This window comes from Pristiophorus japonicus, chromosome 11 (genome assembly GCF_044704955.1).
Source record: "Pristiophorus japonicus isolate sPriJap1 chromosome 11, sPriJap1.hap1, whole genome shotgun sequence".
In the NCBI taxonomy this organism is placed as follows: Eukaryota; Metazoa; Chordata; class Chondrichthyes; family Pristiophoridae; genus Pristiophorus; species Pristiophorus japonicus.
In genome coordinates, this window is record NC_091987.1 from 55,738,054 (window position 1) to 56,891,486 (window position 1,153,433).

At 45.2% G+C, this 1,153,433-nt stretch overlaps 2 protein-coding genes and 1 pseudogene across 8 annotated transcripts; 2 read left to right on the forward strand and 1 right to left on the reverse strand.

Annotated features, from left to right (window-relative positions):
- Positions 1-110,631: 110,631 nt before the first annotated feature.
- On the forward strand, positions 110,632-864,679 carry epha6 (eph receptor A6). Of its 3 annotated transcripts, XM_070893391.1 has the most exons (20): positions 110,647-111,292; positions 403,933-404,088; positions 505,203-505,538; positions 689,266-689,390; positions 692,613-692,775; positions 703,158-703,163; positions 719,547-719,655; positions 727,727-727,743; positions 742,421-742,441; positions 747,864-747,876; positions 750,580-750,584; positions 761,774-761,899; positions 791,465-791,650; positions 813,830-813,891; positions 821,960-822,169; positions 841,861-842,010; positions 851,392-851,568; positions 856,267-856,280; positions 862,251-862,400; positions 863,990-864,679. In XM_070893391.1, exons 1-20 carry the CDS (start codon positions 110,647-110,649, stop codon positions 864,102-864,104), a joined length of 2,787 nt encoding a protein of 928 aa, XP_070749492.1. In that variant the 3' UTR covers positions 864,105-864,679. The 3 variants fall into 3 exon arrangements, with proteins under 3 accessions (XP_070749493.1, XP_070749492.1, XP_070749491.1); XM_070893390.1 differs by lacking the exons at positions 703,158-703,163; positions 727,727-727,743; positions 742,421-742,441; ... (1 more) ...; positions 750,580-750,584; positions 856,267-856,280 and adding exons at positions 695,226-695,251; positions 752,007-752,077 and having other exon boundaries at positions 692,613-692,755; positions 791,465-791,674; positions 851,392-851,585; XM_070893392.1 differs by lacking the exons at positions 703,158-703,163; positions 727,727-727,743; positions 742,421-742,441; ... (1 more) ...; positions 750,580-750,584; positions 856,267-856,280 and adding an exon at positions 752,007-752,077 and having other exon boundaries at positions 110,632-111,292; positions 851,392-851,585.
- Positions 250,608-250,918, reverse strand: LOC139276028 (histone H4-like; annotated as a pseudogene).
- A 186,583-nt stretch (positions 864,680-1,051,262) lies between the features above and the next one.
- Positions 1,051,263-1,117,012, forward strand: arl6 (ARF like GTPase 6). Of its 5 annotated transcripts, none has more exons than XM_070892910.1 (8): positions 1,051,263-1,051,607; positions 1,059,894-1,060,035; positions 1,069,135-1,069,196; positions 1,072,478-1,072,546; positions 1,085,666-1,085,760; positions 1,088,064-1,088,193; positions 1,093,658-1,093,713; positions 1,115,902-1,117,012. In XM_070892910.1, exons 2-8 carry the CDS (start codon positions 1,059,913-1,059,915, stop codon positions 1,115,925-1,115,927), a joined length of 561 nt encoding a protein of 186 aa, XP_070749011.1. In that variant the 5' UTR covers positions 1,051,263-1,051,607; positions 1,059,894-1,059,912; the 3' UTR covers positions 1,115,928-1,117,012. The 5 variants fall into 5 exon arrangements, with proteins under 5 accessions (XP_070749011.1, XP_070749014.1, XP_070749016.1 ...); XM_070892911.1 differs by lacking the exon at positions 1,051,263-1,051,607 and adding an exon at positions 1,053,710-1,053,799; XM_070892912.1 differs by lacking the exon at positions 1,051,263-1,051,607 and adding an exon at positions 1,053,717-1,053,795.
- The last annotated feature ends 36,421 nt before the right edge of the window (positions 1,117,013-1,153,433 follow it).

Sequence of the window (1,153,433 nt, forward strand, 5' to 3'; positions counted from 1 at the left end):
TGTTGGTCCTCTCACCACCTGCTTCAGACCCAGTCTGGGAGCTATGTCTGTCAGGACTCGACTTGTTTTGTCTGTAGTGGTGCTATTAAGCCATTCTTGGTGATGGACATTGAAGTCTCCCACCTGGAGTACAATCTGTGCCCTTGCTACTCTCAGTGCTTCTTCCAAAAGTTGTTTGATATGGAGGAGTACTGATTTATCAGATGAGGGGGTGCGGTAGGTGGTAATCAGCAGGAGGTTTCCTTGACCTGAAGCTATGAGACTTATTACTACTATCAGCAAGGGCAGACATCGATGATGAGGTCCAACACCACCTCCAGTGTGCCAGTGCAGCCTTCGGTTGCATGAGGACGAGTGTATTTGAAGACCAAGACCTCAAATCTGGCACCAAGCTTATGGTCTACAAGGCAATATTGATACCTGCCCTCCTTTATGAATCAGAGACATGTACTATATACAGCAGACACCTCAAAGTACTGGAGAAGTACCACCAGCACTGCCTCCGCAAAATCCTGCAAATCGACTGGGAGGATAGACGCACCAACATCCGTGTCCTCGCCCAGGCCAACATCCCCAGCATTGAAGCGCTGGCCACACTTGACCAGCTCTGTTGGGTGGGCCACATCATCCGCATGGCCTACATGAGACTACCTAAGCAAGTGCTCTACTCGGAACTTCTACACGGAAAGCGAGCTCCAGGTGGGCAGAGGAAACACTTCAAGTACACCCTAAAAGCCTCCTCGATAAAGTGCAACATCCCCATCGGCACCTGGGAGTCCCTGGCCAAAGACCGCCCAAAATAGAGGAAGAGCATCTGGGAGGGCGCAGTGCATCTCGAGTCTCATCACCGAGAGCATGCAGAAACCAAGCGCAGACAGCGGAAGGAGCGTGCGGTAAACCAGGCTCCCTACCCACCCTTTCCTTCAACCACTGTCTGCCCTACCTGTTACAGAGACTGTAATTCCTGCATTGGACTGCACAGCCACCTCACTTTGAGTGGAAGCAAGTCTTCCTCGATTTCGAGGGACTACCTTTGATGACCAGTGTTGAGAACTTCAAGTTACTCCCTCTCGACTGCATACTACTGTGCCGCCAGCTCTGGTGGGTCTGTCCTGCTGGTGGGACAGGAAATACCCAGGGATGGTGATGGAGGAATCTGGGACATTGACAGGAAGATATGATTCTGTGAGTATGACTATGTCAGGCTGTTGTTTGGGGCTGGAGACTCGGTGTTGATAAACTAAACCTTATATACATGTTATGTTACAGGTGTTTGTGCAGATTTAGTATTACTAATCGAGTCAGTGCAGTGTTGTGCATTTTATTATGTTTTTCATAGAATCATAGAAATTCACAGCACAGAAGGAGGCCATTTCTGCCCATTGTGTATGTGTCGACCAACAGAGCTATCCAGTCTAATCCCACTTTCCAGCTCTTGGTCCGTAGCCTTGTAGGTATGGCACTTCAAGTGCACATCCAAGTACTTTTTAAATATGGTAAGGGATTTTACCTCTACCACCCTTTCAGGCAATGATTTCTAGACCCCCACTACCCTCTGGGTGAAAATTTTCCCCATAAATCCCCTCCTACAAATTACTTTTAATATATGCCCCATGGTTGTTGACCCCTCTGCTAAGGGAAATAGATCCTTCCTATTCACTCTAACTAGGCCCCTCAAAGTTCTATACACCTCAATAAGGTCTCCCCATCAGCCTCCTCTGTTCCAAAGAAAACAAACCCAGCCTATCCAATCTTTCCTCATAGCTAATGTTCTCCAGTCCAGGTAACATCCTTGTAAATCTCCTCTGTACCCTCTCTAGTGCAATCACATCTTTCCTGTAATGTAGTGACCAGAACTGCACGCAGTACTCTAGCTGTAGTCTAACTAGCACTTTCTGTACTCTAGGGTTTCTGCAGTATTGAGCCCTCGATATCTGTGCAAAACCTCCCTTTTTTTTCTTTATCCTACCCTGTATGCCCCTTGACATTCAAAGGGCTTTAGATTTGTTAGTCCCACACTTACTGCCCCTAGTGTTTTATACAGTTCAAGCATAACCCCCCTGCTCTTGTATTCTATGCCTCGGCTAATAAAGGCAAGTATTCTGTATGCCTTCTTAACCAACTTATCTTCCTGGCCTGCTACCTTCAGGGATCTGTGGACCTGCACTCCAAGGTCCCTTTGTTCCTCTACACTTTTCAGTGTCGTACCATTTAATGTGTATTCCCTTGCCTTGTTAGCCCTCCCCAAATGCATTACCTCACACTTCTCCAGATTGAATTCCATTTGCAGGGCAGACCTCATTGAGGTGTATAAAATTATGAGGTGCCTAGATATAGTGGATAGAAAGGACCTATTTCCCTTAGCAGAGGGATCAACAACCAAGGGGCATAAATTAAAGTAATTGGTAAAAGGTTTAGAGGGGATTTGAGGGGAAATTTCTTCATGCAGAGGGTTATGGGGGTCTTGAACCCACTGCCTGAAATAGTGGTAGAGGCAGAAACCCTCACCATATTTAAAAAGCACTCGGATGTGCACCTGAAGTGCCGTAACCTGCAGGGTTACGCACCTAGAGCTGGAAAGTGGGATTAGGCTGGATAGCCTCTTGTTGGCCGACATGGACACGATGGACCGAAATGGCCTCTTTCCGTGCTGTAAAGTACTATGATTTGCCACAGTTCTGCCCACCTGACCAATTCATTGATACCTTCCTGTAGTCCACAGCTTTCTCCTTCAATATCGACCACACAACCAATTTTTGTATCATCTGCAAACGTCTTAATCATACCCCCTACATTCAAGTCTAAATCATTGATGTATACGAGAAAAAGCAAGGGACCCACTACTGAGCCCTGCAGAATCCCACTGGAGCAGCCTTCCAGTCACACAAACACCCATCAACCATTACCCTTTGCTTCCTGACTCAGCCAGTTTTGGATCCAATTTGCCACTTTACCTTGGATCCCATGGGCTTTTACTTTCGTGACCAGTCTGCCATGCGGGACCTTATCAAAAGCCTTGCTAAAATCCATATATACTGCATCAAATGCATTACCCTCATCGACCCTCCATGTTACCACCTCAAAAAATTCAATCAAGTTAGTCAGACACAACCTTCCCTTAACAAATCCATGCTGATGATTGTCCTTCATTAACCCGTGTCTTTCTAAATGAATATTTATCTGACACTCAATGTTTTCCAGTAATTTTCCCACCACCGAGGTTAGGCTGACTGGCCTGTAATTACTCGGTCGATCCCTTTCTTTTTTAAACAAAGGTTAAACATCAGCTGTCCTCCAGTCCTCTGGCATCACACCTGTAGCCATAGAAGATTGGAAAATGATGGTCAGAGCCTCTGCTATTTTCTCTTTTGCTTCTCTTACAGCCTGGATTGTGGATTTATCCACTTTCAAAGCTGCTTAAACCCCTTCATAAGAACATGAGAACATAAGAAATAGGAGCAGGAGTAGGCCCTGCGATCCTTCCGTTCTCACTGTTTATTTCACTAATATTTCACACTGCTCCTCCCCAATTGCGATGTCTGCATCACCCCTCTCTTTTCCGAAAACAGACGCAAAGTATTCATTAAGAACCGTACCCACGTATTCCGCCTCCACACACCGATTACCTTTATGGTCTCGAATAGGCCCTACTCTTTCTCTAGTTATCCTCTTGCTCTTAATGCATTTATAAAACATCTTTGGGCTTTCCTTGATTTTACTTGCCAAAATGTTTTCATGCTCTCTCTTTGCGTTCCTAATTTCCTTTTTAATTTCACCCCTGCACTTTCTGTACTCCTCTAAGGTTTCTGCAGTATTGAGCCCTTGGTATCTGTGCAAATCCTCTGTTTTTTTTCTTTATCCTACCCTGTATCTCCCTTGGCATCCCAAGGGCTCTAGATTTGTTACTCCCATGCTTTTTGTACCCAAGAAAGTATGTGAAAGTCCTATAATCAAGTAAAATCTGCTTTATTGACATTTTTGCTACTGTTGGCTTTTTGCTTTAATAAATCTGATAAGCAATTTGTAGCCTAAGTTGTCCTTTGATACATGTATTCTTCCACTATATGAAGACTAAAAGAACACAAGGGTTTGTGTTAATTCAGTAACTGGAGCTGAGATGTTAAATGCCCATCAGCGGCTCCCCCCCCCCAGATGTACTTCAAAGATCTCATAGCACTATTTGAAGAGGAGCAGGGGAGTTCACTTGGTGCCCTGGCCAATTCCACCAATATCACTGAAACAGATATACTGGTCATTTTTCTCTTTGCTTTTTGTGAGACCTTGGCTGCATGCAAATTGTCGGCTGCATTTGCCTACATTACAGTAGTGACTGCATTTATAAAGTACTTAATTGTCAAATGAGCACTTTGGGGTAGCCAGAGAATGCGGAAGGCACTATATAAATGCAAGTCCTTTTTCTGTTAAGATAGGTTAGTGAAGGGAATAGATAGATGGTTGGATGAAGACAAGCATGGAGTAGTGCATGTTGTGAAAGATAATATAGTGAATGGTAGTGCTAAGCTCATAATAAAGTAATGCAACTGAGTACTGTAGACATTGAGTAAGTGTGACCTTAGCTCCTTTATTCAAACTCCAGAGTGTTGGTACAGCATTGGAGGCCTGCTTGTATACTGTATTCCCAAGGGATGCTGGGATCCCTTGGGACTCGAACAGGTAAGCCCTCTGGTGACAGTATGATACAGGTTGCCTGGGTTGCATATATAACACCACTCCCTCTCAAAGTCAATAGTACACTTATTTACAGGATCTGTGGCTTTTTGCTCCCTTGTCGATCATCTCAGTGCAAATGCAGGTGTGGGTGAGTTGGTTGGTTGTTCACTGGGCTGCTCCCTTCTTTGGCTATGACGGTGCCAGCAAGCCATTTGGGACCATGTCCATAGTTGAGTATAAATACAGGGTCATTGACTTCAATATCGCGTGACATGTTTGCGTGATCATGGTACACGCTTTGATGATGCCGTCTGCCCTCAACGTGATCATGGAGATCAGGGTAGACAAGAGAGAGCCTTGTTTTGAGCACCCTTTTCATGAGCAGCTCGGCTGGGGGAATCCCGGTGAGCGAGTGGGGTCTGGTGCGGTAGCTGAGCAGGATTCGGGACAGGCGGGTCTGCAGGGAGCCTTCCCACACATGTTTCAAGTTTTGCTTGATGGTTTGGACTGCCCGTTCTGCCTGGCCGTTGGATGTGGGCTTGAACAGGGAAGATGTGACGTGCTTGATCCCATTGTGGGTCATGAATTCCTTGAATTTAACGCTGGTGAAGCATGGCCCATTGCAGCTGACAAGGACATCAGGCAGCCGTGCGTGGCAAACATGACTCGTAGGCTTTTGATGGTGGCAGTGGACGTGCTTACAGACATTATTACACATTCAATCCATTTTGAATAAGTATCCACAACAACCAAAAACATTTTGCCAAGAAACGGGCCCGTAAAGTCAACGTGGATCCTAGACCATGGTTTAGAGGGCCATGACCACAAACTTAGCGGTGCCTCTCTGGGTGCATTGCTCAGTTGAGAGCAAGTGTTGCATTGGCGCACGCGTGACTCTGAATCTGAGTCGATGCCGGGCCATCACACACGGGATCTGGTTATATAGCTTTCATCATTACTATGTCTGGGTGGATACTGTGTAGGTCGCGTATGAACGTTTCCCTGCCTTTCTTGGGCGAAACCACGCGATTCCCCCACAAAAGACAGTCCACCTGTATGAACATTTTGTCTTTGCGCCGCTGGAACGGCTTGATCTCTTCATGCATCTCCGCTGGGACGCTGGACCAGCTCCCATGGAGAACACAATTTTTTACAAGGGACAGCAAAGGATCCTGGCTGGTCCAGGTCCTGATCTGGCGGGCCGTAATGGGTGACTTTTCATTTTTGAATGCATCCATCACCAAGAGCAAGTCTGCAGGCTGTGCCATTTCCACCCCGGTGGTGGGCAATGGTAGCCGACTGAGAGCATCAGCGCAATTCTCTGTGCCTGGTCTGTGGTGGATTACTTAGTTGTATGCAGATAGCATAAGCGCCCATCTTCGGATGTGGGCAGAGGCATTGGTATTAATCCCTTTGCTCGCTGAGAATAGCGATATGAGCGGCCAAACAGATACTGGTGCATTTTTTTTTCACCCCGTAAATGCATGCCAGAGCTTCTTTTCAATCGTGCTGCAGGCCCCTTTCGGCCTTGGACAAACTCCTGGATGCATAGGCGACCGGTTGCAATGTTCCCGATTCGTTAGCTTGTTGTAACACACACCTGACCCCCTATGAAAACACATCGCAAGCTAGCACTAAACGTTTACATGGGTCATACAGAACAAGCAGTTTGTTGGAACATAACTGATTTCTGGCTTTTTCAAAAGCAGTCTCTTGTGATTTCCCCCATACCCAGTCATCTCCCTTGAGTAGCAGCATATGTAGGGGTTCTAGCAAGGTGCTTAACCTGGGTAGGAAATTCCCAAAATAGTTGAGGAGTCCCAGGAACGACTGCAGCTCCATCACATTCTGTGGTCTCGGCGCGTTCTTGATGGCCTCCGTCTTGGCGTCGGTGGGTCTGATGTCGTCTGCCGTGATTCTTCTCCCTAAGAACTCGATGTCTGGTGCCAGGAAAACACACTTCGATCGTTTCAACCTGAGTCCCACGCGGTCTAGCCGACTTAGAACCTCTTCCAGGTTCTTCAAGTGTTCGTTGGTGTCCCGACCTGTGACCAGTATGTCGTCCTGGAAAATCACGGTGCGCGGAACCGACTTTAGCAGGCTCTCCATGTTCCTTTGGAAAATTGCCGTGGCCGATCGAATCCCAAATGGGCATCTATTGTAGGTGAACAGATTTTTGTGCGTGTTGATGCAGGTGAGGCCTTTCGAAGATTCTGCCAGCTCCTGTGTCATGTAGGCAGTGGTCAGGTCCAACTTGGTGAACGTCTTTCCTCCAGCCAGAGTCACAAATAGGTCGTCTGCCTTGAGTAGTGGGTACTGGTTCTGTAGCGAAAAACGGTTAATCGTTACTTTTTAGTCCCCACTAATTCTGACAGTGCCATCACCTTTGAGAACTGGAACAATCAGACTGGCCCACTCGTTGAACTCCACCGGCGCGATGATGCCTTCTCGCTGCAGCCTGCCCAGCTTAATTTCCACTTTCTGTCGCATCATATATGGCACTGTCCGTGCCTTGTGGTGGATGGGTCGTGTACCGAGAACCAAGTAGATCTGCACCTTTGCCCCCAAGAAACTTCCGATGCCTGGCTCAAACAACGACGGGAACTTGCTCAAAACCTGGGCACATGAGGCGTCGATGACAGACGAAAGCACTCGGATATCATCCCAGTTCCAGCGGATTTTTCCCAGCCAGCTTCTGCCGAACAGTGTGGGGCCATCTCCTGGTACAGTCCATAGTGAGAGTTCATGCACTGCTCCATCATAGGAGACTTTTACTGCTACGCTGCCAATAACAGGGATCAGTTCTTTAATGTAAGTTCTTAGCTTGGTATGAATGGGGCTAAGCTTGGGCCTGTGTGCCTTGTTGCACCACAGCCTGTCGAAGGCCTTTTTGCTCATGATAGACTGTTTCGCACCCATGTCCAGTTCCATGGATACTGGAATTCCGTCCAGTTCGACTTTTAGCATGATGGGCGGACATTTTGTGGTGAAGGTGTGTATCCCGTACACTTCTGCCTCCTCGGTTCGAATCTCTAGTTCAGCCTGATCCGTCATGGATCAATCCTCCTCTGCAACGTGGTGGTTTGCAGGGTTTGCAGCTCGTCTGCACATTCGCTGGAGGTGCCCCATTGTTCTACAGCCTTTGCACGCATAGTGTTTGAAGTGGCATTGATGGGCTCGATGATCACCTCTGCAGCACCAACAAGGTATTAACTGCCTCGCATTAACGCTTGATGGCGGACTCTGGGTCATCTGAGGTCGTGCAGCTGCCGGCGTGTACATTCAGCCATCTGCATTCCTGCCTGAAAACAACGTTACTTTGTACACAGTACTTGCCTAAACCTCTATGCTGCGAAATTTGTTTGGTGTTATCGCTGGTGGACATAAATGCCTGGGCTAGCGTTATGGCTTTGCTCAGATTCGGTGTTTCAACAGTCAATAGTTTATGAAGGATAACCTCATGGCCAATGCCAAGCACAAAAAGTATCTTAGCATTTGCTCAAGGAATCCATCGAATTCGCAATGTCCTGCAAGGTGCCTTAGTTCTGCGATGTAGCTCTTCATTTCCTGGTCTTCAGACCGTTGACACGTGTAGAATCGATACCTTGCCATCAAAACGCTTTCCTTCAGATTTAGGTGCTCCCGGACCAGTGTACACAGTACGATTTGGTTGTTGGTTTCACCGGAGCAAAAAGATTCTTCATGAGGCCATAGGTTGTTGCCCCACAAACAGTTAGGAGGATCACCCTTCGTTTGGCAGCGTTCTCGTCCCCTTCCAGCTCGTTGGCCACGAAGTATTGGTCGAGTCGCTCCACGAAGGCCTCCCAATCGTCCCCTTCTGAGAATTTCTCCAGGATAGCAACTGTTCTTTGTATTTGCGATTGTTCATTATCTCATTGCCAGTTGTTAAGCTCATAATAAAGTAATGCAACTGAGTACTGTAGACAATGAGTAAGTGTGACCTTAGTTCCTTTATTCAAATTCCAGAGTGCTGGTACAGCATGGGAGGCCTGCTTATATACCGTGCTCCCAAAGGATGCTGGGATCCCTTGGGACTCCAGCAGGTGGGCCCTCTGGTGGCGGTGTGATACAAGTTGCTTAGGGTTGCATACATAACAGGTAGTATATCCTAAATGGTTTAAAATAAAAGTATTGAGAATGCTTAAGGTTCAACATTTCTCTTAATTTTACAATTGATAGAGATCTTCCATGGCAATGCTCATGCTTGTTCTGGGTCTGGAGTGTGATTGCGAAGCTTAGCATGTTCTCATACTGAGTACGTCGTAGGAGGCCTGGATGTAGAGCATAGCAGAGGGGGAAAGGGAGCAGAGCAACTGGGAAATGGGGTAAGGAGTTGGTTTGGGGAGTACAGCACTGCAGGCTAGAATGAGGCTACAAAGTGGAGCACAGTGGGATGGGCATGGAGGGAAACCAGGTACAGAATTTTAATATTAAAGCTGCTGGATCTTGCAAAGTAAGGCTTACCTAATTACTAGTACTGGGGGATGGTGATGGCAGGTGGTGTTAAGAATGTTTTTGTGGGCCTAATGTCTAATGAGAGAATTGGAATGTGTCTTTGAAGCACCAGAATGCTTTTTGTGACAATACCGGCCTTTCATATAGAGGCACAATTTCCTGTTTGTAAGCCCTGCTTTACCTGTCCAATGCTGTTAGATTGAAGAGGGAGAGACTTGGCCTTATGTACTTGAATCAGAAAGTTGTGCATTCAAGGCCTGCTGTGGGATTTGAGCACTTAATCTAGGCTGACATTTTGACAAGGCAGCAGTCCTTTAGTACTCCACTACAGACATTAAACGGAGGCCCTGTCTGCCTGTTCAAGATGGGCGGAAAAGATTCTGCCGTATTTTTTCAAAGATGTGCTTGGAGTTCTCTATCATCTGTCCTGGAAAACATTTATCCTTCAACCATAAGTCAATAAAACAGATTAACAGGCCATTTAAAATAAAAACACAAAATACTGGAAACACTCAACAGGTAGCAACCGTGGAGGGAGAAACAGAGTTAACGATTCAGGTCGATAACCAGTTAGTCACTTAACTCATGCTATTTGGTGGGGTCTGCGATGTGCAAATTGGCTGCCATATTTGCCTACAAAGCACTAGTGTTGGCTCTTCAAAAACTGATCATTTTGAGATGTCCCGAGGATATAAAAGATGCTATACAAATGTAAGTTCAATTTTCTCTGAATAAGCCTATGATTTACAAACACATTTGGCCAAAATTTACTCTAGCCGGTGAACAAATACACCTGTCGTTTATTAGATTTGCACTTGCCCATTTATTTTCTGTGACCTTTTGCACTGGAAGTTGCTCTAAGTTAGAGATCCAAATGGCATGGCGCCCTCGACAGGGCATCTGGGACCCGTCTGAATAGTGCAAGCAGCTGTGTGTCTCCATAACTAATCAGATGGAAGTACTGTTAATGAGCAGCGCAGAGAGTCTGAACCAGAAAGTAAGTGAGAATAGTGAATTCAATGTCGCATCAGGTACAAAAAGTGAAATTAAGAGGGGAAGAAAGATTGCATTAAGAGAGAGGAAAAACATTTTTAAAATATATATATTTTTTTTCTTTTAAATCTCAAAGTAAAATCTGAAGAAATGAGACTCCACAATTTTCGTGCTAGAGAGGTTGTATCACAGTAATTAAGACTTATTATGTTGTTAAAAAGGGTACTTAGACTGGAATGGGCAAGTCCTAACTTTCTGTGTTGAGTTTAGTCCCTATCTACGGCATCAGTACAGGAACTTTACGCTGTTTAATATATTTGAATGAGGAGGCAGACAGTGCAATGCAATTTTCACGCAGCTTATGGAGGAGCAGTACATCTTGGACAGGAACTTCCGGATTTTCGTGTTTAACTGCACTTGCCTCAAGTTACTGTCTGATTTGCTATATAAAAACCGGCGAGCACTGTTCTGTTACTTTTACATAAATTCTGGTGCATTCTAGAGTTATCGTCCACTAGTGTGTTATGCACAGAGTGGCACTGGTGCATTCTAGAAGTCTGATTTTTTTTTTTATTGAGCCTCTTTATTTAAGAGCCCTGGATAATTGAGCAAAGCTGAAGTCCCAGACTTTTCCTGCTTTTGCCTTCTTTCAAGGTGCTGTGCTTTCACTTCTAAAATTCTGTACCCTACTACAGTCCTATTCCCCATCCCCTTTCCTCCCAACACTTTGCTTCTTTGTCCTCCCCAGCTGTGCTGTGTTAACAACACCCTTGTCCAGTACTGTGTTGTCTCCCTCGCCACTGTGTTGTACTTTCTACTGCCGCCTTCTATCTTCTACATTCAATGTGCAATGCTCCCTGGCCTCCTCTGTGGTCCATTCCCCAGATTGAAATGCGGTTATCCAACAACAGAACTGTTCTCTAGGCCCAGACTACACACACAGAGGATCTGCGAGCATATAGGAAGGTGTGTTATTTGTTTCTCCCCCCACTCCCAATTTTCCAAACTATGACATAGTTTAGACTCCCAAGGGAAACATCTGACATCCTGGGAATTTGTACTGTGTACAAGTTACTGGAGTTCAAAGTTCATACTTTGCATTATTTTGACTTTTTTTTGTCCAAACCATGGAAAGACTGCATTTCCATAGGGTTGTTGATGGTGGATTTTTAATTGACAGTACAAACTATGAAGCTTTAAAATGTGCCATTGATGCTTATGACTTAATGCCAGAAGCATACAAGCAAAAGTGTAAGAAATTGAGGAAAACTCCAAATAATACCTAAAGAAAATTGGTCGTTGAGTTGGAAGATATTTGGAAGTTATGGCTCGAATGAGAAAACACAAGATGATAACAATCAGTTAACTAACTAATGATTTCTGGACATGGTTCCACATGATCTAAGAAACTAACTAGGAATGTAAGACACTGAAGCAGTTAGATAAATAAGTAGGTCATTATGTGAGCTCGGCTCCAAGAGCCAGGAATTGTGCTACAGAATAAGAGCCCATGAAGTGATACCAGTGATCTCTGGTGCTCCAAAAGTAACAAAGTGGGGTAGTGTGCAAGCAATTACTGATCCAGTAACTTACTGGGGCCAAGTACCAATCAGGAAGTTCAAACCTGTCATAAGGTACGAGTGTTGAGATGTGCAATGGCATCCAATGCAAGGAAGATTGTAGCATCCCTTCACCCTGTCTCAGCAAGCTAATGACTCATTAAAGGATTATGTGATACTGGCCATACCCAAATATTGGCATGACTACAGGTGATCAGAAACACCAACTTCTTGGAGAGTACAACAGCCTGCATTTGTGATGTCAATGGGTCAGTTGATGTACCACTGTTCAGGGTTAGACCAGAATTCCTTCATTCCTTCCCAAAATAATACTCTTTAAATGTAATTCATTGGTGCAAAGTGCTATTGGACATCCTGAAGGTATGATAAGGCACCTTGTAAATACAAATGTGCTCTTTTTTTAAAAGCTGCCGTCTGAGGTTCTGTTGGTGAATGCTCAATAATGGGAATGTGTTACAAATTTCAGGTTTGCACTAGGTATTCTCTTGAAATTAGTGTCACATGTCACTCTTGTAAGCAGACCCCGCATACCCTACAATCTCCCCAAAACTTAGCGAACCAATAGCATTACAATAAGAGGCCTCATTTCAAAACTTCTTGAAACATTACAGAATGTTATGACTCATTTAATCAAAAAGGAGAAAGCTCTGGTGAGCGCGTGGAGCTGAGCAAAGGCTGCAGAGCACAGCTGCTCCAAAATAACAGCAACACCAGCCACAGTGGTGAACTCAGTTCACATGGCACCTGAGACAGTTAGCAATTCCTAGGGGGAGGAGACTCCTGATGACATGCCATGCAAAAAAATGCAAAGGATCTGAGAATCCCTGTGATATCCTAAGAGTTAAGCGGGGAACCTGGGTGGTTTAGACCACTGTGTTTCAGAGATTCAGCAGACTGAGCCGATATTCGAGGGTGTGAGCGCTCAGGCCACCAGGCTTTCAGGTACACCGAACTAGAACCAAAAGGATAGTAGAGTTAAGAGGATGGACTTTTGGTTTGATGTTGCAAATCCAAACAGGTTGAGGGACAGGAGAGTTCTGACAGATCAGCACTACCTCAGGTGTAATCAAAAGATTTACTCGAGGTAGCCCATGATGTATATCTTGCTGAAAACCAGGGGTCAAGCATACAAAAGGCAGGTTTCTAGACCAATGTCAATATGTGGGTAAACCAGGAGACCAAACAAAGCTCTATTACATCTCCAACCCATTATTAGCACACCTTTTAAAAGTGGAGTGGGCTTAGATTTTGTAGTTCCCATTTGTAATATGAACCATTTAGGGAAACTGTACTCATTCCATGGTAAACTGAACATCTAAGTATACAGTTGTGGTAGCTCTCTACTCCAGGGACATTAACATTATGGCCATTGCTAGAAATGTTCACTCAAATCGGGTTCCCAGAAGATTTTGTACTCCAATTACTTCACTTGTTTGTTTCTTGTGCTGAGAATGATGTAATCAACTTCTGGATACTGCTGGCAGCAATTTATACCTTGCCTCTCAACTTGTAAATTGAGAATAAATGACATGGGGATTTTATTCCATTGCACATTGTGCCATAAATATTCAAGTAACCTAATAATTTCTCTCTTTCTCTGCATATTTATGCTTGCACTGAGTTTATTACATTATGATTACCATAGATCCATACATCTGAGTAAAATGGATTAATGTCTTACTGTATTTTTATGGTGCACAGTTTAACATTTAAGACATGTACTATCAACATAGAGTAAATTTTAACCCCATTGATTGAAGGTATGAAAATAAAATGTTAGAGGGTTCCTTTATCCCACAAATCTTGTAACTCAGGAAAGAAATATAAGGAAGCAGTTTTAGGCTTGAGGGACATTTTAAAATTGGGGAATACCATTTCAAAAAATTTGGACTTCATTAGAATTTGCTTGCAAAATCAGTTCATTTAAGGTAAGGTTGTCACATGCACTTAGTTTTAGTTCATTGTTTTTAATCTAGGTGCAGCAGGGCTGACTGTCCTTACATACAGGCCACCATATGAGCTTTTAGTGAGTCCTCGACTGAATCGACACCATCACACACTTGCACAGATGTGTGATTCATGCACGTATACATGCTTTAAGGTTGTATTTGATGGAAAAAGGAAGGAACCTGCTGTCCACTCGTTTCAACTGCAATCACTGTGTGGAAATCTCAGCTTCTCGCTTGGAGTGTACCCTTTCTTTCAACTGCTTGCAGGAACATCCAGCCTAATGTCTATTTTGGGGCGGGGTGGGCAATGAGAAGGGACAGACAGGAAAAAGTAACACAGCCAATTTGCATCCTTTGCTGTGTAGGTGGTCAGGATATGGCAAAATAGGCCTTCAACCATGACATCAACTTCAATTCTGAGTTGATTGGAAATAAATTTAGCTGAACAAAGCTGAATTATTTAACTGTGGGTAATGATTAATTAGGGATGTTACTGAGCCATTTAGTATTCACTAACATAATGAGAGTGCTGGCATATTTTAGTTGGTTCTACAACCATTTCAATAATAAATTCTGGCATACTTGCACAATAAGAGCCTTTGTCATCCTGTTATCTCCCTAAGCTGAAGGCTACTTAACAACCTTATTGAATGTATGAAATGTCAAGGTGAAGGAAATTCTGTACATAAGACCTAGACCTATCAGTTGTAAGTAATTACTCATAGAGCACCTCTGCTCTTTTATAGTTACTCTTTCTCCAGTATAAAATGCCTTTATTTTCTTCCCATACTGGCCTTGTCTGATCACACACCTGGGTGCAGCTTGGTATTTAGAATGACTGCGCTCTGGGATTTTGGTGCTGCTCCTCAGGGCCATTAAGATCTGGGGCAGTTCCATGTGGAGATCACCCTACTCCGCCAATGAGTTTTCTGGATACGGATCTTGTAGCGGGGAGGGAAATCCTGTGGCCCTCCAGTTGTGGTGCCGTGTATTGTTCCACTGTGCCACCTGTTGTTTTGCTATTTTTTTTAAATGTGAAACCTGAAAAATATTTTCACTTGCATTATTCCTCTGTGGGGCTTAGTACAACAAATTAAATTAAGCAGAGACTGGAATAGATGCACTGATGTAAGATTATAGGATCCCTGTGAGTATCAGCGGTAATATATTTGGCCTTGTTAAAGAGTGACCGCATGTTGGGCGTTTTTCTTTTTTGTATTCTATCTTTCAAAAAAAATTGCTTTAAACACAAATTGTTGATGCTGAGCAAAACACTTCAAGTTCTTGCTTTACTCCATTATTTTTGCTTCAGTCCATATGTCAGTAAATCATCATCAGCATCATAGGTAGCCCCTCGAATCGAGGATGACTTACTTCCACGTAAAAAAGTTCACAGGTGTTTCAATGAAGGACCTAAAATTCCAGGTCCGAACTAAATCTTGACAGGTGGAAGATGCCTGTGCTGGGATTTTTTTAACGTGTGGTGACCGTTGCACACCAGCCACCACACGGGCTTGACAGAGCTCGGGCTTGGCCCAGTAGCAAGGATTGACCAAGACGACTGGAGACCAGCTCTGCTGCACGGACATAGTGTGCACACATATTGTAGTGTGGGCTGGCTCGTGCTGCCCCTGGGCCCTCGCCTCTTGGCCCCGAACTCATGCCTCTCCTGGGCCCCGATCATGTACCTCTACAATCTCTCGCCGCTCCTTTGCCCGAACCTTGCCGCTCCTGCTGTTCTTGCACACGCTCCAATCACCGACCTGGACCTTGATGACGTTCCTTTTCATTGCTGTTGCTCTCCTGCTCCAGCACGTGCTGCTCCCAGGAGTGGTATGCCTCCACGCTGCTCCTTCCGCTCCCCGGCCTGCTCCGATGGTGCTCGCAGACTGCTGGGCCAGGCCGCCATGCTGCTCCTTCCACTCCCCGGCCTGCTCCGATGGAGCTCCATGGAGAAGCCTTAGGAATTTACTTTCCCCCAATTTGCTCCCCTTCTCTGTCCTGCTTTTTTGCAGAGACTGAGTTGGGCTGGGGTCCATGCTTATAGGTTCCAGCAACCCCCAAATGGCCAATCTTAAATGGTGAGTGCCATGCTATTTGATTATTGGGGAGTGAAAAACATCATTAGGTTTCAGCCTTGGCTCAGTAGTAGTACTCTCACCTGAGTCAGAAGGTTGTGAGTTCAGGCTCTGTGCTGAGACTTGAACACATAATCTATATTGGCAAGTTCATGCAGCACTGCACTGTCAGCAGTGCCACCCGTCAGATGAAATGTTAAACTGTGGCCTTGCCTGCTATCTCGGGTAAATGTATAAGATCCCATGCCACTATTTCGAAGAAGAACAAGGAGTTTTCCCAAATGTCTTGGCCAATATTTAACTTTCAATCAACACCACTAAAGCAGATTATCTGGTCATTATCTCATTACTGTTTCTGCGACCTTGCTGTGTGCAAATTGACTGCCTAGTTTCCGACATTAGAATACTGATTACATTTTTAAAAATTCATTGGCTATAAAGTGATCTGAGGTCACGAAAGATGCTATATAAATACAAGGTTTTTTCTTTCAGTTGTCTTCTATTATCCACATACTGCTCGCTTTTTAGCAGGGGTCACTGCAGTGATTGACCAAGAATGGAAATTCTGGTTGATTTCACGCCCTTCTCTTTCTTTCAATCCCCTCCCTCAACAGTTCATGGCCCTTACTGCTTACCTGGCTGAAATTGGCTAACTCCGCTATGGAACACACAAATTTCCTTCATCCACACACCGCCCCCTCCCTGCCAGCTCACATTACAAATTTAGCAGATTGCCAAACCAATGAAAATGAGATCCAAACTCTTGATTGTCCATGCCTCTGCTGATCATTCAGGAGTGACATTGATGGCAGTCATGAATACGATGGGCTAAACATTTGTCTAAAATGCCAGCCAGCGCTCTACTGCCACCTGGTGTTGGTTCCAGCAGCAGGCGCCATTTTTGAGTTGCCGGTAAACTCAATCGGCGCGGCGCGTACATTTAAATTATGGAGGTCATGACATCAGTGTGCAATGCTCAATTGATGCCCAATCCCCTCATTTGGTTTAGGCCATTGCAGTTACCAGTTGGAGAAAGCATCGAGCGGTAAAGCTGGTGTGCAGCAGCAGGAAGTTGGCTCCAGCGATGATATTTAAAGGGATCATCACCAATCACTTGCACCTGACAGGGCTTTGCAGTTTGAGTGGCTGTGTGCTACTTCCTGAAACTGCAAGAGTATTCATTAATTGTTTAAAGGTTATTAGATATCAGGGAGTGTTCTGGAAAGTAAAAAAAACTCCCTCATTATTTTTGAAATGCTCCAAACAACCCAGTTAAGGTCTTCCAACAGCAGTTCTCCTATCTCCAATTAACAAGGAGCAGTGTATTTGGAGGCTTGGCTTCACCAAGGACGTGGTCACAGAACTCTGCCGCCACCTGCAATCAGACCACCAGCTTCAGTAAAAGCTTTTACCAATATATAAAACGGAAAAGAGTGACTAAAGTAAATGTTGGTCCCTTAGAAGATGAGAAGGGGGATTTAATAATGGGAAATGTGGAAATGGCTGAGACCTTAAACAATTATTTTGCTTCGGTCTTCACAGTGGAAGACACAAAAACCATGCCAAAAATTGCTGGTCACAGGAATGTGGGAAGGGAGGACCTTGAGACAGTCACTATCACTAAGGGGATAGTGCTGGACAGGCTAATGGGACTCGAGGTAGACAAGTCCCCTGGTCCTGATGAAATGCATCCCAGGGTAGTAAAAGAAATTGCGGAAGTTATAGCAGATGCATTCGTTATAATCGATCAAAATTCTCTGGACTCTGGGGAGGTACCAGCGGATTGGAAAGCAGCTAATGTAACGCCTCTGTTTAAAAAAGGGGGCAGACAAAAGGCAGGTAACTATAGGCTGGTTAGTTTAACATCTGTAGTGGGGAAAATGCTTGAAGCTATCATTAAGGAAGGAATAGCGGGACATCTAGATAGGAATAGTGCAATCAAGCAGACGCAACATGGATTCATGAAGGGGAAATCATGTTTAACTAATTTACTGGAATTCTTTGAGGATATAACGAGCATGGTGGATAGAGGTGTACCGGTGGATGTAGTGTATTTAGATTTCTAAAAGGCATTCGATAAGGTGCCACACAAAAGGTTACTGCAGAAGATAAAGGTACGCGGAGTCAGAGGAAATGTATTAGCATGGATAGAGAATTGGCTGGCTAACAGAAAGCAGAGAGTCGGGATAAATGGGTCCTTTTCGGGTTGGAAATCGGTGGTTAGTGGTGTGCCACAGGGATCGGTGCTGGGATCAACTGTTTACAATATACATAGATGACCTGGAAGAGGGGACAGAGTGTAGTGTAACAAAATTTGCAGATGACACAAAGATTAGTGGGAAAGCAGGTTGTGTAGAGGACACAGAGAGGCTGCAAAGAGATTTAGATAGGTTAAGCGAATGGGCTAAGGTTTGGCAGATGGAATACAATGTCGGAAAATGTGAGGTCATCCACCTTGGGGAAAAAAATACAGCAAAAGGGAATATTATTTGAATGGGGAGAAATTACAACATGCTGCGGTGCAGAGGGACCTGGGGGTCCTTGTGCATGAAACTCTTTTTGGAGTTCACCTGCAAAAACATAAAACATTAAACGGTGCCACCCGACCTGGGTGACACTCCAGACATTTACAAGGCCCTTTTCCCCCCCCCCCCCTTTTTTTTTTTTTTTTTTTGGGCACTAAAATCACAATTTTCCCCAGTGCCCCCTATAAAAGGGAAGGGGGACACTAAAAGCACCGGCAATTAAAACAAATTAAACTTAAAAAAAAAAACGTAAAATCAAATTAAAATTTGGTTGCCGGGCGTGATGATGCACTCCAGTCCCTCCGGTGCCCACCTCTCGCGGAAGGCCGCGAGCGTACCGGTGGACACCGCGTGCTCCATCTCCAAGGACACCCTGGACCGGATGTAAGAGCGGAAGAGAGGCAGGCAGTCAGGTTGAACGACCCCCTCGACCGCCCGCTGCCTGGACCGGCTGATGGCACCCTTGGCCGTGCCCAGGAGCAGTCCTACGAGGAGGCCTTCGGACCTACCCGCTCCCCTCCGCACAGGGTGCCCAAAGATCAGGAGAGTGGGACTGAAGTGCAGCCAGAATTTCAGGAGCAGCCCCTTCAAATAATGGAACAGGGGCTGCAACCTCGTGCACTCAATAAAAACATGGAACATGGACTCCTCCAGACCGCAGAAATTGCAGGCGGCCTGGGAGTCCGTGAACCGGCTTAAAAATTTGTTGCACAGCACTGCTCCGTGCACCACCCTCCAGGCCAAGTCCCCGATGAATAGTGGGAGGACCCCTGCGTAGAGTGCCCTCCATCGGGGACCCCCGCCTCCTCCGGACGGCAAGATGGTACGCCATGGCGTGTCCGGACGGCCGGCGAGGATGGCAAAGTTGAGGGTGTGCAGGAGCAGCCCGTACAGGAAACCCCTCCGCGCGGAACTGAAAGGCGCGGAGGGGATTTCCCCGAGGCGGCTCAAGTTGTGAGGCGCCGGCCCCCGAGGGAGGTTCCGGGGTTTGGCGCCGATGAGGAATTCCGTCCGGACGGGGGTCAGTTCGGACGGGATCTCCCCACGTGCTTGAGCCTCCTCGATGCACCTAACGGAGTCAGGGCCCAGAGCTGTTTTTAGCGACTCGATGGCATCGGCCGCGTGGCGGACGTTGGCAGAATTTAGGCGCCGCGCCAGCGTGTCTGGCGCCATCCAGCCCGCTCCTCCGCCATCGAGCAGGTCCCTGACCCTGGTCACCTCAGCAGCCACAGCCCTCTCTTCCGACCGCCACATAAAACCTCGGCCGTGGAGGTACGGATTCCCGAGCAGCGGTTCCTGCAGGACGGCCGCCACTCCAGCCGGCGGAGAGCTGCGCTTGGTGGAGACTTTGTTCCAGACCCTGATGAGATCCCTGTAAAAGACAGGCAGCTCCCGGAGGGCGGTCCTGGCACCCCCCAAGTTCACAAACAGGAGCTGCGTGTCATAATTGAGGTCGCGCTGCTGGCGGAAGAAATACCTCGCCAGAGCGCACCACCTAGGAGGGGGCTCGACGTAAAGGTATCTCTGCAGGGTCTGAAGACGGAAAGTCGCGAACTGGGCACTGACGCACACCAACGACTGACCGCCCTCCTCAAGCGGGAGACTCAAGACCGCAGCAGAGACCCAGTGCTTCCTGTTGTTCCAGAAGAAGTCCACCAGCTTCTTCTGTATCTTGGCGACAAACGCAGGGGGAGGGGTCAAAGTGACCAGCCGGTACCACAGCATTGCGGCCACCAGCTGGTTTATGACTAGCGCTCGACCCCTGTAGGACAGCACTCGGAGCAGTCCTGTCCAGCGCCCTAGGCGAGCGGCGACCTTGGCCTCCAGCTCCTGCCAGTTCGCTGGCCAGGCTCCCTCGTCGGGGCTAAGGTAGACTCCCAGATAGAGGAGATGGGTCGTGCTCCAGGCAAAAGGCCTGAGCTCCTCCGGCAGGGAGTCCACCCGCCACTGACCCACCAGGAGTCCGGAACATTTCTCCCAGTTGATCCTGGCGGAGGACGCGGCCGAGTAAATCTCCTGGCACTCACGCATCCTCCGCAGGTCAGCGGGATCCTCTATCGCGAAGAGCACGTCATCGGCGTAAGCCGAGAGGACGACCTCCACGCCCGGCCCTTGCAGAGCCAGTCCCGTCAACCTCGTCCGCAAGAGGCGCAGGAAAGGCTCCACGCAAACGGCGTATAACTGGCCGGACATGGGGCATCCCTGGCGCACCCCTCTCCTAAAGCGAAGGGGCGCCGTCAAGGACCCGTTGACCTTAATCAGACACTCCGCGGCGGCGTACAAAAGTCGGATCCGGGCGACGAAATGCGTCCCGAACCCGAAAGCGCGCAGAGTTCCGAGCAGATAGTCGTGATCCACCCTGTCGAACGCCTTCTCTTGGTCGAGGGATAGGAAGGCGACCGACAGACCAGCCTCCTGGGAACAATGGATGAGGTCCCGGACCAGATGGATGTTATCGTGGATTGTCCGGCCCGGGACCGTGTAGGACTGGTCGGGGTGGATCATGTGGTCCAGCACGGCACCAAGGCGAGCAGACATCGCCCTGGTGAAGATTTTGTAGTCCGTGCTGAGGAGGGAGACCGGGCGCCAGTTCTTAAGGAGGCGGAGATCGCCCTTCTTAGGCAGCAGGACGATGACTGCCCTGCGCCAAGAGAGGGGCATCTCCCCGGTCGCCAGACTTTCCCCCAGGACCCGCGCGTAGTCGCTCCCCAGAACGTCCCAGAACGCCCTGTGGAACTCCACGGTCAGCCCGTCCAGCCCCGGGGATTTTCCCCTCGAGAGCCGGGCGAGGGCACCGGTCAGCTCCGCCAGGCTTAGCGAAGCTTCCAGATTTTCGGCGCCCTCCGGGCTGACCTTCGGCAGGTCCTCCCACAAAACTCTACGCGCTTCCTCGCTGGACGGATCCGGAGAGAACAGAGCCCCGTAATATTCACTGGCCCTGTTGTTGACGCCCTCCGGATCCGAGACGAGAGAGCCGTCGTCGGCCAGCAGCGTCAAGAGCTGCTTACGGACACTCTGCCTTTTTTCCAGCGAGTAGAAGAAGGGGGAGCCGCGGTCCAGATCCCGCAGGAACCGGATCCGCGACCTCACGAACGCGCCTCGGGACCCGACGAGCTGCAGGTCCTTCAGCGCGGCCTTCTTCGCTTCGTACACCGTCCGCAGGGCCGGGTCCTGGACGACTTGACCGAGACGGGCTTCCAGGTCGAGCACCTCTTTTTCTAGGCGCCCGACTCTGGCCGCCCGCCTCTTGGTCGACCCCCTCGCGTACTCTTGACAGAAGACACGGACATGAGCCTTGCCCACGTCCCACCATAGCCTCAAGGAGGGGAAGCCCCCCTGCTTCCTTCTCCAGTCGGACCAGAATCGACGGAACGAGTCCTGGAACCGCACGTCCTCCAGCAGCCGGTTGTTAAAGTGCCAGTACGCGGATCCCGTCCTCGCGCGGAGCGAAGCGAGCTCCGCCCACACCAGGTGGTGGTCCGAACACGGCACCGGCCGCATGGAGGCCGCCGGGACGCAGGAAACGTACGCCCGAGACACGTAAAGGCGGTCGACTCTAGACCATCCTACTCCAGGCCTCACCCAAGTAAAGGCGCTGGAGTCGGGGTGGAGATTTCGCCAGACGTCCACCAAGTCGAAGGACCCGACCAGGTCCCTCAACTTCTCCATCGCCGTCATGCACTGCGGGGCACCGGAGCGGTCCCTCGCCTCGAGGGTGCAGTTAAAATCCCCCCCGAGGACAATGCAGTCGCCGACGTCGACGGAGCCAAGAAGAGCGGACACCTCTTCAAAGAAGCGCGTCTGCTGCGGGCCGGGCTGAGGGGCGTACACGTTCACGAGATGGAGCGGCACGTCCCCCAGGCGAACCGTTACGTGCAGCAAGCGGCCTGGCACGGGCTCCTCGACCCCCAAGATCTCCGGCTGAAAATGCGGGCCCAGCAAGATGGCCACCCCACTAGAAATGGCGGTGAGGTGGCTCATGCGGACCTCTCCTTGCCATTCCAGGAGCCACGTGGCTTTGTCTCCCGGAACGGTGTGGGTTTCTTGCAGGAAGCACACCGCATATTTCCCCTCCCGCAGGAGCGAAAAATTGTCAAATCTACGGCGTGCCCCTCTGCCGCCGTTGATGTTGAGGCTGACTATGGTTATCTTCATGGCAAAAGCATAGTGCAACCTCTACCTTAGCCTATTGTGGGGGAGGGAGTGGAGTCGTTTGTTGACCTCCACTCCATCAGCAGCCCAGCGAGGAACTTTTTGAGCCGGCGCAGCTCAAGGCCTTGAGCCTTTGATAAGGGCCCGCCCGCGGCCATGGTTTTAGCGGCGGCGCGGACGGACGTGACGAGCAGCCCCGGCTCGGACCATCTTTCCAGGGCCAGACGGGCTTGGTCGCGGCGACCCCGGCACTGGACCAAAAAGTCCCGGAGTTCCTCTGCGGGATTGAGGAGGGTCTCAGTGGCGGCCGCGAGCAGATCCACCGCCTCACTGGCGATGGACTCGAGATCTTCACCCGCGTCCTCCACCGAGTCCCCGTCCCCCTCCGGGAGGTCGCCGCTAGCAGCCGGCCCGTCGACCACACGAGGTACGGCAAACGGCCCGGCCGCTCCATTTGGCCCTGGCTCTGCCCCGATCCCACCCCCAGGATCGTCGGCAGAGGAGTCCCCACTGGGCTCTTTTAAAATTGGTGCTGGGTCGGGAAGCGACAGCGGAAGGGGTTCCCCCTCCGCCCCAGGAACCGGGGAACAGGGAGAGACCTGGTCAAAGTAATGTTCCAGGTCCTCCAATTCCCCCAGCTCCACAGTAGGGGGCGAGGGTTGTTGTTCTTCTCCCTCCCCGCCGCCACCCCCCAGCCCAGCATGTACGGATTCCATAAAATTGGCATTTTCAGAGTCGAGCAAATCCCGGGGGAAGTTGGGTATTGGCTGGGCGGGCTCAGGTTCGGCCTTTTCGGCCCCGCCCGCCTCAGTCCCCGGGACGCTCGACCCGGTGGCTACGCATTCCTCCGCTGGCCCCACGCCCCCCACGACAGGCAGATCTTCCACGCCATCTCCAGGAGGCAGCGGCTGGGCAGCCTCGACTGCCTCACCCTCCCCGGGGACAGACTCCTCGCGCCTGCAGCGCAATTTGGGGACGCTGGTGGGGGACGCGGGACACGCGGCGGGCACCGCCTCCTCCGCGGAGGGATGTTGTTCCCCCTCCGCCTCATTGGGGCGGTGCCTCTTTTTGTTCCTGGGGGTGCGCGAAGGCAGGGAGACCTCTATGTCTGCCGAGGCCTCCCGCTCCGCCCCCCCCTTTTCCTTTTCTTGCCCGTGCCCGGGCCCCTCCGCGGTATTGGTCAAGGGCTAAGGCACGGGCTCAGGGCACCCCGCGCTCGCCGGTGACGGGGTTGGGCTGAGCGCGGTGGTCAAATTTTCCGGCGCACTGAGGGGACCCGCCTCTTGATGTTTTGCCTTCTTCCGCGCCTTCTTTCCGGTCGGACGCTCTCCCTCACCCCCGCCGGAGGCCCTGAAAACAAAGGCCTCCGACGATGCCCGCGCACCTACGGCTCCCGGCACGCGGACGCAACTAGGGGGAGGGGTGGCGGCGGCGCCAGCCTTGGCCGCCTTCGGTGGTTTGGCGGCCTTGGAGGCGGGGCAGTTCTTGCGAACGTGCCCCACCTCTCTGCAGGCATGGCACCGCACGCCGTCCGACGTCCAGAAGACGCGGTAGGCAGTCCCCTCGTGCACCACATTAAAGTGCCCTTCTGTCATGTCCTCCCGCGCCAGCCGGACAAAGAGCTGGCGGCGGAAGGAGAACACGTGGCGCAGGCTGTTCTCCCTGAGGCCGAGCGGTATGGGGTTGATCCCCGACCTTACCTCCCCCAGTTGGTGTTGGTGAGGGAGGAGGAGCTCAGCGGAAACAAAGGGCGGGACGTTTGACACGATGACCCTCTGCGCGGTGGCCTCGAGAGGGTCCACCGGCAGGAACGTCCCGCCCACCGTGAGCCCCTTTTCGAGGGCCAGGGACACCGCCCGCTCCGACCCCAGGAAGAAAACAGCCTTCCCAGACATCTTGGAGGCCGCGACAATGGCCGAGGGGCTGACTACCCTAGCCATCGCCCGCACGCACTCCTCAATGCTCATTGTGGGGTGAGTGTAGCTCTTGACCCCGTGTTTTTTGGTGATTAATCTGAAAGGTGGCAGGGCAGCGGGTGGCGCAGGAGGTGCCGTGGAAGCGGTTGCCACCTGCGCATACGTCTTCGCTGGCCCTGCCACCGGCGTGGATGGGGTCGCCATCACGGGGTCCCTTTAAGGGCTACACCCACACCAAAGTCACAGGCCTTAATGGTCTTAATTGGCCTCGTTTGATTAGACTGAGCAGAGGAGCCCTTAATGAGGTACCTCTCCCCTAGTTGGCAATTGGGGAGGGGCCTTGCTCCCTCTGCTCAGTTGTCTCAATTGTTTGTTGTTTTTTAATTGATTTGGGAGGAAAAGGGCTCTCAGAGAGAGAGGGGAGAATCAGAGTAACAGGGAAAGAGAGAGGGGGGTGGGAAGGGGGGGGGAACTGCGAGGGCAGGTCTCCCCTCGCAGCTGTGGGTGGGTGCACTCCCCAGATGGCAAAACACACAAGCACAGTCTTTGGGTTGGTCTTCAGGTGGGGGGAGAAGATGTCTTCACCTGGGGTAGCTAGAGCCACCAGGCACACACTCCTAACGATATTAATTGGGTAAATGAGAAAAATCTTCAGCCTGGTAGCTCCAGCTATCCCAGGCTAGGCAAATGTGGGGGGGTGGGGGGGGTTCCAATTGTGGGGGGGGCCTAGTTGTAAGCACGGCCCCCACGCACACTTCCACACACACACACACCCCTCGCGATGTTCCGGCCCTCAGTGGTCTTCTTTCCTCCCCCCACCGATACAACAAAGTCTGTTTGGGAAATGCACCCACACCCACCTGTAGAAAGTGTAGAGTCTCCCTCCTTCCACACTGGATGTTGTTGGTTTTTGCCCCTCTCTCCAACTCCTTGCAGAAATGGTAAAGTTGTTAAAAAGTTTTCTGTTCTCCTCCTCTCCCTCTGGGTAAAAGTTGAAGGTGAAGCCCCTTCCTTCCTTCTCTTCCTGGCTGGTCTCAGGGCTCTCCAGGCAGGAGCAAAAGTTGCTAGCTGCTCTCCTCACTGCTCACAGCTCCTACTGTGCAGGACACGCCTCCACTGCTCCACAATTGGTCCTTGTGCATGAAACTCTTTTGAGTTTACCTGCGAAAACATAAAACATTAAACGGTGAAAATCTTTGTTTAATTAAGCAATTACAAGGACTGGGATACGAACCCACGAGCGTAAAAACCCATTGGATCACCAGCCCAACGCCTTGACCACTCGGCCATCCTGGTCCCTCCTTGTGCATGAATCCCAAAAAGTTAGTTTGCAGGTGCAGCAGGTAATCAGGAAGGCGAATGGAATGTTGGCCTTCATTGCGAGAGGGATGGAGTACAAAAGCAGGGAGGTCCTGCTGCAACGTTATAGGGTATTGGTGAGGCCGCACCTGGAGTACTGCGTGCAGTTTTGGTCACCTATCTTAAGGAAGGATATACTAGCTTTGGAGGGGGTACAGAGACGATTCACGAGACTGTTTCCAGAGATGGGGGGTTACCTTATGATGATAGATTGAGCAGACTGGGTCTTTACTTGTTGGAGTTCAGAAGGATGAGGGGTGATCTTATCGAAACATTTAAAATAATGAAAGGGATAGACAAGATAGAGGCAGAGAGGTTGTTTCCACTGGTCGGGGAGACTAGAACTCGGGGGCACAGCCTCAAAATACGGGGGAGCCAATTTAAAACCGAGTTGAGAAGGAATTTCTTCTCCCAGAGGGTTGTGAATCTGTGGAATTCTCTGCCCAAGGAAGCAGTTGAGGCTAGCTCATTGAATGTATTCAAGTCACAGATAGATAGATTTTTAACCAATAAGGGAATTAAGGGTTATGGGGAGCGGGCAGGTAAGTGGAGCTGAGTCCACGGCCAGATCAGCCATGATCTTGTTGAATGGCGGAGCAGGCTCGAGGGGCTAGATGGCCTACTCCTGTTCCTAATTCTTATGTTCTTATGTTCAGACCAGGGTGACCAGTGGCAGTCAAGGTCACCGTGGCCCTCAATTTCTTCACCAGAAGATCCTTCTAGTCTGCAACAGGGGAAATATACAACATCTCAGAATTTGCCATCCATCGCTGGGGGGGGGGGGGCCTGTCACTGAGTCTCTCTACACCAGGCAAAGGGACTACGTTGGGTTCCCTCTTTCCAGAGAGAAACAGGACGAGCGGGCATGTGGCTTTGCCAGGATCACCGATTTCTCCATGGTGCAGGGCACCATTGACTGCGCACACGTGGCTTTGCGGGTGCTGCATAACAATCCTGAGATCTTCCGTAACCGCAAAGACTCCCATTCAGTTAATGTGCAGTTGGTGTGCGACCATGCATAGTGAATCCTCAATGTCAATGTCCACTATCCTGGCAGCAGCCACGATGCCTTCATTCTGTGTCAGACTGATGTGCCAGCTCTCTTCCAGCCACCACATCCAGCTCGAAGGTGGCTGCTTGGAGACGAGGACTATCTTCTCTCCACCTACCTCATGACTCCCCTTCGCATCCCCAACACTCATGCCCTGCATTCATAGAATGAGAGCCATGTTGTCACCAGGAACATCATTGAGCAGACAATTGGCCTACTGAAGCAATGGTTCCGCTGCCTTGACTGCTCTGGAGAAGCCCTCCAGTATACTCTGGAGCGGGTGTCCCATCTCGTGGTGGTCTGCTGCATGCTCGACAATTTGGCCGCCATGCGGTCATAGCCCTTGCCACCAAGGACTGTGGGACCACCTCGGGAGGAGGCAGGCAGACAGACAGACAATCTGTCTTCCGGACAGGCTGCCCGTGACCGGCTCATCAGACTTCGATTCGCATGATTCAAACCCCAGATTCCTGTTGCTCACGACATCCCCATCATATCATTCCAGTCTCGTGGTATATCGCAGCATTCTTCTAGGTGCAGTGCTGAAATAAGAGACACCACAAAAGATTCCAAACACAATTAATAAATTTATCTGTAATCATATCACATATTTACATTAATACTATTAACTAATCACCCTTGTGCATTCCCTTAGCATCTGCCTTTCATGTGACCGTTCCTGATCTAGTGCTCCCCCAGTGGCTTCAGCATGACGGGCAGAAGGCTGCTGAGTATTCGTGCAGGACAACCTGAACTAGTAGTGGACCTAGAAAGGTCGGTTGTAGATTGCACCACCTCGATATGGGCAGCAGCAGTCTGGGCGGGCGGGCTGTCGAACAGGCAGCAACAAGGGACTTGGCGGAGTGGCAGCGGTGGGAGTAGGAATGTTGTCATCTTGAGACAGGACAGCAGGTTCCTACTCACTGACCCACTGCCACTACCCCGGGGCGGCACCTCAGCATTCCTAGCAATCTGTTAGAGCACAAATTGCTGGCCTGCTGCGACATCCTGAAAGCCCTCATCGATGGTGGTAAACCTAGTCACGATGGTAGCAGTCAGAGATTGGTAGCTTCAAGCTGAGATTGCACGACAGCAGTCTGAGCTTGGGAGGCTTCAAGCTGCGACTGCATGACCATGCTGAGATGGCATGAGAGCAGTCAGTGCTTGGATGTCACCAAGCTGAGACAGCATGAGAGTGGTCTGAGCTTCTGCTGTAGCAGTAAGACATTGGGTTGCTTCCACCTGTGCTGCAGAGGAAGCTATGACATCACCCATCATACGTGCCATCATGTCTGGATCACCACGGTCTCTCTAGGCGTCCAACATAATTTTCAGACTTGAAATCCTGAGTTCCATGTTCTGTGCAGAGCTCTGTGCAATGTTGAGGCGGACTCCTTCACGCTCCTTGACATTGCCGAGAGGCTCTCGGGCACCCTTGCCATGACACCTATTATTTCTGTGTGCATGCCCTCCTTCTGAAAGCCTCCCCATCGAGGTCATTATCTGAGTCCTGTGCGGCTCTGCCCTCTGCCCCCTGAGCTGCCCTTTTCCCCCTGGCATTGCTACAGCTCACTCGGACTCGCAACCTCACCCTGTGCAAATCCCAGTACTACACTAGCCTCCAAAGAACGCATACTGCCAGTATCTGAGCTGCTGTCTGCGAGTGAAAGGTGCAATGACGTGGTGTCTTCCTCCTGCTCTTCTCCTCCCTTGCTCCTGGGGACTCTGTGCCAGTTTGGCCTACAAGAGAAAGAGAAGTGTTCAGTGAGTTCAGTGGAATATGTTTGGGTGATGTGCCTGCCATTGTTGAATAGCTGTCATTGTGCAAGGTGTGAGATGTGGATGCTGAGTGTTGATCGGTAGAGATTGTTGGTGGATGAGTGCTGAGAGTATGGTGCATTGAGCAGTGTGTGAAGCTTGTGTTACAGATGGTGGTATGTGGAATTTGTTGAAGCATTCACTCACCCTGACCACCCACGTGAGCTCATTAAATTTCTTCCTGCACAGGGTGTGGGTCCTGGGGACCAGAGTGTTGCCTATCAGGTGGTCCACAAAATCCCTCCATATAGTCCAGGGTATTGGTGGTGAGGATGTCTTGCCAGCTTGCGGGTATAGGAGCGCCCGCCTCCTTTCCACCGCTTCATCTGAGAACCTACAGGCTTTCTCCCTCCGATTCCAGTCTGCCATGGCTGCAATTGATCTCTTAATGTTGGTTGCTTTGTTCTTGGGACAGCTGCAGATCCAACAAGCCTGACAATGAGGTACTGCAGCATCAATGACCCATTTAAGTGTCAGTTGTGGCTCAATGGGTAGCACTCTTAGCTCTGAGTCAGAAGGTTGTGGGTTCAAGTCCCATTTCAGGGACTTGAGCACAAAAACCTAGGCTTACACCCCATTGCAGTGCAGAGAGAGTGCTGCACTATGGAAGGTGCTGTCTTTCGGATGAGATGTTAAACCAAGGCCCCGTCTGCTCCCACAAGTGGACATAAAAGATCCCATGGCACTATTTCAAAGAAGAGCAGGGGAGTTATCCCCGGTGACCTGGCCAATATTTATCCATCAATCAGCACAACAAAAACAGATTATTTTGTCATTATCACATTGCTGTGTGTGGGAGCTTGCTTGTGTGCAATTTGGCTGCCATGCTTCCTACATTACACCAGTGACTACACTCCAAAACTACTTCATTGGCTGTAAAGCACTTTGAGATGTCCGGTGGTCGTGAAAGGCACTATATAAATCCAAGTTTTTTTTCTTTTTAAGCAGTGGAAAAAGCCTGTGGCAATCATGAATTGCAATTAGACTACCCCCGATATTGGTTCAGCTGTAACGACAATGAACTTGAGTTTTAAGATTAAAATCATGACTAAAATCATGTTAATGAGGATTGAGCACAAATTTTGTGTGCTGCCTTCAGGTGGTGGAGCTTAACCTTGTTTAAAACACTGCCCATTTCTTGGCTGTAACGAATTTCGAGCCCCTTAAGATATCTGCATGCTGCACTGTCTACCTCCAATTGAAAAAGAGAGCATAAATGCTGGGCTTATCTGAGAAAAGAAATTAAGCACTTTTACAAAACTTTTAGGGTATTAAATCTATAACTGGACATGTGAACTCAACATTGATCAAAAGCACATCAAAGCTAGCGTTTTTCATGTATTTATATTCACACACATGTTTATTAAAAGCATTTTCTCACTGCTTTAAAAATAAATCTTTGGTTTAAATGATAGTTTTGTACAGTTCACGACACAAACGTTTTCCCAACTGTACGATGATGGTAAGAGATATAGAAACCTGTTGTTGATTGGTATCCTGCTCCATTTGCATATCAAACTCTTTGAATCTTTTGTAGTCATTGTCACATTAGTTATATCCGAGCAAATGTAGTCTTGGTGCTTTCCATATTGTTGTCAGATCTGGAGCCAACTCAATATCATAAAATAATTGCACAATTTGTCTCCATTTTATCTTGTGATGGTCAGAGTTAGAGCTATAAGTTCGCCTCCTTTGCACCTCCCGTTAGCGCCTCCGGGGGGAGAGGGGTGGGGATAACTGGCCGCTACCGGCTTTGCAACCGGGCACGGCAAAAGTACTGACGCCCGTGAACTTCCCGGTGAGATTTGCGGTGGCAGCAAACCCTAGCGTCACGATCTCCTGTGCCCAGAGATCGTGACATCATCATGTTGTGCATCGTCCCGGTACCTCCCCAGACCCGAACTTTGGTTCCGCACCCTGCGGCATTGCCGGGCGACAACACGGACAGCTGCAGGAAAGGTTGTTGGGGAAGCCGGGCACTTGGAGTGCGCTATTCAAAGGGGATGTTGGTATGTGGGGGGAAAAAAAGTCCTAATGCCCAAGATCCATTTTTGATTTTTTTTTTCAGCTGCGATCGATCAGCCCTGCATTCTGTTAGTGCTTGGGGCTGATCGGGCCGGATCACGGCAGCTGTCGGAGACTAGGTACCTCATTCTAATGCAGAGCTTGCAGCAATGGCCCTTCCCATTAAGGGAGGGACGGAGCCTCCATTCCCAGCAGCGTTCCACTCGAGATTGTGCAGTGGTCTGCCGCTACCGCCTCTCTTTCCGGCTTTAGTGCAACAAGGGAAGTGTCAGCGCTTGATTTAGTGATCCACTTCCTTCCTGGAGCGCGAAACCGGAAGTTCACGTTGAAGTCCCACATGTAGTGCCTGCTAATACTTTTGCGCTACCACAAAAGTTACCGCCCAAACGGGGCGCTACGCAGTTTCTCCCCCTTAATCTTTCATGTTTTGAAATGAGGCTTTCCAACCAGTCAAAAATGGCTTCCAATTCACTAGCCTAATTCATAATTCTGTATCCGAATGCTAAAAGTCTACTGTAAACTTCAGTACCTTATTTTCCCCCTTCTTTTCCCACTCTGGGATTTGTAAGTTTGTGCTTTTTTAAAAAGGGAAGGGTTACCAACTCCAAGGTATTAAAAACATCAATGCTGCTTTGTGTTCAGTCTGCCCTTCACAAGATGCATTCTTGGGTGGAATATTTGGTTCAAATGCCAGAACGATTATTTTATGTATACTTTTGTGTCTCCTGTGTGTTACTAAGAATAAAAAAAAATTAACTAAGTATAAAAGTAAATAAATCTCTGTCCCGAGCCTATACTTGTATTAGGCCCATCGTAAATCAAGTCTTGGGTTTCTGCATGCATGGTCTCATAGCCTACTCATGTATAGAGTTCCAGGCCTGTGGAGGCACAGTGCCTTCTCCGTCAGTATCCCAATAAACGGAGTTCTAGATTTACCTTATTTCTCAGGAATATCTGCCTAAGGAGCTGATCATAACCCATTTACCTCAGAATTTACACTTGTGTAATAAAAATACATTCTATTATCAATAGCCAGCAATCTGAGCCTTGGTGAGAAATGTCATGGCAGCTGAGGTTTTTTTGGGCAGAATGTGATTGCTTAGTTGTTTATGTGGGATGTGATTAATTGTAATGTGTTACAGTTTTTCTGTGTGAAGTATAATTGGTGAGATAACGAGCAGAAAAATATCCAATTTGGAAAAAAAATACAGACATGAGATGCATAACCAATCAGAAAACAGAAACTCTATATTAGACAGCCATAATCAATGACCTATTAAAATTTTTGCATATAGTGCGTAGTTCCTTCACAGACTCGTTCACCTCGTGATTTTCAACCACATTGTTTCCATTATGACTACATTTTTCAACGGTACCTGCCACGCCTCTTATCTCGTTTATATTCAAAGACTTTTAGAATCTTCTTAAAATTCTAACTTCTCACATGCTGGCTTTGCTCAGGTGACCAATTCCCTTCTCCTCCTCTTGCACCCCCCTCCCCCCTTCAGCTCCAAGATCCCTGAATTCCAGGCCCCAATCCCATGAGCCGAAGCTGCTAATGCTAGCCTCCCTTCTCCCACCCTAGCCCAACCATTGATCATTCGTTCACTACCAGTGGCACACAACTTCCACCCAAACCAAACTATTTTGTCCTTACCCCAGTGCCATGTTTAGAATACTGCATTCAGAATTGGTTCCCTCATATATTGAGTGATTTTGACGTGATGGAAAGGTTCAGAGAAGGGCCACAAGAATTATTCCCAGTTTGAAAAACTTTGGTTACTCAGTGAGGCTTAAAATGCCGTGCCTATTCACTTAAGAAATGCATAAACAATCAGGCAGTTTGACAGAGTTATATAAAATAGTTGAAGGACTAGATTATGTTCCTATTGATAGATTATTTCAATTTGAAAGATTGGGGAGGACCAGAGGTCATGTATATAAGTTGTGTAAAGTTAGGGATAGTTTAGATGTTAGGCAGTTCTTCATTTCCCAGAGGAGAATAAAGCAATTTGCCAGCTGGTGCTGACTCTCTGCAGGTGTTCAAGAGCTGGACCAGTTCCTGGCTGGAGCAGAGATCACATCTTATAAAAGTAGCTGAAATACTTGGTATTTCATAATCATGGTCCTCGTGGTCTCCTGGGCTAGTTTTGGATTGCCAAAGGGGGTCGAAGAGGAATTTTCAAGATTTGTTTTCCCTAATTGACTTTTGGATTTTATCTATTTTACCTCTCCCTGGAGATTACTTGGCTGCTGATGGGTAGGGGTTGCCGAACCATGTCGCTTCAGGCATCACGACTGCATGCGAGAACCAGTGGGTGAGGTGTATTTGGACTGTCAAAAGGCTTTTGACAAGGTCCCACACAAGGTGTGCAAAATTAAAGCACATGGTATTGGGGTAATGTATTGACATGGATAGAGAACTGGTTGGCAGACAGGAAGCAAAGAGCAGAGGGTCGGGATAAACGGGTCCTTTTCAGAATGGCAGGCGGTGACTAGTGGGGTGCCGCAGGGCTCAGTGCCAGGACCCCAGCTATTTACACTATACGTCAATGATTTGGATGAAGGAATTGAGAGTAATATCTCCAAGTTTACAGATGACACTAAGCTGGGTGGTGGTGTGAGCTGTGAGGAGGATGCTAAGAGGCTGCAGGGTGACTTGGACAGGTTAGGTGAGTGGGCAGATGCAGTATAATGTGGATAAATGTGAGGTTATCCACTTTGGTGGCAAAAACATGGAGGCAGATTATTATCTGAATGGCGGCAGATTAGGAAAAGGGGAGTTACAACGAGACCTGGGTGTCATGGTACATCAGTCATTGAAGGTTGGCATGCAGGTGCAGCAGGCGGTGAAGAAGGCAAATGGCATGTTGTCCTCCTTGGTTGGTGATTTGAGTATAGGAGCAGGGAGGTCTTGCTGCAGCTGTACAGGGCCTTAGTGAGGCCTCACCTGGAATATTGTGTTCAGTTTTGGTCTCCTAATCTGAGGAAGGACGTTCTTGCTATTGAGGGAGTGCAGCGAAGGTTCACCAGACTTATGCCTGGTATGGCAGCACTGACATATGAGGAGAGACTGGATTGACTGGGCCTGTATTCACTGGAGTTTTGAAGAATGAGAGGGGTATCTCATAGAAACATATAAAATTCTGACGGGACTAGACAGGTTAGATGCAGGAAGAATGTTCCCGATGTTGCGGGAGCCCAGAACCAGGGGTCACAGTCTAAGGATAAGGGGTAAGCCATTTAGGACTGAAATGAGGTGAAACTTCTTCACTCAGAGTTGTTAACCTGTGGAATTCTCTTCCGCAGAGAGTTGTTGATGCCAGTTTGTTAGATATATTCAAGAGGGAGTTGGATATGGCCCTTACGGCTAAAAGGATCAAGAGGTATGGAGAGAAGGCAGGAGAGGGGTACTGAGGTGAATGATCAGCCATGATCCTATTGAATGGTGGTGCAGGCTTGAATGGTCTAATGGCCTACTCCTGCACCTATTTTCTATGTTTCTATGGTTCCTTGACATATTGGTCGAGAAAACCATCCCTTATACACTCCAGGAAATCCTCCTCCACAATATTGCTACGAGTTTGGTTAGCTCAATCAATATGCAGATTAAAGTCACCCATGATAACTGCTGTACCCTTATTGCACATGTCCCTAATTTCCCATGTGATGCCATCCCCAACCTCCCTATTACTGATTGGTGGTGTGTACACAACTCCCACTAATGTTTTCTGCCTTTTGATGTTTCGCAGCTCTAACCGTATAGATTCCACATCATCCATGGTAATGTCCTTCCTTACTATTGCGTTAATCTCCTCTTTAACCAGTAACGCTACCCCACCTCCTTTTCCTTCCTGAATATTGAATACCCCTGGATGTTGAGTTCCCAGCCTTGGTTATCTTGGAGCCATGTCTCCATAATCCCAATTACATCATATCTGTTAACCGCTATCTGCACAGTCAATTCATCCACCTTATTATGAATGCTCCTCGCATTGAGACTCAGAGCCTTCAAGCTTGTTTTTTTAACACTCTTTGTCCTTTTAGAATTATGTATGTAATGTGGCCCTTTTTGATTTTTGCCCTTGAATTCTCTGCCCTCCACTTTTGCTTTTCTCCTTCCTACCTTTTGCTTCTGACCACTTTTTACTTCCCTCTGCCTCCCTGCATAGATTCCCATCCCCCTGCCTTTTTAGGTTAAACCCTCTCCAACAGCACTAGCAAATATTCCACCTGGGACATCGGTTCCGATCCTGCCCAGATGTAGACCGACCGGTTTGTACTGGTCCTACCTCCCCCAGAAATGGTTCCAATGCCCCAGGAATTTGAATCCCTCCCTTCTGCACCATTCCTCAAGCCACATATTCATCTGAACTATCCTGCAATTCCTACTCTGACTAGTACGTGGCACTGGTAGCAATCCTGAGATTACTACCTTTGAGGTCCTCCCTTTTAATTTAACTCCTAGCTTCCTAAGTTCAGCTTGTAGGCTGTCATCCTGCTTTTTGACTATATTGCTGGTACCTATATATAGCACCACAGCTGGCTGTTCACCTTCCCCCTCCAGAATGCCCTGCACCCGCTCCGATACATTCTTGACCCTTGCACCAGGGAGGCAACATACCATCTTGGAGTCTCGTTTGCAGCCGCAGAAACGCCTATCTATTCCCCTTACAATAGAATCCCCTATCACTATAGCTTTCCCACTCTTTTTCCTGCCCTCCTGTGCAGCAGAGCCACCCCTGATGCCATGGACTTGGCTGCTGCTGCCTGATGAGTCATTTCCCCAACAGTACCCAAGGTGGAGTAATTGTTTTGGAGGGAGATGACTGCAGATGACCCCTGCACTACCTTCCTTCCACTGCTCTGCCTGATGGTCACCCATTCCCTATCTGCCTGTGTAACCTTTACCTGCGGTGTGACCAACTCACGAAACGTGCTATTCACGACATCCTCAGCATCGCGGATGCTCCAGAGTGAATCCATGCGCAGCTCAAGTGCCGCAATGCGGTCTGTCAGGAGCTGCAGCTGGATACACTTCCTGCACATGTAGTTGTCAGGGACACTGGAAGTGTCCCTGACTTCCTACATAGCACAGGAGAAGCATGACACTGATCTGGGCTCTCCTGCCATGACTTAACCCTTAAAATAACCTAATTGGTAACAATGCCAAAGGTTAACGACTGATCAGAAAAGAAAAAGATTAAATACTCACCAATCTACCAGCCAATTACTTATCCTCTTGGCTGTGACGTCACATTTATTTTTACTTCTTTGTTTACCTGGATAGACTGCAAGAGCTGGGGTGGTTCTCCTTGGAGCAGAAATGGCGATGTGTAGATTTGATAGAGGTGTTTAAAATCATGAAGGGTTTAGGTAGAGTAAATGAGGAGAAACTGTTTCCAATGGTTGAGGTCGACAACCAGAAGGTACAGATTTAAGGTGATTGGCAAAAGAACCAGAGGCGATATGACAAAAATCTTTTTTTATGCAATGAGTGGTTAGGATTTGGAATGCATTTCCTGATAGGATGGTGGACACAGATTCAACAGTAGTTTTCAAAAGGGAACTGGATAAATACTTGAAGGAGAAAAACTTGCAGGGATTTGGGGAAAGAGCGGGGAGTGAAACTACATGTATTGGTCTTTGAGCCGGCGCAGACTCAGTAGGCTGAATGGCCTCCTTGTGTGCTGTACTATTTTATGATTCTATGTGTATAGTAAAAACAAATCAGAGAATGCCTGTCCCTTTGTGTTGTTATAGATCTTTAAATCCTGCACAACACAAGTTCTCACCTCTTTCCCCACCCCACTTTCACTCCCTCTGACTGAGGCATTTCTAATATCTGGATATTTTCATGAGGCTGCCCTGTAAATCATGGCTGGGTCTGTGCTGATTAGGCATTCAAGAAAATCTGCATTTGTTTCGAATTTTCTATCCTTCGAAGTGCTATATTTATTGACCTACTATTAAAAGGTTCAATTGTAAATCTGAAGATTAATTCCCAAATGCAGGATAGAAGTTTTATAACCAGATCCTCATATTTCAGGATACTGTTTTAAAATAGGCCATTGTGTATTTGGTGTATCGCTTGAAGGAAAATTTTTCTGAGCAGACACGTTGGTAAAAATTTTATAATCAAAATATCCAGGAAGATCCTATTAGTAGTTGGCAAGATTCTTATTTGACAGATAAGGTAACCTTATGATCCCTTACTTTTTGTCTCCTCAATAATGATGTCTTAATAATTTATCTATTAGTCCCTTTTGTGTGTGTGTGTCCTTTCCATTTCTGGGGAGAGCGTGCAAAGCTGTCAAAATGGTATCATCCAGATTAACATTGTACAGTAGAAGACTATTTCACTTCATTGAGATCTAGATGAAATGTTTCTCCAATTCCCATATGAATAGAGGCTATAGCTATGACTGGCAATGCTCGGTTTGCTTTAACGGGCAGCTTTCAGCAAACATATTTTATTTGATCAGTGTTTGAAAGAGCCACGTGAGACTTCAAGGAGTGCTGTGAGAAACCATGGGAAAAATTAACAGCAAGTTTTACAGAACATATCAAACATCACTCAAAGAAACAGCATTTTTATGAAGACATTCAAGAGGTTGATATGTATCTCAAGTGAATTGCGTAAGCCACCAGGGCCTTAAATGACAACAACTGCAGACGATTCCTTATGGGCAATGCAGAGACCTGTAGCCTTACAGTGACAAAGATACAAATATTGTAACTGAAAGGTGGTGAATTGGATTTGAATTAATTTAGATGAGGATTGGCCCACTTTGTCTGAAACAAAATATGCTGCTGAATCCCACACACAGGTAATACCAGAACATGCGGCAGATATGGATACTTGCAGCCATTTTCACCAATATAAATGTCTCTTATAAATAATTCTGACAGCAAGAAAATTGTGAAATTGTTAAGTTTAGGTGGTTAGAGAATCTTCTGGATTTCATGACTTTACTTTCAGTCTGGATTTCTGCTGTAAGATTGAGAGTGATGCTCCTGAATTTCATACATTTGAATTAACCTACACCTTTATTGAAGGGCAGCAAACAGGCATAGTTTATTGTAGGTGTAAACAGCAGCAGTTTATTGACCTGTTTAATGCTTTGAGAGTGAGAATGCATTTAGGATTCAAGAACTGAGTGTCTTAGTAATGCACAGGAGGTTAACAAGGTCATTATATCTGCTGTGAACTAATTTAAAATGATGCTTTCACTTTGAAATGCCTTGTGGCAGGTTCCCATTACAGCACTGCTACCAATGGCAGCCCAGCTTCAGTACAAGCAAGCAAATGAGGTCATGCTGCTGCCAATGGAGGTGCCGAGACCCACCCAAAGAGGTGATCTAACATAATGCAGCAGGTCCACAGGCCCCAAATTTAAATGCTGAGGCCAATGGTGGCAGGTACAATTGTATTTTGTCCGACCGACTGAGTGCTCACTCAGCCTACCTACACAGACCAGCGATGCAGATTTCCCTTTCCTAGGCTATACATATATTCTCAATCTTATTGGAGGATATGGCAGCCAGAAATAAAACTGATTTTCAAATGACTGAATGAATATGGATAATATTGTCCAAAAAAAATTGTTTGATTGCTCCTACTGGTGCTGTGGAACAGCCATATTGTCAATGTGTTGGATTCTATAGCATCAACAACCAAAGGCAGTTACAGGAACCCGTCTGTCTGAAATGGTTTAGTAATAGAGAAGGAGCATAACTGGAGTAGCAGCTTTTGACAAGATTTAAGATGAGGCATTATAGTTTACTAATGGTTATCCACAGTTTCCTTTTAGATTTCGGCATATAACAAAAAATTTAGTCTGGGGTGGTGTGGAGGTGACATTTTCCTCTGGTTATCTTCCAGAGAGATTTAGTATTATATTGCATTTAACTGTTGCTTCCCAGGAAGTGTATATTTCCATGTACTGAGGGCAATGGGTACATTACAAACAATTGACACTTAAGGAGGTGGCCTTGGAAATAGTGGATGCATTGACAGTCATTTTCCAACATTCCATTGACTCTGGATCAGTTCCTATCGAGTGGAGGGTAGCCAATGTAACCCCACTTTTTAAAAAAGGAGGGAGAGAGAAAGCAGGGAATTATAGACCGGTCAGCCTGACCTCAGTAGTGGTAAAATGATGGAATCAATTATTAAGGATGTCATAGCAGCGCATTTGGAAAATGGTGACATGATAGGTCCAAGTCAGCATGGATTTGTGAAAGGGAGATCATGCTTGACAAATCTTCTGGAATTTTTTTGAGGATGTTTCCAGTAAAGTGGACAAAGGAGAACCAGTTGATGTGGTATATTTGGACTTTCAGAAGGCTTTCGACAAGGTCCCACACAGGAGATTAATGTGCAAAGTTAAAGCACATGGGATTGGGGGTAGTGTGCTGACGTGGATTGAGAACTATACTGACGTGGATTGAGAACTGGTTGTCAGACAGGAAGCAAAGAGTAGGAGTAAATGGGTACTTTTCAGAATGGCAGGCAGTGACTAGTGGGGTACCGCAAGGTTCTGTGCTGGGGCCCCAGCTGTTTATATTGTACGTTAATGATTTAGACGAGGGGATTAAATGTAGTATCTCCAAATTTGTGGATGACACTAAGTTGGGTGGCAGTGTGAGCTGCGAGGAGGATGCTATGAGGCTGCAGAGTGACTTGGATAGGTCAGGTGAGTGGACAAATGCGTGGCAGATGAAGTATAATGTGGATAAATGTGAGGTTATCCACTTTGGTGGTAAAAACAGAGAGACAGACTATTATCTGAATGGTGACAGATTAGGAAGGGGGAAGGTGCAGCGAGACCTGGGTGTCATGGTACATCAGTCATTGAAGGTTGGCATGCAGGTACAGCAGGCGGTTAAGAAAGCAAATGGCATGTTGGCCTTCATAGCGAGGGGATTTGAGTACAGGGGCAGGGAGGTGTTGCTACAGTTGTATAGGGCCGTGGTGAGGCCACATCTGGAGTATTGTGTACAGTTTTGGTCTCCTAACTTGAGGAAGGACGTTCTTGCTATTGAGGGATTGCAGCGAAGATTCACCAGACTGATTCCCGGGATGGTGGGACTGACCTATCAAGAAAGACTGGATCAACTGGGCTTGTATTCACTGGAGTTCAGAAGAGTGAGAGGGGACCTCATAGAAACGTTTAAAATTCTGACGGGTTTGGACAGGTTGGATGCAGGAAGAATGTTCCCAATGTTGGGGAAGTCCAGAACCAGGGGTCACAGTCTAAGGATAAGGGGTAAGCCATTTAGGACCGAGATGAGGAGAAACTTCTTCATCCAGAGAGTGGTGAACCTGTGGAATTCTCTACCACAGAAAGTAGTTGAGGCCAATTCACTAAATATATTCAAAAGGGAGTTAGATGAAGTCCTTACTACTCGGGGGATCAAGGGGTATGGCGAGAAAACAGGAAGGGGGTACTGAAGTTTCATGTTCAGCCATGAACTCATTGAATGGCGGTGCAGGCTAGAAGGGCTGAATGGCCTGCTCCTGCACCTATTTTCTATGTTTCTATGTTTTAGAGTTATTTCAAATGAGCATGAAAATTCCATAAATAAGGGAAGAAATGATCATAAATTATATTGTCGGGCAATTGATATGGTTAATATCTATGTAAAGAAATTATCAAAATGAAAACCAGAAACTAATGCTGCAATTTTTTTCCTTTCTGAAATGTCATTATTTGATCTTGGAATAACAAATACGATGGTTAGAAAAACTCCCACTAATATAAATATTGTGGTTTAAAACAAAATGGTTCTAAGTATTCTTGGAAACAAATCTAAATTATTAGTGACAGCTGAATTTAAAATGCATTTTAATGAGATGTGACTACAGAATAGAAAATTAAATGTCTGGAAATAAGCAATTATCTTGACATGCAGTTTTATAGAAAACTTTTTTAAAAATACATGTATTTTACAGGAAAATAGTCATAAGTTTAACCTCAAAGCAATTTTATTGTCAGCCAATAATTCTGTAGTTGAATATGTAAATTACTGTAATTGACTAAATATTAAAAGTCAAGGCTCATTTAGCTAAATAGCAATGTACTTCTGTGTAAAGGAATGAAACAGATACCAATTTGTCAAAAGCGGTTACAAAAACATTTTCTTGTCATTTGTGTAGTTAACAATCGCTTAACATCACATTTAAGATGAACTGGGATAAACTGATACTGCAATACAATACTCAGGTATACAACTTTAGAAAGGCAATTTGAAGGCAACAAGAGAAAAGCTTAAAACAGATTGAGGTGTGGGGGAGGGGGGATGCGGTGTTAACATACAAGAAAGCTTTAGTTGAGAACAATAGGAATACCTTTAAGGAAGTATTAGGCATGCAGAGAAAGTAAACGCAGATAACCAAGCGTGACACAAAGTGAATTAATAAGAGTGCAAAGTGAAATAAAGAAAACAACCCTTTAAAGCCTTTAGGGGAAAGGTGAGGCAAACCACTCAAGAATACCGGAATCTTCAACAAAAGCTATCAAAAAGACAAAGGGGGAACTTGAAATAAGCAAAGCTGTAGCAACCAAACACAACAGTAATACATTCTTCCAGTATTGTAATAGCAAGAGAGTTATCAAAGAAGAACTGAGAGCTCTTAAGAATGCAAATAGAGTTGAAGCTGAGGATGAATTAAAATAGTGAACATACTAATTGATTATTTTCTGGATGTATTTACTAGAGAAGACACTAGCAGCTTGTCACCCATTGTGGGAAGTTCTTTCTTAAATTGATGAGTACCAAAGTGAAAATAATCTAGTAAATGGCAGAAGATGCAGATCCTGCCTGACATAAGAACATAAGAAATAGGAGCAGAAGTAGGCCACGTGGCCCCTCGAGCCTGCTCCGCTATTTAATAAGATCTTGGCTGATCTGATCATGGAATCAGCTCCACTTCCCTGCCCACTCTCCATAATTCCCTTTATTCCCTTTATCGTTCAAAAATCTGTCGATCTCCATCTTAAACATATTCAATGACCCAGCCTCCACAGCTCACTGGGGCAGAGAATTCCACAGATTTCCAACCCTCTGAGAGAAGAAATTCCTCCTCATCTCAGTTTTAAATGGGTGGCCCCTTACTCTGAGACTATGGGGTAGACTTTCCACAAGGCCCTCACCGCCCGATTGCCACCCAGAAAATGCCACTAAGCTTCATCAGTTAACATCGGCGAAAGTTTCCACTAATTAGGTAATTAAAACCGCCCGGCAAGAAAATGGTTCTTACACCAAGATTCTTGATGGCTTCTGGGCGGTTACAGTCGAAAGTAGCGAGAACGAGCATTTCTTAAAATTCTTGGGAAAATTTAATCCGAGGCTACGATTGGGCCTAGGGAGGGGGGAAACTCAAAATATATTTTTTCACTTACTAAACAAAAAATAAACAGTTATAAAACATTCGCAAGGCACTCATTAATGTAATTGCCGTTTTAGAATTTTTAAAATAATTATAAAAAACTTTAAATTGCCTTTCTTTTCGGGGTACTCACCTATCGCCCTGTTTCAGGCAGCTTTTCATGGGCAGTTTGCTCGGAGGTGTGTATGGGTCCTCTTTTGAGGTCAAACTTAGATCATGGCAGTTTTCTCAGCAGTGCACATGGGCGATTTGCCACCCGGCGGTCTTTTCAAAATGTAGGCGGAATTCTTTTTTAAAAAAAAAAATAGAGGAAACTTTCGGCGGGTGGTTTTTCGTCAAAAAACAGCTGTACCGTCGAGAAAACCGCTGAAAATGAAGGTGAAAGTTTAGCCCTATGAGTGGAAATATCCTCTCTGCTTCCACCTTGTCGAGCCCCCTCATTGGGCCCAAGTTTCCACACGATAAAAAACGGGCGCCCCTCCGAGCTGGGCGCCCGTTTTTCGCGCCTAAAACGGCGCCTTAAAAAAAAAATTGCGATTCTGGAGCGTTCTGCAGCTCCTTGTCTGCCTGGCGCGGTGCCCAGGGGGGCGGAGCCTACACTCGCGCCGATTTTGTAAGTGGGAGGGGGCGGGTACTATTTAAATTAGTTTTTTTCCTGCCGGCAACGTGTTGGAGCGTTCGCGCACACTCAGTGTGATAAAAACATTGGCACTCGGCCATTTTTGTAGTTCTTTGTAGCTGTTTAATTTTTGAACATTTTTTTAATAAAAGCACATTGCCATCAGCACATCAGCACTTGCAGCCTTCTCACTGTCTCCTTCCCCCCTCCCCCCAGCGGGAAGAACGGACGCCTTTCCCCCCCCCCCCCCCCCCCCGGCGGGAAAGAACGGGTGCCTCCTACCCCCCCCGCGGGAAGAATGGGCGCCTCCTCCCTCCCCCCCGCGGGAAAGAACGGGCACCTCCTTCCCCCCCCCCCCCCCCCCCGCGGGAAAGAACGGGCGCCCTCTCTCCCCCCCGCGGGAAAGAACGGGCGCCTCCTCCCGCCCCCCCCCGCGGGAAGAACGGGCGCCTCAGGCTGACTGCAGCATTCTCTGTGCCTGAAGCACTTTCACACAGGTAGGAAGATGGTTTATTTAATCTTTTCTTTGCTTATAAATGTTTATTCAGGTTGGATTTATTTGTATAATATTTGTAGAAGTACAAATAAGGATTTATTGTAGAATTTAATGACTTCCCTTCGCCCCCCTCCCCCACCACCTCGTTCTGGGCGCCTAATTTGTAACCTGCGCCTGATTTTTTAATGTGTAGAACAGGTTTTTTCAGATCTACAAAAATCTTCACTTGCTCCATTCTAACTTAGTTTGGAGTACGTTTTCACTGTGGAAACTTTGAAATCAGGCGTCAGTGGCCAGACACGCCCCCTTTTGAAGAAAAAATTCTGTTCCAAAGTAAAACTGTTCTACCTGACTAGAACTGCAGAAAAAAAAATGTGGAGAATTGCGATTTCTAAGATAGTCCGTTCTCCACCAGTTGTTCCTAAAAATCAGGCGCAAATCATGTGGAAACTTCGGCCCATTTATCTTATATGTTTCCATAAGATCACTTCTCATCCTTCTGAACTCCAATGTGTATAGGCCCAACCTACTCAACCTATCCTCATAAGTCAACCCCTTCATCTCTGGAATCAACCAAGTGAACCTTCTCTGAATAGCCTCCAATATATCCTTCCTTAAATACGGAGACCAAAACTGTACGCAGTATTCCAGATGTGTCCTCACCAATATCCTGTACAGTTGTAGCAGGACTTCACTGCTTTTATACTCTATCCCCCCTTGCAATAAAGGCCACCATTCCTTTTGCCTTCCTGATTACTTGTTATAGCTGCATACTAACTTTTTGTGTTTCATGCACAAGGAACCCCAGGTCCCGCTGCACTGCAGCACTTTGTAATTTTTCTCCATTTAAATTATAATTTGCTATTTCTATTTTTTTTTCTGCCAAAGTGGATAACCTCACATTTTCCTACATTATACTCCATCTGCCAAATTTTTGCCCACTCACTTAGCCTGTCTATATCCCTTTGTAAATTTTTTTGTATCCCCCTCACAATTTGCTTTCCCACCCATCTTTGTATCAAGAGCAAACTTGGCTACATTACACTCAGTCCCTTCATCCAAGTCATGAATATAGATTGTAAATAGTTGAGGACCCAGCATCAATCCCTATGGCACTGCACTAGTCACTGTTTGCCAACCGAAAAATGACCCATTTATCCCGACTCTCTGTTTTCTGTTAGTTAGCCAATCCTCTATCCATGCTAATATATTACCCCTAACCCCGTGAACTTTTATCTTGTGCAGTTACATTTGCGGTTTTCCAATCCACTGGGACTGCCCCAGAATCCAGGGAATTTTGGTAGATTACAACCAATGCATCCACTATCTCTACACCCACTTCTTTTAAGACCCTAGGATGCAAGCCATCAGGTCCAGGGGACTTGTCCACCTTTAGTTCCATTATTTTACCAAGTACTACTTCATTAGTGATAGTGATTGTATTAAGTTCCTCCCTCCCTATAGCTGCTTGCTTATCCATTGGGATGTTTTAGTGTCATCTACAGTGAAGACCGATACAAAATATTTGTTCAACGTCTCTGCCATTTCCCTGTTCTCCATTATTAATTCCCCAGTCTCATCCTCCAGGGGACCAACATTTACTTTAGCCACTCTTTTCCTTTTTATGTACCTGTAGAAACTCTTACTATCTGTTTTATATTTTGTGCTAGTTTACTTTCATCATCTAGCTTCCCTCTCTATCATTTTTTTTAGTCGTTCTTTGCTGGCTTTTAAAAGTTTCCCAATCCTCTGGCCACCCAGTAGTCTTGGCCACATTGTATGCCCTTGTTTTCAATTTGGTACCATCCCTTATTTCCTTAATTAGCCACGGATGGTTATCCCTTCTCTTACAATCTTTCGTTCTCATTGGGATATATTTTTGTTGCGAGTTATGAAATATCTCCTTAAATGTCTGCCACTGCTCATCCACGGTCCCATACTTGAATCTATTTTCCCAGTCCACTTTAGCCAACTCTGACATAATCCTTTCCACTTCTTGAGGCAGGAGCATTCGAAGCAGACAGTGAAAGCGTTCTGATATAGACTACTTAGACTTCCAGAAAACCTTTTTGATAAAGTTCTGCATGAAAGGCTGCTTCACAGGTTTAAAGGCAGTGGATATTCAAGGTAAAACATGGGCATTGGATAAAGAATTACTTGAAAGAAAGGAAGTACAAATACAAGTTGGTGGACGGGTATCTGACTTGAAACACTGAATGCTGCATATGTTGGTGTGGGGCCATTATTGTTCCCAATCTACGTAAATTATCTGGATTCTGCAACTCAATGTAAATTGGTAAAATTTCTTTTTAATTCGTACCTGGGATGTGGCCATCGCGGGCAAGGCCAGCATTTATTGCCCATCCCTAATTGCCTTTGAGAAGGTAGTGGTGAGCCACCTTGAACCGCTGCAGTCCGTGTGGTGAAGCTCTCACGATGGGTAACAAGCTGCCAGTGTCTTCTCTAGTTAATACATCCAGGAAATAATCATTTAGTATGTTCACTATTTTAGTTCATCCTCAGCTTCAACCCTATTTGCATTCTTAAGAGCTCTCAGTTCTTCTTTGATAACTCTCTTGCTGTTACAATACTGGAAGAATAGAAACATAGAAACATAGAAAATAGATACAGGAGTAGGCCATCCTGCCTTTCGAGCCTTCACCACCATTCAATAAGATCATGACTGATCATTTATTACTGTATTACTAATGTATTACTGTTGTGTTTGGTTGTTACAGCAATGCTTATTTCAAGTTCCTCCTTTGTCCTTTTGACAGCTTTTATTGAAGATTCCAGTATTCTTGAGTGCTTTGCCTCACAGTGCTGTTAGGGAAGAAGTTCCAGGATTTTGACTCGGTGATGATGAAGTCAGGATGATGTGTAACTTGGAGGGGAACATGTCATTCTTATGCGCCTGCTGCCCTTGTCTTTTTAGGTGGTAGAAGTCGCAGGTTTGGGAGGTACTATCGAAGAAGATTTGGCGAGTTGCTGCAGTGCATGGTAGATGGTACACACTGCAGCCGCAGTTTGCCGGTGGTGGAGAGAGTGAATGTTTAAGGTGATGGATGGGGTGCCAATCAAGCGGGCTGCTTTGTCCTGGATAGTGTTGAGCTTCTTGAGTGTTGTTGGAGCTGCTCTCATCCATCACACTCGTGCCTTGGAGATGGTGGAAAGGCTTTGGGGAGTCAGGAGGTGAGACGCTTGCTGCAGAATACCCAGCCTCTGACCTGCTCTTGTTGCCACAGTATTTATGTGGCTAGTCCAGTTAAATTTCTGGTCAACGGTGACCCCTAGGATGTTGTTGGTGGGGGATTTGGTGATGGTAATGCCATTGAATGTCAAGGGGCTGTGGTTAGACTCTTGTTTATTGGAGATAGTCATTGCCTGGCACTTGTGTGGTGCAAATGTTACTTGCCACTTATCAGCCCAAGCCTGGATGTCGTCCAGGTCTTGCTGCAAGCGGGCATGGACTGCTTTATCTGAGGAGCTGCGAATGGCACTGAACACTGTACAGTCATCAGTGAACATCCCCACTTCTGACCTTATGTTGGAGGGAAGGTCATTGCTAAAGCAGCTGAAGATGGTTGGGCCTAAGACGCTGTGCAGTGAAGACCTATCCCTTGTGTCAGAGGACAGAATCATAAGGAACGGTTAGAAAATTTGGACTTTCTTCCTTAAAAGGAAATATATATTTGGGTCTTTATCATGCAAAATGTAAGATAATGGTCCCAGAAACAGTTAGCATCAACAAAGACAAGTAATACAAGAGCTAAGGTAAATCTCTATAGAAGATAGCAGAAAATAATCAGGATCAAAGCAGTGCATCTTTTTAGCTTTACGTCAAGTGGTTGGTTGTTTCTTGCTCGTGTTAAATCTCATACGGTGGATGAACAAAGATCACTACAAGCCAGTGAGCAGAAAACTGCATTATTGATCAATACAGGTAGGGTGACTGGCCAGAAAAAATGGTATAACCTGCCTCCCACAATAGCATTCATATAGCTGTCAGAGAGCAGTATTGTCTCTGGAGGCGCAGGTCCTTGCACTATCAGACAGAGACTGCCTTATTTATTTTGCAGTTCCAATGCCAAAGTTGGCTTGCAGTTGGGTCCAGGATGGTAAATTAGAGCATCACATTTTGTATGTGTTGCTATTTACAAAACTGGGTTACACAATTAAAATTTTTTTAAACATTTTTTTGTTAAAGATTGGTTGAAGGAATTTAATACGTGGAGAGGCACAAAATATATCTTTCCTTTCAATTGTGGGGATATAGTAATATCCCAATTTCTATACTTCGGTCTTAAAATTCACAATTCATACATTGAAACATAATTGAAATAAAAATAATAGGTTCCTTTTGTGTTATCATTTAAAGCATCAATTCAGTAATTGTCAAGTCAGCTGACATTGTATCCAAGATTGAATTGGTCGGCTTGGAGTGTCCGTATGATTACCACCCAGATAATTGCTTAATCTGGGCAGAATAAAATCAAATAGCGAAAACGATTACGGAACTTTAAGCGTGAGTTGCGCCCAAAACTACTTTATGCTCAAATATCTGGGCTCTTTTATGCTAGTTCAACAGACACTTTGCCTGAAGCAGTCTCCGCCCACAAAACTGGTCATGCCCCCAGATGGGAAAGGTGAGTTTCGAATGGTTTGCTCATTTGGGGGGTTCATCACATTGAGCCCAGATCCTCAGGCACCCATGGTGACATGAATCCAGCATTAATTGCCTGACCAGCAGTCAATTGAAGCCACTGACGAGATCTGCCCTGCTGCTGCAATAATTAATTTAAAAAGTAAGATCAAGAGCATTAAATCAGCCAACTGTTCAGAGCGATTTAAATCGCTTGCAGTGTAAAAATGTTAAAGGACGGAGAGAAAAGTGTCGCTTATCTTGTAGTTCAGTGTCACTCTGAAGGGGAATTCTTTTTGTATTGCCTTTTATACTATCTCATCCTAGCGCCTTGAACCCCCATTGGCACTGCTCCAGGTATGCATCAATTATGTTATATTCTGCTTGAGTGCGCTGATTAATGGGAGATTTTACTGTTGGGCTCATGCTAATGAGTTAGCGCAGAAATTTCTGGGTAACTTCACCTTGGCGAGACTAGCGCCACGTCCAGTGTATTTTGGCCACATTTTGCCAATTGCGCCCTTAGTGGAAACTCCAAGCCATCATGTTACTGTTTGCATTTCTCTGCTGTGATGGACGGAAAATACATTTCTTTCAAGCATTCAGCAAATTTCTGCCAGTCGAAAAAAAACTTTTTTTGATTTGGCTCTTTCCTCCAAAATGGTGATTGGCACATGAGCAGATGAGAAAGAAAGGCAAGTTCTTAATTATTTTTAACCAAACAAAGGTAGAAATGAAGTGAAAATAAAGTCAATGCAAATGGAAAATGGTAAAAAATTGAGAAGGGAGAGCGGATGGGAATGGGGAAAATAAAATGATTAGCAGAAGTACAGGATTCACTTACTTGAAATTACATTTTATTTTAGTATAGCATTAATTTCAAAATAAAGGTACTCCTGGCATTTGTGTAGCTTTCATTGTTGTAATATTAAAAGAAAAACTCCAAATCTAAATGTGAAAATGGAAACTATTCAGATGGAGTGCCCCCAAACATGAACTTATCTTTTACCATTCTTGTGTTGTAGGAATTAATGTGTGTTTTTATTAGTATAATAGAAGTGTTTATCTAAACTGGAAACTTTTCAAAGCTTTCTAAACAACCGGCTCTCCTTGAAAGTAACTATTCAAATCAGAACTGATCTTAATATACATGTTTATTTCACACAAAATGGATGTTATGCTTTTGCTAACAGACAGTAGCATTACACTATCAAACAGATTTAATAACTATTAAATAGTAACAAACAGCAGATTTGCAATAATATGCAAAACAGAATATAGAACATGGCGCTAGAATTTCCCCAGCCTAACGCACATTTTAACGTGAGTGTTTTCACGTTACAAGTACTTTTTTGTTCTTAATATGAAGTGCACAAAATTCCCCAAAGTTTCAGAATGGCGTTTTTAACACATCACCGAAAAGCAGATCGCCAATGTGCAATGCAAAAAAAAACCCACACCGCTGAAGTTTGGCCATTCGGCGAAACCGTTCGCGGATGAAAAAGAACGCATGAGGAAAGCAAGCGCTGCAGCCTCAAACGTTAGTAAGTAGGAAGACCTGCAAAAAAGTAAGTTCAAGTTTTTAGTTTTTAATTCGTTTGCAGCGATTACTTAGTTAAGGGTCTTGTAAATGTTTTGTGATTTTTTTTCTTTTTTTTTGCAATTTATTTTCTTGTGTTTTCTCCCCTCCCAAGGCCTGTGTTTTTTGCATTGATCGGCCTTGGGCTAAAGTTGGTGAGATCGCCGTTTTTAACGCGAATCGTCGGGCAATGCCGTTTTTTAACGACAGGCATATTTGGTGAACAAATTTACCCCCTTAAAAAATGGTATTTTTATTATTTTGTTAGCACGAATGTACCCTCCAAGAATCACTCGTCACTCAGAGTCAGTCCATACATCAAAACAGTTTATTACGCCGGCGGGGAGATGAAGCAACTGGTGGGTCCAGGTACACCTCTTCGCCGAACAAAGGGTTTCATAGATTTTGATATGGTTTACTACAGTTACATCAGCCCATTTCGGCCGGACACTATCCAATTATAGATTACATATAGATTCAAATAAACCAATAGACGTAGCCTCTAACCATTATGTGATTGCGTGATTGTCTTGTGTTACTAAGGGTTATTCATAGTCTTGTGGCGTGGTCTGGGCCCCCCCCCCCCTTATCTTACAGTCCTTGGGTGCTGTCTTTGGGCATTCTCCTTATCTTAGTCCTGTTACAGAGTCGTATTGTTCTAACATGAACCAGGACGTCTCGTCTGCAGCCTATTAACCCATTGATTAGGGACATCTGCAGAGCTCGTGTATCCCTGCGTGAGAAAACAGCAGTTATCAGTAACTAAGAATGCAATCTCTTTCTGCTGGCTGAAGTCCCTTGGGGCTTAGCTAAACCACAAGTAGCCATCTTTGTACATTTTACACATGCATTTAATACTACAATTACATATGTTACAGATGCCATTGCTTTATTGGAAAATCTCTCCCTCTAACAATTTCTTCACAAAAATAATATTTATCAAATAACAACAGACTGGGGAGTTCCTAGCCCATTATATAAAGTCACAAAACCTCGTTATACAACTAGACCTGGTAAAGTCCCTGAACAAAAACTTAGGGCTAGACTTTCCACTGATGATCGCGGGCTATCGCTCATCTATCGCCCATTTTAGCTTAAAAGTAGAAAGTTGGGCTGGAATATCGCCCACTGATCGCCAGCCCAACTTTCGGCACATCGCTGGGCTGATCGCTCACGAGAAGATCGCTGGAGAAAAGCTGATCCCCCACTAGCACTACTCAGCAGAACTCGGCACTACGGATGCCATTTTGAATGTTGGAGGAACTGAAAAGGCTGTTTCAACGTGGAGCTTATGAGGAGATAATTTGTGAGTGATTTTAAGGGCCTATTGACTCTTGGCAATCTTCTAATCACATTTAAGTATTGAGGACAAATCTAAGGGCATTTAGAGCGATGTATAGTGATGGGGTCTGTAATTTCTCTACTGGTATTGGTCAATAATCACATGCTGCAGACAGAAGAAGGGAGGAGGTATATTGAAGAGCATTATGTGCCCAATCAAAGAGATGGCAGACTGGCGGAGGAGGAGACCTTACACCCGCCGAAATTATAGAGAAAAGCAATCATACCTGAACTTGTCCAATAGTATGTGCCATAGGAGGCTGCGCTTCCAAAAGGAGGTCATCGCTGAGATATGCCAGCTCATCAAGGGAGCTCTGCAGCCTACCAGCACCATCAGGACCACACTGCCTGTTGAGGTAAAGGTTACCGCGGCACTTTCCTGCTATACATCAGGCTCCTTTCAGGCCTCAGCTGGCGATATTTGTGGTATCTCTCAGCACGCCACACATTGCTCCATTTGACAGGTGACTAAAGCCCTTTACGCTCGCAGGATGTAAGCTCCCTATGACCAGGAAGGCACAGGCCAGGAGGGCTTTGGGTTTCTCGCGAATATCAAACTTCCGGGTGCAGGGAGCAATAGACTGTATGCACATCACCCTGAGAGCACCTTTACAAGATGCGGTGGTGTTTTCGTAACCAAAAGGGATTCCACTCCCTGAATGTGCAGCTCGTTGTCAACCACAACCAAATAATCATGGCAGTAAATGCTAATTTTTCAGTCAGCATCCATGATGCGCACATCTTGCGTGAGAGCACTGTTTCTGACCTGTTTAAGAGTCAGCCACAAGGTCACGGTTGGATGGTTGGGGATAAAGGATATGGCCTTGCCAGCTGGCTCATGACCCCACTGTGTAATCCCCAGATGGAAGCCGAGAAGCGCTACAATGAAAGCCATATAGCTACACGCAATATCATCGAAAAGCCACTGGAGTGCTGAAGCTGTGCTTCAGATGCCTGGACCACTCAGGAGGCAACCTACAATACCACCCTGACCAGGTCGCTGAGTTTATTGTGGTTGCTGCATGTTGCATAACCCTGCTATAAGGAGAGGACAACAATTGCCAGATGGGGCTGCCGGTCCACCTCAGGAGAGAGGGCAAGAGGAAGACGAGGACGATGACGAGGACCTCGGGGAGGACAATCAGTCTGGCGATGAACCCATGCCCCCCTCCGCAAGACTGGAAAAGCCGTGTGGGAGTTACGCAAATGCCAAACTCTTGCGTTAGCAGCTCATAAATGAACGCTTTGCATGAACTTACATTGGTGACAGTTACAGTTATGGAAAGGCAACAGTTGCAGTTGTGTTACATTTCATCCTGGCCTGGCCCGGCCATTGTTTTCCAACAATTGTTTTCATGTTTTACCTTATTATTATAAGACACTGCACAACAATTGTAAAATGCAATAAAATATGTTAATAATTTAAAAATTTCACAATTTTTTTACTGTAAGAATAACCCCCACCCCCAACAGTCACGCAACAATAAATTTAAAATACAATAACAACAATAACAGTAACAGCCCCCTCCCTACCTGCGGCCACGCTTCCCTCCAGATCCTAATATACCCCTCCTGTATCTTAGCCGCCCATTGTAATCGGGTAATGGGACCACGATGACTTGCAGCAGGGGACCTCGAGGCCTGCTGCTGTGGGGGTGGTGACGGTGGCAGAATCCTCTCGGGGTGGAGAAGACATTTCGGAAGAAACATCTTCCGAGTCAGAAGGAAGTTCTTCTTCCTGATTCGCATCTGTGCTGGCGGTTGGTGGGATGGTACCTTAGAGTGCAGTGCCGTCTCCCGACACTATCACATTCCACAAGGCATAGATGGCAGCGGTCTTCTGGCCCATTGCCACAATCATGCGCTCCATACCCTCCGATATGCGAGCGGACATTGTGGCAATATTCGTGGTCAACCCACCAAATGCCTGGAGGAGCTCTCGATTTAGGTCGATGCTCTCCCTGTACAGAGCAACCATGTCCTCGTTCGGACCTGCCCATTGCAGCATGTGCCAACCTCGCTGACTCAACCTCCATGGGGTCGGCGTTGATACTATTGGATGACTTGGTCGCCTGCTGCAAGCCGCTTGAGCCCGCTATTACTTCTGTTGAAGACAACAATGTGGCCGTAGGTACAACAGTCAATGGGATGCAAGGGGCATCCTCCTCGGTGACTTCTATCTCCTCCTCTGTCTCCGTGGTCTCCTTGGCACCCGTGGTGATGATCACCTGTAAGGGGACAGGGACAGGTATGGCCTCCCTTTGCGCCTGTTGAGTTGGGAGACCTGCAAAACACAATTGAGCTTATTAGAACAGAAGGGTACACGTGATTCTTGTGCTGCGCTGGCATACGTAGGAGGAGCAGCACTACTACAATAAATGTGACTGAGAGATGGTACATATTAATGCATCATATGATGGGACATCTATGTGGAATTCACTGTCCCGGAGAGCTGTGGAGGCTGGATCAGTGACTATATTTGAGGTGGAGATAGACAGACTTCTGAATGATAAGGGAGTAAAGGGTTATGGAGAACGGGCAGGGAAGTGGAGCTGAGCCCGACATCAGATCAGCCATGATCTTATTAAATGGCGGAGCAGGCTCGAGGGGCCAGGTGGCCTGCTCCTGCTGCTATTTCTTATGTTCTTGTGTTGTTATCTGAGAGTAGCACAGAAGCTGCATGCATAACATGACATAATTTGGATATTATAATGAAATGCCGTTACATTACTTTGAATTAACACTGCTTTACACATTATTCACGAGATGCAAGGGAGGGATCTGCACCACCATGGGTGGTGGCCGAGCGACTGTGGGTGTCCACAAGTGCTGCTGCATGCTCCTCGAGGTCGCTGAGCAGCTGCAGTTGAGCAGGGCCTCCTCCGGTACACCTCTGCTTGGAACGATTCTTAGATATCTTCCTCTGCAAACGTGACAAGACATAGCATAAGACAATTGACTAGGTACTATCATGGAAAGACAACAGTTTCCAACGTTATATGCTAATACAGTTTGTATCCACAATTGATGCATGGTTATAACATCTACGTTCAGATAAAATATTTCATAAGATCGTGTTTAGGATGTAATGCTTGACACAAAACAGCTCGATTACAATCTCCATGAAGGCCCCCAGAGGGGGTGGGGAGGTAATCAGGACCGCTCAGGAATGACAGGAGCTAATGTCCAAAAGTGTCCCAGGGCAGACAGTGAGCCAGGTCAGCTCTCCCCAGTCCAGGCTGGCTTGCTGTGTAAGTGACAGCAGCCGGAGAGACTCTCACAGTCTGGGTAAAGTTGACCGGACCCCTCATTGCTCAGTCGTGCCCTATCCACCAACGTAACCCAAAAGGAGACGGTGCCAAAATTAGACTTAAAAAGGGTGCAGGTTCCGAGCCCTGCCCAGATCTTAGCAGGGAATATATACAAGAATAACCAGCTTAATTTCAATCTGGGAGATTTACATATTATGTGGATCATTACAATTTAAAATATATTTAATACTTACTTATGCCGAAGCAACTAGGCTGTTCCAGTGCTTGCTGCACTGGTACGGCCCCTTCGCCTTGTGGGACGCCGACGAGACCACGTCGGCGATCTCTCCCCAAATTTTCCGATAGGTCTGGAGTGGAGGTTTCCCATGCCCACCCCGGGTTAATTGGGTCCACCACGAGTGCACCTCCTGGACGAAGGCCTCGTTGGCCTCGTCGGAGAAGGGTTTGGCCCTCCTCCTCCCCTCCACATCCTGGCCACTCTCTGCCGACTCTTGCTGTTGCTCCAGTTTGGACATTATTCATTATTATTTTTGCTGAACACTGCTATTTTTATCTGTATCTCTCTCAAATCTCCCTCTCTCTCTCTCTCTCTCCCTTTGCCTTCTGCGCATGCTCAGATGATCATGCTCAGATGACCCCTGATCTCCCGAATTGTGGGAAACTTTCTTTGCTAACAAAGAATAAACGCATACGCAGAAAAGCCATTGCTAGAGACGCTTTGCCTTCCACATTGCTGAGGCCCATTCCACATCGGCGAGCTATCTCCATCCAAAAAAAGCCGAAAGTAGCGATCAGAAAAATGGGCGATCTTCCAGCGATCTTGAAAGCTGAAACATCGTCCATTTTTGGGCGATAGGCAGCTAAGTGGAAAGTCGAATGTACAATCTTCTTGCATTCTCTTGAGTTCATCTGATTTTAACCCTGTTGATGCCAATGTTTTTTTTAAATCAATGTAATGCACCATAGACAATATTTACGTTACAGTAGTATCAAGCACGAACAACAAATGCTTTATTTGGCACTTGTATAGATTATGAGGGTCTAGTCGTTTACCTGCACCTGTGTTCAAGCTTGATTTTGTTGTATCAGCTGTACTGTAAGAAGCAATGATTTTATAATGCAGTGATCTTGGATAATGAAAACAATGCTCTGACAAATTGCGGACCCTTGGAACCTTTGAAATAATTATTTTAAACATTTTAAACTCCTGTTTCCTGTTATACAAACATTTCTTCACAGATCAGGGTGGCATTTTTTCTAGTTTTCAGAAGGCATGACAAGTCAAAGGTGGCGGGAAAATTCAATTGTCACAAGAGTTAATTATCTTGGGATGTCATGTTGTTTTGACATTGATTTTTCGGAACTGAAATATTGAAGCTATGTAGTTGATTGGAAGCACTGCACTGAGGAAGGCAAATATGGGCACCTAAAGTGTCCAGCACTTCAAAAGCCATTTCTGTTAACCCAGCAATCACAATACAGTGATGTATTGGATTAGTAGTGAATGGAAGGAACAATGGGGCTAAAATTCCGGCCTCGCTGGGCCCGTACAGAATACGTACGGACCTGGGAAGGTCCTGCAAAAGCCGGTTTTCGGCGAGCAATGTGCATGTGCTGAAAACCGGCTTTTCCGATCTGTCAAGTTTTGGCTTGACAGATTGAACACATCCCTGCAGCCAGGACATTCGCGAAGGCGAGATTGGGCTATTTGCCCAACTCTTCCCCAGCGAATGTCCTTAAAACTCTTGCGCCTGGTAAAAGCAGGCGCATAGCCTACTTCTACCAGCGTAAGAGTTTTAAACCACATAAAAATAAAAAATTAAACTCATTTTTATGTTTTAAAAACCCTGTCCACTAAGGTAAGTTTATTTTAAACCCCATTAAAATACATTAAACAAAAATCCAAAAAATATTTTTTTTTCTAAAACATTTAATGAACTTTAATTTCAATTAAATTTAATTGAGGTGTGTTTTTTTTAATGTTTTTTAGTGTGTTTGTTTTTTCATTAATAGTAATAAGAACTCGTAGATACGAAGTTCTCATTGTTATTAATGAGAATACTGTACCTGATTGGTTGTGCAGTCACACGTGACTGCACCTTCTGCGCCCGAACCTCGAGGACGGGAGCGTGCTTCGAAGCGCGGGAAGAGAAGGCTTCCCCACCGCTGGGACCACCAAGTAATTTCGTTAAAAATTCTCTGATCGGAGACATAGGCCAAAGGAAGCCTCTGACCCGAATTTCAGGAATTATGTCAGCAAGGTTCCTTCTTAGTGAAAAGTCACAATGAAGACAACCTAATACAATCCTGATGTATTGGGACATAATCAAAGTTAGTATTAATTGAACTATATATGTGAGACTCCATATCGATAGGTTATTTGCAATGGATTATGTCTGAGCCCGGTACTATCTAAAATGATTGAACTTGAACATGAAATATTTTACAAAATAAGTAAGCAAAACTAATCCCAATCCCATTGGAAATAACTCCTGTAAATTAAAACTAATTCTCTGAGAAGAAACAACTTGCATTCATACAACATTTATGGCATTTTCAAAATATCCTGAAGCATTTGACAAATAATAAATAGTTCTTTTGAAATGCAGTTGCTGTTACATAGGCAAGGTTACAACCAGTTTTTGCACAGCGAGATTCCATAATCAATAGCTATGATCGCTTAGTCTGTGTGGTGATGGTGGTTGAGGGAACAATATTGGCGAGGACAACAGGTGAAGACCCTGCTTTTCTTCAGATAATATCATATAATCTTTTATGTCCACTGGGACAAGCAGATGTTTAACATTTCATAAGAACACAAGAAATAGGAGCAGGAGTAGGCCATATGGACCCTCGAGCCTGCTCTGGCATTTAATACGATTGTGGCTGATCCGATCATGGACTCCAGTCCACTTCCCTGCCCGCTCCCCATACTAACTTTGATTATCTTGTGCAGTAACCTTTTATGTGGCACCTTGTCAAAATGCCTTCTGGAAATCCAAATACACCACATCCACTGGTTCCCCTTTATCCACCCTGTTCGTTACGTCAAAGAATTCCAGCAAATCTGTCAAATATGACTTCCCCTTCATAAATCCATGCTGACTCTGCCTGACTGAATTATGCTTTTCCAAATGTCCTGCTACTGCTTCTTTAATAATGGACTCCAACATTTTCCCAACCACAGATGTTAGGCTAACTGGTCTATAGTTTCCTGCTTTTTGTCTGCCTCCTTTTCTAAATAGGGACATTACATTTGCAGTTTTTCTATCTGCTGGGACCTCCCCAGAATCCATGGAATTTTGGTAAATTACAACCAATGCATCCACTATCATCTGAATGATAGCATCTTCAACAATACAGAACTCCCTCAGGGTTAGTCTCATAATACAGAACTCCCTTCCTCAGGGTCAGGCTTAAGTGTTGGTGTGGAATTTGAACCTTCATCCTTCTGCTTGGTGAGAGTGCTACTAACTGAACTAAACTAACACATGGGCAGCAGTGCAAATATGCATTTTACACCCAGCCCGATTTCTTTTTTCTTTCTTTTCAATGGGAAAGAGAAGGGGGCAGGTTGTAAAGCTGGCTGCCAGTTGGCTGTTGCTCATTTTGTGCTAACACCCAAGACCAATTTTGCCCTCAAGATTTCAAGTATCCATTATCACGGAATCATAGGAATTGCTGTTCAGCTCATCAAGCTTGTTCCAGTTTTTCAACTGGTCCAACTACTCCAATCTAATCTTCCTGCATGATTTTCAAATAATTATTCAATTCCCTTTTAAATTATATAGTGTCTGCCTAAATAGCTATTTGTGGATTTGCTGTAAACATTCTAATAACCCTCTTAAGATCCCCTTCATTCTTCTAATAATCCTGAGTCTCTGCCGCTTGCTACTAATTCACCAAACACCCGATTTACCAACCACTGGAAATGTTTTTTTTTACCATTTGCCCCCTCAGGTTTTCAATATATTGAAAAGCTTTATTAGATTGGACTTAACAGAAAAGAAAAGGGTGGGAGGGACAGCAGCTTTTCAAGCTTCTCTTCATATTAATCTAGCAAAAAGCAAGTTTAGGGATAATGGGTTGAATGGCCCCTTTTGCTGTAAACTTCTATGGTTCTTAACTATCCTCTTTTATTCCTGATATAATTCATGAATCTTAACTATCATTTTCATGACTCTTCTTTCTGATTTGCACACAGTTCGCCAGTGTCCTGCACAAATTAAACATAACTTCCTTGCTTTCCTGTTTCGTGTCCGATAAAACCTAGAATCCTATTTATTTTTATACCTGCACTTTCACTTTTTAAAATCTATTTATCTGCATCTTTAGATTTCTCTGTCCCTCACTCTGTTCAAAGTTTTACCATTTAGGATATACTCTTTACTGCTCTTCTCCCCAAAATGTACTGCTTCAGATTTCTCCATTTAAATTTTCTCCCAACTTTGATCCATTATTTGACCTGCCATTTTTTTCAATCAGTTTCCAGTCCAACAATTTTATCTTGGATTCATTTTCTTGTGTGAACCTAATTTACTTATGGTAACTATTTCCCAAGTTGTTCTATTATTCCCTTCCTCCCTTCTCTGTCTCTCGCGTTTCTTCCCATCAAAATGCCTTTTCACAGCTCGACCTCTTGGACTCCTGTTTGCTATCAATTTTCCTCGATCCCTCATCATCATCATAGGCGGTCCCTCGAACAAGAATGACTTGCTTCCACACCAAAAGGAATGAGTTTGCAGGTGCTTCAATAAAGGACCAGATATTCCAGTCCTAAACTCCAGGGGTGGAAGATGCCTGTGCATGGAATTTTTTTAACGTGTGGTGACTGTTGCACATTAGCCACCACATGTGCTTGACAGAGCTAGGCCTTTATCCGGTGGCAAGGATTAACCAGGGCGACTGGAGACCTGCTATGCTGCACAGACCTAGTGCGCATATATATCGCAGTGTGGGCTGGCCTGTGCTGCCCCTGGGCCCTCAGCTGTTCTGGGCCCCGTACCCTCATTTGCCGCTCCTCCGCCACAAAACATTCACCGCCACTCTGCATCAAACATGTGCCGCACCTCTGCCACAATCACTCGCCGAATCTTAGCCACGGTCCCTCACCGCTCCTCCGTCCCAATCATCCGCTGCATTTCTGCCTCACTATCTCACCGTTCATCTGCTGTACCTGGGCCCCGCCGATGTCCCTGCCCACGCTCCAAACGGTGACCTGGGTTTTGATGACGTTATCTAGTCGCCCTCTTTGAAGCCGTCGCACACTTATAGAAACATAGAAACATAGAAAATAGGTGCAGGAGTAGGCCATTCGGCCCTTCGAGCCTGCACCACCATTCAATGAGTTCATGACTGATCATTTCCTCAGTACCCATTTCCTGCTTTCTCTCCATACCCCTTGATCCCCTTAGCCGTAAGAACATAATAAGAACATAAGAATTAGGAACAGGAGTAGGCCATCTAGCCCCTCGAGCCTGCTCCGCCATTCAACAAGATCATGGCCGATCTGACCGTGGACTCAGCTCCACTTACCCGCCCGCTCCCCATAACTCTTAATTCCCTATTGGTTAAAAATCTATCTATCTGTGATTTGAATACATTTAATGAGCTAGCCTCAACTGCTTCCTTGGGCAGAGAATTCCACAGATTCACAACACTCTGGGAGAAGAAATTTCCTCTCAACTCGGTTTTAAATTGGCTCCCCCGTATTTTGAGGCTGTGTCCCCTAGTTCTAGTCTCCCTGACCAGTGGAAATAACCTCTCTGCCTCTATCTTGTCTATCCCTTTCATTATTTTAAATGTTTCTATAAGATCACCCCTCATCCTTCTGAACTCCAACGAGTAAAGACCCAGTCTACTCAATCTATCATAAGGTAACCCCCTCATCTCCGGAAACAGCCTAGTGAATCGTCTCTGTACCCCCTCCAAAGCTAGTATATCCTTCCTTAAGTAAGGTGACCAAAACTGCACGCAGTACTCCAGGTGCGGCCTCACCAATACCCTGTACAGTTGCAGCAGGACCTCCCTGCTTTTGTACTCCATCCCTCTCGCAATGAAGGCCAACATTCCATTCGCCTTCCTGATTACCTGCTGCACCTGCAAACTAACTTTTTGGGATTCATGCACAAGGACCCCCAGGTCCCTCTGCACCGCAGCATGTTGTAATTTCGCCCCATTCAAATAATATTCCCTTTTACTGTATTTTTTTCCAAGGTGGATGACCTCACACTTTCCGACATTGTATTCCATCTGCCAAACCTTAGCCCATTCACTTAACCTATCTAAATTTCTTTGCAGCCTCTCTGTGTCCTCTACACAACCCGCTTTCCCACTAATCTTAGTGTCATCTGCAAATTTTGTTACACTACACTCTGTCCTCTCTTCCAGGTCATCTATGTATATTGTAAACAATTGTGGTCCCAGCACCGATCCCTGTGGCACACCACTGACCACCAATTTCCAACCTGAAAAGGACCCATTTATCCCGACTTTCTGCTTTCTGTTAGCCAGCCAATTCTCTATCCATGCTAATACATTTCCTCTGACTCTGCGTACCTTTATCTTCTGCAGTAACCTTTTGTGTGGCACCTTATCGAATGCCTTTTGGAAATCTTAAATATACCACATCCATCGGTACATCTCTATCCACCACGCTCATTATATCCTCAAAGAATTCCAGTAAATTAGTTACACATGATTTCCCCTTCATGAATCCATGTTGCATCTGCTTGATTGCACTATTCCTATCTAGATGTCCCGCTATTTCTTCCTTAATGATAGCTTCAAGCATTTTCCCCATTACAGATGTTAAACTAACCGGCCTATAGTTACCTGCCTTTTGTCTGCCCCCTTTTTTAAATAGAGGCGTTACATTAGCTGCTTTCCAATCCGATGGTACCTCCCCAGAGTCCAGAGAATTTGGTAGATTATAACGAATGCATCTGCTATAACTTCCGCCATCTCTTTTAATACCCTGGGATGCATTTCATCAGGACCAGAGGACTTGTCCACCTTGAGTCCCATTAGCCTGTCCACCACTACCCCCCTCGTGATAGTGATTGTCTCAAGGTCCTCCCTTCCCACATTCCCGTGGCCAGCAATTTTTGACATGGTTTTTGTGTCTTCCATTGTGAAGACCGAAGCAAAATAATTGTTTAAGGTCTCAGCCATTTCCACATTTCCCATTATTAAATCCCCTTTCTCATCTTCTAAGGGACCAACATTTATTTTAATCACTCTTTTCCGTTTTATATATCGGTAAAAGCTTTTACTATCTGTTTTTATGCTTTGCGCAAGTTTACTTTCGTAATCTATCTTTCCTTTCTTTATTGCTTTCTTAGTCATTCTTTGCTGTCGTTTAAAATTTTCCCAATCTTCTAGTTTCCCACTAACCTCGGCCACCTTATACGCATTGGTTTTTAATTTGACACTCGTTTATTTCCTTGGCTGGTTATCCTTTCTCTTACCGCCCTTTTTCACTGGAATATATTTTTGTTGAGCACTATGAACGAGCTCCTTAAAAGTCCTCCACTGTTCCTCAATTGTGCCACCGTTTAGTCTGTGTTTCCAGTCTACTTTAGCCAATTCTGCCCTCATCCCACTGTAGTCGCCTTTGTTTAAGCATAGTACGCTCGTTTGAGACACTACTTCCTCACCCTCAATCTGTATTACAAATTCAACCATACTGTGATCACTCATTCCGAGAGGATCTTTTACTGGGAGATCGTTTATTATTCCTGTCTCATTACACAGGACCAGATCTAAGATCGCTTGCTCCCTTGTAGGTTCTGTAACATACTGTTCTAAGAAACAATCCCGTATGCATTCTATGAATTCCTCCTCAAGGCTAACCCGTGCGATTTGATTTGACCAATCGATATGTCGGTTAAAATCCCCCATGATTACTGCCGTTCCTTTTTCACATGCCTCCATTATTCCCTTGATTATTGTCCGCCCCACCGTGAAGTTATTATTTGGGGGCCTATAAACTACGCCCACCAGTGACTTTTTCCCCTTACTATCTCTAATCTTCACCCACAATGATTCAACATTTTGTTCATTAGAGCCAATATCGTCTCTCACAACGGCCCTGATATCATCCTTTATTAACTTGGAGCGGCTCGTTGAAGTGGTATGCTGCAGCTCTTATACTTCCGATCTGCGGTCGTGTCCTCTTGCAGGTTGGGGTGGCCCATGATGTTCCAGGACCCGCGCTCCAGCTCTTAATCGCCCAACCAGCGGTGGGACCCCATCTCCTCATTGGCCGACTCATTCACTGTGCAGCTGCAAACTAAGTGAGAAAGACCACAAACAACTGAATTTCCCATGCACACCAAAGCTACTGTTACCTTTTAATTTTTTGAATATCATTCATGTAATGTAATTAGTGTAACAAATTAATAAATGAGGTGCATGATGAGACAAGTCTAAATCATTCATGAGTTGTAATCCTTTTATTACTCAGTAGTTTAATTTTCATTAAACCATTGAATTTTATGTCACCTCCATATATTGATGATTTTAAATCCTTTGGCATAAATTAAGATACTTGGCAGCCAAAATTGAGCCCTGCCCCAAACGGGGTGCACCTACTGTGTTTGCAAGTTTTTCTCCGCCCCAGTCGATGGGGCAGAGATACCGGAGAAATTCACATCTTTGGAATACTTTCCCACGCCAAAAAAAGAATACAATCGGCTGCGAGACAGAAGTTCCCTTGCAGCGGGTTCGCTGCGCTGATGATGTCAGCGCAACATGGACTGGTCGCATCGCGCTGATGCGTCGCAGCATCTCTCCCCTTCAGTTGAAGGGGAGGGCCGCTGCTAACTCGGTGTCCCAGACACCCTTTCGCTCCTGAGGAAGGACAATTTACAAAATGGTGGCCCCCCCCCCCCACCCACGGAGAGTCAGCAGCCATTCCGCGCCGACGCATTCCGGCAGTCAGAGGCCTTATCAAAAGGGGAAATTTGAGCCCCAAAACCTCTCAAAAATTAGTTTAGGTTATTTTTAGTCCCTTTAAAAAGTTTAAATTTATTTTTCAAAATATTTAATTTTTGCTTTAAATGTTTAATTAAATATTTTTAACTCGCCAAGGTTTCTTCAGCAACACCTCCCAAACCCGTGACCTCTACCACCTCATCATAGGCAGTCCCTCGAAATCGAGGAAAACTTGCTTCCACACTAAAAGTGAATTCTCAGGTGACTGAACAGTCCAATACGGGAATTACAGCCTCTGCCACAGGTGGGACAGACAGTGGTTGAAGGAAAGGGTGGGTGGGGAGTCTGGTTTGCCACACACTCCTTGCGCTGCATGCTCTCGGCAACGAGACTCGAGGTTCCTCAGCGCCCTCCCAGATGCTCTTCCTCTACTTAGGGCAATCTTTGGCAAGTGACTCCCAGGTGTGGGTGGGGATATTGCATTTTATCAAGGCGGCTTTGAGGGTGTCCTTGAAATGTTTCCTCTGCTCACCTGGGGCTCGCTTGCCATGTAGGAGTTCCGAGTAGAGCGCTTGCTTTGGAAGTCTTGTGTCGGGCATGCGAACAATGTGGCCTGCCCAACGGAGCTGGTGAGTGTGACCAGTGGGAACCTGTTCAACCTTAATGGCCTCCAGGCCAGATCTAAGCCCGTCCCATCCTTTGTTGTCAAGCTACAGTACATGGGGACATTTGCGTCTGCGCACATTCAGAGGCTGAACTCCAACCAAGTCATAGTCAACATCGTCACTGAGGCATACGAAAGCATGGGCCTTACACTAAACATCCGTACGACAAAGGTCCTCCACCATACCCCGCCGCACAGCACTGCCCCCCAATCACCAAGATCCACAGTGCGGCCCTGGACAAGGACCATTTTCCATACCTCAGGAGCCTATTATCTCTACCACCTAGAAGGACAAGGGCAGCAGGTGCATGGGAACACCACTACCTTCATGTTCCCCTCCAAGTCACACACCATCCTGACTTGGAAGTATATCGCCATTCCTTCATCGTCGCTGGGTCAAAATCATGGAGCTCCCTCCATAACAGTACTGTGGGAGCACCTTCACCACACGGAATGCAGTGGTTCAAGAAGGCGGCTCACCACCATCTTCTCTTGGGCAATTAAGGTTGGGCAATAAATGCTGGCCTTGCCTGCGATGCCCACATCCTGTGAATGAATAAAAAGATTTAAAAAATTTAAAAACTTCATGTATTTTTATTGAACTGGTGTGTAATTGTGTTTTTTTGGGATTCCTATTCATGCTTATGGAAATTCCGTACGTAAATGGAATCCCCATAAGCATAATGGGGATCCCCTTTTAGATTAGTTGGGCTGGCCCACGTGATCCCAGGGGCGCCTGCAAACTGCAGGCGTCCCTGGGATACATGGGTCTTTACGCAGGCATACAGGTAGAGGCCCAGGAACGCAACCTCCTGGATCATCAAATAGGTTTGTACTTTTCTTGTGGTTCGGAGGCATTAGCCCACGGGAAGCCTCTGACCGCAAATTCAGGCCCATTGTCCAATGTGAATTATAGCACTGAGGATCCTCCTAACTATACCTTTCAGCAAGTTTTAGCGGCCAAAGGAACATTGATTCTGCTCAAAGATTCGTATGGTCTAACTGTCCAATTATTGAATTTGCAGCCATATATCAGGGTAATTAGAAATGTTTTCCGATTATGCTTTTTACATTTTCTTTTGAGTCCTGATTAATTATTCATAGCTGAGAACCAGGTTTGCCTAAAAAGCCTGACGAATGTTTGAAGCTTCATTGGGCATCTTCTCTACTCTATGAATATATGTTAAATAAAATGAATATGATCTGAAACAGCTCAACCTACTGAAAAAGATTATCTAGCAAATAAGCACTTTTTGAAACATTTTCATAACAAATGTTTGGAGCGATAGTGTGATAAACATTTTGGAAAGAGTAGAATAAAGAGATCTCTCAACTATAAATGCCCAGCAACATTTGGAAAACTGGTTTTATACTCAAATGCATTAGTGAACTAGAAATCAAGCATTTGATGTTACAAATCTCAGTAGGTATGTTATATTCAACTAACTTACTGCTGAAATTCAGCTTTATTCCTTTGCCAGAGGTAAATCTATCCACAGTGTGAGACTTGCAGAAAAAACTTCATGAATGTATATTTCTTTAAATATTCTCAAATCACAACAGGGAACAACATGGTATTACTTCACATCATTCTCAAATGGAAATTTATCAAACTACCAAGAACCATTAGTAAAGGAGGTTAAAGATACCTGGAAATGATGGGGAGCATAGTATAGAACAAGGCCTAGGAGCACAGAGCCGATTGAATGGAGCAGAGGGGTGGGAGTGACTCAAATGGAAGGTATGCCCAGGAGCGTGCTGAATAAATCTGTGACCACTTGTGCAAACATTGAGAATACTGGCTGGAGAACGAAAGACACAAATTGGAGTTCGGCTGGAGACATGCCATTATGCATATTCCTATTTTTTTTTAAAATAGGATTTTGTTTCCCTCAGATATTTACCACGTGCTGTGAAGACTATTTTGCCCTTCAGCTGTGCAGCAAATACTGCACTTAAATAGATAATACTGCTTCCGTTTGTATAGTGCTTTACACATTGAAACATCAAGTGCTTCATACAATTAGTTACTTTGGAGTGCATTTACTGTTTGCATGCAGGCATGTTATTTAAAACATCTATATAGTGCCTTGGGTAAAATATTGCAACATTACTCACATTATTTGAATTAGTATACCAGCAACATTGACAATTTTGCAAGAGTATTAAAGCTACAAAACAAAATTATGTTGGAATGTTACAATTATACAGAAAGATGTAAACATTTTCAATCATTTTCTTGGCTCTTTGAAGCCACCTAGAATTATAGAATGGTTACAGCACAGAAGGAGGCCCGTCGAGCCCGTGCCGGCCTTCTACAAGAGCATGTCAGCTGCTCCCACTCCCTCACCCTTTCCCAGAAGCCCTGTAATATTTTTTCTTGTGATACTTAACCAATTCCCTTTTGAAAGCCAGTATTGAATCTGACTCCACCACCCTTTCAGGCAGTGCATTCCAGATCCGAGTCACTCGCTGCGTAAAACAGTTTTTCTTCTTGTCACTTTTGCTTCTTCTGTCAATCACGTTAAATCTGTGTCCTCTGGTTCTCAACCCTTCCGCCAATGGGAACAGTTTCTCTCTCTCTCTCTCCTCTGTCCAGACCCCTCATGATTTTGAACACTAAAGAGAACAACCCCAGCTTCTCCAGTCTATCCATGTAACTGAAGTCCATCATCCCTTGACCCATTCTTGTAAATCTTTTCTGCATCCTCTCGAAGGCCTTCACATTCCCCTTTACATCCTTCCTTAAGTGCGGTGCCCAGAATTGGACACTACTCCAATTGAGGCCGAACCAGTGTTTTTATAAAGGTACATCATAACTTTCTTGCTTTTGTACTCTTCGCCTCTGTTTATGAAGCCCAGGATCCCATGTGCTTTTTTTTAACCACTTTCCCAACCTGCCTTGCCACCTTCAACGATTTGTGCACGTCTACCTCCAGGTCTCTCTGTTCATGCTCACGCTTTAGAATTGTACCCTTTAGTTTGTATTGCCTTTCCTCATTCTTCCTACCAAAATGTATCATTTTGCACTTTTCTGCACTAAATTTCATCTGTCACCTGTCTGCCCATTCCACCAGCCTGTCTGTCTGTCTTGAAGTCTCTCACTATCCTCCTCACTGTTCACTATACTTCCAAGATTTGTGTCATCTGTAAATTTTGAAATTGTACCCTGTACTGTGATCTGAGTACCGACCCCTGGGGAACACCACTTTATACCTTCCTCCAGTCTGAAAAACCATCGTTTACCACTAACATAGGAAAATTGATGGACAGGTAAAGACCTTTTGGTCCATCAAGCCTGACCCACACAATTACGATACCTTGTATCACAACATATACACTCCACTCCACCTGAAACCATATGATCTCCTGGGAGAGGCAAAAAAAACAGATTTAAAAAACCCAGGCCAATTTGGGGGGGGAAAAAAATCGGGAAATTCCTCTCCAACCCATCGAGGAACTAGTCCAAGAGATCACTCTGGCCATTAAATTCCCTGCAGTACCTACCTTCTGTAAGAGGTGATCTCTGCCACAGCCAGAAACAAATTCAACTTTCGGTTGAAGGAATTTAGTGAGTCTGCATCCACCACATGAGAGGACAGCTTGTTCCAGAGGCCTACTATTCTCTGTGAAAAGAACCACATCCTGAAATCTAACCTAGATCTAGCCTTATACAACTTACATTTGTGCCCCCTGGTCCTGCCTAACTTATTTAATTGAAATAAACAGTCAGCTGGAACACTGTCTATTCCCTTCATTATCTTCTAAAACTCAATCATATACCACCCTAAGTCTACGCTGCTCTAAGGTAAAGAGACCCAACTCTTTTAACCTATCTTGATAACTTAGATGTTTTTGACCTGGAATTAGTCTAGTGGCCCTGTTCTGCACCCTTTCCAGAGCCTCAATATCACCCACCATGTGAGGAGACCAAAACTGGACACAGTATTCCAAGTGAGGCCTGACTAGGGTCTTGTACAAGGACAAAACGGTACGCCTCGTCTCATACTCAGTTGTCCTGTGGATACACCCCAACACCCTATTTGCTCCAGCTATCGCTGCACGGCATTGCTCGTGTACCTTTAAGGATGTATGCATTAGAATGCCCAAATCTCTTTCTATCTCCACCATCTTTAATGCCATTCCCTGGAGGGTGTATGAATGTTGAGCATTTGCCCTGCCCACATGCATAACACTGTACTTATCTAAGTTATACATAATTTTCCAGTCATGAGCCCTATTGTGTCTGTAAGCACTCTAGTAATGACTCCACGAGGTAAGGTATTGCATTTGAACTGTTGTGACCTTAGTCCATTTATTGCAGCTCCTGAATGAGGGTACGGTAAGGTGAGCTCCCTTTTATACTTGGTTACCTGCAGTGTGCAGGTGACCTCTAGGTCTCCACCAGTTGCACCCTCTGGTGGTACAGGCATAGTGTATACAGTGTGAAGATACATTCAATAGTCTTATGTAACTGTACATTAAGTGTACAGGGTATATACATACACAACAAGCCCAGTCTCCCAACAAATTAAGATCTGCCTGAATCAGACGAGCCTATTCTACAGTTCTAGCGCTTGCACGGATCTTGGTTATCATCTGTATATTTGCAAATTGTGCCGCCAACCACTGAATCTAGATCATAAAAAAACAACGGTCCCAATACTGATCCCTGCGGGACACCATTGGTGACCCCTCATCCACCAACTTTATAACTTCTTCAAAAAATACAATTAGATTTGAGACATAACACCTTTTTTTATGAAGCCATTTTGGGTGTCCCTAATATGTCCCTTCCTATCCAAGTATTCATATATTGCATCCCTTATGATTCTTTCAAGCATCTTACCTATTACTGATGTTAAACTGATGGACCTATAGTTACCCGGGTCTGCCTTGTCACCATTTTTAAAAATGGAGACTACATTAGCCTCCTTGCAATCTGTAGGAACTATTCCAGAGTGCAGTGAGCTATTAAAAATACAGGCCAGGGGCTCGCACAGCATATGTCCCATCTCCCGGAGGACCCTTGGGCGGATATCTATCTATTTTTAAGTTCTTAATTCATTCTAAAACAATATGCTTATCTATGTTAATGTTACTGATAAAACTAGTATTATTAACTTCTAATATCCGAGCATCATCATCAAGGATGAATACTGAAGCAAAGTACTCATTTAATATTTCCGCCATACTCAGTGAGTCATTTGTAACCTGTCCTTGAACACCCTTCAGTGATCCAATACAGTCTTTGATAGTTCTCTGACTCTTCGCGTAACTAAAAAAGCTCTTCCCATTACTGTCACAGTTGTCTACAATCCTTTTTCCCATTTGCCTATTTGCTGATCTAATAGCAGCCTTAGTTTTCTTTAGTTGTTCCTTGTATTCAATCCTATTTATTTGAATGTTCATTTTCTTTAATTTATAAAATAATTTCTGTTTACATCTTTGTTTTTGTACATACCCAGTCAGTCACCTTGGCTTTTTCTTACCACATTTCCTTCTTTTGATTTTGGGTACATGTTTGTCTTCCACATTTTTAATCTTATTCTTAGAAACTTTCCATTTATATTCAACATCGGTTGCTTCACCACCGAGTAGGGTTAGGCAATTTACTTGTTCCAAATCATCTGCCATTTTGGGGAAGTTTGCTTTTCTGAAATCCGGTACAAGTTGCAGATTCTAAGTACCTTTAGTTCTACTAGCCAATTGGAACTGTATAATGTTGTGATCACTGTTGCCCAGATGTTCCCCCACATGGAGTCCTGATACGAGATCAGGCTCACTACTAAACACTAGATCCAATATATGATTTTCCCTAGTTATTTCATTAACATGTTGAGCCAGGAAATGTTGACAGTCCCAGTGACAGGGACTATGGTTCTCGTATTGGACTGTTCAGCCACCTCAGGACCCATTTTTCGAGTGGAAGCAAGTCTTCCTCGATTCTGAGGGACTGCCTATGATGATGAGTCAGGAAACAGTCTTGTATATTTTCAATACATTTTTCAGCTGCACTTCCCAGCACCACAGCAAGTAAACCATCGTGCCACTGAATGCCAGGAAAACTAAAGTCATCCACCAAACAAAGGTAGCATTTTATATTAAAAGCATTCGTGATCTGTTTCCATCATAAGTCATCACGTTCAAGAGTCTGACCCGGGGGAGCCTATAAGAATTACCAATAATTAATCCCTGCCTGTGAGCTTGGTCTACTTTAACCACTACTCTGTTTCCCTGTCACTTAGCCAATTTCGTATCCATGCTGCCACCGTCTCTTTTATTCCATGGTCTTCAATTTTGCTGGCAAGCCTATTATGTGGCACTTTATCAAACGCCTTTGGAAGTCCATGCACACTTGCACCATCTACTGTTCCCCAGCCAAAGAAGACAGCCTCTCAATCTTCACTGATGGTACTGTATAACTGGCTGCAAACAGGTGCACGAGGGCAGCTCAGTATGAAATGCTCTCTGACTTTTTTCTATCTAGTCCTGTGGGGAATTATATAGCATTTGTTCAGCACCTCCACCTGATGGCTTGGCTAACTTCAACAAAATGCTGTTTGGATGAACTATATTGATTTTTGATGTTTATTATAGTGGCAGTATTGACTCAAATAACAATAATTAAAAATCCAAGGTCCAAACACCCTAATATTTATGAATTCAAAAGCAGCAGAAATATCAGAAAGGTAAAATATTAAACATTTTTTTACAAGCAAAAAAGCCTCAAAAATCATTTGTCGATGAGACAGTCCTCCAGCATTGACCTCATTGGATGTTATTAGGTCAGCTAGTGGTTGGCAGTGTTACTACAGCCCCATCCTGACCCCATTGTGCCTTCAGTCAATAAAGGTCCAAATTATTGTTTTTAAGTTCCCAGTCTTTGAAATCTAGGCAATTTTCCTGCTGGGTCTGTGACCCCCAACCCCACCACCTTCAACCCCTGGTAAGGTCCAGTTGGGTCAGTGAACATAGTCTCTGTCTGTCTCTTTTTCTCGCACTCTCCGTCTCTCTTACAGTCTCAGTCTCTCTCTCTCTCTCTCTCTCCGTCTCTCTCTCTCTCTCTCCGTCTCTCGCTCCGTCTCTCTCCGTCTCTCGCTCCGTCTCTCTCTCTCTCGCTCCGTCTCTCTCTCTCTCCCTCTCTCTCTCTCTCTCTCTCTCTCTCTCGCGCGCGCTCCGTCTCTCTCTCTCTCTCTCTCTCGCTCCGTCTCTCTCTCTCTCTCGCTCCGTCTCTCTCTCGATCTCTCTCCGTCTCTCTCTCTCCGTCGCTTCTCTCGCTCCCTCTCTCTCGCTCGCTCCCTCTCGCTCCCTCTCTCTCGCTCCCTCTCTCTCACTCTCTCGCTCTGTCTGTGTGTGTGTGTCTCTCTGTCTCTCTCTCTCTCCATTCCCCTCTCTGTCTCTGTGTCTGTCTCGCTCCGTCTCTCTTTCTCCATCCCCCTCTGTCTCTCTCTGTCTGTGTGTCTCTCTCTGTCTCTGTCTCTCTCCCCATCTCTCTCTCTCTCGCTCTCCCCCCATCTCTCTCTCTCTCTCTCTTCCTCCTCTCTCCCCCGTCTCTCTCTCTCTCGCTCCCCGTCTCTCTCTCGCTCCCCGTCTCTCTCTCTCTCCCCCTCCGTCTCTCTCTCTCTCCCCCTCCGTCTCTCTCTCTCTCCCCCTCCGTCTCTCTCTCTCTCCCCCTCCCTCTCCCTCTCTCCCCCTCCCTCTCCCTCTCTCTGTCTCCCTCTCCCTCTCTCTGTCTCCCTCTCCCTCTCTCTGTCTCCCTCTCCCTCTCTCTGTCTCCCACTCCCTCTCTCTGTCTCCCTCTCCCTCTCTCTGTCTCCCCCTCCCTCTCTCTGTCTCCCCCTCCCTCTCTCTGTCTCCCCCTCCCGCTCGCTGTCCGCCTGCCTCCCGCTCGCTGTCTGTCTGTCTGTCTGCCTGTCTGCCTCTCTCTCTCTCTCTCTCCACTCTCTCTCCCTCTCTCATCCACCCTCTCTCATCCACTCTCTCTGTCCACTCTCTCTCTGGCCAGAAGTTTCCCACAAAATAACGGGTGGGTTTTAGAATGTGGGGGCAGTTAAATTATTAAAAATGGAATTCCTGACCTGATTCTGCCTCCACCCCACCTCCAGCCTGTCTCTGCCTCCAAACTGCCCACTTCTGGTTTTGCCGGAAGTGAGACGGCGGGGGGGAGGGGGAGGGAGAGGAGACCAACCCGCTCCCAGGGGGTGGTACCTCAATTTGAATATTGTAATTCCATTTTGAATTTAACTGCTTGTGGACAGGTTTCACAGACGGCAGTTAAACAGAGGCAGGAACTGCTACATCCAGGAGGTAAGTGGCTTTATACCATTAAACCACGTTTAAACCTGCCAGTCCAAACATGGACAAAAGAGCTGAATTCTAGAGTTGATGTGGCTGGAGTCATACCTAGCACAAAGGAAGATGGTTGCAATTGTTGGAGGCCAATCATCTCAGCCCCAGGACATAGCTGCAGGAGTTCCTTAGGGCAGTGTCCTAGGCCCAACCATTTTCAGATGCTTCATCAATGACCTTCCCTCCATCATAAGGTCAGGTGGAGATGTTCGCCGATGATTGCACAGTTTTTAGTTCCATTTGCAACTCAGCAGATAAAGAAACAGTCCATGTCCACATTCAAGCTTGGGCTGACAAGTGGCAAGTAACATTCGTGCCACACAAGTGCCAGACAATGACTATCTCCAACAATAGAGTCTAACCACTACTCTTGACATTCAACGGCATTACCATCACTAAATCCCCCACCATCAACATCCTAGGGGATCACCATTGACCAGAAGCTTAACTGGACCAGCCCCATAACTACTGTTGCTATGAAAGCGGATCAGAGGCTAGATATTCTGTGGCGAGTGTCTCACCTCCTGACTCCCCAAAACCTTTCCATCATCTACAAGGCACAAGTCAGGAGTGTGATAGAATACTCTCCACTTTCGGCCCGGGATTGCAGCGGGCCAAGGCGTTCGGGCCCTCGGCGGCATCCAGACCTCTCCCCGGCGGCATCAAGACCTCTCCCCAGCGGCGTCCAGGCGTTCGGGCTCCCTTCGGAGATGACTGGGCCTCTACTTCCCCGCAGTGCTCCAGGTGTGGTCTAGCCAGGGATTTGTGCAGCTGCAGAGGGCTGGCAGCGCCCATGGAACAGTTTTAAGCAGCACGAATGTTACTTGCCACTTGTCAGCCCAAGGGAGGTAGCTTACTACTGACTTTCATTTTAAACTTCTAATCAACTTGGGAAACTTTTAAAACTTCTGAAGAAACTTTTAAACAACGTGGAGGAACTTTCAAGAATTATTTTCTTTTAAAAATATTTTATTAAGCAATTGAATACTGTACCCCAATCTAACTAGAAAATAGTTTGGTGTGATTTAGTAGCATCATTTACAGTCATTTGAAACCGGGTTACTCACGACGACATCCAGCGAGTAGGTGTGCCTCTGACCAGGCGACCGGGACATCACCACCCCCCACCCGCCCCCGCGGCGGGCTCTCATCCCTCCAGCGGCGGGCTTTCATCCCTCTCCTCGTCGATGGCTGAACCTCTCCTTCCCCACTGGTGACCTGGCCTCTTCTACTGATGAGCATCATGGCTATGACTCTTCGATCCATCCACTCCTTGCTGACCTCCCACTCGGAACTCCAGCGGACAATTAACCTTCCTAATGCCTGCCCCCAACCAAGCCTCGAGCCACCTACCATCAAGGTCACTACTTGGCACCGAACTTGCGGCCAACATCGCGCCATAGGCAATTAGGCTCATGCAGCAGTGCCAGGTCTCCAGTCGTCTTGGATCCTCTTGCCACTGGACGAAGACCTTGTTCAGCTAAACCCGTGTGGTGGCCGGTGTGCAACAACCACCCCACTTTAAAAGAACTCACGCACAGGCATCTTCCACTTCGTTAACATGAAGTTTGGGACCTGGAACGTCAGGACCCTCATGGACAACTCCCAACAGCGACAGGCCGGAACGTCGCACCGCCATAGTTGCCCATGAACTTAAACGCTTTGACATCAACATCGCCGCCCTAAGCGAGACCTGGCGGGCAGGGGAAGGCCAGCTCAAGGAACAAGGTGGAGGTTACACCTTTTTCTGGAAAGGAAAACCAGAGGAAGAACGCCGCCTTCATGGAGTCGGCGTCACCATCAAAAATAAGCTGGTCGACCACCTCAAAGACTCCCGCTGCGGGGTTAACGAACACCTCATGACTCTCCGACTCACCCTATCCCGGAACCAATGCGCCACAGTCATCAGTGCGTATGCCCCAATACTCGATGCAACGGATGAGACCAAAGAGGGTTTGTATTCCAACCTCGAAACATCCCTGTCCCGCGTTCCCGCGGGCAACAAATTGATCCTCCTCGGTGACTTCAACGCCAGGGTCAGCAAAGGCACAGCCCTCTGGGGAGGCGTAATTGACAGAGAGGGGGTAGGGAAAGGCAACTCCAGCGATACCCTACTCCTGACAAAATGTCTAGAGCATGAACTCCTCATCACCAACACCCTGTTCTGCCAGGACATATACAAGGCATCGTGGCAACACCCTCACTCCAAACACTGGCACCTGCTCAACTATGTCATCGTCTGAGCCAAGGATCGCAAGGATGTGCGCATCACCCGCGCCATGACAGGAGCTGACGACTGCTGGATGGACCACCGTCTAATCAGATCCATCATCATTAACATAGCCCCAAAGCGGCTGGGACAGTCGAAGCAGTGCTGCAAAAAAGTCAATGCCGGGGCACTTAAAAACCCAGCTAAGAGAGCCCTTTACAGTCAGCGCCTCACAGCTAACCCGGCGTGCCTTGATGATGCTGAATGTCCACAGCGCTTGGTCTGCCCTCCAGGCCTCCATAACCAGTGCTTGCGAAGAGACACTTGGTCACTCAACCAGAAAACACCAGGACTGGTTTGATGAGAATGATCAGGAGATCCAAGAACTAATAGATCGTAAGCGCAGAGCATTTCTGAGCATTAAACAACAACCCAACTCGGGAGCAGCAAAGCAACATTACAGGCGGCTCCAGGCTGAGGTCCAACAAAAAACCCGGGACCTAAAAAAACAAGTGGTGGATGGAGAAAGCACAGGAGACAGCAACAACTGGCCGACAGCCATGATGTGCGAGGATTCTTCATCGCAGTCAAGGCCACCTACGGTCCAAACTCCCAAGGCCCCACCCCACTGCTGGCCAAGAACAGAGAAACACTCATCAAGGACACTGAGGCAGTCAGGGCCCGCTGGAAGGAGCACTTCGAAGATGATCTCAATCGAGAATCTGCCTTTGACTCGAGTGTTCTCGACTCCATCCCGCAGCATGCGACCCGCCACCACCTCAGTGAGACCCCAACACTGCACGAGGTAGGCAAAGCCATAAGACAGCTAAAAAACAACAAGGCTATGGGAGCGGATGGAATCCCTGCTGAGGCACTAAAGTATGGCGGAGAGGCACTGTTGGCGCAGATACATGACCTCATCTCTCATCTGGAGGGAGGAGAGCATGTCGGGAGATCGCAGAGATGCAGTGATCGTGACCATCTTTAAAAAAGGGGACGTCTGACTGCGGCAAATACAGGAGAATCTTCCTGCTATCAGCCACTGGGAAAGCTGTCGTTAGAGTCCTCCTCAACTGTCTTCTCCCTGTGGCCGAGGAGCTCCTCCCGGAGTCACAGTGCGGTTTTCGTCCCCTACGGGGCACAACGGACATGATCTTTGCAGGGCGACAGCTGCAGGAAAATGCAGGGAGCAGCGCCAGTCCTTATACATGGCCTTTTTCAACCTTACAAAGGCCTTTGACACTGTCAACCGCGAGGGTCTTTGGAGCGTCCTCCTCCATTTCGGATGCCCCCAATGTTTGTCAATATCCTTCACCTGCTCCACGACGACATGCAGGCCGTGATCCTTACCAACGGATACATTACAGACCCAATCTACGTCCAGACCAGGGTCAAACAGGGCTGCGTCATCGCTCCAACCCTCTTCTCAATCTTCTTTGCTGCCATGCTCCACCTCACAGTCAACAAGCTCCCTGCTGGAGTGGAACTAAACTACAGAACCAGTGGGAAGCTATTTAACCTTCGCCATCTCCAGGCCAGGTCCAAGATCACCCCAACCTCTGACGTTGAGCTACAGTACGCGGATGATGCCTGTGTTTGCGCACGTTCTGAGGCTGAACTCCAGGATATAGTCGACGCATTTACTGAGGTGTACAAAATCATGGGCCTTACGCTAAACATCCGTAAGACAAAGGACTTCCACCAGCTTGTCCTCGCCGCACAGCACAGCCCCCTAGTCATCAAGATCCACGGCGTGGCCCTCGACAACGTGGACCATTTCCCATACCTCGGAAGCCTTTTATCAAGAAAAGCAGACATTGATAAGGAGATTCAACATCGTGTCCAGTGCGCCAGTGCAGCCTTCGGCTGCCTGAGGAAAAGAGTGTTCGAAGACCAGGCCCTCAAATCTACCACTACGCTCATGGTCTACCGGGCTGTAGTAATACCTGCCCTCCTGTATGGCTCAGAGGCATGAACCATGTACAGTAGACACCTCAAGTCGCTGGAGATATATCACCAATGATGTCTCCGCAAGATCCTACAAATCCCCTGGGAGGATAGGCACACCAACATCAGCCCCTCATCCAGGCTAACATCCCCAGCATTGAAGCACTGACCACACTCGATCAGCTCCGCTGGGCAGCACACATAGTTCACATGCCAGACACGAGACTCCCAAAGCAAGTGCTCTATGCAGAGCACCTTCACGGCAAATGAGCCAAAGGTGAGCAGTGGAAACGTTACAAGGTCACTCTCAAAGCCTCCCTGATAAAGTGCGACATCCCCACTGACACCTGGGATTCCCTGGCCAAAGACCGCCCTCAGCGGAGAAAGTACATCAGGGAAGGCGCTGAGCACTTCGAGTCTCAATGCTGGGAGCGTGCAAAAATCAAGCGCAGGTAGCGTAAAGAGCGTCCGGCAAACCAGTCCCACCCACCCCTTCCCTCAACGACTATCTGCCCCACCTGTGACAGGATCTGTGGCTCTCGTATTGGACTGTTCAGCCACCAAAGAACTCACTTCAGGAGTGGAAACAAGTCTTCCTCGATTCCGAGGGACTGCCGATGATGATGATGACTTGTCTGGATGAGTGCAGCTCCAACAATATTCAAGAAGCTCGACACCATCCATGCCAAAGCAGTCGACTTGATTGGCACCCCATCCACCACCTTAAACATTCACTCCCTCCGGCGCACCATGGCTGTCATGTGTACCATCTACAAGATGCACGACAGCAACTTGCCAAGGTTTCTATGACAGCTCCTCCCAATCCCTCGACCTCTACCACCTAGAAGGACAAGATCAGCAGATGTATGGGAACACCATCACCTGCAAATTCCCCTCCATGTCACACACTATCTTGACGTGGAAATATATCACCGTTCCTTCACCGTCGATGGTCAAAATCCTGGAACTCCCTTTCTAACAGCACTGTGGGCGCACCTTCATCACAAGGACTGCAGCGGTTCAAGAAGACGGCTCACCACCACCTTCTTGAGGGTAATTAAGTTTGGACAATAAACATTGGCCTTGCCAGTGACGCCTACATCCCATGAACAAATAAAAAAATAAAAACAGCTTTTACTAGTCAGATCAAACTAATGACCAGCTCTTACCAAGCTTCTAAGAAATATTCTTGTACATTTCACATCGTGCAATGAATTCTACCTTTGAACTGTTACCAAAAATAACTCAATGTGGCAATGCTTTTCTCATCCTGCGTTACATTTGATATGTTGCTCTAATTCCTCCCCCGATGTCTGATGCACAAGTCACCGCATCTGACGGCTCATTTATGTAAACTTATGTCGACAGCTTCGAAAGTCATAGTTGATGATTTCTAAGTAATTTGGGCATCAACAATGTGACAATTTACATCCCTGCTGTACAATTCAAATGTCTTGGGGCTACAAATAGAAGTGGTTTGTTACAATGAAGTCATGAATTTGTTTTAAATGCAAATGCTTCTAATTTAATTTGCTACTCAAGTGTAAATGTTGCTTTAGTAACATTTTTACATAGCAAGGTGACTTCTTTAATTGATTTGTGCTGTATTATTATGAAAGCCACTCCTCTTATCTACCGTTTAACAAAATTAATCACTTTTTAAAAATTGTGTGTGATGTGAAGGAAAATTCATAACAGCACAAAAATACCTCCATCAATGTTATAGCACAATATTAAACATGTAGAGCAAATGATTCTCGCTCAACTATGTGTAGCCTCTCAATATGTTAATATCCACCAAAAGGAAACTGCAGCAGCCGTATCCATCAAGAGAACTCTAGAAGCAGCACACACATCTACCATTTTGCTGCTTTAATTAAAACCCGAACCAGCGAAAAATCTGAAACATTATGGTCATTCAATTTTACCACTACGGCCAAGTGGAAAATAGCTTTATTACTACTGCTGACGAGGAAAAGCACCGCCTGTATCTCCCGAATAAAAATGGTATTCTATTAGCTCTCTCCATTTCATATAATTTAAAATGGCAAGGAAAAATGTCATCTCCGCAAAGCACTAATCAATTCTCTAGGTCATTTCATTCTTGAGATTTTTTTTATTACTGGTAGGTTGTTTTGCATTCTGTTCCCTTCATGTCTAATGTGGTAAAGTAAGTATTTGTGGGCCATTTTGGATTATGAGATCAGTTGTTTAATAGTTAATGTGTATGCATAGAAATAGCCATTCGGATGCCTGCTGCATAGTTCAATTACCTTGGGGCTCCAGTATAACTGGTACTAGGGCTATGCAAACTTCTACGAATCAAGAGGTAATAGTGATTGTGACAAGGTAAGTGATGTGATCTGCTCCCAGGTGTATGGCAATGTCATTCTGTAATGAGCAGTCCAGGGTTATCCTTTCTCCAATTTTCCCTTTCTCTGCGGGGAGCTACCTGTCTTCCATTGTATGCCTCCCTTGATGTTACATCTCAGATTGGCAAGTCACTGCGTGGAGAATTGCAGGTGTGCACATACATTTTAGCATAGAATATTGAAGAAACTGTGCATTGGGTCATTGCACCATCTCTTGGAAGATTTCATTTGTTTTACTATGATGCATTGCTTGGCTTTTAGTAGTTTTCCTTCACCTACCCACTTCCCTAATGAAAATATGTTGTTCATTTATAGGTCCACCTTCATGGGAAGGGGAAAGTTAGTTAAAATGTATCTGGATTGAAGAGCATGCACATAAATATATAGTATATATTATCTGTGTGCATATGTATTAATTTTAAATGGTGAATTTAGTGTTCATCAAGGTCAAAGATAGCAGTGCTCGGGAGTGAAACATTTTATCCTGATTTTTATCACCTGTGAGGATCCAGCTTTGCCAGGTCAGGTATGTTAATGCAACAGGGAGCAGAGCTCATTTTTACTGTATCTCAACAAAGTGCCTTAGCCACAGAAGCCCATATTTTACTACCAATCTGTGCCCCTTTTAAGGTACAAAAACATGTCCTTTTGCTGCTGAATTGCTCCTTACTTTGCTAAGGCAGAGTGGTAAACATGAAAGAACTGCATATGCACAGACTTGTTCAAAATTCACAAACCCAACTTTAAAGCAACTATGCATGCATAAATATTACATAATTACCAGATCGATGCATTTGTGACTCTTATTCCTTGAAGGCAAGGCAGGATCCATGCAGGCCAGCAGTGGCAAAAGAGCATTAATGACCTGTGCAGACAGTCAAAGCCAAGATGATCCATTTATCTTAGCTCGCATTTTGCCACTCTCCAACATTTCTTTCTGACATGCCCTTCCCCAAATATGCATAACATCTCTAGTTTTCTGGACACCCTTTCTCTTCCTCACATACTGAACTTGCACAATCTTCTCATGATGACTACCCTAAAATTGACATTCTAAGCCAACAAAAATGCAAAGTGCGTACTTTGTGTTGTCCTGATGGAAAGTTTAAAGTCTGTCTAACCTAAACCAATACTAAACACTATTGTTATATTATGAACAATAGCGTATTGTGTAATATAGTGCTTGTGTCTCGCCTTTCAAGTCTACCACTTTGGGAATTATTTATCATGTTGCACCTTCCAATGCAATATCTATATGTATGTACAAATGATTTAATTTGTGTGATACACATAGTGGGGCCGAAATTCAGCCTCCCAATAAGGCCTGTTACCACCGGAAAGCAGCGGCCACACGGTGGTGTACAATGGCCACCGATTTATAGTCGAATGGCCGCTGCTCGCAAAATTCTCCCCGTTGGTTTTTCCGGTGGTCCTCCTCACTTCTGCCCGGATGCTGTCGAACTCTTCTAAGTGCATCATCAAAGCACGCACCGCCGATGTCCCACCCCACAAGCAAAATTCACCTTAGAAAATCTTCCGGCCACCGCTTGGTTCCCCCAACGGTTTTTTCTGTTCGTACACTGTGTTTGCATTGTGTGTAAAATGGCGGTGCGGCCTCCATTAAAGGGAGGGCGCACTACCATGGCCGCCATCTTATTTTCTTTTGTCGGCTGACTGCCAGGTTGGCCCGACAATTATGCCCCGGGATTAGCCGGGCCGCCAATAGGCAGCCTGGCACCTCCTCTTGGGTGCCAGGCTGCTGACCCGGCCGAAACCCTCCCTGGTGGCCCAGTGGACCTAACTTAAAAAAGCTGTAGAGCTCGCAGCGCCTCGCCCCTCTAACTGAAGGTGAGAGACGTGTTGACGCACCGTCGCGATGATGTCACCAGCCCAGCGCTAATGACTGATAGGGCGGATGCTCCACCCACCCCCACTTCAGCCCCTTTTATGACAGACATTCTGCTCCATCTCCCACTTCCGCTCCCATTATGACCGACTTCCGTCCCGCTTGAAAAAAACCCGACAAAGTGCTGAATTTCGCAAGATGGGCTGCCGCATCCATTGCAGTGGCCAAAACACAAGAAAAACAGTAGGTGCAACATGTTTCTGGTGAGGGTGAATTTCGGCCCCAGTAAGTCAAGTGTGAAGCCTCATTAAACTTGCAGTTGCATAAAATTGTAGAAAACTAGAATTCATTTTATTGAATGCAAAATCTTTGTCGAGTGTAAATTATGATCATCGAAAATGGTACTGCATCAAGATTCAGTGACAAATTCATTCTCAGCAGTTTTGTTTGTAGTGGCACTCAGTGCCATTTTTGTCATCACTTTCTAAAATCACTCAGTAATGCTAATTGCACAAAGCTGGAGGTTTTCATCCTATTATATTCTTCACTCTGCTGTCGGCTACAGGTCAGCGGACTTGCTGATTGTGGAAAGGAGCGGACATTGAGGAGGATGGGTATATTTTATACAGTATTCCTTGCCTGTACCTAGTAAAAACAGGCATACAGCTGCAGGCTCAGGGGCGAGAGTCTTCGCACCTATCTGGTGCCTCCAGCGTTTACTTTTGGTGCAGACGAATTCGCCCGCAGGAATCCTCCGGCCGTAATTTCCATCTCATTGTCTTCAGACCCAGCCACAAACTCCATTCCCTAGCCACCAATTCCATCCCTCTCCCTAGCATCTGTCTGAGGCTGAACCAGACTGTTTGCAATGCTAGTGTCATATTTGACCCTGAAATGAGCTGCTCGACTCCACCCTTGGCTCAGCTTATCTGCTGCTGAAACCCTCATCCTTGCATTTTTTACCTCTAGACTTGACCATTCCAACGCAATCCTGGCAGGCCTCCCACGTTCTACCCTCCACCAACTTGAAGTTATCTAAAATGCTGCTGCCCGTGTCCTAACTCGCACCAAGTCCCATTCACCCATCACCCCAGTGCTCTCTGATCTACATTGGTTCCAGTTAAACAACACCTTGTTTTCAAATCCCTCCATGTCTTCACTCTCTCTCTAATCTCCTCCAGTCCCACAACCCCCCGAGATCTCTGCACTTGTCAATTCTGGCCTCTTGAGCTCTCTGATTTTAATTGCTCAACGTGATCGTGCCTTCAACTGCCAAGGCCCTAAGCTCTGGAATTCTCTCCCTAAACCTCTTCACCTCTTTTTCCTCTTTTAAGATGTGGTGTTAAATTTTGTTTGTTTTACTACATTAAAGGTGCTTTATAAACACAAGTTGCTATTGTTATCAGCCACATTTGTGACCTTGAGTGAGCATGCCTAATTGAGAGCCATTTTGTGTTGTGGTCTGCATCAATTGGGAAGCGATGCAAGGCTATCAAAACTTACTTCACGTATGTGGGACCCTTTTAATCAGCAAACCAGGGCAACTTGCATCACAATACTCTAAGCGAGAGAGCCATGGCTCCAGTGCTTAAAAATATATATATATATATATATATATGTGCTATTATCTCACAGCTTTCCAAAAATAAAAGATATAAAATTGAGAAATAAACAATCTGCTGTTTTAATAAACTTGCCTGGATGTAATCTCTTAACAACATGAATCTAGCTGGTTGCAGCCTTCAGTATTCCCTATATATCATGGTCAATAATCTGTTCAAAAAGCCATATATATTCATTTAATTTCTCCTATGGCAGCCATAATAGAAACATAGAAAGCTTGCAATTTTATTCAGAATAAGGGAAGACATTGCAATGTTCACTAAACTAAAAACTCCACTGATGACCCTTAAGATCTTGAATTTGGAACTAATGAGCATCAAAATTGCACTTATGTTACAACATCTATCTTTTTTCAAATTTCGTTTATCCAGAAAATATTCAAATAAAAAAATGTTGGTTCTTTAACCGTATAATTTTGAAACAATGTGCAAGTATTGAAAATGCACAGAATATTCTTTTGCTATCGTATGTTAAAATTAGGTACCTATTTGAAAATACATTACTCAATGAAAAGTAACAATTAAAAATTGATATTGTTAAATGCAGTTTATTTCTCAGTGATAATATTGTAGCCGTTAAAAGTCAATGTTTTGGAAACTATATTTAAATATGGGTTTTTTTTCTGTCATTTTTAAGAATATCGATTTTGCTCAGATTGAATGCACAATCGAGGCAGAGAGTGATGAGATTATTAGTGTTAATGTGTCAATGAACTGCAATATATTTTACCGTGGATTGATTTTTTCTGATTAACTGGTTCTAACTCTTTCATTTATAAGTCAGATTTGACATTGGAAGGAAAGCTTTTTTTAAAAAGTACTATCTACTGGAAATATCAAGAACCCTTAGGCACAGAATATTGTCAGCTGGAGGCAATCCTAGACACTTCTTTTATGTCTTGACAGTGCTGTCTCAATCATCCCTTCAGCATGGAACCCTAATTGCATCAGCCGAAACATACCACAAACTTACAGAAATGCTTCTATGTGTCGGGCTCTGGACACATACCAACGAGCACTTCTTTCCATGGTCACTTCAGGAGTGCAATTAGTTTTGGCCTATAAAGTTCTTGGCACAAGCTAAGCTTCATCAACTAAATGTAGGCAGGATTTGATGTAAACCAATAACCTACCTAGCAATATTCTTTCCCCTCCCTCGCCAACAAAAAAAATAGTGTGATAGCTTTCCTTTCTATATAAATCTGCATCCTTTTCTAGTTGCCTTCAGTAACATCAGTGATTCAAATTTTCTTCAATATTTAGTTAGTTTTGACCCCTAAATTCGGATGCTCCATACTCTTAAAGTAATTTCAAATTCAAGTTTTGGGACTTTAAGCATTGCACTGTTAGGAATTAGGAGAAAATACAGAAAAATCAGTTTAAGCTGCAAGTTAACAAGAAGTCAATTAACTCTCAAGGCCATTTACTTCATGCAGTTCTTGGTTAAAAACTTCACATTTTAATTGATATATACAGCCACAGAGACTGTTATCCCATTGAATGGAAAATTGAAATGTCATCATTGATATATTTGTTTTCATTCAGCTACACTTTTTTAAAAAAAGGGTTTCTGAGCTCAAACGTATGCCAAAGCATCGATTGATGCAGTCACACAGGACTACACAAGATAGTTTACCAGCAAGTGTGGTGGACAGTCTGAATAGATGTGCATTGAAGCACTGCTACTGACAACTGTGTGAGAAAAATTAAAGTCAAAGGAAGAAATGTTCATGAATACAATCAATGCATAATTATTATTTTTTTATTGTGAATTTATTTTTTATTAAAATATTAGTGGTTGTGTTTATTCTCGCAAAGCCTTGAGCCCTGGTATATACTGAGTTTGCTGATTGCAGCTAGCACAGCAGATGGGTGCCATAATTGGCCTCAGTGAAGAGAGAAAAATCAGTCTTGAGCTCTATCCAGTGACCTCTACTGCTGAAAAGTTCAAGTGCGATTTGTTCAATAACATCACAACAAGAGCACAGCAGTGAGTGAGGCCGCCTTCTGGTGCCATCAAACAAAACTCTCAGTCCTCACCGTAGAGAAGAGCACAGGCAGAGATTGGGTTCAGGGGAGCAGAGCACAGTGATTGGGTGGAATCAATTCAGAGCATAATGGGAGCTGCCAGGAAGTAGAGCAGGGTGGGGGAACCTGGAATTTAAAATTATTGGACCTCAAGGTGCAGCAGCTTATTAACTAATAACAGTGGGAGAAAGGGAAACTCTGATAGCAGGTACTGAGAACATTTTCCATAAAGCCACCATGTCTGGACTGGCCCCATTCCCATAAGTGGTTTGGACACATTTCCATATGTAGGTTGACCATTGTACCCATTTGGCTGCTCAATTACCTCATCAGTTGTGGAGAGTAGGGGAACTCATGATATAGAGGGCCCAAATTTCCCTGGGAGTTGCTCTGTTTTTTTTTTTTTTGGAGCAACTTGATTTTTCTGGAGTATCTATTTTAGTTGCAATTCTGGCCATTTAATTTGCGCCAGTGTAAGTGAGTTAGGTTTTTTTTTTTAGTTTAGTTTTTTTTTCAAAAGGGGGCATAACCAGCCACTCACGCCTGTTTTGGCCATTTAAGCGAGCTTAGCCAGCTAAAAGTTACTCCAAACTAACTTAGGCCAGCGTAAGTGGGTATTCTTGTACGTTCAGAAAAACCTTCCGGTGACTTAGGAAATCAGCACAGGTGGGGCGGGGGGGAGGGACCTTGCAAAGCACTAAACACCTTCATAACATTAATAAAGCATAAATACGTTTAAAGCACCAAGCACTAAACAAAGCAGTACATTTGCACGAAGCACTAAACAAAGCACAAAAAGTAATAAGCAATTAACTAACAAATAAAAAATAGAATGAACCCTGCACCTAAAGCACCAAGACCAAAATAATAAGCAATCAATCAATCAGTAAATAACAAATAAAAATAGAAGTTCTACCTTAGGGAACGCAGCGGGCTGCCGATGAGGTAGGGCTAGAGACGGCATACTTCGGGTCCCTCCCACACAGCCTGCAAGTGCGCACTCACAGATTCGGCCTGCCAGGAGCTACTGCACATGCGCGCAGACTCTAGCGCGCATGTGCAGAAGTCCCGGCACTCTTTTCAGCGCTGGGACCCAGCTCCGCCCCCAATCCACTGGGCCACGCTACGCCACCACTCAGAGGCTGGGGAGCAGCCAGAATCGGGAGGAAGATTTTCGGTGCACTTCGGGTGAGGGTGCCAGAAAAAGGGGTTGGGGAAATTTAAGCCCAGAGTAACTCCGGATATGGGTTGACTACATATGATCTGTTCAATAACCTTAGATCCTTTTGTAATTGATATGGATGATCTGCTCATGAATCATGAGCTTGAGGAAAGGAAGATCTAGGCACAGCAGAGTTATTAGGGTGGAGGAGGCAGCAGCAGCATTCGGGACAGCCCCATATACATTTCTGTTAACGAAAATAAGTTGGGGTCATTTTCAACTTCTGGCGTGAAAAATTTGGTAAGAGGCCAACTGCCTGATTTGCCTTTCCATGACTTCAATACAATACCCACAGTCTTCTACCCCTGTGTAAGTTGAAAATGCCTTTGTTCGGAATGTTGTATTGAGTTTTGAGTACTGCACATTAGAAAAGATACACTTGTCTTGGAAAAAGTCCAGCGACAATTTCTCAGGATGAGATTTGAACTTAACTATGATGAGAGACTGGGTAAACTTCAGTTATACTTCCTGGGAATATGGGGATAGAGTTTCTGCTTTGGATGCAATCTGCACAGTTCAAGTTTCTGCTAAAATCTATTTGCATAATCACAAACATAAAATCTTCAATGAATCAGTGCAATTAGTTAGCATAATTGAACATAATTTTTTTTCTTCCCATTAAAATGTATTCCTTGATGTATTTAGAAGTGGTAGACCATGAGCTTGGTGGCAGTTTTGAGGGCCTGCTCTTCAAACACTCTTTTCCTCAGGCGGCCGAAGGCTGCACTGGCGCACTGGAGGCGGTGTTGGATCTTGCTGTCAATGCCTGTTCTTGTTGATAGGAGGCTCCCGAGATATGGGAAGTGGTCCACGGTGACCAGGGCCGCGCCGTGGATCTTGATGACTGTGAGGCAGTGTTGTGCGGTGGAGGACCTTTGTCTTATGGATGTTCAGCGTAAGGCCCATGCTCTCGTATGCCTCAGCAAATATGTCGACTATGTCCTGGAGTGCAGCCTGTGTATGTGCGTAGATGCAGGCGTCATCCGTGCACTGTGGCTTGACAACCGAGGTTGGGGCAGTCTTGGAATTGGCCTGGAGATGACGAAGGTTGAAGAGATTCCCACTGGTTCTGTAGTTTAGTTCCACTCCAGCGGGGAGCTTGTTGACTGTGAGGTGGAGCATGGCGGCGAGAAAGATTGAGAAGAGGGTTGCGGCGATGACGCAGCCCTGTTTGACCCCGGTCCGGACGTGGATTGGATCTGTGATGGATCCGCTGGTAAGGATCATGGCCTGCATGTGGTCGTGGAGCAGGCGGAGGAGCTCCTTCACGGCAAATGAGCCAAAAGTGGGCAGCGGAAACGCTACAAGGACACCCTTAAAGCCTCCCTGATAAAGTGCGACATCCCCACTGACACCTGGGAGTCCCTGGCCCAAGACCGCCCTAAGTGGAGGAAGTGCAACCGGGAGGGTGTTGAGTACCTCGCGTCTCAACGCCGAAAGCATGCAGAAATCAAGTGCAGACAGTGGAAAGAACGTGCGGCAAACCAGTCCCACCCACCCCTTCCCTCAGTGACTATCTGTCCCACCTGTGACAGAGTCTGTGGCTCTTGTATTGGACTGTTCAGCCACCAAAGAACTCACATCAGGAGTGGAAGCAAGTCTTCCTCGATTCCGAGGTACTGCCTATGATGATAGAAGTGGTAATTCCATCAACCTCTCTGATTATCAGCTCAGCTTGAGCCCAGTATGGCCATCACAAAATCAGAAGATACTTACAAATGAAGAAGGCCATTGTGCCCATAATAATCCAAAACCACCATACACTCGTCCACCTCCCCCCACCCCCCAAAAAAAAAATCCTGCGTGGCTGCATCTCATTGTTTCTTAAATGCAGCCAGGATTTTTGAAGAACCTCTTGATATCAATGCTAAAGTTACTATTTGCTCGTTTGAACCTGTGGCTCCTTTATCCTACTCCACAGTTTAATTAAAGTAATACTGCAGATTAACCTTTTCTATACCATTTACTATTTTTTTCTATAAGATCACCTGTCAGATATCTCTCTTCCAGGCTGAAAAGTCCAACTCCTGGTAGTCTTTCCTCATAACTCATAACCCTGACACTATGGATCATCCTTGTGGCTCTTTTCTACACTGCCTCCGAAGCTTAAATGTTTCTCATTGATCAGAACTAAACTCAGTACTCCAGGTGTGGTCTGCCCAGAACACTGTACATTTTGGTTTTGATTTCCTCTGACTTGTATGCTACTGTTTTGGACATGTAGTTCAACAGTCTTTTGTGCATCCCCGATTCTCATCGCTCCACCTTTGGCGGCCTTGCCTTTAGCTGCCTAGTCCTTAAGCTCTGAACTCCCCTCTCTAAGCCTCTCTGCCTCTCTACCTTTCTCTTTTTAAAAGATGCTCCTTAAAACATATCTCTTTGGCTTAGCTTTTGGTCACCTTTCTTCATGTCTCGTTATGTGGCTTGGTGTCAAATGTTGTTTGATAAAGCTCCTGTGAAGTGCCTTGGGACATTTAACTACATTTAAGGCACTTTACAAATGAAGTTGTTATTGATTGCTCTCTGAATTGGTTAGACATGTTGAATTTATTAAGACTCCTTGGTCTGTTAAACTTCATATTTAACTATTAGCATTATTCATTAATTATGTATTTTTCCAATTTTTCCTCCTTGTGTGCAATACTTTACACTTGTTTACATTAAATTTCGTCTGCCATTGTTCTGATCACTCACGTTTTGTTTAGCTCATTGTATAGTTTCTCCTTTGATCAGCTTCCTTCAATTTCACTGCCCCTTCCAAGTTTGGTATCATCTGCAAATTTGCATTGAGTTTCTGAATTCAAATCATTGATATAAGTTAGGAACTGTATTGGTCCCAACACTGAATGCAGGGGGACAACACTTATTGCTCCCCACCCCACCACACATTACCCTACTAACCACTACCCATTGTTTTCTACCTTTCTTATCCATATCAAAGCAGTGGCGTGAACTCCCTAAAGCCTGGCGTTTAATTAGTAATCTTCTGTGTGGAACTTTTCATAAATCCAAGTATACAATCTCGTACGGTTTACCACAGTTAATTTAGTTAGTCATTTCTTTCAAAGAAATCAAGGAGATTGGTTGGGTAGAATCTTCTCCGTCTAAAGCCATGGTAACTGGTCTGTACAGATCATCCGGAAGTTTATTCTTGATAATTAATTCCATTATTTTATATTGAATTGAAATAAGACTAATAGATCTGCAGTTGCCGGTATTTGTTTTGCTTGTCACGTCTCCTTCCTGCTTTCAAAAACCTTCGACAGATTATTCAATTGTTTTTTTTGGTTCTCCTTCTGACTTGCTGTTTCTTTCTATTTATCCAATCTGTATGTGCTCGGGGAGACCTTTCTGATGCGAAGGCTGCTATATAATTGCGAGTAGTTTAAAATAATGAAAAGAACAGATGAGGAATGACAGGTGAAGTTATGGTGGTGGAAAAGAAGCAGCTCAGGAAATTCCCTGCCAAAGCTTGTGATAAGGTAGTTGTGTAGCATCACCTTTTGTCAGCCCCATCATAAGATATCCAATCAATACGGTAATGAGTAAATGAATGGGTGCACCTAACTGAGCAATGCACAAGTCACAGAGTCATTTGCGTTTCATATTTGATATGACATTTGGATAAATCTATGCCACAGGGTCTTAATGTGCTTTTAGTTTACCATATAACAGTCATTGTTTTTTTCCCTTAGTTTAAATTGTAATAGTAAAGCTGGGTTTACAAAGCAGGTTGATGAAATTTGCTGATTCAGTTAAAGTGCCAACAGTCTATTTTGACAGTTGCAGAGATTGAATAATTACATAGAATTATGTCGAATATACAGCACAGAAACAGGCCATTCAACCCAACCAGTCAATGCCGGCGTTTATGCTTCACTCGAGCCTCCTTCTGTCTTTCCCCATCTAACTCTATCAGCATAACCCTCTATTCCCTTCTACCCTCATATGCTTATCTAGCCTCCCCTTAAATGCATCTATGCTATTCGCCTCAGACACTCCGTGATAGCGAGTTCCACATTCTCACCACTCTCTGAGTAAAGAAGTTTCTTCTGAAATTCCTATTTGATTTATTGGTGACTGTCTTGTATTGATGGCCTCTAGTTTTGCTCTTCCCCATAAGTTGAAACACTCTCCTTGTCTACTCGATCAAAACCTTTCATAATTTTAAAGACCTCTATTAGGTAGTGTGAAATGCAAGTTTCCACTAACAGGAGAGCTATCTGTATTGTTTCTCAGATCCATTCTTTTGTTTAAAATTCATTATTTTCTTTGCACTCTCTTTAAAAAGAAAAAGGGCAGGTTATTTATTTTTTACTTAATTTTTTGTAAATTGGTAATTCAATTTTTGTCGGGCTATTCATGTTTTAGAATCCTCGAGAAGAAAACTACTGTGGCTGTGGCCCAGAGAAATATCTTTTTGTTCGACTGAGACATTCGTTTATTTTTGATATTGCGACTTGGAATAGAGATAGCTCAGGGTTGATTGGCGGAGTCAAGAAGATAGAATTTTTGTCAGCACAGCATCCGTGAATGAATGTGCTGTGTGTGTAATTTTGTACATTGTATGCAGCAATTGCCATGGAAATCATATCGAATAAGTTTATAGACCCAGATTCTGGTATAAAATTAAAATTTCCCATGGGGGTAAACAGAACACATTCATTTTAAAGACTTGGAATGAGAAATTATGATTCAATGTGAATGAATTTCTTGTTGGAGTTGAATGAAGACTTTAAAAAAAAAAATTAAACCTTTTTTTTTGCTATTTTATGTTTCTATGTGCTTTCTCTTGTTATTGTTTGTATGATAAATGCCCTTTGTTCCCATCAGAGAAACAAACAGTAGGGGTGAATGTGGCCGTGAAGCAAAGATAGCTGGACATCTGAGCAGGTAGCTAAATAGGATCAGAAGTAATAATAAAAACACAAAATGCTGGAAATCTCAGCGGGTCACGTAGCATCTGTGGAGAGAAACATAAGTAACAATGTTCTGCTTCAGTGCTTTGAATTATTTTTAAATATTCAGGAGTACATTAATTTTAGCTGTGAATAAGGATATTGGGAAATCTAACAAGGATTAAATGCAAAGCATCTTACTACAGATATATCAAAGTGTGCTTTGTAATTAAGGACAGGCTACAAATCAGACCAGGTTTCAATCTCTGTTTTTCAAGTGTAAATCATTTTCACATTGAGAAGTGTTTGCTTTTTAATCTTTGACACTCCATAGCTTTGATCCACAGTTAAACATCTTATAAAATGTCAAGGTCTAAATCCAATGAGAATTATAGATGAGGGTAAATTAAGTATTTGTGATTTTGTTTTAAAATAGTAATGAGATTACATTTCTCATCTAAATTAAATTTAAAATAAAACTATAATCTAGATGCAGCAGCTGTTGATTGTGTTAGCAAAAATCAAGCCTTGTGAACAAGGCAGGATAAGTAAAATATTTAAATCTTAAAGTATGCATTTTGATTTTCAAGAAGTCAAGAAGCAGTCACCACCATATGTAGTAGTTGCAATTTCTGAATCACTTTTTTCCTTTGTAATGAGTGGCTTTGAAATTACATCTATCTTTGAAAAGAATCAATCTTTCTCCTGGCTGATTGCTTTTAAAATATTGATATATCCCCTTCATGCTGCACTGCATTTCCGGCACTGCCTGGCTATCGCAGACTTTGGACAGATATCAGACCACAGAAACAATGTCAAAACTTAAACATATCAGGATCATATAAGACTGTGCCCTAAATTTATTTAACCATTACAAAGGTTACATGTTGCCATTTTTCATCTGATAAAATAGAGAGTGAGAACAAGGCTGTATTGCGAGTGAAAGTATCAAATGTTTCCCATGATGACATGTCTCACCAGGTGGTTACAATGTTCATTCCACCTTTTGATTGTGGATTTGGGTCCCTAAGCTATTGGACTTTCAGATCTGCATAGTATGTACTTTGGATATGTTTCCCTATACCACTTGATGGGCTACCTCACCTCAAAAGTATCAGGAAAACCTACAAAAAATCTAAAAACTAGATTTTAGATCTGGCTGCAACAAACAGAATTCCTACTGGCAATATATGTAACGTTCAATGCATGCGGAGTCAACGGTTTTACTGCATTGCCGATAGATAATAGTGGCTTTCTGAGCAGAAGGAACCTTAAGATGGAGAATGCCAACGTAATCTACAGAGTTAGTTCGGTGGATAAATAGGCCATTGAAAATATGTGCTTTGAGGCAGAAAGTGCAATCCCAGCACAAATGCCAGGACTTTTCTGCATTTAGTCAGCTAAATATTTTTGCACTGAACCTTAACAGGACTATGACCTGATTTTACTGAGAACTTGTACTAATGTAATAGCGCATTTAGGCGTAGGGGCCCTTGAATGGCACTAAAGAAAGAGGAAATTACGGAGTAAGTGACTTACGTCATTAATGCTGCCACTCAATGGCCCGGATTTTGGGTTAATCATAATGGTGCGACTATCAAGCTCACCGTTATTATGGAGTCAATCAGACAGCAACATCCACACATGCGCAGTAAAATATGGAAATCAAGAAGTTGCTGTCAGATTTAGCCAACTCCTCCACAAGCTTCGCCATACCGGTACTTTGCCGCTAGACTCGGCACTGAAATATATGTAAGGGTGTAAAATTACTGTACTTACCGACTAAACACGCCTGAAAAAGGTAGGGCTTGTCAAGTCAAGTGTAAGTGAATTTTTAACAGCTTGATAAGTCTTAATTATTGCCAAACAACATCTGGCACTGAAAATTAACATTTACAAGTGTGGAATCTCAATCCTTCAGATTTTAATTATTGTTGGTGATCTTTAAAAAATATATATATTTTAAACATTTCTTTCTGTCTCTTGTCTCTCTCTCTCTCTCCCATCTTTATGTCTCTGTCTTTATTTCACTTTCTGTACATGATTTTACATTGAATTAAGTATTCTAACTTGCACTTCTTGGTTTAGACTCTGTGTGTCGCAGTGAGGATTCTTCAATCTAATTGGTTGAAGAGACACAGGTCCCAAATCCCCTGTAGAGGGTGCTGGGTTGTTTCAGACACCTGATGACTAAATTGCCACTCAAATAGTCCGTGGGCAGCTGTAACTGTAATGAATGGTGAGCGCCGTTTGTTCGCCTCTGAGCCAGTATGTCCCTGGAACTTTTGTACCACTCAGTCATTGCCCTCTCTGAAAAGAGTTAGGTAATTTTCACACCTCCAAACCCAATAAAATTAATGGCGATTGTGATTTTCCTGTATTTAAGACCATTTTCACACTGCTACCACATAGACATAAAAATAATGGTACAGGTTGAGCGTCCGAAATCCGGAATTCCAAAATTCAGAATGTTCCGGAATCCAGACAGCAGGTTGATCTGTGGCGGGGTCGTTCGGAACCTGGAAAATGTTCCAGGATCTGGACACCTTGGCAAACCGGTTACCGCCGCAAGCCGGGCCCAGGGAAAATCCCCAAAACAAAAACTCACAGAACACTCAAGAATCAAAAAACAAAAACTCCAACCCACCTCTTTCTGCAGGTCTTCACACCCACAGGCACCTCTACCCCTGGGTCTTCACACCCACAGGCACCTCTACCCTGGGTCTTCACACCCACAGGCACCTCTACCCCCCCTGGGTCTTCACACCCACAGGCACCTCTACCCTGGGTCTTCACACCACAGGCACCTCTGCCCCTGGGTCTTCACACCCACAGGCACCTCTACCCTGGGTCTTCACACCACAGGCACCTCTGCCCCTGGGTCTTCACACCCACAGGCACCTATACCCTGGGTCTTCACACCCACAGGCACCTCTGCCCCTGGGTCTTCACACCCACAGGCACCTCTACCTCTGGTCTTCACACCCACAGGCACCTCTACCCCTGGGTCTTCACACCCACAGGCACCTCTGCCCCTGGGTCTTCACACCCACAGGCACCTCTGCTCCTGGTCTTCACACCTACAGGCACCTCTACCCTGGGTCTTCACACCCACAGGCACCTCTATCCCTGGGTCTTCACACCCACAGGCACCTCTGCCCTGGGTCTTCACACCCACAGGCACCTCTACCCCTGGGTCTTCACACCCACAGGCACCTCTGCCCCTGGGATTTCACACCCACAGACACCTCTGCCCCTGCGTCTTCACACCCACAGGCACCTCTACCCTGGGTCTTCACACCCACAGGCACCTCTACCCTGGGTCTTCACACCCACAGGCACCTCTATCCCTGGGTCTTCACACCCACAGGCACCTCTATCCCTGGGTCTTCACACCCACAGGCACCTCTGCCCCTGGGTCCTCACACCCACAGGCACCTCTACCCTGGGTCTTCACACCCACAGGCACCTCTGCCCCTCGGTCTTCACACCCACAGGCACCACTGCCCCTGGGTCTTCACACCCACAGGCACCACTGCCCCTGGGTCTTCACACCCACAGGCACCACTGCCCCTGGGTCTGCAACGCAGGTCCCCCCCGGGCGTCTTCCCACGGCACGCGCCAAAACCGCAAAGCAGGGCGACAGCGACACCCCCAGCCTTGCATGCCAGAAAGACGTTCCGAAATCTGGAAATACCCGAACCTCGGCTCGGGCGTTTCCGGATTCGGGATGTCAGAAAGACGTTCTGAAATCTGGAAATATCCGGAATCCGTCATGGCCTCTGTCCCGAGGTTTCCGGATTTCAGATGCTCCACTTGTACTGATGACTTGGCAGTAACGTGATTTGTTGCTGCACAGAACTGTTTCCTTTAAACATGTTTGTTTAGTTCCCTCTATTTCCCTTTTTTGTTCTTTTTGAGGTGTTTTGAAACATGTACAAGTAAAATTACCCTGGCTGCAGTAATCTTTTAACTATTTGCTTTTTTTTTTAGTTTCATACTTTATTATTTGCAGAACAGTATAAACTGATAGGCCAACTTCTAACTGAGCCGGTGCACACAGACCTAAATGGGGATGAACAGATAATAATGGTATGTAAGGCTAATGTGAAAAATGTACAATTAAAAACAAGAGGAATCAACTGGATCGATTCATGCACTGGACAGGGGGAAAGGATAAATACAATAATTCTCTTTGTTCTTTTAAAAGTTGTTTGTTTAATCTTGGAATATATATATAGTGACCATGCGAAGACCAACAGAGAACATGTAGGTTTGCAATAATATTTTCGTGACCTCAGTATGGTGTTGCCCCCAGAGAAACCCTCACCATGGAGGGTGGTCTAGCCAATCACCAGAAAGCTGGGGAAGGTTTGGAGGTCAAGTGGTTGACCAGCTGAAACAGTCTGCATTAGTCACGAATGGAAGTCAGACTGAAAGGCCAGCATTTTACCGGCACTGAGAGGGCGGGATTGGAGGCTGGTCAGCTGTCAAATGTGAAATGATTGACAGCAGGTCAGGAGCTCGCTGTCAACCCATCTCCACGCTGGTCTCCCAAGTGTCAGGTCTGTCAGTGCTGAACAGACCTGAAACCAAGCGGTGAAGGAGGCAATTTAGATTATTAAAAGGTTGTAAGAAGGCACTTAAACACCATTTTGCCCTGTACTTACCATTTTTCCAGACCATTTTTCCAGCTTTTTCACGAGCTTCATTGGCTCTGGGATAACGTCAGGTAAGTAGGTCAGGTGTTCCATAAGTATCCATTTTTCTGAATAGCTGACAGCTGTAAATATGGTATAAAAGCTTCCATTTCCCAGCTGTTCACTTTCCAATCTCAGAAACTGGAACCTTCAGGATTTGGAAGACACTTTTGAGCTTTATACACTTTGGAAGTGTTTGGCGTAAACTCTCTATCCACTGTCAACTCCTTGGAACAACCTCTCTCCCCATTGAGCGATCCCTTCTGTCATCTCAGCTTCACCTGCCATCTATTCCATCAGCGTCTGTACCCTTGAAAAAATCTCACCATGGTGGGGTTCTGAGGACCAAGATCAGCTCCAACACCAACAACACCAACCGTTCCTGCAATCACCCGATGCTGCACAGGACACAGGGCATCAGCACCCGACCACATTGCTGCCTGGGACGCCAGGGATGGCCTCACCATGGCCAGATTTACTTCACTTGATGCTGTACATCGTGGCTGCCACATGATGCCCCAGGTTGGCACCAACACCATAAAACAGTCCTACAATGCCCAACCCATTACCTTCACACTCATCACCATTGTGGGGGGTACCGTTATGTCTCACCATTCACTGCAACTCAGTAAGCCACTTCCAAAGGTGCACACAAATCTGTCCAAAAATGCCAAATGTTGAAAATAAAAGTTTCAATGTCTGACAACACGTTAACAGAAATTTTACATGAACATTGACGATAACACCCTTTCCTTGTGTGCTGTTAGTTGATTGGACGAGGATGAGGGCAAGTGTGAGGCGTGGCTAGGGAGATGGAGAAGTGATAATGTAAAAAAAGATTGATGGGTGGAGGTGGAAAGTAAGCTGGTGTGAGTAAAGATGTGGAGGTGTAGTGTACGGAAGGCAGAGTGATGGGGATGTAATGAGTGGCAAAGCAGGATGAGGTTGAGTGTGGCCTTGCAGTAACATTTCGTGATCTACTGAGATCATTGAAAGATTTGCGTCACTGCAGCCTGGTCCTCCTGACGACATTCCTGCTTGTGTCCTCCTGTGCAATGTGCAACCAGGCTGTATTGGTCTCCTGGGGAGGTTTCTTCTGCCAATGGAAGGGAAGAGGACCTCCCTGCGTGCTGTGACTCCCTCCATAAGTATCTGGAGGGAGTGATGGAAGAGACACGGTGCAGCCGTGCACCTTTTGTGTAGTGCTTGTCAGTGATTGCAGCAGCTCAGTGCTGTAGAACACTGACAGCACAACAGTGAAAATCAATTTGGACATGGTCCCTTGAAGGAAACCGGCTGATGAAGCGTCATTAAATTATGTCATCAGATCCACTTCCTTTAAATTGACCAGGCCTTGCTGGGTGGGCTTAGCAAGCCCCATCAAGGTAACATCACTTGTAGAGAGCAGGATGGAGCAGGTAACAGGCCGGGATCTTGCTTCAGACCGTGGCTGCCCCGAACTCGCCTTGGTAGGCGAAATCACGGCCATTGGGTGAGCACTCTCTCTTTAAGTTTAGTGCTGATCAATTTCAGCAAAATTAGTCAGAAAAGTGTATTTAGCTTGCTAATTAATGGGTAAAGTGTGTTTTGTTGGTTAACATGGAGCCTTGAAATAAATTGATATTTACTGAAAAACGTATTTGGTTCTGTTACATATTATGTGTAATTTTAATTAGCTTGTTAGTTTACAACTGGCCTTGTCCCACGAGAGTTTGTATCAATCCACCATTCAGAATGGGGAGAAACGTACGAGTTTGTGTTCAAAGTTACAGTATGCAGCTGACATAACGCGATTCATTGGTACAACCCCTGCGTCATGCTATCATGTGACTAGATATTGGGGAGTAAAGGTAAATTCTTGATTATCAGGGACACAGGCTCTATCCATGGGAGAAACCGACAGTGCCTAACCCAAGAACACACTTAGCGCAGACAAAAAATTTGTAAGTAAAAACTTCATAGGTTGCTGCTTCACAATAAACAGCTGAAATTGAAGTGCAAAATTTCAATAAAAGAAAGACTTGGATTTATATAGTGCCTTTCATGACCATCGGATGTCTCAAAGCACTTTACAGCCAATGAAGTACTTTTGGAGTGTAGTCACGCATTTCCTACATTACAACAGTGACTACACTTCAAAAGTACTTCATTGGCTGTAAAGAGCTTTGAGACATCCAGTGGTCGTGAAAGGCGTTGTATAAATCCAAGTGTTTAAAGGGCTGGATTTTCGGCTTTGCCGTTTTCGGGGCAGGAAAGGTACCGCCCGGGTAACGTTTGTGCTTTGTGGAAGAATTTTTGCCATCTGGGCCCTGTGCCAGGGGGGCAGCGCAAAAGGAGGCATTGTACGACTTTCGCGGTACAAAAATGGGAACCTGGCCAATTAAAGTGCGGGGCCGGGAGCGCTCCGAGAGAGGCCTTGGGAGGGAAGGCCCCCCCCCCCAAAAAAAATCACATAAACATTCCAAAACATTGGCCACACCACCACAACACAAATCGCGACAAAAAAATAAAAGAACAAACACTGGAACTTACCTTTTTTTGCAGTTTATCTACCTCACCGTCGCCAGTAGGGCTGGACCACTCTGTTTTCTCTGACTGTCATCGTGGGGTGCACTTCAGGGCGTACAGGTCGGGTGCGAGTCCAAATTACTGCCGCTGTCGCAATGAGAGGCGATGCACACCTGGCACAACTCTCCCCGGCAGTGTGTCTAACTGCCACCACCGCAAAATCCGACCAGACGCAAAAGACCTCACTGCACCCTTTCTCGCCGTGGGTGAAAACTGGGCAAAACTTGGAGTGCAAAGGACCCGAAAATCCAGCCCTTTCTTGCAATGTTGGGAACATGGCAGCCAATTTACTCTCAAGCAAGCTCCCACAAACCACAATGTGATAATGACCAGATAATCTGTTTTTTTTGTTATGTTGATTGAGAGATAAGTATTGACCAGGACATCGGGGATAACTCCCCTGCTCTTCTTAGAAATAATGCTATGGGATCTTTGACATCCACTTGAGAGAGCAGACAGCTCATTTGAATGACGGCACCTCCGACAGTGCAGTGCTCCCTCAGCACTGCACTGGAGTGTCAACCTAGATTTTTTTGTGCTCAAGTCCCTGGAATGGGATTTGAACCCACAACCTTCTGACTCAGGCAAGAGTGCTCCGCACTGATCCACAGCTGACACTTAATAAAACCATTAGCACTTTCCAGTACAGGAAAGATAGAGCTTTGTTTTCAGAAGATGCAGGTCAATAAAGGGTCAAATGTATGCAGAGTAATCTTTTTTTACAATGGAGTTTTGGATATTGTTACAAACTTCAAGCATTTTGCTGCATATCAGTAATATTTTCAGGATATTTGACTCTAGTCAGAAGCTTTTCATTACACAGTAATTAATAGATTGGGTTGAATTATAGATGTGTGCAATCCTGAGCTGATTTGTGTTGCTCGTTTTGATAGAAATCGAAAACCAACAAAGTACCATTCCACATACATATCTGCAATATATTAAATTAGAACTCAGTATTTGGGATAACTCACTTTTCCCATGTTTTTATCTTTTAAAAATGCCAGCATCATGTCATGGTCATTAGAGGGCACAGACGAGATGTTCTCACTAATACTAAAAGTAAAACCAAAAAATGATGGTGTGAAATTGGAGCTGTAGTCATCATAATGCACATCTGATGCTGGAGGTGCAAATTGCAAGAAAATAATCAGCACATTTTGACATGAAATATGTACTTTACATGAATTTAATTTTGGCAAACTAAAAGGGAACCAAGTATCCTATACATATAAAAGATTAATTACCTCCGGGTTTAGTCAGATATTAATGTATTTTAATTACAGTTTGTTACTTGTAATTGCTGTTAAAATGTTTTGCAGCACTGCTTGTTAATAAGAGTAATGCATAGCGAATTATGCTATTCTTGAATTCTACAGTAGAAGTGGTTGCAGTTATAGTAAACATTTCATATATAACAGTTAATTCGAGTTATATCCAGTGATGAGGGTCATTATTTTTTTGAGTATCACAAGTTGCAGATCAGGATGCAGTTCACCAGTATACTGTTGGCTAACTTAATGGTAGGGTTTTCTGGCCCTCTAATACTGAAAACAGATCTTTCAATGACACAGAAAACTGAAGAATTTCCTATATAATAAACCAGCAGCCTTTTTGTATGTCTCAGTAAAAATGTAAGACTGCTTGATTGACTAACAACAAAACGAAGCCAAACATTTGAGTCAGATTATTAATTGCAATCTATGGGTTGGACTTCCCACTTCACATCACCCAAAACAGCCTGCTATCGCCCATTTTGAATAAAAAGTAGAAATTCAGGCTGGAACATCGCCGTAAAAGTAGATGCTTTTCCCGGCCTTCCTCACAGAACTGGGCACTACGGACACCATTTGAATTTCGGAGGAAGGAAGGAGGCAGCTAAAAAACTCGAGCTTCTATATTGTGAGTTATTTAAGGGTCTTTTACAGCTAAATTGACTCACATTTATACTTGTATTTAATTATACTAATATTAGCTTAGTAGATTAGGTATTTTTTTTACTAAAGAGTGCATTTATAGCAAGTGAAAATAATATTATTGATAGTGATTCGGCCTATGGCTTCTCTGCCATTACTCGTAAGTGCTCACATGTTGGTTTCTGAAAGGATCAATCGAAGAGGTGGCAGAATAATGCGGAGACAGAGGAGGCGAGCGTACAGCCAATGAAGGTACAAGGAAAAGCAATCTTACCTCAACTTGTCTGAAAACGCGTGTCTTAGGAGGCTGCGCTTCCGGAAGGAGGTCATCAATGAGATATGCCAGCTCATGAAAGGGGATCTGCAGCCTTTCAGCACCATCAGAACCACACTGCCCATTGAGGTGAAGGTTACTGCGGCACTATCCTTCTGTGCATCTAGATCCTTTCAGGCTTCAGCTGGCGACATCGGTGGTATCTCTCAGCACGCCACACACTGCTGCTTTTGGCAGGTGACTGAAGCCCTTTTCGCTCACAGGATGGACTTTATAAACTGCCCAATGATCAGGGAGGCAGATCCACTTCCAGAAAGAGGTGAGGTAGAAGAGGCAGACGGTGAGGAGGAGGCGGTTGGTGAGGACCTCGGGGAGGACAATCAGCCTGGCGATGAAGCCATGGCCCCACAGCCTCCCCCCAGAAGACCAGAGATATCCTATGGGATTTACGCGGCTGCAAAGCTGTTGCGTCAGCAGCTCATAAACAAACGGTTTGCATGAACTTACATTGGGGACAGTTACAGTTATGGTTAAACAAAAGTTGCATTTGCATTGAGTTACGTTTTAACCTTGCCTGCACTGCCCTGCCCTGGCCATTGTTGACATTTGCATTAATGCTTAAGTTAACTAAACGTATGTTATTATAAGACAATGCATAATAATTGTTAAATTCAATTAAAAAAATGATTTTAACAAAGAATTTTTAATTTTTTTTTAATCAATACCCACCCACCCCACACCCCCCACCAACTATAAACAAACATTAACAGTAACAGAAATTAACATTAACAGTAAAAGAATTAAACAGTAACAGAATAAGATAATATAGCAAAAACACCCCCCCCCCTCCCTACCTGGACCTGCGGCCACATTACCCTCCAGATTCTTTTCCCCCCCGTGTCTTAGCACCACCCGCCCGTTTTGGTCCCCGGAGACCAAGACGAAGCTGGCGTGCAGCGGGCAACGGAAAGATTTCCTGTCGTGGTGGGGGTGTTGGAGTGGAAGATGAAGTTAGCAGTTCGTCTTCCCAGTCAAGAGGAAGTGGTTTCTCTACTCGCTTGAGTGCTCGGGGTGATACCCTGACCCAAAACGACAGCACATACTGAAGGGCATTGGTTGTGGTGGTCTGTTCACGCATCCCCTCCAGGGTCTGCCGTGCTACCTCCAGTAGCTCGACTTGCACAGCAGACCCCTGTGAAAAGTCACGCGCAAACTGAGTAAACCCCTGGAGAAGCTCGCGACCTATCGCGACCGTCTCTGAACACATGGAGATTAACCCCTCCAACTGATCATCCGTGGGAGGCGATTGCTGACCTCGCTGACCCGGCCTCCGTGGGGCCAGATAATGCGCCTTGGCATTGCCGGCTGCACACTGTTTGGTCTCGGTGCCTCTTCCATCTCAGTTGAGATGACCGCAGGTTCATCTCCCGCCATAATTGGCTGCTGCTGCTCCTCCTCCTCCTCAGGCTCAGTGATGGTGGTGGTGTCGCACTCCTCCTCCTCTTCCTCCTCCTCCTCCTCCTCCTCCTCCTCCTCCTGTTCCTCCTTACCAGGTGCAGGTGCAGGTACCATCTCGACGAGCGTCTCAGGTTGACCTTAAAAGCACATTTGAGCTTATTACAGACCTTATTAGAACATAACGGTACACATTAATGAGAGACGTTACATATCAAAACATAGATTTCACTACCCCAGAAAACTGTAGCGGCTGCATCCCCTGCTTTTATTGCTTCTTATGCCCAAAGGCTGCATGCATGCATGACATGACATGACATCATTCGTATATTGCATATTGCATTATAATTACAGGACGTTACATTACTTTTTAATACTGTTTGGCACATTACTCGCGATGCATAGCTGGGCTCTGCCAGACCACAGGTGGTGGCCGAACAGCTTTCATGGCCCACCAGCACGGCTGCACGCTCCTCGGGGTCCGTCAGCAGCTGTACCTGAGCAGAGCCCCCTCCGGTGCGCCTCTGCTCTGCGCAGTTGTTAGATATGTTCTTCTGCAAACGAGAAAAGAGCAAAGCATAAACTAATTGACTAGGTAGTATCATGGAAACACAAGAATTTAAAATGTTACGTGCAAATAGAATTATGCACAGTTGCTTAGGAGCTACAGCTTGACACAATATGCATCTCTCTATACTGCAGCAGCCAGAGAGACTTCCATCCCATCAACACTCCCAGCATGGGTTCACACATGGCTGACACATCGACCATCACTGGAACATTGCCTTTTTTTTGGGGCGATAGCCAGCAAAGTGGAATGACTAGCCCAAAATCTTTTAAGAATTCTACAAAGTCTAGAATTGTCGACTCAAACCAGAACCCAGTTTATTTCTCCTCTCTTTCCCCCACCCCTGGGATATCTCTCAGTCCCAATGCATCAAATCCAGCATCTGCCAATGGTACAATGTCCCCCAGCCTAGATGCCATGATTTCTCTGTCCCAGTGATGATGTCACTTACCCACCTCCCTACTCCCATTGCTAGCTGGCATTGAATCTATGATCACAAGTTCTCTCTCTTGTCTTGCCTTGATCTAATGTAACATTTTAAGCCCTTGAAGAGGTACAGTGAAAAAATAATTTTTGGCACCATGATGCTATATCTACCAAAGTACCAATACACCTGTGCCTAGAAATGTCAGTCAGTCTGCACTCCATGGCAGTAAGAGAGCAATGATAACATAATTATATATAAAATAACTTGGGATAAAGGTGGACATCGAGAAGGAAAAAGGGACATTTCAGGGGAGGAGAGGCTGAAGGTATTAAAAGATAGGGGTTTTAGGAGGTTTGTGAAAACAGGGAGAGATGTAGCATTCCAGAGAGCAGGGGCCCAGTGACAAAAATGGCTTTGAAAGAAACAAAATGGGGAACGGGGAACAGGCAGCAGTCTGAAGTCAGGATTGGAGGGTGCTGACTGGAAAATATGGCAGAGAAGATTACTCAATCAGTATGAACCAAGGCTGTGGAAGGATTTAAAAAGTAGTATAAGGGCCTTTTGAAATGAACTGGGCAGGGCACAAGGTGTCAGTGGAGCTTTGGAAGGGTGAGAGAAATGGGTGTGTGGGATAATATTTGGGCTGCGGAGTTCTGGAGTAGGTGACGTGTGAAGAATGCAGATGGGAAATCCGGCTCGGGGAACGTTTGAGAAATCAATCCTTGGCAATGAAAAAATATGATTCAAGACTTTGGTAACTGAGGAGTGAAGAGATAGAAGTCTGAGGTCAAAGTATAAGCTGAAGTTGGAAAAATGCAGTTGCAGTGACAGAGTAGATGTTGGGTAAAATGCTTAGCTGATGATTGAACAGAACATTGAGACTATACAGCTAGGGAGATTAATAGAATGAGGACTGGAGGTGACAGGAGTTGAAATGGATAGTTGTGGTTTTGTTGAAATTCTTAAACTCGGATGTAAGATACTTATGCTTGTAATATATTATTTAATACTAACCTATGGATCATGTAAAATTATGTGCCATTCTATTTTTATGAACAGCCTTAATGAGAAGTCTGACAAGTTGTCAGATTGCATAGTTAAAGGGAAAAAGAGAATTCTTCTTCCAGGACCATATTTCTTCTAATAGTCGGGAAGCTGAAACATATGCAAAATACTTGGCCCGATTTTAACTCGGCACAGCTTTCGGTTCGGCACCAAGTGAGTGGTTTTATGAGTTAGACACTCGCCTGCTATTCCAGGAAAGAGGTCCAGGGTATTTTAATGTTCAAGCCTCATTTAAATCCCATCGATGGACTTCCCACTCATTCCGTGCAGGAAGCATCGGAAAATCATATGTCCCAGAGTTCTCCCACCAAGATCAAGTAAGTGGGAGGATCAGCTGCTGTGGCTTTCCCAGGGGGATCTCGTGGGGGAGAAGTCTGTGGTGGAGAGGCCTAAGCTTATCTTGTGGGCTTGGGGGTGCACTCCTGATATTGATATCCGCAATGCATATATAATAAAAGTGCCCTGTTAGCTTTGAGTGGGTCTCCTGTTGCCTGCTCACTTCAGGTTAAAATTGAGTTCGAGTGGCTACAATGTAGGTAAATAATCTTGTTGATTTTTAACTGTCCACCAAGGCAGGGAGGGTTAAAATCAGCCCATAATTTTCAAAAGACCGATGTAAAGTATTGTCAAGAAATTCATTAATTCAGCCATGTAAATCCAACTTTTTCATGGAGTGAATAAATTTGAAACTGTGGTCCTGCTTGTTTACTTGTGGCTATTCCAGATTAGATTGTTCCAAGATTTAATTAATCGAAGGGTACTTAATAGAATTGCTGTAAAAGGATAGGTTTGAAACCAGTAGCTGTTTCGAAGTATATTTAGGGGCCTCAAGTTACTCTGTTGGTTCTGTATCATTCCCTGGCCAAGGTAAACCGAGTTCTGCAAATATCTGAACGTAGGTAAAATTTCAATGTTAACGAGCTAACTTGCTCTCTGGTAATACAAGCATTGCCACTGTACTATATTTGCATTAGAATTAGAACTAGTTGGTTTATTAACAAAGGTTTAACAATCAAACTACACATTACAAGTTCATCCAGCAGGCTCACAACTGCATACCTCATCGTGGATGACTTGGACTCAATTGACTGTGGTTTTATTGAGTCTTGTAAACATCATGTAACTGGCTAAGCCACTCACAATGCTCTACAACTCTTTTAAATTATAACTTTAGGCCAAGTGTCCCCTTTGGTAAGGGCACTAAGACCCACAGATTAAGAAATAAACTTTAAGGAAACCTTAACAAATCAAATTAAAATTCTGTTCCCTGCTGTAATGATGCACTCCAGTCCCTCCAGTGCCCACTGCAGAAGGCCACGAGCGTACCGGTGAACACCGCATGCTCCATCTCCAGGGACACCGTGGCACGAATGTAACCACGGAAGAGAGGCAGGCAGTCAGGCTGAATGACCCACTCGACCGCCCTTGGCCAGGCCCAGGAGCAGTCCTATGAGGAGGCCCTCCGACCTGCCCGCTCCCGTCCACACCAGGTACCCAAAGATCAGGAGTGTGGGACTGAAGTGCAACCAGAAATTGAGGATCAGCCCCTTCAAATAATGGAAGAGGGGCTGCAACCTCATGCATTGTATAAAAACGTGGACTCCAGACTGCAGAAAATGCCTGGGAGTCCATGAACCGACTTAATAATTTATTACACAGGACTGCCCAGTGCAACATAGAAACATAGAAAAATAGGTGCAGGAGTAGGCCATTCGGCCCTTTGAGCCTGCACCACCATTCAATAAGATCATGGCTGATCATTCACCTCAGTACCCCTTTCCTGCTTTCTCTCCATTCCCCTTGATCCCTTTAGCCATAAGGGCCATATCCAACCACCTCTTGAATATATCTAATGAACTGGCATCAAGAATTCTCTGCGGAAGAGAATTCCACAGGTTAACGACTCTCTGAGTGAAGAAGTTTCTCTTCATCTCAGTCCTTAGATTGTGACCCCTGGTTCTGGACACTCCCAACATCGGGAACATTCTTCCTGCATCTAACCTGTCCAGTCCTGTCAGAATTTTATATGTTTCTATGAGGTCCCCTCTCATTCTTCTAAACTCCAGTGAATACAGGCCCAGTCGATCCAGTCTCTCCTCATACATCAGTCCTGCCATCCCGGGAATCAGTCTGATGAACCTTCGCTGCCCTCCCTCAATAGCAAGAATGTCCTTCCTCAGATTAGGAGACCAAAACTGAACACACTATTCCAGGTGAGGCCTCACCAAGGCCCTGTGCAACTGCAGTAAGACCTCCCTGCTCCTTTTCTCAAATCCCCTAGCTATGAAGGCCAACATGTCATTTGCTGCCTTCACCGCCTGCTGTACCTGTATGCCAACCTTCAATGTACCATGACACCCAGGTCTCATTGCACCTCCCCTTTTCCTAATCTGCCACCATTCAGATAATTGCCTTCGTGTTTTTGCCACCAAAATGGATAACCTCACATTTATCCACATTATACTGCATTTGCCCACTCACCTAACCTGTTCAAGTCAACCTGCAGCCTCTTAGCATTCTCCTCACAGCTCACACCGCCACCCAGTTTCGTGTCATCTGCAAACTTGGAGATATTACTCTCAATTCCTTCATCTAAATTATTGATGTATATTGTAAATAGCTGGGGTCCCAGCACTGAGCCCTGCGGCACCCCACTAGTCACTGCCTGCCATTGTGAAAAGGACCCGTTTATCCCGACTCTCTGCTTCCTGTCTGCCAACCAGTTCTCTATCCACGTCAATACATTACCCCCAATAACATGTGCTTTAATTTTGCACACCAATCTCTTGTGTGGGACTTTGTCAAAAGTCTTTGGAAAGTCCAAATACATCACATCCACTGGTTCTCCCTTGTCCATTCTACTAGTTACATCCTCAAAAAATTCTAGAAGATTTGTCAAGCATGATTTCCCTTTCATAAATCCATGCTAACTTGGACTGATCCTGTCACTGCTTTCCAAATGTGCTGCTATTTCATCTTTAATAACTGATTCCAACATTTTCCCCACTACTGATGTCAGGCTAACCGGTCTATAATTCCCCATTTTCTCTCCCTCCTTTTTTAAAAACACCCTCCAGGCCACGTTCCCACTAGATAGAGAGCCCTCCATTGGGGACCCCCTCCTCCTCTGGACGGCAAGATGGTGTGCCATGGCAGACAAGGTTGGAAAAATGGAGGGTGTGCAAGAGCAGCCCGAACAGAAATCCCCTTTGTGCAGAGCTGAATGGTCCAGAAGGGATTTCCCGGAGGCTGCTCAAGTTGTGAGGTGTCGGCTCCCGAGGGAGGTTTCGGGACTTGGTGCCAATGAGGAATTCCGTCCGGAAGGGGGTCAGTTCAGACAGGATCGCCCCACGTGCTTGAGCCTCCTTGACACACCTGGTGGTGTCAGGGCCCAGTGCCACTTTTAGTAACTCGATGGCTTTGGCCGCGAGCCGGACATCGGCCCAGGACAAGTAATGCACCAGCTCCTTTGGCACCATCCAAACCATTCCTCCGCCATAGAGTAGGTCCCTGACTCTGGTCACCTTGCCAAACACAGCCCTCTCCTCAGCCTGCTACCCAAAACTGCAGCCATGGAGGTAGGGATTCCTGAGCATTGGCTCCTGAGGGACAGCCGCCACTCTTGACGGGGGAGAACTACGGCTGCAGGCGACCTTGTTCCAAACCTTGATGAGTTTCTGGTAAAAGACAGGCAACCCCTGCATGGAGATCCGGATTCCTCCCAGCTTTACAAACAGCAGCTGCATGTCAAAGTTGAGGCAGTACTGCTGGCAAAAGAAATATGCCGCCAGCGACATGATCTAGGAGGATGCTTGACGTACAGGTATAACTGCAGGGTCTGAAGACGGAAAGTCGCAGCTTGGGTGCACACGCACACCAGCGCCTGACCGCCCCCATAAGCAGGAGACTCAAACCGCAGCAGAGACCCAATGCTTCCTTTTGTCCCAGAAGAAGTCGTTGAGCCTCTTCTGTATCTTGGTGACAAACACAGGGGGAGGGATCAAAGTAACCAACCGGTACCAACTGGTTTATGCCCAGCGCTCGAGCCCTGTCGGACAGCACTCGGAGCAGTCCTGTTCAGTGCTCTCGGCGAGTGGTGAATTTGGCCTTTAGCTCTTGCCAGTTCGCCGGCCAGGCTTCCTCGGCAGGGCTAAGGTAAACTCCCAGGTAGAGGAGATGAGTGGTACTCCAGGCAAAAGGCCTGAACTCCTCCGGCAGGAAGTCCAGCCGCCACTGACCCACCAGGAGGCAACAGCTCTACAACTATTTTGGTACAAACTTTAAATCAAGTGCCCCCTTATTAAAGGGGCACTAGAACCGACAAATTAACAAATAAAACTTTCGAAACAATAAATTGTCAAATTAAAATTTGGTTGCCGGGGGTGATGATGCACTCCAGTCCTTCCGGTGCCCACTTCTCGTGGAAGGCCGCGAGCGTACCGGTGGACATCGCGTGCTCCATTTCGAGGGAAACCCGGGCGTGAACGTAGCTGCAGAAGAGAAACAGGCATTCGGGCTGAACAAACCCCTCGACTGCCCTCTGCCTGGACCTGTGGACCTGTTAATGGCCACCTTGGCTAGGCGTAGGAGCAGTCCCACGAGGAGGCCCTCCAACCTGCCCGCTCCCCTCCGCACTGGATGCCCAAAGATCAGGAGAGTGGGACTGAAGTGCAGCCAAAAATCGAGGAGCAGCCCCTTTAAATGAACAAATCTACAAACCTGTGAGCATATTCACAGGTGTATACAGTACAGCCGCCAGTTACACTACACAATCAATATAAAAGCTGAGAATGTTTAATAAAAGCACAATATGTGTGGTATAATTGTCCAGTTAATAAAATCCAGTATTACAAAAAAGTGTGTGATGAGCAATCTTGCATCTGCACAAATTGAGCTCCTGTTGTTTTTGTTACATTTTTTGTAAACCTTTCCCATTATAAATTCCTGTGTCCACATTTATAATGAATTTTGCTATGTAAACTCAATCACAATTTTTGTATAATTGGGTGGTTGTGCTAGATGTCTTTACTTTGTAATATTTATTTTAGATATATTACATTTGAACACCTTTTCTATTCTAAGGTTACAATGTAAGAATTGCCTAGTTTCGGTTCTTGTGCTGTCCACTCGTGCTCCTGGGTCTGCCCCGCCTCTTTACACAGCGTCCTGTCCCATGTGGTTTGTTCTTTGTCACCACAGTTTATCTGCTTGTCCCTCTTATCACCACCCCCTCCCACCCTCCCATCCTTCCTCAGCTCCCCAGCTCCACTCTGGACAGGCTTACCATATTGGTGTCACTGTTGCAGCAGTGCAGCCGCTTCCTCTGGTTTATCTAATGTGAACGGCAAGCATGCCTTTTTTAAAGTATGTAACGCTCTTCAACTCCACATTTAAGGATGGTATATATTGTTGTACAGATTGCAGTCACATTATAAGCCAGTTACACCATTGAGAATCACCAATTCACTAAATATATTCAAAAAGGAGTTAGATGAGGTCCTTACTGCTAGGGGGATCAAGGGGTATGGCGAGAAAGCAGGAATGGGGTACTGAAGTTGAATGTTCAGCCATGAACTCATTGAATGGCGGTGCAGGCTAGAAGGGCCGAATGGCCTACTCCTGCACCTATTTTCTATGTTTCTATGTTTCTATGTTTCAAAAACATATTGCATGAAGCAAAATCGTATACAACACTATTATCACAACTAAGACAAATATATTCCAAGAAGTGGAGTTGCTTTGGTCTTAAACTGAGATTTGTTGATTACCCAAACTTATCTGGTTACCAGTACTTTTTCATTACATTGCAAGTAAGAGACCGTACTTCAAGGATATAATTGCCCGGAATTTGTGGTCCTGATTACGGCAAACTGCCAGCGTTTTCTGTCATTTCGCTTTTGAAACTGACCGCAACGTCAGGATTTAGCACATGCATAGCCTAATGCGGAAATCCTGAAGGTGTGGTCTGTCATTCACTGCTGCTGCACAGATTGCGCTGTGCCCCATCGCACCCCCGCCCACCTTACCCCCCCCCCCCCCACACAGAGCCAACAATCAGTGCAATCTGTCAAATCATGGAAACCGCCGAAAACTTCTACTCTTCCGCCGTAATTACACTGTTAAATACACCATTAAACATTCGACCCTTTTCGATTAGGTGTAACTGGGGTTTTAAGAGCATGTTGACTGCTAAACAAAGGTTATGGCCCTGAAAACCTAACTTTCATTTTGTACAGTGTCAAATTTATCCATTTTAATAAAAAGTTTACATTTTTAACAAACTTTTAAATATATATATTTTTTTAAAGTTTGTTCATCTTTATTTCAGGTTTGCTTTTTCACCATGAGAGCTCCAGGCTTGTTTTGCCCTCTCTAACATTTTTTAAAAGTTAGAATTTTAGGAGCTTACACACTTCCTCATTTGCTGTCTGTGAGAATTCAACGTTTTGATTGGTTGCTTAGATACCTTGTTGACGTCGCAGCAGCTCTTCGCTGGGAACCCCCATTAACTTCCATTGAATTCAATTATGCATTGGAAAACTCAAAATTCTCACCACAGAGATCAGAAGATCTTTGTGCAAAGCCTACTTCACGGTCCAGTGGCAAACGCCTTTGCTTCGCCGCTGACCGCAAATTTCGGGCCATTAGTTTTGTGTGAGTAGTGTTAAATATTTAATATCTGTTTAAAAAATTAGTAAGTGTTCTTAATTATTTTCCAAATAAAATGTTGTTTCATGGAAGACAATGGCCCTGAAATTGCGGTCGGTGGCGTAGCTCCTGCTGGGAACCCTCCTTCGAGAAGTTGCGGTCAGACACTGCGGAGATGTGCACAGCATAGTGGCCCACGAATCCCAGGGGCGTTCGCGTATCTGGGGTCACATGAGGCGGTGTTCCAAGCAGTAAACAGAAGGTCTCTCATTCACCCCCAGTCTCTCATTCACCCCCTGTCTCGCATTCACCCACTGTCTCTCACTCAGTCTGGATTTACATTCTTAGAACTGGAAATTAATTTGGGGGAAAATTCTCAATAGATCAGAAGCAATCACATTACACTGCAGCCTGCTTAACTACTTTATTCAAGCAGAGACGTACATTTGGATGATCAACAGAACTTTTGGGAGTTTGCTAATCCCTCAGGCAGGCTCAGTGTAAAGGGCAAACATATTTATAGTAACAAACAAAAAAGCATCAGATGAAGATTTTTTATCATGCTGGGTGTCCCCTTATGCTGTGCAAACAGGCTCCTGCGCCTGTTTGCACCAGCCATAAAATGTTCATGTATAATTGGAGGACAGTTGCTGGGTAATTAGCCCAACTCTGTGCCAGCAGTGAGGTTAATACAGTCAGAATGGACGATCTCTCAAGTCGGAACTTGACTGATCGCAAGTTCGGGATTTAGTGCATGTGCGGGATTTAGCGCATGTGCAAACGCATGCAGAAATCCCAAGCTTGATGCCCATTTCAAAGACGGTATGACGGCATACTCTGAGAGTATGCCGTTATACTGACCGCAGGTTCTGCCCCTATGTATTTTTCCTTTAGATTTTGATAGTGAACTACAGTTCAACTGAATCCAGAGTTGCTCAGTTTCTTAATTTGATTTTCCTTTTTTGTTTTGCAGTGGGATGCTATCCCAGAAATGGACGAACACAACAGACCCATCCACACGTACCAGGTCTGCAGTGTGATGGAACCAAATCAAAACAACTGGCTGAGGACTAACTGGATTTCCCGTGAGGCAGCTCAGAAAGTGTATGTTGAATTAAAGTTCACCCTGAGGGACTGCAACAGCATTCCCTGGGTTCTGGGAACCTGCAAAGAAACATTCAATCTATATTACATGGAATCAAATGAGTCTCACGAAGTTAAATTCAAACAAAATCTATATACTAAAATTGATACAATTGCAGCTGATGAGAGTTTTACTCAGATGGACCTAGGAGATCGTATACTTAAATTGAACACTGAAATCCGTGAGGTTGGGCCAATAACCAAAAAGGGATTTTACCTTGCCTTTCAGGATATTGGAGCTTGCATTGCTCTTGTCTCTGTGCGTGTGTATTATAAAAAATGCCCATTTACTTTCCGCAACTTGGCAGTGTTTCCTGACACAATCCCCAGAGTTGATTCTTCGTCCCTTGTGGAAGTTCGAGGTTCCTGTGTAAAGAATGCAGAGGAGAAAGATACACCGAAACTTTACTGTGGTGCAGATGGAGACTGGTTGGTTCCTTTGGGAAGATGTGTCTGCAGCATTGGCTATGAGGAAGTTAATGGAGCCTGCCATGGTAAGTGAATGAAACATGTGCTGAGAAGTTTTGAGACCGGACAAGCTAATCTTTCTTTAGAGAACCTTTGACTACAGCTGTGGGGGGGTGGGGGTGGGGGAGCGGGGAGAGCAAGGAATAGACAGCACATCACATCGTTGAAAAAAACCACAGCATCAAATCTAGTCTCATGGTCTGACATAGGTTTTCACAAAAAAATAACATGTAGCTAACCAGTTTCTCTACTTTTGTGCAATCCAAAAATAAACTTCTGTGAGACAATCCTAACGGGAATTATAACACTGCTGCAAAACAGAAAAAAGTGCGTGGGTCACAGTTCCCAATGTAGCACAACTCCTGAAGCTCTTAACAAAAGCTATTTCAAAAGCAGTAGTCATTGTTTCCGGTCTAAACCATTAATAAATGTGATCATTCTGTTTTATATGAATGTCGGTGATCTGCCTAATGTTTTTTAGACACTGAATGTCAACATCATGCCTTACTAGCTGGTGTTTATTCGTTAGTTTTAAAATTCTTGTTTCATTTAGAAACATAGTAATTTTAAAAACATAGTAAACAGATTTGTACTTTATAGGAAACAAAATACATATTTTAGCAAATTTGCTTCTGCAGCATGCAATATCCTGCTGGGTTCCGGATTCTTGACTTGTTTTAAATAAGACTGGCTGAATACAAATTTTTAACTTGAAAACCTGCCACAATGAGCTCTGCAATGTTCAAGGTTGGAGTGCATATTCCCACATGACTCTTGTGGTTTGGAGGGAGCTGATGGGCAGGCATGTTAACGTGCTGTATTTATCACAGAGGTCGGTTTTCAAAAGGGTACTGGCAGAGACCTGGGAACAGGTTGCCTGTCTATTCTCTTGGCCACAGATCTCACAAAGCATGTGGCCATCATTAGAAAGGTGAAGAAAAACAATTCACACAGTCAAAGAAAAAGTTCACATCACACAGCCAAATAGAGACAGAAAACAACACCAATTACTACATAGTAAGATTTGTATATGATGAGTCACCATGGTGAAGTTATGAGTTCTCCTTTCACATGTTAATTGGTTGGGTCACAAATATAAAGGACCCACTGCATAAAGAAGCTAATACACCAGGTTCTTGACAACTGCTACTTAAAATCATGATTAAATGGTCACTTTCATGCACCGGTGTATTTAGTGGTAATGTGTTCAGACTCCTAACATATTGGGACAAAAATTCCGGCCTCACTGGGTCCGCATGAAGTGCGCACGGACCCGGCAAGGCCCCTGCAAAAGCCAGTTTTCGGGGCGCGATGCATATGCGCTGAAAACCGGCTTTTCCAATCTGTCAAGATTTGGCTATCAGTTTCTTAAACAATAAGGGATTATGGGGAGTGGGCGGGGAAGTGGAGCTGAGTCCATGATCAGATCAGCCATGATCTTATTGAATGGTGGAGCAGGCTCGAGGGGCCGTATGGTCTACTCCTGTTCATATTTCTTAAGTTCTTATCCTCCTTATCACCAGAAGAAGGACATTCGCGCGGGTGAGATTGGGCTATTTGTCCAACTCATACCCAGAAAATGTCCTTCAAACTCTTACACCTGGTGAAAGCATATTTCACCCACCCACCTGACCTGCATGACTTTTGACTGACTGAGCACTTTCAGCCCGTGTTTCCTTGCCTACTCCAAATGGTGCACATTAAATCCACTGGACATTCTCAGACCCCCGTGTTCCCATACCCCATTCACTACAGCTACTCCCGCATCAAGCCCTCTCCCATTCCTTTCCAGGGCATGGCCCTCCCTTCCAGTTGTAAGACTGGTCTTTCAGAGAGTCTGCCAGGACTTTGTAAACCCCACCCCCGCTCTACTCGTGTATTGATGGACACACGCTCCATCAGAGAAACTACTTTTACTGGATTTTTTTTCTCTAAATCAAATCGAGATAAAGCATGAAGGGGGTTATTTTGGTGAAAGGGTGAAAATGGACATGACATGGGTGATTTGTAAAAAGACACACCTGTTTCAAAGTCTGGTGTGCAAGAATGCTCGTCTTGGCCCCACAAAGTACTCCAACTCATGCATTGCCCGCTCCGGGATCACCTCACCCCCAGATCTGGACTGTTGGCCAGCTTGCATAGGAACTGGCCGATTTCTCCCCATCGCAAACATTGTGCTATGTCCGAGCGCAGTTTTGCTGCACATAGACTCTCATTTGCATGAATCCAGCGAGCTAGATTCATGCAAATGAGAGTCCATCATCGAAATGCCTCCTCTCACCAACACCAATTTAAAATTGACCCTAAGATTTCAAGATGCTTGAACAAATGGACTGTAAATGTTTGACAAAAATAAATTGATTTATCCATCTGCAGTAAGGACAAGGATATTAATTCATGTTTTCCCAAGAACCAATCCAAAAAAAATCTTGCTTCATCTCTGTGGAGATCTTTCAAATTCTTTCAGTGGAGATGGGACTTTCTCGTCCACTTCCATATCCCAGTATTCCTCAGCAACAACGTAATCTCTGACTTGTGAGCAACATCACATGAGATCTGCTAATATTTGCAGAAGAGTCTGTTGCTATATTTTGTAAGTTTGTTTTTGCGCTGCAGCAAACATCGTTTATTCCATGCAATTGAATATGACAAAGAAATGAGAGTGGACCAGGAAATGACATAGCATTCTAATGTCAGCTTGAGTGATGACATAATGGTTGTGGCTCTACAGGGTCCTACGTTGATGCATGGTTGTTTATTTTTGTGTAGTAGTGTTCTTGCTGAAACTCCCATTTGAATGGAATCGGGCATCTATAAACAAGCTTTATCTTCACTAAGTGGAAGTCCTGGTGGGCAATCTGGATGCTGCATAGTTTTAATGGTTGCAAAAAATTGTCATGTGGATTATTCTGATGAGCAAAATGTAAGAATTCTTCATTTTAATTAGCAGCAGTCACCAGCCTTCAGAACACCTGTAGGAGCAGGATAAAGCAAGAGTCAGTTACATCATTTGCATATAGTACCACAATCTTTTTCAGTTGAGTCACTCTAATTAATTAGCTTTCACATGGAAAAAGCGCATAGCCTTAAGGTTACTGTCTTGAACATGATAAGCTTGAATTTTTGGCACAGCGCTTTTTGTGATTGAAATGTTTCTTCAGTTCTGCAGGAAACAGCCACAGCTTAACTTGTTAAGCAATATGCACACTGAAAACTCACAATGAAAAGAATTCACCAGAATAAGACCATATAATGATTTGGGTATCCGGAATACTTCAAAAATAAATTGCTCTATCTTTAACAATTTTGTAATTTATCTTTATGAAAGTTTAAAATGCTGATTTGTGGCTTACTATTGCCACACATATAGTGATATGTGGTGCTTCCTCATCAATCTTTCTAAACTTAGTGTAGCATCTCCCAGCCACTGAGAAGCACTAAAAGTGCATTGTAATGTAGCTATCAATCTCAGACTGCAGTTTGGGTCAGCCAGGTAGAATCATCTTGACACCGCTCAGCATCTACTTTGCTGGGCCTTTAACTGTAGAGTTTAGGAGAGAGCCATCCACATGCCTGACAGTAAACATGAGCAGAGTACGCTCCCTGTTCTCTAAACATTTAAATTATAGCCCAACTGACCACTGAAGACTTGATAAATCATGATTGACACCGCACTGGATTTGCTCACCACGCAGTGTCAAATCAAAGCGGTGTGAGACTATCACCTCTGGGAGTGTCACTCCTCTTCACTCCAGAGTCAGGTCAGAGCCTGACAGATGTTAAACTTTAGCATCTGTGCAAAAACTTTGTGTAAATGTACCCCCAGAGAAAAGCAACTTTTTGTTTGTTTAATCAGATAGCTACATGTTTTTTTTAGAAGAAATGAGGATAAAGCCAGTGTTGATGTAATATTCTAGTATTTATTTAAGGCAGGAAAAATACATCAAATATTAATCTTTTAGGGCATGCAGCATTGCCTCACTAGATAATACCAGGAATGGGAAAGTATGGTTAAGAGGAGAGACTTGAGGTAGTGGAAGTATTCCCGTCGGAACAAAGAAGATGAAGAGGACTTTTAAAAATATGAATGGGTTTGTTGGGGTGAATTGGGAAAGATTATTTCTACTAGATGGGGGCAGGAGTCTTGGTGACGATTTTAAATGTGAAATCTCAGTACTAACAGTTTAAGGGGAGAGCTTGGGAGAAATTTCAAATGCAGAGAATTGTTGGAGCATGAAATGCTTTGCATGGTCGAGGCAGAGACTATTTCATGTTTTAAGGGAGAATTGGATAAACATTTTTGAAACTGGAAGATGCAGGCTATTGGGAAAAAGCTGTGCAATGGGATTAGCAAAGATCCAGCATAGACTTGATGGGCCAGATGATTTCCTTATATGCAATATACAGCTATGATTATGATAATACATATCCTGTCCAACAATGAATATGCTAATTTCCAGTGTTATCACAGCTAATGGCTTATATATATAATGGGTTGTAAATGGCTTATATATATATATATAATGGGCTGTAAATGGCGGCCTCTCTGGGTATGTACGATGTGCGTACGCACCCGTAGAGATCCCGAAAGTGCCAGATTTTAGCTGTGCAATGCGCATGCGCCTAAAACCAGCATTTGTGATCTGCCAAAATGTCTTTTGACAGATCGCACGCATCCCTTGGAGAAGTGGCTTCGCAAGTGGAGATTTGGGCTATTTGCCCAACTCTTGCCCAGCTAATGTCCTTCAAACTCTTATGCCTGGTAAAAGCAGACGTAAGGCTTGCTTTTACCAGCATAAGACTTGTAATAGATAGAAAAAAAAAGGTTATTACTTATTTTTATATTAAAAACCCTGTCTATGAAGACAAGTTTATTTTTAACACTATAAAAACATTTTCTTTTAAATTTCAAAAAATAATTTTTTCTCTAAAATATTTAATTTAATGCAATTTCTATTAATTTTTTAAAAAGTGAAGTGTTTTTTAAAATTTATGTTGGTGTTTTATTTTATTTTATGGGTATTCTCATTGATAGCAATGGGAGTTCGGAGGTCGGAGCTCCCATTACTCTGAATGAGAATACGACATTGTGATTGGTGGTCCAGGCCCGCGTGATCCCAGGATACGCATACGCTCCTGGAAGACATATTCCTGTATGTTGGACTGCGCAGCTAGGCTTCGGAACGCAATTCTATGTTCCTCCGGGACAACCAGGTATTTTCATTAAAAAAATTTTGGTTGGAGGCGTCCGCCCGCAGGAAGCCTCTGACCACAATTTTCGGGTCAATGTATTTTTATTAATACTATGCTCCAAATATATATTAAGTCGCGCACAAACTTATTTTGTGATTATCTGCTCTTAGAAACAAATCATGCTCATAATACCAGTGTACAATGTCATATGCATTCTGGTGCTGTGAAGATCTATTCCCACTTTTTCATGGTCCCTTACTGAATTCAACACACCCTTCTCATGACGGAAAAAACCTCAAGTCTTCTGCAGTCAAGTATATCTCATGCAATGTTAGCACTTATCCCATGTTGATTGCCCTTTTTGATGACCAGATATAGACCATAATACTGAAGCAGCAGGCTGTAGCATAGGCCCTTATCTCAGCAGCAAAGTCTTTTTTCATTTTGCCGTGTTGTGTAGCCTGGATACAACTTTCTACTTTGTTCTGGGATTTGCACCTAATTCATTTTCCGTTTGATGGAAAAGCTGCTTTTGGTGAGTATGTGGAAGCCTCCCATAAACAAAAATCTAAATATAAAATCTAAAGGATAAGGATACTGTAAGTATGGTGAAAATGAGTTGGCCTACATGTCAACTTTTGTACTAGATTGCGTCTCACTCAAATGTCTTCAAACATGTAGGGGCCGAAATTGCCCTCCGCCCAAAATGGGGCGCACCTACTGACTTTTAAGTATTCCATTGTGGGGGACAATCCGCCGATTCTCAGCACTTTGTTTCTTGTGTCCAGTCGGAGCGTTGTTGGTGTCGGGAGAGGGGCGGAACAGCTGTCGCTCCAAGTCATCAGTGCCATGCTGACACCCAAGAGGGGCTGCCAGGCTGCCTGTTGGTGGCCCAGCCGAACCCGTGGGCATTATTGTCAGCCCAACCTGGGAGTCGGCCAACAATAAAAAATAAGATGGAGTCGCCAGCAATGCGACCTCCCCTTTAAGGGCAGTTGCGCCGCCCAGCCACCAGACAGCTCCCCACCGGGAAAGCTGTCAGTGGCACTGACTGGCAGTGGCACAGTTCTGTGAGGGGGTCGAACAGGGTTTGGCGCATGCCTGACGCGGCGGGAACATGGGTGGAGCATTGTCGGTTGGGTCGGCCCATCCATCTGCCCCCCCCCCCCGGAAGGTAAGGCTTGTTCCCGCCTCTTGGAGGTGGTAATGGAGCTTATGGAGGCGATCAATTTCAGCCCCATAATTTTTTACCTAGATGGTAACATGGTAGCATTAGTTTCAGCTAGAGAACTGCAGCCTTTGTTGTAGATTGGCCCTGTTTGAGAACAGGTTCCTTGGACTTATCCGGTGTTTTTCCTCCAGGGCGATCTGGCACCTTCACTTGAGTCAGGAGATTGAATGACATTCTATTGCCTCATCAATCAATGAGTATTGTAGGTTTCATAACGTAGATGCATGCAGAATGCTGTGTTTTTATATTCAACAAACTCTAGAAATCCCAGCAGTTATTTGTGTCATGGAAAGAAGACCTTGGGTAACTTGGTGTCAGAGCAGAAAATAGCAGAGTGGTTCTCAATTGCATCTTTTACCTGGTACACAGTCCAGAAGTTCAGTTAAGGCCTCTTTTGCTTAGTCCATCACTACATCTTGGGCTTCTCTTACTCAGGTTTACATTGACCATGTTTGTAAAAACAACCATGTAAAATACCCCTCAGTTGAAAGAACATAAGAATTAGGAGCAGGAATAAGCTATTCGGCCCCTCGAGCATGCTCCGCCATTCAATATCATGGCTGATCTCTAACTCAACCCCACTTTTCTGCACTATCCCCAAATCTCTTGATTCCCTTAATATCCAAAGATCTATCGATCTCTGTCTTGAATATACTCAACGACTGAGCCTCCATAGCCGTCTGGGTTAGAGAATTCCAAAGGTTCACCACCTTCTGAGTGAAGACATTTCTTCTCATCTCAGTTCTAAATAGCCATTCCCTTAATCTGAGACTGTGACCCCTGGTTCTAGACTCCTCAGCCAGGGGAAACATTCACCTTGTATCTACCCTGTCAAGCTCTGTAAGAATTTTATATGTTTCAATGAGATCACCTCTCATTTTTCTAAACTCTAGAGAATGTAGGCCTAGTCTGCTCAATCTCTCCTCACAGGACAATCCCTCCCCATCCCAGAAATCAGTCTGGTGAACCTTCGTTGCACTTTATGCCAAGTATATCCTTCCCTTGGTAAGAAGACCAAAACTGTACACAGTATTCGAGGTGTGCTCTCACCAGGGCTCTATATAATTGCAGTAAGATATCTTTACTCTTATACTCAAATCCTTTTGTAATAAAGGCCCACATACCATTTGCTTCCTTCATTGCTTGCTGTACCTGAATGTTATCAGACATTATTGCTTAAATGTGGCCAACGCCCAGAACAAAGATTTTGACAGATTGATTTTATCCACGTAGGTTCGGGCATGTGAAAATGCTTGAATGTTGAAGAAAACAGTATTACTTAATTCATCAGGTCTTCATTACTCAAATTATAGCCTCCCTCACACAGCATGATCCCTCCCAAATCATCCCTCAGACCCTGTTATTTTATGGTTGGGCAATTTTGTGGGAAATCCTCTTTAAGATAATGTGGATCAAAAAGAGCGAGGAGAATGTTATATGAGTGAATGGTTCCGGTCATGTGAGGGGAAAAAATGTGATTCACTTGAACAATTCAAGATTCAACAAGTCCCTGCAGTGTTGGGGTGTTTTCTCTGAGTGGATTCACTCATCAAACTGGTCCTTATATAATGACCATTATCTGTGGGCACTCATTATGACCTGATAATATTTTGCTTAGATAAGTTCCTTACATCTGTGTAGATATACCTGTACCATAATTCATAAGATTCTCCTCCAGCATTGAGAAGGCAGACTTTCCTGGCAATATTTCAATATTATTTGTTAGATCCTTGCTAAATTATAAATTATACAAAAAAAATACCGTTGAGGCAACTCTACAAACCACCATGAATGAGGTTATACTATTGCAGCCTTAAAAAAGAAAACACAGTAAACCAGGTCATTTATAAACTAAATAAAACCAATTCCAATCATTGTATTGAAATACTATGGTTACAAACACAATTTGGTTTCAGTGTATACAGGGAAGCCAATTTGAGTCAACTGAACTGGAAAGAAATGGTGTGAACAGATGAGCATTTAGGAAGGTGTTTAAATAAACTGGATTCAAATCACATCTTGGTGAGTTTACAACCACTGCAGGCCTATATCAGGTAGTCAGAGATATTTTATGTGCTTTGCATAAAGTTACACTGCAGAGTTTGCCACCTTAACACTAAAATTCACTTTAGAGTTGTATAAAATCTAAAACCTAAAAATTAGGCTGTTATGAAAATGTTAAGCATATTTACACTATATGAAATTACTTTATCCATTATTATAATGCAGGCATTAACCTACACAGTTTAATTTTATTACAAGATTGGTAGATAGCAGGATAAATACCAAGACTGCTCTTGGGGACAAATTGAGCCCATTGTGTAATACCAAATGTGAAGACTAAACCAGATTTGAAAGGTATATATGTTACTTTTAGGTTTAAAATGTGTTTGTCATGCTAGTACTATGCTTGCAGTGTTTGTAATTTTCATGACATTTTGTGGAGATCAAACCCCCTGCCAACAAACATACATATACACATCTGTGTTGCCAAACAGCAGAGCCTGTGCATTTGACATTTGATTCTAAGACTAGCTGAACTGGGACAAATTTGATTTTGTCTCCATTCCACCCAAAGTACTTTGCTGAATTCTAAGCAGACTACAGGCTCAACTCAGATTGAAATGAATACTGCCACATGCATATTTGCTGCATATGGAGTTCAGGTAGAGGTCAGCCATGATCTAATAGAATTGCAGAAAAGGCTCGAGGGACTGAATGGCATACTCCTGTTCCTATGACATAAAATGTCACATATAGCATTATAGTTTCTGAAAATGTGGGAATTTGTTTCAACAAAAAATATGACTGCTGCAAATAAAACTGGAATCATGTGTGAATTATTAGTCTATAAATATTTCATGGAAATGCAAAAATTAATTACAAATGGTGAATAATGACTTGCAAAATGGTATGGAGAAATTAGCTTTGGCAAAAATGGAATAAGTTGTTCATGGTTTGGTTTACTTTTTCCTTTACTGTGGTTCTTACTTTTAAAAGAAATTTTTTAAAACACCCATAAAATGCCAGCTACAGATATCGGCCAAATTGTCCTTAACATGCTAATATTTTAATTACAAGGTTGCTAGTGCTGATGTACCACCGGAACATTTCCTGCTATCTAATCACATCTATTCATACAATCAGTATAGGACCCTGATTTACATATTAAAGAAAGAAAGACTTGCATTGATATAGTGCTTTTCACAATGTCAGGATGTCCTAAAGCTCTTTAAAACCAATGAAGAACTTTTGAAGTGTAGGCACTGTTGTAATGTAGGAAACCTGGCAGTCAATTTGTGCACAGCAAGGCCCCACAAACAACAATGTGATATGACCAGATAATCAGTTTTTTGGTGATCTTGGTTGAGGAATAAATATTGGTCAAGGCACCAGGGAGAACTCCGAAATAGTACCATAGGATCTTTTACGTCCACCTGAGAGGGCAGACGGGGCCTTGGTTTAACGTCCCATCCAAAAGATGACAGAAGGGAGAGGCAATATAGACTTAATGGCGCCGTTCTAAAGAGTGTGCAGGGACAGAGGAACCCGGGGGTTCATGTGCATAGATCTTTGAAGGTGGCAGGACATATTGAGAGAGTAGTTAGCAAAGCATATGCGATCTTGGGCTTCATAAATAGAGGTATTGAGTACAAAAGCAGATAAGTTAAGCTGAACTTTTATAAAGCTCTGGTTAGGCCACTAGAATATTGCATCCAGTTCTGGTCACCACACTTTAGGAAGGATGTGAAGATCCTTGAGAGGGTTCAGAGGAGATTTACCAGAATGGTTCCAGGGATGATGGATTTTAGCTACATGTTTAGGTTGGAGAAGCTGGGGTTGTTCTCGTTGGAGCAAAGGAGGTTGAAGGGAGTTTTGATAGAGGTGTACAAGATTATGACGGGTTTGGATAAGGTAGACAAAGACTAGCTGTTCACATTAGTTGATGGTACAAGGAATAGGGGACACAGATTTAAGGATGTGAGGAAGAAATTTTTTATGCAGTGAGCGGTAATGAAGGTGGTGGAAGGGGAGACGATCAATGATTTCAAACGGAATTGGATAAGCACTTGAGGGAAATAAACTTGCAGGGCTACGGAGATAGACTGACTAGATTGCTGTACAGAGAGCTGGCATGGACTCGATGGGCTGAATGGTCTCCTGTGCCGTTATGACTCTCTGACTCCAACAGTACAGCACTCCCTCAGTACTGCACTGGAGAGTCAGCCGAGATTTCTGTGCCCAAGCCTTTTGAGTGGGACTTGAAAAAACAACCTTCTGACTCAGGCGAGAGTGCTACCAACTGAGCAACAGCTGACATAGAGGCAAGACATTTAAGATGCCTTGGCCCTGGTAGGCTGACTGATCACTGATTTAAAGACTTGCCTGAAAATTGTATCAGATTGGCTTTGGGCATCAAGGGAGTGGTTGGGGTACACCCGCCCTGCCACTAACCCCCTCCCCCCCCCCCCAGCACCTCTGGATTTTGCAACTGGCCACCCATTTTTCAAGGGAGAAATGGATAGCTGACAGGTGTCTTGTATTGTTTATAGTGAGCTTGTCAGCAATATCAACTGCTTTTCAATGTCTGGAATTTATGGAGCAAGGGTTTACCTGTGGTAAACAGAACAAGTATGTAGTGAGAGTATAAAAGAACATAGAAAATAGGTGCAGGAGTAGGCCCTTCGAGCCTGCACCACCATTCAATAAGATCATGGCTGATCATTCCCTCAGTACCCCTTTCCTGCTTTCTCTCCATACCCCTTGATCCCTTTAACCGCAAGGGCCATATCTAACTCCCTCTAACATCATCATAGGCAGTCCCTCAAAATCGAGGAAGACTTGCTTCCACTCTAAAAATGAGTTCTTAGGTGCCTGTACAGTCCAATACGGGAATTACAGACCCTGTCACAGGTGGGGCAGACAGTGTTGAAGGAAAAGGTGGGTGGGGAGTCTGGTTTTCCACACGCTTCTTCCGCTGTCTGCGCTTGTTTTCTGCATGCTCTCGGCGACGAGACTCGAGGTACTCAACGCCCTCCCGGATGCTCTTCCTCCACTTAGGGTGGCCTTGGGCCAGGGATTCCGAGGTGCCAGTGAGGATGTTGCACTTTATCAAAGAGGACCGGGGTCAAGCAGAGCTGCGCCATCGCGCCAACGCTCTTCTCGATCTTCCTTGCTGCAATGCTCCATCTCACTCTTAACAAGCTCCCTGCTGGAGTGGAACTAAACTATAGAACCAATGGGAACCTATTCAACCTTCATCGCCTCCAAGCCAGATCCAAGGCTGTCCCATAAAAGACCAAGAAAGAGAGGTCTCACATCAACCATTTTAGATTGTTTTTTGTGACTGGTTCAAGGCACTTATACCAACCACATTCGTTATAAATACAGTGGTCTCAGGAATTGATGAATTTACTCTGAGTTTTACAATTTATTATGAAGAAACCTAGTTCTCATGAAGTAAGGATCACAGTAAAGTATAAAGGATGCTTCTCTTCTCCTGGGACCAGGGATGTGTTTTGCGAGACTGCTGTGATGATATGGCAAAAGATGAGGCAATCTGACACCAAGCAACAATGATCACTGTGAAGAGGAAGTAAGCATTCTTAAGTGAAATCCTATATTGTGAAAGATTTTATAACACTACAAACTGTAGCTTAGCTGATATTGTCATGGCCTTGAATTGGATTTAGTGAAGGATATAACATTACATGGAAAGTATGGAAAGACATTACACCTTCATGGCATACTACGAACAGTCTGAAATGAGGAGACTAGTATCATCGGAGGAGGGTGTATGTAGCCTGAGGCCGGAAATTCTGTGCACTGTTTTCCCTGCAGTTTTGACAGTAAAAAGATTTTATAGGAAATAATTGGCTTTAATACATTAAGGGCTAGAATTTCACCAGACTGTCATTATTTTTGTGAACAATAAGAAATACTTCGCCATTTTTTAAGGGTATAAGTTTGGCCAAAAAATACCCCCGTCGTTAAAAAAATGGCGTTGCTGGAGGAATCGTGTTGGAAAACGCCGTCCTTTCCAACTTTACCTCGAGGCCGATATCGCAAAAAATACAGGGGAAAAAGAACCCCCCAAATAGTTTCCAAAATAAAAAATAAAAATTGAGAAAATATTCACAGAAGCATTAACAACAGAATTGCTGAAAATTCTTTGAAAAATTCAACTTACCTTTTTTGTAGGTCTTTTTACTAACCGACATTCTTGAAGCTGCAATGCCAGGTTTTTCAAAACAGTGTTTTGCGAAGCGAGTACGGTGGTGCCAAATGGCCAAACTTAGGCGGTACGTTTTTTTTAGGTATGGCATTACTGAAAATGGTGATATTTTGACAACACCATCCTTAAGGTTTGTGGAATTTTAAGTAGTTTATTTTTAGGACACGAACTTTGTTTTAACACCAAGAAATCGCATTAAAACACCCATTATGGTGGCGAAATTCTAGCCGTAAGGATGTTTTGCTGAAAAAAATCATGATTATAGGATATTTTGAATCTTGTACAATGTGGTTTATTTGGTTACAGTACAAAATATTTCATTAAATCTGGCTGTTGCATTTTCAATAAACAAGGCCTTTATTAAGAACATAAGAAATAGGAGCAGGAGTAGGCTATTTGGCCCCTTGAGCTGCTCCACCAATCAATAAGATCATGGCTGATCTGATCCTGGCCTCAACTCCACTTCCCCGTCCGCTCCCCATAAGCCTTGACTCCCTTATCTTTTATACTGTAACCAAATAAAGTACATTGTATTTATTTGGGGCTATTGATATGGCACAAGGACTGCAGCAGTTCAAGAAGGCAGCTCACCGCCATCTTCTCAAGGGCAATTAGGGATGGGCAATAAAATGCTGCCTTGCCAGCAATATTGCAGGATTCACAACATTCTGGGACCCCCTACTCAATGGACATGTGTCTGGAATTTAAAAGGGAACTGTGTTAGACTTTTGGAGGAGAAATGTGGACAGAAATATCTCACCATTAGGTGCCTTTGGACTAAACTAGGGCCTTTTTGATTGAGTTTGGACATTTTAAATTGTATGCTGGGTCTGCATAGGGAAATGGGATCCTTATAGGGCTGCTAACCCGCCTGGGAAGCAGGACCCAGGGAGACATTAGCAGTCGAACAAAAGCCCATTTACCAGGGACCCAGATACATACATATTTTAATAGTTTTTAAAATGGCTATACAGCAAAACCCTGGCATCAGCAAAACACACAATGGACAGTATCAAGACTTGATTACATTCTAACAGCACCATTCGAAAACCCCATCAACACCTTTGGGAATCTTGTATCATGCTTAATGCTCAATCAGCCCACCAAAATTCTCACAAAGGGATCACATTAGAGTTGATCAGCCTGCCAAAATCGCACAAAAGCAGTCATCAAAAATCAATTGTGCACCCGAGTTTTGGCGCGAATGTTTAAGCAGCCTCTCAGGTATAACTGGGGGCCTTGCTGGAAGCTTGGGTGGTAACCTTTGGCCTGAGGAAACACTTTTGAAGAAACGTACCCGAGAACACTCTGGAAAAGCACTTGGACTCTGGGCTCTTTGACTTTGGCTTTGAAACATCTAACTTGCTACATGAGGTTACAGCAACGCAACAAGAAGAAGCTAACAAGAAGCCTCGGAGTCACTGAAAAACCAACAATCATCCAGCGCTGACTCAAGGAAAAAACTTATTTACCATCAAAACGTCGACCAGTGCTAATACTGAAGACACCGCAACCAGCCAAAGAATCCACAAGATTGAGGAGAGAGAAAGCAGTGTGCAACTGGTCTAAACTGTGGAGAAATCCTTTGGTGAGCATAGTCCCTGCAATTTCAGAACCTAACTTAGTTAGTGTAGTGGTGGGAGGTGTTTTTTTTTCACTGCATAACCTTTGTATCCATTGCGTATATGTTTTCCCCCTTTTTCTGTACATTTTGTTATATGCTATTAAGTTAATTAGTGTGGTGTGCTATTTTCTAAATAAAATATTTGTTCTTGCACCAAACAGTTGTCTGTCTACATCTATCACATCCCCTAAATAATTCCAAGCCCTAGAACTAGGGAGTAGGACAATTCGAACCGTCAAGGTCAGAAAAGGCTGACAAACCCACCACCCCCTACAATATCCACATCCCAGGAATGAATAAAAAAAACATTTGTGCCGGTGGTGGAGGGAGTGAATGCTTAAGCTCGTGGGTGGGATGCCAATCAAATAGGCTGCTTTGTCCTGGATGCTGTCGAGCTTCTTGAATGTTGTTGGAGCTGCATTCATCCAGGCAAGTGGAGAGCATTCCATCACTTGTGCCTTGTCGATGGTGCAAAGGCTTTGAGAGTCTTTATGTGGCTGGTCCAGTAAAGTTTCTGGTCAATGATGATCTCCAGGCCCCAGGATGCTGATGGTGGGAATTCAACAATGGTAATGCCATTGAATGTCAAGGAGCAGTGATTAGGATTCTCTCTTGATGGTGATGGTTAGTGCCTGGCACTTGTGTGGCGCGAATGTTACTTGCCACTTATCAGTCCAAGCCTGGATGTTATCCAGGTCTTGCTGCATCTGGGCATGGACTGCTTCATTTTCTGAGAAATAGCAAATGGAACTGAACACGGTGCAATCATCAGGGAACATTTGCACTAGAGGGAAGGTAATTGATGAAGCAACAAAGATATTTGGGCTTTGGACACTGCCCTGAGGAACTCTTGCAGTGAACTCCTGAGACTGAGATGATTGACCTCCAACAACTGCAACTATCTTCCTTTGTGCTAGCTATGACTCCAGCTAATGGAGAGTTTTCCCCCTGATCCCCACTGACTTAAATTTTACTGGGATTTCCTTCTGCCACATTTGATCAAATGCAGCCTTGATGTTAAGAGCAGTCACTCTCCCCTCATCTCTGGAACTCAGCTCTTTTGTCCATGTTTAGACCAATGCTGTAATGAAGCCTGGGGCTAAGTGGTCCTGGCAGAACCCAAACTGTCCATTGGTGAGGTGAGCAAGTTATTGGTGCGTAAGTGTCACTTGATAGCACTGTCGACGACACCTTCCATCACTTTGCAGATGATTAAGAGAAGGCTGATGGGGCAGTAATTGGCCGGATTGAATTTGTCCTACTTTTTTGGACAAGACATACCTGGGCAATTTCCACTTTGTTGGGTAGATGCCAATGTTGTAGCTGTAGTGGAACAGCTTGGCTAGATGCATGGCTAGTTCTGGAGCACAGCTGGGATGTTGTCGGGGCCCACAGCCTTTGCTGTACCCAGTGCGCTCAGCCATTTCTTGATATCACATGAAGGGAATCTAATTGGCTGAAGACTGGCTTCTGTGATGGTGGAGACCTCAGGACGAGACTGAAATGGATCATCCACTCGGCATTTCTGTCCCAAGCTGGTTGCAAACGTTTCATCCTTGTCTTTTACACTCACTTGCTGGGCTCCCCCATTATTGAGGATGGGGATGTTCATGGAGCCTCCTCCCCGTCCCATCAGTTGTTCAATTGTCCACCACCATTCATTACTGGATGTGGCAGAACTGCAGAACTTTGATCATCCGTTGGTTGTAGGATCGCTTAGCTCTGTCTATAGCATGCTGCTTCTGCTGCCGAGGCATGAGGTTACAGATTGTGTAATACAATTTTGCTTATGGTCCACAGCACCTCATGGATGCCCAGTTTTGAGCTACTAGATCAGTTCTGAATCTAGCCCCTTGAGCATGATAGTAGTGCCACACGACACGATATAGGGTGTCCTCAGTTTGAAGTCAAGACTTCGTCTTGACAAGGACTGTGCAGTGGTCACTCCAACCAATACTGTCATGAACAGATGAAGCTGCAAAATGTAGATTGGTGAGGATAAGTTCAAGTAGGTTTTCCCTCGTGTTGTTTCTCTCTCCATCTCTCGCAAGTCCAGTCTGGCAGCTATGTCCTTTAGGACTCGGCCAACTTGGTTAGTAGTGAAGTCCCCCACCAGAGTACATTCTGTACCCTGCTACCCTATGTTCTTCTTCCAAGTGGTGTACAACATGGAGGAATATGGATTCATCAGCTGTGGGAGAGCGGTAGGTGGTAATCAACAAGAGGTTTCATTGCCCATGTTTGTCCTAATGCTATGAGACTTCATGGGGTCCAGAGTCAACATTGAGGACTCCCAGGGCCACTTCCCCCAAACTGTGAAACACTGTGCCGCCACCCCTGGTGGATTGTCCTGCCGGTAGGACATGACATACCCAGGCTGATGTTGGAGGAGCCTGGACGGTTGGAGGCATCCTTACTGCAGCAGGCTGAATGATACATCAAGCTCTATGCTTTAAAATGTAGAAATTAACTTCATGACAAATAACACTCAGTCAAAAGATTGTGAGTTCGAGCTGCATTCCAGAGATGTGATCACAGCATCTAGGCTGCCATTTCAGTGCAGTGCTGAGGGACGTGCTGTCTTTCAGATGAGAGGTTAAACCAAAGCTTTGTATGCCCTTTCAGGCGGATGTAAAAAATCCTATAGTACTAGTCGAGAACAGATTATCTAGTCATTTATCTTAATGTGTTTTGTGGAACCTTGCTGTGTGCAGATTGTGGCATTTCCCTACAGGGACTGCAATTCATTAGCTGTGAAGTGCCTGAAAATGTCTGAGGTAATGAAAGGTACTATATAAATGCAAGTTTGTTTGTTATTTATAATGCTGTTTCCTGAACTATTAGGGATAATTTATAAGGATCAACCATTTACTCTGAAATGTTGGTGTCATTAGAAGAGGAGAAAGAGAGTGAATTTTTAAGATTTTTACAGGTATAGAGAATCTGGAGTTTTTCTGTCAAGCACAAAATTAGAAGACTAGGATATACAGTTTAAATGTTAAGTGCTAAAAGAAAGTAGGAATTATCGTCATTTTTTTAAGAGTAAAAGTTTGAGCGCACTTTGTAAATACATTACCAGCAGGGGTGATAGAACAGGAAGCTGTGGTGGGCTTTAATAAAGGATTGGATGAATTGTTGGTAGAAAGGGGGATATAGGGCTACTCCTTCCATATTCTGGTAAGGAAACTGGTGAATGGTTTGAAAGACTAGGCTGGATGGAACAATGGCCCCAAGTTTCCACAAGTTTCCGAGCTGGGCGCCCGTTTTTCACGCCGAAAACGGCGTCGGAAAAAAAACGCGCAATTCTGGAGCGCCCTGCAGCTCCATGTCTGCTTGGCGTGGCGCCCAGGGGGGCGGAGCCTACCACTCGCGCCGATTTTGTAAGTGGGAGGGGGCGGGTACCATTTAAATTAGTTTTTTTCCTGCCGGCAACCCTGCGCGTGCCCGTTGGAGCGTTCGCGCATGCTCAGTGTGAAGGAAACATTGGCACTCGGCCATTTTTGTAGTTCTTTGTACTGTTAAATTTTTGAACATTTTTTAATAAAAGCACATTGCCCTTCCATGATCAGCACAGAGGCTTCTTGCAGCAGTGAGAAGGCTGCAGGAAGCCTCAAAGTTGAGGCAGCCGTTTCCTGACGGCCTCCCCCCCCCCGCCGTTGGGAAATGGCTGCTGAACTTGTGAGGCTTCCTGCAGCCTTCTCACTGTCTCCTCCCCCTCCGCCCGCCGTCTGGAACAGCTTCCTCCCCCTCCGCTGCGTTCGGTCGGTTGGTCGGTCGGGCCCGCACTCCCTCCCTCCACCTCCCCCCAGCCCGCCGTCGGGAACGGCTGCCTCCTTCCCCCCCCCCCCCCCAACGGGAACGAACGGCTGCCTCAACTTGTGAGGCTTCCTGCAGCCTTCTCCCTGCCTGAAAGGCCTGCCTGAAGCACTTTCACACAGGTAGGAAGATGGTTTATTTAATCTTTTCTTTGCTTATAAATTTTTATTCAGGTTGGATTTATTTGTATAATATTTGTATAAGTATAAATAAGGATTTATTATAGAATTTAATGACTTCCCTTCCCCCCACCTCCCCCCCACCTCGTTCTGGACGCCTAATTTGTAACCTGCGCCTGATTTTTTAATGTGTAGACAAGGTTTTTTCAGTTCTACAAAAATCTTCACTTGCTCCATTCTAAGTTAGTTTGGAGCACGTTTTCACTGTGGAAACTTTGAAATCAGGCGTCAGTGGCCGGACACGCCCCCTTTTGAAGAAAAAATTCTGTTCCAAAGTGAAACTGTTCTACCTGACTAGACCTGCAGAAAAAAAAATGTGGAGAATTGCGATTTCTAAGATAGTCCGTTCTCCACCAGTTGCTCCTAAAAATCAGGCGCAAATCATGTGGAAACTTGGGCCCTATATCTTATCCTGCTTGTGAATTATTAGTCCACTTTGGCAAACTGCATCCCTTTAATAGCCGCTGCCTTTCCAGATTTTTGTGCTGACGGGCCAAACTCTCTGGGCAAGCTGTTGGTTTGCCAATAACCCATTCAAATTAGGGAAAAGGTGTCCCACCACAAACCTCAGCATTTCTCACTCCCTGAGGTGCAGTGTAGTGTGCCTGCATCATGAACCAGCTCAAACCCAATTTTGCTATTCTTGCAAAGTTGCACTTTTTTCTCTGAGCAACACTGCAGAACACCACCTCCCAGTATAAGATTAATAGTATACAGTGGCAATTAAAACAAAACAGTTTTGCAAGCATACCTGATATAACACGCAACTGAGTTTTTGATCTAGTCTCTCAATGAGCACTATAATGTTCGCATTGCTGTGAAAAGTAATGCCTTTCCATTCTCTGTGTAATGTTATATCCCTCATTGAATGCACTATAAGGACATGACAACATTGGCCTAGTTGTCTCAGATACTGTGTAGTAATGTAATAAAATCTATCAAATATATAGGATTTTATTCGGGAGCCAACAAAATCATTGGTGTAACAGAATTATTGAAGGTTTTTTGTAATGTGAAAATATCAATCCTCATGGAAATTGAAACATTATTTGTGAAGATATTTATCATATCTCGCTGCTGGCTATAATGCATCATTTAAGTATTCTTTTGCTTTGAAACATTTTCTTAATAGTATATTTTTATTATTTAAAACATATCATTTTCATAAGAGTAATTGTGACTTATTAAAGCTTTCAACGTGTTAACATCTTGAGTTCCCACTGACCTGGCAACACATTTTGCATTTTATAACTGATTCTGCTTTGACAATACAAGGCAGTGCAGGGACCTCGAACACTGTGCATCCCTGAGGCTACCAAATAAGCATGAGCTCCTTATGATAGGCACAATTAATGCTACATCAAGCTCTGTTTTAACCATGCCAAAATTAACATAACGAGAAATAAAATCTCTTACACCCCGATTTTAACCTGGGCCGGAGAGACTGATTTGCCGGCATGAGGACTGGACCATTTGAACTCACTGGAAGGCTGGCGGGTGGAAATGTGAAATTGTGTGGCAGCTGGCTGCCAAGAGCCCAAGGTTATCATATAAGGTCGAGAGAAGCACTCCAGCATCTCCCGGTCCACAAAGAATCCTTAAGATTCAATGTCTTTTAGCTTCTCGGCTGTCTTCTGGGCCTGCTCCTACATGGCACTAGGTTTCCCTGATGAAGCCGGCACTGGGAATTGAATGTACGATTGCGTGTTAAAATCTCATTGGGGTCTGAATGACATCAGATCCCGACTTTTGCCCCTGCATGAGGCCCCTGCATGCCTGAGGCAAGTTGGCCTAAACATGTCTGTAAAACTAGTGCGTGGCGTGATGTGGATCCGGTGAGTAGGACATTGCTCTGGTTTTAACCTGTAATTGTCAGGTGAAGGGAGATTAAAATCAGCCCTTTAGAGTTATTTTGTCAGTATTAGAACAAGGATTATTTTATGTTCCCTTACATATTGCCCAGACAAATTTATGTCAGATGGATAATGTCAAATGATATAACTAAGTTTCTTGAATAAAATTATAAAAGTTAATGCTACACTATTAAGATTAAACAGTTTTTGAATTTTTATCATTGGCTAGCCATTCAAGGAAGAAAGCAAGAATGCTACAACATAGTGTTATAGCTTAACGCATTTAAAGTTCAGCAACAGTAACTTTTTTTCCTGAAATAAAATACCATACTGTAATGTTACTTTTTTTCAAGAATTGTAACTACTTCTATAAGGTATAGTGGGAATGATTGACTGCAACTTGCCTTTGAACCAGTTGTCACAATCTCTGCTTGTCAGGTTATTGCAGATAATCAATTTTAACCTGCAACCATGACTGATTTATTTTCCAACTTTAAAAGATAAATGATCGTCATGTCATTACATCGATCACGGCTTTCCACCCCTTGAGTAATGTGAGGGTTTTTTTCCGCATGCGCAAAATTGCAAAATTTTTTTCGATGCGCACTATGAATAATCCATCATGAACCTTGTGAGAAATGATATAACAGCACTAAACACCAAGGGAAATAGAACTTCCTATTCAGTGTCTTCTGATGGTGAGATAGGAACAGTATTGAATATAGAAAATTTTGAAAAGACACAAGCATTCAAACACCCATAAATAAAACTTCACTATTATAAGACTGGGGGCTTATGGATAAAATTATGCCCATTTATCTGTGGAGTTGTGTTAGACTAATGGCAGGAGGAAGGAAGACTTCGCTCCCTAATAGCTGAAATAAGATCAATCCACATACAAAATGGGCATTGTCTACACCAGAGACTGTCATAAGAACATAAGAAATAGGAGCAGGATTGGGCTATACGGCCACTCGAGCCTGCTCCGCCATTTAATACGATCATGGCTGATTCGATCATGGACTCGAGTCCACTTCCCTGCCCACTCTCCATAACTCCTTATTCCCTTATCGGTTAAGAAACTGTCTATCTCTGTCTTAAATTTATTCAGTGACCCAGTTTCCACAGTCCTCTGAGGCAGCGAAGTCCACAGATTTACAACCCTCTGAGAGAAGAAATTCCTCCTCATCTCAGTTTTAAATGGGCGGCTCCCTATTCTAAGATTATGTACCCTACTTCTAGTCTCCCCTATCAGTGGAAACTTCAGGCCCAATTTTGGCCATGACTTGCTCCAAATTTTTTGGAGTAAGCTGGTTTTTCTGGCATATGTTTAAAAAAAACGCCATTTTCCCCAATAAACTTGCTCCAGAGTAACTCAGTTAGGTCTGATTTTTTTTTTTAGTTGAGTTTTTTTTTCAAAAGGGTGCGTTCCCAGCCACTTCCGCCAGTTTTGGCCATTTATGCCACTTTGGCCAGTTAAAACTTTCTCCAAATCAACTTAGGTCAGCATATATGGCCAGCTCTGAAAAATATTGTGGGCAGTTAAGAATTCGGCACAGGTTAGTACATTTAAAGCACCAAGGCTTACAAAGCACTAAACAAAGCACAAAAATAAGCATTCAATAACAAATAAAAAAATAGAAGGAAGCTGAGGACCTGCACCAAGCTTTACAAAGCACGAAACAAATCACAAAAAGTAATAAGCAATCAATAAATAACAAATAAAAAAATAGAAGTCCTATCTTTATGCCAGAAACAAGTTTTTTTTAATGTTCCCCCCCCCCTATCAAAACACTTCCCCCCGCTGTCTCCCCTGCCCCCCCCCCCCCCGATCAAAACTCCACTAAACAAAGCACAACCATCAATAAATAAAAAATAAAACTCAAGTCCTACCTCGGCCCGGGAAGTCAGCGGGCCGGCCGGCCTGTGCGGGAGGCCACTCGGCCGGGGATAGGGGCTGCAAGCATTGGGATCTGCTCACAGCCTGCAGGACATGCTGGGAGGGAGAGGAGCATGCGTGCAGTGTTTTCTGCGCTGGGCTGTTGCTCCGCCTCCCACTGCACTATGTACGCCACGCTGGGACACCGGCAGAGTAGGCAGGATGGGACCACTTTTTTTCGGCGCCATTTCCAGTGCGCAAAGTTGCGCATTTAGGGTATGTGCGCTGAAAAAAGGAGTTGGGGAAAATTGGGCCCATCCTCTGCATTCACCTTGTCAAGCCCCCTCATAAGCTTATACGTTTTGATAAGATCATCTCTCATTCTTCTGAATTCCAATGAGTAGAGGCCCAACCTACTCAACCTTTCCTCATAAGTCAACCCCCTCACCTCCGGAATCAACCTTGTGAACCTTCTCTGAACTGCGTTCAAAGTAAGTATATCCTTAAATATGGAAACCAAAACTGTACGCAGTATTTTAGGTGTGGCCTCACCAGTACCCTGTATAACTGTAGCAAGATTTCCCTGCTTTTATACTCCATCCCCTTTGCAATAAAGGACAATATTCCATTGGCCTTCCTGATCACTTGCTCTACCTGCATACTAACCTTTTGTGTTTCATGCACCAGGACCCCCAGATCCCGCTGTACTGCAACACTTTGCAATTTTTCTCCATTTAAATAATAACTTCCGCTTTGATTTTTTTCTGCCAAAGTTCATAACCTTACAACTTTCCAACATTATACTCCATCTGCCAAATTTTTGCCCATTCACTTAGTCTGTCTTATGTCCTTTTGCATATTTTTTGTGTCCTCCTCACACATTGCTTTTCCTCCCATCTTTGTACCGTCGGCAAACTTGGCTACATTACAATCGGTCCCTTCATCCAAGTCATTAATATAGATTGTAAATAGTTGGGATTGCAGCACTGATCTCTGCGGCACCCCACTAGTTACTGATTGCCAAACCGAGAATGAACCATTTATCCCGATTCTCTGTTTTCTGTTAGTTAGCCAATCCTCTATCCATGCTAATATATTACCCCCAACCCCATGAACTTTTATCTTGTGCAGTAACCTTTTATGTGGCATCTTGTCAAATGCCTTCTGGAAGTCCAAATATACCACATCCACAGGTTCCCCTTTATCCACCCTGTTCGTTACATTCTCAAAGAATTCCAGCAAATTTGTCAAACATGACTTCCCCTTCATAAATCCATGCTGACTCTGCCTGACTGAATTTTGCTTTTCCAAATGTCCTGCTACTGCTTCTTTAATAATGGACTCCAGCATTTTCCCAACCACAGATGTTAGGCTAACTGGTCTATAGTTTCCTGCTTTTTGTCTGCCTCCTTTTTTAAGTAGGGCCGTTACATTTGCAGTTTTCCAATCTGCTGGGACCTCCCCAGAATCCAGGGAATGTTCGTGAATGACAACCAATGCACCCACTATCCCTGCCACTACCTGTCCATAATTCAGCACTAGTGCCAAATTAACAGTCTCAGTCAGAGAGGTCATAGGATAGCTGGTATGTAAAATGTAAAACTCTATTATGATTGAAGTTTTAGGCCAGTAATGTGTCTAATTGTTGTTAGAAATCATTTCAAGAACATGTTTTAATGGTACTGTCTTCAACATAAGGTTGGAGCATTGGACCACAATTCAATTTATTGAAACATGCAGTGACTGATACTAAATAATGTACATTATTTTTAAGCTGAAGTAATTATCTGTTAACTACCATTGATCATGCATCAATAAAGTGATTTTACAATTGCATTCAAAGCCCTTCATATATTGCATCAACCTGGCTTAAAAATAAGTGTTGCCATTATAAACATCAGTTGGGGATATGTAACTGCACAAGCTGATTGCAAGAAGGTGTTTATGACTTTCCTGATAGTTCAGTGAGTAGTATGGCATTGAGATGTGCAGATCAGAAAGACGTAAATTGGCTCCATAAAGAATGAATTGATCTCAGCCAGGCTATTGTCAGGGACAGTACAGTTGGTCTCAGGTAGGCAAAAGTTAGCTATAGTTCCTGCTGCTGTTAACTTTGGAACAATTCTTCCTGTTAGTGCATGTTTGTGGACATCAGATAGACTACCAATAAATTGATGGTAGTTGTTACTTCTGCATGCCTGTTTACTGTGTGATGTCTGTAACACTGTTATGCAACCCTGAATGTACCCTTATCAGTTGATGTGGTGTATTTGGACTTTCAGAAGGCTTTCGACAAGGTCCCACACAAGAGATTAATGTGCAAAGTTAAAGCACATGGGATTGGGGGTAATGTGCTGACGTGGATTGAGAACTGGTTGGCAGACAGGAAGCAAAGAGTAGGAGTAAATGGGTACTTTTCAGAATGACAGGCAGTGTCTAGTGGGGTACCGCAAGGTTCTGTGCTGGGGCCCCAGCTGTTTACACTGTACATTAATGATTTAGACAAGGGGATTAAATGTCGTATCTCCAAATTTGCGGATGACACTAAGTTGGCAGTGTGAGCTGTGAGGAGGATGCTATGAGGCTGCTGAGTGAATTGGATAGGTTAGGTGAGTGGGAAAATGCATGGCAGATGAAGTATAATGTGGATAAATGTGAGGTTATCCACTTTGGTGGTAAAAACAGAGAGACAGACTATTATCTGAATGGTGACAGATTAGGAAAAGGGGAGGTGCAATGCAACGAGACCTGGGTGTCATGGTATATCAGTCATTGAAGGTTGGCATGCAGGTACAGCAGGCGGTTAAGAAAGCAAATGGCATGTTGGCCTTCATAGTCTTGGGGGCCTTGGTGAGGCCACACCTGGAGTATTGTGTACAGTTTTTGTCTCCTAACTTGAGGAAGGACATTCTTGCTATTGAGGGAGTGCAGCGAAGGTTCACCAGGCTGATTCCCGGGATGGCGGGACTGACATATCAAGAAAGACTGGATCAATTGGATTGTATTCACTGGAGTTCAGAAGAATGAGAGGGGATCTCATAGAAACATTTAAAATTCTGACGGGTTTAGATAGGTTAGATGCAGGAAGAATGTTCCCAATGTTGGGGAAGTCCAGAACCAGGGGTCACAGTCTAAGGATAAGGGGTAAGCCATTTAGGACCGAGATGAGGAGAAACTTCTTCACCCAGAGAGTGGTGAACCTGTGGAATTCTCTACCACAGAAAGTTGTTGAGGCCAATTCACTAAATATATTCAAAAAGGAGTTAGATGTTGTCCTTACTACTAGCGGGATCAAGGGGTATGGCGAGAAAGCAGGAATGGGGTACTGAAGTTGCATGTTCAGCCATGAACTCATTGAATGGCGGTGCAGGCTCGAAGGGCCGAATGGCCTACTCCTGCACCTAGTTTCTATGTATGTATGTATCTTACACAGTACACACCTTATCTGTGCACCAGAGGGTGCTGCTGCTGGAGACCTAAGGGTTACCTGCACACTGCAGGTAACCCAGTATAAAAAGGATTTCACAGCTTGGTGTCCTCACTCGAGGAGCTGCAAATAAATGACTACAGGTCTACACAGTTTCCCTCGTAGAGTCATTACTAAAGGTGTCTAGGCAAAAGTTAGCTATAGTTCCTGCTGCTGTTAACTATCGAACAATTCTTTCTGTTAGTGCATGTTTATGGACATCAGATAGACTACCAATAAATTGATGGTAGAATTTCTATATGCCTCATGCTCACACACTTGCCATTTAAATTTTCATTACCCCTATTAGTAGTAAATAAGCACAATACTCTGCATGCAGGTTCTTTGCACAGGATTGGTTTTGCACGTACAGTAAAAAGCCACTTTTGATTCTCTGGCCGCGAATTTGCCGGTGCTCAGTGGACCCAATTGGCGGAGGGTCAGCTGTTAAATTTTAAATGATTGACAGCGGGTTCCGACTACCTGCAAACGCACATACCTCCATATCCCGATGCCGAGTTTGCAAGCGCTGAGCGTACCTGACAGGCAGTGGCAGGGACCCAATTCGAATCATCAGTGACTTGTTTACAGCCACTTAAAGCTTTTTCCGCCAGCTTTTTGAATTTGACAGGTCACCCAACAGTTTCGAGCTGTACCTGACTTCGTCTGTGAAGTTGAGGCAGGAAGTCACTTGCCATTGAATTGACCGCTACCTATGGCAAGTCAAAGCTCCCAATTGATTAAGAAATGTTCCCTTAACTACTAGTTTCTCTAAACTGCATTTCCACTACAGATTCAGAATGCTGCAAGTCTTTACACAAGTCTCCATCCAGTCTGATCTCATTACCTCTCCTACCATTGGCAGATCACTTCTATCATCTCTACTTCACCTGCCATCTATTCCATCAGGATGGGTGTACTTTATAGTCTCACCTTGGTCCTCAGAATCTGACCACGATCAACCCCAACACCAGCATCACCAGGCACACCAGCAGCACCAACAACAACACCAACCTTCTCCGCAATCACTTGATGCTGCACAGGACAGAGGGCATCAGCACCCGACCGCATTGCTGCCCTAGATGCCAGGGATGGATTCACTATGGTTACATTTCCTTCACTTGACATTGCACACCCTGACTGCACATGATGCGCCAGGTTAGCATCACCTCACGCCAACACCATAAAGCATCCCTGAGTGAGATAAAGTGAGATGGGGAAGTGATAACGTAGATAGAGAGGGATGGGTGGGGGTGCAAGATAAGTTGGTGTGAGTAAGGATATGCAGGAGTAGGGTAGGGAAGACCGAGTGATGGGATGTGATGAGAGGCACAGCAGTATGAGGTTGAGTGTGGCTTTGTAGTAACGTTTTGTGATCTACTGAGATCATAGAAAGGTTTGCACCATTGCAGCCAGGTCCTCCTGATGATATCCGTGCTTGTGCCCCGCTATGCAATCTGCACCAGGCTGCATTGCTCTCCTATGGTGGTCTCTTCTGTGTGTTGGAAGGGAAGAGAACCTCCCTGCATGCTGTGACTCCCTCCATAAACATCTGGAGGGAATCATGGGAGAGCCTGGGTGCAGCCATGTCAGAGTTTGCAGCACCTTAATGCTGTAGAACACTGACAGCACAAATATCAAAGTAAATTTGCGCATGGTCAGGATGGAGACAGGAGCGAGGCAGGGATCCGCCACCGACATTGCCCGCCACGGACACGTCGAGGTCGGGCAAATCGCGGCCTCTGATTCCATTTGTAATGTGATCGGGACTTGTTGAAGGATAGGTTCTTACACATTGCATTCACTGCTCTGCTCGTTGTGTTGTATTCTAATTACAAATGCAGGAAAATGTGGATTTAATTATCAATGACAAAATCAGTGTGCTAGGCCACAGAATCCAGGGTGTACATCTACCGTGTATGATCTCGCTGTTGCAGGAAAATCTGGGCTACTGTCTGCAAATATGTTTGGTAGCATCTTGTTTGGTATGATCAATTAGGTTTTGCTGGCTGGTGATCATGCTGTACCACGTGTAGAGCATGACACACTGATTGGGGGGCTTCGGCAGCCAACACCTGCATGATTTTTTAAAAAGAAACATTGCTGTAGTGGCAGCAAGAATTCGTCTCTGACTCCACAGTATCCCATTCACCTCCCCCCCCCCCCCACCCCGCCCAATTCCACAGTATCCCATTCACCTCCCCCCCCCCCACCCAATTCCACAGTATCCTGTTCACCTCCCCCCCCCCACCCAATTCCACAGTCTCCTGCTCACCTCCCCCCCCCCCGCCCAATTCCACAGTATCCTGCTCACCTCCCCCCCCCCCCACCCAATTCCACAGTATCCTGCTCACCTCCCCCCCCCCCGCCCACCCAATTCCACAGTATCCCATTCACCTCCCCCCCCCCCCCCCCACCCAATTCCACAGTATCCCATTCACCTCCCCCCCCCCACCCAATTCCACAGTATCCTGCTCACCTCCCCCCCCCCGCCCACCCAATTCCACAGTATCCCATTCACCTCCCCCCCCCCCCACCCAATTCCACAGTATCCCATTCACCTCCCCCCCCCCCCCCACCCAATTCCACAGTATCCCATTCACCTCCCCTCCCCCCCCGCCCAATTCCACAGTATCCTGCTCACCTCCCCCCCCCCCCCGCCCAATTCCACAGTATCCTGCTCACCTCCCCCCCCCCCGCCCAATTCCACAGTATCCTGCTCACCTCCCCCCCCCCCCCGCCCAATTCCACAGTATCCTGCTCACCTCCCCCCCCCCCCCCCGCCCACCCAATTCCACAGTATCCTGTTCACCTCCCCCCCCCGCCCAATTCCACAGTATCCTGTTCACCTCCCCCCCCCCCCGCCCACCCAATTCCACAGTATCCCATTCACCTCCCCCCCCCCGCCCAATTCCACAGTATCCTGCTCACCTCCCCCCCCCCCCCGCCCAATTCCACAGTATCCTGTTCACCTCCCCCCCCCCCCCCGCCCAATTCCACAGTATCCTGCTCACCTCCCCCCCCCACCCAATTCCACAGTATCCTGCTCACCTCCCCCCCCCCCCCCGCCCAATTTCACAGTATCCTGCTCACCTCCCCCCCCCCCCGCCCAATTCCACAGTATCCTGTTCACCTCCCCCCCCACGACCAATTCCACAGTATCCTGCTCACCTCCCCCCCCCCCCGCCCAATTCCACAGTATCCTGCTCACCTCCCCCCCCCCCCCCCGCCCAATTCCACAGTATCCTGCTCACCTCCCCCCCCCCCCCCCGCCCAATTCCACAGTATCCTGCTCACCTCCCCCCCCCCCCCACCCAATTCCACAGTATCCTGTTCACCTCCCCCCCCCCCCCACCCAATTCCACAGTATCCTGTTCACCTCCCCCCCGCCCTGCCCAATTCCACAGTATCCTGTTCACCTCCCCCCCGCCCTGCCCAATTCCACAGTATCCTGTTCACCTCCCCCCCCCCCCACCCAATTCCACAGTATCCTGTTCACCTCCCCCCCGCCCTGCCCAATTCCACAGTATCCTGTTCACCTCCCCCCCCCACCGACTCCACATATCCTGTTCCCCTCCCACCCCCACAATTCCATAGTATCCTGTTCATCTCCCCCCCCACCGACTCCACATTTCCTGTTCACCTCCCCCCCCCCCCCCAATTCCACAGTATCCTGCTCACCTCCCACCCCGCCGACTCCACAGTATCCTGTTCACATCTCCCCCCACTCCCCCCCCCCCCCCGACTCCACAGTATTCTGCTCACCTCCCACCCCCCTGACTCCACAGTATCCGGTTCACCTTCTCTCCCCCCCCCCCCCATCCCCCAGACTCCACAGTATTCTGTTCACCTCCCCCCCCCCCACCCAATTCCACAGTATCCTGTTCACCTCCCCCCCCCCCCCCCGACTCCACATATCCTGTTCCCCTCCCCCCCCCCCCCCACAATTCCATAGTATCCTGTTCATCTCCCCCCCCACCGACTCCACATATCCTGTTCCCCTCCCCCCCCACAATTCCATAGTATCCTGTTCCCCTCCCCCTCCCTCAATTCCACAGTATCCTGTTCACCTCCCCCCCCCCCACAATTCCACAGTATCCTGTTCACCACCCCTTCCCCCCTCCACCCCTCTGTTCACCTTCCCCCCCGCCCCCGACTCCACAGTATCCTGTTCACCTCCCCCCCCCGACTCCACATATCCTGTCCACCTTCCCACCCCCTCCCCAATTCCATAGTATCCTGTTCACCTCCCCTTCCTCCCTTCCCCCCTCCACCCCTCTGTTCACCTCCCCCACCCCCCAATTCCACAGTATCCTGCTCACCTCCCACCCCCCCCGACTCCACAGTATCCTGTTCACCTCTTTCCCCCCCCCCCCCCCCTGACTCCACAGTATCCTGCTCACCTCCCACCCCCCTGACTCCACAGTATCCGGTTCACCTTCTCTCCCCCCCCCCCCCCCATCCCCCAGACTCCACAGTATTCTGTTCACCTCCCCCCCCCCCCCCCCGACTCCACAGTATCCTGTTCACCTCCCTCACCTACCGGGACTCAAATAGACGCGCTGTCTATGGAATGCGTCAGGTGCCAGCAGATCTCCCAGTTAGTATTAATGAGACTCGAGGCCCAATTTTGGGCCGGCCTTGGGCCTCCTGGATCAGCTGCATGATGCTTGCACATCCTCGCCTTCCCGCTCGGAAATGGGCGACAATGGATTTCTCTCACTCAGTTTGCTCCCTACACATGTCCCAAACAGCACGTGCATCTGTGACTAATTCTGCAAATCAGCAAGCCCAGAAAAATTGGGTGTTATTAAAAATTTTAAGTTTGAATCTTTTCTTATTGCTGAAGATTTCCTTTTCTAATAAGCAGAGGAGGATGCCCTGAAATGTTTTACAATTCAACAATGTCACATCACAGTCCGCGAGTGTTTTATTATCACCATTTATAGAAATCTTTAACACAGTGCAGGAAGGCAAAATCTGTATTACCAAAGTTTATTTTATGGTGGATATGGCACTTGCTATTGTGAGTTTGTTTGCTGCTGAGATAACAGAACTAACATGGAGTTTTCAGAGCAAGCTGCTGCAGATTTGCCAATTAATGAGCCTTTCGAAAATGCCATTTAACTCAAATGGTGCATCTTAGGTGATTTTGCTTTTCTCTTTCAATGTAAAGAGTTACATTTTGCATGACATCTGTCTATGGTGCTTAAGTGAGTTTGTTCAAAAGAGAAACAGAGGAAGGACTTTCTATTTGAAACAGCCACCAAACCAGTGAACACTCTACTAATAGCAACAGGTAACTGTTGTCAATTAGCTACCAAAGTTATTTTCTATCACATTAGTTCAAATGACAAGAATCGCTTTGAAATAAATCTAGCTAGCCAAAATTTTTGTTGATGGGTTTAACCAGATTGGTTCAATTAGTTTCCAATTAGGTACTCCATTACATTCACAAATGTTTTAAAACATTTCCCCATGACATTGCTTGTAAATATTTACGTAGACTGCATTTGCTTTGAATCCAAAATATGAGTTTGAGGCAAATAAAATCTTTTAAATATTTGTCACTATTAGTGTCTGGAACAAGAAGGCTTATTTAATTATCTTACCGTTTCTTGATAAAAAGGGATTTGGTGCCTAATCCCAGATGATCTCATTAAAATCAACTCTCATCTGTCGGCCCTTTCAGCACTCCTTAAAAGCATTCTGATTACTGAGACAATTCAGGAAAAGCACAAATGCCTTAGTTTCAAAGGTATAAATGGTTTCAAATCAATAGAACAGTCTCTTTCACCATTTGTTGTCAGAAAGCTACTTTAAAATAATTAAATATAGCCCTATGAAGTAACAAGAGAAATTGTTAAAAGCAGAGTAAACAAAATCATTTGTACTCTTTTGAGAAAGCTCTGGTGAAAATGGAAGCTTTTTCAAAAGTTAGGTGGTGTGTTTCTTCATTTAGACTGATTGCTTCTAAGATGTTTGAGAGTTTCACAATTACAAAGAGAATGAACTTGCCTCCAGCTATATTCCAACTCTTGTATACTGTATTTATTAGCCAAGTAGCAACAGCATTTATAAAGCAACGCCATCGGGGAGCGAGCTGTGCTTACATTGCCTTCTCATATTGCTGTAGAATTGGGAGAGTGGAGTGACACACCTCTGTGCATACAAATTGAAATATCGTTATATTTAGTGGCATGTGAGATTTTTCCTGATTGAGGAAAGCTGCTGGGACTTTAAGAATTGTGTCAGAGCAGAGGAGATAAATGTTTTATAAGACAATACTGGCCTGAATTTTCCTCTGTTTACCAGCTGATTTTCAGGTGAGATTCAGATGGGTGGAGCGTTGTTATTCCCAGCCATTTTAGTGGCTACACATGTCCAGTTGGCAGCAGAAGCACTCATCGTTTTTTGGATGAGCACATTTAAATTAATTAACATTTAAACTACCATGCATCTATTTTGACAAAGTCTCCTTATCATGGAAGAAGACACCCAGAGATGTAGCAACAGACTGCAGAGGAAATTCATGTTAATCTCAAAGAGGAGGTCTTCGCTTGACTTCCACTTCATTAACTGTACATAACTATATCTTCTTCTTTCCCTTTGCAAAAATGTTGTGATCTACAGAACTTTCTCTGTGCTTGACAACTCATAAAGGTCCCAGTCATGTAAAATCAAAAAAACAACTTCCACACCTTTCTACAAACGAAGTTAACACATACAATTTTAATGTCACCCATAACTATAACAGTCTGTGTAAGTGACTGGTGCTTCTTAACACTACTAGTGTGTGACATTATGAGCCTGAATCCTAATCTAGTGCTGTTCCGAGGTGCATGAGTTATCAAACTGCTGTGCATTAATATGAGCTTTACAGGATTAAGGTGGTTCTCAGACAAGTCCTGAGGTCGACGTGTTGCAGGCCACACATCTCGCACTGCTGCCTGGGAGACATGACCCTGCCTCATTTTCAACCAAACTGGCAGGACTTAGTGCTTTGTCTTGGATAGAAGCATTCATCAGGGCTCCTTCTTGCCATGCCATTAGTAAAGGGCACTGGCTCAGCATGGTCACGTAACTGCAGTGAATGATTGCAGTTAGATCAGTGAAATCTTTCTCCAATCTAGCATCAGAGGCCTCTACACATCATTCTGAGCATCCATGGAGAAAGAAGCAATGGCTGTCTTGCAGCCATTGTTAGGAGCCCTTTGCTGCGTACTATCCCTGAACCTGCCACACATTCCAAGATTGATTGAAGTGTTGCTGGAGTCCGATACTCAAGCCACTATCTGCACCATACAGTCTGATATGACTAGCAATGCTTGATGCTGAGTGAACAGCTTTCTTTTAAATGCAAGGCATATGAGCTGCAACATTGCCCTCCCTCCAGCAAGCAATGCCTTCCTCCTTCTGCCATCACCAGCAGTGCCTGCTTACTTGTACTCTGTGCTTCCCCCATTGCAGTCTCCTCTTCCTCAACATCTAACTCTTACCATGGAGGATGTCACTAGGCTCAGCAAGGTTACAGACCGAGAGCTGGAAAGTGGGATTAGGCTGGATAGACTCTTGTTGGCCAGCACAGACACGATGGGCCGAAATGGCCTCCTTCCGTGCTGTAGTCGTCTATGATTCTATGAAGTGGAGTTGATATAAAAGTTCAGCCATGAATTTATTGCTTGAGGGACCGTATGGACTATTACTGCTCTTATGTCTTATGTTCTTAATACCTGTATTGTGTGAGTGTATATAAGGAGTTTTCTGTTATAACGCTGTCATCGTAGCCACACTTGTGATTAGTCAGTGAGTTCTATTGGACAACACTAAGCTACACTTCTGGCAGAAATTGTGCTGCTGCAGAAAGTCCAGCATATAAGGTGTAAAGATGCTATTTCCCTCTTATGTGAGCTGAGTGAAATTCATGACAAGGACATTTAGACCTTGTAAATTTAAAAAATGAATTTCATAGAATTAATGTGAATAGTGACGTAATTGCATTGCTGCACCCCCTTTGTGCTGGTTGATGCAGGTGCCGAGAGTTAAGACCCATGCTGCCTAAGAAATAGTAAATCCCTTTGGCACTTCATTGACATCACCAATGCACCATGCATAATGGCAAACTTAAAACTGTGCAATCCCAAATCAAACCAAGTATTAGCTCCTCGTTCAATCTATGTTATCCATTCATGATACTGCATGACTAGAACAGTGTGCAGTATTAAAATCTCCAACTTAACATGTATGTCTTCAAAAGACATGTGCAACTTGTTGTGTATTCATTGTGTCAGTCTATCTCATTCAGAATTCTTGATCAGTTCAGACCTGGACATATATCAATCTCTTGACATTTTATTTAATTCCCTTGAGCCCAAATATCACCAATCAAAAGTGCCCACAAAAAGTTTGGGCATGGGCTGCACATGATTTAAATCTGAATTTCCTATTATCACTTACGGATAGGCGAGATCTCCTGCTGGCAACATAAAATTGGAAAATTGCCCTGAAATCTGCTGCAGCACAAAAGGAGGTCATTGCACCTGTCCCATTAGCAGACTGAGCAGGAATAGTCTGAACTGTTAAAAATGGTACAGCCTCCAGAATACAATGGTGGGAGTCAATGGAATCCACTCAGAAACACTCCCAAGCAGAGTGGTCTTGTGACAGTGCCAATAATCACAGAAGGATATAATACCCACCTGGTTGAATCTAATTGATAACTTGTATCTATTTACTATGCAGCTGTAGTAAGATATGGGTTGTGTAGTTGCATACTGAAAAGTGCAACTAATTGAATCATTTAATAAATGCTATATATGTCATGCTGCGCTGGATATAGCAAAAAGGATCAAATAGTTGACAATGCATAACTAGAGCTGGTGGCTCACCACGTGAGCAAAAGAAATAAGTACTACAGATGAATTTTACTAAAGGAATCATTACAAACAGAAGAATACTCTATGCATTATAAAACAGCACAAATTGAAAGTGTTAATCAACATAGGGATAGTGCAATAAAAAGCATATATGAGTCAATGTTTGGCAATTTATTATTATTCCCCTGTAAAACTTCCTGTTTTCGTCTGGGCAAAGAAATTTGTCTTATCCAGAAAGGCAGCAGCTGCTATTGTGAAAGGCTCACAAGATAAATACAAATGAGGAAGCCATTTATTCTGTCTAAGTTCATTCATTCAAAAGGAACAATGTAGAGTCCTCTTATCACCGGATCCAACTCGATCTTGAATGACTCCAGAAGATTTTTATTTCCAATCCCAAGTTTTGATTGCTTTGTGCAAAAAAATTTGTCCTTCACTAGTTTGAACCTGTGACTCCTTGTCCTGCTATCATGTTTTACCATGGATTAGTGCTCAGATTTGTTTTTGTTAGATCATTGAATACCTATATGCTTCAATAAGATGCCCATTAGTCACCTTCATTCAAGTCTAAGAGATCCATTTTTATAGTTACTTCACAGCTCAAACTTGACACCAAGGAAGAGCCTCGTGTCTCTCAGAAATTTACAGAGGCCATTTCGGCCCATCGTGTCCGCACCGGTCAACAAAGAACCACACGGCCCTCGGTCAGCAGCCCTGAAGGTTACATTTAAACCTATGAACAATGAACAATGGCAGACAGGTAAAGAGCATCCGGCCCAACCAGTCCGCCCCACACAACTGCGATATCCCATGTATCGAAACATTTTACACTCCACCCCGCCTGGAGCCATGTGATCTCCTGGGAGAGGCAAAAAAACAGATAAAAACCCAGGCCAATTGGGGGAAAAAAATCTTCTCTCTCCTGTATTCCGGCTGAATTAATTTAAAGTTGCAAGATTGCGAGATCTTTCTGCTAATCACCGGGCATACAACGTAACTCATTTTATCTGCCATATTTTGCCTTCTAATGCAGTATGTGCAGCCATATATGTGCATCCAGGATTGGACTTTTCTCCCATCAGTGATTCCACAACAACTGATGCTCATCCATCGACCTGATGGATTTCCCTTGTGTCCTGTGGACTATCGCTAAACAAAGTATTGAAAGTGGGGTCTAACCAGTGGAGTATACATTACCATTCTAATTATATGCTGAGCGAATTAGAAAAATAACCTCATTTGATTTGGAACTTGCATTCCACCAACTGATGCACTGTTGCTTTGCATGGATGGCACTGTTTAAGATAATATAAATCCTACAATTTCTTGCTACATTTATGAAATTGCAGCATCAGTAATCACAGCACCATCTTGACATTACATCCTTGTATGGGAGATAATGAGTTTGTACTGCTCTCCTGACATCCTATGGTGATGAAGCCTGCATTGACCACCATAGATTTGTAATTTGCAAATCTTGCCACATTTTATAGTTTGCCCTTTTTGAAATATACTATTTAAAAAAAAGACTGTAGTAAGGGATTAATGTGGCAAATCTAGGCAATATAGTTAGCACATTTTAATTAAATATGAATAAACATCTATAACTTGTATGCTATTAATGTGCTATGGATGTCATGATTTAAGTCTGCAACTATTTAAATGTGAGGAAAGTGCTTTAATACCATCCACCATTTAAAATGTTTGTCTGCATCTCTTTGTTCTTCCATATTAATATTAAGAGTTTATTAAAAATTTACGATGCAGTGCAACTTTTTAAGTGAGCTGAAGAATGTTGTTTTCTCAGTCCACTGCTTCTTTTACCTATTTAAATCAGATTCTACCATCCACAACAGCCTTTGAAATTATTACATTGGGATGTTCATTGTTCAGCAACATATATTTGACAGCTTTCGCAGTCACAGTAATGGATTATGATAAGTAAAATGAAAATTGTACCAAGTGGCAACGCATCTAAGACAGTCGCAGACTGCACTCAAAGTGTTTAGTCTTTGAGGAATTCTTACTTCAAAGACATGCCGATCAAAGCTAAGAGAAATTCCCACATGATACAGTGAAAGAGATGTTTTAAAATGCTCCTGTAGACAATAATGTTAAGTGCTCAGCATTTTGGAATCAGTTTCTAGTAGCACAGAGAGAATTTATGTCTGATAGCAAAAGTTTATAATTTTCACATTCACTCAACTGTGAATAATCACCTTTATAACAAGCATTTGGATTTTAGAGTGGCATTTCAGAAGACATTTTCATATTTAGATTTAAATGTTCATCCAAATAAAATAAGTAAAAAAAAGGCAATACAATACATAGGGCTATGAAGTTAGCTTATTGTCAAAATTGTGCTTTCACTCCATTTTGCTGTGACACAATATGGGTGATATCCAAATTAATTTTTAGTATTACATGTAGGAGGGAGAGGAGGTACTTTCTCATTGGATTAATTTATTTCAGGGTATTTATCTGGCAGAATCATTGTTGCAAAATATTCCATGATAGAAATGTTTTTAATTTTATCTTGTAACCACAGTTGAAACCTCCCTCCCAAGTTATGCGTTTCACCATTTCCCTTGCCTAAGCTGCCAAATCAGCAGTGTGGCTTTCATCCTCAGTCCTACCTTTTCTTCATTTGTGTCCATCATCCTTTTCCACCCCTGACACCTTTAAATTCCTTTGACATTTGCTTCCCTCCTAAGTTCCATAGTGGCTTCCTTGTCAAGGTCTCCTCCTAGTTCGGCTCTGTCTGCCTGTGCACTGAATGGCAGTGAATAGTTTTAAGCATATCATAGGCAGTAAGTTTCCCTTTATTTCAAGGTTAAATTCAATGTGCAGACTAATAAAGCGTGTACAAACTGCATTTTCTGAAAGGAAGCTAACATTGGCAAGTAAGTAATGCAATGTAAATAATGGGATTCTAGTCTTGTTTCTGACTATAGTTAGCTATTTCTGAATGCTGTGTTATGCCATACCTTGGGAACCTCGTTTCAACAAGGGCAGACATTGACGACGAGATTCAACACCGCTTCCAGTGCGCCAGTGCAGCCTTCGGCCGCCTGAGGAAAAGAGTGTTCAAAGATCAGGCCCTCAAATCTGCCACCAAGCTCATGGTTTACAGGGCTGTAATAATACCCGCCCTTCTGTATGGCTCAGAGACGTGGACCATGTACAGTAGACACCTCAAGTCGCTGGAGAAATACCACCAACGATATCTCCGCAAGATCCTGCAAATCCCCTGGGAGGACAGACACACCAACTTTAGCATCCTCGACCAGGCCAACACCCCCAGCATTGAAGCACTGACCACACTCGATCAGCTCCGCTGGGCAGGCCACATCGTTCGCATGCCTGACACAAGACTCCCAAAGCAAGCGCTCTACTCGGAACTCCTTCACGGCAAATGAGCCAAAGGTGGGCAGAGGAAACGTTTCCAGGACACCCCCAAAGCTTCCTTGATAAAGTGCAACATCCCCACCGACACCTGGGAGTCCCTGGCCAAAGACTGCCCTAAGTGGAGGAAGTGCATCCGGGAGGGCGCTGAGCACCTCGAGTCTCGAGTATTGAACTGTTCAGCCACCTAAGGACTCATTTTTAGAGTGGAAGCAAGTCTTCCTCGATTCCGAGGGACTGCCTATGATGATGATGTTGTGCCATTCTATCTAATCAGAATCATGGTCGAGAATTACTTTAGCCATTTTTGATGGTTCAAAGTTGGCAGTAAACTATGTAAAACCATTTTGTGTTATCTCAAAGTTCATGAGCTGTCTGGAAAAAAGTACCTTTTTCTCTTTCATTTCTCCTGAGATTGAGATGACACTCTACTTTCAGTATGTAGTGGTCAGTTTATTTATAATCCTCCGACAACATAGATTTGCATATCAAAGCTTGAAATCATTAAGCAACCCTTTCTGGTTCCATCTGCTGTTCTGCCTCTGGTGAGACCAGTAACAGGAAATAAAGCAGTGTTATGGAGATTGCTACAGAGCTACTGTACACTTAACTCCCTCTAGTATTACACTGAAGACATTTCAATTTTCTGAAGATGTGCATATAAATGAAAGTACAGATCAGCCATCAAAAGAGTAGATAGTAGGGTTGTAGAAATAAAACCACAGTAGCTGTCAAAAACGAGCATGGCATTGAAATTTCTGCGAGGAAAATCATGATGTTTTGTTTCAGCTGGATAACCAATTCCATTTATACAACACATCTGCAATGGTCTGTGCAGAAAAAAGTAATGTAACAGAAGAAAATGAAGGTTTACCAAATTCAGAGAAAGCAATAATAACTCTGGAGCTTTAATATCTTTAAAGGGAAACATGAGCATAGCAGCAAGTATAATACTGTATCCATGGCAATCAGGAGCGGTGCTATGCTTTTCAAAAGTGTATCAGATGAATCTTGGTAGTTTAGTTCCAAACAAAGCTCAACTGAAACTGTTTTATAAAGTAAAGACTGGCTCCATTAACACAAAGGTATCATTACTAAATGCATTATGATAAGTATTTCATGCCAAATTTTAATTTGATGTTAGCTTGACAGCTTCCCCTGACACACAAAATCTACAGCCTTGACTCCAGACACACTCTACCTTGCCAACAGTCAATTCAACACCCTTGCACTCCAGGGCCTAACCCGTCTTCAGACCTGACATCCTAAGGCTCGATATCAAGGGGATTACGTGGGCATAGTGGTTATATCACTGTACCAGTCATCCAGAGGCCTGAACTAAATATATGGAGACACGAGTTCAAATCCCACCACGGCAGTAAGGGAATTTAAATTCAATTAATTACATAACTTTGGAATTAAAATAAAAAGTTATCATCAGCAATGGAGGTTCACTATTATCCTTTAGGGAAGGAAATCTGCAGTTCTTATGCAGTCTGGCCTATATATGACTCCAGGCCCAGAGCAATGTGGTTGACTCTTAACTGCCCTCTGAAATGGCCTCGCAAGACACTCAGTTGTACCAAACCGCTGACAAAGTCAGCACTGTGGGATAACGTCACCAAAGGACTGCAGTGGTTCAAGAAGACGGCTCACCCCCACCTTCTCTAGTGTAATTAGGGATGGGCAATAAATGCCGGCCTTGCCAGTGACTCTCACATCCTGTGAATGAATATTTTTTTAAAAATGCATACGCAGCACACTGACATTGTGTACACGCCAATGACTTCAGCCCTCCAATTCTGGCACGAGCCGCTCAGCGTTTTCACACTTGACGGTGCCGAAACTGGCTGCTCTGTCTATACACTGGCTCTGCCCCACACCAAAGCCATTGTTTTTGGTCTCCACCACAGACTCCTTACCCTAGCCACTGACTCCATCCTTCTCCCCAACTCCTGTCCGAGGCTGAACCAGATTATTCGCAACCTTGGTGTCATATTTGACCCTGAAATTAACCTTCAACCACATATCCGCATCATAACTAAGACCACCTATTTCCAACTTCATAACATCGCCTGTCTCCGTCCTTGCCTCAGCTCATCTGCTGCTGAAACTCTCATCCATGCCTTTGTTGCCTCTAGACTTGACTATTCCAAAGCACTCCTGGCTGGCCTCTCACATTCTACCCTACGTAAACTTGAGGTGATCAAAAACTCGCTGCCCGTGTCCTAACTCGCATGAGGTCCCGCTCACCCATGACCCCTGTGCTCGCTGACCTACATTGGCTTCAGGTTAAGCAATGCCTCGATTTCAAAATTCTCATCCTTATTTTCAAATTCCTCCATAGCCTCGCCCCTCCCTATCTCGGTAATCTCCTCCAGCCTCAAGACCCCCTGAGATGCCTGCGCTCTACTAATTCTGCCCTCTTGAGCATCCCTGATTATAATCGTTCAACCATTGGTGGCTGTGCTTTCTGTGCCTAGGCCCCAAGCTCTGAAACTCCCTGCCTAAACCTATGTGCTTCTCTCTACCTCTCTTTCCTCCTTCACAATGTTCCTTAAAACCTACCTCTTTGACCAAGCTTTTGGTCACCTGTGCTAAATTCTACTTATGCGGCTCGATGTCAAATTCTTTCTTATAATACGCCTATTAAGCGCCTTGGGACGTTTCACTATGTTAAAGGTTCTATATAAATACAAGTTGTTGTTGCTATTGTTAAAGGTTGCTCTGGCTCCTGGCTCTGGGCGTTGTGCTTCCTGGATCTGGCTTCAAACTGACCTTTGCTGTATTCACAGAGCCTGGGTCTGCTCCTGCCCCTCACAATTTGAGCTGAGATTGAAATCTCCTGCTCAGGCAATACTTAAATGGATCCACAGGGATCAAGGGTTCACTACCCTGCCCTGGGAAATCAGTGCAGGTGAGAAATAAAACTAGGAAAGAAAAAATAAAATACAGATGGAATTAGATCACAAACTGCAAAAACAAATAAGGGAAAGCTAGAGACACATCTGAACCGGCAGTTGTGAGATCAGATTCACTCTTATTACAGCCTCTCAGCTTCAGAGTTTAGGGCTTTGCATCTGCTTTTTCAATTTATTACCCTAATGGGTGGTAAAGTTCACCATAGTGCCCAAGATACTAAGGAGTGGGAAAACAATCAGTCAGGGTTTCTTCTGCTTAAAGATGACAACAAAAGAGAGTGTGTGAAAACCAATGTAAACTAAAGGTAAAAAGAAATACAGTAGAATGAGGAGGAGAGAATAGGAAGAAGGAGAAACGTGCAAAGCTGAGATAGCATTTTCTTCCCAAAAAGCAAAAAAACACTGCAGATGCTGGAAATCTAAAATCAATGAATAAAATGCTGGAAACCCTCAGCAGGTCAGTCTGCATGTGCGGAGAGAACAGGCAAGTTCATGTTTCAGGTGTACACCCCAGTTCTGATGATAGGTGAAATGTTAACTTGTCTGTTCTCTCCACAGATGCTGCCTGACCTGCTAAGTGAATGCAGAATTTTGTGTTTTTGTTTAATGTTTTTTTTCAAAATGTTTTCCACCTTTCTCTCCTGAGCAGTTGATTCATGCTGGAGTTTGGTTTCACTGGTATTGGAACCTCTGGCCATTCCAAACTCAGAGTGATCTGAGACACACATCCAAGATGAGGTCATTACAGACCAGAGATTGTACCTAGGACCTTACACACTCCGAGAACTACATGTAACATTTTAAAAACAATTTTACATTTACAATCATTTTAAAGAGCCTGTTTATTAGTGTAACATTGGTAAACACAAAAAAAAAGGTACACCTGGGCTCCTATGGCGACTTATCCGGTGCGTAGTTAAACCATACCGACGGGAAAGTTTGTAAATTGAAACCTTGCCTTATGCTAAATCAGCTAATCTCAACCAGGGTGTTGGTAGTGACAATGCAATTAGCTTAATGCCTTCGGATCAGGAAGGAGAAATAACAGCCAGAGTATCATTTGGGATCATTATCCAGCTACTCCTGCTGGCAGTATGCATGTGTGAACATTAGTTGAGGGCAGGATCAAGTTAAGCTGTCATGCCATCCCTTCCTCATGCAGTTGAATAGCCTGCAGACACTCATTGCCGACGCTCACAGATGAATAATGCCCAACTGGAAAGGAGTAAAAGGAAGAAAAGCAGCAAGAAAAAGTAACTATTCCTGACATCTGGTTGTCAGAATTGTAACATTAGGAGATTTTTCAACATCACAGCATGTTAACTGAAATCTTTAGACAAAAAATTGCCAGGAAGTTATTAGAGTTCCTATGAGCTGCTGGTAGTTTAATGGTTAAAATAGTTGTTACAGACTTTATAAATAAATTATACGTGCCCACAGTCTTGTTTCTTTCATTGTTGCGTAATATCGGTCATCGTGCCTCAGCCAAGAATCTAATTTTAGGGAAATATCATGATTGTTCCACCTCAAAATATGAATTTTATACACTTTAAAATGTTTTTTTCCTTCCCCTTTTAAGATTTCCAGAAGGGCGGGGGTTGGGGGGGGGGGGGAGGTGCGGCAGTGGGGGGCTTCTATGATGGCCCAGCTAGTTATGGCTGTAAGAAGTTGAGCTGCAGTAGTTGGGGAAAATAACAGGTTCAATCCCTAGTGTGTGATGATGCGTTGTTGATAACAGTTAGAACTGTGACATAAGAACATAAGAAATAGGAGCAGGAGTAGGCCGTTTGGCCCCTTGAACCTGCTCCGCTATTCAATAAGATCATGGCTGATCTGATCATGGCCTCAACTCCACTTCCCTGCCCATTCCCCATAACCCTTGACTCACTTATCATTTAAAAATCTGTCTTTCTCCACCTTAACTATATTCAATGACAAGAGTGTTACAATTGGATCCATGCTCCTAAGTTATGGGGTGGGGCAGGGGGAGGGATGATGAGAATTACCCAGGCTTTCTGCTCATGATTGCTATCCGACAATAACAACTTGCATTTATATACCCACTTTAACATAGAAAATGTCGTTTGGTGCTTCACAAGTAAAACCGATACCAAGCTAAAGGAGAGATTACAAGTTACGTTAAAAAGATGTTTTTTTAAAGCAGGGTCTTAAAGGAAGCGGGGGAGATGGAAAAGAGACCTCCTTAAGGAGGGAATTTCAGAGGTGGATAATGGAGGAGAGAAATTGGAAGCGGATGGTGTGCTCAACCTGGTCACAAGCATGAGACCTTGGTGGCTGAAGGCACCACCACCTACGGTGACACATAGGGAGCGGGACTACCTTGAGTTGGAGTTAGAAGAACAGCGATTTTGTTGGAGGGAAATTGGAGGGATGGAGGAGGTTACAGAAATAGGAAGGACCAAGGCACTGGATATATTTGAATACCAGGATGAGAACTTTGAATCTGAGGCATCGATAAACGGGTAGATCAACAATGATGGGTGAATGTGACTTGGGATAGGATAGGACAGGATAAGCAGAGGAAAATCTAGCCCATTGACTCTGGAGGTGGCAGCAGCTTGAATGAGGGTTTCAGCGGCAGATGGGCTGGACTGGGGGTGGACTAAATTATGTTTTAGAGGTTTTGGTATTGGCATCCGGGAGGGCGCTGAGCACCTCGCGTCTCATCGCCGAGAGCATGTAGAAATCAAGCGCAGGCAGCGGAAAGAGCATGCGGAAAACCTGTCCCACCCACCCTTTCCCTCAACGACTATCTGTCCCACCTGTGACAGAGACTGTGGTTCTCATATTGGACTTCAGCCACCTAAGGTCTAATTTTTAGAATGGAAGCAAGTCTTCCTCGATTTCAAGGGACTACTTATGATGATGATGATTGGGAAGGATATGGGTTCTGAAATTCAGTTCAGGGTCAAACAGGATGCTAACGTTGCAGACAGTCTAATTCGGGATGAGATGGCAGCTGGGAAAGGGAATAGAATCAGTAGTGAGGATATGAGGCTTGTGACAGGGGCCAAAGTTTCAATATTCTCAATGTTTAACTGAAGGAAGTTACACTTCATCTAAACTTAGATATCAAACAAGACGTGTGAGAGCACAGAGGCGATGGAGAGGTAGAGCTGGGTATTGTCAGTGTACAAAAAGTGGAAGGTGATGTTGTCAAGGGGCAGAATCTAGGTGAGGAAACGGAGAGGGGCAAGGATGAATCCTTAAGGGACTCCTGCAGTGAAGGTGCTGAGGTAGCAAAAGAAGCAATTGATGGAGATGCTCTGATTACAATTGGATAGGTAAGAGTTGAACCATGGGCAGTCCCATGGAGGTAGACAACAGAGGAATGAAGTTGGAGGCGGATGGTGTGCTCAAACTTGTCAAGAGTCGTCAAGCGGATGAGGAGACATATGCAATCGGTCATAATTGCAGTGAATTTAATTTATGAGTCTGGTTAGGACTGTTTTTGTGTTCTGCAAAGCATGAAACCTGAATGAATGGATTTGAACAGAGAATTGCAGGAGAGGTGGGCTCAGATTTGGGAATCAACAACATCTTCAAGGACCTTGAAGAGGAAAGGGAGGTTGGGAGTGGGGCAGTGGTTATTGAGGACAGAGAGGTGAAGGGTGGATTTTTTGAGGAGCGGGGTGATGACAGCAGTTTTGAAAGCTGGAGGGACAGTGCCCAAGGAGAGAAGATCGAGAGACCTATGATAGGAATGTGCATCTTAATCTCATGTGAGGACAAAATTATGGCTTCCACTTTGTGCTTCATCACAGGAATGCAGGTGAAATCTGTAATTCAGCACTGTAGGGATCACAACATGGCTCCACATTAGATATTAGTGTTCCAAAGTAATGTCAATATCCCAACAGTGGATAGTCAAGGGGCTATAGGGGGGGAAGAACTTAACACAATCACAATCACTAAGGAGGTGGTACTCTGTAAGATAATGGGACTAAAGGCAGATAATCCCCTGGATCTGATGGCTTGCATCCTAGGGTCTTAAGAGAAGTAGCGGCAGGGATTGTGGATGCATTGGTTGTAATTTACTAAAATTCCCTGGATTCTGGGGAGGTCCCAGCAGATTGGAAAACTGCAAATGTAATGCCCTATTTAAAAAAGGAGGCAGACAAAAAGCATGAAACTATAGACCAGTTAGCCTAATATCTGTGTTTGGGAAAATGTTGGAGTCCATTATTAAAGAAACAGCAACAGGACATTTGGAAAAGCAAAATTTGGTCAGGCAGAGTAATCATGGATTTATGAAGGGGAAGTCATGTTTGACAAATTTGCTGGAATTCTTTGAGAATGTAACGAACAGGGTGAATAAAGGGGAACCAGTGGATGTAGTGTATTTGGACGTCCAGAAGGCATTTGACAAGGTGCCACATAAAAGGTTACTGCACAAGATAAAAGTTCACGGGGTTGGAGGTAATATATTAGCATGGATAGAGGATTGGCTAACTAACAAAAAACAGAGTCAAGATAAATGGTTCATTCTCTGGTTGGCAACCAGTAACTAGTGGGGTGCCGCAGGGATCAGTGCTGGGACCCCAACTATTTACAATCTATATTACCGACTTGGAAGAAAGGACTGAGTGTAACGTAGCCAAGTTTGCTGACGATACAAAGATGGGAGGAAAAGCAATGTGTGAGGAGGACACAAAAAATCTGCAAAAGAACATAGACAGGCTAAATGAGTGGGAAAAAATTTGGCAGATGGAGTATAATGATGGAAAGTGTGAGGTCATGCAGTTTGGCAGAAAGAAATCAAAGAGCAAGTTATTATTTAAATGGAGAAAGATTGCAAAGTGCTGCAGTACAGTGGGACCTGGGGGTACTTGTGCATGAAACACAAAAGGATAGTATGCAGGTACAGCAAGTGATCAGGAAGGCCAATGGAATCTTGGCCTTTATTGCAAAGGAGATGGAGTATAAAAGCAGGGAAGTCTTGCGACAGCTATACAGGGTATTGGTGAGGCCACACCTAGAATACCGTGTGCAGTTTTGGTTTCCATATTTATGCAAGGATATACTTGCTTTGGAGGCAGTTCAGAGAAGGTTCACTAGGTTGATTCCGGGGATGAGGGGGTTGACTTGTGAGGAAAGGTTGAGTAGGTTGGGCCTCTACTCATTGGAATTCAGAAGAATGAGAGGTGATCTTATCGAAACGTATAAGATTATGAGGGGGCTTGACAAGGTGGCTGCAGAGAGGATGTTTCCACTGATAGAAGAGACTAGAACTAGGGGGCGTGATCTTAGAATAAGGGGCCGCCCATTTAAAACTGAGATGAGGAGAAATTTCTTCTGAGGGTTGTAAATCTATGAAATTCACTGCCTTAGAGAGCTGTGGAAGTTGGGACATTGAATAAATTTAAGACAGAAATAGACAGTTTCTTAAACGATAAGGGGATAAGGGGTTATGGGGAGCGGGCAGGGAAGTAGAGCTGAGTCCATGTTCAGATCAGCCATGATCTTATTGAATGGCGGAGCAGGCTCGAGGGGGCCGTATGACCTACTCCTGTTCCTATTTCTTATGTTCTTATGTCACTGAATCCTGTTTCCCTGAGTGTAACACATTTCTACTTTTGGTATGCAGAAACCAGCACTTGGGTCAGGTGCCAAATATACTTCCTTGTACCTTGGAATAAATTATGGACAGTTTTATATTGTGGGCTGTCATCTAAGAAAAGCAATTGGATAAAGCTGATCAAACTTAATTTATCAGTTGAGGCTAAATTCAGAACCCAGGGTCCAGAGGTGAAAGGACATTGCACTAACCTATTGCACCACCTAGTGTCCACATTGCCTATTTTTTCCATCTATGTTGTAATTGCATTTGAAATGATCATATGCATATCATGTGATAATTATGGATTCACCCATCTTGATTCATCCATCTCGAGGTGTCCAAACACCACCATCACCAATCCCGCCCCCGATTTGTATATTTTCATTGTTTCTAAGAATAATCCCATTGAACATTTCCCACTACTTTCTCCGGCTGTTTATTCAACATGTTGATCACTCTCTATGTACAGAAGAATTTCTTTATCAATCCTAAAAGTACCCTTCTATAGCCTGAATCTGTGTCCTCTAGTTCTGCTTCTGTAGTTTAGTTTAATGTTAATGTTTTCTATACCCTGTAAAATCAGATAAAACTCGATTAGATCACCTCCCAGATGCTTCTTTTTCAGACTGAAAAACCCGAGTTCCTCCAGTCTTTTACCATAACTCATAACTGGGGATCAGCCGCACTATCTCCAGTGTTTGAATGTCTCTCGTGTTTCTTGGTGAGCAGAACTAGATGCAGTTTTCAAGGTTTGGCTTCACTTAAGCATTCAAGTTTGAACATTTCCTCTTCTAACTTGATAGTCCACTATTTTAGCTGTATAGTACAACATCCTATTAGCCTTGTTGATTGCTGCTCTGCATTGATGGACATGATTAGTGTTAAGTTGTTAAGTCTACAAAGATTCCTAGGTGTCTCTCAGCTCCTTCCTCAGATCTTTCAAATTAATTCATGGTGTCTGCATGTAGTCCATTTTTTTTCTTGCTATGTTGCAGCAATTTTGTCTGCATTAAATTCAATCTGCCATTGTTCTGCTGATTTGCTTATCTTGTCCAACTCTAAAGTGTCAGCTGTGGCTCAGTGGGTAGCATACTCGCCTGAGTCAGAAGGTTGTGGGTTTAAGTCCCACTCCAGGAACTTGAGCACATAAATCTAGGTTGACACTCCAGTGCAGTGCTGCACTGTCGGAGCTGCTGTCTTTTGGATAAGACATTAAACAGAGGCCCCATCTACTCTCAGGTGGACGTAAAAGATCCCATGACACTATTTCGAAGAAGAGCAGAAGAGTTATCCCCAGTGTGCTGGCAAATATTTATCCCACAATCAACATAACAAAAACAGATTATCTAGTCATTATCACATTGCTGATTGTGGGAGCTTGCTGTGCGCAAATTGGCTGCCACGTTTCCCACATTACAACAGTAACTACACTCCAAAAATACTTTATTAGTTGTAAAGTGCTTTGAGACGTCCGGTGGACGTGAAAGGCACTATATAAATGTGTCTTTTTCAACTCACTCTGCAATTTCTGTGCGACCTCATCCAATCCCACAGCCTGTCCTAGTTAGGTATCTTTTGCAAATTTGATCACTTTGCATTACTGTTCTGAATCCAGGTTTATATCAATTAGAAACAGTAGTGGTTCCAGTCCTGACCCCTGAGGTACCCCACTCATACTTTCAGCCATTGTGACATAACTCCTCTAATGAGTACTCATTGGCTGGGAATTTTCTTAGAGTTGTTCCCTCTCTGCCACCATAACTTTGCTGGAAACGCTGCAGAAACTCTGTTAACACCTGAAAATGGGTTTCCACCCGTACCTCTGATGAAGTTACGGTGACAGAATTCGCAACCATTGCTCCCTATTCAACCAGTTTCTTATGCATTCCTCAGGTTTACCTTGAATCTCCACAGCTTTGAATTAATTAATAGCTTTTCAAGTGGAACTTTGGCAAAAATATTTTGAAACTCACAGGGCTAACGACAGCCCACTTGGGTTATCATTTCCTCAAAGACTGGGAGGTTGGTCAGACAGGATCTTCCCTTTCTGAAACCACGTTGACTTCGTTTACTACATTGTGTTGTACAAATGGCACTCAAGTTTACTCCTGCTAATTGATTTGTATTATTTTACATAGAAATGGAAGTAATGAGTCTGTAGTTGACTGTCAGTTTTGCAACCTTTTCAAATAGAGGTACTATTTTTTCCTTCAGTTTTGTTGCTTAACTTACGACTACAACCAAAATATTACTTATTCAAAAATAGATGTCACTTGATTGTCAATACATTGGTATTTGGATTAAACATTCATGTCAATTTTACAAAGTTTTAAAGGAAGTAGGTGAGCACATTGCAGAAGCCCTAACTATAATCTTCCAATGTTCTCTCGATTCAGGAACTGTTCCTTTAGATTGGAATATTGCTTATGTCACTCTGTTATTTAAGAATGGTGAAAGAGGGAAACCAGGGAACTTTAGACCAGTTAACCTAACATCTGTTTTTGGAAACACCTCAAAAATTTTCAGTTGATCAGATTCCATGTGAAAGGTAGGTCATGCCTGACAAACCTCATGGAATTTTTTGAAGAGCTGACTGAAGTAGTGGACAGGGGAATGACTGTGGATGTTATTAATATGGACTTCCAGAAGGCATTTGATAAAGCCCCACATAAGAGATTGTTAACTAAGGTGGAAGTCCACGGAATTGAGGGCAAATTATTGACCATGTTAGGAAATTGGCTGAGTGGCAGAAGACAGAGAATAGGGATAATGGGCAGGTACTCAAATTGGCACGATGTGACAAGTGCTGATCTGCAGGGATTTGCATTCAACTATTGACAGTGTTTATTAATGACTTAGATGATCGCATAGAAAGTCATGTAATCCAAATTTGACGATGAGACAAAGATAGTGTAGGCAGTGTAGATGAAAGCATAACATTACAAAGGGATATTGATAGATTAATTGATTGGGCAAAACTGTGGCAAATGGATTTCAGTGTAAACAAATGTGAGTTCATCCACTTTGGACCCAAAAAGAATAGAACAGGGTGGGGCCTAAATTACCCCCCGCCCCAAACTGGATGGATAATTTGATTTAAATGAATATTCTCCGCCCGAATCCATGGGGCGGAGAATAGAGGGAAATTGCCCTCTCTTTGTGTTTTCATTCATTGTGATGGTGTTTGGGGCAGCTGAGGGGTGGAAGTGCATCAGAAGCAGGGCGGAAGATGGGCGGTGTCATTAGTGCCAAGCTGATGTCTTCAGTGTGACGTGAACGTGCCAATTCGCATTGACGCATAGCAACGTCCCTCCTTTCAGTTAAAGGGGAGGGCCGCTGCAAGCGTCCAGTTGGCCACCAGGGAGGGCTTCGGCCTGGGCCAGTGGCCCGGCACCCAAGAGGGGGTACAGGACTGTCTTTTGGTGGCCCGGCCGAACCCGTGGCCACCATTGTCGGACCTATTTCAGAGTTGGCCCGACAATTAAATAAAATGCCGGTCACGGCGGTGCGCCCACCCCTTTAAGGATGGATGTTCCGCCCAGCCACTGATAGCTTGCCACCGGAAAAAGCTGTCGGGGGCACCGACTGGCGACTGCTCCGCTTCTGTCGGACCATCTCATATCGGAGTTGCCAGAGACTGCTCTGGTTGTGCGCTGAACGCTGCGTGAGTCTACAGTTTAAATCAAGGACTTTCATGTCAGTTAACTCTTTGATAGCCAGGTCGCAAGGGCACTGTATGCACATCGAATGGACTTTAAAGTTCCCAATGAGCAAGGACAGCCAGATTGAGAGGGCTATAGGCTCTGAGCACTTTGCTTGAATGGGGAAGGAAAGGTTTGAGTGAAGCCTCGTGACTCAATGCCACCATGCTGGCTATTCCCCCACTTACTCTGCAAATGAGACACAAGACAGCAATGTTTAAGGTCAAATCAATATTTTATGAAAAATGTAACAGTATCACCCCCCCCCCCCAACAAAGCCCACAATAATTCAACGGATACACACTTATGGACATAAAACTGCATCATGCAATGAACAACATGAAGATAAAAAGAAAGACTGCATCCTGCAGCACACAATATGAAACATCAGTTAACACTGCATTCTGTAGTGCACTACTTTGTTGCGATGCCCTAATGTTTATAGGTCATGTTTTTACTCCCCCTTCCCTTCAACCCTTTCACATACCTGCTGCTCCTCCTCAATGTGGCATCATGGTGTGCAGCAAGGATGCTAGAGGGCTGCTGTCTTGGGGGGTTCAGACAATAGAGACGGCGTTTGAGGACGCACTGGACCAGTTCCTGACCTGGAAGGTTAGGCTTCCGACTGGTGCACCTCTTCCTCAGCGTTACCAGTCACAGGTGGTTCGGGTGTGAGCTGTCGTTGGTGCATGGTTTGCGAGCAAGTGGTGGGAGCCGGAATGCTGTCATCCCGAGGAATGCTAGCATCTCTCATTTCCCTGGAGCTACTCTGTTGCCGACGGGGCTGGGCTTTAGCAACTGGAGCACGACGTAAAGCATCAACTTGCTGACCTGCTTCGGCACCGTTACTTTCCCATGGGACAGTGGGAAACGCAGAGAGTATGGAGGCAGACATGGACTGCATCACTTGCCCAAGCTGGAGCAGAGCTTGTGCCTGTGATGTGCCCGAGTATGCTATGTGATCAAGGGCACACGTCATACTCTCTGGAACTCCACTGTTGCTGCTCGAGGCCACCAGCCTTTGTGTGTGGGCAATGAGGGTCTCGCTGGACTCAAGGCTCACGGGGACAATCTGTAGCCCTACCTCTGTAACAGTCGTAGTGAGCTGATCGATTCTCGTGGGGATCCGTCTCAATGCATCAATGAGCTCATGGTGCATCGCTGTGCTTTCCCTGGACATTGCCAACATGTCCAGTTCTATGTCTGCCTGTCTGTTAGTAGACCGACTTTGCCGACTCACCCTCCTGAGAACTGGCCTGCGGGATTCCACCCCAGCACTGCGTTGCTGCACGCCACTGGGGCCAAGAGCCTCCGAGTCGTCAAACCCCGGGAACTCATTCCCGATGGGACATCTGGTGGGCTGCGATGCTCCGTCAGAGCCGTATCATCCATTTCCTCATCCTCTAAACAATGATCTAATGTGGACGCATGCTGCACCTGTGGCTGGTCATCTGGAAGTAGAAAGCAACAGATGAGTGGTTAGCAGCAGGGGAAGGGGCAGGGGACATGAGGAAGGCTCATTAGAAGGTCTGCCGCTACTCCATTATATCTCTCAATGCAGTGTTTTGTGTCACGTGATCCATTTACATACCTCACCATCCGAAGGGGGCTCAGCACCAACCCCGGCAACTGTCCGACCTGGGACTCCAATATGGGCTGAGACCTTCTCCTCCACATCAATCAGAGGAAGTGTTTGAGGTGGACCCCCGCCTGTCCGCAGTTGCTCCCTCCGGTGGTGGGAGTGCTTCAACTGAAAATATAAAAGTGGGAAGTGTTAAAAAAGGGTGCACCTGCTGTTGTGGCAGAGACCACCAAAGTAGTTTAGGCCACACTATGTGAATGTTCTGAAGGCCTCCATTTAATGCGCTTCGATCTTGCATGTGCTTCGTCAGTATGTATTCAAAGGTCATGGGCATCTAACATGAGGTCTGTAAGAGATCTTTCTGAAAGAGATAGGAGCAGTTGCCGTGCATTGCGGTGGATGATGCTAATTATGTACATAGATCATTCAACGTCAATAGAGTGCCAAAGTAAGCCTTTCTTTCTGTTATGCATTGTGAGAGGCACCCTGCAGAGTGTTGAGAGAGACAAAAGGCATGAGAAAAATCAGATAGTGTGTGAGATTTGTCTTTGAAGTTATGGAGGCTTGCATAGATGAAAATGTTGATAAACTTTTTTCGGCATTGTGTACCAGTCCTGGGCACAGTGTCTGCAACAGAGACCTCTCGTGCTATGCCCCTCCATAGATGCTTGAACACTGGAGGCAGTGGTCTGGATCCCTCTGGAAGATGGAGTGCAGCCCACTTCCTCTCCACCGTGCCCACCGACATTTCACTGGCCTCATGGGTGAAGCGCCTGGCACACTGCCTTCCCTTCTCCTCCATCTTAGCTGGAGTGGGCCGGTTTAAATGCGCACGCGCGCAAGAAGTTGCCGCGCCCTACATTAGCGTCTGTGATCAGAAAAAAAGTCAGGAGCAGAAAAAAAATTCAAAGCACATTAATTTCCTGTCATAAATCTGCTTCATGGTTTACTCTGAACTATATGCTCTGACAGCAGGTGTATCTCTGTCTATCATGGGGAAGATAAGTATATTGTGGGTACTCCATACAATTTCCATGATGTAATCCTGCAATACATTAGTTTATTGTTATCCCAAAGTTTCAGCTCTAGCGTACAGAGTCTGTCGTTTAACGCCAATGATCCTCCGTAGCATTTTGTTGGCGAAAATTCCTTATGAGGTCGCAAATGTTTTCCCAGCGCAAACTTTTGCACTATGCCACGAATTGGGCCCGGAAATCCTAAAACCCCCAAATCCAGCACTACAAGTACCTCTGGCTATGCTCTGCAATAGGCAGTTATAGCAATAAAGATTAGAATCACAGAAATTTATGGCACAGAAGTTGGCCATTCATCCCATCATGCCTATGCCTGCAGAAAAAGAGCTATCCAGCCTACTCCTACTTTATAGCTCTTGGCCCACAGCCCTGTAGTTTCAGCTGCATATCCAAGTACTTCTTAAATGCGGTGAGGGTTTCTGCCTCCACCACCCTTTCAGGCAGTGAGTTCCAGACTTGTTTTGTTCCAGTATTGTTGATATCTGTGTGTTGGAGGCTAGGTCAATCCTGTTTTTATGATTGGCAGTGTTTAGACACACTGGCACAAGGGTTAATATTATGCATATATTATTGATTAGCCAGAGTTATTTATTGCTTTACTGTGGGAGGCAGGGAAAAAGCTTTGGGATAACAAACTAATGTATTGCAGGGTTACACAATTGAAATTGTATGGAGTATCCACAATACACTTCTCTTCCCCATGATAGGCAGAGATACACCTGCTGTCAGAGCATATAGTTCAGAGTAAAACCATGAAGCAGATTTATGACAGGAAATTCATGTACACATGAACAATAATGAACAGATAAACAGAATATAGTGCTTGACATACTTTAAACTCCGCTGCAATCAAAATATGAGTTCTTTAAGCTGAGACTTTTGATGATTAAGTGGAGAATGTCTGTATCCATAATGTCGTCTTGATGTGGAAGATGAAAGGTTAAAATGAGTGAACTAAGCATCCTAGCATTGGTTCTCAGATATACACATCCAATGTTTGAAGTGCAAGTCAGCTTCTTTGAAGAAGCCCCCACTTGCTTTTCAATCAGCCCATAATTATATTAATTAGTTCTGACACCATAGTAGAAAGGGATGTGGACAACCACTCCAGTGCAGTGTGAGGAATCTTTACTCTGTCAAACCTGAAAAAAGCCCTTTGAAATTTCCATTTTTCAGGACATCCCTTTAACGATTGTGGCCAGTGACACTGCTACACTTGCCCCAATATCATTTAACAAACTAGCTCGGCAATCTTGACTTAGGAATAAAAACAGAAAATGTTGGAAGTAATCAATAGATCAGACAGCATCTGTGGCGAGGGAAACAGAATTAACGCTTCAGGTCGATGACCCTTGATGCGAGAGGATGGAAGGCAAAAGAGATTAAGGGAAAAAAGGGATGATGGTGAAAGGCAAAAGGAGATGGTAATGGGGCAAGTTAAGAAACAAATGAGTCTAGATGAGGTGTAAATAGAAATGGCAGAATCATCAACAGCTGCCATGGGGGGCGGGGGGTGGAAGAGCCAGGGATTATGGTCTGAAATTGTTGAACTTGATGTTGAGTCCAGAAGGCTGTAAAATGCCTAAAGGAAAGATAAGGTGGTGTTCCTCGAGCTTACGTTGAGCTTCGTTGGAACAGTGTAAGAGGCCGAAGACGGAGAGATACAAATATATCGTTGTTTCACCTAGGAGGATTGTTTGGGACCCTGGACAGTGAAAAGGGAGGCGGTAAAAGGGCAGGTGCAATGATTTACTTGCACTTCTTTAATTTAGTATACTGCTCACGATGCGGTCTCCTCTATATTGGGGAGACCAAATGCAAATTGGGTGACTACTTTGCACCAATACCATCTCCTTTTGCCTTGCGCCATCATCCCTTTTGTCTCTTCATCTCTTCTGTCTTCCATCCTATCACAGACATTCTCTTTTGTTCTTTCCTCCCCGCTCCCCTTTCCCTGCCCCTACACTTGATTAAAAATCTGTTACATCTCTAACTTTTCAAATTCTAATGAAGGGCCATTGACCTGAAACGTTAACTCTGTTTCTCTCTCCACAGATGCTGCCTGACCTGCTGAGTATTTACAGCATTTTCTGTTTTTATTTCATTTTCCAGCACCACAGTATTTTGCACTTGACTTAGTAACTTTTGTTTATAGCCAATACATAAGCAGAGGCATTTCCCCTCCCCACCCCGGGCTAGCAGCTATTCCCCAGACAATGCCATACCTTTCTTTACCATCGATCTCTGCGATAAAGAAGAGCTCTTCAGAGTGCAGCTCCAAAAGGTTACTTAAAACGCATTGGCTTAGCTAAAAGCTCCTGTAAAATTATATCATACAGGAATATTTTAAGGTATGATTCAAAACAAAGCCTCTCGAAAATCACAGTACCCTGGCATGACCTATGTATTGATTAAATTTATATTAACGTTATCTGACATATCACACTTTGTACATGTGTGTGGAGAGAAGACACATTAAATTGGAATTTACGTGAGTGGTGCCTCCCAGAACAGCCTCTTCAGCAATGCCTTTCTATGATCCTCAACTCACACCCCCCCCCTCCCCCCCCTCCCCCTCCACACCCGGTCTGCGCTATTTGTGCATTCTACGGAGCATCTCACAGCAATTAACTCATCCACTACGAGATCTGTTTCTTGCTTGCTTTCTTCTAACAAACGTAATTTTTCAAATCTTTTTTCCTTGGTAAGTATGCCATTTCTGATCACCTCAGACAGTGCTTTTAGTGTGCAGTTACCTGTTGGGTGTTAGAAATATGGCAAGTTTAAGCCAATTTCTGGTCACTTTCATAATCAGGATCGACTGTAAATCAATCTGGTGGATATATTGTGTTTAATTAGAGTTTAAGATGGAATATAATACATTAGTTATATAGCAAAACATACAACCGTAAACAGATAGTTAATACCCATCCCGATTGGACAAATGGCTGGTACACGTGAGCAGTTTTCTGGCTTGCAGTCTCTTTCTCTGTCTAGAACTTCCTTCAGTGAAGCATAGGATCACTCGAAAAGTGTTCGACCAGCTCAACTTCTGTTTCGCCCTCCCCTCACACCGTCTATGCTAAACAGATCTCTAAGTGCTACTTTAATTCTCTTTTTAGGGGTAGGCCTGACATGGGATATTTGCAAAACTTTTTGACCTATAGAGGTTTCCCTAAAAACTTAATATCCAATAAGGCTTCTAGTTCTTTGTCTCGATTCTTGTTTCAAGAACCCACCTTAATGATGTATTACGATTTTGGCCACATGTCACTCTGCTTATACTAACCCAGAGTTTCTTCCTGTGGAAATCTCTCTCGACCCCATTCTCTCCTTTGATCCCATGAAGCCAAATCAGAAAACGGCCGTTACTGTTATGTATGTAACTATGTAATACTTGCCACCAGACTGTTGGAGTCCTAATGGTCACCTGCACACATGTGCAGGGCCAGTATAAAAGGTTGGCTGCCATGTTGTTTAGGCACTCTGGAGTTGTAATAAAGAAGACTTTTGTCACACTAAGTTTAGCTCACAGTACTCAGCCTCGTGGAGTTCTTCTATATACAACAATTGGCGACAAGTAACAGAATACGAACCTTCACACAACCATGGCTGCCGTTGGAATGTTAGAGAGATTTGTAGAGGGTGGTGATTGGGAAGCCTTTGTCGAGCGTCTCGACCAGTACTTTGTGGCCAATGAGCTGGAAGGAGACACTAACGTGGCCAAGTGCAGGGCGGTTCTCCTCATCATCTTTGGGTCTAAAATATAAGGCCTCATCAAGAATCTGCTCGCACTGACAAAACCAATGGCGAATGAATATACAGAGTTGTGCACCCTGGTTCGGGACCACCTCAAGCCGAAGGAGAGTTCCTCATGGCCAGATATCGTTTTTACATGCAACATCCCTCCGGGGGCCAGGACATGGTGGATTATGTCGCCGACCTGAGACGCCTCGCAGAACCTTGCGGTTTTGGAGCTGCGTTGGGGCAAATGCCGCGGGATTTTTTTCGTGTTGGGCATCAGCCACGAGGTCATTCTTTGAAAGCTGCTGGCTGCTGAAACCCTAGACCTGAGCAGGGCCATCACGATTGCCCAGCCATGCATGGCCACAGATGATAACACCAAACAGATATCTTCTCAACATCGAAGCTCACCGGCAAGTACTGTGCATAAAATGACGTCGCTAGCAGGCCGAACTGCATATGGCAGGGCCCATACGTCTGCGGCTGCAAGACCTGCGATGACTCAGAGTCCGCCATCGGGAGTGAATGTGAATCCATTAGCACTGTGTTGGCGCTGCGGGGATAATCATCTAACCCATCAATGTCGATTCAAGCACTACGTGTGCAAAGGCTGCACAATGATGGGGCACCTCCAGCGAATGTGCAAATGTGCTGTGACATACCACATGGCAGAGGATGATCGATCCAGCGTGGATCACGCAGCACAGGCAACTCAACCCGAGGAAGAAGTGTATGGGGTACATACTTTCACCACCAAGAGCCCTCCTGTAATGCTGAAAGTCAAATTAAATGGAGGTCCAGTATCCATGGAGTTGGACACGGGGGCGAGTCAGTCAATAATGAACCAGAAGGCTTTCGAGAAACAGTGTGGCAATAAAGCACAAAGGCCCAAACTGAGCCCGATTATTGCAAAGCTGCGTACCTACACCAAAGAGCTCATACCAGTCATTGGAAGTACGGCAGTGAAGGTATCGTATGATGGAGCTGTGCATGACCTATCATTGTGGATTGTTGCAGGCAATGGCCCAAAGCTGTTCGGCAGAAGCTGGCTAGAAAAGATTAGATGGAATTGGAACGACATCAAAGTACTATCTTCAGTGGATGATGCCTCATGTATTCAAGTGCTGAGCAAGTTTCTCACACTATTCGAACCAGGCATCGGCAACTTCACAGGCGCTAAGGTACAGATCCATCTAGGCCCCGATGCACGGCCCGTCCATCACAAGGCTCGGGTGGTTCCATACATGATGAGGAAGAAAGTCGAGATCGAACTGGACAGACTCCAATGCAAAGGAATCATATCGGCAGTCGAGTTCAACGAGTGGGCCAGTCCAATTGTTCCGGTGTTGAAAAGCAATGGCACGGTCAGAATCTGCGGAGACTACAAGGTAACGATTAACTGAGTCTCACTACAGGACCAGTACCCGCTGTCCAAGGCGGATGACCTATTCGCAGCGTTAGAGGGGGAAAAGTCGTTCACCAAGTTGGACCTAACCTCTGCCTACATGACGCAGGAGCTGGCTGAATCTTCAAAAAGACTGACGTGCATCAGCACACACAAAGGGCTGTTTATATACCATAGGTGCCCTTCTGGGATTCGCTTGGCTGCAGCCATTTTCCAGAGAAACATGGAGAGTTTGCTGAAATCTGTTCCGCGCACCATTGTGTTTCAAGACGACATCCTGATCACTGGTCGTGACACCATCGAACATCTACACAACCTGGAAGAGGTTCTAAGTCGCTTAGACAGAGTGGGACTCAGACTGAAATGCTCCAAATGTGTTTTCCTGACGCCAGAAGTCAAATTTTTGGGGAGAAAGATTGCAGCAGATGGCATCAGGCCCACAGACTCAAAGACAGAGGCCATCAAGAATGCACCCAGACCACAGAATGTGACAGAGCTGCATTTGTTTCTGGGACTCCTCAACTATTTTGGTAACTCTCTTCCCAGGTTGAGCACGTTGTTAGAGCTTTGCACATGTTGCTACGTAAGGGTGACGACTGGGTTTGGGGCAAATCTCAAGACACAGCCTTTGAGAAGGCCAGGAACCTGCTATGTTCAAATAAGTTACTTGTACACCATGACCCATGTGAACGTTTAGTGCTAGCTTGTGAATCCTCATCGTACGGGGTCGGCTGTGTGTTACAGCAAGCCAATGTATCGGGCAACCTCCAACCGGTTGCATACGCGTCTAGAAGTCTGTCTAAGGCTGAGAGAGCCCATAGTATGGTCGAGAAAGAGGCGTTAGCATGTGTATATGTGGTTAAGAAAATGCACCAACACCTATTTGGACGTCGGTTGGAGCTTGAAATCGACCATAAGCCGCTCATTTAGCTGTTTTCAGAGAGCAAAGATGGGCACTAATATTATCCGCTTATGGCTATGTTATCCGCCACAGACCAGGCACTGAAAACTGTGCCGATGCTCTTAGCCGGCTACCATTACCCACCACTGGGGTTGAAATGGCGCAGCCCGCAGACTTGCTACTGCTAATGGATGCTTTTGAGAGCGAGGGGTCACTCATCACAGCTCACCAGATCAGGACCTGGACCAGCCAGGATCCTGTGCTATCATTAGTAAAGAGTTGCATCCTAAATGGGAACTGGTCGGCTGTTCCCGGGGAAATGCAAGATGAAATTAAGCCATTTCACCGACGCAAAGCTGAAATGTCTATCCAGTCGGATTGTCTCTTAAGGGGTAATCGCATGGTTTTGCCAAAAAAAAGCAGGGAAACATTTATCGGTGTCCTACACAGTACGCATCCAGGCATTGTCATGATGAAGGCAATTGCCAGGTCGCATGTTTGGTGGCCTGGCATTGACTCGGACTTGGAGTCATACGTGCATCAGTGCAACACTTGCTCACAACTGAGCAATGCACCAAGGGAGGCTCCACTGAGTCTGTGGTCATGACCCTCCAAACCGTGGTACAGGATCCACGTAGAGTTTGCCGGCCCCTTTCTAGGAAAGATGTTTTTAGTAGTTGTGGACGCTTACTCCAAATGCATAATCATGTCATCCAGCACGTCCACAGCCACCATTGAAAGCCACCGGGCCATGTTCGCCACCCATGGCTTGCCCGACGTCCTTGTCAGCGACAATGGACCGTGTTTCACCAGCTTGGAATTCAACGAGTTTATGTCCTGCAATGGCATCAAGCATGTCAGGTCTGCTCCGTTTAAGCCCACGTCTAACGGTCAAGTGGAGCGGGCAGTCCAAACAATCAAGCAGAGCATGAAACGCATGACGGATGGCTCTCTGCAGACCCGCTTGTCTCGCATTCTGCTCAGTTACCGGATGCGACCCCACTCGCTCACCGGCAGAATTGTTAATGAAGAGAGCCCTCAAAACCAGGCACCCCCTAGTCCACCCAGATTTTAATGATCACGTGGAAACCCGGCGACACCGGCAGAACATGTACCACGATCGCACGGCTGTTTCATGTAACATTGATGTTAACGACCCTGTGTTTGTCCTGAATTAAGGTCATGGTCCCAAGTGGATTGCTGGCACTGTTTTGGCCAAGGAAGGGAATAGGATGTTTATAATCAAACTGTTAAATGGGCAAACGTGCAGAAAGCATTTGGATCAGACCAAATTGTGATTTACTGACAACCAGGGGTGACTTGAAGAGGACATCACCATCGACGATCCATGACACACCCAACCTGCAATCGACCTCGTTGTCAATCATGAGGATGAACCCACCGTTCCTGACAGTCCTGTCAGACCAGCCGAGGTGCAGTGCAGCAATGGTCCGGCCAACTCATACATGCCAGGGTTTGAACTTAGATGATCAACCAGGGAGTGAAGGGCTTTGGATCGCCTCAACTTGTAAATAATTTGTACCGGAGACTTTGGGGGGCGGGGGGGGGGGGGGGGCGTGGGGGAGTGATGTTACGTATGTAACTGTGTCATACTTGCCACCAGAGGGCACGACTGTTGGAGTCCTAATGGTCACCTGCACACATGTGCAGGGCCAGTATAGGCACTCTGGAGTTGTAATAAAGAAGACTAAGGTCACACTATGTTTAGCTCATAGTACTCAGCTTCGTGGAGTTCTTCTGTACACAACAGTTATCTCTTTTACGACGTAGCAACATGTTTACGTTAACTCTCTCAACTTCCATTTATTATCTTCGCCAGCAGTTTTGTTAAGAAACTTCAAACCCTACCTTTCGCATTATACATAACATACATAAACAAGGTTCATGTCTTAACTTAAAAACAACAGATAATCGTTTAGCAATAGGGAGATTGTATATAGTACAAAGAACTATACCCTCCATTTCTATAGACTTTTGATTCGAATAGACTTTCTGTCTGCAGTTCAAAACAACGATTTAAGCACAGCATTTGTATCAGTTTTATACATTCATACTAGTTATATACATTTTTAGGCATTCCTGATTTCTAACATGGGGTCATTTCTACTTGTGGGGATGCAGACTGATAGTGGTAAATTAAGTCCTGGGGGAACTAAAAGTGGAGCAGAATTGCCCTGGCAATAACTGTACCTAATTACCACCACAAAACTATCTGAGGAACCTAGACACCTATTCTCTATCGAACAGAAGATCAAGGCCTTAGAAATAGGTTATGCTTCTCAAACTAAAATCTTATTTCAAAAAAATTCTGGCAATGGAAAATTTGGAATTGTATTTCTAAAGACCAGAGCAGTTTTATGAATAGGGGGAGAGTGAGCGAGTACTGATGCATCAAATTAAGAAAGAAAAAATAAAATACAGCAATAACCATCAAAGGGAATATTCATAGGGACTTAGACTGAACCATATTATTTTATGAAAAATTGCATACTTTTTGAGATTGATCCTGTGGAGATGGGGGTCAAACTTCCACAATTGCAGATTCAAATAAAAACTTAATGGAAAAGAATGAAAATGCCTGGGCCACGAAGGATCTTCAATGTATTAGCCCCTTGGCTTTGATAGATTTTTACTGTTTCTTCTTCCTTCCTCCTCATTGAAAGTCATTGACACCTTGCTGGGGTATAGATCCACAGTTGCCACTCATACCTACCACCTTGTACCTCACTAAAGGGATTGATGTTCACTTGTGAGTCACTACAGAGTGACAGCAAGCTATCCTCACCCTCTCCTAATATCGCTCACAAGATAAACTCATTGGACTATTAGAGAGTCACTTTTGTCGATTTTTTTTAATAACCTTGATTTTACGGTGTTCAATGAAACACAAATAGGATAAACTTATCGAGACACTCATTATGATTTTGGTACAAGTTTATTGAAAGCCCAGTTAGCAGCATATGTATCAGGGAACGGTGGCATAGTGGTTATGTTAATGGACTAGTAATCCAGAGGCTTGCTCTAATAATCCGGAGACGTGAGTTCAAATCCCACCACAGCAGCTGTGGAATTTAAATTCAGTTACTTAAATAAATCTGGAATAAAATGCGAGCATTAGTAAAGGTGACCATGAAACTACCAGATTGTCATAAAAACTCACTGGTTCATTAATGTCCTTTAGGAAAGGAAAATGTGCCCTTACCTGGTCTGGCCTATTTGTGCTCCAGATCAAGCCGCACCTCGAGCCAAGCTGTTTCAGTACAGCTACAACACTGGCATCTACCCGACAATGTGGAGAACAGCTCAGGTATGCCATGTCCAAAAGAAACAGGACAAATTCAATCCGACCAATTACCGCCCCATCAGTCTACTCTCGGTCATCAGCAAAGTGATAGAAAGTATCATCAACAGTGCTATCAAGCGGCACTTACTTACTTAACGATGCTCAGTTTGGGTTCTGCCAGGACCACTCGGCTCCAGACCTCATTACAGCCTTAGTCCAAACATGGTCAAAAGAGCTGAATTCCAGAGGTGAGGTGAGAGTGACATCAAGGCAGCATTTGACTAACTGTGTTTAAAATTGAAGACAATGGAAATTAGGTGGAAAACTCTCCACTGGCTGGAGTCATACCTAGCACAAAGGAAGGTGGTTGTTAGAGATCTATCATCTCATCCCCAGGACATAGCTGCAGGAGTTCCTCAGGGCAGTGTCCGAGGCCAACCATCTTCAGCTTCCCTCAATCATTGGCAGAAAAATTTAAAGAGCAAGTTATTATTTACATGGAGAAAGATTGCAAAGTGCCGTAGTACAGCAGGACCTGGGGGTACTTGTGCATGAAACACAAAAGAATAGCATGCAGGTATAGCAAGTGATCCGGAAGGCCAATGGTATCTTGGCCTTTATTGCAAAGGGGACAGAGTATAAAAGCAGGGAATCAATTATTGAAGATTAAATAGCAGCGCATTTGGAAAGCAGTGACAGGATCGGTCCAGGTCAGCATGGATTTATGAAAGGGAAATCATGCTTAACAAATCTTCTAGAGTTTTTTGAGGATGTAACTAGTCGAGTGGACAAGGGAGAACCAGTGGATGTGGTGCATTTAGACTTTCAACAGGCCCCACACAAGATATTAATGTGCAAAATTAAAGCACATTGTATTGGGGGTAATGTACTGACGTGAATAGAGAACTGGTTGGCAGACAGGAAGCAGAGAGCAGGCATAAACGGGTCCTTTTCGGAATGGCAGGCAGTGACTAGTGGGGTACCGCAAGGTTCAGTGTTGGAACCCCAGCTATTTACAATATACATTAATGATTTGGACGAAAGAATTAAATGTAATATCTCCAAGTTTGCAGATGATGCTAAGCTGGGTGGTAGTGTGAGCTGTGAGGAGGACGCTAAGAGGCAGCAGGGTGACTTGGACAGGTTAGGTGAGTGGACAAATGCATGGCAGATGCGGTATAATGTAGATAAATGTGAGGTTATCCACTTTGGTGGTAAAAACAGGAAGGCAGATTATTATTTGAACGGTGACAGATTAGTAAAAGGGGAGGTGCAACGAGACCTGGGTGTCATGGTACATCAGTCATTGAAAGTTGGAATACAGGTACAGCAGGCGGTGAAGACGGCAAATGGCATGTTGGCCTTCATAGTGAGAGGATTTGAGTATAGGAGCAGGGAGGTCTTACTATGGTTGTACAGGCCTTGGTGAGGCCACACCTTGAATATTGTGTACAGTTTTGGTCTCCTAATCTGAGGAAGGACATTCTTGCTATTGAGGGAGTGCAGCGAAGTTTCACTAGACTGATTCCCGGGATGGCAGGACTGACATATGAAGAAAGACTGGATTGACTAGGCTTATATTCAATGGAATTTAGAAGAATGAGAGGGGATCTCATAGAAACATATAAAATTCTGATGGGATTGGACAGGTTAGATGCAGGAAGAATGTTTCCGATGTTGAGGGAAGTCCAGAATCAGGGGTCACAGTCTAAGGATAAGGGGTAAGCCATTTAGGACCGAGATGAGGAGAAACGTCTTCACTCAGAGTTGTGAGCATGTGGAATTCCCTACCACAGAAAATTGTTGAGGTCAGTTCATTAGATCTACTCAAAAGGGAGTTAGATGTGGCCCTTACGGCTAAAGGGATCAAGGGGTATGGAGAGAAAGCAGGAATGGGGTACTGAAGTGCATAATTAGCCATGATCATATTGAATAGTGGTGCAGGCTCGAAGGGCCGAATGGCCTACTCCTGCACCTATTTTCTATGTTTCTATGTCTTGTTACAGCTATATAAGGTATTGGTGAGGCCACACCTGGAATACTGCGTGCAATTTTGATTTCCATATTTACGAAAGGATATACTTGCTTTGGAGGCAGTTCAAAGAAGGTTCACTAGGTTGATTCCGGGGATGAGGGGGTTGACTTATGAGGAAAGGTTGAGTAGGTTGAGCCTTTACTCATTGGAATTCAGAAGAATGAGCGGTGATCTTATTGAAACGTATAAGCTTATGAGGAGGCTTGACAAGGTGGATGCAGAGAGGATGTTTCCACTGATGGGGGAGACTAGAACTAGAGGGCATGATCTTAGAATAAGGGGTCACCCATTTAAAACAGAGATGAGGAGAAATTTCTTCTCTGAGGGTTGTAAATCTGTGGAATTCGCTGCCTCAGAGAGCTGTGGAAGTTGGGACATTGAATAAATTTAAGACAGAAATAAACAGTTTCTTAAATGATAAGGGGATAAGGGGTTATGGGGAGCGGGCGGGGAAGTGGAACTGAGTCCATGATCAGATCAGCCATGATCTTATTGAATGGCAGAGCAGGCTCGAGGGGTAGTATGGCTTACTCGTGTTCATATTTCTTATGTTCTTATAAGGGCAGAAGTGGGGATGTTCGCTGATGACTGCACAGTGTTCAGTTCCACTTGCACTCCTCAGGCAATGAAACAGTCAATGCCTGCATGCAGCAAGACCTGGATGACATTGAGACTTGAGCTGATAAGTGGCAAGTAACATTCGCAGCACACAAGTACCAGGCAATGACTATCTCCAATAAGCGAGAGTCTAACCGCCACCCGTTGACATTCAACGGCATTACCATCGCTGAATTCCCCCACCATCAATATCTTGGGGTCACCATTGATCAGAAACTTAACTGGACCAGCCACATAAATACTATGGCTACAAGAACAGGTCAGAGGCTGGGTATTCTGTGGCGAGTGTCTCACCTCCTGTCACCCCAAAGCCTTTCCATCATCTACAAGGCACAAGTCAGAAATGTCATGGAATAATCTCCACCTGCCTGGATGAGCGCAGTTCCAACAACACTCAAGAAGCTTAGCACCATCCAGGACAAAGCAGCCCGCTTGATTGGCACCCCATCCACCACATTAAATATTCACATTCTCCACCAGGAATGCACCGTGTACAGTCTGCTGTGTGTACCATTTACAAGATGCACTGCAGCAACTCACAAAGGCTTCTTGGACAGCACCTCCCAAACCCACGACCTCCAACACCTAGAAGAACTAGGGCTGCAGGCACTATCACCATCACCTCCAAACTCCTGTCCAAGTCACACACTGTCCTGACTTAGAAATATATCACTATTCCTTCATCATCGCTGGGTCAAAATCCTGGAACTCCCTCTCTAACAGCACTGTTGGGATTACCTTCACCACACAGACTCCAGCGGATCAAGAAGGTGGCTCACCACCACCTTCTCGAGGGCAATTAGGGATGGGCAATAAATGCTGGCCTTGCCAGTGATGCCCATATCTCAGGAACAATTTTTTTTTAAAGTCTGTTGATAGCATACGCTTCTTATCCTATTCTGCCATTACTGCATACTTAACTTCCTCTTTCTAAGCTTCTATGCAATAATTACCCAAGTCTCATTCTTCCCCATGTGACTGACTACAGCTCATGAGTCTACACAATTCCCAATTTGCGTAGCCATGGTAAGTGGTGCTGATCTTTGACACTACCCACCTGAGGCCTCTGAAAATTGTGCCTTTCACCCAACGCTCCCTCCTATGGCCACTCTTCAGCCTATCTGAATGAAGTTGCATTTCCACACTCCCTCCTGCCACCTCTTGGCACTCCCGCTCACTCCCCACCTCTTGCCCGAAGCACTGATGGCCTTCTCCCTACTATCAGTTTACTCCACTCAGAAAAGCCTCAAGACCACATTCCCATTTGCACCTGAGAAACTCTTTTAATTGATTTAAAATGCTTATTCCACTTTTACTATCTGAACTCTGTAAGTGCTTTAAAGAGTTTAAAGCCAGTGAAGCAATGGATTTAGCAATGGGAATTCCTCTCTTTCTGTGTTATGAAGAGAGGATCAGGAAATGAAAGTGGCTAGATTAGTCAAACTTAGAGTGAGGCAACACCGATGACATTTGTTTCCAACATGTTGATATCCACTCATCAGTTCTTAAAGACCTAGATGATCTTACGTGGACGTTATGGTTCATCAGTGCTTCAGAAGGCTGGGCTTTCCCCATGAGGCTATTGGGAGTTATGCCAGCTGTGAACTAAAAATCTATAGTGCACTTGAAGGAAAGGAACAGCATTGTCTCTAATAGTTAAAGCAACAACTGCATTGAATTATTTCTAAACACTGGATCTTTCCAGGTAGTGTTAGGTGTCATTTGACACACCAATCAGGCAGCAGCTCACTATAGGTGCTCAGCCTTGGCTCAGTGGCAGTACTTTTGCTTCTGAGTCAAAAGGTCATAAGTTCAAGCTCCACTCCAGGACTTGGAACATTTATTCTAGGCTGACACTTCAGTGCAGGACTGAGAGAATGCAGCATTGTCAGAAGTGTAATCTTTTGGATAAGACATTGGGCTCAATTCTCCCCAATTATCTGCGCCATTTGTTTGGCGTAAATTAAAATATCCAAGTTTCCCCAAAGTTTCTGGGCCAGCGTAACTCAGTTAGTTATGATTTTTTTAGGTTAGTATTTTTTTGCGTCTGCGTCAATTTTTCACATTTAAGCAAGTTTGGCCAACTTACATTTTTCCGAGAACGGCGTATGTGACCACTCCCAAAAAACCTTCTGGGCACTTAAGAAAAATCAGCGCGTATTAAAAAATTGGCGCAGAAAGACGCCATTGTTTTTAGGCGAAGTTTTGGAGGGCGTTAAGAAGACAAAGAATATGCATCATGCAGCTTAATTTTTTCAAAGTCAAAAGGGAGAAAATGGAAGTCTAATGCACTTCTTTAATTTTTGTTTTTTATTTCAAAGTATCACGCCACCACCGAACGTCTCCTCACCGGACTCGAGGGTCGGAGCATCGGCTGGCAGAATTGATCAATCGCCTGGACATGGGCTCGGGGCTCGGTTGCAAAAGAAGCCCGGGGCCGGGGGGGGTGGGGAGAAGCAGAACTGAAGGGATGAGAACCCTTATACATACAACAGCCTGAAAAGAAGCTCGTGGGCGGGGGGGGTGCTGGGGGGGCTGGTGGTGGATGCTGAGCGCCTGTGTCCAGCCGAGAGCGATTCTACCAGCCAACCCTTGAGCCTGGTGAGGAGACGATCGTACTTTGAAAAAATTCTGCAGTTGAAGAATTGCATTAGACTTTGTTGCCCCAAATGTCTTCATTTAATGCCAAGCTTCCCGTTCTAAGCAAGCCTATTGCGCATGCGTAGACCAAGGTATGATCCATACTAGGGCATTAACCTTGGGGGGAGAGAGAGAGGAAAGAAGATTTGAGTCCTTTGTCCTGCTGTTTTGAGATTCTTGCAAAGCTACAATTTAATTATGGGGGCAATACTGACAATGCCATACCTCTTGCAAGTCTTCTGCATGATGGTGCTGCAGAGGAGACGATTGATTAGACATCATCGCATAAGGAACCTCAGAGCACGTAGGAAGATGGGCAGAAGGTCTTACCCACATCGGGTATATTGAGACAGGCATTCATACCGGCACTTGAGTGATGCAGGCTGTGTGAGAAGGCTGCATTTCCACAAAGAAGTTGTAATGGAGATCTGTGAGTTAGTAAAAGCAGACCTGCACTCTAGAAACAAATGGAGGACTGCTTTGTCAGTTGAATTAAAGGTTACAGCTGCACTTTCATTTTGTGCATCTAGATCATTCCAGGCCAGAACTGGGGATGTGTGCGCCATTTCTCAACATGCAACACAGATCAGCATTCGGCAGGTGACTGCTGCACTATATGCCAGAGGAATAACGACATAACGTTCCCATGACCACCCAGGCAATGCATGACAGGCTGTGGGCTTCTCCAGGATTGCTGGCTTCCCAATGGTACAGAGCTGCATTGATTGTTCCCACATCGCCTTGCGAGCACCTTTGGAGGATTCCGAGATGTACAGGAACAGAAAAGGCTTCCATTCTGTGAATGTGCAGCTTGTCTGTGATTATATGCATTATATCATGTCAGTTGATGCAAGATACCCTGGGAGCACTCATGATGCATTCATCTTATGCGAGAGCGCTATATCTGCCATGTTTGAGCAGCAGCCAGAAGGGCAGAGCTGGCTACTGGGAGACAAAGGGTACGGCCTTGCCATCTGGCTTATGACGCCCCTACGTGTAACCTGGACGGAAGCTGACCAGGAATACAACATGTCGCACATTGCGACGTGCAACATAATAGAGAGGACCATTTTCAGCTTGAAGCAGTGTTTCCAATGCCTGGACCATTCCGGAGGCTACCTGCAACTCTCCCCTGAAATTGTCGGCCAGTTCACTGTTGTGTGCTGCATGCTGCATAACTTAGCCATCATGAGGCAGCAGCAGCTAGTAGTAGAAGATCCACCTGAGGTGAGAATGGCTGATGATGAGGAGTAAGGTGCATATGACGAGGAGGAGGAGGAGGAGAAAGGCATGCAACTACCTGAACCGGAGCACGACGATGGAGGAGGGTAGGCCGTCGTGTCCCTTTAACCATTCCTCGAGCCTTGCGCCAGCAGCTCATCCATGAACGCTTTGCTGCCTGAAGGCTCAGCGGCAACTATTAAAATTGGACCATGTTTACTGTTTGGAACTGTTCCGTAATATTGTGTTGTGTTTATGGAACAAATAATGAAAATGGTTCTTCTTTAGTTCAAAAAGTTGTGTTAATAATGGAATAAAAATGTAAATGATTCAGTTATAAGTTAAAATATATTTTATTCAAAAGTTTAACACTTGTTTGTACTTAACTTAACTTTAATAAAAATATTCTTGTATCAAACTTTAAAGATTTTAGTTACGATCACTTACAAACTTTTAAACTTGTAAATTTACAAAAAACTTTTAATTTGAGAACAGTTACAACAGTAACAACAACAACAACAGCAGCAAACGAAGGCTGCAGCAATCCCTTCTCCACCTTATTCGAAGACCGCCCGCTGCGCTTGGTCTCGGTGACTCAACCCCGCCCACAGGCGATGCCGCAGCATTTCTAGGGTTGGTTCCAAGCTTATTCTTTCGAGCATCTCGCATAATGCGCAATTCTTGATAGGCGTGGGCAGGTGGTAAAGTGGAAGGCCCGGCTTGGGCCTCTTCAGAGGCTGGTCTGGGGATTGGAGTGGGAGTGGCAGTTGATTCTGCCAATGGCCGCGGCGTCTGGGCGTGTTCCCTATTGCAGCAGCTAACTCCGACATTCCCTCCCTCATGTGCCCTGACAGTGTATCAGCTACCTGCGACATTCCCTCTTTCATGTATTTGGACTTCTAGAAGGCATTTGACAAGGTGTCACATAAAAGGTTACTGCACAAGATAAAAGTTCATGGGGTTGGGGGTAATATATTAGCATGGATAGAGGATTGGCTAAATAACAGAGAACAGAGAGTCGAGATAAATGGTTCATTCTCTGGTTGGCAACCAGTAACTAGTGGGGTGCCGCAAGGATCAGTTCTGGGACCCCAACTATTTACAATATATATTAACGACTTGGAAGAAGGGACTGAGTGTAACGTAGCCAAGTTTGATGACGAAATAAAGATGGGAGGAAAAGCAATGTGTGAGGAGGAAACAAAAAATCTGCAAAAGGACATAGACAGGCTAAGTGAGTGGGCAAAAATTTGGCAGATGGAGTATAATGTTGGAAAGTGTGAGGTCATGCACTTTGGCAGAAAGAAATCAAAGAGCAAGTTATTATTTAAATGGAGAAAGATTGCAAAGTTCTGCAGTACAGCGGGATCTGGGGGTACTTGTGCATGAAACACAAAAGGATAGTATGCAGGTACAGCAAGTGATCAGGAAGGCCAATGGAATCTTGGCCTTTATTGCAAAGGGGATGGAGCATAAAAACAGGGAAGTCTTGCTGCAGCTACATAAGGTATTGGTGAGGCCACACCTGGAATACTGCGTGCAGTTTTGGTTTCCATATTTACAAAAGGGTATACTTGCTTTGGAGGCAGTTCAGAGAAGGTTCACTAGGTGGATTCCGGGGATGAGGGGGTTGACTTGTGAGGAAAGGTTGAGTAGGTTGGGCCTCTACTCATTGGAATTCAGAAGAATGAGAGGTGATCTTATCGAAACATATAAGATTATGAGGGGGCTTGACAAGGTGGATGCAGAGAGGATGTTTCCACTGATGGGGGAGACTAGAATTAGAGGGCATGATCTTAGAATAAGGGGCCGCCCATTTAAAACAGAGATGAGGAGAAATTTCTTCTCTCAGATGGTTGTAAATCTGTGGAATTCGCTGCCTCAGAGAGCTGTGGAAGCTGGGACATTGAATAAATTTAAGACAGAATTAAACGATAAGGGGATAAGAGGTTATGGGGAGCGGGCGGGGAAGTGGAACTGAGTCCATGATCAGATCAGCCATGATCTTATTGAATGGCGGTGCAGGCTCGAGGGGCCGTATGGCCTCCTCCTGTTCCTATTTATTCTGTTCTTATGTTCACCGACAGTGTATCAGCTGCCTGCAACATTCCCTCTCGTGCTTGGACAGTGTTCCCATTTCTTGAGAGTGCTGTTACTTCTCCCGACAGTCCCGATACCTCATCACCCACCCATTGATGGTGTCCAGGAGTGATCACGTAAGGTCAATGCTCTCCGCACTCATTGCCATCATCTGAACCACATCTGTTAAGTCCTGCATCTGAGGAGAGCACTGTCGAGTTCTCCTTGCCCCCTTCACCCTGGGTGTGCCTTGCTGCATCCTACTAGAACCCCCAGCCTCGGTCTGTGTGAAACCATGGAATGTCCCAACACTCGTACCACTCAAAAAGGGGCTGGCACCTCAATAGGTGGCACCTGCACATCCTCCAGAGTGAGTACAAGAGTGGGGCCTTCATCCTCCCCCTCCCCCTCACCCCCATGCTCTTGGTCTGGAAGGTGGTATTGGAAGATGTTCTCCTCTTCACGCTCGTCTGTGTCTGAATCTTTTTTTGCATTGGCTTCAGCCTCGTCAGGGTTGGCCTCAAGTTCTGGAAAATATAACAGAACAGACAAATCATTAACAGCAGAGAAAGGGGCAGGGTGGGTGGCATGAGTAGGCTCATTTGAAGGACCACGATGAAGGATAGCTCATTGCATCAATTAAAGCGTAGCTGATGGAGATATCCCCATGAACCGAGGCATGGCTAGCCCTGCGAAGTAGTTAACTTTTAGCAAAGCCAGACTGTGGAATTTGCAGGACTTACCCTCTCCCTCGAGTGTGGGCCCAGCTTGTGCAGTGGTGGTTGCGTTTCTCTCGGCAGGACTCATCAAAGCAGCGACCCACTCTTCCATGGGTGCCAGTGGGTGCAGATTTGCCGGGCCTCCTCCTGTTCGAGTTCTTTCCCTTTTGTTGTGTGCCACCTTCCTCTGCAAAAATGAAAATCTAACTTTTTAGAGAGGGTGTCTTTCTGCTGGGTGGGACATATACAAATGGTCACATTTACAATTGCAATTCCAGTGAATAAATGAAAATATTACTTACACTAACTACTTGACCAAGATCCTGCCACTTCTTTTTGCACTGGCCTCCAGACCTCGGGGTGGTCACCATTGCACAGTAATCTTCTGCAAGTTGGTTCCAGCGTTTCTTCAATTCTTTTCGTGAAACCTTTATGTGACCTCTGCTAGTGTCCAGCTTGTGCATTCTGGCCTCAATTACAGTAACTCGTGCCTCCACTTCCTCTTGTGAGAAATTCTTGGTCCTTGAGCCACGTTGCACATTGCACCTCCGATTTTTCCACTGAGAATTAAAGTTCTCACACAGCACCCCAAGTTCTCACACACAGCTGACTCTTTAAAAATGGCCTAATGCAGACCGGGAGGTGTACTGGGCATGCGCGCCCATAGCAGTCATGTAAAAAATGTATTTTTTTCCGCGCATGCGCAAAATGGGGGTATAATTTTTTCAGCGCAGACATTAGGCCACGCCCCCGAAGCTAAAGGACAGACTGCGCAGTGCTAATTTTAAAAATTTGAACGGGGAAAATTGCAAGTCATTTGTTTGGAGTAGTCGGGGCCAGAAAAAATGGGCGTAACTTTTGAAATATGCCAAAAAATGGCATTGAGGAAAATTGAGCCCCTTAAACCGAGATCCCTTCTGCCCTCTCAGGTGGATGGAAATGGTCCCATGGCATTATTCAAAGACTAGCAGGGGAATTATCCCAGTGCCCAGGCCAATATTTATTCCTCAACTAATACCAGTCAAACACATTAGCTGGTTATTCATCGCATTGTTGTTTGTGGCACCTTGCTGTGCCCACAGCAACAATGATTGCACACAAAATGTAATTCATTATCTGGAATCCAGAGGATATGAATGATGCTTTGTAAAGGAAATCCTCTTAATTTTATGAGCCAAATAAGGTTTCACTTAATTAATGTGCAACTGGTGTGCAATGAAACTCACTTTATACTGTATGTTAATGCCCGTTACTCTGAAAACTGTATTTATTTTTTCATCATGTGGTAATACTCCATTTCATACCTTGTGACTCAAAACCATTTATCTAAATTGATTGGAGATGAGAGATATCCCCTGCATCCATGGCTTAGGATTCCAGTATGGCATCCACAGATGGAGCAAGAGAACAAATATAATAAGGCCCCATGGGATGAAAAGAACTGTGAAAGTGCAGATTATTGGCATTCTCAAGTCTCAATTTAAGTGCCTGGATAAATCTGGTGGAGCCATGCAGTGAAATACAGCATGAGGCAGCAGAATCAGTGTCCTACATAATACAGTTATGCAGAAAGGGAGGCGATTTCCTGAAGCTGAAAGGGAGACTGATGATGGTGAAGGCCACATCAAAGAGAACATTGCACAGGAAGCATAAGAGTGTAGCCAGAGAAAGGAGGCAGCAACTTATAGCTGAGTGGTTTAGTAAATAAAAGTTGAGAAATCAAATTAAGCTTTTCTCCTCAGAATATTCCTTCCCCCCCGCCCCCCCCCAGATTCATCAAAAGACCTGCATCACAAAGCTTTCTCTACTTTGCCTCCATAATACACTTCTTCAGATGTGACATTAAACCCAGGCCCTGTCTAGCCTCCGAGGTTGACATAAAAGATCCCATCGCACTATTGAAAGAGGAACAGGTAGTTTCCATTAGTGGCCTGGTCAACAATTATTCCTCAATCAATATTAGCAAAAACAGAGTATCTGGTCATTTATCCTATTGTCCTTTATGGGACCTTGCACAAACTGCCATTGTGCAAGTTCATTATGTTGCAAACTTCCACAGAAATGAATTCTGAAGTCTATATGCTCAAATAACTTTTACTTTCTAAATTAAAATTCACCAATTGGTTCAAATAATTTCATGCATTCTAACTGCAACAATTTATTAGCTCTATGTTTTCCCTTTGTGCCAGCTACCTTACCTATTGTAGTTCCTAATCTACTTATGTGAGGTGCTCCCTGTGTGATGTGAGTTGAGAGGTAGGTGGTTGGGAAATGTTGACTTTGATGCCAAAAGTTAGCATATGACAAAATGGGGAGCATTTTGACTTTGGCTGATGCTGTAAAATGGACGGTATCGATTCAGCCAGCTGTTGTACATCTCCCAATTTTCACTTTTGTTGACTGCCATGGAAATGAAAATCAGGAGTCAAAGTCAAAATTACCCCCATTGTTTCATTTGCAAACCTTTCGGGTCAAAGTCAACATTTCACATATAACTCCATGTGCAGACTGAAGCCCATGAAGTTTTATGCTGTTTAACTGCATAGAGCATGTAGTAATGATTTTTTTTTCCATGTGGTTAAAACCATGCTCCTGTTCAACTCTAGAACAAGGCATCATCTTTGTACAGCTAATTAATGACACAAGTTGCTTGGAGTAACTGCATCCAATATAATTTTTGAATTCAACATAGGCATTAAAAATAAAATTGGGGGAATCTTTTACACGGGGGTTGCACTTGTTCCTTGCCATATTTAGTATAGATATCTGCTGGCCATTAATCCAGATATAGCAGTCATCTCTAAAATAAGAGATTTCTACTCGCTTGATGCTCACTGTCCCTTGTGATTTTCTTGATAGGTTTTGCAAAACAATAAAATTCTCGTGTGGTTTGCCAAACTAGAAAATAACTATTGGTAGTTAAAGTCAATGTGCTTTCTATTAGACACCAAAGGGAGATGTTTTCAGGTGACTTTCTTGGGCTGCAGTTTTTGCTTCTAATGTCCTTGTGCCTAGTTTCACCTCCAAAGTCAGGGGCCGGAATTGATGGCCTTACTGCCCACTGCCGCCGAGATCTGCTGACATTCCTCCTCGGGTTCCGCCCTGTGCGAGTTTACACTTGGGCTGGAGCGGGTGGGAGGGGCGAACCGCTGGGAAGCGCCCGCTGATGTCAGCGGGCGGCCAAGTGGCGCAAGTGACCTCCCGCCCGCCGAGATGCCAGAATGGTGCAGGTGGGAGTCAGCGCCAGGACGGGGAAGGACCGCTGCATGGAGGCTGCTCTATCCCCGACGGTAGGTATGAAGATCTGCAAGAAAAGGTTAGTCAACATCTTTAAACATTTTTCTTTACAGCGACTTACCTGCATGGGGGGTCTCCTGAAGGTGTTACGATGTTTTTTTTTAATGATTTTTATTTCCAGCTGTTCGACCCTCCCTGGGCTCGACTCCATTCTCGGTGGCACTTGGGCGGCAAGCGCCTTCGGCGCCGAGAATGAGAGCTCCTGCCTGCTGCCGCTCAGATTGACGGCGTATGTCCTTCTTTTGCCAACGGGTGCCCTTTCAAAGGACTTTTTGCCGAAACTCCCGCCCAAAGTACCATCAGGTATCTCGGCGGCCATTGGCAATCCTTTGGGCGGCCCTTGACCTTCACCAATTTCGGCCCCTATATGATTTGTACTGTACATTTCAGGAACTTGACTGCATACACAAGTCTGCAATAACTCCTGAAAGCAGAGACAATTCATGAAGGACATTACAAATTATGCCTAAATCATGGATAAATTTGAGATGCCAGTCTTTTTCACAATTCATGGTATGTAGCTCTGTCTCTGCTTTCTCTCCGTGTCTTCAAAAACAACAAGGAAATAAGTATGAAGTGCTTCAAAGTTATTCCACAGTACACACTGCTTTTCATGAACTTAAAACTCACCCGCTTCCTAATATACATTCAATTTTATTTAGTTAACAATCCAGGTCATTAAGCACATTCACACAATTCCATTTGGTTGGGTTGCGAATATCTGTATTGATTGTACACAGTTTATCTACAGATATCTGAAAATAACTTGAAACAATTCACTGCATCAGTAACATCTCTAACTGATAAATCAGTCCTACAATTGAGACAATCTTACATTTATGGTTTCTGGATGTTTTAGTTTCAAGATACTGACCAATTTCTGGGGCCGAAATTGCCCCTCTCCTTAAGGCCTATTACCATCATTCCACGAAAAGGCAGCGGCCACACTGTGGAGTGAAGTGGCCGCCGCCTTTTCGTGGAATGGCCGCTGATAGCCCAATTGCCCTTCCGAGGTTTCCCGGCGGTGCTCCGATCCCTCCCCACTGTTCCGCTGCTGCCAATCTGTGTTAAGTGCATCATCACCATGCATACTGCTGATCTACCCCACCCCCCCCCCCCCCCCCCCCCTAATGGCGACATTTCCGTCTGAAATCTCACACCGCCCACTGGTGCCAACGCATGTTTTTTCCTGGTGTTCCAGTGCAGCTGTGGCCTTCTGCAATGGCTGTGCGGCTTCCCTTAAAGGGGAGGCTGCACTACCGCCATGTTTATTTTGTCCGCCGACTGCCATGTCGGCCCAACAATTATGCCCCTGGGTTCAGCCGGGCTGCCAACAGGTAGCTTGGCACCCCCTCTTGGGCCTTGCCGAAACCCTCCCTGGTGGCTCAGTGGGCCGAATTTTTAAAATCGCGGAGGTGCTCCCCTTTAAGTGAAGGGGAGAGCCATGGTGACGCAGCGCCGTGATTACATCATCGCGGCGGTCACTCCGTACCGCCCCCAACTTCCACCCCTCAGGTGTTGCCACCACCGCGTGTCTGCCCCTCTCGTGTAGTCACCGCCCCCGTTAAGAGCGACTTCCGGATCCGAATTTTTAAAAAAACAATAAAGAGCGGAATTTCGCTCAAGAGGCGACCTCAACCACAGCTGCAGTAAAAACCATAGAAATGGGATAAGTGTGCCCCGTTTTACGCTGGGGGCAATTTTGGCCCCTGTATTTTTTGACCAAATATTGCACAAGCACGATCACTGGCAAATGCCACTAAATTGCTCTTCTAATATGTGACTTCATAACTGAAGCACTCAAAAAAGCTCTCTGTGATGGTTTCTGTTTCAGCTTAGGGATTTTCAATAGGTCAGAGAACGTGTAATTGGGGTCATTTGTTTTGTCAGTGAGACAAGTAAGATATATCACTAGTGCAGCATGTAGATTGATCAATTTTAATTGGGTCTGAAAATCCACAACACTTCCACCACATTCCGACCATAACGCAGGATAGCGTGCACCAGAATGACCGCAAATTAGGCTGGAACCTGCTGACTCAGGGATTATGCAGGACCTTGTAAGAACCAGAGATTACACCTGTCTCGTACCAGACCAGTAGCATAAGAGGTTGTCTGGCTGAGGGCCGGGATTCCAAATGACAAAGGTTCATGTGTATCCGTCCCCTTAAGCACCTTGACATCTCCTTGGCAGACATAGTGTCCACTTCCCTAATGGAAGTGGGGGAAGTCTGTTTATTTTTTTATCTTCATAATATCAGCTCCCTTAAACAGGGTCAGAAAATTGTCTTTCTGAAAAGGATGTGCCACCATCCCTGACGCAGCAAGCAGTACTCAAAGTATGCAGCTCTGTCGGTGGAGGACTCCCGAGATGCACTTGTCGTGGTGCAGCTGCCTGCCATACATATGTAAAGGAAGCGCATCTCCATCTAGTCCTATGAACTTCAGTAGCAGAGGTTTCAGGCAATGCATGACAGCACTTATGTCAACATCCCCCACCACCACCGGTGGATTTTTAGCTCCTTTAACGTGAGCTGCTTTAACCTGGCTGCAGATTTTTGTATGTATTGCCTCCGTGGTGTGGTCATTGATTTCTGTTGCACTATAACACAAGTGTTAATCTATTTCAAAGATTTAGTCCCTTTATTCACGCAGTTAAATTAACCCTGGATTGTCCAAACATTGGAAATCGTTCTTTGCCAGATGGTGATCAGTGCAGAAAATCTTTGTTATCGAATCTAGTTCAGATGTATGCATTTTGTCCATAACTTCTTCCATAATTTCTCATTCACTTTCCTGCTATCTTGACTGCTGTTTTGTGGACCAATGTATTTTGTGTTCCAATATCATCTTTCTCAAAGATCATTATTGAGCATTTCTAGTTTTTCCATTGTAGGTTATGTGAAATTGTTAGCACTCATTTGACACTGAAGCCTGGGTTTTCTGATATGACTGCAGTTGAGACCTGAATGGTCAGAAGCAGGATTTAGACAGTCAAATGGAAGTGTGAAACAAAAACAGTAAATAGTAGATGAAGTACATTTGGTGAAAAGAACAATGAAGGGAAGTAGACCACATGGCAAGAATCTCAAGAGTCCAGGATCAGACAGATTTTAAAGATGAGAGTTCGGGTAAAAAAAAAAGCCAATAAGAATATTAGGTTTTATATTTCGGATCATTGAATATAAAAGGAAAGTGTTATGTATGTAATAACTCGATAGACTGAATACCGTACACTAACACAGGTACAATCCTGGCTCTGCTTTATTAGGGCCCAAAGAGATTGCATTACATGATGGCTTGTCTTTTATACCTGGGCCACACACAAGAGCGTTCAGCCCAATGATCTCTGACAGTGGCGCCACCTGATGGCTAGTAACCCCAAGCATACATACATGATGGAAGGAAATTATGAATTTGTACATCATTGATTAGGTTACAGAGTGCAATCTGAGCAACTCCTCATAAGGAGGATATTAGAGCCATGGAATGGAAACATAGAAACATAGAAAATAGGTGCAGGAGTAGGCCATTCGGCCCTTCAAGCCTGCACCACCATTCAATGAGTTCATGGCTGAACATGCAACTTCAGTACCCCATTCCTGCTTTCTCGCCATACCCCTTGATCCCCCTAGTAGTAAGGACTACACCTAACTCCTTTTTGAATATATTGAGTGAATTGGCCTCAACAACTTTCTGTGATGGAGAATTCCACAGGTTCACCACTCTCTGGGTGAAGAAGTTTCTCCTCATCTCGGTCCTAAATGGCTTATCCCTTATCCTTAGACTGTGACCCCTGGTTCTGGACTTCCCCAACATTGGGAACATTCTTCCTGCATCTAACCTGTCTAAACCTGTCGGAATTTTAAACGTTTCTATGAGATCCCCTCTCATTCTTCTGAACTCCAGTGAATACAAGCCCAGTTGATCCAGTCTTTCTTGATATGTCAGTCCCGCCATCCCGGGAATCAGTCTGGTGAACCTTCGCTGCACTCCCTCAATAGCAAGAATGTCCTTCCTCAAGTTAGGAGACCAAAACTGTGCACAATACTCCAGGTGTGGCCTCACCAAGGCCCTGTACAACTGTAGTAACACCTCCCTGCCCCTGTACTCAAATCCCCTCGCTATGAAGGCCAACATGCCATTTGCTTTCTTAACCGCCTGCTATACCTGCATGCTAACCTTCAATGACTGATGTACCATGACACCCAGGTCTCATTGCACCTCCCCTTTTCCTAATCTGTCACCATTCAGATAATAGTCTGCCTCTCTGTTTTTACCACCAAAGTGGATAACCTCACATTTATCCACATTATACTTCATCTGCCATGCGTTTGCCCACTCACCTAACCTATCCAACTCACTCTGCAGCCTCATGTCATCCTCCTCGCAGCTCACACTGCCACCCAACTTAGTGTCAAATGATGAAGATTAACTAGAAGAATGAAGAGAGAAGTTAGAAGAAATATATTTCACATATGGAGTTATTAGAAGATTAATAATATATTATAAATAGAAACTTAAATTTTAAGTGGCTAAGTATTTGAAAAGGAAGAATATAAAAGTGCTTGGAGAAAGGACAGAGAATGGGATTAGAATAGATAGCTTCAGTTGAAGAACTAGCAATGACACAGGTGTAGTTTGCAAAATGGCCTCCATTTGGACTGTAATCTTGTGTAATTTCAATGAAACACTGTAGGAGTCGCATCATTTTTTCTTCTTACAGCAGTTTTGCCAAGGCTGAATATCTCTCTTTAATTTACACACCGGCAGTCCAAACATTTGGTCAGTTGTCAATATATTCTACAGCTTCATTATCATCACTAATTTTCTTTTATGGTTGAAATTAAACATAGTTTGCTGCTTTTGTATCAGTTTGAATAGTATGTGCAGACTGTGTTGCCACACAATGACAGCCAAAGGACCATGTTTATGGCCAATGAGACACACTAACCTGACTGGAGCTGTCATTTTAAAATTTTAATATAGTAACAATGCATTGATGTACATAATTAAGGGCCTTAATGGGCTAAAGGGATCAAGGGGTATGGAGAGAAAGCCGGAAAGGGGTACTGAGGTGAATGATCAGCCATGATCATATTGAATGGTGGTGCAGGCTCGAAGGGCCGAATGGCCTACTCCTGCACCTATTTTCTATGTTTCTATGTTAATAGAGTCAAGGGTGGGACATGAGAGAATTAAAAGGGCAGTTTGGACTGATTTTTTTAAAAGCACTGATATGGCAAAAGCATTCCTGAGCATATTGGGCCCAGTACATCACTGTTTTGGAGACCATCATTGTCTTCTCAGGACTAACTGAGAATCCAAAGTTGCTGCTGACATAATCTACTTTTCAGTGATTTTCTGAAGGTCTTTCTCTATATTCATATGTCATGTCATTAGTGGATTTTGGGTTGTTTGATACTTGCCTACGCATTTTGAGCTGTGTACAATATATACTAATTGAGAATGTCAATATTCCAAGGCCTTAAATTTACAATCCATAAGGTTCCAATCCTGAATATGGCGATAGATTTTCCTTATGTTGAATGTGATTTTTGAAATGTTTTTTTATTGGCTTTTTTTTTGGAGATGCGACATTATTCACCATGTATTAATTGTCTTCCCGTGTGATCTACAACACCACACCGACACTCCCCCCCCCCCCCCCCCACAACCCCTTTCCTTACTTTGGTACATCTACAGATGAAGAAATATAAATGTAACTTTTCCATAATCTTATTGATGAAGATATATCAGTAGGTTGGAGAAAATGATTCCTTACAAGAGTTTCAGAATGTTGTCCTTGGGCTACATATAAATATATTCATTTTACCCTCAAGGTAATCATTCTTCATATTTTGCACGATATTCTAGGGAATAACTATCTTGCAGTTCTAAAAGAAAATGCTGCTCTCTCAATTTCAAATATGTATTCCTTGTTTTCAATTGTGATAAGATTGAAAGTTGCAAATGTCCTACGCAATTATGCACCTTTTGAAAATCATCCACTCAGGAACACACTGGATCATAATATAAGTTTGATATGCTGCCCATAACTACCATAAGATAAATCATTTAAAAAAAAATCAGATAATTGCAGATTATGAAGATTTACAATGATAGAAACATAGAGAATAGGTGCAGGAGTAGGCCATTCGGCCCTTCTAGCCTGCACCACCATTCAATGAGTTCATGGCTAAACATGCAACTTCAGTACCCCATTCCTGCTTTCTCACCATACTCCTTGATTCCCCTAGTAGTAAGGACTTCATCTAACTCCTTTTTGAATATATTTAGTGAATTGGCCTCAACAACTTTCTGTGGTAGAGAATTCCACAGGTTCACCACTCTCTGGGTGAAGAAATTCCTCCTCATCTCGGTCCTAAATGGCTTCCCCCTTATCCTTAGACTGTGTCCCCTGGTTCTGGACTTCCCCAACATTGGGAACATTCTTCCTGCATCTAACCTGTCTAAACCCGTCAGAATTTTAAACGTTTCTATGAGGTCCCCTCTCATTCTTCTGAACTCCAGTGAATACAAGCCCAGTTGATCCAGTCTGATGCACTGGAATGTAATATAAAATATAAAGTACAAAGGGGGCGAAATTGGGTAACTTTTAAAAAACTAGCAGCAGGCGCTAATCATTTCAAACTTTAAAAAAATTTTGTGTTTCTGCTCCAAGAAGGAAGTGGAGAGCTAAATGAGGCGCTCCACCTCCATCCTGGACCGCAATCGGCAGCAGGCGGGGCGGTGAATTGAGCAGCGCTGCACACTAATTCACTAATGTACTTTAGGGAAGGAAATCTGCCGTCCTTACCTGGTCTGGCCTATATGTGACTCCAGACCCACAGTGAAGTGGTTGACTCTTCACTGCCCTCTGAAATGGCCCAGCAAGCCACTCAGTTGTACCAAACCACTACAACAATGTCAGCACCGTGGGAATACCTTCACCACACGGATTGCAACAATTCAAGTAGGCTACTCACCACCACCTTCTCCAGGGCAATTTGGGATGGGCAATAAATTCTAGCCTTGCCAGCAACGCTCACATCCCGTGAACCAATCAATTAAAATAAACACTGGGCCGTGCAGTGCTGCCGCATTGAAAGTTTCCTTTCCTCCCTTAAAGGGAAGTGCCATCACTGCAGGCTCTGCAAGGAAAAAAACTTAACTTCTCAACGATGGCAGCCACAATGCCACACAATCAGCCCGGCACTCAAGCAGAGTGTTGGGCTGATCGATCGTGGGCAGGAACCCGCAGATAAAGCTGCAAGAGAGAAGGTAAGTTTTTTTTAATAGCTCAGCCACGTCACCTGATGGATGCCTCCTGCAGCTGTTGGTGCTTTTGTCCGGCGCTACAGCAGGGGACGGAACACAGTTGCGGGTCCAGGGTGATCCGCACGGCGATAATGTCACGATCTCCGGGCGAAGGAGGTCAGGGCGCAACGCCATACTGCCGCCGCAAATCCGCCACCAAATATGGTGCGATTTGATGATCTCGACCCGCCCGGTCATATTTGCGCCCCATTAATACTAATGGGAGGAGCAAAAGAACCCAATTTCAACAACACCAACAACAACTTGTATTTATATAGTGCCTTCGACGTAGTGAAACATCCCCAAGGCGCTTCACAGGAGTGTTATATGCTAAAAAGTTGACTCCGAGCCTCATAAATAGAAATTAGCCCAGGTAACCAAAAGTTTGGCCAAAGAGGTATGTTTTGAGGAGCGTCTTGCAGGAGGAAAGAGAATAAAAGAGGCGGAGAAGTTTAGGCAGGGAATTCCAGAGCTTGGGGCCGAGGCAACAATGTTCTTTACTGAAAATTTCGCTCCAAAGTGCATTTTACTCAATTCATTTCTGTTACTTAAAAAAAATATATTATCTGTTTTTAACATGAATAAAGTTACGTGTAATAATTTTCTACTGGAACAAAATAAGTACAATATGCAATACAATTTCTTGGCAAATCACATACACAAGTATCCCCCCAAGAAAGGAACTGAAGTAACTCCAACCTCAAGCAATAATGGATTTTCTTTGAGCTGAGCAAAATACTAAAAGAAATATTAATTTGATACATGTAACATATATTTAGTTAAGGTTATATACTTCATATAGAATATTGCAAAAACATTCACATTTCTAAATAAACAAACAATAGTCACATGTAATTTGCCATAAGCAAATTCACCTTCTGCCAGTTCCTACAATATGCCTTTCTCCTCAACCTATAATAAACTTGCCAAGTTCTTCATGCAAGAGGTTTGCTTTCCAACAAATGCCATCTTATTTATTGTTGGGGATTGTGAATTATATTGTTAGCTTCTTATTGATTTGTTCTTTACTGAAAATGCACAGTCATTTTGCAGTGTTGGAAGACAAAGGCACACAGACATGAAGCTTAACAGATATCAGTCAAAAATGGTTTGTCTGGATAGAAGACATTTACTCCAGGGTTAATTCAGGGGAAAGTATAGAACGGGACTGGGAAGTGAGGTTCTAAGAGGTCAACAGCATTATGAAACTGAACATAATAAAGAGGGAAGACTAGATTGAGCCAGATTTGTTTGGCTGATTGTGGTGTCCGAGTTAGGCATTGAAGGGAGACTGCATCTATTACAGTATTGATTTAGTCAGGAACTGAAGGAAAGGGGATCAAGAATTTCTCATTTATTAGAATGGTTTGCTTGGTCACAAGGAGGACACATAATCCAATCTGATCATCAGTAGTGGAAAGTCAGTCAAAAGTGTAGCCAAACTTTCACTAGAACGTAGGTGAGGGGTATAAAAACTTAGCTTCAGTTATTCCAAAAAATGACAATTGTTTACAGATGAAAATAAAAAGTGCCATATAGCTCCACTGACACACTTGTGAACATTGATAGATTACCAGTTGCACGAGATGGAAATCTCCATCTAATGTTGGGCTCATTAAACGGTTCTATGCTATTTTTGTAATAGGTTTCCGATCCAAAAATCATCTTTATCAAGAACAGGTATTCATAAAATGTATGAGACCCAATTTACACTTGCGCGTGTAAGGGAACATTTGTTTCCTTGGCATAAAGCAAATGGAAAATAGGTTAAGTTCTGTGACACCGGGCCTTTGTCCAATTTGTATTGCTCAGATACTTCCAGAGGAAGTAGAATTAGAGCAAGTGCAGGCACACTAATACAATACTGATGAGAAGGGGGTGACATCATAGTGTCTCTCTCCTCATTTTCTTGGGTCTCAGTTTGTTGAAAGACAGTGTGTAGGGGCACCCACTGATAGTGGTAGGTCTTATGCTTTCTACCAGCCTGCTCAGCTGAGAGGATCTGAAAAGGGCTTGGGTACAAATTTTTGGAGTTAACTGGAAGGTAAGTTTCATTGGGCCAGTAGAATAGATATCGGTGGAGAAGTCAGAAGGTCCTGAGCTAAATTCTATTTCCACTGCTACTGGCCTCTCAGGCCTACAGTAGCAGTTTTCTTCCTTCCTCTGCCAAGAGGTGTTCCTGCGTTGGGGGTATATCAGGCCTATGGTAATAGCCAGAACCCAGGAATATAGATGGGTGCAAGTCAGGGAGGGAGCACTTTGAATGCACTCCACCTGACCATCACCCAAATGCAGCAAAAGGGGAGGAAAATTGGCCCCACTATGTTGCTGCCATCACCTTAACTCCAAAAGAATAATGTCTCCCTATAGTGCCCTCCTCTGACTTGAAATTTACAACGTGAAGCAGTGTGAAGAGTGGATTGTTCCTCCATCAAATGGTTTTAACTCAAATTTCTTTGTCTGACCACAGTTTTATCTACTTGCCACAAGCAAAAGTTTCTCTAGATAAATTATCCCTTAAATTTGACCTTTTAAATGAATTAGTTATTTTTTAGAAGAGAGAAAATGTTGCATTTAAAAATATCAGCAATATTCTTTCCACTGAATGCAAAACATTTTCGGGGGATTTAATAAGGGGAAATGTGGAAATGGCTGAGACCTCAAACAATTATTTTGCTTCGGTCTTCACAGTGGAAGACACAAAAACCATGCCAAAAATTGCTGGTCACAGGAATGTGGGAAGGGAGGACCTTGAGACAATCACTATCACTAGGGAGGTAGTGCTGGACAGGCTAATGGGACTCAAGGTAGACAAGTCCCCTGGTCCTGATGAAATGCATTCCAGGGTATTAAAAGAGATGGCGGAAGTTATAGCAGATGCATTCGTTACAATCTATCAAAATTCTCTGGACTCTGGGGAGGTACCATCGGATTGGAAAGCAGCTAATGTAACATCCCTGTTTAAAAAAGGGGGCAGACAAAAGGCAGGTAACTATAGGCCGGTTAGTTTAACATCTGTAGTGGGGAAAATGCTTGAAGCTATCATTAAGGAAGAAATAGCGGGACATCTAGATAGGAATAGTGCAATCAAGCAGACGCAACATGGATTCATGAAGGGGAAATCTGTGGTTAGTGGTGTGCCACAGGGATCGGTGCTGGAACCACAACTGTTTATACATAGATGACCTGGAAGAGAGAACAGAGTGTAGTGTAACAAAATTTGCAGATGACACAAAGATTAGTGGGAAAGCGGATTGTGTAGAGGACACAGAGAGGCTGCAAAGAGATTTAGATAGGTTAATGGGCTAAGGTTTGGCAGATGGAATACAAAGTCGGAAAATGTGAGGTCATCCACCTTGGGAAAAAAAAACAGTAAAAGGGAATATTATTTGAATGGGGAGAAATTACAACATGCTGCAGTGCAGAGGGATCTGGAGGTCCTTGTGCATGAATCCCAAAAAGTTAGTTTGCAGGTGCAGCAGGTAATCAGGAAGGCGAATGGAATGTTGGCCTTCATTGCGAGAGGGATGGAGTACAAAAGCAGGGAGGTCCTGCTGCAACTACAGGGTATTGGTGAGGCCGCACCTGGAGTACTGCGTGCAGTTTTGGTCACCTTACTTAAGGAAGGATATACTAGCTTTGGAGGTGGTACAGAGACGATTCACTAGGATGATTCCGGAGATGAGGGGGTTACCTTATGATGATAGATTGAGTAGACTGGGTCTTTACTCGTTGGAGTTCAGAAGGATGAGGGGTGATCTTATAGAAACATTTAAAATAATGAAAGGGATAGACAAGATAGAGGCAGAGAGGTTGTTTCCACTGGTCGGGGAGACTAGAACTAAGGGACACAGCCTCAAAATATAGGGGAGCCAATTTAAAACCGAGTTGAGAAGGAATTTCTTCTCCCAGAGGTTTGTGAATCTGTGGAATTCTCTGCCCAGGGAAGCAGTTGAGGCTAGCTCATTGAATGTATTCAAATCACAGATAGATAGATTTTTAACCAATAAGGGAATTAAGGGTTACGGGGAGCGGGCGGGTAAGTGGAGCTGAGTCCACGGCCAGATCAGCCATGATCTTATTGAATGGCGGAGCAGGCTCGAGGGGCTAGATGACCTACTCCTGTTCCTAATTCTTATGTTCTTATGTTATGTTCTTACTATTCTCACAATTTTGTGAGGCTGCATGTGCCGCATGAAGCTTTGCAAATGGAGTTGGTGATGAAATTGGCTGTCCAGGCTAGATTTTTGGAGGCTGTATTGGTGACCAACACAAGCCGCGGTAAAGCTTCCAAAATTATGTAATTGAGTCCCATATTGTTTTAGTAGCTTCCTCGCCATAGTGCTGATTACCAATATGAAATGATGCAGCAATACTTGGATGGCCTAGCCTATAGAAGTTGGCTCCTTAAATGAAGCATCACTTTTTAATTGTTGGTTGGAAAGTTGGATTTTTGTTGCATGTTATATTGCTTTATCTACATTTTCACTGGTCCCTTGATTTTTGCTGATTTTTATGATTTGCAAGACTCTTATTGTGAACTCTATTTCTCACGGCTGCCTTGCTTCAAGCTGCCATTTTGCAACTAAAGTGGCCAGAAATTTTCTAATGTTTTTAGATTTTGAGAAATAAGAGCAGTTTTGAGGGCATGAGAAAGGCAGATGTGATTCTGCCTCACATTAAACTTGCATTTATTGGCCCAGACACTACTTCCTGGGCATATTAGAGGAAAATTGACTTTGGTACCTTTCTGTAGGAGACTGCCACATATTTATGCAATTTTCTGCAGGGTGATTTGCAGACAACTTGTACAACAGGAATTGTTATGCCATCAAATTCTTCTGAGCTGTCAACAGTGATGTATGCCAAATTAATTAGTTGACTGTCCACAGATGCATCAAAAAGGTGCCAGAGATCTAGTTTGCAAAGGACTACCATGCTCATCACTTTCCTTGTGGAAAGTATCGGTTTGACAGGACATAGAACCTTTCCGAGGTGGCAAGGTTGCCAAAAGTACTAAGTATAGTAGATGATACCATGTACCATATAGCCCATTGAGCCTGGCTGCAACCTCCTGATAGACAAAGTGCCCTTGAGGCCTCAACAGTCCCTCCTGTAATATAGTTCCATCTAGTGGACTACTGCTGCACCTAGTGGACGACTGTGGTAACACAGCCATTGCTGTAAATACAATAAAGGCATCAGGTGACAGGTCACCTGACAAATTCCTTTGTTAAGAGCCATCATGTAAAATCTGTGTGTTGTGAAGTTGTAGAGAATATACCACACCTCCCATTATCAATTCTGCCCCCCTAAATAGCCTGGGAAAAGACAGACAAATCTTTAAAAAAAAACATCTTATACCATTATAATGGCTGAAAAAATATTTGCCCCCATACTGCAGCCACATACCTTTAAGTGGGAACATCACATTAAATTAGAGCTGGCCACCAGATTTTTAAAAATTATTTATTCGTTCATAGGATGTGGATGTCGCTGGCAAAATTAGCATTTATTGCCCATCCCTAATTGCAAGGTGGTGGTGAGCTGTCTTCTTGAACCATTGTTCTTTTAACAGTTTGGTACAACTAAGTGACTTGCTAGGCCGTTTCAGAGGACAGTTAAGAGTCAACCACATTGCTGTGAGTCTGGAGTCTCATATATGCCAGACCAGACAAGGATGGCAGATTTCCTTCCCTAAAGGACATTAGTGAACCAAATGGGATTTTACAACAATCTGGTAGTTTCATGGTCACCATTAGTGGTACTAGCTTTACATTCCAGATTTATTTAATGAACTGAATTTAAATTACCCTGCTGCCATGATGAGATTTGAACTCATGTCTCCGGATCTTTAGTCTAGGCCACTGGATTACTAGTCCAATAACATAACCGCTATGCTATGTTTCACCATCTTCCATTTGACTAAATGCTGGCACAAAACCAAAGCTGTGCTGGAAGCTTATGGTAATTATTCAAATAACTGGATACCCCAAAATTGTGGCCAAACAGCTCTCTGCATTCTAGACCAGCTTTGTACTGGCAGCCAGCCTTTTATGGCACAGATTTTGCTAAGGTCAGAAATCAGGACACAGGTGTCACCAAAGACAGTCTCGCAAAGATGCAGTACAGATTGAATGCGTTATCAACCCCCCCATACATCTGTCCCAGCAACATGTCTTAACCCAAATTTAATACGTACCAGTGTGTATCTTTTTGTTTCCTATCATTGAGGCCACCTAGTAAACATAAAAACATAGAAAATAGATGCAGGAGTAGGCTATTTGGCCCTTCGAGCCTGCACCGCCATTCAATGAGTTCATGGCTGAACATGCAACTTCAGTACCTCATTCCTGCTTTCTCACTATACCCCTTGATCCCCCTAGTAGTAAGGACTACATCTAACTCATTTTTGAATATATTTAGTGAATTGGCCTCAACAACTTTCTGTGGTAGAGAATTCCACAGGTTCACCACTCTCTGGGTGAAGAAGTTTCTCCTCATCTCGGTCCTAAATGGCTTACCCCTTATCCTTAGACTGTGACCCCTGGTTCTGGACTTCCCCAACATTGGGAACATTCTTCCTGCATCTAACCTGTCTAAACCCGTCAGAATTTTAAACGTTTCTATGAGATCCCCTCTCATTCTTCTGAACTCCAATGAATACAAGCCCAGTTGATCCAGTCTTTCTTGATATGTCAGTCCCGCCATCCCGGGAATCAGTCTGGTGAACCTTCGCTGCACTCCCTCAATAGCAAGAATGTCCTTCCTCAGGTTAGGAGACCAAAACTGTACACACTACTCCAGGTGTGGCCTCACCAAGGCCCTGTACAACTGTAGTAACACCTCCCTGCCCCTGTACTCAAATCCCCTCGCTATGAAGGCCAACATGCCATTTGCTTTCTTAACCGCCTGCTGTACCTGCATGCCAACCTTCAATGACTGATGTACCATGACACCCAGGTCTCGTTGCACCTCCCCTTTTCCTAATCTGTCACCATTCAGATAATACTCTGTCTCTCAGTTTTTACCACCAAAGTGGATAACCTCACATTTATCCACATTATACTTCATCTGCCATGCATTTGCCCACTCACCTAACCTATCCAAGTCACTCTGCAGCCTCCTAGCATCCACCTCGCAGCTCACACTACCACCCAACTTAGTGTCGTTTGCAAATTTGGAGATACTACATTTAATCCCCTCATCTAAATCATTAATGTACAATGTAAACAGCTGAGGCCCCAGCACAGAACCTTGCGGTACCCCACTAGTCACTGCCTGCCATTCTGAAAAGTACCCATTTACTCCTACTCTTTGCTTCCTGTCTGCCAACCAGTTCTCAATCCATGTCAGCACACTACCCACAATCCCATGTGCTTTAACTTTGCACATTAATCTCTTGTGTGGGACCTTGTCGAAAGCCTTCTGAAAGTCCAAATGCACCACATCAACTGGTTATCCTTTGTCCACGCTACTGGAAACATCCTCAAAAAATTCCAGAAGATTTGTCAAGAATGATTTCCTTTTCACAAATCCATGCTGACTTGGACCTATCATGTCACCTCTTTCCAAATGCGCAGCTATGACATCCTTAATAATTGATTCCATCATTTTACCACTACCCATGTCAGGCTGACCGGCCGATAATTCTCTATTTTCACTCTCCCTCCTTTTTTAAAAAGTGGGGTTACATTGGCTACCCTCCACTCGATAGGAACTGATCCAGAGTCAATGGAATGTTGGAAAATGACTGTCAATGCATCCGCTATTTCCAAGGCCACCTCCTTAAGTACTCTGGGATGCAGACCATCAGGCCCTGGGGATTTATCGGCCTTCAATCCCATCAATTTCCCCAACACAATTTCCCGACTAATAAGGATTTCTCTCAGTTCCTCCTTCTTACTAGACCCTCTGACCCCTTTTATATCCGTAAGGTTGTTTGTGTCCTCCTTAGTGAATACCGAACCAAAGTACTTGTTCAATTGGTCTGCCATTTCTTTGTTCCCCGTTATGACTTCCCCTGATTCTGTTTGCAGGGGACCTACGTTTCATTCACCAATCTATCCTAGCCAATTCATGCCTCATACCTTCAAAGTTGCCCTTCTTTAAGTTCTGGGCCATGGTCTCTGAATTAACTGTTTCATTCTCCATCCTAATGTAGAATTCCACCATATTATGGTCACTCTTCCCCAAGGGGCCTTGCACAACGAGATTGCTAATTAATCTTCTCTCATTACACAACACCCAGTCTAAGATGGCCTCCCCCATAGTTGGTTCCTCGAAATATTGGTCTAGAAAACCATTCCTTATGCACTCCAGGAAATCCTCCTCCACCGTATTGCTTCTAGTTTGGTTAGCCCAATCTATATGCATATTAAAGTCACCCATGATAACTGCTGCACCTTTATTGCATGCACCCCTAATTTCCTGTTTGATGCCCTCCCCAACATCACTACTTGGTCTGTACACAACTCCCACTGACGTTTTTTGCCTTTTGGTGTTCTGCAGCTTTACCCATATAAATTCCACATCATGCAAGCTAATGTCCTTCCTAACTATTGCATTGATCTCTTCTTTAAACAGCAATGCTACCCCACCTCCTTTTCCTTTTATTCTATCCTTCCTGAATGTTGAATACCCTTGGATGTTGAGTTCCCAGCCCTGATCATCCTGGAGCCTTGTCTCTGTAATCCCAATCACATCATATCTGTTAATATCTATTTGCACAGTTAATTCATCCACCTTATTACGGATACTCCTTGCATTAAGACACAAAACTTTCAGGCTTGTTTTTTTTAACACCCTTTGTCGTTTTAGAATTATGGTGTAGTGTGGCCCTTTTTGTTTCTTGCCTTTGTTTACTTGGCCTTCCACTATTGCTTTTTAACTTTCTACCATCTGTTTCTGACTCCATATTACTTCGGCCTGTCTTGCTGCATAGATTCCCATCCCCCTGCCATATTAGTTTAAACACTCCAGAACTGCATTAGCAAATGTTACCCCTAGGACATCAGTTCCAGTCCTGCCCAAGTGCAGACCGTCGCTTTTGTACAGGTCCCACTTCCCCCAGAACTGGTTCCAATATCCCAGGAATTTGAATCCCTTCCTCTTGCACCACTGCTCAAGCCACCTATTTATTCTAACTATCCTGCTCCCTCTACTCTGATTAGCATGTGGCACTGGTAGCAATCCAGAGATTACCAGCTTTGAGGTCCTACTGTTTAATTTAACTCCGAGCTCCCTAAATTCAGCTTGTAGGACCTCTTCCCGCTTCTTACCTATATCGTTGGTATCTACATGTACCATGACAACTGGCTGTTCACCCTCCCTCTCCAGAATGCTCTGCAGCCGCTCCGAGACATCCTTGACCCTTGCACCAGGGAGGCAACATACCATCCTGGAGTCTCTGTTGCGGCCGCAGAAACTCCTATCTATTCCCCTTACAATAGAGTCCCCTATCACTCTTTTTCCTGTCTTTCTGTGCAGCAGAGCCACCCATGGTGCCATGAACCTGGCTGCAGGTACCTTCCGCTGGTAAGTCATCTCCCCCAACAGTATCCAAAACGGTATATCTGTTTTGGAAGGAGATGACCGCAGGGGACTCCTGCACTACCTTCCTGCTCTTGCCTTGTCTCTTGGTCACCCATTCACTATCTGTCCTAACCCTTACCTGCAGTGTGACCAACTCACTAAATGTGCTATCCACAACATTCTCAGCATGTTCTCCTCTTTGATGTGGACTATATTTTATGTCATGTTTAAATGGCTTTTCTAACTCTGCACACATCTCCATTCTCTTTTGGCATTGGAATTATGTTCCTTGCAACCTTTTGGTTGTTAAACAAACCTTGCCACAAATTGAACATGACACAAGGTAATAAAACGAGCACCATTTTTTTGTTTACTTTACCCCAATGAATTGCCCATTAAATAACTCCTAAAGTAAAAGCAAAGCTTTTATATTACAGGTAGTCATTTTTTTAAATTTTATTTTTTTAATTTTATTTTTGTTTGAATATTTTGGGCTTATTAATATGAAATTGTCCAGATATAATTTAACACAGGTTGGATGCAGAGTAAAGTTGCCTCTGATATGTCTCAACAATAGACCTTGGGGCCGAAATTCCCTCTGCCCCATTTGGGGCGGCTAATTCGAATTCTCTGGTGAATTACTGCCCGAATCGACGGGGCGGGGAATAGAGGGAAATTGCCCTCTTTTCTTTTCAAAAATCATCAGGGCGGTGTTTGGGGTGGCAGGGGGGCGGAAGTGAGTCGGGAGCATGGTGGAAGGCAGGCAGTGTCATCAGTGCTATGTTGAGCATGTCAGTTCCACGCTAATGAGGTCAGCACGACGTGGACGCGCCACGCCGCGCTAACGCTTAGCAACATCCCTCCCCTTCACTTAAAAGGGAGGGATGCTGCGAGGTCAATTTTTAGCGTCCACTGGGCCACCAGGGAGGGCTTCAATAGGGCTGAACCTGTGGCCGCCATTGTCAGGCTGACTGCAGAGTCAGCCGATAATTAAAATAAAATGGCGGCCATGGCGGTATGCACTTAAGGGCAGACATGCTGCCCAGCCACTGGCAGCTTCCCGCTGCGCGAAGCTGTTGGGGGCACCGACAAGCAGTCAATCGACTATTTGAGGGCAATGTCGTTTTGTGGCGGGGACCAGGCGGTGCGTGCTCTAATGACATAATTATCGCCGTTCACACAGGAGCAGAACGGATACCTTCTCCGCCTCAAAAAAATCACAAGCGCAATGTCCTGATTGTCAGAGAGTCTGCCCCGACTGGGCAGAAACTCATTTCCACGGTAACTGCTCTTAAAAAAAAAAAAAGGGGGCAATTTCGGCCCCTTGATTTTAACTACAGTAGACCACCTCTTTGATCAAGGTACTACCGTGAATTTTTTCAGCTCCAACACCAAGGGTCCAAAATTCCAATGTGTCCACTCTGCACATGTGCAATGTAGTGGAACCCACAGCTTCCCAAAGCGAAGGTCACTGGCATGGCCTTAAGTTGTGAGGGTGAGGCCATTAGTATTATCAGGTAGGTGCATCACTCATTTATGGATGAATTAATAATGTGCACCCGACTGAGGCCTGGAATATTGAGTGGTTCTGATGCAGTTGATATGACTTGGGAATGGCCTAAAAGAAAGAGTATGGCCCCAATTCTGCAGCATCTAAAGGAGCTACCAGGTCATTTCCACAAGGTAATCCATCCTCTCCACAATTGATTACCTGCTTCCTTAGGGAGCTTTTTCTAGATCCATAATGGAACCTATGCCTGCACTTAGCAGATAAAGGTTCTGTTGGGCCTACTATAGAGGACATGTTCCAGGGAAGTCTGGGAATTACTCCAGTCATACACTCCTGATATAAGAGGCGAGAGCCTTGATACATCCGCAAACTGGAACGTCAACAGGGCTGGGACCAATATCCTCGTGGAGGAGTGTGGGGGGCATTGCTAGTGCTGTTGGAGAGGGTTTAAACTAGCTTGGCAGGGCATGGGAATTTGAGCGTAGATTTAGTAGGGAGAGAAGCAAAGCTGGAAATGGAAGGCAGTACATTAGTAAGTGAGTTTGGAAAGCAGAGGAAGCAAAGGCTAGAAAATAGACTACGAAGGAGTTTGGCAGTGCTTAATGGTATGTACTTCATTGTAAGGAGTCTAGTGAACAAGGCAGATGAGCTGAAGGTAGAGATAGACACATGGAGGTATGATATTATAGCTATTACTGAAACATGGCTTAAAGAAGGGCAGGAATGTCAGCTCAACATTCCTGGTTGCAGGATTTTCAGATGAGATAGAGAGGGGGATAAAAATGGAGGGGGGTTACAATGTTGGTTAAGGAAACAATTACAGGTGTGAGTAGAGATAATGGGCCCAAGTTTCCGCCCCCTTTCTAGAATAAAAAGGGCGCCGAAAAGTTACTTTTTTGTTCTCCGAACTCCTCAGGAAGTCTTCGCCCTCGGCATAGCACAGCACAAGGGGTGGGAGGCGGAGCCAGGTCCCGGCGCTGAAAACAGTGCCGAGACCTCTGCACATGCACACTAGAGTGTGCGCACGTGCAGTAGCTCCTCGCAGCCCAAATCTCTGCGACGCTGCATGGGAGAGGCCCAAAGCATGCCGCCCCTAGCCCTGGCCGAATGGACTCCCCGGGCATTGAAGATGTGCTGAGTTATTGAGACTCGGGCTTCCTAGAAACATCCACGCCCAGCATTTTAACAACTCTATCTAGAAATAACATCAGCTCAGAATTTTCAATTTACGGAGAATATATATTCAAGAACTTTGTGCTAGTGTTTCACTGTTGCTGGGATAATCCGATTAACTGGGAGCCCAGAAAGCAATGTCTGCCTGAGATGTCTGGGAGGGAAACCACTGGGTTCATTGACAGACCGACTGACAAATCACCCGATGGGAAGTAAGTTGGAGGGAGAGCCCACTCACTTGCTGTGGTCGGGAGTTACACAAGCCCAGGTTCGGAGTCAGTCTGTGCTCTGTTCGGAAGATGGGTGCTCAGGCACGGACGACTCTGAGCTGGACTCGGGATCCACGTCTTTGAACATTCTCTGACAACCACAGATTTCGGCAAAGTAAGGAGATGACGCTTCAAGACCGCATCCGCGGGGAGCGTGCCGAGACTGGGGGAGAAACACCCTGCTTTTATTCCAGACTGGTTGGAATTCTAAAAGTGGAATCTTGCAATCTGGAAGCACCAAATTAATAAACACCTAAATTAATAAGCGTCTAGGTACAAAATACGCCCATTCCAGTGCGTGCTCCAGTCAGCAAGGTGGGACTTCTAATTTTTATTACTTGATTTAATGTTCATTTATTGTTATTTAAAAATTATGATGGTTTCTATGCATCTCTAGGTTAAAAGTGAAGTGTTTAATGCTTTGTAAAATCCCCTAACTTCCATCTAACTTCCCTTCCCCCCTATCTCTTGCTGCCTGCCCCTAATTTATAAAGTGTAAGCAAGGTTTTTCTGAGTGTACAAAAATCTACACTTACTCCATTCTAAGTTAGTTTGGAGTAAGTTTTCGCTGCCTAAACTTGCAAAACAGGTGTAAGTGGCTTATAATGCCCCCTTTTGGAAAAAAAATCTGTTCTAAAATGAAACTATTCTAACTAACTAGAATTGGAGCAAACCAAATGCCGAGAATTGCGATTTCTAAGATACTCCATACTAAGCTAGTTGCTCCAAAAAAATAGGAGCAACTCTTGTCGAAACTTGAGCCCAATATGTTAGAAGGATCATCAAGTGAGGCCATATGGGTTGAACTGAAGAACAAAAAAGGAACAATCACATTGCTGGGAGTGTATTATAGACCCCTAAATAGTCAGAGGGAGATAGAAGAGCAAATATGCAGGTAAATTGCTGAGAAGTGCAAAAAAAACTAGGACAGTAATAGTAGGGGATTTCAACTAGCCGAGTATTAACTGGGATAGAATTAGTGTGAAAGGAATAGAAGGCACAACATTCTCCAAATGCATTCAGGAGAATTTGTAGCCAATCCATAAGAAGCCCAACAAGAGAGGGGGCAGTTCTGGACTAAGTTTTAGGGAATGAAGCTGGGCAGATGGAAGGGGTATCAGTGGGAGACCATTTTGGTGGTAGTGATCATAATTCAGTTAGATTTAGGGTAGTTATGGAAAAGGACAGATAGACCAGGTATAAAAGTTCTTCATTGGGAAAAGGCCAATTTTACTAAGCTGAGATGTGATTTACCAAAAGTGGACTGGAGAAAGCTACTTGAAGGTAAGTCAGTGTCAGAGCAGTGGGAGGTATTCAAGGAGGAGATAGTAAGGGACCAGAGCAAGTATGTTCCCACAAAGAAAAAGGGTGGGACTCCAAAATAAAGAGCCCCCTGGATGTCAAGGTGCACACACGGTAGGATAAGTCAAAAAAGGAAGCCTATGTTAGATAACGAGAGCTAAATAATGCAGAAAGCCTAGAGGAGTATAGACAGCGCAGGGGTGAAATTAAAAAGGAAATTAAGAAAGCAAAGAGAAGGCATGTAAAACAAATTGGCAAGCAAAATCAAGGAAAACCCAAAGATGTTTTTTAAATACATAAAGAACAAGAGAATAGCTAAGGAAAGAGTAGGGCTTATTAGAGACCAAGAAGGTAACATATGTGTGGAGGCGGAAGACATGGGTATGGTCCTTAAGGAATACTTTGTGTCTGACTTCACTGAAGAGATGAAGAATGCAGATAATGCGGGGTATTTTCACAGAAAAAAATGGGGGTGTTGGAGGTGGGGTGCGGGGGAGGAAGTGAAAGTTGGAAAAATCTAAAGCCCGGCCCCAACCTGCCCACTTTCACCTTTTACTCAGACGGGACAGGGGGCTGGCAGCCAACCCGCTGTCAGGAAGTGGGTTGGCAAGTTCAATAGAATAATGAGGCCTGAAGCCTCTACTTGAACCTGCAGGTAGCTGGAGATCCCAACCCCCCAAGTCCCCCATCAGAAGCCCGCAACCTCTGGGACTGGACCCCTGCACCCCCCCCCACCCCCCCGGAACAGGTATTGTACCCATCCTGGGGATCTATCTCACCCCACTGGATCAGGGATCAGACCCCTCTCTTGGAGCGCCCCCCCCCCCCACCACGGGCCTAGACTCCCCCGGGCATGGAACGCCCCCCCGCCCCGACCCCACTCCTACACCTCACCTGTACCCAGCACATATCTATTGTTGCGGTGTCCAGCGTTCCCTGACTGACTAGAAGCCAGCCTGCCAGACTGACATCCAGGTAGGACGTTAAAACTCCACAGCATGCGAGGAAACCTAGTCGGTTCTACTGGGTCCCCGCACCATGAGGATGGGAAATAAGAAAATCCTGGCCATTGTAGTTAAGGAGGAGGAGTGTAAAATATTTGATGGAATAAGCATAGAGAGGGAAGAAGAGTTTTAACATCTTTGAAAGTACATAAATTGCCAGGCCTGGATATATCCCAGGCTGTTAAGAGAGGCAAGGAAGGAAATAGCAGTGGTTCTGACCATCTGAAGGTAGCAGGGCAGGTAAATAAGGTGGTTAAGAAGACATACTTTCCTTTATTAGCTGAGGCATAGAATATAAGAGCAAGGAGGTTATCCTAGAACTGTATAAAACACCTGTTAGGCCAAAGCTAGAACACTGCGTACAGTCAACACATTACAGGAAAGATGTGATTACAATGGAGAGGGTACAGAGGCGATATACGAGGATGTTGCCTGGACTGGAGAATTTTAAATATGAGGAAAGATTGGATAGGCTGGGTTTGTTTTCTTTGGAACAAAGGAGGCTGAGGGGAGACTCAATTGAGATGTATTAAATTATGAGGGGCCTAGATAGCGTGGATATGAAGCACCTATTTCCCTTAGCAGAAAGGTTAATAACCAGGGAGCATAGAGTTAAAGTAATTGGTAGAAGGATTAGAAGAGAGTTGAGGAGAATGTTTTTCACCCAGCGGGTCTGGAATGCACTGCCTGAAAGCCTCTTCACATTTAAAATGTACTTGGATATGCTGTAACCGGTAAGGCTACGGATGAAGAGCTGGAAAGTCGGGTTAGGCTGTATAGCTCTTTTTCGACCGACCTAGAAACAATGGGCCAAAAGGCCCCCTTCTGTGCCGTACATTCCTATGATTCCATGGAATTTCTTCTACTGGGAAAATCCTGGTGGAACCGAATACCACCCCATTTTCTGCTCCTCCCCAGCCCACCTGCAGCAACACCTGATATCGGATCTGCAAGGGCACCAATGGTTCTCACCAGTTCACTGAGATTGCCATTTTGTGTCAAATGATGGGCAGTTGTAAATTGTATATCAAGTCTAAACAACTGCATTGAGACTATCCAAATTATTTCAGTTAAGTAATTTACAACCAGGAAAGAAGAGAATTTTATGCCATTAACCCGAGATGGATTCAAGTCTCTACATGAAACGAGATTATTCTAAGTCAATATATCACTGTCGCCTAGGTCAATAATGTGTTATTCTTCAGAAGAACCGATTGCTTAGGGTTCCTAATATAGTTCTTATCAGCAGTTAAATAATTTAGTGCAAGTCTGTGGGGGAGGGGGTTGTTTAGAGAGAGAGATTGTTTATTTACTTCTATCGAATCATGAGATTATATATAAAGAGGTTGAGCATTTTCTTCTTCGAGCATAACATAAGAAATAGGAGCAGGAATAGGCCATTTGGCCCCTCGAGCCTGCTCTGCCATTCAATAAGATCATGTCTGATCTGATCTTGGGCTCAATTCCACTTCCCTGCCCGCTCCCCATGACCCTTTACTCCCTTATCGCTAAAAAATCTGTCCATCTCCGCCTTAAATATATTCAATGACCCAGCCTCCACAGCTCTCTGGGGCAGAGAATTCCACAGATTTACAACCCTCTGAGAGAAGAAATTACTCCTCATCTCAGTTTTAAAAGGACGGCCCCTTATTCTGAAACTATGCCCCCTAGTTCTAGATTCCCCCATGAGTGGAAACGTGCTCTTTGCATCTACCTTGTCTAGCCCCTTCAGTATCTTATTGGGGCCGAAATTCACCATCCCCGAGGAGTTTGGGCAGTCAACCAAAAAAATAAATCGGCTACTGCGGTCGGGTACATTTCCCTTCCCGAGCCATATTCAGCTCGGGGAGGATTTTAGCAGTGTTCACTTCCGGGGTGAAGCCGCTGTAAAGGAAGGTTTCCAGCAGTGAGCTCTGCAGCGTGTGGGCCGCTGGAAAGGGACTACCACAACAAAATTCACCAAGGAAAAGGTAGGACTTTTCCCAGCAGTGCCCCGGCGAGGTTTTCGATGCGGTGCTCAAACGCGACATCGCTGGGGTCCCTTGGTAGGTAAAAAGTTTTATGACTTATTATTTGTATTTCACTTTCCAGCATGCATCTGCAGCATTTATCTTTTGATACAGTTTTATTAATTTAGTGTTTTTATTTCATTTTCCATGGTCCACAGTATTTATCTCGTGATACAGTTTTATTAATTATTAGTGTTTTTATTTAATTTTCCATGGTCTGCAGTATTCATCTCTTGATATAGTTTTATTAATTGTTTTGGTTCTATTAAACCTGCTGAGTGCTGCTCAGAGGTTTGCACATACCCCTGTACTTTGTACAACTTTCAGGTCTGACTCTTTAGTGGGCTGCAGAGACCTGCTTGGCAGGATAAGGGATGTCCCCTGTGGCTGTTCACTCCTCTGCAGAACCCCAGGGCAGTGCCAGAGCATGCATATAATGATGCTCATTGTGCCACCAGGTGCATCATCGAGCAGTGCATAGGCATCCTTAAGCAGAGGTTCCAGTGCCTGGACCGCTCTGGTGACACCTTGCAGTAGACTTCTCAACGGATCTCTATAAAATCGTCATGGTCTGCTGCACAACCTGGCCATCATAAGGGGACAGCCACTGGAGGTTGAGCCCAGCAGTACCAACTGAGGAGGAGGAGGAGGAGGAGGCGCAGGAGAAGGAGAATCTCGATCACCCCAGAGCTAGGAGGCATCGACTCATCGCCACCCTGGAAGGGCCGGGTGCAGACTGGCCAGCACCCTCCTGGGAGGGTGCATCCTCACATATATGGAGCTGCCTGACACCTCGCCTGCAATCTCCCTCCATGCATTATGTACTGGCGGTCTGCCAGGTCTCCCCACGTCAGGAAACAGTATTCTTCTTCTGTCCTCCACACCATCCATCAATGTCTCCAGCTCCATATCAGTGAACCTGTTGGCTCTCCTTGCACCTCTTACACCAGCCATCCTTCCAACCTCCTTCACCCCTCAGGGCCTTGCTGCAAACCCTGGCCTTTTGAGCAGCTGGCTCATTAGACACCCTTATCTGCATGCTGAATTTCTCATGGTGATAACGCTCAAATTATGATTGCCACACCACTGAAAAATCTACGTTGGAAATGTTCCTTAGCGCTGGAACCCATTCGTTCACTTTGGGAGCTGAATATGGGGTGGCCCAGCCATGAAAAAACTTTGGCGCTAATGGCCACAAAAAGTTGGGGGAGCACCGAGGTGTTTCAATAAGGGCCCTAGGTGTTTCAATAAGATCACCTCTCATTCTTCTAAACTCCAATGTGTAGAGGCCCAACCTACTCAACCTTTCTTCATAAGTCAACCCCTTCATCTCAGGAATCAACCTAGTGAAGGATATACTTGCATTGGAAACTGTTCAGAGAAGGTTCACTAGATTGATTCCGGAGATGAAGATAGGTTGAGTAGGTTGGGCCTATACACATTGGAGTTCAGAAGAATGAGAGGTGATCTTATTGAAACATATAAGATAATGAAGGGGGCTCGACAAGGATGCTTGGAGGACATTTCCACTCATAGGAGAAACTAATCCTAGGGGACATAATATCAGAATAAGGAGCTGCCCATTTAAAACTGAGATGAGGAGGAACTTCTTCTATCAGAGGGTTGAAAATCTATGTAATTCTCTGCACCAGAGAGCCGTGGAGGTTGGTTCATTGAATTTATTTAAGGCTTAGATAGACAGATTTTTGAGCAATAAGGAAATAAAGGGTTATGGGGAACGGGCAGGGAAGTGGAGCTGAGTTCATGATCAGATTAGCCATGATCTAATTAAATGGCGGAGCAGGCTCGAGGGGCCAGGTGGCCTACTCCTGCGCTTATTTCTTAGGTTCTTATGTTCTTATGAACCTTCTCTGAACTGCCTCCAATGTAAGTCATCATCATCTACTGTGAAGATGGATACAACATATTTGTTCAAAGCCTCTACCATTTCCCTATTTTCCATTATTAATTCCCCAGTCTCATTCTCTAAGGGATCAACGTTTACTTTAGTTACTCTCTTCCTTTTTATATACTTGTAGAAATTCTACTATCTGTTTTTATATTTCGTGCTAGTTTACTTTCATAATCCATCTTCCCTTTCTTTATTATTTTTTTAGTCGTCCTTTGCTGGTTTTTAAAAGTTTCCCAATGCACCGGCCTCCCACTAGTCTTGGCCACTTTGTATGCCCTTGTTTTCAATTTGATTCCATCCCTCATTTCCTTAGTTAGTCATGGATGGTTATCTCTTCTCTTAGTCTTTCCTTCTCATTGGGATATATTTTTGTTGAGAGTTATCTCCATAAATGTCTACCACTGCTTATCAACCAGCTTACACATTAATCTATTTTCCTAGTCCACTTTAGCCAACTTTGCCTTCATACCTATGTAATCTCTTTTATTTAAGATCAGGACACTGGTTTGAGATCCAGCTTTTTCACCCTCCAACTGAATTAGGAATTCAACCATGCTATGATCACTCTTTCCAAGAGGATCCTTTACTAAGAGATCATCTATTAATCCTGTCTCATTGCATCTTACCAGATCTAAGATAGCCTGCTCCCTGGTTGGTTCTGTAATGTACTGTTCGAGGATACCATCCCGGATATACTCTTCCTCAAGGCTACCTTGGCCAATTTGATTTGTCCAAATCAATGTGAAGATTAAAGTTAGCCATAATTATTGCCGTTCCTTTCTTACAAGCCTCCATTAGTTCTTGATTTCTGCTCAGTGCAACAGCGTGGCTACTGTTTGGGGGCCTGTAGACTACTCCCATCAGTGACTTCTTATCTCCATCCAAACTGATTCTACATCTTGATCTTCTGAACCAATATCATACCACACTACTGCACTGATCTCATCCTTTATTAACAGAGCTACCCCACCTCCTTTTCCTTCCTGGCTATCCTTCCGAATTGTCAAATATCCCTGAATATTCAGTTCCCAGACTTGATCACCTTGCAACCACGTCTCTGTAATGGCTATCAGATCATACCCATTTATATCTGTGCTGCTATCTTGTTACGAATGCCGCATGCATTCAGATAAAAAGCTTTTAAGTTTGTTTTTTTAACCTTTTTTCCCTGCTTTGACCCCACTTTCTGATACACTCTTATTTTTATACATTCTGTCCCTTCCTGTTACACTCTGGTTATCATTTCCCCCACCGCTACCCTGCTCTATTGCCTTCTCCTTGCTCTTTGACATTTTTAATTGGTTGAGCCAATTATGTGAAACAAATTAGAGTGAGTTCAAAAGAATTGAGCTCTGTAAGTAAATTTGCTTCTGATGTGCACACAAATCTCATGTTTGGCCTTTATGTTAACTTTTCAAAAAATATTTTCCTACTGTCAATCTTCAGCCAATTGATAGAGGTCCTGAAATCTAACCCGAGGTGAAATTCCTGGCAATTTCCCTTCTTTCTATCAACCTGACACTTCTATCTCTGCTCAGTGCTGTGGGAATAGATTAAGAACTGTAATTGTCCATCAGGAAAATCCTAAATGTCAGTCAAGGAGGAACAAAAAGAGATATTAAGCAAAATGCAACCTTGCCAGAAAAAATAATGGGCCAGATTTTGTATTAGAAATAACCGTTATTAAGGAATATATCAGATCACATCTTCTGGTTTCTGCACATGCGCAGTTAAACAATCGGGAAGTTGCTATCCAATTTGCCTGTTCCTCCACAAGCCTCACTACACTGGTACCTCGGTGACATGCTCAGCGTTTAATCACATGAAGGGCATGAAGTTGCAATACTTACCAGATACCAACTAAACATGTGAGGAGAAGTTAGAGCGTGTCTAGTCAAGTGTAAGTAACTTTTCAATGGTGTGATAAGTCTTAATTAATGGAGAGCAACCTCTCTGACACTTAAAATTTACTTTTACAAGTGTGGAGACTCTTCCTTCAGATTTTAATTATTGTTGGAGATTTTTTTTAAATTGAAAATTAAAATATTTTTCTTTGTCTCTTTTATCTCTCTTTCTAAATCCCAACTCTTTCTTTTGTTTTCTGTATATAATTAGGCATTGAATTAAATATTCTAACTTACATTTCCTGGTTTAGACTCTGCGTGTCTCAGTAAGGATTCTTCAATCTGATTGGTTGAAGAGATATGCAGTTGCTTGTTCAGTTCACACAGGTCCCAGATCCCATGTGTAGTATATGTACGCACTCTAATAACAACTCCACGAGGTAAGGATATTGTACTTGAACTGTAGTGACCTTAGTCCGTTTATTGCAGCTCCTTGAGCGAGGACACAATGAGGCGAGCTAACTTTTATACTTGGTTACTTGCAGTGTGCAAGTGACCCTTGTGTCTCCACCAGTAGCACCCTCTGGTGGTACAGGTATGGTGTATACAGTGTGAAGGTACATTCAGTGGTCTCGTGTTACAGTACATACATTAACATACATAACAACACTCCCCGCCCCCCCCCTCCCCAAGTCTTGTGCCACAGGCTTTTGCACTGTGTTCTCTGGCCCTCGACTTGAGTGCCCAAAGCCCTTGCACTTTGTCTTTGCTTGGGAATGGCTCTTTCCCTGTGGACCCACAAGTCCTTATTGCTATGACATTGGGAAGTGGTCAGCAGTGGACGGTTGGAGGCTGTAGTGAGGGTTGTGTGGGTTTTGGGTGTGATCCATGGGTGTCCATTGCTACATACATCCATTTCAATCCCCCTCCCCCCTCCATACATAGACCATGTATGTGGCTCAGTACCTGCATTGGCATACATGTAGAGTGAGTAAGGGATCAGATTGGTTATGTCATTGTTTTTGACTTCAGCAGTGGTGGAGCAGGTACATGTTATAGGTAAGGTACATGCATTATATTGTCTGGGTGGGTGAGGACGTTTAATGGTTGGCAGAGCCACAGGGCGGTGTGGCCTCCCTGTCCTCCATTGAGGGCTGCAGGGTCACCCTGCTGCCCTTCATTGGTAGTGGAAGTCTGGTCATCCCAGATCCCGCTGGGAAAGCTGGAGGGTACTGGCCTCTTGCTCCTGGTGCTGGCCCTGGTGGCCAGGGGGGTAGGGCAGATCTGGGGCAGGTTGCCAGTGGTGATGGCTGTGCCAGCCATTGATCGCTAACCCTGCAGTGGGTATGCTCCCATTGTGTGTGTGTATCTGTACCCTCCCTGGGGCACCACATTGGTCCCGGAGGCGCAGGCTACATGATCAGGTAGCCCGCTGAACCTGGGTGTTTCCCACGGGAGGTTGCCTTTGGCATTGTCGCCATACCTGTCCGGTATCATTTTTCATTTTATCATTAGCATTCATGATACATTGGCTCCGACCACAACCTGCCGACTTGACATTGTTATTTGTCTTTACACTTTCACATTTGTCCATTACAACACTTTCCTGTGTACTATCTGTATCTCTGTGCAAGATTACATTTGGATACCTGCCTTTGTTAGTTATATTTGTCTCATTAGCATTACCAGCATCTCTGTTCAACACTACGAATTTGTCACTTACATCACTTTTTTGAGTACTATCAGCATTTCCGTGCAAGGTTACATTTGGATATGTGCCTTTGTTAGTTACATTTGTCTCATTAGCATTACCGGCATCACTGTTCAACAGTACATTTATATAGTTGCATTCATTAATTATATCTTTATCATTAGTGTCACCGGCATCACTGTACCAAGAGTGGAACTGTCCCTTTAATTGTTTTGGGTTGCCAGTCTCCTTTAAGAGGGCCTTACAATCTTTACCCCAATCCGGTTCGCTGCTCGGCATCAGTTGTTGCTCCCTCAACGCTGCCTCTTGTGGTCTGGTCGCGGCCATCTTGATTTCAGGTGCTTCACCTCGTGGTGCGGGCACCATCTTCTTTTTCTCCATGAGGTAGGCTGCGGTGATCCTTTTCTCCCCAGGTTCTGCCACGGAAGCCGGGAATCTACCTTCTGCACCAACCTTCTTCCCTTGGAGTCCTGCCACTGGAGCCTGGAAGGTGAGGTCTGGTCGTTCAGGTTGGATCATCTCGCCATTGAGTTGTGCAGTTTGTGTCATCGCCACGCAGTCGAGCTGGACGGTAGGATTTCCAGGTGCTATGATGGATCTAAGTTTGGGGCTGCATAGGATGTCGATCACTGGGGCCTGGAGGCTTTCCCCGCTCCAAGAGATTTGGATTTGCTTCATCCATCTTCTTCACAACAGCATTGGACCATCACCAGCAACGATCCACAAAGGATGTTTGTGCATCGCGCCGCCATGGGACACCTGGACATCCACGCTGCCAACAACTGGGATGGTGTCTTTTGTGTAAGTGAGCAGCTTCGCCTGGATTGGGAACATTTTGAGTTGTTTGGCAGGACTGTCCCAGAGTTTCTCGAAGGCCGTCTGATTTATCAGCGATTGGCTCGCCACTCTGTCGACCTCAATCGAGACTGGAACACCGTTGATTTCTACTTTGATTTTCCATGGGGAACTCTCAGCGGAGCAGGTATACACTCCGTACACCTCTTGCAGGGGCTGAGCTGCTTCGTTTTCTTCAGCGTTGGAGCCCGGGTGATCAGCTAACTCATCAGCAACTTGTTGAGTAAAATTTCTTCTGCACATTCGCTGGAGATGACCTTTAGTGTTACAGCCTTTGCAAGTATAGTCTTTGTATTGGCACTGGTGGGCCCTGTGGTTTCCTCCACAGCACCAGCACGGGGCTAGCCGGTTGACCCCATGTGGTGGACTCAGGTTTGCAGGACTAGGGGCAGCAGCCTTGCCTCTGAAAGGTGCCATTCGGTTCACTGTACTTGTTGGGTTAGAGGCCTGCGAGCGAGTCATCATCCTCTGGAGTCGCAGACTGAAATCATGAATGCCTGGCTCACTTTGATTGTCTTCTACAGGGTGACCGTAGTGTCCGCAGAGAGCAGCTTGTGGAGGAGACCCTTGTGGCCGATTCCAGTAACGAAGATGTCCCTTAGTGCTTCGGTGAGGTGGTCGCCAAAATCACATGGTGCAGCCAATCTTCTCAGATCTGCAGCATATTTAGCAATTTCTTGGCCTTCGGGCCATCGGTGGGTGTAGAACCGGTGTCTGGCTGTGAGGATGCTCTCTTTAGGTTTGAGTTGTTCTTGTATTATAGTTACGAGCTCTGCATAAGTCTTGGTTGTCGTCTTTGCTGGGGCTAGCATGTCCCTGATGAGGCCATGGACAGTGGGCCCACAACTGCTGAGCAGGATGGCTCTGCGCTTATCAGCCAGTGAGGTCGGTGTGTCTCCAGCCAGGTCGTTCGCAATGAAAAAGTGTTCGAGCCTTTCCACAAAGGCATCCCAATCTTCCCCATCAGCGAATTGTTGGAAGTTGAATATGTTAGACATGTTGTGCGTGGAAATTCGTAACCTCATCGCCAGTTGTATATACAAGCACTCTCATAACGACTTCACGAGGTAAGGGTATTGTACTTGAACTGTAGTGACCTTAGTCCATTTATTGGAGCTGCTTGAGTGAGGACACAATGTGGTGAACTCCCTTTTATACTTGGATACCTGCAGTGGTGGTACAGGTATGGTGTATACAGTGTGAAGGTACATTCAGTGGTCTAGTGTTACAGTACATACACTAACATACATAACACCATGCAGAGGACACCGTGCTGTATCAGACTCCGATGACATAAATTGCTGCGCAAAAGCCCATGAAAAGTCTGTGGGCAGTTGTAAGCATATTGAATTGCAAGGGCCATTCGTTCACCACTGATCACAAAATCCAGGAAAATAATACATATAGTAGCCGGATTTGATTACAATTCAATCTAAAGAATTTTATTTCTACTTTTTTGACATTCGGTTATATCTCTTAGCTCGAACATGTGATTTTGTGTGCCTCTACCAAAAGTGACAAAAATGTAATTGTTTTGAAATGTAACTAATAACCTTTTATAGTTACTTGGGAAGCTGTAACGGGATGTGTAGAAATCAATGAGAATAATTGAAATTGAAACAATTGTAATCTGATGCTTACCAATTTGATGCTAAGGGTTTAACAATAAAGTCAGACATAATATTTTTGATATTGACGGCTATTCATTTTTTCTCTCTAAATTTCACCCCACGTCAATTAAATAAACAATTGCCAATCAATTCTAATTGATTTTACCTGTCTGTGGTATTCAATTGTAGCATTTTCTCTTTGCAGATGTCATCTGGTTTATAATGATTCAATTCTAACAGGGAACAGAAAATCTAGTAGTGACATTAATATAGATACAAACAACTGTTCTAAATTTAGATGTATATTTGCAGGAGACTGTAGAAAAGTGATTGGAATTTGTCACAAGCAAGGGAAGGAAAACTGAATTGATTTGATACTTGTCCTATGTGTGTGCCTGGATCTTGAGCTGCTTTTTTAACATTAACTCAGTATATATAAAGTGAGATTGGTTTCTTGTGATGAAATTCTTTAGTGTTATCTGGTATTTGATTTTCAAAAATCACTCTAGGTTACCCAGACAGGGTCGCTGATTTATAAAAACAAGGGCAAAACACCTTTAAGTGGCAGTGTCATGAAACTCTTACAAAAATATTCAAATTAAGGAAAGGGAATTGTACTTAGTGTGATGATTTTTTTACAAGGTACTCGGGAGGCATGATGGTCTAATTCCACAAATTACAAGGCAACAAAAATGATACAGCAGTGGTCCAAACACCCTGCCTGGAGTGAACTCTAGATTTGCTAACGGGAGGTGCAAAGTACCCAAATTTTCCCTCCCAAGATGTTTGAATATCATTTAAGATCTGAGAAGATAATGTGGCCAACAATGTCTTGACAGTGACAGGCTGAATGTTCACATTCTAGTCTTGGTAGTATTATTTAAAGGTTTCAAGCAACTTGAAATGCCATGGTGGGTAAGGAGTAAATCCTTTTAAAGTTATCAACCCAGTTATACCAGAATGCTATACTGACACTCCTATAAAAAGAGTTTCAGTAGCCTCTCTCTTGGTGTGCAGATTGATAAGGGATTCTGGTAGACTTGAGCAATTCTCAAAATGATATCCCCAAAATAGGATATGAATTTGAAAGCATTCAGAACCCTGGTATCCTCACTTTTGTTTAAGTCTTGGGATGCAAAATTGAGATTCTGATGGCTGTTCACAGCCATGTGGGTGATTAGTAGTCGCTGATCAACTCGACCTCATTTGGGATAATTATCTGTTTCCTTCTTAAATTATATCTAAGTGATATCTGATTAATTTTCAAACTGAGTAAATCATAGTAACACTTTTCTCTCCTACTGCACATAAAATTTAAGACACAGTAAAGGTTAATTCCATTCTGTTCCTTTGACTGCAGACCTGTTAGAACCGTGGGAATGTAATGTATGCAATTCAACAAGCAATAGTTGAATAATACAGATTGTAATGCTTAGTGTTTGTGATTCAGGGAAAATGGGAGTTTAGAGAAAGATAACCAATGGGATACCTATATTTAGCTCCATTACAGTTCCCTCAGGTGCTAGATGGATTACAGCTTTAACAAGGTTGAATAGCTGCAATATGGAAATCCAAGGAGTATCAAATTAACAATGAAATCACTAGGTGTATGTGCAACTACTTGGTATAACTACCAAGTGGAACCTTTAAGGAAGAGGTAAGAACATGGTTGAATGGACAAATATCCAACAGATATTTTATATGGGTGCTGACCTCGAGCAACACAGTTCAAGTGCTGGAGCCGCATTATGGGGAAAGGATCCGATTGATATTTTCTTGTTGCTCAGCGCATGCCTTCTGTGAAAGCCCCACTGCATTATCTTGTACTACGTGCAATGGGTTCACCTCAGCACTCAATAATACTGACTGCCTGCGCCTCACGTGCACTATGGTGTCAAACATTAAATTATTGGCCATTCAAAGGGCTAGTTTCAAAAGGGTTCGTTTAAACAAGTTCTGTAAACCACCACATGGAAAGTTCCAGAAAGTATTACTTTTTTCAGCAAAGTATATTGAGTTAGCCTGCTCAGAATGATGAAATATTTTTGGGTGAAGAAAAGGATAATTTGGACAATTCAGAAAGCAAAGACATTGGGCGACTACTGAGGTTTAAATTATATTGCAACTGATATGTTCTATATAAATGAGAGCAACGCTCTGCAAAGTGAAGGAGAGGAACACTTAATAATTAAGTATACTGTATTCGCTGTTCACGATGCAGTCTCCTTAACATTGGGGAGATGAAACACAGAACCGTTTACGAAGTCAGCTAGCATGCAGGCCAGGAAATGAAGTTGAGCGGTCAGCAGTTTAGTGGGAATGGGGTCAAGGGAGCAGGAGGTGTGTCTTTTTGACAAGATGAACTTATGAGGGAGAGAAACTAGAGAGAGAGAGAGACATGAGTTCAGGGATATGGCAAGGGAAAGCTGGGGGTGGGTTTAGATTGGTGGTAAGGGGAAGAGAGGGAAAGCAGGAGAGGCAGTTGAATAGATAGTCTCAATCATATTGACGAAGAAATCCATGAGCCTCTTGCAATTGTTGGATGTGGAGTGGGCAGAGGAGAAGGGTAGTGATCTTTGCTCTCCATGATAATCCTAAAGCAGTGGGCAGTTATGACAGAGGACAGTGAGACCCCACAGTGCTCGATGTGGTCAAGCCAAATCTGGTGATGGATGACTATGTTGGTGCCAGATACGCTCCAAGTCTGTATTCCTTGCTCTTGAAGTGAAGATGAGGGATCATACTAGGAGGAATGATGATCATGGGAGAGAGAAAAAAGTTTTGCTGGGGACAAGGGCATCAAAGGTGGAAGTGAAGGAGCGGTTGAGTAAATTGACAATTACAGAAATATTGTGGCAAATGGAAGGTGGTTGGGAGTTTGAAAGTGCAGTTTTCCAGTTTTTTTTTTATAGCTCCTCTCTCTATTCCCTGCCAATGTTTAATAAGCTTAAGGTTAATGAATGCAAACAATTAAATCTAAAAGATACAAAAAAGCTGTATTAATTTACAAACTGTTTTCAATGCCTGTTTCAACGTAATGAGAATTCTCTGCTGCAGAGGATCATAGTGCACTAATTAGGTTCTTCTATTAGTTGCTTTTCAAATTAAATGGTAACTAATCATCAGGTTCTTTAATGAGATTTATAAAGTACAAACATCTGATTTCAGAATAGAAGGATGTGACTACCATTTTTTCCATACTTGACCTTCCTTTTGCTTAGTTAGCATAGCTAGACAAAATAATATTATCGGTGTACAAAAACATGATTGCAAGTAACAGGTGAGCAAGAGATAAGCCAAAGAGTTACAGAGCATATTGTAAAATTGGACTAATTAAGCTAGATGGAGAAGTAAAATAAGTCATTCTCAACAGCTTGGTAGCAGGCAGAGAGATAGCAATGTGCTTAATCAAGTAAGGTGAGCAGCAGGGAACATTCATGAAGGATTTCATGTTCCAGAAGTAAGTGGACACATCAGGGACAATGGTAATGGAGGGTTGAAAGCTCAAACAATTTAAGAGGTAGCGAGTGATTGATTCCTAACAGGGACCACTTTGCTAATCTGCAGACCTGATTTTCCATGACATTGGTCATGAGATGCTGCTAACACTGAGCTCAGGCACTTCCTTTGGAAAAAAATGATTTAAATGGACACATCCCAATGTCCATTAGAAATTCATTGTTGAGGAAAGTTGCTGTAGATTATCGTGTGCTGTAATAGTCCAGCTCCTGCCTTGGAAACAGGCCAGATTGTCAAGGCTGAAATAAACTGCAGCAAATTACTGCATTTTTTATTCTTAAATATCTTTGACCTGTTGAAATATGACTTTGGAAGTGACATGACTGTGTTCTAGATGCAAATTTATATGAATGCCTGGCTGAATTATTTTGAAATGCATCAATGCGGTACTTGTGTGTGATGTTATCATGACAGCCTCAGAGAGCTGTGCAAGCTGGGACATTGAATAAATTTAAAACAGAAATAGACAGTTTCTTAAACGATAAGGGGTTATGGGGAGCGGGTGGGAAAGTGGAGCTGAGTCCATGATCAGATCGTCCATGATCAGATCAGCCATGATCTTATTGAATGGCGGAGCAGGCTCAAGGGGCTGTATGGCCTACTCCTGTTCCTATTTCTTATGTTCTTATAAAATTTATGCTAGCCTCCTCTGCCACTTTAATTATGTTGTACCCTTTTGGCATGTTAATTAGTTTACCAGAAATGTTTACTAATCTAGAGTTGAGAACACTTCAGGTTCTAGTGATCACCATATAAGTTGATTTGATATTCTTGACCTTAATAATACAAATGTGCAAGACATTCGCTTTGGGGACTATAGCCTGGATTTTACGAACCTCAGCTGCCCGTGGCAGGCAATGTCGATGGTGGGTCCCTGCCTCGCTGTTGGCTCCAGATGCTTATGGAAGGAGTCACAGCACGCAAGGAGGTTCTCTTCCCTTCCAATTGGCGGAAGAGACTTCCCCAGGACACCAATGCAGCCTGGTTGCATATTGCACAGGAGGACACAAGCAGGGATGTGGTCAAGAGGACCTGGCTGCAGTGATGCATGACTTTCAATGATCTCAGTAGATCATGAAATGTTACTGCAAAGCCACACTCAACCTCATCATGTTGTGCCACTCATCACATCCCATCACTCTGCCTTCTCTACCCTGCTCCTGCACATCCTTACGCACACCAACCTACCTTGCACCTCCACCCATCCCACTCTATCTACATTATCACTTCCCCATCTCACCAGCCACCCTCACACTCACCTTCATCCTAGTCCAAATCATACCGACTAACAACACACAAGGGTAGGCACTTGTGTGTTTTAGCCAATGTTTATGTGAAATTTCTGTTAATGTGCTGTCAAACATTGAAACCTTTATTTTCAACACTTTGCGGTCCTGGACAGATTTTTGTGCACCTTTGTAAGTGGCTTAGTGAGTTGCAGTGAATGGTGAGACATAACAATATCCCCTGCAATGGTGATGAGTGTGAAAGGAATGGCTTGGTGATTGTAGGGATGCTTTATGGGTTTGCTGTGCGGTAGTGTCAACCTGGCACATCATGTGGCAGCCTGGGTGCACAGCATCAAGTGAAGTAAATCTGGCCATGGTGAGGCCATCCCTGGCATCCCGAGCAGCAATGTGGTCAATTGCTGATGCCCTGTGTCCTGTGCAGCATCAAGTGATTGTGGAGATGGTAGGTGTTGTTGGTGCTGCTGTTGTGCCTGGTGATGCTGGTGCTTGGGCTAATTGTGGTTGGATTCTGAGGACCCAGGTGAGAGCGTATAAAGTGCACCGATGCTGATGGAACAGATGGCAGGTGAAGTAGAGATGACAGAAGTGATCTGTCAATGGTCGGAGAGGTAATGAGGTCAAACTGGACGGAGACTTGTGTAAAGACTTGCAACATTCTGAATCTGTAGTGGAAATGCAGTTTAGAGAAGCTAGTGGCCAAGAGAACATTTCTCAATCAGCTGAGAGCTTTGACTTGACATTTGAAGCTGTCAATTCATCAGCTGAAACAATGGCAAGTAACCTCTCACCTCAGCTTCACTGATGAGGTCTAGGCACAGCGGGAAACCGGTGGGCGACCTGTCAAATTCAAAAAGCTGGGGAAACAGCATTGTTAAGTGGCTGTAAACAAGCCACTAATAATTTCAATTGCCTCCGCTGCTGCTACATGTCGGGTCTGCTCAGCGCTGGCAGACCCGACATTTGGTAAAGGCACATGGCAGTCGGTTGACAGTGGGGTCCCGACCCATTGTTAAAAAACACCTTCCCACTTGATCCGCCACAGATCGCACCTGCTGACACCCCCCCCCGGCGATAAAATTCTGCCCCCTCCTATGTGTTGGGCATCAAGGAGAAGTAAATAGAATGTTTCTTTGAACAATTACTTGAGGAAAGCGAGAAAGAAAATATCTATCTGAGTAAATGACAAAAATATTAAGACCTAGATTACATTGGATCAGTAGGGAAGTGGAGAATAATTTCTGAGCCAAAAAGAATTATTTCAAATACAGGACAGTTGGATGAAATGGAAGTCCTACAAATGCAACCCACATGAATATTTGAAGCAGTAGCAAAGAAATTACAATGATGATTGATATCTGAAAAATTAATTATACAAAGCAGACAGAATGTTAAGTAGCAGCTAGGTTCTTTTATGGGATACGTTAGATAGAAAGATCATGGAAGATAAGGAAATGGATGATGTCTTCAGAAAATCGAGTCAAACTATAATCTATAATACATGTAGAACATATGAACAGAATAAGAGCAGGAGTAGGCTATATGGTCCTTCGAGCCTGATTCGCCATTCAGTAAAATCTTGGCTGATCTGATCTTGGCTCAACTCCACTTTTCTGCCCGCTTCCCCTAACCTTTGACTCCTGATATTTCAAGAATCTGTCTGTCTAATATATTCAATGACCCAGCCTCCACAGCTCTCTGGGGTAGAGAATTCCAAAGATCCACGACCCTCTGAAAGCAGAAATTCCTCCTCATCTCCATCTTAAATGAGTGACCCCCTTATTCTGAAACTATGCCTGTTTGTTCTAGATTCCCCCACGAGGGGAACCATCCTCTCTGTATCTACCCTGTCAAACCCTCTCAGAATCTTAAATACTTAACCTATTTATATCCCTTTCCAGAGTTTTTGGGTTGGAAATTCGGTCTGTTGTCACCTCTGTTCAGGGGCGGTAATGGCGGCGGAATTAATTTCTGGGTGGACGGCCAGCTTCCAGCGCCCCGTCGGTACATTCAGTGTCAGTTTTGCGGGGGTGTGGAGCAGTACCGCCCGGGAGAGACGAGCCAGTGTGCAACGCCCCCGGTTGCAACAATGTTCTGAAATTTGTTTTCTCGGGGACTCGTAGCGCACCCTAGTGCGACCGCCTGGGAAAGCGGGCAGTCCGAGCTGCTCCGGCCTTGGTGAGGGAAGGAATGAATACTTGAGGTAAGTGTGATTGATTTTTTTTTTTGCAATTTATGTTTATGTGGGGTGAGCAAGGTATTGGGAATGCTTTTGATGTTTTTTTTGCCAATTTTTTTTCTCAGAGAAGCCTCTCTTAGGGTGCTCCGAGGCTAGTTCTTTTGCTCAGCCGGCCTAGCGCCCTAAGAGAGGTGTGGAAAGCCTCCCTGAGTGCTCCGCTCTACACTCGGGACCCAGCTGATGAATTTTGTGGCTGCAGACGCAAACCCCATTTCCTGGCGCAAAATTTACTGCCCTGTCGCTATTAGCGCCCTAATTCGCCTCCAACTGAATTTCCTCCCTTTGTCTCCTCTTCACAATTTGCTTTCCCACCTATCTTTGTATCGTCAGCAAAGTTGGCTACAAGGCACTTGTTCCTTCATCCAAGTCATTAAAATAGATCTCCCACATTGGTGACTGGCCTCCCCTCCCCGCCTCCTTCAGCGACGACTGGAGCTCTCCTTCCCCACTGGTGACCTGGGCTCTTTTCCACTCCAACATGTGGTGAGTTCCATGGCTGTGACCCCCCTGCCCTCCCACCCTGAACTCCGGTGGCCCACTGACCCTCCCAATGCCTGCCCCCAATCAGGGCCTCGGATCACCTACCACCAAGGGCGCTACCCAGCGCTGAGCCTGCGGCCAATAGCTCGCCATAGGCAACTAGGCCCATACAGCAGTGCCTGGTCTCCAGTCGTCTTGGACCCCCTTTCCACTGGACCAAGACCTCACTCAGCTAAGCCCGTGTGGTAGCCGGTGTGCAACGACCACCCCACTTTAAAAGAACTCACGCACAGGCATCTTCCACTCTGTTAACATGAAGTTCGGGACCTGGAACGTCAGGACACTCATGCACAACCCCAATAACGACAGGCCGGAACGCCGCACCGCCATCGTTGCCTGGGAACTTAGAGGCTTTAATATCGACATCGCCGCCCTAAGTGAGACCCGGCGGGCAGGGAAGGCCAGCTCAAGGAACAAAGTGGAGGTTGCACCTTCTTTTGGAAAGGGAAACCAGAGGAAGAACGCCGCCTTCACGGAGTCGGCTTCGCCATCTAAAATGAGTTGGTCGACCGCCTCAAAGACTCCCCCTGCGGGATTAACGAACGCCTCATGACTCTTCGATTCACCCGATCCCGGAACCAGTGCACCACAGTCATCAGTGCTTACGCCCCGACACTCGATGCAGCTGATGAGGCTAAAGAGGGTTTTTACTCCAACTTCGAAAAATCCCTGTCCTGCGTCCCGCGGGCGACAAATGATCTTTCTTGGTGACTTCAACGCCAGGGTTGACAAGGACACAGACGTCTGGGGGGGGCATGATTGGCAGATAGGGGGTAGGGAAAGCCAACTCTAATGATACCCTACTCCTGACAAAATATCTAGAGCACGAACTTGTCATCACCAACACCTTGTTCCGCCAGTGGGACAAATACAAGGCATCGTGGCAGCACCCTCGCTCCAAACACTGGCACCTGCTCGACTATTTCATCGTCCGAGCCAGGGATTGCAAGGATGTGTGCATCACCCGAGCCATGACAGGAACCGATGACTGCTGGACGGACCACCGCCTAATCCGATCCATCATCGACATCAACATAGCCCCAAAGCAGAGGGGACAGCAGAAGCAGTGTCGCAAAAAAGTCAATGCCGGAGCACTTAAGGACCCAGCTAAGAGAGCCCTATACAGCCAGCGCCTCACAGCTAACATGGCGTGACTTGACGACTCCGAGCCGCAGAATGCCCACAGCGTTTGGTCTGCCCTCCAGGCCTCCATAACCAGTGCCTGCAAAGAGACACTCGGTTATCAACTAGGAAACACCAGGACTGGTCTGATGAGAATGATCAGGAGATCTAAGAGCTAATCGATCGCAAGCGCAGGGCATTTCTGAGTCTTAAACAACAACACAATGCGGGAGCAGTAAAGCAGCATTACAGACTGCTCAAGGCTGAAGTCCAACAAAAAACCCGGAACCTAAAGAACAAGTGGTGGATGGAGAAAGCACAGGAGATACAGCAGCTGGCTGACAACCATGATGTGTGAGGATTCTTCACCACAGTCAAGGCCACCTTCGGGCCAAACACCCAAGGCCCCACCCCATTGCTGGCCAAGAATGGGGAAACACTCATCGAGGATACCGAGGCAGTCAGGGCCCGCTGGAAGGAGCACTGCAAAGATCTCCTCAATCGAGACTCTGCCTTTGACTCGAGTGTTCTCGACTCCATCCTGCAGCATGCAACCCGCCACCACCTCAGTGAGACCCCAACACTGCACGAGGTAGAAAAGGCCATAAGACAGCTAAAAAACAACAAGGCTATGGGAGCGGATGGAATCCCTGCTGAGGCACTGAAGTATGGCAGAGAGGCACTGCTGGTGCGAATATACAACCTCATCTGGAGGGAGGAGAGCATGCCGGGGGATCGCAGAGATGCCTGGAAGGGGAGGTGCAACGAGACCTGGGTGTCATGGTACATCAGTCATTGAAAGTTGGCATGCAGATACAGCAGACGGTGAAAAAGGCAAATGGTATGTTGGCCTTCATAGCTAGGGGATTTGAGTATAGGAGCAGGGCGGTCTTACTGCAGTTGTACAGGGCCTTGGTGAGACCTCACCTGGAATATTGTGTTCAGTTTTGGTCTCCTAATCTGAGGAAGGATGTTCTTGCTATTGAGGGAGTGCAGCGAAGGTTTATCAAACTGATTCCTGGGATGGCTGGACTGATATATGAGGAGATACTGGATCGACTGGGCCTTTATTCACTGGAGTTTAAAAGGATAAGAGGGGATCTCATACAAACATATAAAATTCTGACGGGACCGGACAGGTTAGATGCAGGAAGAATGTTCCCGATGTTGGGGAAGTCCAGAACCAGGGGACACAGTCTAAGGATAAGGGGTAAACCATTTAGGACTGAGATGAGGAGAAACTTCTTCACTCAGAGAGTTGTTAACCTGTGGAATTCCCTACAGCAGAGAGTTGTTGATGCCAGTTCAGTGGATATATTCAAGAGGGAGTTAGATATGGCCCTTACGGCTAAAGGGATCAAGGGGTATGGAGAGAAAGCAGGAAAGGGGTACTGAGATGGATAATCAGCCATGATCTTATTAAATGGCGGTGCAGGCTCGAAGGGCCAAATGGCCTACTCCTGCACCTATTTTCTATGTTTCTATGCAGTAATCGTGGCCATCTTTAAAGGGGACAAGTCTGACTGTGGCAACTACAGAGGAATCTCCCTGCTATTAGCCACTGGGAAAGTCGTCGCCAGAGTCCTCCTCAACCATCTTCTTCCCGTGGCCGAGGAGCTCTTCCCGGAGTCACAGTGCGGATTTCATCCCATATGGGGTACAATGGACATAATTTTTGCAGCGTGACGGCTACAGGAAAAATGAAGGGAACAGCGCCAGCCCTTATACATGGCCTTCTTCGACCTTACAAAGGCCTTTGACACTGTCAACCGCGAGGGTCTATGGAGCGTCCTCCTCCGTTTCGGATGCCCCCAAAAGTTCGTCACCATCCTCTGCCTGCTCCACGATGACATGCAGGCCATGATCCTTACCAGTGGATCCATCACAGACGCAATCCACGTCCGGACCGGGGTCAAACAGGGCTGCGTCATCGCCCCAACCCTCTTCTCAATCTTCCTCGCTGCCATGCTCCACCTCACAGTCAACAAGTTCCCCACTGGAGTGGAACTAAACTACAGAACCAGTGGGAACCTGTTCAAGCTGCGCCGTCTCCAGCTCAGATCCAAGACCACCCCAACCTCTGTCGTCGAGCTACAGTAGCCGGATGACGCCTGCGTCTGCGCACATACAGAGGCTGCACTCCAGGACATAGTCGACGTATTTACCGAGGTGTACGAAAGCATGGGCCTTATGCTAAACATCCGTAACACAAAGCTCCTCCACCAGTCATTCCTCACCACACATCACTGCCTCCCAGTCATCAAGATCCACGGCACTTCTTGGGAGCCTCCTATCAACTGGAGCAGGCATCAACGGCGAGATCCAACACCGCCTCCAGTGCGCCAGTGCAGCCTTCGGCCGCCTGAGGAAAAGAGTGTTTGAAGACCAGGCCCTCAAAATTGCCACCAAGCTCATGGTCTACAGGGCTGCAGTAATACCTGCCCTCCTGTATGGCTCAGAGATATGGACCATGTACAGTAGACACCTCAAGTTGCTGGAGAAATACCACCAACGATGTCTCCGCAAGATCCTACAAATCCCCTGGGAGGACAGGCGCACCAACATTAGCATCCTCATTCAGGCCAACATCCCCAGCATTGAAGCACTGACCACACTTGATCAGTTCTGCTGGGCAGGCCACATAGTCCGCATGCCAGACACGAGACTCCCAAAGCAAGTGCTCTATTCGGAGATCCCTCACGGCAAACAAGCCAAAGGTGGGCAGCGGAAACGCTACAAGGACACCCTCAAAGCCTCCCTGATAAAGTGCGACATCCTCACTGACACCTGGGAGTCCCTGGCCCAAGACCGCCCTAAGTGGAGGAAGTGCATCCAAGAGGGCGCTGAGCAACTCGAGTCTCAACGCCGAAAGCATGCAGAAATCAAGTGCAGACAGTGGAAAGAGCGTGCGGCAAACCAGTCCCACCCACCCCTTCCCTCAGTGACTATCTGTCCCACCTGTGACAGAGTCTGTGGCTCTCGTATTGGATTGTTCAGCCACCAAAGAACTCATTTCAGGAGTGGAAGCAAGTGTTCCTCGATTCCGAGGGACTGCCTATGATGATGAAATAGTTAAGGCCCCAGCACAAAAGTCAGTAATGCATGTGTTATGCAAAGTTCAAATAATTAAGTGCCACCTGCACCCGATGAAATACAATCTGTAATCCTCAATAAAATACATGAGGAAATAGATGAGGCACTATGTAATATTTTCATGAGCTCCATAAAATATGAACTGTGCCTAAAACTGGAGAGAAGCCCATGCAGAGTCACTAAAAAACAAATTAAGCAAACTGATGTATGGTTCCTTGATTTAGCTCTTATATCAGTAGTAGGGAACATGTCAAGGCTATTTAATAGGACATTATCATTATTCATCTAAAAAGTAAAGCAGTTTTAAGGAAAATCAGCATTCTCTCACAAACAGCAGATCAGGCCTCACTAATCTGATGGATTCTGTTCAGGATATAACTAAACTGGTGGGCATATCAAACCGATATAATTTGATCAGATTTTTCAGATAACATTTGAAAGGGTTTAAGGAGTTTTAAAGAAGTTGCATAGAATTAATAGCTAGGCAATTGAAAATTGGCTCGGCAATAATAAGCCAAAGGTGATGACAAATGGAGAAGGCTTTGTCTGAGAGCCAGTCACTTCTGAGGTTTCACAAAGGTTTATTCTGGGTCCCCAACTGCTTCATAATGATATGAAAAATCCAAAATGCTGATGACAGTCATTTATGTAAGTGGATTGCCATTGCAGAGAGATTTATAAGCATCTAACAGAATCTAGACAAACTAAGCAGATGAATTGAGAAATGGCAGATAGAATTTAATGTTGAACAAAAGTAAGATTTTACAGATTGGTATGGAAAACAAGAAACACAAAGCCCTGAAAATACATAGATCATTATTTTTACTTTCTGAATATAATTGAAGCACGTGGATTGGAAATAATAGCTATGACCCAACTAAACAAAGATGGACAAATAAAACTATTATTTCCTCTGTTAAAGCATTAACCAAAATTTTGTAAAAGGCCACTTTGAATCATAGAGCCTGAGTTTGGTTGACTTACCACCAGCTGCCGCCGAGTTTTCTTGGCGGTCTCCATGTTTTCTGGGTGCTCTTCCCTCCAAGCGAGTTTGGTCATGCCCTCACGCCGATGGTGAGAGAAGACCGCTGGGGACCATCCGCTAGTGTGCAACGCTGACAAAAGTCCTCCCGCCCGCTCACTCCCCACTTTGGTCTGGGCGGTCCTCCGCTCCAGCAGCAGACAACACCGCCGCGTGGAGGCAGCTCTTATCTGAACGGTAAGTGTTATGTTCAGAATAACTCCACAAGACTGTATATTATAACCTCAAACTGTTGTGACCTTGGTCTCTTTAATGTAACTTCAGAGTGAGGAAGCAGCATGGTGGACTGCCTTTTATACCTGCTTGCCCAGGGTATGCAGGTGACCCTTGGGTCTCCCACAGGTGCGCCCCCTGGTGGCAAGTCTTACACATTGGTAATGTTTACATACAGAACATAATTTCCCCCCCCAAAACCTTAGATACAAGTTATTTACAAGTTGAGGCAATCCGGGGCTCTGTTCCTGGGTTGATCGCTTGAGTTGAAGTCCTGGCATGGGTGAGTCAGTCAGATCATTGCTGCACTGCGGTGTGGCTGGTCTGATCGGACTGTCGGGCATGGTGGGTTCATCCTCGTGGTTGACCGTGAGATTGATTGCTGGTTGGGTGTGTGTGGGTGGTCACTGATGGTAATGTCCTCTTCAAACTGTTCTTAGTTGTCAGTGAACCACAGTTTGGTCTGATCCAAGTGCTTTCTGCACGTTTGTCCATTCAAAAGTTTGACAACAAACACTCTATTCCCCTCCTTGGCCAACACAGTGCCAGCAATCCATTTGGGACCATAACCATAATTAAGAACAAACACAGGGTCATTAACCTCAATGTCACACAATATAGCCGCGCGATCGTGGTACACGTTAATCCCGGTGACGCCGGGTTTCTACATGATCATTGAGTTCCGGGTGGACTAAGGAGAGCCTGGTTTTGAGTGCTCTCTTCATTAGCAATTCTGCAAGGGGAACCCTGGTAAGTGAGTGGAGTCGCGTCCGGTAGCTGAGCAGTATCCGAGATAACCGGGTCTGCAGGGAACCGTCCGTAATGCGTTTCAAGCTCTGCTTGATGGTTTGGACTGCCCGTTCCGCTTGGCCATTGGATGCGGGCTTAAACGGCGCAGACCTGACATGTTTGATGCCATTGCGGGTCATGAACTCGTTGAATTCTGAGCTGGTGAAACATGGTCCTTGTCACTAACAAGGACGTCAGACAAACCATGGGTGACGAACATGGCCCAGAGGCTTTCAATGGTAGCAGTGGACATACATGACGACATTATTATACATTCAATCCATTTAGAATAAACGTCCACTGCTACTAGGAACATCTTTCCTAGAAAGAGGCCAGCAAAATCTACGTGGACGCTGGACCACGGTTTGGAGGGCCATGACCACATGACCAGTGGAACTTCCCTTGGTACATTGCTCCACTGTGAGCAAGTGTTACATTGGTGTGCACATGACTCCAATTCCATGTCATTGCCGGGCCACCAAACGTGCGACCTGGCGATAGCCTTCATCATGACTATGCCTGGGTGGGTACTGTGTAGGTCACGTATAAATGTTTCCCTGCCTTTTTTTGGCAAAACTACATGATTCCCCCATAGGAGACAGTCCGGATGGATGGACATTTCATCCTTGCATCAGTGGAATGGCTTAATTTCGTGTTGCATTTCCCCCAGAACCGCCGACCAGCTCCCATTGAGGACGCAGTTTTTTACTAGTGATAACACAGGATCCTGGCTAGTCCAGGTCCCAATCTGGCAAGCCATGATGGGTGACCCCTTGCTCTCAAAAGCATCCATTACAAGGAGCAAGTCTGCGGGTTGCGCCATTTCCACCCCGGTGGTGGGCAACGGTAGCTGACTGAGGGCATCAGCACAGTTCTTAGTGCTTGGTCTGTGGCGAATTACATAGTCATACACAGATAACATTAGTGCTCATCTTTAGATGCGGGATGAAGCATTGGTGTTAATACCTTTGCTTTCTGAGAACAGCAAAATGAGCAGCTTGTGGTCGGTTTCGAACTCGAACCGGAGTCCAAAGAGGTATTTGTACAGTTTCTTAACCCCGTATACGCATGCTAATGCTTCTTTCTCAACCATACTGTAGGCTATTTCAGCCTTAGATAAGCTTCTGGATGCATATGCAACAGGTTGCAGTTTGCCTGACACATTGGCTTGCTGTAACACACAATCGACCCTGTACGAAGATGCATCACCAGCTAGTACTAAATGTTTACACGGGTCATACAATACAAGTAACTTGTTAGAATATAGCAGGTTTCTGGCCTTGTTCAAGGCTGTCTCTTGAGATTTACACCAAACCCAGTTGTCACCCTTGCGTAGCAATAAATGCAAAGGTTCCGGCAAAGTGCTCAACCCCGGTAGAAAGTTACCAAAATAGTTGAGGAGCCCCAGGAACGAACGCAGCTCCATCACATTCTGTGGTCTGGGTGCATTCTTGATGGCCTCCGTCTTGGAGTCCGTGGGTCTGATGCCGTCCGCCGCAATCTTTCTCCCCAGAAATTCGACCTCTGGCGCCAGGAAAAAACACTTGGAGCATTTCAGCCTGAGTCCCACTCTGTTCAGTCGCCTTAGCACGTCTTCCAGGATGAGCAAGTGTTCGGTGGTGTTGTGGCCAGCGATCAAGATGTCGTCTTGAAACAGCACTGTACGCGGAACCGATTTCAGCAGACTCTCCATGTTCCTCTGGAAGATGGCCGCAGCCGAGCGAATCCCAAAGGGGCATCTGTGGTATATGAACAGTCCTCTGTGCGTGTTGATGCACGTCAATTTTCTTGAAGGTTCAGCCAGCTCCTGTGTCATGTAAGCAGAGGTTAGGTCCAACTTGGTGAACGACTTACCCCTGCTAGCGTTGCGAACAGGTCATCCGCTTCGGGTCCTGTAATGAGACTTGGTCGATCGTTACCTTGTAGTCCCCGCAGATTCTGACCGTCCCATCGCTTTTCAACACTGGAACAATTGGACTGGCCCACTTGTTGAACTTGACTGGAGGTATGATCCCCTCTCGTGGAAGTCTGTCCAGCTCAATCTCGACTTTCTGTCGCATCATATATGGAACCGCTTGGGCCTTGTGATGAACGGGTCGTGCATCAGGGATGAAATGGATCTGCATTTTGGCACCTGTGAAGTTGTCAATGCCTGGCTCGAATAACTACAGGAATTTGTTTAGCACTTGGGCACACAAGGCATCATCCACTGCTTTGATGGCGTCCCAGTTCCATCGGATCTTTCCTAGCCAGCTTCTGCCGAAAAGTGTTGGGCCATCGCCTGATACAATCCACAGTGGTAAATCATGCACAGCTCCATCATATGATAACTTCCCTGCCGCACTGCCAATGACTGGTATGAGCTCTTTGGTGTAAGTGCACAGCTTGGTGTAGATTGGGCTTTGTTTTGGCCTTTGTGCCTTGTTGCCCCGCAGTTTCTCAAAAGCCTTCTGGCTCATAATTGACTGGCTCGCCCCTGTGTCCAATTCCATGGAAACTGGAATGCCGTTTAATTTGACTTTTAACATTATCGGAGAGCTTTTGGTGGTGAAGGTGTGTATCCCATACACTTCCTCTTCCTCGGGTTGAGTTGTCTCTCTTACTCGTTCAGCGTGACCCGCGCCAGATCAGTCATCTTTTGCCGACTCTGCCACGTGGAGTCGCAGCATGTCCGCACATTCGCTGGAGGTGACCCATTGTTCCACAGCACTTGCACACGTAGTGCTTGAATCGACATTGATGGGCTCGATGATTACCCCTGCAGCGCCAACATGGTGCTAATGGATTCGCATTCACGCCCACGGCCGACTCTGTGTCATCCTAGGTCTGGCCTCTGCAGGTGTGTAGGCCCTGCCATGTACAGTTCTGCCTGCTGAAGCCATTATTTTATGCACAGTACTTGCCGGTGAGCTTCGATGCTGCAATGATATCTGTTTAGTGTTATCATTCGTGGACATGAAAGCCTGGGCTATCGTGATGGCCTTACTCAGATCTAGGGATTGGGCAGTCAGCAGTTTGCAAAGAATGACCTTGTGGCCGATTCCAAGCATGAAAAAGTCCCGCAACACCTCCCCCAACAACCCAGCAAATATGCATGGTCCCGCCAGGTGTCTTAGGTCGACGACATAGCTCGCCACGTCCTGGCCCTCGGAGCAATGGTGCGTATAAAAGCGATACCTGGCCATCAAAATGTTCTCCTTCGGCTTGAGGCATTCCCGAACCAGTGTGCACAACTCTTCATATGTCTTCTCCATTGGTTCCATCGATGCTAGCAGATTTTTGATGAGGCCATATATCATGGACCTGCAAATGGTGAGGAGAATTGCCCTGCGCTTGACCGCGGTTTCTTCCTTATCCAGCTTGTTGGCCATGAAGTACTGGTCAAGATGCCCAATGGAGGCTTCCCAATCATAGAAACATAGAAAATAGGTGCAGGAGTAAGCCATTCGGCCCTTCGAGCCTGCACCACCATTCAGTGAGTTCATGGCTGAACATGCAACTTCAGTACCCCATTCCTGCTTTCTCGCCATACCTCTTGATCCCCCTAGTAGTAAGGACTACATCTAACTCCTTTTTGAATATATTTAGTGAATTGGCCTCAACAACTTTCTATGGTAGAGAATTCCACAGGTTCACCACTCTCTGGGTGAAGAAGTTTCTCCTCATCTCGGTCCTAAATGGCTTACCCCTTATCCTTAGACTGTGACCGCTGGTTCTGGACTTCCCCAACATTGGGAACATTCTTCGTGCATCAAACCTGTCTAAACCTGTCAGAATTTTAAATGTTTCTATGAGATCCCCTCTCATTCTTCTGAACTCCAGTGAATACAAGCCCAGTAGATCCAGTCTTTCTTGATATGTCAGTCCCGCCATCCCGCGAATCACCTCAACAAATCTCTCAAGAATACCAATGGCAGCCATAACCACGTGAAAGTGTGTGATCTGTTACTCGTCGCCAATTGTTATGTTCAGAATAACTCCACAAGACTGTATATTGTAAGCTCAAACTGTTGTGACCTTGGTCTCTTTAATGTAACTCCAGAGTGAGGAAGTTGCATGGTAGACTGCCTTTTATACCTGCTTGCCCAGGGTATGCAGGTGACCCTTGAGTCTCCCACAAGTGCACCCCTGGTGGCAAGTCTTACACATTGGTAATGTTTACATACATAACAGTAAGTATGACGACCTGCAAGAAAAGGTTAGTGCACTTGTTTTCTTCATTTCATTTGCAGCGATTTTCGTGGATAGGGTCCTCTGAAGGATTTGTAGTAGTTTTTTTTCATGTGTTGAAAATGTTTTATTTTTCCCGCTCCCGTTTCCCTGGGCCCGACTCTATCCTCGGCGTTACTTTGCCGAGGATTGCATTTGTCGCCCAGAAGGTGACCTACCGCCCGCCGCTGCCCAGAATCGGCATGTAAGGCCCATTTTTACTACCGGGTGGTTTTTTCCATCAAATCTCCACCCAAAGTACCATCAGGACCTTAAGGGTGCTTTCGATGCTACATAGGCGGAACTTAGGTTTGACCAAACTCGGGCCCATAGATTCTAACAGCACAGAAGGAGGCCTGTCGTGCCTATGCCAGCTCTTTGAAAGAGCTGTCCAATTCAGTCCCGCACTCCAGCTTTTCCCAATAACCCTGCAAATTAATCCTCTTCAAGTACATGTACAATTGACTTTTGAAAGTTCCTATGAAATCTGATCCCACTACCCTCTCAGATAGTGTGTTCCAGATCTCAACTATCCTCTTAAATTTATCCTCATTTCACATCTAGTTCTTTTGCCAATTATTTTAAATCTATGACCTCTGGTTACCGACCCACTTGCCAGAGGAAACAGCTTTTTCCTACTTGCTCTATCAAAACCCCTCATTATTTTGAATACCTCTATTAGGTCTCCCCTTAACGTTCTCTGCTCTCAGAAGAACAATCAACCTTTCTCCAATTCACATTTAGTAAGTATTCAAAATTATTTCACCTTGAGGAAACCAACAGTAGCTCCATATGTATCGATAATTGCCACAACTGTTGCCTCTGGGTCAGAAGGTTCAAGTACTACTCATGTAGCACATAATCTAAGCTAATACGATCTTGGCTGTAAAACACTTTGGGACACTTTGCAAAAGGCGTTATAAAATGCAAGGCTTCCTTTTTTTTCCAGTGAAGTACTAAGGGTGTGCTACATTATCAAGGTGTTGTTGTTTGGGTCAGGCTCTAAATGGAGGCCCATCTGCATGTTGTTGTGGTTCAGGTGAATATTAAAGATCTTATGGCAATATTTGAATAAGAGCAGAGAGTTCTCCACAGGGTTCTGATGAATGGTTCATCAGAAATGGATTAACTGCTCATTCACCTCATTGCTAATTGTAAAAGTTCTGTGTGTGCAAAATGGCTACCGTGTCTGCCGACATTAAAATGGTCATCTCAACCATCTTCTCGCTATGGCTGAAGAGCTCCTCCGAGTCACAGTGCGGATTCTGTCCAGTAAGGGGTTCAACGGACATGATCTTCACCGCGCAGGGAACGGCACCAACCCTTGTACATGGCCTTCTTTGACCTCCCAAAGGCCTTTGACACTATCAACTGTGAGGTGCTATGGAGCATTCTCCTCCATTTCGGCAGCCTCCAAAAGTACATCACCATCCTCCGCTTGCTCCACGACGACATGTAAGCCGTGATCCTGACCAACGGATCCACCACAGACCCGATCCACGTCCGGACCGGGGTCAAGTAGGGCTGCGTCATCGCGCCAACCCTCTTCTCGATCTTCCTCGCTGCAATGCTCCATCTCATTCTCAACAAGCTCCCCGCTGGAGTGGAACTAAACTATAGAACCAGTGAGAACCTGTTCAACCTTCGTCGCCTCCAGGCTAGATCCAAGGTCGTCCCATCCTCTATCATCAAACTACAGTACGTGGACGACGCTTGCGGCTGCGCACGATCAGAGCCGAACTCCAAGCCATCGTCAACTTCTTCACCGAGGCGTACGAAAGCATGGGCCTTACACTAAACATCCGTAAGACAAAGGTCCTCCACCAACCTGACCCTGTCACACAGCACTGCCCCCACCCCCCCCAGTCATCAAAATCCACGGCGCGGTCTTGGACAACGTGGACCACTTTTCATACCTCGGGAGCCTACTATCAGCAAGGGCAGACATCGATGACAAGGTCCAACACTGCCTCCAGTGGGCCAGCGCAGCCTTCGGCCATCTGAAGACCAGGACTTCAAATCTGGCACTAAGCCTATGGGCTGCAGGGCAGTAGCGATACCCGCCTTCCGCCAGATCCTGCAAATCTACTGGGAGGTTAGACGCACCAACATCAGTGTTCTCGCTCAGGCCAACATCCCCAGCATCGAAGCACTGACCACACTCTACCAGCTCCGTTGGGTGAGCCACAACGTCCGCATGCCCGACACGAGACCCGCAAAGCAAGTGCTCTTCTCAGAACTCCTTCACAGCAAGCGAGCCCCAGGTGGGCAGAGGAAACGTTTCAAGTACACCCTCAAAGTCTCCTTGATAAAATGCAACATCCCCACCGGCACCTTGGGATCCCTGGCCCAAGCCAGCCCAAAGTGGAGGAAGAGTACCCGGGAGGGCATTGAGCACCTCGAGTCTCAGCGCCAAGAACATGCAGAAATCAAGCGCAGACAGCGGAAGGAGCGTGTGGCAAACCAGACTCCCCACACACCCTTTCCTTCAACCACTGTCTCTCCCACCTGTGACAGAGACTGTAATTCCCGTACTGGACTATTCAGTCACCTGAGAATTTACTTTTAGAGTGGAAGCAAGTCTTCCTCGATTTCGAGGGACTGCATATGATGATGATGGTCACTGCACTTTAACTGTGTCCAGTTTTGGTCTTATTGAATAGTGGGTGAGATAGAGGCCCTGGAAATGGTTCAAAGGTGGACCATGAGAATGATCACTATTTTAACAGCCGTTAGTTATCACAATCGGCTTAGCCAGCTGGATGTTTTCACTATGGCAAAACTTAGATTTTAATGTGATTTAATTGAAGCAGTTAAATAATGAAGGGACTTGACTGTGTTTGTGCGGACAGACTATTTGAACTAGATAGGTTAGGAAAAACGATGGGTCGTTGCATGTAAGCTGTGTAAGCCTGGAACTAGGTTCGATATCAGGAGGTTTTTCTTTAAGCAGAGTGTTATTGATACTTGGAACGATTTGCCCAGTTGTGTGGCGAGTGTGAATTTCCTGCAACAGTCCAAAAAGGGGGCTAGACAAGTTTCTTGCTGTGGCTAATAAATATCTCTGTGTACAAAAGGTAAGAGGGATATTCGGTATGAGCCTCATGGTCATTGTGATCTCCTGAACTCACATTAATCGCTTTAGGAGGTTGGACAGGAATTTCCAAGATTTATTTTCTCTGAATTGACAAAGGATATTTTTTTTAATCTGTTTTGTCCTCACCCAGGAGATTACATGCGTACTGCTTGGAGGGAATGCTAGAGGTCATGAGGCTTAGTTGCGTCATGATGGTTTGGGACAGGCTCGATGGTCCAGCCGGTCTTTTCCTGTCCATCTTTCTGTACATTCGTAAGCTGAAAGTAATTAATTGAAGTGCTTTGAGACATTGCTGAGAAATGTGATAACTTATTATTTATGACTAAAAGAGTTGTCAGTGATTTATCAGTTTGAATGTCATTCTGCAACCAAGCCTAATTTTTCAAAGGACAGTTGTATTCTTCCCATGAATAGGCATCTGAAAATTAAATGGCAAAGAAGTTAACATTTATTCTGCGATATATACTGTACTTTGGAGCATGTTTTTCCACATAATTTCACTTCCGCTTTTTCTACCAGACATTAGGAAAGTTTTATATGATAATTCAACCTTTACAGTCCTTCACCCATGCTCACTGAGCTGAAGGATGACCATATTGAAAAGGATGCCGTTTTCTGCTTTGCACCAAGTAATGAGCATTGCTTGATAAGATGTAGCTCTGGTAATATGCAAAGAACAGTTCCTTCTAAATTACCCCAACAATGCAGCTCACCTTAATCGCAGATGAGCACCTCCACTGGACCAGTGTGACATTTCTATTTCGCAAAAATCTATCTTTGCAACTTCTCAAGAAAAGATTGCTCAATTAATGCCATATTTGAAGCAGTTTGGAGTTGTGGATTTATTGCTTGCCTACTGGGAATGATGAGATTGACACTGCCAGCACTTAATGCATTGTCAGAGGAGGAGACATTTTTTGCAGTTGGCATGGTTGATTTGAATTCCGTTTTACAGTAGGTGAGTGAGTTTCCACTTATCTACTATGTAAATGTAGCAGCATAAAAAGGTATAGTGCCTGTGTCAAACAAATCATTTTGCCTTTGTAGGATTTTTGATATAAGCAATATACTGTTTTAAGCAATCATTAATCGAAGATAGCTCCAGGGCTGGCAGCTCCTTACTGATCACCTTTCCTTTGCAGCTCTGTCTGTTGCCTTCCTTTTCCCTTTTCCTCAACAGTGGGTGCATTTTAGCCCAAACTTCAATTTCAAACTACAAATTTAATGCTACCTGTACAGAGCACATTGGGGGCTGAAATTCGGTCACTAACGCCAGCTGATAACACCCAGTGCGAAATTTGATTCTGATTTCTCAAAGGCATAAAGAATTGGCACCCCGCCGACTACCGCCATGGAAATCGGCAAATTCACTTTTGCCGCCTCACTTACTGACTCGCAGCCATCACACCACAAAAAGTTGCGGCATTTAAACGGAGTTGCAGCCGGAGCAAAGAGGTCGCGGTCAGTGCAGCATTTGGTCCTTGCACAGTGCGTAGGTGTTGACGTGCTGAGTCTGCTGGCTACTCAGCTTGACTACGAGGATTTCCCAAACGTTGGTGGGCTTCAGGTCGTTGACATTGGCAACTTGTAACTTGCTGTTACCTCTGCAATTCAGTGGAGTCAGTGATGGCACACCGTGTCGTCCAGCGCTGAAGACTTTAAAAATCAAAAGTTAATTTATTTAACAGAAAACCATATTAGAAACATAGAAACATAGAAAATAGGTGCAGGAGTAGGCCATTCGGCCCTTCGAGCCTGCACCGCCATTCAATGAGTTCATGGCTGAACCCCATCAGTACCCCATTCCTGCTTTCTCGCCATACCCCTTGATCCCTGAGTAGTAAGGACTACATCTAACTTCTTTTTGAATATATTTAGTGAATTGGCTTCAACAATTTTCTGTGGTAGAGAATTCCACAGGTTCACCACTCTCTGGGTGAAGAAGTTTCTCCTCATCTCGGTCCTAAATGGCTTACCCCTTATCCTTAGGCTGTGACCCCTGGTTCTGGACTTCCCCAACATTGGGAACATTCTTCGTGCATCTAACCTGTCTAAACCTGTCGGAATTTTAAACGTTTCTATGAGATCCCCTCTTATTCATCTGAACTCCAGTGAATACAAACACAATTGATCCAGTCTTTCTTGATATGTCAGTCCCGCCATCCTGGGAGTCAGTCTGGTGAACCTTCACTGCACTCCCTCAATAGCAAGAATGTCCTTCCTCAAGTTAGGAGACCAAAACTGTACACAATACTCCAGGTGTGGCCTCACCAAGGCCCTGTACAACTGTAGTAACACCTCCCTGCCCCGTACTCAAATTCCCTTGCTATGAAGGCCAACATGCCATTTGCTTTCTTAACCGCCTGCTGTACCTGCATGCCAACCTTCAATGACTGATGTACCATGACACCCAGGTCTAATTGCACCTCCCCTTTTCCTAACCTGTCACCATTCAGATAATAGTCTGTCTCTCTGTTTTTACCACCAAAGTGGATAACCTCACATTTATCCACATTATACTTCATCTGCCATGCATTTGCCCACTCACCTAACCTATCGAAGTCACTCTGCAGCCTCATAGCATCCTCCTCGCAGCTCACACTGCTTCCCAACTTAGTGTCATCTGCAAATTTGGAGATACTACATTTAATCCCCTCGTCTAAATCATGTACAATGTAAACAGCTGGGGCCCCAGCATAGAACCTTGCGGTACCCCACTAGTCACTGCCTGCCATTCTGAAAAGTACCCATTTACTCCTACTCTTTGCTTCCTGTCTGCCAACCAGTTCTCAATCCATGTCAGCACACTACCCCCAATCCCATGTGCTTTAACTTTGCACATTAATCTCTTGTGTGGGACCTTGTCGAAAGCCTTCTGAAAGTCCAAATACACCACATCAACTGGTTCTCCCTTGTCCACTCTACTGGAAACATCCTCAAAAAATTCCAGAAGATTTATCAAGCATGATTTCCCTTTCACAAATCCATGCTGACTTGGACCTATCATGTCACCTCTTTCCAAATGCGCTGCTATGACATCCTTAATAATTGATTCCATCATTTTACCCACTACCGATGTCAGGCTGACCGGTCTATAATTCCCTGTTTTCTCTCTCCCTCCTTTTTTAAAAAGTGGGGTTACATTGGCTACCCTCCACTCCATAGGAACTGATCCAGAGTCTATGGAATGTTGGAAAATGACTGTTAATGCATCCGCTATTTCCAAGGTCACCTCCTTAAGTACTCTGGGATGCAGATCATCAGGCCCTGGGAATTTATCGGCCTTCAATCCCATCAATTTCCCCAACACAATTTCCCGACTAATAAGGATTTCCCTCAGTTCCTCCTTCTTACTCGACCCTCTGACCCCTTTGATATCCGGAAGGTTGTTTGTGTCCTCTTTAGTGAATACCGAACCAAAGTACTTGTTCAATTGGTCTGCCATTTCTTTGTTCCCCGTTATGACTTGCCCTGATTCTGACTGCAGGGGACCTACATTTGTCTTTACTAACCTTTTTCTCTTTACATATCGATAGAAGTTTTTGCAGTCCATTTTAATGTTCCCTGCAAGCTTCCTCTCGTATTCTATTTTCCCTGCCCTAATCAAACCCTTTGTCCTCCTCTGCTGGATTCTAAATTTCTCCCAGTCCCTGGGTTCACTGCTATTTCTGGCCAATTTGTATGCCACTTCCTTGGCTTTAATACTATCCCTGATTTACCTTGATAGCCACGGTTGAGCCACCTACCCTTTTTTATTTTTACGCCAGACAGGGATGTACAATTGTTGTAGTTCATCCATGCGGTCTCTAAATGTCTGCCATTGCCCATCCACTGTCTACCCCTTAAACATCATTCGCCAATCTATCCTAGCCAATTCACGCCTCATACCTTCAAAGTTACCCTTTTTTAAGTTCTGGACCATGGTCTCTGAATTAACTGTTTCATTCTCCATCCTAATGTAGAATTGCACCATATTATGGTCACTCTTCCCCAAAGGGCCTTGCACAACGAGATTACTAATTAATCCTCTCTCATTATACAACACCCAGTCTAAGATGGCCTCCCCCCCCTTGTTGGTTCCTCGACAAATTGGTCTGGAAAACCATCCCTTATGCACTCCAGGAGATCCTCCTCCACCGTATTGCTTCCAGTTTGGTTAGCCCAATCTATATGCATATTAAAGTTACCCATGATAACTGCTGTACCTTTCTTGTATGCACCCCTAATTTCCTGTTTGATGCCCTCCTCAACATCACTACTACTGTTTGGAGGTCTGTACACAACTCCCACTAGCGTTTTCTGCCCTTTGGTTTTCCGTAGCTCCACCCATACCGATTCCACATCATCCAAGCTAATGTCCCTCCTTACAATTGCATTAATTTCCTCTTTAACCAGCAACACCACCCTGCCTCTTTTTCCTTTCTGTCTATCCTTCCTAAATGTTGAATACTCTTGGATGTTGAGTTCCCAGCCTTGGTCACCCTGGCGCCATGTCTCCGTGATGCCAACCACATCGTATCCGTTAACTGCTATCTGCACAGTTAATTCGTCCACCTTATTCCGAATACTCCTCGCATTGAGGCACAGAGCCTTCAGGCTTGCCTTTTTAACACATTTAGACCCTTTAGAATAACACGACATAGCACTACAATCCTCAGCAAATAATCAAACCCGCAGGACCCCTTCAAACATTCCCAGGGACATCTAAGTGCAATGATTTACACGAGATCATTTTCCAACAAAGTAGCCATCTCTGGCAACTATCAAACAATTGTTTGCTGGTTCATTAAAGTGAAACTATTTGCATGAGTTCAGAATTAAATAAGATTTAACAAGGCCAGCATCTGTGTTCACCATCCCCCAGTTGTTGAATGGGTTTTGCTGAGTGCTTTCCCACCTCTTCCCTTCTCCCCACTACCCTCCCCCCCCCCACCCCCGCACCCCCCACGCCTATTGCTCCTCCTCAATGGGGTCTCAAGCCTGCAAGAAGGCCAGTAGTCAGCTGCTCACTTTGAACTGCTGCCACACATGATGGCCTAGCAGAACGTACCCGACCAGCTTGGGCCCTGGAAGGCCCGGCTGCGGACTGCATCACCTCAGCTTGGGCGGCAACACTCTGGTGTGGATGGGTTTCAGAGAGCGGCAGGTGCAAAGGTGGAATGATATCCTCCTGAGAGAGGACATCAGGTTCCAATAGGCCCAACATGGTGCTACTACCCCTGGGGCAGAGCCTATACATCTGGAGAAATCTGGGTGAGCACGGATTGCTGCCCTGCTTCGGCAACATTGGGTCTCCGTTGAACTGATGGGGCCCCAGACATGATGGCAGCAGTCAGTGCATCCATGACATTAATTTGCCTCTGCATTAACACAGACTGTGACTGCAGCACATCACAGAACTGAATGATGCCACCATGCACTGATGACATTGCATTATGCAGGCCTCCAATAACGTTGGCCTGGTGCTCAATGGCTACTGCAATGTTAGCCATAGCCCATGCCACCATGTCTGAGACCCCATGGTCACTTGTTGCATCCAACATCCGTTGGTCTCTACCAAGGATGGGCTCAGTGGGCTGCTGAGAGGCAGGTGCAAACCTTGAGGTGGATTCCTCCATCCTCACAACTAGAGCACCGAGACTCTCGGGCACCCTTGCCAGTGCACCCAGCAGACCGCGGTGCAACCGCAATGTATGTCTTGCGACAACCCGTAATTCAGCCTCATCAACAAAGTGCTGGCTGCTGAGCATCACCCTGGCGCGCACTCTCCCTCCGGGGAGCTGGCCCTCATACTTTCCCTCCCCCATGGTGTTGCTGCAGGCCACAGGGTCCCGGAGCATCACCCACCTCCACCTCCCCGACCACGCCTTCCTCCCAAAAGCTGCTGGCCCCGCTCTCTGAAGTTGCTGTTTCCTGTCTGACGTCCATAGAAGTGTCCTCCTCCTCCTCTTCCTCCTGTGCAATATCTCCCACAGTAGAAGGCTGACGTCCAGGCTCTGGTCCATCTGATTGATCATCTGAAAGCACTAAGCCAGGCAAGTGTGGTTACCTGCAGGGGAGAGGGCCAGGACTGGGAAAGGCATTTGGAAATGCCAGTCTCATGGAAAGAGCTAAAGGATTGTGGTTTCAAGGCTAAATGGCCTGCTAAATGTTGCAAGGGAACTCGACACACTGTCACTGTCCCAAGGGGATTCGGCCTCGCCCACTGCCATCCCACCAAATTGAGGGCCCATCAGGACCGGGATGCGTTCCTCCAACTCAATAAGGGGATGGAGGTCAGGGACCCCGCCTCCAGTCCTCATCTGCTCCCTTCGCTTGTGGGCGAGCTTGGCCTGCAAGATTAAAGAGCACGTCAGAGCTAGTGTACTTCTATCGGTGCCTTACATGGCAGAGTACATGTTACTGAATGAGAGTCTTCACAGGTTGAGGAAACTTAGACTAGCTGTGTGTCTTTGGTTTGCCAATGCTTGAATGAGGGGCCCAGGATCTAACAGTAACGGTGAGGCTACTGTCTTCCACACGCATATGAAGAGTGAGGAGGTAACAAGATGAGGGGTGGGTGTGAAAACGGATGAGGAAGGTTACCAGCGTTTGCAGGCCCTTGGAGTGAGTGAGGCTGCAAATGCGAACGTTGCATCTTGCCTCACCCACATAGAGCATGGGGCCCGACACATTCACATTGTGGACACACTGCACATTGAGCTGATGGCATAGTAAGGTTAATGTTAAAGAGACTCACCCTCCGCAGCCATGTTATGTCGTTCCACTTCTTGTGGCATTCAGTGGCTGTCCTGTGCACTGTGTCCCTTGCTGACACTCTTGCAGCCACTTCCCTCCATAGGCCTCGAATGACCTGTGGCAGTGGCCTCTGCCCAGCCTCTGTCCTCAGTAGTTCCCGACGCCCCTCCACGACATGAAGGAGTGCATCGATGGCAGTGTCCGAGAAGCGGTGAGCGCGCTGGCGTGCTGCTGCTGCATCTGCCATCTTCACCTTCTGACTGGGTGTAGGAAGTGAATATAACCACGAGGCGGTGAGGCGCCCAATTACCACCTCAGTTGAATGCAGGTGGCACAGCTGCAAATGCTGCTCAATGCATTGGCTGAAAGTGACAAATCATTAACTGAAAAACGTGACAAACGGGGCAATTTTGTAAAAATGCTGCTGTTGCCGCTCCACTTAACGGCCCACTTACTGCCATTTACGGCCTCCAGAGCAGCATGCAAGGCCTGGATTTAACGCTGCAATCCACTTTACAGGCGGCAAAACTGAATTTTGCGGTTCCAGGCGGCAAATAGCACCTGGCATTAAAATCTGCACTCAGTCGGTGTCACCGCCTCAAAATCGACGATACCAAATTTCAACCCCAGTGTCTATTTCCCAACCATTCTTATTCTGTCTTTTTACTGTGCTCATTTCAATGGCTGAAACACTGCTCACATTTAACTTCCCAATTTCTTGGATTCCTCTGCCATCAAGACTGGACTACTCTGTAAGACTTGGATGCCGTGACTTTGCTCTGCTACTCCGCCATTTCAAGTTTTACCTTAACCTGTTCTAGCTGACAGTGCCCACTCCCACCTGCTGCTATTGCCTGCTGAGCTTCAGGAATGTAATGAACTATTTGTTTTTCAGCTTTACTCTGCTGCTCTGTTGGGTACTGCAAATAAATCCACTTTCTCTGCTGGCTTTGTGACTTTATAATAATCTCCACTTTCACAGCTGCTTTCTACAGAGACAGCATTCTTTGTTGGATTGCCTCCATTGTAGTACCTGGTCTGCTCCTGCATCCTGTTGTCTGTGCCTTGTTTTTCTCATGCTACACTGAGCTAGCTCTGATCTGTTGCTGCTGGTTCACATCCAGCTCTGGATTCCGTTCCATTGCTGCTGAATGAACATTGCTTTGCTGCTTTCCACTTGCTGCCTCTAACTGCTGACGGCACTCATGCTTCAAAACTCCTGTGTCATCTTTTGCTTGACTGGGTTAGGATGACTCCTCAAGTTCCAACCACTGCTCCCAATATTCTGTGCTCCTCACCTCCCTATAGCTGTTCCTCAGACCAGCTTCACTGATCTTGTGGATTTTCATTTCACCATTCCCTGGTTTCCTGGGCTTCACTACTCTCGGTCCTTGTGTTTCAATCCCATTGCTCCTCACTCCTCACTGGCATATCTGCTGCCATACATTACTAATACCCAGGCCTCTACTCATTTCTGCTGAAGCCCAAGATCAACCTCTGCTGACTCATGGTTGCCTCGTTAGCTCATGTTTGCCTCGCCATGTCTCCTCGGCTCTCTATTTTCCACTTGTAATGTATACACCTGTGAGTAAGCTCACAGGTTTGTACATCTGTTGAGTTGGGAGTGGCTTAGCCAGACATGTGGTGTTCACACGACTCAATAAAACCCCAGCCAGTTGGGTTCGGGGGATCCACGATGAGGCAGGTGGTTGTGAGCCTGGTGGATGAATTGTAATTTCTGTTGTGATTGTTAAACCTTTGCTAATAAACCAACTAGTTCTTCATAGCAATGTGTTGCTATGAATTCTTAAGCAAAGAACCCATGAAGCAGATTCATTACACCACTGTTCAACCTCCAGCAATGTGTGCACTGATATTCCACTCTCAAGTAGCTGCTGGATTCCTTTGCTCCCCACAACTATCTCCGAACCTGGACATTGGATCATTGATCTGCCTATTTCCACCTCCGTAACATCGCCCGTCTCGGCCCTTGCCTCAGCTTATCTGCTGCTGAAGCCCTCTTCCATGCCTCTGTTATCTCTAGACTTGACTATTCCAACGCACACCTAGCTGGCCTCCCACATTCTACCCTACGTAAACGAGAGGTGATCCAAAACTCGGCTTTAACACAAAGGTAGGTAGAAATTTGGAACCCCTCCCCCCACCACCACCACCATCAAAGGTAGATTCTAGGACAGTTAGAGCTTTCAGGACTGAGAGAGATATATTTTTGTTAGGTAAGAGTATTAATGGCTATGGATCAAAGACAGGAAAAAGTAGTTGAGGTGCAGATCAGCCATGAATGGCATAGCAGACCTGAGGAGCTGAATGGCCTACTCCAGTTTCTCTTGTTCCTATGATCCTATTTGATCTGAAGTTGAACTTCTGATCTCCACACACTTTCCATCACAAAGACTGCCTACTTCCTCCTTGATAAAATTACACATCTCTGCCCCTGCCTCAGCACATCTGCTACCAAAACTCTGATCCATGCCTTCTTCACCTTAAGACTCGACTTTCTAATGCTCTTCTTCACCCACCATAAACTTCATCCAAAACTATGCTGCCCGTATCCTATCCTGCAGAGTCCTGCTCACCTTCACCCCTGTGCTTACATAAGAACATAAGAAATAGGAACAGGAGTAGGCCATAAGGCCCCTCGAGCCTGCTCCACCATTCAATAAGATCATGGCTGATCTGATCATGGACTCAGCTCCACTTCCCTGCCCGCTCCCCATAACCCCTTACCCCCTTATCGTTTAAGAAACTATCTATTTCTATCTTAAATTTATTCAAAGTCCCAGCTTCCACAGCTCATTGACCTGTAATGGCTCCAGGTCCCCCATCAATTTGAAATTATGATCCTCGTAGCCCTTCAAGGTCTCGCCCCTCCCAATCTCTGTAATCGTCTCCAGGCCGTCAATCCTCTAAGAATGCTGCGTTCCTCTAACTCTTGTCTCTTTTGCATCGCAATATCTCTTTTCTCAACCACATACATTCAGCAGCCTCAGCCCAAAACTCTGGAATTCCCTCCCTAAACCTCTCCACATCCCTCTCCTCTGTAAAACCCATCTCTTTGACTAAGCTTTTGTCACCCATCCCAATATCTCCTCCTTTCGCTTAGTGTTGATTAAAGGCGCTTGAAATGAAAGTTGTTGATATTGTATTTAGATGGCTTGCAAATACCACAGCCATTTCTGTGTGCAGGGTATTCCTCTGCACAAGATTACCACCACCCACCACTGAGTCAGGTGTGTCTTCTTTCTCTCAGCAGACTGAGCATTCTGACTTGAGGCAAAGAAGCTGCAGATATACAGTAAATTAAAGAAAAGTGAACTGACAAATCTACTAAATCAGAAGGCCGAAGAGACCAAGAAACTGGCCCTAAAAAGCAAAATTTAGAGTATAGAAGTAATGGGCAGATGAAACAAAAAAAACGCATTCTGTTTAAACTTTAATTAAAAGATTAATTAGTTCTCAACTAATAGAACTCCAATTAAGATATTTTATTGCAGTTGACCTATGATCTCTGATATAAACTTCTGTGTTTTTGTTGTAAGCGGGACTGTAATTAATCTAACAAGTGATTTCTCTGAATAAGCTGTTGTTCACAAATCAATTAGTGGCATTAATAATTTTCATTATTGGAAAGGCTAATTTGTTTTAACATGTGGTTGTTCCTTGGTTGAATGTTAATACCTGTAGTGGCAAGCTGTAAGGAACTGAAACTACTGAGGACTTTAAGTTAGCCATAGTGGAAATCTACTCTTTGCATTCCAAAACATTGTGCTTGGCTAGTGGGTGATGGTTTTATTTTATTTCAGTTGAGCAATACCAAAAGAAACCTTTTGATAAAACATACCCAGTATGGTTAATTTTCTTGTAACAGTAATGTTCTGGAAAATGAGGGCTCTGATTGGTTACATGCTTATGATTGGCCAGTACATAGAAATATATGGGCTCAAGTTTTGGCCTGAGTTGCTCCTATTTTTTTGGAGCAACTGGTTTAGACTGGAGCATCTTAGAAATTGCAATTCTCGGCATTTAGTTTGCTCCAGTTCCAGTGAGTTAGAATAGTTCCATTTTAGAACAGATTTTTTTTTCAAAAGGGGGCGTGTTCAGCCACTTAGGCCTGTTTTGCAAGTTTAGGCAGCAAAAACTTATTCCAAACTAACTTAGAATGGAGTAAGTGTAGATTTTTGTATGCTCAGAAAAACCTTGCCTACACTTAGAAATCGGGCGTAGGGAACAAGAGATGGGGAGTGGGGTTGGGGGTGGGGAGGAGAGGGAAGATTACAAACAGTAAACACTTCACTTTTACAAATAAAGAGCCATTATCAAAATAAATGATAAATAAATCAATAAATCAACCAATAAATCAATTAAAAAAATAATTAAAAAATCAATAAATAAAAAATTAAGTTTCTACTCACCGACTGCAGCACCAGAAGTCCTCCAACAGCGGCTGGGATGGGCCTCCCCCAGTGTCTCTCTCTCTCTGTCAGTGTCTCTATCTCTGTCTCTGTCAGTGTCTCTCTCTCTGTCTCTGTCAGTGTCGCTCTGTGTTTCTGAGAGCGAGGGGGGGGAGGAGGGGGGAGGGAGAGAAGGGGAAGGAAAAGGAGAGAGGAGGGGAAGAAGGGAGGTAGAGGGGGGGAAGAGGAGGGGGAGGGAGAGAAGAGGAGGGGGAGGGAGAGAAGAGGAGGGGGGGAGGGAAGAGGAGAAGGGAGGGGGGAGAGGAGAGGAGAAGGGAGGTGGAGGGGGAGGGAGGGAAGAGGAGAGGGGAGGGAGGGGGGAGAGGAGAGGAGGAGGGGGTGGAGGAGAGGGGGGGTGAGCTGGAGCGGGATCTGAACGGGAGGGAGGGGAACGGGAGCTGAAGCTGAGATTTTTCTTATCCCGTTCCTTCAACCACTCAACCCATACAGAGTATTTCCTTGGCGCTTCAGGGCATAAACCACATCCATGGCAGTGACCGTCTTGCGTTTGGCATGTTCGGTGTAGGTAACAGAGTCCCTGATGATGTTCTCCAAGAAAACCTTCAGGACTCCGTGAGTTTCCTCAAAGATGAGTCCCAAGATGCGTTTCACAACCCTCGACGAGCCAGGCGATGGATGGCGGGTTTGGTAATCCCCTGAATATTGTCTCAGAGAACTTTACGGTGACGCTTCGCACCACCTTTACCCAGACCTTTTCCACCTTTACCTCGTCCAGACATATTCAAAGTAGGAACTGGAGTTTGCTATGAAGCTGAACAGGAGGGAGGCCTGAGTCCGATCTTCACCGCCCTGGGAGCCCATTCGGCCAAGGGTAGGGGCAGCGTGCTTCGGGCCTCTCCCACGCAGCCTCGGGAGCCTGGAGCTACTGCACATGCGCGCAAACTCTAGCGTGCATGCGCAGAGGTCCCGGCACTGTTTTCAGCGCCGGGACCTGGCTCCGCCCCCGACCCCTTGTGCTGCACCATGCCGCGCACGAAGACGTCCTGAGGAGACCGGAGAATCACAAGGTGAGTTCTCAGCGCCTTTTTCTTCCAGAAAGTCAGCGCACCTTATCGAGATATGCCATTTTTTCAGAGGGCGGAAACTTGAGCCCGATAGAAACATAGAAAATAGCTGCAGGAGTAGGCCATTCGGCCCTTTGAGCCTGCACCACCGTTCAATAAGATCATGGCTGATCATCATCTCAGTACCCCTTTCCTGCTTTCTCTCCATACCCCTTGATCCCTTTAGCCATAAGGGCCATATCTAACTCCCACTTGAATATATCCAATGAACTGGCATCAACAACTCTTTGCGGTAGAGAACTCCACAAGTTAACAACTCTCTGAGTGGAGAAGTTTCTCCTCATCTCGGTCCTAAATGGCTTACCTCTCATCCTTAGACTGTGTCCCCTGGTCCTGGACTTCCCCAACATCGGGAACATTCTTCCTGCATCTAACCTGTCCAGTCCAGTCAGAATTTGTATGTTTCTTTGAGATCCCCTCTTATCCTTCTAAACTTCAGTGAATACAGGCGCAGTCGATCCAGTGTCTCCTCATATGTCAGTCCTGCCATCCCTGGAATCAGTCTGGTGAACCTTCGCTGCACTCCCTCAATAGCAAGAACGTCCTTCCTCAGATTAGGAGACCAAAACTTAACACAATATTCCAGGTGAGACCTCACCAAGGCCCTGTACAACTGCAGTAAGACCTCCTTGCTCCAATACTCAAACCCCCTAGCTATGAAGGCCAACATGCCATTTGCCTTCTTCACCGCCTGCTGTACCTGCATGCCAACTTTCAATGACTGATGAACCATGACACCCAGGTCTCACTGCACCTCCCCTTTTCCTAATCTGCCGCCATTCAGAAAATATTCTGCCTTCATGTTTTTGCCCCCAAAGTGGATAACCTCACATTTATCCACATTATACTGCATCTGCCATGCATTTGCCTACTCATCTAACCTGTCCAAGTCACCCTGCAGCCACTTAGCGTCCCCTTCACAGCTCACACCGCCACTCAGCTTAATGTCATCTCAAACTTGGAGATATTACACTCAATTCCTTCATCTAAATCATTGATGTATATTGTAAATAGCTGGGGTCCCAGCACTGAGCCCTGCGGCACCCCATTAGTCACTGCCTGCCATTCTGAAAAGGACCAATAACAAGAAGTAAGTCTAGTCTTCAAAGTATGACTCTACCATTTACGCTGCTGGGTTCTACCTAAAAACAATCCAAGTTTCTATCTGTAGCTATTAAAATGTCATTTATTTTTGTTATTATGATGCAATTTTTCAGATTTTAGGTCATGCTGATTGTGTTTCAAGATTAATGGCTGTTCGGTTAAAACATTAATGTTCATAATGAAATTTGAATTTAATGTACTCTGTACCCTCCCCCCATTGCTGTTTGTGGGAGCTTGCTCTGCACAAATTGGTTGCTGCATTGCCTACATTACAATAGTGACTACACTTCAAAAATAATTCATTGCTTGTAAAGTGCTTTGGGACATCATGAGGATGTGAAAGGTGCTATATAAATGCAAGTCTTTCTTTATTGTTCTACAATAGCACAATAGAATCGTCAGAAAATGTTTCTCTGTCAACATCTACCCCATTTATTTCCTTAGGATGTGATTTTATGTATGGTAATAATTAAATTGTGCTGATTCAGTACTCATATTGCTGCTCAAAATCAAAGACTCCCAGCATTCCATTAACCTGGAAATGCTGACTATTCATTTTGTATAAGAACATCACATTGTCAGAGCTGAGTAATATAATACATTCTCTGTTGTAAGATTGCTGGAGTATAAATCCTGACACTTTTGTGTTGCATCTTATGTTCTGTTGACACTTTTATATAGAGGTGCCTTTTCTAATCTACAAATTGTTTGGTTCACAATGACTGCAGAATTATAATGAAATGGATTTACTTCTATTAACCCAATGATAGATTAGTTGCAGTACTGCCAAGAATCATGACTTTCGCAAAGAAACCACAGATTAAGTTGTTCCTATAAATCAGCAGTTTTTTATTTAAATATGTGGGATACAATTAGAGTGAAGATGCCCATCAACAAGGTCTCTGGTAACTAGCATAATATCATCATCCTTTAAAGCATCATTTATGATTCATTGCACTGAATTTCCTGGGGGTGGGGGCGAAGTCCCTCTCAGCATATCTGGGTAGGCAGGTATGTCTGATCTAATGACGTACTTCCACTATCCAAATGCCAGGTTCCTCTGAAGGACAGGGCCGTGGGAACTCGTAACTTCCCTACCACCAGTCCTTATGACAATGCCCTGTAAGGAATGAGTGAGGGCTCTGCCCCAACATGCCAGCCTGCAAAATTTGTTGCAAGTTTGGACTTTCGAATTTCTCCAGCTACTTTGCTGAAAGGTACAAGGGCCTAGAAATTCGATAAGGCCCGAAAACGGGTGGTGATACCGCAGGGCGTGATTTGCTCGCACTGTTTAGAAAGTGAAGGCAGTACCTTAATTTGGTGCTGCTTGCTGATTTGAATGATTTTAGTGCACAGCCCAGCGATGAACGCGCTGCTTCAGGCTGTGCACTCAGCAAATGGCTCAATGTCACATCGCTACATTCTCTTAAAGCAAGGCTGTCATTTTTGAAGGCAGTTTCAGCCCTTAAAGGTGAACTGCCTTCTGAAAAATAATGTAAAATCTTTCCAAACTATGCAGTCTTCGGCTTTTAAAGCTGAACTGCCTTCTGCATGTGAAAAAAATAGAAGTGTTTCAGCAGTAACACAAATTGCTCAACTGGCCAGGAAAAGGATACCCAAAGTCTCGTACGCAGCACTCCAGCTTTGTGCAGGGGGTCAACACTGGAAGAGAGATCCTCTACCTGTACCTAGGATTGGAAATTTTGCTTTGTGATGGCTTTTATTTCAGCATTGTGGCCAGGAGGATGCTGTGATGGTCAGTAACAGAGGGGAGGTGAGGTGTGGGACAAATGTGGAAAGGGGAATTGGGGTTGCGGTCACTGGTACCGTAGGCAGATGATTCGATCCCGGATACCCCGGCCAGAAAGGAGCTTGTCTGGGTTGCATCCTTCCTTCTGCTTCCTCCTCTTCTGCTTCCTCATTCCTCCATGAGCAGCTTTTCCCCTTTGCTGCCTCTGCTTCATCTCCAGCCCAAGAGGGACTGCAACTAGAGCCCCCAGGATTGGGAGCAAGTAGCATTCTCAGAGGACTTTCTTTAACATCCAAAGCCATACAAGCATCCAGCAGCACTTCCTGCATTCCCTGCACACTAACAACTTTTTAAATGTATTGCACCAAACCACCACTCAAATAAAATGTAAAAAAAACTCCAAAAGCCCCCATTTTTTTCAACAAAACCGTCCTTAACAACCAGTGCAACATGATCAAGTTTCGCGGCCATGGATTTTCAAGGCCCAGAATCTGCCATTGGTCAAATTAGTTTGTTTAATTGATTAGAGGTGGATTCCTATGAACCACAACTGGTTTGTTCCATTGTGAAGAATAATATACTCAACATAGACATGCAAAGTGTTTGTGTCTTCCTGGATATTTGCCATTGTGCTTGTGACATTTGCTCCCTATTCATTGATATACTTGTGAAGTAAATTGAGTTTATCTGGGTTCTTCTACCACAACAAGATAACACAAGTGTTAGTGTTCACGCATTTGGGATTAACAGCTGTAAATTTGAAGCAGGATTTATTTTGAAATTTGGTCTTTAACCAGAATAAGAGAACCAATAATTCGCTGTGGATGGACTTACGCAGAACTTTGCAAAAGGATGAAATGGGCTAAATTCAGAAGCCATTCTTCTGAAGGGTAATTATCCCATTCCAGACCTTCTGCTTTGCACAAAAGTAATGAAGTACTTTTTGTATTTGTTGATTACTGTACTTCATGTTACTAATTATTTTTATATAGAGATATTAGTTGCTTCTTTAAATCTCTGGTTACATGAGTAATGTCTACCAATTTGAAGAGGATTTAGTAGGGTGATGTGAATCTGTGCTAAATGTAATAGACATATTACTGCAAGCAGAACAATTGTTGTCTCCTGTAGTATGAATATCTGAGTACACAATAGTGAAAAGCTTTAGTTTCTGGACAAGATGCTATCTTAGAAACCATATTACATCTTTGAAAGAGAAGATAACTTTAAAAAAAAAATCAGAATTGTGACACTTATCCTGATGTAAATGTTTACAATTTTTTAAAATTGTTGACAAACACAATAATGAAAAATTAATTGAGAGTCATTTATTTTAGTATTATGTGCACTTATTACAATATTTTTCTCCCTCTGTTATAGAATCATAGAATCATATAGCACAGTAAGAGGTCATTCGGCCCACTGTACCTGTGCTGGCCCTTCGAAAGAGCAGTCAAGATTAGTCCCACGCCCCGATCTTTCCCATAGCCCTGCACATTTTTCCTTTTCAAGTATTTAACCAATTCCCTTTGGAAAGTCATTATTGAAACTGCTTCCACACCCTTTGAGGCAGTGCATTACAAATCATAACAACTCACTGTGTTTAAGAAAAAATCTCTTTATCTCATTACTTTAAATCTGAGTCCTCTGGTTACCAACCCTCCTGTCACTGGAAAGAGTTTCTCCTTATTTATTGTATCAAAACCCCTCCAAATTTTGAACATCTCCATTAAATCTCCCCTTGACCTTCTCTATGCTAAAGAGAACAATTTCAGCTTCTCTACTAGCGTCATATAAGTCCCACAACCCTGGTATCATTCTAGCAAACATCCTCTGTACCCTCTCTAAAGCCTTGACATCCTTCTCAAAGTGTGGTGCCTGGAACTGGACATAATACTCCAGCTGAGGCCTAACCAGTGTTTTATAAAGGTTTAGCATAACTTCCTCTTGATTTTGTACTCTCTGCCTCTATTTATAAAATCAATGATCATATATACTTTTTTAACAGCCTTCTCAACTTGTCCTGTCACCTCCAAAGATTAGTGTACATAAGCCCTCAGGTCTCTCTGTTCCTGCACCCCCTTTCAAATTGTACCATTTAGTTCATGCTACCTCTCCTCATTCCTCCTACCAAAATGCATCACTTCACACTTCGAAGAGCTTTCTCTCCCTGAGTGACTTGTGGTTTGCATATTGTTTCATAGTGTACACAAGATGAGGTATGGTTTTATGTCAGGTTAATCTGTTGTACCGTATAGACAGCTCACCACCTCATTGGTCTACTTCTCCCATATCCCTAGTTTCAAATTAAAGTTTTTTACCCTTTATTTTGTATCTACTGGTTGATCCACCATGACCATGGTTATAACGTCAAGGTCAAGTATAGTCTTCAAGTGAAGTAGAATTGGATCAGAGCACGCAGATGTAATTCACTCTCCATTTTAAAGTCACACATTCTGTCCTTATTCTTATATCGTATTTTGATTTGATATTTGTTGTTAAATGGAAAAACTTGTGGAAATTTGGGAAACAGAAGTAGAGTTGTTTGGAGAACAGTTGGTCAATTTTAATAGCTAGCAGGCAGTAGGTGAGGTAACTGCTCTTCTAGCTCAATGACATTGGCGGGAGGTCTAATAGATTTGGGTGCTCAAGCCTAATGTATATGCAAGAGATAAGATGCCAGCATCGATTCATCATCACAGGCAGTCCCTCGAAATCGAGGAAGACTTGCTTCCACTCTAAAGGTCAGTTCTCAGGTGACTGAACAGTCCAATACGGGAATTACAGTCTCTGTCACAGGTGGGACAGACAGTGGTTGCAGGAAAGGGTGGGTGGGACTGGTTTGCTGCACGCTCCTTCCGCTGCCTGTGTTGGTTTCTGCTTGCTCTTGGCGACGAAATTCGAGGTGCTCAGTGCCCTCCAGGATGCACTTCCTCCAATTAGGACGGTCTTTGGCCAGGGACTCCCAGGTGTCAGTGGGGATGTTGTCTTTTATCAAGGAGGCTTTGAGGGTGTCCTTGAAACATTTCCTCTGCCCACCTGGGGCTCGCTTGCCATGTAGGAGTTCCGAGTTGAGCGTTTGCTTTGGGAGTCTTGTGTCAGGCATGTGAACAATGTGGCCCGCCCAATGGAGCTGATCGAGTGTGGCCAGTGCTTCGATGCTGGGGATGTTGGCCTGATCGAGGACGCTAAAGTTGGTGCGTCTGTCCACCCAGGGGATTTGCAGGATCTTGCGGAGACATTGTTGGTGATAATTCTCCCGTGATTTGAGGTATCTACTGTAGATGGTCCACGTCTCTGAGCCATACAGGAGGGCGGGTATCACCACAACCCTGTAGACCATGAAATTAGTGGCAGATTTGAGGGCCTGATCTTTGAACACTCTCTTCCTCAGGCAGCCGAAAGCTGCGCTGGCGGTGTTGAATCTCGCTGTCAATGTCTGCCCTTGCTGATAATAGGCTCCCAAGGTATGGAAAGTGGTCCACGTTGTCCAGGGCCGCGCCATGGATTTGATGACTGGGGGACAGTGCTGTGTAGCGGGGTTAGGTTGGTGAAGGACATTTGTCTTATGGATGTTTAGTGTAAGACCCATGCTTTCATATGCCTCAGTGAAGATGTTGCTGCTTATAAGTGGCTTGCTGTGATTAAACTTCAAAAGTACTTAATTGGCTGTAAAGCACTTTGGAACGACCTGAGGTCTATTTTCTATTTTTCTTTGCTGACTACCTATATCGAGGACTGCTTGAAAATCAGAACGGGCAGACCTCTACTGTTCAATTGGTAGTTTTTCTTAATTTTTGTCCGCTAGTGCCGCATTTGCTCGTGTAAACACAAGACTAGCGAGATGATAATCAGTCCCCAGAAGTATCGCTTCAGTGCGGGCAGACAAGGTGGAAATGTAAAGCAGCATCACCAAAAGCAGGCAGATGTAATTATAGAGCTGTGGACTTTGCAAAGGCAGTGTCCATTCTAAATGTGGATATACGCATTTTATACTTACCTAATTGCTACATTCTAGCCCCACCCCTTGAAAAAAGGACAAATTACTTTATTCAAGCAATAGTATTCCTATTTCATTAGTGTTGTCTTCCAGGTACACATTAAAAATTGTACCACCCTGACCACTTAGAATATATTACACGATGAACATTAAACAATGGCAACGTTCCAAATGCCAAATTTCACTTGTCACACCTTGCCTGCTCTTTAAAAACATTGCAAATTGCTGGAATAACAGGGTGTAAACAGCATTATTCCGAAGTGTTGCCCCACCTTTTCTTCAGTTCATACTGTAGAATTTTCAGTTTGTACTTTGCAGGATGAAATTAAATCCTTCTATCAGAACTCTGATTGACTTTTTTCTCATCATCAAGACTGAACTGTGGTCACCCTATTCCTGACAAAAAGGAAAAAAATTAGTATTCATCAAAGGATTCCTATGTAGTATCTTCCTTTTACTTGCTAAAACATTGTCCAGACTTCTTGTGTATTTACCAACTATTTGGTGCACCATGAATTCCATTGGACTACTTGGGTCTATTTTCTTTTTTCACTTTTATTAGCAAGAAGCATTCAGTCACCTACTGAGAACATAAGAACATAAGAATTAGGAACAGGAGTAGGCCATCTAGCCCCTCGAGCCTGCTCCGCCACTCAACAAGATCATGGCTGATCTGGCTGTGGACTCAGCTCCACTTACCCACCTGTTCCCCATAACCCTTAATTCCCTTATTGGTTAAAAATCTATCTATCTGTGATTTGAATACATTCAATGAGCTAGCCTCAACTGCTTCCCTGGGCAGAGAATTCCACAGATTCACAACCCTCTGGGAGAAGAAATTCCTTCTCAACTCGGTTTTAAATTGGCTCCCCCGTATTTTGAGGCTGTGCCCCCTAGTTCGAGTCTCCCCGACCAGTGGAAACAACCTCTCTGCCTCTATCTTGTCTATCCCTTTCATTATTTTAAATGTTTTTATAAGATCACCCCTCATCCTTCTGAACTCCAACGAGTAAAGACCCAGTCTACTCAATCTATCATCATAAGGTAACCCCCTCATCTCCGGGATCATCCTAGTGAATCGTCTCTGTACCCCCTCCAAAGCTAGTATATCCTTCCTTAAGTAAGGTGACCAAAACTGCACGCAGTACTCCAGGTGCAGCCTCACCAATGTAGAGTTGCAGCAGGACCTCCCTGCTTTTGTACTCCATCCCTCTCGCAATGAAGGCCAATATTCCATTCGCCTTCCTGATTACCTGCTGCACCTGCAAACTAACTTTTTGGGATTCATGCACAAGGACCCCCAGATCCCTCTGCACCACAGCATGTTGTAATTTCTCCTCATTCAAATAATATTCCCTTTTATTGTTTTTTTCCCCAAGGTGGATGACCTCGCATTTTCCGACATTGTATTCCATCTGCCAAACCTTAGCCCATTCGCTTAACCTATCTAAATGTCTTTGCAGCCTCTCTGTGTCCTCTACACAACCCGCTTTCCCACTAATCTTTGTGTCATCTGCACATTTTGTTACATTACCCTCTGTCCTTGTACTTGTATGGTGGCTGCTTTTATTTTACTGTCATTCTATTTTTTCTCACATTGTCGCTTCTTGTTTGCATTCCCTTGAGCACTTGCATAATTTCTCAGAGATCATTTAAGTTCACATGGTGTCTTGATCAACATTTTTCTCTCAACCAACTCCACCAAAACGGAGTTGCTTTTGTCGTGACCTTTTTCACAAATTGTTTTCTGTGTGTGCCTGCATGACAATAGTGACTGCATTTCAAAAGTCATTAATTGGCTATGAAGTAGTTTGAAATATTCTGAGGACACAATGAGGTGCTGTATAAATGCAAATTCTTTTGTATATCATCTCTGGAATACATTCTTTTGATTCTGATGTTGCAACTGAAGTTTAACTTAGAAAGGTTCAAGCTTGAGTTTAGGATCTTTATCCATTACAGTCACCTTCCACTGGAAAGGTGCTGGTGTTTCTGGGCAATATATGGGAAATAAGAGTCACTAATATGCTGGCCTACTTCCCTAATGACATAAGTCAACATTTCAACAGCATCAGTCCTGTTAGTTTTAACTCCCAGAACAATACGGGTTGAATGTACATTGCTGAGCATTGTGTTGACTTTGTTATTTTGACCATGAATTTATCATTCTGAAGCTCTTGCTTTATATTAATTACAATTTATGTCCTGATAAAATAAATGACTCTTTATTGCAAACACACATATTGCCTGTTAATTAAACATGGGACTGTAGTGAGATGATGTAGTTAATCGTCGTGCAATGCTGCGCAACGCTCCGGATGGAACATTTAGCCCTTACACGTCATTTAATGCCCGCCCCAGGAAACGCCTGAAAAAAACAGGCGTTCCCAGGGTGCAGCAGAGGGTATTGGCAGTGTATTTAAACGGAGGCTGGAGGATCAGACATTGCAGTTGTCATTGACTGCTGCAGTAGCGCACAGCACGCTGTGTGAAGATCCAAATTGCAAACAGCACTTTTATGTGCCATTACAGTTTCCTTACAAGGTCATTGATAGATTTGAATGGGGGCATTATTAGGTCGCCAACGTATCATGCCGGTTGCTATTGGCAGGTGACTTCAAGATGGAAGAAAGGCTCTTGGCCATGTTGGTCCACAGATGAGGAGAGGTCGAAGACATCTGGGGAGGAGGTCTTCCCCCCATGGGTTTACAGGGACCATCGCTCATACCTCCAGCTCTCTTGGATGCAGTGCATTAGAAGGTTGCGCTTCCGAAAGAAGTGCTGACAGAGATATGCCAGCTCCTACAGGCAGATTTACAGCCTACCAGCACCAACAGGACTGCACTGCCCGTTATAGTGAAGGTGATTGTGGTGATGGCCTTCTATGTCTCCGGCTCTTTCCAGGCAGGGGACATATGCAGCATCTCTCAACACGCTGCACATCGCTGCATTCGCCAGGTTATGAAGGCTCTGTATGCCTGCAGAATGGACTTCATAATGTTCCCTATGAGCAGGACAGCCAGAATGAGAGGGCTTTAGGGTTTGGCAGAATTACAGACTTCCCGAGAGCCATTGACTGTACTCACGTGGCCTTGCGGGCACCAATACTCAACGCAGAGGTATTCAGAGACCGAAAGGGATACCACTCCCTACACATGCAGCTGGTGTGTGATCACACACAGTGCATCTGGCAGTGAATGCCTGCTTTCATCTTGCGTGAGAGCAGTGTCTCACGAATGTTGCAGCGACATAGGCAAGGGCCCGGCTGGCTGATCGGGGACAAAGGATACGGCCTGGCCACCTGGTTTATGACACCCCTCCGCAACCCCACCACAGAAGCCGAGCAGCACTACAATGACAGTCATGCAACCACCCGCAACATCATCGAACAGCCAATTGGGGTGCTGAAGCAATGCTTACGATGCTTGGCCCGCTCTGGAGGTGCCTTCAATTCTCCCCTCAACAGGTCTCCAAATTCATTGTGGTGTGCTGCATGCTACACAACTTAGCCAGCATTGACCGTGGGGATTCCAGCCCAACCTCAGGAGGAGGAGGATGACGATGAGGAGCCGGGCGAGGCACTGATTGCAGTGTCACCCCATCCACAGGGGAGGCAGTGTGGAGACGCTGCTGCAGAAAGAGCTGCACATCGCCAGCTCATAATGGACTGCTTTGCTTGAATGGGGCAGGTGGGAATGCAGCTAAGACACAGCTCTGTGCCACTATAAAGGCTCATCTACACTGAATTCTGCAATGGCAAAGGTCAAAGTAATATTTTTATTAAAACTAGTAAGAAACAATAATCTCAACAAAACCAAACGATACAATGAACAAACAAAACCAAACTAAACAATAAACTGTGTTGTGCATCAAGTCATTGAACAACAAGTACATTTTTCAAACACAACTATTTAAAGGTCTCCTCATTTTTGAGCTATGCATCTGCACAGGTTGTGCCACCCCTTAACGAGACTTTCCCTGACATTTCCCCCCCCCCTTGTGCTCATCCCCCTCCCACGGCTGCTCCTCCTCAATGAGGCCTCAGTGCCTACAGCAAGGCTGCTTAAGGGCTGCGGTGTTAGGTGGGCAGACAGTACAGACGTCTTATGACGATGCCCTGGACCAGCTCTTGGCCTGGAAGGCCTGGCTGCGGACTGCTGCACCTCATCATTGGCAGAAGCAGTCACTGGTGGCTGGGGTGTGTACTGTGCCTGGTGCATGGTTGGTGAGTCAATGGTGGGAGCTGGAATGCTGTTGTCCTGAGGAAAGATGGCACCTTCCAGTTCCTGGGAGCTACTGACACTCCGACGGGGCGGGGCCTGTTCATCCTGTGCATGATGTGTCTCCACAACTTGCTGGCCTGCTTCAGCACCATCCCTTCCATGTTGGACAGCGGGGAACACAAAGAGGATGGGAGCAGTCATCGACCACAACACATCACCAAGCTGCAGCGTAGCTTGTGCCTGCGCTGCGATCGATGCAGCAACTTAATCAAGGGCACACATCACACAATGTGGAACACCACTGTCGCTGCTGAAGGCCACCTGCCTCTGTGAGTGGGCAATGATAGCCTCGCTGGAGTCCTGAGTTGCACCGACAATCCATAACGCTGCCTCCGCAACAGTTGCAGAAAGCTAGTCGATGCTCTCTTGAGATCCAACCCAATGCAGCCGTGAGCTCACGATGCATTCTTGTGTTCTCCAAGGCCATTTCCACCAAGTCCAGTTCCATGTCTGTTTGTTGTTGAGCAGACCTACTTTGCAACTCACCCTCCGGAGAGCTGGCCTACGAGATTCCCCTCTCACTGCGCGTTGCTGTAGGCAACGGGCCAGGAACCTCCGATGATTCGAAACCCGCAAAATTGTCCTCGTCCCCAAATGTGGTGTCTTGCATCGGGACAACTGGTGGGCTTGGCGGCTCAGCCATCTGAGTTTCCTCACCAGCCTCGTCATCTCCGCCATGGCCAGATGTCGATGCATCACGGGAAGGTTGTCACGATTGTGGCTGTTCTTCTGCAAGCACAAAAAAACATACGTGTGGTTAGTAGCAGGGGAGGGGGCAGGGTGACAGGAGGAAGGTGTACATTTACATTTGCACATGTACATTTGAAGGCCTGCCGCCACTTCATTATATATCTCAATGCAGTCATATCAGTGGCACAATCCATTTACAAACCCTCACTACTCGAAGGGGGCTCAGCATCGTCTGGTGCTCCAATGAGTACCGACACCCGTTCCTTGCTATGTCAATGGAAGAATTTGAAGTGGCCCCCATCTGGGCACAGTTGCTCCCTCCTGTTGTGGAGTGCTTCTCCAAAGAGAAAAATAGGAGGGGTTTAGAAAGGATTCATCGTCTGTTGTGTCACATATACCTACCATATTTCAATAGGTGAGACTGTGTCGATGTTCTCATGAATTCACTTCAATCTGTGTGGATGTTACATGAGCTTTGTGAGCGATTGTTAGGAGGTGAGAGGGATGTAGCATAGGGCTGCAGCTGATCTTTATGAAACCCATAACAGCATTGGGAGTGGACTGCGAGGGAGGTTCTCAATGATTAGGGACCAAAAATGTATGTGCATCTTTCATTACGAGGCAATGGGTAGAGAAGTCATCCTTCATCCTTCTTATGGATTGTGAAACCCACCCCATAGACTGCAAGACTTTGAGACTGGCCACATGCATGAAAGACTTCACAAAGTCTCTGAGATTCATGTTGGAAGGATATGAGGCATACATAAGTGTGAATGGTACTCACCCTGACAATTCCAGTAAGGTCGTTGAACTTTTTTCTGCATTGTGTCCCAGTTCTGGGAACAGTGTCTGTTGCAGAGACCTCCTGGACAATTTCTTTCCATACTTGCTTGAAGATTCCTAGCCAGATGGAGTGAGGACCACCTCCTCTCCATAGCGTGCACTAAGGCCTCAGAAGCCTCATTCGAAAAGTGCCTGGCACGCTGCCTTCCCTCCTGCTGCTCCATCTCTGCAAAAGTGGCAAAAGTGGGGCGGATCATGCGCGCAGGAAGCTGTCGGGTCCTGAATTAGCGTTTGTGACCGGGAAAATAAAAACAATGCGCATGCGCCGCGAGCTTTGGCTGGGGTGCACCAAGTCCATTATGTAACGCCTGATTTAACGCCAACGCTTATGCATCTTAACTTTTTGCTGAATCTTTCGGTCGATGGCGCAAACTTTTTTCAGGCGATATCTTTACCGCCCCGCCACGATTACCACCCCGAAAATCCAGCCCCTAGGTATTAGTTCTCTTCTCCCTAGAATACTTATCAAGCACATATGATATATGTTCATGGGCACGTTATATACCGTTTGTAAAGAAAATGGACACTATATATGGGAAATCCATGCTTTATGCTCCAGTTATATTAACAATGCTGGTACAGTGCCAGCTCCATTTGTGCAGCAATTGAAATAGGGAGCGCTGAGATATTCTACCTACACTCACTGTTATGATTGCAATGGCCAAGAAATTGCATTCACAGAGTGTGCTTTATCAGCATTGTGGATTGTCATTGAACTTATTAAAAGAATCTTATAGCTCTTTTCATTCAAAATAAAGTTGAATAACAGTACAAGGACCAGCACAATAGTTTTTTTTTTAAAACAGGGTGAACAAAAGAGGGTGATGTGCTGCTGCAGTTGGTACAGAAAGGTCCTTCGAGTAAAGGTCATACCAACACCGGCAGCTTAATACTGTACTCTGAGGTAGTGTAAGAAAAATAATAGTGTGGTATGACCTCAGAGAGTACAGTATGACATTTTAGGATTTGCAACTATCCAAATACTGGCTACTTTGTGTACAGTGCCACACAATATGCCAACCATGATACACCAGTGATAGCTTTCCCTGCTAATGTTTGTGATGTCAAGGGGCTGTGCTGATTAATGTGATGTTTGCAACAGCATAGAACAATCAAAACCATGACACAGATGTTAAACACTAAGCTAACGTTATCAAAACCTCTGAAATGCAAAGCATGCCAACTCCCATTGGGTTCTTCTCAGTAATTGCAAAGATCATCATCATCATAGGCAGTCCCTCGGAATCGAGGAAGACTTGCTTCCACTCCTAAAGTGAGTCTTTTGGTGGCTGGATAGTCCAACACGGGAGGCACAGACTCGGTCACAGGTAGGACAGATAGTCGTTGAGGGAACGGGGGGTGGTGGCACTGATTTACCACACGCTCCTTCCGCTGCCTGCGCCTGACCTCTTCATGCTCGCAGCGTTGAGATTCGAAGAGCTCAAAGCCCTCCCCGATGCACTTTCTCCACCTAGGGCGGTCTTCGGCCAGGGAGTCCCAGGTGTCAGTGGTGATGTCGCACTTTACCAGGGAGGCTTTGAGAGGTCCCTGTAACGTTTCCGCTGCCCACCTTTGACTCGTTTGCCGTGAAGGAGCTCCGCATAGAGCAATTGCTTAGGGAGCCTCGTGTCTGGCATGCGAACTATGTGGCCTGCCCAGTGAAGTTGATCGAGTATGGTCGATGTTTCAATTCTGGGGATGTTATCCTGGGCGAGTACACTGATGTTGGTGCACCTGTCCTCCCAGGGGATTTGCAGGATCTTGCAGACACATCGTTGGTGATATATCTCCAGCGACTTGAGGTGTCTTCTGTACATCGTCCATGCCTCTGATCAATACAGGAGGGCGGGTATTACTACAGCCCTGTCGACCATGAGCTTGGTGGTAGATTTGAGGGCCTGGTCTTCGAACACTCTTTTCCTCAGGCGGCCAAAGGCTGCACTGGTGCACTGGAGGGGATGTTGAATTTCTGCATCAATGTCTGCCTTTGTTGATGAAAGGCCCCCGAGGTATGGGAAGTGGTCCACGTTGTCGAGAGCCGTGCTGTGAATCTTGATGACTGGGGGGGGCAGTGTTGTGCGGCGAGGACAGGCTGATGGAGGAACTTTGTCTTACGGATGTTAAGTATAAGGCCTATGCTTTCATAATCCTCGGTGAATACATCGACTATATCCTGGAGTTCAGCCTCAGAATGTGCGCAGACGCAGGCGTCGTCCACATACTGCAGCTCAGCGACAGAGGTTAGGGTGATCTTGGACCTGGCCTGGAGGTGGCCAAGTCCAAGGTTAAACAGCTTCCCACTGGTTCTGTAGTTTAGTTCCACTCCAGCAGGGAGCTTGTTGACTGTGGTTGTTGACATGAGCATGGCAGCGAGGCAGATTGAGAAGAGAGTTGGAGCGATGACGCAGCCCTGTTTGACTCCGGTCCAGACATGGATTGGGTCTGTAATGGAACTGCTGGTAAGAATCACGGCCTGCATGTCATTGTGAAGCAGGCGAAGGATGTTGACAAATATTTGGGGGCATCCAAAACGGAGGAGGATGCTCCATATGCCCTCATGGTTGACAGTGTCAAAGGCCTTTGTAAGATCGAAGAAGGCCATGTATAAAGGCTGGCGCTGCTCCCTGCATTTTTTCTGCAGCTCTCGCGCTGCAAAGATCATGCCCTTTGTGCCCCGTAGGGGATGAAATCCGCACTGTGATTCCAGAAGGAGCTCCTCAGCCACAGGGAGAAGACGGTTGAGGAGAACTCTAGCGATAACTTTCCTAGTGGCTGATAGCAGAGAGATTCACCTGTAGTTGCCGCAGTTGAATTTGTCCCCCTTTTTAAAGGTGGTCACGATCACTGCATCTCTGAGATCTCCCGGCATGCTCTCCTCCCTCCAAATTAGAGAGATGAGGTCATGTATCCGCGGCAACAGCGCCTCTCCGCCATACTTTAGCGCTTCAGCAGGAATTCCATCCGCACCCATAACCTTGTTATTCTTGAGCTGTTTTATGGCTTTGCCTACCTCATGCAGTGTTGGGGTTTCACTGAGGTGGTAGCGGGTCACATGCTGCGGGATGCAGTTGAGAACACTCGAGTCAAAGGCAGAGTCTCGATTGAAGAGATCTTCAAAGTGCTCCTTCCAGTGGGCCCTGACAGCCTCAGTGTCCTTGATGAGTGTTTCCCTGTTCTTGGTCAGTGGTGGGGTGGGGCCTTGGGAGTTTGGACCTAGGTGGCCTTGACTGCAATGAAGAATCCTCAGACATCATGGCTTTTGGCCAGTTGTTGTATCTCCTGTGCTTTCTCCATCCACCACCTGTTCTTTAGGTCCCAGGTTTTTTGTTGGACCTCAGCCTTGAGCCATCTGTAATGTTGCTTCACAGCTTCCGAGTTGGGTTGTAGCTTGAGGCTCAGAAATGCTCTGCGCTTACGATCTATTAGTTCTTGAATCTCCTGATCATTTTGATCAGACCAATCCTGATGATTTCTGGTTGAGTAAACAAATGTCTCTTCACAGGCACTGGTTATGGAGACCTGGAGGGCAGACCAAGCGCTATGGGCATTCAGCATCTCAGGGTCATCAAGGCACGCCAGATTAGCTGTGAGGCGCTGGCTGTCTAGGGCTCTCTTAGCTAGGTCTTTAAGTGCCCCGGCATTGACTTTTTTGCGGCATTGCATCTGTTGTCCCTTTTGCTTTGGGGCTATGTTAATGTCGATGATGGGTCGGATTAGGCGGTGGTCCGTCCAACAGTCGTCAGCTCCTGTCATGGCGCAGGTGATGTGCACATCCTTGCTATCCCTGGCTTGGACGATGACATAGTCGAGCAGGTGCCAGTGTTTGGAGCGAGGGTGTTGCCACGATGCCTTGTATATGTGTCTCTGGCAGAACAGGGTGTTGGCGATGAGGAGTTTGTGTTCTAGACATTTTGTCTGGAGTAGGGTACCACTGGAGTTGGCTTTCCCTACCCCCTCTCTGGCAATCACGCCTCCCCAGAGGACTGTGTCTTTTCCGACCCTGGCATTAAAGTCACCTCGAAGGATCAATTTGTCGTCGTGGAGACGTGGGACAGAGATGTCTTGAGGTTGGAATGAAACCCTCTTTAGCCTCATCCGTTGCATCGAGTGTTGGGGCATACGCATTGTGGCGCATTGGTTCTGGGATAGGGCAAGGCGAAGAGTCATGAGGCGTTCGTTAACCCCGCAGATGGAATCTTTGAGGCAGTCGACCAGTTCATTTTTGACGACGAAGCCGACTCCATGAAGGTCGCGTTCTTCCTCTGGTTTTCCTTTCCAGAAAAAAGTGTAACCTCCACCATGTTCCTTGAGCTGGCCTTCCCCTGCCTGCCAGGTCTCGCTTAGGGCAGCGATGTCAATGTCAAAACATCGAAGTTCCCGGGCAACTATGGCAGTGCGGCGTTCCGGCCTGTTGCTATTGGAGTTGTCCATGAGGGTCCTGACATTCCACGTCCCGAACGTCATGTTAACAGAGTGGAAGATGCCTGTGCACGAGTTCTTTTAACGTGGGGTGGCCGCTGCACACCGGCAACCACATGGGCTTAGCTGAGCAAGGTTTTGCTCCAGTGGCAAGGGGGTCCAAGACAACTGGAGATCAAGCACTACTGTATGAGCCTAATTGCCTACGGTGAGGTGTTGGCCTCAAGCTCGGCGCCGAGTAGCACCATCGATGGTAGATGGCCTGAGGCTTGGTTGGGGGGCAGGCATTGGGAAGGTCAGCTGTCCGCAGGGGTTCCGAGGGAAGTTTTGCAAAGTTTCTTCCAAGGTTAAAAATTTCCCAAAGGTTTCCAAGTTGTTTTAAAAGTTTAAGAGTTTAAAAGTATTTCCGAATTATTGAAAAGTTACACAGCTTGATCGAAGGTTTAATAAATAGATCAAATTGATAAAGTTGACAAAAGTCTAAAATGTAAATCAAGTTGTTTAAAAGTTGGAAAAAAAAAGAAAAAATGTTCTCCAAGTTGATAAAAAATGTAAGAGTTTTCCCGAATTATTTAAGAAGTTTAATAGTTGATTAAAAGTTTAAAAAATTGAGTCCCTTCAGCCGGTTCGACGCCGGCCCCGGAGTCCCTTCGGCCGGCCCCGGACAGAATGTTTCACAGTTGCCGCAGGAGGTCCAGCCGGGAGGCCCAAGTCGCGAGACTGCAGTACAGGGCACAGGCTAGAATCTCACCACACCTGCTCTGTCCCCTGCTCCAGGGCTGGGTCTGTGCTCCGCTCCGGGCTGTGTCAGTCCTCCGCTCCCGAGCGGGGTCTGTCCTCCACTCAAACCCACAAACTTCTGACTCAGAGAGAAGCAGGTCAGCGCGGGGTCCCTTCGGCCCAGGATAGAAGCGGGCCGGTGCGGGGTTGTTTCAGCCCGGGATAGAAGCAGGCCGGTGCGGGTCCTTTTGGCTAATAATCTGATCCCACTCTGGGCCCATATTGCAAAGATGGTTGGTATTTGTACAACTCACTATCATTAAAAATATTATGGAAGACACTGCTGCAGAAACTAGTTAAAAAAAGAAACTCCGTGATTTAACAAATCCCAATTGACTCATGTATTTCACTACCTTATATTTAATTATGCTTGACTATCTACTCAATGAATGATATTCTGTAATGCATTATGTGGTCCAGCAACATAGGATTGGGCTAATAGTAGTGAGGGCCAAGGTGGACCAGAAATGTTAAGATTGACTATCATATTTGCAAACTTGCCCATGAAAAATGTAATAGGGCATTGGATCCTAATCAGTTTATTCAGCAAATGTTTCCAACCTTTATGTGCATCATCATCATGGGCAGTCCCTCGAAATCGAGGAAGACTTGCTTCCACTCTAAAAATGAGTTCTTAGGTGCCTGAACAATCCAATATAGGAACCACAGTTTCTGTCACAGGTGGGACAGACAGTCGTTGAAGGAAAGGGTGGGTGGGACAGGTTTGCTGCAAACTCCTTCCACTGCCTGCGTCTGTTTTCTGCATGCTTTCGGCGATGAGACTCGAGGTGCTCGGCACCCTTTCAGATGCACCTCCTCCACCTAGGGCGGAATTTGGCCAGGGACTCCCAGGTGTCGGTAGGGATGTTGCATTTTATCAAGGAGGCTATGAGGGTGTCCTTGAAACATTTCCTCTGCCCACCTGGGGCTCATTTGCCGTGTAGAAGTTCCGAGTAGAGCGCTTGCTTTGGGAGTCTTGTGTCAGGCATACGAACAATGTGACCCGCCCAACGGAGCTGGTCGAGTGTGGTCAGTGCTTCACTGCTGGGGATGTTGGCTTGGCCTGATCGCGGACGCTAATGTTGGTACATCTGTCCTCCCAGGGGATTTGCAGGATCTTTATGTACATGTGATGTGATGACATCATTCACACTATGAAAACATTGCATTGCTGTAATTCCTCATTTTATTGTACATGAAACAAGGTAAGACCAACACTACCTGATCACAAGTGGTGCAGCTGGCTTGTGGCTAATTAGTGCAACTGTTTAAAACATTCAAACTGTAACATTTCTCTTTGTTTCCGAGCACCAGTGGAGAGGAAAAACTGGAGGCAGTCATCCCTGGATTGCTCTTGCATGCATCCCAGCGGCAGGTCCAGATCTGTATTGGTAGAGGCCAGGATGAAAGTTTGATCCTCTTCATGGCAAATGGTGCATAGAAACATAGAAAATAGGTGCAGGAGTAGGCCATTCGGCCCTTCTAGCCTGCACCACCATTCAATGAGTTCATGGCTGAACATGCAACTTCAGTACCCCATTCCTGTTTTCTCGCCATACCCCTTGATCCCCCTAGTAGTAAGGACTTCATCTAACTCCTTTTTGAATATATTTAGTGAATTGGCCTCAACTACTTTCTGTGGTAGAGAATGCCACAGGTTCACCACTCTCTGGGTGAAGAAGTTTCTCCTCATCTCGGTCCTAAATTGCTTACCCCTTATCCTTAGACTGTGACCCCTGGTTCTGGACTTCCCCAACATTGGGAACATTCTTCCTGCATCTGATCTGTCTGAACCCATCAGAATTTTAAACGTTTCCATTAGGTCCCCTCTCATTCTTCTGAACTCCAGTGAATACAAGCCCAGTTGATCCAGTCTTTCTTGATAGGTAAGTCCCGCCATCCCAGGAATCAGTCTGGTGAACCTTCGCTGCACTCCCTCAATAGCAAGAATGTCCTTCCTCAAGTTATGAGACCAAAACTGCACACAATACTCCAGGTGTGGCCTCACCAAGGCCCTGTACAACTGCAGCAACACCTCCCTTCCCCGTACTCAAATCCCCTCGCTATGAAGGCCAACATGCCTTTTGCTTTCTTAACCGCCTGCTATACCTGCATGCCAACCTTCAATGACTGATGTACCATGACACCCAGGTCTCGTTGCACCTCCCCTTTTCCTAATCTGTCACCATTCAGATAATAGTCTGTCTCTCTGTTTTTACCACCAAAGTGGATAAACTCACATTTATCCACATTATACTTCATCTGCCATGCATTTGCCCACTCACCAAACCTATCCAAGTCACTCTGAAGCCTTATAGCATCCTCCTCGCAGCTCACACTGCCACCCAACTTAGTGTCATCCGCAAATTTGGAGATACTACATTTAATCCCTTCGTCTAAATCATTAATGTACAATGTAAACAGCTGGAGCCCCAGCAAAGAACCACTAGTCACTGCCTGCCATTCTGAAAAGTACCCATTTACTCCTACTCTTTGCTTCCTGTCTGACAACCAGTTCTCAATCCATGTCAGCACACTACCCCCAATCCCATGTGCTTTAACTTTGCACATTAATCTCTTGTGTGGGACCTTGTCGAAAGCCTTCTGAAAGTCCAAATATACCACTTCAACTGGTTCTCCCTTGTCCACTCTACTGGAAACATCCTCAAAAAATTCCAGAAGATTTGTCAAGCTTGATTTCCCTTTCACAAATCCATGCTGACATGGACCTATCATGTCACCTCTTTCCAAATGCGCTGCTATGATATCCTTAATAATTGATTCCATCATTTTACCCACTACTGAGTTCAGGCTGACCGGTCTATAATTCCCTGTTTTCTCTCTCCCTCCTTTTTTAAAAAGTGGGGTTACATTGGCTACCCTCCACTCGTTAGGAACTGATCCAGAGTCAATGGAATGTTGGAAAATGACTGTCAATGCATCTGCTATTTCCAAGGCCACCTCCTTAAGTACTCTGGGATGCAGTCCATCAGGCCCTGGGGATTTATCGACCTTCAATCCCATCAATTTCCCCAACACAATTTCCCGACTAATAAGGATTTCCCTCAGTTCCTCCTCCTTACTAGACCCTCTGACCCCTTTTATATCTGGAAGGTTGTTTGTGTCCTCCTTAGTGAATACCGAACCAAAGTACTTGTTCAATTGGTCTGCCATTTCTTTGTTCCCCGTTATGACTTCCCCTGATTCTGACTGCAGGAGACCTATGTTTGTCTTTACTAACCTTTTTCTCTTTACATATCTATAGAAACTTTTGCAATCCGTCTTAATGTTCCCTGCAAGCTTCTTCTCGTACTCCATTTTCCCTGCCCTAATCAAACCCTTTGTCCTCCTCTGCTGAGTTCTAAATTTCTCCCAGTCCCTGGGTTCGCTGCTATTTCTGGCCAATTTGTATGCCACTTCCTTGGCTTTAATACTATCCCTGATTTCCCTTGATAGCTACGGTTGAGCCACCTTCCCTTTTTTATTTTTACGCCAGACAGGAATGTACAATTGTTGTAGTTCATCCATGCGGTCTCTAAATGTCTGCCATTGCCCATCCACAGTCAACCCCTTAAGTATCATTCGCCAATCTATCCTAGCCAATTCACGCCTCATACCTTCAAAGTTACCCTTCTTTAAGTTCTGGACCATGGTCTCTGAATTAACTGTTTCATTCTCCATCCTAATGCAGAATTCCACCATATTATGGTCACTCTTCCCCAAGGAGCCTCGCACAACGAGATTGCTAATTAATCCTCTCTCATTACACAACACCCAGTCTAAGATGGCCTCCCCCCTAGTTGGTTCCTCGACATATTGGTCGAGAAAACCATCCCTTATGCACTCCAGGAAATCCTCCTCCACCGTATTGCTTCCAGTTTGGCTAGCCCAATCTATGTGCATATTAAAGTCACCCATTATAACTGCTGCACCTTTATTGCATGCACCCCTAATTTCCTGTTTGATACCCTCCCCAACATCAGTGCTACTGTTTGGAGGTCTGTACACAACTCCCACTAACGATTTTTTCCCTTTGGTGTTCTGCAGCTCTACCCATATAGATTCCACATCATCCAAGCTAATGTCTTTCCTAACTATTGCATTAATCTCCTCTTTAACCAGCAATGCTACCCCACCTCCTTTTCCTTTTATTCTATCCTTCCTGAATGTTGAATACCCCTGGATGTTGAGTTCCCAGCCCTGATCATCCTGGAGCCACGTCTCTGTAATCCCAATCACATCATACTTGTTAACATCTATTTGCACAGTTAATTCATCCACCTTATTACAGATACTCCTTGAATTAAGACACAAAGCCTTCAGGCTTGTTTTTTTTAACACCCTTTGTCCTTTTAGAATTTTGCTGTACAGTGGCCCTTTTTGTTCTTTGCCTTGGGTTTCTCTGCCCTCCATTTTTCCTCATCTCCTTTCTGTCTTTTGCTTTTGTCTCCTTTTTGTTTCCCTCTGTCTCCCTGCATTGGTTCCCATCCCCCTGCCATATTAGTTTAACTCCTCCCCAACAGCACTAGCAAACACTCCCCCTTGGACATTGGTTCCGGTCCTGCCCAGGTGCAGACCGTCCGGTTTGTGCTGGTCCCACCTCCCCCAGAACCGGTTCTAATGCTCCAGGAATTTGAATCCCTCCCTGCTGCACCACTGCTCAAGCCACGTATTCATCTGCGCTATCCTGCGATTCCTACTCTGACTAGCACGTGGCACTGGTAGCAATCCCGAGATGACTACTTTTGAGGTCCTACTTTTTAATTTAGCTCCTAGCTCCTTAAATTCATTTCGTAGGACCTCATCCCTTTTTTTACCTATGTCGTTGGTACCAATGTGCACCACGACAACTGGCTATTCTCCCTCCCTTTTTAGAATGTCCTGCACCCGCTCCGAGACATCCTTGACCTTTGCACCAGGGAGGCAACATACCATCCTGGAGTCTCGGTTGCGGCCGCAGAAACGCCTATCTATTCCCCTTACAATTGAATCCCCTATCACTATCGGTCTCCCACTCTTTTTCCTGCCCTCCTGTGCAACAGAGCCAGCCACGGTGCCATGAACTTGGCTGCTGCTGCCCTCCCCTGATGAGTCATCCCCCTCAACAGTACTCAAAGCAGTGTATCTGTTTTGCAGGGGGATGACCACAGGGGACCCCTGCACTACCTTCCTTGCACTACTCTTCCTGCTGGTCTTCCATTCCCTAGCTGGCTGTGGACCCTTCACCTGCGGTACGACCAACTCGCTACACGTGCTACTCACGTCATTCTCAGCATCGTGGATGCTCCAGAGTGAATCCACCCTCAGCTCCAATTCTGCAACGCGGTCCATCAGGAGCTGGAGGCGGATACACTTCCCGCACACTTAGTCGTCAGGGACTGCATGCTGTGGTTAGATCAGCAAAAGAGAAGGGGAATACTTAACACAAAATAATTTTTTTTTAATTCTAAATTTTGATAATGTGAATTTTAAGAGACAGTAACATTTTCAAAATCAAAGTGGCGAAATTGCCCTGCACCCCGATTTGGGGCAGTAACTTTCTGGGGCCGTGACTTTTCACGCCCGGTGCAGAGGTCCTGGCCCTGCCGCAGAATTGTCCTTACCGCCCCTCAAAGACAGCGCAGTGCAAGCTCACATGCTCTACTTTCTTTGGGGCGGTAACCGGGGAGCTGAAGGAAGCGCTGTGCTGTCGGTACTCTCTCTGTGGCTTGGCAGCACGGCTGCCCTTAAAGGGGAGGTGGCGCAGCCGCCGCTGCCACGTTAGTTTTTTTTGTCGGCCGACTGCCAGGTCAGGCCGACAATTATGCCCACAGGTTCGGCCAGGCAGCCAACAGGCAGCCTGGCGCCCCCTCTTAGTTGGCAGGCTGCTGGCTCGGCCGAAAGCCTTCCTGGTAGCCCAGTGTTTGCCACTGAAGTGACTGCAGAGTTCGCAGCGGCCCTCCCCTTTAACTGAAGGGGAGAGACGTTGTGACGCGTCAGCGTGACATGGCACGTCCGCGCCGTGCTGACATTAACAGCGTGGCGCTGATGACTGGTTGGGGCGGGGGACCCACTGTAAAGGCACTTCCTCCCCACAACTTCCGCCTCGAGCCAAAAAAAATGTTGAAGTTTACAGCAGGGCTCAATTTCGGCCCCTTTACAATTTTCTATTCTTTCATTTGGCCTCCCTTCATATACAGCAGAACAACTAAGATCAGGAATTCAGTGTAAGGTGGATTGCGAGGCAAATTCACATTCTACTACTCCATGGCATGGTGTTAGTATTCAAGTGTTACTTTATTAGCTGTGATCTAGCTGTATTGTTAATATTTAATATTTAAATCAGCAAATCACAATAAATATTTATGAAACGGTGACAATCTCAATTAAGGTTTTCATAGTGCTATTCATTTTTCATTAATCTTGAAGAGGAATGTATTGTCAGAATATTTTAACTTGTTCTATATTTAAATACGTTAATCTGAAAACATGATTGTGCTCTATATTGTTGTAATCGTTAATTTTATCAGTATTTTAGTTAGTTTCCTCTACATTTCATTAGAAGTTTACCAATAAATGGTAAGATATTTCTTTGTAGCATTGTTATAGTACTCTTATTTGCATTGTCTGTTTCTCCCTATCCACAACCTATATGAATCAGTGTCTGACTTGTGAACATACCTTAGTATTGTGCTCCATAAATGTCTAAATATCAGTTTGGATAGAATTTGGTCCACAACACATATTTACCATTCGTTTTTACATGTTTCAAAAAAACATAGTTGAAAATCTATCTACAGGTTGGACCTCTTTGGTCCGGGACTCTCTGGTCCGGAAACATCTGTAGGTCAGCATTAGTTGGCCCTGAGGGAGAGGAGGGTTTATATTTTTAAAAAAGAGCACCAAACCAATGTTAACCACTGCTGGGAGCAGCTGTCAGTCAGTGAGTGTGTGCGGCGATTGACTGGAGCGGCTGTCAGTCAGTGAGTGTGTATGCAGGTGCTGAGGGAAACGCCCACAGATTGCCAGCACGCGCACACACACACAGGAGCCTGCTGTCGACAGGTAAACCTAGGCTAGGCATAACCTCCCTTGGTCCGCAAAATTCTCTATTTCAGCACTGGTCAGGTCCCGCGAGTGCCGGACCACAGAGGTCCAACCTGTATAATATATCCAGAATCTTTAGTCCAATCCACTTGACTTCCTATTGTCAACAGTTTTGTTGCACTTTTTCTGTCAACGTTTTCCAATTACAAATTCCTATGGCCACATTTATAATAGAAACGCTTCTGTAAACTTGTCACTCTGATTGTACAATCTGTCCATCAGGTTCTCCATGAATGATGCCCTCTGGGGAGAGGGTAACCTTTCTTATAGCCACCTCATGCAGCTGCATGCCCACTTAGCTATCCCTGAAACAGCTGTGGTAGCTCTCATTGATCTGCCTGTAAAATCAGTTTTGTATCCCCACTTTGGGTTTCGCTTCACTTCATTTACACCGAATCTGAAATGTGTGAAATTGATTTTGAAGCTTGATAAAGCTGAAATAGATATTCATCCCTATATCCCTATATCCATGGACTCACCTTTTAAGTACACACATCCCTTTAATGTGGATTTGGTAGCCAGAAACTCCACTTGTTTTGTTGGGCTGGCTGCCTACACAAGGGAAAAGCTGTGCTCGCAGCAATACATAATTCTTCAAAGAGCTGGAAAACAAATTTTGGAGCAGTCGGTGCACATATGCACTGGGGAAGAAAACCATTTCAGTAGTTCAGCTGACTAAATAGTACTGATGCATCTTGGGAAGTTAGGTTCGCTGCACATACTCAGATTGCACAACTCGCTGGTAAAACTAGGCAAAACTATGCCCACAGACTTTTGGGAAAGGCTTTCAAGTAAAAACAAATTAAGGCATTAAAAGGCAATTCATTAGATAAATTTAATCACATTATTGTGAAATATATAATTAATTGATTTTTAAATGTTGTTTAAAACCAAATTTTGGACAATAAGAATTTCAGTGACTGAGAAAAAATGTTTGCTAATTTGTGGGAAAATATAATAGCATTAACCAGTGGTGTGAGAGTGAATGGTTACAAGTTACAGGTAGGCTTATTTAGTTTTGGAATTCCTATCAAAGTGCCACATAGAGGTGTTTATAGATAAGAGTTACAAGTAAATATTAACATTTTAACATTAGAATTCTCACAGAAAAAATTACATAACAGGTTACAATAGTGTGCATGTCATAATCAAGATTTTTAATAAGATAATGATTATGACAACTATCAACTTCCAAAACTTTTTTGCCATGGAATTTTATTTGAATTTATATCATTAACAGAACATAAGTGCTAAAAAAGCTAGAATGTGTTTTTTTAATTGTTGTATTTGCACCATCATGACAAGAAATTGACTAAAGTATTTACTTTCTCTTGAAAGGAAATGTTAGAAAGTGATGACTTTGAACATTAAAGAAAAGAAACAGTGGCAATCCTTCTTGTCTGCCCCGAGAAAAGAGCAAATTAGTGGTCATGTCTCTGAGCTGCTTGAGTGCGCTGCAACTGCATGATGATGTATGTGTCAGCACCACTTATCAGTAAAGTAGCATTAGAATGAGCCACAGACGGGATCAGTTCCAGTCACTGCATATATGCTGCCAACTTAAGCTATTTAGCTTGGCCTTCAGCTGATCGAAAACATCAAAATTCCTTTACAAAATTGGCTGTGTATCATTCTGTTCAATTGACACCAACAGTGTGGTAATAGAAGGTCGCTTAGGTGCCAGAAACCACAATTACTTTCAAGTGAGTTGAAGCACTCAAGAAACCATTTCTTCCTGCTACAAAATAAGGATGGCATGCAATAGAAATACACTTGCAAATCAGGTGAGTATTTCTTATTGAATTGAATAGGAAAAGAAAAAGATATTTCCTTGGGAAAAATGGCCACAAGGATAATGTTGAAGAAAGCTGAAAAAATGCAATGCTTTATCGAGAAAACCATGTCTGGGCCACTGATCATTTTTAAACAACAATCTCTTTTGCAGGCCATTTCATTTTGATTCAAAACAATCTAAATAAAAAGAGAATTCCTGAGGCCCCACCCCTGACGTGGAATTGGGCCTACCGCCCGTCAAAGGAAGCAGAGCGCTGTCTCCAGGGTTCTGCTTCCTTTGGAGGTGATCCCGGAGCAGTAATGCGGCGCTGAATCCAGCGGTATGCAGATGCTCCGTGTAGCACTGACGCATTACAACACCCCTCCCCTTCTATTAAAGGACATTCTGCGCGGCCCTTTGGCAGCCACCAAGGACCTCCAGGGCAGCGTGAGACCAGCCTTGCAGCCCAGCATCCAAGATGGAGTTCCAGGCTGCACGATGGTGGCCCGGTCCATACCTGGACCGCCATCATTGAGCTGACCGGAGAGTCAGCCGACGAATAAAGATGCCTCCCCTGTAAACAGCGCCCCGAGAGCGGATGTCCGCCAGCTTCGCGATCCGCGGGGAAATTTCCCCTGCAGGGCGTTAAGAGGTCGGCGCGGGGTGGTGAGGGGGTCATCGGCGGTTGCGCGGTGGCCTGGTGCGCTAACCGCAGGGCGCAGCGCTGCCAAGGCAGCACCCCAAACCACCGGGGCAATTTCCCGGGAGACGATAGCGCCCATTCCCCTGGGTGAAAACTGCCTTGTGCCCTGTTACCATCTCCGGAGGTGCAAACGGGTCATAAAAAAGGGGAAATTTCACCCCCATGGACTTTCAAAAGGTGTTTGATAAATTACCACATATTAGGCTTGTTGGCAACATTGAAAATAAAAGGGGCAGTGGCAGCATGGATACAATATTGGCTATGGGATTGAAAACAGAGTTGTGGTGTATGGCTGTTTTTCAGATTGAAGGGAGATATACCATGGTATTTCAAAAAATACAGTACTAGGACCACTGCTGTTTTTGAAATACATTAATGAATTGGACTTGTGGGTACAGGGCATCATTTTGAAATTTGCAGATGACACAAAACATGGATCTCGTCCTCACCAATCTATCTTTCACAGATGCGTCTATCCATAACATTGGTAGCAGTGACTACCACACAGTCCTTGTGGAGACGAAGTCTTGACTTCACACTGAGGACACCCTCCATCGTGTTGTGTGGCACTACCACCGTGCTAAATGGGATAGATTCAGACAGACCTAGCAGCTCAAAATTGGGCATCCATGAGGCGCTGTGGGCCATCATCAGCGGCAGAATTGTATTCCACCACAATTTGTAACCTCATGGGCTGGCATTTCCCTCATTCTATCATTACCATCAAGCCAGGGGATCAACCCTGGTTCAATGAAGAGTGTGGAAGAGCATGCCAGAAGCAGCACCAGGCATACTTAAAATGAGTTGCGAACCTGGGGATGCTGCAACACAGGACTACATGCATGCTAAGCAGCAGAAGCAGCAGGCTACAGACAGATTCCACAACCAACGGATCAGATAAAAGCTCTGCAGTCCTGCCACATCCAGTCATGAATGGTGATGAACCATTAAACAACTAACGGGAGTAGGAGTTGCCATGAACATCCCCATCCTCAATGATGGAGGAACCCAACACAAGAGGGCAAAAGACAAGGCAGAACAGTTTGCAACCACCTTCAAACAGAAGTGTCAAGTGGATGGTCCATATCGGCCTACTCCAGAAGTCCCCACCATCACAGAAGCCAGTCTTCAGCTAATTCGAAACACTCCACATGACATCAAGAAATGGCTGACCGCACTGTGTACAGCAAATGCTCTCGGCCCTGACAACATACTGGCTGTCATGCTGAAGACTTGTGCTCCAGAAGTAGCCTTGCCTCTAGCCAAGCTGTTCCAGTACAGCTACAACACTGGCATCTACCCGACAATGTGGAAAACTGCCCAGGTATGTCCTGTCCACAAAAAGCAGGACATATCCAATTCAACCAATTATCGCCCCATCAGCCTATTCTCAATGATCAAAGTGATGGAAGGTGTCGTCGACAGTGCTATTAAGTGCCACACACTCACCAATAACCTGCTCAGTTTTGGTTCTGCCAGGACCACTCTGCTCCAACTCTCATTACAGCCTTGGTCCAAACATGGACAAAAGAGCTGAATTCAAGACATGAGGTGAGAGTGACTGCTCTTGATATCAAGGCAGCATTTGACCAACAATGTCATCAATGAGCCCTAGTAAAATTGAAGTCAATGGTAATCAGGGAGAAAACTCTCCACTGGCTGAAGTCATACCTAGCACAAAGGAAGATGGTTGTGGTTGTTGGAGGCCAATTATCACAGCCCCAGAATATCGCTGCAGGAGTTCGTCAGGGCAGTGTCCTCGGCCCAATTATCTTCAGCTGCTTCATCAATGACTTTCCCTCCATCATAAAATCAGATGTGGGGGTGTTTGCTGATGATTGCATAGTATTCAGTTCCATCCGCAACTCCTCAAATAATGAAGCAGTCCATGCCCGAATGCAGCAAGACCTGGATGACATTCAGGCTTGGGCTGATAAGTGACGAGTATCATTTTCGCCATACAAATGCCAGGCAATGACCATCTCCAACAAGAGAAAGTCATACTCCGCCCCATGACATTACCATTGCCGAAACCCCCAGCATCAACATTCTGGGCATCGCCATTGACCAAAACCTTAATTGGACCAGCCACATAAATACTGTGGCTACAAGAGCAGGTCAGAGACTGGGTATTCTGCGGTGAGTGTCACACCTCCTGACTCCCCAAAGCTTTCCACCATCCACAAGGCACAAGTCAGAAGTGTGATGGAATACTTTCCACTTGCCTAGCTGAGTGCAGCTCCAATAACACTCAAGAAGCTCAAAACCATCCAGGATAAAGCAGCCTGCTTGATCGGTCTACCACTTAAAACGTTCACTCCCTCAACCACTGGCACACTGTGATTGCAGTATATGCTATCTACAAGATGCACTGCAGCAACTCGTCAAGGTTTTTTCGACAGCAGCTCCCAAACCCGTACCATCTAGAAGGACAAGGGCAGCAGACATATTGGAACACCATCACCTCCAAATTCCACTCCAAGTCACACACCATCCTGACTTGGAAATATATCATCATTCCTTCATTGTTGCTGGGTCAAATTCCTGGAACTCCCTCCCTAACAGCACTGTGGGAGCACCTTCACAACATGGTCTGCAGCGGTTCAAGCAGATGGCTCACCACCACCTTCTCAAGGGCAATTAAGACTGGGCAATAAATGTTGGCCTTGCCGGCGATGCTCACATCCTAGGAATACATTTTTTAAATAGTGTAGTAAATACTGACGAAGATAGTGATAGACTTCAAGAGGACATAGATAGGCTGGTGGAATGGATGGCCACGTGGCAGAGGAGAGTGGATACATTTCGGTAGGAAGAATGAGGAGACAGACAATACAAGCACATTTGTGAAACTTTAAAGGGGGTGCAAGAACAGAGAGACCTGGGGGTGCTTGTGCATAAATCTTTGAAGATGGCAGATCATGTTAACAATGCCGTTAATGAAGCATATGGGATCCTGGGCTTTAAAAATAGAGGCATAGAGTGCAAAAACCTATATAAACACTAGTTAACAGAGTTAATGGAAAGTAGACAGAGCTCAATATCCAAGATTATCTCTTTCAGAAAAATGTCACAGCGACTTTATTTTGTTGTACTATTAAATTGAAAAGGGAGAACCAGTGGATGTGGTGTATTTGGACTTTCAGAAGGCCTTCGACAAGGTCCCACACAAGAGATTAATGTGCAAAGTTAAAGCACATTGGGGGTAGTGTGCTGACGTGGATTGAGAACTGGTTGTCTGACAGGAAGCAAAGAGTAGGAGTAAATGGGTACTTTTCAGAATGGCAGGCAGTGACTAGTGGGGTACCGCAGGGTTCTGTGCTGGGGCCCCAGCTGTTTACATTGTACATTAATGATTTAGACGAGGGGATTAAATGTAGTATCTCCAAATTTGCGGATGACACTAAGTTGGGTGGCAGTGTGAGCTGCGAGGAGGATGCTATGAGGCTGCAGAGTGACTTCGATAGGTTAGGTGAGTGGGCAAATGCATGGCAGATGAAGATGATTATAATGTGGATAAATGTGAGGTTATCCACTTTGGTGGTAAAAACAGAGAGACAGACTATTATCTGAATGGTGACAGATTAGGAAAAGGGGAGGTGCAACGAGACCTGGGTGTCATGGTACATCAGTCATTGAAGGTTGGCATGCAGGTATAGCAGGCGGTTAAGAAAGCAAATGGCATGTTGGCCTTCATAGCGAGGGGATTTGAGTACAGGGGCAGGGAGGTGTTGCTACAGTTGTACAGGGCCTTGGTGAGGCCACACCTGGAGTATTGTGTATTGGTCTCCTAACTTGAGGAAGGACATTCTTGCTATTGAGTGAGTGCAGCGAAGGTTCACCGGACTGATTCCTGGGATGGCGGGACTGACATATCAAGAAAGATTGGATCAACTGGGCTTGTATTCACTGGAGTTCAGAAGAATGAGAGGAGATCTCATAGAAACGTTTAAAATTCTTATGGATTTAGACAGGTTAGATGCAGGAAGAATGTTCCCAATGTTGGGGAAGTCCAGAACCAGGGGTCACAGTCTATGGATAAGGGGTAAGCCATTTAGGACCGAGATGAGGAGAAACTTCTTCACCCAGAGAGTGGTGAACCTGTGGAATTCTCTACCACAGGAAGTTGTTGAGGTCAATTCACCAAATATATTCAAAAAGGAGTTGGATGTAGATCTTACTACTAGGAGAATCAAGGGGTATGGCGAGAAAGCAGGAATGGGGTACTGAAGTTGCATGTTCAGCCATGAACTCATTGAATGGCGGTGCAGGCTCGAAGGGCCGAATGGCCTACTCCTGCACCTATTTTCTTTGTTTCTATGTTTCTCTGTTTCTAAATGATGAGGATATAGAGTTACTGGAAGTTTATATAGGTACCTGTGGCCTGAAATTTCAATGGTGCTACTCTTGCTCTTTGTAGGAGTGAGGAGTTTGAAAGCTTAGAAGATTCCCAAATTTTACTTACAGGTTACTGTAACATAAGCTAAGAAGCAGTAAGTGCATATACATGCCCTGTGATGGATCTGCAAGAAAGGATGGCAGAAGGTAAGTTCTTTGGGATGGAGACCTAGAAAGAGGGTAGACGTTGAGTGTGTGGAGTGCAGCAGAGGGTTGCCATGGCAACATTATAAGGGCACAGTTACTAATCTGGTACCAGCAAGTTGCTGTCGACCATGGCATCTGCCATAATAATAGCTGGGTGTGTGCCCACCCATCAGCTGCATGATCTTGTCCTTAATAGGGGTTTGAAGGTAAGACTGCTCCGCTGGTGGCCTGTCTTTGTTGGACATTTTGTGCCAACTTCTCCTGCACAGAAATAAGTAAATGAGGGCAAGGCTGACAGTTAAAGAGCGTACATGTGTAAGGGTAGACACCTATTTTTCTTGGAACAAGGCACAGGAAGAGGCCACTAACAAACTGTTTTCAAGTAAAAACTTTTGGACTACCTGGGAGGGAAAAAGACACCAGCCTGAGGCAAGTGGTAACTCATCACCTATTAAAAGCAATCTCTGTGATCAAGGACTAAAACTTGGTTATGCATACAGACAAAGACATTGATACGATCTATCAGAGGAGCCCCGGACTTGATTAGCCACAGGGGGTAAAATAGTTCATCTCAGAGAGTACAGGTCTGCAAGAAATCAGGACTACAAAGGACTTAACGAAATGCACATTTTTGAATAACAGGGCATTAAGGATAAGGAGTAATCTTTTGCACTGTTGACTCCATGTGCAAATTAGTAGCCATTGAAACTCATCACCACAGCCAGTTAAACAAATCACCACGTTGATCCAGATGCATTAAACGGACCCCGGCCCAGCAGGAAATTTATTCATACTATGGATATAAATATATGAACACAGAAACACAAGAACAGGAAGGAACAGAAGCCGGAGGAAGAACAACGAAGAAAGACAAACAGAGAGACAGAAGGACATAAAAGGAACAGCACTGCAGGGAACGGCCAGAAGAAAAACCAACTGGTCACGGAACCAATGACCACAAACCTACAATAGCTACAGCCAGGAAAGGTTGATTGTATGTTTTCAGTCGATTTCTCTCAGAAGTCTAGACCTGTAGCTTTAGTCGGTTTTTGTTGCACAATAAAACTGACACTGGTTAAGCCTAAATTTTGTGCCACGTGTTGTCTTTTCCCACTATAAGTTCCGAGGTCTAAGAATCAGAGTAGAGTGAAAAACAAACACCCTACATGGGAGAAGTGAAGTAAAAGATGAGGGGTGTGAGGGGGTTACAATAGAGGAAGGTGTTTTGAGATTGTGCACAGTACAGGATAAGGAGGTAGAGGCACATTTAACCAGAGTGCAGTACAAAAGATTATTTATTTAAGTTTTGCTTCAGAAAATGGAGAGTGTGGTTGTGCCAGGGTGGGCAAGAATGCGAAGGCAAGCATGGTGAGTGTGTTACATTGCGAGGCCTGGTCAAGTCATTGAACTTCTTTTGGCTCTGTTTTGCAGTCCTGTGAATAAAGCAGTCAGCAGTTAATGCCAGTGCCCCCTCCTTCCAGAACTGACATTCCTGGTTGTGGTTTGCTGGATTGTAGACCCAGAACTCTGTGCCTCCAACATCCATAAGGCCATCCAGGAGGGCTTGGGAGGTCTTAATCAGATAAATTGTGGGTCCTTCTCTTGGCTGTTGCTCTGCCCTGTTGCTCTCTGAGCACAGATGGCATTTGACTGATGATAATGCTTCCAAAATATGATCATGATATTTATGAAGAATGTATTGATGTCATTTGAGAGAGAAATGAAAGAAAGAAATGGTGTTTTTGATTTATTTGTTTGTCTCCCAAGGTGGTGTTGATGAGAACAGGATGAACAGAGCTTTTAAAATGCTACACATAAATTTCCTGTAGGCTCAGCTGCTTACATAAAACCCATTCTACATGGGTTTTATGCCATTATAGATATCCAAATGAGTGTACTCAGGAAACTTCCATGTATTCAATGGCGGATATAACACCATGTTGAATGAAAGGTGCAGCTGCAGTGTAAATCCTATCAAGGAAATTCTGTGCCATTATTTAGAATTGCAGCAAAGCTGAATGCATGATTCCAATTCAACTGAACTGAATGTTGCATTCCTACCTGTTTCTGGTCTATAGTTTGTATAATCATCCCACAAGGCCTTGCGTGAGATAACTCTTCTTCACATATACAATGTTAGTGCATGCAAAGAGGAGATAGTTCATGCAAGGTTTTGACAGAAGATTTGAAGTCCATATGAGACATTGATAAAGTTGGTTGTACAAAATACGATTGATTAGCAGCTGTGAATTTGTTTTTCAATATTTTAGCAAAACCACAAACTATTGATATAAGTTGATCAATCATAGATTAATCATCTTAACAGAACTAATGTAAGCAAACATCCAATAATTATTGAATGGTTCATCAATCATTTTTATTAGATACATAGACAAAATATCTGGTGTTCTTTCTCTTGCTTTGATATTTGAAATGTATGAAGTATTAAGGATTTGTAAGTAAAATGGTAGTTGAATAGGTTTTGCTAATAGATTAAATTTCACATTGGCAAGCATCCAAAAGTGCATTTCAATAAAGTGATATATACAAGAGGCTCAAAAAGTAACTACAGATATTTCATACTTCTTTTAAAAGTTTGTGTTCTAGTTAAAATGAGAATAGACAGAGTTCTGCCTCCTGAAAAAGGGAAGATATCTTATGCTTAGCAGTTCCAGAAATTTGCATCATGTAATTTGAACAATATGCGCACCTAAAAATGGTCTGATAATATTTCCTATGGAACTAAAACTGGTGGTAGATGGTAGTTGTGAGCAAGCAATCATGCAGTAATTAGTTTCTTCGGCTGAAAGGTACAAATGAATCATTGGAGACATCACTGACATACCTTCAAAATTTCAAAGAGTATGACAGTGCAGGCATCAAATTTGTCACTTTTGTGATAATAGGGCCTCCGACCTGCAAAAAATCTACAAACTTACCTGATTGTTTAGAAGATTTGGACACTTGCGTTCCTGGGCTTCTACGAGTAGCCCTTGCGTATGTATGGAACTCCCATAAGTATGACTGGGGATCACATAAAAAATACCCCAACACTATCAAATAAATAAATAAATAAATAATGTATTTAAAATGAATTAAAATAGCATTTAATTAAATATTTACAACAAAACTAATTTCTTGAAAAAAGTAATTTACATGTTTTAACAGGGCTAAAAATAAACTTATCTTATTGCATCGGGTTTTTACTGTATAAATTATCTAAAAATTTTATTTTTCTGTTTAATTTTACTCTTACGCTGGTAAAAGCAGGCCTTCACAGGCATTTGCTGGACAGAAACGAGGCTAACTCTTTGCCCGCAGATTGCAAGTTCTGGACTTCAGCGCATGCGCAGCACATGACTAAACCTGAAACTTGCGCGGCCCTTACGGGCACGTGCGCACCTCATACGCAGCCCTAGGAGCCGCAAATGACAACCCATTAATATTATTACAGGAAAATATTTGTACCGACTTCCTGATTAGCACAAGAAATTATTTTTGCATCATTTCATCACTTATAACAACATTACTTTTTCCAGGTCGTGTAAATTTTTTCATTACTGAAAATCAGTTGCAAAGTGCAAGTGATTCTTTAATCAGAAATCGGGTTTCTGCATTGTGAAAAAACCCTCGACTGCTACTAAAAATGACACAGAGAATTTAACCAGTTCAAGGGTTACTGGAAGCTTCTAAGAACACCGGGATATATACTCTGATAAGAATATTTATTAAGGTCACCAAACAAATCCTGAACACTTCAATTTAACTGATTGTCAGAACTGTCTGGATTCACAACCCAGTTTATACCTAGGACTGAATGATGCCCAAATTTGGTACACCGAACTGCCTTATATCAGCCAATTTGGATTATATTCGCACTTTTAAACATGTCAATTATATCACTCCTCATTCAAAGATACTCCAACCTTCAAAGATTCTCCAACAAAATGGTCGATCATGACACCCATAGTCAAATATAACAACAACTTGCATTCATGCAATTTATACAACAACAACTTGCCTTTAACATAGCAAACATCGCAAAATACTCTACAGAGGAGAAATTATATATTGGAAAACGCATGCTAGTTTAACTGCAGGCCTGAATAAGGCCCACATGGTGTCGAACCTGCCAGTGAAAGCTGGCAGAAGCCAGGTTCCTGGTTTCACGAGGTCCATGTAAGTTCATTTTCTAAAGTTTTTATAGGTTTCTTATCCGCCAAGGATATCTTGAGCCTCATGTGCGATCCTGATCGTGAACCTTACTGATTCCCCCTTTGTAACTTACCTGGTTGGGCATTGTTTCTGTGAGTCCCCAGTGACGGCCTAAACCTCACTGAATTTCAACTCCTGCCAGCCGGCGGAGACGTCATTCCTGCCTGGTTCAGGTGGGAGTGGGTGTCGGGGTATTCACATGAGGCCTGGGAGTTAAAACCGGGGCTTTAGTTTCTTCTCTAGTATCTGGGTGAATATGCTACAGGGAGTGGGGCAGATGTACAAGGGACCAGATTAAGAGAACCAAAAAGTATGTGCTAGGTTGTAGGAAATAAAGGGGAGAAATTGCTTAGCGTCCAGATTGGCCCGGTAACTTTTGTGGTAGCGCAAAAGAATCGCCAGGCGCTACACGAGGGACTCTGACACGAACTTACGATTTAGTGCTCCAGGAAAGAAGTGGAACGCTAAATCAAGTGCTACCACTTCCCTTGGAACTCTAAAACTGGCAAGAGGGGCGGTAGCAGTGCGGCACTGCCCAATGTCGAGGGCAGCACTGCCGGGAACAGAGGCTCCTTCCCTCCCTTAAATGGAAGGGCCATCGCTGCAGGTTCTGCATTGAAACACGATCCATTGTCGCCGACAACTGCCACAATCCACGACGATCAACCCCAAGCACTCTAATAGCTGATCAATCATGGCCAAAGAAAATGGTGCAAAATTTACCTAAGGGATTCAAAAACAATTTTTACTGATGCAAGCGGCTTTACCTTTAAATACCGCTCCCAAGTGGCTGACCTCCTTAACAACGCCTCCTGCAGCTGCCAGTGTTGGCGCCAGGCGATACAGCAGGAGACGGAACCGAAGTTCAGGGCACGACCGGGGCGAATGCGCAGACATCATGATCTCCAGGTCACAGTAGATCGTGGCACTAATGGTTACCGACACCGCAAACCTCCATTGGAATTTTGCGGGCGTCGGCACTCTCGCTGCGCCCGGTCGCAGAGCCGGTAGCGCCCCATTATCGCCCCCTGGAGGTGCTCACGAGGGATGCAAAGGAGGCCAATTTCTAGCCCAATATGTGTATTCAGAATTAGGCTACAAATGCCACTTGTATAAGAGAATGAGATTCATCAAATATTTTTGGCATTCATTGATCTCTTTTCTTCATTCATTTATTTCTCTTTGCAAAGGAAATATGTGAAATTCAAATATCTTAAGCTGAACATTGCAAAACATAATAGAAATAATAGCCTATGGCATGTTTTTAGTTAATTGATATACAACATGATAGACCGTTTCTCTGCAGAGCGAACCTTTCTGGTATGTGTAACAGCGTGTTTCTACACATAACATTTTCCAGGTGTAGTTATATTGTTAAACCTTCTTCATCCTATGGGTTAAAAAAGTAGGCCTTATCTCACATATTAAACATCTGCATTTGTAGATTAAGTTCAAATGTCACAGCTCAGTAGTTACTTCACAAGCCACCTACTAATATTATGGTAAGCCTTGTGCTTTAATCAACTTGATCCACTTTTCCAACATAACACAATGTGGAACATTCATTATAACCAGTGAAGCAATGGTTGAAGCCTGCTTGAAATCATAATGTCAGCAGCACAAAAAAAAGCCATTATAATAGAAGCGAAAAATAGGATCAGAAAAATTTACAGCAGTAGTACCAAACTCAGATAGGAGCACTTACTGATCTGGAAAATGGACGAATGCATAAAACATAAAGAAAAGCCTCGGAGTAAGTTACATGCTCCTAATATTTTATACTCCCTTTATATTTTTTGTACCAAACAGAAATATTTGTGAATCTTCCAGTGTTTCTTCTGATGAGTCAGGAAATATACTGTATTTGATGATAGGATTATTAGAACAAACAGACTCCATACCATTGGTATTGATTCCATCCTCATCCCTGGTCATTGACTGAGTCTGAACCAGACCTTTCACAATCTTGCTGGCTGTTTTGACCCTGAGCTCAGTTTCCAACCCTGTATCTGTCCATCACAAAGAATGACGACTTCCACTTCCATAAAATTGACGGCCTCCATCCCTTCTCATCCCATCTGATGCTGAAATCTTCCTCCATACGTGTGTCACCTTCAGACTCCACTATTCCAAAGCTATTCCGGCTGGCCTCCCTTCCTCCGCCTTTCATAAGCTTCATCTCATCCAAAACTCTGGCCGATATCCTATCCCACACCAGATCCCATTCACCTTTGACTCACTTTCCACACTAAAGTCTCCAATTTATAACTCTCACCCTCATATTTAAATGCCTCATGATCTCATCCCTCCCTATCTCTGTAACCTCTTCCAGCCCTACAACTCTAACCTATCTCTCCATTCATCTGGCTCTGACCTTTTGTACATCCACCCCTCCCTTTACCTTACCACATTACTATTGATGGGAGCCCTGACTTCAGTAGTGCCAATGTAAGGTAAGTGAAGTGATTTTCTGTTTGCAGAGGTACATAAAAAGGATGCAATTTCACATAGGGAGTTACACAGGCAGCAGTATAAACACTGCCAGTCATCAGACATCAATTGTTTCGCTGGACATTTGGAAAAGCAAAATTCGGTCAGGCAGAGTCTGAAGGGGATTTATGAAGGGGAAATCATGTTTGACAAATTTGCTAGAATTCTTTGAGGATGCAACAAACAGGGTGGATAAAGGGGAACCAGTGGATGTGGTGTATTTGTACTTCCAGAAGGCATTTGACAAGGTGCCACATAAAAGGTTACTGCACAAGATAAAAGTTCACGGGGTTGGGGGTAATATATTAGCATGGATAGAGGATTGGCTAACTTACAGAAAACAGAGAGTAGGGATAAATGGTTCATTCTCGGGTTGGCAATCAATAACCAGTGGGGTGCCGCAGGGATTTACAATCTATATTAATGACTTGGAGGAAGGGACTTAGTGTAACATAGCCAAGTTTGCTGACGATACAAAGATATGAGGAAAAGCAATGTGTGAGGCGGACACACAAAATCTGCAAAAGGACATAGACAGGCTAAGTGAGTGGGAAAAAATTTGACAGATGGAGTATAATGTTGGAAAGTGTGAGGTCATGCACTTTGGCAGAAAAAAATCAAAGAGCAAGTTATTATTTAAATGGAGAAAGATTGCAAAGTGCTGCAGTACAGCGGGACCTGGGGGTACTTGTGCATGAAACAAAAGGATAGTATGCAGGTACAGCAAGTGATAAGGAAGGCCAATGGAATCTTGGCCTTTATTGCAAAGGGGATGGAGTATAAAATCAGGGAAGTTTTGCTACAGTTGTACAGGGTATTGGTGAGGCCAAACCTGGAATACTGCATGCAGTTTTGGTTTCCATATTTACGAAAGGCTATACTTGCTTTGGAGGCAGTTCAGAGAAGGTTCACAAGGTTGATTCCAGAGATGAGGGGTTTGACTTATGAGGAAAGGTTGAGTAGGTTGGCCTCTACTCATTGGAATTCAGACGACTGAGAGGTGATCTTATCGAAACGTATAAGATTATGAGGGGGCTTGACAAGGTGGATGCAGAGAGGATGTTTCTACTGATGTGGGAGACTAGAACTAGAGGGCATATTCTTAGAATAAGGGGCTGCCCATTTAAAACTGAGATGTGGAGAAATTTCTTCTCTCAGAGGTGTGTGGATCTGTGGAATTCGCTGCCTCAGAGAGCTGTGGAAACTGGGACATTGAATAAATTTAAGACAGAAATAGACAGTTTCTTAAACAATAAGGGAATAAAGGGTTATGAAGAACAGAAAGGGAAGTGGACCTGAGTCCATGATCGAATCAGCCATGATCGTATTAAATGGTGGAGCAGGCTCAAGGGGCCGTATGGCCTTCTCCTACTCCTATTTCTTATGTTCTTATCATTGCTGTAGAATCAATATAAATAGGATATATTCTATTGCACTAGAGCCAAGGGTTTTAATTTTTGCAACATAATTAATGCTGCTACAAAGTAAAGTACTTATGACATTGAGGCAGTGAAATATAAGGAACCAACCGATTGCTACAGCTGTATCTGGCACAGAAAATAATACCTGAGTTGATTCTACACTGGGAGTAATCAGTGTGAACTGGACACCTTTACCTAATTCAACATCATGGGTTTATCTCCTGAGTTTAGTTTAAGTTTGAGGTACTCTGTATAATTCCGATATTAGTTTTACAATTCAACTTACACTTTTAGTATTTTAGTGCTTCTAGTTTTCCAAATTTTCTCCACTTAGGCTATATACTAGGAGCAGTGGAACAACTGCACACAATTGGTCAAATAAACATGCTTACAACTTTACATTTCTGGGTGTGATATTAGGAGAAGGACCGTTAAAGGTAACAGTGTGAAAACTGCATAGCTAGTCTGCATGGACAGATTGTAAATTACCTTAATAAAACTTAAATGATCTTATTGTTTAGAAATATATTTATTGGCTTTTCTCAATTAAAAGGAGGGGTGGTCATAATATTGGTTAAAGAAACAATTACAGCAGTGAGAAGGATCATCAAATGAGGCTTTATGGGTTGAACTGAAGAACAAAAAAGTGGCAGACACACAGCTGGGAGAGTACTATAGACCCCCAAACAATCAGGGGGGTAGAAGAGCAAATATGTAGGCAAATTGATGAGAAGTACAAAAACAATAGGGCAGTAATAGTGGGGAATTTCAACTACCCTAATATTAACTGGGATAGAATCGGTGTAAAAGTTATAGAGGGCACAAAATTCTTAAAATGCATACAGGAGAACTTCTTTTAGCCAGTACATGGCAAAGCCAATAAGAGAGGGGGTGGACTGGATTCAGTTTTAGGGAATAAAGCTGGGCAGGTGGAAAGGGTATCAGTGGAAGACTATTTTGGTACAAGTGATCATAATTTAGATAGATTTATCACTGTTATAGAAAAGGACAAAGATAGATCAGGAGTAAAAGTTCTCAATTGGGGGCAGGCCAATTTTACTATGCTGAGATGTGATTTACCAAAAGTGGACTGGTGATCCAAAATTCGGCTGCCCGTGTCCTAACTCGCACCAAGTCTCACTTCTCCATCACACATTAGGCGTTCAGTGACCTCAGTCTTTATTAAGACACTCCAGAGTGAGGAGCAGGCCTGAGGGGCCGGCTTATATACAGTGCTCCCAAGGGATGCTGAGATCCCCTGCGACTTCAGGGGATGCACTCCCTGGTGGCAGAACATGAGAGTGCATGCTTTACAGATACACAACATCACTCACCCCCAAAGTCAAAGTGAAAACTATTTACAAGGTGAGGCGGTCGGGAGCCTTTCTTTCCCTGGTGGACCGCCTCGGTACAAATGTCTGTTCTGATGTGTTGGCTGGCCCTTGCTGGGCTGGCGTGTTGTTGGCCCTGCAGGGCTGCTGTGTGAGCCTGGTCTTGCTGAGCTGTTGGCCGTGATGGCTTCGATTTCCTGGTCCGGGGTGGTGTCGTTGATCGTTTGGGTGTGTGTTGTGGGCTCGAAAAAGGTGGTGTCTGCTGTAGGTTGTTCAGGGCAGTCTGTGAACCGCAACCTTGTTTGGTCCAGGTGCTTTCTGCAAATTTGTCCATTGTCTAGTTTGACTACAAACACCCTACTCCCTTCTTTAGCTATCACCGTGCCAGCGATCCGCTTGGGACCATGTCCATAGTTTAGCACATACACAGGGTCATTCAGATCAATTTCCCTTGACCACAGTGGCATGACCATCATTTACATTTTGTTGCTGCTGCCTGCTCTCTACCTGATCATGCAGGTTGGGGTGAACCAGCGAGAGTCTGGTTTTAAGTGTCCTTTTCATGAGTAGCTCAGCCGGGGACACCCCTGTGAGCGAGTGGGGTCTCGTGCGGTAGCTAAGCAGTACTCGGGACAGGCGGGTTTGGAGTGAGCCTTCTGTGACTCGTTTAAGGCTCTGTTTGATTGTTTGTACTGCCCACTCTGCCTGACCATTGGAGGCTGGTTTAAACGGGGCCGAGGTGACATGTTTGATTCCATTGCAAGTCATGAATTCTTTAAATTCGGCACTGGTGAAACATGGCCTGTTGTCACTGACCAGTATGTCAGGCAGGCCTGGGTGGCAAACATGACCCTCAGGCTTTCAATGGTGACGGTGGCAGTGCTTGCCGACATTATTTCACATTCAATCCATTTTGAAAAAGCATCCACCACCACCTGGAACATTTTACCGAGAAATGGGCCTGCATAGTCGACATGGATCCTTGACCATGGTTTGGAGGGCCAGGACCACAAACTTAGTGGTGTCTCTCTGGGCACGTTGCTCAACTGAGTACACACGCTGCATTGCCGAACACAGAACTTTTAAGTCAGAGTCGATACCGGGCCACTACACGTGGAATCTGGCTATCACTTTCATCATTACTATACCCGGGTGTGTGCTGTGGAGATCCGAGATGAACGTCTCCCTGTCCTTTTTGGGTTGCACTACGTGGTTACCCCACAACAGGCAGTCTGCCTGAATGGACAGCTCATCCTTTCGCTGCTGGAACGGCTTGATTAGCTCTTGCATTTCAACGGGGATGCTGGTCCAGCTCCCATGAAGTGCACAGTTTTTTACTAGGGATAGCAGAGGATCTTGGCTGGTCCAAGTCCTAATCTGGCAGGCCGTGACAGGTGATTTATCATTTTCGAATGCTTCCATGACCATCAACAAGTCTGCGGGCTGCGCCACCATCAACAAGTTTGCAGGCTGCGCCATTTCCACCCCCGTGGTGGGCAATGGTAGCCGACTGAGAGCATCCGCACAGTTCTCGGTGCCTGGTCTGTGGCGGATGGTATAGTTATATGCTGATCGCGCGAGTGCCCAACTTTGTATGCGGGCTGAGGCATTAGTACTTATCCCCTTGTTTTCAGCGAACAGAGATATGAGGGGCTTGTGATCAGTTTCCAGTTCAAATTTGAGGCCAAAGAGGTACTGATGCATTTTCTTTACCCCGAACACACAGGCTAATGCCTCTTTCTCAATCATTCTGTCGGCCCTCTCGGCCTTAGAAAAGCTCCTGGAGACATAGGCGACAGGTTGCAACTTCCCCGCAACGTTAGCTTGTTGTAATACATACCCGACTCCATACGACGACGCATCACATGCTAGCACAAGTCTTTTACACGGGTTATTAGCAGCTTGTTGGAGCATAAAATGTTTCTGGCTTTCTCAAAAGCAAATACTTGTTTTTTTCCCCATACCCAGTTCTCACCTTTACGCAATAACACATGTAGGGGCTCTAAGAGGGTGCTTAACCCCGGTAGGAAGTTAACAACATTTTTGAGGAGACCCAAGAATGACCGCAGCTCCGTGATGTTCTGTGGCCTGGGCGCATTCCTGATAGCCTCTGTCTTGGCGTCTGTGGGCCGAATGCCGTCCGCTGCGATCTTTCTCCCCAAAAACTCCACTTCTGTTGCCATGAAGACGCATTTCGACCTCTTCAGCCGCAGCCCTCCGCGATCCAGTCGCTGGAGGACCTCCTCCAGGTTTTGTAGATGCTCGGCAGTGTCCCGACCCGTGACCAATATGTTGTCCTGAAAAACTACCGTGCGTGGTACCGACTTGAGTAGGCTCTCCATGTTTCTCTGGAAGATCGCTGCAGCCGACCGAATTCCAAACGAGCATCTGTTGTAGATGAACAGTCCCTTGTGCGTGTTGATGCAGGTGAGGCCCTTCAAAGACTCCTCCAGCTCCTGCGTCATGTAGGCTGAAGTCAGGTCGAGCTTGGTGAACGTCTTGTCTCCTGCCAGCGTTGTAAATAGGTCGCCTGTCTTAGGTAGCGGGTATTGGTCCTGTAGCGAGAAACGATTAATAGTTACTTTATAATCGCCGCAAATCCTGACCGTGCTATCACTTTTGAGTACTGGAACAATCGGGCTGGCCCACTCGCTGAATTCCACCGGGGAGATGATGCCCTCGCGTTACAGCCTGTCCAGCTCGATTTCCACTCTCTCCCTCATCATGTGAGGTACCGCTTGTGCATTGTGGTGAATGGGTCGTGCCTTTGGGACCAAGTGGATCCGAACCTTCACCCTGGAAAAGTTTCCAATGCTTGGCTCAAAAAGGGAAGGAAATTTGTTAAGAACTGGGTACATGAGGCCTCATCGACATGTGATAGCGCTCGGATGTCATCCCAGTTCCAGCGGATTTTGCCCAGCCAACTCCTTCCAAGTAGTGTGGGGCCATCGCCTGGGACAATCCAGAGTGGCAGTTCGTGCACTGTGCCCTCGTAGGTGACCTTGACCATGGCGCTGCCCAGCACAGTGATGAGCTCTTTGGTGTACGTTCTCAGTTTCATGTGGATGGGGCTCAGGGCTGGTCTGAGTGCCTTGTTGCACCACAGTCTCTCAAACATCTTTTTACTCATGATGGATTGGCTAGCGCCAGTGTCCAGTTCCATGGCTACGGGTAAGCCATTAAATTTTACATTTAGCATTATAAGTGGACATTTCGTTGAAAATGTGTGCACCCAGTGTACTTCAGCATCTGCTTCCTCTCTCTCAGGCTCGAAATTGCTTTGATCCACCATGGACCGATCTTCCTCTGCCATGTGGTGGTTAGCAGGTTTTGCAGAGCTTGCAGCTCGTCTGCAAGCTCATTGGAGGTGCCCCATTGTTCCACAGTTCTTACAAACATATCCTTTGAAGCCCCATGAATAGGCTGAATGGAAGCCTCCACAACGCCAACAAGGTGTGAATTGCCTTGCATTCATCCTTTGTTGCGGACTCTGAGTCATCTGGGTCACCTGAGGCCTGCTGGCAGTTGCAGACTCGTGGGTTTTGCCCTGTACATTTCTGCTCGCAAACACAGTTCCAGCTAATTTATGAACATTGGTAGCACTTGTGTGCTGAGAGATTTGTTTGGTGTTATCACTGGTGGACATAAATGCCTGTGCTATCGCAATTGCCTTACTGAGGGTTGGTGTCTCTACAGTCAAAAGTTTTCGTAGGATGGTGTCGTGGCCAATGCCCAGTACAAAAAAGTCTCTGAGCATTTGCTCCAGGTAGCCATCAAACTCACATTGTCCTGCAAGTCGCCTTAGCTCGGTGACGTAGCTCGCCACTTCCTGACCTTCAGATCGCTGGCACGTGTAGAACCGATACCTCGCCATCAGCATGCTCTCCCTCGGGTTAAGATGCTCCCGAACCAGTGTACACAGCTCCTCATATGACTTATCTGTGGGTTTCACCGGAGCCAGAAGATTCTTCATGAGGCTGTAGGTCGGTGTCCCGCAGTCCGTGAGGAGGACCGCTCTCCCTTTTGCAGCGCTTCCTTCTCCGTCCAGCTCGTTGGCTACTGGTCTAGCCGTTCGACATAGGCTTCCCAGTCCTCACCCTCCGAGAACTTCTCCAGGATGCCCACAATTTGCTGCATCTTTGCGTTGGATTTGTATACTCGTCGCCAGTTATTGTGTTCCTAACACCGATGAGACTGCACACAGGGAGGTTAAAGTAACAGTAACCTCAGTCTTTATTAAGATACTCCAGAGTGAGGATCAGGCCTTAGGGGCCGGCTTATATACAGTGCTCCCAAGAGATGCTGAGATCCCTTTGGACTTCAGGGGATGCACTCCCTGGTGGCGGAACATGGGAGTGCATGCTTTACAGATACACAACAAAAAGGATTCGAGGGGAGTTGAGGAGAACGTTTTTCACCCAGAGGATGGTGGGGAAATGGAACTCACTGCCTGAAATGGTGGAAGAGGCAAAAACTTCATTGCATTTAAAAAGTACTTGGATATGCACTTGAAATGCCATAACCTACAAGGCATTGGACCAAAAACTGGAAATGGGATTCGGCTGGAGAGCACTTTTACGGCCGGCACAGACATGTTGGGGCGAATGACTTCCTTCTGTGCCATAAATTTCCATGATTCTAACATGCACTCCCCGATGTGTAAGACTTGTTATTTAAAGTGCATTTTATTGAAAGTATCTGAGGACTAAAATAGCATTTCTGCAAAGGGATAGACAAGATAGAGGCAGAGAGGTTGTTTCCACTGGTCGGGGAGACTAGAACTAGGGGGCACAGCCTCAAAATACGGGGGAGCCAATTTAATACCGAGTTGAGAAGGAATTTCTTCTCCCAGAGGGTTGTGAATCTGTGGAATTCTCTGCCCAAGGAAGCAGTTGAGGCTAGCTCATTGAATGTATTCAAGTCACAGATAGATAGATTTTTAACCAATAAGGGAATTAAGGGTTACGGGGAGAGGGCGGGTAAGTGGAGCTGAGTCCACGGCCAGATCAGCCATGATCTTATTGAATGGCGGAGCAGGCTCGAGGGGCTAGATGGCCTACTCCTGTTCCTAATTCTTATGTTCTTATGTTCTTATAAATACAATTAATAAAAGATATTTGCTCTATAATGCTTATTGCAAATTTACATAGAATCCTATTTAATGTTTGTAAAAGTAAAGACACTTAGTTTGAAAATTCTACGGGTATCTCCATACATTGATACAAATGAAGAACCAGATAAATCTGTGAACGCCATAAATATGCAGTGTCGATAAAATCTTCCTCTTACTGAAGGAGTACATGAAATACTGTGTGTGACATTCTTCTCTGTTCAGCAATTCAGATAACACCACCTTCAGTTCTCCTGTCTCAAGAGTGCTTAAAGTAGGTTGTTTTTAACTCTGAATAAGATATGTGCAAAATAGGCTGGTGTTATCATGCACCATAATAAACAAGAAGGTTAGCACTAAACCCTGGATAATGTGTCCCCAGCCAGTGTTTTGCCGCTGCCTCACATTCAGTCTGTACCTTTTTATAATTTGCACTTATTTATCTGGAGACTTACGATGAGCACATTTTGCCTGAGAATCAGCACTTATTGTTCAAAAAAACAGGTGCGATATACCAGATTTAATTTAAGATCAACTATTAAAGCCCAGGGGATCATAAACTGGCTTCATGGAACATGATGCAGAAATCTGCTTTCTTTAGTTACTGAGGTGCCAGATTTTCCTGTGCAGAATAGGCTGTGCATATGTCATCATATATATATCCTAGTTTCAAATTCAGAACTCTGCACTGATTTTATTAATCTAATATGTTGATATTAACAGGCCTAACATGTCTTTGTTTATTTTGCTTTAATCTAATGTATCCCACTCTTAAAACTAAACACCACTCCAGAGAGTAAATGAAGCAATCCAAGGTTTTTGACAGAAACCATACCTGAAGGGTCTTGGGTTGGAGAAGCAGGGATGTCATTGCTTTAATGTCCAAGGGGGAATGTTTGCAAGTGCTGTTGGGGAGGGGTTAAACTAATATGGCAGGGGGATGGGAACCTATGCAGGGAGACAGAGGGAAGTAGAATGGGGGCAGAAGCAAAAGATAGAAAGAAGAAAAGTAAAAGTGGAGGGCAGAGAAACCCAAGGCAAAAACCAAAAAGGTCCACATTACAGCAAAATTCTAAAGGGACAAAGTGTGTTAAAAAGACAAGCCTGAAGGCTCTGTGCCTCAATGCGAGGAGTATTCATAATAAGGTGGACGAATTAACTGTGCAGGCAGCAATTAACGAATATGATATAATTGACATCACGGAGAATTGGCTCCAGGGTGACCAAGGCTGGGAACTCAACATCCAGGGGCATTCAACATTCAGGAAGGATAGACAGAAAGGAAAAGGAGGTGGGGTAGTGTTGCTGGTTAAAGAGGAAATTAATGCAATAGTAAGGAAAGACATTAGCTCGGAGGATGTGGAATCTGTATGTGTGTGGCTGCGGAATACCAAAGAGCAGAAAACGCTAGTGGGAGTTGTGTACAGACCACCAAACATTAGTAGTGAGGTTGGGGACAGCATCAAACAAGAAATTAGGGATACATGCAATAAAGGTACAGCAGTTATCATGGGCGACTTTAATCTACATATAGATTGGGCTAACCAAACTGGTAGCAATACTATCGAGGAGGATTTCCTGGAATGTATTAGGGATGGTTTTCTAGACCAATATGTCGAGGAACCAACTAGAGGGCTGGCCATCCCAGACTGGGTGATGTGTAATGAGAGAGGACTAATTAGCAATCTTGTTCTGCGAGGCCCTTTGGGGAAGAATGACCATAATATGGTAGAATTCTTCATTAAGATGGAGAGTGACACAGTTAATTCAGAGACTAGGGTCCTGAACTTAAGGAAAGGTAACTTCGATAGTATAAGACGTGAATTGGCTAGAATAGACTGGCGAATGATACTTAAAGGGTTGACGGTGGATAGGCAATAGCAAACATTTAAAGATCACATGGATGAGCTTCAACAATTGTATATCCCTGTCTAGAGTAAAAATAAAACGGGGAAGGTGGCTCAACCATTGCCAACAAGGGAAATTAAGGATAGTGTTAAATCCAAGGAAGAGGCATATAAATTGGCCTGAAAAAGCAGCTAACCTGAGGACTGTGAGAAATTTAGAATTCAGCAGAGGAGCACAAAGGGTTTAATTAGGAGGGGGAAATAGAGTATGAGAGGAAGCTTGCTGGGAACATAAAAACTGACTGCAAAAGCTTCTATAGATATGTGAAGAGAAAAAGATTAGTGAAGACGAATGTCGGTCCCTTGCAGTCAGAATCATGTGAATTTATAATGGGGAACAAAGAAATAGCAGACCAGTTGAATAAATACTTTGGTTCTGTCTTCACTAAAGAAGACACAAATAACCTTCCGGAAATACTAGGGGACTGAGGGTCGAGTGAGAAGGAGGAACTGAAGGAAATCCTTATTAGTCGGGAAATTGTGTTTGGGAAATTGATGGGATTGAAGGCCGATAAATCCCCAGGGCCTGATAGTCTGCATCCCAGAGTACTTAAGGATGTGGCCCTAGAAATAGTGGATGCATTGGTGATCATTTTCCAACAGTCTATCGACTCTGGATCAGTTCCTATGGACTGGAAGGTAGCTAATGTAACACCCCTTTTTATAAAAGGAGGGAGAGAGAAAATGGGTAATTATAGACTGGTTAGCCTGACATCAGTGATGGGGAAAATGTTGGAATCAATTATTAAAGATGAAATAGCAGTGCATTTGGAAAGCAGTGACACGATCAGTCCAAGTCAGCATAGATTTATGAAAGGGAAATCATGCTTGACAAATCTTCTAGAATTTTTTGAGGATGTAACTATTAGAGTGGACAAGGGAGAACCAGTGGATGTGATGTATTTGGATTTTCAAAAGGCTTTTGACAAGGTCCCGCACAAGAGATTGGTGTGCAAAATCAAAGCACATGGTATTGGGGGTATGGTACTGACGTGGATAGAGAACTGGTTGGCAGACAGGAAGCAGAGAGTTGGGATAAACGGGCCCTTTTCAGAATGGCAGGCAGTAACTAGCGGGGTGCCGCAGGGCTCAGTGCTGGGACCCAAGCTATTTACAATATACACCAATAATTTAGAATTGAGTGTGATATCTCCAAGTTTGCAGATGACACTAAGCTGGGTGGCGGTATGAGCTGTGAGGAGGATGCTAAGAGGCTGCAGGGTGACTTGGACAGGTTAGGTGAGTGGGCAAATACATGGCAGATGCAGTATAATGTGGATAAATGTGAGGTTATCCACTTTGGTGGCAAAAACACGAAGGCAGAATATTATCTGAATGGCGGCAGATTAGGAAAAGGGGAGTTGCAACGAGACCTGGGTGTCATGGTACATTAGTCATTGAAAGTTGGCATGCAGGTGCAGCAGGCAGTGAAGAAGGCAAATGGTATGTTGGCCTTCATAGCTAGGGATTTGTGTATAGGAGCAGGGAGCTCATACTGCAGTTGTACAGGGCCTTGGTGAGGCCTCACCTGGAATATTGGGTTCAGTTTTGGTCTCCTAATCTAAGGAAGGACGTTCTTGGTATTGAGGGAGTGCAGCGAAGGTTCACCAGATTGATTCCCGGGATGGCAGAACTGACATATGAGGAGAGACTGGATCAACTGGGCCTGCATTCACTGGAGTTTAGAAGAATGAGAGGGGATCTCATAGAAACATATAAAATTCTGACGGGACTTGACAGGTTAGATGCAGGAAGAATGTTCCCGATGTTGGGGAAGTCCAGAACCAGGGGACACAGTCTAAGGATACGGCGTAAGCCATTTAAGACCGAGATGAGGAGAAACTTCTTCACTCCGAGAGTTGTTAACCTGTGGAATTCTCTACTGCAGAGAGTTGTTGATGCCAGTTCGTTGGATATATTCAAGACGGAGTTAGATATGGCCCTTACGGCTAAAGGGATCAAGGGGTATGGAGAGAAAGCAGGAATGGGGTACTAAGGTGAATGATCAGCCATGATCTTATTGAATGGTGGTGCAGGCTCGAAAGACCGAATGGCCTACTCCTGCACCTATTTTCTATGTTTCTAACTCTTACTTGAGCTCCCTTGCAGCATGGCTCCCTCAATTTATTCTCATATGTTTAGTGTGTTTTCATTCATAAATTATACTTCTAAATCTTAAACTGATCTTGAAAGCTATGTATTGTCCGACTGCAAAACTTTTTATACATTAAGTATAGACTAAAATATATACTTTCAAATCATCTGTGTTTAAACCCAATTTATTGGCATGAATATCTCATCCTTGTAAAGGTATATCATGAAGTGATTTGTGCAGTTTCGACTGAAGATCATAGTGCGAATGGATCCACATCACTGAACTATTCAGAATTCAGCATGAACTGGGGGAAGAAACATCCACATGCACTGATGTAGTAGTGAATGTTTTTCTGAGGTAGGGGTTAAGGTACCAATTTGGAACAGAGTAGAAGGAACTTTATTGCTTATTTTGCCCATTTTATGCCTAACCTAGGATTATTTCATGCGAGCAATTCTGCATCAAAGGATGAAAAATGTTTGCTTCCCTAATACTGACATCCGTTACCTTGAGCAGTTAAATTCAAAATGCAAACTTAATTTTCAAGATTCTGTGTAGGTCTCCTCGAAATTCCAATTTCAGGCCTTAAAATAGTAATAGTGAGTTTTTGCTTGTCTAATACTGACATTCGTTAGCTTGATGAACACACTAGTAAATCCTTAAATTCCAACAACAACTTGCATTTATATAGCCTCTTTAACATAGTAGAACATCCCAAGGTGCTTCACAATTGCATATCAAATAAAATTTGACACTGAGCCACGTAAGGGGATATTAAGGCAGATGAGATGTAGGGGCTGAAATTGGGGTAGTTTGCACCTACCGTTAGTACCCCCGGAGGGCGCTAATGGGGATGGCAAATGAGTTTTCATCCAGGCGCGGTGAGAACAGCGCCTCCTGCTAAATTGGACAGGGGCTTTGCAGTGGCAGTAACACGTAGCACCCCGCTCAGCTATGCCCGGCAATGATAACATCATCGCCATACGCAGCACCCCGTTACTGCCCTGGAAGCTAAATTCACTCGCCTTGCGCTGATAATAACAGATCCCGCTGTCATGTTTCAGTCTGGAATTGGCTGGAGGAGTGCTATTTAAAGGCACCATCTTCGGGAAAATGTTTAGTCAGCCAATAATGGTTGGTGCTTACTTCCATATAGGCAGACAGGTGTTTTGACAGCTTTCAGCGATTTTCAGTTGAAGGAGTGTTCTGGCTGTTAAGCATTCCTGACTTTCACTGAGGGAAGTTTTGAAAGTTCAACGTTTATATTGTTCCATGGTGTCTGTGTTGGCACTTGACCTCCTGTTTCGCTGTCATCGTCGGAGACAACTTAGGCAGAGACAAAAAGCAAAATGTGGCCAGGGGGAGGAAGGTCAACAGGAGGCCTTACCTGCCCAGGATATTCCAGCAGCAGTTCTCCTACAGCAATTTCACTGAGGAACAGTATGTTTGAAGACTGCGCTTCAGCAAGGACTTGGCCACAGAGCTCTGCCACCTTCTGCAACCAGACCTCAAGCCTCAGACAAGGGTACAGAAGGCTCTCAGTGGCAGTCAAGGTCACCATCACGCTCAATTTCTATGCCAGCGGATCCTTCTAGTGTGCAACAGTAGACATCTCCAGTATCTCCCAGTTTGCCATCCATTGCTGCATCCGCGAGGTCACAGATGCCCTGTACAGAAGGAAAATGTACATTTCCTTCCCATGACCAGAGAGAAGCAGCTGGAGCATGCATGTGGCTTTGCCAGGATAGTGGGTTTCCCCATGTGCACAGTGCCATTGACTACCCCATGTCGCTTTGCATGCACCCCATCATAATCCTAAGGTATTCCGTAATCACAAAGACTACCTTTCACTGAATGTGCAGTTGGTGTGTGAATATACATGCCAAACCTTCACTGTCAATGCCCGTTATCCTGGCAGCAGCCATGATGCATTCATCCTGCACCAGACCCGTGTACCAGCTTTCTTCCAGCCACCACATCAAGCTCACGGCTGGCTGCTCGGAGAGAAGGGCTATCCGCTCTCCACCTGGCTCATGACTCCCCTCCGTAACCCCAGCACTCCTGCCCAGCACTGATATAATGAGAGCCATGCTGCCACCAGGAACCTCATTGAGCAGACCATCGGAGTGCCTGTTGGTGAGAGATGCAATGACGTGGTGCTTGGGTCCTCCTCCTCTTCTCCATCCTCACTATCATGGGGGGTGTGGGGGTCAGGCACAGGCTGGCCATCTGCTTGCTGATTATCTGAAAGCATAAATGGCACAAGACTCGGGTTAAATGAGAGCGGGGGGCAGGAATGGAGTAAGGAAGTCGGACTATCAGGAGCTGGAAAGTGATAAAGCCTTCTAGTGTGAGGGGGAAGTGGGATGAAAAAAGGAGAGGGGTGAAGATACCGTTGTTGCCCCAGCGGGGTCGACGTCGCTGACGGCTGCGGCACCCACCACCTGCGAGCCAATGAGCTGCAGCACTCACTTCTCCAGGTCGGACAACTCCTGCAGCTGAGGTTTACCCCCACTCCCATCTTCTGTTGCTCCTTCCAATTATGTGCCATCTTGGTCTGCAAAATAAACAAATTTGTGTGAGCAAGAGTCCAGCAGCGCATGTGGGAGAAATGCCTGCCGTCATTGAATAACAGTGAATGTAGGTAAGATGAGGATGTGAGTGTGAGCAGCTGCATGTGTTTGGTGGGGAAGTGGTGGTTTGCACAGTGTGCACAGACAGAAGTTCAGAGGCTGGTATGTAGGAGGTGTGGAAGCATGTACTGACCTTGACCATCCGACTGAAATCATTGAACTTCTTCCAGCACTGTGTGAGGGTTTGATCCACTACAGTGCTGGCCGACACCATCTCTGACACTCCCCTCCACATGACCCCGAAGACCTGGGGCAATAGCTGCCTTCCAGTTGTCGGGAAGAGCGCATCCTTCCTTCTCTCAACTGCCCCCACCTCGCCTCCAATGCCACATCATTAAAACGCAGTGCCCTCTCCCTTCCAGCTGTATTTGCATCAACCATACTAGAAACTTCTTCCATTTGCTCTCGGCTCTCCCTCAAAAATGCAGCACTGGTGAAAATTAACAGTTGCAGCTTGATATAACCTCCCCTTTAAGAGCTGGAATGAGCCAGTGTGAAGGATTGAAGGATGATTGCTGAATACAAGTCACCTGAAATTGGGTAGCACTCTACTGTTAGCACCCCTGCATGATGAAAAATTTAAAATCAAGGCATTGCTTAATGTAGGTCAGCAAGCACAGGGGTGATGGATGAATGGGACTTGGTGCGAGTTAAGACATGGGCAGAGGTTTGAATGACCTCAAGTTTATGGAAGCTGGAAGATGGAAGGCCGGCCAGGAATGCGTTGAAATCTAGAGGTTGAAGTCTAGTGGTAATAAAGGCATGAATGAGAGTTTCGGCAGCAGATGAGCTGAGGCAGGGGCGGAGTTGGGCGATGTTAAAGGTGGAAATAGGCTGACTTAGTGATGGTGCAGATATGTGGTCTAAAGCTCAACTTGGGGTCAAATATGACACCAAGGTTGCGAACAATTCGGCTCAGCCTCAGACAGTTACCAGGAAGAGGGGTGGAGTTGATGGCTGGGGAACAGTTTTTGTGGTGGGGACAATTGAGCTTAATTAGGAGGCTTTCATGTGGAACTTCATCAAATTACTTTTGAAAATCTTAAATGCAGTGCGTCGTAGGGTTTACCATAATCAACATGAGTTGTCACTTCTTCAAGGGACCTGCCCTTTTGTTGGAGACAGAGTAGCTTCCCTCCGAGCTGAAAGCTTTGAGTACATTTTTTTTCGGTCTAGAAGGGCATTTTAATAGCTGTCGCCAGCGACGGAGCGATGGTGATGTCACAATGCATGAGTGTCGCCACGCTCTCTCCCTTCCGTTAAAGAGGAGAGAATCCAACACTTTTTATCCGGCCACTGGGCCACCAGGGAGGATTTTGGCCAGGCTAGCGGCCTGGCACCCAAGAGGGGGTGCCAGGCTGCCTGTTGGCAGCCCAGCCGAACCTGGGGGCAATATTTTGCCGGCCGATCGGGAAGTTAAGCTATGCGGCTGGGCTGCACACACTCAGAAAAAGCTGCTGGGTGCGCCACGCGGCAGGGCACCAATTTTTCTCCCTAAATATGGGTCGGAGTCTTCTGCAGGTGAGGGAGAGCGGCGGTGCGCATTTTGATGACGCGCTTGCAGCGGTCATCAGCAGCTGGGTGAAAGTGGGAACAAGCCGAAAAATCCCCGACCTGAATTTGGGTCGGAGCGGCCATTAAACTGCAACACGGCGGCTAACTCGATTCCACTGCATGGCCGCCGCAAAACGGCAGAAACGGGCCTTATACGACACTGAATTTTGGCCCCTTTATCAGTTCACCTGTCAGTCTTCTATTTTCTAGAGAAAATAGTCCCAGCCTTTTCAGTAATTCCTGATAATTGTATCCTCTCAGTTCCGGTATCATCCTTGTTAATCTTTTTTGCACTTTCTCCAGTACTTCTATATATTTTTGTAATATGGAGACCAGAACTATGCACAGCACTCTTAAGTGTGGTCCAACCAAGGATCTGTTAAACATAACTTCTCTGCTTTATTAACTTATATTACATTTAAAATAAAAACTGTTTAGCCATGATTTGAATGTTATAGAAAATGTAACATCTGAAGTTTGACATATTGGTGCAGCTCATGGTAAGTCAGATGTTACATTTTATTTTAAGGACAGAAGTGTTATATTACATAATGCCAATGCAAATTATGCTTTGAACTACCTTTCTAACTTTTGCAAAAGACAGTTAAAATTAATTTAGTTCTACCTTTGCAACCTGTCATTTGTTTATTCTGAATGCTATTGATTGGGGATCGATTACAAAAGGAACTTTTGATGAAGCTTAAGGCCACAAAGTCTAACTAGTGTTAACATAGTCTAAGATCTTTCCAAGTTTACTTATACATTTATGGAATTATGGATAATGTAATGTTTCAGTTTCATGGTGATACACAGAAGTACACAGCTTTTTGAAATTGTTTTGCATCTGTCAAAGTGTGACATCTGCTTGTGCAAACATACCAATTTTAATATACTCATAGCAAGTCACAGAATGTTCTGTTTTATAAGGCAGAAAATCATACCATGAAAAATAGAGTCGATTATTTTACTGCTAAAGTAAAAATGTTACCACAATTGATAAATAATCATAAGGTGAGTTAATTCAAAGGTTAATTGTTATTCTGATTGGACATCAGAACCCTGGTTTTGTTTGTGGAAGGTTAACTAAGAGCCTCCAGACATTATTGCTTCTGCTATTTGTTGTCCTTGGAAGTTATACATGACTGATTTTGTTTATTTATACTCTTATGAAATTTTTAAAGTCATATTTAATAAGACGGTTTATGATGGCCACCTGTAGTATAACTGACAGAAACTGTGCACATAAAGGTTTTTCTACTGCCACAGCTCCAGAGGAATCTCCCTGCTATCAGCCACTGGGAAAGTCATCGCTAGAGTCCTCCTCAACCATCTTCTCCCTGTGGCTGAGGAGCTCCTCCCGGAGTCATAGTGCGGATTTTGTCTCCTACGGGGCACAACGGACTTGACTTTTGCAGTGTGAGAGCTTGCAAGAAAAATGCAGGGAGCAGCACCAGCCCTTATACATGGCCTTCTTCGACCTTACAAAGGCCTTTGACACTGTCAACCACGAGGGTCTATGGAGCGTCCTCCTCTGTTTTGGATGCCCCCAAAAGTTCGTCAACATCCTCCACCTGCTCCACGATGACATGCAGGCCATGATCCTTACCAACGGATCCAATACAGACGCAATCCACGTCTGGACCGGGGTCAAACAAGGCTGCATCATCACCCCAACCCTCTTCTCAATCTTTCTCACTTCCATGCTCCACCTCACAGTTATCAAGCTCCCCGCTGGAGTGGAACTAAACTACAGAACCTTTGCTGTCTCCAGGCCAGGTCCAAGACCACCCCAACCTCTATCGTCGAGCTACAGTATGCGGATGACGCCTGCGTCTGCGCACATACTAGGCTGAACTCCAAGTCATAGTAACCTTATTTACTGAGGCGTACGCAAGCATGGGCCTTACGCTAAACATCCGTAAGACAAATGTCCTCCACCAACCTGTCCCCGCCGCACAGCACTGCCCCTCATTCATCAAGATCCACGGCGCGGTCCTGGACAACGTGGACCATTTCACAAACCTCGGGAGCCTCTTATCAACAAGAGCAGACATTGACAACGAGATTCAACGCTGCCTCCAGTGCGCCAGTGCGGCCTTCGGCCGCCTGAGGAAAAGAGTGTTTGAAGACTAGGTCCTCAAATCTGGCACCAAGTTCATGGTCTACAAGGCTGTAGTAATACCCGCCCTCCTGTACGGCTCAGAAACATGGACCATGTACAGTAGACACCTCAAGGCGTTGGAGAAATACCACTAATGATGTCTCCGCAAGATCCTACAAGTCCCCATGGAGGACAGATGCACCAACGTTAGCGTCCTCGACCAGGCCAACATCCCCAGCATTGAAACACTTGACCACACTTGATCAGCTCCGCTGGGCAGGCCACATTGTTTGCATGCCAGACACAAGACTCCCAAAGCAAACGCTCCACTCGGAACTCCTTCACAGCAAACGAGCCAAAGGTGGGCAGAGGAAACGTTACAAGGACACCCTCAAAGCCTCCCTGATAACGCGCAACATCCCCACTGACTGCTGGGAGTCCCTGGCCAAAGACCGCCTTAAGTGGAAGAAGTGCATCCGGGAGGGCGCTGAGCACCTCGAGTCTCATCGCCGAGAGCATGCAGAAATCAAGCGCAGGCAGCGGAAAGAGCGTGCGGCAAACCAATCCCACCCACCCTTTCCCTCAAAGACTATCTGTCCCACCTGTGACAGGGACTGTGGTTCTCGTGTTGGACTGTTCAGCCACCTAAGGACTCATTTTTAGAGTGGAAGCAAGTCTTCCTCGATTCCTAGAGACTGCCTATGATGATGATGATGAACTGACAGAAACACTGCACGTAAAGCTTTTTCTAATATAGATATAGAAAGCATGAAAAACGAAAACAAACTCTAGATTAAAAAAGCCTGTGAAACATCAATTTTATAATTGGATCAGCACAATTTTATTTATTAGGTAAAATGTTAAGAGTCAATGTTCCTTTTGCCAATTGATCTCATGTAAATCAACAGAATTCTGAATAAACAAATGATAGAAGTTAGAACAACCGTTCAAAGTAAATGACAGATCAGTGTGATCCAAGAAGTATTTTGTTTAAATTAAAGTAAATTGGTGCCAGTGAAATGGTTAACATTTGTATTAGAATGTGGGTTTTCTCTGAGGGGGTGGGAATTATTTGAAGGTATTGAAATAGGTGAGACTTTACAATGTTGCTTGTTGCCATGTTGATGTGTTAATGTCAGAGCAATTATTCCACTCAACTGAAGCTGAAAGTCAACATGTGGATTCATTAATATTCAAGCAGATTCTGTATATTCACCATAGGGATTTTGAATCTATTTATAGATAAAACATGTATTCCTTTCTAATATTTTAGACCAGCAACATATTTTAAGACAAAAGTAAAATACTGCGGATGCTGGAATCTGAAATAAAAACAGAAAATGCTGGAAATCTCAGCAGGTCAAGCAGCATCTGTGGAGAGACCCTTCGTCAGAACAATGGCAGTTCTGACGAAGGGTCATCGACCCGAAACGTTAACTCGGCTTCTCTCCACAGATCCTGCCTACCCTGCTAAGATTTATAGCATTTTCTGTTTTATAACATATCTTAAGAAATGTTTAATAAGAACTGTTAGTTCCATATTAGAATCCCAAAGAAAATGTGCCACCTGTTTATAAATGATAATCTATACTTTGATGCTGTGCGCTGTTTCAATAAGCTTGGAATGTTTTTACTCCCTTTGGATGTATACAAATTCTTAATAGGCCCAATAAGCAGAAAGGTGCAATGTAAAGTGAAATGTAGCAAGTGCAGGTTCTCACAAGGATTTATTTAACATAGATCACTTTTCATCAGGAATCATAAAGATACTTGTGATGTATCTCAGAGCATTATTGTGAACATTAAGGTACAGTAAAAGATAGAATTTTAGAAATGACATTTAACCTTGTAGAAAAATGATCATTTATATTTCACTGTCCTGCACTATTTTGTTTTACATATCACATAACAGCTCATTACTCACCTGCCTTAATTTCTTCTTATGTGGCTCGGTGTCAAACTTTTTGTCTCATAATACTCCTGTGAAGCGCCTTGGGACAGTTTACTACGTTAAAGGCATTATATAAATACAAGTTGTTGTTGTTGTAGGGAAATCCCATTTGTGAATGTTTAACTACACTATCAATTCTCCTTTTGATGTCTCATTGGACTCGTGTGATCTTAATGATCATATTGCCTTTTGAGTGACTATGCCACGACTTTTCCATTCTGATAATACAGGTGAGACTCTTCGGTCTGGAGTTGAACTGTGACTACATCAAAAGGGTATATTAAAATAAATATCAAATGCTGCTTGCCTGGACTGAGGTACTCATTAAAAATACTGCTACTCAAAAAGAAAACAACAGCTTGCTTTTACCTCGTGCTTTCACATCCTCTGGATGCTCCCCAACACTTCACAGCCAATGCATTACTTTTGAAGTGTAGTTACTATTATAATGTAGGCAAATGTGGCAGCCAATTTGTGCACAGCAAGGTCCCACAAACTGCAAATTAGGTAAATCACCACTTAATCAGTTTTGTAGTGTAGGTTGAGGAATAGATGTTGGCAAGCACATAGGGACAACTACTTTACTCTTCTTCACACAGTGCCATGGGAAATCTTCCATTTGAACAAGCAGATGGAACCTCAAGTTTAATGTCTCCACTGAAAGGCAGCACTTCTGACAATAAACACACCATCCACTGAAGCGTCAGCCTAGATTACTTGCTCCAGTACAGCCTACTGACGCAGAAGTGAGAGGACCAACTTGCAGCATGCAATAATGCACTAAAAAACTAAAAAGTGATTACTGTAGCCATGGAAGCAACAGTTCATTTCATCAGAAAAACAGTTAGTATCAGTATATTATTTCCATTCTTCAATACCTTCACAATAATTACCTTGACAACACTAATTGATTTCCAGATGTACGACAAATGTTTTCACTGTATAAAGTTCTTGAAATGATGAAGCATTTTCAATCTCAGAACAATTCACAGTTTGGTATTGTAAAGTTATGGTGTTGCACTTTATTTGATGACTACAAAAGCTTTTTTATCAAACTTTGTCACATTTGGTTGCTTGTTGTCTTAACGAGCAGTGAAAAATGAATAATTTTATGGGAGGGTAGATATGCATAGATCCAAAAGTTGCTGCCGAGATGTGTTAACTTTGCAAAAACGGCATCTCACCATTAAAATGTGTGAAGTTGCTGTACTTGTGTGGTAGATACAAACTAAAATCACCATTGAAAGTTAAGTCTTATCCATTTCTGTTTAAATACACCTTTAATGCTATGATAACTGTTAATTACAGTCAGTCAACCTCACTGGCACTGAAAATTTGCTATCACAAGTGTGGTGTCGCATTCCTTCAGGTTTTAATTATTGGAGATTATAGAAGTGTAACATTAAAAATTACTTTACCTTTCTGACGTTTTTTTCCTCTCTCTCTTAATCCAGAATTTCTTTCTTTATTTCTTTATCTGTTTTTTTTCTCTCTGTACAAGATTTGACGTTGAATTCACTGACATTCTCACTTGCATTTCCTTCTGAGTCCATCTGCCATTAATTTCATCACAACAACAACAGTTTGCACTTATATAGCGCCTTTATGTTTATCATAGTAACATGTTCCAAGGCACTTCACAGGAGCATTATCAAACAAAATTTTACACTCAGCCACATAGGATGATATTAGGGGAGGTGACCAAGAGGTAGTTTTTAAGGAGCACCTTAAAGGAGGAAAAAGACTTGGAGCTGGATTTTCGCCAACTTTGCAACCGGGTTTTCACCACGATTTGATCCTATGCGGCGAAAACCCGGTCGGCGGGATCCTCGCGTACCTCTTTGTGGCGCCGCTTCCAAGTACCGCTGGAGAGAGGTGCACCGACGTGCAACGATGCAGATTGCATTGGTGTCGCACTTTCGGCACTCTCTCAACCCTTCATCATCATCATCATCATCATAGGCAGTTCCTCCAAATCGAAGAGGACTTGCTTTCACTCAGGTGGCTGTATAGTCCAATGCAGGAATTACAGTCTCTGTAACAGGTGGGGCAAACAGTGGTTGAAGGATAGGGTGGGTGGGTAGTCTGGTTTGCCGCACGCTCCTTCCGCTGTCTGCACTTGGTTTCTGCGTGCTCTCGGCGACGAGACTCGAGGTGCTCAGCGCCCTCCCGGATGCTCTTCCTCCACTTTGGGCAGTCTTGGGCCAGGCATTCCCAGGTACCGGTGGGGATGTTACACTTTATCAAGGAGGCTTTGAGGGTGTCCTTGAAGCATTTCCTCTTATGCCACGCCCAGAATACAGACAGGGTCAAACCTGTCAGTGCAGCCCTGCCAGCAGCAGTAAGTATGAAGACCTGCAAAAAAGTAAGTTAAAGTTTTTATTTTTTAATTATTTTTCAGCGATTTAGTAGGTTTAGTGAATGTTTTTTTGCAATTTGTTTTTTCCCCCCTCCCAAGGCCTCCCTCGTAGCGCTACCGGCCCTGGACTAAAGTTGCTGAAACTCACAGTTTGCGCCACGAATCCGCGTGCAATACCAATTTTACTGCAGGCATAAAGGCTGAAAGTTAGGCCTAAAAATGGTCGTGCAGCGAAAACCAAAAATCTAGCCCTTGAATTTGCATTTTATATAGCACCTTTTCTGACCACCGGATGTCCCAAAACACTTTACAGCCAATGACGTACTTTTTGAAGTGTAGTCACTGTTGTAATATAGGAAACGCGGCAGCCAATTTGCACACAGCAAGTTCCCACAAACAGCAACGTGATGATAACCAGATAATCTGTTTTTAGTGATGTTGATTGAGGGATAAATATTGGCCAGGACACTGAGGATAACTCCCTTGCTCTTTTTCAAAATAGTGCCATCTTTTCCGTCCACCTTAGAATGCAGAGAGGGCCTCGGCTTAATGTCTCATCTGAGAGACAGCGCTGCCAGCAGTGCAGTGCTCCCTTAGTACTGCACTGGAGTGTCTCCATAGATTTTTGTGCTCAAGTCCCTGGAGTGGGAGTTGAACCCACAACTTTCTGACTCAGAGGCAAGTGCACTGCCCACTGAGCCATGGAAAGAGAGGTGGAGGCCTTTAGGGAGGGAATTGCAGAGCTTAAGACCTAGACAGCGGAAGGCACGGCTGCCAATAGTAGAGCGATTAAAATTGGGACTGCGGAAGAGGCCAGAATTAGAGGAAAGCAGATATCTCAGCGGGTTCTTCAATCTGATTGGTTAAAGAGATACACAGTTGCTTGCTCTGTTCACTGAGATCCCGGATGCCCGATTTCCCTCACTGCGATTTTATCACACTTTCAGCAACTTGCCATGCAAAAATTTGAAAAACCTCAATGGGCAAGTCCAAACTAAGAGCAGATTTTGCTAGATGTCCTGCCACAGTAAAATACGGGTGATTTATTTTTCCAGCAACTAGTTTCAGTTTAAATTTGGAGAAAACAAAACTGTGGGTAATCAAATGATAGTAACTGAACCTGAGTCAAAATACCAGAGGAAAGCAGGATAACTTTTGAATTACAGCTGAATCAACGAAAACTAGTTTAATGGGCAGTTTCTCCACAACACCGCACTACAATAACTTCACTGCAGTTCAGTATTTATTTTCGGTTGTGTTTCACACTCAGAATATATTTGTGTTGCACAATGAATACACAGAACTCAATGAGTGTCTGATTAGAACCCTAAATGGAGGCCTGTGATGTAAAATTAATTGCATCAGTCCCCACTGTAGCAGATTCCACAGTTCATTTTGAATCTGCTCTGCTGCCACCTGCTCCCTGCTGCTCCGTCAAGCACCCTCAGCACAGTGTGGGAATGCTGATGAAGGCAAAGGTCAGGCAGTCCACTTCAATTTACAGAGCCCCTAAATACTTCAGACAGGCTGTATCCAGAATCCGTTTACCTGTTAATGCATGGCACGGGGGAGAATTGGAGACAAAAATTTAAATTCAGTCAAACATATATAAGATAGAGCATTGATGTGGAGGACATGTAGCCAGAGTCTCTCCCAACTCACATTTTATCATCACTGATTGAATTAACACACAATATTGTTGTTCCTCTATTCAGCTTTTAGCACAATAAGTAATTGTGCATGGTTTCACTCTGCGTGCTATACTTTGATAGACACTGGGAGGCAATCTACAATGCATATTTTCATCTACTGGTAAATTGGAAGGAAGAAATAGCTCCTGGGCAGGCAGGTAACTGCGATTGAAAATTACCCATTTAACTGAAGGGGTTTCTGAAACCGACATGTAATTGCATTTTCTATTAGGTTTACTAATATTAAAATTCATTCCAAGGGGCACCTCCAAGCATCTATTATATAATCCAAACACATTGTACATTGCCACGTCACCCAAAAAATGTTCTCAGTTCAGGCTGTTAAAATGTACAATTTACACCTAATAATGAACAGGTACATCATGCTTGTGCCCAGAACTGGAGATAGCACAATATGATAAAGATAGAACTTGTTTCACAGTAAACATTTGATCTAAATCAATATTTGAAAGTTAGCTCTAAAAGTATTTTGTTTCACATGTAGGAAATTAGAGGCCTATATTAATCATATCAGATTATTCTCATATTGTGATAATCACACAAAATGATGGTTCTGATAGCAAGAGATCTACGTGATAGGCAGGCAACGGATCACAAAGACTGGAAAAAATTGATTTAGAAAATTTAGAGAATTAATGAAATCTGCAATAATGTAAATAGTGCGACACAAATAAATATTTATTTCCTGACATTTTAAATAATTGTGGTCTTGTTATGGTAAAATAAGTATTTTGCTGTAATAAAAACAGAAAATGCTGGAAATAATCAGCAGGTCAGGCAGTCTCTGTGGAGAGAGAAACTGAGTGAGCATTTCAAGTTGATGACCTTTCAGAACTGATGTTTCTCTCTCCACAGATGCTGCCTGGCCTGCTGAGTATTTCCAGCATTTTCTGTTTTTATTTCAGGTTTCCAGGATCTGCAGTATTTTACTTTTGTATAAGTATTTTGCTAAATATGATATGATGCTTGGCTAGGGATTAAATGCTTGAAAATACTTTCAACTAAATGACAGTGTTGAAAAAGTAATTTCTACCTAACAAGGAGTGATGTGTTAATTAAAAGAGTAACAAGCATTTCCTAATTCAGACTTTAAAAAGTGATTAACACATTAATTAGTCATCTCCTTTTTAGTGTTTTTTTTCTGGCACTCACTTGTTTTTACATTTTTATTGATATTTAACCCGCATGAGCATAGAGCACTCAAATCATCATAGGCAGTCCCTCGAGTCGAGGATGACTTGCTTCCACGCCAAAAAGTTCAAAGGTGTTTCAATGAAGAATCTAATATTCCAGGTCCCGAACTCAATTTTGAAGGGTGGAAGATGCCTGTGCGTGGATTTTTTTAATGTGTGGTGACCGTTGCACACCAGCCACCACACGAGCTTGACAGAGCTAGGTCTTGGTCCAGTGGCAAGGGTTATCCAAGACGACTGGAGACCAGCTCTGCTGCACGGACCTAGTGCGCACACATATCGCAGTGTGGGCTGGCCCGTGCTACCCCTGCTTCTTCTGGGCCCTGAACTCATGTCTCTCCTTGGCCCTGATCACATTGTTCTACAATCTCACATCGCTCCTTCGCCCCGACCTCGCCGCTCCTGCTGTACATGCCCATGCTCCAATCAGCAATCTGGATCTTGGTGACATCCAATCCAGTTGCCCTCTTCGCTGCCGTTGCTCTCCTGCTCCAGCATGTGCTGCTCCCTGGAGTGGTATGCCGCTCCCTGGCCTGACCCTTTCACCAATGGGAACAGTTTCTCTCTATCTACTCTGTCTAGACGCCATCTAATTTTGACCACCTCTATCAAATCTCCTTTCAATCTTCTCTGCTCTACGGAGAACATTCAAATATAGTTGTTTTGAATACCAGAAATGATTTCACATCTAAATTTTTTTATAATCCAGAGAAATGTGTCGAGAAGAAATAGATGTGGAAGAAAACCTGTTTAATGCTGTTCAAAGAAACAATAAATGATGGAATAAATGGTGAATAGGTTAAATGGTGAACTATTGTAGATTGATAGATGGAAGAATAAATAAACAAATATACAGTTGGAAAGATGGATGAGCAGATAGATGTGTACCAGCGCTGCCTTCGGTTGCCTGAGGAAGAGAGTGTTTGAAGACCAGGACCTTAAACCCGGTACCAAGCTCATGGTCTACAGAACAGTGGTGATACCCGCCCTCCTATATGTGTCAGAGACATGGACTATATACAGCAGGCATTGGAGAAGTACCACCAATGCTGCCTCCACAAGATCCTGCAAATTCACTGGCAGAATAGGCACACCAATGTCAGTGTCCTCGCTCAGTCCAACACCCCCAGTATCGAAGCATTAACCACACTCGATCAGCTCCGCTGGACGGGCCACATCGTCTGCATGCCTGACACAAGACTCCCAAAACAAGCGCTCTACTCAGAGTTCCGACACAGCAAGTGAGCCCCGGGTGGGCAGAGGAAACACTTCAAGGACACCCTCAAAGCCTCCTTGTAAAAGTGTAACATCCCCACCAAAACCTGTGAATCCCTGGCCCAAGAGCATCCAAAGTGGAGGAAAAGCATCCGGGAAGGCACTGAACACCTCGAGTCTCTTTGTCGAGAGCAACCTGAAGCCAAGCGTAGACAGCGGAAGGAGCATGCGGCAACCGAGGCTCCCCACCCACCTGTTCCTTCAACCATTGTCTGCCCCACCTGTAGGACAAAGACTGTAGGTCCCACATCGAACTCTTGAGACACCTGAGAGCTCATTTTTAGTGTGGAAGCAAGTCATCCTCGACTTCGAGGGACTGCCTATAATGATGATGGTTTTCCTATAGTATCTCATTCTTTTACACTAAATAAACTAACATAACTCATATGAATAAAATATAAATTTAGTGCAGATATTCTAACATTAAAATAAATGGGCCAAAATTTGTTAACACCCAAAACTGCGTCCGATTCCGGTGGCTCGCAGCGACAATGTGCCAGAACGGAGAGGCCCGAGGACCACCCTAAATTAGTTCTCATCATCACAATTCAGGCCCCCGATGCTCACCTGTTGGGGCTTAACCAGTTTTGGCCAATGCTGAGGCACACAGCTAAGTCCAGGGGGTGGGAGTGGTGGTGTTTGAGAGTGGGTGAGAACGAGTCGGCAGCGGCCCACAGTTATTTTGTGCAGCAAGAGGGCAGCAGGTGATTCTCTGGCTAGATGTGGAATAGTAAGAATGGAACCAAAATTAGTGCAAAAAACTTGCTGTTATGTATGTTATCTGAGTTTTACTTGCCATCGGAGGGCGCGACTGTCTGTGTCCTAATGGTCACTGGCAGACACATGCAAGCCGTGTATATAATGTTGGCAGCCAAGTTGAATCCTCACTTTGGGAATAAATAAACTGGAGTAAGGTCATGCCTGAACTAGCTCACCGTACTTAGCCTCGTGGAGTTATTCGATACTTAACACTTGCCTTATTTGATTCTTAACACTTGCCTTATTTGATTCTAAACTTCAGTATGGATCTGCACCTAACCCTTTCTGATATTCCGTAGACAGAAATGGCAAATTGCATTTTTGTAGCTGTGAACTGATTAATCGGGGAGGAACTTCATCTCAGTAATGTAACCTCTGAAACAGATGATTACTTAAGTGTGGAGTAATTAACTTTTGCTTACAGATTTGATTTGGATTGCAAAATTAAATAATCAGACCTTTACCTACATTGATTAGAGACAAACAATTGGTTTATCTCATCAAAAGATATTTTAACAAAAAATGCTGTTATTCAAAAAATCCAAAGTATTAATTATTCTACAACTGTAAGATTGAATTGACTGTTAATGTAGCTGAAAGACAGGAAAATTTGTGCTTGAATGCTTTTCCGTTAAAATTTATTGAAGCATTCAGCCTGCCAGAGACTAAAATTTTGATTCACTGATAGCAGAAGTATTCATTTCATCCTGTTTGAAGCACAACTCCTCCTGTGCATTGTCAAAATGTCAATGCTTACAGTTATGAAGAGGACCATGATCCAGATTATGGGTGTCTCAAGCCAGAATGTTGCATAGTGATGAACAACCTGAATATGGAAAATACAATAATGACATATTAAAAATGGATGCTCCTTCAGGTTTGTTCTTTTTTTAATGTTAAAATTCAGAAGAAGAGCCATTTTGATTTTAACTCAGTGAGGATGTAGGAAGGAAGATCATATAGAATGATGCATTTGAAGTTTAGAAGGAACCAAAGAGGAATGCTCAGAGCACAGTACAGGTTGAACCTCCCTTATCCAATGTGGTGTATGTAGCACACAAATCACTGACTCCACACGGTCTGGTGTTAATCTAACTGCTGTGACCTTCATCCTTTATTGAACAGCCTCAGAGTGCCTCTCAGGTGTGGTGGTCAGCCTTTTATATTGCCTGTTGCAGGTACTTCCAGGTTTCCCACCACAGCGCCCTCTGTGGTGTACCATTGTGCTTATATTACATTTAAGGTACCAGGACGATACACATATCAATACATAACATCACACTTTCCCCCCCCCCCCCCACCCCCACCAGGACGCAGGACGACAATACACACATCAATACATAACATCACACTTGTCCAACGGAAGGCAGGTAGGCATAGACAGTGCGTTAGTATGGTACATGTTATCTGGTACATTAACTCGTTATTGACTGGTAACGGATCCCTGATTTCCTTGTTAGCCCTTATCATTAATTGTACTTCATATCCATTATTTTACACAAATACAGTGGCCATTCAGCATTAAAATATTAATTCTTATTATAAATCCGCTATCTCACATTAACATAGCTCATTTTAGACTCGCTCTGCCTTACAGAAGTCCTTTGTGGGGACCACCACATGGTAAGGCCCTTTTAAGACTCCGGGGTGCATTTCCTTTTTAAGGCCCCATCTTTGATGCAGGAGGATTCCACGAGGCTTCTCCTTGGGCGCCACCATCTTTGCTGCTCTGCTGCTCTGGACACGAGGCCACCGCCATCTTGCTCTCCGCCGCTCCGAATGCCCTCCGCCGCTGCAGCCTCCGCTCCCCTCCGCTGCCACCTGACTTGCCGCCTCCCCCGCGGTCTCCGTAGCGGCCTCCCCTGCGGCCGCCGTGGCCGCCGACCTCCAGCTGCTGCCGCCGCTCGACTCTCCCTCTGCGTGGACCCCTCCGATCCGCCGGCCATCCTGGATCCCTCGCACCACACCCGCAGCGCCCCACCAGCTCACCCCCCGACCCACCGCCCCCCCCCCCCCCCCCCCACTAGGCCCACCTCTGCAGGGCTGCTTGCCTGTGGGGGCTGAGGCTGCGGGATCTGGGTGTGAGGTCTGGGGCTTGCTCTGCTTGCCTGTGGGTGGATTGAGGCTGCAGCTCCAGCTTGGCCGGCGCTGCTCTCTGGGGACCCGGGGCACGGCAGCACCCTGGGGAGCAGCAGCCTGTGGAGTGGTGAAGTCTTCCCAGCTCCCACGGACCGTCCCCATCCACCTCCGGCCGAGGAGTGTCGGCCCATCGCCTGCAACGACCCACAAAGGTAAACCGTGCGTCTCCTCCCCGTGGGATACCTGCACCATCGCTCTGCCGAGAACAGGTATTAGTTCCCTGGTGTAGGTACGCAGCTTCGCCGTGACCGGGACCAGCTTGGGTCGTGCAGCTGGGTTAATCCACAGTTTATCAAAAGTTCTCCGACTCATCAACGACGGACCCGAGCCCGTGTCCACTTCCATACTCACAGGGACTCTGTTGATTTTTACTTCACTTATCACTGGGGGCGAATCATCAGTACACGTGTACAGTCCCAACACCTCATCATCTTCTGCCTGCTCCTCGCTGAACAGTGGATCATCCCCCATCTCCTCAGCCACATGGTGAGTCTGATTTCTTTTACACATACGCTGAAGGTGGCCTTTAACGTGGCAGGTATTGCACGTGTACTCTGCAAACCTGCACCGGTGAGCCCCATGGCTCCCTCCACAGCGCCAGCAACGTGCTGCTTGATTGGCCCCCCTCAGCGAACTCTGAGCTCCAGGATCCCGAGGTCCGTGCTCTCTGCCCCGGGCAGAGCCACGTTCTGCAGTTTTGTCCATGGTGGCCGCTATCCTGTGGACAGTGCCTGCCAGGTTCGAGACTGTGTGGATTATTTGCTTGGTGCTGCAAGTCGAGGTCATACGTGCCCGGCTGATGGTGATGGCCTTTGTCAGAGTGACTGTGGGTTCCGTGGCCAGCAGCTTGTGAAGGAGGTCCTCGTGGCCAATCCCCATAATGAAAACGTCCCGCAAAGCCTCGTCAAGGTGTGCGCCAAAATCACACGGCGCTGCGAGTCTCCTGAGGTCCGCAGCATATTTGGTGATATCCTGGCCCTCGGGTCTGCAGTGATGGTAAAATTTGTATCTGGCCGTGAGGATGCTCTCCTTCGGTTTCAACTGGTCACGAATGAGTTCAGTCAGCTCCTCATGTGACTTGTCCCTGGCGCTCCCAGGTGCCAGCAAATTCCTGACGAGACAGTAAACCTCATCTCCACAACTGGAGAGCAATATCACCTTACGCTTATCTCTCATTGCGTATGTGTTCTCCGTCAGGTCATTTGCTGTGAAGTAGTACTCGAGCCTTTCTGTAAAGGCCTCCCAATCATTGCCCACGGTAAAATCCTTTAGTGAGCCCAGAATAGCAGTGGTTGCGTGGAGTTCGTCCGCTTCCTTGTCGCCAATGTGGTGTATGTAGCACACAAATCACTGACTCCACACGATCTGGTGTTAATCTAACTGCTGTGACCTTTGTCCTTTATTGAACAGCCTCAGAGTGCCTCTCAGGTGTGGTGGTCAGCCTTTTATATTGCCTGTTGCAGGTACTTCCAGGTTTCCCACCACAGTGCCCTCTGTGGTGTACCATTGTGCTTATATTACATTTAAGGTACCAGGACGATACACACATCAGTACATAACATCCAGAACCACCCCTCATTCAGAACCATTCCCGGCCACTGGGTGGCGCATGCGCATAATTCCGACATGAACAAATTGAAGTCTTTCCTCGCTGCCGACTCCCGCAATCGCTGGTCTGACCCTGCGATTCCCCCCCCCCCCCATGATCTCTCTGCGCACTCCCAGCCCCAGGCAAGCCAGCCCCGATATCCCCTTGCTCAGCACCTGTACCATCCAATTTAACGTGATCACCCCTCATCCGGAAAAGTCCCTTATCCAGAACAGGCCAGGTCCTGAGCGTTCCAGATACGGGAGGTTCAACTTGTCGTATTAATTAAATAAAGATGAAGTTTAGAGCAGAGGAAGGGAGTCTCAGAGGCTGAGGATCCAAGTCTGGTAGCTCACCTGAGTGGGAGGAGGCAGGATTTTGAAGCAGAATCCAAATTCGCCAGGTTACCACTGAATTTAAGATCTTGTGGTAAATTTTCTTATACCTGGCAGAAACTTCAGGAGCATGTGTTCATGGACAACAACTGGAATCCTGCACTTTATACCTACTTTAGGCTCTGTAGAAGTCATGCCTGCTATGAGCAAGCATGAGTTCCATGCTGGGACTTCCCAAAGCCTCAAATATTTCAGCGACTAAAGTTAATCGATTCCAGAATTGATCTTTGAGGAAATGTAAAAAATTCTTAGCTTTGGCCCATTGAGGGCTTGTGCCTTCCCCAATTGAAGCAGCGAATTACCTTTATAATGTCCTTGCACTTCTTCAGGGTAGGCACCTCTCTCTACATGATATTAAAATAACCCTGTCCCCAGGATTTGGGACAGGACCATCATCCTTTCCATTGAGTGACCAAGTGTCCTGCTCCGCTGCACTTCCAGCATTGGAGCAGGGACCACAGAATTTTGGACCATTCTTCTATCTGGTCCAAGAGTACAAGAGGGATGTTAGAGAGTCTACTCAGATGTAAAAGCAATAGTTTAGCCTTTGGCAGACTTTAGCTTTAGAGAGAACTGAAAGGAAAAAAAGTATTTGACCGGAAAGAGAAAAACAAGGCTTTTGGAGCTATTAGCATTGGAGGAGATGTGCAAGCTTCATTTGAGGTCATGATTGTTCTGTGCCTGTAACAGTTTTGAGGCCATATCTGTAGTGGGTGTGATAAATGTTAAAGATACCATGGCACATTTGAAAGAGAAGGGCGTTCTCCTGCTGTTTTAGCCAATAACCTTCCGTCAATCAGTATTCACTGAAAACTGATGAACAGGTCATTTGTCAAATGGCTGTTTGTGGGATCGACTATGTCCTCGATGACAAAGGTTGGAGTGGTCTTGGACCTGGCCTAGAGGTGGTCGACGTATTTACCGAGGCGTAAGAAAGCATGGGCCTTACGCTGAACATTAGTAAGCCAAAGGTCCTACACCAGCCTGTCCTCGTCGCACAGCACTGCACAGCCCCACAAACATCAAGATCCACAGCGTGGCCCTGAACAACGTGGACCACTTTCCCGATCTCGGGAGCCTCCTATCAACAAGAGCAGGCATTGATGATGAGATCCAACACTGCCTCCAGTGCACCAATGCAGCCTTTGGCCGCCTGAGGAAAAGAGTGTTTGAAGACCACTCCCTCAAAACTGTCACCAAGCTCATGGTCTACAGGGCCATAGTAATACCCGCCCTCCTGTATGGCTCAGAGATGTGGACCATGTACAATAGACACCTCAAGTCGCTGGAGAAATACCACCAGCGATGTCCCGCAAGATCCTACAAATCCCCTGGGAGGACAGACGCACAAACATTAGCGTCCTTGTCCGGCCACCATCCCCAGCATTGAAGCACTGACCACACTTGATTAGCTCCACTGGGCAGGCCACATAGTTCGCATGCCAGACACGAGACTCCCAAAGCAAGCGCTCTACTCAGAACTCGTCCACGGCAAACTAGCCAAAGGTGGGCAGAGGAAACGTTACAAGGACACCCTCAAAGCCTCCCTGATAAAGTGTGACATCCCCACTGACAACTGGGAGTCCTTGGCCATAGACTGCCCTAAGTGGAGGAAGTGCATTTGGGAGGGCGCTGAGCTCCTCGAGTATCGTTGCTGAGAGCATGCAGAAATCAAGCGCAGGCAGCGGAAGGAGCGTGCGGCAAACCAGGCTCCCTGCCCACCCTTTCCCTCAACGACTATCTGTCCCACCTGTGACAGAAACTATGGTTCTCGTATTGGACTGTACAGCCACCTAATAACGCATGCTAAGAGTGGAAGCAAGTCTTCCTCGATCCCGAGGGACTGCCTATGATGATGGTTTGTGGGATGTGGCAATGCCTATAGAGCAACAGTGACCACTTCAGAGGTATTCACTGATGAAGAGGCTTGAAAGTGATAAGCCATTATATAAATGAAGGTATGTAAAAAAAAATTAATTGTCCCATTGAAGAGCATTGATTTAGATCAAGATATACTGGGGGTGAGATTCAGTTATGGCAGCTGCTCATTTTGCATCCTGTCTGATTTTTATTCCCATTGAAGTCAATCATAAGAAAAATCGGGCGGGGTATATAACAGGTGGCCAATAATTCCCATCCGTTTATGCATCACTAGCTGAAGTTGAATTTCAACCCCACTCTTTCAGCCATTGCACCATGCAGGGACTGCAGGTTATGTGAGCTGAGAGTGTGAGATCTGAAGGAAGTTCAATGTAGAGTGGATGCTGAGTGAAGGAGGTCATTGATATGGAGTTGGAGAGAGGAGAAAACCACAACAAACTCCTGAGTTAATGGAGTGAGAGTCAGAGAGTGAGCCATTACAACATAGAGATAGAAATTTGAGAAGAAACTAGATAGCCATGAATATAGTTTTGGTGGTAGGCCATATGATCGTAACCAGTTTAGAAATACCAGACTCCAAGTGTCTTGAAGAAATTCAAGACATTGACAAATGAATCATTAAAATATTTAAGAGCAGAGTTTCAGAAAAGCATAACATAGGCCACAAGATCATTGGAAGAACAGTCATGTCAAGAGTCAGACTGGCGATTCTGGGCTAAAACAAAACTTTCAAGGTGGTGGATAATTTCCAAGTTCTGAACAGCTTCAATAACCTTAGAAGGTTGAGATGTTACTCACGGTCAGTCATAAATTTACTTCTAAATTCCAATAAATTAAAAAGACCTAAAATTGACATTTAGATAATTGAAAAATTAATGTTACTATTTTCATTTATATTGGTCCAGATATTTTTCCCTCAAACTATACAAAATGCTCTTTTTCATTTTCAGTGTAATTAATGAATTTCCATTCTGAGATCAGTCTGAAGCCAAAGCTGAGGTCAGTGACTGATTGGAAATTAGAACGCATGGCATGTCATCTTTGAAGAGCAAGGTTAATTTGCTCCCTTGGTACAATTCTTCCACATCAGATGCTTAGATTAATGACTCTTTAATTTCCGTTCTATAATTTTATGATTGATGCAGATTGTCCTGAAACGGAGTGTAGCAAGGATACTATTTCTGCATAAATAGGTTGCAGATAATTCACGTAAAATTCAGTGTTAGACCCATGGCGCTTCTCCTCCCTTAACTCCATATAATTGAAAATGTGATGACATTTCCTGCCAATTAGGTCATTTTGTGCAAAATCATGAAAAATTGGCTTAGCAGAACAGCTTTTCTTTTCCTGGTAATTTTGGAAGTCCCTAAATTTAAATATAACAGTTATCAAAGCAAATATTTTTAAAATTAAAAGCAAAAGAATTCTAGAAATAACAACTATTTTATTTTTTTTAAATGGATTTACTGAGTAGCTTGATACTGGTCAAGCTAAAGAGACTGATGAGAAGATTTAACATTAACACATAAAAGATACATCTTTGAGCACTGAAGATAACTGTTTACATAAAAGAAAACCGCTAGTAGCAAGAAGGATTGGAGATACATGTTGGTGGTTCATGAGATCAATTTAGAAAGACTTGTTCAGAAAACTAGAGAACAGTTGGGGATTTATAAGACTATTGGGCTTCCATTTGGGAAGCAGTTAAGAAGGGAGATTTGACTAGCAAGGAAGAAAAAAGGATTAGATCGAGAGTTGAAGACAAAAAGATTGAAACAAATCTGGCATAATGTCAGAATATGGAAAGACACTTACTAATATTCCTCTAATTTGGATAATACTTATTTACAAAAGGAAAGAAAGTGACAAATCTATGTGAGTTGGAAAGTAAAAGGAGTATGAGATGGGATTGTTATATTCCAATTCAAGAGCAATAGTTGAGGTTTGTAAAAGATAGACCTGGGGGTCCTTGTGCATGAAACACAAAAAGTTAGTATGCAGGTACAGCAAGTAATCAGGAAGGCAAATGGAATTTTGGCCTTTATTGCAAGGGGGAGAGTATAAAAGCAGAGAAGTCCTGCTACAACTGTACAGGGGATTGGTGAGGCCACACCTAGAGTACTGCGTACAGTTTTGGTCTCCATATTTAAGGAAGGATATGCTTGCATTGGAGGCTGTTCAGAGAAGGTTCACTAGGTTGATTCCGGAGATGAGGGGGTTGACTTATGAGGATAGGTTGAGAAGGTTGGACCTATACACATTGAAATTCAGAAGAATGAGAGGTGATCTTATTGAAACATCTAAGATAATGAGGGGGCTCGACAAGGTGGATGCAGACAGGATATTTCCACTCATAGGGGAAACTAAAACGAGGGGACATGGGGCTAGATTTTCCACTTTTGTGCTTATCGCCCAAAAATGGGCTTATTTCCGGTGTGGGCGGTAAAAAAGGGTTTTCAGTTCGCCGGCTTCTCGTCCATTCTCAAAGCACCTTGCATCCATTTTTTAAAATGGGCGTTACCGCCATCGATATGAAATGGGCGATAGCGTTAAATCTCACTGACCTTCTGCCATAAAGTGTCGCCGTCCTTAGCAGCAGCATGGCAACGCTCAATTCCCGCGATTCAGGAGGTCAAGGGTCATCATGACATGCGTAGAAGAGGAAACAGAGAGAGAGGGAGCTGAGAGGGACTGAAGGCGTGTGTGGCTGTGGTGTGTGCTTGTTTGGCTGTTATGGGAGGCACGAGGGAGATTCACCAGTAGCAAAAAGCCTACTAAGCACCAAGAACATAGTTGGCACCGCGTTTTTGTCCAACAAATAAGATATAACATGGAAGGGATGGAGGAGGCCCTGGAGCTGGTAGCCAGGAACACTGGTGGCAGAGGGCTCCCAGTGGTCCCAGAGTGCGGCATGCACCCCCCCCCCCCCCCAAGGTGCTGTACCCCCATTGCCAACCACACATGAGAGCTAGCAGCAACATCTTGCTTCTGGCTCAGAGCACGTTCCCACCTCGAGACCGTCCTCTCCCGTATCCGTCCAAGCAGCGTTTCAGCCGTCATCCTCCGAGCCCCCCCCCCAATGAAGCATCTCTTGAGAAGCTCCTCGGCCAGGCGGCTTGGAGTCAGGAGGGGAAGGGGAAGGGGTAGAGGTGGGGAGGAGAAGCTGGGGGGAAGGGTTGGTTTGTACAGAAATACTGATGGTTTCAGACAAATGTTCGGTTTAAATGTTTTTATTTAACAAAACCTTGTTGCGCATTGGCTCAGATAACTGCACCATTACATGCTGGTGATTCCTTAACATCAAAGGGCATAATGACACTTAACTTCAACTTACACTTTACCTGTCACTAAGGTGATACTCACCATTGATGTATCACCTGCACACCCAGCAGTGTATCAGCCTTATAAATAACACCAACGTTCTTTCAGGCAAAACAATCATTGATGAGCTCCTGACATAAGGCTCTTGCAGCTATCATACCACCACGGGCCCTTTCATGTGGTCTTCAGGGGGGCAGGGGCTTGGCTTTAGCATCAGCCTGATTGGGCCGATGTCAGCATCCGCCTCCTCCTCCTCCTCTTCCTCTCTCTTCTGAGGTGGACTGTCAGACTCATCAGACAATTCTTGTCCCCTCCTGATAGCCAAGTTGTGCAGCATGGAGCACACTACCACGAATTGAGCTACCTGCTCAGGGTGGTATTGGAGGTCACCTCCTGAGTGGTCCAAGCATCTAAAGCACTGCTTCAGCACTCCAATGGTTGCTCTGTGGCTCTCGTTGTATCGCCTCTCAGCCTCGGTGTGGGTGTCACGCAGGGGGGGTCATCAGCCAGGTGGCGAGGCCATATCCTTTGTCACCAAGCATCCAGCATTGACCTTGTGGCTGATTGTTAAACAAGTCAGTTACAGTGCTCTCACGCAAGATGTGAGCATCGTGGATGCTGTCCGGAAATTGAGCATTCACTGCCAGTATAATTTGCTGGTGGTCGACAATGAGTTGGACATTCAGGCAGTGGAATCCTTTGTGGTTCCTGACAACCTCTGCATCCTGAAAAAGTGCCTGCATCGCGATGTGCGTACAGTCTCTTGCTCCCTGCACCTTGGGGAAGTTTGCAATTCTGGAAAATCCTAGAGCCGTCTCACTCTGTGCCTCCCTGGTCATAGGGAAACTGATCAAGTCCTTCCTGCATGCGTACAGGGCTTCAGTGACCAATCTAATGCAGCAATGTGAGGCATGCTGAGAAAGTCCGCAAATGTCGCCAGCTGTGGCCTGAAAAGAACCGAAGGCGTAGAACAACGGTGCCGCGGTGACTTTGGCCTTGACGGACAGTGCAGTACTGATGTTGCTGGCAGGCTGCAGATCTGTTCTTATCAGCTGGCATACCTCAGTGATAACCTCTTTGTGGAAGCGCAGTCTCCGAAGGCAGGCGTTGTCGGGCAAGTCGAGGTAAGAATGCTTCTCCCTGTACTTGCGGGGGGTGTAACGTCTGGTCCTACTCATCAGTCTGGCACGGCTTACATTGGGCGCATAATGCTGTGGAGCGTACCTTCGGCGATCTCTGCATGTAATTGGTCATCAAGAGAGGGCAGTAGCTCTCTGTTTTCCACAAACACTGAATGTCCCAACGAAGACACCTATTCAATTCCAATCAGTCACCGTATGGTGAAGATGTTTGTACAGATGTTCACATCAACTCCAAAGACCTCCAGAGTACATCCGAACTCCCCCAAGGTTGAAGCACAGCAGCTTTTCAAAGGATGCGACATGTGATGTAGGGCATGGCGTCCATAACGCTGTGATTAGTTCCAGTTAGTTCCACTTTTTCTGGGCGTTTTTTTGGGCGAGTGATATTGTGGGTGTTATGTGTGCGAGGTGGTGAAAGTGACGCTGGGCGATCTCATTGTCGCTAGTTTTGTTAAATATGCTCGTTACGACAAAAAAATATGGGCGGGCGGTATTATTGAATCTCGGCGTTAAATCAGTGCGGAAGTTAATGCTGGGCGATATTATAGGTGTTAATTTCACCCATTCTGATGATTCCGCCCAAAAAAAGTGGACGGGGGGTATTATTTTTTCCCGGCGTTACGCACATGGAGAAAGGAACGCTTGGTGATAAGTTTCCGAAAAATGCCCGTCAGTTTCCATTTTGTGCATAAATGGGTGCTACCTGGATGTTCTGTGTCATTTCAGTGGTAAAGTGGACGTTAAGCATGCAAAAAAAGTGGAGGTTCCAGCCCATTAGATTAAGGGGCCGCCCATTTAAAACTGAGATGAGGAGAAATTTCTCTGAGAGGGTTGTAAATCTATAGAATTCTCTGCCCCAGAGAGCTGTGGAGGCTGGGTCAGTGAATATATTTAAGGCGGAGATACAGATTTTTGAGCGATAAGGGTAGTAAAGGGTTATGGGGAGAGGGCAGGGAAGTGGAGCTGAGTCCATGATCAGATCAGCCATGATCTTATTGAATGGCGGAGCAGGCTCGAGGGGCCAAATGGCCTACTCCTGCTCCTATTTCTTACGTTCTTGTGTTCTTATGTTCTTATATTTGTCATTTCAATGAATTGAACTGGCACAAACATGTTTCCTTATATATTGTTTACAACAACAACAACTTGTATTTATATAGCACCTTTAATGTAGTAAAACGTCCCAAAGCGCTTCACAGAAGTATTATGAGACAAAAGATTTGACACCAAGCCACATAAGGAGAAATTAGGGCAGGTGACCCAAAGCTTGGTCAAAGAGGTAGGTTTTAAGGACTGTCTTAAAGGAGGAAAGAGAGGCGGAGAGGTTTAGGCTGGGAAATCCAGAGCTTAGGGCCTTGCCACCAATGGTTGAGCGATTATAATCAGGGATGTTTAAGAAGGCAGAATTAGAGGAGCGCAGATGTCTCAGGGGTTGCCGGGGGTGGGGTGGGGGGCTTATGGGGCTGGAGGAGATTACAGAGATCGAGAGAGGCAAAGCCATGGAAGGATTTGAAGACAAGGATGAGAATTTTGAAATCGAGGCATTGCTTAACCGGAAGCCAATGTAGGTTAGTGAGCATATAGGGGTGATGGGTGAGCGGGACTTGGTGCGAGTTAGGACATGGGCATCCGAGTTTTGGATGACCTCAAGTTTACGTAGGGTAGAATATGGGAGGCCGACTTGAGTGTATTGGAATAATCAAGTCTAGAGATAATAAAGGTATGAGTGAGGGTTTCAGCAGCGGATGAGCTGAGGCAAGGGTGGAGATGGGTGATGTTACAGAGGTGCAAGTAGTTATACCACGGATATGTGGTCGAAAGCTCATTTCAAGGTCAAATATGACACCAAGGTTGCAAACAGTATGATTCAGCCTCAGACAGTTGGATAGAGTCGGTGGCTAGGGAACGGGGACCGAAAACAATGCCATCGGTTTTCCCAATATTGAATTGGAGAAAATTTCTGCTCATCCAGTACTGGATGTCGGACAAGCAGTCTAGCAATTTAGAGATCGTGGAAGGGTCCAGAGAAATGGTAGTGAGGTAGAGCTGGATGTCATCAGCCTTCATGTGGAAACTGACGCTGTGTTTTCGGATGATGTCGCCAAGGGGCAACATGTAGATGAGAAATAGATTGGGGGGGGGGGGCTGTAGTGTCCCTGCACCTTACTACAAAACCACACGAGGCATTGATATATCAGACACGGTCACTCTGTGGCCTTCACCTTTATTGTCAGGACCAAGGAGTGCTGACCCTGGGTGGGACCTCCCCTTTTATGCCTGGAAATCCAGGTGAGGAGTGTCTCCCGCAAGTTCACCCCCTGTGGTCAGGGTGTGCATTTCTAGGGTACAGGTACAGTGTACATGAGTTACAGTTACATGATTGTCATTGCAAGATGGTTAAATACATGACATCACCTCCCCGTTTAAGTCTTTTTGTTTCAGAGGTTAAGCCTGTCAGGTGGTCGACAGGAACGCCGCAGTTGTGGCTCTGGTGGCTGAGCCTCGGCACGCATCTATGTCACTTGAGGTGATTCCGGCCTGTCCGGGCTGGCCGCAGGGACTGTACATGCTGAGGACTGTCTTTGTTGCTCGTCCGCTGGCACTGGTGTGGGTGCCATCTCATCATGCTCTTCTTCAGGTTCCACCGTGTCTATGCTGAACCTTTTCTTTACTTGGTCCAAGTGTTTGCGTCATATCTGCCCATTGTTTAGTTGGACCACCATGACTCTCTTTCCTTCTTTGCCAATTACGGTGCCCTCAAGCCACTTGGGTCCCAGAGCATGGTTAAGAACAAATACCGGGTCATCAATTTCTATACACCACCCCCTTGAGTTTCGATCACGGAGCTCGGTTTGGGACTGGCGCTTGCCCTCAACAATGTCTGCCAGGGCTGGGTGAATGAGGGACAGCTGCGTCTTGAGCGTGCATTTCATGAGGAGTTCCGCTAGCCTGTTTTATGACTTGGACCGCCCGTTCCACCTGGCCATTGGAAGCCGGCTTGAATGGCGCTGTCCGGACGTGCTTGATACCATTGCCCGACATAAACTCTTGGAATTCATGGCTGGTGAAACACGGGCCATTGTCGCTGACCAGGATGTCCGGCAAACCATGGGTCGTGAAAACCATACCCAGATTCTCCACGGTGATGGATGTCATGCACGAGTTCAATATGATGCACTCGATCCACTTCGAGTATGCATCGATAACGATCAGGAACATTTTCCCCATGAACGGGCCTGCATAGTCCATGTGAATACGTGACCATGGTCTGGTGGGCCAGGGCCACAGGCTGAGTGGGGCCTCCCTGGGGGCATTGCCCAGCTGGGCACACGTCGTGCACCTGCGAACCCAGTGTTCCAGGTCTGAGTCAATCCCTGGCCACCATACATGTGACCGGGCAATGTGACCGGGCAATGGCCTTCATTAGCACAATGCCAGGATGCTTGCTGTGGAGTTCCCTGATGAACGCTTCCCTTCCTTTCTGGGGCATGACTACCCGGCTGCCCCATAGCAGGCAGTCGGCTTGGATGGAGAGCTCATCCATCCGTCTCTGAAACGGTCTGACTTCCTCGGGGCATACCCTGTGTGCAGGCGCCCAATCCCCAGTCAGGACACATTTCTTTATCATGGATAGGCGGGGGTCCCTGTTGGTCCAGAGTTTGATCTGGCGGGCTGTGATGGGAGAGCCCGCAGTGTCAAAAGTTTCAACGGCCATGACCATCTCGGCACTCTGCTCCGATGCACCCTCGGTGGTGGCCAGTGGAAGCTTGCTGAGCGCGTCAGTGCAATTTTCGGTGCCTGGTCGGTGACGTATGGTGTAGTCATATGCAGCCAGTGTGAGGGCCCAGTGCTGTATGCGAGCTGACGCATTAGCGTTGACAGCCTTGCTGTCGGACAACAGGGATGTTAACGGCTTGTGGTTCGTCTCTAGCTCGAACTGTCTACCAAAAAGGTACTGGTGCATCTTTTTCACATCGTAAACACACGCGAGTGCTTCCTTCTCGACCATGCCGTATCCACGCTCTGCCTGGGAGAGTGACCTGGAGGCGTAAGCCACCGGTTGGAGTCGGCCGTCATCGTTAACCTGCTGCAACACACACCCAACCCTGTAGGATGACGCATCGCATGTTAAGACCAGTTTTTTACAGGGGTCATACAAAGTCAACAGTTTGTTGGAACACAGCAGGTTCCTCGCCTTATTGAAAGCCCGTTCTTGACAGTCCCCCCAAAACCATTCACAACCTTTACGCAGGAGCATGTGTAACGGCTCCAGCAATGTGCTTAAGTTCAGCAGAAGGTTCCCAAAATAGTTCAAAAGTCCCAGGAATGATCGCAACTCCGACGTGTTGCCGGGCCTGGGTGCCCCAGGATTGCCTCCATTTTTGATTCACTGGGCTGGATCCCATCTGCGGCAACCCTCCTGCCCAAAAACCCGATCTCTGGGGCCAAAAACACACACTTGGCCTTTTTCAGCCGCAAGCCTACCCGATTCATTCGGCGTAGCACCTCCTCCAGGTTGTGGAGGTGTTCTTCGGTGTCTCGACCCGTTATAAGAATGCTGTTTTGGAATACGATCATTCCAGGAATGGATTTGAGCAAGCTTTCCATGTTTCTCTGAAAGATAGCTGCTGCCGAACGAATGCCAAACGGACACCTGTTGTAGACAAATAATCCCTTGTGCGTCGTGATGGTGGTCAGAAGCTTGGATTCTTCCGCCAGTTCCTGAGTCATGTAGGCCGAAGTGAGGTCCAACTTCGTGAACAGCTTGCCACCTGCCAGCGTGGCAAAGTGGTCCTCCGCTCTCGGAAGCGGGTATTGGTCTTGCAGCGATACTCGTTTGATGGTGGCTTTGTAGTCGCCACAAGTCCTAACCGAGCCATCTGCTTTTGAGGACGGGAACGATGGGACTTGCCTAGTCGCTGAATTCAACGGCCGAATTATGCCCTCTCTGAGCAGCCTGTCCAGTTCACATTCAATTTTCTCATGCATCATGTACGGCACTGCACTGGCTTTGTGGTGCACTGGTCTGGCGTCCGGAGTGATACCTATCACTACTTTAGTGCCCTTGAACGTTCCGACACCAGGTTGAAACAGTGACCCGAATTTTTGCAGGACCTGTGAGCATGAACTTCGCTCCACGGATGAAATGCGTGCACATCCCTCCCATTTCCAATTCATCTCGGCTAGCCAACACCTCCCCAAAAGCGCGGGGCCATTTCCCAGAATGATCCAGAGTGGCAGCCGGTTCTGTAATCCATTATGTGTTACCACCAAGTTTGCACTGCCCAGCACTGGGATGATCTCTTTGGTGTACGTCCATAGCTGCGTCTCAATGTGTTCCAGTTTGGGCCTGCTAGTTCTGCGTGACCATAATCTCTCAAATTGTTGGGCGCTCATGAGTGACTGGCTAGCTCCCGTATTCAGCACCATGTGCACCGGTGATGCCATTCAGTGAGACTTTCATCATCATGGGTGGCATTTTAGTGTATGAGCTGTGAACGTCAGCCACATGAACCCGCTGAACTTCAGCATCTATGGCTTTACCTCAGGTCTCATCCTGCATTGCAGACCCCTCGTTTGGTTTCTCTGTCTCACAGATTAGCCTCGCTACTGCCTTTTTGCACATCCTGGCCCAGTGTCCACTGACATTATAAATCCTACAGGTATATTGCTGGAACCTGCAGCTTTTCACAGTATGTCTACCCCTGCACCTCCAGCATGAGCTGAGATTGAGATTGCTGTTAACAAAAGGACTATTACCAGGCATTCCACTCTGATTGCCCATTTGGCTGTTTCTAAGTACTCTGATGGTGGGTGTTATTGGTCCCATCGCGGGACGCATTGTTCCTCAAGATGGCGTGAATTGCTGATCCCCTTTCCATTGTCCTTGTTGCGGGCCCACCCTAGAGCCTGTTGCTGCCTGGGCGGTTTCGAAATGCCCTTGCCTGCCTGCGGGGTCCCGAGCCACGTTCATCATGTTAACTCCCTGATCCATCGCCATGTTTGGACCAGGGCTGCGTGCGTAAATTAGCTTGGTCTCCTCTTCCCCTGCCATAAAGGTCTGAGCCATCAACGCCGCCCCTTCTAAAGTCAAGTCCTTAGTCTTTATGAGTTTCCTGAAAATGCTGGTGTGTTTAATGCCCTCGATGAAAAAGTCCCTTAACATCTCCCCCCTGCAGGCATCGGAGAACTTACATAGACTGGCCAAGCGCCGCAGTTCCGCCACGAAGTCCGAGACGTTTTGTCCCTCCCGATGCTGGTGAGAGTAGAACTGGTGCCGGGCCATGTGTACGCTACTTGCCGGCTTGAGGTGCTCACTGATCAGCTGGCTGAGCTCTTCAAAGGACTTGTCCGCCAGCTTTTGGGGTGCGAGCAGGTCTTTCATCAGCGCATACGTCTGTGGTCAGTAGCTGTCTCTTCCAGCCAGTCCTTTGTGACAAAGCTCTGCTGGAGTCTTTCCACGAAGTCGTCCCAGTCCTCACCCACACAATAACGTTCCTCTGTGCCACCGGTGGCCACCCTCGTGGTTCGGTGATTACCGTTTCTCATCGCCAAATGTAGTGTCGCTGCACCTTACTGCAAACCCACACGAGGCATAGATATATCAGACACGGTCACTCTGTGACCTTCACCTTTATTGTCAGGACCAAGGAGTGCTGACCTTGGGTGGAACCTCCCCTTTTATACCTGGAAACTCAGGTGAGGAGTGGCTCCCGCAAGTTCACCCCCTGTGATCAGGGTGTGCATTTCTAGGGTACAGGTACAGTGTACATGAGTTACAGTTACATGACTATGTCATTGCAAGATGGTTAAATACATGACAGGGGCCAAGGATAGAACCTTGGGAGACACCAGAGGTAATGATGCGGGAGTGGGAAGAGAAGCCATTGCAAGTGATTCTCTGGCTACAATTTGATAGATAAGAATGGAACTAGCCAAGTGCAATCCCATCTAGCTAGACATAAGACCATAAGAAATAATAGCAGGAGTATGCCATATGGTCCCTTGAGCCTGCACCACTATTCAATAAGATCATGGCTGATCTGATCTTGGCCTCAACTCCACTTTCCTGCCTGTTACCCATAAACCTTGACTCCCCTATATTTCAAGACGATGGGGTAGAGGCGTTGGAAAAGGATAGAGTGGTCAACCAAGAAGGACGAGGAGCGATAGTTCGCCTTTGTCACAGTCACAAAGGATGTCATTGAAGATATGGAAAAGTTAGAGATATGTGATACGCCTTGATTTCAACGCGGTGTGGATAAGACTATCGGAACTGCATGAAGTAACTGCAGCTAAGAGAGGAAAGTTTACTTTATTAAGTATTAATAAAATAGAGACAATAAAAGGTTGTGATGGAAAGAGAGGCAGCTTGGAGGTTACATAACTTCATCATCATCATAGGCAGTCCCTCGGAATCGAGGAAGACTTGCTTCCACTCTAAAAATTAGTTCTTAGGTGACTGAACAGTCCAATACAAGAACAACAGTCCCTGTCACAGGTGGGACAGACAAGTCATTGAGGGAAAGGGTGGGTGGGACTGGTTTGCCGCACGCTCTTTCCGCTGCCTGCTCTTGGGTTCTGCATGCTCTAGGCGATGAGACTCAAGGTGCTCAGTGCCCTCCCGGATGCACTTCCATCACTTAGGGCGGTCTTTGGCCAGGGACTCCCAGGTGTCAGTGGGGATGGTACATAACATAAGAACTTAAGAAATAGGAGCAGGAGTGGCCATTCAGCCCTTTGAACCTGCTCCGCCATTCAATGAGATCATAGCTGATCTTCTACCTCAACTCCACTTTCCTGCACTATCCGCATATCCCTTGATTTCCTTAACATACAAAAATCTGTCGATCTCTGTATTGAATATACTCAACGACTGAGCCTCCACAGCCTTCTGGGGTAGAGAATTCCAAAGATTCACCAGCCTCTGAGTGAAGAAGTTTCACCTTATCTTAGTCCTAACTGGCCAACCCCTTATTCTGAGACTGTGATCCCTGGTTTTAGACTGAGGGCCGAAGAGCTATTTGCAGGGGAGCTCCCTAGGGAGCTGCTACCCCGACGGCCGCCTATACACACAAACACACACACACATACGCCCTAATAGACCCCAATAGGAGGTATTAAAGACTTAAATCCCCACTCTAACTCCAACCCCGTGAATCCCAAAAGTTCGGGCTTATCTCAGGCCTCCCGCCACACCACATTCGGCGTCTCCCTCCTGCAGCGACTCGACGCGACTTGGGCCTCCCGGCTGGACCTCCTGCAGCGGCTGGACAACTCGACGCGACCTGGACTACCAGGCTGGACCTCCTACGGCGACTGGGTGGCTGGACCTGGCTATCAGGCCTCCACCTCCCCGCCCCCCATCTGGACCTCTCCTTCCCCACTGATGGCCTGGTCTCTCCTCCTTCAGCACGTGGTGAGTACAATGGCTGTGACCCCCCTGCCCCCCCCATTCTGAACCCCAGTGCACCGCTGGCCCCCCCAATGCCTGCCCCCAACCAAACCTTGGATCACCTACTATCAAGGGCGCCACCCAGCGCCGAGCCTGCAGCCAACACCTCGCCGTAGGCAACTAGACCCATATAGCAGTGCCTGGTCTCCAGTTGTCCTGGACCCCCTTGCCACTGGACCAAGACCTCGCTCAGCTAAGCCTGTGTGGTAGCCGGTGTGTAACGATCACCCCACGTTAAAAGAAATCACGCACAGGCATCTTCCACTCCTCTAACATGAAGTTCGGGACCTGGAACGTCAGGACCCGCCACAGTTGCCTGGGAACTTCGACGTTTTGATATCGACATCGCAGCCCTAAGTGAGACCCGGCGGGCAGGGGAAGGCCAGCTCAAGGAACAAGGTGGAGGTTACACCTTCTTCTGGAAGAGGAAACCAGAGGCAGAATGCCGCCTCCACGGAGTCGGCTTCGCCATCAAAAACGAGCTGGTCGACCGCCTCAAAGACTCCACCTGCGGGGCTAACGAACGCCTCATGTCGCTTCGATTCACCCTATCCCGGAACCAGTGCGCCACATTCATCAGTGCGTACGCCCCGACACTCGATGCAACTGATGAGGCCAAAGTGTATTTTTACACCAACCTCAAAATCTCTGACCTGCGTCCCCGCAGGCGACAAACTGATCCTCCTCGGTGACTTCAACGCCAGGGTCGGCAGGGACACAGACCTCTGGGGAGACGTGATTGGCAGAGAGGGGGTAGGGAAAGCCAACTCCAGCGGTACCCTACTCATGACAAAATGTCTAGATCATGAACTTGTCATCACCAACACCTTGTTCCGCCAGAGAGACAAATACAAGGCATTGTGGCAACACCCTCGCTCCAAACCCTGGCACCTGCTCGACTATGTCATCGTCCGAGCCAGGGATTGCAAGGATTTGCGCATCACCCATGCCATGACAGGAGCTGACGACTGCTGGACGGATCACCACCTAATCCGATCCATCATCGACATCAACATAGCCCCAAAGCGAAGGGGGCAGCAGAAGCAGTGTCGCAAAAAAGTCAATGCCGGGGCACTTAAGGACCCAGCTAAGAGAGTCCTTTACAGTCAATGCCGCACAGCTAACCTGGCGTGCTTTGATGACCCAGAGATGCAGAATGCCCAAAGCGCTTGGTCTGCCCTCCAGGCCTCCATAACCAGTGTCTGCAAGAAGACGCTCGGTCACTCAACCAGGAAACAACAGGTCTGGTTTGATGAGAATGATCAGGAGATTCAAGAACTAATAGACTGCAAGCGCAGAGCATTTCTGAGCATTAAACAGCAACCCAACTCGGGAGCGGCAAAGCAGCATTACAGATGGCTCAAGGCTGAGGTCCAACAAAAAATCCGGGACCTAAAGAACAGGTGGATGGTGGATGGAGAAAGCACAGGAGATACAGCAGCTGGCCGACAACCATGATCTGCGAGGATTCTTCACCGCAGTCAAGGCCACTTACGGACCAAACTCCCAAGGCCCCACCCCACTCCTGGCCAAGAACGGGGAAACATTCATCAAGGACTCCGAGGCTGTCAGGGCCCGCTAGAAGGAACACTTCGAAGATATTCTCAATCGAGAATCTGCCTTTGACTCGAGTGTTCTCGACTCCATCCTGCAGCATGCTACCCACCACCACCTCAGTGAGACCCCAACACTGCACGAGGTAGAAAAGGCCATAAGACAGCTAAAAAAAACAACAAGGCTATGGGAGCGGATGGAATCCCTGCTGAGGCACTGAAGTATGGCGGAGAGGCACTACTGGCGCGAATACATGACCTCATCTCTCTCATCTGGAGGGAGGAGAGCATGCCGGGAGATCTTAGAGATGCAGTGATCGTGACCATCTTTAAAAAAGGGGACAAGTCCGACTGCAGCAACTACAGAGAAATCTCCCTGCTATCAACTACTGGGAAAGTCGGCGCTAGAGTCCTCCTCAACCGACTTCTCCCCGTGGTAGAGGAGCTCCTCCTCCGCACTGAGGATTTCGTCCCCTCCGGGGCACAATGGATGTGATTTTTGCAGCGCGACAGCTGCAGGAAAAATGCAGGGAACAACGCCAGCCCTTATACATGGCCTTCTTCGACCTTACAAAGGCCTTCGACACTGTCAACCGCGAGGGTCTATGGAGCGTCCTCCTCCGTTTCAGATGGCCCCAAAAGTACGTCACCATCCTCCACTTGCTCCAGAACGACATGCAGGCTGTGATCCTTACCAATGGATCCATCACAGACCCAATTCACGTCCGGACCGGGGTCAAGCAGGGCTGCGTCATTGCCCCAACCCTCTTCTCAATCTTCCTCGCTGCCATGCTCCACCTCACAGTCAACAAGCTCCCCGCTGGAGTGGAATTAAACTACAGAACCAGTGGGAAGCTGTTCAACCTTTGCCGTCTCCAGGCCAGGTCCAAGACAACTCCAACCTCTGTCATCGAGCTACAGTACGTGGACGACGCCTGCGTCTGTGCACACACAGAGGCTGAACTCCAGGACATAGTCGACGTATTTACCAAGGCATATGAAAGCATGGGCCTTACGCTAAACATTAGTGAGACAAAGGTCCCCCACCAGCCTGTCCTCGCCGCACAGCACTGCCCCCCAAACATCAAGATCCACGACAACGTGGACCATTTCCCCTGTCTCGGGAGCCTCCTATCAACAGGAGCAGGCATTGATGACGAGATCCAACACCGGCTCCAGTGCACCAGTGCAGCCTTCGGCCACCTGAGGAAAAGAGTGTTTGAAGACCAGTCCCTCAAAACTGTCACCAAGCTCATGGTCTACAAGGCCATAGTAATACCCGCCCTCCTGTATGTCTCAGAGACGTGGACCATGTACAGTAGACACCTCAAGTTGCTGGAGAAATACCATCAGCGATCTCTCCACAAAATCCTGCATATCCCCTGGGAGGACAGATGCACAAACATTAGTGTCCTCATCCAGGCCAACATCCCCAGCATTGAAACACTGGCCACACTTGATCAGCTCCGTTGGGCGGGCCACATGGTTCGCATACCGGACACAGGACTCCCAAAGCAGGCGATCTACTCGGATCTCATCCACGGCACATGATCCAAAGGTGGGCAGAGGAAACATTACAAGGACACCCTCAAAGCCTCCCTGATAAAATGCGACATCCCCACTGAGACACCTGGGAGTCCCTGGCCATAGACCTCCCTTAGTGGAGAATGTGCATTCGGGACGGCGCTGAGCTCCTTGAGTATCGTCGCCGAGAGCATGCAGAAATCAAGCGCAGGCAGCGGAAGGAGTGTGCCACAAACCAGGCTTCCTGCCCACCCTTTCCCTCAACGACTATCTGTCTGACCTGTGACAGAGACTGTGGTTCTCGTATTGGACTGTACAGTCACCCAAGAACTCATGCTAAGAGTGGAAGCAAGTCGTCCTCGATCCCGAGGGACTGCCTATGATGATGATGATGACTCCCCAGCCAGAGGAAACATCGTGCATCTACCCTGTCAAGCCCTGTATGAATTTTGTATGTTTCAATGAGATCACCTCTCATTCTTCTAAACACTAGAGAATATAGGCCTAGTCTACTCAATCGCTCCTCACTGGACAATCTACCCATCTCAGGAATCAGCCTGGTGAATCTTCATTGAACTCCCTCTATGGCAATTATATCTTTCCTTAGGTAAGGAGACCAAAACTGTACACAATACTCCAGGTGTGGTCTCACCTGGATATAATTGCAGTAAGATGTCTTTACTCTTATTCTCAAATCCTCTTGTAACCTGATTAGAGATGAGAAGATCAGAGTAGTGTAAAGCAAGAGCTATGACCATTGATAGAACTGTAAACAGCACAAATTCACTGCTGTTAGTGGGTTGCATAATATGGATGGTTATACTACTGAGAACCAGATTAACAACTGGCGCAGAAAAATTCGATGAAAGTCTCCTTCAGGTCAGTGGAGTAGTACAACAGATTGGTTTACGTCTGTGACGCCTGATATGTGAATTCCTTGCCAGCTGTGCTATTTCAACAAAAAAGGGAAGGAAGGAATATCAGGGAATCAACCTGGGCCCTTCTTGCACACTCCTAGTTAATAATAGACCTGACTTCTTTCTCAGTTGAGAGCAGTGTATAATGCAGGAACCAAAAAATGGGAAAATGAAAAAAAGTAACATTTCTAATATCTGCTACCCTTCTTTTCACATGCACAAACCTAGATTGAGGTTTTGACCAAATTATAGCACAGGCAAAAGCATTTCTGCTTGTAGAGTTACCCTCATTTTCAGAACTGTATGAAAGAAATTAAACTCAAAAAGAATGTAATTAAAATATTGTTAGTCCCAACAGGTAAAATTACATTATGGAATAAATCCATGACAAATTGGACTTAGTTATTCTTGTATGAATAGTAGTCATCATCATAGGCAATTCCTCGAAATCTACTTCCACTTTAAAAGTGAGTTCTCAGGTGACTGTACAGTCCAATATGGGAATTACAGTCACTGTCACAGGTGGTGGGACAGACAATCGTTGAAGGAAAGGGTGGGTGGGGAGTCTGGTTTGCCGCACACTCCTTCCGCTGCCTGCGTTTGTTTTCTGCATGTTCTTGGCGATGAGACTCAAGGTGCTTAGCACCCTCCCGGATGCTCTTCCTCCACTTCGGGCGGTCTTCCCAGGTGTCACTAGGGATGTTGCACTTTATCAAGGAGGCATTGAGGGTGTCCTTGAAACATTTCCTCTGTCCACCTGGGGATCGCTTGCCTGGGAGGATAGACGCACCAACGTCAGTGTTCTCGATCAGGCCAACATCCCCAGCATCGAAGCACTGACCGCACTCGACCAGCTCCGTTGGGCCGGCCATATTGTCCGCATGCCCGGCAAAAGAAGTCACCAATGAGAAGGTTAAGAGTACTAAGTTGCAATTTTTATCCCAATCAGAAAACATTTGACAAGGGTCCACATTAGTGATTAATGGCTAAATTAAGGAGTCATGGAATAGGAGGTAATGGGTATATGATCCCGGACTGCAAACAAAGGGTAGTCGTGGATGGAATGTGCCTAATTTCATAGGATGATTTAGGATCGCTCAGCTATGTTGATGGACTATTCTAGAAATTTCTGTTCAAAAGTTTTTCCAAGTGTCAGCCTTGATTCAGTGGTAGCACTCTTGTCTGAGTGAGAAGGTTGTGGCTTTGAGTCCCACTCCAAACCTTGAGCATGCAATCACAGCTGTCACTTCAGTGCAGTACTGAAGGAGTGCTGCATTGTTGGAGATGCCATCTTTCAGAAGAGATGTTCAACCGAGTCCCATTTGCCCTCTGAAGCGAATGTAAAAGATCCCATAGCACTATTCAAAAAAGAGCAGGGGAATTCCCCAGTATCTTGGCCAATATTAACCCCTCAACCTATATCACCTTAAAAAAAACAAATTATCTGATCATTGTACTTTCTTGTGCACAAATTAGCTTCCACGTTTCTTACATTAAAACAGTGATCCGACTTCAATTGACTAAAGCATTTTGGGACCACCTGAGGTCATAAAAAGCCACGATATAAATATTTGTTTTCTTTTTTGCAAAATTATTTAAAGAAAATCTAGAGGAGAAAGTTAAAAATCTTTATTCAAGTAAAGTTTATATTGAATGTTCATTTTTTAAAAATAAAATGTTTTTTTGTCTGTATGTATCTTTTAAATAGAGATGATATATGGACTCAATTTTGGCCATGACTTGCTCCAATTTTTTTGGAGTAAGTTGGTTTTTCTGGCGTAAGTTAAAAAAATGCCACTTTCCCCAATCAACTTGCTCCAGAGTAACTCAGTTAGAGAGCAAAACAAAGATTGGGGCTCTCAAATGGGAAAAAGGCAAACCTGAAATAAAGATGAAAAAAAAGTAAAAGTTAATTTTTTTTTAAAGTTTCCTACAAGTTTCATTTTTTATTAAAATGGATAAATTTGGCACTCCACAAAATTAAAATTAGTTTTTCAGGGCCAAACCCAAGTTACATCTAATCCAAAAGGACCTAACTTTTAATGGAGTATTTAGCAGCAGGATTACCACGGAAGAGCCAAACTTTTCATCAGTTTCCCTGATTTGACAGATTACACTGATTGCTGGTTCTGGGAGTGGGGCACAGCCTGTGGAGGAGTAGTGAATGACAGACCACAACTTCAGGATTTGTGTGTTAGGCTGCGCATGCACTAAATCCTGAAGTTCTGCTCAGTTTCTAAGGGGTAATGACAGTGAAAGCTGCCAGTTCGCTGTCATTAGGACTGCAAACTCCAGACCAATACAGCTGTCAAAGGGTGTCACTTCTCATTTAAGGTGTGTATTTTTTCAAATAAAAAGAAACAAGTTGAATTTTGAAAGTTAAGCATCTTTCTCTGCTGAGCTGAATGAATATTCATAGTGCTAGTTGTAAATCTCATCCTTGCAAATGAGTGGAAAATCTTCATTTTTGAGAGGATAAATCCTGAATTTTAACAGTACTCTTCATTGAGATAGATTTTTTATATGATTGACAGCAAATTAGTCACTTTCCTTAAAACTCAGAGATCTGAAGACACCCTCCAGTACTGCCAGTCTCCATGTTACCTTGCATGTATTCACTGAGGCATATGAAAGCATGAGCCTTACGCTTAACATCTGTAAGACAGAGGTCCTCCACCAGCCTGTCCCCGCCGCATAGCACTGCCCTCCAATCAAGATTCACAGCGCGGCCCTCGACAACGTGGACCATTTCCCATATCTCGGGAGCCTCTTATCAATAAAGGCAGACATTGATGCGGAGATTCACCATCACCTCCAATGCGCCAGCGCAGCCTTCGGCCATCTGAGGGGTAGGAGTGTTTGAAGACCAGGCCCTCAAATCTACCACCAAGCTCATGGTCTACAGGGCTGTAGTAATACCCACCCTCCTGTATGGATCTGAGGCATGAATGATGTATAGAAGGCACCTCAAGTCGCTGGAGATATATCACCAACGATGTCGCCGCAAGATCCTGCAAATCCCCTGGGAGGACAGGCGCACCAACAACAGTGTCCTCATCCAGGCTAACATCCCCAGTATTGAAGCACTGATCACACTCGATCAGCTTCGCTGGGCAGGCCACATAGTTCACATTCCAGATACGAGACTCCCTAAGCAAATGCTTTATGCGGAGCTCCTTCATGGCCAAGGGTGTGCAGCAGAAACATTATAAGAACACCCTCAAAGCCTCCCTGGTAAAGTGCGACATTACCACTGACACCTGGGAGACCCTGGCCGAAGACCGCCCGAGGTGAAGAAAGTACATCCAGGAGGGCGTTGAGCTCTTCGAGCCCCAACGCAAAGAGCATGAAGAGGTCAAGCGCAGGCAGGGGAAGGAGCGCGTGGCAAACCAGCCCCAACCACTCCTTCCCTCGATAAATGTCTGTCCCACCTGTAACATGGTCTATGACTCTCGTATTGGACTGTTCAGCCATCAAAGAACTCACTTTGGGAGTGGAAGCAAGTTTTCCTCGATTTCGAGGGACTGCCTATGATGCTGATGATACCTTGCAAGTGAGCCAATTCACACTCTTCTCCCTGTTGGTAGTGCTGCTAAACCCCAGGGACTCCCACTGTTGAGAAAAAAATCCTGGAGTCCCCATTCTGGAGAAATCTGCCGAACCTTGGACGGTACAGAGGCAGCATGAAGAGATTAGGCTGAAAGGCCTAATGTGGTCAGGAATCTTCTTCATCCTCCCCCAGTCGGGAATTTGGCTGTCTGTCACTTGACCTCCCCGCCACATGTAAGTGATGGCAGGGACATGGGAACTGGGATGGCGGAGAGGTGGGTCCTGAGAACCTAGCTGATTTCTCTTACTGCTGCTGCCACTGCCAACCCATGGAACCCATAGGAGAAGTCATTGCTGGAGGGAGAGGGCCGAGTAATAGACACTGCGCCCTGTTATTCAAGCATCTTACTTGAACCATGGGTCCCTCCGCTCATAGAGAGTGTAATGCAGCCAAGTTTGCTGATGATACAAAGGTGGGTGGGAAAGCAAGTTGTGAGGAGGACGCAAATAATCTGCAAACGGATATAGACAGGCTAAGTGATTGGGCCAACATTTGACTGATGGAATATAATGTGGGAAAGTGTGAGGTTATCCACTTTGGCAGGAAAAATAAAAAAGCAAATTATTATTTAAACGGAGAGAGATTACAAAATGCTGCACTACAGGTGGCCCTGGAGGTCCTTGTGCATGGAACACAAAAAGTTAGTATGCAGGTACAGCAAGTAATCAGGAAAGCAAATGGAATGTTGGCCTTTATTGCAAGGGGGATAGAATATAAAAGCAGAGAAGTCCTGCTACAACTGTAAAGGGTATTGGTGAGGCCACACCTAGAATACTGCTTACAGTTTGAGTCTCCTTATTTAAGAAGGGATATACTTGCATTGGAGGCAGTTCAGAGAAGATTAACTAGGTTGACTCCTGGGATGAAGGGGTTGACTTATGAAGAAAGGTTGAGCAGGTTGGGCCTATACTCATTAGAGTTTAGAAGAATGAACGGTGTTGAAACATAAGATACTGAGGGGGCTCAACAAGGTAGATGCAGAGAGGATGTTTCCACTCGTGAGAGAATCTAGAACGAGGGGGCACAGTTTAAGAATAAGAGGTCGCCCATTTAGAACTGAGATGAGGAGAAATTTTTTCTCTCAGGGGTCGTAAACCTGTGGAATTCTCTGCCCCAGAGAGCTGTGGAGGCTGGGACATTCAATATATTAAAGGTGGAGATAGACAGATTTTTGAACGATAAGTGAGTGAAGGGTTATGGGGAGCGGGCAGGGAAGTAGGACTGAGTCCATGATCAGATCAGCCATGATCTTATTAAATGACGGAGCAGGCTCGAGGGGCCAAATGGCATACTCCTGCTCCTATTTCTTATGTTCTTATATTTTGAGAAGTTGTAAAAAAAAAAAGTATTTGGGGCATTTCTGCCTTATTTGAACCAGGCTTCTCCTCCTCAAAGCGCCACAACAGGTGTCCTGGCCGCTGTGGCAGGCTCACTCTGTGTGGCAGCGATCCTGCTGGGAACCTGCCCTATGTAATTACTGGGTTCTAACCCAGTAAAATGGGATAGTGCCAGTGTGGCAGGTGGAAGTCCTACCCCAACCATCTTCCAGCAGCAAACTCGTCCCAGAGGAATATTCAGCTCCTCTATATTTGAAGGGATAGAAGTAGATTATTAATCCTTTCTAAACTAATAGGTTAGGTTTTTTAAAACTATTTTTCTGCATTTGTTATATTCATAATATTAGGGGAATGAAAAATTAGATTTGTTTTTTGTTCCTTCCTGTCAGCTAATGGAAGAAAATATTGTTTGAATGCCATTTTTGTTTTGCATTCATTATTTTCATTTAAGTAAATTCTTTAATCGTATTTTGCTTCTTTTGGTTCATTAAGTTGTAAAAAGACTAGCTAGATTTTCTGCCTGTTGCCTACGAATGGGAAAAATGGATTTGTCAATGCTTTTAAATCAGTTTCATCTGTTTTAATTGCCATTTATTCAATTTACTTAAAATGCAGCGGAAAGATTTGCTCTTGCATTCTTTCTCGGGTGTAATTTGCATTTTTATTGATCTTCTGACATACTATTTATCGCATTGACCTTCAGTTACAAGTGGTTTTCACACATTCTCTTTACCAGTAATAGTTCTGTATGGTTCTCATTTTTCAGCCTACAGGATTCAAGGCTAAATTGCATATTACTTGTTTCCTACCTTTTGTCTTGTGTTAGATTACGAATCAGTTATTTCTAAAACGCATCATCTTAAATTCTCAATGTGGCACCCTAAACTGTGGAATTTAGTCCATAATGAACTTGATATGTTTACTGACCTCAGTCAGGCCTTGTAATTCTTTATTACTCTATATATTACTGTGCAGAATAAATGTGCCCTTTTATAATCTGTGGGGCCCGAAATTTCTGGACATACCGCCCGCATACCGCCCAAAAATGCAATTTTCGTCAAAACACACCTATGTACCATCGACAAACCGCCTGGCGGAAAATTCATCAGAGATGGTATGCATACCGCCCACCCATGCACACCACCAACATACCGCCTAAATGTGCAAAATTCGTGACTTACCACCGACATACCACCGGAGCTGCATACCGTCCTGGAGAAGGTGCTTTTAAGTTGATCTTAAGTGGGTGGTATGTATATAAAGCTGACAGGTTTGTTTAATCTTGATAGTTCTCCACAGTTTAATGTATTTTTAAATGGATGGTAGTAAGGCAATAATATAATGTTCTACTAAAGCCTTATTTACTCCTTTATTAATTAACTATAATAAAAATTTTAGCGTCTCTCACACCCCAGTCTCTCTCATCCGCCCCAGTCTCTTCTCCCCGCCACCCCCATCCCACAGCGATCTTTCTCCCACCCACAGTAATCTCTCCTCCCCCTCACAGCGATCTCCACCCCTCCCACAGCAATCTCCCCCCCCCCCGACAGCGATCGCTCCTCCCCCTCTCACAGCGATCTCAGCCCCCCCCCAACAGCGATCTCTCTCCCCCCCGACAGTGATCTCTCCCCCCCTCTCACAGCGATCTCCCCCCCACAGCGATCTCTCTTCACCCCCCCCCCACAGCGATCTCTCCTCACACCCCCCTCACAGCGATCTCTCTTCCCCGCCCCACAGTGATCTCTCCTCCCCCCCCACAGTGATCTCTCCTCTCCCCCCCACAGTGATCTCTCCTCCCCCCCCACCACAGTGATCTCTCCTCCCACCCCACAGTGATCTCTCCTCCCCCCCCCACAGTGATCTCTCTTCCCCTCCCCCCACAGTGATCTCTCCTCCTCCCCGACCCACAGTGATCTCTCCGCCCCCACAGTGATCTCTCCTCCCTCCCTCCCCACAGTGATCTCTCCTGCCCCCGCCCCACAGTGATCTCTCCTTCCCCCCCCCCCACAGTGATCTCTCCTCCCCCTGCCCCACAGCGAACTCTACAACCCCTACCCAAAGCGATCTCCCTCCTCCCCCCCCGCACAGTGATCTCTCCCCCCCCACAGTGATCTCTCCTCCCCCCCCCCCCACAGTGATCTCTCCTCCTATCACCCCCCCTCACAGCGATCTCTCCTCCCCTCCCCTCCCACAGTGATCTCTCTTCCCCCACAGCGATCTCTCCTCCCCCCACAGCGATTTCTCCTCCCCCCACAGCGATTTCTCCTCCCCCTCCCTCACAGTGATCTCTTCCTCCCCCATAGCGATCTCTACACCGCTCCCCCCCACAGCGATCGCTCTTCTCCCCCCCCACAGTGATCTCTCCTCCCCTCCCCCCACAGCAATCTCTTCCCCCCCCCCAGAGCGATTTCTCCTCCCCCCCCCCTCACAGCGATCTCTTCCCCCCCCCCCCATAGCGATCTCTACACACCCCCCACAGCGATCTCTCCTCCCCCCTCCCCACACAGCGATCTCTCCTGCCCCCCACAGCAATCTCTTCCCCCCCATAGCGATCTCTACACCCCCCCCACAGCGATCTCTCCTCCCCCCCCCCACAGCGATCTCTCCCCCCTCCACAGCGATCTCTCCTCCCTCCCCCCACAGCGATTTCTCCCCCCCCCCCACAGTGATCTCTCCTCCTACCACCCACAGCGATCTCTTCCCCCCTCCCTCCCACAGTGATTTCTCCCTCCCCTCACAGCGATCTCTTCCCCCCACCCCCCACCCTCACAGCGATCTCTCCTCCCCCCACAGCGATTTCTCCCTCTCCCCCCTCACAGCGATCTCTCCTCCACCCCCTCACAGTGATTTCTCCCCAGCCCCACCCCCACAGCGATCTCTCCCCCATCCCCACAGCGATTTGCCCCCCCCCACAGTGATTTCTTTCCCCCCCCCCACAGTGATCTCTCCCTCATCCCCCCCACAGTGATCTCTCCTCCTACCACCCCCCCTCACAGCGATCTCTCCTCCCCCCCCACAGCGATCTCTTCCCCCCCCCATAGCGATCTCTACACCCCCTCCCCACAGCGATCTCTCTTCTTCCCCCCCCTCACAGCGATCTCTTCCACCCCCATAGCGATCTCTCTTCTCCCCCCCCTCACAGCGATCTCTTACCCCCCCATAGCGATCTCTACACACCCCCCCCTCACAGCGATCTCTCCTCCCCCCCCACAGCGATCTCTTCCCCCCCCATAGCGATCTCTACACCCCCTCCCCACAGCGATCTCTCTTCTTCCCCCCCCTCACAGCGATCTCTTACCCCCCCATAGCGATCTCTACACACCCCCCCCTCACAGCGATCTCTCCTCCCCCCCCACAGCGATCTCTTCCCCCCCCATAGCGATCTCTACACCCCCTCCCCACAGCGATCTCTCTTCTTCCCCCCCCTCACAGCGATCTCTTCCCCCCCCCCATAGCGATCTCTACACCCCCTCCCCACAGCGATCTCTCTTCTTCCCCCCCACAGCGATCTCTCTTCTCCCCCCCCACAGCGATCTCTCTTCTCCCCCCCCACAGTGATCTCTTTCCCCCCCCCCCCCAGCGATCTCTCTGCCCCCCCCTCTCCCCCCCCCTCCCCCCCTCAATCTCTTCCCCCCCCCCCCCACACAGTGCTCTCAGGCCGGCAGTCTCTCCGGCCTCTCGTCGGTGCCTCTCGGGGGGCGGAGCTTCGCAGCAGCATGCGCGTGCGCACAACTCGGGAGCCGAAGATTCCAGAATGAAAAGTCCTCTCCGCCGCACATCGCCGGCTGCATTCCGTACAGCTTACCGCTGAGAAAAGTGCGATCAAATTCCCTCCCACTCAGTCCCAGCGGTATCTGGCGGTAAAAAATGACGTCGAAAAACGGGCGGGACCATGTGTTTGACCAATTTTGGCCCCATGGAATTTAGAACTGTTCAACAACCTCGATCAAATAGTCAGTTTAATGGTGCTCATTCATAACTAAATCTTATGTGTAATGGTTGAATATGGTCAATTCAAAGTATTCTCCAACTCCTGATGTCAATATTTTTTTTAATTAAATAGATGACCCGCCAATTTTGGGGGTTTGCTGGAATCTGATGGTATGGAGGATGGGTGGAAGGGTCTAGCAGCTTTGTGGGGGGGGGGGGGGCAGTAAAATCGAACCCCAAACTGCCCTTGTCTTCATTCAGACTATAAGTCACCACTCCTTCACCGCTTCCCTATGCATCAGCCTTTTCCTCCAACCTGTCTGTAACCTTTTTTGCACTTGAGGTAACCCCCCACGCCCTCTGCCCTCCAACTGCTTTCCCTGTCATTGGTTAGTTCCTGTCTTTATGGGATACGATTATATGAACCTCGGTGGGTCTGTGGCGGGCGACGTCTGTGGCGGATCCCGACCCTGCTGCTGTCTCCATCCCGGCCTCTGAAATAAATTTACCGTGATTGGGCTTGCTATGCCTGCCAAGCACGTTTTCCGGCCAATTAGAGGAAGAGGCTCTGGTGATGTCATTTGATAAAGGGACCATAGCAAACTTTCTTTTGACGTTTGTGCTGTCAGTGTTCTACAGCATTGAGGTACTGCAAAGACTGACTAGCACTGCACAGAGGTGCAGGGCTGCATCCAGGCTCTCCCATGACTCCATACGCTTACTGGCTTCTGTGATGGTGGGGACCTTAGGAGGAGGCCGATATGAATCATCCACTTGGCACTTCTGTCCTTTGCACTTGTGTGCTGGGCTCCGCCATCATTGAAGATGGGAATATTCATGGAACCTCCTCCTCCAGTTAGTTGCTTAATGGTCCAACACCATTCACGACTGTATGTGCCAGGACTGCAGAGCTTTGATCTGATCCGTTGATTGTGGGATTGCTTAGCTCTGTCTAAAGCATGCTGCTTCCGCTGTTTAGCATGCATGTAGACCTGTGTTGCAGCTTCCCCAGGTTGGCACCTCATTTTTAGGTATGCTTGGTGCTGCTCCTGGCATGCTCTTCTACACTCTTCATTGAACCAGGGTTAGTCCCCTCCCTGGCTTGATGGTAATGGTAGAGTGAGGGATATGCCAGGACATAAGGTTACAGATTGTGGTGAAGGAATACAATTCTGCTGCTGCTGATGGCCCGCAGTGCCTCAGGGATGCCCAGTTTTGAGCTGCTAGATCTGTTCTGAATCTATTCCATTTAGCACGGTGGTAGTGCCACACGACATGATGGAGGGTGTCCTCAGTATGAAGATGGGACTTCGTCTCCACAATGACCGTGTGGTGATCACTGCTACCAATGCTGTCATGGACAGATGCATCTGCGACAGGTAGATTGGTAAGGATGAGGTCGTAGGTTTTTCTCTTGTGTTGGTTCTCTCATGACCTGCCGCAGGCCCAGCCGGGCAGCGATGTCCTTCAGAACTCGGCCAGCTTGTTCAGTAGTGCTGCTGGTGATGCTGGTGTTGGGATGATTGTTGTGGGATTCAGAGGACCAAGGTGAGAGAGTTTCAAGGACAATCATGCTGTTGGAATAGATGGCAGGTGAAGTAGAGATGACAGAAGCGATCTGTCAATGGTGGGGAGGTAATGAGCTCAGACTGGACGGAGACTTGTGTTAAGACTTGTAGCATCCTGAATCTGTAGTTGAAATGCAGTTTAGAGAAGCTAGTCGTTAAGGGAACATTTCTCAATCAGCTGTCAATTCATCAGCTGATTCAATGGCTTCACAGACTAGGTCTAAGCATAAAGGGAAACCGGTGGGTGACCTGTCAAATCCAAAAAGCTGGGAAAAATATCCATTGATACTGGCTGTAAATAAGCCACGAATTATTTTAATTGGGTCCCCCGTCGCTGCATGTTGGGTCTGTTCAGCGCTGATAGACCCGACATTTGGTAATGGTCCGTGCTGGCAGGTTCACAACCCACTGGGGGACAAAACACTTCCCACCCGCCCCACCACCCATCGCGCCCGCTGATCCCCTGCAAAATCCAGCCTTATGTTCCTGCTTCAAAGGCCTGGATTTTGCGGGAAAAATAAGGCCATCAGTGATCATCCTTACTAAAGTGTAAATCGCACAGAAACTTCCTGCGACTGCATGTGCGCAGGTAAACATGTAAATCAGGAAATTGCTGTCCGAGTTCCCCTGTTCCTCCAGAAGCTAGATGTCCACTAAACATGCCAGAAAAAATGAGGACTTGTCCATTCTAGTGTAAGTACATTTTTGATGATGTGCTAAGTCTTAATTACTGCCAAGCAACCTCTCTGGCATTGAACATTAACTTTTACATGTGTGGAGTTTCATTCCCGAAGATTTTAATTATTGTTGGAGATTTTCAAAATTAAAACATTTAATTTTTTAACATTTATCTCTTAATCCCATCTTTCGTTCCCTCTCTTTATTTTACTCTCTCTACTTGATTTGGCATTGCATTAAATATTCTAGCTTGCACATTCTGGTTCAGACTCTGCGCTGCTCATTCATGATTCTTCAATCTGATTGGTTAAGGAGGTGCACAGTTACTTGCCCTGTTCACGCAGATCCCAGATCCCCTATAGAGGGCGCTGTGCTGAAATGGCTTTCTAATTACAGAAAGTTCCAGTGCAAAACCCATCGAAAGTCTATGGGCAAGTGTTTTTTTAATTCATTCATGGGATGTGGGCGTTGCTGGCAAGTCCAGCCTTTATTGCACACCCCAAATTGCCCTTGAGAAGGTAGTGCTGAGCCGCTATTTCAGAGGGCAGTTAAGGGTCAACCACGTTGCTGTGGGCCTGAAGTCACATTTAGGCCAGATCAGGCAAGTGTAATGGTGCCTTTCACCACTGATTGCATAATCCTGCCCACATCATTTAAGTGTAGAATTAATGGCTAGAAAACCACAGGCAATTTACTTGCAACACTGAAGTGGCAAATTAGTCTGAACTTAAATAAACATTTAAATGAGGTTTTATTATAGTAATGTTAAAATAGTAAGAATGGAAGAAAGAGAGAATGGCAAAAGACAAGACTATAATAATGTGTTTTTAAACTTTTATTTAAAATTGTTTTTTTTCATTCATTTTTTGGATTTGGGTGCCAATGGCAACTTTGCCATTTACTGCCCATCTATAGTTGCCCTTGAGAAGATGGTGATGGACCTTCTTCGTGAACTAACATATTCTGCTAACAAAACACTGCTGCGCCTGTATAGCACCATAAACTAGAAATTATTATTTGCAATATTAGTATATGAAAACTTAATATATGCTTTTAACATTCTTCTGTCCAGTGTTTTAACAGACTCATTAGTCCCTTTATTTTTATGGGCCAATGCCTCCATTAAAATAAAATCCAAAGGAATGTCATAGGAAAACACTAAATCTTGCTTGCTATACAGATATTGCAAACAATCATTTCTAAGCTCTTAATTTTCCTTTCCTGCAAACCTGCTGGGATCAGCAATTTTGTTGTTGTTTTGTTGCTATACAGTATGGAAATGGCATCACAGCAAGGAAAATAGAAAGGAACTTTAAACTGAGACTTGGCAGGGGGTGAAGTTGTATTCTAAATGTGTTGACAACATATACTTATATACTTTTAAATCTTGCTGAGAGAGATAATAGGGGAAGATCCCTGAGATTCTACAGTAATTGTTCAATTGAACTTTCATGGGCCAGATTTTTTCGTAACCACACTTTGAAATTATGATTGACACTCTGAGGAGGGTACTCTCACCGAACATTGATGGGCTTAATGCTCCAATGAGTAGTGCTTGCATTTTAGCTGAACATAATAACTTCTAAATAGATATTGCCACGCTTGAAAAAAGCCATGTTACCTCAGGGGTACCTGCCAAGTTAAAGAGGAACTAGCCGGGAAAAATTTTATTTTCAGCATTTAATTTTAAAAGTTAGAGGTGGCAATTTAGAAAATATTGCAGCTAAAAATTGTTAATGCCTATTGAGGTTCATCAGGGAGTGACTATGCAAATTCAGGACTAACACGTTAAAAATGGTAGCAGGAATGCCCCCATCTCAAAGCTAATCACTTTTCTTCTCATTTTGCTGCCTGGATAGTTCCAGGAAAAATGTGCAGTGGTCATTGGGCAAGGTTCAGGACTGATTCACTTCTTCAGCTTCCCAGGGAGATAGAGACACTATGGTGTTATTTTGTGATGTAAAATATATACTTGATAGATTGATCGCAACTGGCAAGTAGGTAGGAACAATTTATCTTATTCCTCGGGTCACAGTTTTTACTGAGAATAACCCAGGTTTGATCAGATTAATGCAGTAAAATAACATTTACTCACTAATAACCTGTATAAATGCCCGTATCACCTGCAACAACGGAGGTATACCTCTTCTGGTAGTATACTCCCCTGGAACATTTTGAATTTTCACATTATAATGAATAAGTTTTGGTTATTTTAAGCACTTTTTATATCACAATTATTTTTTTTAACTTATTAGAAAAATGGCATATTTGGATTTTCGACAGACCAACCAAACCATCACTTCCTCCAAAATTACCTCAACAAGCCCATTTCCTTTTACTTCATAGATACGTTCCCTCCCTCCCAGTTCATGAAGGTGCTCTCCCCTTTTAACTCCTTATAGTTTAAAAGGCACTCACTCCCTCCTACGCTCTCCCTCTCCAAAACTACTAAGTATTCAGTTCAAACTAATGCTTATCTCTCCCTTACTCCTGCCCCTCCCCTAGCAAATCTGTCACTCTTCGGCCCCTCCCCTAATTCATGCTAGCACTTTTCTCCCTCCCCTCTCAACTGAATCTTCCTGTTACCACCCCCCCCGCCGCCCCCCCCCCCCCACTCCAACAACCAAACAGATACTCACACAAGTGTGCATCCAAATCAAAATATTAAGTAATCATCCTGAAAACATTGACTCCCTGCTGAGATATGGTCTCTGGGGTGCTGGGGGCCTCTTGGTAATTCGCTCAAAGGGGCTGTAATTCATGTGTGAGACTTGACGATGAGTGTCGGCAAGTTATTTAACTGCCAAGGGTACCATAGGTGAGCTCGATTCTGTCCTCACCCAATTCCTTCATGCATACACTTGCAACAGGGCTTATTGGATATCAATCAGAAGTAGGAGCCCTGGTGGAACTTTCCTTTCCCAACCCAATGCTGCTGATTTCTAGCTGTTCAGCTGCTGCTCCAGTTGAGATAAGCTAACTCGGCATAGACTGGGGATCAAACAACAGTCCTCCCTGATCTATATGGCTTGGCTACTCATTGGATTAATTCATTGATTCATTAGGTGATTACTTCTGCATTTTTTACCAAAAATGCAAACATTTGCTATACTTGTGCATCTTTACTTTTGTGGGAATATATGAACATTATGACGGAAATGCAGTAAAAAGTGTAATACTGACTGGAGAAGCCTGATTGTGCTTTGGTAGGGGTGAAAAAGAAAGATGAAATCAGAGAGGAACATTTCCTCTGTGTATTATTTTTAATGAAGCTGTAAATGGGTTCTTTATACATGTGCTTCTGATTTAGCAAACAGAGGAAATCTTTCTTCCAGGTGCATTCATAGTGTAGCCAGGTAGGCAAGCAAAAGGAACAAGTTTTGGTCATATACCTTCAAGCAAACCTTCAGAAGCTCTTAAAAAATCAATTTCCAAATTGTTTTATTTTGGAAGTTCTCCTTAAATACACGTCAATAAAATATAGTCACAATAGCTAGTACTGTCGTCCCAGTGGTAATATGGGTACAAGTACAATTTGGTCGTTCAAACAATGTGATATACAAATTAACAAAGGAAGAACAGTTATAATTTGTGTTTGTATAATCTGTTCACAAATCTCTTTATAATAACTATTTTGGTGTAAAATGATACAAAACAGGATACAAATGCTATTACAAGCCCTATTTATGTCGATTATTAGAAAATGACGACTGTTGTATCAAATTGGTTTGACTGGATAGTGCACAAATTTAGGCATTTTCAAGTTTGTGTAATTTTAGAATCCATTGGCATTTGCTGGGCTAATCAGAAATTATTCATTAAACTATGTAAATTACACATCCTAATTTGTCATAAAATTATGTTGTCCTGAATTAATTTGATAAATTGATCACAATATCACTTTATGACATGATTTCCTTAGTCAACATCGAACTGTACATCTGAGAATGCTTTTTGCTAAATTATTTTATAATTGGATTTAAAGAGACAACTACCAAAGCAAATCGAAACAAAAATACCTCATTTTAAAAATTCTAACCCTGTATATATCTTGTATATTAAATAACCTTTCCCTCCCCTCCCCGCCCCCCTCCCCCCCCACCCCACCCACACAAGCTGCATATTCTCCAAGTAGCTTTCTTTTCTGTTACCTATCCTAAACAAGGACATTTCTCAAGTTCTCTCTTGAAAGAAAAAAAGATGATGAAGTCTACTGAATCAACACTAAAGTCAGAATTGCCATGACAAAAAGGTTACAGAGGCAAGGCCAAAGTTATGGTCAAGCTTTTAACATCACCTTAACCTTGTCTGCCAGGTCCAGTGGTTTCAATTTAACATCTCATCTGAAGGACAAATCATTACAGCTGCAAAAGACAAAAGATTTCCCCCATGTTGACAGTTCCAGCTGTAGGTCAGGTTAACCTCTTCAATTGGTTATTTTTATTCTCTTATTTTTCATTTCCCTTTTATATGGAGTGATTTGAGATATTTTAAGAGGTGTGATGAGATGCTATATAAATGCAAGTCTTTTATTTTGAAAGGAACAATGTACTAAAATTAAATAAAATCAAGTTATAATTCACCCTCATCCATCCAGACTAGATTTATTTTAAAGCATGATTTTGCTGCAGTGCAGATGGTCTCCATATCTCACAGAATCATAGAAATTTACAGCACAGAAGGAGGCCATTGTGTCTATGTTGGAAAAAATAATGTTTTAATATTAAAAAAAATTGAATTTTTATCATAATGTAAACATTTGACATTATCCAAATGTAAAATTAGCTTTTCAAGGCCAGAGAGGTTGTCAAGCAGTAATTGCGACTTAGTGCCCCATTAAAAATCCAGTTACACCTCATTGAACAAGACTTAACTTTTTCAGATGTTTTTAACAGCGAGATAAGAACGTCAAAGCCAAAGTTCTCGTCAGATCAATGATTTCAAAAAGATTGTCGTCTGTGAGGTCTTCAACAGCGCGCCCCGTGGAGGAGCAGGGGAATCACTGGCAGCAACTTCTGGATTTCCACGTTTAACTGTGCATGTGCAGAGACCAGAAGTTGTTGTCAGTTTTACAAGGTAATGACGGCGACGCTGATGGTTTTGCCGTCATTGTTAAATCTGGGCCATGAAGTCGTGAGCATTTTTTGTATGTTGTTCTAGATTTTCTCCCTTTTCCCTCCATATCTAACCCACTGTAACGGACCTCTGCCAGTGGCACTTAATAACCAGCTGTTAAGAAAGTGTGTGAATGTGGCCAAATGACTCATTTGCTGCCTTTTCCTCCTGTGTCCCCTTGTGAAGAAGCAAGTGGCCGCCACCTTTCATCCCCAACAATAATCTGGATAAGATTGGGAAATTACGTAGTAAGTAGTTGTCGGTGTGAACCAATGTACTGACACCTTCTGACACAGATCATTGGCATTCTATTGAGCTGCATTATCATAACACGTCCACACCCAAAACAAACTGACAGCAAATATAACAGCCCTATTTAAAAAAGGAGGCAGACAGAAAGCAGGAAACTATAGACCAGTTAGCCTAACATCTGTGGTTGGGAAAATGCTGGAGTCCATTATTAAGGAAGCAGTAGCGAGACATTTGAAAAAGCATGATTCAATCAAGCAGAGTCAGCATGGTTTTATTGAAGGGAAATCACATTTGACAAATTTGCTGGTGTTCTTTGAGGATGTAACGAGTAGGGTGGTTAAGGGGGAACCAGTGGATGTGGTGTATTTAGATTTCCAAAAGGTATTTAATAAGCTGCCACATAAAAGGTTACTGCACAAAATAAAAGTTCACGGGGTTGCGATAATATATTAGCATGGATAGAGGATTGGCTAACTAACAGAAAACAGAGAGTCAGGATAAATGGGTCATTTTCCAGTTGGCAAACAGTGATGAGTGGGGTGCTGCAGGGATCGGTGCTGGGTCCTCAACTATTTACAAACTATATTAATGAATTGGATGAAGGCACAGAGTGCAATGTAGCCAAGTTTGCTGATGATACAAAGATGGATGGGAAAGCAAATTGTGAGGAGGACACAAGAAATCTGCAAAGGCATATAGACAGCAGAGTGAGTGGGCAAACATTTGGCAGATGGAGTATAATGTGGGAAAATGTGAGGTTATCCACTTTGGCAGAAATAATAGAAAAGCAAATTATAATTTAAATGGAGAAAAATTGCAAAGTGCTGCAGTACAGAGGGACCTGAGGGTCCTTATGCATGAAACCCAAAAAGGTAGTATGCAGGTACAGCATGTGATCAGGAAGGCAAATGGAATGTTGGCCTTTATTGCAAGGGGGATGGAATATAAATGCAGAGAAATCCTGCTGCAACTGTATAGGGTATTGGTGAGGCCACACCTGGAATACTGCATGCAGTTTTGGTCTACGTATTTAAGTCGTCGCTAGAGTCCTCCTCAATCGTCTTCTCCCCGTGGCCGAGGAGCTCCTCCCGGAATCGCAGTGCGGATTTCGTCCCCTCGGGGCACAACGGACATGATTTTTGCAGCGCAACAGCTGCAGGAAAAATGCAGGGAGCAACGCCAGCCCTTATACATGGCCTTCTTCGACCTTACAAAGGCCTTTGACACTGTCAACCGCGAGTGTCTATGGAGCAACCTCCTTCGTTTCAGATGCCCCCAAAAGTACGTCACCATACTCCGCCTGCTCTACAACGACAGGCTAGCCATGATCCTTACCAATGGATCCATCACAGACCCAATTCATGTCCGGACTGGGGTCAAGCAGGGCTGTGTCATCGGCCCAACCCTCTTCTCAATCTTCCTCGCTGCCATGCTCCACCTTACAATTGATAAGCTCCCCGCTCGAGTGGAGCTAAACTACAGAGCCAGTAGGAAGCTGTTCAACCTTCGCCGTCTCCAGGCCAGGTCCAAGACCACTCCAACCTCTGTCGTCGAGCTACAGTACGCGGACGACCCCTGTGTCTGTGCACACACACAGGACATAGTCGACGTATTTACCGAGACATATGAAAGCATAGGCCTTCCGTTAAACATTAGTAATGGTCCTACACCAGCCTGTCCTCGCCGCACAGCACAGCTTCCCAAACGTCAAGATCCGTGGCGTGGCCCTGGACAACGTGGACTACTTTCCCGATCTCGGGAGCCTCCTATCAACAAGAGCAGGTATTGATGATGAGATCCAACACCGCCTCCAGTGCGCCAATGCAGCCTTCGGCCGCCTAAGGAAAAGAGTGTTTGAACACCAGTCCCTCAAAACTGTCACCAAGCTCATGGTCTACAGGGCCATAGTAATACCCGCCCTCCTGTATGGCTCAGAGATGTGGACCATGTACAGTAGACACCTCAAGTCGCTGGAGAAATACCACCAGTGATCTCTCCACAAGATCCTGCAAATCCCCTGGGAGGACAGACGCACAAACATTAGTGTCCTCATCCCCAGCATTGAAGTACTGATCACACTTGATCAGCTCCATTGGGCAGGCCACATAGTTCGCATGCCAGACACGAGACTCTCAAAGCAAGTGCTCTACTTGGAACTCATCCATGGCAAACGAGCCAAAGGCGGGCAGAGGAAATGTTACAAGGACACCCTCAAAGCCTCCCTGATAAAGTGCGACACCTGGGAGTCCTTGGCCATAGAGTGCCCTAAGTGGAGGAAGTGCATTCGGGAGGGTGCTGAGCTCCTCGAGTATCATCGCCGCGAGCATGCAGAAATCAAGTGCAGGCAGCGGAAGGAGCGTGAGGCAAACCAGGCTCCCTGCCCACCCTTTCCCTCAACGATTTTCTGTCCCACCTGTGACAGAAACTGTGGTTCTCGTATTGGACTGTACAGCCACCTAAGAACTCACGCTAAGAGTGGAAGCAAGTCTTCCTCGATCCCGAGGGATTGCCTATGATGATGATGATGATTTAAGGAAGGATATACTTGCATTGGAGGCTGTCCAGAGAAGGTTCACTAGGTTGAATCCGGAGATGAGGGGGTTGACTTATGAAGATAGGTTGAGTACATTGGGACTATATTCTTTGGAGTTCAGAAGAATGAGAGGTGATCTTATCGAAACATATAAGATAATGAGGGGGCTCGACAAAGTGGATGCAGAGAGGATATTTCCAGTCATAGGGGAAATTAAAACTAGTCTCAGAATAACGGGCCACCCATTTAAAACTAAGATGAGCAGGAATTTCTTCTCTGAGTGTTGTAAATTCTCTGTGTAATTCTCTGCCCCAGAGAGCTGTGGAGGTTGGGTCATTGAATATATTTAAGGTGGAGATAGACAGATTTTTGAGCGATAAGGGAATAAAGGATTATGGGGAGTGGACAGGGAAGTGGAACTGTGTCCATGATCAGATCAGCCATGATCTTATTAAATGATGGAGCAGGCTCGAGGGGCCAAATGTCCTACTCCTGCTCCTATTTCTTATGTTCTTATGTTCTCATATAGATCTGTATTTTTTATAGTTGGATTCATTAATATAATTGCAATTTGAAAAGCCAAAATATCTACATTGTGTTATTGTTCACAAATTTATGTGTGTCTGTCAGGTGATCTTTGAGAAAAACAGCTTAATTTAACCTGGTATTTATGGCAGTGACACCCACTTTGAGTTAAGTTGACAGAAGAATTTTTTTGCTCATTGACAAATCTCTTTTACATTGCTATAAAATGCAGTAACTTCCATGTTATCAAAATGGGAGTTCTTGGAGATTTGTAAAAAAGGAAAACATTCATTGGGTAATAGATTGGTTTAGACATAAATGGCAGGTTGTTACAGCACACACAACCCTACTCAGGCATTTCACAGGAATATTATGTATGACCTGCAAAGCTGATGAGGTGATTATAATATTGCACGGTGGTGGAATCCAAGGAGATTTGAGTGTGAAATCAAATTTGTAAAACCTAATAAAATTCTTCCTTAAACCTTTTGTGTATTGAAACCCTCTGGTATTTCCACAAAGCACATGTTTTCTATTCTATAGTATTTGCACTGATACTTTTCTGTAAATACCTTATTGATGATCTAAAAAAATGGAATTGATGTTAAAGCAAAGGTGGCCCTGTGTCAAGTGCATTAGGAGACCAGATTTGCTTAGAAAGGGAAATAAGACTGTGAAGGTAAAGGAGTAATGTTATCTTGCATGAGACTTCACCATGTTTTGCACAAAGACCAGTGCACACATGATTTATGATAACATGGGGCAAGTTTTAACCACTGTCTGCCCCATTTATATTTGAAAATGGGGCAGTCAGCAGCTGAATTTTTTTTCTAAAATTGTCTGACGCTTAGCTGCCCAAGGAATGTGACATTAGTTAAATCACAATTGGAATGTTGCATGCAGTTCTGAGCACCCCATTATTGGAAGAGTATTAGACCTATGGAAAAGATACAGCAAAGATTCACTGAATAATACAAGGAATGAGATAATAGTTATGAGGAAAAGTTTAAAAAATTGGGGGCCGGAAATTAAACGGGGCGGATAATTTGAACTCGCTAAAAATTTAGCGCATGTACAGATGGGGCAGAGAATAGAGAGGTATTGATGACTTTTATTTTCCCGGCACTCTCGGGCACTGTTGAAGGCGGGAGTGGGGTGGAAGAGAATCAGGAGAAGGCAGGAGGTGTCATTTAGCACTGCGCTGAGCACGTTAGCAACGCGTAGCAACTTCCCTCCCCTTCAGTTAAAGGGGAGGGATGCTGTGCGGCCTAGTGAGGCCCCTGCGGTGCCCACTGGGCCACCGGGGATGGGTTCGGCGGCCCGGCGCCCATGAAGGGGTGCCGGGCTTCCTGTTGGCGACCCGGCCGCACCGCAACCGCCATTGTCAGCCGACTACAGAGTCTGTCGACAATTTTTTTTAAATGGCGGCAGTGTGCCTTCCTCTTTAAGGGTGGTCCCACTGCCCAGCCAGTGGCAGCTTCCCACCTCGTGAAACTGTCAGTGGCACCGACCGGTGGCCACAGCACTCCTGTGGGGCAATTTCCCCCGTGGGGTGGAAAAGGGGTCGCCGTCAGGCGGTAAGGAGTCGTCGAGTGGCCAACAAGGGATCAGAGCGCCGGTCGGGGCAGAAAGTCAGGGTGCAACAGAAGCCTGTTTCCGCCGCCCCCCAGCCCGGGGCAATTGCAAATGGGTCACACCCTCCGCCTGCCCCTGGTTGGTAAGGCCTCACTGCCCCGTGAGAGGCAGTAAGGAGCCTTAAAAAGGGGCGCATATTTGGCTCCTGGGACTTTTTTTTTCTCCAGAACACTGAAGGTTAAAAAGGAATCGAATTAAGGTTTGCAAGTGTATGTTCGGTTTTGAGAAAATAAATCGTGAAAGATTGCTTCCCCTAGTTAGCAAACTGGTAACAAAGAGCATATACTGAGGATTATCACTAGAGTAAAGGGAGAAGTTAAAATAACTTCGACTACAAGTGATGATTGAGGCAGAGACTGTAACCTTGTGTAAAGGAGAATTAGATAAGCATTTTAAAGAATGACTGACACAGTACCCAGAGGATATAAATTTAAGATCATCACCAAAAGAAAAAAGGATGAGGTTATGCACAATTGTGTTTTATGCAGAAGGATGTCAGGACACGGAATACCCTTCTGGAATCACAGCCTGAAGCAGAATACGTAACAGCTTTTAAAAGGGAAGTACATAAATATTTCAAAAAGTAATAAAATAAATTTGGAAAGGTCAAACTGGCACAGGCGTGGTGGGCTGAATAACCTCCTTTTGCTGTAACATTTTATGATTCTATTCTAAATTGAAAGAGCAGGGAGATTACAGCAGAAAAGATAGTTAGCACTTGAAGAGCTGGCACCAGCCTTGGAATATTGGGTAGAATTGCTTTCATGCTCTTAATGTCTATGGGCCTGAACTTGGTGGAAGCCAAGTTCTGCCCAAGTGCCGCCCAAAGGACCGGCGAGATACCTGACGGTACTTTGGGCGGGAGTGTCGTGAAAAAGTCCTTTAAAGACTGCCCGGCGGCAAAAAAATGACTTAGGCCGTGAATCTGGGCGTCAGCGGGCTGGAGCTCCCAATCTCGGTAGCAAATGCGATCCTCGCCAAAGTGCCTCCGAGGATTGACTCGGGCCCAGGGAGAGGGGAGCACAAAAAAAATTAAAAGTTTCACCCAAAAAAAAACCTTTGGAACACCTTCAGGGGACCCCATACACATAAGTCGCTTAAAAAAAAAAATAATTAAGAGAAGTTCACTAACCTTTTTTTGCAGGTCTTCTTACTTACCGTGGGGTTAGACTTACCTTCATCCCCCGTTGCCACCGACTCCCGCCTGGAGGAATCTGCCAGCTCGGTGGGGAAGAGGCCACTTATGCGACTTGTGCGCCAGCAGTACTCCCTTACCGCCGGCAGGAGACCTCCATGAAAATGGCACCAAGGGGAGACCGCCCAAAATACTCGTCGGCAACGGCAGCAGTGGGCGGTAAGGCCACGAAGTTAGGACCCTTTGATCTTTAAAGGCTCTTTCTCAACCTTGTATATCATTATAGTGGAGAAGGGTAACAAAACAGAGAAAAGTAAGGGATCACAGAATATCATGTCAAATATAACATGGATTGAATGTAGATTAATGCCTTATTCCTAGCCAGCAATGTGCGGTAACTCCCATTCTCTATTGAATTATGAGAAAGATTTAATTTCCTACATCAGCCAGTTTGAGCTTTCTGGGCGAAAGTATACCAATTTTGAATTACAGACTATGTTATCATGTAGACTCATGCCCAGCTGAGCTGAGTTTAGACTAACCAAATTTATTTTATTCAGCATATTTCTAAGCTTCAGAGAAAGGTGACTTTCATCCCATCAGACAGGGCAAGATTCAAACTCAAACCTATTGAGCCTTATTCCTTTGGCGTAACACTCCTTAATTTTGTTTTAAAAATGTAATCTAGTTTAATATTTCTAATTCCTAAAAATAAGTAAACCTCTGTAGGGCTGATTTACAAAATTGCGCTCCTGGCGGGGACTCTTGGCTGTCAAGAGCTCATATCAGGAATCCAGATGCATGCACAGCATGATTTTCCACCAATTCATCTCAAAATGAATAGGAAGGAATTAATGGGGAGCAGGTGTCTGGATCCTGATGTGAACTCCCAGTGGGTGGAGTCCTCACCATGGCTACAATTTCATAAAATTGGCCCTTGTTTGTCTATCTTGCTCTGTTTGATCAAACATCTCACCCGTTTCCCTGATGTTCACAACTCTGCTCAAAGACAAGTCCAAGAAAAAAGAAACATTTTAACTCAGTGTCCCATTCAGCCTCACCTTGATATTTTTGACGTTTGTCGTACTTTTCAGTGTTTGTCCCGATGTGCTATTTCAGTTCTCAGAGAATTAAGATAATTATACTATGACAATTGTTTGGCATACTTGGGTGCTTATATTCTGTGTTACTCAGATACCACCATATCAGGAGATAAAAACATGCTCTCCCTGAATCACATTATCTAACTGCATAATTGAGTTCATGCTTTCAAACTGTTCTCCACACATACAAACTGGATGATATTAGTGTTTGCAGGAATCAAGAAAGCCAGGTACTCTATTAATCAATGGATTACTCACTTGGAAAATGAGAGTTAATTCTAAATTGTATGTTTTGACAATGTGCTGACAGAAATTTCGGCTTTTAAATGTTCAATTAGTGTTTCACTCTGAAGTCAGTAGGTGCTCATAGACCTGCCTGTGGAAATAAGATTTTCTGTGTCAAATAATATTTCTTTGAATGCTTATATCTTTTAATGTTTTACAATGGATAATTATATAGTACTAGTCAATCTCCCGTGGTGATGCATGCAATAAGCTGGAGAATATGGTCTCACTCTAACCTCTCTCTGCCACTACTTTCAATCTCTCCTTTTGTCTTTCTTTCTCTTCCTGGTTGCTTCTCTCCCCTATCTGTTTGCATCTATCTGTCTTTTCATTCCTTTTTTCTTTCCCTTTCGATAGGAAATGATGGGTGGCACAGTGTGGTGTGACAGGGAAAGAAAATTACTAATGTTTGTAAGCTGCATTTGGGGTGGAATTTGTGGGGGAAATGTGGACCTCCTATCGCGACCCCTGCTCTTCCCTTTTGTACTACCCACTCAACACCCCATATCCTCCCCGCCCACACACACACACACTCACACAGAGCCACTCTGCTTTAAAAACAACACACTCAATATATATTTGACCTCAGTACACCTTTTTAAAAGTTTATCCTTTTGTTTTGACACAGTGTCAGCTCTGGCTCAGTGGGAAACACTTTCGCCTCTGAGTCAGAAGGGTGTGGGTTCAAGTCCCATTCCAGAGACTTGAGTACAAAAATCTAGGCTGACACTCTAGTGCAGTACTGAGGGAGCACTGCACTGTGGGAGGTGCTGTCTTTCAGATCAGATGTTAAACCGAGGCCATGTCTACTCTCTCAGGCAGACGTAAAAGATCTCATGGCACTATTTTGAAGAAGAACAGGGGAGTTATCCCCAGTGTCCTGGCCAATATTTATCCCTCAACCAACATTACTAAAAACAGATGATCTGGTCATTTACACATTGCTGTTTGTGGGAGTTTGCTGTGCGCAAATTGCCTGCCGTGTTTCCTACATTACAACAACTTTTCTCTGTTTTGTTACCCTTCTCCACTATAATGATATACAAGGTTGAGTATGAGCCTTTAAATTACTTCAGTGGCTGTAAAGTGCTTTGGGTCATCCAGTGACCGTGAAAGGCACTATATAAATGCAAGTCATTCTTTTTCTTTTTTTTTCTTTATTCAACATTATTTAAAGAAAAGCTACTGTAGAAAGTGATAGGTGGTTAAGAAAAATATATCATCAATAGATAAGAACAGTATTGATGTAACCCAGGAAATTAGGTACACTGCATATGCACAATCCAAATTTAGCTCACGGTGTACCGGCTCTGGGCAAAATTATCAAGTCTAAACTTTTGGAAGAGGCTAAGGACTTCAAGTAAAAACTTAAAAAACACAAAAAGACAATTTGATGGATAAATTTACTTCAGTTATTGTGAAATATGTATTTTTTTTATTTTGTTTAACTCATTTTTTCTGAGAATAGAAATTTCAGTTACTGAAAAAAAGATAGATGAAATAAATGTCATAAACATTTTAAGCTATTTGCATATATTCGTCTGATTTTCCTAGCAGTTCACTGTGCTGGGCACTTCCCTGCATATGCAAATTATCCCATTTGTAACATGGGTTGACATCTGAGCCTATCCACTAAGATGCACTTTGAGTCCACTCCACCAGTCTTCCAATGTGGAGCAGCCCTACAGTAACTTCAGGGAATTGTACTCTCATTGAAGAAGCAATACATTTCCGCAATTGACAACATTTTAATGACCAACAAATGACCCAGTCTTCATTGGGCAATGAAGGCCACAAGTGGAGAAATATTCAGTGATTGGTAGAGCGATCCAGCCTTTGTACATTTAATTTTAAAAAGTTCTTAATTCCTCAAATGTCATGTTTAGCATATGTGTAATTGAAGAATATTATTAACATATCAGAAATGAAATAATTTACCAATAATCTACTGATATCTATGTTAGACACTAAGATTAGTGGGAAAGCGGGTTGTGTAGAGGACACAGAGAGGCTGCAAAGAGATTTAGATAGGTTAAGCGAATGGGCGAAGGTTTGGCAGATGGAATACAATGTCGGAAAGTGTGAGGTCATCCACCTTGGGAGAAAAAAAACAGTAAAAGGGAATATTATTTGAATAGGGAGAAATTAAAACATGCTGAGATACAGAGGGACCTGGGGGTCCTTGTGCATGAAACTCTTTTTGAGTTTATCTGTATCCTTGTGCATGAATCCCAAAAAGTTAGTTTGCAGGTGCAGCAGGTAATCAGGAAGGCGAATGGAATGTTGGCCTTCATTGCGAGAGGGATGGATTACAAAAGCAGGGAGGTCCTGCTGCAACTGTACAGAGTATTGGTGAGGCCGCACCTGGAGTACTGCGTGCAGTTTTGGTCACCTTACTTAAGGAAGGATATACTGGCTTTGGAGGGGGTACAGAGACGATTCACTAGGCTGATTCCGGAGATGAGGGGGTTACCTTATGATGATAGATTGAGTAGACTGGGTCTTTACTCGTTGGAGTTCAGCAGGATGAGGGGTGATCTTATAGAAACATTTAAAATCATGAAAGGGATAGACAAGATAGAGGCAGAAAGGTTGTTTCCACTGGTAGGGGAGGCTAGAACTAGGAGGCACAGCCTCAAAATACGGGGGAGCCAATTTAAAACCGAGTTGAGAAGGAATTTCTTCTCCCAGAGGGTTATGAATCTATGGAATTCTCTGTCCAAGGAAGCAGTTGAGGATAGCTCATTGAATGTATTCAAGTCACAGATAGATAGATTTTTAACCAATAAGGGAATTAAGGGTTACGGGGAGAGGGCGGGTAAGTGGAGCTGAGTCCACGGCCAGATCAGCCATGATCTTATTGAATGGCGGAGCAGGCTCGAGGGGCTAGATGGCCTACTCCTGTTCCTAATTCTTATGTTCTTATAACATAGTTGCTTCGTCATTAATATTCATGTAAACCATGTCATATTTTAATTCAGTTGCCAAATGAAAATATGCATAAATATAAGACGCAGCGAGCCTTTCAAATATGCGAACAATTGTAACATTTAGAGTTTAATAAAATATTTCTCATACAAGTAGAGATAAATATCTGGTTATCTGCTTATATTCTTTATTATTAGCATTCTGGGGTGATCCCAGCAGATTGGAAAACCGCAAATGTAACGCCCCTATTTAAAAAAGGAAGCAGACAAAAAGCAGGAAACTATAGACCAGTTAGCCTAACATCTGTGGTTGGGAAAATGTTGGAGTCCATTATTAAGGAAGCAGTAGCGGGATATTTGGAAAAGCATGATTCAATCAAGCAGACTCAGCATGGTTTTATGAAAGGAAAATCATGATTGACAAATTTGGTGGAGTTCTTTGAGGATGTAACGAACAGGGTGGATAAGGGGAAACCAGTGGATGTGATGTATTTGTATTTCCAGAACGCATTTGACAAGGTGCCACATAAGACGTTACTGCACAAGAAAAAAGCTCAGGGGGTTGGGGGTAATATATTAGCATGGATAGAGGATTGGCTAACTAACAGAAAACAGAGAGTCGGGATAAATGGGTCATTTTCCGGTTGACAGTGACGAGTGGGGTGCCGCAGAGATCGGTGCTGGGGCCTCAACTATTTACAATCTATATTAATGACTTGGATGAAGGGACCGAGTGTAATGTAACCAAGTTTGCTGATGATACAAAGATGGGTGGGAAAGCAAATTTTGAGGAGGACACAAAAAATCTGCAAAGGGATATAGACAGGCTAAGTGAGTGGGCAAACATTTGGCAGATGGAGTATAATGTGGGAAAATGTGAGGTTATCCACTTTGGCAGAAATAATAGAAAAGCAAATTATAATTTAAATGGAGAAAAATTGCAAAGTGCTGCAGTACAGAGACACCTAGGGGTCCTTGTGCATGAAACCCAAAAAGTTAGTATGCAGGTACAGCAAGTAATCAGGAAGGCGAATTTAATGTTGGCCTTTATTGCAACGGGGATAGAGTATAAAAGCTGAGAGGTCCTGCTACAATTGTACAGAGTATTGGTGAGGCCACATCTAAAGTACTGCGTACAGTTTTGGTCTCCATATTTAAGGAAGGATATACTTGCATTGGAGGCTGTGCAGAGATGATTCACTAGGTTGATTCCGGAGATGAAGGGGTTGACGTATGAAGATAGGTTGCGTAGGTTTGGCTTATACTGATTGAAGTTCAGAAGAATGAGAGATGATCTTATTGAAACTTATAAGATAATGAGGGGGCTCGACAAGGTGGATGCAGAGAGGATATTTCCACTCATAGGGGAAACTAAAACTAGATGACATAGTCTCAGAATAAGGGGCCGCCCATTTAAAACTGAGATGAGGAGAAATTTTTTCACTCAGAGGATTGTAAATCTGTGGAATTCTCTGCCCCAGAGAGCTGTGGAGGCTGGGTCATTGAATATATTTAAGGCAGAGATAGACAGGTTTTTGAGCGATAAGGGAATATGGGGAGCGGGCGGGGAAGTGGAGCTGAGTCCATGATCAGATCAGCCATGATCTTGTTGAATGGCGGAGCAGGCTCGAGGGGCTGCATGGCCTACTCCTGCTCCTATTTCTTATGTTCTTATGTTCTTAACCCGATTTTAAATAACTGAAAACAACATTAAAAAAACTGTACAGAACCATTTGCTAGTTGGTGTACAGTAGTCAGTTTCTTAGTAAATTAAAAAAATATATGTTCAAAAGCTTTTAAAACGTGCCTATTGTGTCCTTGTGCCCAAAAGAACCAACTTAATTTTAAGAGCCTCCTCGAAGATCCATAAACGGGCGCAATTTGCGGAAACTCGCATTGGTGATTAATTCAATCTGGGGAGTGGCCAGTTTTGTGTGCGGGTCTGGCTTCTAGTGCAATGTTTTTTAAACTAAAGCATAATGTGATTGAAACTCTATTTTTGCTGGAATTAATTTGCGCTTGAAATTAACTTTTGGGGTGGTTTGATTTTGGCAGAATTGCACTGAAAAAAACTGCACAGACCAGTGGAAACTCCAGACAGTTGACTCTTTCATTGAGATCTTATTCCATGGGCACCAGTTAGTCTTTGGTATGTAATCCAATTGGCCCTTAATTGTCTGAGCCTTGATGGTGAGTGCAAATAGTGTATCTAACTATAGAGGACATTACAGTCCAGCCTGATTATGTCCTCACTCATTGTCCACACCCACACTTCCAGTACAGCTTGCTATATAGAAATCAGGAGCAAGAAGTTTGGTTCATTTCCCAACCCCACTGTTGTTGATACAGAAATATTTTAAAGAAAAAGCAAACAATGGAAAGTGATCATAACAATGTTTTTCTTAATTAATTAATATTCATTACTTTGATACAGGTTGAACCTCTTTGGTCTGGGATTCTCTGTTCCGGAAACATCCGTGGTTCGGCATTCGTGGTGGAACTGCCGCTTTCCTGGGCCTGGGCTTGGAGCTCACTGTTAAGCGCTCCTGTGACACTCAGTATCTCACTCTGCGTCCTCATTGTAGAATTGTGGGACTTGATGGCACAGTGAAGGGGCGTCAGACCTGAAACAGACAGAGAAATGATCAATCACCAACATTCCCTGCCTCCCCTCCCTCACTCAGCAATCACCAGCACTGACCTTCCATGGTTTGGAATATTCTCTATTTCAGTGCCAGACCAGAGAGGTCCAATTTATAGTAGTTTGTAAAAAAACAGACAAATGACAAAATGCTTTTCAGCATTCATTTAAATTGTAACATAGAGTAAAATTGTTACACTTCGGTAATTGGCAAGTTGAACTATTTGTAAAATTGGTTTGTTATCAGAGGGCTATCTATTTCTCTGTGCATGTTGTACTCATCAAGATGCTGGAGGCTAGTGCTGGAGAATGGAACGTTTTCTTTTTTGGACACCCATTGTTAACATTACGTACTCCTAGATTAGACACAGCACAGTAAAATGCAGAATAAAGCTCCCTCTACAACAATCTACCTCAGAAGTGACTGGAGGCACAAATGACCCGAATTTTAGGCCCAACACTGACCGGTTGGGTTTCCATATTGGGGCAGAAATCGCAGCCTCCCGGGCCCGTACGAAGTTTCTACGGACCCGGGAAGCCATTGGAAAAGCCGGTTTTCAGCGCGCAATGCGCATGCGCTGAAAACCGGCTTTTCCTATCTGTTAAGCTGGAGCTTGACAGATCTTCCATATCTCCACATCCAGGACATTTACATGGGCAAGACTGCGTTATTTACCCATATCTTGCCCAAAAGATGTTCTGAAAATTCTTGCACCTGATAAAAGCAGGCGCATAGCCTACTTTTACAGGTGTAAGAGTTTTAAAACATACAAAAATATAACAAAATAAAATTTAACAAACACATTTTATTGTTAAAAACCCCTGCCCACTATGGTAAGTTTATTTAAAACCATAATTTTAAAAACTTTTTTAAAAATCGGATAAATATTTTTTTAATAAGACATTAATAACTTTACATTAATCTTAAATATGTAGTGTGTATTTTCTATTTTTTATTCGTGTTTTGGTGTTTGGGGGCTGTTTCTCAATCATAATAATGGGAACTCCTACTTACAGAGTTTCCATTATTATGAATGAGAAAATACTGTACCTTGATTGGCTGCCCAGAGCCAAGTGACTCCAACTCCAGCTTATGGAAGTCCCGCCGTGCATGCACTGTGACGCTCAGGGAGTGAAGGCCTCGGGACTGGGATCTCAAGTGGGCGCAGCAGGAACAGGTAAGTGCGCATTTTTTTTCTTTTTTTCAGTCGTTTGCCCGCGGGAAGACCTCGACCGGGATTTCTAGGCCACTGTTTCTAATTAATTCTATGTAATAGCACCACTCGGTGTCGAATAAGAGGTATTTTTGTGCTGCGGACCCAGGAGTATTAGGAAATGAATTGAGACAGCCCAAACTAATTTCTGATATCTATTCTACTTGCATATTATGTAACTAAATACTAAAGGGAATAAGCATATTGTAACAGTTACACTCCAGGGGCTCCTCTTATACTTTGTTTTATCTAGAAAGAATGTTCGAGAGAGACTGAAATAAAAGCAGCCTTTTCATTACCACACCAACTTGAATGTTTATTGGACAAAGCAGTTAACGAGAAGGGCTAACATTATGAAGTCCATGAAGAAAACAACTTTGTTCAATCATCGTATAATCATAGTTCTGTTGGTAAAACTCCATCATCAGGCCAACCATTCACTGACATAACACAGGATAATACAGGAGAATGTGCTGTAGCATTGCATATATCTTCGACTGTGATGGGAAGTAAATTCAGCTGCTCAGTAAACAATTTCATGCTAGTAAAATCTTCGGTAATAAGTGAACCTGATGCAGGTAGGTGGAAAAATAGGCATTGGCATTCAATTTTTGTTGGTTTAAGCTTGATGCCAGACTGGTAAGCTGATGATTGAATAGCCTATATTTAAATTCTAATCAAGGCTATAACTAGTATTCTTCAGTTTTTCGATAATATGAAAATTAAAGCCTTATGATCAGTATACAGAAGAAAATGATATCCAAATAGGTATTTGTGAAATTTCTTCACAACTTTGATATTTCACATTAAGTTTAAAATGATAAAACAAGTACATAACTTCCTTCCGCTGAATAACTCGGAAGGTGTCATACTAGTAATGGTATGAGGTGTCATACAGTGTGCTGAAAATTCCGGCCTCGCAGGGTCCGTACAAAGTACCCAGCGAGGCCTCGCAAAAGCCGGTTTTTGGGGCGAGATGCGCATGCGCTGAAAACTGGCTTTTCCGATCTGTCAAAATTTCTCTTGACAGATCCTCCGTACCCCCTGGAGAAGGACATTCACGTGTGAGAGATTGGGCTATTTGCCCAATTCATACCCAGCGAATGATCTTTAAAATTTTATGCCTGATAAAAGCAGGCGTATAGCTTACTTTTGCCAGCATAAGAGTTTTAAAACGTATAAAAATTAAATGTAATCATACATTTTATTTTAAAAACCCTGTCCATTAAAGTAAGTTTATTTTTAACCCTATTAAAACATATTAAAAAAAATCCCCAAAATATATATTTTTCTAAAACATTTAATTTCATTTAATTTCTATGAATTTTAAATATGTGAGGTGTTTTTTAATTATGCTGTGTTTCTTGTTTTAGGAGGATTTTCTCATTGATAGTAATGGGATCTCGCACAAATGGAGATCTCATTTTTATCAATGAGAATATTAACTAGTGTTTGGTGGTCCAGCCCATGTGACTCCAGCATTTCTGTACGTACGGGGAAGTTATCTCCCTCTATGCTACGCATCGAATGAAGGCCTCCGACCGTAATCAAAGGTGCCTCCGTGACCACCAGGTATTTTCGCAAAATGTTTTCGGGTCGGAAGCGTTCATCCGAAGGAAGTCTCCAACCACAATTTTCTCCCCAATATTTCAACAAAAATACAGCTCAATTCGAATCTGTATGATCCAAGAATTACATGCTGGTCAAGCTGGTACAGCAAGAATGAAAGAATTAACTGCAATGAACATGTGGTGGGCTTCCCTAGATAGCAACATCGAAGATGCTGTTCACTAATGTCAAGCCTGTCAGATCAACTGACCTGTAAATAGTGTGGAAACTAGTACTTGGCAATGGCCAATGAAACCATGGCAGCACGTTCATGTTGATTTTACCATCTGAAGACATGGAAATTTTGTGTTGATGGTTATTGTCCCTTTGGAATTCTGAGGGAGAAAAGTGATGTGTATTGTACTTGCATATTGTGTAACTTAATACTTCAGGCCTCCCACCATCAGCCCCCCATTCCCCCGCCTCTGCCCTTGCCCACCCTGATGGGCGTAAACATCTTCTTCTTAGGCAGTCTCCCGGAGTCGAGGATAACTTGCTTCCACACTAAAATGAATTCTAAGGTGACTAATGTGACCAATGCAGGATCCACAGTCTCTGTCACAGGTGGGGCAGACAGTAATTGGAGGGACGGGTGGGTGGGGTGCTTGATTTTTCATACGCTCCTTCCGCTTTTAGTGCTTGGCTTCAGTATGTTCCTGGCGAAGAGACTCAAAGTGTTCGGTGCCTTCCCGGATGCTCCTCCTCCTCCACTTTAAGCGGTCTTGGGGCAGGGAGTCCCAAGAATCGGTGGGGATGTTGCATTTTTTCAAGGAGGCTTTCAGGATGTCCTTGAAGTGCTTTCTCTGCCCTCCTGGGGCTCACCTGCCGTGGCTCAGCGTAGAGTACTTGTTGCGGGAGTCTAGCACCGGCCATGCAGACAATGTTGCCCGCCCACCGGAGCTGATTGAGTGTTGTCAATGCTTTGATGCTGGGGATGTTGGTCTGAGAGAGAACGCTAACATTGATACGCCTATCCTGCCAATACATTTGCAGGATTTTGTGGAGGCAGCATTGGTGGTATTTCTCCAGTGTTTTCAGGTACCAATGTACATAGTCCATTTATCTGAAGCATATAGGAGGGCGGGTGTCACTACTGCTCTGTAGACCGTGAGCGGTGCCGGATTTGAGATCCTGGTCTTTGAATTCCAAAGGCTGCACTGGCACACTGAGGTGGTGTTGATTTCGTCATCGCTGTCTGCCCTTGCTGATAGTAGGCTCCCAAGGTATAGGCAGTGGTCCACATTGTCCAAAGTCTCGTCATGAATCTTGATAACCGGGTAGCAGTACTATGTGGTGGGGGCAGGATGGTAGAGGACTTTTGTCTTACTGATGTTTAATGTGAGGCCCAGACTCTCATATGCTTCAGTAGAGGTGCCAACGATGCCTTGGAGTTTGGGTTCCGAGTGTGCACAAACACAAGCGTCATATGTTGAGGAACCAACTAGAGGGCTGGCCATCCTAGACTGGGTGATGTGTAATCAGAAAGGACTAATTAGCAATCTTGTTGTGCGAGGCCCCTTGGGGAAGAGTGGCCATAATATGGTAGAATTCCTTATTAAGATGGAGAGTGACACAGTTAATTCAGAGACTAGGGTCCTGAACTTACGGACAGGTAACTTCGATGGTATGAGAAGTGAATTGGCTAGGATAGACTGCCAAATGATACTTAGAGGGTTGACGGTGGATAGGCAATGGCAAACATTTAAAGATCACACGGATGAACTTCAACAATTGTACATCCCTGTCGAGAGTAAAAATAAAACGGGGAAGGTAGCTCAACCGTGGCTAACAAGGGAAATTAAGGATAGTGTTAAATCCAAGGAAGAGGCATATAAATTGGCCAGAAAAAGCAGCAAACCTGAGGACTGGGAGAAATTTAGAATTCAGCAGAGAAGGACAAAGGGTTTAATTAGGAGGGGGAAAATAGAGTATGAGAGGAAACTTGCCAGAAACATAAAAACTGACTGCAAAAGCTTCTGTAGATATGTGAAGAGAAAAAGATTAGTGAAGACAAACGTAGGTCCCTTGCAGTCAGCTTCAGTTGAATTTATAATGGGGAACAAAGAAATGGCTGACCAGTTGAACAAATACTTTGGTTCTGTTTTCACGAAGGAAGGCACAAATAACCTTCCGGAAGTACTAGGGGACCAATGGTTTAGTGAGGAGGAGGAACTGAAGGATATCCTTATTAGGCGAGAAATTGTGTTAGGGAAATTGATGGGATTGAAGGCCGATAAATCTCCGGGGCCTGAAATTCTGCATCCCAGAGTACATAAGGAAGTGGCCCGAGAAATAGTGTATGCATTGGTGATTATTTTCCAACAGTCTATCGACTCTGAATCAGTTCCTATGGACTGATCCAGAGCTAATGTAGCACCACTTTTTAAAAATGAGGGAGAGAGAAAACGGGTAATTATAGACCAGTTAGCCTGACATCAGTAGTGGGGAAAATGTTGGAATCAGTTATTAAAGATGAAATAGCAGCGCATTTGGAAAGCAGTGACAGGATCGGTCCAAGTCAACATGGATTTATGAAAGAGAAATAGTGCTTGACAAATCTTCTGGAATTTTTTGAGGATGTAACGAGTAGAGTGGACAAGGAAGAACCAGTGGATATGGTGTATTTGGACTTTCAAAAGGCTTTTGACAAGGTCCCATACAAGAGATTGGTGTGCAAAATTAAAGCACATGGTATTGGGGGTAATGTACTGATGTGGATAGAGAACTGGTTGGCAGACAGGAAGCAGAGAGTCAGGATAATTGGCTCCTTTTCAGAATAGTAGGCAATGACTAATGGGGTGCCGTAGGCTTAAGTGCTGGGACCACAGCTATTTACAATATACATTGATTTAGATGAAGGAATTGAGTGTAATATCTCCAAGTTTGCAGATGACACTAAACTGGGTGGCGTTGTGAGCTGCGAGGAGGATGCTAAGAGGTTGCAGGTTGACTTGGACAGGTTAGGTGAGTGAGCAAATGCATGGCAGATACAGTATAATGTGGATAAATGTGAGGTTATCTACTTTGGGGGCAAAAACACAAAGGCAGAATATTATCTGAATGGCGGCAGATTAGGAAAAGGGGAGGTGCAACGAGACCTGGGTGTCATGGTACATCAGTCATTGAAAGTTGGCATGCAGGTACAGCAGGCGTTGAAGAAGGCAAATGGTATGTTGGCCTTCCTAGCTAGGGGTTTTGAATATAGGAGCAGGGGGGGGAGGTCTTACTGCAGTTGTACAGGGCCTTGGTGAGGCCTCACCTGGAATATTGTGTTCAGTTTTGGTCTCCTAATCTGAGGAAGGACATTCTTGCTATTGAAGCAGTACAGTGAAGGTTCACCAGACTGATTCCGGGGATGGCTGGTATGACATATGAGGAGAGACTGGATGGACTGGGCCTTTATTCACTGGAGTTTAGAAGGATGAGAGGGGATCCTCATAGAAACATATAAGATTCTGATGGGACGGGACAGGTTAGATGCAGGAAGAATGTTCCCGATGTTGGGGAAATCCAGAACCAGGGGACACAGTCTAAGGATAAGGGGTAAGCCATTAGGACTGAGATGAGGAGAAACCTCTTCATTCAGAGAGTGGTGAACCTGTGGTATTCCCTGTTGATGTCAGTTTGTTGGATATATTCAAGAGGGAGTTAGATGTGGCCCTTATGGCTAAAGGGATCAAGGGGTATGGAGAGAAAGCAGGAAAGGGGTACTGAGGTGAACAATCAGCCATGATCTTATTGAATGGTGGTGCAGGCTCGAAGGGCCGAATGGCCTACTCCTGCACCTATTTTCTACGTTTCTATTTGCATATTGTAATTCAATGACAGAGGTTGGAAGAACTTTGGATCTGAACTGGAGGCGTCGGAGGTTGAACAACTTCCTGCTTGTCCGAAAGATTAACTGCCCTCCAGCGGGGAACTTTTTAAAGGTGAGATGAAGCATTGCAGCGAAGAAGATTGAGAAGAGCGTTGGTGCAATGACACAGCCTTGCTTGACCCTGGTCTGCACTTGTATTGGGTCTGTGATGGATCTATTTGTAAGAATGACGGCTTGCATGTCATCGTGAAGAAGGCAGGGGATGGTGACGAATTTTTGAGGACAGCCGAATTTGAGCAGGACACTCCATAATCCGTCATGGCTGACTGAGTCAAAGACCTTTGTAAAGTCAAAGAAAGCCATGTACAGAGGTTGATGCTGCTCCCTACATTTTTCTTGGATTTGTCGCGCTGTGCAGATCATGTCTGTTGTGCCACTTAGTGGGCGGAATCTGCATTGCGACTATGGGAGGAGCTCTTTAACCACAGAGAGGAGACAGTTGAGGAGGATTCTTGTGATGATTTTCCCTGCGGCAGACAGCAGGGAAACTCCTCTGTAATTACCGCAATCAGACTTGTCCCCTTTCTTGAAGATGGTCACGATTACAGCATTTCTGAGATTCCCTGGCATGCTCTCCTCCTTCCAGCTAAGAGAGTGAGGTCATGGATTCGCACCAAGAGTCCTTCTCCATCATGCTTTAGTACTTTGGCAGGGATTCCATCTGCTCCTGAGGCCTTGTTGTTTTTCAGTTGTCGGATGGCCTTTTCATGCCGGGCTGGGATTGTGCTGAGGTGGTGATGGGTAGCATGCTGTGGGATGAAGTCAAGGACACTCACGTCAAAGACAGGGGGCTGGAACCTCAACTTTTTTTGCATGCTTAACGCCCACTTAACGCCCATTTTACCGCTGAAGTGATGTATAACGCCCATATATCGCCCATTTTGGCACAAAATGGAAACTGACGGGTATTTTTAGGAAACTTATTGCCGAGCATTACTTTCCCCATGGGCTTAACGGCAGGAAAAAATATTACCACCCGCCCACTTTTTTTGGGCGGAATCATGAGAATGGGCGAAACAACGTCCAAAGCATCGCCCAGTGTTACTTTCCTCACGGAATTAATGCCGAGATTCAATAATACCACCCGTCCATTTTTTTTGTCGTAAAGAGCACATTTGGCGAAACTAATGGCCAGGAGATCGCCCAGTGTCACTTTCACCACCTCGCCCACATATCGCCCACAATATCGCTCGCCCAAAAAACCACCCAGAAAAAGTGGAACTGTTCTGAACTAAAGCCAGCGGTGTGGCTGCCATTTTTTAAATCACAGATCGCTTCTTTCAAAAGGCTACTTCAACTTTGCATTGACTCTGGAGTTCTTCTCGGGTGAAGTGAACATCTCAACAGACATATTTTCAGACTCTGGACTATTGGGGGTTTATTCTAGGTGTATGTTAGTGAGGGAATTATTGCTTCTGATCAATCGCTATTATACTTTCATTGCAATGGGGCCAGCCATTTCTCAGCCTGCATCGATTAATACGCAGATGCTGCAGAGTGCAGATGGCTCAATGTGTGATCACATCATTATGTCCCCAATTTAAGACGTGCAAGAATGAGGAGGAGGGCCAGACCATACACACCCCGCATGTACAAGGAAAAGAGGTCTTACCTCGACGTGTCCGTGCACACCTGCCTTCGGAGACTGCGCTTCCACAAGGTGGTGATCAATGAAATATGTGAGCTCATCAGGCCACATATGCAGCCTGCCATCAGGACATCAGTGTCGGTCGAGGACAAGGTCACCGTGGCATTGTCTTTCTACACGTCCGGTTCCTTTCGGGCCTCCGCAGTCGAGATTTGCCCTCTGTCTCACCATGTAACCCACTGCTGCATTAGACAGGTCACGGAGGCCCTGTACACGAGAAGGATGGACTTTATCAACTTCCTCATGACCACGGAGGCTCAGACTGTCAGGGCTGGAGGATTCTACCGCATTGCTAAGTTCCCCAGGGTGCAGGGAGCAATACAGTGCACTCACATTGCCTTGCGGCCACCTTCTCAGAATCCGGAGAGTTTTCGTAACACAAAAGGATTTCACTCCCTGAAGGTCCAACTAGTTGTCGACCACAACCAGATCATACTGGCAGTGAATGCCAAATGTCCGGGCACCTTCGATGAGGCTCACATCCTAGGTGAGAGCGCTGTCTCTAACATCTTTAAGAGTCAGCCACATGAACAATGCTGGATGCTTGGTGATAACCGATATGACCTAGCCACCTGGCTGATAACCCCCCTGCGTGACACCCACACCGAGGCCGAGAAGCGATACAACCAGAGTCACAGAGACACACGCAATGTGGTTCAGAAAACAATAACTGTGCTTAAGCAGTGCTTCAGATGTCTTGACCACTCAGGAAGGGAGCTACAATACAACCCTGAGCAAGTAGATAAATTCGTGGTCGTGTGCTCAATGCTGCACAACCTGGCTATCAGGAGGGGCCAAGAATTGCCAGAAGGCACTGATGCGCCACCTCAGGCGAGAGAGGAAGAGGACGATGAGGGGCTGGATGCTGACCTGGGGCCAGACAATCAGGCTGGTTATGCAACATAGAAACATAGAAACATAGAAAATAGGTGCAGGAGTAGGCCATTCGGCCCTTCGAGCCTGCACCGCCATTCAATGAGTTCATGGCTGAACATGCAACTTCAGTACCCCATTCAAGCTTTCTTGCCATACCCCTTGATCCCCCTAGTAGTAAGGACTACATCTAACTCCTTTTTGAGTACACTTAGTGAACTGGCCTCAACAACTCTCCGTGGCAGAGAACTTCACAGGCTCACCACTCCCTGGGTGAAGAAGCCCCTCCCATCTCGGCCCCAAATGGCCCACCCCCCATCCTCAGACTATGACCCCTGGCTCTGGACTTCCCCAACATTAATAAGAACATAAGAACATAAGAATTAGGAACAGGAGTAGGCCATCTAGCCCCTCGAGCCTATTCCGCCACCCAACAAGATCACGGCTGATCTGGCCTTGGACTCAGCTCCATTTACCCGCCCGCTCCCCTTAACCCTTAATTCCCTTATTGGTTAAAAATCTATCTATCTGTGATTTGAATATATTCAATGAGCTAGCCTCAACTGTTTCCTTGGGCAGAGAATTCCACAGATTCACAACCTTCTGTGAGAAGAAATTCCTTCTCAACTCCGTTTTAAATTGGCTCCCCTGTATTTTGAGGCTGTGCCCCCTAGTTCTAGTCTCCCCGACCAGTGGAAACAACCTCTCTGCCTCTATCCTGTCTATCCCCTTCATTATTTTAAATGTTTCTATAAGATCACCCCTCATCCTTCTGAACTCCAACGAGTAAAGACCCAGTCTACTCAATCTATCATCATAAGGTAACCCCCTCATCTCCGGAATCAGCCTAGTGAATCGTCTCTGTACCCCCTCCAAAGCTAGTATATCCTTCCTTAAGTAAGGTGACCAAAACTGCACGCAGTACTCCAGGTGTGGCCTCACCAATACCCTGTACAGTTGCAGCAGGACCTCCCTACTTTTGTACTCCATCCCTCTCGCAATGAAGGCCAACATTCCATTCACCTTCCTGATTACCTGCTGCACCTGCAAACTAACTTTTTGGGATTCATGCACAAGGACCCCCAGGTCTCTCTGCACCACAGCATGTTGTAATTTCTCCCCATTCAAATAATATTCCCTTTTACTGTTTTTTTTCCCAAGGTGGATGACCTCACATTTTCCGACATTGTATTCCATCTGCCAAACCTTAGCCCATTCGCTTAACCTATCTAAATCTCTTTGCAGCCTCTCTGTGTCCTCTACACAACCCGCTTTCCCACTAATCTTTGTGTCATCTGCAAATTTTGTTACACTACACTCTGTCCCCTTTTCCAGGTCATCTATGTATATTGTAAACAGTTGTGGTCCCAGCACTGATCCCTGTGGCACACCACTAACCACTGATTTCCAACCCGAAAAGGACCCATTTATCCCGACTCTCTGCTTTCTGTTCGCCAGCCAATTCTCGATCCATGCTAATACATTTCCTCTGATTCCGCGTACCTTTATCTTCTGCAGTAACCTTTTGTGTGGCACCTTATCGAATGCCTTTTGGAAATTTAAATACACCACATCCATCGGTACACCTCTATCCACCATGTTCGTTATATCTTCAAAGAATTCCAGTAAATTAGTTAAACATGATTTCCCCTTCATGAATCCATGTTGCGTCTGCTTGATTGCACTATTCCTATCTAGATGTCCCGCTATTTCTTCCTTAATGATAATAAAGGTCTGTTGTGTGTCACTGAGCAATCTATAAATTTTCACTGGCTTTGTGTTCTGTATTGCTCCTATCTAGCAATTTTGTGAGTTTTGGTTGTTCAGCACTGAGTGTGTTATGTAAAATCTATAAACCTATTGGCGACATTTCAGGAATTTATAGACCTTTAAAGACTTAATAACTGTGGTGGGTTGTTTATTTCAACACAGAACTTTGTCTCCTTGCAGTAAAAAGGTTACAGGAAATCTTCTCTATTGAATGTACTCTTCATCACTAACACACAGGTAGGCTCCTTTCGGGCATAGGTTGGCACCTTTCGTGCAGTAAAACATCCTAAGGCACTTCGCAGGAGCATTATCAACCATGCCCATGACCCACTACAGACCGCAGGAAAGGGCCCGTTGTGGCTGCATAGCTGCAAGATTCTTACGTGAGGAGCTGATATCGGAACAATTTGCCTGAAAGAACGTTGATGTGAGTGACATCACTGCCACACTGCTATGTGTGCAACTCAGACCTCAATGGTGCCCATCACCTTGGTGCCAGTTGAAGTTTACGTTGATTGAAGTTAAGTTGTATTTAACCCTTTCATGTTAGGGAATCACCAGTGTGTAACGGTCCAGCTATCTGAGACAATGCGCAACAAGGTTATGTTCAATAAAAAAAATGTTATACCAACATTGGTCTGAAATCATAAGTATCACGGTCAATAACACCCAACCCCCGCCCACACCCCACTTTTTCCACCATTGACATCCATCAAATGTTCAACATGTCCAGCAACACAGAATACAAATGCAAAGCAGGAGGGTGGTCCCCTCTCTCCATACATTACAACAAATTGCATACACCCAGATGGAGATATAACACAGCCATCACCTGCGGACATGCACCTCACTTTCCTTCCCCCTTCCCCTTCTTCTCCCCACCTCATCACCTTCCCCTCCTTGCTCCACGGCACCAGGCCGAGGAGCTCCTCAGACGATGCCTCATTGGGGGGATGAAGGCAGATGTAGTGGCTGCACGGGTACGGGAGCCGGGTTACCAAGCGGGTAACATTCTCTGATGCAGAAACAGGATCTTGGTCCTTGCTCTCATCTGTCGTTCGCAATAGTGGTGCGGAATCTAGGGCTGGAGTGCCGCACTCTGGGACCACCTGTGCCAACAGTGTTCCTGGCTATCGCATCCAGGGCCTCTGCCATCCGCGGAATGTACTCAGTCATGGTGGCCAGCCGTCGGGATATGCCCCCCAATGCTTCGATGAGCTGGTCACAAATGTCTACAGTCCTCCTGGATAACTACCATCTCTCCGCTCTCGTGGTGCTCGTGGAACAGATTTGCCACATCCACGAAGCCTCCGCGGGGTCAGCGCCATCCTGGGGACAAATGGGGTTCCCTGTGGCGAGGTACTTAGGGCCAGTAACTCCAGAGTGGAGGCGGGAATGATCGGAGGACCACTAGATGGCCTTGGGGTGGGATGGCTTCTGGAGCGTGGCGATGCAGTTTCCTTGAAGTCCGTGCTCTCATCCATGGAGAACAGACCCAGCGGATTGGCGGACGAGAAATGGAGCTCCCCAGCACCAGATGAAGGATCGTCCACCGACTCCTGCCCCGCGCCCCCACCTTCTGGCCTTGTAGTCTTGCTTTGGGACACGCTGCTGGTTGAGCTGCAAAACACAAATTAGATTATTAGAGGAGAAGGGGGTGCTTGGGTCACAAGGTGAGTCCAGCGCTACACACAGCATATGCACGACAAAAGCACCACCGCTTTCAAAATCATCACAGACATCACATTTCATGACCATCAACACATTGTGCATTGCAGTGATTTTATTAGGCCAGCATTATTTCTATGACAATTTTAGAAATCATCTATCATGTATGATTGTTCGGATATGAGTGGGTATAGCATCTATTGATTTACATTATGCAATAGTGTAAGCTTTACTCACGTGGCATCACTTCAAGGTCTGCAGATGTGTCCATGGCTGTCCAGGTGTGCTTCCCCACGAGTGCGAGCACCTGCTCCTCCATCTCAGTGATGTCGCTGGGGACTGGTGGCCCTCCACCCGTTCGCCTCTGCACGGACCTCATCGTCGAGAGCTTCTTCTGTAAAAGGTGCAGGACGACATGGCATGAGGTCATTGCGTGATATCATTGTTCGGTACTGTCACAGAGACTGATACAACACATCACCGACAGATGTAAACATAGTTATCATGAAAATTATCTTCTTTACCTAAAGACGTGCACCGTGACGGCAGGCTTTGAGTAAAACATTCCTGGTAAAAGTGAAAGACCTCACATCTGCTGATAGTTATTCATGACTGTTACAGATCAAATTATATTAATACATAAGTACATGTAAATCAATGCAATACTTACTCTTGCGGATCCCACAAGGTCGTTCCATCGTTTGCGGCATTGGTTGACCAATGGCTGCTGGTGTTGGAGCTGATCACGGTGGGATTCTGAGGATCAAGGTGACAGGGTGTAAATTGTTCCCATGCTGATGGAGTACATAGCAGTTGCAGTTGCAATAACAGAAGCACTCTGTCAAAGGTGAGAGAGGTTGCTGCAATGAGGTGAGCCTGGCTGGAGAGTTTGCAGCCTGCATAAAGTTCAATCTGAGTTCCAAAGGGAGAAACCAAGGGGCTAAAATTGCCCTCCGCCCCAAACAGGGCCCACCTCCCGTTATATAAGATTTGTCGCCGCTCCAGTCCATGGGTCGGAGAATCTGGCAATTTTCAGGTCTGTGTTGATTTTATTCGGTTGCTGTCGTCAGTGGAGCGGGAGTGCCGGTGGGTCGGAACGGACGTCACTTCGAGTTATCAGTGCTGTTAAAGGGGAGGGCCACTGTGAACTCTGCAGCCACTTTAGTTGCAAACACTGGGCCACCAGGGAGGGTTTCGGCTGGGCTAGCAGCCTCGTATCCAAGAGGGAGTTCCGGGCTGCTTGTTGGTGGCCTGACCGAATCCGAGGCCACCATTATCGTACCGACCTGGTAATCGATGGCAATTAAAATAAAATGATAGCCGCGGCAGTGTGCCCTCCCCTCTAAGGGCGGATGTTCGCCCAACCACAAGATGCTTCCCGCCGAGGAAAACTGTCGGGGGCACCGGGCAGTGGCCGATGTGCTACCGCGGGGCAATTTCCTGCAGGGCAATTTCCCATGCGGGTTGGAAAGGGGGTCACCACCGGTCGGTAAGAGGTCGGCACGTGCCCGACAAGGCGGGAAGATGACCGGGATGGTCCCGTACACCGTTCCAAAAATAAAAGAGGGCAATTTACAAAATGTTGGCCCTTCTGTGCCGACTGAGCGATGAGTGCTTTCCGCACCATTGCCGTCTCCTTCAGGTGGTAACGGCTCTTAGAAAAGGGGCAATTTCTGCCCCCAAGAGTCTCTGGGTTTGAGTTGTAAAGTGAGAGCTTTTATGCTAGTTTTTAAGCTGTCCGTAATCAGTTGCTTCGATGGCCACGCAACCTAGAGTGAAAGACGTGGGCGACCTGTTAAAGTTAAAAGATAATTAAAATATCAATATAAAGGGCTTCTAAACAAGCCAATAATTGCTTCAATTGCCTTCTCCGCCACTGCCACTCGGGTCTGCTCAGCCCAGGCAGACCCGATATTGGGTAAGTGCGCGAGTTGGGTTCCCGACCCGCTGTCAATCATTGTCAGTTTCACTTCTGACCCATCGCCAATCCCGTCCGCTGAACACTGGCAAAATCGAGGCCCTTGTTAAACTGAACAGTTGAATTTCCACAGGACATCTCCATGAAAATATTACAATTTGTATTGTGGTTTTATGCCTAAAGAAAACTGTGATGAATCAAAGAACAGCTCAGTAAAAAGGAATGCAATTAATGTACAGAACTTATCTATTTGCATACATACTTTCTTTTCTGTTAGGACAGAAGAGAATATAGTCTTCTTTATAAATCTTCCCTCTGGGACCATTAAATGAAGGGGTGATAGCATGATATTCATTATCTTAGTTGCCGACAAATAAGAGCTCCTTAATTCATCATCATCATAGGCAGTCCCTCGAAATCAAGGACGACTTGCTTCCACTCTAGCACGAGTTCTTAGGTGGCTGTACAGTCCAATACGAGAACCACAGTCTCTGTCACAGGTGGGATAAACAGTCGTCGAGGGAAGGGGTGGGTGGGACTGGTTTGCCGCACGCTCTTTCCGCTGCCTGCGCTTGATTTCTGCATGCTCTCGGTGATGAGACTCGAAGTGCTCAGCACCCTCCCGGATGCACTTTCTCCACGTAGGGCGTCTTTGGCCAGGGACTCCCAGATGTCAGTGGGAATGTTGCACTTTATCAAGGAGGCTTTGAGGGTGTCCTTGCAATGTTTCCGCTGCCCACCTTTGGCTCGTTTGCCGTGAAGGAGCTCCGAGTAGAGCGCTTGCTTTGGGAGTCTCGTGTCTGGCATGCGGACTATGTGGCCTGCCCAGCGGAACTGATCAAGTGTGGTCAGTGCTTCAATGCTGGGGATGTTGGCCTGGACGAGGACACGAACGTTGGTGCATCTGTCCTCCCAGGGGATTTGTAGGATTTTGCGGAGGCATCGTTGGTGGTATTTCTCCAACGACTTGAGGTGTCTAGTGTACAGGATCCATCTTTCTGAGCCATACAGGAGGGCGGGTATTACTACAGCCCTGTAGACCATGAGCTTGGTGGCAGTTTTGAGGGCCTGGTCTTCAAACACTCTTTTCCTCAGGCGGCCGAAGGCTGCACTGGCGCACTGAAGGCGATGTTGGATCTTGTCGTCAATGCCTGCGCTTGTTAATAGGAGGCTCCCGAGATAAGGGAAGTGGTCTTGATGACATGCAGGCCGTGATCCTTACTAACAGATTCATCACAGACCCAATCCACGTCTGGACCAGGGTCAAGCAGGGCGGTGCCATCGCCCCAACCCTCTTCTCAATCTTCCTCGATGCCATGCTCCACCTCACAGTTGACAAGCTCCCCGCTGGAGTGGAACTAAACTACAGAACCAGTGGGAACCTGTTCAACCTTCGCCATCTCCAGGCCAAGTCCAAGACCACCCCAACCTCTGTCGTCGAGCTACAGTAGCCAGATGACGCCTGCGTCTGCGCACGTACAGAGGCTGCACTCCAGGACATAGTCGACGTATTTACTGAGGTGTACGAAAGCATGGGCCTTACGCTAAACATCCGTAAGACAAAGGTCCTCCACCAGCCTGTCCTCACCACACAGCACTGTCCCCAGTCATCAATATCCACGGCGCGGCACTGGACAAATTGGACCACTTCCCTTAATTACACTGAGAAAGAAAAAGCAGTGACAACAGCATGCTGTCCACCAGTCAGTTTCCTGGTGCAAAACAAACTTGCATAACTTTGCAACTCATTGGTAGTACATCAGGTTTACTTGTCATATAAAAATCTGCATCTATTTAAGTATCTTCCATTTATATAGGGAAGAATAGGTAACACGGCATGGGTTACAAAATTGTAAGTTAATCAGAGTATAGCTGGCATACACCATTTGTTAGCAGTGTTTCTGTAGACCTCTGAAATATTTTCAGAATGTTCTGTATTCCCATACATCTGCAAATTCAGACTTCCCACTTCAATACTATTATTGATGCCATTTATAAATGAATAGGGGCCAGGGCTAATATCAAGGAACATTGCTGTAATTTACCTCTAACTTCTGTTTCCTATTACCTGACCAAACCTTGTCTAATTTACAGCTTTGTCATTGAGCTTTCGTTCCTGGGATGGGAGTGGTGTCCTGTGAAGAGAGATTGGGGATGAAATTACCCCTTTTGTGCACCCCGTTAGTGCCTCCAGAGGGCAAGGCAATTTTCGCCCAGCGGAGGGCGGCGCTACTGCCTCCCGGGAAATAGCCGCGGAGGTTTGGGAGGCGCTGTCCTGGCCAGCGCGTCATGCACGCCGACCCCCCCCTGCCTCACACTGACCCCTTAACACCCCGCGGGGGAAATTGCTCCATGGGCCGCAGGGCTGGCGCGGGCGGATGTCAACGCCAGCTTCAGGGGTCGTGAAATTGTCCAACTTCCACTCTCGGGGCGCTGTTTAAAGGGGAGGCCTGCAGCGGCCCGGGCTGCCATCTTTGTTGGTCAGCCGACTCTTGGGTCACCCCGACCATTGCGGCCCAAGTGTGGACTGACCGGGCAGCCATCGTGCAGCCCAGCACTCCGTCTTGGGTGCTGGGCTACTGGCCCGGTCTCACGCTGCCCTGATGGTCCAGTGGTGACCACCAAAGGATCATGCAGCTGTGCACAGCGGCCTTCCCCTTTCATAGAAGGGGAGGGGCAATGGAGGATGTCAGCGCTTTGCGAAGCATCCACGTAGCACTGGACTCAGCATTGTGCCACCGCCCAGGGAGCGCCCCACAAAGGGAGTGGGACGACAGCGCTCCATTTCCCTTCAGGGGCATAAAACCCAATTCCGTGTCGGGGGCAGGACTTCCGGGCTCGCTGATCAAAGACCGGGCCCCGGAAGGTTACTGCCCCCAATTAGGGCGAAAAGCAATTTTGCCCCCATTGAGACTATACTCTCTGGAGTTTAGAAGAATGAGAGGCGATCTCATTGAAACATATAATATTCTGAGTTGGATTGACAGGGTAGATGCTGAGAGGTTGTTCCCCTGGCTGGAGAGTCTAGAACTAGGGGGCACAGTCTCAGGATAAGAGGTCGGCGATTTAAGACTGTGATGAGGAGGAATTTCTTCACTCAGAAGGTTGTGAATCTTTAAAATTCTCTAACCCAAAAGGCTGTGGATGCTGAATTGTTGAGACTATGTCAAGACTGAGATAGATTTTTGGACTCTTGGGCAATCAAGGGATATGGGGTTAGTGCAGGAAAGTGGAGTTGAGATCGAAGATTAGCCATGATCTTATTGAATGGCGGAGCAGGCTCGAGGGTCCATATGGCCTACTTCTGCTCCTAATTCTTATGTTCTTACCAGACATGAAACACACATACAACACATACAAAGTATTAACATACAAGCTTTGACCTACAGGAAAAGATCCTCTGATCCATCCAGCCTGCCCCACACAATAGTGATACCTGTGTATCACAATATATATGCTCCCCACCTCAACCAAAAATCGTGTGATCTCCTGGGAGAGGCGAAAAAGCAGATAAAATCTGGGGAAAAAAACATGGGGAATTCCTGTCTAACCCCCCTTAAGCGATCAAAGCTAGTCCAGGTGATCACTCTGGCACTGAATTCCCTGCATTACCTAACTTTTGTAAGAGGTGATCTCCGCCCCAGTCAGAAATAGGTCCAGCTCTCGCTTGAAATAATTCAGCGAATCAGCATCCACTACGTAAGATGGCAGCCTGTTCCAGAGGTCAGCTATTCTGTTGGAAAAGAACGACCTCCTGACATCTAACCTAGATCTGGCCTTGTATAACTTAAATTGTGGCCCTGGTCCTCCCTAACCTATTTAATTGCAACAAATTGTCGACTTGAACACTATCTATTCCCATCATCATCTTATAAACCTTGACCAGATCACTCCCAAGTCTATGCTGCTTTAATGTGTAGCCTATCTTGATAAATGCACAAAAACAAGAACCCAATGAGCCTATCTACCACCAACCCGAAGGGAAATGGACACATATACAGCACTAGATTACCAGAAAACACATTGTCAGGTACAGTAAATAACAAAACAGTTTAAAAAAAAATTTAAACAATAACACCTAACTTGTTGCATGCTACTCCAGCCACAATCCATGCACAGTGATACCAGGAACATGCATGTGCAAAGCCATTGTTTTGAAGCTAAAATAACCCAATTCCACGAAAGCTTCACATTTGGATTTGTTTTGCTTTTATCCCTAGTATAAAATACTAAATACACAAAAAAATGCATGGAATGTGTTCCAATCCAATTGGTTGTGCTGAAAAGAAGTATAAAGTTTACAGATTGTGTTGTGTTGACTGATGCCAACATCTGGTTCCGCTTCTGTTCAATTGACATTCTATGAAATATTGGGCATTTCTAATTAAGTCTAATGTTGCAGATCACCAAGTTAATTATTTGTTATTTCATCAATTTCGTAATCTTACAATGAAAATTTACCTTGAAGGAAAATGCCTTGCTTGGAAAAGCAATGAATTAATGCCAGAATCTGAAATTACTGCTATGACAAGACTTTTAGCGACAATAAATAAGTTAGTGGAAAAAACATCTGTAAAATTCAGGTAAACGTCTCCACTTTGTGCTGGCTGTAACTATATTGGCCCGGATTTTGCAGGGCCAATAATGGCATATGCACAAAATGGCCCCGCAAGATCTGGGTTTCCACATGCATGAAAACCCGGAACTTGCGATCTGTCAGGGTGCACCTTCACAGGTCATCCGCATGTACCCCAAAAACAATTTCACTGGCACAGAGTTGAGCTATTTGCCAAACTACTGCCCAGCAAATGCCCACAAACGGATTAAAATAAATATTAAATTAAAATTTTAAAAATGATTATAACATACAGAAACATTTAAAATTAGTTTATGTAAATTTTGGCCCGGATTAAAATGTTTAAAATTATTTTTCAAATAATTAAATTTTATATTAAATGCTTAACTAGAGAGACATTGAATTAATTTTGAACATGGGAACATTATTTTTATTTCAGTTATGTTATTTATTTATTATTTAGGGATTTTTTTCATCAGTTTATGGGAATTCTGTTCGTAATTGCAATCCTCATCTGTTTATGAGGAATCCCCCTTTCTAATTGGTTGACGTGGCCCACATGATTCCAGGGATCTGTGGGTCTTTACACACGTGTGTGCTTGCAGGCCCAGGATCCGAAGTCCGGGAGCTAGCAGGTATGTTCATATTGTTTTCTGGGTCACAGGCGTACTCCGGAGGTATGCCTCTGACTGCAAATCTTGGCCCTCTGTGCTTACACAATAGAATATCTTGGTGCAATCAGTGCAACTTCTGTTTGTGTATTGGGACAAAAGTAAATAAAATGCACCTGTATGCTGACCCACTTTGGTGGGCTATTCATATACATTTGCAAAGTCTGCCTGACCAGGGCGCAGTTCTAAACTTGCAGCCTGCAAATGCCTAACTGCCTCACTTAAAGTGTCTGTTTGATTTTTAAAATAGCTTCCTTAAAAGACTCAGATTATAGAAATTTGACAATAGCAATGTGCTGGATGTCTCCGGAATGAACAGACATTGCTAATGATGGATCATTATTTGGCCTATTCCACTCCTCTGCCTATGGATGGCAAACCCAGCATGGGACTGTTATGCGAAGCTATTCCCTTTCAGGCAACCTTCTGCTCACAACACACATTACAATCACTTCTGTCCAAGTCATTTTTGTGGGAAAATGGCCACAGAATCCCCAACCATGACATGTGCATGATAGTGTACAATCTCCAAGGCTTTCATTTTCAGCACTAGGTCTTACCAATGATTAAAAACTTCCTTTTCGGTTCAAGGGCCTGAGCTTGATTCCGCTTAGACAAATGGATCCTCGCTAGTAAAATGTCTCGAGCAAAATTATTCTAGTTAACGTGCTGTAACAGCACAGTATAGAACTAAGATCACATTCTATTCTTATCAAGCTCATTCAGCAATTTCATTTAGAATGCATAGTAACATGGGAAATCGGTGAATGTAAATAAAATGCAGTAAAGGATTACTATCTGAAGATATGTTTTGAGGTAGATTTCAAGGCAGTTTGAGGGAGATTTGCATAGCATTTAGTCTGTCGTACTTAATAGTGCTTGATGCTGTCACTGAGTGCAAAATGAAAAATAGCCTCTTCTGCAGCCCTGTCATTACTCCATGACAGGTACTCATAAAGAAAAATAATTTCATTGTCATGCTGGAAATTACTTCAAACATAACAAATACGCTCTAAAAAATACTGTTGAATTAAATTATAGCTGAAACAAACCAAAGCAAAAATAAAAACAGGGAAGCTTCAGCTTTGCAACAATTTATTTTTCCAGTAGGAGACTGACATTCTTGCCTTCCTTAATTTTAGTAAAACAATTATATGAATATAAAATGTGATCCTGTTTTGTACTCCTGCAATTTGTTTTGCTAAAATTAACACAGGGAGGAATTTCACCCCCTGAGATTCCACACATAATGTACAAACACATTACTCTAATTTTGGAGCAGGTTTGTGTAGATTTGATGATCTGTCATTAATTAGCACAGTAAGGTGTTTAACTCAAATTTTAAAAATACATATTATTGTTAATCATTAGGATTTCCATCTTTTTTATAAAATTATGTTGATCTGAATATAAATTGCTCTTTCCCAATGGTTTCAAATCATGGGGTTACCTGGCATTCAAATTCACTTTGTGGTATGTTTTCCCAGTCTCAGCTGAACCATTAGGTAAATAATTTGTGATACAGGAAATTTTAAATTCATCCTTTTGTCTTTTTAAAAACGTTTCTTCTGTTGGCTAATGAGTGATTTAAGTAGCCATCGTGAAGAACTTCTTTTCTTGGGCTGTGCCATCCTTCTGGATAATGGTTGAAACCCAGAGCTCAGCAATGTTATGAGGGGAATGTATTTTAAAATAGTATGTGAAATAAAATCATACTAATATTTTGATCTAAATGGTTTCAATTAACATCTATAATGTCCATTATTATGTATAGAGACCCATGGCAATTTAATGTGTATCAAAATCTATCTTTACCTTATTTTAAAAATGTTACATTTGCACACAATTGTGGCTGCACCACTTAACATCCAGAGGGTAACGTTTCCACGTTGGGTATAATCAGGAAACGGGCCGCAAATTGCACTGTTCTTCTGAAGTGAAGTTACGGTTCATGTTTCTGCCCAAATTCCTTTGCGTAATCAAATACATGAAATCTTCCGTGAACCAGCGCAATCAGTAAGCGTAATGGAGCATAATTGTTTATTTATTTTCTTTGCATTGGTAACCTGGTGCACTTTTACGAATACGGCTAAAAATTGTTTTACCACAAAAAATAAGCATTTTTAACAAGTGTCTAGTCCTCCACCTTTGAGTAACCTTAAATCACTGAAAATTACTTTTAAATAGAAGCTACACTGAACCATTTCCTAGTTTCAGTGGTCAGTTTTTTAGTAAATGAAATATTTTTTAATAGGTAAAAACTTTTAATACTTGCCTACGAGTGCCTGTGTGCCTTAAAAAATGAATGCAATTTGAAGAGCCTCCTCAAATGGCTGCAATCGGCAGAAACTCGTCATCCCCATTAATTCTATCGGGTTGTGCGGCCAGTTTTGTGGGCTGGGTTGGCTTCGGGCAAATTCATTTTTAATCCAACGTTAAAGATTGCAGAAACTCAATTTATGCTTGACGTAAATTACGTTTAAAATTCACCGATTTTTTGCGCTGCATTGGACGATTTCCCCCGGATTGCATTGATAATTCTCGCACAAACCAGCAGAAACTCTAGATCCAGGTTTCACATTTTGTCAATTTAATTTTATATCAACTTTTTCTCATTATAACTTCCTACACTTATAATTATTATAGATTTTGCCGGTGTAAACACATCACACTGATTGATTGCAGGATCTCACCACCAGGTGCCCCGAATAGCTCAACATTTTCATCCACTAATATTTTCTCAGTAACTGAAATTTCTAATTGTTCCAAGTAAGAGTTTGCACAAAATAAAAAATGACACATTTCACATTAATGTGATTACATTTATATATTAAATTGTTTTTTGTACCTTTAAATACTTTAATTAAAGTTTTTACTCAAAACCCTAAGCCTTTCCGAAGCCTTTTTTTTTCTTCAGAGCTGCAACTGTCAGCTGAATTTAGATTGCACAGTATGAGCTTGTGTTGGCTACCTAATTTCCCAGGACATATCAGTCCTGTTCGGTCAGCTCCACTGGTTTTATTTGGAGGTTCTCGAACTTTCTGCACCGTAGTTTTTCTTCAAACAATTTTGAAAAACAAGAGAATAAATTTCAAAAGCTTTAGAGGTAAAATTTATATTGAGTTTTTTAAAAGAGGATCTGTTTGTCTCTCTCTCTCCCTCTCTCTCTCTCTCACAATCAGCAATCGGATTACTTTTGTGGGCTATTTGCCAAACTACTGCCCAGCAAATGCCCACAAACGGATTAAAATAAATATTAAATTAAAATTTTAAAAATGATTATAACATACAGAAACATTTAAAATTAGTTTATGTAAATTTTGGCCCGGATTAAAATGTTTAAAATTATTTTTCAAATAATTAAATTTTATATTAAATGCTTAACTAGAGAGACATTGAATTAATTTTGAACATGGGAACATTATTTTTATTTCAGTTATGTTATGTTATTTATTTATTTAGGGATTTTTTCCATCACTTTATGGGGATACTGTTCGCAATTGCAATTCTCATCTGTTTATGAGGAATTCCCCTTTCTAATTGGTTGATGTGGCCCACATGATTCCAGGGACGCTTCCAAACCGCCTGCATCCCTGGGATCTGTGGGTTTTACACACGTGTGTGCTTGCAGGCCCAGGATCCAAAGCCCGGGAGCTAGCAGGTATGTTCATATTGTTTTCTGGGTCGGAGGCGTACTCCGGAGGTATGCCTCTGACTGAAAATCTTGGCCCTCTGTGCTTACACAATAGAATATCTTGGTACAATCAGTGCAACTTCTGTTTGTGTATTGGGACAAAAGTAAATAAAATGCACCTGTATGCTGACCCACTTTGGTGGGCTATTCACATACATTTGCAAAGTCTGCCTGACCAGGGCGCGGTTCTAAACTTGCAGCCTGCAAATGCCTAACTGCCTCACTTAAAGTGTCTGTTTGATTTTTAAAATAGCTTCCTTAAAAGACTCAGATTATAGAAATTTGACAATAGCAAGGTGCTGGATGTCTCCTGAATGAACAGACATTGCTAATGATGGATCATTATTTGGCCTATTCCACTCCTCTGCCTATGGATGACAAACCCAGCATGGGACTGTTATGGGAAGCTATTCCCTTTCAGGCAACCTTCTGCTCACAACACACATTATAATCACTTCTGTCCGAGTCATTTTTGTGGGAAAATGGCCACAGAATCCCCAACCATGACATGTGCATGATAGTGTACAATCTCCAAGGCTTTCATTTTCATCACTAGGTCTTACAATTGATTAAAAACTTCCTTTTCGGTTAAAGGGTCTGAGCTTGATTCCGCTTAGACAAATGGATCCTCGCTAGTAAAATGTCTCGAGCAAAATTATTCTAGTTAACGTGCTGTAACAGCACAGTATAGAACTAAGATCACATTCTATTCTTATCAAGCTCATTCAGCAATTTCATTTAGAATGCACAAGTAACATGGGAAATTGGTGAATGTAAATAATATGCAGTAAAGGATTACTATCTGAAGATATGTTTTGAGGTTGATTTCAAGGCAGTTTGAGGGAGATTTGCATAGCATTTAGTCTGTCGTACTTAATAGTGCTTGATGCTGTCACTGAGTGCAAAATGAAAAATAGCCTCTTCTGCAGCCCTGTCATTACTCCATGACAGGTACTCATAAAGAAAAATAATTTCATTGTCATGCTGGAAATTACTTCAAACATAACAAATACGCTCTAAAAAATACTGTTGAATTAAATTATAGCTGAAACAAACCAAAGCAAAAATAAAAACAGGGAAGCTTCAGCTTTGCAACAATTTATTTTTCCAGTAGGAGACTGACATTCTTGCCTTCCTTAATTTTAGTAAAACAATTATATGAATATAAAATGTGATCCTGTTTTGTACTCCTACAATTTGTTTTGCTAAAATTAACACAGGGAGGAATTTCACCCCCTGAGATTCCACACATAATGTACAAACACATTACTCTAATTTTGGAGCAGGTTTGTGTAGATTTGATGATCTGTCATTAATTAGCACAGTAAGGTGTTTAACTCAAATTCTTAAAAATACATATTATTGTTAATCATTAGGATTTCCATCTTTTTTATAAAATTATGTTGATCTGAATATAAATTGCTCTTTCCCAATGGTTTCAAATCATGGGGTTACCTGGCATTCAAATTTACTTTGTGGTATGTTTTCCCAGTCTCAGCTGAACCATTAGGTAAATAATTTGTGATACAGGAAATTTTAAATTCATCCTTTTGTCTTTTTAAAAACATTTCTTCTGTTGGCTAATGAGTGATTTAAGTAGCCATCGTGAAGAACTTCTTTTCTTGGGCTGTGCCATCCTTCTGGATAATGGTTGAAGCCCAGAGCTCAGCAATGTTATGAGGGGAATGTATTTTAAAATATTATGTGAAATAAAATCATGCTAATATTTTGATCTTCTAAATGGTTTCAATTAACATAGAGTCCCATGGCAATTTAATGTGTATCAAAATCTATCTTTATCTTATTTTAAAAATGTTACATTTGCACACAATTGTGGCTGCACCACTTAACATCCAGAGGGTAACGTTTCCACGTTGGGTATAATCAGGAAACGGGCCGCAAATTGCACTGTTCTTCTGAAGTGAAGTTACGGTTCATGTTTCTGCCCAAATTCCTTTGCGTAATCAAATACATGAAATCTTCCGTGAACCAGCGCAATCAGTCAGCGTAATGGAACATAATTGTTTATTTATTTTCTTTGCATTGGTAACCTGGTGCACTTTTACAAATTCAGCTAAAAATTGTTTCATCACAAAAAATAAGCATTTTTAACAAGTGTCTAGTCCTCCACCTGTGAGTAACCTTAAATCACTGAAAATGACTTTTAAATAGAAGCTACACTGAACCATTTCCTAGTTTCAGTGGTCAGTTTTTTAGTAAATGAAATATTTTTTAATAGGTAAAAACTTTTAATACTTGCCTACGAGTGCCTGTGTGCCTTAAAAAATGAATGCAATTTGAAGAGCCTCCTCAAATGGCTGCAATCGGCAGAAACTCGTCATCCCCATTAATTCTATCGGGTTGTGCGGCCAGTTTTGTGGGCTGGGTTGGCTTCGGGCAAATTCATTTTTAATCCAACGTTAAAGATTGCAGAAACTCAATTTATGCTTGACGTAAATTACATTTAAAATTCACCGATTTTTTGCGCTGCATTGGACGATTTCCCCCGGATTGCATTGATAATTCTCGCACAAACCAGCAGAAACTCTAGACCCAGGTTTCCCATTTTGTCAATTTTATTTTATATCAACTTTTTCTCATTATAACTTCCTACACTTATAATTATTATAGATTTTGCCGGTGTAAACACATCACACTGATTGATTGCAGGATCTCACCACCAGGTGCCCCGAATAGCTCAACATTTTCATCCACTAATATTTTCTCAGTAACTGAAATTTCTAATTGTTCCAAATAAGAGTCTGCACAAAATAAAAAATGACACATTTCACACTAATGTGATTACATTTATATATTAAATTGTTTTTTGTACCTTTAAATACTTTAATTAAAGTTTTTACTCAAAACCCTAAGCCTTTCCGAAGCCTTTTTTTTTCTCCAGAGCTGCAACTGTCAGCTGAATTTAGATTGCACAGTATGAGCTTGTGTTGGCTACCTAATTTCCCAGGACATATCAGTCCTGTTCGGTCAGCTCCACTGGTTTTATTTGGAGGTTCTCGAACTTTCTGCAACGTAGTTTTTCTTCAAACAATTTTGAAAAACAAGAGGATAAATTTCAAAAGCTTTAGAGGTAAAATTTATATTGAGTTTTTTAAAAGAGGATCTGTTTGTGTCTCTCTCTCTCTCTCTCACACAATCAGCAATCGGATTACACACCTGTTGTTACCTTTGTGTTTTCTAAACATTAGAAAGATTTAATTAGGTAAGTGACAGCAGAGAAAGGTTGAGAGGGAAGGATACAGGAGTTCCGTGCCTTGTTCAAAGGGGAACAGTTTGGGGTAATAATGAGAGAGATGGGGTAATAGGAAGGGATCACAATGGAATGCATGAATAGCTGGGGGAAAGGATAGAGTGGGAGCCACTGAGGGCCCCAACCCATATGCATCATCATCATCATAGGCAGTCCCTCGAAACGAGAATGACTTGCTTCCACTCCAAAAAGGGATGAGCTCACAGGTGTTTCAATGAAGGACCTAATATTCCAGGTCAGAACTACATCTTGAAGGGTGGAAGATGCCTGTGCATGTATTTTTTTTAATGTCTGGTGGTCGTTGTACAACAGCCACCACAAACCAGGACGTCTGGAGACCAGCTCTGCTGCACGGACCTAGTGCACACACATATCTCAGTGTGGGCTGGACCTTGCTGCCTCTGGGCCCTCACCTCTTCTGGGCCCCAAAGTCACGCCTCTCCTGGGCCCCTCTCCAAGACCATCAGCAGGCTGGGGCCATTAGAGGGAGCAACGTGTGGTGGCATGCCACTGCAGGGAGCAGCGCGTGCTGCTGCAGGTGGGTGACAGCCATAAGCAGCGTGCAGCCATTAGTCACCATATCACACAACACCTCTCACTCAAGGGAGGTCTTACTGCAGTTGTACAGGGCCTTGGTGAGGCCACACCTTGAATAGTGTGTACAGTTTTGGTCTCCTACTCTGAGGAAGGACATTCTTGCTACTGAGGGAGTGCAGCGAACTGATTCCCGGGATGGCAGGACTGACATATGAAGAAAGACTGGATCGACTAGGCTTATATTCACTGGAATTTGGAAGAATGAGGGGATCTCATAGAAACATGTAAAATTCTGATGGGATTGGACAGGTTAGATGCAGGAAGAATGTTCCGATGTTGGGGAAATCCAGAACCAGGGGTCACAGTCTAAGGATAAGGGGTAAGCCATTTAGGACCGAGATGAGAAACTTCTTCATTCAGAGAATTGTGAACCTGTGGAATTCTCTACCACAGAAAGTTGCTGAGGCCAGTTCATTAGATATATTCAAAAGGGAGTTAGATGTGGCCCTTATGGCTAAAGGGATCAAGGGGTATGGAGAGAAAGCAGGAATGGGGTACTGAAGTTGCATGATCAGCCATGATCATATTGAATGGTGGTGCAGGCTTGAAGGGCCGAATGGCCTCCTCCTGCACCTACTTTCTATGTTTCTAAAAGGGAAAAAAAAAGAGAAGCAAATAGAAGAATTGAGGAGTTAAAAACAAAAGAGAGATAGACAGAGAATGAAACAACAATGCAAAGAGAGAAAATGCAGGTACTGTGTGTACTGCGATTGGAGATCAGTTAGCAATATATTAAACATCTTGCAGCTAGCATGCACCATTTGTCACATTTAATTCCTGTAAAATTACACTTTTTCCATTACATTTGCACAGTCACAGTTTCACTATCAAACATTGTTGATTGGCTCAAAGCAAAATACCAGCAAATTTAAATGGAAGAGGTAGGCTGCAAAGAAATAAAATGTGAGGGAAGTGACTATAAAACAGTTATGAGAAACTACTAAGTACTTATGGGAACAACCGATCTTGAATGACCCATCAGGCAAATCTACCTATAAAAGAAAGGAGGCAGCTCAACCAATTGAATCACTTAAAAGAAAGTTAACAATTACAGCTGGTATTTGCATAATATAACAGCAACAACATGCATTTATATAGCACTTTTAAAGTAGTAAAGCGTCCCAAGGTGATTCACAGAAGTGTTATCAAACAAAATTTTATACTGAGCCACAGAAGGAGATATTAGGACAGGTGACGAAAAGAGGTAGGATTTAAGGAGCCAGTAAGTACCCAGTATGCTTCAGTAGGATTCTTGGAGTTGCAGTAGAAGACTACATACTCTCATTCTGTGAGGATTTATGACTTTTTCTATAACTTGGATTAAAATCGAAGATTGAATTCTCAAAGCTTTATATTAGACAAGTTTCATGTTTAAAATATTAACAACTGCTCCTTTTCTCAAATGTTACCTCACAGACTTTGTGGCAGTACCTGTGATTGATAGCATCCGTGGTTTAATTTGATTATGTTTAGAATATATTTTTCTCAATGGAGAAGTAAAAAAATATTCGTTTTTTGTTCTCCAAATGATTTAAATCTAGCTGAAAGGTGAACTTGAACTATTGGATTCCCGCTGATTGACTGCTGTCCATGTAAACCATGACAAGACCCTCCTCTTCATTTTTGCTCCAAATTGAATTTTAAAAGGCCAGGAAATTGGTCTCATGCTGAAAACCAGCATGAAGTGTCTGAAGATGGAGGCCCAAGGTTCACTTGAAATTGGGCCTTGGGCCACATCTACATAATACCGACGAGCTGTGGATGCCAGTCGAGCATCCCAATCCAGCTTGCTAATCAGGGCCTTCTCAAAATTGGTCAGCCAGAGCTGGCCCAGAGGTAGATCCTGGGGAAGCAGGTGAGCAGGAAGAGGATGAGTGTGGGATAGCAACAGCAGTCTTGCTGTTCAGTCAAGAGGACCTCTCTGCTCTTGTTGACTCCACATTAAAGTGAAAAGCAAAACTTATCTATTGTTCCACAGCCATCAGTGATGCCTTTAAGCACCGCTGGTTAGGCCGTGATACAGCCAGAAAATCCGAATAGAGCCTGCGCTGTCAGCCTGCGCACCTCTGAGTGAGAATTGCGAGACTGCACTTGGAAATTGGTCCCCCATCCCGATATGAATTTTGTACCCAAAAATCGGAGGGGGATGGGGATCAATGTCTCCCCCATCTTATCAGAAAGACAGTGAACCCTGTATAGCTTAAACAAAGCTGTTTTGAATGTCAGAACGGTAGCATAGTGGTAATGTTACTGAACTAGTAATCCAGAGGCCTGGACCAATGATCCAGAGATGTGAGTTCAAATCCCACCATGGTAGCTGGGGAATTTAAATTCAATGAATTAAATAAATCTAGAATAAAAAGCAAGTACCAGTAATGTGACCATGAAACTATTGGATTGTCATTAAAAACCCATCTGGTTCACCAATGCCCTTTAGGGAAGGAAATTTGCCATCCTTACCTGGTCTGGCCTATACGTGACTCCAGATCCACAGCAATGTGGTTGAATCTGAAATGGTCTAGCAGGTCATTCAGCTGTAACAAAACAGCTATGAGAAACAATAAGAAGAATAAAACTGGATGGACAACCTGGCATCAAACGGCATCGGCTACGGACTTGTGCCAAAATTGGGAGAGCTGTCCCACAGATGAGTCGAACAACAGCCTAACAGAATCATACCTTTCAGCTAATGTCCCAGATTCCTCCATCACCGTACCTGGGTATGTCCTGTCCCATCGGCAGATTAGAGCAACCAGGGGTGGTGGCACAGTGGTATACTGTTGGGAGGGAGTGGTCCTGGGAATCCTCAACATTGGCTCCGGACCCCATGAAGTCTCATGGCTTCAGGTCAAGCATGGGCAAGGAAACCACCTGCTGATTACCACCTACCGCCCTCCCTCAGCTGATGAATCATTATTCCTCCATGTTGAACACCACTTGGAAGAAGCACTGAGGGTATCAAGGGCACAGAATGTGCTCTACGTGGGGGAATTCAATGTGCATCACCAAGAATGGCTCGGTCGCACCACTACTGGCCAAGTGCTGAAGGACATAGCTGTCAGACTGGGCCTGCAACAGGTGGTGAGAGAACCAGTATGAGGGGAAAACCTACTTGACCTCGTCTTCCACAGTCGACCTGTCGGAGATGCATCTTTCCATGGCAGCACAGGTAGCAGTGATCACAGCACAGTCATTGTGGAGAAGAAGCCCCATCTTCACATTGAGGGCACCCTCCATCGTGTTGTGGGGCACTGCCACTGTGCTAAATGAGATAGATTCAGAACAGATCTAGCAGCTCAAAACTGGGCATCCATGAGGCACTGTGGGCCATCAGCAGCAGCAGAATTGTATTCCACCACAATCTGAACCCTTTGGCCTGGCATATCCCTCGCTCTACCATCATCATCATAGGCGATCCCTCGAAAGAGGATGACTTGCTTCCACACCGAAAGGGATGAGTTCATAGATATTTCAATGAAGCACCTAATATTCAAGGTTCCGAATTCCAGGGGTGGAAGATGCCTGTGCGTGGATTTTTTTAACGTGTGATGACTGTTGTACATCAGCCACCACATGGGCTTGACAGAGCTAAGCCTTTATCCAGTGGCAAGGGTTAATCAGGATGATTGAAGACCTGCTCTGCTGCACGGACCGAGTGCGCACACAAATTGCCATGTGGGCTGGCCCGTGCTGCCCCTGGGCCCTGGGCTATTCTGGGCCTCGTACCCTCATTTTCCGCACCTCCACTATGACCTTCCAGCTGTACCTGGGCCCCGCCGATGTTCCAGCCCACGCTCTAACCGGCGACCTGGGCCTTGATGACGTCACCCAGTCGCCCACCTCAAAGTCGTCGCACACTTGGGACGACTCGCGCTGGAAGCTGTAGTGGCATGCTCCACCTTTTTATACTCCCGACCTGCGGTGGTGTCCTCTCGCAGGTCGGAGGGGCCCAGAGCTCCAGCTCTTTATACTCCCGACCTGCGGTGGTGTCCTCTCACAGGTTGGAGCAGCCCACGATGCTGCAGGGGCCCAGAGCTCCAGCTCTTTATACTCCCAACCACTTGCTCTACCATTACCATCAAGTCAGGGGACCAACCCTGGTTCAATTAGGAGTATAGAAGAGCATGCCAGGAGCAGTACCAGGTGTACCTAAATACGAGATGCCAACTTGGGAAAGCTAGAACACAAAACTTACATGCATGCTAAACAACGGAAGCAGCAAGCTATAGATAGGGCTGAGCGATCCCACAATCAATGGATCAGATCAAAGCTCTGAAGTCCTGCCACATCCAGTCGTGAATGGTGGTGGACCATTAAACAACTAACAGGAGGAGGAGGCTCCATGAACATCCCCGTCCTCAATGATAGAGGAGTCCAGCACATGAGTGCAAAAGACAAGGAAGCATTTGCATCTTCAGCCAGAAGTGCCAAGTGGATGATTCATATCGGCCTCCTCCTTAGGGCCCACCATTTCAGAAGTCAGCCAATTCGATTCACGCCACGTGATATCAAGAAAGGACTGAGTGCACGGGATACAGCAAAGGCTATGGGCCCTGACAACGTCCCGGCTGTCGTGCTGAAGACTTGTGCTCCAGAACTAGCCACACCTGTAGCCAAGCTGTTCCAGTACAGTTACAACACTGTCATCTATCCAACAATGTGGAAAACTGCCCAGGGTATGTCCTGTCCACAAAAAAAGCATGACATAGCGACATCCGGCCAATTACCGCCCCATCAGCCTACTCTCAACCATTAACAAAGTGATGGAAGGTGTCATCGACAATGCTATCTAACGGCTCTTACTTATCAATAACTTGCTCACTAATGCCCAGCTTGGAATCCGCCAGGACCACTCGGCTCCAGACCTCATTACAGCCTTCATCCAAACATGGACAAAAGAGATGAATTTCAGAGGTAAGGTGAGAGTGAGTGCTGTTGACATCAAGGCAGCATTTGACCGATGTGGCATCAAGGAATGGTTGGCATCAAAGTAAAACTGAAGTCAGTGGGAATCAAGGGGAAAACTCTCCACTGGCTGGTGTCATATCTAGCACAAAGGAAGATGGTTGTGGTGGTTGGAGTTCAATCATCACAGCCCCAGGACATCACTGCAGGCGTTCCTCAGGGCAGTTTCCTAGGCCCAACCATCTCTCACTTGCCTGGATGAGCGCAGTTCCAACAAGACTCAAAAAGCTCGACACCATCCATGTCAAAGCAGCCCGCTTGATTGGCACCCCATCCATCACCTTCAACATTCACTCCCTCCACCACCGACGTACCATTGTTGCAGTGTGTGCCATCTACAAGATGCACTACAGCAACTCACCAAGGCTTCTTTGGCAGCACCTCCCAAACTCATGATCTCTACCACCTAGAAGGACAAGGGCAACAGGCGCAAAGGAATACCACCACCTCCACGTTCCCCTCCAAGTTACACACCATCCTGACTTGAAAATATATTGCCGTTCTTTCATCGTCGTTGGGTCAAATTCCTGGAACTCCCTCCCTAACAGCACTGTGGGAGTACCTTCACCACACGGACTGCAGCGGTTCAAGAAGGCAGCTCACTAACCATATTCTCGAGGGCAATTAGGGATGGGCAATAACTGTTGGCCTTGCCAGTGACGCCCACATCCCATTAACTAATTTTAAAGAAGAATGTTTTATTCGGTTATTTTTGGTTTTTGATTTGTTGAAGATTGATGAGCTGATTTTCCTCTCTGGGTTCTCACTTGGGCCAGAAAGTGAAGTATATCTGACATATGATTCACCTGCAAGGAGAGGTGCCTAGGTACATTCCTGGCATAGGCCCATCCCTGGCAGCATCTTGTGCTGGAATAGGAGGAGAGGTGGAAACAGGAATGTATCTGCTGGCTTGAGAATATGAAGGGCTTCTGGCTTCCTATGTCTAAAGATTGTTGGAAGGTGGATTCTTCAATACATTTGAAGTACTTTCTCTTTAACCATCTTTGAGCTCCCCCAAGATGTCTAGTCCATCAGGGTCCCAGCATAAGACCATTGCCATATTTCTTCAGGTGTCACATTGTTGGGGCAGTCAAAGAGAAAAACGAGGCAGGATGCAGGAATGCCCCCTCCTTTTCTATTTACATAGTTATGTTGGACCTGCACACATTATAGGAGCAGAGCCAGTTATGTCAGGTTTTGGTACTCCCCAAAAATCCCAGAGCAGCATTGTGGGAATGCAATGGGTCTCTGCTCCCATTTCCTCTTCCCTGTGCCTGGGACTGAGCATTCTCCAAATAGTAAAGAGGAAAATCCCCCTTTTATGTATTGTCAAACACACTAATAGTACACAGAGTATTTAAATGCAACAAGCTAAAGGCAAGAACTGGCTGCTATGGTGGATGGGTATGACAGGGGTTCCTGATGGCCCAAACGGGGCTAAGTGCAGTTAGTATGCCGTTAGTTTATTTTAAGGGTGCCTGATCCAATTTCCCCCAACCTATACTGCCAGACTAGCAACTCACCCAGTACTACCACCACTGCCCTTCTCTCCACAATGTTTACAGGCCCCTATCTCTAGTATCTCCTTCACAAGCCTCTAGATCATTCAGTGTTCCCACATTAGCCTTCCCTCATTCTAGGATGTCCCGCTCCCCATTTTCCCAGATCCTGCATACCTCCTCCTTCCCAATACTCCAGGATCCCGGACCTGCTCAATGCTCCCATTATCCCTCTCTGGTGCTTCTAGACATCAGGGGCTAACTCATTGCCCTCTGATCCCAGGATCCTGAGATCCAAACCCAGTACTTCCAGATCCTAGGTTCCATTCCTAGTACTCCTAGTTCCTAAAGTGTTGGAGCAGTTCCATGAAGGGCATTAATACTACTTGGGTGAGAGATTCACATTCGCTGCAACAGTAGTGGCATACAAACCAACTAGTATAATTATTAAAACCAACTGTTGGGTTTGTGCCATTGTCTCTGCAGTTCAAGTTAATTGACGTATGATTATTTACCGTTAACATTTGTGTATTTTGTAACTCTGTTAGCTTGCAGGCCTGGGTTCTACAAAGCTTTTGCTGGAAACATCAAGTGCTCCAAATGTCCTCCACACAGCTTCATCCACGAAGATGCCTCAGAAGTGTGTATATGTGAGAGAAATTACTTCAGGGCAGAAAAAGACCCACCCACCATGGCTTGTACCAGTAAGTAATTACAGCTATTTGATTCTGTCTTCTAGCGCTACATGTCTGACTTATTAAAGTGGTTCAAGAATTTTTTTTGGTACATCACAAAAATCAAGCTGACTTGTCATAGAATTCACAACAGGAACAGGCCAATACCTGAACGAGTATCAGAATATTCTGTGTAGAAAGAGGCTTGTGGGTGTGGCTTAAGCATATAGCAATATAGCATCATCATCATCATCATAGGCGGTCTCTCGTATCAAGGATGACTTGCTTCCACACCAAAAAGGGATGAGTTCACAAGTGTTTCAATGAAGGACCTAATATTCCAGGTCCTGAACTACATGTTGAAAGGTGGAAGATGCCTGTGCGTGGATTTTTTTAACGTGTGGTGGCCGTTGCACACCAGCCACCAAACGGGCTTGACACGGTCTTAGTCCAGTGGCAAGGATTAACCAAGACGACTGGAGACCTGCTCTGCTGCACGGACCTAGTGCGCACACATATTGCAGTGTGGGCTGGACCGTGCTGCCCCTGGGCCCCTGGCCCCGAACTCACGTCCCTCCTGGGCCCCGATCTCATCCCTCTGCTCCTGCTGTAACTGTCCATGCTCCAATCACCGACCTGGATGACATCCAATCCAGTCGCCCTCTTCGCTGCTGTCGCACTATTATTATTAAAAGTATAATTTATTTAATAGTTTGTTTTCTATATTTTTACATAAATGTTGTGCTCATCAAAATAAGGGATGCAGTACTGTGGGATGGAAAATGTTTCCTTTTAGCACATGGTACCAATCTCAGAAGAGCATCCTCTTCTTGTGAGATACATTTTCCACAGTGGCCATCTTTATAATCTCTTCAAGTGTGTAAATTTAGTACTACTAACTGTCAGATTGTCAGCCGTTTTGAATTATGAACTTGCAAAAGCCAGGTACGAAGTGGACCTTGGCGTACACATATTACTTGGCGGGGGAGGGGGGGGGGATGGAGGGGAGGGGTTGATGCACGGGGTGAGGGGGGTAGGAGGGGGGTGGAGGTGAAGGGGGGAGTTGGGGGGGTGGAGGAGAAGGGATGGTGAGGGGGGTGGGGGTGGGGTGGAGGGAGTGGGGTGGAGGGGTGGGGGGGTGTGGAGGCAGGGTTGGGGGGGAGGGGTGGCGGGGAGGAGAGGGGGTGTGGCCTTACATCCAATAGTTTGCTTTCATCCCAATCAGTTTGAACCAGAATAAACTGAGGTCTCAGAGCACGAAGAAATATCCTGTGACCCATTTCTTACTCAATCTCCCTTTCACAGATGTTTCTTGATTTAAAAATAAATCTATATTTATCACAAAATATGTTAACATCACAACTAGAGCTACTTATCTTCTTCACTGCTACCATATCTTCCCTAAACAGACACTTATTGAACAGTACATGTATTTATTTATGTACAAGACATCAAAGAGACAAACAGTTTTGCTTTCATGATATCAGACAACAGTGAGCTTGCTGAATATTAAATACTAACATGTATTCATACCAACTCTATGATCCACTGGCACAAAATGTAATATTTGAGGCTGAGATAGTTCCAATAATTTAAAGCTCATCCCTCACTGAGGAAATTTTCAAAATGGCAACCAGTTGTGAGAATGTGGCCTCAGCAGAGACACGCACAGAATCTCACTCAGAAAACATAGAACAGTGTCATAATAAGAGCAAGTTATACAGGTGTATTTGGAACTGTTCTCCTGCGAATAGGGGTGTAAACAACATTTTGGGTACAGTACAGAAATTTTTACTCAGTATCTAACCCATGCAGTGCCTCATTTGGAATTTTTGGATGCTGACAGAAGATTCCCAAATTGGAAAAGAGTTTGATTTTCCAACACTAAAATCCCCTGCTTCAATCAATATGAAAAATGAATCACACTCTCCTCAGAAATATAACATTTGTAACACCAGCCAGTCACTTCTAGAGAAGAGTGAAAGGAAAATTTCACATGTTGCAATGGAAAATGTTAACAAAACCATCAACGTTTGAAAATGATTTATTTAAAAATAATGGGCCCGAGTTTGGTGAAACCTAAGTTCCACCCAAGTACCGTCCAAAGGACCGCTGAGATCCTGACGGTACTTTGGGCTGAATTTTCGTGAAAAAATTTGGGAAAGACCGCCCGGCGGCAAAAATGAGCCCTGCACACCGATTCTGGCAGTAGGTCCCATTCTGGGTGGCAAATACGATCTTCGGCAAAGAGTGGGGAACAGATAAAATAAAACATTTTAAAAACAATTTAAAAAAAAAACACCAGACATCTTCAGGGGACCCCATCCACCTAAATCCCTGCAAAAGAAATAAAGAAAAGTGCACTAACCTTTTTTTGCAGATCTTCATACTTACCATTCAGGTAAGACCTGCTTCCACGCGGCAGTCTCTTCTGCTGCTGGAGCGGAGGGCCTCCCAGACCAAACTGGGGAGTGAGCGGGCGAGAAGACTCTTGTGGGTGTTGCACACATGTGGGTGCATGCCAGCGGACGCTCCCCAGTGGTTTCTCTCACTGCCGGCGTGAGGGCCTGACAAAACTCACTCGGAGTGGTGAGCACCCAAAAAATATGGAGACCACCGAGAAACTGGGCGACAGCCGTCAGTGAGTCAACCAAACTCGGGCCCAATGTTCTTTACATTAACAGTATGAAATTTTCAGCATATTATGCTGTTCCTTTTATTATTATTAGTTGCCCCCTAGAAGCGTTGTTCAAGAATTTTATTTTAATGGAATTAATTAGGCCTTGCTAGCTGACATCTATGACTTGGCCGTCTCATAATAGAGCCAGAGAAGTTTGTAGCACATAAGAATGCCATTCAGCCCATTGTATAAGTGCCTGATTTTTGCTAGAACACAAAAAATGGAGCCCCAGGTGTGTGCAGTGGCTAATTCAATTCAATTCAATTCAATCATTTCAATTTTGAAGTGTTTATGGTTGCTTGATCGTACTCAGTTAATCTTTAAGTTACAACTTTTTTTTTAGAGTGGAATTAATTTAATTTAATTTTCAGTTTTTGTTCTGGAACTATAAAACTGCCATTTGCATTTGTTCTGGAATAAATAACAAGCTGATGCACGTTCCATCTTTACAAGGCAAATTAGAAACTTCTGGAAACAGCGGTGACCAACACCTGGTTTGCTGCTGGAGTTACAGCAGGAAACCAACAGAACCCCTGAGGAATTTCAACCTCAGTGTATCAAGACATGAAAGGAAAATTTTAAAACTAATTCTTTGTAGTTTATTTTAGTAAAACAAAGACTACCAGGTTTGTAGTTAAATTCATTATTCTGTCCATATTTAGAATACCCTATACTGATGTTCACAAAGTCTCAATGTGAAAGAGCTGTAAAGTACCCATTATATAGGCCATCCTTGCAGCAACAACAACAACTTGAATTTATATAGTGCCTTTAACATAGTAAAACATTCCAAGGTGCTTCGCAGGAGTGATATCAAACAAAATTTGACACCAAGCCACATAAGGGGATATTGGGCCGAAAATTGCGGTCAGAGGTTTCCTTCGTACGAATGTCTCTGACCTGAAAAAAATCTACAAAACTACTTGTTGGTCCCAGAGAAACATAGGATTCTGGTCTGAGGCCTTCATTCGCTGCTCAGCGTATGGGGATCTGTCTTCCATGTACGACTGCATCTGTTGGAATCACATGGGCCTGGACCACCAATCACTATCTAGGATTTTCATTGATAAAAATGGGAACTCAGTTTGTACAGACCTCCCATTACTTTCAATGAGAATAACCCCCTCAAACAAGAAACACAGCACAATATTTTTTTTTTAACCTCACACATTTAAAAAGTATTGAAATTAAATGTAATTAAATGTTTTAGAAAAAAAAACATTTTTGGAATTATTTTAATGTGTTTTAATAGGGTTAAAAATAAAAAGGTTTTTAATACAAAAATGAATGATTAGATTTAATTTTTCTATGTTTTAAAAGTGTTATGTTGGTAAAAGTGAGCTATTAGCTGGCGTAAAAGTTTGAAGGACATTCGCTGGGCAAATAGCCCAACCTCTGCCCCATGAGCGTCCTTCCTGCGGTGATGCGTGGAAGAAATTTTGACAGATTGGAAAAGCCAGATTTTGGCGCATGCGCATCGTGCTCTGAGAACCAGCATTTGCGAGGCCTTGCCGGGTCCGTGCGCACGTTGTACAGACCCAGCGAGGCCGGAATTCTCGGCCCATTAAGATTGGGGTCACAGAGCGTCTTGAAGGAGGAGAGAGAGGTGAAGAGGTTTACGGAGGGATCTCCAGAGCAGCCTAAGGGCTGTAACATTTTTTGTCTAAAATTAGTATTATCTACTCTTGTATAGTCACCGGTATTTGGTATCCAATTATAGCCACAAATTAGAGTGAATGTTCTCACTAATGTACACAGAGTCAATATTCTTTTGTTATTAAATATATGTGAACTATTACTTCCAGCTACTTGTAGCTGCACCACTGAGGAACATGCCAGGATCAGGCTATGTAGATGTACCACAGCATGTAATGCCCATGGCAATCATATTATGTTGTTTCTTTCAACTGCAAAATAGGTCATCATGAATATTAATTTATTAACGTCAACTTTTGGATTTTTTTTCTGAACATTAGTTGTTATTCAAGCCTTTAATTACATGTAGCTTTTCACCTATCTCTCATTGTGAGCTCTTTATTTAACGTGGGACGTTTTAATACAATGATGTAATTAGACACTTTGATGCAAGTCCAATTGATTTTGGAAATTGACTTAAATGCCATACTTATCTTAGACGATCAAGTATTGGCTATTCATTGACAACCTATCACTAAATTGGATTGACATCATAGAAACATAGAAAATAGGTGCAGGAGTAGGCCATTCGGCCCTTCGAGCCTGCACCACCATTCAATAAGATCATGGCTGATCATTCACCTCAGTACCCCTTTCCTGCTTTCGCTCCATATCCCTTAATCCCTTTAGCTGTAAGGGCCATATCTAACTCCCTCTTGAATATATCCAATGAACTGGCATCAACAACTCTCTGCGGTAGAGAATTCCACAGGTCAACAACTCTCTGAGTGAAGAAGTTTCTCCTCATCTCAGTCCTAAATGGTTTACCCCTTATCCTTAGACTGTGTCCCCTGGTTCTGGACTTCCCCAACATCGGGAACATTCATCCTGCATCTAACCTGTCCAGTCTCGTCAGAATTTTATATGTTTCTATGAGATCCCCTCATCCTTCTAAACTTCAGTGAATACAGGCCCAGACGATCCAGTCTCTCCTCATATGTCAGTCCTGCCATCCAGGGAATCAGTCTGGTGAGCCTTCTCTGCACTCCCTCAATAGCAAGAACATCCTTCCTCAGATTAGGAGACCAAAACTGAACACAATATTCCAGGTGAGGCCTCACCAAGACCCTGTACAACTGCAGTAAGACCTCCCTGCTCCTATACTCAAATCCCCTAGCTATGAAGGCCAACATACCATTTGCCTTCTTCACCGCCTGCTGTACCTGCATGCCAACTTTCAACTGATGTACCATGACACCCAGGTCTCGTTGCATCTCCCCTTTTCCTAATCTGCTGCCATTCAGATAATATTCTGCCTTCGCGTTTTTGCCACCAAAGTGGATAACCTCACATTTATCCACATTATACTGCATCTGCCATGCATTTGCCCACTCACCTAACCTGTCCAAGTCACCCTGCAGCCTCTTATCATCCTCCTCACAGCTCACACAGCCACCCAGCTTAGTGTCATCTGCAAACTTGGAGATATTACACTCAATTCCTTCATCTAAATCATTGATGTATATTGTAAATAGCTGGCATCTCAGCACTGAGCCCTGCGGCACCCCACTAGTGTCTGCCTGCCATTCTGAAAAGGACCCGTTTATCCCGACTCTCTGCTTACTGTCTGCCAACCAGTTCTCTATCCACGTCAGTACATTACTCCCAATACCTTGTGCTTTAATTTTACACACCGATCTCTTGTGTGGGACCTTGTCAAAAGTCTTTTGAAAGTCCAAATACGCCACATCAACGGGTTCTCTCTTGTCCACTCTACTAATTACATCCTCAAAAAATTCCAGAAGATTTGTCAAGCATGATTTCCCTTTCATAAATCCATGCTGACTTGGACCGATCCTGTAACTGCTTTCCAAATGCGCTGCTATTTCATCTTTAATAATTGATTCCAACATTTTCCCCACTACTGATGTCAGGCTAACCAGTCTATAATTCCCCGTTTTCTCTCTCCCTCTTTTCTTAAAAAGTCGTGTTACATTAGCTACCCTCCAGTCCATAGGATCTGATCCAGAGTCGATAGACTGCTGGAAAATGATTACCAATGCATCCGCTATTTCTAGGGCCACTTCCTTAAGTATGCTGGGATGCAGACTATCAGGCCCTGGGGATTTATCGGCCTTCAGTCCAATCAATTTCCCTACCACAATTTCCCGCCTAATAAGGATCACTAGACCCTCGGTCCCCTAGTATTTCCAGAAGGTTATTTGTATCTTCCTTTGTGAAGACAGAACCAAAGTATTTGTTCAACTAGTCTGCCATTTCTTTGTTCCCCATTATAAATTCACCTGAATCTGACTGCAAGGGACCTATGTTTATCTTCACTAATCTTTTTCTCTTCACATATCTATCGAAGCTTTTGCAGTCAATTTTTATGTTCCCAGCAAGCTTCCTCTCATACTCTATTTTCCCCCTCCTAAGTAAACCTTTTGTCCTCCTCTGCTGAATTCTAAATTTCTCCCAGTCCTCAGGTTTGCTGCTTTTTCTGGCCAATTTATATGCCTCTTCCTTGGATTTAACACTATCCTTAATTTCCCTTGTTAGCCACTGTTGAGCCACCTTCCCCGTTTTATTTTTACTCCAGACAGGGATGTACAATTGTTGAAGTTCATCCATGTGATCTTTAAATGTTTATCATTGCCTATCCACCATCAACCCTTTAAATATCATTCACCAGTCTATTCTAGCCAAATCATGTCTCATACCATAGAATTTACCTTTCCTTCAGTTCAGGACCCTAGTCTCTGAATTAGCTGTGTCACTCTCCATCTTAATAAAGAATTCTACCATATTATGGTCACTCTTCCCCAAGGGACCGCGCACAACAAGATTGCGAATTAGTGCTTTCTCATTACACATCACCCAGTCTCGGATGGCCAGCCCTCGGGTTGGTTCCACGACATATTGGTCGAGAAAACCATCCCTAATACACTCCAGGAAATCCTCGTCCACCGTATTGCTATCCGTTTGGTTAGCCCAATTTATATGTAGATTAAAGTCGCCCATGATAACTGCTGTACCTATATTGCACGCATCCCTAATTTCTTGTTTGATGCTGTCCCCAACCTCACTACTACTGTTTGGTGATCTGTATACAACTCCCACTAGCGTTTTCTGCCCTTTGGTATTCCGCAGCTCCACTCATACAGATTCCACATCATCCAAGCTAATGTCCTTCCTTACTATTGCGTTAATTTCCTCTTTAACCAGCAACGCTACCTCACCTCCTTTTCCTTTCTGTCTATCCTTCCTGAATGTTGAATACTCCTGGATGTTGAGTTCCCAGCCTTGGTCACCCTGGAGCCATGTATCCGTGATGCCAATTATATAATATTCGTTAATTGCTGCCTGCATAGTTAATTCGTCCACCTTACTACGAATACTCCTCGCATTGAGGCACAGAGCCTTCAGGCTTGTCTTTTTAACACACTTTGCCCCTTTAGAATTTTGCTGTAATGTGGCCCTTTTTGATTTTTGCCTTGGGTTTCTCTGCCCTCCACTTTTACTTTTCTATCTATTTTTTGCTTTTGCCCCCATTCTACTTCCCTCTGTCTCCCTGCATAGGTTCCCATCCCCCTGCCATATTAGTTTAACCCCTCCCCAACAGCACTAGCAAACACTCCCCCTAGGACATTGGTTCCGGTCCTGCCCAGGTGAAGACCGTCATAACCTAATAGATCAATTTAAGACTGGAAAGATTTTTACGTGGGCAAAAAAAATGAGTTAAAAACATGTCTTCAATTTGATATGAACAGAACACTTGCATGATGAAGTCAATTTTCCTTGTGAAATATTAATTGTATGCAAATATTAATATGCTTGTGTGAATAATGCCCAGCCTGTTACATAAAACCAATAGATTTACGACAGCCCATCAGGTGATGTTTATTATTAACGATGGTGGTACTGCATATGGAAAAAAAGATGATTCTGTTGCCACTAATAAATCATGTCTCAGCTTTCCTGCTCTTCTGAGTTGAAACTGCTAGGCCTTTGTAAGAGTATCCCAGTATTGGGCTGATAAACACTGTAGCTCTGCATAGACATTTATCCTATTTGGAAACAAACAAAAAAGATTGGCTATTCTGCAGTACTGAAATAATCTTACCTTAATGGGCTTCAAAAATGAATAAATTAACTGAAGATTTAATTAAGATACAGTCTAGGACTATTGAATGTTACTTAATTTCCATTAGTTCAGTGAACTCCGAATTCGTTATTTAACTTTAAATCATGGTCTTTTATCTCAGTTGTTCTGTTGTTCTCTATTAATATGGACTATGAAGCTACTTCCAAGATCTTCAAGCCACTCAAAAGTGCATGAGTTGTTTAAATCTCTATTTCTAAATGGTATCTGACCATTTCAACACTCAACATCAGCAGTGTCTCTAGTCCTGAATGATTTAGATTTGCCAGCTTTCTTTTCCTGTGTCAAACAATCCGTCTCCACTGTATGAGCTATAACAAAGCAATCAGGATATATTCATAAAAGCTTACTAGTGCACATAATTCTCTACTGTCACAAAATTAGAATTAATCGACTCGCATTGTTCCAGATTCTAAATCTTGGTAAATGATTCACTGCATGTCATTACAGCTTAAAATTTGCATGAAATCACAGTTTAGCTGGAATAATTTAACAGCAATTAAAAAGCTATTTAATCATTCATCATGCAAATCAGCATGAGGGCCCCCTCGAGTAAGTCTGCCTGATCTTGAGCAGCTTACAGATATGGAAAAGCGGATGAAGTGAGACCCTTTCCAGAATTATTCCTCTGACTGACTGCATTGCTCTGAATCATAGAAGAAGGGAATCATTTCATGTAATGCACACAAAAGAGGGACTGCATTTCAACTAGTGTTACATCCATATTACTGACAGCTGCATAATTGGCTCTTAGGCAACACACCGCATGCTGTAAACATATCAAACAGTACTTTAAAACTTCAATTTTGTTCCAAGCACACAACATGTAACTATATACAAGCTCTACTGGCTGATGAATGTTAATTTTTAATTAATCTAATTTAAAATAGGTTTATTATTTTTCATGTTACAGACTCAGATCTCCGTTTTTTTAATTCATTTGATTTATAATTGATTTCACTGCACAGTAATTACATTCAAGATACTTTGTACATCAGGTACTGCTAAATGTGTCACATGTGTCAATTAACATTTTTGCTTTTCCCAGGTGTGGAATAACCCTGTAAGCAGTGAAACTGGCTGCCTCTTCCATAGAGTAAATCACATTATTAGAATTACTGTAGCCACACAGAAGAGCTTTACTTATAATTCAACCATGTGCTCCAACAAATTATAGGAATATACACAGTTGGTATTCCTTCTCGTATGCACACCCGGTGTCCTGGCCAATGTTAATCCTTCAATCAACATAACGAAAACAGATTGTCTGGTCATTATCACATTGCTGTTTGTGGGAGCTTGCTGTGTGCAAAATTGGCTGCTGCGTTTCCCACATTACAACAGTGACTACACTCCAAAGAAAAAGTACTTCATTGGCTGCAAAGCGCTTTGAGTCGTCCGGTGGTCATGAAAGGCGCTATATAAATGCAAGTCCTTCTTTCTTATTAATGCACATCATTTGAGAATTCTTGCTTGTGCAGGGAAATTCATTATCTTTGCTAATATTCCAGCTTTTTAACAATTAATTTACACACATGCTTTAGTTGTATGCTAAATTTGAAAAATATTCAACAGATTAATGGACTCAATTTTCCCCAATTATCTGTGCCGCTTTTCTGGCATGCACCGTTTTTTGGAGTAAATTAAAATCTCCAAGTTTCCCCAACGTTTCTGTGCTAGTGTAATTCACTTAGATAGGATTTTTTTAGGCTCCGATTTTTTTACCTCATTAGGGGTGTAACCTGCCACCCACGCCAATTCTGAAAGCAAGTTTGGCCAGCTCCAATTTACTTCAGTTTTTCTTAGGACGGCGTATGTGACCACTCTGCAAAAACCGTCCGGGCAGTTAAGAAAATCGGCGCAGGTAAGAGAATCAGCACAGCAGAAGCAGTTCCACTATGGGGGGGGGAGAGGTCGGAGGTGGAGGGGGGAGAGGAGAGAGGCAGGGAGACCTTTCAGCCAGGGTTAGGAGCGGCACCTGGCACCGGGAGGGGGGGAGGCCTCTCGGCCAGGGTTAGGAATGGCACCAGGAGGAGGGAGGCCTTTCGGCCAGGGTAAGCCGCGTCACCTGGCACCGGGGGGAGAGAGGGTGGGGGGGAATAGACTTTTGGCATAAACTCTTTAATAATTTCATGCTGGTAACTTGCTGCAATGTGTAAGTTGCTATGAACTGGCCAGAATGTATTGTATGTTTCACTTTCCAGCCTCAGCCTGCAGTGTGTCCCTTGTTATTCTGACAACTCAATCTTTTTGGCGCAGATCTTAGGCTCCACTCCTAAAGCTAAAACAAATCCAGGAGTCTATGTTCTTCACCTGAATACAGGGGTGGCATGCTGCACAGAGAAAACTGACCTCTTTTTGACCGATATGAATGTCAGAACATGGGCCAGTAACACACACAAACCCATGCAGCGCCAAAATCAACAATTCAAACGGGGGAAGTTGGATGATTTTTCTGGGCGTACCTGGGCCCCAAAAATTGGGGACAACTCTTCAAGTACATCAAAAAACGGCTTTGGGGGAAATTGAGCCCAATAATTGTAGGCTCAAGCAAGCTAACGAACTGTGAGTATTTGGTGTAAGGAGTTTCCAGTGTAAGATTTGTGCTCAATTGGATTACAAAGTCTCATGAATCCACCGGCCCTATTATAGCTTTGTAATTTCCATCCAAGGAAACTATTATAATTCATATATGTCCTTCCAGCTGGCTGTTCTGATTGGTTCCTTCTGTTGTTGCCATATTTGATTTCCATGTGGGTTTGTGTGTGTTACTGGCCCATGTTCTGACATTCATATCGGTCAAAAAGAGGTCAGTTTTCTCTGTGCAGCATGCCACCCCTGTATTCAGGTGAAGAACATAGACTCCTGGATTTGTTTTAGGAAAACTAAATTAGCAGCTGAGGTCTATTCAATGGATAGAAGACACTTGGATTTCCTGTAGGTTTGTAATGAAAGGCTATAAGGCTGTTCAAGAAGATTAAGACGCATTGGGGTCGAAATTCAATTTCTACCATTACCAATGGCGGGAGGCGGCTAACGGATGGCAAAGGCCTACCTTCGACGGTAAGCAGCGTCCACGCCTGCACAGAAATTCAGCAGGCTGTTTGGCAGAGGCGCCAAGAGCTAACGATGCGCCGGCTAACTCCACTCGCGTGGTGACATCATCCTCCATGGCGCCTCTATCACAATATTTAGTTTGAATGTCAGCCTTCCCAGCCGGCGTTCATACAGGCTAAAAAAAGTGGTGAGTAAACAGCGGAACTTGGGCAGAATCGCCCAGAGAGAAAGGTACATTTTTTTCTTGATTTATTTCTTCATTTTTTTTATTATTTGTAACAGTGGGGAAGATTGTGTGTGTGGATCGGAGAAGTTTGTGTGTGTAGGTCGGAGAAGTTTGTGTGTGTGGGTCGGAGAAGTTTGTGTGTGTGGGTCGGAGAAGTTTGTGTGTGGGTCGGAGAAGTTTGTGTGTGTGGGTCGGAGAAGTTTGTGTGTGTGGGTCGGAGAAGTTTGTGTGTGTGGGTCGGAGAAGTTTGTGTGTGGGTCGGAGAAGTTTGTGTGTGTGGGTCGGAGAAGTTTGTGTGTGTGGGTCGGAGAAGTTTGTGTGTGTGGGTCGGAGAAGTTTGTGTGTGTGGGTCGGAGAAGTTTGTGTGTGGGTCGGAGAAGTTTGTGTGTGTGGGTCGGAGAAGTTTGTGTGTGTAGGTCGGAGAAGTTTGTGTGTGGGTCGGAGAAGTTTGTGTGTGTGGGTCGGAGAAGTTTGTGTGTGTGGGTCGGAGAAGTTTGTGTGTGTGGGTCGGAGAAGTTTGTGTGTGTGGGTCGGAGAAGTTTGTGTGTGGGTCGGAGAAGTCTTTGTGTGTGGGTCGGAGAAGTCTGTGTGTGTGGGTCGGAGAAGTTTGTGTGTGGGTCGGAGAAGTTTGTGTGTGGGTCGGAGAAGTCTGTGTGTGTGGGTCGGAGAAGTTTGTGTGGATCGGAGAAGTTTGAGTGTGTGGGTCGGAGAAGTTTGTGTGTGTGGGTCGGAGAAGTTTGTGTGTGTGGGTCGGAGAAGTTTGTGTGTGTGGGTCGGAGAAGTTTGTGTGTGTGGGTCGGAGAAGTTTGTGTGTGTGGGTCGGAGAAGTTTGTGTGTGTGGGTCGGAGAAGTTTGTGTGTGTGGGTCGGAGAAGTTTGTGTGTGGGTCGGAGAAGTTTGTGTGTGGTCGGAGAAGTTTGTGTGTGGGTCGGAGAAGTTTGTGTGTGGGTCGGAGAAGTTTGTGTGTGGGTCAGAGAAGTTTGTGTGTGGGTCGGAGAAGTTTGTGTGTGGGTCGGAGAAGTCTGTGTGTGTGGGTCGGAGAAGTCTGTGTGTGTGGGTCGGAGAAGTTTGTGTGTGGGTCGGAGAAGTTTGTGTGTGTGGGTCGGAGAAGTTTGTGTGTGTGGGTCGGAGAAGTTTGTGTGTGGGTCGGAGAAGTTTGTGTGTGGGTCGGAGAAGTTTGTGTGTGGGTCGGAGAAGTTTGTGTGTGTGGGTCGGAGAAGTTTGTGTGTGTGGGTCGGAGAAGTTTGTGTGTGTGGGTCGGAGAAGTTTGTGTGTGTGGGTCGGAGAAGTTTGTGTGTGTGGGTCGGAGAAGTTTGTGTGTGTGGGTCGGAGAAGTTTGTGTGTGGGTCGGAGAAGTTTGTGTGTGGTCGGAGAAGTTTGTGTGTGGGTCGGAGAAGTTTGTGTGTGGGTCGGAGAAGTTTGTGTGTGGGTCAGAGAAGTTTGTGTGTGGGTCGGAGAAGTTTGTGTGTGGGTCGGAGAAGTCTGTGTGTGTGGGTCGGAGAAGTCTGTGTGTGTGGGTCGGAGAAGTCTGTGTGTGTGGGTCGGAGAAGTTTGTGTGTGTGGGTCGGAGAAGTTTGTGTGTGTGGGTCGGAGAAGTTTGTGTGTGTGGGTCGGAGAAGTCTGTGTGTGTGGGTCGGAGAAGTCTGTGTGTGTGGGTCGGAGAAGTTTGTGTGTGTGGGTCGGAGAATTTTGTGTGTGTGGGTCGGAGAAGTTTGTGTGTGTGGGTCGGAGAAGTTTGTGTGTGGGTCGGAGAAGTTTGTGTGTGGTCGGAGAAGTTTGTGTGTGGGTCGGAGAAGTTTGTGTGTGGGTCGGAGAAGTTTGTGTGTGGGTCGGAGAAGTCTGTGTGTGTGGGTCGGAGAAGTCTGTGTGTGTGGGTCGGAGAAGTCTGTGTGTGTGGGTCGGAGAAGTTTGTGTGTGGGTCGGAGAAGTTTGTGTGTGGGTCGGAGAAGTTTGTGTGTGGGTCGGAGAAGTCTGTGTGTGTGGGTCGGAGAAGTCTGTGTGTGTGGGTCGGAGAAGTTTGTGTGTGGGTCGGAGAAGTCTGTGTGTGTGGGTCGGAGAAGTTTGTGTGTGTGGGTCAGAGAAGTCTGTGTGTGTGGGTCGGAGAAGTTTGTGTGTGGGTCGGAGAAGTCTGTGTGTGTGGGTCGGAGAAGTCTGTGTGTGTGGGTCGGAGAAGTTTGTGTGTGGGTCGGAGAAGTTTGTGTGTGTGGGTCGGAGAAGTTTGTGTGTGGGTCGGAGAAGTCTGTATGTGTGGGTCGGAGAAGTTTGTGTGTGTGGGTCGGAGAAGTTTGTGTGTGTGGGTCGGAGAAGTTTGTGTGTGGGTCGGAGAAGTCTGTATGTGTGGGTCGGAGAAGTCTGTGTGTGTGGGTCGGAGAAGTTTGTGTGTGGGTCGGAGAAGTTTGTGTGTGGGTCGGAGAAGTCTGTGTGTGTGGGTCGGAGAAGTTTGTGTGGATCGGAGAAGTTTGAGGTTTTTTTTCCTTTCTTCCCTTTTCTTCACGTTTTTCAGCTAGCATGGCGGCAGCCTCCCGATGTGAAATTCAGTAGCCCTGCTGAGCTCCCGCCCTAGGATGAGTGTGCAATGCCAATTTTTAGTGCTGCTCTCTCATCTTTGGGCGTAAAAACTGAATTTGGCAGTTTGAGCCTGCACCTAAAGCCTGGCGGAAAATCAGCACTCGGGTGGTGACACCGCCTCAAAAACGGCGGTACCGAATTTCGACCCCACAGAATTGACTGCAGTTTATCTATCTGAATTGAAACCTGCCCTGGCAATAGAAAGAAAAGGGCAATTCATTGTTCTGTGGGGGCAGTGACTAATGCAACAATGGCTGACCATGAGAGAGAGCATGCACCAAGGTTTTTGGATGCTGCATTGGCAGTCTTGGAGGAAGAAGTGGAAAGTCTCCTTTTTTTATTTACACTATTTGTGAACAATAATGGAGAGAATTTTGTAGATAATATGATGAAATTTACTAATGACAGGAAGCTGAATGACTTTCTGACCATTGTAAAGGAAACTGAAGGTAATGAAAAGGATCTACACCAATTAAGTGAATGAGTGGATCAGTAGCTGATGGATTTTAACCTGGATCAAAGTAAGGGAATACACACCAATGAAGAAAACAAGAAACATGCTATACAATTAAGGAATGTCCATTCTTAAAGATGGAAAAGGATTTAGAAGTGATTTTTAAGTATAAAGCTAGTGCCAATAAAGATGATCAACTAATGGACTATATTCCCAAAGTATTTGATTGTGATCGATTATTGTATTCCTTTACAACATAGTGGTTAAATTACATTTGTAATTTGCTGTACAGTTTGGAGCCTCTTTCAAAAAGACAATTCATTTGATAGAGTTCCAAGCAGAATGTTGAAAAAGAATTTGAGACCTGGGATTCTACCCTTTGAAGAATAGCTCAAATAATTTAATTTGCTTTCACTGCAGAAAAGACAATAGACAAGGGATGTAATTTAAGCTTTTGCAATGATAGGATGGAATAAATTAAAGATTAAAAGCAAGCTGTTCTAGTTAACTGTGAAGGTAGAACTAAAGGAATAGAGTAAATTTAACAAGCCTCAAGTAAGATGAGATTTAAAAATGTTTACCCACAGTATAAGACAGTTAATACTAAATTGATTACCTACTTAATGCAGGCTGGATAAATATATAAATTGAATCTGATATATCTTGCATGTTTGGAAGTGTTAATCACTTGCTTGGTGCCTTGCCTAAAATGTTTTTAATAAAACCACCTCTGTGACTCCCAGCTTTCTAGTTTTAAAATTATACCACATTCGCTGTAAATGCTAATAGTCACAAAAACAAGGACATTTGGAACTAATTATGAATTATGTTTCAAATGTGAATACAACAAAGAGAAAAAGGTAAAATATTTTAAATGCAGTTGAATAAATAATATAATTGAATCTTTTCTAAAAAGTACTGAAAATGTAGGAGATTGTGAAAGATAAAAATTACGGGGGTTAAATTGGATAACTGGATTGGGCGCAGGGATTGTGATGCGCAATTAACCCGCACCCATTGATTGCAATTGCAACATTGTGCTTCCATGATTGCTGCATGCAGCCAGCACTCCCCATGCTGTTCATTGGCTACACAAATCAGCATGAGGCCCAATATCATGACTGCCTAGCATTAGTTAGAGCTAGCCTGCACCTCATAAAAGGGAGGTGCGTTGTGGCTGCTGGTGGTGCTGAGATCATTCTGAATATTGGGCTATGGAAGAATCAACAATGGATGACCATGGGAGAGAGCGTGCACCAAGGTTTTCAGATGCTGCATTGTAGGTCTTGGAGGAAGAGGTGGAAAGAAGGAGAGATGTACTGTATCCTCGGGGGCCGGAGGCCCTCCAGACACATGCTCTGAAGGCAGTGGGAAGAGATAGTGGCAGAGGTTAATGCCAGTAGTGTAGTCCCAAGGTCCTGGATGTAGATTAGGAAGATGCTTAATGATCTCACATTAGTTGCTAATGTCAGGAGTGGATCTTCAAATGCCATATCCTACCAACTGCACCACTAGCCTGTTGCAAGCCTCACACCCACAACTTACAGCTCGCGCACACTGGCAGCTATTCAACTGTGACAGTCACACATCACCCAAACATATTGCATGACACTCATTGACATTCATCTTTCTTGCAGAAGAAGGTGGCGCACAACAGAAGGTAGCTGGAATAACAGAATGAGGAGAGGAGCGGCGCGCCTGCATGTTTCAACCCCCAAGGAGGGCGCAGTGCTGGCCTTTATGGATGTGTTTATTTGTAACAACTAAAGCTCTGATTGGGTCCCCTTGAGCACAAGAATTGATTGCTGATTGGTTCCCTTGGAGGATAAGACACACCCAGCAGTTTCTCTGGAATGTGTAATTAGAACTGCCCTGCCTACGTAATAAGTGACTTTGCAAAGTGGTGATTCAAGCCATTCTGACTGCCGACTCCAGACAGAACAGAGCTTACCTGGATCAGACAGGGATCACTCTCACAATTAACACCTTCTCCCACCCCCCCAAACAAGTTCCTGTCCCCACCCCCCAAGTGCCTGACCTTCCCTCCACCCCAGCCCAAGTTTCTGACATTCTCCCCCCCCACCCCACCCCCCCCGCCAAGTGCCTGATATTCTCCCCCGCCCAAGTACCTGAAATTCCTCCCCTCCTTCCCACTGCACACGGCCCAGGTTCCTGACCTTCCCCCCCCCTTCCAACCTACCCCCCACCCCCCCGGGTTCCTGACCTTCTCCCCCACCCAAGTTCCTCCCCCATGGATTCATGACCTCCCCCAATAAGTTTCTGACCTTATCTTGCCCCAGCCCCCAGCCCCGCGCCATAGATGTGGATAACGGAATGTTAACAGGTTTATTGGATAGGAAGTGAATAGTAACAGTGTTGTGACTTCCAGATTTTGTCCACTCCAATGATGTCACTTGCCACACATGCACCAAGCTTTCCGAGAAATCAACTGGCTGTCGGGGGAGGAGAGGGAGAACATGGAGCAGGTGTAAAGGTGGTGGGGTTGGAAGAACGTGATCCGTCTTACCATCTGGATCATATTCATACTCTCAAACCCCTCCCCCCACCCTTTTAGAACTGAATCATGTACTTCCCCCATCCCCACTGTGCTCTCCATGCTCTTTTCCCCCACCACCACCGAGTTCCTGACCTCCTCTCCCTGTTCCCTCTCTCTCTCACTCTCACCTCTGATTTTCTCTCTCAGAATGCTGCGAAACTGTTTGTGCAGATAATCACAGCGATATTCCAGGCAAAAGTCCTGGGGATAACCCAACAGCCCCAGAAGCAGCTCCAGCACTAAGCATCAGTGAGCTCCACGCAGATCATGGTTCAGCCCCACTCTCGCCTTTCTTATACGTCACACTGCCCATACACGACCGGATTGAGTGTGCACGCGCAAAAAGGGGACAGAGCCCACGGCGCGCAGGCGCAGAAGGACACAAAACTGTTTGTGCACATAATCACTCCAGGAATTTATAGAAAGGGGAATTGCTGAGAGTCCTTCTCCCCTTTCTCCTTCTTCTAAAACTTGTCCTGCTCTGTGTGGCCTCTGATCATTCTCCCAGTCATGCTCAATGCCAAGAGGAAGCCCTACTAGACCACCCATGTCTGGAAGCAACTAGTTTGTGTGCACAAGGGCGATGTAAAGCATATGGATGTTAGGTATGAATCCTGATTGATCGAGATTGTTGGTAGGTGAGTGATGGGGTGTGGTGAATTGAGCAGTGTCTGAGGCTACTGGGGTGCAGTTGGTAGCATACGGCATTTGAAGATGCATTCACTGACCTTGACAAACCACTCCCGTCATACTATTGAAACTTTAAACAAGTATGGAAAAGCACCTAAAACACTAAAACATGTAGGGGCCAAAATTGCCCCCCCCCCCCCCCCGACTAAGAGTAGGCACACTTACTGTTTTTGAAGATTTTCCTCCGCCCCCAGTCCAAGGGGTGGAGAATCGAGAGATATTCAGGTGTTAGATTTTTTTTGTGGGTCGAGGCAGTGTTTGGTTTCGGCTGCAGGGCGAAAGTGCCCTTGGATCAGATTGTCCGTCGCTCCGAGTCATCAGCGATATGCTGACGCGTCACAACGTCCCTCCCTTTCAGTTAATGGGGAGGGCCGCTGCGAACCCTGCACTGAGTTTAGTTTGTCCCACTGGGCCACCAGGGAGGGTTTCGGCCGGGCCGAACCCATAGCCATTATTGTCGGGTCGACCTCGGAGTCCCACAGGGGAAACCTGTCAGTGGCAACGAACGGCGGCGGCGATGCTCCCGCGGGGCAATTTCCCGCGCGGGTTGGAAAGGGGTCGCCGTCGGTCAGAAAGGGGTTGGCGCATGTCCAACGGGACGGCAGCACGGTTGGCGCAGAAACCCGTTCCCGCCGTCCCCGACCCGGGGGCAATTTCAGATGGGTCAGCCCATCCGTCTGCCTCAGATCGGAAAGGCCTATCCGCTCTAAGAGGCGGTAATGGGCCTTAAGGAGGGGGGCAATTTCGTCCCCGTAGAATTGAAGCAATAGCCAGATGAAATAATCCAGAAACTATCCTGTAAGTAGTTGATGATCTCTTTAAATTGTGCTGGTATGAGGTCCTTTCACGCCATTTAAAGTTGTGTTCAACTGTGGGAGGTTAAGAGGTAGGCTGGAGAGTGGACCTCCAAAATGGCGGTGCTGGTGTCAAATCAGCATTATATACTGATGGACATCATGACCTGCCTGCTCTGTGTACTGCCCGCAGTTATTAGGTGTCCGCGCGCTATCCCCTTTACGAAGATGGCGTCCGGCATATTTCTCGCTGGAAGTGTGCACACGTGTCACCAACGTCATTTTTGTAGTTGGGCACTACAGAACCTAATTTCGCCCCCCCCGTATATAAAAAGATGGATGGCCCATTCAAGGCAATTAAAATTACTGAGTATTATTGAGCATATGTTTGTGCAACTAATTTGAATGTGTAATCACCATTTTGCCTTTTCAGTAAACTGGCAAATTCCAGTGCAATTTTCCATTGCTTGAATTCAAATCAGCAGCTGTTGATGTAACGTATGGAATAGAAAAGTAGACAGAGGTTCTAACTGTTCAACTGAGAGCTACCTGTAAGATTGATCTAGGGAACAGCAGCTTTCCTACAGACAGCACCTACTATGTTGCTATCATCATCTGTATACCTGGAATCGGATTAAGCGGTGGTCTGTCCAACATCAACATAGCCCCAAAGCAGAGGGGGCAGCAGAAGCAATGCCACAAAAATGTCAATGTCGGAGCACTTAAAGACCCAGCTGAAAGAGCCCTATACAGTCAGTGCCTCACAGCTAACCTGGCGTGCCTTGATGACCCCGAGACGCAGAATGCCCACAGCACTTGGTCTGCCCTCCAGGCCTCCATAACCAGTGCCTGCAAAGAGACGCTCGGTCACTCAACCAGGAAACACAAGGATTGGTTTGATCAGAATGATTAGGAGATCCAAGAGCTAATAGATCGCAAGTGCCAGGGCATTTCTGAGCCTTAAACAACAACCCAACTCCGGAGTAGCAAAGCAGCATTACAAACGGTTCAAGGCTGAGGTCCAACAAAAAACCCGGGACCTAAAGAACAGGTGGTGGATGGAGAAAGCACAGGAGATACAGCAGCTGGCCGACAGCCATGATGTGTGAGGATTCTTCATCGCAGTCAAGGCCAACTATGGTCCAAACACTGAAGGCCCCACCCCACTGCTGGCCAAGAACGGGGAAACACTCATCAAGGAAACCAAGATAGTCAGGAGCACTTCAAAGATCTCCTCAACTGAGACTCTGCCTTTGACTCGAGTGTTCACGACTCCATCCCGCAGCATGCTACTCGCCACCACCTCAGTAAAACCACAACACTGCACGTGGTAGAAAAAGCCATAAGACAGCTTAAGAACAACAAGGCTACGGGAGCGGATGGAATCCCTGCTGAGGCACTGAAGTATGGCGGAGAGGCACTACTGGCACGAATACATGACCTCATCTCTCTCATCTGGAGGGAGGACAGCATGCCAGGTGATCTCAGAGATGCAGTGATCGTGACCATCTTTAAAAAGGGGACAAGTCCGACTGCGGCAACTACAGAGGAATCTCCCTGTTATCAGCCACTGGGAAAGTCGTCGCTAGAGTCCTCCTCAACCGTCTTCTCCCCGTGGCTCAGGAGCTCCTCCCGGAGTCTCAGTGCGGATTTCGTCCCCTATCGGGCACAACGGACATGATTTTTGCAGTGTGACAGCTGCAGGAAAAATGCAGGGAACAGCGGCAGCCCTTATACATGGCCTTCTTCGACCTTACAAAGGCCTTTGACACTGTCAACCGCAAGGGTTTATGGAGCGTCCTCCTCCGTTTCGGACGCCCCCAAAAGTTCATCGCCATCCTCTGCCTGCTCCACGACGACATGCAGGCCGTGATCCTTACCAACTGATCCATTACAGACCCAATCCATGTCCGGACCGGGGTCAAACAGGGCTGCATCATCGCCCCAACCCTCTTCTCAATCTTCCTCGCTGCCATGCTCCACCTCACAGTCAACAAGCTCCCCGCTGGAGTGCAACTAAACGACAGAACCAGTGGGAACCTGTTCAACCTTTGCCATCTTCAGGCCAGGTCCAAGACACCCCAACCTCTGTCATCGAGCTAAAGTACGCGGACGACACCTGCGTCTGCGCACATACAGAGGCTGAACTCCAGGACATAGTCAAGGGAATTTACTGAGGCGTACGAAAGCATGGGTCTTACGCTAAACATCAATAAGACAAAGGTCCTCCACCAGCCTGTCCTTGCCGCACAGCACTGCCCCCCAGTCATCAAGATCCACAGCGCAGCCCTGGACAACGTGGACCATTTCTCCATACCTCGGGAGACTGTTATCAACAAGAGCAGACATTGACGACGATAGTTACCACCGCCTCCAGTGCACCATTGCAGCCTTCGGCTACCTGAGGAAAAGAGTGATTGAAGACCAGGCCCTCAAAACTGCCACTAAGCAGATGGTCTACAAGGCTGTAGTAATACCCGCCCTCCTGTATGGATCAGAGGCATGGACGATGTACTGAAGACACATCAAGTCGCTGGAGATATATCACCAACGATGTCTCCGCAAGATCCTGCAAATCCCCTGGGAGGACAGATGCACCAACATCAGTGTTCTTGCCCAGGTTAACATCCCCAGCATTGAAGCACTAACTACTCGTGATCAGCTCCATTGGGCAGGCCACTTAGTTCGCATGCCAGACACGAGACTCCCTAAGCAATTGCTCTATGCGGAGCTCCTTCATGGCAAATGAGCCAAAGGTGGGCAGCGGAAACGTTACAAGGACACCTTCAAAGTCTCCTTGGTAAAGTGCGACATCTGGCACCTGGGAGACCCTGGCCGAAGACCGCCCTCGGTGGAGAAAGTACATCGGGGAGGGCATTGAGCTCCTCGAATCTCAACGCTACAAGCGCCCAAGAGGTCAGGTCCGGCAGCGGAAGGAGCGTGTGGTAAATCAGTGCCACCCCCCTTTCCCCCGCCGATATCTGTCCCACCTGTGACAGGGTCTGTGGCTTTCGTGTTGGACTGTTCAGCCACCAAAGAACTCAGTTTAGGAGTGGAAGCAAGTCTTCCTCGATTTCGAGCGACTGCCTATGATGATGATGGTGACACTTGATCAGCTCCACTGGGCAGGCCACATCGTTCGCATGTCAGACACAAGACTCCCAAAGCAAGCGTTCTACTCGGAATTCCTTCATGGCAAACAAGCCAAAGGTGAGCAGAGGAAACGTTACAGGGACACCCTGAAAGCCTTCCAGAAAAAGGCAACATCCCCACTGACACTTCGGAGTCCCTGACCAAAGACCACCCTAAATGGAGGAAATGCATCCGGGAGGGCGTCGAGCACCTTGAGTCTCATCACTGAGAGCATGCAGAAATCAAGCGCAGGCAGCGGAAAGAGCAGCAAACCTGTCCCACCCACCCTTTCCCTCAACGACTATCTGTCCCACCTGTGACAAGGACTGTGGTTCTCATATTGGACTGTTCAGCCACCAAAGAACTCAGTTTAGGAGTGGAAGCAAGTCTTCCTCGATTCCGAGGGACTGCCTATGATGATACCTTTTAGCAGTTAACCAGCATGGATATTGTCAGTAACATTTAAAAATGATAGCAACACTGTTTACATTTTTACCTATGGAAAATATTCTTCAGATTTTTAACACAGACTTTTTTTTATCAAAGATTCAGTTAATTATAATTTCATTTGATGGACTATACTTAAATGCTAACAGAAAAATCTATGTAAAAGCTATTGGATAGGCAGAAAACCCATCAAGGGGTTTCTATTATGTTCTAGCCTGTGAAAGTAAAGCTTGAAAACTGTGTTACCTCAATCAAAAATTGAATTACTGCTTTCAATCTTCTCTCACTGGTCTTATATTATAGGAGCTAGTTTGAAACGTAAGAGCAAAGACGTACCAGCAAATCCAAGTTGCAATTCTCTTTCTGCATTTCCCTCAGGCAAAGCAAAGCAATGCTCCATTACTGAATACTTACATGCATGCATAGGCGTCAGCCTTGGCTCAGTAGTGTCATTCTCCCCTCTCCCCTCTGAGTCAGAAGCCTATGGGTTCACGCTCCAGTCCAAAGACGTGAACACATAATCTTGGCCGACACTTCAGTACAGAACTGAGGGAGTGCTGCATTGTCGGAGATGCCAGCTTTTGGATGAAATGCTAAACCGTGGTCCCGTCTAACCTCTCAGGTGGATGTAAAAGATCCCATGGCACTATTTAAATAATTGCATGGGAGTTCTCTTGGTATCTTGGCCAACATTTATCCCTCAACCAGCATCTGGAAAAACAGATTAACTGGTCATTTATCTCATTGCTGATTGTGGGGCCTTGCTGTGCACAAATTGACTGTCATGATTCCCTACATTCCAACCGTGACTACACATCATAAATACTTCATCAGCTGTAAAGCAGTTTGAGACGTCCTGAGGTTGTGAAACGTGCTAGTTCTTCTTTCTATACACATCTTAACACTAGACTTCAAATGCTGCTTAATTTTAATGTTGGGAAAGAGCCAACAGGATTGTTGGTTCTCTGCTAATGGTAAAAAAGCTAAAAATGACTTGTACAATGCTCCCAAGTATATGAACTACCCATGCATGCATTTTATATTCGGCTAAATTATTGTCACCTAATCTCTGTCTGTGTCACTTCTTTTTTTCCCTTGTTGATGGGTGGTGACACACAATGGTGCAGGACTGATAAAATAATTGGTGTATATTTACATCTCTTAAGGTATTGCACATGTCATGGCCTAGTGTAACCATCAGGTGAAGTGGGGTTAGAAGGCGGGAATAATTGGACCAGGGCAGCAGTTGTAAGTCTGTCCCATTTTAAACACCTACCTTCTGTCTTTACTTTTCCATAATACATTGATTTTGTATTATTACTTATAGTTAAATACCAAAATTTATTGCAATTTGGGAAGCAGAGAAGTCGAGTTTGATAGAGCATGGGGGTTTCTCTACCATACAGGTTGAAGGGCCAGCATATGCAAAACTGCAGCACTATGGCCCCAAGTTTCCACATGATTTGCTCCTGATTTTTAGGAGCAACTGGTGTAGAACGGAGTATCTTAGAAATCGGAATTCTCCACATTTAGTTTCCTCCAGTTCTAGTCAGGTAGAACAGTTTCACTTTGGAACAGAATTCTTTTTTCAAAAAGGGGCGTGTCTGGCCACTGACGCCTGATTTCAAAGTTTCGTGAGTGAAAACGTACTCCAAACTAACTTAGAATGGAGTAAGTGAAGATTCTTGTATGCTTGAAAAAACCTTGTCTACACTTTAAAAAATCAGGCTCAGGTTACAAATTAGGCGTAGAGAACGGGGAGGGGGGGGAAGGGAAGTCATTAAATTCTACAATCAATCCTTAGTTATACTTATACAAATATTATACAAATAAATCCAACCTGAATAAAAATTTATAAGTAAAGAAAAGATTAAATAAACCATGTTCCTACCTGTGTGAAAGTGCTTCAGGCAGGCCTTTCAGGCAGGCCTTTCAGGCAGCGGTGTGGCGTCAGTGTCTCGACGGCAGCGGCAGCAAGCAGCCTTCGAGCTGAGCTGCAGTGCTTGAGGCAGGCCTTTCATGTTGGAGACAGGCAGGGGTGTGGCGTCAGTGTCTCGTCTCCACGGCAGCGGCAGGCAGCAAGCAGCCTTCGAGCTGAGCTGCTGTGCTTGAGGCATGCCTTCATTCCCCGCGAAGATGCAGCACCCGGACGGACTTGAGGCCATTCGGCCATGGGATTGCAGCGGCGTCAGTGGCTGGCCGGGAGCCGAAAAATGAACACAGAACACACGCAGCTGCAGATTTAAAATTCTTTAGGCCGTTCAGCCACGCTTATGGGGCGGCGTCAGTGGCTCGAAGGCAGCCGAAGAATCAGGAGCGGACGTGAGGCCATTCGGCCATGGGATTGCAGCGGCGTCAGTGGCTGGTCGGGAGCCGAAGAAAGAACAGCAGCAGCCTTCGAGCTGTGAGGGGGACTGACTGAGGCCATTTGGACAGGGAGAGGCAGCCACATCGACATCTTTATATTTAAATTTGCAGAATGGGTGCTGCATTGTCAACACCACATATTATGCAATGGTTTGCTTCCTCATGCAAGAAATTCTTTGTTCTTGGTGGACGTTGATCCATTGCAAAGTTGAATTGGCACTTTTATTTCTCCAAACACACAGTCCTTAATTTGCAGGCATCGGTTCTGCAAGTTTAGCAGTGAAAAGCTGAACTCACTGATTTCAGCATGTGATTTATTCAGCAGTGCTGCTAAAAGCACTCCCTCACACACAGAAATATCAAGAAAATTAAAATACAAGCCTTTGCAGGGGTCCAAGAAACAAATCTTCACTTTTTCTGCAGTACTTTTAAAAATAGCCGAGTGCCAATGTTTACTTCAGACTGTGCGTGCGCGAACGCTCCCTCCTACTTACAAAATCGGTGTGAGTGGTAGGCTCCGCCCCCTGTGTGCCGCGCCAAGCAGACATCGAGCTCCAAGGAGCTCGAGAATACCGCACTTTTTTTTTCGGCGCGAAAAACAGGCGCACAGCCTTTTTCGCCGCGTGTGGAAACTTGGGGCCTATAATACTTTCACTGGTGGAAGAGTCTAATTACAATGCAACAAATTTACAGAGACAACTTCCATTATAAATGTCATTATGAGAATTTATAACAAGGAAAGATGAACACTGGAAGTAAAGTTTTATCAACAGGAAATGCACACAGACTTGAGATTTTTAATATGTTACTAATTGACCTCCTGTGGCCTTGCTTATAGGTTGAGATTACATAGGATTACCTAGGTTACACGGAACAGAAACAAGCCATTCGACCCAACCAGTTTATGTTCCACACGAACCTCCTCCCGTCTTTCCTCATCTAAATCTATCAACATAACCCTCTATTCCCTTCTCCCTCATATGCTTATCTAGCCTCCCCTTAAATGCATCTATACTATTCACTTCAACCACTCACTGTGGTAGCGAGTTCCACATTCTCACCACTCTCTGGGTAAAGAAGTTTCTTCTGAATTCCCTATTAGATTTATCGGTGACTATCTTATATTGATAGCCTCTAGTTATGCTCTTCACCACAAGTGGAAACATTTTCTCTCTATCCACTTTATCAAAACATTTCATAATTTTAAAGACCTCTATTAGGTCACCCCTCAGCCTATTTTCAAGAGAAAAGAGACCCAGCCTATTCATCTTTTCCTGATATAAATACCATCACATATCTGGTATCATCCTTGTAAATCTTCTCTGTACCCTCTCCAGTGCCTCTGTACTCCTTTTATAATAGAGCAACCAGAACTGTATGCAGTACTTCTAAGTGTGGTCTAACGAAGGTTAGATACAGGTTTAGCATAACTTCCCTACTTTTCAATTCTATCCCTCTAGAAATAAACCCTAGTGCTTGATTTGCTTTTTTTTATGGCCTTGCTAACCTGTGTCGCAAGTGATTTGTGTATTTGTACTCCAAGATCCTTTTGTTCCTCTACCCCACCTAGACTCGCACCTTCCAAGTAATAAGTGACCTCTATTCTTCCTATCAAAATGTAATACCCCACATTTATCTGTGTTGACCTTCAGTTGCCAATTATATGCACATTCTGCAAGTTTATTAATATCCTCCTGTAATTTGTTGCCATCCTCCTCAGTATTGAATATTCCCCTAATTTGGTGTCATCTGCAAATTTAGAAATTGGGTTTTTGATTCCAAAGTCTAAATTGTTAATATAAATTGTAAACAACAGTAGTCCCAGCACTGATCCTTGTGGGACACCACTACCAACCTTCTGCCACTTTTACCCCTACTCTCTGCTTTCTGTCTTGAAGCCAGCCAGCAAACCATTCTGCTACTTGTCCCCTGACTCCGTATTCTCTTGACCTTGTTCATCAGTCTATTATGGGGTACCTTATCGAAGGCCTTTTGAAAATCTAGATAAATTACATCTATTGCATTGCCATTGTCTAATCTCCCTGTTACCTTTTCCAAAATTTCAATGTGGTTGCGAAACAAGACTTTCCCTTTTGAAATTCATGCTGACTATTCATGACTATATTTTTGGTATCTAGATGTTCTTCTATTTTCTCCTTCAGTAGGGATTCCATTATTTTTCCTACCATCGATGTTAATCTGACTGGTCTATAATTCCCTGGACAAGTTCTATCCCCCTTCTTAAGTATAGGTATTGCGTTAGCTATCTGCCAGTCCTCTAGTACTACACCCTTTTCGAACAAATTATTAAATAAATGTAGTGATGCCTCTGCTATCTCTTCCCTAGATTCTTTGCGTGGATACAATCCATCCAGATCAAGGTGTTTTATCCACTGAGTTCAATTAGTTTATTTAATATATCCCCTCTTTTTATTTTAAGTGCATATGAAGTGTGGTTTTCAGGTGAAGCGGGGTTAGAGGTTAGGGATAATTGGATCAATTTGCTCAAATATAATTCAGTCCCCATTTTAAAGTCATATATTCAGTCCAGATTGAATGGATAGTTCAAAGGAGAAGAGATGGGGCCTATTCAGTGTGAGGTGGAAATGCAGTATTGTGCAGATGGTGCACAGTGGGGAAATAGTGGAAATGGTGCTTATCGAGGAGGGGGAGATATATGCGAAATTCTCAGTTGAAGAAATAGGGCTCAGTTGGGGGTCACTGATTAGGGAAATTATGCTTATTCGGGAAGGGGACAGATGTGTTGAATTGTGCTTGATTGAAGATGGCTAGATGTGGAGCATTTTTCTCCATACTGGGAGGGGGGTGGGTATTTAAGTCTGGGGATTGTGGTCAATGAGAGACTGTGGATGACCTTGCAAATGATTTGCTGGGCGGAGTTAAAGGAGGAACCAGCAGGGAGAGAATGCAGGCCAGATCTAAAGCAGTTCAGGCAGAATCATGAAGAGTAACAGAGAAGTAGCCTATCTACAGTGCAGCAGAAGTGAGACATCTACATTGTATAAAAAAAACACATTTGTCGCCGGGTTAAGACTGCAGGAGTGTGGGAATGCATTCCAGGAGTTTGAATAATTAGATTGTTTGGAATTGGGATTATTTTCCATTAATTTTAATCCTTAAAACTTTTAATAGTCAGGGATGACTGCACAATGGCTGAAAACATCAGAGGCTTACAGGTTGAGGAGCCAGACAACTCAAAAGGCGAGTGAAACCTGACAACATTTTAATATTAAAGATGAGTTAAATATTAAATTATGATAAACTTTGTTTGTCTAAAATTAAGTGAAACATATAAGAAAATATAGGGGGAGGAATTTGATTCAAGATCATAATGGTAGGCAAGTCGGTGGAGAAATTGCTCCACATGTCACTCTGGGCCAGTCTGAGGCCCAAGCCAACTTTGGCTTTGGATCTCATTTGAATGGAAGTATTAAATTGCAGGTCCAAAATAGGCATCCTGAAGCAGCTCGATGTCGGGGCCTGAGCAGTTGCAAAACGATGGTCGTGAGTTTAATTTCACCCCCATAGTGTTAAAAATGTCACTGAGCATATTAATCCTTACCCTGTGGAAGCTTAGCTAAAACAAATTTGGCATACAGGTACAGCAGGCGGTGAAGAAGGCAACTGGTATGTTGGCTGGCCTTCATAGCTAGGGGATTTGAGTATAGGAGCAGATATGTCTTACTGCAGTTGTACAGGGCCTTGGTGAGGCCTCACCTGGAATATTGTGTTCAGTTTTGGTCTCCTAATCTGAGGAAGAATGTTCTTGCTATTGAGGGAGTGCAGCTAAGGTTCACCAGACTGAATCCCCGAATAGCAGGACTGACATATGAGGAGAGACTGGATCAACTGGGCCTTTATACATTGGAGTTTAGAAGGATGAGAGGAGATCTCATAGAAACATATAAGATTCTGACGGGACGGGACAGGTTAGATGCAGGTAGAATGTTCCCGATGATGGGGAAGTCCAGAACCAGGGGACACAGTCTTAGGATAAGGGGTAGGCCATTTAGGAATGAGATGAGGAGAAACTTCTTCACTCAGAGAGTTGTTAACCTGTGGAATCCCCTGCCGCAGAGAGTTGTTGATGCCAGTTCATTGGATATATTCAAGAGGGAGTTACGGCTAAAGGGATCAAGGGGTATGGAGACAAAGCAGGAAAGGGGTACTGAGGGAATGATCAGCCATGATCTTATTGAATGGTGCTGCAGGCTCGAAGGGCCGAATGGCCTACTCCTGCACCTATTTTCTATGTTTCTATGTGTCTGAAACAAAATAATCCAGATGGTGGCTGAGCTGGCATAGACAGTTCGGGAAGCTGCTGCATAGTCACCAGCGATTACGCAAGCAGTATGGCAAGTTTACTTAGGTGAATGTCATTATAAATGTGGAAATAAGAATTTATAATGGGAAAAAGCTGACACTAAAATATGACAACAGGACAGAAGCGTGTACAAATGTATGGTTTTTACATATGCTCTTAATTATAGATACATAAAAATAGGAGATGAAAATTTAGATACCAATTATTGCTATACTGTTGATTTAATAGAACAAGTAAAATTAGTGAGTGGGTAGCAAATTGGTACCATTTATTACCATTTATTACCGACTGGCTTATAGAAAGGTAGGATTTAATCAGAAGCAGAAATGATCCTAAATGTCATGCTATTCATAGAAGAATGTCTTGCAGGACAGTATTATTTATATTCCAGCAGAGACCCACAAAACATTGGCGGTCAAATGAGTATCTTTATGAGTATCTCGACTTGTTTAGACTGTTGTCATCTTCTTCGTCGATAGAATCAACACTGATGTCCTCCCTCCCTCACTCCTCCCCCCTCACTCCTCCCCCCTCTCTCACTCTCTCTCGCACGCTCCCTTTCTCTCCTCTCCATCCCCTGCCTCCCACTCTCCCTTCCCCTCTCCCTCCCTCTCTCTCCCTTCCTCTCTTCCTCCCTCTCTTTCCCTCCCACTCCCCTCTTCCTCCCTCTCTCTCCCTTCCTCCCTCTCCCTCCTTCTCTCTCTTTCTCACTCCCCCTTCCCCTCCCACCATCCCACTCCCTCACCTCCCACTATCCCACTCCGCCCGCCCCTCTCCCTCCCCCTCCCACCCTTCCTCTCCTCCCCTCCCTCTCCTCCCCACCCTCTCCTTCCCACCCTCTCCTTCCCACCCTCTCCTTCCCACCCTCTCCTTCCCACCTCTCTCTCCCTCCCACCCTCACCCTCCCTCTCTTTCCCTTCCTCCCACCCTTTCCCTCACTTTCCTCATTCCAACTCTCTCCCTCACTCGTCCCTCACTCTCTCCCACCCCCTCCCTCCCTCCCCCTCTCCCCTCACCCCCTCCCCTCACCCCCTCCCCTCACCCCCTCCCTCACCCCCTCCCTCCCCTTCCCCACTCCCTTCCCTCCCTCTCTCCCCTCCCTTCCCCTCTCCCCTCCCTCACCATCCCTCACCCCCTCCCTCATCCCCTCCCTCCCCTTCCCCACTCCCTTCCCTCCCTCTCTCACCTCCCTCCCCCTCTCCCCTCCGTCACCCACTTCCTTCCCTCCCCCTCTCCCCTGTTTCTCTCTCTCCCCCCTCCCTCTCTCCCCTCCCTCCCTCTCTCTCCCCTCCCTTCCTCTCTCCCTCCCCTCTCCTCCCCCTCTCCTCTCCTCCCTCCCTCTCTCCCCCTCACTCTCCCTCCCTCTCTCCCCCACCCTCCCTCCCTCCCTCTCTCCCCCCTCTCCCTTTCACCATTTCCTTTGCTCCCACTCTTTCTCTCCCTCTTGACCTCTCCCATCCCCTCTCTCCCTCCCTCTCCCTTCCACTCTCACCCTCCCACCCTTTCCCTCCCTCCCCTCAATCCAACCCTCTCTCCCACCTCACTCCCTCACTCACACTCCCTCCCTCCCTCTCACTCCCTCCCTCTCACTTCCTCCCTCTTCCTCTATCCCACTCTCTCCCTCCCACCCCCTCCCTCTCCCTCTCCTCTCCCTCCCTTCTCTCCCACCCTCCCACCCTCTCTCCATCCCTCCATCCCCGCCTCAATCCCTCAATCCCTCCCTCAAACCCTCGCTCCCTTGCTCCTTCCCTCACTCCCTCCATCCATCCTTTTCTCCCTCTCTCCCTCCCTCGCTCTCGCCCATTCTCCCTCCCTCTCTGCACCCACGTCCTTCCCTCCCTCCCTCCCTGCCTCTCTCTCTCCCTCCCACACTCCCTTCCCTCCCTCTCTCCCCTCCCTCACCCTCTCCTCTCCCTCACCCACTCTCTTCCCTCCCCCTCTCCCCTCTTTCCCGCTCTCCCCCTCCCTCACTCCCCTCATTCCAACCCCCTCCCTCCCCCTCTCCCCTCCCTCACCCCTCCCTCCCCTCCACCACTCCCTTCCCTTCCTCTCTTCCCTCCATCACCATCTCCCTTCCCTCCCCTTCTCCCCTCTTTCCCACTCTCCCCTCTTTCCCGCTCTCCTCCCTCCCTCTCCCCTCTCTCTCCCCCTCGCCCCACCACTCCCCCACCTCTACCCCCTCTTCCCCACCTCAACCCCCTCTTCCCTTCCCTCCCTCTCTCTCCCTCGCTCCCCCCCAGTCCCTCTCCCTCCATCTCTCCCCTCCTTCTCTCCCCCTCCCTCCCCCTCTCCTCCACTCCCTCCCTCTCCCTTCCACCATTTCCCTTGCTCCCACTCTTTCTCTCCCTCCCGCCCTCTCCTACCCCCTCTCTCCCTCCCTCTCCCTTCCACTCTCTCTCTCCCACCCTTTTGCTCCCTCCCCTCATTCCAACCCTCTCCCTCCCTCTCACTCCCTCCCTCTCACTCCCTCCCTCTCACTCCCTCCCTCTCACTCCCTCCCTCTCACTCCCTCCCTCTCACTCCCTCCCTTTCATTCCCTCACTCTCACTCCCTCCCTCTCACTCCCTCCCACTCCCTCTCACTTCCTCCCTCTCACTTCCTCCCTCTCCCTCTGTCCCACTCTCTCCCTCTCACCACCTCCCTCCCTCTCTTTCTCCCCTCTCCCCCACCCTCCCTCCATCCCTCCCTCGCTCCCTTGCTCCCTCACCCCCTCCCTCCCTCCCTCACTCACTCCATCCATCCCTTCCTCCCTCTCTCCCTCCCTCGCTCTCGCCCACTCTCTCCCTCCCTCTCTGCACCCACGTCCCTCTCTCCCTTCCTCCCTGCCTCTCTCCCTCCCTCCCTCTCTCCTTCTCTCTCTCTCCCTCTCTCCCTCCCTCTCACTCTCCCTCTCTCCCTCCTTCCCTCCCTTCCTCTCTGCACTCACATCCATTCTCCCTCACCCTCTTGCAATTGAGCTCCACCTAGTGGGCCACTCCTCCATCTAGTGGATTACTGTGGTAATGCTGCAGATAATAAAAGGGCCATGTGATATATACACATGACATATTGAAGCCATCTTGTGTAGTGTGTTGTTAGTGATGTTGTAAAGAATATCTCTTGGTGACATAGGATGGAATTTCTGGATTCCCTAGCTGAAATTTTTGTTGGTCGATGTTACTGCCAAACATCAGAGAGACTTTGAGAGGTTCTTTGCTTTGCAGCACAGCTAAAATTCCAAGGTAAATTTCAAGCACACTTGGTTGAACTGTCAGAGTCCAGATGGCCACGGTTATAGGAATAATAGCACACGTGGATGAGTTCCATTATGACAGAGACTTTCGGAGCATATGTGGAGCGGCTAGAAATGCTTTTCACCGCAAATAGTATCATCCGAGTCCCCGACAATGAAAACCATAACCTGGTGGTTTTAGGAAGAAAACAGACTATTTTCTTGACTGAAGCAGGCGCCGAGGTGTATGAAACCCTGAAAAATTTGCTTTTTTCCCATCAAGCCAAAGGCCATGCCACTGATGGAGATTCTAACAGCACTACAGTCCTGAGCCTCTCAGAATTGTTGATAGTTATTGTTTTGGAACACAAAATCAATTAACTGATGAGAGTATCAGTGAGTACATTGTAGCTTTAAAAAAAACTATCCATTCACTGTCATTCCTGAAACCATCAGGACCGAGCATTGCGTGACTGCTTTGTTTATGGGAGGAAAAATGAAGCAATCAGAAGAAACATAGAAACATAGAAAATAGGTGCAGGAGTAGGCCATTCGGCCCTTCGAGCTTGCACCACCATTCAATAAGATCATGGCTGATCATTCACCTCAGTACCCCTTTCCTGCTTTCTCTCCATACCCCTTGATCCCTTTAGGGGCAAGGGCCATATCTAACTCCTTCTTGAATATATCCAATGAACTGGCATCAACAACTCTCTGCGGCAGGGAAGTCCACAGGGTAACATCTCTCTGAGTGAAGAAGTTTCTCCTCATCTCAGTCCTAAATGGCCTACTCCTTATCCTAAGAATGTGTCCCCTGGTTCTGGACTTCCCCATCATCGGGAACATTCTTCCCGCATCTAACCTATCCAGTCCTGTCAGAATGAGATCCCCTCTCATCCTTCTAAACTCGTATACAGGCCCAGTTGATCCAATCTCTCCTCATATGTCAGTCCCGTCATCCCGGGAATCAGTCTGGTGAACCTTCGCTGCACTCCCTCAATAGCAAGAATGTCCTTCCTCAGATTAGGAGACCAAAACTGAGCACAATATTCCAGGTGAGGCCTCACCAAGGCCCTGTACAACTGCAGTACGACCTCCCTGCTCCTATACTCAAATCTCCTAGCTATGAAGGCCAACATACCATTTGCCCTTCACCGCCTGCTGTACCTGCATGCCAACTTTCAATGACTGATGAACCATGACACCCAGGTCTCGTTGCACCTCCCCCTTTCCTAATCTGCCACCATTCAGATAATATTCTGCCTTCGTATTTTTGCCACCAAAGTGGATAACCTCACATTTATCCACATTATACTGCATCTGCCATGCATTTGCCCACTCACCTAACCTGTGCAAGTCACCCTGCAGCCTTTTAGTGTCCTCCTCACAGCTCACACCGCCACCCAGCTTAGTGTCATCTGCAGACTTGGAGATATTACACTCAATTCTTTCATCTAAATCATCGATGTATATTGTAAAGAGCTGGGATCCCAGCACTGAGCCCTGCGGTACTCCACTAGTCACTGCCTGCCATTCTGACTCTCTGCTTCCTGTCTGCCAACCAGTTCTCTATCCACTTCAGTAAATTACCCCCAATACCATGTGCTTTGACTTTGCACACCAATCTATTGTGTGGGATCTTGTAAAAAGCCTTTTGAAAGTCCAAATACACCACATCCACTGGTTCTCCCTTGACCACTCTGAGTTACATCCTCAAAAAATTCTAGAAGATTTGTCAAGCATGATTTCCCTTTCATAAATCCATGCTGACTTGGACTGATCCTGTCACTGCTTTCCAAATGCACTGCTATTTCATTTTTAAAATTGATTCCAACATTTTCCCCACTACTGATGTCAGGCTAACCGATCTATAATTACCCATTTTCTCTCTCCCTCCTTTTCTAAACAGTGGTGTTACATTAGCTTCCCTCCAGTCCATAGGAACTGATCCGCTCTCGACCAACTGTTGGAAAATGATCACCAATGCATCCACGATTTCTAGGGCCACTTCCTTAAGTACTCTGGAATGCAGACTATCAGGCCCCGGGGAGTTTTCGGCCTTCAATCCCATCAATTTCCCTAACACGTTTTCCCGCCTAATAAGGATATCCTTCAGTTCCTCCTTCACACTAGACCCTCGGTCCCCTAGTATTTCAGGAAGGTTATTTGTGTCTTCCTTCGTGAAAACAGAACCCAAGTATTTGTTTAACTGGTCCGCCATTTCTTTGTTCCCCATTATAAATTCACCTGAATCAGACTGCAAGGGACCTACGTTTGGTTTCACTAATCTTTTCTCTTCACATATCTATAGAAGCTTTAGCAGTCAGTTTTTATGTTCCCAGCAAGCTTCCTCTCATACTCTATTTTCCCCCTCCTAAGTAAACCCTTTGTCCTCCTCTGCTGGATTACAAAATTCTCCCAGTCCTCAGGTTGATGCTTTTTCTGGCCAATTTATATGCCTCTTCCTTGGATTTAACACTATTCTTAATTTTCCTTGTTAGCCATGGTTGAGCCACCTTCCCAGTTTTATTTTTACTCCAGACAGGGCTGTGCAAGTGTTGAAGTTCATCCATGTGAACTTTAAATGTTTGCTATTGCCTATCCACCGTCAACCCTTTAAGTATCACTTTCCAGTCTATTCTAGCCAAGTCATGTCTCATACCATCGAAGTTACCTTTCCCCAAGTTCAGGACCCTAGTCTCTGAATTAGCTGTGTCACTCTCCATCTTAATAAAGAATTCTACCATATTATGGTCACTCTTCCCCAAGAGGCCTCGCACAACAAGATTGTTAATTAGTCCTTTCTCATTACACATCATCCAGTCTAGGATGGCCAGCCCTCTCGTTGGTTCCTCAACATATTTGCCTAGTAAACCATCCCTAATACACTCCAGGAAATCCTCCTCCAACGCATTGCTACCAGTTTGGTTAACCCAGTCAATATGTAGATTAAAGTCGCTCATGATAACTTCTGTACGCATCCCTAATTTCTTGTTTGATGCTGTCCCCATCTTCATTCCTTCTGTTTGGTGGTCTGTACACAACTCCCACTAGCGTTTTCTGCCCTTTGGTATTCCACAGCTCCACCCATACAGATTCCACATCATCCAAGCTAATGTCCTTCCTTACTATTGCATTAATTTCCTCTTTAACTAGCAACACCACCCCACCTCCTTTTCCTTTCTGTCTAGCCTTCCTAAATGTTGAAAACCCCTGAATGTTGAGTTCCCAGCCTTGGTCACTCTGAAGCCATGTCTCTGTGATGCCAATTACATCATATCCGTTAACTGCTATCTGCGCAATTAATTCGTTCACCTTATTCCGAATACTCCTCGCATTGAGGTACAGAGCCTTCAGGTTTGTCTTCTTAACACCCTTTGCCCCTTTAGGATTTTGCTGTAATGTGGCCCTTTTTGCTTTTTGCCTTGGGTTTCTCTGCCGTCCACTTTTACTTTTCTTCTTTCTATCTTTTGCTGTTGTTGACAACCCCTAACTTGATTTTGATTTAGCTTGTTAGACAGCTATGTCGATGGATATGGCTGACCAATACTCCCGTGAATTTCATGCCATTTCCAGTCGTCAGACAACCGAGGAGAATCGCCTGCAGGTTAAAAGTATAAGGCAGTTAGGCCCCAAGGCCGCAGCAACTGACCAAGGTAACATTAAATTGAAGTTGTGCTATCAGTGCCTGGGACAACACATTGCTGAAAGCTGTCCATATGTGAAGGCAGAGTGTTTCTACTGCAAGAAAACTAGGCATCTTGCGAAGGCATGCCAACTGAAGAGTAAACCAATGTTCAATGCTAGAAGTGGAAATCGGCAGACACTACATAGCATTGAAGAGAAGCAACAGGATGAGGAGGTTCTGGAGATATATGTCACCAGGATCATGAGGGTATTGAAGAACGACTTGCGATGTATTGTCATCCAAGTTGACGTTGCAGAAACCAGGATACCCATGGAAATCGACACTGGTGCATCCGTGAGTGTCGTACTGAAATTGCAATATCTCAACAAGTTGAGCGATTTTCCACTGGAGAAATCGAAGGCAGAGCTGCGAGGCTACTTAGGAGAGCAAATTCCTGTTGTAGGATGTATCACTGTACCGGTGAAATACAAGGATCAGTTTCGGAGCTTGCCTCTCATAGTAGTGGCAGGAGACAAGCCTGCCTTGATAGTTAGAAATTGGTTGGGATCACTGAAGCTGGATTGGAATGAGATTTTTCGTGTAAAAATGAAATTTGCATTGAAAGATGACGCCATCAAGCAGTATCCAAAGGTGTTCTGCGAAACGGGCAGTCCGATCCAAGGCTTCAAGGCAAGTGTCAGAGGGCAGAAGGACGCAAGACCAGTTTACTGCAAGCCACGTCCTATACCATTCGCACTCAAGGAGAAAGTCGAGCAAGAACTCAAAAGACTAGAAACTGAGAACATTATCTCTAAGGTAGACCTAAATAATTGGGCTGCACCCATTGTTGTTGTACCTAAGCCAGATAGTAATGCTGATGCTATGTCCAGGTTGTCATTTCCATCACAAGTTACACCCAATAAGGAAGAAATGTTCTATTATTCATACATTGATAAACTGCCAATCACAGCTGAAGAGATTGGTAGAACAACCAAACGTGACTCAGTTATGTCAAAGGTGTATGATTACAAAGGAAATGGCTGGCCAAACCAGGTATCAGAAGAAGATATTCATCCATACTTCGTTTGCAGGAATGAATTGTCAGTGGATAAAGATTGTATCATGTGGGGTGCAAGACTAGTTATTCCAAATAAGTTCAGGTCCAAATTGTTAGAAGATCTTCATGACCAGCACCTGGGAATGTGTTTGACCAAGAGTTTTACATATAGTTACTTACGGTGGCCAGGTATAAATAAAAATATTGAGTACATCATTAGTCAGTGTACAACATGTCGATCGGTAAGCAAGAAACCGCCATCAGTACCATTACAGCCATGAAAATGGCCCAGATTTTGCTGAGCTAGAAGGACAACAATTGTTCATTGTGATTGATAGTCATTCGAAGTGGGTAGAGATGTTTCCGATGCTGAAAATAACAGCAAGTAAAACAATAGACAATTTGCAAACATTTCTTCATATGGTCTCCCAGAAGAAATTGTTTCTGATAATAGGCCGCAATTTTGTTTAGAAGAATTTGCACAGTTCATAAGCAGAAATGGTGTGAAACATACTAAGGTTCCACCGTACCACCCTGCTTCAAATGGTGCAGCAGAGCATACAGCACAAATTATAAAACGTGCCCTCATCAAGCAAATACTTGATCCAAATTCAAGGAAACAACAGTTATCGTTGGAGCACAAATAAGCAAATTTTCTAATTACTTATTGTAATACTCATCATACAACAGCAGAGATGGTTCTCAAATGATAGCCATGAACCAGATTCTCATTGTTAAAGCCAAACTTGGCACAATCAAGGCAGAAAGGGAATCATGATAGAGGTAGAGTAAGAGAGAGGTGTAAAATTGCATTAGAAGGTTAAAGTGAAGAACCATCAACATAACTGGTTAAAGTGGTTCCAGGAAGAATAGTGAAGATATATGGCCCTCGCATATATTTGATCTAGATGTTTGATGATGGAACGGTTAGGTTTGTTCACATAGATCATATTTTACTGCAGATGTGGAAGGAGTTGACAGTTGCAATGATTCGATTATTTCTGATGAGTCAGAAAATCTTGTTACAAGTCGAGTATCAGCAGCAAATCAGAAACAAGTCCAAGAGAAAGTCAAAATTTAAGTCTGAGTCCGAGTCAGGCAGACAAACAGTTTGAAATTGTGGAGTCAAAATGTAGATCAAGGATTGCCCTTGGAGAAAAATTCTCCTCAAGCTCATCCTAGAATGAGGCTAATTTTGACAACCCAGTTTGGAAAGTTCTTTTCAAGAGTGAAGGTATCCTCTTTGAAACAGAAAATAGTGGTTAAATTTGATTTGTAAATATGGCAACATAAGTCCATATCTTTTGTTCTGTATAGCCATGCAAGTTATGTATAATTATATTGTTATGATTACCTCTTCATTAAGGAGGGATTACTGCTCCACTTAGTGGACAACTGTGGCAATGCAACTACTGCTGCAGATAATAAAAGGGTCATGTGATATAGTCACTTGATGTATTGAAGCCATCTTGTGTAGTGTGTTATTAGTGATGCCGTAAAGAATATATCACACCTCTCTCCCCCTCCCTTCCTTCCTCTTCCCCTTTCTCACTCTCCCTCCCTCTTTGCGCCTCTCTGCCCCTCCATTGCTTCCTCCCTCTTGTACCCTCCCCCTCCCTCCCTATCTCTCACCCTCTCTCTCGCCCTCCCTCGCCCTCCTTCCCCCTCCTTCCCCCTCTCTCCCCTTCCTTCCCCCTCCAGCCCCTTCCCTCCCCCTCCCTCTCTCACCCTCCCCCTCCATCCCTCCCTCCATCCCTCCCTCTCTCCATCCCTCTCCATCCCTCTCTCAATCCCTCTCTCCATCCCTCTTTCCCCCCTGCTCCCTCTCCCCTTCCCTCTCTCTCCCCCCTCTCTCGCTTCCCCTCCCTCTCTCTCTCACTCTCTCCAGCTCCCTTCCCATTCCTCCCTCTCTCTCACCCTCCCTCTCTCTCTTTTGCCCTCTATCCCTCTCTTGCCCTCTCTCCCACTTCCTACCTCTCGCACCCCTCACTCCCTCTCTCTCCCCCTCCCTCTCTCTCTCTCCCCCCTCCCTCCCTTTCTACTCCCTCCCTCCCCCTCTCTCCCCTCCCTCCCCTCTCTCCCCTCCCTCCCTCTCTCTCCACTCCCTCCCTCTTTCTCCTCCCTCCCTCCCTCTTTCTCTCTCTCACCCACTGCTCCCGCCACGCGCTGCTCTCGGCTCCGCAGCAACGGCCGGGAGGATCTGCCCCCGCCACATTCACTGCCGCTTCCTTATCATGCTTAGTGATACAAATTGTTTTATTAAAGCTTTAATGAAAGCAAAGGTTAAAAATTGGAAAATATATATTATTTGGTCATATTCTACCAAAAGCTTTCATGTTTGTTTTCCAAATTACTTCCATAACAGCTTATAAATAAATAAATATTTATTCTGAGAGTTAAGATCAATAAAATTCAAAGGTACTTCAAATTGGGAATAATACATTGAATATACGTCATTGTTAAAGGATACATAATGGCTCAGAAATTCCGGCCTCCCATGTCTGTACCGAATGTGCACGCGCTGAAAACCGGCTTTTCTGATCTGTCAAGCTGGTGCTCAGCAAATGTCCTGAAAACTCTTGCAACTGATAAAAGCAGGCACATAGCCTACTTTTGCAGGCATAGGAGTTTTAAAATACAAAAAACATGATAAAATAAAATTTTTAAAACACATTTTATTGTTAAAAACCCTCCCCCCATGGTAAGTTTATTTTAAACCATAATTTTAAAAACTTTTTTTTTAAATCGGAAAAATATATGTTTTTTATATTACATAAATAACTTTAATTTAAATTAAAGAAATATGTGATGTATTTTTTCTATTTTTTATTAGAGTTTTATGTGTTTTGGGGGGAGGGTCTCATTCATAATAATGGGAACTCCAACTTATGGAATTCCTATTATTATGAATGAGAAAATTGGCTGCCAGAGCCACGTGACTGCAGCTCCAGCCCTGCACATGTCGTGACGTGCACGCGCTCCGACGCGCAGCCAGTGGAGGCCTCAGGACTGGGAACTCACGTGGACGCAGCAGGATAAGGTAGGTGTACATCTTTTTTAACATCTTTAACCCGATCACCTGCAGGAAGCAGCCGACCAGGATTTTGGGCCAATGCCATATAAATTCAAATTTTCAACTCATTCTTCCATTTCAAATGCATCCCCCAACTACTGCAGTCTCCTTTAGCCAGTTGTGGGTGAAAGCATTGCAACAGCTGTGGTGCTGTCAGTTGTCTCTCTCCCTCTCCCTGAATGGAAGGTGTTGGTGCTATGCTGCATTGACACCAGTGACCCAGGAAAGCACCTATTGGCAGCTTAAATATGGGCATTTTTAGGGACAGGAGTAAATAAGCAAAAAGTTAATTAATACATTTGTAAATTCATCCATAAATTATTAAAGCATTTCAGGAACAAGACTAAATAATCTGAAAGTTAATTAATACATTTAGAGATTCATCCATAAATTAGTTGCTTAATTTGTTTATTAATTAATACATGTTTACATGAATTCAAAATGCTTTTTTAATTTTGAGATGCAATTATGAATTTGTAAATCAAATCAGAAATTAATTATAATTTCCTAATACATTTCCTAATATTAAAAAAAATCCCAATATATTCATGCATTTATAAATAATGAATAAATTTAAAGAAGCAAGCTGTAGAGGAAGGTACTGTAATGCAATATAAAACATGCCTTCACTTGTGTGCATTACCATTTTTTTCCTTGGCAGTTTTTCTCTACCATATTTCTTCTTGCCTTCTTTTTCCAAAGGCACTGACCGCTTGCTTGGATATGATTCCAGGGTGCTCATCACCCTCCTGTACCTTGCCCAAGTGGTCTTTGTTCTTGTGTCAGTGTTGTTCGGCTGCTCGATACCAGAGCTATCGGAGCTAAGCTTGCTTCCGTCCTGAACCAGTGGTACTAACGCACACGTTGAGAGACATTGTTGGATGCTGATCAGGAGCAGCAACTTCATCAGATTTTGTTTTGTTTCTTTCTTCCATAACCCAATTGTAGCTCTCCTACTATGTGCCAGCCAAAATCAATTAATTTATTACCTGCAGAGGATTGAACCTGGGATCTTCCTGGTCAATTTGGCTTATTTACTGACTGGAGCCATTGGGAGAACCCATGCCATTATTTGAATAGACTGTCGGAAATTCACCTGGAATTTAGATGTCCTAGGAAAGGCAATTGGTTGTGTTTCTGTGTAGACAGATGTATGTTCCCATGTACATAGACCACGATTAGTTCTCTGCCTGTCTATCAAAAAAATTAAATTTTGTGCAGCAAATAATCAAAACACAGTAAAATGATTGAATCTCTCTCTTTTGCTGTTTTTATTATTACAATAAAAATAGGGATGAAACTGTATTTTCTTCATAGCTGCAAATACTTGGCTCATTGTTTACACTCTTGCATCTGATTGTAGGTTCAAGTCCCACTCCAGAGATATGAGCACATAACCTGGGTTGGCACTTTAATGCAGTCTTCTTCTTCTTAAGCAGTCCCTCGGAGTCGAGGATGACTTGCTTCCACACTAAAATAAGTTCTCAGGTGACTGATGAGTCCAATGTGGGACCTGCAGCCTCTGTCACAGGTGGGGCAAATGGTGGTTGAAGTGAAGGGTGGGTGGGGTGCCTGGGTTGTCGTGCGCTCCTTCCGCTCTCTACGTTTGGCTTCCACTTGCTCCCAGCGAAGAGTCTCGAGGTGTTCGGTGCCTTCCCGGATGCTTCTCCACTTTGAGCGGTCTTGGGCCAGGGATTCCCAGGTGTCGGTGGAGATGTTGCACTTTTTCAAGGAGACTTTGAGGGTGTCCTTGAAGCATTTCCTCTGTCCACCTGGAGCTCCATTGCCATGTCGGAGCTCCGAGTAGAGCGCTTATTTTGGGAGTCTCTTAATCGGGCATACGGACGATGTGGCCTGTCCATCAGAGCTGATCAAACGTGGTCAATGTTTCGATGCTGGGGATATTGGCCTGAGCGAGAACACTGATGTTGGTGCGTCTATCCTGCCAATGGATTTGCAGGATCTTGCAGAGGCAGCGTTGGTGGTACTTCTCCAGTGCTTTGAGGTGCCTGCTGTTGTTGTTGTGTCCTTAGATGCTCTAACAATGACTCCACGAGGCAGTGTGTTGTACTTGAACTGTAGTGACGTTAGTCCTTTATTAGTTAACTCCAGAGTGAGGATCACACCTGGTGGCCTGCCTTTTATACTAGGCCAGCACAACTGTACAGGTAACCTACGAGTCTCCCATTGCTGTGCCCTATGGTGGCACACCTTGATATAGTACCAACAGTGGCCTTGTAAGATACATGACATTACTCCTCCTTGAACCCTCAGTGCAAATCGCCTCTGCATTAACTATGCTCTGGGTTTAGCTCTATATAGGTTCTGTCTGGTAGACCTCTGGCTGGCCGGCTCGACCTTGGGTGGGTAGTTGGTGCAGTAGCGTGCTGGCGGTTGCTGCTTGTGTGTGTTTCTGACCACTCCATTCTCCCCCCTTCCCATGTTGGTGTGGCGGAGGCTCCTGGCATTCGTGTACCTACAAGTTCAAGTGAGTGGGTTTTGCATTTCTCTCTTTTTTTGTTTGTGGTTGTGGTGCGACAAGATGTGGTGACCGGGTGCGTAAGGACGGCTAGTTCCCGAGCTGCTGGGTGGTGTCCCTGCAGTCCTGCGGCGGTTCAGTGCCTGGTGCTGGCAGTGGGAAGCCGGTTGGGTCGCGTAGCCTGCTCTCGGGGCTGTTGCCATGGTCCCTAGCGGCAGGCAGGTTCACAGATGTCTGCGATCCCCCCCGTCCTTTCTTTACGCCCTGGGTCCCAGCTGCTCCCTGAGGAGCTGTCGTCCAGCAGTGCACAGGGAATTGCTGACTCGCTGGCCTGAGTGTCGCTTGGTTCGTGATCCTGGCTGGTGCTTGTTTCCTCTGGGGAAACATTGGCGGGTGACCCTACATCTAGGGTAATGGTCTTGGTGCAGTCTGCTCCTTCAGGCTTGTGGTCGTTGGGGTCCTCGGCTGCCTGAGAGATGGAGCCGACCCGGGGTATGGTCTCACGACCGTTGCCGATGCCCTACTTGCCTTGCACTCGTGTGTGTTGGCTGCTTGTGGCCACACTTCGTGGTGCCTGACTCTGGTCCCCGAGACGCAGGCTACAGCATTGGGTAACCTGCTGGACCTGTGTGCACCCGATGGGTGTCTGCCCGCTGCATTAGCTGCGTACAGTGGGAACCTGCATCGCACAGCTTTTCCTTGCTTATGCTGGACACTCAAGGGGCCTGAACACGATCGTGTGATTTTTCCTCGCTGGTTGTATATGCACAGTTCAAATCATCAATTACACATTGTACATAATCGCGCGACTTTTCCTTGCTGATTGCATGTATACAATTCTGATCATCATTTACTCATTTTACATGGTCAGTTACACATTTGGTTACATGTTTGGTGCCACGTGTTGCTCCTTCAGCGCTGCATCTCGTTGTCTGGTCACGGCCATCTTTGTCTGCAGTGCATCGCCTCGTGATTCGGGCGCCATATTTTCTTCGTCCACGATGTCGACCGCAGTGATCCTCTTCTCCCCGGGTTCCGCCTCCACAGTTGGGAAGTCACTGCTGGATCTGATTTTCTCCCTCCTGAGTCCTGCCACTGGAGCCTGGAAGGTGCATTCGGGTCATCTCAGCCAAGAACTCATTGAATGGCGGTGCAGGCTTGAAGGGCCAAATGGCCTACTCCTGGCACCTATTTTCTATGTTTCTATGTCTCAGCTGGATCATGTCCATGCAGTCATGCTGAGCAGTCTGTGTCTCAGGTGCCGTGCTGGTCAGCTCATCCGTGCCGGGTCAACTCTCAGGTGAGGGCTTGCTTTGTCTCTGAGCGCAGAGGGCTTCGATTGCTGGAGGGATGAGGTCTTCCCACTTCCACTGGATCTTGTCCATCCACCTTCTGCCGAGCAGCGCTGGTCCTTCACCTGCAACAATCCAGAGGTAACTTGTGTGCCACTCCATCATGGAGTACTTTTACATTCACACTAACAACGACTGGGATGTTCATTGGTGTAGGTGCACAGCTTTGCCTGAACCGGGGCAACTTGGGTCATTCAGCCGGATTGTCCCATAGCCTCTCAAAGGCTCCTTGATTTATCACTGACTGGCTCGCCCCCGTGTCCACTTCCATGATGACTGGAGCGCAATTTATCTCGACTTCCATCCTTAATGGGGAACACTCGGTAATGCAGGTAAACATGCTATATACCTCATCGTGGGGCTGGGCTTCCTCTCTCAGCCTATCGTTTCATAATCCGCGCTGGATTTATGGCCATCTGCAGACTCTTCATCAACAAAGTGAGTCCTGTTTCCCTTACACATTCGCTGGAGGTGGCCCTTTGTGCTGCAGCCGTTGCAAACATAGTCTTTAAAACGGCACTGGTGAGCCCTGTGATTCCCTCTGCAACACCAGCATGGTGCTACTCGATTAGCTCCCCTCGGTGGACTCATTAAGGGACTCGGGGAGCCTGTTCCCTCTCCCCTGAGAGGGTGCGCTCTCTACAGTCCAGCTCCTGAACGACGCCACTCGGTGCACAGTACCTGCCCGGTTTGAGTTCTGAGGGTAAGGTATCTGCCTAGAGCCGCAGGTCGAGGTCATGAATGACTAGCTCACAGAGATGGCCTTCTGCAGTGTGACTGGTATCCGCCGACAGTAGCTTGTGAAGAAGGCCCTCATGGCCAATTCCAATGACAAAAATGTCCCGCAGCGCTTCGTTGAGGTGGGTGCCGAACTCGTACAGTGCCGCCAGCCTCCTGAGGTCTGCGGCGTATTTCGCGATTTCCTGGCCTTCGGGCTGTCAGTGTCTATAGAACCGGTGTCTGGCTGTGAGGATGCTCTCCTTGGGCTTGAGTTGCTCCTGGATCAGGGTTACGAGCTCCTTGTACGACTTGGTCGTTGTCTTCGCTGGTGCCAGCAAGTCCCTGGCGAGGCCATAGAAGTTGGGCCCACAACTGGTCAGTAGGATAGCGCAGTGTTTATCAGCCAGCACGGCCGGTTCATCTCCTGCCAGGTCGTTTGCTGTAAAAAAGTGTTCTAGCCTCTCCACAAAGACGTCCCAATCATCACCATCGGCGAGCTGCTGCAACATACCAAGGGTAGCCATTTTCGCATGAAAGTTCATATTCTCGTTGCCAGTTGTTGTGTCCTTGAATGATCTCACAATGACTCCACAAGGCAGTGTGTTGTACTTGAACTGTAGTGACCTTAGTCCTTTATTAGTTAACTCCAGAGTGAGGATCACACCTGGTGGCCTGCCTTTTATACTAGGCCAGGCACACCTATACAGGTAACCTACAAGTCTCCCACTGCTATGCCCTCTGGTGGCACATCTTGATATAGTACCAACAGTGGCCATGACAGTCATACATTACAGTTGTACTGTTGGCAGTACTATATTTTAGATGAGACATTAAACAGAGAACTCTGTCTACCCTCTCAGCTGGATGTAAAAGATTCCTCAGCGCTAGCTTAGAAGAGAAGGGGAGTTTTCCTGACTACCTGAACAATATCTATCCCTCAAGCAGTGCTGCTAAAAAAAACAGATTATCTAGTTGTTTATCTAAAAGCTGTTTGTGGGATCTGTGGGCAGATTAGCTGACACATTTCCCTACAATACAACAATGATTACATTGTTCATTATTTTTCATTAGCCGAGAACCACTTTATGATATTCGAGGGATCTGAAAGGTGCTATATACAAATGTATAATATATCCAGATGCGTGAATTATGGCGAATCAACTTCTCTAGCCTTTAAAAATGGGGATGAGATACTAACAGTTGCTGATGAATGCAGCTTTGCTTAAGTGGATATACACAAAACATAACTGAAGTGGCAAGTCCCCTTTCAGTTTTTCCAAAATTGCAATTAATGAATACAACTTGGATTTTAAAATGATTGACTGAACAACACAAAGAGAATTGTCATAAATGAACATTTTAATTCTCATGTGGTGTCTAGAGAATTTGCTTTGGGATCAATCCTCGGGATCATCAACCTGGATGAAAGGATTACTCTAAGATCGTTGATGCACAAATTGTGTAGGGTGGTTAATTGAGTCAGGGTAATGGAGGTTATCCAAAGGAACGTAAAGGCTTGGCACTTGAACAGGTTATTGGGAAATGGCAATTGAATGTATGCAGAAAAGTTTACAGTAATGCAAATTGGATTGGACACATAAGCACACACAGAATAGATTCTCAGAAAAGTACTTGTTTCGATTATGACAATTAGCTCCATCTAGGTATAGTATTGAGGGTTATTGAGATAACTATGATGTACATGAGCAAATACTACATGGGATAGGATGATTCCCATGCTAATGGGGCAAGAGACCAGGGGGCCCAAATTGCCCTCGGTAAGAAATTGGGGAAGGCACTTCGATTAAAGCGGAAATTTACAGCCCGGCGGGATTTGAAGGGAAGAGCCAGAAAATTTGTCTCTTTACCTCTGACACCGCCTCCCAGCGTTATAGAGTGCTGTTGGAGGTGATATCGGACCGGGGCGGTGTCCATCACCGCGCGGCAGTGATGATGTCAGCACGACGCGGACGTACAATGTCCCTCCCCTTCACTTAAAGGGTAGGGGCGCTACGAGGCCCAGTGAGGACTCGGTGGAGCCCACTGGGCCACCGGGGAGGGTTCGGCCAGGCCAGTGGACGCCACTGTCGTGCCGATTCAGGAGTCGGCCGACATTTGAAACAAAATGGCAGCTGCGGCGGTGTGCCCTCCCCTTCAAGGGCAGCCGCACTGCCCAGCCACTGGCAGCTTCCCGCCATGCAAAGCTGTCGGGGGCACTGACCACCGGCGGTCATGCTCCTGTGGGGCAATTTTCCCCACGGGGCGGAAAAGGGGTCGCCATCAGTCGGTAAGGGGTCGGTGCGTGGCCGACAAGGGATCGGGGTGCCGAGTGAGGCGGAAAGACGGGGCACAGCGGAAACCCATTTCCGCTGCCCCCGACCCGTGGGCAATTGCGGATGGGTCAGCCCCGCCAGCTGCCCCGGTCCTTACCGAACCATTACAGCCTCTTAGAGGCACTAGCGGGCCTTAAAGAAGGGGGCAATTCCCCCCCCTCCAGCCCCAGCTCCCACCCCCGCATTCTATCGTGGTAAGAGATCAGAGCTGAAGTGTGGAATTGTGAGGATGAATAAGTACCATGGAATTTTGCCTTGTTGCCATTGGGGTTCGAGGAATCTTTATGAAGCCTTTTCCCTCAGGAGACTAAGAGCCCAGATGTATTGTCACTTCTACAACAGTACAAAGTAGTTTGTGTCAATGCAAAAGTGCAACTCAGGACACTGCCAAATGTATTAAAGTTAAGAGGTGTGAGATCCCAATCCATCATATGATAGATTGTGTATGGTTTGTGGAGACTTCCTGGACAGACTATTTATAATTCCAAATTTTATTATGTGTTTTTATGATTAGAAAGTCAAGGTAGCCCTGAAAAAGTTAAAATAAGACAAGCATGTCAGAGTGAAAGAGAACTTTTCATTCATGTTCAAAAACAAAGGTGAGTCGATTCCTAAACAAGAGGAGCTTCGCAGGATATAGACTTGAGGGCCGATTTTAAGTCCCAGGGAGTTTTGGGTAAGTGGTGGAAGGGGCAGCAGGCCAAGTATATAAGGCACTCGCAGGTTGAGATTTCAGGCCTGGTGTATTTTAATTCCCTCAACTGCATGCCACCAGTCAGCTGCCTGTCCGCAATGGGTAGAAAGCAAATGGCTGATGAGTGGGATAAAAAATGTGTATGGCTGGAGGCCACGGGTTGGCGCAAAAGGAAGACTCACCGGCAAGAGTCACAGGGAGGGAGTTGCGGGAGGAAAGGTGAGGGGGCGGGGGGGGATCCAGAGCAGGCAAGGCGGCAACTTTCCTTGTGGGGCCTGAAGGAGCCTGGCAAGAGTCAGGAACTGTTTCCATAATGTGGAAAGAAACAACTAAGCAAAATCTGGTCTTCAACCGCGGGTAGACAAGATTACAGGTGTAATTCACAAAATACACACAGTACAGCATGCATGCTACTAATGCAAAGCAACACGTAAGCTGATTGAAATTGAATCTTTGCATTTGTCCCTTGTCAGATGTATTTTTGAATAAGCATAGGGCAGCAGTGAGTTCAGATAATGGGAGTAATTGCTGATGTAACACAGGAAAAACAATTATCTTTAATACAACGGATTGTATAGAGCGATCATTATTACATGTAAAAGTCTGTTTAAGATTTTGTTGTATTTGGCAAAGTGATCATCTCGTTGGTACTAGCTCTGAGCTGGGTCTTTTAAGTATTTGGAAACTACAAAATTATCTACTTTTCTGTCCCCCACTTAATTTGAGTTTAATTTTTGTTGGGTTGTGACACATTCACAATCCCATTTCCAACACCTGTGCTGGCTCTCTGCAAGAGCATTTCAGCTAGCCCCACACCCTCGCCCTTTCCCCGTAACCCTGCAAATGATTTTCCTTCAGGTACTTATCCAATTCCCTTTAGAAAGCCACAATTGAATTTGCCTCCACCATCCTTTCAGGCAGTGCATTCTAGATCCTAACCACTGGCTGCATAAAAAAGTTTTACCTCATGTCACCTGTGGTTCTTCTGCCAATCAGCTTAAATCTGTGTTCTCTGATTTTCGACTCTTCTGCCAATGGGAACAGTTTCTCTCTATCTGCTCTGTCCAGACCCCTCATGATTTTGAACACCTCTATTAAATCTCCTCTCAACCTTCTCCGCTCTAATGAGAACGACCCCAACTTCTCCACTCTATCCTCATAACTGAAGTCCCTCATCCCTGGAATCATTCTTGTAAATCTTTTCTGTACCATCTCTAAGGCCTTCACATCCTTCCTAAAGTGCGGTGCCCAGAATTGGACACAATACTCCAGTTGAGGCCGAACCAGTGTTTTATAAAGGTTCATCATAACGTCCTTGCTTTTGTACTCTATGCCCCTATTTATGAAGACGAGGATCCCGTATGCTTTTTTAACCGCCTTTCTCAATCTGCCCTGCCACCTTCACGATTTGTGCACATACACCCCCAGGTCTCTCTGTTCCTGCACCCCCTTTTAGGGTTGTACCCTTTAGTTTATATTGCTTCTCCTTGTTCTTCCTACCAAAATGTATCGCTTCACACTTTTCTGCATTAAATTTCATCTGCCACGTGTCCGCCCATTCCACCAGCCCGTCTATGGGCCCGAACTCGGTCGAAGCCAAGGCCCACCCAAGTGCCGCCCAAAGCACCGCTGCAAGAACGGGTGCTACTTTGCCTGGAAGGTTTCTTTAAAAGAGGTGGCAGTTCAGCCCGGCGGCCAAACAACGGCTTACACCATCAATCTGGGCGGCTGGGAGCTCTCAATCTCGGCGACAGATGAGCTTGCCGCCCAAGTGCCGTCGAGGATGGAGTCGGGCCCAGTGTAAGAATAAAAGTGTTTATTAATTGATTCTGTGTATGTATAAATGTTAAAAATGTAGATTATATGGGAAGGCCTGTCTGTGTTGAAACAAAAGGAATCAAAATGAAAGCCCCCACAGATGCCACACGGCTTTTGTCCTTTGTCTTAATTGGAAAGACATTTTAGCATAATCTAATCAAGAGGTGGGTGGGCCCGTCCAAACAGGCACATATGCGAGGAGAGCCAATAAGAAACTGCCCTGGAACCAAGGTCCAATCGTGAGGCTTTCTGAGGAACCATTTTACGCCGTCAATCTGGGCAGCAATAGCCGGGAACGCTCAATCTCAGTGGCAAATGAGCTTGTCACCCAAGTGCCGCCAAGGATGGAGTCGGGCCCAGGGAGACAAATAAAAATCATAGCAAAAAAAACACCACAACACCTTCAGGGGACCCCATCCAGGTAAGTCGCTGTAAAAAAAAATGTTTTAAATATGTTCACTTTTTTTTCCATTATTCGTACTTACCATCAGGGTTAGAACAGCCTCCATGCAGCGATCCTTCCCCCTGCTGGCGCCGACTCCCACCCGCACCAATCTGGCAGCTCGGCAGGCGGGAGGCCACTTACACTACTTGGCCGCCAGGAGGCGTCAGCGGGGGGTTTCCGGCGGTACTCCCCTCCCACCCACTCCAGCCCAAGTGGAAAATGGCAAAGAGGGGAGACCGGCAGCAAAACTTGGCAGCAGCAAAATTTAGCGGTAAGGCCACTGATATCGGGGCCTATGTCTTCTTGAAGTCTATCACTATCCTCCGCACTGTTCATTGTACTTCCAAGTTTTGTGTCATCTGCAAATTTTGAAATTGTGTCCTGTACTCCCAAATCTAAGTCATTAATATATATCAAAAAAAGCAGTTGTGCTAGTACTGAACCCTGGGGAATATCACTGAATACATTCCTCTAGTCCGAAAAACAACCGTTCACCACTACTCTCTCTTCCCTGTCACTTACCCAATTTTGTACACATGTTGCACTGTCCCTTTTATTCCATGGGCTTCAACTTTGCTGGCAAGCCTATTATGTGGCACTTTATCACTTTTGGTAGTCCATGTAAACCACATCAACCGCTCTCTGTTACCTCATGAAAAAACTCAATCAAGTTAGTTAAACACAATTTGCCTTTAACAAATCTGTGCTGGCTTTTCTTAATTAATCCATACTTGTCCAAGTGATTGTTAATTTTGTCCCGGATTATTATTTCTAAAAGCTTCCCCACTACCAAGGTTAAACTGACTGGCCTGTAGTTGCTGAGCTTAATCTTACACCCTCTTTTGAACAAGGGTATAACATTTGCAATTCTCCAGTCTGCTAGCACCAGCCCCGTATGCCAGGAGGACTGGAAGATTATGGCTAATACCTCCGCAATTTCCACCTTTACTTCCCTCAGCATCCCTGGATGCATCCGATCCGATCCCAGTGACTTATCTACTTTAAGTACAGCCAGCCTTTCCAGTACCTCTCTATCAATTTTTATCCCATCCAGTATCTCACCTGCCTCCTATTTCATTATGACTTGGGCAGTATCTTCTTCCTTTGTAAAGACAGATGCAAAGTACTAATTTAAAACTATAGCCATGCCCTCTGCATGCGTAGGTCTCCATTTTGGTCCCTAATCATCCCCACCCCTCCTCTTACTACCCGTTTACTATTTATATGCCTATAGAGGACTTTTGGATTCCCTTTTATGTTAGCTGCCAATCTATTCTCATACTCTCTGTTTGCCCATCTTATTTCCTTTTTCACTTCCCCTCTGAACATACTATATTCAGCCTGGTTCTCACTTGTATTTTCAACCTGACATCTGTCATACGCCCCCTTTGGCTGCTTCATCTTATTCTCTTTCTCTTTCATCATCTGCCAAGTTCGGTCCACAGCATATTCAATATTCCCTGATTGGGTAGTGTCTGATAGTCAGAAAAAACACCAAACTCTGGAAAATTGTCTAAAATACTCATAAAAGATAAATTATATAAGACTGGGAATAATATTTGATCCTTGAGTCCCATTTCAGTATAAATCTAACTCGACTGATATTTAACCTTAAGTTCTCTCAGGAGCTCGATGCAACTGAGCCATGCAATTAAGTGCTTCATTTTAGAAGAGCATTCGGCCTTAGGAGAGAAAAAGAGTGTCAGGACTTGTCCGTGCTGCAAAAATACATATTTCATTCCAACTAATCAGGGATTGTAGATCAATATTGACAGCTAAGATCCATGGCCTCCTGACTAAAGAACGTTGAACCAAGCTCCAATCTCACTGTTCCCATTGTTCAAGTGATCATGGCACTATTCAGAGATGAAAGTTCGCCTGGTGTTGTGTCCAACGTTCTTCCCTCAATCAATACCACCAATAAACAGATCAACTTTCACCTTATTGTTGTTTGTGGGACATTGCTGGTGCAGAATTGGTGCCATGTTTTGTTGTTACAGTGGGGCCATGATTATAGGACTCATCTCACAGTGGGCTTGGATCTTAGTCATCTTCATAAGGATGACATAATGTTTTGAAGTATTGATGAGAGGTCATAGCCAAGTATCCTTGCCAGGATCTGTAGGCAGAGCGGTGTGAGTACCAGTGGGTAGAGGCTAGTGGTCACCTATGATGTTCAGTCTGGCATCTCTGTGGTGGCCCTCCTCTTCCTCCTCAAACAAGGGGAAGACAATAGAGACCCCATTGGTTCCTGAGGCCCAATCGCCAACCTTTAAATGCAAGACCAGGAATCTCCTTGGAGGTTCTCCCTTTTGGCCACCGTAAGTTTGGCGGAAGTCCTCGGTAGACACTTATTTTAAAAAGCTGAAAAAACTTCAATGTACTTTAACAAAAAAAGAAAAGCTCTAAATTATACTGATATATTTTTACAGATGGTAAATTCTTTGAAGCAGGGATCCAGTGTCTGGTGTCAACACACCATTTTCTTCTATTGCCCATCTGGGTATGCCTTAAAATGTCAGTAAAACAAAGGAAAATCTAGCTCTACATATTTTAAATCTATTGACTTTCTCTTGTCAAGTAAATCCTTCATTTCAGCAAAAAAACTAAAACTCAAGATTTGCCACCTGTGAAGCCTTATTGATGACTTCTTTTAATACTATGAGGCCAGTAATATGATTGGAAGCCCAAGTGCTGCTGAGAACTATTCCATGCTCGCACACTTCACATGCCACAGACATGGCTCAAACAAGGCCAGGAATGGTCTCTTAATATTTCTGGTTACCAAGTATTCAGGAACAAGAGGAGCGGTGTGGCAGTATTGATTTAAGGATGATGTTACAGTTCTAAATAGAAGTGTTATACTAGATGGTTCTAGGACTGAATTTATTTGGCTTGAGTTAAGGAATAGAGGGGGAGCTGTTACATTATTGGGAGTTTTATTTTGTAGAGCTCCAAACAGCGAGGAGGAGATAAATGAGAACATTTGTTGGCCAGTTTGAAAGGTATGTAATAAAAATAGAGTAGTATGAGGAGACTTAAATTACCGTAATATAGACTGGGGAAACAAAGTGCTAAGGATAGGGGGGTAGGGAAGGAGAGGAATTTCTGATATGTGTGCAGGAGAACTTTTTTGATCAATATGTCTCCAGTCCAATAGTTCTGGGAAATGAAGTAGGGCGAGTGGTGTTATAGTAGGAGATTATCGAGCTAACAGTGACCACAACATCATTTGGTTTACAGTAATTATTGAAAGAGACTAGAAATTATCAAAGATAAAAATGCTCACTGGGGAAAGCTATTTTCAGTAGTTTAAGAAAGGACCTAGCACAGGTAAATTGAAAAAGATGATTGCAGGGTAAAGCAGTAATGGAGCAATGCCATGTATTCAGGGAAGAGGTAGTTCAGGCACAAACTAGGCATATTCCTTTGAAGGGAAAAGGGAGAGCATTCAAAGCTAATGCATCCTGGATGACCAAGGAAATATAACATTAAATAAAACAGAAAAATGAGGCTTATAACAAATGTCAGGAACAAGATTCAGTAAATCATAAAGTACAGGAGGGAATTGAAAAAGTTAGTAGGCATAGAGAGGTTATGAGAAAAGATTAGCAGACAACAATACATTGAATCCTAAAACATTTTATAAACGTATAAATTATTAGAGGATGATGGAACTCCTCCTGGTTGGACATTCTGTACCCATTACAAAGGATGATCAGTTTAACCAGATTTAACTTACATTTTGTATAACTGAACAAAAATACAACGTAGCACTATAGCTACTAATATGATTTCCAAGGTTACAAAAAAAGTGTTTGTAAGATTATCATCCTCTCCTCGCTCCTACATAATCTCAGTAACTGTAAAAACTTTGAAATTCAAAAATTTGAAATCATTATTCTTGTCAGGAATGGACTATTATTAAGATTGATCCGCACAGGCTGAAGAATGTCCAACCAGGAGGAGTTCCATCATGCCTTTCCCCATGCCAGCTGTTCAGTTAGAGCTATCTATTGTTTTGCCGTTTCCTTGTATGTTTCTTTATTCTTCATTTTCAGATACTTATCTAATCCTCTTTTACACAAAGCAAGATCACACAGTACGTCTTTCAGCTCTTCCTACTTCCCTTGAGCCTCGCTCTTTTATGCTCAGCTGGCTAGGGCAAGTCTGTCTGGACTCATGTTCTTTCTTATTTTCCTCTTTAGGTATGAGGTAATAATCACAATAAAAGTGTTTCCATACATAGTTACAGATTTTCAAGATGTCTTGTGTTGGTGATAAGATCATACAAAAAAATTCACCTGAAGAAATACCATGATCTAGTCACACTTTGTATCATAGAGTTTTGTTGATGAAGAATGTAAAGAAACTCTGCATATCTGGAGATGAAGGACTATACCTGGTTGATTTTGTAAGTCAGTTTGAATGCAATGTTAAAAGAAATGTGTAATCCACAGCCTTATCAATTATCCCACTTTCAGTGAGAGATTCACAGACAAGATCACAGTCTCCTGCCCTTCCACTCCAGGATCACAATCTCATTCAAATTATGTACTGTGCAGAAAAATCCTGTCACAGAAAATACTTTGTCTCTGCTGCTATATGAGATGTAAGTTTAATTTTGGGCATGCATTCCATGTCCATGGCACTTGCAACACAGTTAGAATTCAGATGAACCTGGAGACTAGTGGGAACCAATATTGTGCCTGCCCTCATTTACAATTTTGCACAAGCTTAGATAAAACAAGATTGCTGCCTCTGCAAAATTGGAGATAAAAATAGCTGCAGCACAAAGTGGCCTACAGGCTCGATTTATCTCAAATCATGTTGCAGGTGCATCTGAAATCAGACAGGTGCTATTGAATGCAACGTGGATGTAAAATATATGTGGCAGTAATGGAAACCCTGGCACAAGGAGAAGAAAATGGTGCAATAAACAAAAAGCAAGGATGTGGGAAATAAGGATTGAGATTCCAGAAAATACAAAAAATGACTTGCAATTTGTGAACTGTCCTCTGAAACTTAAACAACTGGTTGTTCACTGTCTTTATGAAGGAGGAGCAGGCAGGCTAACATCTAATGAAAAAGATAAATACAGATGAGGAAGGCCAGTCTATTTCATATTTCCATGGAAGCCGATAGTCGATTTATGAAAACATTTAGGGGCTGAAATTGCCCACTGCCTGGAATGAGGCGCACCTACTGCTTTTTGCTGTTCATTACTGCCGCAATGGATGTGGCAGGCATTGGAGGGAAACTCAGCATTGCTGCTGAAAACAGGAGTGGTGCAGTATTGGTGACGGGAATGCAGCGGTGTGGCTGATTGGGCCGCAAATTTCAGCTGTTGCCGATTTACTCAAAATGAGCCAGCTGCTCCCTGGCCTTCTTAAAGGGCAGGTTTTTCAGCTAGGCCCTGAGCGTTGAGTTTGTCTCCGTTGCTTGCGAAGGTATGGCTAATGCCAGAGGTTTAAGGAGGGCCAGCCGCTTCTCTGATGTGTAACTCGAGACCCTGATCGAAGCTGTGGAGGGAAGGAGGTGCGTTCTGTACCCCGACACAGGCAGACCGACTCGCACCGTGTTTGCGAATGCCTGGAGAGAAATCACTGTGGAGGTGTCGGGGACCTCCATTCATGACCGCACCCTCACCCATTGCCGCAAAAGGCTGAACGACATCATTCGACTGATGAAAGTGAGTACATGTTCGCCCAACTCCTCACCTTCCATCTGCGAGCCTCGCCTTCACCTCTTATTTCCCACCTTCACTATATAGTCACTGAAGCACTATTTAATTGGTGAGGCATCTATATCTATGTGTGCATACTCGCAATGGAGGCTCCCTTTCATGTGAGAGTTACACCTGTATGTAATGGACCCACACTTGCACTAATTGCCGAGGTCTGATGATATTGCTACTCAGCAATCCTTGCTTGCAACCATTTGGAGCAGCAGAGGACTGGTGGGGGCGAGGCCGATATCCAGCAGCTGACTGATATTGAAGAGAGGATGCAACGGCTAGTGGGCCCACATGTTGCCTTCCCTGTGGCCGCCGGTCGTGTGGATCCCACTGGGAGCAGCATTGGTAAGTGAAAATCTTCCTTTAAAGCCATCTCTCCCTGAAAATCCAAGCGCCTACCAGGCAATTGCTTATGATTGTGTGCAAGTTGCTTGCTGCATGGTGTAGTGCCCTACCTCACCCTCACAGGAACCCTTGTGCCATTTATGATTGCAGATGAGACCCCGAGTGTGAGTCACAGCGAGACCAAGACCCTTGAGGCGACTGGAAGCCAAAATCAGGAGGAGACCCTTAAGCCCATTCCAGATATTGCTGGCTTGTCCGATGAGGGCGAGGAAGAGAGGGATAATGCTGCCAGCACCCCGTCACTGCTTCCTACACTTCCATGTGCCAGCTCAGATATTGGGAGTACGTGGTTGTGACAGTTAGAATTAGCAGGGGTTCTACACTGGGTGATGCACCAGGGCCTCATGGGCTGCAGCATGGTCAAGGGCAAAGGCAACCTTGGGTGCCATGTCTCTGGGGGGGGGGGGGGGGGCGGCGGGGCGAGTACACATGCGGGTTCTGCTGCAGAGGACTCAGATGAGCCCATCGATATTGGGGCTTATGAAAGAAGGGTGGAGGCATGCATTCCCAGATGTTGGGGGCAGTGGCAAGGTGCCCGAGAGCCTGTCGCAAGTGGTCAGGATCATGGAGGAGTCTGCCTGCCGCATTGTCGACAGCTCTGCACACACCATGGAGCCGATCATTGCCAGTGTGCAGACGATGGTGGACTCCCTGAGAGACCGTGTGGATCCAGCTGTGACGCTGCATGTCATGGGCGATGTGGCAGCTGCCATTACAGCACAGGCGCAAGGGAACCAACGTCTGAGTGCTGCTTTGGATCGGATGGCCGCAATCCTGGAAGCTCGGAATGCTCTCATGCACTCTGAGCAATAGGCCACGGAGCGACAGCGGCTGCTGTCATCCCTGGTGGCATCGAGACTGTGTCTGCTCTCATGCAGTCTCAGCTGGATGCCACGCGAGATCTGACTGTTGCCATCGTGGCTGAGTCTACCACAGTCCACAGGGGACCTTCCGGTGTCGCATCACCCCACCGACCTGTGCTCCAGCAGATTGGTGAGGATGGTGAGGTGCTGGCCTGGAGGAGTGGCGCAGGCTCCTACTCCTGCACCTATTTTCTATGTTTCTATAGCAGGAATGGGGTACTGAAGTTGCATGTTCAGCCATGAACTCATTGAATGGCGATGCAGGCTAGAAGGGCCGAATGGCCTACTCCTGCATCTATTTTCTATGTTTCTAGGCTCCTCGGACCAGGATCCTGATGTGGTCTCTCAGGATCACAGCAGTCCTGAGCTGAGACCTGTCATTCCGCCATTGCTGCCAACCATGGAATCGCTCCAGCCAAATCCAACTGAAGGTGCTGAGGAAGATGTGGCCCAGTCTGCAGTCGGTCCTTCCAGGGCCAGAGCTGGTCAAGGGCATCCTAAAAGGACATTTGTAGCTTATACATTTGAAACACAGCAGCCTTCCCAGAGCCATGATGCAGCCACAGAGGAGACACTGCGGCATAGTTCCAGAATAGGTAGTCGTAAGAGGGGTTATGAGGAAATACACAAGGGTGAGAAATGATAATGTGTATGTTTTGCGCATCAATTATTTGTGGTGTCATAAATCTTTATTTTGTGTTTCAATATCTGTGCAGGTCTCATTTCACTTTGGGGAATGCTGCGTGAAAGGGCTCATTGGTTTGGCCATAGAGATGCACAGATGAAGGATAAAGTGCGCATGAACTCAGCGGAAATGAGCAGCAATGAGACGGTTTAGGACTTCCCTTACAGGGTCTGGATGGTGCCGCCGCTACTTACGTGGCCGCCAACCCACATCCTAGTCCTCCTCCTGCGCCTCTTCCTCCTGCGCATCGTGCTCCTATGTCTCCTCCTCCTGATCCTCCTCCTCAGGTAGTGCTACTGCCTCGTCCTCCAATGGATGTGCCCTCATGTTTGCCAGGTTGTGAAGCATGCAGGGATAGGGAGACCCGCTCAAGCGAGTACTGCAGCACTCCTCCTGAGCGATCCAGGCAATGGAACCTCTGTTTAAGGATTCCGATGGTCTGCTCAATGATGCACCTGGTGGCTGAATGAGAATCATTGTACGCATGCTGCGCAGCAGTCCTGGGGTGGCGAAGGGGAGTCAGCAGCCAAGTGCAGAGTGGGTAGCCCTTGTCTCCAAGGAACCAGCTCCATTCTTGGTTTGGCCCAGCACAGACGCTTGGCACACTGGTCTGCTGCAGGATAAAAGCATCATGGCTGCTGCCAGGATACCGGGCATCAACTGCCATGATTTTGCGGTGGGGGTTGCGCACGAACTGGACATTGAGGGAGTGGAATCCCTTGCAGTTACGGAAGATCTCGGGATTGTTCTGTGGCGCCCTCAATGCGACGTGGGTGCAGTCTATGGTGCGCTGAACCCTGGGGAAGCCCACAATCCTCACAAATCCAGTCTGCTGCTCCAACTGTCTCTCCCTGCTCATCGGAAAGGATATGTAGTCCTTCCTCCTCTTATACAGAGCATCTGTCACCTGATGGATAGAGTTATGTGCAGCAGATTGTGAGATGTTCGAGATGTCAGCTGTTGCAGCTTGAAAAGATCCGGTTGTATAGAAATTGAGGGCGATGGTGACCTTTGATGCGATGGTTAGAGCTGTCCTCAACCTTGTTTGAGGCTGCAGGTCTGGCTGCAGGAGATTGCACAGCTCCGTCACGATGTCCTCTGGGATTGCAGTCGTTAACGACATATCTGCAGGAGTGGGGCGGAAGTGGGGAGTGCGGGGCGGATCTCCACACTGCAGCAAAATCCCATGAGGGCAATGCCACAAACATCGGCCAATCCGCTGCGACTTGGCAGTCATTCCGCACTGCCCTGTGGCCGCCATTTTCAGGCGGCCAGAGGCCTTATCCAAAGGGGATAATAAACCCTAAAATTGCCTTGCACCAGTTTTCACCCATGTCCACTTGTCCTGCATTTGTGATTTAACTTGTGCCAGTATTCAGGATTAACCTTTTCTATTACACTTAGTATCTTGTATACCACGATAAGACTGTCATTCATCTCTTTTCAAAGATGAAGAGTTCATGATTTTCTAATTAGCACAATGACTCAATCTACTGACACTAGGGCCGCGATTTCGCCTACCGAGGCGGGCTCAGTGAGGCCGAGGTAGGTGGTGAGCTGCGACCCAACTCCTGGCTCCATGCCAGCTTCCCTCATGACTTTCCCCTGATAGGGCTTGTTAAGCCCACCCTGTGAGATTCCTGGCCAATTAAAAACAAGCAGGCTCGATGATGGCATTTGATGACATGTCATCAGCTGGTTTCCTTAAAGGGACTATGTCCACATTAATTTTGACAATTGGTGCTGTCAGTGTTCTACAACATTGAGGCACTGCAAACACCAACGAGTACTGTACAAAGGTGCACAGCTGCGTACAGGCTCTCCCATGGCTCTCTCCATGTGCTTACTGAGGGGTTCACAGCACACAGGGAGGTTTTCTTCCCTTCCAATGGGTGGAAGTGACCTCCTCAGGACACCAATGCAGCCTGGTTGCACGTTGCACATGAGGGCACAAGCAGGGATGACGTCTCGAGGACCTGGCTGCAGTGGCGAAAACCTTTCAATGATCTCAGTAGATCACAAAATCTTATTACAAAGCCACACTCAACCTCATCCTGCTATGCAACTCATCATGTCCCCATCACTCTGCCTTCTCTACCCCTGTACATCCTTACTTACACCAACTTATCTTGCACAGCCACTCATCCCTCTTTTTATATCTACATTATCACTTCCCCATCTCATGAGCCATACCTCACACTCACCTTCATCCTTGTCCAATCATACCAACTAACAACACACAAAGGTGCTTTAGCAAATGTGCATGTAGAGTTTTTGCTAATGTGTTATCAAATGTTAAAATCTTTCTTTTGAACACTCTGCCTTCTTGGACAGATTTGTGTTCACCTTTGGAAGTGGTTTAGTGAGTTGCAGTGAATGGTGAGACATAACGGTACCCCCCCCCCCCACAATGCTGATGAGTGTGAAAGGAATGGCTCGGACATTGTAGGGGTGGTGCTAGTGTGGGGTGGTGCCAACGTGGCGCATCATGTGGCAGCCATGATGTACAGCATTAAGAGAAGTAAATCTGGCCATGGTGAGAGCATCCCTGGCCTTCCAGGCAGCAATGTGGTCGGGTGCTGATGCCCTGTATCCTCTGCAGCATCAGGTGATTGCGGAGAATGTTGGTGTTGGTGATGCCGGTGTTGGGGCTGATTGTGATGGGATTCTGAGGACCAAGGTGAGATCTTTTTCAACGGCATCGATGCTGCTGGAATAGATGGCAGCTGAAGTTGAGATGACAGAAACGATCTGTCAATGGTGAGAGAGGTTGCTCCAAGGAAGTGACACTGGATAGAGAGTTCCATGCAGACACTTCCAACCTGCATAAAGCTGAAAAGTGTAATCCAAATCCTGAAGGCTCCAGCTTCTAACATTGGAAAGTGAACAGCTGTGAAATGGTAGCTTTTATACCACTTTTTCAGCTGACACCTATTCAGAGGAATGGAGAGTCATTGAAAACGTGAATTACTTACCTGTGGTGATCCCTGAACAATGTGAAACTCGTCAAAAAGCTGGAAAAATGGTAAGTACCTGATAAAATGCTGTTTAAGTACCTTTTAACAAGCTCTTAATTATTTCAGTTGTTTCGCCCGTCGCTTGGTGTCGGGTCTGCAAAAGCACAGAAAGACCCGGCATGTGGAAAACTGACACTGAGGCGGGTTCACAGTGGGATCTCGACCCGCTGTTAATCTTTTATATTTTGACAGCGGACCCGCCTCTGAATCTACCCTCTGATCTCTGGCAAAATCCCCAGAATGAATACATCTTTTATATTCAGAATGCAGCAAAAGTGGACTAAGTTTTTGGTTTCCTTTCACAATAGCGTTAAGAAGAACTAGATTTAAAGTAACACCACTTCAATTGCGAGCAAGGAGGCTGGTGTTCGCCTGGTTAAATTACTGCCACAAATTAGAACACTGAACCCACCAGACTCTACAAACATGGACACAAAATAATTTGGAATATGAAAACACCATCAAAAGGATTGAGTTTGTTTATTCACTAAATTCATGCTGTTTACCAAATTGTCTGATTTTGTTGTGTTAATTGGGTTTAGTTTGCACAATGAACAAGGCATAATACAGCTGTGCTAGCTCAGCTAAATGGAACAACAGCTCACGTAAAATTAAGTTTCGCACATAGCATGTTCCCATCTGCATTCCCCATTTTCATAAACTATGAACTGACACAAAAACTGTACTTTAAACATTTTATGCGATAATCCTTCAGGAAACCTTCACCTGCATTGCCCTAAAGCAACTAAAGCAACGTGGCTAACTAAAGAAATAAAGAATGGTATCCAATTAAAAACAAGGGCATAAAATGTGGCCAAAACTAGTGGGAGGACAGAAGATTGGGAAGCATTTAAAAGCCAACAAAGAATGACTAAAAAAATGATTAAGAAAGGGAAGGTAGACTGTGAAAGTAAACTTGCATGAAATATAAAAACAGATAGCAAGAGTTTCTATAGGTATATAAAAAGGGAAAGAGTGGCTAGAGTAAATGCTGGTCCCTTGAATGACGAGACCGGGAATTAGTAATGGGGAACATGGAGATGGCAGAAACTCTGAACAAATATTTTGTATCAGCCTTTACTGTAGAGGACACTAATACTATTCCAGCAGTGGATAGTCAAGGGGCTATAGAGGGGTGAGGAACTTAACACAATCATAATCACTAAGGAGGTGGTACTTAGTAAGAAAATAGGATTAAAGGCAGATAAATCCTAGGGTCTTAAGAGAAGTAGCAGCAGGGACAGTGGATGCATTGGTTGTAATTTACCAAAATTCCCTGGATTCTGGGGAGGTCCCAGCAGATTGGAAAATTGAAAATGTAACACCCCTATTTAAAAAAAGAGGCAGACAAAAAGCAGGAAAATATAGACCAGTTAGCCTAACATCTGTGGTTGGGAAGATGTTGAAGTCCATTATTAAAGAAGCAGTAGCAGGACATTTGGAAAAGCAAAATTCGGTCAGGCAGAGTCAGCATGGATTTATGAAGGGGAAGTCATGTTTGACAAATTTGCTAGAATTCTTTGAGGATGTAACGAACAGGGTGGATAAAGGGGAACCAGTGGATATAGTGTATTTGGACTTCCAGAAGGCATTTGACAAGGTGTCACATAAAAGGTTACTGCACCAGATAAAAGATCACGGGGTTGGGGTAATATATTAGCATGGATAGAGGATTGGCTAATGAACAGGAAACAGAGAGCAGGGATAATTGGTTCATTCTCAGGTTGGCAATCAGTAACTATTGGGGTGCCGCAGGGATCAGTGCTGGGACCCCAACTATTTACAATCTATATTAACGACTTGGAGGAATGGACTGAGTGTAACGTAGCCAAGTTTGCCGACGATACAAAGATGGGAGGGAAAGCAATGGGTGAGGAGGACACACAAAATCAGCAAAAGGACATAGACAGGCTAAGTGAGTGGGCAACAATTTGGCGGATGGAGTATCATGTTGGAAAGTGTGAGGTCATGCACTTTGGCAGAAAAAAAAATCAAAGAGCAAGTTATAATTTAAATGGAGAAAGATTGCAAAGTGCTGCAGTACAGCGGGACCTGGGGGTACTTGTGCATGAAACACAAAAGGTTAGTATGCAGGTACAGCAAGTGATCAGGAAGGCCAATGGAATCTTGGCCTTTATTGCAAAGGGAATGGAGTATAAAAGCAGGGAAGTCTTGCTACAGCTGTACAGGGTATTGGTGAGGCCACACCTGGAATACTGCGTACAGTTTTAGTTTCCATATTTATGAAAGGATATACTTGCTTTGGAGGCAGTTCGGAGAAGGTTCACAAGGTTGATTCCAGAGATGAGGGGGTTGACTTATGAGGAAAAGTTGAGTAGGTTGGTCCTCTACTCATTGGAATTCAGAAGAATGAGAGGTGTTCTTATCAAAATGTATAAGATTATGAGGGAGCTTGACAAGGTGGATGCAGAGAGGATGTTTCTGCTGATAGGGGAGACTAGAACTAGAGAGCATAATCTTAGAATAAGGGGCTGCCCATTTAAAACTGAGATGAGGAGAAATTTCTTCTCTCAGAGGATTGTGGATCTGTAGAATTCGCTGCCTCAGAGAGCTGTGAAAGCTGGGACATTGAATAAATTTAAGATAGAAATAGACAGTTTCTTGAACGATAAGAGAATAAGGGGTGATGGAGAACGGGCATTTTAGTGGACCTGAGTCCATGATCAGATCAGCCATAATCGTATTGAATGGCGGAGCAGGCTCGAGGGACCATATGGCCTTCTCCTGCTCCTATTTCTTATGTTCTTATGTTACCACACAATGCTTCGAAGCACATGTAATCAGGAAATCCCAGACTGAAGCCAAAAGCATTTCCGCATGGTCAGAGACTAGATATGAACACAAAAGATAAAGCTCCATCTCTACAATAGGTGAGAATTCTAAGTTTTGGCAAATTAGGTTTTTATAAATGAAACTATTTAGAGCTGGTAAGAATTTATATTTTTTAACTAATTCATGGAATGTATACAAGATGGTTTTCTAGATCAGTATATTGAGGAACAACTAGGGAACAGGATATTTTAGATCTAGTATGGTGCAATGAGAAAGGGTTAATTAATAACCTTGTAGTAAAGGGGCCTTTAGGGAAGAGTGACCATAATATGATATAGTTTTATATTAAGTTTGAAAGTGATTTAATTCAATCCGAAACTAGGGTCTTAAATCTAAACAAAGCAAACTATATAGGTATGAGGTGCGAGTTAGCTAAAGTAGATTGGGAAACTACAGTCAAAGGTATGATGGTACACAAGCAATGACTAGCATTTAAAGAATTAATATATAATTTACAACAAATATACATTCCTTTCAAGCACGAGACCCCACAGGAAAAGTGGTTCAACTATGACTAACAAGAGAAGTTAAGAACATAAGAACTCAGAGCAGGAGTAGGTCATTTGGCCCCTCGAGCCTGCTCCGCCATTTAATAAGATCATGGCTGAACTGATCATGGACTCAGCTCCACTTCCCTGCCCACTCCCCATAGCCCCTTATTCCCTGATCACTCAAAAATCTGTCTATCTCCACCTTAAATATATTCAATGACCCAACCTCCACAGCTCTCTGGGGCAGAGAATTCCATAGATTTACAACCCTCTGAGGGAAGAAATTTCTCCTCATTTCAATTTTAAATGAGCAGCCCCTTATTCTGAGACAATGCTCCCCAGTTTTAGTTTACCCTATGAGCGGAAATATCCTCTCTGTATCCACCTTGTCAAGCCCCATCATTATCTTATATGTTTCAATAAGATCAACTTTCATTCTTTTGAACTCCAATAAGTATAGGCCCAACCTACTCAACCTATCTTCATAAGTTAACCCCCTCATCTCCGGAATCAACCTAGTGAACCTTCTCTGAACAGCCTCCAATGCAAGAACCTGTACATCCTTCCTTAAATACAGAGATCAAAACTGTATGCAGTACGCTAGGTGTGGCCTCACCAATAACCTGTTCAGTTGTAGCAGGACTTCTCTGCTTTTATACTTTATCCCCCTTGCAATAAAGGCCAACATTCCATGTTCCTTCCTGATTACTTGCTGTAACTGCATGTTAACTTTTTGTGTTTCATGCATAAGGACACCCAGTTCCCTCTGTACTGCAACACTTTGCAATTTTTCTCCATTTCAATTATAATTTGCTTTTCTAGTTTTTTTCTGCCAAAGTGGATAACCTCACATTTTCCCACATTATACTCCATCTGCCAAATCTTTGCCCACTCACTTAGCCTATCTATATCACTTTGCAGATTTTTAAAGATAGTATTAGTTCAAAGAAAAAGGTTTATAATGTTGCCAAAAAAGAGCAGTAAGCCTGAGGATTGGGAGGATTTTAGAATTCAACAATGGAGGACCCAGAAATTGATAAAGAAAGGGAAAATAGAATCTGAGAGTAAACTAGCAAGATACATAAAAACAAACTGAAAAAGGTTCTATAGCTATGTAAAAAGGAAAAGATTAGCAAAAGGAAATGTGGGTCCTTACAGGCTGAAGCAAGATAAACTATAATAGGGAAAAACGAAATGGCAGAGAAATTAAACAAATACTTTGGGCTAGATTTTACACTTTTGTGCAGATCGCCCAAAAATGGGCATTATTTCCGGCATGAGCGATAAAAATGGGTTTTCAGATCGTCGGCTTGTCAACCATTCTCAAAGCCCCTAGTCTCCATTTTTGAAATTGGGCATTACCATGAATGATATGAAATGGACGTTAGCGTTAAATCTCTGACCTTCTGCCATAAAGTGTCACCATCCTTAGCAACGGCACAGCAACGCTCAACTCCCATGATTCAGGAGGTCAAGGGTCATCATGACATGCACAGAAGAGGAGACAGAGAGAGAGAGGGAGCAGAGAGGGACTGAAAGCATGTGTGGCTGTGGTGTGCGTTTGTTTGGCTGTTGTGGGAGGCATGAGGGAGATTCACCAGCAGCAAAAAGCCTACTAAGCACCAAGAACATAGTTGGCACTGAGTTTCTGTCCATCAAATAAAATATAACATGGAAGGGATGGAGGAGGCCCTGGAGCTGTTAGCCAGGAAAACTGGTGGAAGAGGGCTCCCAGTGGTCCCGGAGCACAGCACTGCACCCCAAGGTGCTGCACCCCCATTGCCAACGACATATGAGAGCTAAGAGAACATCTTCCTTCTGGCTCGGAGCACGTTCCCACCTCGGGACCGTCCTCTCCTGTATCCATCCAAGCAGCGGTTTGGCCATCATCCCCCCCCTCCCCCCCCCCCCCCCCCGAATGAAGCATCGCCTGAGGAGCTCCTCAGCCAGGCAGCTTGGAGTGAAGAGGGGAAGGGGTAGAGGTGGGGAGAAGGGGCGGGGGTGGGGGAGGTAGGGAAGGGTTGTTTTTTACAGAAATACTTATGATTTCAGACAGATGTTCGGTTTAAATGTTTTTTATTTAACAAAACCTTGTTGCGCATTGGCTCAGATAACTGCACCGTTACACGCTGGTTATTCCTTAACATCAAAGGGTATAATGACACTTAACTTCAATCAACTTAAATTTTAACTGTCACCAAGGTGATGCCCACCATTGATGTATCACCTGCACACCCAGCAGTGTGTCAGCCTTGTAAATACCATCAATGTTCTTGCAGGCAAAGCGCTCATTGATGAGCTCCTGACGTAAGGCTCTTGCAGCTATCATGCCACCACAGGTCCTTTCATGCGGTCTACAGGGGGGTGGGGGCATGGCTTCAGCATCAGCCTGATTGTGTGGGCCAATGTCAGCGTCCAACTCCTCATCTCCCTCTTACTCTCTCTGGTGAAGTGGACTGTCAGACTCATCAGGCAATTCTTGTCCCCTCCTGATAGCCAAGTTATGCAGCATGCAACACACCACCACGAATTCAGCTACCTGCTCAGGATGGTATTGGAGCACCATCCTGAGTGGTCCAGGCATCTAAAGCGCTGCTTAAGCACTCCAATGGTTTTCTCCACGATAATGCGAGTGGCTCTGTGGCTCTTGTCGTATCGCTTCTCGGCTTCGGAGTGGGTATCATGTAGCGGGGTCATCAGTGTAATGATTCAAGAGTCTTGTTACTGTAAACTGCGTCAGGTGTAAACCTGATCCATCTTTATTCGTGCCCAAATTACCCGCGTAACATAGTACCCGCGCTTATATACACCAGTGACCGCACACACGCACATACAGCCTGATGACCTCCGACAGCAGTGCCCTCTGGTGTCTGGTGACCCCAGGCATCAATACATAACAACATATCCCTTTCAAGATCTTAATATCAGTCTTTTTACAAATTAAGATGGTCTGGGACTTTCCGCTCATGAGTTGATCGTCTACGTTCAACTTTAGTTCTAAGCGAGCATTTTGAGTCAGTTGTGACTGAAGGTCTGGTGGGAGTGGTAATGACCACATCAGAGACTGAAGGTCCAGGTACAGGAATCACAGCAGAGTCTTCTGATGAATGTACATTGGTTGATTGGTCACTGACTGCATCTTCCTCAAACGGTTCCAGTTCTTCCGTGTGCCGCAGTTTTACCTGGTCAACATGTTTCCTGCATGTTTGCCCATTCTTGAGCACGACAATAAACACTCTGTAACCCTTCTTGGAAGTAACAATACCGGCGATCTACTTTGGACCTTGACCATAGTTCAGTACATAAACAGGATCATTAACAGAAATATCACGTGACACACAACACAATCATGATACCATTGCTGACTTTGACGTCTGTTTTCAACACGATCATTCAAATCAAGATGAACAAGAGAAAGCTTGGTCTTAGATTTCTCTTCATCGGTAGTTCAGCAGGGGAAACCCCAGTAAGCCTATGAGGTTGTGTCCTGTAACTGAGCAATATACATGACAAACAAGTCTGAGTTACACTGAGTTCATACTTTGCTTGAGCGTTTGAACAGCACGCTCTGCTTGACCATTAGAAGCAGGTTTGAATGGAGCTGACCTCATGTCTAATACCATTGAGCTTCATAAACTTCTGAAACTCAAGACTTGTGAAACAAGATCCGTTGTCGCTCAGAACAATGCCAGGTAAGCTTTGAGTAGCAAACATGACACGAAGGCTCTCAATAGTAGCTGTAGATGTACTGGATGACATAATGATACACTCTATCCACTTTGAATATGCATCCACCACAACAAAAAACATTTTTCCCAGGAAAGGACCTGCCAAATCAATGTGGATCCTCGACCATGGTTTAGATGGCCACGACCAAAGACTCAGCGCAGATTCCGCTGGTACTTTACTAACTGCATGTAAGTATTGCACTGATGCACACATGATTCCAGATCAGAGTCAATTCCAGGCCACCATACATGAGACGTAGCAATGACTTTCATCATGACAATACCGGGATGAGTGCTATGTAGTTCACGTACAAATTTTTCTCTACCTTTCTTTGGCATGATGACACGATTACCCCACATTAAACAATCTGACTATATGAACAGCTCATCTTTGCAACGGTTGTAAGGTTTGGTCTCATCACACATCTCCATAGGTATTGCAGACCAATCACCACTGAGGACACAACGTTTCACAACCGATAAGATAGGGTCATGGCTGGTCCAGATCCTAACTTGTTGAGCAGTGACAGGAGTTCCTTCACGCTCAAAAGCATCCATTATTAACAATAGATCTGCGGGTTGAGGCGTCTTCATATCAGGTGTGGGCAGTGGCAGATGACTCAGTGCATCAGCACAATCCTCAGTACCGGGTCTAGGATGAATAACGTATTCACAGGCAGACAATGTCAATGCCCAGCTCTGAATATGGGATGATGCATTGTTATTAATGCCTTTGTTTCCAGAAAACAATGAAATGAGTGACTTGTGATCCATTTCGAGTTCAAAACGAAGACCAAACAGGTACTGATGCATCTTTTTTACCCCATACACGCAGGCCAAAGCTTCTTTTTCTACCATGCTGTAAGCTCTTTCCGCTTTTGATAAACTTCTCGAAGCATACGCAACAGGTTGTAGCTTACCCGACTCATTGGCTTGTTGGAGTACACAGACAACCCCATATGATGAAGCATCACAGGCCAATTCAAGACGCTTACACAGATCATAATAAACAAGCAACTTGTTCGAACATAGCAAATTCTTAGCTTTCTCAAAGGCTCTATCTTGAGACACACGCCAGACCCAATTGTCGTCTTTTCTGAGCAGCATGTGCAGTGGCTCTAATAAAGTGCTCAATCCTGTAAGAAATTATCAAAGTAGTTGAGTAGCCCAAGGAACAAACGCATCTCCGTCACATTCTGAGGCCTGGGTGCATTTTTGATGGCCTTGGTTTTCGAATCAGTAAGCTTGATGCCACCTGCAGAAATCTTTCTCCCCAGGAATTCAACTTCAGGTGCCATGAAGACACACTTCGAGCATTTCAGCCTGAGAAGATGTAAAGCTGTAATAGCAGCGCATTTGGAAAGCAGTGACTGGATCGGTCCAAGTCAGCATGGATTTATGAAAGGGAAATCATGCTTGACAAATCTTCTAGAACTTTTTGAGGATGTCTAGTAGAGTGGACAAGGGAGAACCAGTGGGTGCGGCGTATTTGGACTTTCAAAAGGCTTTTGACAAGGTCCCACACAAGCGATTAGTGTGCAAAATTAAAGCACATGGTATTGGGGGTAATGTACTGACGTGGATAGAGAACTGGTTGGCAAACAAAAAGCAAAGAGTAGAAATAAACGGGTCCTTTTCAGAATGGCAGGCAGTGACTAATGGGGTACCGCAAGGTTCAGTGCTGGGACTCCAGCTATTTACAATATATGTTAATGATTTAGATGAAGGAATTGAAAATGCAATGTCTCCAAGTTTGCACTAAGCTGGGTGGCAGTGTGAGCTGTGAGGAGGATGCTAAGAGGCTGCAGGGTGACTTGGACAGGTTAGGTGATTGGGCAAATGCATGGCAGATGCAATATAATGTAGATAAATGTGAGGTTATCCACTTTGGTGGCAAAAACAGGAAGGCAGAATATTATCTGAATGGTGACAGATTAGGAAAAGGGGAGGTGCAACGAGACCTGGGTGTCATGGTACATCAATCATTAAAAGTTGGCATGCAGGTACAGCAGGTGGTGAAGAAGGCAAATGGTATGTTGGCCTTCATAGTGAGAGGATTTGAGCAGGGAGGTCTTACTGCAGTTATACAGGGCTTTGGTGAGGCCACACCTTGAATATTGTGTGCAGTTTTGGTCTCCTAATCTGAGGAAAGACATTCTTGCTATTGAGGGAGTGCAGCGAAGGTTCACCAGACTGATTCCCAGGATGGCAGGATTGACATATGAAGAAAGACTAGATCGACTAGGCTTATATTCACTGGAATTTAGAAGAATGAGAGGGGACCTCATAGAGACTTATAATATTCTGACGAGATTGTACAGGTTAGGTGCAGGAAGAATGTTCCCGATTTTGGGGAAGTCCAGAACCAGGGCTCACAGTCTAAGGATAAGGGGTAAGCCATTTAGGACCAAGATGAGGAGAAACTTCTTCACTCAGAGAATTGTGAACCTGTGGAATTCTCTACCACAGAAAGTTGTTGAGGCCAGTTCGTTAGATATATTCAAAAGGGAGTTAGATGTGACCCTTACGGCTAAGGGGATCAAGGGGTCTGGAGAGAAAGCAGGAATGGGGTACTGAAGTTGCATGATCAGCCATGATCATATTGAATGGTGGTGCAGGCTCCAAGGGCCGAATGACCTACTCCTGCACCTATTTTCTATGTTTGTTCAAACGATATAAGACTTTTTCAAGATTGTTCAGATGTTCAGCAGTGCCGTGACCTATGACCAAAATGTCATCTTGAAACATGCCAGTTCTAGGAACGGACTTCAGTAGAATCTCCATATTCCTCTGAAATATGGCTGCAGCCGAATGAATTCCAAAAGGACACCTGTTGTAGACAAACAGTCCTTTATCGGTGTTGATGCTGGTGAGTTTCTTCGAAGTGCCGACAGCTCCTGTGTCATATAGGCCAACGTCAGATCCAGTTTAGTGAACGACTTTCCACCAGCTAGTATGGCGAACAGGTCATCAGCCTTCGGTAATGGATACTGATCCTGTTTCGAAAATCGGTTAATCATAACCTTGCAGTCTCCACAAATCCTGACAGTGCCATCACTCTTCAACACAGGAACAATAGGACTGGCCCACTCATTAAACTTGACCGGTGATATGACCCCTTCACGTTGGAGTTTGTCAAGCTCAATTTCAACCTTCTCCCTCATCATGTAAGGAACAGACCGAGCTTTATGATAGACAGGACTTGCATCAGAATCCAGGTAAATCTGCACCTTGGCTCCAGTAAATTTACCAATGCCCGATTCAAACAAAGAAGGAAACTTCTTCAACACTTGAGCACACGATATGTCATCCACCGAGGACAAAGCTTTGACATCATTCCAGTTCAGCTTGATTTTCTCGAGCCAATTCCTGACGAACAGCGTTGGACCATTACCTGGGACGATCCATAATGGTAGATCTTGAATCACACCATCATATGACACCTTGACAACTGCACTGCCAATCACCGGTATGAGTTCCTTAGTGTAAGTACGCAACTTAGCATTGACTGGACTAAGCTTAGGCTGCACAGCCTCAGTGTCCCACAGCTTGTCAAATGTCCTTTGGCTCATTATCGACTGACTCGCATCCATGTCTAGCTCCATTGATACAGGCACGCCATTCAGTTTCACATTAACAATTATCATCTGGCTCTTTACCAGGAACAAATACAGACCATACACTTCCTCCTTGGGTTGTGTATCCGGGCCAGCACTGGACTGGTCATCATCAACAATGTAATGAGCAGCAGCACAATTGCTCAGTTGTGGGCACATTTTTTGAAGATGCCCCACTTTCGAACAGCCATTACAGGAGTATTGTTTAAACCGACACTGATGAGGCCGATGATTGCCCCCAAAATGCCAACAGGGTGAAATCAGATTCGTACCAGCTGGTGGACTCTGAGCAGCTATAGATTTCACATACACAGTCGAGTAGGCCCTGCCATAAGCAGCTCTGCCAGAAAACGACACAATCTTGTTTACATTACCTGCCTTGGAACTCTGACTCTTCGATGATATCTGCCTCAAATTATCATCAGTTGTCATGCATGCCTGGGCAGTCGCGATGGCCTTTTTCAAATCCAGTTTCTCTTCGGCCAATAACTTCAGAAGAACCGCATCGTGGTTGATGCCTATTACGAAGAAATCTCTCAACATGTCCTCCAACACTTTCCGGAACTTACACGGCTCAGCAAGATGTAGGTTGGCGACGAATCCTGACACATCCTGGCCCCCAGCACAAACATGCGTATAGAAGCAATAGCGTGAGATGATGGATCTTTTGGCTTAAGATAGTCACACACCAAAACACATAAATCCTCGTACTCTTTGTCCGTTGGATGTAAAGACGAGAGAAGGTTCTTCATGAGGCCGTAAACTTTCTGACCACAGACGGGGAAGGAAAACCGCCCTGCGCTGAACTGCGTCCGCCTCTCCCTCCATTTTGTTGGCCAGAAAATATTGATCCAGGCGGTCAATGAAATCCGCCCAATCCTCGCCATCCACGAATTCGTGAAGAATTCCAATGTACATACGAAGGTTCTTAATTTACCTAGTTGCCAAATGTAATGACTCAAGAGTCTTGTTACTGTAAACTACATCAGGTGTAACCTGATCCATCTTTATTCGCGCCCAAAGTCCTGCGTGACATAGTACTCGCACTAATATAAAACTGTGAGCGCGCACATGCACATATAGCCCGGTGACTTCCGACAGTAGCGCCCTCTGGTGACCCCAGGCAACAATACATAACAATCAGCCAGGTGGCACGACCATATCCTTTGTCACCAAGCACCTAGCATTGACCTTGTGGCTGATTGTTAAACAACTCAGATACGCTGCTCTCACGCAGGATGTGAGCATCATGGATGCTGCCCGGAAATTTAGCATTTGCTGGTGGTCGACAATGAGTTGCACATTCAGGGAGTGGAATCCCTTGAGATTCCTGAAAACTTCTGCAACCTGAAAAGGTGCCCGCATCGCGATGTGCATACAGTCTATTGCTCCCTGCACCTTGGGGAAGTTAGCAATTCAGTAGAATGCTAAAGCCTTCTCAGTCTGAGCCTCCCTGGTCATAGGAAAGCTGATAAAGTCCATCCTGCGTGTGTACAGGGCTTCAGTGACCTGTCTAATGCAGAAATGTGTGGCATGCTGAGACAGATCGCAAATGTGGCCAGCTGAGGTCTGAAAAGAACCCGATGTGTAGAACGACAGTGCCGTGGTGACTTTGAACTTGATGAACAATGCAGTACTGATGGTGCTGGCAGGCTGCAGATTGCCCCTTATGAGCTGGCATACCTCAGTGATAACCTCTTTGTGGAAGCGCAGTCTCCGAAGGCAACTGGTGTCGGGCAAGTTGAGGTAAGACTGCTTCTCCCTGTACTTGCGGGGGGTGTAACATCTGGTCCTCCTCATCAGTCTGGCATGTCTTACATTGGGCACATAATGCTGTGGAGCGTACCTTCTGCCATCTCGAGTCTGAAGCATGTAATTGGTCATCAAGAGAGGGTGAGAAAGGACAGGCCATCTGTTTTCCACCGATTGCTCACAAAGAATGAATGTTCCGATGAAGACACCTATTAAATTCCAATCGTTCACAGTATGATAAAGATGTTTGTTCAGATGTTCATGTCACCTCCAAAGACCTCCAGAGTACATCCGAACTTCCCCAAGGTTGAGGCAGAGCAGCCTTTTAAATGATGCGACATGTGATTTAGAACATGGCGTCCATACCGTTGTGATTTTTTCAGAAGAGTTCCACTTTTTATGGGCGTTTTTTTGGGCAAGTGATATTCTTGGCGAGATGTGTGTGAGGTGGTGAAAGTGAGGCTGGGCGATCTCCTGGCCGTTAGTTTTGGCAAATGTGATCTTTACGACAAAATGAAGTGGGCGGTCGGTATTATTGAATCTCAGCGTTAATTACGTGTGGAAAGTAATGCTGGCCGATATTATGGGCATTGGTTTCGCCCATTCTAATGAATCTGCCCCCAAAAAATGGGCGGGTGGTATTATTTCCCGGCGTTGCACACATGGGGAAAGTAACACTTGCCGATAAGTGTCCGAAAAATGGGCGGCAGTTTCCATTTTGTAGCCAAATGGGCGCTATCTGGGCTTTATACGTCATTTTAGTGTTAAAATGGACATTAAGTGGGCGTTACGCATGCAAAAAATGTGGAAAATCTAGCCCCAAGTGTCTGTCTTCACGGAAGAAGACACAAAAAACCTCCTGGTAATAAAGGAGAACCAAGGGTCTAGCAAGAATGAGGAACTAAAAGAAATGAGTATTAGTAAAAAAATAGAACTGGAGAAATTAATGTGACTGAAAGCTGAAAAATCCCCTGGTCCTGATTGCCTATATCTTAGGGTTTTGAAAGAGGTGGCTACAGAGATAATGGATGCATTGGTTGTCATCTTCCAAAATTCCATAGATTCTAGAATGGTTCCCAGCAGATTGGAAGGTAGCAAATGTAACCCTACTATTTAAAAAAAGAGGGAGACAATGGGGAACTACAGACCAGCTAGCCTGATATCAGTAGTAGGGAAAATGCTAGAATCTATAATTAAGGATGTGGTAACATAGAAACATAGAAAATAGGTGCAGAAGTAGGCCATTTGGCCCTTCGAGCCTGCATCACCATTCAATAAGATCATGGCTGATCATTCACCTCAGTACCCCTTTCCTGCTTTCTCTCCATACCTCTTGATCCCTTTAGCCATAAGGGCCATATCTAACTCCCTCTTGAATATAACCGATGAACAGGGCACTTAGAAAATAATAATAGGATTGGGCAGAGTCAACACGGAAATCATGTTTGATAAATCAGAGTTTTTTGAGGTTGTAACTAACAGAATAGATAAGGGAAAACCAGTGGATGTTGTGTATTTGGATTTTCAGAAAGCATTCGATAAGGTGCCACACAAGAGGTTATTGAATGAAATTAGGGCTCATGGAATCGAGGGTAATATACTAGCATCGATTGAGGATTGGTTAATGGACAGAAAACAGAGAGTAGGAATAAACGGTTCATTTTCGGGCTGGCAGGCTGTAACTAGTAGGGTACTGCAAGGATCAGTGCTTGGGTATCAGCTATTCACAATCTATATGAATGATTTGAATGAGGGGACCAAATGTAATATATCCAAGTTTGCTGATGATACAAGGCTAGGTGAGGAGGATGCAAAGAGGCTTCAAGGGGATACAGACAGGCTAAGTGAATGGGTAAGGACATGGCAAATGGAATATAATGTGGAACAATGTGAAGTTATCCACTTTGGTCGGAAAAATAGAAAAACAGAGTATTTTTTAAACGGTGGGAGAGTGAGAAATGTTGGTATTCAGAAGGACCTGGGTGTCCTTGTACACAAATCACTGAAAGTTAAGATGCAGGTACAGAAAGCAATTAAGAAAGCAAATGGTATGTTGGTTTTTATTACAAATTACGGAGCCGAAATCTGCGACCCCCCCTACCAAAAAAAAAATCGGACTTTCTGCGCATATGCAAATTTTTTTTCATTTTATTTTTTGCAATTTTTTTTCTTCTTCCCGAGCTTCTAGTCAGCTGGCAGGGAGCGCCCATGCATGGACAGTACACCCAGAGCTGAATCAGCGATTTTAAGATTTGATTCATGATGGAAAGAGATGGTAGCAGGCAGCGAGCCAGAAAGTTCAGCAATGAGGCAAACAAGGCCCTTGTCAGTGCAGTTGAAAGGAGATGGGCAGAAGTGAACAGGACGGGTGCAAGTAGACTCCTCCCAGCGGTTTTTCAAGAAATTCGGGCCAGCATTGCTGAGGAGGTCTCCTGTGTCGACGCCATCCGAAGGACCGCAAGAGGTTTAATGACTATTGCAGGGTCATTAGAGTAAGTAATATTTTTATTGATGCACTTCTTCATTACTTAAATTATAAATCTGACACACTATTTGTTCTCATGCTGTAGGCTTAGTGTTGCATCCTATTTGCCATGAATAATCTTTACACATCGGTGCCTCAGGGAGATTGCTTTCTGAGATCTTAAACGATGTTTCTGCACTTCGATGTCTTCCTCATGAACCACTTGCAACTTCCAGGGCCATTGAACAGAGGACCGTATTAAATGCACACAGTATGGTATAAGTGCTTTGTTGGCTATCTGTGTGTGCCATAAGAGCAGATGGGCCCTCTGGTAACCATTCCCATTGTCTTCTTTGCAGGGAAAGACGTCCCACAACCACCGGGAGCAGCAGCGGACAGGCGGCGGTTCCCCGAGACTCATGCCTCTGATAGACCTGGAGGAGCAAGTGGCCGGTCTGATCGGTGCTTCAGGGAGGGCAACTGCCCATGGGGGTGCTGAGCCCCCATTCTATAGCGAGGGTAAGTCCTGCAAAATTCCCGAGCTGCGTTGGGGCAATGTGATGTGTCTGTGGACTTGGGTTGGGGCAATGTGATGTTGTGTCTGTGGACGAGGATTGGGGCAATGTGATGTAGTGTCTCTGGACTACATATAATGGCGTAGCGGCGGTCCTTCAAATGAGCCTGTGCTATGTGACCTTACTCATGTCACCCTGCTCTAACCGCTCGTCTGTTGTTTTCTATTTCCAGATGAGGAGTCGCATGTGCCAAATCCTTCAATGGAAGCCTCCACCTCAGGCCATCATGTGGGGGGGGGGGGAGGAGGAGGAGGACGAGGACGAGGAACTTGAAGGAGAGGAGTGGATGGAGCAGCCTACTCTGGTGTGGGGTGGGGTGGGGGGGGGGGGCAATGCACTCGACACCTCTTATACCACCAGTCAAAACCTCGTCCGAGGATGAAACATTCCCGGGCTTTCAGCCATCTGAGGCCCCGAGTACAAGTGGCGTGCAGCAACGCACTACTGGGGTTGAATCCCGTATTGCCGTCTCTCCGGAGGGTGAATTGGCAATGCCGGTCTGCTGACAGACAGGCAGACGCACACCTGGACATGGTGGGATTGTCCAGGGAGAACGTCCAGCTCACACGACAGCTCCTAGAGGTATTGGGTAGGATTCCCACAAGCATTGCGGCACTATCCGCGAACATGATGGAGCTCGGGTCGCAGATTGTCGGTGGGAGCCGCGAAACCTCCGAAGCTGTCAATGTCCACGTGCAATTGATGCCCTCCATCTTTGACACTACAGTCCCCAGTGTCACACCCAGACCCACATCACCTGTGAGTGGCGAGGCCGAGCAAGAGGCTCGCCACTCAGAAGTTGGGCCTTCTATAGGGGATCCACACATGGCGTCTCCGTTGTCTCTCCTCCTAATACAGCAGGACTTTGGCCGCCTTGCTGCTCAAACTCTTGGTGCCACCTTGGGTAGGGTCATGATGCGAGGGTGGGGTGGGGGGGGTGGAGGAGGGGCTGGAGGTAAAAGACGTTCGGTGCAGGGGTTGTTGTTTTGTTATTTTATAAAAGTTTAACATTTTACAAATTCCGTTCAAGTTCAAATTTTACTTAAGTTTCAAAATTATATTTAACAAGTTTACAATGTTTATTAAATTATTTTGTTCACCTTAATCATTCCTGTGTAGTGTCTTTTATATAGAATAAGAGTGGGAATAGTCAACATGGTGGGATAGAGTGGCCAGGCAACAGTCAAACAGTTCACTCTTCAGGCAAAGTGTTGAATTATGAGCTACTGTCGTAAGGCTTTTAGAACATAAGAACCTAAGAAATAGGAACAGGAGTAGGACATACGGCCCCTCGAGCCTGCTCCGCCATTCAATAAGATCATGGCTGATCTGATCATGGACTCAGTTCCACTTCCCCGCCTGCTCCCCATAACCCCCTTATCTCCTTATCGTTCAAGAAATCTTTGTTCGATGGTGAAAGCTCTACGAGGCCTCCCCTGTGGTGGTGGTGGTGGGTTCCTCACCAGGCTCCTCCTCCTTGTCCTCGTCCTTATCCTCATCCTCTTCCTCTTCCTCCTCTTCCTCCTCCCCTCTCTCCTGAGGTGGTCCTGCAGTCCCCCTTGGCAAATCCTGACCCCTCATGATGATTAAGTTGTGTAGCATGCAGCACACCACAATAAACTCAGAGACCTGCAGGCTGCCTCCAGAGTGGTCCAGGCATCAGAAGCACTGCTTGAGCACTTCAATTGTCACTGACGATGTTGCATGTGGCTACATGGCTCTCATTATAGTGATGCTCGGCAATTTGTCTGAGAGTTCTGGAGGGGTGGTCATGAGCCAGGTGGCGAAGCCATAACCTATGTCATCCAGCTCTGGCCTTTGTGGTTGACACTCGAACAGGCATGAGACAGTGCTCTCACACAGGATGAAAGCATCATGGATGCTCCCTGGATATTGGGTATTGACTGCCATGATGTGCTGTGTATGGTCCCAGATGATGTGTACGTTCATGGCGTTAAATCCCTTTCGGTTTCAGTAAACCTCTAGATTGGGTAAAGGTGTTCGCAGGGAGATGGGCATACAGTCAATGGCACCCTGAACCTTAGGGAAGCCAGCAATTAGTCCAAAACCTACAGCCCTCTCATTTTGTGCCTCCTTGGTCATTGGGAAGTTTATGGTCCATCCTGCGTGCGTACAGTGTAGTAGTCACCTGGCAAATGCAGCAATGCGTAGCGTGCTGCGAGATGGAGCATATGCCCCCTGCTGATGCTTGAAAGGAGCCAGTAGCATAGAAGGCAAGTGCCGCAGTCACCTTCATCTCAAGGGGCAGTGCAGTCCTGTTGCCACTAGTAGGCTGTAGGTCTGCCTTTATGAGCTGGCATATCTCTGTGACTACCTCTTTTTTGGAAGCGCAGCCTTCTAATGCAATGTGCCTCAGACAGCTGCATGTATGAGTGCTATTCCCTGTAAGCTCGTGGGGGTAAGGCCTTCTCCCCACCTCTTCGATTACGCTCAAAATGTTCATCAATAAGCCTTCTTGCAGCTCGACTCTGTATAAATACAGCAGCCAGGAATAATGGCTGACGTAGTATAGCCACCATTTTTTTAAATGTCCTTAAATATCCTTTAAAACGAACTATAAACTGACATAAAACTTCAGTGTAAAACACAGCCACCTTCTTCAAATCCTTTTATGCTCTCAACTTCTACTCCATTTTAAAGATGGCGCCATTAGTGCCGGGTGCACCCTGGGTTCCACTGTTTTTTATAGGTTTCCCGGGCGGACGCTAAATCGGGCAATATCGTCGAATTTTCTGCCAATTGACGTCATTCAAATGGTGAAAATATCGGGAGGGCGCTAAGATTTAGCACAGGTGCAAAACCACTGCCGAAAATTCCACCCAGGTGTAAAATGTTGTGCGACTCATTTAGCACCAAAAAAAGTAGTTTTTGCGATTCTCCCAGGCGACAAAACAGTCACAAACCTGGCGAAAATCTGGCCCAAAATGTCTTACTGCAATTATATAGGGCCCTGATGAAACCACACCTTACCTAAGGAAGGATATACTTGCCATAGAGAGAGTGCAACAAAGGTTCCCCAGACTGATTCCTGGAATGGGGGGATTGTCCTATGAGGAGTGATTGAGTAGAGAAGGCCGATATTCTCTCGAGTTTAGAAGAATGAGAGGTGATTTCATTGAAACATATTACATTCTTACAGGACTTGAAAAGGTAGATGCAGGGGGAATGGTTCCCCTGGCTGGGGAGTCCAGAACCAGGGGTCACAGTCTCAGAATAAGAGATAGGCCATTTACGACTGAGAATAGGAGAAATTTCTTCACTTGGGGTGGTGAATCTTTGGAATTCTCTACCCCAGAGGACTGTGGAGGCTCAGTCATTGAGTATATTCACAACAGAGATCAATAGATTTTTGGATATTAAGGGAATCAAGGGACATGGGTATGGTGCAGGAAAACGGTGTTGAGGTAAAAGATCAGCCATGATCTCATTGAATGGCGGAGCAGGCTCGAGGGGTCGAATGGCTGACGCCTGCTCCTAATTCTTATGGGCTAGATTTTCCACTTTTTTTGCATGTATAACGCCCACTTAACGTCCATTTTAACTCTGAAATGGCTTATAACGACCAGATATCACCCATTTAGCCACAAATGGAAACTGATGCCCATTTTTTGGACAATTATCGCCGAGCGTTACTTTCCCTATGTGTGTAACACCGGGAAAAAATAATACCGCCCGCCCACTTTTTTTGGGCAGAATCATCAGAATGGGCTAAACCAATGCCCATAATATCGGCCAGCGTTACTTTCCACATGTAATTAACGTCAAGATTCAATAATACCGACCGCCCACTTCATTTTGTCATAAAGATCACATTTGCCAAAACTAACGGCCAGGAGATCGCCCAGCCTCACTTTCACCACCTCGCACACATCTCGCCAAGAATATCGCTCACCCAAAAAAATGCCCATAAAAAGTGGAACTCTTCTGAACGAATCACAGCGGTATGGACGCCATGTTCTAAATCACATGTCGCATCATTTAAAAGGCTGCTCTGCCTCAACCTCGGTGGAGTTCGGATGTACTCTAGAGGTCTTTGGAAGTGTTGTGAACATCTGAACAAACATCTTTATCATACTGTGAACGATTGGAATTTAATAGGTGTCTTTGTCAGGATATTCCTTCTTTGTGAGCAATCGGTGGAAAACAGATAGCTATTGGAATGGGGTCTGTCCTTTCTCACCCTCTCTTGATGACCAATTACATGCTGCAGACTCGAGATGGCAGAAGGTATGCTCCACAGCATTATGTGCCGAAAGTAAGACATGCCAGACTGATGGGGAGGACCAGACGTTACACCCCCCGTAAGTACAGGGAGAAGTAGTCTTACTTCCACTTGCCCGATACCAGCTGCCTTCAGAGACTGCGCTTCCACAAAGAGGTTATCTCTGAGGTATGCCAGCTCATAAAGGGAGATCTGCAGCCTGCCAGCACCATCAGTACTGCACTATCCGTCGAGGTCAAAGACACCGTGGCACTGTCGTTCTACGTGTCGTGTTCTTTTCAGGCCTCAGCTGGCCACATTTGCGGTCTGTCTCAGCATGCCACACATTGCTGCATTAGACAGGTCACTGAAGCCCTGTATGCATGCAGGATAGACTTTATCAGCTTCCCTATGACCAGGGAGGCTCAGACTGAGAGGGCTTTAGGATTCTACAGAATTGCTAACTTCCCCAAGGTGCAGGGAGCAATAGATTGTACGCACATTGTGATGCAGGATGCAGAGGTTTTCAGGAACCGCAAGGGATTCCACTCTCTGAATGTGCAACTCGTTGTCGGCCACCAGCAAATTATTATGGCAGTGAATGCTAAATTTCCAGGCAGCATCCATGATGCTCACATTCTCCATGAGAGCACTGTAACTGACTTGTTTAACAATCAGCCACAAGGTCAATGCTGGATGCTTGATGACAAAGGATATGGCTTCGCCACCTGGCTGATGACACCCACATTGAAGCTGAGAAGCAATACAATGAGAGCCACAGAGCCACTCGCAATATCATGGAGAAAACCATTGGAGTGCTTAAGCAGCGCTTTAGATGCCTGGACCACTCGGGAGGCGAGCTCCAATACCACCCTGAGCAGTTAGCTCAATTCATGGTGGTGTACTCCATGCTGCACAACTTGGCTATCAGAAGGGGACAAGAGTTGCCAGAAGGGTCTGATAGTCCACCTCAGCAGAGAGAGGAAGAGGAGGGCAAGGAAGTGGATGCTGACATCGGCCCAGTCAATCAGGCTGATGCTGAAGCCATGCCCCCATCCCACTGTAGAGCGCATGAAAGGGCCTGTGGTGGCATGATAGCTGCAAGACTCTTACGTCAGGTGCTCGTCAATGAGCGCTTTGCCTGAAAGAACGTTGGTGGTATTTACAAGGCTGACACACTGCTGGGTGTGCAGGTGATACATCAATGGTGGGCATCACCTTGGTGACAGTTAAAGTTTAAGTTGATTGATGTTAAGTGTAATTATACCCTTTGATGTTAAGGAATTACCAGCGTGTAATGGTGCAGCTATCTGAGCCAATGCGCAACAAGGTTTTGTTTAATAAAAAACATTTAAACCGAGCGTTTGTCTGAAATCATAAGTATTTCTGCAAAAAACAACCCTTCTCTCACCCGTTCCCCCCGCCCCCCCGCTTCTCCTCCACACCTCTACCCCTTCCCCTTCCCCTCCTGACTCCAGGCCAATTGGCAGGGAGGGGATGACGGCCGAACCGCTGCTTAGACGGATACGGGAGAGGATGGTCCCAAGGTGGGAACGTGCTCCAAGCCAGAAACAAGATGTTGCTCCTGGCTGTCGTGTCATTGACAATGGGTGTGTGGCACCTTGGGGTGCTGTGCCGCCTCCGGGACCACTGGGAGCCCTCTGCCACCAGTGTTCCTGGCTAACAACTCCAGGGCCTCCCCTATCCCTTCCAAGTTAGGTATTATTTGTTGGACAAAAACTCGGTGACAACTATGTTCTTGGTGCTTAGTAGGCTTTTTGCTGCTAGGAAATCTCCCTCGAGCCTCCCACAACAGCCAGACTAGCACACACCACACCCACACACGCTTTCAGTCCCTCTCAGCTCTCTCCTCTCTGTCTCCTCTTCTGTGCATGTCATGATGACGCTTGACCTCCTGAATTGCAGGAATCGAGCATTGCCATGCCATTGTTAAGGTCGGTGACACTTTACGGCAGAAGGTCAGAGATTTAACGCTAACGCCCCTTTCATATCGCTCGAGGTAATGCCCAATTTCTAAAATGGAGACTCGGGGCTTTAAGAATAGGTGACAAGCCGGCGATCTGAAAACCCATTTTTACCGCCCACGCTGGAAATAACGCCCATTTTTGGGCAATCTGCCCAAAAATGTAAAATCTAGCCCTGTGTTCTTATGATCTTAACTGGGCTGTGTTTCAGAAAGATCTAGTGATGTAAAGGACTAGTGTACGTGTAATTGTTTTACGCTCCTGCTAATAACAGATGGTCTGCTTTTATATCCCAAAAGACAAGCTTTGTTTCAAAATCATTTCATTTTCAATTAGTGCAATTACTTTCCAACCAAAGTTGATTTCCTATACAATTGCTCAAGGATAAAATACATCCACAATAACATTTGGGTTACCATTCTGCAATATCACATTGTTTCCTTAGGATCATGTTTTTTTGTGTATTAGCAAACATGCTCTTGTGTGCCAGCATTCTAAATATTGAAAATGAACGATCACTTTTATTCTTAAAGTTCTCCTTTATCTATTGCAATTAGAAATCAGACTTGCTTCTTTTGCTCTGTTCTTCAAAGCAGCTGTTAATGTCCATTCTTTACCAGACTATTAATTTTCTCCTCAAGTAGACATATGGTGGTATCCTGCAGAAACTTAACACTTTGTGTTAGCTGGATAAGTACATCGGTTTGAAATGCACCATGCAGGGATGATAGAAGAACGCAACAGTTTTCCAAGTTATTTTTATATCCCTTCATCAGACTACTCTCCTTTGGTTTTTTTAAATGTATTTTTTTATAGTAAACATAAGCCTTCGCTTGTGATGAATTGGTAACTCAATGTTTGTTGTAAAATGGAATTTCAGAATTAACTATCTGTTTTCCACTGAATCAATCTGTTTTCTACAATCATTTTAAACGAACAAACAGATGAGAATCATGGACAGGAGAAGACCAGCTGGTCCATCAAGCCCACCTCACAGAATCATGGTGCCGTAAGCATCATGATTCACAACAGCCCCCACCCACCACCAGCCATGTAATTTCCTGCGAGAAGCAAAAAAGATTAAAAAAACACAAGAGGGCCGAAATTCACTTGAGCAAGAAAGCTGGCACACCTATGAGTGTTTACCAGCTTTTACCGCAGGTATTAATGAAGCGACTGTATGAGCGATTTTCAGGACTTTGATATTTTATCAAAGGACCAACGAAAGAAAGTTGGTTATATTGGGGGCGGGAGATCGACAGGAAGGTGCTGAATTTGGGTCGGGACCAGGATTCTGCTGCTGTCAATCAGCAGTGGAGTGGTGGTGATGTCACAGCGCGTGTACGTCACCACGCTCTCTCGCCTCTGTTAAAGGAGAGAGAATCTGTCAGTTTTCATCTTCGACCACTGAGCCACCAGGGAGGGCTTTGGCTGGGCCAGCGACCTGGCACCCAAGAGGCGGCCTGGCCGAACCCGTGGATACTATCTTGCCGGCCGATCGGGAAGTCGGCCAGCAAAAATTTATACTTGCCGGCCGCGGCAGTGGGCCCTCCCCTTGAAGGGCCGCCACGCTGCCGGGCCACACACACTCCGGATAAGGTGCACCGACAGAAAAAACTGTCGGGCACCGTGCGGCGGGGCAGCGATTTTTTTTACCTTAATTTCGGTCGGTGCATTTCTCACGTGAGGGAAAGTGGCTGTGTGCGTTCTGATGACTGACTTGTGATGGTCATCAGCATCGGGGCGGAATCGGGTCCAGGCCAAAAAATCCCCAAGCTGAATTTGGGTCGGGTCGGCCAGTTGACCACAAAGCAGCGGCCACGCGATTCCGATGCATGACCGCCACAAACGGGCAGTAACGGGTGTGACTGAGACCCTGAATTTTGGCCTCAAGGTCAATTTTAAAAAAAAGAATTGGACAATTCCTCTCTAATCCCCTTTGGTGATCAAAACTATTCCAGGAGGCCCCATTGATCATGATTTATATTACTTAGTATTCAACCTGCCTTTTGTTTGATGTGATCCCCACCTCAGCCATGAACTCATCCGGCTCTCTTTTGAAGGTACGCAATTAATCAGAACTCACCACATGAGCTGCCAACTTGTTCCATAGGTCCACTCGCCTTTGAAAAGAAGAACCTCCTGACATCTAACCTAGTTCTGCCCTGGTGTAACTTATATGCATGAACTCTGGTCCTCCATATATGATGTGACTGTTGAATTAAACATACTACATTTCACTGATTCTGATCGATACAGGCTTCAGAGATATAACACTGTAATACTATTTATCTACCCTCTTACAAAACTTGGTAAAGATGTCAGTAACTTTGTTCTTCCTGTGATGGAATGAGATCAGTCTAGTTTTAAGTTTTCCTTAATGCTTTCATATGATCATTTAGCTAGTCCCACATTGTAGTTATTTAACCTAGTCTCTGTTGATTCTTTTAGAAGAGGAAAGTTGTCTGTCTTGTTAGCTAGTTGTTTGGGAACAGCGCACGTTAACTGACAGCAAGAATTCTCTCCTGGTTGTGAAACCTTTTGATTGTCTCAGTAATTGTTGAAGTATAACCCACCAGATTTTGCATCCTTTGTAGAACAATGGGATATGTGTAATTTTGTAGTTTTCTATTAGGTGCTTCAACTGCAATATTTATAATGCAAATCAAGTGTTAGAAAATACAAAACTCACACATGATAGATATAGTCGTTTAAATAGACAGTTGAGAAAGAGATGGAACCATTAACTGTAATAGCTGTGTCACTCAGCATTCTCCTACGAGATGCACTCTTGTCCATTGCAGCAGGTGTGGCAATCTGCTTTACTGAGACAGTTTTTAGAGGTAGCCTTTGCTGCTTTGAATGACAGCTCCATAACGAGACACCACCCAGGCTAAAAAATTAAAGGTACAGCTGCTGGCCATTGCTTGAGTTCACCCAGTTCGGGCAAAAGTACAAATGGAATGATCGAATGTTACAACACAAAAAGAGGCCATTTGACCCATCACACCTGTGCCAGCTTGATGAAAGTTCAATTCCCTTGCATTTTCCCATTTCCTTTTTCCAATATTTATTAACCTTTGTTAAAGCTTTTATGGATTTTACTTCCACCACTGTTTCAAATAGGGCATTTCATGTCCTGACAATCCTCTGATTAATAAAAATTCTCCTGTCCTCTTCTTTGATCTCTTGTTGATGATCTTAAATTGATGCTCTCAAAATTTATTGCCTCACTGACCAAAGTAAATACTTGTTCACAATTCACCGTAATATGGAATATTTCTGGGTGGAATTACAGTAGCGCAAAGGTAAAACTTTAAAATGCTGGTGTTTTTAGTATCAGAAATGGTTTTAAAATATCAGTGAGAATTAAGAACTATATTTTTATTTTAGCCGGGCACCCAATTTTGCTTCTGTGTAATTACTTCCTCTTAATAAACATAAATTTGTAATTTCAGTCTGAGCTACATGTTCTGTCAGCGTGCTGTTTTCCCATCTATTGGAGAAAACAGATGGGTACAGTAGGCAACCTATACCATTTTCAGTGAATAACCCTGTTGTGTATGGAGAAAGAGTCAGACTGAACACTGTGAGCTCAAAGTAAAGTGTGACCTTAGTCTTTTATTGCAGATCTCCAGAGTGCCTCTCCAACCTGTGAAGACTCCTTAAATAGTTGTGCTCCCAGGGGATGAGCCCTCTGGTGGCTATACAGAGTAAATACAAGGCCACACTATAACAACACTCCACCACCCTCTCCCTCTGCAAGGTCAATAGTGTAACTATTTACAATGTGAGTCAATCTGGGGCCCTTCTTGCCCTGATTGATCGTCTCGGTGTGAAAGCTGGTGTTGTTGAATCATTTGCTGGGCCCTCGCTGGGCTGCTGTGCAGCTGGCCTTGCTGGGCTGCCTGGTGTATTGGGCCCTGCAGGGCTGCTGTGGATGATGGGTTCTGCTTCGTGGTCAACCGTGGTGCCGGTTGCCACTGATGTGTATGTTGAGGGATCAAAAAAGGTAGGGTCCAAGGTGGGTTGCTCAGGATGGTCCGTGAATCTGAGTTTGATTTGGTCCAAGTGTTTCCGGTGGATGAGTCTATTTGAAAGTTTGACCCGAAACACCCTGCTTCCCTCTTTGGCCACGACAGTGCCGGGAAGTCACTTGGGACCTTGTCCATAATTTAAAACAAATACAGGATCATTGATTTCAATCTCGCGTGACACATTTGTGCTATCATGGTATGCACTTTGTTGAAGCCGCCTGCTCTCTACCTGTTCATGTAGATCAGGGTGAACTAACAAGAGCCTTATCTTAAGTGCTCTTTTCATGAGCAGTTCAGCAGGTGGGATCCCAGTGAGTGAGTGGGGTCTCATGCGGTAGCTAAGCAGGACTCAGGATAGGCGAGTCTGCAGTGAGCCTTCAGTTACCCTCTTCAAGCCTTGCTTGATGGTTTGCACTGCTCTCTCTGTCTGACCATTGGACGCTGGTTTAAACGGGGCAGATGTGACATGTTTGATCCCGTTATGGGTCATGAATTCTTTGAACTCAGCATTGGTAAAACATGGCCTGTTGTCGCTCACCAGGACATCGGGTAAGCCGTGTGTGGCAAACATGGCCCGCAGGCTTTCAGTAGTGGCAGCGGACATGCTAGCCAACATTGCCTCACATTCAATCCACTTGGAGTACACGTCTACAACCACAAGGAACATTTTACCCAAGAGCGGGCCTGCATAGTCGACGTGTACCCTAGACCACGGTTTGGAGGGCCAAGACCATAAACTTAGCGGCACCTCCCTGGGTACATTGCTTAACTGCGAGCATGTATTACATCTGTGAATGCAGGACTCTAAATCCGCATCGATACCGGGCCACCACACGTGGGATCTGCCGATCGCTTTCATCATTACGATGCCTGGGTGAGTACTGTGGAGGTCATTGGTGAAAGTGTCTCTGCCCTTCTTGGGGACCACTACTCGATTGCCCCACAGAAGGCAGTCTGCCTGTATAGACATTTCATCTTTGCACCGCTGGAACAGCTTTATCTCTTCCTGCATTTCCGCTGGGACACTGGACCAGCTCCCGTGAAGCACACACCTTTTGACTGGAGATAATAAGGGGTCCTGGCTTGTCCAGGTTTTGATCTGCCAGGCAGTGACGGGTGATTGCTCACTCTCAAATGCTTCCATAACCATGGCTAAATCTGCGGGCTGCGCCATTTCCACCCCCGTGGTGGGCAATGGCAGCCTACTGAGAGCATCGGTGCAGTTTTCTGTGCCTGGCCTGTGGCGGATGGCATAGTTGTATGCGGACAACGTGAGCGCCCATCTCTGGATGCAGGTCGATGCATTGGTATTTATCCTTTTACTCTTGGAAAACAGAGATATAAGTGGCTTATGGTCAATTTCCAATTCGCATTTTAGCCCAAACAGGTATTGATGCATTATCTTTACCCCATAGACACACGCTAACACTTCTTTTTCAATCATGCTGTAGGCTCTCTCAGCCTTAGACAGACTCCTGGATGCATAAGCAACCAGTTGCAGTTTCCCGAAATCATTAGCTTGTTGCAATACACACCCAACGCCATATGACGACGCATCACATGCTAGCACCAAACGCTTACACGGATCATACAACACAAGCAATTTATTTGAGCATAACAATTTTCTCGCTTTTACAAAGGCATTTTCTTGGCTTTTATCCCAAACGCATTCGCCTCCTTTTCGTAGTAAGACATGTAGTGGTTCTAGCAGTGTGCTGAGACCCGGTAAGAAGTTACCAAAGTAGTTCAAGAGTCCCAGAAATGACCGCAGCTCCGTCACGTTCTGTGGCCTCGGTGCGTTCTCGATTGCCTCCATCTTCGCGTTGGTGGGCCTGATGCCATCCACCGCAAACCTCCTTCCCAAGAACTCCACTTCAGGCACCAGGAAAACGTACTTCATGCATTTTAACCTGAGCCCCACGCGGTTGAGTCGACTAAGAACCTCCTCCGGGTTCTGCAGGTGCTTGACCTTGTTCCGACCTGTGACCAAAATGTTGTCCTGGAAGACCACGGTGTGCAGGACCGACTTCAGTAAACTTTCCATGGCAGACCAATCACCTTTGAGGATGCAACTCTTCATCACTGATAAAATTGGGTCCTAGCTGGTCCAGGTCTAAACTTGTTGAGCCGTGACAGGGGTTCCTCCACTCTCAAAAGCATCCATAACTAACAATTGGTCCACTGGTTGTGGCGTTTCCACCTCAGGTGTGGACAATGGCAGACTGCTCAAAGCATCAGCACAATTCTCGGTGCCAGGTCTATGGCGAATGCCATAATCATAAGCGGATAATGTCAGCGCCCACTTCTAGATGCAGGATGAAGCATTGGTATTGATAACTTTGTTTTCAGAGAACAGTGAAATGAGCGACTTGTGATCTGTCTCCAGTTCAAACTGAAGACCAAACAGGTACTGATGCATCTTTTTAACCCCATATACACAGGCTAATGCTTCTTTCTCTACCATGCTGTAGGCTCTTTCCGCTTTAGACTAACTTTTTGAAGCATACGCGACTGGTTGAAGTTTACCCGACTCATTAGCTTGATGGAGTACGCAACCATTTCCACACGATGAAGCATCACAGGCCAATACTAAACATTTACATGGGTCATAATGTACCAGCAGCTTGTTAGAGCAAAGCAGATTGGTGGCTTTCTCAAAAGCTCTATCTTTAGACGTACCCCACACCCAGTTGTCGCCTTTTCTTAGCAGCATGTGCAATGGTTCTAATAAGGTGCTCAATTTAGGTAGGAAGTTACCGAATGCAGCTCCGTCCCATTCTGCGGCTTGGGTGCATTCTTGATGGCCTTGATTTTTGCGTCTGCGGGCCTGATGCCGTCAGCAGCAATTTTCCTCCCCAGGAATTCGACCTCAGGTGTCATGAAGAGGCACTTCGAGCATTTCAGTCTGAGTCCCACTTTGTCCAGACAACGTAGAAACTCATCCAGGTTGTTCAGATGTTCTTCGGAGTCATGACCTGTGATCAGGATGTCAGCTTGGAACACGACGGTTCTGGGAACAGACTTCAGTGGACTCTCCATGTTCCTCTGAAATATTGCTGCAGCCGAGTGAATTGCAAAAGGGCACCTGTGTGTTAATGCACATAAGTCTCTTCAATATCTCGACCAGCTCCTGTGTCATGTAGGCCGATGTCAATTCCAGTTTGGTGAATGACTTCCCCCCAGCTAGCATTGCAAACAAGTCATCAGCCTTCGGTAATGGGTACTGATCCTGTTTTGAAACCCTGTTGATTGTAGCCTTGTAGTCTCCACAGATTCTGACTGTGCCATCACTTTTCAGCACAGGAACAATGGGGCTGGCCCATTCATTAAATTTAACCGGTAATATGATCCCTTCACACTGGAGTCTGTCCAGTTCGATTTCGACCTTCTCCCTCATCATATACGGAACTGCCCGAGCTTTACGATGGACAGGTCTTGCATCCGAGTCCACATGGATCTGCACCTTGGCTCCCGTGAAGTTGCCGATGCCTGGTTCAAAAAACAAGGGGAACTTGCTCAGTACTTGGGCACATGTATCTTTCTCTGACGACAACACCTTGATGTCGTTCCAATCGCATCCGATTTTTTCAAGCCAGTTCCTGCCGAACAGCGTTGGGCCATTGCCTGGGACAATCCATAGCGGTAACTCGTGAACCGCACCGTCATACGACACTTTAATTGTGGCACTGCCAATCACCGTTATGAGTTCTTTGGTGTATGTGCGCAACTTGGCATTGACTGAGCTCAGCCTGGGCCTCACAGCCTTAGTATCCCACAGCTTGTCGAATGCCCTCTGTCTCATTATCAATTAACTCGCCCCTGTGTCCAGTTCCATCGATACCAGCACCCCATTAAATTTTACATTGATCATTATCAGTTTGCTCTTAGTTAGGAATGAGTACAGTCCATACACTTCCTCCTCTGGTATCTCGGATTGCATATCTGGATCCGCGCTAGTCTGACCATCATCCTCCACATGGTGTGTTGCAGCACGCTTGCTCATCTGCGGACACTTGAGCTGGAGATGCCCCACTCTAAACAGCCTTTGCAACTATATTGCTTAAATCGGCACTGCTGGTGCCGGTAATTTCTCCCACAACGCCAACATGGAGAAATTGGATGCATTCCCACTGGTGGACTTTGGGCAGCCACAGGTTTCGCGTATGCAGTCGGGTAGGCCCTACCATGTGCCGCTCTGCCAAATGCTGAATCAATTATATTTACAGTACTTGCTGAGTTTCGATTTTTCACTGATATCTGCTTTAGACTTCTATCCTTCGTCATGCATGACTGAGCGATCATGATGGCCCTGTTCAAGTCCAACGTCTCCACCGCCAGTAGTTTTCGCAGGATCACCTTGTGGTTGATGCCGATTACAAAGAAGTCCCGCAGTATGTCTGCCAACTCAGCCCTGAACTTACACAGTCCTGCTTCATGTCTCAGATCGGCAATGAATTCCGCCACATTCTGGCCCTCTGAGCGAACGTGCGTGTAAAATTTGTATCTCGAGATGATGATGACTTCATCTGGCTTAAGTTGGTCTTGTACCAGTGTACACAATTCTTCATATGTCTTCTCTGATGGACTCATAGGCAGGGGTAGATTCATTATCAGACCATAACTTTTTGGACCGCAAACCATGAGGAACACCACCCGGCGCCGATCTACGTTGCCGACCTCCTCCATTTTGTTGGCCACGAAGAACTGGTTCAACTGGCTCACAAAGTCTGCCCAATCTTCTTCTTCCACAAATGGCTCCAACAATCCAATTGTGCATATTTTTGCATGCAAAGGTTCCTGTTGCCTCATCACCAAATGTTGTGTATGCAATAACTGTTAGACTGAGTACTGTTTAACTCCAAGAGGTATGACCCTGGCTCTGCTTTATTAAGGCCCAAAGTGACTGATATACAAAATGGCTGGCCTTTTATATTTGGGCTGCACACCCGTGCAAGCAGTTCAGTGGCCTCCAACAGTGACGCCATCTAATGGCTAGTGATCCCAAAAGTACATACATGACAATAGAGATGTTAAAAATGAAAGCCAGACAAAAATGAAGAGTATATAGAAAAGCTACAACAAGATAAATTAGAAAGACTATGAAAGAAAATTAACAAAAAATATAAAAGGCTTTCGATAGAAACATTAGTAGCAAGAGGATAGTCAGGGTAAGGTTGTAAGCATTAAGAGATGAAGAAGGCAAGCTTGTCATGCAGAGTGGAGGAAAGTCACAAATATGTAAAAACTTTGCCTCACTTTTCACACAGGGATAATAAAGCAATTGAAGTGTAGGATAGTTTACCAGGTATTACCAAAAATTAGGATTTATAGTTATGAAGACAGACATTAGAAGTTAAGATTATTTTCACCAGAGCGGATAAGATTGAGGTGAGACCTGTCAAGGTCTTCAATAGGATAAAAGGATGAGTAGTGATGAATATTTTCTATTGGTCAGTGAGGTAGTTATGTGAGTTCACAAATTTATGATAACCAGAAAAAGAATTGAGAGATGTTGACATTTATAATTCAAGCTCCAGTCCTCAGACTGAAAAGTAAGCCATTGGCCGGAATTTTACCGGCACTGAGAGGGTGGGATTGGAGGCTGTGAAATTTAAAATGATGGTCAGCGGGCCGGGACCCCTCTGTCAATCCACCTCCAAGCTCATCTTCCAGGTGTCTGTCAGCGCTGAACAGACCCGACACCGAGTGGCGGGGGAGACAATTTAATTATTCAGTGCTTGTTAACAGGCACTTAAACACCATTTTGAGCTGTAATTACCATTTTTACAGCTTTTTCACGAGATTCAAGGCATTCGAGGATCATGTCATGTCAGTAGGTTGGATATTCCATCACTATCCATTTATCGGCATAAAAGCTACCATTTCACAGCTGTTCACTTTCCAATCTCAGAAGCTGGATTTGAAAGACACATTTGAGCTTTATGCAGGTTGGAAGTGTTTGGAGTAAATTCTCTATCCACTGTCACCTCCTTGGAACAACCTCTCTCACCATTGACAGGTCACTTCACCTGCCATCTTTTCCATCAGCATCGGTGCCCTTGAGAAAAATCTCACCTTGGTCCTCACAATCCCACCACGATCAGCCCCAACACCAGCAGCACCAGGCACACCAGCAGCACCAACAACAACACCAACCTTCTCCGCAATCACCTGATGCTGCACAGGACTGAGGGCATCAGCACTCGACCACATCACTGCCCGGAATGCCAGGGATGGCCGCACCATGGTCAGATTTACTTCACTTGACACTGTACACCCTGGTTGTGCCAGGTTGGCACAACCCCACACCAACCTCATAAAGCATCCCTACAATGCCAAAGACATTCCTTTCACACTCATCACCATTGCAGGGGTATCCTTATATCTCACCATTCACTACAGCTCACTAAGCCTCTTCCAAAGGTTCACACAAATCTGCCCAAGAAGGCAAAGTGCTGAAAATAAAGATTTTGATATTTGACAGCACACTAACAGAAACTTTACATGAACATTGCATAAAAGACCCAAATGCCTACCTTTGTGTGTTGTTAGTTGGTATGATTGGACTAGGATGAGGGTGAGTGTGAGGGGTGGCTTGTAAGATAGGGAAGTGATAATATAGATAGAGTGAGAGGGATGGGTGGATGTACAAGATAAGTTGGTGTAAGGATGTTGCAGGATTAGGATAGGGAAGGCAGAGTGATGGGGAGGTGATGAGTGACACACCAGGATGAGGTTGAGTGTGGCTTTGCAGTACCATTTCGTGATCTACTGAGATCATTGAAAGGCTTGTGCCACTGCAGCCAGGTCCTCCTGATGACATTCCTGCTTGTGCCCTCCTGTGCAATGTACAACCAGGCTGCCTTGGTCTCCTGGGGAGATCTCTTCTGCTCATTGGAAGGGAAGAGAACCTCCCTCCATAAGCATCTGGAGTGAGTCATGGGAGAGCCTGGGTGCAGCCGTGCACTTTTGTGCAGTGCTTGTCAGTGTTTGCAGCACCTCAATGCCATAGAACATTGACAGCACAACTGTCAAACTCAATGTTGACATGGTCCCTTTAAGGAAACCAGCTGATGATGAGTCATCAAATGATGTCATCAGACCCACTTCCTTTTAATTGGCTGGGAACCTCCCTGAGTGAGCTTAACAAGCCCTATCACCAGAAAAGCACTTGTACAGAGTGAAATGGAGCCGGCAGTAGGTTGGAAACGTGTTACGGATGACATCTGCCTTGTTCCCACCTCGGTAGGCAGAATCGCAGCCCATGAGTGGGATGCACCTTACAAGCATTTTGGATATTAAATAATTATGTACATTTTTTTCTTTTTTTGCAGCATTTTAATTTTGTTAATGTTTGTCAAGTAATATTTTTAGCCGTATGCACTAAATTTAGTGAAAAATGAAAATAGCCAAACTACATCCACAGATAAATGTGTTCATGCAGTGGTCGTACTTGTCTACCTGCATTGGGAAGAGAAAATATTTATTTATTTATTCGCTTGTAGGAATGGCCAAGAAAAACTTTATGTTCCAGGAACAAATCAAAAAACTCTGCTCCTGAGCACAACAGTTACAAACTTTCACCACATTTCTGACATATTGGGCTCAATTTTGGCCAGGAGCTGATCCGTTTTTTTTTGGAGTAACCTTTTTCTGGTAACTTAAAAATCCCCAGTTTCCCCAATCAATTTGCACCAACTCACTTAATTAAGTTTTTTTTAGGTCAGTTTTTTTTCTCAAAAGGGGGCGTTACCAGCTACCTACACCAGTTCTGCCCATTTAGGCAACTTTGGCCAGCTAATAGTTACTGCATTTCTACTTAGGCCAGCGATTGTGGCCACTTGAGAAAACCCCTGCGGAGAGTTAAAGAAATCGGCGCAGGTAGGTACATCGGAGGCCATTCGGCCTGGGATAGGGGCGGGAAGTGGAGAGGACCTGCACGTAAACCAACCAAGCCTTACCCTTAGCAATGTTTGCAAACTAAAACTACTAACAATTCTATAAGAAATAAAAAATTGAAGTCCTACCTTCATCTTCAAACTGCAATTCACCTTTCTGCACTCAGCCCAGGAAGGCAGCGGGACGGTGCGGGAGGCCACTCGGCCTGGGGTAGGGGCGGGCAGGAGAACTGAGAGTGCTCCTGCCTGCCGGTGATTTCTATCAGTTCTCCTGCCCGCCCCTAGCCCAACAAAGGAGGCAGAATTTATGAGATAGAGAATTTTACCTAAAGGAGCCCAGCAACACAGATTAAATGAGAGGGAATGATTTCAATTCAGCGCCAATGAGATGGCAAAATAGCGGCAGTGTAAGGAAAAACAGCTCAAGGCTGTTGAGAGGGAGGAAGAACATCGCCACACTCTCAAACTGACAGAGAGACCTACATCAGTATGTTGACAAATTGGGACTGTTGTTGCAGACTCGTAGTGCTACTGCACATGCGTGGACATCACGAATCACCACTGCGCATGTGCAGACATCCCGGCACATTTTCCAACGCAGAATGATTGGCCGTGTTGCACGACTGCAGTGAAGAGGCCAGACAGCGGCCAAAGTTCTAACATTTTTTTCCGGTGCATCTGGGAACGTACATAAGCGGCACAATTCCGGTAAGTGCGCCGAAAAACGGGCTCGGCCAAAATTGAACCCATCATGAGCAATGCCAGTGGAGACGAACTAGTATAAATACATGGATACAATGTAAACATATAACAAAAATAATTAAAGGAAGAAATTAAGTACCTGATGCCTGCATTTTAGGAAGGGGAAGAAACACTGGGAAACTGGCTGTGTAAAGACCTCTGCATCTATGGTTGCTTACCCCATTTCCTAACAGCAAAGGATCACGCAAAACTGGAAGCTGAATATCTCATTTTCACATCTGCCCTCTCCTCTTGCAAAATTGGGATTTATATTCTAGTACAGAAAGGAGTTACTGAGTGAAGTAGTCCAACAGTCTGCAAAGATTGGATGCAGTGTGTAAACAGTACAATAAATGAAAGAGGTGATGGAGGAACACGCAAACTACTTTTAAAATGGTGAGATGCTTTCTTTTTGTTATCAGTGGGCAGCAACCTACCCCAGGATAATTGGTAACTAAAATGCCTCAGTACTGCACCAAGGAAATAGCGACAAGAACAGGCAAAGGAATAGATTCTGACTTGTTAGATCCTTGCCAATGGTAGCACAGTCATAAAAAGAGGCATATCGGCTGTTGAGCTCTCTGTGTATCAGGCTCGCTCCTTCCCTCAGCAATGGGTGGAGCACTCTACCATTTGTACTGGAGAGAAAGAAAGTAGAAACCCTGCTAATGAGACTATTTACAACTATGGAGCCCAATTTTATCTTCATCTAACATCCACATAGAGTAGAATTACTGGTCAGCGATCAGAAATGCAAATTTCGGCTGATTCTCTAAGTGTGGTGTCCCTATGACCCATCCAGCCAAGATTAGCTAACTCAGCACGTGGATTAAACCTGGGACTTTCCTAATTTGCATTGCTCAGATATTCACTGATACTATCATAAGTTTTTGAGCAAAAAGGATCCGGCAACTGTTGTCTTTATACATTCCTCTTTTATTGAACATTTCTAAATTTCTCAGATCATTAAACCATAAGGCACTCAATTGGTAAAGCACTGTGCAACACATCTGGATGAGATACGGTTTGTCAGTGCAGTTTTCCAAATGAAATCTATGAGCTCTTGCCATGTTTATCTGCCAGATGTCTTCAGTTAAAATATAAGTTCAACTTGCGGCACGGTTGCTACACGGCTAATTGCCCACTGAAGCTTGTACAAAGCTGCCATGCTTTATGTTGTAGTAAATGTTGTCATGTACACTGCATTTGCCAGAATAGATATATAATCAGTCCACATGAGCTAGTGGTCATCTGATAATGCATAACATAGGGATAGAATCAAATAATATTACCACCCTGAAATAGGCCATTTATCCTATCTAATCTTAAACAGTGTTTTCTTCATATGAGCCATTTAGTCTCAATCCACTCCCTTGCTTGCTCCCCATGTTCTTCAATGTTGCTCTTTATCATGCATCTATCTACTTCCCTTTTACAAGAATTTATGAACTCTGCTTCAACAATGGATTGTGGTTAAGTGAACCATTCTCAGTGCAAAGCAATTTTCTCAAACCTTTGCTTTCATTCCTTTTGTGATTATTATAAATTTATGCCCACTTTACTGTCTTGGTGACTACTGGAAACAAAATCACAATTTGCACTATTGTAATGCATCATAATTTTGAAAACCTGTATCAGCTCACCTTTAACCTTCACAGTTCTAGTGCAAAAAGGCCACAAGATCTCAAGCCTCTCCTCCTAAGTCTAATCTCTCATCCCTTGTAACAACCTAATCAATCTGTGCTGCACCTTTTTGAATTCTCTTATATCTGTCCTTATAATCAGGTGCCTAAAAATGTGGACAGTACTCTAGCTGTGGCCTTACTAAAACCTGTACAAGTTCAGAACCACGTCTTGATTTTTATTCTATCTTTCTAGATATAAAACTGTTTTCATTTTTAATGGACTTACCTCACTTGTGCTGCCATCTTTAATGAGCTGTGAATCCACACACAAAGGTCTCTCTGCTCCAACTCTGTTTAAAAGCTTACCTTTTAAAGTGTATTTTATCTAATGTATTGCTTTTTGATATGCACAAATTTAACTTATGGTGCATAGTATAAATGCCTAAATCTGGACAAAACACTTTACCTGACATACACCAATATTGACTTTTATAATTAATGTCTGTTCACTAATATTTGTTAGGGAATGCAAACCTGGCAACAACATACGATTTCTGTTTAGGGCCATTGTTCTCATTTCTTTCCCTTGATTTGGGGACTCTTTCCATCATTGGGTTGAAATCCAAATTAAATATAAAACTTTAAGGGCTGGATTTTAGGCTTTACTGTTTTCAGGGTGAAAACGGAGGCGGGGCGGGAAAGATACCAGCCAGAAATAGTCTGCGCTTTGGTAAGGAATTTTCACCATCTGGGCCCTGCGTCAGGTGGTGCAGTGTGAGAGAAGGCGTTGTACACTTTTCGAGACACAAAAATGTTAACCAGGCCATGTGCGCTCTGATAGAGGCCTGGGGGGGTGGGGAAATCATTCAAAAAACCCCACAAAAACATTCCCAAAACATTTCCCACGCCACCACAACACAAATCGCTGCAAACATTAAAAGAACAAACACTCGCACTTACCTTTAGAGTACTCTACCTTCCTCACCAGCGCCGGCATGGCTGGACCGCACTGATTTCCCAGGCGGTCATTTCGGGCGGACGGATCGGGCAAGTGGCCAAACTACTGCCAGTGTCGCAACGAGAGGCGCTGTACACCCGACGCAGCTCTTCCCAGCGGTGCTGCTGAGCGGCACCGCAAAAACAGACCGGAGGATCGCGAAGGGGCGCAGGAGATCTGGACGCCCCCGTTCACGCCGCTCCGGGGTAAAACCCGGAGCTCAAAGTACTGGAAAATCCAGCCCTAAATGTATTCTTTTATAGTTACATCATAAGCTGTTCATTCCACAGCTTCTCCATGATTTGAGGGAGTGAATTCCAGAGCTTAGGGTCTAGACAGCTGAAGGCATGGCCGTTAATGTTGGGGCAAATAAATTGGGGACGCACAAGATGCCAGAATTGGAAGAATGCTGTGTTCTCGGTGGGTTGTAAAGCTGAAGGAGGTTACATAGATAGAGAGGGGCGGGACCATGAAAGGATTTGAACACAAAGATGAGAATGATAAAATGTAGGGCAGCAAGCACAGGGGTAACGGGTGAACGGGACCTGGTGCGAGTTAGGATATGGACAGCAGAGTTTTGAATCAGCTGAGGGTGGCAGCTGAAAGGCTGGCCAGGAGAGCATTGGAATAGTTGAGTCTGGGTGTAACGAAAGCATGGATAAGGGTTTCAGCAGCAGATGAAAACAGCAAGCATCATATTGTGCATGAGGTCAGAAAACAGCAAGTGTTTTGTAGTCTCCAAATAAATTAAAACCTTCTAAATTTCCTTACAAACTAAGTGAAGAAGTAAAATAACCTGGGTGAGTGTAAAGGGTGTAATTTGTGAACCAAGGATGAGACTTAGCCACTCCTCATCTAGATACATGAAATGTGAGAGAAAAAAACTAATAAACATCACCAGTAGAATGAGAGCATAATGTGCTGAATTTCCATTGCTCTTCAGCTGTATTCATAAAGTTAAGAAAATGTGAGCGTGTCTTCACAGACAAACATAAGAAATAGGAGCAAGAGTAGTCTATTTGGCCCCTCGAGCCTGCTCTGCCATTCAATTCGATCATGGCTGTTCTGATCTTGGCCTCAACTCCACATCCCCGCCCGCTCCCCATAAGCTTTGACTCCCTTATCGTTCAGAAATCTGTCTATCTCCGCCTTAAATATATTCAATGACCTGGCTCCACAGCTCTCTGGGATAGAGAATTCCAAAGATTCACAACCCTCTGAGAAAATAAATTCTTCCTCATTTTTGTTTTAAATGGCGACGCCTTATTCTGAAACTATGCCCCCTAGTTCTAGATACCTCCATGAGGGGAAACATCCTCTCTGCTTCTACCTGTCAAGCCCCCTCAGAATCTTATACATTTCAATAAGATCACCTCTCAGTCTTCTAAACTCCAACGAGAAAAGGCCCAACCTGCTCAACCTTTCTTCATATGACAACCCTTTCATCGCAGGAATCTACCTCGTGAACCTTCTCTGAACGGCCTCCAATGCAAGTACATCCCTCCTTAACTAAGGAGACGAAAACTGTACGCAGTACTCCAGGTGCGGTCTCTCCAATGCCCTGTACAGTTGTAGCAGGACTTCCCTACTTTTATACTCCATCCCCCTTGCAATAAAGGCCAACATTCCATTTGCCTTTCTGATTATTTGCTGTACCTGCACACTAACTTTTTGTGTTTCGTGTACAAGGACCTCCAGATCCCTCTGTACTGCAACATTTTGTAATCTCCCTATTTAAATAATAATTTGCTTTTTTATTTTATAAACCTGCCTGCCTGAACTGCTTTCTGAGCTTCAATCTTGACGATGCTGGTACAAAGGAAATCATAGTTGTCTTAGTTGCAGGGCAATCCAGATGGCCTAAAGATACATTTACAGACTCACTTCCATTCCAGTGAAGGATTTTGTGACTAGCTGCTACTTTGTTCACTTGCAAGAAAGAAATCCTGCATTTTCTGTGTGTTTGCAGGAGAAAGCCATTATTCTTGTACATATTTCAGTTTAAAACAATAGTAGGATACGCAAAGATTGCCATTTCTAACCGAGGAAATGAAAGGGAAAATAAATCAGAAAATAATAATAATTAAATATCAATGTAGATCAATACCGTGGAAATACCCAAATGATGCATTGTAATGCATTGTTACCAAATTTGTTGATATCCATCAACCCTGCTGAGAAAGGGCCCTTCGAACTTCACTTCAGCTGCTTTATTTAAAAACAAATGCAGGCGAGAATTTACTTCCTCCTTTGGTCTGCATGTGTGTCTTATAATTTTTTTCTTGGTGGGATTGGAGACACTATTGTTGATTGAATGTGCACAAAGCATTATTAACTTTTACTTAAATAACAACAGAAAATGCTGGAAATACTCAGCAGGTCAGGAGGTAGCATCCCTGGATAGAGAAAGAGTTAACGTTTCAGGTTGATGACCTTTCGTCAGAACTGAAACGTTAACTCTGCTTCTCTCTCCACAGATGCTGCCTGACCTACTGACAATTTCCAGCATTTTCTGTTTTTATTTCAGATTTCCAGCATTCGCAGTAATTTGCTTTTGTAATAAGTTTAACTTTGTGTGATTTGCTATTTTCTGTGGCACAGTATTATGCACAAAAGACACAGGTTTGCAGTACATATTAAATCATTTGATCAAAAACCCTACATCAGTACAGCATGATATTAATTAGGATCCATGGTAAAGGTTCCAAGGAGCAGTGTTGCTGTACCTTGACCTTTTATATCAAAGTAGTTAAAAATAAAGATATATTTTTAGCATCAATTAGTCCTATTTGAAGGAATGTTTTATTCTCTTGACTAATGTCCATGGGGAGCTGAACTCAAACTGCACAAGCTCCTTCCATTTTGGGATCATTAACATAAGGCAGGGGGTGGGGGGGTGCGGGTTGCTTCATTCTGGACTGGAATTAAACTGATCTCCGAACCGTAAAGGAAGAATGTTTTTTGTAAAAGAAATAAGCCACCACTCCCCTAAGTTATGAATTGTGTTTGTTACTTTTAATTTGTCTAACTGTTGAATCTTAATATATTTTGTTTTTTATGCCAGTTTTTATTGACTTGGACAGTGGTGCAGACCTGCCATATTTCTACCTAATGTCTGAGATACACACATCAGGACAGACACTGCAAACCAGTCCTTGCAGGCCCTTTGTGACTGCTTTTCACATCTGTGTTTTGAAGCCACAAAAAAAAAATCATGCATTAAAAGAGTTTTGACATTAGTAGGTATTCTTGTAAAAAAATGTAGGATTGGTGATGTAACCTGAAGATGTGGTCAAGCATGTAACATAGTGCCAGGACTCTTTTGGCACTTCAATATTGCAACCTCAGTGTTATTTACAGGTACAAGATGACTTGGTACTCTCCAACTCTAGATATTGTACAGCCACAATTCTAAAGCATTCTGAAAGCACACAGATCTTGGGTTGATTGAACTTAGTGAAATTAACTTGAAACTGACAAAGAGATGGAGTAGCTTTAGCATTTACTGTTTTACTTTTTCTACTCTCAGGACCTCCTTCTACCCCTCGAAATGTAATTTTCAACATTAATGACTCATCACTAATCCTTGAGTGGAGTCCACCAGACGACCCAGGGGGACGGAAAGATCTGACCTACAATGTCATCTGTAAGATGTGTGGCTTAGGCCCGAAGAGGTGCTCGCTCTGTGGAGGGGGGATGCGTTTTTTACCTCGCAACACAGGTCTGACAAATACCTCAGTGACTGTCGTTGACTTTCTTGCCCACATGAACTACACATTTGAGATTGAGTCAGTGAATGGAGTCTCCAGCGAGAGCATGGTTCCCAGGCAGTTTGCTATTCTAACCATCATCACTAATCAAGCTGGTAAGTGTTCTTCTTTTGTGCCTCTCCCCTTGTAGCATTAGTTCCCAGACTGCTCACTTTGCAATGCTGTGGATGCAGGTTTTAGTCTCAGCAAACTACACTACCTAACAGAAGTAACTGGGAATGGGGTTCACTAGGTCTTAGATGTTGCTCAAGCCTGATGGCTTCTCCCTCAAAGAGAAAAATTGAGACTATGTACTAACCATTGAACTGAAAAATACTCATCATGTGGTCCAATTGCACAACCCATGAATAACTGAGTTGTAATGTAATATCGAAATTGATTATTGTGATGTAACCACTACAAATGTTTCACGTGGTATAGCTGTATCCCATTCCAAGCAGGGGAGCTGGATCTAATTTTAAAATCAAAATATTTGCAGACACTAATTGTAACCATCTCGGTCACTTCATTAAAAATGGTTATAATTCTAAACTTAGATTATTCCTAAGCAGTAAATTCAGGATATTTCTGAATTCTATTTATAGATACAATCAGATTGTAAACAAAGGGATTGATTTGAGCAAGGAGTTAACCTATCCTATCATTTTTAGTGCATTGTGCTAACCTGTTTCTCCCCAGGATCTAAAAGTTCCATACCATTTATCAGGGAGATTGTATTTCTAATATCAAGTTACCTTGCCTATTAACATATGGTAATCACTCAATTGGAGCAGTATTTCAGCACAGTTTTAAGTCTAACGTCGCATTCACAGCTTTCCCGGGCTTCCTGAATCTCACCATTGAAAGCAAGGGACACAACGGCAAATGAGGCAGCTGATTATAACTTATGGAAATACTGTAATAAATGCTCAGTACTCACAGCTGTTTTCTTACCTATTAATGGGAAAGGGTTTGCTCACAGTACTTTTGCTGAGAATTTACTTTATACACTTTGGATGTTTTCTGAATCACATCAGGACGGGTGGTGCTTTGGCTGCCTTAGATTGGACCTCAGATCAGGAGCAATATGACCAACACCAGCAGGATCCTGCTATTGAGAGGCCTGCAGCTGGACAGAGGAAGAGGGAGCAGCAGACAGTGGCAGCAGAGAGGAGAGCACCAGAGGAATGCAACACACGGGAGGCACTACCTGTGACACAGGGTGTATAGGCAGAGGCTGAGTTTCCTTGACATGTCAGAACAGCAATGCTTCAGAAGGCTCAGGGTGTCATGTCAGATAGTGGCAGGCACCTGCAGCATCCTAGAAGAAGACCTGCTCCCTGCTGGACCTGGTGGCTACGCATTACCAGTGGCTGCCAAAGTGACCACCGCCCTCAACTTATTTGCTTGTGGATCCTTCCAGGGATCAGCTGGAGACATATCCAGGATCTCCCATAAATTAATAATGGTTGACCGATGGCTTGTTTACCAGGGCCGGCAATTATGTGAACTTCACCTGGAAGGGCGCTCAGGTTTGTGACTCTGGCTGGCTTCGCATAGGTGCAGAGTGTCATCGACTGCAACCACGAGGCAATCCACGTACCCCAGACCAATTAGGAATGTTCATCAACTGTGAGGGCTTCCATTCCATCAATACATAGCTGGTACGAAATCACAGAAAGTTATTACTGAAGGTGTGCACAAGATTCGAGGGGAGCTGCCATGATGCTTTTGTCCTGTGGCAGTACAAGCTCCCCTGACCTCTTTGGATCTGCAAGCACACTTACGGGGTGGGTACAAGGAGGCAAGGGATACGAGCTTCAAACTTGGCTGATGACACCCATCAGAAACAGCATCAATGAAGCCCAGCAGTGCCACAATGAATGCCGTGTGACCACCAGATGTGTAATCGAACAAGTTATCGGCATGCTGAAGATGTGCTTCAGGTGCCTGGACAGATCTGGAGCTGTCCTTCAGTCCTCACCAGCCAGGGTCTCCAGAATAACCGATCAGCCATGATCTTATTGAATGACAGAGCCAAATGGCCTACTCTTGCTCCTATTTCTTATGTTTTTATGTAATACCTGTGGTGTGCTGTGCTCTGCACACACTGCACAATAGCAAGGTTTGGACCTGCAGGGGGTCAAGGCGCAGATCACCTGCGAATGATTCAGGGGAGGAAGGTGATGAGGACAATGCTGCACCAGCTGCTCACATTGCAGCCCACGATAGCCTTATTAATGTAAGGTTCACTTACATTGCACCAGTGGACCAATGCCAGAACCACATGCAACGGTCATTCTTTCTGCCTCCCAATGCCACTGCCACAAAGGAGTCCTGCAAACACCCAACCACCCTTTGCACATCCCCCCCCCGACCCCCACCCCGATTGGTCCCCGTCAATTCATGTCTTCCCATTCATCATCAAGCAAGTTAAAAGGCAACTTACCGCCCAGCAACCAAGAATGGACAAGACGAGAAAGTGATGCAAACTGATAAAATTTATGTGATTTTACTAAAGACCAGAAAAATAAAATGTTCTCATACACCTATGTGCATATTTTTGAGCAACTAAGAAGCCTTTACTCTTCCATTTCCTACTGCTGCTATATGCTGCAACCCCTGTGACCTCAGCAGAGCTAGAGGCAGGGTGCTCAAATCCCAGCTCTGACTGCTGTGATGCTCTTGGCTGACGACCTCAGGATTTTGGAGCCTGTGCAGGCCCCACCAAAGGCTGCTTTGTGCAGGGGCAGACTCGGCGGAGGGGGAAGGGGAGTCAATGGGTGAGAAGTAGAAGCTCTTTGAATGGAGTCCCCACTTCCATAACACCTTTTGCCATTACCCCTCTCATGAACCAACTGCACTTCACTGCTACCACTCTGCCGGAGAGCACTTTGATGCAGATCAGTGTGGTGCTATAAGGTCATGGCTAAGTATCTTATCCTATTTAAGGCAACTGACATGTTGACATCCAGAGTGTGTAGGGCAGTGTGTAAATCACTTGACTCAATCAAATGAGTCCATGAGCCTGCATGGACTCATTTGATAGCCGCATTCAATGTTCCACGGAGTTGGCGACTATATCCATAAAAGAAGACATCATGGCAATGCCCCTGCAACATCAACCCACTCATGCTTGAGGCAGACTACTCCATTCTCTCTGCACTAGTGGTCAGCATGCGTGGAAGGCCTGTCAGTACATTGCACATTCTCTGCTGCTCCTCAGTGCTGCTGCTTTTCGTCGATGGACCCTGGGTTAAAGCATCTGTGACCAGCTGAGCAGAGCGTGGAGAGAGTTGCGACCTCCAATGCAGACTCTCCACAGATGTTCCTGTGACCACCATCCGTCTCTTGTGAAGCATGAGTCATCAGATTAAATCACCTGTCTAACCGGTCACACCAAAGTGCGAGTGTCTGAGCTGGAGCCTTGGGACAGTGCACCCTCAGAAGGAATGAGCTCCTCTGAGGATTCGTCGTCCAGGAGGTCCATGGACCCCTGCTGCACGCTTGAAGGCCCAGGTGGAGAGAAAGTATATGGGGCCAGAATTTGCAGCCGGAGGCATACCTCCGGAGTACGCCTCCAACTCGAAATAAAAATCCAAATCTAACTGCTGGCTCTCGGGCTTCAGGGACTTTGGGTCCTGGGTCTACAGGTGTATACCTGTGCAAAGTACTGTGATCTAACCAAGGTCCAATACAAGTGTAAGATAACATCTCTGCTTTTCAATTTTGTCCCTCTAGAAATGAACCCCAGTGCTTGTTTACTTAAAAAAGATAGCTTTATAACCTATGTCGATACTTTTAGTGTATCTGTACCCTGAGATCCCTTTGCCATTCTATCCCATTTAAAGTCTTATTATCCAAACAGTATGTGGCCTCCTTATTCTTCCGACAAAAACTGCATCATCTCACACTTGTCTATATTGAAATTCATTTGCCAATTACATGCCCATTCTGCAAGTTTATTAATGTCTTCAAGTATTTTGTCATATTCATTCTCAGTACTAACTCTATATACCCCTCCAATGTGGTGTCTGCCGCAAATTTTGAAAAATTGCACTGTTGATTCGCAAGTCCAAATCATGAATGTAAATTGTGAACAACAGTGGTCACAGCACCAATCCCCGTGGAACAGCGCTTCCCAGCTTTTGCCAGTCTGGGTAGCTACCCTTAACCTCTACTCTCGGTTTTCTACTTTGTTGCCAGCTTGCCTTCCACCCTTTGTAACTGCAACAAAGGCAAACTATCCCTCCTTGTCCTCCTTGACTTGTTTGCAGCCTTTGACACGATTGACCACTCTATCCTTCTACAATGCCTCTCCACCGTCATCCAACTGGGTGGCACTGCACTTGCCTGGGTCCATTCTTATCTGTTTAATCATAGCTAGACAATCACCTGTAACGGCTTCTCTTCCCGCCCCCTCATCGTTACCTCTGGTGTCCCCCAAGGATCTATCCTTGGCCCCCTCCTATTTCTCATCTACATGTTGCCACTTGGCAACATCATCCGGAAACACAGCATCAGTTTCCACATGTATGCTGAAGACACCCAGCTCTACCTCATTACCACTTCTCTCGACCTCTCCACGGTCTCTAAATTGTCAGACTGCTTGTCCAACATCCAGTTCTGGATGAGCAGAAATTTTCTCCAATTGAATATTTGGAAGACTGAAGCCATTGTTTTCGGTCCCCGCCACAAACTCCGTTCCCTAGCCATCGACTCCATCTCTCTCTCCAACTTCTGTCTGAGGCTGAACTAGACCTTGGTGTAATACTTAACCCTGAAATGAGCTTTCGACCGCATATTTCCACCTCCGTAACATCGCCCGTCTCTGCCCTTGCCTCAGCTCATCCGTTGCTGAAGCCCTCATCCATGCCTTTGTTACCTCCAGACTTTACTATTCCAATGCACTCCTGGCTGGTCTCCCACATTCTACCCTACATAAACTAGAGGTGATCCAAAACTCGGCTGCCCGTGTCCTAACTTGCACTAAGTCCCACTAACCCGTCACCCCTGTGCTCGCTGACCTACATTGGTTTCCGGTTAAGCAACACCTCGATTTCAAAATTCTCATCCTTATTTTCAAATCCCTCCATGGCCTCACCCCTCCCTTTCTCTGTAATCTCCTCCAGCCCCACAAACCCCTCCCCCCACCCCCCGAGATGTCTGTGCTCCTCTAATTCTGCCCTCATGAGCATCTCTGATTATAATCGCTCAACCATTGGTGGCCCTGCTTTCTGTTGTCTAGGCCCCAAGCTCTGGAACTCTGTGCCTAAACAGTGTCAGCTGTGGCTCAGTGGGTAGCACACTCACCTCTGAGTCAGAAGTTGTGGGTTCAAATCCCATTCCAGGAGTTTAAGTACATAAATCTAGGCGATACTCCAGGGGAGTGCTGCACTATTGGAGGTGCCATCTTTTGGATGAGATGTTAAACCGAGGTCCTGTCTGCCCTCTCAGGTGGACGTAAAAGATCCCATGGCACTATTTTGAAGAAGAGCAGGGGAGTTATCCCCGGTGTCCAGGCCAATATTTATCCTTCAATCAACATAACAAAAAAACAGATTATCTGGATATTATCACATTGCTGTTTGTGGGAGTTTGTTATGCACATTACAACAGTGACTCCAAAAAAAGTACTTCTTTGGCTGTAAAGCACTTTGAGACGTCCGGTGGTTGTGAAAGGTGCTATATAAATGCAAGTCTTTCTTTTTTAAACCTCTCTGCCTCTCTACCCCCTTTTCCTTCTTCAAGATGCTCCTTAAAACGTATCTCTTTGACCAAGTCACTTGCACTAATTTCTATTTATGCGTCTCGGTGCCAAATTTTTATCGGATGATACTCCTGTGAAGCGCCTTGAACGTAGTGAAACATCCCAAAGCGCTATATAAATACAAGTTGTTGTTGTTGAAGCTCAGTTATCAATTACTGACTGGCTTTCCTTTAAATTTGTAATATTTGTGTTTGATGTGCGGATTGTGATGGATAAATATATACTATGCATTATATATATAATATTTAATATAAATCTAATGTATGAATTAATCTGATTTCTCATCCGTATTGAATAGAGTCCAGGATGTTGCTGCTGAAAATGACTTTATTGAGTGATTCTATTGCAATATGCTATTCCTTTACTGAGGGTTTTTAACCAAATAGATATTGATTCTCATTACTCCATTGCTGAAATAGGCAGTTACATAAATTAATCATTCTGAAATACAAGGAAGAAAGCAACAGGCAACAGATACTGACAACTGTTTCTTTTATTTTTGAAACATCTTTATTTCATTTTCAGATTATGCACAATGCCAATTGATTGTAATGTTGTTCAAAGTAACTAATTCTACACAATTAGTGTTTTTTAATGTTTGCTGATGATATCTCGGCTGTTTAACTGGGAGATATGAATGCGACATTCATTTCTTGAAATGTTGGTTGTCTCCTTGCTTTTCTCTGCAATATTTATTTGTAAGTCAAATGAGATGAGCAATCACATTGAATAAAAATTACGAGAAAATGTTCTGTCCTTGAGAATCGGAAAGTCTGTCAGCTATGTGACTACTGAAAAAACACCTTCATTGAATATACAGCAGAGAATTATTGACAATTCAAATTATTTTATTCTGAAAAATATCAATAATTGTAGCCTTGCTGTGGCCCATGAACTCAACTGTTTCTTGATGTCATGTGGAATAAATCAAATTTGCTGAGAACCGGAATCTGTGATGTGGGGACCAGGAGAAGGCCGAGAAGCCCCATGCTCTCGGCACTTCTGGCTGAGAACTGTTGCAAAAGCTTTAGCCTTGTCTTTTGTACTCACATGCTGGGCTCCACCATTGTTGAAGGTGGGGATGTTCATTGATCCTCCTCCTCCATTAGTTGCTTAATTGTCCACCACAACTTACAACTGGATATGGCAGGTTTGCAGAGCTTTGACCTGATCTGTTGATTGTAGGATTGCTTTGATCTGTCTATAGCATGCTGCTTTTGCTGGTTAGTACACATGTAGTCCTCCTGTGTTGTAGCTTCACCAGGTTGGCACCTCATTTTCAGGAATGTCTGGTATGGCTCCCGGCATGCTCTTCTATACTCCTCATTGAACCAGAGTTGGTCACCTGGTTTGATAGTGATGGAGGAGTGAGGGATATTTTGGGCCATAAGGTTACAGATTGTGGGGTACAATTCTGCTTCTGCTGCTGATGGCCCATAGTTTCTCATGGATACCCAGTTTTGAGCTGCTGGATTTGTTCCTAATCTATCCAGTTTCAAATGAAATGACGAGGGTGTCCGCAAAATGAAAGCGGGACTTGGTCGCTACGAAGACAGTGCGGCGGTTACTCCTACCAATGATGTCACCTATTGTTAGTTTTCGAGGTTGTCATGTATAATTTAGGGTACACATCCTTTCACTGTCCTTTTTTCTCAAAATGTGCTACTTTATGTTCTTCCATTTGGACTGCACCTGCCACCTATTGGACCACTCCACCAACATGCACATGTTCTCCTGCCTTCTTCCTCACAAATGCTATGCCCTCTAATTTGCTATTATTAGAAATGTTCAATATTACTGCTCTTATACCATGTTCAAATTATATATATATATAGAAGACAAAGTGGGTCACAGCACAGATCACTGGGGCACATCACGACCCACACCTCACCAATCCTAAAAACATCCATTTACCCTTACCTTTTAGTTTCTGTCTAATAGCCGTGCTTTATCCAAGCAGCTAGATTGCATTTAGTACTATGGGGTAATTCTGCTACTCGCTGCTCCCAACAGAGAAATAGAGCTCACCCTCGGGACCTGGCCTGTGCCGAATAAGGGATTCCACCGAGGGCACCACTGTCACTTTGGGCCCGCCCGGGGCACTGATCTACCCCCCCCCAACCCCCATCTCTCGGGCCGACCTCGCTTTATATGGCAAAATCCCTTATTCGGCACAGGCCAGGTCCCAAGGGTGCCAATTAAGGGAGGTTCAACCTGTACAATATCCTGTGAGCCAAGCGAGCACAGAATCACCCCTGAGCCTTAATTTTGAAATCAGTCTCTTATGTAACCTTTTATCAAACACCTTCTGAAAACTGATGCATATACAACATCCACCACATTCCCTTTACTTATACACTCTGATTTTCTTTAAAAAGTCAATCAAGTTTCTTCTAGGAATCACCAAGATCCTAACATATTGAGGATGGTATTTGAGTTGGTCTATTGGTACAATAAAATTTCAAGAGTTGTGTGTGGAATTGCTACACGTATGACTTATTTGCAAATTAACTCTGATGCTCACTGCCATTTCACATTCACAGCAAAGCAAGAAGTCTGACAACTAACTTATTTGCCTCGTAATCAACTTGTCAATAAATGTAAATAGAACAATTTATCTTAGTTTAATTACAGTTCAGTGGGAAAGTAATTAAAAAGTTCAAACCATAGGAAATTCTTACCAATATATGTCACAGAAGATCACAAGATACTTACTGATAAAGACGGCTACCTGGCCCATCTTAATTAATTCATACAGAACAATGCTACATTTCCTCCCACTGCTGCATCTAGTTATTTCTGAAATGGTTGCAAGGTTTGTCCTAGTTTGAATCCGTGTCCCCTGTCCTCTCAATGTTTATTCCAAAGGGGTATTCTGGATTAACCTAGTCCATACCATTTATTATCTGTTATATCTTTATAAGATTGCCTCTCAGATGTCGTATTTCCAGGATGAAACACCCAAGTTTCTCCAGTTTTACCTCACAATTTAGGCCCCTGAAACTGAGAATCAGTCTCCTGACTCTTCACTGCGTGTGCATTGCTTCCAGTACTTTACTGTCTCCTTTGCGAATCAGGACCAGAACTGGACACTGCACACAAGGTGCGATCAGAACAAAGCACTGTACAATTTGATTGCCACTTATTCTAAAATGAAAACTACCAGTTAGTTTTATTTACACATGAGTTATAGGTTTGCTTATTCTATGTATAATCTGCATAAGACTCGATTTGAATGCTTCTTCAATTTCAGTGACAACGATGTTGTTTACTGACAAGTGCTAGAAGACTAGGCTCCAAAAATATCAGTATGTTAAGTGACCATTTCTATTGCTGCAACACATTTTTATTTCCTTTTGTGGAATAATGGATATTTTATTTTCAACTTTATCCTAATAAAGTGCCTTAGCCTCAACTTCAGAAAATCACCACTCACGAGACTTCTGTAGTTTTTTCCATTTTAATTTCCCACTAAACTTCCTTGTGACCTCTCTGAGTGAGATTGTCATAGTTGTGGAAAGTTAGGCCAGTTTTCTGCTGTGGGCTCCACTGGGAATTAGCCTGAGACTGCCCAGATTTATTTCACACAACCAACAGAGAGAGGAGACTCTTTGGGCTGGATTTTTGGCTGATTTCCGTCCCATTTAGGGCCTCGGCGGGGCGCAAAAATGATTTTCTGGGGCGTGAAACGAGGCGCGTAAGATTTTGCACCCGAGCAGAACTTTCGCCAATGGTTTTGCAGTGGCGCTAAAACGTACCGCCCCGCCGCTGTTTTGACCGTTTGGATGACGTAAATCATCGTGCATCGCTGCTCTAGCTCCCCAGGCGGAACTTTCGAGCAGTTGGCCCGATTTAGCGTCCGCCCGAGAACCCGCCCAGGAAAACTAGATGGACCCAGGGTGCACCAGGCACTAACGGCGCCACGTTGAAAACGGAGGAGAAAGTCACAGTTGTGAGTAATTAAAGGATTGGGAGAAGAGCGCTGAGTTACTGCATACTTCTGATTGTAAAATTTATATGAGTTTCTAGTTTGTTTTATAAAGGACATTTCAGGACATTTTAAAAGATGGGGGCCATGCTAGGTCGAAAGCCAATAATCCTGTCTGGTATATTCATACGGCTTCAAGCTGGAAGAAGGCTTATTGTTGATCATTTGCAACGTAATCGAAGAGGTCGCAGATGTTTGGGGAGGAGGCCTTAGCCCCCACGAGTTTACAAGGAACATCGCTCATACCTCTAGCTCTCTGAGGCACTGTGCGTTAGAAGGCAACGCTCCCAAAAAAAGGTGGTCACAGAGATATGCCAGCTCATACAGGCAGATCTACAGCCTACCATCGGCAACAGGACTGCACTACCTGTCAAGGTGAAGGTGACTGTGGCACTTGCCTTCTATGCCTCCGGCTCCTTTCAGGCATCAGCGGGGGACATAAGCTCTATCTCGCAGCATGCTACACATGGCCGCCTTTGCCAGGTGACTAATGCAATGTAAGCATGAAGAATGGATTTCATAAACTTCTCAATAACCAGGGAGACCCAAAATGAGAGGGCTGTAGGATGATTTGGATGATTTGCTGACTTCCCCAAGGTTCATCATCATAGGCAGTCCCACAAACGAGGATGAATTGCCTCCACATAAGTTCACAGATGTTTTAATGAAGGACCCAATGTTCCAGTCCTGAACTCTAACTGAGGTGGTGGTAGATGCCTATGTGTGGATTTTTTTCATGCATGGTGACCGTTAAACACCAGCCACCACATGGGCTTGACAGAGCTAGGCCTTTATCCAGTGGCAAGAGTTAACCAGGACGACTGGAGACCTGCTCTGCTGCACGGACCTAGTGCACACACAAAATCGCAGTGTGGGCTGTCCCGTGCTGCCCCTGGGCCCTCGACTCTTTTGGGCCCTGGGCACTCATTTGCCACACCTCCACCACGATTTCTCGCCGCTCCTTCGCCACAAACACACTCACCGCACCTCCGTCACGATCTCCCGCCGCACCTACGCATCAAACATTCGCCGAACCTCTGTCACAATCACCCACCAAATCTCAGGCACGATCCCTCATCACTCCTCCAAGTCTGCCACGACCTTCCCGCTCCTCCGCTGTACCAGGGCCCTGCCAATGCTCATGCCCATGCTCCAAACGGCAACCTGGGTCCTGATGACCTCACCCAGTTGTCCACCTCAAAGCCATCGCACATTTGTGTCAGCTCGCTCTGAAAGCTGCAGTGGTATGCTCCAGCTCTTTTTGTAGCCCCAACCTGCGGAGATGTTCTCTCGCAGGTCAGGGTGGCCCACGATGTCCCAAGGTTCAGGATGCCCTTGAATGTACACACATCACCCAGCGAACACCTTTAGAGAATACAGAGATTTTCCGAAACGGAAAGGGATTCCATTCCATGAATGTACAGATTGTCTGCGGCCATACTCAGCGCATCAAGGCAGTCAATGCCTAATATCCAGGGAGCATCCCTGATGCTTTAATCTTGTGTGACAGCAGTATCTCACGCATGTTCCAGCGTTAACCACAAGGCAAGAGCTGGAAGCTGGGGGATAAAGGTTACGGCCTCGCCACTTGCCTCATGAACCCCTCCGGAAACCTCAGACAGAAGCCAAGCATCGCTGTAATGAGAGCCATGCAGCCACACGCAACATTGTTGAACAGACAATTGGAGTGCTCAAGCAGCAATTCCGATGCCTGGACCACTCTGGAGGCTGCCTGCAGTACTCCCCTCAGCAGGTCACTGAGTTCATTGTGGTGTGCTGCATGCTACACAACTTAACCATCATGAGGGAACGGGAATTGCAGGACCACCTCAGGAGAAAGGGGAAGGAGGAGGAGGAAGACGAGGATGAGGAGCCAGGTGAGGATTCTATGCCACTACCACCACCAGAACCACAGGGGAGGCATGTGGAAATTTCGCCGCTGCAAAAGCCTTATGTCGGCAGCTCATAACTGAACGCTTTTCTTGAAGAGTGAATGGCACGTTTTACTATTGCCTGCCAATCTAGCCCACCTTGTTGACTACTCCCCTCTTATTCTGCAAATGAGACACTACGCAGGAATGGTTAAGGTGAACAAAAAAATGTATTAAACATTGTAACATTGTAAACTTTATCACTTTCATTGTGAAACTTTAATAAAATAAAATAATTAGCTGCATCCAGCAGTGTGATTGTTCAACATTATCAACAACATAATCTGTACCATAATACTATATCCATCATCAACACATAATGCAGCAACATAATATCCTGCCCCACTATTTTTTCTCACCGGCTTTTGCCCCCCTTCCCCTTATCACCTTCCCTTGCCTGCTGCTCCTACTCAAAGTGGCACCAAGATGGTGTGCAGCAAGGCTGCCAGAGCGCTGCTGTTTTTTGGGGAGAGACAATGGAGGCACCGTTTGGGGATGCACTAGAACAGCTCGTGGCATGGAAGGCTCAGCTTCTGACTGGCTAGCCTCTTCATTGGCATTGCCAGTTCCGGGTGGTTTGGGTTAGGGTGCGACAGTGGTGATCGCAGAGAGTATGGCGGGAGGTATGGACTGCATCACCTGCCCAAGCTGAAGCAGAGCTTGTGCCTGTGATGTGCCATATTCTGTAAGGGCTCGCGCCACACTCTCTGGGACTCCACTGTCACTGCTGGAGGCCACCAGCCTCGTGTGGGCATTGATGGCCTCGCAGGTATCATGGCTCGCACTGACAATCTGCGACCCTACCTCTGTAATGGTCTCAATCAGACTGTCTCTGCTTGTGGGAATCCTACCCAAGACATCAAGGAGCTGACGGCTGACCTGGATGCTTTCCCTGGACATTCCCACCATGTCCAGTTCCACGTCTGCCTGTCTGTCAGCAGACTGACTTTGCTGACTCACCCTTTGGAGAGATGGCCTGCGGGATTCAACCCCAGAACTGTGTTGCTGCATGCCACTGGTCCCAGGAGCCGCGGAGTTGTCAAACCCCGAGTAAGTCACGTCGTCCTCAGAGAAGCTGGGTGCCGGTGGTAGAACAGGGGTAGATTGATGCTGTGCCGGAGTCAGCTCATTGGTATCCGCCTCTTCCTCCTCCTCCAGACAATGGCCTGATGTGGAGTGGTCCCTTGAGGGATGCTGCCCCTGTGGCTGGTCATCTGGAAGTAGAAAGCAACAGACGAGTGGTTAGCAGCAGGGGAGGGGAAAGGGTGACATGAGGAAGTTTGCATACCACAGGTTTATTTGAAGGACTGCCGCTACTCCATTATATCTAGTCCAGAGGCACAGTAGGACATTGCCTAACCTAGTCCAGAGACACTGCAGGATATTGCCCCAACCTATCCCAGGGAGTGTGCAGGACTCACCCTCAGTATCCGAGTGGGGGTCAGCGCCCCCAGTCGAAGCTGCCCGACCAGTGACACCGATGAGGCCTACCATTCTCTCCTCGATGTTGGTGAGTGGCAGGGTCTGAGACGGAACGTCGCCTGTCCGCACCTGCTCACAGCAATTATGAGACTTCTTGGCCTGCAAAGGTGAAAATGAGAATGATTACAAGAGGGTCCATCTGCTCTTGTGGCACAGATAGCCACCAAAGCACTTACACCAGACTGTCTGAATGTATACAGTCCTCTATTTAATGGCCTTGGAAGTTGCACGTGGTTCATCAGGAGGACATCGAAGTGGGAGACATCTTATGAGATCTCAGAAAGCAATCTTAATAATGTGTAAAGATCATTCATGGCAAATAGGGTGCTGAACTAAGCCTACCTATGTGTCATGCATTTCAGGAGGCAACCCACAGAGTGCTGAGAGGCACCAACAGCATGAGAACAAATAGTGAGTCAGATTTATAATTGAAGTAATAAAGGAGTGCATGAATTAAAATTGTATTCACTTTGACAATCCTTGTCAGATCATTAAACTTCTTTCAGCACTGTGTGCCAGTCCTGACCACAGTGTCTGAGACAGAGACCTGCTCAGCGATTTCCCTCCAAATACTTTTAAATATGGATGGCAGTGTTCTAGATCCACTCCGAAGATGCAACTCCTACCATCTTGATTCCACAGCCCCCACTAGAGCTTCATTAGCCTCGTGGCTGAATCGCCTGGTACACTGTCTGGAATCGTCTTTCTCCATGATCAAAATCCAAATGTAAAATGCCTGATTCAGCCCTGGTTGTACTGCGCATCTATGCGGCCACAACCTGCATTAGCGTTTGCAATTGGAGACCAAACCAGAAGCGCGGGAAGGAAAAAAAAGATTGCGCATGCGCAGAACTGCAGATTTTTTTCAGCGCCGGAACTTTCGGCTCCGGCACACAAATTATGTGGTGCAATGCCAGAGTTAACACTAATGCTCATCGTAAACTTTCATTTGGCAAAAGTTATTTGCTCTGGTGCTAACGCTAACCTGGCGTTAATTTTTGGCTCCGCCGCGAATTGCGCCCAAAAACGGGCGAAAACACAAAATGCAGAAAATCCAGTCCTTTATGCTGAATTTAAAATCAAGTCGCAAAAGTAAAAGATCAATATACAAATTCACAATCTTTTCAAATGACACATTTTATTGAATAGCTGCTGTTGACGGATCATGAGCTCCCTTCTTATATGTTACACAGACTCACAGACTTTCCCTGATGATTTTCTTTTAAGTTTTCACATGCATCTTTAAGTGAACATACATCAAAAAAGTTTGGAGTTATTAATTTTAGGTAAGTAAATACAAGAATTTCAGTAAGTATATTAGACAAGCACTGGCACATCCATAATGTTAGCCCAAGTATATTTAGTTAAAATTCACACTTGCTTTTCTACTAGTGTTAAACCTCCATTATACCAGCACTGCTAAAAACATTTGCTCTTTGGCACAGATAGAAAATGTAAATTGAAGTCCTACATTGTTAGAGCACATTAGTTTTAATGATTTCATTTACAGGAAAAATTAAAAATAATGAAGAGGTATCACAGAGCGGGGGTGCAGGAAAAAATAAAAAGGAATAGCAATACTCCCTTAATGGTTCAATTGGTAAAGGCACTGCAAGTTGGAACAGCACTATACAGATCACAAAGATCTCGGGTTCGATCAGTCTGTACTAAGTCCACTGATCTTGACCAGGGGAGCATTGAGTGCTACGGTTGACTTTAATGTCCTCAGCTTTTGATCAGGGAAGAATCCTGCGGATATTGCCATCCAGTGAATCTCGCATGGTGAACTAACCTGACAATATTCACCACTGTTTAGATTCATACTTGAAAACTGAACGGCCATTTGGGTGAGATTTCGGAGGGGGCTATTGTCTGTGGAACTGTACCAAAGTATGAATCAGTGTCTTTACGAAAGGGGAACAAAAAATTGAAGGGGAAAAGTACAAAAAAAAGGATAAAGAATTAATAGATCAACTTGAATTTTTAAATATAAATGAGCTTTGCAAACAGAACTGACTACAACCAGTGCAATTCCTGAAAAGAACAAAGCTCTACTATCTATAGCAGTAGATTAGAGAAGAAAGTTCCTTAACCGTGAGTAATTTCTGGCACATAATAAATATAACAAAAAGTTTCAGTGATAACTTTGTTTTATGAATCTGTTATGTTTGAAACCATTCACATAAACATTGGCTCTAACCTTCCATAATTGAAATGATAAGGAATGATGTTTATAACATCTTTGCCACCTCGGTTGTTTATAACACTTTCTCCTTCAGCTTTCTGGTAACCAATCTCATTATGAACTAAAATAATTTTCAAAATTAATAAGGAAACAGTTGTAGTTGTGCTCTTTTAATTGGATTATATCTATACTGTAACTAACTAAATGAAAATTATACAAGGCTCCCATCAGAAACGTCCACTGAAATGAGATTTGCAGTTCGAAGTGTGATGAGTTTGTCAGTAGGTTGTCTCAAACTGGAAGACCTTCTGCTGCTAACCTTTTTAGTCCAACAATGGGGAATTACTTTTAATCATAACCACCAACAAGTTGTGAATACCTGCTCTTAGTTACCCCAGCATTTGCATTGTTGGATGCCGTGGGGAATATGGAAATCCCACAGCTCTGGTTTTATGAGTACTTGAATGTCTGAAATGACTTTGTAGGTAGTGCGAATTTTGAATATAATCTCTTAAAGGTTAATGAACAAGATCTAACTGGTCATACGTTGCATTAGACAGAAAATGACAGCAAATGGCATTCTCAACATGTGCTTCAGATATTAATTACATGTGATGGGAAATTACTGGAGTTGTTATGAGTTTGAACATGTTTTTCCATTTGTAATATGATATAGCGTGTAATTATGATGCTTTTTATTGATGATTATTTTTCTTGTTATAATGGTCTAAACAGCGTTTATTTATAAAAGAAAATTACCCACTATGATAACTAAAATGTTCATAACACAATGCAATGACAAATAGAGTAATTAACTAAAAGATATTTTGTGGAATTACATCTGACGGGTTCTTCAAGAATATGATTAAAGTATTGTTACACTAATATTTATGCTTAGAAGGACAACATGACCATAGGAAACTTGTAATCAGGTTATTTGCAAACCAGATACTCAAGTCCCAATTTTAACCTAGAACAGCAATGGCTTCCCCGCTAAGGCCACTGTTACAATTGCAGTCAGAGCCCAAAGCAGTCATTGAACCCCGATCTGCATATTAAATGAAAGACCCAGCTTCAGGCTGTTGACCTTGCTACCTCCTCAGAAGAGCATGTTAAAATTGAAGACTGACAGATCCATGCAGACTTCAGAAAGTAAATTACACGTCCGATTTTAACTGCCGTTTGTTTTCCACCATGTGGGTAGGCTTAAAATCACCCCTTTAACATCTGAAAATTCCCCATGGTTTCTCATATTTACATGAGATAGTCATTCTATGTTCAAATGAAAAGAAAACCATGAATGCTAGAAGTGTGAAGTAAAATCAGAAAATGCTGGAAATACACAGCAGGTCAATCTGCATCTGGAGAAAGGTGAACGTTTCATCTATTGATTCGATGTGGCTAAAAATGATAAGGCCACAATTAATCCCAATCTCTGTTTGATCTTAGAACATAACATAAGAACATAAGAATTAGGAACAGGAGTAGGCCATCTAGCCCCTCGAGCCTGCTCCCACACTCAACAAGATCATGGCTGATCTGGCCGTGGACTCAGCTCCACTTACCTGCCCGCTCCTCATAACCCTTATCTCCCTTATTGGTTAAAAATCTATCTATCTGTGATTTGAATACATTCAATGAGCTAGCCTCAACTGCTTCGCTGGGCAGAGAATTCCACAGATTCACAACCTCTGGGAGAAGTAATTCCTTCTCAACTCGGTTTTAAATTGGCTCCCCCGTATTTTGAGGCTGTGCCCCCTAGTTCTAGTCTCCCCGACCAGTGGAAACAACCTCTCTGCCTCTATCTTGTCTATCCCTTTCATTATTTTAAATGTTTATATAAGATCACCCCTCATCCTTCCGAACTCCAACGAATAAAGACCCAGTCTACTCAATCTATCATCATAAGGTAACCCCCTCATCTCCGGAATCAGCCTAGTGAATTTCTCTGTACCCCCTCCAAAGCTAGTATATCCTTCCTTAAGTAAGATGACCAAAACTGCACACAGTACTCCAGGTGCGGCCTCACCAATACCTTGTACAGTTGCAGCAGGACCTCCCTGCTTTTGTACTCCATCCCTCTCGCAATGAAGGCCAACATTCCATTCGCCTTCCTGATTACCTGCTGCACCTGCAAATTAACTTTTTGGGATTCATGCACAAGGACCCCCAGGTCCCTCTGCACCACAGCATGTTGTAATTTCTCCCCATTCAAATAATATTCCCTTTTACTGTTCTTTTTTCCAGGGTGGATGACCTCACATTTTCCGACATTGTATTCCATCTGCCAAACCTTAGCCCATTCGATTAACCTATCTAAATCTCTTTGCAGCCTCTCTGTGTCCTCTACACAACCTGCTTTCCCACTAATCTTTGTGTCATCTGCAAATTTTGTTACACTACACTCTGTCCCCTTTTCCAGGTCATCTATGTATATTGTAAACAGTTGATCCCAGCACCGATTCCTGTGGCACACCGCTAACCACCGATTTCCAACCCGAAAAGGACCTATTTATCCCGACTCTTTGCTTTCTGTTAGCCAGCCAATTCTCTATCCATGCTAATACATTTCCTCTGACTCCGCGTACCTTTATCTTCTGCAGTAACCTTTTATGTGACACCTTATCGAATGCCTTTTGGAAATCTAAATACACCACATCCATCGGTACACCTCTATCCACCATGCTTGTTATATCCTCAAAGAATTCCAGTAAATTAGTTAAACATGATTTCCCCTTCATGAATCCATGTTGCGTCTGCTTGATTGCACTATTCCTATCTAGATGTCCCGCTATTTCTTCCTTAATGATAGCTTCAAGCATTTTCCCAACTACAGATGTTAAACTAACCGGCCTATAGTTACTTGCCTTTTGTCTGCCCCCTTTTTTAAACAGAGGCGTTACATTAGCTGCTTTCCAATCCGATGGTACCTCCCCAGAGTCCAGAGAATTTTGGTAGATTATAACGAATGCATCTGCTATAACTTCCGCCATCTCTTTTAATACCCTGGGATGCATTTCATCAGGACCAGGGGACTTGTCTACCTTGAGTCCCATTAGCCTGTCCAGCACTACCTCCCTAGTGATAGTGATTGACTCAAGGTCCTCCCTTCCACATTCCCGTGACCAGCAATTTTTGGCATGGTTTTTGTGTCTTCCACTGTGAAGACCGAAGCAAAATAATTGTTTAAGGTCTCAGTCATTTCCACATTTCCCATTATTAAATCCCCCTTCTCATCTTCTAAGGGACCAACATTTACTTTAGTCACTCTTTTCCATTTTATATATCGGTAAAAGCTTTTACTATCTGTTTTTATGTTTTGCAAGAAGGTGGGGTGTGCCTTCTCCATGAACTGCTGTAGAACTTGTGGCAATTGTGCTCCCACAATAGTGATCAGCAGAGAATTCCATAATATTAACTCAAAAATGATGAAGGAATGGTGATGTGGTCTTGGAGGTGCTGCTATTCCCCTGACATTGATGCTCTTGCCTTTCTTGGTGGTAGAGGTTGCAGGGGTGGGAGGTGCTGTTGAAATAACCGTGATGAGTTGCTACAGTAAACCCTGTAGTTCGCACATACTGAAGTCATAGTGGACTGATGGTGGAGGGGGAAAATATTGAGGCCAATGTCAAGAGTGCTGATCAGTCAATCTGTTCTGTCCTGGCTGGCCTTGAACGTTTGTGTGCTGTTGCAACTGCATCCATTTAGGTGAGTGGTGTGAATTCCAGTACACTCTTGACTTGAGCCTTGTAGATGATAGATAGGCTTTGAGGAGTCAAGAAATGAACCACTTACCACAGAGTACCTAGATTCTGCACTGTACTTGTAACCACTGGCTGGTCCAGTTATGTTTCTGCTCAATGGTGACCCCCAATGACAACTTGTTTCTCACTTAGAATAACAATATACATGAATCAAAACAAAAATGTATTTTTGTCAAGGACATATCAAAGTGATAGCTGAATTTGCAAAAGTATGTGTGTGTGCTAAGAAGTTATTTGGTCCCTGGTCTAGAATGATTATACAGTGATGGCCCTGAACATACTTCATAAATAGATCGATATATGTTTTGACAGAAAAAAATACTGATATATAAAAATATCACATTTGTGTGTGGCATGATTTTGTTTTTCTCTAAAGTTTGTATCATAATTTAGGAATGTTCTAGTTTACCAGAGCTCCAGTATTCCTTCCCTTAAGTCTTTGACTGCTGCTTAGGGCGAGTGTGAAGAACATAGTTGGTCAAAGGCACTTCAGGAAGACATTAATCATAACAAGTCAATCAGAAACAAATTGTGTTTGTGGATGTCATGACTTTCTTGTAAGCCATTAGGGGCAATGTACAAGGAGAAGGATACACTGAATTATAACCCTATTCTGCTAATGTTTGCTACAGGCTTCCTGAAGCAATTATCCCAGTAAACTATGGTTGATTTATGTTGTTTGCATTTTCAAGTATTTGCATGCTTCTTCTTTTAATACCAATTGATTCAAGGCCAAAAAATAAAACCTGCAGCTGAACATATTTGAGTTCATTGTAATGAATGTGACTTGAAATATAAGCTACAGCTAAATGATTATTAATAGGAAAGAATAGATTTATGTTGTAATGTGTAGTAACTTTTTAAAAACATTATTTTAATCTCTGGACATGGCAATTGTTTGTTACCAACTTAGGTACTGAATTTTCTCATTAGATTTATAAAGAAGCAATTGTTTACTCTGCATGTTATTTATATTTAGTGATGTCCTCTAAATTTTAGCAGCTAAACAATGTTGAACACTTTATTCACTGACAACTTGCTACCCAAATCAAGTTCAGCATTATATGTTGTCAGAAACTATGGTCTAGAAATTCGATTGTGGCCAGAATGGCCTTGGCTCCATGGGAAAGATACCTGCTGCTTTCTCTCAGGATGACAGCATGCCTGCTACCCTGCTAGCCACTCTGCCAGTGCCCTTTTTAGTGCCACACAGCCAACTCGTGCTGAGACACTGCAGTCTACAGCCAAGCCTGCAAGGCCCAGAGCTGCTTGAGGTCGCCCACCACGGCCATCTGAAATGTACTCAGTGGGAGCTCAGCAGCCTTCCACTTCCCAAGCTGTAGCCACAGGGGATACACTTCATAGGAGCACTAGGGTCGGAAAATGAGCACACAAGACAGTCCTTTGGAGAAGTCCATTCCAATATGGCAGGGATTGCAGGACGGGCAAGCGCTGCCCGCCATATTGGCCATTTATGTGCCTGTTTTACGCCTTTAAAACTGTTGGCGCCAACAAATTTCTCGGCCTATGTACCTTAAGGTTGAACATCCTGGAGAAGATTTCCTCGGTGTAGGACTTTTCTAGGAATAGCAAAATCTTAAATGTTTTCTTTATTGAAGGCTTTGCTACATTTGGTGCAGAGTGGAAATTACCCACTGTCAATGGAAAGGAAAATAAGATCACAAGAAATACCTACAATAAAATTAAGTCTCTAAGTTCTGCTGATGTTCATTTAGACCTGTCCAGGATTATGATGGAATCAGAAATCACAATTGAATTACAGCCTTGTAACTCACTACTGACTAATGTTAATATGTTGATGAATAATTGGATAAATCTGTGGAAATACAAATTTCTTTATTGGAATTATTCACTGGAAGTGAAATACAATTACCTGGTTTATGGGGTTTTTGTGGTTAAAATGCCTTCTGGTCCTCAAACTATTAATAGAAAAAAATGCAGTAAACCTTAGTTTAAGCTGTCACTTTTGAGAATGATCACTGACAGCTGGTAAAGCCTCAACACTGCTTATTAGTACGGTTTCCATTAAAACCCCATTGCAGAGAGACAGTGGCAAAGGGGCCTGCTAAAACGAAGAAATCGTTATTTAGCTAAGAATAACTTTGTACTGCCTTAGACAACAGTTGTTATCTCATGCTTTAATTGACCGATCATCAATTCTCCAATACAATGCAGGCAGAGCTCCTTATTAATATTTGATTCTATCACTTTAATGTCAGAAAATGTGCACAAATTGGTATTTTAGGTCAGAGCTTGAACCAAGTAGAATGTTGGATCACCTTGGGGGCGCAATTGCACCTTTTTATAGTCCCGTTAGTGCCTCCAGGGGGACAATGGCATTTTCAGCCAGGGAAATTGCACCAGATGTTTGGGGAGCGCTGTCGCGACAACACCGCGCCCTGCAGTTAACGCCCCGGACCAGTGCGCGACTGTCAAAGAAGTTGGCACCTTGCACGCCAACCCGTTTCTGCCCCACATGGGGAAACTGTCCCATGGGCTGCAAGACTGGTGTGGGCAGATGTTTAAAGGGGAGGACTTTAGCACCCCGGGCCACCATCTTTATTTGTCGGCCGACTCTTGGGTCGGCCTGACAATGATGGCCCTAGCAGCAACTGGGCCACCATCATGCAGCCCGGCACTCCATTTTTGGTGCCAGGCTGCTGGCCCAGTCGAACGCGTCCCTGGTGGCCCAGTGGCGGCCACCAAAGAGCCATGCAGAGTGCACAGCGACCCTCCCTTTAATGGAAGGGGAGGGGCAATGTAGTGCATCAGCGCTATCTGGAGCATCCACGTAGCGCTGGCCTGCTCGACTCAGCGCTGCGCTACTGCCCCGGGAATGCCCCTCAAAGGAAGCTGAGCACCGGAGACAGTGTGCCGCTTCCTTTGAGGGGCGTACGACCCAATTTCACATTGGGGGCGGGACTTCCGGGCCAGGCACAGGAAGTCCCAGCCCCTGATTGTTACCACCCCCAATTGGGGCGAGGGCCAATTTCGCGCACCCCCCCTTGTGTCCACCGTGCTCTTGCATGTTGATATGCATTTGCTAGGAACCATGTTGGTATCAGGTTAAAAGGAAGTGGAGTTGTTTCTTCCCAAAATACCAAATATCATTTGTGAGATTTGCACTTGGACTCAGTAGAAAATCACAGATTGGTGTCCAAGTGCATATGTGATAGGGGTATTACCTTTGCATTTTACTGACCGCTTCCATAAGTGAGTTTTCACTCCTTATAAATTAGAGTTTTTCATTGTGCACACAATGTAGAAAGCTACTTAATAAACAATGCATTCTAGATACCAGTAGACATGCTGTTTTATTCGAGGAGCTATACAAAAACCGAGGATAATAGTCCACATTACTTCCATGTCCTATGGCCAGGGATCCAGTTGCATTCCACAAGCTAGTAGAATTGGGAGCAGCAAAATATTCGATTTAACCCATGGCTAAATCATTTTTAAGAACATAGAATAAGGAGCAGGAGTAGGCCATACAATCCCTTAAGCCTGCTCCACCATTCAATAAGATCATGGCTGATCTTCAACCTCAACTCCACTTTCCTGCCTGATTCCCATATCCCTTGATTCCCCTCGAGTCCAAAAATCTATCCAGCTCAGCCTTAAATATAATCAAGAACTCAGCATCCACAACCCTTTGGGCGAGAGAATTCCAAACATTTACAACACTCTGAATGATGAAATTCCTCCTCATCTCCATCTTAAATGTCTGGCCCATTATCCTGAGAATGTGACCCCTAGTTCTAGACTCGCGAATTCTATTTTATATATTTTTATCATTTTTTTGGTCATGCTTTGCTGGTTTCTAAAGCTCTCCTAAACCTCAGGATTACTACTATTCTTCACAACATTGTAAGCCTCTTCTTTTAATCTGATGCTATCCTTAACTTAGGAACATAGAAACAAGAGTAGGCCATTGAGCTCCTCGAGCCTGTTCCGCCATTCAATGCAATCATGGCTGATCTGCGACCATATACCCGCCTTTGGCCCATATCCTTTAATACCTTTAGTTAACAAAAATCTATCAATCTCAGATTTAAAATTAACAATTGATCGAGCATCAATTGACGTTTGCAGAAGAGAGTTCCAAATTTCTACCACTCATTGTGTGTAAAAGTGTTTCCTAATTCACTCCTGAAAAGTCTGGCTCTAAGTTTTAGACTACGCCCCCCAGTCCTAGACTCCCAACCAGCGGAAATAGTTTCTTTCTATCTGTTGTGTTCCTCACACAGATGAGACTGCACACAGAGAGGTTAAAGTAACAGTGACCTCAGTCTTTAATAAGACACTCCAGAGTGAGGAACAGGCCTTAGGGGCCGGCTTATATACAGTGCTCCCAAGGGATGCTGGGATCCTTTGGGACTTCAGGGGATGAGCTCCCTGGTGGCGGAACATGGGAGTGCATGCTTTACAGATACACAACATCACTCCCCTGCAAAGTCAAAGTGAAAACTATTTACAAGGTGAGGCGGTCGGGAGCTGTTCTTTCCCTGGTGGACCGCCTCAGTACAAATGTCTGTTCTGGTGTGTTGGCTGTGCCCTCGCTGGGCTGGCGTGTTGTTCGCCCTGCAGGGCTGCTGGGTGAGCCTGGCCTTGCTGGGCTGTTGGGCGTGATGGGTTCGATTTCCTGGTCCGGAGTGGTGTCGTTGATCCTTTGGGTGTGTGTTGTGGGCTCGAAAAAGGTGGTGTCTGCTGTGGGTTGTTCAGGGCAGTCTATGAACCGCAACCTTGTTTGATCCAGTTGCTTTCTGCAAATTTGTCCATTGTCTAGTTTGACTACAAACACCCTATTCCCTTCTTTAGCTATCACCGTGCCCGCGAACCACTTGGGACCATGTCCATAGTTTAGCACATACCCACAGAGTCATTCAGATCAATTTCCCCATGACACAGTGGCGCGACCATCGTTTACATTTTGTTGCTGCTGCCTGCTCTCTACCTGATCATGCAGGTTGGGGTGAACCAGCGAGATTCTGGTTTTAAGTGTCCTTTTCATGAATAGCTCAGCTGGGGGCACCCCTGTGAGCGAGTGGGGTCTCGTGCGGTAGCTGAGCAGTACTTGGGACAGGCGGGTTTGGAGTGAGCCTTCTGTGACTCGTTTAAGGCTCTGTTTGATTGATTGTACTGCCCGCTCTGCCTGCCCATTGGAGGCTGGTTTAAACGGGGCCGAGGTGACATGTGTGATCCTATTGCGGGTCATGAATTCTTTAAATTCAGCACTGGTGAAACATGGCCCATTGTCATGGACCAGTATGTCAGGCAGACCTTGAGTGGCAAACATGGCCCTCAGGCTTTCAATGGTGGTGGTGGCGGTGCTTCCCGACATTATTTCACGTTCAATCCATTTTGGAAAAAGCATCCACCACCACCAGGAATATTTTACCGAGCAACGGGCCCGCATAGTCGACATGGATCCTCGACCATGGTCTGGAGGGCCAGGACCACAAACTTAGTGGTGCCTCTCTGGGCACGTTGCTCAACTGAGCACACACGCTGCATTGCCATACACAGGACTCTAAGTCAGAGTCGATACCGGTCCACCACACGTGGGATCTGGCTATCGCTTTCATCATTACTATACCCAGGTGTGTGCTGTGGAGATCCGAGATGAACGTCTCCCTGCCCTTTTTGGGCAGCACTACGCGGTTGCCCCACAACAGGCAGTCTGCCTGAATGGACAGCTCGTCCTTTCGCCACTGGAATGGCTTGATTAGCTCTTGCATTTCAACGGGGATGCTGGCCCAGCTCCCATGCAGTACACAATTTTTTACTAGGTACAGCAGAGGATCTTGGCTGGTCTAAGTCCTAATCTGGCAGGCCGTGACTGGTGACTTATCATTTTCCAACACTTTCATCACCATCAACATGTCTGCGGGCTGCACCACCATCAACAAGTTTGCAGGCTGCACCATTTCCACCCCCGTGGTGTGTCATGTATCTTACATTATTATATATAACTGTATCCTAACATGCTATACATGACTGTAATAAGATATGACCTGTAACCACCAGCATACCTTACCACCAGGGGTGCACTTGCAAGAGACAGGTATATAAGGGCAGGTCTCAGGCAAGTGCAGCATTCCAGAGCTGTGAAATAAAGGTGCAGGTCCAGAGTGACCTTGACTTCACTACATGCCTCGTGTGAATCTGGACTGAGGGGACAGGACTTTACAGTGGCGACGAGTTACGGGATTACAGAATCCACAGAATGGCGAACAATGGATCAGATGAAAAGTACAATGCGGGAGACAATTGGGAGGACTTTATAGAAAGGCTCCAGCAAAGCTTTGTAACCAAAGACTGGTTAGGCGACGATAAGGCAGACAAGAGAAGAGCCCATCTCTTGACCAGCTGTGGCTCGAAAACATACGCTTTAATGAAGGATCTGTTGGCACCCGAGAAACCAGCAAGCAAGTCGTTTGAAGAATTGAGCACACTGGTAAGAGACCACCTGAAGCTAGCGAGCAGCCTACACATGGCCAGACACAGGTTCTACAACTACAGACGCTGTGTGGGCCAGAGCATACCCGACTTCGTGGTGAAAATTCGGAGGTTGGCTAGTTTATGTGAGTTCTCCGATGAACTGAGGAGAGAAATGGTGAGAGACTTTTTCAGTGAAGGAATAGGCCACGCAGGCATATTCCGAAAGCTCACAGAGACCAAGAACCTGACCTTAGAGGCAAGACAGACCAAAACTCACAAGGGTCGACACCACACTAAGGACCTATACCAAAGAAATCGTACCAGTCCTCGGCAGCGCCATGCTCTCTGTCACACACAAAGGGACAGTGAACCGACTTTCCCTGTGGATTGTCCCCGGAGATCCCCCAGCACTGCTGGGGAGAAGCTAGCTGGCAAAACTAAACTGGAAATGGGATGATGTCCATGCCATGTCATTAGAGGAACGGACCGCCTGCTCAACAGTTATAAAGCGATTTGAACATCTCTTTCAGCCAGGTGTGGGCACTTTCAAAGGGGTCAAAGTCAAAATCGACATCACACAGGATGCTAGACCGGTCCATCACAAGGCCAGAGCTGTACCCTATGTGATGAGGGAAAAGATTGAACATGAACGAGACAGGCTTCTGCAGGAAGGCATTATATCACCTGTGGAATTTAGCGACTGGGCAAGTTCCATCGTCCCAGTCATGAAGCCTGATGGATCCGTACGAATCTGTGGGGACTACAAATCTACCATAAACAGAGTCTCCCTACAGGACCAGTACCTGCTGCCCAGAGCGGAGGACTTATTTGCCACATTGGCTGGAGGTAAACTTTTCTCAAAATTCGACCTCACATCTGCGTATATGACGCAAGAATTGACCGAGGAATCCAAGCTACGCACCACCATCAACACACATCGAGGCCTTTTCATGTACAATCGATGCCCATTCGGCATCAGGTCGGCAGCTGCCATATTCCAGCGCAACATGGAGAATCTGCTCGAGTCCATCCCGGGGACGGTTTTATTTCAAGACAACATACTTATCACGGGCAGGGACACTGACTCCCATCTCCGTAATTTGGAGGAAGTACTAAAGCGGTTGGATCGGGTAGGCCTACGAGTCAAGAAATCCAAGTGCCTGTTTCTCGCACCCGAGGTTGAATTTTTGGGCAGAAGGATTGCCGCTGATGGAATCCGCCCAACAGAGTCCAAAACAGAAGCAATTCGCCTGGCACCCAGGCCCCGGAATGTCTCAGAACTGTGCGCCTTTCTCGGGCTACTCAGTTACTTTGGGAACTTTATGCAGAACTTAAGCACGCTGCTGGAGCCTCTCCACGTGCTACTCAGGAAGGGGTGCGATTGGTTTTGGGGGGACGCCCAGGAACGTGCCATCAATAAGGCCCGCAACCTTCTGTGTTCCAACAGTGTTTTGCCTTTCTTTGACCCAGGTAAAAAGCTAGTTCTCACTTGCGATGTGTCAGCGTATGGGGTCGGGTGCGTTTTGCAACATGTCAATAGTGCGGGCAAATTACAACCCATAGCTTATGCCTCCAGGTCACATTCGCGGGCGGAGCGCGGGTACGGAATGGTAGAGAAGGAGGCGCTCGCGTGCGGGTACGGTGTCAAAAAGATGCACCAATACCTTTTCGGGGCCAAGTTCGCGTTAGAAACCGACCACAAGCCCCTCACGTCCCTCCTATCCGAGAGCAAGCCAATAAACGGCAATGCCTTGGCGCGAATTCAACGGTGGGCACTCATGCTGGCGTCCTACGACTGCACAATAAGGCACAGACCAGGCACAGATAACTGTGCCGACGCGCTCAGCAGGCTACCCCTGGCGACCACGGAAGGGTCTGACGAACAGGACTGTGAGATAGTCATGGCAATCAATGCCTTTGAGTCCACAGGTTCGCCCATGACGACTCGCCAAATCAGAGCCTGGACGGCCAGCGACTCCACGTTATCCTTAGTAAAAAGATGTGTCCTAACCGGTGACTGGGCAGAGGCTCGCGATGCCTGCCCCGAGGAATTAAAACCCTTTCACAGGCGCATGCATGAGCTATCACTACAAGCAGACTGCCTGATGTGGGGCAGCCGAGTAGTCATGCCTCTGCGAGGCAGAGAGGCATTTGTCCGGGAGCTCCACCGTGAGCACCCGGGGATCGTTCTCATGAAGGCCATAGCCAGATCCCACGTCTGGTGGCCTGGTATTGACGCAGACTTGGAGATCTGCGTCCGAAGGTGCACCATTTGTGCCCAACTCAGCAATGCCCCCAGGGAGGCTCCACTGAGCCCCTGGCCCTGGCCTACCAAACCGTGGTCACGGGTGCACGTAGACTATGCGGGCCCATTCATGGGAAAAATATTCCTCGTAGTTGTAGATGCATTTTCAAAGTGGATCGAATGCACCATTTTAAACTCGAGCACAGCCTCCACCACTGTGGAGAACTCGCAAATATGTTTGCAACGCACGGAATCCCTGACATATTGGTCAGTGACAATGGTCCGTGCTTCACTAGCGCAGAATTCCAAGACTTTATAATTGACCACGGCATAAATCACGTCAAGATGGCACCATTCAAGCCGGCCTCCAACGGCCAGGCGGAGAGAGCAGTGCAAATCATTAAACAAGGCATGCTTAAAATCCAAGGTCCCACACTGCAGGGTCGCCTGTCGCGACTGCTGCTGGCATACAGATCTCGTCCACACTCATTGACTGGGATCCCCCCCGCGCAACTGTTGATGAAAAGGACTTTAAAAACAAGGCTCTCATTAATTCTCCCAGACATGCACGAAATCGTTGAGGCAAAGCGCCATAAGCTGACTGAGTACCATCACAGAAATTCGAGGGGGAGATGGAATGAGATAGGGGACAAAGTGTTTGTACTAAACTATGGCAGGGGTCCCAAATGGCTTGCAGGGACAGTAACGGGCAAGGAAGGAAACAGGCTACTGATAATACAAATGGACAATAGCAAAACATGCCGGAGGCATGTCGACCAAGTCAAAAGCAGATTTACCAACAACACTGCGGAACCAGAGGCAGACTACAATGTGGAACTCGCATCACACCTGGTGGACAGACAGTGGGAACAACCTGAGGAAAGGGCAATCCCAACAGACAGCCCAGGCGAGTCAACAACAATCACACCAATCGAGACAGACAGCCCAGGGGTGAGATACCAGCAACCACATCCAAAGAAAAACAGACACCAAGGCAAACAACTGAACCACAACTGAGACGCTCCACACGAGAGCGTAGACCATCTGAGAGACCTATAAAGACAATAAGACCTTGGGGGAGGGTGATGTCATGTATCTTACATTATTATATATAACTGTATCCTAACATGCTATACATGACTGTAATAAGATATGACCTGTAACCACCAGCATACCTTACCACCAGGGGTGCACTTGCAAGAGACAGGTATATAAGGTCTCAGGCAAGTGCAGCATTCCAGAGCTGTGAAATAAAGGTGCAGGTCCAGAGTGACCTTGACTTCACTACATGCCTCGTGTGAATCTGTACTGAGGGGACAGGACTTTACAGTGACAGGTGACTTATCATTTTCCAACGCTTTCATCACCATCAACAAGTCTGTGGGCTGCACCACCATCAACAAGTTTGCAGGCTGCACCATTTCCACCCCCGTGGTGGCAAGGGTAGCCGACTGAGAGCATCCGCACAGTTCTCAGTGCCTGGCCTGTGGCGGATGGTATAGTTATATGCTGATAGAGCGAGTGCCCACCTTTGTATGCGGGCTGAGGCATTGGTATTTATCCCCTTGTTTTCAGCGAACAGGGAATGTGAGGGTCTTGTGATCGGTTTCCAGCTCAAATTTGAGACCAAACACATACTGATACATTTTCTTTACCCCGAACACACACGCTAATGCCTCTTTCTCAATCATGCTGTCGGCTCTCTTGGCCTTAGACAAGCTCCTGGAAGCATAGGCGACAGGTTGCAACTTCCCTGCAACATTAGCTTGTTGTAATACACACCCGTCTCCGTTCGATGACACGTCACATGCTAGCACAAGTCTTTTACACGGGTTATACAATACAACAGGTTGTTGGAGCATAAAATGTTTCTGGCTTTCGCAAAAGCAATTACTTGGTTTTTTTTCTCCATAGCCAGTTCTCACCTTTACACAATAACACATGTAGGGGCTCTAAGAGGGTGCTTAACCCCGGTAGGAAGTTACCAAAATAGTTGAGGAGTCCCAGGAATGACCACAGCTGTGTGACGTTCTGTGTCCTGGGCGCGTTCCTGTGAGCCTGTCTTGGAGTCTGTTGGCCGAATGCCATTCGTCGCGATCTTTCTCCCCAAAAACTCCACTTCTGTTACCATGAAGACACATTTCGACCTCTTCAGCCGCAGCCCTATGCGATCCAGTCGCTGAAGGACCTCCTCCAGATTTTGTAGGTGCTCGACGGTGTCCCGACTCGTGACCAATATGTCATTCTGAAAAACCACCGTGCATGGTACCGACTTGAGTAGGCTCTTCATGTTTCTCTGGAAGATCGCTGCAGCCGACCGAATTCCAAACGGGCATCTGTTGTAGATGAACAGTCCCTTGTGCGTGTTGATGCAGGTGAGGCCCTTCGAAGACGCCTCCAGCTTCTGCATCATGTAGGCTGAAGTCAGGGCGAGCTTGGTGAACGTCTTGCCTCCTGCCAGCGTCGCAGATAGGTCGTCTGCCTTAGGTAGCGGTTATTGGTCCTGTAGCGAGAAACGATTAATAGTTACTTTATAATCGCCACAAATCCTGACCGTGCCATCACTTTTGAGTACTGGAACAATCGGGCTGGCCCACTCGCTGAATTCCACTGGGGAGATGATGCCCTCGCGATGCAACCTGTCCAGCTCGATTTCCACTCTCTCCCTCATCATGTGAGGTACCGCTCGCACCTTGTGGCAAATGGGTCATGCCTCTGGGACCAAGTGGATCCGAACCTTCGCCCCGGAAAAGTTTCCAATGCCTGGCTCAAAAAGGGAAAGAAATTTGTTAAGAACCTGGGTATATGAGGCCTCATCGACATGTGATAGCGCTCGGATGTCATCCCAGTTCCAGCGGATTTTGCCCAGCCAGCTCCTTCCAAGCAGTGTGGGGCCATCGCCCGGGACAATCCAGAGTGGCAGTTCGTGCACCGTGCCCTCGTAGGTGACCTTGACCATGGCACTGCCCAGGACAGTGATAAGCTCTTTGCTGTATGTTCTCAGTTTCGTGTGAATGGGGCTCAGGCCTGGTCTGAGTGCCTTGTTTCACCACAGTTTCTCAAATATCTTTTTACTCATGATGGATTGGCTAGCGCCAGTGTCCAGTTCCATGGCTACGGGTAAGCCATTCAATTTTACGTTGAGCATTATAGGTGGACATTTCGTTGAAAATGTGTGCACCCCATGTACTTTAGCATCTACCTCCTCTCTCTGAGGCTCGAAATTGCTTTGATCAACCATGGACCGATCTTCCTCTGCCACATGGTGGTTAGCAGGTTTTGCAGAGCTTGCAGCTTGTCTGCAAGCTCGTTGGAGGTGCCCCATTGTTCCACAGCTCTTGCAAACATACCCTATGAAGCGGCATGAATAGGCTGAATGGAAGCCTCCACAATGCCAACAAGGTGTGAATTGTCTTGCATTCATCCTTTGTTGGGGACTCTGAGTCATCTGGATCACCTGAGGCCTGCTGGCAGTTGCAGAGTAGTGGGTTCTGCCCTGTACATTTCTGCTCACAAACACAGTTCCAGTTAATTTATGAACATTGCTAGCACTTATGTGCTGAGAGATTTGTTTGGTGTTATCACTGGTGGACATAAACGCCTGTGCTATCGCAATGGCCTTACTGAGGGTCTTGTGGCCAATGCCCAGTACAAAAAGTCTCTGAGCATTTGCTCCAGGTAGCCATTAAACTCACATTGTCCTGCAAGTTGCCTTAGCTCGGCAACGTAGCTCGCCACTTCCTGACCTTCAGATAGCTGGCCCGTGTAGAACCGATACCTTGCCATCAGCACGTTCTCCCTCGGGTTAAGATGCTCCTGAACCAGTGTACACAGCTCCTCATACGACTTATCTGTGGGTTTCAACGGAGCCAGAAGATTCTTCATGAGGCTGTAGGTCAGTGCCCCGCAGACCGTGAGGAGGACCACTCTCCTTTTTGCAGCGCTTCCTTCTCCGTCCAGCTCGTTGGCTACAAAGAACTGGTCTAGCCTTTCGACATAGGCTTCCCAGTCCTCACCCTCCGAGAATTTCTCCAGGATGCCCACAGTTTTCTGCATCTTTGCATTGGATTCGTATACTCGTCGCCAGTTGTTGTGTTCCTAACATAGATGAGACTGCACACAGGGAGGTTAAAGTAATAGTGACCTCAGTCTTTAATAAGACACTCCAGAGGAACAGGCCTTAGGGGCTGGTTTATATAGAGTGCTCCCAAGGGATGCTGGGATCCCTTGGTACTTCAGGGGATGAGCTCCCTGGTGGCGGAACATGAGAGTGCATGCTTTACAGATACACAACACTATCTACCCTATCTATTCCCCTTAATATATTGAAAATTGATCAGATCACCCCTTAACCTTCTAAATTCTAGGGGATACAACCCTAATTTGTATAATCTCTCCTCGTAATTTAACCCTTGGCGTCCGGGTATCATTCTGATCAATGTATGCAGCACTTCCTCCAAGACTAATATGTTCTTCCTAAGGTGTGGTGTCCAGAACTGCTCACAGTACTCCAGGTGTGGTCTAACCAAGGTTTTGTATAGCTGCAGCATAACTTCTACCCACTTGTATTCTCGGCCTCTAGACATAAAGGCCAGTATTCCATTATCCTTTTTGATTATTTTCTGTACCTGTTCATGACATTTCAATGATCTATGTACTTGGACCCCCCAATTCTCTCTGGACCTCCATTGTTTTCAGCTTTTCACTATTTAGAAAGTACCCTGTTCTATCCTTTTTAGTTTTAAAGTGGATGACCTCACAGTTGCCTAAATTGAAATCCACTTGCCACAGTTTTGCCCATTCACTTAATCTTTTGCTATCCTTTGTAATTTTATGCTTTCATCTACACTGCCTATCTTTGCGTCATCGGCAAATTTGGATATATGACTTTCTATGCCATCATCGAAGTCATTAATAAATACTGTGAGTAGTTGAGACCCCAACATAGATCCCTACAGGACATCACTAGTCACATCTTGGCAATTAAAGTACATACCCATTATCCCTACTGCCTGTCTCAGCCAATTTCCTAACCAGATCAATAATTTGTCTTCAATTCCATGGGCATCTACCTTAGTTAACAGTCTTTTATCTGAGACTTTATCAAATGCCTTCTGGAGTGACATGCACAATTTTCTAATCTAAAAGAATGGTTCCTGAATTGACAGAACTTTGGAAGATTATAGTTAGGGCATCTGCAATGTGCTCACCTACTTCCTTTAAACCCCTGGTATGGAAACCATCTGGTTTTGGGGATCTGTCACTCTTTAGTGCCAATATTTTCTTCATTATTTTTATTTTACTTACATTAATTTTATTGATTCCCTGTTCCTGATTCAATATTAGTTTCCTTGGGATTTCTGGCACGCTATCGTCTTCTTCTACTGTAAATACTGACACAAAGTAATTATTCAACATGTTCACCTTTTCCTTATTATCGTTGACAATATCACCCTTTCAGTTTTTAAGGGGCCAACATTGCTCCTGACTATCCTCTTTTACCTAATGTAATTGTAAAACCTCTTCAGTTAGCCACGGATTAATCACTTTTTCTGTGGAGATTTTATTTCTCAATGGAATGTATATTCGTTGAGAATTTTGGAATATTTCTTTAAATGTTTGCCACTTCTCATCTATCATTATCCCTTTTAATCTAATTTCCCAATCTACCTTAGCCAACACGCCCTTCATAACTATGTGATTGGCTTTATTAAAGATTAAGGGGCCGAAATTGCCCCTTTCTTGCACCTGTTAGCGCCACCAGTAGGCACTAACGGGGCGTAATTGACTTTTTGCCCACGGGCGGGCAGCAGTGGTGCCTGAGGTGAAATTGCCTCTGAGATTTTGGGGGCGATTTGGAGTTTGTGCCGCGCCAACCCTTTGCACTTCACGGGGTGTGGCCATCTACCCGGGGCCCCCCTTAAAGGGGTAGTCGTGTGTGCCCCAGGCTGCCATTTTTTTTTAATCGGACGACTTTTCCGTCTCAACTGGGCTACCATTGTGCAGCCCAGCACTCCCCTTTGTGCACTGGGCCACTGGCCCATTCAAGATTGTCCCTGGTGGCACAGTGGTGGCCACCAAAGGGCCATGTAGAGTCTGCAGCGGCTCTCCCCTTTAAATGTTGAGGCATGTCAGTGCTATGCGGAGCAGCTGCGTAGTGCTGACCTGTTCAGCGCGGTGCTGACGCCTCGGGAATGCCCCTCCAACGAGGTGGAGCGCCTGAGACAACGCTCCGCCTCGTTTGAGGGGTGCAAAGAGAAATTGCACGCCAGGGTGGGAGTTCCGTCCCGGGCATTAACTGACCCGGGCCCGGGTGGTTACCGCCCCTGAACTGGCCACGGGGCAATTTTGGCCCCTAATACTCTAGTTTCGTATTTAAGTATGTCACTGTCAAACTCAATGTGAGATTCTATCGTATTGTGAGCACTCTTCCCAGAGGATCCTTTAATGTGTGATTACTCATTAACTCTGTCTCATTACACAATACAAAATTTAAAATAGCCTGTTCCCTGTATTCCCACGACATATCATTCTAGTAAACTGTCTCGAATGCATTCCATGAACCCGTCGTCCAGATACCTTTGCTAATTTGATTTGCCCAAGCTGTATGAAGATTAAAGACCCCCATGATTATTACATTACCTTTGTTGCAAGCTCCTTTTATTTCTTGATTAACACTCTGTCCAACAGTATATCTACTGTTAGGGAGCCTTTAAACTATTCCCACCACTGTTTTCTGCCCCATGTTATTTCTTATCTCCACCCATATTAATTCTACTTCCTGATCTTCTGAGCCAAGATCCTTTCTCCCTACTGCCCTCGTGTCATCCTTTATTATGAGAGTTATCCCCCTCCCCTCCTTTTCCCCTCTGCTGGTCTTTTTGAAACATCAAGTACCCTGGAATATTTAGTTTCCAGCCTTGGTCACCTTGCAACCACATCTCTATAATGACTAATAGATCAAACCCATTTATCTCTCTTTGTGATATCAATTCATCTATCGTGTTATGACTGCTTCATGCATTCAGACAGCCTTTAATTTGAACTTTTTACCATTATTCCATGCTTTCACCTTATTCGCTGATACACTATTACCCTTAAACTCTCTGTCCCTTCCTGTCACACTCTGCTTATCTTTACCCAAATCGCTACACTGCTCTATTGCCTTGATTTTTCTCTTTAGATTTCTAAACTTCTCCTCACCTGACTCCTCCACTCCGCCCCTTTTTAAATTGAAAGCCCCATCTATAGCCCTAGTTACATGATTTCCCAGGACACTGACCGCAGCTCGGATTAAGTAGAGCCTGTCCCAATGGAACAACTTCCTCTTTCGCCAGCACTTGTGGCAGTGCTCCCACATCACTCTTTGAGCCATGCATTTAACTTTCTGATTTGCTTGTCCCTATCCTAATTTGTACACGGCTCAGGTAGAAATCCAGAGATTATTATCTCTGGGGTTCTGCTAAGTAATTTAGACCTAGCTCCTCAAACTCCTCAGCAGAACCTCAATCTTAGTTCTATCTATGTCGTTTGTTCCTACGTGGACTATGCCAACTGGATCCTCCACCTCCCACTCTGACTTCTTCTCCAGCTTTAAGGAGATGTTCTTAACCCTGGCACTGGGCAGGCAACACAGCCTTCAGAACTCCCAGTCACAGTTGCAGAGAACAGTATCTATATCCCCCAGACTATACTATCCCCTACTACTACCACATTCCACTTTACTCCCTCCACTTGAATGGTCCCCTGTATCACGGTGCCGTGGTCAGTCTGCCCATTCCCCCCTGTAGTCTTTGTTCTCATCCATACAAGCAGACACATAGCACAGATGTGGTTGCTCGGGATCTCTCTGTTCTCCACAAACTCCCACATGCTGCAGTTGCGACACACCATCTGCCCTGCCATCTCTATCTAACCTTATTTTATTTATTTAATTAGGTAAAGTTTTTATTCAATCGATTATTTTAATTTTTATTATTTAGTTAATCTAATTGAATTTATTAATTTAATGAAGTAATAGCAGCTATATTTTCCCAGCTCTTAATTTAACCCGCTACCCTAACTTAGAGAGCAAAAAACGCTGTAATACTCATCAGCCAATCACATACCTGCTGTCCTGGGATGTCACTCCTTGGTTTTGTTTTATTTCACTGAATATACTCTGCCTTCACTCATCCCAGTGAGTTTGGGCATCGGAAAGTGTTCCTTATTTACCTGCCTCCACTCCGATCCCTGATCAGGTCTGCTCTGCCTTCACTCCTCCCAGTCAACGTGGGTTATAGTTTCCCCTGCGGAGCAGTAAGAGGTCAGCGTGGGGCGATGAGGGATAGCCGTGCTCGACGATGAGGTAATCGCTGGTTGCGCGGCGGCCCGGTGCGCTAACAGCGGGGTACGGCGCTGCTGGGAGACGGTAGTGCCCCCTCCTCGGGTGAAAATTGTCTTGCATCCCGTTAGTGCCCCCCCCCCACCGGACGTGCTAACGGGACTATAAAAAGGGTCAATTTCGTCCCCTAAATCTGTTGGTGTTAAAAAAGACATGCATTAAAGAGCGCCTTTCATGACTTCAGAATGTCGCACATGCTTTACAACCTATTGTATGCAATAAAGGTACAAACTGAGTACTGTTTAACTGATCACGGTACATCCTTGGCTCTGCTTTATTACGGCCCAAAGTGCCTGACTCACAAAATGGCAGGCCTTTTATACCAGAGCAGCACCATCTGGTGGCTACAAACAGCATGTACATACATGACACAACCAATTAAGTCCTTTTAAAGTGTAATCACTGTTGAACTGTAGGAAACACGGCAGCCGATATCTGAACATCAATGTTCCCACAAACAACAATGTGACAATGACCAGATAATCTGTTTCAGTGATGTTGGTTGAGGGACAAATCTTACTGTTTAAATGGTACCGATCTTTCAGAGCAAACCACCTTGGCTGGGGATATTTTTCCTTTCATCCTTGAATTGCCTGCATAGGCATTACTGAACAAAATAGAGTGTACTTGTAACTGAAATGGTTAATATAAAGCTTTGTACTTAAGCCTTATTAAATATTTCCACAAACCCAGATTACAAATATTCACATTTTATATTTCTCATATTTCAAAAATGATATACCTAAGGGATATTTATATAGACCCGTTGTTTCTTCAATTCATTGTTCTCCCCCTTTTATTTTTTAAGTTAGATGCCTGATTCGCTGGACTCCAACGTGAAATGTTGAGACTCAGCTTCCTGTATTTAATTTACGGAAACCAATGTGACATATATTCCACAGGTCTGTGATGCTGTCAATTCCTCAAGTCCTATACCGCAGGAGTGCAGCTGATAAGCTTGAACTGTATAAAACACTGGTTAGGCCGCAGCAGGAGTACTGTGTACAGTTCTGGTCACAACATTACAGGAAAGATGTGATTGCACTGGAAAGGATACAGAAGAGATTTACAAGAATGTTGCCTGAACGAGAGAATTTTGGCTATGATGAAAGATTGGAATAGAGGAGGCTAAGGGGAGACCTGATTGAACATAAGAACATAAGAATTAGGAACAGGAGTAGGCCATCTAGTCCCTCGAGCCTGCTCCGCCATTCAAAAAGATCATGGCTGATCTGGCCGTGGACTCAGCTCCACTTACCCGCCCGCTCCCCATAACCCTTAATTCCCTTATTGGTTAAAAATCTATCTATCTGTGATTTGAATACATTCAATGAGCTAGCCTCAACTGCTTCCTTGGGCAGAGAATTCCACAGATTCACAACCCTCTGGGAGAAGAAATTCCTTCTCAACTGGGTTTTAAATTGGCTCCACCGTATTTTGAGGCTGTGCCCCCTAGTTCTAGTCTCCCCAACCAGTGGAAACAACCTCTCTGCCTCTATCTTGTCTATCCCTTTCATTATTTTAAATGTTTCTATAAGATCACCCCTCATCCTCTGAACTCCAACGAGTAAAGACCCAGTCTACTCAATCTACCATCATAATGTAACCCCCTCATCTCCGGAATCAGCCAAGTGAATCATCTCTGTACCCCCTCCAAGGCTAGTATATCCTTCCTTAAGTAAGGTGACCAAAACTGCATGCAGTACTTCAGGTGCGGCCTCACCAATACCCTGTACAGTTGCAGAAGGACCTCCCTGCTTTTGTACTCCATCCCTCTCGCAATGAAGGCCAACATTCCATTTGCCTTCCTGATTACCTGCTGCACCTGCAAACTAACTTTTTGGGATTCATGCACAAGGACCCCCAGGTCCCTCTGCACCGCAGCATGTTGTAATTTCTCCCCATTCAAATAATATTTCCTTTTACTGTTTTTTTTTCCAAGGTGGATGACCTCACATTTTCCGACATTGTATTCCATCTGCCAAACCTTAGCCCATTCACTTAACCTATCTAAATCTCTTTGCAGCCTCTCTGTGTCCTCTACACAACCCGCTTTCCCACTAATCTTTGTGTCATCTGCAAATTTTGTTACACTATACTCTATCCCCTCTTCCAGGTCATCTATGTATATTGTAAACAGTTGTGGTCCCAGCACCGATCCCTGTAGCACACTACTAACCACCGATTTCCAACCCGAAAAGGACCCATTTATCCCGACTTTCTGCTTTCTGTTAGCCAGCCAATTCTCTATCCATGCTAATACATTTCCTCTGACTCCGCATACCTTTATCTTCTGCAGTAACCTTTTGTGTGGCACCTTATCGAATGCCTTTTGGAAATCTAAATACAGCACATCTATCGGTACACCTCTATCCACCATGCTCGTTATATCCTCAAAGAATTCCAGTAAATTAGTTAAACATGATTTCCCCTTCATGAATCCATGTTGCGTCTGTTTGATTGCACTATTCCTATCTAGATGTCCCGCTATTTCTTCCTTAATGATAGCTTCAAGCATTTTCCCCACTACAGATGTTAGACTAACCGACCTATAGTTACCTGCCTTTTGTCTGCCCCCTTTTTTAAACAGAGGCGTTACATTAGCTGCTTTCCAATCCGCTGGTACCTCCCCAGAGTCCAAAGAATTTTGGTAGATTATAACAAATGCATCTGCTATAACTTCCGCCATCTCTTTTTATACCCTGGGATGCATTTCATCAGAATCAGGGGACTTGTCTACCTTGAGTCCCATTAGCCTGTCCAGCACTACCCCCCTAGTGATAGTGATTGTCTCAAGATCCTCCCTTCCCACATTCCCGTGACCAGCAATTTTTGACATGGTTTTTGTGTCTTCCACTGTGAAGACCGAAGCAAAATAATTGTTTCAGGTCTCAGCCATTTCCACATTTCCCATTATTAAATCTCCATTCTCATCTTCTAAGGGACCAACATTTACTTTAGTCACTTTCTTCCATTTTATATATCGGTAAAAGCTTTCACTATCTGTTTTTATGTTTTGCGCAAGTTTACTTTCGTAATCTATCTTTCCTTTATTGCTTTCTTAATAATTCTTTGCTGTCGTTTAAAATTTTCCCAATCTTTTAGTTTCCCACTAACCTTGGCCACCTTATAAGCATTGGTTTTTAATTTGATACTCTCCTTTATTTCCTTGGTTATCCACGGCTGGTTATCCCTTCTCTTACCGCCCTTTTTCATTGGAATATATTTTTGTTGAGCACTATGAAAGAGCTCCTTAAAAGTCCTCCACTGTTCCTCAATTGTACCACCGTTTAGTCTGTGTTCCCAATCTACTTTAGCCAACTCTGTCCTCATCCCACTGTACGTTCGTTTGAGACACTACTTCCTCACCCTCAATCTGTATTATAAATTCAACCATACTGTGATCACTCATTCCGAGAGGATCTTTTTCTAGGAGGTTTATAAAATTATGAGGGGCCTGGATAGAGTGGATACGAAGGACCTATTTCCCTTGGCAGAGGGGTCAACAACCAGGGGCATAGATTTAAAGTAATTAGTGGGAGGTTTAGAGGAGATATGATGGGAAATTTCTTCACCCGGGGGGTCTGGAACTCACTGCCTGAAAGGAAGGTAGAGGCAGGAACGCTCACCACATTTAAAAGATACTTGGAAGTGCACTTAAAGTGCCGTAACCTACAAGGGTATGGACCAAGAGCTGGAAAATGGGATCAGGCCGGATAGCTCTTGGTTGGCCGGCGCGGACTCGATAAGCCAAAATGGCCTCCTTCTGTGCTGTAAATTACTATGATTCTATGTTTGTATGACAGAAGGAGGCTCATGCTTCACCTCAGTTGCACTCCTATAATAGAAAAGCACTTCAATTGTAGCTTCTAATTCCACTACACGAGCACATCATGTGATACTGACCATTTTGGAGGTCTTTGATCACACTGAAATATTTGTAATCCGTTTTGAGCAGTCAATATTCAGTCAGAGTACAAGCATTTTGTCAGATAAAAGTGTATCCGTTTATTGTAGGGACCAGCATACCAGGATTTTCTTTGATGGTGAGTAAAGTCACACTTTACATTTTCTCTATTCAAGAAAATAATCAAGGTTCCAGCACATCATGATATCTGCATCCAAGTTTGAACAAAACATGAATTTATCATAGTTTCTAAGAACAGGAGTAGGCCATACGGCCCCTCGAGCCTGCTCCGTCATTCAATAAGATCATGGCTGATCTGATCATGGACTCAGTTCCACTTCCCTGTCTGCTCCCCATAATCTCTTATCGCCTTATCGTTTAAGAAATTGTTTCTATCTTAAATTTATTCAATGTTCCCACTTCCATAGCTCTCTGAGGCAGCAAATTCCACAGACTTACAACCTTCTGAGAGAAGAAATTTCTCCTCATCTCTGTTTTAAATGGGCAGCCCTTATTCTAAGATCATGCCCTCTAGTTCTAGTATCCCCCATCAGTGGAAACATCCTCTCTGCATCCACCTTGTCAAGCCCCCTCATAATCTTATACGTTTTGATAAGATCACCTCTCATTCTTCTGAATACCAATGAGTAGAGGCCCAACCTACTCAACCTTTCCTCATAAGTCAACCCCCTCATCCTTGGAATCAACCTAGTGAACCTTCTCTGAACTGCCTCCAAAGCAAGTATATCCTTTCGTAAATATGGAAACCAAAACTGCATGCAGTATTCCAGGGGTGTGGCCTCACCAATACCCTGTATAACTGTAGCAAGATTTCCCTGCTTTTATACTCCACTCCCTTTGCAATAAAGGCCAAGATCTTTTATTATCTTTTATTATTTGTTATTTAAATCCAATCAAAAGTTTCTTTTTTTAATCACCAGCATTCTAGTTTGAAACAGCTTTCACTTTAGATTCCTATACTTTATGTTCTTCATTGAAGTTCATTAGTCTTTGGGCAGATTTCCTGCCATATAAACCCAATAATTTGGACCAAATTGGTAATGACAACAGGTTCCTCTATATGAGATTTGCTCTTGCGCATTTACATATATACATATATTTTAAAAAGGAGGCAGACAAAAAGCAGGAATCTATAGACCAGTTAGCCTAACATCTGTCATTGGGAAAATGCTGGTCCATTATTATGGAAGCAGTAACGGGACATTTGGAAAAGCATGATTCAATCAAGCAGAGCCAGCATGGTTTTATAAAAGGGAAATCATGTTTGACAAATTTGCTGGAGTTCTTTGAGGATGTAACAAGCAGGGTGGATAAAGGGGAACCAGTGGATGTGGTATATTTGGATTTCCAGAAGGCATTTGATAAGGTGCCACATAAGAGGTTACTGCACAAGATAAAAGCTCACGGGGTTGGGGGTAATATATTACCATGGATAGAGAATTGGTTAACTAACAGAAAATAGAGAGTCGGGATAAATGGGTCATTTCCGGTTGGCAAACAGTGACGAGTGGGGTGCCACAGGGATCGGTGCTGTGTCCTCAACTATTTACAATCTATTAATGACTTGGATGAAGTGACCTAGTGTAGAGTAGCCAAGTTTACTGATGATACAAAGATGGGTGGGAAAGCAAATTGTGAGGAGGATACAAAACATCTGCAAAGGGATATAGACAGGCTGAGTGAGTGCGCAAAAATTTGGCAGATGGAGTATAATATGGGAAAATGTGAGGTGATCCACTTTGGCAGAAATAATAGAAAAGCAAGTTATAATTTAAATGCAGAAAAATTGCAAAATGTTGCAGTACAGAGAGACCTGGGAGTTCTTGCACATGAAACACAAAAAGTTAGTATGCAGGTACAGCAAGTAATCAGGAAGGCAAATGGAATGTTGGCCTTTATTGCAAGGGGAATGGAATATAAAAGCAGAGAAGTCCTGCTACAACTGTACAGGGTATTGGTGAGGCCACACCTGGAGTACTGCGTACAGTTTTGGTCTCCATATTTAAGGAAGGATATACTTGCATTGAAGGCTGTTCAGAGAAGGATCACTAGGTTGATTCCGGAGATGAGGAGGTTGACTTATGAGGATAGATTGAGTAGATTGGGCCTATACACATTGGAGTTCAGAAGAATGAGAGGTGATCTTATTGAAACATAAGATAATGAGAGGGCTCGACAAGGTGGGTGCAGAGAGGATATTTCCACTCATAGGGGAAACTAAAACTAGGGGACATAGTCTTAGAATAAGGGGCTACCCATTTAAAACTGAGATGAGGAGAAATTTCTTCTCTGAGAGGGTTGTAAATCTATGGAATTCTCTGCCCCACAGAGCTGTGGAGGTGTGTCATTGAATATATTTAAGGCGGAAATAGACAGATTTTTGAGCGATAAGGGAGTAAAGGGTTATGGGGAGTGGGCAGGGAAGTGGAGCTGAGTCCATGATCAGATCAGCCATGATCTTATTGAATGGCAGGCTCGAGGGGCCTAATGGCTTACTCCTGCTCCTATTTCTTATGTTCTTACGTTCTTATACAAACAAGGCCACATCTTATATAGTAAATTCTGGGAAGTTGATTCTGCCTGATTTGAGCTTTTGAAAGTTCTGACTGGATTATAGGCAACAGAAGAATTTGATAGCTCTCATGAAAATATAAACAGTATGAAGAGTATCAGATGGCTTGCTGAAGTCTTTTTTTGTAAACATATGTGGTAATGTCTTAAAAATCAATTACATTTTCTGCAGAACTGCTTCTGCAATTAACAGAGTATACCACAGAAGAACATCTGAGAGGTGAACATTTTAATTATTTGTCATTCCTAATCAATAGTTTAAGTAGTAACTTATCACACAATGGATTTCACCTGTCAGGATATTTTCAGCAGAATACACAATGTTTCTCTTACAATTTGGCAGAAATAACACGATAATAACAAAATATCCCAAATTTTTGTATTGCTAACTCAAAATTTATTTTTACTCAATGGGCTGTATTTTGCGGCTCTGAGGGGGTGTACGTGGTACACATGCACCCGTAAGGGCCGCGCAAGTTCCAGGTTTAAGCATGCACTGCACATGTGCTAAAGCCCAGAACTTACGATCTGTGAAGAATTCTCTTGACAGATCACAAGGAAAAGGGCCTCCACGGGTAGAGAGTTGGGCTATTTGCCCAACCTCTGTCCAGCGAATGCCTGTGAAATTCTTACGTCTGCTTTTACCAGTGTAAGTGTTTAAAAATACATTAAAAATAAAATGTTATCAATGATTTATACATTTAAAACCATGTGCAATAAGGTAAGTTAATTTTTAGCGCCGTTAAAACATAAATTTATTTTTCAAAAAATTATTATTTAAAAAAAATATTTCATTAAATGCCATTTTAATGAATTTGAAATATGTAATTTTTTTTTATTTATTTGATGTCTAGAGGTATTTTTTGGTGTATTCCCATTCATACGTATGGGCTTTCGTACATACGGAATCCCCATAAACATGAATGGGAATTCCCTTTGATTGGTCCGATCGGCAGAGAGGCCCAGGAGCACAAGTCTCGGTGGAGCCCAAGGCAGAAGGTAAGTGCTTAGATTTTTTGCTGATCAGAAGCCGCAAATTCAGCCCCAAAAATATTTCTCCCATCCCCATCAGGCAGCAAATTTCCTGAGTGCATTCGGGACAGTTTTCTACAAAAAAAAATGTTCTTGACCAACAGTGATGAGTAATGAGCCTGAATTAGTCAATAATCTAAAAGTAAGGGACCACCTCGCTAACAGTGACCATAACATGATAGGATTCAGTATTAGGTTTGAGAGGGAGAATGGTGAGTCATGAACCAAGTTTTAAACTTAGATAAGGCAGAACTAGTAACAGATAAAATTATGGATGAACAATGAGAGGTGCTCAAAAAAGTATTTGGTAAACTAAAATTAAATCAAGGGGAAGAACTAACTAGATTCATTATAAGGAAACAAAAATGGCCATGGTCAAGTAATGAAATTAAAGATAGATAAATCTCTAGGACCTGATGGTTTACACCCCAGCATATTAAAAGAAGTAGATGAAGAAATTGATGATGCGTTAGGCATGATCTTCCAAAACTCTTACCAATTCAGAAATTGTCCCCTTGGATTGGAAAACTATCAATGTCACTCCATTATGTAAGAAGGGTCAGAGAGATAAACTAGGAAATTATAGGCCTATTAGTCAGTTGTGAGGAAGTTAATGGAATCTGTTATTAGAAACAGAGTGACTGAGCATTTGAACAAATATGAGCTGATCAGAGATAGCCAGAATGGATTTGTAAATAGTAAATTATGTCTAACAAACCTAGTTGCATTTTTTGAGGAGGTAACAAATGTGTTAGATAAGGGAGTGTCTATGGATGTCATTTATATATAGACTTCCAGAAGGCATTCAACAAGGTCCCCTGCACACCGCCCCCCATCATAGGCAGTCCCTCAAAGCGAGGATGAAACGACAGTTCCACATGAGAGATAGTTAACAAAAATGTGAGCTCATGGAATAGGAGGCAACCTATTGGCTTGGATAGGGAATTGGTTAGGAGATCAGAGACAGGGAGTAGGGTAATGGGTATGTACTTAAATTGGAAAGATGTGACTAGTGGTGTCCCCCAGGGATCGGTACCCGGGCCTCAGATTTTCACTATATTTATAAATGACTTGGATGAAGGAATAGAGAGCCATATATTTAAGTTTGCTGACGACACTAAGTTAGGTGAGACAGTAAATGGTGTAGATGGGAGCAGAAAGTTGGAAGGGGACAGTGATATATTAAGTGAGCTGGCAAAACTGTGGCAGATGGAGTTCAATGTAGGAAAATGTGAGGTCATCTACTTTGAACCTAAGAAACATAGATCAGTGTATTTAGTGAATGGTGAGAAGCTAGGAACTGTGGATGAGCAGAGAGATTTAGGGGTCCAGGAACAGAAATCACTAAAAGCGAGTGGACAGCTAGAAAAACATAATTTAAAAGGCTAATGGAATGTTAGCCTTTATCTCAAGAAGGCTGGAATACAAAGTGGTGGATATTATGTTACAGCTGCACAGAGCTCTGGTTATACCCCATCTAGGGTGAGATTCAGTTCTCGGCACTGCACATCAGGAATGATATAATGGCCTTGGAGGGGTGCAGCGCAGATTCAGCAAAATGATACTTGGGCTAAAAGGGTTCAATGATGAGGACAGGTTGCATAGACTAGCCTTGTATTCCTCTGAATGTAGAAGATTAAGGGGTGATCTGATTGAGGAGTTTAAGATGATCAAATGAGTTGCTAGGCTACATAGAGAGAAATTATTTTGTTTGGTGGGGAATTCCAGAACAAGGGGGCATAACTTTTAAAATTAAAGTTCGGCAGTTTTGGAATGATGTCAGAAAGCACTTCTTCACACAAAGGGTGATGGAAATCTACATCTCTCTTCCCCCCATCCCACCCACCCCCTAAAAAACTGTTGTTGAGGCTAGGTCAATTGGAAATTTCAAAACTGAGATTGGTAGATTTTTGTTAGGCAAAGAGCTAGTAAGGGTTACAGAACCAAGGCATGTAGGTAAGTGTTAAGATACAGATTGATATTAGGTTTGAGAGGGAGAACGGAGAGGGAGATATGACCAAATTGAATGGTGGGACAGGCTCGAGAGGCTGAATGGCCTGCTCCTGTTCCTATGTTCATTGTAGGCCAAACAATATCCTGAATCAAGATAAGTCAGCAGATTTCATCTGGGCTGTTGGAAAAAAACCCTGAAATTAATAACTCACAACAATGATCCACTAATGTTACTATGAAATCAGCTACACCAACATCCAATCTTCATTATAAATTAACCTCAATGGCCTATTTTTCCAGAGTTTTATGGCCATTACGTTTAATCTGTTGGAACTTTTGCAACCTTATATGGCTACGTAGTTTAACTATGAAGAGGAAGTTGCTGAGGATGGCAGATGGAGCTTCCCTGGTGTGGCAGAATGGAATCTGGCCAACTGTTAATGATGTAAACCAAGTTATTGAGAGAAACAACACATTAACAAATGGGGAGGGCAAATGTAAACGTCCCACTTGTTTGTTCTGCTAAATCTCGCAATTGCATGTGTACTGTTACCATCATATTATTATATGTCACATTATAGACACAGTGACATATATATTAATGGAGGTGGACAGCATGCAATTCTGTGTGTAGGATAGAGATAAACATCCATACTTGGATTGGGTAGAGGCCAAGAGGAGCACCTTCTGACAAACCTAGGTAGCATTGATAGAGCGTACCCTTTAGAATCCAGAAGACCTTTGTTTAAGGTACCTGGGACTTGTGAGGTCTCTATTTCCCCTAAGGACTCTGGCTATTGAGGATGGGAATGAATGGCTCTATTGATTTCCTTTTCTCCTTTGCCTTAGATACCACTGCCTCAAAATGGCTCCAGATGAACAAATGATTTATGAAAGTAGCTTTTTTTTAAAAGTGAGACAAGTACTAGTCATTCAAAATGTTATAACTTTGCCAGTATGTTACTGCTTCTGATAGGGTTGAATGTTCAATGCTGTCTCTCCTGGCCCAGATCCCAGCATGGCAGCATCTCTGGGTGCTACTGGCTCTGTGAGTTTCTTCCTCTAGTACAACTTGTACAGAGTCTTCTATTGTGTATAGAGTTAGTTAAAGAATTGAAGAATGTTTCCATTATCTCCACACCAACATTAGATGAACACATGTCTAGGGTTACATGTAAATACACTGGTTGTGATAAGATCATACTTAATTTAGAAACAGCACAAGAATTAAATCATACTATCTAACTCTCCAGAAGGCTTGGATAAATGCATACTGTGGTGTTGTATTGAGCCATACAGGCCCTGAAAATGCTGCGTTTCAATTCTTGGTCTATGCTGAGTTTGCAGGTTTTAGCTAGGGCAAGGAGTAGAGATGTTTCAATTGGCTTCAGGGTGTTTGGCTAGGAAGGGAAAAATGGTCAGAATTTGCACTTTTAAACATCACCCAGTGACTCCTGCTGAAAGTGCATGTATTTTGCTGAAATGGAAGTCAGGTTTGGGATCTGCTGTGGTGACTTTCCCAACCACCCCATGACACACTCACTGTTGAGACTAATACAATGGCTACTGAAGCAGGATACTGGAGGGCTGCTGCTACCAGTGAAATCACAGTAACCAGGATGAGTCACCACTTTTAGGATGGTGGGCAGCAAAGAGAGAAATTTGAATAAAAAACTTTCTACATAATTGCTCACAGTATTATTTTATGAATGTAATCAAGCAGATAACAGAAGTTTTTCTAAAGAAAATCTACGGCTAATTTGCCAATACGAGTTTTGGAACACCAAACATGATTTAATGTTTAATGTTGCTGTATTCTTTTTTACATTCACTAAAGTCAGGGCACTCTTAACTCTCCTTTATTTTGTACTCACCATCTCACATCTATAAATCTTCTGGGATCATGCATTATTGCAAGGACACAGTCAATTACAGAGATGATTATGCTGATCGCTGCAAGATCGTTCTTAATCCTACTTTTATTTTCACATTTGTTGTCCAATCTAAAAATGCCAGTCGCATTATGAGGCCTCAATTTTTGACGGGGGAATTTTAATCAAAGATGACAAATTGAGGCTGCCAGCGGCTACTACCTCTGTCCGCCACAGCTGCCATCACTGTACACCTCACCATCACCACAGGTCTGTCACGGCAGAATTTAAATTAAGTGTGACAAATTAAGCAGGAAGTTAATTACTAGCTCGAGAAAATTAAAATGATGTTGATTGGAAAAGGCATTCAACAGCTAATTTTTTTTCAAAAGAAAAAAAAACCTCTGACATCCTGAAAGGAAAAGGACAGCACCAGCATAAACTGGTCAGCTGAAGCAATGGCCCTGACTGTGTGAAGGTGACTTTCCTCTGAGAGCATTTGCTGAATGGAAAAGTCTAATTGAAAGATGCATTTGGTCCTTGTTACCAGACTGTGGTTTATTGCAGAAAATACATATATCTCTATCATTGCTGACTACATATTAAACACTTTGTCAGCTTCTCTTCCAGACATAGCTCATGAATGAACAATGGCATTTTAAGTGAATGTGACCTTAAATACCAAGAGTAGCCATAAATCACATGCACCTCTAACAAGTGCCTCATTTATTTTCTTTTGAGTCCATCACAAATAGATGTATATAAAGCTTCCATAGTTTTCCTAAATTTATTGAGCAAGATTTTTTCCCCTTTTGGTCCCTCACTCGCTGATTTAAAGTTTGTAATAATATTTGCAGTAATATTTCAGACATAACGTAGGGCTGTTTTTACATAATACGAGCGCTGCACTATTTTTGCTGTGCTAATGTCCCCCAGTGATTACAGAAAGATAAATTATTTACCATTTTCACAGAGGAATTAATGTACTTGAGTTTTAAGATGTAGTAATAAATCATTATTATGTGCAGGAGTACACCAGAGATGTAAACTGAGCAGGCATTGATTGTATACTCTGCCCATCACAATGACAATTGAGTAATAGTTTTAGTACTACCACATATCATTGTGTCATTTAATGATCATTGGGCCCATTTAAATTATTCTTTGATTAATTACATGCATCCCTGATTTTTTTGAATATTATACTTGTACATTACTGTACATTGGAATATGTTTGCATTGGAAAAGATTGTCTTTTTTTCCCTTGAATCTGTATAAGATTTGTTTCTAGCCTGTGTGTGGATTTTTTTAACGTGTGGTGACCGTTGTACACCAGCCACCATATGGGCTTGACAGAGCTAAGCCTTTATCAAGTGGCAAGGATTAACGAGGACAACTGGAGACCTGCTCTGCTGTACAGACCTCTTCTAGGCCTCGTACCTTAATTTGCCGCACCTCCGCCACGATCTCTCGCCGCTCCTCCGCCACAAACATTCGCCGCACCTCCGCCGCGATCTCACACTGCTCCTCCGCCACGATCTCTCGCCGCTCCTCCACCACAAAAACATTCACCACACCTCCGCCACGATCATTCACCGCTCCCACACTACAATCTCTCGCCGCTCCTCCGCCACGATCTCTCGCCGCTCATCTGCCCCGACCTTCCCGTTCCTCCACTGTGCCTGGGCCCTGCCAATGTTCCTGCTCAAGCTCCAAACGGCGACCTGGGTTTTGATAACCACCCAGTCGCCCATCTCAAAATTGTCGCACACTTGGAGCAGCTCACGCTGAAAGTTGTAGTGGTATACTCCAGCTCTTTTATAGACCGACCTGCGGAGGTGTTCTCTCCGATTTATATTGGAATAACAAATCTCAGAATACAAACCCCTATGAAACAGTCATTTGCATCGGCACAATCTGACACAGTTAAATCCATCCGCTAGAGACAGTAATAACAATATAGTAATAGTGACAATTTTGAATAATTCATACAAAAAGCAAAATCCCTTCAGACCAACTAGTTAGACAGTAGTCTTTGCTGTGTATAGTAATGAAGAACACAAGAACACATTACTAGCTCAGGAAAATTAGAATTATGTGATGAAGCTGAACTCTAAACCAAATACAACTAGGAAGACATAAAAGAGGACATAGCCTGTCAAGACAACATATGTTGGCTAGATTCAAAAGTTAAATCCTTGCTTATATACAATGAAGTTTTTTCTCAACTACCCTACATTAATAACATTTTGCACACTGGTCCAGTTCAGATCAGTTGATTGTTCAATCTTTATGTCTTATTGTAAAATCCAATTTTGCTTTTTTATTTTGTAGCCATACTGCTATATTTAGAGGATATAAAGTTGTGTGTGAATGTGCAATGTAAAACACAAGGGACGCGATTTTCAGCAGCGCCTTCAAGCACTTAAGGTCCTCCGAGGTGGTCAAGATGGGGTCTTGTTTAAGCAGTTTAGCCTGCGTTTAGAGGAAGTGCAATGAAGGTTCACCATACTGATTCCTGGGATGGGGGGATTGTCCTATGAGAAGAGATTGAAGAGACTCAGCCTATATTCCCTGGAATTTAGAAAACATATAAAATCCTTAAATGGCTTGACAGGTTAGATGCTGGGAGGATGTTTCCCCTGGTTGGGGAGTCCAGAACTAGGGGCCGCGATTTCGCGAGTCCAGTGCAGCCGGAGTTCGTGGCATGTGAGAAACGTGTTCCTGGCTCCAGCCCGCCCTTTCACAGCAATTTTCCGATGATGGGACTTGTTAAGCCCATCCTGCGGGGTTCCCAGCCAATTAACAGGAAGCCAGTCTCATGGCGTCATTTGATGACGCGTCATCAGCCAATTTCCTTAAAGGGACCATGTGCACATTGCTTTGACAGTTCTTCTGTCAGTGTTCTGGAACATTGAGGTGCTGCAAATACTGACAAGCATCGCACAAAGGCTGCACCCAGGCTCTCCCATCACTCCCTCCAGATGCTTATGGAAGGAGTCACAGTATGCAGGGAGCTTCTTTTCTCTTCCCATGGGCAGAAGAGACCTCCCCAGGACACCAATGCAGCCTGGTTGCACATGGCACAGGAGGGCACAAGCAGGGATGTTAATGCAGATAGAAAGAGAGTGATGGGTGGAGGTGCAAGGTAAGTTGGTGTGAGTAAGGATGTTGTCAGGAGGACCTGGCTGTAGTGGCGCAAACCTTTCAATTATCATCCTGCTGTGCCACTCATCACATCCCCATCACTCTACATTCCCTATCCTACTCCTGCACATCCTTACTCACACCAACTTACCTTGCACCTCCACCTATCCCTCTATCTACATTATCACTTTCCCATCTCACTAGTCACCCCTCACACTCACCCTCATCCTCGTCCAATAATGCTAACTAACAACGCACAAGATTGACACTTGGGTCCTTTAGCCAATGTTCATGTAAAGTTTATGTTGATGGGTTGTCAAACATTGAAATCTTTATTTTCAGCACTTTGACAGATTTGTGGGCACTTTTGAAAGTGGCTTAGTGAGTTGTAGTGAATGCTGAGACATAAGGGTACCCTGCACAATGGTGATGAGTGTGAAAGGAATGGCTTGGGCATTTCAGGAAGCTTTATGTTGCTGTTGTGGGGTGGTACCAACCTGGCGCATCATATAGCAGCAGGGTGTACAGCGTCAAGTGAAGTAAATGTGGCCATGGTGAGACCATTCCTGGCCTCCTAGGCAGAATATGGTCAGTTGCTGATGCCCTATGACCTGTGCAGCATCACGTGATTGCAGAGAAGGTTGGTACTGTTGGTGGCGATGTTGGTATGCCTGGTGATTTTGGTGTTGGGGCTGATCATGGTGGGATTCTGAGGACCATGGTGATATTTTTGCTGCTGGAATAGATGGCAAGTGATATTGAGATGACAGAAGTGATCTGTTAATGGTGAGAGAGGTTGCTCCAAGGAGTAAATAAGAGAGTTCACTGCAAATACTTCCAAACTGCATACAGGTCAAAAGTCTCTTCCAAATCCTGAAGGCTACAGCTTCTGACATTGGAAAGTGAACAGTTGTGAAATGGTAGCTTTTATATTACTTCTGCAGCAATCAACTAGGCAAAGTAATGGAGAGCCACTGAGAACCCGACTCCACTTACTTGGCATGTTCTCCAAGAGATGGCAAACCCATCAAAAGGTTAGTAAAATTGTAAGTGCCTGCTTTTAATCATCTTGAGTAGCATTCAACAACTCCTAACTATCATAATTAACTAGCCCACAGCTTGGTGTCAGGTCTGTGCAGTCTTAACCCAGTATCTAGTAAGCATCAGTCAATAGTGCTAAATGTTCAATAATATAGCACCAAATTTCTGTTTGCACGCAGAGAGACCATGAGGCTGAAATTCACTTGAGCAAGAAAGCTGGCGCACCTATGCGTTTTTATCTGCTTTTACAGCAGGGATCCATGATGCGGCCGTAATGATCGATTTTCAGGACTTTGACATTTTTTCAGTCCCAACGGAAGTCGGTCATAGTGGGGGTGGGAAATCAACAACAAGGCAGGCTGAGGGGCTGAATTCCGGTCGGGACCGGGACTCCGCCGCTGTCAATCAGCAGTGGAGTAGGGGTGATGTCACAGCGTGTGTGCGTCACCACGCCCTCTTCCCTCCGTTAAAGGAGAGCGAATCACTCATATTAAATCTTCGGTCACTGGGCCACCAGAGAAGGTTTCAACTGGGCCAGCAGCCTGGAACCCAAGAGGGTGTACCAGGCTGCCCGTTGGTGGCCCGGCCGAGTCCATGGGCACTATCTTGCTGGCTGATCAGGAAGTTGGCTGGCAAATATAAATACATGGCAGCCATGGCAGTGGGCCCTCCCCTTGAAGGGCTGCCGCGCAGCCGGACTGCACACACTCCAGATAAGGTGCACCGACAGAAAAAATTGTGCGGTGGGGCAGCGATTTTTTTTTACCTGAATTTCGGTCGGTTCATTTTTCAAGTGAGCGAAAGTGGCGGTGTGCGTTCTGATGACACGCTTGCAATGGTCATCAGCATCGGGGAGGTATCGGGTCCAGGCCGAAAAATCCCCGACCTGTATTTGGGTAGGGTCGGCCAGTTGACCACAAAGTGGCAAATGGGCAGCAACGGCTCTTTCTGAGACCCTGTATTTCGGTCCCCATGTAGATAGGATGGTGTAAAAAATGGAACATTCACATTGGTGCAGTAAGCATTCTAAGGATTTTTTTGGCTGGGGGAAGGGCAAGGGTTATGGAACAACTTTGCAGTGAATTATATAATTTTACATTATGCTTGTTTTGTATATGATGTGTGGGTACCTGTTGCTGATTTAAGCTGCTAAACATGGAAGGATTTTTCATTCCAGTAAAACCATTATTCACCTAAACAAGCACAAAAATCATCCAAAAATATAAATGTAAAAATAAAGAAAGCTGTTCTTGATAGAAGATGTTCCATACAGTATAATAATGATAGAGTCAGGGCTGAAGAAAAGGTTCACACTCTATTGTCCTAGAAAACAGGGTTTTCTGTCCTTCCTATGCTAAACCAGATTGCTGATTACTATTGAATTATGAGAGAAAGAATCAGACAGTATTTCAGGTTGATATTTATTTGAAATTGAGGTCATTTCAATCTGATTCACACTTCACAAGAGGTGGCACTTAGTGGTATAAGGCTTGGCAGAAGACAAAAGATACAAAAAATTGTAGCTTTGTATACTTTCTCCTTTTCAGACTGTTGGTTTTATAAAATAACCCAGACTGCAGGCTTTATCCTTGACCTTGAACCTAGAAGGTACATTGATATTTTTAAAATCGTGCCCTGAGAGAAACACATGTTGGCTTAAAATTTAGGGGCCAAAATTCAACCTCCCGATAAGACCCGTTACCGCGGGAAACCAATTTTTGGTCGAATGGCCGCCGCCCACGAAATTCTCCTTGCTGGTTTTTCCGGCGGTCCCCACTCCTGTCCCACGGCTGCTGAACCTTCCTAAGTGCGTCATCAAAGCGCGCACATCCGACCTCCTGCCCCGCAAGCAAAATTCACCTGAACAAATCTTGCGGCCGTCGCACGGTACCCCCGACAGTTTTTTCTGACGATGCACTGTGCTTGCAGTGTGTGCAAAGCGGTGGTGCGGCCACCATTAAAGGGAAAAGCACACTACCGCGGCCGCCATCTTATTTTTTCTATCGGCCGGCTGCCCCTTGGGTGCCAGGCCATTGGCCGAACCGAAACCCTCCCTGGTTGCCACATGGACCTTACTAAAATAATCGCAGGGCTCGCAGTGGCTCTCCCCTTTCGGTGAAGGGGAGAGATGTGGTGCCGCGCCAGCGTGATGACGTTATCAGCGCTACGCTGATGACTGACAGCAGCAGAGACTCCATCCCGCTCCTTTAATGATCGATCTTCTGTTCTCCACCCCTCTTCCGCCCCCATTATGACGAACACTCTGCTCCCGCCCCTCTTCCGCCCCTATTATGACCGACTTCCACCCTGCTCAAAAAAAAAAGATAAAGAGATGAATTTCGCGCAAGAGGCCACCGCATCCCCCACGGTGGTGAAAACACAGGAAAAACGGTAGATGCGCCCCATTTCCGGCAGGTGTGAATGTCAGCTCCTTAGTGTCAAGTGTATAGCAAAGGAATAACTGCTGTGGTATGTCACTCATGCTATCCCCAAACTTTGTTCAAACCTAGGGAAGGAGGACTTTACACTGAGTGTCTCTTGCTGTCAGTGTGCCTGAACCCCTGAGTTTTATATTCCCTTTCCCTAATAAATAAATCGGCCCACTTTCCGCTTCTACAAGTTTTGTTTCTTGTCGCAGAATGGCGGGTTGCCAGCTCAGAGTGCAACTATAAATTATTTGATTCTCATGCAAGATTTCTCTGTTTACTTCTTCTGTGCCACAAAGAAAGTACTGATTCTTCTCAGAACTATCAGGTATCTTTTAACTAGATGAGTGGGTAAACCCTCCATATGCTATTATTTTCCTGATAGTTTCACTTGGTGTGTTAATGGGTCTTTGCCCTGCATTTATAGTCATCTTTAAGACTCCTACACTACCACTGAGTTTTCATCTAATTGCTAGTAAATGGTTACTTAAACATTTCAAGACAATAAATGCATTTCTGTTGGGAATCATAAATGTTTCTAACATACATCAGAATAATGGGTAGTTTTTCTAATCAACATTTCTTTTATGAAAGCAGAGATACAAAGTCTGTGCAAACGTTAGTTCAGGTCACTCAGTGACTCTAGACTTATTTTATCTGGCCTAGCTAATTCTCACAAATTTGTATCCTTTACTCAGCTAGCAAATTTCTTAAATCAGTGAATACATATCATTATAAATAAATCATCATCATCATCATCATAGGCAGTCTTTCGGAATCGAGGAAGACTTGCTTCCATTCCTGAAGTGAGTTCTTTGGTGGCTGAACAGTCCAATACGAGAGCCACAGACTCTGTCACAGGTGGGACAGATAGTCGTTGAGGGGAGGGGTGGTTGGGACTGGTTTGCCGCACGCACTTTCCGCTGCCTGCGCTTGATTTCTGCACACTCTCAGTGTTGAGACTCGAGTTGCTCAGCGCCCTCTCGGATGCACTTCCTTCAACTTAGGGCGGTCTTAGGCCAAGGACTCCCAGGTGTCAGTGGGGATGTTGCACTTTATCAGAGAGGCTTTGAGGGTGTCCTTGTAGCATTTCCGCTGCCCACCTTTGGCTCATTTGCCATGAAGGAGCTCCGAGTAGAGCACTTGCTTTGGGAGTCTCGTGTCTGGCATGCGGACTATGTGGCCTGCCCAGCGGAGCTGATCGAGTGTGGTCAGTGCTTCAATGCTGGAGATGTTAGCCTGAATGAGGACACTGATGTTGGTGCACCTGTCTTCCCAGGGGATTTGTAGGATCTTACAGAGACATCGTTGGTGATATTTCTCCAGCAACTTGAGGTGTCTACTGTACATGGTCCATGTCTCTGAGCCATATAGGAGGGCAGGTATTACTACAACCCTGTAGACCATGAGCTTGGTGGCAGTTTTGAGGGCCTGCTCTTCAACCACTCTTTTCCTCAGGCGGCCGAAGGCCCCACTGGAGGCGGTGTTGGATCTCGTCGTTGATGCCTGTTCTTGTTGATAGGAGGCTCCCGAGACATGGGAAGTGGTCCACGGTGTCCAGGGCAGCGCCGTGAATCTTGATGACTGGGGGTCAGTGCTGTGCGGCGAGGAGAACCTTTGTCTTATGGATGTTTAGCGTAAGGCCCATGCTTTTGTATGCCTCAGTAAATACGTTGACTACATCCTGGAGTTCAGCCTCCATATGTGCGCAGACGCAGGCGTCGTCCGCGTATTGTAGCTCAACGATAGAGATTGGGGTGATCTTGGATCTGGCCTGGAGATGGCGAAGGTTGAACAAGTTCTCACTGGTTCTGTCGTTTAGTTCCACTCCAGCGGGGAGCTTGTTGACTGTGAGGTGGAGCATGGCAGCAAGGAAGATTGAGAAGAGGGTTGGGGCGATGACATAGCCCTGTTTGACCCCGGTCCGGACATGGATTGGGTCTGTGGTGGATGATTATGATATAAGCAAAGTTCATTCCTAATCTTGGTCATTTCTCCAATAATGTAATTGTTATGTATGAATAAAGAGTCAGACCAGATACTGTGAGCTCTAAGTAAAGTGTGACCTTAGTCTTTTATTACAGGTCTCCAGAGTGCCTCTCCAGCCTGTGAGGCCTCCTTAAGTACAAGTGCTCCCAAGGGATAGTGGGATCCCTCGGGACTCCAGGGGATGAGCCCTCTGGTGGTTAAACAAGGTATTTACAGGTTTACATATATAACAACACTGCCCCCGCCAAAGTCAATAGTGTAACTATTTACAAGGTGAGTCGATCTGGGGCCTTTCTTTCCCTGGTTAATCATCTCGGTGCAAATGCTGGTTTTGGTGAGTCGTTTGTTGGGCCGTCGCTGGGCTGCCTGGTGTGGTGAGTCCTGCTGGACTGCTGTGGGTGATGGGTTCTGCTTCATGGTCAACCGCTGTGTCGGTTGCCACTGCTGTGTGTGTTGGGGGGGGGTCAAAAAAGGTGGGGTCTAATGTGGGTTACTTTGGGTAGTCCGTGAATCTGAGTTTGGTTTGGTCCAAGTGTTTCCTGTCGATAAGTCCGTTTGAAATTTTGACCCGAAATACCCTACTCCCCTCTTTGGCCAAGACAGTGCTGGGAAGCCACTTGGGACCTTGTCCATAGTTCAACACAAATACAGGATCATTAATTTCAATTTCACATGACACATTTGTGCTATCATGATATGTACTTTGTTGAAGCCACCTGCTTGCTACCTGTTCGTGTAGATCAGGGTGGACTAACGAGAGCCTTGTCTTAAGTGCCCTTTTCATGAGCAGTTCAGCAGGTGGAATCCCAGTGAGCGAGTGGGGTCTCGTGCGGTAACTAAGCAGGACTCGGGATAGGCGAGACTGCAGTGAGCCTTCAGTTATCCTCTTCAACCTCTGCTTGATTGTTTGCACTGTTCTCTCTGTCTGACCATTGGATGCTGGTTTGAACGGGGCAGATGTAACATGTTTGATCCCATTGCAGGTCATGAACTCTTTGAAATCAGCACTGGTGAAACACGGCCCGTTGTCGGTCACAAGGACATCAGGCAGGCCGTGCGTGGCAAACATGGCCCGCAGGCTTTCAGTGGTGGCAGCGGACGTGCTTGCCGACATTATCTCACATTCAATCCATTTGGAGTACGCATCTACGAACACTAGGAACATTTTACCCAAGAACGGGCCTGCATAGTCAACATGGACTTTAGACCACGATTTGGAGGGCCAAGACCATAAACTTAGTGGCGCCTCCCTGGGTGCATTGCTTAACTGTGAACATGTGTTACATTTGTGCACGCAGGACTCTAAGTCTGCATCGATACCGGGCCACCACACGTGTGATCTGGCTATCGCTTTCATCATTATAATGCCTGGGTGTGTACTGTTGATATCACTGATGAAAGTGTCCCTGCCATTTTTTGGGTACCACTACCCGATTACCCCACAGAAGGCAGTCTGCCTGTATAGACATTTCATCTTTGCGCGCTGGTATGGCTTTATTTCTTCCTGCATTTCCAATGGGACACTGGACCAGCTCCCGTGAAGCACACAGTTTTTTTTACTAAGGACAGTAAGGGGTCCTGGCTCGTCCAGGTTCTAATCTGTCGGGCGGTAACGTGTGATTGCTCACTCTCAAATGCTTCCATTACCATGACTAAATCTGCGGACTGTGCCATTTCCACCCCCGTGGTGGGCAATGGCAGCCTACTGAGAGCATCGGCGCAGTTTTCTGTGCCTGACCTGTGGCGGATGGCGTAGTTGTATGTGGACAACGTGAGCGCCCACCTCTGGATGCGGGCCGATGCATTCGTATTCATCCCCTTACTTTCAGAAAAGTGGGCTATCAGTGGCTTACGGTGAGTTTCTAATTAAAATTTGAGCCCAAACAGATATTGATGCATTTTCTTTACCCCATAAACACACGCTAATGTTTCTTTTTCAATCATGCTGCAGGCCCTCTCAGCCTTAGACAGACTTCTGGATGCATAAGCAACCGGTTGCAATTTCCCCGATTCATTAGCTTGGTGCAATACACACCCGACACCATATGATGACGCATCACATGCTAGGAACAAACGCTTACATGGATCATACAACACAAGCAATTTGTTTGAGCATAACAGTTTTCTAGCTTTTACAAAGACATTTTCTTGGCTTTTACCCCATACCCATTTGTCTCCTTTACGCAGCAAGGCGTGCAGTGGTTCTAACAGTGTGCTGAGACCTGGTAAGAAGTTACCAAAGTAGTTCAGGAGTCCTACAAACGACCGCAGCTCTGTCACGTTCTGTGGCCTCGGTGCGTTCTCGATTGCCTCTGTCTTCAAATCGGTGGGCCTGATGCTGTCCACCGCAATTCTTCTCCCCAGGAACTCCACTTCAAGTGCCAGGAAAACACACTTCGAGCATTTTAACCTGAGCCCCATGCGGTTGAGCCGACTACGAACCTTCTCCAGGTTCTGCAGATGCTCGACTGTGTCCTGACCTGTAACCAAGATGTCATCCTGGAAGACTATGGTGCGCGGGACCGACTTCAGTAAGCTTTCCATGTTTCTCTGGAAAATTGAAGCGGCTGATCGAATCCCAAACGGGCATCTGTTGTAAATGAAGAGACCTTTGTGCGTGTTGATGCAGGTGAGGCCCTTCGATGATTCCTCCACCTCCTGCGTCATGTAGGCCGAGGTCAAGTCCAGCTTCGTGAATGTCTTTCCTCCCGCCAGCGTCGCAAAAAAGGTCGTCTGCCTTTGATAATGCATATTGATCCTGCAGGGAGAAACGATTGATAGTTACTTTGTAATCACCAAATATCCTGATGATGCCATCTCCCTTGAGGACTGGAACAATCGGACTGGACCACTTGTTGAATTCAGTCGGTGAAATGATGCCGTCTCATTGCAGCCTGTCCAGCTCGATCTCCACCCTCTCTCTCATCATGTGCGGTACCACTCTCGCCTTGTGATGGATGGGTCGCGCCCCCAGAATTAGGTGGATCTGCACTTTTGCTCCTTGGAACTTCCCAATGCCTGGTTCGAACTGTGAGGGGAACTTGTTTAACACCTGGGCACACGAAGTGTCATTGACGGACGAGAGCGCTCGGACGTCGTCCCAGTTCCAGCGTATCTTCCCCAGCCAGCTCCTGCCGAGCAGCATAGGGCCATCGCCCAGTACCACCCAGAGTGGTAGCTTGTGCACCGCTCCATCATAGGAGACCTTTACGGTAGCACTGCCGATTACAGGAATCAGTTCTTTTGTGTATGTTCTAAGTTTAGTGCGAATGGAAATCAGGACTGGCCTTGAGGCCTTGCTGCACCACAATTTATCAAAAGTCTTTTTGCTCATAATGGACTGGCTCGCGCCCATGTCCAGCTCCATTGATACCGGGAGTCCATTTAATTCAACCTTCAGCATTATCGGGGGACACTTTGTGGTAAATGTGTGCACGCCATATACCTCTGCCTCCTCTGCCTGAGGCTCTGGTTCGCCGTGATCCGCCGTGGATCTGTCCTCCTCTGCAACATGGTGGTTTGCAGGATTAGCAGGGTTTGCAGCTCGCCTGCACATACGTTGGAGTTGTCCCATTGTTCCACAGCCCTTGCAAACGTATCCTTTGAAGCAGCATGAATGGAAATGATGATCACCCCTGCAGCGCCAACAAGGTGTTAATGGCCTCGCACTCATCACCATTGATGATGGACGGTGGACTTTGAGACATCTGCGGACATGCAGCTGCAGGCATGTGAGGTCTGTCCTGTATGTTGCAATTCGAGAATAACATTACTTTGTTCACAGTACTTGTAGCAGCACTCGTGTGCTGAGAGATTTGCTTGGTATTGTCACTGGTGGCAATGAACACCTGGGCTATCGCTGTGGCTTTAGTCAATGTTGGGGTCCCTACAGTCAAAAGTTTGCGAAGTATCACTTCAAGGCCAATACCAAGTACAATGAAGTCCCTGAGTGTATACTCCAAATATGCTTCAAATTCGCAATGTCCTGCAAGGCGTCTTAGCTCGGTGACATAGCTCGCCACTTCCTGGCTTTCAGACCTTTCAGGTTCAGATGCTCCCGGACTAGTGTGCACAAATCATCATACGATTTCTCTGTGGATTTCGCTGGAGCAAGCAGATTTTTCATGAGGCCATAAGTTGGTGCCCTGCAAACGGTGAGGAGAATCGCCCTTTGTTTGGCAGCGTTCACTTCTCCTTCCAGCTTGTTGGCCATGAAGTATTGGTCGAGTCGCTCCACAAAGGTTTCCCAATCATCTCCCTCTGAAAATTTCTCCAGGATGCCCATTGTTCTCTGCATCGTTGCGGTGGGGTTCGTTATCTGTATCTCGTCGCCAGTTGTTATGTATGAATAAAGAGTCTGACCAGATACTGTGAGCTCAAAGTAAAGTGTGACCTTAGTATTTTGTTACAGGTCTCCAGAATGCCTCTCCAGCCTGTGAGGCCTCCTTAAGTACAAGTGCTCCCAAGGGATTGTAAGATCCCTTGGGACTCCGGGGGATGAGCCCTCTGGTGGTTACACAAGGTATTTACAGGTTTACATATATAACAGTAATAATAAAAGTAACAAATGTTTTATTACAGTTCTGAGCTCACATGCAGCCAACCCCTATTGGAAAATCATGGCATGCTGCCCCGGATTTTCCTACCATTACTTTCAATAGTCAGGAAAAAAGATTTTCTGATGTGCACTGTCTACATGCAAGGCCCTACCAGGGGTACAGTGACACAACAGAGTGGTGCCTTGATAATAGAAGAGGTGGGTTTCACTCTTGCTATCCCCCAAAAGCAGAAACATCCGATCACAGCCTCATAAAATTGCAAAGTCTCCTCCCAAATAAGAAATCCGCAGTGATCACGGTGTTTAGTCATCCAAGCGATTTACCTCGGGGTATGATTGGAACTTGTAGATCTAAAAGTTGATTACTTCACACAGCAATTGAAGAGGTTCTTCATATTTCAAAAGGCCAGACATGTATTTATGTGCACTTGTCAAGGTCCACTCTTGAGAGGTGTTAATTGGATATTAATATCATATATTCTTTTCTTTCCAATCTGGTTATGATGACTGAATTGATTTAGCAGTGCATCATGTTTATGGGTTCCAGATTCCACACTTTTCAAGATCTGGTATTATTTCTCGGGAAAATGTCCTGACTATATACAATTAATTACGTATTTTATGTTGAGTCACAGAATTGAGAGCAGAAAACCTAGTTGCCATCCCTATTATTTTATTCTCGTCTAAAACTCTTGTAAATTATCTCGAGGGAATGTAAAAAGTGATGAGGAAGCATTATATCTTAAAGGGACAATTATTCATTTTCTCCATTGGTATGCAATCCTTTACGTAAAGCCTAACTTAATTGAAAGGATAAGGAATACTATACCTCAGAGTGAATAATGTAACTCTCTATCTTGCTGCTGTAATAGTCAGCCTGAGAAACATTTGGGCTGGATTTTCGGTTCTGCTCATTTCGGGGCGGTAATGGCGGCGGGGCGGTAAAGTTTGCGCTCAGGAACAGTTTGCACCTCAGTCAGCAAAATTCATCAGCTGGGCCCTGAGTGTGGGGTGGAGCACTAAGGGAGGCATTAAACACCTCTCTTAGGGCGCTGGGCCGGCTGAGCAACTGAAAATCTCGAGCTAAACAGCCGGCCTCGGAGCACTGTAAGAGAGGCCTATGGTGGGGAGGGGAACTGAAAAAACCCACCAAAAACATTCCCAATAAATAACTCAGGCAACCACAAAATAAATCGCAAAAATATGATAAAAAACAATCGCACTTACCTGAGGTCGAAATTACTTACCCTCACTGCAGCTGGTAGAGCTCGGACCGCCCGCTTTCACAGGCGGTCCCAGCATGGTGCTCTACTGAGTGCTACAGATTGGGCGTCCGCCAAGAATCAAGCCAGTGTCACAACCAGGGACTCACCTCTTCCGGGCGGTAATGCTCCGCGCCCCGTCAAAACCAGCACCGAAAGTCCCAGCGGGGCGCTGGAAGCTGGCTTACCGCCGCCATTGCCGCCCTTCTGGGGCACTAACAAGGGTCGAAAATCCAGCCCTTGTATTTTAAGAAAGTTATGGGTGAATTTTACATCCCAAAACAGCTGGGTTGTTGTCGGGTCTAATGTTAAAATTTTAAAATCTTGTACAATTAGTATCAGACATATTCCAGGGAATGGCAATTTTGGAATTTACTAATTTGGGTAAGTGCCACAATCTGTCTCAGGTAGGGACAATTTTGTCCATTTTTAATGTACCACAGAATAATATGAACAAAACATGTCCTAGAATTGCACTTCCTCAATACAGTATAGCTTCTCATGTATTCTATGGAAATACTTTGCAGGGAAAACTCTTTCTGGTTCTTGCCAACTTTCTCTCTCCGAAAAGTCTTAATTCTTTGCTGGGGTACATAGATCAGTATCGGAACAATCCTGTAAGTTAAATTTAATGTACTTAACAACTACTACTTGGGGTAAACTTTAATAATACCATTGTAGATTGGCAAGATTTCTACTTAGCTGTTAGAGTGAAACAAAACATTATGGGCTCAATTTTCCCCAAAGCTGTTTTTTGGCGTACATGAAGAGATGTGCCCTTTTTTGGTGGGCCCAAGTACGGCAAAAAAAAAATCATCCAAGTTTCCCCATTTGAATTCTTTATTTTGGTGCCGCCTAGCCTGTCGTTTAGTTTTTGGGGTGGAGCCTAGATCTGCACCAAAATGATTGGGTTGCCACAGTAACCAGGGACACAATGCGGGCTGAGGCTGGAAAGTGAAACATACAGCTAGCTCACAGCAACCTGCACAAGCACATTAAACATTGCAACAACTTACTCCATTAAATGATTAAAGTTTCCCCCCCCCCCCATTGCCAGTCACGGTCCTCGCTCCCATCCCTGGCCGAATGGCCTCCCGGTCCCAGTTCCCGCTCCCATCCCTGGCCGAATGGCCTCCCAGTCCCGGTTCCCGCTCCTATCCCTGGCCGAATGACCTCCCCCCTCCTGGGCCCCGCACCTAACTATACTCGAAAGGCTCCCCCCACCCGCCTCTATCCCAGTCTCTCTTACCTCTTCTGCTGCTGTTGTCCGGGCATCTGCTGTACTGATTTTCTTACCTGCATCGATTTTCTTAACTCACCGGAAGGTTTTTCTACAGAAGCCACATATGCCGGCCTAAGAGGAATTGGAGTAAATCGGAGCTGGCCAAACTTGCCTAAATGGCCAGAATTGGTGGCAGTTACGCCCCCATGACTCAAAAAAAAACGTCCCTAAAAAAATCATAACTAACTGAGTTACGCTGGCGCACATTGATTGGGGGAACTTGTATTTTTTAACAGGCCAAAAAAAGCGGCACACGCCAAAGAAATGCCGCAAATCATTGGGGAAAATTGAGTCCATAATTACTCTGGGTAATCCTGACCCTGTGAACACATGTAGCATCTTGGCTATCTTGAGACACAGCAGGATTATTGAAATCTGAATCCAAGTTAAGTGCCTAAATGGTAAAATAGGATTAAGTTCTCCTTACAGATCAATATATGGCAAGAGAAAGAAAATCCATTCAGTGGTACAGATGATGACCGAGGTGAATAATTCTTCTCCTGTCATATTTGTTGTGAATGAATATTATAAAGCTGAAGGACTGTCCATCATACTGCTAAAGACATTATGCACCAAGTGGTAAAAATTGAGTTTTATAGATCTGGAGTGAAAAAATGATCAGTATAATGAACTGCCAGCATGAAAGCTGTGGGATAATCCCGTAAGATTTATAAATAATGTAAAATGAACCATGTCATCTAATATGGTGTACAAGCAAATCTGTTCTGTACTACATGTGGGTTGGGGGGTAAAGTGTCTTGTATGACTAGGCATAATAGTGACACAATATCATTCCCTTGGGAGGAATACAGAGTTATATTACAAAGCCACATCTTTAATAGTCACCAGCAGATTAGTAGACTACAAATTAAAACATACAGAGCACATTGAGTATTTTTGCATGATGAATAAAAAGTGTCCTTGGAGATTTTCACTGGCAAAGCCAGTTAAATGAATAATATATTATCAGCTAAGTTTTGTGTAACCCATGTCACATAATAAAATGGAATTTGAACATTGGAATAAACTACGTTTTTTTATTAGCAATTTGTTGAAAGAGTTGTAACATATATATACTATTGTTGGGATTTTTTGAAGGATTTTAATCCGTGTCATGATATAATGTGAAGGCAATAGTGGCAAATTTCCGTGCAATTTTCACATTCAATTCTTTCTTGCAGATTTATGCCAGAGTTTGGTACTGAATTTTAGCTCCATATATTTTGTAAGATTCAGGTTGGTCACTGATAGATATTCTATACCCAAGTCTCTGATTTGTCCATACCCAACTATTTGCGCATCTCCAGATACTTTTTTTTGTGCCTTATACAAAAGTGAGCTCCAATAAGTCAGTCTGCGCCTCCCATGAGATGAAAAGTGACTTTATGCACAAGATAATCGGGGATAACATGCGCTTGGAGAATACTAAACTTATTTCTTGTTTCTGGGTTTATACACAGATAGTCATTCACAGAAACAAGCAGTAATAATCATTTGATGCAATCAGTCCAAATAACATGGCAGCTTTGAACCAGTTCATGCAGAGGTTCAGCTTTCCAAATCAGTCAATTCAATTCCTTTGATTGGCTTTCTTTGTATATTTTTAAAACAAAATATAGATCAATGCCTCTTGAATAGGAAATAGCCACCGGACCCTTTACAGTCTTCCTTAGCATTATGCAGATCTAGCTATGGAGCTTCATCTTTCCTCTGCATCCTGTGTTGCAGCAAGATCAAAACCGTACCTAACCAGTGCATCAAATGTTTAATCTTTATCCCATATAACTTTTTGAAATACAATCTCATCTTTGAGAAGCCACTCTGAAAGAAAGGTACTTTACTCAAGCAATGAACAACCTAGTCCACAACACCAATGCAAAAGCATATCGATGGACAGCTGTGGTGTTGGACAAATGCTTTCTACATCAGAGCTAACCTGATTAGATTATGTTCAGGCACAGGTATCTGTTAGTAATCAATTTTATTTTTGTGTACTTTATACAGAGCTAAAAGAATAGAAGACTTTCTCTAGCGTATATTTTCAGAAGCCATTCGAAAGATGCTATTGTTTATAAAAGGTACTATTTAAGCATGAATTACAGTGTAGAGAGGAAACCCATAAACTATGCAAAAAAATACCCCATTTTTGTCACAGTACTTAACTCTCAGACAACCTATGGCACCATCTGATCAAAGCAGAATAAACTGTGTATAGCACAAAGAACTTACAAACATATGATGAAAAATGACCCCGACATACATGCATACATGACATAATTTTCCCACTTTTTCTTAATAGCGAGTGAAGAAAAGCAAGAAAACAGGTGGGACTATCCCAACATTCATGCCACTAGTAACATCCCTCTTGGTAACTATAGGGGACTATCATTTGGTAGAGGGTTTGCACTAGGAACATGGATGTTGGGATAGTCTGATCTCCATCACACACTCTGCCTTTTTCTTACTCTTCACTAAGAAAACAACAATCAAATTCTACCACCAGAGGGCCTGTGAAGAAGCAACTAAGCCTGAAAAAAAGGGAAAATTAAAAAGGCAGAGAAAACAGGATGAGAAAGAGGGTAGGGAAGAGGAATATATTAATGTCACTTGGCCATTTGCTGCGGCGCATTGAAGATGCGGCTTGTCACATTTAACTATATTTATTCTTTTACCACAAGGTGATGCCTCAGCTATATGACTCATGTTGGAAAAATTACCATTTAGGATTTAGGCCAGTGGCTTCACACTCTTCCTTTGGAGAATGGTGTGAAGTAGTGGAATGATTCACAGGCTGATTGACAGTCTGCAGGCCATGATGTGAATGCTCCTTCCATGACCATAACCATTATTTTACACCAGCTGACAGAGTGGTCAGTCCTATCAGGCAGATGGGTTTGATGGGCTTGCATGACTCATACAATAAGGGTGAGGGCCACCCACATACACCAGATGTGAGCATCTCGCTGGATAACAACCCTAATTTCACAAGCTGAGGATTTGAACCGAATATTTAGTACTTACCCAGTTTTTCCAATTAAATTGCAGATACAATGCAAATTAATTCCAACGTTTATAGAGCTGACCTGTAGCCTGTAGACCAACAAATAACATCTTGTGTTACTATGACCGTGGTGCATTAATACAATCGACCACTGCAGCCTTTGACACAATCGACCACACCATACTCTTCCAACATCTCTATTCCTATCCAGTTTGATGAACCTGTCCTCACTTGGTTCCTGACTTACCTATTCAATTATAACCAGAGTATCTCTAGCAATGGCTTCTCTTCCCATTTGCTTACTTTTAGCTCTGGACTTCCACCTCCTCCCACCCTCTCCTAATATCTGTCCTTTGTCCCATTACTTTTCTCATCTACAAACTGCCCATTAGCAACCTCATCCACAGAAACAAGGTCAGCATCCACGTGAATGTTAATGACACCCAGCTCTACCACTCTACCACCTCTCTTGACACTTCCACCATCTCTGCGCTATCAGAATACTGACATCCAGTCTTGGAAGTGCCACAATTATCTCTAGCTGAGGAGGAGGAACTGAGGGAAATCCTTATTAGCCGGGAAATTGTGTTGGGGAAATTGATGGGATTGAAGGCCGATAAATCCCCAGGGCCTGATGGACTGCATCCCAGAGTACTTAAGGAGGTGGCCTTGGAAATAGCGGATGCATTGACAGTCATTTTCCAACATTCCATTGACTCTGGATCAGTTCCTATGGAGTGGAGGGTAGCCAATGTAACCCCACTTTTTAAAAAAGGAGGGAGAGAGAAAATGGAATTATAGACCGGTCAGCCTGATATCGGTAGTGGGTAAAATGATGGAATCAATTATTAAGGATGTCATAGCAGTGCATTTGGAAAGAGGTGACATGATAGGTCCAAGTCAGCATGGATTTGTGAAAGGGAAATCATGCTTGACAAATCTTCTGGAATTTTTTGAGGATGTTTCCAGTAGAGTGGACAAAGGAGAACCAGTTGATGTGGTATATTTGGACTTTCAGAAGGCGTTCGACAAGGTCCCACACAAGAGATTGATGTGCAAAGTTAGAGCACATGGGATTGGGGGTAGTGTGCTGACATGGATTGAGAACTGGTTGTCAGACAGGAAGCAAAGAGTAGGAGTAAATGGGTACTTTTCAGAATGGCAGGCAGTGACTAGTGGGGTACCTCAAGGTTCTGTGCTGGGGCCCCAGCTGTTTACATTGTACATTAATGATTTAGATGAGGGGATTAAATGTAGTATCTCCAAATTTGGGGATGACACTAAGTTGGGTGGCAGTGTGAGCTGCGAGGAGGATGCTGTGAGGCTGCAGAGCGACTTGGATAGGTTAGGTGAGTGGGCAAATGCATGGCAGATGAAGTATAATGTGGATAAATGTGAGGTTATCCACTTTGGTGGTAAAAACAGAGAGACAGACTATTATCTGAATGGTGACAGATTAGGAAAAGGGGAGGTGCAAAGAGACCTGGGTGTCGTGGTACATCAGTCATTGAAGGTTGGCATGCAGGTGCAGCAGGCGGTTAAGAAAGCAAATGGCATGTTGGCCTTCATAGCAAGGGGATTTGAGTACAGGGGCAGGGAGGTGTTGCTACAGTTGTATAGGGCATTGGTGAGGCCACACCTGGAGTATTGTGTACAGTTTTGGTCTCCTAACCTGAGGAAGGACATTCTTGCTATTGAGGGAGTGCAGCGAAGGTTCACCAGACTGATTCCCGGGATGGCAGGACTGACCTATCAAGAAAGACTGGATCAACTTGGCTTGTATTCACTGGAGTTCAGAAGAATGAGAAACATTTAAAATTCTGACGGGGTTAGACAGGTTAGATGCAGGAAGAATGTTCCCAATGTTGGGGAAGTCCAGAACCAGAGGTCACAGTCTAAGGATAAGGGGTAAGCCATTTAGGACCGAGATGCGGAGGAACTTCTTCACCCAGAGAGTGGTGAACCTGTGGAATTCTCTACCACAGAAAGTTGTTGAGGCCAATTCACTAAATATATTCAAAAAGGAGTTAGATGAGGTCCTTACTACTAGGGGGATCAAGGGGTATGGCGAGAAAGCAGGAATGGGGTACTGAAGTTGAATGTTCAGCCATGAACTCATTGAATGGCGGCGCAGGCTAGAAGGGCCGAATGGCCTACTCCTGCACCTATTTTCTATGTTTCTATGTTTCTAAGACCAACGCCTTAGTTTTCTGTTCCTGGCATAAATTCTATACCTTTACCACCAACTCCATCTTTTGAAAGATTGAGTAGACTAGGCCTATATTCCTTGGAGTTTAGAAGAATGAGAGGTGATCTAATTAAAACATATACAATTATTAAGGGGCTTGAAAGGGTTAATGCTGAGAAAATGTTTCCCCCGAGCTGGGGAATCTAGAGCACGGGGTCACAGACTAAGAATAAGGGTCAGCCATTTAGAACTGAGATGAGGAGAAATTTCTTCACTCAAAGGGTTGTGAATCTTTGGAATTCTCTACCCCCCGGGGAGCTGTGGATGCTCAGTCATTGAGTATATTCAAGACAGAGGTTGATAAGTGTTTGGGTACGAAGGGAATTAAGGGACATGGGGATAGTGCAGGAAGGTGTTGTTGAGGTAGAAGATCAGCCATGATTTTGTTGAATGGTGGAGCAGGCTCGAAGGGCCAAATGCCTTCTTTCTGCTCTTCTTATGTTCTTATCTACTCGCTGGCCAGTGTCTCGGGCTGCTCTAGACTGTTCACACCCTTAGTGTCCTATTCAAACCTAAGTTAAGCTTTCAACCCTAAATCCTTTCCATTATAAAGATTTTCTACTTCTACCTACATAGCATCACACTCCTCCATCGCATGTCAGTCAATCTTCCAATGAAACCCTCATCCATGCCTTTGTCACTCACAGAAACATTTTGTAATGCTCTCCTAGCTGATCTACCATCTTACACCCTTTGTTAACTTCAGATAATTCAAAACTCTGCTGCCCATATCCTACCTCGCACCTATTAATCCTGTCGTCCCTGAACTACATTGGCTCCCAGTCCCCCTATTGTGTCCTTAGATGCTCTAACAGTGACTCCACGAGGCAGTGTGTTGTACTTGAACTGTAGTGACCTGAGTCCTTTATTAGTTAACTCCAGAGTGAGGATCACACCTGGTGGCCTGCCTTTTGTACTAGGCCAGGCACACCTGTACAGGTAACCTACGAGTCTCCCACTGCTGTGCCTCTGATGGCACACCTTGAGATAGTACCAACAGTAGCCATGTAGAATACATGACACCCCCAACACCTCCAATTTAAAATTCTCATCCTTGAGTTTAAATTCCTTCATGGCCTCATCTCCTCTCATGTTTGTAACTTCCTTCAGTCCCTTACCTCTTGTGAATCTCCCCTCCCTTTACCCCACCGTTGGTGACAGTACTTTCAGCCATCAAGACTGCACATTTTGGATTACCCTCCCTAAATCCCTGCAATCCCTCTCATTCTTTAAAGCCCTCATTAAAACCCACCTCCCTGATCAAGCTTTGATCACTCATCCAAATACTTTGGCTCAGCATCCATTTTTTTCCTTGTATCACTATGAAGTTCATTGAGACATTTTTCTACATTAAAGACACTCTATAAATGTAAATAGTTGTTGCAAGATGGAGGTTTCTATAAGTCAGCTTTAGTAAAGTCAAATACCCATTTTAAAGCTGTTAGCTTTTCAAATTCATTACCTTAATCCAGTTGCCCCATGCTAAAATCTAATCCCTGTGAAACTTTATTTTGTAAAATTATGGTGAGTCCACTATTGTCGTTCCACTGTAGTAGATTCAAACAAATGTTACTTTGTTTTCCATTGCTAAATTGAATAAATGACAAAGGATTAAAATATCGACCGACCTTGTGCCTATCACAAGAATATGTAGCAATCTATATTAATTTGTTTTATTGTTTTACTTTCTGGCATTTTACTTCAGTCTCAAAGTGTGTCCCTTTAAAAAAAAAAGAATCAATTGGCAATTATATTTCTCAAGCAGTCTTCCAATTGATATTGGTAAACCTGCCAGTTACCATAAGTAGTAATACTGCCACAGCTCCCTTTATCTTAATGGAAAGGAAATTATGGGGTGTTTAAGATTTTTAAAGAGTTTCTTTATGTTTATTCAGTAGAGCAGTCAAAGCAAAGTTTATCGACTGAACCGAGTTGAAATGAAATTTAAACTCAATGAAATTGCCTTTTTTCCCATCAATTATTCTGCACACCATTAATCTCATTGGTCAACATTTAGCCAATGACCGATTAAATTTGTCTCCATAAAGGCACATGGTGATGGGGTTCACCGCAGCAGAGGTTTTGGCAGGATGGCGGTTAGAATTACTTAGAAACTACAACAATTATGTTAAAAATTACATTTCCGAGACCACACATCTCTCTAACTATGTATAGAAAGATTACTCATTAGAACAGATATATCATTTATGGATCAAATAATTAATGGTATTGAGCTGTATTTCGATTTGTGCCAGACCTTCTAGGAGCAACTACCAATGGAGAACGGGCAGGTAGTAGGCCGACTAGGCCACCCACTCACTTGTCCTTGCCAGCCGGAGACCTAGGCCTTATTTCCACTCCACTGGCAATCTGCAGGCACCAAACAGACGTTGTGGGATCTTGGAGGGCAGGAGTTTGGCCGGTTGCTTTGCTGAGTGGGCCAACAGTCAGATCTTGGGGGGGGGGCAGGGGGGAGGCGATTGATTCCGTCTTCTCCATAAGGGTCCATGGGGTATGCCAGAGCAATTCAGACAGCTCATTATAATATTTAACCAAGGGAACGAGACTGGTTGAAATTGTTCCGCCCCAGAGCCAGACTCGCCACGTGATGAACTCGCCCAGCAAAACATGGTGCAAACAGTCAAGTCGGATCCTACAGCAGCAGTATTTAAATGGCTCATTCCCTCCATACAGGTTAATTGCTGGTTTGTCCTCTTAATTTGCTGTCTAACCTCTGCCATTTTCTGGCTATATTCTGCATTCCACAAGTTAATTCTGACTTCTGGGAACCAATCTGGGCTGCTGCATGATGGATTTTGTCTGCTTTGGAAACAGTGTATTCCAGTCATGGGTGGTCTGTTAGGTCTGTCTTTGGGGCTGGAAGATGAGGGGGAGAGTGAAGAAGCAAGGAGTGAGCAGGAGCAACTGGGAGAAGGAGGAGGAAGAAGGCACTGAGCAGGAAGCTATACCCACAGCTGGTCTTCAGGGAGCACTTCTGATACCTCAACTTCAGTGTGGAGCAATGTGTGAGGTGCCTGCACTTCACCAAGGAGGCTGTCACTGAGCTACACAACCTGCTACAGCCACACCAGAAGTCTTAAAACAAAGGAATGGACAGCACTGCCTGTAGCTGTCAAGATCACCATAGCCCTTAATTTTTATGCCTTGGGGTCATTACAGGTTGCAGCAGCTTGTACTGCTGGATCAGGCAGGTGACTGAGGCTCTCTACACCAGGAGGAGCACATACATCATATTCTCCATGGACTGCACAAAGCAGGACTTGAGAACTTGAGGCTTTACCAGCATTACATGCTTCCCCAGGGTCCAAGGTGCCATAGACTGCACCCACATTGCCCTGCATGCTCACCATGACAAGCCTGTCATATTTGTCAATAGAAAGGAACACCACTCCCCAAATGTGAAGCTTGGTTGTGACCACAGGCAGCAGATCAGGCTAGTCTGTGCCCAGTTTCCTGGCAGCAGTAAGGATTCATTCATCCTGTGCTGGTCCTCTACGCTGCCTACAATCCAATGTGGCTGTCAGGTCACAAGCTGGCTATTTAGCAACAAATTATATCCTCTCCAACATGGCTCATGATTCCTGTTAGGAACCTGGGCACTAAAGGAGAGCATGCCCACAATGAGAACCATGTCCCCACCAGAAATATCATTGAGCAGACTATTGGCGTGCTCAACCAACACTTCTTCTACCTGGACCATTCAGATGGAGCTCTGCAGTACAGCCCTCACCAAGTTTCCAGATTTGTGGTCGTGTGCTGTAAGCTGCCTTACTTTGCGATACTGAGTGCCAAGCCCTTCCCACCACCTAGGGAGAAAGACATGGAGGAGGTGGAGGAAGAGCAGAAGCAGCATTGACCCTCCAGTGTCCTGAGCTGCCAGAGCAGCTTATTCAAGAACACTTCACCCAAACCATCCCTCCCATTCCCAGTAAACCAACAGTCCTGCAATTCTTAGCACCACCATCGTTAGATTGCCTTTCTTTATTCCAGCTTCATGGGTCTTGGCCTCAACTGACTACAACTATGAACATCAACACTAAATCTAGAAGACAGAGGGGCCAAAATTCAGCTCCCAAAAAGGCCACTTACCGCCAGAAAGCGGCGGCCAGGCGGTGGAGTCGAGCGGCTGCCGACTTCCGATCCAATGGCCGCCGCCAGCGAAATTTAGCTCGGGGATTTTTCTGGCGATCCCCACTTCCACCCCGCTGCTGCCGACTGTCCTAAGTGTGTCATCAAAGGATGCACCGCCGATCTCCTGCACCTCCATTACACCTCCTGCGAAATTTAGCTCCAAAAGTCTTTAATCCGCCACGCGACAGCTTTTTCTGTCAGTGCACCTTGCTTTCAGTCTGTGAGCCATGGCAGCACGGCAGCCCTTCAAGGGAAGAGCGCACTACCGCAGCCGCCATGTTTTCTTTTGCCGGCCGACTGCCAGGTCGGCCCGACAGTTATACTCCCGGGTTTGGCCGGGCCGCCATCAGGCAGCCGGGCACCCCCACTTGGGTGCCAGGCTGCTGGCCCGGCCAAAACCCTCCCTGGTGGCCCAGTGGACCGAAGTTTCAAAATGCCGAAGGCTCTCCCCTTTAAATGAAGGGGAGAGTGTGGTGACGCGTACACACATCATGACGTCATCTTCGCTCTGCTGCTGACTGACAGTGGCAGAGACTCCACCCCGCCTCCACTTCTGCCCCTCTAGAGTACTTATTAGCCCACTTCCGCCCCCATTATGACCGACTTCCGGTCCGCTTAAAAAAAAAACCGACAAAGCTGAATTTATCGAAAGAGGCGACCTCATCCGACATGGCGGAAAAAACACGACAGGAGCGGAAGGTGCGACCCGTTTCGGGCGGGTAAATTTCAGACCCAGAAACTTTACTTCAACAACTCACTTCAGATTTCAAAATAGTTAACTGGAATAATTAAGAATGACCTTTGTGCAAACAAGTGCCTGTCATGTATGTGCTCTATTACCTCTCATTGTGCTCCTACTACTGCCCCAGTGACTATAGCTTGGTCGATGAAATTATCCAATAATTTCAATTAAGCAACATAAATAATTTAGCAAATGACAATTTTTCTGCTAAAAATGAATTATCCATCGGGTGAGTTGAATTTAACAGCTTTCAATTAAGAGAAGTGGACTGTATATCATATCTAACCCTACTATATATGATCTGAGAGTGCTTAATGCCAAAACTGGATATCAAAAATGGAAAAAAAATTCAATTCCCCGGCGCTGACATTCAGCACCTTGAAGATCTCAAGTTTAACCATAAATGTACTTTTTTTAAAGTCACATTGCCCTCAGTAAAGAGGCCTACATATAGCACAAAAAAGAAAAATAACTTAACACATAAGTTTGTTTTTATCATTCTTTTTAGTTTTAATGTCCTTAAAATTATAGCAATCTATGGTTTTCTAGAAACAATAACATGGAAGTAATTCCAGCGATTATATAAGGCTCAATTCCATTCTTAAAACAGTACATCATACTGCTCAGTTAAAGAAGAACCGCCTGTCAAACCTAAGTGTTAACACCTTTACATTCCATTTTTTTTGTGAACTATGGAATTTCTGTAAATAATATATGGCTCAAGTTTCACAAATCAATAGGCTGAACTTTCATTGATATTGCATTTTTTAGATTAGTTTTGTTCCTTTTAAAAAAAAATGTAGAGTCGCCAAAATGCTGCTTTGAACGCTGGCCTCCTTTTATTTGCTGCATGGAGGAGACATTGATTTTAGGTTTTGACATTTCTTATGTATTCATTGCTCAAATGTCAGGTTTGTTTTTTAGTAAGATCAAGGTAAAGGTGACTGTTACAAGCTTTCATGGATACCGCAAGTCTTGATATGTTTGGCCTCAGCATGCTGATACTCGTCCTTGTATGTTTTCCCGCTAATGTGGTTGGCAGTGATGAACACAAATCCTGGCTGGGTATCCAATCTAATGTGAATTTGGTCAGTCCAATCAAAACGGGCAAAAACCAAGCCTGAACTTTATTGAATGGTAGGATCCACATTTTTCTGGGCTGAAATCTTGTTGTCTTTGAAAAAGGCAGTAATACCATACTAACACAATCAGATTGAGATGTGTGCAACCATATTTAAACAAGAGATTTTGTTGTTGGAATTCAGGCAGGGTAGAGTAAGCACTACAATTTTATTCTACCTTTTTATAGTCTGAAATATATTCAACAGTACTTAAGTTTTTTCTTTAGGAACATAGGAACAGGAGTAAGCCCTTCAAGCCTGTTCCGCCATTCAATTAAATCATGGCTGATCTGTACCCCAACTCCATTTACCCACCTTCTCATCATTTCAAAACCGTAACTTTGCCACCTACAAGGACATGTGCAGTCGGCTTATGGGAACACCATCACCTGCAAGTTCCTCTCCAAGTCACAGACCATCCTGACTTGGAAAATCTATCACTGTTCCTTCATCATCGCTGGGTCACAATCCTGGGTCTAGACTTTCCACTTCACGTCGCCCATCTAAGGCCCATCTATCGTCCAAAAGGACCTCTATCGCCCATTTTGAGGAAAAACTGGAAACTAGGCCAGAAATAACGCCGGAAAAATAGGCCCCCAAGTTTCGTCTCACTTCGCTGAACTGATCGCCAAGCTGATCGCTCACACAAGGCCCATCCCAACTTTCGACACATCGCCGGCACAAGGCCTAGGCTGATGTAAGGCCGAAAACATCACTGAGAAATAGTTGCTTTGACCGGGCCTTACAGAAGGGAATGGGCACTACGGGTGCCATTTTGAAGATCGGAGGAAGGGGGGAGACAGCCAAAAAGACATGTTAGATGGTTGTGAGTGATTTATGTGTCCTGCATAGTTAGATCTGCTCAGATTTTTAAATATTCTTAATAGCATTTCAGCAATGGATTAGACATTTTTTATGGAATACATTATAAAGTAGTTTATAGATTGAAAATAATTACTGATAGTGATGGGGTCTCTGCTTTCTGTGCCATTACTCGTAACTGCTCACAAGCTGGTTTCTGAAAGGATCAATCGAAGAGGTGACAGAGAAATGCGGAGACAGAGACAGAGGAGAGAGGAGGCGAACGTACAGCCAAGAAAGGTACAAAGAAATGCAATCTTACCTCAACTTGACAGAAAACGTGTGTCTAAAGAGGCTATGCTTCCGGAAGGAGGTCATCGATGAGATCTGCCAGCTCATCAAGGGGGATCTTCAACCTTCCAGCACCATCAGAACCGCACTGTCCATTGAGGTTAAGGTTACGCTTCGCTTCGCTTCGCTTCGGGATCTTTTCAGGATTCAGCTAGCGACATCTGTCATATCTCTCAGCACACTACACACTGCTGCATTCGACAGGTGACTGAAGCTCTTTACGCTCACAGGATGGACTTTATAAGCTTCCCTATGACCAGGGAGGCACAGATTTCTACAGAATATCAAAATTCCCCAAAGTGCAGGGAGCAATAGACTGCACGCACATTGCCCTGAAAGCCCCCTTAAAGAACAGGGAGGTGTTTCATAACAGAAAGGGGTTCCACTCCCTAAATGTGCAGCTTGTGGTCGACCACAAGCAAATAATCATGTCAGTAAATGTTACATTTCCTGGAAGCATCCATGATGCGCATATCCTGCATGAGAGTGCTATCCCTGACCTGTTTGTCAATCAGCCAGAAGGTCACGGTTGGATGCTGGGGGATAAGGGATATGGCCTTGCCAGTTGGCTGATGACCCCTCTGCGTAATCCCGTCACTGAAGCAGAGAAACGTTACAATGAAAGCCACATAGCGACACGCAACATCGTTGAAAAGACAATTGGAGTCCGAAAGCAGCGCTTCAGATGCCTGGACCCTTCTGATGGCAGCCGACAGTACCACGCTGACCAGATTGCTGAGTTTATTGTGGTGTCTTGCATGCTGCATAACCTAGCTATACGGAGAGGACAAGTAATCGGGCTGCAGGTCCACCTCCAGAAGGAGGGGAGACGGAAGAGCCAGCCGGCGAGGAGGAAGAGGCGGAAGAGGAGGCTGGTGAGGACCTAGGGCAGGCCAATCAGCCTGGCGACATGGCCATGGCCCCCCCACCCCTCGAAGACCAGTACTCCGTGGCAGTTACGCGGCTGCTAAGCTGTTGCGTCAGCAGCTCATTTACAAACGCTTTTCATGACCTTTCATTGTGGACAGTCACATTTACATTTATAGTTGAGCAAGAGTTGCATTTGCGTAGAGTTACGTTTCTGCCTTGTCTGCAATGGCCTTGCATTTTCATTTATACTTCAGTTATGTAAACTTTTGTAACAGTAATACAATGCTCAAGTAATGCAGAACAATTGTTAAAATGCTTTCCTAAACATTGCTATGAGAGAAGGCACAACACTTGTTAAATTCAATAAAAAAATTTATTTAACAAAACGAAGTATTAAATCTCAACACCCTCTCTGCCGCCCCCCACCCTCGCCACCCAACGTACCCTCCCCCCAGGCAAACAGCAGTGAATGAACGAAATTTTAAACAATTAACAATTTATTAGAAAAACCAATCCACCTGCCTACCTGCGGCCACATTTCTCTCCAGCTCCTTTCCCACCACATGTTTTAACACCACTCGCCCGTTTTGGTCTACGCAGACCAGGACGAAGCCTGCACCACCATTCAATAAGATCAGTAAGATCATGGCTGATCATTCACCTCAGAACCCCTTTCCTGCTTTCTCTCCATACCCTTGATCCCTTTAGCCATAAGGGCCATATCTAACCCACTCTTGAGTATATCCAATGAACTGGCATCAACAACTCTCTGCGGTAGAGAATTCCACAGGTTAACAACTCTCTGAGTGAAGAAGTTTATCCTCATCGCAGTCCTAAATGGCTCATCTCTTATCCTTAGACTGTGTCCCCTGGTTCTGGACTTCCCCAACATCGGGAACATTCTTCCTACATTTAACCTGTCCAGTCCCGTCAGAATTTTATATGTTTCGATGAGATCCCCTCTCATCCTTCTAAACACCAGTGAATACAGGCCCAGTCGATCCAGTCTCTCTTCATATGTCAGTCCTGCCATCCTGGGAATCAGTCTGGTGAACCTTCGCTGCACTCCCTCAATAGCAAGAACATCCTTCCTCAGATTAGGAGACCAAAACTGAACACAATATTCCAGGTGAGGCCTCACCAAGGCGCTGTACAACTGCAGTAAGACCTCACTGCTCCTATACTCAAATCCCCTAGCTATGAAGGCCAACATACCATTTGCCTTCTTCACCGCCTGCTGTGCCTGTATGCCAACTTTCAATGACTGATGTACCATGACACCCAGGTCTCGGTGCACCTCCCCTTTTCCTAATCTGCCACCATTCAGATAATATTCTGCCTTCGTGTTTTTGCCACCAAAGTAGATAACCTCACATTTATCCACATTATACTGCATTTGCCATGCGTGTGCTCACTCACCTAGCCTTCCAAGTCACCCTGCAACCTTTTAGCATCCTCCTCACAGCTCACACCGCCACCCAGCTTAGTGTCATCTGCAAACTTGGAGATATTGCACTCAATTTCCTCATCTAAATCATTAATATATATTGTAAATAGCTGGGGTCCCAGCACTGAGCCCTGCGGCACCCCACTAGTCACTGCCTGCCATTTTGAAAAGGACCCGTTTATCCCGACTCTCTGCTTCCTGTCTGCCAACCAGTTCTCTATCCACGTCAGTACATTACCCCCAATACCATGTGCTTTAATTTTGCACACCAATCTCTTGTGTGGGACCTTGTCAAAAGCCTTTTGAAAGTCCAAATACACCACATCCACTGGTTCTCCCCTGTCCACTCTACCAGTTACATCCTCAAAAAATTCTAGAAGATTTGTCAAGCATGATTTCCCTTTCATAAATCCATGCTGACTTGGACCGATCCTGTCACTGCTTTCCAAATGCGCTGCTATTTCATCTTTAATAATTGATTCTAACATTTTCCCCACTACTGATGTCAGGCTAACCGATCTATAATTACCCATTTTCTCTCGGCCTCCTTTTTTAAACAGTGGTGTTACATTAGCTACCCTCCAGTCCATAGGAACTGATCCAGAGTCGATAGACTGCTGGAAAATGATCACCAATGCATCCACTATTTCTAGGGCCACTTCCTTAAATACTCTGGGATGCAGACTATCAGGCCCCGGGGATTTATCGGCCTTCAATCACATCAATTTCCCGAACACAATTTCCCGACTAATAAGGATATCCTTCAGTTCCTCCTTCTCACTAGACCCTCGGTCCCCTAGTACTTCCAGAAGTTTATTCGTGTCTTCCTTCGTGAAGACAGAACCAAAGTATTTGTTCAACTGGTTTGCCATTTCTTTGTTCCCCATTATAAATTCACCTGATTCTGACTGCAAGGGACCTATGTTTGCCTTCACTAATCTTTTTCTCTTCACATACCTATAGAAGCTTTTGCAGTCAGTTTTTATGTTCCCAGCAAGCTTCCTCTCATACTCTATTTCCCTCCTCCTAATTAAACCCTTTGTCCTCCTCTGCTGGATTCAAAATTTCTCCCAGTCCTCAGGTTTTCTGCTTTTTCTGACCAATTTATATACCTCTTCCTTGGATTTCACACTATCCTTAATTTCCCTTGTTAACAACGGTTGAACCACCTTCCCCGTTTTATTTTTACTCCAGACCGGGATGTACAGTTGTTGAAGTTCATCCATGTGATCTTTAAATGTTTGCCATTGCCTATCCACCGTCAACCCTTTAAGTATCATTCACCAGTCTATTCTAGCCAATTCGCGTCTCATACCACCGAAGTTACCTGTTCTTAAGTTCAGGACCCTAGTCTCTGAATTAACTGTGTCACTCTCCATCTTAATGAAGAATTCTACCATATTATGGTCACTCTTCCCCAAGGGGCTTCGCACAACAAGATTGCTAATTAGTCCTTTCTCATTACACATCACCCAGTCTAGGATGGCCAGCCCTCTAGTTGGTTCCTCGACATATTGGTCTCGAAAACCATTCCTAATACACTCCAGGAAATCCTCCTCCACCGCATTGCTACCAGTTTGGTTAGCCCAGTTAACATGTAGATTAAAGTCGCCCATGATTACTGCTGTACCTTTATTGCACGCATCCCTGATTTCTTGTTTGATGCTGTCCACAACCTCACTTCTACTGTTTGGTGGTCTGTACACAACTCCCACTCGTGTTTTCTGCCCTTTGGTATTCCGCAGCTCTACCCATACAGATTCCACATCCTCCAAGCTAATGTCCTTCCTTACTATTGCATTTATTTCCTCTTTAATCAGCAACGCTACCCCAACTCCTATTCCTTTCTGTCTATCCTTCCTGAATGTTGAATAACCCTGGATGTTGAGTTCTCAGCTTTGGTCACCCTGGAGCCATGTCTCCATGATGCCAATTATATCATATTCATTAATTGCTGCCTGCGCAGTTAATTTGTCCACCTTATTGTGAATACTCCCCGCATTGAGGCACAGAGCCTTCAGGCTTGTCTTTTTAACATAATTTACCCCTTTAGAATTTTGCTGTAATGTGGCCCTTTTTGCTTTTTGCCTTGGGTTTCTCTCCCCTCCACTTTTACTTTTCTTCTTTCTATCTTTTGCTTCTGTTCCTGTTCTACTTCCCTCTGTCTCCCTGCATAGGTTCCCATCCCCCTGCCATATTAGTTTATCCCCTCCCCAACAGCACTAGCAAACACTCCCCATTGGACATTGGTTCCGGTCCTGCCCAGGTGCAGACCGTCCGGTTTGTACTGGTCCCAACTCCCCCAGAACTGGTTCTAATGTCCCAGGAATTTGAATCCCTCCCTTTTGCACCACTTCCTGCTGTGGTGAAGGTGACGGAGTGGTAGGTGAAGCGTGAGGCTCGTCTTCCGAGTCAGGAGGAACTGTATCCTCCGTGCTCGCCTGAGTGCTCGGGGTCGCACTTTGAGCCGACACGACACCTTGGGGTGCAGCGCCGTGTCCAGCCAGCAACTCATGCCGAAGGGCATTGGTTGCGGCGGTCTGCTCCCGAATCCCCTCCAAGGTCTGCCGTGCTAACTCCGTTTGCACGGAAGACCAGTTGGAGAAGTTCATGTTAAACTGGCTCCCGTTCTTGGAGAACTCATCGAATCCCTGGATAAGACCGCGACCGTCTCCCTTCACAGGGAAATCAAGCACTCTGTCTGCCTGTCCGAGGTAGGCGATTGCTCACCTCGCTGACCCGACCTCCGTGGGGTCATCGTGTGCAATATTTCGCACCTTGGCGTCAACAGCTGCACACCACTTGGTCCCGGTGCCTCATCGCTCTCAATAGAGATGACAGCAGGTTCATCCCCCACCCCCCCCACATCAGAATCCTCCTCGAGCTGGAGCTCCAGCTCCTCATCATCCTCCAGCTCCAGCTCTTGCTCCTCATACTCCATCTCATAAGCAGGTGCCTCCTGCTCCACCGATTTTGAAGGTGACGGTGCTGGTGCTGGTGCCGCCTGCACCTCTACCAGTGTATCAGGTTGCCCTTAAAAACACACATGATGACAGTTTTACATAGCTCATTAGGACATAATGATGAACATTACCAAGAGACGTTACATATCAATACTTTTCACTAGCCCCAGAAAGCTGTAACTGCTGCAATCCCTGCTTCATATGCCTTACTTCTTATGCATGCATTAACTGACATGACATCATTAGTACATCATATTTTGCATTTTAATTACAGGACATTAGATCGGTTACATACTTAAGTTATTAATACTGTTTTTAATGCAGTGCGAAAAAATTATAAATGACAACTTACTCACGAGATGCATGGCTGGGTTCAGCCAGACCACGGGTGGTGGCCGAACGGCTTTCACGGTCAACCAGCACAACTGCAGGCTCTTTGATGTTAGTCCGCCTTTACTCCGCATTATTGATAGATATCTTTGTCTGCAAACGAAAAAAGAGCATGGCATGCCAAATGTTGTTATTTAACACAATAATGAATGTCCAGTTTGAATTAAATGCAGGAGATTCACTGGTCTATTTAAAATTTGCGTGCAAAAGTAAAATAACATATTTAATTCTTAAATTATTATTTGCAATTTACTATTAACATGGTTCAACTAAAACATTCAAGATCGAAATGCAACACAGAGGATTCATTGCTCTATTAAAAATTTGCATGCATCAGTAAAATATAAAATATAAACAGTAAAGCACAACACATAAAATATAAAATGCAACTTATTCTTGCTGATGCCACTAAGCTATTCCAGCGTTTTCTGCACTGGTCACCACCCCTCGCCTCATGGGATGCCGAGGACACCACCGCAGCGATCTCCGTCCATATTCTTATAAACACGGGGTGGGGGCTTGCCGTATACACCCATCGTTAAATCAGACCATTGGGAATGGACCACGCTCACCAGGGCCTCATTGGCCTCCTCACTAAAAGCCTTGGCCCTTTTCCTTTCAGAATCTTCGGTCATTTTATATATTATATTAGATAAATATATTAGACAATAATTATTTTCCTGTTCTGCTCTGCTCTGCTCTGCAAAAACACAATCTCATACACTCTTGCTACAGTTTTCCTCCTCTCTTGAATCTCCTCTCACTCTCTCTCCAACCCATCCCTCTGCCTTCTGCCTTCTGAGCATGTGTGGTGACTCCTGACCTCCCGAAACGCGGTAAAACCAGTCGTCCAAAAAAAAAATCTCACACATGCGCACAAGGCCGTTGCTAGGGAAGCTTTTTGATTTCCTCTTTCGGTGGGCGAACGTGACTTCGCCGAAAATGAGATCGCCCATTCCACATCACCGGCCTAAGGCCGAGTGGAAAACCGCAAAAACAAATGGGCCTTGTACCAGCGATCATCAAGGCTGAGACGTCCCACATTGCTGGAACAAGGCCCATTTTTGGGGGGCTTTGGCCACCTGGTGGAAAGTCTAGCCCCTGGAACTCCCTCCCTAACAGCACTGTGGGAGTACCTTCACCAGACAGATTGCAGCGGTTCAGGAAGGCGGCTCACCACCACCTTTTCAAGCGCAATTAGTGATGGGCAATAAATGCTGGCCTTGCCTGTGAAGCCTACATTCCATTAACGAATAAAATAATACTTTGATATCCTTGCAGCATTCCCTTTTTGCACGTCTTATTACTTTCTCTAATTATGTTTAATTGTGCTGAACCCTCTTATGCAGACCTTGATTACAGAAGGAAAGAAAAGCTTTTTTAAGCAGCAGAATGTTTACTAAGATGCCTGTACTTGTGTGATGCAGGGTTTCTTTAAACATAAAACTGGTGTTAAAAGTATTTTAGTTTAGATACCGGCAGGTGCATGAGGTGTAAATTGAGCAACAATGGCATTTCTGACAGCAGCAGGAACTTTCATTGTTCTCACCAGTATTTCTCACATGAGCAGGGTCACAAGCAGAACAGTCAAAACCATACACGTTCCTTCCAAATGTCACTACTCTGCTACCCTCCTGCATGGAAATGCCTAAGAGCATCCAGGAACACCTTTGAATTTTAAGTCAACAATTGCTTGTTCTGGTTAATTTTGGAATATGTTGCTACTTCATAGGTGCTGTGGTTTCAATACAGGAAAAGGTATCTGTTGATTTATCACCACAGTAACTTAAATCAGACGTTTGGGATTACAGAGACAGATGGCATCATTTCTTCACTCTGAGAAGTCATCACTTTTAAATTAATTCAATTATTACCAGCAACTTTAGTAAACAGTTTCATCAAGATTTCACTGAGAAATTCTTAATACTTGAGACCATTCTTAGACATAAAGGGGGGGGGCGAAGTTGCATATCACCCCTTTTGGGGGCGGGACATCCTGCGCCCCGTGACCAGATGCAATGTTGGGCGCTCCACTTCCTCTCAGGGATGGCTCCAGGGCGCTAAGCGTGTACAAGTCGCAGCGCTACATGAAGATACGTTAAAGGGGAGGGCACGCTGCGAGCTCGGCATGGGTTTCAGGGACCTCCACTAGGCTACCGGGGGATGCGGCGTGCCGTGGCGGCAGCCCGGCACTGAAGCGGAGTGCCAAATTGCACCATCACGGCACAGACCCCGCGAAAAGTCACACGGAGGACTGACTGGTAAATCGGCGCACAACACAAAATGGCGCCTCGCACCTTCCCTTTAAATTTCGTCCTGCGAGCGAATGCGGCACGGTTCGCGACCCACAAGGCCGACACTGACATCACGGCCTGGTGTGCTCCGGGTGGGAGCGGGCCTCGACCGGTTTTGCAGCTCCGCTAACTCCCACGCAATTTGGCGAGAAATGGTTTGCACCCCGTTAATCTAGTTTAGGCAGTTTTTACTCAGTCCCTGGTACAATCATAGAAATTTACAACATGAAAGGAAGTCATTTTAGCCCATCGTGTCTGAGCCGGCCGACAAAGAGCTATCCAGCCTAATCCCACTTTCCAGCTCTTGGTATGTAGCCTTGTAGGTTACGGCACTTCAAGTGCATATCCAAGTATTTTTGGTAAAGGTTTCTGCCTCTACCACGCTTTCAGGCAGTGAGTTCCAGACCCCACAATCCTCTGGGTGAAATAATTTCCCCTCAAATCCCCTCTAAACCTCCAACCAATTATTTTAAATCTATGCCCCCTAGTTGTTGACCCCTCTGCGAAGGGAAATAGGTCCTTCCTATCCACTCTATCTCGGCCTCTCATACTTTTATACACCTCAATAAGGTCTCCCCTCAGCCTCCTCTGTTCCAAAGAAAACAATCGCAGCATATCAAATCTTTCCTCATAACTAAAATTCTCCAGTCCAGGCAACATCCTCGTATATCCATTGTACCCTCTCTAGTGCAATCACATCTTTCCTGTAATGCGGTGACCAGAACTGCACATAGTACTCCAGCTGCAGCAGTACTCCAACTGTTTTATACAGTTCCAGCATAATCTCCTTGCTCTTGTATTCTATGCCTCGGCTAATAAAGGCAAGTATTCCGTATGCCTTCTTAACCACCTTATCTACCTGTCCTGCTATCTTCAGGGATTTGTGGACGTGCACTCCAAGCTCCCTCTGTTCCTCTACACTGCTCAGTGTCCTACCATTTATTGTGTATTCCCTTGCTTTGTTAGCCCTCCCCAGTGGCATTACCTCACACTTCCCCAGATTGAATTCCATTTGCCACTGGTCTGCCCACCTGACCAGTTCATTGATTTATTCCTGCAGTTTAAAACTTTCTTCTTCATTATCGACTACATCGCTAATTTTTGTATCATCTGTAAACTTCTTAATCATATCCCTTACATTCAAGTCTAAATCATTGACATATACCACAAAAAGCAAGGGACCTAGAACTGAGCCCTGCGGAACCCCACTTGAAACAGCCTTTCAGTCACAAAAATGCCCATCGACCATTACCCTTTGCTTTCTACCTCTGAGCCAATTTTGGATCCAACTTGCCATACTTTCGTGACCGGTCTGCCATATGGGACATTATCAAAAGCCTTGCTAAAATCCATATACACTACATCAAATGCACTACCCTCATCGACCCTCTTTGTTACCTCCTCAAATAATTCAGTCAAGTTAGTGAGACATGACCTTCCCTTAACCCTATCATCATCATCATCATAGGCAGTCCCTCGAAGTGAGGATGACTTGCTACCACGCCAAAAAGGGATGAGTTCACAGATGTTTCAATGAAGGACCTAATATTCCAGATCCCGAACTACATTATGAAGGGTGGAAGATGCCTGTGTATTTGGATTTTTTTAACATGTGGTGGCCGTTGCACACCAGCCACCACACGGGCTTGACAGAACTAGGTCTTGGTCCAGAGGCAAGGATTACCCAAGACTAACTGGAGACCAGCTCTGCTGCACAGACCGAGCACGCACACATATCGCAGTGTGGGCTGACCCATGCTGCCCCTGGGCCATCCTGGGCCCCGATCACTTCCCTCTGCGGACTCTTGCTGTTCCTTCGCCCTTCCTGCTGTGCCTGCCCACACTGCAATCAGCGACCTGGCTTCGTAGCCATCGCCCTCCTGCAGCAGCACGCGCTGCTCCCTGCAGTGGTATGCCGCCACATGCTGCTCCCTTCAATAGCCCTGGATTGCTAATGGTCTTGCAGGCCGGGACCGCGCCAATTTCTGGGCCAGGCCGCAGATCCATGCTGACTGTCCTTGATTAATCCATGTCCTTCTAAATGAAGATTTATCCTGTCCCTCAGAATTTTTTCCAATAATTTTCCCACCACCAAGGTTAAGCTGACTGGCCTGTAATTACTCAGTCTATCCCTTTCTCCCTTTTTAAACAAAGGTACAACATTAGAAGTCCTCCAGTCCTCTGGCACCACATCTGTAGCCAGAGTGGATTGGTAAATGATGGTCAGAGCCTCTGCTATTTTTTCTTTTGCTTCTCTTAACCGCCTGGGATATATTTCATCTGGGCCTGGGGATTTATCCACTTTCAAAGCTGCGAAACATCCTTAATACTTCCTCTCCCACTATGTTTATTGCATCTAATATTTCCCACTCCTCCTCCCTGATTGCAGTGTCTGCACTGCTCCTCTCTTTGTGAAAACAGATGCATAGTCTATATTAAGAACAAACCCACATCTTCCGACTCCACACACAGATTACCATAAAAGGTTACTGCACAAGATAAAAGTTCACGGGGTTGAGGGTAATATATTAGCATGGATAGATGATTGGCTAACTAACAGAGAACAGAGTCGGGATAAATGGTTCATTCTCTGGTTGGCAACCAGTAACTAGTGGGGTGCCGCAGGGACCCCAACTATTTACAATCTATATTAACGACTTGGAAGAAGGGACCGAGTGTAACGTAGACAAGTTTGCTGATGATACAAAGATGGGAGGAAAAGCAATGTGTGAGGAGGACACAGAAAATCTGCAAAAGGACATAGACAGGCTAAGTGAATGGGCAAAAATTTGGTAAATGTAGTATAATGTTGGAAAGTGTGGCAGAAAAAAAAATCAAAGAGCAAGTTATTTTTTAGATGAGAAAGATTGCAAAGTGCCACAGTACAGCGGGACCTGGGGATATTTGTGCATGAAACACAAAAGGATAGTATGCAGGTACAGCATGTGATCAGAAAGGCCAATGGTATCGTGGCCTTTATTGTAAAGGGTTGGAGTATAAAAGCAGGGAACTCTTGCTACAGCTCTATAAGGTATTGGTGAGGCCACACCTGGAATACTGCATGTAGTTTTGGTTTCCATATTTACGAAAGGATATACTTGCTTTGGAGGCAGTGCAGAGAAGGTTCACTAGGTTGATTCCGGGGATGAGAGGGTTGACTTATGAGGAAGGGTTGAGTAGGTTGAGCCACTACTCATTGGAATTCAGAAGAATGAGAGGTGATCTTATCAAAACTTATAAGATTATGAGGGGGCTTGAAAAGGTGGATGCAGAGAGGATGTTTCCACTGATGGGGGATACTAGAACTAGAGGGCATGATCTTAGAATAAGGGGCCGCCCATTTAAAACAGAGATGAGAAGTAATTTCTTCTCTCAGAGGGTTGTAAATCTGTGGAATCCGCTGCCTCAGAGAGCTGTGGAAGCTGGGACATGGAATAAATTTAAGACCGAAATAGACAGTTTCTTAAATGATAAGGGGACAAGGGGTTATGGGGAGCGGGTGGGAAAGTGGAGCTGAGTCCATGATCAGATCAGCCATGATCTTATTGAATGGTGGAGCAGGCTCGAGGGGCCGTATGGCCTACTCCTGTTCCTATTTCTTATGTTCTTATGTTCCTTATGGTCTCTAATAGGCCCTACTCTTTCTTTAGTTATCCTCTTGCTCTTAATGTATTTATAAAACATCTTTGGGTTTTCCTTGATTTTACTTGCCAACATTTTTCATGCTCTCTCATTGCTTTCCTAATTTCCTTTTAATTTCACCCCTGCACTTTCTGTACTCCTCCAGAGTTTCTGAAGTATTGAGCCCTCGGTATCTGTCAATAGGCCTCCCTTTTTTTCTTTATCCTACCCTGTATGCCCCTTGACATCCAGGGGGTTCTAGATTTGTTAATCCCATTCCTTTTCTTTAAGGAAACATACTTGCTCCGAATCCTCACAATCTCCCCCTTGAATGCCTCCCACTGCTCTGACATGGATTTACCTTCAAGTAGTTTTTTCTAGACCACTTTGGCTAAATCACATCTCAGCTTAAAATTGGCTTTTCTCCAATTGAGAACTTTTATTCCTGGCACTGGCTAAAAAATTTCTCCTGAATGCATTTTAGGTAGACATAAACCTACATCCAAAGAGCACCCATAATTCAGCACAAATTGGCAACTTAATTTAGGCCACAGTTGGCTGCTATAGGAAAAGGATAATTCATAATGGGAGACTTGTAGTGTTGAAACTAAGATGCGTTGCTGTGACAGAATAGTGGCAGCTTTACTCTGCATTTAGCAATGGGACCTGCCCAATGTTGTCACTGGGGCCCAAAGTGGGAAAAAAGCATTCTTGTTCTAAGATCACCCATTTTAATAACCATATAAGTTCACCTCAAACAACTTTAAAAAAATAATTGCAATATAATAAATTACTGTACTAAATATGAAGGCCTACCAAAGATTGAAATTGGGTGTTGCAATTTTACCCGAGGCTGTGCCTAGTCACAATGGTATTTCGGGTTTGGGGGATGCTGGTGGTAAAGGTGGGTGAGCTTTACCATTGGTGCGGAAGATCAAATTATGCTCCATCCATTTCATTTATTCTCCTTTTTTAATCCCTAGTCAAAAATGTTATTTTGAATAACAATCAGTGCCCCAACTTTGTGAAATTGCTGCAGCAGTGAAACTGGATCATGTGCTGTCTGTTTGCTGCAGGAAAACCAGCCGCTCCGGTTGTTCTCACAATTTCTGAATCATAGAGTAAATAGGAATGATGGTCTTTATGAAGCACTGTTCTTTTAGCTTTTCCTTAATCTAATTATATGAACCTAACTAAAGTCAGCAGTATAATCAATTCGATACCAGAGTTTTTTTTCCTCCATTGTCCTTATTACCTTGGACATCAAATTGAGGAAAAATGTAGCTTATCATTATTTTGCTCTCTCCCAACACATGTAACATGACAGGCAGTCAACCTGCTCCCAGATGGTTGCTGATTCTCATTTTTAATCTGCTGCCAGGGGTTATACAAGAGCCTACAAATTTAACTCATTCTTTTTCCATAATTGTCTTTTGGGAAATGTCTGGCCTCCAGTCTGTGCTTCACCTGAGAATGCAACTCACTTCAAGAACTTACGATGGGCTCTGGTAACATTCTGGTTAATTTTTTCCATGTCCTTTATGCAGTATTTTAAAGCAGTTGTTGACCCATTTAAAAACAAACAGCCTAGCAATTGTGTTAAAATAGCACACACAGGTATTTCATACAAATTTATTAACCAGAGGAAATGAAACCAATATACAGAGATTTATTTTCTACCACTGTATGCTATATGACATAATGGATTTGTATACCAGTGCACTGCAACCTCAGGACATTGATAATTGGTTTTTAATCTGCCAGAGTTCATCAGTGTTGCAGTGCAAGTACACATACTTAACCTCTCCCTAAACTCTAACATTCATATTATTAAATCCCAGTAACCACTAAAATGACCCAAAGTGTAGCACAATCAACATTTTTTTTAACAAAATAACCGTGGGGCTGGCCTTTCATGACTGGATCTGTGTCAGTTGTGGCTCAATTGATAGCACTCTCGCCTCTGAGTCAGAAGGTTATAGGTTCAAGTATAACTCTAGAGATGTGAGCACAAAAATATAGGCTGCCACTCTAGTTCAGTATTGAGGGAGTGCTGCACTGTCAGAGATGCCGTCTTTCGGATGAGACATTAAACCAAGGCCCCGTCTGCCCCCTCATGTGGATGTAAAGGATCCCATGCCAGTATTTCAAAGAAGTGAAGGAAGTTCTCCCTGATGTCCTGGCCAATATTTATCCCTCAATCAACATCACTAAAACAGATTATCTGGTCATTATCACATTGCTGTTTGTGGGAGCTTGCTGTAAGTGATTACACTTCAAAACATACTTCATTGGCTGTAAAACACTTGGAGACATCCTGAGGTCATGAAAGGAACTATATAAATGCAAGCTTTTTCTTTTTTCCAAACACAGTCAATGCATCTCCAGCAGTCACTTCTGTTATGTCCTTGGATGCTCTGATAATGATTCCACGAGGCAATGTGTTGTACTTGAACTGTAGTGACCTTCGTCCTTTATTTGTTAACTCCAGAGTGTGGATCACAACTGATGTCCTGCCTTTTATACTAGGCCAGGCACACCTGTACAGGTAACCTATAAGTCTTCCACTGCTGTGCCCTCTGGTGGTACACCTTGTAATAGTACAAACAGTAACCATGTAGGATAAATGACATCACTCTCCCCCAAGCCTTTAGTGCAAATCGCCTCTGCATTGACTGTGCTCTGGGCTTAGCTCTATCTGGTTGATCCTTGGTGGGTCGTTTCAATCATGGGTGAGTGGTTGGTATTTCATTGGCAGTAGAGTGCTGGTGGTTGCTGTTTGTGTGTGTCCCTGACCACTCCATTCTCCTCCCCGCCCCCCATATATGTTATGCCGGAGGCTCATTTCATTCATATACATTCAAGTCCAGAAAAACAAGTTTGCATTACATTTGTGGTTCAGTTATGAAACAAGTACATTGGACTGGTGAGATACATTATTGATGCATGCTGGGGATCGGTAACTGGTGCGTAAGGACAACTAGTTCCAGAACTGCTGGATGGTGTCCAGGCAGTCTGGTGGCGGCACGGTGCACAGTGCTGGCAGTGGGAACCCAGTTGGCTCAAGTTGCCTGCTCTTGGGGTTGTTGCCGTTGCTCCTAGCATCGGGCTGGTTCACAGATGCCTGTGACCTCCCTGTCCTTTCTTTGCACCCTGGGTCGTTGCTGCTCCCTGAGGAGCTGTCGTCTAGCAGTGCACAGGGAACTGCTGACTCGCTAGCCTGGGCGTTGTTTGGTTTGGGATCCTGGCTGGTCCCGGTCCCCTTTGGGAGGACTGTTGCGGGTGACCCTTTGTTTCTGGGTATGGCCTTGGTGGCGATGGGAGTCTTGTGGCTGCGCCTTAGCACAGTTTGCTCTTTCAGGCTCGTGGCAGTTGGTGCCATCGGGTACTTGAGAGTTGGAGCCGATCAGGGCAGGGTATGAATACCAGTGCCGTTGCCCTCCTGAGATCACTTGCTCTGCAACTCGTGTGTATTGGCTGCTTGTGGCCACACTCCATGGTGCGTAACTCTGGTCCCAGGGACGCAGGCTACAGCGTTGGGTAGCTCACTGAACCTGTGTGCTCCCGATGGGTGTTTGCCCGCTGCATTGGCTGTGTGTAGTTGAAATCCTACATTGCACAACGTTTGATTAAATAAATTGTGAATACCCTGTAGCTCCGATCTCGATCGCGCGACTTTTCCTTGCTTGTTGCATATACGCAACGCTGATCATCAATTACACATTTTACATGATCGCAATCGCGCTACTTTTCCTTGCTTATTGCACAACTCTGTTCACAAGTTACATATTTTATTTCCAACTCACAATTGCCATTACATTGCTCGAATGTGTGGAATTGTCCCTTTAAGTGTGGTGGGTTGCAGGCCTCCTTTAAGAGAGCCTTGCTTTCTTTACCCCAATCCTCTTCTCCATTTGGTGCCACGTGTTGCTCCATCAGCGCTGCACCTCTTGGTCTGGCTGCCGCCATCTTTTTCCAGCGCATCACCTCGTGGTTCGGGCGCCATCTTTCCTCCATCCACGATGTCAACTGCGGTGACCCTCTTCTCCCTGGGTTCTGCCTCCGAAGCTGGGAAGTCGCCTCTGGATCTGATTTTCTTTCTCCGGAGTCCTGCCACTGGAGCCTGGAAGGTGCACTCGGGTCGTCCCAGCTGGATCTTCTCCACGCTGTCGTGCTGGGCAGTCTGTGCCTCGGGTGCTGTGCTGGTCTGCTCTCTGATGCCGGATCCAACCTCGGGTGAGGGCCTGCTTTACCTCTGAGTGCAGAGGATGTCGATCGCTGGAGGCGTGAAGTCTTCTCACTTCCAATGGATCTTCTCCATCCACCTTCTTCCGAGTAATGTTGGTCCATCACCTGCAACAATCCACAGAGGTAACTTGAGCACCGCGCCATCATGGAGTACCTTTACATCCGCACTACCAACGACTGGAATGAGTTCATCGGTGTAGGTGCGCAGCTTTACCTGAACCGGGACCAACTTGGGTTGTTCGGCTTGATTGTCCCATAGCCTCTCAAAGGCTTCTTGATTTATCACTGACTGGCTCGCCCCTGTGTCCACTTCCATGAAGACTGGAACGCCATCTTTCTCGACTTCCATCCTCAATGGGGAACACTCGGTGGTGCAGGTAAACATGCTATATGCCAAATCGTGGGGCTGAGCTGCCTCTCTGCCTATTGTTTCATAATCCGCGCTGGATTCATGGCCATCTGCAGACTCTTCATCGACACAGTGAGTCATATTTCTCTTACACCTTCGCTGAGGTGGCCCTTTGTGCTGCAGCCTTTGCATACATAGTCTTTAAAACGGCACTGGTGAGCCCTGTGATTCCCTCCGCAACGCCAACATGGAGCTACTCGATTAGCCCCTCTCGGCAGACTCTGAGTTAAGGGACTCGGGGGCCTGTTCTCTCTCCTCTGAGAAGGTTAGCGTTCTACAGTCCAGCCTCTAAAAGGTACCATTTGGTGCACAGTACCTGTCGGGTTTGAGTCGTGAGGGTGAGTCATCTGCCTAGAGCCGCAGGTCGAGGTCATGAATGACTGGCTCACAGAGATGGCCTTCTACAGTGTGACTGTGGTATCCGCCGACAGTAGCTTATGAAGAAGGCCCTCATGGCCGATTCCAAAGAAAAAAATGTCCTGCAGCGCTTCGGTGAGGTTTTTGTCGAAATCACATGTTGCTGCCAGCCTTCTGAGGTCTGCGGCGTATTTCGCGATTTCCTGGCCTTCGGGCTGTCGGTGGGTGTAGAACCGATGTCTGGCTTTAGGATGCTTTCCTTGGGCTTGAGTTGCTCATTGATCAGTGTTACGAGCTCCTCGTACGTCTTGGTCATTGTCTTTGCTGGTGCCAGCAAGTCCCTGACGAGGCCATAGACGGTGGGCCCACAACTGGTTAGCAGGATAGCTCTGCGCTTGCCAGCCAGTGTGGCCGGGTTGTCTCCTGCCAGGTCATTTGCTGTGAAGAAATGGTCGAGCCTCTTCACAAAGGCGTCCCAATCATCACCATCAGCGAACTGCTGCAATGTACCAAGGGTAGCCATTTTCACGTGAAAGTCCGTAATCTCGTCGCCAATTGTTATGTCCTTGGATGCTCTGATAATGACTCCACAAAGCAATGTGTTGTACTTGAACTGTAGTGACCTTAGTCCTTTATTGATAACTCCTGAGTGAAGATCACACCTGGTGGCCTGCCTTTTATACCCGGCCAGGCACACCTGTCCAGGTAACCTACAAGTCGCCCACTGCTGTGCCCTCTGGTGGCACACCTTGTGATAGTACAAACAGTAGCCATGTCGGATACATGACAACTTATTTTTCCATCTCCGCACCCTCCCCTCCAGAATCCCACAGTGATCTATCGTTGGTCCCCATCCACTTCCTTATCTATGTGCTGCTCCTCAGTGAGATTATTTAGAGGCATGGCGTCAGCTTCCAAATGATGACTTTCAGCCCGTCTCTCCACGACTTCACTCGATCCCACAATCACCTCTTCTGTCAAACTGCCTGTCTGATATCAAATTCTGGATAAGTAAAAAACTTCCTCCAACTGAGCACAAGGAAAACCAACACCACAGATTTTGGCCCCCACCATAAACTTTGTTTCTTTATCACTGACACTGCCCCTTCCTGCTCATGCTAAACCTTGGTATTCTGCTCGACCCACAACTGACCTTCAAATTCCACAACCTATCCATCACCTAGACTGCTTGCTTCCATCTCTGCAACATCTTTCACCACCAATCCACCACACCCCTACTGCCGCTGAAACCATTGGCCATGGCTTTGTTACCTCGAGACTCCATTTCTCCAATATCCTCCTTGCCAGCTTCCCATTCTTTACCCTCCAGAATCTCCACCTTGTTGAAACCCACAGCTTTCCACATTCTGCCCTGTATTAAGTCAGGCTGTCCATCACCCCTGACCTAGAAAATCTACATTGGCATTAAATTTGAAATCCTTGTCCTTGTAGTCAAATCCCTCCATGGCCTCACCCCACGTTATCTTTGTAGCCTTATGTACCCATTAGCACCATTTGGACCTCCAACTCTGGAATGTTGTGAATCTACTCAATCCCCTCCCTTCTCCTCGCCATTCATGAACGTGTCCAACATTGTTGCTGTTTGTTGCACACTGCACAAAGAGGCAATGTCATGGAGGCCACCGAGGAGGAATCCTTTCAGATGCTGCAAGATTAGCAAGAGCAGCTGGAGCAGTACGAAGTAGAAATGGAAGAGAACCCTTTGTCAACTGCAAGAGAAATTCATGAGTCTTTTATTCAGCAGACTTGCTCAAAACTTACAAATGTGGCCACTGCATTAGCCTTGGAACATAGGAATTGATAGATTTTTAGAAAAAAGACCAAGGTCCATCTAGTTTGTCTTCGACCATCCTGGTAGTTGCATGATGCAACAATAAAGAATTTGTTGACTATTCATGCCACTCAATCTCTATCAATTAGTCAAAATAGATCTAGACATGAGGCAAGGAAAACTCCCGGTGGTGGAAAGCTTTGGAAACCATGGGCTGGATTTTTGGATTTCCTGGTTTTGGACAAAAACGTAGCAATATGTGAAAATTACCATTTTCGTTGCGTTACCAATTTAAGGCCTAACTTTCGGCACTTGGTGCATCGCAAAGGGAGGTATTGCAGTGTTATTCGGGCCGCAAAAACGTGATCCTCACCTACTTTAGTGCGGGGCCAGGAGCTCTGCGAGAGAGGCCTTGGGAGAGGGGAAAAAAATTCAAAAAAACATACAAAAAACATTACCAACACCCTTGCCTAACAAATTGCTGCAAAAAAATAAAAAATAAAAACTTTAACTTACCTTTTTTTCAAGTTTTACAACTTACCACTCCTGTCAGGGCTGTACAGCTAGGTTTTATCTGGCGGTCTTCAGGGCGCGGCATACGGGTTGGACGGTAACACAATCCGAGTCTTTACACGTCTGGCGCAGCTCTCCAAGCACTGCCGCAAACAAGGAGCCGAGGATCGCGACCGGGTTTTCGCCGCGGAGGGTCAAAACGCGGCGAAAAACTACCCGAAAATCCAGCTGCCTATGTCCAAAGTTACCTGTTCCTTCCAAGCATGTTACCTTACCATACGTCATGTCACAAATTACTCGTAATGTAACCGAAAAAATTATTTTCTGAAGGATATATATCTAATTTGCATTCACTTTATCTGCTCCCACCATATCCCTAGTGAGCCAGTTCTCCTGAAGCTACTAGATTACATCTTCTCCTACAATGCCTTCCCTTTTTACATGACTCATAAATCTGCATTCATAACACCTGATTAAACCTGTTCTCAAACCTTGACAAGATAACCCTCGGATTGAACAACTTTAACGCAACTATATTTTAATCCCCAGTACATCTCTCTCTCGCTCTCCCTCCCTCTTTCTCTACTGTTCTCTGCCATAAAGCTTCCTCTTGGTGACTGTGTTCGAACGGTGACCTCTTAACCCTATCTCATGCTTTCTCTGGGGGCCAACTCAGTAGCAGGAGTACATGAGATGGCTGTCTGCTTTGTGCCAATAAAAGCCTCTTGGCATTGAGGTGGCCCTCGCTGCATAATAGCTGAGTCCTGACATGGACGTTGTGCAATGCCTTTTGGCATTAGGATATGAATAGAAGGGAGCTTGCAGGAAGGTCAGGATGTATTGGTGTCCTGAAAGACACTAGCATTATGTGTGCCTATTTCATCCGTTGCCCAACAAGATCAGTGAAGCACTGCCACAAGGTTCTCTAACTAATTCCAAACCTCTTAAAGCCAGAAGAGATAGCCTGCTCCACTCTGGCATCACACAAGTTCCCACCCGAATCCCATGGGCTAGCTCCCAATGAGAAGCATACCTTACCTGGAGGTTGCTCCTGCTATTATAAATAAGCTAATTCCAGAAACTTGCCTGGCATCGGTGGTCTGAATATCAGGCAAGTATGACTTGCACATCAGAGAGAGAAAAAGAGAAAAACATACTGATCACAAGAGATTGAGTTCTGCATTCAGATCCTTACCTAAGTGTATACTAATTGTTAACTAGCTTCTTGGTTAATCCCGAGCCAAGCCCAAACAAAAAAACTGGCTTTAGTTTGGGTTCGATGTCTCGGGCATTGTCCAGCATTTTCTTCCAATAGTGTTATGACTGCCTGTGTGGAGCCTGATGTCACTGGGTACAAGATAGAGAATGTTCCATTCTTAACTGCTGTCATTCCTCACCATGATAAGAACACAAATATGAAAGTAGTAGCATGATAGTCTTAAATTGCACTGTTAAAAAGTAATTTAGTCAGGGGAAAAATGATTATTTCAGTAATTCTGTCTTACGGGAATCTAAATGAGCATAATTGGTACTTAATTGGCAAACAAATGTCTAAACGGAGACAAGTTACTCATCTAGGTTATTGGATAAATAACAAAGAATAATGCATTTTCAAAGCTACATGACCATATTGAATGAACACAGACAACTATGTTTTTGTTGGCAGAGAGATTATGCATCAGGAAACTGTGCCCATGTTGCACATTGATCTTGGTTGGATTCCCAGTTCTCCTGCTGCAGTCAGTATAAATGCTGCACTGTAGACTCAAAGCAAAGCAGACAAGACAAAATTGCACCTGATGTAATGCCCTGACACTAATTTCTTAAAATAAAATGAGCTTTTAATGAGTATTAAAGAATTAAAAAAATCAAACTCACTTATTTCATAATTCCATGTTATTAAAAATCATATATGTTATTATAAACAAAAGATACTATTAATAGCAAATCCATTAAAAAAGGCAGTTTAACATTTCAGATGGAGATGCTCCATCAGAACTGAGAAAGGAAGATGGGTGAGCCTGTATCTGATATATTTTCCTCTGTTTGGTATCTTTTGATAAAAAAGTAAACATTGGTATAAACAGGGAATATCCCTTTCTACTGATGACTACTTTTTCATCAAAAATAGCAAACAAAGAAAAATACACCCCAAACATGTTATGGGTTGCTTCATAAATGTACCGCAAATAATTAGCTTCACCAGACTAGGACCTGTCCAAGTCCCCCAATGTCTCAAATTTAAAATTCCCATCTCATGTTTAAATCCCTTCATGGCCTTGCCCCTCTCTATTTTTGTAACCTCTTCCAGCCCTACAACCCTCCCGGCAAGCGCTGCTGGTTGCCATGTATGATCTTCAGTTTAGAATGTAGGCAGGTGGCCTGCTTCCAGAACCTTGCCCATGCTACACTTAACCAGCGGCAAGAGGCAGAAAACACACAGTGATATATTTCCCCCCCCTGGAGAAGTCCAGGCATCTGTCCAGCACATCACCAGAGTGCTCAGGAAGTCAGTAGAGTGGATTATTGAGTTTGGATCACACCACATCATGGTGCTCCTATGATTTTTTTTTCTAAAGCAAAAATGTATCAGTTTGTTGAGATCAATAACAATGGAAAATAATCTTCTATTTAATATTAATTTGTTTATTTTTAGAAGATTTAAAATCTGGTTTCTGAACACATTTTGAGTGTCGTCTTGAAGCATTTGCATGTGAAAATTGAAAGTTAGTGCATCAAAAGTGACTGCTTCATTTTCATCTGTCCCATTACCAACTGGGGAGGAGCTATCTTGTGTGCAAGTCCAGCGTCCGCTAAATGTAAACACTATTTGCTGATTTACGAATTTAATTTTCACTGAACATATGATTGATAATTAAAGGTTTCATCACTTGTTCAATCATGTCAGGTTACTATTACAAAAGCAAAATACTACAGATGCTGAAAGATAAACAGAAAATGCTGGAAAATCTCAGTGGGTCAGGCAGCATCTGTGGAGAGAAAAACATAGTTAACGTTTCGGGTCAATGATCCTTCATCAGAACTGGCGAATGTTTGAAAAGAACACATTCTTAAGAAGCATTGAAAGGGGGAGGGGAAGAAAGAACAAAAGGGAAGGTCTGTGATAGGGTGGAAGGCAAGAGAGATTAGAGAGACAAAAGGGAAGATGGTAATGACAGAAGTTAGAAAAAGGTTAATCTAGATCGGGTGTGAATGGCGGAATAATGACCAGCTGTCATTAGAGACAAGGAGAAAAAGCACAAATGGGGGTGGGGGGGGGGGGGAAAGGAGCCAAAAATGGGCAGAGGTTATGCTCTAAAATTGTTGAACTCGATGTTGACTCCAGAAGGCTGCAAAGTGCCTAAATGAAAGATGAGATGCTGTTCCTTGAGCTTGCGTTGAGCTTCATTGGAACAGTGCAGGAGACTGAAGATGGAGATCAACGCACTTTCACGGGATGATGCCGTGGGAAAGGGAGGTGGTGCTAGGGGTGACTGCGGAATGGACTAGGGTGTCGCGGAGGAAGCGGTCCCTTCGGAATGCTGGGGGCGGGGGGGTGGGAAGATGTGATTGGTGATGGGATCATGCTGGAGGTGGCGGAGGATGATCTGTTGAACGTGAAGGCTGGTGGGGTGAAAGGTGAGGACAAGGGGAACCCTGTCGTGGTTCTGAGAGGGAGGGGGAAGGGTGAGAGCAGAGATGCAGGAAATAGGAGGAACAAGGCCGAGAGCCATGTTAACCATGGCGGAGGGGAATCCTTGGTTGAGGAAAATGGAAGACATGTCAGAGACACTCGTGTGAAAGGTGGCATCGTCAGAGCAGATGCGACGGAGATAGAGAAACTGGGAGAATGGAATAGAGTCCTTACAGGATGCGGGGTGGGAGGAAGTGTAGTCCAGGTAGCTGTGGGAATCAGTGGGCTTAGGCTGGATACTGGTCGAAAGCCTATCCCCAGAAATGGAGACAGAGAAGTTGAGGAAGGGAAGGGAAGAGTCGGAGATGGACCATATGAAGGTGAGGGAAGGGTGGAAATTGGATGCAAAATGAATGAAATCTTCTAGTTCATGGCGAGAGCAGGAAACGGTACCGATGTCAGGTTACTATCTTCTTTAAAAAGCAAAGTACTGCAGATACTGCAAATCTGAAACACATCTATTGTCTTTAGATGCTTTTAGATTTTATTCTGTTACTTTTCATTGCTTCCTTTTGGTGTCGCCAACTGAAAGCTGGGACACGTTATGTGAAGAATGCAGATTGTGGTTGATCAGAATAATTGGCTCAATGATAGTTCTGTACAATTCTTAAGAGTGTTCAGTTATTGAGTTCCTTAGCTTTATCCTCTTATTTTAACAGAGATCGTACGTACTAGTTTTCAGTTAATGGAAAAGTCTGCCCTATTGTATAATTAGCATATTAAATTAGCCTAAATTAGCATAAACTATTAATATGTTATTCCTAAAGAGGTGACAATTTTTATGCTCTTTAAATTTCATAAAGACTTGTATGTGAGCTGGTAATGAAAATGCGTAAAAGATTATGGGGGAGAAATTCACGGAGCAAAAGACTTCTCACCCAGGGCCGCTACCAACTCCCGTGAAATTTCGTAGAGTTAGCGGAGGCATTAACCCGTAGCGCCCCACTCCTGCCATAGCGCCATGGGCCGCTGCGTCGGCGATGACAGCATCATCACCGTGCGCAGCGACCTGTTTTCGCCCCGGAGCGAAAATTCGGTAATGCCCCATGAGGCTGCCATGCGTGATGTCTGTACCAGCCTCACGGGTGGTGAACTGGGCTTCACTCCGCTCATGGGGCGAAAATTAAATGGGAGGGCTGGCGCCAACATTTTTGAAAAATGGCTGACTTCCAGGTTGCGGCCTTGCCCTCTTGAATTCTCGGGATCCGTGCCGCGATGTTGCAGCCCAGCACTCTGCTTCTGTGCCGGGCTGCTGCCACAGCACTCCACTCTCCATTGGTGTAATGGTGGCCCCTTCTCCCCGATGCAGAGTCCGCAACGTCCCCTCCCCTTTAACGGAAGGGTTGGGCCCAGTGCTCCCGCTGGAAAATTCCTGCGGTTGGCACCCCAGTCCCATCCCTGAGAGGAAGTGGAGCACGCGACAATTTAGCTGCCGGGCGGAACTTCCCTGCCTGGCGCAGGAAGTCCCAGCTCACAGCTGGTACCAATGCGACAGTACCAAATTTTGCCTCCTATATCAATAATGGCTTGGGCAATGGCAACCTTTCTTTGCTTTACCTGTACTTTTCCCTGATGCATTTAGAGTGGGACAGTTAACTGTGCATTAATTTTATACATTATTGTTACCAAGTTTCAATGGAGTGCAGGACACAGATCTAATGTCAGCAAAAACAGTTCATCGAAACACAAGAGCAGGTTATTAACTTAGTCTGGACACAATTCTGCAACAAACAAATGTTATCCCTTTTTTCGTTTCACCAATTTTCTTTCTTGCACCTGCTCTTCCGAAGGTATTGGCAATTTGCTAAATTATGTTCCATGGGGACAGGGCATTTCCATTACATAGCCCAAGTGGTCGCTCTGCATTTGTGAACCTGAAGAATGTGTCAGCTTGCTCAGTTGGTTGCATTCTTGCCTTTGAGTCACAAGGTTGTCGGTTCAAGCCCAGTACAGAGTTGAGGGCATAATCGAGGCTGACACTGCACTGCAGTACTGTGAGAATGCTGCATTTTCAGAGGTGCTGTTTTATGGATGAGAAGCCTGCTAAGGAAGAAGAGCAGGGAGTCGTCCTGCAGCTGCCCAACATTCTTCCCTCAGCCAACACCACCAAAAACAGATTACCTTGTCAATCATTCATTTGTTTTTTTGAGACTTTAGTATGCATAAATACGCAACTATATTTGCATACTTAACAACAGCACTTTAAAAGTAATCCATTGATTTTAAAGCACTTTGGGGCATCTTTGCTGTATAAGAACATAAGTTTATAAGAAATAGGAGCAGGAGTAGGCCATACGGCCCCTCGAGCCTGCTCCGCCATTCAATAAGATCATGGCTGATCTGGTCATGGACTCAGCTCTCCTTCCCTGCCCGCTCCCCATAACCCCTTATCCCCTTATCGTTTAAGAAACTGTCTATTTCTGTCTTAAATGTATTCAATGTCCCAGCTTCCACAGCTCTCTGAGGCAGCAAATTCCATGGATTTTAAATGGGTGGCCTCTTATTCTAAGATCATGCCCTCTAATTCTAGTCTCCCCCATCAGTGGAGACATCCTCTCTGCATCCACCTTGTCAAGCCCTTGCATAATCTTATACGTTTCGATAAGATCACCTCTCAATCTTCTGGATTCCATATATAGCTGTAGCAAGACTTCCCTGCGTTTATACTCCATCCCCTTAGCAATAAAGGTCAAGATTCCATTGGCCTTCCTGATCACATGTTGCACCTACATACTAACCTTTTGTGTTTCATGCACAAGTACCCCCCGGTCCTGCTGTACTGTGGCACTTTGCAATCTTTCTTCATTTAAATAATAACTTGCTCTTTGATTTTTTTCTGCCAAAGTGCATGACCTCACACTTTTCAACATTATACTCCATCTGCCAAATTTTTGCCCACTCACTTAGCCTGTCTATGTCCTTTTGCAGATTTTTTGTGTCCTCCTCACACACTGCTTTTCCTCCCATCTTTGTATTGTCAGCAAACTTGGCTACGTTACACTCAGTCCCTTCTTCCAAGTTGTTAATATAGATGATAAATACTGATCCCAGCACTGATCCCTGCGGCACCCCACTAGTTACTGGTTTCCAACCAATTAATGAATCATTTATCCCGACTCTCTGTTCTCTGTTAGTTAGTCAATCCTCTATCGATGCTAATATATTACCCCCAACCCCGTGAACTTTTATCTTGTGCAGTAACCTTTTATGTGGCACCTTGCCAAATGTCTTCTGGAAGTCCAAATACACCACATCCACTGGTTCCCCTTTATCCACCCTGTTCGTTACATCCTCAAAGAATTCCAGCAAATTTTTCAAACATGACTTCCCCTTCATAAATCCATGCTGACTCTGCCTGACCGAATTTTGCTTTTCCAAATGTCCTGCTACTACTACTTTAATAATGGACTCCAACATTTTCCTAACCACAGATGTTAGGCTAACTGGTCTATAGTTTCCTGTTTTTTGTCTGCCTCCTTTTTTAAATAGGGGTGTTACATTCGCAGTTTTCCAATCTGCTGGGACCTCCCCAGAATCCAGGGAATTTTGGTAAATTACAACCAATGCATCCACAATCCCTGCTGCTCCTTCTCAAAACTCTAGGATGCAAGCCATCAGGTCCAGGGGATTTATCTGCCTTTAGTCCCATTATCTTACTGAGTACCACCTCCTTAGTGATTGTGATTGTGTTAAGTTCCTCCCCCGCTATCGCTCCTAGACTATCCACTGTCGGAATATTGTTAGTGTCCTCTACCGTAAAGACTGATACAAAATATTTGTTCAGAGTTTCTACCATCTCCATGTTCCCCATTACTAATTTCCTGGTCTCGTCCTCTAAGGGACCAACATTTACTTTAGCCACCCGTTTCCTTTTTATATACTTATAGAAACTCTTGCCATCTTTTTTGATATTTTGTGCTAGTTTACTTTCATAGTCTATCTTCCCTTTCTTAATCATATTTTTAGTCGTTCCTGGCTGGCTTTTAAAAGCTTCCCAGTCTTCTGTCCTCCCACTAGTTTTAGCCAATTTGTATGCCCTTGTTTTTAATTGGATACCGTCCTTTATTTCTTTAGTTAGCCATGGATGACTATCTTTTCTCTTACATCCTTTCCTCTTCAATGGAATATATTTTTCTTGAGAGTTGTGAAATATCTCCTTAAATGTACACCACTGTTAATCAACCGTCCTACACTTTAATCTATTTTCCCAGTCCACTTTACCCAACTCTGCCCTCATACCTTCATAAATTAAAGTTATTTCTTCTAGCCAGTGTTAAACAGCAGGCTATTCAACCTCAAGGGAAAATTACCCAAACCGGACTAAATCTTATTTTGACACATACACATTTTCTATAGAGGTCAATGATTTATATAGAATATACAGCACAGAAATATAAGAACATAAAAAATAGGAGAAGGAGTAGGCCATTCGGCCCCTCAAGCCTGCTCCGCCATTCAATAACATCATGGCTGATCTTCTACAGCAACTCCATTTTCCTGCACTATCCGCATATACCTTGATTCCCTTATTATCCAAAAATGTATTGATCTCTATAACAGGCCATTTGGCCCAACCAGTCCATGCTGGCATTTATGCTCCACTCCAGCCTCCTCCCATCATTCCAAATCTAACTTTATCAGCATATCCCTCTATTCCCTTCTCCCTCATATGCTTATCTAGCCTCACCTTATATGCGTCTATATTATTCGCCTCAACCACTCCCTGTGGTAGCGAGTTCCACATTCTCACCACTCTCTGGGTAAAGAAGTTTTGTCTGAATTCCCTATTTGATTTCTCGGTGACTATCTTATATTGATGGCCTCTAGTTTTGCTCTTCCCCACAAGTGGAAACACATTCCTCTGTGTCTACTGTATCAAAACTTTTCAAAATTTTCCAGACCTCTATTAAGTCACCCCTCAGTCTTCTCTTTTCAAGAGAAAAGAGACCTAGTCCTTTCCTGATAGGTATAACATCACATTTCTGGTATCATTCTTGTAAATCTTTTTTGCACCCACACCAGTGCATCTATATCCTTTTTATAATATGGTGACAAGAACTGTACACAGTATAGGTACTTCAAGTGTGTTCTAACCAAGCTTCAATACAAGTTTAGCATAACTTCTCTACTTTTCTATTCTATCCCTCTAGAAATAAACCCTAGTGCTTGGTTTGCTTTTTTACGGCCTTATTAACCTGCAACGCTATTTTTAGTGATTTGTGTATTTGTACTCCAATATCCCTTTGCTCTTCTACCCCATTTAGATTCTTATTTTCTAAGTAAAATGTGACCTCCTTATTTTTCTTATCAAAATGTAATACCACACACTTATCTGTGTTGAAATTCATTTGCCACGTATCTGCCCATTCTGCAAGTTTATTCATTTATTCTTGTAATTTGTTGCAGTCCTCTTCATTATTGACGCTTCCCCCCCCCGCCCCCCCGTCCATCCCCCAATTTGGTGTCTTCCACAAATGTCAACATTTTTTATTCTAAAGTCTGAATCATTTATATAAATTGTGAACAACAGTAGTCCCAGCACTGATCCTTGTGGGACATGATATTCAAGCGCACAAACCCTGGCCAGTTTTAGCACTTCTGTGGGAGCTAAGATCAGTTAACAGAACAGATTGGTGTTTTTAAGCCTGAGACCTTATGACCAGCAGCTGAGTCATGTTCTCAGCCTCAGTCTCAGACCCAGACCTTAGAGCTGAAGGAAAATTGTACGCAACTAGGGCCAGCGTGAACTCAGTGAGATTATGAAATGTATGAAACCCTAAAGCACCTTTTTTGACCACATGGCTTTTCTTAGATTGTTCTTTCCCAATTACCAATCAGAGCTTACCAGTGAGAACATAAGAACATGTGAAATTGGAGCAGGAGTAGGCCATTTGGCCCCTCAAGCCTGCTCCGCCATTTAATAAGATCATGGCTGATCTGATCATGGACTCAGCTCCACTTTCCTCCCCACTCCCCATAACCCCTTTTTCCCTTATCACTCAAAAATCTGTCTATCTCCACCTTAAATATATTCAATGACCCAGCCTCCACAGCTCTCTGGGGCAGAGAATTCCATAGATTTACAACCCTCTGAGAAAAGAAATTCCTCCTCATCTCAGTTTTAAATGGGTGGCCCCTTATACTGAGACTATGTCCCCTAGTTTTAGTTTCCCCTATGAGTGGAAATCTCCTTTCTGCATCTACCTTGTTAAGCCCCCTCGTTATTTTATATGTTTTGATAAGATCACCTCTCATTCTTCTGAACTCCAATGAGTATAGGCCCAACCTACTCAACCTATCTTCATAAGTCAAACCCCTCATCTCCGGAACCAAACTGGTGAACCTTGTCTGAACAGCCTTCAATGAAACTATATCCTTCCTTAAATACGGAGACCAAAACTGTACGCAGTACTCTAGGTTTGGCCTCACCAATACCCTGTATAGTTGTAGCAGGACTTCTCTGCTTTTATACTCTAACCCCCTTGCAATAAAGGCCAACATTCCATTTGCCTTCCTGATTACTTGCTGTACCTGCATACGAACTGTTTGTGTTTCATGCACAAGGACCCCCAGGTCCCTCTGTACTGCAGCACTTGCAATTTTTCTCCATTTAAATTATAATTTGCTTTTCTATTTTTTTTCTGCCAAAGTGAATAACCTCACATTTTCCCATATTATACTCCATCTCTCAAATTTTTGCCCACTCATTTAGCCTGTCTATATCCCTTTGCAGATCTTTTGTGTCCCCCTCACAATTTGCTTTCTCACCCATCTTTGTATCATAAGCAAACTTGGCTACATTACACTCGGTCACGTCATCCAAGTCATTAATATAGATTATAAATAGTTGAGGCCCCAGCACCGATCCCTGCGGTACCTCACTAGTTACTGTTTGCCAACGGAAAATTACCCATTTATCCCGACTCTCTGTTTTCTGTTAGTTAGTCAATCCTCTATCCATGCTAATATATTACCCCCAACCCCATGAACTTTTATTTTATGCAGTAACCTTTTATGTGGCACCTTATCGAATGCCTTCTGGAAATCCAAATACACCACATCCACTGGTTCCCTTTTATCCACCCTGCTCGTTACATCCTCAAAGAACTTCAGAAAATTTGTCAATCATGATTTCCCTTTCATAAAACCATGCTGACTCTTCTTGATTGAATTATGCTTTGCCAAATGTCCTGCTACTTACTGCTTCCTTAATAATGAACTCCAGCATTTTCCTAATGACAGATGTTAGGCTAACTGGTCTATAGTTTCCTGCTTTTTATCTGCCTCCTTTTTTAAATAGGGGCATTACATTTGCGGTTTTCCAATCCGTTGGGACCGCCCAGGGAATTTTGGCAGATTACAACCAATGCATCCACAATCCCTGCAGCCACATCTTTTAAGACCCTAGGATGTAAGCCATAATGGTCCAGGGGATGTCTGCCTTTAGTCCCATTATTTTACCAAGTACTATTTCTTTAGTGATAGTGATTGTATTAAGTTCCTCCCTCCCTACAGCCCCTTGATTTCCACTATTGGAATGTTGGGATGTCTTCTACCATGAAGAATGATACAAAATATTTGTTCAAAGTTTCTGGCATTTCCTTGTTCCCCATTATTAATTCCCCAGTCCCATCCTCTAGGGGACCAACATTTACTTTAGCCACTCTTTTCCTTTTTATGTACGTGTAGAAATTCTTAGGGCTCAAGTTTCCACATGATTTGCGCCTGATTTTTAGGAGCAACTGGTGGAGAACGGACTATCTTAGAAATCGCAATTCTCCACATTTTTTTTTCTGCAGTTCTAGTCAGGTAGAACAGTTCTACTTTGGAACAGAATTTTTTCTTCAAAAGGGGGCGTGTCCGGCCACTGACGCCTGATTTGAAAGTTTCCACAGTGAAAACGTACTCCAAACTAAAGTAGACTGGAGCAAGTGAAGATTTTTGTAGAACTGAAAAAACCTGTTCTACACATTAAAAAATCAGGCGCAGGTTACAAATTAGGCGTCCAGAACGAGGTGGGGGGGAGGGGGAAGGGAAGTCATTAAATTCTATAATAAATCCTTATTTATACTTATACAAATATTATGCAAATAAATCCAACCTGAATAAACATTTATAAGCAAAAAAAAGATTAAATAAACCATCTTCCTACCTGTGTGAAAGTGCTTCAGGCAGGCCTTTCGGGACCGAAGGCTGAACGGGCCGGCCCAAGACTTCGGGCAAGACCCGTCCCCAGCACCAGATTTACAGGTAGGTGGCGTTGGGTTGGGTCGGGTCAGGAGGGGAGGTTCGGTTCGGGTCGGGGGGGGAAGAGAGAGAGAGAAGGGGGGGAGAGAGGGGGGTGGGGGAGAGAGGGAGGAGGGAGGGAGGGAGGGAGAGAGAGAGAGGGAGGGGGGGGCGGAGAGAGAGAGAGAGAGAGAGAGGGAGGGGGGGAGGGAGGGAGGGGGGGCGGAGAGAGAGAGAGAGAGAGAGAGGGAGAGGGAGGGGGGGAGGTCAGGTCGGATCCAGTCAGGGAGCGGGAGTCGGGTCGGGTCGGGGGGCGGGAGCGTGGGTCGGGTCGGGTCCAGTCGGGGAGTCAGGGAGCGGGAACAGGAGCGCGGGTCGAGTCGGGTCAGTCGGTGGGGGGGGGGGGGGGTGGCGCGGGTGTCGGGTCTGGTCCGGAGGCGAGGGGGGGCGGGGAGCAGCAGGTGTCGTCAGGTCTGGTCTGGTCTGGAGGCAGGGGGCGGAGGGGGGGAGCGGGTGTCGGGTCTGGTCTGGTCCGGAGGCGGTGGGGGGGGAGCGGGTGTCGGGTCTGGTCTGGTCCGGAGGCAGGGGGAGCGGGTGTCGGGTCTGGTCCGGAGGCGGTGGGGGGGGAGCGGGTGTCGGGTCTGGTCGGCGGTGGGGGGGGGGGGAGCAGGAGCTGGCCGTGGGAGGAGCCTTATTCACGCAGCCCTAGTGAGGCCATTCAGCCAGGGCTAGGGGCTGCATGCTTCGGGCCCCTCCCACACAGTTCGCCGCCTAGAGCTACTGCACTTACGTGCCCACTGTAGCGCGCATGTGCAGAGGTCCTGGCACTGTTTTCAGTGCAGGGACCTGGCTCCGCCCCCCCCCACAGCTCGTGCTGGCTGCGCCGAGGGCCAGAGGACCTGCAAGTAGGTGGAGAATACCGAGGATTTTTTTAGGCGCACTTTGTGGCGCGAAAAACGGGCGTCCAGGTCCCGGGACTGCGCCGTTCTAGGCGCGTGTAGAAACTTGGGCCCTTACTATCTGTTTTTATATTTCGTGCTCGTTTACTTTCATAATCTATCTTCCCTCTCTTTATCATTTTTTTAGTTGTTCTTTGCTGGCTTTTAAAAGTGTCCCTATCCTCCGGCCTCGCACTAGTCTTGGCCACATTGTATACTCTTGTTTTCAATTTGATACTATCCCTTATTTCCTTAGTTAGCCATGGATGGTTATCCCTTCTCTTGCAGTCTTTCCTTTTCATTGGGATATATTTTTGTTGCGAGTTATGAAATATCTCCTTAAATGTCTGCCACTGCTCATTAACCGTCCCGTACTTTAATCAATTTTCCCAGTCCACTTTAGCCAACTTTGCCTTCATACTTTTGTAGTCTCCTTTATTTAAGCTTAGGACACTGGTTTGAGATCCAACTTTCTCATCCTTCAACTGAATTTGAAATTCTACTATGTTATGATCACTCATTCCTAGAGGATCCTTTACTTGGAGATTGTTTATTAATCCTGTCTCATTACACAGTATGAGGACATTCAACCGGTTGCATTGTTACATTTACAATGATAATGGGAGTCTCTTCATCAATTGAGTTTGGCAGCAAGACGAACCAAGATTCATCGACCATAATCCAGCATTTTTTTTAACATTTTCTTTTTTTCACTGTTAATTGTGCAATTAAATTTATGCAGAATGCCTGGAAGAGCAATTAACACTTCTCTTACCAGAGACTAAATTCAAACATGCTTTAACCTTAAATATATTTGCATTTCTTACAATCAAAAATCTCTTTCTCGATCAGCTCTCATTCTGTTTAGGTTTAACACAGTTGTAAATCATTAATCTCTGAATGACATTCAAGAACAATTGAGTCTGGCATCTTAGTAACTTCCGTGTAGAGCATTGAGTAGGCTTGTCTTTTATTGAATATAATATTTTCTTCCCTCCTTCCTTAGTGTGTGTGTTTTTGCAAGTGAATGGATCATTATGGTTGACAGCCTGCATGATCCAAGATGGCTATAATGTCAAGACCAGAATGCTACATCTACCGAGTGGGGGTCATTTTCAATTTCACACTATGTGCGAAGTACTGGGATGAAAATCGGGCATGTTCTACAATGGGCAGGTGATCTGCTCCACCTCGTTACTGTCAAGGTGGTGAAATTGAAAATTACCCCCAGTGATTTTGCACGTGCCATCACAGTGATGAGGGCAAGCCCTTTCATAGCTATTCTATCAGGACAACCTGGTCTGAATATTTTCATACATATTCCATACATACATAATATCGAAGAGTAGTAGTGTATTTGGTTATTAACCACAATTTGCAGTTTTATTAACAACATTGTGCCTTTATACAGTGCTTTAACACAGCTAACATTCCACAGTGTGTCACACAAAGGTGGAGAGGGGAAACTAACACAGAGCAGAAATAGGAGAAGCAGAGAGAAGTGGTAGAGTTGTTCAAGGACATTGTGGAGAAGGTATTTTAAGGAGGTTGCTGAAACTGGGGAGAGGTTTAGCATGACAGGGAGTGCTATGCAAGTAATGCTACAGCAGAGTAGAAGATATGCACAGTAGACTAGAATTGGAAGAATAGAGGGTCCAAGATAGGATGTAGGGCTGGAGGGGGTTGCAGAGATAGGTTTGAGGGAAGCTATGGAGAGATTTGTAAACAAGGATAAGGATTTTGAAGTCAATGTTTTGAGATATGGGGAACCAATGGAGCTTGGGTGATCTTTTGTGACAAAAAAAAACAAATTGATAAATCTAGAAGTGAAAGAGAATGACTGACAAAGAAAGGTTTTTGAACAAATTGGTTTTGGACTATGAAAAACAACATACCCCAGAGATAACCAAAGTGAAGTATTGTTGGTTGAGTGACCTCCAGCTGTTGTTCTGCCCACTTGTTTCATCATTCTTCAAAATGACTTTTCACATTTCTTTGAAAGTATATCAAATCAAGAATGCTCTGTGTATGTGTGTACATTGCAATTTAGTCTGTGTCCAAAAGAAGGTGGCACAGGGTCTATCTTCATCATCTTCTCCATGCCAAGATCAATTTCTGTGATGAAAATGTGCTATTAGGCTTCGTGAAAATGTGATCACGAGGTTTTTGTTGTTATAATAGAGTAGGAAGTGGGCCAATTAATTAGTGGCTGTGTGCCAGAGCGAGGAAAGCACCACCTGGATCATCAATTCAGAACAATTTATTTCAGCTTTCCGTCAAACTGCCAGTGGAAACAGAAACAGCTTGTCTTAAGTAGGGCTCCAAAACTATTTGTTTCTATTAACTTAGACAAGTTAACTACGGAGGTAAAATGTTTCAAATCTTACACCATATTGGATTATGGCCCACATTCAGTAGAGCCGATTACTGACATTGTTATAACAGAGAATTAAAAATGTCTTGAACGAAAATGTGCACAATTCTGACATTATAATGGAATGAAATATTTTATTAGTGCAACAAAGAATAATTATTAGAATGTATGATTTAATGAAGCTTTATTGAGTGGGAATATATTACCAATTTTGAACATTATTTGAAACAGATTCACAATCTGGTCCTTTTTACAGGGATTTTAGTGTTTTAACAGTTAAGTCAGAATAGAATTCTTAACAGATCAATACTACAGCAACAGCACTGGAGAGGCTGTAAAAGGAAGAAAACCTCCTGGGCTAAAAATGAGTTTGTTCCCGAAAGAGGGTGCGGGGAGCACGATACGCCACCACCCCGTGCACGCTCAAAGGAATGCAAGCAGCACATTAACTTTAATACAGCCTGCTGATTAGCATGAGTGTGGCATTCAGCCCAGCATGCTGTTGAGTGGTTGGATGCTCAGCAGGGTTCCCAAGTTCATGCGAGGCTAGTTCCAAGGAAGGGACTGAGTGTAACGTAGCCAAGTTTGCTGACGATACAAAGATGGGAGAAAAAGCAATGTGTGAGGAGGACACAAAAAATCTGCAAAAGGACATAGACAGGCTAAGTGAGTGGGCAAAAATTTGGCAGATGGAGTATAATGTTGAAAAGTGTGAGGCCATGCACTTTGGCAGAAAAAAATCAAAGAGCAAGTTATTATTTAAATGGAGAAAGATTGCAAAGTGCTGCAATACACCTGGGGGTACTTGTGCATGAAACACAAAAGGTTAGAATGGAGATACAGCAAGTGATCAGGAAGGCCAATGGAATCTTGGCCTTTATTGCAAAGGGGATGGAGTATAAAAGCAAGGAAGTCTTGCTACAGGGCATTGGTGAGGCCACAACTGGAATACTGCGTGAAGTTTTGGTTTCCATATTTACAAAAGGATATACTTGCTTTGGAGGCAGTTCAGAGATGGTTCACAAGGTTGACGAGGTGGTTGACTTACGAGGAACGGTTGAGTAGGTTGGGCCTCTACTCATTGGAATTCAGAAGAATGAGAGGTGATCTTATCGAAATGTATAAGATTATGAGGGGGCTTGACGGGATGGATGCAGAGAGGATGTTTCCACTGATAGGGGAGACTAGAACTAGAGGGCATGATCTTAGAATAAGGGGCTGCCCATTTAAAACTGAGATAAGGAAAAGTTTCTTCTCTCAAAGGGTTGTGGATCTGTGGAATTCGCTGCCTCAGAGAGCTATGGAAGCTGCGACATTGAATAAATTTAAGACAGAAATAGACATCGTTTAATAGACGATGGAATAAGGGGTTATGGGGAGCAGGCAGGAAAGTGCACCTGAGTCCATGATCGATCAGCCATGATCATATTAAATGGCGGAGCAGGCTCGAGGGGCCATATGGCCTACTCCTGCTCCTATTTCTTATGTTCTTATGTTCATGTCATTAAAGCTAGCCTGCACTTCTTCAGGCCAGTCTGCAACTCTTAAAGGGGAGGTGCATTCTGCCTGCAGCAGTTCATTCAACTGGCTGGGGAAATAGGTGAGAGGAGGAAAATAAAACAACAATCACAACAGGGGAGGGAGCAGATGCAGCAAAGGTTCTCCGATGCAGTTGGAGGCCTCGGTGCAGGAGGTCAACACAAGGAGAGAGGTCCTGTTTCCACAGGGAGCCAGGAGGCCTTCCAGGCAAATGCGTAAAATCCAGTGGGAACAGATTCCCCTTGTTGTGAATGCCAGCAGTACATACTGACGCAGGACTAGGCCATACAGTCCCTTGAGCCTGCTCCACCATTCAATAAGATCATGGCTGATCTTCGACTTCAACTCCACTTTCCCACCCAATCCCCAAAATCCATTGATTCCCCTAGATTCCAAAAATCTATCTATCTAAGCCTTGAATATACTCAAGACTCAGCATCCACAACCCTTTGGGTAGAGAATTCCAAAGATTCATAACCCTGTGAGTGAAGAAATAACTCCTCATCTGAAGACCTGGATTCAGTCTAATATTATCTCGCACAAGTGGTCAAGGTCAGTAATTTCCTCTTCAAATGCCATATCCCATCATCTACATCACTAGCCTCACAAACTGCTCAATGCACCACACCCCATCACTCACCTACCACCAATCTCGACCAAACACAACTCATACCCAACAGTCATAGCTTCACCTCACGCTCACACACTTACCACTGCGGCTTGCCTCACACACACATCTCACAGCTTGCACACACATCAGCAATTCAACCATGACAGTCAAATCACACAAACACATTGCACCACATTCAATGACGCACTTCCCTTTTTTCTTGCAGGAAAAAGCGGCTTACAACTGGCTGCAGCAGGACCTAACCGACCCTACATAACATGACCCACAAGGAGAAGATGGTGCTGGTCATTATTGGGACGGCATCGCTGAGCCTGTGGCCAGTGGCGGGGCTGAAAGAATACAAGATGTCGGTATTCTCATATGTAATCCTTCTTCTCACATCTTACTTACCATTCATCCCACAATACTTTTATTTGCAAGCTGCAAATGGTGTAAGCATGCACCTCTTGCTTCCCTCCCTCCCCTCACCACAACCCTACACTTATGCCTTCCTCACTTCAGAATAACTTGACACTTGGCCAGGCACTGGTGGAGGAGCACAGAATAAAAGAACACCATGGCATTAATGATGAAGACACAGCACCGTCACTCGATTTCACACTCACAGGCACCAGCACAGATACTAACACTCCCCATAGTTTCGAGGATAGGTTAAAAGCAGGATCTGCACGTGGGGAGACACCGAGCACAAGTGGCCAGCAGCCAGAGCAGGGGGAAAGGGTAGCGCAGGTGCCAGCTCCCTGGAGGGCGAGGTTGCACACAAGTTCTGCTGCAGAGGACTCAGGTGATGCCTTTGATGGGGTGGCCTACAGAAGAACGCTGATGGGTGTGCACAATGAAATGCTTGGGGGAGTGGTTGCTAGTGCTGTTGGGGAGGAGTTAAACTAATATGGCAGGGGGATGGGAACCAATGCAGGGAGACAGAGGGAAACAAAATGGAGAGAGAAGCAAAAGACAGAAAGGAGATGAGTAAAAGTGGAGGGCAGAGAAACCCAAGGCAAAAAACAAAAAGGGCAAATGTACAGCAAAATTCTAAAGAGTCAAAGTGTAATAAAAAGGCAAGGCTGAAAGCTCGGTGCCTCAATGCGAGGAGTATTCGGAACCCAAGAGAGGGCTCTGAGCTAGTTAGAGTGGGTGAGAGCGCAGATGAACAGGACCCCAACAAAGAATGCAAAAGGCAGGAGCAACAGAGCAGAGTAGCACTGGGGTAAGTATAAACCACAAGGTGATAGGAAGGGACAATATGTATGAATATAAAGGGGCTGCAGGAGGGGTCAAAACTAAAAGTCATGGTTTAAAAACGAGTATTAAAACACTCTACCTAAATGCACGCAGCATTCGAAATAAAGTAAATGAGTTGACGGCACAAATCATTACAAATGGGTATGATTTGGTGGCCATTACAGAAACGTGGTTGCAGGGTGGCCAAGACTGGGAATTAAACATACAGGGGTATCTGACAATTCGGAAGGATAGACAAGAGGGAAAGGAGGTGGGGTAGCTCTGTTAATAAAGGATGATATCAGGGCAGTTGTGAGAGATGATATTGGCTCTAATGAACAAAATGTTGAATCATTGTGGGTGGAGTTTAGAGATAGTAAGGGGAAAAAGTCACTGGTGGGCGTAGTTTATAGGCCCCCAAATAATAACTTCACGGTGGGGTGAACAATAATCAAGGGAATAATAGAGGCATGTGAAAAAGGAACGGCAGTAATCATGGGGGATTTTAACCAACATATCGATTGGTCAAATCAAATCGCACGGGGTAGCCTGGAGGAGGAATTCACAGAATGTATACGGGATTGTTTCTTAGAACAGTATGTTACAGAACCTACAAGGGAGCAAGCTATCTTAGATCTGGTCCTGTGTAATGAGACAGGAATAATAAACGATCTCCCAGTAAAAGATCCTCTCAGAATGAGTGATCACAGTATGGTTGAATTTGTAATACAGATTAAGGGTGAGGAAGTAGTGTCTCAAACGAGCGTACTATGCTTAAACAAAGGGGACTACAGTGGGATGAGGGCAGAGTTAGCTAAAGTAGACTGGGAACACAGACTAAATGGTGGCACAATTGAGGAATAACGGAGGATTATTAAGGAGCTCTTTCATAGTGCTCAACAAAAATATATTTCAGTGAAAAAGAAGGGTGGTAAGAGAAGGGATAACCAGCCGTAGATAATCAAGGAAATAAAGGAGAGTATCAAATTAAAAACCAATGCTTATAAGGTGGCCAAGGTTAGTGGGAAACTAGTAGATTGGGAAAATTTTAAACGATAGCAAAGAATGACTAAGAAAGCAATAAAGAAAGGAAAGATAGATTACGAAAGTAAACTTGCGCAAAACATAAAAACAGATAGTAAAAGCTTTTACCGATATATAAAACGGAAAAGAGTGACTAAAGTAAATGTTGGTCCCTTAGAAGATGAGAAGGGGGATTTAATAATGGGAAATGTGGAAATGGCTGAGACCTTAAACAATTATTTTGCTTCGGTCTTCACAGTGGAAGACACAAAAACCATGCCAAAAATTGCTGGTCACAGGAATGTGGGAAGGGAGGACCTTGAGACAATCACTATCACTAGGGGGGTAGTGCTGGACAGGCTAATGGGACTCAAGGTAGACAAGTCCCCTGGTCCTGATGAAATGCATCCCAGGGTATTAAAAGAGATGGTGGAAGTTATAACAGATGCATTCTTTATCATCTACCAAAATTCTCTGGACTCTGGGGAGGTACCAGCGGATTGGAAAGCAGCTAATGTAACGCCTCTGTTTAAAAAAGGGGGCAGACAAAAGGCAGGTAACTATGGGATGATTAGTTTAACATCTGTAGTGGGGAAAATGCTTGAAGCTATCATTAAGGAAGAAATAGCGGGACATCTAGATAGGAATAGTGCAATCAAGCAGACACATCATGGATTCATGAAGGGGAAATCATGTTTAATTAATTTACTGGAAATCTTTGAAGATATAACGAGCATGATGGATAGAGGTGTACCGATGGATGTGGTGTATTTAGATTTCCAAAAGGCAATCAATAAGGTGCCACACAAAAGGTTACTGCAGAAGATAAAGGTACGCGGAGTCAGAGGAAATGTATTAGCATGGATTGAGAATTGGCTGGCTAACAGAAAGCAGAGAGTCAGGATAAATGGGTCCTTTTCAGGTTGGAAATCGGTGGTTAGTGGTGTGCCACAGGGATTGGTGCTGGGACCACAACTGTTTGCAATATACATAGATGACCTAGAAGAGGGGACAGAGTGTAGTGTAGTGTAAATTTGCAGATGACACAAAGATTAGTGGGAAAGCGGGTTGTGTAGAGGACACAGAGAGGCTGCAAAGAGATTTAGATAGGTTAAGCGAATGGGCTAAGGTTTGGCAGATGGAATACAATTTCGGAAAATGTGAGGTCATCCACCTTGGGGGAAAAAAACAGTAAAAAAGGGAATATTATTTGAATGGGGAGAAATTACAACATGCTGCAGTGCAGAGGGACCTGGGGGTCCTTGTGCATGAATCCCAAAAAGTTAGTTTGCAGGTAATCAGGAAGGCGAATGGAATGTTGGCCTTCATTGCGAGAGGGATGGAGTACAAAAGCAGGGAGGTCCTGCTGCAACTGTACAGGGTATTGGTGAGGCTGCACCTGGAGTACTGCGTGCAGTTTTGGTCACCTTACTTAAGGAAGGATATACTAGCCTTGGAGGGGGTACAGAGACGATTCACTGGGCTGATTCCGGAGATGAGGGGGTTACCTTATGATGATAGATTGAGTAGACTGGGTCTTTACTCGTTGGAGTTCAGAAGGATGAGGGGTGATCTTATAGAAACATTTAAAATAATGAAAGGGATAGACAAGATAGATGCAGAGAGGTTGTTTCCACTGGTCGGGGAGACTAGAACTAGGGGGCACAGCCTCAAAATACAGGGGAGCCAATTTAAAACCGAGTTGAGAAGGAATTTCTTCTCCCAGAGGGTTGTGAATCTGTGGAATTCGCTGCCCAAGGAAGCAGTTGAGGCTAGCTCATTGAATGTATTCAAATCACAGATAGATAGATTTTTAACCAATAAGGGAATAAAGGGTTATGGGGAGCGGGCGGGTAAGTGGAGCTGAGTCCACGGCCAGATCAGCCATGATCTTGTTGAAATGCGGCGCAGGCTCGAGGGGCTAGATGGCCGACTCCTGTTCCTAGTTGTTATCTTCTTATGTTCTTGGTGCATTGGCAGGCCTGCCAGAAAGCCTGCGTGCAATGTCAAGGAGTATTGAGGAGTCCGGCACCAACCATGAACATGGCTTTGCACAGAGTTTGGAGCCCATGATTTCCAGCATGGAAGTGATGGGCAACTCCATTAACGCACTTCTGGATCCAACCATGATGCCGCATCTGATGGCTAATGTCTCAGCTTCCATTTCACTGCAAGCAGAAGCCACCTAATGTTTGAATGCTGCAGTGGAAGCTACGACTTGTCAGACAAGCTCAGACTGCTCTCATGCAGGCTCAGCTTGCTGCCACGGAAGCTCAGACTGCTGCCATTGTGGCGACATTTACCAGTATGTAAAGGGGCTTACAGGGTAACACAGCAGTCCAGCAATCTGTCCTCCAAAAGATCGCTAGGAATGCTGAGGCGCCGCCCCAGGAAGTGGCAGTGGGTCTGTGGAGCACAAACTTGCTGTCCTCTCACAGGATGACAGCATTCATCCCCCCGCATCATTGTCACTCCGCCAGTGCTCTTCCTGTGCCTGTCAGCCAGCCAGCCCAGACTGCTGTCATTCATGCCAAGGTGGAGCAGTCCAAAGCCGGATCTACTCGGCTCAGAGCTCCTCGAGGTCATCCTGCAAGGCCATCTGCAGTCTCCCTCACTGAAAGTCAGCAGCCTTCCACCAGCCATGCTGCAGCCACTGCGGTAGCACACTGAAGACAGGACTAAGGGAATGCATAAGGTTGATTCGTTGACTTTGTGATGTAATATTGGATGGATTGATGTATAAAGTTGGATTGGAATGCTTTTTTTGTGGTGGCTTTTATTTCAAGATTGTGGCCAAGAGGACGCTGTGTTGGTCAGTATCAGAGGGAAGGGAAGGTGTGGGATTATTATTGAATGGGGAATTGAGGTTGTGCTCACTGGAATCACAGTTGGATGAGTCGACCATGGACAGCACAAGCAAAAAGGGGATTGCCTACTCCCTTTCGCTTCCTCCGCCCTCTCCTCATCCTCTTCCTCTACCTCCTTCTCTTCCTCCTCAGCGGGTCGCCATATGCCTGGTGGCAAGGGCTGGGCCCTCATGATGGCGAGGTTGTGGAACATGCAGCAGACTACGACGAACTTTGAGACATGCTCTGGTGAGTGCTGCAGGGCTCCTCCAGAGCCATCCAGGCAGCAGATCAGATTCCATGTTTCAGCATGGCTTTCGTTATATGCATGCTGCTCACATGTGCGTGGGTAGCGGAACGGAGTCATGAGCTAGGTGATCAGCGGATAGCTCTTGTCGCCCAGTAACCACCCTCTGGTTTGTCTTGGTAGCTCAAAGTCAGAGGGAACGGTGGACTGGCGCAGAATAAAAGCTGCTAGGACACCAGGAATTCACCATCATGATGTGCTGAGCATGATCGCACACCAACTGCACATTCAGCGAGTAGTAACCTTTGCGGCTGCAGTGCATCTCAGCATTTAGATGTGGTGCCTGCAAAGCCACGTGCATGCAGTCAATGGAGTCCTGCACCAGGGGGAAGCCCGCTATCCTGGAAAAGCCACGTGCACACTCTGCCTGCTTCTCTCTGGTCAGACAGAAGACAATGAACTCCCCTTTCCTGGCATAAAGACCATCTATCACCTCTGTAATGCAACAATGGACGACGAATTAGGAGATGTTACAGATGTTGCCTGCTCCAGCCTGGAAGGATCTTGACACAAAGAAATTCAGGGCCATAGTCACTTTCACAGCCACTGGCAATGCTGTCCTTGCCCTGCTGTGAGACTGCAGGTCTGATTACAAGAGGTGGCAGAGTTCTGCGAGCACCTCCTTCGTCAAGCGCAGATGCCTCACACACTGCTCCTGGTTCAGGTTGAGCTAAGAGAATTGCTCTCGGAAGACCTTTGGGGAGTAAGGCCTCCTGCTGAGTGCCCTTCTCCCCCTCCTTCTCCCTCTGCGAACAGCTTGTCCCCTTCTTTGCTGCCTATGTTCCATCTCCGTCATGCTGCAGTCCAAGAGGGATGACAACAACAATATCCATGACTGGAAGCAAGTGGGCTGACCAGAAGCCACCAAGGCCTTCTCTACCTGCAGCACCACTCCCTGTCACCTCACCAACTTTAAACAGACCTAGAAAGCTGCAAACACTTCCACAAACTTACACATAGTCAATAGAAATTAATCAGCAACCAACCTTAGAGTGGCTACTAAAGGGTTAAATATTGTGGTGGGGGATCCATGCTGCTGCTGAACACATGTTCAGCTGTGCAAGGTTAAGACAAGGCATAATGCTCCAGCGTTGAGGTTGAAAATGGCAACGATGGCATCAAATTGCTCACTCAGCATACTTCTGGCGTACGCTCGTGAAGCCTGCCCTCACGCCCTCACCAAGATGGCGTCCGACGTGGCACATATGTGCATGTGGCATGGACGCCATTTTCATCTCAAAACAATACCATAGCAATGAAAAATCAGGCGCTGCAGAGCTGCATTTCTGGCCCATTCTCTCTTTTGGACAATGAAAATATGATGGTCATAAATTGTACATCCCTGTCTGGAGTAAAATACAAAATGGGGAAGGTGGCTCAACCGTGGCTAAGAAGGGAAATTACGGATAGTGTTAAATCCAAGGAACAGGCATATAAATTGGCTAGAAAAAGCAGCAAACCTGAGGACTGGGAGAAATTTAGAATTCAGCAGAAGAGGACAAAGGGTTTAATTAGGAGGGGGAAAATAGAGTATGAGAGGAAGCTTGCTGGGAACATAAAAACTGACTGCAAAAGCTTCTATAGATATGTGAAGAGAAAAAGATTAGTGAAGACAAACGTAGGTCCCTTGCAGTCAGAATCAGGTGAGTTTATAATGGGGAACAAAGAAATGGCAGACCAATTGAACAAATACTTTGATTCTGTCTTCACGAAGGAAGACACAAATAACCTTCCGGAAATACTAGGGGACCGAGTGTCTAGCGAGAAGGAGGAACTGAAGGAAATCCTTATTAGTCAGGAAATTGTGTTAGGGAAATTGATGGGATTGGAGGCTGATAAATCCCCGGGACCTGATAGTCTGCATCCCAGAGTACGTGTGGAAGTGGCCCTAGAAATAATGGATGCATTGGTGAACATTTTCCAACAGTCTATCGACTCTGGATCCGTTCCTATGGACTGGAGGGTAGCTAATGTAATACCACTTTTTAAAAAAGGAGGGAGAGAGAAAATGGGTAATTATAGACCGGTTAGCCTGACATCAGTAGTGGGGAAAATGTTGGAATCAATTATTAAAGATGAAATAGCAGCACACTTGGAAAGCAGTGACAGGATCGGTCCAAGTCAGCATGGATTTATGAAAGGGAAATCCTGCTTGACAAATCTTCTAGAATTTTTTGAGGGTGTAACTAGTATGAACAAGGGAGAACCAGTGGATGTGGTGTATTTGGACTTTCAAAAGGCTTTTGATAAGGTCCCACACAAGAGATTGATGTGCAAAATTAAAGCACATGATATTGGGAGTAATGTATTGACATGGATAGAGAACTGGTTGGCAGACAGGTAACAGAGAGTAGGGATAAATGGGTCCTTCTCAGAGGGGTGATCTTATAGAAACATTTAAAATAATGAAAGGGATAGACAAGATAGAGGCAGAGAGGTTGTTTCCACTTGTCGGGGGACTAGAACTAGGGGGCACAGCCTCAAAATACGGGGCAGCCAATTTAAAACCGAGTTGAGAAGGAATTTCTTCTCCCAGAGGGTTATGAATCTATGGAATTCTCTGCCTAAGGAAGCAGTTGAGGCTAGCTCATTGAATGTATTCAAGTCACAGATAGATAGTTTTTTAACCAATAAGGGAATTAAGGGTTATGGGGAGCGGGCGGGTAAGTGGAGCTGAGTCCATGGCCAGATCAGCCATGGTCTTTTTAAATGGCGGAGCAGGCTCGAGGGGCTAAATGGCCTACTCCTGTTCCTAATTCTTATGTTTATGTTCTTATGTAGAATGGCAGACAATGACTAGTGGGGTGCTGCAGGGCTCAGTGCTGGGGCCCCAGCTATTTACAATATACATCAATGATTTAGATGAAGGAATTGAGTGTAATATCTCCAAGTTTGCAGACGACACTAAGCTGGGTGGCAGTGTGAACTGTGAGGAGGATGCTAAGAGGCTGCAGTGTGACTTGGACAGGTTAGGTGAGTGAGCAAATACATGGCAGATGCAGTATAATGTGGATAAATGTGAGGTTATCTTTTTTGGTGGCAAAAACATGAAGGCAGAATATTATCTGAATGGCGGCAGATTAGGAAAAGGGGAGGTGCAACGAGACCTGGGTGTCATGGTACATCAGTCATTGAAAGTTGGCATGCAGGTACAGCAGATGGTGAGGAAGGCAAATGGCATGTTGGCCTTCATAGCTAGGGGATTTGAGTATAAGAGCAGGGAGGTCTTAATGCAGTTGTACAGGGCCTTGGTGAGGCCTCACCTGGAATATTGTGTTCAGTTTTGGTCTCCTAATCTGAGGAAGGACGTTCTTGCTATTGAGGGACTGCAGCGAAGGTTCACCAGACTGATTTCCAGGATGACGGGACTGACATATGAGGAGAGACTGGATCAACTGGGCCTGTATTCACTGGACTTTAGCAGAATGAGAGGGGATCTCATAGAAACATATAAAATTCTGACGGGACTGGACAGGTTAGATGCAGGAAGAATGTTTCTGATGTTGGGGAAGTCCAGAACCAGGGGAGCAGTCTAAAGATAAGGGGTAAGCCATTTAGGACCGAGATGAGGAGAAACTTCTTCACTCAGAGAGTTGTTAATCTGTGGAATTCTGTACTGCAGAGAGTTGTTGATGCCAGTTCATTAGATATATTCAAGCGGGAGCTAGATATGACCCTGACTGCTAAATCGATCAAGGGATATGGAGAGAAAGCAGGAATGGGGTACTGAGGTGAATGATCAGCCATGATCTTATTGAATGGTGGTGCAGGCTCGAAGGGCCAAATTGCCTACTCCTGCACCTATTTTCTATGTTTCTATGTGAAAGAAACTATGGGCACTGGTTATTGAACAACTGTATGTTACTGATATATGGTGAATTATATAATGAGCTGAAAAAAAATCAATCAGAACAAAAATTAGTTTAAATTTGTAATAAGCTATACACCAGACTTTCAATGTTATACATGAAGAGTATGTAATATTACATCAGGATAAAACTGCTGAACCGTTGCAGTAGCTGTGTTTCTTTTTCCCCATCCATTTCTGAAAAACATTTTTGCACATATTAATCATAAATCCCATGGCAAAAATTAGCTTGAGAAAACTGACAGGTACAAACTGTTTTGTCAATGATAATCATCCTTGGAACTGTGGTTGCATGTATTGAATGTTGATTTAGTCACCATGTGCACAGAAGTAGTCATTTAACTTTTACAATTTAAAAAATAAGGTCGCTATTTCTATTTTTTAAACATGTACAAAGTTACATATGTCCCTGGAGATTAGCAGCAGATGTCAGTTTTTAAATAAAAAGCTCTGCCCTTTTCCAGGAAGAGATAAGTGTGCCCTAAATATGTCTAGTACAAAACCATCGAGTAGCATTTTAAATTCAACAGCATTGTGTATGATCTCTTCAGCAGAACTCACTTCTATTTTTCCTTGATTTAAAATTTATGTTATTTAGCCACAATTTTCATGTAGAATAATCGATGTTTAGTTAGAGTACATTGTCATTATACTCCAGGTAAACATATTATCTTAGTGCATCAGTGATGCTAGCAGATGTCGTTACCTCTTCGAGCTATGCATGCACCATTAAATAGATAATTTGACGAACGATGAGCATACACAGTTTTGATTGACTTTAATACCCTTTTTGAGTACTTTTTATTTGAGCAGTGAATTTTGATGATATTATCAGGGGAACTAATTTGGAAGAATTCCTGAACCGACAGTGTGAGGAAGCTGAGCTGACCATCAGTGGTGTTACATTAATTAGTCTAGGGTGCTTCACATGTCTGTCTTTTTCAGCTTGGACCTGCTCTTGGTTTCAGTAACTCTTTCAATTCAGTTTCTATTCATATCATTAGCGTTCACTACTTAGCCATGATTTGTCTATCATTGTCAATGATGACAGCCGATGATTCATCACCAATTTAATACAGGTTGTGGCTTCTCAGACTGTAAACTCTGATTTTCACGAGGAATGTTTGTCCACACATGGGACTTCGAATGTCAGATTGACCTGAGGGCAGACCTTTCCTTTGGGTTCTCTTTTTCGGCTCGCTGGATGCGACTTGCTTCAAGCTTTGTCATGGCATTGTGAATCATCTTTTGCCATTTTGTCAGATGAGATGCCCTTTTTTTTTTAGTTTGGTCTTTAGGCAATCTTCCGCTGGAGTGGAACAAAACTACAGAACCAGGGGGAACCTGCTCAACCTGCGCCATCTCCAGGCTAGATCCAAGACCAAACCAACCTCTGTTATCGAGCTACAGTACGCGGACGATGCCTGCGTCTGCGCACATACAGAGGCTGAACTCGGAGACGTAGTTGACGTATTTACTGAGGCATACGAAAACATGGGCCTTACGCTAAACATCAGTAAGACAAAGGTCCTCCACCAGCCTGTCCTCGCCGCACAGCACTGCCCCCCAGTCATCAAGATCCACGGTGCGGACCTGGACACCGTGGATCACTTCCCACATCTCGGGAGCTTCTTATCAACAAGAGCAGGCATCGACGACGAGATCCAACACCGCCTCCAGTGCGCCAGTACAGCCTTTGGCCGCCTGATGAAAAGAGTGTCTGAAGACCAGGCCCTCAAAACTGCCACCAAGCTCATGGTCTACAGGGCTGTAGTAATATCCGCCCTCCTGTATGGCTCAGAGACATGGACCATGTACAGTAGACACCTCAAGTCGCGGAGAAATATCACCAACGATGTCTCGGCAAGATGCTACAAATCCCCTGAGAGGACAGACGCACCAACATCAGCGTCCTCAGCCAGGCCAACATCCCCAGCATTGAAGCACTGACCACACTCGATCAGCTCCACTGGGCAGGCCACATAGTTCGCATGCCAGACACGAAACTCCCAAAGCAAATGCTCTACGTGGAGCTCCTTCATGGCAAACGAGCCAAAGGTGAGCAGCGGAAACGTTACAAGGACACCCTCAAAGCCTCCCGGATAAAGTGCGACATCCTCTCTGACACCTGAAATCCCTGGCCAAAGACCGCCCTAAGTTAAGAAAGTGCATCCGGGAGGGCGCTGAGCACCTTGAGTCTCAATGCCGAGAGCGTGCAAAAATCAAGCGCAGGCAGCGGAAAGAACGTGCGGCAAACCAGTCCCACTCACCCCTTCCCTCAACGACTATCTGTCCCACCTGTGACAGAGTCTGTGGCTCTCATATTGGACTGTTCAGCCACCAAAGAATTCACTTCAGGAGTGGAAGCAAGTCTACCTTGATTCCGAGGGACTGCCTATGATGATGGTATCTTTTGAACTGACTACCATGAGAGCATTTACCAAGTTTCAGTTCACCGTAAAATACCTTTTTGGGGAGTCTAGTAACAGGCATTCAAACTAGGTGACCAGACCGCCTCAGTTGTGCCTTTATCATTATTGCCTCTATGCCTGGAATATTTGCTCGTCTGAAGATGTCAGTGCCACCATGGAATTTTCATGATCTTTCTGAGGCAACCCAGGTGGAAGTGATCGAGTTTTCAGTTGTGGTGATTGCAAGTGGTCCAGCTATCGCACACATACAGTAAGGATGTTATAATTATTGCCTAATAGACTTCAAGTATTGTTGCCAATTTAATGTCCCTTTTATCCCATAACCTCACACAGAGCCTTTCAAAAGCACTACTGGCTTTAAACAATCTGTGCTTCCTAGATAGGCGAAGCTATCCACTGTAGACAGTCTGTGTCCTTCAATAGTAATAATTGGGTGGCACATAAGGTTTGTCAGGGGCAGGTTGACATATAACTTCTGTCTTCTTCAGACTGATAGTCAGACCATATTTCTTACAAGCATCTGAGAAATGTTCCATGATGACTTTGAGATCCTCATTTGTGTGGGCAACAAGAACACAGTCATCAGCAAACAGGAGCTCCAAAATAAATTCTTTACAGGTCTTCGTTTCAGACTGCCTACTGCGGAGATTGTACAATTTGTCTTCCATCCTCAAGTGCATATACACTCTTTTATCCAAGTTTCTGATGGAATAAGTAAGCATAGAAGCCGACCAGGTACTAAACAAAGTGGGAGCTAAAACACAGCTCTGTTTAATTCCATTGGAGTCAGGGAACAGGTTGGAAACTTCCCTATCTTCCATGACTCTGGCCATCAAGGAACTGGCGGATCATTTGGATAAACCTTCGGAACAGATAATTTTGACCAGTAGTTTCCAGAGCTGACTATATCCAAGACTTTTGTGAGATCAACAAAGACACAGTAAAAGTCTAAGTTTTGTTCTCAACATTTTTCCTGAAATTGTCTGGCAGTAAAAACCATATCAGTAGTACCTTTGCCTTTTCTGAATCCACACTGGCTATCAGGCAAGAGTTTTTTTTAGCTATATGCTAATTCATCTAATTATCCTAATTCAGAAGAGAGGCCCCAGACGGCAGGGCAGGAGGCTGCACACACGCAGGGTTTACCGTGCGTATTATACTTATCTTGAGATGTGCGAGGAGCAGTGCTTAAGAATGCTGAAGTTCCACAAGGAAGTGGTTACGAAGCTTTGCCACCTTCTGCAGACGTACCTGGCAGCTGACATCGGCACCAGGACCTTGCTGTCAGTGGCAGTGAAAGTGACAGCAGCACTGAACTTCTATGGTACCGACACCTTCCAATCTCCTGTAGGCGATGTATGCAACATCTCGCAGTGTGCAGTACATTGTTGCATTCGCCAGGTGACCAACGCTCTCTGCGGCAAACGATTGGACAACATCAAGTTCAGCATGTCAAGGCAAGACCAGGATAAATGCACCCGTGGCTTTGCCAGGATAGCGAGCTTCCCCAGGGTTCAAGGAGCCATTAATTGTATGCATGTGACATTGAGGGCCCCGCCCCACAATGGAGAGATCTTTCGGAATCGCAAGGGATTCCACCCCCTCAACGTACAGCTGATCTGCGATCACAGGCAGATGATCCTCACTGTCAATGCCTGATATCCTGGCAGCTGCCACGATGCCTTCATTCTGCGGGAGACCAGTGTGCTGCGAATCTTTAAGCCACTGCATGAAGGCCTTGGCTGGCTCCTGGGTAACAAAGAATATGGTGCGACCCCCTGGCTGATGACACCCCTCCGCAATCCCACCACCCCTGCCGAGCAGCGCTACAACACCAGCCATATCACAACCCGAGCTATTATCGAGCAAACTATCGGGGTTCTGAAGCAGTGGTTCCGCTGCATTGACTGCTCTGGAGGGACATTGCTTTACTCACCTGATAGAGTCTCCATGATCACAGTTATCTGCTGCATGCTGCACAACCTGGCCATTATGAGGGCCCAGCCATTACCACCAGGGATGGATGATCCACCTCAGGAGGAGGACGATGATGAGGAGAAAGACGAGGATCCTCACCGAAGACGGAGGCAGCATGACACTGCTGCGGCTGGAAGGGCTGCTCGTCATAGACTCATCGCTCATCGATTCCAGTGAATGAGTCCTGACATACCCAATGGTCAGCCTATATAACTGGGTATTAACTTAACACATCGCTACACACCCTGCAGCCCTCCGTCTTAAATAATCAGTCCCTCATCATGTGAACAATCCAAACATAAATCATCTGTGGTGAAAACAACCATGAGACAACGACTTCATCTGCAACACATCATCATACCCTCAAAACTCCTTCAAACATTTTCATAGCTATCCAACTGGACCTCTTGACATCAGTTCATTTTGTAACAGGTAGCCATCTCTGGCGACTACCAAACAATTGTGGATCGTTCGTCCAAGTGCAACAATTTACATGCGCTCACATTGCAACCAGCTAGCCATCTCTGTTGATTATCAACCTGGTGTTTGGTGCGTCATACAAGTGTAACGAATGTTAAAAGCTCACATCTTCACAAAATCAGCATATGTAGCCACCTTCCCAAGGATCTTTACCTTGTCTTAAAGAGGGCTTTACGACCCTTTCCCTTCTCCCCTCTCCCATGCCTACTGCTCCTCCGCAATGGGGTCTCAGGGCCTTCAGCAAGGCTGGTAGTCGGTTGTTGACTTCGATCCTCAGCCACACATGATGGCCTAGCAGGATGTCCTCGACCAGCTCGGGTCCTGGAAGACCCGGCTGTGGACTGCATTGTCTCAGCAAGGCTGGAAGCACTCTGTTGTGGATGGGGCGCAGATAGCGGCAGCTGCAAAGGCAGAATGATGTCATCCTGAGAAAGGACATCACGGTCCAATTGGCCCAACAGGCTGATACTCCCTCGGGGCAAAGCATCATCAGCAGCAGAAATCTGAGTTGAGGTCAGAATCCTGCGCTGGGTCGGCAAGGTTAGGTTCCCCGTCCAACTGATGGGGCCCAAAACCAGATGGCAGCGGTCAGTGCGTTCATTGAATCGATTTGCCTCTGCATCAAGAGTGTCTGCGACTGCAGTCCACCAGAGAGCTGACTCAGGACACCACGCACTGATCATATTTGAGTATGGAGGCCTACAATAGCATCGGCCTCATGCTCAATGGCCACTGCAACGTCAGCCATAGCCTGTGCACCATGTCTGGGACCCCATGGTCACTGTTTTGCATTCAGCATCTGTTGGTATCTATCAAGGATGGGCTTGGTGGGCTGCAGAGAGGCATGAGCAACAGTCGAGGCAGACTCCTCCATCCTCACAACTAGTGCATCAGAACTCTGTGGCACCATTGCTAGTGCACCCAGCAGATGGCTGTGCAACTGCAGGGATTGTTTTGCGACAACCTTGAGGTCGGGCTCATCGTCAAAGTGCTGTTGAGCATCACTCAGGTGCGTACTCACCCTCCGGGGAGCTGGCCCCCAGACTGCCCCCCCCCCCCCCACTCCCCCATGGCATTGCTGGAGGCCACTGGGTCCCGGAGTATCACCCATCTCTGCCTCACCCAACACCCCTTGGTCAGCAGCGCTGCTGGCCCCGCTCTCAGACTCGCAGCGTCCTGCGTGAGGTCAAAGGAGGTGTCGTCCTCCCGATCCTCCTCGCCCTCTGGGTCATCGCCACTATCTGCACCCATGGAAGGCGCCCGGGAAGGCCCCGGTGGATCTGGCTGGTCATCTGAAAGTACAAACACAGAACCGCAGTTACCTGCAGGGGAGAGTGCCAGGAGCGGGAAAGGCATTTGTGAATGCCAGTCTCATGGAAATAGTTGCACATTGATGGTGTCAGGGCCAAGTGTCCTGCAGGTCGCTGCAAAGGAACTCAACAGACTGTCACTGTCCCGAGGGGGGGGGGTCGGCCACACCCACCACCATCGCATCACCTTGCACGCCCATCAGGGCAGCTATCCATTCCTCCAACGGAGTGAGCACTTGGAGGTCTGGCTCCCCTCCACCAGTCAGCATTTGTTCCCGTCGGTTGTGGGCGAGCTTCGCCTGTAACATTAAAGAGAAAGTTGGAGTTAGAGGCCTTCTGTCAATGTGTCCTAAGCACCTTACATACTTTACTACCATTTATTCTATGACAGTCTTCACAATCAATATAACTGCCATTTGCGGGATCGACTTGCTGTGGCAGTGTTTGAATTAGGGTGACAGGACCTCACAGTAACAGGGAGGCTACCGTCTTTGAGACGCATATGAAGACTGAGGAGTAAACAACATGGGGGGTGGGTCTGCAGAGCCGAGCAGCAAGGTTAACAGTGCACGTAGGCCCTTGCAGTGGGAGAGGCTACAAATGGGAACCTTGACTGTGGCCTCACCCACTTAGAGCATGGATTCCAAAACATTGGGCAGAGAGTGCACATTGAGGTCAGAGGATAGCATGTTGAGGTTTAAAATTAAAGATATTCACCCTCACCATCCATGTCAGCTCGTTCCACTTTTTTAGACATTGCATAGCTGCCCTTGGCACCGTGTCACTCGCAGACACTTGCTCTGCTATCTCCCTTCATATCCTTCGATATGTTTGGGTTTGGGGTCTCCTCCCAGCCTCTGTCATCAGCACCTGCCGACACCTCTCCAGTGCATCAAGGACAGCATCCACTGCGGCGTCCATGAACCAATGGGCACGCTGATGAGCTGCTGCTACAAGGTCTACCATCCTCACAGCCTGAGTGAGTGCGTAGGAAGCGAATATACCCATGAGGCATTGAGCCGGCCAATCAACACCTCAATTCAATCCAGGTGGCGCTGCTATGTCTGTGGCACAGTTCCAAATACTGCCCAAGTTCCGGATGTAGAGCCCACGCTTAATAGCCCACTTAGCACAACGTGGCGTAACCAGGTAAGTGTGCGACGCCATGATTTTATGCTGCAATCAATTCTTTAGGCGTCAACGCTGAATTTTGTATTTGGTGAGCGCGCCTGAAATGAGGCATTAAAAATTTCTCTCATGCTGTGACAAAGCCTCAAAAATGGCGGTACCGAATTTCGACCCTTATATCTTCAGTGGCTGATTGAAGGCTAGGGCAAATAAAATGTTAATTAAAATTGTGACAAGTACGAATGAAAGGTTTGATTTACCTGTTTAAGGGCAAATGCTTTGAAGTCATCCTTCTGAGATTTTTAAAAAAAGAATAATATTGCTTTTCAACAGGATTTATCAACAATTCTTCACATGGAGGCAAATTACTACCAAGTAAAGATGTTACACTCATCTTCAGAAAATACTGTTACTTAATCAATCCAGTCGTGTGGCAAGTGTTACATGGCTGATTGCTATAGTCACAGTCATCACTCCCAAGCAAGGTAAGTTATCAGACTCATCTGAGCTGTATTTCCTCAAAGGTAGAAAGGAAAATGCAAAGGCAATTCAGCCTAGGCCACTAACATATTTCCGAGAAGAGAGTTGTGGAGCAGAGGCTTGGCAGTAAGTAGGTAACCTTATAGACACGAGCAAAGTAGGAAAATATGCAGAAGGATGAAAAAAATAGAAATTGATGGAAAATAAATAAAATATAAATTGCATTACCCTTTACTAAAACCAAACAAAAAAGGTCTACATTGACTGGACTGTGCAGTGAGTCGGAAAACTGTCCAGTGTTCTATGAGTTTCAACAATTTCTCTCTCTGACAGCTGTTAGGGTTTTCAACCTTCGACATTAATTTGTTGGACACACTAGGACATCATTCCTCTGTGTGATAGTTGTTACAATTTAGCTACATCTAGCAAGAGAGGATTCTTCCTCTCAGAGGAAATATCACATCAGTAGAATAGGAGGGAACAAATTCAGGCCACAGGCCAAATGCTGCCCTCAAGCTATAGCAATCCTGTCTTCAGAGTCCAGGCAGCTCAGTTAGATTGTGTTATTTCTTATGCATTGCTTTTCCTGTTGAATCTTGTTAACTTGGAGGGTTGAAAAGGGGTGTAACTTGGTACTATGGCTTCATTGATGCAAATATCCTAAATCATAAAGAGAAACTAAATGTGATAGGGGTATATTCATCATTCTCTTCCCATTCGTTAATAAGTTATGAGAACGAAAGAAAGGAAGATTTTAACCCTACCTGCTCTGGAAAATGAGCAGATGGGCAGTTACAATAGCCCGTGGGACACACCCATCATATCCCACACCCACCCCCTCTCACACCCGCCCCCTCTCACACCCGCCCCCTCTCACACCCGCCCCCTCTCACACCCGCCCCCTCTCACACCCATCCCACACGCTACGATTTTAACTTATTCTGAGCAGGTTGAAGGGACACCGGACCGAAACTGGCATAAATTTACAGATTGTCCTCCGATGGCATCATCAGACGGACTGCTATTTTCACTGTGGGCCTGCACAGGAAAGCGCTCATGGCCTTTCCCGCCAGGCCCACCTAGCACTCGAGCCAGGAGGAGCAGAAATGCATCTCTGGGATCCACAAGGAAACTTTAGACCTCCACTGATCAACTTAGCGGAATGTCGGGGACAGTTCCTTCAGTTTCCGGCAATCGTCTCCTGCCACCCACCATTTTGTTCTCGCTCGCCAGCTGTTGTTTCCCAATTGGTTTCCAGCAGGAAAGTCACCAGGGGTCATGCAGATAATTGAGGGAGTTAAAACGTGGCTACTGGAATATATCACAGGCTGAAAAATGATTCTTACCTCCTTGAAAGTGGACTCAATATGCACTCTTACTAAACAAAGACTCGGCTTAGAAATTCGAGGGTTTACGAGCAGATTCGGGTGAAAAAATCGCGGCCACCACTTTTCCTCCTTTTGCCAGCGGGTCCCATGGTGGCCGCCATTTTTGGATAGCTAGCAGCGCTGCCGATGTCAGCCTGGAAACGCTGGGCTCCAAGCTCTGCGCAGAGCCCCGTGCAATGTTGGAGGCAAACTCCTCCATGCTCCTTGACATTGCCAAGAGGCTTTCGGGCAGGCTTGCCCTTGCACCTTGCAATTCGGTATGTATTGGAATCCTGTGCAGCAGAACGCACCCTCCAAGGTGCTGCTGCCTAGCCAGCCTTTCCCCAGGCCTTGCTGCAGCTCACTCGTGTCGGTGCCCCACTCTGTGCAGATTCCGCTTCTACATTAGGCTCTAGAATGCGCACAGTGCCAGTTTCCGAGCTGGTGTCTGTGAGTGACGGATGCAGTGACACAGTGTCGTCTTCTTCTCCCCCCTCTCTCTCGTACATTGCCTTGGGGGCAGGCTGCTTGGGTACTTGTTCTTGATTATCTGAAAGCAGAAAGACACAAAAGTTAGGTTATGGGAGTGGAGGTGGGTGGCGCGGGGAGGGGTGGGTGGAGGGTTGGGGGGTGGGTGAAAGCAAACATGCACGCATACAGCATCAGCTTGAAAGTGAGAAGACATTGTGGGATGAGGGGGAAGTGGAATGTGAAAAGGAGGATTGGTAACGAGCATGCCATTGTTGTTCCCAAGAGGTTCAACCTCACCGGTTGCCACGGCCTCTGTTATCTGCTGCCCAATAATCTCTCCTCGAGCTGACGGAGGTCGTGGATGGCAACCAGCCCCTCGCCTGTCTGTTGCTGCTTCCTCTGATTATGTGCGACCTTGACCTACAAGAATAAGAGAAATGTGTGAGTGAGTGTGCTGCAATGTGTTTGGGTGATGTGCCTGCCATAGTTGAATAGCTGTTAGTGTGTGCAAGGTGGGAGATGTGGGTGTGAGTTTTGCAGCAGTGGTAAGGTTGTGAGGCATCGTTGATGGTATTTCTCCAGCGACTTGAGGTGTCTATTGTACATGGTCCATGCCTCTGAGCCATACAGGAGGGCGGGTATTACTACAGCCCTGTAGACCATGAGCTTGATGGTAGATTTGAGGGCCTGGTCTTCAAACACTCTTTTCTTCAGGCGGCCGAATGATCCTACAAATCCCCTGGGAGGACAGACGCCTCGACCAGGCCAACATCCCCAGCATTGAAGCACTGACTACACTTGATCAGCTCCGCTGGGCCGGTCACATTGTCCGCATGCCACAGACAAGACTCCCAAAGCAAGCGCTCTACTCAGAACTCCTTCATGGCAAATGAGCCAAAAGTGGGTAGAGGAAACGTTACAAGGACACCCTCAAAGCCTCCCTGATAAAGTGCGGCATCCCCACCGACACCTGGGAGTCCCTAACCAAAGTCCGCCCTAAGTGGAGGAAGTGCTTCCGGGGGGGCGCTGAGCGCCTCGAGTCTCATCGCCGAGTGCATGCAGAAAACAAGCGCAGACAGCGGAAGGATCGTGCGACAAACCTGTCCCACCCACCCTTACCCTCAACGACTGTCTGTCCCACCTGTGACAGGGACTGTGGTTCTCATATTGGACTGTACAGCCACCTCAGGTCTCATTCTAAGAGTGGAAGCAAGTCTTCCTCGATTCCGAGGGACTGACTATGATGATGATGAAGGTTGTGAGGATAAAGTGAAGCTATGATTGTGAGGTGTGAGTGGTGAGAGGTAAAGATTGTTGGTAGGTGAGTGCTGGGGGTGTGGTGCATTGAACAGTGTGTGAGGCTAGTTTGTTAGATGTGGCATTTGCTGAAGCCTTCACTCGCCTTGATCTGCCGTGAGAGGTCATTAAACTTCTTTCGGCACTGAATGGCCGACCGTGGGACCACAGTACTAGCTGTCACATGGGTAGCTATCTCCAGAATCTTCAAGATGTGTGTGACGAGGGCTTCCTGACAACCCTCCTCATCACCACAGACAAACAGTGATAGTGAGGACGAAAGCTGTAGACTGCAGAAAGATATCAATGGACTGGTCAGTTGCGCAGAAAAATGGCAAATGGAATTCAATCCAGAGAAGTGTGAGGAAATGCATTTGGGGAGGGCTATCAAGGCAAGGGAATATACAATTGGCCCAGAAATTGCGGTCGGAAGCTTCCTGCGGGCGGCTGCCTCCGACAAAGATTTTTTTTACGAATATACCTGGTGGTCCCGGAGGAACGTAGACTTGCGCTCCGAGGCCTCCATTTGCAGCCCTGCTTGGGGCCCACCTATTTCAGGAATGTATGTGCAGCCTGGGATCAAGTGGGCCGGACCAACCAATGAAAATGGAGTATCCCAAATCACAGTAATGAACGGAGATCACCATTTCTATAAATGGGGATACCCCCAAAAGCACAAACATTTTAAATAAATAAGAAAAACACTTCACATATTTAGAATCAACTGAATTAATTAAATGTTTCAGACAAAAATGTATTATTTTCAATTTTAATTTGCTTTAATAGGGGTAAAATTAAACTTGCCTTAATGAACAGGGTTCTTAATATAAAAATTATTGATAACATTTTATTTTTCTATCTTTTAAAACTCTTACGCTGGTAAAAGCAGGTTATATAAGAGCTTGAAGGACATTCGTTGGGCAGGAGTTGGGCAAATAGCCCAAAATTCCTTCTCCCGGGGATGCTGTGTTATAACTGGCACTTGTGGGGCCCCTTTGGGCGGGTGCGCATACCGTACACACCCGGAGAGACCGCAATTTCAGGGCAAATAAATGATAGGACACTGAGAAGTGTAGAGAAATAGAGGGACCTTGGAGTGCATGTCCATGGATCCCTGATGGTAGCAGGCCAGGTAGATAAGATGGTTAAGAAGACGTACGGGGTATTTTTCCTCTATTAGCTGAGGCATAGAATATAAGAGCTGGAGGTTGTATTGTTTGGAGCAGAGGAGGCTGAGGAGAGATTTAATTGAGGTGTATAAAATGATGAGGAACCTAGATAGAGTGGATACGAAGGACCTATTTCCCTTAGCAGAGAGGTCAATAAATAGGAGGCATAGATTTAAAGTCATTTGTAGAAGGAATTGAGAAGAACCATTTTTCACCCAGAGGGTTGTGGGGTTCTAGAACTCACTGCTTGAAAGGGTGGTAGAGGCAGAAACCCTCATCACATTTAAAACGTACTTGGATATGCACTTAAAGTGCTGCAACCTGCAAGGCTACGGATCAAGAACTGGAACGTGGGATTAGGCTGGATTGCTCTTTTTCCGGTCGGCATAGACACGATGGGCCGAATGGCCTCCTTCTGTGCAATAATTTCTATGATTTTATGACCAGTGCCTCAAGGGCCGTGATGGAGAATCTGTGGGCTCACTCCTTGTGCTGTGGCTCCATCACTGCCATCTTCTTCCATCTGAAGTTCTGAGTGGTTTGACAATGAGGTGCTGTAGAATCAATGCACCTCGCCTTTTAATTATTGAATAAAGCTTGTGCCAAACATGACTGGGAATTTGACTGGACCCTATATTGGCGCACATGTTGAGCGGTAAACCAATGAGCACCGGTTTTAGCGCTGGGATCAAGGGCCCGAGATTGGTGAAAGCTAAATACCGCCCAAAGGACCGCTGAGATCCTGATGGTACTTTGGACAGAGGTTTCATGGAAAAATCCTGGAACAACCGCCCGGTGACAAAAATGGGACTTACGTGTCGATTCTGGGCAGCAGCGGGCGGTAGCTCCCATTCTTGGCAACAAATGCAATTCTCGGCAAAGTACCACCGAGGATTGAGTCGGGTCCAGGGAGGGGGAAACTGATGAAATTTAAAATTTTCAAAAAATTAAAGAAAACACTAGAAATCCTTCAGGGGATCCCATCCTCCTGAATCCCTGCCAAAAAAATTAAGAAAAGTACACTAACCTTTTTTTGCAGGTCTTCATACTTACCGTTGAGGTTAGACCTGCCTCCACGCGGTGGTTTTTTCCCTGCTGGAGCAGAGGACTGCCCGGAACAAACTGGCAGCTCGACAGGCGGGGGGACTCTTCTGGGCGGTGCACGCCAGCGGGTGGCCTCCACCAAACTCATTCGGGGGGGGAGATCGCCCAGAAAACTCGATGGCCGCGGCGGGTAAGTCCACCAATTTCGGCCCCTAAGACTACAATCGTGTTAATGAGGACTGAGCATTTTGATCTGGCGAAACTTAACATCGTTGGACCTCAACACTGCCCATTTCATGGCCATATCCAATTTCTCGGCCTTTGACTCTAAGCCAACAAATTATTTTACGACACAAGATAACTGAACAGTAAACAGTATAACTAGCATTTCTCTACTCTTCGCAGTATATACAATAATAGACATCACTTGCTTTCTCTCTAAACATAAATTTGAAAATATATACTCACTTCTTATCCTGTGGAACAGTTTACTCTTGGAAAACTGGCTCAGCCATTTCTCCTGGCTGGCCTGAAGATTATTTAGGCAGCTGGCTGCAAGAACAAAAATTGACTGTTGACTGCCACAGGGTCTGTGTCAATATATCACAGGATCAGCTCTGTAGCTATACTGAAACAAAAGGCAGTCAAGACTGCGTCATTCATAATTACATTAGATAAAACAGCCATTCATCAATATTGCATGGATCGTACTTTTGACAATGGCAAAGATGATTATAATGAATGAGATGGCTGCTGGTCAATTAAATAATTAATACTTTGGACAACCCATTGTATTCACCCCCGAAACTCTCACCATGATAGAGCCTTCTCCAGTCAACTCATCTGGTCTAAACTGAATGCTTTTTGGTTGAAAAATGTTCTGATTGACCTTGTATGTTAACCCCTTGCATTGTTGCTTCTAACAATATAAAATACAAGTTAAAATTTAACAGCCATGGTAGCAATTGCATTTCAAGAAATCTTTAATATATATATACAATACATATAAGTAACAAAGATATTTTAGAAATTGTACATGAGCAATGCCACAAGGGATCAACTAGTATCGACAATATGACAAGTAAGTAAAATATCCTATGTCTTAAGAAAATACAGACATAACTTAATGAAAAGCTCTACAAATGTAGAAACTTTACTCACTGCTGAGCACATCGATCTGCATTGGTAAACATAAAAAATTTAGTCTTCTTGTCAATATTCCACCAGTAGTGAGCTCCCAATTCCGACCATGGAGACAGGACCCAGAGTGGTGGTCTGGAACAGAAGAGAAAGCCAGAGGCGAGCCACTTCACATCACTGTCACATCCTTTCACTGGTTAGTTCAGAGAAGGTAATTACATCCACAGCAGTTGTATTTGTATTGTTACTCAGGATCAAAGTGCCATTCTAGACCACTGCTTTCCGACTAAAACTAAATTGTAAATTGCATCCATTTGAAAGTTTTTGATATTTTCCTCGCAGTTTTGTAATACTTTCATACCACTAAAACATGATCTTCTGACATTTCTTGGGAACTTGATGAGACAAGATCTAATCTTGTAATTGTCCGACATTAATTTAAAGTTTTTCCAATTGTTGGTTATATTACCTGTCATGTCCAATTTTGCTGGGAATGACACAGAATGGTAAATTGACAGAACTGAACAGTAATTGAATTGAGACTACTTAGCTGAAACAGAGCAAGTTGTAGAAAGTTAGCCTTCCTGGCTTTGAATGTTCTCTTTCTTCCTTCTATATCTCCTTTTCAAACTTACTGTTAAATTCTGAGTGAATTACTTCCATTTGGACAGCATTTGGCATTTGTCATTAGTAAAGTCAGTAACAAACTAGAAAAGAATGCCGAGCTTCAAATATCTGCACCTGGAATTTCTGTGGGAGTTCTCTGGTGGGAGGTCAGCAGAATACCTGGAGAAATGCCGTAAATGGCTTAAAAACAGCAGGAGATCAAGAGAACCATATGGAAATTCAGGAGCCTGATTTGTATTCGTACAAACATTTACAGGTGGGAAGGAACAGCCTGGGATCTTTCTATACTTACGTATGGATAAAAAGTCACAGCAATATTGATAAATAAACAAATCTTAAAAGTTATGGTCTCAGCCTGTGCACTGCAGAAGAAGACTGAGGACACAGTAAGGACAGGTGATCAATATTTGGTGAAGGAGGAACAGGCTGTGGTTGCACTAGGGAGTCCGTGTTCCATGTTTTTATGGCGTGTGTGAGGTTGCAGCTCCTCTTTAATTATTTGAAGGGGCTGCTCTTCGATTTCTGGCTGTACTTCAGTCCCACGCTCCTGATCTTTGTGTGGTGTATGTCGACATCTTTAGTAATAACTCCACGAGGCAGGGTATGGTGCTTTAACTCTGCAGACCTGCAGTCCTTTATTAGCAGCTCCTGAGTGCTGACAACAAGCTGTGTGTTCCTTTTTATACTGGGTTACCTGCCGTGTGCAGGCAACCCCTGGGTCTCCAGCAACAGCACCCTCTAGTGTACCGGTAAGGTGTGTACAGTACAAGGGTACATTCAATGTTGCATGACAGTGTTGCAGACATCACACAGTGAACAGGCATGCCTACACAACACTTTGGGCACCCGGTGTGGGGGGAAGCGGGCAGGTTGGAGGTCCGCCTCTTGGGATTGCTCCTGAGCCTGGCCAAGGTGGCCATTAGCGGGTCCAGGCAGCGGGCGGTCGAGGGGGTTGCTCAGCCCGACTGCCTGCCTCTCTTCCGCGGCTACGTTCTCGACTGGGTGTCCCTGGAGATAGAGCACGTGGTGTCTACCAGTACGCTCAAGGCCTGCGACCGGTGGGCACTGGAGGGATTGGAGTGCATCATCACACCAGGGAACCGAATTTTAATTTGATTTGTTACGGTTCCCTTTAACATTTATTTGTTAATTTGCGGGTTCTAATGGTTGTGCCCCCTTTAACAAGGGTTGAATTATATTATTTAAAAGAGTTGTGGTTGCACTGGAAGTAATTACAGATGGGTGGGGTTTCATTGATAGAGATTTGGGAGTAAGGAGAATGGACGAATTACTAACGGGGCAGCAGCTGGGGAGGAACTGCATCAGCCAAAATATTTGTACCTCTTTAAAGGCTAGAAAACAGTTTGTATTAAGCATCAAATAGTCTACAATTTTCCATTAAAAACCTTAAATTAAAAAGTAACGGATATGTTTTAATGGAAAGTTATGTACATGTGTCATGTTATTTAGAAATATAGACTAAAAGGAAAATCTGAAATCTGGGTATGTTTAAAATGATCCCTTTAGCTTCACTGTAAAGTCTCTCAATGTTCGGCTAGAGATTTTAAGCAATATATGTTTTAGTTTATTCAGATGTTGTTTGTATAACTGATGATTGATGGTAATATAAGCACTTGTGAAAATTGTTAAAGGGGAAAAGTAAATCTAATACTTGATGAGTAATGAGATAGTTTCCTCTTCAAGTAGCAGTTATTTACTAATTAAGCTTTACTGAATTACATTTAAATGATATCTAAATGTAATTAAAGTTTGTACATGGTGCTAGAATCTGTCTACCATGAATCAAAATAGTTTTTCAGTGATACTCAATAATTGCCAAACTTGTAGAAGATAATGACTGGGAGGTGCGGAGAGTGAGGGTTGTGTAAAGAGATAAAGAAGTGGACATAAGTCTAGGGGAATAAGACCTGTACTCAAGCTGGGACCAAGAAATTAGATCAGCAAGGCTTGGATTCAGACTGTGAGGAACCTTGAGAATGAAGTTGAGGTCAGGAATAGCTAATTGATGTGAGTTCATCAATAGACTCTTGGCAAGAAAGGTGTTGGTCAATGAGTAAAGGAAAATGGAGGTCATGTAAAGAGGCTTTTAAGTGCAGCAGTGGTTTCAGAGCAAATGCTGTTCCATTGAGTGGAGAAGTAAGTTTTGTCAGAAGCAATAATATTTGGGAATAAACGGTCACTTTATTACCCAAACAAATGGTGTAAACTATTCTGTGGGTGGTTTCCCAATCTTATAAGTAGTGTAAGCTTATTTAATTTACAAATCAATGTATTGTACTCTTTTTGAGGCCTGGATTAATTTTTTGGTAGATTTGTGTCTTCGCTGTCTGGCCAGTAGCATAATTAAATTTACTTATGTTCATTTACTGATGGTCTTCCCTTTCATTTTGCTCCCTCGCGCATTCTATCTTCTGTTGTTGAGGAATGGACAATCCAGTATCCAGCAATTTCTGGAGATGGTGACATAGTGGCCCCAAGTTTCCACATGATTTGCTCCTGATTTTTAGGAGCAACTGGTGTAGAACGAAGTATCTTAGAAATCGGAATTCTCGTCATTTAGTTTGCTCCAGTTCTAGTCAGTTAGAACAGTTTCACTTTGGAACAGAATTTTCTTTTCAAAAGGGGACATGTCCGGCCACTTACGCCTGATTTCAAAATTTCGTGAGTGAAAACTTACTCCAAACTAACTTAGAATGGAGTAAGTGAAGATTTTTGTATGCTCGAACAAACCTTGTCTACACTTTAGAAAATCAGGCGTAGGTTACAAATCAAGCGTAGGGAATGATTGCGGGGGGGGGTTTAAAGGGAAGTTTACAAACATTAAACACTTCAGTTTTACAAATAAAGAGCCATCATCAATAATAAATGACAAATACATCAATAAATCAACCAATAAATCAATCAAAAAAAATTAATAAGAAATAATTTTTTTAAAAATCAATAAATAAAACATTTTCTACTTACCGACTGCAGCACCGGGAGCCCTCCAACAGCGTGCTGGGATGCCCCCCCACCCCCCCAGTGCTTCTGTCAGTGTCTCTATCTCTCTGTCTGTCTGTGTGTGTCTCTCATTCTCTGTCTGTCAGTGTCTGTGTTTCTGACAGCGAGAGGAGGGGGGTAGAGGGAAAGAGGGGGGGAGCAGAGGGAGGGGAGGGATGGGGGAGGGAGAGAAAGGAGATGGGGGGAGAAAGGAGATGGGGGGAGGAAGGAGATGGGGGGGGAAGGAGATTGGGGGTTGGGGGGAAGGAGATTGGGGGTGGGGGGAAGGAGATTGGGGGTGGGGGGAAGGAGATTGGGGGTGGGGGTGAAGGAGATTGGGGGTGGGGGGAAGGAGATTGGGGGTGGGGGGAAGGAGATTGGGGGTGGGGGAAGGAGATTGGTAGGGAGGGGTGGGAAGGAGATTGGTAGGGAGGGGTGGAAGGAGAAGGAGGAGGGGTGGAAGGAGAAGGGGGAGGGATGCAGAACGGGCCGGGCCCGAGACTTCGGGCAGGGCCCGTCCCCAGCACCAGATTTACAGGTAGGTGGCGTTGGGTCGGGTCGGGGGGAGCGCGGGTCGGGGGGGTGGTGGGAGGGAGGCCGGTTCGATTCGGGTCAGGGGGAGGGAGGGAGAGGGAGGTCAGGTCGGGGGGAGGGAGGTCAGGTCGGGGGGAGGGAGGTCAGGTCGGATCCAGTCCAGGGGGTGGGGGGAGCGGGAGTCGGGTCGGGGTCGGTGTCGGGTCCAGTCCGGGGGCGGGGGGGGGAGCGGGAGTCGGGTCGGGTCCGGGGGCGGGGGGGGAAGCGGAAGTCAGGTCGGTGTCCGGTCCGGAGGCGGGAAGCAGGAGTCGGGTCGGGTCGGGAGGAAGCAGGAACTGGCCGTGGGAGGAGCCTTATTCACGCAGCCCCAGTGAGGCCATTGGGCCAGGGCTAGGGGCTGCGTGCTTCGGGCCCCTCCCACACAGTTTCGGGCGCCTGGAGCTACTGCACATGCGTGCCCACTGTAGCGCGCATGTGCAGAGGTCCCGGCACTGTTTTCAGCGCAGGGACCTGGCTCCGCCCCCTACAGTTCCTGCTGCACTGCGCCGAGGGCCAGAGGACCTGCAGGGAGGTGGAGAATACGGAGTTTTTTTTTAGGCGCACTTTGTGGCGCGAAAAACGGGTGTCCAGGTCGGGACTGCGCCGTTCTAGGCGCGGCTCGAAACTTGGGCCCTATGATTCTTTCTTCAACATTACAACTTTATTTTAAAGTCATACTGTGGAATCTTACCGAAGAGTTTTCCTTTCATAGATAGTTTAGCCCGTATTAGCAAAGCTAGTTATTGGCTGGGCAATCCTATTGCTCCAGTGTTACAGTTTCCAAGTCTATTAAGTGCTGTATTCTAAATGATCCTTAACCTTACCCAAATAATCAACATAAAATAAAAAGATTAGACCTTTGCAAGAAAATTAAATATCTATTAAAACTGCACAAATGTTATAATTTGGAAGATCACAATAGAAGTGTTGTATATTTACATTATTTGGGGGTGTAGTTTTACTAAATAAATTAAGTACTAATATGCATTTATGTCATTAGAAAAATATTCATAGAAAAGTTTATATTATAATTTGGTTCATTGCCTCTGTATATTGGACTGAAAATTCATTTTACAATGGGCTTCTTCCATGCTGTAACCATTCTATGATTCTATAATTCCTGCACAGTTTATGTCACAGCCCTAAATATACTGGCTGCTATGCTGTTTGGGGTAGAAGATACAGCCCTGGAGGGCAGTACAGTGAAGTGAATCTGGTACAGATGTCTGTAGAGGTTCTAAGTGAAATGACTTTGGGCTATTTGAATTCCGCTCTCCAAGGACACCAGGTCCACAGCACAAAAGTGCTCTCAATTTAATTTGAAAAGGTTGCTCAGGGAGTCTGTGCGCACACACTGTGTGGGTAATGACAGCTTGTCACTGATACAATTAGGGATTATTTTCTGAGGTTAAGCATGTATCACATTTGAACTAGGAGTACACAGTGCTGTCAATGAGGGTAGAATGAGAAAATTATTATTTCTAATGGCATAAAGTTAGTATTTCTATACCAGTATGTCTATTCTTATGCAATTCCTTTTATTTATAGATAAACTTGATTTTTCCTTGCAGTGCGTACAGTTCAGAATTTTAAAATCTTGAATAGGAATATGGACAACAGCAATCTGTTTAATTTTGTTACAAGTAGAAAGTGGTTTAAAATAGTATTCTAAAGCAAGCTTCTCCTACATAGAAGGAAGGCATTTACTCCCTTTGAGGAAATAACGAGCATGGTGGATAGAGGTGTACCGATGGATGTGGTGTATTTAGATTTCCAAAAGGCATTCGATAAGGTGCCACACAAAAGGTTACTGCAGAAGATAAAAGTACGCGGAGTCAGAGGAAATATATTAGCATGGATCGAGAATTGGCTGGCTAACAGAAAGCAGAGAGTCGGGATAAATGAGTCCTTTTCGGGTTGGAAATCGGTGGTTAGTGGTGTGCCACAGGGATCGGTGCTGGGACCACAACTGTTTACAATATACATTGATGACCTGAAGAGGGGACAGAGTGTAGTGTAACAAAATTTGCAGATGACACAAAGATTAGTGGGAAAGCGGGTTGTGTAGAGGACACAGAGAGGCTGCAAAGAGATTTAGATAGGTTAAGTGAATGGGCTAAGGTTTGGCAGATGGAATACAATGTCGGAAAATGTGAGGTCATCCACCTTGGGGGAAAAAAAACAGTAAAAGGGAATATTATTTGAATGGGGAGAAATTACAACATGCTGCGGTGCAGAGGGACCTGGGGGTCCTTGTGCATGAATCCCAAAAAGTTAGTTTGCAGGTGCAGCAGGTAATCAGGAAGGCGAATGGAATGTTGGCCTTCATTGCGAGAGGGATGGAGTACAAAAGCAGGGAGGTCCTGCTGCACCTGTACAGGGTATTGGTGAGGCCGCACCTGGAGTACTACGTGCAGTTTTGGTCACCTTACTTAAGGAAGGATATACTAGCCTTGGAGCGGGTACAGAGACGATTCACTAGGCTGATTCCGGAGATGAGGGGGTTACCTTATGATGATAGATTGAGTTGGCTGGGTCTTTACTCGTTGGAGTTCAGAAGGATGAGGGGTGATCTTATAGAAACATTTAAAATAATGAAAGGGATAGACAAGATAGAGGCAGAGAGGTTGTTTCCACTGGTCGGGGAGACTCGAACTAGGGGGCACAGCCTCAAAATACGGGGGAGCCAATTTAAAACCGAGTTGAGAAGGAATTTCTTCTCCCAGAGGGTTGTGAATCTGTGGAATTCTCTGCCCAAGGAAGCAGTTGAGGCTAGCTCATTGAATGTATTCAAATCACAGATAGATAGATTTTTAACCAATAAGGGAATTAAGGGTTATGGGGAGCGGGCGGGTAAGTGGAGCTGAGTCCACGGCCAGATCAGCCATGATCTTTTTGAATGGCAGAGCAGGCTCGAGGGGCTAGATGGCCTACTCCTGTTCCTAATTCTTATGTTCTTATGTTATGTTCTCCCTGGAAGTTAACATGATCTGAAACATTGTAAGACAAAAAAAAATCTATTAACTGCATGTGCTGAAGAATTAATGTCAGTATTTCAGTCAGTGGCCCCGATATTTACCGAGCCATGTGTTCAGAGCAAGGCGGGGAGGGAAGTTATGGACAGGAAATCCGGAAGTACATGTTTGAAATTTTTTCTCCAGGTCCCTTGCGTGACAGGCAGACTAGCTGTCTGTCAGGTGGGAAGTCCTGCAGCAAAAGGATACGGTGGAGGAGTAGGTCTAGTGGTTGGGGGCGGGGGGGTGATCGCAGGGTAGGATAGAATGTGGTTGGGTGAGGGTGAGATGGTGGTCGGTGGGAGGGGTACAGCATGGTCAGAAGGACAAAATGGTGGTAGCAGGGGTAGAGTGTGTGGTTGGGGGGAGCAAGATGGTGGTCGTTGGTATTAGAGCATGGTTGCGGGAGTAAAATGTGGTTGTGGGGGGATTGGAGGTGGTGGCTGCAGGGGATTAGAGTGTGGTTAGGGGGACGAGATGGTGGTCATGGGGGCTAGAGCATGGTTGGGGGGGGGCAAGATGGTGGTCACTGGGGTAGAACATGATCACGGGGCGAGATGGCTGTGGTGGGGGGTAGAGGATGGTCAGGGGGTGAGATGGTAATTATGATATTAGAACGTTGTCAGGGGGCGAGATGGTGGTCGCGGGGGTTGTTCGACGATTGTGTGGGGGATTTCGATGATCGCGGGCGTGTAGATCAGATGGTTGGAGATCCTGAGGTGGGGGGGGGGAGGGGTGGGTCAGACAAATTTCAGGGGGTTTCGAGGGTACCTTATTGGGCTGGGAAGTAATGCTCCTGCTCTTCCTGGCCCACAAGCAGTGCTGTAAAGGCACTTACTTTATGGATACAACCCTTTTACTTTTACCTGCAGGTTTTTTTAAGGCCGAGAAAACCCAGCCAATTGTAGTTAAAAATAGAAACCTTGTTAAAATGGAGGCACGCACCTTCCTTAAAAGCTTTCATTGACCGACCCGTCTCCTGAGAGTGGATTGGTCAGGCGCCCCCTGTCCCGCCTTTGTTAAAACCAGAAGTAGGCGGGTTTTAACTTCCAACACGACCCAAATCCACCCATTTTTGGGAGTTAAAATTATCACCAGTATGTCATAAAAGAGCAAGCTTTAAAGATCTCCGTTATATGCCCTTTGTCTAATGAGTTTGTTGTTCCAAGTAGTCCAATAATTTCCATTGTGTTGATTTACAAAAGAATCTACATAAACTTGTTGATGGGCAGGGACATTTGGGTTTCATTTTAACCTAACCCGCTCCGCCGGAAACTGACAGGATTCAATTTACACCTCGCCCAGCTTTGTTTTCCATTGACTCCATTGGGTAAAACAAGCAGCTCATCTGATCCTGTCAGTTTCCGTCAGTCGGGTTAGTTTAAAATTATCCCCAATGAAACCGTTCATAACAATGGAATTTGCTGCTGGGTGAACTGTGAAAGAGAACCTCATCATTCATGTGGCTGGATGAAGCTATCAGTACTAAATATTACTGGTTGCATACTGTTCAAAATACAAACTTTCAACTATGGAGGGATTTGGGCAGTACTATGCATTCTTTATGATCCTGTGTTTTTAATTTTATTTTAAAAATGCTACATTTATATGAAATGACCAGGCTTTTTTTATTATAATAATGTAACAAACTGACAGTTTACATTCACATTTTTAAAATTAATTCAGGCTGCTCTTGTAGCCACAGTATTTCTGTGGCTCCCAAAGACTCCCAAAGCAAGCGCTCTACTCCGAACTCCTTCATGGCAAACGAGCCAAAGGTGGGCAGAAGAAACGTTACAAGGACACCCCCAAAGCCTCCCTGATAAAGTGCAACATCCCCACCGACACCTGGGAGCCCCTGGCCAAAGACCGCCCTAAATGGAGGAAGTGCATCCGGGAGGGCGCTGAGCACCTCGAGTCTCAACGCCAAGTGCATGCAGAAATCAAGCACAAGCAGCAGAAAGAGCATGCAGCAAATCTGTCCCACCCTCCCTTACCCTCAACACCTATCTGAATCGTCTGTGACAGGGACTGTGGCTCTCGTATTGGACTGTTCCGCCACCTAAGGACTCATTTTAAGAGTAGAAACAAATCGTCCTCGCTTCTGAGGGACTGCCTATGATAATGATGATGATTTTTGTGGCTGGTCCAGTTAAGTTTCTGGTCAATGCTGACCACCAGGATGTTGATGGTGGGGGAGTCAATGAAGGTAATGCTCTTGAATGTCATGGGGTGGTGATTAGAGTCTCTCTTGTTGGAGATAGTCATTGCCTGGCACTAGGTTAGCAGAAATGTTACTTGCCACTTATCAGCCTAAGCCTAAATGTTGTCCAGGTCTTGCTGTATGTGGGCAAGGACTGCTTCATTATTTGAGGAGTTGCGAATGGAACTGAACACTGGCAATCATCAGCGGACATCCCCACCTCTGACCTTATGATGGAGGGAAGGTCATTGATGAAGCAGCTGAAGATGGTTGGGCCTGGGACATTGCCCTGAGGAACTCGTGCAGTGATGCCCTGGGGCTGAGTTGGTTGGGCTCCAACAACCACAACCACCTTCTTTTGTGTTAGGTATGACCCCAGCCAGTAGAGTTTTCCCCCTGACTCCCATTGACTTCAGTTTTATTAGGGCTCCTTGATGCCACACTCAGTCAAATGCTGCCTTGATGTCAAGGACAGTCACTCTCACCTCACCTCTGCAATTCAGCTCTTTTGTCCATTTTTGGACCGAGGATGTAATGAGGTCTGGAGCCAAGTGATTCTGGTGGAATGCAAGTTGAGCATCGGTGAGCAAGTTATTGGTGAGTAAGTGCCGCTTGATAGCACTGTCGACGACACCTTCCATCATTTTGCTGATGATTGAGAGTAGGCTGATTCGGCGGTAATTCGCCATATTGGATTTGTCTTTTATTTGGATGGGACATACCTGTTTTTAAACCTTCAGACTCTAATAATTGTAGCAAAATTCTTCTGACTTTTTTGTCAAAATGTACTGGAGAAAGGAGCCATTATTTCCATAGCTCGTACCTTTCATTTTCATTCAAGTTTGCTGTAATTGAAATTCATACATAATAATTTAAAAGCTATGAGCTTTCAATAAAGTGCACTCTCTCAAAATTATAGCTTAACTAAAGGATTATAGAGATTGGGTATGTAAGGACACGCTAGCATTGGAGATGGTTAATCCTTTCCCATTTAGCAGTATTCTTATCAATCCCCAGAAAAAAGCTTTGTGCATTGTTCGCAACATTGGATTGAAAAAAGACCCTGGCATGAACTAACATTAATTAATAGCACATATTATCTGGATGTGGAAAAAAAAGAATTAAAATCATATTTTCATATATTTGATTTCTAGAGCTACAGAAAGACTCATAAATACTATTTTGAAACTGGACCATGTTGAGAGTGTAGGTGGACAATTAAACTGCTTCCTCTCGCTATGTTCTCTTTCATACAGCACTGGCTTCATATCAATGTAAAACTATATTGGGTTGGATTTTTGGCTCATTTGTGCCTCTGTTTGCGCTCCAGGGGGGCGGTAAAGTGGTGTTCCTAGGTGTAATGGCAGGCATCCAGCTTTTAGCACCAGGCCAGAAAATTCAGCTCATGGTTTGTGGCAGTGCAAAAACTTACCGACCAACCTCTAGTTTCACTAAGATCATGACGTCAATCGTCGTGCAACGCGGCACTAGCGTTCCAGATGCAAATTTCGGCACCAACACCTCATTAAACATCCGCCCCAGGAAACATCTGAAAAAACAGGCATTCTCAGGGTGCAGCAGGCAGTATTGGCGACATATTTAAATGGAGGCATATGTTGTGTTCCTAACACAGATGAGACTGCACACAGGGAGGTGAAAGTAACAGTGACCTCAGTCTTTATTGAGACACTCCAGAGTGAGTAACAGGCCTTAGGGGCTGCTGGGATCCCTTGGGACTTCAGGGGATGCGCTCCCTGGTGGCGGAACATGGGAGTGCATGCTTTACAGATACGCAACATCACTCCCCCGCAAAGTCAAAGTGAAAACTATTTACAAGGTGAGGCGGTTGGGAGTCTTTATTTCCCTGGTGGACCGCCTCGGTACAAACGTCTGTTCTGGTGTGTTGGCTGTGCCCTCGCTGGGCTGGCATGTTGACCGTGCAGGGCTGCTGGGTGAGCCTGGCCTTGCTGGACTGTTGGGTGTGATGGGTTTGATTTCCTGGTCCGGCGTGGTGTCGTTGATCCTTTGGGTGTGTGTTGTGGGCTCGAAAAAGGTGGTGTCTGCTGTGGGTTGTTCAGGGCAGTCTGTGAACCGCAGCCTCGTTTGATCCAGGTGCTTTCTGCAAATTTGTCCATTGTCTAGTTTGACTACAAACATCCTACCCCCTTCTTTAGCTATCACCGTGCCCGCAATCCACTTGGGACCATGTCCATAGTTTAGCACATACACAGGGTCATTCAGATCAATTTCCTGTGACAGAGTGGCATGACCATCGTTTACATTTTGTTGCTGCCGTCTGCTCTCTACCTGATCATGCAGGTTGGGGTGAACCAGCAAGAGTCTGGTTTTAAGTGTCCTTTTCATGAGTAGCTCAGCAGGGGGCACCCCTGTGAGCGAGTGGGGTCTCGTGCGGTAGCTGAGCAATACTCGGGACAGGCGGGATTGGAGTGAGCCTTCTTTGACTCGTTTGAGGCTCTGTTTGATTGTTTGTACTGCCCATTCTGCCTGCCCATTGGAGGCTGGTTTAAATGGGGCCGAGGTGACATGTTTGATCCCATTGCGGGTCATGAATTCTTTAAATTCGGCACTGGTGAAACTTGGCCCGTTGTCACTGACCAGTATGTCAGGCAGGCCATGGGTGGCAAACATGGCCCTCAGGCTTTCAATGGTGGCGGTGGCGGTGCTTCCCGACATTATTTCACATTCAATCCATTTTGGAAAAAGCATCCACCACCACCAGGAACATTTTACCGAGAAACGGGCCCGCATAGTCGACATGGATCCTTGACCATGGTCTGCAGGGCCAGGACCACAAACTTAGTGGTGCCTCTCTGGGCGCGTTGCTCAACTGAGCACATATGCTGCATTGCCGTACACAGGACTCTAAGTCAGAGTCAATACCGGGCCATCACACATGGGATCTGGCTATCACTTTCATCATTACTATACCCGGGTGTGTGCTGTGGAGATCCAAGATGAACGTCTCCCTGCCCTTTTTGGGTAGCACTACGCGGTTACCCCACAACAGGCAGTCTGCCTGAATGGACAGCTCGTCCTTTCGCCACTGGAACGGCTTGATTAGCTCTTGCATTTCAACGGGGATGCTGGCCCAACTCCCATGCAGTTTTTTACTCGGGTCAGCAGAGGATCTTGGCTGGTCCAAGTCCTAATCTGGTGGTCCGTGACAGGTGATTTATCATTTTCAAAGGCTTCCATGACCATCAAGAAGTCTGCGGGCTGCGCCACCATCAACAAGTTTGCAAGCTGCACCATTTCCACCCCCGTGGTGGGCAATGGTAGCCAACTGAGAGCATCTGCACAGTTCTCGGTGCCTGGCCTGTGGCGGAAGGTATAGTTATACGCTGATAGCGCGAGTGTCCACCTTTGTATGCGGGCTGAGGCATTAGTATTTATCCCCTTGTTTTCGGCGAACAGGGATATGAGGGGCTTGTGATTGGTTTCCAGTTTAAATTTGAGGCCAAACAGGTACTGATGCGTTTTCTTTACCCCAAACACACACGCTCTTTCTCAATCATGCTGTAGGCCATCTCGGCCTTTCACAAGCTCCTGGAAGCATAGGTGACAGGTTGCAACTTCCCCGCAACGTTAACTTGTTGTAATACACACCCGACTCTGTACGACGACGCATCACATGCTAGCACGAGTCTTTTACACGGGTTATACAATTCAAGCAGCTCGTTGGAGCATAAAATGTTTCTGGCTTTCTCAAAAGCAATTACTTAATTTTTTTCCCCATACAAAGTTCTCATCTTTACGCAATATCACATGTAGGGGCGCTAAGAGGGTGCTTAACACTGGTAGGAAGTTATCAAAATAGTTGAGGAGTCCCAGGAACGACCACAGCTCCATGACACTCTGTGGCCTGGGCGCATTCCTGATAGCCTCTGTCTTGGCGTCTGTGGGCCGAATGCCGTCCGCCGCAATCTTTCTCCCCAAAAACTCCACTTCTGTTGCCATGAAAACGCATTTCGACCTCTTCACCCGCAGCCCTACACGATCCAGTCGCTGGAGGACCTCCTCCAGGTTTTGTAGGTGCTCAACGGTGTCCTGACCCATGACCAATATGTCGTCCTGAAAAACCACCGTGCGTGGTACCGACTTGACTAGGCTCTCCATGTTTCTCTGGAAGATCGCTGCAACCGACCGAATTCCAAACGGGCATCTGATGTAGATGAGTAGTCCCTTGTGTGTATTGATGCAGGTGAGGCCCTTCGAAGACTCCTCCAGCTTCTGTGTCATGCAGGCCGAAGTTAGGTCGAACTTGGTGAATGTCTTGCCTCCTGCCAGCGTTGCAAATAGGTCGCCTGCCTTAGGTAGTGGGTATTGGTCCTGTAGCGAGAAACGATTAATAGTTACTTTATAATCGCCGCAAATCCTGATCGTGCCATCACTTTTGAGTACTGGAACATTCGGGCTGGCCCACTCGCTGAATTCCATTGGGGAGATGATGCCCTTGCATTGCCGCCTGTCCAGCTCGATTTCCACTCTCTCCCTCATCATGTGAGGTACCGCTTGCGCCTTGTGGTGAATGGGTCGTGCCTCTGGGACCAAGTGGATCCTCACCTTCGCCCCGGAAAAGCTTCCAATGCCTGGCTCAAAAAGGGAAGGAAATTTAGTGAGAACTTGGGTACATGAGGCATCATCGTCATGTGATAGCGCTTGGATGTCACCCAGTTCTAGCGGATTTTGCCCAGCCAGCTCCTTACAGTGTTGGGCCATCGCCCGGGACAATCCAGAGTGGCAGTTCATGCACCGTGCCCTCGTAGGTGACCTTGACCATGGCGCTGCCCAGGACAGTGATGAGCTCTTTGGTGTACGTTCTCAGTTTCGTGTGGATGGGGTTCAGGGCTGGTCTGAGTGCCTTGTTGCACCACAGTCTCTCAAACATCTTTTTACTCATGATGGATTGGCTAGCGCCAGTGTCCAGTTCCATGGCTACGGGTAAGCCATTCAATTTTACGTTTAGCATTATAGGTGGACATTTCGTTGAAAATGTGTGCACCCCGTGTACTTCAGCATCTGCCTCCTCTCTCTCAGGCTCGAAATTGCTTTGATTCACCATGGACCGATCTTCTTCTGCCACATGGTGGTTAGTAGGTTTTACAGAGCTTGCAGCTCATCTGCAAGCTCATTGGAGATGCCCCATTGTTCCACAGCTCTTGCAAACATACCCTTTGAAGCAGCATGAATAGGCTGAATGGAAGCCTCCATAACACCAACAAGGTGTGAATTGCCATGCATTCATCCTTTGTTGGGTACTCTGAGTCATCTGGGTCACCTGAGGCCTGCTGGCCGTTGCAGACTCGTGGTTTCTGCCCTGTACATTTCTGCTCGCAAACATAGTTCAAGTTAATTTATGAACATTGCTAGCACTTGTGTGCTGGGAGATTTGTTTGGTGTTATCACTGGTGGACATAAACACCTGTGCTATTGCAATGGCCTTGCTGAGGGTCAGTGTCTCTACAGTCAAAAGTTTTCGTAGGATGGTCTCGTGGCCAATGCCCAGTACACAAAAGTCTCTGAGCATTTGCTCCAGGTAGCCATCAAACTCAGCGATACGTATCAGATCGCTGGTACGTATAGAACCGATACCTCGCCATCAGCACGCTCTCCCTCGGGTTAAGATGCTCCCGAACCAGTGTACACAGCTCCTCATAGGACTTAGCTGTGGGTTTCACCGGAGCCAGAAGATTTTTCATGAGGCTGTAGGTCAGTGCCCCGCAGACCATGAGGAGGACCACTCTCCTTTTTGCAGCGCTTCCTTCTCCGTCCAGCTCGTTGGCTACAAAGTACTGGTCTAACCGTTCAACATAGGCTTCCCAGTCCTCGCCCTCTGAGAATTTCTCCAGGATGCCCACAGTTTGCTGCATCTTTGCATTGGATTTGTGTACTCGTCGCCAGTTGTTGTGTTCCTAACACCGATGAGACTGCACATGGAGGTTAAAGTAACAGTGACCTCAGTCTTTATTAAGACACTCCAGAGTGAGTAACAGGTCTTAGGGGCCAGCTTATATACAGTGCTCCCAAGGGATGCTGGGATCCCTTGGGACTTCAGGGGATGTGCTCCCTGGAGGCGGAACATGGGAGTGCATGCTTTACAGATACACAACAGGATGAGAATCCTATATCGCAGTTCACATTGACTGCAACAGTTGGGCACAGCATGCTGGTGAAGCTCCGACTTGCAAACAACACTTTTATCTGCCATTACAGTGTTCTTACAAGGTCAGTGAAAGAATTTAATGGGGGCATTACTCGTTTGCCAGCGTATCATGTTGGTTGCTATTGCCAGGCAGCGTCAAGTTGGAAGAAGGGCTGCTGGCCATGTCAACCCACGGATGAGGAGAGGCCGAAGACATCTGGGGAGGAGGGCTTACCCCCACAGGTTTACAGGTACCATCGCTCATACCTCCAGCTCTCTGATGAGCATTATGTCCGAAGGCTGTGCTTCTGAAAGGAAGTGCTGACAGAGATATGCCATCTCCTACATGCAGACCAATACTTGGGCCGCTCTGGAGGCATCCTTCAATACTCCCCTCTACAGGCAGAGAGCTCTGCTCACCACCTCCTAATGCCAATTAATTTCTTAATATTAACGGAGAGCTGACTGTCCTGTTGATTTTCCACTAGCCCTAAAAAGATTAAACATTTCTAGGCAATCTTTTTAAATTGTGTTTCACATTGGCTGTAGTTATGCTGAATGCAGCTGGTGGTCCCTGAAATGATGTGAGATGGTTAAGCATCACTTGTCTAACTGTGATTTGGTGATCGTGCTCAAATTACACTACCCAGTTTGCATTGATGTGAAGCCAAAACCATTTCATATCAATGAAAACAGTGCAGCATAATTGGGTTATATGATTAATTTTATTTAATGCCTTGGCATGCCCTCTATAAAAATATACTAAGCGCCTAGTTCCAGTTGAACTTTCCTTAGAACTGTAAATTGTGAACCTGTGGAATTCTCTACCACAGAAAGTTGTTGAGGCCAGTTCATTTGATATATTCAAAAGGGAGTTAGATGTGGCCCTTATGGCTAAAGGGACCAAGGGGTATGGAGAAACATAGAAACATAGAAAATAGGTGCAGGAGTAGGCCATTCAGCCCTTCGAGCCTGCAGCGCCATGCAATGAGTTCATGGCTGAACATGCAAGCAGGAATGGGGTACTGAAGTTGCATGATCAGCCATGATCATATTGAATGGTGGTGCAGGCTCGAAGGGCCAAAGGGCCTACTCCTGCATCCACTTTCTATGTTTTTATGTTTACTGTACCCGTCTGAAAATCACATGACCCATTGTCGTGCAGTGTTGGTGATACCGTAGCTTAAAATTTTAGAACAGTTTGATCTCATCTCTACTTTTAATTTTACTTTTAATTGTCAATAGCGTTATTTTCAGTTATTGCATATAGTACAAGAAAATTACTTCTAATGGAAAGTGATAAAATACCCAAATATGATCATCTGAAGAGTTGAAGAATTTGAATGTAAATTATATTTTTTCAGATTATTATAATAAAACTGAGTTATTTCATATATATTCAGTATTTTTATTAAAAGAAACGTGAATTATATTAAATACATTCTGCCAATTTTCTAGTACTTTAAAAATATTTTTACAAAAGATATTCCATAGTTATCAAACATTTTGGCTTATCATGCATTTAAATGATTAATGCTATTGCTTAATCAAGAAGTTTAATTCGTGGTCACAAACTACTTGAGTATTCATTTTACAGCTTATGAAAACCTCTGAAAATCTTGTTTAGTATTAACTGTGTCATCGTGTCGCAGAAGTTAACATTTCTACACAATTGGTTATGGAAATTCCACTGTAAAAGCAATGAGATTATTAATTTATGACCATTTTGAAGCATTGACTGATGCCCATTAAACAATTATGAGAAGAAGAAAGTTAACAAATCTAATGATTGTTAGCTAACAACCTGACCATCATTGATGAATAATTCTTGCAAAATACAGTTTATAATATTTGTAATTTTATATGTAAAATTGGCTTAAATATTCAACAGTATCTTACTGAAGAGGAAATGACTGGTGGGATCTATTGTAATGTACAAGTCTCACTGTTAATATTGTAAAATATCAGTGTTTTGTTGGGTAATTAAGTTTTCTTTTGCAAGGAAAGAATCTCTTGATTTTGAGTTATTAAAAAAGATATTTTACGTACAAGACTAACCGGTCAAACTCCTTGTGTTCTTCCTTCTTGTATCTTGCCACTCTTCGATGTGGGAGATCAAAATGCGTAAGTGACAGAACATTCTTGCACTTTAAACTGGATGATAACACCGAGAATTCTGAGCATGTGCAGTATGGCATTGACAGGTGCAAGGTGCAAATCTTAGAAACGCAGCTCAAATGATCTATTTGAATCCTCAATGTTTCCCCATTTCCCAAGCCACTTTCTCTTTTGACCTTTTGGTGTGATTGTGCTACATTAGTGCCAATGTCATGTAATGGGAAGGTAGCTTTCCGCTATAAACGTAAGCCAACTGCAAACTGAATTTAGATTGCTCAAACTCATATCATTCAGGAGCCTTAAGAGCTCTCAAGTAGAATACAGTCATCCCTTTGTCACAGTTTGATTTAAGCCAAGGTCCCAAAATGATCATTGGTGTTCTATTGAATGCATTATGTGTTTTAGCTGTACTTGTTGTTATTGTCCGTAGTTTCTTGAAAACAGGCATCCTTATTTGTCTGTAAATGCATGTTTCATGTTTTCAAGGTGATGAAACTTGCTTTTAGAAAGTTCCCCATGGTGAAGACTTAATGGGGATGAAATTGGTCAACACCAGTAGCACAAAATGGGCTGATAACGAATCACCAGCCTGTTTTACACCACATCCGATTTTCTTTTCCATTGAAGTCAATCGAAAAAAAAATCGGTTGCAAAATGAGCTGCTGATTCACTATCCGTTTGTTTTGTGCTGCTGGTGTTGATCCCGAGACCTTTTACATCTATCAGTTAATCTTTCTGTCTGTGAAGATGTTTTATTTTAGCTCAGGACTCCTCTCCTTAGGCAATGATTAATTAGCAAGAACAATGTGATAAAGTAGAAGAGAAAAAAAGTGATAGGCAGTAGGTTTGAACGGCTGGCAGAGAGTTGACATGAACAATCTGAAAGGGAAGCCTTTTGTTGCTAATGTGATAGTGAAAGTGGGTCTACCTATAACAAAGACCAGCTTTTCTGGCTTAATTGGAAGTAATCCATCTGGTAATCCCTGATAACAGTTTGCAAAAACTGTCAACATTAAAATCAGAAAGCATAAACAAAGCTATAAATTATTATACAAAGATTAAGATTGTGGAGGTGCCACAGAGCTGCATTCTAAATTAATATCACTTGACACATATCATAAGTGTATACAGTAGAATAAAATTCTTCAGCATACTGATTAAAAGTAGGTACTTGTTGGTGTTTTATTTATTTTACAGTGCTTGGAGCTGTCGATAGAATGGATTGTATTTTATCCCTGGCAAAACATTAGGGGCTGAAAATGTCCCCCTCCATAAGCTCCATTACCGCCTCTAAGAGGGGGTCTGGGACCGAAATTGTCCCTGGGCCGGAAGCAGCAGGAACATTTTCCCGCTGTGTCGGGCACGCGCCAACCCCTTAACGACCAGCGGCGACCTCCTTTCTGACTCCCATGTGGAATTGCCCCGCGGGAGCGGCGCTGGTCGGTGGCACTGTCAGTTTTCTCCTTAAAGGGGAGGTCACGACGACGCCGTTATATTTATTTGCCCGACAGTTATGCCCTCGGGGTTCGGCTGGGCCGCCAACAGGCAGCCTGGCAACCCCCGATGGCCCAGTGGGCCTAACTGAACTTGTTGCAGAGCTCGCACAACCCTCCCCTTTAACTGAAAGAGAGGGATGTTGTGACGCATCAGCGACGTGCTGATGACAGGTCGGCACGGCCAATCCGCTGCCAGGGCTCTTCCGCCCCGCAGCAGCCACAACTTCCGTCCCGCCCCCCCCAAAAAATTCTATAAGCTGAATTTCTCCGGTATCTCTGCCCTATGGGTTGGGGCAGAGAAAACAAAGAAAACAAAAGGTGTGCCCCGTTTGGGACGGGGGGCAATTTCAGCCCCTACATGTGCTGGAACAAAAATCATTTTTATTTGGCTCAAATACACAATAAAGTGCCTTACAATTACCTCTCCCCAGTGCAAGGAGTTAATACAAGTTCTCTTGGAATTATCAAATTTTGGCACAACATTCCTGCTATTTTTCTTTCATAGAATCACAGAATGCTATAGGACAGAAGCGGGCCATTCAGCCCACAGTGCCTGTGCCAGCTCTTTGGTCAAGCTATCCAATTAATCTCACTCCCCTGCTCTTTCCCCATAGCCCCGTAAATGTTTTCCCTTCAAGTATTTATCCAATTCTCTTTTGAATGTTAATATTGAATATGCTTCCATCACCCTTTCAGGCAGTGCATTCCAGATCACAAAAACTCGCTGTGTAAAAAAAATAAATGTTTCCGCATAGCGTCTTTGGCTCTTTTGCTAATCAACTTAAATCTGTTTCCTCTGGTTGCTGAACTTTCTTATTTATTCTATCAAAACCATTCATGATTTTGAACACCTCTATCAGATCTTCTCTTAATCTTCTCTGCTCTAAGGAGAGTAACCCCGGCCTCCCTAGTCTTTCCACATCATTGAAGTCCCTCATCCCTGGTACCATTCTCGTAAATCTCTTCTGCACTCTCTCCAACGCTTTGACATCCTTCCTATAGTGTGGTGCTTAGAATTGAACACAATACTCCAGCTGAGGTTTAGCATAAATTCCTTGCTTTTGTGCTGTATTCCTCTATTAATAAAGCGAAGGATTTCATATTGTTTTTTAACAGCCTTCTCAACTTGTCCTGTCACCTTCAAAGATTTGTCTACATACACCTTTCCGTTCCTGCACTCGCTATAAAATTGTACCATTTAATTTACAGAGTAACTATTTGTACTAACCACTTCTGCGCATGCGTCCTCCCGACTCCACCCACCCCTCCCCCCTGGCCGGGGTGGGGGTCACGGGGGAGGAAGAGCGCTGCTGGCGGGGAGGGAGAGCAGTGGTGGGGGGGGAGAGAGAGCATTTGGGGGTTGAGAGAGAGAGAGAGAGCATTTGGAGGGGGTGGGGGGGGGGAGAAAGAGAGAGACACACAGAGGGCAGGGAAGAGAGAGAGACACATTGAGGGGGGGATCGGAGAGGCGAGAGGGAAGTCAGGGAAGACGGATCACGTTCAGAACTCCAGAAGTCACAATATTGTCACTATTCACTTCATACCCAATAAACCTGTTAACAATCCGCACACAATGACCCATCTATGGCGAGGGGGCGGGGGGGTAAGGTCATGCACTTGTGCGGGGATAAGCGACTTTGGCTGGTGGAGGCAGCACTTGCGCTGGGGTAAGGGACTTCGGCTGGAGGACGGATGTGTCCTTTCTGACTTCTGAAGTCAAAATGGATCATGTTACAATGTGCAAAGTTAGGCTGGGCGGTTCCATTTACACATTCCCGAGAAACTTCAGGGTGTGGCTTATCCTCCGGGGATCAATCAGCAATAGGTCATGTGACAATGCAGAAAGGTTAAAGAAAGGCTGCCATTAATACAAATAAACACATCCTTAATTTAAATTGCCACACCTTATTCTTCTGAGCAAAATGTATCCCCTATTTAAAAAAGGAGGCAAACAGAAAGCTGGAAACTATAGACCAGTTAGCCTAACAGCTGTCGTTGGGAAAGTGCTGGAGTTCATTATTAAAGAAGCAGTAGCAGGACATTTGGAAAAGCATAATTCAGTCAAGCAGAGTCAGCATGGTTTTATGAAAGGGAAATCATGTTTGACAAATTTGCTGGAGTTCTTTGAGAATGTAATGAGCAGGGTGGATAAGGGGGAACCAGTGGATGTAGTGTATTTGGATTTCCAGAAAGCACTTGATAAAGTACTACATAAAAGGTTACTGCACAAGATAAAAATTCATGGGTTTGGGGTAATAAATTAGCATGGATAGAGGATTGGCAATCTAACAGAAAACAGATTCGGGATAGATGGGTCATTTTCCAGTTGGCAAACAGTGACTAGTGGGGTGTTGCAGGGATCGGTGCTGGGGCCTCAACTATTTACAATCTATATTAATGACTTGGATGAAGGGACTGAGTGTAATGCAGCCAAGTTTGCTGATGATACAAAGATGGGTAGGAAGGCAAGTTGTGAGGAGGACACAAAAAATCTACAAAGGGATATAGACAAATTAAGTGAGTGGGCAAAAATTTGGCAAATGGAATATAATGTGGGAAAGTGTGAGGTTATCCACTTTGACAGAAAAAATAAAAAAGCAAATTATTATTTAAATGAAGAAAAATTACAAAATGCTGCAGTACAGAGGGACCTGGGGGTCCTTGTACATGAAACACAAAAAGTTAGAATGCAGGTACAGCAAGTAATCAGGAAGGCAAATGGAATATTGGCCTTTATTGCAAGGCGGATGGAGTATAAAAGCAAAGAAGTCCTGCTACAACTGTACAGGGTATTGGTGAGGCCACACCCAGAGTACTGCGTGCAGTTTTGGTCTCCGTATTTAAGGAAGGATATACTTGCTTTGGAGACTGTTCAGAGAAGGTTCACTCAGTTGATTCCGGAGATGGGGGGGGTTGACTTAGGAAGACAGGTTGAGTCGGTTGGGTCTATACTCATTGGAGTTCAAAAGAATGAGAGGTGATCTTATCGAAACATATAAGATAATAAGGGGGTTCGACAAGGTAGATGCAGAGAGGATATTTCCACTTATAGGGGAATCTACAACTAGGAGACGTAATCTCGGAATAAGGGGCCGCCCATTTAAAACTGAGATGGGAAGGAATTTCTTCTCAGATTGTTTTAAATCTGTGGAACTCTCTGACCCAGAGAGTTGTGGAGGCTGGATCATTGAATATACTTAAGGTGGAGATAGACAGATTTTTGAGTGATAAAGGGATAAGGGGTTATGGGGAGCGGGCAGGGAAGTGGAGCTGAGTCCATGATCAGATCAGCCATGATCTTATTAAATGACGGAGCAGGCTCGAGGGGTCAAATGGCCAACCCCTGCTCCTATTTTTTATGTTCTTATGTATCACTTCACACTTCTGCGTTATATTTCATCTGCCATGTGTCTGCCCAATTTACCACGCTGTCTGTGTCCTCCTGTGGTTTGTTACTATCCTCCTCATTGTTTACTACTTTTCTGAATTGCATGTCATTTGCAAACTTTGAAATTATGCCTGTAAACCCAAGTCCAGGTCATTAATATATACCAAATGAGCAGTGATCTGAGTACCGACCCCTGGGGAACACCACTATATACGTCTCGCCAATCTAAAAAAGAACCGTTCACCACTACTTTATACTTTCTGTCCTTTAGCCAATTTTGTATCCATGCTATGACTGTCTCTTTAATCCCACGGCTTTAATTTTGCTTAGAAGTCTGTTATGTGGTACTTTTGAAAGTCCATATACACATCAATCGCACTACACTCATCAACCCTCTCTGTTACTTCATCAAAGATTTCAATCAAGTTAGTCAAACACAATTTGCCTTTAACAAATCTGTGCTGACTTTCATTAATTAGCCCAACCTTTTCCAAGTGTCAATGAATTTTGTCCCAGATTATTGTGTCTCAAAGTTTCCCCACCATATTTGTTAAAAAAAAAGAAAAATACTTGTCAGGGAATGAAGAAATCAGGCTTTAAAGAGACTAATTTTACTGGCCCCACTATTGTGTGTCCAGTTATAGTGCAATGGTGCCTATGGAAGAAACACTATGGCCCAAAATTTGGTGTCAGAGACTTCCCGCGGGCGGATGCCTCCAACCTGCAAAGAATCTACGAATTTACTTGGTGATCCTGGAGGTTCGCCGATTTTCGATCCTCGGCCTCTGTGCGTAGGCCTGCGTTGAGGCCCACGTATCCCAAGGACGCATGCAGTTCACAAGCGCCCCGGGATCATGTGGGCTTGCCCAACCAATAAAAGAAGGGAATCCCTTTCATACTTATGGGGTTTCCATTTGTAACGAATGGAGATCACTTAAAAAAATACACACAGACATGAAATAAATGTTTTAAAACATTACATATTTAAAATTAATTAAAATACTGCTTAGTTAATTATTTTAAACAAAAATGTAATTTTTTGAAATAAAAAATGATGTCCCGAAAATGTGGTTGGAGCTTCCTCTGGGCGGATGCCTCCGACCATAATTGTTATTCCAAAAGTACCTGGTGATCCCAGAGGAAATTATACTTACAGTCTGAGCCCTCCTTTCGCTGCCCAGTGTATGGGCTCACACATCCCAGGAACGTAAGTGCAACCTGGGATCATGTCGGCCTGGACCACCAATCACAATGTAATATTCTCATTGATAGTGATGGTGAGTTCCGTTTGCACGAGCTCTTATTGCTATCAATGAGAATACCCCCAAAATACAGAAATATAATACAATAAATTTAAAAAAACTTCATTTTTAAAATTAATTGAAATTGAATTTAATTAAATGTTTTAGAAAAAAAAATATTTTTTTGAAATGTTTTTTAATATGTTCAGTAGGGTTGAAAATAAACTTACCTTAATGGACAGGGGTTTTAATATAAAAATTAATAATTTAATTTTTCTATGTTTTAAAACTCTTATGTTGGTAAAAGTAGGCTTTAAGAGTTTCAAGGACATTCACTGGGCAGGAGTTGGGCAAATAGCTCAAATCTCTGCCCGCGAATGTCCTTCCTGCGGGGATGCATGTGATCTGCCAAAAGACATTTTGACAGATTGCAAATGCCAGTTCTCAGCACGTGCACATCGCATCTTCGGGTGCATGCACCCATCGACCATTACCCTTTGCTTCCTGCCTCTGAGCCAATTTTGGATTCAACTTGCCACTTTGCCTTGAATCACATGGGCTTTTACTTTTAAAACCAGTTTGCCATGTGGGACCTTATCAAAAGCCTTCCTAAAATCCATATACACTACATCAAATGCACTACCCTCATCAACCCTCCTTATTACCTCCTCAAAAAATTAAATCAGGTTAGTCAGACATGAACCTCCCTCAACAAACCCATGCTGAATGTCCTTGATTAGAAACTTAGAAACATAGAAACATCAAAAATAGGTGCAGGAGTAGGCCATTCGGTCCTTCGAACCTGCACCACCATTCAATAAGATCATGGCTGATCATTCACCTCAGTACTCCTTTCTTGCTTTCTCTCCATACCCGTTGATCCCTTTAGCCATAAGGGCAATATCTAACTCCCTCTTGAATATATCTAATGAACTGGCATCAACAACTCTCTGCAGTAGGGAATTCCACAGGTTAACAACTCTCTAAGTGAAGAAGTTTCTCCTCATCTCAGTCCTAAATGGTTTACCCCTTGTCCTTAGACTGTATCCCCTGGTCCTGGACTTCCCCAACATCGGGAACATTCTTCCTGTCCAGTCCCATCAGAATGTTATATGTTTCCATGAGATCCCCTCTCATCCTTCTAAACTCCAGGGAATACAGGCTCAGTCGATTCAGTCTCTCCTCATATGTCAGTCCTGCCATCCCGGGAATCAATCTGGTGAACCTTTGCTGCACTCCCTCAATAGCAAGAACGTTCTTCCTCAGATTAGGAGACCAAAACTGAACACAATATTCCAGGTGAGGCCTCACTAAGGCCTTGTACAACTGCAGTAAGACCTCCCTGCTCCGATACTCAAATCCCCTAGCTATGAAGGCCAACATACCATTTGCCTTCTTCACCGCCTGCTGTACCTGCATGCCAACTTTCAATGACTGATGTACCATGACACCCAGGTCTCGTTGCACCACCCCTTTTCCTAATCTGCCGCCATTCAGATAATATTCTGCCTTTGTATTTTTGCCACCAAAGTGGATAACCTTTTCCCCTCGATGATCGTCTCAGTATGAAAGCTGGTGTTGTTGAATCATTTGTTGGGCCCTCGCTGGGCTGCTGTGCAGCTATGCAGCTGGCCTTGCTGGGCTGCCTGGTGTGTTGGGCCCTGCTGGTTCTGCTTCGTGTTCAACCGTGGTGCCGGTTGCCATTGGTGTGTATGTTGGGTGATCAAAAAAGGTAGGGTCCAAGGAGGGTTGCACAGGATAGTCTGTGAATCTGAGTTTGATTTGGTCCAAGTGTTTCCGATCAATGAGTCCATTTGAAAGTTTGACCCGAAACACCCTGCTCCCCTCTTTGGCCACCACAGTGCCGGGAAGCCACTTGGGACCTTGTCCATAATTTAATACAAATACAGGATCAATCTGGCGTGACACATTTGCGCTTTCATGGTATGCACTTTGTTGAAGCCGCCTGCTCTCTACCTGTTCGTGTAGATCAGGGTGAACTAACGAGAACCTTGTCTTAAGTGCTCTTTTCATGAGCAGTTCAGCAGGTGAGATCCCAGTGAGCGAGTGGGGTCTTGGCGGTAGTTAAGCAGGACTCGAGATAGGCGAGTCTGCAGTGAGCCTTCAGTTACCCTCTTCAAGCCTTGCTTGATGGTTTGCACTGCTCTCTCTGCCTGACCATTGGACGCTGTTTTAAACGGGGCAGATGTGACATGTTTGATCCCGTTAGGGGTCATGAATTCTTTGAACTCAGCACTGGTAAAACATGGCCCGTTGTCGCTCACCAGGACATCGGGTAGGCCGTGTGTGGCAAACATGGCCCGCAGGCTTTCAGTAGTGGCAGCGGACGTGCTAGCCGACATTATCTCACATTCAATCCACTTGGAGTACGCGTCTACAACCACAAGGAACATTTTACCCAAGAACGGACCTACATAGTCGACGTGTACCCTAGACCACGGTTTGGAGGGTCAAGACCTTAAACTTAGCGGTGCCTCCCTGGGTACATTGCTTAACTGCGAGCATGTATTACATCTGTGAACGCAGGACTCTAAGTCCGCATCGATACCGGGCCACCACACGTGGGATCTGCCGATCGCATTCATCATTACGATGCCTGGGTGTGTACTGTGGAGGTCATTGGTGAAGGTGTCTCTGCCCTTCTTGGGCACCACTACTCGATTGCCCCACAGAAGGCAGTCTGCCTGTATAGACATTTCATCTTTGCGCCGCTGGAACGGCTTTTTCTCTTCCTGCATTTCCACTGGGACACTGGACCAGCTCCCGTGAGGCACACAGCTTTTGACTAGAGATAATAAAGGGTCCTGGCTTGTTCAGGTTTTGATCTGCCAGGCAGTGACGGGTGATTGCTCACTCTCAAATGCTTCCATAACCATGGCGAGATCTGCGGGCTGCGCCATTTCCACCCCCGTGGTGGGCAATGGCAGCCTACTGAGAGCATCGGCGCAGTTTTCTGTGCCTGGCCTGTGGCAGATGGAGTAGTTGTATGCGGACAACGTGAGCACCCATCTCTGGATGCGGGCCGATGCGTTTGTATTTATCCCTTTACTCTCGGAGAACAGTGATATAAGTGGCTTATGGTCAGTTTCCAATTCGAATTTTAGCCCAAACAGGTACTAATGCATTTTCTTTACCCCACACACACACACGTTAACGCTTCTTTCTCAATCATGCTGCAGGCTCTCTCAGCCTTCGGCAGATTCCTGGAGGCATAAGCGACCGGTTGCAGTTTCCCGAAATCATTAGCTTGTTGCAATACACAACCGACGCCACATGATGACGCATCACATGCTAGTACCAAACGCTTACATGGATCATACAACACAAGCAATTTGTTTGAGCATAACAATTTTCTCGCTTTTACAAAGACATTTTCTTGGCTTTTGCTCCAAACCCATTCATCCCCTTTTCGTCGTAAGACATGCAGTGGTTCTAACAGTGTGCTGAGACCTGGTAAGAAGTTACCAAAGTAGTTCAGGAGTCCTAGAAACAACTGCAGCTCCGTCACGTTCTGTGGCCTCGGTGCGTTCTCGATTGCCTCCGTCTTCGAGTTGGTGGGCCTGATGCCGTCCGGCGCAATCCTCCTTCCCAGGAACTCCACTTCAGGTGCCAGGAAAACACACTTCGAGCGTTTTAACCTGAGCCTCACATGGTTGAGTCGACTAAGAACCTCCTCCAGGTTCTGCAGATGCTTGACTGTGTTCCGACCTGTGACCAAAATGTTGTCCTGGAAGACCACGGTGTGCGGGACCGACTTCAGTAAGCTTTCCATGTTTCTCTGGAATATCGCCACCACCGATCAGATTCCAAACGGGCATCTGTTATAAACAAAAAGGCCTCCGTCCGTGTTGATGCAGGTGAGGGCCTTCGATGATTCCTCCAGTTCTTGCGTCATGTAGGCTGAAGTCAGATCCAGTTTCGTGAACGTCTTTCCTCCCACCAGCGTTGCAAAGAGGTCACCGGCCTTTCGTAGTGGGTATTGGTCCTGCAGGGAGAAACGATTGATAGTTACTTTGTAATCGCCACAGATTCTGATGGTGCTGTCTCCTTTGAAGACTGGGACAATAGGACTGGCCCACTCGTTGAACTCGATCGGTGAAATGATGCCCTCTCTTTGCAGCCAGTCTAGCTCGATCTCTACCCTTTCTCTCATCATGTACGGTACTGCTCTCACCTTGTGATGGATGGGTCGCGCCCCGGAATTAGATGGTTCTGCACTTTTGCTCCTTGGAATGTCCCAATGCCTGGTTCGAACAGCGAAGGAAATTTGTTTAAGACCTGCGCACACAAAGTGTTGTCAGCGGGCGATTGCGCTCAGATGTCGTCCCAGTTCCAGCGTATCTTTCCCAGCCAGCTCCTGCCGAGCAACGTGGGACCATTGCCCGGTACCACCCAGAGTGGTAGCTTGTGCACCGCTCCATCATAGGAGACCTTTACGGTAGCACTGCCGATTACAGGAATCAGTTCTTTCGTGTAAGTTCTTAGTTTTGTGCAAACTGGAGTTAAGACTGGCCTTGAGCCCTTGTTGCACCACAACCTTTCGAAATCTTTTTGCCCATGGTGGACTGGCTCATGCCCGTGTCCAGCTCCATTGACGCCGGGAGTCCATTTAGTTCAACATTCAGCATTATCGGGGGACAATTCGTGGTGAATGTGTGTACCCCATGTACCTCTGCCTCCTCGATCTAAGGCTCTGGTTCGTCGTGATCCTCCGTGGATCTGTCCTCCTCTGCAACATGATGATTTGCAGGTTTAACAGGCTTTGCAGCTCGCCTGCACATTCGTTGGAGGTGTCCCATTGTTCCACAGCCCTTGCAAATGTACTCTTTGAATCGGCGTGAATGGAAACGATAATCACCCCCGCAACGTCAACAAGGTGTTAAAGGCCTTGCAGTCATCACCTTTGATGGTGGACTCTGAGACATCTGCGGACGTGTAGCTGTAGGTATGTGTGACCTGCCCTGTACGTTCTGAATCGAAAACAACATCACTTTGTTCACAGTACTTGCAGCAGCACTCGTGTGCTGGGATATTTGCTTCATATTGTCCCTGGTGGCAATGAACGCCTCGGCTATTGCTATTGCTATTGCCTTACTCAAGGTTGGGGTCTCTACAATCAAAATTTGCGAAGTATGGTTTCGTGACCAATAGCAAGTACGAAAAAGTCTCTGAGCATGTGCTCCAAATGTCCTTCAGATTCGCAATGTCCTGCAAGGCGTCTTAGCTTGGCGACATAACTTGCCACTTCCTGGCCTTCAGACCTTTGTAGGTGTAGAACAGGTACCTCGCCATCAGAATGCTTTCCTTCGGGTTCAAATGCTCTCGGGCCAGTATGCACAAATCGTCGTACGATTTCTCTGTGGGTTTCGCTGGAGTGAGCAGATTCTTCATGAGGCCATACGTTGGTGCCCCACAGACGGTGAGGAGGATCGCCCTTCGTTTGGCAGTGCTCTCTTCCCCATCTAGCTCGTTGGCCACGAAGTAATGGTCGAGTCGCTCCACAAAAGTTTCCCAATCATCTCCCTCCGAGAATTTCTCCAGGATGCCCACTGTTCTCTGCATCTTTGGGTTCGCTATCTGTATCTCATTGCCAGTTGTATTGTCTGGAGAAAGAGTCAGACTGAACACTGTGACCTCAAAGTAAAGTGTGACCATAGTCTTTTATTGCAATTCTCCAGAGTGCCTCTCCAACCTGTGACGACTGCTTAAATACCTGTGTCTCCCAAGGGATTATGAGCTCCCTTGGGATTCCAGGGGATGAGCCCTCTGGTGGCTGTACAGAGTAAATACCAGTATACATATATAACATTGTTCTGTTTCACTTATGCTTTTCTTTCCTGGCACTGTGGATGAATTGACAAAATGATCTGGAGGTTTGGGGCAGAATGAAAGATTAGGGAAAGAAACAGATTATCATACAGGGAATTGCAGACACATGAGGAGAGAGACATGGTAGATATGGAAGCAGTGGGAAAGGTAGGGTTACAGACAGAGACAGGCAGAGAGACACACTGATACAGACAAAAATAAGAAATAGACAGGGACAGATATTTGGGGCAGAGGCAGAAAAGGATGGATATGAGAGGTGATGTAGATAAGGGCACACAGGGGCAGAGACAGGTTGAGGCAGGCATCAGACACATCACTAGAAATGAGGGACGAGAGACAGATAAGGACAGAGATAATGGAAAAAATCAAGGCAGAGATGTACATACGGAACAGATTGCAGAGAAAATATTGGGGAGAGACAGATGCAAGCAAAAACACATCATTACAAAGAAACACGAAGAGACAGAGAGTGTGATATGGCATGTGGGTGTAATTGAGAGAGATGAAGAGATGCAGTTAACAGATTAGGGTACAGACAGATGGAATGAGATGAGACATTAAACCAAGGCCCCATCTGCCTGTAGATGGATGTAAAAGATCCCAGGGTACTGTTTGGAGAAGAGCAGGGGAGTTTTCCCAGTGTCCGGTCAAAATGTATCCATCAACCAACATCACCAAAACAGATTAACTGGTCATCGATGTCATAGTTGTTTTTGGGACATTGATGTGTACTTATTTGCTGTTGCATTTGCCGATGTAACCTAATTAATTGGCTGCAAAGCATTTTAGGACATCCTAAGTTGGGAGGACTTGAAAGGCACTATATAAATGCAAATTTATTCATTCCTTGATATATGGAAAAGGAACAGACTGGGTGAGAGAACAGAGTCCTGCAAAATCCATCCATCAATTGGAAAAGGTCAGGGAATAACCCATGAACTATAGCACGGATAGAGCAATTTCAGAAAACACAGCTTAGGTGGATGCCGACATAAGAGTAACTTGGTAGTGCACCTCTTTAAAATTCATTCACAGGATGTGGGAGTTGCTGGAAGGCCAGCATTTATTGCCCATCCCTAATTGCCCTTGAGAAGGTGGTGGTGATCCACCTTCTTGAACCGCTGCAGTCCGTGTGGTGAAGGTACTCCCATAGTGCTGTTCTGTAGGGAGTTCCAGAATTTTGACCCAGCAATGATGAAGGAACGGCAATATATTTCAAAGTCAGGATGGTGTGTGACTTGGAGGGGAACTTGGAGAAGGTGCTGTTCCCATGTGTATTCTGCCCTTATCCTTCTAGGTGGTAGAGGTTGCTGGTTTGAGAGGTGCTATTGAAGAAGCTTTGGTGAGTTGCTGCAGTGCATCTTATTGATGGTACACACTGAAGCCACATTGTACCAGTGGTGGAGGGAGTGAATGTTTAAGGTGGTGGATGGGGTGCCAATCAAGCAGGCTGCTTTGTCCTGGATGCTGTCGAGCTTCTTGAATGTTGTTGGAGCTTCACTCATCCAGGCAAGTGGAGAGTATTCCATCACACTCCTGACTTGTGCCTTGCAGATGGTGGAAAGGCTTTGGGGAGTTAGGAGGTGAGTCACTCGCTGCAGAATACTCAGCCTCTGACCTGCTCTTGTAGCCATAGCATTTATGCGGCTGACCCAGTTAGGTTTCTGGTCAATCCTGATATCGCAGGATGTTGATAGTGGGCGATTCAATGATGGTAAAGCTAGATTATCAAGGGGAGGTGAAAAGACACGCTCTTGTTGGAGATGGTCAATGCCTGGCACTTGTATGGCGTGAATGTTACTTGTCATTTATCAGCCCAAGCCTGGATGTTGTCCAGGTCTTGCTGCATGTGGGGACAGACTTCTTAAGGAATTGAACTCTGTGCAATCACCAGCGAACTTCCCCACCTCTGACCTCATGATAGATGGAAACTCATTAATGAAGCAGCTGAAGATGGTTGGGCCTAGGTCACTGTCCTGAAGAATTCCTGCAACAATGTCCTGAGGCTGAGTTGACGCAACGATCTTCCTTTTGCTCGGTATGACTCCATCCAGTGAAGGGTGCCCCGATCCACATTGACTTCAATTTTACTAGGGCTCCTTGATGCCAAACTTGGTCAAATGCTGCCTTGATGTTGAGGGCAATCACTCTCGCATCACTTCTGGAATTCAACTCTTTTGTCAATGCTTGGACCAAGTCTTTAATGAGGTTTGGAGTCAAGTGATTCTGGCAAAGTTGGCATCCATTAGCAGGTTATTTGTGAGTAAGTGCTGCTTGAAAACAGGTATTCGGTTCCTTAAATATGATAATGGCGGGGGAGAGAGAGCTTGGGGGAGTGGTGGGAAGAGAATTCGGGGGGGGAGAGAGGGAGAACTTGGGGGGCAGCTTGGGGGAGGTGAGTGAGAGCTTGGGGGTGGGGGGAGAGAGTGTGCTTGCGGGGGGGTGGGAGAGAGAGAGAGTTTGGGAGAGAGAACTTGCGGGGGATGAAGAGAGCTTTTGGGGGGAGAGAGAGAGAGAGCTTGGAGTTGGGGGGGAGAGAGTTGGGGGGGAGAGAGCTTGGGGGGAGGAAGAGAGCTTGGGGGGTGGAGAGAGAAAGCTTGGGGGGGCAGGAGAGAGAGAGCTTGAGCGGGTAGAGAGAGAGCTTGCAGCAGGGGGAGGACGAGAGAGTGCTTGGGAGAGAGACCTTGCGGGGGATGAAGAGAGCTTTGGGGGGGGGGAAGGCAGAGCTTGACAGGGGGAGAGAGAGCTTGGGTGGGGGGGGAGGGAGAGTGCTTGGGTAGCGGGGAGAGAGAGCTTGGCGGGGGGAAGTGAGAGAGGGCTTGGGAGCGGGGGTAGAGAGAGAGCTTGGGTGGGGGGAAGAGAGAGCTTGTGGGGGATGAAGAGAGCTTTGGGGGGGGGGGAGAGAGCTTGAGCTTGGGGGCGAGAGAAAACTTGGGGGGGGGGTAGAGAAAGCTTGCCAGGGGGCGTGGAAAAAGCTTGGGGGGATAGAGAGAGAGCTTGTAGAGAGGGAAGCGAGCTTAGCTGAGGGGAGAGAGTGCTTGGGGAGGAGGGGGGGATAGCTGGATGGGAGGAGAGAGTGTTTTGGGGAGAGGAGAGCTTGGGAGGGGGGGCAAGAGAGAGCTTCATGTGGGGAGAGAGAGCTTGGGGGGAAAGAAAGACCTTGGGGTGGGGGGGGGGGATAGTGAGAGAGCTGGGGAGGGAGAAAAAGAGCTGGAGGGTGGAGAGAGGGAGCTTGGGGGCTGGAAGAGAGAGAGAGAGCTTGGAGGCGGGGGTGGTGAGTGGGGAAGAGAGAGAGAGCCTGGTTGAGAGGGGAGTGGGTAGAGAGACATGGGCGGGGGGGGGGGAATCTGAGGGGAGAGAGGGAACTCAGAGAAGATGGATCACGTTCTTCCTACCCCCTGGTGTGTGAAAGCTCGTGCGTGTGTTACAAGGGACATCGTTTGGGTGGATGATATCCAGAAGTCACGACTGTCACTATTCATTTCATACCCAACAAACATGTTAACAATCCGCACACAATGACCCATCTATGGCCGGGGATGGGGGGGGTGGGTAAGGTCTTGCGCTTGGGTAAGAGTCTTCAGCTGACAGAGGGATGCACTTACGCTGGAGTGATGGACGTCAGCTGGAACTTGGTGGCTTTTGGGGAGATCTATCCTCTGGCTTCTGAAGTCAAAATGGATCGAATTATAGATTGGAAATTTACTCAGAACTTGGGCTGGGCGGTTCCAGTTACACATTCCAGAGGAACTTTAGGGTGTGGCTTATCCTCCAAGGGGACCAATCAGCAATAGGTCTGGAGAGCCAATCAGAGAAACTGCTGCATTTCAGTTAGTACAAATAGACGTATTCTATATATAATTAAAAATTACATCACGTTTATTGAGCGGGATAGAAGTACAAAATAAAATAAAAGATTTGGATAGTTTAGAACTCTCTGCTTGGCTTATAGGTTCTCTTCATAAACAATTTTTGAACATCTTGTATTTTTTTTGCAGTAGCTTTCACAATTTGCGATCCTTGATGAAACTTTTAAAGCGATTCTTTGTCGAGCTCTTCCCACACAATGGTACAGCGAGATGGAAATTGGTGATCTAGCAAAAGTGCATTATACTTGACCTAGTTTTAGACAGCTTTTGGCTGTAGACTTGTAAACAAAATAACCTTTCAAAGATCCTAGCGCAGCCCCTTGACAAACCTGTCCTAAGATAGTTATCCATTTTCAGGACAATGCATAGCTTTGCAAAACTTGTTGAGGTAGATATCACAGCTAGTGGTCCTTTGAGGACCTGTTACAATATCAAATTAAGCAGATTGTAAATATTCAAAGTTCACAGCTTAGTGATTGTTATTAATTATTTCTGTCAGCTGGGTGAGCTGTGAGCCTTCTGCCACCTGTTGAACAATGGAAAGAATTTCCATTCCAGATAGCTGGTTGCAGCCTTTCTTAAATCCTCAAATGTAATTAAAAGTATCAGGGAAGGAAAAGGGCACAAAGTCACTCTCATTAAATTGCTATGAATCACCGACACTGTGGAGTCTTGGTCAAATAGTATGTGTATTGCATCTAGATAAACTGTTCCCAGTAAAGGCAGTAGCCAATTCAATGTGGGCACAATATTGGCACAGCTACAATCCCAAACCCCCCTCAAAAATATATAAAATAAGTATGTTTAAGTTATTAAATAGGATGGTACTCTGATTTACTTCAGTGCCTCAGCAGGGATTCCATCCACTCCCATAGCCTTGTTGTTTTTCAGCTGTCTTAGGGCTTTTTCTACCTCATGCAGTGTTGGGGTTTTGCCGAGGTGGTGGCGGGTCGCATGCTGCGGGATGGAGTCGAGAACACTCGGGTCAAAGGCAGAGTCTCGATTGAGGAGATCTTCGAAGTGCTCCTTCCAGCGGGCCCTGACAAACCAGTCTCACCCACCCCTTCCCTCAACGACTATCTGCCCCACCTGTGACAGAGTCTGTGGTTCTCATATTGAACTGTTCAGTTACCTAAGAGCTCATATTAAGAGTGGAAGCAAGTCTTCCTTGATTCCGAGGAACTGCCTATGAATTACTCTGATTTATCAGTGTCTACCAATGAAAGGGCTTAACACTGTTGGCAATAATAGTCAACACATACAATTATCAGTGGCCCCAATAAAAAAGCCAATATACCAATAAAAACAAGTTAGGTGCCCTATTCAGGGAGATCACAATGATATGACATGGGACAAGAAAAGTTTGCACGAGTGCAGTGGCATCCATCACCCAGGTGAGCATAAGATTTTGTAAAAATGTAGAAAGAAAAATATTTTGCTTTCCAGCAGATAGGCTTCCAGTTCTATCAGGAGCTGTGAGCACATAAAATTTCACCAAAGCAGCACTCAAAAGTTAAGGGTCTTTCAAATCAATAACAGAACTGCCACAAACTCACTTTCCCCAAATTTCATCATCCATCGATTGAAGGTGATGATTCAGACTAGGTCCGATTTCACCAGCGATGGACAACTTGCACAAGCTCACCAAAATGACCGTTCTTCACTTGCAAACCTAGAAAATGTGTTTCCACGGGCTGTTCAATTCTGAGCAGCATCATATCCAATCCCAGTCCTGTCTTCATCTGAAATCCATAGTTAGGCACTTTCCAGAAAGAGTCATTGGATAATGATCAGGGTTGGAAACCCTGGTTAATTTTTTTTTTGCTTGCCCTCTCACACCTAGCTGATGAACATGAGGCCTGTTTGAGGATCCCTATCACCAGCCAAGCTGACATCAGCTAACTTAGCAAAAACCAGGGAACCTGGAAACTTCCTTGTCCCCATGGCTCAGTTTTCAATTTATCAGCAGAGCTGGAAGAGCTCAACATATTCATCTAATAAGTGCTGTATTCTGAGAAAAAATAAATTATGTAGAATGTATAATTTTCTCTAAGTAGAATAATAAAGTGGAACCAATGCGATATTATGCAAAATACTGCCATATTCTCACTTTTTGCATTACCTGGCGAGCTGAATTGTGAATCTGAGAGTTTCTTTGTTTTCAATGATGTTTCAAATTGCTAGATGTTAAAGATCCAGAATTTGACACTGTGGCATTTTAATTAAATAACTAGCGCATTGTAAATTAAGTTATTTGAGACCATCTGTGCATTAGTATCTTGAAAAATTATTCATTGACTTCTTTTAGCAAAATAACAAAAAGCTTTCTGCGTGTAATAAGGTTTCACTTGAGCTCAATTAACAGTTAGCAGATGGTTTGTGCAGCAAATTACATTTTGAATTCAACACTGCATTTTTCACTCTGCACAGTATAATTTCCCCACACATACCCAGCACAATAAAAAAATCTTTAAAATGGAGCTGCATTTCAGATTTCTGAAGGTAGTGTTGTATATTTTAGTTTAGTAACCATGACAGTGTTATTAAAGTTAAAGTGGCAGTATGGATAGACTGATGGCTAATGGACAGAAAGCAGAGAATAAGACTAAACGGATGTTTCTGATTGGCAAGATGTAGCCCGTGGTATTTCTCAGGGATCTGTGTGGGAGCTATCTTTCTCCATACATAGAGGAAATTATGTCAGAATGTGTGGCTGATACCAAATCATGACAATTAAGATTTGAGGACAAGCTATGAGGAAGAATGTAGAAGATTGCTGATGGATATTGACAGGTTAAAGTTGTTGGCAAAGATGTGGCAAATGCAGTTCAATGTAGAAAAATGTGAAGTAGTATATTTTGGGAAGAAGAACAGAGAATGGAAAAATATCCTAAGTGGAAAAATATGCTAAGCAGAAAAATTCTCAAATGGAATGGATTAATAGAGAAATCTTTGGGTACAAATGCACAAATCTTTCAAAGCAGGATTAGATTATACTTTAAATATGTCCGTAGCGCAAAAATAGTTGTCGCTCTTTCCTAATTCCCTCAAATCATCAAGAACCCATCAAAACACAATTTATCAGGAATCACTTCATTCATTCTCACCATATCTTCTTCAAAGTATATTCCTCAACTCACCACAAGTACCAGTTTATTGTAAAAATATGCACTTTGGCTGCTGATCTGGCATTAACCCTGATTAAACCACATTTTTGGGTTTGTCATTTTGATATTCAAAAGTGCATTGTAGGAACGTCTCTGAGATCTCCCTGCATGCTCTCCTCCCTCCAGATGAGAGAGATGAGGTCATGTATCTGCGCCAGCAACGCCTCTCCACCATAATTTAGCACCTCAGCAGAGATTCCATCTGCACCCATAGCCTTGTTATTCTTCAGCTGTTTTATGGCTTTGCCTATCTCATGCAATGTTGGAGCTTCACTGAGTTGGTGGTGGGACGCATGCTGCGGGATGGAGTCGAGAACACTCGAGTCAAAGGCAGAGTCTCGATTGAGGAGATCTTTAAAGTGCTCCTTCCATCAGGCCCTGATAGCCTCGGTGTCCTTGATGAGTGTTTGCCCCGTTCTTGGCCAGGAGTGGGGGTGGGGCCTTGGGAGTTTGGACCGTAGGTGGCCTTGACTGCAGTGAAGAATACTCGCATATCGTGGTTGTATGGATCTTGAGGCATGGACAATGTATAGAAGGAACCTCAAGTCGCTGGAGAAATATCACCAACAATGTCTCCGCAAGATCCTGCAAATCTCCTGGGAGGACAGGCGGACCAACATCAGTGTACTCGCCCAGGCTAACATCCCCAGTATTGAAGCACTGACCACACTCGATCAGCTTCGCTGGGCAGGTCACATAGTTCGCATGCCAGACACGAGACTCTCTAAGCAAATGCTTTATGCGGCGCTCCTTCATGGTAAACAAGCCAAAGGAGGACAGCGGAAACGTTACAAAGCCTCCCTGGTAAAGTGCGACATCACCACTGACACCTGGGAGATCCTGGCCGAAGATCGCCCGAGGTGGAGAAAGTACATCCGGGAGGACGTTGAGCTCTTCGAGTCCCAACGCAAAGAGTGTGAAGAGGCCAAGCGCAAGCAGCGGAAGGAGCGTGCGGCAAACCAGCCCCACCGATCCCTTCCCTCGACGAATGTCTGTCCCACCTGTAACAGGGTCTGTGGCTCTCGTATCGGACTGTTCAGCCACCAAAGAACTCACTTTGGGAGTGGAAGCAAGTCTTCCTCGATTCCGAGGGACTGCCTAAGATGATTACCTGTAGGAACGTGAAGTCACAAATTCATATTTTCTAGTAATGAATTATATGGCCTGATTTTTTTTGTATTATTGACATTGGTGTAAATGCTGTTTACTTTTCACAAGTGAACATTGCTAACCCCAACTTTACATTCTGCTGCATGAAACTATTTACTCAGTGGAAAGAAATGTTGCAGTTAAAGCCAGTAGAGGGACGATTTATTTCTGCACAAAGAAAACATATTAAAACAAATGTATTGTCCTTTGAGTTGGACTCCTGTTTGTGCTCCTATACATCTAAAATGACCTCAGACACAAGCATACTGTGTCACACATAAATTGGATATCAATTTTATGATGGACAGTGTCAACAACAAAATAACATAAGCTTCAGCAGTGGGGAAAAGGGACCCATAATGTAGACCTAAACAAGGAACCTCAAGCTAATGAAAGTACTCGGAAATTGATTCAGGCTTTAAAGAGTTTGTGAAGCTCAGTGGAGTGTTTTGAGGCAGGCTTAATTACCAGAATATCCAGTTCCAAACACTGCTGTTGTATTTCATTTTCAGTCCAACAGATTCTGTAGCAATTAAGATAAAAATAATTTATATATATGTATCCCAACTATGAGCCAGTTCTCATGCCTTGCACTCTGACATTAAAACCGCATTGCAACATTCAGCCATTCTGTTTTTAAATGTTGGTGTATATGGAAGCATCTAAATATATAATTGCAGCATGTGAGAAGCATCTGTGATCCATACGCCATACCTATTTCAAATGCTGAATACACTTAATGGAGGTTATTGTAAAATGTTTTGGGCAGTTTTGCTAATGGAAATCAGAACTTACTACACATGTCTCTTGGTCCTTTGTTCCCACACAAGTGAAGGTCACATATTCTCTGTTGCAAGATGCTCCAGATTTTTAAAGAAGACTAATTGGAGACAAAATATCTCATGAAATGAATACCTTAAACAATAAAGAAAGTCCAGATACATATTTTCACCTCTCAGCTAAATGCAGTACTCTTCAGCGATTCTACACACTATACGCCACCAGCTAGAAAACACATTGGCAGCAAGGGTTTGGCTTGAAATGATTGACCTCCCCTTTTACTTATCCCAGTATTGCAGAGATTTTAGTATAACAATGTCTGATTTTCATTACTTCATAATGTTATCAGTTGCCAACAGAAGAAATACGTATCTGGAGTGAGCCACATCCGCAGTGTACTAAAGGTCTGGGGTAGTGTGACGCTTCATCACACCTCCTGTTAAGGTCCTGTATTGAAATATATTATGAAAAAAAGTCTATAAATCAGCGCCATTTATAGCTACCATTCAACCTCTATCAGGCTTCTGCAGATTCATTCTTCGACACCAGATAAGACAGGCTTCCCCTGACTATAGTTTAATGCATTATTAATTATGGGTTTCCATATAGTATCGCGATTACTTCTACAAATAAGAAATAAACAGTTTCTGTCTGGAAAGCGACAGTTTTATGAGTTCTTGGAATATGCTGCCGCAAGCTTTTTATGCAGATTGTGAAAGTATTATGCGATGTATGTTTAAGGGAAAATATTACTTACTAATTAATGTCACTCCTACTGCTTATTTGATTGCCATTTTATTAACACAATGAAAAAAGTGGCATGTCTCACAAACTGTTCTGTGCTTGAGTTGCATACAAAGTGTAATCAGATGAGTTTGTATTTTTATGTACACTGAACTGATACAGCTACAAAGAGTTGTAGTTGAAGAATGCCACTCTCCGTTTCAGACAGCACACAGCCAGATGTAAGTGGCCTGCTACAATCAGATAAAAGCATTTTGTAAATTTTGGAATAACACAAAACAATAGTGTTGATTTACGTAGCAGCTGAAGTTCCCTTAATGTATTTTTTATCTACATGTGGACTGTCATAACTGGCAAAAACTTTCATTTTTCTGCATATGTATTTCATATAGATGTTCTAAAAGAGATGGTTGTAGAGATAGTGGGTGCATTGGTTGTGATCTTTAAAAAATCCATAGATTCTAGAATGGTCCCAAAGGATTAGAAGGTAGCAAATGTAACCCCGCGATTCAAGAAAAGAGAGCGAGAGAACACACAGGGAACAACAAGCGAGTTAGCCTGACATCCAGGGCAAATTTTAGAATCCATTATTAGGAGTGGTAACAGTGCACTTAGAAAATTATAATAATTTTAGGCAAAGTCAACTTAGTTTTATGTAAGGCAAATCATGTTTGACAAATTTATTAGAGTTTTTGGAGGATGCAACTAGCAGGATAGATAAAAGAGAACTAGTGGATGGGATATATTTGGATTTCCATAAGGCTTTTGATGAGGTGCCACATAAAAGGTTGCAATGCAACATAAGGGCTCATGGGATTGGGGGTAATCTATTATCATGGATAGGAAACAGAGAGTATGGATACATTTTCAGGTTGGCAGGCTGTAACTAGTGGGCCTCAGCTAATTAATATCTATATTAATGACTTAGATGAAGGGATGTATCTAAGTTTGCTGACGATACAAAGCTAGGTGGGAAAGTAAGTTGTGAGGAGGACACAAAGGGCAATAAGGTGGCAGATAGAGAGTAATGTGGGGAAATATGAGATTATTCACTTTAGTAGGAAGAATAGAAAAATAGAATATTATTTAAATGGTGAGAAATCATTAAATGTTGGTGTTGAGAGAGATTTAGGTGTTCTCGTACAGGAAACCGAGTTAGCATGCAGGTACAGTAAGCAATTAGGAAGGTAAATGGAATGTTAGCCTTTATTGGAAGGGGATTGAAGTACAAGAGTAAGGAAGTCGTGCTGCAATTGTATAGGGCTTTGATGAGACCACAGCTGAAGTACTGTCACCATTTTGGTCTCCTTATCTGAGGACAGATGTACTTGCCTTAGAGATGATTCAACAAAGATTCACTAGATTGATTCTTGGGATGAGAGGCCTATCCTATGAGGAGAAATTGAGTAGATTGCACCTCTGGAGTTTAGAAGAATGAGAGGTGATCTCATTGAAACATATAAGATTCTGAGGGGGATTGACACGGTAGATAGTGAGAGGTTGTTTCCCCTGGCTGGGGAGTCTAGAAATAGGGGACATAGTCTCAGGATAAAGGGTCGACCATTTAAAACAGATGTGGAGGAATTTCTTCACCCAGAAGATTGTGAATCTTTGGAATTCTCTACCCCAAAGGGCTGTGGATGCTGAGTTGTTGAGTATATTCAAAGCTGAGATAGATAGATTTTTAGACTCTGGGGGAATCAAAGGATATGGAGATTGGGTGGGGAAGTGGAGTTGAGGTCGAAGATCAGCCATGATCTTATTGAATGGCAGAGCAGGCTCGAGGGGTCGTATGGCCTACTCCTGCTCCTAATTCTTACGTTTTTAAACCATGTTGATGTTCTGACACTGTACACAGGACATGGAAGTAAAGTAAAAAAAAAGAAACATAATGGTTTAAAAAAGACGTCTTAAAAATTGAAGACCTGGTGGCTTGGATTCCCCTCCATAGTGTCCATTTCAAAGTGAATATGGGGTAATAAACAAAGGAAATTACATTCTTAAAGGCTACCACCTCAAATCTGCCACAAAAATCCTAAACCTGAATTATCTTCCCAAAATACCAGCTGTTCCCAAAAGGCTGTGGATACTGTTTCTCATTCTTAATAGGCCTTAGTGGCTCAGCCAGTGGCAACCCTTCTGACTGTCTAACTGATGCCTCGTGATTGGGTGTCTCTGTGTTGGTGCTGGCCAAAGTAAGATGCCAGTATAGAGTTGGTGATTCTGTGGCAGTTAATTTTGTTGTGCTCGGGTACTCATCGGAGTGGCTGCCCTCTTCCTCAAAGACACTCCCTAATGTCTGAAGGGCAGAAGAACTTGGTTGATCGTGAAGAAATAACGGGCCAGTGTACAGCATTGCACTACTTTAAGAAAGCTCAAGAAGCTGAAACTACATATTATGAGCCTTGCCCAACATTTACATAGGAACAGGAGTAGACCATTCAGTCCCTTGAGTCTGTTCCGCTATTTAATTAGATCATGGATGATCTGTACTTCAATTCTATTTGCCCACCTTCGATTTATATTCCTCGTAACCCTTACCTAATAAAAACCTGTTGATCTCAGTCTTTAAATTTTAATTGCCCAACATCCACCATCTTCTAACTTATTTTTAGTTTCCCTTGTACCGCATTAACAATCTCTGTTGGTTCCAACCTTGCCCTCTCCAACAGGCTCTTCTGTTCATCTGCCTATTCCGTGTAAAGCCTCCTTTTCCTGCAGACCCAGGGTTTTCTGTGATAGTTATCCACCCCATTGTTCTTTTTTCCTTTGGAAGGAGAAAAGACAATGTCATTGGTCTGTGAGTGTCATGGAGACCTCATCATCATCATCGTAGGCAGTTCCTCAGGGTCGATGATGACTTCCGAACTAAAAATTAGTACTTAGGTGACTGATGAACTCATTTTAAATGGTGCAAGATGCCTGTGCGTGAATTCTTTTAACGTGGGGTGGTCGTTGCACACCCGCCACCACACGGGCTTGACAGAGCTGGGTCTTGGTCCAGTGGCAAGGGCATGCAAGATGACTGGAGACCAGGCTCCGCCGCATGTGCCAATACATACACACAAACTCAAACATACTCCTACGAAGTCGGGCTTTTTTGATTTCGGACTTTTTTAGACTTCATGGGACACTCAGAGGAGCAGTTTGGAGCATGAGGCTGGAGCTGTGGGCATGGAGACCTGCAATGATAATGAAAGGTGAGGGTCTCTTGCCTCGTTTCAACAAGTATCATTGAAGACTAGCAGAAGCCCCTGTGGAAGATATAGTGAGTTGAGAGTGGTTTTGAGTAAAGAAGGTGTGTGAATGTTTGGAGATGTTGCTCTTAGCAAAAGTGAGTTTCCCTGCCATCCAGGTGCTAAGTGGAAAAAAACAAATTATCTGTACAACAACAACAACCACGTAATAAGCAGCAGTCAACATGGGTGCAGAAGGAAAATAACTTGCCTGACTGACCACCTCAACCTACTTGAGGAAATAACATCTCAAATAGATTATGGAAAGCCCTATGATGTTGTGTACTTTGATTTCCAAATAGCTTTTTGACAAAGTTCCACATGAAAGGTGATTAGTTAAAATCAATGCTATGGGTATTCCAGAATAAACCTTGAGAATGGATAAGAAATTAGCGAAAGGGTAGGAAATAGGGAGTTCTGTAGGAGTCAGGGAAAATACTCACTAAAGTGCCTCAGGCCTGTTTCTCATTAACAAAGGACCTGGATTGAGGAAATTATAGTAAAATTTAAAATTTACAGAAAATAACATAGAAACATAGAAAATAGGTGCAGGAGTAGGCCATTCGGCCCTTCGAGCCTGCACTACCATTCAATAAGATCATGGCTGATCATTCCCTCATTTCCTGCTTTCTCTCCATATCCCTTGATCCCTTTAGCCGTAAGGACCATGTCTAACTCCCTCTTGAATATATCCAAAGAACTGGCATCAACAACTCTCTGCGGTCAGGAATTCCACAGGTTAACAACTCTCTGAGTGAAGAAATTTCTCCTCATCCCAGTCCTAAATGGCCTACCCCTTATCCGAAGACTGTGTCCCCTAGTTCTGGACTTCCCCAACATCGGGAACATTCTTCCCGCATTTAACCTGTCCAGTCCCGTCATAATCTTATGTTTCTATGAGATCTCCTCTCATCCTTCTAAACTCCAGTGTATAAAGGCCCAGTTGATCCAGTCTCCTCTCATATGTCAGTCCCGCCATCCCAGGAATCAGTCTGGTGAACCTTCGCTGCACTCCCTCAATAGCAAGAATATCCTTCCTTAGATTAGGAGACCAAAACTGAACGCAATATTCCAGGTGAGGTCTCTCAGAGAAGCAGTAAAATCAGATGAAACAGCCAGAAATTACAGAACAAATTACATAAGAACATAAGAATTAGGAGCAGGAGTAGGCCATTTGGTCACTTGAGCCTGTGTCGCCATTCAATAAAATCATGGCTGATCTTTGACCTTAACTCCACTTTCCTGCTCTAGCCGCAATTGCTTGCTATACATGCATGCTAACTTCCTGTGGTTTTTGTACTAGGATACCTAAATCTCTCTGAACGCAACAACAACAACAACCTGTATTTATATAAGAACATAAGGAATAGGAGCAGGAGCAGGCCATTTTGTGCCTTGTTTTCTCTAGAGTCCAAACATCTGTCTATCTCAGTCTTGAATATACTCAATGACTGAACATCCACAGCCCTTTGGGGCAGAGAATTTCAAAGATTCATAACCCTCTGAATGAAGACATTTCTCCACATCTCAGCCTTAAAAGGATGACTCCTTATCCTGAGACTATGCCCCCTAGTTCTAGACTCTCCAGTCACGGAGAACAATCTATCAGCATCTATCCTGTCAATTCCCATCAGAATCTTATATGTTTCAATTAGATCACTTCTCATTCTTCTAAATTCCAGAGAGTTTAGGCCCAATCTACTCAATCTCTCCTCACAGGACAACCCTCTTATCCCAGGATTCAATCTACTGAACCTTCGTTGCATCGCCGCTAAAGCAAGTACATCCTTCCATCGGAGACCAAAACTGTGCACAGTACTCCAGGTGTGGTCTCGCCAAGGCCCTGTACAATAGTAGAAAGACTTTCTTGCTCTTGTACTCAAACCCTCTAGCAATAAAGGCAAACATGCCATTTGCCTTCCTAATTGCTTGCTGTACATGCATGCTAACTCCGACACCTAAATCGCTCTGAACACAACTTCAACAACTTGTATTTATGTAAGAACACAGGAAATAGGAGCAGGAGCAAGCCATTTGGTGCCTATGTCTGCTCCGTCATTCAATAAGACCATGGCTGATCTGATCATGGACTCAGCTCCACTTCCCTGCCCGCTCCCCATAATCCTTTACTCCCTTATCGCACAAATATCTGTCCATCTCCACCTTAAATATATTCAATGACCCAGCCTCCACAGCTCTCTGGGGCAGAGAATTCCTTAGATTTACAATCATCTGAGAGAAGAAATTCCTCCTCATCTCAGTTTTAAATGAGCGACCCCTTATTCTGAAACTATGCCCCCTAGTTCTCGATTTCCCCATGAGTGGAAACATCCACTCTGCATCCATCTTGTTGACCCCACTCATATAGCATCTTTGACGTAGTAAAATGTCCCAAGGCGCTTCACCGGAGTGTTATGACAAAAGTTTGACACCGATTCAACCGTGTCAGACAGGTCACGAAGAACACCAACATTTAATAGTTTCTCACCATTTAAAAAATATTCTGTTTTCCTATTCTTCCTACCAAAGTGAATAACCTCACATTTCCCCACATTATATTCCATCTGCCACCTTATTGCCCACTCACTTAACCTGTCTATATTGAATTTCACACAATATTTAAGTGGGTGGAGCAATGGCAGTTCAAGTTTAATGTAGGCATGTAAATTGCTGCACATAGCAAAGAATGATAGGTAACATATATATTCAATGAAGGTTGTTGAAATAACTAAAGAGGAAGCTGGAAGACACCAAGGGGGCTTAGTAGACTCAGTGCTAAATATGTCTAGTATCACTTTGTGTTACCTGCAATCAGATACTCCCTCCCCATGGCGCACCCGACATAGCAACAATCCCACTCAGACATTCCCACTGCTGTACTGCATTTGCTTTGCCGAGATACCCCATCCCTACACTGAATCAGTCCCACACAGACACCACCTCCCCTACACTGCATCAGTTCGAGTCAAACACTCCACCTCTATACTGCATCATGTTGCACCCCAAGGCCTTGACCCACACACTGCCATCGAAAGAGCCAACTGAATATCAGTTTCTATTATGTTAGTGGCTCTTATTTCTGTAATGTTCACCCTGTAGATATTATGGAACAGCCAACATATTTAAAAACAATACCCAGTATTGTGCACATTAAAATGACTAAACCACAACATAATTTCTGCTGTAATGGTTTCCAGCAGACGCTGTTTCCCAGCTCCTGTCTAAATCAGCTGAAGGGGAGAATGAAAGGCTGTAAACACCTGACACAGCCATGTGTGGCCAGAAGAGCTTTGCTGAAGTGCATTATTTGGTTCGCCTCATCGCAGCTCAGGAAGTTTAATCCCATGCTGATGTTTGTCAGCTGAGACTGACAGGGAACAGTGGGCTCAAAACACTTCAAGTTGAGGATTCGCAAGTATGTAACAGTACTCTCCAGGTAATGTCCCTGCTACCCACAATTTTCCAGCCATTATGTCCAACTGCTACTGAGGGCACACTTCCGCTTCATGTGCTGCTGTAAAAATTTTAAAAAGCAGATTTTCATCAGCAAACGCTGACATGCACACAGCACCTCTGAGCCACTGATTCTTCGCATAATGGTTGGCATCTATGGTCTAGCAATGCAGAGGTTTAGCATAACTTCCTTACTTTTGTACTCTATTACTCTTATGATGGTAATTTATTTCCAATTCAGATGTCAGTGCATTTTGGAACAGGTCTTTTCAACATCTATTTGTTAGTTTTTTTTAAACTGAAGAAGCCTATTGAATGAAGTCTGTAATTAGTGTGAAAAGTGACAGATGAGAACGAAGGCCTCTGACGAAGGGTCATCAACCCGAAACGTTAACTCTTGCTTCCTCTCCACAGATGCTACCTGACCTGCTGCGATTTCCATCATTTTATGTTTTTATTCCTTTGAACTTAAGGTGTACGGTTGGTTTGGAGAATGGCACATGGAAATTGTTTTCCAAACGTGAGCCCATGGGACTTTGTTTGTAACCATGAAGTAACACTTTCTTATTCTATACTGACCACACATGCTGTCATGTATCCTCAATAACATAGGTAGCTCACCTCAGTATAATGACTGAGAGACAATCAGTTGTTTTAATAACCCTTTTGAAGTTCTGCCTTTCATTAGAGGTGCCATGAATATCTTATGGGTTTCTCCATAGAGTGTGAAACCATGTAATAAATGAAATGCATTAGTCTTATCTGGCAACTAATGCTGGAGCATTGACTTTCCATTCAGAAGTCTGGGTTTGAATGCTAGTCATGACTGTCACTAGAATTTGGTTTCCCTCGATAAGTGAGTTTTGCTAGCGAGCAGCTGAACAGCACGAGCATTTTATCTCTGATGTGGGAGAAAGATTAGAGGAACATCTATCAGAAAAAGCCATAATATGCCTCATCATACCTGTTCATCGTGGCAAAGAATTTACAAGTGTCAACGGCCCCAGAGTTCAGAATATCCTCTCCAGGCTTATATAAGACATGTGATAGTAGTAGAGATGTGCAGAAAAGTGAGGTGAATTTTTTATCAAAAAAGTTCTTTAGTTTTGCCACAGAAAATAGTGCAAATCATTTTGATAATGGGTATAAAACAGGACACAAAGTAATCCACATACCTACAACTGGAGGGTTGCCATGGTAGCCAGCTCACAATTTACATTTTCTTTCTTTAAAATGTATTCTGCATCTCTGACATTTTTTTTTTCTTATTGCACAGATGTAATTCTCACGTTAACTTTTTTTAATCAGAAGCCTGTTAAAGTTTACTGTGTCCATGTATTTGAATGGGTACAGTAGTGTGGTATTTATGTTATTGGACTAGTTATCCAAGCAATGTGAGTTCAAATCCCAACATGGTAGTTTGAGAATTTGAATTTAGTTTTATAAATCTGGGGAGGGGTTGGGGAAGCTGGTACCAGTAAAAGTGACCATGAAGCTGTTGGATTGTTGTAAAAACTCAACTGGTTCACTAATGTCCTTTAAGAACGGAAAGCTGCCGACCTTACCTAGTCTGGCTATGTGATTCCAGTCCCACACTAGCATGGTTACCTGTTACCTGCCCTCTGAAATGACCTCGCAAACCACTCAGTTGTATCAAATCACTACTTATTCAATAAGAAGGCCCATCACCACCTTTTCCAGGGCAATTAGGAATAGGCAATAAAATGTCAACCTTTCCCGCAATGCCCCACATTCCGAAGATGATTTTTTTTTAACCAGAATAGATGGAATAAATGTTCAGTTTGGTTTTGCTATGGAGGGTTGCTCTGCTTTGGAAATAATTGTGTTAGTATCTTTCTGACAGCTCCACACCAAACTATATTAGAAAAAACAAATGTTTGTGGCTGTGCTTCCTATTAAACACAAATAAGTAAAATAGTGCCCCATTGGAACTTTTGCACTGTTTGTGTCAATAAGCCACTTAGATCCACTGAAGAGACTACAGGCAGAGGGGTGATTGGTCAAGCACAGCAGGCGGTGAAGTTCAACAACAGTGGTAAGAGAAGAGACTAAGGGTGACCACCTGTGAAATTGAAATAACCACAATAGCATGTTGCATTATAGCACTTTGACAACTGCTGCTAAACTGATCCAAAAGCCAAAGTTTCACTTGAGCTGGTTTTCCCTATGAATATTTTTACAGAACCTTTTGTCCTTTCAGCTCCCTCTCTGATCGGGTTTCTGAGGAAAGACTGGGCATCCCAGAACAGTATTAGTCTGTCATGGCAGGAGCCTGAGCATCCAAATGGAATCATTCTGGACTACGAGATAAAGTACTATGAAAAAGTAAGGATCCATTGAAAATGTCACTGTACAGAATACATAGCTCCTGAGACATTTCACAGCTTAGAAAATTGACAATCACACCATGAAACCATCTAAGGTTTAAAGAACTGGGTAATCATTTCAGACAGTGTTTCTAAATTAATGGAAATATTTCCTTCCCCATTAACATTCTAAATGATGACCACTAAAGGAAATGAAACACAAAATAACTCTGCCTGATTTTCTGTTGATGTGATTAGCTGTCCCAGTACTGGTCGTTGTGAGCAATAAATTCAACTTTTAACTCACAGCACAAACGTGGACTCTTCCCTGTTTTGCTCCTTGAAGCATCAAAAAGTAACATCTTACACACAATTACTGGGATAAATTCACCTATCTATGCTTCTCATGCTCAGGGGGAGTGTGGATTGAGTGTTGGGTTACTACACAGTAGCATTATCTCCAACATCACTCTCAGCTGGAGGATTGTCTATCTGCTCAGCAGTGGGTGCCTGGAAATCATTACAAGGCAGTAATCTAATTGGAGGAACCTGAGGAGATGCATAAATGATGTCATCACAATCAAGCATGCAACAGCTTACATCCATCAATGAACATTGAGATTACAGAACTGATATCATTCCGTGGTAGCTGTTATTTTTTTAAGTGTTTTAACTTCATTTGGATTAGATTCAAATCTGCTTTGAGTTGGAAGTAGCTGTTAGTAACAAATATCAGTGAGCTGCATATCACAGATGTACGATGGCATCCATTTTATAGGATTAGCAACTGGGATGTCAATGTATATAAATGAAAAGGTTTGCACTGTACATGTGCAAACTTATGTGTCATAGTTTAAAAAGCATAAAAAGAGAAAGAAAGCCATTCCCAATTACAAAGAAACTTCTTTGTGAACATAAAATACCTTCTAATTTAAAAATGCTATGTAAAAAGAGAGAAAGCTAGTATGGCTATTAATTGATCTGAATATCTGGCAAAGTATGAGTGATATCAACTTGACTAAGGGAATGCACAGTAATGATACCTTGTGGCATTAAAAGAGACAAACTAAGTTACACGCTGCTGTACGTTAGCAACAGGACAGTGTAATGGCCCTCTCCTTTTAAAATTGTTTATCCGCCTACCTACCATGAGCACTGCCACCCACGGGAGACCCACAAATGGGTTTTAAGTCAACATGTTGCACTTTATCCATTATACTTTTAAGTGTTAAATATATCAAAAAAGAGAAATAAAGTCATTTATTTTCTTGAGCTAGATTTACAAGCACCTGCCAAATTTGCATCCTCCCCTCAACAACGATTAAACTCTAGATTTGGCCTCAGAACATTTACAGAAATTAGGCCATGTGGTCTGAAAGTGACAGGACTAGTCAAACACCTTCTTAGCAACAGAATAATACATTGTACATTACATGCTATAATGTTCAGCTTATTATAAACCAGTGTATCTTCTGACTCAGCATGAGGTCCACCAGTAATAAACTAATCTATCAGACATAGAATGCTACTGTTCACCACGATGTCACGGAAGGTTACACTAGAAATAGTGCTCATCACCAGGTTAGTTGTTCTAATTCATTCACAGTTCAGGTTCCTGTTCACAGCTCTTCCCCTCCCCGACCAATGTAAAACTGGAAAAGAAAATCTTATGATCTGAACCCAAATTCTGGAGAATTAAAATGAAGATCGCTTCACAAGATTATCAGCAAAACAGATAACATGCACACAAAGCCCTCTAAATCACCAACAGCTGGTCGGCTCAAGCATGCAGAACACCAGGAAAACAGACACTTTGGGGACACAGCCCTTTCCTCGATGCTATGAAAAATCTACATCAGTTATTTAGCTACCAAGGCCCCACTGAAATAAGACAGAACAAGCACTAAAAACCAGAAAAATCAGGTACATGACATTCTATTCCAGCTGCTGATATACAGGAGCCACAGAGAAAGAAGGGAAACATAACATCTATCTGTTGGCGCGTTGCGGTAAGAACAGACAGATGAAAAATATCCAACGATCACATTTTGTATGCATGTCATTTCTCTTAAATCTCAGTGCAGATGGCAGGACACACTCAGACTGCAGCAGCTCAACTCAGGTTACAATATTACGCTCAATGAATCTATGACAATAGTTACAGAGTAGTGAATTCAAGGTTGTAATGTAGTCTTAGGTTTCAAATGATTTCTGAGACCAGCAATTGGCTTCCTGTCTCATCATTCTCTTGTTATTTTATAATGAGGAAAGTCTGGAATTGTTGTTGTGCATCCACATGGACAGTCAAAACAATCTATCTTTCAACTCACACAAATTCTCTAATGGTTAATGGCCAATGGTGAAAGGACCTTTTGTGAAACATTTTACTGCATTCTGTTTTATTAAATTAACTAACAAAAACTGCTTGTTCTTTAGGCAAGCCCATTTGTTTTATACATGAGTATATCCATTTTGGGTTTTAAAGACCATTTATACTTACTTATCAGAAGTGGTTAAAACTATTTGTAGATTCCAATGAAATTAATGAACATTGGCAACTGGATTGCATATTGGGTTTAAGCAGGATTCTTGTATTTCTGACACTCGGATTTGAATCTAGCTCACACTGATGAGATCTTCTCTACCCGATGGAGATATAGATTCTCAGTTTAAAAAGAAAGTGTTCATCATCTGTATCTAGTTACTTGTGAAAATTTACAGTACAAAACTGCAGACAATTTAGTATTAAATTCAATTCACTAAATTGTCAGTTCATTATGAGAGGACACAAGGATGATGACATGCTCTTCCGAGGATTTTCAAGGCACATTGAGAAAAATTTCCTCTGTAAACTACATATAGAAAGCAAAAGAAATGTGTTTTATGAAGAACAGTTTTGCAACTTTGCTGCACCTAGCATAGGGAGAAAATTTTCCCTCATAGCTGAGAATACATAGAAAGGGCTTTACATCTATTCTGTGTTATAACTAGAAGTGATGATTTACTGAAATTGGAAAACAGTTTTGTCCATTTCCCAGTGCTGACATCCCTGATCTTAATAAACACAAGATGCAGCCAAATTAATTAAAAAAATATAGAAAAGTGTTTACATTTCTCTGGGTTGGTGGGGGCTGGGGCAGGGCAGGGCAGGGCGGGGTGGTGGTGTTAGACTTGTGCAGCCATTTAATCAGCAGTAGGTTTTATTTTGACCTTCGTGTAATTTATCCTTAATTTCATGCAGGAACACGAACAACTCAGCTACTCCTCTACAAGGTCCAAATCTTCCAGTGTAATCATTAATGGACTGAAGCATGCTACGAAATATGTATTTCAGATCCGTGCCCGGACTGCAGCTGGATATGGCAGTTACAGTCAGCAGTTTGAGTTTGAAACCGGAGATGAATGTAGGTTTATCTGGATTGTTGCCCATAACCTTTTATTTATGTTTGATTTCACACTTGGGCACATTGTTACTTGTTTGCTTTGGTCTACTTCACAGTGTAACTATTATTATTTTTTACAGTCTATAAACTCGTAAACTAACAGATGAGCAAAACTTTATCAGTTCTTCTTGAGACAATCATTATTACCAGCAGCTTTTCCCAGAATGTACTGTGAAAATATATTACGTTTGATGCCCATGTTACATGCTTAACAGATTGAAAACAAATCTTATTTTTCTGAATATTTCAAAACCTATACATCACCAACAGATTACAATCATCAAATCCGTGTCCAAGTAAGAGCAACTAAAATTTGTTTCTTTTTCATCCCCTGCATTCGAGCTAATATTTCATAGTTGATTCAACTAATTTTTTGCTTATACAACTTACATCTGGATTCAGGCTCTTTAAAAAATGACTTACCCAAATATATCAAGATACAAATATAACTTACTTCATTGACTTTTATTGCACTAGTACGGTGATTGCAAAGCTCACATTTGCCATGCACAAGTCATTTGGCACATTACCAGTTCTTGTTGTGCTTACTTGCTTCCCGTTTATTCAGTAGACTGGTTAGTACCTGAGGGGAAGCATTTCTCCTTGATTGTTGCACTTGTGTGCCAGTAAACACGTATCATGGGAGAAACGTTGGCAAGTGTTCCCAGATACCTCTTTTGTAAGATAAGAGTGTTGCTACTTGCCAGCTAATTTGTCTGCTATCTCTCCTCTAGAATCTGATATGAAATGAAGCAATCGAGAAGGGAAGCTTGCCTATTAAGTTGTATTTTCTCTCATAGACTAGCGCATTAAAACCTGAGAATTAAACAAAATGCGTTTACACAAAGGGGAAAAATAGCAATTATAAGCATAATTACTTAATATGTTTAAAAAAATTACATATTTTTCCTTTTAATTAAAATTATAATAATTTGTTTTATTTAAATATGTATATTTTCCTTATGAACCAAAAATTCTGTGGAAAATTCTAAAACAATACAACCTTGTTATTAACTCTTAACATTAGTGTTGAGTAGCAGGCACTGGAGCACGCTGAAGCTTCACTGCTCCTCAGGTATAGTGTTAATACAGGTCAAACTTACAAAAGAAATTCTTGCATAAACGCAATCCTACACATTAGGCTATGGTATACTGCACTACTTAAATGAGTGTGGATGAGTTACACTTTGTTCCATCTTAGCAGTACAATACATTTATCATATACATATCAGATATATCCATATGCCACCTGGAGGCACCCAAAGTGCCAAGTTAATACCAACAGGCTTCAATATGCTAATCTGTAACTTATTTTGCTGCACCTTCTGTTGTACCTGTGACATGCTACATGCATTTTTAATCATTGGTACACTTCTATGGTATGAAAAAACACACAGAAGAAAATAAATGTACACATAGTACAGGATATGTACTGGTAGTGCAGCTTTATTGTGGGCTACTACATGTGTAATTATGCAATTTTGCCTGTAATATAAAACTAGTAATGCAGCACGACCAAGTAATATTGTAATTAAAACAAAATCATAGAAATTTAAGGCACAGAAGGAGGCCATTCGGCCTATCATATCCGTACTGGCCAAAAAAGAGATATCCGGCCTAATCCAATTTTCCAGCACTTGGTCCAGCACTCCGGCACTGCAGCCTTCAAGTGCACATCCATGTACTTTTTAAATCCTCTGAGGCAGTGAGTTCCAGACTGCCGCCCCCCCCACCCCCTGTCTCCCCCCCCCCCCCCCCCCCCCACTCTCTGGGTGAACAAAGTTCTGCTTAACTCCCCTCCGGTCCTTCTACCAATTATTTTAAATCTATGTCCCCTGGTTATTGACCTCTCTGCTAAGGGAAATAGGTCCTTCCTATTCCTATTCACTCTATCTAGGCCCCTCAGTATTTTATATACCTCAATTAAGTCTCCCCTCAGCCTCCTCTGTTACAAAGAAAACAACACAGCATGTCCAATCTTTCCTCATAGCTAAAATTCTCCAGCCCTGGCAACATCCTCATAAATCTCCTCTCTACCCTCTCTAGTGCAAACACATATTTCCTGTAGTGTAGTATTGTTTAAATGTAGAAAAAGCAGATAACACTGGGAAAACTTTAAAAAACTCGAAAGGATCTTCTATAGCATTCCTCACAGTAAGTTAGATGATGCGCTGTTTATCAATACAGGAGTGATCTACCATGTTATACACACTGGTTTATCTTACTGCTATGTTGAGTTGTGCCCCTTTAATATGACAATACAAAAGGCACAAGGCCAGAATCTAATTGTTAAGTAAAAACATAAAATGCAGGAAATACTCAGCAGGTCAGGCAGCATCTGTGGTGAGAGAAACAGAGTTACTGTTTCAGGTCGATGACCTTATGTTATTGTTTAATTGTTGTTTGGTCAGGGGACTTTGCATATTGGAAAATACTTGTAAGTTTCAGGCTGCAGGTCAATTCAGGCATTCTTTAAGATTGTTTTGCATCTATAACAAAGTATTTGGTGTGTAATGTCTGGCATGTGATGGATTAACCCTAGCTAATGTGTTTTATATATGTAAGAGAAAGATAGTAAAATAATGAAGATCTTGAGAACATTTGGAAATCAGGGCCTGTGTAGGACAGCAGATAGAGTGCCACGAGGATCCTTTCTCAGGTGTGATTATTTTTGAAAAGGAACAAAAAAAAGCAAAGAATGTCAAAAGCCCATTTGCTCTGTTGAGCTTCCTCCTTCCATGCACCAAGTAAAATCTACCTTGGTTCATACATTATTTAACCGGTGAGAGAAAGTTCTGCATAAATATGCCCTGATCCTCGGCCAGCAAATTGCTCACCCATTTTTTGGGTTGGCATAGAAACATAGAAACATAGAAAATAGGTGCAGGAGTAGGCCATTCGGCCCTTCGAGCCTGCACCACCATTCAATAAGATCATGGCTGATCATTCACCTCAGTATCCCTTTCCTGCTTTCTCTCCATACCCCTTGATCCCTTTAGCCGTAAGGGCCACATCTAACTCCCTTTTGAATATATCCAACGAACTGGCATCAACAACTCTCTGCTGTAGAGAATTCCACAGGTTAACAACTCTCTGAGTGAAGAAGTTTCTCCTCATCTCGGTCCTAAACGGCTTACCCCTGATCCTTAGACTGTGTCCCCTGGTTCTGGACTTCCCCAACATCGGGAACATTCTTCCTGCATTTAACCTGTCCAGTCCCGTCAGAATTTTGGATGTTTCTATGAGATCCCCTCACATCCTTCTAAACTCCAGTGAATACAGTTCCAGTCAATCCAGTCTCTCCTCATATGTCAGTCCAGCCATCCCGGGAATCAGTCTGGTGAACCTTCGCTGCATTCCCTCAATTGCAAAAACGACCTTCCTCAGATTAGGAGACCAAAACTGAACACAATATTCCAGGTGAGAACTCACTAAGGCCCTGTACAACTGCAGTAAGACCTCCCTGCTCCTATACTCAAATCCCCTAGCCATGAAGGCCAAAATATCATTTGCCTTCTTCACCGCCTGCTGTACCTGCATGCCAACATTCAACGACTGATGTACCACGACACCCAGGTCTTGTTGCACCTCACCTTTTCCGAATCTGCCGCCATTCAGGTAATATTCTTCCTTAGTGTTTTTGCCACCAAAGTGGATAACCTCACATTTATCCACATTATACTGCATCTACCATGCATTTGCCCACTCAGCTAACCTGTCCAAGTCACCCTGCAGCCTCTTAGCATCCTCCTCACAGCTCACACTGCCACCCAGCTTAGTATCATCTGCAAACTTGGAGATATTACACTCAATTCCTTCATCTAAATCATTGATGTATATTGTAAAAAGCTGGGGTCCCAGCACTGAGCCCTGCGGCACCCCACTAGTCACTGCCTGCCATTCTGAAAAGGACCCGTTTATCCCGACTCTCTGCTTCCTGTCTGCTAACCAGTTCTCTATCCACATCAATACATTACCCCCAATACCATGTGCTTTAGTTTTGCACACCAATCTCTTGCGTGGGACCTTGTCAAAAGCCTTTTGAAAGTCCAAATATACCACATTTCTCCCTTGTCCATTCTTCTAGATACATCCTCAAAAAATTCCAGAAGATTTGTAAAGCATGATTTCCCTTTCATGAATCCATGCTGACTTGGTCCGATCCTGTCACTGCTTTCCAAATGCGCTGCTATTTCATCTTTAATAATTGATTCCAATGTTTTCCCCAATACTGATGTCAGGCTAACCGGTCTATAATTATCCGTTTTCTCTTTCCCTCCTTTCTTAAAAAGTGGTGTTACATTAGCTACCCTCCAGTCCATAGGAACTGATCCGGAGTCGATAGTCCCTGGAAAATGATCACTAATGCATCCACTATTTCTAGGGTCACTTCCTTAAGTACTCTGGGATGCAGACTATTCCCAGGCCCTGGGGATTTATCGGCCTTCAATCCCATCAATTTCCCTAACACAATTTCCTGACTAATAAGAATTTCCTTCAGTTCCTTCTACTCACCAGACCCTCGGTCCCCAAGTATTTCCGGAAGGTTATTTGTGTCTTCCTTCGTGAGACAGAACCAAAGTTCAATTGGAGTCTGTGATTTCTTTGTCCCCCATTATAAATTCACCTGATTCTGACTGAAAGGGACCTATGTTTGTCTTCACTAATCTTTTTCCCTTCACATATCTATAGAAGCTTTTGCAGTCAGTTTTTATGTTCCCAGCAAGCTTCCTCTCATACTCTATTTCCCCCCTCCTAATTAAACCCTTTGTCCTCCTCTGCTGAATTCTAAATGTCTCCCAGTCCTCTGGTTTGCTGCTCTTTCTAGCCAATTTATATGCCCCTTCCTTGGATTTAACACTATCCTTAATTTCCCTTGTTAGCCATGGTTGAGCCACCTTCCCCATTTTATTTTTACTCCAGACCGGGATGTACAGTTGTTGAAGTTCATCCATGTGATTTTTAAATGTTTGCCATTGCCTATCCACCATCAACTCTTTAAGTATCATTCGCCAGTCTATTCTAGCCAATTCACGTCTCATACCATCGAAGTTACCTTTTCCTAAGTTCAGGACCCTAGTCTCTGAATTAACTGTGTCACTCTCCATCTTAATAAAGAATTCTACCATATTATGGTCACTCTTCCCCAAGGGGCCTCGCACAACAAGATTGCTAATTAGTCCTTTCTCATTACACATTACCCAGTCTAGGATGGCCAGCCCTCTAGTTGGTTCCTCGACATATTGGTCTCGAAAACCATCACTAATACAATCCAGGAAATCCTCCTCCACCGTATTGCTACCAGTTTGGTTCGCCCAATCTATATGTAGATTAAAGTCACCCATGGTAACTGCTGTACCCTTATTGCATGCATCCTAATTTCTTGTTTGATGCTGTCCCCAACCTCATTACTACTGTTTGGTGGTCTGTACACAACTTCCACTAGCGTTTTCTACCCTTTGGTATTCCGCAGCTCTACCCATACAGATTCCACATCATCCAAGCTAATGTCCTTCCTTACTGTTGCGTTAATTTCCACTTTAACCAGCAATGCTACCCCACCTCCTTTTCCTTTCTGTCTATCCTTCCTGAATGTTGAATACCCCTGGATGTTGAGTTCCCAGCCTTGGTCACCCTGGAGCCATGTCTCCGCAATGCCAATTATATCATATTCGTTAATAGCTGCCTGCGCAGTTAATTCGTCCACCTTATTATGAATACTCCTCGCATTGAGGCACAGAGCCTTCAGGATTGTCTTTTTAACACACCTTGCCCTTTAGAATTTTGTTGTAATGTGGCCCTTTTTGATTTTTGCCTTGGGTTTCTCTGCCCTCCACTTTTACTTTTCTTCTTTCTATCTTTTGCTTCTGCTCCCATTCTACTTCTCTCTGTCTCCCTGCATTGGTTCCCATCCCCTGCCATATTAGTTTAACCTCCCCCCCACCCCCAATAGCACTAGCAAATACTCCCCCTAGGACATTGGTTCAAGTCCTGCCCAGGTGCAGACCGTCCGGTTTGTACTGGTCCCACCTCCCCCAGAAGTGGTTCCAATGTCCCAGGAATTTTAATCCCTCCCTCCTGCACCACTCTTCAAGCCACGTATTCATCTTAGCTATCCTGCAATTCCTACTCTGACTAGCACGTGGCACTGGTAGCAATCCTGAGATTACTACCTTTGAGGTCCTACTTTTTAATTTAACTCCTAGCTCCCTAAATTCAGCTTGTTGGACCTCATCCCATTTTTTTACCTCTTTCGTTGGTACCTATATGCACCATGACAACTAGCTGTTCACCCTCCCCCTCCAAAATGTCCTGCAACCGCTCTGAGACATCCTTGACCCTTGCACCAAGGAGGCAACATACCATCCTGGAGTCTCGATTGTGGCCGCAGAAATGTCTTATCTATTCCCCTTAAAATAGAATCCCCTACCACTATAGCTCTCCCATTCTTTTTCCTGCCTCCTGTGCAGCATAGCCACCCACGGTGCCATGAACTTGGCTGCTGCTGCCCTCCCCTGGTGAGTCATCCCTCCCAACAGCACCCAAGGCAGTGTATTTGTTTTGGAGGGGGATGACCGCAGGGGACCCCTGCACTACCTTCCTTCCATTGCTCTGCCTGATGGTCATCCATTCCCTATCTACCTGAGTAACCTTTACCTGTGGTGTGACCAACTCACTAAACATGCTATTCACGACATCCTCAGCATCGCAGATGCTCCAGAGTGAATCCATGCGCAGCTCCAGTGCCGCAATGCGGTCTGTCAAGAGCTGCAGCTGGATACACTTCCCGCACATGTAGTCGTCAGCGACACTGGAAGCGTCCCTGGCTTCCCACATAGCACAGGAGGAGCATGACACGGGTCTGGGCTCTCCTGCCATGACTTAACCCTTAATTAATTTAATTTGGCAACAAAGCCAAAGGTTTCTTACTGATAAAGGAAAAGAAAAAGAAGAAAAACTACTCACCAATCGCTTACCTGCTTGGCTGTGACACCACCCTTCGATTTATTTTTATTTTTTTTTGCCTTCTCTCCCTACTGCAGCTGCACCTGCTAGCTCCTCCTCGATGTTGGGCCTTTTATAGGCCTCCCCCGGACTCCTGCTGCTCGGACTGCCATTCCTCATGTGCAAATGTGACAGTAACGATCTAGTGATGTGATATATGTCACATTTTCCATCATTTTTTTCTGCCACATTTCTATTATCACTTGCATCAAATGGGCATCTGAGAATGTTAGGCATGAGAGAAAAGGCTGAGATGAATTTAATGAGCCTGACAGGTTACCGCCTCCAAACGGGGCACGGGGCAATTTTGCCTCCAGGGAGTGTTAGATTGCACCCACATGGCTAAACGTGCTTCCCTTGTTCAAAGCCACCTACTGGAAAGAATTCCACTGTCTCAATGTATTGCTTGTTTGGAATCAGCTGAATCGCATTATGCAAGTAAAAGTTCACTTTTCTGGGAGTTGTCAAAAAGCTTTCATTTTAAAGTGGGCCCACAGGCCTGCAAGCTTTGATCTAGAAATGGAAATCTCTGGATGGCTTCTGAGAAATCATGACTATACTCCACTGCTATCGCAGATTACAAGTGTGGTTTCCCAGGACACAAGCTGGGCTGTGATATAATAAAGTATTTTAATGCTTCAGGGAGTAATAATTGAGCACACCATTGGTATGTTGAATGTCTGCTTCAGATACCTCGATCAGTCTTGAAAATGTCCTGCAATTTAGTCTTACTGGGGTTGCAAGGATTATGATTATGTGTTCCATGTTGCACAACTTTGCCTTACTAAGAAGGCTGATTGTGGAGACCCTGGAAGAGGAATGCTCATGGCCAGCAAAAGGAACAGCAGCAGTTTGAAGAGGAGGAGAAGGACAGCCCATTACCCACTGTAAGACACATTTGTGCCACTCTTGAATAATTACAATAATCCCCTGAGAAGTTCAGCTCATGTGCCACTTTTAGGAGAAGGAGTGACAGGAAGGTTTCATCAAATGGTTCAGTGACAGTTAATGTAGCTACAACACAAAGGGAAGGAAAAGAATCAGAACTCATAGCTCTCACATATCCTCCTACTTCCCCATCTCTGATATCCTCAATGACTTCTCTCTTACAATATGGAGTATTAAACAAGGTCTCACTCCTGTGCCTGGCCTTTGGAAGCAGGACTTCTACAGGTACTGAGAAAAATGGAGGGACTCTCCGTCTTCCAACTTATCTTGGAGATACTTTTAGCAAAATAATTGGCATGAGTGTAGTAAAATTAAATTGGAGAATGTCTGCCTGCCATTGTGTTGCTATAGATCTTTAAATCTAGCACAACATAAGTTCTCATCTCCCTTCACCCCTTCGTCTGTGGCATTTCTAACACTAGATGTTTTCATAAGGCTGACCCTTGAAATCATGATTGGGTCTGCTCTAATAACATCAGGCAGACATAAAACATTATTCTTCTGGTTGGGATCGTGCCCAATCAAAAAATCTAGACTACCAAGTTCCAGTCCATAGAGTACTTGACTTTCTTTGTCCATACTTATCCCTGTAACATTGAAACTAATTTTTAACCTAAGCCCTGATAGTATAAGACTTCACTGGTGACCTGAAGCCTTGCTATAGGTGGGTGCAGGGTATGAAATGGGACATCCTATTTACATTTTGCAGAATTTTGTGATCTGGACTTTCAATGAATGAGATGAAACTGCATCTGTCTTACACTTCACTGTAGAGTTAGTGAGTAACCTGCTGTAGGCTGATTTACAGACACCCTTGAGGACTGAGATGGTTCTTCCCATAGTAGTGAAGATCACAAGAGCATTAAGATTTTATTTTACAGGATCCTTCTAAGTCACTGCAGGGAACATTGGCTAGATAAGCCCATCTGAAGTACATACTTGTATAAAGTAAGTGACTGAGGTCATGTTTGCCAGTGGAACTAGCTTCATAACTTTCCCACTGGAAAGGAGATACTGACTGGAGAAGGTACCTAACTTTTATTGGGAGCTGATTTCCCTAGGATCCAGGATGTTATAAATGGCAATTATGTGGACATGAGGCCTCCAGACATCAACCTGAATTCATGCAGGAACAGGAAGAGATTCCACTCTATAAATATCCAGCTGATATCTGACTACAGAAATGTGCTACTGCATGTTAGTGGCCAGTATCAATGGAGCTCCCATGATGCTTTATTTTGCCCCAGTTTATGGTGCCTGAATTCTTTGAAGGGCCTGAGAGAATGAAAGATGGCTTTTGGGAGTCGAGGAATACTCTTTAGATCTATGGCTAATAAATCAGACTAACCTTCCCCCGCCTGCACTTCCCCGTAACAGCTGAATACAAATATAATGAAGCCACCCCCCAAATTACTATGGAGCACACCATAGGTATTGCTAAAGCGACAATTTTGGTGTTTGGCTTGCTGAGGTGGAATGCTGCTCCACAGTCCAGCCAAAGTCATCACCATGTGCTGCGTCAGTTATACCTTATAATTGTACTTTGGATATTTTAATTTTGTACATAATCAGCATATTGCCAAGTTTCAACATGGATACGGTAATAGATGTTGCAAAATATGTTCAAGATCATTCTGTGTCAATGTTTTAACCATGTTATACAGTACCTAACACGTACCATAGGAGACATTGATCAAAGAAATTTATATCTTGGGGTTTTATATGTGATTCCTAATTTGACACTTGAATAGTCACAGCCATAGTCTGCTTAATGCGTCATCATTCAATTCGGAATCGCTACCTTAGTTGGTTCCATTTAGTGTAACATTTTAACTTAAAACTGAAGTTCATTTCCCAGGATTACAGTGCATGTTGGCAAAATTGGCTTTTGTATTGCCTATTATATGAAGATAATATTCATATGTTGTCAGGATTATGACATTATGTGATAGTATAAAGAAATATGAGGATTAACTAATATATAAAATAAGTTAAGACTCTCTCTGTATTGTATGGATTTGGGCTTTTGAAGTGCATTTTCAGTAAGTCATCTGTAGTCATTTTTTCTGTGTCTCTTTCTACCATCTTTTACATTATCATACTTTATATGTCATGTGAATGGACTTTTGAAGCATAAAACATAAACTAAAGTAACCTAGTTTTTTTTTACAATTATAGCAATACTCTAGTCTATATAATCTGATCAATCCTCCATTTTCCATAAGTAATCATAGAATTTTATGGCACAGAAGGAGGCCATTCAGTCTATTGTGGCAGCCGATAAAGAGCTATCCAGCTTAATCCCACTTTACAGCTTTTGGTCCATAGCCCTATAGATTACAGCACTATGGGCCCAAGTTTCCACATGATTCGCGCCTGATTTTTAGGAGCAACTGGTGGAGAACGGACTATTTTAGAAATCGCAATTCTCCACATTTTTTTTTCTGCAGTTCTAGTCAGGTAGAACAGTTCTAGTTTAGAACAGAATTTTTTCTTCAAAAGGGGGCGTGTCCGGCCACTGACTCCTGATTTGAAAGTTTCCACAGTGAAAACGTATTCCAAACTAAAGTAGAATGGAGCCAGTGAAGATTTTTGTAGAACTGAAAAAACCTGTTCTACACATTAAAAAATCAGGCGCAGGTTACAAATTAGGCGTCCAGAACGTGGTGGGCGGGAGGGAAGTCATTAAATTCTACAATAAATCCTTATTTATACTTCTACAAATATTATACAAATAAATCCAACCTGAATAAACATTTATAAGCCACGAAAAGATTAAATAAACAATCTTCCTACCTGTGTGAAAGTGCTTCAGGGGAGGGGAGGAGGGGAGAGAGAGAGGGGAGGGGGAGAGAGGGGAGGGAGGGAGGGAGAGAGAGAGAGAGAGAGGGGGTGAGAGAGGGGAGGGAGGGAGAGAGAGAGAGAGAGGGGGTGAGAGAGGGGAGGGAGGGAGAGAGAGAGAGGGGAGGGAGGGAGAGAGAGAGAGGGGAGGGAGGGAGGGAGAGAGAGAGAGAGAGAGGGGGTGAGAGAGGGGAGGGAGGGAGAGGGAGAGAGAGAGAGAGAGAGAGGGAGGGAGAGAGAGGGAGGGAGGGAGGGAGAGAGAGAGAGGGAGGGAAGGAGGGAGAGAGAGAGAGAGAGAGAGAGAGGGAGGGGGGGCGTCGGGTCGGGGAACAGGAGCGCGGGTCGGGTCAGTCAGGGGGCGGGGGAGTGGGTGTCGGGTCTCGGGTTGGTGCGGGGGGTGGGGCGGGGAGCGGGTCTCGGGGCGGGGGGGAGCGGGTCTCGGGGGGGGGGGGGGAGCGGGTGTCGGGTCTGGTCGGCAGGCGGGGGTGGCGCGGGGGGGGGGATCGAGTGTCGGGTCTGGTCAGGCGGGGAGCAGGAGCTGGCCGTGGGAGGAGCCCCAGGGAGGCCATTGGGCCAGGGCTAGGGGCTGCATGCTTCGGGCCCCTCCCACACAGTTCGGCGCCTGGAGCTACTGCACTTGCGTGCCGACTGTAGCGCGCATGTGCAGAGGTCCCGGCTCTGTTTTCAGCGCAGGGACCTGGCTCCGCCCCCCCACAGCTCGTGCTGACTGCGCCAAGGGCCAGAGGACCTGTAAGTAGGTGCAGACTACCGAGGAATTTTTTAGGCGCCGTTTTAGGCGCGAAAAACGGGCGCCCCTTTTTTTTCTTGTGGAAACTTGGGCCCCAAAAGTGCATATCCAAGTACTTCTTAAATACAGTGAGACTTTCTGCCTCTCCACCCTTTCAGGCAATGAGATTCAGACCCCACCACCCTCTGGATGAAAATAATTCTCAACTCCCCTCTAATCCTTCTATCAATTACTTTAAATCTATGTGCCTGGTTATTGACCTTTCTGCAAGGGAAAATAGGTCCTTCCTATCCACTCTATCCAGGCCCCTCATAATTTTATACACTTGTGACTACAATTAAAACCACACAAACTGTCCAACACTCTGCAGTTTTTTCACATCTGCACTTAAATGAAAGTCAACAAGATGCATGCTATGTTTGATGGAACTATTCCAAGTGACAATACTGCTGACTATGACAGGTGAAGCAAACTTTTTTTCACCTGATGTTTATCAATTTAGTTATCATTTTGGATCAGATTCAAGTTCAGTTTAAAAAGCCAACTCGTCGTATGTACCATTATCATGCAGCATCAAATTTATTGCAGCTTCTCCTCCAGTCGTCAAGTGTACAACAAGCTCTATGACAGAAACAAATTAAGCCAAGGTGTTCAAACAATTGGAAGACTTCAAATTTCACTCTGTATTCTGATTGACTCAGAAAAATTATATTGAGATTGAAGGTGACAGGTAGTCAGTCTGTCTGAAGTGAAAGCAGATTGTATCTCAACCATCAGTATGCACCTATCTTTGTGGTTTATTTTGAAGTATGTGCTGGTATTTTACTTATTTGGAAAAAAAAAATTTTTTTGTCTAAGACCAAATTCAGCCATTTAAAAAAAATAAGATTTCTTTAAAAGTTCTCATCCCAGATATTAGATCTTTTGTAATAGTCACCCCAGATGTTTCTCTGATACTTATCTTTATAATACATTTCTTCTGTCATGACTGTCATTTACACATGATCATCTAGATTAAATATCAAGGCGGACAGTTCCTGATTGGTTAAATGTCTTCTTCCTTATTGGTTAAGTATCTGTTTTTTTCCCTTTTCATATTGATGACTTTCTAATTGCACTATTCACCAATCATACCGTGCAAAATCTTTCTCCCCAATTTTACTTATTTTCCCCAATCATGTTGCAGCCAAAGAAAAATGTCACCAATCACATTGCAACAATAAAAATGATTCAAGGTGTAGCCGGTGACCTCCATAAAAAATACAATTCCAAAAAATAGCAGAAACTTAACTGTAGACTCACTCATCTCATCTGTTAATTACTCTGTCATTTAGGTGTTATTTAGGTATCATTTAGACATCCAATAATCATAGTATACTTTCTCCATTCCATGACCAATATTAACATATATCAGATAAAATTATGGGGACAATTTCCTTGGTCTCCTCTCCCCTGGCACTAGGCAAAAGCAATAGAACTGAAATGTGATGCCTTCTTCAGAGTGCCCAGACCATTAACAGGATCCAGGGGCACACTGATGCCCCACTCCCCCAGAACAATTTGGTACTAGAAAACTGGGCAAGAAAAAGGATCCCTCCTTAAGGTCAGAGAGCTCTGTCGCTGTGGGCTTAGCTGCTAGCCTTGGGGGATTCTGGCTGCTGCTCTCTAGCTAAAGATCTGTTGTGTTGCTGACAATTTCAGAGGTCCTCCAGTACTTGCTGCCAGATCCCACCTCAGACAGTTCAATCTGAGGAGTGGTCCTGGCACAATCCCTTTATCAACCTCTTACATCTGATTGTAACTACAAGGAAAGAGACAGCAGGCCAGGAATGCCCCATTCTACCTCATTAACATGTCAGGGATGGGCTTCACAAATAGCTGGCCCAGTTTCCATTTTGGCACCCCAAAAATGGTGGGCAATGACCTACAGTTGTCAGTTGTGGCTCAGTGGGTAGCACACTTGCCTCTAAATCAGAGGGTTGTGGGTTCAAATCCCATTCCAGGGACTTGAGCACATAAATCTAGACTGACATTCCAGTGCAGCGCTGAGGGAGTGCTGCACTGTTGGATGTACCGTCTTTCAGATCAGATGTTAAAACGAGGTCCTGTCTGCCCTCTCAGGTGGACGTAAAAGATCCCATGGCATTTTTTGAAGAAGAGCAGGGGAGTTATCCCCGGTGTCCTGGCCAATATTTATTTCTCAATCAACATAACAAAAACAGTTTATCTGGTCATTATCACATTGCTGTTTGTGGGAGTTGCTGTGCGCAAATTGGCTGCCGTGTTTCCCACATTACAACAGTGACTACACGCCAAAAGTACTTCATTGGCTGTAAAGCATTTTTGAGACGTCTGGTGGCCGTGAAAGGCGCTATATAAATCCAAGTCTTTTTTTCTTTTTACCGCCCCATTGCAGTCTTTGGTGCGGCTGCAACAATGTTCAATTTGTTATGAAGTCAGTTATATTCAATGAATACATTCATGGTAAAATCAGGACCTGAGCAATTAGTTTGAGTGGAAGGAAGCTGACTCCATTTGCACGAGTACATTTTAGGGTTTTTCCTTCATCCACAATCATAAATAATCACTTTTGTGTCACTTTTGATCCCTTTATCTGGTACTAACTCCTGTTATTACCAGCTGTCATCAATTTTTCAGCTCTGTTGATAGATTTGATTGGTGATGGACAGCTGATCAATGAGGTAGAGTCGACAGCTGAGAAGCTTGCGTGCTTAGCTGAAGGTTCAATAAGTTACCTTGATACCCTGTAAGACCCAACAAATCTCAGAACTTCAAGGCCAGATTAAGAAACTCTGAATCTAAGTAATGCGCTTCCTTCTGCTTTTTCCAGACCAACCAGTCACTGTAATGTTAAGTCAACTGATCTGCCTGGTTCTTCCTATGGCCCAGTTCCGCCAACCCAGGGAAGCCCCAGAATGCATGACGGCAGAGACCCTGGCCTAATGGGTCTCTGCACTTTCTTCCTGATCTTGGCACGTGGACGATGGCCATTCCTCAGGTGCAGAGGTCGGTATAATTGGCTCCAGTATGTCAAAGCTGCACTGAAGCGCAAAGATGGAAAAATATTGCTAAAAATTTTGGTTGAATAAAAATCAATGTTCAGCGGTAGGCTGCACCAAAGATTGTGACGGGGAGGTAGGTCATTGCCTACCATTTTGGGGGCACCACCGCCCTCTTTCCCCTGGGCAGAAGGGCTGACAACTGTGTCGTAGGTTGCAATTTCCCCTGCCGAGGTGAGAGAGAGGCAGGCAATGTCGGGGGCGGATTTGAACCCCACTCCTGGCTCCATGTCAGCTTCCCCTACGACTTTTCCCTGATTGGGCTTCTTAAGCCTGCCCTGTGAGGCTCCTGGCCAATTAAAAGGAAGTGGGTCTGATAAAGTCATATAATGATGCATCATCAACCAGTTTTCTTAAAGGGACCATGCCCACATTCATTTTGACAGTTGTTCTGTCAGTGTTCTGCAGCATTGAGGTGCTGCAAACACTGACAAGCACTGCACAAAGGTGCACAGCTGCACCCAGGTTTTCTTATAACTCCCTCCAGATGCTTATGGAGGGAGTCACAATAAGTAGGGAGTTTCTCTTCCCTTTCAATGGGCGGAAGTGACCTCCCCAGGCCACCAACGCAGTCTGGTTTCACATTGTACAGGAGGGCACAAGCAGGGATGTGATCAGGAGGGCCTAGCTGCAGTGGCAAAACCTTTCAATGATCACGAAACGTCACCGCAAAGCCACACTCAACCTCAGCCTGCAGTGCCACTCATCACATCCCCATTACTCTGCTTTCCCTACCCTACTCCTGCATAGCCTTACTCACACCAACTTACCTTACACCTCGACCTATCCCTCTCTCTCTTTACATTGGCCTAGAAATCATGGCCTCCCTGGGTCCATACGGAGTCTGTACGGACCCGGGAAGGCATCGCAACAACCGATTTTCAGTGCATAATGCGCATGCACTGAAAACTGGCTTTTCCGATCTGTCAAGCTCCAGCTTGACAGATCCTCCCTATCTCGGCAGCCAGGACATTCGCATGGGCAAGATTGCTGTATTTACCCATACATACATAGCCTACTTTTACAGGCGTAAGAGTTTTAAAACATACAAAAACATAACAAAAAAAATTTTTAAAAACACATTTTATCATTAAAAACCCTGTTCACTATGGTAAGTTTATTTAAACCATAATTAAAAAGAACTTTTTTTTAAATTGGGAAAATATATTTTTTTTATAAGACATTAATAACTTTAGTTTAAATTAATCTTAAATATGTAGTGTATTTTTCTATTTTTTATTAGTGTTTTGGTGTTTGAAGGCTGCTTTTCAGTCATAATAATGGGAACTCCAACTTACAGAGTTCCCATTATTATGAATGAGAAAATACTGTACCTGGATTGGCTGTCCAGAGCCATGTGACTGCAGCTCCAACTTACATCCGTCCAGACGTGCTCACGCTCCGACGCGCAGTGAGTGAAGGCCCCAGGACTGGGATCTCTCGTGGGCGCAGCAGGAACAGGTATGTGTGCATCTTTTTTCCCTTTTTCGGTCGTTCGCCCATGCGAAGACCTCAACTGGGATTTCTCGGCCAATATCACATCCCCATCTCACTAGCCACCCTCACACTCACCCTCATCCTTGTCCAATCATACCAACGAACAAAACACAAGGGTAGGCACTTGGGTGTTATCGCCAATGCTGATGTAAAGTTTCTGCTAATATGCTGTCAAACATTGAAATCTTTATTTTCAGCACTTTGCCTGACAGATCTGTGTTCACATTTGGAAGTGGCTTAGTGAGTTGTAGTGAATGGTGAGACAAAACGGTATCCTCCCCCCGCCCCATGGTGATGAGTGTGAAAGGAATGGCTTGGGCATTGCAGGGATGCTATATGGTGTTGCTGTGGGTTGGTGCCAACCTGGCACATCATGTGGCAGTCAGGGTTTACAGCATCAAGTGAAGTAAATGTGGCCATGGTGAGGCCATCACCGGACAGCAATGTGCTCGGGTGCTGATGCCCTGTGTCCTGTGCAGCATTTGGTGAGTGCGGAGAAGGTTGTTGTTGTTGGTGATGCTGGTGTTGGGGCTGATCGCGGTGGGATTCTGAGAACCAAGGTGAGATGTTTTCAAGGGCACTGATACTGCTGGAATAGATGGCAGCTGAAGTTGAGATATCAGAAGCGATCTGTCAGTGGTGAGAGAGGTTGCTCCAAGGAGGTGACACTGGATAGAGATTTCAAACACTTCAAACCTCCATAAAGCTGAAAAGTGTATTCCAAATCCTGAAGACTCCAGCTTCTTTGATTGGAAATTGAACAGCTGTGAAATTGAAGCTTTTATACCGCTCCTGCAGCTGTCAACTAGTCAAACTAATCCAGAGTTGTTAAGAAACCGACACACTTACCTGACCTGATACCCGAGGGACTTGAACCTCGTGAAAAACATGAAAAAAATCCTTTGGACCTGGTAAAATGCTGCTTAACTAGATTTAAGCAGCTTCTTAACTAGCACAATTGCCTGACACGTTGCTTAGTGCCGGGTCTGCAATCCGCAGCCAGAGCCGGCACTTTGGAAATTTGCATGGAGGCAGGTTCAGAGCGGACTTCCGTCCCGCTGTCAATCACAATCATTTTGACAGCGGGCCCGCCTCCAAACTTGCACTTGCAGGTGGTAAGATTCCGGTCCTGTTGTGGAAACATTTTCATTCTCCAGCACAGTCAATTTTAACGAGCATAAAAGTAAAAAAGTAAAACAAGGCCAGGTGAAGTATCAATTCAATATCTGGTACTATCTGTAACCTTGCAGCTATATTTTGTCACAATTACTGTACCCCTGACAGTTACCAACTCTGTTGGAGATTCTCCATTGTATTCAGGTGGGAGAGTTAACACTAATAATATTAGAGCTTATTAGCTTCACCAGCCAAGCATCCAAAAGAGTGATCTCCTGCGTTACAGGCACTGTCTCCAACAATCAGAACAAAAGCAGCGGGTTTCCTCGGTTTTTAAAAAAGGCCAATTGTTATGCAGTCAGTGATATTTAATGAATGCATTCAGAATAAAATCAGGACCTTGAGTGCAAGGAAGCTGATTCCATTTGCACGTGTGCATTTTTTTTTCTTTCATTCACAATCAAAAATGATCACTGTTGTGTCACTTTTAATCCCTTTATCTGGTGCAAAGGCCGAACAAATCTCAGAATCTCAAGGCCAGATTTTGAAACTCTGATTTTAAGTAATGCACTTCCTTGTTTGTAGTCCTTTTTCCAGACAAACCAGTCAACTAAGCTGCCTGGTTCTTCCTATGTTGACTTATTTTACTGTGATAATTTTCTCCCATGGGCTGGGAATAGGAGTAGGAATATTACATCTGTGTTCATCTTGTATATTAAGACATCACCTAAATTGTAGCCTTCAGTTTTATTTAGTTGATTAAAGTGAAGTATTCACTCGTCTATCCACTTTACATGTGCTGTCCAGTATATCAACCACATTTTTAGATGCTTTTTTTCAGTCATCAAATATTAGTTAATCTTGGCATTTCATTCAATTCTAAAATTGTGTGTTTATTCATTTACACTAGTCTTTCTCCTGTAGCATTGTGTTTGGGTAGCTAGGACCTCATACAGAATTCAGGTTTAGAAGGTTAATTCAATTGGGCCAGGGAAGGGGAAGGAGGCAGATGGAAGGATGGAGGAGGAGAAGTGGGGAGGCAAAAGGAGAGAGGGAAGTGAGGAGGAGGTGGGAGAGAGGGGGGAGGAAGTGGTGGGTGGAGGGGAGACGAGGAGGATGAAGGAAAAGGTGAGGGGGAGGAAAGAGTAGGAGAGGAGAACATGGAGAGACAAGGGGTTCTATATAGGAGAAAACACAGAAACTTGAGCATGTACATTTTGGTTCCAAAACAAACATTAATTCTACCAATTCCTTTGAAACCAGGTGTGATGTTACAAAATAATTTCACATATACTGAGATGCTGGGGTCAATATTAATACCCCACATGATGGGTGGGAGAGTGTCAGGAGGTGGGGGTTTAAAAATAGAAATTTGCAAAACGTAACCTAACCCGCCATGCATGCATGTGCTGCCATTTTTATGGCAGCGGGTTGTGAGTCGTGCATGTTTGCCGTCTTGGAGAGGGGGCAGACTTCATAATACTTAAATCAGGCTCCTACGGGAAAGTTGGAAGCCTGATTTAAATTTGATGGTTGCTGACTGGTTTTCCCAGGGCTTGGGAAACGCAGCAGCGAAATGGAGATGGCAGCATCTGGTTGCAGACGGTAAGCGTTTTTTAGATCACTTCTTGTGAGCCAGGAGGAGCAGGAGTGTATCCTCCGGCCTCCTCAGGTAAACCTTCTGCTGATCACGGCCATTCCTTGCTGCTCAATTGTCCGACCCCCACCCCACAACCAATGATCTTTAGCTCCTTCCCTCGCGATTGTGATATCCGACCCCCCCCACCCACCAAGCTCCGATCTTTCCTGACCCTGCCTCCCTCCGGTTGCCGTTCTCCGACGCCCCCCCCCCCCCTCCAACCACTAAGCCCAGATCTTACCATCTCAATTGCCATCCTCTAACCCCCACCATGCCCCAATCTTACCTGATTGCCAGAGACTGTCCCCAGTGGTCACCGACTGCAGCCTTCTACAGTTGGATCTTCCCACCTGGCAGCCTGTTAATCTGGCCGGCTACCTGGCAGGAAACAGAATTAAAATTAGAATGATTCCTGCCATTAAACTTGGCAGGATCTCCATATCCCTGGGTTTTCCGGGTCCCCCGCACCCACCCCGCCCCCCCACCTCCACGCTCCACCGATGTCTCCCCGTAACTATCAGGCCATTATGTCTCTCGCTCATAGGTTTTTGTTCTTCATTTAATTCTGCAACAGTCATAAGAATTAAATACTTTGAGAATTGGTTAAAAAAGGAGTTCCTCTATTGGCTTGGATTTGTTATTCAGTGAATAGCTGAGCTATACGAACTAGTAAGGTTCCAAGATCAACTCCCAGTCTGTGGACATTTAGCTGATATAAGCCTACTACAATTGGTCTCAGTGAACTTAGGTTATGGAATGGAATATCAATTAACATTCACCTGCCTGATAACTATCTAGCGTCCCGCTGAAGACTTATATGTTGGGTGAGAATAGGATCAGGTTTGGCTGAAAGAGCTCTACCATTGAATATCCTGCTGGCACTGCTAAAGCTCACCCCTGAAAAATGACACTTTGCTAAGGTACTGGAGGGTAACTGGTGCCTGTGGAACCATACTCTTAACAAAGAGTCAATGCTTTCAAGAAAGGAGAGAAGATGGAAAGAAAATAAATTGAAGCAAAATACCATTGTGTGAAGTCAATTACTTGTCACCCGATTTGTTTTGAACATGCTCCATTATTGATTGACTACATGTATACAAGAACATCTATTTGGTGTCAAATAATCCACACGCCTACTTTAACATCTAGTTTTATGTGATGTCGTCTATTGTCACCTAATTTACAGGAACTAATTTACACAGGTGAAAGAATAATCATGCCCTCACCATTGCATCATAATTTTTCGTGCTTTAGTTAATGTTTCAGAAAAATTACATGACAACCTAATCGTTAGCAGATTAGTGACTCTCTGGCATCTCTGTATAAATAGAACAGATGACATGATGTATGTTAATGTATCTCTGCTCTACTTTTGTTCCATTTTGCCTAAAAGGATTTGAAAGATTTCATTATCTTTGCACAAATATCGCATGTCTGTTATATCTGAAAGAAATCCAAATTCCTTTCTTTTTTTTACCCTAAGCTCTTTATGTTAATCAAAACTAAGTGATTTTCATATAAGGCAATATATTGTGACATCTCTATATAAGGCAATATATTGTGACATCTCTCCTGGACCCATAAATGACCATCACTGCAAATACTGTGGCACTGTTACAATACTTTTGCACAGAAATATAACATTAAAGGAAATATTTAGCAAAGTTAAATTTTGTGCATGTATCAAATATGAAGGTGAACAAGACATCTTAATCTGTACTGTTCTGCAGAAGTTTGTAGTTGTTGCAGTGAAGGACTCTCACAAATTCCTTTGTTAACACCTTTTCTTGCCCAAGCCAGTCTTTAAAATCCAGCTTCTGATCTTCAATGTGGTGATTGCTCATCCTTATGGGTGCTATTGGAAGTGCTTCTAGAATATTCAGTCAGATTCGGAGCTCTTTGATCCTGGGATCCGGCAAAATTACACATTCATGTTGAGCACCTAGAGCCAGTTGTGTCTTTCCAATAAATATTACACGTGCATCCTTTCAGTGCGTATTCACATTAATGAGCTACTGTAATATAATGCAAAATGACTTTGCAGCATGTATAGCATTGTTTGAAAACAAGTTCACCAGTCCAATTGATGCATGATGCTGCCTCATGCATCAGTACACTGTGCAATCCTGTTACTTTGATTGAGTATGATAATAAAACTCATCACACTAACTAGCATTAAAGGCTTAACTGAGTGTGACTACAAAATCTTTGTATGTCTGCAATTATGATTCAGGAATTGCTGTTTGGCTAAAATTAATTGGATTCAGCCCCCAATAATTGGTTTTGTTGCTGCTGTTTAGCTACTGGTATTAAAATGTTACTACCATGTTAAATCCATTTAGAAAAATGCAAACTGTTGTTATTACCTCCCCCCTCCTTCCCCACCACACTTTGAAGGCACTAAGTCAGCCATCGTGCTATTTGATGGGCATAAAGAATACTCCCGGCATGAACATCAATTCCATCATGCTTTATGACTATCAAAATAGAGAACAACAGCTATTAGTTTTTTGGGAAATTTATGGGATCTTGTTAAATCACAGCATTCAGCATTCTTAAAATCTTTACAATTCTCCATTTTCATAGGTAAAGTTAAACTATCTGAAGGGCAAGGTGAGGATACTTCTTGAATTGAGATTTAAACATACTGTTATGGGGCTGGATTTGCGTCTCCGTAAGCAGCCCGGAGGGGCAGTAAATAGCTTTTCTAGGCGTAACGGCGGGCATACAGTTTTTACCGCCCGTCCGGCATTTTCAGCTAATGGTTTGAGGTGGCGCAAAATCTTACTGCCCCGCCCTCGGGTTTCACTGAGATCATGGCATCAATCTTTGTGCAACGCTGCGCTAACAACCTGGATGCAAATTTCAGCCCTTGTGCCTCATTAAACGTCCACCCCATAAAACGTCTGAAAAAACAGGCGTTCCCAGGGTGCAGCAGGCAGTATTGGCAGTGTTTTGAGGGGTTGGGGAGAAGGGCTTACCCCGACGGGTTTACAGCAACACTCGTACCTCCAGCTATCTGAGGAGCAGTGTGTGAGAAGGCTGCACTTTCAAAAGGAAGTGATGACAGAGATATGCCATCTCGTACTGGCAGACTTCTGACCTTCCAGTGCCAACAGGCCTGTGCTGACCATCGCAGAGAAGGTTACTGTGGCGCTGCAGCAGAATAGGACTTATGCACTGGCACATCAGCACCTCATGATGGACTGCTTTGCTTGAATGGAGGAAGCTGAGGGATGCATCTAATACTGGCCACACATTGTGCCACAATAAAGGCATATCTACACTAAGCTTTGCAATGATACACAGGACACCAACGGCAAACGGTCAAAGTGAAATATTTATCTGAAAAATTTACAAACAATCCCCCCCTAGCCACCCCACCCCCGCAACAAGATCAAACGAATCTATAAAGCTACAAAAGCAAACAAAAGAATAAACTGCGTTATGCTGCAAGAAATGTTATAGCAACTTCATTCATAACCAACAACTATTTACAGGAGTATTTTATACATCTCAGCATGTGTTCAAGGTTTTCCCAACCCTTAATGGGTCTTCGCCAGACATTTCCCCCCTTCCCCCCTTCCCTTCATCCCTCTCACACCTGGTGCTCCTCCTCAATAAGGCCTTAGTGCCTGGCTGCTTGAGGACTGCTGTTTTAGGGGGGGGGCAGACAGCCTAGGAGGATGGCCTGTACCAGCTCTGGGCCTGGAAGGCCCAGCTACAGACTGCCATGCCTCAGCATCAGCGGAAGCAGTCTATGATGGGGCGGGTGTAAAGTGCATGGTCTGAGAATCAGTGGTGGGATCCGGAATGAGGTCACCCTGAGGAATGACAGCACCTTCCATCTCCTGTTAACAGGGTTGGGCCTCAGCATCTGGAGCATGATGTGTCACCACAACTTGCTGGCCTGCTTCAGCACCGTCCCTTCCCCTGTTGGACGGTGGGGAAGACAGAGAGTATGGCAGCAGTCATCGGCCGCATCACATCACAAAGCTGCATTGTTGCTTGTGCCTGCGATGTGGTTAATTCTGCGCCATACACTCTGGCACGCCACTGTCTCTGCTGGAGGCCACCTGCATCTGTGAGTGGTCAAACCCTGCTGCAGTCTGGAGATGCAGGGACAATGCGTGAGACCGCTTCTGCAACATTCACAGCAAGTTTGTCGATGCTCTCAGGGTTCCTAACCAATGCACCCATGAGCTCGCGGTGCATCTGTGTGTTTTCACTGGACATTGCCATCAAGTTCAAGTCCTCGTCTGCCAGTTCTTCAGCAGGACTTCTGTGCCAACTCACCCTCCTGTGTTGCTTTGGAGCACTGGGGCCAGGAGCCTCAAATTCGTCCAACCCCTGGAAATCGGCCTCTCCCCCAGATGATGTCACTGTTTGAGTGATGACTGCTGGGCTCTGCAGTTCAGGCTGCAGACCTTCATCACCTCCCTCATCGCCTCCACCATGCCCAGATGTAGAAGGCTCCCGAGAAGACATCGGAGGTTGTGGCTAGTCATTTGCAAGCAGAAAAGCACAGATGTGTGGTTAGTAGAACGGGAGGGGGCAGGGTGATAGCAGGAAGATGGCATTGCAGATGTAGATGTAAAGGGGCTCAGCGACTGCATATTAGGTGTTAATGAAGTTACATCAGTCGCGTGTTCCATTCACATACCCTCACTACCCAAAAGGGGCTCGGTATCACCCCCGGCAATGGTGCAAACTGGTGTGCCCATGAGGGCCGAGACTCGTTCCTCAACTTTTGTTAGATCGAGGAGCTCAGGTTCTCCGCCTCCTGTCCATACTTGCTCCCGTCTGTTGTAGGAGAGTTTCGCCTGCAAAAAGAACACAAAACAGGGTTCAGTAAGGGTTCACCTCATGCTATGCTGCCACATATGCCCCTATAGTTCCATAATTGTGACTGTGTGCATGTGCAAATGTCTTCACTTCAATGTGTGTGGCTGTTGAGTAAGGCTTTATAAACAGTGGGAGGAGGTGAGATGCAGGTAGATTAGAGGCTCACAGTAATGCCAATGAAACGCATATCATCAGTGTCAGTGTAGTTCGAGGAGGCTTGACAATGCTTAGGGTACAAGAGGATATGTGCATCCTGAATGCAGAGGTAATGGCTGGAAGATAGAGTTCAGCATTCTGCTGCATTCTATAACCTACACCATGGCCTGCAGCACATTGATGAGGGGCAATTCCATCAAACACTTAATCTTGTGTGAGACATTGATCTTGGCAGCATGGCAGGTCTACATAAATGTTAAGGGTACTCACCCTGATGACCCTCATGAGGCCATTGAATTTTTTCCTGCATTGAGTGCCAGTCCTGGCCACCATGTCAGCTGTTAAGACCTCCTGTGCTATCTTACGCCAAATGCGTTTGTATATGCTGGTAGCAGTCTCCCTTCCTCAACAAGATGCAATGATCTCCATCTCCTTTCCACAGCCTCAGAAGCCTCTTGTGAAAACCTCCTGGTAGGCTGCCTGCCCTGTTGCTGCTCCATCTCTGCAGAAATGCAACTACTTGGCCGGGTCTTCTGCGCATGCGCACAGGAAGCCGCCGCGTCCAGAAATACCGACCGCGCCCGGGAAACTCGAAACGCATGCGCAAAATGATGACCTTCTTTATTGCCACGACTTTCAGTTCAGGCGCTAAAAGTTCCTGGTGTAACGCCTGATTTAGTGTCCCCGATCATCGAATCTCTTTTTTGGATGAATTTTTCAGACTCGGACGCAAACTGTTCCCAGATGGTATCAGGGCCGCCATTACAGCCCTGAAATCACCAAAGCCTGAAAATCAAGCTGGTGTCCTGTCTCTGACCTGTTTAAGTATAAGCTGACACTATAGATACATTCATAAACACAATGGCCAGGAATTTCCTCAAAGCCGTTCCCATTCCACTCCCATAACTTTGCAGTTTACGCATGTTATCTGGGGTTGTACCACACTTCCACTGAAGTTACAGTGGCAGCACCTCTGTGGAAATTCCTGGCCATGCATGCTTCTGTGCTGTGTACAAACAGAAAGTAAAGAAAGAACTTGCACATATATACCGCCTTTCACGACATCAGGACGGTCCAAACCTCTGAAGTGTAGTCACTGTTGTAATGTAAGAAATCTGACAGCTGAAATACGCACAGCAAGATCCTAAAGACAGCAATCTGGTAATGGCCCAAAATTTGCTGTAACCGGGCAATAACTGGCACCCGCTGTTAGTTAGACTTGCCCTTGCCCGTTTAATTTTGACAATATTTTTCCCTGCAAGTTTCTGGAAGTGTGGGATGGAACAGCATGGCACTCTCCAAGACCTCTGGGATCTGAGTATCTCCTTAACCAATCAGATTGAAGGATTCTGAAATTAACAGTGCAAAGACGGAAAAGGAAGTGTAAGTTAGAGTGGGTGAATTCGATGTCAAATCAGGTACAGAAAGAGAAATAAAGAGTTGGATTAAGAGAGAGAGAAAACAGAGACAGAAAGAAAAAGTAAGAAAAAAATTTAAACAACAATTAAAACCTGAAGCATTTGTAATAGTTAATTTTCAGTGCCAGAGAGGTTGACTGGCAGTAACTAACATTGATCAAGTTGTTAAAATGGTACCTAGACTTGAAATGACCAGACTTAACTTTCCGTGCAAGTATAGGAACCTCACGCTGCTCAGTGCTTTTGAATGGAGAGTCAGACAGCGAGGTGCCATTTTTGCAAAACTAACGGCAGAGCAGCGCATTTCCGACAGCAGCTTCTCGATTTCCATGTTTAAGCACGCATTAAGTTGCTGTGGTACTTGTACTTAAATAATGCCTTGTCTTTATTTCGACAGCAAATTTTGGACCAATCTGTTTTAGTAATGTTGGTTAAGCAATAAATATTGACCAGGACACCAAGGAGAACTCCCCTGCTTTTCTTCGAAATTTCCCCCGCGGGGCGGAAAAGTGGTCGCCGCCTGGCGGTAAGGGGTCGACGCGTGGCCGACAAGAGGTCAGAAACACCAGGCGGGGCGGAAAGTCAGGGCGCAGCACAAACCTATTTCCGCCACCCACAGCCTGAGGGCAATTGCAGATGTGTCGTACCCTCCACCTGCCCCCGGGTGGAAAGGCTTTACCACCCCGTTACCATCTCAAAGAGGCGGTAATGGCCCTTAAAAAAAGGAACAATTTCAGACCCCAAGTCTTTATAATCAAAAACGTTCGCTATCACTTTATATTGGTTGTGTAAGTCAGGTTGTCCATCATAGGTGACTGTGTTAACCTCTGACTAACAATCGGCGTAACAGAACCACAGTAAATGCATGGTAACATTTAACGATATGAAACTGGAATACATTGAAAGTTTGAAAATGGAATAGACTAAAATTGCAATTTACATTTATAATTTATATAGACAGACTATTATTTCTTGATGTGGTTCATTAGTTAACATAATTGAAGTAGTTTCATTATAATGAGTGTGTGGACATCTTCATGCACCAAATACACAGAAAATGCTTTTAATCAGTTTCCACCATGGTACCCGATGCCACCAAAAAGGGAACACAGTCACAGCACAACCCATATGGTTATATACATTACATAAATGAAGGGGATATATGGAGGTCTAAAATCTTATCTCGGGATCAGACCACCGCAAATACCAGGAAAGCTCTGCTCACACAATTTGTGACAACTTATATTTGTTCTTTGGTATCTATTATTCTTAGCCCCTCCAGCTTATGTATGTAAAGATTTATTGTGTCGTGTTGATTTAAAAAATGCTTGGAATACAACTTTACAGAAAATGTGACCATTTTTTCCTTATTGCAAACTGTATTTCAGTATGTTGTGTTACTGTATTTCACTGTCCCATTTTTCCCATTTCTATTTCAGCATCTGACATTGCCACAGAACAGGGGCAGGTTTTGGTCATAGCAACTGCTGCAGTTGGAGGATTCACTCTTCTCGTTATCCTTACCCTATTCTTCCTAATTACTGGCAGGTAATACACGTACTGAGCATCTTTTTTATTCAATACCTGTAACCATCTTTAATGTCTTTTCTAGCCAATGAAAACAAATTGGGGTAGATTGTGACTTGTGCGATAGTGTAAAGCAGGTGATAGCGAATTGGCAAACCGTTTGACATCTCTCCCTATTTTTTATTTTTATTGACTTCACTGGAAATAAAAATCAGGAGAAATGTAAAACGGGCTGCCGATTTGCTATCTCCCATTTTACACTATCATACAAAGTCAAACTCTACCCCACTGTCGTTAAAATATACCTCTTTGTATTTTACTATTATTTCTGAATGTATATTTGCGTTATTTTCCATTTTTTAATCATTGTACTTTGTTAGAAGATGAGACTCTCATTGCTTAAATTATATTTTAAGAAGTCAGGCAGCTTCAGGATGTCTCATATGTCCCGATGGGTAAAGTGTGTGGACTCAAAGTTGTGAAATAGAAACCCGAGAGACGAATATAAATTTTGCAGTAGTTTGAATTGGAGACTTTTAAACATGGTGTAGGTTTCTCCGTATGTCAAACAACTCATTGACCAAAAAAAAAGTCCTTCCCCTTCTGTCACTTAAAATGTATTTTCCTGTAATTGACAGGTTAATAGGGCCTGTTGTTCCCTGGGTCATATTTGTGGCCTTAGTGGAACCCAAACTGAGTATTTGTGAACAGGTTATTGGTGAATAAGTGCTATGTGATAGAACTCTTGCTAACTCCTTCCATCATGTTATTGATTATTCAGAGTAGGCCGATAGGACGGTAATTAGCCAGGTTGGATTTGTCCAGCTTTTTCTGCAAATACCTGAGCAGTTTTCCATATTGTTGGTATTATATATGTAAACCTGTAAATACCTTGTGTAGCCACCAGTGGGCGCATCCCCTGGAGTCCCAAGGAATTCCACAATCCCTTGGCAGCACCTGTACTTAAGGAGGCCTCACAGGCTGGAGAGGCACCCTGGAGACCTGCAATAAAAGACTACGGTCACACTTTACTTTGAGCTCACAATATTGAGTCAGACTCCTCATTCATACATAACAACTGGCGACAAGATACAGATAACGAACTCAACGATGCAGAGAACAGTGGGCATCCTGGAGATATTTTCAGAGGGAGATGATTGGGAAACCTTCGTGGGGCGACTCGACCAATACTTCGTAGCCAACGAACTGGAAGGAGAAGCGAATGCTGCCAAATGAAGGGTGATTCTCCTCACCGTTTGCGGGGCACCAACGTATGACCTCATGAAAAATCTGCTTGCTCCAGCGAAACCCACAGAGAAATCGTACAATGATTTGTGCATACTGGTCCAGGAGCACCTGAACCCGAAGGAAAGTGTTCTGATGGCAAGGTACTGGTTCTACACCTACAAAAGGTCTGAAGGCCAGGAAGTGGAGAGCTACGTCGCCGAGCCAAGATGCCTTGCAGGACACTGCAATTTGAAGGACATTTGGAGCACATGCTCAGGGACTACTTTGTACAAGGCACTGACCATGAAGTGATACTTCGCAAACTTTTGACTGTAGAGACCACAAGCTTGAGTAAAGCCATAGCGATAGCCCAGGCGTTCATTGCCACCAGTGACAAATACCAAGCCAATCTCTCAGAACACGAGTGCTGCTACAATACTGTGAACAAAGTGATGTTGTTTTCAAATTGCAACGTACAGGGCAGGCCTCACATGGCTGCAGCTGCACGTCTGCAGATGTCTCAGAGCCTACCATCAAGGGTGATGAATGCTAGGCCATTAACACCTTGTTGGCGCTGCGGGGGTGATCATCATTTCCATTCATGCCGCTTCAAAGGGCATGTTTGCAAGAGCTGTATAAGAATGTGACACCTCCAGCATATGTGCAGGTGAGCTGCAAACCCTGTTAATCCTGCAAACCACCATGTTGCAGAGGAGGACAGATCCACGGCGGATCACGACGAACCAGAGCCTCAGACCGAGGAGGCAGAGGTATATGGGGTGCACAAAGTGTCCCCGATAATGCTGAAGGTTGAACTAAATAGACTCCCGGTGTCAATGGAGCTGGACACGGGCACGAGCCAGTCTATTATGAGCATAAAGACTTTCGATAAATTGTGGTGCAGCAAGGCCTCAAGGCCAGTCCTGACTCCCATTCGCACTAAACTGAGAACTTACACAAAGGAACTGATTCCCGTAATCGGCAGTGTGACTGTAAAGGCCTGCTACGATGGAGCGGTGCACAAGCTACCACTCTGTGTCGTACCAGACAATGGTCCCACGCTGCTCGGCAATAGCTGGCTGGGAAAGATACGCTGGAACTAGGACAACGTCCGAGCGCTCTCATCTGTTGATGACACTTCGTGTGCCCAGGTCTTAAACAAGTTCTCCTCACTGTTCGAACCAGGCATCGGGAAGTTCCAAGGAGGAAAAGTGCAGATCCACCTAATTCCGGGGGCGCAACCCATCCATCACAAGGCAAGAGCAGTACCGTATATGATGAGAGAGAGGATGGAGATCGAGCTGGACCGGCTGCAATGAGAGGGCATCATTTCACAGATCGAGTTCAGCGAGTGGGCCAGTCCTATTGTCCCAGTCCTCAAGGGAGACGGCACCGTCAGAATCTGTAGTGATTACAAAGTAACTATCTATCGTTTCTCCCTGCAGGATCAATACCCACTACCAAATGCAGATAACCTATTTGTGATGCTAGCAGGAGAAAAAACATTCATGAAGCTGGACTTGACCTCAGCCTACTTGACGCAGGAGCTGGTGGAATCATTGAACGGTCTCACCTGCATCAACATGCACAAGGGTCTCTTCATTTACAACAGATGCCCGTTTGGGATTCGATCAGCCGCGGTGGTATTCCAGAGAAACATAGAAAGCTTACTGATGTCGGTCCCGTGCACCGTGGTCTTCCAGGACGACATCTTGGTCACAGGTCGGAACACAGTCGAGCATCTGCAGAACCTGGAGAAGGTTCTTAGTCGACTCAACCGCGTGGGGCTCAGGTTAAAACGTTTGAAGTGCGTTTTTCTGGCGCCTGAAGTGAAGTTCCTGGAGAGAAGAATCGCGGCGGATGGCATCAGGCTCACCGATTCGAAGACGGAGGCAATCGAGAATGCACCGAGACCACGTGACGGAGCTGCGGTCATTTCTAGGACTCCTGAACTACTTTGGTAACTTCTTACTGAGTTTCAGCACACTGTTATAACCACTGCATGTCTTACTGCGTAAAGGAGACGAATGGGTATGGGGTAAAAGCCAAGAAAATGCCTTTGTAAAAGCTAGAAAATTGTTATGCTCCAACAAATTGCTTGTGTTGTATGATCCATGTAAGCGTTTGGTACTAGCATGTGCTGCGCCGTCATATGAGGTCGGGTATGTATTGCAACAAGCTAATGAATCTGGGAAATTGCAACCGGTTGCTTATGCATCCAGAAGTTTGTCTAAGGCTGAGAGAGCCGACAGCATGATTGAAAAAGAAGCGTTAGCGTGTGTCTATGGGGTAAAGTAAATGCATCAATATCTGTTTGGGCTCAATCCCTTGGGAGCACCTGTACTTAAGAAGGCCTCACAGGCTGGAGAGGCACTCTGGAGATCGGCAATAAAAGACTAAGGTCACACTTTGAGCTCACAGTATCTAGTCAGATTCCTCTTTCATACATAACAGTTAGGATGCCAGCAATGTTCCCTGTAAGCTGCGCTATGGTCTGCGTGACCTGTTTCTTTCAATGCGCGGTCCATTTAAATTTCTGCACATGCGCAGCATTTCCAATGTAAAAGCCAGTGAGCGGCCTGCGCAGGATCTCAGGCTAGAGAGAACATTGGATGCCAGTATTGTTCCTGTATAGTAGCTGAGGTGCAAAGCTAGCTCTGGAGCAGTACAACCAGGATGTTGTCGGGACCCGTAGTCTTCGCTGTATCCAGTGCTCTCAGTCATTTCTTGATGTCACTTAGCATTCATCGAATTGGCTGAAGACTGGCATCTGTGATGGTGGGGACCTCAGGAGGAGGCTAAAAAGGATCATCTGCTCAACAATTTTGGCTGAAGTAGTTACAAAGGCTTCAGCTTTGTCCCTTGCACTGGCTCTGCCAACATTGAGGATGGGGATGTTAATGAAGCCGTCTTCTCCCGTTAGCTGCTTAATTGTCCACAACCATTCACAACTGGATGTGGCAGGGTGGCAGAGTTATGACCTGATCAGTTGGTTGTGGGATTGCTAACTAACTCAATCTATGGAAATAAATGCTGATATTATTGTTGCAAGGATTATGCTATGCTTCCTGATTCAGAGGGAAATTAATGCTGTCTACTGTGGATTTCTCATAAGAAAAATGTATTAGAAACTCTCTCATTGAAATCCAGACAGTAGGGGGGCTAAATTGGGCTGTGTAACACACTTTGTTTAGGCGTGCGAGATATGGGAAGTGTGCAGGAAGCCATCTTTGTAACGACTGCAGGCAGTTTGCAGAGCAGGTAGATTCATGATGTCAATCAGTGTGCAACCAGCACTGCCATTTTCAAATACCATGCTCCATCCTACACCCTGTCTTAACCTCAAACAGCTGAATACCATGTCAAGTACCAGAAAGGAACCCCCCTCACCAGCGCTACTTAAAAGGATCATGAACTACTTACAGGTTAGTTTCTGGATTATTTCTTCTGGCTGTTGGTGCAATTGTATACCATTTTGAAGCTTTCCTATACTAGTCAAAATTTCAATAGTCTACAGGGAGTGGTCTGGCTGGTGCTGAAGTACTTTTTTTTCATTTAAACACTTGTGCTGAAACAAGTTGCTTCCAGACCTGGGCGACCTGGTAAGGCTTCCTCTGGAAATTGAGCATGACTGGGAGAATAAAGAGAGGCCACACAGAGTAGGACAAGTTGTTAGAAGAGGGAGGAGGAGAAAAGCTCTCAGCAGAAGGCCTTATCTGCAGAGGGTCATTAGAGAGAAATTCTCTTACCTCAACTTCAATGACATTGCTTGAGATGTCTTCACTTCACGATAGAGGTTGTGACTGAAATCTGCCAACTGTTGCAGCCACAACTGCAACCTCAAAGTAGTGCAAGGACGGCATTTCCTGTGTCTGTAATAGTGACTGTGGCTCTTAACTTGTATGTATCCGGCTTCTTCCAGGCTGCTGCTGGAAATGTAAGGAACATCTTTCAGTTTACAGTACTCTACTGTATAAGGGAGGTCACTGAGGCCCTCTTTACACAGAGAGACAGCTTCATCTCATTCCCTGTTGCCAGAGACAAGCAGGCAGAGTGAGCACCAGGTTTTGCATGGATGGCAGGATTCCCCATGGTGCAGGATATCATTGACTGCACGCACATTGCCTTGTTTGCACCTCATGTGAACGCGACCATTTTCCTGAACTGAAAGGGATTCCACTCCCTAAATGTGCAGCTGGCATGCGACCACAGGCAGCTCATCTTGCAGGTGAAAGCGGGTTATCCTTACAGTAGTTACGATTTCTTCATTCTGGGCCAGTTCTCTGTGCCACCTGTATTTCACCCACCATGGCAAGTCAAAGACTAACTACTGGACGACAAAGGTTATCCACCCATGACATGGCTCATGACTACGGTCCGGAACCCACGCACAGGTGCACAGCAAGCATACAGCAGGCCATAAGGAATATGATAGTGCACATCATTGGCATCCTCAAAACAAGGTTTCTGCTGCCTCTGGAGGAGCCTCCTAGTACTCAGCTGAATGGGCATCAAGATTTGTGGTAGTATTCCAGGATCATTCTGGAATGGAAAGATAACCCACGGCTACTATTCTCTACTGCTAACCGTCTTTTTAAACCCCTCTCCCCTGTGTCCACCACCCTCACCTTCAACAACAAGTGCGAGAAGCTCATGGACTTCTTTGTATCAAAGATTGAGACCATCTGATCAGCTGCCTCTGCCACTTCCCTTCCTTCCCCTAGCCCACCGGGCCAAACTTCCTCTGAGGTTCCCCCCTGCCCTAGCCCTGAAGTCGCATCTTTCTCCAGTTTCTCTCTGATCTCTACCCTTGACCTCTCCACACTCATCTTGTTCATAGGACCCACTTCCTGCTCCCTCGACCCTATGGCTGACCACCCAGTTTCCTTTTCTGGCTCCCATGTTGGCCAACATTGTTAACGCTTCGCTTCCCCTCAGGTACTGTCCCCTCTCCTTCAAACCTGCCATCATCACCCTTCAACCTTGACCCCACTGTCCTTGCAAACTACCACCCCATCTCCAACCTACCTTTCCTCTCCAAAGTCCTTGAACATGTTGTTGCCTCCTAAATCCGTGCCCATCTTTCCCGGAACTCCATGTTTGAATCCCCCCAATCTGGTTTCCACCCCTGCCACAGTACTGAAACGGTTCTCATCAAAGTCACAAAGGTAAACTATCCCTCCTCGTCCTTCGCGACCTGTCTGCAGCCTTTGACATGGTTAACCATTCCATTCTCCTCCAATGCCTCGCCACCATCATCCAGCCGGGTGGGACTGCACTCACCTGGTTCCATTTTAATCTATCTAATCATAGCCAGAAAATCACCTGCAAAGGCTTCTCTTCCCACCCCCGCATCGTTATCTCTGGTGTCCCCCAAGGATTTCCCCTTGGCCCCCTCTTATTCCTCATCTATATGCTGCCTCTTTGCGGCATTATCTGAAAGCAATTTTCACATGTATGTTGACGACATCCGGCTCTACTCACCACCACTTCTCTCGACACCTCCACGGTCTCTAAATTGTCAGACTGTTTGTCCGACATCCAGTGTTGGATGAGCAGAAATTTTCTCCAATTAAATATTGAGAAGATTGAAGCCATTTTCTTTGGTCCCCGCCACAAACTCTGTTCCCCAGCCATTGAGTTTATCCCTCTCCCCAACTTCTGTTTGAGGCTGAATCAGACAGTTCGCAATCTTGGTGTCAGTTTTGATCCTGAAATAAGCCTACGACCACATAGGCATAACTAAGACCATCTATTTCCACCACCGCAACATTGCCCGTCTCCGCCCCCCTCATCTGCTGCTAAAACCCTCATCCGTGCTTTTGTTATCTCAACTTGACTATTCCAACGCACTCCTGGCTGGCCTCCCACATTCTACCCTATGTAAACTTGAGGTCCTCTAAAACTTGGTTGCTCATTTCCGAACTTACACTAAGTCCCATTCACCCATCACCCCTGTGCTCTCTGACCTTCATTGGCAATGCTTCGATTACAAAATTCTCATCCTTGTTTACAAATCCATCCATTGCTTCGCCCCTCCCTATCTCTGTAATCTCCTCCAGCCCCAGAAACCCCCGAGATATCTGCGCTCCTCAAATTCTGTCCTCTTGAACATCCCTGATTATAATCGCTCAACCATCGTTGGCCGTGCCTTCAGCTGCCTAGGCCCTAAGCTCTGGAACTCCCTCCCTAAACCTCTCCACTACTGTACCTTTCTTTCCTCCTTTAAAACACCTCTTAAAACCTATCTCTTTGACCAAGCTTTTGGTCACCTGCCCTAATTTCTCCTTATGTGGCTCGGTGTCAAATTTTTTCTTAACTCTCCTGTCAAGCACCTTGGGACATTTTACTACATTAAAGGTGCTATGTTGTTGTTGTTATAGTAGTATGCTGCAAGCTACACAACCTGGTCACCACCTATCATTGAGAAGCTGAGGAGCAGAAGGGGGAGTAAGTGAAGGAGGAAGTAGAGGAACAGAAAGAGAAAGGGAGGCTACAACATATACAGTCCCTTTCTGCCTGGGCTCTATGTGATCAAATAATTAATGAGCGATACTAGAAATCTCAACCACACCTCCCCATTCACCAACAGTCCCATGCTCCTTACCTTTGCTCTATCACTGATCAGCATATGTCCTCATTCCGACAACACAAAAATAAAAACCACCACAAAATGCACATTCCAATCCAAATTTATAAATACAATCATTACTAAATGAAAACAAAAATATACTAATCACACTGTGCATTCCCTTACTGCCTGACTTCTGCATACCTTTGCCTCTCCTGGTGCTACTATGAGGTGTTTCCTCTAAGTAGTTTTGCCCTTGGTGGTTTCGAATCACCCCTCTTACAACAATTCTAGACACCGGAATTATAGTCGTGAACAGTAATATACAGTCATAGACAGATCTTTCGGTCTCAACTGTCACAATGCTTTTATTCAAGTTAAAGCACACACCTGCACCCAGTAAAAATACACCCTGGTGTGTAAAACAAACAAAACACAGTACAACACACAAGTCTGGCCTGTCCAAACAGGCCCCAAACACGAAGTACCCACGACTAAAACACACTGCTCAGATTCAAAATTGCACTGCCAAATCTGTCAAACAGAATTGCGCATACGCTTATGATCCTTGCAAAAACCTCCCCACTAAAACCCCTAAGGCTTGGTTGGGACACACGACACCCCTTCACACTATGCGGTGGTCTTAAAGATGCGTGGGCTGGGATAAATGCTCACCAATTACCCCTCTGGCTTACTCACTGCTTCTCCCGATGAAGCGAATCTGGTTCTGTACCAGTCTGTGGTTTTCAAGTCCAGTCTCAAGGTCAGTTTCCCAGTCGAAATAGCGAGGCTCTCTTTGCTTGTAGATGATATTTTTTTCTCTCCGTCCCAGATGGCGTGCTCAGTCCTTGTGCATTGAACGAAGCGAGCAGGCATTGAAGAGGGTGGGGGGGGGGGGGAGAGAGAGAGAGAGAGAGAGAGATGGCTGCCAACTGCCGTCTCTTATACCTGCAAGATGCTTCTTCTCGCCCCAAAAGTTCAACACACCGTTCGCCTGAGGCAGTCCAACTGAAAAGCAAAATCAAATCTTTGCCCTATTCTTTTGTCAACTGGGCTGTACCTCGATGTGTGGCTCCAAAAAGTCTGGATGGCCACATTGTTTCCTTTGTCTTTCGATGGCTTGAAAACCAGCCACTTTACTTAATGTCTCACTGATGGGCTCCCATTATATGAGAAAAGGTGACCATCAACCATGATGTTCCTGCTTTCAGCCATTGATTCATTCCTGCCCAGCTGACGCGTAGTCCTGTGGGGCACGTTTGGACCTGTCCCAAGTCAGTGCTGTCTGCGCCTCTGCAGTAACAGAAAATGTATCCAAGCAATGTCCAAAAAGTCCAAACAGTTTGTTTTCGCCAAATTCTTACATTCCCCAGAGACTATAGCACGAGAGGTGGAAGGCTGCTGTCCTTCCATTGAGGAGTCTGCAGATGGCCTTGGAGAGTGACCTTGAGCAGCTCTGAGCCTGGATGGCCCAGCTTCAGACTGCACCATCTCAGCCTGGGATGCAGCAGTCTGGGCTGGCTGGCTGACAGGCAACAGCAAGGGCACTGGCAAAGTGGCAGGTGTGGGAGCAGGAATGCTGTCATCCTGAGAGAGGACAGTAGGTTCGTACTCCATGGAGCCACTGCCGCTCTATCGGAACGGCGCCTCAGCAATCCTACTGATCTGTTGGAGAACAGATTGACGGATTGCTGTGACTCACTGGAAGCCCCTTTGAACAGTTGTATTCAGAGCCAAGATGGCAGCAGTCTTAGATTCCATTGCAGCACTCAGACCTTTGATGCAAGCTGTTTGAGCTGCAATCTAAGTTGTGACATCGGCCATCAGATCATAGAATTATAGAAATTTACGGCACAGAAGGAGGCCATTCAGCCCATCGTGTCTGTGCCAGCCGGGAAAGAGCTAGCCAGCCTAATCCCACTTCCCAGCTCATTGTCCATAATCAAGTAGGTTACAACACTTCTAGTGCATATCCAAGTACTTTTTAAATGCTATGAGGGTTTCTGCCTCTACCAGCCTTTCAGGCAGTGAGTTCCAGACCCCCACCACCCTCTGGGTGAAAAATGTTCTCCTCACCGTCCCTCTAATCCTTCTACTAATTACTTTAAATCGATGCCCCCTTGATTGTTGACATCTCTGCTAAGGGAAATAGATCCTTTGTACCCACTCTATCTGGCCCCTCATAGGGCCCAAGTTTCCACATGATTTGCGGCTGATTTTTAGGAGCAACTGGTGGAGAACGGACTATCTTAGAAATCGCAATTCTCCACATTTTTTTTTCTGCAGTTCTAGTCAGGTAGAACAGTTCTACTTTGGAACAGAATTTTTTCTTCAAAAGGAGGCGTGTCCGGCCACTGACGCCTGATTTCAAAGTTTCCACAGTGAAAACGTACTCCAAACTAAGTTAGAATGGAGCAAGTGAAGATTTTTGTAGAACTGAAAAAACCTGTTCAACACATTAAAAAATCAGGCGCAGGTTACAAATTAGGCGTCCAGAACGAGGTGGGGGGAGAGGGGAGGGGAAGGGAAGTCATTAAATTCTATAATAAATCCTTATTTATACTTCTACAAATATTATACAAATAAATCCAACTTGAATAAACATTTATAAGCAAAGAAAAGATTAAATAAATCATCTTCCTACCTGTGTGAAAGTGCTTCAGCCAGAGAGAATTCTGCAGTCAGCCTGAGGCGCCCGTTCTTCCCGCGGGGGGGGGAGGAGGCGCCCGTTCTTCCCGCGGGGGGGGAGGAGGTGCCCGTTCTTCCCGCGGGGGGGGGGAGGAGGCGCCCGTTCTTCCAGCGGGGGGGGAGGAGGCGCCCGTTCTTCCCGCGGGGGGGGGAGGAGGCGCCCGTTCTTCCCGCGGGGGGGGGGAGGAGGCGCCCGTTCTTCCCGCGGGGGGGGGAGGAGGCGCCCGTTCTTCCCGCGGGGGGGGGGGAAGGAGACAGTGAGAAGGCTGCAAGTGCTGATGTGCTGATGGCAATGTGCTTTTATTTAAAAAATGTTCAAAAATTAAACAGCTACAAAGAACTACAAAAATGGGCGAATGCCAATGTTTTTTTCACACTGAGCATGCGCGAACGCTCCAACGCACACGCGCAGCGTTGCCGGCAGGAAAAAAACTAATTTAAATAGTACCCGCCCCCTCTCACTTACAAAATCGGCTCGAGTGTAGGCTCCGCCCCCCTGGGCGCCGCGCCAGGCAGACAAGGAGTTGCAGAACGCTCCAGAATCGCGATTTTTTTTTTAGGCGCCGTTTTAGGCGCGAAAAACGGGCGCCCAGCTCGGAGGGGCGCCCGTTTTTTATCGTGTGGTAACTTGGGCTCCATAATGTGGTGACCAGAACTGCACCCAGTACACTAGCTGCAGCCTAACTAGTATTTTATACAGTTCAAGCATAACCCCCCTGCTCTTGTATTCTGTGCCTCATTATGGTGGGTTCCATAGGTGTGCTGATTGAGGTGTCTACCCATTCCATGTTGGAAAGGATGGGCTCCAAGGTCAGTGCAAAGCGCTGTGACAAATTGGTGCCGGACTCCTTTGTGCTCCTTGACATTGAGCGCAGGCTCTCCAGTGCACAAAGCATTTGGTTATGTACACCCATCAGCCTTATTCTGTTGCCTGGCCCATCGAAGTCCTCATCTGAGCCTTCTGCAGTAGAACTAGCATGCATGTTTTCTCCCAGCTGATCTGGCACCTGCTGCATCCTTTCCCCCTACCCCAGCTCCTGCACACTTGTGCAGTGTCTCACCATGTGCAGATCCCCCCTCTATCCTGAACTCTAAAATATGTGCAGTGCCAGACTTTGAGCTGGTGGCTACGAGTGTAAGGTCGAGTGACGGTGTCTGTTCTTCTTCCTCTGTCTCCACTGACTGGAACTGCTCCAGTGGGTATCTGAAATGACAAAGGGATAACAATTGGGTTGTGTTGAAGGGAGAGGAGAAAGTAAGAAGTGCGTGCTTACACTATCTGCAGCTTCTAAATTAGAAGAGATTGAGGGATGAGGGAGAAGTGGGATACGAGAAGGAGGATTAGCTATTCAGATATCCTCATCATCGATCATTTCAACCCTGCCACAGTGACCACAGCCTCAGTGATGCCTCTTCCCATGATGGCCAGCACTGTCTTCTCCATGGGGGTTAACACACGTCGGCATTTCCTTTTCCTTCTTGTCCTTCTCCAGTTCTTTCCGACTGCCTCCTGCTATGCACCACCTTCTCCTATGATTAAAAGAGAAATGTGTCAGTGAGGGTCCTGCAATTTGTTTGGGTAATGTGGCTGTCACGGTGGAATAGCTGCCAGTATGTGCAAACTGTAGGAGTGAGGCTTACAACAGTGCTTAGTGTGTGACAGTGAGGTAAAGCATATGACTGTTAGGGTTGAATCCTGATTGATAAAGATTGTTGGTAGGTGAGTGATGAGGGTGCAGTGAGTTGAGCAGTGGATGAGTTGCAGTTGGTAGGAAATGGCATTTGAAGATAAAACTCACTCACCTTGACAACTCGTGTGAGATCGGTAAACTTCTTCCTGCACTGCATCCAGGTTCTAGAAGCAACATTCCTGGCATTGACCTGCGCTGCTGCTACTTTGCTACTTCCAACTGCCTCCTGAGCATGTGTCTGGAGGGCATCCTCCCCCCCCCCCCCGTGGATACAGGACACCTCTCCTCCATTGCACCTCTTTCAGCAAGATCTCTAGTGCTGTGTCTAAAAACCTTGATGCATGCTCTCTCGCATGCTTAGTCATTGCTCAGATTATCAGAGCACAGAATCAGTTTTCAATGACTCCCACCACTTTTTTGATGTAGCTCCCCTTTATGAGCTGCAGGCTGCCTTTAAAAAGCATTAGCCACTCGCGATATCAGGCCCCCTGCTGATGTGTACAGCCAATGAACAGCGCATGGAGCGCTGGCTGAACAAAGCAATCATGTAAAACAGCAGACAGCATGATATTACCGTGTTGCCAGCAACGCAGTGAACGGGCGCAGGTTAATCACGCACCGCCATCCCCACATCCAATTTCAAGTCTGATCCAATTTAACATCTTGGGGCTTGTATTCAGGGTGATCAATTCTGCACTACGTTAATATTTAATTAGCAGAGATTGTAGTTCTTGTGGCTTGTTTTTTATTCTAGAGATGAATGAGAGATCGGTTTGCTAGGAAATTTTCCATTTGAATTATGATTTTTTTTTAACGTAGAAATATGTAGCCAATGTATATATTTATAACTGAATTATTGAATCTGTCACCTGCAACTGATTTAGAAGTATTCAACATAAATATTCCCACCATCGAGTGATAGGATATAGTGGTCAGAATTCCCTACACAGTGTGTTCCCGATCTTCATAATGCTGCAAGGTACAGGTGTCGGGTGGGCATTAGGCACTTCCCATTTGAGAGGAAAAATGGGAACATCTTTGCCTGAGGTGTTTCTAGCTGGGAAATGGTGCATGAGTCGGGTAGACCCAAAGAAACAGTGAGAAAATTAAATGGGAAATTGGACAGCCTGGTGTGGGATTGAAGTCTGCAAACCAGGAAGATCTCGGGTACATTCCGTCTTCTGCACTGGACTTGCCAATCTCAGCTGGGGCAGGGCTCTTGATGTTACCCATGGCCTCAGTGCCCCTAGGCTAGGGAAGGAAACATTATCCCAGGTTCATGCTCTTGACCCCTGCTAGAAAGTGCCCACATTCAGACACATGTGGCTTGGCTATGGTGGCCTGTCTCCTGGTTAATAACTTCATACTGTTTAGTTTCATTGATAGGGAGGAGATCTGTGGATCAGGCACCAGAGGGCTGGAACTATACCCCAGCATTAATTCAGAAAAGAATGGGAGAAAATGATGAATAACAAGAAATGGGACCGGGTAAAACTGAAACATTTTCCCTGCTGTAAAAACAAATTAACCACGGTTGTCTCTGTAAGAGGCAAAATGATTAAGGGGCATTGTTTCATGATGCCAAGATTAGCGTTTAAAAGCCCCATTTTTCACCACAGCAAAAACTGGTTGTTTTCTGTTTTGTTTTATTTAGCTGTCTCTTGACATGGCATAATTTAAATTTTAATTGCAGTGAAAATAAGTTTTGTGCACTACTTGCATTTTCTACCTCTATTCTTCTTTGCTTTCAGGGTCTCCTACGTCATGTTCGAACTCTCTTATGAAACAAGCAATTTGTTTCCAGCCCTCTTGTGGTGCTCTTTGGCAGTCAGGCATTAGGGGGTACATCATGAGAGGAATTTGGAGAAAGTTGTTTATTTTTTCCTTTCTGTGAGGAACTACCGAGCTTTATTTGGCCGTCCCTGATGATTCTAAGTTCAGACACTCAACATAAGCGCTTAAAGTGTTAAATGGAAGTATTTAGCCTCTCTCCTTTTGTTATCTTTGACTTTGACCTTTGTGGTTAGAAATAAGTTGACATTGCATTCCCCAAAGGGCTGGTAGACAAAGGTAAAGTCTGGTGTTGCTGTAATTCATAAAGACCAAAAGGCACTTGTTCTATTCCTGCTCTGCGCAAACTTAGCTCATTTCAGCTGGAGCACCAGCTGGTCTGCTACAATTATCCATGAAAAAAATCAGTCAGGGTTTGTTTTGTGATCTCTATTCAGTGAGCATTGCTGGAAAGTGTGCATGTATTGGGTGAGAACATAAAAACATAAGAATTAGGAGCAGGAGTAGGCTATTCGACCCCTCGAGCCTGCTCCACCATTCAATACGATCATAGCTGATCTACGACCTCAACACCACTTTCCTGCACTATCCTCATAATTCTTGATATGTTTTATTGTGCTAATGAATACATGATCCCTCTAATCCCAGATTTAAACAGGATCACACTTGGCTGCAATACTGTACACGTTCATGTGCTCTTGAACTTCACGCAAAGAATGATCACTCGGATTGGTTTTGTCATGTTTGTAACCTTCACATAACTGTAACCTTTATGTAACAACACTGTACACTGTATACACCTGAGAAAAGCAAACCTTGACCACAGGGGGTGAACTTGTGGAAGACACTCCTCACCTGGTCATCCAGATATATAAAGGGAGGTCCCACGCAGGGTCATGACTTCTTGGTCCTGTGAATAAAGGTACAGGTCGCTGAGTGACCTTGTCTCCAGTATGTGCCTCGTGTTGATTTGCTGTAGAGTGTAAGGACACAACATTTGGCGACGAGAAACAGGAATCGACTCAAGAGAATGGCCACCAGTAGCACGGAGGAACAGTACTATGTTGGTGAGGACTGGGACGATTTGGTTGAGAGGCTCCAGCAGAGCTTTGTCACGAAGGACTGGCTGGGAGCAGCAGCGGCTGACAAGCGAAGGGCGCATCTACTGACCAGCTGTGGACCTAAGACGTACGCACTGATGAAAGACCTGCTCGCACCCGAGAAGCCAGCAGACAAGACCTTCGAGGAGCTCAGCAAATTGATCGGTGAGCACCTCAAACCGGCGAGTAGTATACACATGGCCCGACACCGATTCGACATGCACCGACGTCGAGAAGGACAGAGCATACCGGACTTCGTTGCGGACCTTCGGCGCTTGGCCAGCCTCTGTAAGTTCACAGACGCCTGCAGGGGGGAGATGTTAAGGGATTTCTTCATTGAGGGCATTGGTCATGTGGGGATTTTTAGGAAGCTAATTGTGACCAAGGACTTGACCTTGGAAGCAGCGGCGTTGATAGCTCAAACCTTCATGGTGGGGGAGGGGGAAACCAAGATCATATGTGCGCGCAACTCTGCTCCCATCGTGGCGATGGAGCAGGGACTTAACATGGTAAACACGACTCAGAACCCCGCAGGCAGGCAAGGGAAATTCGACACCAACCAGGCAGTAACAGACTCTAGGGTGGGTCCTCAACAGAGACAATGGCAGGTTGAACGGACATTTACACCATCACTGTGGACAATACGTCCCGGGATGGGACCATTGACACCCACAAACAGAGTGCTCAAGAGTAATCAAAGAGACAATCAGAGAGGAATGCCTGGTAACAGCTCTTTTGTTCACAACAATCTCAGCTCATGCTGGAGGTGCGGGGGCAAACATGCTGCGAAGACCTGCAGGTTCCAACAATTCATCTGCAGAAATTGTAACTTGCATGGGCATTTAGCCAGGATGTGCAGGAAGCCCGCAGCGAGGCTGGTTTACGAAGTGGATGAACCACAAGAGGGGTCTGCAAGGCAGGGGTATGCCTGGGACACAGCAATGGATGCTGAAGTTCAGCGGGTCCAGGTGGCAAACATCCACAGCTCATACACAAAAACACCACCTGTGATGATGAGAGTACTGTTAAACGGCATCCCGGTACGCATGGAGCTGGACACATGAGCCAGCCAGTCACTTATGAGTGTCCAACAATTTGAGAAACTATGGCCACTCAGAGCTAGCAGACCCAAACTAGAACGCATTGACACGCAATTACAGATGTACACCGAAGAGATCATCCCAGTGCTAGGCAGTGCAATGTTGGTGGTCACACATAATGGATCCCAGAACCGGCTGCCACTCTGGATTGTCCCGGGAAATGGTCCCACGCTTTTGGGGAGGAGCTGGCTAGCCGAGATGAACTGGAAATGGGGGGATGTGCACGCCATTTCATCTGTGGAGCGAAGTTCATGCTCCCAGGTCCTACAAAAGTTCGGGACTTTCAAAGGCAAAGTAAGGATACGTATCACCCCGGAAGCCACACCAGTGCACCACAAAGCCAGAACTGTGCCGTATGTGATGCGGGAGAAAATTGAGAGTGAGTTGGACAGGTTGCTAATAGAGGGCATAATTTCGCCCGTTGAATTCAGCGACTGGGCAAACCCCATTGTCGCAGTTCTAAAAACGGATGGTTCAGTCAGGATCTGTGGTGACTACAAGGCCACCATCAACCGAGTGTCCCTTCAGGACCAATACCCCCTTCCGAGAGCGGAGGATCTTTTTGCCACGCTGGCAGGCGGCAAGCTGTTCACCAAGTTGGACCTCACTTCGGCCTACATGACCCAGTAACTGGCCGATGAATCCAAGTTACTGACCACCATCACCACGCACAAGGGGCTGTTTGTCTACAACAGGTGTCCGTTTGGCATTCGTTCAGCAGCCGCTATCTTTCAGAGGAACATGGAAAGCCTGCTCCATTCCATCCCCGGAACAATTGTATTTCAGGACGACATCCTTATCACGGGTCGAGACACCGAGGAACACCCCCACAACCTGGAGGAGGTGCTACGCCAACTGGACCAGGTAGGCCTGCGACTAAAGAAGTCCAAGTGTGTGTTTTTGGCCCGAGAGGTCGAGTTTTTGGGCAGGAGGGTTGCCGCAGACGGGATCCGGCCTACCGAATCCAAAACGGAGGCGATCCGTCGCGCGCCCAAGCCCGGCAACACATCAGAGTTGCTTTCATTTCTGGAACTATTGAACTATTTCGGGAATTTTCTGCCGAACTTAAGTACATTGCTGGAGCCGCTACACGTGCTTCTGCGTAAGGGTTGCGAGTGGTTTTGGGGGGATTGTCAGGAACGGGCTTTCAATCGGACACGGAACCTACTTTGTTCTCATAAGTTATTGACCCTGTACGACCCCTGTAAGAAATTGGTTTTGACATGTGATGCATCATCCTATGGGGTTGGGTGCGTGTTGCAGCAGAGTAATGATGAGGGCCAACTCCAACCTGTGGCTTATGCCTCCAGGTCGCTCTCCCAAGCAGAAAGCGGGTATGGGATGATTGAAAAGGAAGCACTCGCATGTGTCTACGGGGTGAAAAAGATGCACCAGTACCTTTTTGGCAAAAGGTTCGAGTTAGAAACGGACCACAAGCCATTAACATCCCTGTTGTCCGACAGCAAAGCTGTCAATGCCAATGCATACAGCTCGCATACAGCGATGGGCTCTCACGCTGGCTGCGTATGACTACACCATACGGCACCAGCCAGGCACCAAAAATTGTGCTGACGCGCTCAGCAGGCTTCCACTGGCCACCACTGAGGGGGCAGCGAGCAAAGCGCGGAGATGGTCATGGCTGTCGATGCCTTTGACAGCGCAGGCTCCCCCATCACAGCCCATCAGATCAAAACCTGGACAAACAGGGATCCCCTCCTATCTCTGATTAAGAAATCCCCGACTAGGGATTGGGCGCCCGCACACGGAGCATGCCCTGAAGTGGTCAGACCGTTTCACAGACGGATGGATGAGCTCTCCATCTAAGCCAACTGCCTACTATGGGACAGCCAGGTAGTCATGCCCCAGAGGGGTAGGGAAGTATTCATCAGGGAACTCCACAGCGAGCAGGTATCGTGCTTATGAAGGCCATTTCCCGGTCACATGTATGGTGGCTGGGAATTGATGCAGACCTGGAACACTGTGTTCGCAGGTGCATGATATGTGCCCAGCTGGGCAATGCCCCCAGGGAGGCCCCACTCAGCCCATGGCCCTGGCCCACCAAGCCATGGTCACGTATTCACGTAGACTATGCGGGCCCGTTCATGGGAAAAATGTTCCTCGGTGTTGTTGATGCATACTCGAAATGGATCGAGTGCATCATATTGAATTCGTGTACGACATCCACCACAGTGGAGAGTCTGCGTGCGGTCTTTGCGACCCACGGCTTGCCGGACATCCTAGTTAGCGACAACGGCCCGTGTTTCACCAGCTATGAATTCCGGGAGTTCATGTCGGGTAATGGCATCAAACATGTCAGGACGGCACCGTTCAAGCCGGCTTCCAATGGCCAGGCGGAATGTACGGTCCAAATCATAAAGCAAGGCATGCTCCGGATTCAAGGACCCTCCCTTCAATACCGTCTATCGCGCCTCCTGCTGGCCTAGAGGTCCCGACCGCATTCGCTCACGGGAGTCCCGCCAGCGGAACTACTCATGAAACGTACACTTAAAACTCGGCCGTCCCTCATTCATCCAGTCTTGTCAGACATTGTTGAGAGCAAGCGCCAGTCCCAAAATGAGTACCATGACCGCAACGCAAAGGGGAGATGGATAGAAATCGATGACCCTGTATTTGTTCGTAATCACGCTGTGGGGTCCAAGTGGCTCGAGGGACTGTAATTGGTAAAGAGGGGAATAGAGTCATAGTGGTCAGACTCAACAATGGGCAGATATGCTGCAAGCATCTGAACCAAGTTTTAAAAAAAAGGTTCAGCGGGAACACTGAGGAACCTGAGGAAAATCATGAGATGCTGCCCACACCACTGCCAGAGAACGAGCAACAAGAACCGTAAGCAGCATGCACAGTCCCTGCGGTCAGGCCGGACGAGCCGGAATCATCACAGGTGACAAAGACGCATGCCAAGGCTCAACAACCAGAGCCCCAACTGCGGCGCTCCACGAGAGAGCGTCGACTGCCTGAAAGACTCAATCTTTGACCCAAAGACGCTGGGGGGAGGTGATGTCATGTTTGTAACGTTCACATAACTGTAACCTTTATGTAACAACACTGTACACTGTATACACCTGAGAAATGCACACCTTGACCACATGGGGTGAACTTGTGGGAGACACTCCTCACCTGGTCATTCAGATATATAAAGGGAGGTCCCACGCAGGGTTATCACTTCTTGGTCCTGTGAATAAAGGTTCAGGTCACAGAGTGACCTTGTCTCCAGTATGTGCCTCATGTTGATTTGCTGTAGTGTGTAAAGACACAACAGGTTTGGGTTGAGTTGAGGTCAATGAGGTAGTGGAAAGCTGCTGATTGCTGTGGAACTGTAAACTGGAGAGTTGATGCTTCCCCCCCGCCCACCCCGAGTAACTACTGATGTTCTATTACTGGAGGAAAAACATTTAAAAGTTTTTAAAAAATGCAATCTTTATTCTTTTAAATTATTTGGGAAGCCTTTGGCATCCATAGGGTTTCAATCCCTGTTGTGTTTTCTGTACATATTTTATATAGAGAGAGTAAGATTAAAGAAAGAATGTGCATTTATATAGTGCCTTTCACAACCTCAGGACTTCCCAAAGCTTTTTACAGCTAATTAAAAATTTTTTTGTAATGTAGTCCATGGGAAATGCGGCAATCAATTTGTACACAGTAAGTCCCAGAAACTGCAATGAAATAAATGAGAGATAAATATTGGCCAGGACACCGGGGAGATGGGAGTGCTACCACTCAGCTACAGCTGACACCTTCATTTTTTCATTTTAAACTTGAGCCCCTGACCATTGCTCATTTACTGTAATAAGCTTTACATTTTTTTTAAATTCTTGTTATATTTTTAGCATTTTCTACTGAATTTGTAAACATTCCTAAATAGAAATGTTTATAAATTCAGTAGAAAATATTACAATTCTGGCTTGCTGCTCTTCCATATTTATAATGATGAGACTTTCAAACACATTTTAATACTTTATAAGGAGATCCTGGGCCTGGATGATACGCAGTTATCTCTTGCTGAGTAGCAGCTTGACAGAGACGTAGATTGAGAACTCCAGCAGGGCACAATAGATTCTGCAAGCACATAAGGATGATTTTGCACTCCATGCTCCCCGCGAGCACAGCTTCCTCACTGCAAGCCTGGGACTATAGAATCATCCCTATAGTCTCTCTGGGATTAGAGGGATCATGTATTCATTAGCACATCCAAACATTAACTGGATTAAGCACTTTAATTAACGTAATAGTCATTGTCAGCATATTACATTGTTGCAGTATCTACCTCATATTTTAAAATTGTTTTATGTTGTATAAATGGAAACTGTAAATGAGCCAGCTGCTGAGTGCAATTTATTTCTTTCAGCACTAAATGACCTTGGCATCTTTTTAGAGTATCGTATAACATTTTTTTTTTGTATCCTGCTTTCCGCTTGTTCACTTTTTCCGTGTTACAGGTGGGAGGTTACCGATCAATGGTACTCAGATAGGAGGCATTGGCACATCAACGTCAAATTGTCTCTGCACCAGAACACCCTTCTGGACCATTCTGGCCCACTTTAAACACTGCTTGACATGCGGTCAATGGTGCTTGTGAACCTGCCCCTCTATGACGCAGCTTGTTGCCATAGAAATTTTCTGCACTAAAAAGACCCGCATTTCCAGTAACCAAATGCAGTTTTATTAACATTATCACAAAATATATGTTTGCCTAAAATGTTATTAGCCTGCCCCCTACAAAATGTTGAATACATTTTTAGTGCCAGTGCTAAAACTTCTTTTCAAATTCCACATTTATAATACTCCCACTAAAGAGAATTGTCTTCATCTATTATGCTACAACTGCGGCTTAACACAATGAAAAATGTAAACGTCTGATAGAAGTGACTTGGCCCATTGAAATTCTACCCTTGGATCAGTTTCCTAAATGGATCCGGGGTGCATGTGTCTGGAGTTCATTGTCTTTTTTTGTTTACTTTTAATAATCTTTGAATTTTAAACAATAAATCCCTATCCCCTGAAACAAAGTCAACCAAAGCATTAGAAGTTATCAATTAATTACAGTCTATCCTAATGACACAAGATAGAATGAATAGCAACTGCAAATAAGCCCATTCAGAATAAGCAGCCAGAAAATGATAAGCAACCAATGCTCAAATTAACCCTTTGTATACTCAATGGTATTTGTGGATTTTCAAAAATGTGCGTATTATCCCTAATAGAATGGGGCTGCCTATGTGAGGGAAAGCGCCTGAAGTGCTGCAGCTCCTTGTGAACCGGAGCCCCAAATAATCAGATACAGAATAGGCCTGACCCTGCACCCAAGATAAACTAACCGTGTCTATGCACTTGCAAAATGCTTGACGTGCTAGGAGTTATATGCAAGACTTGTTATAGGGCCAAGCATTATTTAAGTGCACTCTGCATGACTAAGCAGCACCTGATAGACACAAAACAAATGCTGGAAGACCGACCTGTGCTTCTTTCAGCTAAGTCTTTGTTGTTAAATGTACATTGCTGTTTTTGCTGTATCACTTGGCAACTCATTCTTCCTGCACTACTTTGGTGTAGTTGAATAAAGAAGTTAGGGAAACATTTTGGAGCCTTCCTGATAGCTACATAAAGCTGTACTGAATCTTTTATCTGTGATTATTTGTAGACTGTGCCTGCAGCTATGAGTATTCCTACGGGCATACCTTTCTATTTGCAGGTTCTAAGTGCATGTAGGCCCAGGTTCTCGTGTTTGAACCCTGTCTGAAGACACTTGCCCACTCAGATTAAGATTCTCAGTCATGCACATCCAGTAGCCAGACTATGCTCTCTCTCTGTACTGCCATAGTTATGAGTAGGCTAGGCCTATATTCTCTAGAGTTTAGAAGAATGAGAGGTGATCTCATTGAAACATACACAATTCTTACAGGGCTTGACAGGGTAGATGCAGGGAGGATGTTTCCTCTGGCTGGGGAGTCTAGAACCAGGGGTCATAGTTTCAGAATAAGGGGTTGGCCATTTAGGACTGAGATGAGGAGAAACTTCTTCACTCAGGGTGGTGAATCTTTGGAATTCTCTACCCCAGCAGGCTGTGGAGGCTCAGTCTTTTATATTCAAGACAGGGATTAATAGATTTTTGGATATTAAGGGAATCAAGGGATATGGGGACAATGCAGGAAAGTGGAGTTGAGATAGAAGATCAGATGATTTTCTTGAATGGCAGAGCAGGCTTGAGGGGCTGAATGGCCGGCTCCTAATTCTTATGTCTTATGTTCTTATCACTAGTAGGCTCCTTCCAGACAAGTGGAGGAGATCTTTGACACATCTCCCAACATACAGTTCGCAATTGCATCAAGCAGACCACCATTGTTTGCTAGGGCCAGGGACTTCATATATTTTCTATCACCTACACTCATTCCTGCAATTCCTCTGCTGCAGGACACTCCCAGTGACCATAATTCAGTCAGATTCAAGTTGGTTATGGATAAGGATAAGACTAGTCCTGGAATAAAAGTTCTGAATTGGGGAAAAGCTAATTTTGCTAAGTTAAGGAGTGATTTGGCCATAGTGGACTGGAAACAGCTACTTGTGGGTAAACCAGTGTCAGAACAGTGGGAGGCATTCAAGGAGGAGATCCCGAAGGCTCAGGTCAAACATGTTCTCTTAAGGAAAAAGGGTGGGAAAAATAATTCTAGAGCCTCCTGGATGTCTAGGGACTTACAGGGAAGGATTAAGAAAAAAAGGGATGCTTATATCATATACCAACGGCTAAATACTTCAGAATCTTTAGAGGAATATAGAAAGTTAAGAGGCAAAATAAAAAGGATATTAGGAATGCTAAGAGAGAGCACGAGAAATTCTTGGCCAGTAAAATTAAGGAAAATCCTAAGATGTTCTATAAATATATTAAGAGTAAGAGGGTAACTAAAGAAAGGATAGGGCCTATTAGAGACCATGAAGGTAATCTTTGTGTGGAGGCGGAAGATGTTGGTCGGGTTCTTAATGAATACTTTGCATCTGTTTTCACAAAGGAAATGGGTAATGCAGATACTGCTATCGAGGAGGAGTGTGATATTCTGGATGAAATAAATATAGTGAGAGAGGAAGTATTAAGGGGTTTAGCATCTTTGAAAGTAGATAAGTCCCCAGGCCCGGATGAAATGCATCCCAGGCTGTTGAGCAAAGTGAAGGAGGAAATAGCAGAGGCCTTGACCATCATTTTCCAGTCCTCTTTGGATCTGGGCATGTTGCTGAAGGTTTGGAGGACTGCTAATGTTGTACCCTTGTTTAAGAAGGGAAAAAGGGATAGGCTGAGTAATTACAGGCCTGTCAGCCTAACCTCAGTGGTGGGAAAGTTATTGTAAAAAGTCCTGAAAGACAGGATAAATCTACATTTGGAAAGGCAAGGATTAATTAGGATACAATCAGCATGGATTTGTTAAGGGAAGGTTGTGTTTGACTAACCTAATTGAATTTTTTGAGGAGGTAACTAAGAGGGTCGATGAGTGTAGTGCGTATGATGTAGTATGTATAAACTTTAGCAAAGCTTTTGATAAGGTCCCACATAGTAGACGGGTTATGAAGGTTAAAGCCCATGGGATACAGGGCAAAGTGGCAAGTTGGATCCAAAATTGGCTTGGAGGTAGGAAGCAAAGGGTAATCATTGATGGATGTTTTTGTGACTGGAAGGATGTTTCCAGTGGGGTTCCGCAGGGCTCAGTACTGGGTCTCTTGCTTTTTGTGGTATATATCAATGATTTAGATTTGAATATAGGGAGTATGATTAAGAAGTTTGCAGTGTGGTTGATAATGAAGAAGAAAGTCATGAGCTGCAGGAGGATATCACTCTACTGATCAGGTGGGCAGATGGAATTTAATTCCGAGAAGTGTGAGGTAATGCACTTTGGGAGGGCTAATAAGGAAAGGGTCTACACATTAAGCGGTAGGCCACTTAATAGTGTAAATGAACAAAGGGACCTTGGAATGCTTGTCCACAGATCCCTGAAAGTAGCAAGCCAGGTGGATAAGGTGGTTAAGAAGGCATACTGAAGGCTTGTCTTTATTGGCTGAGGCGTAGAATATAAGAGCAGGGAGGTTATGCTTCAATTGTATAATACTTTGGTTAGGCCATAGCTGGAGTACCGCGTGCAGTTCTGGTCGCCATATTATCGGAAGGACATGATTGCAGAGGAGATTTACTAGGATGCTGCCTGGAATGGAGAATTTTAGTTATGAGCACAGATTGGATAGGCTGGGTATGTTCTCATTGGAACAGAGGAGGTTGAGAGGAGACCTCATCGAGGTGTACAAAATATTGAGTGGCCTGGACATAGTGGATAGTAAGGGTCTATTTCCATTGGTGGAGGGGTCTATTACGAGGGGGCATAGTTTTAAGGTGATTAGTGGAAGGTTTAGAGGGGATTTGAGGGGGGGCTTCTTTACGCAGAGGATTGTGGGGATCTGGAACTCGCTGCCTGGAAGAGTGGTGGATGCAGAAACCCTCATCACTTTGAAGAGATGGTTGGATGGGCACTTAAAGTGCCGTAACCTGCAGGGTTATGGACCTAGAGCTGGTAATTGGGATTAGACTAGATAACCTTTTGTTGGACAGTATAGATATAATGGTAAGTACTTCAGGGAATAGAATACGGCCAGGGTGATCTCCTGTACTAGTGTCAATTGCCTAGATGAGCCGGAGAGGAATTTCCCAGATTTTTTTCTCCCTAAATTAGCCTGGGTTTTTATCTGGTTTTTGCCTTTCCCAGGAGATCACATGGCTCCGGTGGCATGTAGATGTTTTCAGTATAAGGAGTGTCGCGGTGTGTGAGGCGGACTGGTTGGGCTGGGTGCTCTTTGCCTTTGCGTCATTGTTCATAGATTTATATGTAACCTTCAGGGCTGCTGACCAAGGGCCGTGCGGCTCTTTATCAGCTGGCATAGACATGATGGGCCGAAATGGCCTCCTTCTGTGCTGTAAATTTCTATGTTTCTATGTTTCTAACATGGCTACAAGACCTGTGTGAAAACATACCACTGCACAGAAATGCAATTATTTAAGCTATGCAGGATGGCTGGCTCAGGCTGATTACCTAATGTGGTGAATTCAGATAAATCCTTGATGTCTCCCTAGCCAGAAGGTTGCACCTTCTGCAATTCCATCTGCACTTGCTCTTCCTCCCTGATGTTGTACATTTAACCAAGTGTTCAGTCCTGCAGCTCATTAACAACATCCCCAACCCCCAGAGTTGATCTATGATGGTGTTTGTCGCTGTAAGAGTGGATGATACAAGGTGCTGTAAAGTGCTAGTTTGGGGCTGCGTATAGGGCTCTACAACTTCCTCTCCTTGGGCACCTGGTAACCCAAAAGGAGAACATCCTGTACAATGTTTGCAGAAAAATACCTCATAAAACAATGTCACACTGAAATGCTGCAATGGCTGCTTGTGTGTGAGGGAGTGAATGAATGTGAGTGAATAAGGAGAGAAGAATGAAAAGCAAAATACTATTTATGAGCTTGATGGAGGCCTCCAATTTCACCCTCTCGCACTCCCTCTATTGTCTTCACATCTCAATAATCTCAATGGCACACTCCTCATGGGGAACAATAGCATAGTGGTTATGTTATCGGATTAATAATCCAAAGGCCTGGTCTAATAATCCAGAGAACATCTGTTTAAATCCCAACATCTGGAAATAAAGATCTGATATCAGAAAAACCATGATGCTGTTGGATTATCATATAAACCTAACTGTTTCACGAATGTCCTTTCAGGAAGGAAGCTTGCCAACCTTACCTGGTCTGGCCTTTATGTGACTCCAGTCCTACACCAATGTGGTTGACCCTTTAACCGCCCTCTAAAGTCAGCCACTCAGTTGTATCAAACTGCACAAAGTATACCATATGTCTGCAGTTCAAGAAGGCCCAACATCAGCATCTGAAGGCAACAAGAATGGGCAATCAATGGCGGCCTTGCCAGTGATGTTCACATCCCAAGAATAATTTTTAAAAAGTCGAAGGTTGCAGCTTTGGCAACCCTCTTCCAATTTGCAAGTAGGTGTAAAAGGGAAAGAGGATTTTAATTTTTATTGAAGGTGAAGGCCGCCCAAGTGCCAAGGATCAGTCATCCTCGACTCCGACGGACTGCCTAAGGACAAGAGCCCTGTGTGAACACGCACCATTAAAGAGCTTATGCTGAGATAGTACTTGGTGCTTGTTCTTCGTGGGCGATTACTTCAGCATTTTGGTATGGCAATAGTACACAGTGCTATGGAGGTCCAGGAGCATTTTGTTTGAATTTGGAAAGATGAGCAATAGGCACAATTCACTGCATTTTCCCTCAGTGAAGTTGTATGAAGTTTATAGTAAAGAATAATAGAATATAGAAAAGAAGTAGCGGCAGGAATTGTGGATGCATTACTTGTAATTTACCAAAATTTCCAGGATTCTGGGGAGGTCCCAGCAGATTGGAAAACTGCAAATGTAATGCCCCTATTTCAAAAAGCAGACAAAAACCAGGAAACTATAGACCAGTTAGCCTAACATCTGTGGTTAGGAAAATGTTGGAGTCCATTATTAAAGAAACAGTAGCAGGATATTTGGAAAAGCATAATTCGGTCAGGCAGAGTCAGCATGGATTTATGAAGGGGAAGTCATGTTTGACAAATTTGCTGGAATTCTTTGAGGATGTAACGAACAGGGTGGATAAAGGGGACCAGTGGATGTGGTGTATTTGGATGTCCAGAAGGCATTTGACAAGGTGCCCCTAAAAGGTTACTGCACAAGATAAAGGTTCACGGGGTTGGGGGTAATATATTAGCGTGGATAGAGGATTGGCTAACTAACAGAAAACAGAGAATTGGGATAAATGGTTCATTTTCTGGTTGGCAACTAGTAACTAGTGGGGTGCCGCAGGGATCAGTGCTAGGACCCCAACTATTTACAATCTATATTAATGACTTGGAAGAAGGGACTGAGTGTAATGTAGCCATCTTTGCTGACGATACAAAGATGGGAGGAAAAGCAATGTGTAAGGAGGACACAAAAAATCTGCAAAAGGACATAGACAGGCTAAGTGAGTGGGCAAAAATTTGGCAGATGGAGTATAATGTTGGAAAGTGTGAGGTCATGCACTTTGGCAGAAAAAAAATCAAAGAGCAAGTTATTATTTAAATGGAGAAAGATTGCAAAGTTCTGCAGTACAGCGGGACCTGGGGGTACTTGTGCATGAAACATAAAAGGATAGTATGCAGGGACAGCAAATGATCAGGAGGGCCAATGGAATCTTGGCCTTTATTGCAAAGGAGATGACGTATAAAAGCAGGGAGGTCTTGCTGCAGCTATACAGGATATTGGTATAGCTGTATAGCTGCAGCAAGACCAGCTGGAATACTGCATGCAGTTTGGTTTCCATATTTACGAAAGGATATAATTGCTTTGGAGGCAGTTCAGAGAAGGTTCACTAGGTTGATTCCGGAGATGAGGGGTTGACTTATGAGGAAAGGTTGAGTAGGTTGGGCCTCTACTCATTGGAATTCAGAAGAATGAGAGGTGATCTTATCGAAACGTATAAGATTATGAGGGCGCTTGACAAGGTGGATGCAGAGAGAATGTTTCCACTGATGGGGGAGACTAGAACTGGAGGGCATGATCTTAGAATAAGGGGCAGCCCATTTAAAACAGAGATGAGGCGGAATTTCTTCTCTCAGGGTTGTAAATCTGTGGAATTCCCTGCCTCAGAGAGCTGTGGAAGCTGGGACATTGAATAAATTTGAGACAGAAACAGACGGTTTCTTAAATAATAAGGGGTTATGGGGAACAGTCAGGAAAGTGGAGCTGAGTCCATGATCAGATCAGCCATGATCTTCTTGAATGGCGGAGCAGGCTCGAGGGGCCGTATGGCCTACTCCTGTTCCTATTTCTTATGTTCTTATGTTCTTATAAGGATTCATACTTGCCGTGACAATCTTGTGTAAACCAAACGGTATCTTCTAGATTTGGACCACAGGTAAAACTGTATTTACACACCTGTCCCCTCCTTCCATGTATGTAAATGAAGTGATTGTGACAAAGAGGAAGCATTTTTGTCTAATTTTGGTTTAGTGGTGATTCGTTATTCCAATCACAATACATGGGGCTCCGAAAATCTGTAAAGGGGGGAAACGCATCCTGGGCTAAATGCAAGTTGTAACCCTCTGTTAGCTCTTTCAAAATGGAAGAAAGCTTTTGTATTGGGACAGGATAGGTGAAACAATTTACAGCAAGGTTTACAAAAGCAAAATACTGCGAATGGTGGAAATCCGAAATACCAACAGAAAATGCTGGAAATACTCAACAGGTCAGGCAGCATCTGTGGAGTGAGAAACAGAGTTAACCTTTCAGGTTAATGATCTTTCATCAGAACTGGAAAATGTTAGAGATGTAAACATTAACTCTGTTTCTCTCCAATACCTGCTGAGTAGTTCCAGCATTTTCTGTTTCTATTACAGAAAGGTTTTCTGTTTGTTATCCTGGCCTTGCCTAGATATCAGGGCCAGTGATACTTTTGAGATTCACCAATGAAAATAATGTAGAATATAGAAGCCCAGGTATCGAGTGCAAGAAGGGCAGAGAAGATCAAAAATGTACCACTGACTTGCATTATGGGGTGAGGTCAGCTTGTAACCCCCAGTGAGCACACATCACCCTTGACATGTAAGTCCTGGCACCAAAGCGCTGTAACTATATTATCAGTGGCAATGTATTTCATTGTATTGTGTTCTCTGAATAAACAACAATTGTGCAATTATGCTGGATTGTTAACTTTGGGGCAGAAATGGAATCATGGTCGCTTACAGCATAAAAGGAGGCTATTCAGCCCATTATGCCTGTGCTGGCTCTTTGCTAGAGCAATCCAAAACTAATCTCAGTGCTCTGCTCTCTCTTTTCCTTTGCTTCAAATATTTACCAAGTACCTTGCAATGGTTCAAACATGCTACTGCAATCCTCCAAAGAATTATTCTCCACAGAGATGTACTTCGTCTGATATTTTCTTGGAATTTACATTAAGTATGAATACAGCTGGTGAAACGTTATATTTGCCAAAATTGTCAGTTCCTGTTTACTTATAAATCGTATTGCACAAATGATCATTTTAAGGACAAATGCTAAGTGGACAGTTTTTAAAATGAACCATTGCTAATTAACTTACTAGTAGATATTGTTGCCTATGAATTTGACTCAGAACTAAAATATGTTTAATAGTATCCACCCTAGGATTGTCACTTGTCTAGATTTAGGCTGGACAGTCTGATTTTTCACTGGGTTGTCCAAACATAAAGCAGACACCGAAGAGACGATTTTCAGCGATGCTGGTGCTTGCCTGCCTGATCATGCCCCCATGAGGCCAGAGACATTTGAGACTCGCTTCATTATCCCATCCCCTTCCATCTGGCTTTCAATCAGATCACAACCCTAAACAATACAGATCTTAGTTTGGTTATATGTGGTCCATAATTGAGATACTTTGGATTTCAATTTAAAATCTGAATCTATTCAAATAATTAATTGTCTCTTACAGCTTAAACAGAGATTTGCATTTTGCATCCATAGCTCCTTCTGTTAGTTTTAATATATTAATGCAGTCATTCAACAGAAAATAACAGCTTATAAATACAATTCTTGACCAATATGTTATAATCTATGTTATTTTGAAAGATAATTAGCATCACAGATGAGAACAGATAATGAAGCAGTCCGTGCTCGCATGCAGCAAAAACTGGACAACATCCAGGCCAGGCTTGGGCTGATAAGTGACAAGTAACATTCGCACCACACAAATGCCAGACAATGACCATCTCCAACAAAAGAAAGTCTAACTACCTCCCCTTGACATTCAATGGCATTGCCATCATCTAATTCCCCATCATCAACACTCTGGGATTACAGGATTGACCAGAAACTTAACTGGACCAGTCACATAAATACTATGGCTACAAGATCAGGTCGGAGGCTGGGTATTCTGCGATGAGAGACTCATCTCCTGAATCCCCAAAGCCTATCCACCACCTAGAAGGCACAAGTCAGGAGTGTGATGGAATGCTCTCCACTTGCCTGGATGAGTGCAGCTCCAACAACACTGAAGAAGCTTGACACTATCCAGGAGAAAGCAGCTCGCTTGATTGGCACCCCATCCACCACCTTAAACATTCACTCCCTCCACCACCTGCGCAGTGTGACTACAAGATGCACTGCAGCAACTTGTCAAGGCGTCTCAAACAGTACCTCCCAAACCCGCAAACTCCACCACCTAGAAGGACAAGCGCAGCAGGCGCATAGGAACACCACAACCTTCAAGTTCCCCTCTAAATCACACACCATCCTGACTTGGAATATATCGTCATTCCTTCATCATCATTGAGTCAAAACCCTGGAAAGCCCTTCCTAATAGCACTGTGGGAGTACCTTCACAACACGACAGCAGTTCAAGAAGATGGCTCACCACCATCTTCTCAAGGGCAATTAGGAATGGACAATAAATACTGGTCTTGCCAGTAATGCCACATCCCGTGAATGAATAAATAAATATAAAATGTCAATAAGTACCCACAGCAACAAAGTAATATGATTTCATATCTGTTCCAATCCAGAATTTGGAGAACTATCACATTAGTAGTCATGGGGCCCATTTTTGTATTTCTATAATGAAATGACTGCAGTGTCTCCACTCTCCACATCTATTTCATTACCATGTCGAGATCTGGTATGATACTTGCTACATTTCTACAAGTTACCTTTACATACAAAATAGCCATTGTGCTGCAAAAGTAATTAATTGTATGAAACACTGAAAGACATTTTGACAAGGTAAGATGTATGAACACCAAGTATTATCATTGATTATTAGTCATTTTGGCTTCCTCCCCTCTCATCAAAACAATGGTTTCGCAATGATCTCAATTTATCTTTATAGTACACTAGGGCCAGAAATTGATGGCCTTACCGCCGACTGCCGCCGACATTCCTCTTGAAGTTGCGCCTAGTGCCACTTTCCATTTGGTGTGGAGCGGGTGGAAGGGGAGAACCGCCGGGAACCGCCCGCTGACGTCAGCGGACGGCCGAGTGGCGCAACTGACCTCCCGTCCGCCGAGATGCCATATTGATGCGGGCGGGAGTCGGCGGGAGTCGGCGCCAGAACGGGGAAGGACCGTTGGCTAGAGACTGTTCTATCCCCGATGGTGAGTATGAAGAGCTGAAAAAAAAGGTTAGTAAACATTTTTTAAAATTTTTCTTTACAGCAATTTACCTGAATGGGGTCCCCTGAAGGTGTTTTTTTTAAATGATTTTCCTTTGCAGGTCTTTGATTCTCCGTGGGCCAGATTCCCTCCTCGGCGGCACTTGGGCAGCAAGTGCCTTTGCCACCGAGATTGGCGGCGTGAGTCCCTCTTTTGCCGCCCGCCGCCCTTTCAAGTACCTTTTTGATGAAAACCCCACCCAAAGTACCGTCGGGTACCTTGGCGGCCATCGGCGGTCCTTTGGGCGGCACTTGGGCAGGCGGGAGCCTTCACCATTTTCAGCCCTGTAGTTTATAACTAACAACAGAAACTTCAGGGAGAGCAAATCTATTGCTGTTAACTGGCAATGATCAACTGATTGTCATTATGCAGAACATTGATATCTCATAATTGAGCATGAGCAGAACGAGAAACAGTTGGATACTAGTGACTTGAAATGGACCCTAAAGTATGGAAAGGGAAATTTTGAGCTATCCATAAAACGTGCATTATTCATTAACGTTGAGATGGCAAGGTTAATCGGTAATTACATAACCATTATCGAGACTGTTGCTTCACAATTGGGTGATTGTAACTTAAATCCACAATAGGCAAAGGTCTGCTTGTCGAGATAATGTCTCTTTGCTAAGAGTAATCTATATTGTACCTTAGTGCCTCTTGTTCTGCGTACTATATATTATTGAACAACATCAGTCACTCTTGTTAGCTTTTGTATTCATCTGTAGTATTTCTATTGAAAGCGACTCTTGCAAAGCAAGCAATCCATCCTGTTGCTTTCACAGACGCAATGCCGATACTCTTGTCCTGCAGACATTTCTAACATGTTGCCTAGTTCCATTTCTGAGTTGCTTTGATAAGTGTATTGAAGTCAGTATGTATGCTTTGAAGTTTGAAGATTGTTTGGTGTATATTTCATGGCTTTCACTCTCCTATCTTTGTGAAGGTGTCAATGGTATATTAAAGCAAAAATGAAATCTGAAGAAAAGAGGAGAACACATTTCCAAAATGGACACAGTAAGTAGAACCTAACCAAGGCTGAATAGATTGTGACAAAATGGGATTGCAGCCTGACTTTTCAAACATTTTTTGATTGATTGAAATATCTAAACTAACCGCCAAATATATTTTAATTGCTTGTATTCCAGGAAATATAGGATGTAACACTGGGTCTGGCATAGTTTATCTTTTTTAGTCATAATTATTGTAAGATGTAATGATTAGAAACTCTCTCAATATCTGACTCCTAATGTTGGGGTAAGAATTATTATGTTCACCATTAAATTGATGGAGATGTACTCTATTTAATATTTCTAGTGAAATCGTGAACATATTCTAAATAATCTAGAAGATTTCACTCAAACAGTAAATATTCACAACACATTTCTGATGTTACTTCATATAGTAACCAGAGGAATTCTTATCCTCCTATGTTTGAAGGACTCAGTTTGTGTTTGGATATGTTTTATCAGGTGCCAAAGCTACTTTCTGATTCAGAACTTTAAAGTGTGACTCAAATGGGTGACAATTGTAGGGTTACCCACATTGCAGGTCTATGCTAATGTGCTATGTTCATAATATGGTAAGTGTGGCATGCTTGAGAGGAATAGGTCACTTTGGACTTTTGGTTCCCAAAGCTTTTAACCAGTGTGATATTCCTCACCTCATGTCTAGTTCTGTTATACACTAATTCCATGATCAGTTAACTACTCCATTATTGTTATAACTTAGGGTGAAATATATTCCTGATCACTCTGTTAAGTTGCTCCGATTACTTCCCGTTTCTGGCACAGTGCCTGGAAATATCCCTTCTTCAAGACACGTCTTTAGTAGGATATGCAAGGTGGAAAACCATGACCAATGAGGTTGTTGTTTAAAGATATCCCAGTTGATTTCAAGATTGACACGGTAGCAGACATGATAGTCATTCCGAGATCACAGTACAATGGAGCCTCAGTTATCTGCTATAATGGAGAACATCCCCTGGTGGATTATAGGAACACGCACATAATCAAGAGGCCTCAAATGACACTGCTGATTGTTGCTGAAAATGTTCGATGTGCTACGCCTCCTCACCCACCTCACTCCTCAAGCAGCACCCCACTCAGTTGCTGTGCTGCTGCTGGCAAGATCAGCTTGTGCTGGAACAACTGATCTGACAGCTTAGAGTTCCTCTAAATACCCACAATTGACTGCAGCTGAATATAATGGGTATTGTATCAGCCAATTCAATGCACATTCTGCTAAACTGGCACAGACATGTGTTTAAACAGACAGACTGCCTAACTTTACAGTCGGGATAAATGGTTCATTCTCTGGTTGGCAACCAGTGACTAGTGGGGTGCAGCAGGGATCAGTGCTGGGACCCCAAATATTTACAATCTATATTAATAACTTGGAAGAAGGGACTGAGTGTAACGTAGCCAAGTTTGCTGATGATACAAAGATGGGAGGAAAAGCAATGTGTGAGGAGGACACAAAAAATCTACAAAAGGACATAGACAGGCTAAGTGAGTGGGCAAAAATTTGGCAGATGGAGTATAATGTTGGAAAGTGTGACATCATGCACTTTGGCAGAAAGAAATCAAAGAGCAAGTTATTATTTAAATGGAGAAAGATTGCAAAGTGCTACAGAACAGCGGGGCATGGGGGTACTTGTGCATGAAACTCTTTTGAGTTTACCTGAAAATAAACATAAACATTAAACCATGCCACCCGCCTGGGTGACACAGCAGACATTTTCAAGGCCCTTTTTTTTTTTTTTTGGGGCGCTAAAATCAAATTTTTTCCAGTGCCCCCTATAAAAGGGGAGGGGGACACTAAAAGCACCGGCAATTAAAACAAATTAAACTTTAAAACGTAAAATCAAATTAAAATTTGGTTGCCGGGCGTGATGATGCACTCCAGTCCCTCCGGTGCCCACCTCTCGCGGAAGGCTGCGAGCGTACCGGTGTACTTGTGCATGAAACACAAAAGGATAGTATTCAGGTGCAGCATGTGATCAGGAAGGCCAATGGTATCTTGGCCTTTATTGCAAAAGGGATGGAGTATAAAAGCAGGGAAGTCTTGCTACAGCTATATAAGGTATTGATGAGGCCACACCTGGAATACTGCGTGCAGTTTTGGCTTCCATATTTACGAGAGGATATACTTGCTTTGGAGGCAGTTCAGAGAAGCTTCACTAGGTTGATTCCAGGGATGAGGGGGTTGACTTATGAGGAAAGGTTGAGTAGGTTGGTCCTCTACTCATTGGAATTCAGAAGAATGAGAGGTGATTTTATCAAAACGTATAAGATTATGAGGGGCTTGACAAGGTGGATGCAGAGAGGATGTTTCCAGTGATGGGGGAGACTAGAACTAGAGGGCATGATCTCGGAATAAGGGGCCACCCATTTAAAACAGAGATGAGGAGAAATGTCTTCTCTCAGAGGGTTGTAAATCTGTGGAATTCGCTGCCTGAGAGAACTGTGGAAGCTGGGACATTGAATAAATTTAAGACAGAAATTGACAGTTTCTTAAATCATAAGGGGTTATGGGGAGCGGGCGGGGAAGTGGAGCTGATTCCATGATCAGATCAGCCATGATCTTATTGAATGGCGGAGCAGGCTCGAGGGGCCATATGGCCTACTCCTTTTCCTATTTTTTTATGTTCTTATGTTCAATCGGTGGTCATCTGGCAGAGTCGATCACCTACCCAGTGTAGAACCTGCCTGATTTTCTGCATTGATCATTGCCGGTGAGCATATCATTTAGTATTTCCTTCTGTAACAAGGGCGGGTATGGCTGGCATCAGGGGATTGCTTTTGACCAACAAAACAGCATTAAAAACTGGCCAACTCGTAGGAAACAGACAGTATGGATCAAGGGCAGATTGTCAGAGTAGATGGAAGCATGTCTCACAGAGTTTTGTTTGGGGACTGCTTCTGTTCACTGCATTCATCAATGATTTGGATATAGGGTCAAAGGGAGTGATACTACATGAGGACGCATAGTTTTGTATATGCATTCCTGTTTACTATGTGATGTCTGTAACACTGTTATGCAACACTGAATGTACCCCTACACTGTACACACCTTTGCTGTACACCAGAGGGTGCTGCTGCTGGAGACCTAAGGGTTACGTGCACACTGCAGGTAACCCAGTATATAAAGGAGCTCACAGCTTGGTGCCCTCACTCGTGGAGCTGCAAATAAAGGACTACAGGTCTATACAGTTCTAATATCATACACTACCTCGTAGGAGTCATTTACTAAAGGTGTCTACATATACTACAACTGGTGACGAGATCACGAACTACATGCTCAACATGTCTAACCTCAGCAACTTTCAGCAATTTACAGAGGGGGAAGATTGGGATGCTTTTGTGGAAAGATTCGAACATTTCTTTATAGCCAACGACCTGGATGGGAACACACCGGCTACACGACCGAACAAGCGCAGGGCCATACTGCTTCGCAGTTGTGGGCCCACCATCCATTGTCTCGTCAGGGACTTGCTAGCCCCAGCGAAGACAACCACCAAAAGCTATGAGGAACTTGTAACAATGATACAGGAACAACTAAAACCAAAAGAAAGCATCCTCACAGCCAGGCACCGGTTCTACACTTACCGGCGACCTGAGGGCCAAGAAATTGCTAAGTATGCTGCACCCCTAAGAAGACTAGATTCACCATGTGATTTTGGAGACCACCTAAATGAAGCACTAAGGGACATATTCGTAATTGGAATCAGCCATGAGGGCCTCCTGCACAAGTTGCTCTCTGCCGACATCATGGTCACCCTGCAGAAAGCAATTCAAGTGAGCCAGGCCTACATGGTTTCGGCCAGCGACTCCAAGCGAATACTGACCCAGGACTGTAAACCGGAGAGCACAGTGCACCGCATGGACACTTCTAAAGGCAGGAATGCTGCCCCAAGTCCAGCAACCTTGAGTCCGCCACATGGGGCAAACCGGCTGGCACTGTGGAGGAAACCACAGGGCCCACCAGTGCCTCTACAAAGACTATGCATGCAAAGGCTGCATAGAGAAAGGGTATCCAAAGAATGTGCAGAAAAAGCTGTACTCACCGCATCTCTGATGAGTTGGCTGATCACCCGGGCTCCGACACAGATGAAGGTGAAGTTGCTCAAACCCTGGAAGAAGAGTATGGAGTTTATACCTGCTCCACCAAACGTTCTCCATGGACGCTGGAAGTGGACATTGATGGGTCCCAGTCTCCATGAAAATCGACACAGGGGCGAGCCAGTCTGTGATGAGCCAAACGACCTTTGAGAAACTTTAGATAAATCCCGCCAATCGACCGAAACTGTCTCCTGTCCAGGCACAGCTGCTCACCTACAACAAAAGTAAAATCCAAATCGTTGGCAGCGCGGACGTCCAGGTCTCCCAGGGCGGCGTGTTGAACAAACTCCCCCTGTGGATCGTAGCCGGTGATGGTCCCACGCTGATGGGTAGGAATTGGATGAACCCGGTTCACGTCAGGCGAAGTGGTGACGGCCTCTGGGCTCTGGCAATCGACATCAAGCATGGATCCATCACTGCATCCGGAGATCCCACTATCCAGCTCGACGGCGCGGCGACGACTCCTCAACACCACGGCGAAATCTCCAAGACCGAGGATCCAAACTCCACTTTCCAGGCCGGGCAGGATTCCAAGAGGTGAACAGCATCAAAAGAAATGGACTCCCGATGTCCAGGGTCGAACCTGTGGAAGAAAAGACCACCACAGCCTACCTGAAGGAGAGCCAGAAGGTGGTGACCGCACCACGAGGAGAAGAACCTGCAATCAAAATGGCTGAGGCCATACCACGAGGGGCAGCGTTGGAGGAGCGACACGTGGCACCGAGCGGCCAATCGGATTGGGAGGCTCCCTTAAAGGAGACCGGTAACCAAAGAAATTTAAAGGGACAGTTTCAACTATTTGAGGACAAGGACTTTAAAGCTAGAGATGCAGTAAAAGGGTGCAAGTTTGAAAATGTATGCAATGTAACCATGAATTGTGATGCTGGTTTAACTAATGTGACTAATGAGATGAATGCAGGTGTCAGTAAGGTCAAGAACAAGTTTATTATGCTTAACAATTATGATAGAGAGTTTGAAATGCCTAATGTAACCATGTCTGTTGAGACCAGGACACCCAAAAGTGATGCAAATGCTAGAATGTATAATGCAGGCTCGACTATGTGTGATCAGAGCCAAGGTGTCATGTATGCCGGTAGGACACTGCCAAAGGACATTGGGTCCTACAGGGACCATGTTGATGCCAATGGAATCCCCCTGTGGGAGACCCCCAGGTCCAGCAGGCTATCTGACCATGTAGCCTGGACCTTTGGAACAAATGTGATGCCCCTTGCAGGACACACACACACCCAGTGGGAGCACACCCACTACAGGGACAGTGGTCAATGGGCAGCCCAGCCATCACCAATGGCAACCTGCACCAGACCAGCCCTATAGCCCCTGGCCACCAGGGCCAACACCAGGAGCATGAGGCCAATACCCTCCAGCTTCCCTGGCAAACCCTGCGATGACGTGACCCTCATCCCAATTGGTGGACAAGGAGCCCACACAGTCCTGTGGCCCTGCCCATCACCCCACAACTACCCACATCACAGTGTATACGCACCACCCACTGCTGCTGTGGCTACCCGCCCTGAGGGATCCCACAACAGTGACACCCACTTGGTCTGTGTGTGAGGGAGGGGAAACGTATGAGGCCAGCCTCAAGCACAGGGGTCACACCTGGCAACCACACAACACTCACCGCAACCTCCAATAGCCCACCACTGATCACCTTCCCAGGTCATGAAAATAAGGATAAAAAATGCTTAGGGGGGAGTGTTGTTGTATATGCATGCCTGTATATGCATTACTGAGTGATGTCTGTAACACTGTTATGCAACATTGAATGTATCCTTACAGTGTACACACCTTACCTGCACACCAGAGGGTGCTGCTGTTGGAGACCAAAGGGTTACCTGCACACTGCAGGTAACCCAGTATATAAAGGAGCTGCAAATAACGGACTACAGGTCTACACAGTTCTAGTATCATATCCTACCTCGTGAGATCATTTACTAAAGGTGTCTGCATACACGACACATAGTAAATAATTCTGAGGGCCAAAGAAAGCTCCAGGAGGATATTGAAACGATGGTGGAATAGCCAAAAAAGTGACAGATGGAATTCAATGTCAGTGTAAGATGGTACAGTTTGTTAATAAAATAAATCTAATAATTATACTTTGCACAGGGGAAGGTCAGATGATGTTGAAGAGCAGAGGGAATTGGGGATTAACAAGACATTAAAAGCAGCACCTCGTGGATAAGGCCATAAAGAGTCTAATGCAATACTGTACAGGGTTTATAGAATATAAAAGTTGAGATGTAATGGTGAATCTGTATAAAACCTGAGTAAGACTACAATTGGGACAAAGACCATGTTAACATTTAAGAATAGTTTAGATAGGTGGTTGTTGAAAAGGGGGATAAAGGGATATGGTAATGAGAATGCACATGGGATTACTGCTCGTGTGCAGGAACTGCCTGTTTCTGTGTTGTCATTTCTATGGACTCATGGGTTTCTGGCAAGTCTGGCATGTGGAGCTTTGTGCTAGTGGATCAACTGTTCTAGGAACAGCTTGACAGCAAGAGCAGAGCAATGGAGGTGAGTAAAAAAGATGCTGAGTCCCAACTCCTGTAAATCTAGTATTAACCACAAATAGTCTCTCAAATAATTAAGATGGAATAATTGAGGTTCCACCTCACTTGAAAAAGGTTGTGACTGGATTAAAAAACTGACAAAAATCCTCAATGAACGAGGACATAATTCCATGAATCTACATGATGAGTTTATGGGAATTGTAGCTAGTAATTCAGTTCTTTAAACTAATTTCCTAAGTAGATGCATTGGAAATGGAGAAAGTCAACTATAATGCAAAATATTTTAAACTTTTCAATGCATTGGGCAGAGTTCTCAGTGGAATACTAAATCAAACTGAAATCCTGTATCTCTATTCCTCACGTTAGAACATAAAAATATAAGAAATAGGATTACATTACGTTACATGGATTTCAAAGATATTGAGAGGAAATGACTAAATGGTCATCTGGCTATGATCTTTTGAGGAGAAGCACCAACAGACTAACGTATAGGTAATGGTGTTGTCCCAAAAACCAATCACAAAATAGGAGTCTGCTAAATCGAAGCGTATTTCATGCAAAACACATACTAGTATTAATAGACCTGACTTTAGTCTACTGGAAAAAGCAGAAGTGTTTTCCAAGAATGTTGCCAATTCCAGATTTGAGCGAATCACTTTTGATAAACCCTGCTAATAACAGTTTTTACATTATTTGGGCAATTCTACTTTTTGTGGATGAAAACTTAAATTGTTGGAAACACTCAGCAGGTTAGGTCTATGGCCGTTTGTCAAGTGCTCTGACTAGGAGTCATAGACCTTCCTCTCTCCACAGATGCTACCTTATTGTAGTTCTGTAAAAGCCCTTTTAATACTTTTGTATATTGCAGACAAAGGACTTGGTTTGTCAAATCAGATATAACATAACCTGAGTATCCTCCTTTGAGACAAACCCAAGGTCTTCCATTTAATCCTCAGCAGTTCACAGAAAAAGAATACTAAAGCTCAAGATTGTCCTCATCAAAGTCATATACTGTAAGCATTACATCATTAAATACAATTGAAACCTGTAAAGGTTTGGAGGTATAAATGAACTGATTACTACTGATGTCCATCACATCCATGTGACATAAATGAAAATGTTCTGCCTTAAAGCCTATTTCATCACAAGCTTTTTTAACATGTCCATAAATTCATACTGCGATCGTTGGATGAGTTGTATTGTTTTTCTTTTTCTTTAAAATATGGTATTTTTATATTGATTACATTAAAAACTAAAGCTGCTGAAGAATGGATTATTTTTTCTTTTATTTGTTCTGAGAAGCCTCATCAAGCTCAGGTACAGTCTGAGTTATATTCAGCTAAAGCCATCCTATAGACAGTCCAAATAGTAGGTTTGCATTTCTTGCTGGTAGCAGCAAGGAACAGCGTTGTTGCCAGTAGTTAGTAGGAAAGGGCCACTGGGAGACTTTTGATGTTCCATCTCTTGCTGCACCAGTTGTACAAAATGATCACTAGTGCTACTATTTATGCTTGGGGAGGAGGTGCCAATCTAAAAGAGGAACAACTTTAAAAGCAGCTTGCTACATTATTCTTTTTTTTCATTGATGCGTTTATTTATTTTCCTTTTTAATGCCATTGTCATTATTATGAAGGAAAAGACCAGTTTGAAGTTGGTTAATTCCCTCAAAGTTAGTTATTTCCTGCTCTCTGGGCAGCTTTAATATCAAGCATCGGTCCCTGCACTGTTTGTATATTGCTCACGTACATGTGCCACACTGGCAAACAATACCACACAAAAAGACAAAAATGCACACAAAAGCAGTTAATTTACCCACTTTTTCCCCAGCAGCTGTTCTCAATTAGAACAGTTGTTACAACATGTAATTTGCCAGACATTTAAATATTTTTATTCAGATCACATTAATTCACGCAGAAAATGCGTTTGGTCGGGAGAGAATCTTACTGGCAGTGCTATTGGCAAAAAAAAGTGTTTGTTCGTCCAACAAAAAATTAGTGTTCCCTTAACCTTTTGAAGAGCACCAGTTAGACATTTCAATGTTTCCATATCACCTACCCTATGGCCCTGAACAAAATTCTCCAACTTATGTTGAATTATGGGCAGTTTTATGCTGTAAGCTTTCTTCGAATGGAAATTGGGCAGAGTTATCCCAATAGAGAGGCATTTATCATTAGGACCCAGAGATAAAAGAGATAGTATTTATACTGAGTGTTCCAGTGAATAGATTTTATGTCCGGCATACATAAATTTTCACTGAGCTAAAATGTATTATTGCCAACTTACTGCATGTTATTGATTTTCATGCAAAATGGCAACTTTTAGCAGTCTGTCTTTTTAATGCAACTTTTGAAGAACATTGCTGTACTTCAGTAATGAACAGTATAGTGGGAAAGAGTTTGATTGATTGTCTTTAATCGTATGGATTCAGAATATGGGGTTCTCTTGATCCTCCACCTGAGAAACAGGAAAAACGACCATTTCTAATTTCTGCTATTCCTCCAGATAGTCTACCGGAGTTCCAGTGGCCGATTGAGAGAACCCCTGTGGAAATTACAGGCGTATATGGTTTGCTCAGTATTCTGATAGTGGCAGAGGGCATTTGGCAGATTAATATTAAAGTGCTGTGGTTGAGATTTCATACTCTTGATACTAATGCTCCATCATTATAACCAGAATCATGAATGCAGCAAGCTAAATAATACAAACAGAAAGCAAGGCAGTTAATTTTCCCACAGCGATTTCTTTATCATCTGTGTATTTTTAATCAGAAAACAGCTGTTTCCATTATAATTTAAAAAATAAATTAGCTGGGCCTTCAGCTCCACATGAGGAAGCAAGAAGCTTTTTAAAATTCCCATTAAATATACTATTACGCTGCATACATTTTCACCAATTTCCAAGGTATCTGAATGTGCTGTGATTTAAATACTTAGAGAAAAGATGCTACTGGTAGATCTTGCTCACAAAGTAAGTCAAAGGAGGATTTCTGTGTCATGCTGGGTTTTATTTCATTCTCACCAAATGTAAAATTGTATTTTAATTCTTTCCAGTCAGATTCCCAGGGATGAGAACATACATTGATCCTGATACTTATGAAGACCCATCTCAAGCAGTGCATGAATTTGCGAAAGAAATAGATCCCTCCAGAATTCGCATAGAGAGAGTGATTGGAGCAGGTAAAAATAGTAGAAAATACCGGAGAATCCTTCCTGTTGAGGATAACAGAATTGTTTTGGTTTGACTTGTTCCTTTAAAAGATAATGCCTTTTGAGGCACTTGTTCTGCAAGTGATCTTTTCAAACCATTTTCCTTAGCACTGACTAGTTTCAGAAAACCGGGTCTTTGAAAGTACACCCTGGGATAATAGCTTCAAACCATTAAAGTGTTCATCAGAAATTCCTGTCTCTGCGATTTTAGTGAATACATTAACATTGCAGTAGGTGGGTTAACACTTCTGCTAAAATAGCAAAGAGAGACATTTCAGATAAACACTTTGATGTGTTTGAACCTATTATCCCACAGCCTAGGTTCAGGGCTTTTTTGATTTTCTTTTTATAAAAATTGAATTAAATTCTTTATTGAGATCCATCTATAAACAAAACTATTAAGAAAATATCCCAGTTAGAAAATAAAAAAATTAGGATCAGGATAAAGACCAAACAGTCCTTCCTTTTGTCGCATACTTGTTTCCCCACCCTATCCCTCAATTCTTTCTCTCTCTAGAATGAATCCAGTAATCCCTTGAACTCATATACTCTGTGCCAGTGGCCTTCCCTGGTAACTTATTCCATAACTCTAATACTCCTGGAGTGAAAAGTTCCACCTGACTTTCCTCCTTTACTTCTAACTTCCTAATTTGTAATTTATGTCCCCAGGTATTTCAATAAACTGCTGTTTGTTCCCTTACAACCTCCAACCATCTTGTTACAGATTTTTGTTTCTCTATTAGAATTTTGTTTTCTATTTGGAAGTGGAGTAACAAACTACTTGGGCTATATGGCAGTTCCTTAAAGCTTCCTATATCTTAGCACTGTATTATATAATACTGAATGGTTTACATATTTGTTATCCAGTGCTGTAAAAATGCAGAATTCTATAGCAGAATCATAGAATTTTACAGCACAGAAGGAGGCCATTCAGCCCATCATGCCCGTACCGGTTCTTTTCAAGAGCTATGTAATTAGTTACCCCCTCTCTCCACAACACCCCATCCCCCCACTCTTTCCAGATATCATTCAGCTTTATTATCCTTTCACCACCATTCCTGTCCAGAAGGCCTGCTACCTAACAATCTGGAAAGAAGCACTAAAATAAATTCTGCGTTATACATAATTAAACAAAATATTGAATACCAATGAGCTTAATGCTACAAATTAACCTTAACATTTTTCAAATGCTTAGAAACCACTAGCGCTTTGTCTTATGATTTATAACCTAATCGGACTGCACCAAGTTAATTCCAATTTTGTCCCTTGCAGGTAACCATGTATATTCTGTATATAATGCATCACTAGCAGAAATATACAGCAAGGGATTTTAGCCTAATACTAAGTGACAAGGTTTTTCACAGTCTCAAAAATGTCTGTAGTATCACTTTGTTTTAATCCATCTTTATTTTCCCCAAGTAATTTCATAACTTTTTTCTTCAATTTGCTCACCTGTATTTCGATATCTTTTATTTTGTTCCTCTTTATCCAAACATGCCATCTCCCAGCTATAACCAGCACTTTTCTAGTGTAAGAATATGCATCTTAGAAACTATCATGGAGGGAATTAAGTTCATTAGGATTTTTAAAAATGCCTCCTGATCTGCAAATCTGGCATGTTAACTCATGATGCTAACTGACTATTATTTATGCCATCTGTGAAAATGTGCATTAAGCCCAAAAGACAGTAAAGCAGAAGTTGCCCTATGTTTCAGTACTGACTGTTGTAACCTCTGTTGTCTCAACATACTGTAGCATGTGTTCAGAAATCCAGTCTTTATTGCTGAGCAGATATATATGGATCCTAAGATGTTCTCATTCAAGGATGAATGTTGCTTTTGTTGCTTAATGATTCATTGGCGTGTATTGCTATGTCCAATATAGAACGCGATGTATAAAAAGTCTGGTTCTGCAAAGGAGGTATTACATTTGATTCAAAAATTTGAAACGGTAGCTTATTGAAAACTATTGTATTAATTATTTACAAAATGCAAGGTAAATTATACAAAACTGCATTAAGAAACCAGTGTTACGGAATCTAGGACGCAGTCATGTTTTTGGAAAATAAGACTGCCAACAACAAATGTGAGAATAAATTAAGAGCATTATATCTTGTCAAATATGATTTTTGTTATTGCATATTAAATGATGTTTTATTCTGCTTTACTTCAGTATAACAATGTGTTAATTTATACAGACAATGGATTGAACCTCCACTTTTTTTGCCTGCTTAACGCCCACTTAACGCCCATTTTGCCACTGAAATAACGTATAACGCCCAGATATCGCTCATTCTGGCATAAAATGGAAACTGACGGGCTTTTTTTTAGGAGATTTAACGACGAGCGTTATTTTCACAATGGACTTAACGCCGAGAAGAAATATCACCGCCCGCCCACTTTTGTTGGGCGGAATCAGCAGAATGAATGGGCGAATTCAACGCCCATAATATCGGCCAGCATTACTTTCCGAATGGAATTAACGCCAAGATTCAATATTAACGCCCGGCCACTGTTTTTTGTCATAAAGAGCATATTTACCCAAACTAGCAACCATGGAGATCAGCCATCTTCAATTTCACTACCTCGCACACATATCGGCCACAATATCACTCGCTCAAAAAAACCGCCCACAAAAAGTGGAACTAACCGGAACGAATGCCAGCGGTGTGGCTGGCATTTGTTAAATCCCACTCTTACATGAGGAGCTGATATTGGAAAGATTTGACTGAAAGAAAGCTGATGTGAGTGACAACGCTGACACATTGTTGTGTGTGTGCAGCTCAGACATCAATGGTGTCCATAACTTGGTGCCAGTTAAAGTTTACGTTGATTGATAAATTGTATTTAACCCTTTCATGGTAAGGAATCACCAGTGTGTAACAGTCCAGCTATCTGAGACAATGTGAAACAAGGTTATGTTCAATAACAAAAGTTTAATACCAACATTGTTCTGAAATCATGAGTATCACAGCCAATAACACCCAACCCCCAAACACACCCCACTTTTTCCACCATGCACATCAATCACATGTTCAACATGTCCAGCAACACAGAACACAAAGGCAAAACAGGAGCGTGGTCCCCAGCCCCCATACATTGCAACAAATTGCATACACCCAGATGGAGATATAACACAGCCATCACCTGTGCAGATGCACCTCACTTTCCTTCCCCCCTCTCCTTCTTCTCCTCACCTCTACCCTTACCCTCCTCGCTCCACAGCACCTGGCCGAGGAGCTCCTCAGGCGGTGTCTCATTGGGGGGGATGAAGGCAGATGCGTTGGTTGCATGGATACGGGAGCGGTGGGTGCTGAGGGGGCAACCTTCTCTGATGAAGAAGCAGGATCTTGCTCCTTGCTCTCATCTGTCGTTCGCAGTGGTGGTGCAGAACCTAGGGGAGGAGTGCCAAGCTCTAGGACTACTGTGAGGCCTGTGGGAGCAGTATTCCTGGCTATCGCATCCAGGGACGCCGCCATGCGTGGAACGTACTCGGTCATGGTGGGCAGGTGTCGGGATTGTGGTGTCCCTGCACCGTACTACAAACTCACATGAGGCATGTACTACAGACACAGTCACTACGTGACCTTAATCTTTATTCCCAGGACCAAGGAGTGCTGACCCTGGGTGGGACCTCCCCTTTTATACCTGGGAACCCAGGTGAGGAGTGTCTCCCACAAGTTCACCCCCTGTGGTCAGGGTGTGCATTTCTAGGGTATAAGTACAGTGTACAGGAGTTGCATGAAGGTTACAGTTACATGAAGATTACCGTTGCATGATGGTTACATACATGACAGGGATATGCTCCCCAAAGCTTTGATGAGCTGGTCACCAATGTCTACAGTCCTCCTGGACAACTATACCATCTCTCCGCTGTCATGTCACGCTCGTGGAACAGACCTGCCGCATCCACGAGACCTCCGTGGGGTCGCACCATCCTGGGGACAAATAGGGTGCCTGTGGAGAGGTGCTTGGGGTTGGCACCTCAAGAGTGAAAGCGGGAATGAATGCAGGACCAATAGATGGCTTGGGGTGTAATGGGTTCTGGAGCATGGCGAGGCAGGTTCTTCGAAGTCCACGCTCTCATCCGTCGAGATCAGACCCAGCGGATTGACGGGTGACAATTGGAGCTCCTCAGCACCAGACATAAGAACATAAGAAATAGGAACAAGAGTAGGCCATACGGCCCCTCGAGCCTGCTCCGCCATTCAATAAGATTATGGCTGGTCTGATCATGGACTCAGCTCCACTTCTCTGCCCGTTCCCCATAACCCCTTATCGTTTAAGAAACTGTCTATTTCTGCCTTAAATTTATTCAATGTCCCAGTTTTCACAGCTCTCTGAGGCAGCGAATTCCACAGATTTACAACCCTTTGAGAGAAGAAATTTCTCCTCATCTCTGTTTGAAATGGGTGGCCCCTTATTCTAAGATCATGCCCTCTAGTCCTAGTCTCCCCCATCAATGGAAACATCCTCTCTGCATCCACCTTGTCAAGCCCCCTCATAATCTTATGTTTCAATAAGATCACCTCTCATTCTTCTGAATTCCAGTAAGTTGAGGCCCAAGCTACTCAACCTTTCCTCATAAGTCAACCCTTTCATCCCCGGAATCAACCTCGTGAAGCTTCTCTGAACTGCCTCTAAAGCAAGTATATCCTTTCGTAAATATGGAAACCAAAACTGCACGCAGTATTCCAAGTGTGGCCTCACCTATACCTTATACACCTGCAGCAAGACTTCCCTGCTTTTGTATTCCATCCCTTTTGCAATAAAGGCCAAGATACCATTGGCCTTCCTGATCACCTACTGTACCTGCATACTATCCTTTTGTGTTTCATGCACAAGTATCCCCAGGTCCCGCTGTACTGCGGCACTTTGCAATCTTTTTCCATTTAAATAATAACTTGCTCTTTGATTTTTTCTGCCAAAGTGCATGATCTTACACTTTCCAACATTATAGTCCATCTGCCAAATTTTTGTCCAAATTTTAGCCTGTCTATGTCCTTTTGCAGATTTTTTATGTCCTCCTCATACATTGCTTTTACTCCCATCTTTGTATCGTCAGCAAACTTGGCTACGTTACACTCAGTCCTTTGTAAATAGTTGGGGTCCTAGCACTGATCCCTGCGGCGCCCCACTAGTTACTGGTTGCCAACCAGAGAATGAACCATTTATCCCAACCCTTTGTTCTCTGTTGGTTAGCCAACCCTCGATCCATGCTATTATATTTCCCCCAACCCCGTGAACCTTTATCTTGTGCAGTAACCTTTTATGTGGCACCTTGTCAAATGCCTTCTGGAAGTCCAAGTACACTAAATCCACTGGTTCCTCTTTATCCACCCTGTTCGCGACATCCTCAAAGAACTCCAGCAAATTTGACGTAGCAGGATCTTCCGCCGACTCCTGCCCCGCCCCCAACTTCTGGCCTCTGTGGCCTTGCCTGGGGCCGCGCTGCTGGCTGAGCTGCAAGACACAAATGAGGTTGTTAGAGGAGTAGGGGGTGCTAGGGTGACAAGGTGAGTCCAGTGCTACACACAGCATATGCACGACAAAAGCACCACCGCTCTCAAAATCATCGCAGACATCACATTTCATGACCATCAACACATTGTGCATTGCAATGATTTTCATTAGGCCAGCATTATTTCTATGACATTTTTAGAAATCATCTATCATATATGATTGGTCGGAAATGTGTTGGTGTGGTATCTATTGACTTTACATCATGCAATGGCATAAGCTTTACTCACGTCGCATCACTTCAGGGTCTGCTGATGCGTCCGTGGCTGTCCGGGGGTGCTTCCCCACGAGTGCTAGCACTCGCTCCTCCATCTCTGTGATGTCAGTGGGGACTGCTGGCCCCCCACCCGTTCACCTCTGCATGGACCTCATCGTCGATAGCTTCTTCTGTAAAAGGTGACACGATGACTTCGCATGAGATCATTGCGTGATATCATTGCTAGGTACTATCACAGAGACTGATGCAACACATAACCGATAGATGTAATCATGATTATTATGATTATTATCATTCGTTACCTAAATACGTACACCGTGACCACAGGCTTTGAGTAAAACATTCTCTGTAAAAGTGCAAGACCTCATGACTGTTACAAATCAAATTATATAAATACATAAGTACACGTAAATCAATGTAATACTTACTCTTGCAGATCCCACAAGGTCATTCCATCATTTGTGGCATTGGCTACCCTCATGCACTTTGTTAGTCGCCGACGAGACCATCTCTGCTATCTCGGTGCATATCCTCTGGTAGGCCTTTGGGGTGGGCTTCCCACGCCCTCTCTGTGTCAAATCATCCCAGCGTAACCCGACCTCATGCAGGAGGGAGGCATTTGCCTCATCCGAGAACTTCCTGGCTATTTTGTGGCCTCCAGTGTGCTCCTCTCCCACCTCACTGCTCTCTCCAGCGTCAGTCTCCACAGCATGCTGTGATGTCTCCTCCTCTCTCTCCATTATAGGGCAAATTCAGTCAAATATGTGGCTGTTAACAGCTACTTTTTGTTTGCTGTGAAGCTCTTAAGTCTCACTCCTTCCTCCCAAAGCAGCAACACCACACCCAGCCACGCCTTTAGTCCCTCTGAGCTCCCTCTCTCTCTCTCTCCTCTTCTGCACATGTCATGGTGACTCTTGACCTCCAGAATCGCGGGAATCGAGCGTTGCCATGCCGTTGCTAAGGACGGCCACACTTTACAGCAGAAGATCAAAAAAATTTAATGCTACCGCCCATTTGATATCGCTGACAGTAACGGCCATTTTCAAAAACGTAAACTAGGTGTTTTGAGAATGGGCGAGAAGCCGGCAATCTAAAAACCCTTTTGTGCCGCCCACACCGGAAATAATGTCCATTTTTGGGCGATAAGCTCAAAAGTGGAGGTTCTAGCCCAATATAACAAAATCCAATTGAAATCTGGAATATGTTCAAATGAACCACAGTTAACAAACTATACAAATATACACTAGCTGCAGTCCACAGCACGTGTAACCGCATTGGATTTATTTTGTATCAAGAAAGTTTACAATTTATTCTGCGCTCAGCCATTTAAATAATATGTGGAATCAGATGGATTTTTTTTGTTGCTATCATTTCTCTTTCAGATCTCACCAAATATCTTATTTGAGCCTAGAAATTACTGTGAGTGAAATGATTGTATGACCATTTAACATATTAATATGGCATTCCTCTATCAGCTACTTTAATAGGAGTTGTTATGGTCTCGATGTTAACTCCACCCCGTCCTCCCTACCATGACAAAAACCAGCAGGGGGGTGGGGGCAATTATAATGAGGCCAGTCACTTACCCACGCTTTTCCCGCTGTCTTCCCACCGTGTCCTGCTGGTAACGTGCTCTTTTTGCCTCCAGAGCCCCCTCCCGATCACAGCAGAGGTCCCCCTGCTTCATTTGATGACCAAAGATTATTCCCAAACATTCCTGGCTGCGGCCTCCTGCCACCGAACTCCCGCTCCTGCCCGCCAGCCAAGTAGTGGATCTGGGAAATAGGATCTGTGGATCCTGGCGACTCCAGAAAAATGTAATCAAAGGAGGCCCGGCCATTAAGATTTGCTGGGCGTCCATGCCTCTCCCCTGGCATGTTGCCCACTCCGGACCTGGCGTGCGTCATACCCAATCCCCAATAAAATCAGGGGCAATCTGTTTACATTTTTGTTTCTGTTAAAATAATGTCTAGAAAAATTCATAACAACATAAGAATTAGGAGCAGGAGTAGGCCATATGGCCCTTTGAGCCTGTTGACATTGAATAAGATCATGGCTGATCTTCGACCTCAACTCCATTTTCCTGCCAAATCCCCATATCCCTTAACTCCCCTAGAGTCCAAAAATCTATCTATCTCAGTATTGAATGTACTCAACAACTCAGTATCCACAGCCTTTTGGGGTAATGAATTCCAACGATTCACAACCCTCTGAGTGAAGAAATTCCTTTGCATCTCAGTCTTAAATGGCCAACCCTGACAATAAAAGACTATGCCCCCTAACCCTAGACTCTCCAGCCAGGGGAAACAACCTTTCAACATCTATGCTGTCAATCCTCCTCAGAATCGTGCATGTTTCAATAAGATCACCTCTCATTCTTCTAAACTTCAGAGACTATAGACCCAATCTATTCAGTCTCTCCTTATAGGACAACACTCTCATCTCAGGGATCAATCTAGTGAACCTTCATTGCACCGCCTCTAAGGCAAGTATGTCCTTTCTCAGATAAGGAGACCAAAACTGTGCACAGTTCTCCAGGTGTGGTCTCACCAAAGCCCTGTACAATTGTAGTAGGACTTCCTTACTCTTGTCTATATCCCTTTCCCCTGGTTGGAGAGTGTAGAACGAGGAGGCATAGTCTCAGGATAGGGAGTCGGCCATTTAAGACTGAGATGAGGAGGAATTTCTTTACTCAGAAGATTGTGAATCTTCAGAATTCTCTACCCCAAAGGGCTGTGGATGCTGAGTCGTTGAGTATATTCAAGGCTGAGATACATAGATTTGCAATAAAGGCCAACGTGCCATTTGCCTTCCTAATTGCTTGCTGTATCTGCATGTTAACTTTCCGTGTTTCCTGTACAAAGGCACCTAAATCTCTCTGAACACCAACATTTAATAGTTTCTTACCATTTAAAAAATCTGCTTTTCCATTCTTCCTACTGAAGTGAATAACCTCACATTATACTCCCTCTGCTACCTTATTGCCCACTCATTTACCCTGTCTATATACCTTTGCAGGCTCTTTGTGTTCTCCTCACAGCTTACTTTCCCACCTAGCTTTGTATCATCAGTAAACTTGGATACATTTCACTCGGTCCTTTCACCTAAGTCATTCATAAAGATTGTAAATAACTGAGGCCCCAGCACTGATCCTTGTGGTACCCCACTAGTTACAGCCTGCCAACCAGAAGATGACCTTTTTATCCCTTCTCTCTGTTTTCTTCCTTTAACCAATTCTCTAGCCATGCTAGATATATTATCCCCAACCCTGTTATCCCCTATCTTGTGTAGCAACCTTTTATTTCGTACCTTATCAAATGTCTTTTGGAAATCCAAATATACGACATCCACTAGTTCCCCTTTATCTATCCTGCTGGATACATTCTCAAAAAACTCTAATAAATTTGTTGAACACATTTTCCCTTTAATAAAGCCATGTTGACCCTGCCTAATCATATTATGATTTTCTAATTGCCCCGTTACCATTTCCTTAATAATGGATTCCAGCATTTTCCTGATGACTGCTGTCAGGCTAACTGGCCTGGAGTTACCTGTTTTCTCTCCCCCCTACTTTCTTGAATAGTGGTATTATATTTGCCCTTCCAGTCTGCTGGGACTGTTCTAGAATCTAGGGAATATTTTAAGATCACAACCAATGCATCCACTTTCTCTGCAGCCACCTCTTTTAGAACCCTAGGATGTAGGCCATCAGGTCCAGAGGGTTTGTCAGCTTTTAGTTCCATTAGTTTCTCAAGTAGTTTTTCTCACCTGATATTAAATACTTTAAGTTCCTCACTCTCATTAGCCCCTTGGTTCCCCATTATTTTTGGTAAGTCTTTCGTGTCTTCTACTGTGAAGACAGAGGCAAAATATTTGTTTAAAGTCTCTGCCATTTTCTTATTCCCCATTATAATTTCACCTGTCTTTTGCTTCTCTCTTCCTTTGTTCATATTTGTAGAAGCTCTTACAATCTGTTTTTATATTTCTTGCTAGTTTACTCTTGTATTCTATTTTCTCCTTTTTATCAATTTTTTGGTCATACTTTGCTGGTTTTTAAAGCTCTCCCAATCCTCAGGCTTACTGCTAAACTTTGCAACATTATAAGCCTCTTCTTTTAATCAAATATTATCATTAAGAACATAAGAACATAAGAAATACGAACAGGAATAGGCTATTCGGCCTCTCGAGCCTGCTCCGCCATTCAATAAGATCATGGCTGATCTGTTCATGGACTCAGCTCCACTTCCCTGCCCGCTCCCCATAACCCCTTATCCCCTTAACATTTAAGAAAACTGTCTATTTCTGTCTTAAGTGTATTCAATATCCCAGCTTCCACAGCTCTCTGAGGCAGTGAATTCCACAGATTTACAACCTTCTGAGAGAAGAAATTTCTCCTCATCTCTGTTTTAAATGGGCGGCCCCTTATTCTAAGATCGTGCCCTCTAGTCCTAGTCTCCCCCATCAATGGAAACATCCTCTCTGCATCCACCTTGTCAAGCCCCCTGATAATCTTATACGTTTCGATAAGATCACCTCTCAATCTTCTGAATTCCAATGAGTAGAGGCCCAACCTACTCAACCTTTCCTCATAAGTCAACCTCCTCATCCCCGGAATCAACTTCTTTAGTTAGCCACAGGTGGATCACTTTTCCCGTGGAGTTTTGATTTCTCAATCGAATGTATATTAGTTGAGAATTTTGAAATGTTTTTAAATTCAAATGAGTGCATTAAATACTCAATGATTTCCCAAAACAAAAATTAGTATATAAACACAATTTTTTATGTTTGGTCTTAGTTTTAAAAGCTGTTTTTCTGTGTAAAGGTATTCATGTCTGATCATTGCCTGACTAAAAACTAGACAAAACAATGGAGGACAGAGCCTCTCAAAAAAAATAATGGAGTTCATCACTAAATGGATTCTCAGATAGTTTAGCATTGAGGGATTTTTGCAATAAGAAATGTCATTGTTCAAAAGCAATATGCATTGTTGTGGGTTTATCATAAATTATGTTAGCAGATTTAAAAATACCAATATCTGAATAAATATGATAATGCAGTTCAACATGCATAATAGATTGTGCAGGATGTACTGGTTTCTTTATACTGGAAGGAGAATCCTTGGGGGAGAAATTCCCTACATTAGTGCCACCCATTAGCACGGTGTGATGTCAAGAAAGCGATGACTGTCGCTCTTCCACCAGCTAGTAGTGGGTGCCGTGGCGTCCTCCATTTTCTAAATCCTGATCGCATTGCCGGTAATTCGAAATGCCCTGCAAAAAAAAAATGGCGGAGTTGTGACACAATGCCAGCTTAATGTCACCACGCCGAACTTCGACCCTAGCGCTGGGTCTTAAGCACGCCAGGTAAACCTAGCACGCAATCAGACTGACAGAGGTGTTGTCAACACCTCTTAAAGGGACACACACATCTTTCAGGTAAGTTTGCATTTAAGAAGACAGCAAATGCTGCAAATACTCAGCAAGTCAGGCAACATCCATGCAGAGAGAAATGGAGTCCACATCTCAGGTCGACATGCAGCCTGATTTGCTGAGTATTTCCAGCATTTTATGCTGTAATTTCAGATTTACAGTATATGCTTGCAGAGAGAAGAGGAAGGCACAGAAGAGGAGGAAGCCAAAGAGGAGGATGCAGAAAGAAGGAAGGATGCAACCCAGACTAGCTGGGATATCCGGGATGGAATCATCCACCTACGGTCCCAGTAATCATAACCCCAATTCCCCTTTCCCCATTAGTCCCACACCCTACCCTCCCTCTGTTACTGGCCATCACAGAGTCCTCTTGGCCACAGTGCTGAAAGCCACCACAAAGCAAACTTTCCAATCCAACTTTACATATCTATCCATCCAATATAACATCAAGAAATCAACTCATTGCTTTCCCTTAGTGACTGTCTGTCTTGTGTGTGCCTTTGCCTATCCTACTGATGTCACGCAGTGTTACCCCAGTGGCTGCAGCATGGCTGGTGGAAGGCTGCTGACATTCAGTGGGGGGCACTGCAAATGGCCTTGCTGGTTGACTTTGAGGAACTGATGGCTGGGAGGGTCAAACCTAGTGACAGTGTTGTTTCTTCTTCTTCTCCTTGATCAACCACTGGATGGGCAAGCTGCATTGCTGCACCATCTCCAAGGGGATGAGGTAAGGCTAGGAGTGGGAGATGTGCCTCGTGATTGGTATAGGTTGTTGGTAGGTGAGTGATTGGGCGGGAGTTGTGTATTGAGCAGTGTGTGAGGCTAGTAATGCAGTTGGTAAGAGATGGCTTTTGAAGATGCATTCACTGACCTTAATCACTGGTCTGAGGTCATGAAGCTTCTTTGGGCTCTGGAGCCAGGTGGTGGGGGCGACACTGCTGGCAGTGACGGCCTCGGTGATGTGGTCCCACATTGTTCTTTCTGGAGGACCCCCTGGCCCCTGTGGGTAGAGGACCTCTCTTGCAGTGTTGACCCACTTGCACAAAGCTGGAGTGCTGCATGTGAGACCCTGGGTGCCCCTTCCCTGGCTTGCTGAGCCATTTGTGTTAGTGCTGCAGCACTTCCCATTTTTAGAGATTCAGAAGGGAATTTAGCTTTAAGTACTTAAGACTCCCATTTGGGACTTCATTCTAATATTTTTTTTTGAAAGGCAGTAAGGGCTGAAAACTGCATTTTTTTCACTGTTTTCATTTTTATTATTTCTGAACGCATTGCCCCTTTAATTCATAGCCCTTTTAATTGCCCACATTCCTTGTGATCTCCACAGCCTCTCTCCCAAAGGCTGTAAGAAGCTGTGACGCCGCTCCTGAACAGGAACTTTAGGTCAGATGCCTCCACTAACGCCACCAGGAGGGTGTTACATGGTAAGTTAGCGCTGCGCCACAAATCTCCAGGCTCCATCACGAATTTTTGCCCTGTAGTGCTGCGACCATTTTCCGTGGCTCTAAACCCAAGGCCTCGGTGACATCGGCAGATTTCTATCGATGTCCAATTCCTAGACCCTTGACTTAGTTTAGAACAACCCAGCCTGTCTGTCTAGCTCTATCTGCATCAGGTACTTTATTTTTAAAAAGCCTCATCCACTTCTTGCCATTGGGCTGGTCATGTTCGCAACTTCTGTCCATTTTTACCAATGGCCTGGTCCTAGTTTTGACTCTCTTAATATATATGAATTATTTTAAATATTTGACTTATACTATTTTTGAGAGAATGTAAGACTCTTTTACAACTGAACTGCAGTGCTGGTGAGCGGGCAGAGGAGAACAAGAAAGGCAAGATCAGAAATTGAGATGTACACACCTTTGGGAAGAAGAAGCAAAGGAATTGAGCAAAGAAAGGGAATGAATACAGAAAACAGATGCAGAAAAGAGAATGAGGATGAAGAAACATATTTATATATTATTAAAATCTTACATAGAGCACGTATATCCTGTTCACAAACCTAAACTCATCATTTTTAATCATGATTTTCTGGCAACATTTTAAATTGCTTAGTACAAAGGTTTTAAATTAAACTGAAGAAAAACAAATCTTCAGGTTTTGATGCAGGATTACTATTCAAAATCAGCTTGATTTATTTAGCCTATTAACTGAAAGATTTGATAGTTGTACAGGTGCTGAGGTTGTTTATTCTGACAGGAATGGTAGCTGTAACTGCTAAGGGTGGCACTTGTTGTCAGTTCCTAACTGGGTTACTACTGGAGATATTCCAATTTTACAAATAAACCTCTAATGGAAGTTAGGCTGCATGTTGCTGCAGGGACGAGGAAAAAGATCTCCGACTTTTTTAAGGACTATTTACTTCAATGGGAAGGGGGGGAAATTGCTCTGGCTGCTGTGTGTAATGACATTTGGAGCATATACCAGGCAGGTGGCGGGACAGACAAGTGCTGCACTTGTCTGAAGGAATCAGTATGGAGCCTGTGCCATTTTCATGATCGGGCCTAATTTACATTAATTCGGTGAGCTGCTGACCCAACATGCATTCACTCGAGGCCGGTTACTGATTACGAGTACAGGAAATCTGGCAGGATGTTGGCCACTGCTTAAAGACCTGCAGCAGTACCTTAAAGGGGAGGACCTTTTATCATGCTGGGCAGTGACCAGTGAAATTGGGCAGCAGCAGGCAAAATGATTTTGAATAGGGCCGCCAGGCTCTCTAATGCTGCAGTGAAACTATTGATTGAATAAGTGAGAAGCAGGAAGGTGGTCCTCTTACTCTCTGATGGGCAACAGGTGCCAAGGCAAATAAGTCAATAGGCATTGGGACAGGTGGCTGAAAATGTCATTCACAATGTTCCCAGGACCTGGTGGCAGTGCAGAAGAAACTTAATGATCTGACCTGGTTCCAGGACAAGAATCCCCTTCACAACTCTCATGCTGTCTGCAAAGCCCTGCATGAGCCTAATTTGACCTCAGCACTATTAAACCCTTCCATTCCCCACTCCGCAAGTCAGCAGGGAACACTTCACTGCACCTCCTTTCTGTTGCACTTACACCCTCAAAAGCTGCTACTGCTCTTACAACTACCTCTCCATCACCTGGCATCACTTGCTGCTTCTTCCTGTATTCATGCACACTATGCAAAATTGCCTCACATATCATTAAAACCCTTGAAAATGGAACATATTAACCCACTTCCACTTTGCTTGCAGAAGAAGTTGACACACAAGAGGGTGACAACCACCACAGGAGGTGGTCCTGCTACTTTATAGTACCAGCACTAATGGAAGAGGCCACCTTGAATATTATTGGCAGAGGATGGTACGCAGCATTGGCAATGGCCAGCTGGAGGCCAGGCACAGCATATCTTCCATTTCTTTTCTTCTACCTCATTCTCAGTCGTGCAATCAGCATGGCAATCAAGTAGCATTGCCACTCAGCTACTGCTGCTTACTATTACATCCCAACCATTGTCCCTCTCCCCTTTTTCTACGTCTATCAACTTGGGAATTCTGGTCACAAAGACTGAGGCGAAGAACTCTCCTGAAGATGCACCGTGCTCTGGCCCATCCTAGCACCAGCACAGAAATCAGCGCCCTGTGTGGCATAGATAATGTGGTGGAGTGTTCTGCATTGAGTGATTGGCTGAGCACAAGTGAGCAGCGACGGAGGAAAGGTCAGCTTTGTAAACAGCTTACCAAAGGGTAAGCATGCATCCTCGCTCTGTTGAAGAGGACAGAGATACAATCTTTAGGGGCCGAGCTTTCAAAGAAAAGATGATTTGAGCTGTTGCACATTAATGGAGTGGAAGTCCTTGCGATTCATGAAGACAATGGAGCTGAAATTCGGTTGCTAACACCAGCTGATAATGCCGGCGGTAGACATTGGGCGGCAGCAGCTTCACGCCGGCATTAATGCCTGGTGCAAAATTCGGTTCTGGTTTTTCAAGGGCATGAAAAATTGCCGCCCCACCCCGACTACCACCATGGAAATCATGACGTCTCGCCAAATTCACTTTTGCCGCCTCACTTAACGCATTAATCCACGTACACACCACAAAAAGTTGGTGTTCACAAGGCAGATTAGGATTCTGGGGCAGCATTTAAACAGAGTTGCAGCCAAGGCACAGAGGTCGCGGTCAGTGCAACGTTTGGTCCTCGCACAGTGCGTAGGTGTTGGCGTGCTGTGTCTGCTGACTACTCAGCTTGACTGCTAGGATTTCCCAAACATTGGTGGGCATCAGGTCGTTGACATTGGCAACTCGTAACTTGCTGTTAGCTCTGCAACTCAATGGGGGCAGTGATAGCACACCATGTCGACCTGCGGTAAAGACTTCAAAAATCAAAAATCCATTTATTTAACAAAAACAATAGTGTGCTGTAAAATAACACAACATAATGCCATAATCCTCAGCAAATAATCAAACCAACAAGACCCCTTCAAACATTCCTAGCGACATCTAAGTGCAACGATTTGCATGAGTTCATTTTCCAACAAGGTAGCCATCACTGGCGACTATCAAACAATTGTTTGCTGGTTCATCCAAGTGAAACTATTTGCATGAGTTAAGATTTAAACAAGGTTTAATAAGTCCAGCATGCGTGGTCACCAACCCCCCGGTTGGATAATGGGTTTTCCCACCCCTTCCCTTCTCCCCCCTCCCATGCCTATTGCTCCTCCTCAATGTGGTCTCAGGACCTACAACAAGGCCAGTAGTCAGTTCTCACTTTGAGCCGCTGCCACACATGATGGCCTAGCTGGATGTCCCCGACCAACTCTGGGCCCTGGCAGGCCCGGCTGCGGACTGCATCACCTCAGCATGGGCGCCAGCACTCTGGTGTGGATGGGTTGCAAAGAGCGACAGGTGCAAAGGCGGAATGATGTCGTCCTGACAGAGGACACCAGGTTCCAACAGGCCCAATAAGTTGCTACTCCCCCAGAACAGAGCCTCAGCATCTGGAGCTATCTGGATGAGCACAGATGCTGCCCTACTTTGGCAATGTTAGGTCCCCGTTGAACTGATGGACAAGATGGCAGCGGTCAATGCGTCCGTGGCATTAATTTGCCTCTGCATTAACACAGACTGCGACTGTAGAACACCACAGAGCTGATTGATGCCACCACACACTGATGACATTACATTATGCAGGCCTCCAATAGCGTCAGCCTGATGCTCAATGGCTACTGCAATGTCAGCCATAGCTCATGTCACCATGTCACCAGAGTCTTCACAGGTTGAGGAAACTTAGACTAGCTGTGTGTCTTTGGTTTGCCAATGCTTGAATGAGCGGCCCAGGATCTAACAGTAACGGTGAGGCTACTGTCTTCCACAAGCATACGAAGAGTGAGGAGGTAACAAGGTGAGGATGGGTGTGAAGAATGGATGAGGAAGGTTACCAGCGTTTGCAGGCCCTTGGAGTGAGTGAGGCTGCAAATGCGAACGTTGCATCTCTCCTCATCCACGTAGAGCATGGGGCCCGACACATTCACATTGTGGACAGACTGCACATTGAGCTGACAGCATGCTCAAGCTAATGTTAAAGATACTCACCCTCCGCAGCTATGTTATGTCGTTCCACTTCTTGCGGCATTGAGTGGCTGTCCTGTGCACTGTGTCCCTTGCTGACACTCTCTCAACCACTTCCCTCCAAGGGCCTCGAATGACCTGTGGCAGTGGCCTCCGTCCAGCCTCTGTCCTCAGTGGTTCATAAGAACATAAGAAATAGGAACAGGAGTAGGCCATATAGCCCCTCGAGCCTGCTCCGCCATTCAATAAGATCATGGCTGATTTGATCATGGACTCAGCTCCACTTCCCCGCCCGCTCTCCATAACTCCTTATCCTCTTATCGGTTAAGAAACTGTCTATCTCTATCTTAAATTTATTCAATGTCCCAGCTTCCACAGCTCTCTGAGGCGGCGAATTCTACAGATTTACAGCCCTCTGTGAGAATAAATTTCTCATCTCTGATTTAAATGGGCGGCCCCTTGTTCTAAGATCATGCCCTCTAGTTCTAGTTTCCCCCCATCAGTGGAAACATCCTCTCTTCATCCACCTTGTCAAGCCCTCTCATAATCTTATACGTTTCGATAAGATCATCTCTCTTTCTTCTAAATTCCAATGAGTAGAGGCCCAACCTACTCAACCTATCCTCGTAAGTCAACCCCCTCATCTCTGGAAACAACCTAGTGAACCTTCTCTGAACTGCCTCCAAAGCACGTATATCCTTCCGTAAATATGGAAACCAAAACTGCACGCAGTATTCCAGATGTGGCTTCACCAATACCCTATATAGCTGTAGCAAGACTTCCCTGCTTTTATATTCCATCCCCTTTGCAATAAAGGCCAAGATTCCATTGACCTTCCTGATCATAAGAACATAAGAATTAGGAACAGGAGTAGGCCATCTAGCCCCTCGAGTCTGCTCCGTCATTCAACAAGATCATCACTTGCTGTACCTGCATACTATCCTTTTGTGTTTCATGCACAAGTACCCCCAGGTCCCGCTGTACTGTAGCACTTTCCAATTTTTCTCCATTTAAATAATAACTTGCTCTTTGATTTTTTTCTGACAAAGTGCATGACCTCACACTTTCCAACATTATACTCCATCGGCCAAATTTTTGCCCTCTCACTTAGCCTGTCTATGTCCTTTTGCAGATTGTTTGTGTCCTCCTCACACATTGCTTTTCCTCCCATCTTTGTATCGTCAGTAAACTTGGCTACGTTACATTCAGTCCTTTCTTCCAAGTCATTAATATAGATTGTAAATAATTGGGATCCCAGCACTGATCCCTGCGGCACCCCACTAGTTACTGGTTGCCTCTCCAGTGCATGAAGGAGTGCATCGATGGCAGTGTCCGAGAGGTGGTGAGCGTGCTGCTGCTGCATCTGCCATCTTCACCTTCTGACTGGGTGTAGGAAGTGAATATAACCACGAGGCGGTGAGGCGCCCAATTACCACCTCAGTTGAATCAGGTGGCACAGCTGCAAATGCTGCTCAATGCATTGGCTGAAAGTGACAAATCATTAACTGAAAAACGTGACAAACGGGGCAATTTTGTAAAAATGCTGCTGTTGCCGGCCCACTTAAAGCTGTTTACGGCCTCCAGAGTAGCATGCAAAACCTGGATTTAACGCTGCAATCCACTTTTCAGGTGGCAAAACTGAATTTCGCGGCGTTAAAATCTGCACTCAGCCAGTGTCACCGCATCAAAATCGGCAATACCGAATTTCGACCCCAATGTTTTTGTATGAAGGTGCCTGCAGGGCTGTTTATGTGCTGCTACTGAAGTCCTGGGCTTGGGAGCCCCAGATCACTATTCCTGCTACTTACTGCTGTGCACAGGAATAGCGATGAAAGTTCTCGCTCTAGTAATCAATGCATCAGTCGCCTGCATAATGCACACATGGACTGCAGATTGACTGATGTTACTGATAACCCCTGTGGCAGCCTGGGAGTTCAGAGATGCTGTGCTGGCCCTGGCTGCAAATCTTGTTACAGGAGGTGACACAGCTCTGTGACAGCTTCCCTGAAGAAGCAAAGCTACCTTATGTACGCCTCAGAGAACTGCAGCTATGTTGTCCTGGATTGATAAGCTCGGTTGGGAGGATAAACTTTCCTGCGAGCATACCTTCTTCTATTTGATTTTTCTGCGAGCTTCTTTTTCTTGCGGCAGCTTCTGCTCTTCCTCCTCCACTTGCCAGAGTGGAATTCCCAGAAGGGCTCCCATGAAGGACGAATGCAATGCCATTAAGAGCCTTAAGAGTTCAGAACATTCTGCAGTAACCACAAGCACTTCGAAATCATCTTAGCAAAAGCAATGTTATCTAATGCAAGCACAATGCCTCCCACAACTTTCTATACTTTTACCTGAGAGTAGCAAAGGATACCTCCAAATATCACTGGCAATAGCGTCCTCTTGACTTGTACTGCCCATGGTTTGTGGCAGGAGAGGGAACTGGTGGTAGCTGAGATGAAAATGGCATTGGGGGTTGTAACTACGTCATCTGATCCTGATTATCATATATTAGTGAGGCTCCCAGTTGTTTTCATTGGGAACTCTGGTCGATCAGATTGAGGTCTAATTTGGAATAGTTGGGATCGCAGCAGTGAATCAGCACTTCGGTTTCACGCACTATTTTGGACCCATCATCACCCCTTTTTAAGCACAACCAGACCAGTAAGGAAAAAAAATCACCTCCATGTTCTTTTAAATATACTTGCAACATCACCGCTAATAACAACCAGATTGGTGATTAAGTTATCCAGAGGCCTGCACTAATGATCTGGAGATATGAGTTCCAATCCCACCATGGCAGCTGTGGAAATTAAAATCAGTTTATGAAAAAAAAAATCTGGGATAAAAAGCTAGCATCAGTAATAGTGACCATGTACGTTCCAGATTGTCGTAAAAACCTATCTTGTTCGCTAATGCCCTTTAGGGAAGGAAATCTGCCTTTCTTACCCGGTCTGGCCACAGGAGTTCCTCAGGGCAGTGTCCTAGGCCCAACCATCTTCAGCTGCTTCATCAATGACCTTCCCTCCATCATAAGGTCAAAAGTGGGGGTGTTTGCTGATGACAACACAGTGTTCAGTGCCATTCGCAACTCCTCAGATAATTAAGCAGCCCATGCCCGCCTGTAGCAAGACCTGGACGACATTCAGGTTTGGGGTGATAAGTGACAAGTAACATCCGCACCACACAAGTGCCAGGCAATGACTATCTCCAACAAGTAAGAGTCTAAGCACCTCCCCTTGACATTCAACGGCATTACCATCGCCGAATCCCCCACCGTCAGTATCCTGGGGGTCACCATTGACCAGAAACGTAACTGGACTAGACACATAAATACTGTGGCAACAAGAGCAGTTCAGAGGCTGAGTGTTCTGCAGTGAGTGTCTCACCTCCTGACTCCCCAAAGTCTTTCCACCATCTATAAGGCACAAGTTAGGAGTGTGATGGAATACTCTCCACTTGCCTGGATGAGTGCAGCTGCAACAACACTAATGAAGCTCGACACCTTCCAGGACAAAGCGGCCCGCTTGATTGGCACCCCATCCACCATCTTCAACATTCACTCCCTCCATCACCGGCGCACCGTAACTGCAGTGTGTATCATCTACAAGATGCATTGCAGCAACTCGCCAAGGTTTCTTCGGCAGCACCTCCCAAACCCGTGACCTCTACCACCCAGAAGAACAAGCGCAGCAAGCACATGGGAACACCATCACGTCCAAGTCACATACTATTCTGACTTGGAAGTATATCACCATTCCTTCATCGTCGCTGGGTCAAAATCCGGGAACTCTTTCCCTAACACCACTGTGGAAATATCTTCACCACATAGACTGCAGCAGTCCAAGAAGGCGGCTCACCACCTCCTTCGCAAGGGCAATTAGGGATGGGGAATAAATTATGGCCTTGCCACTGACACCCACATCACATGAATGAATAAAAAAAAACACAGGGAGTGGCTGACTCTTATCTGCCCTCAGAAATGGCCCAGCAAGCCACTCAGTTAAGGACAATTAGGGATGGGCAATAAATGCTGGCCTTGCTAGCGATGCCCATATCCTGTGAATGAATAAAAAAAAAGTCCTGTGAAAAAATAAACAATTCATTAAAATAAAGTTTATTTGACATTTTAAAGTAAACAAAAAAACAGAAACCAGTTTTAAATTCCAAACTCAGTATCTCTACTTCTCATCCATTTATGATTGGCTGTTCTTTTGTTAATAGATGACAGTTCAGCTTGTAGATTAAACTAATGGTTATAATAATATACAGTCAGAGGGGACCCCTTGTGAGACTATTTTCCAATATGTCATACAGAGCTCACTAATCTCAAGTAATAAATATTCAATACTTATTTCAATCTTGACAACCTCCTGAAGACAGCAAAGTTATTTATTGAATTTTCTTGTAAAATAATAAATGTTAACGTTTCATGCATAGCATATAGGTTCATCAGTAAGACAAAGGTCCTCCACCAGCCTGTCCTCGCCACACAGCACTGCCCCCCAGTCATCAAGATCCATGCTGTAGTGTATTGCTCTGGTACATTAAATGTATGATAAGTACAATGGTGCACCACAGAGGGCGCTGTGGTGGGAGACCTGAAAGTACCTGCTCGAGGCAGTACAAAAGGCTGTCCACCAAACCTGTGGAGTACTCTGGAGCTGTTCAATAAAGGACTAAGGTCACAGCAGTTAGATCAACACCAGACCGTGTGGAGTCAGTGATTTGTGTACTACATACACCACACATGCACAGCCCCTGGATAACGTGGATCACTTCGCTTATCTCGGGAGCCTCCTATTAACAAGAGCAAGCATTGACGACGAGATCCAATACCTGCGCCAGTGCAGCCTTCAGCAGCCTGAGGAAAAGAGTGTTTGCAGACCAAGCCCTCAAAACTGTCACCAAGCTCATGGTCGACAGGGCTGTAGTAATACCCGCCCTCCTGTATGGCTCAGAAACATGGACCATGTACAGTAGACACCTCAAGTCGCTGGAGAAATACCACCAATGATGTCTCCGCAAGATCCTACAAATTCCCTGGGAGGACAGACGCACCAAGGTTAGCGTTCTCGACCAGGCCAACATCCCCAGCATTGAAGCACTGACCACACGTGATCAGCTCCACTGGGCAGGCCACATAGTTCGTATGCCAGACACGAGACTCCCAAAGCAAGCGCTCTACTCGGAACTCCTTCACGGCAAACGAGCCAAAGATGGGCAGCGGAAATGTTACAAGGACACCCTCAAAGCTTTGCTGATAAAGTGCAACATCCCCACTGACACCTGGGAGTCCCTGGCCAAAGACCACCCTAAGTGGAGGATGTGCATCCGGGAGGGCGCTGAGCACCTCGAGTGTCGTCGCCGAGAGCATGCAGAAATCAAGCGCAAGCTGCAGAAAGAGCATGCGGCAAACCAGTCCCACCCATCCCTTCCCTCAACGACTATCTGTCCCATCTGTGGCAGAGACTGTGGCTCTCGTATTGGACTGTGAAGCCACCTAAGAACTCATGTTAAGAGTGGAAGCAAGTCTTCCTCGATTCCGAGGGACTGCCTATGATGGTGATGATGATGATGATGATATTGATACACAAACATTGCTTTTCAGAATGAAAGTTAAAATTATTAGCCTGAGGGTTAAAGAGAGTGACTGAGTAAGTATTATTCAATTATTAGCACTTCAGATCAATTCTGTGACTCCCGGGAGCATAGTGCACCTCAGCTCGGGATTTGTTTCATTTTGCACTTGAACTGACCATTGTTTTAAAGGAAAACCCAGAGCCATTTGTCAACCCTCTGGGATATCTGTGCTCCTCTAATTCTGCACTCCTCTAATTCTGCCCTCTTGAGAATACCTGATTATAACTGCTCATCGGTGGTCGTGCCTTCAGCTGCCTGGGCCCTAAACTCTGGAACTCCCTCCCTAAACCTCTCCGCCTCGCTCCTCTCTTTCCTCCTTTAAGACACTCCTTAAAACCTACTTCTTTGTCTGCCTAATTTCTCCTCATGTGGCTTGGTGTCAAATATTTGTCTTAGATCACTCCTGTGAAATGCCTCAGGACGTTAAAGGTGCTATATAAATACAAGTTGTTGTTGTTATAAAGTTTTAATCTGCGACTGTGTCATTTGTCCTATTCCGGTTCCTGGCAATATTGTACAACGTTGCCCTCTTTAAGTTAATAGGTGGATAGCAGTGAAAACTATTTTCTTACACAATGATTTCTCAGCCTGTCACACCTAACATTTCAGTTCATGAGAAATATTGGAAAATAGATATCAGGACGTGATTTAATCTTGATGTGGCCATGCATGCTATACACATGCACATGCAATTTTGAACACCCCCAGTCATTCACTTTTTCAATTCATTCCCATACTCTTCATTGTTTCATTTTGTTTCTATTTTTGGTGGGAAGAGAGAATTTTTCATAATTGTCAAGGTAAAGGATGTTGATGCTGGAGAAATTCTTTTCCTTTTGAGCACCTGGTGGCAACACAAAACATCTCAATCCAAAAACATGGGCAGAACATAAGAACATAAGAATTAGGAACAGGAGTAGGCCATCTAATCCCTCGAGCCTGCTCCGCCATTCAAAAAGATCATGGCTGATCTGGCCGTGGACTCAGCTCCATTTACCCGCCCACTCCCCATAACCCTTAATTCCCTTATTGGTTAAAAATCTATCTATCTGCGATTTGAATACATTCAATGAGCTAGCCTCAACTGCTTCCTTGGGCAGAGAATTTCACAGATTCACAACCCTCTGGGAGAAGAAATTCCTTCTCAACTCGGTTTTAAAATGGCTCCCCCGTATTTTGAGGCTCTGCTCCCTAGTTCTAGTCTCCCCGACCAGTGGAAACAACCTCTATCTTGTCTATCCCTTTCATTATTTTAAATGTTTCTATAAGATCGCCCCTCATCCTTCTGAACTCCAACGAGTAAAGAACCAGTCTACTTAATCTATCATCATAAGGTAACCCCCTCATCTCCGGAATCAGCCTAGTGAATCGTCTCTGTACCCGCTCCAAGGCTAGTATATCCTTCCTTAAGTAAGGTGACCAAAACTGCACGCAGTACTCCAGGTGCGGCCTCACCAATACCCTGTACAGTTGCAGCAGGACCTCCCTGCTTTTGTATTGCATCCCTCTCGCAATGAAGGCCAACATTCCATTGCCTTCCTGATTACCTGCTGCACCTGCAAACTAACTTTTTGGGATTTATGCACAAGGACCCCCAGGTCCCTCTGCACCGCAGCATGTTGTAATTTCTCCCCATTCAAATAATATTCCCTTTTACTGTTTTTTTTCCAAGGTGGATGACCTCACATTTTCCGACATTGTATTCCATCTGCCAAACCTTAGCCCATTCGCTTAACCTATCTAAATCTCTTTGCAGCCTCTCTGTGTCCTCTACACAACCCGCTTTCCCACTAATCTTTGTGTCATCTGCAAATTTTGTTACACTACACTCTGTCCCCTCTTCCAGGTCATCTATGTATATTGTAAACAGTTGTGGTCCCAGCACCGATCCCTGTGGCACACCACTAACCACCGATTTCCAACCCGAAAAGGACCCATTTATCCCGACACTCTGCTTTCTGTTAGCCAGCCAATTTTCGATCCATGCTAATACATTTCCTCTGACTCCGCGTACCTTTATCTTCTGCAGTAACCTTTTGTGTGGCACCTTATCGAATGCCTTTTGAAAATCTAAATATACCACATCCATCGGTACACCTCTATCCACCATGCTCGTTATATCCTCAAAGAATTCCAGTAAATTAGTTATACATGATTTCCCCTTCATGAATCCATGTTGAGTCTGCTTGATTGCACTATTCCTATCGAGATGTTCCTCTATTTCTTCCTTAATGATAGCTTCAAGCATTTTCCCCACTATTACAGATGTTAAACTAACCGGCCTATAGTTACCTGCCTTTTGTCTGCCCCCCTTTTTAAACAGAGGCGTTACATTAGCTGCTTTCTAATCCGCTGGTACCTCCCCAGAGTCGAGAGAATTTTGGTAGATTATAACGAATGCATCTGCTATAACTTCCGCCATCTCTTTTAATACCCTGGGATGCATTTTATCAGGACCAGGGGACTTGTCTACCTTGAGTCCCAATAGCCTATCCAGCATTACCTCCCTAGTGATAGTGATTGTCTCAAGGTCCTCCCTTCTCACATTCCCGTGACCAGCAATTTTTGGCATGGTTTTTGTGAAGACCGAAGCAAAATAATTGTTTCAGGTCTCAGCCATTTCCACATTTCCCATTATTAAATCCCCCTTCTCATCTTCTAAAGGACCAACATTTACTTTAGAGTTACTTTAGTCACTCTCTTCCATTTTATATATCAGTAAAAGCTTTTACTATCTGTTTTTATGTTTTGCGCAAGTTTACTTTCGTAATCTATCTTTCCTTTCTTTATTGCTTTCTTAGTCATTCTTTGCTGTCGTTTAAAATTTTCCCAATCTTCTAGTTTCCCACTAACCTTGGCCACCTTATACGCATTGGTTTTTAATTTGATACTCTCCTTTATTTCCTTGGTTATCCACGGCTGGTTATCCCTTCTCTTACCGCCCTTCTTTTTCACTGGAATTTATTTTTGTTGAGCACTAGGAAAGAGCTCCTTAAATGTCCTCCACTGTTCCTCAATTGTGCCACCATTTAGTCTGTGTTACCAGTCTACTTTAGCTAACTCTGCCCTCATCCCTCTGTAGTCCCCTTTGTTTAAGCATAGTACGCTCGTTTGAGACACTACCTCCTCACCCTCAATTTGTATTACAAATTCAACCATACTGTGATCACTCATTCCGAGAGGATCTTTTACTGGCAGATCATTTATTATTCCTGTCTCATTACACAGGACCAGATCTAAGATAGCTTGCTCCCTTGTAGGTTCTGTAACATACTGTTCTAAGAACAACACCGTATGCATTCTATGAATTCCTCCTCAAGGCTACCCCGTGCTATTTGATTTGACCAATCGATATGTAGGTTAAAATCCCCCATGATTACTGCCGTTCCTTTTTCACATGCCTCTATTATTCCCTCGATTATTGTCCGCCCCACCGTGAAGTTATTATTTGGGGGCCTATAAACTACGCCCACCAGTGACTTTTTCCCCTTACTATCTCTAATCTCCACCCACAATGATTCAACATTTTGTTCATTAGAGCCAATATCATCTCTCACAACTGCCCTGATATCATCCTTTATTAACAGAGCTACACCACCTCCTTTCCCTTCTTGTCTATCCTTCAGAATTGTCAGATACCCCTGTATGTTTAATTCCCAGTCTTGGTCACCCTGCAACCACGTTTCTGTAATGGCCACCAAATCATACCCATTTGTAATGATTTGTGCCGTCAACTCATTTACTTTATTTCGAATGCTGTGTGCATTTAGGTAGAGTGTTTTAATACGTTTTTAAACCATGATTTTTAGTTTTGATCCCTCCTGCAGCCCCTTTATATTCATACATATTGTCCCTTCCTATCACCTTGTGGTTTACACTTACCCCAATGCTACTCTGCTCTGTTGCCTCCTGCCTTTTGCATTCTTCCTTGGGGTCCTGTTCATCTGCGCTCTCAACCACTCTAACTAGCTCAGAGTCCTCTCCTGGGTTCCGTATACTCCTCTCATTGAGGCACCGAGCTTTAAGGCTTGCCTTTTTATTACACTTTGACCCTTTAGAATTTTGCTGTACAGTGGCCCTTTTTGTTTTTTGCCTTGTGTTTCTCTGCCCTGCATTTTACTCATTTCCTTTCTGTCTTTTGCTTCTGTCTCCATTTTGTTTCCCTCTGTCTCCCTGCATTGGTTCCCATCCCCCTGCTATATTAGTTTAACTCCTCCATAACAGCACTAGCAAACACTCCCCCGAGGACATTGGTTCCAGTCCTGCCCAGGTGCAGACCGTCTGGTTTGTACTGGTCCCACCTCCCCCAGAACCGGTTCCAATGCCCCAGAAATTTGAATCCCTCCCTGCTGCACCACTGCTCAAGCCATGTATTCATCTGCGCTATCCTGCGATTCCTACTCTGACTAGCACGTGGCACTGGTAGCAATCCCGAGATTACTACTTTTGAGGACCTACTTTTTAATTTAGCTCCTAGCTCCTTAAATTCGTCTCGTTGGACCTCATCCCTTTTTTTACCTATGTCATTGGTACCAATGTGCACCACGACAACTGGCTGTTCTCCCTTCCTTTTCAGAATGTCCTGCACCCGCTCCAAGACATCCTTGACCCTTGCACCAGGGAGGCAACATACCATCCTGGAGTCTCGGTTGCGGCCGCAGAAACGCCTATCTATTCCCCTTACAATTGAATCCCCTATCACTATCGCTCTCCCACTCTTTTTCCTGCCCTCCTGTGCACCAGAGCCAGCCATGGTGCCATGAACTTGGCTGCTGCTACCCTCCCCTGATGAGTCATCCCCCTCAACAGCACTCAAAGCAGTATATCTGTTTTGCAGGGGGATAACCGCAGGGGACCCCTGCACTACATTCTTGCACTGCTCTTCCTGCTGGTCTTCCATTCCCTAGCTGGCTGCTGCACAGAATAAAGCTCGTATTCTCCCATAATAACGTACCGTAACCGCAGTCTTGGAAGAGCGCCACATATTATTGGCCTGAGGATTAGAGTGACCAAGAAAGTATTATTCAATTGAATAGGTGTCAATTTTTCTAATTCTTATACCACCTATCCTTGTGGCCTTTAGTGGTGAGTTTTCCAAATAAGTGTTATTATAGTGTTAGGTAGCCATGTTCGGCAAGAGCCCGGTTGAACCTTCCCTAATGCATTTTGAATACAGTCAGTAGCAAGAAGCAATGATCATTCCATCAGTTTCAGCTGGATTTGATCTCATGTCCCTGAAGTGGAAAGATATTGTGCTAACTCATCCCACCATCCATTGCTTTAATTAATACGGGGCAAGTTTTTCAATTTTGCAGCCAAGACTCCGCACTGGGACTGAGATAACGGGAAACAGCCAGCAAGATCCTTTGATCCAGCCCACAAAGCCCTGCGAGTTCAATTCTTGCTTGTACACAAAGCTGATTTTGACTTTGGTTCTATTAGTGGCCCAGGCCGAGAAAACTAGAAAAGGCTACTCCCTGATTGGTAGATTTGACCAATGACAGAGCGGCTCTTTCACACCAATCAGACTTTACCAGGCCATAATAATTTTAAACTTCGAAGGTGTCCATCTTTTCAATCTTTGGGGAAAGGAGGAGGAAGGATGATGGAACTCACATTTTTTGCTTCTGGAGAAATCTCCCGCTTTTTTATTTGGCTGCCTCACTTTTTTGTGCGTGGTGGTCTCACTTTTTATATGTATGGGGAATTCTTGAAATTTCTATTCGGGAATCTTACATTTTTGTGTATGCAGGCTTGCATTTCCAGCTAATCACAAGTAATCAATATCTTAGTTTTGACAGACGTCTGGTCTCCAGCTCGGAAAGTTTGTATAATAAGAGTCGTCACCGCATCTTTGAGGCAGTGACGGTGCAGAAAGCACTCATCGGTCAGTCGGTGCCAAGTCTCCAACAATCACGACATTGCCCTTATTTATCTTTGGGGGGGGTGGAGAACATCCCGCCGGTGTTCCCGCCCCGTCGACCCCCTTTTCCGCCCCGTGGGAAATTGCCCCATGAGAAATTGCCCCATGGGAAATTGCTCCATGAGAAATTGCCCCATGGGAAATTGCCCCGCGGGAGCAGATCGGCCGCTGCTCGCTGCCCCCGACAGCTTTCCCCTGCGGGATGCTACCTGAGGCTGGGCGGCGCATGCGCCCTTAAAGGGGAAGGCGCACTGCCGTGGCCGCCATCTTATTTTAATTATCGGCCAACTCCGAGGTCGGCCGGACAACGGCAGCCACAGGTTCGACCAGGCCATCAACAGATAGCCCGTCACCTCCTCTTGCTCGGCCGAAACCTTTCTTGGTGGCACTAATGTGGCTGCAGAGTTCGCAGCAGCCCTCCCCTTTAACTGAAGGGAAGGGACGTTGCTACACATCAGCGCGACACGGGACGTCTGCATCACGCTGACGGCATCAGCTTAGTGCTGATAACACCGACCAACGTCTGCCCTGCTCCACGCTGACTTCCGCCCCGAACACTTCCCGGAAGAAGAAAAAAATGTAAATCGCTTAATTTCGCTCCACTCTCTGCCCCATGGATTGGGGCGGAGAAAAATCTTCAAAAACAGTAGGTGTCTCCCCTTTCAGTTGGGGAGCAATTTCGGCCCCTGGTTTCTAGCTCCGAAAGTTTGTATAACCCTGCAATGCCACAGTAATTTGTAATTGAACAGTGACACCCTATTGAGTGCAATAATTCAGGGTGGTCAAAAATAATATAAATTAACATTTATCAGCTACATGCATCACTAAGAATATGTTTAATTACTGTCCAAAGATACACCACTTTGGTTAAACTTCCTGGAATTATTAGAATGTATAGAATAGGGACAGAAAGGCACTAATGATCTTTAATAAGCAGAAAATAAACTGCAACTCACAGATACCACAGGCACAAGTGAAATTTTATCACCAGTGGCTGCTTGCAGTGAGTTAATACATTCACTGTCTTGTGGATATAGTCAGGAAATGTAACCATGGAGCAAAATGTGTAGTTGGACCATCTTATTATTCAGCTGAGTCCTATTTATTGGTAGTGTATAGCGAGAAGATTACATCAACTCAATAAAACAGTTAACCAATTCTTATTGAATATTTTAGATATGCTAATTAAAATTAAATGACATATTCGATTGCTTAAACGAGATTATTTTGCATTTTTCTAAGTAACTTCCTGAGTCACTTGTTCTTATGATCTGCATTTTTAGGGGAGTTTGGAGAGGTCTGCAGTGGTCGGCTAAAAACACCTGGAAAAAGGGAGATTCCTGTGGCTATTAAGACTTTAAAAGGAGGTTACATGGACAGACAACGAAAGGATTTCCTCAGAGAAGCAAGCATCATGGGACAGTTTGACCATCCTAACATCGTTCGTTTGGAGGGAGTCGTCACAAAAAGTATTATACTTTTCTTACGTTTATGTGCGTTTCTCCAAACTTCTACAGGTTGAAATGTGACAGCATAATGATAAGTAACCATGAATAACTATTGTGCATAATGTACAAGTATTGGGCTGAGGCGATTATTGTACCATAAAATTAATTCTTAAAGTCTAAATATTCTATGACCCAAAGTATCTGTGCTCCACTCCTGTAGGGGAGTACAGTGACATTTCTTTTCCTCAGCTATTTTCGGTTATTGGTCAGTCACCTGGGCCAACAGAGTTAACTGGAGTTAATTCAAAGTAAATCTGCATTGTGTTAATGAATGTTAGCCACTTTTAAGAGTATGTCCAAATATATACAAAGTCAAAGTGAACATAAACGCCCTGATATTGATGCAGTGGGGGGCGGGGGGGTGAGGAGAGGAGTAAGTACAGGTTTCCTGATTGTTCTGCAGGTCTTTGAAATATTTTTTGCAGGTATCCCAACCTGACTGCCTATCAGGTGGGAAAGCCTGGAGCAGAAGAACGTAGCTGAAGAGCTGGTAGGGAGGCAGCGAGAGATCGCACTCGAGGATGGGGGAGGCGGTCAGAGATTGCGAGGGGGGGGTTAGAGCGTGGTCAGGGTCGGGCAAGCTGGCTGTCGGGGGGGAAATCGCGGGTGACAGGATGACGGGGGAGTCGGTGATCACGTGCAAGGTTTGTTGGGCTGGAGGGAAACATTCATGCTCCTCCTAGCCCAAAAGCAGTGCTATAAAGCAACTTACCTCATGCATCTATCCCTTCTCGCCTCCTTTTACCTGCTGGGATTCCCGAAGCCCAGGAAACCAGACTGACATTGATTAAAAATAAAGAACTTGTAAGAATGGAAACATGCAGCCTCATTAAAAGCTTTTACCAACCGACCCACCTCCTGAAAACAGATTGGTCGCTCATCCCGACTCCGTTAAAATCGGAAGTTGGAATCTGGTTTGAAATTTTAAAAATTTTTATTTCTCACCCAACCCAAACCTACCCATTTTTGGGGGTTAAATTTGTTTTGTATGAATAAAGAGTCTGACCAGATACTGTGAGCTCAAAGTGGGATCCCTTGGGACTCCAGGGGATGAGCCCTCTGGTGGTTAAACAAGTTACTTACAGGGTTACATATATAATAACACTCCCCCACCAAAGTGAATAGTGTAACTATTTACAAGGTGAATCGATCTGGGGCCTTTCTTTCCCTGGTTGATCGTCTCGGTGCAATCCCTTGGGAGCACCTGTACTTAAGGAGGCCTCACAGGCTGGAGAGGCACTCTGGAGACTCGTAATAAAAGACTAAGGTCACACTTTACTTTGAGCTCACAGTATCTGGTCAGACTCTTTATTCATACATAACAAATTTAACCCCAAAAAATGGGTAGGTTTGGGTTGGGTGAGAAATTAACATTTTTTAAATTTCAAACCAGATTCCAACTTCTGGTTTTAACGGAGTCGGGATGAGCGACCAATCTGCTTTTGGTGAATCGTTTGGTGAATCATTAGTTGGGCCCTCGCTGGGCTGCCGTGCAGCTGGCCTTGCTGGGCTGCCTGGTGTGGTGAGTCCTGCTGGGCTGCTGCGGGTGATGGGTTCTGCTTCATGGTCAACCGCTGTGTCGGTTGCCACTGGTGTGTGTGTTGGGGGGTCTAAAAAGGTAGGGTCTAATGTGGGTTGTTCTGGATTGTCCATGAATCTGAGTTTGGTTTGGTCCAAGTATTTCCTGTAGATGAGTCCATTTGAAAGTTTGACGCGAAACACCCTACTTCCCTCTTTGGCTCCAACAGTGCCGGGAAGCCACTTGGGACCTTGTCCATAGTTCAACACAAATACAGGATCATTAATTTCAATTTCACGTGACACATTTGCGCTATCATGATATGTACTTTGTTGAAGCTGCCTGCTCTCTATCTGTTCGTGTAGATCAGGGTGGACTCACGAGAGCCTTGTCTTAAGTGCCCTTTTCATGAGCAGTTCACCAGGTGGAATCCCAGTGAGCGAGTGGGGATTCGTGCGGTAACTAAGCAGGTCTCGGGACAGGCAAGTCTGCAGTGAGCCTTCAGTTACCCTCTTCAAGCTCTGCTTGATTGTTTGCACTGCTCTCTCTGCCTGACCATTGGATGCTGGTTTGAATGGGGCAGATGTAACATGTTTGATCCCATTGCGGGTCATGAACTCTTTGAACTCGGCACTGGTGAAACACAGCCCGTTGTCACTCACAAGGACATCAGGCAGGCCGTGCGTGGCAAACATGGCCCGCAGGCTTTCCGTGGTGGTAGCGGACGTGCTTGCCGACATTATCTCACATTCAATCCATTTGGAGTATGCATCTACAACCACTAGGAACATTTTACCCAAGAACGGGCCTGCATAGTCGACATGAACCCTAGACCACGGTTTGGAGGGCCAAGACTATAAACTTAGTGGCGCCTCCCTGGGTGCATTGCTTAACTGTGAACATGTGTTACATTTGTGCATGCAGGACTCTAAGTCCGCATCGATACTGGGCCACCACACATGGGATCTGGCTATCGCTTTCATCATTACAATGCCTGGGTGAGTGCTGTGGTGATCACTAATGAAAGTGTCCCTGCCCTTTTTGGTACCACTACCCGATTACCCCACAGAAGGCAGTCTGCCTCTATAGACATTTCATCTTTGCGCTGCTGGTATGGCTTTATTTCTTCATGCATTTCTAATGGGACACTGGACCAGCTCCTGTGAAGCGCACAGTTTTTTTTAACTAAGGACAGTAAGGGGTCCTGGCTCGTCCAGGTTCTAATCGTCAGGCGGTCACTCTCGAATGCTTCCATTAGCATGACTAAATCTGCGGGGCTGTGTCATTTCCACCCCGTGATGGGCAATGGCAGCCTACTGAGAACATCGGCACAGTTTTCTATGCCTGGCCTGTGGTAGATGGTGTAGTTGTATGCGGACAACGTGAGCGCCCATCCCTGGATGCGGGCCGATGCATTCGTATTTATCCTCTTACTTTCAGAAAAGAGGGATATCAGTGGCTTATGGTCAATTTCCAATTCAAATTTGAGCCGAAACAGATATTGATGCATTTTCTTTACCCCGTAGTCACACGCTAATGCTTCTTTTTCAATCATGCTGTAGGGCCTCTCAGCCTTAGACAGACTCCTGGATGCATAAGCAACCGGTTGCAATTTCCCAGATTCATTAGCTTGTTGCAATACACACCCGACACTGTATGACGACGCATCACATGCTAGTACCAAAAGCTTACATGGATCATACAACACAAGCAATTTGTTTGAGCATAACAGTTTTCTAGCTTTTACAAAGGCATTTTCTTGGCTTTTGCCCCATACCCATTCGTCTCCTTTACGCAGTAAGATGTGCAGTAGTTCTAACAGTGTGCTGAGACCCGGTAAGAAGTTACCAAAGTAGTTCAGGAGTCCTCGAAATGACTGTAACTCCGTCACGTTCTGTGGTCTCTGTGCGTTCTCGATTGCCTCCGTTTTCAAATCGGTGGGCCTGATGCAGACCGCTGCGATTCTTCTCCCCAGGAACTCCACTTCAGGCACCAGGAAAATGCACTTCGAGCATTTTAACCTGAGCCCCACGCGATTAAGCCGACTAAGAACCTCCTCCAGGTTCTGCAGATGCTCGACTGTGTCCCGACCTGTAACCAAGATGTCATCCTGGAAGACCATGGTGCACGGGACCGTCTTCAGTAAGCTTTCCATGTTTCTCTGGAATATCGCCGCGACAGATCGAATCTCAAACGGGCCTCCAGCTCCTGCGTCATGTAGGCCGAGGTCAAGTCCAGCTTCGTGAACGTCTTTCCTCCCACCAGCGTCGCAAAAAGGTCATCTGCCTTCGGTAGTGGATATTGATCCTGCAGGGAGAAACGATTGATAGTTATTTTGTAATCACCACAGATTCTGATGGTGATGTCTCTCTTGAGGACTGGAACAATCGGACTGGCCCACTCGCTGAACTCGATCAGCGAAATGATGCCCTCTCGTTGCAGCCGGTCCAGCTCGATCTCCACCCTCTCTCTCATCATGTACGGTACTGCTCTCACCTTGTGATGGATGGGTCGTGCCCCCGGAATTAGGTGGATCTGCACTTTTGCTCCTTGGAACTTTCCGATGCCCGGTTCGAACAGCGAGGGGAACTTGTTTAGAAGCTCGGCACATGAAGTGTCGTCGACAGACGAGAACGCTTAGACGTCGTCCCAGTTCCAGCATATCTTCCCCAGCCAGCTCCTGCCGAGCAGCATGGGACCATCGCCCGGTACCACCCAGAGTGGTAGCTTGTGCACCGCTGCATCGTAGGAGACCTTTACAGTAGCACTGCCGATTAAGGGAATCACTTCCTTTGTGTAAGTTCTCAGTTTAGTTTGAATGGGAGTCAGGACTGGCCTTGAGATCTTGCTGCACCACAATTTATTGAAAGTCTTTTTGCTCATAATGGACTGGCTCGCGCCCGTGTTCAGTTCCATTGACACTGGGAGTTTATTTAATTCAACCTTCAGCATTATCGGGGGACACTTTGTGGTAAATGTGTGCACCCCATATACCTCTGCCTCCTCAGTCTGAGGCCCTGGTTCATTGTGATCCGCCGTGGATCTGTCCTCCTCTGCAACATGGTGGTTTGCAGGGTTTGCAGCTCGCCTGCACATACGTTGGAGATGTCCCATTGTTCCACAGCCCTTGCAAGTGTTCCTTTGTAGCGACATGAATGGAAACTATGATCACCCCTGCAGCACCAACAAGCTGTTAATGGCCTAGCATTCATCACCCTTGATGGTGGACTCTGAGACATCTGCGGACGTGCAGCTGCAGGCATGTGAGGCCTGCCCTGTAAGTTACGATTCAAAAACAACATTACTTTGTTCACAGTACTTGTAGCAGCACTCGTGTGCTGAGACATTTGCTTGATATTGTCACTGGTGACGCTGTACGCCTGGGCTATCGCTATGGCTTTACTCAAGGTTGGGATCTCTACAGTCAAATGTTTGCGAAGTATAACTTCATGGCCAATGCCAAGTACAAAGAAGTCCCTGAGCATGTGCTCCAAATGTACATCAAATTCGCAATGTCCTGCAAGGCGTCTTAGCTCAGTGACATAGCTCGCCATTTCCTGGCCTTCAGACCTCTTGTACATGTAGAATCGGTACCTCGCCATCAGAACGCTTTCCTTCGGGTTCAGATGCTCCCGGACCAGTGTGCACAAATCATCATATATTTTTTCTGTGGATTTCGCTGGAGCAAGCAGATTTTTCATGAGGCCATACGTTGGTGCCCCGCAAATGGTGAGGAGAATCGCCCTTCGTATGGCAGCGTTCGTTTCTCCTTCCAGCTCATTGGCCATGAAGTATTGGTCGAGTCGCTCCACGAAGGTTTCCCAATCATCTGCCTCCGAAAATTTCTCCAGGATGCCCAATGTTCTCTGCATTGTTGCTGTGGGGTTCGTCATCTGTATCTCGTCGCCAGTTGTTATGTATGAATAAAGAGTCTGACCAGATATTGTGAGTTCAAAGTAAAGTGTGACCTTAGTCTTTTGTTACAGGTCTCCAGAATGCCTCGCCAGCCTGTGAGGCCTCCTTAAGTACAGGTGCTCCCAAGGGATTGTGGGATCCCTTGGGACTCCAGGGAATGAGCCTTCTGGTGGTTAATCAAGATATTTACAGGTTTACATATGCAATAAAAATTATCCCAACATTCCATACATTTGAAATGTTGGCCGAAACCTGAGCTCAGCATTCATGTAGTTTGAGATTAAACAGGAAACACATATAGGTTTCATTTTACTGAATTGTACATGCTATTACATCTTCCTAAAACAGAAAGCATTTCCAGAAGATAAGTTATCACCCATCTATGAGTATATAAATCACCCCATGCCCTGTTAAAAATGTTATACTTTACATGCGGTTCATGGTATGTTCAGTATGCGTGTATGTCTGCGTTACATACACAACAGTTTAAAACTGTACAAAATTATTTTTAATTCATGATTGCCAGAGGGAGTTCAGTGAGTTGAATTTGTGCTGTGGAATATTAGCAACACACACAAGGGGTAGGAATTGGTTTGCTTTGCACCCATTTTTCGGATGTAAAACAGGTGCAACACTAACCAATTTAGCAATGGGATGGCCTGCACCCAATCTGCGCAGGCATTCGGCTCACTGTTAAATTAGTCGGATCCGTTTTTTAGGTGGCATGGGCGGGTACCTAATACAGGTATTAGGCCTTTTGCATTTGTTAATTAAGGGCCTAATGCCTGTTGAAGGACCCCTCTGTAAAATTTGTTTCCGATAAACGGGCCAGGTGTCGGGCCTGCTCCACTCGGGCTTCTATAGATAGGTTTTTTATAAGTATGTAAACCTTCCCGTGAAGGCAGGACTACCAGGTGTGCTCTCCTGACTCCACATTCATCACAACCATGAGAGTCACCGGCAGCTTGTGCATAAAGTGTTAACGAGGCCTGAGGAGCAATGGCAGGCCAGTCTCAGGCCTCTTTGTTCAGGATAAGATGACGTTTTACCTCAATAACGCATTCATGTGAAATTCTTTGTCCTTTATTTTGACATCCATAAGGTGAACATCTTTGTTAAAATATCAGACTAACCAAGTCTCATATGTGGAATAGTGATATAGCACAGCACTATATCAACCTACAAGAATTGATATTCAAATGGTGTATCTCTCTAGTTTTGTTGTAAGTGGAGCTTGACCAAAATGTATTAGCATAGAATGACTATTGATTAATTATTGGCTGATTAACTCAAATATTAAATCATTTTTCCAGGTTAAACTATAATAACGAATTTATCTCTTCAATGTATTGGGCTCGAATGCTGGACAAGGCTCATAAGTGATGCAAGGATCTGTTGCCACTGACTCCACTAAAAAAAATTCCAAAATTCTTGAGCTCTGAAACTTTTCTTTTTTAACATGAAAATAAGGGTATCTGGGTGGGGTGAGGGAGAGAAGAATTTAAAGCGAGGCCAGTTTCGACCAGGTCTTCACTCCTTGCCAGCTGTAATGCAAGATTCTGATTGGAGTGGAAATGGTAGCCATTTCTTGCACCCTCTCCCCTCCATCGTAATATCATTGTACGAAGCAGGACTGGAGGGATGACAAGACCCGTGGCACGTCCTACCAGTTCTGCTTCCTCTGCCTCGAATGCAAAGTATGCTTGCATGACGCAGGTCAATAGGGTCTTGACAGAACTGGGCTCCACAATGAAGGTTTCTGTACTATATGGAGGTTTTTTTTTTGAAGGTCTGTGTTTTTCTAAGGTGACTTGAAACTGCCAAGTAGGATGATTGCCAAATCCATCATTATTTAAAATGCTTCTGGCTTCGACCACAACCTGACCCCTCCCTAACAGAGCGGCAAGGGTGAATGCCCAACAAGTGCTGTCGGGATGAGGCAGCTGACCCCTTTATGTTAATAAGCCCATCCCTGGGAGTTGGGACCGGCTTTATGCTGGGACTGACTGGCTGGCAGAAGGTACTGTGGCTCTCAAGGATATTTGGGGCTTTCGCCTTCCGTTGTTTTGATGTTTTATTTTAACCTCTTATTTGCCTTAGTTCTAAAGTCCGCATTGCTTCTTTGTCAGTGCTCTGTTTCACTTCCAGATTTCCCTTTCATGTTTCCTGCTGCTCATACTTTACCTTCAGGCCATTACTTGCTCATCTCTGACACTTCTCATCACCTTTCTGAGATGGTTCTTGCCTCTCTCCACTGCTCTGTTATAGCTTGAAGCTATTCCCCTGCAGTTCTACACAATAGATGTGTCAACTAAAATGGCTGCGCCCTTGAGGTATCAGACTTCAGCAGGCAACACCAGTAGCATCATCATTCATTGACAAAATCGTGTCAGCAATTTGGATTTTGATGATGACGAGTCCTTAAAATGGTAGAACAGTGGTAGATGTATGGTAATACTTCTATCTTCTCATTAATTGAGAATGATATTTATAGTGATATATGCTTTGTGCTTTCTAATTTGTAGCAATTATTTATATTTTTAGAAGATTGGCGGTACAGATACTGGGTTAGAATTTGATAGTCCAGCCACACTGGGAGAGGCAAGAGCCTCATGGATCAAAAACTTGATTTTTTAATGTACTCAAGACATGAGTAAAACAAAGGAACAACACATTCCCTTCCAGATCAAACAGGGATTGTTAGCAACGTGCCAAATCTGAGCCACAAGCCAACATGAGCATTTGAGATTTTCTGAGAAGTGACATTGATAGATCATGTACATCAGCCATACCATATGCATTCATCTGGTTTATTTTCGTGTCTAGTTCTGGCACTGCATGTAGTGGGTTTGTCCAGAATTATGACAAGCCAAACCATTAAACCAAACAATGCCTGCTCATTAACACTTGTCAAAGAAGGGGCGAATTAACACCACATGTCCTTTTGTTAAAACATGAATTAAACATATTAACAGATTATTAAAATAGCTTTCAAAATCCTGAATTTAAGATTCAGTGCCAATTGGGATTTTGCCTGTTTTCCCCATTTATCTTCCTTGATCAGCATTTGTAGCTGCAGTATTACTGTCATTTTATGATAATACTATGGGGCAGATTTTCCTCTGATTTGTGCTCATTTCCTAGGCACAAGGCAAAGGGAAAAAAGAGCCAGAGACCCGAATCCCCACCAACTTTGCATTTCATTTGCATGCCAAGGGTTTCCGGGGGAGTGGGTCATGGATCGCTGGCACCTTGAGCGAGGGCAAAGCATGCAAATACAATGCTATTAAGGCAGCAGTGACTTCACCACTCAACCTGCCTCATTTTCTTGGATCTCTGTTTGACGGAGGTTTGACACAGGAAATGGGTCTTAGAGTTTGTACCCAGCCCGAAGCCGGACAAATATCTGAGAAGAGGCAGGCAATAAAAACCTGTAGGTCGGTCAGAAAGATGAGCAACGGGCCTTCTGGTTGCTGATTTCAGACAAGCCTGCAGTGTTACAGTTTCCTTCCCTAACCCCCACCCCCCCGACGCCTTCCCCACCCATCCCCTATTGGGTGCAAACTCTTCCAATGCCTCTACCTGTGCTGGGGGTGAATTGGACCCATTACTGTGACCTAAACCCGCAAACACGGGCAGGTACAGGCCCTGTTAGGCTGAGGGTGCTTCGTGTACCCTCCGCCCATTTTGTACTCGGGTCAGAGGAGGAGAAACAAAAATTGGTTTGTATGATCTTTCACATAATGGTGCAATCTTGATCAGTGTTGGATTACTCAGGAGTTAAAACATATTTGTTTGGTCGATGCACCAGCGTTTGATAGCTTTCTGCACCTTGAATTAAACAGCGGTGACCATTTCCAAATGAATTTTTGTTTGCACAGTCATGTCTTATTATAACAAAACTTGCAAATGTCAGCAAAACTATAAGTTTCAGTCGATTATAATGTTTTAAAATATGGATCATCGAGCAATTCATTACCTGCCTCCTCACCACTCCAAAACAGCAGCTAATTAGTTTGTGTTTACCGCTGTCGGCTGCTGTTGTTCAGAATCTTCTCAATTTATTCACAGTTTCAGCAGCTGCTAATGTAATCTTGCTGGTTTTTTTTGCACACTTCAAATAAAGCTCTTGTGCAGTGAGTTTTTTCAACATCTCATTGAGACATACAGGAAAACACCTTCAACCTGTTGGGCAGAATTATAGATATCAACGCAGCATGGAAACAGAAGATGACATTGGTGATACTATTGCTCTAAGATAGCAGACATTAAGATGTAATATTTTATTGATTGACATATAGGGCTAGAATCTCCACTTTTTTTGCATGCTTAACGCCCATTTTACCACAGATATGATGTATAATACCATATATCGCCCATTTTGGCACAAAATGGAAGCTGACAGGCTTTTTTAGGAGACTTATCACCGAGCGTTACTTTCCCCATGGGCTTAACGCCAGGAAAAAATATCACCGCCCGCCCACTTTTTTGGGGCGGAATCAGCAGAATGGGCGAATTCAATGCCCATGATATTGGCCAGCGTTAATTTCCGCATGGAATTAACGCCAGTATTCAATATGAACGCCCGCCTACTGTTTTTTGTCATAAAAAGCATATTTACCCAAACTAGCGGCCATGGAGATCGCCCATCTTCAATTTCACTACCTCGCACACATATCGCCCACAATATCGCTTGCTCAAAAAACCGCCCACAAAAAGTGGAACTAACTGGAACGAACGGCAGCGGTGTGGCTGCCATTTTTTAAATCCCATTCTTACATGAGGAACTGTTATCGGAAAGATTTGCCTGAAAGAGCGCTGATGTGAATGACAACACTGACACACTGCTGTGTGTGTGCAGCTCAGACATCAATGGTGCCCATAACCTTGGTGCCAGTTTAACTTTACGTTGATTGATGTTAAGTTGTCTTTAACCCTTTCATGGTAAGGAATCACCTGTGTGTAACGGTCCAGCTATCTGAGACAATGTGCAACAAGTTTATGTTCAATAACAAAAGTTTAATACCAACATTGATCTGAAATCATAGGTATCACAGCTAGTAACACCCAACACCTGCCCACTCCCCGCTTTTTCTACCATTGACATCAATCACATGTTTAACATGTCCAGCAACACAGAACACAAAGGCAAAGCAGGAGCGTGGTCCCCAGCCCCCATATATTGCAACAAATTGCATACACCCAGATGGAGATATAACACAGCCATCACCTGTGCACATGCACCTCACTTTCCTTCCCCCCCCTCCCCTTCTTCTCCCCACCTCTACCCTTACCCTCCTTGCTCCACAGCGCCTGGCCGAGGAGCTCCTCAGGCGGTGTCTCATTGTGGGGGCTGAAGGCAGATGCAGCAGTTGCACGGGTACGGGAGCGGGGGATGCTGAGGGGGCAACATTCTCTGATGCAGAAGCAGGATCTTGCTCTCATCTGTCGTTTGCAGTGGTGGTGCGGAACCTAGCAGTGGAGTGCCACGCTCGGGTACCACTGGGAGGGTTGTGGCAGCAGTGTTCCTGGCTATCGCATCCAGGGACTCCGCCATGCACGGAATGTACTCGGTCATGGTGGCCAGGTATTGGGATATGCCCCCCAATGCTTCGATGAGCTGCTCACCAATGTCTACAGTCCTCCTGCTCAACTGTACCATCTCTCCATTGTCATGTCGCGCTTGTGGAACAGACTTGCCACGTCCACGAGGTCTCCGCGGGTTCGGCGCCGTCCTGGGGACATATGGAGTGCCCTGTGGAGAGATGCTTGGGGCCGGTACCTCCAGAGTGGAGGTGAGAATGACCGGAGGACCACGATGGCCTTGGCGTGGAATGGGTTCTGGATCGTGGTGATGCAGGTTCTTCAAAGTCCACGTTCTCATCCGTCGAGAACAGACCCAGCGGATTGACGGGCGACAATCAGAGCTCCTCAGCACCAGATGTAGTAGGATCGTCCGCCGACTCCTGCCCCGCGCCCCACCTTCTAGCCTCTGTGGCCTTGCCTGGGGCCGCGCTGCTGGCTGAGCTGCAAAACACAAATGAGGTTATTAGAGGAGAAGGAGGTGCTGAGTGACAAGATACGCTGCACACAGCATATGCACAACAAAAGCACCACCGCTCTCAAAATCGTCGCAGACATCACATTAGGCCAGCATTATTTCTATGACAATTTTAGAAATCATCTATCATATATGATTGTTCAGATATGAGTTGGTGTGACATCTATTGATTTTGATCACGCAATGGTGTAAACTTTACTCTGGTCTGCAGATGCGTCCGTGGCTGTCCGGGTGTGCTTCCCTACGAGTGCGAGCACACGTTTCTCCATCTGTGTGATGTCGCTGGGGACTGGTGGCCCCCCACCCGTTCGCCTCTGCACCGACCTCATCGTCGATAGCTTCTTCTGTAAAAGGTGACAGGACGACATGGCATGAGATCATTGCATGATATCATTGCTAGGTACTGTCACAGACACGGATACAACACATAACCGACAGATGTAATCATGATTATTATGAAAATTATCATTCTTTACCTGAAGATGTACATGGTGACCGCAGGCTTTGAGTAAAACATTCCCAGTAAAAGTGCAAGACCTCACATCTGATGATAGTCACTCATGACTGTTCCAAATAAAATTATATAAATACATAAATACATGTAAATCAATGTAATACTTACTCTTGTGGATCCCACAAGGTTGTTCCATCGCTTGCGGCATTGGTTGCCCTCACGCACCTCGTTGGTCGCCGATGAGACCACCTCTGCTATCTCGGTCCATATCTTCTGGTAGGCATTTGGGATGGGCTTCCCACGCCCTCCCTGTGTCAAATCACCCCAGTGTAACTCGACCGTGCAAGAAGGAGGCATTTCCGTCGTCCGAGGTCCTTCTGGCTCTTTTGTGGCCTCCATTGTGCTCCTCTCCCACCTCACTGCTCTCTCCAGCTTCAGTCTCCACAGTGTGCTCTGCTGCCTCTTCCTCTCCCTCCATTATAGGGCAAATTCGGTCAAATATGTGGCTGGTAACAGCTATTTTTTGTTTGCCTACTTGCTGTGAAGCTCTAAAGTCTCCCTCCTTCCTCCCAAAGCAGCCACACCACACCCAGCAACGCCTTCAGTGCCTCTGAGCTCCCTCTCTGTCTCCTCTTCTGCGCATGTCATGATGATCCTTGACCTCCTGAATTGTGGGAATCGAGCATTACCATGCCATTGCTAAGGACGGTCACACGTTACGGCAGAAGGTCAAAAAAATTTAACGCTATCACCCATTTGATATCGCTCACGGTAATGCCCATTTTCAAAAATGTAAACTAGGTGTTTTGAGAATAGGCGAGAAGCCGGCGATCTGAAAACCCTTTTTTAACTCCCACGCTGGAAATAGCACCCAAAAAGTGGAGGTTCTAGCCCATAGGTTGATTTCAAAACATTTAAATTGCAATCAAGCAATTTTCCAACTTACAATAATTTTTTGTCAGCCCGCCATAATCTGGTAAATCTGGCAGACTAGCTGCTGCACTTGGAGGTATTGACATGAGTTTGAAAATTCTAGTAGAAGCTTAACAATCAACAAATCGATTAAACTAATGGACTAAGTATGTTAAGTTAGACATTTGTTTAGAGGGTGGGGGTAAATTCAGTTAAATTTAGGAAGGCTTCAAGTTTCATACTGTTCCATTATACTTTACTGGAATTATAAATCAAACTGACCGGGCCTTAACCTACACCAGCAGCCTAAAGTTTGTTAGTAATGTTTTTCAAGAAAGACTGGATCAACTGGGCTTGTATTCACTGGAGTTCAGAAGAATGAGAGGGGACCTCATAGAAACGTTTAAAATTCTGACGGGGTTAGACAGGTTAGATGCAGGAAGAATGTTCCCAATGTTGGGGAAGTCCAGAACCAGGGGACACAGTCTAAGGATAAGGGGGAAGCCATTTAGGACCGAGATGAGGAGGAATTTCTTCACCCAGAGAGTGGTGAACCTGTGGAATTCTCTACCACAGAAAGTTGTTGAGGCCAATTCACTAAATATATTCAAAAAGGAGTTAGATGAAGTCCTTACTACTAGGGGAATCAAGGGGTATGGTGAGAAAGCAGGAATGGGGTACTGAAGTTGCATGTTCAGCCATGAACTCATTGAATGGCGGTGCAGGCTAGAAGGGCCGAATGGCCTACTCCTGCACCTATTTTCTATGTTTCTATGTTTCTATGTTTCAAAATGTGCCAGTTAGAATGCATATGAAAGTCTTCCTCGATTTCGAGGGACTGCCTATGATGATGATGGAAGTAGCAGTAATATGAAGTTTTGTATACATTAGTATACACTGCAAAATATTGTCCATCTGCCTCCAACAACTATAGACAGGCTTGGCTGCAGAGCAGAGCACATTTTATTTACGTTGTCCATTTTCTCCAAAGACTACCTTTGCCAAATTCCGCACTTGTCCATCCAATTATAGCCAGACCATTTCCAGCAGTGACTCCTCTTCCCACCCCCTTATACCATTGCCGCAGGAGTCCCCTGAAAATCCATTCTTGGCCCCGTCCTCATCTACGTGCTGCTCCTTGGCAACATCATCCACAAACATGGATCAGCAGCCACATGTAATCTGATGACAGAACTCCATCAGGGGCCAGCAGAGGAAGGGAGTTTGGCCCCAGGAAACCAGCAGAACAATTTTGATGGCGTTCAATGCAAATTGCTCCTGTAATTACTCCTGTAATTTGCTGTGAAGCTTGAAGACAGTGAAGTCAGCAGCCAAGATGGGAGCAGATTTGGAAATCAGTGTTGGCAATTGAAATAGTTCAGAATACAGATGGAATATGACCCCAGGCATGAGCAAATCCAGAAAAGGGACTAGAAGGCAGAATAGGGAGCATAGTAGTGATTTACATACAGAAGCCTGCGATGAACATCCAGAGTGAGAGGAGCCAGTGTTCAATGAAGTCAAGAAAGCGGAGAAGTTTTTTAAAAATTCATTCCTGGGATGTGGGCATCGCCGGCAAGGCCAGCATTTATTGCCCATCCCTAATTGCCCTTGAGAAGGTGGTGGTGAGCCGCCTTCTTGAATCACTGCAGTCCGTGTGGTGAAGGTACTCCCACAGTGCTGTTCGGGAGGGAGTTCCAGGATTTTGACCTGGCGGCGATGAAGGAACGGGTGATATACTTCCAAGTCAGGATGGTGTGTGACGTGGAGGGGAACTTGCAGGTGATGGTGTTCACATGTGCCTGCTGCCCTTGTCCTTCCAGGTGGTAGAGGTCATAGGTTTGGGAGGTGTTGTCGAAGTAGTCTTGGTGAGTTGCTGCAGTGCATCTTGTAGATGGTACACACTGCAGTCACGGTACACCAGTAGTGGAGGGAGTGAATGGGGTACCAATCAAGCGGGCTGCTTTTTCCTGGATGATGTCGAGCTTCTTTAGTGTTGTTGGAGCTGCACTCATCCAGGCAAGTGGAGAGTATTCCATCACACTCCTGACTTGAGTCTTCTAGGTGGTGGAAAGGCTTTGAGAAGTCAGGAGGTGAGTCACTCATCACAGAATACACAGCCTCTGACCTAATCCTGTAGCCACAGTATTTATGTGGCTGGTCCAGTTAAGTTTCTGGTCAATGGTGACCCCTAAGATTTTGATCGTGGAGGATTCAGTGATGGTAATCCTGTTGAATGTCAAGGAGCGGTGGTTAGTGTTATATATGTGGACTTGTATTTACTCTGTACAGCCACCAGAGGGCTAATCCCATGGAATCCCAAGGGATCCCATAATCCCTTGGGATCACAGGTATTTAAGGAGGCTTCACAGGTTGGAGAGGCACTCTGGAGACCTGCAATAAAAGACTAAGGTCACACTTCACTTTAAGTTCACAGTGTTCAGTCTCTTTCTCCATACACAAAAACTGGCGACAAGATACAGATAGCGAACCCAAAGATGCAGAGAACAATGGGCATCTTGGAGAAATTCTCAGAGGGAGATGATTGGGAAACTTTTGTGGAGCGACTCGACCAATACTTTGTGGCCAATGAGCTAGATGGGGAAGAGAGTGCTGCCAAACGAAGGGCGATCCTCCTCACCGTCTGTGGGGCACCAACGTATGGCCTCATGAAGAATCTGCTTACTCCAGCGAAATCCATGGAGAAATCGTACGACGATTTGTGCACATTGTTCCGAGAGCATTTGAACCCAAAGGAAAGCATTCTGGTTTTACACCTACAAAAGGTCTGAAGTCCAGGAAGTGGTGAGTTGTGTCGCCGAGCTAAGATGCCTTGCAGGCCATTGCGAATTTGAAGGATGTTTGGAGCACATGCTCAGAGACTTTTCGTACTTGGCATTGGCCACGAAACCATACTTCACAAACTTTTGACTGTAGAGACCCCAACCTTGAGTAAGGCCATAGCGATAGCCCAGGTGTTCATTGCCGCCAGTGACAATACGAAGCAAATCTCTCAGCACACAAGTGCTGCTACAAATACTGTGAACAAAGTGATGTTGTTTTCGAATCGTAACGTACAGGGCAGGTCACACATACCTGCAGCTGCATGTACACAGATGACTCAGAATCCTCCATCAAAGGTGATGAATGCTAGGCCATTAACACCTTGTTGGCGCTGCGGCGGTGCTCATCGTTTCCATTCATGCCGATTCAAAGAGTACATTTGCAAGGGCTGTGGAACAATGGGACACCTCCGAGTGTGCAGGCAAGCTGCTAAGCCTGTTAAACCACTATGTTGCAGAGGAGGACAGATCCATGGAGGATCACAACGAACCAGAGCCTCAGATCCAGGAGGCAGAGGTACATGGGGTGCACACATTCACCACGAATTGTCCCCCGATAATGCTGAATGTTGAACTAAATGGACTCCCGGTGTCAATGGAGCTGGACACAGGCGCGAGCCAATCCATCATGGGCAAAAATACTTTCGAAAGGTTGTGGTGCAACAAGACCTCAAGGCCATTCTTAACTCCAGTTCGCACGAAACTAAGAACTTATACGAAAGAACTGATTTCTGTAATCAGCAGTGCTACTGTAAAGGTCTCCTACGATGGAGTGGTGCACAAACTACCACTTTGGGTGGTACTGGGCGATGGTCCCACGCTACTCGGCAGGAGCTGGCTGGGAAAGAAGCGCTGGAACTGGGACGACGTCCGAGCGCTATCGCCCGCTGACGACACTTCGTGTGCCCAGGTCTTAAACAAATTTCCTTCACTGTTCGAACCAGGCATCGGGAAATTCCAACAAGCAAAAGTGCACATCCACCTAATTCCAGGGGCACGACCATCCATCGCAAGGCGAAAGCAGTACGGTACATGATGAGAGACAGGGTAGAGATCGAGCTAGACCAGTTGCAACAAGAGGGCATCATTTCACCGATCGAGTTCAGTGAGTGGGCCAGTCCTATTGTCCCAGTCCTCAAGGGAGATGGCATAGTCACAATCTGTGGCGATTACAAAGTAACTCTCAATCGTTTCTCCCTGCAGGACCAATACCCACTACCAAAGACCGATGACCTCTTTGCAACGCTGGCAGGAGGAAAGACATTCACGAAGCTGGATCTGACTTCAGCTTACATGACGCAGGAATTGGAGGAATCATCGAAGGCCCTCACCTGCATCTACACGCACAAAGATCTTTTTGTTTATAACAGATGCCCATTTGGAATCTGATCAGCGGTGGCGATATTCCAGAGAAACATGGAAAGCTTACTGAAGTCCGTCCCGCACACCATGGTCTTCCAGGACGACATTTTGGTCATAGGTCGGAACACAGTCGAGCACCTGCAGAACCTGGAGGAGGTTCTTAGCCGACTCAACCGCGTGGGGCTCAGGTTAAAACGCTCAAAGTGCGTTTTCCTGGCGCCTGAAGTGGAGTTCTTGGGAAGGAGGATTGCGGCGGATGGCATCAGGCCCACCAACGTGAAGACGGAGGCAATGGAGAACGCATCGAGGCCACAGAACGTGACGAAGCTGCGGTCGTTTCTGGGACTCTTGAACTACTTTGGTAACTTCTTACCGGGTCTCAGCACCCTGCTAGAACCGCTACACGTCTTACTACGAAAAGGGGGTGAATGGGTTTGGGGAAAAAGCCAAGAAAATGCCTTTGTGAAAGCGAGAAAATTGTTATGCTCAAATAAATTGCTTGTGTTGTATGATCCATGTAAGCGTTTGGTACTAGCATGTGATGCGTCGCCATATGGCGTCAGGTGTGTATTGCAACAAGTTAATGATTTTGGGAAACTGCAACCAGTTGCTTATGCATCCAGGAGTCGGTCTAAGGCTGAGAGAGCCTACAGCATGATTGAAAAAAAAGCGTTAGCGTGTGTCTGTGGGGTAAAGAAAATGCATCAATACCTGTTTGGGCTAAAATTCGAATTAGAAACTGACCATAAGCCACTTATATCACTGTTTTCCGAGAGTAAAGGGATAAATACCAACGCATCGGCCCGCATTCAGAGATGGGCGCTCACATTGTCTGTGTACAATTACGCCATTCGCCACAGGCAAGGCACAAAAAACTGCGCCGATAGTCTCAGTAGGCTGCCATTGCCCACCACGGGGGTGTAAATGGCGCAGCCCGGAGATCTAGCCATGGTTATGGAAGCATTTGAGAGTGACCAATCATCCGTCACTGCCTGGCAGATCAAAACCTGGACAAGCCAGGACCCTTATTGTAAAGTCCTGTCCCCTCAGTACAGATTCACACGAGGCATGTAGTGAAGTCAAGGTCACTCTGGACCTGCACCTTTATTTCACAGCTCTGGAATGCTGAACTTGCCTGAGACCTGTCGTTATATACCTGTCTCTTGCAAGTGCACCCCTGGTGGCAAGGTATGCTGGTGGTTACAGGTCATATGTTATTACAGTCATGTATAGCATGTTAGGATACAGTTATATATAATAATGTAAAATACGTGACACTTATTATCTCGACTCAAAAGCCGTGTGCTTCACGGGAGGTGGTCCAGTGTCCCAGTGGAAATGCAGGAAGAGATAAAGCCATTACAGCGGTGCAAAAATGAAATGTCTATATAGGCAGACTGCCTTCTGTGGGGCAATCGAGTAGTGGTCCCCAAGAAGGGCAGAGACACCTTCATCAATGACCTCCACAGTACCCACCCAGGCATCGTAATGATGAAAGCAATAGCCAGATCCCATGTGTGGTGGCCCGGTATCGATGCAGACTTAGAGTCCTGCGTTCACAGATGTAATACGTGCTCGAAGTTAAGCAATGTACCCAGGGAGGCACCGCTAAGTTTATGGTCTTGGCCCTCCAAACCGTGGTCCAGGGTACACGTCGACTGTGCAGGCCCGTTCTTGGGTAAAATGTTCCTTGTGGTTGTAGACGCGTACTCCAAGTGGATTGAATGTGAGATAATGTCGGCTAGCACGTCCGCTGCCACTACTGAAAGCCTGCGGGCCATATTTGCCACACACGGCTTACCCGATGTCCTGGTGAGCGACAACGGGCCATGTTTTACCAGTGCTGAGTTCAAAGAATTCATGACCCGCAACGGGATCAAACATGTCCCATCTGCCCCGTTTAAACCAGCATCCAATGGTCAGGCAGAGAGAGCAGTGCAAACCATCAAGCCAGGCTTGAAGAGGGTAACTAAAGGCTCACTGCAGACTCGCCTATCCCGAGTCCTGCTTAGCTACCGCACAAGACCACACTCACTCACTGGGATCCCACCTGCTGAACTGCTCATGAAAAGAGCACTTATGACAAGGCTCTCGGTAGTTCACCCTGATCTACATGAACAGGTAGAGAGCAGGCGGCTTCAACAAAGTGGATATCATGATAGCGCAAATGTGTCACGCGAAATTGAAATCAATGATCCTGTATTTGTATTAAATTATGGACAAGGTCCCAAGTGGCTTCCCGGCACTGTCGTGGCCAAAAAGGGGAGCAGGGTGTTTCGGGTCAAACTTTCAAATGGACTTATTCACCGGAAACACTTGGACCAAATCAAACTCAAATTCACGGACTACCCTGAGCAACCCACCTTGGACCCTACCATTTTTAATCCCCCAACATACACACCAGTGGCAACCGGCACCACGGTTGACCACGAAGCAGAACCCATCATCCACAGCAGCCCTGCAGGGCCCAACACATCAGGCAGCCCAGCAAGGCCAGCTGCACAGCAGCCCAGTGAGGGCCCAACAAATGATTCAACAATACCAGCTTTCACACCGAGACGATCAACTAGGGCAAGAAGAGCCCTAGATCGACTCACATTGTAAATAGTTACACTATTGACTTTGGGGGGCAATGTTATATATGTGGACTTGTATTTACCCACCACAGGGCTCATCCCCTGGAGTCCCAAGGGATCCCATAATCCCTTGGGAGCACAGGTATTTAAGGAGGCTTCACAGGTTGGAGAGGCACTCTGGAGACCTGCAATAAAAGACTAAGGTCACACTTCACTTTGAGCACACAGTGTTCAGTCTGACTCTTTCTCCATACACAACAATTAGACTCTCTCTTATTGGAGATAATCATTGCCTGGCACTTGTGTGGTGTGAATGTTTCTTGTCAGTTATCAGCATAAGCCTGAATGTTGTCCATGTTTTGCTGCATGCAGGCACGGACTGCTTCATTAGCTGAGGAGTTGTGAATGAAACTGAATACTGTAATTGTCAGCGAAAATCCCCATTTCTGACCTTATTATGGAGAGAAGATCATTGATAAAGCAGCTGAAGATGGTTGGGCCTAGGACATTCCCTGAGGAACTCCTGTAGCGATGTCCTAAGATGATTGGCCTCCAACAACCACAGCCATCTTCCTTTGTGCTCGGTGTGACTCCAGTTAATGACAGTCAGGTGTGAGGTCCTCAATTGTCGGTGGAGGTTAGACAATAAGTCAGGAGGGAAGCAGGATAACAGTGTTACAGGTGAAGTTAAGACAAGTTGTGCTCTGTTGGAGGCAAAAAGCTGTGGTCGGTGCAAAAGAAAGAATGGGGGTGGGGGGAGGGTGCGGAGAGAAGTGGGAGGGAGGAGAAAGGGGATGCCTGCGGCAGGTTAAAGATAGAGCTCTAAAGCAGAAGAGCTCAATAGGTGCAGCCACCATATGTTCCGCAGCACTAACTACCTCAACCTGACAGCATTGCTCTTCACTGGAGTCTTCCTTATCACTAGAGACAGGTACTGTGCTAGTTCTCAGGTTTCACTGATTATGATATTCATATTGAGAGAAAGCAAAACCCCGACAGCTGTTTAATAACATAAGCAAGAACTGAAAGATGAAAGTAAAAACAACCCCACCCTCAGGGATAATAGATGTCTGTTCAAATTTAACATTATGTGTAATGACTTTATTCTCAACTGCTGTGTCCCAGATAAGGCTCCAAAATTCTCTCCGTAAAAGAAAATTTTACAGATCCTGCCTAATTATTTTTATATTTGTGTACTTATTGATGTTTACATCTCAACTGATTAAAAAGTATCGTGTTTAAAAAACGATATTTATCTGGGTTGTGTTGCTTTACCAACCAGCTTTTCAAATGACTTTTGTTTTATGAACATCTGCTGATGAGAGACTGGTGTACACAAACCATTTTATGGAAACAACACTGCTATGTCAGAGAAAGGAATTCAAAGGATGATATCAGGAGAGATTTATCAATTACTGTCAATCCCATTAATAATTGAGGCATGCAAGGCACTGCCTAAAATCAGAGCCTTTTCAAACAAAGGTTGGCTGTGAATTCTAAAAGTACAGTTCTATTTAAAGAATGGTGCATATTTTTACATAAAGAAACCTGAATGTATTCTCAAGAATTCAGCTGCAGCATATCTACAATAACCTGTTAAATGTTAAATATTCTTAAGTTTTCTGTTGCGGTTTGAATTCAAATTGACAGAGGAATGTTTAGACTATGCTTAGCATGAGAATAGAAAAATGCTTTTAGTTGTTACCCTTCATATTTTTCCAAATCACATCAAGGGGAGTTGTGCATTGTCACCTTGTGTGAACACAGACTTCTTGTTGCATACATTCCATCTGATTATCCCTGTCCCATGTGCATGCTTGGGAAGGGAGAGAAATATGCAGACCTCTCACTCAAATGCAGTGAAACTAATGATAAAATATGATTTATTGGCCCCGAAAAACCATGGTCTCCGACTGTAACTCCAGCAGAAGACCAGCAGAATGCACTGGTAAATGGCAGGGACCTGCCCACACTGGGTGTACAGCATTTCCACAATTTTCCAGCATACCTTGTAAAGGGCGGAAGCTCCGAGTCGTGAGTTTCCCATTTTCCTGCTCATTCAGAATGGAGCATGTGTGGTGGTCAGTACACTGACTGAGATGTACCACACCTGCTTCCAGATGGGCAGAAGTGGACCCTACCAAGGGGGTCTGGAATGGATAACTTTGTTTTAAAAATTACCGTGATAAACCCTCATACATCGAGGCCAAGGGGGGCATCGCTGGGGTCTGGGGGAGTGGTGTCTGGACCAGGCAGTGTGCCTGGATTGGTGCTTGTGCTCTCCTGCTCAAAATTCAACTTATTTCTTGTTAATATTCAATATTTGGGCTATGTATCTCATTTTCTGATAATTAAAACATATATTTTATCAGTAAAATCCATTTGCAATTCAGCCTGCTCTTTGGTATGTAAACTCTCACTCCTGTGCTCGGGTCTCTGGAGTCATGGAAAATGTGGTTTATGTAATGTGCTGATTGTTTCTTTTGCTGCATCCACAGGTAGGCCAGTGATGATAGTAGTAGAATATATGGAAAATGGATCGCTGGACTCATTTCTGAGGGTGAGATAGCCAACAGATTAAAGATTAGTATAAAGATAATTTATTGACAATTTCTGGACTTATTTGTTGTAATTAAATTTTAAAATGGAGTTCTGCATAGTGTCAAGTGCACAATGGTGTTTTTCCAAGGTATGCAAGTCATAACAAAAGAAGATTTGGCTTTCAAATAGAGGTTCGACCTCTAAAATCCTGAGTTCCGGAATCCAGAATGTTCCGGAATCTGGACACCGGGCCGGATCCGTGGCGGGGTCGTCCGGAAACCGGAAATGTTCCGATATCCGGACTCCCCCCGCCTCGCGAACCGACTTCACCTGCCCCGACCTCGCCCCAGCCCGACTTCGCCCCGGCCCCCCTCCCTCCCCTTTACCTCGGCTGCCCGATCCCACCTACCTCGGGCTAGACAAGGAGCTCCTCCACGGCAGCAGGGCCCCGCCCGATCAGGTCCTCGGCAGCAGGGCCCCGCCTGATCAGGTCCTCGGCAGCAGGGCCCCGTCTGATCAGGTCCTCGGCAGCAGGGCCCCGCCCGATCAGGTCCTCGGCAGCAGGGCCCCGCCCGATCAGGTCCTCGGCAGCAGGGCCCCGTCTGATCAGGTCCTCGGCAGCAGGGCCCCGCCCGATCAGGTCCTCGGCAGCAGGGCCCCGTCTGATCAGGTCCTCGGCAGCAGGGCCCCACCCAATCAGGTCCTCAGGTCCTCGGCAGCAGGGCCCCACCCAATCAGGTCCTCAGGTCCTCGGCAGCAGGGCCCCACCCAATCAGGTCCTCAGGTCCTCGGCAGCAGGGCCCCACCCGATCAGGTCCTCGGCAGCAGGGCCCTCCCGATCAGGTCCTCAGCAGCAGGGCCCCTCCCGATCAGTTCCTCGGCAGCAGGGCCCCGTCCGATCAGGTCCTCGGCAGCAGGGCCCCACCCAATCAGGTCCTCAGGTCCTCGGCAGCAGGGCCCCACCCGATCAGGTCCTCGGCAGCAGGGCCCCACCCAATCAGGTCCTCGGCAGCAGGGCCCCACCCGATCAGGTCCTCGGCAGCAGGGCCCCACCCAATCAGGTCCTCAGGTCCTCGGCAGCAGGGCCCCACCCGATCAGGTCTTCGGCAGCAGGGCCCCACCCAATCAGGTCCTCGGCAGCAGGGCCCCACCCGATCAGGTCCTCAGCAGCAGGGCCCCACCCAATCAGGTCCTCAGGTCCTCGGCAGCAGGGCCCCACCCGATCAGGTCCTCAGCAGCAGGGCCCCACCCGATCAGGTCCTCAGCAGCAGGGCCCCACCCAATCAGGTCCTCAGGTCCTCGGCAGCAGGGCACCACCCAATCAGGTCCTCAGGTCCTCGGCAGCAGGGCCCCGCCCGATCAGGTCCTCGGCAGCAGGGCCCCGCCCGATCAGGTCCTCGGCAGCAGGGCCCCGCCCGATCAGGTCCTCGGCAGCAGGGCCCCGCCCGATCAGGTCCTCGGCAGCAGGGCCCCGCCCGATCAGGTCCTTGGCAGCAGGGCCCCGCCCGATCAGGTCCTCAGGTCCTCGGCGGCGGGGCCCCACCCGACGACCTGATCGACGGGGCCGGCAACTTGAACAGCTCCTCGGGGAGCAACCCCCTCCCCCTCCCCCACCTCTAACGTTCTGAAATCCAGAAATACCCGAAACTGAGCTCGGATGTTTCCGGATTCGTGACGTCAAAAAGACGTTCCGACGTCCAGAAAAACACAAAAACCGGCTCGACCTCGATCCCGAGGTTGCCGGATTTTGGAGGTCGAACCTGTACAAGTATTATGGCTTTGTGGCTATAAGTACTTTAGTTAATGTACTATGGGGAACTAGTAGTCAAATGAACATATTAATGTAATATTTTCACATACATAAAAGTGTATGAATACAGCCATAGGTGAAATGTGCCGTAAAGGACTGGTGCCTGGTGTATTGTGGGTAATATTACGAGTCCATGTTGCCAGCGGGGAGCCTCAACATCAGCAGGCCCGACTTGTAGAATTAACCCCACTATCTCACAAGGCAATCTATCCTCTTTGTAAGTGGAGGAGTCTGTTTTTAATCATGTCCCACATTATACTTTTAATAAAATCTAAGATTCATCAAAACTATTTGTCCTGCTGCAGGTGCATGAGGCAAGTTTACAAGTCTGAACTGCCAACAGGGCACCTTGTCCACTAACAGCACAAATCAGAGATTCAGGTGCACACTGCACACAATATTACAATCATTCATTTTTGGGGTCAAAAAATCACGAGCACTACATGCCTGAAATTCCTACTTGTATTGCCAGTGACAAGGCCCCCGCCAGCAGTATGGAAATAAAAATACCATCATAAATCTGACATGAAGTACATTTGCTGTGACTTTGAGAGGATATGAGCCTTAGTGAAAATTCTCATTGAGGCAATAATGTGCTGAGAACTTGTGACAAGCAGGGTTCTAGGGAATGGAAGAGGAAAGGAAAGGCAGCGAGGAGGATAGAAATGGTGCACAGAGGGGATCGGGAGAGTGGAGTAGGGAGGATGTAGGGAGCAACAGTGTCCGCATAGGGTGGGGGAGAAGGCTGGAAAAAGTTTTGAGAGGAGGGTGGGAAACAATGGGCTGAATTTTGACAGCCAAATACGGATGAGTTGGGGTTGGGACAGATGTTAAAATTTTAAAAATCTGAACCCTGACCCCAAGCCGCATACTTCCAGGTTTAATGGAGGCGGGAAAAGGGGCGGGTAGCCAACTAAGATGGCCGTTGGGGTAGTGGGCCCCGAGGGAGCTCCCCCGCTCCAAACAACTCCCACCAGCTCTCGGCAACTTTCTACCCCCTCTAAAATTCTAAAATTCCCCTCCATGGCTGTGACCCCCCTGCCCTCCCACCCTGAACCCCGGTGGGCCACTGACCCTCCCAATGCCTGCCCCCAACCAGGCCTTAGACCACTTACCACCAAGGGCGCTACCCAGCGCCGAGCCTGTGGCCAACATCTCGCCGTAGGCAACTAGGCCCATACAGCAGTGCCTGGTTTCCAGTCGTCTTGAATCCCCTTGCCACTGGATCAAGACCTTGCTCAGCTAAACCAGTGTGCAACGACTACCCCACATTAAAAGAACTCACGCACAGGCATCTTCCACTCCGTTAACATGAAGTTCGGGACCTGGAACGTCAGGACCCTCATGGACAACCCCAACAGCGACAGACCGGAACGATCTGTCCCACCTGTGACAGAGTCTGTGGCTCTCGTATTGGACTGTTCAGCCACCAAAGAACTCATTTCAGGAGTGGAAGCAAGTCTTCCTCGATTCCGAGGGACTACCTAGGATGATGATGATGACGATAGGTACGCGGGTTTCCAATTTATATATGTTATGGTGGGAGCCAGCTTTCCCAAGCCTCGGGAAACCTGGTAGCCCAAGGAGGGCGGGGAGGAGATACGTGCCCTTAAAGCACTGCTTGTGGGCCAGGGGGAGCAGGAGTGCTTCCCCCAGCCCCCAAGTTACACACACCCCCCACATGAGACCCTCCCCATAAAAAGACACCTCCTCCCAGCCCCCGCCGAATCAGACCCTCCCGGGATCACATCCCCCGGGGTTGGGGGTTGGATTTCCCCCCCACCCCCCCCCCGTGGGTTGTGGATCAGACCTACCTCCTCCGCAGTCCTCCCCGCCTGACTGGAAACCAAGCCTGTCAATCAGGCGGAGTTCCGGGCGGCGAACACTGGATATCCGTGTTTCCTGACCGAAACTGTTCAGCCCCGCCTACATAACCCATCCCTGTTAATATCCAGGGCAATGTTTGCAAGGGCAGGTCCAGGAAACAGTCTTTGCAGGGCCAGATCCATAGGAACAGGAGTCGGCTATTCATCTTCTACAGCCTATTCCACCATTGAATTAGATCATGGCTGACCTCTACTAGAAGTCTATTGACCCACCTTTTTTCCCATATCTCCCGATATCCTTATCTAACAAAAAAACTACCAATCCCAGAATATTTAATATTAAAATATTTTTAATAATACAGATTGAACCTCTCTTATCCAGCACCCTCAGGACCTGGCCTGTGCCGAATAAGGAATTTTGCCGGATGAGGGAAGGTCAGCGGGCCCGAGGTCGGGGGAGGGGGGTGTTGGCGGAGGTCGGTGTCCCAGGCAGGCTCGACATGTCGGTGGGCCCTTGGCGGGCCGAGTGCTAGTGCGGGTCGAGTGCTGGCGTGGCCCCAGCGGGCCAAGTGTCGGCGAGGCCCTAGCGAGTGTCGGTGTGGCTCCACCGGGTGTCGGCCTGGCTCCACCGGGTGTCGGTGTGGCTCCAAAGTCGGGATGGAGGTCGGCTGCGTTCTGCGCTCGCGCCCCCGGCGACCGGAATCATGCTGGACGAGGGGTGGTACTGGATAAGGGAGTCCCAGATAAGGGAAGTCAAACCTGTAGAAGGCTATTATTAAAAACATTTAGAATTATAATAAAGTGGAGGTTCCTAATTATCAATTCCAATTTGGCAGCAATATTTTATTTACTGTATTGTATTAACCAAATGAATCAAACAGTGTAGAGAGAATTCAAAATACAGTTTAAAAAGATATCTAGCAAAATGAAACACTAGGGGCTAGAAATTGGCCAGGATAGCGCCATTTTAACATAATGTTTGGGTGATAAAAGTTTTTTTGACGTTAAAATAATTTACCGTCATTTTCCGATATAGGCCAGTAGTTTAACGCTGGCATTAAAAAATAACGACTGCCTTTTTTCGAAACCGTTTTTGTGACGTCACTCGCTGTCAAATACTCCAATATCGCCGTTTTTGAAAAATTGGCCAATAGCGGCATTCTTAAATATCACCCAAAAATATCGCCAAAAAAATGCAGGTCTTACCATTTCAGATTCACAACAACACCAGCGCTAACGGCGCCATCTTAAACAGAGCTACAGTTCAGTAAATGAAAGTATATAGAGGGAGGCTGCATTTTACACTTTGAGGTTTTTGTGAGTTTATATTTTGTTTTTAAGCACATTTAAGGACATTGAAAAGAATGGGGCCTATGCTATCTATGCCATTATTGCTGGATGCTTTTGCTATCGAGCAGTGACCTGGAAGAAGGCTTATTTGACAGCATTACCAGCGTAATCAAAGAGGTCGCAGACTAATGGGGAGAAGGCCTTAACCTCAACGAGTTTTCAGGGAGCAGTGCTCACACCTGCCCTGTCTAAGGCACAGTGCATTAGAAGGCTTTCGAAAAGAGGTGGTCACAAAGATATGCCAAATCAGAAAGGCAGACATACAGCCGACAAGTGTGAGGAAGACCGCATTGCCTGTCGAGGTGAAGGTGACTGCGGCACTTGCCTTCTATGCCCCCGGCTCCTTTCAGGTATCAGCATATGCTCCATCTCACAGCACGCCACACATCTGCTGCACTGTTGGCAGGAAGGATTCATCAGCTTACCAATGACCAGGGAGGCACAGAATGAGAGGGCTGTAGGCTTTGCACAAGTTGCTGGCTTCCCCAAGGTACAGGCTGCCATTGACTGTACCCACATTGCCCTGCGAGCACCTCTTCAGGTTCCGGAAGTTTACTGAAACTGAAAGGGATTCCATTCGCTGACCGTACAGATTGTCTGCGACCACTCAGCGGATCATGGTAGTAAATGCAAAATTTCCAGGGAGCATCCATGATGCTTTCATCTTGTGTGAGAGTACTTTCCACACAGCTGATGGAGCCTCAGCCAGAAGCCCAGGGCTGGATGCTGGACAAAGGTTACAGGCTCGCCACTTGGCACCCCCCTCCGCAATCCTCAGACAGAAGCTGAGCGTCGCTACAATAACAGCCACATAACCACACGATGCCTGGACCACTCTGGAGGCTGCCTGCAATACTTCCCTGAGCAGGTCGCTGAGTTCACTGTGGTGTTCTGCATGCTACACAACTTAGCCATCATGAAGGTACAACATTTGCCATAGGGAATTGCAGAACCAATGCAGGAGAGAGGGGGGAGGAGGAGGAGGACGAGGCACTCATGCCACCACCAACACCCCCCCCCCCCCAGGATGACAGGGGAGGAAGCCTCGTGGAGCTTTCACCTCTGCAAGAATCTTGCATGAAGGCTGAACGGCACGGTCATCATTGACTGCCCACTGTATCCAACCATGTTGACTATTTCCCCGTTATTCTGCGAATGAGACACTGCACAAGTTTGGTTTAGTTGAAAAAATAATTTGAAATTTATTAAGCATTTGTACAGTTGTACTTTAGTGCAACTTTCTAAATGTTCATTTTGTAACTTTAATCACATTTTTGAATATTAAACTTTTTAATTGTAGATGTCACTTCAGTAACAACCAACCAACCAACCAACAACAACAACCAGAAAGATCGAAAGACAAAAACAGGGCAAAAATTTTTATTTTCTGCGCATGCGGAGAATGGGCATCATTTTTAACACCGAAAAATTCAGTTTCATCGAACAAAAATGGTGCAATTTTATCGCTTCACCAAACGTTACAAAACGTTTGGCCAATTTTTGGCGTTTATTTTTTGGCGTTATTTCGGTGGGAAAAAAAGTCGTTAAACACGAATAGCGCCAAAAAACAGTGCTATCGCAATTTGGCCAACTTCTAGCCCTATTATAGGGCCCACGTTTCCACATGATTTGCGCCTGATTTTTAGGAGCAACTGGTGGAGAACGGACTATCTTAGAAATCGCAATTCTCCACATTTTTTTTTCTGCAGTTCTAGTCAGGTAGAACAGTTTCACTTTGGAACAGAATTTTTTCTTCAAAAGGGGGCGTGTCCAGCCACTGACGCCTGATTTCAAAGTTTCCACAGTGAAAACGTACTCCAAACTAACTTAGAATGGAGCAAGTGAAGATTTTTGTAGAACTGAAAAAACCTTGTCTACACATTAAAAAATCAGGCGCAGGTTACAAATTAGGCGCCCAGAACGAGTTTGGGGGGGGAAGGGAAGTCATTAAATTCTACAATAAATCCTTATTTATACTTATACAAATATTATACAAATAAATCCAACCTGAATAAACATTTATAAGCAAAGAAAAGATTAAATAAACCATCTTCCTACCTGTGTGAAAGTGCTTCAGGCAGGTTCAGTCAGTTCAGCGGTGTGGCGTCGTTCCCGCGAACGGCGGGGAGGGAGGGGCAGTAAGCAGGCAGCAAGCAGCCTTCAACTTGAGGTGGAAGCCGTCAGCTCAGCGGTGTGGCGTCGTTCCCATGAACGGGAGGCAGAGGGGAGGCAGCCGTTCCTGACGGTGGGCGGGGGGGGGAAGGAGGCAGTGAGAAGGCTGCAGGAAGCCTCAGAAGTTGAGGTAGCCATTTCCGACGGCAGGAGGGGGAGAGGCCATTGGGAAACGGCTGCCTCAACTTCTGAGGCTTCCTGCAGCCTTCTCAATGCTGCAAGAAGCCTCAGTGCTGATCATAGAAGGGCAATGTGGTTTTATTAAAAAATGTTCAAAAATTAAACAGCTACAAAGAACTACAAAAATGACCGGGTGCCAATGTTTCCTTCACACTGCGCGTGCGCGAACGCTCCAACGCGCACGTGCAGGGTTGCCGGCAGGAAAAAAACTAATTTAAATGGTACCCGCCCCCTCCCACTTACAAAATCGGTGCGAGTGGTAGGCTCCGCCCCCCTGGGCGCCACGCCAAGCTGCCATGGAGCTGCAGGGCGCTCCAGAATCACGCGTTTTTTTTTCAGGTGCCGTTTCTGGCGCGAAAAACGGGCGCCCAGCTCGGAGGGGCGCTCGTTTTGTAGCGTGTGGAAACTTGAGGCCATTGTGTGTGGAAATAGGAAATAACATAGAATCACCTTTAGCAAAATAGTTAAGAGGCTCAAATATTCATGGCAATATATATGCTAAATATATGGAGTAAACTACAAAAATGAGTTGAGCTGATGTGAATTATGGAAAAGAATCATGCGATCAAGCGATAAAGGCAAACCATTATGCATTGTTACAATAATGATTTTTTTTAATTACTGAACAATATAAGAAGAACTAAAGTGAAATTGTTTCACAAATTGATTCATAGAGAGAAGTTACCTGTCATATAGTAAAATGAGTTGTTTGTATTTGATGGGTATTTCCAAAATTTTGTATTATGCAGAAACATGATGGACATTTCACAGTCATCCAACTAGTGGGCATGCTTCGTGGGATAGCCTCTGGCATGAAATACCTGTCTGATATGGGCTATGTACATCGGGACTTGGCAGCTCGCAATATCCTTGTCAATAGTAATCTCGTCTGCAAAGTGTCAGATTTTGGTCTTTCCAGAGTGCTTGAAGATGATCCTGAAGCTGCGTATACAACAACTGTAAGTCAGACATCATTATTAAGGAATTAACATGCAAAATCAGCCTAATGATCATATTTGATTGTTTGGATGAGTGCAGTTAAAATGGTTAACTTTTGTGGATTTAACGGAAACATTTTTTAAACATGGCTTAATGCCATTGAACCCTACGCCCAAAATACATTTAGATGTACAAAATCTTTCATCTATATAGTTGCTGATAGTTCAAATTAACATTTTACATTATGCGGAAATTGCCAGGAACATGTTCAAATAAGATTTTGCACGTGTAATCATTAACAGCAAACAGCACTGCAGTAGTCTCCAACTAAGTTAATCTTTGGAGTATGTCCAGTTCAATAGATCTGCCACCAACTCGAGACACACATGGTTGTACTCTTTGCTGTGCGATACAACATCTGTATATTTGTTCCATGCTCTGCCATTCACAGTAATTGTGATGAATTGCCTTCCTCTGAAGTTTGTCATAGACTGGAACACCAGGCAGAAACTGATCAGCAACATCAATCGCAGAGAACAGGGACATTTACAATGGCATCAGCATGCCAGGATCTGTCAGATCATGGTTCTGCAGACTCTGTTACCTCAGGGCAAAAGCTCGCATGTTACTAGATGCAAACGACATTGACAGGAATCAATACAATATAAATTTTTGTTATCATTATTAAATGTATAGCCAGTTTTTGACCATGGCTTTCAGATGAGATGTAAAATTGATGCCCTATCTACCCTCTCAGGGATGCAAAAGATCCCACAGCACTATTCGAAGAAGACTTTCTTCCAGTGTTCTGACCAATATTTATCCCTCAACCAACACCTAAAGCATATTATGTGCTCATTATCTCAGTGCTGTTTGTGGGAGCTTACTGTATGCAAATTGGGTGCTGCATTTCCCATATTAGAACAGTAACTACACTTCAAATGTAAAGCGCTTTGGGGCATCCTGAGGTCATTAAAGATGCTATATAGATGCAAATCACTATTTTTCTCTTTATGGCCTAGTGTGCTTGCCATGCAATGTGAAATCTGCAGCACCTGAGACTTGTCTTTCTGGTTTCCTGTAACATTTCCCACTTTGGAATCCCGCTGTAGCCAGCTGGTCTGATCACTGAGCTCATGGCTTTTCCTTTGTGAAATACCAGGTGTGATCCTGTGCTTTATCCCCTCACATGCATTTGAGCAATGCAAACTAGAAGTTAAAAAAAAACACCGATCAATTTCTTGTCACAATCCTCCTGCAGCCCTTCACAGTAATTGTCATAATCTGCTGTACTCCCAATTTGATGTAATCAACAAATTTCAATATTGATCATTTCTGGGTGTATTATTAACTATATTAACACAACCTACCCCAACACAGATTGTTGTGGAATGCCACTCACTACATTTTTCCAGTTTAGGAAACTTCCTTTTGCCCTTACGCCTAGCGTTCTGCCCTCAAACCATCTCTCTATCCATGTGGCCACCTTTCCCCTAATTCTGTGTGTCATTACCTTTGTCACAAATCTCTTATGTTGTACTTTATCAAATGCTTTTCAAAAACCCTGTCTAGGATACCCACTCTATTTCATTTAAAGAGCTGAATTCAGAATAGCTTTGTCTGTGGATTTCTGCCCAATAGAAGATGGATTGAGAATACTTAAACTCATTTCACTGCTGACCTTCAACACCCATGAGCCAGAGGAGATCTTTATCCTCTCTGCATGACTGAATTGAAACCAAATCCTAGAAGTGAAAGGACAGACTGTCAAAACTGTATGAACTCTCGAGCTCCTGGATCTAAAACAAACATAGAGCTATTTTGTCAATATTCTACTTTCTACCTATTTTTGACATATTGCAATATGTATAGTTAAATATTGTTGGTATTGATTTTCACCGGAATAATGTTGCATAATGACAACATTATCCATGTTTGGAATATTCCAGCAAACTCTGCTGAGCTGACAGCAGCTCTTCTAATGAGGATATCTGTCATATCCTTCACTTAAGAAAAGGTACTGTTGCTACAAGAGAACTGTGGGAAAAAATGTTTTTAAGATACCAGATAATGAAGGGTATTTCTGCTAATGCTAAGGGAAGGAATAAAGAGTAGGAAGATTTTAAGCTTTGTCACTTCTCTAAGGTTTGGTTATAAAAAAAAACTAGGAAGACAGAAATATCAAAACAGTCCCTCGACTCATTATTGCATTTTGTCATCTATTATATAAAGCAAGCCCAAAGCAAAGCATGACACTAATGCAGTTATAAATATCACACTGGAGCTCTCTAATGCAGGTTCTTTTTTGTTACAGCTTTAGTTTCATTTCTTGCTCCGATGAATAATGTTTGGTTGAGTGAAAAGACTATATTGAAATGTCAAAGTTTACTCATGCAACGTAATCCTATATACCCTAGTTATTCTGTACTTACCTATATAGTCATCAGTAAGACTAAAAAGACCATATCCAACATTGTGAAATATTCAGACTATCAGACAAAATTTATACTTTTTCAATGTTAGAAATAATTTTGATTATCTAGCTATTAAAGCTACTCAAATTCCACCCAAGCTAGGTGTAACAAATATAAAAAGCCCAGTGTTAATATTATACATATTTCATTAATAGTTATGGTAAATGTTACTAGCTGTGTAATGAAACAATTATTTCAGAAATTCTTAACATTAAGATTGTAATTTGCTTTATCCGATGTAGTATCTGGAATCTAATGGCAGACAAGCTGGACTAATTAAAACAATTCATCAATCTGAATGAAGAAACTTGACAGGGTAGCAGGAATGAAATCCCTCCTGTCATCATGAGTGCGCAATGGTATTTTGGTAAAATTATTAATAGGAGGAATTTCATCCCCAAGATATTTTAATTTCTAGGAAAGTAAACAATTTTGAAAAGGTGTAGACTAAGCATTAGAGGCATCCATATACTCTAATAGTTGTACAATATGTGGAATATTGGGCATATGCTTTAAATATTATTTTATTTTCTATGTGTTTATAATATACATCCCATTTACTCATGCCTCAAGCAGTGAACAAGCAAGCCCTAGTATGAAGTCTGAAATACGGAGTTGCTGATCATGGTTCTTTGGGTTGCGCCACCTAACACTCAAATGAAAATAAAATCATCACACATACCAATAAGTGGAATGGAATATACTGCTTTTGATTTTGGCAGGCAAGCACTATATCTACTTATCTCATTACTGCAATGGGGTAATTTTAAATATGCAACCATTTCTATCCAAGTGTGGAGTATTGATTTTGGTCTTTGGCATCTATCAAACTGGTGGTGAGTGTAGCCTGATAAGAGGCCTGATCATTTTGATGGTTAGGCCTCATTTAAGTGTAGTAGGCATGCTGCTCACACAATTGAAGTGCTGACAGGCAGCTCACGGTTTTGGGAGGGCAGGAAATGTGACGGGAAAGCCACTGAGCATTGGGCCTGCAGCAGCATCTTAAAGGGAACGGCTGGACAGATCAGACTTTGCAGAAGGAGCATGGAGGGTTAGTCAGGTCATTCTGAAAGTTCATAACTGCCAAATCAATAAACTAATAATATTCCCAGGCCTGCTTCCAGTGATCCCTTTAACTTACACTGGACTTGGCCATTTCCTACCCTGTACCACCGAGGATGAAAATGGCATCAGGGTCCTAAAGACATCGCAGAATCCCGATTTGCATGGAACAATGAGGCTCTTGCCTTTTTCCGGTGGGAATGCTAGCTATCTAAATTGAGGCCCACTCGAAAACGACACCTGGCGGGGCTTGAGTGGGAAGTCAGTCAGCTTTAACTATTTTTGTGTACTCCCGCCCCATTCACGCTGGAAGAATGGGGTGGCAGAGACACAAAGAATCTCCCCCCACGAGTATAACTTCCTCCAGTGGCGCACTGCTTAATGTGTTTGTGTAAAAATTCCTTTGGATGCGGTTCAATGCACTCACTAATCAATTATTTTAAATAGGCGGGTGCTTATAATCAGGAGGCTGAGTGTGAGAGCACTTGGTCTACATTTTGACAAGTTTGAAGTTTCCAATTTAATACCAACAGGCTGTGAACATAACTCCAGCAATCCTGAGAACATCACTTTCTGTTGTAATTTCAACATAGCTCTTTAGAGTTTACACACAAAAATACTGAACTTTGAACTCAACCAGTGGTGGATATAAATCTGTTCAGTTTACACAGCAAGACATTTGAGTAATGGATGTGTAATCTCAACGCACTGCAGGGAGGGAGGCTCATCCAGTAACAGACAAATATGAGGCCCGTGTCTTTGCTTAGTTTCCAAAGAATAGACAGTTCTGTCACCAGAACCTGTCAAGTTTGTGAACTTTTATCATCTGATATTCTATAGGGTAAACTGCAGTTATGCTGCTTCCTCCATCTGTTACAAAACAGAAGCGAGAGGTTGAAATCTGTATAGGCGCAAACAGGTACAGACCAAGGAACACTGAGAGGGAAAGACCTTATAAACCTCTTAGCATATAATCATTTGCTTATTATAAGGAGAGTGGAGCTATTTTCTGGAAAACCTGAGGTAAAGAGACAAATTGTGCATGCTGCAAATTTGAACTAAAATCATTATGTGTTCTTTGTTTTTATTTAATAAGAACATAAGAAATAGAAGCAGGAGTAGGCCATTTGGAGCCTCGAGCCTGCTCTGCCCTTTAATAAGATCATGGCTGATCTGATCATGGACTCAGCTCCACTTCCCTGCCCGCTCCCCACAAACCTTTACTCCCTTATCGCTCAAAAATCTGTCTATCTCCGCCTTAAATATATTCAATGACCCAGCTCTCTGGGGCAGAGAATTTCACAGATGTACAACCCTCTGAGAGAAGAAATTCCTCCTCATCTCAGTTTTAAATGGGTGACCCCTTATTCTAAGACTATTTCCCCTAGTTTTAGTTACCCCTATGAGTGGAAATATCCTCTCTGCATCCACCTTGTCGAGCCACCTCATTATCTTATAAGTAAAGATCACCCCTCATTCTTCTGAACTCCAATGTGTATAAGCCCAACCTACTCAACCTATCCTCATAAGTCAACCTCCTCATCTCCGGAATCAACTTAGTGAACCTTCTCTGAACAGCCTCCAATGCAAGTATATCCTTCCTTAAATACGGAGACCAAAACAGTACACAGTACTCCAGGTGTGGCCTCACCAATACCCTGTACAGTTGTAGCAGGACTTCTCTGCTTTTATACTTTATCCCCCTTGCAATAAAGGCCAACATTCCATTTGCCTTCCTGATTACTTGCTGTACCTACATACTAACTTTTTGTGTTTCATGCACAAGGACCCCAGGTGTCTCTGTACTGCAGCACTTTGTAATTTTTCGCCATTTCAATTATAATTTGCTTTTCTATTATTTCTGCCAAAGTAGATAACCTCACATATTCCCACATTATACTCCATCTGCCAATTTTTTGTCCACTCACTTAGCCTGTCTTTTTCCCTTTGCAATTTTTTGTGTTCTCAAAATTTGCTTTCCCACCCATCTTTGCATCATCAGCAAATTTGGCTACATTACACTCGGTCCCTTCATCCAAGTCATTAATATCGATTGTAAATAGTTGAGGCCCCAGCCATCCCTTTAGTACCCCACTAGTCACTGTTTGCCAACCATGGCCGGCACTTTCATCTCCTTTCCCACTGAATAGCATGATACAGCTACCTGATATTATCACAGTGCTGCATTTCCCAAATCACAATGGTCACTGATGGCTGCGATATGTCCAACCTCAAGCTCATCCTGGCTGTCAGTAAGTGACTATATTTGAGGCTACAGGAGCGGATGGAATCCCTGCTGAGGCATTGAAGTATGGTGGAGAGGCATGACTGGCGTGAATACACGACTTTATCTCTCGCATCTGGAGGGAGGAGAGCATGCCAGGAGATCTTAGAGATGCAGTGATCGTGACCATCTTTAAAAAAGGGGACAAGTCCGACTGCAGCAACTACAGAGGAATCTCCCTGCTATCAACCACTGGGAAAGTTGTCGCTAGAGTCCTCCTCAATCGTCTTCTCTCCGTGGCCGAGGAGCTCCTCCCAGAGTCACAGTGTGAATTTCGTCCCCTCCGGGGCACAACGGACATGATTTTTGCAGCGCGACAGCTGCAGGAAAAATGCAGGAAACAGCGCCAGCCCTTATACATGGCCTTCATCAACCTTACAAAGGCCTTTGACACTGTCAACCGTGAGGGTCTATGGAGCATCCTCCTCCGTTTCGGATGCCCCCAAAAGTACGTCATCATACTCCGCCTGCTCCACGACGACATGCAGGCCGTGATCCTTACCAACAGATCCATCACAGACCCAATTGATGTCCGGACCGGGGTCAAGCAGGGCTGCGACATCGCCCCAACCTTCTCAATTTTCCTTGCTGCCATGCTCCACCTCACAGTTGATAAGCTCCCCACTGGAGTGGAGCTAAACTACAGAACCAGTGGGAAGCTGTTCAACCTTCACCGTCTCCCAGACCACTCCAATCTCTGTCGTCGAGCTACAGTACGTGGACGACGCCTGCGTCTATGCACACACAGAGGCTGAACTCCAGGACATAGTCGACGTATTTACCGAGGCGTATGAAAGCATGGGCCTTACGCTAAACATTAGTATGACAAAGGTCCTACACCAGCCTGTCCTTGCCGCAGAGCACTGCCCCCCAAACATCAAGATCCACAGCATGGCCCTGGACAACATGGACCGCTTTCCCTATCTCGGGAGCCTCCTATCAACAAGAGCAGGCATTGATGATGAGATCCAACACCACCTCCAGTGCGCCAGTGCAGCCTTCGGTCACCTGAGGAAAAGAATGTTTGAAGATTAATCCCTCAAAACTGTCACCAAGCTCATGGTCTACAGGGCCATAGTAATACCCGCCCTCCTGTATGTATCAGAGACGTGGACCATGTACAGTAGACACCTCAAGTCGCTGGAGAAATACCATCAGCGATGTCTCCGCAAGATCCTGCAAATCCCCTGGCAGGACAGGCGCACAAACATTAGCGTCCTTGTCCACAGCATTGAAGCACTGACCACACTTGATCAGCTCCACTGGGCAGGCCACATAGTTCGCATGCCAGACACGAGACTCCCAAAGCAAGCGCTCTACTCGGAACTCGTCCACTGCAAACGAGCCAAAGGCGGGCAGAGGAAACGTTACAAGGACACCCTCAAAGCCTCCCTGATAAAGTGCGATATCCCCACTGACACCTGGGAGTCCTTGGCCATAGGCCGCCCTAAGTGGAGGAAGTGCATTCGGGAGGGCGCTGAGCTCCTCAAGTCTCATCACCGAGAGCATGCAGAAATCAAGCGCAGGCAGCGGAAGGAGCGTGTGGCAAACGAGGCTCCCTGCCCACCCTTTCCCTCAACGACTTTCTGTCCCACTTGTGACAGAGACTGTGGTTCTCGTATTGGACTGTACAGCCATCTAAGAACTCACACTAAGAGTGGAAGCAAGTCTTCCTCGATCCCGAGGGACTGCCTATGATGATAATATTTGTGATACTATTATTTAGTACGTGAAGTCCTTGGAAGATGTAAGTGTGGTAAGGCTTTCAATCGAAAGCTGCAGTTTGAATCTGTGCCCAGATGAAATGTAGGTACGGATAAGATGCAATGAAATAACTGTAAGGTTGTATGAGGCATTAGCACTGGCAAACCATAAATACAAAACAGGTTGATAGTAAGGAGCAAGGTCAAATGGCTTTGTTCTGTGCTGTATATTATGGTAAAATTTTGCATATATGCCAACCATCTGCACTTCACGCTGACAGACAGTATTTTGAGGACTGGTTATTATGTCAGTATTTGTTGATAAAAATCAGAGTAAATGAAGCTTACTTCAATCAGTACTGCCACTGCTCTGGTTCTCGGCCCCCCACTTCGATCTGAGTACAGCTACAAATGGACCAGACCGGGGCTCCTCTCTTATTGATGCTGCTAATGGCAGCAATCGTAGCTGCTGTACATTGTAGATGGGAATTCTCGTGAGAAGTTCTTGGTTAAAGCATACAGGGAGAATCACTGACTTTAGCTGCAGGAGGAATGTTAAGGAGAGAGGTTCCCCACTCAAGTCCATGAGCAGCAGAACTTGGATAGAAGCCTTGAGAATGTATCCGGGATAGTTTCCTTGAACAGTACGTTGCGGAACCAACCAGGGAGCAGGCTACCTTAGATCTGGTACTGTGTAATGAGACAGGATTAATAAATGATCTTGTAGTAAAAGATCCTCTAGGAATGAGTGACCATAACATGATTGAATTTCAAATTCAGTTGGAGGGTGAGAAAGTTGGTTCTCAAACCAGGGTACCAAGCTTAAATAAAGGAGACTGCAAAGGTATGAGGGCAGAGTTGACTAAAGTGGACTGGGAAAATAGATTAAAGTGTGGGACGGTTGATGAGCAGTGGCAGACATTTAAGGAGATATTTCATAACTCTCAACAAAAATATATTCCAATGAGAAGGAAAGATTGTAAGAGAAGCGATAACCATCCGTGGCTAACTAAGGAAATAAAGGAAGGTATCAAACTGAAAACAAGGGCATACAATGTAACCAAGACTACTGGGAGGCCAGAGGATTGGAAAAATTTTTAAGCCAGCAGAGAACGACTAAAAAAATGATTAAGAGAGGGAAGATAGATTATGAAAGTAAACTAACATGAAATATAAAAACAGATAGAAAGAGTTCCTACAGGTACATAAAAAGGAAAAGAGTGGCTAAAATAAATGTTGGTCCCTTGGAGGATGAGACTGGGGAATTAATAATGGAGAACAGGGAAATGACAGAACATTGAACAAATATTTTGTATCTGTCTTCACGGTAGAAGACACTAAAAACATCCCAATAGTGGTTAATCAAGGGGCTATAGGTAGGGAGGAACTTAATGCAGTCACTATCACTAATGAAGTAGTACTCGGTAAAATAATGGGACAAAAGGCCGACAGGTACCCTGGACCTGATGGCTTACATCCTAGGGTCTTAAGAGACCCTAACAGTTAGCCTAACATCTGTCATTGGGAAAATGCTGGAGTCCATTATTAAGGAAGCAGTAGCAGGACATTTGGAAAAGCATGATTCAATCAAGCAGAGTCAGCATGGTTTCGTGAAAGGGAAAACATGTTTGACAAATTTTCTGGAGTTCTTTGAGGATGTAACGAACAGGGTGGATAAGGAGGAACCAGTGGATGTGGTGTATTTGGATTTCCAGAACACATTCGATAAGGTGCCACATAAGAGGTTACTGCACAAGAAAAAAGCTCACGGGGTTGGGGATAATATATTAGCATGGATAGAGGATTGGTTAACTAACAGAAAACAGAGAGTCAGGATAAATGGGTCATTTTCCGGTTGGCAAACAGTGACTAGTGGGGTGCCGCAGGCATCGGTGCTGGGGCCTCAACTATTTACAATCTATATTAATGACTTGGATGAAAGGACTGAGTGTAATGTAGTCAAGTTTGCAGTTGGGTGGGAAAGCAAATTGTGAGGAGGACACAACATCTGCAAAGGGATATAGACAGGCTAAATGAGTGGGCAAAAATTTGGCAGATGGAGTATAATGTGGGAAAATGTGAGTTTATCCACTTTGGCAGAAATAATAGAAAAGCAAATTATAATTGAAATGGAGAAAAATTGCGAAGTGCTGCAGTACAGAGAGATCTGGGGGTCCTGGTGCATAAAACACAAAAAGTTAGTATGCAGGTACAGCAAGAAATCAGGAAAGCAAATGGAATGTTGACCTTTATTGCAAGGGGGATGGAGTATAAAAGCAGAGAAGTCCTGCTACAACTGTACAGGGTATTGGTGAGGCCACACCTGGAGTACTGTGTACTGTTTTGCTTTCTGTATTTAAGGAAGGATATACTTGCATTGGAGGCTGTTCAGAGAAGGTTCACTAAGTTGATTCCAGAGATGAGGGGGTTGACTTATGAAGATAGGTTGAGTAGGTTGGGCCTATACACATTGGAGTTCAGAAGAATGAGAGGTGATCTTATTGAAACATATAAGATAATGAGGTGGCTCGACAAGGTGGATGCAGAGAGGATATTTCCACTCATAGGGGAAACTAAAACTAGGGGACATAGTCTCAGAATAAGGGGCCACCCATTTAAAACTAAGATGAGGAGGAATTTCTCTCAGATGGTTGTAAATCTATGGAATTCTCTGCCTCAGAGAACTGTGGAGAGGCTGGGTCATTGAAGATATTTAAGGTGGAGATAGGCAGATTTTTTGAGTGATAAGGGAGTAAAGGGTTATGGAGAGCAGGCATGGAAGTGGAGCTGAGTCCGTGATCAGATCAGCCATGATCTTATTGAATGGCGGAGCAGGCTCGAGGGGCAGTATGGCCTACTCCTGTTCCTATTTCCAATGTTCTTAGGATGGGGGACAATGGATCTCATTGAAGGGAAAAGGGAAATGGATGGAATTGATGGGGAGAGAGGTTGTGCATAGGATGATGAAAGATGGAGAACACCAGCATTAACTGATGAGAAACGAAGAGCGAATGCCAGCATTAATGGCAAGGCTGGTGGGGGGTGGGGGCGAGGGGAGGGAGTGGTGGGAAGAACTGAGGGGAGTGAAGTGTATTACCACTACCTGGAGGGTAAAGGAGTGATAGCTTGAACTGAGAGGGTTGGAAGGGGAAAAGAGTATCAGCTTGAAGGAGAAGGAAGGATGATGGAAAAAGAGTACCAGCTTGAATGGGGGGAAATGAAAGCTGAAAACAAGTTTGAGCTGGGTTGAAGGGGGGAAGAGGCCATTTTGCATTGAGGGGTAGAGAGAAGAGTCCCATTTTGAAATGGAAGGTTTGGATGAGGAGGGGAGTGTTGTTGTGAAAGGGTGGGGAGCTAGATAGAGTACAGAGATTATTTAAACTGGGCAAACACAGCTAGATGTGGGAGAATGACTGTATAAGTGATGATCTGGTCAGTTGGTTGAAAATTTTAATATCACTTTGTTTTACATTCTTTAGGTTAAAAATCTATTAATTATAAAACTGCTGAACTGCTGAAAATGAAACATAATTCACCATTTTTAATGTAAAAAATTAAAATATTCTGGAAATCTTGCTCATGGGACCCTCCAGAGAAATGTATCACATATTTTATGCCTTCAATATTTTCAGGATTTCATGTGCTTGTGTTTTTTCTCTCTTCTATACAAGTTGTATAGACCGACAGCTTAATGTACAAGGCCCATGTAATTGCTTGTTTTCACAAATCATTGGTTTATAATAAGGGCCACTCAAGGCTCCCAACCGTGGCGACTCCGGGACGATCAGTGACGGGTGAAAACCCCACTCCTGGCTCCAGCCCTTGATAGGGCTTGTTAAACCCACCCTGCGAAGTTTCCGGCCAATTAAAAGCAAGCGGTTTCTGATTACGTCATTTGACGACCTTAAAGGGGCCATGCCCACATTCATTTTGACAGTTGAGCTGTCCGTGTTCTGCAAACACTGACAAGCACAGCACAAAGGTGCACGGCTACATCCAGGTTCTTTCATGACTCCCTCCTGATGTATATGGAGGGAGTCACAGCATGCAGGGATGACTCTCTTCACTTCCAATGTACGGAGGAGACCTCCCCAGGACACCAACACAGCCTGGTTGCACATTGCACAGGAGGACACAAGCAGGGATGTTGTCAGGAGGACTTAACTGCAGTGGCGCAAACCTTTCAATGATCTCAGTAGATCACAAAATGTTACTGCAAAGCCACACTCAACTTCATCCTGCTGTGCCACTCATCTCATCCCCATCACTCTGCCTTCCCTACCCTACTCCTGCACATCCTTACTCACACCAACTTACCTTGCACCTCCACCCACCCCTCTCTCTCCATTTACATTATCACATCCCATCTCCCTAGCCACACCTTACACTCACCCTCATCCTAGTCCAATCATACCAACTAACAACACACAAGGGTAGGCACTTGGATCTTTAGCCAATGTTCGTGTAGCGTTTCTGCTAATGTGTTGTCAACCATCAAAATCTTTATTTTTGGACAGATTTGTGTCAACCTTTGGAAGTGGCTTAGTGAGTTGTAGTGTAGAGGTGAGACATAAAGGGACACCCCCCGCCCCCCACCCACACCCCCCGAAAATGCTGATGAGTGTGAAAAGAATGGCATGGACATTGCAGGGATACTTTATGGTGCTGGTGTGGGGTGGTGCCAACCTGCCGCATCATGTGGCAGCCAAGGTGTACAGCATCAAGTGAATTAAATCAAGCCATGGTGAGGCCACCCCTGGCATCCCAGGCAGAAATGTGGTCAGGTGCTGATGCCCTGTGTCCTGTTTAGCATTAGGTGATTGCGGAGAAGGTTGGTGGTGTTGGTGGTGCTATTGGTGTGCCTGGTGATGTTGGTGTTGGGGCTGATTGTGGTGGGATTCTGAGGACCAAGGTGAGATGTAGACCTGAAAATTATGCTTAAGGGGTTGATGGTGGATAGACAATGGCAAACATTTAAAGATCACATGGATGAACTTCAGCAATTGTACATTCCTGTCTGGAGTAAAAATAAAACAGGGAAGGTGGCTCAACGGTGGCTAACAAGGGAAATTAAGGATAGTGTTAAATCCAAGGAAGAGGCATACAAATTGGCCAGAAAAAGCAGCAAACCTGAAGACTGGGAGAAATTTAGAATTCTGCAGAGGAGGACAAAGGGTTTAATTAAGAGGGGGAAAATAGAGTACGAGATGAAGCTTGCCGACTGCAAAAGCTTCTATAGATATATGAAGAGAAAAAGATTAGTAAAGACAAATGTAGGTCCCTTGCAGTCGGATTCAGGTGAATTTATAATAGGGAACAAAGAAATGGCAGACCAATTGAACAAATACTTTGGTTCTGTCTTCACAAAGGAAGACACAAATAACCTTCTGGAAGTACTAGAGGACCGAGGGTCTAGTGAGAAGGAGGAACTGAAGGATATCTTTATTAGGCGGGAAATTGTGTTAGGAAAATTGATGGGATTGAAGGCCGATAAATCCCCGGGGCCTGATTGTCTGCATCCCAGAGTACTTAAGGAAGTGGCCCTAGAAATAGTGGATGCATTGGTGATCATTTTCCAACAGTCTATCGACTCTGGATCAGTTCCTATGGACTGCAGGGTAGCTAATGTAACACCACTTTTTAAAAAGGGAGGGAGAGAGAAAGCAGGTAATTATAGATCGGTTAGTCTGACATCAGCAGTGGGGAAAATGTTGGAATCAATTATTAAGGATGAAATAGCAGCGCATTTAGAAAGCAGTGACAGGATCGGTCCAAGTCAGCATGGATTTATGAAGGGGAAATCATGCTTGACAAAACTTCTGGAATTTTTTGAGGATGTAGCTAGTAGAGTGGACAAGGGAGAACCAGTGGATGTGGTGTATTTGGACTTGCAAAAGGCTTTTGACAAGGTCCCACACAAGAGATTGGTGTGAAAAATCAAAGCACATGTTATTGGGGGTAATATACTGATGTGGATAGAGAACTGGTTGGCAGACAGGAAGCAGAGAGTCGGGATAAACGGGTCCTTTTCAGAATGGCAGGCAGTGACTAGTGGAGTGCCGCAGGGCTCAGTGCTGGAACCCCAGCTCTTTACAATATACATCAATGATTTAGATGAAGGAATTGAGTGTGATATCTCCAAGTTTGCAGATGACACTAAACTGGGTGGCGGTGTGAGCTGTGAGGGGGACACTAAGAGGCTGCAGGGTGACTTGGACAGGTTAGGTGAGTGGGCAAATGCATGGCAGATGCAGTATAATGTGGATAAATGTGAGGTTATCCACTTTGGGGGCAAAAACACGAAGGCAGAATATTATCTGAAAGGCGGCAGATTAGGAAAAGGGGAGGTGCAACGAGACCTGGGTATCGTGGTTCATCAGTCATTGAAAGTTGGCATACAGGTACAGCAGGCGGTGAAGAAGGCAAATGGTATGTTGGCCTTCATAGCTAGGGGATTTGAGTATAGGAGCAGGGAGGTCTTACTGCAGTTGTACAGGGCCCTAGGTGAGGCTTCATCTGGAATATTGTGTTCAGTTTTGATCTCCTAATCTGAGGAAAGACCTTCTTGCTATTGACGGAGTGCAGCGAAGGTTCACCAGACTGATTCCCAGGATGGCTGGACTGACATATGAGGAGAGACTGGATCAACTGGGCCTTTATACATTGGAGTTTAGAAGGATGAGAGGGGATCTCATAGAAACATATAAGATCCTGACGGGACAGGTTAGATGCAGGTAGAATGTTGCCGATGTTGGGGAAGTCCAGAACCAGGGGACACAGTCTTAGGATAAGGGGTAGGCCATTTAGGACTGAGATGAGGAGAAACTTATTCACTCAGAGTGTTGTTAACCTGTGGAATTCCCTGCCGCAGAAAGTTGTTGATGCCAGTTCATTGATATATTCAAGAGGGAGTTAGATATGACCCTTGTGGCTAAGGGGATCAAGGGGTATGGAGAGAAAGCAGGAAAGGGGTACTGAGGGAATGATCTTATTGAATGGTGGTGCAGTCTCGAAGGGCCGAATGGCCTACTCCTGCACCTATTTTCTATGTTTCTATATTTTCAAAGGCACCGATGTTGCTGGAATAGGTGACAGAAGCGATCTGTCAATGGTGAGATAGGTTGCTCCAAGGTGGTGACACTGGATAAAGAGTTCACTGCAGCCATTTCCAAAGTGCATACAGCTCAAAGGTGTCTTCCAAATCCTGAAGGCATCAGCTTCTGAGATTGGAAACTGAACATCTGTGAAATGTTAGCTTTTATACCAGTTGTCAACTAGTCAAAGCAAAGGAGAGTCATTGAGAACCCGACACACTTACCTGGCGTGAAGCCCGAGCCACTGGAAGCTCCGGAAAAAGTTGGAAAAATGTTAAGTTCCTGATAAAATTCTTTTAAAATACCTTTAAACTACCTCTTAATGATGTTAATTGGCTGGCCGGCGCTCGGCACCTTGAAAACTGACAAGGAGGTGGGTTCAGAGCGGGATCCCGCACACTGTCAATCACAACCATTTTGACAGCGGGCCTGCCCCCAAACCCACACTTGCAGGGCTGGTAAGGTTCTGGCGAAGGTGTCAGCTTTTTTACAGCTATGTCAGCTTTTCGGAAACTGTTGGTCAACTTTTGCTACTTTTCTAGGTTAGTATCTATGATTTTGTAGAATGCAATTTTAGGCAGCCTAATGGGTACCTGATATAGATGAATAGTCAAACCTTGCAAAGAAAGGACTTGTTTTTATATAACGCCTTTCACATCCTCAGGATGTCCTAAAGCAATTTACAAGCCAATTACTTTTGCAATTTGTAGACAGCAAGATCCCACAACCAGCAATGAGATGAAGGGGTTGACTTATGAAGAAAGGTTGAGCAGGTTGGGCCTATTTCCATTGGAGTTTAGAAGAATGAGAGGTGATCTTATTGAAACATATAAGATACTGAGGGGGCTCGACAAAGTAGGTGTAGAGAGGATGTTTCCACTTATGAGGGAATCTAGAACCAGGGGGCATAATTTAAAAATAAGGGATCGCCCATTTAGAACTGAGATGAGGAGGAATTTCTTCTCTCTGAGGGTCATAAATCTGTGGAATTCTCTGCCCAAGAGAACGGTGGAGGCTGGGTCATTGAATATATTTAAGGTGGAGACAGACAGATTTTTGAGTGATAAGGGAATGAAGGGTTATGGGTTAAGGGAAGTGGAGCTGAGTCCATGATCATATCAGCCATGATCTTATTAAATGGCGGAGCAGGCTCGAGGGGCCAACTTCTCCTCCTATTTCTTATGTTCTTTTGAGAAGAAGGACCAATTAATCTGGGTTTTTTTGCTGACCTTGGTTAAGGAATGAATGTTGGCAGGCTACTGAGAGATTTCTCTTGCTCTCCATTGAATAGGACCACTTGAGCAGGTAGACAGGACCAGTTTAATGTCTGATCCAAAAGACAGCGGGGCCGAAATTCAGCCTCCCGATACCTGGCTGACGCTTGCTAATTTCAGCTCAGGGCTTTTTGCTGCGGAGTGACGATCTGCCCCACTCCTGCAGATGCGTCTTAAAGACGTCACCAGTGCGCGCAACACAATGGAGCTGCCCCGGGAGGGAAATTCACCTGCCAAAGTCTCCCAGCCACCGCTCGGTGTCCCATGACAGCTTTTTGTGTTGGGACGCAAAGAACAGCTGGTGGATGGAGAAAGCACAGGAGATAACAACTGGCCGACAGCCACGATATGCGCGGATTTTTCGCTGCAGTCAAGGGCACCTACGGTCCAAACTCCCAAGGCCCCACCCCACTCCTGGCCAAGAACGGGGAAACACTCATCAAGGATACCGAAGCTGTCAGGGCCCGCTGGAAGGAGCACTTTGAAGGTCTCCTCAATCGAGACTCTGCCTTTGACTTGAGTGTTCTCGACTCCATCCCGCAGCATGCAACCCGCCACCAACTCAGTGAAACCCCAACACTGCACGAGGTAGGAAAAGCCATAAAACAGCTCAAGAATAATAAGGCTACGGGTGCGGATGGAATTCCTGCTGAGGCGCTAAAGTATGGCGGAGAGGCGCTGTTGGTGTGGATACATGACCTCATCTCTCTCATTTGGAGGGAGGAGAGCAATACGGGAGATCTGAGAGTAGCAGTGATCGTGACCATTTTTAAAAAGGAGGACAAGTCCGACTGCGGCAACTACAGGGGAATCTCCCTGCTAACAGCCACTGGGAAGGTTGTCGCTAGAGTTCTCCCCAACCATCGTCTTCCTGTGGCCGAGGAGCTCCTCCCGGAATCACAATGCGGATTTCGTCCCCTACGGGGCACAATGGACATGATCTTTGCAGCGCGACAACTGCAGGAAAAATGCAGGGAGCAGAGTCAGCCCTTATACATGGCCTTTTTCGATCTTACAAAGGCCTTTGACACTGTTAAACGTGAGGGCTTATGGACTGTCCTCCTCCATTTTGGATGCCCCCAAAAGTTTGTCAACATCCTTCGCCTGCTCCACAACGACATGCAGGCCGTGATTCTTACCAGCGGTTCCATTACAGACCCAATTCACGTCCGGACCGGGGTCAAACAGGGCTGCGTCATCACTCCAACCCTCTTCTCAATCTTCCTCGCTGCCATGCTCCACCTTACAGTCAACAAGCTTCCCGCTGGGGTGGAACTAAACTACAGAACCAGTGGGAAGCTGTTTAACCTATGCCGCCTCCAGGCCAGGTCCAAGATCACCCCAACCTCTGTCGTTGAGCTGCAGTACGTGGACGACGCCTGCGTCTGCGCACATTCTGAGGCTGAACTCCAGGATATAGTTGATATATTCACTGAGGCATATGAAAGCATGGGCCTTACGCTTAACATCCGTGAGACAAAGGTCCTCCACAAGCCTGTCCTCGCCGCACAGCACTGCCCCCCAGTCATCGAGATTCACGGCGTGGCCCTCGACAACGTGGACCACTTCCCATACCTCAGGAGCCTCTTGTCAACAAAGGCAGACATTGACGCGGAGATTTAACATCGCCTCCAGTGCGCTAGTGCACCCTTCGGCCGCCTGAGGAAAAGAGTGTTCGAAGACCACGCCCTCAAATCTACCACCAAGCTCATGGTCTACAGGGCTGTAGTAATATCCGCCCTCCTGTATGGATCAGAGGCATGGACGATGTACAGAAGACACCTCAAGTCGCTAGAGATATATCACCAACGACGTCTCTGCAAGATCCCCTGGGAGGACAGGCGCACCAACATCAGTGTCCTCGCCCAGGCTAACATCCCAAGCATTGAAGCACTGACCACACTCGATCAGCTTCGCTGGGCAGGTTACATAGTTTGCATGCCAGACATGTGACTCTCTAAGCAATTGCTCTATTCACGGCAAACGAGCCAAAGGTGGCAGTGGAAACGTTACAAGGACACCTTCAAAGCCTCCCTGGTAAAGTGCGACATCACCACTGACACCTGGGAGTCCCTGGCCGAAGACCGCCCTAGGTGGAGAAAGTGCATCCAGGAGGGCATTGAGCTCTTCGAATCTCAACACTGCGAATGTGAAGAGGTCAGGCGCTGGCAGCGGAAGAAGCGTGTGGTAAATCAGTGCCAACCCTCCCTTCCCCCAACGAATGTCTGTCCCACCTGTGACAGGGTCTGTGGCTCCCGTATTGGACTGTTCAGCCACCAAAGAACTCACTTTAGAAGTGGAAGCAAGTCTTTCTCGATTCCGAAGGACAGCCTATGATGATGATGACTCCTTGTTGGTTGCGGGCATGGCCGCCCTTAAAGGGGAGGTGGCGCTGGTAGCGATGCTGGCCCGGCCAAAACCTTCCTTGGTGGCCCAGTGGACCTAACTAAAAAAGGTGCGGAGCTCGCAGCGGCCCTCCCCTTTAACTAAAGGGGAGAGACGTTGTGACGCCCCAGCGCGATGACATTATCGGCGCAGCGCTGATGACTGACTACGTTCCGCTCCCACTTCCACCCCATTAGTGACGGCCACTCCACTCCGCCCCCATGATGAGGCCACTACTGCCCGCTTGAAAAAAAAATTCGAGGAGCTGAATTTCTCCGGATCGGCCGTTGCATCCATTATGGCAACCAGAAGACTTTGAAAACGGTAGGTCCGTGCCGTTTCAAGAAGAGGTGAATTTCAGCCCCAGCTTCTCCAGCAATGCAGTGCTACAGTGAAGTGTCAGCTCAAGGCCAGAAGTAGAGCTTGGCGCATAACCTTCTGACTCAGAGGCAAGAAGACTGTTACCACTGAGCCAAGGCTGACTGCTAGGTTCATCAATGTACGCAGTCTTCTCCCACATCTGTTCCCAGGTCTTGAACAAACTGGATTGAGCCTGGCCACCACCTCCTGGCCAGAATGGTGCACTGTTGTCTTGTCCAAGGGTGTGCCATTGAGTATCAAATAGGGCAAATCCTTCTAACTCACACTTCATGCATGCAATATTTCACTGGCCATTTAATAGGGGTGGCGGCTGCATCACTTGCCCAGAGATTACATTTCATACTTTGACATTTGACACAACAATTTTATTTTGGTCTTCTCCATCTTTGTCCCTATCATCCTGTAAAACCTTTGGAAAGGCTGGCAAATATATACAACATTCCAGCCTCTCTAAATGCTGGAAACATTTTCACTCCTAGCCACTTACCTTTAAGTGCCAACATCCCTTTAATCTTTCCCAGCAGCCGTGTTACACCTTCCCAACCCCCAACCACCCGCCCCCTCAAGTGCTCTCCCTATGTATCTCCCAATGTCTTTTCCAGTCTGTGCAGGGAATGCATTCTATGGATTTACATAACCTGATAAAGTTAGGTCGAGTATGCTAGCAGAGTATGTTGATTCCAGGAGCAGCAATCCCACCTGCGATGGGACTATGGCATTGATCTATTTATCAAGCTGCTTGCCCTCGACAGCCAACTTAATGACTACCTCGAAGAATTCCAGTAAACTCTTGCATTATAGACCTGGGCTAGGTCTTACTGGAGCTTGTTTAAATTTACTTTATTCCTTAGCACTGTTATTTCACACCTTTAAGCCGCACACCTGCATGACCAAAATCGCCCAAGAACTAATAATTGTAAAATAAGACTTTCAAGCTATTAGTTTAATACCAATAATAATGTAGACAAGGCTTTAAGTGGAATAAGGAAGTAAATGTCTTGTAGAACCCGTCCAATTATACAGATAACTCACACAGACTTCTTTCTTGGTACAGGGTGGAAAAATTCCTATTCGATGGACTGCTCCTGAAGCCATCGCCTACAGGAAGTTCTCTTCAGCAAGTGATGTGTGGAGTTATGGGATTGTCATGTGGGAAGTGATGTCATATGGGGAAAGACCTTACTGGGAAATGTCCAACCAAGATGTAAGTAATTCATACGGTTAATTTTGTCAGTTATGTAACAACATATTTTACTTGTTTAGAGATGTGCTACTCATTAAACTGCAAGGTGCCCTTCAGCAATTTAAGACAGGGAAATCTTTTCGTCCCACCCTTCTGTCATGGAACCCTTACCATGGGGTTCATGATGGGCATTCCTATACATGTCCTTATAGAACAAGAGCAGGAGGCAGATATGCATGATAAGGCTACATCAAAGGAGAAGACCACCAGCTGGGATGTGCCCTTCCATGAAAGCCTGCCTATCCATCATGGCTTCCTGGAGGGTGTATCAATAGAGGTCAGCTTAAGTAAGCAGTGGTTCAGTAAGGAGGCATAGAAGACCACTTGGGTAATTTTCATCGTTGTCGCCAAGACAGTAATCTTAATTAGGTGTCAGCCATAGCTCAATGATAAGATTCACGCCTTTGAGTCAGAAGGTCTTGGGTTCAAGCCTTAGTCCAGAGATTTGTGCATTTAATCTAAGCTGACACTTCAGTGCAGTACTGAGGGAGAGCCGCACTGTTGGAGTTGCCCTGTCTGCCCTCTCAGGTGGAATTAAAAGAGCCCATGGCACTATTCGAAGAAAAGCAGGAGGGTTCTTGAAACCAATTTACAAGAATGTTGCCTGGACTAGAGAATTTTGGCTATGAGGAAAGATTGGAGATGCTGGGTCTGTTTTCTTTGGAACAGAAGAGGCTGAGGGGAGACCTGATTGAGGTGTATAAAATTATGAGGGGCCTGGATGGAGTAGATAGGAAGGACCTGTTTCCCTTGGCAGAAAGGTCAACAACCAGGGGACATAGATTTAAAGTAATTGGGGGGAGATTTAGAAGAGATATGAAGGGAAATTTCTTCACCCAGAGGGTAGTGGGGATCTGGAACTCACTGACTGAAAGGGTTATAGAGGCAGAAACCCTCACGACATTTAAAAAATACTTGGATGTGCAAAGGGCCAAGTTTTGAGCCGTGCCTAGAACGGCGCAGTCCCGACCTGGACGCCCGTTTTTCGCGCCACAAAGTGCGCCTAAAAAAACCCTCCGTATTCTCCACCTCCCTGCAGGTCCTCTGGCCCTTGGCGCAGCGCAGCAGGAGCTGTAGGGGGCGGAGCCAGGTCCCTGCGCTGAAAACAGTGCCGGGATCTCTGCACATGTGCGCTACAGTGAGCATGCAAGTGCAGTAGCTCCAGGCGCCCGAAACTGTGTGGGAGGGGCCCGAAGCACGCAGCCCCTAGCCCTGACTGAATGGCCTCACTGGGGCTGCGTGAATAAGGCTCCTCCCACGGCCAGCTCCTGCTTCCTGCCGACCCGACTCGACTCCCGCTTCCCGCCCCCGACACCCGCTCCCCCCCCCGCCTCCAGACTGGATCCGACCTGACCTCCCTCCCCCCGACCTGACCTCCCTCTCCCTCCCTCCCTCCCTCCCTCCCCCCGACCCGAACCGAACCGATCTCCCTCCCACCACACCCCCCTGACCCGACCCAACACCACCTACCTGTAAATCTGGTGCTGAGGACGGGCCCTGCCCGAAATCTCGGGCCCGGCCCGTTCAGCCTCCTCCTCCTTCTCCTTCTCCTTCCCCCCCACCCCCCCAATCTCCTTTCCCCCCCCAATCTCCTTTCCCCCCCCAATCTCCTTTCCCCCCCCAATCTCCTTTCCCCCCCCAATCTCCTTTCACCCCCCATCTCTTTTCCCCCCCCATCTCCTTCCCCCCATCTCCTTTCCCCCCCATCTCCTTTCCCCCCATCTCCTTTCCCCCCCATCTCCTTTCCCCCCCATCTTCTTTCCCCCCCCATCTCCTTTCCCCCCCATCTCCTTCTACCCCCCCCAATCTCCTTCTCCCCCCCATCTCCTTCTCCCCCCATCTCATTTCCCCCCATCTCCTTTCTCCCCCCTCCCCCCTTCTTCCCCATCCCTCCCCCTTCTCCCCATCCCTCCCCCTTCTCCCCCATCCCTCCCCCTTCCCTCCCTCTGCTCCCCCCCTCTCTCCCTCTAACCCCCTCCTCCCCGTCCCCTCGCTGTCAGAAACACACACACTGACAGACAGAGAATGAGAGACACACAGACAGACAGAGAGATAGAGACACTGACGGACGCACTGCGGGGGGCATCCCAGCACGCTGTTGGAGGACTCCCGGTGCTGCAGTCGGTAAGTAGAAAATGTTTTATTTATTGATTTTTTAAAAACATTATTTCTTATTAATTTTTTTTGATTGATTTATTGGTTGATTTATTGATGTATTTATCATTTATTATTGATGATGGCTCTTTATTTGTAAAACTGAAGTGTTTAATGTTTGTAAACTTCCCTTTAAACCCCCCCCCCCCATTCCCTACGCCTGATTTGTAACCTACGCCTGATTTTCTAAAGTGTAGACAAGGTTTTTTCGAGCGTACAAAAATCTTCACTTACTCCATTCTAAGTTAGTTTGGAGTAAGTTTTCACTCACGAAACTTTGAAATCAGGCGTAAGTGGCCGGACACGCCCCCTTTTGAAAAAAAAATTCTGTTCCAAAGTGAAACTGTTCCAACTGACTAGAACTGGAGCAAACTAAATGACGAGAATTCCGATTTCTAAGATACTCCGTTCTACACCAGTTGCTCCTAAAAATCAGGAGCAAATCATGTGGAAACTTGGGGCCAAAGTGCCGTAACCTACAGGGCTAAGGACCAAGAGCTGGAAAGTGGGATTAAGCTGGATAGCTCTTGGTCGGCCAGCGCGGACACGATGGGCCGAAATAGACTCCTTCCATGCTGTAAATTTCTATGATTCTATGATTCTAATGGGATGAAAATTGGTCAAGTTCTACAACGACCGGATCATCTGCTATGCCAAAGCAGTGAGGATAAAAATTACTACCACTCTGTCTAACAATCCCCTTAAACACAAACACTAAGGAAAGAACAGACATACTTTGGAACACTGGCCTTCATGTTACAAAGGTGTCATTTGCAACGTGCTTTTTTTCCCCCATTGTGCTGCCTCTGGCACCTTTCTGTGCTGCTCCTAAACCCAAACTGGTGTTACTCAAGACCAGTTACGCCAGTGAGCAGGAGAGTGGGATTAGACTAGGTGGCGCAAATGGAGAAAAACACCAGCTCAGCCTTGTTGGCCGGAATGGCCTGTTTCTGTGCTGTCATATTCTGTAATTCATCTCTCCTTCTCTCCCTCATAGTGGAAGTAGTGGCTCGCGCTAAAATGATAGACATTATTTTCTCTACTGGAAAACTAGATAGCTCGTTTCCATTTACTGGCACAGTGCATACATATGTGAGAGCTTGATCCTGAAACAGGCAGCCAGGAGATTCCAATCTTATGATTACATTTCCTGCCAACCTCAGGAGTGTTGTCAGCCCTGGGTTTCACACACTAATCTTTCTACTGTGAACTTTCTCGGGCAGTTTTGTCACCTGGTACTCTATTGTATACAAAAATATGAACTCAGAATTAGGGAATGTGTAAAAGTCTATGAGATCTCTGACCTACCCATTGGTACTCCAATTAATCTTTGTTCTGTGCTCTCAGCAGTGACCAGTATGATAGACAGTAGGGCATCTTTTACTATTGCTTACAACTAAAATACAAAAAAAACAATTAGATATCCTTATATGCATATTTTGGAAGGGTACTAATCAATTAAGTACTTAAAACAGATGTTATTTAGACATGATGGTCTCGAGTAAAAGATCACGGAATTTTAAACTCAAGTTGCGTCAAGTGAAAATTAAGTTTCTGCGATCTTTAATGTTGCTTTATAAAACATCATGCTTGAAGTCGGCCCCACCCACAGAACTGCCCCCCCTCCCTGATTGAAATACTGAGCATGGCGAGTTCCCACTGATTGCACCTGTTCAAGAAGGCTCTTCAAATTAAGCTTGGTTTCTTTTTTAGGTGCAATGGCACGAGTCGGCATGTTTTTAAAGTTTTTAAATATTAAAAAATATTTAATTTACTAAGATATTGACAAGTGTACACCAATGAAACTAGTAGATAACTCATTATAATTTTTTTTAAGTCATTTTCAGTATATTAAAATCAGGTTACTTGTAAGTGGTGATTAGATACTCTTATTAAAAATGTTTATTTTTTATGATAAACTCATTTTCAACTGTATTAATAAAACTACACCATGTTACCATTCTAAAATACATCAATGAATATTTTTTAGAACGAGGAAAAAAAATAAACAATTACATTCTATTACTTACTCGGTTGGGCTGGTTTGTGGAAGATTTTATGCTTGTGATTATGCAAATAAATTTGGGTGGAAACTTGAACCATAACTTCACTTTGGAAAAAATGGTGCAATTTCAAGTGCAGTTTGAGCTCAGTTTGCCGATTGAGCTCAAAGTGGAATCTCTACCCCGATACCTTCAGATGTAACATGAGAATCAGTTGTAATACTCTTTATCCTATGTTGCCCCTGTGGTGCCCCTGCACCTTACTACAAACTCACACAAGGCATGTATTGCAGATACAGTCACTACGTGACCTTAACCTTTATTCCCAGGACCAAAGAGTGCTGACCCTGGGTGGGACCTCCCCTTTTATACCTGGAAACCCAGGTGAGGAGTGTCTCCCACAAGTTCACCCCCTGTGGTCAGGGTGTGCATTTCTAGGGTATAAGTACAGTGTACAGGAGTTGCATGAAGGTTACAGTTACATGAAGATTACCGTTGCATGATGGTTACATACATGACATCACCTCCCCCCTTACGTTTTTTTGTGTCAAAGGTTAAGTCTTTCAGGTGGTCTGCGCTCTCTCGTGGAGCGCTGCAGTTGTGGCTCTGGTGGCTGAGCCTTGGCATGCGTCTCTGTCACCTGAGGTGATTCCGGCCTGTCCGGGCTGGCCGCAGGGACTGTGCATACTGTGGATTGTCCGCGTTGCTCGTCCACTGGCAGTGGTGTGGGTGACATCTCATGCTCTTCTTCAAGTTCCTCCGTGTCTATACTGAACCTTTTCTTTACTTGTTCCAAGTGTTTGCGGCATGTCTAACCACTATGACCCTATTCCCTTCTTCGACGATTACTGTGCCCTCAAGCCACTTGGATCCCAAAGCATGGTTAAGAACAAATAACAGGTCATCCATTTCTATACACCTCCCTCTTGAGTTTCGATCATGGAGCTCGGTTTGGGACTGGCGCTTGCCCTCAACAATGTCTGCCAGGGCTGGGTGAATGAGGGACAGCCGCGTTTTAAGCATGCGTTTCATGAGGAGTTCCACTGGTGGGACTCCCGTGAGCGAGTGCGGGCGGGACCTGTAGGCCAGCAGGAGGCGCGATAGGCGGTACTGAAGGGAGGGTCCTTGGATGCGTAGCATGCCCTGTTTTATGACTTGCACCGCACGTTCCGCCTGGCCATTGGAAGCCGGCTTGAACGGCGCTGTCCGGACGTGTTTGATACCATTGCCCGACATAAACTCCTGGAATTCATGGCTGGTGAAACACCGGCCATTGTCGCTGACCAGGATGTCCGGCAAGCCGGGGGTTGCGAAAAGCGTACGCAGACTCTCCACGGTGATGGATGTCGTGCACGAGTTTAATATGATGCACTCGATCCATTTCGAGTATGCATCAACAACGATCAGGAACATTTTCCCCATGAACGGGCCCGCATAGTCTACGTGAATACGTGACCATGGCTGGTGGGCCAGGGCCACGGGCTGAGTGGGGCCTCACTGGGGGCATTGCCCAGCTGGGCACACGTCGTGCACCTGCGAACCCAGTGTTCCAGGTCTGAGTCAATCCCCGGCCACCATACATGTGACCAAGCAATGGCCTTCATTAACACGATGCCAGGGTGCTCGCTGTGGAGTTCCCTGATGAACACTTCCCTGCCTTTCTGTGGCATGACTACCCGGTTGCTCCATAGCAGGCAGTTGGCTTGGATGGAAAGCTCATCCATCCGTCTCTGAAACGGTCTGACCTCCTCGGGGCATGCCCTATGTGCGGGCGCCCAATCCCCAGTCAGGACACATTTCTTTATCATGGATAGGAGGGGGTCTCTGTTGGTCCAGAGTTTGATCTGGCGGGCTGCGATGGGGGAGCCTGCGGTGTCAAAAGCCTCAATGGCCATGATCATCTCAGCGCTTTGCTCCACTGCCCCCTCGGTGGTGGCCAGTGGGAGCCTGCTGAGCGCGTCAGCGCAATTTTCGGTGCTTGGCCGGTGTCGTATGGTGTAGTCATACGCAGCCAGCGTGAGAGCCCATCGCTGTATGCGAGCTGATGCATTGGCATTGACAGCCTTGCTGTCGGACAACAGGGATGTTAACGGCTTGTGGTCCGTCTCTAGCTCGAACTGTCTACCGAAAAGGTACTGGTGCATCTTTTTCACACCGTAAACACAAGCGAGTACTTCCTTTTCGACCATGCCGTATCCACGCTCTGCCTGGGAGAGTGACCTGGAGGCATAAGCCACCGCTTGGAGTCGGCCGTCGTCATTACCCTGCTGCAACACACACCCAACCCCGTAGGACGATGCATCGCACGTTAAAACCAGCTTTTTACAGGGGTCATACAAAATCAACAGTTTGTTAGAACACAGCAGGTACCTCGCCTTATTGAAAGCCCGTTCTTGACAGTCCCCCCAAAGCTATTCACAACTATTACGCAGGAGCATGTGTAATGGCTCCAACAATGTGCTTAAGTTCGGCAGAAAGTTTCCGAAATAGTTCAAAAGTCCCAGAAATGATCGCAACTCCGACGTGTTGCTGGGCCTGGGCGCCCGGCGGATCGCCTCCGTTTTTGATTCAGTGGGCCGGATCCCATCTGCGGCAACCCTCCTGCCCAAAAACTCGACCTCTGGGGCCAAAAACACACACTTGGCCTTTTTCAGCCGCAAGCCTACCCGGTCCAGTCGGCGTAGCACCTCCTCCAGGTTGTGGAGCTGTTCCTCGGTGTCACGACCCGTTATAAGGATGTCGTCTTGGAATACGATTGTTCCAGGAATGGATTTGAGCAAGCTTTCCATGTTCCGCTGAAAGATTGCTGCCGCCGAATGAATGCCAAACGGACACCTGTTGTAGATAAATAATCCCTTGTGCATCATGATGGTGGTCAGAAGCTTGGATTCTTCCGCCAGTTCCTGAGTCATGTAGGCCGAAGTGAGGTCCAGCTTCGTGAACAGCTTGCCACCTGCCAGCATGGCAAAAAGGTCCTCCGTTCTCGGGAGTGGGTATTGGTCTTGCAGCGACACTCGGTTGATGGTGGCTTTGTAGTTGCCACAAATCTTGACCGAGTCATCTGCTTTGAGGACAGGAACAATGGGACTTGCCCAATCACTGAATTCAACGGCCGAAATTATGCCCTCTCTGAGCAGCCTGTCCAGTTCACTTTCAATTTTCTCACGCATCACATACAGCACCGCTCTGGTTTTGTGGTGCACTGGTCTGGCGTCCGGAGTGATGCGTATCACTACTTTAGTGCCCTTGAACTATCCGACACCGGGTTGAAACAGTGACCCGAATTTTTGTAGGACCTGTGAGCATGAACTTCGCTCCACAGATGAAATGGCGTGCACATCCCCCCATTTCCAATTCATCTCGGCTAGTCAACTCCTCCCCAAAAGCGCAGGGCCATTTCCCGGAACGATCCAGAGTGGCAGCCGGTTCTGTGATCCATTATGTGTTACCACCAAGTTTGCACTGCCCAACACTGGGATGATTTCTTTGGTGTACATCTGTAGCTGCGTGTCAATGCAATCCAGTTAGAGACTGCTAGCTCTGTGTGGCCATAGTCTCTCAAATTGTTGGGCGTTCATAAGTGACTGGCTAGCTCCTGTATCTAGCTCCATGCGCTCCGGGATGCCATTCAGTAAGACTTTCATCATCATGGGTGGCGTTTTAGTGTATGAGCTGTGGACGTCAGCCACGTGAACCTGCTGAACTTCAGCATCCATGGCTTTTCCCCAGGTATCATCCTGCATTGCAGACCTCTCGTCTGGTTCCTCTGTCTTGCCACAGCCTTTTTGACATCCTGACCAAGTGTCCACTGACATTACAAATCCTACAGGTATATTGCTGGAACCTGCAGCTTTTCGCAGTATGTCCAACCCCGCACCTCCAGCATGAGCTGAGATTGTTGTTAACAAAGGGACTGTTACCAGGCATTCCTCTCTGATTGCCCATTTGGTTGTTTCTAAGCACTGTTAATGGTCCCATCGCGGGACGCATTGTTCCTCGTGATGGCGTGAATTGCCGATCCCCTTTCCATTGTCCCTGTTGCGGGCCCACCCTAGAGTCTGTTGCTGCCTGGGCGGTTTCAAAATGCCCTTGCCTGCCTGCGGGGTCCCTAGCTGCATTCACAATGTTAACTCCCTGGTCCATCGCCACGTTGGGACTAGGGCTGCGCGCGTAAATTAGCTTGGTCTCCTCTTCCCCTGCCATGAAGGTCTGAGCTATCAATGCCGCCCCTTCTAAAGTCAAGTCCTTGGCCTCTATGAGCTTCCTGAAAATCCCGGCATAATTAATGCCCTCAATGAAAAAGTCCCTTAACATCTCCCCCCTGCAGGCATCTGTGAACTTACAGAGACTGGCCAAGCGCTGCAGGTCCGCAACGAAGTTCAAAATGTATTGTCCCTCCTGACGCCAGTGTGTGCAGAACCGGTGCTGGGCCATGTGTACGCTACTTGCCGGCTTGAGGTGCTCACTGATCGGCTGGCTGAGCTCTTCAAAGGACTTGTCCACTGGCTTTTGGGGTGCGAGCAGGTCTTTCATCAGCGCATACGTCTGTGGCCCGCAGCTGGTCAGTAGATGTGCCCTCCGCTTGTCAGCCGCTGTCGCTCCCAGCCAGTCCTTTGTGACAAAGCTCTGCTTAAGCCTTTTCATGAAGTCGTCCCAGTCCTCACCCACACAGTAACGTTCCTCTGTGCTGCCAGTGGCCATCCTCGTGGTTCGGTGATTCCCGTTTCTCGTCGCCAAATGTGGTGTCCCTGCACCGTACTACAAACTCACACGAGGCATGTACTGCAGACACAGTCACTACATGACCTTAACCTTTATTCCCAGGACCAAAGAGTGCTGACCCTGGGTGGGACCTCCCCTTTTATACCTGGAAACCCAGGTGAGGAGTGTCTCCCACAAGTTCACCCCCTGTGGTCAGGGTGTGCATTTCTAGGGTATAAGTACAGTGTACAGGAGTTGCATGAAGGTTACATTTACATGAAGATTACCGTTGCATGATGGTTACATACATGACAGCCCCAATAACCAATATGAAAGTATTGAATGTATATAATTGTGAAAACAAACTGACTATGCTTTGGTCTTATAGTGTGTTAATATTATACGGACCATACCAATAAAATTTCATCTCTGAAGTATCATTCTCAAAAATGTTATCTCCTCCGACCATACCTTGTTCTTTCAGGTCATTTTATCTATAGAGGAAGGCTATCGACTCCCTTCTCCAATGGGGTGCCCAGTCACTCTCCATCAGCTCATGCTTCATTGCTGGCAAAAGGAACGAAATCACAGGCCAAAGTTCACAGAAATTGTCAGCTTCTTGGACAAGGTGATTCGCAATCCCAGCAGCCTTCAGACCCTGGTGGAAGAGGTGCATGGGTGGGTACACCTAAAGATACTTTTTTTATGTACAGGTCTCCGTTTGTCAAGCAGGATTGCACTATTTCTTTGTTTTACAAGTAACAACTACAACATGGTAAGTGTGGAAATTATTTTCAGATCTCCACATTTGTTATGTCATAAATTGTAAATTTGCTCAAAAATTATATTGCAAATATAGAAAATTGTCCTAAACAGCCATAGTAGCCGTATCTATAAATATTTAATTGACTTTGATTATAAGAGCACGACTCACCTGTACAAGTATTTATTATTAGGTATATTGTGTCGATACAGGAGACATTTTCAACAAAGGAAGAGTTATCTAGAATTTGCATTCTCAAATAAGCATCTCTGCTTGGAGAAAGATTTAGGGCTGGATTTTCAGCTTTGATGTTTTTGGGGCGACAATGGCGGCGGGACGGGAAAGTTAGCACCCGGGAATAGTTTGCGCCTCAGTAATTAAGTTTGGGCAGCTGGGCCCTGCGTCAGGGTGCATAGCGCTAAGGGCGCTAGCATGGGAATCTGCCGACCTAAAGAGCCGGGCCTGGAGCACTCGAGAGACGCCTGGGCCATAAACCTTAAAATAAATACAAAAACAACATTCCCAAAACATTGCCCATGCCACCACAACACAAATTGCAAAAAAAATTAAAAGAAAATACAATCACACTTAACTTAGGAGTCCATTACTCACCTCTTCGCCGACGGGATGGTTGAACCGTCCTGATTTCCCAGGTGGTCAGTGCGAGGTCCACTTTCTGGCTGACGGGTCAAGCAATCGTCAAAACCCGCGCCTGTGTCACAACCAGGAGCATTGCACACTGGGCAGTGCTGCTCCGTGCCGCCACAAAACCGGATCCGAGGATCGCTGTAGGGCACTGGAGACTGACTGCCCGGCCAGAACACCTCACCGCCACCATTGCCTCCGCTCCGGGGCAGAAAACGGAGCAGAGAAGACCTGAAAATCTAGCCCTAAATTCTTTTTGCTTTTGGTAGACAAAGTGTAAAGACCTTCTTAATACTTGTGCTTACAAATTCACTACAAATGATAAACAAGAGAAATATTAATTCCTTATATTCTGGGTTGGCATTATGGCAGACATGGACTCTGACCCATGTCATGTTATAAAATATCTCTTTATATCTTTTAATTTAACCATAATATTTTACAGCATAGAAGGGGGGCCATTGTATCTGTACCGGCTCTTTGCTAGAGCAATCCAAAACTGATCTTACTGCTTCTTTCTTCCCCTATAGCCCTAATATTTACTCTGTTTCAAATGTTTATCCCATTTTCCCTTAAAAGGTGCAATTGTTTCTGCCTCAATTATTCCCTGTGGCAAAGCCTTCCGTGTTCCAACAATCCTGAGCCTGACTTAGTAAACAAATCATTCAAACTGCTTTCCTCATCTCATCCACCTGGGGTGATAGAAATAATTAATATTGATTACCAGGCTGTTGGGAAAGGATTTGGGATTTTGACCGAGATATTTTCCTGTTGTGAAAGCTCTGCTTTTGATCTGAGGTATAAAAAGCTTCTACAACCTGGTATTTTCACTATGTGTTTAAGTCACTGCTTCGCAATCACTGTGGTGGAGGAGGGGGAAAGGTGGAGGGAAAAGATATGTTCCATGTAGAATCACTCAGTGTAAGGACTGTGTAAAGGAATTTAAGAGTTCCAATGCTTTAGTTACTTTAGTTTCAAGAAATATCTTAAAATGCTGATGAAAGTTAGGTACTGTATTGCTTTTTATTTGCTGCTCCATTCAGAGCCATGTTGCTGCAGCTAAAGATAATAATTTTCAGTAAGATACAAAGTCTTCTGTTGCCACTTTCCCAACAGCAATCAATTGCTGGTGTACTTTAAATTGGCCTCGGTAAAGGTGAAACGCTATCTAATTTGACTCTAATGCACCCTTTTTCCTTCTCTGTTGTACGCTTTGTTTCTTTCTCTATCCTTAAATTTACAGAGATAGACTATTGGTCACTTCGTTCACCAAGGTCCCAGATGCCCTGTTGCCCCCGTTATCAGCTTGTACTTTGAGCAATTTTCCCCATTCCGTTACCCCTGTTATCAGCTTGCACTTCGAGCAATTTTCCCCATTGTCCCCATTATCAGCTTGCACTTCGAGCAATTTTCCCCATTGCCCCCATTATCAGCTTGCACTTCCAATAATTTGCGGCACAAAAATAATTACAGTTGAAAGATGAACAAAAAAATACAACTTATGGTGCAAGCTGCGAGAGTCCCCACTCCAATAAATTCTGGACCATCAGGTATGTGCTCTGATAACATGTCGAAATTCATTGGGATATAAGGTCCGCCCACTTCTCGGCAGTAAGTGGGCGGTATGTCAATGAATTTCGGGGCCATGGTGTTTTGCCATCAAGATGGAAACAATCTTTGCACTGAACACAAATAGAGTGAGTGTCTCAAATTGCAACTGGCATATAAAATCTTATAATAGCCTTGGATGGAACTACCTCCACTTTGAAGATGATTTATTTCAACTGAATGAGTCATAACTTCATCTAGCTCAGTATAGGGAAGACGTAACCCATTGTCTTTGGCCCCTACCACAAGTTTCTTGCCACTGATCCTGCCCCACTTCCCAGCCACTGTCTTTGGCTGATTCAGACAGTTTGCATCCTCAACTCCTGATTGCCTTCAACTGAACTTCAGTCCTCATATCCTCTCTATCAGTAAGACTGATTACTTCCAGCTCCACAACACTGCTTGCTCCTACTCCTAGCTCAGCCACTGTAGCTGAAACTGACACATCATCGCCAGGTTTGACGACTCCAATGCTTGCCTTGCTGGCCTCCCATGCTCCACTGTCCAGAAACTGCAACTTATCCAACATATACCCTGTCTCACACTAAGTCCCACTCACCTATCACACCTTCCCAGGCTGAGCTGTATTAGCTTCCTATCCCCTAACGCCTCAATTTTAAATTCCTCACCCTCATCTTTAATGCCCTCCAAATTGTTGCTTCACCTCTGCTACCTCTTCTAGCTCTATATCCTCCCCATCTCTCTGACTCCAGTCGCTTGTACATTCATCTTCCGTTCACCACACCATTGGTGGCAGAGCTTTCAGCCACCTGGGTCCTACTGTCTGGAAATCCTTCCCTAAACCCCTCTTCCTTCCTTTAAAAACCTCATCAAAACCGATCTCCTTAACCAACCTTTTGTCAACCCCCACCCCTCCAGCCCTAATCTCTTCTTTCCTGGCTTGTCATCTTATTTCCTTATGCCTACCTGTGAAATGCCTTGGTACATTTTATTTTGCTTTAAGAGCACCACAGAGCTATTTTTGTTAATGCTTCAGTGGAGTGTATACCTTTACTTCTTTATCAATGCGAAGAAATATTCTCTGTATCCGACTGAATGTAGTTTAACTTACCCCCAATTGTTTTCCATTTTCCTTAGGAACCTTTTTTTTTATTTGTGACATAACAAAATTATGTTTTCAGTTCAGTTTATTATTTGGCCAAATTTTATTAATCTGGTTCAATTTTTTAATTTAATTTCATTCACTTCATATAGAATTCTAGCACAGAATAATACAGAGCTGCAACATCTTATCAACCCCCAAAATTAAATGTATGCAAACAGAAATAACAATGAGGCACATTGTTTATATGAAACTATTAAAAACTGTTTAGTTTGATTTTGGTGAATTAGCATGGGCAATTCTTCTACTTGTATTATCATTATTTGTAGACTTATCGGTGCTGCTAGGTAAAGTATCATTTGTTTCAAATATATATTCCAACTTGGTGTGAGAAAATTGGTATGTGAAGCAAATTAACTTATGATAGTTAAGGTTTTTATCACAAAGTTTAAGACAGAATGTTGCTTCAATTTTCTTTCCTCTCTCAACTTTCCTGCTTTATTCCCCTGAAGGATTTGTTGGCATACAGAGTTCTTCAATTGGAAACAACAGTTACTCCTTGTCACTGCCTGCCACTGCTGCTGTGTGATTGTTGGATGGTGAGCTGGCTGTCAGTTTTTCAGCCCTCAGATGAAGTACCCAGCAACAGTGGAGCTGCATGTGGCAACCAGACAAACGCTAATGAAGCTCATTCCTAACCGTGTCAGCCTACGTTTGTTCAAAAGGAAGCTTTGGGATTTGACCTTATTGGGTGACAGACATTCTAGCACCTATGATTTTGGACCACCCTGCTGATTTTAATGCATTTATTCTTTATAGGCAGAACCTTTACAAATAGCTTGTGATGAAAGCCACAAGGCTGAAAGTATTTTTGAACTGTTCTGTCTGATATTCACAGCCCTATACCTTACAACCATATTGCATCATCTATTAAAGACTTGCTTTCATTTTTTTCAGAAAATAAAAGTTAGAAATAAATAAAAATCGAACTGATAGAAAAAGAAGATAGAATGGGAGAAAAGTAGTGATGGCCAGGTTAGAAGAATTAAAGAGTCCAAATATTTTTATGTTTTCTTAATTTATGTAATGTTCCTACATTACAACAGTGACTACATCATTGTCTTTGAGACGTCTGATAGTTGTGAAAGGCGCTATATAAATCCAAGTCTTTTTACTTAAAATTGTGCTTTGTGTATATTTCAGTTCTATAACCTTGATATCAAAGTGATTAAGCGTCTCCTTGTGGTTTAATGGATCAGTTCACTGCTAGATGCCAGAAGCTAGGAACTGCGGGGTCCATGTGCAGAAATCTCTAAAAGCTAATGAACAGGTAAAAAAAAAAATTAAAAGGCTAATGCAATGTTGACCTTTATCTGAAGAAGAGTGGAAGTTATGTTACAGCTGTACAGAGCTCTGGTTAGACCTCATCTGGAGTACTACAATCAATTCTGGGCACTGCATCTCAGGAAGGATATATAGGCCTTGGAGGGGGTGTTGCACAGATTCACCAGAATGATACCAGGGCTAAAGGATTAAATTATGAGGAGGGTTGCGTAGACTAGGCTTGTCCCTTGATTATAGAAGATTTAGGGTTGATCTAATTGAAGTATTTAAGATAATTAAAAGATTTCATAGGGGAGATAGAAACTGTTTCCTTCAATGGGGGAGTCCAGGACAAGAGGCATAACTTTAAATTAGAGCTAGGCCGTTCAAAGTGATGTCAGAAAGCACTTCTTCACAATTTAGAAAACTCTCCCCTAAAAAGCTATTGAAGCTAGATCAATTGAATATTTCAAAACTCAGATTGATAGATTTGTTACACAAAGGTATTAAGGGTTATGGAACCAAGGCGGGTAGATGGAGTTAAGGTACAGATCAGCCATGATCTAATTGATTGGCGGAACAGAGGGCTGAATGGCCTACTCCTGTTCCTATGTTCTTAACCTAGGCTTTGAGTATACAAACTAGAGAAGGATATGGTAGTGTAGTGGTTATGTTACTAGACTTGTAATCCAGAGGCCTGGACTAAGAGAACATAGAGAACATGGATTTAAATTCCACCATGGCAGTTTAAGAATTTGAATTCAATTTTTAAAAATCTAGAAATAAAATCTGCTATCAGTAAAGGTGTCGGATTGTCATAAAAACCAAACTGGTCTGGCCTATATGTGACTCCAGTCCCACACCAACATGGTTGACTCTTAACTGCCATCTGAAATGGTCGAGCAAAAACCGGTCAGTTCCATCAAACCATTACAAAGAATTGCAGAAGTTCTAGATAAAAGGAGAATTGACCTCTGTGCTCTGGACAGGGTATGAGAAAAAAACACTATCCAGCAACCAGGCTGGGAAATGCATGCATGGGCGTCAGGTGAGGACATGATTGGGCTTGGCTATGATTCACCACATGGTTGAATAGTTTGCTAACACTCGGGCTCACACATGGAGAATGTCAAACCACTGCTGACTCCTAGAGATCTAGATCCCAGAAAATGTCAACGTCTTTAAGAGGAGCAAAAAAAGAGTTTATTCAAAAAAAAAGTCATTTTGAATGTGGAATAGTTTAGCTAATAATCTGGTGTTATCTGATATTCTGCAGCCCACAAAGATTGATGTGTAGAACACTCTATTAAAAAGTAGAGATCCAAAAGTAAAGTTGTGGATATCAAGATTTAGAGCCAAATTGTTCACTTCTAATATAAGCTATCAAGAAAGGAACATGTCACTTTATTCCTTTTGATTTAGGTCAGGCAGTTCTTTGAAAATCTAAAGAAATGGGTTTGCTGTGTACATTGAAAGCAGAGACCTGTAAACAATTAAACCACTGAGGAAACAGTGCTGGACGTTGCTTTAACTCTCTTTTAAACCGGTAACTCATAGACTTCTCTTTGCACCTGATAAAATCTACAACTAGGTCGGTACTTGCAACTAATTTAGATAAATGGGCATTGATATCATAGAGGATAAATGTTCACCTGCTGTATTCGCAACTGCAATTACATTGGGCTCCATTTTCCCCAGAGATTTGCGCCGTTTTTTTGGAGCAGGCTGCTTTTTTTGGCCTAAGTTTTAAAAACCACAGTTTCCCCAATCAATTTGCACCAGCGTAACTCAGTTAGTTACGATTTTTTTTAGGTAAGTTTTTTTTCAGCCAAAGGGGGTTGCCACCCGTACCAATTCTGGCCATTTAGGCAAGCTTGGCCAGCTGAGACTTATTCCAGTTCTGCTTAGGCCAGCATCTGTGGCCACTGCAGAAAAACCTTCTAGAGAGTTAAAGAATTCGGCGCAGGTAAGGAAATCGCCGCAGTTAAGTGCAGCAGATGCCCAGACAGCAGCAGCAGGAAAGGTAAGAGAGAGGGGGAGAGAGAGGGGGTGGCGGGGGGGGCGGGGGGGAGGAGAAGAAAGAGGTGGGAGGGGGGGGAGAAGAAAGAGGTGGGGGGAGGGAGAGGGGTTGGGGAGAAACCTTTCGGGTGTAGTTAGGTGTGGGGACCGGGAGGGAGGAGGCCAGTCAGCCTGGGCTAGGGGCGGGAGAGCGCACAGGTAAGCCCTTCAGCTGGGCTAGGGTCAGGGAGTGGGACCGGCTTTAATAATTGGAGGTAAGTTGTTGCTGTTATGTATATAAGCCTGTAATTACCATGTCTAACCACCAGAGGGCTTCTCGCCTGGAGTCTCAAGGGATCCCAGAATCCCTTGGGAGCAACTGTATATAAGGAGGCCTCACAGGCTGGAGAGACACTCTGAGATCTGTAATAAAGGACTACGGTCACACTTACTTTGAGCTTGCAGTATCTAGTCTGACTCTATCCAAGACATAACAGCTGCAATATATTTTAATGTGTTTTTAAGTTGATGCAATGTATTTAATGTGTTTTTAATTTGATGCAATGTGTTTTAATGTGTTGGGAGCTGGCTGTATGTTTCACTTTGCAGCCTCAGCTCGCATTGTGTCCCTGGTTACCGTGGCAACCCGATCTTTTTGGCGCAGGTCAAGGCTCCACCCTCAAAACTAAAGGACAGGTTAGGCCACGCCAAATGAAGAAATCCAACAGGGAAACTTAGAATTTTTTTTTTTGGCTTATTTGGACCCCCCAAAAAATGGGCGTAACTCTTCAAGTACGCCAAAAAAAAAATGCTTTGGGGAAAATTGAGCCCTTACTTATTAAATTCAGTTTGTCTGCATTTGAAAGTGTTCACAATTGCATATAGAAGCAAGTAGGATTTTTAATATTTAGCAACAGGAATTCACTTGGAGAGCTGGATGGAAAGGAAAGGAAAAAGGAAAGGTCTTGCATTCATATAATGTTTTTCATGACCAAAGTGCTTTACAGCCAATTAAGTACTTTAGAAGAAAAAAAGGTTATAGGGTGAAATTGCTCTGTGCCCCAATTGGGGGTGGTAACCTGCTGGGGCCGGGACTTCCTGCCCCTGCCACTGAATTGGGCTTACCTCCCTTCAAAGGAAGTGGAGCACAATCTCACGCATTCTATTTCTTTTAGGGGCATATCCCAAGACGATGCTGGGGCGAGTACTGCAGCGCTACACGGATGCTCCGTGTCGTGCTAATATACTTCAAAGCCCTTCCCCTTTGCTTAAAGGGAAGGGCCACTGCGCACGCTGCAAGGCCTCTGATGACTTCCTCTAGGCCACCAGGGCAGAGTGGGATCGGACCATGCGAGGGAGCAGTTCCTCGAGCCGACCCGAGAGTCGACAAAACAATTAAGATGGTGGCGAGGGACGCTGGCAAGCTCCCCTTTAACTTCCGCCCCGAGAGCGGATGTCGGTCAGCTTCGCGACCCACGAAGCTGACGTTGGCATCTGCTTGTGCCAGCCTTGTGGGCCGCGGGGAAATTTCCCCCATGGGGCGGAAAGGGGTCGCAATGCACGGCGATGACGTCATCGCCAGTTGCGTGGCAGCCCGAGGTGTTACCCGCACGGCACGGCGTTGAAGCGCCTCCGCAAACTCCCAGGCAATTTCCCAGGAGTCAGTAGCACCCACCCACCACCCCCCCCCCCCCCCCGTGCGAAAGGTGTCTTCCACTCGGGCCTCTGAAAAAGGGGCAACTTCTCCCCCTATGTGTATGCACAGACTTCCTGCATTTCCAGGAAGTGTCACATCACACTATTTCCATCAGCCTAGCTACATAGAATGACATAGGATATATGGCACAGAAACAGGCTATTCGGCCCAACCAGTCCATGCCGATGTTTATGCGCCACTCGTAGCCTCCTCCCATCCTTCCTTATCTAACTCTATCAGCAAAACCCTCTATTCCCTTCTCTCTCATATTCTTACCCAGCCTCCCCTTAACTGCATCTATACTATTCACTTCAACCACTCCCTGTGATAGCGAGTTCCCTGGGTAAAGAAGTTTCTTCTGTATTCCCTGTTTTCTTGGTGACTATTTTATATTGGTGGCCTCTAGTTTTGCTCTTTCCCACAAGTGGAAATGTTCTCTCTGTGTCTACCATACCAAAACCTTTCATAATTTTAAAAACTTCGATTAGGTCACCCCTCAGCCTTCGCTTTTCAAAAGAAAGGAGACCCAGCCTGTTCATCCCTTCCCGATAAGTATACCCTCGCATTTTTGGTATTATCCTTGTAAATCTTTTTTGTACCCTCTCCAGTGCCTTTATATCCTTTTTTAAATATGGCAAGCAGAAATCTACACAGTACTCCAAGGGGGCTTGACAAGGTGGATGCAGAGAGGATGTTTCCACTGATGGGGGAGACTAGAACTAGGGAGCATAATCTTAGAATAAAGGGTCGCCCATTTAAAACTGAGATGAGGAGAAATTTCTTCTCTCAGAGGGTTGTAAATCTGTGGAATTCGCTGCCTCAGAGAGCTGTGGAAGCTGGGACATTGAATAAATTTAAGACAGAAATAGACAGTTCCTTAAACGAAAAGGGAATAAGGGGTTATGGGGAGCAGGCAGGTAAGTGCACCTGAGTCCATGATTGGATCAGCCATGATCGTATTAAATGGCGGAGCAGGCTCGAGGGGCCATATGGCCTACTCCTGCTCCTATTTCTTATGCTCTTATTCATTTAAATTACATCTAACATATATACTTTGCAGTTAATCTTGCCTTTCGGTTCACCCAGCTCCCAATTTGTGTTTCCAATATTTACAAGATCATCAGAACACTTTGATTATGTTCGATCTTTTATTCTCCATTTAATACATTTCTACTCTCACCCATCTGCTATATAGTCATCTCTTCTCACATCATAAAGTAATCTTTGTTTGGTAATTTGGAGGTCCTGCAAATTGCTACTTTTAGTCAACTCTGAAAAAAGTCCCGCTCTGCGACTGACCAGCCAACAGAGAAAATCCACAATAAATGTAAAAAAATTAATTTCAGAACAAAATCATTAAACTTATCCATGCAGCTCCTTTTCTACAATTGAGCCCTATACAATATTACCCTGATTTTTATTGTTTTCCTCTGTATTAATTACAAATATTATTCACTAAACATTAAAGTCTGGTAACTGACTAATGGCAGGTCTAAGTAAATGAGAACAACCTGGCCAACTGTTTTATGTTCAGGTGATGGACTGTGGCAGTGAAGCATCCACACATTATAAAAGGTGCTCAGATGTGTTTTGTTAATGCTGTTCTGGGTTAAACTGAATTCAATCCTCATCGGAATGAACAGTGCAGCCTTGGTGGGCATGATGCAAATAATATTTGCATCTCTGTGTGTAGCAGTTGGAAACTCATGCTAGAACAAGGACTATATTTTGATTCTGAATGAAAGAAAGAAAAAGACTTACATTTATATAGTGCCTTTCACGTCCACCGGACATCTCCAAACACTTTACAGCCAATGAAGTACTTTAGAAGTGTAGTCACTATTGTTATGTGGGAAACTCAGCAGCCAATTTGCGCACAGCAAGCTCCCAAAAACAGCAATGTGATAATGACCAGATAATCTGTTTTTGTTATGTTGGTTGAGGACACCAGGGATAACTCCCCTGCTCTTCTTCAAAATAATGCCATGGAATCTTTTACATCCACCTGAGAGGGCAGATGGGACCTCGGTTTAACATCTCATCTGAAAGACGGCACCTCTGACAGTGCAGCACCCCTTCAGCACTGCACTGAAGCGTCAGCATAGATTTTTGTGCTCAAGTCCCTGGAATGGGACTTGAACCTACAACCTTCTTACTCAGAAGAGAGTTTGCTACCCACTGAGCCACAGCTAACACAAATGCAATGCAATGAATGCAGATTCTTTTTAATGTTTTTTTTTAATACAGATTACCAGAATCGCCCAGTGAACTCCCAGAATTCTCTTTGTTTGTCTCAGTAAATGATTGGCTGGACTCAATCAAGATGGAACAGTACAAGAACAATTTCATGGCTGCAGGCATCACAACTCTGGATTCTGTCACAAGGATGAGTATTGAGTAAGTGGAATATAACATTATCCATTCTACTGTGAGTGACCAAATCTCAGTTCTCTGAGACCACGTTCTAGGTACCAATCATATTCATTGGTATGTGAGCTTAGACTAATGCATACACATGGTTTGCACCATCAAAGCACCAAAATTATGAACCTGGCTAAATTTTTCCTGAGGCATATAATGCATAATGTGCAGAGTGTGCCGTGGGGCTCAATCGGGAATATTACATTTCGGAAGCCAGTGAAAGGCCGCTGGCTTCCTGTACGATGCCGCAATATTTTTTGGGATTAGTTACCTATTGGGGACTTAAGTTCCCCTTGCTTGCTTTGACTATTGAAGGATAAAAATAACAGCAGCAGCAAATAAGGGTAGCCCCTATATTAGGGAGTGCCAACCAGTAGTATGTTCTTTTCTCAGAGCCTCCCCTGAAGCATTCTTTCTAAACAGGCACTTAGCATGCCTTTTTCAAGTACTCCAGTCACATTATGGGGAGGCTCCTAATTCTAGGAAAATACCTTACTTTATGAAAATGAACAACCATCAACGAATCTTGCTTTTTAAAAACATGTTTTGCTAAAAAATGTGGGCTTGATCGGACAGCTCACATCCCCATCCATGTCCAAATTCTTCGTACTCTATGCCTCCAAGATGCTCCTTATTATTTCACTGCCTCAACTTAACCACTCAACCACCTTGAAGAACAAAGGCAGCAGGTGTATGGGAACACAACTACCTCCAAGTTCCCCTCCAAGACACACATCATCCTGACTGGAAATATATCGCCGTTCTTTCATTGTTGCCGGGTCAAAATCCTGGAACTCACTACCGAACAGCACTGTAGGAGTATCTTCACCACACTGACTGGAATGGTTCAAGAAGGCGGCTCACCACCACCTTCTCAAGGGCAATTAGGGTTGGGCAATAAATGCTGGCCTTGCCAGCAATGCCCACATCCTGTGAATGAATAAAAAAAATGAATACCCCCCACAACCCATCTACTATATGAATGCCTCCCATTCCCCTACTCATTTGCTTCAATATCCAAATCCGTATAACTGTTTTTAACCATTCCCTATATGGAAGGTGAGTTTAAAATGCATAGCGTGCCAATGGAATGGAAGTTTGAGGCAGGCAAGCTGGGAGAGGTCAGGGATGCAAAGCTGACAGCAAAAGGTGAGCTCATTCTCAAAATGTCAAATTGCCTTCTATGCCTTAGAATTAGTTGACAATTTTTAATGTGGGCACAAGCTCATTGTTTATAAGATTTTATTTGTCACAAAAGCTATTCAATACTAGCCTTCTGCACTCTAATTGTTGTTGCTGGCACATGCAGAAGCAGGGAAAGTTTATAATTACAGTGTCATTTTTGTTTCCTTTATTTATGTCACATGTTTTTTTTTCCAGCTTGTCCAAATATAAAAAGTTGTGATCACTGTTTGCACTCATTTCTATTTTCCTCAACTATCAGCTATTTCCCTATTAGACACTAGAAGGCCCCCTTCTTGGTCACAGTTGACAGTACATTTTCGTAAACTTCCATTCTTCAGTGCATTATGAGATCATACCAATTTTACTCTGTTTTGTTCTAGTGACGTGAGAAGAATCGGGATCACGTTAATAGGACATCAGAGACGAATAGTGAGCAGTATACAGACTTTGAGACTGCACATGTTCCACATACAGGAGAAAGGATTTCATGTGTGAATGCTCTATAAATGCCATTGAGTTGTGTCTCAGCAGTTTCAGTGGGAGAACATTTTATAACTACAATGCCTAGCTTTGTCTATTTCAAAATATTACCAGATGTTGATAGTTGGCATTTCCTTCATTTGGACAAGTTTTCAATATGGATCTTAATCCTCTACAAGTTTCCATCCTTTAGCTAAAACTTTACAAACCAATTACCTGTAGAGCTAAGAAACTATTGCTAATAAAGTGGAGGCTAACACACACTAATTGCCAATTTCCCCGTTGTTATTTAAAGAAGACTTCATGTGTAGATGAATACCTTTTATGGTAATATTCTAATAGCCATGTGGCTGCAACAGTATTGATACCTTTAGAATTATAGGTTGAGAAATAATCTCTTTTCCATGTTTGTGACTGTTTAGCTGCTAATATCAAATGTGCAATCAAAAGGTTGACTTTAATATGTTGTTCTTTTTGTAATTTATTCTGTACAGATATAAAGGTTTTTGTTTTTTCTTTTTGTTTTTGAAATTAATTCTTGGTATGCTAGTATATGGATAAACTAGAGATCAACTGAACTTGAAAGTGTCAAGTCTTGCTTACATAATTAAAAGATCTTACGGTTTAACTCATGGGAATAGATGCAGGGGGTTGCATTATTCATTTCATTTCTTGTTTGTGTACATCCTGAGAACACATTTTATGATGTGTGTAGGGTTATTTTTTACAGAAGAAAATAGTTTGTAATTATTAGTTTAATACCATTACCAGTCTATTGTCTTTCAGTAAAAGTGAGTATTCAGCAATCCTTAATCTACAATCATTTTATTCATTAATGCACCTATATTCCTGAGATTGTGCCTGCAAATATAACTCTTGACTCCTCAGCTCATCGTAATTTGTAATAGCAATTGTAGCTTAGACTTTTAAAATTCTATTTTATTACCTGAATCCTCTGGAAAAGTTCTAAGACATGATTTTAACCCTTCCCACCTGGCAGAAACCAAACGGGTGGTCAGTTAAAATCAGACAGGTGACTTACCAACATCCCATCTGAAGCCAGCTGGGTTCATCTTTTAATATGCAGATTGGGGTCCGATGATGTCACCAAGATCCAACTTCAAGTTTAACTTTGACCTGAGCGGGGAAACCTCCAGCTTTCCCTCCCGCTGATTATAGTGGGAAGAGGATCCAAGACCACAACAGGCCTAAGCAGGTAAGTTTCTTTTTGCTATCCTTGTGAGGCCAATTTAGCCGAGAGCTCCCATGGGCACCACTGGGAAAGTTTAGACCGCCCCTGCCCCAGGCTTACCCCCTTCCCAGCTGTGAGACTCTCCCAAAACCCATTACCCCGCAATGAACTTTCTTGCCAACAAGCCTCCTTTGGTGCGTCCGGGGGCCTCCTGCTCCTTAAACTTCTACGGCAGCATGCAGATGAGGCCCAGGAGTTAAAATGGCCTAGCATCACCCTGCCAAAGTAGCAAGAGGAGCTTTGGCGCTCACCCCACCCCTTACCCACCCAAATCCTGCTCCAAGTTCAAGTTTCCCCCTATAGATTTTGAGGGATGCTATGTTTCAGTTTTACTTTATTTCTCCAGCTGTGTTAGCTTCACCTCCTAAAGTGTTCAGTTTGCAATGCGGAGCTGCCAGTCACCTCAACCTACCTAGAGTTTGGTAAATCATCAGTTTATAGCCAGCCCACTCATTGGATGGGGCAGTCCACAGAGGCAAGGGGAGAATTAAGAGAGACAGAGACAGAGACAGAGAGAGAGCGACAGAGACAGAGGCCCGAACCGGCGATCGAGAAGACCAGACAGCCTTCGGGCGTGGTTGGAGGTAAGTTGGTGCTATGTGTTTTTAAATTCTTTTAATATGTTTGGAGGTGGCTGTATGCTTCACTTTTCAGCCTCAGCTCGCATTGTGCCCCTGGTTACCATGGCAGCCTGATCTTTTTGGCGCAGATCAAGACTCCACCCCCAAAATAAAGGTCGGGTTAGGCCACGCCAAAATGAAGAGATCCAACGGGGAAACTTACAACATTTTTTTTAGACGTACTTTGGCCCCAAAAAATCGAGCGTAACTCTTCAAGTACGCCAAAAAATTGCTTTGGGGAAAATTGAACCCATAGTAACTATATAAAACAGAGTAAGATTTGCTCGGTATTATGTGTAACAATATTATAAAGTTCTTTACAAATGACTTTATGATTTTGTTACACATAACAAATGGAGGGAATCTTCCCCTGCTCCATATAGCTATTAGATTTCAGAGTTGATACAGTGTACAACTATCATTGTTTTTATAGGGTGCCAAACTGAAGGTGAGTTATATTGTTCCATCTCTAGAATTGGAGTCATTAGTCTATAGATTTTTGGAGAGACACTGTCTGAAACATTCAACTTTTAACATCCAGCCCTCAACTGGATTTGAACCTAACCCACTTAGATGTAACAGATGGAGCTGCTGATAGTTTCAAGAAGTGTTGGCAAATGCAGAGGCATGGTTTTCCTTTAAGGAAACAGAAGTGTTTGCACTTGGGAATTTCTAGCTTCTAGTTTAAGCAGTGAGAGGTTGTGCTGCTTCTGCTGTTGCCACTCCTTTGAGAATAGACAATTTAATAAATATCAAAGCTGGTGCGCAGTGCAGGTTCACTGTGATTCTTCCACTAAATATATTTTGTGGCAGGTTTCTATTGGGATTCTTCAGAACTACTTCAATTTGAATGTAGTAGCCTTAGAAACAACCAAAAATTCTGTTTGTTGTAAAATTCATATGATATCTCCTTCCATTTTTTATATATCTAGGGCTGGATTTTCAGCTTTTCGTAATTCAGGATGTTAATGACGGTGGGGCGGTCCTGATACCGCCTGGAAAAAGTTTACATAAGAACATAAGAACACAAGAATTAGGTACAGGAGTAGGCCATCTAGCCCCTCGAGCCTGCTCCGCCATTCAACAAGATCATGGCTGATCTGGCCGTGGACTCAGCTCCACTTACCCGTCCGCTCCCCATAACCCTTAATTCCCTTATTGGTTAAAAATCTATCTATCTGTGACTTGAATACATTCAATGAGCTAGCCTCAACTGCTTCCTTGGGCAGAGAATTCCACAGATTCACAACCCTCTGGGAGAAGAAATTCCTTCTCAACTCGGTTTTAAATTGGCTCCCCCATATTTTGAGGCTGTGCCCCCTAGTTCTAGTCTCCCCGACCAGTGGAAACAACCTCTCTGACTCTATCTTGTCTATCCCTTTCATTATTTTAAATGTTTCTATAAGATCATCCCTCATCCTCCAACGAGTAAAGACCCAGTCTACTCAATCTATCATCATAAGGTAACCCCCTCATCTCCGGAATCAGCCTAGTGAATCGTCTCTGTATCCCCTCCAAAGCTAGTTTATCCTTCCTTAAGTAAGGTGACCAAAACTGCACGCAGTACTCCAGGTGCGGCCTCACCAATACACTATACAGTTGCAGAAGGACCTCTTTGCTTTTGTACTCCATCCCTCTCACAATGAAGGCCAACATTCCATTCGCCTTCCTGATTACCTGCTGCACCTGCAAACTAACTTTTTGGGATTCATGCACAAGGACCCCCAGATCCCTCTGCACCGCAGCATGTTGTAATTTCTCCCCATTCAAATAATATTCCCTTTTACTGTTTTTTTTCCCAAGGTGGATGACCTCACACTTTCCAACATTGTATTCCATCTGCCAAACCTTAGCCCATTCGCTTAACCTATCTAAATCTCTTTGCAACCTCTCTGTGTCCTTTACACAACCCGCTTTCCCACTAATCTTTGTGTCATCTGCAAATTTTGTTACACTACACTCTGTCCCCTCTTCCAGGTCATCTATGTATATTGTAAACAGTTGTGGTCCCAGCACTGATCCCTGTGGCACATCACTAACCACCGATTTCCAACCCGAAAAGGACCCATTTACCCCGACTCTCTGCTTTCTGTTAGCCAGCCAATTCTCTATCCATGCTAATACATTTCCTCTGACTCCGCGTACCTTTATCTTCTGCAGTAACCTTTTGTGTGGCACCTTATCGAATGCCTTTTGAAAATCTAAATACACCACATCCATCGGTACACCTCTATCCACTATACTCGTTATATCCTCAAAGAATTCCAGTAAATTAGTTAAACATGATTTCCCCTTCATGAATCCATGCTGCGTCTGCTTGATTGCACTATTCCTATCTAGATGTCCCGCTATTTCTTCCTTAATGATAGTTTCAAGCATGATAGTTTGCACCTCAGTCAGCAAAATTGGGCAGCTGGGCCCTGAGTATGGGCGGAGCAGTAAGGGAGACGTTGCACACCTCTGCTCGGGCGCTCGGCTGGCTGAGCATGTGAAAATCCCGAGCTAAAGAGCCAGCCTGGGAGCGGTCTAAGAGAGATCTGGGAGAAAAAAAACTGAAATAAAAACACCAAAAACATTCCCAATACATTGCCCACATCACCTCAATATAAATTGCAAAATAAAAGAAAAAACAATCACACCTACCTGAGGTCACCATGACTTACCTCACTGCAGCCGCTGCAGCTTGGAATGCCTGCTTTCACAGGCGTTCGCGCCAGGGCACACTACGCAGCACTACGGGTTGGGCGGGAGTCAAAAATCGAGCCGGTGGTGCAACCAGGGGCGTTGCACACCAGCTTACCTCTTCCAGGCGGTAATGTTCCGCGACCCGCCGAAACCGGCCCCGAAAACCCCGGCGGGGTGCTGAAAGTCCAAAAGAGCTCACCACCGCCATTACTACCTCTCCGAGACAAAAACAGAGGCAGACAGGAACGGAAAATCCAGCCCCTAAACTATGTGTTTGCTTTCTGTGCACTGATTCTTGATTTGTTTGTACATCAGCTGTTTCTGTATTCAGCATTAAATGTTAAAACATAATACTATTCTTAACATTATTTTGATCTTCACCCTCCCAACTCCTGTTTTCTCTCCTTAATGCTGTCCGTGGTCGCTCAGGAGGTGGGAAGAATATTGGATGTTGTCGTCTCCAAAGCTATAGTCAATGCTGCCTTACTATTGGCTGACTGGAGCCATTTCTTGCCTGATCCACCTATCCAATTTCCTCCCCTGGTTATGGCATATTGTCCTACCACAAAAGCATGTCCCAGCCAATGAATAACAAAGCTTACTTTTGGACGTAACAAACATTTGTATCAGTCAAGGTTTGGGTTTGAATCTCAACTCTTTATAATGCAACTAAATCCTCACCTGACCTCATGGGTGATTAGCTTAAATTTGAGTCTCATCCTATCTACACTGCTAGCACTGGAATAGCCCTGTATCACTATGGCACACACTAATTCTGATGTCTCAATTTCCAAGTCATATTAAAAAATATGTTGAAATCAGCAGGACTGTAAAATACTAATATAGAGAAAATCTAATTTTTCTCTATGTCTGTGAAGAGTATCTTTTGCTAGTCAGAACCTAATAGTAGTACTTTAAGCTGGAACCAGCAAATTTTCAATCTTGCTAGTAGTTACGGAGCAGTTGGTTTCATGCTGCATTTTTACTAGACCTGTCCTACTACAGGTCTCAAACTGTTAGGCCGGAATCTTACCAGCCCTGCGAGTGCGAGTTTGGAGGTGGGCCCACTGTCAAAATGGCCATGATTGACAGCAGGGTGGAAATCCGCTCTGAACCCGCCTCCTTGTGAATTTCCAAAGTGTCGGCTCTGGCTGCGGATTGCAGACCTGCCACTAGGCGGCGTGACAAGCAATTGTGATAGTTAAGAAGCTGCTTAAAGCTATTTACGCAGCATTTTACCTGATCCAAAGGATTTTTTCAAGTTTTTTACGAGGTTCACGTCCCTCGGGATCACGTCAGGTAAGTGTGACAGGTTCTCAACAACTATGGATTGGTTTGACTAGATGACAGCTGTAGAAATGCTATAAAAGCTTCCATTTCACAGCTGTTCAATTTCCAGTCAAAGAAGCTGGAGCCTTCACGATTTGGAATGCACTTATCAGCTTTATGGAGATTTGAAGTGTTGCAGTGAACTCTCTATCCAGTGTCACCTCCTTGGAGCAACCTCTCTCACCAGTGACAGATCACTTCTGTCATCTCAACTTCAGCTGCCATCTGTTCCATCAGCATCGGTGACCTTGAAAAAAGTCTCACCTTGGTCCCCAGAATTCCACCACAATCAGCCCTAACATCAACATCACCAGGCACACCAGCATCACCAACAACAACACCAACCTTCTCCACAACCACCTAAAGCTGTACAGGACACAGGGTATCAGCACCTGGCCACATTGCTGCCTGGGAGGCCAGGGATGGTCTCACGTTGCCACATTTACTTCACTTGATGCTGTACACCCTGGATACCACATGATGCACCAAGTTAGCACCACCTCACATCAGCACCATTAAGCATCCCTGCAATGCCAAAGCCATTCCTTTCACACTCATCACCATTGCACCCTTATGTCACACCATTCACTACAACTCAGTAAGCCACTTCCAAAGGTGCACACAAATCTGTCCAAGCACGTAAAGTGCAAAATAAAGATTTCAGTGTTTGACAGCACATTAGCAAAAATTCTACATGAACATTGGCTAAAAGACCCAAGTGCCTACCCTTGTGTGTTGTCAGTTGGTATGATTAGACAAATGAGGGTGAGTGTGAGGGGTGGCTAGTGAGATGGGGAAGTGATAATGTAGACAGAGAGAGAGGGTTGGGTAGAGGTGCAAGGTAAGTTGGTGTGAGTAAGGATGTTCAGGAGTAGGGTGGGGAAGTCAGAATGATGGCGATGTGATGAGTGGCACAGCAGGATGAGATTGAGTGTGGCTTTGTACTAACGGTTCGTGATCTACTGAGATTATTGAAAGGTTTGCGCCACTGCAGCCAGGTCCTCCTGACGACATCCGTGCTTGTGCCCTCCTGTGTAATGTGCAATCAGGCTGCATTGTTGTCCTGGGAAGGTCTCTACCACCCATTGGAAGGAAAGAGAACCTCCCTGTGTGCTGTGACCCCCTCAGTAAGTATATGGAGGGAGTCATGGGAGAGCCTGGGTACAGCTGTGCAACTTTGTGCAGTGTTTGTCAGTGTTTGCAGCAGCTCAATGCTGCAGAACACTAACAGCACAACTGTCAAAATGTATGTGGGCATGATCCCTTTAAGGAAACAGGCTGATGACGTGCCATCAAATAACGTCATTGGACCCATTTCCTTTTAATTGACTGGGAACCTCGCAGGGCGGGTTAACAAGCCCAATCAAAGGAAAATCACTTGGAGAGAGCCAGATGAAGATGGGGGTGGGCTTCCAGTTTGCACCCAATGTCCCGCACCTCGCTCCCAACCCGATAGGAAAAATCGCAGCCTTAGTGTGTTTTATTTTCCAGTTTTATCCCCATCTTTCCTGAAGGCAATGTCCTTTATTGAGGTAGTTTCCTAGGCATCATCAGCTTTCTAGTATCTCATACTAGTGGCAATTCTTCATGTATGAGCCTGAACAGTGAGTATAGGTCCGCTGTTCGATCATGTGGGACTGCAGAACTGAACATGCTCTTGTCTTCACCCAATAGCCTTACACATACATTTCTGAGGAGGGGTCACTGGAAAGTGATCAAGAGCAGGAACCCTGGCTGATATATTTTCCCCTTCCACAGAACAGTAACATTTAGGTCAATTGTAGCACACCCACTGTGGCTTAGATCATATAACCCAGTACAAACCAAGATCTAATCCTGCACCTTCCTGGTCTTTATAAGCACCTTGGGATGTTTTACTATGTTAAATTCACTATATAAATGTAAGTTGTTATATGGTTCAATACATGTGCTTTTCCTGTAAACAAGCAAACAGGATTCAAGACTCTACTGACGAAATCACTGGAGCTCCCACAAATCAATGTTGCTTGTTTTCATTTTGAGCTAAAAAGATCCATTCAATAAACAGTATTAGAAATTAATTCCCAAAGTAAGCCAGCTTTAATGAGCTAATTCAATATATAGACATATTTGGTCAAGACAGGATTATGAAGATAACCTGTCTATAGTGATCATATCGCCACAATGATGAAATATATTATTCAGATTCTACTGAGCCTCTTCAAGTGTTTTGCTTCTCTTGGCAGCCATTGATGTGAGTTCTCCCCATTTACATTGCAGGGCAGATTTCAGAGCACGGGCTGCAGTCGATAACCAGCTGCACATGCGCACTCTTGGGTGTGTGCAGTTGCATAAAAATAACACATTGCTATTTTTATTTCTGGATGTGGATTTTCCCAGATGATTGAGGAAGGTGTGTGCAGAACCATCTATGTGAAAACCGGATTTCTGGTTTATCCAGATAACCTAAGCATTCAGACCAGGCATGGCCAGACAAATGCAGGTTGGCGGGGGTGATTACACTGTTAGTCTGGTTCTGTTGCACCGAGCAACAAAGATTAAACTTCCTCCTGAAGTGGTTCGCCCTGCTGCTAGTGGTAGCTGAAGTGCTTCATTCAACTTTCAAAACTTTAACCAAGATTGGACCTCTCCCAACAAGAGCAATGTAAGGGTAAATGCAGCCCCTAACGTAGAATCATGGGCCCAAAATTGCCTCTTCCGTTAAGGCCTGTTACCACTGGAAATTGGCTGCCACACTGTGGAGTGGAATGGCCACCAAATTAATCATGGAATGACCGCCATTTTGGAAATTCCGCTCCTGTGGTATCCTGGCAGTGACTTGCTCCCCCCCCACCCCCCACTACCGCTCCGCTGTTGCTGATCCATCCTAAGTGTGTCATCACAGCACACACCGTGATGTACCTCCCCCCGAACGCAAAATTCCGTGCTGTAAATCTTGCTGCCGTCACTCAGTGCCACCAACAGCTTTTTCTGCCGGTGCACTGTGCTTGGCGTGCTTGCAAAATGGTGGTGCAGCTGCCATTAAAGGGGAGGACCTACTGCCACAGCGGCCATCTTATTTATTTAGGTCTGGCCGACAATTATGCCCCCCCAGGTTTGGCGCAGCCTGTCACCTCCTCTTGGGTGGCAGGCCACTGGCCCGGCCGAAACCTTCCCTGGCAGCCCAGTGGATCTAACTTAAAGAATCACAGCAGCTCTCCCCTTTGAGTGAAGGGGAAAGACATGGTGACGCGCCAGCGTGATGACATAATCAACGCCACACTGATGAGTGACAGCAGGCGGACACTCCGCCCACCCCCCACTTCCTCCCGTCTACTTACCGAACTGCCGCACTTCTGCCCCCATTATGACCGACTTCCGGGCCGCTCGAAAAAAAAAGCCAAAGAGCGGAATTTCGCGCAAGAGGCCACCACATCTATGGTAAAAACAGTTGAAACACGCTAGATGCGCCATGTTTTCGGCAGGGAACAATTTCGGCCCCATAAAATTATACAACACAGAAGAAGGCCACTCAGCCCATCACGCCTGTGTCAGCTCTTTGAAAAAGCTATGAAATTAGTCCCACTCCCCCGCTCTTTCCCCATAGCCCTGCAATTTTTCCCCTTCAAATATTTATCCAATTCCCTTTTCGAAGTATCCAATTCCCTTTTGAAGTTCAACCCCTTGACATTGTTCTGAAAGATGATTATTGTAAGCAGGTTTCACTGTATTGAATGTTAATGCAGGTTTACTGTTGAACTACAGTTATTGTGATACTGTTGATGTTACCAAGTTCAAAATTTGTATTGAACTTTTCAATAAGAAGCAAGCAAGTGAGTTATATTTATAATGATTCTCAAACCCTTAAAAGCTGGTTTGGTCTTAATATTCTATTTTTTTGTCTTAAAGTTGCTGCATATTCCTTATTCACCTGCATGCTTGTTAGCTTCTGTTCTATTTCAATTGATCAATATAAACAACAGCCATAAAACTGTTCAAAGAAAAGTGAGGTAGATAAAATTATTACATGACTGGAAAGAGGAGGTGAAATATTTTTGTTTTCTTTAACCTGTTCTTATGGATATATAAAGGACCTGGTAGAAGGAATCCAACTTTTGTCCAAGTTTACAAGAACTTTTTCTTATGATTTTACTAGAATACTGATGATATAACAAAGTGTAATGCTCTTTGTCGTACCCTTGGGCCACAGTGATTGGCTGAAGTGATTCTACATATTGGTAATATATTTGTTTCTACAAAGTAGTCGAGTATAGATTAACCTCCATAATTCTTGCAAATTGTGTTCCCACCTGGGTTTGTAGTAGAGATGATTCCCAGAGGGAGAAATGAAAAATTAGATGATGAGTGAATCCAGATCATGATTATACACCAGGAGCACTTGGCTTCAGAGCACCATTGACAGAAGCTTGGGAGCAGGTTGGCTGCCGACTGTCTCAATAGGAAATGATTTGTGACCGTCAAAGACCTGAACATCAGATAGAAAATAACTACAAAATGGCTGGGAAATGTAAAAAATATATGTACATATTTATATATACTTTTCATTCGTATCCACCAATTGATATAAGTAAGCAATAGTATTCTGTCAATAATGTTAGTGGATAAGGAAAGAGACAATTCGTCACCATCAACAGTAAGTACAAGCTATAGACAACTTGCTCACCAAAATTAGTGAAATGTTTCCTTTTTTTATTCTTGAGGTTAACTAAGTCCAACAGTACAGTAATTTTTGACAGAGATTTTCAGGCTTTTCTGTGCTGGCTACAGAAGTGATCCTAAGTGACCAATCTTCTGACATTTTACTACCTGCTCAGTCACTTCTGCAACCTTTGGAGCAGCAGTTTACAGCAAGCCCTCAACTGCAGCCAGTGTCTAATGCTAATGTTGCACAAATATTTGTCAGCCTTCTGTGATTTGTAAAATTGTCAGTTGATCTCTAGTAAACACAGAAATCTTTTCTAAATGTTAAACAAAACAAAGCAATCTGTGGACCAACTGCAGTTATTCATTAAACAAATGTCAATTAATGTACATTTCCCATAATGTACCAGCATGCCTAGAGTTAATAGTAATTAGAGTTTCAGCTCTCTAAAGCTGGGAGTGGACAGATAGAATTGTGTTGTCTGAATCTAGAACATTTATTCACACAGAATATGCTGTATGGCAAATATCTGCTGAGCAATGATGTAAAGAGATTTTGTACAAAGTACAAGTTACTTATTGCTGTATTTTATTTTTCTATTATTTCTTAATGAAGCATTAAAAGTGTTACAGACTAAAATAGTTCATTTATTAAACTATTTATTAGCAAATTAAACAACTGTCTATGCTTGTCATTTGCATTTTTTACATTCTAATTATTACTTGTGAAATGCTGGTTTACCTAAATCACCAGCTCTATTAGCAAAAAAAACTGTAAGTCCTTAATAATATTTCTTGTACTGTTTTGTGAAATTTTCTCGACAAACCGAGATACAGTTCACTCAAGCTACCATTTATCAAGTAGTCCTTTACAGCAGCCAGTCTGTTTCTATAGGGAGGTAAAAGTCAATTCCCTGTTTGCATTAAAATACTGCAGTATATCTTGCATCAATACAATTTCAATCATAGTTCACAATCAATGGACATCATTTTTAAAATTGTTACTTGCTTTAAATTCAAAGCCCATTTTCTGCACATATTAAAGTGTTTCCCAACAATTAAAAAAATGAGGTTTGAATTGGTACATACAGATTCAATTATTCTGCATCTACCTACCAGCAGAAACATGATTGCATGTAGCAAGAGATTTCCTGACTGAGGTGGGATCAATAGCCATTCCAAATCAGGGAATAAAATGTATTATACAAATCTCCGATCTGTACACTCAACATACACCTATTATACACAATATATATCCACTCTGCGATTCGGTGAAAGTGGTATACAATATGAACTGAAGTCACTTATCTGCAAAAACTTACTCAATGATCCTTGTGGTTTCCTCGCATTACTGACATCCTCCATCTTCAGTTTTAACTCCTGAATGCGCAGGACCCCTCCACGTAATCATGGCTTTACTTTTAATGGTAATTATCAGAGTGGAGTATCTCCGACGATAACATCCAGTGAAATGCCAAATAACTAGATGCAGAGTCTCTTTAGAATGTAACATTAACAATTGTAGATGATCATTGTATTTATTTAGGCCATACAATCTATTCCAATATGTTGAGGAACCAATTAGAGGGCTGGCTATCCTAGACTGGGTGATGAGTAATGAGAAAGGATTAATTAACAATCTTGTTGTGCGAGGCATCTTGGGGAAGAGTGACCATAATATGGTAGAATTCTTTATTAAGACGGAGAGTGACACAGTTAATTCAGAGACTAGGGTCCTGAACTTGAGGAAAAGTAACTTCGATGGTATAAGACTTGAATTGGCTAGAATAGACTGGCGAGTGATACTTAAAGGGTTGACGGTGGATAGGCAATGGCAAACATTTAAAGATCACATGGATGAACTTCAACAATTGTACATCCCTGTCTGGAGTAAAAATACAACGGGGAAGGTGGCTCCACCGTGGCTAACAAGGGAAATTAAGGATAGTGTTAAATGCAAGGAAGAGGCATAAAACTTGGCCAGAAAAAGCAGCAAACCTGAGGACTTGGAGAATTTTGTAATACAGCAGAGGAGGACAAAGGGTTTAATTAGGAGGGGGGAAATAGAGTATGAGAGGAAGCTTGCCGGGAACATAAAAACTGAATGCAAAAGCTTCTATAGATATGTGAAGAGAAAAAGATTAGTTAAAATAAACATAGTTCCCTTGCAGTCAGATTCAGGTGAATTTATAATGGGGAACAAAGAAATGGCGGATCAGTTAAACAAATACTTTGGTTCAGTTTTCACGAAGGAAGACACAAATAACCTTCCGGAAATACTCGGGGACCGAGGGTCTAATGAGAAGGAGGAACTGAAAGATATCCTTATAAAGCGGGAAATTGTGTTAGGGAAATTGATGGGATTGAAGGCCGATAAATCCCCGGGGCCTGATAGTCTGCATCCCAGAGTACTTAACAAAGTGGCCATAGAAATAATGTATGCATTGGTGATCATTTTCCAACAATCTATCGACTCTGGATCAGTTTCTATGGACTGGAGGGTAGCTAATGTAACACCACTGTTTAAAAAAGGAGGGAGAGAGAAAATGGGTAATTATACACCGGTTAGCCTGACATCAGTAGTGGGGAAAATGTTGGAATCAATTATTAAAGATGAAATAGCAGTGCACTTGGAAAGCAGTGACAAGATCGGTCCAAGTCAGCATGGATTTATGAAAGGGAAATCATGCTTGACAAATCTTCTGGAATTTTTTGAGGATGTAACTAGTAGAGTGGACAAGGGAGAACCAGTGGATGTGGTGTATTTGGACTTTCAAAAGGCTTTTGACAAGGTCCCACACAAGAGATTGGTGTGCAACATTAAAGCACATAGTATTGGAGGTAATCTACTGATATGGATGGAGAACTGTTTGGCAGACAGGAAGCAGAGAGTCGGAAAAAACGGGTCCTTTTCAGAATGGCAGGCAGTGACTAGTGGAGTACCGCAGGCCTCAGTGCTGGGACCCCAACTATTTACAATATACATTAACGATTTAGATGAAGGAATTGAGTGTAATATCTCCAAGTTTGCAGATGACACTAAACTGGGTGGCAGTGTGAGCTGTGAGGAGGACGCTAAAAGGCTGCAGGGTGACTTGGACAGGTTAGGTGAGTGGGCAAATGCATGACAGATGCAATATAATGTGGATAAATGTGAGGTTATCCAATTTGGGGGCAAAAGCACGAAGGCAGAATATTATCTGAATGGCAGCAGATTAGGAAAGGGGGGGTGCAACGAGACCTGGGTGTCGTGGTTCATCAGTCATTGAAAGTTGGCATTCAGGTACATCAAGTGAAGAAGGCAAATGGTATGTAGGCCTTCATAGCTAGGGGATTTGAGTATAGGAGCAGGGAGATCTTACTGCAGTTGTACAGGGCCTTGGTGAGGCCTCACCTGGTATATTGTAGTTTTGGTCTCCTAATCTGAGGAAGGACGTTCTTGCTATTGAGGGAGTGCAGCGAAGGTTCACCAGACTGATTCCCGGGATGGCAGGACTGACATATGAGGAGAGACTGGATCAACTAGGCCTTTATACACTGGAGTTTAGAAGGGTGAGAGGAGATCTCATAGAAACATTTAAAATTCTGATGGGACTGGACAGGTTAGATGCGGGAAGAATGTTCCCGATAATTGGGGAAGTCCAGAACCAGGGGACACAGTCTTAGGATAAGGGGTAGGCCTTTTAGGACTGAGATGAGGAGAAATTTCTTCACTCAGAGTTGTTAACCTGTGGAATTCCCTACCTCAGAGAGTTGTTGATGCCAGTTCATTGGATATATTCAAGAGGGAGTCAGTTATGGCCCTTAGGGCTAAAGGGATCAAAGGGTATTGAGAGAAAGCAGGAAAGGGATACTGAGGGAATGATCAGCCATGATCTTATTGAATGGTGGTGCAGGCTTGAAGGGCCAAATAAGCTACTCGTGCACCTATTTTCTATGTTTCTATGTTTCTATTAAATAGGCATGTCTCTATCCCAACCCCAACTTGAAATCCCCACCATATCATCAAAGTCTGTGACATGATATTCCAGCAACTACAAAATATAGAATTGTGTATCTTGAAGATTCACCAATTAGCATTGATATATTCAGCAATGTTTGAGAAAATACCAAAAATCTCTGCACTCTCACATTCCCAGACCACACACGCCAGCTGTGCCTGAGAGGGCAGGCAGAAGATCTGATTCCACACCACTACTAATGCTTCTCTTTACCATTTACAAGGCGATGCATGACAGCAAGTTGGGGCTGAGATACCTTCTCTAGTGATTGGGAAACCTTTCAAGAAGTCTTCAATTGTTTTTCTGATCTGGCATTACTCTGGAAGACTTATTAACTGGAACATTGTAGAATTACAAGAAATACCAGAGCCAAAACTGCTCGGGTTAGTTATGCCAGAACACCATCCATCAATGCTATCCGGAACTGAGCTGGCTGGAGTATTTTTGAGAGGACAGCTCATCCATATGGGGCAAGCAGGCGCAAGTGTCACTATGGGTGCACCTCCGGCAACTGCCTGTTCTATGTAACTGGAAAATCCATCGCCCACCTGGCTTTGGGGCTCAGGGTTACCCAGGCCCACACAACCCTAGGGCAATTTCCTGCCCAGGGCCCTACTGGTGGGCTCTACATTCCTACATCTGGAGGCCAGTATGTCTCAGAATTAATGATTTAATGGGAACGGAAGTAACACAAAAGTGCTCACTACTGCCATTCACGTGATTTACGCTTAGTTTGAACAGTATTAGATTATGCAGATTGAACGGTTTTGAAATCAGTTCAATGGTACAACAAATCAAAAGGATAAAAACTACAGGTCATATTATCATACGAATGCTTAATACCCTGGTACTAAATTCTTCTTTCTATAAATCTAATGGAGAAATGAACCCATTTAATTAAACCGGCATTCGCTAAAATACAAAGAGAGGAATTAGTATGAATGTATTAAGTGATAGTAACAGTAATTTTTACCTTAAAGTTGGCAAATTGCCTGGTACAATTTTGATGCACGGGATAATTGTTAATCCCCATTTCCAAATTGGTAGAAAATAAATAATACTATGCAAGGTTTTGATTGGAAGTTTTTTGGCATAAATTTAATCTTTGACAGTTCATTTTCTATGGGAATAACTATACAAAATTGTGACAGGCTTTGTCAGCTTTCACACAGAGAAAGCTGACAAAGACTGTCACAATTTTAAAGAAGATGGAGGGTAACCAATTCATGATGAATGATCTAGTTGGTTTCAAAATTGGCTTTGCAATAAAAACCAAAGGATAAAATGTTGATAATTTTAGCGTGAGTATGAATTGAGACTTCTGTTTTAACTTGCGCTGAATTTATCGTTAATGTTATCAACAGGAAAAATGTCACTTCAGTCGGTGTTCAATCCCAGAATCTGATTCTAACACTGCCTGGGGCAGTGACTACTACAGTTCCCTGTGATCTGATTTGGTTCCCCTATTGGTTAGAGTACACGGAGGAAAACATTTTTGGTAATACTATTAAAATTTTTTGATGACATTAAACTGTGACCATGTGATTAGCGTAATGGAAATGAACAAAATTCATGAAATGTGGACAAGATAAAGAATCACCAATACAAAGGCAAAATACTGTGGATTCTGGAAATCTGAAATAAAAACAGAAATTGTTGGAAATGCTCAGCAGGTCAGGCAGAACTTGTAGAGAGAGAAACAGAGTTAGAGGCCCAGAAATCCCGGTCGGCTGCTTCCCACGGGCGATCGACTGAAAAAGGGAAAAAAAGATGAACCTGCTGCCCACGAGAGATCACGGTCCTGAGGCCTTCATTCACTGCGCGTCGGGATGTCCGTAGAGCTGGAGCTGTAGTCACATGGGTCTGGGAAGCCAATCCAGGTACAGTATTTTCTCATTCATAATGGGAATTCCGTAAGTTGGAATTCCCATTATTATGGTTGCAAAATCCCCCAAACACCCAAACAAAAATAAAAAATTGAAAAAATACACCACATATTTAACATTAATTTAAATTAAAGTTATTTATATCTTATAAAAAAATATATTTTTTCCCGATTTTTAAAAAAAACTTTAAAAAATTATGGTTTAAGATAAACTTACCATAGTGGGGGGGGGGGGTTTAACAATAAAACGTGTTTTTTTTAATGTTGTTTTATTATGTTTTTGTGTGTTTTAAAACTCTTACGCCTGTAAAAGTAGGCGATGTGCCTGCTTTTATCAGGTGCAAGAGTTTTCAGGACATTTGCTGGGCAAGATATGGGTAAATACCACAATCTCGCCCATGCAAATGTCCTCGCTCCCAAGATACAGATGATCTGTCAAGCTTCAGCTTGAAGAGCTGAATTTTGGCCACCATTCCCAACCGTTTTTTTTGGCATACGATGCTTTTTTTTGGAGCAGACTAAAATCTGCAAGTTTGGCCAAATATTCTGCACTGTTCTATAGTTCCTGTTTTTTTACGTCACTGGGGGAAGAACCCGTCGGGTGCGCCACTTATGGCCATTTAAGCGAGTTTGGCCAAGTACGATTTTTTTCTGAAACGGCGCACTGCACCCATGTGAAAAACCTTCCCTACACTTCAAGAAATCGCACAGAGAAGAGAAAATCAATGGAGAGAAAACGCATTGTTTTAACCGAGCTGAAGACACGGCACCGTGGTGGGGTGGAGTTGGTGGGGGGGGTGCGGAGGGGGCCTTTCGGCCCGGGATTGCAATGGTACTGGCTGGAGCAGAGGGCCTTTTGGCCCGGGATAGGCACGGCACCTTGGGCGGGGGGGGGAAGGGCCATTCGGCCAGTGATGACAGCGGCACCGGGGGCGGGGAGGCCATTCGGCCCGGAATAGCAACAGCGTCATTTTCCATTTCCAGCCCAGCCTCAGCCATTTGTCAGCAGTTTCCAGTCTCAGCCCAGGGTCAGTTTCCATTCTCAGCCTCAGTTCTTCAGAGTGTCCCTCGTTACTATTATGTTTGTAATCCCTCTAGTAATGACTCCACGAGGCAAGGTATTGTACTTGAACTGTGGTGACCTTAGTCTATTTATTACAGCTCCTGAGTGAGGATACAGCATGGTGAGCTCCCTTTTATACCTGGTTACCTGTCGTGTAGAGGTGACCCCTAGGTCTCCACCAGTTGCACCCTCTGGTGGTACAAGCACAGTGTATCCAATGTGAAGGTACATCCAGTCGTCTTATGTAACTGTACATTGAGTGTGCTTATGTTATACATACACAACATCACTCTTCCCTAAGTCTTGTGCCACTGGCCTTTGCATTGTGTGCTCTGGCCCTAGACTTGAGTGCCCAAAGCCCTTGCACCTTGTCTATGCTTTGACTAGGCTCTCTCCCTAAATGCCACAACATTGGGAAATGGTCAGCAGTGGAGGGTTTGAGGTTGCAGTGGGGATTGAGTGGGTTCTGGGTGTGATCCATGTGTGTCTATGGCTACATACATCCATTTTCCTCCCCCCCCACCCCATACAAAGACCATGTGTGTGGCTCAACAGCTGCATGTGCATACATGTACAGAAAGAAAGAACAAAAAAAAACATAGGATTAATACATCACTGTTTGGGTTCAGCAGTGGTGGAACAAGTACATTTTACAGGTAAGGTACATACATGGTATCACAGTCTTGCCCCTGGGTTGTGTAGGTGCAGGTGGGTGAGGACGCTAGTTCCAGAGTAACCAGACTGTGTCCAGGTTGTCTGAAGGCGTGCTGCGCCTCCTGCCAGCTGGGTGGGCTCGGATCGCTCACCAGGCTGAGTCTCAGGGTCTTTGCCATTGCCTAGTGGTGGGCAGAGCCATAGGAGTGTGTGGCCTCTCTGTCCTTTTTTGAGGGCTGCGGTGTCTCTTTGCTGTCCTTCAACAATAGTGGGAGCCTGGTCAACCCAGGTCCCGTTGGCAAAACTGGAGGGTGCTAGCCTCTTGCTCCCGGTACTGGCCCTGGTGGGCAGAGGGGTAGAGCCGGTCAGGGGCAGGGTACCTGTAGTGGTGCCTTTGCCGTCCGTTGATCACTGGCCCTGCAGCTGGTATGCTCCCTCTGTGTGTGGCCACGCTCCCTGAGGCATCACATTGGTCCCGGAGGTGCAGGCTACATGGTCGGGTAGCCCGCTGGACCTGGGTGCTTCCGACGGGAGGTTGCCCTTGGTTTTGTCAGCATGCATGTAGAACCCGTCATCGCACATCATCACATCATTTACTCTCAGAATACATTGGTTCCAACCGCAATCACCCGACTTAACATGGTTAGTTACATTTACATTCTTGAATTTGTCAATTACATATGTATCACCGGCATCGCTGTATAAAGAGTGGAAATGTCCCTTTAATTGTGATGGGTTGCCGGTCTCCTTTGAGAGGGCTGTGCAAACTTTACCCCAATCCGGTTCGCTGCTCCGCAGCACGTGTTGCTCCATCAACGCTGCCCCTCGTGGTCTGGCCGCCGCCATCTTTACTTCAGGCACTTCACCTCGTGGTTCGGGCGCCATCTTCTTTCTCTCCATGAGGTAGGCTGCGGTGATCCTTTTCTCCCCAGGTTTTGCCATGGAAGCAAGGAAGTTGCCTTCTGCACCGATTATCTTCCTCCGGAGTCCTGCCACTGGAGTCTGGAAGGTGAGGTCAGGTCGTTTGGGCTGGATCATCACGCAGTTGAGTTGAGCGGTCTGGGTCGTCTCCACGCAGTCGAGTTGAGCGGCTGGTTTCTCAGGTGCTGTGCTGGATCCAACTTCGGGGTCGCGGAGGACGTCGATCGCTGGAGGTTGGAAGTTTTCCCAGCTCCAACGGATCTTTTTCATCCACCTTCTTCCTAATAGCATTGGACCATCCCCAGCAAAGATCCACAAAGGTAACTTGTGCATCACGCCATCATGGGACACCTGGACATCCACGCTGCCAACGACTGGGATGGTGTCATTTGTGTAGGTGAGCAGCTTCACTTGGATTGGGATCATTTTAGGTCGTTCGATTGGATTGTCCCAGAGTTTCTCAAAGGCTGCCTCATTCATCAGTGACTGGCTCACCCCTGTGCCCACCTCCATCGAGACTGGAACATCGTTGATTTCGACTTCTATTTTCAACAGGGAACTCTCGGTGGTGCAGGTAAGCACTCCATACACCTCATCGTGGGGCTGAGCTGCCTTATGGACTCTCTCTACATCGTCGCTGGAGTTCAGATGATCGGCCAACTCTTCATCGACTCGGTGAGTACAATTTCTCTTGCACATTCGCTGGAGGTGGCCCTTCATGTTACAGCCTTTGCATGTATAGTCTTTATAGTGGCACTGGTGGGCCCTGTGATTTCCTCCACAGCGCCAGCATGAGGTTGGCTGGTTGGCCCCATGTGGCGGTCTCAGGGTTGCGGGACTCGGGGTTCTGTTCTCTCTACCCTGAGAAAGATTGCTTGCAGCCTTTTTGCCTCTAAAAGGTGCCAGTCGGTTCACAGTACTTGCCGGGTTAGAGTCCTGGGGGTGAGTCATCCACTTGGAGTCGCAGGTCGAGATCATGAACGCCTGGCTGACATTAATTGCCTTCTGTAGGGTGACCATGATATCCACAGAGAGCAGCTTGTGGAGAAGGCCCTTGTGGCTGATTCCAATAACGAAGATGTCCTGCAGTGCTTCGGTGAGGTGGTCACCAAAATCACACGGTGCAGCCAATCGTCTGAAGTCTGCAGCATGTTTTGCGATTTCTTGGCCTTCGGGCCACCGGTGGGTGTAGAACCGGTGTCTGGCTTTGAGGATGCTCTCTTTAGGTTTGAGTTGCTCCTGTATCATCGTTACGAGTTCCACATATGTTTTGGTCATTGTCTTCGCTGGGGCTAGCAAGTCCCTGACAGGCCATGGACAGTGGGCCCACAACTGCTCAGCAGGATGGCTCTGCGCTTATCAGCCAGCGAGGTCGGTGTGTCTCCCGCCAGGTCGTTCACAATGAAGTAGTGTTCGAGCCTTTCCACAAAGGCCTCCCAATCTTCCCCATCGGCGAATTGTTGAAATGTGCCAAGGTTAATCATTTTCGCGTGGAAATTCGTAATCTCGTCGCCAGTTATTGTGTCTGTAAGCACTCTAGTCATGACTCCACGAGGCAAGGTATTGTACTTGAGCTGTAGTGACCTTAGTCCATTTATTACAGCTCCTGAGTGAGGGTACAGCATGGTGAGCTCCCTTTATACCTGGTTACCTGGTGACAAGCATAGCATATACAGTGTGAAGGTTTACATCCAGTAGTCTTATGTAACTGTACACTGAGTGTACAGGGAGTATACTTATGTTATACATACATAAGTTACCCTGGCAACATGAGTTTTTGATGCAGGCCTTAAGCTCCAGCTACAGAGCTGAAGGCCAATGTGCGCCGCGCCAAATTCAAAGTTAAAATCCGACATACCTCTTCAAATACGCCAAAAATCGCCGATGTGGAAAATTGAGCCCTATCGCTGTTTCTCCACAGAGGCTGCCTGACCTGCTGTGTATTTCCAACATTTTCTGTTTTTATAAAGAATCACTTATGGACTTTAATATAAATATAATATTAAATTAAAGTATGTAACTGAGCAAATGGTGAATTTTAATCCACATGATTTAAAAGTGCATAGAACTACATTCTTTGTGCTAGGCTCCTGGCTAGCTTAAGTAAGAAATATATAGACCAGCTTAGTTTCCAATAAATTAACCTAATGACCACAGGCATCGAGGCTGCTGTGCAGCTTTTCCGATCTGTTGATTAATTGCTGATTTCCCCTTTCAAATGGTTTTCTTTAGCGATAAATAATTTCTCAAAATTCTCAATATTATCTTTGTCATTTGTCATTGTCGCTGTAAAAGTGACAACTGCCTAGAACTTCCATTCTTCAAGAAATTTCCAAAGGGGTGAAAGATGACATAGCAATCGCCAGCCATTCAGCAACTCACTGCTATATTGCTCAAGTTATAAGGCTCAATTTTACCCAATGCCGTTTTTTGCCATATTTGAAGAGTTACTCCCATTTTTTTGAGTCTGACTACGACAAAAAAAACTTGAAAGTTTCCTGGTTATAATTGTCACCCCGCAGCCTATCCTTTAGCTTTGGGGAATGCAGTCTAAGGTCTGCGCCGGAAAAAGGAGGCCCCCCCCATTCTGCGCATGCGCGAAAGAAAAATGCCGTTTTCTACGGGATTGGTATGGTGCGCATGCCTAGTACACCTCCCGGTCTGCATTCAGCCATTTTTAAAGAGCCAGTTGTGTGTGAGAACTTTTCTTCTGAGTAGAAAAAATCGGAGCTGCAGTATGCAACGCGGCTCAAGGACCAAGAATTTCTCACAGGACGAAGTGGAGGCCCTGGTTACTGTAATTGAGGCCAGATGGCACGAACTGGACACCAGTAGAGGTCAAATAAAAGTTTCACCCAAAGAAATGAAGAAACACTGGAACGAACTTTCACCTGATTACTGTGCAATGGTGACCTCCCCGAGGTCTGGAGAACAGGGCAAAAAGAAGTGGCAGGACCTTGGTCAAATAATTAGTGTGGTGTATCTGTAAAGCATGCACTCCCATGTTTCCGCCACCAGGGAGCACCTCCCATGAAGTCCCAAGGGATCCCAGCATCTTGGGAGCACTGTATATAAGCCGGCCCCTAAGGCCTGTTCCTCACTCTGGAGTGTCTTAATAAAGACTGAGGTCACTGTTACTTTAACCTCCCTGTGTGCAATCTCAACTGTGAAAGGAACACAATAACTGGCGACGAATATACGAATCCAACGCAAAGATGCAGCAAACTGTGCGCATCCTGGAGAAGTTCTCAGAGGGTGAGGACTGGGAAGCCTATGTCGAACGGCTAGACTAGTACTTTGCAGCCAATGAGCTGGACGGAGAAGGAAGCGCTGCAAAAAGGAGAGCGGTCCTCCTCACGGTCTGCGGGGCACCGACCTACAGCCTCATGAAGAATCTTCTGGCTCTGGTGAAACCCACAGATAAGTCGTATGAGGAGCTGTGTACACTGGTTCGGGAGCATCTTAACCCGAGGGAGAGCGTGCTGATGGCGAGGTATCGGTTCTACACGTGCCGGCGATCTGAAGGTCAGGAAGTGGCGAGCTACGTCGCTGAGCTAAGGCGACTTGCAGGACAATGTGAGTTTGATGGCCACCTGGAGCAGATGGTCAGAGATTTTTTGGACTGGGCATTGGCCACAAGACCATCCTATGAAAACTTTTGACTGTAGAGACACCGACCCTCAGTAAGGCCATTGCGATAGCACAGGTGTTTATGTCCACCAGTGATAACACCAAACAAATCTCTCAGCACACAAGTGCCACCAATGTTCATAAATTAACTGGAACTGTGTTTGTGAGCAGAAATGTCCAGGGCAGAAACCACGAGTCTGCAACTGCCAACAGGCCTCAGGTGACCCAGATGACTCAGAGTCAGCAACAATGAATGAATGCAAGACAATTCACACCTTGTTGGTGTTGTGGAGGCTTCCATTCAGCCTATTCATGCCGCTTCAAAGGGTATGTTTGCAAGAGCTGTGGAACAATGGGGCACCTCCAACGAGCTTGCAGACGAGCTGCAAGCTCTGCAAAATCTGCTAACCACCACATGGCAGAGGAAGATCGGTCCATGGTGGATCAAAGCAATTTCGAGCCTCAGAGAGAGGAGGCAGATGCTGAAGTACATGGGGTGCACACATTTTTGACGAAATGTCCACCTATAATGCTAAACATAAAATTGAATGGCTTACCCGTAGCCATGGAACTGGACACTGGCACTAGCTAATCCATCATGAGTAAAAAGATGTTTGAGAGGCTGTGGTGCAACAAGGCACTCAGACCAGCCTTGAGCCCCATGCACACGAAACTGAGAACGTACACCAAAGAGCTCATCACTGTCCTGGGCAGCGCCATGGTCAAGATCACCTACGAGGGCACAGTGCATGAACTGCCACTCTGGATTGTCCCGGGTGATGGCCCCACACTGCTTGGAAGGAGCTGGCTGGGCAAAATCCACTGGAACTGGGATGACATTCGAGCGCTATCACATGTCGATGAGGCCTCATGTACCCAGGTTCTCAACAAATTTCCTTCCCTTTTTGAGCCAGGCATTGGACACCTTTTCGGGGTGAAGGTGCGGATCCACTTGGTCCCAGAGGCACGACCCATTCACCACAAGGTGCGAGCGGTACCTCAAATGATGAGGGGAGTGGAAATCAAGCTGAACAGGTTGCAATGCGAGGGCATCATCTCCCCAGTGGAATTCAGCGAGTGGGCCAGCCCGATTGTTCCAGTACTCAAAAGTGATGGCACGGTCATGATTTGTGGTGATTATAAAGTAACTATTAATCGTTTCTCGCTACAGGACCAATACCCGCTACCTAAGGCAGATTTGAACGCTGGCAGGAGGCAAGACGTTCACCAAGCTCGACCTGACTTCGGCCTACATGACAGAGGAGCTGGAGGAGTCTTCGAAGGGCCTCACCTGCATCAACACGCACAAGGGACTGTTCATCTACAACAGATGCCCGTTTGGAATTCGGTCGGCTGCAGCGATCTTCCAGAGAAACATTGAGAGCCTACTCAAGTCGGTACCATGCACGGTGGTTTTTCAGGACGACATATTGGTTCACAGCTCGGGACACCGTCGAGCACCTACAAAACCTGGAGGAGGTCCTCCAGCGATTGGATCACGTCGGGCTGCGGCTGAAGAGGTCGAAATGCGTCTTCATGGCAATAGAAGTGGAGTTTTTGGGGAGTAAGATCGCGGTGGATGGCATTCGGCCCACAGACGCCAAGACAGAGGCTATTAAGAATGCGCCCAGGCCACAGAACGTCACGGAGCAGCGGTCGTTCCTGGGACTCCTCAACTATTTTGGTAACTTCCTACCGGGGTTAAGCACCCTCTTAGAGCCCCTACATGTGTTATTGAATGAAGGTGAGAACTGGGTATGGGGAAAAAACCAAGTCATTGCTTTTGAGAAAGCCAGAAACATTTTATGCTCCAACAAGCTGCTTGTATTGTATAACCCGTGTAAAAGACTTGTGCTAGCATGTGATGCATCGTCGTACGGAGTCGGGTGTGTATTACAGCAAGCTAACGTTGCGGGGAACTTGCAACCTATCGCCTATGCCTCCAGGAGCTTGTCTAAGGCCGAGAGGGCCTACAGCATGATTGAGAAAGAGACATTAGCGTGTGTGTTCGGGGTAAAGAAAATGCATCAGTACCTGTTTGGCCTCAAATTTGAGCTGGAAACCGATCACAAGCCCCTCATATCCCTGTTCGCTGAAAACAAGGCGATAAATACTAATGCCTCAGCCCGCATACAAAAGTGGGCACTCGCGCTATCAGCATATAACTACACCATCCACCACAGGCCAGGCACCGAGAACTGTGCGGATGCTGTCAGTCGGCTACCAATGCCCACCACGGGGGTGGAAATGGCGCAGCCTGCAAACTTGTTGATGGTGGCGCAGCCCGCAGACTTCTTGATGGTCATGGAAGTGTTTGAAAATGATAAATCACCTGTCATGGCCTGCCAGATTAGGACTTGGACCAGCCAAGATCCTCTGCTGTCCCTAGTAATAAGCTGTGTACTGCATGGGAGCTGGTCCAGCATCCCCGTTGAAATGCAAGAGCTAATCAAGCCGTTCCAGTGGCGAAAGGACGAGCTGTCCATTCAGGCAGACTGCCTGTTGTGGGGTAACCGTGTAGCGCTACCCAAAAAGGTTAGGGAGACATTCATCTCGGATCTCCACAGCACACACCCGGGTATAGTAATGATGAAAGTGATAACCAGATCCCATGTGTGGTGGCCCGGTATCGACTCTGACTTAGAATCCTGTGTACGGCAATGCAGCGTGTGTGCTCAGTTGAGCAATGCGCCCAGAGAGGCGCCATTAAGTTTGTAGTCCTGGCCCTCCAGACCATGGTCGAGGATCCATGTCGACTATGCGTGCCTGTTTCTCGGTAAACTGTTACTGGTGGCGGTGGATGCTTTTTCAAAATGGATGGAATGTGAAATAATGTCGGGGAGCACCGCCACCACCACCATTGAAAGCCTGAGGGCCATGTTTGCCACCAACAACCTGCCTGATATACTGGTCAGTGACAACGGGCCATGTTTCACCAATGCCGAATTTAAAGAATTCATGACCCGCATGCCACCTCGGCCCCGTTTAAACCAACCTCCAATGGGCAGGCAGAGCGGGCAGTAAAAACAATCAAACAGAGCCTTAAATTAGTCACAGAAGGCTCACTCCAAACCCGCCTGTCCCGAGTACTGCTCAGCTACCGCATGAGACCCCACTTGCCCACAGGGGTGCCCCCGGCTGAGCTACTCATGAAAAGGACACTTAAAACCAGACTGTCATGTATCTTACATTATTATATATAACTGTATCCTAACATGCTATACATGACTATAATAAGATATGGCCTGTAACCACCAGCATACCTTACCACCAGGGGTACACTTGCAAGAGACAGATATTCAGACATTCTTGGCAGAGAAGGGGACCCGAGGTTGAATTTTTGGGCAGAAGGATTGCCGCTGATGGAATCTGCCCAACAGAGTCCAAAACAGAAGCAATTCGCCTGGCATCCAGGTCCCGGAATGTCTCAGAACTGCGCGCCTTTCTCGGGCTACTCAATTACTTTGGGAACTTTATGCAGAACTTAAGCACGCTGCTGGAGCCTCTCCACGTGCTACTCAGGAAGGGGTGCGATTTGTTTTGGGGGGACGCTCAGGAACGCGCCTTCAATAAGGCACGCAACTTTCTGTGTTCCAACAGTGTTTTGACTTTCTTTGGCCCAGGTAAAAAGCTAGTTCTCACATGCGATGCGTCAGCGTATGGGGTCGGGTGCATTTTGCAATATGTCAATAGTGCGGGCAAATTACAACCCATAGCTTATGCCTCCAGGTCACTTTCGCAGGCGGAGCACGGGTACGGAATGGTAGAGAAGGAGGCGCTGCGTGCATGTACGGTGTCAAAAAGATGCACCAATACCTTTTCGGGGCCAAGTTCGCATTAGAAACCGACCACAAGCCCCTCACCTCCCTCCTATCCGAGAGCAAGGCAATAAACGCCAACGCCTCAGCGCGAATTCAATGGTGGGCACTCATGCTGACGTCCTACGACTATACCAAAAGGCACAGACCAGACACAGACAACTGTACCGACATGCTCAGCAGGCTACCCCTGGTGACCACGGAAGGGTCTGACGAACAGGACTGTGAGATAGTCATGGCAATCAATGCCTTTGAGTCCACAGGTTCGCCCATGACGGCTCGCCAAATCAGAGCCTGGACGGCCAGCGACCCCACGTTATCCTTAGTAAAAATATGTGTCCTAACCGGTGACTGGGCAGAGGCTCGCGATGCCTACCCCGAGGAATTAAAACCCTTTCACAGGCGCATGCATGAGCTATCACTACAAGCAGACTGCCTGATGTGGGGCAGCTGAGTAGTCATGCCTCTGCGAGGCAGAGAGGCATTTGTCCGGGAGCTCCACCACGAGCACCCGGGGATCGTTCTCATGAAGGCCATAGCTAGATCCCACGTCTGGTGGCCTGGTATTGACGCGGACTTGGAGCTCTGCGTCCGAAGGTGCACCATTTATGCCCAACTCAGCAATGCCCCCAGGGAGGCTTCACTGAGCCCCTGGCCCTGGCCTACCAAACCGTGGTCGCGGGTGCACGTAGACTATGCGGGCCCATTCATGGGCAAAATGTTCCTCGTAGTTGTAGATGCATTTTCAAAGTGGATCGAATGCACCATTTTAAACTCGAGCACAACCTCCACCACTGTGGAGAGCCTCGCAACCATGTTTGTAACGCACGCAATCTCTGACATATTGGTCAGTGACAATGGCCCGTGCTTCACCAGCGCAGAATTCCAAGACTTTATAATTGACCACGGCATAAATCACGTCAAGATAGCCCAGGCGAGATACCAGCAACCACACCCAAAGAAAAACAGACACCAAGGCAAACAACTGAACCACAACTCAGACGCTCCACACGAGAGCGTAGACCACCTGAGAGACTGAACCTATAAAGACAATAAGACCTTGGGAGAGGGTGATGTCATGTATCTTACATTATTATATATAACTGTATCCTAACATGCTATACATGACTGTAATACGATATGACCTGTAACCACCAGCATACCTTACCACCAGGGGTGCACTTGCAAGAGACAGGTATACAAGGACAGGTCTCAGGCAAGTGCAGCATTCCAGAGCTGTGAAATAAAGGTGCAGGTCCAGAGTGACCTTGACTTCACTACATGCCTCGTGTGAATCTGTACTGAGGGGACAGGACTTTACACAGACTCTCGCTGGTTCACCCCAACCTGCATGATCAGGTAGAGAGCAGGCGGCAGCAACAAAATATAAACGAAGGTCGCGCCACTGTGTCACAGGAAATTGATCAGAATTACCCTGTGTATGTGTTAAACTATGGACATGGTCCCAAGTGGATCGCAGGCTCGGTGATAGCTAAAGAAGGGAGTAGGGTGTTTGTAGTCAAACTGGACAATGGACAAATTTGCAGAAAGCATCTGGACCAAACAAGGCTGTGGTTCACAGACTGCCCTGAACAACCCACAGTAGACACCACCTTTTTCGAGCACACAACACACACCCAAAGGATCAACGACACCACCCCGGACCAGGAAATTGACCCCATCACGCCCAACAGCCCAGCAAGGCCAGGCTCACCCAGCAGCTGTGCAGGACCAACAACACGCCAGCCCAGCGAGGGCACAGCCAACACACCAGAACAGACATTTGTACCGAGGCGGTCCACCAGGGAAAGAAAGGCTCCCGACCGCCTCACCTTGTAAATAGTTTCAATTTGACTTTGGGGGGGGGGGATGTGATGTTTTGTATCTGTAAAGCATGCACTCCATGTTTTCGCCACCAGGGAGCGCCTCCCCTGAAGTCCCAAGGGATCCCAGCATCCCTTGGGAGCACTTTATATAAGCCGGCCCCTAAGGCCTGTTCCTCACTCTGGAGTGTCTTAATAAAGACTGAAGTCACTGTTACTTTAACCTCCCTGTGTGCAGTCTCAACTGTGTTAGGAACACAATAGTTAGTGTAAGTAATATTTTCATTTATTCACTGGAATTGCAATTGTAAATGTGACCATCTGAATGTCCCACCCAGCAGCAAGACACCCTCTCTAAAAACAGGAGGTGGCCTGGCAAATTTGCACCCACTGACAACCATGGAAGAGAGGATCGCTGCTTTGATGAGTCTTGCCTGGAGAAAAGCAACCACTACTGCACAAGCTGGGCCCACACTCAAGGAAGAGGGTAAGTCCTGCAAATTCCACAGTCTGACTTTGCTAAATGTTAAGTACTGCGCGAGCTAGCCATGCTTCGGTTCATGGGGATACCTCCATCAGCTACGCTTCGGTTGATGCAATGTGCTATCATTCATTGTGGTCCTTCAAATCAGCCTGCTGCCTGTGCTGTGTGAGTCTACTCATGCCACCCACCCTGTCCCCTCCTCTGCTACTAACCATTTGTCTGTTCTATTATATTTTGCCAACATGAGGCCAACCCTGACGAGGCTGAATCCGATGCAGAAGAAGATTCAGACGCGGACGAGCCTGAAGAGGACAACATATTTTAATCCGACCTTCCAGACCAAGAGCATGGGGGTGAGGGGGAGTGGGAGGGGGAGGATGAAGACCCCACTGTTGAACTCATTCTGGAAGTCGTGCTGGTGCCGCCCATTGAGGTGCCAGGCCCTTTCCTGAGTGGTGCGAGCATTGGGACATTTCCTGCTTTCACACAGTCCGAGGCTGCGGGTTCCAGTGGGGTGCAGCAAGGCACACCCAGGGCCCCAGCGAGGCTGTGAGTCCCAGTGGTCGGATGCAGCGAGGCACACCCAGGGCCCCAGCGAGGCTGTGAGTCCCAGTGGTCAGATGCAGCGAGGCACACCCAGGGCCCCAGCGAGGCTGTGAGTCCCAGTGGTCGGATGCAGCGAGGCACACCCAGGGCCCCAGCGAGGCTGTGAGTCCCAGTGGTCGGATGCAGCGAGGCACACCCAGGGCCCCAGCGAGGCTGTGAGTCCCAGTGGTCGGATGCAGCGAGGCACATCCAGGACCCCGCCATCCGAGGCTGTGGGGTGCTGCCAGTCACAGCCAGGGTGAGGAGGGGATGGAGAGCCCGACAGCGCTCTCCTGAGATGCAGGATGTAATAGATGTGGTTCACATGATGGCAATGAGTGGGGAGAGCATTGTCCTACACAGTCACTCCTGGACACCATCGGTGGGATAGGTGATGAGGTATCGAGACAACACTCTCACGTGAAATGGGAACGCTGTCCGGCCACATTAGGGATGGAATGTCGCAGGTAGCTGATACACGGTGGGTGAACACGAGGGAGGGAATGTCGCAGGTAGCTGATACACGGTGGGTGAACACGAGGGAGGGAATGTCGCAGGTAGTTGATGCGCTGTCGGGGCACACAAGGGAGGGAATGTCTGAGATAGCTGGGACACTGTCAGGGCACATGAGGGAGGGAATGTCGGAGTTAGCTGCTGCAATAAGGGAACACACCCAGACCCCACGGCGATTGAAGGAATCAATTGCCACTCCCATTCCAATCCCTAGACCAGCCTCTGAAGTGGCCCAAGCCGGGCCTGACCACAACCCCCAACAAGATGTGCACATTACCCGAGATGCTCGAAAGAATAAGCTTGGTAGCAACCTGAGAAATGCTACGCAGGCAGGGGTGGAGTCACCAAACCCAAGCGCAGCGGGTGGTCTTAGAATAAGGTGGAGGAGAGATGGGTGCAGCCTTTGTTTGCTGCTGCTGCTGTTGTGGTTATTGTTGTTATTATTGTTGTTACTATTGTTCTTATGTTATTGTTATTTAACTGTACTCAAATTAAAAGGTTTTTGTAACTGATGCAAATTTACAAGTTTAAAAGTTTGTTAGTGATTTTAAAGTTGGTAAGTGATCTTAACTGAATAGTTTAAAGTCTGATACAAGAATATTTTTATTAAAGTTAAGTTAAGTACAAACAAGTGTTAAAAATTGAATAAAATATATATTTTAAATTATAACTGAAACATTTACATTTTTATTCCATTATTAACGCAACCTTTTGAACTAAAAAAGAATCATTTACATTATTTGTTCCATTAACACAACATTACGGAACAGGTCCAAACAGTAAACATGGTCCATTTTGAATAGTTGCCGCTGAGCCTTCAGGCAGCAAAGCGTTAATGGATGAACTGCTGGTGCAAGGCTCGAGCAATTGTTAATGGGGCTCGATGGCCCGCCCTCTTCCGCTGTCGTGCTCTGGGTTCAGCTTGTTGCATGGCTTCCTCATCGTCATCTGTATCTTCCTCATCATCATCAGCCAACTCACCTCAGGTGGGTCTTCTACTACCAGCTGCTGCTGACTCATGATGGCTAAGTTATGCAGCATGCAGCACACAACAGTGAACTGACCGACAATCTCAGAGGAATATTGCAAGTAACCTCCAGAATGTTCCAGGCATCAGAAATGCTGTTTCAAGATGCCAATGATCCTCTCTATGATGCTGCGTGTCGCAATGTGCGCCATGTTGCATTCCCGCTCAGCTTCCGTCCGGGTTACGCATAGGAGCGTCATAAGCCAGGTGGCGAGGCTGTACCCTTTGTCCACCAGCAGCCAGCTCTGCCCTTCCGGCTGCGGCTGAAACATGGCAGATATAGCGCTCTCGTGTAGGATGAACGCAATCATGGGTGCTCTCAGGGTATCTTGTATCAACTGCCATGATGTGATGCATATTGTTACAGACAAGCTGCACATTCATCGAGCGGCTTCATGTTCCTGTACATCTCGGAATCCTCCAAAGGCGATGTGGTTACAATCAATACAGCCCTATACCTTAGGGAAGCCAACAATCCTGGAGAAGCTCACAACCCTGTCCCACATTGGGCGGTCATGGGGAACTTTATGTAGCCATTCCTCCAGGCATATAGTGTAGCAGTCACCTGCTGACCGGAGATCTGTGTTGCATGTTGAAAAATGGAGCACACATCCACAGTTGTGGCCTGGAACAATCCAGATGCATAGAATGAAAGTGCAGTTGGAACAGTTACTTCAACTGACAAAGAAGTCCTCCTGACGCTTCTAGGTTGCAGGTCTGCTTTTACTAACTCACAGATCTCGGTTATAACTTCTTTGTGGAATCACAGCCTTCTCACACAGTCTGCCTCACTCAGGTGCAGGTAATGAGCACCTGTCTCGATATACCCGATGTGGGTAAGGCCTCCTGCCCATCATCCTACGTGCTCCGAGGTTCCTTAGGCGATGCTGTCGAATCAATCTTTTCCTCCGCAGCACCATCATGCAGAAGGCTTGCTCGAGGTATGGCATTGTCAATATTGCCCCCATCATTAAATTGTAGCTTTGCAACAACCTCAAAACACTAGGACAAAGCACCCACATCTCATCTTCCCCCTCTCTCTCCAAGGTGAATGCCCTAGTATGGACCACACCCTGTTCTTGCTTACAACGGGAAGTTAGGCATTCAATGAAGACATTTGAGGCAACAAAGTGTAATGCAATTGTTGAATTTTTGATTTTTTTCAAAGTACCACCTCACCGCCAAACCTCTCCTCACCGGGCTCGAGGGTCGGAGTGTCGGCAGGCAGAATTGCTCCCTTGTCCAGACACAGGGGCTCGGGGCTCGGCATCCACCCCACCTCCACCCCCCCACCCCGCCCCGCTCCGGGCTTTTCTTTTGAAGCCAAGCCCTGAGGTCCTGTGTGCGGGCGATGGAGCGATTATGCTGGCTGACGCTCCGACCTTCGAGCCCGGTGAGGAGAGGTTCAGTGGTGGGGTAATACTTAGAAAAAAATCAAAAATTTAAAAATTGCAATACACTTCCAATTTTTCCCTTGTGATTTTCAAAAAATGAAGATTTATGATGTATATTCTCTGCCTTTTTCACTCCCTCCAAAACTTCGGCTTAAAACAATAGCGGCTTTCTGTGCCAATTGTGTAATGTGCACTGATTTTTGTTAAGTGCCCAGAAGGTTTTTTGGAAGTGGTCACATATGCCGTTGTAGATATAGTATAATTTAGCCAAACTTGCTTAAATGTCAAAAACTGGTGCAGACATCAGATTATGCCCCCTATGACACACGAAAATCGTCTAAAAAAATCGTACCTGCGTGAATTATGCTGGCGCAGAAACTTTGGGGAAACTTGGAAATTTGTATTTACTCCAAAAAAAACGGTGCACGCCAAAAAAACGGCACAGATAATTGGGGAAAATTGAGCCCATAGATACTGCTCTAAGGGGCAGAAAGGGTCATCGTATTTACATCGATCTGTCCATTCCCCATAGCCCTGCCTTCTCAAACTCACACCAATTATAATTGTTATGTTCAGAATAACTCCACAAGACTATAAGCTCAAACTGATGTGACCTTAGTCTCTTTAATCAAACTCCAGAGTGCTGAAGCAGCATGGCAGACAACCTTTTATACCTGCTTGCACGGGGTGTGCAGGTGACTCAACAGGTGAGCCCCCTGGTGACAAGTCATACACTATTATATAGTTTACCTACATAACAATAACAAAATAAAACAGAAGCTTATTCAATAGCACAAAGAATCACTATTCATGGTGCTCCTGGACGCTTTATTCATGAGAACCTAGCTATTTATCTGGTTGCACCCCATCTGCCTATTCAGGTGGACGTAAAAGATCCCATGGCACTATTTGAAGGAGAGCAGCAGAGTTCTCCTAGTGTCCCAGCTAACATTTATTTATCACATAACATGACTAAAACATCTGGTCATGTACCTTATTGTTGTTTGTGGGATCTTGATGCGTGCAACTTGACTGTTGCATTTTCCGTCATTACAACAGTACACTTCAAAAGTGGTTGTCCAGCACTTTGGGATGTTGTGAAAGGTATTACATAAATGTAAGTTCTTTCTTTAACAAGTTGCCCACTGTTAAACCCTTTTCCCACGGTAACTATCCCTCCTATATCTAGGGGCCACAATTTGCAGCCCCTACAGGTGTGTACAAGGTGCGCATCAGCCCGTAAGGGCCGCACAAGTTCTGGGTAAAGGCATGCGCTAAAACCAGGAACTTGCAATTCCCCGGGAAAAGGGCCTCCGGGGAGGAGAGTTGGGCTATTTGCTGGCTGAAGAGCACACGGCATCCACCAATGAAGAAGTTGTCTCATTCCTGGTCGTAGCTTCAATGCCACAGTGTAGGCTGATAAGTGTGAGAAGTGACCCGACATCATTGATGATGCTCTCTCTCTTCATTCATCCCGGCTCTTGCATCTGGTGGTCCACAGAGAAGGACACACTGCAGTCCAATGCCTGGAATGCAACAGTTTGGACACTCATGAGAGATATCCAAACTCGCATTGAGGCCAGGGGCTGTGCCACGAACTGGACAGGAGCTGTTATTTGCTCCGAGGTAGTCTATAAGTCAGGCATTCCTTGCAGTAGAATAACACTCACCTCACTTGTAGATTCCTGAGAAGTGTAGAGGAACAAAGAACATAGGAACATAAGAAACAGGAGCAGGAGTAGGCCATTTGGCCCTCGAGCCTACTCCACCTTTCAAAAGATCATGGCTGATCTGATCATGGACTCAGCTCCACTTCCCGGCCCGCACCCCATAACCCTTCACTCCCTTATCGTTCAAAAATCTGCCTTTCTCCACCTTAAATATATTCAATGACCCAACCTCCACAGCTCTCTAAGGCAGAGAATTCCATAGATTTACAAGCCTGGGTCCTTGAAGTGCAGGTCCACAGATCCCTAAAAGTAACAGGCCAGGTAGTTAAGGTGGTTAAGAAGGCATACGGAATGCTTGCTTTTATTAGCCAAGGCATAGAATACAAGAGCAGGGGGTTACGAATTAACTGTATAAAACACCGATTAGGCCACAGCTGGAGTACTGCGTGCAGTTCTGGTCACTGCATTACAGGAAGGACGTGATTGCACTGGAGAGCGTACAGAGGAGATTTACGAGGATGTTGTCAGGAGTGGAGAATTTAAGCCATGAGGACAGATTAGATAGGCTGGATTTGTTTTCATTGGAACAGAGGAGGCTGAGGGGAGACCTCATTGAGGTGTATTAAATTATGAGGGGCCTAGATAGAGTGGATAGAAAGGGTCTATTTCACTTAGCAGAGGGGTCAACAACCAGGGGGCATAAATTTAAAGTAATTGGTAGAGGGGATTTGAGGAGAAATTTCTTCACGCAGAGGGTTGTGGGGGTCTGGAACTCATTGCCTGAAAGGGTAGTAGAGGCAGAAACCCTCTCCACATTTAAAAAGTACTTGGATGTGCACTTGAAGTACTGTAACCTGCAGGACTGCGGACCCAGAGCTGAAAAGTGGGATTAGGCTGGATAGCCTCTTGTTGGCTGGCATGGACACGATAGGTCGAAATGGCTACCTTCCGTGCTGTAAACTTTTATGATTCTATGATTCTATGATCCCTCTGTAGTAGCAGCCATATATTGGAAACTGCCAGTTACATCCCTTCCGGAATCTAACAATCCCCTGTACTTTAAGAGCATTCTGCTTTTAAAAGCCAGATCCACAGACCAAACTCCCTTTTAGCCAGCAGCTGGATGGGGGACTTTCACCCTCTGACAAAGGGCCTTCTTTTCTTCATCCACCTCCTCCCTGTTGTGTATAGAAGAACTCCACGAGGCTGAGTACTGTGAGCTAAACTTAGTGTGACCTTAGTCTTCTTTATTACAACTTCAGAGTGCCTAAACAACATGGCAGCTAATCTTTTATACTGGCCCTGCACATGTGTGCAGGTGACCATTAGGACTCCAACAGTCACGCCCTCTGGTGGCAAGTATTACATAGTTACATACATTACATCACTCCCCCGCAAAGTCTTCGGTACAAGTTATTTACAAGCTGAGGCGATCCGGAGCCCTTCGTTCCCTGGCTGATCGTCTAAGTTCAAACTCTGGCATCTGTGAGTTGGCCGGACCATTGCTGCACTGCACTGCAGCTGGTCTGACCGGATTGTCAGGAACGGTGGGTTCATCCTCGTGATTGACAGCGAGATCGATTGCGGGTTGAGTGTGTCATGGATTGTCAATGGTGATGTCCTCTTCAAGTCGTTCCTGGTTGTCAGTAAATCACAATTTGGTCTGATCCAAATGTTTTCTGCACGTTTGGCCATTTAACAGTTTGATTATAAACACCCTATTCCCTTCCTTGGCCAAAACAGTGCCAGCAACCCACTTGGGACCATGACCATAATTCAGGACAAACACAGGGTCGTTAACATCAATGTCACAAGAAGCAGCCATGCAATCGTGGTATATGTTCTGCCGGTGTCGCTGGATTTCCATGTGATCATTAAGATCCAGATGGACGAGGGACATCCTGGTTTTGAGGGCTATCTTCATTAACAATTCTGGTGAGCGAGTGGGGTCACATCAAGTAACTGAGCAGAATGCGAGACAAGCGGGTCTGCAAGGAGCCGTCCATCACGCGTTTCATGCTCTGTTTGATTGTAGAACCGTAGAAACACAGAAAATAGGTGCAGGTGTACGCCATTCGGCCCTTCGAGCCGACACCACCATTCAATAAGATCATGGCTGATCATTCCCTGCTTTCTCTCCATACCCCTTGATCCCTTTAGCTGTAAAGCCACAGCTAACTCGCTCTTGAATATATCCAATAAACTGGCATCAACAACTCTCTGCGACAGGGAATTCCACAGGTTAATAGAAACATAGAAACATAGAAACATAGAAAATAGGTGCAGGAGTAGGCCATTCGGCCCTTCGAGCCTGCACCGCCATTCAATGAGTTCATGGCTGAACATGCAACTTCAGTACCCCATTCCTGCTTTCTCGCCATACCCCTTGATTCCCCTAGTAGTAAGGACTACATCTAACTCCTTTTTGAATATATTTAGTGAATTGGCCTCAACAACTTTCTGTGGCAGAGAATTCCACAGGTTCACCACTCTCTGGGTGAAGAAGTTTCTCCTCATCTCGGTCCTAAATGGCTTACCCCTTATCCTTAGACTGTGACCCCTGGTTCTGGACTTCCCCAACATTGGGAACATTCTTCCTGTATCTAACCTGTCTAAACCCGTCAGACTTTTAAACGTTTCTATGAGGTCTCCTCTCATTCTTCTGAACTCCAGTGAATACAAGCCCAGTTGATCCAGTCTTTCTTGATATGTCAGTCCCACCATCCCTGGAATCAGTCTGGTGAACCTTCGCTGCACTCCCTCAATAGCAAGAATGTCCTTCCTCAAGTTAGGAGACCAAAACTGTATACAATACTCCAGGTGTGGCCTCACCAAGGCCCTGTACAACTGTAGCAACACCTCCCTGCCCCTGTACTCAAATCCCCTTGCTATGAAGGCCAGCATGCCATTTGCTTTCTTAACCACCTGCTGTACCTGCATGCCAACCTTCAATGACTGATGTATCATGACACCCAGCTCTCGTTGCACTTCCCCTTTTCCTAATCTGTCACCATTCAGATAATAGTCTGTCTCTCTGTTTTTACCACCAAAGTGGATAACCTCACATTTATCCACATTATACTTCATCTGCCATGCATTTGTCCACTCATCTAACCTATCCAAGTCACTCTGCAGCCTCATAGCATCCTCCTTGCAGCTCACACTGCCACCCAACTTAGTGTCATCCGCAAATTTGGAGATACCACATTTAATCCCCTCGTCTAAATCATTAATGTACAATGTAAACAGCTGGGGCCCCAGCACAGAACCTTGCGGTGCCCCATTAGTCACTGCCTGCCATTCTGAAAAGTACCCATTTACTCCTACTCTTTGCTTCCTGTCTGACAACCAGTTCTCAATCCATGTCAGCACACTACCCCCAATCCCATGTGCTTTAACTTTGCACATTAATTTCTTGTGTGGGAACTTGTTGAAAGCCTTCTGAAAGTCCAAATACACCACATCAACTGGTTCTCCCTTGTCCACTCTACTGGAAACATCCTCAAAAAATTCCAGAAGATTTGTCAAGCATGATTTCCCTTTCACAAATCCATGCTGACTTGGACCTATCATGTCACCTCTTTCCATATGCACTGCTATGACATCCTTAATAATTGATTCCATCATTTTACCTACTACCGATGTCAGGCTGACCGGTCTATAACTCCCTGTTTTCTCTCTCCCTCCTTTTTTTAAAAGTGGGGTTACATTGGCTACCCTCCACTCCATAGGAACTGATCCAGAGTCTATGGAATGTTGGAAAATGACTGTCAATTCATCCGCTATTTCCAAGGCCACTTCCTTAAGTACTCTGGGATGCAGTCCATCAGGCCCTGGGGATTTATCGGCCTTCAATCCCATCAATTTCCCCAACACAATTTCCCGACTAATAAGGATTTCCCTCAGTTCCTCCTTCTTACTAGACCCTCTGACCCCTTTTATATCCGGAAGGTTGTTTGTGTCCTACTTAGTGAATACTGAACCAAAGTACTTGTTCAATTGGTCTGCCACTTCTTTGATCCCCATTATGACTTCCCCTGATTCTGACTGCAGGGGACCTACGTTTGTCTTTACTAACCTTTTTATCTTTACATATCTACAGAAACTTTTGCAGTCCATTTTAATGTTCCCTTCAAGCTTCCTCTCGTACTCTATTTTCCCTGCCCTAATCAAACCCTTTGTCCTCCTCTGCTGAGTTCTAAATTTCTCCCAGTCCCCGGATTCATTGCTATTTCTGGCCAATTTGTATGCCATTTCCTTGGCTTTAATACTCTGCCTGATTTCCCTTGATTGCCACGGTTGAGCCACCTTCCCTTTTTTATTTTTACGCAAGATAGGGATGTACAATTGTTGTCGTTCATCCATGCGGTCTCTAAATGTCTGCCATTGCCCATCCACTTAAGTATCATTCGCCAATCTATCCTAGTCAATTCACGCCTCTCTGAGTGAAGAAGTTTCTCCTCATCTCAGTCCTAAATGGCCTGCCCCTTATCTTAAGACTGTGTTCCCTGGTTCTGGACTTTCCCAACATCGGGAACATTCTTCCCGCATCAAACCTGTCCAGTGCCGTAGGAATTTTATACGTTTCTATGAGATCCCCTCTCATCCTTCTAAACTCCAGTGTATAAAGGCCCAGTTGATCCAGTCTCTCCTCATATGTCAGTCCAGCCATCCCTGGAATCAGTCAGGTGAACCTTCGCTGCACTCCCTCAATTGCAAGAACGTCCTTTCTCAAATTAGGAGACCAAAACTGAACATAATATTCCAGATGAGGTCTCACCAAGGCCCCGTACAACTGCAGTAAGAACTCCCTGCTCCTATACTCAAATCCCCTAGCTATGAAGGCCAACATACCATTTGCCTTCTTCACCGCCTGCTGTACCTGCATGCCAACTTTCAATGACTGATGAACCATGACACCCAGGTCTCATTGCACCTCCCCTTTTCCTAATCTGCCACCATTCAGATAATAATCTACCTTCGTGTTTTTGTCCCCAAAGTGGATAACCTCACATTTATCCACATTATACTGCATCTGCCATGCATTGGCCCATTCACCTAACCTGTCCAAGTCATCCTGCAGCCTCTTAGCGTACTCCTCATGGCTCACACCGCCAGCCAGTTTAGTGTCATCTGCAATCTTGGAGATATTACACTCAATTCCTTCATCTAAATCATTGATGTATATTGTAAAGAGCTCGGATCCCAGCACTGAGCCCTGCGGCACTCCACTAGTCACTACCTGCCAATCTGAAAAGGACCCATTTATCCCGACTCTCTGCTTCCTGTCTGCCAAGCAGTTCTCTATCCATGTCAGTTGATTATCCCCAATGCCATGTGCTTTGATTTTGCACATCAATCTCTTGAGTGCGACCTTGTCAAAAGCATTTTGAAAGTCCAAATACACCACATCCACTGGTTCTCCCTTGTCCACTCTGCTAGTTACATCCTTAAAAAATTCCAGAAGATTCATCAAGCATGATTTCCCTTTCATAAATCTATGCTGACTTCGACCAATCCTGTCACTGCTTTCCAAATGCGCTGCTATTTCATCCTTAATGATTGATTCCAACATTTTCCACACTACTGATGTCAGGCTAACTGATCCATAATTCCTCGTTTTCTCTCTCCCTCCCTTTTTAAAAAGTGTTGTTACATTCGCTACCCTCCAGTCCATGGGAACTGATCCAGAGTCGATAGACTGTTGGAAATTGATCACCAATGCATCCACTATTTCTAGGGCCACTTTCTTAAGTACTCTGGGATGCAGACTATCAGGCCCCGGGGATTTATCGGCCTTCAATCTCATCAATTTCCCTAACACAATTTCCTGTCTAATAAGGATATCCTTCAGTTCCTCCTTCTCACTCGACCCTCGGTCCCCTAGTACATCCGGAAGGTTATTTGCGTCTTCCTTTGTGAAGACAGAACCACAGTATTTGTTGAATTGGTCTGCTATTTCTTTGTTCCCCATTATAAATTCACCTGAATCTGACTGCAAACGCCCTACGTTTGTCTTCACTAATCTTTTTCTTTTCACATATGCTTTTGCAGTCAGTTTTTATGTTCCCGGCAAGCTTCCTCTTGTACTCTATTTTCCCCCCTCTTAATTAAATCCTTAGTCCTCCTCTGCTGAATTCTAAAGTTCTCCCAGTCCTCAGGTTTGCTGCTTTTTCTGGCCGATTTATATGCCTCTTCCTTGCATTTAACACTATCCTTAATTTCCCTTGTTAGCCACGGTTGAGCCACCTTCCCCGTTTTATTTTTACTCCAGACAGGGATGTACAATTGTTGAAGTTCATTTATGTGATCTTCAAATGTTTGCCATTGCCTATCCACCGTCAACCCTTTAAGTATCACTCGCCAGTCTATTCTAACCAATTCACGTCTCATACCATCGAAGTTACTTTTCCCCAAGTTCAGGACCCTAGTCTCTGAATTAACTGTGTCACTCTCCATCTTAATAAAGAATTCTACCATATTATGGTCACTCTGTCCCAAGGGGCCTCGCACAACAAGATTGCTAATTAGTCCCTTCTCAGTACACATCACCCAGTCTAGGATGGCCAGCTCTCTAGTTGGTTCCTCGACATATTGGTCGAGAAAACCATCTCCAATACACTCATGAAATCCTCCTCCACCGCATTGCTACCAGTTTGATTAGCCGAATCAATATGGAGATTAAAGTCGCCCATGATAACTGCTGTACCTTTATTGCACACATCCCTTATTTCTTGTTTGATGCTGTCCCCAACCTCACTACTACTGTTTGGTGGTCTGTACACAACTCCCACTAGCGTTTTCTGCCCTTTGGTATTCCGCAGCTCCATCCATACCGATTCCACATCATCCAAGCTAATGTCCCTCCTTACTATTGCATTAGTTTCCTCTTTAACCAGCAACGCCACCCCGTCTCCTTTTCCTTTCTGTCTATCCTTCCTAAATGTTGAATACCCCTGGATGTTGAGTTCCCAGCCTTGGTCACCCTGGAGCCATGTCTCCGTGATGCCAATTACTTCATATCCGTTAACTGTTATCTGCACAGTTAATTCATCCACCTTACTCTGAATACTCCTCGCATTGAGGCACAGAGCCTTCAGGCTTGCCTTTTTAACACATTTTGCCCCTTTAGAATTTTGCTGTAATGTGGCCCTTTTTGTTTTTTCCCTTGGGTTTCTCCGCCCTCCACTTTTACTATTCTCCTTTCTATCTTTTGCTTCTGCCTCCATTTTGCTTCCCTCTGTCTCCCTGCATCGGTTCCCATCCCCCTGCCATATTAACTTATTTGGACTGCCCGCACCGCTTCACCGTTAGATGCGAGCTTAAACGGAGCAGACGTGACATGCTTGATACCACTGCGGGTCATAAACTCGTTGAATTCTGAACTGGTGAAAAACGATCCATTGTGGCTGACAAGGACGTCGGGCAAGCCATGGGTCGCGAACATGACCCGGAGGCTTTCCATGGTGGCTGTGGACGTGCTGGATGACATGATTATGCATTCAATCCATTTGGAGTAAGCGTCCTCAGCTACTAAAAATATCTTTCCTGGAAAGGGGTCGGCAAAATCTACTTGGATCCTGGACCACGCTTTGGAGGGCCAAGACCACAGACTCAGTCGAGCCTTCCTTGGTGCATTGCTCAGTTGCGAGCAAGTGTTGCACTGATGCACGCATGACTCCAAGTCCGAGTCAATGCTGGGCCACCAAACATGTGACCTGGCAATTGCCTTCATCATGACAATGCCTGGGTGGGTACTGTGTAGGTTGCGCATAAAAGTTTCCCTGCCTTTTTTTGGCAAAACCATGCGATTACCCCACAAGAGACAATCCGACTGGATGGACATTTCATCTTTGCGTCAGTTAAACGGCTTAATTTCATCTTGCATTTCCACGGGAACGACCGACCAGTTCCCATTTAGGACGCAACTCTTTACTAATGATAGCACAGGATCCTGGCTGGTCCAGGTCCTGATCTGGCGAGCTGTGACGGGTGACCCCTCGCTCTCAAAAGCATCCATGACCAGTAGCAAATCTGTAGGCTGCGTCATTTCAATCCCAGTGGTGGGTAATGGTAGCTGGGTGAGGGCATTGGCACAGTTTTCAGTGCCTGGTCTGTGGCGGATAACATAGTCATAAGCGGATAATGTTAATGCCCATCTTTGGATGTGGGACGGAAGCATTGGTATTCATACCTTTGCTCTCTGAAAACAATGAAATGAGCGGCTTGTGGTCAGTTTCCAGCTCAAACCAGTCCAAATAGATATTGGTGCATTTTCTTAACCCCATATACACATGCTAACGTCGCTTTCTCGACCATACTATAGGTGCTCTCAGCCTTAGACAGACTTCTAGATGCGTATGCAACCGGTTGGAGGTTGCCTGATACATTGGCTTGCTGTAACATACAGCCGACCCCATACGATGAGGTGCCACAAGCTAGCACTAAACGTTTACATGGGTCATAGTGTACAATAACTTATTTGAACAAAGCAGGTTCCTGGCCTTCTCAAAGGCTGTGTCCTGAGATTTGCCCCAAACCCAGTCATCACCCTTACGTAGCAACATGTGCAAAGGCTCTAACAACGTACTCAACCCGGTTAGAAAGTTACCGAAATAGTTGAGGAGTCCTAGGAACGAACGCAGCTCCATTACATTCTGTGGTCTGGGTGCATTCTTGATGACCTCTGTCTTTGAGTCTGTGGGCCTGATGCCGTCTGCTGCAATCTTTCTCCCCAAAAATTCGACTTCTGGCACTAGGAAAACACACTTGGAGCATTTCAGCCTGAGTCCCACTCTGTCTAGGCGACTTAGAACCTCTTCCAGGTTGTGTAGATGTTCGATGGTGTCACGACCAGTGATCAGGATATCGTCTTTAAACAAAACGGTGCGCGGAACAGATTTCAGCAAACTCTCCATGTTTCTCTGGAAAATGGCTGCAGCCGAGCGAATCCTGAAAGGGCACCTATGGTATATAAACAGCCCTTTGTGTGTGTTGATGCACGTCAGTCTTTTCGAAGATTCAGCCAGCTCCTGTGTCATGTAGCAGGAGGTTAGGTCCAACTTGGTGAACGACTTCCCCTCCGCTAACATTGCGAACGTGTCATCCGCCTTGGGCAGCGGATACTGGTCCTGTAGTGAGACTCGGTTAATCGTTACCTTGTCGTCTCTGCAGATTCTGACTGTGCCATCGCTTTTCAACACCAGAACAATTGGACTGGCCCACTCGTTGAACTCGACTGGTGATATGATTCCTTCGCATTGGTGTCTGTCCAGTTCGATCTCGACTTTCTCCCTCATCATGTACGGAACCCTCCGAGCCTTGTGATAGACAGGCTGTGCATCGGGACCTAGGTGGATCTGTACCTTGGCGCCTGTGAAGTTGCCGATGCCTGGTTTGAATAGCGAGGGAAACTTCCTCAGCACTTGAGCACACGAGGCATCATCCACTGAAGATAGTGCTTTGATGTCGTTCCAATTCCATCTAATCTTTTCTAGCCAGCTTCTGCCGAACAGCGTTGGGCCATTGCCTGGAACAATCCACAATGATAGGTCACGCACAGCTCCATCATACGATACCTTCATTGCCATACTTCCAATGACTGGTATCAGCTCTTTGGTGTAGGTACGCAGCTTTGCATTAATCGGGCTCAGTTTGGGCCTTTGTGCTTTATTGTCCCACAGTTTCTCGAAAGCCTTATGGCTCATTATTGACTGACTCGCAATTGTGTCCAACTCCATGGATACTGGAACTCCATTTAATTTGACTTTCAGCATTATAGGAAGAATCTTGGTGATGAAGATATGTACCCCATACACTTCTTCCTCGGGTTGAGTTGCCTGTGCTGCGTGATCTGCACCGGATCGATCATCCTCTGCCACGTGGTATGTCGCAGCACGTTTGCACATTCACTGGAGGTGTCTTTGCACATGTAGCGCTTGAATCAACATTGATAGGCCCTATGTTTACCCCCACAGCACCAACATAGTGCTAATGGATTCACATTCACCCCCGATGGCGGACGCTGAGTCATCACAGTCGCAAATGTATAGGCCCTGCCATATGCAGTTCGGCCTGCTAGCGATGTCATTTTATGCACAGTACTTGTTGGTGAGCTTCGATGTTGAGAAGATATCTCTTTGGTGTTATCGTCTGTGGCCGTTGCGATGGCCCTGCTCAGGTCTAGGTTTTCGGCAGCCAGCAACTTTCAAAGAATGACCTCATGGCTGATGCCCAGCACAAAAATGTCCCGCAGCATTTGCCCGAACGCAGCTCCAAAATTGCAAGGTCCCATGAGGCGTCTCAGGTCGGCGACATAATCCGCCACACCTTGGCCCCCGGAGCGATGGTGCGTGTAAAAACGATATCTGGCCATGAAGATACTCTCCTTTGGCTTGAGGTGGTCCCGAACCAGCGTGCACAACTCTGTATATTCGTCCTCCGTTGGTTTTGTTGGTGCGAGCAGATTCTCGATGAGGCCGTATATTTTAGGCCTACAGACGGTGAGGAGAACCACCCTGCACTTGGCCACGTTAGTGTCTCCTTCCAGCTCGTTGACCACGAGGTACTGGTCGAGACGCTCAACGAAGGCTTCTCAATTATCACCCTCTACGAATCTCTCTAATATTCCAACGGCAGCCATGGTTGCGTGAAGGTTCGTATTCTGTTACTCATCGCCAATTGGTGTGTATAGAAGAATTCCACGAGGCTGAGTACTGTGAGCTAAACTTAGTGTGACTTTAGTCTTTTTTATTACAACTCCAGAGTGCCTAAACAACATGGCAGCCAACCTTTTATACTGGCCCTGCATGTGTGTGCAGGTGACCATTAGGACTCCAACAATCGCGCCCTCTGGTGGCAAGTATTACATAGTTCCATACATAACACTCCCCTTCCTCTTGCTCACCTGTATCAATAGTTCATGTGTTGTGCTCCAGTGTACTTTCCTATCTAACACCCCCCGTGGTGGATGGATCCGAGCTGGTGCTCAGTAGTTCAGGAGGGAGTGATGGGGTGGCTAGTGATGCAGTTATATCTCCCTGATGGGCCTAGTCTTGTTTCTTCATCAGGAACTGGGAAAGCAGAATCCATGATATGGAGGAGGAATTGGGGAGCACAGGTGCTAATGATTTCAAACTTTAAAAAAATATGGCATTTATGCTCCAAAAAGGAAGTGGAGCACTAAATCAAGCACTCCACTTCCTTCCTGGAGCACAAGAGGCAGCAGGCGGGGTGGTAATTGTGCAGCGCTGCACAATGGGCCGTGCAGCGCTGCCGCATTCTGAAAGGAAAGGGCCATCGCTGCAGCCTCTGCAAAAGAAGAACTTACCTGGACCCCGATGGTTGCCGCGATCCAGTCCGATCAGCCCAATGCACTGCAGCAGAGTGCCGGGCTGATCGATGGTGGGCAGGAAACCAGGTTAAAAATTCAAAACAGAGATGCAAAAATGTTTTTTCACTTACCTTGGCCACCTTGCCTTTAAGCATTGCCCCTGAAGTGGACGGCCACCTGATGTATGCCTCCTACAGCTGTCGGTGTTTCCGCCCGGCGATGCTGCAGGGGGCATTACGCAAATTCGGGTCCGGGGCGCTACCGGGCGATGGGTACAATGATAACGTCATGATCTCCGGGCGAAGGAGATCAGGCGCAATGCTGTACCTCTGCCACAAAACTCCCACCGAATTCAGCGGGAATCACTGATCTCGCCACGCCCGGTCGCAAACCCATTTGCGCCCCATTATCGCCCCCTGAAGGTGCTAACGAGAGGCGCAATTTCTCCCCCAAGGATATTAGAATATTGCCAGCCAGGTACCTCCATGGCCTTGTGGGTGATCACAAGAGTGAAATTTCTTTATTTCAAGGATTCTACTTTGGATCCTAAACATTCAGATAGGCTTTCCATGGTAACAAACCCTCTGCAGGGGCATGCCTCCTAGCTCACCATCTCCTGTTCCTCCTCCAGGTATCAGTCCTAGATGGTTGGGGACTTCTCCTGAAGGGAGGAAACTTCTTGAACTGTGACTGAACCTTCAGCAGTGGCAGGCTGCTGCCTTTGATTGTGGGCTGCATCTCCTGCAATCATGACAACATTAAGATGCCTGAGGCCACAATCATACCCTCACCCTTCAGTACTGACTCCTGGCATATAAGGGGGAGGAAGGTGAGTAATCAAACGTATGACTCTGATGGTGCTGTCAAGTGTTATCACTGATCAGTAGTCATCATTCTGTGACATGACTGAGTTTCTCTCAGTGAGACTTGTTGGTGGGGAAGGGGATGTTTGTAATCAAGGTTTTCAAAATGCCATTCCTCTGTCTGAGGATGCTTGGTTCAAGTGGTAGTCAATGCCTCACTCTGCTCCATGATATGAGATGAAGCGGACCAAAGATCCACTCCTATTTTTTCCCTATTGATCAGATCATTGGACTTTTTACAGCATTGAATTGAAGCTATGTCCTTTGTTCAGTTATTGCCACAATGATTGCCTTGTCTGCCCCTTGCCAGGCCTTCCTGAGGTATGAGTCCGGGGTCGGCGAGAGGCCTAAAAAGGCCGCGAGTTCAGCAGTCGGGAGGTGCGTCGCTGAGGCGTGAGTCCGGGGTCGGCGAGAGGCCTAAAAAGGCCGCGAGTTCAGCAGTCGGGAGGTGCGTCGCTGAGGCGTGAGTCCGGGGTCGGTGAGAGGCCTATAAAAGGCCCAGCTGGTGCAGCTACAGGGAGAAGAAAAAAAAGAAGTAGAAAGAAACAGAAAGATGATGTCACAGCCAAGGGGGTAAGTGATTGGCTGCTGATTGGTGAGTAGTTTTTCTTTTTTCTCTTCTATAACAGTGAGTAAACTTTAGCATTGTGATTGCCAATTTAAGTGTATCTAAGGGTTAACTCATGGCAGGAGAGCTCGGTCACGTGATATGCTCCTCCTGTACCATGTGGGAACTCAGGGACACTTCCGGTGTCCCTGACGACTACGTGTGCGGGAAGTGTATCCGCCTCCAGCTCCTGACGGTCCACGTTGCGGAATTGGAGCTGAGGATGGATTCACTCTGGAGCATCTACGATGCTGAGAATGACGTGAGTAGCATGTGTAGTGAGTTGGTCTTACCGCAGGTGAAGGGTCCACAGCCAGATAGGGAATGGAAGACCAGCAGGAAGAGCAGAGCAAGGAAGGTAGTGCAGGGATCCCCTGCGGTCATCCCCCTGCAAAACAGATACACTGCTTTGAGTACTGTTGAGGGGGATGACTCATCAGGGGAGGGCAGCAGCAGCCAAGTTCATGGCACTGTGGCTGGCTCTGCTGCACAGGAGGGCAGGAAAAAGAGTGGGAGAGCGATAGTGATAGGGGATTCAATGGTAAGGGGAATAGATAGGTATTTCTGCCGCCGCAACTGAGACTCCAGGATGGTATGTTGCCTCCCTGGTGCAAGGGTCAAGGATGTCTCGGAGCAGGTGCAGGACATTCTGAAAAGGGAGGGTGAACAGCCAGTTGTCGTGGTGCACATTGGTACCAACGATATAGGTAAAAAAAGGGATGAGGTCCTACGAGACGAATTTAAGGAGCTCGGAGCTAAATTAAAACGTAGGACCTCAAAAGTAGTAATCTCGGGATTGCTACCAGTGCCACATGCTAGTCAGAGTAGGAATCGCAGGATAGCACAGATGAATACGTGGCTTGAGCAGTGGTGCAGCAGGGAGGAATTCAAATTCCTGGGGCATTGGAACCGGTTCTGGGGGAGGTGGGACCAGTACAAACCGGACGGTCTGCACCTGGGCCGGACTGGAACCAATGTCCAAGGGGGAGTGTTTGCTAGTGCTGTTGGGGAGGAGTTAAACTAATATGGCAGGGAGATGGGAACCAATGCAGGGAGACAGAGGGAAACAAAATGGAGACAAAAGCAAAAGACAGAAAGGAGATGAGTAAAAGTGGAGGGCAGAGAAACCCAAGGCAAAAAACAAAAAGGGCCACTGTACAGCAAAATTCTAAAGGGTTAAAGTGTAATAAAAAGGCAAGCATGAAAGCTCGGTGCCTCAATGCAAGGAATATTCGGAACCTAGTTAGAGTGGGTGAAAGCTCAGTTGAACAGGATCCCAAGAAAGAATGCAAAAGGCAGGAGGCAACAGAGCAGAGTAGCACTGGGGTAAGTGTAAACCACAAGGTGATAGGAAGGGACAATATGTATGAATATAAAGGGCTGCAGGAGGGGTCAAAACTAAAAATCATGGTTTAAAAACTAGTTTTAAATACTCTACCTAAACGCATGCAGCATTCAAAATAAAGTAAATGAGTTGACGGCACAAATCATTACAAATGGGTATGATTTGGTGGCCATTACAGAAACGTGGTTGCAGGGGGGCCAAGACTGGGAATTAAACATACAGGGGTATCTGACAATTCGGAAAGATCGACAAGAAGGGAAAGGAGGTGGGGTAGCTCTGTTAATAAAGGACGATATCAGGACAGTTGTGAGAGACGATATTGGCTCTAATGAACAAAATGTTGAATCATTGTGGGTGGAGATTAGAGATAGTAAGGGGAAAAAGTCACTGGTGGGCGTAGTTTATCGGCCCCCAAAAATAATAACTTCACGGTGGGGCGGGCAATAATCAAGGGAATAATGGAGGCATGTGAAAAAGGAACGGCAGTAATCATGGGGGATTTTAACCTACATATCGATTGGTCAAATCAAATCGCACGGGGTAGCCTTGAAGAGGAATTCATAGAATGCATACGGGATTGTTTCTGAGAACAGTATGTTACAGAACCTACAAGGGAGCAAGCTATCTTAGATCTGGTCCTGTGTAATGAGAAAGGAATAATAAACGATCTCCTAGTAAAAAATCCTCTCGGAATGAGTGATCACAGTATGGTTGAATTTGTAATACAGATTGAGGGTGAGGAAGTAGTGTCTCAAACGAGCGTACTATGCTTAAACAAAGGGGACTACAGTGCAATGAGGGCAGAGTTGGCTAAAGTAGGCTGGAAACACAGACTAAACGGTGGCACAATTGAGGAACAGTGGAGGACTTTTAAGGAGCTCTTTCATAGTTCTCAACAAAAATATATTCCAGTGAAAAAGAAGGGTGGTTAGAGAAGGGATAACCAGCCATGGATAACCAAGGAAATAAAGGAGAGTATCAAATTAAAAACCATTGCGTATAAGGTGGCCAAGGTTAGTGGGAAACTAGAAGATTGGGAAAATTTTAAACAACAGCAAATAATGACTAAGAAAGCAATAAAGAAAGGAAAGATAGATTACGAAAGTAAACTTGCGCAAAACATAAAAACAGATAGTAAAAGCTTTTACCGATATATAAAACGGAAAAGAGTGACTAAAGTAAATGTTGGTCCCTTAGAAGATGAGAAGGGGGATTTAATAATGGGAAATGTGGAAATGGCTGAGACCTTAAACAATTATTTTGCTTCGGTCTTCACAGTGGAAGACACAAAAACCATGCCAAAAATTGCTGGTCATGGGAATGTGGGAAGGGAGGACCTTGAGACAATCACTATCACTAGGGGGGTAGTGCTGGACCGGCTAATGGGACTCAAGGTAGACAAGTCCCCATGTCCAGATGAAATGCATCCCAGGGTATTCAAAGAGATGGCGGAAGTTATAGCAGATGCATTCGTTATAATCTACCAAAATTCTCTGGACTCTGGGGAGGTACCAGCGGATTGGAAAGCAGATAATGTAATGCCTCTGTTTAAAAAAGGGGGCAGACAAAAGGCAGGTAACTATAGGCCGGTTAGTTTAACATCTGTAGTGGGAAAATGCTTGAGGCTATCATTAAGGAAGAAATAGCGGGACATCTAGATAGGAATAGTGCAATCAAGCAGGCGCAACATGGATTCATGAAGGGGAAATCATGTTTAACTAAACTACTGGAATTCTTTGAGGATATAACGAGCATGGTGGATAGAGGTGTACCGATGGATGTGGTGTATTTAGATTTCCAAAAGGCATTCGATAAGCTGCCACACAAAAGGTTACTGCAGAAGATAAAGGTACGCGGAGTCAGAGGAAATGTATTAGCATGGATAGAGAATTGGCTGGCTAACAGAAAGCAGAGTGTCGGGATAATTGGGTCCTTTTCGGGTTGGAAATCGGTGGTTAGTGGTGTGCCACAGGGATCGGTGCTGGGATCAACTGTTTACAATATACATAGATGACCTGGAAGAGGGGACAGAGTGTAGTGTAACAAAATTTGCAGATGACACAAAGATTAGTGGGAAAGCGGGTTGTGTAGAGGACACAGAGAGGCCGCAAAGAGATTTAGATAGATTAAGCGAATGGGCTAACGTTTGGCAGATGGAATACAATGTCGGAAAATGTGAGGTCATATACCTTGGAAAAAAAAAACAGTAAAAGGGAATATTATTTGAATGGGGACAAATTACAACATGCTGCGGTGCAGAGGGACCTGGGGGTCTTTGTGCATGAATCCCAAAAAGTTAGTTTGCAGGTGCAGCAGGCAATCAGGAAGGCGAATGGAATGTTGGCCTTCATTGCGAGAGGGATGGAGTACAAAAGCAGGGAGGTCCTGCTGCAACTGTACAGGGTATTGGTGAGGCAGCACCTGGAGTACTGCATGCAGTTATGGTCATCTTACTTAAGGAAGGATATACTAGCTTTGGAGGGGGTACAGAGATGATTCACTAGACTGATTCCAGAGATGAGGGTGTTACCTTATGATGATAGATTGAGTAGACTGGGTCTTTACTCGTTGGAGTTCAGAAGGATGAGGGGTGATCTTATAGAAACATTTGAAATAATGAAAGGGATAGACAAGATAGAGGCAGAGAGGTTGTTTCCACTGGTCGGGGAGACTAGAACTAGGGGTCACAGCCTCAAAATACGGGGGAGCCAATTTAAAACCGAGTTGAGAAGGAATTTCTTCTCCCAGAGGGTTGTGAATCTGTGGAATTCTCTGCCCAAGGAAGCAGTTGAGGCTAGCTCATTGAATGTATTCAAGTCACAGATAGGTAGATTTTTAACCAATAAGGGAATTAAGGGTTACGGGGAGCGGGCGGGTAAGTGGAGCTGAGTCCACGGCCAGATCAGCCATGATCTTGTTGAATGGCGGAGCAGGCTCGAGGGGCTAGATGGCCTACTCCTGTTCCTAATTCTTATGTTCTTATGTTCCTTCTCTGTGTTTATTGACTTTCCTCCAGATGATGGATATAGACTGCCCCCTCCACCCCCCACCCCCTTCACCTTTCAATTTCTTGCAGAAATTTCCCCTGGCTCATGTTATTGAAGGAGTGAACCCAGATGTGGAGGTCTGGTCGGGAGGTCATTTGTGACAGCAGATAAAATACTTTAGTTGGCACAGTCCAAAAAACTTATCACAGATTCCAAAGGCAACAACTCCTCCAAAGATCAAAAAATGCACTGCAGCAAGCAGCCTGAAAGCAGGCCTTGAAAGCCTGGCACTGACCTCTAATTTCCTAAAAAATCTGCAGGCGGCAACCATTTGGAAGGCCCAGTTTTTTTGAAGAGGTGACTAAAGCAGTACACAGGGGAATGTCTATGGATGTTATTTATATGGACTTCCAAAAGGCATTTGATAAAATTTGATGTGACTGATAGCTAAAGTTGAAGCTCATGCAATTGAGGACAAGTTATTGGGCTGATTAGGAGATTGACTGAGTGACAGGAGACCGAGTGTTGGGATAATGGGGATCATTTATTAATGACTTAGATGATGTAATAGAGGGCCACATGACCAAGTTTGCCAATGACACAAAGATAGGTAGAATTGAAAGCAGCGTAGATGGAAATATAAAATTATATAGATATTAATACATTATGTGAATAGGCAAAACTGTGACAAATAGATTTCAATACAGGTAGAGCGTCCGGAATCCGGAATCCTCAGCACCGAGGCCGTTCTGGATTTCGGGTATTTCCGGATTTCAGAACGTCTTTCCAACATCCCGAATACGGAAACGCCTGGGCTGAGGTAAGGGGAAAGGGAAGGGGGGTAGGTCCGGTGGCCCAGCGGGGAGTTGAGTCCAGCCTAGCAACGGAGGGGGTGAGCCCGGCCCAGTGGAGGAGGGGGGGGAGGTGAGTCCGGTCCAGCGGGGGAGGGGGGGAGGTGAGTCTGGCCCAGCGGTGGAGGGGGGGAGGTGAGCCCGGTCCAGCGGGGGAGGGGGAGAAGTGAGTCTGGCCCAGCGGTGGAGCGGGGGAGGTGAGCCCGGCCCAGCGGGGGAGAGGGAGAGGTGAGTCTGGCCCAGTGAGGGTGCGGACTGAGTCCGGCCTAGCGGGGGAGGGGGTGAGTCCGGCCCAGCGGGGGAGGGGTATAACTCCAGCTCAGTGGTGGAGGGGATGAGTCCAGCCCAGTGGGGGAGGGGAGGAGGGGGGGAGGTGAGTCCGGCCCAGTGGGGGAGGGGGGGAGTCCGGCTCAGCGGGGGAGGGGAGGAGGGGGGAGGTGAGTCCGGCCCAGTGGGGGTGGGAGGGGGGGAGGTGAGTCCGGCCCAGTGGGGGTGGGGGGGAGGTGAGTCCGGCCCAGTGGGGGTGGGGGGGAGGGGGGAGGTGAGACCGGCCCAGTGAGGGTGGGGGGGAGGTGAGTCCAGCCCAGTGGAGGTGGGGGGGGAGGGGGGAGGTGAGTCCGGCCCAGTGGGGGTGGGGGGGAGGTGAGTCCAGCCCAGTGGGGGTGGGGGGGGAGGGGGGGAGGTGAGTCCGGCCCAGTGGGGGAGGGGAGGATGGGGGAGGTGAGTCCGGCCCAGTGGGGGTGGGAGGGGGGGAGGTGAGTCCAGCCCAGTGGGGGTGGGGGGGAGGTGAGACCGGCCCAGTGGGGGTAGGGGGAGGGGAGGAGGTGAGTACAGCCCAGTGGGGGTGGGGGGGGAGGTGAGTCCGGCCCAGTGGGGGGGGGGGGAGGTGAGTCCAGCCCAGTGGGGGTGGGGGGGGAGGTGAGTCCAGCCCAGTAGGGGTGGGGGGGAGGTGAGACCGGCCCAGTGGGGGTGGGGGGGAGAGGGGGAGGTGAGTCCAGCCCAGTGGGGGTCGGGGGGGGAGGGGGGGAGGTGAGTCCGGCCCAGTGGGGGTGGGGGGGAGGGGGAGAGGTGAGTCCGGCCCAGTGGAGGTGGGGGGGACGGGGGGAGGTGAGTCCGGCCCAGTGGGGGTGGGGGGGAGGTGAGTCCGGCCCAGTGGGGGTGGGGGGGAAGGGGGGGAGGTGAGTCCGGCCCAGTGGGGGTGGGGGGGAGGTGAGTCCGGCCCAGTGGGGGTGGGGGGGAGGTGGAGTCCAGCCCAGTGGAGGTGGGGGGGGAGGGGGGGAGGGGGGGAGGTGAGTCCGGCCCAGTGGGGGTGGGGGGGAGGTGAGTCCGGCCCAGTGGGGGTTGGGGGGGAGGGGGGGAGGTGAGTCCGGCCCAGTGGGGGTGGGGGGAGAGGTGAGACCGGCCCAGTGGGGGTGAGGGGGAGGGGGGAGGTGAGTCCAGCCCAGTGGGGGTGGGGGGGGAGGGGGGCAGGTGAGTCCAGCCCAGTGGGGGTGGGGGGGAGGGGGGGAGGTGAGTCCGGCCCAGTGGGGGTGGGGGGGGAGGGGGGGAGGTGAGTCCAGCCCAGTGGGGGTGGAGGGGGAGGGGGGGAGGGGGGGAGGTGAGTCCGGCCCAGTGGGGGTGGGGGGGGAGGGGGGAGGTGAGTCCGGCCCAGTGGGGGTGGGGGGGAGGGGGGGAGGTGAGTCCTGCCCAGTGGGGGTGGGGTTAGGGGGGGAGGTGAGTCCGGCCCAGTGGGGGTGGGGGGGAGGTGAGTCCGGCCCAGTGGGGGTGGGGGGGGAGGGGGGGAGGTGAGTTCAGCCCAGTGGGGGTGGGGAGGAGGGGGGGAGGTGAGTCCGGCCCAGTGGGGGTGGGGGGGAGGGGGGGAGGTGAGTTCGGCCCAGTGGGGGTGGTGGGCAGGGGGGGAGGTGAGTCCAGCCCAGTGGGGGTGGGGGGGGAGGGGGTGAGGTGAGTCCGGCCCAGTGGGGAGGGAGGCGAGACCGGCCCAGTGGGGGTGGGAGGCGGGGGCAGGTGAGTCCGGCCCAGCGGCGGAGGGAGGGAGGTGAGTCCGGCCCAGTGGGGTTGGGGGGAAGGGGGGGAGATGAGTCCAGCCCAGCAGGGGAGGAGGTGAGTCCGGCCCAGTGGGGGAGGAGGTGAGTCCGGCCCAGTGGGGGTGGGAGGGGGGGAGGTGAGTCCAGCCCAGTGGGGGTGGGGGGAGGTGAGTCCGGCCCAGCAGGGGAGGAGGTGAGTCCGGCCCAGTGGGGGAGGGGGGGAGGTGAGTCCGGCCCAGTGGGGGAGGGGGGGAGGTGAGTCCGGCCCAGCAGGGGAGGAGGTGAGTCCGGCCCAGCAGTGGAGGAGGTGAGTCCGGCCCAGTGGGGGTGGGGGGGAGGTGGGGAGGTGAGTCCGGCCCAGCGGGGGTGGGAGGGAGGGGGGGAGGTGAGTCCGGCCCAGTGGGGGAGGGGGTGAGTCCAGCCCAGTGGGGGAGGGGGTGAGTCCGGCCCAGTGGGGGAGGGGGTGAGTCCGGCCCAGTGTGGGAGGGGTGAGTCCGGCCCAGCAGGGCAGGTGAGTCCAGCGGCGGAGGCGGAGGAGGTCCGGCGGCAGAGTAGGGGGGAGGGGTGGGGGGCGGCGCTGGGTTCAGATTTCGGAACATGTTCTGGATTCCGGGCGACCCCACCACAGATTAGCCCAGTGTCTGGATTCCGGAACATTCCGAATTTTGAAACTCTGGATTTCGGACACTCAATCGGTATAGGAAAGTATGAGGTCACTTTGGACCTTAAAAGATAGATCAGAATACTTTCTAAATGGTGAAAAATTAGAAGCAGTGGAGGTCCAAAAATGCATAGGGGCCATGTATATAAATCATTAAAATGTCATGGACAACTACAGATTATCTAAATGGCTAATGGAATTATGGCCTTTATCTCTAGAGAATTAGAATACAAAGGGTAAGAAGACTACTACAGGTATACAAAGCCCAGGTTAGTCCACACTGTGTTCAGCACTGGATACCACACCTTTGGAAGGATAAATTGGCCTTGGACCTAGTGCAACGTAGATTTACTAGAATGATACCTGGACTCCAACTATTAAATTGTGAGGAGAGAATACACAAACTATGGTTGTATTCTCTGGAATTTAGAAGATTAACGGGTTATTTGATCAAAGTTTTCAAAATATTAAGGGAACTGATAGGGTAGATAGAGAGAAACTATTATGCTGGTTGGGGAATTTAGGACTAGGTGACAAAGCCTAGAAATTAGAGCCAGACCTTTCAGGAGTGAAATTCGGAAACACTTCTAAACGCAAAGGGTGGTAGAAGTTTGGAACTCTCTTCCGCAAACAGCATTTGATGCTAGATCAATTGTTAATTTTAAATCTGAGATTGACAGATTTCTGTTAACCAAAGGTATTAAGGGATATGGGGCAAAGGCGGGTATATGGAGTTAGGTCACAGATCAGCCACGATCTCACTGAAAGGTGGAAAAGGCTCCAGGGGCTAAATGGCCACTCCTGTTCCTATGTTTCACCACTGCAGTCCAAGTCAAGTGTACTGAAAGTACATTTCAGCCACTTACCTTAGTGCTATCACTGTCCAGGAAAATACAGCCTTAAGTGTTCCAGAAAATCTATTGCTGATGTTGCTGGATATGATTCCAATATGTTTCCAAGTGCCAACAGTAAGTGTGGATATCATCCTGTGTCAAGAAGGAATAGTGTTTCTCCAGACAAAAGGTGGGCAGAAACATTATTAATAAATTTGGCTGTCAGTAGAATAATGTCCAAATTAGTCTGTTGAGCATGGACAAAAACCCATCCACCTGAGGATGCCCAGGGGGGAATAGCTAAGATTAGCTTGGTGTTCAGATATGTGATTTGGGGTCTCCATAATCAGTTGGTGAACTTTGTGTCTCTGTCTGAGTAATGACACAACGTAACCCCTAGCAACTCCAAAAATTACCGAGGCCATTGAGAGATGTTGCATCATGAGCATCTTGTAACCGGATGTTGGTCCTCCACAGCAAGCTGGCACATCATGTGCTGGCACTCTGCATTACGCGATGCTGAAGCTTGAGGCTTGCTAAGTGCCTAATGCATAGAGTGCTTGATAAATCAGTCAGCAAGCATCTGTGGCACAGAGAGCCTGTGCACCTAGCATGCACTAGGCTCATTATGGCTCAGTATTTTATTCAGCTTAGAGGATTGCCCCATAATTCATTTGGAGCACCAGAACAGCACTCCAGACGCTCAGTGCCCATATAAAGCACGCTGCGGGGAAGCCTCCTCTAACGTGTCGTGTCCTTTAGGATTCGCGGGAATGACTTGCTACTAAAAGTTGTTTGCTTTGTTTGCAGCTATTTCTGTGATTCTTTGGTGTTCTCCTGTTGACCTGTTAATACATTTATCTGTTTGGATGCTCTACAACAATTCAACTTACAGATAGCTTCAAGCTGGACCTTTCAAAGTATTTTGCAATTTTGAAGCCGTTCTCCTTTAAAATGAGCAATAGCCCTTTGCAACTCCCAATGCATGATGTGCTGTGCTCTGGGAGCATGGACTATCTATTCCAATGAGCTGGCTAAAGGTGCACACAGTGTCCAGACAGCAGTGATCCGAGCACCTCAGCACCTTGCTCACATTAATGGCCCCATTTAATTTCATTGTAGACCCCCGAATGCAAAATTCAGGTAAAAATGGGCCGAGCTTGCACCGCACATGCTCGATCTAGTTGTAACAGATCTTGAAAGGGGCCTCAAAGGTCTTAAGGGGCAGGTCTTAAAGAGACCACTGGAGGCCAATCAAAGAAAGGTACACGAAATTTTCAGTTTTATAATTTTGTGGGCCAAGGTGTAGCAGGAGTGCTCCTCCCGGGCCGATAAACAAACTCCCCTCCCCCAGGATCACCCTCTTGCCCCCATCTCGACCCACTAACCTGCTCCGCGTGAGAGCCAGGCAATTTCCTCTTCTACCCGACGGGTGAGCTACAACAAGGTGCCTCGTTTAATTGAGAGCCAAAGTTGAATTTGGGCTTGGATGTCAGGCTGGCATGGACTGGCACACAGAACAGTCGCTCCATCAGCTTCACAGCAGTTTTGGGTGCAAGTCGAATTTAACCCCACTGTCTTTGTTGGGCTTGTTTTATACATTAGTACAGGGCAGGGATCACCTTGGCATTGAAAGATAAATGGGTGCTCCCAAAGGAATTAGGTACATATTAACCATCTAAACATGGAGTATTTTCATTTTGCATTAAATTAAAAATGGAGATGTCTCTGATTATAAAATTAATTGGGACAGATTCGTAGGGTTTACTGATAGCAAAGATTTGTTTGCCTTTTCATGAAGGCTGTGTCTGTGGGCTCTACTTTCTCATTCTCTATAATGAATAAAAATCCCCATTCTTTTCATCTGCTCTGCCTCCTTTTATCCTATTTCTTCATTTTAACTTCATCCTTTCCTTATTGAACCAATTACCCTACTTTCTCTCTTATGTTTTCCTGCCTTACTTTTTCCTTTCTATCTTTGTTCTATTCCTGTATAAGGTGTCAGCTGTGGCTCAGTGGGTAGCATTCTCACCTCTGAGTCAGAAGGTTGTGGGTTTAAGTCCCACTCCAGGAACTTGAGCACATAAATCTAGACTGACACTCCGAGGGAGTGCTGCACTGTTGGTGTTGTCGTCTTTCGGATGAGATGTTAAACTGAGGGCCTGTCTGCCCTATCAGGTGGACGTAAAAGATCCCATGGCACTATTTCGAAGAAGAGCAGGGGAGTTATCCCAGGTGTCCTGGCCAATATTTATCCCTCAATCAACATAACAAAAAACAGATAATCTGGTCATTATCACGTTGCTGTTTGTGGAAGCTTGCTTATGTGCATGTTGGCTGCCGTGTTTCCCACAATACAACAGTAACTACACTCCAAAAGTACTTCATTGGCTGTAAAGTGTTTTGAGACATCCGGTGGTCGTGAAAGGCGCTATATAAATACAAGTCTTTCTTTTTCCAATTTCCCTTGACTCTTCTCTATCCTTTTCACTCTCATGATACCTTGTTCTATTTTTGATGACACAACTAGTTATTTATCCTTTCAATGGCTTAAACAGGAACTGAAATATTGTGGTATCTTCATTCTCCAGGCGGCTGATAAGATTTGATAAGATTATAACCACTAATGAATCTCATTATATTACTAAAATTGATGCTAATTTCAGATGGAATTCACATCTTCCTTTGGGGAAAAATATAAGCAATTAGAATGTCTACTATACCCCAAATAAATGACATAATTTCTATGATTCTCTTTCAAATATAGAAAATATTTACAAAAAACCCCAATTATTTAATTCCTAAATTTGAAATGATAAAAGGCTGCAATTAAATTCTGACTGAACGTGGGCATATAAATCTTTAAAAGGTTTTGACCTTCTGAATCTGTTTCTTGATCTATCGGTCATTTCATGAAGGTACTTATTACATTGTTATTATTTGCCTAGTCTGTCTGATCTATTCAGTTAAGTATCAAAATAAACTATCATGATTACATTCCATTTCTTACATGGCTTTTCTTCCTTGAGAAGTAATTAATGCAGCATTCCATATATGTTCTAAAGCCTTTCGACTATTTCAAAGCTAACAAGCAGTAAGCTTATCAAATTGCTTCAACTGTTAAGCTGCTGTATACCTTACAGCCTGGTATACATTCAATCAGCTGGCAGGAGTGAAAGCAAACAGCCATTCATTATCTCCTATCTATTTGTCGGGTTTCTATCTGTACTTTTGTTCAATTTCAATCAACACGTAAGCTTTCAAAAAAGCAATTTTTGGGATTCGCATTACAGTGTATTCAGGGATTACTGGCTGAGCGTCTTCGCAGACTTCTTACAGAATAATGAATCAGAATCGTTTTAATTTCAAAACTGCTCTTAGTTCACCCAGCTGGACAAAAGATTTTCCCTTTATTGTAGTTGAACCTTGTTATTAGAAACTCAGAGGTGGGGGAAAATAGTTGCTCTTATTGGGGGTGGGGGGGGCGGTATTTTATCAATGCCTGGACTTTTCCACTGACTAATGATGCTTGCAGTAGCACCGTGGAGATGCTTGCTATAATGAGAGGTCTGTAATGATGCAGTTTGTAGTGATGTGGCTCCATTGTATTGATATAAATAGATGACAATTGTACATCCTGGAGCCATTAGGATTAACCTGGAGACAAGGTTTAAATCAAACCACACTGAACTTCGTTATCTTATACTTTGCCTCACACCAGGGTAAAAGTGGAGAATTGTTTTGCACACAGAAAGATGCATTATGTTCAGGAAGGTGTGAGGAAGATGCTAGTTATTTAAAACCTATATTGTGCAATCATATTGGGAAAAGGCGCCGTTATATACTCATTGTAGTTTTCTAAATAAGCATTCTAGGTCCCGATATTTACTGGAGTAGGATTTCCAGGTGAGGGTAGGAATTCTGGTCATAACACGGTGGAATTGTAACTCTACATTGGCAGGGAATGCTCCATAAAAGGTCGCAGCCCAGGAGCTTGGGTTGGAGCTCCGATGGGGTGGGAACAGCTTGGTTTGGAGGGTCAGGGGATGATCGCGGGAGATAGGTGATCATGGGGTGATCTGCTCGTGGGGGGTTCAGTGATCAAAGGGCTCCGATTTGTGAGGGTGATGTGTACGTGTAAATAACTGACAAAATGAGCCAGGAGAAATATAACTTAACTGCTTTTATACAACCCAAAATGGTGTCCCCAAACCAGCATGAACCAGAATGAAACAGCAACTGTGAATAGCTCCCGCAGGGTCGTGTTGCCCGTCCAGTGAGCTGTAACAAATAAATAGAGTATGAACACAACAGGTTAGCTTGTGGGGCTGGTGGGGGTAAGCACCACCTGGCCCACAAGCAGTAGGTAAAAGCTTCCTCACCGCGTCTTCCATGCAGCTGTCCTCGCCTCCCTTTAGCTGCCGGCTTTCCTGGGGCCTGAGAAAACAGAGAAATAAAATCTGAGGCATGGAACCTCATTAAAATATTCAAGTGAGCATCCACCTCCTGGGAGCACCCCCACCTGTCCTGCCTCCATTAAAACCGGAAGTGGACGGGTTTGAGGTGGGTTGGGTTTGGGTTTGAAATTTTAAAAATGTTAACATCCCACCCAACCCAAATCCACCCATTATGGGAATTAAAATTTCCCTCTATTCTCTGATAATCTTAGAATACTTAGTAATCCAACTTTTTTCTGTGGGACATGGCAGAAAGGATTAAATAGCCTGAAATGCCATTTACTGTGTGCAATAGTTTCACAAATTAGCCTTTTAAACTTTTTACTCTCCTTTTCACTCCTATTCTACTAAAGATTATGGTCCATAATTTGCAGTCAGCAGTGAAGCAAGGGCGTTTGCCTTGGTGAAACTGCTGATGAAACATTGGTTTTGTTGTGTATGCATGCTTGTTTACTGTGTGATGTCTGTAACACTGTTATGCCACATTGAATGTACCCTTATACTGCACACACCTTACCGGTACACTAGAGGGTGCTGCTGCTGGAGACTTAGGGGTTGCCTGCACATGGCAGGTAACCCAGTATAAAAGGGAACTCACAGCTTGTTGTCGGCACTCAGGAGCTGCAAATAAAGGACTACAGGTCGACACAATTTAAGTATCATACCCTGCCTCGTGAAGTCATTAATAAAGGTGCCTACATACACTACAATTGGCGACGGGAATACAAGGTCACAAACTACACGCTCAACATGTCTAAACTCAGCAACCTTCAGCAATTTACAGAGGGGGAAGATTGGGACGCTTTTGTGGAAAGATTGGATCACTTCCTTATAGCCAACGACCTAGACGGGGACACACTGGCTACACTACCGAACAAACGCAGGACCATCCTGCTCAGCAGTTGTGGGCTCACCATGGACGGTCTCGTCAGGGACTTACTAGCCCCGGAGAAGACAACCATCAAGAGCTATGAGCAACTTGTAACAATCATACAGGAACAACTAACACCGAAAGAAAGCATCCTCACACCCAGGCACCGGTTCTACACTTACCGGTGACCTGAGGGCTAAGAAATTGCCAAGTATGCTGCACACTTAAGAAGACTAGCTGCACCGTGTGATTTTGATGACCACCTTAATGAAGCACTAAGGGACATATTTGTCATCGGAATCGGCCACGAAGGCCTCCTACATAAATTGCTCTCGGCTGACATCACGGTCACCCTGCAGAAAGCAATTCAAGTGAGCCAGGCCTACATGGTTTTGGCCAGTGACTCCAGGCGAATACTGACCCAGGACTCTAAAGCGGCGAGTGCAGTGCACCGCATGAAATGCTGCCCCGAGTCCCGCAACCCTGAGTCTGTCACATGGGGCAAACCGGATGGCCCCATGCTGGCGCTGTGGAGGAAACCACAGGGCCCACCAGTGCGGCTACAAAGACTATGCATGCAAAGGCTGCAAAGAGAAAGAGCACCTTTAGAGAATGTGCAGAAAAGGCTGTACTCGCCGCATCTCTGATGAGTTGGCTGATCACCGGGGCTCCAACGCAGATGAAGATGAAGCTGCTCACACCCTGGAAGAAGAGTATGGAATCTTTACCTGCTCCACCGGAAGTTCTCCATGGATGATGGAAGTGGACATCGATGGGGTCCCAGTCTCCATGGAGATCGGCACAGGGGTGAGCCAGTCTATGATGAGCCAAATGACCTTTGAAAAAATTTGGATGAATCCTGCCACTCGACCAAAACTGTCTCCTGTCCAGGCAAAGCTGCTCACCTACACCAAAGGTAAAATCCAAATCGTTGGCAGCGTAAACGTCCAGGTCTCTCAGGGCGGCGTGTTGAACAAACTCCCCCTGTGGATTGTAGCCGGCGACGGTCCCACGCTGCTGGGCAGGAATTGGATGAACCAGGTCCACATATCAGGCGAAGTAGCACTGTGGAAGAAAAGACCACCACAGCCCTCCTGCAGGAAAGCCAGGAAATGGCTGCAACATCAGTGGAAAAGTTGATATAATTGGCTGACTTGTCAAACAGGACATCGGTGGCCTGGGTGATGCATCTGTGGGCGACCGACTGCGAGATGCCACAAATATCTGCTGAAGATCCATGGAAGGAGCCTGAGGCGAAGAAGATGAGGGCACTGGTGACTTTGACAGCCACTGGTAAGGCTTGTACACCCACTCCTCTGGGCTACAGGTCTTGCTCCAGTAATCTACAAATGTCTGCGATGATCTGGAGCAATAGCCTGGGCCTCTTTTGGCACTGCTTCTCAGTCATGTTGATGAAGCTCATCCTCTGCCTGTATATCCTCTGTTGGGGGTATCGCCTCCAAACGGCACAGCCCTGCGTTGATGCTCTCTGTCCTGTGCAACATCAGATGGTTGAGGAGAAGGTTGGTGGTGTTGTTGTTGCTGCTGGTGTGCCTGGTGCTGCTGGTGTTGGGGCTGATCATGGTCCGATTCTGAAGACCAAGGTGAGACAGTATAGATGGCACCCATGCTGATGGAATAGATGGCAGGTCACGTAGAAATGGCAGAAGCAATCAGTCAATGATGTGACAGGTTCTAACAATGAGATGACACTGGATGGCGACTTTGTTAGAAACACTTGTGGCCTTTAGAAAGGTAAATCTGTGCTGGGAATACAGTTAGCAACAGCAATAGCTTTAAGAAAGTGATCAGTTTTTATTGGACTTTCCATGCTGTGCACTAATAAGCTGGATCAATGGCTACTGAACTTCCGCCTCAGGTTCACAGACATGGTTTCCAAACTGCATGATTCCCGTGGTTATCCAGTGAAATTTGAACAGTAGGGTTAAAAAGACTCTTTCGGGTCTGAGAAGTACCTAATAATGATTTGAATTAGGTCGCTTGCCTTTGCCGTTCGGGTCGCTGCTGCACCGGCAAACGCGCCCGAGGGAAAGGTGCGTGGAGGCAGGATGACGGCAGGATCCTGATCCGCTGCAAGCCTTTTCAAATTTCCCACCCGACCTGCTCCCACCCACACAGACCCCAGAAAATTCCGGTCATAGAATTAAAAAAATAGTTTGCTAAAATTTTTTTTTTTTGGTATGTTTTGTGACCTCATGCAACTAACTGCCTGCAGTCTGCAGTGGTATTCTACTTTTATTGATTATTAATGTCACTAAGCATATTCCCCAATGGATGTTAACTGCACCAATATAAATGGTGTGACTCTTTCCTTAGTTTCTCCATAGTAACAAAGGGACCTCATTTAAGTTACAGAAAAGAATCAGGCTACTATGACTCACACACTAACAAACCAACTGTCTGCACCACACATTGCAGCAGTACAGTAAAAATCATTACCATTTCTACCCCACTTTATTTCCAAACTCTGGCAATTCTATCAGCACAGTGACAGGAAACCTGGCACCAGAGAATATAACAAAAAATCTGCAATTAGTCTTGAAAAAAATAAACCTTCGTATAAGACAAAAGCCAGACAGTCCCCGCTGTAGGATAAATGCCCTAAGAATTTCTTTAAATGTGTCCTTAAATTGGAGTTGGTGGTCAGACTGAAAGTTAGGAAAGAAAAGGGTTGGTATAAAGGTACAATGTCCCTCTTTAAAATCAGAAACAGAGAAAAAGGTTACAGAAGTTAAAATTGTACGGCTATACTACACCAGTCAAATACAGGCAAATATAAGTGCATCACTGAGGTACAAATGTCCTAGAATCAAGGAAGGTGAGATTTAAGTCAACTAGTCCAGATGCAGTTAGCAACACACAGAGTGAATTTACCAGGAGCAGAGGATCCAGGATGAACAGATAGCACCTCTACCAATAGAGGTTTGAGAAGGCTAAAACCGTCATCACAGGGGTGAGCAAGGCAACAAGTTCATCCGCGTCTGTTGTAAATGCCGGGTATTTGGTTGATATAGCTATACAATCTTAACTTCTGTAACCTTCCTCTCTGTTGAAGATGCACTTTCTGATTTTAAAGGATGAGGTTGAAAAAGTTATGGAAACATTGCTAACTACAAACGTTTTTTAATGTATTCAATAGCCTGGCAAGCCATAATGTTGTTAACTTGTCAGCTATCTAAGGATTCTAATTCTAAATTAATTCCACCAATTTATGTCAATCTTAGACACTGATCCCAACAGTAAACTTATAATCAGCAATCAGTTAATGCTAAATTACTGAATCTTTGTAACATCTGTTATTTATTTTGTCAATTTACTTCATCCACTACTTATTTTTATAATCAATGTTTAACTTTAAATGTTGCTAACTATGGGCTCAATTTTCGCCAATGATTTGCGCCATTTTTTTGGTGCGCCGCTTGTTTTGGCCTAAATTAAAATATCCAAATTTCCCCAAAGTTTCAGCGCCAGCGTAATTCACTTAGTAATGATTTTTTTAGGTTAGTTTTTTTTTGTGCCAGTTTTTCACATTTATGCAAGTTTGGCCAACTTACATTGCTCCAAGGACAGCGTATGTGACCACTCCCGAAAAACCTTCTGGGCACTGAAGAAAAAGAGGCACACATTACAAAATCGACACAGAAAGATGCCATTGTTTTTATATGAAGTTTTGGAGGGAGTCAAGAATACATTAAATATACATCATTAAGCTTAATTTTTTCAAACTTAAAATGGAGAAAATGGAAGTCTAATGCAATTCTCTAATTTTGGATATTTTTCAAAGTGCCACGCCACCACCAAACGTCTCTTCACCGGGCTCGAGGGTCAGATATCGGCCGGCAGTATCACTACCTCGCCCGGCCAAGGGGGCTCCGGGCTCGGCTTCAAAAGAAGCCCGGGAAGGTGGCGGGAGTGGAAGCCAAACCGAAGGCCTGAGAAGCTTTACACTATATAGCAGCATCAAAAGAAGTCCGGGGGGGGCGCGTGGGGGGCGGTGGGGTGGGGAGGGGGCTGGGGTGGGGCTGGAAGCAGAACTGATGAGATGGGAAGCCTTACACTATACAGCAGCTTCAAAAGAAGCCAGAAGGGTGGACACCAAGCCCCTGTATCCAGGCAAGGGAGCAATTCTGCCAGTCGACGCTCGAGCCCAGTGAGGAGACATTCGGTCAGTGGTGGGGTGGTACTTTGAAAAAAGTCCAAAATTAAAGAATTGCATTAGACTCCATTGCCCCAAATGTCCTCATTTGAATGCCTAGCTTTCCATTCTAAGAAAGCCTATTGCACATGCGCAGACCTGGGTGTAGTCCATACTAGGGCGTCGATCTTGGGGAGCGAAACATAGAAAATAGATGCAGGATTAGGCCATTCAGCCCTTCGAGCCTGCATCACCATTCAATAAGATCATGGCTGATCATTCCCTCAGTACCCCTTTCCTGCTTTCTCTCCATACCCCTGGATCCCTTTAGCAGTAAGGGGAATATCTAACTCCCTCTTGAATATATCCAATGAACTGGCATCAACAACTCTCTGCGGTAAGGAATTCCACAGGTTAACAACTCTCTGAGTGAAGAAGTTTCTCCTCATCTCAGTCCTAAATGGCCCACCCCTTATCCTAAGACTGTGTCTCCTGGTTCTGGACTTCCCCATCATCGGGAACATTCTTCCCGCATCTAACCTGTCCAGTCCCGTCAGAATCTTATAAGTTTCTATGAGATCCCCTCGCATCCTTCTAAACTCAAGTGTATAAAGGCCCAGCTGATCCAGTCTCTCCTCATATGTCAGTCCCGCCATCCAGGGAATCAGTCTGGTGAACCTTCGCTGCACTCCCTCAATAGCAAGAATGTCCTTCCTCAGATTAGGAGACCAAAACTGAACACAATATTCCAGGTGAGGCCTCACCAAGGCCCTGTACAACTGCAGTAAGACCTCCCTGCTCCTATACTCAAATCCCCTAGCTATGAAGACCAACATTTACCTTCTTCACCACCTGCTATACCTGCATGCCAACTTTCAATGACTGATTAGAGAGAGAAAACAAAGAAGCTTTAACTCCTTGTCCTGCTGTTTTGAGCTTCTTGCAAAGGTACAATTTAATTATGGGGGCAATATTGACAATGCCACACCCCATGCAAGGCTTCTGCTTGATGATGCTGTGGAGGAGACGATTGATTCAAGGTCATCACATGAAGAACCTCAGAGCACGTAGGATGGTAGGCAGGAGGCCTTACCCACATCGGGTATATTGAGACAGTCATTCATATCTGCGCCTGAGTAATGTAGACTGTATGAGAAGGCTGCGTTTGCACAAATAAGTTGTAACCGAGATCTGTGAGTTGGTAAAAGCAGACCTGCAACCTAGAAGTGTCAGTAGGATTGCTTTGTCAGTTGAAGTGAAGATTACAGCTGCACTTTCATTCTATGCATCTGGATCATTCCAGGCCACAACTGCGGATGTGTGCGCCATTTCTCAACATGCAACATATATCTGCATTCGGCAGGTGACTGCTGCACTATATGCCAGGAGGAATGACTACATAAAGTTCCCCGTGACCGCCCAGGCAATGCGTGAAAAGGCTGTAGAAATCTCCAGGATTGCTGGCTTACCAAAGGTACAGGGCTGCATTGATTGTACCCACATCACCTTGTGAGCACCTTTGGAGGATTCCGAGATGGACAGGAACAGAAAAGGCTTCCACTCCATTAATGTGCAGCTCGTGTGTGATGACATGCATCACATCATGTCAGTTGATGCGAGATACCCTGGGAGCACCCATGATGTGTTCAACCTATGCGAGAGCGCTATATCTGCCATGTTTCAGCAGCAGCCAGAATGGAAGCTGACCGGAAATACAACATAGAAACATAGAAATTTCCAGCACAGAAGGAGGCCATTTCGGCCCATCATGTCCGCACCAGCCGTCAAAGAGCCACATGGCCCTCGGTCAGCAGCCCTGAAGGCTAAATATAAACGTATAAACAAGGAACAATGGTGGTCAGGTAAAGAGCATCCGGGCCATCCAGTCCACCCCACACAAACACGATACCCCACCCGGAGCCATGTGATCTCCTGGGAGAGGCAAAAAACAGATAAAAACCCAGGCCAATTGGGGAAAAAAAATCTGGGAAAATTCCTCTCCGACCCATCCAGGCGATCAAAACTAGCCCAGGAGATCACTCTGGCCATATTAGATTCCCTGAAGTACTTACCATCGTGTCTGCACCAGCCAACAAGAGGTTATCCAATCTAATCCCATTTACCAGCTTTAGGTCCGTACCCCTGCAGGTTATGGCACTTCAAATGCCCATCCAAGCACCTTTTAAATGTGGCGAGGGTTCCTGCCTCCACCACCCTTCCAGGCAGCGAGTTCCAGACCCCCACAACCCTCTGCGTGAAAAAGCTTCCCCTCAAAGCCCCTCTAAACCTTCCACCAACCATGCTAAACCTATGCCCCCTCGTAATTGTCCCCTCCACCATGGGAAATAGGCCCTTGCTATCTACTATATCCAGGCCCCTCAAAATTTTATACACCTCAATGAAGGTTCCCCTCAGCCTCCTCTGTTCCAATGAGAACAAACTCAGCCTATCCAATCTGTCCTTATAGCTAAGATTCTCCATTCCAGGCAGCATCCTCATAAATCTCCTTTGCACCCTCTCCAGTGCAATAATATTCTTCCTATAATACAGCGACCAGAACTGCATGCAGTATTCCAGCTGTGGCCTAACCAGTGTATTATACAATTTAACCATAACCACCCTGCTCCTGTATTCTATGCCTCAGCCAATAAAGGCAAGCATTCCGTGTGCCTTCTTCACCACCTTATCCACCTGGCCAACTACTTTCAGGGATCTGTGGATAAGCACACCAAGGTCCCTTTTTTCATCTACACTTCTAAGTGGCCTACTGTTTAATGTGTACACCCTTTCCTTATTAGCCCTCCCCAATTGCATTACCTCACACTTCTCTGAATTAAATTCCATTTGCCACTGTTCTGCCCACCTGACCAGTGGATTGATATACTCCTGTAGTCCTCTTCATTATCAACCACACAACCAATTTTAGTGTCACCTGCAAACTTCTTAATCATACCCCCTATATTCAAATTTAGATCATTGATGTATACCACAAAAAGCAAGGGACCCAATACTGAGCCCTGCGGAACCCCACTGGAAACATCCTTCTAGTCACAAAATCATCCATCAACCATTATTCTTTGGTTCCTATCTCTAGGCCAATATTGGATCCAACTTGCCACTTTGTCCTGGATCCCATGGGCTTTTACCTTCATGACCAGTCTGCCATGTGGGACCTTATCAAAAGCTTTGCTAAAGTCCATATACATTGCATAGTATGCACTACCCTCATCGACCCTCCTGGTTACCTCCTCGAAAAATTCAATCAGGTTAGTCAAAAATGATCTTCCCTTAACAAATCCGTGCTGACTGTCCCTGATTAATCCTTGACTTTCTAAATGTAGATTTATTCTGTCCTTCAGGATTTTTTCCAATAATTTTCCCACCACTGAGGTTAGGCTGGCAGGACTGTAATTACTCGGCCTATCCCTTTCTCCCTTCTTAAAAAAGGGTACCACATTAGCAGTCCTCCAGTCCTCCAGCACTATGTCTGAATCCAGAGAAGATTGGAAAATGATGGTCAAAGCCTCTGCAATTTCCTCTTTTGCTTCGCTCAACAGCCTGGGATGCATTTCATCCGGGCCTGGGGACTTATCCACTTTCAAAGCTGCTAAACCCCTTAATAACTCTTCTCTCACTATACTTATTTCATCCAGAGTTTCACACTCCTCCTTGATAACAGTATCTACATTGCCTCTTTCCTTTGTAAAAACAGACTCAAAGTATTCATTAAGAAGCATACCCACATTGTCTGCCTCCACACACAGATATCGCACATTGCGATGCGCAGCATAATAGAGAGGACCATTGGCATCTTGAAACAGTGTTTCCGATGCCTGGACCATTCCAGAGGCTATTTGCAATACTCCCTGAGATTGTCGGTCAGTTCACTGTTGTGTGCTGCATACTGCATAACTTAGCTATTATGTGGCAGCAACAGCTAGTCGTAGAAGATCCACCTGAGGTGAGAGTAGCTGATGATGAGGAGGAAGATGCAGATGACGAGGAGAAGGACGAGGACGAGGAAGCCATGCAACTAGCTGAACCCCGAGCACAACGGCAGAGGAGGCCGAGCCGGCGTGTCCCTTTAACGATTGCTCGAGACTTGCGCCAGCAGCTCATCCATGAACGCTTTGCTGCCTGAAGGCCCAGTGGCAACTATTCCAAATGGACCATGTTTACTGTTTGGGTCTGTTCCGTAATGTTGTGTTCTGTTAATGGAACAAATAATGGAAATTATTCTTCTTTAGTTCAAAAAGTTGTGTTAATAATGGAACAAATAATGGAAATGATTCAGTTATAATTTAAAATATATTTCATTCAAAAGTTTAACACTTGTTTGTACTTAACTTAACTTTAATAAAAATATTCTTGTATCAAACTTTAAAGTTTTCAGTTAAGATCACTTACACACTTTAAGATCACTTACAAACTTTAAGATCACTTACAAACTCTAAGATCACTTACAAACTTTAAGATCACTTACACACTTTTAAACTTGTAAATTTACATAACTTACAAAAAACTTTTAATTTGGGAACAGTTACAACAGTAATAACAACAATAATAATAATAACAACAACAACAACAGCAGCAGCAAAGAAAGGCTGCACCCATCTCTCCTTCACCTTATTCTAACACCGCCCGCTGTGTTTGGTCTTGTTGACTCCACCCCTGCCCGCAGGCGATGGCGCAGTGTTTCTCGGATTGATACAAAGCTTATTCTTTCGAACATCTCATGGGTAATGCACACTTCTTGTTGGTGGGGTGGGGCAGGCGGTAATATGGAAGGCCCAGCTTGAGGCTCTTCAGAGGCTGGTCTAGGGATTGGATTGGGAGTGGCAGTTGATTCTATCAATGAGCATGGGGTCTGGGCGTGTTCCCATATAGCAGCAGCTAACTCCGACATTTCCTCCCTCATGTGCCCTGAAAGTGTCTCAACTACCTCCGACATTCCCTCCCTCATGTGCCCTGACAGTGTATCAGCTACCTGCGGCATTCCCTCCCTCATGTTCACCAACAGTGTGTCAACTACCTGCAAAAATCCCTCCCTGATGTTCACCGACAGTGTATGAACTACCTGCAACAATCCCTTCCTCATGTGCCCAGGCAGTGTTCCCATTTCTCGTGAGAGTGTTGTTACTTCTCCAGACAGGCCCGATAACTCATCACCCACCCCACTGATGGTGTCCAGGAGTGATCGTGTAAGGTCAAAGCTCTCCGCACTCATTGCCATCATCTGAACCACATCTGTTAGATCCTGCACCTCAGGAGAGTGCTGGATGTGGCTTGCTGCATCCCACTGGCACCCACAGCCTTGGACGGTGGGTCCTGGATGTGCCTTGTTGCATCCTACTGGGACTCGCAGCCTCGGACTATGAGAAACCATGGAATGTCCCAACACTCGTACCACTCAGGAAAGGGCCTTGCACCTCAACAGGCGACACCTGCACCTCCTCCACAGTGGGGGCTTCATCCATTCTCTCCCCTTGCCCCTCCCCTTCACCCCCATGCTCTTGGCCTGGAAGGTGGGATTGGAAGATTTTTTCCTCTTCAGGCTCATCCTCATCTGAATCTTCTTCTGCACCGGCTTCAGCCTCGTCAGTGTTGGCCTCAGGTTCTGCAAAATATAACAGAACAGACAAATGGTTAGCAGCAGAGGAGGGGCAGGGTGGCATGAATAGACTCACATGGCGCAGGCAGCAGACTCATTTGAAGGACCACGATGAACGATAGCACATTGCATCAACCGAAACGTAGCTGACGGAGACATCCCCATGAACTGAAGCATGGCTAGCCCGTGCAGTACTTAACATTTAACAAAGCCAGAATGTGGAATTTGCAGGACTTACTCTTTCCCTCGAGTATGGGCCTAGCTTGTGCATTGGCGGTTGATTTTCTCCAGGCAGGACCCATCAAAGCAGCAACCCAAGGGTGTTAGTTGGTGCAGATTTGCCAGGCCTCCTCCTGTTCGAGTTCTTTCTCTTTTGTTGTGTGCCACCTTCCTCTGCAAAGATGAAAATATAACTTTTTAGAGAGGGTGTCTTTCTGCTGGGTGGGACATATACAGATGGCCACATTTACAATTGCAATTCCATTGAATAAATGAAAATATTACTAACACCAACTACGTGACCAAGGTCCTGCCACTTCTTTTTGCACTGGCCTCCAGACCTCGGAGTGGTCACCATTGCACAGTAATCTTCTGCAAGTTGGTTCCAATGTTTCTTCATTTCTTTTGGTGAAATTTTTATGTGACCTCTGTTGGTGTCCAGATCGTACCATCTGGCGCCAATTACTGTAATCAGTGCCTCAGTTCATCCTGTAAGAAATTCTTGGTCCTTGAGCCTCGTTGCATGTTGTACTGCAGCTCCGATTTTTCCAATGAGAATTAAAGTTCTCACACACAACTGGCTCTTTAAAAATGGCTGAATACAGACCAGGAGCTGTACAGGGCATGTGCGTCCATAGCAGTCACTTAAAAAAAAAAGTCTTTTTTTTTCATGCATGCGCAGAAGGGGGAGCATCGTTTTTTTTCGGTACAGACATTAGGTTCCACCCCCCGAAGCTAAAAGACAGGCTGTGCGGCGCCATTTTCAAAAAATAGAACAGGCAAACTTGCAAGTTATTTTTTTGCCGTCGTCGGGGCCAAGAAAAAACTGCAGTAACTCTGGCAATACGCCAAGAAAATGGCATTGGGGAAATTGAGCCCAGTGATTCTAATGTTATTAAATAATTGTTAGTTCATGACTGTGACTTCTTTAATAATTGTTGAAAAGAAGTTAATTTATTCACTCAGTAGGTTGTGTGTATCCTAATGGGAGGTTCAGAGTAGAAGTGCTAATATAATCTGAATGAATTGATATAAAGCAGTTTGGTGAGACAAATTTAGGCATTGTTAGACATAAACTGGATGGTAAGTTCCAGATGTGTTATGTATGCAATAAAGGTTCAAACTGAGTACTGTTTAACTAAGCAAGGTACGACCTTGACTCGGCTTTATTTAGTCCATAGTCAAAGTGTCTGACTCACAAAATGGCTGGCCTTTTATACTAGAGCAGCACCATGTGCATGCTGCTCAGTGGCCTCCAACAATTACACCCTCTGGTGGCTACAAGCAGCATGTACATACATGACAATACCCTCCTCTGAGATCTTATCACAGTCTTTCACAGGTTGAGATGGTCCGGTGCTTTACACTCCCAGCTTGACCGTCTCAGTTCGATTCCAGCCTTGGGTGAGTATGCGGAGTCTGTTGTGGCTGGTGGCTGGATGGCTGACTTGTTGGGGGTGGCAGTGGCCATGTCAGGAATTGCAAGTCCATTTTTACTGAACAAGTCTGTGATGGAAATTCCGGGTCACTGATGACCCTTGAGTCCACTGAAGGCTGCTGGTAGGTTGGTTGGTAGTCGACGGTTTCTTCATCCGACTGCTCTGGCTCGTCCGTGTGCCTCAGCTTTGTTTGATCCATGTGTTTCCTGCAAGTTTGCCCATTCTTGAGCTTAATAACAAATACTCTGTTGCCCTCCTTGGCCATGACTGTATCAGCGATCCATTTGGGACCCTGACCATAATTTAACGCATATACAAGATCATTAACAGAAATCTCCCATGACACAGTTGCGCGATCGTGATACCCTTGTTAACTCTGTCTTCTGTATTCAACATGATTACTTAAATCCAGGTGTACAAGCGATAACTTGGTCTTAAGAACTCTTTTCATCATGTGTTCAGCAGGCGAGACCCCTGTGAGTATGTGGGGTCTTGTCCTATAACTCAGCAGTATGCCAGACAAGCAGGTCTGCAGTGACCCTTGGGTTACTCTCCTCATGCTTTGCTTGATAATTTGTACTGCACGTTCAGCTTGCCCGTTGGGCACAGGCTTGAACGGTGCTGACCTTACATGTTTTATGCCGTTAAGTTTTACAAACTCCTGAAACTCCTGATTGGTGAAGCACGAACCATTGTCGCTCACCACTATGTCAGACAGACCATGTGTCGTGAACATGACATTGAGATTCTCTATAGTTGCCGTGGATGTACTGGATGACATGATTATGCATTCTCTCCACTTCGAATAAGCATCCACCACCACTAAAAACATCTCACCCAGGAAGGGACCTGCAAAATCTACATGGATCCTGGACCAAGGTTTGGATGGCCATGATCACAGACTCAGTGGCGATTCCACTGGTGCTTTGCTGAGCTGCATGCAGGTGTTGCACTGATGCACACATGCTTCCAGCTCAGAATCAATTCCTGGTCACCATACGTGGGACCTGGCGATGGCCTTCATCATCACTATACCAGGATGTGTGCTGTGAAACTCACGCACAAACTTCACACTCCCTTTCCTAGGCATTACAACAGGATTGCCCCACAATATGCAATCTGCTTGAATAGATAGTCGTCCTTGCGATGAATGTACGGTTTGGCCTCCTCACACATTTGCTTAGGTATGGCAGACAAATCCCCTTTGAGGATGCAACCCTTTACCACTGATAATATCGGGTCCTGGCTGGTCCAGGTCTTAACTTGTTGAGCCGTGACAAGGGTGCCTTCACTCTCAAAAGCATCCATGATTAACATTAAATCTGTCGGCTGTGGCGTTTCCACCTCTGTTGTGGGCAACGGCAACCGGCTCATAGCATCGGCACAATTCTCTGTGCCAGGTCTGTGGCAAATGACATGATCATAAGCAGATAATGTCAGCGCTCACCTTTGGATGCAGGATGAAGCATTGGTATTGATAACTTTGCTCTCGGAAAACAACAAAATGAGCGGCTTGTGATCGGTCTCTAATTCGAACCTCAGATTGAACAGGTATTGATGCATCTTTTTAACACCATACACACACACTAAAACTTCTTTTTCTACCATACTGTAGGCTCTTTCTGCTTTAGGCAAACTTTTGGATGCATAAGCGACAGATTGAAGTTTCCCCGACTCATTGGCTTGTTGTAACACGCAACCAATTCCATATGATGATGCGTTTACATGGTTTATAATGCACCAGCAGCTTGTTCGAGCAAAGTAGATTGGTGGCTTTCTCAAAAGCTCTATCTTGCAATGCGCCCCACACCTAGTTGCCTTTTCTTAATAGCATGTGCAGTGGTTCAAGTAAGGTGCTCAATTTAGGTAGAAAGTTACCAAAGTAGTTGAGTAGACCCAGGAGCGAACGCAGCTCCGTCACGTTCTGCGGCTTGGGTGCATTCTTGATAGCTTTGGTTTTCACGTCAGTAGGTCTGATGTCATCAGCGGCGATTTTCCTCCTGAGGAATTCGACCTCCGGTGCCATGAAGACGCACTTCAAGCGTTTAAGTCTGAGTCCCACTCTGTCCAAACGCAGTAGAACCTCTTCCAGGTTGTTCAGATGTTCCTTGGAGTCACGACCGGTGATCAGGATGTCATCTTGGAACATGATGGTTCTGGGAACGGACTTCAGTAGACTTTCCATATTCCTCTGGAACATTGCTGCAGCCGAGTGAATTCCAAACGGGAATCTGTGGTAAATAAACAGCCCTTTGTGGGTGTTAATGCACGTAAGACTCTTCGACATCTCGACCAACTCCTACGTTATATAGGCCGACGTCAAGTCCAGTTTTGTGAACGACTTCCCTCCGGCTAGCATTGCAAACAAGTCATCAACCTTCGGTAACGGGTACTGATCTTGTTTTGAAACCCTGTTGATTGTAGCCTTGTTGTCTCCACAGATTCTGACTTTTCAGCACAGGAACAATGGGGCTGGCCCATTCATTAAATTTGACCGGTGATATGATCCCTTGCAGTTTTAGTATCCCACAGCTTATTAAATGCCCTATCCTTCATGATCGATTGACTCGCCTCTGTGTCCAGTTCCATTGATACCGGTATCCCGTTAAACTTCACATTAATCAAAATTGGTTTACTCTTGGTTATGAAAGTGTACAGTCCATACACTTCCTCCTCTGGCATCTTGGATTGCGTATCCGGATCCGCACTAGTGTGACTCTCATCCTCCATGTGGTGTGTCGCAGCTCGCTTGCTCACCTGCGCTGGAGATGCCCCATTCTCAGACAGCCTTTGCAACAATTTTGCTTAAATCGGCACTGCTGGTGCCGGTGATTTCCCCCATAACACCAACACGGAGAAGTCGGATACATTCCTGCTGGCGGACTTTGGGCAGCCACAGGTTTCGTGAACACAGCCGGGTAGGTCCTGCCATGTGCCGCTCTGCCAAACGCCGAATCATTCGCATTTACAGTACTTGCTGAGGTTCGGTTCTTCACCGACATTTGCTTTAAACTCCTGTCCGTCGCCATACATGATTGAGCGATCTGAATGGCCTTTTTTAAACCAACTCCTCCACCGCCAGAAGTTTGCACATGATCACTCCGTGGTTGATACTGATAACAAAGAAGTCCCGCAGCATGTCTGCCAAACCCGTCCCGAACTTGCACGGTCCTGCTCGACATCTCAGGTCGGCAACGAATTCCACTGCGCTCTGGCCCTCTGATCGAATGTGTGTATAAAACACACAGGGCCTATCTGGCTTGAGGTGCTCCTGTACCAATGTACACAACTCCTTGTACGTTTTCTCTGTTGGATCACTAGGCATGGGTAGATTCTTTATCAGACCGTAGATCTTTGAACCGCACACAGTGAGGAACATGGCCCGGCACCAATCTGCATCATCGGCCCCCTTCATTTTGTTGGCCACGAAGTATTAGTTCAAACGGCTCACAAAGTCTGCCCAATCTTCTCCCTCCATGAATCACTCTAAAAATCCAATCGAGCTCATTTTGCAAACAAAGTTTCTTGTATTTTCGTCACCAAATGTTATGTATGCAATAAAAGTTCAAACTGAGTACTGTTTAACTAAGCATGGTACGACCTTGGCTTTGCTTTATTTAGTCCCAAAGTGTCTGACTCACAAAATGGCTGGCCTTTTATACCAGAGCAGCACCATGTGCGTGCGGCTCAGTGACCTCCAACAATGACACCATCTGCTGGCTACAAACAGCATGTACATACATGACAAGATGGTTCCTTGATTGTGTTGTTAAAATGAAAGGATTAAGGATTCATAAGAACATGACAACATAAGAAATAGGAACAGGAGTAGGCCATGCGGCCCCTCGAGCCTGCTCCGCCATTCAATAAGATCATGGCTGATCTAATCATGGACTCAACTCCACTTCCCCGCCCACTCTCCATAACCCCTTATTCCCTTATCGTTTAAGAAACTGTCTATTTCTGTCTTAAATTTATTCAATGTCCCAGCTTCCACAGCTCTCTGAGGCAGCGAATTCCATAAATTTACAACCCTCTGAGAGAAGAAATTCCTCCTCATCTCTGTTTTAAATGAGCGGCCCCTTATTCTAAGATCATGCCCTCTAGTTCTAGTCTCCCCCATCAGTGGAAACATCTTCTCTGCATCCACCTTGTCAAGCCCCCTCATAATCTTATATGTCTCAATAAGACCACCTCTCATTCTTCTGAATTCTAGTGAGTAGAGGCCCAACCTACTCAACCTTTCCTCATAAGTCAACCCCCTCAGCCCCGGAATCAATCTAGTGAACCTTCTCTGAACTGCCTCCAAAGCAAGTATATCCTTTCTTAAACATGGAAACCAAAACTGCACGCAGTATTCCAGGTGTGGCCTCACCAATACCTTATATAGCTGTAGCAAGACTTCCCTGCTTTTATACTCCATCCCCATGCAATAAAGGCCAAGATACTATTGGCCTTCCTGATCACTTGCTGTACCTGCATACCATCCTTTTGTGTTTCATGCACAAGTACCCCTAGGTCCCACTGTACTGCGGGACAGTCTGATGCCCTTGGTGAAGATTTTTCAATACTAGTGTTCTTACACCAGACAGTTCCTCTAAGGTAAATTAATCATTTTTAGCAACTTACTTGAATATACAACTTAGTTGAAATTATAGGCAAAGGATTTCATATGAATATATTAATGTTGTTACTATTGCACAGCGGGACTTCAATTCATTGAGTTTTGTAGCATATTTGATTATTTCTACATATTCTTATAACTTTCATACTGTACTTGATTAGAAATCTTTACAAGTCTTTTCTAAAGGAGTTAACGGTTTTGGAAAGAAGTATATTCTACATATCCACTAATCCACTGAATTACAATCTCCAGTCTCATTTTACACTTGTTACTTTTGTATTCATGTTGGGGTACATTTTAAATTTGTGCAATAGTGTAAAGTGGGTGATAGTGAGTCGGCAGCTCATTTTTCATCTCTCCCGATTTTTATTTCTATGATGTAAATTGGACTGCCGACTTGCTATCACCTGTTTTACACTATCGCACAGTCAAGATATACCCGAAGGGTCAGCAACCCCAAACGTTACCTCTGTTTCACTCTCCGCAGATGCTGCCTGACCTGCTGAGTATTTCCAGCATTTTCTGCTGGTAGTCAACATATACTCTGTTGTTCCTTTATGCCATCATAGTTTAAGTTTTAAAAATGTGCTTACATCTACATTGTCCATGTCCACATTACAATAGTAACTACACTTCAAAAAAGTATTTCATTTACTTTAAAGTGCTTTGGGACATCCTGAGGTCGTCAAAGCCATACAAGGGCCAAAATTGCCCCTCCCGATAAGGCCTCTGGCTGCCATTTTGTAAATTGCCCTTTGTGAGTTTTGGATCAGTGTCCGGGACCGCTCCGCCCGTTTTCTCGCTGTAGCGTGTGCGCACTGACTCCTTACCGACTGGCGAAGACCCCCTTGCAAAATTGCCCCTCAGGAAATGGCCTTTTTTCCCACGGGAGTGGTCCCGCCACCGATCGGTGTCCCTGACAACTTTTTGTGTCAGTGCACTCTCTGTGGCATGGCAGCCTTTAAAGGGGAGGGCTCACTGCCACGGCTGCATGTCATTTTTTTTGTTTTGTCGGCCAATTGCCACGTCGGCCCAACAATTATACCCCCAGGTTCGGCTGGGCCGTCAACAGGCAACCTGGCATGCCCTCTTGGGTGCCAGGCCGCTGGCCCGGCCTAAAGCCTCCCTGCTCACCTAGTGTTTACCACTGAAATGGCTGCAGAGTTCGCAGCGGCCCTCCCTTTTAACTGAATGGGAGAGACGTTGTGGCGTGCCAGCCCGACGAGACACATCCGCATCACGCTGACACCATCAGTGACATGCTGACATCATCAGCACTTCCACCCCGCAGCCGCCACAACTTCTGCCCCGAGCCAAAAAAATCTTCAAAGTGCCGAATATCGATGGTGTCTCCGCCGCCTGGGTTGCGGCAGAGAAAAACTTCCAAAAATGGAGGGTGCGACCCATTTCAGGCAGAGAGCAATTTCTACCCCATACAATGCAAGCCTTTCTTTTTCATGCATTTCAGCACTGTAAGGACCTAGATCACAACACATCCCCAATTCTGTGTGCCTCTCTTCACAATTGAAAAGTTTTAATTTCTAATATCATCCTCATCAATGGAGATGAGAAGAGAGAGCAGAAAACGCAAAAGGAATGTAACTAAAAATCGGGAGAGACTTAAATCAGGCTGCTGACTCGCTATCACCCATTTTACACAATTGCTCAAAGTCAAGATTTATCCCAAAGCATTTTGGAAGTTCTAATCACTGAAAGGGAATGTCTTCGGATAAAGCGGGAAGAGCGGAGCTAGGATAAAGCGGTGAGATTGGAGCCAGGATAAAGTGGGAAGAGCGGAGCTGGGATAAAGCGGGAGCTCGGCTGAGATTTAGAATTGGCCCTGTTTTTTAAATAGCTTGATGCACATTGATATACCACCAAGTTGACGTTTCTAATATTACCATGGCTGGCTACGAGATCTTCACCTACTTATGTTCAGGAACTATTATTAACCATTATTATCAGATCGCAACCAGACACCCCTCTTGTCAGTAACTTAATTCAGAATCTTTGCAAAGCCTAAAATTTTGAAATGTTGCATTTGTTATCATTTTAAAATGTACACATTTTATCTTACCCATTATGTTAACATTAATTTTGCAATAGAGCAGCTAGAGCAAACTCAAAGTGCTGATGTCCTACTGTCCTTAGGGTCCTATATTTTATCCAAAGATTTTTCATATAATCATCCCATTCCTATCAATTGATAATTATCCATTTTCTTGCTTATCGTTTTACTAGCTCCAAGGCACAAATTTTCTTTTCAAAACGTTTTGCAGAATATTTTAGCAACCAAAGCATTTCTGCACTGCAGCAGCTCCTTGTGATGGCATTTCAGAGCGAAGAGGAATCTCAATTCAATTTGTCACTTATTACTTTACTGATTCTAGTAATTTATCATATTTGCGTTAGTTTGTTCATTTCGGTTTTATGTTTCTTTATCCTATATTATGTATTCAGCACATCTATAACTTTCATTTAGGCTCTCTTGCATTTTTTTCCCTTGACTAATTCTTATAATCACCTAATTAAGGAAGCGATAGTGCTGGGATTTAATACCTCCTTTTTGTAACATTAATTTTAAAACTGTGTTACACTTGGCAGCCTGGTAGTGCAGTAATTTGATGTACTACCACACTATGCCATGGCGTCTTAGAGCTTAAGTTGTCCCCCATGATTTCCAATACATTGAGTTCATGATCTTAATCAGCCAGCTTACCGGAAGGGTGTAGGAACCGAATTAAAATGACCTGTTGCTCAAAGGAAGGAGGAAACGTTGAAGTCAAGAGAACCTACATCTACTCTCTTGGTAATTGGCTCCAAAACAGTATTGACAGAAGTCTCAGGGTAGATTGCTCTAGGGAAGGGTGGAAATTGGATGCAAAGTGAATAAAATTTTCTAGTTCAGGGCAAGAGCAGGAAACAGCACATACAGTCATCAATGTACTGGAAAAGGAGGGGAGGGAGGAGACCTGAGTAGGACTGGAACAAAGAATGTTCCACATATCCCACAAAAAGGCAGGCATAGCAAGGACCCATGCAGGTTCCCATAGTGTTATATCTGTAATGTACTTATGAATGACTCCACGAGACAATGTGTTATGCTCAAACTGTAGTGACCTTGGTCCTTCGTTTGTAACTCCAGAGTGAGGCACAAGCATGGTGGGCAGCCTTTTATACTGTGCCCTGCACACCTATGCAGGTGACCCTCAGGTCTCCCAAAGCAGTGCCCTCTGATGGACAGCCTCCTGCCACAGGGTCAGGAAAACCCGGTCTCCACCAGTTGCACCCTCTAGTGGTGCCAGCATAGTATATACACAGTGTAAACCTTATTGATCGTACATCAGGTAACAAGTCTCCATCTTATGTAACTATACAGTGACTACACAGAGAGTATATCTATAGTCTGCATATATAACATCACTCTCCCCCAAGTCCTTTGTGCCGATTACCTTTGCACTATGTGCTCTGGCTTAGCTCTCCCCAGACTTAAGTGCCAATAGCCCTTGCACCTTGGCTGTGCTTTGGCTTGGCTCTCTCCCTGTTAACCCCCAAGTCCTTTTGCCACAACATTGGGTAGTGGTTACCAGTTTGGATGATTCGATCATGCGGTGAAGGTTCCAGTGGGTTCTGGGTGTGATCCATGTGTATCCATGGCTACATACATCCATTCCCCCCACCCCCCCCGCCACAGCGAGATCATGCAGCAGGCCCATTACATTAACATACAGGATCAGACACAGTGCAAGTACAAAGAAAGGAAGTTAGAGTTTGTATCGTGACACCTTGGTTTAGTGACTTACATTTGTTACGTTTTGTGGTCGTGCGCCAGGATTGGGTAGATTGCATTCTTGGTTCAGTCATGGTAAGTACTGAGGTAGTAGTACTGTTATGCGAGGACGCAGATTCCAGAGCAACCGGATGAAGTCCTAGTCGGCTGATAGCGGTGCTGCACACCCTGCTAGCGGGGTGGGCTTGGTTCGCTCACCTAACCAGGACTCGGCCTTTAACATTGCCTAGTGGTGGGCAGAGCCACAGATGTGTGTGGCCTCCCTGTCCTCCTTTGAGGGCTGCAGAATCTTCTGCCTGCTCTCTAACAGTGTTGGGAACCTGGCTGTTCCAGGTCTCATTTGGGGAACTCGTTGGTTCTGACCTTTTGCTCCTGGACATGGCCGAGGCAGCGACTGGGTCTGGGGGCTGTGCCGTCTCCACCCGGGTGGTGGGCAACGGTGGCCGACTGTGCGTATTGGCGCCGTTTTCATTTCCAGGTCATCGGGTGCCTGTGGTGTGGGTGCCTGGGGCAGGGTATCAGGATCAGTGCCTTCACCCTCCTGAGGTCGCTGGCCTATAATTTGTGGGGACACCTGGGGCAGGGCATCAGGATCAGCGCCTTTACACTTCCGAATTCGCTCGCTTGCTACTTTTGGGGACACTCTATTCCCGACATCTCGCAACAACATTTTGTTCTTTATATTAGGACAGATACCGACATCTCGCAACAACATTTTGTTTTTTATATTAGGAATAGTACCGACATCTCGCAACAACATTTTGTTCACAATCTTAATTGGTTCGTTACATTGATTGCCATGCATACAATGTCTCTTTAAGTTCAGTTGGTTGCGGGTCTCCTTTAAGAGAACTCTACTGGCTTTACCCCAATCAAATCTTTTGTTAGACACCACGTGTTGGTCCCTCAGTGTTGCACCTCGTGATATGGCCGTGGCTATCTTTTTTTTCAGCCACGCTGCACCTCACTGCAGCAGGGACGCCATCTTGCCTCTGTCCTCAAGGTCGACTGCCTTGATCCTTCTCTCCCGTGATTCTGCGACAAAAGCTGGAAGAGTGCCTGTGAATTCGATCTTCCTCCCCAGGAGTCCTGCCACTGGAGCCGAGAAGGTACTTTTAAGTCGTTCCGGTCGGATCATTGCCACGCAGTCGTGATGGACGGTCTGTGCCTCAGGTGCTGCACTGGTCTGTTCTCTGGTGCCTGGCCCAAGCGAAGGTGAGGTTTTGCTCTGACTCTGAGCACGGGGGACATCGATTGCTGGAGTGAAGAGGTCTTCCCATTTCCACTCGATCTTCCCCATCCACCTTCTTCCGAGTAGCGTTGGACCATCACCTGCAACAATCCGCAGAGGTAACTTGTGCACCATGCCATTATGGATTACACTTACATCCGCACAATCAAGGACTAAGATCAGCTCCTTGGTGTCGGTGCGCAACTTTTCCTGTACTGGAACCAGCTCGGATCGGTTTTCGTTTCATCGCCTCTCAAAGGCATCCTGGCTCATCACTGACTGGCTCTCTCCCGTATCCACTTCTATGAAGACTGGAATGCCATTTATCTCGTCTTCCATTTTCACTGGAGGACAATCGGTGGTGCAGGTATACACTCCATACACTTCTTCTTGGGGCTGAGCTGCCTCTCTGGCCAAATTATCATACTCCCCGCAGGATTCGAAGTCATCTACCGGCTCCTCTGCTAGGCGGTGAATCGTATTTCTTTTACACATACGCTGGAGGTGGCCCTTCATGTTACAGGCTTTGCATACCTACTCAGCAAACCGACTCTGGTGAGCCCTATGGTTTCCTCCGCAACGCCAGCATGGTGCTATTCGATTAGCATCCCTCGGCGAACTCTTGAGTTCTGAAACCCTGAGGTCTGTGCTCGCTGCCCTGGGCAGAGCCACATTCTACAGGCTTGCCTGTGAAAGGCACCATTCTGTGTACAGTACTTGCCGGGTTTGAGTCCACAGGATGGTGCTGCAGGTCGAGGTCATGAGCGCCTGACTGATGCTGATGGCCTTCTGCAGGTTGACTGTGGTGTCAACAGATAGTAGCTTGTGAAGGAAGCCCTCGTGGCCAATTCTCATAATGAAGATGTCTCGCAATGCTTCGTTGAGCTGCGTGCCGAAATCACACGGTGCCGCAAGTGTCCTGAGGTCGGCAGCATATTTTGCAATCTCCTGGCCCTCAGGTCTGCGGTGAGTGTAGAATCTGTGCTTGGCCGTGAGGATGCTCTGTTTTGGTTTTAGTTGGTTGCGAATTAGTTCAGTCAGCTCATCGTATGTCTTATCCTTGGCCTTCGTGGGTGCCAGCAAGTCCCTGACAAGGCGGTAGACCTCAGGCCCACAACTGGTCAGCAGTATAGCCTTGCGCTTCTCCGCCAATGTGTCCGTCTCCCCTGCCAGGTCATTTGCCACAAAATATTGCTTGAGCCTTTCTGTAAAGGCGCCCCAATCATCATCCTCTGCAAAGTCTTTTAGTGTGCCAAAGGTAGCCATAATTGCATGAAAGTCCGTATTCTCGTCACCAATTGTTATATCTGTAATGCACTTATGAATGACTCCATGAGGCACTGTGTTGTACTCAAACTGTATTGACCTTGGTCCTTTATTTGTAGGTCCAGAGTGAGGCACAAGCATGATGGGCAGCCTTTTATACTGGGCCCTGCACACCTATGCAGGTGACCCATTGGTCTCTGGTGGACAGCCCCCTGCCACAGGGTCAGGAAACCCCGGTCTCCACCAGTTGCGCCCTCTAGTGGTGCCAGCATAGTATATACACAGTGTAAACCTTATTGATCGTACATCAGGTAACAAGTCTCCATCTTATGCAACTATACAGTGACTACACAGAGTATAACTATAGTCTGCATATATAACACATAGCAACACCTTTAATTTGGAGGAAGTGAGTGGAGTTAAAGGAGAAGTTGTTCAACATGAGAACAAGTTCAGCCAGGCGGTGGATGGTGGTGGGGGATGGGGACTGGTTGGGCGACTGCTGGAAGAAAAAGTGGAGTGCTCTCAGGACATCCTAGTGCAGGATGGGAGTGTAGAGGGATTGGATGTCCATAGTGAAAAGGAAATGGTTGGGGCCAGGAAACTAATATAGTATACTGTATTCGCTGCTCACGATGTGGTCTCCTCTACATTGGGGAGACCAAACGCAGATTGGGTGACTGCTTTGCGGAACACCTCTGTTCAGTCCACAAGGGTGACACACCAATGTCAATGTCCTCACTCAGGCCAATATCCCCAATATCGAAGCACTGACCATGCTCAATCAGCTCCGCTGGACGGGCCACATTGACTGCATGCCTGACACAAGACTCCCAAAACAAATGCTCTACTCAGAGCTCTGACACGGCAAGCGAGCCCCAGGTGGGCAGAGGAAACGCTTCAAGGACACCCTCACAGCCTCCTTGAAAAAATGTAACATCCCCACCGACACCTGGGAATCCCTGGCCCAAGACTACCGAAAGTGGAGGAAAAGCATCCGGGAAGGCGCTGAACACCGCGAGTCTCTTCGCCGGGAGCAAGCTGAAGCCAAGCGTAGACAGCGGAAGGAGCGTGCGGCAACCCAGGTACCCCACCCACCTGTTCCTTCAACCACCGTTTGCCCCACCTGTGACAGAGGCTGTAGGTCCTGCATTGGACTCTTCAGTCACCTGAGAACTCATTTCTAGTGTGGAAGCAAGTCATCCTCAACTCTGGGGGACTGTCTATGATGATGATTCATGTCAGTGTCAGGCAACCTTGTGCAGGGGTTTTGTATTGTGGGTTTTGTGTTATTCTAGTCAAATCACAGAGGGGTTTGTACTGGGGATAATTTTGTGAGTTCAATAAATGAACCGATCTAAGGTTGAGGCAAACCCTGTTCTGTGTATATTTTGTTCTTATAAATCCTGAAGTCCAAGAACTGTCTGTAGGCCAGACGAGAACGGAATCTCTTACATCACCTACACTGCGATCTCTGAAAAGCAGGGAGAGAGGACCTGAGGGAGGGAGGGAGGGGGACAGTAGGAATGTGTGTGTGTGTGTGTGTGTGTGTGTGTGTGTGTGTGTGTGTGTGTGCTAGGCCCATGCAGCAGAGCCTGGTCTCCAACCATCTTGGATCACCTTGCCATTGGATCAAGACTTTGCTCTGTCAAGTTTGTAGGTGGTGTGCAACGGCCACCTCACATTCAAAGAGTTCACACATAGGCATCTTCCATCCTTTAAAATGAAGTTCGTGACCTGGGACATCAGAACCCTCATTGACGACCCCAACAGCAACAGATCAGAACATTACACCGCTATCATTGCCCGTGAACTCAGACACTATGACATCGACATGGCCACCCTGGGAAAGACACAGCAGGCAGGAGAAGGTCTGCTCAAGGAACAAGGTGGTGGATACACCTTCTTCTGGAAAGGCAAACCAGAAGACTGTCTCCATGGGTTGGCTTCGCCATTAAAAATCAGCTAGTATGAACCAGTATGCTGCGGTCATCAGTGCATACTCCCCTGCCCTGGAAGCTACAGATGAGGCTAAAGAGGAATTCTACTTCAGCCTTGAACAATCCCTGTCCCGAATCTCAATGGGTGACAAGCTGATTCTGGTTGGCGACTTTAATGCCAGAGTTGGAAAGGACACAGACCTCTGGAGAAGGATGATTGGCAGGGAAGGGATAGGGAAAACAAACTCCAATGGTATCCTTTCCAACTCTGGCATTAAAGTCGTCAAGGAGGACCAGTTTATCGCCCATTGAGACTCAGGACAGAGATTGATCAAGGATGAAGCAGCACCCAGGGTCTTGCACGCAGTACTCCAGCTTTGTTCAGGGGGTCAACACTGCAAAAGACGTCCTCTACCCACAGGGCCCTAGGACAATCTAAATTAATATCACTATTTTGCTCTCTCTCTGTATCATCCTCTACTTCAAATATTTATCTATTTAAAAAATATACAATGGTCTGTACCTCAAGTACTCCCTGCAGCAAAGCATTCCATTCTCTAACAAGCCACTGCATGAAGAAACTCCTACATTTTTTTTTAAATTCGTTCTAGGATGTGGGCATTGCTGACAAGGCCAGCATCTATTGCCCATCCCTAATTGCCCTTGAAAAGGTGGTGGTGAGCCGCCTTCTTGAACCGCTGCAGTCCGTGTGGTGAAGTTACTCCCACAGTGATGTTAGAGAGGGAGTTCCAGGATTTTGACCCAGCAATGATGAAGGAATGGTGATATATTTCCAAGTCTGGATGGTGTGTAACTTGGAGAGGAACTTGCAGATGACGGTGCCCCCATGCATCTGCTGCCCTTGTCCTTCTTGGTGTTAGAGGTCACGGGTTTGGGGGGTGCTGCCGAAGAAGCCGTGGCGAGTTGCTGCAGTGCATCTTGTAGATGGTACACACTGCTGCCATGGTGCACTGGTGGTGGAGGGAGTGAATGTTGAAGGTGGTGGATGGGGTGCCAATCAAGTGGGCTGCTTTGTCCTGGATGGTATCGAGCTTCTTTAGTGTTGTTGGAGCTGCACTCATCCAGGCAAGTGGAGAGTATTCCATCACACTCTTGACTTGTGCCTTGTAGATGGTGGAAAGGCTTTGGGGAGTCAAGCGATGAGGCACTCACTGCAGAGCACCCAGCCTCTGACCTGCTATTTTTGTCACAGTATTTATGTGGCTGCTCCAGTTAAGTTTCTGGTCAATGGTGACCCCCAGAATGTTGATGGTGGAGGATTCAGCGATGGTAATGCTGTTGAATGTCAACGGGTTAGTGTCACCTATGTAGAACATGTATACTGACTGTATAGTCACATAAGGTGTGCCACCAGAGGGCACTGCGGTGTGAGACCTGAGGATCACCTGCACAGGTGTGCAGGGCCCAGTATAAAAGGCTGCCCACCATGCTTGTGCCTCACTCTGGAGTTACAATAAATGGGACTAAGGTGACAACAGCTCAAGTACAATACTAGACCTCGTGGAGTCGTTCATAAGAGTATTAAAGACATAACAACTGGCGACGAGATTATGAACTTTCATGTAAAAATGACAAACATTGGTGCATTAGAAAAGTTCGCAGAGGGTGAAGATTAGGACGCCTTTATGGAGCGGCTCGACCAATATTTCGTAGCAAACGACCTGGTAGGCAATGATCCGGCCACGCTGGCAGATAAGTGAAGAGCTATCCTGTTGACCAGTTGTGGGCCCACGGTCTACGGCCTCGTCAGGGACTTGTTTACACCAGAGAAAACAACGACCAAGTCATACGAGGAGCTGAAAGTGCTAATTCGGGACCAACTCAAACCAAAGGAGAGCATCCTCACGGCCAGGCATCAATTTTATACACACCACCGCCCCGAGGGCCAGGAAATTGTGAAGTACGCTGCCGACTTCAGGAGGCTGGCAGGACCGTGTGAATTCAACGCATCCCTCACCGATGCGTTGCGGGATGTCTTCATAATTGGCATTGGTCATGAGGCCCTTCTTCACAGGCTACTCTTCAGAAGGCCATCAGCATCAGCCAGGCATTCATGACTTCAAGCTGCAGCTCCAAGCAGATGATGACTCACTCTCAGGACTCAAACCCGGCAAGTACTGTAAATAGAATGGCGCCTTTCACAGGCAGAACTGTTGAACGTGAATCTGCCCAGGGCAGAGCGTACAGGCTCCCGAGTCCTTTAACTCAGAGTCCGCCAAGGGGTGCAAACATAAGTCGAGTAGCACCATGCTAGCGTTGCGGAGGTAATCACAGGGCTCATCAGTATCGGTTCAGAGACTATGTGTGCAAAAGCTGCAGCACAAAGGGCCACCTCCAGCGAATGTGCAAAAGAGCTGTGACTCACCACGTGGAAGAGGAGTCAGCAGATGGCTGTGAATCCAGCGCGGATTAAGAGGAGATGGCTAGAGAGGCAGCTCAGTCCCAGGATGAAGTGTATGGAGTATATACCTGCACCACAGATTGTTCTCCAGTGATAAGTAAGTCGAGATAAATGGCGTTCCAGTCTTCATGGAAGTGGACACGGGACGAGTCAGTCAGTAAAGAGCCAGGAAGCCTTTGAGAGGCTATGGAACGATCAAACTGAATGACCCAAGCTGGTCTCGATTCAGGTAAAGCTGCGCACCTACACCAAGGAACTGATATCAGTTGTTGGTAGTGCGGATGTAAGTGTATCCCATGATGGCACGGTGCACAATTTACCATTGTGGATTGTTTCAGGTGATAGACCGACGCTACTTGGAAGAAGATGGATGGGGAAGATTCATTGGAACTGGGAAGACTTCATCCCTCCAGCGATCAACGTCCCCCATGCTCAGAGGCAGAGCAGGCCCCCACCTTCGGTTGGACCAGGCACCGGAGAACAGATCCACCCAGTCCCCGAGGCACAGACCGCTCATCACGACTGCGTGGCGATGATCTGGCCGAGACAACCCGATTGCACCTTCCCAGTTTCAGTGGTAGGACTCCTGGGGAGGAGGATTGGATCCGAGGGCGCCTTCCCAGCTTCAGTGGCAGAATCCCTGGGAAAGAAGATCGTGGCAGTTGACATCATGGACAGTGAAAAGATGGTGTCCAAACCACGAGATGCAGCGCTAATGGAGCAACGACACATGGTTCCACGCAAGGAAGATGATTGGGTAAAAGTAGTAAGGCCATTTAAAAGGAGGCCAGCAACCCGCCGTTTTTGAATGAACTGCTTGAAATTGGTAACCAATGTAAAAGTCCAGCTGTAATGAGCAAAATGTTGTTGAGCGATGTCGGGTGCAAATTGCAATCAGCCAACGTAGCAAACACCTCACGGTCATATACAGGTCCAGCGGGTTACCCAATGCTGTAGCCTGCGTCTCTGGGACCAGAACGATGTATCATAAAGTGTTCCCACAGCTTACAGAAGTAGACAAGCCGCAGAGTAAATGATTCCCAGAGAGCCAAGGCACCGGTAGCGATACCCTGCTTCAGATCAGTTTAACATTGCAGGCACCCGATGGCATGAACCGCCACGGGCCAGAAACAGTAAACTGTGCCTATGCTCGCAGTCGGCTACCGTGGCCCACCACCCGGGTGGAAAAGGCGCAGCCCACAAACCCACTCGCCACCACGGCAATGCCCGAGAGCGAAGGTTCACCCGCAACGGCCTCTCCGACCGGGACCTGGACCAGCCAGGACCCCAAACTAGAGAGTGCTCACAATGGTGCCCTCAAGGAAAGTGAGTCAGCAGTCCCCTGCGAACTGCTAGACAAGATGAGGCAGCCCCACCATCGCTTAGACGAAACGCTCACTCACTCAGACCACTTCCCAGGGAGCAGCAGCGACACTGTGCAAACGAAAAGGACAGGGAGGTCACAGACACATCAGCTGTCTTTGGACCTGCCCAACACTAGGAGTAACGGCAAGAGCCCTGAACTCCGGCAACTCGAACAAAATGAGCTCACCTCGCTCACAGATCCACTAGCATGGGGCACTGCGCTGCCCCCAGATGACCAGGATCTCATCCGGCCGTGCTGGAACTAGACTGTCCTTGTGTACCTGTACTGATATATCTGTATTGATCATGTAAATGTACCATACAAAAAGAAACACAATTGTAATCCACCCAACAAATGTACCAAGGTCGGCGAGAGGCGGAGCAGGGAGATCGAGGCAGCCTACTTAAGGCCCAACTTCGTGGAGGCTCGAGAGTTGGCAAGAGGCGGAGCAGGGAGATCGAGGCAGCCTACTTAAGGCCCAACTTCGTGGAGGCTCGGGAGTCGGCGAGAGGCGGAGCAGAGAGATCGAGGCAGCCTACTTAAGGCCCAGCCTCATGGAGGCTCGGGAGTCGGCGAGAGGCGGAGCAGGGAGATCGAGGTGGCCTACTTAAGGCCTAACTTCGTGCAGGCGAGCTTGTGCAGCTCAGCAGGGAGGCAAAAAGAAGTAGAAAGAAATCGAAAGGTGATGTCACAGCCAAGGGGGTAAGTGATTTTCTTTTCTTTTCTTTTTTCTTTTCTTTATCAGCAAGTAACCCTCAGCATTGCTGTTGCCAAATTAAGTTAATCTAAGGGTTAAGTCATGGCCGGAGAGCTCGGACACGAGTTATGCTCCTCCTGTAATATGTGGGAAGTCAGGGATGCTTCCGGTGTCCCTGATGACTACGTGTGCGGGAAGTGTATCCGCCTGCAGATCCTGACAGACCGCATTGCGGCACTGGAGCTGCGGGTGGATTCACTCTGGAGCATCCACGATGCTGAGAATGATGTGAATAACACATTTAGTGAGTTGGTCTTACCGCAGGAAAAGGGTACACAGCCAGATAGGGAATGGAAGACTAACAGGAAGAACAGTGCAAGGAAGGTAGTGCAGGGATCCCCTGCAGTCATCCATCTGGAAAACAGATACACCGCTTTGGGTACTGTTGAGGGGGATGACTCCTCATAAGTTTCCACTTTGCACTGACGCTAAGTCTGAGTTGTGTAAAATGGATTTCAGGCTCAAGCAGAAAATGCTTCACACTGTAATGCACCAGGTTACACCACACTAGTTAGGCCACAGCTAGAGTACTGCATGCCGTTCTGGTCACCACATTACAGGGAAGATGTGATTGCACTAGAGAGAGTACAGAGGAGATTTACAAGGATGTTGCCTGGACTGGAGAATTTTAACTATGAGGAAAGGTTGGATAGGCTGGGTTTGTTTACTCTGGAACAGAGGAGGCTGAGGGGAGACATTATTAAGGTATATAAAATTATGAGGGGCCCAGATAGAGGATATTTCACTTAACAGAGAGGTCAACAACCAGGGGGCATAGATTTAAAGTAATTGGTACGAGGTTTAGAGGGGATTTGAGTGGACATTTTTTCACGCAGAGTGGTGGGGGTCTGGAACTCACCACAGAAACTGCAGAAATCCTCACATTTAAAAAGTACTTGGATGTGCACTTGAAGTGCCGTAACCTGCAGGGTTATGGGCCAAGAGCTGGAAAGTGGGATTAAGCTGGATAGCTCTTTGTCGGCCGGCGCGGACACAATGGGCCGAAATGGCCTCCTTCTGTGCTGTAAATTTCTATGATTCTATGATTCTATCAGGAGAGGGCAGCAACAGCCAAGTTCATGGCACTGTGGCTGGCTCTGGTGCATAGGAGGGCAGGAAAAAGAGTGGGGGAGCTATAGTGATAGGGGATTCTATTGTAAGGGGAATAGATAGGTATTTCTGCGGCCGCAACCGAGACTCCAGGATGGTATGTTGCCTCCTTGGTGCAAGGGTCAAGGATGTCTCGGAGCGGGTGCAGGACATTCTGAAAAGGGAGGGTGAACAGCCAGTTGTTGTGGTGCATATAGGTACCAACGATATAGGTAAAAAACGGGATGAGATCCTATGAGACGAATTTAGGGAGCTAGGAGTTAGATTAAAAAGTAGGAACTCAAAATAGTAATTTCAGGATTGCTACCAGTGCCACGTGCTAGTCAGAGTAGGAATTGCAGGATAGCTCAGGTGAATACGTGGCTTGAACAGTGGTGTAGATGAGAGGGATTCAAATTCCTGGGGCATTGGAAACGGTTCTGGGGGAGGTGGGACCAGTACAAACCGGACGGTCTGCACCTGGGCAGGACCGGAACCAATGTCCTAAGGGGAGTGTTTGCTAGTGCTGTTGGGGAGGAGTTGAACTAATATGGCAGGGGGATGGGAACCTATGCAGGGAGACAGAGGGAAATAAAATGGAGTCAGAAGTAAAAGATAGAAAGGAGAATAGTAAAAGTGGAGGGCAGAGAAACCCAAGGCAAAAGACAAAAAGGGCCACATTATAGCAAAATTCTAAAGGGGCAAAGTGTGTTAAAAAGACAAGCCTGAAGGCTCTGTGCCTCAATGCGAGGAGTATTCGGAATAAGGTGGACGAATTAACTGTGCAGATAGCAGTTAACGAGTATGATGTAATTGGCATCACAGAGACATGGCTCCAGGGTGACCAAGGCTGGGAATTCAACATCCAGGGGTATTCAGCATTCAGGAAGGATAGACAGAAAGGAAAAGGAGGCGGGGTGGCGCTGCTGGTTAAAGAGGAAATTAATGCAATAGTAAGGAGGGACATTAGCTTGGATGATGTGGAATCGGTATGGGTGGAGCTGCGGAATTCCAAAGGGCAGAAAACGCTAGTGGCAGTTGTGTACAGACCACCAAACAGTAATAGTGAGGTTGGGGACAGCATCAAACAAGAAATAAGGGATGTGTGCAATAAACGTACAGCAGTTATCATGGGCGACTTTAATCTTCATATTGATTGGGCTAACCAAACTGGTAGCAATGTGGCGGAGAAAGATTTCCTGGAGTGTATTGGGGTTGGTTTTCTAGACCAATATGTCGAGGAACCAACTAGAGAGCTGGCCATCCTAGACTGGATGATGTGTAATGAGAAGGGACTAATTAGCAAGCTTGTTGTGCGAGGCCCCTTGGGAAAGTGTGACCATAATATGGTAGAATTCTTTATTAAGATGGAGAGTGAACAGTTAATTCAGAGACTAGGGTCCTGAACTTAAGGAAAGGTAACTTCGACGGTATGAGGCGTGAATTGGCTAGAATAGACTGACAAATGATACTTAAAGGGTTGACGGTGGATGGGCAATGGCAGACATTTAAAGATCACATGGATGAACTTCAGCAATTGTACATCCCTGTTTGGAGTAAAAATAAAATGGGGAAGGTGGCTCAACCATAGCTAACAAGAGAAATTAAGGATAGTGTTAAAGCCAAGGAAGAGGCGTATAATTTGGCCAGAAAAAGCAACAAACCTGAGGACTGGGAGAAATTTAGAATTCAACAGAGGAAGACTAAGGATTTAATTAAGAGGGGGAAAATAGAGTACAAGAGGAAGCTTGCAGGGAACATAAAAACTGACTGCAAAAGCTTCTATAAATATGTGAAGAGATAAAGGTTAGTAAAGACAAATGTAGGACCCTTACAGTCGGATTCAGGTGAAGTTATAATGGGGAACAAAGAAATGGCAAACCAATTGAACAAATAATTCGGTTCTGTCTTCACAAAGGAAAACATAAATAACCTTCCGATTGTACTAGGGGACAGTAGGTCTCGTGAGAAGAAGGAACTGAAGGATATCCTTATTAGACGGGAAATTGTGTTAGGGAAATTGATGGGATTGAAGGCCGATAAATCCCCGGGGCCTGATAGTCTGCATCCCAGAGTACTTAAGGAAGTGGCTATAGAAATAGTGAATGCATTGGTGATCATTTTCCAACAGTCTATTGACTCTGGATTAGTCCCTATGGACTGGAGGGTAGCTAATGTAACACCACTTTTTAAAAAAGGAGGGAGAGAGAAAACGGATAATTATAGACCGGTTAGCCTGACATGAGTAGGGGGGAAAATGTTGGAATCACTCATTAAGGATGAAATAGCAGAACATTTGGAAAGCAGTGACAGGATCGGACCAAGTCAGCATGGATTTATGAAAGGGAAATCATGCTTGATGAATCTCCTGGAATTTTTTGAGGATGTAACTAGCAGAGTGGACAAGGGAGAACCAGTGGATGTGGTGTATTTGGACTTTCAAAAGGCTTTTGACAAGGTCCCGCACATGAGATTGGTGTGCAAAATCAAAGCACATGGTATTGAGGGTAATGTATTGACGTGGATAGAGAACTGGTTGGCAGACAGGAAGCAGAGAGTTGGGATAAACGAGTCCTTTTCAGAATGGCAGGCAGTGACTAGTGGAGTGCCGCAGGGTTCAGTGCTGGGACCCCAGCTCTTTACAATATACATTAATGATTTAGATGAAGGAATTGAGTGTAATATCTCCAAATTTGCGGATGACACTAAACTGGGTGGCGATGTGAGCTGTGAGGAGGACGCTAAGAGGCTGCAGGGTGACTTGGACAGGTTAGGTGAGTGGGCAAATGCATGGCAGATGCAGTATAATGTGGATAAATGTGAGGTTATCCATTTTGGGGGGCAAAAACACGAAGGCTGAATATTATCTGAATGGCGGCAGATTAGGAAAAGGGGAGGTGCAACGAGATCTAGGTGTCATGGTTCATCAGTCACTGAAAGTGGGCATGCAGGTACAGCAGGAGGTGAAGAAGGCAAATGATATGTTGGCCTTCATAGCTAGGGGATTTGAATAAAGGAGCAGGGAGGTCTTACTGCAGTTGTACAGGGCCTTGGTGAGGCCCCACCTGGAATATTGTGTGCAGTTTTGCTATTGAGGGAGTGCAGCGAAGGTTTACCAGACTGATTCCAGGGATGGCTGGACTATCATATGAGGAGAGACTGGATCAATTGGGCATTTATTCACTGGAATTTAGAAGGATGAGCGGGGATCTCATAGAAATGTATAAGATTCTGATGGGACTGGACAGGTTAGATGCGGGAAGAATGTTCCCGATGTTGGGAAAGTCCAGAACCAGGGGACATAAGCCATTTAGGACTGAGATGAAGAGAAACTTCTTCACTCAGAGAGTTGTTAACCTAAGGAATTCCCTGCCGCAGAGAGTTGTTGATGCCAGATCATTGGATATATTCAAGAGGGTGTTAGATATGTCCCTTACGACTAAGGGGATCAAGGGGTATGGAGAGAAAGCAGGAAAGGGGTACTGAAGGAATGATCAGCCATGATCTTTTTGAATGGTGGTGCAGGCTGGAAGGGCCGAATGGCCTAGTCCTGCACCTATTTTCTATGTTTCTATGTTTCTAAATGTAAAACCCATGTAATAAATTTGAATGCAACTTGCATGTAATGGGCCATTAGCATGATCTTTTTGTGGGGGTGGGAGAATGGAGTCGTCATGGACTCATAACCAAAAACCACTGGGACTTCCACTGGCAACAAGTCTCACTACCAACCCACCCAAGCTAGAAGCCACCCTCCAATGATTAATCAGGAAGAGCAAAGCCCAGGTCACCGTCAATGTACGAGTCAATTTGCATTAAAGACTTGGGGGTAAGTGATGTCATGTATGTAGACCATGTATACTAACTGTATAGTCACATAAGATGTGCCACCAAAGAGCACTGCGGTGGGAGACCTGAGGGTCAACTGCGTAGGTATGTAAGGCGCAGTATAAAAGGCTGCCCACCAACCTTGTGCCTCACTCTGGAGTTACAATAAATGGGACTAAGGTCACAGCAACTCAAGTACAATACTAGATCTCGTGGAGTCATTCATAAGAGTATTAAAGACATAACAGTTAGACTCTCGCTTTTTGGAGATGATCATTCCCTGGCACTTGTGTGACGCAAATGTTACTTGTCACTTATTAGCCCAAGCCTGAATGTCATCCAGGTCTTGCTACATGTGGGCCTGGACTGCTTAATTATCTGAGGAGTTGCAACATTCCCACTCACTCTCACTGACAGTTTTAAGTTGATGACCCTTTATCACTGACACCCCAAATAGACAAAAAATATTTTCCTATTCACGTCATCAAAGCCTTTCTGATTTTAAAAGCTATTAAATCTCTTCTTAATCTTTTTTGCTTCAGTGAAAATGGTCCCAGTATCTCAAATGTCCTCAAAACTACATTTGTAATCCCTGATATCATCCTGTTGAATTTACACTGAATATGGCTTTAATGTTCTTTCCATACTAGGGCACCCAAAACTGCACACAGTCCTTTTGGCCTAACCATTGCCATGTACAAATTTATCATTACCTCTTTGCTCTTGTACTCTACAACCCTATTTTTAACCCCAAAGGCCATTTGTTCTTTTTATGCCTGTATCTACCAACACTGACATTTTCAAGCAATTATGGCATAGAAATTCCCTACTTTAGCGCTGCCCGTCTGCGCTGCAATCCTGGCGAAAAATGGCGGCTGCCACTCTAATGCACTCTCTGGAGCGGGACTTGGTAGCCACCATTTTGGTGAGACCCTTAAAGCTACCATCAGCCTTGGAGATGCAAATGGACAGAGAGTGATGTCACATGCTGACTTAACATCATGCTCTGTGAACTTCGACCTTAGCATGAGTTCAGCATGGGTCCTAAGCTCGCTCTGAAAAGCGAGCATTCAGCAGACTGACAGAAATGCTGTCGGCTCCTCTTAAAGAAAAACACACATCTTTCAGGTAAGTTTGCATTTAAGCTTTCCAACTGGATTTTTAAAATTTTATTGGAGTAGTGGCTTGGTGCAATACATGTTAAAATGTGTTTTAAGTGTGTAGGGATTACTGTTGGATGCTTGCAAGGCCTTGGATGGTAAAGGAAGGCCTCTGAGGAGACAGAAAATGCTGGAAATACTCAGAAGGTCAAACAGCATCCATGGAGAGAGAAACAGAGTTCATGCCTCGGCTCGAGATGGTGCCTGACCTGCTGAGTATTTCCAGCATTTTCTGCTTTTATTTCAGATTCCAGTATCCGCTCGCAGAGAGGAGGAAGCAGAAGGAAGGATGCAACCCAGACAGTCCCTTTCTGGCCGGGATATCTGGGATGGAATCATCCACCTTGGTATCAGTGACTACAACCCCAATTCCCCTTTCCGCATTTGTCCCACACCTTACCTTCCCTATGTTACTGACCATCACAGCGTCCTCTTGTCCACAATGCTGAAATAAAATCCACCGCAAAGCAAATCTTCCAATCCAAGTTTATACATCTAGCCATCCAAAATGACATCAAGAAATCAACTCATCACCCTCGTGCATTCCCTTAAGGACTGTCTTGTGTGAGCCTTTGCCTATCCTACTGCTGTCACGCAATGCAACCCCAATGGCTGCAGCATGGCTGGTGGAAGGCTGCTGACATTCAGTGGGGGACACTGCAAATGGCCTTGCTGGTCGACTTTGAGGAGTTGGTAGCTGGAAGTGTGAAATCGAGTGATGGTGTTTCTTCTTCTTCTTCATCACTCTCCTCTCCTTCTTCTTCCCAACCACTGGTTGGGCAGACTGGATTTCTTGGGTGTGTGAAATGAGGAAGGCACAAGAATGGAGTTCAGAGAATCATAGAAATTTACAGCACGGAAGGAGGATATTTCGGCCCATCGTGTCTGTGCCGGTCGACAAAGAGCTATCCAGGCTAATCCCACTTTCCAGCTCATGGTCCATAACCTTGCAGGTTACGGCACTTTATGTGCACATCCAAGTACTTTTTAAATGTGGTAAGGGTTTCTGCCTCTATCACTCTTTCAGGCAGTGAGTTCCAGACCCCCCCACCCTCTGGGTAAAAATATTTCCCCTCAAATCCCCTCTAAACCTTCGACCATTACTTTAAATCTATGCGCCCTGGCTGTTGACCCCTCTGCTAAGGGAAATAGATTCTTCCTATCCACTCTATCTAGGCCCCTCATAATTTTATACACCTCAATAAGGTCTCCCCTCAGCCTCCTCTGTTCCAAAAGAAAACAACCCCAGCCTATCCAATCTTTTCTCATAGCTAAAATTCTCCAGTCCAGGCAACATCCTCGTAAATCTCCTCTATACCTTCTCTAGTGCAATCACATCTTTCCTGTAATGTGGTGACCAGAACTGCACGCAGTACGCTAGCGGTGACCTAACTACTGTTTTATACAGTTCAAGCATTACCTCCCTGCTCTTGTATTCTATGCCTTGGCCAATAAAAGCAAATATTCGGTATGCCTTCTTCACCATTTTATTTACCTGGCCTGCTACCTTCAGGAATCTGTGGACATATACCCCAAGGTTCTTTTGTTCTACACTTCTCATGTCCTACTATTTAATGTGTATTCCCTTGCCTTGTTAGCCTTCCCTAAATGTATTACTTCACATTTCTCTGGATTGAATTCCATTTGCCACTGCTCTGCCCACCTGACCAGTTCATTGATATCTTCCTGCAGTCTACAGCTTTCTTGTTCATTATCAACCACACAACCAATTTTTGTATTATCTGAAAACTTCTTAATCATATCTCCTACATTCGTCAAAATCATTGTTATATACCACAAAAAGCAAGGGAGCTAGTACTGAGCCCTGCAGAACCCCACTGGAAACAGCCTTCCAGTCACAAAAACGGCCATTGACCATTACCCTTTGCTTCCTGCCTCTGAGCCAATTTTGCCTTGGATCCCATGGGCTTTTACTTTCATGACCAGTCTGCCATATGGGACCTTATCAAAAGCCTTGCTGTAATCGATATACATGACATCAAATGCACTATCCTCATCGAACCTCTTTGTTACCTCCTCAAAAAATTGAATCAAGTTAGTCAGACACAACCTTCCCTTAATAAATCAATGCTGACTGTCCTTGATTAATCCATGTCTTTCTAAAAGAAGAATTATCCTGCCTCTCAGAATTGAATCCAATAATTTTCCTACCACCGAGGTTAGGCTGACTGACCTGTAATTACTCGGTCTATGCCTTTCTCTCTTTTTAAACAAAGGTACAACGTTAGCAGTCCGCCAGTCCTCCGTCACCACAATTGTATCCAGAGAGGATTTGAAAATGAATTGTGGTGAGGGGAGGGCGGGAAAGCAAGAGGTGCTTGTGAGAAGGAGGATAACTTATGAGGATACCAGCATCTTTTATCCTTTCAGCTCCACCGCTAGCCAAATGCCCAGCCATGCCCTGCCAAGAATGGCCTGCACCATCTCCTCCGAGGGTGAGGTGAAGTTGGCAATGGGAAGTGTGCCTCATGTTGGTACAGATTATTGGTAGGTGAGTGGTTGGGGGGCATGGGGTAGGGGAGTCATGCTTTGAGCAATGTTTGAGTCTAGTGGTGCAGTTGGTAGGAGGCGGCTTTTGAAGATGCATTCACTGACCTTGACCACTGGTCTGAGGTCATGAAGCTTCTTTGGGCTCTGGAGCCAGGTGGTGGGGGTGAAACTGCTGGCAATAGCGGCCTCGGTGATGCGGTCCCACAGTTAAAATGTTTCCACCTGTGTGGCAGAGCATAACTAGAGACCATCAATATAAGAGAGTCACCAAGAAATCCAACAGGGAATTCAGAAGAAATTTCTTTACCCAAAGAGTGGTGAGAATGTGGAACTCACTACCACAGGGAGTGGTTGAAGCAAATAGTATAGATGTATTTAAGGGGAGGTTAGACAAACATATGAGGGAGAAGAGAATAGAGGGTTATGCTAATAGATTTAGAAGAGGAAAGACGGGAGGAGGCTCGAGTGGAGCATAAATGCCAGCATGGACTGGCAGGGTCGAATGCCCTGTTTCTGTGCCATATATCCTATGTAAAAGTGCTTTGCTTTAGAGCTAAGCATTTCATATTTACTCGTTATATTTCTTTATCTTTGTTTCCAGCTCACCAGTTTTACTTGAAGGTCATACTGTGCATTATGCCATCAGAGTATTGCATTTCCAGCTTACTGCTTACATCCCTCCAGCCATAGTACTTTTCATTCATTCTATTTCTATATCATCCTGAGTGATGCTTTATGTTGTATTTCTGTAATAGTTTTGTAAAATGCACTCTGACACTTTCCCTGAGGTGTAGCTTATGTGTTGTTTTGACACATGTTTCCATTTTCCCCCCCTTGTGGTTTCCTGAGCTGCTCCGCGGGTAATTTGAGGGATTGTTACTTCAGATCTCCACCCAATTTAGATTGTTAAAGAAAATCTTTTCTCAGATGATATCTGCAGATAATCACATCTTGTCGGGGTATTTGGTATACCATCCTCATTTGGGGATTTGGATTTTTCTGTGTTGTGTCTGGAAGTCATGCATCATCCCCAGGAAGGGTTATTAGTGCAGGTGGCACGTTAAAGCTGTGCCTTGTAAACAGTTTTATCCTGCAGCAGAGATTTGTTCACTTCAGAGTACATTCAATATTAAGGTGGATAACAGAGTGTGTGGGAGGAAATGAGATCTAAAACAAAACCCAATGGACCTTTTTATTATCAGCCATCATCTGATACTGCTGCTGTTTGCAATGTACAGATTCAAATCAGAAAAGCAAGGGCAAAAAAGATGAATAAAAACACAAATTTGTGCAGAAGGTAATGCGTGCATTCAAAGTCATCAAGACATTTTTCTGATTGTAACATGTCAATGTATCAAGTGAGGGGGTATGTTCTTGAGCCTGTAATTCCCACATTACAACATTCCTTCTTAAAGGCCTGAGGAAGAGGATGAGTAAAGCAGAAACTGAGAGGGAAATATCACTGGGCAAGTTAACCCAGGCCTGCATGTCACCATCTGAGCCAGGGAATAGTACATGATGCAAAAAAATCTAGAAGTGACAGAAGGGTAAAGTATCCCAAACCAAAAGCAGTTCTGCCTGAGTCCCAGAGCTACAGCTCCTCACTGTTGTTGACATGTTGCCATGTTGAAGTCCCACCTTTGCCCAAACTTAATGAATGCATTTGAGATAATATTTTGCAAATGCATTGAGCTTTCCCAGTTAGTCCTTATAGATCTTAGCCCAAAGAGAGGTCATACATTTGTATCTGGGAAGTGTGGGACATGTTAATTACATGATATTATCGTAACTTTGTTCGAATTCAGAACCAACATAGGCAAGCTAGATTCATATTAGCAAGCACTGATTTGCACTCAAGTGATTTATGGGAAGTGGGATAAAGCTGAAGTTATTTCTTTCAAAGTTAAATTGTTGATATAATGGTTCAAGAGTTCATTGAACCTCCTACTTGGGTGTTTTCATTGGAGCCAAATGTTCAGTCGTTAGAATAATAAAAATGCCCTATATATAATTTATTGCATTATGCAGTAACTTAATTTAGAATTGTGCATATTTTGGAAAACATAATTTCCCTCCCACAAAGGAGAAATTTAGAAACCTTCAATTTCCACTGCAATGTATTTATCAACCAGCTAGTATAAAGTCCAGAAATTTCTGCTGCTGAAAATGTTTCCATTGACTGTTAACCAAGTAAGCAGGGATTGGAAAGTTGTGAGTTTGGAAACTCGCCAGTTTCCCACCCACTCCACACATTACACAAAATTATTGACCTAGTACTCCGTTAGTAGCGTGCATGTAAATTCACACAAAACTGTTGCGTATAATACTTTCCAATTATAGTTCAACATACACAGGTTTATTCCCTTACTTTAAAATCAAATAATGATAAGCAAGCACTACATATGTACTAACACCAGTGTGTGGTTGGTTCGTGATGACTAGCCATACAACTTTAACTGGCAATTGACTAAATTGCTCCCGACTGCAGCCCGAGTGTCTTTCAAACAACACTTTTATATCCCAAAACTTGGTAACTTTCCCATTGCGCGCGAGTCCCAAACTATACTAGCAATCAATAGTCAGTCAATCAAAGGTGGGCCTCAAGGCCATGCTCTGCAGATGTTATTGTTTCTTTCTGTAATGGCCCAACAGTTTGTTCCTGTTCAAAGTCAGTTGCTTCCTTATCGGTAACTAGCAGCTTTCAAAATTTTTTTTTGTAAAAAGTTCTCACGGACAAAGTTCTCACAGCAAACAGTCTCTTGGCCTCCCGAAGCATGCTGGTCCATTAAATTTGGTCAACTTTAGGTTTGATCAAGTTACAGCAAAAATTACAGCAAATGGTGTAATCTTACATCTGGAAGATGTTGGCCTTCTGCACATATGTCCCTCCTTTCTGCACATATGTCCCCTCACCATCAATGGCAGACCCTTCAACCACCTCAGCCCTTGATGAACTAGATTTGGTCAAATAGTAGTGTTACAACCAATATGAGCACACTTGTCTTTTGAAGAAAACTGAAGGACAAATAAACTAAAGTACTCGAAATAATATTTCTCCCTGTAGTATCCTGGAAGGACGTGGAGGCATAAAAGTTGAGGATGGTACTTTTTACAGCAAAGGTTGGCTATGGGCCTCAGTACAACAAGTGGCCCAGCCATTTTTCATTGACATCCTGTTGAAGTAGAATAACCCCACAGCTTGGAATTAAATAGCAGAAAAAAACAGTACAGTTTTAAGTGATCATTTCCATATAGGTGATAGCCTTGCTAGCCTTCTACATTCATTTGAAATGGCAAGAATGGGGCCAAAAATGGCTTATTATACCTCATTTGCATAGAATCTGCTTTGATAGTAGAATTTCTGCTCAGTACGGGGCCGAAATTGCCCACTGCTGGAAACGGGGCGCCCCTACCCTGTTTTTCGTGTTTTTACCTGCACGGTGGATGCGGTGGCATCTTGAGTGAATTTACGCTCTTTGGCTTTTTTATTCAGCGGACCAGAAGTCAGTCATAATGGGGGCAGATATGCAGCGGTGAGCGGAAGTTCACGCTCTAGAGGGGCAGAAGTTGGGGGCGGGAGGAGTGGCCACTGCTGTCAGTCATTCACTTAAAGGGGAGAGCCTGCGCGATTGTTTAAGTTCAGTCCACTGGGCCACCAGGGAGAGTTTCAGCCGAGCCAGTGGCCTGGCACCCAAGAGGGGGTGCCAAGCTGCCCATCAGCGGCCCAGCTGAACCCGGGGGCATAACTGTCAGCCCAACATGGCAGTCGGCCGACAAAAAAAAACATGCCGGCAGCAGCAGTAGGTCCTCCCCTTTAATGGGAGCCGCACCACCATTTTACAAGGACTATAGCCTCACTGCACAGGCAGAAAAAAGCAGCTTTTGGCACAGCACGGCAGGAGCAAGATTTTTTCGGCGTAATTACACCATCGGGGAGGAGCATGGCCGCACTCTTATGACACACTTCGGATGATCGACAGCAGTGCAGCAGTAGGCGGGAATCAGGTCACCGCCGGGATACCGCAGAAGTGGAATTTTTAAAATGGTGGCCATTACACGAAAAATTGCCGGTCATTGCACTCCGCAGTGTGGTCGTTAATTTCTGGCGGTAACAAGCCTTAAGGGAAGGGGCAATTTCTTGTTGATTTTAAGTAAAAAGATTCATTGGTTTTTGGACTGTTTCGTTCCACGGGTCTGAACTTTGAAAACTGTTGGCCAAGCGAGGCATAATTTCCACACATCTTACACAGTCCAGAGGGAATGGACTAGTACATAGGTTTACAGTTGGTTTCATTGTTAGCATGGGGTGCGATCATGGAGAGATTGTAAACAAGAATAAGGATTTTTGATTTCAATGCATTGAGAGATGGGGAACCAGTGGAGGATGTTGTTGATGGGCAAGTGAAGCTTAGTCCAGGAGTAGGGGACAAGACATAGGTGATGGAAATTTGGATGAGGTGAAGTTTATATAAGGTGAAGGGTGGGAGGCTAGCAAAGGGGAGGAGGGTGGGGCGGAAGAGAGGTCTTGGTGATGAATAAGGATATGGGGCCTGAAGCTTAGCTCAGGGTCGAACATAACCAAGATTGTGCACCATGGTGTTCAGCCTGAGTCAGTAACAAGGAAGGGGGATGAAGTCAGAGGATAAAGTATGAAGCCTTTGGTAATAGCCAACCAAGATAGTCCTGGTCATGCAAATTTTAAGTTAGAAAAAGTTGTGGCTCATTCAAGACTTTATGTCAGATAAGAAATCTGAAATTATAATGGTGATTGTAGAGCCAAGATTGACAGTGAAGAGTAGAGTTGGCTATCATTAACATACATGTTGAAGCTGACCCTATGTTTACAGATAATATTGTCATGGAGCAAAATCTAGACAAGGAATAGGAGCCAAGAATGCAACCATGGGGCACTCCACTGGCTTAAATTAATTTATCATGACAATTGCCTGTTAAGTAACCATTGGCTTCTGATGGTTGAAAATGAGCTGCACTTTGAGAATGAGGAATTCTTTTCTATTCATGTAGGTAGTGGCATTGGGCAATGGAGCATGTAATGACACATGGGTACAACCTAGAAAATCCACTGGATACCTGGGAATCCTGCTACGCTATAAAATTGCATGCTGCTGTTGGTTGTCTATGGGAAAATGATTAAATTACTTGCTAACTTAAATATGGTATCAATCACATGTGTTAGAAACTAAGGATGCCTAAAAATGTATAAAACTGATATGAATGCTGTGTTTTAAATCATTGGAGATGAGGTGTCTCCTTAGAATGATAGGAAATGCTAATTATCTGTGGTTTTCAAGTTAAAGCTTTAGTTTCTTCATGTACCTTTAAGACAATTTGTATAGAAAAGGCTTAGAATGGAAGGAAGTTTGCAGGAATTAACATAAATACAGGCAGTTTGCTACGTCGTAAAGGAGATAACGATGCTGAATGGGCCGCTTTCTGGTTTGGGCCTCATTTTTCAAAGAGTGGAAGACTTAGGCTTTGTATTGATTGTACCCGGGAAAATAGGGACAGAGAGAGATCAAAGGGATTTTACAGAAAAGAGTCTTCGAGAAGGTAGAAACGATGACATGTGACCAAAATCGTAAGATGTATTTAAGGCGGCTGCTTGAAACAAGAATTGAGACAAAGAACTAGAAACCTTATTGGATATTATGTTTTAATGGGGAACCTCTATAGGCCAAAAGGTCTATTCAGGTTCGGGCACACCCCTAAAACTAGGTTAAAAGTGACCTTCCGGAAGCTTGTACTCACAGACAGAAGAGAAAGAGAGAGAAAAGGAGGAAGAAAGAGAGCGAGAGAGAGAGTGAAGGAAGCCCTAGACGAAAGAAATAACAGAATTGCTCACGTGTGTCAACCGCCTTCCAATCGGATTGATTTCAGCTATTGTTACGGTCGTATGTTTTTACTGTATAACTAATGTGTTATATTCCATCTTAAACTCTGATTACACACAATATATTCACCATATTGGTTTGCACTCGAACCTGATTATTTTAAAGTGACCAGAGACAGCCGTAAGGAGCTTATTTCTAACACATGCTTGGCACATCTATGGATTTTAAATTCAAGGCATTGAGAGATGGGGAGCCAGTGGAGGACAGTGAGGACAGTGGTGATGGGAAGTGAAACTTAGTCCAGGATTGTTTTATGTTGCTGATATCCCCAGTGGAAGTTTGAATTGATCCCAAAGTAAAAACGTTCCGGGGGATTGTGAACTTTTGGTCTGGTTGTAACACATAGCAAAACTCAGTCATGGTGTCCCTTGTAAACCACAGCTCCACACACACTCTACTGGGAAATGGGGGGTATGTGCACCACTGCTTGCATTTTGAAATGTGGAAGGTGATACGTCCTTACTACACAGTATAAATGCACATGTGGCCTATGCTTGAGAGAAGGTCATTCTGTGACCTGTCCTTTATTCCTTAGCACTCAAGTGATGAAGGTGGGTGGAGCTTCCCCTTTTATACCTGAAGGTCCAGGTTAGGAGTGTCTCCCACCTAGTGGTCAGTGTTCTCACGGTGTACAACTTAGGTCAGATTATACATGGGTTACAATGCTGGTTGAATACATGACATCACCTCTCCCCCAAAGTCTTATTGGGATCACAGGTTGAGTCTCTCTGGTGGTTTACGCTCCCTTGTAGAGCGCCTGAGTTGGGGCTCCAGTTGTTGGGCGCTGGCCTGAGTGTCTGCTGTTTGCGGTGCCTCAGGCCTGTCCGGACTGCCCACAGTGATTGGGCTCTCCTCCCTTTGGTTCCGGTGTTCGGTCACCTGTGGTGGAGTGAACTCTACATCGTGTTCTTCCTCTGCTTCTTCTATGGGGTTACTGAACCTCCTTTTTGTTTGATCCACGTGTTTGCGGCAGATTTGTCCATTGGTAAGTTTAACTACCAGAATCCTATTTCCCTCTTTGGCAATCAAAGTGCCTGCGAGCCATTTGGGCCCTGCAGCGTAGTTGAGGACAAAAACAGGATCATTTACATCAATACATCGCGCCCTCGCATTCCTGTCATGGTAGTCATATTGTGGCTGGCGCCTGCTCTCAACAATTTCTTTCATGGTGGGGTGTATAAGAGATAGCCAGGTTTTGAGTGTCCTTTTCATTAGCAGCTCTGCGGGTGGAACCCCTATGAGTGAGTGTGGTCGGGATCTATAGGCCAACAGGAGGCGTGACAAGCGCCTTTGTAGGGAACCCCCTTGGATTCTGAGCATCCCTTGTTTGATTATCTGCACTGCTCGTTCTGCCTGGCCGTTTGAGGCCAGCTTGAACGGTGCCGTTCTGACATGGTTAATTCCATTGCCTGCCATGAAGTCCTGGAATTCAGTGCTTGTGAAGCATGGGCCATTGTCATTGACCAAGACGTCCGGTAGACCATGGGCGGCGAACATTGCCCGTAGACTTTCTACCGTGGCAGAGGATGTGCTTGAATTTAAAATGTCACACTCAATCCATTTGGAGTAGGCGTCTACTACAACCAAAAACATTTTTCCCATGAAAGGACCTGCGTAGTCCACATGGATGCGTGACCAAGGCTTGGCGGGCCATGGCCAGGGGCTAAGGGGGGCTTCCCTGGGCGCATTGCCCATCTGGGCACACGTGTTGCACCTGCGAACACAAAGTTCCAGATCTGCGTCTATCCCTGGCCACCAAACGTGTGACCTGGCAATTGCCTTCATCATGACAATGCCCGGGTGCTCATTGTGGAGTTCTCTGATGAACGCCTCTCTGCCCATCTGGGGCATGACTACGCGGTTTCCCCACAGTAGGCAATAGGCCTGAATTCAGAGTTCATCCCTGCGCCTGTGAAATGGTTTAAATTCCTCAGGGCATGCCCTGTACGTGGCTGCCCAGTCCCCATTCAGGACACATTTCTTGACTAGAGAGAATAACGGGTCTCTATTTGTCCAGACTTTAATCTGACGGGCTGTCACGGGTGAATCTTCGCTTCCGAAAGCTTCAACAGCCATGACCATCTCAGCAGCATGCTCGGTAGCCCCCTCAGTGGTGGCTAGTAGGAGCCTGCTGAGTGCATCGGTGCAGTTTTCAGTACCCAGTCTGTGCCGAATTGTATAGTCATAGGCAGCTAACGTGAGTGCCCACCTCTGTATGCGGGCCGATGCGTTTGCATTTATGGCCTTGTTGTCAGCCAAAAGGGACGTTAGGGGTTTGTGATCGGTCTCCAGCTCAAATTTCCTGCCAAACAGGTACTGGTGCCTTTTCTTTACCGCATATACACATGTGAGCACCTCCTTTTCTACCATCCCGTAACCCCTTTCTGCCTGGGACAGACTCCTGGAGGCATAAGCTACCGGCTGTAACTGACTCTTGACATTGACATGCTGCAACACACACCCGACACCATAGGACGACGCATCGCACGTTAACACAAGTTTCTTACATGGGTCCTATATTGTTAACAGAGTGTTGGAACATAACAAATTGCGTGCTCTATTAAAAGCCCTTTCCTGGCTGTCCCCCCAGACCCATTCGCGACCTTTGCATAGGAGCATGTGTAGCGGCTCTAGCAGCGTGTTCAATTTGGGAAGAAAGTTACCAAAATAGTTCAGGAGCCCCAGGAACGAACGCAGCTCCGTCATGATATGGGGTCTGGGTGCTCTCTGGATTGCTTCCATCTTGGACGCAGTAGGGATGATCCCGTCTGCTGCTACCCTCATCCCCAGGAATTCTACCTCTGGAGCTAGGAAGACGCACTTCGCCTTTTTCAGTCGCAGCCCTACCTGGTCCAGTCTGTGTAGCACCTCCTCCAGGTTGTGGAGGTGTTCTTCAGTATCGTAACCCGTGATGAGGATGTCGTCCTGAAAAACCATCGTCCCTGGAATCGACTTGAGGAGGCTTTCCAGATCGCGGCGGCCAAGCGAATCCCGAACGGACATCTGTTGTACTCAAACAACCCCTTGTGTGTCGTGATGGTGGTCAGCTTCTTCGACTCACTCGCCAGCTCCTGTGTCATGTAAGCTGAGGTCAGGTCCAATTTTGAAAAAAGTTTGCCACTGGATAGCGTCGCAAAAAGGTCCTCCGTTTTCGGTAGTGGGTACTGGTCTTGGAGTGACACCCGATTGATGGTGGCCTTGTAATCACCACATATCCTGACCGACCCATCCGCATTGAACACCGGCACAATTGGGCTCGCCCAGTCACTGAATTCGACTGGCGAGATGATGCCTTCCCTCAGCAGGCAGTCCAATTCGCCTTCTATCTTTTCCCGCATCATGTACGGCACCGCTCTGGCCTTGTGATGTACTGGCCTGGCGTCCGGGTTTATGTGAATCACTACCTTGGCCCCCATGAAAGTGCCGATGCCAGGTTGAAATAATGAGCCAAATTTGTCCAGGATCTGTGAGCATGATACTCGCTCCACAGAGGAAATTGCATTGACATCGCCCCATTTCTAGTTCATGACAGCAAGCCAACTCCTCCCCAGTAGTGCGGGACCGTCCCCTGGGACAATTCAGAGTGGCAACCTGTTCTCCGAATCTTTGTGGGTCATGACTACCGTGGCGCTGCCTAGCACCGGAATGATCTGCTTTGTGTAAGTCTGTAGCTGTGCGTCAATTGGCGATAATTTTGGCCTCCTGGCCTTGGACGCCCACAACTTTTCGAACTGTTTGATACCCATCAGGGACTGGCTGGCCCCCGTGTCTAGCTCCATTGATATTGGGATGCCATTGAGGAGCATTTTCATCATTATCGGTGGCGTCCTGGTGTATGAACTGTATATGTGCTCCAGCGATTTCCTCCAGCGTTCATTTCTGCAATTTCTGCAGGTATTTTGCTCATCTCTGCAAACTCCGGCTGAGTGTGTGCCTCCACGCCTCCAATATGAGCTGCTGTTGGAAACAAAAGGTCCCTTGCCAGTCGATCGTCCCTGACTGCCCCTGTTATTGTCCTAGAGTGCGCCATTAACAGGTGTTGATGGCCCCATTACTGGCCGCATTGTCCCTTGCAATGGCGTGAATCGCCGGTCAACTTGCCATTGTCTCTGTCGAACTCCCCCTCTGGGTTCGACTACATGTTGGGGCATTCCCGACTGCCCTTTTCTGCCTGGAGAACTGTGTGCTGCTTTAACAATGTTGAATCTCTGTCCCAACCATTCCTTAACACAGTACCTCTCGTCTGTTCTGCTAGTGGCCATGCTCGCGTGGTTTAAATCCCAGATTCTCGTCGCCATTGATACGTCCTTACTATACAGTATAAATGCACATGTGGCCCATGCTTGAGAGAAGGTCAGTCTGTGACCTGTCCTTTATTTCTTAGCACTCAAGTGATGAAGGTGGGTGGAGCTTCCTCTTTTATACCTGAAGGCCCAGGTTAGGAGTGGTCATTGTTCTCACAGTGTACAACTTAGGTCAGATTATACATGGGTTACAATGCTGGTTGAATACATGACAGAAGGACTGATGGTTGGGTGCAGAATGCCTTTGATGGAGATCCTGCTACAAGTCCTTCTCCTTCTCCTCCAAAAAGCAAAGATGTAGCGGGATTCCCATGGGGAAACCCACTCTTGGAGGTGTTAGGAAAAAAGACACAACAATTACCACAGAGGCTTCTTAAAACTATGTGACAACAGGAAAAAACATTCAGCAAACTAATCAAAAAACAGCTTTACAATTTTGTAAAATACTTTCTCAGCTCTTTAAGCTACTTCCCTATGCAGCTCAGTCTCGGTCAACCCTGACAGCCAGTTTATATGGATGAATGACGGAAAAAGCATTTATTAGACAATGTAATGGAAATCCAGTGCAGGATGTCATCACAGAACTTCAGCATCCTTTGCAGTTATGTTCCCTACACTAAAACTGCACCTGATGAGTTAAGTTTGTAGAAAAGAGAGGTAAATTACCTGCAAGACTTGTCAAACCCAGTTTTAGCCGCCTTCCAAGTTATTTTCTACCTCCCCTTCTATCCAATTCCTGCCACTTTGGGACCTAACTCCCACTCCTTTATTATTTTCTGTCCTCCAGCATATCTAAGGTGTCATAGGCTTTATTTAGAAATCCTGCATGCCTATTTAAATTAGCTGTCCTCACAATTCACAGCGTAGTCAGTGTCACGACCCGAAGGCGATGGAAGTCCTGATCCACCCGAGTTCCCACAGTGCAATGACACTGGCAAAATTTCAATCCCTACATTTATAATCATGCTACTGGCTTACAGTGAATAATTAAGTCAAATTCTGTTTTTATTACATGAAGTTCTGGGATTTCTACTGCAGTTTTAGACATCAATTGCATTCCACTGTTCCATCCATTTATAATCAGAACCACGATTTCTGGTGACTGAATAAGAAGAATTCTATTTTAGTTACCTAGAATTCCAGGACTTTCATTGATTGCATTCAGGATTTTTTTCCAGGGATATGGGGAATGAGCAAGGAAGTGGAACTAATTGGATAGTGTCGTGTATGGAGAAAGAGTCAGACTGAATACTGTGAGCTCAAAGAGTAAAATGAGACATTAGTCTTTTATTGCAGGTCTCCAGATTGCCTCGCCAACCTGTGAAATCTTCTTAAATAGCTGTGCTCTCAATGGATTATTGGGTCCCTTGGGACTCTGGGGAATGAGCCCTCTGGTGGCTGTACAGAGTAAATACAAGTCCACATATATAACAACATTCCCCTCCAAAGTCAATAGTGTATCTATTCACAATGTGAGTCGATCTGGGGCCCTTCTTGCCCTGCTTAATCGTCTCGGTGTGAAAGCTGGTGTTGTTGAATCATTTGTTGGGCCCTCGCTGGGCTGCTGTGCAGCTGGCCTTGCTGGGCTGCCAGGTGTGTTGGGCCCTGCAGGGCTGCTGTGGATGATGGGTTCTGCTTCGTTGTCAACCGTGGTGTCAGTTGCCACTGGTGTGTATGTTGGGGGATCAAAAAAGGTCGGGTCCAAGGTGGGTTGCTCAGGGTAGTCCGTGAATCTGAGTTTGATTTGGTCCAAGTGTTTCCGGTGAATGAGTTCATTTGAAAGTTTGACCTGAAACATTCTTTGGCCATGACAGTGCCGGGAAGCCACTTGGGACCTTGTCCATAATTTAATACAAATACAGGATCATTGATTTCAATCTCGCATGACACCTTTGCGCTATCATGGTATGCACTTTTTTGAAGCCGCCTGCTCTCTACCTGTTCATGTAGATCAGGGTGAACTAACGAGAGCTTTGTCATAAGTGCCCTTTTCATAAGCAGTTCAGCAGATCCCAATGAGTGAGTGGGGTCTCGTGCGGTAGCTAAGCAGGACTCGGGATAGGCGAGTCTGCAGTGAGTCTTCAGTTACCCTCTTCAAGCCTTGCTTGATGGTTTGGACTGCTCTCTCTACCTGACCATTGGACACTGGTTTAAACAGGGCAGATGTGACATGTTTGATCCCGTTACGGGTCATGAATTTTTTGAACTCAGCACTGGTAAAACATGGCCCGTTGTCGCTCACCAGGACATTGGGTAAGCTGTGAGTGGCAAACATGCCCGCAGGCTTTCAGTAGTGGCAGCAGATGTGCTAGCCGATATTATCTCACATTCAATCCACTTGGAGTACGCGTCTACAACCACAAGGAACATTTTACTCAAGAACGGGCTTGCATAGTCGACTTGTACCCTAGACCACGGTTTGGAGGGCCAAGACCATAAACTTAGCGGCGCCTCCCTGGGTGCATTGCTTAACTGCGAGGATATATTACATCTGTGAATGCAGGACTCTAAGTCCGCATCAATACCGGGCCACCACATGTGGGATCTGGCTATCGCTTTCATTACGATGTCTGGGTGGGTACTGTGGAGGTCATTGATGAAGGTGTCTCTGCCCTTCTTGGGGACCACTATTCGATTGCCCCACAGAAGGCAGTCTGCCTGTATAGACATTTCATCTTTGCGCCGCTGGAATGGCTTTATCTCTTCCTGCATTTCCACTGGGACACTGGACCAGCTCCCGTGAAGCACACAGCTTTTGACTAGAGATAATAAGGGGTCCTGGCTTGTCCAGGTTTTGATCTGCCGGGCAGTGACGGGTGATTGCTCACTCTCAAACGCTTCCATAACCATGGCTCGATCTGCGGGCTGCCATTTCCACCTCCGTGGTGGGCAATGGCAGCCTACTGAGAGTATCAGCGCAGTTTTCTGTGCCTGGCCTGTGACGGATGGCGTAGTTGTATGCAGACAATGTGAGCGCCCATCTCTGGATGCGGGCCGATGCATTGGTATTCATCCCTTTACTCTCAGAAAACAGGGATATAAGTGGCTTATGGTCAGTTTCCAATTCGAATTTTAGCCCAAACAGGTATTGATGCATTTTCTTTACCCCACAGACACACGATAACGCTTCTTTTTCAATCATGCTGTCGGCTCTCTCAGCCTTAGACAGACTCCTGGATGCACAAGCAACCGGTTGCAGTTTCCCAAAATCATTAACTTGTTGCAATACACACCCAACGCCATATGACGACGCAGCACATGCTAGTACCAAACGCTTGCACGGATCATACAACACAAGCAATTTATTTGAGCATAACAATTTTCTCGCTTTTACAAAGGCATTTTCTTGGCTTTTGCCCCAAACCCATTCGCCCCCTTTTCGTAGTAAGACATGTAGTGGTTCTAGCAGGGTGCTGAGACCCGGTAAGCAGTTACCAAAGCAGTTCAAGAGTTTCAGAAACGACCGCAGCTCCGTCACGTTCTGTGGCCTCGGTGCATTCTCGATTGCCTCCGTCTTCGCGTTGGTGGGCCTGATGCCGTCCGCCGCAATCCTCCTTCCCAAGAACTCCACTTCAGGCACCAGGAAAACGCACTTTGAGCGTTTTAACCTGAGCCCCACGCGGTTGAGTCGACTAAGAACTTCCTCCAGGTTCTGCAGGTGCTCGACTGTGTTCCGACCTGTGGCCAAGATGTCGTCCTGGAAGACCACGGTGTGCGGGACCGACTTCAGTAAACTTTCCATGTTTCTCTAGAATATCGCCGCCGCTGATCGGATTCCAAACGGGCATCTGTTATAAACAAAAAGACCTTTGTGCATGTTGATGCAGGTGAGGGCCTTCGATGATTCCTCCAGTTCCTGCGTCATGTAGGCTGAAGTCAAATCCAGCTTCGTGAACGTCTTTCCTCCTGCCAGCGTTGCAAAGAGGTCGGCGGTTTTTGGTAGTGGGTATTGGTCCTGCAGGGAGAAACGATTGATAGTTACTTTGTAATCACCACAGATTCTGATAGTGCCATCTCCCTTGAGGACTGGGACGATAGGACTGGCCCACTCGCTGAACTCGATCGGTGAGATGATGCCCTCTCTTTGTAGCCGGTCTAGCTCGATCTCTACCCTTTCTCTCATCATGTACTGTACTGCTCTCACCTTGTGATGGATGGGTCGCGCCCCCGGAATTAGGTGGATCTGTACTTTTGCTCCTTGGAATTTCCCGATGCCTGATGCGAACAGTGAACGAAATTTGTTTAAGATCTGGGCACACGAAGTGTCGTCAGCAGGCGATAGCTCTCGGACGTCGTCCCAGTTCCAGCGTATCTTTCCCTGCCGAGCAGCGTGGGACCATCGCCTAGTACCACCCAGAGTGGTAGCTTGTGCACCGCTCCATCGTAGGAGACCTTTATGGTAGTATTGCCGATTACAGGAATCAGTTCTTTAGTGTAAGTTCTTAGTTTCATGCGAATTGCAGTTAAGACTGGCCTTGAGGCCTTGTTGCACCACAACCTTTCGAAAGTCTTTTTGCCCATGATGGACTGGCTTGCACCCGTGTCCAGCTCCATTGCCACCTGGCGTCCATTAAGTTCAACATTCAGCATTATCGGGGGATAATTCGTGGAGAATGTGTGCACCCCATGTACCTCTGCCTCCTCTATCTGAGGCTCTGCTTCGCCGTGATCCTCCTCTGCAACATGATGGTTTGCAGGTTTAACAGGCTTTGCAGCTCGCCTGCACACTCATTGGAAGTGTCCCATTGTTGCACGGCCCTTGCAAACGTATCCTTTGAATCGGCATGAATGGAAACGATGATCACCCCCGCAGCGACAACAAGATGTTAATGGCCTTGCATTCATCACCCTTGATGGTGGACTCTGAGACATCTGCGGACATGCAGCTGCAGGCATGTGTGTCCTGCCCTGTACGTTACGATTCAAAAACAACATCACTTTGTTCACAGTACGTAGCAGCACTTGTGTGCTGAGAAATTTGCTTCGTATTGTCATTGGTGATTATGAACACCTGAGCTATCGCTATGGCCTTATTCAAGGTTGGGGTCTCTACAGTCAAAAGTTTGCGAAGTATGGTTTCATGGCCAATGTCAAGTACGAAAAAGTCTCTGAACATGTGCTCCTAATGTCCTTCAAATTCGCAATGTCCTGCAAGGCGTCTTAGCTCGGTGACATAACTCGCCACTTCCTGGCCTTCAGATCTTTTGTAGGTGTAGAACCGGTACCTCGCCATCAGAACGCTTTCCTTCGGATTCAAATGCTCTTGGACCAGTGTGCACAAATCGTCGTATGATTTCTCCGTGGGTTTCGCTGGAGTGAGCAGATTCTTCATGAGGCCATATGTCGGTGCCCCACAGACGGTGAGGAGAATCGCCCTTCGTTTGGCAGCGCTCTCTTCCCCATCTAACTCGTTGGCCACAAAGTATTGGTCGAGTCACTCCACAAAAGTTTCCCAATCATCTCCCTCCGAAAATTTCTGCAGGATACCCACTGTTCTCTGCATCTTTGGGTTCGCTATTTGTATCTCGTTGCCAGTTGTTGTGTATGGAGAAAGAGTCAGACTGAACACTGTGAGCTCAAAGTAAAGTGTGACCTTAGTCTTTTATTGCAGGTCTCCAGAGTGCCTCTCCAACCTGTGAAACCTTCTTACATGCCTGTGCTCCCAAGGGATTATGGGGTCCCTTTGACTCCGGGGATTGAGCCCTCTGGTGGCTGTACAGAGTAAATACAAGTCCACATATATAACAGATAGCTCTTTTGAAGAGCTGGAACAGGCACAATGGGCTGAATGGCTTCCTTCTGCAATGTATAATGTTATTCTGTTCATTTTTCCATATGAAAGGCAGGCGATTGGCCTTGCTTATAACCTGAACCACATTTCATGACTATGAATACCTATTTAAAATGAAAGAGGCTACATTAAGCCTTAACAAAATCTAACCTAAAAAGCTATTGCTATAGGATGGTTCTATTAGGAATCAAAGATGCACATTCCACTGAACACATTTTAACTTAGCAATTTGGAACTGTCAAGTAATTCCCTTCTGAAATGATGGCAAACTTGCAATGTCACCCAAGGGATTTTGTCACTATACAGTATAATTGAATTTAATTATGCCAGTCCCTCATACCTAAAGGAACAATCAAGGCCAAGAATGAACTGACCCTATATTAGTCTTGTGATCCTCTTTTAATATCTGTGCAGGATCTACATGCAAGAACCACAGCAACCAGATCTATTGGTGCAGAAATCACGGTTTCTTCTTCCTGTGGGCATTCGACTAAAAATAAAAGAGATGCGCACTTACCTTTTGGTCGAACGCTCACCAGAGATTCCAGACTCAAGGCCTCCTCTTCTTGCGCAACGGAGCACGTTCACGTTGGGACGTCCGTAGGAGTCACATGGGTCTGGACATCCAATCACGGTAAAGTATTTTCTCATTCATCATAATAGGAGTTTTGTAAGTCCGAAACTCCTATTACTATGAATGAGAAACACCCCCAAACACTACATAAAACATTAAAAAAAACACCTCACATAAATAAATACATTATAGAAATTAAAGTTGATAGAAATGTTTTTGAAAAAAAAAATTTGCCGGTTTAAAAAAAAAAGTTTAATTATGGTTTCAAATAAAATTACTTGAGTGGGCAGGGTTTTTAACATAAATATGTATTTTTAAATTTTATTTTTATATGTTTTTGATATGTTTTTAAACTCTTACACTGGTAAAAGTAGGTTATGCACCTGCTTTTACCAGGCACAAGAGTTTTAAGGACATTTGCTGGGCAAGAGATGGGCAAATAGCCCAATCTCTGCCGTGGGATTGTCCTCTCCGAGATGTGGCCATCTGTCAAGCCAGAAACTTGACAGATCGGAAAAGCCAGTTTTCGGCGCATGCGCATTGCATGCCAAAAACCAGCATTTCCGAAACCTTCCTGGGTCCGTACACACTCCGTACGGATCCGGGGAAGCCAGAATTTCAGGGCCATTGTCTTGCTTTCACTTGCTTACCTTCTGTTATTGCCTAAATGCAGAATCCTTTAATTCACAAATGAAGCCATCTGACACAGCAATCTATAAAAGCCCTGCCATATGGTAGCTGCCAATCTTAAAGGGAGATTATATAAAATGTTCAAGAGTGCTGACAGCATCAGTGAAGGAATTACAAAAGTAAAAAGTCAAATGTATAAAGTAAATCTCATGTACAAGACTGTGATTTGACAAATGTGACAGGCTTATCATCTTAAACATTCAGTCATATGGTGAGTGTGCATTTTTTTGCTTGATGAATCTGATCAAATAATTGTGAGTGTAGTTCAGTCAATAATTTTTGGCAAATATTGCTGCCAAAAACAGGTTTATCAGCTGTGTATAGGTTTCTGCAGTTAAAGAAACATTAAAGATAAGCTATAGAAAACAACTTATGATTGAAATGTCTTTTCTTTCTTACGGCACCACTTCTATAAAATGTAACTGTTTACAGAGAAAGGAGATCTTCAAATCGCAGATAACAACTTCCATGCCTTTCACATAATGGGCTGAGAGAGTCAGGGACTTGAACAGGAACAGGGGCAGAATTAGGGAAGAAAATTGAAAGTGCAGTCAAAGAGATTGGTTTTGAAGAGGCTTTCAAAGGTGGGAGGGGTTTTGGAAGAGAGTTTCACATTGCAGAGTCCTGATGGTTGAATGTTTTGGCTCTGATAATGGAGTGGAGGGAAAAGAGGATGCACAGTAGACCAGAGAAAAAAGAGCAGAGGGTGCAAGTTGGCACATAGAGTTGGAGAATACTGCACAGGTAGGGAATATGGAGGCAGAGATGGAATTTGAAAATGAGGATAAGAATTATAAGTTGGTATTCAGGGAGATCAACGGTCAATGGGTCAAGGAAGTGTTATGCTTGCAGGATAGGCTATGAGAGATAGATTTCTGCATGTGTTGGAGATAAGGGGGCCGATTTTCATCAAAGCCTCCGCCCGCCCAAGTACCGCCCAAAGTGCCGCCGGTGGCCACCGGACGATACTTTGGGCGGGATATTCATGGCCGAGGTCCCACAAAGGGCGGCGGGCGGCGAATCAATGACGTATGCCGCCAATCTGGGCGGCAGCGGGCAGGAGGTCTCATTCTCGGCGGCAGAGGTGCTTGCCGCCCAAGTGCCGCCGAGGATGGAGTCGGGGCCCACGGAGGGTCGAAGAGCTGGGGGAAAAAAATCACCATTAAAAAATAAAAAAAACTATTCGAGGACCTCCAGGGGACCCCATACAGGTAAGTCGCTGTTGGAAAAAAAAGTTTCAAAATGTTCACTGAGCTTTTTTTCAGGTTCTTCAGACTTACCGTCAGGGACAGACCAGCCTGCTCGCAGCGGTCCACCCCCGCTCTGCCGCCAAGTCCCGCCGACTCCCGCCCACAGGAATCTGGGAGTTCGGTGGGTGGGAGGTCAGTTGCACCCCTCGGCCGTCCGCTGACGTCAGCAGGTGGTTCCCGGCGGCTTTCCCCTCCCGCCAACTCCAGGCCACCTCCAAAGTGGCACTGGGCAGATCTGCAAGAGCAATGTCGGTGGCAGTCGGCGGCAGTCAGTGGCAGCGGGTGGTGACTGATTAATTTTGGCCCCATGGAAACATAAAGAATGCATTGGTATAAGCTGCCATTCGTTCTTTTGTATGTCTTTTGAGTCATTTCTGCACAGGTATGTTGTAAACTGATAAAAACATTATATACTGAACTATATGGAGTCCCAGGAAAGGTAATCTTGTGCCAGAGGAACATTTAGTTCTCAAGGCCATGAGAGATCCCATAGAATATCTCTCCTTAAAGGGGAAAGAAAATATAAATAAGAACATAAGAAATAGGAGCAGGAGTCGGCCACCTGACTCCTTGAGCCTGCTCCATCATTTAATAAGATCTTGGCTGATCTGATCATGGACTCGGATCTTCTTCCCTGCCCACTCCCCATAATCCTTTACTCCCTTATCGCTCAAAAATCTGTCTATCTCTGCCTTAAATATATTCAATGACCCAACCTCCACAGCTCTCTGGGGCAGAGAATTCCACAGATGTACAACCCTCTGAGAGAAGAAATTCCTCCTCATCTCAGTTTTAAATGGGCGGCCCCTTATTCTGAAACTATGCCCCCTAGTTTTAGTTTCCCCTATGAGTGGAAATATCCTCTCTGCATCCACCTTGTCGAATCCCCTCATTATCTTATAGGTTTTGATAAGATCATCTCTCATTCTTCTGAACTCTAATGAGTATAGGCCTAACCTACTCAACCTATCTTCATACATCAACCCCCTCATCTCCAGAATCAACCCCCTCATCTCCTTAATAATAGACTCCAGCATTTTTCCAACGACAGATGTTAGGCTAACTGGTTTATAGTTTCCTGTTTTCTATCTGCCTCCTTTTTTAAATAGCAGTGTTACATTTGTGGTTTTCCAATCCGCTGGGACCTGCCCAGAATCCAGGGAATTTTGGTAGATCACAACCAATGTATCCACTATCTCTGCAGCCACTTCTTTTAAGACCCTAGGATGCAAGCCATCAGGTCCAGGGGATTTGTCCTCCATTAATCCCAATATTTTATCGAGTATTACTTCTTTAGTGATAGTGATTGTATTAAGTTCCTCCCTCCTATAGCCCCTTGATTATCCACTATTGGGATATTTTTAGTGTTTTCTACTGTGAAGACCGATACAAAATATTTGTTCAAAGTCTCTGCCAGTTACCTGTTCCCTATTATTAATTTCCCAGTCTCATACTCTAAGGGACCAACATCTACTTGAGCCATTCTTTTCCTTTTTATGTACCTGTAGCAACTTTACTATCTGTTTTTATATTTTGTGTTAGTTTGCTTTCATAATCTATCTTCCCTCTCTATTATTTATTTGGTCGTTCTTTGCTGGCTTTTAAAAGTTTCCCAATCCTCTGGCCTCCCACTAGTCTTGGCCACATTGTATGCCATTGTTTCAATTTGATACCATCCTTTATTTCCTTAGTTAGCCACGGATGGTTATCCCTCCTCTGGCAGTCTTTCCTTCTCATTGGGATATATTTGTGTTGCGAGTTATGAAATATCTCCTTAAAAGTCTGCCACTGCTCATCAACCATCCCATACTTTAATCTATTTTCCCAGTCTACTTTAGCCAACTCTGCCTTCATACCTTTGTAGTTTCCTTTGTTTAAGCTTAGGACACTGGTTTCTGATCCAACTTTCTCTCCCTCCAATTGAATTTGAAATTCAACCAAGCTGTGGTCACTCATTCCTCGAGGATCCTTTACAAGGAGATCATCTCATTACTAAGTACCAGATCTATAATAGCCTGCTCCCTGGTTAGTTCCGCAATGTACTGTTCAAGGAAACTATCCTGGATACACTCTATGAACTCTTCCTCAAGGCTACCCTGACTAATTTGCTTTGTCCAATCAATATGAAGGTTAAAATTGTTGTGTATCTGTAAACCATGTTCCGCCACCAGGGAGCTCATCCCCTGAAGTCCCAAGGCATCCCAGCATCCCTTGGGAGCACTGTATATAAGCTGGCCCCTAAGGCTTGTTCCTCACTCTGGAGTGTCTTATTAAAGACTGAGGTCACTGATACTTTAACCTCCCTGTGTGCAGCCTCATCTGTGTTAGGGACACAATAACTGGCGACGAGAATACGAATCCAACGCAAAGATGCAGCAAACTGTGGGCATCCTGGAGAAGTTCTCAGAGGGTGAGAACTGGGAAGCCTATGTCGAACGACTAGCCCAGTACTTTGCAGCCAACGAGCTGGACGGAGAAGGAATCGCTGCAAAAAGGAGAGCGGTCCTCCTCACAGTCTGCGGGGCACTGACCTACAGCCTCATGAAGAATCTTCTGGCTCTGGTGAAACCCACAGATAAGTCTTATGAGGAGCTGTGAACACTGGTTCAGGAGCATCTTAACCCAAGGGAGAGCATGCTGATGGCGAGGTATCGGTTCTACACGTGCCAGCGATCTGAAGGTCAGGAAGTGGCGAGATACATCGCTGAGCTAAGGCAACTTGCAGGACAATGTGAGTTTGATGGCCACCTGGAGCAAACGCTCAGAGACTTTTTTGTACTGGGCATTGGCCACGAGACCATCCTATGAAAACTTTTGACTGGAGAGACACCAACCCTCAGTAAGGCCATTGCGATAGCACAGCCGTTTATGTCCATCAGTGATAACACCAAACAAATCTCTCAGCACACAAGTGCTAGCAATGTTCATAAATTAACTGGAACTGTGTTTGTGAGCAGAAATGTACAGGGCAGAACCCACAAGTCTGCAATTGCCAGCAGGCCTCAGGTGACCCAGATGACTCAGAGTACCCAACAAAGGATGAATGCAAGGCAATTCACACCTTGTTGGTGTTGTGGAGGCTTCCATTCAGCCTATTCATGCCGCTTCAAAGGGTATGTTTGCAAGAGCTGTGGAACAATGGAGCAGCTCCAACGAGCTTGCAGATGAGCTGCAAGCTCTGCAAAACCTGCTAACCACCACGTGGCAGAGGAAGATCGGTCCATGGTGGATCAAAGCAATTTCGAGCCTCAGAGAGAGGAGGCAGATGCTGAAGTACAGGGAGTGCACACATTTTTGACAAAATGTTCAACTATAATGCTAAACGTAAAATTGAATGGCTTACCCGTAGCCATGGAACTGGGCACTGGCACTAGCCAATCCATCATGAGTAAAAAGATGTTTGAGAGACTGTGGTGCAACAAGGCATTCAGACCAGCCCTAAGCCCCATCCACACAAAACTGAGAACGTACACCAAAGAGCTTATCACTGTACTGGGCAGCACCATGGTCAAGGTTACCTACGAGAGCATGGTGCACGAACTGTCACTCTGGATTGTCCCGGGCGATGGCCCCACACTGCTTGGAAGGAGCTGGCTGGGCAAAATCAGCTGGAACTGGGATGACATTCGAGCGCTATCACATGTCGATGAGGCCTCATGTACCCAGGTACTTAATAAATTTCCTTCCTTTTTTGAGCCACGCATTGGAAATTTTTCCAGGGCGAAGGTGCGGATCCACTTGGTCCCAGAGACACGACCCATTCACCACAAGGCGCAAGCGGTACCTCACATGATGAGGGAGAGAGTGGAAATCGAGCTGGACAGGCTGCAATGCGAGGGCATCATCTCCCCAGTGGAATTCAGCGAGTGGGCCAGCCCGATTGTTCCAGTACTCAAAAGTGATGGCACGGTCAGGATTTACGGCAATTATAAAGTAACTATTAATCGTTTCTCGCTACAGGACCAATACCCACTACCTAAGGCAGACAACCTATTTGCGACGCTGGCAGGAGGCAAGACGTTCACCAAGCTTGACCTGACTTCGGCCTACATGACGCAGCAGCTGGATGAGTCTTCGAAGGGTCTCACCTGCATCAACACGCACAAGGGACTGTTCATCTACAACAGATGCCCGTTTGGAATTTGGTCGGCTGCAGCCAGGTCACAGAACGTCATGGAGCTGGGACTCCTCAACTATTTTGGTAACTTCCTACTGGGGTTAATCACCCTTTTAGAGTCCCTACATGTGTTATTGCGCAAAGGTGAGAACTGGGTATGGGGAAAAAACCAAGTAATTGCTTTTGAGAAAGCCAGAAACATTTTATGCTCCAACAAGCTGCTTGTATTGTATAACCCATGTAAAAGACTTGTGCTAGCATGTGACGCGTCGTCGTACGGAGTCGGGTGTGTATTACAACAAGCTAACGTTGCGGGGAAGTTGCAACCTGTCACCCATGCTTCCAGGAGCTTGTCTAAGGCCAAGAGAGCCTACAGCATGATTGAGAAAGAGGCATTAGCATGTGTGCTCAGGGTAAAGAAAATGCATCAGTACCTGTTTGGCCTCAAATTTGAGCTGGAAACCGATCACAAGCCCCTCACATCCCTGTTTGCTGAAAACAAGGGGATAAATACGAATGCCTCAGCCCGCATACAAAGGTGGGCACTCGCGCTATCAGCGTATAACTATACCATCCGCCACAGGCCAGGCACCGAAAACTGTGCAAATGCTCTCAGTCTGCTCCCATTGCCCACTACGGGGGTGGAAATGGCGCAGCCTGCAAACTTGTTGATGGTGGCGCAGCCCGCAGACTTGTTGATGGTCATGGAAGCGTTTGAAATTGATAAATCACCTGTCACGGCCCGCCAGATTAGGACTTGGAGCAGCCAAGATCCTCTATTGTCCCTAGTAAAAAACTGTGTACTGCATGGGAGCTGGGCCAGCATCCCGGTTGAAATGTAAGCGCCAATCAAGCCGTTCCAGCGGCGAAAGGATGAGCTGTCCATTCAGGCAGACTGCCTGTGGTGGGGTAACCGCGTAGTGCTACCAAAAAAGGGCAGGGAAACGTTCATCTCGGATCTCCACAGCACACATCCGGGTAAAGTAATGATGAAAACGATAGCCAGGTCCCACGTGTGGTGGCCCGGTATCGACTCTGACTTATATATGAACATATAAGAACATAAGAATTAGGAACAGGAGTAGGCCATCTAGCCCCTCGAGCCTGCTCCGCCATTCAACAAGATCATAGCTGATCTGGCCGTGGACTCAGCTCCACTTATCCGCCCGCTCCCCGTAACCCTTAATTCCCTTATTGGTTAAAAAGCTATCTATCTGTGATTTGAATACATTCAATGAGCTAGCCTCAACTGCTTCCTTGGGCAGAGAATTTCACAGATTCACAACCCTCTGGGAGAAGAAATTCCTTCTCAACTCAGTTTTAAATTGGCTCCCCCGTATTTTGAGGCTGTGCCCCCTAGTTCTCATCTCCCCGACCAGTGGAAACAACCTCTCTGCCTCTATCTTGTCTATCCCTTTCATTATTTTAAATGTTTCTATAAGATCACCCCTCATCCTTCTGAACTCCAACGAGTAAAGACCCAGTCTACTCAATCTATCATCATAAGGTAACCAACTCATGTCCGGAATCAGCCAAGTGAATCGTCTCTGTAGCCCCTCCAAAGCTAGTATATCCTTCCTTAAGAAAGGTGACCAAAACTGCACGCAGTACTCCAGGTGTGGCCTCACCAATACCCTATACAGTTGCAGCAGGACCTCCCTGCTTTTGTACTCCATCCCTCTCGCAATGAAGGCCAACATTCCATTCGCCTTCCTGATTACCTGCTGCACCTGCAAACTAACTTTTTGGGATTCATGCACAGGACCCCCAGGTCTCTCTGCACCGCAGCATGTTGTAATTTCTCCCCATTCAAATAATATTCCCTTTTACTGTTTTTTTTTTCCAAGGTGGATGACCTCACATTTTCCGACATAGTATTCCATCTGCCAAACCTTAGCCCATTCGCTTAACCTATCTAAATCTCTTTGAAGCCTCTGTGTCCTCTACACAACCCGCTTTCCCACTAATCTTTGTGTCATCTGCAAATTCTGTTACACTACACTCTGTCCCCTCTTCCAGGTCATCTATGTATATTGTAAACAGTTGTGGTCCCAGCACCGATCCCTGTGGCACACCACTAACCATCAATTTCCAACCCGAAAAGGACCCATTTATCCTGACTCTCTGCTTTCTGTTAGCCAGCCAATTCTCGATCCATGCTAAGACATTTCCTCTGACTCCGTCTACCTTTATCTTCTGCAGTAACCTTTTGTGTGGCACCTTATCGAATGCCTTTTGGAAATCTAAATACACCACATCCATCGGTACACCTCTATCCACCATGCTCGTTATATCTTCAAAGAATTTCCCCTTCATGAATCCATGTTACGTTTGCCTGATTGCACTATTCCTATCTAGGTGTCCCACTATTTCTTCCTTAATGATAGCTTCAAGCATTTTCCCCACTACAGATGTTAAACTAACCGGCCTATAGTTACCTGCCTTTGTCTGTCCCCTTTTTTAAACAGAGGCGTTACATTAGCTGCTTTCCAATCCACTGGTACCTCCCCAGAGTCCAGAGAATTTTGGTAGATTATAACAAATGCATCTGCTATAACTTCCGCCATCTCTTTTAATACCCTGGGATGCATTTCATCAGGACCAGGGGACTTGTCTACCTTGAGTCCCATTAGCCTGTCCAGAACCACCATACTAGTGATAGTGATTGTCTCAAGGTCCTCCCTTCCCACATTCCCGTGACCAGCAATTTTTGGCATGGTTTTTGTGCCTTCCACTGTGAAGACCGAAGCAAAATAATTGTTTGAGGTCTCAGCCATTTCCACATTTCCCATTATTAAATCCCCCTTCTCATCTTCCAAAGGACCAACATTTACTTTAGTCACTCTTTTCCGTTTTATATATCGGTAAAAGCTTTTACTATCTGTTTTTATGTTTTGCGCAAGTTTACTTTCGTAATCTATCTTTCCTTTCTTTATTGCTTTCTTAGTCATTCTTTGCTGTCATTTAAAATTTTCCCAATCTTCTAGTTTCCCCTTGGCCACCTTATACGCATTGGTTTTTAATTTGATACTCTCCTTTATTTCCTTGGCTATCCACAGCTGGTTATCCCTTCTCTTACCGCCCTTCTTTTTCACTGGAATATATTTTTGTTGAGTACTATGAAAGAGCTCCTTAAAAGTCCTCCACTGTTCCTCAATTGTGCCACCGTTTAGTCTGTGTTTCCAGTCTACTTTAGCCAACTCTGCCCTCGTCCCACTGTAGTCCCCTTTGTTTAAGCATAGTACGCTCGTTTGAGACACTACTTCCTCACCCTCAATCTATATTACAAATTTATCCATACTGTGACCACTCATTCCGAGAGGATCTTTTACTAGGAGATCGTTTATTATTCCTATCTCATTACACAGGACCAGATCTAAGATAGCTTGCTCCCTTGTAGGTTCTGTAACATACTGTTCTAAGAAACAATCCCGTATGCATTCTATGAATTCCTCCTCAATTCTACCCCGTGCGATTTGATTTGACCAATCGATATGTCGGTTAAAATCCCCCATGATTACTGCCGTTCCTTTTTCACATGCCTCCATTATTCCCTTGATTATTGCCCGCCCCACCATGAAGTTATTATTTGGGGGCCTATAAACTACGCCCACCAGTGACTTTTTCCCCTTACTATCTCTAATCTCCACCCACAATGATTCAATATTTTGTTCATTAGAGCCAATATCTTCTCTCACAACGGCCCTGATATCATCCTTTATTAACAAAGCTACCCCACTCCTTTCCCTTCTTGTCTATCTTTCTGAATTGTCAGATACCCCTGTATGTTTAATTCCCAGTCTTGGCCACCCTGCAACCACGTTTCTGTAATGGCCACCAAATCATACCCATTTGTAATGATTTGTGCCGTCAACTCATTTACTTTATTTCGAATGCTGCGTGCGTACTTAGAGTCCTGAGTACGGCAATGCAGCGTATGTGCTCAGTTGAGCAATTGCCCAGAGAGGCACCACTAAGTTTGTCGTTCTGGCCCTCCAGACCATGGTCGAGGATCCATGTTGACTATGCGGGCCCGTTTCTCGGTAAAATGTTCCTGGTGATGGTGGATGCTTTTTCAAAATGGTTTGACCGTGAAATAATGTCGGGAAGCACTGCCACTGCCACCATTGAAAGCCTGAGGGCCATGTTTGCCACCTGCGGCCTACCTGACATACTGGTCAGTGACAACGGGCCATGTTTCACCAGTGCCGAATTTAAAGAATTCATGACCCGCAATGGGATCAAACATGTCATCTTGGCCCCGTTTAAACCAGCCTCCAATGGGCAGGCTGAGCGGGCAGTACAAACCATCAAACAGAGCCTTAAACGAGTCACAGAAGGCTCACTCCAAACCCGCCTGTCCCGAGTTCTGCTCAACTACCGCATGAGACCCCACTCGCTCACAGGGGTGCACCCGGCTGAGCTACTCATGAAAAGGACACTTAAAACCAGACTCTCGCTGATTCACCCCAACCTGCATGATCAGGTAGAGAGCAGGCGGCAGCAACAAAATGTAAACGATGGTCGCGCCATTGTGTCACGGGAAATTGATCAGAATTACCCTGTGTATGTGCTAAACTATGGACATGGTCCCAAGTGGATCGCAGGCATGGTGATAGCTAAAGAAGGGAATAGGGTGTTTGTAGGCAAACTAGACAATGGACAAATTTGCAGAAAGCACCTGGACCAAATGAGGCTGCGGTTCACAGACTGCCCTGAACAACCCACAGCAGACACGACCTTTTTCGAGCCCACAACACACACCCAAAGGATTAACGACACCACCCCGGACCAGGAAATCGAACCCATCATGCCCAACAGCCCAGCAAGGCCAGGCTCACCTAGCAGCCTTGCAGGGCCAACAACACAGCAGCCCAGCGAGGGCACAGCCAACACACCAGAACAGACATTTGTACCGAGGCGGTCCACCAGGGAAAGAAAGGCTCCCGACCGCATCACCTTGTAAATAGTTTTCACTTTGACTTTGTGGGGGGAGTGATGTTGTGTATCTGTAAAGCATGCACTCCCATGTTCCGCCACCAGGGAGCTCATCCCCTGAAGTCCCAAGGGATCCCAGCATCCCTTGGGAGCACTGTACATAAGCCGGCCCCAAAAGCCTGTTCCTCACTCTGGAGTGTCTTATTAAAGACTGAGGTCACTGTTACTTTAACCTCCCTGTGTACAGCCTCATCTGTATTAGGGACACAATAAAAATCACCCATGATTATTGCCTTTCCTTTTTTACAAGCCTCCATTATTTCTTGATTTATACTCTGTCCAACAGTGTAGCCACTGTTAGGGAGCCTATAGACTGTGCCCACCAGCGACTTTGTCCCCTTATTATTCCTTATCTCCACCCAAACAGATTCAACATCTTGATCTTCTGAGCCAATATCGTTTCTCACTAACGCACTGATCTCATCTTTTATTAACAGAGATACCCCACCTCCTTTCCGACATTGTATTCCATCTGCCAAACCTTAGCCCATTCGCTCAACCTATCTAAATCTCTTTGAAGCCTCTCTGTGTCCTCTACACAACCCGCTTTCCCACTAATCTTTGTGTCATCTGCAAATTCTGTTACACTACACTTTGTCCCCTCTTCCAGGTCATCTATGTATATTGTCAACAGTTGTGGTCCCAGCACCGATCCCTGTGGCACACCACTAACCACCGATTTCCAACCCGAAAAGGACCCATTTATCCTGACTCTCTGCTTTCTGTTAGCCAGCCAATTCTCTATCCATGCTAATACATTTCCTCTGACTCTGCGTACCTTTATCTTCTGCAGTAACCTTTTGTGTGGCACCTTATCGAATGCCTTTTGGAAATCTAAATACACCACATCCATCGGTACACCTCCATCCACCATGCTCGTTATATCTTCAAAGAATTCCAGTAAATTAGTTAAACATGATTTCCCCTTCATGAATCCATGTTGCGTTTGCTTGATTGCACTCTTCCTATCGAGGTGTCCCACTATTTCTTCCTTAATGATAGCTTCAAGCATTTTCCCCACTACAGATGTTAAACTAACCGGCCTATAGTTACCTGCCTTTGTCTGTCCCCTTTTTTAAACAGAGGCGTTACATTAGCTGCTTTCCAATCCACTGGTACCTCCCCAGAGTCCAGAGAATTTTGGTAGATTATAACGAATGCATCTGCTATAACTTCCGCCATCTCTTTTAATACCCTGGGTTGCTTTTCATCAGGACCAGGGGACTTGTCTACCTTGAGCCCCATTAGCCTGTCCAGCACCACCCCCCTAGTGATAGTAATTGTCTCAAGGTCCTCCCTTCCCACATTCCTGTGACCAGCAATTTTTGGCATGGTTTTTGTGTCTTCCACTGTGAAGACTGAAGCAAAATAATTATTTAAGGTCTCAGCCATTTCCACATTTCCCATTATTAAATCCCCCATCTCATCTTCTAAAGGACCAACATTTACTTTAGTCACTCTTTTCCCTTTTATATATCGGTAAAAGCTTTTACTATCTGTTTTTATGTTTTGCGCAAGTTTACTTTCGTAATCTATCTTTCCTTTCTTTATTGCTTTCATAGTCATTCTTTGCTGTCGTTTAAAATTTTCCCAATCTTCTAGTTTCCCACTAACCTTGGCCACCTTATACGCATTGGTTTTTAATTTGATACTCTCCTTTATTTCCTTGGTTATCCATGGCTGGTTATCCCTTCTCTTACCGCCCTTCTTTTTCACTGGAATATATTTTTGTTGAGTACTATGAAAGAGCTCCTTAAAAGTCCTCCACTGTTCCTCAATTGTGCCACCGTTTAGTCTGTGTTTCCAGTCTACTTTAGCCAACTCTGCCCTCGTCCCACTGTAGTCCCCTTTGTTTAAGCATAGTACACTCATTTGAGACACTACTTCCTCACCCTCAATCTATATTACAAAATTATCCATACTGTGACCACTCATTCCGAGAGGATCATTTACCAGGAGATCGTTTATTATTCCTATCTCATTACACAGGACCAGATCTAAGATAGTTTGCTCCCTTGTAGGTTCTGTAACATACTGTTCTAAGAAACAATCCCGTATGCATTCTATGAATTCCTCTTCAAGGCTACCCCATGCGATTTGATTTGACTAATCGATATGTAGGTTAAAATCCCCCATGATTACTGCCGTTCCTTTTTCACATGCCTCCATTATTCCCTTGATTATTGCCCGCCCCACCATGAAGTTATTATTTGGGGGCCTATAAACTACGCCCACCAGTGACTTTTTCCCCTTACTATCTCTAATCTCCACCCACAATGATTAAATATTTTGTTCATTAGAGCCAATATCGTCTCTCACAACGGCCCTGATATCATCCTTTATTAACAGAGCTACCCCACCTCCTTTCCCTTCTTGTCTATCTTTCCGAATTGTCAGATACCCCTGTAACTTCAGTTCCACCCCCTACAGCATCGCCAGGCGAAAATACTGATGGCTGCAGGAGGCGTTGATCAGGAGGACGGGTGCTTCAGGGGTTAGAGTTAAAGGGGAGGTTGCTGAGATAAGTACCAAAATTTGACAAATCATTTTTTTCAATTTTTTTTGCATTCTCCTGGGTCACGATCTGTTGTGTATGGAGATAGAGTCAGACTGAACACTGTGAGCTCAAAGTGAAGTGTGACAGTCTTTTATTGCAGGTCTCCAGAGTGCCTCTCCAACCTGTGAAGCCTCCTTAAATACCTGTGCTCCCAACGGATTATGGGATTCCTTGGGACTCCAGGGGATGAGCCCTCTGGTGGCTGTACAGTGTAAATACAAGTATACATATATAACACGATCAATCAGCCCTGCACTTTGCTGGAGTGCATGGGGCTGATCAGGCCGGATCGCAGTTGTCATCGGGAACCAGCTCACTGGTCCCAATGTAGAGCCTGCAGCGATGGCCCTTCTCTTTAAGGGAGGGAAGGAACCTCAGAACGTGGTAGTGCTGCTCGGGCCATTGTGCAACGCTGTACAATTACCGGCCCGCCTGCTCCCTCTTGCACTCCAGTAAGGAAGTGGAGTGCTTGATTTAGTGCTCCACTTCCTTCCTGGAGCACAAACACTGAATTTTTTAAAAGCTGAAAACCATTAGCGCCTTGCGCTAATTTCTTCAACTTTCAAAAGTTAATGCCCTGAATTGGGCGCTCCCAAATTTCTCTCCCTCAGAACCCACAAAAGTATTTATGCACCACATGCAGAATTAATTCAATATTAGAACTTCCTAATTTATTTGAAATTCACTATAAATGGGTATGTTCCTTGCACTGACTTTAGCTCCAGTGTTAAGGAGATGCATAGTTCACTGCGGATAGTTCACTGCGGACAGTGCTTCTTTAACCGCCAGCCATTGGTGTTGGATATTATTGCAGGTGCTGGTTGCCATTGTAATTCTTTAGTTTTCAATGGTAATTCATACATTAAGGTACTAACAATGCCTAATTTATCAACTAGAATGATCTAGTTGACTAAATTGTAATTGCAAAGCCTGTTTATAATATTTTGGTCAACTAGCAAAAGAGATCTTGTTAACATATAATTCAGACATGTCTCATTTACAAAAAGAGACCTGGATTCTCATGCAAACTTGTACAAATCTGATGTCTGCTTTGTAAACTTCAGATTATCCTTTGGAGTTGAGGAGAGCATGGGACACAGGCTCCACACATGAAGGCCTGCTTAAAATAATGACCACCCGCCCCCCCCCCCCCCCCACTGCCCCCAACCATTCTCACCCTCCAGTACCCATCTTACCTTGTTTCAACTTGCACATTGGACAAAGATGTTCCTCTTAATTATTTTAGTGCTCACACATGTTTTATTTCTTTTCACAATTTTTCAGCTGGTCACACACATCAGTCAAATAGGTAATGAAAATTGCAGAATGGAAGGATGAGTTGTCTCTAAAAATGTGGGAGCTGTTGAATTTATATTTTTTCTCTATTTGCCAGCTTCTGAAACTGCCCACAGTATAAGCAGGGCAATTTCACAAGTTACCAGGAACTTGCGATACCAGATTTACAGAATAAATGTATATTCCAATCAATAATAAATAATGAATAAGTGTATATATGAATCATAAGATTCAGAGAAGCTCTACAAAAAATAAGAAAGATTTGAATTGATATAGCACCTCTCACAAACATTACATGCAATTAATTATTTTGAAGTGTGGTCACTGTTGTGCAGTCTAACCAGTAGCAACAACCTTTTTGCACACAAGATCCCACAAAAAGCATTGAGATGAATGACCAGACAATCGATTTTTTTGATGGTGTTGATTGGATGAATATCAGAATGCTCTTTTTCAAATAGCCCCATGGGACTTTTAACATTCACTTGAACTGTAGGAACAGAGAGATATCTCAGTTTAGCATCTTATCCAAAGGATGGGTGCCTTTGACAATCCCTCAGTATTGCACTGGAGTGTTAGCCTGTCAACTTTACAGTATCATTATGTTAAGCCTCAAATAACATCTGCTGCCTTTTCTATTACCATTTACAATTAAACAGAAACAATCCTGTTACAGAATGTGTTACCCAGTTTTTCATTATTTCAACTGAGGAAAGCTGAAGTTGTGTGTTTTTTTCCTTTAAGTTATGCACTAGACCTGTGATATCCTACCTTAACTTTTGGGTATGCTAAATAAATTTTGTCCAAAATACTGTACAGCTGAATGAAATCTCTATGTGCTTAGATTCATATATTCTTATGTGCTTATGTTCAGTGCCTTTGATTATAAAGCACAAATAATCCCTGTCCAAAGACTAGCAAGATTTAATTATATGTATTATAAAAACAACTTCCAATTACAGGAAATAGTCAGTCTCAAGATTGGAATTTTCTTTTAAGAAATAGATCAATTTCAGGCCTGGCTCACAACTTGATGAAGCAGGAAATACAGTAGTATGAGTTCAATTATACTGCAGGAAACAGCTCTCCAAAGTGAATACTTTTTATAATATATACAATATATATTCAGGTTCAATATTGCTATTTGCTTCTTTCCACATTTGAATCAGACTATCAGTGAATTATATGCAATCAGACACTACCTCATACAATAGAACGTTGTCATAGCAAACAATTTTGGGGGGGAAATAACTCCACTTCATGCAGCATTATATTTTTGAGGAATATAATTTTAGACAAAATATATACAACAGAATATTTGCTTCACAGAAATTTGAAAATGCCAATCTAGACCCACTATTGATGGAGTCCAAAACATAAATTTATTTTGAATTGGTGTCAATCAGCTGGTACTCAGACTTGCCAAGGCTTGTTGGAAGAGTTTTGTTAGCCTTAAAGTCAGATATTCTGGACTACAAACCTTTTTACATCTTCTATAAGTACTTCCTCTAAAGCAACCATATGGAAAATATGGTATAAGAGAAACCCACATATGCACACTGCAAAATTGTCATCTGTTAGAAATTAGGGATACCTAAAAATATATGGTTATGTGAATGAAAATGTGACATGAATAATACTGTGTTTAAATAATTATATGATTCTGCTCGAGACAAGTAAGGGGTTAATGTATAAGTTGTGTCTTATTGGAACTGTTTAAGTTTCGATTTCCTATGAAAACTAGCATTAGAGTGTTTTTAATTAGTTGGAGGATGCATACCATCCCACATAGGGGCCCACAGCATGACATGTCCTTGCCAGGCTGAGCTATCTGTTGTTTTTAAGTTTAGGATTTTGACATGGGGGAGAAATTCGGTCAGGGCGCTAACTTTTTAAATTTAAAAAGTTAGTGTCAGGCGCAAACGAATCCTAACTTCTAAATTCCCAGGAAGGAAGGGGGGCAGTAAATCAAGCACTAATAACCTCAGTGGGGCGCTGCAGGGGTGCTAACGCAATTTCAGGTGACTTGCATTCAGCAACCATCCTTCAATCCTTCACATGGGCTCATTCCAGCTCTTAAAGAGGAGGTTATATCAAGCTACAGCAGCTCATTTTCACCAGTCCTGCATTTGAGGGAGAGCTGAGAGCAAGTGCAAGAAGTTTCTGGTATGGCTGATGCTAATCCAGCTGGAAGGGAGAGAGCTCGGCGTTTTAATGACGTGGCTTTGGAGGCATTGGTGGGGGCAGTTGAAAGAAGGAGGGATGAGCTCTTCCCGGCACCTGGAAGGAGACATTGCCCCAGATCTTCAGGGCCAGATGGAGGGAAGTGGCAGAGGAGTTGTCAGCCAGCACTGTAGTGGATCGAACCCTCACACAGTGCCAGAAGAAATGCAATGACCTCAGTCGAGTGGTCAAGGTGAGAAAATGCTTCCACACTGCCTACATACCAGCCTCTGAACCTCTGTCTGTGCACACTGTGCAAACTATCACTCCCCCACCAAATACGTGCAGCCACTCAAATTCACATCCTCATCTCGCGCCTTGCCTACATTCACAGCTATTCAACAACGGCAGGCATATCTCCCGCACACATAGCTGGGCGCTTACACAAATTCCTTTCTATTCCAGGCCAAGATGGTGCATAATTGGAGGGAACCACAGAGAACTGGCAGGGATGAACCTCAGCTCCAGCAGCTGTCGGACCTGGAGGAGTGAGTGCAGCGGCTCATTGGGCAGCTGGTGGGGGCAATAACATCCCCTCTCCTTTTCTCATCTCACTTTCCCCTCACACCAGAAGGCTTTATCACTTTCCAGCTCGTGATATTGTCTGCCTTCCTTGCTCCATTCCTGCCCCCCTGCCCTTACCATAACACGAGTCTTGTGCCATTTATGCTTTCAGATAATCAGCAAGCAGATGACCAGCCTGTAGCTGAGCCCCCCCAATGATAGTAACGATGGGGAAGAGAAGGAGGACCCAAGTACCGCGTCATTGCATCTCTCACCCGCAGGCACCAGCTCAGAGACTGACACTATGCAGTCGTTAGAGGTTAGCTTAGTAGAGGGGCTGCACTGGGTGTTGCCCCGGGGCCTAGTAGGCTGCAGCAAGGCCAAGGGGAAAGGGTTGCTCGGGACCAGCTCCCCGGAGGGAGAGTTCGCACGCGAATTCTGCAGCACAGGACTCATGAGGACCTCGATGGGGAGGCGTTCACAAGAAGGGTGATGGCTATGCATTCCGACATGATAGGTGCAATGGCAAGGGTGCCTGAGAGCCTCTCTGCAATGGTAAGGATCGTGGAGGAGTCTGCCTCCAACATTGCGCAGAGCTATGCGAACATCATGGAGCCCATCATTTCCAGTCTGCAGACAATGGTGGACTCCCAGAGAGACCGTGTGGATCCAAACCTCTGACGCCTGTCATGGGCAATGTGGCAACTTCCATTGCAGCACAGGTGGAAGCAACGCAATGTCTTAGTGCTGTAATGCAGAGAATGGTTGGGGCATGGAAGCTCAGACTGCTCTCATGCCGTCTCAGCTGGATGCCATGCAACTCAGTCCTCATTCTCCTCTTGCTCCTCCGCCTGCTCCTCCTCCTGCTCATCCTCGGTCCTCCTCCTGAGGTGGTGGAGCTATGCCTGGTGGCAATGGCTGCACCCTCATGATGGCCAAGTCATGCAGCATGCAGCAGATGGTGACCAAAAGGGACACCCGCTCAGCCGTGGACTGGAGGACTCCTCCCGAGCGGTCAAGGCAGGGTAACCATTACTTGAGCACTCCTTTGGTCTCAACTGTCTGCCTAGGTGGAAGTAAGCAATAACCATTAGTGGCCGACTAAAAATTTACCTGATGCGAGATCGGATTTATCTTCCAGGGCAGTAACGGGCCGCAAAACCCCAGTCCAATTTAATGGGAGGTGCTGTTCTCGCCATGCCCAAGCGCAAACATATTTGTGTCCGATTAGTGATCCCCTCACTATTCGCCCCCTATAGCTTTGTGGGGACAGGGCCAGACGAGATAAGAGGGTCCAGATGAATGGATAGACCTTCAAAACGAATAAACAAGAAAAGATGTGTAATGGTTGGGAAGACCCCTCCTTGAGGGAGGGTCTTCATCGGTAAGTTTAGACAAAGAATTCGACGTGCCATTGGGCACCTTGTTTTAAGGGGAGCTTCTATAGGTTAAATGGCCTGCCCATTATGCTACCTCAGGCCCACCCCTAAAAAGAGAATAAAAGGAAGAGCTAAAGAACCCTTAGCCACATCATGGAGCAAGGTGCATCCAAGAGTGGATCGGTGGTCTAACACTCTTTCGAGGGTGGACCCATGCTGATCCTCGTCTAACACCCTTGGGTAGTTCAAGAAGAGAAAGAAAGACACATGAGACAAGAAGGAGAACGAATAAGAGTTGTTTTGTGCACGCCAGCCATCTGTCCAATCAGGTCTGGTACCAGCTATTTGTCATGGTCGTATGTTTTTGCTGTATAACTAATGTGTTATATTCCGTCCTAAACTCTGATTAAACACAATATACCCACCATATTGGTTTGTACTCGAACCTGATTATTTGAAGTACCAGAAAGTTAAGCAAATCTCAACACAGCTCACATCCACATGGTACTTCAGATAGTAATCCATTCAATAATTGATAGATCTCATTTAACTAATATGAATAAGCTCAGCTGCACCGTGACTTGAACTCATAAGCTTGTATTTTGAAGTCAGGTGGATGCAGTCAGGTTGAAACATCTGGTTGCCAGCTGAATAATCGGTTTTGTTTCCTCTATCGGGTATCCATCAAATAAAGCAGTAAATTCTACCTGTCCTACAGCAGATGGAAATATGGTGTTGGAATATTACATCTAGCGTGTCACATATAATCTAAAAAGCGATCAATTTTAGTTTCTTAAAGTCTCCTACCTGCTGTACATGTGCCAACTTTTCTAAATTGATCTATATAAAGAAAATTTCAGTGTTCATCTTCTTCTTAGGCAGTCCCCCGGAGTCAAGGATGACTTGCTTCCACACTAAAATGAGTTCTAAGGTGACTGATGAGACCAATGCGGAATCTACAGTCTCTGTCACAGATGGGGCAGATGGTGGTTGGAGGGATGGGTGGGTGGGGTGCTTGATTTGTTGTACGCTCCTTCCGGCTGTATGTACTTGGCCTCCGCGTGCTCCCGACAAAGAGACTCGAAGTGTTCGGCGCCTTCTCGGATGCTTCTCCTCCATCTTGAGCGGTCTTGGGCCAGGGATTCCCAAGAGTCGGTGGGGATGTTACATTTTTTCAAGGAGGCTTTGAGGGTGTCCTTGAAGCATTTTCTCTGCCCTCCTGGGACTCGCTTTCCATGACGTAGCTCAGAGTAGAGTGCTTGTTTCTGGAGTCTAGTATCGGGCACGCGGACAATGTGACTCATCCATCGGAGTTGATCAAGCGTGGTCAATGCCTCAATGCTGGGGATATTGGCCTGAGAGCGAACACTAACATTGGTGTGCCTATCCCGCCAATTAATTTGCAGGATTTTACGGAGGCAGCATTGGTGGTACATCTCCATTGCTTTGAGGCCTACTGTACATAGTCCATGTCTCTGAAGCATATAGGAGGGTGGATATCACTACTGCTCTATAGACCATGAGCTTGGTGCCGGATTTGAGTTCCTGGTCTTCGAACACTCTTTTCCTCAGGCAGCCAAAGGCTGCACTGGCACACTGAAGGCAGTGTTGGACTTCGTCATCGATGTCTGTCCTTACTGATAGTAGGCTCCCAAGGTGTGGGAAGTGGTACATGTTGTCCAAAGTCTCGTCACGGATCTTGATAATCGGGGAGCAGTACTGTGTGGCGGGGGCAGGTTGGTAGAAAACCTTTGTGTTCATCACCAGTGTAAGCACCAACATACTTGTTCAGTGTCCATTTTGTCTTCTGTGATTGACTATTTCTGTGACAAGATAAAATATCAATATTTTTTAATCCAAGGCATTAGATGAAACACTGCTGCTTGAAACAAGGGTTAGATTTCTCAATAAGCCAGTTTGTTTTTGTTAAGAATGTTATTATCCTCACTGTTAGTTTTACAATAATTCGTTTTCAATATGGCTATGGCCCTTTTTGGAGCAGAGATACTCCATAAGTATCTCCCTCCAATGAATGCTGCTAGAGCTGCGTGTAAGTGGCAGGAAAGGTCAAAGTCCTGCCAGCTGTCCACAGAACCAGGAAGTAGGTCAGAAAGAAATTTGCTGGCCTCAGAAAGGTTGCTAAGGTAAGTGCTTTTCCCATTTTGATTCCTTTTAAAATGCTGCCCTACACTGCAGCTTAAAAGCATTTCACTAAAAGCATTAGAGAGGAACAATGCACAACACTCTGCTTATTGCTCATGACTTTTTCACTTGCAGCTAGGATTGTCCTGGAGTTTCCCGGAATAAAAGATTAAACTCCCATAGGCTACTACGAGCAACCCGCGGGAAGAATATTTGCGCCACTTTCTGATGATAATGGCCCCGATTATGCGGGCAGTGGCAAAGAGATGGCGCTGATCTGGCAATAAGCAACCCACAAAGATTTAGCGGGCTCTAGAGTGTCGATTTCCCCAATTCTGTCATGACTTTGAATCTGCTGCCATCTATAGGGGATCTGTGGCGTCCAGCAACAGTAAAGTCATCCAGCAGGCTGATCAGCCAATCAGATTGAATAATTCTCAAAGACAACAAACCAGCAAGCAAAAAGCAAGAAGTTTAATTCACTTTTTAATTATTTTACAGAAAGCAAAATAAAGATTGGGACATACACATGGGATTAATGTAGAAGTTGAAATACCATAAATAAATTATTTTGAAATATTTTTAAATATTGAATTGCACTTCATACTTATAAAATTAGCTTTTCGGGGCCAGAGAGGTTGAACAGCAGTAATTATGACTTAGTACGCCATTAAAAATTCAGTTACATCTCATTCAACAAGGCTTAAGACTTTCAATATTTATTACAGCGAGAATAGAGCGTAAAAAACTGAAGTTCATGTCAAATCACTGATTCCATGTTGATTGCATCTGCAAAGACTATAACAGCGCACACTATGAAGGATCAAGGTATTACAGACAGCAACTTCCAGATTTCTGCATTTAACTGTGCATGTGCGAACACCAGAAGTTGGTGTCAGTTTTACACAGTAATGACAGTGAGCTCTGACAGTTAGCCATCATTACAACCACAAATTCTGGGCTGTTGCTAGCACTGGAGTTGTGAAAATAAATTTTACATGAACTTCATGGGTGTTTCATGGTTCTGGCCAGACTCCCAACAAAGTTGAACAAATTACTTGCAATAATCCTCATGATCGAGCTGCAAGCGGCTGTAAGGGGGTAAAAAATACACATGAGTAAGAAGCATACCACTTAAGTAAAAAGTTCACTTAAAACCATAAGGGAATGGCATGTGTAAGAGAAATTTGGCATTAGGGGTACCAGCGGGACAAGGGTTAAAGTGCTGGTTCCTGCACTGGTCCATAAGGAGGTAAAGATCTTTCTTCTCACGCCTTGTACATTCCAGCACCAAGGCTCCAAAAGGTACTGTTATGGGTTGGGATACCAGATAGTATTCCAACATGGAATGTCAATAGGAGAGAACCTAAACAGACCGCTGATAAGGACGTGAGAAGAGACCCGAGATAGACTTTATGGCACCAAAGGAAATGTATAACAAATTCCACCCTAGAGATACCATTCTGGGATCGGTCTAAGATGGTCACGAGATCATGGCCTGTCAGTCAGAGCTCATGACCTGTCAATCCGGAGTAGTACTGATAAGGTAGCCCAATTAGAGAAGTAGTACTGATAAGGTAGACCAATTAGAAATCTAGGAAGGTCTTGTCCAGGAACAGAGAGGTTTTTGAAATGTATAAAAGTTGTATGATTGTGCTATTCGGAGAGCATCTCCACTGACAGGCGGCTGTGATAAGGGGTGTTCCCGGACGTTCGTAATAAAGATCGTTATACTTTGCCATCCGTCTCTGTCTGCTAACTTCGAGAATTGCTACGTTGGCTGGGGCGAGCGTCGACCCTCTATATCAGTGGGCCCACTCGTGGGAAAAGAAGCCTTCCCATTTCCCCCTTACAGCATGGAATCAGGTTAAAGGGAGTAGCTTTGCTTGCGTGCTTATATTTAAAAAAATGCAGAACTAACTATGAGAAACCAGGGTAAAGTTAACACTGTAGAATAACACATTCCAAAAGACTGAGATCGGCTCCACATGCAATGGAGAGATAAAGATGCTGCAAGACCACTCAGTAGCCGTCTGATAAGGGTTAACAAATCAATGTAGCTCCGCTGATCAGTTGTAAGCCCGTTGCAGCTGTAGACTAGTTTGCACGAGGCCACCATGCCTCAGAATCTGTATAACTGTGTGTGTAACCATCGTTCGTCGAAGGTTCGCTCCTAGGCGGCTAGGTCTGGAATGCTTCCCCTGCATATGCTTGAATAAAGATCAGAGAAGTGAATCCCAGGTTTCGTCTGATTGATTCTGTGATCATTATAAGGGCTGGTGTCGATTCCTTATTTCAGGGAATCCACCTTGAAGAAGCAAAGTCTTCTTTTCACCCCAACATTTGGCGTAGTCGGCAGGATACAGTCTCCGACCCAGCCGATGTGGCAGCTATTGGGGTGAGTAACCTTTTTTGTTACCACCTACAAGTTGGAGCTGTAGCATTGATGAGAAGGAGGTAAGCTGTATAAAGAACTAAGTTATAGCGAACCGCGGAAGGACGGAAACCAAGGGAGGATAGGTGTATGTCCTGAAGCCTGACGGGTGATATGGTAATAATAAAGAGGAGCCTGTATTGATTGTGCATAGGGTGCAAACAAGAAATAATACAACCTAAAGGGACGGTACGTGCCGATCCCAGCAATCTCTTAAAAAAATGGCCAGTGGGATAGAGTGGGGATCAGAGGGGTCTCTGGTATATATGCTAGCAGAAACAAATGTGAAACTAATGGGTCCACAGGGGTCTCGGGTATAGGCATAGAAGGTGATGACACTTAAGTTGCCAAGGAAAAAGAATTAAAAAAAATGTTTAAGGATGGACTGGGGGAAGCCCATCAAAAGATTATTAGGATTCAAAGTGGGGGACGATTACAATGAAACTCTGGAATGGGCAGAGAACATAGAGGAATTAAAGGCAGAACAAAAGGAAAAGATAGTTAAAATGGTGGCAGCAGTAGAAATGAAGGGGGTGGGGGAACACCCTTGCGCAGCTCCCCTGATATGTTTTAATTGCAATCAGGAAGGTCACTTCATGAAAGAATGTCCGCAGAAAAGGAAAGGATGTTGGTTAAAAGTTTCAGTTTGTATGAAAGTATCTGTGTGGTTGTGTGGAAGTCTTCTTGACTGTGGAATATTTGAGGTTGGAGTTAATGAATTTTTCATTTGTCTGAAAGCCTGTCTTTTAAAAGAGAAATGATTGTCTGTATGTTTGTTTTAGCTCCCCCACTTTTCAGACATGGAGCTGAAAGCTTTTTTAACCCTTTGTAATGTCGTATTGGATCTGCAAAAGTATGAATAAATTGAGTGTTAAAATGTTCATTGTGCACCTAGAATTGAATTAGATTTTAAGTTAGAAACGCAGGTGCAGATTTATTTTGATTTACAGAGCCATGAAACGCACAAAAGACGGGTTGTTTAACAAAAGATAAAACTTCAGCCTTGAAGTTACAGTTACTAAAAAAAAAATTGGACAATTTAATTGGATTACAAAAAATTGTCTTATGTAGTTTAACTTAAAAATGTGTGGTCTTGTTTTAAATCAATTTGAACGTTTAAAAAGCACTGTCTTCTTTATTGTCCCTTTTTTTAAAAAAAAAAGCCTGCATAAATTTCTCAGAGCTACAAGCTAAGGGAAACTCCACCCTCTTTTGCCTTCTGTGTAAAATGAGTTTGTGATGTTAAATACAAAAACCAATTCAGTATTTTTACAGTTGATTGGAAAAGCATCTGAAGAAAGGAGAAAATGGAAACTGACATAGCTTACTGTATGCTATTTTATTTTATTTTGTCTGCTCTGTATTGTGTCTAGTTAATAACATATTGGCTATGAAAAAACATATTGGTCTCAATTTAATTGGAATTATTGAGGGTAATTAGCCATTGGAAACCGGACCTTCATTGTGGCCATGGTGAAATTCTAATTATTTCAAAGTGTGAATGTCCCTAGTTCCAGATATGAAACTTTCACCACATTGGAAAAAGAGATAAAAGACACTCTATGTTGATAATGATTTTTGCCGTTTGGTTGTTTGGAAAATGTTATTTTAAATTACGGGAAAGTTTCTACTTCAGTAAAAGAGATTAAAATTTCGGGTTTGGAAACCTTTTTAAAATGGATGATACTGGACAGTTTGGAAATAATGCATTTGGAGGCAACCTAAAATGTCGTATTCTCTGATGATCAAGGTGAATTGCGAGCACTTGTCTCTCATATCGGGGAAAGGGTTTAAAAAAAGAATTATGCGAAGTCACGTAATGACGTCATGCCTTCTTACAAACTGGCAAAGGAGTTAACCCTTTCCACTGACAGCTGTTTTATTTAGTTCACCAAACAACTTTAGCATCGCTGCATGAAATTTAAAAAATATTGGACATTATAAATTTGGGTTTCTTAATTGGAAGCGAGAAGGAAAATAAATTGTAACAGTTATAAAGAATTTTAAAAATGTGTAATGACTGGGATCTAGAACGTTTGATCTATGTTTTCTATCTTTAATATTTAATAACCAGTAAAGCTCCTCCAGGTATCCGGAATGAGATGGAAAGCGTGAAGTAACATATCTAGGATACATAATAACACAAGGGAAAAGACAAATGCCCAAGGACAGAAAGGAGGCTATTAGATCTATGCCTAGGCCAGGAACTGTGAAAGGGGTCAGGCAGGTACTAGGGCTACTACTGCCAAATTTTATCCCCGAATATGCTGAGATGGCCTAACCTGTACAGGATCTGGTCAAAGGGTGGAAACCATCCCAACAGCCAGTTCAAGAAATTGCGTTTATAAAGTTAAAGCAAGCCCTCACAAGTGCTCCAGCTCTGTGGTTACCCGACCAGAATAGGCCCTTCCACATCTATATCTATCTCAGTAAAGATCATTATAACGCAGTAGTGACTCAATTACATGGGGACGGGCATAGGCCAGTAGCATATTACTCAGATAAACCGCAACCTGCAGCCACAGGACTATCCAGGTGCATTGCTGCCCTCGACTGTGCTAAGTGGGCCATCAGAGTTAGCGAACCAATAGTTATGTCAGGACACATTATCCTACGTACCCAGCATACCTTAGTAATTGCTTAACACAGGGAGGCTAAAAACGGTAACTGACACACGAAGGACTCGGTGGGAAGCAATGCTCTTAACCCCCAACGGTACGGTAACAATAATAAAAGACAACTGTAACAACCCTGCAGGATGGATCATTACGGAGGGAGAGGAGCATCAGTGTAACCCGACAGGAGAAGACGAGGGAAGTAGTCAGGATAGTGAAATCCCGCTTGAGGAAGCAGACATGGATCTATACATAGATGGGTCCCGCCATTATATCGACGGGACACCACGAGCGGGATGGGCAGTGGTAGATAGCAGCGGACAGGTTAGAAGGGAAGGACAATTAGAAGGGGGCCTATCAGCTCAAGCGGCTGAATTGGTGGCTCTCTCTGTGGATGGCCAAGGGAAAAAGAGTAAATATCTATACAGACAGTTGGTATGCTTTTGGAGTAGTGCATGATTATATGATAGCCTGGAGTAGACAGGGATACATGACCTCAGGAGGAGGGCCAATAACACAAGAGGATACTGTTAAGAAATTAGTATTCCGACTCCAAGAGTGTGCAATTATAAAAGTCAAAGCGCACATAAAAATTACTGATCAACAACAACAGGGAAAAGCATGGGTAGACAAAGCAGCAAAGCGGGTGCCTGAGACATGTAAACTGGCCAGGGAAGCCCAGGTCGGAGCACGTACAATTGGGCCTGAGGAAGTAAACATGTTTAAGGTACAAGGAAAAGCCACTCCGCAGGAAAAGGGTGGAAGCAGAGAGGAGCCCAACAAGGGACCGGCGGGATATGGAGAAAAGATGGAAATGTGGTTGGTAAGTATCGAAGAACTCCACAAGACTGAGTACTGTGAGCTAAAACTGATGTGACCTTAGTCTCTTTAATACAACTCCAGAGTGCCTAAGCAACATGGTAGACAACCTTTCATACTCCACGAGGTGCACAGGTAACCCTTGGGCCTTCAACAGTTGCGGCCTCTTGTGACAAGTCTTACACAGTTACAATGTTTACATACATAACATCACTCCCCCCCCCCCCGCCCCAAATCGTTGATACAAATTATTTGCAAGTTGAAACGATCCGGGGCCCTACGCTCCCTGGTTGATCGTCTAAGTTCAAACTCTGGCATGGGTGAGTTGGTTGGACCATTGCTGCACTGCGGCTTGGCTGGTCTGACAGGACTGTTGGGAATGGTGAGTTCATCCTCTTGATTGACAGCGAGGTTGATTGCTGATTGGGTGTGTGTTAGTGGATCGATGATGGTGATGTCCTCTTCAGGTTGTTCCTGGTTGTCGGTGAACCGCAGTTTGGTCTGATCCAAATGCTTTCTGCTTGTTTGTCCATTCAATAGTTTGACTATAAATGCTCTATTCCCCTCCTTGGCCAAGACAGTGCCAGCAACCCATTTAGGACCATGACCATAATTCAGGACAAACACAGGGTCGTTAACATCAATGTCACGCGATACAGCCGCATGATCGTGGTACACGTTTTGCCGGTGATGCCGGGTTTCCACATGATCATTTAAATCTGGGTGGACTAGGGAGAGCCTGGTTTTGAGTGCTCTCTTCATTAACAATTCTGCAGGGGGAACCCCAGTGAGCGAGTGGGGTCACGTCCGTTAGCTGAGCAGAACCCGAGATAAGTGGGTCTACAAGAAGCCTTCCGTCACACGTTTCAAGCTCTGCTTGATTGCTTGGACTGCTCATTCTGCTTGACCGTTGGATGCAGGCTTAAACGGGGCAGACCTGACATGCTTGATGCCATTGCGGGTCATAAACCCGTTGAACTCCAAGCTGTTGAAACATGGTCCATTGTCACTGACAAGAATGTTGGGCAAGCCATGGGTGGCGAACATAACCCGGAGGCTTTCAATGGTGGCAGTGGATGTGCTGGATGACATGATTATGCATTTAGAGTAAGCGTCCACTACAACTAAAAACAAATGTCCGAGAAAGGTGCCAGCAAAATCTACGTGGATACTGGACCATGGTTTGGAGGGCCATGACTACAGACTCAATGGAGCCTTCCTTTGCTCAGTTGTGAGCACGTGTTGCACTGGCGTCCCCATGACTCTAAGTCCGAGTCAATGCCGAATCACCAAATATGCGACCTGGCTATAGCCTTCATCATGACTATGCCTGGGTGGGTATTGTGCAGGTCGTGTATAAATGTTTCCCTGCCTTTTTTTAGCAAAACCAGGCGATTACCCCATAAGAGACAATCCAACTGGATGGACATTTCATCTTTGCGTCGGTGAAACGGCTTAATTTCATCTTGCATTTCCCCGGGAACGGCCGACCAGCTCCCACTGAGGATGCAACTTTTTACAAATGATAGCACAGGATCCTGGCTGGTCCAGGTCCAGATCTGGTGAGCTGTGATGGGTGGCCCCTCGCTCTCAAAAGCATCCATGACCAGAAGCAAGTCTGCGGGCTGCGCCATTTCCACCCCGGTAGTTGGCAGTGGTAGCCGACTGAGGGCATCAGCACAGTTTTCCGTGCCTGCTCTGTGGCAGATAACATAGTCAAACTGGCCAAACTGGAAGCAATACAGTGGAGGAGGATTTCCTGGAGTGCATAAGGGATGGTTTTCTAGACCAATATGTCGAGGAACCAACTAGGGGGGAGGCCATCTTAGACTGGGTGTTGTGTAATGAGAGAGGATTAATTAGCAATCTCGTTGTGCGAGGCCCCTTGGGGAAGACTGACCATAATATGGTGGAATTCTGCATTAGGATGGAGAATGAAACAGTTAATTCAGAGAGCATAGTCCAGAACTTAAAGAAAGCTAACTTTGAAGGTATGAGGCGTGAATTGGCTAGGATAGATTGGCGAGTGATACTTAAGGGGTTGACTGTGGATGGGCAATGGCAGACATTTAGAGACCGCATGGATGAACTACAACAATTGTACATTCCTGTCTGGTGTAAAAATAAAAAAGGGAAGGTAGCTCAACCGTGGCTATCAAGGGAAATCAGGGATAGTATTAAAGCCAAGGAAGTGGCATACAAATTGGCCAGAAATAGCAGCGAACCCAGGGACGGGGAGAAATTTAGAACTCAGCAGAGGAGGACAAAGGGTTTGATTAGGGCAGGGAAAATGGAGTACGAGAAGAAGCTTGCAGGGAACATTAAGACGGATTGCAAAAGTTTCTATAGATATGTAAAGAGAAAAAGGTTAGTAAAGACAAACGTAGGTCCCCTGCAGTCAGAATCAGGGGAAGTCATAACGGGGAACAAAGAAATGGCAGACCAATTGAACAAGTACTTTGGTTCGGCATTCACTAAGGAGGGCACAAACAACCTTCCGGATATAAAAGGGGTCAGAGGGTCTAGTAAGGAGGAGGAACAGAGGGAAATCCTTATTAGTCGGGAAATTGTGTTGGGGAAATTGATGGGATTGAAGGCCGATAAATCCCCAGGGCCTGATGGACTGCATACCAGAGTACTTGAGGAGCTGGCCTTGGAAATAGCGGATGCATTGACAGTCATTTTCCAACATTCCATTGACTCTGGATCAGTTCCTATGGAGTGGAGGGTAGCCAATGTAATCCCACTTTTTAATAAAGGAGGGAGAGAGAAAACAGGGAATTATAGACCGGTCAGCCTGACATCAGTAGTGGGTAAAATGATGGAATCAATTATTAAGGATGTCATTGCAGCACATTTGGAAAGAGGTGACATGATAGGTCCAAGTCAGCATGGATTTGTGAAAGGGAAATCATGTTTGACAAGTCTTCTGGAATTTTTTGAGGATATTTCCAGTAGAGTGGACAAGGGAGAACCAGTTGATGTGGTATATTTGGACTTTCAGAAGACTTTCGACAAGGTCCCACACAAGAGATTAAAGCACATGGGATTGGGGGTAGTGTGCTGACATGGATTGAGAACTGGTTGTCAGACAGGAAGCAAAGAGAAGGAGTAAATGGGTACTTTTCAGATGGCAGGCAGTGACTAGTGAGGTACCGCAAGGTTTTGTGCTGGGGCCCCAGCTGTTTACACTGTACATTAATGATTTAGACGAGGGGATTAAATGTAGTATCTCCAAATTTGCGGATGACACTAAGTTGGGTGGCAGTGTGAGCTGCGAGGAGGATGCTATGAGGCTGCAGAGTGACTTGGATAGGTTAGGTGAGTGGGCAAATGCATGGCAGATGAAGTATAATGTGGATAAATGTGAGGTTATCCACTTTGGTGGTAAAAACAGAGAGACAGACTATTATCTGAATGGTGACAGATTAGGAAAAGGGGAGGTGCAACGAGACCTGGGTGTCATGGTACATCAGTCATTGAAGGTTGGCATGCAGGTACAGCAGGCGGTTAAGAAAGCAAATGGCATGTTGGCCTTCATAGCGAGGGGATTTGAGTACAGGGGCAGGGAGGTGTTGCTACAGTTGTACAGGGCCTTGGTGAGGCCACACCTGGAGTATTGTGTACAGTTTTTGTGGTGTATGTAGCACACAAATCACTGACTCCACACGGTCTGGTGTAAGTCTAACTGCTGTGACCTTCGTCCTTTATTGTTCAGCTCCAGAGTGCCTCCCAGGTGTGGTGGTCAGCCTTATATAGCCTTTGTTACAGGTACTACCAGGGTTTCCCACCGCAGCGCCCTCTGTGGTGTGGCATAGTACTTACAATACATTTAAGGTACTGGGACGAAACACACATCATTACATAACATCACCTTCCCCCCCCCACCTGGACGCAGGACAACGATACACACATCATTACATAACATCACACTTGTCCAACGGAAGGCAGGTGGGCATAGACAGTGCGTTAATATGGTACATATTATCTGGTACATTAACTGGTTATTGACTGGTAGCGGAACCTTGATTTCCTTGTTAGCCGTTATCATTAATTGTACTTATCCATTATTTTACACAAATACAGTGGCCATTCAGCATTAAAAAAGAGTAATTCTTATTATAAATTCACTATCTCACATTAACATAGCTCATTTTAGACTCGCTCTGCCAAACAGAAGTCCTTTGTGGGGACCACCTCTTTGTAAGGCCCTTTTAAGACTCCCGGGTGCATTTCCTTTTTAAGGCGCCATCTTTGATGCAGGAGGATTCCACGAGGCTTCTCCTTGGGCGCCGCCATCTTTGATGCTCTGCAGCTCCGACACGATGCCGCCGCCATCTTCTTCTCCGCTGCTCCGGATGCCCTCCGCCGTCGCAGCCTCCGCTCCCCTCCGCTGCTACCTGACTTGCCGCCTCTCCTGTGGCTGTCGTGGCCTCTCCAGCGGCCGCACTTGTCGCCTCCCCCGCGGCTGCCATGGCCGCCCGACGCTACCAGCTCCTCGGGGAGGCCCGCCCAACAGCCTCTTCCTCTGCGGGGCCCTTCCGAACCGCCGGCCCCTGGATCCCTCAGCACCCCTCCCGCAGTGCCCCGCCGGCTCAACCCCCACCCCGCCTTGGGCCCCTCTGTGCTGGGTTGCTTGCCTGTGGGGGCTGGGCTGCAGAATCTCTGTGTGAGGTCCGGGCCTGGGGCTTGCCTGTGGGGGCTGAGGCTGCAGGATCTCTGTGTGAGGTCCGGGCCTGGGACTTGCCTGTGGGGATTAAGGCTGCAGGGTCTCTGTGTGAGGTCCGGGCCAGGGACTTGCCTGTGGGGGCTGAGGCTGCAGGATCTCTGTGTGAGGTCCGGGCCTGGGGCTTGCCTGTGGGGGCTGAGCCTGCAGGATCTCTGTGTGAGGTCCGGGCCTGGGGCTTGCCTGTGGGGGCTGAGGCTGCAGGATCTCTGTGTGAGGTCCGGGCCTGGGGCTTGCCTGTGGGGGCTGAGGCTGCAGGATCTCTGTGTGAGGTCCGGGCCTGGGGCTTGCCTGTGGGGGCTGAGGCTGCAGGATCTCGGTGTGAGGTCCGGGCCTGGGACTTGCCTGTGGGTGATTTGAGGCTGCAGCTCCAGTTCGGTCGGTGCCGCTCTCTGGGGACCCGGGGCACGGCAGCACCTGGGGAGCAGCAGCCTGTGGACTGATGAAGTCTTCCCAGCTCCCACGGACCGTCCCCATCCACCTCCGGCCGAGGAGTGTCGGCCCATCGCCTGTAACGACCCACAAAGGTAAAGTGTGCATCTCGTCCCCATGGGATACCTGCACCTCCGCTCTGCCGAGAACAGGTATTAGTTCCCTGGTGTAGGTACGCAGCTTCGCCGTGACCGGGACCAGCTTGGGTCATGCAGCTGGGTTAATCCACAGTTTATCAAAAGTTCTCCGACTCATCAACGACGGACCCGAGCCCGTGTCCACTTCCATACTCACTGGGACTCCGTTGATTTTTACTTCACTTATCACTGGGGGCGAATCGTCGGTACACGTGTGCAGTCCCAACACTTCATCATCTTCTGCCTGCTCCTCGCTGGATGGTGGATCATCCCCCATCTCCTCAGCCACACAGTGAGTCCGATTTCTTTTACACATACGCTGAAGGTGGCCTTTAACGTGGCAGGTATTGCACGTATACTCCGCAAAACTGCACCGGTGAGCCTCATGGCTTCCTCCACAGCGCCAGCATGGTGCTGCTTGATTGGCCCCCCTCGGCGGACTCTGAGCTCCAGGATCCCGAGGTCCGTGCTCTCTGCCCCGGGCAGAGCCACGTTCTGCAGTTTTGTCCGTGGTGGGCGCTATCCTGTGGACAGTGCCTGCTGGGTTCGAGACTGTGTGGATCATTTGCTTGGTGCTGCAAGTCGAGGTCATATATGCCCGGCTGATGGTGATGGCCTTTGTCAGAGTGACTGTGGGTTCCGTGGCCAGCAGCTTGTGAAGGAGGCCCTCGTGGCCAATCCCCATAACGAAAACGTCCCGTAACGCCTCGTCAAGGTGTGCCCCAAAATCACACGGCGCCGCGAGTCTCCTGAGGTTTGCAGCATATTTGGTGACATCCTGGCCCTCAGGTCTGCAGTGATGGTAAAATTTGTATCTGGCCATGAGGATGCTCTCCTTCGGTTTCAGCTGGTCACGAATGAGTTCAGTCAGCTCCTCGTATGACTTGTCCCTGGCGCTCCCGGGAGCCAGCAAATCCCTGACGAGACAGTAACCCTCATCTCCACAACTGGAGAGCAATATTGCCTTACGCTTCTCTCTCATTGCGTATGTGTCCTCCGTCAGGTCATTTGCTGTGAAGTAGTACTCGAGCCTTTCTGTAAAGGCCTCCCAATCATTGCCCATGGTAAAATCCTTTAGCGAGCCCAGAGTAGCCATGGTTGCGTGGAGTTCGTCCGCTTCCTCGTTGCCAATGTGGTGTATGTAGCACACAAATCACTGACTCCACACGGTCTGGTGTTAATCTAACTGCTGTGATCTTCGTCCTTTATTGTTCAGCTCCAGAGTGCCTCCCAGGTGTGGTGGTCAGCCTTATATAGCCTTTGTTACAGGTACTACCAGGGTTTCCCACCGCAGCGCCCTCTGTGGTGTGGCATAGTACTTACAATACATTTAAAGTACTGGGACGATACACACATCATTACATAACAGTTTTGGTCTCCTAACTTGAGGAAGGACATTCTTGCTATTGAGGGAGTGCAGCGAAGGTTCACCAGACTGATTCCCGGGATGGTGGGACTGACCTATCAAGAAAGGCTGGATCAACTGGGCTTGTATTCACTGGAGTTCAGAAGAATGAGAGGGGACCTCATAGAAACATTTAAAATTCTGACGGGTTTAGACAGGTTAGATGCAGGAAGAATGTTCCCAATGTTGGGGAAGTCCAGAACCAGGGGTCACAGTCTAAGGATAAGGGGTAAGCCATTTAGGACCGAGATGAGGAGAAACTTCTTCACCCAGAGAGTGGTGAACCTGTGGAATTCTCTACCACAGAAAGTTGTTGAGGCCAATTCACTAAATATATTCAAAAGGGAGTTAGATGAAATCCTTACTACTAGGGGGATCAAGGGGTATGGCGAGAAAGCAGGAAGGGGGTACTGAAGTTGCATGTTCAACCATGAACTCATTGAATGGCAGTGCAGGCTAGAAGGGCCGAATGGCCTACTCCTCCACCTATTTTCTATGTTTCTATAGTCATAGGCGGACAATGTTAGTGCCCATCTTTGGATGCGGGACGAAGCATTGGTGTTTATACCTTTGCTTTCTGAAAACAGCTAAATGAGCGGTTTGCGGTAGGTTTCAAGCTCAAACCAAAGTCCAAATAGGTATTGGTGCATTTTCGTAACCCCATATACACATGCTAACGCCTCTTTCTCGACCATACTGTAGGCTCTTTCAGCCTTCGACAGACTTCTAGACACGTATGCAACCGGTTGAAGTTTGCCCGATACACTGGTTTGCTGTAACACACAGCCGACCCCGTACGAAGATGCATCACAAGCTAGCACTAATCGTTTACATGGGTCATACAGTACAAGTAATTTATTAGAACAAACTAGGTTTCTGGCCTTCTCAAAAGCTGTCTCTTGAGATTTACCCCAAACCCAGTCATCACCCTTATGTAGCAACATGTGCAACGGTTCCAGCAAAGTGCTTAAGCGGGGTAGAAAGTTACCAAAATAGTTGAGGAGTCCCAGGAACGAACGCAGCTCCATCACATTCTGTGGTCTGGCTGCATTTTTGATGGCCTCTGTCTTTGAGTCCGTGGGTCTGATGCTGTCTGCCGCAATCTTTCTCCCCCAAACCTCTGGCGCCAGGAAAACACACTTGGAGCGTTGCAGCCTGAGTCCCATTTGTCTCGTTGGCTTAGAACCTCTTCCAGGTTGTGCAGGTGTTCGGTGGTGTCACCACCAGTGATCAGGATGTCGTCTTGAAACACAACGGTGCGCAGACCGATTTCAGTAGACTCTCCATATTCCTCTGGAAGATGGCAGCAGCCGAGCCAATCCCAAAAGGACACCTGTGGTATGTAAACATCCCTTTGTGCGTATTGATGCATGTCAATCTTTTTGAAGATTCAGCCAGCTGCAGTGTCATGTAGGTTAGGTCCAACTTAGTGAACGACTTCCTCCCCTGCTAATGTTGCGAACAGGTCATCCGTCTTGGGTAGCAGGTACTGGTCCTGTAACGAGACTCTGTTGATCGTTACCTTGTAGTCTCCGCAGATTCTGACCGTGCCATTGCTTTTCAACACCGGTATTTTTCGGACTGGCCCCTCGTTGAACTCGACTGGCAATATGATTCCCTCTCGTTGAAGTCTGTCCAGTTCAATCTCGACTTTCTCCCTCATCATATATGGAACCGCTCGAGCCTTGTGATGAACGGGTCTTGCATCGGGGACTAGATGGATCTGCACCTTGGCGCCTGTGAAGTTGCCGATGCCTGGTTCAAATAGCGACGGAAACCTGCTCAGCACTTGGGCGCACAAGGCATCATCCACTGAAGAGAGTGCTTTGATGTTGTCCCAGTTCCATTGAATCTTTCCCAGCCAGCTTCTGCTGAATAGCGTTGGGCCATCGCCTGGTACAATCCACAGTGATAACTCATGCACAGCTCCATCGTACGATACCTTAACTGCCGCACTGCCAATGACTGGTATGAGCTCTTTGGTGTCGGTGCACAGCTTTGTCTGAGTCGGGCTCAATTCGGGCCTTTGTGCCTTGTTGCCCCAGTTTCTCAAAAGCCTTCTGGCTCATAATTGACTGACTCGCCCCCGTGTCCAACTCCATTGATACCGCAATACCGTTCAATTTGACCTTCAGCATAATAGGAGGGCTCTTGGTGGTGAAGATGTGTACCCCATACACTTCTTCCTGGGGTTGAGTTGCCTCTCTTGTTTGTTCTGCGTGATCCGCGCTGGATCGATCATCCTCTGCCGACTCTGCCAAGTGGTGAGTCGCAGCATGTCTGCACATTCGCTGGAGGTGCCCCATTGTTTCGCAGCCTTTGCACATGTGGTGCTTGAATCGACATTGATGGGCTTGATGATTACCCCCGCAGCGCCAACAGTGCTAATGGATTTGCATTCACGCCCAATGGCAGACTGTGAGTCATCCTAGATCTTGCAGCTGCAGACGTGTAGGCCCTGCCATATGCAGTTCTGCCTGCTAGTGACGTTATTTTATGCACAGTACTTGCCGGTGAGCTTCGATACTGGGAAGATATCTGTCTGGTATTATCGCTCGTGGATGTGAATGCTGGGGCTATCGTGATGGCCTTTCTCAGGTCTAGGGATTCGGCGGACAGCAGCTTGCGAAGAATGACCTTGTGGCCGATGTCAAGCACAAAAAAGTTCTGCAGCATTTCCCCCAAAAATCCAGCAAATTCGCAAGTTCCCACAGGGCGTCTCAGGTCGACGACATAACTCGCCATGTCCTGGCCCTCGGAGCGGTGGTGCGTGTAGAAGCGATACCTGGCCATTAAGACGCTCTCCTTCGGTTTGAGGTGTTCCCAAACCAGCGTACACAACTCTGTATATGTCTTCTCCGCTGGTTTCTCCAGTGCTAACAGATTCTTGATGAGGCCGTATATTGTGGACCCACACACGGTGAGGAGAATCGCTCTGCGCTTAATCGCTGTATCGTCCCCATCCAGCACGTTGGCCACAAAGTACTGATCGAGACGCTCAATGAAGGCTTCCCAATCATCACCCTCTACAAATCTCTAAAATACCAATGGCAGCCATGACCGCGAGAAAGTTCGTAATCTGTTACTCGTCGCCAATTGTTAAGTATGGAAGAACTCCACAGGGCTGAGTACTGTGAGCTAAAACTGATGTGACCTTAGTCTCTTTAATACAACTCCAGAGTGCCTAAGCAACATGGCAGACAACCTTTTATACTCCCTTGCACGAGGTGTGGAGGTGACCCTTGGGCCTCCAACAGTTGCGGCTCTCTGGTGGCAAGTCTTACACAATTACAATGTTTATATACATAACAGTGGTAGCCCCAGAATGCACCCAGGGGAGCCGATTAAACACATACCATGGGTATATCCATATAGGTAGAACCAACATGATAAGCTCGATGTCCAGATGCTGGTGGTGTAAGGGAATGGGTAGAGATATAGAGAACCACTGTAGAAAGTGCGTGACATCCGGAATCCTCTGGATAGGACCTTAAAAGCAGCAGTAGCCAAGGCAATCGAGGAGATTGGAAGGAGGTAGGTAGACATGTTACCCCGAGTACTGGCGACAGGACAGACACCTTTTGAATTAATGACCGGAAGGGCTAAGAGACTGTCAGAAGTCCTGGTTACAGGAAGCGAGGATCTAGGACCATATAAAGACAGGATACGGAGGTTTGTGATGGAACTCTGTAAGCAGTTACATGACTTAAAAACACAGGCTAGAGATCAATGTTATCAAAGACTTAGAGAACGACACTGAGGAACAGAAGGTCCAAATACCTCAAGTAGGCAGTCAAGTAATGGTGAAGATTAACTCAGAGAAACCTGGGTTCAAAATGGACCAGACCCCATCAGGTAATAATGGTAAGTGACACGTGCGCCTGCATAGTTATAAGGGGTATCAGCAAATGGAAACACTGGACCCAGTTGAAAAGACATAGGGCCAGACTGTCGGCTTCATTGTCGGTGATTTTCTCGGCATTACAGCTGTTTTTTTTGCCCGGCGAAAGTTTGCACACAAGTTGTTTCCTTGGTATCGCCCATATCAGAAGTCGCCCGCCAGGACCAGACCGCACACATGCAACGCTGAGAATAACCACAGGTCACAGCAGTAAGTTTGGGCTCATGCCCCAGTGACCAGATCGCTGAGAGACCTGCCCTATAAAAGCTGCTTTTACAAGGTGGAAAGGGGGAGACCCTGCAAAGAAAGGGAAGTGAAAGATTATTTAATTATTTATTTTAAAATTTTACCACGGCGATTAGGCTTAAAACTGTCTTGGGGATGCTTTGTATGTGGTTTTTTTTATAATGATAATTTTTTTTCTTTAGGTTTTCCCCCCTCCACAGACCCAACCGCAGCCTCGGCCTAAATTTTTGTACTTACTGTCTATTCCGTAACAACCGCCTATTTGGCTAACTTTACATTTACCTGCCAAAAATGAGTGTGCAATGTCGACTATTTTCGCTGAGCGATCAGTTCCACAAAATGGAAATTCTCGCCCTTTTTTTCCGCCGAGCGATAGTGATCCTTCTCAGCGGGCAATCGGGCGTTGAGGGCCTTTATGGAAAGTCTGGCCCATAGTCACTAACTTGTTATATATTGATGTATGTATCGTCGTCCTGCGTCCTGGTGGTGGGGGGGGGGGGGGGGGGGGAAGGTAATGTTATGTAATGATGTGTGTATCGTCCCAGTACCTTAAATGTAATGTAAGCACTATGCCACACCACAGAGGGCGCTGTGGTGGGAAACCTGGAAGTACCTAGAACAGGCACTATATAAGGCTGACCACCACACCTGAGAGGCACTCTGGAGCTGAACAATAAAAGGACGAAGGTCACAGCAGTTAGATTTACACCAGACCATGTGGAGTCAGTGATTTGTGTGCTAGATACACCACATAACTAACTGGTGACGACCGGGAAATATTATTTTGTACAGGACTCTGGTGCTCATAGGAACAGCATGGGATAACACATCCTCATATCAAGGACAACAGGCTGAGAGACAGCAAGGCCTGTATTACAGGGACTCGGGCGACGTTAGTTGTGATAAAGAATCAGGAACGCTGACGGTGACGGTCGCGGCAACAGTGGACTTAAATTGCAGCGTCGGACTAACAGGCATAACATAACATAGCGAGGGGTCGGATCGACAATGGGGATAGACCAGTAATAAACTTAGGGTGAATAAGACCGCAGTATAGTTTGTACTAAAGCGGGGACAAGGAGTCTGCATCCAGGGAAGACGAGTGCAGATGGTGTTGGAGGATTAGTCCCCAAGATAAAACCCACCACCACGGCCCCATCAACTACTTCAGCAACAGTGAGCACTACCAGGGCCCCGCCCACCACACCCTCAGCGCCACCAACATGTCCCACTATGAACGCTGGAGTCAAAGGGGGATTGGTAATAAGGCAAACCAAGGATAAGATACACTTTGGGGTGCGTCAGCGAATAATTACGGTATTCCTAAACTTAATGGACATAACCATCCCCAGCTTCTGTGGACCAAAAACTATAAGCCTGTATAAAAACCTGACTCTGCAAGCACTTGAAGGCCCTGAATCAAAATCCATGAAGTTTAATGTGGTAAGAAAGATGGGTAAAAAACGGGACCGGGGAAAAAGAGGGATACTAGAAATGGTAGGCGCGGGATATGCGGCGGAAGTTGTGACATTAAACACTAGAGACCTGCACACGATAGATGATCGGGTTGACGCCCTAACTCGAACCTTACAGGGATTGTTGGATAGGGTTGAGGATGAAAGGGTCAGGCACAACTGGGTAGTCACGCGGAAAGGGAATTGTTACCAGTGGCCCACACATTGCGAGACCACGCCAGAACCATAAATTTGATAAACAGAACAGAAAGAAACTTGAGCAGACCATACAGACAGAAATAGTTTGCGCAGGGTACGGAGCATAGTTACTCAGTGGTATACAACATAACCTAGAGCAACTCCAAAATGGAAAGGTGCCAGATTGGATAACACTTGGGGCTAGACTTTCCACTTCACATTGCCCATCCAAAGCCTATCTAGCGCCCAAAACGGACCTCTATCGCCCATTTTGAGGGAAAAGTGGAAACTAGGCCAGAAAGATCGCCAGAAAAATAGGCTTCCAAGTTTTGTCTCACTTCACTGAACTGATCGCCGAGCTGATCGCCCACACAAGGTCCATCCCAACTTTCGGCACATCGCCGGCACAAGGCCGGGCTGATGTAAGGCCGAAAACATCACTGAGAAATAGTTGCTTTACAGGGCCTTACAGAAGCGAATGGGCACTGCGGGCACCATTTTAAAGATTGGAGGAAGGTGGGGAGACAACCAAAAAGACATGTTAGATGGTTGTGAGTGATTTAAGTGTCCTGCATAGATAGATCTGCTCAGATTTTTAAATATTCTTAATAGTATTACAGTGGATTAAACATTTTTTATGGAATACATAGTGTAGTTAAGTTCATTTATAACAATTGAAAATAATTATTGATAGTGATGGGGCCTATGCTTTGTGCGCCATTACTCGTAACTGCTCACAAGCTGGTTTCTGATAGGATCAATCAAAGAGGTGGCAGAGAAATGTGGAGACAGAGACAGAGGAGAGAGGAGGCGAGCGTACAGCCAACGAAGGTACAAAGAAACGTAATCTTACCTGAACTTGACAGAGAGCGCATGTCTAAGGAGGCTACGCTTCCGGAAGGAGGTCATCGATGAGATCTGCCAGCTCATCAAGGGGGATCTTCAGCCTTCCAGCACCATCAGAACTGCACTGTCCATTGAGGTTAAGGTTACTGCTGCCCTAGCCTTCTACGCTTCGGGATCTTTTCAGGCTTCAGCTGGCGACATCTGTCATATCTCTCAGCACACCACACACTGCTGCATTCGACAGGTGACTGAAGCTCTTTACGCTCGCAGGATGGACTTTATAAGCTTCCCTATGACCAGGGAGGCACATATCAGGAGGGCTTTGGGTTTCTACAAAATAGTGCAGGGAGCAATAGACTGCACGCACATTGACCTGAAATCCCCTTTACAGAACGTGGAGGTGTTTTGTAACAGAAAGGGGTTCCACTCCCTAAATGTGCAGCTTGTTGTCGACCACAAGCAAATAATCATGTCAGTAAATGCTACATTTCCTGGAAGCATCCATGATGCGCATATCCTGCGTGAGAGTGCTATCCCTGACCTGTTTGTCAATCAGCCAGAGAATTATGGTTGGATGCTGGGGGATAAGGGATATGGCCTTGCCAGTTGGCTGATAACCCTTCTGTGTAATTCTGTCACTTAAGCAGAGAAACGTTACAATGAAAGCCACATAGCGACACAAAACATTGTCGAAAAGGAGTCTTAAAGCAGCGCTTCAGAAGCCTGGACCATTCTGGTGGCAGCCTACAGTACCATCCTGACAAGGTCGCTGAGTTTATTGTGGTGTGTTGCATGCTGCATAACCTAGTTATACAGAGAGGACAAGTAATGCCAGATCGGGCTGCAGCTCCACCTTCAGAACGAGGGGAGGCGGAAGAGCCAGCCAGTGAGGAGCAAGAGGAGAAAGAGGCGGAAGAAGAGGCTGGTGAGGGCAATCAGCCTGGCGATCTAGCCCCGGTACCACACCCCCGCCCCCGCCCCCCCCCCCCCACCCCCCGAAGACCAGTACTCCGTGGCAGTTACGCGGCTGCTAAGCTGTTGTGTCAGCAGCTCATTTACAAATGCTTTTCATGACCTTTAATTGTGGATAGTCACATTGACATTTATAGTTACGCAAAAGTTGCATTTGCGTAGAGTTACGTTTCTGCCTTGCCTGCAGTGGCCTGGCATGTACATTAATGCTTAACTAAAATAAACTTTTGTAACAATAATACAACACTCAACTAATGCAGAATAATTGTTAAAATGTTATGCTTAACTTTAAAAGGAGAGAAATACAACAATTGTTAAACTCAATAAAAATGTTTATTTAACACAACGAATTGGATAAATCTTTTTTAACAGCACCCTTCCCCCCACTCCCCCCCCCATCCCAAACGACCATGAACAAATGAGCAAACTTGTAAAAACATTAACAAATAATTTGAAAAACAACCCCCCCTCCTTACCTGCGGCCACGTTTCCCTCCAGGTCCTTTCCCACCCCGTGTTTTAAGACCACCCGCACGAGATGAAGCTGGTGTGCAGCGTGCGACAGCAAGACTTCCTGCCGTGGTGGAGGCGACGGAGTGGAAACCGAAACCTGAGACTCCTTTTCCGAGTCAGGAGGAACTGTGTCCTCCGTACTCGCATGAGTGCTAGGGGTCGCACTCTGAGCTGACATGACACCTTGGGATGCAGCGCTGTGTCCAGCCAGCAACGCATGCCAAAGGGCATTGGTTGGCGTGGTCTGCTCCCGAATCGCCTCCAAGGTCTCCCGTGCTAACTCCGTTTGCACGGAAGACCAGTTGGAGAAGTTCGTGTTGAACTGGCTCTAGTTCGTGGAGAACTGGCTCCAGTTCGTGGAGAACCCATCGAACCCCTGGGTAAGGTCGCCACCTATCGCGACCGTCTCCCTGCACAGTGAGATCAAGCACTCCATCTGCCCGTCCGAGGTAGGCGATTGCTCACCTCACTGACCCGACCTCCGTGGGGTCATCGTGTGCAAAATGTTGCGACTTGATGTCACCAGCTGCACACCACTTGGTCCCGGTGCCTCATTGCTCTCAATAGAGATGACAGCAGGTTCATCCCCCACTGCATCAGAAGCCTCCTCATGCGGGAGCTCCAGCTCCTCCTCACCTGCCAGCTCTTGCTCCTCATACTCTATTTGAGGAAATATATCTCCCTCCAACTCGTCATCAGGTTCCTCCCGCTCCACCGATTCGGATGGTGACGGTGCTGGTGCCAACTGCACCTCTACCAGCGTATCAGGTTTCTCTTAAAAACACACATGATGACATTTTTACATAGCTCATTAGAACATAACGATGAACATTGCGAAGAGACATTACATATCAATACTTTTCACTGCCCAAGAAAGCTGTAACTGCTGCAATCCCTGCTTCATATGCCTTACTTCATATGCATGCATGAACTGACATGACATCATTAGTACATCATAAAATTACAGGACATTAGATCAGCTACATACTTAAGTTTTTAATACTGTTTTTAATGTAGTGCGACAAATTACAAATTACTCATGAGACACATGGTTGGGTTCAGCCAGACCACAGGTGGTGGCCAAATGGCTTTCACGGCCAACCAGCGCGGCTGCACGCTCCTCAATGTTGCTCAAAAGCTGCAGTGGAAAATCAATGCCGCCCCCCCCCCGTCCGCCTTTGCTCCACATTATTGATAGATATCTTCTTCTGCAAACGGAAAAAGAGCATGGCATGATATGGCATAAGCTAATGGACTAGGTAGAATCTTGATGTCACAACAGTTTGAGATGTTTAAAATGTTACATGCTGCTGGTTCACGCAACACATTTAAGAATGACAAACATTTTCGGCCAAGGGTTGTTATTTAATACAATAATGAATGTCCAGGTTGAATTAAATGCAGGACATTCATTGCTCTATTAAAAATTTGCATGCAAAAGTAAAACATTACATGTTTAATTTTTAAATTATTACTTACAATTTAATGCTAACATGGTTTACCTAAAACATTCAAGATTCACATGCAATGCAGGAGCTTCATTGCTCTATTAAAAATATGCATGCATGAGTAAAATATAAAATCTAAGCAGTAAAACATAAAATATAAAATGCTACTTGCTCTTGCTGCAGCCACCAAGCTATGCCAGCGTTTTCTGCACTGGTCACCACCCCTTGCCTCATGGGATGCCGAGGACACCACCGCAGCGATCTCCATCCATATTCTCCTATAAACACGGGAAGGGGGCTTGCTGTGTACACCCCAAGTCAAATCGGCCCACTGGGAAAGGACCTTGTTCACCAGGGTCTCATTGGCCTCGTCACCGAAAGGCTTCATCCTTTTCCTCTCAGAGTCGTCAGACATTTTGAATATTATATTAGATAATAATATAAGATTTCAATTCAAATTTAGATTCACTAAATTATTTTACTGCTCTGCAAAAGCACAAATCTCTTTCCCCTTTACTCATACTACAGTCTTCCTCCTCTCTCACTCGCTATCCTTCCCTCTGCCTTCTGAGCATGTGTGATGACCCCTGACCTCCTGAAACGCGGTAAAACCAGTCGGCCGGAAAAAAAAATCTCACACACGCACACAAGGCCGTTGCTCGGGAAGCTTTTGGGCTTCCTCTTTCCATGGGCGAACGTGACTTTGCCGAAAATGAGATCACCCATTCCACATTGCCGGCCGAAGGCCGAGAGGAAAATCGCACAAAAAAAATGGGCCTTGTACCAGCGATCAGCAAGGCTGAGACATCCCACATCGCTGGAACAAGGCCCATTTTTGGGGGCCTTGGCCACCAAGTGGAAAGTCTAGCCGTCTGAATGTGTAACCGGACATTTAAATATACTGTCAATACCACAGTATGATGTAACAAAGGGAGATTCACTATACTAAACAGACAATATAGGGGGAAATAAGAAATCAAACTCGCGTGCGTTACCATGATTTATCCAGATATGTAATTAAAGAGAACAACAGTACTAAGAGTCTCAGCATAGATGATTGTTATAAAAATAACCAAGTTGTTTTATGTCGAGATCCACCACAAATGATCAAGGGTGACTGTGGATATGGCCTAATTGATGGGTGCACATTGAGTATTACACCCCTAGCATGGGATTACGAAACAACCACTGTTCCACGAGGAAATGCGGAATGGTGTGTGAGCACCACGGCAACTAAAATAATGATTACAAATAAGGGAGGGGATACCTCCTGCGCCATGATGAATACTGACTTCTGCTTTACCCCGCTTGATGAAACACATCTAAATGGGTACATCATACACCCTGAACTGAAAGACGAAATCATCACTGGGACAATGAAAGACACTATTCAGGAGGGGTATGAAAAGGCCATCGGGCCGCAAGGAGAACCGATACCCGAACTAAATGAAGAACAAATTCGACTAGAGCAGGATATTCAGAGACAAAGGCAGAAATATATAGTCCTGATGGAAGAAATAGACAAACTTCAAAAGGACACTGAAGAGATGTTGGCTAGTCAGCCTTGGTACTTGAAGTTTTGGAATGTTGGACTCAATGTGCAAGTGCATCTGTGGATATGGATAATATCACATGTACTGGTTGTGGTGCAAGGTGTCATATTGGTAATCTTGCTGTTGCTAGCTTGTAAAAAATGTAACTGACGTAAGAGGCAGGCCATAGCACGAGCAATAGTTAAAACATTGAATAAAGGGAAAATAGACAGTCCGGCAGAAAGGACTTATCTTGTATAATCTTGATGGGAAATCCAACAGGTGGGTCCTGCAGTTCGAGAAGTAGTGTTACCCAAGCGAAAAGACAACCCTGGAGGCTCACCCATGAGGAATTAATTGGGAAATGGCCTATCTTGGGCATATAGCCAAGGGCCATAAGGGGGGATTGTAAGGGGGTAAAAAAATACTCTTCAGTAAGAAGCATACTACTTAAGTAAAACGTACACTTAAAACCATAAAGGAACGGCATGGAATCAGGTTAAAGGGAATTGGGTTAAAGGGAGTAGCTTTGCTTGCGTGCTTATCCTTAAAAAATGCAGAACTAGCAATGAAACCAGGGCAAAGTTAACACTGTAGAACAACTCATTCCAAAAGACTGAGATCGACTCCACATGGAGGGATAAAGATGCTGCAAGACCACTCAGCAGCCAGTCTGATAAGGGTTAATGAATCAATGTAGCTCCACTGATTAGTTGTAAGCCTGTTGTAGATGTAGACTAGTGTGCACGAGGCCACCATACCTCGGAAACTGTATAACTGTGTGTGGAACCATCGTTCATCGAAGGTTCATTCCTAGGTGGCTAGGTCTGAAACGCTTTCCCTGCATATGCTTGAATAAAGATCGGAGAAGTGAATCCCAGGTTTTGTCTGATTGATTCCGTGATCATTATAAGGGCTGGTGTTGATTCCTTATTTCAGGGAAACCACTTGGAAGAAGAAAAGTCTTCTTTTCACCCCAACAGCGGCTATGTTTGGAGATGGTTCAAATGGCTTTTTAAAGAATGGAAATGTCATTGATCGATCAGGTGATTTCAGCACTCTCCCATTGATGTTGAACCCTTTTCAACCTAGCGACAGCGGGCAGCGCCATGCCCTTCTTTTTCCAGGGCACTCTGCATTGTTCGTAATGCAAGAATTTTTCCAGTGGCCCATTAACTATATTAAACAACAAGCACCAAGTATGTTGCCCATAACACATACCTGCATAATATCTATTGACACCCTCACATAAGGTGGTACTTGGGTCACATTCATCTACTCTCAGATTCCTGATTCCATTGGCCCTTCCGTCTTGCAAACTATTGCCCCCATCTCCAACCTCTCTTTCCTCTCCTAAGTTCTTGAATGTGTTGTGGCCTCCCAATGCATGCCCATCTTTCCCAGAACTCCATGTTTGAATGCCCCTGCCATAGTACTGAAACTGCTTTTACCGAGGTCTCAAATGACATCTTAATTGACTGTGACAAAGGTAATCTATCATTTCTCATCCTTTTGGACCTGTCTGCAGTCTTTGACATGGTTGATTACAAAATTCTGCTCCAGTGCCTCTCCACTGTCATTCATCTGGATGGGACTGCAATTGCCTGGTTGCATTCCTATTTTTCCAGCTGTAACCATAGAATCACCTGCAATGGCTTCTCTTCCCAATTCCACACTGTTACCTCTGGTGTCTCCCAAGGATCTATGCTTGGCCCCCTCCTATTTCTCATCTGCATGCTTCCTCTCAGTGACATCATCCAGCAACACAATGCGAGTTTTCATGTATATGCTGATGATACCGAGCTCTACCTCTACTCCATCTCTCACACCCTCCACCATCTCTATAATATCAGGCTGTCTGTCCGACATCCAGCACTGAATGAGTAGAAATTTCCTCCAATTAAATATCGGAAAGACCAAAGCTATTGTCTTCAGTTCACACCACAAATTCCATTCCCTTTCCACTGATTTGATCCCTCTCCCTGGCATCTGTCTGAGGCTGGCCAAGTCTGTTCGTAACCTTGGTGTCATATTTGATCGCAAATTGAGCTTCCTACCTCGTATCTGTTCTATCACTAAGACTGCCCATTTCCACCTTCGTAATCTCGCCCATTTCCACCCTTACCTCAACTATTCTGCTGCTGAAACCCTCATCCATGCCTTTATCACCTCTAGACTTGACTATTCCAATGCAATCCTGGCCGACCTCCCTAGTTTCACCCTCCATAAACTGGAGGTGATCCAAAGCTCTGCTGTCCGTGTGCTAACTCGCACCAAGTCCCGCTCACCCATCGCCCATGCCTGCTGACCTACATTGGCTTCCAGTTAAGCAACGCCTTGATTTTAAAATTTTCATCCTTGTTTTTAAATCCTTCCATAACCTCGCCTCTTCTCATCTCTGTAATCTCCTCCAGCCCTATAATTCCCCTAGACCCCTGCGCTTCGCCTGCCTTTTGAACATCCCCAATTTTAAATGCTCCATCATTGCCAGTCGTGCCTTCAGCTGCCTAGGTCCTAAGCTCTGGAATTCCCTCTGTAAATCTGTCTGCCTCTCCACTTCTCTTTCGTCCTTTAAGACGCTCCTTAAAACCTACCTCTTCTACCAAGCTTTTGATCATCTGCCCTAACATCTTCAAAAGCAAAATACTGCGGATGCTGAAATTTGAATTGCTGAAATCCTATTGACAAGCATTCACTATCACAGGCCTTCTCTTTTGTTCTTTCTTCCCGTCCCCCCTTTCCCTGCCCCTACACTTGCTTAAAAATCTATTACATCCGTAACTTTTTCCAATTCTGATGAAGGGTCATCGGCCTGAAACGTTAACTTTGTTTCTCTCTCCACAGATGCTGCCTGACCTGCTGAGTATTTCCTGCATTTTCTGTTGTTATGCCCTAACATCTTATATGGCTCGGTGTCAATTTTTTTTTATAACACTCCTGTGAAGAGCTTTGGGAAGTTTTATGTTAAAGGCACTATATAAATATAAGTTGGTGTTGTATGGCTCCTGTTCTATTTGTTTGCAGTTAAAAGGCAGCAATGAATGCAGACAGGAGAGGGATCAACTAAGTTGTGACTCTTTAATCTTTATGGGGAAAAGTCTCTAGAGGTGCTAGCATGGAGACTGAAAGGAGAGGTCACAGGTCTGACTTATGGGAATGGTGCTGTGAAGTGGCAAATACGGCAGCAGCCATCAAACAGAGGGTTGGGTACTAAGTTGTTCCATTACATTTGGTTTCCTTTAACTTCATTTTTGCCTGTCACTTCTTAGCCCGCTCCTCCTTCTAGAGCTGCCAATTGATCGGATGCCTTTTGTGCCTATCCTAGATTTTTGTACATTTATGCTACCACTTCCCTTTTAAATTTCACTTATACCACAATCTAAATCTGCATTTAGCAATACAAAATATTAAACTGACCATGAAAAATTATATGCAGCTTTACTTTGGGTGAGCTTTGCATTCATTTCTAATCATTTTAGGAGTAAACTATACCTAAAAGTGCTTGTTCGCTGGAGTCAATATACACATTTTCATTTGCAAACTATTAAATTTGGAAATGAAGACCCTGCAATTCAATGCCATTTTTGGAATGTTCGCAGTGTTAAATTGCAACAAGTATTCGACTGGATATGGCTTCAAGGAGCCCTAGCAAAACTTAAGCTAATGGGGGTCAAAGGGAAAACACGCCAATGGCTGGAGTCAGACCTGGCACAAAGGAAGATTTGAGTTGATTGTCAGAGCCCAGTCATCACAGGACACCATTGCAGGGTTTCCTCAGGGAAGTGCCCTCGGTCCTCTGTCATAAGGTTAGAGTAGAGCTGTTCGCTGCCAATATCCAGTCTTCAGCTCCATTCACAACTCCTCTGCAAATGAAGCAGCCCATGCCAGCCTAATTGCCAGCACCACCAGTACATTACTACATGGGATTTGTTCTGGAAATCCTCCAATGGATATGCAAATTCTGGAGGATTCAGGTGTGTCGAGCATCGGCAGGTGCAACTCCAGATGCATTGGCACAAATCCAGCGGCATGCATGGACCTTTTGGGACTGACATATTTAATTTGTCCCAAAATATATCATATGAATACTCTGATTAGGTGTTGGTACAGAAAACGCAATTTGTGAAGATTGGTCTACACCTTACTTGAATCTACATGTCTCTGAGATACTGCGGGTAATTTTAACCTGCAAGAACAGGTAGGTTTGGTTCGGGTGGGAAGTAAGAAAATGTAAAAGTTAAAATCCAGCCCCAGCCCCAGCCCCAACCCGGTCATTTTTGATTTTAACGGAGGCGGGTCAGAGGGCAGGCAATCAATCCGCTCTCAGGTGACGGGCTGGTACAGAAATCTTTTAAGAAGGATTTTCCATTTTAGCAGGATTTTCCATTTTTAAATAATGTCAGCTGGGTTTCCTGTAGGAGTTTGGCTCTCTTTTTCGACCTTAGCTTGTGACATCAGTTGCTGTGACATCTAATAGGGCTGAGGAATATTGCAGTGAAACCAAAGCCATACCTCCTGATGCTGTCCTAGCTCCAGGTATAACCTGTCGAACACTTGCTCTGATTGGGAAATGTCCCACAGGTGCTTTGTCTTCAAGTTTGTGAAAAGACCTGCATTTATATAGTGCCTTTCATGACCTCAGGATGTTCCTTCGGGCTTTACAACCAATTAAGTACTTTTTGAAGTGTAGTCACTGTTGTGCTGTAGGAAATGCGGCAGCCAATTTGCACACAGTAAGCTCCCACAAACAGCAAAGTGACAATGACCAAATAATCTGGTTTTTTGAGTTGATTGAGGGCTAAATATTGACCAGGACACTGGAGATAACGTCCCTGCTCTTTGTGGAAATAATGCCATGGGTTCTTTCCCACCTGAGAAGACAGGCCTTGGTTTAACGTCTCGTCCGAAAGATGTTATGTGTGGGCATTGGACTGTGTCAAAGTTGAAGGATTCACCCTCATTGCTTCGAAGTATGAAAGTTAACCAAACATACCAGTAATGGAGACTCTTTACCCTATTAGCTATAGGCCAAGAGGATATGGCGTTAGGCCTAAGGCAAAGACAGCTATGACTTTCAAAACCTCTGTGCAGACTGCTAGAGTTGAGGGTCCAAATCACATGTGCAAAAGTATGTCTTGTTAGCTACAGTTCTACCAGCAATAATCTGTCACTGTTGAGTGAAATTTCCAGAGGTAGGCATTGTGAAAAATTCTGGCCCTCTCTTATCCTCGATATCATAAGAGTCAGTCTCAGTGTCTTACTCCTGCATTCCTTAATAAGAACATAAGAAATAGGAACAGGAGTAGGCCATACGGTTGATCTGATCATGGACTCAGCTCCACTTTCCCGCCCGCTCCCCATAACCCCTTATCCCCTTATCATTTAAGAAACTGTCTATTTCTGTCTTAAATTTATTCAATGTCCCAGCTTCCACTGCTCTCTGAGGCAGCGAATTGCACCGATTTACAACCCTCTGAGAGAAGAAATTTCTCCTCATCTCAATTTTAAATGGGCAGCTCCTTATTCCAAGATCATGCCCTCTAGTTCTAGTCCCCCCATCAGTGAAAACATCCTCTCAGCATCCACCTTGTCAAGCCCCCTCATAATCTTATATGTTTCGATAAGATCACCTCTCATTCTTCTGAATTCCAATGAGTAAGTGCCCAACCTACTCAACCTTTCCTCATAAGTCAATCCCCTCATCCCCGGAGTCAACCTAGTGAACCTTCTCTGAACTGCCTCCAAAGCAAGTATATCCTTTCTTAAACATGGAAACCAAAACTGCAGGCAGTATTCCAGGTGTGTCTTCACCAATACCTTATATAGCTGTAGCCAGACTTCCCTTCTTTTATACTCCATCCCCTTTGCAATAAAGGCCAAGATACCATTGGCCTTCCTGATCACTTGCTGTACCTGCATACTATCCTTTTGCGTTTCATGCACAAGTACCTTCAGGTCCCGCTGTACTGCAGCACTTTTCAATCTTTCTCTATTTAAATAATAACTTGATTTTTTTCTGCCAAAGTGCATGACGTCACACTTTCCAACATTATGCTCCATCTGCCAAATTTCTGCCCACTCACTTAGCCTGTCTATGTCCTTTTGCAGATTTTTTTGTGTCCTCCTTACACATTGCTTTTCCTCCCATCTTTGTATCATCAACAAACTTGGCTACGTTACACTCAGTCCCTTCTTCCAAGTCGTTAACATAGATTGTAAATAGTTGAGGTCCTAGCACTGATCCCTGCGGCACCCCACTAGTTACTGGTTGCCAACCAGAGAATGAACGATTTATCCTGACTCTCTGTTAGCCAATCCTCTATCCATGCTAATATATTGCCCCCAATCCCGTGAACTTTTATCTTGTGCAGTAACCTTTTATGTGGCACCTAGTCAAATGCCTTCTGGAAGTCCAAATACACCACATCCACTGGTTCCCCTTTATCCACCCTGTTCGTTACATCCTCAAAGAATTCCAGCAAATTTGTCAAACATAACTTCCTCTTCATAAATCCGTGCTGACTCTGCCTGACCAAATTTTGTTTTTCCAAATGTCCTGCTACTGCTTCTTTAATAATGGACTCCAACATTTTCCCAACCACAGATGTTAGGCTAACTGGTCTATAGTTTCCTGCTTTTTGTCTGTCTCCTTTTTTAAATAGAGGCGTTACATTTGCAGTTTTCCAATCTGCTGGGACCTCCCCAGAATCCAAGAAATGTTGGTAAATTATGACCAATGCATCCACAATCCCTGCCGTTACTTCTCCTAAGAGCAGGGAGGTTTTGCTTAAATTGTATAATACTTTGGTTAGGCCACAGCTGGAGTATTGCGTGCAGTTCCTGTCACCGTATTATAGGAAGGACGTGATTGCACTTGAGAGGGTGCAGAGGAGATTTACTGGGATGCTGCATGGAATGGAGAATCTCAGTTATGAGGACAGATTGGATAGGCTGGGTTTGTTCTCATTGGAACAGAGGAGTTTGAGAGGAGACCTCATTGAGGTGTACAAAATATTGAGAGGCCTGTACATAGTGGATAGTAAGGGTCTATTTCCATTGATGGAGGGGTCTATAATGAAAAAACACAGTTTTAAGGTGGTTGGTGGAAGGTTTAGAGGGGATTTGAGGGGGGGCTTCTTTATGCAGAGGGTTGTGGGGATCTGGAACTTGTTGCCTGGAAGACTGGTGGATGCAGAAACCCTCACCACTTTTAAGAGATTGTTGGATGGGCACTTAAAGTGCAGTAACCTGCAGGGTTATGGACCTAGAGCTGGTAATTGGCATTAGACTGGATGACCTTTTGTTGGACGGAGCAGATATAATGGTAAGTACTGCAGGGTGATCTCCTGGACTAGTTTCGATTGCCTCGATGGGTTGGAGAGGAATTTTCCCAGATTTATTCTCCCTAAATTGGCCTGGGTTTTTATCTGGTTTTTGCCTCTCCCAGGAGATCACATGGCTCCGGTTGGGGAGGAGTGTAGAATGTTTTAGTATAAGGTGTGTCACGGTTGTGGTGAGGGGGATTGGTTGGGCTGTGAAAGGACAGATTACAAATCGTAATTACAATTCATAATAATAATTGAGATTTTTTTAAATGGAGTTAACAGGTTTTTCAGACTGTGGGAAGCATGTGTGGGATGCCTTCCACAGAGGAGCAGATGTTCCAATTCATAGACCAAAGGCCTTGGGAGCCGGGCACAGACACAGATAACATAGAATTTGAATTGTATAACAAGAGTTAAATAAAAAGAATCATAACAACATGTATCTGGAATTACCAATTAAGGCATATAGAAGCCAGATTGTGGAAGCGCTGTACCAATCTGTCATGTATTCAACTATCATTGTAACCCATGTATAAGCTGATCTAAGTTGTACAGCTTGAGAACATTGACCATAAGGGGGTGAACTTGTGGGAGACACTCCTAGCCTGGACTTTCAGGTATAAAAGGGAAAGCTCCACCCACCTTCATCACTTGAGGTCTTAGTAATAAAGGCAACTGGTCACAGAGTGACCTTCCCTCAAGTATGGGCCTCGTGTGCATTTATACTGTAAGGTAAGGACATCTCATTGGTGATGAGAAACTGGGATTTAAACCACGCGAGCATGGCCACTAGCAGCACAAAAGAGAGGTACTGTGTTGGTGATGATTGGGACGACTTTATTGAGAGACTACAGCAAAGTTTTGTCACTAAGGAATAGTTGGGACAGGATTCGGCCGACAAACACAGGGCTCATCTCCTGACGGTTTGTGGATCCGGAACATACTCCCTGATGAAGGACCTTCTAGCGCCAGAGAAGCTGGCAGACAAGACGTTCGAAGAGCTCAGTAAGTTGATCGGGGAACACCTTAAACCAGCGAGCAGCATGCACCCCTGGTGAGACACCGGTTTTACACGCACCGGCAGCGAGAAGGGCAAAGCGTTCCAGACTTCGTGGCAGACCTCCGGCGACTGGTAAGCCTATGTAAGTTTCCAGATGCATGCAGAGTGGAGATGCTGCGAGACTTTTATTGAGAGCATCGGGCACGCTAGGGTTTTCAGGAAACTGATTGAGAGCAAAGACTTGACCTTTGAAGCGGTGGCTCTGATAGTCCAGACATCTATCTCAGGGGAGGAAGAGAGCAGAATGATGTATGACAAAAATCTTGGCTCAAATGCGACAAATGACCAGGGAGTCAACATTGTTAACGTGGCACACAGTTCTTTACAAGGGCAATCGGACTTGCCCCAGCATGTAGTCGAATCCAAAGGGGGAATTCAACAGAGACAATGGCTAGCTGAACGGCGATTCATGCCATCGCAATGTTTCTTAGAACAGTATGTAACAGAGCCTACAAGGAAGCAAGCCATTTTGGATCTGGTCCTGTGTAACGAGACAGGAAAAATAAACGAGCTCCTCGTAAAAGATCCTCTCAAAATGAGTGATCACAATATGGTTGAATTTGTAATACAGATTGAGGATGAGGAAGTTGTGTCAGAAACGAGAGTACTATGCTTAAACAAAGGGGACTACAGTGGGATGAGGGCAGAGTTGGCTAAAGTAGACTGGAAACAAGGACTAAACGGTGGCACAATTGAGGAACAGTGGAGGACTTTTAAGGAGCTCTTTCATAATGCGCAACAAAAATATATTCCAGTGAAAAAGGGCGGCAAGAGAAGAGATAACCAGCCGTGGATAACCAAGGAAATAAAGGAAAATATCAAATCAAAGACCAATGCATATAAGGTGGCCAAGGTTAGTGGGAAACTAGAGGATTGGGAAGATTTTAAGCAACAGCAAAGAATGACTAAAAAAGCAATAAAGAAAGGGAAGATAGATTACAAAGGTAAACTTGCGCAAAACATAAAAACAGATAGTAAAAGCTTTTACAGATATATAAAACGGAAAAGAGTGACTAAAGTAAATGTTGGTCCCTTAGAAGGTGAAAAGGGGGATTTAATAATGGGAAATGTGGAAATGGCTGAGACCTTAAACAATTATTTTGCTTCCGTCTTCACAGTGGAAGGCACAAAAACCATGCCAAAAATTGCTGGTCATAGGAATGTGGGAAGGGAGGACCTTGAGATGATCACTATCACTAGGGAGGTAGTGCTGGACAGACTAATGGGATTGAAGGTAGACAAGTCTCCTGGTCCTGATGAAATGCATCCCAGGGTATTAAAAGAGATGGCGGAAGTTATAGCAGATGCATTTGTTATAATCTACCAAAATTCTCTGGACTTTGGGGAGGTACCAGCGGATTGGAGAGCAGCTAATGTAACGCCTCTGTTTAAAAAAGGGGGCAGGCAAAAGGCAGGTAACTATAGGCCGGTTAATTTAACATCTGTAGTGGGGAAAATGCTTGAAACTATCATTAAGGAAGAAATAGCGGGACATCTGGATAAGAATAGTGCAATCAAGCAGACGCAGCATGGATTCATGAAAGGGAAATCATGTTTAACTAACTTACTGGAATTCTTTGAGGATATAACGAGCATGGTGAATAGGGGTGTACCGATGGATGTGGTGTATTTAGATTTCCAAAAGGCATTCGATAAGGTGCCACACAAAAGGTTACTGCAGAAGATAAAGGTACGCGGAGTCAGAGGAAATGTATTAGCATGGATAGGGAATTGGCTGGCGAACAGAAAGCAGAGAGTCGGGATAAATGGGTCCTTTTCCGGTTGGAAATCAGTGGTTAGTGGTGTGCCACAGGGATCAGTGCTGGGACCACAACTGTTTACAATATACATAGATGACCTAGAAGAGGGGACAGAGTGTAGTGCAACAAAATTTGCAGATGACACTAAGATTAATGGGAAAGCGGGTTGTGTAGAGGACTCAGAGAGGCTACAAGGAGATTTGGATAGGTTAAGCGAATGGGCTAAGGTTTGGCAGATGGAATACAATGTCGGAAAGTGTGAGGTCATCCACCTTGGGAAAAAAAACAGTAAAAGGGAATATTATTTGAATGGGGAGAAATTACAACATGCTGTGGTGCAGAGGGACCTGGGGGTCCTTGTGCATGAATCCCAAAAGGTTAGTTTGCAGGTGCAGCAGGTAATCAGGAAGGCAAATGGAATGTTGGCCTTCATTGCGAAAGGGATGGAGAACAAAAGCAGGGAGGTGTTGCTGCAACTGTATAAGGTATTGGTAAGGCCGCACCTGGAGTACTGCGTGCAGTTTTGGTCACCTTACTTAAGGAAGGATATACTAGCTTTGGAAGGGGTACAGAGACGATTCACTAGGCTGATTCGAGAAATGAGGGGGTTACCTTATGATGATAGATTGAGTAGACTGGGTCTTTACTCCTTGGAGTTCAGAAGGATGAGGGGTGATCTTATAGAAACATTTAAAATCATGAAAGGGATAGACAAGATAGAGGCAGAGAGGTTGTTTCCATTGGTGGGGGAGACTAGAACTAGAGGGCACAGCCTCAAAATACGGAGGAGCCAATTTAAAACCGAGTTGAGAAAGAATTTCTTCTCCCAGAGGGTTGTGAATCTGTGGAATTCTCTGCCCAAGGAAGCAGTTGAGGCTGGCTCATTGAATGTTTTCAAGTCAAAGATAGATAGATTTTTAAGCAATAAGGGAATTAAGGGTTACAGGGAGAGGGCGGGTAAGTGGAGCTGAGTCCACTACCAGATCAGCCATGATCTTATTGAATGGCGGAGCAGGCTTGAGGGGCTAGATGGCCTACTCCTGTTCCTAATTCTTATGTTCTTATGTTCTTATGTTCTTAATGGACAATACGACCAGTAGTGGGGCCATCAACACCTGTTAATGGTGCACTTAAGGACAGTTACAGAGACAGTCAGCGACGATCGACTGGTAATGGACCTTTTGTTTCCAACAACGGGGCCTCCAGCTCATGCTGGATGAATGGAGGCAAACACCCAGCCAGAGCTTGCAGGTATCAGCAATATACCTGCAGAAATTGCAATGTCAGCGATCATTTGGCGCATATGTGCAGGAAGCCTGCAGCCAGGTTGATGTACGAGGAGGACGGGCCCGATGTAAGCCTTACGAGGCCAAATGACTACTGGGGGAAATCGATGGAAGCTGAAGTTTAGCGAGTTCATATGGAGCACATATACAGTTCATATACCAGGACGCCACCGATAATGATGAAAGTGCTCCTCAATGGCATCCCAGTATTAATAGAGCTAGACACGGGGGCCAGCCAGTCCCTGATGAGTATCAAACAGATCGAAAGGTTGTGGGTGTCCAAGGCCAGGAGGCCAAAATTATTGCCGATTGACGCACGGCTATGGACATATACAAAGGAGATCATTCCGGTGCTAGGCAGCGCCACGGTAGTCGTGATCCACAAAGATTCGGAGAACAGGTTGCCACTCTGGATTGTCCCGGGGGACGGTCCTGCACTACTGGGGAGGAGTTGGTTTGCTGTCATGAACTGGAAATGGGGCGATGTCAATGCAATTTCTTCTGTGGAGCGAGTATCATGCTCACAGGTCCTGGACAAATTTGACTCATTATTTCAACCCGGCATTGGCACTTTCATGGGGGCCAAGGTAGTGATTCACATAAACCTGGACGCCAGGCCAGTACACCACAAGGCCAGAGCGGTGCCGGACGTGATGCGGGAAAAGATAGAAGGCGAATTCGACCGCCTGCTGAGGGAAGGCATCATCTTGCCAGTCGAATTCAGTGACTGGGCGAGCCCGATCGTGCCGGTGCTCAAGGCGGATGGGTCGGTCAGGATATGTGGCGATTGCAAGGCCACCATCAATCGGTTGTCACTCAAAGACCAGTACCCGCTACAAGAGCAGAGGACCTCTTTGCGACGCTATCCGGTGGCAAACTTTAAAAAAATTGGATCTGACCTCAGCTTACATGACCCAGGAGCTGGCGAGTGAGTCGAAGAAGCTGACCACCATCACGACACACAGGGGGTTGTTTGAGTATAACAGATGTCCTTTCGGGATTCGTTCGACTGCTGCGATCTTTCAGTGAAACATGGAAAGTCTCCTCAAGTCGATTCCAAGGATGGTGGTTTATCAAGACAACATCCTCATCACGGATCGCGATGCTGAAGAACACCTCCACAACCTGGAGGAGGTGCTACGCAGACTAGACCGGGTAGGGCTGCGACTGCAAAAGGCGAAGTGCGTCTTCTTAGCTCCAGAGGTAGAATTCCTGGGGAGGAGGGTAGCAGTAGACGGGGTCAGACCTACTGCGTCCAAAACGGAAGCAATCGAGAGAGCACCTACACCCCGTAACACGACAGAGCTGCTTTCGTTCCTGGGGCTCCTGAACTATTTTGGTGACTTTCTTCCCAAATTGAGCACGCTGTTAGAGCCATTACACGTGCTCCTACGCAAAGGTCGCGATTGGGTCTGCGGGGATAGCCAGGAAAGGGCTTTTGATGGAGCATGCCCTGATGAATTTAAACGGTTTCATAGCTGCAAGGATGAACTCTCGATTCAGGCCAATTGCCTACTGTGGGGAAACCGAATAGTCATACCCTAGATGGGCAGAGAGGTGTTTATCAGAGAACTTCACAATGAGCACCTGGGCATTGTCATGATGAAGGCAATTGCCAGGTCACACGTTTGGTGGTCAGGGATAGATGCAGACCTGGAACTTTGTCTTCGCAGGTGCAACACGTGTGCTCAGCTGGGCAATGCACCCAGGGAAGCCCCCTTAGGCCCTGGCCATGCATCCATGTGGACTACGCAGGTCCTTTCATGGGAAAAATGATTTTGGTTGTAGTAGACGCCGACTCCAAATGGATTGAGTGTGCCATTTTAAATTCAAGCACATCCTCTGCCACGGTAGAAAGTCTATGGGCAATGTTCGCCGCCCATGGTCTACCGGATGTCTTGGTCAGTGACAATGGCCGTGCTTCACAAGCACTGAATTCCAGGACTTCATGGCAGGCAATGGAATCAACCATGTCAGAATGGCACCGTTCAAGCAGGCTTCAAACGGAACGAGCAGTGCAGATAATCAAACAGGGGATGCTCAGGATCCAGGGGGTTCCCTACAAAGCCGCTTATCACGCCTCCTGTTGGCCAATAGATCCCGACCACACTCGCTCATAGGGGTTCCACCTGCAGAGCTGCTAATGAAAAGGACACACAAAACCAGGTTATCCCTTATACGCCCTACTATGAAAGAAATTGTTGAGAGCAGGCGTCAGTCACAATGTGACTACCATGACAGGAATGCGAGGGCGCAATGTATGATGTCAATGACCCTGTTTTTGTCCTTAATTATGCTGCAGGGCACTGTGATTGCCAAAGAGGGGAATAGGGTTTTGGTAGTTAAACTTACCAATGGACAAATCTGCCGCAAACACTTGGATCAAACTAAAAGGAGGTTCAGCAACCCCATACAAGAAGCAGAGGAAGAACACGACGTAGAGCTTATTCCACCACAGGTGACCGAACACCGGAACCAAGTGGAGGAGAGCCCAGTCACTGTGGGCAGTCCGGACAGGCCTGAGGCACCGCAAACAGCAGACACTCGGGCCAACGCCCAACAACCGGAGCCCCAACTCAGGCGCTCTGCAAGGGAGCACAAACTACATGAGAGACTTAACCTGTGATCCCAATAAGACTTTGGGGGGGGAGGTGATGTCATGTATTCAATTATCATTGTAACCCATGTATAAGAAACATAGAAACATAGAAAATAGGTGCAGGAGTAGGCCATTCGGCCCTTCGAGCCTGCACCGCCATTCAATGAGTTCATGGCTGAACATGCAATTTCAGTACCCCATTCCTGCTTTCTCGCCATATCCCTTGATCCCCCTAGTAGTAAGGATTATGTCTAACTCCTTTTTGAATATATTTAGTGAATTGGCCTCAACAACTTTCTGTGGTAGAGAATTCCACAGGTTCACCACTCTCTGGGTGAAGAAGTTTCTCCTCATCTCAGTCCTAAATGGCTTACCCCTTATCCTTAGACTGTGACCCCTGGTTCTGGACTTCCCCAACATTGGGAACATTCTTCCTGCATCTAACCTGTCTAAACCTGTCAGAATTTTAAATGTTTCTATGAGATCCCCTCTCATTCTTCTGAACTCCAGTGAATACAAGCCCAGTTGATCCAGTCTTTTTTGATATGTCAGTCCCGCCATCCCGGGAATCAGTCTGGTGAACCTTCGCTGCACTCCCTCAATAGCAAAAACGTCCTTCCTCAAGTTAGGAGACCAAAACTGTACACAATACTCCAGGTGTGGCCTCACCAAGGCCCTGTACAACTGTAGTAACACCTCCCTGCCCCTGTACTCAAATCCACTCGCTATGAAGGCCAACATGCCATTTGCTTTCTTAACCGCCTGCTGTACCTGCATGCCAACCTTCAATGACTGATGTACCATGATACCCAGGTCTCGTTGCACCTCCCCTTTTCCTAATCTGTCACCATTCAGATAATAGTCTGTCTCTCTGTTTTTACCACCAAAGTGGATAACCTCACATTTATCCACATTATACTTCATCTGCCATACATTTGCCCACTTACCTAACCTATCCAAGTTACTCTGCAGCCTAATAGCATCCTCCTCGCAGCTCACATTGCCACCCAACTTAGTGTCATCTGCAAATTTGGAGATACTACATTTAATCCCCTCGTCTAAATCATTAATGTACAATGTAAACAACTGGTGGCCCTGCACAGAACCTTGCGGTACCCCACTAGTCACTGCCTGCCATTCTGAAAAGTACCCATTTACTCCTACTCTTTGCTTCCTGTCTGCCAACCAGTTCTCAATCCACGTCAGCACACTACCCCCAATTCCATGTGCTTTAACTTTGCACACTAATCTCTTGTGTGGGACCTTGTCGAAAGCCTTCCGAAAGTCCAAATACACATCAACTGGTTCTCCCTTGTCCACTCTACTGGAAACATCCTCAAAAAATTCCAGAAGAGTTGTCAAGCATGATTTCCCTTTCACAAATCCATGCTGACTTGGACCTATCATGTCACCTCTTTCCAAATGCGCTGCTATGACATCCTTAATAATTGATTCCATCATTTTACCCACTACCGATGTCAGGCTGACCGGTCTATAATTCCCTGTTTTCTCTCTCCCTCCTTTTTTTAAAAAGTGGGGTTACATTGGCTACCCTCCAATCCATAGGAACTGATCCAGAGTCTATGGAATGTTGGAAAATGACTGTCAATGCATCCGCTATTTCCAAGGCCACCTCCTTAAATACTCTGGGATGCAGACCATCAGGTCCTGGGGATTTATCGGCCTTCAATCCCATCAATTTCCCCAACACAATTTTCCGACTAATGAGGATTTCGCTCAGTTCCTCCTTCTTACTAGACCCTCTGACCCCTTTTATATCCGGAAGGTTGTTTGTGTCCTCCTTAGTGAATACCGAACCAAAGTACTTGTTCAATTGCTCTGCCATTTCTTTGTTCCCAGTTATGACTTCCCCTGAGTCTGACTGCAGGGGACCTACGTTTGTCTTTACTAACTTTTTCTCTTTACATATCTATAGAAGCTTTTGCAGTCCATTTTAATGTTCCCTGCAAGCTTCCTCTCGTACTCTATTTTCCCTTCCCCAATCAAACCCTTTGTCCTCCTTTGCTGAGTTCTAAATTTCTCCCAGTCCCTGGGTTCGCTGCTATTTCTGGCCAATTTGTATGCTACTTCCTTGGCTTTAATACTATCCCTGATTTCCCTTGATAGCCACGGTTGAGCCACCTTCCCTTTTTTATTTTTACACGAGACAGGGATGTACAATTGTTGTAGTTCATCCATGCGGTCTCTAAATGTCTGCCATTGCCCATCCACTGTCAACCCCTTAAGTATTATTCACCAATCTATCCTAGCTAATTCACGCCTCATACCTTCAAAGTTACCCTTCTTTAAGTTCAGTACCATGGTCTCCGAATTAACTGGTTCAATCTCTATCCTATTGTAGAATTCCACCATATAATGGTCACTCTTCCCCAAGGGGCCTCGCACAACGTGATTGCTAATTAATCCTCTCATTACACAACACCTAGTCTAAGATGGCCTCCCCCCTAATTTGTCCCTCAACATATTAGTCTAGAAAACCATCCCTTATGCACTCCAGGAAATCCTCCTCCACCGTATTGTTTCCGGTTTGTTTAGCCCAATCTATATGCATATTAAAGTCACCCATGATAACTGCTGCACCTTTATTGCATGCACCCCTAATTTCCTGTTTGATGCCCTCCCCAACATCACCACTACTATTTGGAGGTCTGTACACAACTCCCACTAGCGTTTTCTGCCCCTTGGTATTCCGTAGCTCCACCCATACCGATTCCACATCATCCAAGCTAATGTCTTTCCTTACAATTGCATTAATTTCCTCTTTAACCAGCAACGCCACCCCGCCTCCTTTTCCTTTCTGTCTATCCTTCCTAAATGTTGAATACCCTTGGATGTTGAGTTCCCAGCCTTGGTCACCCTGGAGCCATGTCTCCGTGATGCCAACCACATCGTATCCATTAACTGCTATCTACACAGTTAATTCGTCTGCCTTATTCCGAATACTCCTCGCATTGAGCTGACCTAAGTTGTACACCTTGAGAACATTAACCACAAGGGGGTGAACTTGTGGGAGACACTCCTAAACTGGACTTTCAGGTATAAAAGGGGAAGCTCCACACACCTTCATCACTTGAGGTCTTGGTAATAAAGGCAACTGGTCATAGAGTGACCTTCTCTCAAGTATAGGCCTCGTGTGCATTCATACTGTATAGTAAGGACATATCACAATCAATCATGTATTAATCAATCAGTACGTATTAATTGTAACTTGCGTAATTATAATCTGAAACTGTATGAAATAAGATGTCTCTGCCAGTTTCTTTGAGCATTCCTTCAAGGATAGCTCCCTTGCCGGCTTGTATCTTTTATTAATAAAAAACTGCATTTACTTTAAGGTTACCGGACTCCGAATGGTGTTTCGAACTTAACACCTAACAACTTGGCATAGTCGGCAGGATGTACTAGATGGGCAGATTCGACTCAAAAAGCCGAACCAACCTAAAACTGAGTGAGTAGAGAATTGCCTTGAGAAATTCTCCTCCCAAAGTCCCGGCCAGAGATCCAACGAATCTGAAGCAGAGTCCGTGCAGCCGGTAAATCCAGTTGAGGGGCGGGTCAGGACACTGTAAGTAAATACGTGTGTCGGGAGAATAAGTACGTATACGGGATATCGGGGAATCCCCGGTGAGAGCGGTCTAGCTATCCAGCCAGAAAACGAGCTTCCACATAAGTAACGGTGGAAAAAGCTCTGCATAAGTAAAGGCGGAAAAACGGGAACTGGGGAAAAAGCCCCGGTGTATGAAATGGCAAAGGAAACTGCCAAGGCCCTTGGAGGGGTGAGGTATAAACTATCAGAAGAGTTTCTGAGAGATAAATTTGAAAAGGTTAAGAAGAAAATGGTTAAGGCAGGATATGATGAAGGGGGAAAGATATTCAACTGGTGGTGAGCCGCATTGAGCAACAAGCAGAGGATTTGGTGAAAAGTCAGGAAAAATGCAAAGAGCTGGAAGATAAAGTTAGCCAGCTCACTAACATAAGCGAGGTCAGGAAAAAGATAATTTTAGCAGCCGTACAGACGAATAGAAAGATATCCGAAGGTGAGATGGACAGAGAAAGTGACAAAAGGCAAGAGGATGTAAAATAGATATAGATGACAAAAGGGAATGGACAGGGGAATTTGACCCAAATTTGTATCCCCCACTAATAGGAAACTAAAGAATTGATGAAACTCGCCCCAGTCACTGTCTGTAGGACAAAAATCCCCAGAGTGGACGGGGCTGCAGACAGGAAGCAAGTGACAGAGGTTCATAAGCCTTTCACTCCCAGCGAGAAACAATTGATGCTGGCAGATTTGCCCATTCTAAAACCGGCGCATGGCAACCCCGAGTTCTGGACTAAACTAACAGGAATGATTGGGCTCCACCAAATGCATGGGAAAGATGTGTACACATTGGTAAAGGCTAATTGCCCACCGAATAAGTGGGAAGGTCTGCCCCCCGATAAAAAGGGTGGAAGATGGGGCGATGAGGATCAGGCATGGGATGTGAAGATCCAGAACTTCTGCACAGCAATAAAGGCTGCCCTGGGATAAGGATGCAGCAACTGGGGAAGTATCATGGGAGTAATCCAGGGCAAGGATGAGGTAGTGACAGATTATGCAGAATGAAAGTTTAAAGCTTATAAGGAATATTCAGGTGTAGCACGGCCTGGGAGGGATGACAAGGTATTTCTAAAAATGCTTAAAGAAGGGCTGAGCTCCCAGCTGAACCTTGGACTCCCCGTAGGAAATAATTACGGAGAAGTATTAGCCTGGGCATGTGAAATAGACCGGCGGCGGCTCCGGGACCGGGAGACTAAGGGGAAGGTAAAGACAGCGGCCCTGGAAGCTATAGTAGCCGCAGTCGGGACCCAAAAGGCAGGAGAAGGGAAGGGTTGGGCATGCTATGGGTGTGGTTCGGACAACCACCAAATACGCAATTGCCCAGAAAAACAGATGGGAGCTAGGAATAAGATGACAAAAGGGGAAGTAACGTGTAACAATTGCGGGAAGGGGGGACACACGAAAAGGAGGGGGACAGGAGGGAAAAGCCCCATGGCAGCTGAAGGGAAAACCGGGGAGAGACAGTCAGGGAGGTAAACAGGTCAGGGGACTGACCAAAGAGCATATCCTCAAAATGATTAAGGCGGCCATTCAGGAGGACTAGGTGACCTCGGCCCCCGGGGCTGGTACCGAGGATCCGTGGATGTATCTAACAGGATTGTTAGGGGGTCGGCAGTACCAAATGTTAATTGATACAGGGGCCTCGGCCTTGATAACCAACCGAGACCTCGCGACCACAAACAAGCAGATTAAAATAAGCGGAGTGTGAGGGGGCTTTATGACGGCAAGATTAAGTGAACCCCAACTAGTGGAAATAATGGGGCGATTAATACCACTAAGTTTCTGGGTATGCTCCAACCCAGAGGGCACAATTTTTAGGAATAGATCTATTGAGGAAATTGAATTTACTAATACAACCCCGAGACGGGGTGATCGGTTGGGCAGACAGTAAGGGGGGAACCACGATTAGGCATGAGGGAAATGGCCAGGGAGGCCAGCGCCGCAGTAATAAAACATGATTGGGATCAGGAGATGGTGGCGGGCTGGGTATGCCAACAATTTCCCGAGGTATGGGCCACCCATAAACAGGATTGCGGATTAGTAAATATGAAGCCTTTGGTAATCCCGGGAGAAAACCACAAAGCACATCGGCAGTACTCCATAAAGAAGGAGGCCCAGCAGACGGTAAAGGGGATAGTCCAGCAGTTGGAAGCCTCCGGAATAATTAGGGAAACCATGTCCACTACCAACAGCCCCGTATGGCCGGTGGTAAAACCAGACAGTTCTTACCGATTAACCATCGAATACACAGCCCTCAATAGGTGCATGCCCCGTCAGCGCCCGATTGTGGCCAGTCCATCCACAAACCTCAACGGCTTGGACCCAGGGTATGGTATATTTACTGTCCTGAATATAGTCAACGGGTTCTGGAGCCTCCCTTTGGCCCGGGAGTCGCAGGACAAGTTTGCGTTTACTGTTGAAAATCAGCAATACACCTCACCCAGTGGTTCCATAATAGCCCGACCATATTTCACCAGGCAATGGCCCGGGCTATTGAAAAGATAGATGTAAAAGTAGAGAAAAGCACAGTGTTACAATATGTTGACGATCTTTTGATCGCCTCAACTACAATGTCAGGGCACTTAAGGGCCTTAGTTAAAGTATTGGGAGCCCTGAAGCGGGTGGGGTTTAAGGTATCACCCACCAAGGCCCAGGTGGCCCAGACTAAAGTGCGGTACCTTGGACATTGGATCAGCCAGGATGAAAAAGCCATGACAGAGGAAAGACGGATGGCTATTAGGGACATGCTTAAGCCCCAGAATGTAAGGGGAGTAAGGAAGATATTAAGAATCTTTAATTATAGTCAGAATTTTATACCTCAATACACAACAGTAGCGGAACCCATACAGAAATTAATTAAAGGGATCGGGGGACCCCTACAGAAGATAGATTGGGGACCGGAGCAGGAAGAGGTGTACGGGGAACTAAAAAGAGCTCTGATGTTGGTCCCCGCCCTAGGATTGCCAGATCCCAATAAACCTTTCCACCTATATTGTGATCAGGATGATGGAAGCTATTCCGCTGTGGTAATGCAGGAACATGGGGGCTGGCAGAGACCTATAGCCTACTACTCGACAAAGAAAGACCTAGTGGTTAGTGGAATGCCCCGATGTGTGGCCACCCTGGACTGTGCAACTTGGGCGGTCAAAGTAAGCGAACCAGTAGTAATGATGGGACAGACCATTTTGCACACACAACATACCCTGGTAGAATTAATGGAGTTAACCCTGCGACCGGGGTGCTGACAGAAGGGGAGGAACATAGTTGTAGGGAACAAGTAGAGGAGGAAACGAATAGCGGGGTAAAGGAAGAGCCATTGGACAACCCTGATGAGACTTTATATGTGGACGGATCCAGGAAATACATTGATGGAGAGCCCCATACTGGGTGGGCGGCAGTGACACAGGAGGGAGAGACAATTAAGGCAGGAGCACTCCCAGGAGACAAGTCAGCTCAGGTGGCAGAACTGGTGGCCTTTATAAAGGCTCTCGAATCAGCTAAAGGAAAGCGAGTAAATATATACCCTTTCGGGGTGGTTCACGACTATATGGCAGCCTGGTCGCGATGAGGGTATGTGACATCTACTGGTGAGGTGGTAAAACATGGAAAGCTAGTATAAAGGCTAGTAAAAGCAGCAAAAAAACCATGGGAAGCAGCGGTAATCTAGGTAAAAGCACACACAAAACGAACCTGTGAGGGCCACACGCACCCTCAAGACCTACCCACTTTGGGAAATCGGTTTGCAGATCTAGCAGCCAAATGAGCGGCAGCTGAACAGAAGCCATAGACAGCATTTAAGGCTGAAATCCAACCAGTAATGACTAACAAGGTTCAGACAGACATAAATATAGCACAGGTCCACCAGAGTGTCGATCAGGAAGAAAGACGTGAATGGAGTAAGCACGGGGCCAACCAAAAGGATGACATGTGGGTATGGGGACCCCGGGAGCAAGTTGTGGCACCACAATGCTGTAGGCAACAACTACTAACATTATATCACGGGATACCGGGAGAAGTGACATGCTGTACCTGCTATCGCAGTACTGGTGGTGGCCAGGAATGGGGAAGGATGTAGCTAAATTTTGCCAAAGATGCATCATTTGTGCCGAACATAATGTAGGCAGGGGATGCAAGGTACGAATGGGACATCAACCAAGGCCACAAGGACCTTGGGAGAATTTACAGATAGACTTTACCGGCCCCCTGCCAGAGGATAGGGGAAAAAGGTATTGTCTGCTAATTGTAGACCAATTCACCTGATGGGTGGAAGCCTTCGCTACCAGGGACTGCTCCGCTCGGACGGTAGCGCAGATTCTGGCTAGCGAGGTGATATCTCGGTGGGGAGTGCCCCTACAGATAGATTCAGACAATGGAACACATTTCACGGGCAAAATAATGAAAGAAACATGTGCCCTGCTAGGAATCAAACAGAGGTACCACATACCATACAATCCCCAAAGTTCGGGAATGATGGAAAGAATGAACAGGACTGTCATGTATGTAACCTTCATATAACTGTAACCTTCGTGTAACAACACTGCATACTGTATACACCTAAGAAATGCACACCTTGACCATAGGGGGTGAACTTGTGGGAGACACTCCTCACCTGGTCATCCAGGTATATAAAGGGACGCAGGGTCATCACTTCTTGGTCCTGTGAATAAAGGTTCGGGTCACAGAGTGACCTTGTCTGCAGAATGTGCCTCATGTGAATTTATAGTACTGTATAAGGACACCACAAGGACCTTAAAAACGGCCCTGTCCAAAGCAATCCAGGAGACAGGCAAGGGATGGACTGGGGTGTTAGCAGCAATTCTAATGCGGCTTAGAGCCACCCCAGGGCGAACCACGGGACTAACACCTTATGAGCTGATGATCGGATGGGCTATGAGACTACCAGCGGACTTAGCCGGAGGGACAGGTAAAACAGGACCAATACAGGATAGGCTGAGGCTGTACTTGGACCAGCTAAACCAAGAGGTGCAGGCAATGAATAAAGAAGTTAAAAGCGACAGCAGATAAGAGACCTAGAAATTCAGAATGAGGGAATGAGATCCGAAACGCTACCTAAAATAGGAGAACAGGTTATGATAAAGGTAACGGGGATGAGAAAGGGAATGGAGCCCCGATGGATGGGGCCATACACTGTATTAATGACAAGTGATACTTGTGTTTGTCTACAGGAGCCCACTGGGATTAGGTGGAAGCACTGGTCACAGGTTTTTAACCATATAACACTAAACAACTCCTGTCTGTTTTAACCCATACTGACGGTGCACCTGGTGACCACAGAAGCATCCAATAAGGAAACAGGCTGGAAAACATCAGGATGAACCTGTGGATAGTGCTGGTGGCAACTGGGATAGTGACCGCTCTGGCCCTCCCAGTGCCTCCACAGTTAAACAGAAAAGGGCTTAGACGGTATTATATGTGGTGAACTCCACAAACAGCAATCCAGGGAAACTATACATGCCCCGCGTGGACTAAATGTCATGTTTTTAATTTAACATTTCACTCGGACGGTGTACCTATTGGGCACCAGTCCATGGTCATCTTACACTAATCACCTATCAGAATGAGAATGTAACGCTCAACTTTACATGGGTGGCCGATGGTCGATAATGTGTAAAAAAAGGTAACGACAATACTCCCCAGAATATAACCAAAATACGGAACAAAGCCTGGTATACTAACAGAACGGAGTATACCAATAGAACAGAGTGGAAACAGGCAACCTTGAGAGACGGAAACTGGGTGATGTGTATGAATAATTCACAGTTTGGCGAGAGGATTCCATGGGTGATCAGAATAAATGTAAAATATCCTTGTCCAAATCAGGAACGGATGCCACACCTACAAAGGCTGCATGATACATGTCTGAGCACACTAATAGCCCCTTCAATAATAAATTTAACAATAAACATAAAGTATGACCAAAAGATGGTACCCAGGTATTGTAAGAACATGGATCTTGTCCTAAAGATAACCAAAGCTCGTTTCAGCGAAATGTACTAGATACAGTACTGGGAGGGTTAGGGACTAGGAGCACTAAACTCAATGGATATCGAAATGCTGATGAATAAAATACAGAAAGCAGGACAATTGACTAAAGATGCTGTAAGGCTGTCAGATGTGTGGCATGAACCATTACAGGCCAATAGCCTGCGGGGATGGCTGTCAAACAATATGGTATGGCAATGGGCAAACAAAATTAACTGGGAACAGCAACAGGTATCGGCTAATTTAACGCGGGAAGCCGATAAGACTCACTGCCTTATAATGGGTCTAATCAAGGAAGAACGGGCTGAATTAGAAAGAATAGCATTCTCTGGGACTGCCCCACGATGGGCTAAACTGTTTCAGTTTGATCAACAAAATCTGACACTCAGGCCAGACATGAAGCATACGCGATGTAATAAAGAGGGATGTAATATGACTATGTTGTTGGCTAATGTTACTAACAGTCAGATATGATGTGAGTTTGTGACCCGATCACAGCTATTCGGTAAAAACCTATGGAAGCCACAGTTTAACGGACAATGGATAAACCTGAAGAATAAAACGCACAATGGGATGGACTGCGTAAAGTGGTCATTCGGGCATATATGCCCGCTACATACACCAGTGGTGGAACTATGCAGCATGGAAGGCACAGCAGGGGCTTGTGAATGGCAGCTGCAACACTTAACTGATACCATAATACATGAAATCGGACAAAATTACATATGTGTAACTAGTACCCATACGGTAAACTTGAGCGCGGATCGATTGGAACTACCGGTAAATGAATGCCAGAAGGAAATATATATCATCTTTGACGTTAAAACGACCAAGTCCTACGAAATAGGACGATGGAAAGATATTGCACAACACAGGAACACCAAAGGACTATCTGTACTACCCCCGGAAGTGGACTTGAGAAAGTTAAGGGTCTTTCTGGAAAAACACCACCCAGGTGACCAAGTACCTGGGAGAAGAGAAGGAACGGTTACTCAGACAAAAGGTCTTAATGAGTTACACAAAACAAGAACTGATCCGGTGACGGAGAAACTAAGTGACCTTGCGGTTCATCACTGGTGGGATATTTTTAAAGGCTGGTCACCTAAAGCCTACACGGCCCTCAAATTGATGTGGCATCCAAGTGTGGCAATAATGGTAGTGGTAGGGATATGTATCGTGATCCAACTATATCTGATGTGTAAGATCAGAGGGATATACAACCGCGTGGTTCTAGCCGAACAGCAAAAAGCCTTGTTAACTATGTAATGTAGGCATGATAGGGAAGCGAATGACTTTGTAATGCGTTAGGGCAACAACTAAGACCCCCGAGCTTATGCTCTGTATGTACAAAAACAAATATAAGTGGCGTGCCAATATCCCAGGGAAATGGTCAGGGGTAGCATGTAAAGACTCCGTTAAAAGACGGAACTATGAGCGACCCAAGGATATGGACTTGATATCACCATTTCCAGCAGATGGCTCAGAACAGAAATGTGGTCAGCTGATTATTTAGAAATAATCAGGGACCAACAGGCGGGACTGAAAGGGCAGATAACAAATCGTAATTACAATCCATAATAATAATTGGGATGTTTTAAAATGGAGTTAACAGGTTTTTAAAATGGATCCCACAGCCTGTTTTTCAGATTGTGGAAAGCATGTGTGGGATGCCTTCCACAGAGGAGCAGATGTTCCAATTCATAAATGCCTTGGGAGCTGGGCACAGACACAGATAACATTGAATTTGAAATGTATAACAAGAGTTAAATAAAAAGAATCATAACAACATGTATCTGGAATTACCAATTAAGGCATATAGAAGCCAGATTGGAGGAAGCGCTGTACCAATCAATCATGTATTAATCAATCAGCACATATTAATTGTAACTTGCGTAACTATAATCTGAAACTGTATAAGATGTCTCTGGCAGTTTCTTTGAGCATTCCTTCAAGGATAGCTCCCCTGCCGGCTTGTATCTTTTATTAATAAAAAACTGCATTTACTTTAAGGTTAACGGACTCCGAGTGGTGTTTAGAACTTAACACCTAACAGGCTGGGTGCTCTTTGCCTTTCCATCATTGTTCATGGGTTTATATGTAACCTTTAGGGTTGCTGACCAAGGGCCGTGTGGCTCTTTGTCCGCCAGCGCGGATATGATGGGCCGGAATGGCCTCCTTCTGTGCTGTAAATTTTTATGTTTCTAAGACATAGAAACATTGTATCATAGAAAATAAGTGCAGGAGTAGGCCATTCGGCCCTTCGAGCCTGCACCACCATTCGATAAAATCATGGCTGCCCTAGGATGCAAGCCATCAGGTCCAGGGGATTTATCTGCCTTTAGTCCCATTATCTTACTGAGTACCATCTCCTTAGTGATTGTGATTGTGTTAAGTTCATCCCCCGCCCCATGACTATCCACAGTTGGAATATTGTTAGTGTCCTCTACTGTGGGTGGGTGGCTCAGGTCATGTTACTAGAATTTACATTATTTTTCTATGTCATCTGATGACAAGGAGCACAGTATTGAATAAAAGTTTGAGAAATGCCTGTGGGGAGTTCCAGGTTGTGAAGGGATAATTCTTACAGGATTGGTTTGTATTGGATTTTAACAAGCATGGCAGGGTTCTAGTGATAGTGTTGGATCTGAAGGGAGTGGGAAACGTGTTGTACAATAATTTGTCATAAGCTACTGGAAGGAAATGGCCTCATTATGGAGCAACATGCCTAATTTAATTGTTCCTTTCTTGTGCCTGACCTTGAAGTTATTTGTGGTAAGAGCCTCCACAAGATTGCAGCTATGCCATCATAGCAAGAGGGTTGACATGACCACAGACACCAGTGCTCTTCATACTTTCTGCTAGACTGCAAATACAAGTTTTACAATTGGGTGTTTCTGGAAAATGTTTTGTTTTTCTTTGGAGGTTTTGAAGAGGCACTACATTAAAGGCACTATATAAATACAAGTTGTTGTTGGTTAAGATTTGCAATGGGAATGTTTCCCTCTATTCTCAACCGTAAGTTTTAGGGGTAAACCTTGTTCCAGGCCATGTAGCTGCACTGTTCAATATTAATATATTAAGTTCTGGAAGTTTAACCCTTCTTCCTTCTTGGAGAAGTTGGATCTGTCACAAGTGTATATCTGCCTCCTCCTCCTCCTCCTCCCTCCCCTTTCCTCTCTTTAGCCACATTAACTGAGGGCTGTACTTAATGAGGTTGCGAAACTACCAGAAATAGCATTTGGGCAAATAAAAAAAGATATGGAAGTGCATTTGTCTTAATACTGCTTGCTTTTTCTAGCAATGAGACACGGGTGTTCCATCAGGTCAATCCAGAGTCTTTGATGGTCAGGTAAAAAGTGGGGAGGCAATACAAAACAGAATATTGGCCCCACGTATTGCACACCCTCAGTCAGTATGCTGCAGCTACAGACTTATTATGACATGCTCAGAGACGAATAGAAGAGGGACAGTTTTGGTCGGTCTCTCAGAAGAGAGAGTAGACGAGGTGCTGCTACAAGTGCACGCTGAGGATTGCAATAATCTCCAACCACTCAGCACCGGGAGCAGGGAGCTCCACTCTGCCCAGTGAAGAGCCGCTGCTGCAGAGCGAGGTGGACGGCGCCCGCGGAGGTGTCCACACAGTTGGGAGAGCTCTCCCCCGCCTCTGCTGGTTTTCTGTTCTCTGTCGAGCGGCAGCACAGCTGCGCCGCGGATCTCACCGTGAGGCGGTGTTCCCCGGTTGGTGAGGGATAGGGGCAGGAACCACAGACGGCTCCGGGTCCGCTGCCGGCAAGGGGTGTGTGACGCTGCTGCCGCGATGCTGATTGGCCCACCCCCTTTGTGACGGCACATCCGGCGGTGTGACCGGAAGCGCGGCTTGCTTTGCCTGCAGGTTACGGTCTCAGCTTAGCAACCAGGGCCCCGGCTGTAAATAGACATTGTGCACCGCCGGCTCACACGGTGCCCAGCTACACCCAGCGAGCATGCGTGTACTCACCCACTGCTCTCTGTGACTCGTATCCCTTTTGTTTTTCTTCTTCTGAGGAGGAGATGTTGCTACTTTCAGGAATGCCAGGATTCCAGTAGAGTTAGTGATCTTGGTTGCTCAGAGAGGGTGAGAGGCGCAGGAAACGCTGCAGCTCCTTTGAGGGGCGAAAGGCTGAGCAGAAAAGGACCAGTTGCCTCCGAGCAATTCCTTGAAAGAGCAGCAGTGGGTAAGTATTAGGATGGATGATGGATGGGGGTGTTTGGGGGTAGCACCAAGACTTGCCATTCAGACTGGGGAACTCCTCTATCAGCAATATTCATTATTGTCATAGTCATAATACCACTAACACTCATCACTTGTCCCACCATCACTGCAACTGTCACTATTATTAGCCAAACATTAACCATTGCTATCACAATCAATTACATCACCATCATCCTCACTGTCATTACAGCAACTTGCATTTATATAGCCCCTTTAAACTACTAAAACGTCCCAAGGTGCTTCACAGGAATGTTATCAAACAAAATTTAACATTGAGCCACATTAGGAGATAATAGGACAGGTGACAAAAGAGATAAGTTGTAAGAAGTGTCTTGAAAGTTTGAGGAGGGAATTGCAGACCTTTTGGGCTTGGGCAGCTGAAGTCATAACCACCAATAGTGGAGCAGTGAAAATCAAGAATGTGCAAGTGGCTCGAATTGGAGCATTGCAGACATCTCTGTCAGTTGTAGAGCCGAAAGAAGTTACAGAGATAGGGAGAGTTGAGACCATGGAGGGATTTGAAAACCAAGATGAGAATTTCCGGACCAGAAGTCAATGTAGGTCAGTGAGCAGAGGAGTGATGAGTGAATAGAACTTGGTGCAAATTAGGATACAAGCAGAGTTTTGGATAAGCTCAAGTTTACAGAGGGCCCAAGGTTGGAGGCCAGCCATGAGAACATTGGAATGGTCGAGTCTAAAGGTTTAGATCTTGATACCGGAGAGGATATAGGATCCAAAGCTTAGCTCAAGGTCAGATAGGATTCCAAAGTTGCGAACTGCTGAGTTCAGCCTCAGACAATTGCCAGGGAGAGGGATGGAGTCAGTGGCAAAGGAACGGAGTTTGTGGTAGGGACTGAAGGAAATGGCTTTGGTCTTCCCAATATTTAGTTGGAAAAATTGCTGCTCTTCTAGGACTAGATGTCAGACGAACAGATAAATCAGAGCAGTGAAGGGATCGAGAGAGGTGGTGGTGAGGTAGAGTTGGGTGTTGCTAACATGCATGGTGATAATGGGCCCAAATTTGACCAGGAGTTGCTCTTTTTTTTGGAGCAACTTGATTTTTCTGGAGTATCTTAAAAATCCCCATTCTGCACGTTAAATTTCTGCCAGTGTAAGTGAGTTAGTTAGGATTTGTTTTAGTTTTTTTTTCAAAAGGGGGCGTTACCAGCCACCTACGCCTGTTTTGGCCATTTAAGCCAGTTTGGACAGCTCCAAACTAACTTAGGCCAGCGTATGTGGCCGCACAGAAATCCCTTGCGGAGAGTTAAGAAATCAGCGCAGGTAGTCTCCAAATGACAGTGTCATTATAGGAATGCTAGTTTTTTTTTTAATCCCAAGCAGCGAGACTGGACAGGGTGTAGGTGCCATCTGCCTGAGTATGGGGTTTTTACAAGAATAAAAATGATCTTGTAATGAAGGCTGAAGTATAGGGGCCACTTAAGTAAGGGGAGGGTTTTCTTTGTAAATAATAGATCAAGAGCACCAACGCTCTCGCCTAATGGATGCATGTGTGGTATCACACCACATTGGATTTTGACTTCTGCAGCACCAAAGAATTACCCTGACTAGGTTTAGAAATTTAAAACATTAGACTTAACAAAAAAAGCATGTCAAAATATAAACTTAAATTTTGGTGTTCAGCATTGCGTAGTGTGACTGATAATTAGTAATATTTTAGAATTCTATGCAGTAGTGGGTGAGCTGTAAGATACTGCGGATATGGAATTTTTTGTAAAGATAGCTAGATAGTAAAGTACTGGAAAATCTTTGAAGATTCTTTCTTCCCGCCCCCCCTGCCCCAGATCAAAACTCTTCTCTTCCCCTGTCCGTCCCCCCCCCCCGATCCCGATCCCGATCCCGATCAAAACTCTTTCTTCCCCACCCCCCCACCCCACCTGTTTCTTGTAGCCCTCAGCGCAGGGAAGGCAGTGGCCAGCCTGTGCGGCAGGCTCGCCCCGGGATAGGGATGGGATGTGTTGAGTCCCACGCTGCAGGCATCATCATCATGGGAGGAGTTACTGCGCGTGCGCGAACGCTCTATTGCGCATACAGACAACTGCTGGCACTGTTTTCGGCACTGTAGCTCTGCGCCCCACTCCATGAGAAACGCCGTGCCAAGACCCGGGACACACAGCAGAGCGGCCAGAATTGTTAGTAAGTTTTTTGGCACAGTTTTGAGCGCACAAAGTCGGCGAGGAAAAAGGGGTTGGGGAAATTTGGGCCCATATTATATTCTATTTAGAACATTAGTAATATGGTTTCAACTAGGCAAAAGCAGTCAAATATTTGTGCAGTTTTATTATCAAGAATATCAGAGGAAACTGCTTGGGATTATCACTTTGTTACTATGATGCATCATACCAATAGAAATATAATATTGTTGTAAAAATACGCTCTCTTCACATGGTTACTCTGAACAAAAAAGGTTGCAGCCCCATTTTTTAAAAAGTACAGATACATATCAGTGAATCACACTTTAATATGTCAGATCTGACAGTAGTAGGTTTGATAGTCATTATCTGCCCTTTGCTTCAGGCTGAATGACAATGGTGGGAAATGTTCCTTATGTTGATGATGATGAATGATAACAGTGTCAAGTCCCTTCAATTACATTCACTAATTTGTGGGAAATTATAATGTTTCTTTGTGTTCCATTGTAAAAAAGAATACAAGCCTAGCTTTACTAATTTCATTAGGTTTTAATCTGTAGGTTGCATCAAATTCCACTTTTTATGTGACCATGCCAATACAATAATGATAGTGGTTGTGATGATGGTTGTGCGATATTGAGAGCAGTGACGAGAATGATGTAAATAGGATATATGATCACGAGAAGTGAGTTGCATGCCAAATATTTCCGCTTGCCAGGTTGACAACTTGTGAGTGAGAAACTTTTGAATGAGTTATCTAGTTAGTCTCATTTTCTGAGATATTTGTAATACATTGCTTATGGCCATGTTATATATTTTGTCTTTGCCTGAGCAGGGATCCTGTTTGTAGATGAAAGCTTATTCCATGGAAACCTAGAATTTTTCCAAGAATTGCCTTGTAATTTTTTTTCCAGTAGCAACTTGACTAGTAACCACAAAATGGCCATTCCTGCTGTCAGCAAAACAATTTTTTTTGCTAAAGTACTGTGAACAAACTTATAAAAAAAATAATCCTTCTAATGCATTAATCTCACAACTTGCACCAAATCTTTCGGTTAAGAACATAAGAAATAGGAGCAGGAGTAGGCCATACAACCCCTCGAGCCTGCTCCGCCATTTAATACGATCTTGGCTGATCCGATCATGGACTCAGGTCCACTTCCCTGCCCGCTCCCCATAACCCCTTATTCCCTTATCGGTTAAGAAACTGTCTATCTCTGACTTAAATTTATTCAATGTCCCAGCTTCCACATCTCTCTGAGGCAGCGAATTCCACAGATTTACAACCCTCTGAGAGAAGAAATTTCTCCTCATCTCAGTTTTAAATGGGCAGCCACTTATTCTAAGATTATGCCCCCTAGTTCTAGTCTTCCCCCATCAGTGGAAACATTCTCTCTGCATCCACCTTGTCAAGCCTCCTCATAATCTTATACGTTTCGATAAGATCATCTCTCATTCTTCTGAATTCCAATGAGCAGAGGCCTTTCCTCATAAGTCAACCCCTTCATCCCCCAGGATCAACCTAGTGAACCTTCTTTGAATTGCCTCCAAAACAAGTATATCCTTTCGTAAATATGGAAACCAAAGCTGCACGCAGTATTCCAGGTGTGGCCTCACCAATACCCTGCATAACTGTAGCAAGACTTCTCTGCTATTATACTCCATCCCCTTTGCGATAAAGACCAAGATTCCATTGGCCTTACTGACCACTTGCTGTACCTGCATACTAACCTTTTGTGTTTCATGCACAAGTACCTTCAGGTCCTGCTGTACTGCAGCACTTTGCAATCTTTCTCCATTTAAATAATAACTTGCTCTTTGATTTTTTTCTGTCAAGCTGCATGACCTCACACTTTCCAACATTATGCTCCATCTGCCAAATTTTTGTCCACTCACTTAGCCTGTCTACGTCCTTTTGCAGATTTTTTTATGTCCTCCTTACACATTGCTTTTCCTTCCATCTTTGTATCATCAGCAAACTTGTCTACATTACACTTGGTCCCTTCTTCCAATTCGTTAATATAGATTGTAAATAGTTGGGGTCCCAGCACTGATCCCTGCGGCACCCCACTGGTTACTGATTCCAAACCCAAGAATGAACCATTTATCCCGACTCTCTGTTTCTTGTTCGTTAGCCAATCCTCTATCTATGCTAATATATTACCCCCAACCCCGTGAACTTTTATCTTGTGCAGTAACCTTTTATGTGGCACCTTGTCAAATGCCTTCTGGAAGTTCAAATACACCACATCCACTGGTTCCCCTTTATCCACCCTGTTCGTTACATCTTCAAAGAATTCCAGCAAATTTGTCAAACATGACTTCCCCTTCAGAAATCCATTCTGACTGCCTGACCGAATTATAAGAATTAGGAACAGGAGTAGGCCATCTAGCCCCTCGAGCCTGCTCCGCCATTCAATAAGATCATGGCTGATCTGTTTTTTTTTCTTTTGCCACAGGCAATCGGTTACTTTCCCTTGCCAGCCACACTTCACAACAGCTGACCTACTTCTGTCTTAAAAGCAAGGCTATGGAACAAATACTCTTCCCTTTTCCCCACCCCCATTTCAGACCCAAATCTATTTTTTGTTTATTTACTCTTTCCTCCCCAGTCTACAGACTCTGGGGAAGCCATGATAGCTGCACTGAGGCAAATGTCCTGCTACTACTTCTTTAACAATGGACTCCAACATTTTCACAACCACAGATGTCAGGCTACCTGGTCTATAGTTTTCTGCTTTTTGTCTGCCTCCTTTTTTAAATAGGGGCATTACATTTGCAATTTTCCAATCTGCTGGAACCTCCCCAGAATCCAGGGAATTTTGGTAAATTACAACCAGTGCATCCACAATCCCTGCCGCTACTTCTCTTAAGACCCTAGGATGCAAGCCATCAGGTCCAGGGGATTTATCTGCCTTTAGTCCCATTATCTTACTGAGTACCACCTCCTTAGTGATTGTGTTTGTGTTAAGTTCCTCCCCCCGCCCCCACCCCCTATAGCCCTATGACTAACAATATCCCAACAGTGGATAGTGTCCTCTACTGTAAAGACAGATACAAAATATTTGTTCAGAGTTTCTGCCATCTCCATGTTCCCCATTACTAATTCCCCGATCTCGTCCTCTAAGGGACTAACATTTACTTTAGCCATTCTTTTCCTTTTTATATAACTATAAAAACTCTTGCTATCTTTATGTTTTGTGCAAGTTTCATAGTCTATCTTCCCTTTCTTAATCATTTTTTTAGTCATTCTTTGTTGGCTTTTAAAAGCTTCCCTATCTTCTGCCCTCCTACTAGTTTTGGCCACTTTGTATGCCCTTGTTTTTAATTGGATACCGTCCATTATTTCTTTAGTTAGCCACGGATGGCTATCTTTTAGAAACATAGAACATAGAAACATAGAAAATAGGTGCAGGAGTAGGCCCTTCGAGCCTGCACCACCATTCGATAAGATCATGGCTGATCATTCTCTCAGTACCCCTTTCCTGCTTTCTCTCCATACCCCTTGATCCCTTTAGCCGTAAGGGCCATATCTAACTCCCTCTTGAATATATCCAATGAACTGGCATCAACAACTCTCTGCAGCAGGGAATTCCACAGGTTAACAACTCTGAGTGAATAAGTTCCTCCTCGTCTCAGTCCTAAATGACCTACCCCTTATCCTAAGACTGTGTCCCCTGGTTCTGGACTTCCCCAACATCGGGAACAATCTACCCGCATCTACCCTGTCCCGTCCCGTCAGAATCTTGTATGTTTCTATGAGACCCCCTCTCATCTTTCTAAACTCCAATGTAAAAGGCCCAGTTGATCCAGTCTCTCCTCATGTGTCAGTCCGGTCAGTCCGGCCATCCCGGGAATCAGTCTGGTGAACCTTCACTGCACTCCCTCAATAGCAAGAATGTCCTTCCTCAGGTTAGGAGACCAAAATTGAACACAATATTCCAGGTGAGGCCTCACCAAGGCCCTGTACAACTGCAGTAAGACCTCCCTGCTCCTATACTCAAATCCCCGAGCTGTTAAGGCCAACATACCATTTGCCTTCTTTATCGCCTGCTGCACCTGTATGCCAACTTTCAATATCTGTGAACCATGACACCCAGGTCTTGTTGCACCTCCCCTTTTCCTAATCTGCCACCATTCAGATAATATTCTGTCTTCATGTTTTTGCCCCCAAAGTGGATAACCTCACATTTATCCACATTATACTGCATTTGCCATGCATTTGCCCACTCACCTAACCTGTCTAAATCATCCTGCAGTCTCTTAGCGTTCCCCTGACAGCTCACACCACCACCCAGTTTAGTGTTATCTGCAAACTTTGAACATACTACACTCAATTCCTTCATCCAAATCATTGATGTATTTTGTAAAGAGCTGGGGTCCCAGCACTGAGTCCTGCGGCACTCCACTAATCACTGCCTGCCATTCTGAAAAGGACCCGTTTATCCCGACTCTCTGCTTCCTGTCTGCCAACCAGTTCTCAATCCACGTCAGTATATTACCCCCAATACCATGTGCTTTGATTTTGCACACCAATCTCTTGTGTGGGACTTTGTCAAAAGCCTTTTGAAAGTCCAAATACACCACATCCACTGGTTCTTCCTTGTCCACTCAACTAGTTACATCCTCAAAAAATTCCAGAAGATTTGTCAAGTATGATTTCCCTTTCATAATCCATGCTGACTTGGACCGATCCTGTCACTGCTTTCCAAATGCTTTCATTCTTAATAATTGATTCCAACATTTTCTCCACCACTGATGTCAGGCTAACCGGTCTATAATTACCCGCTTTCTCTCTCCCTCCCTTTTTAAAAAGTGGTGTTACATTAGCTACCCTCCAGTCCATAGGAACTGATCCTGAGTCGATAGACTGTTGGAAAATGATCACCAATGCATCCAAGCAATTTTGTTCCCAAGTAGCCTTTAATGGTTAAACTGTGTCAGAAAGATGAGCTGGTATATTTTACCTCAGAATGGCTTGTGCTGTTATACATCCCTCTATGCATAATATAGCACAATAGAGACTGCTTTTGCCTTTTGTAAGAAAAGCCTGATATTTTGGAGGACATGAGGTGGTTACCAACTTACTGATCACTTGCTGCACCTGCATACTAATCTTTTGTGTTTCATGCACAAGTACCCCCAGGTCCTGCTGTACTGCAGCACTTTGCAATCTTTCTCCATTTAAATAATAACTTGCTCTTTGATTTTTTTTCTGTCAAGGTGCATGACCTCACTCTTTCCAACATTATATTCTATCTGCCAAATTTTTGCCCACTCACTTAGCCTGTCTATGTCCTTTGCAGATTTTTTGTGTCCACCTCACACGTTGCTTTTCCTCCCATCTTTGTATCGTCAGCAAACTTGGCTACGTTAACTCAGTCCCTTCTTCCAAGTCAGTAATATAGATTGTAAATAGTTGGGGTCCCAGCACTGATCCCTGCGGCACCCCACTAGTTACTGGTTGCCAACCAGAGAATGAACCATTGATCTCGACTCTCTGTTTTCTGTTAGTTAGCCATTCCTCTATCCATGCTAATATATTACCCCCAACCCCATGAACTTTTATCTTGTGCAGTAACCTTTTATGTGGCACCTTGTCAAATGACTTCTGGAAGTCCAAATACACCACATCCACTGGTTCCCCTTTATCCACCCTGTTCGTTACATCCTCAAAGCATTCCAGCAAATTTTTTTTCTGAAGTATTTCTGATTCAATTATGTTTAATTAAAATATTAAAAGAAATAACATTTTTATTTGATCAAAAAGCATTCCAAAGGTACAGATGTGTTTCAAGGGTGGCATTATTTCAAGCTCTTGCAGAGTAATCCGTGACTGTAGTCTGCTCATGCTATTACCCAATTAAACCAGCTTCTGCTACAATGTCAGGTTACTCCTCGGTAATCCATTAAACCACCATAGTTACAATAATACAGCAATCCTTCATTTGAACTCTGCTTATTTACTTCCTTTTTATGAGTGGAAACTACTTAATGAAGAGAATTTGTTTATAAATATCTTGTAATTAACAAAGGAATAATTTGTTCTGAAGCCCTTTCACTACATTGTAAAATTCAACCCTTCTAATTTTAATTAGATCGGCTGGAGTCGAAATCATGGGGCTATTTGACAAATTAGCTGGCTGGCTTGGTCTAAAGAAGAAGGAGGTTCATGTGTTATGTCTGGGGCTGGACAATAGTGGGAAAACAACTATAATTAATTGTCTAAAGCCTTCAAACGTAAGTTTTTTTTTCTAAATTGTTTGACTGGTGTCTGCCATGTAAAATGAAACTAAGTTAGTACCAGTCTGTAACTTGTCTCTTCCTGCAAATTATAATCTCTTATTCTTTCAACTCTGTAACTTCCGTATTCAAATAATCTTATTTTCTCCTATGGCTGCTCTTTGTATACATTTTATTCCTCTGCCCCTCTTTCTACTTATGCTTTTTTTAATAATCTCTTTCTTGATTTTACTATTTTTCTTTGTTTTTACACTCTGTACTTTGATTTGATTTTGTATTTATTTGCCTCATCCTCCGCTATCAGCTGTGGTTCAGTGGTAGCATTCTTGCCTCGGAGTCCCACTCCAGGGACGTGAGCACATAATCCCGGCTGACACTCCAGTGCAGTGCTGAGGGAGTGCTGCACTGTCGGAAGTGCCATCTTTCGGATGAGATGTTAAACCGAGGCCCCGTCTGCTCTCTCGGGTGGACATAAAAGATCCCATGGCACTATTTCGAAGAAGAGCAGGGAATTTCCCTCCTGTGTCCTGACCAATATTTATTCCTCAACCAACAACACTGAAACAGGTTATCTGGTGATTATCACATTCCTGTTTGTGGGGCCTTGCTGTGCGCAAATTAGCTATTGTGTTTCCAACATTACGGGCCCAAGTTTCGGGCCGCGCCTAGAACAGCGCAGCCCCGACCTGGACGCCCGTTTTTTGTGCCACAAAGTGCGCCTAAAAAAAACTTACCTATTCTCCAGCTCCCTGCAGGTCCTCTGGAGCTGGGCGCAGCGCAGCACGAGCTGTGGGGGGCGGAGCCAGGTCCCTGCGCTGAAAACAGTGCCGGGACCTCTGCACAGGCGCGCTATAGGGGGCGCGCATGTGCAGTAGCTCCAGGCGCCCAAAACTGTGTGGGAGGGGACAGATGCACGCAGCCCCTAGCCCTGGCCGAATGGCCTCACTGGGGCTGCATCGATAAGGCTCCTTCCACACCCAGCTCCTGCTTCCTCTGGACCGGACCCGACTTGACTCCCGCTCCCACCCCGACCTCCGCTCCCCCCCCCCCCGACCTTCGCTCCCGATCTTCCCCCCCGACCGATCTCCCCCGCCCCCCTCCCGACCGACCGACCCCCCTTCCCTCCACCCCGACCCGCGCTCCTGACGCCACCTACCTGTCAATCCGATAAGTCTAAGCTCGAAGACTTGGGCCCGGCCCGTTCAGCCTCCCTCTCCTTTCTTTCTCTCTCTCTCTCTCTCTCTCTCTCTCTCTCTCTCTCTCTCTCTCTCTCTCTCTCTCTCCCTTCTCTCTCTCTCTTCTCCCCCCCTCCCCTCCCTCCCTTCTCTCCCCCCTCCCCTCCCTCCCTTCTCTCTCCCCCCTCCCCTCCCTCCCTCCTCTCTTCCCCCCTCCCCTCCTCCCTCCTCTCCCCCCCCGCTCTCCTCCCTCCCTTCTCTCTGTCCCCCTCTCCTCACTCCATTTTCTCCCCCTCCCCCCCCCTCTTCCCCCCCCTCTTCCCCCCCCCCTCTCCCCCCCCTCTTCCTCTTCCCCCTCCCCCTCTTCCCCCTCCCCCTCTTCCCCCTCTTCCCCCTCCCCCTCTTCCCCCTCCCCCTCTTCCCCCTCCCCCTCTTCCCCCTCCCCCTCTTCCCTCTTCCCCCTCCCCCTCTTCCCCCTCCCCCTCTTCCCCCTCCCCCTCTTCCCCCTCCCCCTCTTCCCCCTCCCCCTCTTCCCCCTCCCCCTCTTCCCCCTCCCCCTCTTCCCCCTCCCCCTCTTCCCCCTCCCCCTCTTCCCCCTCCCCCTCTTCCCCCTCCCCCTCTTCCCCCTCTTCCCCCTCTTCCCCCTCTTCCCCCTCTTCCCCCTCTTCCCCCTCTTCCCCCCCCACTTCCCCCCCCACCCCCTCTTCCCCCCCCACCCCCTCTTGCCCCCCACCCCCTCTTCCCCCCCCACCCCCTGATTTATTGGTTGATTTATTAATATATTTATCATTTATTATTGACGATGACTCTTTTTGTAAAATTGAAGTGTTTAATGCTTGTAAACTTCCCTTTAAACCCCTCCATTCCCTACACCTGATTTGTAACCTACGCCTGATTTTCTAAGTGTAGACAAGGTTTTTCTGAGCATACAAAAATCTACACTTACTCCATTCCATGTTAGTTTGGAGTTAGTTTTCACTGCCTAAACTTTCAAAACGGGCGTAAGTGGCTGGACACGCCCCCTTTTGAAAAGAAAATTCTGTTCCAAAGTGAAACTGTTCTAACTGACTAGAACTGGAGCAAACTAAATGCCGAGAATTGCAATTTCTAAGATACTCCATTCTAAACCAGTTGTTCCAAAAAAACAGGAGCAACTCAGGCCGAAACTTGGCCCCTACAACAGTGACTACATTTCGAAGGTATTGGCTGTAAAGCGCTTTGGGACGTCCCGAGGTCATGAAATGCTGTATAAATGCAAGTTCTTTCTCTTCTTTACTCATTTCCTTTTTTTTAAATTTTTCTCATCGCTAGTTCTCTGTTTTCTTTCCCCGTATATGCTTGGATCTTCTGAAAATAAGGCATTATTGCAGTTGTAAAATTGGTGGTTACATTGTCTGATACTTTGTGTTTTTGCTTTTCCATATTTTTGAAATAACTTTTCATGCAAATTTAAAATGAAAATCCTTAACCCAGTGTAAAGTGTTGTTATTTACTGTGGAGAAACAAAAAGTACTCCCGCATTTATAAGCAACCTTAGTCCTAACTATCCAGATTTTGGCATTTCTGCAGTGAAGATTAAGCACAATTGAAACAAGATCTCACTTCAAATAACATCCTCTTATCAAATTTTGCACAGGAAGAGAATGATGAATTTGAGACATACATTAGTTCTATCTATCAAATGGATTCATTTTAATTTTTCCCCTTCCTCTTCTGAAGATGCTGATTCTTATTGAAGTACCAGCAGCCCTTGTGTAGCAGAATCCTTCTGTTGCCTCTTCCAAGTGGCCAGTCTTTGTATATGACCCTCGGCAGTGATTCCGTCAGGCTATTTCATCATGTGAGGCATCGTTTACTAACCCAATCTTGTCATCATCTCATGGGTGAAATTCTGTCTTTAATTTTATCAAAGAAGTAGACATTAGTATAAAGTGGTGGAACCTTTGGAAGTATTTCCTCCCCAGACCAGGAATGCTGCAGGGATTTTTCGCATTCCAGTTGCCAAAACCAGTGATTGAATGTAGAATTTTTAGGATTCTTAATTGCATAGGATTTTTAGGATTTTTAATTGCATAATAATCTTTTTATTCTATCCTTACTGACATATATCCTATTTAATAACACGAATTACATCAAAATATGTACATCAACTTCAGGAGATTATCTGGTTTGAGTGATTCAATATTTAAATACATAAAAAATAATGTTTCATTGTGTATTCATTTCAAATGTTACATTGTAGCTGGTATGATACTGAAATTCTGTGGTTTTACATTCTAGTGGTGCCCTTCCAACTGACCATCTGTGGTAAACACATGTCTTTGCATGAATTTTACTCTGTCCTACACCAAATATATATGGTGTACAAATCTATTTGAATTTCAATGCAGAATCTATTGTTCTACTACAGGTTGAGCGTCCGAAATCCGGAGTTCCAAAATTCAGAATGTTCCGGACACCGGGCCGATCCGTGGCGGGGTCTTCTGGAAACCGGAAAATGTTCCGAAATCCGGAGTCCGTCCCCCCCTGCCCCGCGCCTCGGCGGCCCGACCTCTAATTTTCTTAAAACAAGAAGGGGTAAACGGTAGGGATGGAGACAGAATGACCGAGAGATTAAAAACTAATATCACCCAGCTCAAAAATGAGAGGGTGCATTGCAGTGCATTTCTGAGGTCTGAAATGCTGACTTACAATGTGATTTGTAACATCTGTTTTAATTTGGTTAGAACTATGGTAATCATTCATCAAACACTGGTCAGTTTTTAATTAGGCATAGTAGATCTGCCAATGAATGTTCTGTTTTATGTTGGAATGTTGGCCTTCATTGCGAGAGGGATGGAGTGCAAAAGCAGGGCAGTCCTGCTGCAACTGTACAGAGTATTGGTGAGGCCGCACCTGGAGTACTGCGTGCAGTTTTGGTCACCTTACTTAAGGAAGGATATACTAGCCTTGGAGGGGGTACAGAGACGATTCACTAGGCTGATTCCGGAGATGAGGGGGTTACCTTATGAGGATAGATTGAGTAGACTGGGTCTTTACTTGTTGGAGTTCGGAAGGATGATGGGTGATCTTATATAAACATTTAAAATAATGAAAGGGATAGACAAGATAGAGGCAGAGAGGTTGTTTCCACTGGTCGTGGAGACTAGAATTAGGGGGCACAGCCTCAAAATACAGGGGAGCCAATTTAAAACAGAGTTGAGAAAGAATTACTTCTCCCAGAGGGTTGTGAATCTGTGGAATTCTCTGCCCAAGGAAACAGTTGAGGCTAGCTCATTGAATGTATTCAAATCACAGATAGATTGATTTTTAACCAATAAGGGAATTAAGGGTTATGGGGAGCAAGCGGGTAAGTGGAGCTGAGTTCACGGCCAGATCAGCCATGATCTTTTTGAATGGCGGAGCAGGCTCGAGGGGCTAGATGGCCTACTCCTGTTTCTAATTCTTATGTTATGTTTAATGCATAAACTTATGCTTGCAGAGAATGTTTAACATTGCAAGCAATGGATATATTTACTGCAAAAGGTATGCTAAGGTTCCACTACCATTCTGACATTGCTGTCTTTGGCCTTCTACACTGTCCACTGAAGCTCAATGCAAGTTTGGGGAACGGCACATCATCTTTTTCCTGGGCACTCTGCAGCACTGTGGCCTTGATATTGACTTCAATAACTTCATACCATAACTTTAGCCTCCACTCTCTAGCTGGAAGCCCCTTTTATCCAATGGCAGACAGTTATATTTGAAAACTATGATCTATTTCTATGAATTCTATGACAGAATTCTTCTGTCAGCTGCTGAGCGGTAGAGCAGGAATACCACCCAATCATGTGAATTTAATGCTAAACTGCTGCAACTTTCCTGCAGGTCCCTAATTAAACATAAAGGATGGAAGCAGTAATACCATTCCTGATATAGTTACTGCTGCTAGGAGGTAGTGAAATTGGGTTCTGGTGCAACCAGTTAAAAGGGAACAGCATTTTTCTGTAAGGATGTCTGAGGCAGCTTTGGGGGTGTAAGCAGCAATGAGGGCTCCCTGATTCACTAATGCATCAGTGAGGACAGGTATGGCAGATTGTCACATGATGAAAGAGTCACGACAGCTTCCTGGATATCTGGCATTCACTTGCAGGCTAATGACTGACATTGCAAACTATATAAAAAAGAAAGACTTGCATTTATATAGCGCCTTTCATGACCACTGGATGTCTCAAAGCGCTTTACAGCCAATGAAGTACTTTTGGAGTGTAGTCACTGTTGTAATGTGGGAAACGCAGCAGCCAATTTGAGCACAGCAAGCTCCCACAAACAGCAATGTGATAATGACCAGATAATCCGTGTTGTGATGTTGATTGAGGGATAAATATTGGCCAGGACACCGGGGATAACAACCCCCGCTCTTTGAAATAGTGCCATGTGATCTTTTACATCCACCTGAAAAACCGAGGCCCCGTCTGCTCTAACGTCTCATCCGAAAGACAGCACCTCCGACAGTGGAGCACTCCCTCACCACTGCACAGGAGCGTCAGCTTAGATTTATGTGCTCAAGACCCTGGAGTGGGACTTGAGCCCACACCCTTCTGACTCAGAGGCAAGTGTGCAGGACATTAATAGAAACCTTTCCTATTCAGAGTATTGAAAGGGTTGTCATATGGGACTTTGAGTGGCCGATGCATTCTATCAATTGCTCCTTGCACCTGTGGGAGCCCTGCCAATCTGTAGAACTGGTGCTCTCTTTCTTTTTGCTTGTTTGGTTCTCTTGGGTAGGATATGACTTGTGCATACCTCCTGAATAGAGCATCAGTCACTCTCTTGATCCAATGATAAGTAGCTGCAGGTCCAATATGGCTAGCGTCGCCTGATACAGCTTTGAAAGATCCAGTGGCACAGACGTATTGCTGCTCTTCTGATAGAAGTGGCTGTAGATCTTCAACCAACAGTCAACATATTTGTGCAAGCTCAGCCTTCTGAAGCAGTCAGTCAGAAAAGTCTAGGTAAGCCCTTCTCAGTCTGTAGACCTAGGTGAGTAGGTGTATGTTTTTTAAAAATTATTATTCGTTCACGGGATGTGGGCGACGCTGGCAAGGCCAGCATTTATTGCCCATCCCTAATTGCGCTTGAGAAGGTGGTGGTGAGCCGCCTTCTTGAACCGCGGCAGTCTGTGCGGTGAAGGTACTCCCACAGTGCTGTTAGGTAGGGAGTTCCAGGATTTTGACCCAGCTACGATAAAGGAACAGCGATATATTTGCAACTCAGGATGGTGTGTGACTTGGAGGGAAACTTGCAGGTGGTGGTGTTCCCCTGCACCTGCTGCCCTTGTCCTAGGTGGTAGAGGTCATGGGTATTTTAGGTGCTGTTGAAGAATGTATGTAGGGAAGAGATTCCTTCTGAGCTATCTCACTCAAAGAGCCTCCAATCTAGCCTCTTTTGTGTCCTCAAGTTCCTTGTAATTAGATAAGAATACAGTTTTGCACCCATTGGAAAATCCTGTGCTAAGCAGCACTTTGGAGGATCAGTCAGGACTTTTCTGCTAGTTTTACTCAAAGTACTAAAGCAATTGATATGCAGGCAAAGTGACGCCATCCTTCAGTAGCAGCTCAAACAATGGTCTCCTCAATATGGTATCCACCTCTGAGCTACCTTCCTGTAACTCCTACCACCACATATACTATGACAGTAATTATGGTAAATTGGTGGGTCTTAAACAGAAGTGGCAAGATTTTTTTAGGATACTTCGGTTTCAGTTTTGTTTTTTTAACAACAGTTCTGAGCTGGTGGTGGTGAAAAACCATTTTATGCTCCAAAATGAACAGCAATACAGAAGAGAATCCAGTTAATTTTCTTTTTATATTTAAAAAAAAAAACTGGTTTACCCACCCACCATAGAAAGTCTCATATTTTCCAAGGGCAATATCGGCAGATGATACAAAGATGGATGGGAAAGCAAATTGTGATGAGGACACAAAAAATATGCAAAGGGATATAGACAGGCTAAGTAAGTGGGCAAAAATTTGGTAGATGGAGTATAATGTGGGAAAATGTGAGGTTATTCACTTTGGCAGAAATAATAAGAAAGCAAATTATAATTTAAATGGAGAAAAATTGCAAAGTGCTGCAGTACAGAGATACCTGGGGGTCCTTGTAAAAGTTAGTATGCAGGTACAGCAGTAATCAGGCAAATGGAATGTTGGCCTTTATTGCAGAGGGATAGAATATAAAAGCAGAGAAGTCCTGCTACAACTGTACAGGGTATTGATGAGGTCACACCTGGAGTACTTCGTACAGTTTTGGTCTCCGTATTTAAGGAAGGATATACTTGCATCGAGGCTGTTCAGTGAAAGTTCACTAGATTGATTCCGGAGATGAGGGGGTTGACTTATGAGGATAGGTTGGGCCTATACACATTGGAGTTCAGAAGACTGAGAGGTGATCTTCTAAGATAATGAAGGGGCTCAACAAGGTGGATGCAGAGAGGATATTTCCACTCATAGGGTAAACTAAAACTAGGGGACATAGTCTTAGAATAAGGGGCCGCCAATTTAAAATTGAGATGAGAAATTTCTTCTGAGGGTTGTAAATCTGTGGAATTCTCTGCCCCAGAAAGCTGTGGAGGTTGGGTCATTGAATATATTTAAGGCGGAGATAGACAGATTTTTGAGCTATAAGGGAGTAAAGGGTTATGGGGAGCGGACAGGGAAGTGGAGCTGAGTCCATGATCAGAACAGCCATGATCTTATTGAATGGTGGAGCAGGCTCGAGGGGCCAAATGGCCTACTCCTGTTCCTATTTCTTATGTTCTTATATTTAGATGTTAATAATGGGAACAATAGATATTTTCATCACTAGGATATTGGGGGAGGGGTAAAGGTATTAATGGAAACAACTGATTCTTTTGAAGAGAACAATGGGAAAGTGGGAATCAAGTAAATATTGTATGAAAAATACATAATTGAAATGCTTGGTGGAGAGTTGCACAAGCATCACACTAGACAGACTTTATTTTCATTGCTTTTAGTCTACAAAGGTCAGAAATCAACCTTTTAATATCGTTAATCGATTTTGATGGTCATGCTGCCAATGTTAACTGATAGAGGTTTTATAGTTACATATAACCTTTACAGGTACTCTCCAGAGGGGTGATGATACATGTACCCATATTTAAAAAAAAATGCTTACTGCCTCTTTAAAGGATGAATATTTATCTGTTAAAAAATTAAGATAAAACCTAGCCCCTCAAATTGCACCGTGGCATAATAACAGATAAATGCTTAATGCAGTCATCTAATATCCCTCGCTCTTCTATTTTAGCAGTGACACTTAAACCATTTATTTTAAACAGATTAATGCCACTGCAACATTCATCTAGTATTGCCCACAGCATAATTTCAGGGTCCTTGGATGATTATCAGCTGAATGCTCTAAAGTCTTTTTTTTGATAAGAGTACAGTGCTCAGGAGTGAAGAGTGGGTGCTAGATGCCAAATTCAGAGTCCTCAACCACAGCTATTTTCTAAATGCTGACCTGAAATAATTATTTATTGGAACTACATTCTGACTAGCCGCCACACCAATTGTGCAACATCCCTGCTATATAAAGAAAGAAAGACTTGTATTTAAATAGCGCCTTTCACAACCTCAAGGCATCCCAAATTGCTTTGCAGCAAATGAAGTGCTTTTGAATAATAGTCACTTGTAATATAGGAAATATATTGCTTTAAATGGACCAGAATAAAATACAATTCGAGGAAACAAAATATCTGAATAACTATTGTAGTTTCATCTTGTAATGAGATTTTTTAAGGGTATAAATTTAAATTACTTGGAATACAATATACAAAAAATGAAAATGTAAAACATGAACTGGAGTTTTGACCTATACTATAACCAAAAATTCTGTGCTGATCAGTGTCATTATTTTACAGGCTCAAGTACAAGACATTGTTCCAACCATTGGATTCAGCATAGAGAATTTCAAGACTTCAGGGTACTATTGTGTTTTCACTACATACTGCACTGTTTGGTTTGGTCTACTAGATAGGAAGAAATAGAACGAATGTTTTTTTTTAAAAAAAGTAAATAGTGATCAAACTATTGTACTGTTAGCATCTTGGTGGTTTTCAGGTAAGAATATAAATCGGGAAATTAGAGGCGCATGTAACAAGGGTAATATGGTAATCATGGGGGACTTAATCTACATTTAGACTGGGCAAACCAATGTGGATGACAAATTCATGGAAAGTAAACAAGATAGTTTCCTTATCAGTATGTTGAGGAACCTACTAGGGAGCAGGCTATTTTAGATCTTGTATTGTGCAATGAGAAAGGGTTAATTAATAACCTTGTCGTAAAGGGGCCTTTGGGGAAGAGTGACCATAATATGATGGAATTTTTAATTAATTTTGAAAGTGATTTAGTTAAATCCGAAACTAGAGTGTTAAATTTAAACAAAGCAAACTACATAGGGGCAAGTTGACTAAGGTAGATTGGGAACTACATTAAAAGATATGATGGTAGACAAGCAATGGCTAGCGTTTAAAGAATTAATACATAATTTACAACAAATATACATTCCTTTTAAGGCACAAAAACTCCATTGAAAAGTGGTCCAACTGTGGCTAACAAGAGAAGTTAAAGATAGTATTAGATCAAAGGAAGAGGCTTGTAATGTTGCCAAAAAGAGAAGTAAGCCAGAGGATTAGGAGTATTTTAGAATTCAGCAAAGGAGGACCTGGAAATTGATAGACGGGAAAATAGAATATGAGAGTAAACTAGTGAGAGACATAAAAACAGACTGTAAAAGCTTCTATTGGTATGTAAAAAGGAAAAGATTAGCGAAAGTAAATGTAGGTCCCTTACAGGCTGAGACAGGAGAAATTATAATGGGGAATAAGGAAATGGCAGAGAAATTAAACAAATACTTTGTGTCTGTCTTCATGGAAGAAGATGCAAAAATCCTCCCAGAACCAAGTATCTAGCGAGTATGAGGAACTGAAATAAATTAGTATTAGTAAAAAAAATAGTATTGGAGAAATTAATGGGACTGAAAGCCGATAAATCCCCTGGACCTGATAGCCTACATCCTAGGATTTTGAAAGAGGTGGCTATAGAGATAGTGGATGCATTGGTTGCCATCTTCCAAAATTCCATAAATTCTAGAAAGGTTCCCGCAGAAGGAAGGTAGCTAATGTAACCCCACTATTTAAGAAAGGAGGGAGAGAGAAAATGGAGAACTACAGATCAGTTAGCTTGACATCAGTAGTAGGAAAAATGCTAGAATCTATTATTAAAGATGTGGTAACAGGGCACTTAGAAAATAATAATACAATTGGGCAAAGTCAACCCAGATTTATGAAAGGGAAATCATGTGGATGTGGTGTATTTGGATTTTCAGAAGGTATTCGATAAGATGCCACACAAGAGGTTACTAAAAAAAATTAGGGCTCATGGGATTGGGGGTAATATACTAGCATGGATTGAGAATTGGTTAATGGACAGAAAGCAGAGAATAGGAATAAATGCGTCATTTTTGAGATGGCAGACTGTAACTATTGGGGTACCGCAAGGATCAGTGCTTTGGCATCAGCTATTCACAATCTATATTAATGATATGGATGAAGGGACCAAATATAATATATCCAAGATTGCTGATGTTACAAAGCTAGGTGATAATGTAAGTTGTGAGGAGGATGCAGAGACTTCAAGGGGATATAGACACGATAAGTGAGTGGGCAAGAACATGGCAAATGGAATATAATGTGGAGAAATGTAAAGTTATTCACTTTGGTAGGAAAAATAGAAAAACGGAGCATTTTTTTTTAAACAGTGAGAGATTGGGAATTGGTGTTCAGAGGGATCTGGGTGTCCTTGTACACAAATCACTGAAAGTTAACATGCAGGTACAGTGGGCAATTAAGAAAGCAAATGGCATGTTGGCCTTTATTACAAGAGGATTTGAGCACAAGAGTAAAGATGTCTTACTGCAATTATATAGGGTCCTGGTGAAACCACACCTTACCTAAGGAAGGATATACTTGCCATAGAGTGAGTGCAACAAAGGTTCACCAGACTGATTTCTGGGATGGAGGGATTGTCCTATGGGTAGAGCAAGCCTATATTCTCTAGAGTTTAGAAGAATGAGAGGTGATCTCATTGAAACATACAACATTTTTGCAGGGCTTGAGAGGGTAGATGCATGGAGGATGTTTCCTCTGGCTGGGGAGTCGAAAACCAGTGATCACAGATTAAGGAGTCGACCATTTAGGACTGAGATGAAGAGAAATGTCCTCACTCAGGGTGGTGAATCTTTGGAATTCTCTACCCCAGAGGACTGTGCAGGCTCAGTAGTTGAGGATATTCAAGACACAGATCGATAGATTTTTGAATATAAAGGGAATCGAGGGATATGGGGATAGTGCAGGAAAGTGGAGTTGAGGTAGAAGATCAGCCATGATCTTATTGAATGGCGGCGCAGGCTTGAGGGGCCGATTGGCCTACCTCTGCTCCTAATTCTTATGTTTTTTTTAGAAGTGTTGCTTTCTTCAGCATTCAATCATATTCGGGGCAGCAGTGTTAATGCTATCCATGAGATGGATCTCACTAGTCTGGATTCTCATACCTTCTTGATCAAGTAAGCTAAAGAAAGAAAGACTTGCATTTACATAGCACCTTTCATGACCGCCGGACATCCCAAAGCCAATTACGTACTTTTGAAGTGAAGTCACTCTGTAATGTAGGAAAGGTGGCAGCCGATATGCACGCAGCAAGCTCCCACAAACAGTAATGTGATAATGACCAGATAATCTGTTTTAGTGATGTTGATTGAGGAATAAATATTAGCCAGGACACCGGGGATAGCTCCCTGCTCTTCTGAGGCGGATATAGGGTAGTTACTGTTCTAAACTTCTGTTTTTTGTTATGAACATAATTGCTTACATGCTGATAAGTACAAGAATAGGATTAATCAAAATTGCTATTTAGCAATGTACAAAACAAGTATGTTTTTCTATTTGTGACAAGTACAGAACATGAATTTCTTTTATGTGTTATTTATATCTGCTATTTAAGCAAAGCACTAATCTAGTTTAAATGTGCATTTAAGCATTTGTCCATTAATATTGCCAACATTCACTTCTCAGTTTATATTAGGCAAACAGAAACTATTTGTGTGGACTTCTCAGTAGCTTGGTTTGGGGACGTGAGCATGATATTGGGTTTGCAGATGTGTCATACATTTGGTTGATACTTTTCCCACATTTTTTCCCCCAGCCTATCCTTTACTGTATTTGATATGTCTGGCCAGGGAAGATATCGAAACCTATGGGAACATTATTATAAGTAAGTGCTGTGTACAAAAAAACTGCATTAGGCTAACAGAAAATTTGCACTATTGCATAATTCATAACCACAAGGGGTTGAAACCAATGACAAATCTCATACTTGCAGGATAAATCCACTATCCAAAAAATCATATAACTTTTTGCTTTTAAAAATTTTTATAGGGATCAAACCTACAATTGAAAACTAAATCTCCATCTCTGATATACATTTGGATAAGACTGCCGTGTCTGTGTGTGTGTGTGTTTATTATATATAAAATGCTGCTGTGTTCAGCAGAAAGCATTATAATAAATTAACCTGACCGTATGAAACATTTAGTAAATTTCAGTTAGGGATGGTCAAACAAAATAATTTGAATAACCAGAGACCACATTAGGGGCCCAAGTTTCCACATGATTTGCGCCTGATTTTTAGGAGCAACTGGTGGAGAACAGACTATCTTAGAAATCGCAATTGTCCACATTTTTTTTCTGCAGTTCTAGTCAGTTAGAACAGTTCCACTTTGGAACAGAAATTTTTCTTCAAAAGGGGGCGTGTCCGGCCACTGACGCCTGATTTCAAAGTTTCCACAGTGAAAACGTACTCCAAACTAACTTAGAATGGAGCAAGTGAAGATTTTTGTAGAACTGAAAAAACCTGTTCTACACATTAAAAAATCAGGCGCAGGTTATAAATTAGGTGTCCGGAACGAGGTGGGGGGGGGGAAGGGAAGTCATTAAATTCTATAATAAATCCTTATTTATACTTCTACAAATATTATACAAATAAATCCAACCTGAATAAACATTTATAAGCAAAGAAAAGATTAAATAAACCATCTTCCTACCTGTGTGAAAGTGCTTCAGCCAGGGAGAATTCTGCAGCCGTTCGTTCCTGCGGGGGGGGGGGGGGGGGAAGAGGAGAAAGCCGTTCGTTCCTGCGGGGGGGGGGGGGGGGGGGGGGGGAGGGGGAGCAGAAAGCCGTTCGTTCCCGCGGGGGGGGGGGGGGGGGGGGGGGGGAGGAGAAAGCCGTTCGTTCCCGCGGGGAGGGGGGGGGAGGAGAAAGCCGTTCGTTCCCGCGGGGGGGGGGGGAGGAGAAAGCCGTTCGTTCCCGCGGGGGGGGGGGGGAGGAGAAAGCCGTTCGTTCCTGCGGGGGGGGGGGGGAGGAGAAAGCCGTTCGTTCCCGCGGGGAGGGGGGGGGAGGAGAAAGCCGTTCGTTCCCGCGGGGGGGGGGGGGGGGGGGAGGAGAAAGCCGTTCGTTCCCGCGGGGGGGGGGGGGGAGGAGAAAGCCGTTCGTTCCTGCGGGGGGGGGGGGGGGGGGGGAGAGAGGAGAAAGCCGTTCGTTCCCGCGGGGGGAGGAGAAAGCCGTTCGTTCCCGCGGGGGGGGGGGAGGAGAAAGCCGTTCGTTCCCACGGGGGGGGGGGGTGGGGAGGAGAAAGCCGTTCGTTCCCGCGGGGGGGGGGGAGGAGAAAGCCGTTCGTTCCCACGGGGGGGGGGGTGGGGAGGAGAAAGCCGTTCGTTCTCACGGGGGGGGGGGGGGGAGGAGAAAGCCGTTCGTTCCCACGGGGGGGGGGGGTGGGGAGGAGAAAGCCGTTCGTTCCCGCGGGGGGGGGGAGGAGAAAGCCGTTCGTTCCCGCGGGGGGGGGGGGGGGTGGAGAAAGCCGTTCGTTCCCGCGGGGGGGGGGGGAGGAGAAAGCCGTTCGTTCCCGCGGGGGGGGGGGGGGAGGAGAAAGCCGTTCGTTCCCGCGGGGGGGGGGGAGGAGAAAGCCGTTCGTTCCCGCGGGGGGGGGGGGGGGAGGAGAAAGCCGTTCGTTCCCGCGGGGGGGGGAGGAGAAAGCCGTTCGTTCCCGCGGGGGGGGGAGGAGAAAGCCGTTCGTTCCCGCGGGGGGGGGGGGGAGGAGAAAGCCGTTCGTTCCTGCGGGGGGGGGGGGGGGGGAGAGAGGAGAAAGCCGTTCGTTCCCGCGGGGGGAGGAGAAAGCCGTTCGTTCCCGCGGGGGGGGGGGAGGAGAAAGCCGTTCGTTCCCGCGGGGGGGGGGGGGGGGAGGAGAAAGCCGTTCGTTCTCACGGGGGGGGGGGGGGGAGGAGAAAGCCGTTCGTTCCCACGGGGGGGGGGGGTGGGGAGGAGAAAGCCGTTCGTTCCCGCGGGGGGGGGAGGAGAAAGCCGTTCGTTCCCGCGGGGGGGGGGGGGAGGAGGAGAAAGCCGTTTGTTCCTGCGGGGGGGGGGGGGGAGGAGAAAGCCGTTCGTTCCCGCGGGGGGGGGGGGGGAGGAGAAAGCCGTTCGTTCCCGCGGGGGGGGGGGGGGGTGGAGAAAGCCGTTCGTTCCCGCGGGGGGGGGGGGAGGAGAAAGCCGTTCGTTCCCGCGGGGGGGGGGGGGGAGGAGAAAGCCGTTCGTTCCCGTGGGGGGGGGGGTGGAGAAAGCCGTTCGTTCCCGCGGGGGGGGGGGGGGGAGAAAGCCGTTCGTTCCCGCGGGGGGGGGGGGGGGAGGAGAAAGCCGTTCGTTCCCGCGGGGGGGGGGGGGGGGGTGGAGAAAGCCGTTCGTTCCCGCGGGGGGGGGGGGAGGAGAAAGCCGTTCGTTCCCGCGGGGGGGGGGGGGGAGGAGAAAGCCGTTCGTTCCCGTGGGGGGGGGGGTGGAGAAAGCCGTTCGTTCCCGCGGGGGGGGGGGGGGGAGAAAGCCGTTCGTTCCCGCGGGGGGGGGGGGGGGAGGAGAAAGCCGTTCGTTCCCGCGGGGGGGGGGGGGGGGGGGGAGGAGAAAGCCGTTCGTTCCCGACGGCGGGCGGGGAGGGGGAAGGGGAGGGAAACAGCTGCCTCAACTTTCTGAGGCTTCCTGCAGCCTTCTCTGTGCTGATGGCAATGTGCTTTTATTAAAAAATGTTCAAAAATTAAACGGCTACAAAGAACTACAAAAATGGCCGAGTGCCAATGTTTCCTTCACACTGCGCGTTGCCGGCAGGAAAAAAACAAATTGAATTGGCACCCGCCCCCTCCCACTTACAAAATCGGTGCGAGTGTAGGCTCCGCCCCCCTGGGCGCCTCGCCAAACAGACAAGGAGCTGCAGGGCGCTCCAGAACCGCGCGTTTTTTTTTCCGGCGCCGTTTTAGGTGCGAAAAACGAGCGCCCAGCTCGAAGGGGCGCCCGTTTTTTATCGTGTGGAAACTTGGGGCCCTAGATGTTGGATTGATCTGTTCAAATATAAAAAATGTCAGGCTAATTGGCCATTTTGTTTTTGCATAACTATTGATCATGAGATTCAAGATTGTCTTTGTCAACATCAGGACTGTATATGAGCTGGTGAAGAGGCACTTTAATGTTTCTCTTCAGCTGCTGTTTGCAGATCTGGACATTGACTCATTTAAAAGCTTACTCAGGAGAACAGATATCTTCTTTGCACTGTAGATCCAGTTCATTTCAGATTGATAAGGGGCAAATTTGATCTATCTTAATCTTTACCTGAATTAAAACATAGGTCAGGCAGTATCAAATTACTGTCAGCTTGTGTTTCAGGAATAGAAATATACTGTAATTCATATAGGGCTATTTCCAATCTAATTGAAATCAATTTCTTTCAAACTGGATTTAAACATATCTGAAGGTTAAAATATTTACTTCAATTTAAAATCAATGTAAATAATTTTTCAGTTTCAAACAATTCATTTCAGACAGCTTTAAATTTGTAACACGTGTAAGTACAACTAAAAGAAGTGTACTTGCTTTTTTGTTTTAAACAGAATTTTAAAAATATGAAAATAGTGCAAGAAATTAGTTTATTTAACACACATTTTGTGGATGAAAGAAAAGCAACTTACTGATCTTTTAAAGCGCTTGTAGCATATTTGGAAGAGTCTGTTCATACTTAGCAGGAGCTGTTAAACTGATTGGATCCATTATTGACATAGTAATTGAACAGTGCAAAATGACATTGATCTCTATCCATCAATAAAGTAATGGTTTGTTGCAAGTGTAAACAACTAAAATCCTTGTTTATCAAGGGGACCATGTGACCTTGACCAGCTTTTTTGCAAGACCCTTGGGAATGTTGCCAGGATTGTGCAGCTGCACAATCAGTGCTATGATGATTATATAATTTGATTAGGTCTATTATATTACTATAATATAAGTTATTTTACATCTATAAGACGTGCTCTTGCTTTGATTGTAATGCCTTATTGAAGAGTTGGGCACTTTCCAACTCAGTTGCTAAAACAGCTCAAATTTACATAGAAACATAGAAAATAGGTGCAGGAGCAGGCCATTCAGCCCTTCTAGCCTGCACCGCCATTCAATGAGTTCATGGCTGAACATGCAACTTCAGTACCCCATTCTTGCTTTCTCGCCATACCCCTTCATCCCCCGAGTAGTAAGGACTTCATCTAACTCCCTTTTGAATATATTTAGTGAATTGGCCTCAACAACTTTCTGTGGTAGAGAATTCCACAGGTTCACCACTCTCTGGGTGAAGAAGTTTCTCCTCATCTCGGTCCTAAATGGCTTACCCCTTATCCTTAGACTGTGACCCCTGGTTCTGGACTTCCCCAACATTGGGAACATTCTTCCTGCATCTAACCTGTCTAAACCCGTCAGAATTTTAAACGTTTCTATGAGGTCCCCTCTCATTCTTCTGAACTCCAGTGAATACAAGCCCAGTTGATCCAGTCTTTCTTGATAGGTCAGTCCCGCCATCCCGGGAATCAGTCTGGTGAACCTTCGCTGCACTCCCTCAATAGCAAGAATGTCCTTCCTCAGGTTAGGAGACCAAAACTGTACACAATACTCCAGGTGTGGCCTCACCAATGCCCTGTACAACTGTAGCAACACCTCCCTGCCCCTGTACTCAAATCCCCTTGCTATGAAGGCCAACATGCCATTTGCTTTCTTAACCGCCTGCTGCACCTGCATGCCAACCTTCAATGACTGATGTACCATGACACCCAGGTCTCTTTGCACCTCCCCTTTTCCTAATCTGTCACCATTCAGATAATAGTCTGTCTCTCTGTTTTTACCACCAAAGTGGATAACCTCACATTTATCCACATTATACTTCATCTGCCATGCATTTGCCCACTCACCTAACCTATCCAAGTCGCTCTGCAGCCTCACAGCATCCTCCTCGCAGCTCACACTGCCACCCAACTTAGTGTCATCCGCAAATTTGGAGATACTACATTTAATCCCCTCATCTAAATCATTAATGTACAGTGTAAACAGCTGGGGCCCCAGCACAGAACCTTGCGGTACCCCACTAGTCACTGCCTGCCATTCTGAAAAGTACCCATTTACTCCTACTCTTTGCTTCCTGTCTGACAACCAGTTCTCAATCCATGTCAGTACACTACCCCCAATCCCATGTGCTCTAACTTTGCACATCAATCTCTTGTGTGGGACCTTGTCGAACGCCTTCTGAAAGTCCAAATATACCACATCAACTGGTTCTCCCTTATCCACTCTACTGGAAACATCCTCAAAAAATTCCAGAAGATTTGTCAAGCATGATTTCCCTTTCACAAATCCATGCTGACTTGGACCTATCATGTCACCTCTTTCCAAATGCACTGCTATGACATCCTTAATAATTGATTCCATCATTTTACCCACTACCGATGTCAGGCTGACCGGTCTATAATTCCCTGTTTTCTCTCTCCCTCCTTTTTTAAAAAGTGGGGTTACATTGGCTACCCTCCACTCCATAGGAACTGATCCAGAGTCAATGGAATGTTGGAAAATGACTGTCAACGCATCCACTATTTCCAAGGCCACCTCCTTAAGTACTCTGGGATGCAGTCCATCAGGCCCTGGGGATTTATCGGCCTTCAATCCCATCAATTTCCCCAACACAATTTCCCGGCTAATAAGGATTTCCCTCAGTTCCTCCTCCTTACTAGACCCCCCGACCCCTTTTATAACCGGAAGGTTGTTCGTGTCCTCCTTCGTGAATACCGAACCAAAGTACTTGTTCAATTGGTCCGCCATTTCTTTGTTCCCCGTTATGACTTCCCCTGATTCTGACTGCAGGGGACCTACGTTTGTCTTTACTAACCTTTTTCTCTTTACATATCTATAGAAACTTTTGCAATCCGTCTTAATGTTCCCTGCAAGCTTCTTCTCATACTCTATTTTCCCTGCCCTAATCAAACCCTTTGTCCTCCTCTGCTGAGTTCTAAATTTCTCCCAGTCCCCAGGTTCGCTGCTATTTCTGGCCAATTTGTATGCCACTTCCTTGGCTTTAATACTATCCCTGATTTCCCTTGATAGCCACGGTTGAGCCACCTTCCCTTTTTTATTTCTATGCCAGACAGGAATGTACAATTGTTGTAGTTCATCCATGCGGTCTCTAAATGTCTGCCATTGCCCATCCACAGTCAACCCCTTAAGTATCATTCGCCAATCCATCTCAGCCAATTCACGCCTCATACCTTCAAAGTTAGCCTTCTTTAAGTTCTGGACCATGGTCTCTGAATTAACTGTTTCATTCTCCATCCTAATGCAGAATTCCACCATATTATGGTCACTCTTCCCCAAGGGGCCTCGCACAACGAGATTGCTAATTAATCCTTTCTCATTACATAACACCCAGTCTAAGATGGCCTCCCCCCTAGTTGGTTCCTCGACATATTGGTCTAAAAAACCATCCCTTATGCACTCCAGAAAATCCTCCTCCACCGTATTGCTTCCAGTTTGGTTAGCCCAATCTATGTGCATATTAAAGTCACCCATTATAACTGCTGCACCTTTGTTGCACGCACCCCTAATTTCCTGTTTGATGCCCTCCCCAACATCACTACTACTGTTTGGAGGTCTGTACACAACTCCCACTAACGTTTTTTGCCCTTTGGTGTTCTGCAGCTCTACCCATATAGATTCCACATCATCCAAGCTAATGTCCTTCCTAACTATTGCCTTAATCTCCTCCTTAACCAGCAATGCTACCCCACCTCCTTTTCCTTTTATTCTATCCTTCCTGAATGTTGAATACCCCTGGATGTTGAGTTCCCAGCCCTGCTCATCCTGGAGCCACGTCTCCGTAATCCCAATCACATCATATTTGTTAACATCTATTTGCACAGTTAATTCATCCACCTTATTGCGGATACTCCTTGCATTAAGACACAAAGCCTTTAGGCTTGTTTTTTTAACACCCTCTGTCCTTTTAGAATTTTGCTGTACAATGGCCCTTTTTGTTCTTTGCCTTGGGTTTCTCTGCCCTCCACTTTTCCTCATCTCCTTTCTGTCTTTTGTTTTTGCCTCCTTTTTGTTTCCCTCTATCTCCCTGCATTGGTTCCCATCCCCCTGCCATATTAGTTTAACTCCTCCCCAACAGCACTAGCAAACACTCCCCCGAGGACATTGGTTCCGATTCTGCCCAGGTGCAGACCGTCCGGATTGTACTGGTCCCACATCCCCCAGAACCGGTTCCAATGCCCCAGGAATTTGAATCCCTCCCTGCTGCACCATTGCTCAAGCCACGTATTCATCTGAGCTATCCTGCGATTCCTACTCTGACTAGCACGTGGCACTGGTAGCAATCCCGAGATTACTACTTTTGAGGTCCTACTTTTTAATTTAGCTCCTAGCTCCTTAAATTCATTTCGTAGGAACTCATCCCTTTTTTTACCTATGTCATTGGTACCAACGTGCACCACGACAACTGGCTGTTCTCCCTCCCTTTTTAGAATGTCCTGCACCCGCTCCGAGACATCCTTGACCCTTGCACCAGGGAGGCAACATACCATCCTGGAGTCTCGGTTGCGGCCGCAGAAACGCCTATCTATTCCCCTTACAATTGAATCCCCTATCACTATCGCTCGCCCACTCTTTTTCCTGCCCTCCTGTGCAACAGAGCCAGCCACGGTGCCATGAACTTGGCTGCTGCTGCCCACTCCTGATGAGTCATCCCCCTCAACAGCACTCAGGAATAGAAATATACTGTAATTCATATAGGGCTATTTCCAATCTAATTGAAATCAATTTCTTTCAAAATGGATTTAAACATATCTGAAGGTTAAAATATTTACTTCAATTTAAAATCAATGTAAATAATTTTTCAGTTTCAAACAATTCATTTCAAACAGCTTTAAATTTGTAACACGTGTAAGTACAACTAAAAGAAGTGTACTTGCTTTTTTGTTTTAAACAGAATTTTAAAAATATGAAAATAGTGCAAGAAATTAGTTTATTTAACACACATTTTGTGGATGAAAGAAAAGCAACTTACTGATCTTTTAAAGCGCTTGTAGCATATTTGGAAGAGTCTGTTCATACTTAGCAGGAGCTGTTAAACTGATTGGATCCATTATTGACATAGTAATTGAACAGTGTAAAATGACATTGATCTCTATCCATCAATAAAGTAATGGTTTGTTGCAAGTGTAAACAACTAAAATCCTTGTTTATCAAGGGGACCATGTGACCGTGACCAGCTTTTTTGCAAGACCCTTGGGAATGTTGCAAGGATTGTGCAGCTGCACAATCAGTGCTATGATGATTATATAATTTGATTAGGTCTATTATATTACTATAATATAAGTTATTTTACAGGAATATCTATAAGACGTGTTCTTGCTTTGATTGTAATGCCTTATCGAAGAGTTGGGCACTTTCCAACTCAGTTGCTAAAACAGCTCAAATTTACATAGAAACATAGAAAATAGGTGCAGGAGTAGGCCATTCAGCCCTTCTAGCCTGCACCGCCATTCAATGAGTTCATGGCTGAACATGCAACTTCAGTACCCCATTCCTGCTTTCTCGCCATACCCTTGATCCCCCGAGTAGTAAGGACTTCATCTAACTCCCTTTTGAATATATTTAGTGAATTGGCCTCAACAACTTTCTGTGGTAGAGAATTCCACAGGTTCACCACTCTCTGGGTGAAGAAGTTTCTCCTCATCTCGGTCCTAAATGGCTTACCCCTTATCCTTAGACTGTGACCCCTGGTTCTGGACTTCCCCAACATTGGGAACATTCTTCCTGCATCTAACCTGTCTAAACCCGTCAGAATTTTAAACGTTTCTATGAGGTCCCCTCTCATTCTTCTGAACTCCAGTGAATACAAGCCCAGTTGATTCAGTCTTTCTTGATAGGTCAGTCCCACCATCCCGGGAATCAGTCTGGTGAATCTTTGCTGCACTCCCTCAATAGCAAGAATGTCCTTCCTCAAGTTAGGAGACCAAAACTGTACACAATACTCCAGGTGTGGCCTCACCAAGGCCCTGTACAACTGTAGCAACACCTCCCTGCCCCTGTACTCAAATCCCCTCGCTATGAAGGCCAACATGCCATTTGCTTTCTTAACCGCCTGCTGTATCTGCATGCCAACCTTCAATGACTGATGTACCATGACACCCAGGTCTCGTTGCACCTCCCCTTTTCCTAATCTGTCACCATTCAGATAATAGTCTGTCTCTCTGTTTTTACCACCAAAGTGGATAACCTCACATTTATCCACATTATACTTCATCTGCCATGCATTTGCCCACTAACCTAACCTATCCAAGTCACTCTGCAGCCTCATAGCATCCTCCTCGCAGCTCACACTACCACCCAACTTAGTGTCATCTGCAAATTTGGAGATACTACATTTAATCCCCTCGTCTAAATCATTAATGTACAGTGTAAACAGCTGGGGCCCCAGCACAGAACCTTGCGGTACCCCACTAGTCACTGCCTGCCATTCTGAAAAGTACCCATTTACTCCTACTCTTTGCTTCCTGTCTGACAACCAGTTCTCAATCCACGTCAGCACACTACCCCCAATCCCATGTGCTTTAACTTTGCACATTAATCTCTTGTGTGGGACCTTGTCGAAAGCCTTCTGAAAGTCCAAATATACCACATCAACTGGTTCTCCCTTGTCCACTTTACTGGAAACATCCTCAAAATATTACAGGTTTGTCGAGCATGATTTCCCTTTCACAAATCCATGCTGACTTGGACCTATCACGTCACCATTTTCCAAATGCACTGCTATGACATCCTTAATAATTGATTCTATCATTTTACCCACTACTGAGGTCAGGCTGACCGGTCTATAATTCCCTGTTTTCTCTCTCCCTCCTTTTTTAAAAAGTGGGGTTACATTGGCTACCCTCCACTCGATAGGAACTGATCCAGAGTCAATGGAATGTTGGAAAATGACTGTCAATGCGTCAGCTATTTCCAAGGCCACCTCCTTAAGTACTCTGGGATGCAGTCCATCAGGCCCTGGAGATTTATCGGCCTTCAATCCCATCAATTTCCCCAACACAATTTCCCGACTAATAAAGATTTCCCTCAGTTCCTCCTCCTTACTAGACCATCTGACCCCTTTTATATCCGGAAGGTTGTTGGTGTCCTCCTTAGTGAATACCGAACCAAAGTACTTGTTCAATTGGTCTGCCATTTCTTTGTTCCCCGTTATGACTTCCCCTGATTCTGACTGCAGGGGACCTACGTTTGTCTTTACTAACCTTTTTCTTTTTACATACCTATAGAAACTTTTGCAATCCGCCTTAATGTTCCCTGCAAGCTTCTTCTCGTACTCCATTTTCCCTGCCCTAATCAAACCCTTTGTCTTCTTCTGCTGAGTTCTAAATTTCTCCCAGTCCCCGGGTTCGCTGCTATTTCTGGCCAATTTGTATGCCACTTCCTTGGCTTTAATACTATCCCTGATTTCCCTTGATAGCCACGGTTGAGCCACCTCCCTTTTTTATTTTTACGCCAGACAGGAATGTACAATTGTTGTAGTTCATCCATGCGGTCTCTAAATGTCTGCCATTGCCCATCCACAGTCAACCCCTTAAGTATCATTCGCCAATCTATCCTAGCCAATTCACACCTCATACCTTCAAAGTTATCCTTCTTTAAATTCTGGACCATGGTCTCTGAATTAACTGTTTCATTCTCCATCCTAATGCAGAATTCCACCATATTATGGTCACTCTTCCCCAAGGGGCCTCGCACAATGAGATTGCTAATTAATCCTCTCTCATTACACAACACCCAGTCTAAGATGGCCTCCCCCCTAGTTGGTTCCTCGACATATTGGGGATCCCTTATGCACTCCAGGAAATCCTCCTCCACCGTATTGCTTCCAGTTTGGCTCGCCCAATCTATGTGCATATTAAAGTCACCCATTATAACTGCTGCACCTTTATTGCATGCACCCCTAATTTCCTGTTTGATGCCCTCCCCAACATCACTACTACTGTTTGGAGGTCTGTACACAACTCCCACTAACGTTTTTTGCCCTTTGGTGTTCTGCAGCTCTACCCATATAGATTCCACATCATCCAAGCTAATGTCTTTCCTAACTATTGTATTAATCTCCTCTTTAACCAGCAAAGCTACCCCACCTCCTTTTCCATTTATTCTATCCTTCCTGAATGTTGAATACCCCTGGATGTTGAGTTCCCAGCCCTGATCATCCTGGAGCCACGTCTCCGTAATCCCAATCACATCATATTTGTTAACATCTATTTGCACAGTTAATTCATCCACCTTATTGCGGATACTCCTTGCATTAAGACACAAAGCCTTCAGGCTTGTTTTTTTAACACCCTTTGTCCTTTTAGAATTTTGCTGTACAGTGGCCCTTTTTGTTCTTTGCCTTGGGTTTCTCTGCCCTCCACTTTTCCTCATCTCCTTTCTGTCTTTTGCTTTTGCCTCCTTTTTGTCTCCCTCTGTCTCCCTGCATTGGTTCCCATCCCCCTGCCATATTAGTTTAACTCCTCCCCAACAGCACTAGCAAACACTCCCCCTAGGACATTGGTTCCGGTCCTGCCAAGGTGCAGACCGTCCGGTTTGTACTGGTCCCACCTCCCCCAAAACCGGTTCCAATGCCCCAGGAATTTGAATCCCTCCCTGCTGCACCACTGCTCAAGCCACGTATTCATCTGCGCTATCCTGCGATTCCTACTCTGACTAGCACGTGGCACTGGTAGCAATCCCGAGATTACTACTTTTGAGGTCCTACTTTTTAATCTAGCTCCTACAGTACAGAAATTAATTTTTAAAATGGTGGTTACAACATGAGAATTGAAAAAGTTGGCGATGCAACTGTTCTACAATTTGTATTGATACAAACATTACCCAGTGGCCGTTGCAGTATTGCTGAAGTACAGCTTTCAGAAGAGGCTGTTTAATTAATGATTTTATCTAAAAAGTAGCCTGTGGCAACTACTGTACTTTTTTTGTTTTAGTTTTCAATTGTAAGCTTACTGAGGAAATGGAGTATACCTGTATTAGTAAGTTATCTTTTTATAAGGTTTATCTATAAATTGTGGACCCATAAACAAATATTATTGTATGATGGTTAGTATCCTTAAAAATACTGTTTCCTGCCTGGAATGAAGAGATTTAAAAAATGTACTTTAAAAGGAAGTAATTAATGTTCCCTTTATATGCTGTCTTTGGTTAACATTTCAAGAACCAAACTAAGCCCACACACCACGTCTGCCAATAGAACCAAATATTTTAAGTTGCTACCAATTTAAATAATTTTAATTATTTTCTGTTTAACAAATTTTCACAATCCATACATGGCTTAATTCAGTCACAAAATATAAGAAGGAAAGAATTTGCATTTACATAGTACCTTTTAGATCCTCAGCATATCCAAAGTGCTTTAAAGCCAATGAAGTCTGGTCACTTGTTTTGTAAGCAAATACAACAATCACTTTGCACAGAGGACTCGCAAACAGCAATGAAAAAAATGATCAATTTATCTGTTTTTGGTGGTATTGGTTGAGGGACAAATGTTGGCCTGGGTACCAGTAGAACTCCCCTGCTTTTCTTCATATAGCAGGGTCTTTACATCCACCTGAGCAGGCAGATTAATATCTCACTCTGAAAGGTGGAAGAGCTGCCACTGAGCCAAGATTGACGCTTAATGTAAAAAAAGAATTACCAGCTGGTTTATTTAACTTGAAGAGAAATGGATCTTGGTTACTTCAGATGTCATGACTATTAAGAATTAAAGCATTGTGTGTATACATTAATCAAGTTGTTAAAATGAGGCAAACTAATTTTGAACAGCCAACCATTCTAAAATGGTAATGTTGTACGGTGCATTGACTACTACACACACATCATTCATACAGTATGACTAAAGTAATATAGTCTTAATGGTGCAACTGTCCACTGTATAATATCTCTTTATGGTCACCTAAGGGAAGGCCAGGCCATCATTTTTGTTATTGATAGCAGTGACAAGTTGAGGATGGTGGTTGCCAAAGAAGAGCTTGACACACTTCTTAATCATCCAGGTAGGATCATTTATCTTTGTTTCTGTTTTAATTTTAACTTCAAAAATATTAATTCATCTTCTTCCAACAGCTATAAAAATATACAAAAGCAGTGGTCTTCCTAGCAAAAGCTGGTGTAAGTTTAAAAAAATATATTACTAACTATTCCAGTGTTCAAGGTAAGGTGTGAATTTATTACTGAGGCTTTCATGATTGTTCCAGCTGCAGCACAAGCTGCCTAATAAGCTTCTTCAATGTGCCTATGATAAAGATTATTCTGGCATCGAGAAAGCTTTTGCTGACTGCTGAGCTAAATGGTAGAACTGCTTATGATTATGCCTGTTGCTAATTACACTTGGATTAAGATGCCATCAATTCTTTTTTGAATAAATAAGATGTTCCACAAAAAATAATTGTCTTGATCAAAATTATTGTGATGATTTCTCCTTTTTGCTGGTTCTGTTTGATATAGAAATTGTTCCTAGGTGAAATCTGTTCAGTTGAAATAAGCTCCTTAGGCGATGACATTTCAAAGAAGCACTTGCATTTTAAAAATGTTTAGTTTCTTAAGAAAGCAATGATGAAGGAACGTTAATTTGGTACAGCTGCCATGAAGGCATTGCCACAATGCTGCAGTAACATTTGAGTAAAATAAAATCAAGAATTTGGTCTATCTCATACATTGCTGTATACTAATATAGTTGCAATGAATGTTTCGGTGTGTTTTAATTTTGCTAAAATAGGGGACTGAAGGCCTTTGTTTTACAGCACTCTCATGTCTACAGGTGATTCCTACATTTCACAGGAAGCAATGGTAATTACTGCCTCAATGGCTCGTGAGAGTTTATGCAGTGAGTAGCTGAGCCATATAGACCAGAAAGGAGCGGGTTCAATCACTGTTCTGTGCTGAGTTAGCTGATCTCAGATGGCGCAGCAGTCGTGGCACTACAATTGGACTTGGAGCCCTTGGGTTAGGAGAGGGAAATAGTCCAGGGTTTCTGAGTATGCATTTGTGTGTGTATTTTAAGTGAGGTCAGGATTAGATGCAGCTGATACATACCCCATGTTGAATAGGCTGCCAGTATTTGCTGTCTAGAATCTCAGTGGCAACTTGGGCAAGATACTGGAGGCTGACCATTGCCTTGGAACCACACTGTGGAAAGAGTTAATCTGTTCAGGAGGGGAAGACAAGGGAAAAATTAGTAAGACAATCTTTTAATGTCGAAACTTGCCCATGGGGCGCAAACTAAGAAGAAGGAAAGAGAACAAACAGTTTAGATTCACACACAGGCTGGTTAATGTGAAGGCATGAAACAGACCCTACACGGGGTGAAAGTAGAAGTGAATAAAGTTGGCAAAGTTAGGAGGGGGCTGGATAGTGTTTTGGTGAAACAGTGATTGTAAGAGATGGAGTATAGTGTTTTTTTTTTTTACTTTGGGACTGGCCAGATGGTTATTCCTTTATTCCTAATTACAAAAGCACCAAATTAGTGGAGTTTTAGGCCCCGTTTGTTTTCTGTTTCTTCCAAACTGGCTGCTTTATGTTCCTAGAATCTAAAATATATCTTTACTATGCAACAAACTAGCATAGCAGTTTCATTGTTTCTATACTTTCATGATATATTTTCACTTATGGTTTGTATAGGAAAAACCTACAAGAAAATGGACAGGAATTTACAGGAAATACAGGAGTAAAAGCGCTCACAGTATACATAAGGTCTGATTTGATCTGGAGTATTACTTAATCGCCTGAAGTCCCCATGCCAGAAACATGCCAGAACATTTATTATAACTGTTAGTAAACACAGTGAAAGTGGATGAATTTCTTTAGGAATATAAACTTTTGGGACCTATGCTGTTTTAGGCCAAGCAGGTAATTCACTTCATAATAACCTATTTACTAATATTTATTAGATGTTTGGATAATGGTTTCAAACATGCAGTAATTGTCTAGAATGCAATTTTGTGGCACAAAATACTTGTTTCAAATAAAACACAGAGTTAGGGGGCAAAAAAAAAAGACTTTTGCCCTCTGATTTTACACAGCTATGACTGCCTATTGAAGCACATGCTAAACTGATTATTCCCTGTTGTAGCCCTGGACAGAAGAAAAATAAATATTAATCCCAGTCATTAGCAGCTATATTAAAATGTTTATGCTCTGATTGCAAAAACGCTCCTTTTGTGTGTAATTGTACTGAGAGTAGCCTCACAAATTATTTGTCAGGATCATCGGCTGTATTTTTTCATAGTATATAGTTGGAACAAAATAAATTTTAGCTTTATTAACTTTTTAAAAAAAAAAATACTGATTTTGCTTTCAGACATTAAACACAGACGAATTCCAATTTTATTTTTTGCAAACAAGATGGATCTCAGAGATGCATTGTCATCTGTCAAGGTTTCTCAGATGTTGCGTTTAGAAAATATCAAGGATAAGGCATGGCATATTTGGTAAGCGGAATTGCAACCTATATATGTTAACATGTATGTTTCTCTATAACTATGTAGTGCTGAATGCTTGTAGAATTATGATTCAAGTGGATACCTTCAGCTCTATCCTATAATTAAAGAGACATCTGGTTTTGGATCTAGTCACGTGGTCAAATATCTTAAGGACAGTTGACATTTCAAGTAAATACTATGGTTAAGGATCAGACATGTTTTAAATTGGACAACCTGTCAATATGGTGCAGAATTGATGCTTTGCCATCAGAGGTCAGCGCAGGATGTAAATACCCTGTACTGTCACAAAATCCACTAAAGTGTCCAGGGCCACAACATAATTACTGCATCTATTTTTGTTCCATATTGATTCTTGAAAATTACATGTGAGAATTCAAATGGGCTCCAGTTTTAGATCTGATAGCAGAATAATTTTGAATTGATGACATCTTGAAGTTTTATTTTTGGGTGCAGTTTCTGCTTTTGATTAAAGTTGTGAAGGAAAAAATGACAAAATCCACAGCAGGCCACACAATTTCTCCTTACCCCATTATTGATATATTAATGAAGCTTAACACTGAACCTCTTCTTTAAAGGTATTATAAACCGTAGTTTTGAATATGCTATTTTAAAGCCTAATTTCAGTTGAATAGAGTTCTCCTGTAAAAAGCTATATTCTTGTCTCTTCCTCAAAATATACCTTGATGTAATAATTATAATTAGATTATTTAATTCTGAGGTGACACATCAGATTAATCAAGGTGGCTGCCCTCTCAGCCAAATGCTGCCATTTTCTTGATGTTTCCGAGTATAGGGCCCTAGAGTAAAATGGGTTTGATGATCCTTGGGCAGTGGCTCCCCATGTTTTCAGACATTAAGAACATAAGAACATGAGAAATAGGAACAGGAGTAGGCCATACGGCCCCTCAAGCCTGCTCCGCCATTCAATAAGATCATGGCTGATCTGATCATGAACTCAGTTCCACTTCCCCACCCGCTCCCCATAACCTCTTATCCCCTTATCGTTTAAGAAACAGTCTATATCTGTCTTAAATGTATTCAATGTCCCAGCTTCCACAGCTCTCTGAGGCAGCAAATTCCACAGATTTACAATCCTCTGAGAGAAGAAATTTCTCCTCATCTCTGTTTTAAATGGGCGGCCCCTTTATTCTAAGATCATGCCCTCTAGTTCGAGTCTCCCCCATCGGTGGAAACATCCTCTCTGCATCCACCTTGTCAAGCCCCCTCATAATCTTATACATTTTGATAAGATCACCTCTCATTCTACTGAATCCCAATGAGTAGCCCAACCTACTCAACCTTTCCTCATGTCAACCCCTTCATAGAAACATAGAAAATAGGTGCAGGAGTAGGCCATTCGGCCCTTCGAGCCTGCACCACCATTCAATATGATCATGGCTGATCATGCAACTTCAGTACCCCATTCCTGCTTTCTCTTCATACCCCTTGATCCCTTTAGCCGTAAGGGCCACATCTAACTCCCTGTTGAATATATCTAACGAACTGGCCTCAACAACTTTCTGTGGTAGAGAATGCTCACAACTCTCTTGAGTGAAGAAGTTTTTCCTCATCTTGGTCCTAAATGGCTTACCCCTTATCCTTAGACTGTGACCCCTGGTTCTGGACTTCCCCAACATCGGGATCATTCTTTCTGCATCTAACCTGTCCAATCCCGTCAGAATTTTATGTTTCTATGAGATCCCCTCACATTCGTCTAAATTCCAGTGAATATAAGCCTAATCAACCCAGTCTTTCTTCATATGTCAGTCCTGTCACCCCGGGAATCAGTCTGGTGAACCTTCGCTGCACTCCATCAATAGCAAGAATGTCCTTCCTCAGATTAGGAGACCAAAACTGTACACAATATTCAAAGACCTGTACAACTGTAGTAAAACCTCCCTGCTCCTATACTCAAATCCTCTCACTATGAAGGCCAACATGCCATTTGCTGCCTTCACCGCCTGCTGAACCTGCATGCCAACTTTCAATGACTGATGTACCATGACACCCAGGTCTCGTTGCACCTCTCCTTTTACTAATCTGTCACCATTCAGATAATAATTTGCCTTCCTGTTTTTACTACCAAAGTGAATATCCCCGGAATCAACCTAGTGAACCTTCTCTAAACTGCCTCCAAAGCAAGAATATCCTTTCGTAAATATGGAAACCAAAACTGCATGCAGTATTCCAGGTGTGGCCTCACCAATACCTTGTATAGCTGTAGCAATATTTCCCTGCTTTTATACTCCATCCCCTTTGCAATAAAGGCCAAGATACCATTGGCCTCCCTGATCACTTGCTGAACTGGCATACTATCCTTTTGTGTTTCATGCACAAGTACCCCCAGGTCCCGCTGTACTGCGACACTTTGCAATCTTTCTGCATTTAAATAATAACTTGCTCTTTGATTTTTTTCTGCCAAAGTGCATGACCTCACACTTTCCAACATTATACTCCATCTGCCAAATTTTTGCCCAATCACTTAGCCTGTCTATGTCCTTTTGCAGATTGTTTGTGTCCTTCTCACACATTGCTTTTCCTCCCATCTTTGTATCATCAGCAAACTTGGCTACGTTACATTCAGTCCCTTCTTCCAAGTCGTTAATATAGATTGTAAATAGTTGGGGTCCCAGTACTGATCATTGTGGCACCCCACTGGTTACTGGTTGCCAACCAGAGAATGAATCATTTATCCTGACTCTCTGTTTTCTGTTAGTTAGTCAATCTTCTATCCATGCTTAATATATTACCCCCAACCCCATGTATTTTTATCATGTGCAGTAACCTTTTATGTGGCACCTTGTCAAATGCCTTCTGGAAGTCCAAATACACCACATCCACTGGTTCCCCTTTATCCACCCTGTTTGTTACATCCTCAAAGAACTCTAGCAAATTTGTCAGACATGACTTCCCCTTCATAAATCCATGCTGACTCTGCCTGACTGAATTTTGCTTTTCCAAATGTCCTGCTGCTACTACTTTAATAATGGACTCCAACATTTTCCCAACCACAGATGTTAGGCTAACTGGTCTATAGTTTCCTGCTTTTTGTCTGCCTCCTTTTTTAAATAGGGGCGTGACATTTGCAGTTTTCCAATCTGCTGGGACCTCCCCAGAATCCAGGGAATTTTGGTAAATTACAACCAATGCATCCACAATCCCTGCCGCTACTTCTCTTAAGACCCTAGGATGCAAGTCGTCGGGTCCAAGGGATTTATCTGCCTTTAGTCCCATTATCTTACTGAGTACCACCTCCTTAGTCCTCCTAAGGTCTACTCCATGCTAATTCGTCCAGCATGTTCCAGTGCAGCTTAGCAGCTTGTAGTGTACTACAAAACTGCACACAAACAATGAACAAGGCTCATTTATGGACCCAGAATTTATTTAAATGAGGCCAAAGTCCTGTAAAATGACTGTTCGTGCTGGAGCAACACTCGTCACTCAGTGCCCATTACAAGGAAGGGCCATGGGGATTTTTCTTTCCTGGATGGCCCTGACCTTGCATTAGAGCTATCCAGTTTACCTATTGCAAGACTGTTGGGTCTGGAATTTACGTTCCTGGCTGCCTCTGTTTTGCCCCAGAGGGACGGCAATGGCAGCGGTGAGCTCTTCTGGGTGGCCTTCCAGCTTCCAGCACCCCACTGGGGTTTTCGGGGCCGGTTTCGGCGGGGCATTACCGCCCGGAAGAAACGAGCCAGTGTGCAATGCCCCTGGTTGCGACACCTGCTTGATTTTTGCCTCGCACCCGACCGTAGCGCTGCGTAGAGCGCCGTGCTGGGACCGCCTGTGAAAATGGGCAGTCCCAGCAGTAGTGCTGCAGAGAGATGAGTAATGTTGACCTCAGGTAAGTGTGATAGTTGTTTTTTTGCAATTTATGTGGTGGTGGCGTGAGGTATTTTTTGGGAATGTTTTTAGGTTTTTTTCTCCCCAGGCCTCTGAGTGCTCCAAGGCATGCTCAGCCGGCTTAGCGCCCTAAGGGAGGTGTGCAATGCCTCCCTCAATGCTCTGCCTCACACTCGGAGCCCAGCTGCCCAATTTTGATAACTGAGGTGCAAACTTTTTCCAAATGGTATCAGGACCGCCCCGCCACCATTAACGTCCTGAAATCGCCCCGCCACCATTAACGTCCTGAAATCTTAAAAGCCAAAAATCCACCCCTTAGTTCCTGAAAAGGCCAATTTCACTTGGGGGTCCATCTCCTCACTCGTGAGAGTGACATTTTAATATTGAAATGGGCTGATCTTTCATTGTCATGCAAGGTCAGCTCATTTGAGCGCAGACATCACCGCGTCTAAAGAGCAGGGGCTTTGAGCTGGAACCACGCAATCAGCCCTGCTCCCAGAAATATCCCACCACTGATTATTTTCAGTTAGTAGCAGCAGCTGCTGAAAATGAGGTTGCATGAAGAGAAGTCACATTTTGTCTCATCAACTTTGGAAGTGTTGAAGCTGCCACCTCCTGGTATTTTTTTGTGTGTGTTTTGAAAGGTTTAACCTGTAAATAAAACAAAATTGAATGAAAACGCAAAGATACTCAAAGGGTACCATCTACGAGATGCACTGCAGCAACTCACCAAGGCTTCTTCGGCAGCACCTCCTAAACCCACGACCTCAACCACCTAGAAGGACCAGGGCAGCAGGCGCATGGGAACACCATCACCTCCAAGTTGCACACTATCCTGACTTGGAAATATATCGCCGTTCCTTCATCGTCGCTGAGTCAAAATCCTGGAACTCCCTAACAGCACCGTGGGAGTACCTTCACCATTAGGACTGCAGCAGTTCAAGAAGGTGGCTCACCAGTACCTTCTCAAGGGCAATTAGGGATGGGCAATAAATGCTGGCCTTGACAGCGACGCCTACATCCCAGGAATGAATGTTTAAAAAAAAGAAGACGCTGTTCCTTAACGGACTATCTTGCAGTTGAGGTATCTTGGGGTGAGGTCCACTGAAAATGTGCAGCAGGCAATCCTGGAGGTGAGAACACTCTACACTGCAAAGAATCCACTGAATAGTGTTATAAAATACCTCTGTGCTACCATGGTTATATATAACTTTCATCATTATCCTAGGAAGAAGGTAATGTAGAAAAGGGTGGGGGAATAATGTTTCCCACAAGATTATTGTAGAATAATGGTATGAGTTGCTCACAACCTTTGGTTTATGAAACACATATGTGCTTCTGATAGGGACTTTCAAAAAGTGTGTATCAGGAAATTGCAGGGGTATTCCCCATGATTTTCTGTCAATTAATGTGTGCTCCTGAGGTATGAGGCTCCCTGCCAGGACCATGATTTAGTAAAATAGGCTCTGTAGTGTATTCTTGAAACCTGCTTTGAACAAATGTATGTTGGGTGAAGTGGACAGTATTGTATTTTCTGGAGTCTGACAGAAAGTATAGACAGATGGGTACTATAGTTTGCATCTGATGGTGGCTTTGATCTTTTTTTCAGTGCCAGCGATGCTATAAAAGGAGAAGGACTACAAGAAGGTGTTGATTGGCTCCAAGGTATAATTTGTAGCTGTACAATGTTGCATTTAACTCTCTCCATTTTAAATCCTCAGAAAACATCTTGCACAGTAAACTTCATGCATTTGTTTTTATTCCTTCCTTGTATGGCATTGTCTTTTTATGTTTTCCTGTTCTCTGCATTCAGATCAGATTACACAGTAAGTACTGTATTAGCACTTTGGCTATTCCATGGAGCATATGTCGATATTTCCATTTAAGACTCCATGCTGATGAATGTATATCCACAGACAGACCAACAGTAAAAAATAAATGAAACCATGATAAAAGCGTAAATGACTTCAAAAATCCTGGCCTATTTCATAATTAGAAAATTAGCTCTGAACTTCAGAGGCAAAAACATAGTTATTAAATTATAGATTTTGATTGGCTGAAGAGAAGAAAGAGCTTGCATTGGGTCTCTTTTATCTTTTGAAAAGAGAAGGCTGAGGGTTGACCGAATAGAGATCTTTAACATTATGAAAGATTTTGATAGAGTAGATATAGAGAGAATGCTTCCACTTGTGGGAAATAGCATAACTAGAGGCCATCAATATAAGATAGTCACCAAGAAATCAAATAGGGAATTCAGAAGAAATTTCTTTATCCAGAGAGTGGTGCAAATGTGAAACTCGCTTCCACAGGGAATGGTTGAAGCAAATATTATAGATGCATTTAAGGGGAAGCTTGACAAGCATATGAGGGAGAAGGGAATAGAGAGTTATGCTGACAATTAAATGAGGAAAGATGCTAGGAGGCTCGAGTGGAGCTTAAACGTCAGAATGGACTTGTTGGGCCGAATGGCTTGTTTCTGTGCCATATAAGAACATAAGAAATAGGAACAGGAGTAGGCCATACGGCCCCTTAAGCCTACTCCGCCATTCAATAAGATCATGGCTAATCTGATCATGAACTCAGATCCACTTCCCCGTCCGCTTCCCATAACCCCTTATCCCCTTATCGCTCAAGAAACTGTCTCTTTCTGTCTTAAATTTATTCAATGTCCCAGCTTCCACAGCTTTCCGAGGCAGCAAATTCCACAGATTCACAACCCTCTGAGAGAAGAAATTCCTCGTCAACTCTGTTTTAAATGGGTGGCCCCTTATTCTAAGATCGTGCTCTCTAGTTCTAGTCTCCCCTCTGTGGAAACATCCTCTCTGCATCCACCTTGTCAAGCCCCCTCATAATCTTATACTTTTCGATAAGATCACCTCTCATTCTTCTGAACTCCAATGAGTAGAGGCCCAACCTACTCAACCTTTCCTCATAAGTCAACCTCCTCATCTCCGAAATCAACCTTGTGAACCTTCTATGAACTGCCTCCAAAGCAAGTATATCCTTTTGTAAATATGGAAACTAAAACTGCACGCAGTATTCCAGGTGTGACCTCACCAATACCTTCTATAGCTATAGCAAGACTTCCCTGCTTTTATACTCCATCCCCCTGATCACTTGCTGTACCTGCATACTATCCTTTTGTGTTTCATGCACATGTACCCCCAGGTCCCTCTGTACAGCGGCACTTTGCAATCTTTTTCCATTTAAATAATAACTTGCTCTTTGATTTTTTTTCTGCCAGAGTGCATGATCTCACACTTTCCAACATTATACTCCATCTGCCAAATTTTTGCCCACTCACCTAGCCTATCTATGTCCTTATGCAGATTTTTTGTGTCCTCACACATTGCTTTTCCTCCCATCTTTGTATCGTCAACAAACTTGGTTACTTTACACTCAGTCCCTTCTTCCAAGTCGTTAATATAGATTGTAAATAGTTGGGGTCCCAGCGCTGATCCCTGCGGCAATCCACTAGTTACTGGTTGCCAACCCGAGAATGAATCATTTATCCCGACTCTCTGTTTTCTGTTAGTTAGCCAATCCTCTATCCATGCTAATATATTATCCCCAACCCTGTGAATTTTTATCTTGTGCAGTAACCTTTTATGTGGCCTTCAAAAAGTCAAAATGCACCACATCCACTGGTTCCCCTTTATCCACCCTGTTCGTTACATCCTCAAAGAATTCCTGCAAATTTGTCAAACGTGACTTCCCCTTCATAAATCCATGTTGACTCTGCCTGACCGAATTTTGCTTTTCCAAATGTCCTGCTACTGCTTCTTTAATAATGGACTCCAACAAATTCCGAACCACAGATTTTAGGCTAACTGGTCTATAGCTTCCTGCTTTTTGTTTGCCTCTTTTTAAATCGGGGCATTACATTTGTAGTTTTCCAATCTGCTGGGACCTCCCCAGAATCCAGGGAATTTTGGTAAATTACAACCAATGCTTCCACAATCCCTGCCACTACTTCTCAAGACCCAAGGATGCAAGCCATCAGGTCCAGGAGATTTATCTGCCTTTATCCCCATTATCTTACTGAGTACCACCTCCTTAGTGATTGCGATATCCTATGTAATCCTATGTATTTTATAATGTGCCATGTTGCCACTTAGAAGCATCTGATCGATGTAACAATGAATTACTTTGAAGGGCCATCACTTTTCTGTAGGCAAACATACCAGGATCCCACAAGCAGCAGTGAGGTGAAGAATCAATTAATCTGTTTTTGATGACCATTTACAACAGGAACTTGTATTTAGATAGCACCGTAAAAAATGAGCTGGTTGGGTGTCTCGGAGACTCCCCTTGCGGGATAAACTAACGCCTCATGTCCCTTTGGCTCACCCTAGCCTGGAACCAGTGCGCTACGGTCATCAGTGCGTATGCCCCAACACGAGAAGCTACAGACGAGACCAAAGAGAAATTCTATTCCAGCCTTGAATAATCTCTGACCCGAGCCCTACCGGGCGACAAGCTGATCCTCCTTGGGAGTTTAACCCGAGAGTTGGAAAGGACACGGACTTCTGGGGAGGTGTGATCGGTGGGGCTGGTGGGGAGGGAAAGCCAACTTTCAACGGTACCCTCCTCCTGACAAAATGCTTAGAACATGGTCTTGTCATAACCAACAACTTGTTCCGTCAGAGGGACAAATACAATGCCTCACGGCAACAACCTCGCTCCAAGACTGGCATCTGCTAGACTACGTCATCGTCCGAGCGAGGGACCGCAAGGACGTCCGCATCACCCACGTCATGACGAGATCTGACGACTGCTGGACTGACCGCCTAATCCGCTCTGTCATTTCCATCACTGTAGCTCCAAAAGAGCGGTGGCAACCGAAACGCTGCCGCGGGAAAATCAACGGTCGAGCACTCAAAGACCCCAGTCAGCCAGCGTCTCACAACCAATCTGACGACTTCCAGTGAACCAGAGACGCAGTGTCCACAGTGCCTGGTCTGCCCTCAAGGCCTCCATAATGAGCACCGGTGAAGAGACGCTTGGTCACTCCACCCGGAAACATAAAGACTGGTTCGGCAAGAACAGCCAGGAGATCCAGGAGTTAATAAGCCACAGGCGCAAGGCATTCTTGAACTGGAAACAGCAACACAACTTTGCAATGAGGGAGGAGGAGTGTGAAATATTAGACGAGATAAACATAGTGAGAGGGGAAATATTAAGGGGTTTAGCAGCTTTGAAAGTGGATAAATCCCCAAACCCGGATGAAATGTATCCCAGACTGTTGAGAAGGAAAAGAATAAATAGCAGAGAATCTGCCCATCATTTTCCAGTCCTCTCTGGCTACAGGTGTGGTGCCAGAGGACTGCTAATGTTGTACCTTTGTTTAAAAAGGGATAAAAAGAAAACCAAGTAATTACAGGCCAGTCAGCCTAACAGTTGTGGGAAAATGATTGGAAAAAATCCTGAGGGACAGGATAAATCTTCACTTGGAAAGACATGGATTAATCAAGGACAGTCAGCATAGATTTGTTAAGAGAAGGTCGTGACTAACTTGGTAGAATTTTTTGAGAAGATGACCAGGAGAGTTGATGAGGGCAGTGCTGTAGTGTATATGGATCTTAGCAAAGCTTTTGATAAGGTCCCACATGGCAGACTGCTCACGAAAGTAAAAGCCCATGGGATCCAGGGCAAAGTGACAAGTTGAATCCAAACTTGGCTCAGAGGCAGGAAGTAAAGAGTAATGATTGATGGGTGTTTTTGTGACTGGAAGCCGTATCCAGTGGGGTTCCATACGGCTTGGTGCTGGGTTCCTTGCTTTTTGTGGTATATATCAATTACTTGGACTTGAATGTTGGGGGTATGATTAAGAAGTTTGCAGATGACACTAATATAGGCTGTGTGGTTGATAATGAAGAAGAAAGCTGCGGATTGCAGGAAGACCAATGTACTGGTCAGGTGGGCGGAACAATGGCAAATAGAATTCAATCCGGATAAGTGTGAGGTAGTGCATTTGGGGAAGTCTAACAAGGCAAGAGAAGACACATTAAATGGAACGACACTGAAAAGTGTCGAAGAACAAAGGGACCTTGGAGTGCAGGTCCACAGTTCCCTAAAGGTAGCAGGCCAGTTAGATAAGGTGGTTAAGAAGGCATATGGAATACTTGCCTTTATTAGTTGAGGCATGGAATACAAGAACAAGGAGGTTATGCTTGAACTGTATAAAACACTAGTTAGGTCGCAGCTGGAGCACTGTGCAGTTCTGGTCACCACATTACAGGAAAGATGTGATTGCGCTGGAAAGGATGCAGAGGAGATTTACAAGAATGTTCCCTGGACTGGAGAATTTTGGCTGTGAGGAAAGATTGGAGATACTGGGTCTGTTTTCTCTGAAACAGTAGATGCTGAGGGAAACCTGATTGAGGTGTATAAAATTATGACGGGCCTGGATAGAGTAGATAGGAAGGACCTGTTCCCTTGGCAGAGGGATCAACAAATTTAAATTGGGGAGAGGTTTAGAGGAGATATGAGGGGAAATTTCTTCACCCAGAGGGTCTGGAGCTCACTGTCTGAAAGGGTGGAAGAGGCAGAAACCCTCACCGCATTTTTAAAAAATACTTGGCTGTGCACTGAAAGTGCTGTAACCTACAGGGCTATGAACTAAGAGCTGGTAAGTGGGATTAGACCGGATAGTAACATAGAAACATAGAAAATAGGTGCAGGAGTAGGCCATTTGGCCCATCTAGCCTGCACCGCCATTCAATAAGTTCATGGCCGAACATGCAACTTCAGTACCCCATTCCTGCTTTCTCGCCATACCCCTTGATCCCCCTAGCAGTAAGGACTACATCTAACTTATTTTTGAATATATTTAGTGAATTGGCCTCAACAACTTTCTGTGGTAGAGAATTCCACAGGTTCACCACTCTCTGGGTGAAGAAGTTTCTCCTCATCTCGGTCCGAAATGGCTTACCCCTTATCCTTAGACTGTGACCCCTGGTTCTGGATTTCCCCAACATTGGGAACATTCTTCCTCCATCTAACCTGTCTAAACCCGTCAGAATTTTAAACGTTTCAATGAGATCCCCTCTCATTCTTCTGAACTCCAATGAATACAAGCCCAGTTGATCCAGTCTTTCTTGATATGTCAGTACCGCCATCCCGGGAATCAGTCTGGTGAACCTTCACTGCATTCCCTCAATAACCAGAATGTCCTTCCTCAAGTTAGGAGACCAAAACTGTACACAATACTCCAGGTGTGGCCTCACCAAGGCCCTGTACAACTGTAGCAACACCTCCCTGCCCCTGTACTCAAATCCCCTCGCTATGAAGGCCAACATGCCATTTGCTTTCTTAACCGCCTGCTGTACCTGCATGCCAACCTTCAATGACTGATGTACCATGACACCCAGGTCTCGTTGCACCTCCCCTTTTCCTAATCTGTCACCATTCAGATAATAGTCTGTCTCTCCGTTTTTACCACTAAAGTGGATAACCTCACATTTATCCACATTATACTTCATCTGCCATGCATTTGCCCACTCACCTAACCTATCCAAGTCACTCTGCAGCCTCATAGCATCCTCCTCGCAGCTCACACTGCCACCCAACTTAGTGTCATCCGCAAATTTGGAGATACTACATTTAATCCCCTCATCTAAATCATTAATGTACAATGTAAACAGCTGGTGGCCCAGCACAGAACCTTGCGGTACCCCACTCGTCACTGCCTGCCATTCTGAAAAGTACCCATTTACTCCTACTCTTTGCTTCCTGTCTGCCAACCAGTTCTCAATCCACGTCAGCATACTACCCCCAATCCCATGTACTTTAACTTTGCACATTAATCTCTTATGTGGGACCTTGTCGAAAGCCTTCTGAAAGTCCAAATACACCACATCCACTGGTTCTCCCTTGTCCACTCTACTGGAAACATCCTCAAAAAATTCCAGAAGATTTGTCAAGCATGATTTCCCTTTCACAAATCCATGCTGACTTGGACCTATCATGTCACCTCTTTCCAAATGCACTGCTATGACATCCTTAATAATTGATTCCATCATTTTACCCACTACTCATGTCAGGCTGACCGGTCTATAATTCCCTGTTTTCTCTCTCCCTCCTTTTTTTTAAAAAGTGGGGTTACATTGGCTACCCTCCAATCCATAGGAACTGATCCAGAGTCTATGGAATGTTGGAAAATGACTGTCAATGCATCCGCTATTTCCAAGGCCACCTCCTTAAGTACTCTGGGATGCAGTCCATCAGACCCTGGGGATTTATCGGCCTTCAATCCCATCAATTTCCACAACACAATTTCCCGACTAATAAGGATTTCCCTCCGTTCCTCCTCCTTACTAGACCCTCTGACCCCTTTTATATCCGGAAGATTGTTTGTGTCCTCCTTGGTGAATACTGAACCAATGTACTTGTTCAATTGGTCTGCCATTTCTTTGTTCCCTGTTATGACTTCCCCTGATTCTGACTGCAGGGGACCTACGTTTGTCTTTACTAACCTTTTTTTCTTTACATATCTATAGAAACTTTTGCAGTCCATCTTAATGTTCCCTGCAAGCTTCCTCTCGTACTCCATTTTCCCTGCCCTAATCAAACCCTTTGTCCTCCTCTGCTGAGTTCTAAATTTCTCCCAGTCCCCGGGTTCGCTGCTATTTCTGGCCAATTTGAATGCCACTTCCTTGGCTTTAATACTATCCCTGATTTCCCTTGATAGCCACAGTTGAGCCACCTCCCTTTTTTATTTTTACGCCAGATAGGGATGTACAATTGTTGTAGTTCATCCATGCGGTCTCTAAATAGCTTTTCGTCGGCCGGCGTGGACATGATGGACCGAAATAGCCCCCTTCCATGCTGTAAATTTCAATGATTCTATGAATTCGAGAGCAAGAAAGCAGCTCTATAGATGTCTAAAGGCCCAGGTCCAACATAAAACTCAAAACTTAAGAACAGATGTTGGGTGGAAAAACTGCAGGAGATCCAGCAACTAGCCGATAACCAAGACGTGCGTGGATTCTTTTGCACAGTCAAGACCACCTACGGCCCAAGGTCCTACCCCACTGAGGGCCAAGAACGGAGAGGTACTCAAGGACAGAGAGGCAGTCAGTGCCCGCTGGAAGGAGCACTTCGAAGATCTCCTTAACCGAGACCCTGCCCTCGTCTCCATCTTGCAGCATGCTACCCGCCACCGCATCAGCACAAACCCAACCTGGCATGAGATTGAAAAGGCCATCCGACAACTGAAGAACAACAATGCCTCAGGAGCAGATGGAATGTCCGCCGAAGCACTAAAGCATGGCGGAGAAGCACTACTGCCGCAAATCCATGAACTAATTTCTGAAATGGTGCACGTTCTCCAAGGCCTCGTCATGGATCTTGATAATCGGGTCGGGGGCAGGTTGGTAGAGAACCTTTGTCGTACGGATGTTTAGTGTAAAGCCCATACACTCGTACGCTTCGGCGAGGTTGTTGACGATGGCTTGGAGTTCGGCCTCCGAGGGACACAATGGACATGATCTTCACTGCGCGTCAAATTCAAGAAAAATGCAGGGAGCAGCACCAGCCTCTGTACATGGCCGCCTTTGACCTCACACCGATCCATAACGAGGCCTTGGACAACGTGCACCATTTTCGGGGAAATCGTCGATGACGAAGTCCAACACCGCCTTCAGTGTGCAAGTGCAGCCTTCGGTCGCCTGAGGAAGAGGGTGTTTGAAGACCAGGACCTCAAACCCGGCACCAAGCTTATGATCTACAGAGCAGTAGTGATACCCGCCCTCCTATATGTTGCAGAGACATGGATTATGTACAGCATGCACCTCAAAGCACTAGAGAAATATCCCCAACGCTGTCTCCGCAAGATCCTGCAAATCCATTGGCAGGATAGACGCACCAACATCCGTGTTGTCGCTCAGGCCAACATCAAAGCATCGACCATGCTCGATTAGCTCCGATGGACAGGCCACATCATCCGCATGCCCAATACTAGACTCCCAAAACAAGCGCTCTACTCAGAGCTCCGACACGGCAACCAGGCCCCAGGTGGGCAGAGGAAACGCTTCAAGGACACCCTCAAAGTCTCCTTGGAAAAAGTGTAACATACCCACCGACTCCTGGGAATCCCTGGCCCAAGACCGCTCAAAATGGAGGAGAAACAACTGGGAAGGCTTTGAACACCTCGAGTTTCTTTGCCGGTAGCATGCGGAAGCCAAGTGCAAACAGCGGAAGGACGCACAACAACCCAAGTACCCCACCCACCCGTCCGTCCATGCACCATCTGCCCCACCTGTGACCGAGACTGTAGGTCCTGCATTGGACTCATCAGTCACCTGATAGCTCATATTAGTGTGGAAGCAAGTCATTCTCATCCTGCTTAAGAGAAGATATAGCATCTTTAGTGTAGTGAAACATTCTCAGGCACTTCACAGGTGTATTATGAGAAACAAAATTTGACCCCGAGCCACATAAGAAGAAATTGGGGCAGGTGACCAAAGCTTGGTCAAAGAGGTAGGTTTTAAGGAGTGTCTTAAAGGAGAAGAGAGGTGGAAGGGTTTAAACAGGGAATTCCAGAGCTTTGGGCCTAGGCAACAAAAGGCACAGCCACCAATGGTTCAGAGATTTATAATCAGGGATGCTCAAGAGGGCAGAATTAGAGGAGCACAGATATCGTTGGGGGGTGGGGTGTTGAAGGAGATTACAGAGATAGGGAGGGGTGAGGCCATGGAAGGATTTGAAAACGAGGATGAGAATTTTGAAATCGAGGTGTTGCTTAATCGGGAGCCAATATGAGCACAGAGGTGGTGAGTGAGCAGGACTTGGTGCGATTTAGAACATGGGCAGCCAAGTTTTCGATCACCTCAAGTGTACGTAGGGTAGAATGTGGGAGCCAGCCAGGAGTGCATTGGAATAGTCAAGTCGAGAGGTAACCATGGCATGGATGAGAGTTTCAGCAGCAGATGAGCTGAGGAAAGGGCGGAGACGGGCGATGTTATGGATGTGGAAATAGGCAGTCTTGGTTATGCTGCGGATATGTGGTCGAATGCTCATTTCAGGGTCAAATATGACACCAAGGTTGCGAACAGTGTAGTTCAGCCTCAGACAGAAGTTGAGGAGAGGGTTGGAGTCAGTGGCGAGGGAACAGAGTTTGTGGCGGGGACCGAAAACAATGGCTTTGGTCTTCCTAATAGTTAATTTTAGAAAACTTCTGCTCCATCCAGAACTGATGTCGAACAAGCAGTCTGACAATTTAGGGACCTTGGAGAGGTCAAGAGAAGTGATAGTGAGTGTAATGTATTTATGCTCAGACACTAGAGGGCGCCACGGTCGGATGTCATGCAGGCAATGCAGCAAGTCGGATCTTGTACTTATTCGAGGTGGAATAAAAGAGATCGGGTACACACTCGGCGGTTTTTGATAATAACAGAACTCTTGTGTTATTACATTGGCGACAAGGTAAACTAAGAACTTTCCTATTTACAATGGGGACTATTGGAATTTGCACGAATTCGTGGATGGCGCGGATTTTGTCGACTGCCTGGATCAACATTTTGTTTCCAACAAAATAGAGGAGGTGGCTGATGCAGTCCGTCGCAGGCCGGTTCTCCTCACCATTGTGGTCAGAAGATTTACAGCATCATAAGACCCTTCTCTCGCCTTTACGTCTAACTGCCAAGTCTTGCGAGGAATTGTGTGATTTGGTGCGTGACTATCTAAAGTCAAAGGAAGGGATCATCATCTCGTGCTATTGCTTCTACACGCATGTCCGTGCTGAGGGCCAGGACCTATCTGGATTCGTCGCAGATCTACAACATCTTGCTGAGCAACGTAAGTTCGGGAACACACTGGAAGACGTGTTGAGAGACTTTTTCCATGATAGGCATCAACCATGATGTGATTCTTCGGAAGTTATTTGCTGAAGAGAAACTGGACTTGAAAAAGGCCATCACGATTGCCCAGGCATGCAGACGACTTGAGGCAGATATCCTCAAAAGATCGGAGCTGCACAGCAGGCTTGTCAGGTACTGTGAACAAGATTGTGTCGTCTTCTGGCAGGGCCAAGTCAACTGCTTACGTGAAACCTGTAGCTGCTCAGAGCCTGACAATTGGTACAAAGCTGAGTTCACCCTGTTGGCATTGTGGGGGCAATCATCGGCCTCATCAGTATCGGTTTAAACAATACTCCTGTAGTGGCTGTTCAAATGTAGGACATCTCCAGAAAATGTGCCCACAACTGAGCAAGCATGCTGATGCTGCTCATCATATTGTTGATGACCAGTCCAGTGCTGACTTTGATACACAACCTGAGGAGGAAGTGTATGATTTGTATTCGTTCTCGTCAAAGAGCCAGCCGACAACTGTTAATGTGAAGCTGAATGGCGTGCCTGTATCAATGGAGCTGGACACGGGTGCAAGTCAGTCGATCATGAGCCAAGTGACATTTGACAAGCTATGGGACACTGAGGCTGTGAAGCTTGAGTTGAATCCAGTCAAGGCCAAGTTGCGTATTTATACAAAGGAACTCATACCAGTGAGTGAGAGTGCAGTAGTCAAGATGTCGTATGATGGCGTGATCCAAGATCTACCGTTACGGATCGTCCCAGGTAATGGTCCAATGCTGTTCGGTCGGAATTGGCTCGAACATCAAGCTGAACTGGAGTAATGTCAAAGCGTTGTCCTTGGTGGACAACACTTCGTGTGCTTAAGTGTTGAAGAAGTTTCCTTCTTTGTTTGAGCCTGGCATTGGTAATTTTACTGGAGCCAAGGTGCAGATTCATTTAGATTCTGATGCAAAGCCTATCTATCACAAAGCTCGGACTGTCCTTTATATGATGAGGGAGAAGATTGAGATTGAGCTTTACAGACTCCAACGTGAAAGGCTCATATCACCTGTCGAGTTCAATGTGTGGGCCAGCCCTATTGTTCCTCTGTTGAAGAGTGATGGCACTGTCAGGATTTGCAGAGACTGCAAGGTTACGATTAACCGATTCTCGAAACCGGTTCAGTACCCGTTACCGAAGGCTGATGACCTATTCGCCATGCTAGCTGGTGGAAAGTCATTCACTAAGCTAGATCTGACGTCGGCCTACCTGTCACAGGAGCTCGTCAATAATTCAAAGAGACTGACTTGCATCAACACCCATAAAGGACTGTTTGTCTACAACAGGTGTCCTTTCGGAATTCGTTCGGCTGCAGCCATATTCCAAAGGAGTATGGAGAGTCTACTGAAGTCCATTCCTAGAACTGTCATGTTCCAAGATGGCATTCTGGTCACAGGTCACAACACTGCTGAATATCTGAACAATCTTGAGGAAGTTCTACATCGTCTGGACAAAGTGGGACTCGGGCTGAAACGTTTGAAGTGTGCCTTCATGGCACCTGAAGTTGAATTCCTTGGTAGGAAGATTTCTGCGATGGAATCGGGCCTACTGATTCAAAAACCAAGGCCATCAAAAATGTACCCAAGCCTCAGAATGTGACCGCTGCATTCGTTTCTTGGGCTACTCAACTACTTTGGTAATTTCTTACCCAGATTGATCACTTTATTAGAGCAACTGCATTTGCTACTTAGAAAAGGTAACAATTGGGTCTGGGGTATGTCTCAAGATGGAGCCTTTGAGAAAGCCAAGAATCTGCTCTGTTCAAATAAGTTGCTTGTTCATTATGATCCGTGTAAGTGCCTTGTATTAGCCTGTGATGCTTCATCATATGGTGTTGGCTGTATACTCCAACAAGCCAATGAGTCGGGTAAGCTACAACCTGTTGCGTATGCTTTGAGAAGTTTATCAAAAGCGGAAAGAGCTTGCGGTATGGTAGAAAAAGAAGCTTTGGCCTGTGTGTATGGGGTTAAAAAAAGATATATCAGTACCCGTTTGGTCTCCGTTTTGAACTTGAAACGGATCACAAGCCACTCATTTCATTGTTTTCTGAAAACAAAGGTATTAATAGCAATGCATCGTCCCATATTCCGAGATGGGCGTTGACATTGTCTGGCTATAATTCTATTATTCGTCATAGACCCGATACTGAAAATTGTGCCAATGCACTGAGTCATTTGCCTTTACCTACACCTGATGTGAAAACGCCTCAACCCGCAGATCTAATGTTGAGAGTACTTTTGAGAGTGATGACACTCCTGTCACTGCTCAACAAATTAGGATCTGGACTGGCCATGACCCTATTTTGTCAATTGTGAATCGTTGTGTCCTCAGCGGTGATTGGTCTGATATACCCAGGGAGATGTGTGAAGAGACCAAACCTTACACCGTCGCAAGGATGAGCTATCCATTCAGTCAGATTGTTTACTGTGGGGTAATTGTGTCATCATGCCTAAGAAAGGTAGAGAAAGATTTGTATGTGATCTACATAGCACTCATCCCGGTATTGTTATGATGAGAGCCATTGCTAGGTCTCCTATATGGTGGCCTGGAATTGACTCTGATCTGGAATCATATGTCCATCAGTGTAATACTTGCATGCAGCTAAGTAAAGTACCAGCGTAATCTCCATTGAGTCTTTGGTCGTGGCCATCTAAACCATGGTCGAGGATCCACATCAGTTTTGTGGGTCCATTCCTTGGAAAGATGTTTTTTGTTGTGGTGAATGCATATTCAAAGTGATAGAGTATTATTATGTCATCCAGTACATCTACAGCCACTATTGAGAGCCTTCGTGTCATATTTGCTACTCATGGTTTACCTGACATTGTTGTGAGCGACAACGGATCTTGTTTCACAAGTCTTGAGTTTCAGGAGTTGATGAAACTCAATGATATTAGACATGAGGTCAGCTCCATTCAACCCTGCTTCTAATGGTCAAGCAAGAGCGTGCTGTTCAAACTATCAAAGTATGAAATGTATAACTCGGGGTTCACTTCAAACTCGTTTGTCATTATATTGCTCCGTTATAGGACAAGACCTCATACTGTTACTGGTGTTTCCCCTGCTGAATTACTGATGAAGAGAAATCTCATGACCAAGCTTTCACTTCATCCTGATTTGAATGATCGTGTTGCAAACAGATGTCAAAGTCAGCAATTGTATCATGATCGTACTGCTGTGTCACGAGATATCTCCTATCAATGATCCAGTGTTTGTACTGAACTATGGTCGAGGTCCAAAATGGATCACTGGTACTCTTATAGCTAAGGAGGGTAACAGTGTTCATTATCATGCTCAATGATAGCCAAACATGCAGAAAACATGTTGACCAGGTAAAACTGCGGCACACAGATAAACTGGAACTGTTTGAGGAAGATCCAGTCAGTGACCCACCAACGATCGTTCATTCACCAGCAGCCTCTGTCATTCCTGAACCCAGACCTTCAGTCTCTGATGTTATTACCATTCCCACTGTTACTCAACCTCCAGTCACAACTGACTTAGAACGTTTACCTCGAACTAATGTTGAACTGAGACGATCAACTAGTGAGCGGAAAGCCCTAGATCATCTTGTATTGTAAAGTGACTGATACGAAGATCTTGAAAGGGGGATGTTGTAATATATCTATGCTTGGGGTCACCAGACACCAGAGGGTGCCACTGTCATGTCATGCAGGCAATACAGCAAGTCGGATCTTGTACTTATCCGAGGCGAAATAAAAGAGATCGGTTACACACCTGGCGGTTTTTGATAACAGGACTCTTGCGTTATTACAGTGAGATAGAGCTGGGCATCATCAGCGTATATGTGGAAACTGACGGTGTGTTTTCGGATGATATCGCCAAGGGGCAACATGTAGATGAGAAATAGGAGGGGGCCAAGGCTAGATCCTTGGGGGGACACCAGAGGTAACGATGCGGGAGCAGGAAGAGAAGCTATTACAGGTGATTCTCTGGCTACGACAAGACAGATAAGATGGAACCAGGCAAGTGCAGTTCCACCCAGTTGGATGACGGTGGAGAGGCGTTGGAGAAGGATAGAATGGTCAACCGTGTCAAAGGCTGCAGAAGGTCGAGAAGAACGAGGAGGAATAGTTTGCCTTTGTCACCGTCACAAAGAATGTCATTTGAGGTTTTGATGAGAGCCGTTTCGATACTGTGGCAGTCGTGTAAACCGAATTGGAAGAATTCAAACATTGAGTTGCAGGAAAGATGGGCACAGATTTGGGAGACGGCATCCCGTTCAAAGAATTGAGAGGAAAGGGAAGTTGGAGTTGGGGCGGTAGTTTGCAAGGACAGCAGGGTCAAGGGTTTTTTTTTGAAGAGAGGGTAATGGTGGCAGATTTGAAGGCGAGGGGGACAGTACCTGAGGAGAGAGATTGTTAACAATATCAGTTAATATGGGAACCAGAAAAGGAAGTTTGGTGGTCAGTAGTTTCTGGGAATAGGGTCAAGGGAATAGGAAGTGGGTCTCATGGATAAGATGAACTCAGAGAGGTCATGAGGGGAGATCGGAGAGAAACTGGAGAAAGATGCGAGATCAGGGCAAGGCATGGAGTATTCTTCGAGGAAGTTTGCCCCGGTGGGCTCGGGGAAGGAAGGGAAGAGGCAGGGAAGAATGTTAGCTGGGAAATCTCTGCTCTTCAAGCAGTGCAGGGGGGTGGGTAGAATCATTAACATCTACTTAAAACACTAGAAGTCGCAGTTGGGGTGTCTTTAATATATCATTCAAAGAACAACACCCCCAGCAGAATTCCTTCAGTATTGCACTGAAATGTCAATTAGATTACACACTGAAATCCTAGAGTGGGGTTCAAGCCCACAACCTTCTGACTCCGAGACGAGAGGGCTACCAAGCTGACAAAGAACCCTTGTAATATCCACAGTGGACTCTGTCTTGGAACCCGTTGTTCAGTATCAATCTACTGCTGAGAAGCAATGCAATGTGTTAATAATTTGCTTTAGGCAGCACCCCAGGGTTTAAACTTCGGTGTGCAGCTTTATTGAATCGCAGAATTATTCCCAAACTGCTAAATTGTACTCCTTCTTAAAACTGGGAAATGGAAACTAAAAATACTTGCCTTTTGTGCAGTTTAAAACAGTAACATTGTTGAAAAGCAACTGAGAGTGCAACAGAGAATAAATCGGGCCTGAAATTGCGATCGGAAGCATCCCGCGAGCGGATGCCTCCGATCTGTAAGATTTCTACAAACCTACCTGATGGTCCTTAGATTTGGACACTTGTGCCCTTGTGCCTCTACGCATCAGCCTGCGTAGAGGCCCACATATCACAGGGGCGCATGCAGTTAGCAGGCATCCCTGAGTTCACCTGGCCTGGCCCAACCAAATGTAAGAAGGGGATCCCCATTCATACTTATGGGAGCTCCGTACATAAGAAATCTTCCGTACATACGTACATGTAAACTTAAAAAAAAATCACGTAAAATTAATCAAAATGGCATTTAATTAAAAATTTAAAACAAATTTAATTTATTGAAAAATAAATTTACATAATTTGAAGGGTCTAAAAATAAATAAACCTTATTTTACATGTTTTAATTTTTTAATTAATGAAAACAATGGCCCATAAATTGCAGCCTCTCCGGGTGCTTACCAATGTGTGCACATGCCTAAAGAGGTCCCACAAAGCGTATGCGCCTAAACCCGGAACTTGCAATCTGTCCAAATGTCTTTTGACAAATTGCACGTATCCCTGGGAGAAGGGCCTTCGTGGGCGGAGAATTGGGCTATCTTGTTCAGCGAATGTCTTTCAAACTCTTACGCCTGCTTTTACCAGGCGTAACGCCTGCTTTTACCAGTGTAAGAGTTTTAAAAGATAGAGAAAATAAATGTTATTATTTTTGTATTAAAAACGCCGTCTATGAAGACAAGTTTATTTTTAACACTATTAAAACATTTTTTAATTTTTTAAAAAGTGAAGTGTTTTTTTATTTTGTGTTTTATTTGTTTTTAGGGGTATTCTCATTGACGGCAATGGGAGCTTGGAGTTCCCATACTATGAATGAAAATACTACATTGTGATTGGTGGTCCAGGCCCACGTGATCCCAGGAAACGTTTATGTTCCTGGGATGCGTGGGCCTCTGTGCTGAGCTGTGCACCGAGACCGCGGACCTAAAGTCTATGTTGGAGCGGGACCACCAAGTACTTTCAAATTTTTCTTTTTTGGCCGGAAGCATCCGCGGGAAGCCTCCATCCGCAATTTTTGGCCCAATGTATTTTTATATCCTTTAAAAGTCTTTTAGCAGGTGTTGGAATTTCACTGGCTGGGCAGAAGTATGGCAAATAGCCCAACACTCTGCCTGCGGAGGCCCTTTTCCCAGGAATGTGTGCAAGTTCCAGGTTTTAGCACATGCGCTTTGCATGCCTAAACCCGGAACTTGTGCGGCCCCTACAGGCACGTGCGGATCTCGTACGCGCCCATGGAGGCTACAAATTATGATCCATCAACTCTTTCTGAAATAGTGCAATTCCAGTTGCATTGCAGATTAACTAGTTCCTGCAACATTTTTCCACAGTGACCACCGTAAAGTTTGTCATCTGGACCACTTTTACTCTGATTTTAAAACTTTAAAAAAAATTAAACATATAAATAGGTATCACAGAATTCAAAATTAGTGAGAAGAAGTTGAAATTATGTCGTAACAAAAACAAAACACGTATTCTGAACTTCATGATTGCAATATTGTATTTAACTCTTAATTTTTGGATATTAACTAAATTTGGAAATTATCAGTATTCTGATCTTATTGCTGTAATAGGGGAAAGCAATGAGCGCAGTTTATAAGAACGATAATATAATCAAATGGAGATTTATTGTTTATGTGACTGATGAGATTATCTTGTTGCAGTGGGATACAACATTATTCATACCCCAGTATATATTTATATGTAGTCTACGAAATGATCAGGAATAAATTAAGGTCATATATCCAGCAAGATAAACTATCTTATTTAGTGAAACGCATCTATTGTGTAATCTACAGTGGAATTGAAAGCAACCGTGGAAGATACAGTGCCTTAGCTGAGCCTGCTCCTTAACCAAATAAGGACCTTGTCAAGGCAGGAAAGCAGTGAGGGAAATGTCTGACGCCTTTTTTTAAATGTAATGAAATTGTTTAAAGCAACAATATGGAAATTTTACTTTTTTGCATGCCTGTTAAGAAACAAGGAAAATACTTTTGAACATCTACAATTTGCATGATGTGCACTTTTCTAAAATGATTTCTGCAATGTTCAATAATCTGGAAAATTAGATTGCTGAATGTTAGAAACCACAATTAGAATAACCGAGAACATGCATAACAATTCTTTAATTGTACTCTTGAAAATTTCTGATATTAAACCTAATTTTATCTTCATTATGTGCAGAAATGCCACTGTAATCATCTGATGAATAATAACAGCAAGCCATAACAAATAAAAAAAATCAGCCACTAGGTGTCAGGCATATTTTGACGACAGGTACTATAATTTTATATGGTTAACCAAACATTTCCTGTCTTTGTTTTGGTGGGTATACATTCTATTTACTTAATTTATTTTTCTGCTCCCCTGCTTATTTTATTTTTTAAATCAGATGGTTTCTAAGAAAATATTTTAGTTCAGAATAGAGCTGGGAGGTGATAGAATACAGATGGTTAAAACAGTGTCTTGTAACTCTTGCATGGATTACTTTTTTATCATATGAAGTCCAAATTATTGTTCAGGTGACACTATGGACAGTACAACCAGTGTTTTGTGACTAAAAGTGAAAATGTTTGCAAGACACTGCCCTTTCATCTCCTCGAATTCTGAGTTTGAATCCAGTATAAATTAATAAGATTAAAGTTCCTCCTATGTGTTAGCTGTAAGGTCCCCAAGTGAAGTGAGTTTGGACAGTCTCAATCCAGCTCCTAATGGCCATGAGTCAACAGCACAAAGCTGCAGCATTAATTCTCACCACTTGGAAAGATCACAGGAGTGGCTGCCTGGCTTTTGTACAATATAGTAACATCGATGTGTTGTAGTCGAAATATATTCCTTAGTGTGAGGCTAAGGCACATTGTTGGGCCATAGTGGGATTTTTACACTGTTAATCAAGCACTCTTGGGTCAGAAAACATAAGTCAGATAATGATCCCACTACTCTGGTTCAATAGTGTGCAATATACATTTCTTGCTGCATACAGGCCACGGAAATTGAAGGCAGCATTTTATCTGTATTATACTTTGGCAATACAGTGTTTGAAAAGTCTGTTAATGTTGTTATGCTGATATTATATTGTATCCATTTAATCTGAAGCCTAGCATCACTTGTAGCTCACTTCATTACTCAGTTTACAGCAATGAGTGTGACTGCATACATCTAGTCTAATGCTGTTTCTATCTCAAATGACCAGCCTTTAAATAGCCAGTTTGCCATATGGCCTGTTAGGAAAACAATTGGGTCACTACTCTATAACTGGTTGTCTAGTCTTTTTTTAATTTTTGAGAATGGGCTAATGCCTTTTTATATGCTTCAGAATTTTTCACAATAAAGATCTCTTACAATTGAAGAAGATTGCTTAGTTTTTAAAAAGCACACTACAGACTAATTTATTTGGTTATTTGTATCATGCTCCTTCTCAAGTGGTGGTGGAAGCAGATTCAATAATAATTTTCAAACAGGAGTTGGATAAATACTTCAAGGGGAAAAATTGGGGGAATGGGGAAGGGCAGGGATAGCTAATTAGATAGTTCTTTCAAAGAGGCACGATGGACCAAATGGCCTCCGCTGAGCTTATCATTCTGTGATTCAATGAAGTACATATAGATAGTTTCTTTAAAAAAGATCAGCTGCCTCTGGAACACCCATTGTTACTTGCTTTGGTTTTTGCTGCTTTAACTAGTTTGAAATGCAGCTCCACAACTTACCACACATTATGGTGCCAAATGAATTGCACTCCTCAGAAAAAATGAATGTCGCTTGACATCTGACAAAACCAATTACAAGTTCAGACAGGCGAAATGGCTAAAATTGGGATGTTGCAATTTTAACTGTGACACTACAGAGCTCCCTATGGTTCAGCAAGTCTTTCCAAAGAGTAGCTGGGTCATCCAAGCAGGACAATCTCTGGTTCCTTTCCCGCTGTATGCTGAATTAACGGGCCCAAGTTTCCACAGGATAAAAAACGGGCGCCCCTCCGAGCTGGGTGCCCGTTTTTCGCGCCTAAAACGGCGCCAGAAAAAAAACGCGCTATTCTCGAGCGCTTTGCAGCTCCTTGTCTGTTTGGCGTGGCGCCCAGGGGGCGGAGCCTACACTCACGCCGATTTTGTAAGTGGGAGGGGGCGGGTACTATTTAAATTAGTTTTTTTCCTGCCGGCAACGCTGCGCGTGCGCGTTGGAGCGTTCGCGCATGCTCAGTGTGAAAAAAAACATTGGCACTCGGCCATTTTTGCAGTTCTTTGTAGCTGTTTAATTTTTGAACATTTTTTAATAAAATCACATTGCCATCAGCACATCAGCACTGAGGCTTCCCTTCTCACTGTCTCCTTCCCCTCCCTCCCCTCCGCGGCAACAAACAGCTGTCTCCTTCCCCTCTCTCCCCTCCACGGCAACAAGCCGCTGTCTCCTTCCCCTCCCTCCCCTGCGCGGCAACAAGCCGCTGTCTCCTTCCCCTCCCTCCCCTCCCTCCACGGCAACAAGCCGCTGTCTCCTTCCCCTCCCTCCCCTGCGCGGCAACAAGCCGCTGCCTCCTTCCCCTCCCTCTCCTGCGCGGCAACAAGCCGCTGTCTCCTTCCCCTCCCTCCCCTGCGCAGCAACAAGCCGCTGTCTCCTTCCCCTCCCTCCCCTGCGCAGCAACAAGCCGCTGTCTCTTTCCCCTCCCTCCCCTGCGTGGCAACAAGCCGCTGTCTCCTTCCCCTCCCTCCCCTGCGCGGCAACAAGCCGCTGTCTCCTTTCCCTCCCTCCCCTGCGCGGCAACAAATAGCGGTTTCCTTCGAACGATGGCTGAAGCACTTTCAGACAGGTAGGAAGATGGTTTATTTAATCTTTTCTTTGCTTATAAATGTTTATTCAGATTGGATTTATTTGTATAATATTTGTAGAAGTATAAATAAGGATTGATTGTAGAATTTAATGAGTTCCCTCCCCCCCCACCTCGTTCTGGACGCCTAATTTGTAACCTGCGCCTGATTTTTTAATGTGTAGAACAGGTTTTTTCAGTTCTACAAAAATCTTCACTTGCTCCATTCTACTTTAGTTTGGAATACGTTTTCACTGTGGAAACTTTGAAATCAGGCGTCAGTGGCCGGACACGCCCCCTTTTGAAGAAAAAATTCTGTTCTAAAGTAGAACTGTTCTACCTCACTAGAACTGCAGAAAAAAGAATGTGGAAAATTGCGATTTCTAAGATAGTCCGTTCTCCACCAGCTGCTCCTAAAAATCAGGCGCAAATCATGTGGAAACTTGGGCCCAACAAGTCTGGGTCAGGGTGGCAGTAACGGCCTCAGTACCTTGTATTAGGGAAGGTAAAATAGGTCCAGGTTCCAGTGATCTTCGCCACAAATATGTGTAACTGGACATCAGACTTGGCTGTGATGCCAGCACTCACTGGAGGCTCAAACATGAATAATGGGCACTTGGGTGAGCTATTGAAGGGCAAGTGTTCTTGTGGGATTGATTTCCAGCAAGGAGTCAACACAGGAAGAAGGGAGGAGAAAAAAATATGAAAAAAATATGTATTAGAATCTGTTTTGCCACTAGGCCTGGGAAGTTGGATTTTAACCCCCCCTCCCAAATCCAACAGAATAAGATGAGGCATGTTGGCAAGATGCTGTCTTCCTACATCTTCATCTGTGTTTATAAATTTGTTACAATAACTCAAACCTGTTTCAGAGGACTGTTGCAACATTTCTTAAGTGACTTTGTGCCTTACGGATTTTGAGTTTTTTATGTTTTATCAAGTGGTTCTGACAGTGGTATGATACTTTCCAACATCCTATTTTATTTGGAAAAAGTAATATTGATAGTTAACTCATGGAAAGTAAAGCCCTGTGAGTTATTATGCAAGAATCTACCACCCGATAATTCTTTGAACCACTGGACCCTGGATGGAGGTGAATGGGTTTCACAGGAGAACAGAAAAGGGAAAATAAAAGACCTAGGCCTATTTTCTTGATTTGTTGTGACATTTTGCTAAGTTGGGTGTCAAGCCTGGGAATAGAATGCTTCAGTTTAGCACAGCAAGCACTCCCAGGGCACGTGTTGTGCAGTAACCCAGATGGACACCAAAGCTCCTTCTGCTTGGCTCCAACAACATCCTATAACTCTGACCTTAGAAAAGCACACGAATGTGATTTTAAAAAAAAACAAAGATTGAACAATCATCTTGAAAGTTTCTATTAAAGCAAGATTATCCACCTACTAAGTTGAGCAGTTTTCTTTTGAGTCCAGTAAGTTGCAATGAGCCAACTTTCATTTTATATAAAATCGTTATAAGCCAACAGAGATTTTTATTTCCCAGTCAGTGGTAAGAGTTAAACCTTGGTCCTACCAGTGAAAGCACAATGTTCTAATCCAGTGTTTGCACCCAGTACCTTTTGGTTGCATCTTACTCCTTTAACTCCTGCTTAAGAATGCAAGGTTATTGTGAAGTGACACCACAGTTTTGTCCGCTGACACTTACCTAATCACATCCCAAGCACTGCCTACTCATTTCCTCAAGTCATTGCTTGGCATCTTGTTTTTTTGGGATCTATCTTTCTTGCATCATTATTCCAGTCTCAAACTTAACATTTGGTTTGTGTGAGTTTGATTTCTTTTCTGATAATGTAAGGCAATTACTTCCATAATTATATGTTGACAAACAAGTAACCAATAATTCTACAATTATTGACTCCAGTTTAAGATGTGACATTTGATTATAGTAGACGTCTGCTTATTCTATTATATCAGAAAAACAAAGCGCCTCCTTTCCTATTTCCAGCAAGCTTTATTGATTTTGTGTTATTGATTCACCAGATCAAATCAAAGCAATGAAGACATGAAGAATTAGTGGCACATGAAGACCTCTGATAAGAGATGCTGAAGAATGTGATTTGGCACAGCTCAGAAGTTAAACTTAGTACCAAATATATCTCATCATGTTGGGGACCAAACTTTTATTTAATCTGTCTTTAAATTGTATGCTTAAAAAAGTTAAATAATGTACATAGAATCAAGGTAATAATGTGTAGTATTTTTGTAATGCTAAGGTTTTGCTTAGAATTCTATTAAGGAATCATTTAACGTATGTTTTTTAAGTCTGGAAGGACTATTTTCTGTTCAAGTACTCGCCCTTTTATGGAGAGAAAAAAATGATATACCCTAATTTGACAGTTTTCTAGAAACATCAAATGTACTACTTGCACAAAGACCCTTGAGTCGGGTCTCCACTGCTTGCCAGCTTGCTCTGATCATGTTACAGATGGAGTGGCCTCGTGCAATCCCAAGCAGCTTCTTGTTAAACAACTTGAATGGCAACTTCAGACCAGCGCCAGAGCTATTCCACAGTCACTGGATCCTTGGCAACCACACTACAGGGCACTCTCAGGTTGGTCTAAAGTTGGAGTACACTTTGTTTACCACGGAACTGCACAGGGACAGTTCCCGTTGGAGAAGGCTAGCACAGAAGGGGAACAAATTCAAAGCTCTTTATGCAGGTAATAAAACTGATATTTTTACAAAATGCCAAATCAGAGAGTACTTGGAATAAAAAATTATTCACTTAGACTTGCCCTTTGCAGATATACATGTTCAAAAAAAAAAGTATTTTCAAAACATCACCCATTTCGCCAAATGTATAGTTCTGTAGATAGTGACGGGGACAAACTTTACTTGTAAATATTGCAGTTGTTTTCTTCCATTTTATTAGGTCAACCCATACAAAATGCATTTTTTGTGTGGTTCATTTTTGCAGTTCACTTAAGTTAAGATAATAGGTTTTGAGAGAGTTCTAATTATGTTTGCTTAGATTATTACTGATCGCATTTAGGGTTGGTGTTACGGAAGGATGAATTAAATCTGCTAAAGGGCCATGATTTTTTGATCTGAGCCTATCTTGTGAACTGAAAATAAACTAAAGCAAATCAAATGGTGGTATGTATTTTCTTTTGGAATCTTCAGACAAGAAGTACTTGAATGTCTTTAATCCCATCAAAGTGTTCTATTTTGTCACATGATTGCTTCTTTCTTACACGTGGAGCATACACCTCAAGTCTCTCACATTGTTACATAGGACCTAACATCCCAGCATACTAAATCCCTATCTGTACTGTGCTAGAAAATGAAAATACCATCAAAATAAGTTCATTTCATTTCCTTTCCACTGACCCAGCTTTTCTGTTATAAGATTTCTAAATCTCTGGCATTAAATTGACAGCAATACCGATTATTTAATAAATTATTCCAAATTGTTTTAAAACACAAAAACATGCACATCTATCCGCAGTCGTCAGCTATCCTACGGATCAACTTAGTTACAACAGATACAATTATGTTACAATAAAAAAAGGTATACTTTACTTCCCTTTGGCAAAGTACACGGCCTGCTTCTTTGTAGCTTTTGCTGTGTGCTTAAGAAAATAGAGAAGAGATCCAACAATCTTTGGCTTGACTTACCATACCCCTTAAGGTAATTGTTTCTCACGAAGCTTCAGGATTGGGTCGTGGTTCCAGGGCCGTTCCTGATTGGCTTCTCCTCATACATGTGTCTGTCTGGAGGGCTGGTGTCATTCCTTGATTAGGTTATTGGTTTCCAATTAACACCTTTTCTAGTTTGGTGAGTTTCAAAGCCATGGAGACATGAACTTGGGGAAGTCATCCATTTTGTTTCTTTCAACACTGCAGCCTTTCCGTATAATCTACACTTTTAACATATATAAAAATAAAAAATATCATCATCATAGGCAGTCCCTCGGGATCGAGGAAGACTTACTTCCACTCTTAGCATGCGTTATTAGGTGGCTGTACAGTCCAATACGAGAACCACAGTTTCTGTCACAGGTCCGACAGATAGTCGTTGAGAGAAAGGATGGGCAGGGAGCCTGATTTACCGCACACTCCTTCCGCTGCCTGCGCTTGATTTCTGCATGCTCTCGGCAACGAGACTCGAGTTCAACGTCCTCCCGGATGCACTTACTCCACTTGGGGCGGTCTATGGCCAAGGACTCCCAGGTGTCAGTGGGGATGTCGCACTTTATCAGGGAGGCTTTGAGTGTGTCCTTGTAACGTTTCCTCTGCCCGCCTTTGGCTCGTTTGCCGTGGACGAGTTCCAAGTAGAGCGCTTGCTTTGGGTGTCTCATGTCTGGCATGCGAACTATGTGGCCTGCCCAGCTTAGCTGATCAAGTGTGGTCAGTGCTTCAATGCTGGGGATGTCGGCCTGGATGAGGACACTAATGTTTGTGCATCTGTCCTCCCAGGGGATTTGCAGGATCTTGCGGAGACATCGCTGGTGGTATTTCTCCAGCGACTTAAGGTGTCTACTGTACATGGTCCACGTCTCTGAGCCATACAGGAGGGCGGGTATTACTACGGCCCTGTAGACCATGAGCTTGGTGACAGTTTTGAGGGACTGATCTTCAAACACTCTTTTCTTCAGGTGGCCGAAGGCTGCACTGGCGCACTATCATCAATGCCTGCTCTTGTTGATAGGAGGCTCCTGAGATAGGGGAAGTGGTCCAAATTGTCCACGGCCATGCCGTGGATCTTGATGTTTGGGGGGCAGTGCTGTACAGTGAGACAGGATGGTGTAGGACCTTTGTCTTACTAATGTTTAGCGTAAGGCCCATGCTTTCATACGCCTTGGTAAATACGTGGACTATGTCCTGGAGTTCAGCCTCTGTGTGTGCACAGACACAGGCGTCGTCCGCGTACTGTAGCTCGACGACAGAGGTTGGCGTTGTCTTGGACCTGGCCTGGAGACAGCGAAGGTTGAACAGCTTCCCACTGGTTCTGTAGTTAAGCTCCCTGCTGGAGTGGAGCTAATCAACTGTGAGGTGGAGCATGGCAGCGAGGAAGATTGAGAAGAGTGTTGGGGCGATGACGCAGCCCTGCTTGACCCCGGTCCGGACATGAATTGGGTCTGGGATGGATCCGTTGGTAAGGATCACGGCCTGCATGTCGTCACGGAGCAGATGGAGTATGGTGACGTACTTTTGGGGGCATCCGAAACGGAGGAGGACGATCCATAGACCCTCGCGGTTGACAGTGTCAAAGGCCTTTGTAAGGTCGAAGGCGGCCATGTATAAGGGCTGGCGCTGTTCCCTGCATTTTTCCTGCAGCTGCGCACTTCAAAAATCATGTCCGTTGTGTCCCGGAGGGGACGAAATCCGCACTGTGACTCTGAGAGGAGCTCCTCGGCCACGGGGAGAAGACGATTGAGGAGGACTCTAGCGACGATTTTCCCAGTGGTTGATAGGGAGATTCCGCTGTAGTTGCCGCAGTCGGACTTGTCCCTTTTTTTAAAGGTGGTCACGTTCACTGCTTCTCTAAGATCTCCCAGCATGCTCTCCTCCCTCCAAATGAGAGAAATTGTCATGTTTGTAACTACAATGTAACACCACTGTATTACTGTATACACTCAACTTAGATGCACACCTTGACCACAGGGGGTGAACTTGTGGGAGACACTCTTTACCTGACTACACAGGTATATAAAGGGAGGTCCCATGCAGGGTCATCACTTCTGGAGTCCTGTAATAAAGAGTTAAGGTCACAGAGTGGCCTTGTCCCTGGAATGTGCCTCGTGTGGTTTCATGCTGTAGAGTAAGGACTTTACATTGGCGATGAGAAAGGGGAATTCACGACCCACAAGAATGGCCACCGGTAGCACAGAGGAACGATACTGTTGGGGAAGACTGGAACGATTTTGTCGAGAGGCTTCAGCAAAGCTTCGTTACGAAAGACTGGCTGGGGGATGCGGCGGCCGACAAGCGACGGGCTCACCTCCTGATCAGCTGCGGGCCAAAGACTTATGCGCTCATGAAGGACTTACTGGCACCCGAAAAGCCGTCTGACAAAACCATTGAAGAGCTTAGCAAATTAATCGGGGAGCACCTCAAACCGGCGAGCAGCATACACGTGGCTCGATACACATTCTACACCCACCGACGTCGTGAAGGACAGCATACCGGACTTTGTAGCGGACCTCCGGCGTTTGGCCAGCCTCTAAGTTCACAGACACCTGCAGGGGGGAGATGCTAAGGGACTTCTTTATCGAGGGTATCGGTCATGCGGGAATTTTTCGCAAGTTAATTGAGACCAAGGACTTGACCTTGGAAGCGGCAGCGTTGTTAGCTCAAACTTTCATGGCGGGGGAGGAAGAGACGAAAATGATTTACGCGTGCAATTCTGCCTCTAACGCAGCGATGGATCAGGGAGTCTACATCATCAATGCTGCTCAGAGCCCCGCAGGCAGGCCGACATTTACCAGCCAGCAATAGACACCAGTGCAGGACCTCAACAGAGACAATGGCAGGCTGAACGGACATTCACGCCATCACAGTGGACAATGCGGCCCGGGATGGGGCCATTGACACCCACTAATAGGGTACTTAAGAGCAGTCAAAGGAACAGTCAGCGCGGAATTCCTGACGAAGTCCCTTTGTCCACAACAATGGAAACGTTAACTCATGCTGGAGATGTGGGGGAAAACACCCAGCTAGATCGTGCAGATTCCAACAGTTTGTCTGCAGAAACTGAAATCTCAGTGGCCATTTAGCTCGAATGTGCAGAAAACCTGCAACAGACTAATATATGAGGCAGATGGACCAGAAGAGGGTTCTGTGAGGCAGGATGACTTTTGGGGCAAATCGATGGACGCCGAGATTCAGCGGGTCCATGCGGCGAATATTCACAATTCATACACCAAAACGCCACCAATAATGATGAGGGTTTTGTTGAACGGTATCCCAGTATGCATGGAGCTGGACACTGGGGCCAGCCAGTCACTCATGGGCGTTCAGCAATTTGAGAAGCTATGGCCACTCAAAGCCAGAAGACCCAAATTAGAACGTATCGAGACACAATTACGGACTTACACCAAAGAAATCATTCCGGTGCTCGGCAGTGCAATGATGGCTGTCACACACAATGGCTTAGTGAACCGGGCTGCCACTCTGGATTGTCCCGGGCAATGGTCCCGCACTGTTGGGGAGGAGCTGGCTAACCAAGATGAACTGGAAATGGGGGGATGTTCACTCAATGTCCTCGGTGGAGCGAAGTTCGTGCTCACAAGTCCTACAACAATTCGAGTCACTATTCCAACCGGGCGTCGGGACTTTCAAAGGCACTAAAGTAGTGATACACATCTCCCCGGACGCCAGGCCAGTGCACCACAAAGCCAGAGCGGTGCCGTATGTGATGCGGAAAAAAATCGAGAGCGAATTGGACCGGCTGTTGCGAGAAGGCATCATCTCGCCTGGGGGAGCCCCATTGTTCCCATTCTAAAAGCAGATGGCTCTGTCAGGATCTGTGGCAACTACAAGGCCACCATCAATCGGGTGTCCCTACAAGACCAATACCCGCTCCCAAGAGCGGAGGACCTCTTCGCCATGCTGGCAGGCGGCAAGCAGTTCACCAAGTTGGATCTCACTTCAGCCTATATGACCCAGGAACTGGCCGATGAATCCAAACTACTGACCACCATCACCATGCACAAGAGACTGTTTGCGTATAACAGGTGTCCGTTTGGCATTCGATCAGCGGCCGCGATTTTTCAACGTAACATGGAAAGCCTGCTTAAATCCATTCCGGGAACGATCATATTCCAGGACGACATCTTCATCACGGGTTGAGAATCCGAGGAACTCCTCCACAACCTGGAGCAGGTGCTACGCCAACTGGACCGGGTAGGCCTGCGACTCAAGAAGTCTAAATGTTTGTTCTTAGCTCCTGAGGTTGAGTTTCTAGGAAGGAGGGTTGCTGCAGATGGGATTCGGCCCACCGAATCCAAAACAGAGGCGATTGGACGAGCACCCAGACCCTGCAACACATCGGAGCTGCGTTCATTCCTGAGACTGTTAAACTATTTCGGGAGCTTTCTGCCGAACTTGAGCACGTTGTTGGAGCCGCTACACGTGCTCCTGTGTAAGGGTTGCGATTGGTTTTGGGGGGATTGTCAGGAACGGGCGTTTGATCGGTCGCGAAACCTACTTTGTTCAAACAAGTTGTTGACCCTGTACGACCCTTGTAAACATTTAGTTCTGACATGTGATGCATCGTCCTATGGGGTTTGGTGCGTGTTGCAGCAGGGTAATGCTGAGGGTCAGCTACAACCTGTGGCTTATGCCTCCAGATTGCTCTCAACCAGAACGGGGCTATGGGATGGTCGAGAAGGAAGCGCTTGCATGCGTCTGGTGTAAAAAAAAATGCATCAGTACCTCTTCGGTAGGAAGTTTGAATTAGAGACGGACCACAAGCCACTCACATCCCTGTTGTCAGACAGCAAGGCTGTCAATGCCAAAACATCAGCTCGCATACAGCGGTGGGCTCTCACGCTAGCTGCTTATGACTACTCCATCCGGCACCAGCCTAGCACTGAAAACTGCACTGACGTGTTCAGCAGGTTCCCACTGGCCACCACTGAGGGGGCAGCTGAGCAAAGAGTTGAGATGGTCATTGCTGTCGATGCCTTTGACAGTGCAGGCTCCCCCATCACTGCCCAACAGATCAAAATCTGGACAAACAGAGATCCCCTCCTATCCCTGATAAAGAAATGTGTCCTAACTGGGAATTGGGTGCCCGCACACGAAGCATGCCCTGAGGAGGTCAGACCGTTCCACAGACGGATGGATGAGCTCTCCATCCAAGCCGACTGCCTACTATGGGGCAGCCGGGTAGTCATGCCCCAGAAGGGCAGGGAGGCATTCATCAGGGAACTCCATAGCGAGCAACCATGCATTGTGATGATGAAGGCCATTGCCCAGTCACACGTTTGGTGGCCTGGAATTGACTCAGACCTGGAACACTGTATTCGCAGGTGCATGATCTGTGCCCAGCTAGTTAATGCCCTCAGGGAGGCCCTGCTCAGCCCGTGGCCCTGGCCCACCAAGCCATGGTCACGCATTCATGTTGACTACGCGGGCCCGTTCATGGGGAAGATGTTCCTCTTGGATCGAGTGCATCATCCTGAATTCATGCACATCATCCACCATCATGGAAAGTCTACGTGCGATCTTTGCAACCCATGGCTTGCCGGACATCCTGGTTAGTGATAATGGCCCGTGTTTCATGAGCTATGAATTCCGGGAGTTTATGTTGGGCAATGGCATCAACCACGTCAGGACTGCGCTGTTCAAGCCAGCCTCCAATGGCCAGGTGGAACGGGCAGTCCAAATCATTAAGCAAGATATGCTCAGAATTCAAGGACCCTCCCTACAATCCCGCCTATCGCGCCTCCTGCTGGCCTTTGGATCCCACCCGCACTCGCTCACGGGGGTTCCGCCCACAGAGCTACTCATGAAACGGACACTCAAAACTCGGTTGTCCCTTATCTACCCAGTCCTGACCAACATAGTTGAGGGCATGCACAAGTCACAAAACGAGTACCATGACCGTAATTCAAGGGGGAGATATATAGAAATAAATGATCCTGTATTCGTCCTCAATCATGCCATGGGGCCCAAATGGCTTGAGGGTACTGTAATTGACAAAGAGGGGAATAGGATAATTGTGGTAAAACTCAACAGCGGCCAGATATGCCGTAAGCATCTGGACCAAGAAAAAAAAAAGGTTCAGCATGGACAGGGAGGAACCTGAAGAAGACCATGAGATGGAGCTTACCACACCGCCAGTGAACGAGCAACAAGAGCATTCAGAAGAATGCACAGTTCATGCGGTCAGCCCGGACAGGCCGGAATCACCACAGGTGACAGACACTCATGTCAGTATCCAACAACCAGAGCCCCAACTGCGGCGCTCCACGAGGGAGCGTAGACCACCTGAAAGACTAAACCTATGATCCCAGTAAGACTTTGACATCACCTTCCCCCCCCCCCCCTCCCCAAAGTTTGTAACTACAATGTAACACCACCATATTACTGTATACACTCAACTTAGATGCACACCTTGACCACAGGGGGTGAGCTTGTGCGAGACACTCCTTACCTGACCACACAGGTACATAAAGGGAGGTCCCACGCAGAGTCACCACTTCTGGAGTCCTGTAATAAAGAGTTAAGGTCACAGAGTGGCCTTGTCCCTGGAATGTGCCTCGTGTGGTTTCATGCTGTAGAGTAAGGACTTTACAGAAATGAGGTTGTGTATTCGTGCCAGTAGTGCCTCTCCGTCATACTTCAGTGCCTCAGCAGGGATTCCATCCGCTCTCGTTGCCTTGTTTTTTAGCTGTCTTATGGCCTTTTCTACTTCATGCAGTGTTGGGGTCTCACTGAGGTGGTGGCGGGTAGCATGCTGCGGAATGGAGTTGAGAACACTCACGTCAAAGGCAGAGTCTCGGTTGAGGAGATCTTCGAAGTGTTCCTTCCAGCGGGCCCTGACTGCCTCGGTGTCCTTGATGAGTGTTTCCCTGTTCTTGGCCAGGAGTGGGGCGGGGCCTTGGGAGTTTGGTCCGGATGTGGCCTTGACTGCGATGAAGAATCCTCGCACATCATGGCTGTCGGCCAGCTCCTGTATCTCCTGTGCTTAGAATCAATGTAATCATTACTAAATACTTTTATTCTTACAGACTCCCCACCTTGAGGTGGAATTATCCTTATTGACTCCTCATATGGTTTATCTCCTCAGGGCTCACATATCATAAGCATTGAGAGGGTTCGAATAGCTCTGCTGTTTATGTTTCTGTGAGGTGGATGACTGCTGTATAATAGGTTTTAAACTTGGAGAGAGAGAAAAGTGGATGGCCTGACTCGGTCCCCACCTTGTAAGACCACATGTAGGGGATTTACTTTTGTACAATAACATCTCCAGCGGAGACCCTCCCCTTCCCATATCTTTAGTGCACTGTCGCTTCTCGAAGCACATTGATGATCGTAAGTCACTTCTCCATCTTCCCTCGGCTTTGGTCGTGGCCAGTGTCATCACGACAATCATACGGATCCGTATAATGGTCTGTGGGAAACAAGATCAGTGTAGTATTTACTCTTTGGCAGTTTTTAACTGATTAATGGGACCCTAACTATTTACAATCTATATTAACGACTTGGAAGAAGGGACTGAGTGTAATGTAGCCAAGTTTGCTGACAATACCAAAGATGTGAGGGAAAGCAATGTGTGAGGAGGACACAAAAAACCTGCAAAAGGACATAGACAGGCTAAATGAGTGGGCAAAAGTTTGGCAGGTAGAGTATAATGTTGAAAAGTGTGAGGTTATGCACTTTGGCAGAAAAAATCGAAGAGTAAGTTATTATTTAAATGGAGAAAAATTGCAAAGTGCTGCAGTACAGCGGGACCTGGCGGTCCTGGTGCATGGGGTTTGTATGCAGGTACAGCAAGTGATCAGGAAGGTCAATGGAATCTTGGCCTTTATTGCAAAAGGGAATGGAGTATAAAAGCAGGGAAGCCTTGCTGCAGTTATATAGGGTATTGGTGAGGCCACACCTAGAATACTGCGTGCAGTTTTGGTTTCCATATTTAAGAAAGGATATACTTGCTTTGGAGGCAGTTCAGAGAAGGTTCACTAGGTTGATTCCGGAGATGAGGGGGTTGATTTATGAGGAAAGGTTGAGTAGTTTGGGCCTCTAGTTAGTGGAATTCAGAAGAATGAGAGGTGACCTTATTGAAACGTATAAGATTATGAGAGGGCTTGACAAGGTGGATGCAGAGATGATGTTTCCACTAATAGGGGAAACTAGAACTAGGGGGTATAATCTTAGAAATAAGGGGCCGCCCATTTAAAACTGAGATGAGGAGGAATTTCTTCTCTGAGGGTTGTAAATCTGTGGAATTCGCTGTCTCAGAGAGCTTTGGAAGCTGGGTCATTGAATAAATTTAAGACAGAGATAGACAGTTTCTTAACCGATAAGGGAATAAGGGGTTATGGGGAGCGGGCAGGGAAGTGGACCTGAGTCCATGATTGGATCAGCCATGATCATATTAAATGGCAGAGCAGGTTCGGGGGGCTGTGTGGCCTACTCCTGCTCCTATTTCTTATGCTCTTATGTTATGTAAACCATTTCTTGTACTTAACGCCCTTTTTCCCCGGTAACTGAATCAAATAAACCGCGGGGTTCAATCGGTCTATAATCGTATGTGGTCCCCACCACCCGGGCTCAAAGGCAGCTTCTTTTTCCCAGAATTTGGAATCATTACTGGGTCAGGGGACTCATCCCTGTTAGTGTTAACTGGCCTGGCATTCTCATGAGCCTCCCCATCATGGCCTGAGATGGGAAGACCCCTGTTATTTTGTGAGGTTTGGACCTCATTGCCATTAAGCACGTTGGCAGCATGTTAGCCCATTGAGTGGGGTGGTCCACGCACAATTTTTTTAACATTAACTTGAGGGTCCTGTTCCCCCTTTTGACCCCTCCGAATGACTGGGGGCTGGTGAGCAATATGTAATTTGTGTTTTATCTCCAACATTTCCTGCAGGTGGGTAAAAATTTTACCAGTAAAGTGTGAACCTTGATCGCTGTCCACTTCTACTGGTACTCCCCACCTACAAAACACATGATTCAATAGTGTTTTGGCTGCCGTGATTGTGGTGTTGGGAGCGGCAGGGGAATGCTTCGATCCATTTAGTGAATTGATTCACCAGCACTAGGGCATGCTGAAAATTGCCTTGCGCCTGTGGAAGTGGCTCAATGAAGTCTACCTGGAAGTGAGTCCATGGCCCTTGAGGTGGGGGAGCGCTTTGAAGCAAAGCTCGGTTAGTGCATGCGGGAGGATTGTGTTGCAGGCACGTGCCACTTTTGGTTGATTGTTTCCCTCATGGAAGGCCACCAAGCTGTGGTTGCTACCTTAAAGAAGGTTACCGGGGCTGAATAGTGCCTTGCTGTGGGGTGGGAGTGAACGAGGGAGAGCAGTTCCTGACCCACCGTTGATAGAACACTCACCACTGGGCAGGCGTTTGACTTTCTGTTGAACATTAGCAACTGCTCATCTGAGTCAGGGGCAGTGGCTAGTATGGTATTGGGAGTCCAGGCTGTCAGTTGAGGAAGGAGTCTGCCTTCCTCGTGCCAGGAGCTTACAACATCATATGACCAGTATTGTTGCTGCAGTGATTTCAAATCTAGGTGATCTGTTGGAGAGACCTTGCTAACAGCATTGCAGGGCTCAACAACTATATCCTCTATCTCCCCATTAATCGCAGTGTCCTTGTCTGCTCTGGAATTTCCCTCATTATGTGGACCTCCTTTTCTATGGGCTGCTACCTTTCCTATGAAGCAGGGCTGGGATCGTTGTTTAAGGTATGACCAGAGCAGGCGTAACCAGGGCCTTACCATCTATTGTATGGAGGCAAGGAGGGCATGGTGTTTATAGCATAGGCATTATCGGATCAAATATTCACGGGTCTATCTGAGGTTTCCTTCACAGCGGTTAGAAGTGCAGTGATTTCTGCATATTGTGAAGACTGTTGCATCCTCGCTTGATGGTTCTTTCTGGCAATGCCACAGTATACCCGGTATGAGGGGATCCTTCAATATGATATGAGGACCCATCGATATAGACATCTGGGGCACCCTGTATGGGCTCTTCCTGCACAGGATGGGTCTCAAAGTTAATCGGGGTAACGGACATTCATGCGGGTCCCCCTCATAGATCAGAAATTGTGGCAGCAATGTGGTGGGTTTGGAAATGGTGTCAATGTCTCTTTCCATAAATGTCCATTTGCTGAGGCGCTGTGAGGAAACTAGCGAATCTCCAGGTTTCATCAGTAGTTTCAGAGGTGTGTGTCCACTATGCAGGATTGTAGCCTGTAACCCAGTAATAAAGGTAAAGTGATGTACCGACCAGAAGACGGCCAGTAGGTGGCGCTTGCATGCGGTAATCGCTTTTGCTGCCCCCTACAGGATTCGTGACGCATGTACAATGGGCTGGACTCAATCAGCTCGCGTTTGGCACAGAACTGCAGTGAGGCTTTGCTTCGTGGCCCCGATCTCTAAATAAAAGGTCTGCATGGGATCAGGAGGGATCAGACATGCGGTCTGTATCACTACAGTTGCTAATTTAGCCACGTATTGGGTGTGAGCATTAGTCCATGCCGGGCGTATGTCATCACCCTGCAGTTTTATCAAATCATACAGGGGTTTTGTACACTCTGCAAATCCTGGGATAACGTTCCTTTGGTACCCCACCAAACCCAAGAATGATCGTAGGGCTGTTTTGGAAGTGGGTAATGGCAGTCGCTGTATTATTGTCACCTTGTGAGAGTCGGGGGACAATCCCTCTGGAGAAATGGACACTCCTAGAAAGTTGACCCGTTCCTTTACTAATTGAGCCTTACGGGGATTCATCTTTAGTCCTGCCTGAGCCAACAATGTCAACAGTTTGTGCAAAAGGGACAGATGCTCCTCCATGCTGTCGGTTGCCAGCAGTAGGTCGTCTATGCACTGCAGCAAGCAGGTAGGGTGGGGAAAGTATTTTTAAATTGCAGCCATTCTTTTGTGAAAGATCATCGGGGCATTGTGGAACCCCTGAGGCAGGCATGTCCTGGTGTAGCTCTGGTCCTCAAATGTAAATGCAAATTTGTACTGCTCTTCCCTTTTAACAGGGATACTCCAGAATCCATTGGGGATGTTGAGGGTTGAGAAGGACTTGGAACCAGCAGGAATTTGAGATAATATGGTAGGAGTTTCTCTTACTCCAGTGAGCAGGCTGGTGTTACAGAATTTAACTTTCTGTAATCAATAGTCAGTCACCAGCTGCTATCAAGCTTTTTAACTGGCCATGTGGGTGAATTGGTCGTGAAAGTGCCTGACCTAACAACAGCCTGTTCGACTAGGGCTTTTATGGTGTCTCTCCCTTGGAATGGGGTACTGTTTCATGACTGAGTGGGGGAAGTCCCTCAACAGACTCTTCGCCTGTCATTTTTCCACAGTCATGCTTGCATGTGGCAAACACCACTAGGTGTTCCTGAATTCGTTTTACCATAGCTTCATTTTCGCTCCCCAGAGGGTCATACTCAGATGGCTTTTTAATAGCAAAAGCTGAGTGAGTATCTGAAATTTCTATCACTGTCGCATAATATCTGAATCCCATCCAAACACAGTCCCGATTGTATTACCTCACAATACTGATCCAACACATCAGTCCCTACAATTCCCCTTCCGTCGGGGGTGGTCATCAGCATCGGCACTGGGACCTTACAGGTGAAGCCTCCCAACTGAAGTTCAGTGGCCTTCCCTGTATACGCAGTGGTTGTATCACCACTAAACCCTTTAAGGGTCATACCACCCTTGCCCACCGCTGCATAGTGTTCAGGGTATGGGGTGTGGATGATGGTAACGGCTGAGCCAGGATCGATAAGCATAATCTACTGCCGGCCCTATTGTAAGACGACTTTACAATCACGTCGGAATCCCACTTCCGACCAATCTTTATGGGCCGGATCCAGTCATAGGGTGGATCCTTGAAGGGGGTCTCTCTAATGTGTTGTGACCTTGGTCTCTTTAATGTAACTCCAGAGTGAGGAAGCAGCATGGTAGACTGCCTTTTATACCTGTTTTCCCAGGATGTGGAGGTTACCCTTGGGTCTCCCACAGTTGCGCTCCCTGGTGGCAAGTCTTACACATTGGTATGTTTACATACTTAACATCATTCCCCCCCAAAGTCTTACATACAAGTTATTTACAAGTGGAGGAGATTCGGGGCTCTGCGTTCCCGGGTTGATCGCCTGAGTTGAAGTCCTGGCATGGGTGAGTCGGTCGGATCATTGCTGCACTGCAGCGCGGCTGGTCTGGTCGGACTGTCGGGCATGGTGGGTTCATCCTTGTGGTTGACAGCGAGGTTGATTGCTGGTTGGGTGTGTGTGGGTGGATCATTGATGGTAATGTCCTCTTCAAACTGTTCTTGATTGTCAGTGAACCACAGTTTGGTCTGATCCAAGTGCTTTCTGCATGTTTGTCCATTCAAAAGTTTGACAACAAACACTCTATTCCCCTCCTTGGCTAACACAGTGCCAGCAACCCATTTGGGACCATAACCGTAATTAAGAACAAACACAGGGTCATTAACCTCAATGTCACGTGATACAGCCACGCGATCGTGGTACATGTTATGCCGGTGACGCTGGGTTTCTACATGATCATTGAGATCGGGGTGGATTAAGGACAATCTGGTTTTGAGTGCTCTCTTCATTAGCAATTCTGCAGGGGGATCCCCGGTAAGCGAGTGAGACCGGGTGCGGTAGCTGAGCAGAATCCAAGATAACTGGGTCTGCAGGGAAGCATCTGTCACGCGTTTCAACCTCTGCTTTATGTCCGTTCCGCTTGCCCATTGGATGTGGACTTAAACGGTGCAGACCTAACATGCTTGATGCCATTGCGGGTCATGAACTCGTTGAATTCCGAACTGGTGAAACATGGTCCATTGTGACTACCAAGGACGTCGGGCAAATCATGCATGGCGAACATGGCCCGGAGGCTTTCAATGGTGGCAGTGGACGTATATGACGACATTATTATACATTCAATCCATTTAGAGTAAGCGTCCACTGCTACTAGGAACATCTTTCCTAGAAAAGGGCCAGCGAAATCTACGTGGACCCTGGACCACGGTTTGGAGGGCCATGACCACAGACTCAGTGGGGCCTCCCTTGGTGCATTGCTCAACTGTGAGCAAGTGTTACATTAGTGTACGCATGACTCCAATTCTGAGTCAATGCCGGGCCACCAAATGTGCGACCTGGCGATAGCCTTCATCATGACTATGCCTGGGTGGGTACTGTGAAGGTCATGTATAAACGTTTCATTGCCTTTTTTTCGCAAAATTACATAATTCCCCCATAGGAGGCAGTCTGAATGGATGGACATTTCATCCTTGCGTTGGAATGGCTTAATTTTGTCTTACATTTCCCCTGGGACCACCGACCAGCTCCCATTGAGGACGCAGCTTTTTACCAGTGATAGCACCGGGTCTTGGCTAGTCCAGGTCCTGATCTGGCGAGCCGTGACGGGTGACCCCTTGCTCTCAAAAGCATCCATTACAAGAAGCAAGTCTGCGGGTTGCGCCATTTCCACCCCGGTAGTGGGTAATGATTGCTGACTGAGGGCATCTGTACAGTTCTCAGTGCCTGGTCTGTGGCGAATTACATAGTCACACACAGATAACGTTAGTGCCCATCTTTGGATGCGGGATGAAGCATTGGTGTTAATCCTTTTGCTTTCTGAAAACAACAAAATGAGCAGCTTGTGGTCGGTTTCGAGCTCAAACCGGAGTCCAAATAGGTGTTGGTGCATTTTCTTAACCCTGTATACGCATGCTAATGCTTCTTTCTCAACCATACTGTTGGCTCTTTCAGCCTTAGATAAGCTTCTGGATGCATATGCAACTGGTTACAGTTTGCCTGATACATTGGCTTGCTGTAACACACAACCGACCCTGTACGAAGATGCATCACCAGCTAGTACTAAACATTTACATAGGTCATACAATACAAGTAACTTGTTGGAACATAGCAGGTTTCTGGCCTTGTTAAAGGCTGTCTCTTGAGATTTACATCAAACCCAGTTGTCACCCTTGTGTAGCAATAAATGCAAGGGTTCCAGCAAAGTGTTCAACCCCGGTAGAAAGTTACCAAAATGGTTGAGGAGTCCCAGGAACTAATGCAGCTCCATCACATTCTGTGGTCTGGGTGCATTCTTGATGGCCTCTGTCTTGGAGTCCGAGGGTCTGATGCCGTCCGCCGCAATCTTTCTCCCCAGAAATTCGACCTCTGGTGCCAAGAAAACACACTTGGAGTGTTTCAGCTTGAGTCCCACTCTGTCCAGTCGCTTGAGGACCTCTTCCAGGTTGGGCAAGTGTTTGGTGGTGTTGCAGACAGTGATCAGGATGTCGTCTTGAAACACCGCGGTGCATGGAACCGATTTCAGCAGACTCTCCATGTTCCTCTGGAAGATGGCCGCAGCCGAGCAAATCCCAAAGGGCATCTGTGGTATTTCGAAGGTTCAGCCATCTCCTGTGTCATGTAAGCAGAGGTTAGATCCAGCTTGGTGTACGACTTCCCCCCCCTGCTAGCGTTGCAAACAGGTCATCCGCTTTGGGTAGTGGGTACTGGCCCTGTAACGAGATTCGGTTGATCATTACCTTGTAGTCCCCGCAGATTTTGACTGTCCCGTCGCATTTCAACACCGGCACAATTGGACTGACCCACTCATTGAACTCGACTGGCGATATGATCCCCTCTCGTTGAAGTCTGTCCAGCTCAATCTCGACTTTCTCTCGCATCATGTATGGAACCGCTCGGGCCTTGTGATGAACGGGTCATGCATCAGGGACGAGATGGATCTGCACTTGAGCGCCTGTGAAGTTGCCGATGCCTGGCTCGAATAACGACGGGAATTTGTTTAGCGCTTGGGCGCACGAGGCGTCATCCACCGAAGACAGTGCTTTGATGTCGTCCCAGTTGCATCGGATCTTTCCTAGCCAGCTTCTGCCAAGCAGCGTTGGGCCATTGCTTGGTACAATCCATAGTCGTATGGAGTATAAAAGCAGGGAAGTCTTGCTACAGCTGTACAGGGTATTAGTGAGGCCACACTAGGAATACCACATGCAGTTTTGGTTTCCATATTTACGAAAGGATATACTTGCTTTGGAGGCAGTTCAGAGAAGGTTCACTAGGTTGATTCCGGAGATGAGGGGGCTGACATACGGAAAGATTGAGAAGGTTGGGCCTCTACTCATTAGAATTCAGAAGAATGAGAGGTGATCTTATCGAAACGTATAAGATTATGAGGGGGCTTGACAAGGTGGATGTAGAGAGGATGTTTCCACTGATAGGGGAGACTAGAACTAGGGGGCATGATCTTAGAAAAAGGAGCCGCCCATTTAAAACTGAGATGAGGAGAAATTTCGTCTCTCAGAGGGTTGTGGATCTGTGGAATTCACTGCCTCAGAGAGCTGTGGAAGCTGGGACATTGAATAAATTTAAGACAGAAATAGACAGTTTCTTAAACGATAAGGGTATAAGGGGTTATGGAGAGCGGGCAGGGAAGTGGACCTGAATCCATGATCAGATCAGCCATGATCATAATAAATGGCGGAGCAGGCTCGAGGGGACGTAAGATTTTGCATTCTATCAAATTACCATTTCTGGTTTAATTTTTCCCTTTGGAAATGGAGACACATAAAGAGCAGTGGAAATTAAACAGAACAAAAACAAAATACTGCGGATGCTGGAAATCTGAAACCAACTGCTGGAAATACTCAGCAGGTCAGGCAGCATCTGCGAAAAGAGAAACAGAGTTAACGTTTCAGGTCGATGACGCTTTGTCAGAAATTAAGCAGATCTGGGCGACTGAGTTTTCAGAAACGAAATGACCAAATAGGATAACCAGTATAATTTGTCTCCTATTTTTATCATTCCAATAGATCCCATCTACCATCACATTGTGAAACTTGAAATATTTTTTTAATAGTATATCTTTATTTTGCAACTTTGTAATCTTTAAAAAAAATATCGCATTGTTGATCTACAGTTATGTGTACCAATTTCTCTTTCCACTTCACCTTGACTAATTCATTCCTTGGGGGCGAAATTGCCCCTTTTTTAGTGGCGTGTTAGCGGCAGGGGGGGTGGCATAATGGGGCGGAGGAGACCTTTCGCGCGGTGGGGTGGGGGCACTACTGGCTTCCAGAAAATTGCCCGGGTGTTTACGGAGGTGCTACAGCACCGCCCCCTGCAGTGAACACCCTGGGCCGCCTCATAACTGGCGATGACATCATCGGCATGCGCAGCAACCCTTCACGCTGACCACTTACCGCCCCATGAGTGAAATTGCTCCACAGGTCACGAAGCTGGCCGACATCGCTCTTAGGGCACTACTTAAAGGGAAGGTACCAGCGCCCCACACCACCATCTTTCCTGGATTGACGACTCTTGGGTCGACTTCAGGATGGTGACCCTAGCTAGCATAGTGCAGCCCGGTACTCATTTTGGGTACCAGGCTGCAGGCCCGGTCCTATGCTGCCTTGGTGGCCTAGTGGAGGCCATCAGAGGATTTGCAGAGTGGGCAGCGGCCCTCCCCTTTAATCATAGGAGAGGAGCGTTGAAGCACATCAGCACTACATGGAGCATCCGTGTAGCGCTTCCCTCACCGCCTCACTAGTGCCCTGTGAACCACCCCAAAAGGAAGTGGAGCGCATGAGATTGCTCCACTTCCTTTGAGGGGCGGTAAGCCTAATTCAGCGGTGGGGCGGGACTTCTGCGCAGGCCCAGAAAGTGTCGGCCCCGGCTGGTTACAGCTCCCAATCGGGACACAGGGAAATTCCACCCCCCCCCTATTTTTCATAAGCTGCCCTATTACAATCTGGTCACTATTCCCGAAGTGCCCACCCACATTTAACCAATCTACCCAATTGATTTTGTTACTCATGTACCTTCATCTTGATAAAGGCACTATATAAATGCAAGTTGTTTCCTAATAAATTTAAAATTAACACTAATTTCAGGAGGGTTACGTTTACAATTAAGATGACGTAACTGGGATAGACAGGAAGGATATTAGACAGCAGGTGTTAAAGTGATTTGGCTCCAGCTGGAGTATGGATTGGTCCACAGTTGTTCCTTGGCGTGTGTTATGGATCTCAAAGGCAATAGGTACAGCACACAAAAACAAATTAGAAGAGCAGCATAATCTGTCTATTAAGTGGTCTAAAGTGTACAAGCAAGTGCAGCGTGAGAAAAGACTGAGTTTGTGTATGATTGGTTCCTTACTCAATATGTTAGGGAGAGTACGAGATAAAACAATCTATTCAATTTAGTGCTTAGTAATGATCCAGGGACACTGCCAGATCTCTACGTGATACAGCATCAGAATAGTGATCATTGTACTATTACATTTTAGATGTGTTGACTTAATACTCTTGTGTCCGCCTTAGCTCAGAGGCAGCCTCTGAATCAGAAGCTTGTGAATTCAGGCCCCACTTTAGGGACTTGAGCACATAACTTAAGCTGACACCAGTGCAGTACTGAAGAAGTGCAGTCAGTGGTGTCGTCTTTCAGATGAGATGTTTAAGGTAGGCCCCAACTATCCTCTCCGGTTGCTATAAAATATCCCACGGCACTTTTTGAGAAGAGTTGAGGAGTTCTTCTGAAGTTCTGGCCAATATGTATCCTACAACCAACTGCAGTAAAACCAGATTATCTGGTCATTTGCATGATTGCTGTTTGTGGAACCTTGCTGTGCTCAATGTTGTATTTCCCAACATTACAACAGTGACTTCAAAAGTAGTACTTTTGCTGTAAAATGCTTTTGGGGTGCCCCCGAGGACCTGAAAGGCGCTATATAAATGCAAGTTCTTTCTTCATTATTTAATGTTAGCATCTAATTCCAGAAAGGTTCAATTTTCAATTAAGGGTGAAGATACTTTGTGTTATATTATTGGGTTATAATAACTGCAATGCAGGAGAAAAATAAGTTATCTTTAAACTTGTGTTGAAGAATAAGGAAGCTTTGCCCAGCCCTACGAAAGAAGAGGCTTCAAGGAAAAGTGAAGCGTAACTTAACAGTAGAGAAATCAAGATGGGACATTGCAGTCTCATACTTACAGAACCATTACATGTTCACAATTGCCACATCACCTGTTTTTTCTTAAACTGGCGATACATGGTTGAAGACACAGTTAGGACTCAAACTCCTCCTACAGTGTTTTAGACTATTAATAATAGAGTACTGCCAGCCCTGCCTTACAAGTCCGACCAGTCTAACCTCGCGTCTCCTTGCTCAGCCTCAGCGAGCTGTCGCTGTAAATCACCTGTTGACTGGCTGAGATGCGCCGCTCCCTTCACCTTTTGGGGGAAAATGAATGCGTTTAAAATACCAAGTATTTGGCAGGAGGACGTCGCAAACAACGTTTCTAAACTATTTTCTACGAGTAAATCTCCCGAGGAGGATAACCCAGCGGAAAAAACTTCCGAGACAGAAAGGTAAATGCGAGAGCAGTCTGTTTTTGTAGAGCGCTGTCACCGAGCACAGCAAACAAGATGAACCTTGGTTTTACTGAGATGGGACTGGCAGCAATTTAGAGAACATTTGCTTCCTTGATACCTCAGAAAGGGAATTATGTGAGCTCATGTTACACGTGCATTTGGAGAGCGACAGAAACCGATAGCAAAGGGCAGGGGAGCCTCTGGGGAGAGGGCTATGGGGACAGGTAAATGAGAGAGGGAGTGAGAGCGCGCTCTATGTGGAGGTACTGCAAACGGACAGGTCAGAGAGAGAGAGCGAGACAGGACTGGAGGGGGCACAAGAACAAGGAAGTGAGTGAGAAAAAGAAAGACTTGGATTTATATAGCGCCTTTCACGACCACCAGACGTCTCAAAGCGCTTTACAGCAAATGAAGTACTTTTGGAGAGTAGTCACTATTGTAATGTAGGAAGAGACCAGTCTGTGTGAAGGAGGGGACAGGGGCAGGTGAGTGAGAGAGACCAGTCTGTGTGAAGGAGGGGACAAGGGCAGGTGAGTGAGAGAGACCAATCTGTGTGAAGGGGACAAGGACAGGTGAGTGAGAGAGACCAATCTGTGTGAAGGGGACAAGGACAGGTGAGTGAGAGAGACCAATCTGTGTGAAGGAGGGGACAGGTGAGTGAGAGAGACCAATCTGTGTGAAGGGGACAAGGACAGGTGAGTGAGAGAGACCAATCTGTGTGAAGGAGGGGACAGGTGAGTGAGAGAGGCCAGTCTGTGTGAAGGGGACAATGATAGGGACAGGTGAGTGAGAGAGACCAGTCTGTGTGAAGGAGGGGACAGGTGAGTGAGTGATACCAGTCTGTGTGAAGGAGGGGACAAGGACAGGTGAGTGAGTGATACCAGTCTGTGTGAAGGAGGGGACAAGTGAGAGAGTGATACCAGTCTGTGTGAAGGAGGGGACAAGGACAGGTGAGTGAGTGATACCAGTCTGTGTGAAGGAGGGGACAGGTGAATGAGTGATACCAGTCTGTGTGCAGGAGGGGACAGGTGAGTGAGTGATACCAGTCTGTGAAGGAGGGGGTGCAGGGATAGGTGAGTGAGAGAGATTAGTCTGCTCACATGATAACAGCAGTTTGATGAGAGATTACAAAGCTCACAAATGTTATCATCCCTCATAACTTAGTGTTGTGAAATATTTTCAGAAGATGTGGTGGATGTATAGGAAAGTGACCACAAGAGGAAAGCCTGAGTAATGGAGGTGTTGCACCACTATCCAAATCCCTGTAGCAGATAGAATCCAAGTTGTTTTCACAAAATACTCAATCTAGTGAGCAATAAAAACATGTTAATGATGGATTATGTATTGAAGTGATAGGGGCAGTTTAGATTGCTGTGTAATGGGCGGATATTTCTGTGCAATCGGTGGAGATGGGAGGTAATATGGGAGCATTCCAGTTCACGACTTGAATCACACCTGCTTGAGTCAAACAAGTATTTATATGGTTTCAACTTTTGAAAAAAAATCTTCCATTAAACATGCTTGATGACCATTGGGTTTTATGTGTAAAGAGGGGTAGAAGCTAAATGCTGGCAATACATAGGAGGCCCATTGGCATTTGTAAAGAGAAAAGATAGATTATAATTTCAGGTGTAAATTCTTTGAGAGAAATGGTCCAGCATGTTTTGTTGTTGTTGTGAACCACTGTTAAAATAATGGCCCTGAATTTGAGGTTAGAAGCGAAGCGAAGGCGTTTGCCGCTGGCCCCGAAGTACACTGCACACAAGGTTCTCGCAATCCGTGTCGAGAACTTCGGTTTTCTGACCTTGAATTCAATTCAACAGAACTTAATGGGGATCCCCTTAATCGAACTGCTGTGATGTCAACAGGCTGTCTAAGCAGCCAATCAAAAGGCAGAATCGTCACAGACAGCGAACAAGGAAATGGATGATCCCTTAAAATTCTAACATTCTAAAATAGTTAGAGCAAGAATAAGAAAGATTGGGGTTCTCACATGGGGAAAAGGAAAACCTACAATAAAGATGCCCAAACTTTAAAAAAAGGTAAAAAAAAATGTTTTTTGAAAAATGTCTTAAATATTGTAATTTTTATTAAAATAGAAAAATTATACACTGGTCAAAACTAAAATTATTTTTCCAGACCATTAACATTTGTTTAGCAGTCAATATGCTATTAAAACCTCAGTTATACCTAATCCCTTTTGGTCTAACTTTTAGTGGGGAATTTAACAGTATACTTACTGCAGAAGAGCTGATGTTTTCGGCTATTTCGATGATTTACGAGATTTCACCGATTGCCGGGGTGCATGGGTGTGGGGGCGGGGGTAGAGCGCAGCCAGTTTCGGAGCTCTCATTGGCAGACCACAACTTCAGGATATCTACATGCGCCAAATCCCAATGTTGCGATCAGTTTTAAAGGCGGTATGGCGGCGTACTCTGAGAGTACTCCATCATACCGACTGCAAATTCAGTGCCATTATCTATAGAAGATATCATTCTCCTTGCTTAGTCACTTTAAACCCTCCTCAGCTAGCCAATAAAGAGTTGCCGGTCTGTCATTGAAGAACCATCGGTCACAAAGCTTCATCCTGTGCTGTGACTGCTCTGTAATTTGATCCTTTAGTGTTGTATTAATATAATAGACCTCTGAAGGTTTTTTTTTTAACCCTTTCATTGATTACAGAATTCAGGAAAATTATGGATGTGAAAGGAAGTCAGCTGTATGAAACAACACCCCCCTCAATTAGTTTTAAGGTGTAGTTTATTTTTAAATGGGGCTGTATTTACATAAAGAAATTCTAGGATGAGATTGTATAAGAGTCTTAACCTGGATTATACCCTTTATATTGACGAACTTTTTAGTAATATAAAAAATTCTTTTTATTACTTATTGGGTTAGAATTTCCGCAGGAGTTCTCCCAATCACCCGCAGAAACTTTTGCAGAAGATTGGCATAAACACCAGAGGAATGTAAACAGCCATTTACACCATTTCTCCAGGATACCCACAAAAGTTATGGTGAGGATTGGGAGAACCCTCACAGAAGTTCTATTCCATTACGTCAATCAACTTCATTGGGTTGTTTCTTTGCCCTGCTGAAAGAATAATCATTGCTATTCAATGTGTAAACTCAATCTGGCAAGGCTACATTCTTGATTTCAATGGGAGGACACTGTGAATGCCTTGTAATCAGATTGTTGAATCATTATAGTTTGAATACTACAGATATGACACACCACAGCCACTCCTTGTTTCATTCTCTGCGGTATTGACACTGAGAGGGAAGGGTTCCTCTGTTAACTATTTGTAACAAAATCATAAACACAAATATAAACACTCGAAATTTAAATACAAAGAGCAAGCAGGGGGAAAGTACAGAGTAAGGGATAGAATTTCTCATAGGGTCTTCCAATCTACTACCGTAATTGTGGCAGAAACCCCAGAGAAATCTAAGGGCTGTTTACGCCTTTACTCCTGAGGTTGTGAAAGGTGCTATATAAATGCAACTCTTTATTTCTTCTTTCTTTTTACTTCACAGCTTCCTCCAATCTTCTGCTGAAGTTACAGCAAGAGATTGTAGAACCCTCATAGAAATTCTACTCATAATATTTTTACCTGTGCCTTTTAGTATTTGATAATTAGCATGTTTTTACAAAAGGCTAGTGTGATGTCTCGCTCCTCCATGTGCACTCCCTCGTGTATTGTGTGATTTAGAATATAAAAATTAGGAACAAGAGTACGCCATTAAGCTCTTTTAATAAGATCATGGCTGATCTGATCTTAGGCTCAGCTCCACTTCCCTGCTCGCTCCCCATAACCCTTCACCCCCTTTTCACTCAGAAATCTGTCTATCTCCACCTTAAATATATTCAATGACCCAGCCTCCACAGCTCTCTGAGGCAGAGAATGCCTCAGATTTACAACTCTTTGAGAGAAGAAATTCCCCCTCATCTCAGTTCTAAATGGGCAACCCCTTATTCTTAAAGTATGCCCTCTAGTTCTAGATTCCCCCACAAGTGGAAACATCTATCTTGTCGAGCCTCCTCAGTATCTTATATGTTTCAGTAAGATTACCTCTCATTCTTCTAAATTCCAATGAGTATAGGCCCAATCTGCTCAAGCTGCCCATCCGTTCTTAAAAGTCAACCCTCTCATCACCTTAGTGAACATTCTCTGAACTGCCTCCAATGCAAGTATATCCTTCCTTAAATAAGGTGACCAAAACTGTACGCAGTACTCTAGGTGTGGCCTCACCAATACCCTGTACAGTTGTAGCAGGACGTCCCTGCTTTTACACTCCATCCCCTTGCAATAAAAGCCAACATTCCATTTGCCTTCCTGATTACTTCCTGTACCTGCATATTAACTTTTTGTGTTTCATGCACAGGGACCACCAGGTCCTGTTGTACTGCAGCATTTTGTAGTTTCTCTCCATTTAAATAATAATTTACTTTTTTATTTTTCCTGCAAAAATGGATAACCTCATAGTTTCCAACATTATACTCCATCTGCCAAATATTTGCCCACTCACTTAGCCTGTCTATATCCCTTTGCAGATTTTTTTGTGTCCTCCTCACAACTTGATTTCCCACCCATCTTTGTATCATCAGCAAACTTGACTACATTAGAGTCGGTCCCTTCATCCAAGTCATTAATATAGATTGTGAATTATTGAGGCCCCAGCACCGATCCCTGTGGCACCCTACGAGTTACCTTTTCCCAACTAGAAAATGACCCATTTATCCCCACTCTCTTTTCTCTTAGTTAGCCAATCTGCTATTCCAGCTAATATATTACCACCAACCCCGTGTGCTCTTATGTTGTGCAGTAACCTTTTATGTGGCACCTTATCAAATCCCTCTTGAAATCCCAATACACCACATCCACTGGTTCCCCCTTATCCACCCTGCTCGTTACATCCTCAAAGACCTCCAGAAAATTTGTCAAACACGATTTCCCTTTCATAAAACCATGCTGACATAGACATAGACATAGAAAATAGGTGCAGGAGTAGGCCATTCAGCCCTTCGAGCCTGCACCACCATTCAATGAGTTCATGGCTGAACATGCAACTCCAGTACCCCATTCCTGCTTTCTCGCCATACCCCTTGATCCCCCTAGTAGTAAGGACTACATCTAACTCCTTTTTGAATATATTTAGTGAATTGGCCTCAACAACTTCCTGTGGTAGAGAATTACACAGGTTCACCACTCTCTGGGTGAAGAAGTTTCTCCAAATCTTGGTCCTAAATGGCTTACCCCTTATTCTTAGACTGTGACCCCTGGTTCTGGACTTCCCCAACATTGGGAACATTCTTCCTGCATCTAACCTGTCTAAACCCGTCAGAATTTTAAACGTTTCTATGAGATCTCCTCTCATTCTTCTGAACTCCAGTGAATACAAGCCCAGTTGATCCAGTCTTTCTTGATAGGTCAGTCCCGCCTTCCCAGGAATCAGTCTGGTGAACCTTCGCTGCACTCCCTCAATAGAAAGAAAGTCCTTCCTCAAGTTAGGAGACCAAAACTGTACACAATACTCCAGGTGTGGCCTCACCAAGGCCCTGTACAACTGTAGTAACACCTCCCTGCCCCTGTACTCAAATCCCCTCGCTATGAAGGCCAACATGCCATTTGCTTTCTTAACCGCTTGCTGTACCTGCATGCCAATCTTCAATGACTGATGTACCATGACACCCAGGTCTCGTTGCACTTCCCCTTTTCCTAATCTGTCACCATTCAGATAATAGTCTGTCTCTCTGTTTTTACCACCAAAGTGGATAACCTCACATTTATCCACATTATACTTCATCTGCCATGCATTTGCCCACTTACCTAACCTATCCAAGTTACTCTGCAGCCTCATAGCATCCTCCTCGCAGCTTAAAACTGCCACCCAACTTAGTGTCATCCGCAAATTTGGAGATACTACATTTAATCCTCTCATCTAAATCATTAATGTACAATGTAAACAGCTGGGGCCCCAGCACAGAACCTTGCGGTACCCCACTAGTTACTGTCTGCCACTCTGAAAAGTACCCATTTACTCCTACTCTTTGCTTCCTGTCTGCCAACCAGTTCTCAATCCACGTCAGCACACTACCCCCAATCCCATGTGCTTTAACTTTGCACATTAATCTCTTGTGTGGGACCTTGTCGAAAGCCTTCTGAAAGTCCAAATACACCACATCAACTGGTTCTCCCTTGTCCACTCTACTGGAAACATCCTCAAGAAATTCCAGAAGATTTGTCAAGCATGATTTCCTTTTCACAAATCCATTCTGACTTGGACCTATCATGTCACCTCTTTCCAAATGCGCTGCTATGACATCCTTAATAATTGATTCCATTATTTTACCCACTACCGATGTCAGGCTGACCGGTCTATAATTCACTGTTTTCTCTCTCCCTCCTTTTTTAAAAAGTGGGGTTACATTGGCTACCCTCCACTCCATAGGAACTGATCCAGAGTCTATGGAATGTCGGAAAATGACTTTCAATGCATCCGCTATTTTCAAGGCACCTCCTTAAGTACTCTGGGATGCAGACCATCAGGCCCTGGGGATTTATCGGCCTTCAATCCCATCAATTTCCCCAACACAATTTCCCGACTAATAAGGATTTCCCTCAGTTCCTCCTCCTTACTAGACCCTCTGACCCTTTTATATCCGGAAGGTTGTTTGTGTCCTCCTTAGTGAATACCGAACCAAAGTACTTGTTCACTTGGTCTGCCATTTCTTTGTTCCCCATTATGACTTCCCCTGATTCTGACTGCAGGGGACCTACGTTTGTCCTTACTAACCTTTTTTTCTTTACATATCTATAGAAGCTTTTGCAGTCCGTCTTAATGTTCCCTGCAAGCTTCCTCTCGTACTCTATTTTCCCTGCCCTAATCAAACCCTTTGTCCTCCTCTGCTGAGTTCTAAATTTCTCCCAGTCCCTGGGTTCGCTGCTATTTCTGGCCAATTTGTATGCCACTTCCTTGGCTTTAATACTATCCCTGATTTCCCTTGATAGCCACGGTTGAGCCACCTTGCCTTTTTTATTTTTACGCCAGACAGGGATGTACAATTGTTGTAGTTCATCCATGTGGTCTCTAAATGTCTGCCATTGCCCATCCACTGTCAACCCCTTAAGTATCATTCGCCAATCTATCCCAGCCGATTCACGCCTCATACCTTCAAAGTTACCCTTCTTTAAGTTCTGGACCATGGTCTCTGAATTAACTGTTTCATTCTCCATCCTAATGTAGAATTCCACCATATTATAGTCACTCTTTCCCAAGGGGCCTCGCATGAGGAGATTGCTAATTAATCCTCTCTCATTACAAAACACCCAGTCTAAGATGGCCTCCCCCCTAGTTGGTTCCTCGACATATTGGTCTAGAAAACCATCCCTTATGCACTCCAGGAAATCCTCCTCCACCATATTGCTTCCAGTTTGGTTAGCCCAATCTATATGCATATTAAAGTCACCCATGATAACTACTGCACCTTTATTGCATGCACCCCTAATTTCCTGTTTGATGCCCTCCCCAACATCACTACTACTGTTTGGAGGTCTGTACACAACTCCCACTAACGTTTTTTGCCCTTTGGTGTTCTGCAGCTCTACCCATATAGATTCCACATCATCCAAGCTAATGTCCTTCCTAACTATTGCATTAATCTCCTCTTTAACCAGCAATGCTACCCCACCTCCTTTTCCTTTTATTCTATCCTTCCTGAATGTTGAATACCCTTGGATGTTGAGTTCCCAGCCCTGATCATCCTGGAGCCACATCTCTGTAATCCCAATCACATCATATCTGTTAACATCTATTTGCACAGTTAATTCATCCACCTTATTACGGATACTCCTTGCATTAAGACACAAAGCCTTCAGGCTTGTTTTTTTAACACCCTTTGTCCTTTTAGAATTATGATGTATTGTGGCCCTTTTTGTTTCTTGCCTTTGTTTACTTGACCTTCCACTATTGCTTTTTACCTTTCTACCATCTATTTCTGATTCTATATTACTTCGCCCTGTCTCGCTGCATAGGTTCTCATCCCCCTGCCATATTAGTTTAAACACTCCCGAACTGCATTAGCAAGTGTTACCCCCAGGACATCAGTTCCAGTCCTGCCCAAGTGCAGACCGTCCCAAGATGACTGGAGACCAGTACTGCTACACGGGCCTAGTGCATACACATATCGCAGTGTGGGCTGGCCCGTGCTGCCCCTGTGCCCCTGGCCCTGAACTTGTACAGGTCCCACTTCCCCCAGAACTGGTTCCAATGTCCCAGGAATTTGAACCCCTCCCTCTTGCACCATTGCTCAAGCCACGTATTTATTTTAACTATCCTGCTCCCTCTACTCTGATTAGCACGTGGCACTGGTAGCAATCCAGAGATTACTACCTTTTGAGGTCCTACTTTTTAATTTAACTCCTAGCTCCCTGACTCTGCTTGACTGTATTATGCTTTTCCAAATGTCCTGCTACTGCTTCCTTAATAATGGATTCCAGCATTTTACCAACGATAGATGTAAGGCTACCTGGTCTATAGTTTCCTGCTTGCTATCTGCCTCCTTTTTTAAATAGGTACGTTACATTTGCAGTTTTCCAATCTGCTGGGAATTTTGGTAGATTACAACCAATGCATCCACCACCTCGGTAGCCTGATAGGGGCGAAAGAGCAGTGAGAGATCATGGTAGGACGTGATCGGGGCCCAGGGGAGGCGTGAGTTCGGGGCCAGGGGCCCAGGGGCAGCACGGGCCAGCCCACACTGCGATATGTGTGCGCACTAGGCCCGTGTAGCAGTACTGGTCTCCAGTCATCTTGGGGAACCCTTGCCATTGGACCAAGACCTAGCTCTGTCAAGCCCATGTGGTGGCTGGTGTGCAACGGCCACCATATGTTAAAAAAATCCACGCACAGGCATCTTCCACCCTTCAGGATATAGTTCAGGACCTGGAATTTTAGGTCCTTCATTGGAACACCTGTGAACTTATCCTTTTTTTGGCATGGAAGCAAGTCATCCTCATTTCGAGGGACTGCTTATGATGATGATGATGAACCACTTCTTTTAAGACCCTAGGATGCAGGCCATCAGGTCACTAGTGATAGTGATTGTTTTAAGTTCCTCCCTCCCTATCTCTAACGCAAGCTGCTGTGAAGTCAACAAGCTATCTAAGCAGCCAATCAAAATGCAGAATTTTCACAGACAGCAAACCAGGAAGTGAGTAAGCACCTTTGATTCTAACTTTAATAAATGTTGGACAGGGCAAAACATAGATTGGGGCCCATAGATTAGGGAAAAGGCAAATCTGAAATGGAGATGAACAAACTTAATATATATATTAATATATATAATTTATATATATTAATATATATAATTTTTTAAAAAGGAGGGAGAGAGAAAACAGGTAATTATAGACTGTCATCAGTTGTGGGGAAAATGTTGGAATCAATTATTAAAGATTTAATAGCAGCACATTTGGAAAGCAGTGACAGGATCAGTCCAAGTCAGCATGGATTCATGAAAGGGAAATCAGTTTTGACAAATCTTCTAGAATTTTTTGAGGATGTAACTAGTAGAGTGGATAAGGGAGAACCAGTGGATGTGGTGTATTTGGACATTCAAAAGGCTTTTGACAAGGTCCCACACAAGAGATTGGTGTGCAAAATTAAGGCACATGGTATTGGGGGTAATGTACTGACGTGGCTAGAGAACTGGTTGGCAGACAGTGTTGTGTATGGAGAAAGAGTCGGACTGAACACTGTGAGCTCAAAGTAAGTGTGACCTTAGTTTTTTATTGCAGGTCTCTAGAGTGCCTCTCCAACCTATGAAGCCTTTTTAAATACCTGTGCTCCCAAGGGATTATGGGATGCCTTGGGACGCTGGGGAATGAGCCCTCTGGTGGCTGTACAGAGTAAATACAAGTCCACATATATAACAACATTCCCCCCAAAGTCAACAGTGTAACTATTTACAATGTGAGTCGATCTGGAGCCCTTCTTGTCCAGGTTGATCGTCTCGGTGTGAAAGCTGGTGTTGTTGAATCATTTGTTGGGCCTTCACTGGGCTCTTGTGCAGCTGGCCTTGCTGAGTTGCCTGGTGTGTTGGGCCCTGCAGGACTGCTGTGGATGATCGGTTCTGCTTCGTGGTCAACCATGTTGTCGGTTGCCACTGGTGTGTGTGTTGGGGGATCACAAAAGATAGGTCCAAGGAGGGTTGCTCATGGTAGTCCATGAATCTGAGTTTGATTTGGTCCAAGTGTTTGCGATGAATGAGTCCATTTGAAAGTTTGATCCGAAACAAGCTGCTCCCCTCTTTGGCCATGACAGTGCCGGGAAGCCACTTGGGACCTTGTCCATAATTTAATACAAATACAGGATCATTGACTTCAATCTCACGTGACACACTTGCGCTATCATGGTATGCACTTTGTTGAAGCCGCCTGCTCTCTACCTGTTCATGTAGATCAGGGTGAACTAATGAGAGCCTTGTCTTAAGTGCTCTTTTCATGAGCAGTTCAGCAGGTGGGATCCCAGTGAGCGAGTGTGGTCTCGAGCGGTAGCTAAGCAGGACTCGGAATAGGCGAGTCTGCAGTGAGCCTTCAGTTACCCTCTTCAAGCCTTGCTTGATGGTTTGCACTGCCCTCTCTGCCTGACCATTGGACGCTGGTTTAAACAGGGCAGATGTGACATGTTTGATCCCGTTATGGGTCATGAATTCTTTGAACTCAGCACTGGTAAAACATGACCCGTTGTCGTTCACCAGGACATCGGGTAAGCCGTGTGTGGCAAACATGGCATGCAGGCTTTCAGTGGTGGCAGCGGACATGCTAGCCGACATTATCTCACATTCAATCCACTTGGAGTATGCGTCTACAATCACAAGGAACATTTTACCCAAGAACAGGCCTGCATAGTCGACGTGTATCCTAGACCACGGTTTGGAGGGCCAAGACCATAAACCTAGCGTCGTCTCCCTGGGTACATTGCTTAACTGCGAGCATGTATTACATCTGTGAACGCAGGACTCTAAGTCCACATCGATACCGGGCCACCGAACGTGGGATCTGCCTATTGCTTTCATCATTACGATGCCTGGGTGAGTACTATGGAGGTTATTGATGAAGGTGTCTCTGCCCTTCTTGGGGACCACCACTCAATTGCCCCACAGACGGCAGTCTGCCTGTATAGATATTTCACGTTTGCGCCGCTTGAACGGCTTTATTTCTTCCTGCATTTCCACTGGAACACTGGACTAGCTTCCGTGAAGCACACAGCTTTTGACTAGAAATAATAATATTTGCTCACTCTCAAATGCTTCCATAACCATGGCGAGATCTGCGGGCTGCGCCATTTCCACCCCCATGGTGTGCAATGGCAGCCTACTGAGAGCATCAGCGCAGTTTTCTGTGCCTGGCCTGTGGCGGATGGCGTAGTTGTATGAGAACAATGTGAGCGCCCATCTCTGGATGCGGGCCGATGCGTTGGTATTTATCCCTTTACTCTCGGAAAACAAAGATATAAGTGGCTTATGGTCAGTTTCCAATTCGAATTTTAGCCCAAACAGGTATTGATGCATTTTCTTTACCCCACAGACACACATTAACGCTTCTTACTCAATCATACTGTAGGCTCTCTCAGCCTTAGACAGACTCCTGGTTGCAATTTCCCAAAATCATTAGCTTGTTGCAATACACTCCCGATGCCATATGATGACGGGGAAGTCCAGAACGAGGGGTCACAGTCTAAGGATAAGGGGTAAGCCATTTAGGACCAAGATGAGGAGAAACTTCTTCACCCAGAGAGTGGTGAACCTGTGGAATTCTCTACCACAGAAAGTAGTTGAGGCCAATTCACTAAATATATTCAAAAGGGAGTTAGATGAAGTCCTTACTACTCGGGGATCAAGGGGTATGGCGAGAAAGCAGGAAGGGGGTACTGAAGTTTCATGTTCAGCCATGAACTCATTGAATGGCGGTGCAGGCTAGAAGGGCTGAATGGCCTGCTCCTGCACCTATTTTCTATGTTTCTATGTTTCTATCACATGCTCGTACCAAACGCTTACATGAATCATACAACACAAGCAATTTGTTTGAGCATAACAATCTTCTCGCTTTTACAAAGGCATTTTCTTGGCTTTTGCCTCAAACCCATTCACCCCCTTTTCATAGTAAGACATATAGTGGTTCTAGCAGGGTGCTGAGACCCGGTAAGAAGTTACCAAAGTAGTTCAAGAGTCCCAGAAACGACCGCAGTTCTGTGGCCTCTGTGCGTTCTCGATTGCCTCCGTCTTCGCATTGATGGGCCTGATGCCATCTGCCGCAATTCTTCTTCCCAGGAACTCTACTTCAGGCACCAGGCGTTTTAACCTGAGCCCCACGCGGTTGAGTTAACTAAGAACCTCCTCCAGGTTCTGCAGGTGCTCGACTGTGTTCCGACCTGTGACCAAGATGTCGTCTTGGAAGACCATGGTGTGCGGGACCGACTTCAGTAAACTTTCCATGTTTCTCTGGAATATCGCCGCCGCTGATCGGATTCCAAACGGGCATCTGTTATAAACAAAAAGACCTTTGTGCGTGTTGATGCAGGTGAGGGCCTTCGATGATTCCTCCAGTTCCTGCGTCATGTAGGCTGAAGTCAGATCCAGCTTTGTGAACATCTTTCCTGCCGCCAGTGTTGCAAAGAGGTCGTCGGTTTTTGGTAGTGGGTATTGGTCCTTAAGGGAGAAACGATTGATAGTTACTTTGTAATCGCCACAGATTCTGACGGTGTCGTCTCCCTTGAGGACTGGGACAATAGGACTGGCCCACTCGCTGAACTCGATCGGTGAAATGATGCCCTCTCGTTGCAGCCGGTCTAGCTCAATCTCTACCCTTTCTCTCATCATGTACGACACTGCCCTCGCCTTGTGATGGATGGATCGCGCCCCCGGAATTAGGTGGATCTGCACTTTTGCTCCTTGGAATTTCCTGATGTCTGGTTCGAACAGCGAAGGAAATTGGTTTAAGACCTGGGCACACGAAGTGTCGTCAGCGGACGATGGCGCTCGGACGTCGTCCCAGTTCCAGCATATCTTTCCCAGCCAGCTCCTGCCGAGCAGCGTGGGACCATCGCCCGGTACCACCCAGAGTGTAGCTTGTGCACTGCTCCATCGTAGGAGATCTTTACGGTAGCACTGCCGATTACAGGAATCAGTTATTTTGTGTAAGTTCTTACTTTCATGCGAACTGGAGTTAAGACTGGCCTTGAGGCCTTGTTGCACCACAACCTTTCGCAAGTCTTTTTTCCCATGATGGACTGGTTCGCGCCCGTATCCAGCTTCATTGGCACCGGGAATCCATTTAGTTCAACATTCAGCATTATCGGGGGACAATTCGTGGTGAATGTGTGCACCCCATGTACTGCTGCCTCCTCTATCTGAGGCTCTGATTCGTAGTGATCCTCCATGGATTTGTCCTCCTCTGCAACATGGTGGTTTGCAGGTTTAACAGGCTTAGCAGCTTGCTTGCGCACTCATTGGAGGTGTCCCATTGTTCCACAGCCCTTGCAAACGTATCCTTTGAATCGGCATGAATGGAAACGATGATCACCCCCGCAGTGCCAACAAGGTGTTAATGGCCTTACATTCATCACCCTTGATGGTGGACTCAGACATCTGCGAACATGTAGCTGCAGTTATGTGTGACCTGCCCTGTATGTTACGATTCGAAAACAACATCACTTTGTTCACAGTACTTGTAGCAGCACTTGTGTGCTGAGAGATTTGCTTCGTATTGTCACTGGTGGCAATGAACGCCTGGGCTATCGTTATGGCCGTACTCAAGGTTGGGGTCTCTACAGTCAAAAGCTTGCGAAGTATGGTTTCCTGGCCAATGCCAAGTATGAAAAAGTCTCTGAGCATTTGCTCCAAATGTCCCTCAAATTTGCAATGTTCTGCAAGGCGTCTCAGCTTGGCGACATAACTTGCCACTTCCTGGCCTTCAGATCTTTTGTAGGTGTAGAACCGGTACCTCGCTTTCAGAACTCTTTCCTTCGGGTTCAAATGCTCTCGGACAAATGTGCACAAATCGTCAAACGATTTCTCCGTGGGTTTCGCTGGAGTGAGCAGATTCTTCATGAGGCCATACGATGGTGCCCCACAGACGGTGAGGAGGATCGCTCTATGTTTGGCAGCGCTCTCTTCCCCATCTAGCTTGTTGGCCACGAAGTATTGGTCGAGTCACTCCACAAAAGTTTCCCAATCATCTCCCTCCAAAAATTTCTCCAAGATGTCCACTGTTCTCTGCATCTTTGGGTTCGCTATTTGTATCTCATTACCAGTTGTTGTGTATGGAGAAAGAGTCAGACTGAACACTGAGCTCAAAGTAAAGTGTGACCGTAGTCTTTTATTGCAGGTCTCCAGAGTGCCTCTCCAACCTGTGAAGCCTTCTTAAATACCTGTGCTCCCAAGGGATTATGGGATCCCTTGGGACTCTGGGGAATGATCCCTCTGGTGGCTGTACAGAGTAAATACAAGTCCACATATATAACAGACAGGAATCAGAGAGGAGGGATAAACTGGTCCTTTTCAGAATGGCAGGCAGTGATTGGTGGAATGCCGCAGGGCTCATTGCTGGGACCCCAGCTATTTACAATAAACATTCATGATTTAGATGAAGGAATTGAGTGTAATATCTCCAAGTTTGCAGATGACACGAAGCTGGGTGGTGGTGTGAGCTGTGAGGGGGAAGCTAAGAGGCTGCAGGGTGATTTGGACAGGTTCGGTAAGTGGGCAAATGCATGGCAGATGCAGTATAATGTGGATAAATGTGAGGTTATCCACTTTGGGGGCAAAAACCCGAAGGCAGAATATTATCTGAATGGCGGCAGATTAGGAAAAGGGGAGGTGCAACGAGACCTGGGTGTCATGGTACATCAGTCATTGAAAGTTGGCATGCAGGTACAGCAGGCGGTGAAGAAGGCAAATGGTATGTTGGCCTTCATAGCTATGGGATTTGAGTATAAGAACAGGGAGATCTTACTGTAGTTGTACAGGGCCTTGGTGAGGCTTCACCTGGAATATTGTGTTCAGTTTTGGTCTCCTAATCTGAGGAAGGATGTTCTTGCTATTGAGGGAGTGCAGCGAAGGTTCACCAGACTGATTCCCATGATGGCAGGACTGACATATGAGAGAGACTGGATCGACTAGGCCTGTATTCTCTGGAGTTTAGAAGGATGAGAGGGGATCTCATGGAAACATATAAAATTCTGATGGGACTGGACAGATTAGATGCAGGAAGAATGTTCCCGATGTTGGGGAAGTCCAGAACCAGAGGACACAGTCTAAGGATAAGGAGTAAGCTATTTAGGACTGCGACGAGGAGAAACTTCTTCACTGAGTTGTTAACCTGTGGAATTCCCTACCGCAGAGAGTTGTTGATGCCAGTTCGTTGGATATATTCAAGAGGGAGTTAGATATGGCCCTTACGGCTAAAGGAATCAAGGGGTATGGAGAGAAAGCAGGAAAGGTGTACTGAGGTGAATGATCAGACATGGTCTTATTGAATGGTGGTGCAGGCTCGAAGGGCCGAATGGCTTACTCCTGCACCTATTTTCTATGTTTCTATATATATATATATATATATACTTTAAGTTTGTTCATCTCTATTTCAGATAAGACAAAAAGTTTGTATTACCGCAACTCTAGCAGGCTTTTGCAATGTTAAAGCTCGCGAACCTGTGAATCACCCAAACAACAATTACGGGGAGCATTGACATTAAACCCAGGCCCTATTTGCTCTCTCAGGTGGACATAAAGATCCCATGGCATTATTTCAAAGAAGAGCAGGGGAATTATCCACGGTGTCCTGGCAAATATTTATCCCTCAATCAACATTACTAAAACAAATTATCTGGTCATTATCACATTGCAGTGTGTGGGAGCTTGCTGTGCACAAATTGGCTGCTGCGTTTCTTACATTACAACAGTGACTTCAAAAGTACTTAATTGGTTAGAAAGCATTTCAGGACATAAAAGGCGCTATATAAATGCAAGTCTTTCTTTTTTTCATGCTTAGAGGATAGAACATCTACTGTACCAAAGAAGTTTATAACACAGAAGGAGGCCATTTGGCCTATCACGCCTGTGTTTGATCTTTGTGAGAGCAATCCAATGCTAATCATCAAGGGAATGGTCCTTGGCGTAAAATTAGTGCTAGGCAGGGCTTTTGGAAGCTGGGCGGGTGAGGCAAGGCCAGGGCTGGGTTAGCTCAAGGAGTCCCTGTGGGGCCCGATGGAGCACTCCTACTTCTCCTGCCCCACAAGATTTGCACAGAAAAGTTTTTTTTTAATTACCTCAGTCTCTTGGAGTTAAAATCTACTCCAAGGAGACAGAAAGGTGAGAGTAAATGGAAATGAGGAATGGAATCCTTTTTTAATAGATCAGCTCGTTGATATGCTGTGCTGTAATTTGATTGTTATTAAGACTATTTTACTCTTTTAAAGTGTTGCCTCGTAATCTTTATTCAGTCATTTTCTCTATTTTAATTTTATTTTGTCTGCTATAATATTTGCTTTTGTCTTTGTATTATGACATTTTCTTCCTAGTCCTCAGGACAAGCAGACTACTGAGAGTCCAGAAGATGGAAAGACAGATAAGCAAGCTTTCTCTAGTTCTGCAAATAAGTTGCTAACAGACCTGGCAAAGGTAACATACATTTTGATTTCTATAATGTGTTTTCAATTTGCTGTTTAAATCAATGATAAACTCAATTTAGAGCATATAGCTACACTGACATACTCTCTTTTTTCCCCGGTATTGTTGAAGGTTTTTCAGGGGTCTGTGGATCAAGAGAAGTCTTCAGCCCAAGGGAAACCAACAACTGGTGAAACGACTGCGTTATTCCCAGGTACTTTGAGACAACCTGAGGATGGAATTCGACAGAAACTGGGAAGTTTTTTCAGTCGAACACCAAAATCCAAACCAGATCAACCACGAACCCTATCCCAAATTGAGAATGTCAGCAGCCCAGAATTCAACACTGAAAATCAATCTGGAACTTGTATACCAAACCGAAATGTCGATCAAGAAAAGGAGCCTTTTCGTCAGCAAATCACACAGATCCTTGACAGAAATGCTGGGGAGAATGGCAGGAAAACACCGAAGACAAGCTATCCTGAGACTCCTGCCACAGAACAGACATTTGTACAAACACAAGTGGTTGCGTTGGATAAATCTGAGATTGCATCTCCCAAAGCAATAGGACTTAATTCAAGCACTTTGGCACAATACAAGGAAAGTGAAAGATCAGAGGAAAAACCTAATGGTTCAGCTCGTACCACAGATCCTATAACCCACCAGTAAGTCATTTTGAAATCATCACAATTTGTTATGGAATATTAGTGTTTCAAAGAAATTCACTAACCTATTAGTGATCAACAGTGTCTTTCTAAAGCGTTATTCTGAAGTAGCCTTCCCATTATTTCTTTCCTGCTCTG

What these genes read in the sequence shown, in the direction of transcription:
- epha6 (XM_070893390.1), top strand. Translation starts at nt 110,647, where the DNA reads ATGGACGAACACAACAGACCCATCCACACGTACCAGGTCTGCAGTGTG. An exon ending in TTCTTCCTAATTACTGGCAG is followed by an intron (nt 719,656 to 752,006) that starts GTAATACACGTA and finishes ATCTTTGTGAAG; the next exon opens with GTGTCAATGGTATATTAAAG. An exon ending in AAGCTGCGTATACAACAACT is followed by an intron (nt 822,170 to 841,860) that starts GTAAGTCAGACA and finishes TTCTTGGTACAG; the next exon opens with GGTGGAAAAATTCCTATTCG.
- arl6 (XM_070892910.1), top strand. Translation starts at nt 1,059,913, where the DNA reads ATGGGGCTATTTGACAAATTAGCTGGCTGGCTTGGTCTAAAGAAGAAG. An exon ending in CACACTTCTTAATCATCCAG is followed by an intron (nt 1,085,761 to 1,088,063) that starts GTAGGATCATTT and finishes TTTTGCTTTCAG; the next exon opens with ACATTAAACACAGACGAATT. An exon ending in AGGTGTTGATTGGCTCCAAG is followed by an intron (nt 1,093,714 to 1,115,901) that starts GTATAATTTGTA and finishes TTGATTCACCAG; the next exon opens with ATCAAATCAAAGCAATGAAG.